A 1,019,482-nucleotide genomic window follows, 5' to 3' on the forward strand; every position below is an offset into this window, starting at 1 on the left:
ATTTTGGGAGGAGGGGATGTGGAAGGAAGGGTAGGGAGGGCTTGCTGCTGTGTGAATGGACACACAGATACCGGTACTGACTGCACAGAGACTGAGAGTCATTCTGCCCATTTTTAGAGATGGGCAGCCCTGGATCTTATCTGGGGCTTCCGTATCCAGGCCCCTTGGGCTTGGCCAAACTTGGGATAATGGAATCTCTTCCTTCTCCTGGGGCCCCTCGAGACTTAGGCCTCAGGAACACCTAGCTGACAGGGCCTGCTGCCTGCACCCGAGGAGCTGAGCACCACATTCCCTGCTCCCAAGCAGCGCGGGCTCCACATCTGCCCCCAGACGCAACCCAGCATCCTTGGCCTGACACTCAAGGCTCTTTGCTTTCCTGTATTGTCTTGTTTCTTGCCACAGGATGGGGACTCCCTGTTCCCTTGTTTTCTTCCACCTTCTTGCCTTGGCTCAGGCTCCTTCCTCAGCTTCCTCGTGTGTTTTCCTACCTGTGAACTTGACCAAATTAATTGTTCCCTGGTGCACCTAGCAACTTCCTCAGAGACCAGACTATCTGTTTCCATGCGTGTTCTCTTTGCAGGCCCGTGAATTCCTGGGGGCCCAGGACATGCCTTGTTCATATTTGTGCCCACTTACCAGGCTCAGCCCATGGAAGACCTTCAATAAAAAGTTAGTGATTAAATGAATGAATGAATAGATAAATAAGCATATAAACAAACCAAACCAAGACAGGAATGAATGAATGGATGGATGAACGAACGAATGAATGAACGAACACATCAAGCGGGATCTGGGACTCATGAAGTAAACCTACCCCACACACATGCAGTCAGCTGGGACATGGCCTTCTTGTTGGGGAAGTGGGGAGCAGGGATGGGACTGATGCCAGGTCAGCCGCCCCTCCCCTACCCTTGGGAAGGGGCATTGGTTAGGTTCCTAGGGAGTACTGAGAACTTGTGACCTGGACCCCTTGGAGAGTCCCAAGTGCAGATGCAAAAAATCAGTGAAGATGGAAGTGAAATAAATCTAATAGTGAACCCAGACCTTGCCAATCCCTGGTCTTTGCTGCCAGTGAAGAAGCGCTTGGGGGCCTGGGGTTCCACTGACGGGAAGGAGGCAGGCTAGTCTTAGTGAGAAGGGGATATAAAACAAAGGGTTAGACTACACATGGAAGGAAACTCAATGCTCAAGAAGTTCTTCCCCAGTAGAGTGGACTCCCCAGAGATCAATGGATCAAAAAAATATCTCTATTCATCCCTATCTTCCAGACTAGATCAGGAGCCCTCTGAAGGCAGAGATCTTGTCCAGTACTTACCTATTTTCCCAACACTCAGCATAGAGCCTGGAGCTCAGTTAATATTGGCAGGATGCAGAGATGGATGGATGAGTGGATGGGTGGATGGATAGGTGGATGAATGGATAGATGGGTGAATGCATGAATAGGTGCATAGAGGGATGGATGGATGAGCCAATGGATGAGCAGATTGAGAGCTGGATACACAGTGGATAAACAGATGAAAATATAAAGTGATGGATCAATAACAGATGGATGAGCTAGCATATGATCATATCAATAGCTAGATGGACAAATAGAGAAACAGATAAGTGAATGGATGAATGGACTAACAGATAAATGGATGAATGAATGGACAGCTAAATAAACTGATAAATAAATGAATGTATGGTTGGCTTGATGAGTAAATAGATGGATGGATAAAAAATGGGTAAGAAAATGAGAGTGGATGGACAAGAAAGGTTTGTAAACTAGGAAGACTAGATTGATTCTCAGGTATCAGTAAGGGGTGGGAAAACTGGGAAATCTGGGATGGGAATAGAGCCCCTAGGGATTTGGAAGAAGCAGTGGTACTCAGGAAACTGGGAGGGGAGGGTGTAAGAACCCAGGACCCTCCTCTGGTGGCAGGGAAGCTGCTGTGAAGGAACTCAGAGGGAGGGGGAAAGCGGCACTATGCTGAGCCCTGGGCTGGACAGAGCATAAGGGTTGGGGACCCAGAAGAGCCAGGCCTGGCACTCGGCTAGATCAGAGCTCTCAGCCAGCCAGGCTGACCCCAGAAAACAAAGACCCCGAGAAGCCACCCCTACCAGCTCTGACCCCAAGCAAGTGACTGTTGGCCCCACGGGGATCTCAAGAGCAGTGGGCATCTGTGGGGTGAGGGGGCCCCAGCAGGGCCTGGGGGAAGCAATGGCCTCCCTGTGGTAGAGCTAGCCTTCCTCCGTCCCACTCTTTCTCCCCACCCCAGCCTCCAAGACCGCCCCTCACAGTTCCAGCTTCCTCTGGGCAGGGGGCCTGGCCCCCATGGCCTCCCAGGCCAGCCCCTGGAGCACCACCTGCCCCAGCCGGCCTGAGACTTCCTGTAGCGCAAGAGATTTATGCAAACGGGCTGGGGCGGTGATGTCACCCCAAGGGGACTATCTCCCAGTGGCAGGCCCTTCGATAAAATCAGGAACTTGCGCTGGCCCTGCAATGTCAAGGGAGGGGGCTCACCCAGGGCTCCCGTAGCTCAGGGGGCAGGCCTGAGCCCTGTGCCCGCCCTGAGTTCGTCCAGCCCCCGACGGGGCGCCCCATCCTGAGGGGCTCCGCACTGGCCCCCACCGAGGCAGGGGACCTGACTGGCTCGGAGCTCGGCTGGATGTTACAGGCGTGCAAAATGGAAGGGTTTCCCCTCGTCCCCCCTGTGAGTACCGGGACTCCTCTCCTAGCCTGACCTGCGGCCCTCAGACGACCGTCTGCCTGCCCACCAGCCAGCCAGCTGGCCTCCCGGGCTCACTATCAGTGGGAAGTTGGTGTTTCCTCCCCGGAGCTCCTGGCCTGAGACCCAGCGAGGGGGCCATTGGCTTCTTCGGAGCGTGCCCTGGCGGGCTGAGGGCTGGGCCCATGGTGGGGCTGTGATCGGTGGGGCCTGAACGGTTATTTATAGATGGGGCTTGGGTGGCAGGCTGAGCTCCTGGGCAGGGTGCTGGGCTGAGGATGGTGAGGGCGGCGGCAGAGCGGTGGCAGAGGAGGAGATGGGGAGACTGGTGTGCGGGGGAAGCCGGTCCCCCAGACAGTAAAGGCTGGAGGGCAGGAGGCAATAGGCCAGAGGTCTCAGCCCGTGACCTGGGTGCTCCTGGAGACGGAGGCTGGCTTATGTCTGGGTCCCCAGTGCCCGGTCTGGGGCCTGGCATAGGGGACATGGTTGTTGACCCGAGGGTCTGGGCCTGGGGCAGGCGGGTCCCCAGGGGCTGGGCGGCAGCAAGAAGCGGAGCAGAGACTAGGACGGCAGTTGGGTTGGGGCACTGGCCAGGGAGCGGGGAGGGGAGGGCAGGGCTGGAGCTGGGCCCATCTGGGGCTGAGCTCAAGGGCTCTGGGGTAGAAGCCGGTAGAGTGGAGGCTGGAGCAGGGCAGGCGCTGAGGGTCGGACGAGGTCGGGGGCTGGAGGTGAAGCAGCAGGAGTCCCAGGGGAGCCTTGGAGGGCAAGGGCAGCAGGCCGGGGCGATCCCCACTGCCCCTGCTCTGCGTGACAGTTGCAGCCTCAGGCAGGTGCAGACCTGGGCCCCTCAGAGAGGACCCCCTCTGTCTTTCCCACCCCATCCCCGCTCAGCAGGGGTGGGGAGCCCTGGGGGAGCCGGGAAGTGTTTAGCAGGGCCTGCCCACCTGACTCAGCTTTCCCGGCCTAGAGGCAGCTCCCTCCCCCCCCACCCCCGCCCCACCCCGGCCAGGCCTCAGAGCCCCGGGAGGCACCCCAGGCCTGACATCCTGCTGTTGGGCTGCTCTGCCTGGAAACCCGGTGCTGGGTCCTGGCCTTCTTACTGGCCAGACGCACACAGCTCCGGCAGCCGTCCCAGACTGAGCCTTGTCCCACCCTCCGCACCCACCACCAAGAAGGTGGGGGAGGGGGCAGGCGGGGGTGGGTGGAGGTGGTCCCAGGAAAAGCCAAGTCTGCCTCAAGAGAGCCACAGTCCCAGAAGCTGGGCCACACTGTCTCTGACCCTTGACCTCTCAATCCCTAACTCCAGACACAGCTAGGCAGGAAGCACATCTTCTTGGGCTGCTACACCAAACCCCTCAAGAGCTACTCCTGGGAAGGTGGGCTCCCAAGGCACCCTGGCCCCCCACCCAAGCTCTGAGGGCCAGAGTAACTGTTGTGCAATCCCTGGGCACACGCTGCGGGGGTGGGGAGAGGCCTGATGACTCTCTGAAGACTTGGTGTGCTGTCCCTGTGCCTGCAACGGGACAGGGATGAGTGAGGGGTGGGTGGAGGGGGAGAGGAGGACAGGGAGGAGTGAGGGGTGGAGGGGAGGAGGGAGAGAGGAGGACAGGGACGGGTGAGGGGTGGAGGGGGAGAGGAGGACAGGGAGGAGTGAGGGGTGGAGGGGAGGAGGGAGAGAGGAGGGCAGGGAGGGGTGAGGGGTGGAGGGGGAGAGGAGGACAGGGAGGAGTGAGGGGTGGAGGGGCAGGAGGGGGAGAGGAGGACAGGGAGGAGTGAGGGGTGGAGGGGAGGAGGAGGAGAGGAGGACAGGGAGGAGTGAGGGGTGGAGGGGGAGGATGGAGAGGAGGGCAGGGAGGAGTGAGGGGTGGAGGGGCAGGAGGGGGAGAGGAGGACAGGGAGGAGTGAGGGGTGGAGGGGAGGAGGGGGAGAGGAGGACAGGGAGGAGTGAGGGGTGGAGGGGAGGAGGAGGAGAGGAGGACAGGGAGGAGTGAGGGGTGGAGGGGGAGGAGGGAGAGGAGGGCAGGGAGGAGTGAGGGGTGGAGGGGAGGAGGGAGAGAGGAGGACAGGGACGGGTGAGGGGTGGAGGGGGAGAGGAGGACAGGGAGGAGTGAGGGGTGGAGGGGAGGAGGGAGAGAGGAGGGCAGGGAGAGGTGAGGGGTGGAGGGGGAGAGGAGGACAGGGAGGAGTGAGGGGTGGAGGGGAGGAGGAGGAGAGGAGGACAGGGAGGAGTGAGGGGTGGAGGGGGAGGATGGAGAGGAGGGCAGGGAGGAGTGAAGGGTGGAGGGGCAGGAGGGGGAGAGGAGGACAGGGAGGAGTGAGGGGTGGAGGGGAGGAGGGGGAGAGGAGGACAGGGAGGAGTGAGGGGTGGAGGGGAGGAGGAGGAGAGGAGGACAGGGAGGAGTGAGGGGTGGAGGGGGAGGAGGGAGAGGAGGGCAGGGAGGAGTGAGGGGTGGAGGGGCAGGAGAGGGAGAGGAGGACAGGGAGGAGTGAGGAGTGGAGGGGAGGAGGGGGAGAGGAGGACAGGGAGGAGTGAGGGGTGGAGGGGGAGGATGGAGAGGAGGGCAGGGAGGAGTGAGGGGTGGAGGGGCAGGAGGGGGAGAGGAGGACAGGGAGGAGTGAGGGGTGGAGGGGCAGGAGAGGGAGAGGAGGACAGGGAGGAGTGAGGGGTGGAGGGGCAGGAGAGGGAGAGGAGGACAGGGAGGAGTGAGGAGTGGAGGGGAGGAAGGGGAGAGGAGGACAGGGAGGAGTGAGGGGTGGAGGGGCAGGAGAGGGAGAGGAGGACAGGGAGGAGTGAGGGGTGGAGGGGAGGAGGGAGAGAGGAGGACAGGGAGGAGTGAGGGGTGGAGGGGGAGGAGGGGGAGAGGAGGACAGGGAGGGGTGAGGGGTGCAGGGGGAGGAGGGAGAGGAGGGCAGGGAGGAGTGAGGGCTGGAGGGGAGGAGGGGGAGAGGAGGACAGGGAGGAGTGAGGGTTGGAGGGGGAGGAGGGGGAGAGGAGGGCGGGGAGGGTGGGAGGAAGAATGAGGGGTGAGGGCAGGAGGGCAGGGAGGAAGAGAAGGCGGTATCCCAGTGGGTGGGGCAGAGGAGGATGGAAGACCAAGGCTCCGGCTGGCCCATGGCCCCCAAGCCTGCCTGGTGACACAGTAGAAGCCATGAGTGTGAGCGGCCATTGGTCACGGGCCCCGAGGCTGCCTGGGGCCGGGCGCGGGCCGCAGACACCGTGGCAGGAGGACTGTGTGTGTGCGTGAGGACGGGGCTGTGCGAGCGGAATGTGAGTGGCCGTGATGGAGGTGGGCCTGAGCCTGTGTTTAAGGGCCCGAAGGCAAGTGTGGGGAGACGTGTGTTCATTCACGTGGCCGCGTGTGCCTACAGCGTGAGTGGGCACAATGGTGTGTGCGCGTGTGACCACACGTGTGTGATGCCAGTGACCACAGAGTGTGGGCAGGCACGTGGGAGTGAGTTCGCGTGTGGGAGTGTGGGTGTCATGGGGCATAGCTGTACGTTTGGAGCTGTAGGTGTGTCCGTGTGCACGTGAGAGAGTTCGTGTGTGCGATGGGACCTCCTCTTTTGACCTCTGACCTCTGGAGTCCCTGTCAGCCCCTTTCTGCAGGAGCCAAGACTCTTGCTCTCCTGGGTCCCCCTGTCCCCACTGTGGCCTCTCCCAGTTCCAGGCGGAGAGAGGGCTGTGGGCCCGACGCAGTCCCTCGGTGAGGGAGGGTGGTGTGGCCCCCAACATTCCAGGGGCTGCCGACCTGGCTGGGGTTTTCCCGCCACCATCCGAGTCCTGACAGCCCCCTCTCTCAGCAGCCATCGGAAGACCTGGTTCCCTATGACACGGACCTGTACCAGCGCCAAACGCACGAGTACTACCCCTATCTCAGCAGCGATGGAGAAAGTCACAGCGGTGAGTCCCGGACCCCCCGCCCCCCGTGCCCCCAGCCTGCATTTACTGAACATCTTCGGTGTGCCAAGGCACGAGGTTAGGTTCGTCCACGTTGATCTTCTGGTCCAATCCGTGTGGCTCTTCACAAACAAGGAAGCAGAGGCTCAGGGAGCCAAGCGACTTGTACAAGGTCACACAGCTGGTCAGGGGAGCCCAGTCTGTCTGCTCCGGTCCAGGGCACCTCTCCTGCTTTCCTCTCCTGCTCCTCCAAACCCCCCTTCTTCCTCTCTGGTGTTGTCACCCCCTTCACCCAACGTGAATTCTTGCTCCCTGCTGTGTTCTCGACCTCTCTTGGCATTTGGGGCTGGAGAATTTCTTTGTTGTGGGGGGCCTGCCCTGTACATTGTAGGATGTCCAGCAGCATCCCTGGCTTCTACCCATTAGATGCCCGAAGTACCCCCAGTCATGACAACCAAAAATGTTGTCACACATTGCCAGATGTCCCCCCGGGGGATGGAATCACCCCTGTTTGAGACCTGCTCACTAAGGGAAAGGCTCTGAGGGACCCCTCATTCAGCAGGGGCTGGAGCCCAGTTTGCTGGGGTGGGAGTGAGCATAAGCCAGGGGATCCTTTTGTCTGAGTCTCACTGCCCATCCCAAGGCCCAGCCTCGACCCTGGAGCACATTCAGGGTCGACGGGGACAGGCGTTACGGGCCTGGGACCTGGGCAGGGCACTCAGAGAGGCCCCCCAAAGGGGATCTTGGTATATTGCTGGGACACCCCTGAGCCAGAGTAAGAAGACCTAGTTCATAGGTCTTCCTTGGGGGATTCTCCAGGAGTTCTGAAATCTGGGCAGGCCAGACACTGGGGTGTCCGCAGCCGCAGAGGGAGAGGCAGGCTGGGTGCCACCGCAGAGGAAGGTTTCCCACCTGGGGGCCAGCCCCACCTGCAGCTCCATTCTTTAGGCGCATGGATGGCGGCTCCCCCCGACGGCCCCTCCCGGGGACGCCACGGGTGGCGGGGCCTTATTAGGACCGTCACATCGGGAGGCCAGATCTCGTTTACAGCTGCACTGGCGACACACAGCTGGGAACGATTATAAAGACCACACCTGGGAGCCATGTCTAGGGAGTAGGTGGTGGAGAGCCTCAAGTCCACAGGTGGGAACACCAAGATTTCTTTCAGAATCCCGGGGCTAGGAAGGTTTTTTTTTTTTTTTTTTTAAAGATTTTATCTATTTATTTGACAGAGACAGAGACAGCGAGAGCAGGAACACAAGCAGGGGGAGTGGGAGAGGGAGAGCAGGCTTCCCGCCAAGGAGGGAGCCCGATGTGGGACTCGATCCCAGGACCCTGGAATCATGACCTGAGGCCGAAGGCAGACGCTTAACGACTGAGCCACCCAGGCGCCCGGAAGGTTTTAAATATCTTCCTTTTCATCCTTTAAAGCTTATTTGTGCTTCTGCAATGTATCCTCTCTGTGCAAAAGCCGGACAATTTAGAGAGAACGTCTCCCTCATCCACCTCTCTTCCCGGCGCCCCCAGCCAGGATCAAGGGCAGGTCTCCCTGACCTAGAGACCAGCCCTTGGTGACCCTTGCACCTAGCAGTTCAGCACCCGAGAAGGTCCCTCTGGACTTGAGGACTGGCTCCCCCTGGTGGCTCCAGGCAACAGGACGGCCAGGTCCCAGCAAACTGCATTGCCCGGGACGGCTTAGGGACTCTTTCCCCTCTGGCTTAAACTTCTCTCAGTTTCACTGGGTTTGGGGGCATTTTCTTTGGGCCTGTTGCAGCCTTAGTTTCCCCTCCTGTAATATGAGGGTGTGTGCATACATCTAGAAACCAGCTAGACCGGGGGCTGTGGCTGATGAAGTGAGCACTTTAGAGAAAGCCTGCGCTTTCCTGGCCCAGTGCCCAGGCAGGTCCCTTATATCTGGCCTGGGGCTCTAGGAATGACTCCTGATTAGATGCCTGAGCACCCTGTTTTGGTCATGCCCCAATTTCTTCAGAGACTCCTCTGGCATCCCCAGGAGTCCCGGCCCCTACTCCCCGCACCCCTGCTCCTGTCATTTCCAATCTGGGCATCTGTGCTGATCTGGGCATCTGTTTTCTGTCCTTTCCTTTTTTTTTTTTTAAGATTTTATTTACTTATTTGAGAGAGAGTGAGAGAGCAGGGGGAGAGGCAGAGGGGGAAGTAGACTCCCCGCTGAGCAGGGAGCCTGATGTGGGGCTTGATCCCAGGACCTTGGGATCATGACCTGAGCTGAAGGCAGACACTAAATAACAGAGCCACCTAGGCGCCCTGTTCTGTCCTTTCCTAATACCTCTTGGAAGGTACTGTCTGAAGACCCAAGAGTAGAGACACCCCACATTTTCCCACCAGTTCCCGAATGTCCTCTGCGTCTATGTTTTCAGGTGGTTGAAACTTACTAAAAAGGCACTGGGGCTGGACCTGGGGCTGGTCCTGGTTTCATCACTCACCAGTGTGTGACCTTAGAGCGAATGACAGCCTCTCGGAGCCCCTGCTCCCTCATATATGGAAGTGAGAGCATGGGAACACTTACCTTGTCACGTTGTGGCGATTCACTGAGGTCACACACGAAATGTGCAAGGTCCTGAGTCCAGGGCCCAGGGAGCTTTCAGGACCTAGTACGTTAGCTTTATGACTCCCCTAGGCAGGAGAGAGGAAGCGGCTGGGAGATTGGGAGAAGCCCAGAGGGCTCTGTGACAGGTCCATTGCGTCAGTTTCAACTGACCGAGGTGACAGGCAGCCGGCCAGCCACCCAACCATTCAACCACCCACCCTTGCAGCCTCCCACTCATCCTTCCAACACGTATCATCTTTCCACATGCCCACTCATCCCTCATTTGTCCATCCACCACATAGCTTCTGATCATATGCCGTGTGCCAGGCACTGTTCTAGACACTGGAGTTTCCGTGATGAGCGAGTCAGACAAGGCCACGACTCTCATACGGAGAAGAGGCGGTAAACAGTCACATACGCAGACACACACAAGAAGTCCCATAAAAGGCAAAGTCATGTATGCAGAGCGTCTATGTTGGGGGCTACTTTCCTACTTTCCCTTGGGTGGTCGGGGAAGGCCTCTGAGGAGGTGGCAGTGGAGGTGATAAGGACCGTGCACACAAAGGATAAAGATGCTCTAGGTAGAGAGAACAGCAAGTGCAAAGTAGCGCTGACCTCAACAGAGGGCTAGAGTGGTAGATGCACAGGGAGCCGCCGTGGAGACAAAGGGCAAGCCCGAGGGGCCTGCCCAGGACACATCACACAGGGCCCGAAGGCCATGGCAGGAGTTTGGGTTTTTTTATTTTATTCCCGCAACAATGGAATTGTAACATCACACTGTTCTGCAAGTTGCTGCTTTTTACTTAAGCTTATCATAGACATTTCTCCGTGACATACATGGCTCAGCAGAGATGGAGAAAAGCTATTTTTCCAGTCTTCCTATTCCAGTGCTAAGTAAACGTACACATGAAGATTTGAAATGGAGACTTAGAACATTGTCCATTTATTCATTCACGAGCATTTATTGAGTACCTTCTATGTGCTAAGTGGAGAGGAATCTAGCTTGAATCTTCAATTTGAGATATTATCTAATGTTCCATCTTGTTCTATGTGAGATGAGACTCATTATAGTCATTCAGAACACACACACACACTCACACTTCACACGTTCCAAAATGATTATACACCAACTTTTTTCCAGTTTTATTGACGTAACTGACATAAAACATTGTGTAGGTTTATGACACACGGCGTAATGACCTGACGTACGTAGACAGTGTGAAATGGTCACCACAGTATATTCAGTTAATATCCTTCACATCATAGAGATACAAAACAAGATTTTCTCCTTGTAGAGAGAGCTTTGAGGATCTAATCTCTTAGCAACTTTCAAATATACCATACGGTATTGTTAACTGCAGTCACCACATTTTTTTTTTTTTTAAGATTTTATTTATTTATTTGACAGAGAGGGAGAGATAGTGAGAGCAGGACCACAAGCAGGGGGAGTGGGAGAGGGAGAAGCAGGCTTCCTGCCAAGCAGGGAGCCCGATGCGGGGCTCGATCCCAGGACCCTGGGACCATGACCTGAGCCGAAGGCAGACGCTTAACGACTGAGCCACCCAGGTGCCCCTGCAGTCACCACGTTGTACGTCGTGTCCCTAGTACTTATAACTGGAAGTTTGTCCCCCCACCTTTTTTTTAGGTTTTTTTTTTTTTAATTTGTCCCTTTTGGCCCCAGCCTCTGACAGCCACAAATCTAATCTCCTTGTCTATAAGTTTGGGATATTTTTCCCCCCGATTTCACATATAAGTAAGATCATACAATATTTGTCTTTCTCCCTATAGTAACTTATGAAATCAGTATCTGCATTTTCCAGTATTTATGGCCATGTGAAGATTGCTCAGCTGAGCCGCATGGTATACTTTGATATATATCCCCCTTTTTTGGAGACCATACCTCATCCCCGAAAAAGAGGATGAGGGGCCAGGTAGCAAGGAGATAGAGCCCTTGCTCTGGAGCCAGGCTGCTGAGATTCACACCCCATTGCCCTCCCCATTACTCTCTGGGGTGACCACGGGCAAGATATTTCACCTCTCTGTCTCAACTTCATACTGGTACCTACTTCTCAGGATTGCTGTAACGATTGAGTGAGTCACTGTACGTAAAATCCTTAGAACGGTGCCGGGCACGCGGTGAATGCTACGTAACATGGATAGGACTTGTTATTCTTCTGATCACAGTGTCCTAAGAGAGGGTGTGTGGGAGGTAGGGTTTTGTTGTATTCTTGTTCTCATGCCTTCATGGTTAATAGTAGTTTGGCCGTGTACAGAAATCTAGGTTGAAAACCACATTTTCCCTTAGAAATTTGAAAGCATTTCCCTATCTTCTGGTTACTGGAGTTTTTCCTTCGAAGTCAGAAGCCTTTTTATGTCCTCTTTTTGGAACGTAACCTTATTTTTTGTTTTTGTGTGTTTTTCTGCTTGTTTAGTTTCATTTTGTCTCTCTGGAAGTTTTTAGTACCTTCTCTGAACACTCAGTGGTTCCACTGAATAAGCTTTTTAAAAAATCACTCTGGCTGTTATGGGAAAATAGATGGAGTGGGGGCCATAGTAAGAACAGGACGAAAGCACCGGGAGGGGGCTCCTGGAATCATCCAGGCAAGAGATGACAGTGGCTTGGCCAACGGTGGTGGCAGTAGAGACAGGATCTGGGATAGATTTTGAAGGCAGGGCTCATAAAATTTACTGGTTATTCTTATTATTTTAAATTGTGGTAAAATACACATAATATAAAATGGTAGTTCTTTTTTTTAATTTTTGAGGACCCCCATATTGTTTTCCACAGTGGCTGCACCATTTTACATCCCCACCCCTAGTGCAGAAGTGTTCCAATTTCTCCACATCCTCACCAACACTGGTTAGTTTCCGTTTTTTGATAGTAGCCATCGCAATGGATGTGATAAGGTTTGCTCTTTGTGAGGGGATTGCTGAAGGAACTAGAGTCCCGAAGCATGACTCGTCTCCATCCTTCCATCTTTCCAAGTACTCTCTCAACCTCTCATGCCACTGACCCTCCACCCACCCCCCAATGTATTCACACACGCATCTAATCATCCACTCATTCACCTTTCCAGGTGTCCTTCCCTTCACCTGCCGAACCCTCTGGCCGTCTCGCACAGACCTATCCATCTAATAAATGTATACAAAGCAATACTTGTACACCAGGCACATTGCCAGGTGCTATGGAATCAATAAAACACAAGTCCTAACAGATTTATTATTTTAACAGGGGAAATAACTAAAACTTTAATAATTAGGATTCAAAGCAGAGAGTAACAAGTGTGATGAAGCCTGGAGCTCTGGACCTCTGGTTCCCTTATCTGAGGGATGTGCAGGGGGTTGGGCTTCAGGAGCTCATGTCCAGTAGTCTGTGATTTCCTAAAGTTTTTTTCTCAGCCCTTGTCTTCTTAATTCCTCATCTTCCTTCTCCGTCTTGATCTTACTTCTGCTCCCCTGGGGGGGAACCCTGGGCTTAAGGCTGGAATTTCTGCTCTGAGGAGATAAGGTCAACTGAATGATACTTAGGGCTTAAGTTCTGTGTATGTGTGGAGTTGTTTGGAATACCATTTTGTTTTTGTCCTGGTGACATACAGGTATTAGGGACACCGAAAATACTAAGTAAGAATAGGGATGGGTGGGTAGGACTTTGGTCCCAGATCGGGAGCTGGTTTAGAGGGAGATAATGAGAGATCAAGATGAATGGGTTATTGCTGGCTGGCTGGATGAGGGATAGGTGGATGAAGGGAATGACGGATGATGAACGGTGGCTGGCTGATGGATGCATGAGGGATGGGTGGATGATGGACGAGTGATGGATGGATGGATGAATGATGGATGGACGGAGGACCGATGATGAATGATGGGTGAGGGTGGATGATGGTAGACAAACAGATGGATAAAAGCAGGCAAAGTCGGTGTCACCCTGGGTCTTAATTAAAGTTTTCATTAACAGTCTTGTCTCTCAGAAGTTTTATGATGTAATGGTAGGAGTTCAGTCCCTGGAGGAAGACACAGGTGACTTTATCTATGCTTGCCAGTGGACAAGGGACTTAATCTCTTTGAGTCATAGTTTCCTCATGTGCAAAAGAAAGATCATCCTATGGTGGCCACCTTGTCAGAGCTAAGGTGAGATTAAATGACAAATGTGGTGTGAGCACTCCGCATAGTGCCCGGTACATAAAAATACACGTTAAAAGCTAATTTTTATTGCTCATTTGCTCGAATATTGATTGAGGCTTACTATGTGTTGGGTGGCCTAACAGGCTATGAAAAGGAGGGTCCAGAGCTAACTCCCGGTATGCAAATGGCATTATATTCTTTTGAGGAGCAGAGTCGTGCTAAGGAGGCATATTGCAGGATGACCCAGGTAACCCAGGGAAGGGTAAAACAATGTGTTCACGAACAGTCATCTAGAAATGAGGTCCAAGAGCCCAGGAGTGCTGACCCTTGCACTATGAAGGATTCCTTGTGTCCCTTCAGAGGGCCCCATATTTGGAACGTTTCTGCCTACCAGACAGCGTTTATTACATAATTGCCTGAGCACCCAAATCAAGGGTAAACGCGAGGTTTCCGTTGGGCCTTTTGAAACCTTAATTGTAGCTCGAGTCCCCTTTGCAGCTTTCAGGGGACCCTGGGGCAGGGTTCCAGAGTTTCAGTGAGCAAAGGAACCTCCTTAGAGCCTGTTGAACTCCAATTCCCAGCTTCCCTCTCAGTGCTTCTGATTCCCTGGGTCTCCAAGTGGGGCCCCAAGCCCCCCAGAGTGACTCTGATAAAGGTGTACTGAGAATCCCATGGGAAATGCTGGTCTCAGGCTGGGACCATTAGGGTGAGCTCAGAGGTCTCATGCACAGCTAGAACAGAGCGGGGGAGGGGTGGGGAGCAGGAGGGAAAGAGAGCAATCGGGGGCCCCTCACCCCACACCTGGAGTGCTGCACACATGCAGGGTCCCCCAGACCCTGGACCTGGGGTGGGTTTAAGAGTGGGGGATGGTAGGCAGGATAAGGCATTCTGCCAAGATCTGGACAGTTCAACCTGGGTGGGGAAGGCAAAAAGGGTAGGGGCCAGGAGTGGGGCCGGAGGGTAGATCTAGCCCTAAAGAAGACCCCGGATTGACTCACCAAATCCCAGAACCCCCAAAACGGCCCCTGGCTCCAAAGCACAGAGCCAATTCTCTCTGGCAAGTGGAGAGGTTCTGGGTCCTGTTAACTTGCTGCAAGATCGAAGTACAAATGAAGTGTTGTTTTGTTTTCCCTTCAGATTTAGATAATGTTGTGGAGGAGAATCAGAGAGTGTTCTCAGGAGGCTAGGATTTATTCATTCATTCATTTGTTCACTCGTTCAGGCATTGTTTGTTGAGTGACTACTGGGTTTGGCACTGGGAGTAAGGGGAGAACAAAACCAGTCACGGTCCTCACGGTGCAATGCTGAGGCCCCAACTCTAGCCTCTGGGAGAAAGTGACAGCCGTGCCCCCCAAAACGATTTCTCTGGGCCACTGACCAAGGTGGCAGAGAGCAGGAGGAAGAAGAGATAAACGTGCATGAAAGTATCTGCCATTTGCTCAAGTGCTGATCCAGGTTATTTAGAACAACACATTCGTAATAGTAGTAGTAGTAGTAGTAGGTGTTTATTGAATGGAATTTTGTGCCAGGTTCTATCCTAAGCACCTTGCAGGCATTAGCTCATTTAACCCGCACAAGACTACGAGATGGGTGTCATTATTAGCCCCATCTTACAGATGAGGAAACTCAGGCTTATGGACGTGCAGTGACCTGCCCAATGGCACACAGCAGTAAATGGCAGAGGTGGGATTGGAACCCAGCTCTGCCTGACTCCCAAATCGTGTACTTCCTCTCTTCTGTGCCATGTAGCCTCGTAGAGGTGGGAGTGTGGGCTGCCTGGATTGTGGTTCAGGTGATTTCAGGTGTGGACGGGACCTCTATAACTATCCAGTCAGGTCTCTGACTTTTAGATTGGGGAGTTGGAGACTCGGGGAGATAGAATGCCTTGTCCAGGGTCACACAGCAAAGCCACCACAGAGCAGTATTAGAAAGCAAGTCTTCTGAGAACCAGTCCAAAGCCAAAAAAAACAAATGACACATGTCATTTTTTGGGGATGTGTGAGTGAACGAGTATGTGCTTGTGTGAAAGAAAAAAAGAAGGACAGACAGACACATACATACACACACACACACACGGGGTTGGTGGTGGTCCCCATGGAGCATCCCAGAGATGCGGCCTTGGCCTGGCATCTTGGACACTCCCTCTTGGGTCACATGAGAAAGTCCCTCTTGTCGTTTTATCACCACGTCTTCTTTTGGACCCAGACTGTCCCCAGGAACTCCACAGACATGCGGCAGGTTGTTGGTTTTTTTTTTTTTTCCTGGAAAAGATGTCCAGAGAAACCATGTCCTAGTCCCAAGACAGGGCTCCCGATGGCATGTGGCTGTTCCCCAAACTCGAATCCCCCCCACCGCAGACTCTGAAAGCACCTCTGGGGGAGTTTTCAGCACAGCCCTGTGTCCTGGCGACCTGGCTGGGAGACAGACCCAGCAGCGCAGGGGCACGGCTCTGAAGGGCAGCGCTGTGGGCTGGGACAGGTTCTGGTGTGCGAGGAATGTCAGCCGTGTGACTTTGTGATCACACCTTGGCTATGTGACAAGACCGTGTGCATGTGACTGTGGCCTCAGGAACCACACTGTGGTTTCCAGGGGAGTGGAGGGGGATCAGCGTTCCCTGAGGTCCTACTCTGGGGCTGGGAATTTTTACAAATGTGAACTCATTTGTATCCTCCCAATAACTATTATCCCCATTTTATTAGTGAGTCAACTGAGGCTGGAGAGGTCCGTGCATGTGCCTGAGGTCACACAGAAAGCAAATGGCAGAGCCAGGACTCAGACTCTGCCTGGGTCCTCATGACCGCGGGGCAGGCAGGCTAGAACGGTTGCTGGGAGCGCAGGCTTTTTGCCTCAGAGCTGGGTCTCGGCTCTGCCCCGGCCCCGGGGCCTCCAACTGCCTGGCCCAGCCTCAGCGTTCTCATCTGTAAAATGGGGGTGTACCTAACGAGGTGGGTGGTGAGATGATGCCTGTCCGCTTGGAGCCCAGCCGGGTCTGTGGCCACAGCCCCCTCCGGCCCGGCATGACGGCGTTTTGCATTCTGATGACCGCCCCCTGCCCCGCGCACCCCGGGCTCACCCCCCGCTGCCTGGCCGTCCCTGCAGACCATTACTGGGACTTCCACCCGCACCACGTGCACAGCGAGTTCGAGAGCTTCGCCGAGAACCACTTCACGGAGCTGCAGAGCGTGCAGCCCCCCCAGCTGCAGCAGCTCTACCGCCACATGGAGCTGGAGCAGATGCACGTGCTCGACACCCCCATGGCGCCCACCCACGCGGGCATCGGCCACCAGGTGCGTGCGGCCGCCGGTCCCGCGGGACCCGGGCTGTGGTGAGGCCGGCTCTTCACAGGAAGCTGACACAGGCTCTTACTCAACTCGGCTTCCTGCCCCACAGCGCCAACGGCGGCCGGAGCCCCAACGGCTGCCTCCTGACCCTCCGACTGACCTCGTGACCCCACACCCCTTATCTGCTCTCCCCCAATAATTCTCACCCTCCACTGACCCGCCCGGCCACCGTGGCCCTCCTGACCCCCACTGCACCCCACCCCATCTGCTGGCCCCTCATGGACCCGGCCCCCGAGTCGCTGGACGCTGGCCTCCCCGTCTCCACCGACCCCCTTTACTGACCCTCCTCAGCCCCACGCACCCGAATCCCAGTCAGGGGCCTCCATGAGCCTCTACCACCCTTCATGGACCTCCACTGGCCCTTCCCTCACTTCTCACCCGACCCCCTGGCCCCTCTGCCCTGCCAGTTGTGACCCCAGGAATGCCAGGCCATATGGCACCCCTGGGCATCTGGGGTAAGGGCGCCCTTTCCCCTGGCCAGGCAGCCATGAACCAGGGGGCCCCAGGGCGGGCAGGATTCCAGCAGCCCCTGGCCCCCCACAACCCACTCGCTGTGTGGAGTTGACCGTGCCTGACCCCTGTAACCTGACTGACCTCCAACTTCCCCAGCCTTCTCCCAAACCTTTCTGCCCCCTGCTGGCCTCCCCCCCCCCGCCCCCGACTCCCTCTTCTCTTGCTTGGATGACCCCTACCCGGCAGCCCTGAGCTGTGAACTGGGCCTCACTGACCTCAACCCTCCTTCCCTGCCTTTCCAGGTCTCCTACCTACCCCGGATGTGCCTCCCATACCCCTCCCTGTCCCCGGCCCAGCCTAGCTCGGATGAGGAGGAAGGCGAGAGGCAGAGCCCCCCGCTGGAGGTGTCGGACGGGGAGGCTGATGGCCTGGAGCCGGGGCCTGGCCTCCTGCATGGGGAAACAGGTAGCGCGGCCCAGCCGTCCGGCCCACCCCGACCCTGGCCACGCGGTGCCCCCTGCCCCCCAGCCGAGGCCACAGCAGCCACGCCACAGAGCTGGGTGTGTGTCCGTATCTGTGAGCGTGGGAACGTCTGCCCGAGCCACCTCTGTGACCGTCTGTGCCCGCTCCTGTGTGGTGTTCAGAACACACTCGTGGGCGCGGGTGTGTTACGAACACGCACAGGCATCTCCGTGACCGAGCGTGGGCGGGTGTGTGTGCGTCTGCACCTCTCTGGGCTGCATGTGAGTGGGTGTGAGCGGGTGTGAGTGCCAGGGGCCCCGCGGACCGCCCCGTCCCCCCAGGCCTTCCCCAGTGACCATCCCCCCCGGGGGGGGTCCTACATCAGGGGGAGGTGAGGGTGGGTCCCTGTGTTGGGGCGCTGACCGCCTCCCGCCCGCAGGCAGCAAAAAGAAGATCCGCCTGTACCAGTTTCTGCTGGACCTGCTCCGCAGCGGGGACATGAAGGACAGCATCTGGTGGGTGGACAAGGACAAGGGCACCTTCCAGTTCTCGTCCAAGCACAAGGAGGCGCTAGCACACCGCTGGGGCATCCAGAAGGGAAACCGCAAGAAAATGACCTACCAGAAGATGGCCCGCGCCCTGCGCAACTATGGCAAGACGGGTGAGGTGAAGAAGGTCAAGAAGAAGCTCACCTACCAGTTCAGCGGGGAGGTGCTGGGCCGCGGGAGCCTGGCCGAACGGCGCCACCCACCCCACTGAGCCCAGGCCCGCAGAACCCGCCAGGCCCGCCAGGCCTCCCCGCTGGCCATAGCATTAACCCCTCGCCCGGCCCGGACACAGGGAGGCAAGCTCCCAGGGGCCAGGGGCAGGACTGTGGTGGGCCGGGCCTCGCCTCACCCGTCCACCCCCTCCTCCGAGCCCGCTACCCACACCCTCTCCTCACCTCCCACCAGGACTCCAGCCCCCGCTCCAGAGGGCCACCTGTGCGTCTGACCCCAGGGAGGGGTCGGCCCTGTTTAGTGCGACCCGGGGTGCTACCTTGGAAGTTCAAAGTCATCATATTTGTGTACATTGAACCCTTCTTCTTAAGCGTCTCTCCCTTCCCCCACCTCTTCCCCGTTAGCTTCCTTAAGGAACGAAGTTATTAAAGTTATTCTCAGTGAGTCCTCTTGTAGCACAGAGTCTCTTTTACAATTTTTTGTGCATCTTGTCTGGGCGCCCCTGTCTGATCTCTCTTTTTCTCATTTGTCCATTGGGCGTTTACTGAGGACCCCACCCAGGGCTGGGCGCCAGGGACATCAGGACAAATGACACACGGCGCCTGACCTGGAGTTAGAGCTGGTGGAAGAAGTCCTTGGTTGTTCTGAGGGGAATAAATCGTTAAGAAGCCCTCTGCACCTAATAAATGGGCTTTTTACAAATGCCTCAGTGAGGCTTAAACTAGGTTACGGCCCCCGTGAGGATGAGAATAGTAATCATGGCCGCAACACTGGATTTTCTGGCCGTTTATTACATGTCAGCCTTGAGGGACGAAGTCTAATATCATCCCATTTTATAGACTGGGAAACTGAGTCTTAGAGAGGTCAAATGATTTGTCCAAGGTCACACAGCTGAGTGAGGGGCGGGCTGGATCCCGCTGCTACGTCCATGTGAGGCAGGAAGCCCCACGTGTCTGGAATGGGGTGCTGGTGAGCATGGACCCCCAGTGCCTAGCTGGTGTCTGATGCTCTCTGGCTTCTAGTCCACAACAAGGGAGAAACAGAAAATGATGAGCCTGGAAGCTCCTCAAGTATCTTGCTTCCAACAGTAAGTAGAGAGATGTGGTGGAAGACAGCCTGGGAGTGAGGAAAAGTCCCAAAGCAGCCAGCAGGCCTCAGAGAGCCCAGACTCGGGGTCCATTAGCATCAGGGCAAACACCCCCAAACACCTCTTTGCCCTGAGGGCTGAACTGTGACCTCCCTTCTCAGGTCCCCAAGCCCCAGGAGAGGGTAGGTGGTGCTCAGTCCTCTTTAAAGAAGGTTAAGGAGCAGGGGATACAGTTATAAGTAGTTGAAAAGCCCTGGACAGGGGCAGAGAAGAATGGATTGGGGGGGGGGCAGGGAACGGTAAGTTCCAGCCACGTGGCGAGGCTTCTGTAGAGAATTCCTCCCCCCACCCCCCGCCCCGGCCGGACCATGAGGGGCGAATGACTGTTCCTGATACTGGATCTTGCTTGGAGAGGGTCACACGAAATTTGCTTCTTTCTGTGCAGCCACCAATGCCCCTGATGCGATGGCCGGGGGGGGGGGGGGGGGGAGGAAGGAGGGGGGAGGGGAGAAGCAAAAGTTCATAGAGGAAGAGTGTGTGAGGGGGGTGGGTACAGAATATTCTGGCAGTAGTTTTCGTGTGAATCCTCGTGACTTTGGCAAGAGCCAGCTCTGCCTCTGACTTCCACTTTGGGGTGTATTTAGAGATTTACCCCCATGCCCTCACCTGCAGGCCCACCCAGCCCTTCCCCTTGGGTGGTGCCAGAGCTCAGTATTGCCCTCTGCCCACCTGGCCCTGGACTGAGCCCACCCAGGACTCTGCAGCATGCGGCCAGCCCAGGGCCCTGTGAGCCCCAGTGGGAGAGGCATTGTCATCCAGCACTTTCTAGCATTTTCATTTATAAACCCGCTTCACTCACAGAACAATCCTACACAGTGGGAGCTGCTATCATCACCCCACTTTACGGATGAGGGAACTAAGGCACTGAGGTTAAGGAAGGGGCAGTGCTAGGACTCAGGGCGGCCTGGCCCCAGGATCTGTGCGTGTACCAATCCATCACACCATTTCCCTGTCAGATGGACATACAGACAGGCCGTGGGGTACCCCTGTGGCTCACCAAGGGTTGGGGGGGCAGAAGCTATCATATTGGGCTGGAGGGGGGAAGGGACGGAAGCTAGCAGGGAACAATGCGGCCCTGCCATCTCCCTGGAGAGCCTCGCTCTCTGGAATTTGTCTATATTTAGCAGGTGGCTGGGCAGGAGGCAGATAAGAAATCCTGAGGAGGGGGTGGGCCCCTTATATAGTGTGGGGGGACGGGTCCTGCTCAGATCCTCTTTGGGTGGCCTGTGTCTGCTCAGTTCCTGGTGTGACCTCTCTCAAGATGCCTGAGCCAGGGAAGAAGCCAGGTAGCTCCAGGCCTGGGGTTGGGGCTGGGTGTGGGGCAAGGAGGGCTGGGGCAGCTGCTATTGGGACGTAGGCCTCAGAGTGAGTTCCTGAGAGTGGGGGCTGTCTTCCGGGTCTTTTTCTGATTCTCAGTTTCTCCTTCCCATCCTTCTGGTAGAGTGAGGGCAAACCAGAGGACCCCTTCCCTGTCCCCATCCCATCTCTTCTGTAGCAAGATGAGGTCCGGGCTGGCCTTTTGGGAAAAGGCCGCCACAGGCAGGAGCCCAAGTTGAATCTATACTTGAGCCCGGCTTGCTGAATGCTCTTGAGCAGGCCCTTGCCCTCTCCCGGCCTCAGTTTCCCTATCTGTACAAGGAGGTACTGGGTTGGTTCTCTCCAGCTGTGAGATTCTCTGCTTTATGAGCCTGCACCCCCGTGGCCCCCACACCAGGCGTGACTCCCATGTTGAGGTAATGCAGTCCGTCTGTTCTAGGAGAGGGTGGTTAAGAGGCCCCTGATCCTGGGCCAAGGGCAGAGAAAGTCACAGCCCAGGGACCTTGTCCTGGCCTGTGCTCTTACCAAGGTCGGGCAGGGCAGGGATCCAGCCCCCCAGCCCCCAGCCCCTCCCAGGCCAGCTTTATCTCAGTTGCTGATTCTCAGCCTGAGGCCCTTGGAGAACAAATTTAGCCACATTCAAGTAGGCAGAGTACCTGCCCCTTGCTAAGGGCCCCGGATGGTGGGGGAGAGAGGGGGCTGGGCTTCTCCCGGCAGGGAGGGTGGGGTTTCCAGGCACACACCTAGCAAAATTCTTGTGTGGAGGTTAGGAACACAGCCCTGGCTCTCCTGCCTCCTGGCTGTGTGATCTTAGATAAGTCACTTAACCTCTCTGAACCTCAGTGTCCTCATCTGAGAAATGGGCATAATAATCGTGTCTGCTTCACAGAGCCACTGGAGCATTAAACGAGGTGACGCACTAAAGTGCTTATCGCCGGAGTTAGGAAGAGGGGGTGCGGGGGCGGGCTGCATGGGAAAGCCAGGGGCTCCTCAGCCTCCACGGGCCTGTCTCAGTCTCAGCCTTCAGCAAGAAGCCGAGGTCGGCGGAGGTGGCCGCCGGAAGCCCTGCCGTGTTCGAGGCCGAGACAGAGCGGTCGGGAGTAAAGGTGCACTGGCTGCGCGGGGGCAGCGACCTCCGTGCCGGGGACAAGTACGGCCTGGCAGCCGAGGGCACGAGGCACACTCTGACAGTGAGGGACGTGGGCCCTGCCGACCAGGGGCCCTACGCAGTCATCGCTGGCTCCTCCAAGGTCAAGTTTGACCTCAAGGTCGTAGAAGCCGGTAAGACCCTGGTCAGCCTTCCCTGAGGTTTGAGCTTCTGGGGGCAGCGCTGCCACGTCCCCATCGCCCAGGGTACAGGAAGTGCTTTTCTATTTTGGCTGTGCCATCTGCCAGGAACGCCCTTCTCCTCTTTTCTGCAGCAAGACCTCTCTGAAGGTCCCCATGTGCCTCCCTGGCCTGTTCCAGCCTTGGTGGAAGTAGGGGAAATTCAGGGATGACTAAGGCACAGTGGCCTCTGGACACCCGCTCACAGATGGGGACTTGGCGGCTGTGTGCTGGCGGGGAAGCCCTGGTTACTGGGGGTGTGGAGGGAGCCCCAGCCCAGCCTGGGGAAGGAGAGGAGGGACGGAGCTCAGAGCTGCTGGGGCAGACCCGCCAGGACGTGGGCACACAGTTTGCGAGGGGGAGAAGGCGAGACGCACACTGCTGATTTAATCAGCCCGCAGAGACGGAGGGGGACCAGGGACAAGAGGAGCGCTCTCTGGTGAGAAGCTGCTCCCCCACCCCTGCCCCTGCCCCTTCCAGTGAAGGCAGAGCCTGTGCCGAGCCCTGCTCCTGCCCCTGCTGAGGCTCCTGGGGCCCCCGGCGAAGCCCTGGCCTCAGCCACTGAGGAGAAAGGAGGCTCCCCGAGTCCTGAAGGTGAGAGGGGTGGTGCAGGGAGGGCCAGGGCCAGTGGATGGGGTGACCCAGGGCGGGTCTCAAAGGCCTCCGCTCACAGGGTCAAGCTCAGCAGTCCCTGATGGCTTGGGTGCCCCTGATGACCCCATCGGCCTCTTTGTGGTGAGGCCACAGGACGGCGAGGTGACCACAGGTGAGTGCGGGCTGCAGTACCCGGGGGTGGGGTGGGGAACCGGGCAGCAGGGCGCCCCCCAAGCCCAGCCTGGCGCCCCTCTCTGTAGGTGGCAGCATCACCTTCTCTGCACGTGTGGCTGGAGCCAGCCTCCTGAAGCCGCCCACGGTCAAGTGGTTCAAAGGCAAGTGGGTGGATCTGAGCAGCAAAGTGGGCCAGCACCTGCGGCTGCACAGCAGCTACGACCGGACCAGCAAGGTGGGGCCTGCGGGCCGAGGAGCCTCGGGGCGCGGGGCGGGCGGAGGGCACGGGGAGGCCTGGGGGTCACCCTGAGACTGAGGGCACACAGGAGGTGCAAGGAAGAAGCCTGGGGAGGCTGGAAAGCAGGTTGGGTGGCCAGGCGTACACGGGGAGGACGGGGAGGCCCAGGGGACCTATGGGACCTGGGGGCTTGCAGGGCATGATCATCTCAAGGGGGCGTAATAAAACTGCGGGGGGGGGGCATCAGCCAATGAGGATGTAAAGCCCCTGGATAGATGTGTATCAGAGCCCAAGCGGCCCTTCATTATACAGATGAAGATACCAAAGCTTGAGAGGTTGTTTTTGCTGGTCTGAGGTCTCTCAGAGCCAGGCCTCGAACCTGTGCTTTGACTCCCAGCTTCTGCTCCACCTCCCACTCTTCCACAGTCCTGGCCCAGGCAAATGGGCCTCTGGCAGGGCACGGCCAACATGTTCAGTTGCGTGGGTTGTGCACTGCACAAAAGTGCCTCATCTTAAGTGAATGTCGTTTGCCTTGTAGGCATCACAGATTTATATTTTATCACCACCCTGTGCCAGCAGATGGCAGTCATGTGTCTTGAAAAGGGGCTCCTTTTCCTGTTTACACAAAATCCTATGGGATAACTAAACCCGGAGGGCTGAGAAGGTTGGTGGCCATTAGCCACTCCCAGCCTCCTTTAGGAGTGAAGGGCCTCCTCTTCTGGTCCCTGGTCTCCCTTGACACCTCACCTCCACAGGTCTACCTGTTCGAGTTGCACATTACAGATGCCCAGGCTACCTCTGCGGGCGGCTACCGCTGTGAGGTGTCCACCAAGGACAAATTTGACAGCTGCAACTTCACTCTCACTGTCCACGGTGAGGGGAGCCTGGCGTCTGTCCTGGGCTCGGAGTCCCCTTGGGTCCTGTCCCCCATGTCTGCCCCCATGTCCCAACACGAAGGAGGGTACCTGGTCCTGCTCAGTGCAGCTCATACAGGCCCATGAAAGAAACCCATGGAGGCTTCCAGGGTTGGGGTGGGGTCTGACAGCCACGTCCAGCTCTCACCTGGGGTCTCAGTCATCATGGTGTCCCAGGCTCCTGGCACAGGTGGACAGGTGAAGGGTGAGCCCAGAGCTGAGTGGGAGATCAGCCACCTCTAAGGGACCGGGGACCATCAACTGCCCCATCAACCCCAGAAAGCCTCAGAATGTGGGGTCCCGGGGTAGACACCCACTCTCACGGGTCATGGATGGGCAGGTCTGTGCTACTCAGAGATCCCAGGGCTGGGCTTCTGGGATCCCTTGGAGCCCCTTCCCTGTCTCACCTCCCTCTCTGCACCCAGAGACCGTTGGTCCCGGAGACCTGGACCTCCGATCAGCATTCCGCCGCACGTGAGTGATTCTCTCTCCTCAGGGCCTGGGGGAGGCCAGCGCTGGAGTCTGAGGCCCCTCAGGGTCAGGGCTGGGAGTGATGTGGTGGGGGGATGTGGGGGACAGAGATGAAGTTGATAAGGATGGGGGACAGCAAGATCCCCTGGGCAGGTGAGGAACTTGTTCTAACCCCCACAGGAGCCTGGCTGGAAGTGGTCGGCGGGTCAGGTACCCCTCTCCCAGCCCCTACCTGTCCGGTACACACACCCCGGGGGGTCAGATGGATAGGGAGCCCCCATCCAGCCAGTGTCCCTTCCTCTCCCCACCCCCACCCCCACCCCAAACCCATTCCAGTTGGCTCCACTGCAGCCTTACTGGGGGTCCCTGTCCACAGTGACAGCCATGAGGATGCTGGAACTCTGGACTTCAGCTCACTGCTGAAGAAGAGGTGAGCCCCTGGGTAGCAGCTCCTGAGGCAGATGGGGAGGCCCCGGTTCAAATCCCGGCAATGCGGTTTTCTGACTGTGCGGCCGGGAGCCGGTTACTGAACTCTCGGAGCCGGTTTCCTAGTCTGTCAGCTGGGTGGGCCAGTCCTGGTGTTGGGAAGCGCAGAGGGCTCTGCAGACATTGTATCCTGTGAACTCACATCCTCACGGGGTCACCCACGGTCCCCGACACCTGAGTCTACGAGAGCTTACCTCAGTAGGCTCCGGGGACCCAGGGAGGCTGGGAATTGCTCCTGCAGTCCCTCCAACTGACTCTGTGTCCTCTCCCTCTCTCTCCCGGACCCTGCGTTATGGCGGATGCTGCTGCGGCCCAGAGAGTAAGCATCAGGCGGGGGCTTTGGGGAAGCAGGGTGCCGGCCGGGGCTGGGAGTCAGACGGTCCTGGGTGTGGATCCCCACTGACCAGGGCTCTGAGCTTCGGGTTCTCCCGATAGCCACCTGCCAGAGCTCAGGAGGGGCAAACAAGGCAATGTGTGCGGTGCAGTGTAAATGGAGGGGCAGGGGTGTGTGTGTGGGGACACGAGGGCCCATGGGCTGTGGCCCCAGGTCCGTGTGGGCAGGGGGCCCACGCCTCTAATGGTCCACTGCCTTTCTGCCCTGCGGAGCAGCAGTTTCCGGAGGTGAGTGCCCGATGAAGCCCGCACCCCTGTCACCCCCCCTTCCCCGGGACACCCCGTGCTGAACCTTAAGTCCAGTGCCAGCTCATGCTGCGCCACCAGAGGGGAAGGGGCAGAGGGGCGGGGCAGCTCCTTGGTCCTGGGCCCCAGGGGAGGGAGGGGTCCACGGGGTATCCCTTGAGGCCTCTCGGCCCGACTGCGGACGCAGGGACCCGAGGCTGGAGGCGCCAGCTGAGGAGGACGTGTGGGAGATCCTGCGGCAGGCATCCCCGTCCGAGTACGAGCGCATCGCCTTCCAGCACGGCATCACCGACCTGCGCGGCATGCTCAAGAGGCTCAAGGGCATGAAGCGGGATGAGAAGAAGAGCACAGGTGAGCTGGCGCCTGCCGTGCAAGAGGACGGGGCACGCTCGTTCGCACACACGGGCTGGGGTGGGGGGCGGGGGACAGTCCAGCTTAGCCCAGAGACACACAGCAGAGACCTGGAGAGAGAACGGGGGGCGGGGGGGGGGGAGGCGGGGGGGGGAGGCCAGGGCTCTCTGGCACAGCCACTGGCCACCACGGTGGGTGTGCGCCTTCTGGGGGAGCAGGGGCGGCGGAGTGGTGGGGGGCAATGACCGCGGTGCTCAGCCTTTCAGAAGAAGCTGGAGCCGGCCTACCAGGTGAGCAAGGGCCACAAGATCCGGCTGACCGTGGAGCTGGCCGACCCCGACGCCGAGGTCAAGTGGCTTAAGAATGGGCAAGAGATCCAGATGAGCGGCAGGTACGGTGGGGTTGGGGGGGTGGGAGCAGGCCCGGGAGCTCCGGGGGGGCCCTGGAGGCTCCCTAGCCTGCTCTCCCTGCCTCTCGCCGCCCATGTTCTCTATCTCTGCCCGGTTCCTGCCTGTCTCTCCCCATTTTCCTCTCTCTGGGTCTGATTTCCCATCTTCCTGTTTCTGCCTCTATTCTTGCTCTTTTTCCCTTCGTCTCGCTTCCTCTCATCGGGACGTTCCCGTGGCCCCTTCTACTCCACAGCAAGTAAGGCCCGGCTCCTGGGGGGAAGGCTTGGGGCAGGGGCACGGGGTCCCAACAGGGGGTTGGGCAGGGCACCCGGGGCCCAGGAGGTGAGTGATGGCTTTCCCCCCACTCTCCCGTGGCCCGGGGCGCAGGTACATCTTCGAGTCCATTGGTGCCAAGCGCACACTGACCATCAGCCAGTGCTCACTGGCGGACGACGCGGCCTACCAGTGCGTGGTGGGCGGTGAGAAGTGCAGCACGGAGCTCTTCGTCAAAGGTGGGCCTGGCCCCGGGACCCTGGGAGCCTGCGGCCCTGGGGGGCAGGGCTGCAGACGACCGGGCCGTCTCGTTCTGCCTACGTGACAGAGCCCCCCGTGCTGATCACTCGGCCCCTGGAAGACCAGCTGGTGATGGTGGGACAGCGCGTGGAGTTTGAGTGTGAAGTGTCCGAGGAGGGGGCCCAGGTCAAATGGTGAGTGCCGGGGGCATGGGGGCGTGGGCAGGGCTGGGGGTGCACACCGTGGGCCTCCCCGAAGGAGGCCACAGCACTTGCTGCCCGCCCACTGGCCAGGCTGAAGGATGGGGTGGAGCTGACCAGGGAGGAGACCTTCAAATACCGGTTCAAGAAGGACGGCCAGAGACACCACCTGATCATCAATGAGGCGACGCTGGAGGACGCCGGGCACTATGCGCTGCGCACCAGTGGGGGCCAGGCGCTGGCCGAGCTCATCGTGCAGGGTGAGGCCGCTCAGCCCCAGCGCCACCCCCGGCCGTGCACGGGAACCAGGCCCGCCCAGGCTGGAAGGCTGCGTGACCTTGGGACACTCACTCTGACACACTGAGCCTTACCTTTCTCATCTGTAGACGGCAGCTGCTGAGGTGGCGACCTCAGAGAGCACTGGGGGGTCAGATGGGCCTGGTTAGTGTCCCCCCCACCCTAGAGATTCCTTGTGTGCCCTGTACCACCGTCTGCACACACGCATCACACTCACGCATGCACACGTGTTTTCACGTGCCCACGTGATCGCCACAGGGATTCACGCCCACGCCCACACACACCCTCCCCGGCTCACTGGCTCTGCCCCGCCCCCCAGAGAAAAAGCTAGAGGTGTACCAGAGCATCGCGGACCTGACGGTGGGCGCGAAGGACCAGGCGGTGTTCAAGTGTGAGGTGTCCGACGAGAACGTGCGGGGCGTGTGGCTGAAGAACGGGAAGGAGCTGGTGCCCGACAGCCGCATAAAGGTGTCCCACATTGGGCGGTGAGTGTGCAGGGCTCAGCCCCATCGCAGAGGGGGGCAGGCAGATGGGGGGGAGACTCTGAGACGGAGACAGGCAGAGAGACAGAGGCAGAAACAGAAAAGCAGACAGACAGAGACAGAGACTGAGATAGAGACACATAGAGACAGGGAAAAACAGAGACATAGAAAGAGAGAGATAGAGACAGAGAGACAGAGATGGACAGAAAGAGAGACAGACACAGGACAGAAACTGAGATAGACAAAGAGAGAGAGACAGAGACAGAGAGACGGAAGCATACAGAAGGGAGTCCTGCAGAGGCCGAGGACAGAGATAAGAGAAGCAGTGAGAGAGACAGACAGGCTGGGAGCCCCCCGGCCCCCGGCCCCCAGCTCATGACCAGGGCAGGGCAGGAGGCCACCCGGAGGCCAGCTCTGGCCAGGGGCCCTAACTGTCTCCCACTCTCTTACTCATGCCTCGAGCATCTGGGCTGGCCCGTGCTGGGCCCAAGGTCACAGAGATTAGTGAGACCAGCCCCTGCTCAGTCTCCAAGGGCCCAGCCAAGGGGCACTTGTAGATTGTCTACCTCTGAAAACAAGTGAGGGACTGGAAAGTCAAAAATAGAGAAAGAAAGCATTTAAAATACCAGACCACCACTGAGCTAGGGGTGGGGCAAGGGCCCTTGGAGCCCTGACTATGGTAAGGCTGCTGGGGGGTGGGTGGCCCAGGGGGGTCCCCTGAGCCACCACTTTTCTGCAGGGTCCACAAACTGACCATTGACGACGTCACGCCTGCGGACGAGGCTGACTACAGCTTTGTGCCCGAGGGCTTTGCCTGCAACCTGTCGGCCAAGCTCCATCTCATGGGTGAGCTGGCACCCGGCCGGGGTGGGGGCCCCGTTGCTGGGCTCTGCCTTCGCCCCCCTGCCCCGTGCCACTTGCTCATCCTTCTTTTGCAGAGGTCAAGATCGACTTCGTGCCCAGGCAGGGTGAGTGTTGGGACCACGTCCCTGTGCCCCCCTCCACCCATGTCCCCCTCCAGTCCCAAGCAGAAGGAAGAGCAAGGAACCTGGAGTGGGGACCCCAAGACCCAGCCCCAGCTCTACCACTCACAACTATGGGCCAGTTATAATCTCTAGAAACCTCAGTTTCCTCATCTCTAAAGTGGGAATCCTGATAGGTCCTCCTCCATGGCGGGCAGGAAAGATGAGATGAGAAGATGTGAGACTTCATTATTAAATCTTTTCTGCCTTTATTTTTTTTTAATTATTTGTTTTTAGAGTGGGGAGGGGCAGAGGGTGAGGGAGAGAGAGAATCTTAAGCAGGCTCCACACCCTGCCCAGAGCCCGACTCAGGGCTCCATCTCACAACCATGAGATCATGAACCGAAAGCAGGAGTCCGGATGCTCAGTGGACTGAGCCACCCAGGTGCCCCAAATCTTTTCTGCTTTTAGAAGTACCCCTGCTGCTTGTAGATTAAACATCTATCAGGCATTCTAGAGTCCTAACTTCAGGAGAATAGTCCAGGCTGAGGCATGCTCTAGGTCAGTGCTTTCCAAACTAAGTTCACTGCCTAGGCCACTCCATTTTAAAAGGGGTTCCATGGTGAAGTAAGTTTGGGAAGCACTGAACCTTGCTCCACCTCTTGCTGATTCAGAAACTGTATTAGCATGTCAAAGGCTCTAGAAAATCCCGTGGTAAAGAAATGTGCTAAACTGTGTTTTAATCCAGGGTTTCCTACTTGATTTGACCATGGAAACGTCCTTCTTCTTTTTTCTGGCGGGACATTGGTGTTCCCTCTAAACACAGTGTGAGAAATGCTTAGGCGACCTAGCGTTACAGACCTCCCAGGGAACTTCCTGGGGGGAGGGGGGAATGGAAACGTTCTAGGTCTTTTTTTTTTTTTTTTTTTTTTTTTAATTTTTTAAGGTTTTATTTATTTATTTGACAGAGAGAGACACAGCGAGAGCAGGATCACAAGCAGGGGGAGAGGGAGAGGGAGAAACAGGCTTCCCACTGAGCAGGGAGCCCGATGCGGGGCTCGATCCCAGGACCCTGGGATCATGACCTGAGCCGAAGGCAGATGCTTAACGACTGAGCCACCCAGGCACCCTGGAAACGTTCTAGGTCTTGATGGAGGGCTGGTTGCTCCCGTGTACACATTTGCCAAAACTCGTCAAGCTGTGTGCTCAAATGTTGGCATTTTATTATGTGTAAATTATGCCTCAGAGTGATTTAAAAACAACCAGGGACACGTGCTCCTTCCAGTCTCCCCCTCTGTCATGGGCCTTTCTCTGACCTACGCCATCCCCGCCCAGAACCTCCCAAGATCCACCTGGACTGCCCGGGCCGCAAGCCGGACACCATTGTGGTTGTGGCTGGGAACAAGCTACGCCTGGATGTCCCCATCTCCGGGGACCCTGCGCCCACTGTGATTTGGCAGAAGACCATCACACAGGTACTCCCTCCTCCACGTCCCCATCTGTCAAATGGGCGCGTGGGACTGCCCGTCCCCGACCCACGTGGGGGTACAACCTATAGCCTGTCACTGACGCTCAGGGGCCAGGGGGGTGGGTGAGGTGGGCAGCAGAGTGGGGGTGGGGCAAAGGGGGGACAGAGGCGCCCCTGGGCAGGGATTCTCTCTGGGCTGAGTCAACCCCTGTATCCCCCCCCCACTTCCCTCCTGCTCTGTTCCCAGAAAAACAAGGTCCCGGCAGGGCCAGCCCCCGATGCCCCGGGGGCTGCAGGTGCCAGTGACGAGTGGGTGTTTGACAGGAAGGTGAGTGCGGCTGACGGTGGGCTCGAGCTCGTTGGCCTTCCGTCCTCTTCTGCCTACACGGTCTCCACCCTTCAGTGAGGTCTCCGTGAAGGCGCCACATCTGGCTAGCTGTGCTCCTGCCCCGGGCACGGTCGCCGTGGGACGCCCGTACCTCAGTCGGGCAAAGTCCCCTTAACATCGCTAGGACGCCCTCCTGACGGGGCTGTTCCCTGGCTCCCAGCTTCCCCACCAGGGAGTGGGGTTCCCTGCACGACCAGCTGCCTGGGCACCACTCAAGTCAGCTTTTCCGGGCACCATCGGCTCCTCCACCCACCTGAGAACTTTCAGGATCCCCAGCTCTGTAAGGTCATGTGATTCCCATTCAGCAGATGAGAAAACTGAGGCACAGAGAGAGAAGTTCCACGACAGAGCTAGAGCTAGAGCCCAAGACCCTCGCCCCAGTGCTTTGCCCCCCGCAGGCACGAAATCAAGGTTTTGGGACTAGGCGCTCACATGAGAGGTCTCCACTCAGGCTGCGTCTGCTCCCCGGACCCTGCTCTGAGCTCTGATCCTACCTCGGGCCACCGCAGAGGCTGTCGAAGCCGGTGGGGTCCGACTGGGGCCCTTCTCCCCAAGCTCCCCTCCCCCCCAGCTGCTGTGTGAGACCGAGGGCCGGGTCCGCGTGGAGACCACCAAGGACCGTAGCATCTTCACTGTTGAGGGGGCAGAGAAGGAAGATGAGGGTGTCTACATTGTCACGGTGAAGAACCCTGTGGGCGAGGACCAGGTCAACCTCACAGTCAAGGTCATCGGTGAGGCTGGCTGGCCCAGGGCCAAGAGGGAAGACAGAGGGGCAACCAGGGAGGGCCCATCCGTTCACTCGTTTAGTCGTTTGACAAACATCACAGGGCGTGCTCTCAGCTCCGTGGAGAGGATTGGGATTAGGGTGAATATGGGCAGTGGGGAACCATAAAGCGTTGATCACAGGCTGGTGACTTGATCAGAGCCGCATTCTAGAAATGTCCATGGGGTGGTGGAGGCAGGCTCTAGCTGTTGGTTGGGGTAGTGAGAGAACTAGCAGCATTGGCCCTGGGCCCGGGCAGGGCTGATGTGGGTCCACCCCCCGCCCCAGATGTGCCAGATGCCCCGGCAGCCCCCAAGATCAGCAATGTGGGTGAGGACTCCTGCACGGTGCAGTGGGAACCACCTGCCTATGACGGTGGCCAGCCGGTCCTGGGTGAGTGGAGGGCACGGGGATAGAGCCCAAGGGCCGGGGTGTGGGGGTGTCTGGGCCCCAGGCTGGAGCTCCTGCCTCCCCTCCATCAGGCTACATCCTGGAGCGCAAGAAGAAGAAGAGCTACCGGTGGATGCGGCTGAACTTTGACCTGCTGCGGGAGCTGAGCCACGAGGCCCGGCGCATGATCGAGGGCGTGGTGTATGAGATGCGGGTCTACGCAGTCAACACCATCGGCATGTCCAGGCCCAGCCCTGCCTCCCAGCCCTTCATGCCGATCGGTGAGGCTGCCTGGCCTGGCACTGCCCCTCGCCCCCCGGTCCGCGGCTGCGCTGTGGGTGGCCACCACACTAGGCATTTACATCATGGTCCCCTTTAAGCCTCAGCAGGGGACAGTCCTCTTCATTTCACAGATGAAGGAAGGGGGTTCCCAGAAGTTAAATGACTTGCGCAACGTCACCTAGCTGGTAGGGGTGGAACCGAGACTCACACCACTCTGACTGTTGGTGCCTCTCGGGCCTCACTTTCCACATCTTTAAAATGGGGATGATGACAATATCTACTCTATGGAACTGCTGTTAGGATGGCACACAGCAGGTGCTCAATAAATGTTAGTGGTCCCCTCTTCCCCGTTCCCTTCAACCAGGGTTTGTCATATATGGGACAGAGTGAGGGCACTGGCTGCCTGGGGGGTCCAAGGGGCTTGGGTCTGTGGAAAGGACCCTGGACTGGACTCGGAGATGGAGTTTGCAGAGTCGGCTCCATCACCCCGGGGAGGACCATCTGGGGTCACGGGGGTCGAGAGGGAGGAACAGACGCTGAGGGTGTGCCAGGCTCTTGAGCACAGCTGTTCCTACCAGGACACGACAGGGGGTGGGGCAGCTGTCGGGGGCAGAGGCAGGCGCCCCCTTCTGGCCCTAGGAGGGGGCACAGCTTGCAGCAAGGAGGGGGGTGCCGTGGGGAGAAGGCTCCAGGCCTCTCTCTTTAGGGACTGACTCCCAGTTTGCTGAACTCTTAGCTCGTCTAACCATACAGCGCCAGGAGACTCCCTGTTTTAGGCCGGTTTTTCCTTAAATGCTCCATTTATAGCATTTCCTCCGTTGTTGGACGGAAGTGGCTCTTTGTAAGCACGTTTGCGTTCTTTGGGGTATCTTTTCCTATTCAGAGCTCTCTTCTGTGTTGCTGTTGCTGTTCGTTTGTTTTTAAGCCTATCTAGAGACATGCCTTTTCACAGAGCTGAAATATTTCTGACAGAGCTTGGAAGCCAGACAACGGGGAAAGTGTCCCTGTGTGACCAGTGGCCGGTCGAGGGTCCGGGTCACAGCCCTTCGGTTTTCTGGGTGGTGCCGGCCCACCCGGACCCCTCTCTGACTCGCCCTCTGCCCAGGCCCCCGAGGGAGCCCACCCGGACCCCTCTCTGACTCGCCCTCTGCCCAGGCCCCCCGAGGGAGCCCACCCGGACCCCTCTCTGACTCGCCCTCTGCCCAGGCCCCCCGAGGGAGCCCACCCGGACCCCTCTCTGACTCGCCCTCTGCCCAGGCCCCCCGAGGGAGCCCACCCGGACCCCTCTCTGACTCGCCCTCTGCCCAGGCCCCCCGAGGGAGCCCACCCGGACCCCTCTCTGACTCGCCCTCTGCCCAGGCCCCCCGAGGGAGCCCACCCGGACCCCTCTCTGACTCGCCCTCTGCCCAGGCCCCCCGAGGGAGCCCACCCGGACCCCTCTCTGACTCGCCCTCTGCCCAGGCCCCCCGAGGGAGCCCACCCAGACCCCTCTCTGACTCGCCCTCTGCCCAGGCCCCCCGAGGGAGCCCACCCAGACCCCTCTCTGACTCGCCCTCTGCCTAGGCCCCCCGAGTGAGCCCACCCACCTGGCGGTGGAGGATGTGTCCGCCACCACCGTCTCCCTCAAGTGGCGGCCGCCAGAGCGCGTGGGAGCCGGAGGCCTGGACGGCTACAGCGTGGAGTGCTGCCGGGAGGGCTGTGAGTGCCCCGGCCCTGGGCCTCCCCGCCAGCACCCTCCTCTGAACCAGCCTCCGGGCCAGGCACCTGTCACCCCGCTGGGCCCCAGACAGCCCCGGGAGGGTGCTCAGCGGGGTGGGCTGTTGAGGCTGACGCTTCCCGTGGGCTTCCCCCCGCCAGGCTCGGAGTGGGTGGCCGCCCTGCAGGGGCTGACAGAGCGCACCTCGATGCTGGTGAAGGACCTGCCCACCGGGGCCCGGCTGCTCTTCCGTGTGCGCGCCCACAACATGGCAGGGCCTGGAGCCCCCGTCACCACCAAGGAGCCCGTGACGGTGCAGGAGATACTGCGTGAGTGGCCCTGTGCAGTCACAGGGCAGACCTGCCACAGGTGCCCTGGTCCTTGGGGTCAGTGGAAGGGGGCACATCCAGGGAGCCCCTGCTGGGAAAAGGGACCGAACGCTGTGCAGGGAGAGGAGGGTCGGAGGCTTTATTCGTGCCCCAGGCCCAGGGCAAATATTTGGAGAGGGCTCCCTGAGTTTTTCCGGGACAGGGTTCTGGGACAGGGAACGTGGAGGTCATTACACCATTGTCTTTGAGCTCTGTTCTATGAGCCTCTCAGTTCCACAGGTATTGTCCCTGTGCTCATGACTCAGCGTCAGATTGGCCCATCTGGGATCCACTTCCCATTCTTCTATTCCCAGCAGAGGATCAATTATGTAAAGATTGGAAAGAGGCAGCAGACCGGTGGAAATAGCCTGAGGGATAGGGTAGAGACCAAAACCCTACATTTGCATCCTGGCCTGTGACTTGCTAGCTGTGTGACCTCGAACCCGTTGCTCACCCTCTCTGATCCCTGCCTCTCAGAGCGGTGTGGTGAGGCTGAGGTGGAAGCAGGGATTTTGTAGATGATCTGGGGCCGGGACTGGGGCTGGGGGAGCTAAAGGAGGGGCGTTTTCCTTAGCTGCAGCCTTCTGGCTCCGCCTCCGGAGGGGAGGAGCTGTGGCGCTCCTCGGGGCGGAGCTTTCCCCTTGCTGAGCCGCCCACTTGGCACCCACAGAGCGGCCACGGCTCCAGTTGCCCAGGCACCTGCGCCAGACCATCCAGAGAAAGGTTGGGGAGCCCGTGAACCTCCTCATTCCTTTCCAGGTAGGGCCAGCCACCCTCGCTGTCCCCCCACCACGTGTCATCTATGCCTAGCAGGGAGATGTGTCTCGGGGCTGACCAGACCCTGAAATGCCACCCAGTCGTGCCAGGCTCGGGGGTGAGCTGTCCCTCCCCACAGGGCAAGCCCCGGCCTCAGGTGACCTGGACCAAAGAGGGGCAGCCCCTGGCAGGTGAGGAGGTGAGCATCCGCAACAGCCCCACAGACACCATCCTGTTCATCCGGGCTGCTCGCCGGGCCCACTCTGGCACCTACCAGGTGATGCTGCGAATTGAGAACATGGAGGACAAGGCCACGCTGGTCCTGCAGATCGTTGGTGCGTGGTGCTGGGGCCCCTCCTCTGGGATGCCCGGAGCCCCCACAGAAGGTGGCGGGCCAGGTCAGGAGGTGTGTTCCAGCTGGGCTCTCTCCTGCAGACAAGCCAAGCCCTCCCCAGGATATTCGGGTCATTGAAGCATGGGGTTTCAACGTGGCTCTGGAGTGGAAGCCACCCCAAGATGATGGCAACACAGAGATCTGGGGGTACACGGTACAGAAAGCTGACAAGAAGACCATGGTGAGCCTGGGGTCCTGGGCCCCCCATATATACCCTCCTTAGGGCCAGGCAGACCTGGCCCCAGCTCCCGCCTCAGTCGTTAGAATGGGTCTGCTGCTCATCCTCCCTCTCTGACCTGGTTCCCTCCACAGTTGGGGTGCAGACACCAGGGGTACCCAGAAGAGGTCCCTGGCAGATAGTAGGGCCAGCCCCCAGAGAGCCCCCCTTTCCTCCACACCCCCAGGAGTGGTTCACCGTCTTGGAGCATTACCGCCGTACTCACTGCGTGGTGTCAGAGCTCATCATTGGTAATGGCTACTACTTCCGGGTCTTCAGCCATAACATGGTGGGACCCAGTGACAAAGCCGCCACCACCAAGGAGCCTGTGTTTATCCCCAAACCAGGTGCTGTACCTTTACTCCCACCCCCAGCAGGAGCCGGGGCAGGGAGGCGGTGGGAGCAGGGAGGGGGCCGAGTGTGGGGTGACACTCTTGGTACAAAGTCCTATCACCAACAGGCATCACGTATGAGCCCCCCAGCTATAAGGCCCTGGACTTCTCTGAGGCCCCGAGCTTCACCCGCCCCCTGGTGAGCCGCTCAGTCATCGCCGGCTACAATGCTACCCTCTGCTGTGCTGTCCGGGGTAGCCCCAAGGTACAGAGCTTGGGGTCCCGGGCCAGGCCGACTCAGGAGGCAGGGTTCAGAGGCTCCAACCACCAGCGGTCCTCTCCCCAGCCTTTCCCTGCGTTCTGTCCCACGGGGCTCAGGGCCGGGCGCCTCTGCCTGAAGAGGGCCTTGGCAGTCTCCATCGGCTCCCTGTTCATTCCCTGCTTGGGTATCGTGTGGACTCCAGTGCGAGCCCCTAGAATAGAAACAGGTTCCCGCGAGGTCTCCTGTCAACCTGAGATGGTCTCCCTTCCTCCCGTTACCTGACGTATAGCCCAAGATTTCCTGGTTCAAGAACGGCCTGGACCTGAGGCAAGATGCCCGCTTCCGCATGTTCAGCAAGCAGGGAGTGTTGACCCTGGAGATTAGAAAGCCCTGCCCCTTTGACGGGGGCATCTACGTCTGTAGGGCCACCAACTTACAAGGCGAGGCACAGTGTGAGTGCCGCCTAGAAGTACGAGGTGAGGAGCCCACGGGACCAGGGTCCGGGGTGGTGGAGAAGGCAGGGAACCAGCTGGGACCCTGCTGGCCTGGCCCACGCAGCTGCTCTGGCTGAAAGAGCAATGACCCTGTCGTGTCCAACGTGGGCATTGGTTTCTGGGCTCCGCTGCCACAGCTGCCCCCTCGGCCTCCCAGGAGGCTGGCGGGGGGAGGACGTGCAAGGTGCTGGGAGAGGGAACACACGTGTGGCATGGCCTCCTTCTCCCCTGCAGTGCCTCAGTGACCCAGCTGGCTCCCCGGAGACGGCCAGGTATGTCCTCCAAGCCATCCCGACGCCCCCGGCCCGAGTCAGAGGCCGAGCCCTGGTCCTCGGTTCGGGGGCAGCCATCAGGAAACAGAGGTGCAGGCGCCTCTTCCCAGGGTTTCAGTCAAGTGCATTCACAAGGGAACCCGTGTTACAGGCGCTGCAGGATGCCGGCCCGTGTCCCGGGAGCCTGGAAGGACGCTGCACAGGCCGCCTTCCTGCTGTTGGATGTGTGTGCTCAAGTGTGTATCCGGGGGCTGGGCTGGGGGAGCGTCAGGATGGCAGGGCCGTGAAGACGAGCAGGCCTGGGGCTCGCACAGACCGAACCACCTGAGCTCCCCCTGGAAGCTCTCAGGACTTTGGGGCAGAAAGTTGGTGGGCTCAGGAGATGGTGGCTGGGGACAGGCCTTTCTGGCCTGCCGCGTGTTCCCACAGGGTAAGGGCAATAAAAGACGACTGCAGTCAGAGAGCCGGCTCTTCTTGTCCGATGTGTTTGTTTTCACAAAAAGCCCAGGGAAAGACACTTGACCTTCCGAGCAAACTGAGGCAGGTATTCTGTCTCCCGGGTGAGAGGGGAATCCTAAATCCACAAGACACTAGAAGAAACCTCCGTCTTCCCCCACCGCACAAGTTCTTCCAGTGAGGAAAGCAAGGGGCAGTGACGGAGGGGGTGTATTAGCAGCAGAGCTGACACCCAAGGCTCTCCCGCCTGCTCCCCCGTGCTCTGTACGCTCTTTGTCCTGCTGACCTATGCTCACAGCAGCCTGGACGCGGGGCGGAGCTGAACTTCAGTGTGGCTCTGGGCCCATAAGGCCTGGAATGGAGCTGCCCCAGGCTGCCTTGGGGTTCCAGTGCGTAAGAAGCCCACGGCCCTTCCACACCTGTTTCCCAGTAGGAGAGGGCAGTCCTGTCCAGCACAAGATACTGGGAAACAGGGCCCTCCTCTGCTCTTCCTTCCCCCATGGGAGCCTAAATCCAGTCATCAGTTTACTTTTGGGAAGAGGAAGCCAACGGGTCTCAGAGGTGCCCTAACAGAATGTGGATGGTCTTGGGGCGCCTGGGTGGCTCAGTCGGTTAAGCATCGGACTCTTGATTTTGGCTCAGGTCAGGATCTGAGGGTCATGAGATCGAGCCCTGCATGGGGCTCCACGCTGGGTGTGGAGCCTGCTTAAGATTCTCCTCCCCTCCCCCACTGCCCCTGCACTGCTCTCTCTCAAAAAAAGAAAAGAAAAAAATAAGCGGATGGTCTTTCTTGTCCTAGGGAGTGCCAGAGGTTTCCCCATGGCATAGAAAAAGACAATTCCAGGAAGCCTGGTCCTAGGGTTGCTTCTGTCCGAGTTCTACCCAACCCAAGGCACTGCTGGCCAAGAGCTCAGAGCCCGGGGCTGCAGGCCCTGTCCAAGTCACACCCTGAGTCACATCCCCTCTCTGGACCCGCCTGTGAGGGGCAAGGGGAGCCTTGGTTTTTCCCTCACTGCTACGTGACTCTGCTCAGGTGTCTTAGCCGGGTTTAGCTGCTTCCTCTGGTGGCCAGTTCTCAGCTCAGCAGCCCCCTGCAGGGCTAGGGGGCAGAGGGCAGGAAGCCCTCCCCAACCTCTCCCTGGGCGTCCAGGAAGCCAGGTGAGGGGCACTGCTGGGTCAGTGGGGTGGGAGGCTGGGCCTCCAGCACGCCAGGACTCGGAGGACCATGATCTCCTCTCTCCTGCTAGGCCTGAGGGGCCTTCGTAGAGTCCAGGGACAGCTCCTCAGGCCCGGGCCGAGAGGAGGCAGCGTTAAATATAAGGCAGGAGGAGCCCAAGGCGAGTTAAGGACATTTATTTCACATTCACACATCTGTACATTTTCTATAAATAACGTAGAGGTGAACTATGTACAATCCTCTCTTGCCCACTCCCAGGCCATCCCCCCTCTGACACCTAGGGCCAGGGGCCGCCGTCTGCAGACACGGGCCACGTACACTGAACGTGGCCCTGCCCCACGCTGCTCCCTGGGCACGGGAGCCAGGGGCCTCTGAGGCTCTCCCAGCCCAACCACTTTGCTCTCTCAGGCCAAACGCCAGGCAGACCTTAGGGAAATTGCCGCTCGGCAAAGGGGAGCCCCTCGGTGCTGCCCCCCTGCAGGGGCCACGGCGGGCAGCAGCCACCAGCCTGGGAAATGCGTGAGGGGGAGGGAGGCTGCCACTCACCCTGCCGCCCCGTGACTCTCCCAGCCTTTCCCTGCCCACCTCTTGTCTGGGCGGACAGGCCTCAAGCTTCCCTCCCTCGGTACCAAATGGGACTTCGCCTGACACCCAGGCACGCCGGGCCCCAGAGGATGGAGAGCCAGAGTCCTGCACTGGAGGCTCATAACGCCAAGGACGACACGAATGTCTCAGGGACACGCGATGGTGGGCTCATACTGTGCTCAGAGTCCTCAGAAGCCACTGGCCCCAAAGACAGACACACATGGCTCTGGAGCCCTGAGGGGACAGCAGGCTGGTCTCCTGGGAGTGGAGAGCGAGCAGGCAGAGGAAACCCGCTGAGCCCTGTGACAGACACTAAGACACGTGGAGACACACAACTGTGAACCAACTAAGCCACGGCGAGGGGCTTGCAGAGAACACACACGCAGCATCGTGCCCTGGCGAGCAGAAGATGCAAGGGCACCCCCTGACCTGGGGGCTCTTAACCCCTCCCATCAGCTCGAGACGGGCCGGGGCGGGGTCCTGAGATCTTCCTCACTGCTACGAACTGCAGCCACGTACGAGAAGAGACACAACACAGAGTAGCAGATCTCATGGGCCTAGAGGGGAGAGAAAGACCAGACCGATCAAATTCCTCAGATTCCCCCATCTCCACGCAGGGAGATCTGCCCAGCAGAAAAGTCTGCCCTCGTGCTGGGCTCAGCCTCACAGCTGACTGCTGGGACTGGGGGTCTGTGTGTGTGTGTGTCTCTCCCAGGGCTGAAGACTCGTTTCGGCTTCCAGACCAAAGGCAGCTCTCCAACCGTCCCTAGTCCGCCTGCCCCCGTGCTCTCAGGGGGCCCGCCCCACTCCTGTGTGAGGGTCCCCAGGGAGCCCTGCGCACACTTGGCCTGCCGGCTTGGGTGGCACACTCACCATTGGCGTCTTGTACTTGTGGCTCACCACTTCTTTAATTTCAGGAACTAAAACCGGACGGGCAAGAGACAAAACAGAAAGTTCAAAACTAAGAGCGATAGTGCCAGGCTCCCCCAGGCGGCAGCGCCCGGCACCGGGGTCCCCTTCCCCACGGTGGCCTGTCCCAGGGGCTGCAGCAGCTTACGCTCTGATGGCACCTGCCCAGCCGCTGCTGGACGAGAGGACACTGCCCCAGACTCCGCAGCCAGACCTGTGGGGTCTGTTGGGGCTCCCTGCTCGATGGCCACGACTCTAGCCGCTTCTGGGAGAGCCTCCGCACAGGAGCGGGCTGGCCTTTCACCAGCCTGCTCGCTGCTAATGTCCAGGGCCCCGAGGAGCTGCAGTGGGGCGTTGCCCCATGTTGGTCGGGTGAAGAGCGTTGTCTCTAGCCTGCGCCTCACCTTGCTGAGATGCCCGAGAACTCATCCCTGTTACCAGCCCGACACTCTGTTCGTGTTAAGCATGGTTCCCTGTACTCCCAGCCCCTACGCAGAGGGTCCTTAGGCTGGATGAAGAAGTGGCATGACACTAAAACCCAGCAGACTTGTAAGTGTCCTTCCCTGAGTGGCAGGAGAGGCCCAGGCCTGCCTGTGTGAGGGAGAGCGTCAGAGGGCTCTGCAGCAGACACACCGAGCAGAAGACAGGCGAGTGTAGCACCCGGGGAGGGAGGTGACAGGGAGCATCAGGCAAAGTACACACATGTCCACAGCCCAGAATGCAAGACTAAGTCACCCCTGCCCCAGCCATGCAGGGGTTCTGCTTGGCCAGAGGAAGGAGGAAGGCCCCCCGGGGGCCCAGCCATCCTGATGGCCCCTGGAGAAGGGAGCAGAGGGGTGTGGCGTCCCCCTGGGGGCCAGAAAAGGTAGGATGAGAGTTGGCCACACCTTCTTCTGACCCTGGGAGGTAGAATTCGGGGGGACCCAGGGTTAACAGGGAATAAACTCATCATAGGTAGAGCAAGAAGCCCAGGTCCTTCTCCTGAGTTGGAAGATTCCCCCAAATATCTCTCTGGCAGAAGAGAGAAGGGAACACACAGGGGGGAAAACTCAGAACCAGTCAGCCAGCAGGGGGGAGGTGGGGTGGGGGGAGAAAAGGGCAGTGTGAGCAGCTGGTCTGGTTGAAGGGAGCCCGTCCCACCCACGGCAGGGCCCAGGCAGGGGCCTGGGGGGAGTCAGCACGAGCCGAGGTCACTTTACCTGCTGGAGAACGAAGGTTTTCATAGCAGCGATGAGGGGCACAAAAGAATGAAGCACAAACACAGCAGGAACTCAAAGCCCCAGGGTGAGAACCCACTACACCACCGGTCAGCGTCGGCGCCTGGCTGCGGGGATGCAGGGAGGCTGGCCACCAGCCTCCCGCGACAACTGCCCTGCCTGCCTCTGAGGCCCACTAGGCTTCCCTGCCCTCTCGAGTGAGGCTGCCCGGGCCACCGCACGGCCCTGCTCCCGCACAGAGGCCAGGCGGACACCAGGGCGGCACCGGGGTGGCTGGACGGAGTCCCGGGCTGCTAGGAGGAGCTCAGCAGGCGACACGAACACAGCAGAGCTTGGAAACTGCCCGTCTGCTCTGCCCCAGAACTTTCTGACCACCAGCTGGCCGAGAAGGGAAGGCGGCGCCCGCTCCCGGAGCCTCCGCAGGAGAGTCTCTGACCTCTAACCCCGTCTAGGGCCACTTGCTCTTCGGCGACCCGTTCCCTAGCAGCCACTGTCTCGCTCTTCCTTCTTCTTCCTTACCCTCGCTCATCGCGGGTTCCCTTCTCTTCCCTATCACTCCTAAGCCTCCTGACCTCTCTGCAGAGGTGGTTCTTCTCTCTGCCTCTAGTCCCTCCTCTGGAGCGCCGAGGTTTGAGTTACTGCCATGTGAGTCCAGACCTAAGAGCAAAATAGTGTAATTACCAAATTCCTCCAGGACAAAGACGCCTCGGACTGTATTGCACTTTTTAATGTGATTCAGCTCTATGAAAACCTGCAAGAGAGGGAGGGAGGGAGGGAGGGCGGGGTCAGGCCCGGAGGCTCTCCCCCTGCCCCACAACTGCCCACTCTCCCGGCTACAGCCCCGCCCCCACACAGAAGACCTAGTTCCCAGAGTGAGGGCCGGAGAATCCACACACACGCAACTCAAAAGCGCTAAGAAGCGAAGACAGCAGAAAGGGCATGTACCTTCCGCTCCTGGCCGGAGGAGAAAGCATGGGAGAGAAATGAAGGCGTTAGTTTTAATGGTCAAACCCAACCCGAAGGCCCCTCTGCTGTCCTGGGCTGCCCGCCCATCCCCTCTGCCCAGGGCAGCGCTTGGAGGACACGGTGCCCCGGGGGTCTCCCCGCTCAGCCCATCAGCTCTCTACCCTTCCATGCATCCTCCTCCGGCGCAGAGGGCTGGCACGGGTGCAAAGCTCCCCTCGGATTGTCCTTGGGGTAGGAGATGTTGATATCTTCCTTGACACAAAATCCAGGCTCTCCCAAGAAGTACACGGAGAGAGAATAACGGCTATCGCTTAGGAGCTCCGACTAGGAGTCCTCCAAATCCTATTTGCAATCACATCCATGTGACCCAGTGTGAGTACGACCCTCGTTTTATAGAGGAGGACACGGGATCAGAAAGTTTATCTGCCCATGAGTAACGAAGCTGGGCTCTGAATCCAAGCACATCCTGACTCCAAAGATCCGTTTGTTACCCCACCCTGTAGGACTCCATCAGAGGGTCCAATGCTTCCTCAACTCCAACAGACCGTTCGTGGTGGAAGATGGACCCCACGGCTGTTCTCTTGTGATCGGTTGGGGCCTGACTCCCCTCTCTGCAGGATCTCTCTTCTAGGGCAAAGCCTTAAGCTACAGACCAGCTTGTACATATCCGTGGACTGGTTAGACACTGGGTTGGTCCAGAGCGGGGGACCCAGAAGGGGGCTGGCTGTTGTTTAACAAGATCTCCTCTTCGGAAGGTGAGGCATCAGGGGAAGCCACGGCACTAAAAGGCAGTCAGAAGCCTGCTCCCCAAGAAGTGCTGGCACCTTCGTGCTCCAGAAAAGTACTCCAGTAAACCTCTCCTTGGGCTGACCCGAAGGTCTCAAGTATGCTATTTAATATATTAAAATCACGGATAGTAAATGTACTGCTGAAAATACACTGCCTGAGCAGTTGTTTCCCATCACACCGAAGCTGCCCGGTTGGGTTCCTGAAAGAAGAAACTAAAATGGCAAGGGGAGGAAGCAAGCCACGGAGTCCAGAGGGTCACCTCCCCTGAGTGTCTGCTGCCTGGCCCGGGGCTGTGGTGCTCACACATTCAGACCTGGCTCACAGCCTCAAGGAAGGAACCAGGACGTCAGGGAAGGGGGAGGGAAGGCACTTGTGTGAAGAGTCAGAACGGGGAACGGACCTGGGCTGATGCGCTGGCCTCAGAAAGGAATTAGTTTAAGGAATGTCCACTGAGAGAAAAAGTAACACTGTGTTAAAAGACCAAGAGAAAGAAAAAAAAAAAGTCAGCTCCTATGGTGGAATCACAATGAGAGAAAGATGTATTCTGAAGTGGTCCCCAGTCAAAAGAAGGGGAATGGGGCCTGTGGAGCAGGGGACAGAGTGGGGACACTCAGAGGAACGAAAAGAATAGGAAGAAGGATCAGCAGGAGAAATAGGCAAATAAACACACATACTCCAGATAGGACAGACACAAGCTACACACACACACACACGCACACGCACACGCACGCACACAGGCTTCACGCACACCAGAAACACGCGAGGAGATCAGCTGGTCTAGACTCTTCAAAGCAAAACCACCAAGCAGAAGCACCCCCTGGGAATAAGGGAAGGCAGACATTGTGCGAAGAAGGGCCAAGTGAGACGCTCCCACTCACACTGTGCTGAGTCTAACGGACGGAGGCTGGCCACCACGGCTCCCTCTCTTTCCCCGCCTCCCACGGAGGCTCCCCACTGCACCTTCCAGGTGGTTGCCAACGTCACTGTGCCCTCCTTCTGATCTCTCTCTCTGGTCCAGCTGCTCCCATCCTCCCACTAGCCCCAAAGGCCCGCAGGCTCACTGGAAAGCACTGGGACCTGGACACCGAGCCTTACTGCAGATGGAAGAACTGGGCCAGGCAGCCGGGGCTGCCGCTCCCACCTACCTGGTTGTGCATGAACTTGAGATTGATCCCTTCTAGGGTGACCTGCAGCAAGCCACCCTCACCAGTCTTCATGTCCTGCACGGGGAACTCGCCACCTAGTTCAGGGCCTGCGGTGGGGGAGGAGGTCATCAGCTAACTGGGGGGCTGGGGAACCGTCAGGCCTCTGACGCTCAGAAGGATGGATGGAAACAAACAAAAGGCCCTTGCTCGGGGAGTCCTTGTCTTCTCACCGGGTTTGATGCTCTGCTGCCGGGCAGCGGCCCGCTCCATGCTGTCCTTCACGCAGTAGTACAGCTCCCGACACTGCGGCACAGGGCGAGGACCATCCTGTCACCCAACCTGCCAGGGTCCCCCCGCGCTGCTCTCCACCGCCTGCCAAGGGCCGGGGCCGAGGCCGGGGCACCGGGCCCCGGAGACAGCTCTATGTGTCCCACACAACAGCCGGAGGCCAAAGGGGGGCTCTCGACATGGGCTGTGGCATTTTAACCTCCTTGCCAGGAACCTGACACTTGGCCCTCAGCATCCCCCTCCGCCCGCACAGAGCTCCTGGTACCTTCTTGGTATAGAACTTGTTGAGCTGCGTCTCAGAGCCGTTCCTGCGCCACAGGCACAACACCTTGGTCTTGGGGCAGTAGGTCATGTTGATGAGCTTCTCATACCACCAGCGCTCGTGCACCGTCCCGAGGTTACTGCGCAGCACCACGCAGTCGTCGCATACCTGCGGGGGGACCCGTTGCTTGGAGCCTCCGTCGCCACAGGCCGCGCTGGCCTGCCCCCCGGGGGCAGCACGGGGCAGCTGGTCCTGGGAGCACCCCATGGTCAGCTGCCCCGCCCCCCGCTCACCGTCCTCCTTCGCTGGGGACACAAACACTGACCTGCTGGACCTACTGTCCGCTGGGAGGTTTGCTGAAAGAAAAGGAATCACGGAGAGGAGCCGGCGAGCAGGGAGGGGGAGCAATCAGTGTTTCAATTTTCACCTCGCCCAACGTCTACCACCTCTCATATGCTCTAGACTTATGAGGGTGTCTCCCGCTGCCAGGTACCAACCTTACGGACCATCTCTGTGGGTGAGCGCAGAGGCAGGGGTTACGGCAGGCTTAACCGAGGAGAAAAATATGGAACCAAGGCAATTTCTAATACTGGCTCAGTCGTAGTTCTGCATATATCTTTTCAATAATTAATCACATTAGTGACACTTGGGCAACGCTCACCGCAAAAAATATTATATAATACAGGGTGATATAATTAAAAGGCAAACTCCTCCTTCACATTCTCTTTTTAATACTGTAAGTCCTTTGTAATTAATTAATTAATTTTGAGAGAGAGAGAGAGAGTGTGCGTGCACGCAAGTGAGCGTGAGCGGCAGTGGGGATGGGCAGAGGGAGAGGGAGAGAGAGAATCTTAAGCAGGCTCCACGTCTAGGGTGGAGCCCGAAGCAGGGCTCAATCTCATGACCCTGAGATCATGACCTGAGCCAAAATCAAGAGTCAGACGCTCAACCCACTGAGCCATCCAGGTGCCCCCTTCACAGTCTCTTCTTATTCAAGAAGAGATCTGATCCCTCTAAGATCAGACTGTGTTAGGTTTCCAGCTGTCCATTACTTAGCTGTGTCACCTTGAACAAGCTGCTCTGCATCTACATTTCCTCATGTGAAGATTAAATAAGTCAATGTGCGTAGAATTCTTAGAACAAAGCCAGGCATGTAGGAAGTACCCTAGAGTTAGATGTTGTAACACTATAATTATAATATAAAAAAATGTAACAATGATTATTATGACCCCACTGATGGTTCTCAAATCTTTCTCCACACAAGACCCATCTTCCTGAGTTCCTGAACCACTCTCTATCTGGATGGCTCACAGGCAGCACCTCGAGCTCATCATTTCCAAATGTGAAGTCAGCATTTCCTCCTGGGCAGATCCTCCTTCTGAGTCCCCTAGTTGAGTAAATGGTGTCGCCATTCACCCAGCTGCCCAAGCCAGAAATGAAGGAGTGATGTGAGACTCCTTGTTTTCCCTCTCACTACACCACTGAGTCCCATCCATTTCACCTCAAATACCCCTGGAACTCTCCCCCTCCCCCGCTCCAGCCATTAATTCATACTTCTTTCAAGTCTCAGCTCAAAGGTCACTTCTGAGTGGTCATCCACAACTCCTATACCCTCTACTATGTATTCCCATACTGCCTGCCTATGCCCTGAGCATCTTCTCTCATAACACTCATCATACTTTATGACCCTTTGTTTCATTAGCTGACTTCCCCAATGGCTTGCCAACCCCATAAGGACAACAGAAACCATGTCTCTCTTATTCATTGCTATAACCACATACTCAGAGTAGCTGGCATATCGTATGTGCTCCATAAATATTAAATGAATGAAAAAGGAATACACAGACTACCAGGTTTAATCTACTACCTAAGAGTTACAAGGTTCTAAAAGCCTTACGAAGGATAGGGTCATATAATAGCTGAGTAGAAATTAGAATTCTAGCCCTAGTCTGACTCTCGTTTTCTCCAGGTGAGAAGTGAAGACTACTACCCCCACTTTCCATAATCCTTTAAGAACACCATGTAAAGGAGAGGGGCAGGACAGGTATTTACAACAAATGATTTCTAGGCCAGAGAGATGACAGGAATAACGTACCGTACTCGCCTGTGCTGCTGGTGGAGAAATAAACTGGTATAGTCTTTGGGATGGTATTTGGCAGAATCTATACAAATTTTAAATCTATATAAGCTTGATCCAGAAATTTCACATTAAGAATCTAGCCTATAGAAATTCTCATGTGAGGGGCACCTGGGTGGCTCAGTTGGTTGAGTGCCCAACTCTTGGTTTTGGCTCAGGTCATGATCTTATGGGTTGTGGGATAGAGCCCCAGGATGGGCTCCACACTCAGCAGGGAGTCTGCTTGAAGATTCCTTCCCTTTGCCCCTCCCCCAAAGCATGCTCACGCACATTGCTCTCAAAATAAAATAAAAATAAATCTTAAAAAGAAAAACAAATTCTCACGTGTATTCTCAAGTATATTCAATGAAACATTTAAAAAAAAGTGAGAGGGACTAGTTGAATAACTTATGGTATACATCCATATAACACCTAATAGCTAAAAAAACAAAACAAAACAAAACAAATCATCCATTTAAAAAACAGGGACAGGGGTGTGTGGCTGTCTCAGTTGGTGAAGCATGTAACTCTTGATCTTGGGGTTGTGAGTTTGAGCCCCATGTTGGGTATAAAGCTTACTTAACAAAAACAAAGCAAAGCAAAACAAAACAAAAAACAAAAAAAGAAAAAAACAGAGACAGATTTAGGTAACATGTAGACATGGAAAGATGTCAGTCATAAATTAAAAATCAAATTATATCTCAATATTTGTAGTTTGATACCACTTTTGTAAACACTGAAACAAAATTACACATAAGTAGATTGTATTTATACAAATATGCATTTTTAAAAATCAGACCAAACTCTTTAACAGTGGTTACCTCTGAGACATGGCATTGGAAGGAAGTGAAGGGAAACTTTTACTTTTTATTTCATTTACTTCTATATGGTTTGAAACTTTCACAGCATATACTGTTCTACTTCTGTAACTTACTATTATTTTTTTGAGAGAGAGAGAGCGCTTGCGTGCACAAGCAGGGAGGGCCAGAAGGAGAGGCAGAATCTTAAGCAGGCTCCATGCCCAGTGTGCGGAACCCAACTAGGGGCTCGATTTCATGACCCTGAGATCATGACCTGAGCCGAAATCAAGAGTCAGACACTTAACTGACTGAGCTGCCCAGGCGCCCTAATCTACTTCTGTAATTAAAAAAAAAAAAAAAGGTAATAAAGGGGATTTTTAGAAGTCTTTGCAATCGCTCTCCCAGTGCTGCTGCAGCCAGCAGGCTGTGCAGAGATGAGAAAGGCTAAATCAGGCCAAGCGTAGCAAGTGGCTAACGGGGTGAGTGAGGTACAGTCTTATTTGACACCTTAAGGGAGAGGCATCAATAAGGTGACGGATCCACCCACACTCCAGGAACTTTGTATGAGGCACCCCTGTGTGGTGGTGAGAGTTAGTCCTATACTTCAAGGAATCTTCTGGATTTATTCTTTAAAAGGAAAAGGAGAGGGTGAGAATCTCTTTGTGGTGCAGATGTCCAAAGTTAGTCCTCAGCTCGAGGAGACACCTAGCCAAATTCTAGAACTTCACAGTAACATGAAAATGACTCTCTTCTCGGCTACACCAACATGCATGGTTCTACTTCAGGGCAGAACCCCTGCCCCATGTTTGATAAACCACTCGTTCAAAAAGCTGTGGATGTAAAAATCAAACTCAACTAAACCAAAAGAAAACAGAATACTTGTAAAATTATTTAATTTTACTACTTTATATAGGAGTTGTACTTGATTCATACAATTATGTAGAAGAGATTCATTTTAGAATTAAAAATACAGAAATAAAGAAACCACAGCCAATTTCCTTTACAGTCTTCTAATAAGGAAAGGTTTTTCTAACTATGACTCAAAACCCAGAAGCTATAAAAAAAAAAAAAAAAGACTAATTCAACTACATAAAAGTAAAAGGATTCTGCCAAGAGCTGGAGGGAGGGTAAAAAGAAAAAGTAAAAAAAATTCTGCGTGGCAAAAAAAACAAAACAAAACAAAACAAAACCCATAGGCAAACTCAAAGGACTGATGAGGAACTTCACAGGGAACAACAGATCAGGCTACCCACATCTCAACCTACTGATCTCTAAGAGAGAGAGATGACCATATGGGGCAACAGACAACATACAGCACCAACCATGAAGTATTCTTGCCAAAATATTGAATCTGAAACTCATCAAACCCCTAGGTTGAACTACTAGTTTATAAAAAAATACAAGTGATGGAGAAACATGTTAACACCAAAGAGATGCAATCAGCAGAAAGTCTAGAATGTGAGATACTCCATGGGGCACATTTCTTCAACGAAATAAATGGCAAAGCGGGAGGGGAGCTATTATATGTTATGAGATACGTCTGAGTCCTGTCAGTCAAAGCCATCAATGCACTCTTCCTTCGGTGTGGTGATGGCCTCTGGGAGCTCTCACAGAGCTGCGCGTGTATGGGGGGCAGCAGGCGGGCACAAAGATACTGACTGGTTAAGTCAACTACTATACACCCGCACCATGGAGTACCATGCAGCTGTAAAAAGAATGAGAGCCAGAGGAAATACAGTGAATGACACCGTAATGATGTATGGTGACAGATGGTGACCACACTTATCATGGTGAGCACTGCATAATGTACAGAATCGTCGAATCACTACGCTGTACACTTGAAACTAATCTAACATTGTACATCAACTCTTCTTCAACTAAAAAAAAAAAAGACAACCCTCTTTTTGTACTGACATAGAGCTCTCCAGGATATGTTCAATGAGAAAAGCAAGGTACAGATCAATGGATCTGATGTGCTACCTTTCTGTAAGAAAAAAGAAAAAGAAGAACTTATGTTCATATTTTACTGTGTTTGTATAAAATACCACTGTAAGATACAAAGGAGACCACAGAAGTGGTTACCTATAGGAAGAAGGGGTGAGGGGGATGGGAAATTGAGAGGAAGGGGATAAGAAAGACAGCAAGACTTCCCAATGCCTACCATTTTAAGTTGTCCTGACTTACGGACAATGCGACTACATCATGTATTCAACATCTATTTAAAACAAATGATGGTGAATTATCCATTATATCACTTGCGTAAGAGCCTGACAATTTAATGATAAATGGATCGTGAAGATGAACGAGATTAAGTGGGAGAAATCAGGTATCAGGTCTAGAAGTTCCTCGTGACTCTCAAATGTCCCTTTGAGACATATGAACTAGCATTTACCTCCATGAAGAAGATATCTCCATTTGTGTCTGTCCCTGCATGTACCACAAATGTCTGCTTCTTCATGTGCCTGCTGCCGCTGGACCGGATACAGAGATCACGTCCATTCTGAGAAAAGAGAGATCTGTTAGGGACATCCATATATCTCTCTCACAGAGCTCTCTGGGCCAAGAATTCTGCTCCCACCCCAACTTCAGCTATTAAATTCCTACCAGTTTACTTAGCACAGTGCCATCTGCTGGTCACAGGCCACAAGGGACGTGCTCTCAAACTTTAGGGTCTTAGGGCCCCTGTATCTCTTAAAAATTATTCACAACCCCCAAGAGCTTAGGATTATGTGGGGTATATTTATAGATATTTACCATATTAGAAATTAAAACTGAAAAAATTTTAAATTAATTCATTTTAAAGTCATTAATAATATACCTGTTACATGGTAATACAAATATTTTAAATAACATTTCCCAAAAAAACAACAACAAAAAAGAGAAGACTGGCACTGTTTTACATTTTTCACATGTTTGTCTTTAAAAAATAGCTGGATTCTCATATCTGCTTCTGCATTCCATCCATTGTGTTATGTTGCTTTGGGAGGTATATAAAGAAAATCTGGTCTCACAGATATGTATTTGGAAAAGGGAGGAGTATTTTAATAGATTTTCCAGATAAATATGCGTATTTTTCTTTGGTAATTACACCAAAACTTGAGAAGTAACAGTTTCTGACAGTTGCAATATGAAATCTGAAAACCCATCAAAATGAACATTTTGTATTTTGTAACATGAAATCCGTTTGTCTGCCTTGCATTTTGAGTGGATCTTCACTTATACTTGAATTTCTACCACCACCCAATGGTCTTTTGGAAAATACTGGTTTAAGGAGTAATGCAGCTCTTCCAAATATTGACACATTTCATTAGAGAATATAAAAAAATCACATTGATTAATATCATCAATCTCATTACAAAGCCTTTAAATATCAGGAAGCTTCATGCTTAAAAGTCTGCCAAATAAATACCCAACTCTGAATAACCACAGTTAGTCATTCTTCCAAGTAAAAATGATGTCCCATGAACAAAACTGACAGTTCACCTTGCAACTCAAATTGTCACAAACTGGTTTTCCTTGAAACAATCATATTTTGGTTTGCAGCACAAATACTTCCTGTATATTTCTCATTTTGTCACATTAAATATTAAAAAGATGTATAATCAATGATCAGATTTAGTAAAATTAATGATTTTAATGCTTTCATCAAGAACATTCGTAAGTGCAACTATTTTTCTTTCTCTTTCTCTTTTAAACTGAGAGAGCGCTGCATGGCTCCTAGCATGGTTCACTACCACTGCCTTCACTGGGTGAAGGTAACCAGCAGTTTATCCATCACTGCTTTTGTACCATCGGTGCAAATGTCAACCCGGTTAAAAACGGCAAACATTTTAGTACTATGATGAAAACAGGTTTCAGCTCGTGGAGCCTTAGGAGTCCACAGACCACATGCTGAAATGGCTGCACCAGGATGATTTTAGTACAGAGAATCCTATCCCAGAACAGAAGGACTAAACCCTTATCTAGACTCAAAGCCCTATTTTCAAAACTGGGGTCTTGAAAATATACAGGCCAAGAAATGACCCGTGGGGAAGCCTCTGCATTAGGCGACGAGGTCCCAGCCAGGGAGGCGACAAGTGCAGTGGGAGGGGAGCCTAGGGGACGGCGCAGACATGCTTACCAGGTTTGCCAGCTGATCAAGCACTTCATTGATTTGCTGGCTGTACACAAGCCCAATATGGGACTTTCCCATCAGGCGCCTCACCTTCTTCCGGATGTCATTCTTATTTACCTGGAAAGCCAAAGCGAGATCTTAATGAGGGATCTGCTCTCCTTGCAAATGACGTAGAGGGAATGTACAAGCAAGTTTCCTACCATTTGAGACAATTCGGAGTCCACACACTGAATACGAGAGAAAACATTCAACTGTCTATTCTGCCAACAGGCTGGGAAGGAAAAACCTGGCTGTCTCTGGGTGACTTCTATAGAAGAGTAGCTCTAAAGCAGGTCTGGTTCAAATGGACTGGGGTTCAAGGAGACACTTCCTCCCTATCCCCAACCAATACTGTAACATTCACCCCTGAAGGGCCCTAAGAACCCCTGGGGCTCCTCAGAGTATAGTTCAGAAATGAGGCCTCAGAGTAGCGGCTGTAGCAGAGACACCTTCCCGGGGGTCAGGATCCCTGCCCTTTCCCAACCAGAGTTCACTGGGACCCCTGGAGCTCAACAGACAGGAGTGAACCTTACAACAGAAAATGAAACAAACTAAGTCAGCCTGTCAGGTGTTTTCTGCATCTGATCAACTAATCCCTTCATATTTTGAGAGGCTAAGAGAACAGGAGGAGGAGAAACTCAAGGGCTCTCTCTCAAAACAACTCTCTTCTACCCATCAACCCCAAACTTATGTTTCCCTTTCAAAGCAGAACTCTTCTATTTGGTAACATACTTTTTCCACAGCTATAACAACCAAGTACAACCGAGTCAACCTAGAACCTACTATTAATTTTTTAATGAGTAGCTCTTTTTACATCTATGGAAAATTCTATACGATAAAGGGCTAGTGCTGAAAAATGAATTCTGACTATCTTTCCTAAGGTTTTAGAAACTGATACTTAAATTTTTTTTTAAACTCATTGTATTCTGTAGGGAGTTCTACTGGCATCCTAAAACTACTTAGCAAAGGAAGCCCATTTAAAAATTCAAAATAGGGGCACCTGGGTGGCTCAGTCGGTTAAGTGTCTGCCTTCAGCTCAGGTCATGATCTCAGGGTCCTGGGATCGAGCCCCATGTCAGGCTCCCTGCTCGGCAGGGAGTCTGCTTCTCCCTCTCCCTCTGCCCCTGTTCATGCTCTGTCCCCCTCCACTCACATAAATAAATAAAATCTTTAAAAATAAATAAGTAAATAAAAATAAAATTCAAAACTTGGTAGAGTATGCAACTCTTTTTTCAAAAAGATCATTTACTTATTTTAAAGATTTATTCATTTATTTTTGAAAGAGAGCATGCAAGTGCGCAAGGTGGGGCAGAGGGAGAGAGAAAGGGAAAAGCAGAGGGAAGAGAAAGGGAGACTTCCCACTGAGCGGGGAGCGTGATGCGGGACTCAATCCCATGACCCTGAGATCACGACCTGAGCCGAAACTGAGAGTCACACACTGAACCAACTGTGCCACCAAGGTGCCCCTGTTTATTTATTTTAGAGAGAAAGAGAGTGGGGCAGGGAGGGACAGAGGGAGAGGAAGAAAGTCCCAAGCAGACGCTATGCTGAGTGCAGAACCCGATACATGGCTCAATCCCACGACCCTGAGATCATGACCTGAGCCGAAACCAAGAGTCGGAAGCTTAACCGACTGTGTCACCCAGGTGCCCCAAGTGTACAACTCTTAATCTTGGGGTTGTGAGTTTGAGCACCATGCTGGACTTAAAAATATTTTTTAAATTTTTTATTTATTTAAAAAATATATTTTATTTATTTATTTGAGAGCGAGAGAGCACAAGCAAGGTGAGGGACAGAGGGAGAAGCAGGCTCCCTGCTGAGCAGGGAGCCCGATGCAAGGCTCGATCCCGGGACTCTGGGATCATGACCTGAGCCGAAGGCAGATGCTTAACCGACTGAGCCACTCATGTGCCCCCCCAAAATTTTTTTAAATAAAAACAAAATAAAATTCAAAATAAACAAATGGTATGGAATCACCAATCATCTTTACAACATTCCTTAGCACAATAGCCTGGCAGCTTCAGACAAATGGGTCATGTGTGAGCTGCAGAGAGACCTCACACTTTCAGTCAGGAAGAGAGCCCTCGTAAGATGCTCTGACAGCTTCCCAAGTGCCCCAGAATTTAGGTCACAGGAACAAGCCTCGCCCTTCCGGCATCAGCAGTAGCTAGGCACAAGTGAAATCGACATTACCTTCATCAGTAGCATGTAGGAGATGAGGTTATGCAAAAGCGTGGCCAGCAAACGATCTTCATCATCCTCCAGGCGCTTCCGGTCATGTTCTCCCAGGGACAGGTACCTAAGCAGGAGACCAGTGACAAGTCGGCCCTCAGGTGGGAGATCACAGAACTAACTTGGAAGAGGCTGAATTTGCATTTTCCAAGTGTTTACTAAGTCTCATACCTGTCGATCATTTCCTGGGGACCCTGGTCCATACCCATTCCTTCTCTCTCCAACATCACAGCATCTAAGAATGCATCTTCCCAGAACTGCATTTGGTCCCATAAAGTAGAACGTTCTTTGCCTGCATGGAACGGAATTTTTCTAGGGGCTTATTTAACATATAAAGAATACAGCTGCCAAACCAAAGTAAAGAGTAAACTCCAGATAAAAGGGACAAATTCTAGGACAAAGCAAACGTGAGCCTCTCCACCCCAGAACTAACATTTCTGCCACCAGCCCCAGCTCCTCCAAGTGAGGCCCAGCCCCTCCCAAGGAGGAGGGAGGAACACAGCACACAAAGAAAGGTGGTTACTTATAGAAAAGGTCTCCATAGCCGCATCCTCTAACTGGTCCCACATCGATCCTTTGTCCCTTCCTGCCAATTTGTGAGCAGGAAGGACCATGGTAGCAAGAAAGGAAAGACAGACAGACAGAAAGACAGAGGCTGTTGATTAATACCAAAATCCAGTCTCTTCTAGTGCTCACCTACGGCTTTTTCCAGACCCAGTAAGTCACCTTCTTCAGATATAAACACGCCCTCTAACATCAGCACTGAGATCAGCACAGAGCTGAGCAGCTACCCGTTTGGTGCCACCCTCTTCCCCATCTGAGTCCAGCTTTCCTCCAGTGCAAGAGGCCTTCCCAGTCTGTGTCTCACCTAAGAGTCCCTCGTAGAGATAGACTCGCTGGCTTACATCTTCAGACGAGCGAACTGGGCTGCCCACCAGCTTCTCCTTGACACTTGGCTTCAAGTTATGGGCTTTCCCCTACAAAGAAGTGATAGGTCAGCTGACCAAGGTACCGACGGACAGGGCAAAGTAAGCCGCGCAGCGCATTAAGAGGCCCACACACCCATTACCCTCCGTTAGTAACACGTACTCTAGCAGTCCTGCTTTTGCTACTGTGCTTGCCCCAAGGATTTGACCAGAAGTCAATCTGATAATGCTGATTTCTGTTACTGCCTCCTAAAACATGCAATTGCGTTTTCATTCTGCTTATCTTTACCCTTTAGTCTCTGTAAGACTCTTTGTTCTTAAAAATAAATAAATAAGAGGCAAATCCTCTGTGGCAGCATGATGCAACAGAAAAAAACACTGGTTTTGAAGTCAGACTGACCAAGGTTCAGATCCCTGTCTCTTATTAGCTGTGTGACCTGAGGCATAAAACTTAGCTTCTCTGAGTCTCGTTTTCCTCACCTGTAAAAGGAAGGTTATATAGTATCTACTTCTTAGGACCATTACGGGAATTAAATTAGAAAATACATATAAAGCACTTAACAATGCCTGGCACATGGTTGGTATTGGATAAATGTTAATTTCCTTTTTCCTACCATCTCTTAGAAATATCTGGCCCTTAGAAAAATCACTAACTTTACCTGCCATTTCTGCAATATTAGACTTTCTATTCATTCAAAAAAGATTTCAAGTGGGTAAGAGGCAAATTTCATGCCCATTTCACAACTCATGAGACAGCCTAAGCGGAGAAGCGATTGATCAAAGGTTATTAGGCAACACCTAATTAGTGTGTCTACATGCCAGTCTACAGGTTCACAGCCTAGTTCTTTGTTCAGTGGACCATACTGACTTCATAGAACTCATTTCTTGATAAAACAGCCTTTTTTTTGAGCCAAGAAATTTAGGTAATTGTTCTCAGCAACTCAACTGTACAAAAACAGCCCTTGCCCACCAGCACAGAACAAGTAAGAATTTGTCCCAGGAAGGTGCCAGGAAAGGCAGCATACAGCTGAATGGCTTCTTGAAAGACTGCTATCCCATAATGTCTATCTTAACATCCAGAATGGAGGCACGCTAGAAGGATTTAAAATACTCTCAATAAAATGGCCTATTTAGACTCAAGGAGAGTTAAGGTCTATTAACTCGAACGACTCTGCTGACCCTCAATCTCATGCTCTACCTTTGCTCAGGGATGTCATTTCCTCTATTAGAAACATACACAGAAAGCCCTGAGGGTGGGAATGATCACCAGTGTTAAATACTTTAAATTTCATCTTCCATTCGCCCCACAAACCAAAGATAAGGACTTATAAGCTCCTATAAGGAATATCCATTCTCAGGGCGCCTGGGTGGCTCACTCAGTTAAGTGTCTGCCTTTGGCTCAGGTCATGGTCTCCAGGTCCTGGGATCAAGCCCTGCATGGGGCTCCCTGCTCAGCGGGGAGTCTGCTTCTCCCTCCCCCTGCTTGTGCTCTCTCTCTCTCTCTCTCTCTCACTTTCTCTCGCTCAAATAAAATCTTTTAAAAAATTATTTAAAAAAGAATACTGATTCTTGGGGCGCCTGGGTGGCTCAGTCGTTAAGCGTCTGCCTTCGGCTCAGGTCATGATCCCAGGATCCTGGGATCGAGCCCCGCATCGGGCTCCCTGCTCCGCGGGAAGCCTGCTTCTCTCTCTCCCACTCCCCCTGCTTGTGTTCCCTCTCTCGCTGTGTCTCTCTCTCTGTCAAATAAATAAAATCTTTAAAAAAAAAGGGGGGGGCGCCTGGGTGGCTCAGTTGGTTAAGCGACTGCCTTCGGCTCAGGTCATGATCCCAGAGTCCTGGGATCGAGTCCCACATCGGGCTCCCGGCTCAGCGGGGAGCCTGCTTCTCCCTCTGACCCTATCCCCTCTCATGCTGTTTCTCTCTCTCTCTCAAATAAATAAATAAATAAAATCTTAAAAAAAAAAAAATAATATTGATTCTCAACTCTAATAAAGTGACAAGTGTATCAGAGTGCTTAATGCTGCCTAAAGAGGTACGTATACACCAAAATGCAGTGTGTCTAAAGGCAAGGACTAAACAGAATTACTTTAATTCCAACTGATCACTGGCTTTTTTTTTTTTTTTAAGATTTTATTTACTTATTTGACAGAGAGAGAGACACAGCGAGAGAGGAAACACAAGCAGGGGGAGTGGGAGAGGGAGAAGCAGGCTTCCCGCGGAGCAGGGAGCCCGATACGGGGCTCGATCCCAGGACCCTGGGACCATGACCTGAGCCGAAGGCAGACGCCTAATGACTGAGCCACCCAGGCGCCCCAATAAAATGCTATTTTAAAGTGCTATATAAATAGGGGCGCCTGGGTGGCTCAGTCGGTTAAGCGTCTGCCTTCGGCTCAGGTCATGATCCCAGGGTCCTGGGATGGAGCCCCGCGTCCAGCTCCCAGCTCAGAGGGGAGTCTGCTTCTCCCTCTCCCTCGGCTTGTGTTCCCTCTCTCTCTCTCCGTCAAACAAATGTCTAAAACAAAAAAAGTGCTATATAAATATAGCACCGGAAGTGGCCGGAATAAAACCAAACTATCCCCCAGCAAGAGGCAGACTGACACGAAAGGAGAGTCGCTGTTGTCCTGGCATTGCCACAAGGACACCTATCACCTTGTCTACTGTAAATACAGGGATAACTGCTACCCAGGATTTGAAGCCCTGATCTGACTGGGCGGGGAGCCTGACTCATCAGTGATTCAGGAGAGGGTCCTAAAAGCCCCAGATCATAGAGTAAAATAACTCTAAAAAAAAGCCTTAGAAAACATTTTCTTTGAAGCCAAATATATGGGGATAATCCACTCCTTACTTCCTCTTTTCCTTCTAATTGTCCCTAATGTTTCATTCTTTTCTAACCCACTCCCCTCTCATGAGAGAAATGATCTCCTTTTGTTAGTAAACCAAACTTACAAAGATGGTGCTGGTAGCAGAGTTGGTCTCAATCTCACTATCAGACAAGGTGCCCCGAGAGCTTGCCAAGTGGGCGCTGCCCTCACCGCCTGGCCCATCACCTGCATTGCTGCTCAGGTCACTGTCTGCTCCAAGGGTCTCTCCAGAGCTATTACTCACCTGGCAAGGAAAGAAAGGTAGTAAGGGATAGTCCCCAGCGAAGGGTTTGCAGAAATGCCCAGCTGTTAGAACTCTCTACTGCCATTAAAAAAAAAAAGGGCACTGAACGTCAAAGGTGTGTCAGGTAGCCTCTGGAAGTACCTTCTTTACAAGTTGAGAAGCCCTGGGTGAAATCTCAGGGTCTGATCCCACGCACACAGACCTACGCCAGGTGAGCATCTCCACCATGGGAACCAAGCTGACATGAGACTAAGAGCCTCCAAAGGAGAAAGCAGCCCCCTTTTCCAAACGGGAACTCACACCCCCACCCCTCAAGATGCCAATGTGGTGTTCCCCTACCACGGTGCTAACTTCAGAGTCCTGACTTGAGCTTCGGATCATAACAGCTGGACTCACACCAATGACAGAGTCTGGATCAGTCCTCTGAAACGACACGGGAACTCAGACACATTAGAGGAGGTGTCCCATCTACTCTCATTTCCCTAAGAAATACTGTGTCTTCTTCCTTCTTCTCAACCCCAACCTACTATTATCATCCCTAAACAGGTCATGAGAAGTTTATTTTTTTCCTGAATATAAGATATACATGACTTGCATGACAAAAAATAATGAACATTAAAGAAATACATGCTTACTATAGAAAATACATGAAAGAATACGGAAACAAAAATAAGCCATAAACCTACCACTAACATTAATCACTGTTAAGGTTTTAGTATACTTCCTTTCAGTCTTTTCTACATACATTTTAAAAATAAAATGGGAATCATACTGCATGTAGCTTTGTAAAACATCTTCCCATGTCACTAAATTTTTGGAAACACAGTCTTCAGTAGATACTAGTATCGTATTATGTAGATATATTACACTTATTTCATCATTCTCTCATCACTGGGCATGCATGTTGTTTTGACGCTGTAATTCACAACAAGGTTGTCACAAACCTGGGAACCAGATGTCAGGCTCACGCCACTGTCCGCGCTGATCTGGGACTTTTTCTCGTCTGTCTCACGAAGGTCAAAGACGGGTTTGATTACTTCGGGCCCTGGGTAGGGGAAAACCTCTGTCACTCCATACACAAAGGCCAGGGGCAGGCTGGTGAGGGGAGTGGGACAGCACACAGCCAGGTCCCAGACCTCAGCAAGCCCCAGTCACCTTTCCAGGGACTGCCTCCACATCAGGCCACCGGAAGAAGTCCCCACATGCCTTAAGACCCAAGTAGGACAAATTGAACCTGGTCTCAAGGGGTTCTGCAGCCTTCTCTCACAACCTGAGAAATTTCTCAGCAAATCATTCTAAGACAGAAAGCTCCACAAACAAATGTCTAAACTACATTCCCCTATACTCAGAGTTGGAGCTTCCCTGGAGTGTGAAATCAATTGAGGGTCCCCAGGTCACTCAGTGATTCCCCAACAAAGGTGTCTAAAGGGGCTAGAAAAGGACAGGCCCAACGAGACATAGAAACACCAGCTGTTTCTGTGGACACTGACTACCCCAACCCTACACCTTTCCACATTTGAGATAAAAACCACCCTCGTTTTTTCCCCACCCACCCACAATGGTATGGCAGAAGGACAGAATGACAGAAAGCAAGAAAGCGTGCCTAGGCAAGCCACCAGAGAGAGCTGGGAAGCTACGGACTCAACACGGAGGGACAGCAACCATCTCTGCCAACTGTGCCCACAGGCCTTCTAATGGGTGAGGGAGATACCAGCCAATGAGGGGCACTGAAATAGGCAAACATTCTCCCCACCAACTCTGGAGCAATAGGGAACCACGTTCTAAGGGACTTTACTCAGTAGACGCCCTGATTACCGCCTGATTGCTAGGAGAGGGGGAAAGAAGCAGCCTACAAGTCACATACCTGTGAGTCACATACCACCTACCTGCTTTTATTCCAAATACCTCCCAAAAGCAAATTTGGGGTGGGGCTGACAAAGGGAGCCTGCCCCAACTGGGCCTGGGGAGTTGGCAGGTATGGGAGATTTGGGAACAGGAAGGGGCATTTGTTCCTTACTCTGTTTTTCCAAAGCTTTTTGCTTTTTCACTTCCTGGTGCTTGTTCCACAATTCTACCCCAGATGCAATGTAAGCAGGAGAGAAAGACAGACAGAGTCAGAGGCTGGTCAGACAGAATGGAAACCCACCCACCCAAGCTGATTCAGTCTCAGGCACAGGATTACAAATCAAGAGATAAAGAGATCTTCATTTTGGGGGGTTAACAATCAAGAGAGCTAAAGCCCCCCTCCCCCACTCACGGACTAAAGACTCTAAATTCCTAACCCGAGCCTGAAAGTGGTAGTAAAAACCCTGCGGAACATGAGAGATGGAGCTGCCTTCGCTCAAGCTGCTCCATTTTGGCCTGAGGAAACTGATCCTAACAAGGATGGAGCACTTTGCTCAAGGTCATGTAACTCAGGACCAGTTTAAACTTCCACCACGCCATGCTCTCTCTGCTAAATGAGCTGGGCAACAACAATTTTTAAAGATTCCAGAGAAGACAGATGATCACCTCAACCAGCCAAAGGGGTTCGGAAGCGTGAGCACCAATCTGTTTGATTTGCTGGACTGGACAGAGGCCACTCAGGCAGGCAGTTAGCATCCCTCCTTGCCACTACCAAAAAATCCAATTCAGCCCAAAATCAGTCTTCCCTGCCAAGTGACCCATTCTTAGCCAGTCATCAGGAAAAATGCTTCCGGTAAAAGTGACAGAGAACACGAAATGGTCAAGAATAGCATATTTGTTGGGGTAAAGAAGAGAGAATACCGATGATAGCATTCTTTTCCTGGAAGAACTTGAGTATCTACTTAATCCGATCTCCTCGTTTCCCAGATGAGGAGACAGAGACCCTGAGAGAGGAAATGCTTTGCCCAAAGTCTCATTCCTAGCTGGAAGCAGATACAGGACTAAAACTCCAGGCCTTCAGACTTACGGGTGGGTACTTTTTCTAGAACATCACATCAGGCAGGAGAAAGGCAGGGTTGACCGCCTCTAGGACACTGTTCTGCTGGCTAGAGAAGGGGAGCTCCCCAACGAAGGAAACTGGTGCTTCATCACCATTTATGGGAGCACAAGACAACTGCTAATGGTGTGGCAAAGAAGCATCCATTAGAAGCATAATGCCCACGGAAACAGAACCAGACAAAGAAACGCACAACCTAGATGACCCAAGGTCAAGTACAGAGGGGGTCAAGTGGAGGTGTCACCCAGAAAGCTCACTAAGGGACTGCCTTAGGGGGAATGGAGAAACATTCAACGTAAACAAGCTCTTAATCAAGTCCAGTAAGGAAAGGTTTAAAGAAAAGCTGATTCAGAAATCTATACCTTGAGGCCTAGAGCCCAGGGAAATGAGGTTGCTGGACATCCCCAGAGAAGCAAATTTGAGGGTAGTGTCATGGTTGGATGGGGGTAAACCGGCCCAGACGATCATAATTTTATAGACCAAAGATGCATCTATAAACTTTCTTACAGCTTCCAGGAGCTCACATGGCTCTCCACTGTGTGAAGAAATTCAGATGTAAATAAAAAGAGGGACCAGGAATAGAGCTCAGACTCCCTGCACTAAACCTCACTGAGCCTTCTAAGCAAAACTTCCCTTCTTCCTCTAAGACGTAGGTGGGGGTGCCTATAAAGAAAGCATAAGGGATAAAAAAAGTACAAAGAAATACCATCAGAAATGGACGCAGACCTATCTCCCTCTCTAGAAAGCAAAGCATGGGGGAAAAGAAAGGCAGGATTCTGGATGAATTGAAAGGAGGGAGAGGTATTTAAGAAGCCAGAACCCTCTCTCCACCACACCAAACACAGTGATACATACCAACAGATGCTACAAAGTTCTCTTCCTTTAAACTTCTGGTGTCCAGTTCTTTAGGACCCTTTCCTGCAGCACTTGGCGCCCAAGGTCCCAGCTGCGGAACTCTCAGCTGTGCCGTAGCCTTTGGGTCCCCCCGCCCAGCCAGGCCAGGATCCTTGCCAACTGGGGTATTTACACTCTCTGTTGGACTTCTCTTCCGCTTGTCTGGTTCTAGGAAAAGATCGAATAGAGAAAGAGGTCAAAAGAGACAGTAGGTGGGAATCGAGCTATGGGAGTGAGGCGGGAGAAGCAAGGCTGCAGGAGGATGGAGAATGGAAGAAGTGCAAGGAAAGAAAAGCGGACATCTTTTTCGTGACAGAAAAATACCCAGTACAGACAAACGTGCATTAAAAAATAAAATCCCGAAGCCTGATGGGAAGCAGCCTGGCCCTGGGAAACTTGTAAAAGAACAAGTTCCCTTTCGTTGGAGATCAGTGCGAGAGTTGTGGACGGCGCTGGCCCAGCCAGTGTGATCCTACCTTTACTATAGTAGTGGGTCTGGGCAATCTCCAGAAGCCCAAAGATGCTGGCCATGCCACCCAGACCTGCGTGGGCATAGGACTGCTCCAGGCTGAGTACCGTGCACTTGAGCAGGTCTAACATTCCCTTGTACACCTTTCGACTGATCTCCTGCAACAACAAGCCAGGGGTGAGAGTTGGCAAAACTACCTTTGATGTCCAGGTCCCTCTTCCAGCTGATTCCAGCTCCCCACCCCAGACACTGACCACGTCGGGGATGGCATCCTGCCGGGCATCATCCTCTGACTGCACTGTGCGGTTCAGCTTGCTCAGGACAAAGACTCGCAGTTGCTCACTCTCCAGTAGCCGACGCACCTTTTTCATGTTGAGCCAGCCAACGCCCTGGCCATCCAGCACGCTGTGGACCACCTCCTTCAGGAACTGCTGGTTCTCACTATGGGGTCCACACACCACTTCTGTGGTCATCAGCTTCTGTGCAGAGCACTCCCCCCACTTCACCAGACTAGATGCTTGCCTCCAGGGGCGAAACACAAAGCCATGTCTCTAGGCGTCCAAGTCCCCTGCACCCCCTGCCCACCCCCCCACCCCGCGTACCCAGCACTGTGGTTTCATTCTCCTCGCTGGCGTGGGCTACTACCGTCACGTGGGGATTCAGTCAGAATGGGCAGTGCGCGCAAGAACTGATTTCATCTACCCAACTGAGAGGTGCTCTCCCACTCCTGAGCATCCCTAAAGTGGTACAGGAATCGCAACCTCTAGCACAGAACTTCCAAAATAGCTCAGCCATTTATTACCTAGAATTGCTGGATCGACCCTGAGGTGATGGAGGCTCTCTTTTCACTGTTGGGCTGTGTTTAATAACAGACGACTTCTGGTCCACTAAGGCCCTCCTGTTTCCTATAGCCAGGAAGGTAGGAATGAGAGTAGCGTGTGTCAGCACCGCCCTGGGGAGCCACGTTCCACACCCATTCCCCAGAAGGGCTGGGTGAGGGTGGCCCCGGGGCATCACACATAGGTAGAAACCAGCCATGGCAACGTGGAGGAGGTGGGGATGGAGACTCAGGCCACTCCACATGCACCAGCAGCACGCCCATGGGCAAGCACGGGCGTCACGGGGGACGGGGCAAGGCAGGTCACTCATGTGATACTGCTTGCCCCATGAGGAGGACGGCCCTCAGGCAGGCACAGAAGATGCTAGGAAAAAAAGATCATGCACAGCTCACGGGTAAGACCCACCTTCACCACTCCCGGGGCCGGCTTCAGTAACAATCTCCATTAGAGTATTTAGCCCAAATACTGGGACACAAAATACACAATTAGTAGGTGCACCATGATACCACAACCCCTGTTCCCCTCAACGGAGCTGTAAGTCAGACAATCTGAGGATTCTCCCAAAGCTTAGTGCACATGACCTTAGTTCTCAGGCACCTCAGAGCTGGAAGCCAAGAGATCAGGAAACCACCAAGGCTCTAGGAAAGACCATCCTTAAGACTATGGTCTCTAAAAGCCAGGGGCAGGGTAAATGACATGAGGGACCTCAGGTACTACACAGGCACATGCATGAAAGAGGGACTGCTGGTTTTCATGAAACATCTAGCACAGGGGTCCAGAGGGCCTGCCGGGTATGCAGGGAGAGGAGACCCATCTTGCAGATGCTGTCATGGGAAGTGGGGCGGGGGTGTGAGGATGGGAGGCAGATGGGAGCAAGAAGGACAATAAATGAAGTGAAGCATCAGCATGCGATGAAGGCATTTCAACTACTTTCCTCCCCAACTGCATCAAAGCCAGGGACGCTAACACTTTTCCACCCCTAAGCTACTGAGTCGTGGGTGAATTTGCGCCCTACACCTCTAGCTACTATGTCCCTCTGCCTACCTACCCTATGTTCCCATCCCCACCAGAGAACACTCCTTTGATTCCTGAAGTTTTTAAGCACTGAGGAGAGAAGTCAGTTAAAATATATACAGAGCTGCTTCTCACTATGCTTTCTACTGTAATTAAATATTTCAGCACAATAGCTAGAGAAAACAAATGTCAATAGAGTAAATTCTGAAGAGCCCTTCAGACGCTCCGAGATCACAAATGAAAATCAAATAAGGTCTTAACTGCTCTTAGAAGCCAACCAAATACCACCTGGCCCACCCACAGGGCCCATCGACATGAAGCCAAAGTAAGAGGCTTCTTGGCTCTATGAACACCGCCAGGCTCTCGCAACCACCCCCAGCAGGCCAGCTCCCTGGGATGGAGTTCCTCCTCTGTTCATGCAGTAGGAACCCGGCAGATGAGTGGTGGCAGCTGATGATCCCTGTGTTAATTATGGATCCCCCAGAAGCAGCAGTAATCTCACAGTTGCTCTTATCCTAAATGAATAACAGGGCCTTCCCTTCAGCTATGAAGATCGTTTCCATCTGAAAACCAGTCAGAGCCCATCATGTGCAACGAAAGCCATGAGAAGCGGTATGAGGGGCCACAGCCAGATCAAATGAGTCATCACAACAGGGCTCCTGACAAGCACCCAGAGGCCTGAAATAGCTCCCGGAGAATCCTGGTTCGGCGGAAGGAGGGCTGTAGTTACCTTTCAGACTGGGGAAGGGTGTGGTCTTCTCTCGGGCACTTTTGGTGGGCAGTGTGAGGTTTGAAAGACTGAAGCTTGTACTGTGGTTCCGATATAGGCTGCCTGTCAAGGGGAGGGTGGGAGAGCGAGCAGTTAGGAGCATAAGGAATCAAAGCTGACGACTGTACCATCATTTCCATCTTTCTCCTTTTCGAACGTAATCCCAGTACCTCTGATCTACCATAGAAAGGACCAAGTCTATAATATAGGGCAACTGCCAGGATGGCTCAAAACCCAGTAACAACTTTCTCTGACCACCTCCCCTGGTAATAGCCAAGTCTCTCATCAACTGCTAACTCAGCATGAAAGCTGACAGTTAATGCACTTTTGGTCAGAAGTTGGTGCTGTCCCTACCTGGCTTCTGAAAAAACTCACAATCATAATTATCTGGTCCCTGGTCTGTCCTCAATCTTTGACTGACACCACCCCTCATTTCTGGAAATACTCTCTAGGCACAAAAGTCAACCTCATGTAGATTTCAAAGTGTGTTCACGAAAAAGTCCTTCACCAGGCAAAGAAGGTATTACATACAGAACCCAAATCAAATTTGACCACTTTATTTCCACAAAATATATGACGTTCAATACAATGACTCTTTCTCAGTTGACCAGCTATCTTACCTGGGATAGACTGAAACCTCTGGGGATAAAGATAGAGACTAATCTGTGCCTGTCCTTTACCCGTGAAAATACTTTATTCACTGTCACCCAAACAACCTGGATTGGGGCTCGATAACACCAATCCAGCCCTACATCTGAAGTTCTAAGCAGCACCCACCATGGCCAGGCCCTACTGCAGAGAAAATGGGACAGAGGCAGGAGAGCTAAAGGCACTTACTGGCAAAAGACATGATGCCCCCGAAGCCCTCGGTGCTGGTGTTGGAGACGGTGGAGGTGGGTGAGCTTGCTCGAGAGTCTGACTCTGCGTCTGAGTCGCTTGCCAGTTTCAAGCTGTTGGGCCGCAGCAGCTTTTGAGCCCTTGAATGCACAGTGGCACCTGTGAGCCCCAGGCAGGGGTACCTAGTCTTGGGAGTGTGGGCCTGACGCTACACTGCCGTCACAGCTCCCTTCCCGCAACTTCTATGTCTAGATCAAAGCACCACCTTGGGATGGCGGGCCACCAGAGCATTCGGACATCTCCAACTTCCTGATTAACCCTCACCCAGGGTCCACTGTAGTGAGGTCCTTCAGTCACCCATCTAGAAGGAGTCCCCAGGCTCTCACCGACTGCCATTGACATGTTGGCTGAATCGGGGAGTGTAACTTTCCCCCTGCTCATCATCATCTTCCTCAGGGGGAAGGCCATACTGGGGCTCGAAGTATGGATTGTCATAGGTTCGCCGGTGCACTGACCCCTCTCCAAATTCTGTCTGGCGCCTGTCTGCGTTCGATTTGCCAGTGCTGGGAGGCACGGTAGGGAGGGGCTTGGAGACACCTCCTGCTGCCTTATCGTCCACCCCTGTTGAGTCGGCAGGTTCCTAAAGGCCACATTAAATAAAAACTGGTCACCCGGTGCCCAGTGATACTTTCCTGTATTCTCAGTTTAGCAGGGCCAAGCCAGGTCTATCAAGTTCCCATCTCCTATCCCAAGGGAATGTGGGAGAAAAGATCTCTGAGACACCCCTGTTCTCTGTGTCCACAAACTATGCAAGGGGGATCTTAGCTAAGCCCTGAACAAAGCCCGATGAGTTCCTTCTGGGGTCAAAACTGTGTCTCCTAGGCTCTAAGCTGGGAGACCTATGGCGACGAAGACAGGAAGAATGTGAAGAGGCAAATTAACAGCTTCAGCCTCGACTTTCTAAGGGAAGCATGGCCCATATCCCACCCTTGTCCATCCTTCCAAGCCCTCACGTACAGAAGTAGCTCCATGGACGACCGTGCTGGGGCTACTGCCGGTGGTGGGACCGGAGCTGGAGCGCAGCGGCGGGTTTTCCTGAGGGTGTTCGCTGTCTGGGCCCGGCTCCTCTGATTCCTTCTGGTTCTGCAGCTCATCAATCTCCACCTCGCTGGCATCCCCCAGGGCTGCGTGTGTCAGTGGATCCACACCTGCCAAAACCCCCGGTGGCACGTACAGACCGCACGGCCCCAGAGCCCCAAACCCTGCCCAGCGTGGCCAATCCCCCCAAGTACACTTACTAGGGGTATCACCATCGATGTCACATTTCATCATTTCACTGACAAAGTCACCAAGGGAGGAGTAAGAAGAGCTTGAGTCATCATAATCCATACTATCACTGCCGCTGCAGAGCGAAGAGCACAAAAATAAAAACAAAAATAAAAATAGAACGGAAGAAAGGGGCAGGGAAAGGAATCAGCGATCAGCAGTAGGAAGAATAAAAAAGGAAGGACTCTCATACACACACACACACACACACACACACACACAGGAATATTACTCAGCCGTAAAAAAGAATGAAATCTCGCCATCTGCAACAACGTGGTTGGAGCCAGAGTATAATACTAAGTGAAATAAGTCAGGGAAAGATAAATACCATATGATTTCACCCATATGCAGAATTTAAGAAACAAAACAATTGAACAAAGGAAAAAAAAAAAAAAAGACAAACCAAGAAAGAAACTCTTAACAATACAGAACAAGCTGACGGCTACCAGAGAGGAGGAGGGTGGGGAGTGAAATAGGTAATGGGGATTAAAGAGTACGTTTATCACGATAAACACTGACTAACGTGTAGAATTGCTGAATCACTGTACTGTATGCCTGAGACTAATATAACGCTGTATGCTAACTACACTGGAATTAAAATTAAAAACTTAAAAAAAAGGGTGGGGACGCCTGGGTGGCTCAGTCGGTTAAGTATCCGACTCCTGATTTTGGCTCAGGTCATGATTTCAGGGTTGGGGGATCGAGCCCCACGTTGGGCTCTGCGCTCAGCAGAGTCTGCTTCTCTCCCTCTCCCTCCGCTCCTCCGTGTGCTCTTTCTCTCTCTCTCTCTCAAATAAAGAAGTCTTTAAAAAAAAACTTAAAAAAAAAAAAAAGAGGTGCACTCTTTAATCAAGGCCAGGGAACAAGATAAAATAAGTAAGCTAACACAAAGCAATCAACCAAAATATAACCAAGGCTTCAAAGACTAACTAACGTCTAAGTCCTATGAGACTTCGCCACCGTGCTCAATAAGGGCTAGTGATAGCCTTTTTACCTTAAAAGGCGGTTTTGCTGCTCACCTGTCATCAGTGGGGTCCGAGTCAGAGTCGCGCTCTGGGGGCACACTCAGTGCCTCAGCCAGCTGGGAGTTGCTATCGTAGACTCGATAATGGATAGGCTGCAGCTGATGAGCATACCACTTTGGCTTGTCACCAATCAGGGCTGGATCAAACATGTCTACCCAAAGAGAAGAAAGAACAGTTAGCAACAAGGAGAAAAAAAACAAGCAAAACATAAAAGAAAGATAGGAAAAAGTCTAAAGCGAAATAGGAATGGAAGGGGCAGGTCAAAGATGAGAAAAGGCAAAGGCAAAGGGAAGAGCCATCAGGGGACAAAGGCAGAAGGTGGGGCAGGGCAGAGCAGGGGGCAGGGCAGAGCAGAGGGCAGGTGCACTCACTGTTGTGAATTCGCTGGAAGGCATAGTTGGTGGGGTTAAGGATCCATTCTCCAAAGTACTCCACAGCCTGAGTCCTGGCCAGCTTCTCAGCAAAAGGAGTCTGCCGGGGACGTGAGGCTAGAAAGGAGCCAGCTTGAAAAGCTACCACAGGCCGAGGGAAGAGACGCAGGGTACGTGTGTGCATCTGAAAGCCCTGCAGCACGTTGGGGGAGTTGAAGAAACGGACCATGGCCACTCTGGGGACAAAGGGGATGGTGAGATAATCCGAGTCCCACACCCTGCACTGTAAGGACTGCTGCAATCCAAGGTCTCAGACCACCTCCCCAAGCCACCACTTCAGAGGCTTCCAACATCCAAGGGAGAGGGATCTTAAACAATCATCAATCTCTTTCTTCACTCGAGGTCTAAAAGGCCTGAGAGTATGAGGAACTAGTTCTTCTCTTTGCTATTACTAAGGTGGCAAATGCAACTACTGAGAGAGCAGAACCCAGTTTAAGAGCTCGTGATTATCCAGTCACGGTGGTCGTACCTGGTTGCAACATCCACAGAATCCACATCATTGCCATAGATGAGTGGGTTGAATTCAGTGGAAGGTGTGGACTGCAGGTCGTTAGAAGGTCTTCCCAAGAGAAGGGGGATCTCCTGGCCTTCATGGAATTTCTCCAGATTGAGGATGGGCTGGGTGTTGAGACTCATGCTGGCAAGGGCCTGTGGAACAACAAGAAATCCCCTATGGAATACAGATTCCTGGGCAGCTGGTCAATCTCACCTCCTAGGAAAGAGCCTTTGACATAAGAATCCAAATACTTTAACCTTTAGAAGATAATCTGAATTATATAGCCTTTCAGTTTAAGCCAACCTAGCTCAAGGCAACTTGATCAAATCTGGAACCCAGGGCAATAGTTTTCAAATTTATTTTAGCCATGAAATGTTGTTTCAGTTGAAATCTATATGAAAATATAAACAACTGAAACACTTAAAAGTAAAGCTTCTCTGAAGGACATAAGGAACCCAGAACCTCACATGTTCAGTGTTCCCAGCCTAAATCAGCCCCTCAGAGGCTCCGTGGGGCAGTTTGAAAACCACTGGTCTAGACCAGCAGTGCTTCTTAAATATTAATGAGCAGAGGAGTCACCTGGGAATGTTGTTAAAATGCAGATTCTGGTTCAATATATCTGGGGTGATCCCGCACTTTTAACAACCTCAGGCAATGGTAATGCTGCTGGTCCATGAATCACACTTCAAGTAGCAGGAGTAAGAATACAGGATTAATGAGCCCAGGGATCTTAACTCCTATAAGCATTTAAAGTACAATTCTACATATCAAACTCTCCATCTCATTAGTCATACGAAAGCAACCATCAAGAATGAAAACACAGAAAAGGAAGGCAGAGAACTTTCTCAGCTTGCAATCCTCACCAGTCTCTGCAGTAACAAGACACCATATTACATCAGCAGGGATGAAGCAAGTGAGAGGGAGAGGGATGCTACAGAATGGCCCAGTTAAACCCAAACAGAGATCTAGAGGTACCGCTGAGCAACAAAGACAACACGGAGATTCCTGAAGACCCTTCAGATGAGAACAAGGATTCCTATAAAAAAATACGGAGCCATCTACTGGTGGTCCTACATAACACACACAAAAGGGCGAAGGACTAGGACCCTATCGTATTTTACCTTCAGGTACTGTGTTCAGCATGCAGAAGAGGAAGAAAATCAATCAGTGAAAAGTGTATTTAAAGGATTACTCAAAGAGAGGAATTTTTTTTTTTAAAGATTGTATTTATTTGACAGAGAGAGAGACAGCGAGAGAGGGAACAGAAGCAGAGGGAGTGGGAGAGGGAGAAGCAGGTTTCCCGCGGAGCAGGGAGCCCAATGTGGGGCTCGATCCCAGGACCCTGGGACCATGACCTGAGCTGAAGGCAGACGCTTAGCGACTGAGCCACCCAGGCGCCCCAAAGAGAGGAATTTTTGAAGAAAGCATTCTACAGGGACCTAGAGATCAATTCAAGAGGAAAATATAAAAGGAGTCAGATTGTCCAAATGACTAGCTCCTTCCTTACAAGACTGACAGAATGCTCTAAGGCCATAAAGAATGGTAGACATGAGGGGAGCCTGGGTGGCTCGGTCGGTTGAATGTCCGACTCTTAGTTTCGGCTCAGGTCATGATCTCAAGGTAGTGGGCTCCAGCCCCGCGGTGGGCTCCATGCTCAGTGGGAAGCCTGCTTGAGATTCTCTCCCTGTGCCCCTCCCTCTCCCCACATGCTCTCTTAAAACTAAATAAATCTTAAAAATAAATAAATAAATAAAAGCCCTTTTTGAGATTCATCCTGACACCCAGAAATGGGACACACCTCTTCTTAGCTAAGAAAATCTATTCCATTGACGTCTGAAAGGAAAGTGGCTCTTACGACAGCTACAGCCTACGGCTGCCCTAGAGTAGCCACTGCTCCCTTCCTTTTCGTCACTCTTCACCCACCTGCTTCAAATGCTTTTTCAGCTCTAAGGATTCCGGTTCTGGCAGGGTTGGGAGCACTTCTGCATTGGTGGGGGCAATCACCTGCACCAGGAAAAAGATAAAAGGCATGAGCTTAGAATTAATTGCTCAGGAGTTACTCCTACATACAGTAAGTAACAAAAATAGTGAGTTGTATACACAATACTTTCACCTATATGTGAGCACATATATTACGCATATACACATATGTATAAAATATGCACATACACACCTAAAAAGAAATACACCTCAATGTTACTGGTGACTACCTCTATGTGATAGGACTGTGGTTTTATTTCTTTACACTTATTTGTATTTTTAAAGTTTTACAATGAACACATATAAGGGTTCCTGCTGAAGTTTGAATGTATTCACGCCACAAAATATTAATATACATTTTAAGTCTGCACTGAAAGACACTTTCTTACTAGAAACCACACCCCAGGAGAACCATCAGGTGAGCTATACTGTGTGTAGTGCTCCCACAATCACGACTGCCCTACTGCTCCTAGATGCAGGGCAGCACTTCATTCTGGCAAAACTGAATCTTACCCTCCTTTGAGCCCTAACCAAGGGACTATTAAGCCAATAAAGTAAAAGCTAAGCATTTAAAAAAATTGTTTCAATGAGTCACACAAGAGAAATCACCTAACTGAGGACCTTCCTGGGAATAACCTAGAAAAAGAAAACACTAGACAAAGAAATCCTATTCTAGACTCTACAGTCCCTCAGCCAAGAGCCTCACCCTATTGCTGTCCAGATCCACCAGCCAGGCATCATCGGGCATTCGGAAGTCCAGTTTGTAGAGGAAGAAGCTAGCAGGGACCCCGATGATGTACGGAGTTGGAGCCAACAGCAGCTGTGGAAAGAAAAGAGGGTAAGAAACAAAAACTAAACCTATTCTGATCACTTAAAGAATCAGGATCTTTTCAGATAAGGAAATGCAGGTCCACAATCTCTTTTCCAAAACTCTTGAGGGTAGGTGTGTTTCAGTATTCACAATTTTTCAGATTTTAGAACGGTAACAATGTATATTCTTCTTTTTTCTTTTTTTTTTTTTAAGATTTTTTTTTAATTTATTTATTTGACAGAGAGAGAGCACAAGTAGGCAGAGCGGCAGGCAGAGGGAAAGGGAGAAGCAGGCTCTCCGCTGAGCAGGGAGCCCGACGCAGGGCTCGATCCCAGGACCCTGGGATCATGACCCGAGCCGAAGGCAGACGCTTAACTGACTGAGCCACCCAGGCGCCCCAACATTTACTTTGAAAGTAAAAACCATAAATAACATAGGTTTTGCCATCAAATCAGTTCAAGTTAGGTCATGTTTTACAGACAAATAAGTTATAATAAGGGATTGAAGACGAGTACTGATTTACAACTTCTTGCTATTGATCATTCTCCCTCAGAGCTGGACAGAGCTGGAAGACAGAGGTGACAAAGCCAGAAAGCACCTGAAACTCACCTGTTCTGCTGATGCCATGCAGGTGGGCAGCAGTGGGATTACAGGAAACATATACTCCAGTGGGTAGATCATCGCCACAAATGCCATCACAGACATGGAGAGGGCATTGTAGTCTCGGGACTGCAGCACCACCTGCCACAAGCCGTACAAGGGTCACTCAACAGCATAAATAAGGTGGATGAGAAAACAGTTTCCAGCGCTGCAACTTCATTTCCATTTCACCACGCCCTCGGGCTCCCCGAGCGTAGCTTCCACAGTGATCTCTGCCCCATGTCTTACCTTCCTGGTTCTTGTTCTCCCAATTCCAGGACCACCCACTGGAATAGAACTACTGATATTTTCAGAGAATTAGGTCAGTCTAGTTAAGGATAACTCAGCTGAGCGGCAAACCCTCTGAGTACATGCTACTGAGAGTTCCTCAATTCAACCCACACCTACTGACTACCTGCTGTATTCCTGGCATCGTGTTACCTCCCAGGGACAAAAAGATGAAAAAGATGTAGGCCCTGTCCTTAAAGGTCTAGAAAGCTGGCTCTCTCACCTTGTGCTCTAACAGGATGCAGGTTAGCACCTGAAGACAGGCATCCACACCCAGAAGTTCCAAGGGAAGGTGCAGTGGGAAATCCACTAGGGTGAATCGAGAAGGGTCTGGAAGAGCAAAGGTCAGAGCTTGTTGGAGCTCCTGGGGTAGGACCTCAATGTCTACTCGCTTCTGCCCAGAGACGGGCACTGGGGAGCGCAGCAGTCGATAGATCCAGGCCTCAATTTCTCGAAGGTCATGCAGAAGGGCACTTGACTTCTCCTCCACTAGCAATGAGCCGGTGAAGATGCGCCACATAGTGTCCCTGAGGAGCAGAGAGCGGGAAACAGACACATAAGCACCAAGAGCTCATATCCCACTGCAATACAATACAGTAACCATATGGTAAAAATGATGACAACTGGAAAAGCCCACTCTTTGGGCTCAGCTGGGACCAGAGGGTATATACAAGAGTGAGAACAAACGTAAAAACGTGTACATAGCAGGACTTAGATTCCTGCCTGCCATGAAACAGCAAACTCCAAACGTTATTACGTTAGGAAGTCTAACTCTGCAGCAGTCTTTCCCTTAGGAAGGACTAATATATGCTTAAATAGGTGGATGAAGGGCCTCAGGCTATTTTTTTTAATGATTTTTTTTTTTTTACAAAAGTTTATTCTTAAATGTACAACAGGATCTAAGACAACACTTCCTTCTAGATATACGAAGGCCCTCAGGCTTCAGAGGAAACTTCCTGCCCCTCACAGACCAGTTACATCTCATCTCTAACTGCTTCCCTCTCTCCTGAGTGTCAGCGGCAAACTGTACCTCTGTATGCCTCGAGGGATGCCCAGTTTCTTGCCCAGCAGCCGCTCACTGCAGCAGTCCACCAGACGTTTGAGGGTGTACAGACATTCTCGGAAGGTGGAGAAGAAGGGATAGTGGCTGAGCACACACAGGGATGTCAGAGTACTATTGCGGGAACGGCTCCCTGCCTTAGCCCGGGGTTTGCCCCGAGGAGACTGACTGACATCGGGGGCGGCGTCAGCATTGGGGGGCTGCAGGGATGAGCCACTCTCTGAGGTCTCAGTGCCAACCTCTTCTGAGGCACAAGTGGCACGGGGTCCTTCCTTCCCACGGGACCCTGCCCCACCTTCCCCCTTTTCCTTAGGCATACGCTTCTGGAAGGAGCGGTAGAAGTTAACACAGATGCCATAACGGGTGACTCCAGTGTCCTTGTCAGTGAGGGTGAAGACAAAAGACGTGTCATCCCGCAAGCTCATGCGCCGCTGCCGCACACTCAGACAGCCCTCGGGCTGGCAGAAGAACACTACGTCTGGGGGCAGGGGGAACTCGGCATGGTCCTCCAATGGGTATCGCCGCAGTAATTCAGGAGTCTGGGCCACACTATCACTGCTCGGGTGCCTGAAGAACATAAAGACAAGTTCAGCAACCTGAAGGGATAGGATGCCGTCTCAGATGTCAACCGCGGTCCAGAAATAAAGCTCAAAATGCTATTTTGGATAAAGTAACCTAACTGCATGACCTTGAAAAACATGGGTGCGGCTTGCAGCACTTAGCTGGCAGGCTAAATGAGATCTGTACTGTCATGAAGATACCTATCTTGAAATGCAAGGAAAATTGCAGCAATAGAATTATTACGAAGACCTTAAGATGATTAGCACTTTTAAAGGTGTATTAGCTAAAGAATTACTAACAGGGGGTATGTAGGTAAAGAGCATGGCCTACTTTTCTTTTTTACAAAATCAGGAAACTGAGGTATGCAGAGTATATTTGCCCAAGAACACAAAGATGCTAGATAAAAGCAATTTTGTTCTGTCTCTGTTCCTCTGGGCCAATACTCTCAATCCACCTGACGCTGTTTTCACTACTGGTACCAGTATTCCTGCCAAGGTGAAGTAACAGGGGAAGAGTGCGATATGCAAAACGATGTGGGTGTTGGCAAGGAGATAATGACACACGTCGTGGTTATCGCAAATGACAAGACAAAAACCAGGCTCTTCTTGGTTACCTGGCCCCTACGATCACCAGATAATCAAGTAACCGAGGACAGAGCTTCTTCTTTTGCACCATGGTTCCAATTCATCAGTTCATTTCAGAGAAACTTCAAGGCACCACACAAGGAGTCAATGTTCCCAGGAGAAATTCTGATGTTATCTGAAAATTCAAGTCCAATAGGAAAAAAGTACTGATAAAATCCACTGCTGTGCCCAAGGGACTCATCGCCCTCAGCTTTATTCCAGCCAGGGTCAGAGGTCGGCAGGGCTTCTGTCGTAGTCCTGACGATGGGAGAACATGACACTTTTCCTAGCCCAGAGCTTGGTCTAGGCTTATGATATCACAGAGCCAAATGTCAAGAAGTAGGATACATAATGGCTCACCTCCCCCATCCCTACAAAGCAGCCCATTTCCAGCCTCACTCTGGGTGCTCTGTTTCTGAAAAAACAGACCCAGTTAGTCTCATCTGGACTCAGTCATTATAATAACAAAAACTAAGTCACTTTAAGGACAGCTCCAGGGTGGATCAGGATCAAACCAGACTCTAATCAGCACTAATCTGTACTCCTACCCCTAGATGAAAACCTAATTATTTTCTGTTTCAACACTCTGCATTCAGCTTCATGTGAAACTACCATAAAAACTGTATACTTCATGCGCTCAGACGATAACAACGGCGGGCTACTCTACCCTGTGCACTCTCAGATGAAGAATATCTATGCCCCAATTGCTTCGTCTAAACCATTTTTTTCTTCCCTCTTCAGGCAAGAAAGGGGCCCACTGGCTACCGCCACTAGCTCTGCCCTTGGTGCTGAATCATAGTCTTTCTCCTCTGTTCTAGGACTGGAATCAGTGATACAATACACACAGATGAGACTTTGTCCTTGTACCTCTTACACAAATTAAGAATTAGATGCAGAAATAACAGAATTTCTGCTAGGACAGGGAGAGGCGCTCAGAGGAATTTCTAAACCATAGTCCAAAAAGTAGGAAAAGCTTATGTGGTCTTAATTATAATTTAAGTCCTGTTGGGTCTCCATACTCTTCTCTAAGTAAAATGTTTCACTCCACTACAAGGCTATCTTCAGTGCGTAGAGGATTCTACCTCTGTACTCCACACATGGTCACACTAAGACCTCCTTCGCTATATACACAGATATTCCCATTACACTACATACACACACGTCACTCCCTTCTCTGCTGCGGCGTGCACTCCCACACCCAGACATGCATAATCCCTGTGTGCTTAAGGTTCTATTTGATTTAGATAATGAGAAGTTCTATCTTTCTTCTTCTCTCCTTAATAATACATAGACTGCTTTGCAATACTCTCAAATCCTCAAAATACTGCTCCCTCCCTTCTCTTGCTCCCAATAGAGGACCTGCAGGTAATAGGATTTGGTATTGTCTCCATAGCGACTGTGGCGCCCAGGACTATTTATAGCATAGCCACGGCCCCTCCCCTGCTTGGTGACCGCACAGTGCCAGCAGCTGCTACTCCAGAGTCCGCCAGGGCCATAACAATTCATTCTCCTTGAATCTAGAGACACCTCTTCCACTGACAGCACCTGCTAATTATTAGATTATCTTCTCCCCCATCTATTTTTAGTTTATACTCTGTTCTAGTTCTGGATTTTGAGAGAGATATCTTCTTTCCATGCAACCAAAACCAAGTTTCCATGCATGCCATATACTCATTTCTAGGTATTACTACCACCCCAAAAATCCTTTGGTTCTCTCCAGTGCCATGGAATCATGAGCAAACTGCAGAAGGTGGGGCACTGTTATAAAGTTGATCTCTGGTCCTCCCAAGCAGAGTAAGAAGGGGAGGGAAATAGAGAAATGAAAAGGGACATGGGTAAAAAAGCATACTTCTTTAATTATATGGAAAATGCTTAGGGTGAGAGCCAATGTATCTTAAAACAGAATTTACAGGGCCAGAGCTCAAGGCTAAGACTTGAAATCTATGTTTATACTGAAAACCAAGAGCCCTTTCCTGCCAAAATCGCAACAATCACACTTGAAGTATCTTCTATTAATATATTATTAGGGCATCAGACCTCTAGCCTTGATGGGATCTCAGCCCTGCCACTGAGAATCATTTGCTAAAACTCAAGTCATTATCATGCTCTACCATGTTCATCTCCCTCCAGAACCACAAGGACCCTGAGATCCTGTGACTGTTCCAGAACTAGTGATAGGGTAGATTTTTAGCCACACTTCATACCTCATCAACAGCCACTACCTCCGGTTATTCAGATTGTAGAGATAGGCTTTTCTCCACATTCTCTCCCCTCCCCAGAAAGACTAACATCACCTATAACTCACATCCTGTCTTCCTATCAACCCAGACTCAGACTCTGCCTTTTGCTTCAACCATGTTTACTAATCGGAAGTCCCTGGTTCTCAGCTCCTATATTCCAAAGGCATCAAGCTCAAAACGCATACCTATCTGCTTCCTCATCCACTCCATCCAGACGCAGATTTAGAATCCACAGACCTTTAAGTTCTCTATGTCTTTTCAGCCTACAAATGGCCACGTTTAGCAACGCTTTGGATTAGTCCTTCGTTTGGGGGCAGAATGTCATAGTAAAACCACAGGAACCGGAGAGCGAGATGACATCTTTGCTGACGTGAGCACAACAGAAGACTCTCTCCCCTCCTACCCAGGCAGTGACCTTGCAAGCGCATCGGCACAGACCGGTCAGCGTGGGGGAGAACGAGAGCAATGAGGCAAGCAATTGGCAGGGTTGGAGAAGAGGGGAGGACAGGAAGAGGAAGAATTTAGAGATGCACGAGGATGGGGAGGGAAGCAGTTGCAGGAAAGATGAAATGGTATCTCGACTCTCCAAAAAACCTGTTTTGAAACACCAAAAACAATTTTTTTCTTTTTCAAAAAAACCAAACATGATCTCCAAACCGTGATCAAATACAAGGTGCACACTCCCGGCTCGGTCCCCGGCAAGACAGCTCTGCCCGCCCCCTCACCTGCTGGACAGTTCTCCCCCGCCCACGCCCCGAACCAGCGCCACCCGCCAGCCCGGCAGGAATCGAGCCTAGCCGCCGTGAGCTGAGCCCAGTCCGGCAGCCCGCACCTCTTCGGCGGCTCCGAGCGCCCTCACTTCTAGCCCCTTCCCCTTCCCTACGGACCCCCCCCTCCCCTCCAGACCCCGTGCCCCCTCCCCACACTCCTTTAGGGCCTCTTCAGAGGCGGCTTCCCCCTAGAGCCCCCGTTTCCTCTCAAAGCCCGTTCCCCCGGGGGAGCCCCGTCCCAAACCCTTCCAGGACCCCCAGTGGCCTGACCTTCCTACCTCCCGAGCCTTGGGGAACCGGCCAGGCCCAGCCAGACGGCACCCAGCAGCTGAGCGTCGGAAGCTCGCCGGCGCCAGCGCCGCTGCGAGTGCGCGCCAGTTCCGTGTCTGCACCGGGGGGCGCGTACCACTCGGAGCCGGTGAGGGAGGGGGAGGATGAGGGGGCCGGGGGCTGTACCACGCACCACGGTGGGGGGGGGGGTACAGGGCTGCACCAAGCCGAGCGCTGAAGGGTGGAGCCAACCTCGGGAGAAAGGCGGCTACGCACACACCTATCCGTGTGGGAGTGGGAAGGCGATGGGGAGCGCTGGGCCAGCCCAGCGCCAAGCGTGCCACGGGGAGGACCCAAAGGAATACCTTTTGTTTAGGTTGCACAAAGAAATTTTAATTTGACATGGTAATAGAGCCCATTTCGACGGGATGTGTAATGATCTGGAAGCGACTTCTCAAGATAAAACTGCTCCTGAGACTTTCTGAGCGGCCCCCACACCTCACCCTCCCTCCCCCCGCTAGCCGCTTGGAAGTGCCCAGCAGCCTGGGCTGCAAAGCCGGCTGTCCCGGAGGTGGAGCCTACCAATTCAGGGACGGCGGGGGGGACCGAGGCCGGAAGGCCCGGCCGCAGTCTCACCTACACGGGAGCGCGCAGAGTGAAGGGGGCGTGAACGGCGCCGCGGTGTCCTCTGGGAAATGGAGTCCAGCCCTTCTGACAGGCCCAACCCACAACGGGGCAGCCTCTCCCTGGCCTTAGGGCACTTGTCTTCCCGTCCCACAGAGCCTGGGGCTCTAGAGCACGGACTGTTGTGCCCTTTTTTTTTTTTTTAGGTACCAACACAAACCCGAGGCATTATGGGGGCGCGCACGAAGACAGATGCACGACTGAGGCGTTAGGTTCTGAAAATTCACCCACACTCCCCTTCAGAAAGACAACCTGATCCCACCTGGATCATTAAACGGGAAAGGGGTATCTAAGCCTCAGCATTTCATTTACCCTCATAGGACTAGTAAAAGGAGGTCCCCTCTCACTGCCAAGGCTGTCACTTGTGACTTGTCTCCCTCTTCTGCGTCTGGAGGCAGATCCTAAAGGACGGTTTCCTCCTCCGTGGCCGTGCCCCCACCCCCAAGAGAAATGGTTTCTCTCATTCTATCTTCCTTTTGGTCTTTCTGTACAAACAGCGCCAGACCTATCAGTGAGGCAGCCCCGAGGCATTTATGGCCAAGCCGCAGAGTGACAGTGGAGAATTTCTCTCGGGGCCCTGTGGGGAAAACAGGAAGTGGTGGAGGCAGGACGGGCAGGGCGCTGGAGAACCTTGTGCAAAGTGGCCCCCAGGCCCATCCGTTTGGTTGGGGCAGTACAGTCTTCAAATGGAGCACAGTTTTAGCAGGACCCTCCACTGCCCAGCAGCCACAAACTCCCAACCCTTTGACTCTCCTTTAATGCCACATGAGGATCTCCTTTGCCCGGCTCCCAGGAATGTTTGCCCTTCTCAGTCTGCTTCACCTCTAGAAAGCAGCCAGGCGCCTCAGCCTTCCAGCCCAGAAAACAGAAGATATGGGGGATGGGGGGTGGGTGGAAGAGCCGTCATTCGTGCACATCCCAGATCTCAGAGAGCAGCGGGGGAAGCTTTTTGTCCTGCAGGCGCAGTGCAAACACTTGCTCTGAATGGACACTGCTCAGTGTCCGGAGGCTCACCAGTTTCATTAGCATTCGTGGGAACATCAGTCGGTCCTGGGGGAAGGAGAGAGACAAGTACAGTTTCTGTCTCTCCCCAGGGAAGGGGGCAAGGGTAGGGGAATTGTGGGAAAGGTAGTGAATTGTCTGTGCAAGATGTAGTCAGGGAAGGATTCTTGAAGGGAAAGTAGGTGTGTCAGGGGATGAGTCTGTGGGGAGGAGGAAAAGGGGGGAAATGCAGGGGGAGACTCACATGAGGGTGGTGGATGGAGACGTAGGCATGCAGGGCCTCCACATATGTGTGTTGCAGCCTCTCTACCTGGAGCTGGTCCTGCACGTTGGGCCGGTCTATAGGTCACCAACAGAGCTGAGGAGCAGGTCTGGCCAAGGTCTTAGTTCCATACCCCAAATCATAACCCCAAAAATATGGACATGCCCCACCCACCCCTCCCCAAAGTAGCACAGCAAGGGCTTCCACTCGCACAATTCCTGCCCTATGGGGCCTGCAGCCCCCTTTGGTGCAAATCTCTTGCCCCTTTTCCCGCCTGCACCTCCTCGCACCTGCAGAGAAAATGCTGATGGCAATGAGCAAAGCAAACTCGGCATCATTGAGTTGCAGCTCATTCATGGCTCTGGAGAACTCGAAGATGGGGTTGATGAACTCCACCTGCAGCCCTGGGGAGGAAGAAGGGAGGCTGGGACATGCAGCACAGGCAGCAGGAACTTCCTTCTCTCCTCCAACTCCTCAACTTAGGACTGTTAGGAACTCGCTAAGAAGTCTTCAGGGCTCTGCTGGGCAACATTAGGCAAGTTTCTTAACTTTTCTAAGCCTCCTCTGTGAGCTGGGAGTCCTATCTGAACTTAAAAGACTGTGGTGATGGTGAAATCACAAAGCAGGCAAAGCATGTAGTGCTGTGCTTGGCCCACAGGAGGTGCTGGATTCAATGATAATACCTGCTATTCCTGGAATTCTCCAGGGCCCCACATTACTGGAAATAGAGGCAATGCTTGTTTTTGTTTACAAAGAAAACTTTTTCACTGGCAATTGGCCTTACTTATTTGAATACCAGAGATACATTTCATGTTTCACGTCCCAGCAGGAACATAGCAAAGTGGTCGAGGGCATGGACTGTGGCATCACACTGCCTGGGTTTGAGTCCTGGCTCGACCATTTATTAGGCTGTGTGACCTTGGGTAAGTTATTTAAGCTCTCTGGGCCTTGGTTTTTCCATCTGTAAAATGGAGATAATAATAGTACCTACCTCATAATGGGTTCTTAGAATGGTAAACTACTATATAAGTGTTTGTTAAATTAGTAAATGAATGAATAAATGAATGAGTAAATGTAAAACATAGAACCAGTCTTCTTGCCGAGGAGGGTAAAGTTCAACAAACCATGACCTACAGTCATGACATCTAAAGAACACTTCTCCCATTACAAAGGCTCCCCACCCCACCCTGTCCCCTAGGCTTTCTCAGATTTCTTTTAGCAGCCAACTGCTAACTTTTCCATTCGAGGCTTCCTGATTAGTCACTTCCTGTACTTTCACCCTGATGTTTATCAAGTGTGTGTTGAGACAGTTGAGACATTTAATGGGTAAGTGCCATTTTATAAAGCCTTTCTTGGTGGAGTGTTGAGCCTCAAAATGTGCTGAACGGTCCCTTTGTACAGAGAGGATGGGGAGGTTCTGGAGTTGGGCCGTGCGCCCTACCAGGGCCGCTCATGCTCGCTGAACATGCGCCTCCACTGCTATCGATCCACATCCTGAGTTGTCCGCCGCATGCAGCACACGGTAGCGGATGCAGAGATGGACAGAGACCGGACAAAAGAGAGGCCCTGCCCCTCCTCCCCAAGACCTCACTGACAAAAAGAAAGGCAAACATGATGGCATCAAAACTGCTTACGTCAATGAATTGATAAATAGGTGCTGATTCAGACGGCACGAGTCCACAAGTGCTGAAGCAAGACCCGTAGACATGAGAATGGCAAAGCGTTCAGAAAGGAGGGTGTTTGGAAGGAGGTGGCGGCCATGCTTTGGAAGGACGGGGATAATAAGCATTTGGGGACCAGGCAGATAAAGAGAGCAGGGCTGGGCTTTGAAAGCTGGAGAAAGTCATCAAATTGCCCCATTAGGTGCCAACACACTCCAGCAGCATACGGGGCCCTACAGAAGGCAGGAGATGCCCACAGAGCTCGGCCATGCCCTAGAGTTTAAGGGAGGCCTTCCTAGAAAGTTCACTGGGGGGGCCTGTGTTGGAACAAGAGGCACAGGAGCTGCTCTGTGTCACGAGAAACCAGAGAAGATTATGAGCTCTGCCCTGGAAACCAGGACCTACCAACCCCGAGAATGGAGTCATAGCCTCAGCCCTATTTCACAGACCCACTCCCTCAGGTGTTCAACTACTCGGTCTCCTGTTGAGCCGAAGTTCTAGTCTCTCCAAAACCCTCTCAGCCTTCCATTCTTTCCCACCCCCACTCCCATAACACAAACATTACCAACAATTGAATATGAGGAAACCAACATTGCATGGCCCGCAAACAAGTAGCAAAGAGCAGCATCGTGAACTAATTCTTGGAGAAAACACTCCAGGTACAGCATGGGGATGGGAGTGTTTACTCTTATCCTAAAACTGCCCTAAAATTGCCATGTTTCAGCATGTTTTTAGCTTTTCAGAAAAAGCAACTGAAAAAGAGTAGGGGGCAAAATCAGTCCACACGATCCTTAAAGAGCACAGTCAAGTTCATCAGTAAATACTAAAAGGCTCCGTGCAATGGTTTTCAAGTTTTTTTTTTCTAGCTGCGAAATCATTTCTTCAAGCAAAACATTACGCAGAAGCACAATATTAAATGGAGTTTCTTGTTTGGCTAAAGAGAGGATGAAAGACAGTCCTGTGCCTCTCTGTTCCTCCTCTAAGGTGACACTTCTATGGAGCCCCTCAGGTTCCCCGAAACACTGAAAACCACTGGCCAAATGCAACAGAGGACAGGGATCTCTTTGGAACAGCGAGAGAGGCCTATCACCACCCCAACTTTCTATCTTGGAAAAACAAGTGGAGCCTTCCCCATACAGCCACCCAGACCCTGGGCCTGTGTCTCTGTAGTCCCTACGAGCCTGATGACAAAAAGTGTCTTTCCATCCAACCTGATCCTTTTTTGATCTCAGTTCTTACCTGCTTTGGCAAAGTCTTCCCGGTTATAACTGAAATCCTTGAGGAAGGTGATACTCTCACTCCCGGGGTTGTACCTCCGAGATGTCTCCAGAAGCATCACCTGCACATAAGGAGCAGACCTCAAACAGGGACTCAGAAGGCTGGTCTTGGCATGGGGCACCTTGGCTCCCCACCTGGCTGCCTGGAAGCCCCTGCCGGAGACAGTCCCACCCTGGTGCTCCCTTCACCCTCGGCCTTGCCAGCCACCTCGATCGCAGAGGTTTTCAGCAGGGCGATCTGGTCCTCCCGGCTGAGCTGCAGGAAGCCAGGCAGCTGTTTGGCAAAATCAACGATCTCCTGCACAGAGACGATGGCTAGCTCGGTGAAGTGGGCAAAGCGCTGCTGACGGGCCTCCCGGCTCTGGGGATCGGGTGCCATGGGCCAAGGCTACGCAGCAGGGCAAGGGCGGAAAAAACGACCGACACTGAGTCAGCTATCCAGAAGTCGCTGGGCGCTCTGGGCACAGCCACCTCGCCCCAGTTCCCTCGGTTACCGTGACTCGAAGCCGGTCAGAGAAAGAGCGTTGGTTGCACTGTTGCTGGGCGGCCACCAGCTTCTCGATCATGCCCCGCTGCTCGGGGCTGAGCTGGGGCAGGACTTGGGGAGGTGAGGACACCCTTGGGGTCATGGACGTGGCCTGAGCCTGTTCCTCCTCTTGCCGCTTCAGTTTCTTCAGGCGGATCTGCTCTTCGGACAAGACACCTAAGGACAGGGTTGGACGTGCAGAGGGGAGAAGCGAGGGAGACAAGAAGCAAGGGTGGGGCCGAGGGGTAGTTTGAGGCTCTAGAAAAGCAGAGAGCATCGGGTAAAGTCAAGGAAGAGATTTTAACCCATACTTGGGGACCGTGTAGGAAGACCCCGTAGGCTCAGCTGCCTGTCTGCTCTCACACCCCGGCGCCCCTTTCCCCCCAGCCTCTCCCCCGCACTCCTGTCCCCAGACACTCACACTCCTCCCGCATGCCGGCCTGGCGGCACTTCCGAAGACGACACTCCTGACATTTGCGGCGCATGTAGGTGTCCATGGGGCAGTGGCCCCCGCTGTGGCAGACATAGCGTGCCCCTTTGATGACGCTGCGGCGGAAGAAGCCCTTGCAGCCCTCACAGCTCAGCACGTTGTAGTGGAAACCGGAGGCCTTGTCCCCACACACACTGCACAGCTCGTTCCCCAGCATTTTGGGGGCTGGCCCCTTTTTCCGCTTTTGTGGACGCAGCTCTGGATACAGGGGAGAGCCTTCATGTTCTTCTCCAAGGAGAAAGCATGCCCTGAGTACTCAGTGACCTTCATCCCCTTCACTGTATGCTGTCTAGTCTGTTATGAGAAAGTAGCTCTCATGTGCCAAGTGCTATTCCATCCTAGGTACTGCCTGAGCCCTTTATATGCAGTGATCCTCACAACCGTAACAGATAGGTCCCGTTATTATTTCCATTTTACAGATAAGGAAACTGAGGCTCAGAAAGGCCCAAGGCAGAGACATTTCACATTCAGATCACTCAGATCTAGTAGAATCCAAAGCCTTTGGATTTAACCATGATCTTATAAGGTGAACAGCCCTAAGGTACCCCCCCCAGATCCAGGGGGCCCCTACCTCCTCCAAATCCAACAGCTCCTCACCTGTAGACTCTGGAGGGGTATCCACCCCAGGGAGCAGGACTGCGGGCTCTGCTGCCTCCAGCCCTGCCCCCAGAGAGCCCCCAGCAGGTTGGGGAGTGCTGGCTTCCTCCCTGAGGACGCCAGTGTTGCCTCCCAGCGCCTGGCTGCCGGCATCTTGTGCATTTGGCTCCCACAGCTCCACTGCAGAGTCTGAGCCCCGAAAGAGAGGCACAAGGGGGTCTCAGGTCCCTCCCGTCCACTGCCTCAGCGTCCTTCTGGGAAACTGCAAATTTATCTCTACCCCTAGAGGGCAGCAGGACCCTGGAGTTTGTGTGGGCTCTAGGGCTAGTCACTTGCAGTCCCCCGCACCTCAATACCTTAGATGAGGATGGTAACCTTTGTCCCCTTGAGGGGCTGACGTGTATCCACTTCAGAGGTCAGACAGAACTCTTCAAAGCCAGTGCTGGTAAGCACTAGACAAGCCAACTCTCCCCAGCAGCAAGCCCACATTGAGAAGGACCAGCACCAGACCCAGCATGGAGGTAGTCTGGGCAGAAGGAGGCAAGCAATACCGAAAACGACTCTGGACTGCTCTCCAGGGCATGGCAGAAGGCAAGTAATGAAGGAGGCTGATTCCTGAGGGAGGAGAGGAGCTGGGACCTGAGCGCAGAGGAGAGGGCTGGAGTGAAGAAGCTTACCGGGAGAAGCATCAGGCACAGGGGCCTCCAGCCACAAGGACATCTCTTCCTGGAGCCCTGGACATTACCAAGGGGGCTGTCCTGCAGGAATGACCCATGTTACAGTCTTCAGAACTGGGCTCCTTTCTGGCCTCAGCAACCTTCTCCTCCTGATCGTACGAGTACTAATACACCCGCTAACATTTACTTGCTGTATATGTATATATCAGCCTGTGCTAAGGCTTTATATGCCTTCCTCTTGATATGCCTACGATATCATGACTATTCTTAAGCCCATTTTATAGATGAGGAAACTGAGGTTCAAAGAGATTAAGTAAATTGCCTATAGCCACACAGGCAATGATAGAGCCAAGATTCCAACTCTGGTCTCTCTGAGACCAAAGTCTTAGCTGTTGGCTAAGATGGCCACCTTGCCACCTCTTCTCCCCCAGGGGATCCCTCCAGGCCATCACAGAGTGTTTGGGCGCATATGCCCAGCTTCTGTCAGAGCCCCTTCTCCCCGCCTCCAGCATTGGGGACAGCCAAAGTTGGCCAGGACTAGGGCAGGGGATCGAGGCTCACTCACCCAGTAAGACTGTTCGTTAGATAACTTCACTGCTGTCACTTTCCAGGGTCCCAGAACAAACCTCCTGCCTCCAGGAGTCGCTCCATTTCACAGCCAGGACCCCCTCCCCCCAGAACCCCTCAGGAATTATTCTGGGACCTAAACAGAATCCTCTTGCTACCTGGCCTGCCATCACCATCATCCTTCACTTCTCCCCAGAGACCCCTTTCTAAGATCTACAGGGTACCCCCCCCCCAACATCCCACACTCACACACAGAGCCCCAGGCCAGTGCTGAGGAGCAGACCCACCGAATCCCCCAGGCCACCAGACTGCCTGGCTGGGGCAGTCTCTGGAGCCCCCTTGCTGGGAGGGGAGGACGGTGCAATCCCCTGTCTGGAGGCCTCACGCTGGCGGAGCCGAGCCGGAGCTGAGCAAGTAAGGGACCGGAGCCCCAGGGAAGTAATGTGGGGAAAGGCTGCGGGGAGGGACTGCCAAGGGGTCGGGCCACTTCTCCTTCCTGCTCGGCAGAGCGGAGACAACTGACCAGAGCCCTGGCCGCCGTCCCCCACACCCACGGGGCAGCTTCCCCACCATGTTGACTCCTCCCCAGCCCGCCCACCCGCCCCCTCAGCCCAGCCTCACCCCTACCGCCCACCCCGCCCCCCCCCACCGCCCGGCCCCCAACCATGATAGTCGCATTTCCCTGTAAACCAGCCCAGTTCCACGTCTCTCCCCTTCCTCTCCTCACCCCGGTGGCTCTTAGCTGCTCTTACACGACTGCCTCCCCAGCACCCCTACCCCAATCCCGGCAGCCTCCAGAGTCGGTGTTCCCTCCGCTCCATAGACACCTCGTAGAGCAAAGGTCCCGGCACTGCCCGGAATTGCGACACTGAGCCCCAGCTTGCTTTCCCAGCCTCCCTCCTCCTCCCCTGCCTCTGGGAAGGGGCCAAAAAGCTCCCCCCACTAGCCCCAGGCCTCAGCCAAACTAGTATAACTCCAGGGATGGAGAGGCAGGTGCTTATCCTTCCAGGGAGTCTCTGAGCGGCGGTACCCTGCAGGGGGCCACCGAGGTGTGAGCAATGGCAGGCCGGGGATGGGGGTGGGGACGGAGATGGCAGGTGACCCAGGTGCCAGCCCAGGATGGACCTGGGAAGGTATGCAGGTTCTCACATCTGGGAACCGTTCCATCTGAAGTGATGTAGGTTCTATCCAGCATCTACCACGACTTATAGCCATAGCTGTCCTGCCCTGTTCCCTGGAACGTGAGATCCATCCCTGAAGGGAGATACCATGTTTTATTGATTTTATCTCCCCTATAGCCCACGGAACAGGGCCTAGCACAGAGCAGGCAACAGAGTAGGTACTATGTTCCTGTTTGTTAAATGAATAGGTGAACAAGAAAAATAGTATGATCCTCCTCTACACCTGTTAACTCTAGTTCATTTAATCTCATCATGTTGATTTAGCACCTGAGCTCTGGGCCTGGCTTTGCCTCTGCCTCTTAGTAACTATGATCTTGATTAAATGAGTTACATAATGTCTCTGAACCTGTTTCCCTACCTTTAAAATAGGGATGATATTAATAATGGTTTTTGCCACATAAGGTTGTCATGAGAAGGAAACCACATATTACATAGCTCAACGTGTGGCACATAGTAAGTGTTGAAGAAATGGTAGCAGTTATCATTCCTCTCTCAATCCTTTCATCTATAGGTCTTCCCATCACCTCGAATCTGTACACTGTTAACCTTCCAGTGCTTGTTTCCATATACAAACCCCTCACTATCTCTTTTGGTCCTTAAAGCAGCCCCAAGAAGGAGGGAGGGTAAATAAGAGGAGCACCATTTCACAGAGAGCACTGAGCTCATGGGAGGGCCCTTTCCAAGACCACACACAGTTAGTGACCAAGCTGGGATCAGCATCCAGATGTCCTCACTCTAGTCCCTGTGCTCGCTCTTTCTCCTGTGTCCGAGTCCAGGAATACTCGTCTGGTTGCCTCTCAGGTCAGGGGGACCAGTGAAGCACTAAGATGGGAGAAGCTAGGGCTGGTGGGCTGCAGTGGGAGAGACAGAGCACCCTGGGGATGCTTCAGTCCAGATGTGGGAGGCGAGGAACTGAGGTTACTGCTGGTCGTTCACCCCCTGCCCTGCTCCCAGTTTCCTGCTCCCAGGCTCTTCCTGTTTTGCTGTGAACTCCAGTTCCCATGGGCCCCACATTAAAGGACAGAAGGACAGAGGGCCAGGGCAGGCAGCCAGAGGGATTGAGCCAGATGAACAGGGCACCAGGGAAGAGAGGGAAAAGGGAAAGAGTGGACAAAGGGTGTGGAGGAACAGGATGGGAGAAGGACAGGGAAAGCAGAAACAGAGAAGGAGCTTGGTGAGAGATGGGAGGAAGCACAGGGTGGGGCGGGGGAACAGGCGGGGTTGGAGAGCAGAGACTTGAGAAGACAGCAGGCTGCGTGGTGTTGCAAAATCTGCCCATGTATTCACTTTCACATTTCAGAAAAGCCCCTCTGACACCGCCCCCCCATCTCAAAGTTCTGCCTCCAGTTTTAGCTCTTGTTCCCTCTTATCACAAGATCATCCCCTCATAAGGCCACCACCCTTGTCTGAGCATCTCTGAGTCACAAGCACAAGGCTCTCCATTCCTCTTGCATGTGTTCCTTTCCTGATTTTCACAAGGCCCCAGCTGTTCTGGGAAAGTAGACACCAGGGACTCCAACCCCTGGGAAACTGCAACCATCCCGTCCCAGCACCTACACCATCCATCCAGTTCCCTCCTCCACCTTTCCCCAGCCCCAGAAGTACAGCCAGAGATGTCACCGCAACACCTGGTTACAAGGAACATGGGCTGTAACGTGGTCTGGGGCTTGATGACCTATCTTCTGGGAGCTGGAAAACACCTCTCTCATCTACTCCTGATCCTCAGCTCTCTCTCCTGACACGCTAGTCTCCCTGTAGCCCAGGACCCGTGAGCACACACGAGCCCCATCTGGAGCCCCCTTGACCCAGGCTAGCACCAGTTGCTCAACAAACGGGTCAGGGCACTGTCCCCTCCAAGCCAGGGAGTCAGTTCACTTTATCTCAGGTAGAGAAGGAGGAAGCACTGGCTGTGCTTTACTGCCGGAGCTACCCCTTCAGGTTACAGGGGTTCAGGAGCCTCCCCCACCATGAAAAGGGAAAGGAGAGGAAAACGGGAGAAGACCAAAACCTGCTGGCACTATCTCCACAGAGTTTCTGCAGGCCAAGCACTGGGACTTCTCTCCCAAACCAGAGCAAGGAGTCAGATGATCAGCAGCTGGGGTCACATGTCTCACTTTGCCAGACCCACCCCCACAGAATGGTCCCACCAGCCCACAGGTGTTAGGTGCAAAGCCTCCCAGTGCCATAGGGCCTTTCCTAGGTTTCTTTGGCTCCTAGGGGATCCTAGAACCTTTGGGGATCTTCCAGGTCATATTTGTGACCCCTAAACCTCCAGAGGCTTTTACTTGAAGCAAGGGGAATCTTTTTTTTTTTTTTTTTTAAGATTTTATTTATTTGACAGAGAGAGAGATAGCGAGAGAGGGAACACAAGCAGGGGGAGTGGGAGAGGGAGAAGCAGGCTTCCTGCCGAGCAGGGAGCCCGATGCGGGGCTCGATCCCAGGACCCTGGGATCATGACCTGAGCTGAAGGCAGACGCTTAACGACTGAGCCACCCAGGCGCCCTGCAAGCAAGGGGAATCCTGAAGCAAAAACAGAGGAGCATTCACCAGTTCCCAGTCACATGTACAACTTGATAATTCCCCTGAAAGTACTTGAAATCCCATGAAGCAGGCCACAAAGTACGGTCTGGAGGGACACACTGGGGAAACTGGTTCTTGCTCCCTCCTTCACCATTCTGGAAAAATGCAGAGTGTGGGGGTCATTTTGCAGGGCACTCAAACAACTTCTGCCCAACCTCCAATCACAAGATAGAGAAGAACCCAGGAATTTCTGCTTCCCAGGCCTATGAGTTCAGAGATGATATACCAGGCAAAAAGGAGAAAAGTAACTTTTATTACTACACATATTGATCTTTGCATGTGTTATTTTATTTATCCTCATATATAACCCTAGGAGATAGTTACTAGCACGTGGGCAAATATCAAATTTGAATACAGGTATAACTGACTCGAAAGCTCAAACTCAAAATCAAACAAACAAAAAAAATACCTCACTCCATTACACAAAACTGCCTCCGCAGATGGAAAAAGTGGTGAACTCACCTGGATTTAGGTTTGCTTCTGACAACACAGGGTGGAACAGTGGTTTCCAAACCTGGCCTCATTTTCAGAGGTTCTGATTTATTTGGTCTGGGGTAGGCCCCTGTATCTATCTATCTATCTATTTACATGCCTAGTTTTTTGCATCTGTAGTTAGGAACCAAGGTATGCAGACCACGGAATCATCCGGTAAAAAATATGTAGAAGCTGGGGGTCAAGAAACCAGGGCTTAGCTCTTGGTTCTACCATGTACTTGTGGTATAATCTTCACTCTTCCTGGATTTGTTTTTCCCTACAGAAATGAAATAATATCTGCTCCATCAATCCCTCCTACATAGGATACTTGCAGGCACAAAGGATACAGACATACTTTAGCAAGTGGGAAGAAAAGCAAAAGATGAATTTGTTCTACTCGCCAAAATTTATTTATTTATTTATTTATTTATTTATTGACAGAGAGAGCGAGCGAGAGAGGGAACACAAGCAGGGGGAGTGGGAGAGGGAGAAGCAGGCCTCCCCGCTGAGCAAGGAGCCCGATGTGGGGCTCGATCCCAGGACCCTGGGATCATGACCTGAGCTGAAGGCAGACGCTAAACGGCTGAGCCACCCAGGCGCCCCAACTCGCCAAAATTTAGTGAGCCCAAGATTTACATTCTGAAATCACAAAGGTCTGGCTACAGTGCAAGAAGAGTAAGGGATATATTAAAAGAAACACTCAAGAAGTCCCACTAATATGCAGAATTTTGCCCGTTAGCTGTGCCCCATTCAACCCCATCAATGTGAAAAGGTTTCCTTTGTCAGAATCTCTATTGAAAGTATTTGGGGGCCACCCAATATGGTTTAGCAATGCAGTTTGAGTAGCCTGCAAGAAGTGGCACATTACAAAGACTAATTGGGAATCAGAAATTTGAGTTTTAATCCCTTCTCCTAAACTCTGTGATCCTGGACAAGTTCCTCTCTGGCTTTGTTTCCTTATCCTTTAAGGTAAGGGGACTAGGTTAGATTGGGGATTCAGAGATGCTGACTTATGAAAACTACTGACGTTCTTCATGAACCCCTTGAGATTATGTGCAAAATTCCATTTGTGTGTGTGGACATTTTTCCGGAAGACAGGGGAGTAAATTTTCATCTGATTCATAAAGGCCCTTGTGACTAAGTAAGAAGATTAAGAGCTATTTGACTACCCATCCTTCAACTCTCAATTTCTATTCACTCCTCCATTACAACCCTGTAAGGTATATATAATAAGGTATATATAAATAATTGGATCCGAATAGTTCTAATTGGATCCCATGTAGTTCTCATCAGGTTTTATTTCTCCAACCATCTGAAGTGATTTTACTTCCAGTGGGCAGATCTGACTCAAAGCATCCCAAGGGCCTGTGATCCTGGAGCTCTGAGTCACACCAAGCTCAGCCACAAAGTCATGAAGCTAAATTGGCTGCACCTGGATCCTAACGGCCAATGCCTAGAGGGCCTCTGATTCTGTGGAAACTCCACTTACTCCCACTTTATGATATATTCCTTCCCCTTATCCCTATAGATCTCCCCACTGGTCTGAAATTCCTCCCCTGTGGATTCACTGCTTTGGTTTCGCAAAGTCTGAACATACGGTGCAACCCACCCGTTTCGGAGGAAGCATGACACCTTGCAAGACATCTAAAACTCGGAAGTGGAAGGATGGGAGGGCAGGGAAAGGACTGGAAGGGAAAGTGAGAGGTCTCCTGGAGCTTTGCTCAAAGGCTCGAGCTGTAGGCTACACTGGGACTAACCTCAAGAGCTCGGGGAGTCCAAAGAACTGTTGACACGCTGTGCCCTACACCAAACGGGGCCTCCGCCGGGGAACAGAGCCAGAATCAAGGCTCAAATTCCACCAGAAGGCAGTAGGGCGCCCTACACTTCCCAACCCTCGCCTCAATTCGGCAGCGGCTCTGGCTCTGAGCTCAGGCCCGGCGGCACCCCGGCCCGAGGGGGCGCTCGCTCTCCCATCCAATGTCCGGCCCACAGCAGGCGCCACCTTGTTACTGGATCTCCGCGGCAGAGGCCACCCCGAGCTCGGGGTTCTCTTTACCATGACGAGGTCTTCAGCATCTTCGGCCGCGCGAGGTTGCGCTACACTCCCACGCTCCTCCGCCGCGGCCGCATCGCGAGCCTCCTACACGCATTCCCTCCCAAATTCCTCCTTCCCCCACCATCGGCCCCTCCTTTAGCAAGATGGCGGCGAAGGCACTTCCGGCGTGTGTCCTTACCGGTGCGTCCGGGCGGCAGCTGGAGGTGCCACGCAGCGGGTTCCAGCCTTTTTGCAGCATAGTCTCTAGCGGTGATGGCGGGCAGACAGTTTGCGTGGAGCGGGGCGGCTCTTCTCCATCTCCTTCTTGGCGTGAACCTGATAGTGATGCCCCCCACCCAGGCCCGGAGTCTGCGCTTCGTTACGTTGGTAATGAGAGACGCGGTGGCCCAAGGGCTCGCCAGAGCTGGAAAGGCACAGGCCTGCTGTTGGAGGGAGGGGCGGGGCTTGTGCTGGGGTCGGGGTCTTTCAAGGAGCTGAAGCCGGTTTAGGAGGAGACGACCGGCCTGGAGGGTGGGGGTCCGGTTCGGAATTGGTGTGGAGCCCGAGTTACTTTCGGGGAGCAGGCAGGGTGTAAGTACTTCCATATCAGGGCATAGGTCGGGTGAGTCTGTCCTGGGACAGGGCTGTTACAGAACGGTCAAGAGACGCACCCTTAACCCTTAAGCCTTTGGTGATTTTCCCTCTATTTCCCCCATCACCTGCATTGCTTTCCTTTCTCTTTTTCTTTCCCACCTGTATCTTTGGCTTCGCCTATGGTCTCCAGTGGCATTGGTTGGCCAAATTAGAATCTCTGGAACCTGTTCAAAGTTACTGACTTCTGAGTTGGGGGTCTTTTGCAGTGGGCAGAGTTAAGGCTTCACAGGAGTAGGGCTTCCCTCCCCTACAGGGGGCAGAGGTGGGCTCTGTGTCCCCATCGAGGAACCTTCTGACCTGTAGGCAAACCATTTTCTTTCCTCAGCTGTACCGACATGGAGACCGTTCGCCAGTGAAGACGTATCCCAAGGACCCCTATCAGGAAGACGAGTGGCCTCAGGGGTTTGGTCAGCTAACCAAGGTGGGTGGGAAGCCAGCCCCCACTCCGGGGGTGCTGTAGAATGAGTGACCTCGAGAGCAGGCTACAGAACTTGGGGGCCCCACCAAACTGTCATTTCCCTTGTAGGTGCTGACTTTGACCAGATTCCTTAATCTTACTTTCCTCTGTGCCCAGAACAGGTGCCATACACAATGGGCCACTTAATAAATGACTTCTGTGATCAGATTAACCCACTCCTACTTCCAGCCAGGGTAAATTTGGAAAGCAACAGTGCCTAAGCCCTGTGGGACTTGCGAGCTGTCCCTTCCCCGTTACCTCCTGGGTTTGCCCACAGGAGGGGATGCGGCAGCACTGGGAGCTGGGCCAGGCTCTGCGGCAGCGCTACCACGGCTTTCTCAACACCTCTTACCACCCGCAAGAGGTAAGGCTGGGAGCTCAAGAGACAAGGGAAATGGAACCTGCTGTTCTCACCCTCTGCCCTCAGGGAGCCTGGGGCACTCTGGGGCACCTTCCACACATTTTTGGTTACACCTACAGGACAAGACATCCAAGAGCTGTGTAGAACAGTTCTAGAGACCAAGTTGCCCCTCCTTGACTTGGAAAGGGCAAAACAGATCAAGCATCCAAGCTCAGACTTAAGGGCCTGGCAAAGTCTTTTCTGATTCTTTGAAATAACCTGGATTTTCCATCCAAGACGCTTATTGAGTACCTACTAAGGGCAAAGCGCTGTGCTAGCACTTGGCGTGTAATGGTGCACCACACAGATATGATCTCGGTCTTTGTGGAGCTTAGAATGTAGTGGGGGTGACAGATGATAAACCGCCCAGGGCCAAGAGATAAAGAGCAGGGATCACATGTAGAGAAGGTGTGTCAGGGAAGATTGGCAAGTGTTGCAGCTCCTTGAGGCCCTCTACCCAAGGATGGGGATCGCTGTTCCTCTGGTTACCACTGTGGGCCACAGGCATCTCAAGAGTCTCTCGATGTTATTGTTCCCTTGAGGTCCAGCTCTATCCTGGTCTTGCCCTGCCCCACTGCTTCCTCCTCCCTTTGCACAAGCAATTATCTCTGTTCCTTCTTTCCTCTCCCTCATCTCTAAGCCACTTCATAAAGGGGTATGTGTGGTTGGAGACAGTTTCTGCTCTCAAGGACCCTGATGTTGATAGGGAGATAGGCGTTGTTAGAAAACCAGACAGAGAGACAGAACTGACAACCTTAGTGACTAAGCCCTTGGGACTGGGAAGGCATTTGAACTAGAGCCATTCCCACAGGAGTTCTTCACAGAGTGGTGACAGCTAGCCCCTAGCTGAGTGTTTGGGCCTTTGCTGAGTAGAGGGACAAGGAAGGTCAGAGAAGGGGAGAGGGCCACGGTTTGCTGGGTAACCATCAAGAACAGGTGCTTCTGCTACGGCCCCACCGAGGGGCCAAAACTCGCCCACCCCACCCCCACAGGTGAGACTGGTATTGTCCTCTGCAGGTTTACGTGCGAAGCACAGACTTTGACCGTACTCTCATGAGTGCTGAGGCCAACCTGGCTGGACTCTTCCCTCCCAACGGGATGCAGCGTTTCAACCCAAATATCTCTTGGCAGCCTATCCCCGTCCACACTGTGCCCATCGCTGAGGATAGGGTAAGACTGGCCAGCCCTTCCCTGGAGGCGGTGAGAGGGATGACTCTGGCCATGAGCCTATCGATCCCCAACTCCTTCCCTGCCTCTGTTTCCCCACTTTGGTCTGCAGCTGCTGAAGTTCCCGTTGGGCCCATGTCCCCGTTACGAGCAGCTGCAGAACGAGACCCGACAGACACCAGAGTATCAGAATGAGAGTATTCAGAATGCAGTGAGTGGGGCTGAGGTGGAGGTCAGCACACTGGTCCTTTCTCACCAGGGCAGTACTCATCCCCTTGATCCATTTTTCATAGCAATTTCTGGATATGGTGGCCAACGAGACAGGGCTTACAGACGTGACACTGGAGACCGTCTGGAATGTCTATGACACACTCTTCTGTGAGGTGAGCCCACTTAGGGTCCCCGGTATGGCCTTTCTTCCCTCGCACCTCCACAGGCCCAGGTGAGCAGGACAAGTACCATACAGTGCCTGGATACCACTCCCCCTGGGGAGGTCCAGGCAAGCCGCTTCTTGTGAAACAAAGGAATTTCCCTCACGGGTGAAAAAGAACCTCAGAGTGGGAAATGGTTTATTACATGTCAGCAGTTCTTGCCCCTCTCCACCCAGAACTCTCGTGGTATCCGACTCCATTCTGCTGAGTCACGCTTTTCGTGCCTGAGCTTCCTTTCCTGTGTCCTGTCCGCCATGTCTCCTGGTTCCAGTCCCTCAGCCTCACGTCTCCTCTCCTCTCCCTCCCTGACACACACACAGGCACCTTCCCGCTGGGGAGGAGAGCTGTCCCCGGAGAGGCTCTGGCCTAGGCCTGGGGAGCTAACCTGCCCGCTGCGATATACAGCAAACACACGGGCTGGTCCTGCCGCCCTGGGCCTCACCCCGAACCATGCAGCGTCTGAGCCAGCTAAAGGACTTCAGCTTCCGCTTCCTCTTCGGGATCTACGAGCAGGCAGAGAAGGCCCGGCTTCAGGGGGGTGAGTGACAAGAGCAGTGCGTCACTCCCCTCCTCAGGACCCTGCAGCATTAAAAATCTTCTCACACACTTACTTCTCCAGCTCTGGTGCTCTCTGCCCCTTAAAACCAGACCTCCCCCGTTAGCCACTGAGGTCTCCCCATTGCTCCAAATGCTTAGCTCCTCTGTCACTGTAGAATGACCACTGTCAAGTTTGTGTGCTTCTTTTCTACCATTCATATTCTTAAGCGTCGCCCATGTCAGAAGACCCTCTGTCCCCTTAAATGAATACCTACCTCCAGAGAGCCACCAGGGGCCACTTTGCAAGAGGGCTGAGAGTAATACAGATGCCAGTTTCTTGATCCGAGCACCCAAGGGAGGGCCGGCTGTCACACCTTCCCGAGCCCGCATGTGGCAGAGCTCCCATGCACAGCCGCCGTCTTGTGTGTTCTGAAGCAACTGAAGTTTTTATTTGTTCCAGACTGGAGTAATTGTTCAGTTACGGGCAGGGCCTTGCAGCTCATTTATAAATGGGCAGGTCTCTAGATCTGTGTTGAAATACGGATATCTCGTTTTATCTTGCTTCCCTCTGTAAATGTGAACGATCTTAGAGAACAGGGGTGCTGGAGAGTGTCCTGCGTGGTTCCCATGCCCCTAAGAAGAGTTCCCTGTGCAGGTGATCAGACCCAGGACTAGCAGAGGGTGAAGGGCCACAGATAGGTCTGGTCAGAAGACGGGGGTAGCTGGCGCCACTGACCCTGGGGACTCTTCTCCTTCAGGAGTCCTGCTGGCTCAGATACGGAAGAATCTGACCCTGATGGCTACCTCTTCCCAGCTCCCTAAGCTGCTGGTTTACTCTGCGGTAAGCTCCCGTAGTCCCCAGCGTGCCGACGTCAAGCAGGGAGCTGGATTTCCTCTCTCTTCAGTGCCTGGGTGTGGGGGCTGGGGGGGTACGCAGTGCTGACGGGGAGCTCCCCTCTCTTACAGCACGATACCACCCTGGTCGCTCTGCAGATGGCACTGGACGTCTACAATGGGGAACAGGCCCCCTACGCCTCCTGCCACATATTTGAACTGTACCAGGAAGATAACGGGTGAGTGTAGCCACGGGTCTGCCCTCTGGAGGGGCCGTCGTGTGGTGGCTGTGGGCAGCCCAAGGGCTCAGTTACAGGCCTGCAGAGCAGCTTCCGTCTCGTCTCCTGTCAACCCTCAGGAATTTCTCAGTGGAGATGTACTTTCGGAATGAGAGTACCAAGGCTCCCTGGCCCCTGGCCCTGCCCGGCTGTGCTCACCGCTGCCCACTGCAGGACTTCCTTCACCTCACAGAGCCCATCGTGCCCAAGGACTGGCAGCAGGAGTGCCAGTTGGCGAGCGGCCCCGCGGACACAGGTGAGCTACTGCCTGCCTCTGCGAGGAGCATCCCAGAACAACTTTCAGTTCCTACCCACAGGTCTCCAGAGAGTGGCTGCACCTCTAACCCCCTCACTCATTTCCCCAGACAGCTCACTTCCCCACCCTGAGACCACCGCTCACGTTCTCCCTCCTCATTCTCAGGCAATGGGCTCCCTTCTCGTATCCCTGAGAAAACGGTGCTGTCCAGGAGAGCAGGGGCTCATCCTCCCACCAGCAGATCTTGCAGCTCGCCTGCTGGTATGAGCCACTACCGAGGGCCAAGCTCTCCACGGACACTCCGGGTCCAGCTCTTCTCACTTCCGCAGGGACTTGTGGGGCCTCAGTGTTCCCTGTCTACTGGGTCAGTCCCATCTTGAAAGTGTAAGGAAGACCTGTCAGGGCCCCATCTTCCTCCAGCCACCGCTCTGTCCCTGATCCCTATGAAAGTGGAATCCTTTGCCTAGACTCTGGTTTTGCTTGTTCTGTCAGACTCACGCTAGACAGCCTTGGGTCACCTCCTCCAGTGAAGCCACCTTCCTCAAGGACCAGTGGCCGCCTCTTGTCAAAGCCTGACCAATTCTTAGCTTCTCTCATCTCTTAAGGGCATGATATAATAGACCTTTCCTTCTTTAGACACTTTCTTGGCTTCTCTGGTGTTTCTTCTGACTTATACTTAGCTTCCTTACTGGCTTTTTCTCCCCACTAAACAGTGGATGGCCCAGGTCTTATCCTGGCCCTTCCCCATCTGTGCCCACTCCCAAGGCGATCCCAGCCAACCTCGTGGCTTCACATACTACCTCTATGCAAAGTTCTATCCTTTTATGACTCAGATTCATGACCTTTTCTCTGACCTACAGACTCACATATCCAGCTGCTAACTTGAGATCTCTCCAAGTTGATATGTCTGAAACCACTCTTACCCCTAAATCTACCCTTCCCTCAGGCTTGCCCATCTTAGCGAATGCCACATTAGTCACCTACTTGCATAGTGTGACCCTGAGTCCTCTTGAATACCATCTTTCGCAGACTCCATATCCAGTCCACTAGCAGATCCTATCAGCTTGACCTTTAAAATACATCCTCTTGGGGTGCTTGGGTGGCTCAGTCGGTTAAGTGTCCACCTTCGGCTCAGGTCATGATCCTGGGGTCCTGGGATTGAGCCCCACATCGGGCTCCCTGCTCAGTAGGGAGTCTGCTTCTCCCTCTGCCTACCTCTCTCCTCTCTCTGTCAAATAAATAAAAATTTTAATATATATATGTATAAAAATCAGTTCACATCACTACCCTTCTCAGAATCTTCCAGTGGCTTCCCATGACAGTGAGAACAAAATCCAAGTTTTTCTCCATGGCTTTCCAGGTGCTTCTTGTCTGATCCTCTGCTCTATTTGCTCCTCACTTACTCTGCTATAGTGATACTGATTTCATAGCTGATCCTAGAATATGCCAGACTTCTTCCCACATCAGGGCCATTTGTACTTGCTTCCTGTCTACCCACCCTCTCCGCCCTTGCCCCAAGGCCCTGTTCTCTCAGATCCAAGTGTCTCAGTGACTCAGGTCTCTGGTCAAAATGTCATTTCCTCAGTGATCTTTCCCTGACTGACCTACCTTTCCATCCTTTTCTCTTTGCTTTGCTTTGTTTTTTGTTTTTGTTTTTGTTTTTTAATTTTTTATTTATTTTTTGACAGAGAAAGAGACAGCGAGAGAGGGAACACAAGCAGGGGGAGTGGGAGAGGGAGAAGCAGGCTTCCCGCTGAGCAGGGAGCCTGATGCGGGGCTCGATCCCAGGACCCTGGGATCATGACCTGAGCCGAAGGCAGACGCTTACTGGCGGAGCCACCCAGGCGCCCCTGCTTTGATTCTCTTTATAGCATTTGTCACTAACCCATGTATGTCTCCATTGTAAGAGCACCTGGTGTACGGTAGATAGTCAAATATTTGTCGGATGAACACTGATAGGCCCTTTTTCTCCCTCTCCCCCGCCCAGAGGTGATTGTGGCCTTGGCTGTATGTGGCTCCATCCTCTTCCTCCTCATAGTGCTGCTCCTCACCGTCCTTTTCCGGATGCAGGCCCAGCCTCCTGGCTACCGCCACGTCGCAGACGGGGAAGATCATGCCTGACAACCACTCAGCCCCCTTCCCTCTGCCTCCTAGGGGAGGTGGGCTGGGCCCTTGCTCCTGATTGTTGCTGCTCCCCAGCCCATGGACAGGAGACCCTGGGATGGCCTCCCTCTGATGACCCCAACCTAGATGAACAAGTGGGACTCAGCTTGGCCCATGGCACCTGTCACTCAGCATTCATGTGCCTCCCTGTTCACCAAGTACTGTGTTGGACTTTGGCTTCCTCCAGACAAGATTTGCCTCCACCATGCTTACTAAGGACCAGAAGTGTAGACAAGTATTCAAGTTTCACTCAGGACCTGAAAAACTGAAGGGGTTAGTGCTTGATCAAGCCTTGCTCTCTCTTCCAGCCCGGAGTTTTTGGCAAATAGTTCAGAGGACACGGTCTTGCCTCTCAGTGCTTATTTTAGTGGGAAAAACTGCACAACATTGGAGGTACAGACACTGGCCGCTAAGGAACCGGATCGCCCAGAGGCCAGCCGGCCGAGTTTTCCTTTGTCCCCCTGAAGCCACCATTAGAGTCAGACCTAATGCTTCGGGCCTCTCTGTCACGCTGCAGATGGAGCAGGTCAGGAGGGTGTTTGTACCGGGGAGGGGGCGGGGGAGGGGGGAGGGGGCGTGAGTTGTGGTACGGTCATGACACTACTATCCCTCTCAGCTAGGCTGGGGTCTCCACGGACCAGAGGCCACTGCAGGGTGTGAGCTGGACAGCTTGTGACTGTGGCCCAGAATAGGGCTAAGGCAGCTTCCAGAGAATGAATGTTCTAGACTCTTAGTGCTGTTTCTGTGCTTTTTCTTCTTTTGGGGGGCCCAAGGAGCCCTTTGACCAGGTCAGTGCTGGAAGATCCACGCAGAAGCTCAGTTGGGTATGGTTTTATTAGCCAAGTCAATAGTGAGCACAAACCAAAAACCACTGCCTGATCCCTCTGTCACTGCTCATCAAAGAATAGAAAAGTACCTTGGCTCCAGGAGAAGCTTGGCTCCAGGCTGGATATAGCAGGGACCCTTGGGGCACCCGGGGCACCAACCCTGGAGAAGTTTCTGGAGCTAAGTCCAGAGCAGTAACATGCTAGTGTCCCAGTCCCACAGTGTCCCATGCCACAGTGTCCCTGCTCCGACCCTAAGACTTGGATACCTTTGGCCCTTTAACACACAGCCGCCTCTTCCCAGAGGATTTGTTCTCAGGTGGCTCCAAGCTCTGGCTTGGCCCGCACCTTCATTAATGTCTCTCATGTCCGCATCCCAGCTTCCTCCTGGCTCCAAATGAGAATGTGATAACCTAGGAGGAGTGAGACCAGTCTGACTTGCACCTTCCATGATCAGTCTCTGAGAACTTGGGGCTGGCCCAAGGAACCCAGGACTTGGTCAGGAAATACCAGGAAACCAGACAGCAGCCAGGCATTGTCATGACCAAGACAAAGCCAAGAGGCATGGAGGGCCTAGGCCAAAGAGTCCACTGTCTCCTGTAAATCTTGACTGACTCGTACCCTGGGGTGACTGGCAGGGCTAAGCTGAGGGGAGCCTGCACTCAGCCTGGGGGGTAGGGTGTGGCCAATCTGAGATACAACCTGCTTCACTCACCCATCACAGAGGCCAGCGTGTCCCCCATGGGATTGAACTCATTGAGCTGCAGAGACAAGGGCATAAGCATCAGGAGGAGGTGAGGTATCGGGAGGAGGGCACATGAGGATTAATTCCTGGTCATTTTTGGTCAGTTAAGGTAGGTTGAAGCCCTGCTTCCTCCCCTCATTATTTGAGGGCCCAAACCTCACCGAAATGATACCCGAAGATTCTGGGTCATAGAGCTGATACATCATCTTCCCTGAGTTTCCATCAAACACATCGATCGTCCTTAATTCATGGGGGGTACAGCTTTTGAAATTCGGATCTGGGTATCGGCCCACGACAACGACGTTGTACCGAGGATGCCAGGTTGCCTAGGAGATGGAGAGTTGTCATGAGAGTACATGCGGAGTACTATCAAGAGGGACATCAAAAGTATTCTTTGCCACGCACAAATGTTAATACAATTGCCAGCAATTTAATAATGGAGATAAAACCCACATGAAACTACAAGAACAGCTTTCAACTGCATGTGCCTCTACCATCCCAAATTTTTAACCCCAAATTGGCGTCTCTGGACCTTGGGACATCTTCAGGCCTTTTCTGTCTTTTGTATTTCCTGAGATCATACCAACTGATAAATATTTTAACATCAGCTTGACCCAGACATTAACCAAAGCCTACAACCAAGCAAAAACCAAGTAGGACATAAGTTCTGAAGTAATCCCACTACTGTCCCTCCTCCATCAACATGAATGATGAAGAGTTGAGCAGAAAATGGCTAGTGACCAAGAAAAGGAAGGAAACCTATGTTCCCCTATGTTCCAAAACAAATCTGGCAGTTAGTCAGAATGACAGAATCAGATGGGGTTTTCCTAAGAAATTGCAAGAAGTGTTGAAGGAGGAAGAACATGGTTAGCAGGAAGGACAGAGTGGTATGTGCCATGGCTTGGAAATAAGTCACAAGTCCCACCTGGGAAGCTGGAAATTGTCCTGGCTGGATACAAAGTGAGAGATGACACATAGCTCAATGGGAACCAACCAGTGAAGAACCCTTCTTCTTAAGAGCCTGGATTTGATCTGAGGTATGCGGGAGCTACTCTAATATTAAATGATCACTGCTGACATTGTACGTCCCAGGCACTAGACAAGTGCTTTAAGTAGACAGATTCTTCCCACAACCCTGTCCGTCAGATACTGTTATTCGCTTTTTAGAGATGAGGAAACCAAGATCCAAAATTCAAGCAGCTTACCCAAGAACTCTAACCGGGGGTGTTGGCCTACCTGAAGCTGGTGCCCCCACCACTATGCTATGTTGATGAAAGAAATACAGGCATGAAACCCGGAGGTCTGGAGAGGGGCTGCGGTGTTAGAAAAAGAACAGAAACCAGGAGAGCAGAGGAACGGGCAGAGTTGAGGCTGCCTGGGGGCGTGTGCAGGAAGGAATCAGAAGACTTAAAGACTGTAAGTCTTGGGGGCTGAGGTCAGCTGGGGGACCAGCAGCACATGCAGATAACTGGAGGTGAGGGCAGAACAGCAGGGAGGTGGGCTGGGCCCAACGAACCAGGAAGAGCTTACGGGAGACCAAGAAAACCCAGTGCAGTGGGACTGCAGAAGGGGGACAGAAGTTGCAGAGAGTGCCGGGAGAGAAGAGATGGCTTCGTGTGGGTACAGGATGAGATCTGGGATTAGGCATTTCCAGATCTGGCCTCTCCCTACCTTGGGCAGGGAGAGGCCAGACCTCCCTACCCATCTCCGTGATCACAGCTCCCTGCCTCCATCACTTACCTTGATGGGCGTCAGGTGCTGGAAGTGGCGGTGAGGGTGTGGGATCAGGCTTGGGGGGCAGTCCCACTGGGAGGCCGAGTAAACCCGGAGCTCACTCTTCTGGTCAGTGGTCAGGAGCTGGGCTCCATCAGGACTGAAACAAGCTGGCAAGTGAAAAGCCCCAGAGCTGAAGGAGCCCCAGGCCCTTGTTATCCTGGCTGTCATAGGCCTTCTCCTGCAGGGGCACCCCTCTCTCCCGCTCCTCTCTAGGCAGGGGTGGAAGGGAGGAGGTGAATCTGGACTGTGAACAAAAACATCCTAGAAACTTGGGGCACCTGGATGGCTCAGTCGGTGTAGCCGCCGACTCTTGATTTCGGCTCAGGTTGTGATCTCAGCATCCTTGCTCAGTGGGAAGTCTGTTTGTCCCTCTCCCTTTGCCCCTCCCCCTGCTTGTGCTTTCTCTAAAAAAAAATAAGTCTTTAAAAAAAAAAATTCTAGAAACTTAGCAGCTGTTGGAGGCAGCTAGAATCAGAAAGTTTCCAAGACATCCACTTGGCTGATGCTCTCAGGGTAGAGCTTTAACCTAGCAGCTTCTAAAGATTGAGGGAAAACCCTGGAAGCGGTTGGACAGGCAGGGTCTGCAGGAAGGACGAGGTCTGGTATATCACACCTGCGTTGACAGGATGGCTATGCGGCAGCGAGTGGAGGAAGCTGGATTTCCCTCTAACCTGGCGCAGGTCCCAGATTTTCACTGTTTGGTCTACAGAGGCTGTGGCCAGGAACCAGTCACAGCATGGGTTCAGGGCCACATGGGTCACTTTCTTTTTGTGCATTCTCAGATTCCAAAGCTGCAGAGAAGGGCTCGGTTCAGGTGGGGCGCAGGGAGGCCGGGGTGGGGGGGGGGTTGGTTAGGGAGAGAAAGGGAGGACCTGGGCTCCAGAGAACGCACCTCCCTGCCATCCATGTTGAGCAGGATCACGTGCCCCACATTGTCTCCCGTGACCACCATTCGGCTTCTGGCAGACACATCCAGGCTGCAAAACCAGAAGCTGGAGGGAGAAACTGTGCTGTAAGATTCTTGGGGACAGAGGCAAGGTCCATTCAGTCACTGTTGTAGCTCCAGTGTCTAGTGTACAGTGGACGTCCCACCAGTATTTGCTGAAGGAGTAACTGTCTCGCCACAGACTCCCAGCGAGGAGCCCACGGACTTGTCTACCGTCCGACAGAGAGGATGGGGGTGACGGAGCTCAGAAATGTGTCCAGTTAGTCAGCTAGTCAGAGTCCCTGAAGCAGCCACAGCTCAGAGCCATAAGGCAAGTCCCCAGGCTAGCCTGCCCCCTAGAGCCCTGGGTTCTGAGGAGGACTCGTTTATTGCTCTCTCCCTTCCCTCTCTACCCTTTGGGCCAAAGGAGATGACAAACCAAACGGGCTGCCCAGCTCTGTTCTGCAGAGCTAGTGAGAAAGGAACTTCTGCCCCCTTCTGAACATTTAGGGAAAAAAGCATACACAACTTTAGGAGCTCTGTCTTGCTCTTTTGTCTCTCAGACTACTTGAGGACGAAGGGATGGGGTTGGGATTGCTTCAGGGATCCTAAAACCCGGCCAGGAGAGCTCAGGTTCATATTTTTTTCTCTCAAACACTCAAATCCTTGCTACAGTGCCTACAAATCCCCTACAAATGTCTTTCAGAGGGAGGGTTTCTTGTGGACAAATAACATGGAGCTGAGTCTATCCCGTCTCCTGCCCTGACCTCTGTGGGGCCGCCCAGGATAACGTCCAGTGCTAGTTAGACCCCCCTCACACACCCTGGATTCTTCAGAGAACAGTAAGAGTCATGTCTCTGGCCGGAAATCCAAGTGCCGAGCATTTTGTCATTTCTCCAGCCACTTGCTCTTGGGGTGTCCCATGTGTTCTGCGGACAGGACTCTATCCCTTTCAGCTTCCATCAAGGAACTGGTCGCGTCATCACACCCCAGTGACGTAGGGAATGAAATCTTAAATTCCTAGTTCCTGCTCCAACCTTTAAGTGGCTTTCCAGGCCAATGCCATGTTGACTAGTGAGAAACAAGGTCTAGTCTAACCCAGGAACGCCTTACAGAAGAGCCGAAGCCCCTCCCTCGCTGAGGAGAGCGGAGGTTCTAGAACCCCTCCCTGAAGCAGTAACACACCCGGAACGCAGGAAGAGTGGCTACGGAAAATCTCAGAGGGAAGCGTAGGACATGGCTGCCACCTTGCAGTTCTCGCCTGTATCAGGTATGGGGGACACACATGAGATCTGGACGCTCTCACCAGAACTACACCGAGAGCCCAGAAGCCCTTTCCCTCCTAGTGAGGCTACTCACTTGCAGGTGCCTGAGCTGGTAAAAACTCGGAGAGTGTTGCCTTTAAAGTCTTGCAGCCTAGTTGTTCCCTCCATTGAGGAGGTGAAAAACTGGTTGGTATCAAGAGGGTTAAACTTCAGCCCAGTGATGCTCCCTCCAGCTCCGATCTAACACAAGGAAGAGAAAAGCCAGTGAGTGATGCCAGCTCAGGTGGAGGAGGAGGCCTGGGTGCACAGGCCCCGCTGACCAGAGAGCCAGGCAGGCAGCGCGTGCGGCCAGGCCAGCCCAGAGGCCCTGACACGGCGATGCGCTCCATGACGCTCTTTCTTACTTAAGACTTGAGTTTTAATTGAGTTGTTAAAAAATTAACAGACGGTACATTTGGTTGTTTTTAGAATACGGTTCTATGAATTTGAACACATAGTAGAGGTTTGAATAACCATCACCCAAATCTGGATGCAGAACAGGTCCATCCCCTCAAAAAACTCCCTTGTGCTCTCCTGTCATAGCCACACCCCCTCCCCACCTGTAACCCCCCTGGCCACCGGCCACCGTGGCTCTGTTCTCCATCATTATGCTACGGCCTTGCCTTTAACAGACTGTCATAGGAGTGAATCCTACAGTAGGCATCCTTTTGCAACTGGCTTCTTTCATCTCACTCAGCATAATGCCCCTGAGATGCAGCCAGGTTTCTGTGTGTACCCATCACTCATTCCATTTTACTGCTGAGTGTTCCATTACATGGATGCACCACAGCTTACTTATTATTGCCTGGTGCTCTTTAGAAGAGCTTCAGCTTGGAACAGGGCCTGGATTAGGAGGGCAGGAGTCAGATCTGAGCTCCTTCCTATTTTTTCGAGACATCCCAGACAAGGATGATGAAAACAATCACGATAACATCAATAACATAACCTCATTAAGTGCTTATGATGTATCAGGCACAGTTTTAAGAACTTGACAGCTTCCAGAGCTCCTTCTCTACCTCTTATGCTGCCGCTATCCCAGCCTCACAGACCTAGCGTCCACTTAGCTCACTCAACGTGCTCACCGGCATGTTCCGTCCCCTGTACAAAGCATTCTAACCAGTGCCCATGGTCCGCCCAACCCTTGGTCCCGGGATCATCTTCTGCTCCTGACAGCTGAGTCCTGTGCTCACCCAGGCTTCGTGGTGTCTGTTCTTAAACCCGTATATGCACGTTGTACTTTTTGTTGTAATTATGTAATTTAATTAAACATGTAACTTAATTACATGTCATTTATTAACCATTTCATTAAAAATTTAAACTTTAAACATTTCAACAAAACATTTAAGCATTTACTTAAACATGTAATTTAATTAAACAGAAGAACTACGCGCAAAAAGGAAGACCACTGTTATTTCTATGAAAGCCACGTTGAATACTTTGGAAAAACTAGATAAAAATGAGTTGCTAAAAATGATATAGTTGCCAAATTAAGCATGGGTGAGATACTTATAAACACTTAGGGTGGGAAATAATAAAACTTTCAAAAGAATCTGCAATCAGATTGCTTCACAACTGCCTTAAAATTATGTCTCCATGGGGCACGTGGGTGGCTCAGTCAGTTAGGCGTCTGACTCTTGGTTTTGGCTCAGGTCATGATCTCATGGGTTGTGGGATCGAGCCCTGTGATGGGCTCTGCACTCAGTGAGGAGTCTGCTTGGGATTCTCTCCCTGTGCCCCATTCGTGCACGCTCTCTCTTTCAAATGAATAAATAAAATCTTAAAAAGAAAATATATATATATTTTTTTAAGTAAGGGGAGAGGCAGAGGGAGAGGGAGAAGCAGACTCCCCACTAAGGAGGGAGCCCGATGCAGGGTTTGATCCCAGGACCCGGAGATCATGACCTGAGCCAAAGGCAGATGCTTAAACATCTGAGCCACCTAGGTGCCCCAATAAAAAATCTTAAAAAAAAATTATGTCTCCACTTTTAGGGAAAGGGAAACTAGACCCTATAAAGAATACATTATGGGTGTGGTTTATGTAAGAGCAGGTGAACCCTAATCAGTGGACCGTTATTCTCAGAAAAGGACTGGTCCTATGTCAGAGCATCAGTAATAAATACATACATAAACATTTTAAGTCAAAATGCATGTGTGTTCTTCTAGTAAGGGTAGACTTAAGTGGTTACAACCCCAACTCTTGAACTGAGAAGGAAGAACAAAACCAGGGCAAAGTATGATGAAGAAATATATTGGAGACTTCCAATACCAGAGATGGTGGTTAGCTCAGGTCGGACCAGCCTTCTGTTGAGAACTAGAAAAGGGAAACAAAATCGATACCTATAAAGAAAAGTTTCTGAAGTCAATGGAGAGCTATGAAGGCATCAGGGACTTGAAGACCGGCATCTTAGAGAGAGGAGGAGCAGAAAGATAGGCCTGACTTTGGATGCTGCTTTTCCCCTTGAGGCCTATGCAGCCCAGAAAGCTTGGCTTTGAAGCAGAGGAACCGAAAGGCAGAGAAGCTGAATGGAAAGTGGTGGGTGGCTTCAAGGCTGAGAAGCTGGGCTGAGGTTTTGCCAGTCTCGCAGGGCAAGAGGAGAGGTCGTGGAAGAAATCCAGCTTTTAGTTAGGATCCCTGACACTCTAGAGATAAGAACAAACTGGAAATAGCCTGACTTTCACAAAGACTGAAGTTCATATTCAAATCATTTCTTTCTTTTTTTTTAAGATTTTATTTATTTACTTGACAGAGAGAGAGCGAGAGAGAGAGCACAAGCAGGGGGAGTGGCAGGCAGAGGGAGAAGCAGACTCCCCACTGAGCAGGGAGCCCGATGTGGGGCTCCATCCCAGGACCCTGGGATCATGACCTGAGCCGAAGGCATACACTTCACCGACTGAGCCACCCAAGTGCCCCCAGATTCAAATCATTTCAATCTCATTGGAGTAAGATGATCTGATTCCATCCTACCTGCCTGTCAGAAGGAAAAAGAATTGTCTCTGGAGGAAAATACCACCACTCAAAACTTCAAATTATGTCTACAAGTTTTCATATGCAATATTTGGCATTATATCTAAAATCACCCAGCCTATCAGAAGATAAGGCCAAATAACCAAAAACTAAAAGGAAAAAAATAACATTTGAAAGACACAGGAGATCCAGATATTAGAGCTATTAGATACAGGCTTTAAAATAATTGTGATTAATATACATTAAAAAAAAATAAGACCTGGGCGCCTGGGTGGCTCAGTCGGTTAAGCATCTGCCTTTGGCTCAGGTCATGATCCCGGGCTCCTGGGATGTAGCCCTGCATTGGGTTCCCTGCTCACTGGGGAGTCTGCTTCTCCCTCTCCTTCTGCCCTTCCCCCAATCATGCTCCCCCCAACTCTCAAATATATAAATAAATCTTTTTTAAAAATTAGACCTAATTTAAAAATGGACAAAGGATTTGAACAGACATTTTTCTGAAGACATGCAAATGGCAACAAACACATGAGAAGATGCTCAACATCATTAGTCATCATGAGATACTACTTCACACCCACTTGGATGGCGATAAGAAAAAAGATGGACAATAACAAGTGGTGACAAGACAACCCCTGAAATGGGAGAAAATATTTGCAAACTAGATCTGATAAGAAGTTAGTATCAAAAATATATGAAGAACTCAATAGCAAAAAAACAAACAAAAACCCCCCCAAATAACCTAATTAAAACTGGTCAAAGGACCTCAATCGACATTTCTCCAAATAAGACATACAAATGGCCAACAGTTATATGAAAAGGTGCTCAACATCATTAATCCTGACATCATGGAAATGCAAATCAAAACCACAATGAGCTATCACCTTACACTTGTTGGAATGGCTATTATCAAAACAAAAGATAACAGGTGTTAGCAAGGGTGTGGAGAAAAAGGTACTCTTGTACTCTGTTGATGGGAATGTAAATTAGTAGAGGCATTGTGGAAAACAGTGTGGAGGTTCTTTGGAAAATATACCACATGATCCATTAATCCCACTTGTGGGTATATAGCCCAAGGAAATGAGCTTTTCACGTGTTATCTTCCCTCCTGGGTTCACTGTAGCTATTCACAATAGCCAAGGTAGGAAAACCACCTCAGTGTCTGTCGACAGATGAAGGGATAAAGAAAATGTAGTATGTATATATGATAGAATATTAGTGAGCCTTTAAAAAGAAGGAAATCCTGCCATTTGTGACAACCAGGATGAACCAGGAGGATGTTATGCTAAGTGAAATAAGTCAGACACAGAAAGACAAATACAGCGTGATTTCACTTATATGTGGATCTACAGACGTGGAATTCATAAAAGCTGAGAGCAGAATGGTGGTTGTCAGGGGCTTGGGGATGGAGGAGATGGGGAGATGTGGGTGAAAGGGTACAAAGTGTCAATTATGCAGGATGACTAAGTTCCAGAGAGCTAATATACAGCATGGTGACCATAGTTAATACTATATTGTATATTTGAAATTTACTAAGAGAGTTGATCTTAAGTGTTCCAGAGCACACAAGATAATATGTGAAGTGATGAACGTTAATTAGCTTGACTGTGGTAATCATTTGCAATGTACACATGTTAAAACTCACACTGTATGCTTTAAATATGTGCAATTTTTATTTGTCAATTATATCTCAATAAAGCTGGAAAAGAATACAAGTGTTGTTAAGGATATGGAGAAGTTGAAGCCCTCCTACATTGCTGGTGGGAATGTGAGATGGAGTAGTCACTCTGGAAAATGGTTTGGCAGTTCCACAAAAACTTAAACATAAAGTTACCATACGTCCCAGCAATTCCACTCCTAGACATATACCCAAGAGAAATGAATATGTATGTTCATATGAAAACTTGTACACAAATATTCCTAAAAGCATCCATAATAAAAGAAGGCTAAAAATCAATGACTCAAAACATCCATCTCAAGAAGTTGTGAAAGTAACAGGAGAAGAAAGTAGGAGAGGGGTGCCTGGGTGGCTCAGTCAGTTAAGCATCTGACTCTTGATTTCGTCTGGGGTCATGATCTCAGGGTCATGGGATCGAGCTCCAAATCAGACTCTGCACTCAGCATGGAGTCTGCTTGTCCCTCTCCTTCTGCTCCTCTCCCTGCTCTCTCTCTCTCTCCCTCTCTAAAATAAATAAATAAAATCTTAAAAAAAAAAAAGTAGGAGAAAGAAAGAACAGAAATGAATGAAACAGAAAACAAATATATACTGTGAGAGAATTAACAAACAAAAGTTGGGGGATGCCTGGCTGGCTCAGTCAGTAGAGCACATAACTCTTGATCTCAGGGTTGTGAGTTCAAGCCCCACATTGGGCATGGAGCCTACTTAAAAAAAAAAAAAAGTTGGGTGTTAAATGAAAAGACTAATAAAATCAATAAATCCCTGGTGAGACTGACCAAACGGAAGTCACAAATAATCAATGTAATAGATCAAAAAAGACACATCAATATAAATCCTACACATTTTAAACAATTATAAGAGGATATAATAAGCAATCTTATGCCAGTAAATTTGAAAACTTAGATGAAATGGGTAAATTCCTTAGAAAAATACAAATTTGCCAAACTGACAGAAGATGAAAGAGAAAATCAGAATAGTCTGATATCTATTAAAGACATTGTATTCACAACTAAAAACTTTCTTGCACGGTAAATTCCAGATCCTGGTAGCTTCACTGCTGAATATACTAAACATTTAAGGAAGAAATAATATCAGTCTTTTTCTTAACTTTGTTTTCCAACTATCTCAAACTCTTAGCAAAGTTGCAAAAATTGCACAAAGAACTGGTTTTCTGGAAAAAAAAAATGCTTTTCTGAAAAAAACCCTGCTTTCTGGAACCATTTGATAATAAATTGCCAACATGATGTCTCATCACTCTCAAATACTCTACTGTATTTCCTACAAGAACATGCTCCTATGTAACCACAATAAGACAATCAAAACTTAGGGGTATCTAAAGTAGTTCAAACTCACAGAAACAGAAAGTTATAATTGTGGTTGCCAAGGGCTGAGGGAAAGGGAAAATGAGGAACTTATTCAGTGGGTACACAGTTTCAGTTTTACATGATGAAAAAGTTCTACAGTTCTGCTATACAATAATATGAATATAGTTAACACTACCATACACTTAAAAATGGTTCAATGATAAATGTTATGTGGTTTTACAATTTTTAAGAAGTAATATTACTTGCTGGAGATATAATTGGAAAGGTTAAAAAGGGAGGGGGGGAGAAAATTTAAATGAAAAATTCGAATATAATAAACTAAAACAAACATACAAAAATCACTCAGTGTAGGGGCGCCTGGGTGGCTCAGTTGATTAAGCGTGTGCCTTCAGCTCAGGTCATGATCCCAGGGTCCTGGGATCGAGCCCCATGTTGGGCTCCCTGCTCAGTGGGGAGTCTGCTTCTCCCTCTCCCTCTGCCCCTCCCCACTGCTCATGCTCACTCTCAAATAAATAAAATCTTTTTTTTTTTTAATCTCAGTGTAACATCACATTAGCAGAATAAAGGGGAAAGATCAGCTGATCTCAAGAGATACAAAAAAGTATTTGATGAAATTCGATTATCATTCATGATAGGAACTTCTGGTAATTTATTTTATTTAGAAATAAAAGGGGAACTTCCATAGTCTGATAAAGAATATTCAAAAACAGACAAGTTTTAAAACACAAACAAGCTCCTATATATATACCCAAGAGAAGTGAAAACAGGTGTTCAAACAAAAACTTGTACATGAACATTCACAGCCATTGTATTCATAATAGCAAAAGGTGGAAAAACCCCAAATGTCCATTAACAGATGAGTGGATAAATAAAATGTGTCATATCCATATGATTAGACTATTATTCAGCTATAAAAAGGAATGAAATACTCATACAAGCTACAGCATGGATGAAACTTGAAAACATTATGCTAAATGAAAGAAGCCAGACCCAAAAGGACAAATATCATGTGATTCCATTTATATGAGGTACTTAGAATAGTCAAATTCATAGAGACAGAAGGCAGATCAGTAGATCTAGGGGAGGGTAATAGAAAGTCATTGTTTAATGGGTACAGAGTTTTATTTTAGGAAGATGAAAAAGTTTTGCAGATGGTTGGTGGTGATAGTCGCACAGCAGTGCAAATGTACTTAATTGTGTACACTTAAAATGGCTAATATGGGGGGATGCCTGGCTGGCTTAGTTGGAAGAGCATGCAACTCTTGATCTTGGGGTTGTGAGTTCAAACCCCTTATTGAGTGTAGAAATTACTAAACAACAACAAAAAACCCTTAAAAATGGTTAAAATGGTAAATTTTATGTTAGGTGTATTTTACAACAATAAAAAGTAGAAGAAATCATACTTAATGATCAAATATAAAAGCCTTCTATGATCAAGAACAAGACAAGCATGTCTGCTATATTTAATATTCAACAATGTACTAGAGGTCTTGCCAATGGAATAAGGCAAAAAAGAAGTATAAGAATAGTAAGGAGAGAAATCAAACTCTCATTATTTGTAGATGACAAGATCGTGTAGGAAAAAATTTTAAATCCTCAGACAAACTATTAAAATTAGTAAGTGTGGATTTCTGCTTCCAACCATGATGGAGTATCATATTCTCCTGCGTTAAACAACTAAAAAAATGGACAAGTTACATGAACTAGGTTCTCAGACATTGGACAACAGGCAGCACCAGACAGGAAGGAAAGAAAGGAGATAGCTTTGCCATTGCCCCAGCTTAACTGCGTGGAGAGAGTCCTCAGGCTGCAAGACAGGGAGGAACCACACAGCCTAGCAATCTCACTGAGCTGAGGAGACAGAGTTTTAGGAAAGCCAACATAGCAAGAATTGGTGGGCAAAATGCTGGGGAGGAGAGAGACACACAGAAGGAGCATTCTGGAGAGTTTCACAAGGGTCCCCTCAAGTCTTTGAGGGAAGTATTAATGTATAAATGTGTCTGAGGAAACCTCCCAAGACTCGGGGAGGGGGCAGGGAGAAACACCATAAATAAGCAGGGGAGAAATCCTCAGAACAGTCTGTATTCTCAGAAAGACTTAATATACAAAACATCGAGTCCTCAGAAGGGTATTGCCTCAGGGTGAGGACAGCTTATATTTATAGGCTGCCTTAAACCCATGCTAACTGGGGTAGACTGAGTAATGGTCCCCAAGATGTCCATGCCCTAATCCATGGACCCTGTGAATAATACTCTAGATGACCAAAGGGACTTTGCATATGTGGTTAAGGATCTTGAGATGGGAAGATTATCCTGGATTATCTGGGTGGGATAGATATAATCAAAATCAAAATGGTCTTTACAAGAGGAACACAGGAGGGGCACCTGGGTGGCTCAGTCGTTAAGCGTCTGCCTTTGGCTCAGGTCATGATCCCAGGGTCCTGGGATCGAGCCCCACATCGGGCTCCCTGCTCAGCAGGAAGCCTGCTTGGCTTCTCTCTCTCCCACTCCCCCTGCTTGTGTTCCCTCTCTCCTGTGTCTCTCTCTGTCAAATAAATAAATAAAATCTTAAAAAAAAAAAAAAGAAGCAGAAAATCGGGGTGATGCACTTTGAAGATAGAAGAAGCAGCCATTGCCCAGGAATTCAGATGGTTACAAGAAGCTGAAAAAAAAAACAAGGAAACAGATTCTCCCCTCAGAACCTTGAGAAAGAACCAGCCCTGCCAACACCTTGACCTTAATCCAGAAAAAAATGATTTCAGAGTTCTGATCTCCAGATCTCCAGAACTGTAAGAGAATAAAATTGTGTTGTTTTAAGATACCAAGTCTGTGGTAATTTGTTATAGAGGCAATAGGAAACTAATATAGTAACTATATTAACAAAGCTTAAAAACAAGCCTTCAAAGTATCAAACTGATTATAAGTAACTGCATCTCTGAACAAAGCCCAACAATATTTAAAAGAATACAACACAATCCAACATCCAACAATGTAAAATTCACAATGTCTGGCATCCAATGAGAAATTATCAGGCATGCAAAGAAGGAGGAAAATAGAACTCATAACCAGAAGAAAACTAAATGAATAGAAACACCCTCAGAAGTGACACAGATGATAGAATTAGCAAAAACATTAAAACAACTATTATGAACACACTCTATATGGTCAAGAAAGTAGAGGAAGTAGTGAACATGAAAAAAGAAATGGAAGCTACTTAAAAAGGCCCAAATCAAACTTCTGGAGATGATATACAGTATCTGAAAAAAAATACATCTAATACAGATTAGATAATGCAGAAGATCAGTGAAAGAGAGACAGCAATAGAAGCTATGCAAAATAAAATGGGGGGGGATTAAAAAATGAACTTTATCAATGACCTGTAGGAAAACACCTAGTAGCCTAACATATATATAATTGAAGTCCCAGAAAATAAAGGGGCGGGAGAAACTATTGAATATTTATGGCCTAAAATTTTCCAAATTTGATGACAAACCCATCGATCCAAGAGGTAAAATGAACCCCAAAGAGCAGAAACATATAGAGAAATAGAGTAGACAAATCACAATCATTTTTAAAGTAGCCAGAAGAAAAAAAGAAAAGAAAAATCACATAAAGAGGAACATAAGAATGAGAGAAGACTGCATCAGAAATCATCTCTAAGGGCACCTGAGTGGCTCAGTCGGTTAAGCGTCTGCCTTCGGCTCAGGCCATGATCCCAGCATCCTGAGATCGAGCCCTGTGTCCGGCTCCATGCTCAGCAGGGAGCCTGCTTCTCCCTCTCCCTCTGCCTGCCTGTCTGCCTACTTGTGATCTCTCTCTCTCTCTCCCTGTCAAATAAATAAATAAAATCTTTAAAAAAATAAAGAAATCATCTCTAAAGTAGTAAAAGCAAGAAATAAAAACAAAAGCCTGTGAACCTAGAATTCTATACCTAGCAAAAGTATCTTTTCCCCTAAAAAAGACAAATAAAAGAAAAAAAAATGTATCAGCAGCCAACCTACATTATAAGAAATGTTAAAGGAAATTCTTCAGGCAGAAGAAAAATGTTACCAAAAGGAACTCTAGGGGTGCCTGGGTGGCTCAGTCAGTTAAACGTCTGCCTTTGGCTCCACAACTAGGTACTTATTCAAGAAAAATGAAAACATATATCTACACAAAGCTTGTACATAAATGTTCATAATAGCTTTATTTTTATTTGGAAAAAATCCAAATATCCTTCTGCAGGTGAATGGATAAATTGTGGTACATTGATATAATGGAACACTACTGAGAAAGAAAAAAAAAAAACACTACTGATAGGGGCGCCTGGGTGGCTCAGTTGTTAAGCGTCTGCCTTCGGCCCAGGTCATGATCCCAGGGTCCTGGGATCGAGCCCTGCATTGGGCTCCCTGCTCGGTGGGAAGCCTGCTTCTCCCTCTCCCACTCCCCCTGCTCATGTTTCCTCTCTCGCTGTCTCTCTCTGTCAAATAAATAAATAACATCTTAAAAAAAAACAAAACACCCTACTGATACATGTATAAATGTAGATGAATTTCAAATAATTATACTGAGTGAAAGCCAGAAAAACAAAGTATATATTATACTACGTCATTTATATAAAAATGCATATTAACCAATAGGGTTAGAAAGCAGATCAACGATTTTCAGAGGTAGGGAGAAGTGGATTACAAAGGGGTATGATGAAACTTTGGGGCTGAAAAAAAAGACACAAATAACTCATATCAAGAATGTGAGGGGGCGCCTGGGTGGCTCAGTCTGTTAAGCGTCTGCCTTTGGCTCAGGTCATGAACCCAGGGTCCTGGGATCGAGTCCCACATCAGCCTGCTTCTCCCTCTGCCTCTCTCTCTCTCTCTGTCTCTTATGAATAAATAAATAAAATCTTAAAAAAAAAAAAAAGAATGTGAGGGGAGGTATCACTAAGATCATGTAGACATTAACAGGATAGTAAGGAAATACCATGAACAAATTCATGTCACTAAATTCAACAATTTAGGTAAAATGGACAAGTTTCTTGAAAAACAAACTACCAAGCTCATTCACAAGAAACAGAGAACCTAAACTGCCCCACAGCTATCAAAGATATTGAATATATAGTTAACTCCCCAACAAAGAAAACTCCAATCCTAAAAATACTACAAAGATTTTAAGGAAGAGGGGCGCCTGGGTGGCTCAGTGGGTTAAGCGGCTGCCTTCGGCTCAGGTCACGATCCCAGAGTCCTGGATCGAGCCCCGCATCGGGCTCCCTGCTCAGCGGAGAGCCTGCTTCTCCCTCTCCCTCTGCCTGCCGCTCCCCCTGCTTGTGCTCTCTATCTCTCTCTCTGTGTCAAATAAATAAAATCTTTAAAAAAAATTTTTTTTAAGGAAGAGATAGTATCAATTCTACACAAATAATTCCAGAAAATACAAGAGGTAGGAATACCTCCTAACTCTTTTTATGAGGCCTGCATTATCCTGATACCAAAGGCATTACAAAAAACAAAAGGGAATTACAGGATATTTTTAGTGGTTATCTGGTATATGATTTTAAACTAGAATATCTGATATAATAAGTAAAATACAACAGATTGTAGGGTAGAATATTTATGTAATAATCTAGGTAGAAGTTTGGGTGTGTATCATAGTGTATACACACAGAGAAAGATGCCTCAAATGGAGATTTCAAGTACTTTTTATTCTTTATGCTTTTCTCTGTATTATTTGAAATTCTCATAAGCACGGATCATTTTACAATCAGAGTAAAACCAAGTTATCTTCATTATGAAAACATCATACATGTTTCCTTGTAAAGATCAGAGCCAAGGTCAGAGGACTAAAGAAGTAACAAAATGAGGGGCGCCTGGCTAGCTCAGTCAGGGGAGCATGTGACTCTTGATTTTGGGGTCGTGAGTTCAGGCCCCATGTTGGGTGTGAAGCCTACTTAAAAAATAAAAAAAAAAATTTTTTTTTTTTTAAAGATTTTATTTATTCATTTGAGAGAGAGAATGAGAGACAGAGAGAGAGCACATGAGAGGGGAGAGGGTCAGAGGGAGAAGCAGACTCCCTGCCGAGCAGGGAGCCCGATGCGGGACTCGATCCCGGGACTCCAGGATCATGACCCGAGCCGAAGGCAGTCGCTTAACCAACTGAGGCACCCAGGCACCCAAAAAAAATTTTTTTAATTAAAAAAAAAATGTAGTAGCAAAATGAGGCATTGTTGCGCCTTCAGTCCCTGTTCTCAAATCAACTTTCTGTCAGTATCTGGAAGTAAAAACAGAGAGCTCTCCAGACCACTATACCCTTCTTCTGCTCCAATCTAGCCTCTTGCTAGTCTCAACGTGCAGATGCTCAGACCAATCTCCGAGACGATGTGAAGAAATGTCACTTAAAGGCACATTATACTGAAGAGTGGTATAAACCAAAGCAGCCTCAGCCCGGCACAAGTTTAAAGCAGATGTCATTTCCCTTTTGGTCAGGAGGCTCTTCCCCTAGGACACCCTTAGGCTACTTCTTAAATTTCTCTATTCCCCTGTCCTAGATTCCGAGGGGGGAAAAAAACCCAAAAAACCAAAAAAACAAATCTCTTCCTGTCTGAGCTCTGGGTTTTGACTTCAATTTAAAACTGCCCCTTCTGGTGGTCACCTGTCTCACCAGCTGGGCAGGAAGCCGAGCTCTGTCCACAGCATTCCTCTGGCTGCCCTTCTTCTGGCTTCAAAGCACCTGTTTTCTTGAACACCCATCTCATCCCAAGCCTGTCTAACCTGGCCTCTTATGATGGGCTGCTTTGAGGAAACACTTAAGAAAACCCATCCTGGGTTCACCCTTGGCCTCATCTATCTCTTCTGTTCCATTTCTGGGTATACGTCCCAAAGAACTGAAAGCGGGGATTTGAAGAGATAATTTGCATACCAACATCCACAGCAGCATTGTTCACAATAGCCAAAAGGTGGAAGCAACCCAAGTGTTCGTCAGCAGATGAATGGAGAAGCAAAATGTGGTAAATGCTTCAAGTGGAGTATTATTCAGCCTTAAAAAGGAAATTCTGACACCTGCTACAACACGGATGAACCTAGAAGATGTTATGCAAAGTGAAATAAGCCAAAGGATAAATATTGTGATTCCACTTATGCAAGATACTCATGAGAGCGTCAAAATCATCAAAACAGAAAGTAAAATGGTGGTCGCCAAGGATGGGGAGATGGAAGAATGGGGAGTTAGGGTTTAGTGGGTGCAGAGTTTTACTTTTGCAAGATGGAATTCTGGAGACTAGCTACACAAGAACTCCAATGTACTTAAGGCTGCTGAACTGCACACTTAAAAATGGTTAAGAGGGTACATTTTAGGTGTATTTCATCAACATCTTTAAAAATCAGAACACTTCATGTAAAAAAAACTCAGGGCTTCAGGCTTCATTTGAACAAATCAGATCTGATACCATCATGGGACCTAGATTCCTACACGTCAGCCATCCCCAGTTTACCACTGACCCCATCCCCTATCATTCTTTTTCCTGTTTGGCTTCCTTAAGCATGTGAGTTTGTGGCTTCTGTTCTAAACCCAGAGCGTCACTTATTACAGTACAGCCCTCCACTGTCAGCCCCCCACTGGGCAAACTAAGGGTCTTCTCTTTGGTGGAGGGGCCAACACCTTCACCCCTCAGCAATTAATGATAAATACTAACCATCCCTAAAAAACACTATGCCAATCTTTGCCCTGAACATACTCTGCCTTTCCTTTTTCTCTCCATTTACCTAATTATTGTTCTTCCTCATTCCCCACTCACCCATGAGCCTTCTCTGTTGACTCTAACTCACAGGAGGTTCTTCCTTCTCTCACGTTCTGTAGCATTTACCATCGGTATTGCCAATCATCTTGTATGTATACATCCCATCTACCCAGTTACACTTCAAGGCCCTCATTCGTTCAACAAACATAAAGCAGCTACTCTAGGCCAAACATTGTTTTAGGCACTGGGGATATGGTGGTGAACCAGAAAGACAAGGTCCCTCTTATCATGGAGCTTACTTTCCAAAGACATTTGTATGGGCAGAGACATACAAATAAGTAAAACATTTCAGGTACTGATAAACCTTGTTGGGGGGGGGCGGGGGAAGCAGGGTAAGAAGAGAGGGAGTGAATGAGTGAAGTAGAGGCTACTTTAGACAGAGTGGTCAGTGAAAGCTGTTTGAAGAAGTATATTAAGCCAAGACCTGAATGGTAAGAGGGAGTCAGCCATGAGAAAACCATGGGAAAGAGTACCCCAGTCAAAGAGAACAGCAAGTGCAAAGACCCCGTTTTAGGAATAGAAATAGCTAGTGTGGCTAAAGCCTAGGAACCGAGGAAAGACAGTAGGAGAAGACGAGGCCAAGAGTTAAGAAGGGGCTCAGATTCTGTCCTATGTGATAACTTACAAGAGGGTGATCAATATTTTATACCTTCTCATGTTTTAAGGGCTGGCACTCAAGGAAGATTTGAGTAGCATTACCAATGACTTGTTTGAAAATACCCAGTTCCTTCTGATCCCAATCATCTCCTTGTTCCTGGATAAGTTTTCATTCCTTCAACAAACACTTCTTCAGCACTATTGACTGGCACAGGGAACTGCTCACCCCTTTAATGAAGGTGGGTTTGTCCTTTATGCCAAAGTTCCAGAGCATGATATCTCCCCCTTTGGAACCCACAGCCAGGGTGCTGGGGTGAGTTGGGTGCCATGCCAAGGATGTGGCCCTCCTGTCAAAGGGGGCAGCCTTTTGGAATATCCGGTAAGAAGCCAGAGAGTGCAGAAAGGCCTGCTGGAGACCCTGACACAGAGAAAAAAAAAGAATTAAGTTGCATTAAAACCCAAAGTCCTGGGTAAATTGCCAATCTCTGCCTCCTCCATAGACGAGCTCTAGGGCCAAGTCCTCCCACCAAAGGAAAACTAACTGCCTGGCTCTGTGCTTGAAAATATTTGCAGTGTGCATGAACTCATCCTGGAAAGCAAGAGGGGAGAGTGCATTCCAGATGAGATCTTTACAGCATAAGACTTCCACCTGGCTGAATGCCCAGTAGGTCAGTGCCCAAGGTAGAGGTGATCTGACCACTCTGACAACCCACTGAACCAACCCAGCATCTAACTTGAGAACATCCCAGTCGTGAAAAGGTACTGGGCAACCCCTTGAGCACTTCAGCCAGGAAACGCCTCACCTGCTGTAGTGATGGCCGGACAGCATTGCCCAGCTTATGGTGGTGGAGGGCCCTGACGATGCTGCATGATGGCGGGACCTGCAGACTAGCCAACCCCGCCCAAAGGCAGCCTGAGGCAAATCTTCTGCTAGAACCTGCCAAGCAGAACAGACACATGTTTTCCTCTCTCTTCTCACGCACGGAAGAGTTTCCTGCTGAAATCTCAGAAAGAAAGCCTTGTTTTTTCATGCCGGATAGCCAGTCTCTCCCATCACCTCCTAAGGCCTTTCCATGGTCTGCTCACTCTCACCCAGCACAAGAAATAAAGAGTGAGAAGGGATTCAGCCCCTTACCCCAAACACTCCCCAAAATAGTAATTCTGAAGCGAAACTAAATATGAAATCATATGAAACCAGACCCTTGCAGGGTTTCTGAGCAGGGAGCCAAAGAGACACATAGGAATAAAGTTTACGCAGAACTCTTCCCAGTGGGTTGGAAAACTCATACTAGGGTTGGGTGGCAATTTTAAAATCACATACGGGCGCCTGGGTGGCTCAGTTGGTTAAGCGACTGTCTTCGGCTCGGGTCATGATCCTGGAGTCCCTGGATGGAGTCCCGCATCGAGCTCCCTGCTCAGCAGGGAGTCTGCTTCTCCCTCTGACCCTCCCCCCTCTCATGTACTCGCTCTCTCTCATTCTCTCTCTCTCAAATAAAAATAAATAAAATCTTTAAAAAAATAAAAAAAATAAAATCACATACGATGCACAATAAAAGGATTTTAGGATAGCACAGAAGTGACTGGGGAAAGACCTATCTTTAAATCCTGTATTAAAATAATGTAGAGGTGACCAGTTGTTGGCCCCAAGTCCAATCTGTTCTTTTGGAAACCAGCAGGATCCAGAGGGTCTGGCATGGCTCTAAATTAAGCTGCTTTTGGAGAGGTAGATCCACTTAGAATAGGAATACAGATGTATCTGAGGACCTGATCTCTATGAATCTGGCCTCTTGACAACCCATTCCTTCTTCTTATGGACAAAAAGCAATTCATCAACAACCCCCTGCTCCAGTCTTTTGTGTTCCCGCACACTCCTTATCGCCCCAGGTTCAAGCCCCGATAAACCTCAGAGAGTGAGTTTTCTAAGGAAGGAAATTGAGGGTTCTTACAGCGGAAACCAAGGACACACAGCTAGCAACCATGACTATCGAAATTCAGCACACACACCACCAGGCAAGGTAGGATTATTTTAAGCAGTCCTTCGTGTGTAAAAATCCTGGTACAAACAAGGAATTGGAAGGTCCGTTGTGTCTTATGTAATGGAGCTCATCTGCCTCTTCCCGTCACCTGAGGGGGGTTAAGCCCAAGCTCTATGATGTCAAAGGACCTGCAGAAAAAATGCACAGCCCGAGGCATCCGAAACTTGGGGCAGCCTCGAGAAACCAGTAGCACCCATCCCCCACTCCAGCCTCCTGCGTGAGAACCCCAAAAGGCGGAATTATTAAAGCAGCAGGCGCAGGCAGTACCGGGGCCCTTCACACAGAGCTTCTTGGCCTGGGGCTCCAGCTCCCGGGGGCTTCTGCTCCTCTTGCTCTTGGGACGCACTGCCACCTCGGGGGTCTTCTGCGTTTCTGGGCGTTTCCTAGGAGCCATCGCGTCCTCCGTGCGAAGGGGTACTATGCCCTATGCCGAGATCGTGGAGGGAAGATTGTGAAGCCTCCGGGGAGAAACAAGGCGGGGACCGGGGAACTAAGCCAACTTCCCGCCAAACAGCCACACCGCTTTCAATCTGGCTTCTGGCTCCGGCCCCGCCCCTCTCGGAGAGGCCCCGCCCCTCCCGCGAAGACCGGTGCGCGGGAGGGGAGGAGCTCATGGGCTCCCTAGGGAAACGGGAGAGCGCCTACGTGCTGGGCCAGATTGTGCCCGTCAGCTGATCTGCCAGAAATAAAGATGGCCGCCACTGCTAGGTCACCCAACTTGAAGCCTCTTCAGAGTCCGCGCTGCCCGGCCTCCGCGGGTCCCCAGGAGACCCGGTGCCAATCAAGGCTTCGGCTCCGCCTCCTCTGGCTTTTAATCTCGGGCTTTAGGATTGGCTGGTTCTGGAGATAGGCAGCTTTGTAGAAAGCTAGCCACCTCCCTGCGGTGGAAATCAAACTCTTCCGGCCAGCCCGCTCTGCCATAGGTGTGGAGTACTTCTGATTCCCCAGCATCCCCGAATCTCAGCTTCTCTGCGCAGAGTGGGTGAAACTTGCAGCTTTTAGCTAAGGTTTCCCCAAACCTGCTGAGTGTCCGCCTAGGGCGTAATGATGAGCTGGAGAGGGGCGCCTGGGTGGCTCAGTCGTTAAGCGTCTGCCTTCGGCTCAGGTCATGATCCCAGGGTCCTGGGATCGAGCCCCACATCGGGCTCCCTGCTCAGCGGGAAGCCTGCTTCTCCCTCTCCCACTCCCCCTGCTTGTGTTCCCTCTCTCCCTGTCTCTCTGTCAAATAAATAAATAAAATCTTAAAAAAAAAATAATTGATGAGCTGGAGGACATGCAGGCCAACTGGGCTAAGAGGTCTTGTGCCCTGACTTAAGCCAGAGGCCAAGGCATTGACTCTCATAGGTGACTCTCTGCTCGGCCCCGGAGGAGACAGTGCGGGTGTATCCTACTTTCTGCGACGAGCCAGACAGGAGCTGCGGTTAATGGAGGACTGCTGGGCCTTTCCTTCTATCTGCTAAACTCTGTCCCAGGCGATATGGAAGCGTGAGAGGAGACAACAATATATTAACCGTAGGTCCTACGCTCACGGACAGGTAGGGACAGAAGACATTTACAAAAATAACCCTTGAGAAGAAATGAATGCTCCAAAAGAAAAATTCAAAACATGGTCTCCTGATGGGAAGATGGAAAGATAAGGTCAGAGTGTTAGAAAGGTGAAAGGCAAGCCGTTGGCTTCTCCCCTCCTGGCTTGTAGCTGTGTTTTCTGAGCTGTGTCACAGAAGCAGACTCACCCCCTTTCCTCAGACCAGCCATTCGTTTTACCTCAGCAAGGTTCTCAGTTCTAGGGGGATGCCAAAATGTAAGAAATGACCCTGCCCCTAGAAAGGTTTACAACCTGCCAAGCAGAGAAGAAAAATACATGTGAAACAAGTCAAACCATTCCAGAGAGAAGGCAGTTGAATACTAAATTGTGGTGTGCTGGCCAAGACTTTTAGATGCATTCAGAAAAGATAATCCAATGGAGAAAGAAGTATTTAGGAAAGCCTGGAGGGGAAGATGGAATTTTGTGGCGTTCAATTTGAATTTAAGTAGGGTTTGGCTGGAGGAGGGAGAAGAGCATCCTGGGGAAGAGCTTGGTGAAAGTTAAGAATGGGTATGAGTTATGAGAAAGACAGAGGCAGCCCCTGGCATCTGGGGGCTGGCCTGGTATTTCAGTTAGACCGTGGGGTTCTGTCGAAATAAAGAATTGCACAAAACAACATCAGACAAGGCCACTCTGTGACCATGATCAATCAAGACAAAAACATGATCACTCATGTCTGAATACAGGCAGAAGTAAGAACATTGTCCAGGGGCACGTGGGTGGCTCAGTCGTTAAGCATCTGCCTTCGGCTCAGGTCATGATCCCAGGGTCCTGGGATCGAGCCCCACATCGGGCTCCCCGCTCCGCGGGAAGCCTGCTTTTCCCTCTCCCACTCCCCCTGCTTGTGTTCCCTCTCTCGCTGTGTCTCTCTCTGTGAAATAAATAAATAAAATCTTTTAAAAAAAAAAAAGAACATTGTCCAAACCACAAAAATAAGCAAACATCGCCCTATTAATTTGGCTAATATGGAAGCAGCTTCTTTGCCAACCACAGCTTTAGCTTTGCTTTTGCTTCATTCCTCCCACCTTGTGGATAAGATTTATTGATACCCAATCACAGAATCACTCCAATTTCCTGACAACCTCCAATCCAGAGCAATGCCCCACTTGCCTGAACCCTTATCCAAATCATCCAACACAAATCAAATCTACAAGTCTTCTTAACAACTTCTTACAGAGATGTTCCACTATATGCATTTGCTGTTGCATTGAGCAATAAACCCCAAGTTCAACTACAGGGTGTTCTTTTTTTTTTTTTTTAAGATTTTATTTATTTATTTAATTGACAGAGAGAGAGAGAGACAGCGTGAGAGGCAACACAAGCAGTGGGGAGTGGGAGAGGGAGAAGCAGGCTTCCGGCCAAGCAGGGAGCCCAATGCAGGGCTCGACCCCAGGACCCCAGGATCATGACCTGAGATGAAGGCAGTTGCTTAACCAACTGAGCCACCCAGGCCCCCCCACAGGGGTGTTCTTGATAGTGTTTGAGTTGGAGGCATTGACATTTATGAGTAGGGTAGGAGGCAGCTTGAAGAGGAGAAAGTTGGTCATATTGAGGATCTGTTCCCAGAGGCCAGATTGAGGGGGAGGTTGAAAGGCAGGCAGAATTAAAATTTCATTCATTTTACTGACATTTATTAAAACCTACTCTGTTCCTGGCAGTATTCCAGTGAAAGAGAATGCTGAAATGAAAAATGCTCTTTTGGGGCACCTGGGTGGCTGAGTCGTTAAGTGTCTGCCTTCAGCTCAGGTCGTGATCCCGGGGTCCTAGGATCGAGCCCCCACATCGGGCTCCCTGCTCCGCGGGAAGCCTGCTTCTTCCTCTCCCACTCCCCCTGTTTGTGTTCCCTCTCTCGCTGTGTCTCTCTCTGTCAAATAAATAAATAAAATCTTTAAAAAAAGAAAAAAGAAAAATGCTCTTTGCCCCTATGGAGTGTGCTTTCTATGGTGGGAAAGACAGGTAATCCTACAATTGGGTGTGATGAGTTTAATGAGAGAGGAAGCATTGGGTTTGGGCAGGGCTGGGGTTGGGCACAGAAAGAGGACACTAACTCAGCATGGAGTGGTGTTAAAAAGGAACAGTGTCAGAGAAGGGGCCCACTTAAGCTGAATCTTGAGAGATGGGAGGGGTGGGGGAGGATATTCCAGGCAGAGAGAGTAGGAAATGGGAAGGCAGTAATTAGCCATGATGGATTCATGAGCAGAGGAAATGTCCTGCTTAATGCCAGGATTTCTGTTTTTAGGATAGGGAAGGTTTTCCATGGTGAATTAAAAAAACAAAAACGCACGTGAGTAGTGGAAACCCGCCTTGAACATGCCAGGAAAGTGTTTTGTTTCAGGTTGTGCTTTGGGGCATTCTTACCCTGGGTTTTGCTGTGTTTCACCACGAAACAACTGTCTAGTGACTTACTGTCACCCATTTGCATCTGATGAACCATCAGGAGCAGGTGGACAAAAGTATTTAATATATATATATATATTTTTTGATGCCACTAATCTGATAAGGAGGGTAATGGTGCAGCTCGGCTCTGGTTTCCTGCCAGAGGAACGGCTATGCTATGAAGCCCTGTTTATAGATGCTTTGGTCTTATCTGTGACATTACCTTTGACATACGGCATCACAAGGCAATTCATTCAAAAGCTGCTGGTGATAGCAAATGAAGGTCTCGTGTTCACACTGGAAGCCAGGCAGACCACGAGCATGACCCTAAATAATGCCAGTTTCTTTGATCTGCAAAACAATATGTGGCTTACGTGTTTTCTGGAACAAAGAGTATGGCACAGTGGGAAGAGCATTATTCTTAGATGATGTCTCTTGGATTCCTCCTTTCACTTCTCTCTGTCTAAGTTTCATCATCACGAAGTCCAGAGGAGGTACTTGCTGGTCTTTCAGATCCCTCCCAGTTTGAAAACCTGGGATCTTGTGAGCTGCTGCAGAAACCAGTGACTGCTTCCACTCTGACCTCCCTATGGGAAGTTTCCATCCAGTAGGAATCATTTTTCTGGTGCAGGCCAGTACATGACTCTGATTCTGATCAAGCCGTCTATGGATCCAAAAGCTCTGCTGAGTCTGCAAAACCATCCATAATCCATGAGGACGGTGTGTGCAGGCTTCCCACACACAGTTACTGCATCCAGTGGTTTGCAAACGACAGCCTCAAGGGTTCTGCCAAGCTTGCAGGGAAATGACGTTTAAACTCCTCCTCAAGGATCGGAAATGGACCAAATACAGCCTCTAGAGTCCTTGTTCCTTGGCATCTCCGATACATAGTTCAGTGCCCAGATATGAATAAATTCTGCAATAGTGCTAAATGAAAACATGGCTCTGACCCTCTAGGATGCCTCTGGCATCCATTTTCAAAAACACAATTTGGGGTAGCTTTGGAAGTGTCAGACAGCTGTGTAAATACCGAAAAAAACCCACCTTCCGTCTTCGCTGTGGGGCATGAGGCACCATCCACGCTCTAAATCAATATCCTGTCGTGCAAAACCTGGGTGTGGGATGCCAGGAAACTTCCCCAGGCAACTGCCAGAGTCCTGAGGCCGTCTGCATTAAAGTGCTCTGTGAACTGTAAAGTGTTCTACAAATAGAAGTTGTTATATAATCTCCTGGCAATACGTTATTTACCCATAAGAGCTGAACGAGGTGGTGAAGAAGCTCTATGCCATCCTCAGGAGCTCGTGCCAGACAAGTAGCCATCGTGGGAAGCGCGGGGACCAGAGAGTCAGAAACCAGGCGTTTGAATTCTGGCAATGCTTTCTACTCACTCTCTTCCAAAGACTCTAAAACTCCCCAGTAGCAGAAATAAAAATGCTTCTCTCTGTGGTAGAGCCAAGCCAGTTGCCTATGGGTGGATGAATCACATGCTTGTGGGACTGGGGGACTGCATTTATATTCCCCTTACATTCCCATCCTCCCACTCCAGTCTCCACTGCCCCGCTTTGGCTCCTGCCCCTACTATGACATTGACACTCCCGGAGCATGTGACAAAAACCTGGCCCAAGGAACCACAGCTTACTTTCTGTCTGTAGAGGAAGGCAGTGGGCTGCTTGGGTAGCTGTGGTTCTTCCGGGTGAAACCAATGGCCTGGAGGAGGCAGTCTTGGTACGATCCGCTCACATCCTCCCCAGATCTTCAGACTTTCAGGGCGCATCTCCGCAGACACATTTACTGTATGTACACTGTCCCTTTGTGTTTGGCTTTCCCTGTGTCCTAAGGCCCTGGAGTCTGAGAGTTTTGTCATAATTCTAGGCTGCCTACCAAGCCACATTTGGGTGGCAGCATGGAGGCTGCTGACCTATTCTGCAGAGAGGCACGGTAGCAAAACTAGATGAAGAACATCTCTGAAAGGCAGCCTGCTTTTTCAAGTTCATGTCATATTTTACTAGATTTCCAAGGCTAGCAGCTGTGGCCTCCTCCAGGCTGGTGTGGTAGGTTGGTACCTGAAAAGAGAAATCCATATCCGAATTTCCAGAACCTGTGAATGTTATCTAGAAAAAAAGGGATCTTTGTAGATATAGTTAAGGGTCTTACGATGAGATCATCCTGGATGATCCGAGTAGGTCTTAAATCCAGGGGTAAGTATCTTTGTAAGAGCGAGGCGGAGATGACAGAACATTGTGTGTCAATCATAATTCAATTAAAGACAACAACAACAACCACAAACCATTGCATAAGGTGTTGAGTTGTAGAATCGCTGTGTTGTACACCTGAAACTAATGTAACATTGTGTGTCAACTATATTTCAAAAAAAAAAAAAGAGTAAAAAAATAAAAACAGTGAGGCAGAGGGGGAATGAGACACAGGCAGAGAGACAGACACACAGAGAAGACGATGTGAAGACAGAGGCTGCAATGTCCAACCTTTGGACAGAATTGCAGACCTGGAAAGAGTTGCGAAAAGGTTACAAAGAATTTCCATATACTCGTCCTTAATTTCCTAAATGTTACATCAGATAGAAGTACAATACAGTGATCAAGAGGAGAGAATTACGGATTTTCTGGCTGGCTCAGTCGTTGGAGCACGCTACACTTGATCTCAGGGGTCGTGAGTTCAAGCCCCATGTTGGGCATAGAGCTTACTTAAAAAAAAAAGATGAGAAAATTAGTACTAATGACACTATTATCCAATCTACAAACTTTATTCAAATTTTGCCAAGTGCCCCAGTCATGTCCTTCTCTGGTCCAGAACCCAATCCAAGATCACAGGTTGGGATTCATTTTGGAAATGTACCTCTCCCTTACCATCCACATTTAACCCATCAGAAAGTTCTATGGATTCCTTCCCCCGGATACTTCTTCAGTCCCTGTACTGAGCAGCTGCACCTAGAACCAGCCCCTATCCCTGGTACCTAGATGACCGAAGCAACCTCCTAAATAGTCTCCCTCTTTTTGTCTCCCTCTAATACAGGGGCCACGTGGTTTTTGTGTGAAGGGCTTGATAGCAAACATTTTAGGCTTTTCTGACCCTGCGATCCCCATTGCAACCGCTCCACTCTTCCATTGCAATGTGGAAGCAGCCATAGACAATATGTAAACAAGTGAGCGTGACTCTGTTCTAATAAAACTTTATGGACACTGGAATTTGTCCTTAAAACCTTCACATATCACCAAATCTTCTTCTTCTTTTTTTTTAAAGATTTTATTTATTTATTTGACAGAGAGATAGAGAGAGAGAACAAGTAGGCAGAGAGGCAGGCAGAGGGAGAGGGAGAAGCAGGCTCCCCGCTGAGCAGGGAGCCCGATGCGTGGCTCCATCCCAGGACCCTGGGATCATGACCTGAGCCAAAGGCAGCCGCTTAACTGACTGAGCCACCCAGGCGCCCCACCAAATCTTCTTTTGATTCCTTTCAACCATTTAAAAATGTGAAAACCGGGGCGCCTGGGTGGCTCAGTCCGTTAAGCGGCTGCCTTCGGCTCAGGTCATGATCCCGGGGTCCTGGGATGGAGCCACGCATCGGGCTCCCTGCTCAGCGGGGAGCCTGCTTCTCCCTCTCCTTCTCCCTCTGTGATCTCTCTCGATTTTACTCTCTATCAAGAAAATAAACAAAATCTTTAAAAAATAAATGAATAAGTAAATGTGAAACCATTCTTTGCTCCTGGGCCATCCAGCCTACTCTTTGCTGGTGCCCTGTTCTGATCTGTCCCTCACACAACATCCAGAAAGACACCCCGTCACTCCTCTGCTTAAATTCTGCGCTCAGAATAAGACAAAGCCTGCAGTGTTTGGATGCTGCCCGCCTCTCTTACCTCACCCTCGACCTCTCTCGCTCTCTCCTTCACCACGCCCTACCTACTCTACCTTCTTTCCCAGGAGGTCAAGTTCCCATTTCTGGTTTTTGCACATGTTAGTCCTTTCCTGTAGCATGCTCTCTCCCAGGTTCCCTCTTTACCCAGCCAACTTCCATTTGTCTTTGGGGTCTGTTGGGCTGTCTTGGGGCAGAGAAGCTGAGACTTCCTGAAAGAGTTCTTCTCCGACCCTCCCCTCATTGAAATTATGCTCCCCTCATACCACTATATCCTAAATGTGTTTTTTTCCTTTAGAACACTTATCACCATTTGTAAATACGTATGCAGGCCTTTATTTGGTTTTCCTGGAAAACCCCACAAAGCCAAGCTGCATGTCTGCTTTGTTAACACTGTGGACCAAGCACCCAGCCTGGTGTCTGGCATCGTGGGTGTTCCTTGAAAGTCAGCGAAATAAATGGATCCTCCACTAGAATTCCTTTTTGGCCAATCAGGAGGCCCCCAGGGGACTTCAGAGAAGGGCCCCGAATGAACCAGAGCAGGCATGCTTCCCGAACAGAACCCTCCGCCTACTGACCTGATACCTGGGCTGGGCCCTGGCAGCTCAGGGCACCTTCCAAAGAATCTGCCCCGGGCAAATTCCTGACCCTGGAGAAGCTTTCTCTACGGGCCCCACAGAAGCCGGCTATGCATTTTTACTCTAATGCCGTCCATCTGCTGTTCTTCCTGCCCAGAACAGCTTCCCCCACTGAGGTTCGCTCCTCTCCATAACTCTGACCATTTTTTTCTACCTGGGGTTGCCTGCGATCTTAAAAACAGAGCTGTTGAACCAAAATACTTTACTCAGCTGCCTGTCAGGAATGCTGGGGCAATGTCCAGAGGCCACGAAGAGTAACACAGCAGCCTGCTTGCCGCCCTCTGCTCTCCTCCGCCCTTCTCAGGGCTGCCTGCCAGACTTCTTTGGCTAAATCTCCTCTAGCCCCTCCACGCACACTTCCCACTGCCTGTAGGATAAAGTCCGAACTCCTCAGCCCACCTTGCAGATCTTCACTGTTCAATCTCAACTCATTTTCCAGCTTCATCTTCCATCTGCCTCCACCCCATCCTGAACTCAATATTCTAGGTATTCTAGATCGGAACTGTCCCATACAGTTGCCGCCAGCCACCTGCGGCTGTTAAATTTTTAATTAAAATTAAATTTTATTAAATTTTATTAAAATTAAAAATTCAGCTCCTAACTGCAAGTGCGAAATAGCCACAGGTGGCTAGCGGTTGCGTATGGGTCAGTGCAGCTCTACAGCGTTCCCATCATTGCAGAAAATTCCATTCGGACAGCACTGTGTTAGACAAGAAGATCCACTCAGGATTTCCTAAAAACTCTTTATTATACAATTTACATACAAGTACATGCTCATTGCTAATTTCCTAACACTACAAGAATCTCTTTTTATTTTTATTTTTTTTATTTTTATTTTTTAAAGATTTTATTTATTTGACAGAGAGAGACACAGCGAGAGAGGGAACACAAGCTGGGGGAGTGGGAGAGGGAGAAGCAGGCTTCCCGCTGAGCAGGGAGCCCGATGTGGGGCTCGATCCCAGGACCCTGGGATCATGACCTGAGCCGAAGGCACATGCTTAACGACTGAGCCACCCAGGCGCCCCTACAAGAATCTCTTTTACCAATTCTAGACCTATCCCTAGAGATAGCCACCAAAATCAGTTTGGTATATATTCTCCGAATTTTTTGTGTGCTCTGCGTTTTGGTTTTTTTTTTTCATCCAACAGGGTCTTGGAGCTCTTCATATAAGAACACATCTTGGGGCGCCCAGGTGGCGCCGTTGGTAGGCATCCCACTCTTGGTTTTGGCTCAGGTCAGGATCTCATGGTTGTGAGATGGAGCCCGGAGTTGGGCTTTGTGCTCAGCCTCTGCCCCTCCCCCTGCGCGCTCTCTCTCTAATAAATAAATAAATCTAAAAAAACAAAGAACAAAAAACATCTCCATCTACCTTGTGCTTCAGGTGCTGCAGAGTTTAGCCATGGCATGAATGAATTCTAGGTTCAAAAATTCAACTATTTTTTTTTTCTCTCCAGCACTTTGGTGTTTATCGTTATTTCCAAATCTCTGGTGTATATACAGGATTTTTTAAGTGGCTGACGTGGCCGGTGGGCCACTCTGAGGGGCAGGGCTTGGGCCCCACCACCCTGTCCCCGGAGGGAGTCCCTGGGCCGGGGCCTCTCAGCACCCTAACCCTAACCCTAACCTATGCACTTTGGTGACCAGCCAGCCATCAGCCTCTTGATGGACATTTGCTTCCAGTTTTCCCTTACTGCAAACAAATACTACATGCAAACATCCTTGTACCTTTTTCTGCACTTCTACACATGTTTGTCTAGGGTAGATTCCAAAAAGCGAAATTGCTGGATCACCAAGTCATATGCTAACACCTCTGGGGCTTGGCACACCCTGGTGCTCCCGCCTACGGTGCCCCTTCACAGGACTCATTCCTGCTCATCAAGCCCAATCAAGTGTCATCACCTGGTGAAAGGTGGTCTCTTCTGGTTCTGTTTTTCCAAAGTACTTCCTACCCACACCGTATCATTAGCGTACACCTAAGACTATGCCTTATTTATCTTGTATTCTCAATACCTAGAAGAGGGCTTAACATAGAACAAAAATTCAAATGATTTCTCCACTGGATGACTGAATGAATAAATAAACAAATAAAGGTACAGTGGTTAGGACATTCCAGAAACTCAAGGTGAGAGAGTCTGTGAGTGTTGTGAACTTAGGCGTTGGACCAATCTGTCACCTGGTGCCCTGAGCCAGGCTGCCTCTCTCGGTTTCTGTCTATCCAGCCTCTGACCCCGGGCATCTCATTTGGAACTCCGTTTAAGTTCAGTATTTCGAGGATAGAGCTGCATGAGTATTCAGGGGCTCTCTGGCCGCAGAGCATAGAAATCTGAGCCCCTGGGGACAGCAGGGGGTTGGTGTTCCAAAGGCAGCTCTGTCTCCTTTCACCTTTGAAGCAGCTCCGTATGCTCTGGGTTTTAGTTTATTTCTTCTCCCTACAGTACCTTAGGGGCAATTAAAATCAGCTGCAATATTTTTGCTTTCTGCCTCCTGATTGGAATCTAAGAGAAGCCAGATGCTTTCCAGTCCATATCCCCTTCTCCTTGTGATCTGAGGAACAGCCCTCTTTTCTGAATCTCTCTCTGGCCTGGCTTTCCCAGATGCCAGTCTGGCTTGCAGCCTTTATTTTTAATGGGGTTTTAATAGGTGGTTCCTGCAATTAATTTCATTCTTGTGTTTTCACACTTTCTGTCTAGGTGCCTAAAGGCCCCCAGGCACTAGGTGGGATGTTAACTGATTTAAAATAATACAGGACAGTATAGCTGTCATTATAGATTAGCCCAGCTCCTCTCATTTACAGCTTTCACAATCAGTAATTAGCTGGGGCACACGGTCCATTTGGGAGGTCAGCCGGGTCACCTGTCATGTTTCATAGAGGTAGAAACAGAAATATGGAAAAAAAAAAAAGTGACTTTTTCATGCCCCAACAGAGACTGGGTGTTGAAACTGGTTTCAGAAGCCACATCCTGCTGGGTACACACCCAGTGAGCGCCAAGGCCAGGATCCACTGCTCAGGTTGGATTTGCCAAACGCGCTGCGTCCTGGATGCCCACAGTTTCACCCTCCCACTAGGACTGTGGAGCAGCTCAGTCCTCAGCAGCTAATACTACCACCTGAAATTACCCTCATTCATTCTCTTCAAGACCCTTTTCCATTTTATGAGCGAATTTATCTGCATAAAGAACGCATCAGCGGTTCCTCTCGGATTCAGAAAAATACTTTTGCTATTTTTAAAGCTGCAATTTAAAAATCCGCGCACACGCACTCACACTCCTCAGGGAGTGGTGGTGGGGCGGGGAGTGGGGCAGAAGGGTACGTGCTGGAGAGAGAACGGCTTGGCCTTTGGCTTCCCAGAGCGCAACGCCGTCCCCCTGGGGGCGCACTCCTCTGAGCCCACTGGGGCTCTTCAATCCCCAGCGAATTTGCGCCATCAGGACCCTCTGAGCGCCCGGGGCGTTGGACCCTGCTAACCCGCCCCCCCCTCTCCTGCCAGGCGGAGGGCTCGGTCGTCGGGTCCCCCGGCCCAGGAGGGATCGGGAGGGACGGAGAGGCCAAGCAGGTGGCGATTAGGTCAGCCTCGGAACATTCTTGGACCGCTCCAGTGGATATAAATAACAGACAGGCAGGCTGCGAAAAATCCCAGGGTGGGGGCAAAGAGGGTGAGGGAGAAGGGACTTATTAAGGGTGGGGTGGCAGCGTGGCGATCTGGAAAAAATCTACCAAAGCTGGTGACTGACAAGGGGTGGGGGTGGAGGGGCAAAGGGATTTAAGAATGAACCGTGGTACAGAATCTGGGACTAAGAACACGGAGGGGGAGGAGCTCATGCCTTTTTGCCCCACACCCACCGCGTGTCCGACGCAGTCCTCAGATTGGCAGGCAGGGCTGTGCATGGAAAGGGCACGGCTTTGGAATCCGGGTCTTGCCCGACTACGGATCTTTTGCAAGCTGCTGAAGGTCTCCCGGCCTCAGTTTCCGCATCTGTACAATGGGAATCCTAATGCTTCAAAGGGGGTGGTTGTGAGCCTCGCCGGAACTAACTTATAAGAAAGGCGTGCTCAGCAAAGAAATGTTAAGGCAGTGTAGCCCCCAGCCCTCCCTCCAAGGGGTACCCGGGCAGGCCCAACCCCTTCCCGCTTCCACGGGTCTCCCAGGCTCTGCAAAGGCCGGGAGGGGCAAAGCCGAAATCCGACTCCCTTGAGCCGCGCGGCGCCACCCTGCGGAGCGGGCCCTGGCGCTTCTCCCGTTGGAGCCGATAGCCCACGGCCCGCGCTCCGGGAGCCGCAGGTCGCCGCGATGCCTGCAGCCCCTGCGCCCCGGCCTCTGGCGGGTGGGGTTGGGGCCGCGGCCTCGAGGAGAGGGCGGGGCCGGGGGCCGGGCTTCCCGGGGGAGGGCCGGGCGCGCTCCGGGAGGCGGTGGCCCCGGCCCGGGAGCGGCAGGACTCCGGCCGGAGCGTGGCCGGACCCCACCCGCCGAGACGCCCAGGAAGGACTCGGTGAGTGCTGCCCCGGCGGGAACTGCGGGGAGGCGGCGGCGGGAGCGGCGAATCGATCCCGCCCTCTCCTCCGGCTCCTGAAGTTTGCAATGGGACCGACTCCCGCCCTGGGAGCCCCCAGTCTGCGCGAGGACGGGAAGAGCGCCGCCGAGCCGAGGGGGTGTCTCATCTGCGGCGCGGCGCACCCCGCGATTTCCCAGGCCGGCGGAGGAGAGGGGGGCATCGCGGCTGGAGGGCCACACCATGTCCTAGGGCTCCTCAAAGGCCCCCAAACGCCCCGGGGACCCCTCGCTCTTTGCAAAGAGCCCTAATTCCTGGGCCGCTGCCCCGGGTCACCTTCTGGAGTCCACGGCCGGGCTGGCCCAGGCAGGGTGCGCCCCCTCCCCTCAGCGGTGATCTGCTGGCCCCACCCCCGCCGAGACCAAGTTCAACAAGTTTGGCAAAGAAGTCCTAGAGCCTCCATGGCTGGGCCCGGCCCGGCCGCTCCGCGTGGGCTCCACCGGCTCCGAGTGGTGCAGCTCCGGGCCGGCAGGCGGGCCGGTCGAAGGGCGCCGTCCATAAGGGCTGAGGCCAGACACGGGCAGCCACTGGGCTCCGAGGGTTGGTGTAGAGGCTCCGGGTTTGGAGTGCGTCATCAGGGAGCAGGCACCTCGGGCGGCAGGTCGGGTTTCCAAAAGTGCCCCTTTGTTATGCCCCTCCCTGGCCCTGCCTCCTCCCCTTTCCCTGCGCCACCCCTTCCCCCACCCTCCGGGGCGGCTCTGGCTGCTGGTTCCAGCCACTCTAGCCTAGGCACCCCTCTCTGGACCAGTGGGCCGCCCACCACTGTGCCTCCACATCCTAGGGCTGCGGGCCGCCCGGGAGGCGCTGAGGAGCCCCTGGGCGCAGCCTGTGACTCAGGAGGACGGGCGGGGCAGGACGGCCGTGCTCCCTCCCAGGGGCCTGCCCCCAGCTTCTGGGAAGGTGGGGGCTGGTCTGCGCGGGGGTGGGGGTGGGGGGTACCTACCTGCCTTAGGTAGGGAGAGTGGGTTCTTCCCCGAGTCTCAGCACTTCCTACCTTGGCCCCGGCGGCTCTGAGGAGACCGTGCCAAGCGCCCTCGCAGACTTCTGCCGGCCCAGTAGGTCGTGGCTACCTGGGCTGGGAAGCATTCATTATCTGCCTTCAGAGCTCTTGCCTGTGGCCGAGTGTGTTCTGGGGACCAGTCTGGGTCTCTGCTGAAGTCAGGAGGCTCGGGGTGCCCCTCATGGCATGCAGGGCCCACCCCCATAGCTAGATGCAGCCAGGGCTGTGGGGCCTGGCTGTGCCTGGGACTCGGGCTTGTGTTTGCTCTGGGAGGCGGGAGGGAGCAGTGCCAGCCCTGCACACACAGCTTGCTCTGTTCTGGGGCCAGAGAGAGGGAACGGGTGGGGGGCAGGTCTCCCGGGAGCCTGGAGGCTGGAGCAGGCAGGGGGCCCAGGCCCCTGGATGCCTGACTGGGACTGCTCCGAAGGCCCTGTGATTTACAGCTGCGGCTCTGTTTCTCTCCATCTGGTTGGCAAGTCCTTTCTGGGTAAATGGGGCAGGCTCAAGAAGAAGCAAGGGGAAGTGCTGAGGACCCCGGTGGGCCAGCCACTCTGTCCCTCTCCTGCTCTGTACCCAGGCCGCACGGCTGCACGCCTCAGCTCTCTCTCCCGTTAGCTTAGGGCTCGATCCCACCTAGGCCAAGCTTTCTCACAGCTGCTGTAGCCAGCAGGTTTCCTGGTCCTTTTCCCGTTTCTTCATTCAGCTACCAGCTCCAGTGCCCAAAGAAACCCGCAAATTGGACCCCCTCTGGCAATGACTGGGGACAGATCCTCTCCTGTCAGTGACGATCCGATGGAATATATAATATATAGCCTGACGGAGGGCTCACAAGGGGCTGCGTGAATGGGGGTAGAGCAATGGGGTCCGGGAGACTGGAGTTTTGAAGGATGGATAGTGGCTTGTCAGTTTGGAGGGGAGCAGTGTGATAGAGCCCTGCTTTGGGGGAAGTGGGCACCTACTCTGTCCCCCTGGGCCTGGCGGTGTCCCTTGGGCTTGCTCAGAGGAGGAAGCGGTTTCCTTCTAGGGGCTTAAGTCAGTGCTGGGGACAGCTGAGCCGCTGCCAAGAGGCAGGAGGGGAGTGGCCGCGTGCCACTGTGTCCTCTAGCCTCTGGGGTCGTGGCTCTGGGGTTGGAATCCACCTTGCCCTCCTCTATGGTTCTGGTGCACACTCTTAGAATGGCTGATGGCCTGTCGGCATCCCCATGCTGCCCCAGACTCTGGGTTTTTTGAGGGCGGGGCTGAGTTATTCATTACCCAGGGAGGCTTGTGGGACCTCAGTGGATGCTGTGGAAGAGGATGAATGTCCCTTGTGACTGTCAGGCCCCTCACATTTCTTGCTCATTGCCTGGTTTGAGTCTGAGACCAGCCCTGGCACGGAAGACCAGGAGGCAGAATTTCTACCTCACCAGGGCAGTAAAATGCACTTGTTCAAGCTTCTTGGCCAAGATCAGACTCAGGCTTCCTGGCTCCCAGTCTGCTCTTGCGGGCAAAGGGAGTCACTGGAGTGTGGTCGGGCACCCTCCGACTTGGCCTGGTCTGGTAAAGGGTCGTCTTGTTGTTCAGGGGAAGGTAACAGGGCCTGGCGTGGGCAGGTATCCTCCGCTCTCATCTGTAGTGGGGAAGGGGGGCAGCGGGGCCCTATGCCCACCACCCACCCCCGCCTGCCACCTAATCCCCAGTTGGATCGTGTGACCTGCCTGGCATTCTCCTGGCTGGAATCTGGCGCTTCTGACAGCAGTTGCTATATCGGGGGAGCCGGGCACCGCCCTGGACGCTCTAGGTCCCTGCCCTCACCCCCTGCCTTGCTTTTCTTAGCTTCAAGGCAGAATCACAGTGGCAGCTTTGAGAGTTGGACATCCAGGTCCCTGAAGTGATCTCTAGGACCCAGGTAGGTGGAATGAGGCTGGGTGGGGGAGGGGGTGGGCAGACTCAGGGCCCAATGGCCATCCTTTCTCCTATCCCAGCCCCTCCTGGGACCTTCCAGACCCCCACCTCCTAGCTCTGACAGTTCCTTGGATGGTAGGGATAGCCGTGGGGACAAAGTCCAGGGATAGGAGAGGATCTTTTCCTCTCCCCAACAGTGTATATCTGGCTTCCCTGCTTACCCCTCTGCCCTCCACAGCCCCCATCCGCCACCATTCCGTGCTGCGGGGACACCATGGCTCCGGAGGAAGACGCTGGAGGGGAGGCCCTGGAGGGCAGTTTCTGGGAGGTGAGCAGCTGGGTCCTAGGTTTGGTGGTGGCACTGAAATGCACCCCGCCTCCCCCGGGCCCAGCCACATGTCCACCGGAGGAGCTGAGCTGTCAGCCCCAGCCCTGGAGGGGGCTTCTCCCAGTGACACCGCCTTTCTCCTGTCTGCCCCAGGCTGGCAACTATAGGCGGACCGTGCAGCGGGTGGAGGACGGGCATCGGCTCTGCGGGGACCTGGTCAGCTGCTTCCAGGAACGAGCCCGCATTGAGAAGGCCTACGCCCAGCAGCTGGCTGATTGGGCCCGCAAGTGGAGGGGCACCGTGGAAAAGGGTGAGCCAGCGCTCGGGCCTTGCTGGGAGCAGAGGCCGCTGAGGGTGGGGAGATCAGGCGAGGCAGCTTCTTTTTTGTACCTCTTATGAGAAGTTTGAGGATTCGGCGTATGCCTTCCCTTTGAAGAGGGAAGAGCTTCCTGGTTATTCTTAACAGTTGTTAAGAATAATCTAGCTGTTAAGAGTTTGCAAAGTATGGTCGTGAGTTACTTTGATGTTTCTAACAGCCCTGTGGTGGAGATGGTCCTGTTTTACCCATTTTCTAGAGGAGAATCCAGAAATTCAGAGAGGCTAGGCGACTTGCCTGAAGTCATACAGCTAGGAAGAGCTGAACCTCAAACCTAGGCCTTCTGACTCGGGAGCTAGGGATCTTTCCATCCTGACAAGCTTGTTCTTCCCTCTGAGGCAATAGAGTGTAGTGGTTGATGCCGCAGAGTTGGGTTTGAACCTCAGCTGCAATGTTTTGGGCAGTTAACTTGTGGCTGTAATGCTTTGGGTGATTAGTTCACTTTCCTGGGCTACTGTTTTTCGCCTGTTAAATGTTGATGGTGACTCTGTTTTCATGGTGGTGGATAAGGATTCGGTGAGATCGCGTATATCCCTAAGTAGCCGCTGACCTCTTTGTTGTTCACCTTTGCATCCCCCGCTGCGGGCAGGCCCCTGGGGTGAGGGGGGTGGGCTCGTTTCTGGCGGCGTCCCTGGCCGGGTCCCAGCCCAGCCCTTCCCTGCAGGCCCCCAGTACGGCACGCTGGAGAAGGCCTGGCACGCCTTCTTCACGGCAGCCGAGAGGCTGAGCGCGCTGCACCTGGAGGTGCGGGAGAAGCTGCAGGGGCAGGACAGCGAGCGGGTGCGCGCCTGGCAGCGGGGGGCCTTCCACCGGCCTGTGCTGGGTGGCTTCCGCGAGAGCCGGGCTGCGGAGGATGGCTTCCGCAAGGCCCAGAAGCCCTGGCTCAAGAGGCTGAAGGAGGTGAGCCTGGGAGGGATGGGTCCCTTCCCGAATCCGCCCCGGGGCTGGAGGGGGCCGGGGCTTGGCATTGCAGGGTCTCCGGATTTGTCCCCGTGTGTGCCAGGTTGAGGCTTCCAAGAAGAGCTACCATGCAGCACGGAAGGAGGAGAAGACAGCCCAGACTCGGGAGAGCCACGCAAAGGCGGACAGCGCCGTCTCCCAAGAGCAGCGGCGCAAGCTGCAGGAGCGGGTGGACCGCTGCACCAAGGAGGCCGAGAAGGTACCGGCGCCGGGCACGCCTCTCCCAGGCCCCGAACTCAACGCTCTCCAGATCATCACTTAAAAGAGGAGCCAGAGAAAAGCTGATGCTTTACCCAGGGAAAGAAACGGTTCAGTTTCAGGCGTTGGGAGCATCTTAGCAGTTGAGGGGACCATCCAGCTCCTTTCCTTCCGCTGTGTCTCCTCCCCTCCCCCCCCACAAGCTCTCACGTTGCCTGCTCTACCAGAGCGCCCTGTCCTCCAGCTCTATCTGCTGCTCAGTTTCTACCTCCTCCAGGAAGCCTGTCCTGATTTCTCCCTCCCCGTTCCTCGAGGTTGACCTCATCTCACCCCCCCCATCTTCACTCACCTGACTCTGAAAGTGGTTGTGCCCAATGTCCCCTCCCCTGTTCGGCTGCTGGGGTCTTGGAGGGCTGGGGCTGCGGCCTCATTGCCGCAGGTGCCTGGCCCGGGGTCTCCCCCGCCCCCCCCCCCCCCCGCTGGCGTTCTGTAAATACTAGTGGAGTCCTGAGTGGAAGAAGGTCTGGTCCTCACCAGGCCCCTCCTCTCCCACCCAGATGAAAACCCACTACGAGCAGACGTTGGCAGAACTGCATCGCTACACCCCGCGCTACATGGAAGACATGGAGCAGGCCTTCGAGAGCTGCCAGGCGGCCGAGCGCCAGCGGCTCCTCTTCTTCAAGGATATGTTGCTTACCTTACACCAGCACCTCGACCTCTCCAGCAGCGAGAGGTATGGCCTGCGAGCTGGGCATGGAGGCCTGGGGGTAATGCTGGGTCTGCTCCATCTCCCCCAGGCTCTGGCCAGGCGGAATGAGTTTGGGGGGGCCGGTACTGGGGCCCAGGGCTCCCCAGGTTGAGGTTGTGCCTTGGGCCACAGGTTCCACGAACTCCACCGAGACCTGCATCAGGGCATCGAGGCAGCCAGTGATGAAGAGGATCTGCGCTGGTGGCGCAGCACCCACGGGCCAGGCATGGCCATGAACTGGCCGCAGTTTGAGGTCTGCGTTCCGGGCTGGCTGGGGCTGGGAGGGGCGGTGGGCTCAGCCTGGACCTCAGGAGGGAGGCTAGGGCTTGGGATGAGGGCTGCCACCACAGCAGCCCAGCCTGACCCTAAGCACTGTCCCCACAGGAGTGGTCCTTGGATACACAGAGGACAATTAGCAGGAAGGAGAAGGGTGGCCGGAGCCCTGATGAGGTTACTCTGACCAGCATCGTGCCCACAAGAGATGGCGCTGCACCCCCACCCCAGTCCCCGGGGTCCCCAGGGTGAGAGCCGGAAACCTGGCTGTGGGAAGGAAATAGCTCTGCCCCCTGCCCTGCCCTCTTTCCCTCTGTCTCCTTCTCTTCATTCCCCTCACACCTGAAGTGGTTGACAATTGGTGCCAGGAACCTTAGGACCTACTTAGTAGTTGTCATGATGCCAGTGTTCATGGTGGTTTAGCTTTGCCAGGCGGTTCCCACGTTCGCGCTCACCTACTGCTCATGTCGGCCCTGGGTGGCGGGAAGCGCGCCAAGCTCACAAGCATGTGTGGCAGAGGTCAGACTAGGATCTTTCAGTTCTTTCCCACCTGCCTCTCCCAGGGTTCTTCCGGAGGGCGAGCCCTTGGCCCTGGGTCCTAGGCTCTCTTGCTCAAGGTGGTCCTTGTGCCCTGAGCCTGCCGCCTTCTGTCTCCCCTCTCTAGCGGTGGGCAAGATGAGGAGTGGTCAGATGAGGAGAATCCCCGGAAGGCTGCCACTGGGGTGCGGGTGCGGGCGCTCTATGACTACGCCGGCCAGGAAGCTGATGAGCTGAGCTTCCGAGCAGGTACCCAGGGACCCCTTTTCTGTTCCTTTCCAGCCTTCTGCTACCCCCTCCCCTCCTTTACAACCTGAGCAGGGGTGTGGAAAAGGGAAGCCTGATGCCTACTTCCCAAGGGCCAGTTGTCTGATTCTGAAAGGCTGCTGTGGGTCCAGCCCCCGGGGGTCAAGAGTGTCTGCTCTGAGCCCGCACCTCCCTCTCAAAGTCACCAGCTGGGGCCTGCTTGATGCTTCAGGGTCTGGGGTGGGGTGGCTTGCGGACTTTGACCTCTCTTTGCCTGAGGCATGTCTCTTCTTGGGGCTGGGTTCTCCTACTACCTCCTCCCCCTCAGTCCTTGACCCAGTTGCAGGATTGGGGCTGGGCCAGGGCAATGGGTAGTGACGAATCCCCTTTGCCCCAGGGGAGGAGCTGCTGAAGATGAGCGAGGAGGATGAGCAGGGCTGGTGCCAGGGCCAGCTGCAGAGTGGCCGCATCGGTCTGTACCCTGCCAATTACGTGGAATGTGTGGGGGCCTGACCTCCCGTGACAGCCCTTCTGCAGCGTTTCTCCACCTTGCATCAGAGCCCAGCTTCTCTTGGACCGCCGGACCTGAGGGCCCTGGACCATGGTGCCCCTGCTACCCTTCTGTCCATTGAGGAGGAAGGAAGTCCTGGGACCCAGGGAGGGGATCGGCCTGCATCTAGGAAGGGACTGGTAGGGAAGGGCCAACTGAGTCTAGGCTGAGGGGGTAGATGAGGAGGTCAGGTGACGACAGAAGGGCTCAGGGGTGCCTGGGCCTCTCCAGGAATGGGTGGGTCTCCCCAGGAGCTGTGGACCCAGTTCCTGGTCTTAGTGTTTTGGGGTTCCTGGGGTGGTCTTGGGGTGAGTGTAGTTCTGGGCTAGCAGCACTCTCTTGTGGTTTGTTCTAGTGTGTATTAAACTTGGAAAAAAAAAAAAAAGGCACTGTCAGGCGTGTGTGCATCTTTTCTGATACTCCACCCTTGCCAGGCTGCAGAGAGCATCTGGGGAGAGGCACTGAGTGGGAGGTCTGTGGGCCTAGAGTTTGTTATGGGCAAAGGTTTGGCAGCTTGGTATCTGCTCTGGCTAGTATCTCCTTTGAGGACCTTAATCTGGGGTGGGAGTACTCAAGATTGGGCTTGGTGTGAGCCCGCCAAGTTGGAGGCTGGGTATTGAGTTCTGGGCTGGACGGGAGCCCAGCCAGTTTGTCTTCCGTTCAGGCCGGTGGGACCGCGAGTGCTTGGTAGAACTGTTAATCATTACTCATGCATCGGGAACTGGCCCCAGCTGAGGCCCCCGGCCACCGGCCCCCAGCCTCGCAGCCCTCACGTTCCGGGAGATCGCCCCACCTGCCGGGGGTGGCGGGGCGTCCGGGTGGCGCTCGCGCGAGGTTTGGGTCGCCGGTGAGCCGTTGCTCCGCCCTGGCTGCGGGTTGGGTCCCGCGACCATTGTAGAGTCCCGGGCTGCCGCCGTCTCCGCTCCGGTTGCGCAGGCCGCTCATTGGTCCAGATCCGGACAAATCGCCCCACCCCCGGCTGGCGAGGGCGCTGCTGGCGCCGCGCCGGTGCCCCGCCTTCCCGGCCGCGGATTGGCCCGCGACGGGACCCGTTGGTCGCGCTGGTGTCTGGGAAGGAGAGAAAATGGCGGCGGAGCCAAGCAAGACCGAAATCCAGACTCTTTTCAAGCGGCTTCGCGGGATTCCGACCAACAAGGTGCGCGAGCGGGAGGCGCGCGGGGTCCGGCGCTGGCGGAGAGGGATTCTCCCGTCTCCCCTGGGGCCTGAGGGAGGGAGAGGGGCGGACGTGGGCTGTTTCCCTGGCGTGTCTGCGCCCGGCCTCGACTCGGGGGCCCCTGACCATTGGCTCATCGCCTCCTCCACCCAGGCCTGCTTCGACTGTGGCGCCAAGAATCCGAGTTGGGCCAGCATCACGTATGGTGTTTTCTTGTGCATTGACTGTTCTGGGGTGCACCGCTCCCTGGGCGTCCATCTCAGCTTCATCAGGTGGGGTCTTCTTGCGGCTGCTGTGCTTCTACCCGGCCGGCCGGGGCTGTGGGCTCAGCAAGGGAGAGGGGCTGCCTCGATTGGACCGCTTGGCCGGGGAGGGGTCCGGTGGCCGCCCCCGGGAGGGAGCCGCCTGTGTGGGCCCCTTGCCAATAGGCGGTTTGTGTCCGCGTATAGGTTAAAATTTCCTTCTTTCCTGTTGGTTAAACTTGACACTCCGAGTATTAGTTTTGAGGAAAAGTTAGCTGCATTGACCTTATTGCTGATCTGTTGGTCGAGTATGTCTGGAGTGAGACTATGACCGTCCTTAAGGGGAAAGCCAAATCCAAGTTTGAGTGCTTGAGAATTAGACCTCCTTTCGGATCTGGACAATAATTAGTGCTCTTTTGACTAGATAATTGAAGAGCAAACCTTTCACGGACGAGGTAGAGTGGAGGAAATAGGGTGGTGGCTGATTAATGTTTCCTGGGCGCCTACTGCAGCCTGAGGCCAAATGACAGGTATGGGTCTGCCAGGGAAGCGTCTCCTGGTATCTGCTGGTGGGTGACATGCAGCCCTTGCACACAGGTCCACAGAGTTGGATTCCAATTGGAACTGGTTCCAGCTGAGGTGTATGCAGGTCGGCGGAAATGCCAATGCGGTAAAGCTCCTTCTTACCATCCTCCCCACCCCCGTTCTTCTTCTGCTTGGGTACTAACTTTACAATGTCTTCCTAGGAGGCCCTGTCATTATCTCTTTTCAGAGGATTTTCTGGTCTATAGTAACAGTGTACACTATTCTCTAAACTTGGAAATTGTTTTTTCTCAAATGGACTTCAGATTCAAACTAAATTGGACAGCTGTTCTTCGGGAAAGGCTAAAGGAGTTGGGGCCTCCACAGTCATCCAGATCTCGTGAGCCTGGATGAAGGATGGGCACCGTGGGGATGGCATGCTGTCTTCAGGCAGGGTTGAGTGAGGGCTGAGGTTCAGTCGGTCATCTCAGAGGATGGGAGGCCTTTTATTTGCAGGCATTTCTGGGGATCTTTACCTCTGTGAAAACCTGCTGATGTCAGTAGGTTGTATTCTTCGTGTATAAATAATAACCGGTTGTTACAAGGGGGTACCTCTCTGGCTCTGGGGAATCACCTCTAGCATGCTCTCCTCTGTTCCTTGCTCTCCAGACAGCTTTCTTCCGCCAACATGGATGTACAGCCAGTGATGCCAACACCAAATACAATAGCCGAGCTGCCCAGATGTACCGGGAAAAGATCCGGCAGCTGGGGAGCGCAGCCCTGGCTAGGCATGGCACTGATGTAAGTGCCTGTTCCCGGGGCGAGCGGAGTGGGGTGAGTGGGGAATATTCAGAGCCCTGTGTTTCAAGGGTGTCTTCTTCCTTCTAGCTTTGGATAGACAGTATGAATAGCGCTCCCAGTCACTCCCCAGAGAAGAAGGACTCTGATTTCTTCACGGAACACACTCAAGTGAGTACCCACAAGGAATGTTTCACATGATTGTTGCTGGCAGGTGGCTTACTTACCAGGCCAAGGCCTTCTGTGATCATGTGGCATGGAGTCCATTCACCTTGGGATGAGACCTCAGCCAGAGAATGTCTGCGGCTCACTGCCGGGTAGGCCCAGATGTTTCTTCCTCCTATGAGTAGGTGTGCAGTGTGGCCCTCCTTAGGAATGGACCCCTATAAACTGGGATAGTAGGGAGGAGGAGAAGCTTCTTGAGAGCTCAAGAGGTGTCTGGAGCTCCAGACAACATTTCTTGGATTCTTTCCCCATAAGGAAGGTACTGTGATTGGGGACAAGGAAAGGATTTCCTCCCCAGCAACCCACCCCTGGCAGAAGGTTTCCTGTCTACTGGCACTGGGTGCTGAAGTCAGACTCTTAGTCTGAATTCCTGCTCCTCTCCTTAGCATTTCTAGGATGGTGGCTAAGTCACGTAACCTGTAAAAATCTGCGTCTCTGAAAGAGCTACATCTATCTCATAGGGTTTGTCATGATCATTAAGTGTATTTATATGTGAAAAGCCTTTAGACTTGTGCTTGGCAGGTGGTAAGTGCCCAATAGTTGTTAGTGGTTGTGAAATTAGGGGAATGAGCTCTGACTCTTAAGTAAGTAGTGGAGGGTGGAGGTGGCTGCGAATTTCCTGTTTTGTTCTTCCATCGTCAGTAGCAGCTATACTTTTACTCACTAGTCTCCGGTCTTCTTTTCTCCTGGGCTTGCAGGAGGGCCTCATACCTACAAGGTACCTGTAGTTTCTTGGCACTCCTTGCCAGGAGGAGTGGCTCATCCAAGCTTCTGTAATCTGGCTTCTTTTTCAGCCCCCTGCCTGGAAAGAACCAGCCCCCAACCCAGCAGAGACCCAGCAGCTAGCCCCTTCTACAGAGATCAGTAGCCTGGCACGTGAGTTCAGTCCAGATTTCAACCAGGTGTCCTGGTATTGGCAGAGGACTTGGGGCTAGGAAGGGGACACCTGGCCAAGGGGATTGGAGTGTGTGTGTGTGTCAGGAGGGGGGTTCCTATATTTCTCAGTGGGCTAGGATTCATTTCAATCTCTTGGAGGAAGTGGTGGGCATTCCTTTTATCTTTCGGTGCCCTCAGCAAGCTGAAGAAAGCCAGTCCTCCCTGTTCTTATCCTGTCACTTCCCTTACGGGGAAGTCACTGCAAGCTTTGTGCCTTACACCTAACTCCCACCATTGCATCCACAGAGCCGGAGCACGGCCCCAACATGGACCTGCTTGGCACCTCACCCAAAGCCTCTCTGGGTCAGTATGCCACCTGGCAGATACAGGGTGACTGGGAGAGGGTGCGCCTCCAGCGTTCTTTTCAGGTCTGCTCTTGCCTGGTCGTGTGGACTGAGGCCATGAGATTGAGCATCTGATCTCTCTGGAGTGGGGACTGGGATTGGGTTTGTGGCTGCAGCATGAGCTGCAAGGACTTTAGAACCAGGCCCTTCGAGTTGATAAACCTGGTAGCTGGTGGACAAGGCCTGGGGTCTACCTCTAAATGTGGAGCTGGGTCTAGCCAAAGTGTGGGGAGGCCAGTATGAGACTGGACACCTAACCCTGGAGTCTGGGGCAAGATTGGCCTGTCTGGTCCATTTCATGGGATGGGGGTGCAGCTCTCACAGCTGGAGGCAACACTGTCCTTTCTCAGCCTGTGGCCTTTCAGTTCTTCTTTTTTTTTTTAACTTTCCTTAGTGTTCTTTAGTCTTCGTTCAGCATTGGAACAGTCTGTTGGCTGACCTCGGTGGTTCTGTTGACCCTTGGGGGCTGGGGCGGGAGGCTAGCAGAATGACTAAAACTGAGCCCATGCAGAGGCTGGTATGGCTTGGTCTAAAGTGAGACTCTCTAGAGGCCTCTGGGAATAACTTTGGCCTCTGGGCTTGGGAGTTATATGGAGGCTCTGGGGTGGGTCCCTTGTTAGCCATGTCTTTCTCTTTAGAGTCCATGCGTCTGTCACCTAAAGGGGCCCTTCCTGCCAGAGGTAACCAGAAGCTGCTTGGGGAGCCCAGCCCCTTGCATGGCAGCTCCCTGCTGTAGGAGCTGAGGCTGGTATTTAACACCTGCCCCTTGCCTAGTAGTCTTCGTGTTGGTTCAGGGACTGTGACAGTCTCTGGTGCTTCGGGTCTAGGTTCTTGTCTCAGTCTGCTGGGAGTCAGGAGCCTCGCCTAACCTTGTCTGTCTGTCTTTGGCTTGGACTCTGCCGATGCCATCGGTTGGGACTGGTGGGTGGCAGCCTTGCCTTCCTCTGCCTGAAGCTGTTCTTTGTGGAAGCTCTTGCCAAGAAGCTGCATGAGACGGACTGAGCCGCCGCCTCTGACCTCCCTTTGTCTTCACTCCTGCCCCATCTTCTTTCTCACACAGAACCGAGAACCTCCCTCATTGGCAAGAAGAAGCCAGCAGCAGCTAAGAAAGGGGTAGGCGAGAGAGGCAGTGTGGTGGTGGTTAGGAGCTGGTGTCAGACCCAGCCTCGATGCACCCCTTGACCCTGCCACTGACTGGCTGTTTGACTTCGGCAGAAGTACTTTTCTGAACCCTGTCTGTGAAAGGGCTGTCAAGATGCCTGTCTTTAAGGGGCCCCTGGGAAGAGTCAGTGCGATGTGCGCCCCGAGGGCCTGGCACAGCCCGGCCCTGGTCAGCAGTACCTGTGTTTGCGGGCCCTGAGGCCTCTGCTGGCATGGTGCGGGCCTCCTCGTGCCGGCTCCGGCAAAGCCACTCTTCTCCCTCTTACCCATGCTGCTGGGCTCCCTATTTTTTACCCTAAAGTTAAGAAGGAATGCTTCCTTTGGGGGTGTGGCTAGAGGACCCATGCTTGGGGGGGAACACAAGACATTGTGGTTGTTGGCAAGGCCCCCATCCCATCATTCTCCTCCCAGCTGGGTGCCAAGAAAGGCCTGGGGGCCCAGAAGGTGAGCAGCCAGAGCTTCAGTGAAATGGAGCGGCAGGCTCAGGTGGCAGAGAAGCTCCGTGAGCAGCAGGTGGCTGATGCCAAGAAGCAGGCCGAGGAGTCCATGTGAGTGTTTGCCCCAGGGGCCCCGGTCATGTGGGGTTGGGTGGGCAGGTAGGACAGGTAGGATGGGAGCTGGACTCTGACATGTTTATTCCTTCAAGGGTTGCCTCTATGCGCCTGGCCTACCAGGAGCTCCAGATTGACCGTAAGAAGGAGGAAAAGAAGCTACAGAATCTGGAAGGGAAGAAGCGAGAACAGGCAGAGAGGTTGGGCATGGGCTTGGTGTCCCGCAGGTGAGGCTCAGCTCTGGGGTGTGGCGGGGAAATGCCATTGTTCTCCTGGGAGCCACTGCAAATTCTTCCCAGGAGTTTGGGTTTCCAGGCTCAGTCTTCCCCCAAGGCTGAAGATAGATGACTTTGCTAATTGTCTTAAAGTGCTTCGTATAGTGCTTGTCACAGAGTAGGTCTGTGCTCACTGTGTTTGTTAAATGAAAGAAACATAGGACTGGGTGCTTTTTCGACATACCTAAAAGGGTAGGGTGATGTTGCTTAAGACCTCCCTGAGAATGACAAGGCTCTTAGCATCCCTAATCCTTGTCCACTAAACGCCATTGCTGCCAGGTGCGCGAACACCCAGAAATGCCCCTAGGCAGATGCCTTTTGGCATTGACGGTATCCTGCCGTTTCCGGACCACTGGGCTTATGTTGCTGTCGTTTTCTTAAAAACAAAACAAGGATTGCAAACATGCGTTTTGTTTGGTCTCCACTAAGAGCTTGCATCTAGAGATTTCAGTAACACTAGACTTTTGATCTCTCTTAAAAACCAGAATATTGGACAGCACCAGGTCCCGGGGCTGCTGTCTGGTTTCCCAGTGAGAAGAGGCAGAGTTGGGCAGGTGGTACTGACTCCTGAGAACTTGCTTTCTCCCTGCGTCATGCTCCATGGAGGCGTCTTAAGGATTAATTTCACTTAAACTCATTACAAAATATCTACAGCTTTTAGCTGGCAGAACCCTAAAGACTGACTATTTTACAATAGGGTTTTAAATAGGGTAGGGTGGGTTTAAGTTAAAGATTCTATTGCACCGCAAAAAAGAACAAACCAGCTGAAAAAATTGTTCAGACCCTTTAACCCAGTAATTCCTGTGACTGAAACAGGGAAAGGGAGAAGACCTAAAGTCCTTTCTGGGATTAAAATGTGGTGTTTCCCTGATTAGCTGTGGGTTACACAAGGAGCACACAGATGGAAATGGAGTTACTTAAATCCAGCCGGCACGTGGTTTGAAAAGATTAAGCAGAAATAGCCAGCCTTACCTTCTTTCAGAGAAGTAGAGGATAAAGGCCAAAAATACTGAATTTGGAATCAATAGTTCTATGTTCAAAATCTAGTCGGGCCAATTAAGAGATCTGTGGACTTAGGCAAGTTGAGTTGCTTGAAGTCCATTTTTTCACCTGTAAAAAGACCTGGTAATACCTCCTGCCCAGGACTGCCGTGCTTAGTAAATCAGGCCCCCTGCGGAGCTCTCGGGTCCCCTGTAGCCAGGATTGCTGACCAGTATTCCGGTTTTTAGGAGAGATCAAAAGTCTAGAATTCCTCCTTTGATACCATTAGACTCCTTTTCCCGGTTCTGGGGCATTTTGCATCTTTTCCATGTGAACGTGTCCATCTTGGCAAAGGATATGGCTCACGGTGCAGCAGGTCTGTTGAGTTTTTAAGGACTGAGAGCACTACCGTCTGGTGCACGGCATTATTAAAATAAGAGGCCAACGAGCAGTCCTTTGCCAGGGAAGCCCTGCTTTGAGAAGACAGAGCTGATGTGCGGACAGTTGAGGATGTGCTCCAGCTCCGCGGGGCCCCGAGCACTCCCTGCTGGGTCTGGCCCAGCCCGGGGCACAGGCCCGGGGAGAAGGCTCTGGGTGGTCCCAGTGAGAGAAGCCAGGGTCCTGCCGGCAGCGGGGTGTCTTCTCTCGACACCACTGCTCAGCGCTGCTCTCGGGTGGCTCTGCTTGTCTCCACAGCTCCGTCTCTCACTCGGTGCTGTCTGAGATGCAGGTGATCGAGCAGGAAACCCCCGTGAGCGCAAAATCCTCCCGCTCGCAGCTCGACTTGTTTGATGACGTTGGTACTTTCGCCTCTGGACCCCCAAAGTAAGGCTGTTGTTGGGCTGTTGTTGGGGTGCAGACTTGGCCACCATGTTCCTCATCGAGCTTCTCTAAGTCACTCTACTGTCTCACCAGGTACAAGGACAACCCCTTCTCCTTGGGGGAAAGTTTCAGTTCCCGCTGGGATACGGATGCCGCCTGGGGTATGGACCGGATGGAGGAGAAGGAGCCAGAAGTGACCATCTCAAGCATCCGGCCTATTTCAGAAAGGTGGAGTGGGCTAGGGCAGCGCAGTCCAGCAGGATCTTCCTGTGATGGGGACGTTCTGTGTACCTGCTCTGTCCAGGGTGTGGTGGCCCCTAAGTCTGTGCCTCCTGAGCTCTTTACATGTGGCCGCTGCAGCTGAGGAACTGGGTTTTTAATTTAATCTTAGTAAGTTTAGCCACATGTGGCTGGTGGCTCTCAGATTAGGTAGCGCGGGAATCAGACTTGGGTTTGAGCTGTGCTTTATCATCACAGAAGGCTTAGCGGCTTCTTTTGTTCCGGGTCTGTTTCTCTGGCAGGAGGGGCCTGATTTTATGCTTCAGTCCTGACCACCCGGGGGTTATGTGTCTCTGGTCACCGCGTTATTTGTTATTTGTTTTTTTAAGCTTATTTTATGTTAATCTGGGCAAGATTTAACTGATAAATGACGTGCAGATCATTTGTAAAATGGGGACGTAAGTATTGACTTCACAGGGTCCCTGGAAGGATTAAATGTAAGCGACACTTACAAAGCACCTAGGCCAGGGTTCACACATGTCGGCGGGAGGTAGGCGTGACCGGACACCTTTACATCCACACTGGGATGCTTTTGAGGGTGAAATGCCGGGAGAGTTGGCATAAACTCAGGCAGAGATATATGGTCACCCTAGTGTTAGGCCAGTTGTCACTCAGAGGAGACTGGCGGTAGTGATGTTCTGACGTCCTAGACTTTGATGAAGCTCTGGAGGTTTGGGGCAGAAGACTAGTCCCCTCTAAACTGTATGTCCACGCGGCCTGGCGGAGGCACCGTTAGCTCTCTCGTGCCCGGGCTTCGGTGTGGAGAAGAGCGGGGCCTCGTCCAGGGGACAGGGTCCATGAGTGCCAGGGCCACAGCCCTAGGAGGCCCCTGGCGCTGTTTTCAGCCTCTGTTAGTAATGGGACTAGTACTACTAGGCTCTCATAGGAATGGGAAGGATTAGAGGTATCCACATCCACCCCCTCAGGGTCACAAACAGAAGAGAGGTGGAAAGCCGGAGCTCAGGCCTCGAGTCCAGTGAAGCACGCCAGAAATTTGCAGGAGCCAAAGCCATCTCATCGGACATGTTCTTTGGGCGGGAGGTGGATGCTGAGGTAAGTAGAGTTGTCCATCCTGAGCCTGGAGGCCGCAGGTGGAGTGGGAGTTTCCTCCTTGCCACTGCTTTGGGCGTTAGCACCAGGGTGTCTCCGCCAGTAAGGAGTTTTTGAGTCTTTGGTGAAAAGATCCCCAGGCCTTCGTCTTTCTTCACTGCAGCATGAAGCCCGGTCTCGACTGCAGCAGCTCTCGGGTAGTAGCGCCATCAGCTCTTCGGACCTCTTCGGGGACGTGGATGGAGCTCATGGAGCAGGTAGGGCCGCAGGGGTAAGGTGCACACTGGGCCCGGCCTGTGAGCAGGGCTGGAAGGCGCTGTGGGCTGAGGAGGGCTGCCCGCAGGGCTCTGAGTCCGCCTTTCCCTTGCTTTTACAGGTAGCGTATCGCTGGGCAACGTGCTCCCCACAGCTGACATTGCCCAGTTTAAGCAGGGTGTCAAGTCTGTGGCCGGGAAGATGGCCGTGCTGGCCAATGGTGTGATGAATTCTTTGCAGGTGAGCCTGGGGCTGTTTGGCCTGGGGCAGGCGGGTAAAGCAGTAGAAAGTAGTCCTTGGAGGATGGCCGTCACCACTTCCAGACACTGCTGCTGGCTTTCTCCTGAGCCCGGAAGAGAGCTTTTTCTTTCTCTGGAGGGGCAGCTTCTCTCCTTTGAGCTGGGCACCGGGGCAGGGCCGCTCCCTGGGACGATGCCCTGTCTGCACTGATTTCTCCAGCCTTGTCATCTTCCCTCTCTTTCTCCTTCCTCTCCAACTTCAAGATGAGGCAGGGCTTCCCCCTTGGGATCTGGCCACAGCCCCTTTCCTGAGTCGCAATAAAATCGAAAACTGTCTCTGGCGTAGTGAGATTGGAGCCCGAGTCCCCGGAGTACCCTAGTCCTGCAGGGCTGTGGTGGGGGATGCTGCTGCAGGTGAGAGACTGACTTTGTTTCTCCTTCCCCCATGTCCAGGATCGCTATGGCTCCTACTGATGCAGGCGCCACGGCTCAAGCGTATGGTGGCCCCAGCAGCAGAACCCCCACGATTCCAAGGCCAGGGGCGCTTGCCTTGTGGAAGCTGGGGAGGAATTGTTACTTTTTATGTGTTGTGTGTGAGTGGGGTGGCCTTTGAGGATCTCGGGTGAGGGGGATGGGCGGTCCCAGCCTTGACCTCTGTCTGTAGACTGAGCCCTTTATTCTCCTCTCCTCACTCCCCTGGCACGTGTGCTGGACACTGTCCTCCGATCCCGCCCCCCACGCTGCTGCTCGCTTGTCCGGCCACACTGGGAGCAGGGGGAGAGGGCGAGGAGTTCCCTCAGGCGGGCTTCTGCTGGGTCCAGCCCTTCCCCAAGGAGGGAAAGTGAGACGTATAAGGCTTTTTTGCCAGCTCTAGGATCCTTCCAGGTTGTCTGGGGTTTGGCCCCCGTCCTCTGGAACCCGTGGGCACGTCTAGAAAGAGTTCTGCTGTGGGCCAGCCCCCAGGGGGAGGGAGGCTCCGGACTCGCTGCAGTTACGGCTCCAGCGGCCTCTTCTGTGTGCCGGGGGACGGCGGGGGGGAGCACCTTCGTCTGGGCCTTACTGAGGGCTAGAGACTTCGCTGGTACCTAAAGGTTTCATTTGGGATCAGACTGGAGGCCCAAGTGATCTTCTCCTGTCTCACCGCCCCTTTTTACAGTGATCACTTGAGGGATACTTCTCCTGAGTGTCTCGGAGTCCTTCCATACCATCCATTGTGGAGCACAGGACCCTCTGTCCCTTCTTCCCCTGCTTGGTGGCCGTGGTGGGTCTCATCTGCCCTATGCCCCGCTCTGGATGCTGTGAGCATAATGCTGGCCAAGGAAGCAGAGGACATGGGGAACAGAAACAGGCTCTTGGGGCTCAACTTTTTTCTTCTGTATCATCCTGGTCTTGGGGGGGGGCCTAGACAGCACCCCCCCATGCCTCAGTGAGAGCTTGAGGCATGACAGAGCTGCAGGCCTCGCCCCCTGGCCGCTGGGCCCTGCGCTGTGTCCTCGTGCCAACCCCCCCTGCTGTGTCACCAGTCTGGGCCCACCCTGCCCGCGGGAGGTTGGGGGTTGGGCTCCCAAGCAACACAGACCATTCTTCCCTTGCCCCCTCCCCCAAAGGGACTTGACTTTCTTTCTGGACTGTTTGTATTGAAACAGTGGTGTCAAATAAAGCCTTGCCAGGGCAGTGGGCCGCTGTTGGTCTGCGTGAAGTAGTGTCCTTTCTGGATCCTGCCTCCCTGCCCAGTGCAGGCCCCTGGCCTCACTCTCTGGGCTCCCACCGATACGGGTAGGGCGATGGTGCCGAAGCTGAGGGCACGCTCTCCCGGGCCTCCAGCTTGTCTCTTCTCTGAAAGCCAAAGGCCCCTGGCTCCTTGGCCCTGTGCTGCCGCGAGGTCCGGTGCAGCCTCGACCTCACCACCCTGTTGCACGCGGAGGAAAGAGCTGGTATTAGTTGGCCCTTTAACTCCTCCAGTGAGCAAGCCTAGCAGCCCCACACCTCATCCCAGCAGGAGGCTTGACTGGGGTGTGTTTTTTCTCAGGGGAGTTTAAAGACAAATGAAATCTACAGCCTTAATGGAAGCCTTTTAAATCCAGGAAGAAGGGATGTATGTGTGTGTAGAACTCCCTAGCTTAGTATTAGTAACCTTTTCCCCCAGTAGGGGCTCCTGGAATGTATCTGCCACCTTAGGGGTTCCTCAGGGTACAGGGGTAAATCACTGGTCTGGGAGATGCATGATTAGAAAGGACGGGCAAAGGGGCCATGGGGCTCTAAGCCATTGATACCTAAAGTGCGGGTCTGGGCCTTCCGGCTCTGGAATCATCTGGAGTGTTCATAATCCAGATTTGTGTGCCCCCGCCCCAAGCCAGAACGTGGTTACTTGTGTCGTAAACCAGCTCCCCAGGTGATTTGGATGCCCACCAGGATCTCCACGCTGCTGTTAATCAGCCAGAGGCTGGAGATGGTGGTGGGCCTGGGGAGTTCACAGGGCTTGGATCTTTGGGAGGACTGGAGCTTCCAGTCCCGGCCTGGCTCTGCAGGGTTTTGGGAGCCAGTTCCTGAAACTATCTGGGGGTGGGTTGGGGTGGGGGCTGTGCTAGGCAGAGAGGAGCCCAGGAAAATGTGTGTGCCCAGGGTGGTGACCCCCACCTTAGGAGGCAGCCTGTTCTGCTTGGGTCCCTGGGTGGCTTTTACTTTCTGGATGACCCCTGGCCAATTCAAGGAAGTTGAAGACCACCTGTCCTTACCTTCCTCCAGTCTTGGCTGGAAGTTTGTCTTCCTCAGGCCTGTCAGTCTCAGCTGCATCCCCACTGCCCCAACCCTGAGCAGGTGCTTAGCAAACATTTAATGAAACTCTGGCTAGAAGACTCCGCAGTGCTAACCCTTTGGGGCCAGGGTCTTTAGAGTTATGGGAACCTGGCCTTGAATCCTCTGAGCTTGTTTTCTGAAGGCCCATTCCAGCTGTGAGCACATTGGAAAGGCTGCTTGCTGTCCTGTGCAGGAGGGTCCCTCTTGGCTCCTTAATCTGAGGCTGGTCTCCAGGCTTCAGTGGTCTCCCGGCCCCCACCTCCCAGCCCTGCCAGAAAAGCTGGGACTCGGCACCACAAACGCAAACTCACCCCTTCCCTTCACCCCCTCCTCACTCTGGTGGCTTTAGATTCACCACTTACCAGATACAAGGGACTTTATTCATTTAACATACTGAACTGTTAGACACAGAGGGGACTCGGAACAGTTTTTGAAAGTGGACTTCTTGCCTACCCTTCATCCTATCATGCTCGTGGCTCTTCCTCCAGCAGAAGGCCACCGTGTTTATGTCCGCCCTATACTTGCCCCACAGGTGTCACCCTTGACCAAGCAAGGCCCTGCACGGTTACTCATGGTCTCCGCTTCCTAGAGTTGCTGTGAGGAGATCACCCTCATGTGGTGGGGACTGTCAGCGAAAGTCACCTTCCTGATGGCCTCTGCTCATTCTGCTGTCAGCTTGGGTCCTGACTAAAGTGCAGAGGCTGACAGGGCCAAGGAGAGTAGGCTGTTACTTTTCAGGGTCACTGCTGGACTTGGCTGATGGCACCGGAACCCCTCTGGCTGGTCTTTGGGCTTGGGCTGTTACTCAGGCTTTTCACCAGCAGAGGGCAGCATGGCACAGGAGTGGGGGAGGAGGTTGGGTGGGAGTCCCAAGGGCTGGGTGGGAGCTGGATACACGGGCGTTGTGGACAGGACCCTTCAGACTCCTCAAGTCTCGGACTCGTCCGTCTCTTCAGTGGAACCATCGCTCTCTGCATCCACCTTGCGGGCGTGATGGAGGGGTCTCCAGGGAGAGCCAACCCGGGGAGGGGTCCGGGAAGGCAGGCAGCCGGCCTCTGGATTGGCAGGGGCCAAGTTGACCAGGCCTGGGACCTGGGCCAGCCTGAAGGAGGGAAGAAGCCCAGAGGGTAGAGAGGTGCCTCCTGTCTACAGACCAGGACCTCCACGTTCACTCTTGCATTTGGATGAAACCATGGGCTGTATTCCCCAAGGACTCAAAGAGAGGCTACCTCCAGCCTCTGCTGGAGCCCAACCCTGCCCTGACTGACGGGGGTGTCGCGGAGAATCGCTGTGTGACCCACAATAGGGCACTGCCACGTCCAAGGGACGTATGGCCTTCCCCACGAGGGGGCAGCATCTTCCCACCTGACACTTACAGCCGTTCCAGCTCCTCATCCATGGCTGGGTCGTGCATCAGGTCCCCTTTGTCAGGCAAAGCTCCTACAAGATAATTGGGGGGCACAATCTGAGTGTCTTTTAGGCAGGCTCCAGTCAGCCACATTCCCAGCAGATGCCTCCGTGCCCCTCACCCTCATGTCTACCTGCTCTGCTGACCCTGGGAGGGCTCATCTGAGATTTGAGAAGAGCTCTTTCTAAAGAAAATTTTTTTTGAATTTGAGTACAGTGGACACGCAATGTTACATCAGTTTCAGGGGTACGACAAGGTGGTTTGCTATCTCTGTATGTTTGCCGTGCTCACCACAGTGTGGCTACCATCTGTCACCCACACATTATTACAACGTCACTGATGATCTCCATGCCGTACCTTTTATTCCCATGCCTTGTTCACGGGGAAGAGCTCTCAAGAGAAGTTTTAAGAGGACTGTTACGGGGGCAGGAAGTTGTGGCTACTGCTAGATTAACTTGGTGAAGCCATGCCTCCCCTCTGCAGCTTGGGGTAGGAACCACAGCTATGAGACGTCCTCACACTCAAGGTCACTGCACACACAGGACGATCCCCTTCCAAGACTGGTTGGTGGGTTGCGGGCTGGTGCGGGGGGTTCAGTTCCTTCCTTGAGGCCCCCAAGTCGTGGGAGCCAGGGACAGAGTATGTCCAGCTAATCCCCAAGTCAGAAATTACCCAGTTTTGTGCCCCCCAAATCAGAGGGAGCCCACTTTGGAGACAATATGGTCAAAAATGCTGCCTCGGCTCCTCAGAGACTCTCTGAGGGGCGAGAAGAGCAGGCTGGGCGCCTTCCGCGGGGCCAGGAGCCGCCTCATCTGCTCGGTCACAGCTCTCTCTGAGCTGGATTCCTCAGCTACAAACCGAAGGGAGTGATGCTTCGCTACTGGGGAAAGGTGAGAGGAGACAGTCTTGGATTCTCCCTGGAGCTGTGAACAGTGGAGGGAAGGTGGAGCTGAAGTCTGCAGACAGAAGGCTTCTCACCAACAGATTGTTGAGGGAAAAAGCTCACTGGTGGTCAGAATGAAGATCTGGCAGCTAGCAATCCTGGTCTCCAGAAAGCCTCAATCTTAAACTTACCCATCTGGCTCTAGTTCAAGTCCCTACTTTTCCAAAGCTTTTTCAGATGATGTCCCCTGGCCCCTTTTGCTCTTAGTGGTTTTCAAGCTATGTTCCATGGAGCCCTCTCATTTTGTGTGCGGGAGCGTGTGGGTGTGAGTGCCTTGAGAACTAAGAGAACAGGACAACCCGTCCCCAGAACTGGCTGCTCCCCGAGTAGCTCCAGATCTCTATTTCATACACTGGAGATGCGGGTGAGGGCGGATGCTTCTCTCCATCTCCTGCTCGACCCAGCAGTAGTGCTTGGTAAAAGTGGTGGACGGAGTGATTGCCCTTTTTAAGGGCCCTAGAAAAAGTGAGGGCATGACGTTGTCCAGGCTCTGATCCCATGCTAGTTAGCTTTTCCTTTTCCTTCCTGTGGGCTGATTGGTGGAAAGGAAGGGAGGGCGGTGAGTTACCCAGGTGTGAAAGGAAACCTAAGCAAGTCCCCACCCACTGCCCCCTTACTCCTGACTTCTGACTCCTATTTGCCTTTCTACTCTGGTCCAGCCAGAGACCTTGGTGACCGGCATCACTTAGCTGAAGGGGTCCCTAGACCTGTGCACACCCCAGAGCATCAATTCAGAATAAGGAGGCTGCTAGGCAGCATCGTGCCTCAATGGGCCTCAGTCAGTCCTGTTGGGGCTTGCGCTCCTGTGTGCATCCCCAGCAGGCTTTATATTTTGAAAGATCTAAAGCAACTTGGCCTACTATGGTTGGCATTTAAAGAATATTAAATTTCCTTCCCTTGACCCCCTTCGCTCAACTGGCAGAAGGAAGGGGAAGGCTATGTGTTCTTTGGGAGTCAGGAACCTAGGCCCTCAAGCACACCTGGACACCTCTGAAAGACAGACAAATAACCCCTCCAGCTCTGTGGACGGTGGCCTGGTGGCTCTTCCCTTGGGAGAGCAGCAGGTGGGAGAAGAGCGGGGTGGGTGGAGAAGGCCAACCAGTAGGAAGACAGACAGGAAAAACTGGGCCAGTGCAGGCCTCTCCCCCCATTTTTTGCTCCTTTTCAGATTAATCAGTTTTCTTTTTTTTTTTTTTTCCCCAGCTGGGAAAAAAGGCCGCCTCAGACACACCTTTGCCCTGCTTACAAATGGGAATCAGGTCTCTTTGATATATAATCTCCAAAGCCACTGAGTAACTAGCCCTGTGTCTGCCCAGCCTGCAGGCCACTCCCCAAAGCAGAGCTGGGGATTCGGTGGGGAGGGGCTGGGCACACCCCTGCCACCGAGAGGCGGCTTCATGTTAGGGCAGGGCCTTGGGTGGGGAAGGCTGTCCCTTCCCACCGGAGTGTGAGAGGCCTAAGAGGGCACCGTCTTCGTTGTGCACGTTCTGGCTCCCTAGGCCTCCAAGTCTGACCCCGAGAAGTCAAGGTGCAGATGGGATGCCCCCTCCCCCAAGGGGCCATGTCTGCCAACAGCAACTGGCTCCTACGTGGCTTCGTGCGGGGAGGAGCAGGACAGCCTAGCCATGGCTAGCCCTGGCTTACCTAGGGCTTGGTTGATCCCATGATGCTTTGAAAGAGCCACAAGGAATCCGTAGAAGGTCAGTCTCTGGACGTTGCTTAGTACCTCTTTGACAAGTGCTGGGGGTGGGCAGCTGGAAGGGAGAATACAGAGCCAGCCTCAAAGACCAGCAAGTCCGAGAGCCATCTTTTCATCCAGCGCTTCAGGCTGAGGAGGGGGGCCCAAAGCCAAGGCTGAGGGACCCTGCCTGCCTCGGGGGGGCCCTGAGCCCCCTGGGGCGGGTAGCAAGGTCTTGACTGGGGCCGGAAGGGGCTGGTATGTTCCCGAACCGGCGCTCTCCCTCGGGGAGTGGGAGGAAGGGGGGGCGAGCAGCCTCTTCTGGGAGGGGACCCAAACGGGCTGCTCGGTCTCTAAGGAGACCTTGTGCCACATAGGACAGCTTCGCCCTCCCTTTCTGTCGAGTGAATTCTTTGTACAGCGAATGTTTGCCCCTTCTCTCCAAAAAGCCAAGGCCATTCTATCTCCGGGCGAGGAGAAGGGGGCCAAGCTGGTCATCTATAGCGGGTCTTGCCACGTGGAAGCATCCTCCCCGGGGGAGCCCCTGGGAAGCGCTTCCGTCAGCAGCCTGGCCACCGTGCAACCATCAAGGGCCCCCGGAATCGGAGCATCTGTTCCAGAGCCGGCAGCCCAGTCCCCGGGGCGCCCGGTTCTCACCTGTACTTGTGCCGGTCGCACAAGTTCTCCAGGCACTGGGAGAACAGCGAGGCCTCCACTCCCTCCAGCACGCTAGCCTCGCCCAGGGGAGGCCGCTGGCGGTGCTGCCCGCTCGATGACGTTGGCACAATCACCGTATTGGGGTTCTTGCCCGCCAGCAGGTCCTGATAGATGGCGGCCACACTCTCCAGGAACTCTGTGTCGCGTCATGGGGGAGGGGCACAGGTCAGGCAAGGACAGTGTGTGGGGTCCCTTCTCTGTGAGCTCAGTGCCCCACCAGCCCAGGAGCCCCCGACCTCGGGAGTGGGGACACCACCGTGTCATTCCGCTGCAGCGTCCCCTCCTCGGGGCGGCTGCTCCTAGCCCAGGCAGATGCCCGATTCCATACTTTCCGAGCACCCTGTACCTTCGTTTTTGGGGTATTTGCTCTGCCTTCTTGCTGGAGTGGGAGATCAAGGCGGGGATCAAAGGCGGGGATCGTGCCTTGTCCCCCTTCCTGCCCCAGCTGCCGCACAGTGCTGGGCACACGTTAAGTGCTGGACGTATTTTTTAGAGCGTGAACGTGTGCCCAGTCGCGCTGGCAAGCCCCATCTCGCGCCACCTCACTTGTAAGGCCACCCGCCTCTCTCCCTCTAGAAAGCGCGGTGGAAGGCCAGCGTGGAAGAGAAAGCCTCAGGTTGCTAACTTATTGCATATTTGAAAGGCGGGAGCCGAAGCTTCTCCCAGACGCGGCTGCCCCTTGTCCGGGGCCCAGGAGCTTCAGAGAAACGGGAAAGAGCCGCCTGCAGCTGCTAAGAGCAGGTGACAAGAGCCCAGGCTCCAGCCCCTGCCAGACCAGGCCCTTGGGCCACCATCAAGAAAACAATGTGGCGCCTGAGAGAGGCCAAGGCTGGCTCGGGCCACCAGTTGGCAGGGAGGCCACGTCCAGGCTCCAAGGACAGCCTTCTGTTTACTGGAAGAGCCCATTTTAAACAAGTGTGTTTAGGGACATAGTCAGCAATCTCGGACCCCAGCATTCATGCGATGTTGCCGCGTGCACTGCGTGAGCTGGTGTGCATCTATGTTTATTCGTCTACTCCTGTTACACCTGATTCCAGAAGGGATTTAAAGACACAGCCGGTGCGTATGGGGAGCAGCATGGGCTGGTGTCTGCTTATGAAAGGCTGTGTGCCCGCACACACGAGCCGGGGCCGACGGACAGCCCCCTGACGGCAGGAACAGCGCCGAGGGGCCCGGAGCCCGGCTTTGGAGCGAGCCCTCCGTTCAGGCCTGGGCTCCGCCACTCACCAGCTGTGACTTGGGCTCCTCCCGTCTCAGCGGGTCTCCGAGAGGACTAACTCCTAGGGCTGTCGTGAGCACTACAGTCAGCGTCCTGCCTGGCACAGGGCGGGCGTGCCGTGCACCCCAGCAGCGTGCATGGGGCTAGTTACCATCGCTATCACTTAGATGGAAGCGGAGGGAGTCGGCTGTGCACACCGAGCCTTGTGACCACCAGTGGGGATGAGACGTCCTGTCCGTGACCCATGGTGAGGCATGCCACCGAAGGCCGGGGGGTGGGGGGAGAGAAGTGTGTATGCCCGGCAGCAGATGGAAAGGACACTGGGGTGGGACAGGCAGACATGGGCCCTGACAGGAGCCCACGTGGGGCCCTGGAAGGCTCTCACCTGAGTAGTAAAACTGGATCTGGAAGGCAAAAAGGAAATCTGAAAAAGACATCAAGCAGTCCATGGCGTCATCCATGAGCACAATCCTGAGGGAGAAAGAGGGCGAAAACGTGAGAGACTGTGTGTGTGTGGGGGTGGGGATGGGGAGCATGTGCGTGAGCTGTTTCTGGGGCTCCAGCCTTTCTTGGGACAGCAAGACATTCGGGAGAGGGATCCTCCCAGTCACCTCACTTCTCTGTCAGTGGGACTCTGCCACCAAACTGCGCTGACCACACGACCAAGGACAGGCTCCCGTTCAGTCTCTGCGGCACCAGCTAGTGGCTGGAGCATGGGGGGCGGGGGGCAGCAAGGAGAGGGTACAACGGTAATGCAGCCAAGATTTCTTCTCATGCTTAAGCAGTAAATCCTTTCACCCTGTGGTGAGGACCATTTAGTTCAGAATAAATACAGCTGAGCAGAAAAGGCAAAAAGAACAGCCAGGAAGCTTAAAGAGGTCTTGGCAAGTGGCACTGAGATTTAATAAGCTACCAAGGGCCCAAACAACTACAGGCACCTCCGTCCCGGGACACAGATGGCAGACAAGGGAAGAGGGTACAGAGCTACTGGGGACTCTGCACTTGAGAGGGTCAGAGACACACCCCATCGTGGGACACCACAGCGGCCGTGCCCCTCCTTGCTGTCTCCCTCTCCCTCCGCCCCACCCGCTGGGGGTTCCTCCCCAGGCCCTCCCACCTCCTAGGAAGAAAACCATCTGACGACCCAATGATCAGACCAAGGCCACGCTCATACTCTGCTCAGGGCCTCATGCAAGAGGGCACAGGAAGGGAAGGAAATTAGCACTTGCTGGGCTCTATCCAGGTGCCAGGCCGGGCGCCAAACTTATCTACTGAAGTGGAGCGGGGGCCCCCCCGATCTGTTTCTGACTGGCCCTTCTGGCTTTATCTTTCCTGTTCTGCAAAATTATTTTATTTTGCTCTCTCGTGTCCAGAGAGAGCCGGCACTGCACACCTCTGGGCGGGGGCGGCGTTAGAGTAGAATGTCAGGGGCCCCCGCAGTTGTGCGAGGCAGCTGGCCCTGCTTTCAGAGCTCCCCGAAGAGAGAACGCGCTCCTCCATCTAGTTGTAATGACGATAGAAACGGGTAACATGTACCGAGTACCTACTTCATGGCAGGCACTGTGCGAGGTATTTAACTATAGTAAATTTTATTCCACAACATTCCTATGAGGTAGGTCTTGCAATTACATACCTTTTACATGTGAAGGGACTAAGTCTCAGAGAAGTCGGCTTGCTGAGACTACACAGCTGGGGAGTTTACTCCACAGGCCATGGTACTTTCCATTATGGCACACTGCATCTTTTTATTTTTTTTTTAATTATTTAAAAAAAAAGATTTTTATTCATTTGAGAGAGTGAGAGAAAGAGAGTGCACAAGAGGGGGGGAGGGGTAGAGGGAGAGGGAGAAGCAGACTCCCCAGTGAGCAGGGAGCTGGACACGCGGCTCCATCCCAGGACCCTGGAATCATGACCTGAGCTGAAGGCAGATGCTTAACCGACTGAGCCACCCAGGTGCCCCTCACACTGTCTCTTCTAAAATAAAGATAGAGAAGGGCGCCTGGGTGGCTCAGTTGGTTAAGCAACTGCCTTCGGCTCAGGTCATGATCCTGGAGTCCTGGGATCGAGTCCCGCATCGGGCTCCCTGCTCTGCTTCTCCCTCTGACCCTCCTCCCTCTCATGCTCTCTGTCTCTCATTCTTTCTCTCTCAAATAAATAAATAAAATCTTAAAAATAAAATAAAATAAAATAAAGATAGAGAAGTGTTAAAATGCCAAAAAAATAAATAAATAAAAATAAATAAAATAAAGATAGAGAATATAAACACTAACATTTTATTTCTTAATCTATATGGCTAATTTATTTTCTTTCTTTTCACCTATATTTTAAGGTCTTAATATTTCTCATGTATCTCTTGGGGAAGAAAAAAATCTGCCCCAACTACCAGAGTTGAACATTGAAATTCCAGCTGGAAAAAAATTCAAGGCCAGAAGGCAGGAGGAAGCAATGCTGCTTATGGCCGCAGGGGGGCGCCCTGGCCCCTCCATCAGTGGCTCCCGGGACCAAATGCAGAGCCATAGACCAGGTAGTTGCCCCCATTTCTCCTAACGCACGAGAACCGGGGCAGACAAAAAGGAAGAGAGAGGGCACAAAGCCCAGATTCTGATATCTGGATGGGGAGGGAGAGGCGACAGAGGGCAGAGGGAAGGCAGGTAGGGCAGACTGCGGTTAGCAAAGACACCCAAACTTCAGAGGAAGAGTGAGCTCTCCCAGAGCACTCAGGGTGGGTAGAGCCACCTCAAAGCTTTCCCAACCCAGGTGCAAGCAGAGAAGAAAATGTCCCTGCGGAGGGAAGCCAGTGACCTTTCCTTCCTGCCCTACTCCCAGGACAGCTAAGAACCCGAATGGCCTGAAGTTAATTACTAGGGAAGTGCACTGAGCTGAGAACGTCCCCAAGCAGGAAACCACGAAGGGGAGCCAAAGCCTTTGAAGATGTTACTTGGCTTCTCTTCTTTATCATCAACCTGGACCCAGTGCTCCTGTTTATAGCAATTACCTCCATGTACTATTTCTTTCTTTATTTCTTCATTTATATTGCGATACAGTTCAAATACCGTAAAATTCCCCTTTAAAAGCGTACAGTGTTTTTCAGTATATTCACAAAGTTGTGCAATCATCACCACTGTCTAATTCCAGAAGTTGTAATTCTTGCTGATCAGCATGCTCCTGAGACAGGCCCTGCCACACCAGGGCTTTGAAGCCAATTGCCATAAGCATCTTCCTCCCTCAGCCACAGAGAGGACTAGAAGCAGCAAACAGGCGCCCTGCAGCCTCTGTCGGGGCCATTCTATACTGTGAACGTTAGCAGCCTCTTTTAAGATGGGCATCTGGGGCAGGGGGCAGCCGTCAGAGGGCAGGAGAGCCACCACGTAAGCGTGGCAGGCTCCGTGGCAGCAGGGCGGCTCTTCGGCAGGCTGGAACTGACACTGGTCGGGAGGGATCAGCAGGGTGGTTGGGGGAAGCAGACCGTGGCAGGGGATCTCTTTCTCTTTCTAAGGGGCATGTGGCTGGATCCCAGCAGAATGTGTGCAAAGGACGGAGGGGTTTTCTCGGCTGTGGGCAGTGCGACTGGCTGCCAAAACAGCCACCTGGGTCTCAGCTCTCAGGAACAGCAGCACCACCCCCTATTCTGCTCAGCCCGAGACCTTAAGTCTTGTGGGCTTCCTGGAAACGGCCTCCCTTGCCCGCCCCACGGCAATCAATCACCAGGTCCTAGCCATCCCCCCCAACATGCCTCTTGAGCCTGCCGACTTCTCTCCACATCCACGGCCACCTCCGATGCCCACCTCTGCATCTTTCTTGTGCGCTGCTGGATGCCCTCCTGCCTGGCTTCCTGCAATGACTCTCGCCTCCTTCTAGTTGACTATCCACACTGTGGTCACAAAAACTTTTTTAAATGCAATTTTGACCACTTTACGACTCTGTTTAAAGCCCTTCACGGGCTTCCCATTGACCTTAGACCAGGATCCGCCATTCTTACTCTGACTTATGAGTCCACGTGATCCGCTCCCTGCCTCCCCTCATCCCTCTAGATGCACTGGAGGCCACAGGCAGCCTCCCCCACTGTATTCCAGTCACACTGACCCTTAATAATCTTCCCAATGCTCCCTCCTTCCTCGTGCCCTTCAGACCAGCCAGTCCCCCTCCCTGTAACACTCCCCGCCCTTCATGCCACCCTCCTCACCTACTGGATGCCCGCTCCTTCACATCATAGCCTAAAGAGCACCGCTGTGGGAAGCCTTCCCCACTCCACCCTAGGTAGAAGTAGGCCTCCCTGCTACCAGCTTCCGCAGTTCCCTGTGACCTCCTCATTCTGTTCATGTCTGTCTTTGCCCCAGGACCATAACATCCACCAGGTGGGACCTCTGTCTCTCAGCTTGTGGCTTGACTCCAGGGTCCAGCATGTGCAGGGCCCATAGTAGGCGCTCAGTAAATATTTGTTGAATGAAGGAAAGCATGAATAAATACATAAGAGGGGCCACAGTACTCTTTTCTTTTCCCCTGGCCAGCTGACATCTGGATACTCCATTTAAGAGGAACAAACTAGAGTCATGAAATAGGGGTGGTGAGTCACAAACCACGACATCAGACAAATGACTGCATTTAGATCCTTTAGCTTAGAAGAAAAGACTAAGGAGGAAGTGTGGGCTGAGACCTGACTTTTCTTTTTGGGGGGGGCGGGGGGTGCAGAGGGAGAGAGAATCCCAAGCAGGTCTCCATGACCCTGAGATCATGACCTGAGCCGAAATCAAGAGTCAGACGCCCAGGCGCCCCGAGACCTGACTCTTGAAGACCGGCCTCTGAGGAAGATGTAACAGGGATCTGAAGTCTGGCCCTAGAAGACGTTCAGACTGCTCAGCTCTGCGATTACAGCTGCTCTGTGAGGGGGTGAGCTGCCTGTGGCTAGAGATATTTAAGCAGAAGGCTCATACTTCCCAAAAGCATGAAAGAGCTTCCTCCAGCTCTGACCGAGTGTGTGGTCCCAAGGGTGGGACAGAACGGGCAGCTTTGCTGTTAATGCCGGTTCTGCAGTTTGCTGTTCGGAGGGCCTGTGGCCGCCGAAACGTCTGAAAGACTTACAGAAAGAGGCCTTTAGAAACATGGCATGTTGCACTGTCCATCTCCAGACGAATGCTCGGACCCACGAACGTTCTGGGTATCTGGCAGTGGAATCTGGGCGGAACTGTGGGAAAAGGCAGGCAAGAGACGACAGGCCTGTCTTTGCCTTTGGCGACAGGGACAAGCCCAGGTTGTAGGCCCTGCGTCCCACAGGCAGCTCCTTCATCCTGGACTCACACTTGTCACCGCTGCCAAAGGGCTCACGAAGGAATCTCTCGGAAACGAGGTCACCCACATGTGCTGTTCTCCATCTGATGGCCGTTGGCTGCGCACCGCTTGCCGCCAGGGGCCTCCTGCTAACGGACCCCTGGAGGGGCCACGTGCAGCCAGCAGGGAACCCCTGCCAGCAAGAGTGTGCACGCATCCATCGGGTCACGGAAGGGCCCTTGCAGGCCATGCCGCAGGACGGAGAGAGGGGCCGTGGGAGAGACGCCAGGCAGTGCAGTTCAGGTGGGCTCTGAGCAGAACCACGTGGAGGGTGGGGTCTGGGGCAGGCACCATTCTGGAACGAAGAAAGGACACTTGGCAGGGTCGGAGCTAACCCCGAGGGGCCGGCCCCTCTCTCCCTCCGTCGCCCGCTTCCAACAGCTGGGACGGGCTGGCTGGCCGGGGGTTATGTGGGCGCCGAGGACAGCTTTCAGTCCGAACCTACTGACTTGCCAACTTCCTCTTCACGGCCCGGGTCAGTGTCCCCGGACTCAGGGCGCGAGCTGCCCCGTCTGCCTGGCGTTCTGCGTTGCCAGCAGCCCGGGGGTCAGGGGCCAGCTCCACTGCTCACTGGCCATGTTATCGTGTCTCTCTGAGCCTCAGTGTCCTCGTGTAAGAGAGGAGGTGATCATAGTTCCCATTTCACAGGATTCTGGTGAAAAGTCCATATGATGAGGCACTGTGTTCCATGTATAATGAACACTCAAAATAAGCATGAGTTGCTATCAATAAGTGTATTCTAGTTGGCTTAAGGTGCTGAAAGAGCTCAAAATAGCAAGTAAAAATAGAGCTTGGAGGAAGTGAGCGCTACCAGCACCCAACCACGCGGAGGCTCTCAGCGGAAGCCAGCTATCTAGTTTCGAGCCCACTTTGGGGGGAAGCCAGCCCTCCGCCAGGGCCAGAAAGAAGAGCCACCTTCCATGACAACACCTCTTTTAGGAGGTCAGACGGCCGGGGTCTTTCATGGGTGAGGTGGGTCCCCAAGTGTGCTGGGACTCAGGATGCACCTCGGCGGGCTGTGCTTTTGTATCCACAAGTGAGGATAAAACCACCTGCTGGCCACCTTCTGCAGGTGGGGGAGGGGAAGAAGCTGCTGCTGAGGTTTCCTGGGACGCTTCCTTAGGGTCGCCCCTCTTCTGGACTGTGGGGGGTGCACCCTCATGCTGCACGAGCTGCCGCAAGTCCAGGCCCGCAGAGCCGCTTGGGACGTCCGGGCCACGGCTCTCCCCTGGCTCCAGCCTGCACCTCTAGGGTACCCCAAACCCCACCTGCCCTGCGGTGCCTAAGCAGCTTGATCCAGAGAGTGCAGACAATCAACTAACAATGGTTAATATTCATTAGGGCCTTACTGTGTCAGTAAGCGACATACTTAACAGTAAGGAACATACATCTGTCATTTCATTTCCTTCTCATATTAATCCTATGAGGTCAGCTCAAGGAATATCTTCACTGAGAACACACAGGTTCAGAAAGATTCAGAAACTTGGCCAAGGGCAAGGGCTGTAATTCAGACAGGTCTCTCTGACTCTAATCACAGCTGTACCCGGACAGAACACGGAAGCTCCGTCCTCTCTAGTGGCAATACCACCTTCCTGGGGACGCTGTCCCTTCTTCCACTCTCGGAGTTTGTTCGCGGTGTAGAGCACCCGCCCCCAGGAGGGCTGGGAAGCTGAGGCCCCCATACTGCTTCTCTCTGCACAGATCTTGGAGGCCCTAGCACAGCCATTTCAACCCCATTCTCCCCGCCCCTCCGGAGAAGCCTGGCAGCGGGGGGCCAACTGTTTCTCGCTCTTAGGAAAAATACCAAATCCAATGCACGGCCTTGTGGGACTCTCATTTCCCCTTCTGGTCCCCAAACTCCTCAAACTCCAGAACCACTGGCTTCTGGAAGCTCCTCTAGGTCATCACTGGTGAGAGCCTGGCGTCTTCCAGGCTGCTGATTTCCCTTCGACTGCTCTTCGTGCCCATCACTCTCTACCTCCATCCTGCCCGTCCCTCTTGTTGTAAATGAAATATTTAAAATGTCAGAAAATGACACAGAACAACATAACAAACACCTGTGGACCGCTAGCCAATTCATCAAACCTTACCATTTTGCCATCCTTGCTTCAGTTTGGAAAAGCTTTGGAAAAGATTACACACGCCACTGAGACCATCTGTGCACCCCTCCCTCACCCCACCCCTCCACCCTTCTTCCTCCAGGAGCACTATGGGAACTTGGGGGTTGAGTATCCGTCTGCGTGTTTTTTATACCATAATAACTCATACAAATGCCTATATTCTTAAAACATTATCTGCTTTGTTTTGTTTGTTTTCAAACTCTATCATTCTGGAACTTGATATTCTGAGATATATCAGGGTTGCTGCATATATTTCTACCTGTACCCATTTTCGTGCTGTACAGCGTCGAGCAGTATGAAAATACCACACTTTGCCCTTTCTTCTGCGGAGGGGCGTGCAGAGCACTCCGATGGTAGCTATTACAAACAATGCTGCGTATTTCCTTATAACCAGGTATACCTGTAAACTGGGCAGGGAGCCCGACATGGGCTCGATCCCAGGACCCTGGGATCATGACCTGAGCCGAAGGCAGACGCTTAACGACTGAGCCACCCAGGCGCCCCTACTTGTGAACTTTTTTAGATTTTCCTAAATTGCCTCAACGTGATGGTACCAATTTATAATTCCACCAGCACTTTATGATAGAGTTTCACATCCTCACTGATGCTTGTGTTATCAGACTTCAAAATTTTTGTCATTTGATGTAAAGTGGCATCTCGATTTAATTGGCATTTCCCTGATTCCTAGTGAGTTTGGGCACGAAAATATGCCCATGGGCTTATTAGCTGTTAGGGTTTTCTGTGTATTGCCTGCTCATATCCTTGGACTATTTTTGTACTAAGGTTCTTCATCTTTTCCTTATTGATTTGTAGGAGTTCTTCATCAAAACTTTTTTAGACTAAAAATTCTGCAGACCAATCTATTGTTAGTTACACACATAAAATTCCTCTTCTAGTCTCTGGCTTGTCTTTCAACTTTGTTTATGCTATCTTTGGTTGAGCAGAAAATTTTAAATCTTTTTCTTAAAAAAAGATTTATTCATTTATTTCAGAGAGAGAGAGAGAAAGATAGAGAGTGGGGGGAGGGCAGAGGGAGAGAATATCCAAGCCGACTTCCCGCTGAGCACAGAGCCCCACGTGGGGCTCAGTCTCAGGAACCATGAGATCATGACCCAAGCCAAAACCGAGAGTCAGATGCTTAACTGACTGAGCCACCCAGGTACCTCTTGGCTTTTTGTATCTTAAGATACCTGTTAGCCATAAATATATTTTCCTCTCTTCTAAGAATATTATAGTTTTGCCCTCCACATGTAGGTCTGTCATCTATGTGAAACTGACTTCTGAATATGATATGAAGTAGGAACCTAACTTTATTTTTTCCTATGTGAGTAACCAATTGCCCCATCAATGCTTATTGAATCATCCTTTTCCCTACTGCTCTGCAATATTATCTTTTTATATATCACGTTTTTATAAATGCGTGGGTCTGCTTTGGCCTGTCTGCTGTGATGCATTTGTCTGTCCTTACTCTAGGACCATACTATCTTTTTTTTTATTTAAAAAAAATTTTTTTTTAAAGATTTTATTTATTTGACAGAGGGAGACACAGCGAGAGAGGGAACACAAGCAGAGGGACTGGTAGAGGGAGAAGCAGGCTTCCCGCGGAGCAGGGAGCCCGATGCAGGGCTCGATCCCAGGACCCTGGGATCATGACCTGAGCCGAAGGCAGATGCTTAACGACTGAGCCACCCAGGTGCCCCTAGGACCATACTATCTTAGTTATGGTGACCTCGTAACTAAGTCTTCTCAGCTGTTAGGGCATGGTCATCTCTTACTAATCCTTTAGGCCCCAAACTCAACGTCTCTTCCTCATGGAAAAGCCTTTCATGATTCCCCAGGTTGGGTCTAGTCTCCTGTTTGTGTGTTCCTATAGCACTTGGCATTTCATTTATTTAATGTCTGCAGCTCTATCAGTTTGTAAGCTCCTTGAGTGGTAGAATGACATCTAATTGGCTTCCTGTTAGCCTCTTCACAAGGATAAGGACCAGCACATAAGAGGCACTTGATATCTATTTGGTGAATGAAAGAATGGAGAAGGAAAGGATGGTCTGTTTTGGCAAAAGCCCTTTGGGGCAAGCCGGGGAAGATATCTAGGCGGAAAGATATTGCCAGGGAGAGGCATAAAGTAAGACAGACATTAAGAAAGCATAAAGCTGTCTCCTCAGTGCAAGGCATGAAGTTTGGCAGATAGTAGATGCTCAGGAAACATTTTAAAAATGAATACAGGAACCACTCCCCATTCACTCGTTACAATTTCTTAAAATAGGTGATATTTTTTGAGGGCTGCGTGACAGGCATTTTACATGCATTATTTCATTAAATCCTAAAAACAATTTAATGGGGCAGGTGTTATTATTATTTCCATTTTACAGATGAAGAAATTGAGGCTTAGAGAAATTGGTCAGTATCGCAAGCCAGTAAGTGAAGGAATTGGGATTTGAGTCCCGGGCTGTCTGGCTCCAGGACCTGAGTCCTTCACCATTAGGTATCTGGCCTTTGTGACACAGGGGCCAGCTGAAAAGTGACCCTCTTAAATGGGGGTGAGTTGCTATGTCTAAAACCAGATTCCTAAGGAGCTTGTGTGTTTTCGGGTCACTGTGTATTTAGCACATAACCATGATAAAAGAGCTTTCCCTATTAAACATGTATTACTCACTAGGGAATTGGGCTTCGATGAGGGAGAAGTGAGTTAAATCGTGTTTTAGATGACGAGAGAGAAGGAAATGTAATTCCTTTTGATGCAATGAATTCTAAAAACGCCAGGATGAGACTGGCCCGCAATACCCTGAATCAGTACTTCTCCCAGTGTCGTCCCAGACTGTCAGCATCACCTGGGAAGCTTTTGGAATATGAATTTTAGAGCCCCACCTAGGATCCACCAAACTCTGGGGATGGAGTGCGCCATCTGGGCTTTAATAAGCCTTGCAGGTGACCCCATGTCACTTGCACCTTGAATGGGTTACAGGTGTGGTGATCCTCTTGGCCCAGGAGGGAAGGGGCCAGAGCCCGCAGGCTAATCACGGGCAGTTCTATCTCTACTGACTTTTTGTTATATGTATATTTTTTTCTTAGTGTTCTGAAGTGAAAAAAGGCCAGAAATAACTGCCTTAGGGAGCTGAGGAAATTCTCGTTTATTTTTTTAAAAATCTGGTAAAAATAATGCCAACATTATTTTAACAGCAAGAAACTATTATATATTGAAGGTCTACAATGTGTCAAACTATACATATACAACGTATGTATACAACAAAATTATATATATTATGTTATACATGTATACTATATACTATGTAATATATATGTATATCATATATTATATGTATATTGTTATATATAATATATATATAATTTTGTTGTTGTTGTTAAAACTTACACCACCCTATGAGTTATTGTCTATTATTCCCCATTTTACAGATATGGAAACAAGGCTTAGAGAAGTTATGAGAAATCCTCAAGGTCATCCAGTTAATAGCACACCAGTGGCATGGACCCCCTGGTCTTCCCAAGGCCATGATGCCTGTGCTCTTACAGGTCAGGGTTAGTACTACTACTTCTAACACTGAAGGTTTACTCTGTGCCAGGCATTACTTTAAGCACATGACATACTTATTCAATTATTACAACTATTATTATTTCCATTTGACAAATGAGGAGACTGAGGCTCAAAAACATTAAATAACTTTCCCAAGGGCACAAGCTGGTAAACTGTGAAACGGGGATTTGAGCTCAAGAAGTCTGGCTCCAACTGCATGGTCCTCACCTTCGGGGAAAGCCTCACAGTCCATGGGGGATGGAGACAGAGATTTAAGGATAAAACTACTTAATGCGGGGCGCCTGGGTGGCTCAGTCGTTAAACGTCTGCCTTCGGCTCAGGTCGTGATCCCAGGGTCCTGGGATCGAGCCCCGCATCGGGCTCCCTGCTCAGCAGGAAGCCTGCTTCTCCCTCTCCCACTCCCCCTGCTTGTGTTCCTTCTCTTGCTGTGTGTCTCTCTCTCTGTCAAAAAAACAAAACGAAACAAAAACAAACCTACTTAATGCACCCCACCGCTGCGGGATTGCATGAGGTGGGGGGCATCTGTGGGTAGGCCTGTCCTGCAGCCCATTGGCTGTCTTTCCTTTCCTGTGCTTCCCGCTCACACCTGCTGCCCCAGGGCCCGAGCACAGTGCTCGCGGCCCCTAAGCCAGGCACACGTGAGACGCCAGGCCCCCGAACAGGCTCTGGTGCACAGCTGCCTGTGGATGACATTCTTCTCTGCACACATCATCACAGACTGGAGCCTCCTTCTGCCGCCTGTCCCCAGACCTCGGGGCCCCGAATAAAGTCAGCCCAGCCATGAGACGGGGGAATGCAAGGCCCCTTCTAGCAACAGTAGTTGCCTTGGAGGCCTGACCACCCCCCACTGTGATTTTGATCAGAAGCCTGGTCTTGTGTGCGAGGAAGTTGGGATCTTGACCTTCAGGACAAAATATGAATAGCTTAAACTATTAGAGAGCACTTTCTGGGATATATACAATTTTTTTCTATACACACACCAGCTGGAGCAGAGTGGGGAAAGAATGGCCCTGGGGAGGCGGGGTTGACCCAAAAGCCTGATACACAGGGAGCCAACAAACTTCCCCCAGTTCTGAATTCACCTCTAATTTCATAGCCAGTACCCCGAGGATTGCGCTGGGCCCTTCTTCTTTTTTTTAAAGATTTGTTATTTACTCGTTTGAGAAAGAGAAAGAGAGCACAAGGAGGGTGAGAGGCAGAGGGAGAGGGAGAAGCAGACTCCCCGCCGAGCTGGGAGCCCCATGTGGGGCTCGATCCCAGGACCCTGAGATCATGACCCGAGCCGAAGGCGGACGCCCAACCACCTGAGCCACCCAGGCGCCCCAAGCACTGGGCCCTTCTGTTGTTTATCCTCGCATCCCCAGAGTCCCCTCGCACTGCTACTGACGAGGACTGGCTACAGGGCTTCCTCCTCCTCCTGGAAAGGGCTACATTTTCTGTCACACAGTAGGCGTCTTGGTGAGGAGGGGATAAGCTTCACTTCTGGCCACAGCTAGGGGAACGCCACTCCAGAAGCCGGCTGGTATCAATAATTGTAAGAATCCGTGAATTGGAGGGGCGCCTGGGTGGCTCAGTCGTTAAGCGTCTGCCTTCGGCTCAGGTCATGATCGGGCTCCCTGCTCTGCGGGAAGCCTGCTTCTCCCTCTCCCACTCCCCCTGCTTGTGTTCCCTCTCTCGCTGTGTCTCTCTCTGCCACATAAATAAATAAAATCTTAAAAAAAAAAAAAAAAAAGAATCCGTGAATTGGAGATGACTGTGTGACTTCTGTTCTAATTTTGCGTACTTACACGTATCAGATTGTTGGGGAGGGTATGGGAGATGGGCAGGACAAGTGCAAAGCTGTGGCTGCTGGGGGTTGAAAATTGTCCAGAAGGTCACCCTCATTAACTTGCCATCCACCTTTCAGAAAAGGAGGTCAGAAACCAAGGGGAGATGTCACAGAGTGGTGGCAGGCAGCAATGGAGCCCAATGTTAAGCTCCTTGAGGGGCCCGAACTTTATCTGCTCATCACTGTACCCCCAGTGTGCATAAGAGCTCCTGGCACGAAATCGGCACTCAAGAAACATCTGATGAAATCTACTGACACCTGCTATGACAGGGATGAGCCCTGAAAACATGACGCTAAGTGAAAGAAACTGGTGACTAAGGACCACATCTCACATGACTGGATTTATTTGAAAGATCGAGAACAGGCAAATTTATAGAGACGGAAAGCAGATTAGTGCTTGCCCAGGGCTGGGGGGACGAGGGAGGAACTGGGGAGTAATGGCTAAGGAGTGCAGGATCTCTTCTGGGGGTAATTAAAATGTTCCAAAATTAACTGTGGTGATGGATATGAATATCCTCTGTGAATATACCAAAAGCCATTGAATTTTATAATCTAAATGGGTGAATGAGATGGTATGTGAGTTGTATCCCCAAAAAGCTGTGAAAAATTTGTGATGAATATATAAGTGAATGAACAAATGAATATAGGATACAGTTGCTGATTTTTGTTCTTAGAGTTACTTAGAACCATGGACTATTAGAACCATGTAAAATGCCTGACAAGGGATATCATTCATATGTTCATTCAGTCGGGAGACACAGAGTGTGTAGCATGCATCTAGGAACTGTGCTGAGCGACAGGCATCCAGCAGCAAACAAGTCTGGTATAGATCCTGCCTACCCTCATGTAGCGCACACACACACACTAACTGTTCTCTAGGAATTCTTCAGTTAGAGATCACAGTTGATTTTTATCATCCAGCTACGTAGAAATCATAGTACGATCTTTAAGAGTACTGAGTTTTCCCCCCAAAATTTTGGGGCTGAATCTTCCTTAAAATGATCTGACCCCAAGGGGAGCTGTCATTCGAAATCTCAAGATAACTCTACTTGGCTGCTTTTACTTATTTATTTATTTGTAAAAGATTTTATTTATTTATTTGACGGAGAGAGAGAGAGAGAACGCAAGCACATAAGCAGAGGGCGCTGTAGGCAGAGGGAGGGAGGGAGAAGCAGGCCCCCTGCTGAACAGGGAGCCCAATGTGGGACTCGATCCCAGGACCCTGAGATCATGACCTGAGCTGAAGGCAGACACTTAACCAACTGAGCCACCCAGGCGCCCTTACTTGGCTGCTTTTAAATTGCGAGAGATAATCTCCCACACTTTATTTTCAACTATGGGGGAAAAAAAAATCTAAATCTCCTTTGGATAATAGGCAAGTTAAAATGATAAAAGTTGAACTGCAGCTTTTACCAGTGGCCGATTGCCCCTGGAAGAGTTAAGTATCCACTGAACAATGCGGGGGGAAAAAGATTTTGGGGTGTGTGATCACTAAACAAGTTTTGCACACGGCAAAGTTTTGACCAGCAAAATCAGTACATGAGCCGTGACCGGCAAACAGCCTGCCCCAGTGTGAGCCGGAGCCCATTGTTGGCAGCGGAGGACTTCCCATCTCTTTAGTTGGCAGAGGAGCTGGTTGGCTCATTTCAGAAGGACTGAGAGGGTTCTGGGGGTGGTACAGCCAGTGCAGCTGTGGTTTCGGTGGGTTGAACCACCACGAAGAAAGGATTTCACAATACGAGCAGGTAGGAGCGTGAGGAGGTTAAGAGCAAAGTCTCTGGATTCAGGCAGTCTTGGGTTCAAGTCATGCCCCTGCTACTTCCAAGCTATCAGTAAATTCAGGCCATATACTTGACCTCTTTGAGCCTCCGCTTCCTGTTCGTTTTTTTTGTTTTTTGTTTTTTTTTTGAGTTATATCAGTTTCCTCTTCAGGAAATAGGAAGGTAACAGTTTTTATAAGGATTAAGGGAGATAATTAAAGTAAATGAATTTAATGAAACAATGAAGGTAAATGCATACATTATGATTTAGGTAAGATGGGCATTTAAAAAAATATTATTAAGACTTTACTTTTTTAGAGCAGTTTTAGGTTCACAGCAACATGGAGGGGAAGGTGCAGAGATCTCCCACATGCTCCCCGCTCCCGTCACGCACAGCCCCCTCCATTGTTAATACCCCGCACTGCGCCGGAGTGGAGTGTTTCTCACAACTGATGAACCTACGCTGATACATCATCATCACCCAAAGTCCGCACTTCACGTTACCCTTCACTCCTGCTGTTGTATGTTCTCTAGCTTTGGACAAATGCATAAGGACAGGTATCCATCACGTATAGTACAACAGTTTTCCTAAAAATCCTCTTTTCTGGCAATTTCAGACAACACAATTTTTGAAATCCTTCCATTTGCGACCTTAGCTCAAATTCCGTGTTAAGGAAAAGTTAATGGAGGCAAAGTCCAAAGACCTCATTTGGTTAAAAAATGTGAATGACTGTGAAACCAAATGCAGAAATTAGGGGGTTCTAAACTATTTCTGCCAAGTCTTCCTGGGTCTGGACTAATCTTGAGAATCTTTTAGCAGAAATAATACAATTTATCCTTCCCTCAGATGGGCTTTATCACCCTCATGCCTTTCCAGTCTCCAACCTCAATCCGCTCCTTCACTGGTCTCTGCCAACTCTCATCTCTTCTCTTCTCAGGATATTCTCTAGAGCTTTCTGTGTGTGTATGTGTGTGTGTTTGCCTCTTCATCTCACCACCCCTCAACTCTATCTGCAGACCCGAAGTCTCCCCACAGAAACCACAAAGGATCATTTGGCTTCCCTTTGGAAATGGCAGAAAGTGAGTATTATGTTTTGGGGCAAATTCCAAATAGACCCCCCCTCCAAATGCCAGTTTCTCCCTAATGGTTTTTTATTCTTCCTAATGGTTTGTTTGTTTGTATACATTTCCGGTTTCTCTAAGAAGCCCTGGCACACAGAGGGCTGAGCTGGCTTCTAGAGCCCAGGGGACATACCTGGCTGCTTTCTGAGTGAGCTCCAGCGGGAAATCCGGACATAGCAATTGCAGCAAGCAGTGATACTCTCTCATGGTCAGCAAATCTGAAGTTGAAACGGAGAGGAACACATTAGGTCCCTGTGTGGGAAGGTATTGCTCTCTCTTTGGCCCTTCCCAGGGTTTCAGACCTTGTCTCAGCAGAGCAGCTCTTACAAAGAGCTGAGTCAGTGTTATGGGTGCGCAGGCCACTAACCTCCGGGGGTGACATTTTAAGATCACTGTTTCTACAAAGTTTTTCCTGGGTGGAAGATACCCAGCTACAACATTTTGGCTAAAGGAGCTTTACTGGTTTGAAAAATGGTCGGTGAGAAGAGAACAAGAGGGGCACCTTGATCAGCCTTCTTAGTTTGGTTTTCCTTGGGTATGAAAATCCACAAGAATGAGTCATTTCAAAGCTGGTTAAATCTGCTGAAGTTCTCTGGCATGGTAACATTCGCCACAACATGCCCAAAGACCATCCACAGAATATCTGGAAGCACTACCAAGGCAAACTCAGTCTTGCAGTATATGGAGAAGAATACATCATAGCAACCCACAGGCCTTATTACTCTGTCATCCAGGATTGCACACAAATCTGGTCATCCTGTTATAGGAAGCCAAGACAAATGTTCCAGATACACAATCAAGGCAACCAAATGAATCCTGATATACCGAAGCAGTGGTCTGGGAGAGATGAGCCCGGATGAGGCTCTGTTAGCCCATCAGAAAACCAGAGAGGCAAATCTCGGGATCCCAAGGGAGAGGAAATACACTGATGTGTAAAGGTTGTTTTGCTACTGCATGGACCAAAGCCAAAAGGTTTTAGACCAGCCAGGTGGCAGCAGTCCACAGGTATTCTGTACACCAAAGCATTTTACATATGGAGGGACAAGTTAATGGTAGAGCAAGAGCGGGTAACCTGCCAGCCAGCCTAACTGGGAGAACGAGTGAGAGAAGGGAATCCGGAGGGCATGGCCACATTTGTGGAATGAAGATGATGATCATAGGCACTTGGTTTCTTTGGACCTAAGTTAGCCCAAGCCACAGGAATCCAGATCTCCTGCCCTGCTAGTTTGGTTGATGCTTTTCCAAGATAAAAACCCCAAATCTCCAGGGAGAGGCCTGGACTCCTACTACTTTTTCATCAAAGCTCAATTCAAGGTGGGGGCAGAGAGTTAGACTAACCACACTGCCAAAGTCAGGGACACCAAAGCAATAGACTCAGCGTCAATGTAGGTCAAAGGATCAAGATGGCTTTTGTGGCCTTCGTCTTGGCCACAATGGGGTGTGCACTTTCCTCTCCTCACTCGCCTGACCTCGGGCACAGCCTGGTCAGAGGTTTTGTTCTTCAAGGGATGGAGGAAGGGCCCCTCATGGTCTCAGAGATTTGAGGTAAGGGGCAGGAAAGGTGAAGGGAAGGGAGAAAAGCTATTGAGTCTAATGGGTTCCCACATTATTCTCACTCCAGAACTCCCTGTATAAAGAGGAGAGATTTCTGGCAGGAAGTAAATCCAGGCATACCTTGGAGATACTGTGGGTTTGGTTCAGATCCCTGCAATAAAGCAAATAGCTCAATAAAGTGAATCAAATGAATTTTTTGGTTTTCTAGTGCATGTAAAAGTTATGGTTACACTAAACTGTAGTCTATTGAGTGTGCAATAGCATTATGTGTAAAAAAAAGTACACACCTTAACTTAAAAATACTTTATTGCTAAAAAATGCTAACCATCACCTGAGCTTCCAGCAAGTTGTAATCACTGATCACAGATAACCATAATGATAATGAAAAGGTCTGAAATGTTTTGAGAATTACCAAAACATGGCACAGAGACACGAAGTGAGCAAATGCTGTTGGAAAAATGGCGCCGATCAACTTGCTCAATGCAGGGTTGCCACAAACCTCCAGTGTGTAGAAAATGCAATGTCAGTGAAGCACAAATATGCCTGCAAAGGAAAGTTCTATCTTTGAATCGTCATTGCTTTCCTAGGCCAAGCTTTGGTGGATATATCTGATACCATTCTTGGGGGTCCAAGTGTTTCACAGAAATCCCTATTTGTCCCCCCAAATTACCTACAAGATATCCTTGGGAGGATAAACCGGGTAGAGAAAAATGAGAAGCCCAGAGAACTGTGTAACTCTCATATTTAATCAAGAAAAACAAGGTTGGGCATCAATCTCCGCCTCCTGGTTTCCAGACCCTCAGCTCTCTTTAGATTCTTTTTTTTTAAAGATTTTATTTATTTATTTGACAGAGAGAGACACAGCGAGAGAGGGAGCACAAGAGGGGGAGTGGGAGAGGGAGAAGCAGAGCAGGGAGCCCGATGTGGGGCTCGATCCCAGGATCCTGGGACCATGACCTGAGCCGAAGGCAGACGCTTAACGACTGAGCCACCCGGGCGCCCCTCTCTTTAGGTTCTTGATGATATTATAACTCATGTACTTCAAATACTTGCTTCCAAGGACAGAAGAATGATTTATAAAAATCATTCTGTATTTCTCTAATGCAACAATAGCTCTTGGAAATACTAAATACATCAGAATAACAGAACACATCCTGTTCACCACTTCTAGAACTTGACTTTCCTAAATGTAAAATGAGGAAGATAGTCAGATAAAGAGATGAATGAAAGTCCAGGCAAATAGAGAACTTTTGCCACCTTAATTGTGGAAAACAGTTTTTTTTTTTTTTTTAAGATTTTATTTATTTGAGAGAGAAAGAGCATGAGTGGGAGGCAAAGGCAGAGGAAGAGGGAGAAGCAGACTCCCTGCTGAGCAGAGAGCCCCATGTGGGGCTCAATCCCAGGACCCTGAGCTCATGACCTGAGCCAAAGGTAGATGCTTAACCGACTGAGCCACCCAGGCGCCCCAAAGACAGCAGTTCTACTTCTATTAATGTAATGGCTAGATAATATCAAGGCCACATGATTTTGAGGGAGAGGCCTCTGCTACTTGGAGACACTCCTCAGTTGTGTAGTGGGTATTTAGGGGCATGGTGAGTGATAAGACTTGTTCCAAAATCAGAACATTGATGAGCAAATAGGAGCTGTCCCTGTCCTGTCCTTCAGGTTAGGGTTCAAATCTCAGCTCTGCAATTTACTGGTTATGCAACCTTGGGCAAATTGCTCAATCTCTCTAAATCTCAGTTTCTCATCTGTAAAATGGGAATGATGATGCTTACCTTTCAGGGTTGAAGTCAAGATTAAAACAGATGATGTCTATAAAGTAGTTAGCAGATTGTCTAGAACACAGTAACATGAAACAATGGGGGATATTTTAGTTTTGTTTTTAAGTCCTGGGGGCAAAGATAGGAGAGAAGAAGAAGAAAGTGTTCCCAGCTGAGTTTAAATGCTTAAACACCCAGGAGTGGTCTGCCTTGAGAATTCTCTGTCAGGTTGCCTGAGCCAAATCTGTTTTTATTTTTTTTAAGATTTTTAAAAAATTTATTCATCTGAGAGAGAGAGAGAGTGCACCAGCAGGGGGAGGGTTAGAGGGAGAGGGAGAAGCAGACTCCCCGCCGAGCAGGGCGCCCAATGCAGGGATCGGTCCCAGCACCCCAGGACCATGACCCAAGCCAAAGGCAGATGCCCAACCGACTGAGCCACCCAAGCGCCCCTGAACCAAATGTGTTTTTAAATACTCTTTGCAGTATTCATTCGTTCGCTATTACCGCGGGCCTGCTCAGCCCCAGCCACTGTCCTAGCAACAAACAAGCCAGCAGTCTCCCCAGCTCCTGAGGCTTACACTCAGACCCTAGTTAACCCTAAATGCCTACTTTGGGCCTTCTGAGAGCTCTCCAAGATCTCAAAAGCCCTTTCAGGCAACCCTTTGTGCCTTAGGAACAACAGTAATGAGACTGAATAGTCACCAAGCCTTGAATTAACTCACTTAAACTTCACAACAACCTTATGAAGGAGACTCCATTATTCCCAGTCCCACTTAGATAAGGACACGGAGGCTTAGAGAGATGAAATACAGTTGGCCCTTGAACAATGTGGGGTTACAGGCACCAACCCCCTGTGCAGTCAAAAATCCCTGTATAAGTTTTGACTCCCCCCAAAACTTAACTCCTAATAGCCTGCTGTTGACTAGAAGTCTTACTGATAACATAGTCAATTAACTTATATTTTGTATATGTATTCCTACACTTATTCTTTTTTTTTTAAGATTTTATTTATTTATTTGAGAGAGAGCAAGAGTGAGAGAGCACGAAGCAGGGGGAGTGGCAGAGGGAGAAGAAGAAGCAGAGAAGGAGAGGGAGAAGCAGACTCCTTGCTGAGCAAGGAGCCTAATGTGGGACTAGATCCCAAGACCCTGGAATCATGACCTGAGCCGAAGGCAGGTGCTTAACCGTCTGAGCCACCCAGGCGCCCCTTTATACTGTATTCTTACAATAAAGTGAGCTAGAGAAAAGAAAGTGATATTAAGAAAATCATAAGGAGAAAATACATTTACGGTACTGTATTAAAAAAAAAATCCACGTACAAAGGGACCTGTGCAGTTCAAACCGTGTTGTTCAAGGGTCAATTGTCATCTATCTGGTGAGTGAGAAAAGAAGGGTCCAGAGCCTGGGGGACAGGAAGGGAACATGGCTTCCCAGAGCAAAATCCTAGGCTGGGAGGGAAAGATGGGGGTGTGAGGGCTGGATGAGCTTAATATTGAGAGCCAACATTTTCTGAGCACTTACTAGGGGCCAGGCACTGTTCTCGCAAGGGTTTTCCTACGTCGTCTCATTTAATCTTCACTATGGTTATCCCCATTTCACAGACGCAACTCAGGTCATGGATGCTTAAGAGGCAGAACTGGAATTCAAACTCAGGCAGTCGGGCTCCAACGTTTACCCAACCAACATTTTCAGCACCTTAATCTTATCAGCTGTAATGTGTGAAGGCTTAAGAGCTTGTTTTTCCCTCCAAACAAACTGCAGGAACTAAATAGCTCCAGGTGAACTGGATCAAGGAGACAATTCAAGTGAATTGGGATTTTTTTTCATGTAAGAAATTTAGTCTGAAAGGTCTAATTACTGTCAACAGACAAGACAGGCAGAGCCAGTGCTGGGCCAGAGGCCACCGGGGGGTGGGGGAGGAGCACACCCGGGTGCTGCCATTTCCCAGCCCCGCCCACCTGCCAGGCTCCCGTCCTCCTGGCAGGTGCAGGGAAGCTAAGTGGGATGTACCAACAGATGCCTTCTCCAAAGGAACGCCGCATCCCCAACTGGGAAAGCTTCAGCCCGCAGGTCCCGAAAGCTCAAAGGCAAAGGCACAAGACGGCTTTGGTATAAGATCAAAATTAGAACACTCTCCACAAACTGGTGCCTTTCTTTCTGTGGGTGGTCAGAGCTGTTAAACATTCTTATTCTCCACCTTGTAACAGTCCCATTGACTGTGTGCCTGGCTCTGGACCAGGGGTTTTTACGTCCTTGACCCTCTCCTTTCCAGAGGCAGTAGGGTCTAGCACTGTGGCTTGTAGATGGACTCCAGAGTTATCCGGCCGGGGTCCAAACCCCAGTTTTGCCACTGACTTCAAATTACTTGACCTTTAAGCGCTCTGTGCCTCAGTTTCCCCACCTATAAAATGAGGATAATGATAGTACCACCATCATACAGTTGATTTTTTTAAATAAAGATTTTATTTATTTGTCAGAGAGAGAGAGGGAGAGAGTGAGCGAGCGCACAAGCAAGGGGAGCAGCAGGCTCCCCACTAAGCAAGAAGCACGATGAGGGGCTCCATCCCAGGACCCCGGGATCATGACCTGAGCTGAAGGCAGCCGCTTAACCGAATGAGCCACCCAGGCGCCCCCATCATACACTTGTTGTGAGTTAATGTAAAGTACTTAGAACAATGTCTGGTCCATCAAAAGCACTGTTAGTATTTGCTAATATTATTTTAGAAATAAAGAAACTAGGGTTTCTTGAACTAAGGTTAATTACCTTCTCAAGGAAACAGAGCGAGTCAGAGGAGGGAGAATGGTGATTTAGACCTAAGCCTGTCTAGCTCCAAAGGTCCCGCGAGTTCTACTCCAGCAGGTGGGATCCAGCTGGTTTGTGGAGGACTTGACTTCTGATGGTAGGACTGTTCACGCCAGGTGACTGACAGACTTTCTGTTGAAGTTAAACATACAGATACCCTCGGGGCGGGCCACATTAGATTGCACAGGGCCCAGACTTTGTAATCAGATGACCCGGCTTCAAAGCCCGGCTCTACTCCTTAACCACCAGTATGATTTGGACAAGTTACACAACTTCTGTGAACCTTGGTTTCCTCTTAGAAACGTGAATAACCACAGTACCTACCTAATGCGGTTGTTGTAAAAATCAAATAAGGCAATTTATTATTTTTAAACATTTTTTTAAAGTAACCTCTACTCCCAATGTGAGGCTCGAACGCACAACCCCAAGTTCAAGAGATGGGGCCTCTCCAGGCACAGGAGGCATGTCTACAAATTTGGGGGGATGTGAGGAGATGCTAGGAGCTGTAAAGTGCTGAAAATGGGAAATGTCCTGCTCAGTGGGTACCACAACTCTCAGCGAACACGATACATCCTGGCAGGCAGACTACATTCCATGTGCTTGCTGACTCCTAGCACCTTCTTATTAAGTGCTCAATCCAGTCAGCTTGCATATTTGTTTTCATAGGAATATATCACCAATTCTATCATGAAAATCAGAGGAAGCCTAGGGTTTACTTCATATTAATTCCCTTTACCACTGTTACAACTCTAGCGTGAATACTATAGTTTTCAGGATAACCAGTCCTGAGTCAGAATATTCTTTTGTTGGTTATCTCCACTCTAATCCTAGAGGGTGATAGGTGAGGTTATTTTGACAAAGGAAATGAATCTAATCAGAAATTAACTGGTGCCCAATAACCAGGGCTAACTTGTTCTCACCTCCTTCTTTCTTGGAAAAGAAGGATGAAGACCTTCTCTTGTCTTTTCCACATCTGGTCTGCCTTCTTGCTGTCGAAATTCCTGTCTCTGAAGCTCTGTGGGGGCAGCTTAGTCATCTCTACCTCCTCCTTGAAGACCACCATGTGTGCCCACACATTTGCTCAGAAGAACTGCGGTTGTAGACTCAGATGCCTCTGCCCTTCTTGGGAAATGGTGCCTTTTCCAGGGCCAGAGTGGTGTCATTAAAGGAGACCAGAGGAGGAGTGCCAGACAGAAGGAACTAGGGCCATATCTTTGTCCCTTACTCAGAGAAAGCCTTTCCCAAAGCTGAAATTAAGCGTTTTTAGCTCCAAAAGGATGGGGGATGAAGTGGGGTTTAGTCTGAATTTATTTGTGTAAGTGCCTACATGTTGATGGCTGGGTGAGCTTGTGCCAGGACAAGAGTTAGAGATAATGAGATGCTACCAAGCCATGGGGAATCCCAGTGGATTGAACAACCTCTAGTTGGTTGGCTGCATAATCTCAATGGGAGGCCACAGAGGCCAGAGAACACCACAGCCCATGAGTGGACTCTCCAATTTTCAGTTGCAATTGTTTTTATGTTCTTTTATGCAGGGCTTGTGAATGCTCATTCTAAATGGCACTCACCCTCAGCCGGCCTGCTCTGCCAAGGGATGCTCGGAAGGACATGGATAGTTTGGGGCATGACCACACCGCCCCTTCCTACCCTCAGCGTCCTGAGGCTTTGGTACCAGTCCGCAGCTGAGTAAATACTTCTCAGTGCTACTCCGCAAGGCGGTGGGGGAAGGGGGGGGCAGTGAGGGAGAGTGGGGAGGAGAGGAGAGGAAGGAGGCAAGACTGTCGGACAGCTTCACTCTCCATGTAGCATGTGGTCCCACAAGTCACAGGAAGATTGCTAACAGCCTAGAGCCATGTTCCTGTCAGGCAAAGCCCCAGAAGAAGAGCAGGCTGTGTTCTGAAATTTTGCCTTTTTTGACAGCACTGTTGTTTTATACTATAAATGGAGGGAAATGATCATTAGTTCCCTGAAAGGGAAACGATTTTACGAAAGGAATGGAGAAGGACTGGCTTCCATCGACACCTGTGGGGTAGAGTAGTTGGGCCATTATTAACACTATCCTTTGCCAACCCATTACTCCCCAGAGCATGTTTAGTGCATTTAAACAGGGGCAGAAAGCCAGATTCTTTCTTTATTATGACTAAGCCCAACATCAAGTGACTCTGTTTGACCAGTATATGCATTCTAGGCAAAGTATTAAATCAAACATAGTAACAATTACATGGCAATTTTTAGAAAGAACAAAAGAGACTCCCTAGGAATTGTTTGTATTATCAAAGATTTAGGGGCGCCTGGGTGGCTCAGTTGGTTAAGCGACTGCCTTCGGCTCAGGTCATGATCCTGGAGTCCCTGGATCGAGTCCCGCATCGGGCTCCCTGCTCGGCGAGGAGCCTGCTTCTCCCTCTAACCCTCCCCCCTCTCATGTACTCTCTCTCTCTCTCTCATTCTCACTCTCTCAAATAAATAAATAAATCTTAAAAAAAAAAAAAAAAGATTTAAAGGAATGTGAGCATTTCTAACCTGGGTCTGAAAATTCTTCCGCAGGGATTGTGTATGGCACATCAGGGCCATCTGCTCTGGTTGTTGGGCTAAACCTGGGCCGTCCCTAGCTCCCACCGTGGGACTGAACCAGAGGTCTGATCTGATCTGGTAAACATCCCCCATATCATGTTAGACCCTCTCTTTTGTCCATCACGATGGAGCTGTTGGGAGTTCGAGGACCAAGGCAAGGCTTGGTTCTGGGGAGGACACGGTCTTCGACAGCTTTGATGACCTGAACCACAACGGGCTGCACACGGCCAGGGCGGGCAGCCATATGGCATTGTGGAAGGAGGCAGCAGTTTCAGGAGAAACGAAAGCCTCTCTCCAGTGGCAACAGGCCTGGCCACTCTGGCACGAGCACTGTCTCCTGACAATTTATTGAGGAAATGGGAGGCAGCTCTGGACACCAAACTGTGCAGCAGGATATCGGCACCATAAGCTCTCGGAGGGCCCAGCAGCTTATCAGGGAAACTATTTCAAGCCTAGTATCTGCACCCATTCACATCTTAATTAGAGACCAGCGAGTCCAGCTCTACCAGGTGTTGCTACTTTACGTTTTTGTTGGAAACAGGAAGATAGGTAATGCTCCTTGAAACAGAGACTTCAGAGCCAAGGTGTAATTATTATCCAGGGAGAAGCAAGTGCTGTGTCAAACTCCTGTGACCCAAACCTGTTCTGAACTGAACAGAAATGGTTAAAGAGGCACAAGAGGTGAGGCGGAGATAGAACTTCAGTCCCTCCTCATGGTTACTGGGAGAGGAAACGTCCTGCCCTCTCAATGATGGTGTATCTGGAAAACCTCACTCAAGCTTTGAAAAAGAGGCAGTATTTTAAATTTCCTTACACGGGTTTTTATGACCAGAATGAGAGTTTTCATTTTGTTTTGAAGGGGGGAAAGGTCTGATCTCCCACAGACACATGTTATGACATAGAGAAAAGAACTCAGCCTGAGTTCTGCAAATAACTAACCACATTATTCTGGGTACAACGTTTCTGGGCCTCCATTTTCTCAACTTTAAATAAGAAAGATGTGGTATGTGAGGGTTGAAAAAAATTCTAAAACAGATCACCTTTTTTTTCAATGGAAATCTTATAAGGAAACTCAATGTATAATGCAGATAGAAACAAAGACTTTTTAAACAAAAGATTTTATTAATTTATTTGAGAGAGAGAGCACGACCAGGGTGGGGTGGGGGGGCAGAGGGAGAGGGAGAAGCAGACTTCCCACTGAGCGGGAATCCCGACGTGGGGCTCAATCCCAGACCCTGAGATCATGACCTGAGCTGAAGGCAGACACTTAACCCACTAAGTCACCCAGGTGCCCCAAACAAAGCCTTTCTTAACCTTCTCCTCACCTAGCCTAGAAGGGCAAGGGATGAAGTGGCTGGGAGAGAAGGCCTGAAACACTGCTTTAAGACTCTAGGGCTCTCTGGAGGATGGTTTACAAAGCCCTGACTCTAACTCCTAAGTGGGACTCACCCACTAAGCCCCTAAGTGCCTACTTAAGTAGCGCAGCCTCCTGGATCGGCCAACCAGGATCCAAATCCTGGTTCTTCAGCTAACTAGCCACATGACACTGAGCAAGCCACATAGAAATAAGAGTGAATATTAATACTAACACCAATGATAGTAACAGTACGCACAATACTGATACTAATCGTGAAGAGTTTTTGAGAAGATTAAAATTGATGATTTAAAAAAAGAAAGACTGGGGACACCTGGGTGGCTCAGTCGGTTAAACGTCTGCCTTTGGCTCAGGTCACGATCCCAGGGTCCTGGGATCGAGTCCCGCATCAAGCTGCCTGCTCAGCAGGGAGTCTGCTTCTCCCTCTCCCTCTGCTGCTCCCCTTACTTGTGCTCTCTCTCTCTGACAAATAAATAAATAAAATCTTAAAAAGACTGGTAGCTACGCTGGTGGTAAGCATAGCACAATGTACAGAAATGTCCAATCACTATGTTGTACACCTGCAACTAATGTCACACTGTGTGTCAACTATATGCAAATAAAAAAAATTAAGAGAGATAGTAAATTTAAGGTGCTAGTATATGGCCCAGGGAAAGTATTCAATAAACAGTACCTGCTCTTGTTATCACTCTCCTGCTTTTGAGGCACACAGGTGGGATGGCACCTGCGTAACAAAAAGGAACAATTCATCCAAGTCCTCCAGCTCAAGCCAGTGGGTGGCTAAAACAATCTTATTCCTTATCTCATGTTTATTTTATCTTGCCTTTGTTCTTATTGATGAGAGAATAACAGACTTCCTGCCTGAAGGCAGGTGCACACCACTTTCCTTGAGAGTCAATGCACTGCCAATCTTCTATCATCTCAGACTGAAAGTACTGATGAGTCATATTTATAGAGAGACTGTATAATCATGAAAACCATTTTCATACGCATTATCACTTTTGATCCCCATAAGACCCTTGAGAGGTGGGGAGAGGAAAATGGTATTGTTCCCATTTTTATAAACAAGGGAAATGAGCCTCAGTAAGGGACAAAATCACCAAGTAAATGGTAAAGCCAGGATCTAAGCAAGCCTTCTCTTTCCAGGTCAAGGCCTCTTTCCACAACATGGGCCAGTTCCTTATGATGCCCTTTCTTTCTTGCTATATGGACCCTGGGACCCTGGGACCTCAGCTTGCTTTTATGTCTTCTTATGGATGAAAAACAGCCAGCACAGTGAATTCCATAATGAGAATGCAGTAAATGTTAGCTGCAACTGCTGTTATTGTTAGTATTACTGTTAATATCTAAATCTGCTACCAGCTAGTTCATCGTTTTCTCTCATCCTTCTCCTAGGCAGGCTCCAGGGTCAGATGTGGTCTCCCTGACTCTCAGCTTCCTTGCTGCTCCCAAAACAAAATGACAGACCCTTTCTATTTTTAGGTGACTTGCTGCTAATCTCTATAAGAAAATAGAGAAGGGAACAACAAAAATAATAAACATTTGAAGCCATTATAGACCTGTATCTGCAATTTTAACAGGATTGAACACAGATTAGCAAGAGAAAAGTATATTTAATGTACACACAAATATGCTTCCAACTACCTTTTTCCTTTCCAATTTAAAACCAGGCTGGGGCGCCTGGGTGGCTCAGTCGTCAAGCGTCTGCCTTCGGCTCAGGTCATGATCCCAGAGTCCTGGGATGGAGCCCAGTATCGGGCTCCCGGCTCTGTGGGAAGCCTGCTTCTCCCTCTCCCACTTCCCCTGCATGTGTTCCCTCTCTCACTGTGTCTCTCTCTGTCAAATAAATAAATAAAATCTTAAAAAAAAAACAAAAAACAAAATCAGGCTGACAGGGGTGACTGGGTGGCTCAGTCAGTTAAGTGTCTGCCTTCGCCTCAGGTCATGATCCCAGGGTCCTGGGGTCGGGCTCCCTGCTCGGCGGGGAGTCTGCTTCTCCCTCTCCCTCTGCCCCTCCCCCCTAGCTCGTGCTCTCTCTACTCCTATAAATAAATAAATAAATAAATAAATAATAAAAATTAAAAAAAAATCAGACTGACGGTTGGGATGGAATTTTATTAATATTAATTAATATTATTTTTTTTAGGCAATCTCTACACCAGTGTGGATCTTGAACTCATGACCCTGAGATCCAGAGTCACACGCTCTACTGACTGAGCCAGCCAGGTGCCCCTGGGATGGAATTTTAAAAAGTTATCAGCAAAACTGATGACTTGTCTGAGAAAGCAAGCCACAGAAAACAAAAAACCAACAAAAGTATTTCTCTGGGCTTTCCGCTGTCCAAAGTAGCCATAGAATAAATAGGAAGTGGAAAAGATTATGCATTTGATTTGCTTCAAACGCATCTTCCTTCTCTTCTAAATAAATATAAAAAGAAGCAGTGGCTAAGAGTTACTCACTAAGAGTGAGTTGAACCAAGACAGACTAAAAAGAAAAAAAACACTCTAAGGCCCTGGTTCTCGATGATTGTGTGAGTAGGGGAAGGCTGTTGCCAGCATGTAGGCGTATTTATAAAGACCACAGCCTGTTCTCTCGTCAGAATCCACTAACTTCCACCAATGATGACGGATTTCTGGCTACCCATCAACTAAAAAAATAGACTTAAGAAACAAAAACAGAAGGAACCAGAAAGAGGGTTGGACATAGATAAACACATACATCTCTTCAGATGAATCCACCTTTGTCTTTCCTGCTGTTTTCTGTCTTTTGTGGGCATATATAATGTACCCGATCTATAATTATATGTATATGTGTGGCTAAGAGAAAGAGGCAGCTAGAGACAGAAGAGTGCCTGACTTTTTTTGGGACTGGAAATGGCACTGGGACGGGAAAGGAAATTGATGTTAGCAGTTACTCTTCCTTAAAGCCATCAGCTTTGTTTTTCAAAGTATGGTTTTCCTGGTAAAAGATTCTCTGCCTGTAATGTGAGTGAATCACTCATCTTATTTTAATAAAAATGTGAACCAAATGATAGTGGCTCTGCACCCTGGGAAAGGACACAATGGGTAGGCTTTCTGAACCCTGATCGTTATCTTTCAGTGGGACTGGCAGGCATACAAAAAGAAAGGAAAAAGATGAAAAATATTCCAGTGGCATCAAAGGATGGACCCACCCAATTTCTTTCATGCACCGGTATTCTAAAAGACAAAGTCTGGTCTTATTCACTGGGGTCTGGACAAGGTGCCTGGTTTCCTCGTGGATGGGTGGCCTTCAATTTGACACCAGCTCCTTAGGTCTCAGTTTCCTCTGCTGCCAAGCCTCACGTGTAAATGATCAGGGTCGATTAGACTAAGTTAAATAGACTTTAAAGTATTTAAGATTGTATACCCTTTTGACCTTTTGAATTTTATCACCTTCACGGCGCCTGGGTGGCTCAGTCGGTTAAGTGGCTGGCTCTTGATTTCAGCTCAGGTCATGATCTCAGGGTCCTGGGATCCAGCCCCTTGTTGGGCTCCACCGTGCCTAGCCAGGGAGTCTGCTTGTGGATTCTCTCTCTAGTCTCTCTTCGCCCCTCCCCGGCTCACGCACACACGCGCGCGCACACACACACACACACTCTCTCTCTCTCTCTAAAATAGATAGGGGGGCCTGGATGGCTCCGATGGTTAAGTGTCTGTCTTCAGCTCAGGTCATGATCTCCAGGTCCTGGGATCAGGCCCCATGTTAGGCTCCCGACTCAGCAGGGCGTCTGCTTTTCCCTCTCCCTCTGCCCCCCCCCATCCTCCCCCCAGTGCTCTCTATCTCAAATAAATAAAATCTTAAAAATAAATAAATCTTTGAATTTTATCACCTTCATATATAACCCAGTTGAAAAATTAAGAGAACAAAAGTATAAGCACTGGGAAGATATCAAAGAGTCTTAAAAAAAAAGCATAACCACTCAGAATTATTTTTACAAGTGCAAACTTTTTGTCTCAATAATCCTCAGGGTTCTATTTGAATCTAAGGTTCTATGATTCTTTCATTGTAATTCTCTGTGGTTGAGGCAGGAGCACAAAGAACAGGTAGGGAATGATGTGAATACAGGTAGCATGGAACTTGCTAGAGGAGTGGGAATGTTACGAATCCATGTTATTGCATTCTAGTGTAGCACGTGTGGTAGCTATGAACATGAGATTTGGAATTAAGATGGGCCTGGGTTCAAAATACCTCTCTTATTTCCTAGGTGTGTGGCATGGGCAAAATTCTCTGAGCTCCAGTTTTCTCATCTATAAAATCGGATAATTCTTCTTTCTCAGACTCTATACAACGGGGACCCCTGCTATTGCCCTAACTGCATCTCCTTCAACTCATTTCTTGCTCAGACCATTCCAGCCACACTGGCTTTGTATTCCGTGAATATGTCAAGCATGCTCTTGTCTCAGGCTTTTATATCTGCTCTCCCTTCTGCCCCAAATCCCTGTATAGCTCTTTCCTCCTTGGGGTCTTTGCTCAAATGCCATTATAAATAGTAAGGCCACCTCTGGCCATAGCATTTAAAACAGCAGAGCTCTCCCTACTCCCTGTCTCATTTTCCTGCTTGATTCTTCTCCATAGTACTTATTGCTGTATGTTCTACTAAATATTTTTTAACTAGATTACCTGTCTCCCTACTAGAATGTAAGCTCCAAGAGGGCAAAGAATTTGCCTTCTTTATTCACTGTTGGTTCTCAGTAAATAACTGTTAGAGGAGCAAGACTGCTCTGATAATTAAGGGAGTTACTGCTTATGAAGCTCTTCACACTCACTGTCTGAGACAGAAATCGGCTGGCAGATTTTGTTTGGCTTGAACTATATATACATATATATGCATATATATATTTTTACAGATTTGTTCTTTTTTTATTATTTATTTATTTATTTATTTATTTTAGAGACAGAGAGTGGGAGGAGGGGAGGAGCAGAGGGAAAGGAAGGAGAGGGACAAGCAGACTTAGCGCTGAGCGTGGAGCCCGACCTGGGGCTCAAACCCACGACCCCGAGATCATGACCTGAGCTGAAATCAAGAGTCAGACGCTTTAACTGACTGAGCCACAAAGGCGCCCCTGAACTGTATTTTTTTAAAATTTGAGGCTAAAACATTAGAAAAGTCAAGACATTTCCTACAATACAATCTAGATTCCAGATATCTCTTTTCTAAAAAATCAGAGGACCTGCAATAGCGGGCCAGCATTCCTGCATGACCACAATGGGCTGGGGCTGAAGCAGAGGCTACCCTTGTAAGTCTGCCATGGCCCCCCTGCAGTGCTTCTTACATTACCTGTCTGGTTATTGCCGGCACCTGAATTTTTGACCCCAGATGTAGAATTTCTCTGGAAAAGCATTTACAATAAAGGTTTAATTCATGTGACTAGATGGATGAGTTTAAAATGAAAATACATAAACTTAGATGACCTCATAACATTAAGAGGAAAGAGCAAAATAAAAATTGTTGCATATAGTACGATCACATCTTTGCTTTAAAAGAAAACAAAAGGAGGGGCGCCTGGGTGGCTCAGTCGTCAAGCGTCTGCCTTCGGCTCAGGTCATGATCCCAGAGTCCTGGGATGGAGCCCCACATCAGGCTCCATGCTCGGCGGGAAGCCTGCTTCTCCCTCTCCCTCTGCCCCTGCTTGTGTTCCCTCTCTGTCTGTGTCTCTCTCTGTCAAATAAATAAAATAAAATCTTAAAAAAAAAAAAAAGAAAACAAAAGGAAATAAATTTGCATAGGAAAAAGAATGGAATATACCAAAGTGTTAATAATGGTGGTCGACTCTGCACTTGGGGATTATGGGTGCTTTGTGTTTTCTTACAATCAGAAGAATAAATAAATAAATAGTCCTCCAGATTTAGGGTATGAAAATTATATCTCAATAAAGTGGCAGAAGGAAGGAAGGAAGGAAGGAAGGAAAGATAGGAAGGAAGAAAGGAAGGAAGGAAGGAAGGAAAGATAGGAAGGAAGGAAGGAAGGAAGGAAGGAAGCCATCCAGAGAAATTGGCACCTTCCTTCAGATATTGATTTCCATGTCTCCATTCTCAGTGGTTCTGTGTTCCCCCCTCTAAATCACCTTGTTCTGTCTACAATGAAAAGAGGGTACAAAGCTGATCTTCGCATTTTATAATCCTTTATATGCTTCTGGATCTTATTATAATGCCCTTGGTCCTTCCTTATATATGCTCACAGTTCAGGCTCACTGGGGGCACATTAAAGTTATACGTCCCTTCAAATGAGAACAGGGCAGAGAAGCTATTGGTTTTCCTTCCTTTCCACAGTCCAAGACGATTCTCTGTTTCTTCCTGGGAACAGTGTGGCTGAGCAGAAGGGAAGGCTTGGGAGACTCAGAACCCTGCCTTGGCTCTGCTGGACTTCCTCACTGCAGCAAGCTACTTACTCTTTAGGTCTTAGTTTCTTCATCTGCAGACTGGAGATAACCATCAATTGTCTACTTGAGAGCAAAAAGGCCAGATCTAGGATCCTGTGATTCCCAAGGCTCTTTTAAGTTGTGGAGCCACAGAATGGACTAACTTCCAATGCTGAGAACAACAAAAATGGTTTCTCCAGGTATCTGTAGCCTGCAGAATAATATCTAATGTATCTAAAACTTAACTAATAGGGGATCTCAAATATCTAAATGCCAGTAAGTCTCTAAGTATGCAAAACGGATGTTACAAAGTTCACACACTAAAGCTCATGTGGTTAACCTACAGGCTTCCGAGATAACTCTGATTAGACTCACAGTTTTTTTTTTTTTTTTTTTCTTTTTATTCATGACAGTCAGAGAGAGAGAGGCAGAGGAAGAGGGAGAAGCAGGCTCCCCGCCTAGCAGGGAGCCCGATGCGGGACTGGATCCCAGGACGCTGGGATCATGACCTGAGCCGAAGGCAGACGCTTAACCATCTGAGCCACCCAGGCGCCTCTAGACTCACAGTTTTAATACACTTGGCCATCTATTTTCTAAGCTCAACACGGACCAGGCACGGTAAACTGGGGGAGGAAAAGGAACTATAATAGGCAGGTGCAAGGACAGCAGTGAGAAAGTAGGCATTAACAGCATGATAGGAACACAGAAGCGGGAAAAAAATATTTTAAATGCAATCTGGATGCATTTAGGGTACACTTCAACAAACTCGAAAGGCAATGGTGTTTCCCAGCATAATACAATACTTTATGTTTGTTAAGATGATGCTTAGATGCCAAGATAAATTATATTTAAGAATGCAGGGAAGGGCATTATATGTATATTTAAATATATTTTGAAAAGATTTCAATGTAAATTATATTCAAAACAACAAAAAATTGGTACCCAAACTTTCATTATAAAACAGTAGGCTGTAAAACTCTTCTGAGATTTTCTATATTTACTGTCTCTAAGCCATTTATTTATCCTCTTTTATACACTGTGCACTGCCTCCTGGTGTTGGTTATGTGTTTTCAAGCTACCTTCCTGAGTGCTGTACACTCTTCGTCTCATCTAAGTCCTCATAACAGTCCTACTGGATAAATATTGTTGTTCTCTTTTTACTTGCAGACCACAGGGAGGTTAAGTCACTTCCCCAGTTACATAACTAGTGGGAACATGTTCAGGCTTTGAACCATGGGTCCGCCTGAATCCAAAGCATGTGCTTTTAAGCATCCCACGATTTATCAATGGTCTGATTATGATATATGTGTTTGTTTGTCCCATCGCCACCAACACACTGAGTCTTGAGAGTAAGGACTTGGGACGCCTGGTGGCTCATTTGCTTAAGCATCTGCCTTTGGCTCAGGTCATGATCCCAAGGTCCTGGGATCAAGCCCTGCATCGGGCTCCCCGCTCCGGGAGCCTGTTTCTTCCTCTCCCTCTGCCTGCTGCTCCCCCTGCTTGTGATCTCTCTGTCAAATGGATAAATAAAATCTTAAAAAAAAGAGAGAGAGAGAGAGAGTAAAGACTTGATTTTATTTGCTTTTCTATGCCACAGAGACTGATACATAGTGACACTCCAAAAGTGTCCAACAGATTTTATCTTTAGGTCTTCCTATGTAGATTCCAAACCTTAAAGGCAATGCAGTATATCCCAATGTTTCTCCAAGTATGAGTCATGGATCATCTGTATCCCAGGCCTACAGAATCAGAATCAGAATCCTCAGGGTGAGGGTATGCGAACCTGTGTTTAAACAAACAGCTCGGCTGACTCTTAAAGTTTGAGAACTATTGATCTAGTGGTTGAAAGTACATTCTTTGGAATTAGTCAATCCCAGCTCCACTACTTCCTAGATGAATGATCTGGGGCAAGTTAGTTATTTCAATTCTTTGAGCTTCAATTCCATCATCTTTAAAATGGGGATAACATAGACAATTATCATATGGTTTCACTCATATGTGGAACATAAGGAATAGCACGGAAGACCACAGGGGAAGGGAGGGAAAACTGAACGGGAAGAAATCAGAAAGGGAGACAAACCATGAGAGACTCTGGACTCCGGGAAACAAACTGAGGGTTACAGAGGGGAGGGAGGTGGGGGGTGGGGTAACAGGGTGATGGGTATTAAGGTGGGCATGTGCTGTGATGAGCACTGGGTGTTATACACAACTAATGAATCGTTGAACACGACATCAAAAACTAATGATGTACTATATGTTGGCTAACTGAACATAATAATAAAAAAATAAAAACAAAATAAAATAAAATGGGGGTAACATAAACAGCAGCCTCACAGGGTTTTTGAAGGGACAAAGTTCATTCATTCTCCAGGAATTATGGAGCATCTACTATGTGCCAGATATTGTTTTTTAGGTGCTTAGGATACATAGGGAACAAAGAGACAAGCTCCTTGCCCTCATGAAGCTTACCTCATATTGGAGAAGACAGATAATAAATGATAAACACAAACAAATATACTATAGATTAAGTTAGTGATACCTATAATGGAAAAAAGTAGAGTAGAGCAGATCAAATAGGGAGTGTGAGGTGGCAGTGATGGTACAATTTTATCCCAGTTTTTTTTTTTTTTTAATAATCTCTGTGTCCAACGTGGGGCTTGAACTCACAACCTCGAGATCGAGAGTCACATGCTCTACTGTCTGAGCCAGCCAGGTGCCCCTTCAATTTTACAGAGAGTAATCTAGGTAGGTCTCATGGAGAAGGTAAGACCTAAATAAAGATTTGAAGGAGGTTAAAAAGTAGCCTAGGCAGACATCTAAGGGAAGAAGGGAAGAACATTCCACGCAGAGGAAACAGCCACTACTGAGGCCTCTTAAGGAGGGTGTATGTCTATTGGGAAAGAGGAACAGCATAGAAGCCAATGTAGCTGCAGCTAAGAGAACGAGGGCGAGAGGAATTAAGAGATGAGGTTGGTCAAACACCTGGGGCCCGTCCATGTAGTGGCCTTTTAGGCTACAAGTAAAGATTAAACAAGACAGTCATGTTAAACGTTTAGAACAATATATAGCACATAGTAAACATTTTTTTTTTAAGATTTATTTATTTATTTATTTATTTATTTTAGAGAGAAAGAGCACGCGCGCACACACACACACACATGCATGAGTAGGGGGGTAGGGGCAGAGGGAGAGAATTTTCAAGCAGACTCCCTGCTGAGCAGGCAGCCCAACTCAGGGCTCGATCTCACGACCCATGAGATCATGACCTGAGCCGAAACCAAGAGTCGGATGCTTACCCGACTGACCCACCGGGGCGCCCCTAGCACACAGTAAACATTTAACGGATGGCATCCACATCTGTATTTACATCAATATCTTCTGGTCCCTAAGCAGAGCTAGTCTGGAAGGTCAGGCTACAGGGACTATAGCACTTTTTATGTACTTTGGTGGGGTTATAGAGTCCTTCAACATTTCCCAAAGCACGGAAATCAAATAGATCAAAGGTGATCCCCAGCAGCAAGTAGAGTTGGTTAATTCTCTGCAGGTGCGCAGAAAACTGAACTAACAGAGACCCACAAAGTCAACACAGCATCAATAAAAGATGGAAAGAGTCGGGTGTGGATGGGGTGGGCTTGGCTGAAACCAACAGAAGAGTCATTAGCAACGTAAGAGAAAAAGTAGTGGAGCGTGGAAGGATCACCTACAGCAGTTGAAAAACATACTCATATCAATGAGACCACAAAATCAGGAGAATAATGACTACAAACTGCCGGGGAGTAAGCCGGGGAGCCCAGCAACATGAATGCGCTTGTATGGGGGGAGAAGACAAAGTAAGAGATTCAGGCAAAACTATCCCCTTGCCTGGTGGAGGTTCTTTAATCTTTAATCTCTCTCTCTTGACACTAGGCACTGATCTTGCCCCAACAAGACAAAGGATAACTTCTGAGGAGCTAATACTTCTTGTTTGGGCGAAGGACCTCTGAGGAGATAAGCACCATGTGTCTGTCAGGCTAAAAGGACAAGTTCTCTCAGTCATCTTGTCTCATAATTGGGCAGGTCAGAGCTAAGACATACCTACCCACCCTCCATGGCTCTCCTAACAAAAAGAACTGCAGGGCTCCGGAGCTGTGCAGACGAATGCAGTCTCTTTGGGACCTGGAGGCAGGCAAGGATGTAAGGAAGGCTGGATAAGATACCCAGACTGGGCTTTAAATTGCTTTAAATTGTTGTGCCAGGGACGCCTGGGTGGCTCAGTCGGTTAAGCGTCTGCCTTCAGCTCAGGTCATGATCCCAGAGTCCTGGGATCGAGCCCTGTAACAGGCTCCTTGCTCGGTGGGGAGTCTGCTTCTCCCTCTCCCACTCCCCCTGCTTGTGTTCTCTCTCTCTCTCTCTGACAAATAAATAAATAAAATCTTTAAAATAAACAAATTGTTGTGCCAGTTTCTTCTGGCACCTGCCCTACGGAAAGCAACACCAGACACAGTCCAGTGGAAATCTGGAAGTGGGCATCCTTTGTGGCCTCCATTACGCCAGCTTGGCAAGGGAGAGTGTAGTACTTCGTCTCTGTGACCCTGATTTAACCGACTCAATAGGGAACAGTTTCCTCTGAGTCAGAAGAAATGAAGAGCAACTCAATTTATGTGATCTTTGACTCAATACATTCAATTTATCATTAAAAACATTATCAAACCCAGTATGAGAGGGGCGCCTGGGTGGCTCAGTCGTTAAGCGTCTGCCTTTGGCTCGGGTCATGATCCCAGGGTCCTGGGATCGAGCCCCGCATCGGGATCCCTGCTCCGCGGGAGGTCTGCTTCTTCCTCTCCCACTCCCCCTGCTTGTGTTCCTGCTCTCACTGTCTCTCTCTGTCAAATAAATAAATAAAATCTTAAAAAAAAAATCAGTATGAGAAAACTTGCATTTTTATTCCATTCCTCAAACCATTTGTCTGTCTGCCTCTACCATCTCCTGAGAGCAACCACATATTTGGGGAGTTGGGAAGTTCTTTTTTTTTTTTAAAGATTTTATTTATTCATTAGAGAGAGAGAGAGCACACAAGCAGGGGCACTGGCAGGCAGAGGGAGAGGGAGAAGCAGACTCCCTGCTGAGCAGGGAGCCGGATGCGGGGCTCGATCTCAGGACCCTGGGATCTTGACCTGAGCTGATGGCAGACGCTTAACGCCTGAGCCACCCAGGCACCCAAGTTGGGGAGTTCTTAATGGCTCCATTCTTACCTATTTACTCGGTTAATAAATATTAAGTGCCAGCCAACTGTATTCTATGTTCTGTGGGAAGAGCAATGGATGAGACAGAAAAAAATCCCTATTTTCATGGAACTTACATTCTAGTATGTGTATATGGGTGGAGAGGTAGACAGTGAACAAGGAGATGAATAAAATACTTGCAGAAAGTGATCAGGGCAATGACATGCGCAACACAGGAGTGGTGTGACATGGAGTGACTGAGGGTGGGACATTAGATGGGGTGGTCAAGGATAATCTTTTTCGGAAGCTGCCAGTTGAGCTGAGACCTCACCAGAGGAGGAGTCGGGCATGCATGCAATCCAGCAAATGCAGACCAGGAGGTGGGACCCAGCAGTGAGTGTTTTGCTTCCCACTTGCCTATTCTGCACACAAATGCTGTTTCTCTGTCACCGGCATGTTACGATCTGCTAAAGAAATTGCTCTCTGAGGCCGGGGAAAGGAATAATAAATATTGAATGAAATGGAATTTCAAGGCGCGCCGATGACTGGACACACATACTGGCACGGGGGGGGGGGGGCAGATGTAAGTACGCTGATCCCAGAGTTGAGATAAGGCAGGGGCTGCAGAAACTGCTTGCCCCCCCCCCCCCCCCGCGTCGCCGCACCGCCTTACTACCCCGTTAATTGGCAGAGCGGTCCGCGTGAATGAGCGCAGGATGTCCAAATCGCAGCGCTGTTTCACACAACATCATTTCAAGTCACCAACTGACAGGATTTAGCACTCTGTGTCTGGCAGCAACCAGCAGTGAAGCAGAGAGAATTCCACTGGATTATCCAAAGCATCTGACCCGCAAATGAGGAGTGAGAAGAACGTTTTTTAAAAACAACTCCTGAATGGTGCAGTGAGCCAATTCGACATTGAACAGAGACGCACACATATCCAGCCGCCTCTGAGGCAAAAGGTCAATTTCTTGAGCTTGTCCCTGTTCTTCAGAATCCAAGTTCTTGATCTATGCTCAGTTCCTCATTTTCCTAGCCAAAGGGGTAGATGTGAAGTCGAGATGGGCCGGATGGGCTGCTCAACGTCAATGCTCTGTGTCTGACTCCAGAGGAGCGTTAGAACTGGAGTGGGGGACAGCCGGGTCAGTGGGGGAGGAAGAGCATGCCGTCAGAAACGCAGGCCACGTCTCCTATAGATAAAGTTCTGATGGGCTGGTTTTCACCTGAAGAAGTTGATCTTTGCAGCCAGAGCTACAAAGCCCACCACAGACCCCAGGTTTGTGACGAGGGCACAGAATGCAGGAAAGAAGCATATTTCCATGTAACAAGAAGTGCACAGTACTCAACTGCCCCTGCCTTGTGGATTTCTGAACTTTCTCTTTCTTACTCTCCTGCCCAAGTCCTGAGACCCCCCACGTCTCATCCTTCTCTGTTCCAAGCCCTTCTCACACAGCTGTTAGGTAAGATTTACTGATGGAATGTGTTTGCAAAATCTGTTTTGTTCATTGGAACATGTTTATCTAGAAAGAAAGAAAGAAAGAACCCTGTCCCTTCTCACTATTTACTTTTTGGTGACTGCCTTCTGGGGTTTGGAACTGGATAAACAGATGGACTTCGTGGAAGGATTCAGGCGGAACGCCAGGGTGTGTATATAGATCTTGATCTCCGTGTATATATGGCAAATAGGCCTCACCACACAGCTGTGCTGGTTGTGGAGGGAAGTGAGGGGACAGTATTTTCTGGATGAGAGGAATCCCATTGCTCCAAGGTGTACCTCCTTGGGGAAACTTTGGGCTGAGGGATGCCAGATGGTTTCTAGAGTTCTAACCCCAGATATGTGACCCCAATTTCATTTTCTGGCCTCTGGCTGTGGTAATTAAGAGGTCTGCCAGATTCAAAGCTATTGCTTATGTGTACTGGATTTGTATGAGATATATATGCATATATATATCAGATATATATATATATATGGGCACCCATAATGTGCGGGGTGTTGCACTGTCTACAGTGATTAGTGAGCTTCGAGCACTTTGCAGTATTCTGGCTGCTTCTGTGCTAAAGGCATGCCCACAAGGGCTGTGGCTGTGTTGTGTGTGTGTGTGTGTCTGCCCACAGAAGTTGTGGAAGGCCTGGAGTACAATACTTCCCAGGCCACAGGAAAAGTATAACTACCAGAGGGAACAGGGGACAGAGATCACTCACGGGACAGCATGCTGCTGCTGACAGGGGGTCGGGAGGGGTGGTAGAACAGCAGTCTCCCTCCAAATTTTTTGACCTAGTCCAATATAAATCTCTACTGCAGGGAGCAGTAGTGGAGGAGGTCTGTTTTTCATAATTCAGTAAGTTTCAACTCCAAGGTTTGAAGAAACCTCATTACATTTCAGGGTAATCTTCTGGAAGGACCAAAAAAATCTTCCTTTGCTTCACAGAATAGGGTTCAGGTGGATGTTTTCTTCCTTCCTGGCAAAATTCCTTTAAACAGCCATGAAAAAAAAGATGACAGTGCTGCCCAAACAGAGAACTGGTGCCAAACAGAGCCAAAGAAAACAAAAACAAAACCAGAAAGAACCCCCCAAACTCCCAACAAAAAAAACTCCCTGGGACACAGTGGACTGTGTTCACTAGGTTCAGGTAGCTCAAAGACGAGAACATTCAATAATTAGACTCTACCAGACCAAGGTGCTATAGGTAATGGGACCTCAAAAAGACAGAACAAAAGATCCTATTTCTAACAAAGGTCCTGCAGACCTTTATACTACAGTGAGCAATGAGCGTGAGGGATGCTGCCCAGGAAATGAAAGGACTCAATCGTTCCTCTTCAGCGAGTGGAGCCCAGAAGGAGTGTTCCAGGGCGCTCTCCCAAACACTCTTTAATAATGCCATCCAGAGCCTTTGATTCAAGGAACATGCTGAAGAATAAACAGCCTATTAATCTGAGTTTTCTGGTATGCCTGAGTATACAAAGCAGCAATGAACTAACCCCTTGGCTCTTGCCAACGTCCCCGACTGCACACCGTCCGCTGCTTCGCTGCATAGCTTGGCTCCTCCTCTCCACCACTGCATGCAGTTTGTCCCTGGAAAAGCTTCAGGGTTTGGGGGCCCTGATGGTTTCAAACGAGGATGCCCAGGCCAAACCCAGGGTGCGAGGAACTGGAAACAGCGCATCCTTGTTTGGCCATAGCGGCCTACCCACGTGACTTCAGGCTCAAATGAAAACTGTGTGGTGGTGTGACTGGGTGAGGAGACAAAGTCATCAGTCTGCATCTTTCTGAGCCAAGTTAACAGCCACAGGCCTGGGAAAGGAAGGCCCAGTTTCAATTGCTTCCCAGTCTTTGTTACCTTGGTGGCAGGAAGGGCTCCTGCATGGGTGGGCTTTGGGTGCCATTCTGTGGAGACATTCCTGGGCGTTTTGCCTAAGTAAAAATTACCAAGTAAGGTCCCTGAGTTTTCAAGGAGGAAAGAAGAAGAAAGATGGTGGCTGTTTCACGCTCAGATCCTTTCATTATGAGTTGTTCTTTAAATAAACAATCAGGTGTAACTTCTGTGATGACAACCATTTGGTGAAACATCAGGTTCTCCTTCCACCCCCAAGGAAATCACAGATAAAGAAGCGGATAGTATGAACTCTAAGTAGGAAGCCAGAGTTCAGTGGCTGAAACTGTGTGACTGAGGCTAGGATCACGGGCTCAAATCAACCACGAGAGCCAGGCAGCTTCTCTGTGTTGCAGTCACTGACCTCACGCAAGGTGTGTGCTTAATCATAAAAGGAACTGGCCTGACGAGGTGGATAATTGGTTTCATTGCTACCCAACACACACACACACACACACACACACACACACACACAACCTCAAAGCATATATCCCACTGACTCCAAATTTATATACAAAGGAAAACACATCTAGTGAAAGTTTCCTTTCGAAAAATAATTTCAAAGAGGTCCTTTGATTTTCGAACAATTAATTCTAAAGTCCTCTCATTCTACTTTCAGAGAATGACTTTGTGTTTAGTCTCTTGAACTGGAGAAGAAAGGGCACGCATCTTACAAAAGAGAAGGAATGGCACAAAAGCTCACACACTTGGCAGGAGTGAGTCTGAGACGGCACAGGATGCAGTGGTTAAGAGCATGGGCCCTGCAGGCAGACGGATGGAGGCCTGTCACTTGCTACCTGTGTGATCTTAGACAGGTTACATAAAATCAAGGAGCTTCAACTTCCTCACTGATGAAATGGATTCATCCTCACGGGATTAGTGTGAGGATTATACAACGTATCAGAAATGTTTAGTGCAGCCTGGGACACAGTGAGTGCTCAATGGATGATAGCTGTACTTACTACTCTTTGAATCTTCTAAAAATAGGCACAGGAATCAAACATGGCTCTGTGGAGGGACCCGACTGGCAGCTGGCACCTGAGCTACATGAAGTGGGAGTTTTTCATCTCCTTATGAGGCTGGGCTTAGAAGGTCTCCAGATCTTTCCTCAGTGCACTGGCAACAAGAGTTTGAGTTTGATGGGGTTACTGATCAAAGGGCAACGAGAGATCGAATCCTAGTACTCTGGGGACCTCAGTGTTGACTTGGGAGTTGCAGATTGACCTGGAGCTTTCCCACCAGAGCCTGGCTTAGCAGATAGAACCTCCTTCCTCTAGGCTTCCACCTGTTGAGACAAACAGATGTAATCTGGACACAAGAGGGGCCTTGCAAGCACAGATCTGGTATCAGACAGCCTTTCTCTGCGGCATTCCTGGGGTTATAAAATGACAAACATTTCAACAGGCTGAATCTAACCCTTCTTGCCCTGTAACTGGGGGCCTTAGGAAACTCCTTCTTGTGATTAGAACCATCAGTACCTCCCTCCAAGGCTGTGAGGTGGACTTCATTAATATTGATGAGCTGTAGCTCGTTAACCTCATTTGATGTTTATTTACAACCATTCTTCTCATATGCTAATGAGGGACACTGGGCTCTTCAGATAGAAAGGAGAGAATGGGACCCTCTCTGCCAGCATCCCCTTGGCAAACTCCTGTCCCTTGAAACAGAAGTTTGCACAGAGGGAATGATGCCAAATGGAGGGAATGCAGCAGAGAGGACAAAATGATGTGAAAAGAATGTCTGCAATGTGATGGGGGAGAGAGAAGCCCAGCTGCTGGGGCCACGGTGTGACTGAGGTTTGGTTACACTCACATAGGGGGTAACAAAGAGAAGTTGAAGGGCGGGGATCCAAGGAACTATGAAAGGAGCAATATGTTAGATTTTGGAATTGGGGTGGGAGGGTGGAGATGAGTGGGCCCCATGGGTGTCAGGGGGCTTGAAGGCCTCTCTCTAACTCATTTAATTTTCTTCTATGATCTTAACAAATCAATAAACAGGGGATTGGGGTAGATTTCTGTAAGGCAGTTAAATGCCACAGCAACTAATGCTTAGCAATGCTTGGCTTGGACAAAGAGTACTGCTCATAGTCTGAGTGTCACTGGGAAGTGGGCAAGCAGGGAGAAATAATCACTGTTTCTTTCCCCGTAAGTCATGGTTGTGTCTATTAAAGAATAGGATGATTAAGCAAAGAAGAGTCAGAGGCTGGGGGAAAATATATATATATTTTTAAATATGGCCATTCTATTGTTTCAGGGCTGCTGAGCCTAATGGGATACAGGGCCTCTTCCAAATTTCACAGTACATAGCAAGTCAATTTTGGGTTGGTTCCATCCATTCAAAAGGTATGAAAGGACTATATGACATATGAGGGGATGGAGGGAAAAAATTTCAGATATATAAATGTTTATTAATATTAATATCCTAAGCAACATCAAACTTAAAATTTCTTAAATACTGAAATGCCAATTCCCATTGTATTGCTTATCTTCACGGCTTTGCACTTTACATTGCTGCTTAGACAATTATTTCCTTCCTGCCTGTGGGGTCCACACCCTCTCCTTTCTCCCAATCTGGCTTTTTCAGTGAAGTACTTTGAAGATCGTTCCTACCCTTGATGTGCCTTTCTGGAAGGCTAAAGAAGCAGGAGAAAAAAGGAATCTCTTACCCTAAAGATTTAACCACATTTATTTAAGTACAAAGTATTGGTTCTAACAGGCAGATTTTATGTTTGAGTTGTTTGTCTGAGATCATTATCCCTTAGGGTATAAATTTCATCTCTTTCAAGTTTTGTATGAACTCAGTTGCTGTGGGACCGAAGGAATCAATAGCAATGTGCATTCAACCTGGCAATCTGCAGCTCACCTATGTTTAGGGACAAACACGTCTGGAAGAGTAATTGACTAGAGCAGTGTTTCTCAACCCTTTTTTTCTCCATTTTGTGCCTGCCTCCACCCCCCCCCCACCCCGCCTTCATAGATATTTTTTCCAACTGTCCACCCTTCGTGATATTTCCTCTCAAAGAACCAATATTTGCCGCCTTGGGGGCAATACTGCTACCATTGAAAATGCATGTTCTAGAGACTTTTTAAAAGTATATCATCTGACTTAATGTGTCTGGGTTTGAACCTAACATTCTCCTAAAGTGAACCATCGAACACAATTATACCTCTGTTCTGATTTTGTAAAAAGAAAGAAAGAAAAAAGGACATTTTTGTGCCTATCTAGTGATAGTTCTTCCAAAGAGATCAAAATCCTTTTTTTTCACACTGGACTTGATCTATCCACAGAATAAATGGCTTACTTTTTGGCAGTGGGTTAGCTTTTTACAATAGTTCTATTTGAGTGCAGGAAGAGGTAATAGATTGTCAGGTCCCCTAGGAACCCCCAAATAGTTCACTCTCCTAAAAGTCAACAATATATTCCCTTGTAAGAGTAGAATTAAGTTCATTATCTCATTAAATTTCTCCCAAACTCCAGAGGAAGATAGTGACTGGCATCACTATTCCCCACTTACAAGCAGAGAAATGATGACATGAGCCATTTAGTTAGTAGTTTAATTTAGGTCACAGGGACTGAAGTTTCTTCATATAAATATCTTAGCTGTCATACAAGGTCGCTCTGAAGATTTCTAGACCCTACCTATGTCTTCTGGTTCCTACTCCTAGGATCATGGCGTTCTGCTAGAGAAATGATTATAAAGGTGGTTCTGCCTCTGCCAGCCACTTTTCTCCATCTGACAGCAGAAAAGCAAAAGAAGGTGCAAACAGATAAGAACTGGGAGAAATGAAGTGACCTCAGGCTATTGTCCTAAAGGTTACTGTTTCACAAGTAAATGGCTTAGGCAGCATAGAACACCACACAGGGAGGTGCACAAGGTTTTTCTTTTCTAAGATGAATACCACCATCTTTGCAGGGTTCAAATGAGATGTATTAAACCATGATGCACTCCTCAGAAGATGCAAAGACCCAAATCAAGACCTCCCACAAGTAGACTTCAAGTAACATGAGAAATTCACATTTTATTTAGCAGTCATGGAAACTGACCACATCTTAGAACTATCTATACTTAAAACTCACCATAAGTGAGTGGGAATTAGCAACTGGCAAACCAAATAAAAAACACTATCTACAGAGCTCTCCTCTGTAAACTGGCTTCAGGATCATTTAATTCTCCCAATTAAATCAGTGTTAAAATTCCCTCAGAACAAAATAAACTTACTTGTTCTAAAGAGTAAGAGAATTCAAGAGATGACTTGTTTATCTCATGCCTTCAAGTAGATCTGTAGGTAATCCATTCCTCATAAGCAGACTCTATTCTACTAAAAACGAAACAAAGAACTTCAGAGAAGGGTATTCTGCAATATTGCTTAGAAACGCAGTCTGACATTAAATAACATCATCTCTAATAAATTTGCCCTCATGTGTGACCTCAGTCCTTCACACTGTGATAGAAGTTAGTTTCCTTTTTGTTTGAAGAGATGGAGATGAGCTAAGTAAGGGTTAAAGGCTTTAAAGTTTAATTCAGAATGCTCAGAGCCAAAAGATACACCCTAGATCAACATAAACACATTAAGGCAAAGATCAAAGTATGTGCATTTAGCTCAACTAGCTTCTGATACAGAAATGTTATGCTAGTGCTTCTGCTGCTATAAGCCAGAACAAATTTACTTGAGAAAGGGCAAAAACCAACCAACCAACCAACAACACTTCACAGTTTGCCTCCAAGAAAATGAAGCTTGGACTAAAACAGAACCTAGAAGATACAAGGTATGAAATCGAAAGATTGACTCTCGTGTTACAGAAGAGGCATTTAAATGAAAAGCCATTTCCTACTGGATGCCATAACTCAGGAACAAAGGGGGTGGGGTGGGGCAAGTCCTTTAGAGTCCTGGACATCCCAGCAAGGAAACTAAACTGAAAATCCTCCGGCTTGGACTAGTTGAGCAGAGAAAGAGAACCCCACCCAAACCACCGTTCACATTGGTTGCAGCAGCTGTCAATGAACTGGAAAGGGCAGTGAGCAGAAATGAGCGTGACCATGCTCCAATCTTGATTTGTTAATGTCAGCAGCATTTGTCTATCTTCTTCTACCATAACTAGTTAAAGAAACAATCCTAGATTCAGGAAAAGGCTAATCTTTTTCATTGGCAGGTGACCAAAGAAAACACATTCTCCAACGAGCAGTATAAAGCAATAAAAACAAGACTGTACTTATCAAACATTTTTATCTGAAGTGCTCAAAACATTTACCAATATTATACCCAGTTCCCACTTCCCCTTCACCACTTTCCCCCAGCTGTGGGAGGAAAAACAAGCTTTTTGTAGGAAGGATGTCTCCTCTGCACATTGATGTAAGTCTGAATACAACTTTAGGAAAAGAACCTCCCAAAGAAGGTGTGGGTGGGGATTCTCCAGGGAGCCAGATCCTCCAAGCACCCTGGTAAAAGCTTTGCTCTACCACTTCAAAAGCAGTGTGGTAAAGTTCCTGTTGGCAGCCAGAGAGGAAGAGCAATTCTTCATTTGGGCCGGGGTCCAAAAGGGAGAATTCAGAAGGAAGCGTAAGAGGCATTTTCCCATCCAGATATAAGTAAGGAAACAGACCCACTGACTCATTAATCCTTTTTTCTAGAGGTGGTATTATTATCCTGGCTTTATGCTTAATGAACAGTAGTGTGGAAAGTTGTTTAAGATAATTTGCTCAAAGTTACAAAGTATGTCTGTGACAAAGAGCGGCATAGACTCCAGGGATCAACTTCAAACAGTGATAGATGTAGATTATCAGAAGAGCCCTTAGAGGTTTGAAAACTAGAAGTGAGTATACTCTTTTTTCTTTTACTGGAGAACAGGAATGGGTAGAAAGATCTATTAGACCAATACACCCAGTACAGTAGTCCAACCTCAGGGGAATAGATTTAAAAAGCAATATTGCAATGCAAGGTTTAAGTAAGCAACAGGGAGTACTATTTGTTCCACAGCTTTGCACAAAACACATAATTAGGTGCTGTCATACTATATTACTAATGGGTCAGACATACTGTAGTGATAGTCAGTGATAGTTGGCCTTAAAAGTTTGAGAAATACGGTTAAAAGAAACAAAACAATCATTTCCTTTGCTCCATATCCCAAGTGGTGGGTCTTTTCTGGACACAGATATCTGAGGTCCTACTCTAGACAAGATGCAGAGACTTTTTCCCCAGAATAATATGCTGGGCACTGAAGAAGTTCCTTGCTTCATTGGGACATCTAGAAGAAGCCAAAAAGGGCCTCATTCAAGTATTAAATCTTGTGGATAAGATGATTTGAAATGTTAAATTTGCAATGGCTTGAAGTAGATGCCTTTTATAAAAATTCACTAGAAAGTCCCAATTCGTCTTTAACTTTGGAACCATTCTAATAGTAATCTTATTTTTTTCTGCAGGGCCTTGATATTGCAGAAAAAGCTTAGAATGATACAACTGAGAAGGGATTTTCAAAAAGATGCTTATTAATTTTTATGAGGAAGTCAGATTGAATATCAACTAATCAGTAACCATTCTGAATGAATAGACTTTATAATGAACACATAGGTCATGATAAAAATAATTAGGATAAAAAGAATCTCTATGATTCCATGAAACCAGTTTATAAATTGCTTGAGATAAATCTAGTAAATCTGAATGTGACCTTGGTTTGTCATAGCAAGGCACCCAATTAATGTTTGCTTCCCTTCACCCAGACTCACGCCTCCAGGCAAGAAAGCAATTAAACTTTCGTTAAAAATCCATTATCTATCCAATTTTATGAGGCACCTAGATTAGGCAAATTCATAGAAACAGAAAGTAGAATAGAAGTTACCAGGAGTTAGGGGTGGGGTAGAGAGAAATGAGGAGTTATTGTTTAATAGATACAGAGTTTCAGTTTGAGATGTTGAAGGCCTTCTGGAAATGGATAGTGGTGATGGTTGCACAATATTATGAATGTACTTAATGCCACTGAATTGTTTATTATGTATATTTTACCACAATTTAAAAAAAGATCTGTCTTGTTTTAAAAAATATCCAAATAAAGGGCTCTCCAATCATTCCTTTATAATAATGTGGTCTAGAAAGTTCCCCAAATTTATCTGTTCATCAGAATCACTTGAGGTGCTTATTAAAGTTACAGATTCTCTGGCCATACCCCAGACTGGCTATTTGGGAACTACTGGGTCCTAAGGTAGGCTCATGAAGACATGGTTGGATGCCGTCCACACTGGGGTACACTGGTGCCAATTCAAGAAGCTTATTAACCCTTAGACTTCTTCCCATCTGTGTTTTCTTTTGTTTTTGCTTTTTTCAATTTTTTATTGTGATAAAATACATAAAACAAAAAATTTACCATCTTAACCAATTTTTTAAAAAAAAGATTTTATTTACTTATTTGAGAGAGAGAGAGCACGAGCAGAAGGGAGGGGCAGAGGGAGAAGGACAAGCAGACTCCCCGCTGAGCAGGGAGCCTGATGTGGGGTTTGATCTTAGGACCCTGGGATCATGACCTGAGCTGAAGGCAGACGCTTAACTGACTGAGCCACCCTGGCACTCCCATCTTAACCATTTTAAAGTATACAGTTCAGTGGTATTAAGTACATTCACATTGTCATGCAAACTTCACCACCATCCATCTCCAGAGCTCTTTTCATCTTGCCAAACTGAAACTCTAAACCCATTAAACAATAACCTCCCATTCCCACCTTGGCCCTGGCGACCACCATTCTACTTTCTGTCTTTATGATTATGACTACTCCAAGTTACCTCGTGTTAGGGGGAATTATATAGTATTTGTCTTTTTGCGACTGGCTTATTTCACTCAGCATGATGTCCTCAGGGTTCATCCATGTTGTAGCATATGTCAGAATTTCCTTTGTTTTTAAGGCTGAATAAAATCCCATTGTATGTAGACACCACGGTTTGCTTATTCACTGATCTGCTGATAGACACTTGGGTTGCTTCCACGTTTTAGCTACTGTGAATAATGCTGCTATGCACATGGGTGTGCAGGTATCTCTTTGAGATCCTACCTTCAGTTCTTTTGAATATATACCCAGAGGTGGAATTGCTGACTTAATACCTGGTAATTCTGCTTTTAATCTTCTGAGGAACCACCATACTCTTTCCCATAGTATCTGTACGATTTTACAATCCCACCAACAGCACTCAGGGTTCCAGTTTATCCACATTCTTGCTGACACTTGTTATTTTCTGTTTTGTTTTGTTTTTTTAAAGATTTTATTTATTTATTTGACAGAGAGAGATGCAGTGAGAGAGGGAACACAAGCAAGGGGAGTGGGAGAGGGAGAAGCAGGCTTCTTGCGGAACAGGGAGCCCGATGTGGGGCTCGATCCCAGGACCCTGGGATCACGACCTGAGCCAAAGGCAGACGCTTAACGACTGAGCCACCCAGGCACCCCTGCTGTTGTTAATAGTAGCCATCCTAATGGGTTTGAGGAGGTATCTCATTGTAGTTTGGGTCTGCATTTCCCTAATGATTAGTGATGTTGAGCATCTTTTCATTGCATCCTTTCATTTCATTCATGGCTGACTGGTGATTTGTACATCTTCTTAGGAGAAATGTTTGTTCAGGTCCTTTGCCCATTTTTTAATTGGGTTGTTTGTTTTTTTGCGTGTGGTTGAGGTCCTTGTGTTTTAATAGTTGTCAGATTTAATTTACCTAGAAAAGGGTCTGGTTTGAACCTCCGATATAGAAGTCTTTTTTTTCTTTTAATTTTATTTATTTATTTGACAGAGAGATAGAGAGAGACAGAGCGTACAAGCAGGGGGAGCAGCAGAGGGAGAAGGAGAAGCAGGCTCTCTGCTGAGCAGTGAGCCTGATGTGGGGCTTGATCCCAGGACCCTGGGATCATGACCTGAACCGAAGGCAGACACTTAACCATCTGAGCCACCCAGGCACCCCACAGAAGTCATTTTTGAGAGATAGATGTTACTGTTCAATTACAGTTCAACAATTATTAAGAGTCCTCTCTGTACCAGACAGTGGACTAGACATTAGGATTACAGAATTCAGTAAGTCATGGTTTCTGTGCCCAAAGAACTTAAAGTCTAATGGAGAAGACAAACAACTGATTTCAAAACATGTTGATAATGTAACGACAGGGAGCTTAGAACATACAGGACAAGGTTTAGCCCACTTGGTCGGCTGAAGTAGAGGGATGCTGAGGCAAGGGGTTCCAGAGAAGGTGCTACCTGCGATGAGCACTGGAGTGGGGGTTTATCCAGGTGCAAAGACAGGGTGGTAGTGCTAGAGGCAAAGCCTAGACAAAGGCATCCTGATGGGAAACAATATGTGAGATGAGGGAACTACCAGTATTTGAGTTCAGTAAAACTGAAGAGTAGATTTCAAGGCTGCTGGAAATGAGGTTGAAGAGGGAGGCAGAAATCAGGTCACACAAAGCCTTATGCACTTCATTCTACAGATGGTTTTAAGTAAAAGAAGAATAGCAGCACAGTTAGATTTTCTTCGTATATAGATCACTTGACTCCAAAGGGAGCAAAATGGATGGGAGAGACTGTAAAGTTTCAAATGAGACCTGGGGTAATGATAATGGGAATCAAAGGGAAAGGTCAGGGATCCAAGAACTATTGTAAGGTAGGATCAGTGGGACTTTTTAGCTGACTACATGTGAAGGGGGAGAAGAAAGGAGGAGTCTAGAATGATAAGAGTATAACTCTGGGAACTGACAGGGGGAACCCAAGAGGAGAGGCAGATCCAAGGGTGAGGGTGAGGAGTTCTGTTTCTGATGTGTTGAAATGAGGTAACTGTCAGACACACAAGTAGGGATTGTATGAGCCTGATAGGACCCTGGATGTGTGGGACTGGTGCTCAGGAGCCGTTTAGGGCTAGAAATACAGACTTAGGAGTCATTTGCCTAAGGTAGTGGGAAAAGCCAAAAGACACAAGACTGCCCAGTAACTATGTGTAGTGAGAAGGGTAATGAGCCAAGTACGGAATCTTGGGAAATTCCAACATTTAAGCTGAGGAACAAGGGACAATGGGACGGACTGGTCAGAGAGGGAGGAAGGAAGAGGTGGTGACAAGGGTATAACTTTGAAGCCAAACAGAATCAGTTTTAGAATTTCTTCTCCACTACTTCTTGTATGTCCTTGAACAAATTAGTTGTGAGCCCCAGTTTTCCTATTATATAGGGATAATACAGTAATCCCCCCCTTATCTGCATGGGATACATTCCTGGACCCCCAGTGGATGCCTGAAACTGGGGATACTACTGAACTCTATATACGGTTTTTCCTATACATACATATCTATGGTAAAACTTCATTTATAAACTAGGACAGTAAGAGATCAACAGTAATTAATAATAAAATGGAACAATTATGACAATAAACTGTAACAAAAGTTATATCAATGTGGTCTCTCTCTCTCTCAAAATACCTTATCGTACTGTATTCACCCTTCTTTTCGTCATGATGTGAGATGAAAAAATGCCTACATGGTAAGATGATAAAATGCGATGCAGTGAGGTGAACGGTAGGCAGTGATATAGTGTTGGGCTACTACTGACCTCCTGACTACCTGTTAGAAGGACGATCCTCTGTTTCTGGATCCCTGTTGATCGTGGGTAACTGAAACTGTGGAAAACAAAACCACACCTAAGGGGGCACTATGGTCACACCTTACAGATTGTGATGAGGATTAAGTGTGATACTGTTTAAACTATAACTTTAAAAAAGTGCCTTTCACAATGACTACCTCACTGTAGGCACACACAGATGTTATTTCCTTTTTTTGTTAGTCTGGCCCTTTTATGTTTCTTTCCCTGTAAGTAACAGGAAGTAGGGTATCCTTAGTTGTTATGTAGTTTTTAGCTTAACCAAGGGTCAAATTGGAGACAGCCTGGTCTCTGCCGATCTACAGTTACTCTAAACTGAAGCCACAAAGATGCAAAAAATTCAGCTTTGCAATAGTAGTCTCGATGTCCATATAACTACTGCTCTTCTTCTGTGTTATTTCTGTTTTTCCAGGACACTAGTCCTTGGGAGCTGCTTTGCAATAAAAAAAGTGAGCAAATAATAACATATTTGAAATGAGCCAGGAGGAATTCATAGTTGTTAGAGGTGACACCAGGTTCACTTTTGGCTCAAGGAAGATACGGGAGTTTGCTATATGGTAGGTGGTGAAAAGGTGCTGGAATGTCCCAAAATATTAAAATTAGAAAAGAAAAAAAATCTTCATGATTCAAAGATTAATTTAGCAGAGTTTTTTTTTTTTTTTAAATTTTATTGGAAGCTAAAACATGTATTACATCACCCTGGCAGGCCTGTTTTTAATGATCTGTAAGCTTCAATGAAGCAAGTATCATTTAAGGCTTTGAAGGGAGAGAGAAAAAAGGGTGTTTCAAGTCCCTCAATTTACTGCTCCAGTATTTCTAATAATCATGTGAGTATTTTTCCTTTTGACTGGAGAGCAAAGGAAAACAGAAACCTGTGGAAACTGGAGTTGGACAAGAGAACAAAGTTCATAGATGAAATTCTGTCTAATATTGGCAGCTGAAACAAGACTCACCCCTTACGGCCTTTAAAAAACTGATCCAGCACAGTCCCTTTTGTGCCCCTTAGTGGTTTTTAAGTGTCACAAAAGGCTCTTCAGGCTGATCTAACCAATCATGGGAAAGTTCTTTCAGGAAAAAGAGGCAATGCAACGATTACTGTACTTTGTCATGGTCATGCCATTGGTAGGCCATTTCCCCTCAGAGATGTATTTCTCTAGAGTGATGAGCTAAAAACAAGCAATTTTTAAGTCAATCAATACAATTGAAATATCTCCAAATAACACAATAGTTTTATTCTTGTGATAATTCCCTTCCTTCATTCCAAAGTGAAACTATCTTTCTACTATGGTTATGTATGGTTATGTATGGTTATGTATGGTTAAAAAGGAGGACCCCCAGGAACGTATGAAATGGTGCCCGACATACAGCAGGCACTCGGTAAAGACTTGCTGGATGGAAGAATGAACACATAGAGCAAGACAAACATCTTCTCTTTATGGCCTCTGTTCTTTTTGTATTAATCTGAGGCTAATTTAGTTCTTGAGAATCACACCATCCTATTGTTCAAGACTCAATTCAAGTCTCTTGTAGTTTCATTGTTAAGGTGCATATTATCATGCCTCTTTCTCTTGACCAAATTTTTGGGTGTTTAAAATTTTTTTTTATATTTCTTATTTTATATTTTCCCATTTTAGTTGTAAAATGAGCCTGTTGCCCAAGCCTGGAACCTGTCTAACTGGAACGTAGAGGTAAGAGTTACAAACAACAAGATTAGCTTCTCAGTCCCCTTGGCATCCTCTAAATCACCTTTCATGACACTCATTATACTTGTGTTACTTATTCATTCACTCATTTATTTATTCGACAAATATTTACTAAGTCTTAATGTGTGTCAGGCACCATTTTCAATGCGGAGGATATAGCAATGAACAAAAGGGACCAAAATCCCCGCCCCCGTGGTGTTTACATGTGGGTGCAGGGAAGGTCAGGCAAAACAAGAAAAACATGTCATGAAAAACAAAATAGTAGAGGATTTATTCCAGATTACAAGAAACTAAAGAGATGTTACCAAGTACAATGTGTAAACCTTGATTCTATCCTGGGTCAGAAAACAAACAGCTAAATATATTTGAGAACAATTGGGAAATTATAATTTGCACTGGATGTTAGATGATGTTATGGAATTGTTGTTCTTTTTTTGGGTTTTTTAGAGGTGGGGAGGGGCAAGGGGAGACAGAGAGAGAATCTTAAGCGGGCTCCACAACCAGGTCGATCTCATGACCCTGAGATCATGACCTGAGCCAAAATCAAGAGTTGGATGCTTAACTGAGCCACCCAGGTGCCCCTGTTGTTCATTTCCTAAATGTGATAATGACATCAAGGTTATGCAGGATGATAGGAGAATGCCCTTACTCCCAGAGCTATGTCAGGGTAAGGTGTCAGGGTTCCTGTAACTTAGTTTCAAATGATCTATCTATCTATCTATCTATCTATCTATCTATCTATCTATCTATCATGTATCGTGCACAAACATAACAAAATGTTAGCGTTTGGTGAATCCAGGTAAAGGGCATACAGGTGCCTTTATAATACTCTCATAACTTTCTGGTAGGTTTGAAAATTTTTATAATAAGGAGTGGTAGGAGTGGGGGAAACCGACTGCATTTCTAGTCAGAGATGTGGGTCACGATTAATTAGTTTGACTCTCGTTCCTCGACATTTTTCTGTAAGTGCGTTGATCCCTCATCTAGAAAGACTGCCCTTCATTATATCCCTAGCAACACTTTCCCTTTTCCGTTGCAGCCATAGGAAAGGCTGGCATATGGGAGAGCCACAGGATATTCTCTCAAAATATCTCTTTGCTATGGCTTTGTTAAATTAACATTTAATAGGTGGAGCACAGGGTGCTAGATGGTGAGTCTTGGGTTCAACAGTAGACCACAAGAGAAACTGAAATAGATATGTTTATTTCCAAGAGGTCCTGGCAGAAGCAGAAAGCACACCTTGAGGGGCCACATGGGGAGGTCAAGGCGGGGTGCAGAGAGAGAGTGTGACAGAACCTGGAACAACATGCCTTTTTTTGGGCCTGTGGGTGGAGCACTTTGGGGTTTCCAGGCTAAGGCTGGATTGGTCAATTCAAACCAAAAGAGTGAGGCTTTTGTGAGCTCCATGGGGGTCTTGTTTAAGGGGCGCACAAGGGAAGGCCCTGAGAGGCCGGGGAGACTGTGGATCACAAGGGCTGTTAGGGAAGTCGTATCAGGAACTCAACTGCTTGTGACTCTGCCAGCTGTTACCTAGAGCATTGGCTCGCATGAGGGGACTAGGGTCAGTTTAAGGTCTCCGCAGGCCGAACAAAATGGAGGCTGAGGCAGCAGTAGCCTGTAGTGGCTTAGCTCAATTCTCTACACTCTTCCTCCACCTTGATCTGAAATGGTGCTTTTACATATATGTTATTCACACACTTTATAGTTGCCTTCAGGAAAGCTTAATAAAATAATTACAAAGTGCAGGAAAAACACAAGGACAAAATATGAAGCAAATTAGCCACGAAGCCAGTAATATGGGGTGTATATTAGATTCCTATGGTTGCTCTAACGGATTACCACAAACTTAGTGGCTTGAAACAACTGAAATTTATTCTCGTAACAGTTCTGGAGGCCATAAATCCAACATGTGTCTTACAGGGCTAACTGAGGTGTCAGCTGGCTGCTTCCTTCTGGAGGTTCTGGGGGAGATCGTTTCCTTAGCTTTTCCATCTTCTAGAGACTGTCCTCATTCCTTGGCTTGTGGCCCTTTTCTCCCCCTGCTTTTTTCCTCTTCTGTTATCAAACCTTGTCTGACTCTTACAAGGGCACTTGTGATTATATTAGCCAGGATAATCTCCCCCATCTCAAGATCCTTAACTTAATCCTATCTGCAAAGTTCTTCTCTCGGTATAAAATGACATTCATAGGTTCCAGGGCTTAGGAACTGGATATCTTTGGGTGCTGTGCCATTATTCATTTTGCCACATGATGAGAGAAAAAACAAAGGGTCATATAAATAAGAAATAAAGGAGAGGATCCTCACTTATTCTTTGAAAATACATTAGAAGGTACAATATCATTCCTCCTTAGAAAGGGTATTCCTCATCACCATAAACACTTAGACTAAGATAGTAAACCTGGATGGAGGTTCTCAGACCTCACTTTCCTTTTGGCTCTACCACTTACCATTTATTTATTTTTAAGATTTTATTTATTTATTTGAGAGAGAGAGAGCGCACAAGTGGGAAGGAGGGGCAGAGGGAGAGAGAGAAGCAGACTCCCCGCTGGGCCGGGAGCCTGATGCGGGGCTTGATCGGAGGACCCTGGGATCATGACCTGAGCTGAAGGCAGATGCTTAACTGACTGAGCCACCCAGGCGCCCCTACCACTTACTATTTAAACAATGTTGGACAAATTACTTATCTGCTATGCTTCAATTTCCTTGTCTTTAAACCAGAGGTAATAATATTTACTCAAATGGTGGTTGAAAAGATTCAATACTATAATGCGTGAAAAGATTTAACACAGTTCCTGACACATTTAAATGATGGTTGTTACTATTTTATTATTCACAGAACAGGATGTGCAACCTTCATGATGCTAAATCAGTACATAGTATTTCGAGAGGCCTCTAGTGACCCCTTCTTCTGTGTGCATTCTATATAATAAGTAAAGCTTACTCAAATGTCAAAATTTTTTTCCAATTTTAAGCATATTTGACAGAAGTATCTCTAAACTATATCAGAAACTTCCTTGTCTTACCAAAAAGATAATAGTGAACATAGTTCCCTTTTGCTTAATCATTCTGGCTTAACATTATGAATATGGCTTACTGTCCTGGAGCATAACAGAAAGATATCCTCAAAGAGCAAAAAGATTAATAAAATCATTTATTTGTCCCCTACATGGTAAATGACCTTAAAATACTGCTTTTAATATGGATTTTCTCTTCACTGTTTGGACCTCTAGTGACTCTCTTTTCTGATAACATTTATCATGATTGTTGGTGTGTGGCTGTGATATTGTGATTTATAAAAAATATATTTTTGGTCATTGGGATGACCAAAATATTTTTCTCATATATGTTTGGTCTTCGGGCACAGTTTCTGTCTCACATCTCCCAAAATCCTTGAAATTTCCTAAATGTTGAGAGTGATGAAAGTGTCTTTTGTTTGTGAATGAGATGACTTTTGAAAGCACAGAAGGATGTGGTTGCCAGAACCAACCTTGTGATTAGGGGGTTGCAACTTTCAGTCCCATCCCCCTACTGCTAGGGAAGAGAGAGGGCCTGGAGATAGAATTCAATTGCCAAAAGCCAATGATTTAATCAACCATGCCTATGTAATGAAGCTTTCATAGAACCCAAAAGGGTGGGGTTCTGAGAGCTTCTGGGTTGGTGAACATGTGGAGATTTGGGGAGAATAGTGCAGTTGGAGAGAGCATGGAAGCCCCATGTCCTTTCCCCACAGCTTGTCTTAGGTATCTCTTCCATCGGGCTGTTCCAGAGTCATATCCTTTTATAATAAACTGGTAGTCTATTAAGTAAAACGCTTCTCTGAGTTCTGTGAGCTGCCTTAGCAAATTACTTAAACCTGAGGAGGAAGTCCTGGGAACCTCAGATTTATAGTTAGTTGGTCAGAAGTACAGGTAACACCTGGGCTTGCTACAGGCATCTGAAGTAAGGCGGTGGGGGGCAGGTGTAGGCCAGAACCCTGACCCTCTGGAATCGGATGCTATCTCCAGGTTGATAGTATCGGAATTGAGGTGAACTAAGTTGAATTCTTGGACAACCTGCTGGCGTCTAAGAATTGCTTGGTGTTGTGTGGGAAGCCACCCCCCTATGTTGGAATTGGGTCCAAGAACCTAATTTAGTGGCTAAGGCTAGCAATACTTTAGACCACTCTCACTACCTCTCTTTTTTTTTTTAATCTGCAGCTGATGACCTGATCAGTATTTGAAGATTATGCATTTATAAGACGCTCCCTGTGAAACTCTTAGGAGACTTCCTGCCTCGCCTATGAAGACACATATAAATTCTGTAAACACTGGCTCTTCAGGGACCGTTTTTTACTCACTTTCAAATTAGTGGCTATGTTTTGAACACCTTAGAAGTTTGATTGCTATGTTGGTAAGATATTAAAGAGAGTTCAACCATGTCAGACACTAGCCTGAGGATCTGACTAATGTTTAATGCAAATCAAAACACTAGAAAAAAAAAAACACTAGAAAATTAATCAATTTAAGGTGTGACACTATCTTCTATTTAATGATCTTATCTTCTCAAAGTGACCCATTAAATTACACTGTCCACCTGGAGTTGGAGAGTTCTTATGTTTTTGTTTACAATGAACATCAGACAATCCTTGAGGCTAAAGATGGACATTCTATACCCGATGTATACAAATGTATACATAAACAGAGGAAATCTAGATTACCCAGTGATTTAGTCATATTAATTCTTGCTTCGACATTTTTACTGTCAACATTAATTCTCCTGCTTAATTGAGCCCTTTGTTGATAAAATACTTTTTTGTTTGTTGGTTTATTTCCTCCTTGCCCTCAGGGAAGGTATGTGAACAGCAAGTCTTATCTTTGCTGTAGACTGGGGCCTCTGTGTCAGTTTTAGCAGTGGCCCATTCTTAAATGGAAAGGAGAGCAGGACACTTAGAAAGACAAGCTGGTACATTACACAATTAAAATTCGATGAATACTCAGATGAGCCATACCTACATTTAAGTATAAGTATAAAATCCTTAATAAAACCAAACAAAATCAATTTTTGGATTAACTGTCATTCAAATTATCCACGTCACTGGTATTTGCAGGTTGCCTATGCATTTTAGGTACACCCATTAAGTATTACTAAATTGTATTTTTATTAGTACTGCTCTTAAGGCAACATAGTCCATTCATTTTAATTTACAAAACAGATGTAATGAATTATAGTGATATATGATGCTTCTTTCTCTATATTTTCCAGGAATCCGAAGAATCATGAGTTTTTTAGTCCTGCCCACAAGGGCTTTATAGTAAAGAGCACACGTATTAGGTATATACTAATAACAGTTTAATAAGTGCCATTTACAGGGTACCTACTGTTAAGCACTGTATAGAGTACTTTTTATACTGTGGTGGTTTTAAGATATGTCCACAAAATCTCCTGATACTCCCCTCTCTTCAAAAGGTGGATCCTAATTCCCTTCCCCTTCAGTATGGGCTAAACTTAGGGACTCACTTCTAAGGGACGGAATAAAACGAAAGTGACAGTATGTGACTTCAGAGACTGGGTCATAAAAGGCACTGTGGCTTCCTGCTTGCTTTCTCTCTTTCTCTGAGATCACTTTTTCCGGGGAAGCCACTGCCACAATCATGAGGAACATGTGAACTACCGAGGCTTCCTGCCAGCAGTGACACGAGTGAGCTTAGGAGTCCCATTCAAGCAAGCCTTCAGATGACTGCAGCCCCAACCTAAGTCTTGATTTCAAGCTTATGAGGGACCTTGAGCCAGAACCATCCAAGTAAGTTGCTCCTGCGTTCCTGATGCTTAGAAACTGTGTGAAATAGGTTTGGGGTAATTTATTACATAGCAATAGATAACATACATACACATATATATTTTATTCTCACAACCACCATGGATAAGTGGTATTCTGAGAAAACAAAGCCTTAGGTGGTTACTTAACTTACTCAAGGACACACAGCTATTGGTTGCAGACCCATGATATCATGCCCATATTTGCTCCACTATATTATACTATCTCTTTTCAGGTCCTGTTTCTTTCAGGCAGCTTATTAGCTATCTCTCTCAACTTGCATTAGCTTGCCATCAATGCTCTCATTCAAACAATGGATTAGGGGGAAAAAAAGAATGGCTAAGGATGTAGTCCAAAATTACACTTCTGGAGATGTCCCTTTAGGATGATATGAACCCATTAATTAGCATATTTTTGGTATGATTGTTCAACCAATTATTTATCATCCATGCTATATTCCTTCTGCTTATTCACAAGGATATCATGGAGATGTTATCAAGGACCTGCCGAAATTCAAATAAACTACAGGAATATAAAAAATATAGCCATACTAAGTACAGCTTTCTCCCAATTTACCAGTCTAGTAATCCCTTCGAAAAGGGAGTAAGTTTGCATTGACTATTTCATTTCCTTCTCCTTCAGTATTATGGCCATTACCATCATGCATCCACCACTCCCATGACTTCACAATTATCACTGATTTTGATAAATAACCATTTTAGACACATTATTTGGTTTAAACCTCAGGACTACCCTATGAAATAAGTTGTTCTCTTATTATTTCTACTTTACCAATAGGGAAATTTGGCTTATAGAAATTAAATAACTTGCCCAATGTCATTTTACTAAGAGGTGAAAGAGCTGGGGTTGAAAGCAGGCCTTCCTTACCCAAGTGTGGGCTCTCTTTCTTTCCCTTTCCCCTCTTTTCTTCTTCCCGCTCCTCCCCTCCCCTCGTCCTCTCCCCCTACTTCTTCTTCAATAAACTCTGATAGGTTTACAGTTACCACAGCTTCCTTTCCTGAATATCTACAGATATTTATTCATTTTAATAAATAGTTAAAGAATAGCACCCAAGATAGATATCAAGGTCACCAACCTTCAGTCTGCTGATGACCTTCTGAATATTAGTTCCCTGACTCCAATCTTTGGAGCTTCTCTCCCCCCACACCCCTCCCCATAATGGGCACAATTTCCACTTTCTATTTTTTTTTTTTTTTTTTTTTTTTTTTCAATTTCCACTTTCTAAAGACTGCCAGCAGTGGTTCAGCCAGCTTATCTACTAGGTCTCTGTACCCTGGAATGTAAATTAGATCCAGAAACTTGAGTTCATTTAAAGCAGTTAGGTGATCTCTTACAATTCCAGTCATGTTTGATTTCATTCCCTGGAACTACTGTTCATTCTATCTTTTCCAGTCCAAACAGCATCCTCTTTAGGGACGCCTGGGTGGCTCAGTCGGTTAAGCATCTGCCTTCAACTCAGGTCATGATCCCAGGGTCCTGGGATCGAGTTCTGCATCGGGCTCCTTGCTCAGTGGGGAGCCTGCTTCTCCCTCTGACTGCTGCTCCGCCTGCTTGTGCTCTCTCTCCCTCCCTCTCTCCCTCTCTGACAAATAAATAAATAAAACCTTAAAAAAACAAATTAAAAAAGCCAAACAAACAGCATCCTTTTTGAGAAGACTAAATCAAAATAGGAGGTGAATGCTGTTTTTTTATTCATTCATTAATAGTATACCATCCACCTAGGCTTCATGTTCTTTTTGCTACAATGTAATTTTTAGAAGTTTTATTTATTTAAGTAATCTCTACACCCAACGTGGGGCGCAAGCTCAAGACCCTGAGATCAAGAGTCGCATGCTCCACTGACTGAGCCAGCCCAGTACCCTGCTGCAATGTAATTTTTTAATAAGGAAGACTTTTATATATGCACCACTATGTTTATTGCAACATTTAAAAATTTTTTATTTAAATTCAATTAATTAACATATAATGTATTACTGGTTTCAGAGGTAGAGGTCAGTGATTCATCAGTCTTATACAACACCCAGTGCTCATTACATCACACGCCCTCCTTAATGTCCATCACCCAGTTACTCCATCCCCCTACCCACCTCCCCTATTGCAACATAATTTACAATAGCCAAGATGTGGAAGCAACTTAAGTGTCTATTGATAAATGCATGGATAAAGAAGATGTGGTATACGTGTGTATGTATATATATGTATCATATATGTATATAATGGAGTATTACACAGCCATAAAAAAAGATGGAATCTTGCCATTTGCAACAACACGGATGGACCTAGATGGTATTATGCTAAGTGAAATAAGTCAGGCTGAGAAAGACAAATGCCATATTATTTTGCTCATATGTGGAATTTAAAAAACAAAACAAATTAATAAAAAAAACAAAATACAGGGGCGCCTGGGTGGCTCAGATGGTTAAGCGTCTGCCTTCGGCTCAGGTCATGATCCCAGGGTCCTGGGATAGAGCCCTGCATCAGGCTCCCTGCTCAGCGGGGAGCCTGCTTCTCCCTTTCCTTCTCCTGCTCCCCCTGCTTGTGCTCTCTCGCTCTCTCTGTCGAATAAATAAATAAAATCTTAAAAAAAAAAACAAAAAACAAAATACAGAATCAGATCTATAAATACAGAGAACAAACTGATAGTTGCCAGAGGGGAGGGAGGCAGGAAGATGGGAAAAATGGGTGAAGGGGAGTGGGAGATACAGGCCTCCAGTTATGGAATGAATAAGTCATTTGGATAAAAGGTATATCATAGAATATGGTCAACTATATTGTAATAGTTTTATAGTGACAGATGATAAGTACACTTGTGGTGAGCCTAGCAAAACATACAGAGATATTGAATCACTCTGTTGTATACCTGAAACTAATGTAACACGTGTGTCCACTATAATCAAATAAAAAATTAAAATTAAAGAGAAGATTTTTTATTTTTTTAAAAAAGATTTTATTTATTTATATGAGAGAGAGCACAAGTGCATGGGGCTCAATCCCAGGACCCTGAGATCATGACCTGAACCTAAGTCAGATACTTAACCCATGAGTCACCCAGGCACCCCAAAGGAAGACCTTTTATATTGTCTTCAGTATTTTGCCACAATTCTCAGTTTTTCTAGTCTCTTATTTTCCCTTTAATTTAATACAATTCAGTAGATATTCATTTATACATGCTTTGATCCAGGCACTTGGCTAAATGCTAAGAACACAGAAGTAAGCAAAAAAGATAAATGCTCTCACAGAGCTTATAGTCCAATAAGAAAGGCATAATTTAAGGTAACAATTGTATGTATGAGAAGTGTTAGGAAAAGAGTGTATAAGAAGCATATTAAACCTAATTTAAAAGTTCAAGTCTTCTTAGAAAAAGAAGAACTTAAAAAAAATATTACCAATTGTATATAAACTCTTTAGGAAAAGACAGGAGGATATACCTCCAAACTCATTTTATTGGGCCAGAATAATCCTGACTCTCAAACTTACAAGAAAAGAAAACTGTAGCCTAAAATACCTCATGCAGATAGATACAAAAATCATTAATAAAATGCTAAAGGAATCCAATGACATATGAAAATGATAATAAATCATGACTAGGGTGGATTTATCCATATGAACAGCACAAAAGAGAAAAATCATATGTCACTCAATAGATTCAGAAAAATAATTAAAAAATTGAACACCAATTCACAATAAAAATTCTCACCAACTAAAAATAAAAGTAAACTTCCTCAACCTAATAAAGGGCATCCATGAAAAACCTCCTATTTAATTCTAAAGATTGAAAACTTTCTGGCCAAAGCAAGGTTATCTGCTCTTACCACTTCTTTTTAATATTGTAATGAGGTCCTACTCTGTGCAATAAAGAAAGAAAAAAGAAAGACCTCTACAGAGATTGGAAAGGAAGAAGTAAAACTGCCTCTATTTGCATATGACATGATTTTGCATGCAGAAAATTCTAAGGAATCTACAAAGAAACTATGAGAACTAATAAGTGAATTTAGCCAAGTCACAGGATACAAGAGGAATATACAAAAGCAAATACAAAATTCCATAGTCTTGCAATAAAAAATTGGTAAAGAAAATAACTTTAAACAATTATACTATTTATAATATTAGCAAAAACATGAAATATTTAGGGATAAATTCAATAAAATGTATAAGATCCATATATTAAACACTATAATGCATTGCTGAGAGAAATATAAGAAGACCTAAGGAAAAACGTACTATATCCATGGATTGGAAGATTCAATATTAAAAAGTGGACAATTCTCCCCAAATTGATCTACAGAGTCTTCAAATCTCAATCAAATTCTTCTCAGGATTTCTTTTCTTTTCTTTCTCTCTGTCTGTCTGTCTTTCTTGTTGTAGAAATTGACAAGTTTATTCTAAAAGTTATATGGAAATGCAAGGGACCCCTAATGACCAAAACAATAATGGAAAAGCAAAAGCTAAAGTGCATACACTACCTTACTATAAAGCTAAAGTAATCAAGACTGAAGTTTAACAAATAGATCAATAGAACATAATAGAAAATCTAGAAATGCACTCACATATATAAAGTCAACTAGCTTTTTTTTAACAAAGGAACAAAAACAATTAAGTGGGAGAAGTAAAGTCTTTTCAACAAATGGTGCTGGAACAAACAACTAGCTATCCAGATGGTACAAAAAAGAAACTTGACCTCAACCTCAAACCACCCACAAAAATTGATTCAAGATGGATTATAGACCTAAACATAAAAGCTAGATTTCTAATGCTTTCAGAAGAAAATGTATGGTAATACTGTCACAAACTTAGGGTAGGCAAAGATTTTTAAAAACTGGACCCAGAAGGCACTAACCATAAAAGAAAAAATTGATCAAATGGACTTTAAAAACTTCTGCTCAATGAAAGACACCATTAAGGGAAAAAACAAGCCAAAGAATAGTAGAAATATTTGCAATATGCATATCTGATTTGCAACCAGAATACATAAAGAACTCCTACCACTCAATAATTAAAACAACCTACCCAAAACTGAGCAAAAGATTTCAAAAGGCACTTCATAAAGAAAATGGCCAATAAACAATTAAAAAGTGTTCAAATTCATTAATCATCAGGGAAATGCAAATTAAAACCACAATGAGATACCACTCCACACTCACTAGAAAAGCTAAAATTAAAAAGTCTTTGCTCACTTCAGCAACACATATATTAAAATTGGTATGATACAGAGATTAGTATGGCCCCTGTGCAAGGATGACAGGCAAATTTGTGAAGTGTTCCATATTTTTAAAAATAACCTTATAGTGATAATCATTTCACAATATTTACATATATCAAATCATCACATTGTACATCTTAAATTTAAACAATGTGACATGTCAATTATATCTCAATAAAGCTAAGGGAGAAAAGAAGACTGAAAACACCAATGTTACCTAGGATGTGTTAACAATAGGGATTTTTCAGACATTGTTGGTAGGCATGTAAAACAGTACAACCACTCTGGAAAAAGTCTGCCACCAATTCCACCCTTAGATATTCACCCAAGAGAAATAAAAACATATGTCCACGAAGTTCAGCATCCTTTCATGAAAAAACTCAGAACAAATTGGGTATAGAAGGGAATGTACTTCAACAAAATAAAGGCCATTTATGGCCCACAGCTAACATACTCAATGGTGAAAAGACTGAAGGCTCTCCCTCTAAGATTAGGAACAAGACCATGCCTTTTCAACATAGCACTGGAAGTCCTAGCCAGAGAAATTAGGCAAGAAAAAGAAATGGACACCATCCAAATTGGAAAGGAAGAAGTAAAATTGTCTCTGTTTGTAGATGATATCACCTTATATAGAAAATCTTTTTTAAAAAAATCCATGAAGGGGCACCTGAATGGTTCAGTTGGTTAAGTGTCTGCCTTTGGCTCAAATCATGATCTCAGGGTCCTGGGATAGAGCCTGAGTCAGGCTCCCTATTCAGCGGGGAGTCTGCTTCTCTCTCTCCCTCTGCCCCTGCTCGTGTGTGCTCTCTCTCTCTCGCTCACTTTCTCTCTCAAATAAATAAATAAAATCTTTAAAAAAATTAAAAAATTAAAAAAATTAAAATCCGTCAAAAACTGTTAGAACTAATAAATGAATTCAGTTAAGATGCAGGATACAAAATCAATATATAAAATTCAGTTGCATTTTTATACACTAACAACAAACTATCTGAAAAAGAAATAAAGAAAACAATCCCATTTACAATAGTATCAAACACAATAAAATACTTAGGAATAAATTTAATCAAAGGGGAAAAATCTATATACTGAAAACTGTAAGACTTTGATGAAAAAAATTGAAGAAGACACAAACAAATGGAAAGATATCTGTGTTCATGAGTTGGAAGAATTAATATTGTTAAAATGTTCCTACTCCTCAAAGCTATCTATAGATTCAATGTAGTCCCTATCAACATTCCAATGGAATTTTTTACAGCAATAGAAAAAAAAATCCTAAAATTCATATGAAACCACAAAGACCCTGAATAGCTAAATCAATCCTAAGAAAGAACAGAGCAGGAGATATCACACTTCCTGATTTCAAACTATATTACAAAGTTATAACATAATCAAAACAGTACGGTACTGGCATAAAAACATTTACACAGACCAATGGAACAGAATCAAGAGCCTAGAAATAAACTTATGTGTATACAGTGAACTAATATTTGACAAGAGAGCCAACAATACTCATTGGAGAATGGATAGTCTCTCCAATAAATGGTACTGAGAAAACAGGACATTCAGGCAAAAGAATGAAATTGGACCCCTATCTATTATGCTGAGCGAAATAAGTCAAACAGAGAAAGACATGTATCATATGACCTCACTGATATGAGGAATTCTTAATCTCAGGAAACAAACTGAGGGTTGCTGGAGTGGGGGGTGGGGTGGGAGGAATGGGGTGACTGGGTGATGGACACTGGGGAGGGCATGTGCTCTGGTAAGCGCTGTGAATTGTGCAAGACTGTTGAATCTCAGATCTGTACCTCTGAAACAAATAATGCAATATATGTTAAGAAAGAAAAAAAGAAGAAGAAGAATGTAGCAGGAGGGGAAGAATGAAGGGGGGGAAATCGGAGGGGGAGAAGAACCATGAGAGACGATGGACTCTGAAAAACAAACTGAGGGTTCTAGAGGGGAGGGGGGTGGGAGGATGGGTTAGCCTAGTGATGGGTATTGAGGAGGGCACGTTCTGCATGGAGCACTGGGTGTTATGCACAAACAATGAATCATGGAACACTATATCTAAAACTAATGATGTAATGTATGGGGATTAACATAACAATAAAAAATTAAAAAAAAAAAAAAAGAAAGAAATTGGACCCCTATCTTACACCACTTACAAAAGTTAACTTGAAATGGATTAAGGACTTAAATGTAAGGCCTGAAACTGTAAAACTCCTAGAAGAAAACATAGGGGAAAACTTCTTGACATTGGTCTTGGCAATGATTTTTTGGATGTGATACCGAAAGCACAACCAACAAAAGCAAAAATCAATAAGTGGGACTACATCAAACTCAAAAGCTTCTGCACTGCAAAAGAAACGGTCAACAAAATGAAAAGATAACCTACAGAATGAGAGAAAATATTTGCAAACCATATATCTGATAGGTCATCAATATCCAAGATATATAAGGAACTCATACAACTCAATAGCAAAAAACCCAAATAATCCAATTAAAAAATGGGCAGGGGGCCTGAATAGATATTTTCCCAAAGAAGAGATATTAATGGCCAACAGATACATGAAAAGGTGGTCAACATCACTAATTATCAGGGAAAGGCAAGTCAAAACCACAATGACGTATCACCTCACATTTATAAAAATTATTATTTAAAAAAAAGAGGTAACAAGTGTCAGCAGAATGTGGAGCAAAGGAAACCCTTGTGTTGGGGAGAATGTAAATTGGTACTGTCATTCTGGAAAACAGTATGAACTTCCTTAAAAAGTTAAAAACAGAACTACCAGGGGCGCCTGGGTGGCTCAGTCATTAATGGTCTGCCTTCGGCTCAGGTCGTGATCCCAGAGTCCTGGGATCGAGCCCCACATCGGGCTCCCTGCTCAGCAGGAAGCCTGCTTCTCCCTCTCCCACTCCCCCTGCTTGTGTTCCCTCTCTCGCTGTGTCTCTCTCTGTCAAATAAATAAATAAAATCTTAAAAAAAAGAAAATAGAACTACCAAACAATCCAGCAATCCCATATTTGGGTATATATCCATAGGAAATGAAATCACTATCTCAAAGATATATCTGGACTCCCATGTTCATTACAGTATTATTCACAATAGTCAAGTCAGGAACAACCTAAGTGTTGATGTATGAATGGATAAAGAAAATATGGTATATGTATATAGTGAAATACAATTCAGCTATAAAAGAGAAGGAAATCCTGCCTTCTACAACAATATGGATGGACCTTGGAGACATTATACTAAGTGAAATAAGTCAGACAGAGAAAGACAAATGCTGTATGATCTCAAATTATATATGGAATCTAAAAAAGCCAAACTCATTGAAATTGAGAGTAGAATGGTGGTTGCCAAGAATGGGGGTGGTAGAAATGGGGAGATGTTGGTCAAAGGGTACAAACTTCTAGTTATAAGATGAATAAGTTCTGGGGATGTAATGTACAGCGTGATGAATATACTTAACAATACTATATTATATATTTAAGAGTTGCTAAATCTTAAATGTTTTCACCACCAAAAACAACAACAACAAATCCCGCCCCCCACAAAAAAACCACAGGTAATTATGTGACGTAATAGAGGTGTTAACCTTATTGTGGTAATCATTTTGCAATATACATATGTATCAAATCATCACTTTATACACCTTAAACTTATATAATGTTACATGTCAATTATATCACAATAAAGCTGGGGAAAAATATGTGCACAAAAAGAGTTGTAGACAAATGTTCTTAGAGACTTTATTCATAGTAGCCAAAAACCACATAATTCACATGTCGATTAACAGATGAACAAAAAACAAATTGTGCTATATTCATATAATGGAATACTACTCAGCAATTAAAAGGAACAAACGTGCTGGTACATACCACAATGTAGATGAACATTTCTCCAAAGAAGATACACAAATGACCAATATGCTTAACATCATTAGTCATCAGATAAATATAAATCAAAAGCATAATGAGATACCACTTCATACTCATTAGGATGCCGAAATTAAAAAAGACAGATGATATCAAGTGTTGGCAAGAATGTGGAGAAACTATAACCCATGCATTGCTAGTGGGAATGTAAAATAATGCAGCTACTTCGGAAAACAAGCAGTTCCTCACAAAGTTACACAAAGAATTACCATATGACCCAGCATTCCACTCCTAGGTATACACCCAAGAGAAATGAAAACATATGTTCACACGAAAACTTGAATGCAGATGTTCATTGCAGCATTATTCATAATAGCCAAAAAGAAGAAACAACCCAGATGTCTGTCTCTGGATGAGTAGATAGCAAATGTGGTACACCCATACGATGGAATATTATTTGGCCATAGAAAAGGAATGAGGTATGCATCCGATACACACTACGCATGGATGAACCTTGAAACCATTGTTTTAAGTGAAAGAAACCAGACACAGAAGCCCACATATTGTATGATTCCGTCTATACGAAATGTCCAGAATAGGCAAATCCAAAGAGACAGAAAGTAAATTAGGGGCTACAAGTGGGTGGGTGGGGTAAAAGTAGTAGGTAATTAGTAATTAGAGTTACTGCTAATAAGTATGGGTTTTTTGGGGGGGTGGGGAGAGTTGGTGATGAAAATGTTCTAAAATTGGTCGTGATGATGGTTGCACAACTGTGTATGAATACACTAAAAACCACTGAATTGTACATTTCAAATAGGAGAATTTTGGGGAATCTGGTTGGCTCAGTCGGTAGAGCATGCAACTCTCAATCTCAAGGTTGTGAGTTCAAGCCCCGTGTTGGGCATGGAGCCTACTTTAAAAAAACTAAAAAATAGGGGCGCCTGGGTGGCACAGTTGGTTAAATGTCTGACTCGTGGTTTTGGCTCATGTTGTGATCTCAGGGTCATGAGATTGAGCCCAACGTCAGGCTCTGTGCTCAGCATGGAGTCTGCTTCAGATTCTCTCTCCCTCTCCCTCTGCCCCTCCCACTTGTGCTCTCTTGCTCTCTCTAAAATAAATAAATAAATAAATAAATAAGTAAATTTTATGGCATTCAATTATATCTCAAGCTATTATTTAAAAAAATTTTTAAAGAACCATTTATACAATCCTTTTCTGTGAGTTTTCTGTTCATTTCCTTCATTAAATTTTCTACAGAACTTTTAGTATTTTTCTTTTATTCATTTATTTGAAAGAGAGAGAGAGAGAAAGAGAGAAAGAAAGCATGAGCACGGGGAAGGGGCAGAGGGAGAAGGAGAAGCAGACTCCACACTGAGCAGGAAGCCGGACTCGATACTTGATCCCAGGACACTCGGATCATGACCTGAGCCGAAAGCATTCACTTAACGGACTGAACCACCCAGGCACCCGAATTTTTAGTATTTCTATAACTGATTTTTAGGAACTCTGTATGTAAGGAAATTAGCCTTTCATCTGTAATATAAGTTGCAAATATCTCTCCCTATTTGTTGTTAATCTTTTGTTTTTATATATAGGGTTTTTTTGTCAAACAGATTTTTCATCCTTTTTTATCTAATGAAATACATCAATAGTTTCTTTTATGACTTCCAGGTTTTTTGTCATTCATATTTAGAAAGGCTTTTCTCTCTGTGAGATTATAAAAACATTTTCCTGTGGTTTCTTTGAGTGCATTTATGGTTTCAGTTTTTACATTGAAATTTTTGATCCATCTGGAATTTATTTTCATATAAGGTGTGAGGAAGGAATCCAACTTTTTAAAAGATGGCTACTAGTTGTGCTCATTGATTTCAAATGCTCTCCCTCCTCCAACATAGGTTAGTACCCTTTTCATATTTGGGTCAATTGGAGGCTTCTCCATTCTGGTCCATTGATTTTTACTTATCTATTCATGTGCCAATAATGAATGTTTGTATAGAACAGTGATGAAGAGCATGTATATTGCAGCCAACTTTCTGAGTTTAAATTCAACCTCTGCAACTTACTGGCTCTGAGTTTGAGCAAGGTCATTGTAATGGGCTGTTGTGAGGATTAAATGAGTTATTTTATCTAAAGTGCTTAGAACAGTACCTGGGACATAGTGTTTTGTGTTAGCTATTTTATTAATAAAATTTTATAGCCTTATAATAGATTCTAAATCTGGTGGAGCTAGTGCCCCACTATATATTTTCTTTCTCAGGATATTCCTGGTTATTCTAGTCTATTTAGTTTTTCTATATAATCTTTACAATCAGCTTGTCTTAACAAAATAAGCAAACAAGCAAAATAAAATCCTGTTTTTACTGAGATCATGCTAATTATAGATTAAATTAGGAGCACTGACAGCTTTATGATTTTTAAGTCTTCCTTTCCAAGAACACAGTATGCCTTTCCATATGCCCAAGTCTTCTTTCAGGTTCTTCCGTAGTGGTTTATAGCCTTCTTCATATAGTCTTGCACATTCTTGTTGGGTTTATTGCTAGGTATTTTCTCTTGCTATTGTAAAAAGGGGCTTTTGTTCTTATCTGAATACATAAAGGCTATTGTTTTTATTTCTTTTTAAGATTTTATTTATTTGACAGAGAGAGAGATAGCGAGAGCGGGAACACAAGCAGGGGGAGTGGGAGAGGGAGAAGCAGGCTTCCCGCAGAGCAGGGAGCCCGATGTGGGACTCGATCCCAGGACCCTGGGATCATGACCTGAGCCGAAGGCAGACTCTTAACCATCTGAGCCACCCAGGCGCCCTGTTTTTATTTTTTATAAAGATTTTTATTTATTTGGCAGAGAGAGAGTGAGAGAGAATGAGTGTATAAGCAGGGGGAGTGGCAGGCAGAGGGAGAAGCAGGCTTCCCGCTGAGCAAGGAGCCTGTCTTGGGACTCAATCCCAAGACCCTGGGATCATGACCCGAGCCGAAGGCAGACGTTTAACTGACTAAGCCACCTAGGGGTCTTTCCCAAGGCTATTAAATAAATCATTGGTTTTAGTATATTTTGTCTAATTGCCTTGTTGAAGTTTCATACTGTTTATAATAGATTTCAACTTATCTGGGGGGCTTTCCAGGTTAAGTATTTGTGTCACCTGCAAATGATGTAATTTTCCTTTTCCTTTAAAATTTTTATGTCTCTTATGTCTTTTTCCTAATAGTATTATTGACTGAAATCTTCAGAAAAATGTAAATAATGGTAGGAAACAGTAAAGAGTGAAACTGTTTTTATAATTATACCTAGAACTCCTATCTCATATTTCCTCCTTCTGAGATGAAGACAACATGAAGGCAAATAAAAGATTTAAAATTTTAAAGAAGAAAAAAATAAATAAAATGAGATTTAAAAAGAATCTTAGATATAAGAATTTTAGAAAAAGCTCCTATGTTAGGGAAAAAAGGTTATACAAATGTAACTCTGCGTAATCTATACTGTGTAAAAACACCCACGAATAAAAAAATACCAGAACAAGGAGAGAGAGGCCTCAGGAGAAACCAAACTTGCTGACACCTTGATTTAGACTTCTAGCCTACAAACTGTCAGAAAATAAATTTCTGCTGTTTAAACTAAAAAACCCCACCAAAAACAAAAACAAAGAAACCCCAAACAAACAAACAAACAAAAACCCCACTAGGAATAACAGCAAGTATATAAATGGTGAGGGCTGTCTGTAGTGGGTTTGGAGGTGATTATTTTTCTGCTTCATTACACCTTTCTGTACTACATTTCTACAATAAGCAAGTATTTCTTTAATTATCAGAAAAACACAAACAGAAAAAAAAGAATTAAGTATACTGCTTTTTGGCTGAACGTGACTTTGAGCTTATGTCTTGACATTTGAAATCCCTATCACCATGTTCTCCTCAGTCCAGTTTTGTGATCTACATCAAAAATGCTTTATCTATATCTTCCATCTGGCTAGGTAGTCTACGGTCTAATCCCATGATGATGTCACTTCTCTTCTGCTCTTCTTTTTATCTGAATCCAGATGTTCTCCAACATGCTTCCACCCTCAGATTTGTGACTAGATACACATGCGGCTATAGATCTTTTTGATACCAAACTGCTTTGCTTCTCTTACGTATCTTAAATATATTTCTTTTTCTTTGCCCATGATTCTTCCCACAAGACCTCTGAATGACACACAGATGGAAGTATCCCAGCGGCAAATCTGCTCTTTGGTACTCCTGAGCATTAACTCTCCTTGAGCAAGCATTGTTCTCAAGTTTTTGAACCCTGGGATGTCTCCTAAGACACTCCAAGGAAACCCTCTCCAGCCAAGATGATGACTAATACAACTGTTGGAGATACAGCGTTCTTGGAGGAAGTCCAGAAACCATATTGATTGGCTTTATTACAAATTCATACTATCTAACCTCAACTGGATGCTCATGGCTACTGGGTAATCTTTTAGTCATCTCCTTCTGATTTTGTATTGCATTCCTTACAACAGCTGCCCCAGACATTTTCCATTCTCAAATTTCCAAACTAACCCTTTGCCCCAACTCCCAACTCTAAGTAGATAAACTATTTTACTGAGAAGATCGAAGTCATCTGATTTTTTTAGTCCTTCAATTTCCTTCCCCTATGCCTTAATATTTCTTTTTGTCTTCAGTTAATCCTCACCTCTTCCTTCCCTCTCTGAGAAAGAATCTTTCCTACTTCTTACTAAGATTAATCTCTCCACCTGTGCTCCTGAGTCCATGTTCTTTCAGTTTCTCGGGGACCTTGCTCTATCAATTATCCCTTACATTTGCATCTTTAATCTTGCCTCTTCCATTAACTCCTTGCTATCTACCTGCACATGTTTAAGTGATCCCTTAATCTAAAAAAATCTTTCAAAGGCTACTCGCTGAAGCTTTCTTCTCCTTTTGTTTTTCAAAGCCAAATTTCTCAGAAGGGTGTGCTATATTCATTATCCCCCTCTTTCTCACCACCCATTCATTCACTCAGTAATCCTTTCAGTGTTGCCTCCATCATTCAACTCAACTATTCTCTTGAAAGTTATGGATGATCACTCAATCACCATAGTAGATTCGAAGGATCTCTTCTTAGTTCTCTGCCTGTGACAACTGAAACTATTGCCCATCTTTTCCTTGGAACTCTCCTCCTTGGTTTCTGTAAGGTCATATTATGCCATTTCTTTTCACACATTCTGATGTTTCTTCCCCGATTCTTCTTCCTTCTCTCACCACCCCCCTTTTTTTTAAGATTTCATTTATTTATTTGACAGAGAGAGAGGACAAGCAGGGGGAGCGGCAGGCAGAGGGAGAGGGAGAAGCAGGCTCCCCGCTGAGCAGAGAGTCTGATGCAGGGCTCAATCCCAGGACCCTGGGATCATGACCTGAGCCAAAGGCAGAAACTTAACCGATTGAGCCACCCAAGCACCCCAAAATAAATTCTGGAGGTCACTTTAGATAGCTTTTCAATTTATTGAGCAATGCCAATTTAGTTAGAGATTAATTCTCAGCATTTCATATTTCTTTTTCTTTTTTTTAAGATTTAAAAAACTTATTTATTTGAGAGAGAGAGAGAGAGAGAGCAAGCGTAAGTGGGGGTGGGGGGCTGGGGGGCTGGAGAGAGGCAGAAGCAGACTGCCCACTGAGCAGGGAGCCCGATGCAGGGCTTGATCCAGGAACCCTGATATCATGACCTGAACCAAAGGCAGGCGCTTAACTGACTAAGCCACCCAGGCACCCCTCTCACCCTTTAAATATAAGGATCTCCCAAAGTTCTGCCCTTATCCCCCTCTCTCACTACACTTTTATTCCTCAGTGATCTCATCCATTCACATGATTTAACTACTGACGATATTTCCTCTTCCAATCTCTGTATCAGTCTTGAATCCCTGCTGACAAGTTCATTTGAAAGGTGTGCTGGCTTTTCAAGCTCAGTTGATTCTAAATCAAACTATAGCAGTAACCTTTTAACTAACTCCACTTAACAAATTCACCTAGTCTTCTGTTTTTCACTTTTCATTTTTTAATAATATGCCTATGCTGCTCTTTCTTGATTTTTAAGTTTTAGACATTATCTTTGGACTCTTAGTTGAAGATGAAAATTATCTTTTTTTACCACTTATACATACTTCCCATCTTCCAATCTCTCTAATATATAGTACCAACTTTAGCTTAAAATATTCAGTACTTATATTTTTATGCTATATAAATATTATTTATAACCAAGCTGCAAGGTATATTATTAGTACATTGTTCCTTCTTATACAACTTTTCATTTTTCTTGGAATAATGGCCACTTTCTTGGTTTGCTTGGAGTTTCTAAGTGTTAAACACGACTTCTTTTTTTTTTAATTAAAGATTTTATTTTCAAGTAATCTCTACACCCAACGCAGGACTCACATCCACAACCCTGAGATCAAGAGTCACACAGACTCCACTGACTGAGCCAGCCAGGCGCTCCTAATCATTATTTCTTTAACGGAAGTATTCATCTCTAACTCTCCAACTGAATGTAGTCTAACACAACAGGCTTTTTAAAAAAAGATTTATTTATTTATTTGAGAGAGAGAGAGCAACGGGGAGAGTTAGAGAGAGAAGAGAATCTTAAGCAGAGTCTGTGCTTAGTGCAGAGCCCTACATGGGGCTCAATCGCATGACCCTGAGATCACAAACTAAAACCAAGAGTCAAGATGCTTAACTGCCTGGGGCACCCAGGTGCCCCTAACACTACAGATTTATCAGTTCTATTTTTTATATTCTTGTACACATTCCTCTAGGAGTTTTCTGCTGCTCCAGTTTGAATTGGTTGTTTTCTAGCTCTTCTACACAAATGGTTGTCTGGGACTAGGCTTCATTATCGTCCTAAGACTTCTCTTAACCTCTCTCCTGTGTTGTTGGATCTCTTGTTTCTAGATCCCATAATTTCATCTTTTTGGATTTATTTCCATTTTTTGAGGAAACACATCCTTCAGTAGTTCCATGAGAAAAGCTGTATGGGAGTTAAAATTTATAAGCTCTTGCCTATCTAAAAATCTACATTCTATCTCATGGTTGATTGATAATTTGGCTTGGTACAGAATTTTAGGTCAGAAATGATCTTCCCCTAGAATTCTGAAAGTATTGCTCTATTGTTTTTTAGCTTCCAGTGTTGCTGTTGAGAAGCCTGATGGCATTCTAATTTTTCTGTTTTCTTTTTTTTTCAGTGTTATACTCCTGGACAGGGCCTCTAAGTTTCTTATATTATTTCTCCTACTTTCCCTTTTTTTGGCTTCTTCTGGGCAATTTCCTCAACTTTACCTTTCAGCCTTTATATTGAATTTTTTTTTTCTTTTCTTTTTAGAGGGGGGAGGGGCAGAGGGAGAGCAAGAATCCCAGGCAGGCTCCACACCCAGCGCTGAGCCCCATGCGAGACTCAATCTCACAACCCCCAGACCACAGCCTGAGCCAAAATCAAGAGTCAGACGCTTAACCAACTGAGCCACCCTGGTGTCCCTGAATTTTTTATTTCTGGCATTCTAATTTCTAAGAACTCTTTTTTGTTTTTGTTTTTTTTTCTTTATAGCAGGCTAGTCTTATTTATTTATTTATTTATTTATTTATTTATTTATTTTTAAAATATTTATTTATTTATTTATTAGAGAGCAAGCGAGAGAGAAACAGCATGAGAGGGGAGAGGGTCAGAGGGAGAAGCAGGCTCCCCGCTGAGCCGGGAGCCCGATGTGGGACTCGATCCCAGGACCCTGGGATCATGACCTGAGCCGAAGGCAGTCACTTAACCAACTGAGCCACCCAGGCGCCCGGCTAGTCTTATTTAATGGATCCAGTATCTTCTCTTTTTTCCTCCTGAGGATATTAATAACAGCTTTCTTAAAGTTTTCTTTTCCTTGTATTGTCACCACTTCTGAGTTTCCTTCTCCTCTGCCCTGTCAGTTTTGTCTTGGCTTCTGACTATCATGTTCGAGACTTCCTCCACATGACTGGTGACCCTTGAGTATGTCCATCCATATTTAGAGTGAGATATTAAAAGACTGGTTATCTGAATGGATGGAGCTTGTTAACATTGATCTTTTACTGTACAATGAATAGGTTGAGACCTGGTCATTTCACAGTGGAACTCCTAAACATCAGATTCGTAGGGACTTTTTCTGGGGTTACTTCAGTTTCTCCAGAAAATATTCCAGACTTATGTCTGGAGGGGATCCATTTGGCAGCCAGCATTCTGAGAGCTAAGCAAAGGAAGGGAAGAGGGTATCAATATTTGGCATATAGACACTGTCTTAATCTCCTTGTTTTCATTAGACCATCTTACCTCTGCTCTGAGTCTCTCATTCCTGAGCTGAGAGTTCCTCCAGTTTAGTTTCTCCAAACTTCTGCTGGATTCAGAAGGGCACTGACCTTGATGCTTGATGAAGGGGAGAGGATCTGGGGACCTAACTGCTCCTTATAAAGACTTTCAACAAATCTTCCTGTTTTCAGCTTTCCTCACACCCCCAATTTCAGAGTAACTATCACTTCCAATTCCTGACCCCTGGACCTCTGTTGCACAAATTGACACCTTTCCTTTTTGTAGGTAGTCATCAGCTTTCTCTGCTAAATCAGTTCCTACTTAACCATCTGCTGTTCAGCTTCTAAAATTTAGTTGACACCTGTCTGTTACTGTAATCTCTTCTCTTGTTCTGTTTGTCCTTTTGGCTTTCTATCCTTCTTCCCCTTTATTATAATTTTAGTGTGTTCTACAGAGAGAGCAAATAAACATGCATATTTGGCCTGACACTTTCTAGTAGTGATCTATAACTGGTTACTTACACGTCCATTGTCTCTCCAACTAGATTATGAACTCCTTAAAAAGAGAACTATATCCTCCTTATCTTTTTAGTTCCAGCACCTAGAGTAATAACCTTGCACAGGGGGCACATTCAACAAATACTGTTGAGTGAATGAAGAGATGAATGAATGAGTTCTCTGCATACCTTTCATCACCTAGCACAGTGCTGTGAACACTGAAAGCATTTAATAAATACATGAATTCAAAAAGGAAAGCCTTATGATTGCCATTTTGTATTTAAAATTTCAAATATATGGTTCTCAGAAAAACTTGTTTGCATGACATAGTTTACACAGCTACAGTATTTAGGGTGTATACTACAAATTTAATGTAATCATTCTAACCAAGTTAACTACTGAAGTGAATCCTGACTTCATTGTTTGGAAAAGTCTCAATCTTAATGTCCTTTTCAAAAATAAACTTTTGTTTTTGTTTTGGCCACATCCTTCATGTCCTACTTTTTATTTTTTTTAATAGAAGAAGAAAGGGATAGGAATATATTAATCACAAATTAAAAGACTATACAAAAGCCACTGGCTGAATTGAGAACAAGCTTCTGGACAGAGATGAGAGAATTACAGAGCATTCATACTGAAGTCTTCCATCTTCAATACACTAACATAATAAAATGCAGCCGTAGTTTTTATGTCACTTTAGGTCAATATTCAGAATAATTATATTGACTTTTCTAGGATCTGCTTTTTAAAATGCTCAAGTATAGGGCACCTGGTGGCTCAGTCAGTTGAGCATCTGACTTTGATTTCGGCTTAGGTCATGGTCTCGGGGTTGTGAGGTGGAGCCCTATGTAGGGTTCTGAGCTCAGCGGGGAGTCTGCTTGGGATTCTCCCTCTCCCTCAGCCCCTCCCCCTGCTTGTGTTCTCTCTCTCTCTCTCTCAAATAAATAAATAAATCTTTAAAAATGAAGTAAAATGCTCAAGTATACTAAAATATAGTTTGCAATAGATCCAAATAAAGACAGCTTATGCAATAAGCTTGGTAAGAGAGCAAATTTCTCTACCACAAATCATATTTGCTTATTACTCTAGATAAGCTGGTTTCCTCACTGTCCGTTCAAATACCATTATCACTGCAGTGCTCACACTGCCTAAAATGTCCTCTTCCCTCCTCCTAGTCAAATTCAGCTGTCTTTCAAGGTCCGACCTGAGCCTCTATTCTATCTCTTCAATAGAAGCTTCCATGTGACCTCTTCTTCCTGGTGACCTGGGGCACTTCTTGGAACCACATACCCTGACACCTGGTTACATTCTACACCACTCTTGAGTCATCTTCCTAACTAGCTTGTATGTATCTTGGCAGCAAGGCCACACATTTCTGTATCTCATAACTCCTAGTACTACTTTGGGCACATAGGAGATGCTCAAACAAAAGGTTTTTTTCTTTTCTTTTCTTTTCTTTTTTAAGATTTTATTTATTTATTTGAGAGAGAGAGAGTGAGTGAGAGAGAGCATGAGTGAGAAAGAGAGAGAGAGAGAGCATGAGCAGGGGGAGGGACAGAGGGAGAAGAAGACTCCCCACTGAGCAGGGAGCCCGATGCGGGGCTCGATCCTGGGACCCTGGGATCATGACCTGAGCCGAAGGCAGACGCTTAACCGACTGAGCCACCCAGGCACCCCCCAATTTTCTTTTTTTCAAAATAAAAATAACTTCATTTTTATTGTGATTGTGGAAATGCTGCATGATCATTATAAAAAAAACCTCAAACAATACAGAAAAGTGTGAAGAAAAAGTAACATGCCAGCACTGAGAGAAAACCACTAATAACATTTTGGTAAACCTCTTTTCCAAACATTCTGGTATGCATATAAACATGCACAGACATAAGATATATATAATTTTATATAAATGGTATTACACCATTCTGCTGTTCTGCAACTTGAGGCAACAAATGTCGATTTTTCAGTATTACTTCCTCGTCCATCATTGCCTCCTGGATTTAATTTTATTTTAAAAGTAGCAGTGTGCTTCCAAGGAATTATCGGCCAATTATCATGACAAATAAGGCTGCGAACACTGGAATTACATATTTTTCAGGCTACTCATTCTTTTGTCATCAGATCCACTGTGATTATAATGTGACTAAATTCATCTATCTGTTCATATTTTAAGGTATCAGTCACCTGGTAAATGTCTTCATGGACTACCCATTAATGTTTGCATGTTTTGTTACACATCTTTCCTGAGGTTTCAGTTAGCGAGTACATTCTTACATTCCTCCTGCAAGTGATGGAGGTGGTGATAAATACTTTCCGGTATCAGTTTAGTCCCACTTGCACGGCCTCTTAGTACTAAAAGACTTTTAAATGATAGTGGTGATGGCAGAACCTACTTCATAATTTGTTCATGTAAAATCCATTAAAACTGGGTTTTTGAGAGATAATAATTTAAAGCTCTGAAGGTCCTTTTTGGTTCCTGTGTATCTCGAAAAACAGCGTGCAACCCATGAAGTTCCTTCTCATCAATCTCCATGCCAGATGAAAACTTCCAGAACTGTTTTTTAAATCAGGGCAAGGAGAAAAGAACAGGGCAGGGAATCCTTGGCTGCAAGAGCCAGCTTCAAAGAATTCAGTGTGCTGGGAGCAGTACCCAACTGGGCGCGACTAACTGCACCCTTTTGCACCAAAGCCAGAGAACAAAGATAAAGGGTGAGGAAATGAAGGAGATTCTTGAAGTGACTTCCCAGGAGGAATCTCAGACCGGCCACACCCAGTCCCTTCATCTTGGTAAATAAATCAGCAAAACTGCAAATGGGCTGAGCAGCGTCCCTGCAGGAACCTCTCCCACAGAGTGGGGATTTCTTCCTTACTGCTCCTACATGCAACTTCCCAGACCCGTGCTTGCCTGCAGGGGAAGTGTGTGCTCTCCCCAAGTCGTGGCATGTTTATCAGATGAACAAACAAACAGCAAATAGCTCTTGGAGGGTTTTCCCTGTTTCCTGGCAGCAGAAGGACGGCAGCTGTTGTATGGTTAAACTGGGGATTTGGCCTTTTTAATATAGTTTTAGAAGTTTGGTGTAGAAACCCTCCTTTCTGTTCCTATTTGATGCTTAAATTGAAATTTGAACTGTTCCTTCCAAGACGCGCTGATCTTATTGGAAATGGACTGTAAATAAGCATGGTCCATCCAATCATCCAGCAGGCATTCATGAATTTATTCACCCAGCATTTAGAGCACCAAAAACAAGCAAAGGCACTAAATGAGGATTCAGAGATAAAATATGCCGTCTCTGCCATCAAGGGAGTTAACGATGATACTTATCACAATGACATAAGCAGCTGGCTTTGCTGGAACGGGTATTATGTGCCAAGATTACTAACTGCTTTAATCTGTTATCTCACTGCGTTTTCACAACTTTGAAGTCATATACTCTCCATTTTACAGATGAGAAAGCTAAGGCCTGGAAAAGCACAGCTGTATCTAATAAAAAGTCCACCTGAACCTAAGGCTACTTAACTCTAAAAAGGCTTTCTCTTCAGTGCTTCATGGGGAAGTTTGACACTACAAATTTATAATCTAGATAGGGATATAAGAAAGACAGAAAAATCCCTTTCTTCTCAACTCCACATGATATCTTAGGAAAGAGATTCTACGTTCGCCAATTACTACGTGTAAAATATGATAGAATAAGTGCCATGAGAGAGATCACTTTGTTAAAAAATATTTTATTTATTTATTTGACACAGAGCAAGAGAGAGAGAGAGAACGAGCATAAGCAGGGGGAATGGCAGGCAGGGGAGAAGCAGGCTCCTTTCAGCAAGGAGCCTGATGCGGGACTCGATCCTAGGACCCTGGGATCATGACCTGAAACGAAGGCAACCGCTTAACTGAGCCACCCAGGCACCCTGAGAGAGATCACTTTTGAATGGAGGTAAGGGAGGGCAAGGAGGAGAGGATGTGATAATCACAAGGACTGTTAGATGTGTTACTTGAGCCAGGTCTACCTGAGAATGGGCAGGAACGTGACAGACGTGCAAGAAAGTTCTACACAGAAAAGCAAAACAAAGGTGTGCAAGGGGGAAAAGCATAGGAGTGTTTGGGGGGAAAGTGAATGTCTGTGTGGTTAGAGTCTAGGCTATGAGTAGGAAAGTAGCAGTTGGAAAGGCTGAAGCTAGATCATGAGTGGCCTACAATGTAAGGTAATGGAATTCCTATTTCCTTAGTAGGCAATACAGAACTATGGACATTCTAAGCAGGGATGGACAAGCCCATAGCTGTGCTTTAGAGAATTATATTTATGAAAGATTTTGTAGTAAGTAGTTCTCAAGCTTCAGTGGTTATCAGGATCACCTGCAGAGCTTTTAAAATGCGTGTGCCCCACAAAAAATTCCAGAGCCACAAGAACTCTCATAAACTGCACTTAAATGTGGAGAATGATACAATCACTTTGGAAACCTGGGAACATGTGCTAAAGCTGAACATACACATTCCCAGCAATTTCACTCCTAAGTACATACCTAACAGAAATCTATATACCAAGAGACATAAAAAAGTATGCTTATAGCAACATTGTTTGTGCCAATCCCAAATTGAAAACAACCCAAATGCCACCTACTGTAGGGTGGATAAACTGTGGTTTAAATAGAAAATGGAATTCTGTATAACAATGAAAAGGAACTGTAGCTAAGCCCAACAACAAATGAGAAATACAACATTGAGCAAAAGAAGCCAGACACGGAAGAGTACATGCTCTATGATTCTAGCAATGAAAAGTTCAAAATCAGGCACATAAAGGTTATGGTGATAAAAGTGAGACTAATGAGGGGCACTTGGGTGGCTCAGTTGTTAAGTGTCTGCCTTCGGCTCAGGTCATGGTCCCAGGGTCCTGGGATAGAGCCCCACATCGGGCTCCCAGCTCCGTGGGAAGCCTGCTTCTCCCTCTCCCACTGCCCCTGCTTGTGTTCCCTCTCTCGCTGTGTCTCTCTCTGTCAAATAAATAAATAAAATCTTAAAAAAAAAAAAAGTGAGACTAATGATACCCTAGAGGGGATTAATGACTGGAAGGGGGCCTGGGAGAGGCGTCTGCGGTGCTGGTAATGTTCTCTATCTTTATCTGGATGAATATTATATGAGTATGTTTATTTTGTAGGAATCCATTGTGCTATATGTTTATTACTTTGCACGTTTCTCTACATATGTTATATTGCAAAACATTTTTTTACTTAAAACTTTTCAAAAAATAAAATAGCATAGGCCCCAACCCAAAAGATTCTGATTAAATCAGTCTGGGACAGGGCCTCGGCATCACTATTTTTTTTTTAAAGTTCTCTAAGTGAACTTGATATGCAACTAGGGTTGAAAACCACTGATGTAGAGCAAGGACTGGAGCAAAGAAAAAAAAGTTAAAAAGTTATTCAATGTTTCTCACACTTGAGAGATAATAAGAATCACCTGAAATGCTTGCCAAAAAAAAGAAAGTCCCAGGTACCTCCCTTGCTGACTGATTTAGTAGGTTGGGAGATGAGCTCAAGGAATCTGTCTTTTTGACAACCTCTCCAGTGTTGGGTTAATTAGGACAGCCTCTCTGATTAATTAGAGTTCTAAATTAGGGTCAGGTGGTTGCAGTGGGAATGAAGAGCCGGTTACGCCAAGCAACACAAAACTGGAAAACATTAAATTTTCAACACTACTTATACTTGCTTTTATATACTGCCAGTTTAAAATCCACCAAAACCACCAAATTTGAGTATGGTTTATTAAATTGACATCTTTAACCTAAGGTGGTTTTATTTTGATTCATAGTGTTTAAGTTTAAATTAGTCATTTACTTTTGTTTCTAACAGAACCATGAAATCAGGTGATTTTAGAAGCCTAAGGCATACCATTCTGTTTCTGGTACATCTACTTTAGAGAATGGGTTTAATAACATCTCATAGTACAGTCTCACTTCAGCCTAACTTTTAAAAAATCCTTGGTTATATTTTCAAAGAACTTCTAAATTCTGTTTATTATGCCCTTCAAAGCATGAACTACGTAGTAAAGCAAGTACTATACTTCCCCCAATAATAAGAATCATGATTTTTAAATTTTAAATAAAAGATGGAATAACTACATTTTTTTCTCTTGAAGACAGGTAAAATGGAACTTAAAATTAAAGAATTTGTAGCTACTTTCCTCTGTAAAAGCAATGAAAGCAGATCACAGACAAATGCAATACATTCTTATGCCTTAACTCCTTTGATCACATTTTAGGCTTTCAGGAAATCACTCACTGATCTCAGAACCTGAATGTCATATTTATGTTTATTTAGCATCAGAGCAGGAGCACTTGACTGGGAGAATGCCTGAATTTATCAACGGGCTGGGAGACATTGGGCCCCAATATTTGTGGTGGGGGCCCTGATTTTTTTATCAATATGATGGGGGAAGGGTTGAAGTACCTCAATAGTTTTCAAACCAGAAGACTAGAATTCTTCAGAGGCATTAAAAGTTTCTACAAATGTTTAATTTAATATTTTTCTTATTAAAAACATACCTTTATTTAACATCTATGAGAAAAACAAAATGCACACTAAATCTTTCACATAGTAAATTTTATTATACAGACACAACTGACCTGTGCTTTCATGTTAACTCACTGTGGAGCTTCTCCTGTTGCACAAATGTGTGTTTGTATATATATTTGAATCTGTAAATGTGCCACTGATTAGAAAGCTTTTTATCTACCCTGCTCATTTTCTTTTCTTTTTAATCCAGGACTATATTGACATAAAGACTGAGATTACATAAAATCTTTAAATTCTACTGGGTGAGAGTACAGATGTTAACAAGCCCTCCTTTTACTTGCCTCTATATCATGTGGTTATGGAACCAAACAAAGTAGGTTTATTACTTTATAAAATATTTGATAATTATAAAATAGAAGTCTTCAAGTGTTAAGATACTAAAGTGGTAAAAAAAAATGTAGTCATGTTTGAACTGGGACTGGAAAAGCAATGGCAGAAAAAATTTATGGAGTGGAGGATCATATAAAGGCAAGGCACTAAAACGTCCTCAGAAGTTGAGTAGATAAGCACTAGCAGTTAAAATTAGGCAAGCATTATTTCAAAACACTATAGGATAAATGTTATGCACATTGATATGGACTGTCAATTTTATTAGGATAAGACTTTTAGATTGTAAGGGCACCTGGGTGGCTCAGTTCGTTAAGCGTCTGCCTTTGGCTCAGGTCATGATCCCAGGGTCCTGGGATCAAGCCCCGCATCGGGCTCCCCGCTGAGCGGGGAGCCTGCTTCTACCTCTGCCTGCAGCTCCCCCTGCTTGTGCTCTCTCTCTCCCTCTGTCAAATAAATAAATAACATCTTAAAAAAAAAAAAACTTATAGATTGCAGACCTTTCAGAGTTACTTGCAGAGATGTCAGTAGTGATAGCAGAATTTATTCTTTTATACTAAAGTTTTCTAACAGACATAAGGCAGTTGTCAGAACAACAGTCAATGAAATCAATTGCTATTATTTCTAACTTAAATAAATGCATTAAATATAGGTTTATGAACTTGGAAATCTTGCTGATATTTTAGATAAATCAAATAGCTCAATTAAGGCTTACAACATTGCCATACTTATAGCCTCTGATAAGACGTTAGTAACGAATCAAAACAGGATTTGGACTCAGCATGCAAAACAAAATTTTTCTGTGTTGAAACTGTGAGTAAATAGATGGCCTTGGTATTAGTCTGCTTGAACTGCCATAACAATACCATAGACTGGGTTGCTTAACCAACAGAAATTTATTTTCTTCCAGTTCTGGAGACTAGAAGTCCAAGATCAAGGAGCTAGCAGGGTCAGTATCTGGGGGTATCTCTCTTTGGCTGCAGAAGGCCACCTTCTAACTGTGTCCCCACATGACAAAGAGAGGGCACAGGCTCTCTGGTGTCTCTTCTTTTGAGGACACTAATCCTTTTGGATCAGGACCCTATCCTTATGACCTCACATAACCTAAATTACGTCCTTATAGGCCCTACCTCCAAATACAGTCACCTTGGGGTTAGGGCTCCAACATATGAATTTTGGGGCACACAATCCAATCCATAGCAGCCTCTGAGATATCTGATTTTTTTAAGAAATAACACCATTAATCAACTCATATATAATGTTATAAGACACATGTATTTTTCTTCAAACAATAAAGTTTTTAAACTAGCTGTGAAAATTGTTAATTGATTTCCCCAAAGTGATTATTCATCAATTAGGAATGTGAGCAATTGTTAGGTACATTAGTTACTCAGCTTTGACACAACAATTTACTATCATTCCTTTTTTGAATATTTAGACATATAACTAAACTAATTCAGTTTAAAAAAAAAAAATTGACTGGATGTCAAGATGTTAAAAACAAAGCTATAAGTATCTGAAGCTAATTATCTGTGTGAATCACAATTTTCTTGACAAGCTTTTATCTCAAAACCAAATACTGGAAAGCTTTCCCCCAACATCAGGAACAAGACAAGGATGCCTGCTTTTGCCACTTCCACTCAACACAGTACAGGAAGTTCTAACCGGAGCAATTAGGTAAGAAAAAGAAATAAAAGGCATCCAAGTTGGAAAGGAAATGGTAAAACAATCTCTATTTGAAGATGACATCATCTTCTGTGTAGAAAACCTTAAAAATCTCTCTCTCTCATACACACACACATGATTACAACTAATAAATGAATTCTGCAAAGATGGAGGATACAAAATCAACATACAAAAAACAACTACAATTCCACAAAGTAGCAGAGAAAAATGTAAAAAGGAAACTAAGAAAAACAATTCCATTTACAATTTAATGAAAGGACTAAAATACTTAGGAATAAATCTAAGCAGGGAGGTGAAAGACTTGCATATTGAAAACTATAAAACACTGCTGAATGAAATTAAAGAAGACTTAAAAGAAAATCATAGGCCCCAAATCGTGTCACTTAGATTAAGGTCCTATGTCAGTAAACCAAGACTTAATAGCTAACCTAACTGCAGTTTTAACCCCCCCAGTAATGTAACTTTTAACCAGTCAATATGGGAGTTACCTGGTGAGTAAGAGAATATTTACTGATAGATCTCTTCCAGTCCCCTTAGGAGGGTGACCCTTAGTGGATTCTTCACTAATAATTTCCTTTTCTCTGCTCCCTGTTTATCTTTAAAAGCCTTTCTTTTTCAGCAGCTCAGTGAAACTCCCCTCTGCCTGCTAGATGGGATGCTGCCTGATTCATGGATCTATTTTTTTTAAGATTTTATTTATTTATGAGAGAGAAAGTATACAAGAATGAGGGGGAAAGGGCAGAGAGAGACGTAGAGGGACAAGCAGACTCCTGCACTGAGCACAGAGCCAGACTCAAGGTTCAATCCCATGACCCTGAGATCATGACCTGAGCCAAAACCAAGAATAGGATGCTCAACTGACTGAGCTACACAGGTGCCCCCATGAATCTATTAATAAAGTCAATTAGATCTTTAAAATTTACTTGGTTGAGTTTTTGTTATTTAACAGAAGAATTAACATTGTTAAGATGTCAACACTATCCAAAGAAATCTACAGATTCAACACAATCCTTATCAAAATCCCAACAAACTTTTTCACAGAAATGGAATAGCTGATCCTTGAGTTCATATGGAATTGCAAGGGGCCCTGAATAGCCAGGACAATCTTGAAAAAAAGAATGAAGTTGGAAGACTCAAACTACCTAATTTTGAAACTTAATACAAAGCTACATAACTTAAAACAGTATGGTACTGGCATAAAGACAGATATATAAACCACTGGAATAGAATAGAGAGCCCAGAAACAAATCTTCACATGTATGGTCAATTGACTTTCAACAAGGGTACCGTTCACTGGGGAAAGGACTACTCAAGTCTTTCCAGCAAGGGGTGCTGGGGAAACTAGATACCCGCATGCAAAAGAAGGAAGCTGACCCATACTTTATACCTTATATAAAAATTAACTCAAAATGGATCAAAGACCTTAACTTTAAAGCTAAAACTATAAAACTCTTAGAAGAACACTGAATTTGACAATGATTTCATAGATACAACACCAAAACCATGGGGAACAAAAGAAAAAATAGATAAACTGGGCTTCATCAAAATTAAGACCTTTTGTACATCAAAGGATACCATCAAGAAGGCAAGAGGACAACCTGCAGAATGAGAGAAAATATTTTCAAATCATATATCTGATAAGGGATTCATATCCAGAATATATAAAGATCTCCCACAGCTCAACAACAGAAAAACAAAAAACGTTATTCAAAAATGGACAAAGGACTTACACATTTCTCCAAAGAAGACATACAGATGGCCAACAGACACATGAAAAGATGCTCAACATCATTCATCATCAGTTGATGATGAGATATCAAATAAAAACCATAATGAGATATCACCTCATACCTGTCAGAACAGCTAAAATAAAAAACTCAGGAAACAAGTGTTGATGAGGATTTGGAGTAAAAGGAACCCTTGTGCACTGTTTTTGGGAATGCAAACTGGTGTAGGCACTGTGGAAGACAGTATGGATGTTCCTCAAAAAATTAAACATAGAACTGCCCTATGATCCAGTAATCATACTACTGGGTATTTACTCCAAGAATACAAAAACACTAATTCAAAGGGATATATAAGCTCCTATGTTTATTGCAGCATTATTTACAATAGTCAAACTATGGAAGCAACCCAAGTGTGTATCCATAGATGAACGGATAAAAAAGATGTGGTATATATCTATACACACACACACACACACACACACACACACACACACACACAGAGGAATATTATTCAGCTGTAAAAAAGAATGAAATCTTGCCATTTTCAATGGCATGGATGGAGCTAGAAAGTATTACGCTAAACGAAATAAGTCAGTCAGAGAAAGACAAATACCATACGATTTCACTTATATATAGAATTTAAAAAACAAAACAAATGAGCAAAGAGGGAAAAAAAGAGAGAGAGACAAACCAGGATACAGACTCTTAACTACAGAGAACAAAATAGATGGTTACCAGAGAGGAAGTTGTTGGAAGGATGGGAGAAATAGGTGAAGCAGATTAAGAGTACACTTATCTTGATGAGCACTAATATATGGAACGGTTGAATCACTATATTGTACACCGGAAACTAAAATAACACTGTATATTAACTATACTAGAATTAAAATAAATTTTTAAAAATGCAACTGGTAAAAAAAAAAAACCCAATAGCCAATAAGTACATGAAAAGATGTTCAACATCATTACTCATTGGGGACATGCAAATCAAAACAATGAGATACAACTTCATACCCATTTGGATGCCTTTTATCAAAACAGCAGGCAATAGCAAGTGTTGTTGAGGATCTGGAGAAATTGGAACCCTTGTGAATTTCTTGTAAGAATGTAAAATGGTGAAGCCACTATAGAAAACAGTATGGCAATTCCTTAAAAAGTTAAACATAGAATTATCATATGACCCAGCAATTCTACTCCTAAGAATATGGCCAAGAATCAAAGACCAGGACTTACACAGGTACTTGTACACCCATGTTCATAGCATGTTATTCACCATAGCCAAAAGGTAGAAGCAACCCAAGTGTCTGCTGACAGATGAATGGATAAACAAAATATGATATATACACACAATGGATAGAAAGGAATGAAATTCTGACACATGCTACAACATGGATGAACTGTGAAAACATCATGCTTAGTGAAAAAAGCCAGATACAATATCATGTAATTCCACCTATATTAGATACCTAGAAGAGTCAAAGACATAGAGACAGAAAATAAAATACTGGGGCTAGAGGATGGGGAAATGGGGAATAATTTTTTAATGGGTAAAATGTTTCAGTTTGGGAAGATGAAAAAAATTAGAGAGATGAATGATGGTGGTGGCTGCACAACAATGTGAATGTAGTTAATGGCACTGACCTGTACATTCAAAAATGGTTAAAATGGGGGCACCTGGGTGCTCAGTAGGTTAAGAGTCTGACTTCAGCTCAAGTCATGATCCCGGGGTCCTGGGATCGAGCCCTGCGTTGGGCCCCACGCTCAGCACGGAGTCTGCTTCTCCCTCTCCATCTGCCCCCAGCCCTCAGCTCATGCTCTCCCCCTCTCTCAAATAAATAAGTCAAATCTTTTTAAAAAAATGGTTAAAATGTTAAATTTTATGTTATTTATATTTTATCACCAAAAAAGATTTCTCTATTTAAAAAGTGGTTAGAATGGTAAATTTTATGTTATGTATATTTTACCACAATCAAGGGATAAATATATTTTAAAACCCTTAGTCCTAGTTTCAAGACAAGATGACTTCTATGGTCCCTTTCAATTCTAAAATTTTTTGAGACAGCAAGATAACAAGGTGGAAAGAGAAGGAGCATCTAGTCAAGGAATAAGCTCCTGACTCCTTCTGAATTGAGAGTGTAACTTTACCTTTCAAATGATTATAAATGGACCAAGAAGTTCTAGCAATGGTAGCAAACTCAAATGCCTACAGAGGCCAGGCAGGAAACGTAAGCAGATGAAGCAAGGCAGCTGGGGATGGTGGTAAATCTGAGGCCACCACATGCCCTGTCTAAAGGGAGCAGCTGTACCTCCGCCCTGGCAAACTGCCTCTCTGTTGGAATGTGGGCATGGTATTGGGATGATTTTCCATTCTTTAAGTGAAATTGAATTGAGATTTTTATGTTAAATTTTTGGCATCTAATTTTTAAAAATTATTATTTTTTAAATTTTTTATTTTATTTTTTTAAGTAGGCTCCACACCCAGTGCAGGACCCAGTGCAGGGCTTGAACTCACCACCATGAGATCAAGACTTGAGCTGAGATCAAGAGTCAAACGGTTAACTGACCGAGCCACCCAGGCGTCCCTTAAAAAAATGATTTTTAACATTGCTAGCCAAAGAAAACATAACTGCAGGCCAAGGAACATGCAGTCAGCTGACCACTACTAGTTAGTGATTTCTTTCGGAGCATAAAGGCATGACTCAGAATACAAAGGAAAGGAGGTAGTATAGTTAGATCCTCGCCAATGTTTAAAGTTTGCATACAGATCATGGGGCGCATGGGTGGTTCAGTCAGTTAAGTGTCCAACTCTTGATTTCAGCTCAGGTCACGATCTCAGGATCGTAAGATTGGGTTCAGTGCTGGGGATGGAGCCTGCTTAAGATTCTCTCTCTCCCTCTCCCTCTTCCCCTCCCCTCCATGCTCTCTTTCTCTCTCTCAATAAATAAACAAATAAATAAATAAGTTGAGTAAGTAAGTAAGTAAATAAATAAATAAAAATAAAGTTTGTATACAGACCATGATCTAAATCTTTTAATCCTTGTTTGGAAGCACCAGAGGGTACTGAATATTATTTTAATTGGGTGTCCATCGATACTGTATAGCTTTGAATGGGCCAGTTTTTAGGGGGGCACTTTGAATGTGAAGTTTATGCCTCGCCTACAGTAGGTGATCAATAAGGAGTAGCTATTATTATTTTCAGTCAAAGTCCCTACACAATATTGAAAACAGTATAAAGCTCTTCTGAAACCAACCCTACCCTCTAATATAAGAGATAATAATATAATCCATTCAATAATCACAGATTAATGAATAGTGATTGGGAAGTGGTGAGCCTTCATATTAAATAACAAAAAAGAAATCATTTACGTATGTTAGGTGCTAAGAATGTAGTTATTGGCAAAACAAACAAGGTTCTTGCCCTCATCAAGCTTATAGTTTAATAAGGGAGGTGGACATTAAGTAGAGTCATCCAAAAACACTTAGCCAGAAACTGTAATAAACAGTATGACTAAAAATTACAGGATGATTTGCAAAAGAATAATGAAGGGAACTAATTCAGATGAGGAAGGGAGGGACAAAGAAGGTCCTTTAAGGAGCTGACCTTTAAGCTAAGACTCAAAAGGATGAAGAGACGTTAGCAACCTAACAGTATTATGCATGGAGGGCAAAGAGGGTTGGGTGAGAAAGGAGGTAGTGACAAAAACATTCCGGGAATCATTGTGTGACATGTGTGATAGCCCCAAATAACCGAAATAAAAAAAAAAATAAAGGAACATTAAATAGAGGGAAAGATTAAAGTTATTGGAGGTAGTGAGGTGAAAGATTTGAGGTGACATCACACGTCAATGTTCTCCCTGGAGGAAAGGTTTTGAAGAAGGAAGTAAAGATGGAAAAAGAAAAAAAAAAATTAGAATTGAAAAGAAATAAGTACAACCGCAGACAGGAACCAGGAACCGAAGGTTGAAGAAGTTGTTTATTGGCCACATCAGTTTCTGGGACAAATGTGGAGCCGTGGAGCTCTGGTGGGAGCAGGTGCAGAGGACAGGCCAGAGGAAACCACAGGACTGAAGAGATTACATGGAAGGATTTTTGTTTGTTTAAAAAATGACAAAAGTAACAAATGCTCTTTAATATTTCAAACAAGACAGCCACCCATTTCTGAAGTAAGCACTGTTAATCCTCACAGAATGGTTTTTAGTGGTGAGGATGAGGATTAGTGACAAGCAAAATCAGGTGGAAGTTTGAGGCAGTTCACAGAGAAGTCAGACCAAAAGCTTTATTTCAGCCTAAATTGTCTGCATTTTCCCTTGCGATCACTTTAACCACCATAACATTAGATATTTTAGGAAAAACAGTTTTTATCATATGATTATATAGACCGACTGCAAGTCTCTGATCCCTAAACTGTGATCTTCTTTCATAAATGCAGGGATTTTTTTTTTTTCAAATCTCTGATTATCAGACCACAAACTCCATGAGAGCAGGAATTTCTGCTCTCACTCCCTGCTTTATCACTAGCCAACTAACACATAAATGTTTGTTGAATGAATGAATATACCTAGACTATGAAGACAAATCACAGTGAATTCAGAGTAAAACATAAAAGGTTAAAGAATTGGAGAAAAAAAAAAAAGGAAAGGAAAAAGGAAGGGAGGGATGAAATTGGCAATACTTTAGATTCTGGCCTTTATTCTTGACTCTTCTCTCCCACACTCCTACCCAATCGATCAGCAAGTCCTGTCAAATCAACCTGAAATAGCTCTTCCTCTCCCTGCCACTTCCTGTTCTGTTGTATTGGCTCCTAACTGGTCCTACTCCTGCCTTCCATTCCATTTTCCATGCTTTTGCCAGTCTCATATGTGAAAATACCACACAAATTGGTAAGATTCAACTGACTGGGATGATGTTTCCTTCTTATGTACTAAGCACCAGCCACAATGAACTTCTTGCAGTTTCCACAGGAACCATGTTGTTTCATGTCATCATACTTTAACTTTCTGAATCTCAGTTTCATTTTCTGTGAAAAAGTGATAATAAAAGTATCCACCTAACACATAGGATCATTGTAAAGAAAAATTAGATATTCCACATATGAAACAACTTCATAAATGTTAATTGCTATCATTATTTTCACTTCTGATATTATATTTTTTACATCTAGAAATTCCATTTGCATCTTTTTAATATCTTCCATTTATCTCCTAATTATAGCCATGTTTTCCTTTACATACTTGAGCATATTTATATGATTTAAAATAACTGTTTGAAGGCCTTTGTTAGCTAATTCTATTATTTCTATCTTTTTTGGGTCTGTGTTTCTACTGATTGATTTTTCTCCTGGTTATGGGTCATATTTTCGTGCTTCCTCTAATGTCTGGTAATTTTTAATTGGATGTCAGACATTGTGCATTTTATGTTATTGAGTGCTCGATTTTACTGAGTTCCTTTAAGGAGTACTGAATTTTGTTCTGGTATACAGTTAAGTTACTTGCAGATAGACGCATTTAATCCTTTTTGTTTTTAAGCTGCTAAGGGCTCTATCCAGTGTCAATGCCCTATGTACTTTGAGGTTTCTCCACCTTGGCTGGTAGCAGCATGAACTATTCCTAGCCCTGTGTATACTCCAGGAACTGTTTGGCCTACTACTGTTTTCTGGTGGTTCTTTTTCCAACCCACACATGTGCAGAGTTTGTAGCCAGAGACTCAAATACCCACTTGCAGCTCTCTGGAGCTTCCTAAGCAACTCCCTCCTCTTTGGTACTCTGCCCTGCAAATTCTGGCCACCGTGGCCTCTCCAAACCCCAATCTCTGCCTCCTCAACTCAGTAAGACTGCTGTGCTCTTTGGATCTCCTCTCCTGTACTGTTGCTTGGCAACTGCCTCTCAGAGACCACAGTCCCAGATTAACTGTTGTTTAATATCTGAAAGAGTTGTTTCAGATACATTGTTTGATTTTCTAGTTGTTTATGGCAGGAGGACAATTCCCTAAGTTAGTACTTCTTCATGGGCAGAAGAGGAAGTAGCTCTCGTTCTTTTATTAAATGAAATATACATATACATATTTGTTCATTTGTAAAAGCACAAAGCTCAAAATTAAATTCTAACAAACTAAAAATAAACTGTGGACAATAGCTTTTTTTTTTTTTTTAAGATTTTATTTATTCATTTGAGAGAGAGAGAGAGACAGAGGAGAGCACAAGCAAGGGGAGAGGCAGAGAGAGAGGGAGAAGCAGACTCCCCGCTGAGCCAGGAGCCAGACATGGGGCTCGATCCCAGGCCCTGGAGATCATGACCTGAGCTGAAGGCAGACGCCCAGCCATCTGAGCCACCCAGGCGCCCCGACAATAGCTCTTTTGAGCCAATATCTCTAAACAGAAGTGAAGATTTACTTCAGGGAATTTTAATCTTTGCCAGACTTGGAAAATTCAGATTGATCTTTCACACTGAAAGAAATACCAAAGTGAGAAGTTGAATTTTAAAGGCTTATTACATATGAATAGGTCTTTTTGCTTCCAAGACTCTAAAGTTGCCTAGATAGCAAGAGGTTCACTAAACCCTCATGAGGTTATTTGAATTTCAGACACAGGAAAATTAGCGTCATTCAGTACTCAGTCATGGAGAAATGACACTGCATCCCTATACTTGCTAAAAACTGGGATAAACCATTTCTTGCCAGAAGGCATCAGGTCCTTAGTTTTCTACAGGTGGCTTCATTTTTAGATGTTATGCTGGAACTCTGATCTTCTTTTGCTGTTTCCCAGAAGACCTAGTTTCTTCTTGATAATGCTAAAATATGTACAAGATGTTCTAAGGAAGTCATCTGCAGAAGAACAATATAATATCAGCTCCTCTGAGTAGGAGTCAGGTACGTGGCATTCTAATTGAAAAAATGGGGCTTAATAAGTACTTTCTTTTGGAACTTTGCCTCTGAGTGTTTTTGCTTGTTCTGGATTAAAATTGGGAACTGACACACTTCGGGACTGAAAGCTGTTCTAAAGTTTCCTGGAAGAAACTGAGAATATATTAAAATGATTTAACTGAAGATTTTAGGATCACCTAGATGCAAATGTTGCATTTGGTCTTTAAGAAATCAGAGGCTGTCTGATTAAGAAGCCTAACAATAAATATCCAGCATAAAATCTAGGTCTTGTTTATGGTACAGGAAAAACAGGGAGAACTTGGAGCTGCTTCCTCTTAGCAGCTGGATGAATCACTGACAGCTGCTGTACGAAAGGTAAAGAAACCTACATCTGCTCAGAGTCCAAATGCTATATGGATCCCTTGTGATAGTAAACAGATTCTGGAAGAGGCCCCACTTCTAAATCAGGAAAAGAATTAAGGAGATCTAAAGACTGTTTTCCATAGTTATCTCCATGTGCCTATTCCACAAAAACCAGCTCTAGCTGTATGCACCATTCTTCAATAGAGTGAGTATTCAATAAATATCTGCTGACTGACTAAGGGACTGGGAAAGGATTGGGAAAAACAGGTTCTGATGAAATACTACAGACTTTACCTGTACACTCACAGCTCCCGGTTTTGTTTATGTAGAGACCAATGGGTTAGTTTCTCTGAGGTAGTTCACTTAAAATTGAGTCCACTTTGATTTTTGTCCACTAGTGCATATAGTCAATAAAGGAGATGATGCTATTCTCAGTACACTAAGTATTTCTGCTCAATAGTGTAATTGAGATGGATAGTCTCTTGAGTTACATGTCACAGAAGCCGTGATTAGAATAATAAAAAGAATAGAAATAGCATATTAGCATCTTAGTAAATTTGGGTTTGGTTCTTATTATCTCTTACTACTGCAAATCTCCTAACTATGCTCTCTGCCTCCAGACTCACCCTCTAAGTCATTTCTTTTCTTTTTTTCTTTTAAAGATTTTATTTATTTATTTCACAAAGAGTGAGAGAACACAAGCAGGGGGAGTTGCAAAGGGAGAGGGAGAAGCAGACTTCCCGCTGAGCAGGGAGCCCAACACATGGGGCTCAATGGCAAGATCCTGAGAGAGCTGAAGGCAGATGCTTAACCAACTGAGCCACCCAGGCGCCCCACCCTCTAAGCCATTTCTATACTGCCTTTCAAATGATCTTTCTAGAACTCAGATATCATCACACCATTCTTCTGAATAAAATCCTTTAACCTACAGAATAAAATCTGACTTCTTTTTTTATGGCAAAAATGATCTTTCAGACCTGACTCTTCTATTCTTCACAGGCTCATCTCCGCTAACCCCCTTCACAAACTCTAGCCATTCTGATCTTCTCAATGTCTTAAATATTCCAGGTTCTTTTATGATTTTACAGCACAGCACATGCTCTACCTAGAATGTCTTTCTTTCCTTTATCCATGTAGATAACTCCTACTCTTCCTTCCCAAATTAGACCAAACAACCAGTTCTCAGGAGAACCTTCTCTAATCTATTCGTTCCCCTTTCTCTAACAATAGTGTCCCCGTCCTACCCCCACCCTCCACTCAGGAGTTTCCTTCTTTGTATTCATATCATTTCTTCAATTTGCTGCATGTATTTTAATATCTGCCAAGAGCAAAAGCTCTGGAGTCAGACTGCCTGGGTATGAATCCCACCCCAGCATTTGTTGTATAACCTTGTCAAGTTACTTAACCTCTCTGATCCCCAGTTTCATTAGCTATAAGATGGGGATGATAGTATCTACCACAGAGAGCTGTTGTGAAGAGTAATAAATCACCACACATAAAGTGTTCAGAGCTGCACTTGGCTCCTAATAGATATCATTAGTGATGGTGTTGGTACTAGTAATGGTGGTAGTTTCTGTGACACAAGACAATAGCTCCTCAAAAGTAAGGGGAGCCTCGAATAGCATGTACTCAAACAGTATTTATAAGAACAAAAGAAAGACAGAAGTTTGGAAGGAAGAAAAGAAGGCAAGAAAAGAATTTACGAAGACTTACCGCCATTTTTGCCCACAGTTCGGAAGCATTTCCAGAAGGCCCGTAAGAATGATGCCCTATTGTGAGGGGTGGCTTGGATGAAGCTGAATTCCCGAAAGAGAATGTGAGTTCCCTGACATACGCTGTTAAAACTGCAAAGAGAAAAATCAAGGAATCATCATTAGAGGAAGAGATATGGAAGGCTGGAATCAGAATAAAAAATCAAGACCACACAGAACCATTGCCAAAAAGGAGGAAAATCTTTTCTCTCCAACAAAACTCTGAACTATAGATTAGACCAAGTCTTTCAATGAAGAAATCCCTTCATATAACCATATCCTTCTGAAAACTCTTGGAGTCCAATTCCTCTGAGTGTTTCCTACCTCCCACATATATGCACTGAGGGAGTTTTAATCAGTCACGGGAGCATCTCAAATAGAGGGAAATCTTTCAGTCTTTAACTGGATGACATTGGCACTTGTACCTTTTTGGAGAATACTTCTCCTTCTACCACATTTGGAATCATTATTTCTGTACTCTCTCTGACCTACCTCAACTGCCATAAGAACAACACGGCTCATGGGGACATAACTGGATTGTCTGTTCCAGTTTGGGGGTGATGGATACCTTTTTGACAATAACCTCAGAGGCAAAGCCATGTGCCAAAGGATACGAAAGGTTTCAAATAGAACATTAAGGCAAATAAGAGGAACAAGGGTAAAAAGTGGCCCCTGAATGAGAGTATGAAGCAAAGCCCCAGGGCCCAAGTGAGTCATTGTTTAAGCTGGGCCGGATAAGGGGAAAAAATATACTCCATTGCCTTTGGGTTCTTCTGCCAAAAAAATAAAGGCTGTAGAGCCTGGCGTAATCTAAAAATGGAAATTCCACCAAAGAATAGGCAATTATCCAGTAATCATCACAACTAAAGGCAGACTTCAGGTTCCAGAAAACTCCTAAATTCCCTGACAAGTAAATCATGAGTGGAAAATATGTTAATCTTTGTAGAGAAGCAGGCATTAAACTGAAGATGGCAAAGCAATAGAGAGACAGTGGAAATTCCAAATGCCACTTTTCATTTGCTGACAATTTAAAGTGGGAGCAAAGCTGAATCTCTGAACCAAACAGGAAAAAATTTCAGGAGTCATCTGTTCCATCTTCCTTTTCCCTGACCAAGTTCTGAGGGAAGCATCTAACCTGTCTTTAACATAGAGTATGTTATCACTTAAGATAAAATTAGCCTCTTCCTGTTAATATTAACAACATTGTATGAAAAAAGCAAATTACATGCTCTTCTCCCTGTGGAAAACTAGTGTAGAAATCTACTTCTGACACACTATGAGGAAGCATGAGGAAAACATCTGGTAAAGAATTATGTTAGAAGAGAACTTTTTAAAAAAGTATCGCAAGTGTTAAACATGCAGTTTGCAATGCTGTTGTCTTGAGCAAAGGAAAATGAAAAATAAAGCAAATGAGCTGTTACAGGTAATGGAGTAGGTCACATTTCTAGCAAATGAAGTCTAAAATGATAACAATCTAGTTTAAATTTATGAAGCTATCCAGCAAAGAATCAGTCCCAAAGTATGCTTCATACCCCCCATGGGAAAAAAGCTGGTGTCTAGGTCATAATCTGGTCTGTAAAGAAACTCACACTAGTGAAATTATATCCTCAGTGTAGCTTTTTAAAAATATATTTTTTAGGGGTGTTTGGGTGGCTTAGTGGGTTGAGAGTCCAACTCTTGGTTTCAGCTCAGATCATGATCTCAGAATTATGAGATTGAGCCCAACCCCGGGCTCCATGCTCAGCAGGGAGTCTGGTTGAGATGCTCTCTCTCCCTCTCCCTCTGCCCCTCTACCATGCCCCCCCAGCTTGCTCGCTCGTGCTCTCTGTCTAAAAGTAATTAAATCTTTAAAAAATATGTATCTTTTTTAAAACTAGGGAATAATTTATGCACTGAAGAATCTGGCTGAGACTCATTGTACGGATAAGAATTTACATAAGAAGTTATAAAATAAGAATTTTAAAAAACAAACTGATAGACCAAGGACATATAATATTGAATACAAAAAGATTTATATTTCCACTACTGTCTTAAGATCATCCCTACCAATAAAATTTAGCTGGTCAGTATAGAGATCATAATCACTTTACTCAAAGAGTTAGTAGATAATATAATCAGTGAAAACTCTTTTAGATAAGATGGCTGTAAAAAAAAAAGCAGAAAATACAATATATTGCTCAAAGCTTTACTGTTTCTCCTCAACCTGAAATAACTTTTCCCTACCTCCATCTGTTAAAATTCTATCCAGTTTCTCAGGACCATCTCAAATGCCACATTTTGCATGAAGTTTTTTCCTGATTTTATACTCATGCCCAATTCTCATCATGCCTCACTTATAACTAACTCTCTACTGGTACTCCAAATCTGCTGCCTTTGAAAAAAGTTACTGGACTTATATCGCCTACAAGACTGTAAGTTCTATGGAGTAAGTAATTAGGCTGTATTCATCTTGGTCTCCATCACATTATCTAACATGTAGTACATACTACTCCATAAATGCCTTTGGTAGTTGATTTAGAAAGATTAGAAAGAATAGATAAGTAATACCAGGGAAAAGTATCAGATTTATATTTGTAGTCAGCCACACTGGAAATACTGAAGTCAACATTTTATAACCTTTTTAAAAGTCCAGGACTTTGGCCTGATATTAGCATTGTAGTATTGCAATACCAACTTTGTTTTGATTAGTATTTGCCTGGTATATCTTTTCCTATGCTTTTAATTTTAATCCTTCTGGGTCATTTTGTTTTAGATATTTCTCTTGTAAGTAGTATATAGTTGGATTTTGCTTTTTACCCAAACTTACAGTCTCTGTATTTTAATAAGTCAGTTTTTAAAAAATATATTTGATTAATTTTTGCCATCTTATTATGTCTTTTCCATGAATATTTTTTCTTTGGCTTTTCTTTTCCTGCTTTCTATTGTGTTAGGAAAGTTTTTTCTTTTCTTTCTTTCTTTTTTTTTAAGATTTTATTTATTTTGAGAGAGAGAGAGAGCGGGGCGGGGGAGGGCAGAGGCAGAGAGAATCTCACGCAGACTCCACACTGAGAACAGAGACTGAGGCGGGGCTCGATCTCAAGACCCTGAGATAATGTCCTGAGCTGAAATCAAGAGTCAGACCTCAACCGACTGAGCTACCCAGATGCCCCAATTTTTTCTTTTCTTTTTTTTAAAGATTTTATTTATTTATTTGGCAGAGAGAGACACAGCAAGAGAGGGAACACAAGTGGGGGGAGTGGGAGAGGGAGAAGCAGGCTTCCCGCAGAGCAGGGAGCCCGATGCGGGGCTCGATCCCAGGACCCTGGGACTATGACCTGAGCCAAAGGCAGACGCCTAACGACTGAGCCACCCAGGCGCCCCTAATTTTTTTCTTTTATAATTATTTTCTCCCCCCCTTTGTTACATTGGAAGCTATGACAGAATCTGTAACTTCTTAGAATTCCTCTTAAAAATTCAACATACATATTTAGCTACAGTTTTCCTTTTTTTTAATTGAAGTATAGTTGACATACAACGTTATATTAGTTTCAGATGTACAGCACAGTGATTTCGACAATTCTATACATAATGCAGTGCTTACCACGGTAAGTGCAGGCACCATCTGTCACCATACAGAGTTATTACAGTATTATTGACTATATTACCTACACTGTGCTTTTCATCCCTGTGACTTATTTATTTTATAACTGGAAGATAGTACCTCTTAATCCCCTTCACCTATTTTGCCCATCCCCGACCCCCTCCTCTCTGGCAACCATCAGTTTGTTCTCTGTATTTACGAGACTGTTTCTGTTTGTGTATGTCATGAGCACACTATGAAGGTACACACGTGAGTTATGTCTTTCCACATTGTCAGCTTTATTCAGTCATAAAACAAGGTTAACGTAATTATAAAGCAGGTTCAGGATTCCAAACTCAATGACATTTCACCATGTGATTAACTTGGCTTCTTACATGGCACACAAAGCAAAACACAAGACCTAAGTCACACGACAAACAAGATAACACGGTGGGGGGGGGAGGGGGTTGGGTAGGAAGTGAACAAACCAAACGCGAAGTCAGTCTGTGGGTGCACAGTTGAGATAAGGCCGCAGGCCAGGCCGGGTCAGCTCTTGGCACTACTGCTTATTCTGTTCAAGCAGTGGAGGATCTCAGTTCTGTTCGGAGATCAATCAGGCAGAGCCTTCGGCAGTGGCTGCCTTTTTTAAGTGCTCAGACATTGAGGGGTCAGTGTCTGGAGAGTCTACAGTTTGCTGCAAAACTCCTTCCTTTTTAAAGGGATTTAATCAGTCTTGAGACCTCCTGTGCTTCTCCTAGTTATCAGTTCTGGGGTGTTGTCAGCTGGTGCTGGTCTCAGTGATATCTGATAGCTTCAGAACCCTTAACTCCATCTTTCTCTCTACAGTGTATGTTTGTTTGTTCATTTGTTTTGTTTTTTAGAATCCACATATAATTGAAATCATATGGTATTTGTTTTTCTCTGAGTTATTTCACTTAGCATTATACCCTGTAGGTTCATCCCTGTTGTCCGAAATGACAAGATTTCCTTCTTTTTATGGCTGAGTAATATTCCATTGTATATGTATACCAAACCTTCTTTACCCATTCATCTATTGATGGACACTTAGGTTGCTTCTATATCTTGGCTATTGTAAATAATGCTACAATAAATGTGGATGCATAGATCTTTTCAAATTAGTAGTTACACATTTTTTAAAATGTCAAGTCACTCATTATTTTTATTACTCTCCAAAGCAAGACAAGAAGCAAAGCACACTCTAAATAACCTATGAGCACTTTTCTCATCTTCTGATATTATTTTCTAGATTTTGACTTCTATCTTTTAAATTAAAAACTTTTTTAATATGGTAAAATGCTTATAATACTTACTATTTTAGCCATGATATTTATCATTTTAACTACTGTAAGTGTACAATTCAGTGGCTTAAATACATTCACAATGCCGTTAACCATTACCATTATCTATTCACAGAATTTTATCATTATCCCCAACAAAAACCCTATATATATTAGACAGTAATTCCCCCTTCCACCTTCCTCCCAGACTTTGGTATCCTCTATTCTACCCTATCTCTATGCATTTGTCTATTCTAGGTAACTCTTATAAGTGGAGCTGTACAATATTTGCCCTTGTGTGTCTGGCTTCTTTCTTTTTTCTTTTTTAAGATTTTATTTATTTATTTATTTATTTATTTATTTATTTATTTATTTGAGAGAGAGAGCACAAGTTGGGGGGAGAAACAGAGGCAGAGAAAGAAGCAGGCTCCCCACTGAGCAGTGAGCCTGATGTGGGGCTTGATCTCAGAATCCTGAGATCATGACCTGAGCCGAAGGCAGATGCTTAACCAACTGAGCCACCCAGGCGCCCCTTTTTTCTTTTTTTAAAGATTTTATTTATTTATTTATTTTAGAGACAGAGAAAGAGAGAGCATGCACCAACAAGCAGAGGGAGGGGCAGAGAGGGAGGGAGAGAGAGAGAGAATCTCAAGCAAACTCTTCACTGAGTGTGGAGCCCCATGTGGGGCTCGGTCCTACAACCCTGAGACCATGATTGAGCTGAAACTAAGAGTGGAAACCCAACCCCCTGAGCCACCCAGGCATCCCTGGCTTATTTCACTAAGTTTTTAAGGTCCATCCATGTTGGGCTTATATCAAATTTCATTCCTTTTTAAGGATAAATAATATGCCATTGTAGGTATATACCACATTTGTTTATTCATTCATCTGCTGATGAACACATGGGTTGTTTCTACCTTTTGGCTACTATGAATAATGCTTCTATGAACACTGGTGTACAAATACCTCTTCTTCAAATATCCTGCTTTCAGTTCTTCTGGGTATATACCCAGAGGTGGAATTGTTGTGTCATATAGTAATTGTATATTTAAATTTTTGAGAAAACACCAAACTGTATTCCTGGTGGCTGCACTATTTTATCTTCTCATAGCAGTGCACAAGGGTTCTAATCCTTACCAACATTTTTCCTCTTTTCCTATTTTTTTTTTAATAGCCATGCTAGTAGGTGTGAAGTGGTATACCTCACTGTGGTTTTGATTTGTATTTTCTCATTGAGTAAGATGTGCTGATCATCTTTTCATGTACTTATTGGACATGTGTATATTTTCTTTGGAGAAATGCCTATTTAAGTCCCTTGACTATTTTTTAATAAATTTTTTTGTTGTTGGGTTGTAGGAGTTCATTATATAATCTGGATATGAATCCCTTATCAGATATATAATTTGAAAATATCTTCTCTCATTCTGCAGGTTGTCTTCTTGCCTTCTTGATAGTACACTTTGAAGTACAAAAAGTTCTTAATTTTGATGAAGTCCATTTTATCAATTTTTTTTCTTTTGTTCCCTATGCTTTTGCTGTGATAACCATAAAATCGTTGCCAATTATAATGCCATAAGGATATTTGGTTGTTTTCTTCTCAGAGTTTTATAGTTTTAGCTCTTAAATTTAGGTCTTTGATCCATTTGGAGTTAATTTTAATTTTTATTTTTTTATAATTTATTTATTTTAGAGAGAGTGAGCAGGGGGAGGGGCAGAGAGAGAGGGACAGATAGAATCCCTCAAGCAGACTCCCTGCTGAGTGTGGAGCCGGATGCAGGGCTAAACTCCAGGACCTTGAGATCCTGATCTGAGCCAAAATCAAGAGCCAGCCGCTTAACCAACTGAGTCACCCAGGCACCCTGAGTTAACTTTTATATAAGGTATAAGGTCTGGGTCAACTCTCTTCTTTTGCATGTGAATACCTAGTTTCCCCAGAACCATTTGCTGGAAAGATTTGTTGAATAGTCCTTTCCCCAGTGAACAGCACCCTTGTTGAAAATCAATTGACCATACATATGAGGGTTTGTTTCTGGGCTCTCTATTCTATTCCAGTGGTCTATATGTCTGTCTTTGTGCCAATACATACTGTTTTCAGTACTGTAGTAAGTACTGTAGTACTGTATATTAAGTTTCAAAGTTAGGAAGTTTGAGTCTTCCAACATCATTCTTCTTTTTTAAGATTGTCCTGGCTTTCTGAAGTCCCTTGTAATTCCATGTGAATTTGAGGATCAGCTATTCGATTTCTGTGAAAAGTCTGTTTGAATTTCGGTAGAGATTGTGTTGAATCTGTAGATTTCTTTGGATGGTACTAACATCTTAACAATGTTAAAAGTCTTCCTACCCATAAACACAGGATGTCTTTCCATTTATATAGGTCTTTTTAGATTTCATTTAGCAGGGTTTTGCAGTTTTCAGTGTGCAAATCTTTTACTTTCTTGGTTAAATTTATGCCTTGGATGCCTGGGGTGGCTCAGTTGGTTAAGCGTCCAACTCTTGGTTTCAGTTCAAGTCATGATCTCAGGGTGGTGGGATCGAGCCCCACATCAGGCTCCACACTCAGTGTAGAGTCTCTTTGAGAATCTCTTCCTCTCCTTCTGTCCCTCCCCCTGCTCATGCATGCATGCATGCACTCTCTCTCTAAAATAAATAAATAAATAAAATCTTCAAAAAAATTTATCCCTAAGTATTTAATTCTTTTAGTTGCTATTATAAATAGAATTGCTTTCTTAATTTCCTTTTGACTGTTGACTACCAGTGTATAAAAACAAAACTGATTGGGGCACCCGGGTGGCTCAGTCGGTTAAGCATCTATCTTTGGCTCAGGTCATGATCCCAGGGTCCTGGGATCAAGCCCCACATGGGGCTCCCTGCTCAGTGGGGAGCCTGCTTTTCCCTCTCCCTCTGCCGCTCCCCCTGATTGTGCTCTCTTGCTCTCTCTCAAATAAATAAGATATTTAAAAAAAAACCACACAACTGATTTTTGTGTGTTGATTTGGTATCCTGCATCTTTGCTGAATTTATTAGGACTAGTAGACTTTTTGTGGATTCTTTGGGATTTTCTACACATAGGATCATGTCATCTGCAAATAGTTTTACCTTTTCCTTTCCAATTTGGATATACCTTATTTCTTTTGACTTCTACCTTTTTAAATGTAAAAAAATTACTCATTACTTTTAAAGGTCAATAGTTAATTAAGTTTATCAACATATCAATTTTCATGCTCACTACTATTCTTCATTGTGTTCCTTCCCTCTTTGTTCAATTATTTTCTTGCTAAAGTACATCATCCTTTCAGACAGGTCCACAATCACTTATCACTTTGGACCTCTCTATTTTGGAATTGACAAATTTTTGGATTTTATAAAGGCAATAAGTTGCACAAACCAGATGTGATATAGCACCCCCAGTGGGGCTGGGGTAGCAGCCCATAGTCAAGCATATTAAAATTTCCACAGTGAAACATATATTTACATTAAGAAGAATAAATAAAGAGCAAAGATAGTCTCATAAACTAGTCCAGGTCAGCTTTGCTCCCAAATGAGTCTGCAGAAAACTCAGCAAAAACAACTTCAGGTTTTCTATGCTCTTTTGATTTCAAATTGTGAATTTCTGAATATTCACAGACCTGTTGTTTTTGCAAAAGCCTGTGGGTGGTAAATGCTCTCAGTTTTCATTTTCTTGAAAATATCTTTATTTACCCTCTGGAGTAATGGTTTAACCAGGTGGAGAATTCTGGGTTGTCATTTATCTTCTCTCAGCACTTCGAAGATACTACTCCATTGTCATCTAGCATCTATCACTGTTGTCAAGAGGCCATCTGTCAAACTCCTGTCATTCCTCGTGGAGTTAATCATTCTTACCATTCATATAAGCTATTTTCTTTATCATTAATGTTCTGTGGATTCTATAATGTGTCTATCATGTAGGTATATTTTTAGTTATCTTGCTCAACACTTTAATCTGACTTATGTCTTTTGTCTCAGAGAATATCTTTTAAAATATTGCTTCACTGCCATCCTCTCTAACCTTTTCTTCTCCTAGTAGATGTACTAAAATGTTTCTCTTCTGTGTCCTTTCATAATTTTCATCTTTTATCTTTGTGTTGTACTTAGTATTATCTTCCAAATTATGAATTCTTTTTTCTTTTATGTCTGGTCTAAAGTTTATTCTCTCTGTTGAATTTTTTATTTTTATTTATTTTTTAATGACCATGTTTTAATGTTTTTATTTTTTAAGATTTATTTAGGGGCACCTGCGTGGCTCAGTCATTGTCTGCCTTCGGATTGGGTCATGGTCCCGGGGTCCTGGGATTGAGCCCCGCATCGGCCTCCCTGCTCAGTGGGAAGCCTGTTTCTCCCACTCCCACTCCCCCTGCTTGTGTTCCCTCTCTCTCTGTGTCTCTTGTCAAATAAATAAATCTTTTTAAAAAAAAAAAAGATTGATTGATTGATTTTAAAGAGAGAGAGAGAGCAAGAGCACAAGTGGGAGGGCCAGAGGGAGAGGGAGAGAGGATCTCAAGCAAACTCTGCACACTGAGTGCAGAGCCCGACATGGGGCTTGATCTCACAACCTTGAGATCATGACCTAGGCCAAAACCAAGAGCTGGACACTTAACCGACTGTGCCACCCAGGAGCTCCTGTTGAATTTTTTAAAACATCCATAACTTTTTTACTTCTAGAATGTTTAATCGGTGTTTTAAAGAATTTACATGGTTTTGTTTCTGCTTCCCAATTTTTGTTCTCTATTTTTCCTCTCAAGTTTTTATTTCAATCCCATACAGTGTAATATTACCGTACAGTGTAATATTAATTTCAGGTTTAGAAATTCAGTGATTCAGGGGCGCCTGGGTGGCTCAGTCATTAAGCGTCTGCCTTTGGCTCAGGTCATGATCCCAGGGTCCTGGGATCGAGCCCCACATCGGGCTCCCTGCTTGGTGGGGAGCCTGCTTCTCCCTCTCCCACTCCCCCTGCTTGTGTTTCCTCTCTCGCTGTGTCTCTCTCTGTCAAATAAATAAATAAAATCTTAAAAAAAAAAAAGAATTCAGTGATTCAGCACTTACATACAACACAGTGCCCTCCTTAATCCCCATCACAAGTGCCCTCCTTAATCCCCATCACCCATCTAGCCCATCCACCCACCCACCTCCCCTCTGGTAACCAGCAGTTTGTTCTCTATAATTAAGAGTCTGTTTTATGGTTTGCCTCTGTCTCTTTTTTTCCCCCATGTTCATTTGTTTTGTTTCTTAAATTCCACATATGAGTGAAATCACATGGTATTTGTCTTTCTCTGACTTATTTCGCTTAGTATAGTGCACTCTAGTTCCATCCACATCATTGCAAATGACAATATTTCATTCTTTTTTATGGCTGAGTAATATTCCTGTGTGTGTGTGTGTGTGTGTGTGTGTGTGTGTGTACTACAACTTATTTATCCATTCATTAGTCGATTAACATTTGGGCTCTTTCCATAATTTGGTTATTATTGATAAGGCTGCTATAAACATCAGGGTACATGTATCCCTTCAAATTAGTATTTTTGTATCCTTTGGGTAAATACCTAGTAGTGCAATTGCTAGATCATAGGGTCGTTCTATTTTTAACTTTTTGAGGATCTTCCATACTGTTTTCCAGATTGCCTGCACCAGTTTGCATTTCCACCAACAGTGTAAGAAGTTTCCCATTTCTCTGCATCCTCGCCAACACCTGTTGTTTCCTGCGTTATTAATTTTAGCCATTCTGACAGGTGTGAGGTGATATCTCATTGTAGTTTTGATTTGTATTTCCCTGATGATGAGTGATGTTGAACATCTTTTCATGTGTCTGTTGGTCATCTGTATGCCTTACTTGGAAAAATGTCTATTTATGTCTTCTGCCCATTTTTAAACTGGATTATTTGTTTTTTGGGCAATAGATCAATGAAACCAGGAGCTGGGACTTGGAAAAAATTAATAAAATTGATAAACCCCTAGCCAGACTTATCAAAAAGAAAAGAGAAAGGATCCAAATAAATAAAATCACAAATGAGAGAGGAGAAATCAGAATCAACACCACAGAAATACAAATAATTATAAGAGAATATTATGAAAAACTATATGCCAACACATTGGACAATGTGGAAGAAATGGATAAATTCCTAGAAATACATAAATTACCAAAACTGAAACGGGAAGAAATAGAAAACTTGAACACACTGATAACCAGCAAATAAACTTAATCAGTCATCAAAAATCTCCCAAGAAACAAAAGTCCGGGACCAGATGGCTTCATAGGTGAATTCTACCAAACATTTAAAGAAGAGTTAATACCTATTCTTCTCAAACTATTCCAAAAAATAGAAATAGAAGTAAAACTTCCAAATTCTTTCTATGAGTCCAGCATTACCTTGATAACAAAACCACATAAAGACTCCACTAAAAAAGAGAACTACAGGGGCACCTGGGTGGCTCAGTTGGTTAAGCATCTGACTCTTGATTTCAGCTCAGGTTATGATCTCAGGGTCCTGGGATCGAGCCCTGCATCAGGCTGTGCACTCAGTGGAGAGTCTGCTTGAGGATTCTCTCCCTCTCCTTCTGCCCCTCCCCCCTGCATTCTCTCTCTGTCTCTCTGTCTCTCAAATAAATAAATAAATCTTTTTAAAAAAGGTAACTACAGGTCAATATCTATGATGAACATGGATCCAAAAATTCTCACTGAAATACTAGCAAATAAAATCCAACTGTACGTTAAAAGAATCATTTACCACGATCGAGTGAGATTTATTCCTGGGCTTCAAGTACAGTTCAATATTTGCAAATCAGTCAATGTGATATACCATATTAATAAAAGCAAGGATAAGAACCATATGACCATATGATACTTCCAAGAGATGCAGAGAAAGCATTTGACAGAGTACGACATCCATTCATGATAAAAACCCTCGACAAAGGAGGGTTAGAGGGAACATACCTCAACATAATAAAGGCCATATACAAAAAACCCACAGCTAATATCATCCGCAATGGGCAAAAACCAAGAGCTTTCCCTTTATGATCAGGAATAAGACAGGGATGTCTGCTCTCACCACTGTTATTTAATATAGTAATGGAAGTCCTAGCCTCAGCAATCAGAGAACACAAAGAAATAAAAGGCATCCAAATTGGCAAGGAAGAAGTCAAACTTTCACTATTCGCAGATAACATGATACTCTATATAGAAAACCCGAAAGACTCCACCAAAAAATTGCTAGAACTGATACATGAATTCAGTAAAGTCACAGGATACAAAATCAACATACGGAAATCTGTTGCATTTCTACACACAAATAATGAAGCACCAGCAAGAGAAATCAAGGAATCAATCCCATTTACAGCTGCACCAAAACCCATAGATACCTAGGAATAAACCTAACCAAAGAGGCAAAAGATCTGTACTCTGAAAAGTATAAAACACAGATGAAAGAAATTGAAGAGGATACAAAGAAAGGGAAAACATTCCATGTTCATGGATTGGAAGAACAAATATTGGGTTTATAAAAAGATTTTATTTATTTATTTGAGAGAGAGAGAGCAGGGGAGGAACAGAGGGGGAAGGAGAAGGAGGGAGAAAGAATCCCAAGCAGACACCGTGCTGAGTGCAGAGCCCAATGCAGGGACAGACCTCACCACCCTGAGATCATGACCTGAGCCCAAACCAAGAGTCAGACGCTTAACTGACTAAGCCACCCAGGGGCCCCTGGAAAATCAAATATTGTTAAAATGTCTAGATTACCCAAAGCAATCTATAAATTTAATGTAATCCCTATCAAAATACCAACAGCATTTTTCACAGAGCTAAAACAAACAATCCTAAAATTTGTATGGAACCACAGAAGATCCTGCATAGCCAAAGCAATCTTGAAAAAGAAAAGCAAAGCTGGAGGCATCACAATTCCGGACTTCAAGTTATATAACAAAGCTGTAGTGATCAAGACAGTATGGTACTGGCACAAAAATAAACAGATCGCTCAATGGAACAGAATAGAAAACCCCAAAATGAACCCACACCTCTATGGTCAATTAATCTTTGACAAAGCAGGGAAGAATATCCAGTGGAAAAATGACAGTCCCTTCAACAAATGGTGTTGGGGAACTGGACAGCAACATGCAGAAGAATGAAACTGGACCACTTTCTTACACCATACACAAAAATAGACTCAAAATGGATTAAAGATCTAAATGTGAGACAGGAAACCATTAAAATCCTAGAGAAGAACACGGGCAGTAACCTCTGACATCAACCGTAGCAACTTCTTACTAGATATGTTACCTGAGGCAAGGGAAACAAAAGCAAAAATAAACAATTGGGACTTCATCAAAATAAAAAGCTTCTGTACAGCAAAGGAAACAAGCAACCAAACTAAAGGCAACCTACAGAATGGGAGAAGATATTTGCAAATAACATATCTGATAAAGGGTTAGTATCCAAAATTTATAAAGAACTTATAAAACTCAACACCCAAAACACAAATAATCCAGTTATTCTCTTTTTTAAATGATGACCATTCCTTTTTTATGTCCCTAAAGATCCTAAACTTTATTTCAAATTCAACTTAAAATAATTAATTAGTCTTATTTTCTCTGGAGTAAATTTATATTTCAATTGTAGGGTTTATTGGCTCTTTCTTAGTATTAGTTATTATATATTTTGGAATTTCAGCATGTAGACTCACCTTAAGTGGGAAGTTATCACTGTCTCCAGTTGCTCACTCCTTCACTCTCTCGTGAGGACAGATCCTAGTCTAGGATCAGATCGTATATTGGGTGAATTAAGGCTCCATTCCTAACGATATTGGGGATATCACAGAGACTGTCACTGAACCCTTGAGTAGCTCAGACCACTCAGTCCTGGTTGCAAGGTTGTCTGCCTCCTTTCATAGACCCAGGTTTTATATAAGCCATTTTCCAGGTAGCAATCATAATTTTTAAAAAAATCTCCTGCCCTGGGCACCTGGGTGGCTCAGTTGGTTAAGCGACTACCTTCGGCTCAGGTCATGATCCTGGAGTCCCAGGATGGGGTCCCGAATCAGGCTCCCTGCTCAGCAGGGAGTCTGCTTCTCCCTCTGACCCTCCCCACTCGCATGCTCTATCTCATTCTCTCTCTCAAATAAATAAATAATCTTTAAAAAATAAAAAAATTAAAAATCTCCTGCCCTGTGTGTGACACATTTAGTCTACTGTTCCATGAGAAATGAGCTCTCAGTTTCCTATGCTTGTTTCTGAACCCAGAACATAAGAGGCCTGTGGTTTTAGCCCCATTAGCATTGTGGTTTGTTTGGTTTCTCGCCCATAGATGAATTTATATTGATTTTACAAAATGGCTATGTCCTTTAAATTTTCTCTTCAGAAAATTTTATGTATCATTACCATGTGTTTGTAATGGATAAGAAAGCCAAATCATAAACACTGCAAGCCATTATAACCAGAAATCCACAACAAATTTTCTACCTGCATAAAAATGCACATTCTTGTTATTTTTCATTGTATTTAACTGAAATAAAAGTCTTTTAATAGACATCAATCTTACCTCTAAAATCGAATAAAAATGTTCCTAAAAGTATTTTAAAGGCCACACAGAAGTATACCATAATGTCTTCCTCAAACAGATTTCTCCAAAACCAGTATTCAAATTTCATTGAGTAAATTCTTCCATTCTTTAAGTTGTTGGGTTTTTCTCTTGAGATTTCAATTGTTTTGTATTTTTACATAATTTCAAATTTACAGAAAAGTTGCAAGAATAGCACAAAGGATTCCCGAATACCCTTCACCTACATTACTCAAATGTGAATATTTTGTTACATGTACTCTCACTTAAACGCTCTTCCGCATACATATATAAATATTACTATTTTTCAGAACTGTTTAAGAGTTAGTTGTAAACATTATGCTCCTTTAACCCTAAATACAGCATATATTTCCTAAAAAAGAAGGAATTTCTCTTATGACCATGGTATAATGATCAAAATCAGAAAATTAAAATGGATACAATATTATTATCTAATTTACGGGCCTTATTTTTTTTAATTCATGTTTTTTTTTGAGAAAGAGAGCACACGCAAATGGGGGGAGGGAGGAGAGGGGGACTTGCAGACCCACAGTGGAAGGGGGGAAGTGCACGCAGCCAATCCTAGGACCCTGAGATCGTAAGATCATGACCTGAGCCAAAACAAGAGTCCGTTGTTTAATCGACTGAGCCACCCAGGCACCCCTAATCTATAGGCCTTATGATGAGTATTTCTAACCCCTGTTAAAGTATTTATTTAAAACTATGAGAAAAATTAGGTTGATGTTTCTTGAAAAACAAGAACAAAATGAAGATTCCTCTTAGAACCACTGTTATTTATTTATTTAGTAAGTAAGTAATTAGGCTCTATGCCCAATATGGAGCTTGAGCTCATAACCCTGAAATCAAGAGTCTCATGCTCTACTGACTGAGCCAGCCAGGCGCCCCAAACTGACTTCTATGTCCTTTTGACATGTCCACACAACTCTTTGATCACTTCTTACTTTTTGAAAGAAAAAGATGTTCCAGGCTCATCTTGTTCTTTCCCTACCCAATCCTAGAGCCAGCCATTTCTCCAAGAAGTACAAGTTGCTTTTATTAGAGGACTGTTGTTTAAAAACCTACGTAGATGCTGGATGTGTTCCAAATGTATCATTATTTCTAGGCTCTCCCAGAGTCAGGGTAAAGACAAATGAAGATTTATATATACCCACTCTGCACGTGTGCATACACACACATACACCTCTAGATTCATTTCTATATATCTAGCTATCTACATATATTAAAACCCATGAGTCCATTGATTCAATTCCAGCGCTACACAGGGCACATTCTAGCCTTTTCCCTTTTCATATCTGAAACTTCCTCTCTAATTCTCTAGTTGGTGTGACTGGGGAGTTGTGTTTAATGAGTACAGTTTCAGTTTGGAAAGATGAAGAAGTTCTGGAGATAGATGGTGGTGAGAGTTGCAGAACAATGTGAGTGTACTTGATGCCACAGAACTGTACACTTAAAAAATGGTTAAAATGGTTATTTTGGGGGCGCCTGGGTGGCTCAGTCGTTAAGCGTTTGCCTTTGGCTCAGGTCATGATCCCAGAGTCCTGGGATCGAGCCCCGCATCTGGCTCCCTGCTCCATGGGGAGCCTGCTTCTCTCTCTCCCACACCCCCTGCTTGTGTTCCCTCTCTTGCTGTGTTTCTCTCTGTCAAATAAATAAAATCTTTAAAAAAAAAAAAGGTTATTTTGTTATGTATATTTTGTTGTGTATATTTTACCATAATAAGAAATAAATTAAGATACTGGTGTCAAATACCCAGTATGTATATTTATAGGATTGTCTGATGGAATGAGTAATCGGAAACTATAACCAAAAAAATTTTTTAGAGTGATTCTGAAGTAAGAATGACTATGGCTTTGCTCCTGGAAGAGTGGACCAAAGATAGCAACATTGGTATCACTTAGAAGCCTGTTAGAAAGCAGAATCTCAGGCCCCACCCCAGACCTACTAAATCTGATTCTGCATTTTAACAAGACTCCAGGTGGTTCACACGCACATTAAAGTTCAAGAAGCACTCCTCTGGGACAGATTCTTCCACTTCCCACTTTTGTGATTTTGGGCCAGGTACTTAACTATTTTGTGCCTCAGTTATTCTTTATCTATAAAATTTGGGATAACAGGGGGCGCCTGGGTGGCTCAGTCGTTAAGTGTCTGCCTTCGGCTCAGGTCATGATCCCGGGGTCCTGGGATCGAGCCCCGCATCGGGCTCCCTGCTGCGCGGGAAGCCTGCTTCTCCCTCTCCTACTCCCCCTGCTTGTGTTCCCTCTCTTGCTGTCTCTCTCTGTCAAATAAATAAATAAAATCTTTAAAATAAAATAAAATAAAATTGTGATAATAGTAATGAAAGTTGCCAATGATGATTAAATGCGATAATAATGCATGTTGTGTTAATGTCTGGCAAATTCAGGGATCATCAGCTATTATTATTACTTTGCTCAGTAGAAATCTGTGATGGTTGGTTTCAGGGGCTTTTCTAAAAATAGGAAACTTAGGAAGTCGATATTTTCCAGAGATGGTGCTTGGCTTTAGGAGGTAATTGGGGAAAAGGAAAACTATTAGTTTTCCTAATTAGCCCCAAAACTACTAATAGTTTTGGCCAAGTATGAAGAAGACCCAGTACAGTAGAGTGGAGGTGTCACATTCAGTCACAATGGGGCAATGTTCTTCTTGTTAAGGTATGGTAGGACCAGACAAAGGTTATTTACAAAATATAAATGGAATGGAAGCAGCTTTTATTGAGACAATGCCATATTTTTAAGATATTTTGAAGCCTAAGTGGTCTGTTTTTCACATGTCTGAAATCCTGTGTGAGATATAATCTTTCAGCTGAAGTATCACTTATATTTGACTTACATGATCAAGGACCAGATAGGCTGGGGGTGTGAGGTGGCAGAGTGTGAAATACTGACAAGGTGGGGAGACAAAAGGACAGCTACACAGGCCCCATGAATTGCTAGCACTTGGGCCACGGCTCTCAGAAGATGTTGTTGAGTTCCTAACCTAATTTCTCTGGCAGGAGATCTTTCCTTGTCCCAGAAAAGACTTCTGGAGACAGAGAGGATTAAAAAAAAAATAATATTGTTAAGAAGTGAGGTTGCTGGGCTTGCACTTTACTAGCCGGAATCCCTTTATCTTTCTTGAGAGCCCCCCAGATCTCTTTTATTCTAGGTCAGTAATTTAACACTCTCAACTCTCAATTCAAAGCCTGTAATGACCTTGCTGTGCTGAATTATTAGCCCAGGATATAGAAAGAGAGAGAGAGGGAGGGAAAAAAAAAACCCTAAAAACAACAGAGGCCTTTTGATCAGAGCACCAAACTGCAGTTCGCTGTAACTCAAGCTGCCCATTCTTATATGGCAAGAATTAAGGACTCCCCCTGCCAGGCAGGACCCTATTAAAAGACAATAGCTGTTTGAAAAGGGTAAGCAAGTTGATATGGATATAATAGGCCACATATGGGGGCCCCTTTCTACTCTGAAATAAAGCTCCTTCTTAAGAGTTGTGAGCTGGGAAATCCAGCATTCAGTAAGGCAGGAGGAGGAGGTATAATAGAAGAGAGTGAGTGGGTAGCCATGCAGAAATGCTTGAAGGTGCTTCAGGAAAAAGGGAGGAGGGCTTTGGGGAGCCTGCAGAGATGAGCATCAATCACTGAGGATAGAGGCTTTCAGAATGGCCGGGTGCTCTTTGGTCCCCAAGAGGTTTTTAGGGCCAGTGATGACAAAGATTTGGCTGGAACCAATATAGTGGTTAGTTTCTCTAATGGGTTAATAACACTTACAGCAAAACAAGCAGGAACATAGTAAGCTCTTGCCAGGAATGATGCAGCTGGCAAAAAGTGATCCTTTCTGCCTTGCTTTATACAATCTAACATGTCAACATCCTAAACTGATTAATACCATCTAGTGCCACTATATGTTCTTGTTACCTTTAGGATGGGATTAAAAAAAAAAAAAAAAGCCCTGTAAAACAGAGACAGTGGACCCCAAAGAAACTGCCTCCTGCCTACAAACAATACCCCTTCTCAGATATAGAGAGGTAACCACAGGACACAGGACTCCACTCTATTAGTTAATCTATGTTTGCTTATCTATCACCTAAACAGTCTGCTCATTCGCAGATGCTGCTTTTGGAGGATCCTAATCCACAACAGAATTTCCCAACCACTGTTTTAGCTACCTCTAAGATCTTGTTAGTATATTACAAAACAAGGAATGATTTAAAGTGACTCAAAGTATTTAAACACATTAATCTAGTTATCTATAACTAAATTCTGAATTCCCAAATCCCTAAGCAAAAATATCAGAGAGATATTTTTCTTTCCTCTACCACCCTTTGCTAACTACCAAATGAACAGCTCTCCAGTTCCCATCCACTACAATTAATGGGCTAGCTTGATGGAATTTACAACTAAAGAAAAAACACAAGGGATCTCTCTCTAACACTTGCTTGTTCTACTGAGTGGTCAACGGGGCACTAAACTGATCTTTAGCAAATTAAAGGGTTTTGCTGATTAAAGAGAAGGTCTGGATTCCTAAGAAAAAATCCTGCATCACCACTCAGCTTCAGACTCCAAAAAAAAAATATTATTTTTACAAAAGTTATTAGAGATAATTGTTTCCATAAAATATTGCAATTTTAAACGACTCTCCAGTATGTAGACTCCTTCATTTAAGATGGGGTCATCATATAGGAAAGGAAGGATGAGCAATGGAGAGCACCAAACACTATGCTGATTCCCCAATTCATGCCTTAGCATATAGTAACCATATTTTTGGAAGTTCACATTGGGACACACAGTCTAAAAAGTTTTTATTTGGTGTGTGGACCACTTACAGGTGTGAGAAACAGCTTAAAGAGTTTCTATATAACAGTATGATTGGGTAAGTATGTTTAAATGCCATATCAATTGATAAATATCAAATGTCATATTATTTGATAAATCTTAAAGGATATACAGCCTACGTAATCTGAAAAATAAAAATTATACAGAATAGCATGTGTAGTATGATACAATTTATATAAAACTACATATCTATGGGTGTATATGTAAGTAGACAAGTTGTTTGAAAGAACAGAGAAAATGAAGGAAAAAATATTGGAGAAAATTTCTAGGAATGGAAAGATTAAAAGGATCCTCATAAGCCTAGCACAGTGAATGAATATGTGTGCACGCCAAGGCACACACTGTAAAAAATCAGACTCTGTCTTTCATTGGGGGCATGGCAAGATCACTTTGTAGAAGATCATGTAGGATAGGAGATATTGGTACAGCTATCTTTGGAAAATATAATCAGCCACAGTTGCCCTCTGGCCACAACAATTTATATTCCTCCCAAATGCAAAATACACGCCCCACCGAAACCCCCAAAGTCTAATTCCATTTTAGCATCAACACAAACTTCAGGATATTCACATATAAATCAAGTCCAGGTACAGATGAAGTTCCTCCAGTGCAATTTCTTGGGTACAGCTCCTTGTTTAATTCCTCATTCTAAACACCTGTAAACTAAAGAGACAAGTTATATGCTCCCACACGCCCAGTATGTACAATGGTAATACAGTGATAGGATAACCACAATAAACTTCCATCCAAAAAGAGGGAGAATGGGAGGCAAGATAGCAACTGTTGGTTCATTGCAATTCTGATATCCGTCCACCCACACGTCTCATTTCTATGATTTGAGCCTAGTACCTTTCCCTGATAATGACTTTCCATGGCTTTTGACTCTGTACTCTGGACTTTTGGTTTCATCTTCTGAATCATTCTGAATCATACTTTCGTTTCCATAAATCATAGTCTCAGTTTGCAGCTGAATAGCTTTCTCAGCTTGCTTCCTGCTCATAGAAGTCTAGGGACCACTTTTTATTTTATATTATTTATGTCTTCTTTAGCCCAAGCTAACAGGGCTTCCATAAATATAATTCTCTTAAAAACGATGCTGAGGTTTTTCTATTAACTTTATTGGGGTTTACTCCATTGGACAAAAGCTATACCCACAAACCTCTTTGAGACTGGCCCTTCCCTATTTGGGTTCCCTATGAAGCTGTTGCTCTTTAGATCCTTAGGCTCTTATCTATCTGAAAGAATCTATGAGGGGGGAAAAAAAGGAGTCTATAAGGCTCCACCCAGAAATCTTGCTGAGGTTTTAACAAAGGGTTCATCTTTACCATTGGACCACATTTCTCTGCCGGCACTCTGGATTTGATCTTTGTCCTGAGGCACTTTCTTACTTTGAATACTTTCTGCTGGTTAGAAAAATTGTCCTGAGCTCTCTATATTTCCTCTACATTCTACCTGAAAACAAAATAGTTCATTCTTTAGTTCATCTCTCTCACATTTTACTGTAGGTAGCTAGAAAAAGACAGGCAGCCCAGAAATCTCCACAAGTAGGATTGTCGTACTCACTATGTAGATTTCCTATTTTTCACATTACCAAAAATGATAGTATTGCCAAATTTTCTGTCATTACATAACAATGGTCCTCTTACCTCCAACTAACATTTTCCTCACTCTCTTTTAAGCCTTCATTGATTGTCTCCTTGAGGCCCATTAGACTTTCACTATCAGTCTTTTCAAGGTCCTCTGGTTTCTGCCTGTTGCCTGGTCTCAAAGCCAATGACATATATTTTAGGTTTTTGTTACTGCAGCCCTTCACTCCCAGTAACAAATTTTGTTCCAATCATCAGTTGCTGCATAACAAACCATACTAAACTTAATGGCATAAAAAAATAACAATTTTATTATGCTAATGGATTGAGTATGTCAGGAATTATACAGAGCACAGTCTAGATGGCTTGTCTCTACTCCATGATGTCTGGACCTGAATTGGGAAGAGTTGAATGGCTGGGGCTGACTCAAATATTTGGGGATAGAATTATCTGGAAGCTTGTTCCCTCACATGTCAGACACCTAGGCTTGAAGACCAAATTTGTGGCTGGGCTTCTTACAACTTGGCAACTGGTTAATAAAAAGGGGTCTCCTGAGAGGCAATGTCTGAAAAGTGAGTTCCCAGAGACCAAGACACAATGCTGGGGAGGCTAGGTGGCTCAGTTGGTTAAGCGTCTGACTCTTGATTTTGGCTCAGGTCGTGATCTCAGGGTTATGATATTGAGCCCCACATTGGGCTCTGTGCTGGGTGTTGAGCCTGCTTGAGATTCTCTCTCTCCTTCTGCCCCTCCCCCCACCTTCCTCCCCTCCCCCCTCTCACTCTCCTTCTCTTAAAAAAAAGAAAAGTTCACATAGTGTTACACTCATATTCAAGGGAAAAGGACATAGACGCTACTTCTCAAAGGCAAGAGTGTCAAAAAATGTGAGGTCCTGTTTTAAAATGAGTACACCAAAAACAAGGATGAAAGATGACAGGAAATCCCAACGGTAATGGTCAAAGTCCAGAGAATGCTACTATAAAGCAGGCATAGGGATAAAATAATACAGATAAAGTAGGTCGGAAAATTCTGGGAGAGACTTCAAGAAGATAAAACTGAGAGAGAATGAATCCGTACAAAAAAATATCAATATACTTGCTTCAGTCAGAGTCCTGGCAGTTAACAGATAATAAATTTAATAAGGGTATTTACAAAGGTGTGGAAAAGGTTAAGGGAAAGTGGATTACCCTGGAACTAACAACAGTTAAGATCTGTTACGACCCCAGGCCTGAAGAGACAAGTGGAGGGAGTGGCTTCTTGAATCTAGGAAGAGTAGGGACCATCTAACAGAAGCTGTGACCTTCAGTAGTGGAATAGAGCCAACCTTAACCCACAGCAAACTGGTAGGGAGAGAACATATACCCCAAGCTCACCCTGTCTCCTCCTGCCCATCAATCTCCTGCTTTAACCTAAATGGGAAACCACAGGGCAAGGGAATCTATGGATTAAAGTCCATACAGATCAGCCCTCCAGGGTAATGTGGAGAGTAGATCTGCAGGGGCAAACGGAAAATAAATAGCAAGTACCGAAAGGCAATTTATTCAGTTGGGTAGAGTTTGGAGATAAATTAGTGATAAGTTTATAAAAATTAATCAAACAAGGGGAAAAGAGGCAGTCTCGGGGGTGAGAAGATTGTGAAACTTCGTTCAAGTGTTAATAGTGTTTATATAGTTATAAAATATAAATAGTAAATATTGATATAACCAAAATCTTGATATATGTATATCGGGAGATTGGGGAGTAAATAAAATTACATATGTGTGGTAGAGTGTGTTAAAGAGAAATAGATTTACATTTCACACAGTGGGAAGTCAATAGATAATGCCCGAATTTGAAAAAAATGAAGTAGCAACATAAGCAAGTAACTTAGAGATACAGAAATAAATGCCAAACAAATCACTCAAAGAAGTAGAAAGTGGTTACCTATGAGGAATGGGAAACTAAATTGAGAGTTGGCATAATGCCTTTTTCTTTTCTTTTTTTTTTTTTAACTATTTTACTCTTTAAACTGTATGCATGTATAACTTTAATTTTAATAAATAAATAAATTAGATAAAGAATATTCAGCTTAGAGGGCCACCTGTTCTGGGACACCCTTCCTGACCCCTCAAGCTTAATTAAGATATTCTTCGTTTGGGCATTCTTATCACCTTGAGCCTCTAGTTAGCTCAAACCACAAGTTATTTAATTATTGACTTATTTGACTGTGAGTACACTCTAGGTAGAGACCATGCTTTATTAGCCATTGTTTCCCCAGCACCTGTCATAAACCCAGGCATATATGGATATGTAAGAAATATTTCCTGAATTGAATAATCTTAGCCAATGGCACCAATACCATACCAGGCGTACAGAGTAGAAAACTTCCACGACCGAACTCTCTTTGTAACCCCTCCCTTACATATCGTCCTAAACTCTATTACCTCAGTGTTATAGACTGAATGTCTGTGTCTCTTTCAAATCATATATTGAAACCTAATCCCCAATGTGATGGTATTTGGGGGTGGGGCTTCTGGGAAGTGATAAGGTTGGAGCCCTCATGAATGGGATTCTTGCCATTATGGAAGAGGCCCAGGAAAGGTCCCTTGGCCCTTCTGCAGTGTGAGTATACAGAGAAAGAAAGGCGATCTGTGAACCAGAAAGTGGGCTCTCCACAGACAAGGAAATCTGCCAGAGCCTTGATCTTGGACTTCCAGCCTGCAGAACTATGAGAAATAAATTTCTGTTATTTATAAGCCACCTAGTCCATGATAGTTTGTTATGGCAGCTCAAATGGACTAAAGCATGGATCATAGACCTTTTGTCATTCTCTGAAAACACAAAACCTCTGTGCCCTTGCTCATGCTGTTCCCTTGGCTAGCAATGCCCTACCTGTTCAGTTCCCATTCTCTATTATTCATCTTCTAAGGAACACTTGAAGTACTATTTCTTCCATGAAGTTTTCCTTAACATTCATAGAATAAATCCCTCCTTTCATTTATCCCAAAACATGTTGCCTGAAATTCTACTTGGCATGTATTTAGTAGCATCATAATAGTTAATGCTTATGTCTGATTTTCCCCTTGAGTTCATAAGTTCCTTGAGTTCAACTGGCTTACTCATCTTATATCCTTCACTAGCATGGTATCCAACATATAATAGGTCCACACTATAGAATAACAGTGTTTTTCTGGTATGAAACTGCCATTATTTTTGCCTCCCATGAGAATGACAGTGAATTCCTTGAGGACCATGTCTGGCACAGAGATTGGCACATAGTAGGTGCTTAATAAACAGTTAACAAATTTTAAAAATTAAAAGAAGACCAGGCAATGAGTTTATTTCTTAGCCTGTGCAAGGTGCTGTCTTTTACTGTGTCTTTCTTCTTATTTCAACATAATTGAGGCTTCCACAAACTGGCCCTATCCTAATTATACATTTCCTGTTTGTTGCTTTTCAACATGTACTAGTCCTCCACAAGTCAAGTGATACTCCTTTATGACCTCTTCCTGTGTATGATATTTTCTACTTTTGCTAATATAATTACATTCCTCTAAAACAAAGGTTCCAAAATACTTCCTCTTACAATAAAGGTAGAGAAGGTAATTTAGACTAAACTTTCTGGCTGAGAAAAACTAGATGAATTATTAAAAGCATCTGTTTGAAGTATCAGACAGCCACCGAGGCAAATGAAGAATGACAAGGCCAAGTTATGAAAGGAGAATAAAATCCAAAGAGGTCAGCCTAGCATTTGGTGCCACTTTTCCCCATAAACCGGAATTCTAAATGGAAGAGTCCATGGATTGAATTCAAGGGATCCACAAACTTGGATAGGAAAAAAAATTACATCTTTTGTTTTACAAACCATTAACTGGAATTTACTATTTCCTTCAGTTATGAATATAAACATAGTAGAATTAGCAGTACATGTGATTTTGTCAGTAATAGAAACCTCAGATATTTTCATATCACATTAAAGTTGTCCCAAATATCTCACAGTATCATTTATACTCATTGCCACTTCAAAAATAAGATATTATTACACCCACTAGTCGTTTCAGGGGCTTCTGCCAGTCCTGAAAGAGACAGCTGATAGACTGAACAGGTAATAGTTTTGAATTAATGTTAAGTTCCTGAATTTTCAAATGACTCCTGAGGCTTGGTAGTCAAAAAACTGGAGCTTAGGACACACCCAGGCTGGGAAGAGGGACTGTGGTGTATCCCTAAGGCTCTGCTTGGCACCCTGAAAGGCTATACCTAGAAATAGATCAGCCCTCCCTGATACTTAAGCCTAGCTTCAAATTATTTCAAGCCCTGACTGGGCTGAGGTAATCCAGGATTGCTAGTGCTCAGGCCATCTGCCAGAAGCAAATGTAAATCCTCTCTGAAGAAAGATAATAGCATTCTAGGCTTTACGTTAGCTCTATAATTTTTCATATACAATGTACAACACTCAACTAAGGGGAAAAAAAGTATACTATAATTTAAGACAATGGAGTAAAGAGCCAAGAGACAGAATAGATAATAGACACAGACCCATAAGGAATCCAGATTTTGAATTATGGACTTTTATTTTTATTTTTTTTAAAGATTTTATTTGACAGAGAGAGAGAGACAGCCAGAGAGGGAACACAAGCAGGGGGAGTGGGAGAGGGAGAAGCAGGCTTCCCGCAGAGCAGGGAGCCTGATGCGGGGCTCGATCCCAGGACCCTGGGATCATGACCTGAGCCGAAGGCAGATGCTTAACGGCTGAGCTACCCAGGCGCCCCTTGAATTATGGACTTTTAAATAACCATGCTTTACTATGTTCAAGAAAATGAAGAATAAGAATTAGTAAAGAAACCATTAAAAAAAATCTGAATGGTAATTCTTGAACTAAAAAATACAATAATTGTGGCACACCTGGCTAGCTCAGTCAGTAGAGCATGCAACTCTTGATCTCAGGATTGTGAGTTTGAGCCCCATGTTGTGGTGGAGAGATTACTTAAAATCTTTAAAAAAAAAAAACAACAAACAATAATTGGATGGGGTGCCTAGGTGGCACAGACGGTTAAGTGCCCGACTCTTGATTTCAGCTTGGGTTGTGATCTCAGGGTCATAAGATCAAGCCCTGTGTTAGGCTCCACATTCAGTGTGGAGTCTGCTTGAGGTTCTCTCTCCCTCTCCCCCTCCTGCTTCTGCCCCCTCTCTCTCTCTCAAATAAATAAATAAATCTGTAAAAAAAAGTAAAATAATTGGAAAAGGCTATATACTGTATGATTCCAACTATATAACACCTGGAAAAGGCGATACTATGAAGACAGTAAAAAGATCAGTGGTTGCTGGGAATTGGGTGGGAAGAAGGGATAAACAGGGAGAACACAGATAATTTTTAGAGCAGTGAGAATACTCTGTATGATACCATAATGATGGTTATATGTCATTAGACATCTGTCCAAACCCATAGAATATACAATACCAAGTGAACACTAAGGTAAACTATGAACTTTGGATGATGATGATATGTCAATGTAGGTTCATCAATTATAACCAAATGCACCAAAAGCAGGAAATGTTGGTAATGATAATAAAAATAACTGTTGCCTTTGCATTTTGGCAGCACAGGATACATAGGAAATCTCTACCTTCCTCTCAATTTTGCTGTCAACCTAAAACTACTCTAAAAAAAAAAAGTCTTTAAAAAACAAACCAAAACGTCATATTTAAGCTATGTAAAATTTTCACAATAAACTATAGAAGTAAAGAAAGCAAAGTTAATTAAAATCTTCTTTGCTGCTGGAAAGAAAAAAGAAAAATGAAGATGCACTATGGGAAGCAAGACTAAGAGAAGTATGAGAAACACTAGTAAACAAATCTTAAGGTTTTTCAAACTTGCTTTCAACATTCATGGTTTCCCCAGCTTGCAATTTCTTTTTTTCTCTCTTTTGTATTTAAAACAGATTAAAAGTGTCATGGTAAGATACAAAAAACACAAAAACAAGAATAAGACAATAATTGGAATTAAGAAAGTACATGGGTTTAACAGCAAATTACACAAAATGAAAAGAGAATTAATGCACTGCAAAATAGGTCAGAAAAAATATCTAGAAGAAAGCATATAAGATAAAATGATGAAAAATGCAGAAAAGTACGTAAGAGAGGATACCATGAGAAAGTCTAAAGTTTGTGTAACTGGAACCTCAGGAGTAAAGACAGTGAAACAGAAGCAAATCTGAAAAGCTAAAAATTGAGAACTTTCAAAAACTGATAAAAGACATCAAATTACAGGTTCAACAAGCACTAAGAACACGAAGGGGTTTAAATATAAAGAAAAACAAACCTAGGTACATTACAGTAAAACTACCAAAAACCAAAGACCAAGGAGAAATATCCAAAAAGTAGCCAGAGATAAGGACAGATTATTTTTCAAAGGTGTAAGAATGACTGATAGCTGACTTCTCAACAGAAACCGTAGAAACCAGAAGAAAATGGAATAGTGTCTTCAAAGCACTAAAAGACAGTAACTGCCAACCTAGAACTTATGCCCGAAAAAACTACCCTTCAAAAATGAAGGTGAAAATTCCAATAATGTCTATAGGTAGTTAATAGTTTTCAATTAACTGATTTTCATAATTATACTATCGTTATAGAAGATGCTAACATTAGTGGAAGTTGGGTGAAAGACATATAGAGACTATATGTTTTTGTTGTTGTTGTTGTTGTTGTTTAAGTAGGCTCCACACCCAGCATTGGGCTCCAACTCACAACCGCAAAATCAAGACCTGAGCTGAGATCAAGAGTCAGACGCTTAACCAACTGAGCCACCCAGGCACCCCTATGCTATTTTTACACCTTTTCTGTAAGTCTAAAATTATTACAAGAGAAAAAAAAAGGTAAAATACAGTTTCAGAATGAAAGCTAATGTCAGAAAGGAAGCTCCACAAAAGTTGGGATTTCTTGTCCATTTTGTCACTGATGTATATCCCGTAGTGTCCAGAACACTGACTAACACAAAGGCATTTAGTAAATATTTGTCGAATGCACAAACAACAGTAGTAGTAGCTATCACTTATTCAATACTTAGTATATCTTAGGTAGACTATCAAGCACTTTACATTCATTATCCTTCCAACAATCATGTAACATGGAATTTTACATTTTATATGTGAGTCTCCCTATTTTATAGATGAGGCTAAGCCACCTGCCTAAGATCATATATAGTAAGTGGCAGCCTTCACAAACAATGCCTCCAAAGTCTGTGTTGTTAACCACTATGCTACAGTACTTTCGTGTCACATAAAAATATTTATTTCTCATTTGCTTATTCAAATTCTATTCACCTTTCCAGGTTGCATTAGTCAGTGTTCTCCAGAAAAAGAGAACCAGTGGTAAAAATGTACATACAGTTGACGCTTGAACAACAGAGGTATGAACTGCACAAGTCCACTTATACACAGATTTTTTACAGTACATTCCTATAAATGTTATGTTCTCTTCTTTATGATTTTCTTAAAACATTTTCTTTTCTCAGGCTTACTTTATTTTAAGAATATAATAATATAACATACAAAATACATGTTAATCAACTGTTTATGTTATCAACTGTTTAAGCTTCTGGTCAACAGTAGACTATTAGCAGTTAAGTTTTTGGAGGAGTCAAGAGCTATACATGGATTTTTGACTGTGTTGGGGATAAATGTCCCTAACCATGTGTTGTTCAAGGTAAACTATATATACAAGAAGAGATTTAGCTTATGTGATTATGGAATTGGCTCATGTGATTATGGAGGCCAAGAAATCCAATGATCTGCCATTTGCAATCTGGAGAACCAGAAGAGTTGGTAGTGTAATTCAATCCAAGTCTGTAAGCCCAAGAGCCAGGGCAGTCAGTGGTGTAAGTCCCAGTCTTAGTCCAAAGGCCCAAGAATCAGAGGGCCAATGATGTAAGTTCTAGCCCAAATTCAAAGGCACTGATGTCTGAGGGTGGGAGATAACGGATGTCCCAGCTAAAGCCAAAAAACAAAAACAAACAAACAAAAAAACCCAAAAAAGCCACATTCACTCTTCTTCTACCTTTTGGTTCTAGTCAGGTCCTCAAGGAATTGGATGATGCCTACCCACATTAGTGAGGGTGGATCTTCTTTAAAGTCTACCAGTTCAAATACTAATCTCTTCTGAAAGCACCCTCACAGACATACTCAGAAGTAATGTTTTACCAGCTATCTGGGAAAACCCTCACCTGGTCAAGATCACACATAAAATTAACCGTCACATAAGTCAAGACACACTCCTCTATGTTGCCTTATTTAACTTCTCTAGTACCCATTATTTCTCCTTATTCTCAGATCTCAGAGCACAACTTAATGCCATTATATAAGGTCTTGAATTATTAACAATTAACAATTATTCTGTTAATCAAAAAGCATTATCTCCTCAACCAAATTACATCCCCTTATAGGCAAGATGACCATATCTTACAGCCACATTTGAAACTCTGTAACGATACTTGATATTTTGGTAAAGAGATAAGAAAAATATGTAGTTGGAGAAACCATGCAAAGAACAATATTTTGGGATGCTTTAGAGAGCAGGCTTGTATGGTTTAAGATTCTAAACATCAAATTTGACTCAGAAAAAAGCTACCTTAAAAAGGTAAGGGTTTTTTTTTTTAAGATTTTATTTATTTATTTATTCGAAAGAAGGGGGAAGGGGGAAGAGGGAGAGAGAGGTAAAATGATGTATAAAACGGCTGGCTATGTAGAATTCATTCTCATTCCCCTTTAGCTCCAGTTCTCTGGGATTTTCGCTTCTCTACTCCTTTGTGGATCTCCTGGAAAGTGATAGTCTTACTCTTCTTTCTCTTTATATGGTATTAGAGTTGAAGATTTTGAGGACTTTTTAATCCCTCTTGTTTTCTGTAACACTTTTTGCTTACCCTGCATTTTATGTACTTTTTTGGAGATTAAAGACATTTAGAGAGAGAGAAAGAGAGAGAGAGAGGAGAGGGGAGAGGGAGAGAATCCCAAGCAGACTCCACACTGAGCATGGAGCCCAATGCAGGGCTCGATCCCAGGACCCTGAAATCATGACCTGAGCTGAAATCAGGAGTCTGATGCTTAAGTGACTGAGCCACCCAGGTGCCCCAAAAGGTGGTTTTTACATCATATTTTCTATAATACTTCTTTTCCGTTATGTCAAGTTAGTAGGTGTTCAGGGCATTTTGGACATAGCGGTACAATTCTCTTGGCTAACCCCCCTTGAGAGGGCATATATATTGCATAGATGGTGAAGTTTGAGAGTGTACAGATGAACAGTTATCCCCACACATGTAAACTGCAGCTTGTGTGATGTAAATATACTCTCCCTGCCTGGAACTGCCTGTGTAACATGGTCTCTTCGGGCTCTGTGGTTTCTCAGTACATTCCAACTGTTGGGAGGCTGGAGCTTGGCTCAGCAAGCACAGATAAACAGCTTCCTGCAGCAGGCTGCCAGGGTGAGGAGCAATGACCTCAGCAGAGAATGTCTGCTTTTCATTACCCTGAGCACATCGCTGCACCGCTAGAGCTAAGAGGAGGAACAATACAAGTTGGATAGACTTGACTAGCTCAGGTCTCCCATTACACCTTGAATTTTTTAATCTTGGCAGCCAGAGAAAAGAGGGTATAGCCAGGAAGTGAGGAAATGGCTTATCGGTGGGAAAAGGAAAGACAAAAAAGCTTTCTTAGGCTATTCTCTGAATGAACTAAATGATGAGTCAAGTGGCTAACGCTAAATGGCTAATAGTCCTGCAGGAAATCATCAAATGTCTTTCATCTCCAAAAAAGCACATAAAATGCAGGGTAAGCAAAAAGTGTTACAGAAAACAAGAGAGACTAAAAAGTCCTCAAAATCTTCAACTCTAATACCATATAAAGAGAAAGAAGAGTAAGACTATCACTTTCCAGGAGATCCACAAAGTAGGAGAGAAGCGAAAATCCCAGAGAACTGGAGCTAAAGGGGAATGAGAATGAATTCTACATAGCCAGCCATTTTATACATCATTTTACCTCACCTGTACAACAACCCTGTGAGATAGGTATTATCACCCCTAGCAATGATCTTGACCTGGAAAATATAACACAAGGACATTAACAAAGACATTTGTTGTTGATGTTATTTAATGACAAAGGGATGAATTCAAGGCTGCTTCTATGGCCACCCGGAAATAGCATTACTGACTGTTGCAGCCCCAGAACTCAGCAACCCTGGGCCAACGTGTCCTAAAATAAATTTACATGCTCATGACATTTTCTAGTAAGATAGTTTCCACTGTGCTGGTCAGAATTGCATCTGATAGTTGAAGAAAGGAATCACAGTTATGGCCTCAGACAGGAAATTGGTTGGACATGACCCCTCTTGAGGGATCCTGAGAAACAATTTGTTTTGTGGGGAAGTCATTGACTGGAAAGATGCACCTGCCATGGGGCTGGAAGCTAAGAGACAGACAAACATCTTAGCAAATCATAATAACAGAGAGAAGCTTCATTTGACTTTCATTTCACTTTTCTCAGGGAAGAAGAATCTTTGTGTGGCTGCCAAAATCCTAACTGTCCCTCCTCCTTCCCCTCTCTCCCCTCCACCCCCATCCCAGTTCATTAAAGACCTTCTGGTTAAAGGTGCCAGAATGTGTCATTCTTTCCTGCTCTTGTGCCAGGCCTGTGCTGCCAGCACCACAGATCTTCTAGAGTTCTGAGCAAATTATGGAAGAAATTAAAAACACTGATAAATTTAAACTGTTCTGTTGTTGATGAAGGAAAGTTTCTTAACTTCTGCTGAGCTAATTCACATTACTAATAGCACTACTGATCTGTAAATTCAGATTTGTGTGTGTCTACCTGATTGCCAGAGGGGTACTCAGAGAATTATCAGAGCGGGAGAATGAGAAGAAGTATCAGTGCTTGGATGGGACCAAATAAAGATTCTTTATATTATTTATCGAGTAACATAAATTAAGTAATTTCTCTAAAGGGAAATATTTCCGTGTAGAAAATTACACCTAAATTTTATACTAGCTAGCTGTAAAAGCTGCTCCCATGAAAACAGAAATAATATCACTGGTTCTTGAGAATACTTCAGCCAAGGATGGAGTTCCTTCATTTCCTCTTATTGAACAGTTTCACAACAGCTAAATTTCTCTTAACTTGTAGAAGGGAGGGGAGGGGAGTGAGGACCCTCCTGACAGGGAGAATCTGGGGCCCAATTATTACTTCCACAACCTTTGACTCTGACTTCTAAATGAGTCAGGGGACCAGTGGGCTGTGAAATGGCTTCCTCAGTTACCAGGTCAGGTGCTGCTGGATGGTTTCCTGTAATCAAAACATGAAGGTACTGAAGAAGAGAGATGGATTCTAAGCAAGTAAGCAACTTCTACCCTTGATAAACCTGGATTTTTAAGTTTCCAAATAGATTTTTGGTGACTCTCAATCACCACTATGTCTCCCTGCAGCACTTTTGCTCTGGATACTCCTAGTGACATAGAAAAGAACCAGAATTCTCTATAGATTTTTACAAATGACAGAAGTGCCTGGGCCAATAACAGTGAGGACAGGGTTGCTCTAGTTGAAGGCAAAATCTATTCCTGGCAATTATCTGAGTCTGTGAGAATCCAGATGCTGACAATGAGAAATGGGTAATTTTCTGTTATAATGTGTCAACTCCAGCTAAGAACTGAACTACGGAAAAAAGATGGGGGGCGGGGCGGGGAGAAGCATTACCCTTTTAAAGAAGTCTATAATAGGATTAGTCACCATTACTTCGCCATAGCACATTTTGGCTCGATTTAACAACAATAAGTAGGGAAAACACGGAGCAGAGATGGCCCAGAGAAGTCTCAAGTCGATCCCTCATTCAGAGCTATGAGCCTGGAAATCAGTGAACTCCTGGTTTGTTCTGATGTGTTTCTTGTTGCTCCAAAACTGCTCCTCTGTTGCCATGGGCACGAGAAGAACCCAAAACAACATTACTTAAATGCTGGATGATGGATAATCCTAAAAAAATCTGCCAACTTTAGAACTGAAAGTTTACACCCTGATTGTTCTAGATTACTTAGGAGAGAAGTAGGTCATCTTTCACAGGGTTTAGAGCACCTGTTTAAAAACAGAAGAAATAGGGTGCCTGGGTGGCTCAGTCGTTAAGCGTCTGCCTTCGGCTCAGGTCATGATCCCAGGGTCCTGGGATCGAGTCCCACATCGGGCTCCCTCCTTGAGGGGAAGCCTGCTTCTCCCTCTCCCACTCCCCCTGCTTGTGTTCCTGCTCTCACTGTCTCTGTCTCTGTCAAATAAATAAATAAAATCTTTAAAAAAAATAAAAATAAAAATAAAAAATAAAAATAAAAACAGAAGAAATAGTACATATTTTATAATGATGGTTTGTTTTTCTTTTTCTTTTTTTTTTTTTTTAAAGATTTTATTTATTTATTTGACAGAGAAAGACACAGCGAGAGAGGGAACACAAACGGGGAGTGGGAGAGGGAGAAGCAGGCTTCCCGCCGAGCAGGAAGCCTGATGCGGGACTCGATCCAGGGACTCCAGGATCATGACCTGAGCCGAAGGCAGTCGCTTAACCAACTGAGCCACCCAGGCGCCCTGTTTTTCTTTAGAGTTATACTTTAAGTGATTTAGGAATATGCACCATTGGAACTTCCTTTTCATCTCCAGGAGTGAATTAATGAAGTTCACATTTTATGGATATATTCTAATCAAGACAATTAAAAAAAAAAAAAGGATTTGATGCTGGTATCTTTTACTATAAGAGTATATTAAAAAAGGTATGTAAATTCCCAACTGAATTATGATGATTAATATATATCAAGATACAATAATGCTCTTTTTCTAAAAACTAAGATTTCAATCTTCATATTAATATTATATATAATGCAGGTAATTTTTATGTCTAATTATTTTATTGTTTTCACTTATTATATATGAGCAATGCATAGGGAAACCAGTTACTTGTAAGCTGGCTTTCCCTGATCACTGCCTGTTAAGGTTATTCCATTCTGGGTAGCAGCAAATAAAATCAATCATATCATCTTTTTTGGACACAGAAAGCTTAGGTAACAAAGGTGGACAAAAAGGTGAGTCACCTGAACAGAGATAACTTATTGGCTCTTTGAAGGGATGAGTTAATCATCCCATGGGATAAGCCCTCAAATGCCATCTCCAAGAGGCCTTCCTGACTATTCTGTGTATCACGTTACCCTAGTTATTTCCTTGTTATTTATCTTGTTATGGTCATCAGCTGTGTAACCTTGGTAATATTCTTTTTGTGTGCCTGAACTTCCTAATGCATAAAATGAAGAGAATATTAAAACCCCACCTCATGGTATTGTGAGAATTAAAGATTTTTATTTTTTTACTTATTTATTTTTTTAGAGAGAAAAAGAGCATGTGCACATAAGGGGGGTGGTGGCAGAGGGAGAGGGAGAGAGAGAATCTCAAGAAGGCTCCATGCCCAGTGCAGAGCTCGACATGGGACTTGATCTCACCACCCTGAGATAATGACCTGAGCCGAAATCAAGAGTCAGACACTTAACCGACTGCACCACCCAGGTGCCCCAGTATTGTGAGAATTAAATGAGAGAATACATGTTATATGCTTAGAACAGTGCCTAGCACACAACAAGTATTTATGAACTATTAGCTATTGTCGTCATCATCAGTTTACTTGTTTATTGACTATCTCCTGCACTAAACCTTTACATCCATGAGAATAATTACTTTATTTGTCTTGTTCACTACTCTATCTCCACTACCTATTACACATAGGCACATAGTAAGTGCTCAAAAATAATTGCTGAATGAATTCATGAGTGAATGCTGTCTTATATTCTCACATATCCTTGAAATAAACCTCTATCAATGAAGGTATCTGTGTATTTGCAACCAAAACAGACATCACGAAAGTATCCCCAAGAAGTTAAAACCATCATTTAGGGGCGCCTGGGTGGCTCAGTCGGTTAAGCGGCTGCCTTCGGCTTAGGTCACGATCCCAGTGTCCTGGGATCGAGCTCTGCATCGGGCTCCCTGCTCAGCGGGAAGCCTGCTTCTCCCTCTCCCACTCCCCCTGCTTGTGTTCCCTCTCTAGCTGTGTCTCTCTCTGTCAAATAAATAAATAAAATCTTTAAAACAAAACAAAACCATCATTTAAAAAAAAACAAAAACAAGACACTTGATCATAAGAAAGAGCCCTCCTGGGCCCACCAACCAAGACCACAGAGTATCATTCATTTCTATATTAGTATGTGGAGGTCAAGCTCCCTGATGCCACAGTGTTGTAACTATCAATTTAGCCTGTGAAGAATGGTTCCCAATCCTGATAGGAATTCTCAGATTTCCGCCTGTTTTTCTCTCATCATTATTTTCCAATGTCTTAAAAAACCACATTTCTCATTTGATCTTTACCACAAGAACCTGGTCACACTCTGCTGTGGTTTCTAAGTTATAACTACTCTAGCCTCATTTTCTTGGATATACTTCTTCAGAGGTCCTGACCCCATGCTGACACTTGGTCTATTCTTAGAGTGGCACCTCTAAATATTAATTCCTTTTACCTTCCACTGGTTGAAAGACAACATTCAGAGGTAGAGGTTGCATACAACATAAAAGAAAATCCTCTGGGATTTAGTATCTTTCTTTCAAGAGTGTCCAGAGGAATATGATCTAAAGAGCTCACAGTCTTGCAGACATACACACACAGTACAGCTTAGCTACTCATGTTTTGCAGCTTACCCAGATTTATTGGAACAATCATGGATTTGTTGGAAAACACCAACAACCAAGGAGTGACAGCACAGGTGAGGGGACAAGCAGACCCAGAGAAGAAAATCAGCAGGAAAGCCTTCCTTCCAAAAACAATTTCAAAAATTGCCCAAGATTATAGAGTGAGGACTTTTAAGAATAAGGAACTCTTTGGGGCGCCTGGGTGGCTCAGTCGTTAAGCGTCTGCCTTCGGCTCGGGTCATGATCTCAGGGTCCTGGGATCGAGCCCCGCATCGGGCTCCCTCCTCGAGGGGAAGCCTGCTTCTCCCTCTCCCACTCCCCCTGCTTGTGTTCCCTCTTTCGCTGTGTCTCTCTGTCAAATAAATAAATGAAAAATCTTTAAAAAAAAAAAAAAAAAAAAAAAAAGAATAAGGAACTCTTCTTCCTAGGGCAGTGTCATTATGCTGCTATGAATCAATACAAAACTGAAGCCTGATAAGGAAGGATTTTCACTAGATAAATAAAATTCATAATCAAAGAAAATCAGGAGCTTCTACCACTCAGGTCTCCTTGTCTACCAAATACTACTTTCAATTTCATCATACGTCCATACCTGTCAAGTCTTTTTTGTTTGTTTGTTTGAAGATTTTGGAGCTTTGATGCTAGTTCATTTCTCAAAATAACTTGCCCTGGGCCAATATGCTTTCTGAAAAGTGTCAGGTATGTGCCACTCATAAACATTATGTAATTTTTAGTTTCCTGAGAACAAGAAACAGCTCACTTGGCAACTAGATTTCTATCAGCACTATGGAAAATCTTAAGATTTTTTTCAACAGTGTATTGGTGGATAAAAGTTACAGATGATAGCATTCAGTAGCATTTTGAAACAGTTATAAGATTTACTATCGGCTCTATAGAGGTCAGTATCAGTTATTTAGACCAGCTGGGCTCACTTTTGGAGTACTACATACATGGCATACAGCTTCTTATATGGCAGAATATAGAGCTTACTCAAAAAGAATCAATAAAAAAGAGAGAGAAGGCAAGAGAAAGTCCTTTTTACTAACAAGAACAAGAATAAGAGTAAATAGTGTGCAATAACTTAAAATATAGATACAGCTGTATATTCAACAAACATTCACCTAACATCTATTATGTGCTAAATATCATGCCAGGCACTAAGAACACAAAGATGAAGAGCCTGTCCTCAAGGAGCCAGTGTGATAGGACAGACTTATAAAGGATTTGGAGGGTGGGGGAGGTAGAGTAAAACGAAAAAAACCACGAAGAAGCATTGCCCCCAGAAGAATCATATTTCACTTGGCAAGGAGCCTCAAGAGTGCTGGTACAGATTAAATGGCCTAGAAACTTGACCCCTAGGCTTGTCAGTTCTGTAAGAGCAAGCAAGGCTATTCAATCTCAGTCTTTATTCCCTGCCCACCTCATTTGCTTCAGCCCACACCATGAGAACAAGATTCCTTCCCTGATCCTCCTTTAGACGACTGGGAAAAGGAACAGGCTCTGCTCCTAGAGAGCCTGTTTTTCCCAGGGACTTGAAATTCCAATCCATAAGAAATCTAGACTGCATTTGCAAGATCCATAGCTTGGCAAAAGAAGTTAGGGAGAGTCAAGAATCCCCCTAACAGCAACCCAAGTTTAGGCCATTAGAACAGCTGTCTGATCTTCAAGGAAGCGGTGGAGCATAGAAAGGAATAAATATGTTTTCAAGGAGGATAGACTTGAGCTCATGATTTCCCTTAGATAGAAGCCTGGTAGGGTGCCTGGGTGACTCAGTCAGTTAAGCTTCTGCTTTCAGCTCACGTCACGATCCCAGGGTCCTGGGATTGAGCCCCATGTCGGGGCTCATTGCTCAGGGGGGAGTCTGTTCCCCTCCCCCCAACCCCGCTTGTGCTCGCTCACTCTCTCATTCTCTGTCTCTCTCTCCCAAATAAATAAATAAAATCTTAAAAAAAAAAAACAAGCCTGGTAGAGGCTATTCTTCCTTAAAATGTTCCCAATAAACCCTAAGAAAAAGGAAGGAGAATCCAAATGATTATACAAATATGTGATGGCATTTTGGAAATAAAAATAACATTGTGTATTTCTTTAACACACCCTTTCATGAAGACCAAGGAGTTCAAAACGGATTCTCTTTCAGCCTAAGAACAGTTCTGTGACATTAAAAAAGTAGTAATCATTTTGACTTTTACACACTCCAAGCATGCTTTACAAAGAAACACAATATGAAAGCTATTCTGCCTCTACAAATACTCTAAAATCCTTAGCTGATTGACACAGCATCCTTTAGATGTAGAAAGAAAACTGCAGAAGCAAATCATCCTACGCATTTCCACAAGAAAAGCCAGCCATGAAAAACACAGGCCAAAGGAACACGGACAACAGGCAATCACAGTAAGTATTCTGAATAATGGAGAACGTTAAAATTATAAGAGGGACCTAAAGAAACAGATCTAACAGACGAAACAATTAGTTCTTGAGCTACTATAGTCATGACCACTCATAAGACTTATCACTGGACGGGGCGCCTGGGTGGCTCAGTCGTTAAGCACCTGCCTTCAGCTCAGGTCATGATCCCAGGGTCCTGGGATCGAGCCCCGCATCAGGCTCCCTGCTCCGCGGGAAGCCTGCTTCTCCCTCTCCCACTCCCCCTGCTTGTGTTCCTTCTCTCACTCTGTCTCTCTCTGTCAAATAAATAAATAAAATCTAAAAAAAAAAAAATTAAAAAAAAAAAAGACTTATCACTGGACAAAACTAGCTGCACCAAAAGCATGTTCCAAAACGTGTCTGGGCAACCCTCAAGCAACTTACCAAAACTCAGCATTCACTTCCACTACATCATCAGCAATACCCTGCTCTATTCTTCATATACCTTGCCTGCTTCCAAGTGCCTCCTCTGGGCTCACCCTATTGGCCAAACAGGTACTTACTATTCGGTGAAGAACCTGGCCACGCCGTACTGGCTAATATCTTCCTTATTCTCTAGCAGCTGGCACACTGCATCCTCCATGTACGTGAGGACATGTCGCTGGGCTAAAAAAAAATCAAGACAGAAAGAGAAAGAGACAAAGAAAATTAGTCTTCCCAGTCCCAGTAGGAAGCCATGAAAGTCAACCAAGATGTTGGTTCTGCCCTAGGAAGTGGACTAGAATAGGCAACGCAAACTTGCTGGCCCTAACTGAGCTATGGTCTCAAAGGGCAGAATGGGAGACAATGTAGAACATGACCTATTGCCATGTGATTGGCTATTATTATTAATATCAACCCTTCACTCTTCATTTCAGTGATGAGGGTGACGTTAATGAGGGTGAGGAGCTTTAGCACCATTTAGCTACATTTAGCACCATTTAGCTACACCTGGGAGTTCTTTTCTTTCTATCTCCTTCCACCCTCTTCCACTTCTGCATGTCTCAGAAACTTAACCCAGGGAGTAGTGATGCCATGCCTGAAGTGTGGATGATCTGCTTGCAAAGAAAACTCAATTCCTTAACAACAAAAAAAGTCGTGGAAAAGTTTAAGGAAATTTAATGAAAATGTCAGTAATGGTGCTATAAATTATTAGCCTTAGGACCATGAAATCTGTGTGGTTCGATTTACCAGAAATCACATTTTCTGCATTTGTTGTGATGGGAAAATGTGTGAATTAATCATGGGCTTGTAATAAAGGGTGTATTAGAATTAGACAGACCTTGGTTTGAATCATGGCTCTGTCTTTGGTAGCTTAATCCTGGATAGTTATTTAATCTACACCTGTTTTCTTCTTTATCACGTGTGGAAAGAAACATAATTTAGCTCTTTCTCAAAATATGGTCAATCAACTTCTTGATCTGAATCACCAGAGTTACCTGTTAAAATACAGATTTGTAATCTGACACCATCTCAGACTTAGTGACCTTAAATTTCTACCTAGAGCCCAATAATTCTAAAAAAAAAAAAAAGGTTTTTTTTAAGAAACTTTTAAATATAACATTGTATGCCCCGTTTCAGATGTACAACACAGTGCTTTGACAATTCTACGTATTACTCAATGCTCACCACAGTAAGTGTAGTCCCCATTTGTCACCATACAATGTTACTGCAATATTATTGACTATATTCCCTATGCTGTACTTTTCATGGAGCCCGGTAATTTTTAACAAGTACGCTTCATGCTTCTTATGTACCTGGAAGTTTAAGAATCACTGATTTAGACCTTGGGCTTTGGAGTTCAGAGAGACCATAGTTCCATTCTCAGCCCTACCAATTCCTAGCTGTGTGACTTTGAGCAAATGACCCTCTAAGCCTATTTCCTCACTGTAAAATGTGGATAATAATACTATTACTATTCATAATAATAATATTAGTAGTTCCTACATCATAGGGTTATGAGAGTTGAATCAGATAATGCATGTAAAATACTACAGTCCCTGGTTTGCTTGATAATATAAATTCTTAAGAGCCTATCTCAAAGGTCTATTGGGGGTTTACTTCAATAAACAACATAGGCTAGAGTTACCATTATAACAGGTGCTCAACAAATGCTTGTTCCCTTTCCCTGAATTTTATCTTTAGGCACAACAATGATATCCTGGCACACTTCACATAGAAACTTCCAATTCAGTATTTCCATTTACCATCCAAAAATTTAAAAACAAACAAATTTTAAAAAAAACCAAACCTTTCTTCTGGAGCAGTGAGAACAAAAAACCTCATAAGTAATGAATATCTTCAAAAAGCAATTCCCAAAGTTGTTACCAAGATGGACATTTGTCTCTTTTATAGTTTCAACCCTCAGGAAAATATGGAGGAATTACCTAAAATTTATAAAAAATAGGTACTTCAAGGTACCTTGAGGCGGCTCAGTCGGTTAAGCATCCAACTCTTGATTTCGGCTCAGATCATGATCTCAGGTCATGATCTCAGACTGAGCCCTGTGTCAGGCTCTGCACTGGGCGTGGAGCCTGCTTGGGATTCTCTCTCCCTCTCCTTCTGCCCCTCCCCCACCTCTAAAAAAAATAGGTACTTCAAAAAACCATTCCTGAAGTCCTGGCAGTCTAGTGAAAGTTAAAAAGCAGGTAAGTTTATCTACCCAAGCTGTACTCAGGAGAGTTTTCATTTGACAATGGTAACCTAAGGTTTCACCACGTTTGCATGGGCCTAAAGTCCAGATGAATGACATGTTTACATTCTGCGACTTATTCTGTCAATGTGAGTGCTTCCCAAAGCTAACAAGTATCAATGCACTGCAAACATTCTCTAGCCCCCCACCCCCCAAAAAGAGGTGAAAATAAAGTTAGTGCTTCAGAAACAGTTCACCCAACTGGAAAACTTTCTTCAAGTAATGGCCAAAGCTGAGAATGAAGAGATAACACATGCCAATTTCTGGCATTCATTGTTTTATACTTTAATATATATTAAATTGGGAAGAAAATGGCCAAACTCACATTAGAATCAGCGACACTGTCATCTCTGTATTCTCCTTCCCTTTTTCCACCCACTTATTCTGGTCTTACAAAAAGATTCCTTCCGGGGCACCTGGGTGGCTCAGTCAGGTAAGCGTCTGCCTTCCACTCAGGTCATGATCCTGGGGTCCTGGGATTGAGCCCTGTGTTGGGCTTCCTGCTCAGCAGGAAGTCTACTTCTCCCTCTCCCTCTGCTCCCTACCTCGCCCGTGTGCTCTTTCTCACTCTCTCTCTCAAATAAATAAAAATCTTTAAAAAAAAAAAAGTTTCCTTCCTTGGACTAGATGGACTTTCTTTGACTTAGATCTACCTAAGGCTAGTACAGGATTGGAGTGTTTTGGATTTTGGTTTTGATTTGATGGTAGAAATGAAAGAGCTCTACTTAGTTGCAAATCCTGCTGCTTCTCCTCCCTGACTTCAGGGACTAAATGTCAATGTGAAGGGCCTTTAAGAGAGAAATATTTTCAGCGCAATTAGAATCAAAGTACTTTTGTCCTCCTGGGGGTGGGAAAGAGGAGAAATTTTCTGGAAAGCGACTTTGCACCAAAAAAAGGTTGGGGCATAGGGAGAGAAAGAAAGCAAGGAAGAAAGAAAAAGGACTATGTTTAACATTCATCTACCAATCTGATGTTTATAGAGTTTAATAGTATTACACATAATAATGATAACAATTTGAAGCACCTGTGCAACTTAGTGAATATGCCAGATACTGTACTCATTGTCTTAACATGCATTATTTTAGTCTTTGCCACAATCCTATGACACATACATATTTTGCGTACCTCCATTTACAAAGGGGAGAACAAGATTTATAGAATTAAAGTAGCTTGCTCAAGATCACACAGCCAAGCTAGTGAAAGGAAAAGCCAAGACTCAAACCAAGAACCCATGCTCCTAACACTATACCACACTGCCTCATCATTAACATTTTGTGTAATCAGTTTTCCAGTAAATATGATCTTTATTTTACATAGAGCACAAAGGCAGGGGCATATGTTGATAGTAAAATCATCTGAGAAATGTGGTCCATTTGTGTCTGTGTGAATGTGTGTGTGTGCGCGCGCACGCACGGGCACATCTTGTCCCCACCTGCATAGGTGTGTATGCCAATCAGCATTTTGTGTGAAGTCAGAATTTGTCATCAAATTTCAAAGTTTCTTACAAAGAACCACTCTACCACAAAGTATTCACCCCTCCCCCGATTCCTCGTTCACAATGTGAAAACAGAAAGCCCTGCTGCCCTTTTTATTTGCGGGTGAAGGGAAGCAGCTAAGAAGAGCCAGAAAAGGCAGGGAAAAGTTCCTCCCTGCAGAGAATTTCCCACAAGCCAAGTTCGAGGAGCTCTCTCTAACCACTATTCTCTGGTGGTTTCCTTCACCTGCAGCTCTTATCAGTCCAATGTTCTCTCTGTGGGCACCACCCAACCCTGGAAAATCCTTGCAGTTTATCAAACTTCAATGAGACAGAAGTTCAAAGCTCTTGTCTGGCAATAAAACATGGAGAGTGTCGTTTTATATTATTTTTTAAATGCAAAGGAATAGGCTTTAATTTATGTGAATGATTAAAGAATAAAAACAGCACACCTGCACCCCCGAGGGCAAAGATATCTGGGCACCTTAGTTGCCCTCCTTGGAAAAGAAAAAACGTGTCAGATTGACTTTTCTTCTTCTGCTTTGCCGTGATTCTTACAACAAGCCCAGGGTTAACTTTTCTAACATGTACCAATAAGGCTCTATTGTTCTGAAATCCACACGAAGGCCCAAGGTCCCTGTCTTGCTCAGATAGCATTGCTCTCTGAGATAAGCACTTACAACTTCAACATGCTACATTGAAAAATCTAAGTGAAGTATAAGTAACACCGTATGATCGTTATATGAACCTCTCAAATAAAGGCAATGTGGATCAGAAACTTCTTGGTTCTGTGTAATGGCCTCCTGCTGATTGCTTAATCTCTGTATACCACAGTCACTCCTGCTATAAAATGGGTATGATACTAGGAATGATATGACTAATAATAAACTACTTCTTTGGAAAATATTTGGTATATACAAAAAGTAACACATCAATGATTATATTATTATTGCTACATACTGATTCTACAGATTAAAATGACACAGCAATTTTTTGCAATGGTTAAGAACATGAGCTCTGAAGTCAGCTTGACCTGGATTTGATTTCTAGCTCTGGCACTTACTAACGGTGTAACTTTAAGCAAGTTACCTAATCTTTCTGCCCTTTTCTATAAAATTGGGGAATAGTACCTACCACCTAAGCTTGTAGTGAGAATTAAATAATTTATGTAATAATCTTGACATATTGCTTGGCACAGAGTTAAGTATGCAATAAATATTAGCGATGATTTTTATTATTGTTGTTATTACTACAGTTATTACTATGTACCACCCCCCGACATTGCAAAACTCAGAAGACAGTAGGTTTTCAACACTAATAAACCACCAAGCAACCAACTTACTATAGCCCCCCACTCCCTTATTTAAAGTTCTGCTCATCCAACCAAGGATGTTTACAGATTATCTTCAAGGATTCCTGGGGTATATAAACCTTACACGTGCAATAATATACATAAGCGTATGCCCATTTCAGCTATAACCTTTAAACTTGTAGGAAGCATTCACTTATTAACTGCTAATTACTCAGGAGGCTCTAATTTACATGGGGAAAGTCCAGAACTATTTCTTTTCAACTCTCTTCCCAAGCATAAATACCATCAAAGTATTAGCTTGTTTGTTTTGCAATCAAATAAAGGGTCCCGTTTGGAAATTATTGCTGGAGGGGCCTAGAATTTCCACCTACATTAATTAGACCATTCATTTTATTATTATTATTTAATACAGAGTCCCTATACTAGAATAAACAAGTCTCACTAGAAAAATATTCATATGAATTACTACGTGATATTAATAGACACATAGAAGAGCAACAGCACTGTAAGTGAAAAGCATAATATATACATATATTCAACTTTGAATCTCGCTTTTTCCTCCCTTGCCAGACTCCTTCTGAGACACATTTTAGTCTTTGAAGCCTCTTGAAATTCAGATGCTGGCTGGCACAAATGTTGAATTAAATTAAGGCTGTTCTCTGAGATAAGAAAAGTAACCCTGTTAACCAAACAACTTGACATGTAAACTGTTCAAGATCATTTATAGGGCGCCTGGGTGGCTCAGTTGGTTGAGCAACTGCCTTCGGCTCAGGTCATGATCCTAGAGTCCCGGGATCGAGTCCCACATCAGGCTCCCTGCTCAGCAGGGAGTCTGCTTCTCCCTCTGACCCTCCCCCTTCTCATGTGCTCTCTCTCTCTCTCAAATAAATAAATAAAATCTAAAAAAAAAAAGATAATTTATAAATCACTAACATGAATTGATTTGATTTGATCTTGTGAAGTACAAATAGATAGCTTACTGGTTTAAAAAGTTAATAGACCTCTAAAATTAATTATTTACATCCTCCATTTTTACTCGTATGTCCTGATCCAGGGATATGGCATATTCTGGTGAAATATTTTATCACCCATAGAAGACCATCTTTGATCTTAGACCACACTAGGCCAATTTCCTCTGACCAAAGGAGATGGGAAATGAGGAAAACCAGCACATGTAATCCTTATACAACTCAATGAGGTAAGTAATAGACTTTTTTGAAGCTCAGAGAGGTTAAGGAACCTGCTAAAATCTTAATAAATGGCTGATCTAGGATTTAAACTTAGATTTTACTCCAGAGCCTATGTCCTTCCACTGTAACCTACAACCTCTCAAAAACAAAAACAAAAGCAAAACATAATAAGAAAAATCCAAAACCCTACAATGTGTCCCATTTTATACTGTATTATCTAGAAATTGCTGGCTATCCATGTAAATACTAGAAAAGAAGCTTAAATTGGTAAATCAGGTTAAAAGTATTTACATGATCTTTAAATTGTAAAAAAATGTTTATTTCTATTAGCAATAATCGCGCCTCGGATAAACCTCATTGGCTACGACACTGCCACTGAGCAAAGCTAAAAAAATGTTTATTTCTAATTACACATGTACTTATTTTTAAAGATTCAAACAGTACAGAAAAAGTTAAAATCCCAATCCCAGTTCCCATTGGTAACAGTTGTCAGTTTGGTATGCATACTTTAAAAAATATAGAAATATGTAATTTGTGAGCTTGGTTTAGTTTTGTTTTTAAATAAATGACATATACTTTTTTCTCAACCTTGCTTTTTTCACTCAACCATGTCTGGAGATCTTTTCTAAAATGATATGGAACCAACTTACCCTTGCAGTATTTCTCAATGGCAAATATTTCTCTATCGATAAATAGGCTGTTTCCATATTTTCATTATAGCAAACCTTGCTGTGTTGAACATTCTTATACATGTTTCCCTGTGCATATGTGGAAGAGTTTTTCTATGGAATTGGCATGCCATAGGACGCACACATCTTCATGGGTTTTTTTCCAGTTTTATTAAGAAATAATTGACAAACATCATCATGTAAGTTTAAGGCATACAGCATGACGGTTTGATTTACATATATTGTGAAATGATTATCACAATAGGTTCTGCTAACATTCACCATATAGATAAAATAAAAAAGAAAAGAAAGAAGAAAAAACATTTTTCTCCTTGTGATGAGAACTCTTAGGATTTACTCTCTTAATCACTTTCCCATGTATCATACAGCAGTGGTAACCACAGTCATTATGCTATAGGTTACCTTCCCAGTACTCATTTATCTTATAACTGGAAATCCGCACCCTGCCTCTCCAGCAGCTTCCTCTAATTTCCTCTCCCCCTCCGCCTCTGGCAACCACATGTCTGATCTTTTCTTCAGTGAGTTTGGGTTTTTGTTTGTTGTTTGTTTTTAGATGGCATATGTAAGTGAAATCAAACAGTATCTTTCTCTGACTTATTTCACTTAGCATAATGCCTTCAAGATCCATCCACGTAGTTACAAATGGTAGGATTTCCTCAATTTTTGTGGCTGAATAACATTCCATTATATATACACACCACAACTTCTTTATCCATTCATCCATCGATGGACACTTAAGTTGTTTCCATGTCTTGACTATTGTAAATGATACTGCAGTGAACATTGGGGTGCAGATATCTTTTAGATTTAGTGTTTTCATTTCCTTTGGATATATTCCCAGAAGTGGAATTGCTGGATCATATGGTAGTTCTATTTTCAATTTTTTGAAGATCCTCCATACTGTCTTCCATAGTGGCTATACCAGTTTACAATCCCACCAGCAGTGCACAAGGGTTCCCTTTTTTCCATATCTTCATGTCTACTTAGATATACACAATTGCTTCACAAACGGTTATTCCAATTTACTCTTCCCAGCCATAAGAATATCTGTTTTCACTATCCTTGGTCTAAGACTTTGTAATTTTGCCAATTTAACAGCTATAAAATAGCTTTTCACTGTTGTTTTAATTTTAGTCTTCTTAAGTACAAATAAAGTTAAGCATATTTTCATGTTTATTTGTATTTCTTCTGTGAATAATCTGCTAGTATCCTTTGCCCATTTTCCTCTCTGGTTCTTTTTTCTTCTCCTTGATTTGTAGGTTTTTTTCTAATTCTATATATTTTGCAAATATATATATCTACCTTATGGCTTTTCTCTTAATTTGTTTGTGATATCTTTCATTGTACAGACATCTTAACTGTTGATACAGTCAAAAGTATTTTACTGTGGCTTTTGTGCTTTGTGTATAGTTCAGACAGGCCCTCTCCACTCCAAGTGTATAAACCTATTATCTTATATTTTTTTCTAGTATGATCTTTACTTTAAGTAATTGTGTCCTTTATCAAATCATGAATTCACAATTAACATAGTGAGCATAGTATAAAAAGAAATTTAAAACTTAGAGTAGAGAAAAATAAAGTAAAAGTGTTAACCCCAAATCAGGCCTCTTCAAACATTAACTAGCTCCAAATATAAAACAGCTGTGTGTCAAGTTTAACTTTGGGTGCCCAGAAAAAATTGTAAGTGAATCACACATTGCATATGAATATCCTGATAAACATCCTTGATATAAATGTAGGAAGCTTCCCTCCTTCAATAGCTCTTGATCATTACAGGGTTTGCTTATGGTAGTTAAACCTATAAATATAATAATAACAACAGCTAACATTTATTAAGCTCTCTGTGCAAGACAGCCTTCTAACCATTTTACGGGCATTAATTCATTTAATTCTCACAACAGACTTATGAGATGGGTACTTTTCTTTTATCTCCATGCTACAGATGAAAAAAAAGGAAGACTCAGATATGTAATTTAGCTAAATGTTAATGGTCTGGTGAGTAGCAGAGACAGGATTTGAATCCAGGCCTAGGTCAGGACTGCACTATATCACAGCCCTTAGAGAGCTATGCCATGGGGTGCCTGGGTGGCTCAGTCGGTTAAGTGTCTGCCTTCAGCTCAGGTCATGATCCCGGGGTCCTGGGATCGAGCCCTGCATCCGGCTCCCTGCTCGGTGGGGGAGTCTGCCTCTCCCTCTCCCACTACCCCTCCCCCTGCTTGTGCTCTCTCTAGCTCTCAAATAAATAAATAAATAAAATCTTAAAAAAAAAAAGCTATGCCACATGACATATGTCAAGTGGACTTTTCTAAGGACAGAGTTACAAATTAAGGAAAGCTCTTTTACATTAATAGTTAATTATAAAACAGACGAAACTAATCCAATGCATTTGGGCATCCAAGCCACCACATTGCTGCTACACAGCTAGTCAAACTCAAATACTAAAAGACACGCTGAGGGCAAACAAAGCATTACACATATGTTAACATCACCTGTGGCAACCAGAAAACAAGAGGTCACTAAAGATCTTTATGCCAGGTGGAGGACGAAAAACTGAAGCCCACTTCCCTCCACCAGTGGGGATCTTGTACAAGTTTACAGCTGGACAAAGCTGCGTGCTTTGACATTCAAACATTCGCTAGTCAGCCATTCATCCTTCCTTCTTCCCTTCTTCCTCAAACTGGTGATTTTTGATATTTTGGGGATATCAATGAAGGCTAAGTACTTAAATCCTATTGCTTCAGTATTTCTAGTCTAAATCTCATAATATAAAATTAGTAGGTTGGAGGGGCGCCTGGATGGCTCAGTCAGTTGGGCATCTGCCTTCGGCTCAGGTCATGGTCCCGGGGTGCTGGGATCGAGCCCCATGTCAGGCTCTCTGCTCGGGGGGAGGCCTGCTCCTCCCTCTGCCTGCCTGTGTGCTCTCTCTCTCTCCGTGTCAAATAAATAAATAAACAAAAATCTTAAAAAAAAAAAGAATTAGTAGGTTGGAGTCTTGTAATTTCAAGTGCCAGAAGCTACAGAAAAAAAAATTTTTTTTAAGGAGGTTTTTACAGAGATCCAAACTTAAAGCACTCAGCTAGCTGACCATAACAAAATGTACTCCCTGAATGTCAGAGAAATCCGAAGTGGCACTTAAGTGTCCCACAGTTACAATCTATGGGACACATGAAGAGCCAAGTAATAACTGTCATTACAATAGCTTTGCAAAAATAGTCACTCATAGAGCAGCATTGTTATCAAATCAACTCCATAAACAGTCATAGAACTATTTTCCAGAAGGCACCACAGGTTGAATAAAACCCTATAAACTGACAAACATGGAGTAAATCAAGTGCCACTCCTAATGTCATGTCAGGTAGGGAAGTATTAAAGTTACAAGGCAAGGGGCGCAGTCAGTTAAGCATCCGACTCCTGGTTTCACCTCAGGTTGTGATCTCAGGGTTGTGAGATCGAGCCCCATGTCAGGCTCCGAGCTCAGCACGGAGTCTGCTTGAGGTTCTCTCTCCTTTTCCCTCTGCCCCTCCTGCTCGTGCTCTCTCTCTCTAAAATAAATAAATAAATCTTAGAAGAAATTTAAGCTATAAGGCGAAAATTAATTGTGCTATATAGTCATCAAAAGTTGTAGCCTTTGGGGAAAACCATGCCTTTACAAATTATTAGCAATTATATTCGGTAATATGCGATTAACTATGAATATACAGATTAGTGGTATTAATACAACAAGGTGCTAATGCAGTACCTTATCAATTACTTGTCATTTTATATTCAAATCATTTCACAAAAATTAACAATTCATATAACACTAACAGGACCTCATTTAGTTTAATGGCAGAAAGATACAGAAGTGAGTTCTAATTTAAAGTAGCTGAAAACTCTCAGGCTTAGACTTCCTGATCCTCTCCCTTCTGTTTGATACTGCCTCTGTATGAAGGTGAGGATTCTCTTTCAACCATGAAGTCTCACTTGTCAAATCCCCACTCAGAACTATGTTTACACCCTGCTTATGGGATATGGCTGTAATAATGCCCAATAATCCCTTTGAGTTTCTATTTTTGTTATGAATGTAAAGATGCTATGTATTTATTTATAGATGCTCCAGAGGCTTAGGCCAAAGTGCACAAAAGTGATGGGGTGAATGACTGGAACAGCATAGGCTAGACTGGCCCTAATTTAGATTACACAGAAAACTCATGCTAACACTTACCATATCATCTAAATCACCAGTGTCAAACACCAAAATACCATATAAAAATATACTTTGGGATCTATTTTACCAAACCAACATAATTTTTGACTCCTCACTCACGGCTACATTGCAATGTCCAAGCCTACCTTTCCTGCCAGGCTCAAGTCAAATGCCACCTTCTTCACGAAGCTTTCCCTGATTCTCTCCTACCCAGAAGCAATCTTTCTTTTCCTGAACTCCCTAAACACCTATTTTAAATATCTCCAATGGCACTTTCTACCTTGATACAGAGTTATTTCTGTTATACATGTGTTATCTTCTTTGTTAGACTTCCGACTCCTTACAGACTGTTACCATGACTCATTTATCTTTTATCCCCTTTAACACTCAGGACCATTCGAGGTCTTCCACATACCAGTCATTCAAATATTTACTGAATGAATACATAAACTGTATCACTATTTATACACTGTGGTGCTATTCTTTATTCAACTCAACCACTTCAGGATTGTGCCTCCCAGGTGGGAAACACTAAGTACCAAAACACATTCTGCTACAATATTAGGGTTCTTACAGGAAGCCACTTTTGTCCCGTTCTCAGCCCCTCTTTCTGTTGCCTTTTTACTGCTCCTTCCCTCTATTCCAATAAGAAAGCATTTGCTCCTTCCATTGTTACTAAGGGCCTCATTATGTTCAAGGTAAAGTGAAAAAATGCATTCGATGCAATTACCAGTTCCTCACAAATTTGGGGGCTACTTGTCATTTCAACATCCAAGACTTGAATAAAAGAAAGTCCAAATTCTTTTCACTCCTAAGAACTATTTTCTTTTTTCTTTTTAGACAAAATGGAAGCACACAGCACAGGAAGCAGTCCTCAGTAAGCCACCGTTCATAAACAGCTTTGCTGAAAGCGTAACAAAGGTTCTGTTGTGCTCTCGCATGGCAGGGCCCGTAAGCAGCAGGGGCAGATGAACTCTACGAAACAAAGGTTCTGTCTTCATGCAAATGTTTGCATTAATAAAAAATGAAGAAAAAGATATAGAAAATGCAGGCTAGCTGGACATAATAGGTCTCTAAACGGGAGGTTTTCACATTTTTCAGGCGGAGTCAGCAGGTCTTTTAAAAACTTTGTCATTCTGAACATTTCACAGACATCACAAGAAAGACATGCAAATAACAGAAGCAAATCAAAGGACATCCCGCTGCTCTGCTGGCGCCTCCCTCATCCATGCCTGGTTTGTCATTTTCTGCTAACCCTAGAGCTGGCTGCTGTTTTGTTGAGGAATGGAGTCCCTAGCTCATGTGGTAGTGCTCAGCCAGCTGGCCCCCGCCCTGATGACATTACAATGCAAGCCATGTACTACCGCTCAGGGCCACGTGCTGCCAGGCAACCAGTCCAACATGGGTTTTTTACACACCCGCTGGCAAATCTGCATGGGAAAGAACCTCTAAACTGACCACTTAATAAGATATGATCTTCTTGAGTGTGAACATCACTGAGTAGTTCTCTGCAGACGGACTTACTGAGGACCAGATATACAAAATCTAAAACCTGTGAGGGGAGAGGTTTACCTACGATGCGCCAAGTCTTATGTGTTCAACCTGTGTTGTCTCATTTTATCCTCACAACCACCAGTTAAGGTAGATACTTATTAGCCCCATTTTACAGCCGAGGAAACTGAGCCGTACTGAGGTTATATACTTGCCCAAGGTCACACAGCTAATAATGGCAAGCCAAGACTCAAAGCTGCCTGATGGCAAATTCTGTTTCCTTCTATACATTTTTCTCACCCCTTACTTCTAGGTCTTGTGACTGACACCTAGCTGACTCTGAAAATATCACAATGACCATATTCACCCACTGCAAGGCCACTGAGGTGTACCTCTTTCTCCATTCTAATCATTAGGAGTCTTTATCATTCATTTTTAAGACTGAATGGCTTTTTTGGTTAGGTTATGATAAGAATCTACTTAAAGCTGCAAATACTTTCTCACAGAAAAATGGATATAATTTAATATGTTGTGCATAATTTAGAGGATTTGAGACCCTCCTAAGGTTCATCTATAGCTCCCCTGAGAGTTTATGACCTACATGTTAAAAAAAACAAACAAACAAACCCAGAACCCACATCTTTCTTTCCAGGAGCACATGGTGGGCTTTCTTTCACAATTATGGCCCATCAAATCCCCTGACCCGAAAATTCCATTTCCTCCTCCATTTCCATTGAACACACTATTCCTCTTCAACAGGATTTGAAATCACTTAGGGCCTCCCACAGATTGTTCCACCGGCCTCTCCTGGTTGTACTAAACTTGGAACCAGTAGCCAATCACTTCATTACTATTCTCACCACTGCTCCTGAATTGCACAAGCTTAAGGAGTGGAAGGATTTTAAGATCATATCATTTAACTACCATCATTTTATAGATAAAGAAATTGAAGGGGCGCCTGGCTGTCTCACTGGGGCGTCTGGCTGGCTCAGTTGGAAGAGCATGCGACTCGATCTTGGGGTTGTGAGTTTGAGCCCCACATGGGGTGTAGAGATTACTTAAATAAATAAAACTTAAAAAAAAAACTGAAATCTTTTCCTCATTCTTTTCACTCTTGATTTAATGATGGAAAGTACCTGGGCTTGCTCAAATGCAGCTCTGAAGTTCTCCATATTTCCATCTATACCCACATTGCCAAAGTTTTTCTTTGTACAAAACAAGCAAAATAAGTCAGGGCAAAACTAAATTATTTTCAAATATATTTTCACACTCCCTGAACGGACCTAAACTTCTAAATAGAATAGCCAAATTATATTATTCAGGCTCCTTTTATTCTACTGATAGTCTATTCAGGTCTCTGGTGCCAATAATAATCCAGGAAAAATTATAAATACATTTTTTCTTGAGCTATGATAAGTGATAATAGGTATTATAAAGAAAGTGTTACCTTTATTTAATATAATGGTTGGCTAGAAGATAATCTAAGTACTGATAATCAGACTAGTGAATTATGCTGAAACCTTAATTTGGAGACAACCAAAGGAGGCAAATTATTACATGCCTTTAAGATAAAGGCAGAACAAGAATGTATTTAGAAAAAATAAAGAAAGAGGTCATTTCAGGGAAAAAAAGTGGCAAAGCTCAGCAGTACTGGAAACTTGGGAGAACCAAAACATAATCATATCCTATAGATTTAAAAGAGCTGGTTGAGGGGTGCCTGGCTGGCTCAGTCAGAAGAGCCTGGGACTCTTGATCTCAGGTTATGAGTTCAAGCCCCACACTGGGTATAGAGATTACTTGAAAAATAAACTCTTTAAAAAATTAAAATAAAAGAGCTGGTTGAATAAAAGCAATTGTCTACAGAATACAGGAGAGGAAGAAAGGGGTAAATTGGGACAGGGTGGAAACAATTCCACTCAATGTATGCCTTATTATATATTTTTTGAACCCCTGAATGTGTTACCCAGTCAATGCATATGCATATATGTATATTATGTATATTGCACATTAAGTATGTATATATAAGCATATATTAATACTGTGTATGTGCACAGTTAAAAAGATTGCAGGTTGAGAAAATGCAGATCCTTTTCTTTTTTCTTTCTTCTTTTTTTTTTATTAAGCAAACTCTACCCCCAACATGGGGCTTGAACTCATAACGCCAAGATCAAGAGTCACATGCCCCACTGACAGCCAGCAGGCACCCCAGAGGATTCTTTTCTTTTAATAATAGCTTTATTGAGATATAATTCACTTACCATAAAATCCACCCCTTTAACACATAAAATTTAACAGTTTTTAGTATACTCAAAGAGTCGTGCAACCATCCCTACTACTTAATTTCTTCATTTCTTCAACCCTCCAAAACAAGTACCCATTAGTAGTCACTTCCTATGCCTTCTTCTCCCAGCCCCTGGAAACTATTCATCTCCTTTTTGTCTCTACTGATCTGCCTAGTCTGGACATTTTCTGTAAATGAAATCATAAAATATGGCCTCTTGTGCCTGGCTTCTTTCACTTAGCATCATGTTTTTGAGGTTCATCTCAATACTTCATTCTTTTTCTTACCGAATACATTTCATTCTATGAAATTACCACCTTTTGTTTATCCATCCATCAGTTGTATTCACCTTTAGGCTATTACGAACAATGTCACTATGAATATTTGTGTATAGATTTTTGTGTGAACGTTTTTCATTCTCGTGGGCATATATTTAAGAGTGGAAGTGCCGATCATATGGTAACTGTATGTTTTATTGTCAAACCGTTTTCAAAAGTGGCTGCATCACTTTATAATCCTACCAGACATGTATGAGGGTGTAATTTCTCCACATCTTTGCCAATACTTGTTATTGCCCATCTTTTTTATTTTAGCCATCTTAGGGAGTTTGAAGTGGTATCTAAGGGCTTTGGTTTGCATTTCTTTGGTGATTATTAATATTGGGCACTTTTTCATGTGGTTATTAGCCATGTCTTCTCAGTCTTCTACTGAGAAAGGCCTATTCAAATTCTTTGCCTACTTTTTCTTTTCTTTTTCTTAAGTATTTTTCTTTTTTTATTGTAATTTCAGTATAGTTAACATACAGTGATACATTAGTTTCAGGTGTACAGTATGGTGATTCAACACTTCCATATATCAGCCAGTGCCCCTTCAAAGTGCCCTCATTAACCCCATCACCTATTTAACCCATTCTTCCACCCCCCCCCCTCTGGTAACCATCAGTTTGATCTTTATAGTTAAGAGTCTGTTTCTTGATTTGTCTCTCTCTCTCTCTTTTTTTCCCTTTGTTTTGTTTCTTAAATTCCACATATAAGTGAAATCATATGGTATTTGTCTTTCTCTGACTGACTTATTTTGGTTAGCATTATACTCTCTAGCTCCATCCACGTTGTTGCAAATGGCAAGATTTTATTCTTCTTCATGGCTGAATAATATTCCAGAGACAAGGCAGATTCTTGTAAGTGATACAGTAGTATTTAATAAAGCATTTATACAATGGGACTTTGATTTCCTCAGAGATGAAAAAAAACTAAAGTAAAAGGAATTAAAGATATTTATAGATAAGAGACTTCCAAATTAAACCAGTATATCCCTTGCATTTTCGAAGGTTTTTTTCTTTCTCATTTTTCTTTTCTTTTTGGCTTACTTAATATTATATTTTTTCAAAATTTAATGTAGTACTTTGTTTTGACATTATAAATTTATTTATTTATTTATTTATTTAAAGTAGGCTCCACACCCAATGTGGGTCCTGAACTCACAACCCTGAGACTAAGACTAAGAGTCTCATGCTCTACCGAATGAGCCAGCCAGGCACCCCTATAAATATTTCTTTATACAAACACTGCTGAACATAAAAATATGTCCCTAGAATTTTTAGTTTTCCTGGCCCAAATCACTGTGTATCTCCCTACTGGAGATATATTCTCTTTGATTCCTTCCCTAATTAGTCCAATCTCTAGTGATCTCCTTTTTTTCCTGAACTCCTATTACTTATCACATAGCACTTGATCGCACATGGACTCAGCATGTCACACTTATTTCATCTGTTAGTGTCCTCAACTACACTACAATACAATTGAGGACATTCCTTTATTTTTTAATAATTATTTAATACCTAAGCATGGTCTTCATCCTTGAGGAGCTTACCATCTATTTGGAGAAGCAGACATACAAATTAACAATTATAATATAGTATAATAATTGTTATAAAGGAGGTATGTAAAAAGTATAAAGAGTAAGAGCGGCTTTGTTGCCTTGGAGAAAGAGTTTAAAAGAAGGAGGAACATTTAAGCTGAGAAAGGATGTGAAAGAATTTAGCACATGAACAAGCAGAGGGAGGATATTCAATACAGACATAGCAGCACAGGCAGAAGGATGAAGGTATTTTTCATATTTGCATGGTGGATCTGAAAAGCTAAAAATAGTTCAGTTTTGCTAAAAGATAAGTCTAGACAGCATCATCATTATAAAGGGTCTTATAAGAAGCACAGATTTTGGGAAACCATTGAAGGATTTTGAGCAAGAAAGTGACCATCAGACTACTACTTCTGAAAGTTAACTGTGGCAGCACTGTGGAAGAACTGGAGGGAGAAATGCACAGATACAAGTACAGAAGTACAGATACAAGACAAGCAGCTGTTGAAAGAGTCTAGGCCAGAAATAATAAAAACCTGAATTAGGGAAGTAACAATGAGTACAACAGATCAAAACAAAAGAGGGATAACCAATAGAAGTTGATAATTGATTGGATATAAGAAAAGATGAGAGGGAATTTAGGATGGTTTCTGGGTTCCTTTCTTGGGCATTTGGGAATATGATGGCCCCATTCACTAAGAACTACAGGAGGAAGGGTCTGTATTATATCCCTTATAGGTCTTTTGCAGTATTAACCATAGTGCTGAGCACACACAGTCAATTTATTCTGTTGACCAACTGGCTGTATTGAAAAAAGACCACAGAGCCTTCTGCTTAATAATCTCAATTGGCCACTCTCCTAAAGTTGGTATCAAACACCATGCATTGGCACCAGAAAAGAAATTCTGGGCACAGGATCACTGGAGTGGACTAATTTATCCAGGAAATAAAATTAAATAGACAGTGCCTATGTGAATGTAAGGAGTGTATGTGTGTGTGCATGCACATGTTGGGGAGGAAAGGGGAGGGCAATTCATAACAGAGGACATCCATATATTTATATAATGCTGTGACGAAGACTGCTAGTTGCCAACCCCAGCAACCCTTTCCTCCTGAAACATATTCCAATTTTTACCTGGGCTCATGGCCTCTGGCACAAAGATCATATTTTCTCATCTTCTTTTGTAGCTAGACCTTAGTCATGTGACTAAGCTATAAAATATAAGCACAGTTTTGTGTGGGTCTTCTAGAAAGTTCTTAAATGGAACTGATTCAGCTGAAAGATGTCCCTCATTTATCTCAGAGGATAATAGAGAGTTCCTTCAGTCCCCATGGATCATAAGGTAAAAGACGGAATCTCTGGATAAGATGTTGGAGCAAAAAGATGGAAGCCTGAGTTGCTGATTATACCTTGGAGCATATCATACCAACCATGGACTGCCTATCTTCAGACTTCTTTTCCACAAAAAGAGAAATAATCTTCTAACTTGTTCAAACCATGTTATTTTAGGCTTTTTTCTGCTGTATCCAGACAAACCTACTGTTAACATAAAGCATCTATATATTTTCCCAAAAGTATAAATGTAGGGCTCAAACTAACATACCAATGAGAATGCTCGTTGGCCTATTCGTGGATATAGGTTAGTGCATGCTAAGATGATAGCATAGAGCATTTCAGACACTATCCTAGCATTTGAAAAGATGTAATGCTTATTGAAGATCTCAGTGCTTTTATTATCATTGCTGTGAACAGGTAAGGTGTTACTGACTTTAAAAACTTGAACTGTAACATTTGTAATACCCCTGAAAGTTTACTAAATATTTTTACATACATTATCTCACTGAACCTTCCAACCAGCCTAGGAGTCAGATAAGGCTGGGATTATTATCACCATTTTATAAATGAGGAAATTGCCCAAGGTCACACAGCTTGTAAGTGATAGGGCAAAAATTTGAACTTTAATCTCATGAGTGTAAATATTTTCCACTGAATCACAGAATTAGGATAATTCTTAGAGAAATTTAGAAAGCTTAAAATGACCACAATTATCTCAAAAATAACTGATATAAACATGATTGCAAAATAGACCACAAATCAATGTCTTGGTATTTCACAGAACTTACATAAAGATGTCTTAAAATTAATTTTTCCACTTTTTAACTGAGTTAACATTCTGTTCAATTTTAGAACTGATGACAGCACCATTTCCTTCTGAGGTCCTATATTTTGCACTAGAGAGAAGAGTGAACAATGAGGGGCAGTGCATGAAGTAAGAGGTAGCAAAGGGGAAGAAGTGGTCTAATGACCACTTCTCTTTGGACAATGTAGGTCAGATCCTATCCAGTTCCACCTGATGGTGGTATAAGATGCTTCTACAGTTGCTTCCAGAAATCTCTCTTCAGAAAATTTATACGGCTCAAATAATCAGATTCATGAAAGAGAAGTGAACTGACCTTAAGTCCAGCTCTTAAACTGAATTGATCCCAGTCCTGCTACAGAAAAGCACCCAGGCTCAACAGCCTAAGCAAGTGGGGGTCTCATTATATGAGACATAGTTTCTTTTTTTTTTTTTTTAAGATTTATTTATTTATTTGAGAGAGAGAGCACACATGAGTGGGTGGAAAGGCAGAGGGAGAGAATCTTCAAGCAGACTCCCTGCTGAGTGCAGAAACTGATGCAGGCTAGATCTCACGAACCAAGAGTTGGAAGCTTAACCGACTGAGCCACCCAGGTGCCCCAAGACCTAATTTCTAATCCTTGTGCTACCGATGACTCCTTGGGGCATTATGCAAGGTATTTAACCCTTCAACTTCATGTCTTCATTAGATTACCGGGGAGAAGGATACTTTACTTCCCAGAACTATCTGGAAGCCTGATTAAGCATAAGTAAACATTGTTTAGATAATGTTTAATATAAATGGATATGGAGAATGAAATTCCTGCTTTCTTTTCTATTTTTCTAAATTTTTACTCTGTCTTTCCAAAACAAAATGACCCAACAGAAAACTTCATTAATGGATCTAGTTTAAGGAAAATGTTCAGCTGAGGAGAAGAATCTGAATGATACTAGAGGGAGAAGGAAAAGAAGTAAAAGAGACTACTTTCAGTTTCATTTTCTTGAGATTATAAAAGCATGGAGCTGATAGCAATCTTATTAGGTCATCTAGCTTAATCCTTTTTTAAATTAGAAGATCCATATGTTATTGCATTTTAAGTCAGTTCTTAGATACAGAATTCCTTTATCTCAAAATAGCAAGGATTTCCATATCTCTGTGGTCCCTTCTCATTGGTGTATACACAGATTTGTATTGGGGTTCTACTTTACCAAAATATTTCATTTCATATGCTTTTTCACATATATATAAAGCCTTCTTGGGAATTATTTAGTGATATAATATTCCACTCTATTAATCTACTTCAGTTTGCTTCTGGATTATTTCCAGTTTTTTCTTAAAGATAATGTGGCTATAAACATTTTTATACAAACAACTTCTTTTCTTTTTGAGTTACTTCCTTAGGATATATTCCCAGAAGTAGGACTTTAGGATCAAAAGACAGGCTCATTTTTATAGCTTTTGTTATGTATTGCCAAATTGCTCTCCAGAAAGACTGTGCCACCTTCAAGAAATAGAGACCAATTTCTTCGCAGACATCTCACTATAAAGCTTTAATTTTAAACTAACTCAAAAGGGTCTTAATTTGCAAAGTTTAAATTATTGGTGAACCTGAATATTTAGTTATCTTTCCTCTTATACAGACTTTTAAAATTTAATTGTAAAAGCAACACATGAATGTAATAGAATACAGAATGGTATAAAGTAAACAGAAGGCTTCGTTACTTGTAAGCACTCTCTTAATTCAATTTCCCAGAGTATTCACTGTTAACAGATTGTTATACATCCTTCCAGAACTTTTTCTATGTGTGATCATACATATATTTGCAAATGTTCCTAACGTGTTTACAGAAATGTAATCACACTGTACTCTGTAACTTATTTTTTCACTTAAAACTTTATGTACATCCTTTCCTGTTAATGAATGTAACTCATTTTTTTAATGGCTGCATAGGGATATCTATTATAGAATACTTATTATATCTATTAATTTATTAACCATTGTCTTATTGATGGGCATGCAGATTGACTCTAATTTTTCACTTTTACAAAGAATAGTGCACATGAACAAACTCTTAAATAATTTCCTTTGGCCACTTGTCCTGAAGGGACTTAGTTACTATAATACAAATTTGTACCATTTATTGCCTTTACATGTCATATATTAACTTTTAGTTATCATATTCATCGTGATTTTTCCTATCTTGTCACTCCCCTTTTATCTTTGCTATTTATCCTATGAAAATTTAAAAAACAAATTCTATATACACATCCATCTGCTCTCAAATATCTACTACTGGTTTATGTCATAAAATTATCTCAGGGGTAAATATACTTGATTATTTTCTCCTGGATATAAAAGTTTGTTGTTTTTTTTTTTAAAGGTTTTATTTATTTGACAGAGAGGGAACACAAGCAGGGGGAGTGGGAGAGGGAGAAGCAGGCTTCCCGCGGAACAGGGAGCCGATGCGGGGCTCGATCCCAGGACCCTAGGACCATGACCTGAGCCGAAGGCAGACGCTTAACGACTGAGCCACCCAGGCGCCCCGATATAAAAGTATTTTAACATCTTAATTCAACTAGAATTCATTGTACCCAGAAGGTAGGAGGTGTGAATCTAAATTTATTCCTCCACAGTCCTTCCAATTATCATGTAATAAATTTTTCACATTATCAGCTATACTTAGTTTGTCACAAATTACATAGATATGTACTTCGGCATCTATTTTTGAGATATATATAAAATCATACAGTATGCAGTCTTTTGCGCCTGGCTTCTTTCATTCAATACTATGTTTGTGAGGTTCATCCATAGAGCTGTGAGTAGTTGTTCATTAATTCTCGTTGCAGCATAATAGCCCACTGTTGCATATACCACAATTTATTTATTAATTTTCTTATTGACAGCATTTTTTAAGTTTCCAGTTTGGGCCTAATATGAATGGTGTCACTATGAGCGTTCCTGTATGAGTGTTTAGTAAACATATGCCTGCATTCAGCTGGTTCTGTGCCTGGGAGTAAATGAGTAAGTCATAGGATATGCTCAGTTTTAGTATAGACTGCCAGTTTTCCAAAATATACCCATTTACACTCACACAAGCATAAGAAAAAACTTTGACCATTTATAATTTGTGGCCCTATATTCATCTTTTAAAAAAAATGTTCAGGTCTTAATATCTAATGCTATAAAAAGTAACAGTAGCTCGGTGTGCCTGGTTGGCTCAATCAGTAGAGCATGCAACTCCTGATCTCCATGTTGGGCCCCACATTGGGCATAGAGCTTACTAAACAAATAAATAAATAAATAAATAACAGTGGTTCTAGGAGACATCTTTGTTTTGTTCTTGTTTTTAAGAAATAGAAACCTAATTTTCTCATAGTTTTATTTTATTTATTTATTTTTTTAAAGATTTTATTTATTTATTTGAGAGAGAGAGCACAAGCAGGGGCGCAGGAGAGGGAGAAGCAGGCACCAGGCTGAGCAGGGAGCCTGATGTGGGGCTCAATCCCAGGACCCTGAGATCATGACCTGAGCCGAAGGCAGATGCTTAACCAACTGAGCCACCCAGGTGCCTCTTTTCTCATAGTTTTAAATAAATACTTAATAAAGGTTAGAAATACTCTATTTTTAGTTCTTTGGGAGTTTATCAAGGTTAGAAACTTCAACAAATTAGATAATTAATTTTGAGTCTTAATATCCATTAATATCCTCTTAAGAGTATATCCAGTTATTACATTTAATAAATATTTTAGAAATTAGACTAGTATTGCATTTCTGGGGTAGACATATGTCACACTATTTGCTAGAAATTTATTAAGGATCTTTCACACTTCTGTTTATATCTTAAGATAGTTTATGCTAAGTGAAATAAGTCAAGCAGAGAAAGTCAATTATCATATGGTTTCACTTATTTGTGGAACATAAGGAATAGCATGGAGGACATTAGGAGAAAGAAGGGAAAAATGGGGGGGTAACTGGAGGGAGAGATGAATCATGAGAGACTATGGACTCTGAGAAACAAACAGGGTTTTAGAGGGGAGGGGGGAGGGGGGATTGGTTAGCCCGGTGATGGGTATTAAGGAGGGCACGTACTGCATAGAGCACTGGGTGTTATACGAAAACAATGGATTGTGGATCACCACATCAAAAACCAATGATGTATTGTATGGTGACTAACATAACATAATAAAATTAAAAAAAAAAAAAGATAGTTTATAGTTTCCTCTTTTAGGATTATTTTTGCCAGGTTTGAGGATCAATCAACACACTATTGCCCCTTTAACTGAACTGGAAAAAATAATATTAGCTAATATTTATGGAGCTCTTTCTATGTGCCAGGAACAGTTCTATGAGCTTTATTCATTTAATCTTCATAACAGTCTTGGAACACCTGGGTGGTTCAGTCAGTTATGAGACCGACTCTTGATTTTGGCTCAGGTCATGATATCAAGCCCCGCATCAGGCTCCACACTGGGCATGGAGCCTGCTTGAGATTCTCTCTCTCTCTCTCTCTCTCTCCCTTTACCCCTCCCCCACCTCTCTCTTTCTCCCTCTCTAAAAAAAAAAGAATCTTCATAAGTCTTATTACTATTCAATTTGCAAATTGGGAAACTGATAAAAAATTAAAATAAAACAAAACAAAAACAAATTGGGAAACTGAGCATGGAGAGGACAAGTAATTTGCCCAAGCTATTAAGAAATATCAAATCAGGGGCACCTGGGTGGCTCAGTCAGTTAAACATCTGCCTTTGGTTCAATCCTGGGGTCCTGGGATCAAGCCCTATGTCAGGCTCCCTGCACCATGGGGAGTCTGCTTCTCCCTCTGCCCCCCACTCCCCCCTGCTTATGCTCTCTGTCTCTCAAATAAATAAATAAAATCTTAAAAAAAAAAGAAATATTAAATCATTAAAACATTTTGAACAAGAACAAAAAATTGGAGGACTTCTACCTGATTTCTCAAGACTTGTGATAAAGACAGTAATTAAGACAGTGTGGTATTAGCATAAAGATAAATATATATAGTGATGAAATAGAAGAGAGAATCTGAAAATATGTACACACAAATATGGCCAATTTGTTTTCAACAAAGAAGATAAGGTAATTCAATAGAAAAAAGATAATCTTTTCAATAAAGAGTACTGGAACAACTGGATATTTATAGGCAAAAAAAAAAAGAGCCTTAACCCTTACCTCACACCATTTAAAAAAAAAAATCAACTCAACAGGGCCATAGACCTAAATGCAAGAATTAAAACTAACTTGTAAGAGACAACACAGGAGATAATCTTAGTGACCTTGGGTTAGGCAAAAAGTGTCCTAATCAGGGCATAAAATGCATAAAGTTATTAAAGGAAAAAATTTATAAATTTGACTTTATCAAAATTAAAAATGTGTGCTTTCAAAAGATACAAATGGAAGGCTCAGCCTGGGAGAAAATAACTGGAAATCATATATAAAACAAAAAACATATCCAGAATATATAATGCAATCTTACATCTCAATATCAACAAGACAAGCTACTAATAAAATAAATGGGCAAAAGATTTGAATAGATACATCATCATACATATGACAAAAAATACATGAAAAGATGTTCAACATCATTCGCCATTAGGGAAAATCTATTTTTTTTATTTTTATTTTTTACTTGAAGGGCTTTTTAAGAGTTTTTATTTTAATTCCACTTAATTAACTACAGTGTTATTTTAGTTTCAGGTGTACAATATAGTAATTCAACACTCCCATATATCACCCTGTGCTCATTATGAAAAGTGAACCCCTTAATCACACTACCTATTTAACCCAGCCCCCAAACCCCCCCCAGTAACCATCAGTTTGTTCTCTATAGTTAAGAGTCTGTTTCTTGATTTCTCTCTCTCTCTCTCTTATTTTTTCCCTCTGCTTTTTGTTTTGTTTCTTAAATTCCACATATGAGTGAAATCATATGGTATTTGTCTTTCTCTGACTGACTTATTTTAGTTAGCATTATACTCTCTAGCTCCATCCATGTCATCACAAATGGCAAGATTTCATTCCGTTTTATGGCTGGACAATATTCCGTGTGTGTGTGTGTTTGTGTGTACACCGCATCTTTTTTTTTTTTTTTTTTTTTTTAAGTAGGCTCCGTATCCAGCATGGGGCTTGAACACATGACCCTAAGATCAAGAGTCACATGCTCTACCAACTGAGCCAGCCAGGTGACCCAATAACATGTCTTCTTTATCCATTCATCAATTGGTGGACACTTGGGCTGCTTCTATATCTTGGCTATCGTAAATAATGCTGCTATAAATATGGGGGGGGATGCGGAATTCTATTTAAAAAGATGAGATACCTGTGCTGGCTTCGGCAGCACATATACTAAAAACATGAGATACCACTATACACCAACTAGAATGGCTAAGATGTAGAGCAACTATAATTCTCATCCATTGCTGATGGGACATAAACATGTGGTTTAGTCACTTCGAAAAACATTTTAGCAGTTTCTTATAAATTTAAGGATACATTTACTACGTGACCCAGCCATTCTACTCCTTTGGTATTTACCAAAGAAAAATGAAAACATAAGTACATATAAAGATCTGTACACAAATGTTCATAACAGGTTTACTCATAATAGTCAAAAACTGGAAACAATCCAAATGTCTCTCAACTGGTAAATGGATAAATAAATTGTGGAACATTCATATGATAATATGCAGTAATAGAAAGAAACAGATTATTGCAAAAACACGCATATGCAACAATATGGATAAATCTCAAAAGCATTATGATAAGTGAAAGAAGCTAGACACCAAAGACTTCATAATGTATGATTTCATTTATAATGATATATTATAGTACAGTACTATGCAATACAATACTATAGTGACAGAAAGCACATCAGTAGCTGCCAGGGAGTTAGGGGACAGGTTTGGCTGTATAGGAATGTATATTAGAGTTCTCCAGAGAAACAGAACAAATAAGATATATGTATGTATATATGTATGGGTGGGGAGGGGGAGAGATTTTGAGAGAAAGAGATTTTGAAGGACAGAGATTTATTATGAGAAGATCCAGAAAAGCCAATGGTATGGTTTCAGTCCAAGCCTGAAAGGCTGAGAACCAGAAGCACTAATGGTGTTAGTCCAAGGGCAGCAGAAGACTGATGTTCCAGCTCATCAGTCAGGCTGAAAGTTTTCCAGATCTTTAAGCTCTGCTTCCATTTTGCTTAACAATTCTGTCTTCAATTCATTTCTCTCCTCTCCCATTTTAAGCATTCAGGAGAAATCAGGCCACTCCTTCAACACTTTGCTTAGAACTCTCTTCAGACAAATAACCAATCACCACTCACAAGTTCTACCTTCTACAAAACACTAGAACATGAACACAGAATTTGGCCAAAGTCTTGGGCACTTTTTTTTTTTTTAAGTAGACTCCACGCACAGTGTGGAGCCCAATGCAGGGCTTGAACTCACAACCCTGAGATCAATACCTGAGCTGAGATCAAGAGCCAGACACTTGGGGCGCCTGGGTGGCTCAGTCAGTTAAGCGTCTGCCTTCAGTTCAGGTCTTGATCCCAGAGTTTTGGGATGGAGCCCCGCATTGGGCTCCCTGCTCAGCGGGGAGTCTGCTTCTCCCTCTCCCTCTCCCCCACCCCCCTGCTTGTGCATGCGAGCTCGTACTCTCTCTCTCTCTCTCAAAAACAAATAAATAAAAACTTAAAAAAAAAAAAGAGCCAGATACTCAACCAACTGAGCCACCCAGGCACCCCAATTCTTGGCCACTTTTAACAAGGATCACCTTGCCTCCATATTTCTCATTTTCATCTGAGGCTTCATCAGAATTGCCTTTTACCATTCATATTTCTGTCAATATTTCCTATTTACTATCCAACATTCTCTTCCATGACTATGCATTCTCTAAGAAGATGGAGGCTTTCTCTCCAGGTCTCTTTTCTTTCTGGATCCTCACCAGAATTGCCTTTACCAGTTCCTTCACAGCAATACTGGCTTTCCCTAGCATGCATCTCAAAACTCTTCCAGCCTATACCCACTACCCAGTTCCAAAGTCGCTTCCACATTATTAGGTATTTGTTATAGCAGCACCTGACTGACTACTTGGTACCAATTCTGTCTTAATCAGCTTGAGCTACTTTAAAAAAACATCATAGACTGGGTGGCTTAAACAACATTTATTTCTCACAGCTCTGGAGCTGGGAAGTGTAAATTTAAGATACTGGCAGATCTGCTGTCTGCTGAGGACCCTCCTCCTTCCTCCTGGTTTGCAGATAGCCATTTTCTTGCTATATCCTCACAGGGTAAAAAGAGAGATCAACTCTCTTATGTCTCTTTTTATAATCCCACGATGAGGACTCCACCCTAATGACCTAATTACCTCACAAAGGTCCCACTTCCAAATATCATCATATTGGGGATTTGGGTTTCAAGGTATGAATTTGGGGGCGACACAAACTTTTTTTTTTTTTTTTTGAGAGAGAGAGAGAGAGAGAACACTCCCATGCGTGCATGAGGTGGAGGAGAAGGAGAGGGAGAGAGAGAATCTTAAGCAGGCTCCACACTCAGCGCCTAGCCCAATATGAGGCTCAATCTCTTGACCCTGAGATCATGACCTGAGCTGAAATCAAGAGTCAGCTGCTTAACTGACTAAGCTACCCAGGTGCCCCACAACACAAACATTTAATCAATAGCAGAATATAAGAAAACTTTCCAGGTGATGAAATTGTTCTATATCATGATTGGGGTAGTGATTACATGGCTATATACATTTGTTGAAGCTTATTACATTTTATCCTCAAAACTGGTAATTTTCATTGTATATAATTATATATCAATAAAGCTGACAGAAAGGAAGATCACAGTTTTTTTCTTGGTTAATACCAAACTTTGTAACTTATGAATTATTTGTTTCTGAAAGTTTAGGCAAAATCACCAGTAAATTTGCTTATTTCTATTTTTATGGTTTAGTTCTATTTTTTATTTTCTTTGTTTTGTTACTTTGTTCCTTTTCTAAATTCTTTAAGTATTGACTTAATTATCTTTTTAAATTAATTTAGATATTTATAGCAATAATATTTCTTCTAACTATTGCTTTGGTAAATGTCTATAGATTTTAATTGTGCTAAGGTTAAAAAAGTTCGTTTTCGGGGTGCCTGGGTGGCTCAGTTGGTTAAGCGACTGCCTTCGGCTCAGGTCATGATCCCGGAGTCCTGGGACTGAGTCCCGCATCAGGCTCCCGGCTCAGCGGGGAGCCTGCTTCTCCCTCTGACCCTCTCCCCTCTCATGCTGTTTCTCTCTCTCTTGCTCTCTAATAAATAAATAAATAAAATCTTTAAAAAGAGTTCGTTTTCAAATTTATTATCTGACCCAGTTGTAAAGGAAAGTAATTTTTTTTAAAAAGATTTTATTTATTTATTTGACAGAGAGAGAGACAGTGAGAGAGGGAACACAAGCAGGAGAAGTGTGAGAGGGAGAAGCAGGCTTCCCGCTGAGCAGGGAGCCTGATGCGGGGCTCGATCCCAGGACCCTGGGATCATAACCTGAGCCAAAGGCAGATGCTTAACGACCGAGCCACCTAGGCACCCCAAGGAAAGTAATTTTTTAAATATCCTTATGGTTAGGAGCACCTGGTTGGCTTAGTTGGTGGAACATGTGACTCTTGATCTCAGGGTTATGAATTTGAGCCCCTTGTTGGGTATAGAGATTACCTAAAAATAAAATCTATAGGGGTGCCTGGGTGGTTCAGTCGGTTAAGCATCCGACTCTTGATTTCAGCTCAGGTTATGATCTCAGGGTTGTGAGATCGAGCCCCCGTTGGGCTCCGTGCTGGGTGTGGAGCCTGCTTATGATTCTCTCTCTCCCTCTCCCTCTGCCCCTCCCCCGACCCTCTCTCTCTAAAAAAAAAAAATTCTGTTAAAAAAATAAATAAAACATCCTCATGGTTAGGTACTTTTAAATTATACTTTCATTATCTTTTTTTTTTAAAGATTTTATTTATTTATTTGACAGAGAGACACAGCGAGAGAGGGAACACAAATAGGGGGAGTGGGGGACGGAGAAGCAGGCTTCCCACTGAGCAGGGAGCCCGATGCGGGGCTCGATCCCAGGACCCTGGGATCATGACCTGAGCCGAAGGCAGACGCTGAACGACTGAGCCACCCAGGCACCCCTATACTTTCATTATCTTTAATTTTATTGCATAATACAGTATATATAATTTCTGCCTTTTATTTACCAAAAACTTCTTTGTATCTTGCCTATGATAAATATTTGCAAACTATCCATATTTTTAATTCCCAAATTTTCCCATTTAGTCCTTTTCCTAAATGTTTTCATTGTACCTTATTGTTTATAATATTCAAATTTATCAAAAAGAGATACTAATCATTCTTTCTTCACAGGTTAGTTAATTTAGTTAAGACAAATAAGATAATATACCTGAATGTACTTTACAAACAACAAAGTACTACACAAGTATCACCTATTTATGTTTTGGTGATAGTCTAATCCATTTTTTAAAGATTTGTTTATTTATTTGAGGGAGAAAGAGAGCCTGCAAAAGTGGGGGATAGGGGCAGAGGGAGAGAATCTTAAGCAGACTCCCTGCTGAGCATGGAGCAGTACACAGGGCTCGATCTAATGACCCATGAGATCATGACCTGAGCTGAAACCAAGAGACAGACGCTTAACTGACTGAGCCACCCAGGTGCCCCTAGTCTAATCCATTTAAATGTAATGTAAGACGTCTTTAGTTTAGGCCCATGCTTCATTCACTTATTCACTCATTCAAACATTATCTTTTTTTAAAGATTTTATTTATTTGGCAGAGAGAGAGAGAGCACAAGCAGGGGGAGTGGCAAGCAGAGGGAGAAGCAGGCTCCTCGCTGAGCAAGGAGCCCGATATGGGACTCGATCCCAGGACTCTGGGACCATGACCCAAGCCAAAGGCAGACCCATAACCGACTGAGCCACCCGGCGCCCCTACTATAAAGTTACAGTAATCAAAATTGTGTGGTACTGGCATAGAGACAGGAAAAAAAAAAAAAAAGACCAATGGAATAGAATAGAGAGCCAGAAATAAGCCACCATGTATATGGTCAAATGATTTTTGACAAGGTTGCCAAGACTAAGAATAGGGGAAAGGACGTCTTTTCAACAAATGGTGCTAGGAAAACTGGAAATCCACATGTAAAAGAATGAATTTGGACCCTTGCCTCAAATCATATACAAAAATTAACTCAAAATGGATCAAAGACTTAAATGTAAAAGCTAAAACTATAAACTTCTTAGGATAAAAAAAAGGTATAAATCTTTGTATTTAGGTAACAATTTCATGTAACACCTAAAGCATACACAACTAAAGGGAAAAAATAGATAAACTGGACTTCATAAAAATTTTCAATTTTTGTGTTCCAAAAGACACTGTCAAGAAAGTAAAAACATTACCCACAGAATGGGAGAAAATATTTGTAAATCATATATATGAAAAGAGTCTAGTATCCAGAATATGTAAAGAACTGTTACAATTCAACAGTAAAATGACAACCCAATTAAAAATAGGCAATTCAGGGGCATGGTATGTTAATTATATCTCAATAAAAGAATACATAGACTCGTAAAAACAAAGAGTTGAAGACAGATATTCTTAGATAAGAAATATTAAGAAAACTTTAGAAGATGAAAATCAGGGAAACAAGTAATAACTATTGTAGGAGACTAAAAGAAGCTAAAAATTAACTGGCTGTATTAAGGAAACCTGGTGATAAGAAGCAAGCCTGCCCTCTTACATAATACCAGAAAAGTTTAGGAACTGTAGGTACAAGTACCTATGAAGGCATGCATGTAAATACAGGTAAAAACAGAAGGTTAGTGTGATGGACTGAATGTCTGTATCTCCCAAATATATTTGTTGAAATTCTAATCCCTAGTTGTGGCTGTAGTCGGAGTAAGGAAGTAATTAAGGTAAAAAGAGGTGAGAAAGGTGGGACCCTGATCCAATAGGATTAGTGTCCTTTGAAGAAGAGACACTAGAAAGCTCCCCTCTACACACATGTATAAACTGTAGTACATAGCAAAAAGTACATAGCAAAAGAGTCATCACTAGAAACTAAACCCTGCTGGACCTTGATCTTAGATTTTGCAGCCTGCAGGACTGTAAGAAAATAAATTTCTGTTGTTTAAGTCTTGTAGCCTGTGATCTTTTGTTGTGGCAGCCTGAGCTAACTAATACAGTTGGGTGAAAATTGTACATAAGAAGCAGTTATATTTCTACATCCTAGCCCCAACCTTGTGTAGCAAAATTACTACCATTCCTCCACCTTTAAAACATTAAAGGTTTATTCTCTATTAAGAGGCTGAATCATTAGGACTTTGAACACAGAAACACCAAGAACAGTTGAAGGTAAAGGGGCCCTACTAAAAACAGGATGATTACATTAAAGTCTACATACTGATCTGTAAGACCCTCCCCTGCTTAGCACCTGAACAGAAATCCAAAAAGCTCCAAAATCTCAAGGAAAGCTGCTTACATGAAAAACACATTTAAAAAAAAAACAAAACCCAAAACAAAACAAATAAGGGATGCCTGGGTGGCACAGTTGGGTTAGGCATCTGACTCTTGGTTTCACCTCAGATGGTGACCTGAGGATCATGGGATCAAGCCCCACCGTCAGGCTCCGTGCTTGGCTTGGGATTCTCTCTCCCTTTCCCTCTGCCCCTCCTGCTCATGCTCTCACATCTTAAAAAAATAATAACAAATAAAAAAAGAAACTCAGGAGAAAAAAAAATGCAGGAGATGTGGACACAAGCAAAACAAAATAAAAAATAAATAAATACCACAATAGAAAGACAAGATAAAATCTTGTACTCATGAATTCAGAAAACAAAAAATAAGTAAAGAAATGTAAAATATAATAGTAGCTATTTTTAGAATTCAACAAGATTAGAAAGGTCAAAAATACTCACAGAAAGTACAACAACCAAGAGAAAGATGGTAAAGAAGAGAGAATGATAGAAAAATTAGAGGATGAATCCATAAGGTCCAATGCCTGAGTAACAACAGTTCCAGAGACAGACATGAGAAAATATCAAACACATAATTCAACAAAACTTCTCAGAACTGAAAGATATGAATTTCCACACTGAAAGGGTCTCAAGACAGTGAATGAGAAAAGATCCGTACCAATAGACATCTTTATGAAATATCACAAATCAAAATAGCATTAAATTTCTCAACAATAATATAAAAAGCTAGAAAGGGAGAAATGTTTTTAAAATTCTAAGGAAAATTATCTCCAACATAGAATTTTTTTTTATTTGTGATCAATTGCTTTGTAACATTTTAAAGCCAATGTGCTTTTGTATGTAGGCTTTATTTTTATTTATTTATTTATTTATTAGATTTTATTTATTTATTTGACAGAGAGAGACACAGCAAGAGAGGGAACACAAGCAGGGGGAGTGGGAGAGGGAGAAGCAGGCTTCCCGCTGAGCAGGGAGCCCGATGTGGGGCTCGATCCCAGGACCCCGGGATCACGACCCGAGCCAAAGGCAGCCGCCCAACAACTGAGCCACCCAGGCATCCCTCCAACATAGAATTTTATACCCACACAAACTATCCGTCAAATCTAAGGGTAGTATAAAAACAGTTTCAGATCCCCAAAATCTTATTTTGCATGCATCCTTTCTCAGAAAGCTACTGAAGGATGCCACCTAACAAAAAGAAGGAGCATATAAGGAAAAAGGAAAACACAGGCTTCAGGAAATATGGAATATAACTTGAGAGAGACAAATAATACACATGATAAGGAGAGAGGATTTAGAGAGCAAGCAGGCCAGATTGGAGTAGGAGAACTTAGGTGAAGGAGTGTTCCAGGAGAGTTCTCTTGAGGAAAATAAGTTGAAACTTAGAGAACACATGATGTGTCTGCATAAACTGAGAGACCTCTTTGCTCTCCTAAGTCTTTTATATCTGTTTCTCTAACTCCAAGAACAAAACCTGAAAACCTGACTTCAAAGACAAAGAAGAGGTGGTCAAGTAAAGAATATCAACTTTCAGCTCTATTTCTAAGCTTAATTCTTCACCTTCCTTACTTTCCAACTCTGTTGATCAAATATATTTATTCCATGTAGAGTCAGGTTTTTTTTCCTTTTTCTTTTTATTGAGATATAAGTGACATGTAACATATTAGTTTCAGGTGTACAGCATAATGATTTGATATTTGTATATATTATGAAATGATCACTACAATAAGTCTAGTTAACATCCATCACCATATATAATTACAAATATTTTTCCTTGTGATGACAACTTTCTCTCAGCAACTTTTAAATATACAATATTTTGTACATTACATCCCCAGGACTTACTTATTGTGTAACTGGAAGTATGTACCTTTTTCCCACCTTCACCATTTCATTCACCCTCTCCCCCCTCAGTTCTGGGTTGTTTATTTTTAGATTCCACATATTAGTGAGATCATATGGTATTTGTCTTTCTCTGTCTGCCTTATTTTAGCATAGTGCCCTCAAGGTCTATCCATGTTGTTGCAAATGACAGAATTTCCTTCTTTTTTAATGCTGAACCCTTGGAGGGTCATTTTATGACCATCTTAATGGTCTCAAGACCATTCCCACGTCGACTGGGAATTGCTGCTAATTAAGAAAAATGTTACCTATAAATTGCCTTCAAATGTAATAAAATGTTTGTCTATACTAATTGTAATAATGATATTATATTATGTTTTATTAATATATAATTAAATATCCATATTTGAAGGTCAATAAATTTTTTTAGGACTCAAATATTTTCAAAGATCTCAGAACAGGTTATAGATTAGGTACAACACCAATAATGCTTAATGGATAAATGTGGCCCCGGTTCCCACCTCCAAAATAACCCTGCATCCCTGCCTTTGATCCCAGAATTCCTTTCCACCTCTTCTGAAAACATATTCAGTTAATCATCCTTTCCTTCTCCTGGATCTTCCCTCTCTCCTTCTCCAAGGCTCCCTTTCCTTCAGCCTATACACATATTCAAGTCTCTCTCATCTAAAAAATTAAAAACAACAAACTCTACTCTTGCTATCACCCCCTCTCCTTTTCCTTCCCCAATCAACCAAACATCTGGGGAAAAAAAAAAAATACTGAGTCTACCTATTGTCTCAACTCCATCCTTCCCATTTACTCCTCCAGCCAGGAAAATCTGGCATCCTGACACACTACTCCAATGAAACTTCTCACCTAATGCCACTAACAACCTCCTTTGCAGCTCTTATCTTGTTTGACTTCTCTGAGGCAACTGATATCACTGAACACTCCCTCTACATTGAAACTCACTCCATCCCCAGTTTCTGTGGCACCACCTTTTCCTTGTTCTCCTAAATCTTTTACCAATCACTCTGAGTCTAGGAAGATCAATATCTTTATTTATTGTAAAACTAGCTCTCTGGAGACAAGATTTAGATTCCTACATGGGTCTCTGACTCCCAATCAAAAAAAAAAAAATTGGCAGCAAAGTAACCACCAACACCCAGCAACCAACACAATTATAAAGAACTAAAACCCGGGGCGCCTGGGTGGCTCAGTCGTTAAGCATCTGCCTTCGGCTCAGGTCATGATCCCAGGGCCCTGGGATCGAGCCCCGCATCGGGCTCCCTGCTCAGCGGGAAGCCTGCTTTTCCCTCTCCCTCTCCCCCTGCTTGTGTTCCCTCTCTCGCTGTGTCTCTCTCTGTCAAGTAAATAAATAAAATCTTAAAAAAAAAAAAAAAAAAAAGAACTAAAACCCTAACATTGTATGAGTTCACTAAAGTGTAGAAATGAACTATTCTGATTAGTTGGAAATGTTTAAAAAGGAAAGGGAGGTGATACAAGAGAGAAGACTGGAGACTTAGAGTTAAGAAAAAAAAAAGAATGAGAACAGGGATGGGGATGAAATACTTCTGCACTTTAATTTTGAAAGGTAGAGATAGGGGAGAAAAAGTTAAACACCCTCCAGGACATCCATGCTTCACCTATGAATAAGGGTAATTAGCTACCAACACCTCACTTTCAGTGGGATAGATGTCTCCACTGTAAATACCAGGTATGCCAGATTATTGTTTGCATTCCCCAAAATCTGTGCTCCTATTCTTCTTGCACGTGATTGGCTGAAGTTCAATTCCCAGGCTCCTTTGCAATTAGCAGGGGCCTTATATTAATTTCTCATCTATGAAAAAGGTGTGTTTGTAACTTCTGCCTTACTTGCTTAAGAGGTGTTTATCCTGGAGTCCTTCCCTCCCCTTAGCCTTTCTATTGGCTGGAAATGGCTACAACTGAGGCATCCTAGGAAATCTTGGGTCTCAAATCTTATGAAAATACCAATAACAGAAGAAGAGATGTCAGTGATAACTTTGTCGTTAAAAAATACAAATTCTTGGGGCACCTGGGTGGCTCAGTCGTTAAGTGTCTACTTTCAGCTCAGGTCATGATCCCAGGGTCTTGGGATCGAGCCCCGCATCAGGCTCGCTGCTCAGCGGGAAGCCTGCTTCTCCCTCTCCCCAACTTGTGTTCCCTCTCTCGCTGTGTCTCTCTCTGTCAAATAAATAAATAAAATCTTTAAAAATATACATATAAATTCTTGGGGCACCTGGGTGGCACAGTTGCTTAAGCATCTGACTCTTGGTTTTGGCTCAGGTCTGATCTCAGGGTCGTGGGATCAAGCCATGTATCAGGATCCGCACTCAGCACAGAGTCTGCTTTCTCTCTTCCTCTCTTCCCCTCCATCTGCCCCTCGACCCCCCCCACCCCCGCTTTCCCTCCGCCTCTCTCTCTCAAATAGATAAATAAATCTTTAAAAAATATATAAATTTTTTTTTTGGTGTCCCTGTTCTAAACATAACAATCAAAGCTGTTTTTATTACTCAGCTGAGTTTAAGAACTTTCTACTTGGGGAACCTGATGTCAGGTCCTTCAACAATAATTATTTTCTCTTAACTACTAGGAAATATGATAAGAAAAAGTTCACAAGGCGAGACAAATCAACCACTTCTTTTCCTTGTAAGTGTATGTTTCCTTTAGAAATATGAAATCAAAACCAAATATTTGCTGGAAAGGCAAAGGTCAAAACAATCCCTACGTCCAGACATGGCAACAAAGATTAGCAAGACTCCATTAGGCTATTCACAGGCATAACCTTGATGAGAAAAAAAGGCAGGACCATTGTCCCTGAAGACCTAACCTATTTTCTTCTACTTACAGATTTACAATTCTGTACCATGCCAGCCTTGGAAGACAAGGCAGAAGACCAACTGCATATGTGAGACTTTGTGAGTTAACCATGTATCTAAATACCATGTTTGGTGGCCTATAGACTATCAAAAAAAGAACATTTTAGGTCTTATTAAATAGTTTAAGATACTTGATATATATTAATTCATCCTCTCAGCCCCCTGTGAGGTAGGTTTTATCAACTCCATTTGTTGGGGAAATTTGATCAAGGAGAATAATAATAGCATTTTCTATTTACAAAATACCTTCCTTATAAAGAGCTCCATGTGTTTATCTTCTCAATCTTCTAACATTCCTGTGAGGTAGGTGGTAATATTACCTTTTCCTTTCTTATAGGTAAAATGCTATGGCTCAAGGACCTTGATGACTTACTCATGTGGTAGCCTGTATTTTATCCACTAACTAGAACATAGTGCTTGGGATTGACACTAGACCATGGATTCGAGTTTGAACTGCACATAATTCAAAGGTGTCAAGCTTCTAGTTTTCTCTATAGCCATCTTTCAACACATCACATTCCAAAAACGATTGGGGTCATGCTTGTTGTTTAAGCTCATGTGTGCGCTGTTTATAAAGCTTATTATCATTTCTCTAAATTGAACTATTTAAGGTTTATCTAAATGCCCGAAAGCTAAATTATTTTTTGTTTACTGTCTGTGCACTAGCATTGTAAATGATGTCATCAGGAATGTACAAAACTCTTAGACAAAGCTGCAGGGCCAATAAAAGCAACCCACTTTGGGAAACGTGCATTTCTTCTTCTTCCTTTTTTTTTTTTTTCTTTTTTGAAGTAGGCATCACACAAAAAGATGACTCATTAAGCCCAAAAGAGTTGACTCCACCATGTGAGGGCTTCTTATGCAGCCCTCTACAAAGAGACCTGAGTGGCAGCATGAGGCCTCCTCTTCTGTGCATTTTCCTCCAGGCAGAATGTGCATTTGTGTGGCTACATACACAATTATAATCTCCCCTGAAAAGCAATTCCTTCCATATGACAGGCTGAACAGTGGCCTGAGTGCTAGCCTCATGTTGCCTGTGCAGTTAACATGCTGAAATTCCAGACACATTTAATCTCTCCTTTCTGAGAAACTAAGATGGGACAGAAGAAGTGAAGCTGGAAAAAACTCCACACAGAGAGAAAGGAGGCCAGCCCAAGCGCCCAAACTCACTTTCTCATGGGCTGAGCTTCTTTGTGTGTTGTCTACTTACATGTCAATTTGCAGGACTTTGGGGCATGAGAACCATGGAGCCGAGTGGTTCTGGCCGCCTCTCCATTTGACAAGCAAAGCCAAAGACATGTGGCCTTTGGTACATTTCACATTCAAAAGTGTTATTGTTTCAAACATGCCTATTTTAAAATATGTAATTTTCCTATTTAGCATGCGTTGTATGTAAGTTGGCCACAGGAGGAGTTCTGCCACATGATTTAAAAAAAAAAAAAAAAGGCAATGTCCCTAATGCAGCCCTGTCCCTGCTAGATACCTCTGTTTACTGGGGGCCAATGGGGCTATCCCAGGTGAGAGAAGTCTGAATTTAACAAACACCTGATATGAAGGCCTGGGCACAAACAGATTTCTGTCTGAGATTACAGAAACTGAAGCTTGTGTTTTATCACAATTACCTGTAATCTCAGGGCCAGATAATAGTATTAACGAGACCTTGAGCTACACAATAGGACAGCTGGAAAAAGGCTCTTACTCTCCAAAGAATAGTGCTTTTAAAAAGCTAATTCAATGAAGAAAAAGAAAGGGCTCTGAAAGTGCCTTCTCAAACAATATTTACTTTTACCAGGTTCCTGCTAATCAAACAAAACTTAGTCAAAAGCTTTTATGAAAAATACATTTGATGATTTCAGCAGTAATTGCTTTGTTCAAAGAAAGGTGCTTAAGAGAAAACATAGCTAATGGGATCAGTAATTTGGTAAGTTCAGATGTGTTTGGGAAAATCCCTCCTCTCTTTGATAAATCATTAAAATTCTGCTCAGATAAATGTGTTTTGACTTGAAATTCCAATCATAGAATGAGCTATTTCCTAAGGCCCCTGGGGAAGTGGTGCAAGGGCAATCCCAACGCAGAGAACCCAGAGATTAGTTTGCAAGGGTAATTCCAGTGTTAATCAAAGCATATTACTCTGTCCAACTATAGGATGGGATCTCCTGGAGATGCCCCAATTACCATTTTTAAAAATGGGTTAAATCTTACTGTTATGTAACCAAAAAAGTAGAAATTATGGCATCAAGCAGTAAACTATCCTTAGGTATAATTAGAGTTTAAAACCAGAAGAATCCAGGGCAGATTTTAATCAGTCATCCTTTTTTTTTTTCATCCGTGGAAGGAGGAAAAAAAAGTCTAGTGTCTCTCTATAGTAGGAATTCAGTAACTATTTGTTGAACTGGATTTTTCTCTCCCTTTTTAAGAAAAAAATTATTCTGCTACTTAAAGCAGACCATTCATTTAACAATTGAGCATTTAATTTGAGCCAAGCAGTGTGCTAGATTTTGGAAATACTGAGAACAGGCCTGCCTTCGTGGCTTACATTCTAGTAAGAAACAGACAATAACCAAGTATACAAATAAGTATATACAAATAAGTACACAAACAAGATAACTGTGATAAGTGCTAAGAAGGATATGAACAGGATAATGAACTAGAGATAAGTTAATGGATCATTTGTCTCTTCTGATCTCTATTATTACTTTTTAAAACTTTACGGACTCAGCCTCCTAACATGACTCATTTAGCAAACACGGTATTTGTGTGAATAAAAGTGATGCCCAACTTTTGGACAGCAGGTGGAGGAAAGATTTTAATATTACTTAAATACATAAATGATGAGGTTAAAAATTTACAGAACCATTTTAAAACCCTAGAATAACACAGAAATCACCTACAATTTAGTCACCTTGAAGAAATGGGGGTGGGTGAGGGTCTGGAACAACATGCCTTAGAATTTGCTTGCTCTCTTTTTTACCCCCAGTGAAAATTATCACTTGCTCTCTCTTTTTTTCCCCAATAAAAATATATTTATTACATGGGATGCCTGGGTGGCTCAGTTGGTTAAGCGTCTGCCTTTCGTTCAGGTCATGATCCCAGGGTTCTGGGATCAAGTCCTGCATTGGGTTCCTTGCTGAGCCAGGAGCCTGCTTCTCCCTCTGCCAGCGGCTCCCCCTGCTTGTGCTCTCTCTCTCTCTCTCTGACAAATAAATAAACAAAATCTTAAAAATATACATATATGTGTATATATTTATTACATTTATTAAATAGCTTACAGAATCCTTGGAAAGGCTGAAGAAACAGAGCCTAGGCTGAACTTCCAGGAAAAAGTCCTGAAAGTACATCCCGGAACTGGGCCGCCTAGGGAACTGCTGCCCTGTCGGAAGTCTGAAGCTGCTAGCCAAACCGGGAAAGCGCCCAGACAGTGGCACGCACCGGTTCACCCACTCGCTCTATAATGACACTGGCTACACTGTCACTTTGTGGTGCTGTCATTCGTGAACATGTCCCATCTCCTCCGTATGGCATTAAGTTTCCCAGCCTCGAGGAACACTTTATATTCATGTCTTGCTACAGGAGTGAGGGTATTCAGGAAAGAAGGGACAATGTGGAAGAAAGGAAAAGAAGGAGAAGTGGGGGGAAGAAGAAATGATCTGTAAACATGCTCTTACTATTTTAAAGTGACCATTTTTATGTTATAAACCTAGTTTCCAAAGATTCAGGAAGTCAGTGTAACATCTATGTTTTATTTCATTTCTTTTCTGCAACAACCCAAGCACTTTAAAGTCCTAAGGGTATTTCTGCTAACTTACGGTGAAGAGCAATGTTTCCTAGCATACGGTTGGGTTTGGAAGGTTCACTAATTATATTCAAACAAAAATAAGTTTTCTCATCAGGATTCATCCATAAATAAATAAATAAATAAATAAATAAATAAATAAACCATTTAAAAAGTGTTTGGCAGTAAGACAAGTAAATATCATGTACTTTGATATCAGCAAACACAAAAAATAGGATTAGTAAAACTTAAGAGTCTTCTACATAGAAAGAGTCCTATGTCAGAACCTCTGCCAAGGCTTGAAGAAATTATATTAACCTTGAGGCTGGAAGGGACTATATCAGTGATTGTTGGATGTTGTCTTAGTCCAAATACTCTGAGAAGCAGACAAGACAGGATCAGACATGCCAGAGATATACTGGGGGAAAAACACATGGGGCAACCGTTGTGGGGGGGAGGGGAGCCGCAGGAGGCTGGGATTGCTGATAGACCACAATGCAGGGTTGACCTTTAAAGAGAGAGAGAGAGAAAGAGAGAGAGAGAATTTAGACAGCAATGCAATGGGAATCCTCAAGCCAAAGCCACCATCAAAAGAATAAGTCACCTATCTCATAGAAGTGGGTCTGTCCTACCCAGCCATTGGCTGGAAGCCGACTGTGGGAAGTGCAACCTCAGTGTGTACAAGGTGTTGGATTCAGAGCTGGAGTTGAAGGTCAATTACCCTCCCTTTCCCTCCCCACAGCAGGACATCTGAGAACACATTTTTATGGCTGCCACAGATGTATTATATACTTTTTAAAAAAGTTCTCCCTCTCCCTCTCCCTCTGTGCTCTCTCTCTCAAATAAATAAATAAAATCTTAAAAAAAAAAGCGGCGGGGGGAGCCTGGGTGGCTCAGTCATTAAGCTTTTGCCTTGGCTCAGGTCATGATCTCATCTGGGTCCTGGGATGGAGCCCTTGCTCAGCAGGGAGTCTGCTTCTCCCTCTCACTCTCCCTCTGTGTTCTCTCTCTCTCTCAAATAAATAAAATCTTAAAAAAATAAAAATTAAAAAGTATAGTTATAATAGTTAATATTTATTGAGCACCTACCCCAGGTACTCTAAAAGATATCTAACTCATCTTTGTACTCTCTTTTCACAATGTAGACACAATGTAGCAGCCAAGCATTGCTCTAAAGGTTTACATGTATGAATAAGTACTATTATTATCCACATATTGCCCATTAGGAAACTAAAGCACAGAGAGGTTAAGTAACTTCTTCAAAATCACACAGCTACCCAAACTACATAGATTACTGTCAATAAAACTCTCCTGAATGGTTTATTTTTAGAAGTTATGTTCTTCATTGCCTGCCTCTACGAGATGAGTTCAGTGGCAAGAGGGAACTGGAATTTTACTATTCCCTGATCCATCCTGATTCCTAGGATGCCCCCTCCTGGCAGAAATGTTAAATTAAGCCTTTGGAGTCCCCTGAACTTACTCCAGGATCCATGCATAGATCTATACAATAGGGAGCCTCAATTTTGGAGTTGCTCAAGGTATTTATAGCATGGAGTTTTACAATATGGACTCTGTGGAGTCAGACTGCTGTATTAGAATTCTGCCTCCCTGACTTACTAACTAGTTTTTTAATATCTTTATGCTGCAGTTTCCTCATCTGTCAAATGGAGATAACAATTAAAATTATCGGGGCACCTGGGTGGCTTAGTAGATTAGGCATCTGACTCCTGGTTTCAGTTCTGGTGGTGATCTTGGGGTCGTGGGATCAAGCCCCGCGTTGGGCTCCACGCTCAGCGTGGAGTCCGCTTGTCTCTCTCCCTCTGCTCCTCCCTCTGCTTACGTGCGCTCTCTCTCTCAAATAAATAAAACATTTTTTTAAGTAAATAAAATATTGGGGCACCTGGGTGGCTCAGTCAGTTAAGCGTCTGCCTTCGGCTCAAGTCATAATCCCAGGGTCCTGGGATTGAGCCCCCCATGTTGGGGGTCCCTGCTCTGCGGGGAGCCTGCTTCTCCTTCTCCCCAACTTGTGCTCTCTAGCTCTCTCTCTCTCTCAAATAAATAAATAAAATCTTTTAAATAAATAAATAAATAAAATATTTTTAAAATTTTATCTTCATTAATATATGTAAAGCACTTAAAATGTTACCTGGTACATAGTAAGAGCTTAATTTTTTTTTAGTGCCTAATTAAGTCTTAATTGTTGTTGTTAGCTGCTCATATTTGGGGTTCCCAGTACCCTAAAATGAGATTATTCACATTCAATTTAACATATCTGTTTGTATTAAGTGTGTCATTGTGAAAGGCAGGTATACAATGATGAGTAAAATACAATTCCTTGCAAGGAAACTTACTTGCAACTAATGAACTATTTAAGAGCTCCATTTCTAACAGAAAAGCAAGGATCACTACCCTTTGCGGCAAATCAGCATTTTGGTTTTGTCTATTTGTATCTTCTTGGTAGAGAGGGCAAAACAGGCTATGGAATTGACAAACCTGGGTTTGAATCCTGGCTTTGCTATGCATCATCACCTATGTGACTTTGTACAAATTAATTAGCCTTTCTAAGCCTTAGTTTCCTTATTTGTAAAATGAGATGACATTAATAACTACCAAATGAGAATAACGATACCTACTTTGTGTAGCAGTTGTGAGGAATAAATCAGATAAGGCACAGTGCTAAGTATATATGAAGTGCAGGGGCTCCTGGGTGGCTCAGTCAGTTAAGCGTCTGCCTTCGGCTCAGGTCATGATCCCGGGGTCCTGGGATCGAGCCCCACATCGGGCTCCTTGCTCTGCGGGAAGCCTGCTTCTCCTTCTCCCTCTCCCTCTGCTGCTCCCCCTGCTTGTGTTCCCTCTCTCTCTCTCTGTCAAATAAATAAATAAAATCTTTAAAAAAAAAAAAAAAGTATATATGAAGTGCTTAAAAACTATAGCTTAAAAAAAAACTATCCAATTTCCTGTGATTCCTCTAAAAGAATAGCCTGCAAAGGAGAAAGACCATCTCTGATTTCCTAGAGTTATCTATTATGCCAACCTAATACCAAACTTACTGAGAATAAGTAGTTTCCATGGAAACAGAAGAGGTAACTTGGAGCGTGAGTGAAAGCATGCACCTCACCAAATTAGGTGGAGTAAAAAATAAACCTCACACCCTCATGCTTATACTCAGGTCAGCACGTAGGTGGTGTGTTTTGCAAATGTGGGACAAGAACAGGCTGCCCTTCGGCTCTAGAGAGCTCTCCACACCCAACCAGATACACAAACACACCTCAGCCTCTGGCAGAAGCTTCCAATAAGTAGATTTCATAAGGCTGGAAATCTTTCAAGGGTTCTATACTTATTTCATCTCCTTACCAGACTCTCCTCTCTCTATTCAGCCCTCGGCATTGACACAATTTCTATCATTACATTCTGATGACTGCAGGCATGAACATCATTGAGCTGATTCTGTAATGATGATCTGAAGATCCTAAGCCATTCCAGAGCATGATTACAGGTTTCTAATCCACAAAGTCAGCAGGGCAATGGATCAGTTTACCCAACTGATGAAAGATTGTTTTCTTCACTAATAGTCAAAAGGCAAATATAAGGCCTGGCTAGCAGACAGAAAGGGAAATCTATAGATATTCTTGAATAGGTACTCCTGTAATTTCTACCATAATACTAATAAGAGGTCTTCTGACACACGTACCAAGGGGTACTCAGCTTTGGCTTTTCTGTTTCACTGAATGTGCAGAGCTTTCCTGTCCCTGCAATTTTCTTTTCTCTATATGTATTTTCTTCCCTAGGCCTATACATGTAAGTGACTTTATAATTTATAAAAGAAAAAAAAGAAAGAAAAGATAAACCCTCTACGGGTATTTAAAATTTTAAAACCAGGAAATATTTTATTAATCTATTAAGAGTGGCTTTCAATGGTCATTAAATTGAGGGTGAATACCTCAAAACCGCATCCTGTAAAAGAGACCAAACTGTAATGGATAGGGGTTGTGCCCAACTAAAGACAAATGCATTTCAGCAGAGTTATATGATTTGATGAACCATGAGGAAGCCAGTGAGTAGTATGACCCTGCTTAGGGCAGTATGACTGTCCAGATGCTGAATGAGACCAGGAGTTAAGAGGCTCAAATATGCAACAGAGCCTGAAGAAGCACTTGCCCAGGGTTCGGATGTTAGGTGGACGTTGAAGCTTTTTGAATCAATTTGAGACTCTGATTTTGTTTGTAGATTCATTATCAGCATTGCCATTGAATTAGTCTTCCTGAAAAAGCCACTATGGAGGGACCACCAACTTCTATTCACCAAAGCAACAGTATATTAAATATGCCAAGACTCTGAGGTATATTATTTAAACAAAAAACACCCAAGGGACCAAATAATGGACTAGACTTTTCAAATATTTTATAGATTCATTGAGTATGGGGTAAATAAGATACAATACATAAAATCTTTTGCAAAAGTCGAGGCATTGCTAGACATTGCTATTATTATTCATTTGATACAAAATTATCTGTGATTTAACTATGCCCTTTTGACTATTAACAGTTGTGGTCAATTAATCTCTCTCTATATATATAAATACACACACACATTTATCACACATACATATATATGCATATGTGTGTATATATGTGTGTACATATATATGTATCCATATATATATACCTCTTTCTATATATAACTTTAGAAAACCAAATAGCCCTTAAACTTGGTAAAAAGATGCTCAATTGCACAAAAGAAATGTACATTAAATCTACCCTGGGCTATTGCCACTTAACAGATTGAAATCATTCAAAACTTTGATATATTTTGTTGGAAAGACTATGGGGAAACAGGCATTCTTACATAGCTGGTGGCAATGTAAAATGGTACAACCTCTACAGAGGGCAATTTGGTAATATCTAGCAATATTTAAAATGCATATTCCCCTGACCTACCAATTTTACTTTCTGAAATTTGTCTTTGCAGATATACTAGTAAAGGAACAAAATTGCAGGTTATTCAGTGGGGTATTTTTAGTAATAGCAAAAGGCTAAAAATAACTTGTCTACCAATAGAGATTTGGTTAAATTATTTAAATACTATGTAGCTAAAAAAATTTTTTTTAAAAGAAGGAAGTTTTCTAAGACGACATCTCACTCTAAGATCTATTAAATGAGAAAAGTGTGCACTATACTCTCCCTTATGTACATAATAAACTAATCTGGAAGGATACACAGGAAACTAGTAATAGTGGTTATCGCTGTGACGCTAAGGGTGGAGGAAAACTGGCAAGTGGGGGAAAGGGGGTCGGGGGTGGAAGGAGACTTCACTATAAACTTCTTTATATTTTTAATCCAATTTCCACAGTACCAATTAAAAAATTTAAACTAGAATTGTTTTTCATTAAAAATTTTTTATAATACATCCATACTATTGAATATTATTCAGCGATAAAAAGAAATAGGCTATCAAGCCAGGAAAAGATATGGAGGGCCTTAAATGCATACTGCTAAGTGAAGAAGCCAGTCTGAAAAGGTTACATACTGTATGACTCCAATTGTATGACATTCTGTAAAAGTAAAACTTCAGAGACAGTAAAAAAGATCAGTGGATGCCAAGGGTTGGGGGGCAGGAGTAAGGATGAATGGGTAGAGCACAGAGGATTTTTAGGGTAGTGAAACTACTCTGCCTGATACTATAATGGCAGATACATGACATGGAGTAGTCAAAACCCATAGAACTGTACAACACAACGAGTGATCCCTAATGTAAAGCACGGACTTCGTTAATAATGATGTATCAATATTGATTCATCAATTGTAACAGATGCACTACATTAACGGCAGATGATAATCATAGGGGAAACTGAGTGAGCGGGAGAGAGTATATGGGAATGGCTCTATGACATCTGCTTAATTTTATGTAAACTTAAAATGCCTCTAAAAAATAAAGCCTATGATTTTTTAAATGTATGTGCATATACGTACACATACACACACACACACACACATATATATATATCCTCTTTACACCCAGCAAAGGCCTTACACATTGAAGGTGCTCAATGAAGTACTACAGCTACTGCCCCAGCAGTCAAGAGCTCAAGCTCTGGAGTGGGCAGATTAGCTTCTGATTCTAGCTCTACCATATTCTAGCTGTGTGGCCTTATTTACCCAAGTCACCTCTTCAGCCTCAGTTTCTCCGTCTGCAAAATGGAAGAAAACCACAGCATTTCTTCCCAGGGCTGTGGTGAAATATCAATTTTTTTTAAATGCACGTAAAATGCTTAGCATTGCGCCTAATGTAAAAGAAATGCTCAAAAATGTTAGTGGCCGCTCTAACGGTAAAATGATTGTTCACAGAATGACTGATTTGGCACTTCAGGTTCCAAGGTTACTCCACCACCAGCATGATCTATAATATTCCAAAAGGGCCCCCAAATTCTCAACTCCAACCTATCCCACTTTGAACACAGTCCACATTGTCTGAGCCCGTACACCTCAGACGCCCTTTGACCCCCAATGCTGTTTTCCCCCTGGCTCGGCCTTGCACGTCCAGGCCCGGGAACGCGCCCCCCGTCCCTGCCCCTCCCTATTCCACGCCGACCCCGTTCCCACTCAGCCCTCTCCCCGCCTCCTCCCCAGACCCTGGCCTAACTGTCTGCACTTCTTTCCTTCTGCGAAGCTGAAGGAACTCCTACCCAGATACTCGTAGTCCGGTAGGGCTAGGCGCTCCGGACTCAGCATCCTTGGACCAGGGCAGCTTCCAAGCTCTAGCTCTCCGGCTTCCGGAACCCAGGTCGCCGGCTCCCTTCCGTTGCCAGGGCAACCACGGGGCGGGCGGAGGCGGGAGGTGGAGGAGGTGTCACGCAAACAGTCTCCGTATCGCAACCCCAAGCTGGCCACACCGGTTCCGGGAGCCGTCGCTTCACGGCGGTCGAGGTTTCTTAGGACTGCCATTCTTGAGGAGTTGGTTTTAGAGGAATTTGAGGTGGAGCGTTCTTTGGAATCTCTCACATTTCCAGGTGTCGAAAAATTGTCAGCCCTCCGCAGCCGCAATTTCTGAATTTCATAACTATGATTCCTACTTTGCACAGCTGTTACCTTAACTCACAATAATAGCTCCCACCCCGAAATTCCCATAAACACTCATGTCCCATGACCTATTTTTATCTCTTTATTATTTACTGTCTTAAATTGCTACCAAGTGCTTTTCACAGAGTATGTTTTGGCTGCACCTTGAGGTCAGGGATGTGTCTTTCTGCCCATGTCCAGGCTGGACACGCAGAAGGTGGTTATTAAATCCTCTACGAGTTCATTGACGTTTCCTCTCAAATTCCTCTTTATCTTTAGTCCCTCCTTCTGCCCCTATCCCTTACTATTTGATATCCTCCTCCCCAAGTGTCTTTTTTTTTTCCTGCCAAGACACTTCACTTCTTGAGGGGATGGGGTGCACAAAGGAGGGCACTATTAGATTTTTTTCTTCATATGCCTTATTGCTCACTTCTCTTTTCAAGAAGGGAGAGTATTAATTGGTTTTTAACTTCCCAGATCTCCAGATATTTCTTTTTATTTTTCTCCCCACTCCCAACAACAGATTAGGGATCTGTAGTTCCTGTCACAGTTGAAACCTAACAGAAAAAGCCACTCTATCCTCACTTTTTAATTTTTGTGTAAAAGAAAGACGGAGGAAAGACAGGAAGGAAAAAAGAAATGAAGGAAAGAAGGAAGAAAAGAAAAATCATGCTATTAGAGGCATGACTGTGAAACTAGTGGACACCTACACTGGGAGGAAAGGGAAAGAGGAGCTTCTCCTCTTTGTGTCAGTTGTCTATTCTTAGTCTTCTCCCACAGGAGCTTCAAACCTCCTAATTCTCCCTTTCCCTTAAAATTGTATATGTCTTATTTCTAGGCTCCCATGAGTCACTCTGAGTTTGGATGTGGTAAGGATAAAGGGACAGAGCCAAACTAGGAGCAGCATTTATCTCGAGGTAATGAATTTACTAATTTGGTATTTAATGTCAAGTCCTGAAAATTTGATAAAAATATTTGCTTTCTTCCTCCTTTTCTTCCTCCATTCTTGCTTCTCGCCCCATCCCATTGCTGCCCCTACCCCCACCCCAGTGCAGCTTGAGGGTATGGAAGTTTCATAACTTTCACACCTGTGGCTTATTACTACATTAATAAAGTAATGGGATAGTAATTATTAAGGCCTACAATTTCATTTTATTTCCAAGCAACCTGAAGCTATTTGCAGATCATTTTATTTGTCCTCATAAAAACTTTCTAAGGCACTTCCTTTTTTTAAGCAGGGAAACTGAGGAACAGGTCAGGAAAATGACTTGTCTAGTATCATCCAGCCAGTTGGTGGGAGAGCTACAACTGGATCTCAGCTATCCCAACCTCCAGGCTAGTGGTCTGACCACTAAACCACACAGCCTCTTTTTTAAGGGTTTGTTGGCTTGGTTTTTATTTATTTATTTTTACTTTTGCTCTGCCCTGCCAGCAACTGGAAGCTCCCAGATAAAAGAAGAGAATTTCAAGTCCAGGCTGAACATTTGACATCCTCTTATTTGTGGAGCATTATCCTAGGACTTGGAGGGTGCTGCTGCTGGGATCTGTGTGGTGGAGCTGGGAACCAGCCCCAAGAATATAGCTTTGTTTGGGCATTAACCCATTTGTGGTTATAATAATGATAAGTTTCAGCACCAGTGGCGCCCGACTGTTAATGACTCAAAGAAAGCTAAATAAGAACAAGATGTCATCTCTGGAGCAATTTGTAGCTTTTTCCTACAGCTCCATCCCTTCCATAAAAATCCTGAGGACCCCTATATTTAAAGTCAGTCTTCCACTCTTAATGTCTTCAACAGTCTATTGAGGAAGAAAAGGGTAGGAGGTTGCTAGACTAAGGCTTCAAGAAAATTTGAGGTTACACAGAAATAACAGGTAGCCTTACTGATGTTGGAAATTACTGACTGCTTACATTTTTCTTCTTTATACTTTTATATATTCTCAAAATTTTTCTATAATAGGCATGTATTATAATTTGAAAACAAACAATAAATGACTTGAAATTCTTTAAAATATATATATATATATATATATTTTTTTTTTTTTTTTTTTTTTAAGTAGGCTCCACACCCAGCCAGCATAGATCCCAATGCAAGGTTTAAACTCACAACCCTGAGCTCAAGACCTATGCTGAGATCAAGAGTTGGATGCTTAATTGATTGAGCCACACAGACACCTCTCTTTAAAATACTTTTAAAGCAGAAGTGATGACCTTCCAAATAGTATTTGTTTTTCCCAAGAAGGAACAGCTACTTTTAGATTTGTCTTCCGCCACAGAGTAAGTGATAACAGATTTTGGCCACACCTCAGTGGCAGAGGAAACTTTTTAGTGAAACATACACAACAAGGGTCTTAAGAAGAGTGGAAATATACAAGCAATGTTAAAGACAGGTGTAATTGTGACCCCCTTGAATGTTAAGGAAAGAAAAAAATGTCAGCTTTCAATTTAGATAGGTTTTCAGATTCTTAAATTATTATAACATATTTCTGAAAATGTTACCTAAACAAATAATCATCCAGGTAAACAACTAAGTCAGAAGATAACACCATAATCCTGAATATAAGCAAGTGATATGAAATTGATCAAAGCATAGGGAAGGCATGAGATGCTAAAGTCATTGCCACAACATGAGGAACAGAAAAACCAAGCTCAAAGCAATCAGAAAAACACCCACAAGAGAGGATATGTGGAGATGTCAGTTTACCAGATTATAATTCCTAATTATAAGAAGAAAATTAATAGACATCCCTGGCTCTGCAAGAGGACCTATGAAGAGATTGATAGGGAAGAAATTTCTCCCTGAAACTGAACACTCCAGGAAAGCAAACGTGAAGATACTAAATAGTTTTAAACTTCAAGGAAACAATAAGGAAAGAAAAAATGCAGGCTGAATTATTGCTACAAAATAGGTTCAAGAAACTAGGACAAGCTTTTATCGACTCATCAAGCAGAAAAGATGCTAAAGGCAAAGTAGCTACTAAGAAATGCAGGTCATGAAATTCATGCTGAGCTCCTGGGCTCTTCTTAAAAGACTCATATTCCATAAAAGCAAAGCAGAAACTAAGTGTGATGCCAGTGTATGGGATTAACATGTTTAAAGTAAAAAAAAGCGCTATTTACAGACCAGTCATTTTGAACTGCCACAGGCCAACAGCCCAGCGATTTGGGAGAATTTGCAAAGAAAAAAGAAATGTTCACAAACTCTTAGACAGTTAAAAATAACTAATGCATTACAAGAAAGTGATTAAGAGGACATGGCTTAAATTGAACCAGAGCTCAAACGTGATTACAGACTTGTACCTTCTTGTTATATTTTCAAATGCTGTAGAAAGAGTTGGGAATTATACTTTCATATAGTTTGAAAGGGAAAAAGATTTTCTGATCCTTCTTGGTAGCCCACAAAAATTAGCTCTGCCTTCCTCTGTCCTCAAGTATGCACCTTGATAAGCATTTATGTCATTAAAAATTTTTTTTGAACTCTCCTACTAGACTGTGAGTTCCTTGAAGGCAGAGGCAGTGTTCATTCATCTTTAAATTTCTAGTGCCTAATAGAATAAAGGCTTGTTAAATAGATTTATTTTCCCCTCTAGGTTAAAAGCCTAGAAAATGAAGGCCATCCAATCCACAGGATTTATGGTTGCTTCTAGGAACCAATTCATGAAATAAATTCATTAAACAAAAGGCCAGCAAAATGCAAGACATCATCGAGAAGGGCATTAAAAATCAAATAGAGGGGCGCCTGGCTGGCTCAGTTGGAAGAATATGCGACTGTTGATCTTGGGGTCATGAGTTCGAGCTCCATGTTGGGTGGAGTTTACTTAAATAAATAAACTTAAAAAAAAATCAAACAGAAAGCATTGGCATATCCTTCCTAGGTCTAAATACTGTGTGTGAGAGATCACCATTTGTTAAGAAATGCCCAAAAAAAGAAGCAACTAGCTCAACAAAAGGCATACAGATAATGCTGCATGTGGACAAGGTAAGAGATTAGTTCAGGAGGATGAGAGGGAATATACTAGGAATCATTAAATAAACTTAGGATATGAATTGGAACTTCCCAAACTTTAGAATCTTAGGACAAAAAGCTGCAGTCTCTGCATCTATTTTTCCCCCCCAAGCCATCCCTAGATTGTTACAAGAGTTTATTGTTCTAAAACTCAAATCTGACCACGTTACTTTCTTACTTTAAAAGTGTGACTGACTCACCATTACTAGGATGAAGAAAAATTCCTAAACATGCAGACAATGTACATCTCTTCACAATCTGATCCCAACCTACTTTTCCAGCCACCTTGCCATTCACTCTTCCCTACGTACCAGCCATACTTTCCTACTCATTATTCCCAGACATACTGAGCTCTTTCCCACCACCTTGCTTTGGTATAAGCTCTTCTTTCTGCCTAGAATGTACCTCTCCCACATTTTCTGCATAGTAGACTCTTACATATCCTATAAGACCTAGGATAAATGCCATGACCTTGGGAAACCTTATCTAACTACCTAAATAAGGTAGGATAAAGGCAGTGAGAGAGAACAAGGCAACTTTAGGGTGATAAGATGGGGTTTCTCTGAGGCTGGGATGCTGAGCTGAGACCAGCCATGGGAGGATCTGGGGAAACAGTATTCTAAGTAAAGAAGGCAGCTCATGCAAAAATTGGAAGAAATGCTAGCATGTTGCAGAGCTGAAGGAAAGCCAGTGTAGCCAGAGCCAGAATGAATAAGGGGAGAAGTGGTCAAAGTAATAGGCAGAGGCCAGGTCATGAAGGACCTTGAAGGCCACATGAGAAGCATGGATATTATTCTAAGTGCAATAGGAAACCATCAGAAAGTTTTAAGCCCAGTAAGGACATGACCTGATTTATGTTTCTTAAGAAGTCACTTTGGTTGCTGTACATATAGAGAATGAATTATAGAAGGGCAAGTGTGAAAACAGACCACTTCCATAGATGCTTGATTCATGTTTGTTATTAAATGAGTGTTTATTCATTGATCCATTTGTTTATCCACCATTCTAAATTTATCTTTGCTGCTGAAATAAACAAGATATACTGAAATATTTGCTGCAAAGGCTCTACTTATATATGCCAGATGTGTGAATATCAAGCTTTCAGGAGATAAAAATGTGCTTAGAAAGTCTCGCTTTCCAGGGTGTGCCCCAAGTTAGGCCAGGGAACTGAATCAGCCACTGTACCCCAGCCCCTGATGTAAGTACCATTGCTGAACTGGAACATGAGAAGTATTGGCACTAGAAATGGTGGTGAAGGGTTTGTGATTAAAGAAAATGCCCATCAGACTCTTTCCTTATACTTTCATTTTTCCCCCACTCCCCAGTAGTAGCCCCCTGGACTTAGATAAAAGCATCCATTGTTAAAAGTTAATGATACTTTCCCATAAATCCTCTGGACTCTTTCCTGGCTCAGGGCCTTTGCAGATGCTATTCCTTCTGCCTCCACTCCCAGCCTGATGACTCTTACTCGGCTTAAGTGTCAGTGCCATTGACAGGCCTTCCTTGAATCCCCAAATCTAAATCAAGTCTCTCCTTTCATAGAACTCAGTAATTTTCCTTGAATGTCCCTATCATTTATAGCTTTAAATTCATTTGTGGAATCATTCTTTCAATGCCTCTGCATACCTGTGTCCCCTCCCAACCCCAACCATCAGACTGTAAGTTCCAGGAACCCAATATATCTGTTTACCACTGCCTCTGCCTTGCCTGGAACATAATATGCCCTTAATAAATACTTACTGGGGCGCCTGGGTGGCTCAGTTGGTTAAGCGACTGCCTTCGGCTCAGGTCATGATCCTGGAGTCCCTGGATCGAGTCCCACATCGGGCTCCCTGCTCAGCAGGGAGTCTGCTTCTCCCTCTGACCCTCCCCCCTCTCATGCTCTCTCTATCTCATTCTCTCTCTCAAATAAATAAATAAAATCTTCAAAAAAAAAAGTTATTAATAAATACTTACTAAGTGAACAAATACTGGAAATAGGCCTCCCTAGGCAGAAGTGGCAGGTGTAGGACTCCTTTAGCTCCTTTAGCTGTGCTTTTTCTTGTTTTTCCTTCTACAGCTTTAAGAACTCTTTCCCTCCACTCCCACTGCGTTAACAAGAAAGTGATTCTGGAGAGTAGATGGAGCAATTCTTTGTAGACTTACGTTAATCTTTTTTTTTTTTTTTAAGATTTATTTATTTATTTGAGAGAGAGCGAGAGCTCGAGTGGGAGGGGCAGTGGGAGAGGGAGAGGGAATCTCAAGCAGACTCTGTGCTGAGCTTGGAGCCTGACATGGGGCTCGATCTCACAACCCTGAGATCATGACCTGAGCCAAAATCGAGAGTCAGACGCTTAACTGACTGAGTCACCCAGGCGCCCCTCATGTTCTTAATCTTTTAAACCAGGGTCTCTCAACCTCAGTACTATTAAAATATGGAGCTGGATAATTCTTGGTTATATCATTCTTTGTGGGGAGGGATGTCCTGCTCATGGGAGGATGTTTAGCAGCTTCCTTGGAGTCTACCCATTCATTGCCAATAGCACCTACTCCCAAAACTGTCTCTTGGGATGGCCCCAGGTCTGCAAAATCACTCCTGATTGAGAAGCACTGTTTTAAAGTGTAAAACTTCAGGCCTGTTACTCTTTCAGGTGGATTATGTCTAGAAATTCAGGTTGTTGAATGATGCCTAGGTTATAAGAGAATTCTTCCAACCCAACCAGATCAAAATAGTGCCCATTTCTATCTGGTTTCTGTAGCACTCCCTGTGTTTCCTTTGAAAAGGCCATTAGTGATGGTCTAATTCAGGGCAAATTCTGATCTTGGAAACTCAGTTCCCTGGTCTGTCCTAGAAGGATGAAGGAAGGGGTGGTGTTTCTGGGGATACTAATGCCTCTGAGACCCCTCTGGAATTGGCAGTCCCCTACAACTTTTCTAGGGGCATGTCCCAAAGGACAATAAAAGGGAGACAAACAGCCCATTCTGGCATGCTTTTCAGGATCTCTCACTCCAAACAAGAAAGTCTGAGAGGCCTGGTAAAAATAAATATGGCTTAGCACTCCTGGCATAAGAGCAGTTTCTGACAGCCAAGACTTAACTCACCCTAGGGGGTGACCCAGGCAGGGACTATGCACGAAGTTCCTTTCTACCCATTGATATTCCCAATGACTCACAGCAACCAGGGATGGCTCTGTGCACCAGAACTGTGCTGAACCACGGAGGAGGAGGCCTTGGGATGCACACACAAAATGCAGTCTCTTGAGCCTGAGTCAGACAGGGACAGCCAGCCTCCCCCTTCCTCCTCAATCCCAGAAAAACAACATAAATCATGCCTTCTGGAAGGAAACCTATCCTTCGCATACAGATGTTTATAAATTCTTAATCCCCTGACATTGAAAGTATGGTGACTGCCTGTCCTGGATTTTTTGGGACAAATGTATTCATTATACCACATGTCCTTAGTTTTCATGTGGAAAAAATATGGTCCTCGGAATAGTTAAGATCTTTCTCAACAGGTCAAAAGGCATAAACAGCGTGTATCGAAACCCTGAGACCCACCAAGGCCACATCACAAACATTGTGGGGGTGGGGGAGATGGGTGTTAGAATCAGCTTCTTCTTTTCACTTCTTTCTCCTTGGATTTTAGGCTAAGGTGACCGAGGTCATCAAGGTCGACTGTCTTTCCTAGCAGTACGATCACGTAATCCTGACCTGACTCGACTGCCGCCTTCAGTCAGCAAGAAGAACTACACACAGAGAAAATGCCTCCGTATTAGTTACCATGGTGATGCTGGTTCAACCACATTTCATCTGTGTAAAAATTTCAGGCAGAACAGTATAGAGAAGTACTGGCTAAAGGAGTTAACACTTCACTTTTTGTTGTTGTTGTTGTTGTTGCTGTTGCAAAGTTCATGTTAGCTTTGGCCAAAAATGATAATATGAAGTGAAAGCCTTTGCAACATTGAAAACAAGCAAGGATGAAATGTCAACCTCGCCATTGGAGAAATCTCCTAATATCCACTTTGCACTATACCAAATTGCTCTCCCCTCAGCTGACGTGGAGTATTTGGGTCTTCCTGACTCTATTTACTACTAAGAGAAAAGCGGTTTAATGAGATTGCAGAAGATCCAAAGCCAGGGAATGTCAGCATACCAGCTTGGAGGGAAAGCTGATAATAGGACCCTAAGGAAGCTGGGGGCTTGGACAAAAGTAACAAGACAAGATTCAACCAAAAAACAAAATTAACTCATATTATGAATACACTCTGGGGAGAGCATAGGCCACGAAGCTAAGACAAGCGAGGAGTTTATAATTTTCTGCAGTAACCGGAAAGTTAAATACTGCTGTTAAGGCCCTACAGACAGAAGCCTAGAGGAGGCTCCGGTCTCTGGGAAAGTGCAGCTACAAGTAAAGACTTACTTCCTTACCCCCTTCCTTCCTTGCCAGGATCAGAAAGTCAAAGAAGGTGAAAAGGCTAACAACGCTGATTTACAAAGACAGCAAGGAGGAACTATGTCTGGATCAATTCTGGACGTCTGAGCTGGGGCGACAGGACCCAGACAACCACCTCAGGAAATGAGTAAATGAAAAGGGGAGGTCGTGGAATTATTTAGCCCTAGAACAACGCTGCCTAGACCGGGGTGGGGGTGGAGCAAGAAGAAAATCTCAGAAAAGGAATTTTGACAGTGAGAATGCTAGTTAAGATACAGCACTCCAGGCCCCCTGATGTCCCTTGTTTGATGTTAATAAAGACCTAGGAGGATTATGCATTAGCAAGCCTTGCGTATTCTGAGACATCAATAAAGTCTGGACTTGGGCTGGTAGGGGGGCCGGGGTCACGTCCCCGCGACTTGGGTCAGCCAGGGTGCTCCTCTCTGGCACAGAGTGAGAGGGATCGAGAGAGTTGCCGCTGGGATAATGTTTTAAGTTAGGGACATTTGAGCAGTAGTAATGGGGACACGGAGGGGGGCTCTCTCGAGGACTCGGAATGTGGGGGCGGCCTGCAGAACGGGGCCAGTGCAAGAGGCGCTGGCGGGTGGGGGCCGGGGACCGGGGGGCGGGGGCCGAGGGCGGGAAGGGGCCGGCCCGGCGCTGGGGGCGGGACCAGGCGCGGTGGCGGTGGCGGGGGCTGCGGCGCGGGGGGCGGGGCGGCCTGGCCCGGGACACCCCCCTCCCGGTCCCCTGGCGGGGCGGCTTCGGCTCCGGCAGCACTGGAGGCAGCAGCGGCCGGACGGCGACTTGCGGGACGCGCCGGCCGCCGCGGACCGGGACGCTTCCCCTCCGGGACCCTGCGCCGACTCCCTCCGCCGCGCCGTCCCGCGGGAGCCGGCGGGACCCCCCGGCCGACAGGGAGCGCCGGCGGCGGCCGCGGCACCATGAGGCGGCCGTGGGGCGCGCTGCTGCTTGGCGCCCTGCTCTGCGCACACGGTAAGCGGCGCCGCCGTGCCCGCGCCGCCCGGCCCGCCGGGAAAGTTTGTTCGTGGGTCCGGCCGCAGCACGACTCACCTCCCGAAAAGCGGGCGGCGCGGGCTGGGGCCTGAGACCCCGCGCCCTCACTCCAAGCAGTAGCCCTGAGCGTGCGTGCAGAGGAGAGGAGCAGGAGCTCCCCCAGCTCTTCCAGCCTGAGAGAGGCGGCCGTGGAGGAGCTCCCCGGCTCGGATCTGGGCCGGGCTCAGGGAAGATCCGAGGCGCCCGCTCGCCTTCCCTCGCCGCTCTTTGAAGAACTGGGGGCTGCTTCCCTTTCAGGTTAAGACAGGGTCTCTGTGTCCTTGGTACGAATGAATGTGTGCGAAGAAAGGGAGGCGGGGAAGGATGGTCGCTAAACCATAAATTGTAAAAAGTCCTCTTTGCAGGGACCGGGGGTCTCGAGCGGATTCCCGGAGCGGGGCTCCAGTGGAATCGGAATGCTTGTGTTCTGGGGATTCCCCTACTCGGGGAACAGTTCCTCGGACTCCAGACCTTGCTCCCACCGAGGGTCTTTGGGTACTGCTTGCTCGCAGCATCACCCCTTAGTGGTGTTTTGGGTTCCCTCTCTTGGCTGCGACCAATCAGCTTCCTGCCCTGGATCCTTCCCGGTGCGGGGGGGGGGGGGGGAGACCGGGTTGGAAAAGGAGCAGAGGAGGGACACAGGGAAGAAACTGCTGGAAGGCTCCCGCAGATCCGTCCTACGCGGAGTAGTGGGGCGGGGGGGCGGGTATCGCCGAACATCAGAAGGCAGCCTCCGGGTCCGCGCGGTGACCCTCGGGGGAGCTGGACGGATGGCAGCAGAACTGCTGCTTCATCTGCTCCTTATTAATAACTTGTTTGGTGCCCGTACGCAACTGTTGTGTGTGATTAGGGCTCCAGTGGAATCTGTTTCTCCACAGTCGCCTAGCACCGAGGGTGTACCCCGTGATTTAGCAGCTTCCTCTAGTTTGTGCCCAAAGATCAAAGAACTTTGATCTCTGAACCCCAACCCGATTCAGCCGGGGGGGTGGTGGTGGTGGCGTGAGATCCGAATCTTCTCATTCTCGCAGCCCGGAGGAGGGGGTGGGGTTCGGAACGGAGGGGTCTCTAGACCCTGGGCCTGGCTTGCACCGGTTCTTTCTTTAGCGTGAGGGAGCTCGTGTGGAAATAGTGCAGATTTCGGAACTTGCCTGGCAGGGCGTGGAGATGCCTGGGCACTCGTTTTAAAGATTGGTTTACCTCCCAAATCCAGAACAGAGTTCTCGTGTCTGTTATTTAAACTACCCGTGGGTTTTAAACGACTTTTTCCATGCCCTCTCTAACGCCGACTGAGCTCTTTCTCTCCGCTCTTCCTCTCGGCGTAGTAGCCTGGCCGAGCCACGTTCCTCCTCGCACTGTGCTCTCCCCCTCCCGGGCTCTCTCCTAGAAGGTTATTTGTAGCCTCTTTGGCGTGTCGGGACAGCGGCCCTACTGGGGTAGGAATGTAGCTGCTCTTCCCACCACATGGGCCCCTTAAAGGGACAGCTATGCTTTTTGGGGGGTTTCCCCCTTCGGGCTGCAAGAGAAGGGGATGGAACTTTCCTCTCGGCCCCCTGGAGGAAGTTTTGAAAAAGATCAAGGGAAATGGCACGGCACTGGGAAAAAAGGGAAAAAAAAAAAAAGGCTAAAACGGATACCAACAAAACCAGAGAGGAGATTGTCGCCTTCTGCCCTAGGGAAAGGGGAGCCGGAAGGTTCCGGGCTGAGACTGGCCAAGAGGATTTTAATGCTCCAGAGCTGTCAAAACTGCATATACTACATCTGCACTGAGAATGGAGGCAGCAAGTTGTGTATATTTAATGCTTCACAGAGAAAGGATGGGGGGCTTCTTGATAACTCTTTTGGGTTCTTTTTTTTTTTTTTAAGATTTTTTATTTATTTATTTGACAGAGAGATAGAGAGAAGCACAAGCAGGCAGAGAGGCAGGGAGAGGGAGAAGCAGGCTCTCCGCTGAGCAGGGAGCCCGATGTGGGACTCGATCCCAGGACCCTGGGATCATGACCCGAGCCGAAGGCAGCCGCTTAACTGACTGAGCCACCCAGGCGCCCCTCTTTTGGGTTCTTTTTAAGGATAAAAACTTTATTTTTTTTTTAAAGATTTTATTTATTTATTTGAGAGAGAGCACAAGCAGGGGGAGGAGCAGAGGCAGAGGGAGAAGCAGGCTCCGTGCTGAGCAGGGAGCCCTTGGTTGGCCTATCCCAGGACCCTGAGATCATGACCTGAGCTGAAGGCAGACCCTTAACCCACTGAGCCACCCAGGTGCCCTGAGGACAAAAAGTTTAATAGATACTTCTGAGCATGGGAGACTTTCTGTGTGCGTGTGTAAGGACACTCAGGGGCAGGAAGATCTAAACTTCCCCTAACCTGATACTGAACCATCCTTGGAGGTCTGGGGGGTGGGGGGAAAGGACAGATTCATGGTTCACCAATGAGACTGAGCAATTGCTCAACCAGAAATATCACCAAGAAGGTCCCTAACCCAAGAAGACAGTGTTTTATAGTATGGATGCAATACACTAAGGTTTAAGGTGCTTAGTTGGATGCTGCTAGTCCTGTGGGTTTTTCCTAGATCCTATGTGTTTGGCCTGAACCTACATAACACTCCAACCTTAAAGATTTTGTTAGGAAACTTGATTGCTGTTGACAGCCCTGGGTATCTTTCTCCTGAGGGTTGAGGTGAGGCCACCATTGGAAGAGTAGAAACTATGTTTGTCTTGGAGATCTCTTCCAGATAAGCAAAAAGTTGAAAATTCTGCCCAGGTGCTTAAGTAGATAGAAGGCTGTTTCTGAGGTTGAGTGCAAAAGAGTAGAGCTGAGACTGATCTCCTTTCCATCTGGCTGTTGTCATGGTGCTTGATTGACCTTGTCCCTGATCTTGTTGGACTTGTGAAAGATGCTTGGCTTGTCACTGATTTTGGATTTCCTCTTCTGTCCCCTCTTGAATATCAGATAACATCTTTGGGACTGGCACATGGTATTAAGAATGACAGGTGCAAGGGAACCAGTCTGGCTATGTCTGATACAGAACACGTTGGGCATGTCCATCTTCTGGGCCGGCAAAGAACACAGAAGGTCACAGAGGACAGGGTATTTTATAGGTCTTTGTTCACTCTTTCTACTGATTCGCTGATAATCTTGATCCCTAAGAAGAGGAAAAATAGGAAGGATTGGCTATGTTGCTTCTCCTTTGAAGAGGAGGTCAATACCAGGGGCTTCCTGGATAGGGAATTTCAGGGACTACTTTAAGAAGAAGACTTGTCTTTTTTTAATGATTGGGCACATCTCATAATTATGAGACAGTTCCATGCCCTTGGTTGAGTAAGTCTGTTAGAGCCTGTTCCAGCCACAATCTCTACATTCCTTGATGAAGCCTAACCACAAGTTTTGCCATAGTTGCCTAGGCATGGAGCATCTGGGCCCCAGACTGTGTCTGGATTACCATCTCATCTTCAGCAGGGGAAGTCCTTCTCCCCTTCTCAGCATGGTGGGATTCTGTGTCCCAGGAAAGACTTCCTAAGGACTGGCTGGCTGGACTGGCTGGTTGGCAGGGCCCGAGTTTGGCCCTATAAATAGCTCTGATGAATGCCTGTGCTTGCTGCTCTCTATCCAGCTTAGAGCTGACAGGGTCAGGTTCTTTCTCCCAGATACACTCAGGAGCATTCCCTAAGTTGGGCGCTGCACCCATTCATTTGTTCATTCATTCAGCAAACACACATTTGCCAAGTACTAATCTTAACCACCACGTATATAGCTTGGTGATTAAGCAGCACAGGCATCCCTGGGTTTGAATCTTGGCTTGGGCATTTCTTGTGACCCTGTGCAAAACACTTAATCTCCCTGAACTTCAGGATTCTTATCTGTAAATGAGGGGAGAGCTGGAATAGTAATAAATTATCATGTGAGAATATTCTAAAAATTAAATGAGATAATAGTATATTCAAACCATTCAACACAGGCTACTCCGTTACTGCAGGCTTGGATAAATGTTAGCTGTTTGTTAGCAAGGTTGCCTAAGTAGATTAAAGATGGTTCTTACCTTTGGACTATGGGAGCCAGGTAAACAAATCGTTATACTGTAGTGTCATGCGCTAAAATGGAAGGTCAGCCCTTCATTCATTTCAGCTGTTTTTTTGCTTTTCTCTTTTAAAGATCTTGCCCCTTCTTCCCACCCCACCTTGAAAACCTAATGAAACCTAAGCATAGTTTCCCTCCTGCCCATACTTCCAGAAAGGAGATCTGTTAAGCTATACCATGAGTCTAGGGAGCCCACACCACCTTAGTTCTCCTGGGAGAGGTCCTGGGAGATGGGGTTTTCCTCTGGGAGCTTCCTTGTTAAAAGCTCTGTGGTCAGGGATGAGGCCAGGGATCTCACTCTAAGGATGCCGTGACCTGGGGTGAGAGGTGTTGGCTGAGGTCTCTTGTAGCTGGAACAGTTTAGAATTCCAAGCTCTCCCTCCCACTGGCCTGGGAAAGGAGTCAGTCCCCAGAGCTCATAAGGTAGTAATTGCCCCAATTTGGGGGCTGGGCTATTGCAGCGCCGCCTTTCTTCATGACTACCGTCTTCAATCAGGAATCCTGTCAGTGTGCAGGGATGATTGATGTGGGTCTCAAGCCCATGACTCACCCCCACCCCCAGCCCCCAGCTCCTCCACCCCAAAGTTTGACCCCTGTTGTCTCTTTGTTTCTTCCTTTTAAGTTGGTGCCAGTGATGTGATGTTTTTGGGGGCTGCAGAAAGTTGACCGTAACCAAGAGCAGCCGGTAAGAAGAGCTGATTCTCTGGCCTTCCTGGCGGTCGGTTGACTCCATTTTCTGTTCTGCATTTTTGATTTAGCAAGAAGCAAACATCTTAGGTGCCCTTGGGCACCTCTTTACGCCCTTCCGAGCAAACTTCATTCTTTCACTGCACTTAGGCATTCCCGTAGCTGAGTGGATTGACTATAAGCGTCCCTAACACTCATTCCCCTGCTCATTCAGGTCAGAGTGAGGCAGGGCAGGGCTCTGCCTGAGACCCAGCTGGGGAAAGCCTTGCTGGGACTTGCTGCAAGCCCTGACTTGGCCTATGGGAGCTACCCCCTCACCTCTGTGCGGAGCCAAGGATCTGAGCTGGGAGCAAAGCCGGAGACAAAAGACTGGGAGCAAACCTCCCATCTGGCTGGGAGGCAGCAACACAAAGGTGCTGCTGCATAATTTATCAGCAGAGGTTTTCTGGGGTGGGGAGGCTCTGGGCTCAGGGCAGAGTCTTTTTGGAGGAGAGGGACCCTCCTCCTGTCGGGGTGTAGGCTCAGGCAGGTACTGAGTAGGATACTGGGAAGGACACCTGATCAGCACGTGAAATAAAGCTTGGAGATCATAAATGCCTCTCCACGCTCAGCAGCTCCATTTCCTGCCAGGACTACAGGGCGGGGGTGGGAGAGGCACTCCAAATGTACCTTTGGTTGGCCTCAGCCTTGGGAGCCTGCCTGCCACCACCTTTTAGGCATGAATGAGGACAAGAGATAGTTTCTCTGTTGGGTCAACTACACCCTTCTGGTGACCAAACACAGACGCGAGGTTATAATATCCATAAGCCTAGCAAATAAGAAAGGGGAGTTCTTTCCTCCTCTCTCCAGTTCCCCAACCCTCCCACTCCTCAGGCAGTTTAAACAAGAAATTTCAACTACAGGTTCAGAGAGGGGGTAAAAGCAAATGGTTCTAATACACATCTCCCCCAAATAAGAATTTCTGCTCTTCTGGGAAGCATTGATGGTAACCATTTTTTACATCACAAACTGGGACATGTGGTCTAAATAATATAGAGTTACTTCCGGGGCAGTTAACATTTTAAAATCTTTTGCTACCTCCCTGGCACTGGGGTATTTATGGCGTATTACCACATTTACTGCTCACAGTGTCCTGATGAAGTAGGTACTGTTAGGTTCCTGTCTTACAGATAAGAAACTAAGGCTCAGAGCAGTTTGTCACACAGCTAGTGAGGAACTGGCCCAGGATTTGAACCCAGAGCCTAAGCTTTTAAGCCTCTAACCCATACAGCCCCTTAGTGTGGAATATTTTATATCCAAGCTATAACGAAAGATCTAGGTTGGGACTATCTATATTATGTCTTAGATTGACTTCCCCTCTCTGTTTTCAGTCTTCATCCTCTCATGGATTCTCGATACAAGAAGAATAGCTTCTCCATGCTCTTGACAGAGGAAGGCTTTATTTATTTATTTAGAGGTGGGGGCAGAAGCAGAGGGAGAGAGAGAATCTCAAGCAGGCTCCACGCCCAGCATGGAGCCCGACACCGGGCTCGATCTCACAACCCTGAGATCATGACCTGAGCCGAAATCGAGAGTCAGAGGCTTAACCAACTGAGCTGCCCAGGCGCCCCAGAGCGAGGCTTTAAAAAGCTCCCAGGAGGAGAGATGAGGTTTGTTGCTTTTGTGAAGCCATGTATTACTGTGTGGACCTTGTGTTTTGAGAGGTCGGGGGAGAGGAAAGCAGTATTTTGAGCAGCCCCTCGCAGAGCACAGCCACATTCAAGCCCTGTTGGATTTGTGAAATCTGTTGACTGAGCTGCTGGGCAGGGTAAGTAGACTTTTGAGGACCTGCATGGAGACAGCCTAGTATCATAGCTACGTTACTGGGTTGAGAGAGAGGACATATCTAGGTGCAGATGATGGGGATTAATAACAACAACAGTAATAGCTCCTTACCGTGTACTTCGTATGTATTATTTCATTTAAACAGCCCAGCAACCCTGTGAGAGAAGTACTATTATTACCCCCATTTTACAATAGAGGAGGCTAATCCAATTCTGAATTGCTCTGTGATTTAGGTTCTGAATGCTCTTTTCTATACTTGCCTCCTAGGAATTTGTTGATAAACGAGGCAAGGATAAAGGATACTATGAGCCTGGAGCTCCTCCACAGAAAGGCACGGATGCAGGACTCTTGCCACAGTACCCTCGTCCCCCTCTTCCTGTGGTCATTCATGCCACCAGCTTAACCCATGGAGGGGGGCACTGCAGCTTGGCCCACAGTAAGGTTTTTAGATACCTTGAGCCCTGAAATAGCAGGGCTTAATAGTCATGGGGTGGCTGGATAAGACGGTTCTGGGTGAGTCAAATTCTATCATAGTAATAGCAAGAGCTGTTGTTCACTGAGAGCCTAGGATGTGCCAGGCATTATGCTAAGTGCTTTTTATGAATTAACTAATTTAATTCTAATAACGTCCATGTGAGGTAGGGGCTATGCTTATCCTGATTTTCCTGATGAGCAACTAGGGTATAAAGAGATTTAAATAATATGCCCAGGGGCAGACAGCCAGGAACTAGCTTAGTTTTGTTCCCATGCTCTTAACATTATGCTCCCCTGCCTCATAACTTTGGAGGTTGACCATTACGAACTTCTTTTCCATGGTTAAGAATGGCAAGAGAGGACTGAACTTGATGGGACCAGTAATCATGTGTCTGAAGCTGCCCCTCCCTGAGGCGGCCCCCTAGGAGATGACTTCACCTGGTAGATTTTTCACACCAGGTGAGGCTGGCCTCTAAGGATTTAGGGACAGAAATAAGTAGAATCATAGCATGTCAGTATCACAGCCTGCCAATCCAGCGAGCAAAAGGAACTCTTGAAGGAGAAGGGAGTGGTCTGGAACTGGATAGGACCAGGATACCCCCCTTAAAAAGAAGATTCCTGTTTTCTTCCGTACAGATTAGGTAGGAAATAACTACTTTTCTTTCTTTTTTTTTTTAAGATTTTATTTATTTGACAGAGAGAGAGACAGCGAGAGAGGGAACACAAGCAGGAGGAGTGGGAGAGGGAGAAGCAGGCTCTCCACAGATCAGGGAGCCCAATGCAGGGCTCGATCCCAGGACCCTGGGATCATGACCTGAGCCGAAGGCAGGCGCTTAACGACTGAGCCACCCAGGCACCCCACTACTTTTATTTCTGATACTCTGGGCCTCTCTTTTCCTTTGACTCCAACATGCACAAGACTCTACCTGAATATAGCATTCATTCCTTCATTTTACAAACTTGTATTGATCAACTACTACATACCAAGCATTGAACCGTGCACTGTGAATACAAGGCAAAAACTCTGTGTCATACAACTCCAACGGCCAGGAGGCTTATGGTCTGTTAAGTGAACAGTGATCCCACAGCGGGCTAAATGCTGAGGAGAAACAGAGGGCCTCTGGAGCACAGACCAGGGGCTTTCAGTTCATCTGGGGCCTCATGGGTCCAGGTAGGGCAGCATCAGGAAAGGGTGCACTTCCTGGCCTCCTTCTGCCCACCATTTACCTTTCTTGGTGTTGGCTCTGATGTTTTCTAAGCAAGCTCTGTCCTTTGGAACAGGGGCTGTTTATAGGTGCCCAGGGCTCTCCCGATTCCAGGTATCTTATGGATGAGGTGAAATCCATTGCCACATGGCTCCTTGCTGCCACTCCTTTTAGTTACGAGTTTTGTCTTGCTCCATGGGTAACCCTTTCAGTGAGAGACACTGACTGCTTAGGCTGCCCAAAGGGCTGAAATCAGTGGATCTGTCCCTTGGTTGGCCTGGATGTAGTTTATTTCATTTCACATAATTTATCCTTATTAAATGAGGTTAATATCCTCATCATTGCCAACAGTGGGCAGGAGGAGAGAGGAGAGCTTTGGTGTGTTACAAAAACCCTTGATATGAGTGATGATGGTTCCTCCCTTTCTGTTGTAATCCCTTCCCCTCTGGTAGCCATCTGATCCCAGCACTCACAGGACACTCCTTAAGCCTTCTCATTCCTGGTTCAACTTGAAAAAGCTGCTCTGTAGCTGTGTACAGCCACTGTCCACCGTGGGCCTCTAAGTGACAGGTGTGGTCCCCCCTTCAGCTGAGCATTCTCTGGGATGGTAGAGAGCGGTGCCTCTCTAACCTTGAGTATGCATCAGTGTCCTCTGGGAAGCTTGTTGCAAATCCAGATTCTGAGATCGCATTAGGAGAAGAATACTGGTCTAAGGGGCAGAATGGGGCTGCCATCCTGGCTCTCCTACTGACCCCATGACCTTGGCCAAAGCAGATGACCTTACCTATTAAGTGGGGACTGCAGTAAGTAATGAGGGTTGTTGTAATGATTAAAGGTGAATGAAAGTGTGCATGCAAAATTAGCTTGCAAACTCTTTAAAGAGTTACTGCAAAACATTATTATTTGTTGTCAGAAGCCCTGTTCCTTTCTGGACCAACACAACACAGAGGCCCTTGTTCAAAGGGCTGGGGGCTCCAGACTGTCCCTGCTTCACTACTTTACCTTAGGGCAAGAGACATTGGTCTTTAGTCTGAGCAGTAACCAGAAGGAGAGGTTACTGCCTGAGATCCACAAACTCACTGTGTATTTGCTAATGGAGAATGCATAAAGGAGAGGGATCCAGGAGTCTCAGTGTTGTAAACTCCCCTTTTTGACCTCCCCTTTTTGGAAATTCTCATAATAGCGATACCACTCTTTGGGAGGCAGTGTAATGAAGTGATTAAGAGCAGAGGCTCTGGGATCAATCTGCCTGGGTGTGAATGCTGGCTTCAATCCTTAGTTAGTACCTGTGTGACCTAGCAACAGACTTCATCTCTCTGTGTCTCAGTGTCTTCAACTTTTGTAAAGTGGTGACAATAATAGCAGTGTCACCTCCCAGGGTTGTTGAGAGCATTCAATGATGTAACATAAGAAAAGCACTTAGAAAAGTATCTGAAGAGCACCTGGTAAGTACATCCTCAGTAAATATTATGGTTGTATTATTATAAAGCTTTTGCCATGCGCTGGTCCTGTGCTAAGCATTTACATGGATTCGATTTTATAGATGAGGAAACTGAGGCTCAGAGACCTTAATCAACTTGCTCAAAGTTGTAGAGTTGGTGGTAGAACCAGGACTTGAACTCCAGTCTCTCCAGCAGTTTACATGGATTTGCATTTTATAGATGAGGAAACTGAGGCTCAGAGACCTTAATCAACTTGCTCAAAGTTGTAGAGTTGGTGGTAGAATCAGGACTTGAGCTCCAGTCTCTGACTCCAGAACCTATGCTCTTTACTATAACGTTCCACAGACATCTGGTATACCACCAAATGGATGTTGCTCTTCTTTCCTTCAAAACAAAGCCGTGAGGAATTGGGTAGGTGGCTGAGGCAAAGGAGGCAAGGTGTAAGTGGTGGGATTTTGGTTAACCTCCCAGGAAGACCCTATGAGCCCATTCCCATGTATCCCCCAAAACTGGATGACTTGCCTGTCAAGGGTAGGGAACACTTTGGGGAGAGATCTTTTCTGTTGTTGAATTGCTTTAGGTCAAAAAGGCCCAAGCCCCTGGAGGCTGAACAGAGCGTGGCTGACAAATAGCTTTCAAGGCCAAGAGCATAGCTGAGTACTCTAACTTAACCACTTTCCAAAGTGAAGGCTGAGCGTGCCACCCGCCCTCATCTGTTTCCTTTCTTCCCTCGTTTTGTTCAAAAGGGTTAAAAGCTGTCCTTTCTGATCGCAGCCAGGACTTGTGTGAAAAGGCAGAATTCTACCTCCGGGGATCCCAGAGGGGCAGTGGTTGTCCAGAGAGCTGGCTTTTTGGAGTATAATGTGTCTGTTTACCGTAGGAAAGCCCAAGCGCAGGGTTTGCCTGATGACGGCTGCTATGCCAGGCAGGAAGCCGGGACTCTTGGGCCGCCTGCAACTAACTCGGTGCCCACCCGATGGAATGCTTTGTTCCTGAAGTCTGCTGCGGGAAATCGGGACTTCTTTTATTGTGCAGCCAAAGGCAGGAGGTGGGGCCCTAAAAAAAAGAAAATCAGCCAGGGACGGAAGGCTCCTCTACCTTCGGTAATATTTTTTAACTTGCAAGCAGCACCGCAATCCTGCTGTTCTTGCTCTCCTAATCCTGGTGCTTTGGGAAAAATTTAGTCCCTGCATCCACAACAGTCCACGGCCCCAGCCTGTATTTACTGAACATCTTCGGTGTGCCAAGGCACGAGGTTAGGTTCGTCCACGTTGACCTTCTGGTCCAATCCCTGTGGCTTTTCACAAACAAGGAAGCAGAAGCTCAGGGAGCCAAGCGACTTGTACAAGGTCACACAGCTGGTCAGGGGAGCCCAGTCTGTCTGCTCCGGTCCAGGGCACCTCTCCTGCTTTCCTCTCCTGTTCCTCCAAACCTCCCTTCTTCCTCTCTGGTGTTGTCACCCCCTTCACCCAACGTGAATTCTTGCTCCCTGCTGTGTTCTCGACCTCTCTTGACATTTGGGGCTGGAGAATTTCTTTGTTGTGGGGGCCTGCCCTGTACATTGTAGGATGTCCAGCAGCATCCCTGGCTTCTACCCATTAGATGCCCGAAGTACCCCCAGTCATGACAACCAAAAATGTCACACATTGCCAGATGTCCCCCTGGGGGACAAACCATCCCTGACTGAGAACCACTGAATTAGTCTTATCTTTCCTCTTCACCATTCCTCCCTGTGAAGGGGATCTGCATGCTGGGAAGCCCATTGAATGGAGTCCTTTGGAATATTTAGTCTTTGCTGTTTCATCCAGCCAGAGTTCCTTAAAGTAGTACCCATAGCTGTGATGACCTGGTCACAAAAGTTGCTCAGGGTCTGAGTGAAAAAAGCCCATTCCCTTCTCCATGCTCTCTGAATAGGCCCAAAAGGACGGGGCTGGGGCAGGGGCTGGGACAGATGGGTCTTCAGTGCTTCCCTGGGGAAGAATCCTCTGTCCTGCACGTGCAGACAGACCTGGACGGGCAGGAGCCCTGGGCTTGGAGTAAAGCCTTCCTCTGAAGCGTAGAGATGCTGCACCTCTCAAAACGATTCCTTTGGTTTCCACAGGAAATCCAGCATCTTTTCTAGGGCAGCTGATTGCCTTCGCTTATGGAAGGGGAAGGCGAGGTCTCAGTTGAGGATCTGGTGAAATTTGTGGTCCTTTACTCCAGAAATGTACATTTTGCCTATAGTTTCAGTGGTTCACTGATCCCAAATGCTGGCCGGCCAGCCAGCCAGCCAGCCATCCATCCATCCATCCATCCATCCATCCGTCTATCCAGCCATCCAGCCATCTATCCAGCCATCCAGCCATCCATCTGCAGATTAGGATAGGAATCCATGCCTTATGCTCACACTTACCTTTGGGGGTTCAAGTGGAGAGGGACAGCTTCAAGGCTCTCTCCTTGCTTTTGGAGGGGATAGCAGTACACCCTTTCATTCTGGGCCTTAATTCCTTCCCTGTTCCAGCCCAGCCTGAGGGCAAGGCCCAGCTAAGGGGAGGAAGGGGAGAAGAAAGCAAGGGGGAGAGATGAGCAATGAGCGGTGGCCCCCTTCTTTCCCAGCTGCAGCAGCCCAGCGGGTTAGATGAATGCAGGGAGGGGGGGAGAGTGACCCTGGCAGAACCCTTTGTTCCAGCTGAGGCTGGAGCAGGGGCACTGAGCCATTCACACGCCATCCCAGGGCATCCTGCTGGGCACGCTGGGGAGGGGGCACAGCAGCCGGTCATGGGACTTGGCCAGGCAGATAGCTCCAAGCTCAATAGGGAAGCCCAGCTGCGTGCTGCTGAGGCTGGGGGAGGGGCTGCTTCTGCCATCCTTCCTCCGGGCTGTGGCCTGTCCCACAGACAAGAAGGCTCTGACTGGTCCCAGTCACTCTGCCCTGGTCCCCTCCCCCTGGGACTCTGCTTCTCCTGGTCACCCTCCTCAAAGGTGAGTTCTAACCTCTGATCGGGAGACTCACAACAGCCTGTGCTGCTTCCTGGTCCCCTGTATGGATTCCTTATTCCAAAAGGGGCTCCGGCATTTTAATTCCACTATTTCTTGCCCTCCCTGGCCAACAACCAAGGGTCTGGTCCTGGCCAGAGGCAAAAGCATCCATATTTCAACATAGCTTTGGAGGGAAGGGTACTGAGTTTCTCTCTGCATCACTCTTTCTGTCCCCCTGCTCCTTTTTCCCAAGAGCACCGTCTCTCTGAGTGGCATTGTTTATCTCCGGTCTCTTGGGGGTACTGGGCCAAAAGCCCCGATCATAGAAGGGGTACCTGGACTGCTTATGAATCCAGAGCCACAGATTATCTTCTTGACCATTTGTGCATTGGAGGAAGGGGGAAGGCATGATTGCATGGTCTGCATCTCCCCGTGGTATCACTGTGGCTCCCTGACCACTAGACTAGGCTCCTCTGCTTTACTCTCTGGAATGCGCTTTGGTTAGGCAGGAGCCGAGCCCTCACTGGTTCCTTTCCCCTCTGCCCAGGCCTGGCCAGCAGCCCCGAGTGTGCTTGTGGTCGGAGCCACTTCACGTGTGCAGTGAGCGCCCTCGGCGAGTGTACCTGCATCCCTGCGCAGTGGCAGTGTGACGGGGACAACGACTGCGGGGACCACAGCGATGAGGACGGCTGTAGTAAGCGCCTCCCTCCCCCACCAGGCACCTCCAGCCCCCACCCCCCAGGCAGCGGCGGGAAGCCTTAGAAGGAGAACCCAGGGATGAGGGTGTAAGGGAGTGTTCTGTCCACTGGCCGTGTCAGACTCAGCACATTGGACTCCTGTGAGGGTGACAGATATTGACAGATGGGTGGCTTCTTCACAGTATATATGGCTCCAATCCTCCTGTCTTTCCTATATTTTCCATGCGGATATGACCAATAAACTGTGACAAGTGTGGAAGAAAACACCCTTGAAAACTGTAGGCAGTCTCTTTAAATAGATCTCTCCGTATTTATGTGAATATATGTTTGTATATTTGTACTGCGTATTTGTGCATTTTTTAATGTGCATACTACATGTGGATGCAGATTATTTCTGTGTATCTTATGCTGGTATTCTGTATAATCATATCTTTTTTAATAATAGGAGCTTTGTAAGAAATCTTATAGTCTCTTTAAATCTTCCTTTCCCCTAGCTCAGTAATGTATGCACAACAGGCTAGGGCATCCTGCCTCGGATCTCTAGACCTGTCGCTGCTGAGCCAGTTGTCTGGGGTGCCACCTGCAGCAGCTAGGTCTGAGGGTGGCTAATTAGTCTAATAAGATTGAAGCTACAACCTGGACCTTGTTAACCCCCACCGGGTCAGCTAATTGTGATGATAAATGGCTCACTTTCATGGAGCACTGTCATGTGCATTCTCTCAAAAGACCGCTGTGAGCCAAGTATAATTACCCCCATTGTTACAGTCAGAGAACCTATGGCTCAGAGAGGGTACCTGACTCACTCAGTGTGATAAGTAATGAGTTCTAGAACTGGAAATTGAGCCCAGATATGTTAATCATCATTTAACAGGAGGAAAAGAAAAAAAAAATACACTTCTCTTTCTTGCTCATGTTTTTCTTACTGCTCTCTCAGTGGTTTTGGGTTCCTTGGGCTGCCCTGCCCTGTGAACCCCTCGTGGCCATTCCCTGCGAATAGTCTGGCTTCTCAGCTGTGGTTTCTGCTTCGCTTCTCCAGCAGCTGGGGGCAGGCATGGGAGTCTGTGAGGAAGGACTGCAGCTCACGCGGGGAGACGTGGGGGCAGGGGTGTTGGCAAAGGGTTTCCAGCCCAGGTGAGGCTGTCTCGGTAAGTGTCCCAGACTCTGATTCTCTGTTGCCTTCTTTTACCGGGACTCAGTGCTGCCCACCTGTTCTCCTCTTGACTTTCACTGTGACAATGGCAAGTGCATCCGCCGCTCCTGGGTATGTGATGGGGACAACGACTGCGAGGATGACTCAGACGAGCAGGACTGCCGTGAGTGCCGGTGGCGCCAGGCGGGCTCCATCAGGCTCTGCTGGGAAGGGATTTTCAATTAGAAAATGATGCCCCAGGTCCACGTCAGCTCTAGGGTCTTCAGCTCTTGGGTAGATGAGCCCAAGAGAGGGCCCCCTGCTTCAGATCCCTCATGGCAATGTTGGGGTAGCGCAACTGCCCTGTTCTGTGGGCCTTTCTGTCGGGCCTGCAGCAGCCTGACTGCTCTGTGCCCGCAGCCCCCCGGGAGTGTGAGGAGGACGAGTTCCCCTGCCAGAACGGCTACTGCATCCGGAGCCTGTGGCACTGCGACGGGGACAATGACTGCGGTGACAACAGTGATGAGCAGTGTGGTGAGTGGAGCTCTGGGGGTGGGGGGACGGCTGCGGTGGCGTGGCCTCCGGGACAGTGGGCAGCACCCGCTCTAGCACTGCTGCACCCCCAACTGCCTGGGTATCTGGAGCACCGGGAGGAAGGCTGAGGGGCAGAACCGTGCAGACCCCCCGGGAACCGCGGGGCGGGACAGGAGCCCGAGGCCCAGTCTCGCCAGGGCCGCGGCTTCCCCCCACCGCAGTCTGCACCAAGTCTGTGATGTCTGGCAGGGGCTGGGTCAGACCCTCAGGGGCGGTGGGGGGGCGGGGTGCGTTGGGGATGATGGAAGGAGCGCGGCCTGTAGGGCTCCTGCAGGATCGCTGTCCCGTTGCGTCCCCCAGACATGCGCAAGTGCTCTGACAAGGAATTCCGCTGCAGTGACGGAAGCTGCATCGCCGAGCACTGGTACTGCGACGGTGACACCGACTGCAAAGATGGCTCTGACGAGGAGAGCTGTCGTGAGTGGCCCCAGAACCCAGGCTGGTGGGCTGGGCCGGGGCAGAGGGCGGCATCCCAGGGGCGCGAGGGCCAGGCTGCAGGGTGCATGCGCAGTGGGCCAGGAGGGCGGGCTCTTCAGAAGCCGCACCTCGGAGGCTGAGCTAGGGTGGGAGCCCGTTCCCCAGGTGCGGAGGGACGGCTCGCGTCGGTCCACCCGCACACGGGAGTCCATCGGGACCGTCCCAGATGAAACTCGCTTTCCTTGCCTGAACGTCTCACCCCCTGGAGGAGTCAGGGCCTCTGTCCTGTGTCCGGGCCTGAGTGTATGCCGCTCCCGACCCCTGCCTGCCTTCCAGCCTCAGCAGTGCCCACGCCCCCCTGCAACCTGGAGGAGTTCCAGTGTGCCTACGGCCGCTGCATCCTCGATATCTACCACTGCGACGGGGATGATGACTGCGGGGACTGGTCAGACGAGTCCGACTGCTGTGAGTGGTCTGGCCAGCAGGGTGGAGGAGGAGGGAGGGAGGCCAGGCCCGAGGAACTCCTGGAGTGGTAAGGCACAGGTGCCAGCTGGGGCAGGAGCTCAGGGGAGGAGTTTCCGGATTCTCAGCTTCCTGTCGGGCAGAGACGGAGGAGCTGGGTGCTGGGGCCGGGCTTTCTGGTCTGCCCTGGACCCTGTGTCCTGGGACTGGCTAGCGACAGGAGTCTGTCCTGTTTCCCCAGCCTCCCACCAGCCCTGCCGCTCGGGGGAGTTCATGTGTGACAGTGGCCTGTGCATCAACGCAGGCTGGCGCTGTGATGGCGATGCGGACTGTGATGACCAATCTGATGAGCGCAACTGCAGTGAGTGGGGGCAGGGCCAAAGGGCGGAGCCGGAAGTAGGGAAAGGGCCCGTGGAGCCAAAAAAGCCACCATGGATGAAGACAGATGGGACAGGACTGTTGTGGACGGTGGTGTAGGTTGGGCACGGCACAGAGGCGCTATGTCCAAAGGGATGCCAGTCACACAGTGGATGTACACATTCTGTAGTTCTAGAGATTTGTATATATGTCCCGGCAGTTTTCTTGCGGGTAGCAGGAAGGCGTCTTGGGGGAAAGGTTGCCTTTTTTTCTGATTTGCACAAAGACACAGTTCAGAACAACGGTGAGGGGGGATGCTGGCATGGAGTGCGGGGTGGAGCCTCGGGCCGCAGCGGGGCCAACCTTTCACGAGGCCTCTGCTTTGCGCAGCCACTTCCATGTGTACCGCCGAACAGTTCCGCTGCAGGTCAGGCCGCTGCGTCCGCCTGTCCTGGCGCTGTGATGGGGAGGACGACTGTGCAGACAACAGTGATGAAGAGAACTGTGAGAACACAGGTGGAGTCTCCCGGGAGGGGTCCCCAGGTCCCTTGACCCGTGGTTGGGTTGGAGGACAGGGGTGGATGGAGGGGGTCACCACTGCCATTCCATTGGGCTACAGGGATGCTTTCGTCAGATCTTGCCCACGGCCTGGATTTTTCCTGCCCTTCCCAGTTACCAGTGTCAAATCCAGGTGCATCTGTTACCGGCCCAGCCTTATGGCCTGGAACACAACATCAGCAGCCTCTCATGTTCTGACTCATACACAGCCCGCCTGTTGCTCTGGCCTCGTGAGCGGGGACTGTTCTCTGTGGCTGACAGCCCCCTGACTGCCCTGGCCATGCCGCCAGGTGCAGGACATGGATGCACTCTCTCCTTTGTCCCATGTCCCTCACCATTCCACTGTGGTATCCTGGGAGCGAACAAATGCAGACATCCAGCCAGCCCTGTCTGAGCTGCTTCCTGCCCTGGACCCCGACCCTCCCACCTTGAATCTCATCTGTCTCCAGCTCGCCCTAGAAAATGACAGGCTCCCATCCTTTTGTTGACCCAAGCCCTGCCCTGCTGTGACCTGCCTCTCCCTCCCGCCCTGCTCTGCTCCCCCACTCTCTAGGAAGCCCCCAGTGTGCCTCAGACCAGTTCCTGTGCTGGAACGGGCGCTGCATCGGGCAGCGGAAGCTGTGCAATGGGGTCAACGACTGCGGGGACAACAGTGATGAAAGCCCACAGCAGAACTGCCGTGAGTGTCCCCAGTGGGCGGGCCTGGCCCCTGGTCTGTGGCTGAACCCCACCCATGTGGTTCAAAGAGAATCCTCCCTAGGGATTCTTGCAGCCTCGGGAGCTGTTCTTCGTGGTCCAGGTGGAATGCCAAGTTGGCTGTCTGGGGGAGGATTCTGGGCTCAACTCCCATCTCTGGCTTGGCTGGCACAGGGCCCCGGACGGGCGAGGAGAACTGCAATGTTAACAACGGTGGCTGCGCCCAGAAGTGCCAGATGGTGCGGGGGGTGGTGCAGTGTACCTGCCACACAGGCTTCCGGCTCACCGAGGATGGGCACATGTGCCAGGGTGAGCTGGGGCCTGCTTTGGAGCTGGGCAGGGGCAGCGGACAGGCAGCTGTGTCTCCCCTGGGTCCGACATTTGATGGATGTGACCTCATTTCATCATCCCCCTAGCAGGTGGCGATGGTCCTATCTGTTTCACAGATGGGAAAACTGAAGCCCAGAGAGGTTAAGTAACTTACTGATGGCCACAGAGCCGGTGAGAGCAGAGTTGGGATTCCAGCCCAGGTCTCCATGACCTTGAAGCCCTTAACCACTTGTTGTATAGCCTTCCCACTAGGCCTAGAGAGTAGATGGGTATGTGGGCAGGGAAGCGACTAGTCAGCCTGGGAGTTGGGGTGGGAGGATGGCAGAACGGAGATCTCCTGACCCTGCCCGGTCCTCCCAGATGTGAATGAATGTGCGGAGGAGGGGTATTGCAGCCAGGGCTGCACCAACAGTGAAGGGGCCTTCCAGTGCTGGTGTGAAGCAGGCTATGAGCTCCGGCCCGACCGGCGCAGCTGCAAGGCTCTGGGTAAGGGCTACTGGCGTTCGGCTCGCTGGGCAGAGGGCTGAGCCTGGAGACATCCAGGGGCTCCGGTCCCTGGGGATTTGCTGACAGGTAGAGAGAGTTTCATCTCAGTAAAATGGAGCTGTGAGTTGCATTCTGAGCCCCAAGAAAATCTCCACTGGGGTGGGGTGGGTGGGAGAGTATGCTTTGGAGGCTCCCACTCTTCTAGTCCTGCTCCCAGCAGCTCTGGACATGCCCTCAGGGACAGGGGGCCCCATTTGTCCACTGAGGAGCTGGGGGTGCATGCTGATGGGTGTCAGGGGCAGCTCTGGAGCCCAGTGGGGGCCCCATTTCTATGCCACGTCCCAGGGCCGGAGCCTGTGCTACTGTTCGCCAATCGCATCGACATCCGGCAGGTGCTGCCGCACCGCTCCGAGTACACGTTGCTGCTCAACAACCTGGAGAACGCCATTGCCCTTGATTTCCACCACCGGCGCGAGCTCGTCTTCTGGTCAGACGTCACCCTGGACCGGATCCTCCGTGCCAACCTCAATGGCAGCAACGTGGAGGAGGTTGTGTCTACAGGGCTCGAGAGCCCAGGTAGGAAATGAGGCCCTGGGGGGAAGGGCAGGGCCACGGTGTGTGCAAAGCAACGGTGGAAGGGACAGGATAGTGGCTTGCAAGCCTTGGGCAGCAGAACATCTTTTTCTTCTGGCGAAATCTTGGATGGAATTCTAGTAGAGAAAACATGAATTTTATGGGTTCAGGTTTATGACATTTGCTCATTATTGGGCTCAATATTAATGAGATGTTTTGATGAATGTAATCATTTGAAATCAGAGATTTATGGGCAGCAGTTACAATTCGCTCTAAGTCTTAGCATTTGGTTCAGTTCAGACTTTCGTTTTGATTGCTTAGTATTAAGGATATTCTCCTCGACCCAGATAGATACATGCAAATGTTTACAGATTAAAAAAACAAGAGCTCACTCTGTAATCTTAGGCCATTCTACAAGCCAGTGAAGTGGATTAGAATCTGGTATCACGCACATTTGACTCATATGCTTATGGAACTTCTGAAGTACCTCTAGAAAACTCTGAGCCAGTTTGCAAACCCTTGAGGCAGTGCGGGGCGGGGGGGGGGGGGGGGGGGGGGGGGCGGACCCTGGGCGTGGGTCAGGGAGCCAGGATTCAGGAAGTAGAATATGGTTGGCTGAGAGGAGGAAGTGCTTGACCTTGGACAGTTCCTCGATTTCTCTCTGCCTGTTTCTCCATCTTCACGGAGATTCTAGTATTGAGCTCCCAGAGTTGTTCTGACGATCAAGTGAGTTGGTGTACGTAACATGGTCAGAACAGCGCCCAACCCAACACCTTCCTGTAAGATTTGGCTCTTGTTACGTGGGCACAGAGGACACCTGGCTGAATCCCTGACACTTTCCTGTTGCCTCTTTCCATCAGGGGGCCTGGCTGTGGATTGGGTCCATGACAAACTCTATTGGACCGACTCGGGGACATCAAGGATTGAGGTCGCCAACCTGGACGGGGCCCATCGGAAGGTGCTGCTCTGGCAAAACCTTGAGAAGCCCCGGGCTATTGCCTTGCACCCCATGGAGGGGTGAGTGAGTTGTGTCTCAAGCTCCCAAATCCCTCTTGCAACCTCTAGGGACAGTTCTTGGGCCAGACCTTGTTGGAAGGGCCTCTTCACAGTGTGGCCTTAAAACAGCATGGGCTCTGCACCCAGACATGCCTGGATTCGAGTCCTGGCTCTGCAGGAAATGGCCGTGTGGTCTTGGGTCAGTCTATATCTGCCTGCGCTCAGTCACTTATAATTGGGGATAAAAAAAGCACACCTACCTTCTAGCCGTGTGATTTTAAAAGAAACTCACTTTTTAAAATGGAGGTACAGGGGTGCCTGGGTGGCTCAGTCATTAAGCGTCTGCCTTCGGCTCAGGTCATGATCCCGAGGTCCTGGGATCAAGCCCCACATCAGGCTCCCTGCTCCACGGAAGCCTGCTTCTCCCTCTCCCACTCCCCCTGCTTGTGTTCCCTCTCTTGCTGTGTGTCTCTCTGTCAAATAAATAAATAAAATCTTTAAAAAAATAAAATAAAATGGAGGTATATTTATACATATATAACCTTATATTAGTTTCAGGTGTACAGCATAATGATTCAGTATTTGTGTATATTGCAAAATGATCACTGCAATAAGTCTCATTAACATCTGTCAGAGTACAACAGTTACAACAATTTTTTTTTAAAGATTTTATTTATTTGACAGAGAGAGATACAGAGAGACAGGGAACACAAGCAGGGGGAGTGGGAGAGGGAGAAGCAGGCTCCCCGCTGAGCAGGGAGCCCGATGCGGGGCTTGATCCCAGGACCCCAGGATCATGACCCAAGGCAAAGGTAGAGGCTTAACGACTGAGCCACCCAGGCGCCCCAGTTTTTTCTTGTGATGAGAACTTTTAAGATCTACTCTCTTAGCAACTTTGAAATAATACAGCACAGTGTGATTAACTATAGTCGCCATGCCGTGCATTACATCCCCATGACTTACTTATTATATAATTAGAAGTTTGTACCTTTTGACCCCCTTCACCTATTTCACTCACCCAAAATGTGATGCATTTTAAATGGCTAAGACACATTAAATCATTGCAGGCGCTTAATATTTTTATTATTAGTTCATAGGGTTGAACTAATTAATAAAAATTAATAATTTTTGTTATTAGAGAAAAAAGTCTCCCACAAGGGTTGGGATTTTTGTCTGTTCTGTTTACTGCGATACTCCTAATCCCTAAGAGACAGCCCTGCAAGTACTATTAAAAAAAAAAAGGGGGGGAGGCACCTCAGTCATCATGCATCTGCCTTCGGCTCAGGTCATGATCCCAGGGTCCTGGGATCGAGCGCTGCATCAGGCTCCCTGCTCGGCGGGAAGCCTGCTTCTCCCTCTCCCACTCCCCCTGCTTGTGTTCCCTCTCTTGCTGTCTCTCTCTGTGTCAAATAAATAAAATCTTTAAAAAAAAAAAAGAATTGTTAAATGAATAAATGCCCTGCTAGAGACATTTAAATTCAGACATTGAGAAAACACTCTGTGGACTACACACAGAATGTGCCTCCTGCTAGTTGGACTCCCCTGGGTTAAATGGATAAAAGGCCCCAGTCTGATTATTATTCCTGTTACTACCAGCCTTCTGCTGCCTGTCTCTCAATTTCCTTTTGTCTTTTCCTAGTACCATTTACTGGACAGACTGGGGCAACACCCCCCGCATTGAGGCCTCCAGCATGGATGGCTCTGGACGCCGCATCATTGCCGATACTCACCTCTTCTGGCCCAATGGCCTCACCATTGACTATGCTGGGCATCGTATGTACTGGGTGGATGCTAAGCACCATGTCATCGAGAGGGCCAATCTGGACGGGAGTCACCGCAAGGCTGTCATTAGCCAGGGTGAGGCCCTTTCTCCACTCTCCTTCATCTCTCATCCTTCTTCCCCAATCCCAGCCCCCAGGAGCCTTGGCAGAGGGTGAGATTTGCGCAGTTGCCAGGCCTGGGCCTGGAGCCCATGGTAGGCTCTGTCTGGACTGAGGTCCTTCTGGACTTTCCCCAGGCCTCCCCCATCCCTTTGCCATCACCGTGTTTGAAGACAGCCTGTACTGGACAGACTGGCACACCAAGAGCATCAATAGTGCTAACAAATTCACTGGCAAGAACCAAGAGATCATTCGCAACAAACTCCATTTCCCCATGGACATCCACACCCTGCACCCCCAGCGCCAGCCTGCAGGTAAGAAAGGACCCACCTGGTGGACCTCCGGTGCCTCTGAGAACCTTCCCTGCACCTGTCTCGGCTGCCATTGTTTCCGGCCGGGAAATTTGCGGTTGGCACGGATACGGGCCAATTTCTCCCTCTGCTGGACATTTAGGATACAACATCGAGAGTCGAGAAAATCGGCTTCACTGTCGCCATCTGATTCAGGCAAACGTTTACAGGATATCTCTTCTGTCAGGGATTCACTGTGTTCGCAGCTGGGACAGATATAATAAATAATGAGACATAGTTCCTCCTTCCAGGGAACTCACACCCTGGCTAAACCCCTACTCACTTGCCTTGGGGTGGACTCTGCCAACCTTTGGTCTCTCCTGACCCTTTTGCTCTGGGCTCTTTGAACAGGGAAGAACCGCTGTGGGGACAACAACGGAGGCTGCACCCACCTATGTCTGCCCAGTGGCCAGAACTATACATGTGCCTGCCCCACCGGTTTCCGCAAGATCAGCAGCCACGCCTGTGCCCAGAGTAAGTGGGTCTGGGGCACCTGCCTTAGTGGACGTGCCTTGTGAAGGTGGGCGGAAGGAACAGGAGATAGGAATTCAAGGGATTGCCTGTCATGGGGAAGAGCCAGGCTCCTCAGATAGCCCCTGGAGAGGAAGAACTTAAGAGGCTGATGGCTCCTATATCCAAGCTGAGGCCTCAGGGCTCAGTGGCACAACCCAGTTGAGCATGAATACCTGCAACCAGGCTGGTGGATCATTTCACCAGGTAGGATGCTTTATCCATAGGCAGCGAGAGGGTTCCAGGCCCTTCTAGAAAGTAGGGGTTTCTATCTCTTTACCTTTAGCCTCACCCTATTAAAGACTTCCTTCCAGCTCCTAAACCAGAGAGCCAAGGTTAGGACCTTTGGTGATGCTCTGTATACATAGACCCTGGATAAATAAGTGTCTAAAGAGTGGGAGATTATGGGGTTCCCTGGTCGCTCCCTGAACTCCTATTTTGGCTTCCTTTGAGCTCCTGCAGGGTTATTGCCTTGAGAGGGTAGCCCTGTCTAGCTCAGAGTTGCAGGTGACTTTTCCTAAGAATAGTCCAGAGAGGGGTGATGGAGTATGACATCACCAGCAAGGAGCTAGGGGTAATTCCTCACACATCAGCAGTTGCTCTTGTTTACTGCTGTGTACTCACTGACCCTCTTGTCCCTTGTTAAAACCAAACTTCTCTTGGGATCTGGGTCCTTTCCAGAGAGTGATATTAGGGAAACTATTCAGAGGAACAGGGGCTATTCATTCAACACGCATTGATTGAGAACCTGCCTTCCTTGCATTCTTGTAAGTGCCCAGCTTTGTCCCTCTTGTCTCAGTGAGGTACAACAGGTTTCCCCAGGAGCTCCCCCTAAGCATTTCCCAGAGCTTAAAAGAAGACACTCGGTAAAGTGAGGCAGGAAGTGCCTTCCGGGCAGAAATGTATACTGGGAAATATTCAGATAGACCAGAATGGGGCAAGGGACGGAGAAGAGCCAGGGGGAAGCAGCTGTGTAGCGGGGTAGCCAGAGCTCCTTCTCCGGAGCCAGACCTGAGTTCAAGTCCCAGCTCTGGTGCTTTGTAGCTGGGGGAAGCTGGGCAAGCTCCTTGACCTGCTTTTAGCCTCAGGGTTGCTAATCTAGGAAATGAGAATAAGAATGACGTGAATCACAAAGAGTTGCTATGAGAGTAAAGGAGGCAAGGCAGGCCTGGCAAGGAGTGAGTGCTCAGTAGTCATTGTTGGGTAATGTTGTGAAGAGAAGGATGTAGGTGATGGAGTGGAGCGGAAGCCCTGAAGCAGGCATGGAAGTGAGCAAGGTCGGGTGGGGGTGGACAGACAGCCAGCCAGTGCGTCCAAAGAGGCTGAGCAAAGAGGAGAGAAAAGGAGGTGAAGCTGACAGACGCTTAAACAGGATACACTTCCAGACCCTGGGGAGAGTCTGTTTCCTAGTCCATTGACCCTAAAGCCTGAGTCTGTCAACACGGGCCTGCCCAGTGCTCACAGAGGGCCTGAAGTGTGAAGAGTAGGGGACAAAGGGCACCAGATCCCAGGAAGTGTGATTGAACCAGATGTCACACAGGTGAGCGTCTGTGTCTGTCACTGTGATTGGATTTAGAGCATTAAAAGAAGACCCCTTTCGGCCTTTGATCAGGTCTTGACAAGTTCCTGCTTTTTGCCCGAAGGATGGACATCCGTCGGATCAGCTTCGACACAGAGGACCTGTCCGACGATGTCATCCCACTGGCTGACGTGCGCAGTGCTGTGGCCCTTGACTGGGACTCCCGGGATGACCACGTGTACTGGACAGATGTCAGCACTGACACCATCAGCAGGGCCAAGTGGGATGGAACAGGACAGGAGGTAGGGCCCATCGGGGAGGGCAGAGACTGAGGGGCGGAATCCAGCTTCTCCTGGGTCAAGGCTTCCCATACCTTTGCCATCCTTGAGAATTGGTACAGTTGGGCCCCAGAGCTGAGGTACAAGTCCAGTTGGTGCTAACAGCTTTGCTTTCTGTCTAGGTGGTAGTGGATACCAGTTTGGAGAGTCCAGCAGGCCTAGCCATCGATTGGGTCACCAACAAGCTATACTGGACAGATGCAGGTATGTTCAGGGCAGCCATGGCCCGGCTCTGTGGGGGTCTTCTTACTGAAATTCTAGCCTCAGGTAGAAGGGGCCCCATCTAGACCACTTGTCTTGGCCTAAAGTTCTTGGCAGGTCAGAAGTGGTGGGGCTGCTACAGAGCTGAAGCTATACGCTCATATCTGAGGGTTTGGCATTTGCCAGTCAGAAGGCAGCTAACAGTAGCTGCCTCTGTAGCTGGTTCTCAGGAATGTTTTGAGGCATTTCAGAGAAGGAAACTCTGCCCTGTGGTTTTCCTTCCATCACTGTCTTAATAAAACAAGCATTTTCTATGAGCCAGGTGAGTCTGGGAGGCAAGAGGAATACCTCATACCAGAGCTACTCAAAGTGTGGTCCCCGGACCTGCAGCATCATCTTCTCCAAATTCAGTTCACTCAGTATCTGTTGCGCATCTGTTGTAAAATATTTCCTGATCATCTCCGGCATGCCAGGCTCTGTGCTGGGAGTGGAAGGCAGGAGGGTGAAGGACCAAGAATAGAGTTAATATCTTTGCCCCTTACTTCTTGGTAGGGACAGACCGGATTGAAGTGGCCAACACAGATGGCAGCATGAGGACAGTTCTCATCTGGGAGAACCTTGATCGTCCCCGGGACATCGTGGTGGAACCCATGGGCGGGTGAGCACCTGTTCCTTTGGGACAAGCTCCACCCATCCCACAGCTCTGAGCACTAGAGGGGAGTCTGGAGGTTAGCGGGAATGGCCAGATCTTATGGGCACAGGCAGGAAGAGCATTTACAGAAACCACAGAGGCACAGTGAAAACTCCGCCCCCCCAGTGGACAAGGAAACCTTTTAAATTTTTTCATCTTTTTTTTTTTGTCTGCTAACAAAAGGAACTCATTGTAAATAAACCAACCAACAAACAAATAAGTAAATAAATCTGTAGTAAGTGAAGATTTCCTATAGCCTCACTCTCCAGCAATAACCATTGTTAACAGTTAATGGTTTAGGGTATTTTTCCAGATTTTCTTTTACATGCATATATATATATTTGGTGGTGGTGGTGGTGGTGGTTTTGGTTCTACCACAGTGGCATACTGTTTCGTAATTTGGGTTTTTTTTTTTTCACTTAACTATATATTCTGGATATCTTTCCACTTGATAATATAGAGCTGTCTTATTCTTCTTCATGGTTATATAGAAGAATTCCATTAAATTTGTGTACCATAATTATTTAACCCATCCAGTCAAGGAAACATTTTTTTTTTTTTTTAAGATTTTATTTATTTATTTGACAGAGAGAGAGAGAGAGATCACAGGCAGAGGGAGAGGGAAAAGCAGGCTCTCCGCTGAGCAGGGAGACCGACACGGGGCTCGATCCTAGGACCCTGGGATCATGACCTGAGCCGAAGGCAGATTTTAACCAACTAAGCCACCCAGGCACCCCCAGGAAACATTTCTTTTTCTTTTTTCTTTTTTTTTTTTTTAAGATTTATTTATTTGTTTGAGAGAGAGAATGAGAGAGAGAGAGAGAGCACATGAGAGCGGGGAAGGTCAGAGGGAGAAGCAGACTCCCCGCTGAGCAGGGAGCCCAATGTGGGACTCGATCCTGGGACTCCAGGATCATGACCAGAGCTGAAGGCAGTCGTTTAACCAACTGAGCCACCCAGGTGCCCACATGGACACCTTGTACCCCATTCTTCCCTTCTTTCTTTATCCCCAAATAGGCCTCATTTGCCAAACACTCCTTGAGCCATTGAGCTCTGCCTTTATTAAAACCCTGGGGAACCTTTGGATAGTGATAGAACATACAAGCCCTTCGGGGACGGCTTTGAGCCCATGATGGGGCTGGGAGCTGAGGCAGGAGGCTGGGGCAACGAGTGCCAGCAGCTGACACCCCAGGCGCCCCGAGTCCCCACGGTGTGTTAACTAGAAGGCTTGTAAGAGCTTCCTTGCCTGTGCCCAGGTACATGTATTGGACCGACTGGGGTGCAAGCCCCAAGATTGAACGAGCTGGCATGGATGCCTCCGGCCGCCAGGTCATCATCTCTTCCAATCTGACCTGGCCTAATGGATTAGCCATTGACTACGGGTCCCAGCGGCTTTACTGGGCGGATGCTGGCATGAAGACGATTGAATTTGCTGGTCTGGATGGCAGCAAGAGGAAGGTAAGGGTGGTGTTAAGGCATCCTCCCCCAACCCCCACAGCCTCCGGGGCAGCACTCCCTGGCCGGCAGCTAGGAGGACCCAGGCGTGATGGGACCAGCATGAGGGGTGTGCTCTTCCTTTGAGGCTGTGTCTGCCCTTCAGAGCCGAGGAGGCTGGGTGGGGGATTGTTGCCTGGTGATGAAGGGAAGCTAGGGCTTTGTGTAGATTGTGGTGCACAGACCTTCCTACTAACTGTCACAACTGACACTATTTAATCACCAATTGCCTCCTGGACCCGTGAGAGATCGTTCTCTTTGTTTTTGATGTTGTTTATTGGTATAATTTCAAGTTTACAGAAAAGTTATAAGAATTGTCAAATCGGTGAACCATTCTCTTTCTAACCACACAAACACACACACACACACACACACACACGCACACACACGTGATTATTTTTCTGAACCATCTGAGATTAAATTGGAAACATCCTGCCCTTGACCCCAAAATATTTCGATTTCCTAAGAACAAGGACATTGTCTTAAGTAACCACAGTGCAATGATCAAAATCAGGAAGTTTAACATTGATACACTATTACTGTCTAATTAACAGTCCATATTCAGTCTCACCACCAATTGCCCCAATAATATCCTTTATAGCTTTTTTTTTTTTCCTTTTTTTTTTTTCTGAGGCCAGGATCCAATCCCAGATCACAACTGTGTTGAGTAATCAGGTCTCTTTAACCTCTAATCTGGAACACTTCCTCATAATTAATTAACCCATCCAGTCAAGGAAATAAGTCCTTTCTATGTCTTTGTTGACCTTTGTATTTTTAAAAATCAAATGCCAGTTATTTTGTAGAACGTCCCTCAATCCGTCTGCTGTTTCCTTAGATTCAGATTATGTGTTTGGGGCAGGGGTACTACATTAAATAAAGTCGTGTCTCATCAGCAGGCACAGAGGTCAGCTTGTCCCTTTACAGTGAAATTAACTTGCCATGGGTAAGATGGTTGGTTAAGGTGGTGTCCACCATGCAGTTGCTGTTTTTCCTTTTGTAATTAGTAAATAATTTGTGCAGAGATACTCTGAGGTTACGTTAATCATACATGATCTTTTACTATCATCACACAACCCTTGGAGCCAGGCGCCATCACGATCATATCACAGATTGGCAAACCAAAGCTCAGAGAGATTTTTTTTTTTTTTTTTAAGATTTTATTTGTTTGTTTGACAGAGAGAGACACAGCGAGAGAGGGAACACAAGCAGGGGCAGTGGGAGAGGGAGAAGCAGGCTTCCCGCGGAGCAGGGAACTCAATGCGGGGCTCGATCCCAGGACTCTGGGATCATGACCTGAGCCGAAGGCAGAGGCTTAACGACTGAACCACCCAGGCGCCCCGAGATTTTTTTTTTTTAATCAGAGAGAGAGAAAGCGAGCACAAGCAGGGGGAGTGGCAGGCAGAGGGAGAAGCAGGCTTCCTGCTCGGGACTCGATCCCAGGACCTTAGGATCATGACCTGAGCCGAAGGCAGCTGCTTGACTGGCTGGGCCACCCAGGCGTCCTTCAGAGAGATTTTATAACCAGCTCTTGCTCAAGGTCGCTCAGCAGGTGGTAGTGGAGGGACTGCATCCTGACTCCACATGCGGAGGTGGCTCCCTCTTGATCGCCGCTCTGTACTGTCGCACCTTGCTGGGGGATGACACAAGTGCTGGGGCCCCCGGCAGGTGCTGATTGGAAGCGAGCTCCCCCACCCCTTTGGGCTAACCCTGTATGGGGAGCGCATCTACTGGACTGACTGGCAGACCAAGAGTATACAGAGCGCTGACCGGCTGACGGGGCTAGACCGGGAGACCCTGCAGGAGAACTTGGAGAACCTTATGGACATCCACGTCTTCCACCGCCGGCGGCCCCCAGGTGAACAGCCCTCGGCCCACCGTGGCTTCTCCTCAGCCTTCCTTTGCCATAGACCTCCCTACTGACCCCCCTCCTCCTCCCTACCCAGTGTCCACGCCATGTGCTAGGGAGAATGGAGGCTGCAGCCATCTGTGTCTTCGGTCCCCAAATCCGAGTGGCTTCAGCTGTACCTGCCCCACGGGCATCAACCTGATGCCTGATGGCAAGACCTGCTCACCAGGTAAGTTGGAGCAGCACAGGCCAGGATAGAGCCTCTCCAGGAGGGGCAGTGGCTCTCTTCCTTCCCTGTAGGTGGACTCCAGGGTGGGCTGAGAAACTGTGGGTCCCGGTACTCTGAGAGGCAAAGGAGAGACCAAGAAGTTTTAGAGAAAAGGAGAAGTCCAGGATGAGGCCCAAGGGGCCAGGTAGACAGGATCATAGGCAGAGTCTAACTTGTTCTTATGAGGTCTCTATGCATTTTAGAAAAAGATGCTCTTTTCTCAGATGTTTTGCTTTCAGTATTGGAAAATTGTCATAATACACTGATTGGGTTAGAACAAGTCACTTTATTTCTATCTGCCGAGAGCCGGTATAATAAATATTAAAACATATGTGCTCCCCAATGTCATGGTCCCTCCCTTGGAAGTGGCACTTTGTGAGTGTACAACTTATGTGACAGTTGGAGGGTCCCAGAAGCAGGGCCTGGCTGCCCAGATGTTAGAAGTTGATGTTTCTCCCTAGGGGATGCTACGTGCCAGGCCGCATTTGAACCCTAACTTCCTTGGGAATTTGAATGAGAAAGGATCTGTGAATCGGCCCTCCCCAGGTGTAGGGAAAGCCCTTTCACTTAACATGAAGTTTTTTAAACCTCACGGTAAAAGTTCCTGCAAAGTGCAAAGAGCTCTCATTTATGACTGTGTGTCAGGCCCAGTGCTAAGTGCTTTCTATATATGATCTCTTCTAATCCTACGGGATACCCTGCTGTTATCCCCATTCTACAGATGCTGAAGCTGAGGCTTGAACAATTTAAAGAACTTGCCCAGGATCGCACCACTAGAAACTAACAGAGACAGGGCATGCACTCCCGTTTGCCTTACTCCAGATCCTCTTACTGGCTACACTAGGGTGACTGTCCTCTTTCCTTTTGTCCCCACCTGAGCAGGCATGAACAGTTTCCTCATCTTCGCCAGGAGAATAGACATACGCATGGTCTCCTTGGACATCCCTTATTTTGCCGACGTGGTGGTACCTATCAACATTACCATGAAGAACACCATTGCCATTGGAGTAGATCCCCAGGAAGGTCCGTGTGGCCCTCTGTCCCCGACCCACTGCAGCTGCTCTTCTTCCTCTCCTACCACCTTTGCTTCCTGCTAAGAGCCTGGGGCTCCCTGTTCCCTCTGGCACAGCCCTGCCCCATCTCTGTAGCACTTTCTCTTTGGTAATGAGGGCACGGTTTGGGACCTTGCTTCCATCTCTGCCGAGAACGTTCCTGTTACGGTATTTCTGTATCTCCCTTGATTTCCTCTGCTCAGGGGTAGAGGACTCTCTGACATGCCCTGGTGTCTCAGGGCATGGGTCAGCTATGGGTGTCCCTCTGGGAGAGGCGAGGGTCCAGGCTGAGCTAAGCCTTCCCTTTCCAGGAAAGGTGTACTGGTCAGACAGTACCCTGCACAGCATCAGCCGTGCCAATCTGGATGGCTCACAGCATGAGGACATCATCACCACAGGTGGGCCTTGCTCCCAGCCCAGGGACCCCCTGTCTGGCTGCAGAGCTGGGGAAACATCCCATCTGTTTTAAGGCAGGAGCCAGTGTGTGCTCTTGACTTCCTGCAGGGCTGCAAACCACAGATGGGCTCGCGGTGGATGCCATTGGCCGGAAAGTGTACTGGACAGACACGGGAACCAACCGGATTGAAGTGGGCAACTTGGACGGGTCCATGAGGAAAGTGTTGGTGTGGCAGAACCTTGACAGCCCGCGGGCCATTGTGCTGTACCACGAGATGGGGTGAGAGCCAGCTCTGTGGTTCGGGGCGGCGGGGTGGGCCAGCTCAGCTGGGGAAGAGAACAACGAAGTGCAGGCGTTCCTCACAGCAACGCGGAGACTGACCTCGCTGGGGCTGTTACGCTCCTTCTGACTTCTTTCAGGGGGGTAGGACAATGTAGCAGTAAAGGGCACGAGCCTTGGAGTCTGAAATCCAGGATTCAACATTCTTTACCATTTCTTAGCTGCGTCTGTCACTTCGGGTCCCGTTTTTTTTTTTTTTTTTTTTTTTTTTTTAAAGATTTTATTTATTTATTTGAGAGAGAGAGAATGAGAGAGAGAGAACACATGAGAGGGAGGAGGGTCAGAGGACGAAGCAGACTCCCTGCCGAGCAGGGAGCCCGATGCGGGACTCGATCCCGGGACTCCAGGATCATGACCTGAGCCGAAGGCAGTCGCTTAACCAACTGAGCCACCCAGGCACCCTTCGGGTCCCGTTTTTAACCTCTCATCCTCAGCTTCCTCACCAGTAAGTGGAGGTGATAGTGAAAATGCATACCTCATGCTCTTGTGAGGATTAAGTGAGAGAATCCATGGAAAATTCCTTTTTTAAAAAATTATGGTAAAAAAAACAACGTAAAATTTGCCATCTCAACTGTTTTTAATTGTATAGCTCAGTAAAGTCTATGCACATGATGGTGAAACAGGTCTTCAAAACTTTTTCGTCTTGCAAATCCGAAACTCTAGACCCGTAAACGACAACTCCACATTTTGCATAAAATCCTTTTCACAACGTTTGACGTGGGGTCAGTACTTCCAGTATGTAGGAGCTACGGGCGTAGCAGCGGGTATTTTTCCTGGCCCAGGTTCATGTACTGGACGGACTGGGGGGAGAACGCCAAGCTAGAGCGGTCTGGAATGGATGGCTCAGACCGGACCGTGCTCATCAGCAACAACCTAGGATGGCCCAATGGGCTGACTGTGGACAAGGCCAGCTCCCAACTGCTCTGGGCCGATGCCCACACTGAGGTGAGAGTCCTGCTCCTGTCACTTCCTGGAAGCCTGGGAAGACAGGAGAGGGACTGTTCAGGATCTCTACTCAGGACTCCTTGTCTACTCACAGCCATCCCCCACCCTCTCCTTCCTCCACAGCGAATTGAGGCTGCCGACTTGAATGGCGCCAGCCGCCACACGCTGGTGTCCCCTGTGCAGCACCCCTATGGCCTCACTCTACTTGACTCCTACATCTACTGGACTGACTGGCAGACCCGGAGCATCCACCGTGCCGACAAGGGGACTGGCAGCAATGTCATCCTGGTCAGGTCCAACCTGCCAGGCCTCATGGACATCCAGGCCGTGGACCGGGCACAGCCACTGGGTGAGAGGACCCCTAGGGCGGTGAGCCGGACCTGGCTTTCCAGGGGTAGCTCGGCGTCCGAGATATGTCCGGAGCACAGAGATTCTTTTATGATCTCAGAGGCAAGGACCTCCCTAAGCCCCCTTCCTGGATCAGGCCATGTTCCGTCTGGGTATGGCTGGGACTCCAACTGCATGATGCCGTCACCTTCCAAAGACCTCCTGAAGGGAGACATACCTGCTCCTTCTCCCTCATCCTTGCCAGGCACCAAATTCTGTCACTTAGAACAGAGGAGAACCAGGCACAAGGAACTAGGGCCTTTGTAAGCTTCCCACAAGAATCCGGGCTGGGTGTCAAGGCTCATGCGTCTCGCCTCCCCAGGTTTTAACAAGTGTGGTTCGAGAAACGGCGGCTGCTCCCACCTCTGCTTGCCTCGGCCCTCAGGCTTCTCCTGCGCCTGCCCCACTGGCATCCAGCTGAAGCGAGATGGGAAGACATGCGATCCCTCCCCCGAGACCTACCTGCTCTTCTCCAGCCGAGGCTCCATCCGGCGTATCTCACTGGACACGAGCGACCACACAGATGTGCACATCCCGGTTCCTGAGCTAAATAATGTCATTTCCCTGGACTATGACAGCGTGGATGGGAAGGTCTATTATACAGATGTATTCCTGGATGTTATCAGGTATGAACGTCCCTGAAATCTCCAGAGGACGCAGACCTATGTCCCATCCCTGATGGCGTGAGGTCATGGTTCATGTTGACCTCTAAATAGACTGAGTGATTTGGTAGTTTGGATAGTGAGTTCTGATCCTGGCTTGTTCGCTTGTCATTTACAACAGAGTTCAGATTTGGGTTTGTTGTTGTTGCTGTTGTTATTTCTAGATTAATAGAAGCCTAGTATGTAAAACAAACGGATAGTCAGGCTAGGGACCTGGAGCCTTTACCCCACTATTGGGCCCTGTGGGAGCTCTAAGCATCCCCTAAGACTCATTGATGAGTAGGCCATGCAGCTAAACCACGTATCTGTATTATAATACAGGAGCCCTGGACAAATGCCAAGGCTTATGGTTGTTCACAAGGTTGTATTTTGCTGTTTTAAAAATATTTTTGTTTTATTTTACTTTTTATTATTCTTTCAATTTTTTTTATCCCATCATAACTGAGGAATGTGATGCCCTGCCACTAGTATGAGGGGTTTATGATGGCAGAGAAAGAATTCTCTCGTGTGAAAGAATAGGAGCATTCCCCTTTGTTCTCCCTGAGGGGCATATTAGAATCTCATGCTGGAGGGGCGCCTGAGTGGCTCAATCATTAAGCGTCTGCCTTCGGCTCAGGTCATGATCCCAGCGTCCTGGGATCGAGCCCCACATTGGGCTCCCTACTCAGCGGGGAGCCTGCTTCTCCCTCTCCTCCTCCCCCCTGCTTGTGAGCGCTCTCTCTCACATAAATAAATAAAATCATAAAAAAAAAAAATCTCATGCTGGGAACAGGTGGGAATATGTAGTTTAGAGAAGTTCCCTAAGTGTTTGTGACATACCCCCATCCTGTGGTTGAATTCCCTGGTGTAGGACTAACGTAAAAATACACAGGTAGATTTTGACAAATTTGCCTTTCTTATAATTACCACCTAGCAATCCTTATCTCTTCCCTAAGGTATATGGGGAATTACTAACCTGTCTTCTGCAAGACATGGGCCCAAACACCTCCTATTTATAGCAGGAAACACTGTCCTCCCAAGAATGTGTTTATTCTGCTAATATTTTGAGTACCTACTGTGCTAGATGCTGAGGAATGTACTGATTGATATGTGGTCTCTGCCCCATGGAGTTTATAGTCTAGTAGGGATCTAATTATAGGAACATGGATTAAAGGGGTTTCAGTCTAGGGGTGACTGGCTGGCTTAGTTGGAGGAGCGTATGACTCTTGATCTTGGGGTCATGAGTTCGAGCCCCACATCAGGTGTAGAGATTACTTAAATAAATATACTTAAAGGGGGGGCAGTCTATCTCTGGTCAGTCGGGTCAGTCATCCAGCCCTGGGCTGTTCCCTCAGGAGAGCAGATCTGAATGGCAGCAACATGGAGACAGTGATCGGGCGTGGGCTGAAGACCACCGACGGGCTGGCAGTAGATTGGGTGGCCAGGAATCTGTACTGGACGGACACGGGCCGAAATACCATTGAAGCATCAAGGCTAGATGGTTCCTGCCGCAAAGTGCTGATCAATAACAGCCTGGATGAGCCTCGGGCCATTGCCGTTTTCCCCCGCAAGGGGTAAGTTTATGGCCAGCAGAGGAGAGACCCAGGGAAGAAGGGCCTGATGAAGAGTCCCTTGGAAGATGCCTATGTACTAATGGTGTCGGTGTGTCCCCCGTATCCTCTCAGCCTCTGGGTGCCATCTTCCCATGCTTTGGTGATGATGGCAGTGTTGTATCTCAGGTACCTCTTCTGGACAGACTGGGGCCACATTGCCAAGATTGAGCGGGCAAACTTGGACGGCTCTGAGCGGAAGGTCCTCATCAACACAGACCTGGGTTGGCCCAATGGCCTTACCCTGGACTATGATACCCGCAGGTGGGAACCCTGTCCCAGGAGCTTCCTGGAAATTGAACGGGCAGAGGAAAGGATGGTGGAGATTCAGATAGTGAAAACAAAAAGATAGAAAGCTCCTTGGTAGGTAAGGAGGGAAAAAAGCAGCAAGAAGGATAAGGGGACACGTTCTTAGAGCAAGGGTTGCTGAATCGGGCCCTCAATCCTCAGATGGATTTTGTTTGTGTGGTTTACATGTTTTTGATTTGAGTGTCTTTAGCAGAGCACATCCTGTGGCTGGACCATACGTCCCATGACCCCTTACCCATTGGAGGGTGATTTTTTTGTGTTTGTTACTTTTCTGATCCCTTCACTCATTGGAATTTGCAACTCCTTGTCTAGATAAAAAATGCTAGAGGGCGGGAGAAGGGGGTGAAAGGGGCTTTGAAGCAGCCAGCTTCCCTTTCTGCCCCCAGAAGAAGGGAAGGGAATCAAAGTCACCTGGAGAGTCGGGCTAGAGAAGAGGAATACCTTCTTCCTTCAACCTCAGTGAAGTCCTTGTAGACCGAGATCTCTTCTTGAAGAGTGTTCATAAGAATTGGGCTTCGATTTTTGGGATCAGATGAGCCTGGAGGGTGACTCCTCTGAGGTCACAGCTCTCTACCGCACCCCAGACAGCTCTGACCCCCCACTTGAGTCACCAACCTCCCCTCTTCAGCTTTGGAACTTGTAGTGACCTCTCTCATCAAGGGTGGTTTTTGACGGCTCACAGCCCCTGCTGGTTCAGCTCAGGAGGGGGACAGAAAGCTCCTTGGGGGGAAGGCTTGGCCTTCTTGGCAAGCATTTTGAGCAGCCACCTTCTCTCTTTTCCTTCACAGGATTTATTGGGTGGATGCACATCTGGACCGGATTGAGAGCGCTGACCTCAGCGGGAAGCTACGGCAGGTGTTAGTCAGCCATGTCTCCCACCCCTTTGCGCTCACTCAGGTACTGGCTCAGGAGAGAGGTAACTAAACCTCCTTGATGGGCGATGTTTCCTTGGGATCCCAAGTTGGCAGCCTCAACCCTAGTTGCTACGCGACAGGCGTGCTACCGAAGCTCATTTTAGGGGTGTTTCCTGTACACTGAAGCCTTGCCGCCATATGCCTGCTGGTCCTGTCCCACCACTCCACGTTCTAGCATTTGAGGGAGGGGCTCGAAAATGTAGGTTCCTGGGCCCTGGGAGATGAAGACTCTGCTTCATGAGTGTTGGGCCCAGGAATGTGCATTTTAACAGGTTCCCTAGTTGATTCGAATGCTGTGTTTCCAACTGCTGAGCCCAGACAGCTGGCTTAGCGACAGTAGGGTGGAGTGGCTACGAGCCCGAGTTTTGAGGCAGCCAGCCAGGTGGTATGTGTTTATTGAGAGCCTCTAATCTGCCAGCTCCATGGGTTCAAGCTCTGCCTGTATCATTGAACAAGTGCAACTTCGGACAAAAGACTGAACTTCTCTAAGCTTCACTTACCTATAAAATAAGTGAGTTTAATAGTGGTGTCTTCCCGAAATATACGCAGAGCGTTAGCACACTTATCTGGCACTCAGTGCGTGTTATTTTTAATCGTTTTAATTATCACTGGCTGTCATTTTTGAGTTCTAACCCTGTACGATAATTCGGGGAAGGGAAAAAGGAAGACCTGCCAAGCCTGGGGCCAAAACAGGGATTCTCAATCATTTAAAAATCTTTGTTCTTTTTTGACTTTCCACTTACCTGTATTGTGCATCGTATCCTACCAGCCAATAAGATTTTGGCTCTACTTAATGATAGGCTCCCCCCATACTCCAAATGTAAAACTACAGGATGATATTGAATATGGTTTTTCAATCTCTAAATTTCCCCTGGGATTTCTGATATATACCCGGAAGCAGGAGAGGAACCACCTTCTCTGCTGTCCCCACCCCTGATCGAGAATCTCGGGATCACTGCATTAGAAGGCAGCTTCCCCAGGCGCCTGGGTGGCTCAGTCAGTTAAGCCTCTGCCTTTGGCTCAGGTCATGATCCCAGGGTCTTGGGATCGAGTCCCGCATCGGGCTCCCTGCTCCTCAGGGAGCCTGCTTCTCCCTCTGCCTCTCTCTCTCTCTCATGAAGAAATAAATTAAAAAAAAAATCTAGGGGCACCTGGGTGACTCAGTTGTTAAGCGTCTGCCTTTGGCTCAGGTCATGATCCCAGGGTCCTGGGATCAAGCCCCACATCGGGCTCCTTGCTTGGTGGGGAGCCTGCTTCTCCCTCTCCCTCTGCCTGCCCCCCTGCTTGTGTTCTCTCTCTCTGTCAAATAAATGAATAAAATCTTAAAAAAAAAAAAAAAAATTAGAAGGCAGCTCCCCCCAGAAGTAACCAGAGGATTTGGGCCGGGACTCTTAAGTGAAGGGCCCAGAAGTGCCGGGACCTTAGAAGGACCCCTTGTCTCCAAGTTACTCCTATTTACTAGGTATAAGAACTCATTTATTCGTTGAGCCACGCAGTCAACTGACTGAGGATTAGGTGTTAGTGCTAGAAATTGAGAGAGAAAAGAAATACATTTTTGTCCTTGAAGAACTTAATCTTACATGACAGACACATAAGCAAATGATCATAGAGTGTCAAGACTCATTTGTAGAAGGCACAGAACAGCATGGAGGAGTGAATTCTGTATGGATTGGGGGAGATGTCCTGGATAGTACCATACTGGGGGACACACGGAAGTTGGCGTGCTGGACAAGAGAGGGCATTTCGGCAGAGGGAGTGCACGTGCTGAAACACAGAAACGCTACTGGGGTCAGACTGTTGAATAATGTTTACTCTTTATTGGGTTTTCCTGTTGAGTAGCAAGACAGATGGATCTACTGGACAGACTGGCAGACCAAGTCAATCCAGCGTGTGGACAAGTACTCAGGCCGGAACAAGGAGACAGTGTTGGCGAATGTGGAAGGGCTCATGGATATCATTGTGGTTTCTCCTCAGCGACAGACAGGTGGGCTCCTGGGTCCTGAGCCTGCTTCCTTACCATTGGTGGGGTGGTTGGTCTCCCCAAGGACTCTTAATGAGGAGAGCCTTTTGGTTCCCATTTTAAGCTCCTATACCTTTGTCAGCCCCATGTGGTTATACCCCTTCTGCCCTACTGCCCCTAGGCGTGAGGTGCCCTGGAGCTCCTCCTTTCTGACAAGTGTCAAATTGGAAGACCCGATTCTGTCCCAAACCAGACACTCATCCGCTTTGCCTCTAGGGACCAATGCCTGTGGTGTGAACAATGGAGGCTGCACCCACCTCTGCTTTGCCAGGGCCTCAGACTTTGTGTGTGCCTGTCCGGATGAGCCAGATGGCCGACCCTGCTCCCTTGGTGAGTTGGACTGAACGGCCCCCTGGAACAGCAGAGCCCTTAGAGCGGCAGGGGATCATCAGCCTCAGCTCTGTCCTTCTCGGTGGGAGCCCCCTCAGTGGGTGTTATAGCAAAGTGACTGGGAACAATGAGTTTGAGCTTTGCAATAGCACAGACCTGGGTTTGCCTGGCTTCTGGCATTTACTGGGATGGAATTCAGGTCTCCTGGTTCCCTGACCCCTGCTGTGGCCTGTGTACTGCTGTCTTTTCCTGACCTTTGTGGACCAGCTAGCCATCCAGAGCTATTAATATTGGAACCCAAATCCATTTTATTTACAGTATGAAGAGCCTCTAATGAGGATGCCTAGGATAAGGGCAGCTAGAAGATTGCTTTGTCAAGTGTCCCAGGTGTTCCTCTTGGATCATATGTAGAGATTTGGGGCTCCAGGGGCTCACTCCAGTCCTTTTTCTCTCCAGTACCTGGCCTGGTGCCCCCAGCTCCCAGGGCTACCAGCCTAAGTGAAAGGAGCCCAGTGCTACCCAACACACTACCTACCACCTTGCGTTCCTCTACCACCTGGACCCGCACATCTTTGGAGGAGGTGGAAGGAAGGTAAGTGTATTCAATATGGGATTCAGGGCTCTTTTTTCCAAATCACCATCCCCCACCAGCAGAAGACCACAGTCTTAGCTCACTCATTCTGGTACATGGGAGGTAGAGCACGTCATTAGCCACCAGTCCCTGCTCTTTGAGGCTGGAGATGGTATTTTGACTTGTAGATTGTTGCAAGTGATTTTCTTTTTAGCTCTGAGGGCAAGAAGCTTTAAGTGCAACTTTAGAGAGAAATCACTCAGGAGGAGTTTCTTACATGGCATTCCTCCTTCCTTTCTGTGACGTTTGTTCTCACATAACCTGTTTAGTATATGGTCTGTCCTACAGTTTACTTAGAAGCCACCAAGTCATAGTGGTCTCTGGGCTGTGGCTTTATGACTTGGAATATCCTCAAGGATGTGATGGCTTTAGCTTATAATGACCTCAAACACACATGCACATATGTGTGCATGCGCGCACACACCCCGTTATTAAATAAGCAAGCATAACCATGAACAGTTCTCAAATCAAGTATAAAATATTCTATTTAATTAAATTGATGGTACTATCAATTTAAGATGCATACTGAGAGTTTCAACTGAAAACATGACCAACATCAGTTGTGAGATGCCATTGATTATGACACATTCCTGTTCCAGAGGTGTTAGACTATAGAACAATGCACATCTTAAGGTGGATTAAACATGATGTTACATTCAATTTAGAGAAATTCTTTTTTTTTTCTATTTATACTTTGCAAAAAAAAATAATCTGGAAATACAGATGGGAATAAAGAAGAAATAAGTACCCATATACAGTTACTCTAAATATTTTTTATTTGATATACGTATAAATTGCAAAATGATTATCACAGTGAGTTTAGTTAACATCCATCACCACACATAGCTACCAGTTATTTTTCTTGTGATGAGAACTTTTAAGATTTACTCTCTTAGCAACTTTTAAATGTAGAATATAGTATCGTTGACTATAGTCACTATGCTGTACATTATCTCCCCAGGACTTACTGATCTTATAACTGGGAGTTTGCACATTTTGACCACCTTCACTCATTTTATCCATCCCTGCTACCTCCCACCTCTGGCAAACACCAATCTATGAGTTTGGGTGGTTTTGTTTTTTTTCGTATTCCACATATAAGTGACATTGCACGGTATTTGTCTTTTTCTGTCTGATTTATTTCACTTAGCATAATGCCCTCAAGGTCTATCCATGTTGTCACAAATGGCAGAATGTCCTTTTTTATGGCTGAATAATACTCCATTATATATTGGGGCACCTGGGTGGCTCAGTCGGTTGAGCATCCAACTCTTGATTTCGGCTCAGGTCATGGTCTCAGGGTTGTGAGATTGAGCCCTGCATCTGTCTCCGCGCTCAGCTCAGAGTCTGCTTGTCCGCTCCTGTGCTCCATCCCCCACTCACACTCTTTCTCTCAAATAAGTAATAAAATCTTAAAAAAAAAAGAAAAAAATTCCATTGTATGTATACCACATCTTCTTTATCCATTCACCCGTCGGTGGATACTTAGGTTGTTTCTATGTCCTGGCTATTGTAAATAAGGCTGCAGTGAATGTGGGGGTGCAGGTATCTTTCCAAGATAGTAATTTAGTTTCCTATTGTTAAATTTTGATATCTGTCTTTCCAGACATCTTTCTATTAAGACATTTTTTCCATTGTAATATACTGTCTCTTTATTTTTAGTATCAACTTTAGCCTAAAAAGATAATTGATTTCAATTCTGAAAGCAGAAACATGATAATAATCCCAAATGAGAACTCTAGACTCATGTCTTTAAAATTATAAAATTTGTGTGGTGCCTGGATGGCTCAGTCAGTAGAGCGTGAGACTCTTGAGCTCAGGGTCATGAGTTCAAGCCCCACACTGGGTGTAGAGTTTACTTAAAAAATAAAAAAGAAGGGGCGCCTGGGTGGCTCAGTCTTTGGGCGCCTGCCTTCGGCTCAGGTCATGATCCCAGGGTCCTGGGATCGAGCCCCACATCGGGCTCCCTGCTCGGCGGGAAGCCTGCTTCTCCCTGTCCCATTCCCCCTGCTTCTGTTCCTGTTCTCACTATCTCTCTGTGAAATAAATAAATAAAATCTTCTAAAAAAAATAAAGAAGAAGGGTGGCTTAGTCAGTTAAACATCTGCCTTCGGCTCAGGTCACAAACCCCGTGGATCAAGCCCCGTGTCAGGCTCCCTGCTCAGCAGAGAGCCTGCTTCTCCCTCTCCCTCTCCTTCTGCCCCTCCCCCTGCTTGTGCCCTCTCTCTCTCACTCAAATAAATAAAATCTTAAAAAAAATTAAAAATCAAAATCTGAGAACTAGAATTGGCATATTAAAAAATACGCCAGAACAGAATAAAATTATAAAATTTGCACATGATCAAATTCATTCTATTTGCCCCATTTTCTCTTTTTGGAAATTTATATAGAAAGGCAAACATCCAGATATAAACATGTATCTTTCTTACTAACTTCTAAGTACTATCAATCACGATTAATCTGATTTTCTTTAGGATAATTTAGAAAACTTTTGAACCCCATCAGATATTTTCTAACATTCAAAGTCTGTTTGAAGACTCAGTGTATCTTGGTTTCAAATGTTCTTGCAAATAGCTTTTCTCTAGCCTTTTAGGAGATGCCTTTAATTGCCTGTTCATAATGTGCCACAAAGAAGTTACCTTCTTAGCATTTCAAGTTGGTTCTCTGAGCCCTCCCTCTGGATGTCTTGCATATTCCCTTGTGAAAGAATGGAGAGAAGAAAAACAATTTTTTTTCAAGGTCTTTTTTGACCTTGTGATACTCTGTATCCAATCAGAGGTTTGCTTGGCTGGTAGCTTCTTCCAACTCATCCTGGTAGCTTAATAAATCCTACCATTGGTATCCTTAGTGTTCTGTCAGCAGGCTTCTGGCTCACTTCCAAACCTGCTTCTCCTTTTTAGAGGAATCTTTTTTAAAGAGTACGTATTTTAAAACCCATTTAAACATGGGGCGCCTGGGTGGCTCAGTCATTTGAGCAGCTAACTCTTGATTTCGACTCAGATCATGATCTCAGGGTGGTTAGATTGAGTCCTGCATGAATCCTGCATCAGGCTCTGCCCTCAGCAGGGAGTCTGCTTGGGATTCTCCCTCTCCCTCTGCTCCTCCCCCCACCCACTCATTTTCTCTCTCTGTCAATAAATAAATATATCTTTCTTTTTAAGATTTTATTTGTTTATTTGACAGAGACACAGTGAGAGAGGGAACACAAGCAGGGGGGAGTGGGAGAGGGAGAAGCAGGCTTCCCACCGAGCAGGGAGTCCGATGCGGGGCTCGATCCCAGGACCCTGGCATCATGACCCGAGCCGAAGGCAGATGCTTAATGACTGAGCCACCCAGGCACCCCCCAGGACTTTCCCTCTTTCCTAGAGGAAGGCAGGATCTTTATCAAATACAAGTGGCCTTCACATTCAGTTTTCTCTGCCCCACAGATGCTCTGAAAAGGATGCCCAGCTGGGCCTCTGTGCACATTCCAATGAGGCCATACCTGCTGCTCCAGGTGAGCCCTGAGTGCCCAACTGTTTTGACAAAGAAGATGTAAGGAATCAGAGTCTCCACTCATAACTTCCAGAACCTTCATGGGGACTCTCTGGGGTTGTTGAACCCATGTCTCAGAGTAAATCCATAAAAAAGTAATATTAGCTGGCTACCACTTACAGAGTACTTTCCATATGCCAGCCATTTGTTAAGCTTTATATATGTGTGTGCACATACACACGTGTGCATATATGTATGTGTATGTACACACTCAGGTTTCACTGCCACCAGGCTATGAGCAATTTATTATTTACATTTAGCCAGTGAGAAAACATAGGCTTCAAGTTAAGCGTCTTGCCTTAAGTCACATGGCTAGTAAGTAGTGGAATTGGGAATAGAGACGTTGGGAGGCTGATAGGTTTCTTCTCAGTCCCCTACCCCTGTGGCCTCTTCCCTGGCTGTCCTCAGATGGTGTGGCATCCAACCCCTAGCAAAGGAGCCCTCCGTCTTCCAGCTGGAGGATTGTCATTCGTCCCCGCCTAGCCTCTCTCTGTTCCTCCTAGGGGAAGGACTTCATGTCAGCTATGTCATCGGTGGACTCCTCAGTATTCTGCTGATTTTGGTGGTGATTGCAGCTTTGATGCTGTACAGGTAACTTCAGCCTCATTGCGGGGGGCGCGTTTCCATTGGTCCTCCTTAGCACGTCGGTGATCTCCGGAGGCTCCACATCTTGCTGATCCGACCTCTGACCAGCCTCACGTCAAGATGGGTCCCTGGTCGGAGCAGCAGAAAGGAAGGGTAGAACCTGAATCCTGACTCTTCTTCGCCATTCACAGCCTGAGCAGGTTCCTCACGTTATGACCCAGCAGCCCTCGGGACTTTCTTCATAGACTAGGATGCTGAGGGCACGGAGGTTTATTCCCAAGGTCACACAGTAAGAGGCAAAGCTGGGACTGATGCTGGCATCTCTGCTTTTCCACTACTCTACCTCATCTCAAACCATGGAAATTGGAAAGGCTTTTCTCCTCACATAACCATGGCTTCTACTGCAATATTGTTTGACATACCATTGCTCAGTAGGGATCATCCTGGGAAGGTGGAGTGTGTCGTTTCCAGTTTAGAATCCTCTTTTTACGACCTTCTATGTATTTTCCCCAAATGCTTTAAACACAGCTTGCAGCAAAAATACCAGGATTTTGCTATGCTGCTGTAGCTCCTGCTAACAACAACAACAACAGTGCTAATAATAATAGTAACAGTTACTATGTAGTGAATATGTATCAGTGCCACAACAATGATTGTAATACAGGTATTATTATTCCTCACTTTACAGATGAGGATCTAAGGCTCACAAAGTTTAGATTGTATCCACCAAGATCCCAGCTAGTGAGTAACAGAGGGGGGATTGACACAGATCTGTCTTGACTTGGTATATTAGCTGTCTATTGCTGGATAGCAAACTATTCCAAAACTTAGCAACTTAAAATGACAACCATTTATCATCTCACAGTTTTTGTGGGTCAGAAATCTGGATTCAGCTTAGCTGCATGCCTCTGCCTCACGGTTCTCTTAGAGGCTGCAGTCCGGGTATCAGCCAGGGTTGTGGTCTTATCTCAAAGCTTGACTGGGAAGGGATTCCCTTCTAAGCACGCTCAGGTAGCTGTTGGCAGGATTCAGTTCCTCACAGGCTGTTGGACTGAGGGTCTCAGTTCCTTGCTGGCTGTTGGCTGGAGGTCTCCCTCATCAGTTCCCTGCCTTGTGGGCCTTCCCAAAGGACAACCGACAACATGGCAGCTTGCTTCCCCAGAGCAAGCAGAAGCAAGAATGAGGGAGGGAAGGCAACCTAAGACGGAAGCCACAAGTTTCTTTGGAACCTAAGCTAGCATCCATCACTTTTGTATATTCTGTACATCAGAAGGGAGTCACCAGGGGCACCTGGCTGGCTCAGTCGGTGGAGCATGCGACTTTTGATCTCGGGGTTCTGGGTTCGAGCCCCACGCTCGGTGTAGAGATTACTTGAAAATAAAACATTAAAAATAAAATAGAAGTGAGTCACCAGATGCAGCCCACACTCAAGGGGCAGGGATTCAGAAGGTGTGAGGACCAGGAGGCAGCGATCACTGGGGCCATCTAGAGGCTGCCTACCACATTTGGGTTACAACTTCCCCAGGTATCAGGGTGCCTGGGTGGCTCAGTCGTTAAGCGTCTGCCTTCAGCTCAGGTTGTGATCCCAGGGTCCTGGGATCGAGCCCCGCATTGGGTTCCCTGCTTGGTGGGAAGTCTGCTTCTCCCTCTCCCACTCCCCCTGCTTGTGTTCCTTCTCTCACTTTGTCTCTCTGTCAAATAAATAAATAAAATTAAAAAAACAACAACAACCAACTTCCCCAGATATTACCCCCATAAAGATCTGAACTAATTTCTCATCACCTTTCCTCCTAAAGACACAAAAAATCCAAGTTAACTGATCCTGGAATGGGGAACCTGACCTACAGCAACCCCTCCTACCGAACTTCCACTCAGGAAGTGAAAATTGAAGCAATCCCCAAACCAGCCATGTACAATCAACTGTGCTATAAGAAAGAGGTAAAAATTAAAATTTATATTCAAGGTGGGGTTTTGTTTTTTGTTTTTGGAGGGGGGATGGATATGCTCCAGTTGCCTGAACAGTGAGGGATGCTGGGTAGTCCCATCTACCATTTTGGAAGTTACAGTGGACAGAAGAACTGAATCTGTATGGGATTCTGGAGAGATCTAGACTATCTAAGGGACCAGCTTGAGGGATCTTAGTGAGAGCAAGGTTAGTAAGCAGATTCCAGAAGGTCTAGGTCTGAAAGCATGTGAGTGTGCACCTCCCTGCCAGGAAATAGTTTCCCCAGCTAGGTTTTCCCTCCTGTAGCCATCATTCCCCTGCAGAGGGGCTGTACCCCTCTGAAGCACCCCAGATTCCAAGACAACACCCCAAAAACCCGAAAGCTCCTGGACTCTCCTTTTTCTAACCTCTGATCGAAGCTGTTGGCACCTATGGCTGGGAATGGCTGGGGTTTTTTCCTATTCTTCCTCTTATCACAGAGTCTTAAGAGATTTCTCTAGAATTCTGAAGGTTTACGTGCTTTTGCTCTCTTAACTCCTTTGTTGCTTCAGTGAAAATTTATGTGCTGAATGTTTAGGCCTGAAAAATACTCCCATTTCCACAAGGGACCAGTATCCTGCAATTTCAGATCTTCCTAGTCTAATATGACCCCTGCTTTTTCTAAAATCCTATAACGTTTCATCAGAAATCATATCCCTTATGAAACCCTAATTGGTCACTCGCCTGGCCTGTCTAGCAGAGTCGACACTTGCCCTCACCTCTACAGGGCTCCCATGCATAATAAGTACATTTTACATAACAGTCACATGCTTTCTGGATCCATGAATTTCCATATTAAAAAAGCTTCCACCGGAAGCTAAAACCCCACCTGCAGGGCTAGTTTGCAGTTTTAGGGATGGTAGAGCCCTCCTCAATTAGGTATCTTTGAGAGAAAGACTCCTGAGTCTTAGGTTCCTAGAGTGTTTGATGCCCCAGAGAAGAACCATCATAAGGGTCGTAGGTTAGACCTGAAAAGTGTGACCTCTTTCTTCTGTTGTGTGCTTTTCCTCAGCCGCTCTTTCACCCCTCTGACAGTCTTTCACCCTTTCTCTTCTGATTTCCTCCTGATTTCAGGTACCTGTTGCAGTGTGTTTGGAGAGGGAAGGGTGCCCCCCCCCCCGAATTGCCAGTGCCATGTCCCCTACCTCTTCCTAACCTACCCAGCGTGTCTCTGTGATGAAGACACTGCATGGCTCCGTCTAATCTGGTGCTAATTTCAGCTCGGAGGGTGTGATGCGCGTGCACTTGTGTGCTATCTGTCTCTGCTCTGCGGAGGATGCTACCACTCCTAGAGGGCCATCATCAAAGTCTCCTGTTTAATGTAGGGGCTCAGTCAGGAGAGCATGCAACTCTTGATCTCAGGGTTGTGAGTTCGAGCCCCACGTTGGATATAGAGATGACTCCAAAATAAAATCTTTAAGAAAAAAATGTAGGGGCTCAGTTAAATATCTGTGGAGTTGAGTTGTTACTAAAATAGAGGAGCACTTGCAGAACTCTTGGCAGGAACACCATCCCAGGACAGAACCTAAGCCATGGCCCGTTTTCTCCTGGTACCGGTGGCATGTCGGTTGGTATCCCCCAGAAACCAGGAGTAAGGCTACCCTTTGAGAAATCCATAAAGGGAGAAGCCTGAGTAGAACTTCAGGCTGTCCTTGGACCAATCCCAGGTTGGTTGGGAATGGCCCCAAGGCTTGTGGGAGCAGAGCCAGAGTAACCTCCCCAGAAAGGTTATAGGTTACGGGACCCCAATGGATTGACACTCAGAACCCAAAGAAGAAGATTTTCTAGATCCCTCCTGTCTGACCTCCTACAAGTTTTCTCCTTAACAAAATTAGAAAGAAGAGAATCAAGAATAAAAGAGCCCAGAAGTAGTTTAAAATCCTGAATAAATGCACATCGAATTGCCTTTATCTGTTCCTTTTGATCATGTGTATATCAGCATGATGTCCCGTTAATAAGCCACAATAACAATATAACAACAGCTAACACGATTTAGTGTATCTTACGTGTCAAGCACCTACTAGCTGTGTTCCATGTGTCTCCTCTTTGAGCCCTCACAGCGATTGGTTATGAGGTGTGGCTACTGTTATTCTCCCCACATTGCAGATGTGGAGACTGAGTTTAGAGATGCTGAGTAATTTGCCCAAGGTGACATAGCCAGTGAGTGGATGATGCAGGCCTGGAAGCCATGGTTCTCCCTCCTTCCTCTCTGAGAATGGGGATAATCATCCTGCTGCTATTCTTTTAGACTGACTCATCTGTTTGCTCTGACCAAGTCTCCCCATTCGTTTGTGGGGTCTTTGTGCTCCTCACACCTCCTCTCAGCCCATCCGCTCCCTTTTTTGGTTCACCGTGAGATCCTGTCTAGAGAGCTAACCGACTGACCGTGTCTCCCCACTCTCCACCCTAGGGCGGGCCTGACCATAACTACACCAAGGAGAAGATCAAGATTGTAGAGGGAATCTGCCTTCTGTCTGGGGACGATGCTGAGTGGGATGACCTCAAGCAACTGCGCAGCTCACGGGGGGGCCTTCTGCGGGATCATGTATGCATGAAGACGGACACAGTGTCTCTCCAGGCCAGCTCTGTTTCCCTGGATGACACGGAGACGGAGCAGCTGTTGCAGGAAGAGCAGTCTGAGTGTAGCAGCGTCCACACCGCAGCCACTCCTGAAAGACGAGGCTCTCTGCCGGACACAGGCTGGAAACATGAACGCAAGCTCTCCTCAGAGAGCCAGGTCTAAACGCCCACAGTCCCTTCCCTCCCTGCCCGTTCCTTCTTTATGGACTTCCGGTCCTTGTGCTCACTTAGACAACAGGCCCCCTTCCTATGTGCTTGCTCATCCTTCTCCTCCACCTCCCACCACGTAACTGCTCCCAAGCCCTCCACGGGAGCTGTTTCCACCTGAGTCCGTAACTACCCGTGCGCAAGAAATGATGGTGCATCCCGAAAATTTAGACCTGGATTTTACCACGAACCTCACCTCTTGCACTCCCTCCTGAGCCCCCGAAACTAGGCTCGGAAATGATTCCTCATCAGTACAGAGCTCCACCTCCCCTTTCCCTGGTACCCTGCCCCACGAGAACTGATGATCCAAGACCTCACTGTCCCCCAGCAGAGCCGGCCTGGCCACTTCTCTGAGAGAACTTGCCCATCAGGGGCTGGGGCAGGGGTCAAGGGGAAAGAGAGAGATGAAGGAAAGAGGCTGAGAGAGGAAGGAGGAGTAAGCCCAGCTGGTATGGGTGTCTCAGAAGCCTCCAGCCTCAAGTGCATTGGTAATATGAGAAAGCTTTTAGGGGTGGTTGGGCTGCATGTCCTGTCCATTGCTGGCAATGGATATTATTCTTGCCCTAAGAGCTACTGTTTTTTTTTTCAGCTGCCAATATTGGTGAGATCTGGGTGTGGCTCAAGCTGTTCTTCCTCCTGCTAGAGTGTCTGGAAGCTTCTACCCTGATGACAGGGTCCTTATCGCATGGCAGCTGGCTAATATGAATTCCCCTGCTGATGCCACCACTGGCCAGTACCCTTATGTCTTTGACTCTGAGTAACCAGGTTGTGAGCAGGGGCTTAAGGAATGTGGGGCCCCGAGCGCTGAGTCTCTGCAAGGTCCAAGGTCCAACCAGCGCTGCTTAGACCAAAAGTAGCATATCACCTGAACCTTAACATTCTGCCACTCTCTCCCCACTCATTCCCCGGGATTCTAAGCATAGAGATCCTGAAACACCTTTCATACAAGGGCCAAGAGTTTTCATAAAGGGTCAAGAAGAGCGATTGGGTTATAGACTTGGGGCACGCAGGGCCTCAAGGGAAGTATCCATGAGGTTCTGTGTTCTCTCTCAAGTGCTCAGGGATCTAAGTTAGTGGACAGAGAACCTGTGGCTTTAGGGGTGGTGACATTCCCATTCCAACTCTCTTCCCAGCTAAGTGATGGACTGCCCAGGCTGTGATGCCATCACTTGGTTCATGCTCGTTCACACAAAGACCGTTTGTCTCCTGCTAGGATCAGGAGAGTGGAGACTTTTTGTCTGCCCTAAGCCTTCTACATAGCCCCCCGCCCCCCAATTTGCTTTTTCTGACTTAGTCTTGTGGTGAGGAGAGGGCTACATCAAGACACAAAGTTGGGGGCAAGGAGTAGAAAGGGAGAACCACCGATGAAGCCCTCTCAGCCTAGGGCAGATCCAGACCCTTCCACCCAGGAATTGGAAGCAACAGGAGAGGGTGACGGGCTGAGAATAGAGGCGAGGGCTTCTCAGGGAAGCTTCTTGATTGGAAACATCTGTGGTTATCGGTATTGAGAAATCAGCTGCCACACATGTGAATGAAAACGGAGAAGAGCAAAGCTTTTCTGGTCAGTTCTGAGCCTGCTAGAGACAGGTGCCAAGCCCTGAGCTGGGCTGGTAGTAGCCAACCCAGGTCTGGGCCCACACAGGACAGCCTAGCCAGGCCAGCAAGTCTTTTCCAGTACACCCACACAGTGGGAAAGGTGAGGTGCCACTTATGGGAGGGAAGGGAGACATTTCACACTTGACGGGGCAGTTAAAAAAGGAGCACTTTGGTTCCTCAGACTCATGGTTGAGGATGGGGAGAAAGTAGGAAAGTGGCATTTTCTTGATTGGAAAGGGGGGAAAGATCTTATTGCACTTGGGCTGTTCAGAATGTAGAAAAGACATATTTGAAGAAATACCTATTTGAGCACTGATTCACTATGTAAAAAGCAAAACCTCTCTGTCCTAAACTAATGGAAGTGATTCTCCCGCGCTCATGTGTAATGGTTTTAACGTTACTCACTGGAGAGATTGGACTTTCTGGAGTTATTTAACCACTATGTTCAGTATTTTAGGACTTTATGATAATTTAATATAAATTTAGCTTTTCTTAATCACCGTGCCTGGCTTGGAGTCATGACTAATCACTGCACCCGCTCTGTCTGGCAGACCCATGCTTTTGAAAACCTTCTTGCGACATCACCTCTAAGTCCTTTGGGGATGTGAGGACGGTGAAGAGCCATAAAAGGTGTGAGGTTCCTGGCTGGAGGTTCAACTCATCTTGAGAAGACAGGTCAAGACCAGAGTTCATTGGCTTGTGAAATCCATATTTCCTCTAGAACAGGGATGGCAGATAGGTTTCATCTCGAGTGCCAACTTTGGTTGGTAGTGGCTGCCTGACGTCCTGTCGAGACTCAATGGGGAAAGTGTCATGATTGTTAGTGACATCTCCTTCAGGCACTGGAAGGAAGTGTCATGGCTTATACACCATGTATCTTCTATCTCTATTCTAGGTCTATGAGGACCTCATTGTCCCAGAACTTGACTTTGCCTTGCCGTGATAGTCACTGGCAAGACTGTCTGATGTAGTAGGAAAAGGACTGGGGACAAGGAGGGATCGTCACGGGCCCAGATCTGCTACTAGCTCTTCTTTTTTTTTTTTTTTCTTAAAGATTTTATTTATGTATTTGAGAGAGAATGAGAGACAGAGAGCATGAGAGGGAGGAGGGTCAGAGGGAGAAGCAGACTCCCCGCTGAGCAGGGAGCCCGATGCGGGACCCGATCCCGGGACTCCAGGATCATGACCTGAGCCGAAGGCAGTTGCTTAACCAACTGAGCCACCCAGGCGCCCCCTTTTTTTTTTTTTTAAAGATTTTATTTATTTATTTGACAGAGAGACAGCGAGAGAGGGAACACAAGCAGGGGGAGTGGGAGAGGGAGAAGCAGGCTTCCCGCGGAGCAGGGAGCCCGATGTGGGGCTCCATCCCAGGACCCCGGGATCATGACCTGAGCCGAAGGCAGATGCTTAACGACTGAGCCACCCAGGCGCCCCTGCTACTAGCTCTTTTTGATCTTAGTCAAGTTTCATAGTTTACTCTGACAATGGATCAAATCAACATTGATTCCTTTTATTTTTAAAAAGCTGCCTTCTCATAATTTATACAGTACATCTCAAGGCTAGGACAGGAAGTTGGGGATCCATTCTCAGGTTCTCTGCATATGACACCTCTTCAGTGATGATTGGGAATCATGGAAGACTTAGTGCCAGATGTAGAATTGTATGCCAAGGCTCAGTAGTTGATTTTCTAAACCACAAGCCTCTTATTGAATAATGCTTCCATTCATTCCTTTATCTCTTGCTTCGGACCAACCCCTGCCCAAGCCTGACCCACAGAGCTTAGAATCTAGCAACAGCCTCCATCCCCACCCTACATCCCCTCCCCCCCCAAAAAAGAAAGACTGAAGCTTCTTGTATTTAAATAACAGGAAATCTGAAGGTAATTTACAGTGCATAATTCTTCCAACTTTGGTGAGGGGTATGTGTGCTAGAACAGAAACAAGTCATATAGCTCAAGGACAATCATCCTCTTATTCCACCATTTTTTAAAAAAAACTCACACCAGAGAGAACAAAGGAGACATTTTAAGTGATGAAATCCAGCCTAAAGCATAAGCCTATATACCTGTAGAAAGTACTCCCTCCCAAAGGCTCAGGGTGACGGGCCAGACCATGAACAGTGACCACTAGAGCTGGGAACTCAGGAAGAACTTTTCAAATGAGAAGAAAAAATGAATGCATTGAGAACACACCATTTGCTCAAAAGACTGGGAGAAGTTTCTGGAAAGACAAAGTTTGGTGAATGCATTTTGACACCTTGTGATCACACGAGCCAGTATAATCAGGTATTCAACACTGCCTGAGCCTTAAAGGTCTTGAGGAAACTGCGACTTTCCTGTCACTTTAGGGTTAGGAAATGGGAGAGGAAAAGGAGGCTGGGCATCATGGTCCAGGTCTTGATAAGAATCTGGAGGGGGGGCGGACAGATGAGACTTCAGCAACAGTGTCAAGGACTTAACACCCTGTTTTCAGGTTATGATCATGCTCTGGCTTTTACTTTCCTGATCAGTAAAATGAAAAGGTTGAGGCAGATGATTGCTAAGGTCATTTCTAGCCTGAAACTTTTTATGTTCTTCCAAGAAATCTTGGGGATGAGACAAGAGCTGAGAATTCCTTGTCTGGTTCTCCGGATATAAAACCTGATGAGTAGGGAGATGGTTGGTCAGATTCTAACAAACTGGACATATTTTTACAAGCTAATCATGTTCAAAATATAGTCACTGCCCTTCTTTCTGTATTGCATGAACAAACGATGGAAGCTAAGATAAAAAGATCTCTGTGGCCCCTAGAGAGATCTCCAGGGCATGAATTGAAGCTTTCACCAAACCTAATCCTACAGAAAACAAAGTCAGTGCTGCAGAGGAACTTTGAAAAAGCATCTAAGGAGCTGAGGGTGCGCAAGGTTCTAAGTGTAATGCACTGAACTTGAAGAACATAGAGTAAACTTTAGTTACTTCTACTTATGGACAGAATGAAAAATGTAGATGAGCCCTTTCCATGGCTAAGAAACAGTCTGTGAGTATGTCTTTTCTTCATATGTGAAGGTGACTCAACTGATCCACTTAATAGGATGTGTGTCTGGGGGTGTTTCAGGCAGCCTTTGTTTTGTAGCATTCCTTCACTTGCCCATTTATTTTCTCTCTAGATCATTCTCCCATTAAGCAGTTGACAGAGGCTAAGCAGAGCTCAGCATAGGGAACAGAGTTTTGTTTCCAGTCAAGGCTCCAACTCACAATCTTGGACTCCTTGACATGATGTTAAAACAGATCCAGACAGCCTAATTAAGGGTCTGAGTTTAAACCCAAGGCTGGAGTTAGCCCCAAGCTACTCAATCTGCCTATGTCATTTTACAAGACACAAAGAGCCAAGAACTCTCACTTATCTTGTCCTTCTTGGTGGTTTTCCCTCCAGTCCCTAAAAGCCTGTTGACAGCCTGCTAACGAGTTTCCTATCTCTCCCTCTGCCTCCTTCCGCTTTGGTGGGGCTGGTGCTTCTGTGGTCAGAGTTCTTGGACAGCCTGCATTTGGGGGGCTGTGGAAATACGGGCTATGAGAAAAGGGTTATTCATTCCCTTCATTCAATCACCTATTCAATGCAACTAGTGCAGTCTGGGAGAGGCTTGGAGGCCAGTCAAGGCACAAAAACACACAGCCACTTGAGACCTGTGTTAATGTCACCAGTGCTGTCTCTAGGGAATAATGCATGAGGTACCTGGACTAAAAGTTGAAAGGAAATGAATCACTGAAACTGTTCCTCTTCGGCTGCAAATATGGATTCATGGCCCATGGTAGAGCTCTTTCTTTCCCAAAATGCGGTTTGTGATTACAATGGGATGAGCACTGTCCCCACCCTAGCAGACTTTTCAGAAATGCTCAGCACAGTTATTCAACGGCCACAATGTTTGGCATTTGCTTACTGCTTCCAGTTGCAATAATACAGTGTTCACCCTGATCTCTAATGCCTACAAGGGTTTCACTGTCCTATTAATATCTTCCTTATGCAGAACTACCGAGAGGCCCCTGGGATAAAGTAAGCACCCGTCACTCTAATAAATACATAGATAAAAGCTATTTGGTGATAACCCTGGCCTGCAAAAGATGACTGGCCAAACATTTATTGAACACCTGCTATGGAGCAAGGTATTATGTTCGGTTTCTACAAGGCCCTACAGGATCTTCCACTCCCTGCCCTACGTTATCTATCAGGCCTCATCTCCTTCTACCCTCCTAGTGCCAACTACTCTGCTTCAGCTACACAGGCCTCCCTGTTTCTCTAACTTGAGAGGCGTGCTCCCGACTTAGGGTCTTTGCAAACCTGTTCCCCCTGGCTGGCACTTCCTTCCTGTAGAGAAACTCATGGCTAACTCCTTCGCTTTCAAGTCTTTGCTTAAAGGTAACCTCCTTAATGAAACCTACTCTGATCATCCTTTATAAAATTAATGTCTTCCTAACTCTACCTCCCAATCCCTTTTACTGTATTCTTTTTTCTTTTCCCATTTCACATATTGTCTAATAACATACTATATAATTTATTTATGTGTTAATCATCTATGCTTGTTCACTATAACGTGAGTACCATAAAAGAGGTATTTGTGTGTGTGTGTGTGTGTGTGTGTGTGTGTGTCTGTCTGTCTGTTTTGTGCACTGGTTATCCCAAGTGCCTAGAAGAGTCCCTGCACATATTAGGTGCTCAATAAATATTTGTTGAATGAATGAACAAATAAATGAATGGAATCAGACATCCAATGCCTACCTTCTAGCAGGGCTACACATAAGCCATATAAGACAAAAAGGAATTTGCCATCTTGTTCTAAAGCTCTCCAGGATCCAGATTCCATACATCCTTTATTGAGCAAATTCCAGTTTACCATCACATTCTCCTTATAAATGTAATCTTCAATTTATTTCCCATAATAATTAAATAAAGTAAACATGCCAATGACCAATGATTTAAGAAGACTATTTCTATATGTTCCTAACCCATTTCTCAAAGGTTACTGTGACCTTTTTGCTCTGCTTGGTTCTTCTCTCCTTCCGCTAACCTGTGGATCTGTCCTCATGCCCTATCTTTTCGCTCCCCACTCTCCTACTCTGTGGTCTCATCCACTGCTACTTTCACCTTTTCTACACCTGTATCACTTGAGTCCTAATTTTTTCTCATAGTTCTCACCCTGTATTTCCTAGACCTACTTAGAGATTGTGCTTGAATGTCTCATTGGTACCTAAAAGTAAACAGGGCTAAAACTAAATTCCCTGCCTTCCTCTTGAGACTGGCTTCTCCTGACTTTCTACTTCCATTTGGGCAATCAGTGCCTCCCAATCCCTAGGCTCAAAGCCTGGCATGCTCTTTGACTCATTTCCGTAAATGGGCCCCACCCTCACCTTTGCACCAAGACAGTTGCCAAATCCTTCACGCTCTTGAATCTGTTCTCAACATTTCCACTGCTATCACCTCATTGCAGACTCCTAACGGGGCTTCCAACTCTAACCCATTTTAGACACTCAAGCTAATTAGTTTTCCTAAAGCGCAATTCTGAATTTGTTTCTCTCTGGCTCAGAAACCTTTGATAGCTCCCCATCACCTACTTAAAGTACAAATTCCTTACCTTGGTATTCAAGCCCCTCCTAGAATGTTCCTTTCTCTATCAATCTTGTATCCTACTACTTCCCAACATGTGCCCTGTTCTAAAATTAAATTCACATGTTCAATTCCCTACATATAATGTACTTTCTTATTTCTGTGCCCTTGCTCCTACTTTTCTCTACTAGACATTCTCCCTGCTACTTCTTTAAAAAAAAATTAACATGTCAATGGCAAAAAATTCATTTCCCTCCCTACCCACTCCCCTTGTTAAATAATTTCTTGAAATTCCAGGAATGTTCTAACCATTTTCAGGCATGCACACAAATACATATGCATTTATAACCATATACAATAAAATTATTCCATATATGCTTTTCTGCAACTTGCCTTTTTTTCAGTAAAATAAAATTTGTGCACTTTTTCTACACCAGCACATACAGATTAACCACATTCTTTTTAACAGTTGCATAGTGTTCTATTGAGTAGATATGCTTTACTATATAACAAGTTACCTATGAATGGACATGTAATTTCTAGGGCACGGGGTTTTTTTGTTTGTGGGTTTTTTCCCCTATCTTAACAGTAAATATCTTTGGGTATATTTTTCTTTGCATAATTGCGCAGATCTGTAGGACAAATTCCTAACAGTGGCATTATTGGGCCAGAGATTATACACATTTTATGTTTTTTTTTAAGATTTTATTTTTAAGTAATCTCTACACCCCATGTGGGGCTGGAACTCACATCTCAGAGATTAAGAGTTGTACACTCTTCTGACTGAGCCAGCTAGGTGTCCCACATTTTACATTTTAATAACTGCGAAATCATCCTAAAAGTTTGCACCAATTACAGTCTTACCAACAGTGAGTTTGAATGTCTGTTTCTCAAAAAATGTTGGCCAACCAACGGTTGTCAAACTTTTTCATCTTTCCCAATTTGATAGATTAAAAAATAATAATTTTATTACTTTTACCCATCCCTTCTCCATCTTTTAGTCTGTTGGTAATTACATATCTTTGAAATCCCAGATTAAAAGTCCATTCCTTTCACAGATCGTCCCTTACAAATTTCTTCCTTTGCTAAGCATCTACAGTTTTTCTTTTACCTAGTTCTCATGCTGCTTTGAATTTTAGTGATTAGACTATATGTTTTACTCTTCTGACCACTGTAGTTTGCAAATTTCTTGGAAAGACCTGATCTTATTTATAGAAACATAGAATTTAGAGCTAAACAAGACTTTTCTTTTTTTTAAGATTTTTTTTAAAAAATATTTTATTATTTATTTGACAGAGAGAGACACAGCGAGAGAGGGAACACAAGCAGGGGGAGTGGGAGAGGGAGAAACGGGCTTCCCGCGGAGCAGGGAGCCTGATGCGGGACTCGATCCCAGGACCCCGGGATCATGACCTGAGCCGAGGGCAGACGCTTAACGACTGAGCCACCCAGGCGCCCCCTTTTTTTTAAGATTTTATTTTTAAGTAATCTCTACACCCAAGGTGGGGCTGGAAGAGATCAAGAGTTGCAAACTCCATTGACTGGGTCAGCCAGACACCACACCCCACCCCCTCTTTTTTATTTTTATTTATTTATTTTTTATTTATTTATTTATTTATTTTTTATTTTTTAAAGATTTTATTTATTTATTTGACAGAGAGAGACACAGCGAGAGAGGGAACACAAGCAGGGGGAATGGGAGAGGGAGAAGCAGGCTTCCCGCGGAGCAGGGAGCCCGATGTGGGGCTCGATCCCAGGACCCTGGGATCATGACCTGAGCCGAAGGCAGACGCTTAACGACTGAGCCACCCAGGCGCCCCCACCCCCTCTTTTTTAAAAGGTTTTATTTTCAGAGCTAAACAAGACTTTTAGAAATCATATTAACCAAGCCTGTCGTTTCTATAAATAACAGGAGTATTAAGCATTTGCAGAATGCTTACTGTTCAAAGGCCTTTCCTAGACATTAAATTAGTTATACTAAATCCTCACGTTAAGCTTATAAGAGAAACATGGTTATCCTGGTTTGAGGAAACTAAGCTACAAATGATTTACTGAGGAAAGTGGTTTACTTAGAGCGGGTCCAAGACCAGAATCCAGCATCCTGGCTCCATTCATTGCTCCTTCTACGATATCCCAGCTGCTTCTTCTTTCCCTCACGCACTTAGCTGCACAATCAATATTTGGTGAATGAAATGACTTTTTAAAAAAATTGCCAGGTGTTGACAGTAGCTTGAATAGCCAAAATTAAATAAAGGAAACATGCTGGTGGCCGGGGATGCACAGCTCTCTACACATCTTTCGCCCTTCTTTGGGGGGCGGGGGGGGGGGGAAGCGCTGTCGGCAGCTTTTGCTACAGCGACCCTGTCCCCACCCGATCAGGCCGCGCCGGGTCCGAAGGAAGCACGGCTGCGCGCGGCCCCTTTAAAGCTGCGGGCGGCGCGTGCCCACAGTCCTTTCAAATGGACCAATAAACGGGCGATGGGCGGTCCGTCGAGAGCCAATAAACAACGAGGACACTGCGGGGTGTGCGGCGGCCCAAGCGGTTTCAAACGGCTTAGAGCAGGCCCCTCGGTTCTGACCCGGCGGAGGTGAGTGGCCGGTGGGCCCGACCCACCCACCTAGGCCGTCGGGTCCAGGCGTCGCGCGCGCCGGGTTGCCTTGAACCCCGGGCGGGGGGCCTCCGCGACGCGCCCCTCCCTCGCCGCACGAACCCGGCGGTCTGAGGTGGCGAAGCGGGGCGGAGGCCGGGGGACGCGCGGCTGGGAGGGCGGGGGGCGTGGGCGCTCGTGTGCTGCCGAGGCCGCGATCCGGCTGACTCGAGCGCGCCGCGGCGGGGCGCGGGCTGCAGCGTCGGGGGAATGCTGGCGGCGCAGGGCCGCGCCTGGCGGCTGTGGGTGTTCCGGGGCTGGGGCGGGGGCCCTGCGAGCGGGCCCTGCTACGGTGCCCTTCGCGTAATTGTCAAATGAATGAATGAGTGAATAAGAACCTAGGAGGGCTGTTGTGGTTGTGAAGGGCCCGGTCATCTCGGAGCGTGACAAGGACTGCGGTACCGGGGCCTGCCCGCGCACCTGTGTCCCTGCCGGCTTGCTGCGGTTTTTAACAATTCCGATCATACCGCTCCGCCCTCACGCCAGTCTTTCTCTATCAAAAGGTGTCAGTAGAGTTCAGGTATCTTTCCAGCTCTGAAGGTTTGGCGGACCTATACAGTAGCCACCAGTGCAGGTTAGCTTGAGCAGGCCTGCTTCTTTAAGGTTCGATAAGCTAGATTTTTTACTTTTTAGCCCTTACCACTCTTGGGCTGTTGAAATAGCTACCCTGCAATCGTGGTAACTGTCAGGCAGTTTTTAAATGCATCCTGTTTTGTTTCTGGGATAGAAAATGGTGAAAGCGATGTTGCCAGAGTGGCTACTGTGTGTTAGAAAATATATTCGTGTTGATGAATCCTAACAATGAGTTTTTCATTCAGCATCAATAGAGGGTAAAGTGGTTTTTGCAGAACTTGCCCCAAATTTATGCTTGGCTCTAATTCTCAAGGGGAACTAAGGCATCAAATCTTGGCCCAGAAATGCTGCCTGTCTTATTTTATGCATAATTATAGTAATTGAAAACTCATTTTTATAGAGGTGAACTCCTTCTTTCTCCATTTTCATCACCCTGAAAAGTCCTTCTTTGACCTAAAGAGCCAATATATTAAGCTAACAAATTTTTGAAACTTTTTAAGAAGTCTAAAAGATTTGGACTTTTCTGAAGTGACTGGATAAACTGTAATGTTGTTTTAATAAAATTTAATGATACAGAGGTGAAATCAATTTATTTTGCCAGCATAAATTAAACTTAGTTGGTCAACCGTGAGAAAAAAATCTTACACAAGTTTTCTAAGTCTGCTCACTGGAGCGCTGGCAAGTAGGGTTTCCCATAACAATATACCTTATACTTTATTACTTTCAACGTTTTGATCATCAGCTTTGAATTATGAACAGTAGTATAGCCTACAACTGACAGCTCAATTTTAGCAGCAGAGCTTTTTTTAATTTATTTTTTAATTAAAAACAATTTTTTTAAAGATTTTATTACTTATTTGAGAGAGAGAGAGCATGAGTGGGGAGAGGGACAGTGGGGGGAGTGGGGGGGAGAAACAGGCTCCCTGCTGAGCAGGGAGTCTGATGCGGGACTCCATCCCAAGACCCTGAGATCATGACTGAGTCAAAGGCAGATGCTTAACTGACTGAGCCACCCAGGCGCCCTGTAGCAGAGCTTTTTAATTGCAATAAATTTGAGTACCTTAATATTATGAACACTGTTTTAGATTTTGAGGAGGCAATTAGAAATAATAAAAACATCTTTAACAAGGCCTTAGGATATTGTTTAAAATCTTGATGTGGAATGAAAACTTTTTTCTTTATTTTGAAGTAAAACCAGGCTCTCTTATGCTTCTTGACTCAATGGAGTCTCATTCATTCATTCAACACAGACTGAGGTTGATGCCTACTGTGTGTTAATCACTGTTCTAGATTCTGGGAATATACCAGTGAACCAGAAAAAGACAAAGCTCCTGACCTAAGGGAGTTTGACAGTTTTATCTCTCAAACAATTTGCTACACTCAAACAGTTTGCTTTCTATAATCCCTCTGGCCCAGCTCTGGTCCTTGAAAAAAATAATACTCAAATACTTTATTAGCAGTAGCTAACATTTATTGAATAGTCACGGGGTGCCACATTTTATCTTTTTTAATCCTCACAGCTTTTTACAGATGAGAAACTGAGTCTTCGAAAGGTTATGCAACTTATTCAAGATCATACAACTAATAGAATCTGAATTTGAACCCAAGTTAGTCTGTCTTCAGGGCCTTTGCTTTTAACCTGTGGTTGTACTATATGAAGTAATGAGGTCTGTTAAGGAGAATTCAGGAGCACTTTCTCGGTAGAATACTTCCCCTCCCTTTTTTCTTAATACTTCTAGCAGAGCCATGAGAAAATATGATAGGCATGGTAGTTTTTAGAGGGAAGATGGGGCGGTTCAAAATACATTATTTACTGGACAGCTATGACTTTCGGGGAGATACTGGGGGAGCATAAAAGTGAGATCTTGATCTAATTACCATTGAAGGATTCCTGGTGAGCAATGTTGGGAGTGGTTTGAGATTCTTAAATGACTTGTATTCTTACCTCTGAAGTTCACTTATCTCATTCCTATCAGGGCGGTTGCCTTGTTTACATGAGATATCTCAAGCATGTTAAACTTACTCTTTTTGGCCTTTACATTTGTTGTTCTCTTTGTATACCAGCTCTGCTCAGGTCTCAACTCAAATGTCATCTTAAAGAGACATTTTTTATGCTTCCAATTAGAGTAGCCTTCTTGGCCACTTTTGCCTCACTTTCCTTTTTTATTCACTTCATAGCATTTATCACTATCCAGTAGGTCATTTATTGTTTGGTTGTGTATTGTCTGATTTTCTCACAGAAAAAGAATGCAGAGCACAGATTTTTTTTCCTTCTTCTACCTTTGAGGTTACTTCAATGCTCAAACAATGCTTGGAACAAAAAAGGTAGTCAAAAAATATTTGTTGAACAAAATTGGCCAAAACTGTCATAGTCTTTATGTGATAAAGTGATAAAGACAGTAAGTATATAACTAAAGCTGGCTGTGTTACTGTGTCTTTGGATGTGAGCCTTATTTCAACAGACTAATTTGGAAAGTCTTCAACTAAGAAAACTGGAAAAATGGTAGTTTTATGTTTGTGTCAACGGGAGGGAAGGTAGATTTGGCTTCCCCACTCCTGCCTTTGTTGTTGTTGTTATTATTTATTTTTTAAGATTTTATTTTATTAAGTAGGCTCCATGCCCAGTGTGGGAATCGAACTCACAGCCCTGAGATCAAGATTACATGCTCTACCGACTGAGCCAGCCAGGCGCCCCCCTCATCATTATTTATTTATTTATTTATTTGAGGGAAAGAGAGACAGGGCATATGTGCACGCTCACATGTGAGTGGTGGGGGACAGAGAAAGAATCCTAAGCAGGCTCCACACTCAGTGCGGAGCTTGCTGGGGCCTGTCATGGGGCTCCATCTCATGACCCTGAGATCATGAGCTGAGCCGAAATCAAGAGTTGGACGCTTAACCAACTGAGCCACCCAGGTGCCCCTGTTTTTTGTTTTGTTTTGTTTTTTTAATTTAAAAAGCTTTCTATGGAAGTTTTTAGGGGTATTGGTCAAGTATATTTTAGGGTGTCCCACTCCTGGAATTTATCTGATGTTTTTCTCATGATTAGACTGGGGTTATGGTTTTTGGGGATGATGATGACAGAAAGTGCCATTTTCATCATATCATGTAAAGGATACATACTATCAACATGATTTATGACTGTTGATACTGACTTTGATCACCTGGCTGAGGTAATGTTTGTCAGGTTACTCCTCTATAAAGTTAATTTTTTCCCCCCATTCCATACTGTCGTCTTTGGAAAAAAGTAACTGTGTTGCCTACATTTAAGGAATGAAGAGTTATGCTCCCTGTTCTTTGGGGTGGAGTATCTGCATAACTTATTTGGAATTCTTCTGCATGGGAAATTTGTCTTTCTTTCCTCATTTGTTAATTTAGTCAAGTATTATATTAGTATGGAATGAAGGATATCTATTTTATACTATGAGTTATATTCCAATACTACTTTTTTTTTATTGCTCAGATTGTTCCAGCTTTGTCCATTGGGAGCTCTTTCATTTGGCTCCTGTGCCCCCTTTAACATACTGACATCAGTGTGTATGTGTGTGTGTGTGTTTAATAATTATTTTTTAACACTCCCTTACTTTCTGGCACTACAAGATGATCCAGGCTCATCTCGTATATCTCTTGTCACAGTGCTAAAAATCAGCTATTTTTCCAAGGAGCTCTGCTTCCTTTTATTGGAGAATGATATAAGAAACCAAGATTTGGGCATGAAGTAGTCTCATTGCTGCTTTCTTTCTTTCTTTTTTTTTTAAGATTTTATTTATTTATTTGAGAGAGAGAGCACAAGCTGGGTGAAGAGCAGAGGGAGAAGCAGACTCTCTGCTGAGCGGGAAGCCCGATGTGGGACTCGATCCTGGGCCTCCAGGATCGGGACCTGAGCCGAAGGCAGATGCTTAACTGACTGAGCCACCCAGACGCCCTCATTGCTGCTTTCTTTTAAGCCCTCTCAACTAATGGAGCAGAGTTAGTTTTATACTAACTCTTGTATATAGACCTGTCTGTAAATATTTCTGTGTGTAATCATCTGTAACTATATTTATTAAGTTAAACATGAGTTCTTACTGATATCTCCAATTCTAGTCCATTACCACATAGACCATTCTAGCCTTCTCCCCTTGCTGATCTGTGAATTTCCATGTCAACAGTAGAAACCTGGCTTCCACCATCCATTTACTTAATTGTTCAATTCCAGTAAACATATATAGCAGCATCAGAGTTGTTAACCCATACTCTCATGGGAAACCACTTTATCAACAGAGTACAGTGCTTATGTACAGTTCCTTGTGCAGTTATTTTCTGTAATGTCCCTTCTTTTGAGTTTATCTAATATTTTTCTCATTATTAGACAAGAGTTACATGTTTTTGGAAAGAATGCCACAGAATACCGTCATTTCATATCAGGGGATATGTGACATCGACATGATATCACTGATGATGTTGATCTTTTTTTTTTTTTTTTAAAGATTTTATTTATTTATTTGAGAGAGAGAATGAGAGAGAGCACATGAGAGGGGGGAGGGTCAGAGGGAGAAGCAGACTCCCCGCCGAGCAGGGAGCCCGATGCGGGACTGGATCCAGGGACTCCAGGATCATGAACTGAGCTGAAGGCAGTCGCTCAACCAAATGAGCCACCCAGGCGCCCCCTGATGATGTTGATCTTGATCACCTGGTTAAGGTAGTGTTTGCCATGTTAATATGTGAGGTTACTATTTTTCCTTTTCTATACTGATTCTTTAGAAGTGAATCACTCTGTCTAGCCCACCCTCAAAGTGGTGGAGGGCTTAAGTACCACTTAAGAGTACCTACATTTATTATTTGGAATTTGGGAAGGAAGATTTGTCTCTTCTCCCCCATTTATTTCTTTATTCAACCATTTATCTATCAGTATATCTATTTTGTACTTTTAGTTATAATCTGATTCTGTGTTACTTATTTTTTTGCTCAGTTGTTCCAGCTTTGACCATTGGGAGATCTTTCATGTTGGCTCCTGTGTCCCTTTGACATGTCTCCGTCCTTTTTTTCTTTTTCAGCATTTCCTTACTTTCTAGTACTATAAGATGCCCCAGACACATTTTATATTTTCCCTGGCCCAACCCTAGAATCAACCAGTTCTCCAAGGAGCCTTGGTTCCTTTTACTGGACAGTGATTTATAGAAACCAAGATCTGGGTGCTCCGTGTGCTCATTGCTGGGAGTGTCATTATTTCTAGGCCCTCTCAGTGGACAGAGCTAAGTAATATATGTATGTATGCTAACTCATGTATATGCATATACATACAATTGTTTCTGTATCTTTCTGTCTGTATATTAAAGTAAATATGAATACATACAGTTCTCTCCAACTTTCAGAGGAAGCTTAGGTCCCAAACAGATGTCTTCTTTGTAACTTGCTTTTTACTGAGATCTAACTTTTTTCCCCCAATTAACACTTTTTAAGTGCCACAGAAAACATTGCTTTTCATGACCTGGTAACAGCAGTGGTTGACCTGAGATGTGATCTTTGTTTAGATGCATTCAAAGCATAAATTCTGACTCAGCTGGAATGATCATATATTTTTGGCATAGATACGGTGTCAGATAAGCCATGGTGACCTCATGTCTCTTGACCTTGTCTCTTCAAACATGATTTTTGTTATTTTATTAAGAGATAAGAGACCTACTTCTTTGATCTCTTAATTATATTTTTTAGAGATTTGTTATTAAATGATTTTTAGATCCTTTCTATAAAGATGAGAAAAAAATTGAGTAGTTTCAAGAATTTATTGAAATGAAATTCATTTGTTTAATGTAGATGCGTTTTTGCTTTTGTTTTTTCTTTTCATTTTTCAATCATAAGACTTGAAGTAGCATACTTCATCTGAAAGTCAGCTACCAGGAAGTAAACCAAAAAAGGCTTTTCAGCAGCCTAAGTAGGTATCACAAATTTTATTGGCTTCCCTCAAGTAGATCCTATTCTCTCTTAGGCACAGTTTCAGCTTGCTTGGTTCTTTAAATCAAGAGCTAAAACTTAAAAAGGCAGCACTATTACAAGCTAACTAAAAGTGTTAGCTTGATCAAAAGGGTTGAGGAAGAAAAGCTAAAATGTTAAAACATTAAAATTCAAAAAAGCCATATTAGAACCATTTAGATTTGGTGCAAGTGTCCCTCATAACTCTGTGGCAGTAGGGGATTATCCTGAAAAGTTTAAATGATTATTAGTATACTTTATTTAAGAAGACTGGGAGGCTTAGGTATTTTCTTAGATTTATATGAAAAAAAAGTTACATAAAATTGTTCCAAGGATTGACCTCTCCTATTTGGCTACTTTGGCTGTCTAGAACATCTTATTCCCTAATTGTTTTTTTTTTTTAATTTACAGTGTTGTTTTTTTGTTTTTGTTTTTTTAAGATATTTATTTATTTGACACAGAGAGACACAGCGAGAGAGAGAACACAAGCAGGGGGAGTGGGAGAGGGAGAAGCAAGTTTCCCACGGAGCAGGGAGCCCGATGTGGGGATCGATTCCAGGACCCTGGGATCATGACCTGAGCCAAAGGCAGATGCTTAACGACTGAGCCACCCAGGCGCCCCAAATGGCATTTACTTTTTAATTAATAGCAAATCTGCTTTCTATAGGATAAAAAGGAGATTATCTGTACACCCAAAGAAGCAGTTTGTTTTAAACCAGAGGAGACTTGCCTTTCTTGGTCCTAAGAGTGCTGTGCTAACTTAGGTAACTTAGGCCTTTCTTGGACCAGAGGACTGAAATACGGGTTAAAGTCTGAACTGAATCTAGAATCCCTGAATGACTGGGATGATGCTTATAACAACATAATAATGGTAACTACCATGCTTGAGTGTTTGGTAGTTGCCAGGCAATCTGCAGTACTCCTTCCTTACATAAAGTCACTGGGTTTGTGTAATATGGCCCTTTTTAGCCCCTGTTTGGCTACTTGAGTTACAATTCTGTTCTTTACTTTTGCTTAGCTCTTTTGGACTTCCACACACAAGCCTTAACATTCTCTATTATTCCCACTCATTATGCCTTTGCCTGGCTAATCCCTATTAATTTCCTTTAGTTCTCAGCCTTAATTACAGGCATACCTCAGAGATACTGCAGGTTCAGTTACAGACCCCCTGAATAAAACGAATAGCACAGTAAAGTGAGTCAATTAAATTTTTTTTGGTTTCCCAGTGCATATAAAAATTATGTTTACACTACACTGTAGTCTGTTAAGTATGCAATAACATTATGTCTAAAAAAATGTGTATACCTTCATTAAAATATATTTTGGGGGACACCTGGGTGGGCTCAGTCAGTTGAGCATCTGCCTTCGGCTCAGGTCCTGGGATCAAGCCCTGCGTCGGGCTCCCTGCTCAGAGGGGAGCCTGCTTGTCCCTCTCCCTCTGCTGCTCCTCCTGCTTGTGCTCTGTCTCTCTCTATTAAATAAATAAATAAAAATCTTTAAAAAAATAATAAATAGGGGCTCCTGGGTGGCTCAGTCGTTGGGCATCTGCCTTTGGCTCAGGTCATGATCCCGGGGTCCTGGGATTGAGCCCTGCATTGGGCTCCCTGCTCAGTGGGAAGCCTGCTTCTCCCTCTCCCACTCCCTCTGCTTGTGTTCCCTCTCTCGCTGTCTCTCTCTGTCAAATAAATAAATAAAATCTTTAAAAAATAATAATAAATAAAGTAAAATATATTGTGAGGCGCCTGGGTGGCTCAGTCAGTTAAGCATCTGACTCTTGATTTTGGCTCAGGTCATGATCTCAAGGGTCGTGAGATTGAGTGCCACATCAGGCTCTGTGCTGGGCATGGAGCCTGCTTAAGATCCCCATCCCGCTTGCTTGTGCATGCTCGCTATCTCTCAAAAAAAAAAAAAAAATGAGATACAGATATATACACATCATGTATATATAAATGCTAACCATCACCTGAGCTTTCAGCAGTTTGTAATCTTTTTGCTGGTGGAAGGTCTTGCCTTGATGTTGATGGCTGCTGGTGGTTGCTGAAGGTGGGAGTGGCTGTAGCAATTTGTTAAAGTAAGACACCAGTGATGGGTATTAAAGAGGGCACGTACTGCATGGAGCACTGGGTGTTATATGCAAACAATGAATCATGGAACACTACATCAAAAACTAATGATGTAATGTATGGTGATTAACATAATAAAAAAAAATAAGACACCAGTGAAGTTTGCTGCATCAGTGGACTCTTCCTTTCACAAACAATTTCTCTGTAGTATGTGATACTGTCTGATAGCATTTACCCATAGTAGAACTTCTTTCAAAATTGGAGTCATCCTCTCAAATCCTGCTGCTGCTTTTTTTTTAAAAAAAGATTTTATTAGTCAGAACACAAGCAGGGGTGAGTGGCAGGCAGAGGGAGAAGCAGGCTCCATGCTGAGCAAAGACCCTGGGATCATGACCTGAGCCGAAGGCAGACTCTTAACCAACTGAGCCACCCAGGCGTCCCCCTGCTGCTGCCTTATCAACTAAGTTTATGTGATATTTCAAATCCTGTGTTGTCATTTCAATAGTCTTCACAGCATCTTCACCAGGAGTAGATTCTATCTCAAGAAACCACTTTCTTTGCATATCGGTAAGCAGCAGTTCCTCATCCATTAAAGTTTTATCATGAGATTGCAACAATTCAGTCACATCTTCAGGCTCCACTTCAGATTCTAGTTCTCTTGCTATTTCCACCACATCTGCAATTACTTCCTCCAGTGAAGTCTAGAACCCCTCAAAGTCCTCCACGAGAGTTGGAATCAGCTTCTTCCATACTCCTGTTAATGTTGATATTTTGGCCTCTTCCCATAAATCATGAATGTTCTTAATAGCATTTAGAATGGTGAATCCTTTCCAGATGGTTTTCAGTTTACTTTGCCCAGGACCATCAGAGGAATCTCTGTGGCAGCTACAGTCTTATGGAATGTATTTTATAAATAATAAGGTTTAAAAGTCAGAGTCATTCCTTGATCCATGGGCTGCAGAATGAATGTTGTGTTCGCAGGTGTGAAAACAACATTAATCTTCCACGTCTCCATCAGAGCTCAACTTGGGTGACTAGGTGCATTGTCAATGAGCAGTAATATTTTGAAGATTTTATTTATTTATTTGACAGAGAGAGCACAAGTAGGCAGAGGGAAAGAGAGAAGCAGGCTCCCTGCTGAACAGAGAGCCTGATGCAGGGCTCGATCCCAGGACCCTGGGATCGAAGGCAGATGCTTAACTGACTGAGCAACCCAGGCGCCCCTGAGCAGTAATATTTTGAAATGAATGTTTTTGTTTTTTTTTTCTGAGCAGCATGTCTCAACAGTGGGCTTAAAATATTCAGTAAACTGTGTTTTAAACAGATATGCTGTCATCCAGGCCTTGTTTGGTTTATAAAGCACAGGCAGAGTAGATTTAGCATAATTCTTAAGGGCCCTAGTATTTTCAGAATGGTAAATATACATTGGCTTTAACTTAAAGTCACCTGCTACATTAGCCCCTAACAGGAGAGTCAGCCTGTCCTTTGAAGCCAGGCATTGATTTCTCTCTAGCTATGAAAGCCATATAGAAGGCTTCATTCTCACTGGAAATCTGTTGTTTAGTGAGGCCACCTTCATTGATATCTTAGCTAGATCTTTTGGATAACTTGCTGCAGCTTCTTCATCAGCACTTGCTGCTTCACTTTGCACTTTGATGTTACGGAGATTACTGTCCTTAAGCCTCATGAACCAGCCTCTGCTGGCTTCAGACTTTTCTGCAGGTTTACCTCTCTTCTGTCTTCATAGCATTAATTGAAGAGACTCAGGGCCTTGCTCTCAATTAGGCTTTGGCTTAAGAGAATGTTGTAGCTGGTTTGATCTTGTATCCAGACACTTAAAACTTTCTTCATATCAGCAGTAAGGCTGTTCGCTTTCTTACCATTTATGCATTCACTAGCATACCACTTTTAATTTTTTTTCAAGAATTTTTCCTTTGCATTCACAACTTGGCTAACTGGTGTAAGAGGTCTAGCTTTTAGGTTATCTTGGCTTTGGACATGCCTTCCCCACTAAGCTTAATCATTTCTAGCTTTTGATTTAAAGTGAGGAACGTGGGACACCTGGCTGGCTCAGTCAGTAGAGCATGCAGCTCTTGATCTCAGGGTTGTGAGTTTGAGCCCCACATTGGGCATACTTAAAAAATAAATAAGTAAAATATTAAAGTGAGAAACATGCAAGCCTTTTTTTCACTTAACATTTACAGGTCATTGTAGGGTTGTTAATTGGCCTAATTTCAATATTGTTGTGTCTCAGAGAGCAGGGAGGCCTCAGGAGACAGAATAGGGAGGCTTGAAAGGCTAGTTGGTGGAGCAGTCAGAACCCAACAGCCTTTATCCATTAAGTTTGCTGTCTTGTATGGGTATGGTTCATGGTGCCCCAAAACAATTACAAAAGTAACATCAAAGATCACCAATCAAAAAAAAAAAAATATTACTGATCACAGATCACCATAACAAATAAAATAATAATGAAAAATGTCCATGTCCAAAATGTGACACAAAGTGAGTAAATGCTGTTGGGAAAATGGTGCCCATTGACTTTTTGATGCGGGGTTGTCACAAACCTTCAATTTGTAAAAACCACAATATCTGGAAAGTGCAATAAAGTGAGGTATGCCGGTATCAGTTTCTCGGGGAGACCTTCCCTGACCCCTGAGTCTGGATTAGGTGCCTCATAGTAGCTGGCCCCTGACCCCTGGGCTACTATATTGTACAACCTATACTTAGCACGTAGCTGAGTGCCTAACCGAGTAACCTCACGTGATCCAACAAGCAAATGTACTTGTGGGGCAGGGGGATAACATGGATGTTGGGATTCTTAACATGAATAAGGCAAAATCTCATTTGAATTTTGCAACATTTCGTTGAATTACTCTAGGCAAGTTGCTTAATCTCCATGCCTCAGTTTCCTTGTCTGTGAAATGGAGGTGATAATATCAACTTCAGAGTTATAAGAATTTAAATGAGTCCGTACATGTGAAGTGCTTAGAATAGTGCCTGGCACATAGGGAATGCTCCAGAAGTGTGTATTAAATAAAGAACCACATGATGATCGTACTGTTAGGACAGATGATGAAACTGAGGCTCAGCTAGAGTGTGACAAAGCAAGTTTTAGAACTCAGATCTATCTCCAGAGCCCACGATGACAGGTTTAGATTGAATTTAATCTTGACTGGAGCTCTCTACAATCAGACTTATTGCAAACAACTGTTCTACTGCCATGGCTTTGCCAAAGTCAAAGATTCTAAAATTAAAATTACCCTCTTTCAATGGATTTTATAATAAAAAATGGATAACTAAGAAAACAGTGGCAAAACTTTTAAAATTTCAAAATCTGTTGCTGAGTGATTTCTCACTTTGAAAAGGGGCTTATTTCAGAATTCCATTAAATATATCCTATTTTTCTAACATGTTTGAAATACACATTCAACATACAAAATTTTATTTATAAATAACTCAAGGAACCACATTTATTATATATTTAAGACTTCTATGGTTTGATGAAATGGTGCTATTTTAGAAGTTATGTTAGAGTTCGAAGCACTCTGCTAGATGCTGGGGTAATAAATAAGATTCAGTTTCTTCTTTCAAAGGAGATATGGTGCCCAAAAAATGTTAAGGGGGAGAAGTGAGGCTTAGCTTATGGAATGAGTATAGACAGAACTAGCTTCAAGATTCCAAGCTGGAATTTTAAAGTTTTAGAGCTTTTAAAAACATTGAATGAAGCTTGTTTTTTTTTTTTTTTTTTTTTTTTTTTAAGAAAGGAAAGCCAAGAGGGTTACTGGGTGGCTCAGTTGGTTAAGCGTCCAATTCTTGGTTTTGGCTCAGGTCATGATCCAGGGCTGTGGGATCGAGCCCCATACTCAGTCCCTCTCCCTACCGCTCTGCTCTGACCCACCCCCCCCTTAAATAAATAAATAAAATCTTAAAAAAAAAAAAAAGAATGGCTAGGTATTAAAGTGAAAAAGTAAAAGTTCTTTAGTCAGCCCCTTAGACATACTTCTTAGAAGTAGCCATTGTTAACAGTTTTCTTTGGATCCTTCCAGAAAATTTGTATGTGATTTCAAATGTATACAAAGTTGTATTCGTTTTCTATGGCTTCTGTAACAAATTACCACAAATTTGGTGGCTTTAAACAACAGAAATTTGCTCTCTCACGGTTCTGGAAGCCAGAAGTCCAACAATTTAGGTCAGTCTTATGGGGGCTAAAACCAAGGCAGGGCCATGTTCCTCCCAGACACTCTCAGGAAGAATCCCTTCCTTGCCTCTTCTGGTGGCTGTTGGCATTCCTTAGTTTGTGTCAGATCACTTCAGCCTCTTCTAATTTTGCTCTTTTCTGCCTTTATGTGTCCTCTGTGTGTGTTAAATTTCCCTCTCTTTCCCTGTTAGAAGGATATATGTGATTGCATTTAGGGCCCGTTAACATAATCCAGGATAATCTCCCCATTTCAAGATCCTTTATTTAATCACATCTACAAAGACCCTTTTTCCAAATAAAGTGATATTTACAGGCTCTAGGGATTAAAATCTAGTGTCTTTGGGGGTAGTTATCAGCCTACTACCAATGTGTACGTCCCCCATATGGTTTTACTAAACACAAAAGTTAATTAGATTTCATATACTGTCTTCCAATTTTCTTTTTAAAACTTAGTATTTCTTCCACATTAATATTTAAATATTTACTTTAGTCTTCATCATCTTTTTTTAAATAGTTACAGAGCAGTTTATTGAATGGATGAATGTCTCACTTTTTCAAAAGTTGTAAAAATACACAACACACAAAACTTACTATTTTTTTTTTAAGATTTTGTTTATTTATTTATTTGACAGAGAGAGAGACACAACGAGAGAGGGAACACAAGCAGGGGCAGTGGGAGAGGGAGAAGCAGGCTCTCCGCTGAGCAGGGAGCCATTGCGGGGGCTCGATCCTAGGACCTTGGGATCATGACCTGAGCTGAAGGCAGACGCTTAACGACTGAGCCATCCAGGTGTCCCTAATTAAGTACATTTTAAATTAAGTACATTCACGTTGTTGTGAAACATCTCCAGAACTTTTTTTCATCTTGAAAATCTGAGTCTGTACATTCTCTTTCCCCCTTCTCCCAGCCCCTGATAACCATCATTCTACTTTTTTCTGTGAATTTTACTAGTTTAGATACCTCATATAAGTGGAATCATACAGTATTTGTCTTTTTGTGACTGGTTTATTTCATTTAGTGTAATGTTCTCAGAGTTCATCCATATTGTAGCAAGTAACAGGATTTCCTTCCTTTTTAATGTTTGTATTCCATTGTATGTATATACTACATTTTGTTTATCCATTCATTCTTCAGTAGACATTTGTGTTGCTTCTACTTCTTGGGTATTGTGAATATTGCTGCTTTGAATATGGGTGTATAAATCTTTTTGAGACCCAACTTTTAATTTTTTTGGATATGTGTATGTATGTATGTACATATGCATAGACATACTCAAAAGTGGGATTGCTGGATCACATAGTAATGTGGTATTCTATTTTTAATTTTTTTTTTTAAAGATTTTATTTATTTCACAGAGCAAGAGAGCACAAGAATGGGGAGCAGCAGAGGGAGTGGGAGAAGCAGGTACCCTGCTGAGCAGGGAGCCCGATATGGAGCTCCATCCCAGGACCCTGGGATCATGACCTGAGCCGAAGGCAGATGCTTAACCAACTGAGTCACCCAGGCGCCCCATTTTTAATTTTTTGACCAGAGTATCGTTTTCCATAGCAGTTGAACCATTTTACAGTCCTACCAATGGTGTGCAAGGGTTCCTATTTCTCTACATTCTTGCCAATATTTATTTTAGTTTTTTTATATAGTAATCATCTTAATGGGTATGAGTTGATAATCTCATTGTAGTTTTGATTTGTGTTTTTCTTTTTCTTTCTTTCTTTTTTTTTTTAAAGAGAGCATGCAGGCTTGCTAGCGGGGGGGGGGGTGGGGGGGGAAGGGCAGAGGGAGAGGAAGAGAGAATCTTTTTTTTTTTTTTTTTAAGATTTTTATTTATTTGCGAGAGAGACAATGAGAGACAGAGAGCATGAGAGGGAGGAGGGTCAGAGGGAGAAGCAGTCTCCCCGCTGAGCAGGGAGCCCGATGTGGGACTCAATCCCGGGACTCCAGGATCATGACCTGAGCCGAAGGCAGTCACCTAACCAACTGAGCCACCCAGGCGCCCCAGGAAGAGAGAATCTTAAGCAGGCTCCACACTGGGTGTGAGGCTTGATCTCATGATTCTGAGATCATGACTTGAGCAGAAATCAAGAGTTGGTCGCTTACCCGACTTAGCCATCCAGGCAACCCTCTTTTTATTTTATTATTATTATTATTATTATTATTTTTTTTTGGAGAGAGAGCATGCAGGAGCGGAGGAGGGGGGAGGGGCAAAGGGAGAGGAAGAGAGAGAAATCCCAAGCAGGCTCCATGCCCAGTGCAGAGCTGCAAGTGGGGTTTGAGCTCACAATCCTGAGATCATGACCTGAGCCAAAATCAAGAGTTGGATGCTTACCTGACTGAGCCACTCAGGCACCCCTCAATTTGTAGTTTTCTGATGATTAGTGATGTGTTGAGCATTTGTATATCAGACTTGGAGAACTGTCTATTCAGGTCTTTTGCCCATTTTTTTCAGTGGATTATTTGGGTTGTTGTACAAGTTTTTTATATCTTCTGGATATTAACCCCTTATCAGATACATGATTTGCAGGTATTTTTTTCCATTCTGTAGGTTGCCTTTTTTTTTTTTTTAAAGGTAGTCACTACACTGGGCGTGGAGCCCAATGCTGGTCTTGAACTCATGACCCTGAGATCAACAGTTGGTTGCTTAATTGACTGAGCCACCCAGGCACCCCTGTGGGTTTTTTACCCTGTTGTGTCGGCACTCGATCCCAGGACCCTGGGATCATGACCTGAGCCCAAGGCAGACACTCAACCAACTGAGCCACCCAGGCACCCTGGCTAAAACTTTCAATACAATCTTGAATAGGAATGTCTAGAACAGCCATCCTTGCCTTGTTCCTGATCTTAGAGGAAAAGCTTTCAGTCATTCACCATTGAGTATGATGTTAGCTATGGGCTTCTCATAATGGCCTTTATTATGTTGAGGTAGTTTTCTGATATTCCTAGTTTGAGTGTTTTTATCATTGAGGATGTTAAATCTTGGCAAATGCTTTTTATTGTATCAGTTGAGATGAGGATGTGGTTTTTGTTCTTTTGTAATGAGTTATGGTATACTATATTGGTTGATTTGGGTATGTTAAACCATTCTTGCATTCCAGGAATAAATTCCACTTGGACATGGTGTATAATCTTTTTAATGTGCTGTTGGATTCAGTTTGGTAGTATTTTGAAGATTTTTGCATCAGTATTTATCAGCGATATTGGTCTGTAGTTTTCTTACAGTGGCTTTGGCTTTCATATCAGGGTAATTCTGGCCTAATAGAATGAGTTTGGAAGTGTTTCTTCAATTTTTTGGAAGAGTTTCAGGAGAATTGGTGTTAATTCTTCTTTAAATGTTTGGTAGAATTCTCCAGTGAAGCTGTCTGTCCTAGACTTTTAATGTATCACTTTTAAATCCCCTTTAAGTGATAGTTGATAGTAGAATGTTCAGCTGGGTGTGGTGCCCTGAGTAGAACCATGGGAATGCCTGCTCTGAATGTGACATTGACTTCTTGGTGCCACAGATTGTGCTTAGATGTGACTAGATGACTCAGAAACTCTCCTTCCCCATTCTTTGCATATGGAGAAGTAAATACAGTTCATATTTCGGACTTACTGAATCAGTGTTTACCTTTACCACATTACTTTCTTTGCCAGGCATAAGAGACAAATGATTGTGTTTTTTGAGCGGTTTGTGTGAATTCCTTTTTGTCCTGGGGAGATAATCTATTCTACCAGAGTGAGAGTACCTGGAAAAGCTCTCTCCTCTCTTAAAAAAAACCCACCCTTCCTCCTTAAAAAAAATTAAAAGAGAGTGCCTGGAAAAGGAAAGTGATGGTAGAACCTACGTGCATGCAAACTGGTTTCAGATTATCACTACAGCTGATACCATTCCTTTGTAGTAATTTAACCAAGGGCTGAAGACAATGAGGTTATGAGATTTTGCCACTGAAGTAGAAGAATTTTCCAAACATTTAACATTAGCTGCAGATGTTGTAGTACTGGAGAACTTGGAATTGCAAGCGTGCTGTTTATCATGTATAAATAGTGGTTGTGGAGCATGGTCTCGTAAAATTTCAGAGGTGGGAGAGCTGTTGATACAAATTCCTTGTTTTATTCATGACAACACTAAAGCCACCAAATATTCAATGACTTCCCTAAGGTTTCACAACTAGTTAATGGTAGAACAGGGATTTGGAGATAAAAATTTTCTTCTTTCCAGCCTGGTGCTCCTCTCGGATTGGGGAAAAAAAAGAAAAGTGCCTTCCTACACTTCTGCCTGAACACTGTAGTGTGTAACTTTTTAAATTATAAAATCCTACTAGCGAGAGGCAGAGCTTTTTTCTCTTTTATTTTTAAACTCATGGAATACTTAATATATTTTAAATATATTAAATTATGTTATAAATTTAATATCCTCATACTTTTTTTCATTTTTATTTTTTAGAGGTGGGGGAGGGGCAGAGGGAGAGGGGGAGAGAGAATCTTAAGCAGGCTCCATGCCCAGCACAGAGCCCAACACAGGGCTCAATCTCACGACCTTGAGATCATGACCTGAGACCAAGAGTCAGGTACTTGACCGACTGAGCCACCCAGGTGCCCCTTGTACTTTTCTTTTGAATTTAACCATAAACATATATATTCCTAAACAGTATATTGTTTGGGTTTATGTAATCATATTGTATATTCTTTAGTACTAGCTATTTTTCTCTCAGCATGGTTTGCGAAATTCATCTGTGTTTTTGCTAATAGTTGTCTCCATTTGTTTTCACTGCTCTATAGTATCTTTTCTGTGAATATAAGACAGCTTGTTTATCCATTCTCCTGTCAATGGATATTTTAATTGAAATATAATTTACATACCATAAAATTTATCCTTTTAACGGGTACATACAATTCAGTGGCTTTTTAGCATATTCACATAGTTGTGCAACCATCACCACTGTCTAATTCCAGAACATTTTCATCACCCCAGAAAGAGACTTCATACCCATTAGCAGTCATTCCTCATTCCCCTTTTCTCTTTCTGCCCACCCCAGCCCGTGGCAACCACTATTCTACTTTCTGTCCCTGTGGATTTGCCTGACCTGCGCATTTCATACGGTCAGACTCATCCACCATATGGCCTTTTGTGCCTGGCTTCTTTGACTCAGCATGATGTGTTCGAGGTTAACCCATGTTGTAGCATATATGGCTATTTCAATCCTTTTTTTTTTTTTAAAGATTTTTTTATTTATTTATTTGACAGAGAGAGAGACACAGCGAGAGAGGGAACACAAGCAGGGGGAGTGGGAGAGGGAGAAGCAGGCTTCCCGCAGAGCAGGGAGCCCAATGCGGGGCTCGATCCCAGGACCTGGAATCATGACCTGAGCCGAAGGCAGACGCCTAACGACTGAGCCACCCAGGCGCCCCTATTTCAATCCTTTTTATGGCTGAGTGATATTCCATTGTATGGATATATCACATTTTGTTTACCCTTTTATCAATTGGTGGATTTCTGAGTTGTTTCCCCTTTGGGGCTCTTATGACTAATGCTGCTATTAACATTTACGTACCAGTTTTTGTGTGGACATAATGCTCAATTCTCTTGGGAATGGGTTGTTAATACAAATATTTTCCAAAATGGATGTACCAGTTTCTTCATGCTCACCAACAGTGTATAAAAATTTCAGACCCCCTTTTTAAAGCATTTTTTTGTAATAGTGGACAAAGTATTTATGATAAGTTTTAAAATATTTTCTTGAAACTTCTTGCTTCCTAATCAAGAGAATTATACATTTGATAAAGATGTTTAATATGATTTGTTATATAGAGAGATTGTTGATACTATGGATAAACTCACCTGAATGTTGGAAAACCAGTTCCGCTGACAGATATATAATATATGCTTTGGTTTGTTCAGTTTACCAGGAGTACTTTTTGTTTAGCCTTGTAGCTTGTTGATCCAGATAAAATGACCAGATTTGACTACTCTTGGATGGGATTAGAAAGAGTAATTTTCATCGATATTTCTTCTTGAAAGTGTTATAAAGTAGCATTTAAGATTCATACCAAATGATCAATGACTGGTTTGTAAATGGAAGAGTACGTTACAAACCATTAACACTAAATTGCGGAAAGAAGTGGCTTTAATTCATAGGTGTAAAAATACAGAGCCATACTAGAAATTAGTACCAAGTAATAAGCCAGTTACACTTGAACTCTCAGACATTGCTGGTGGAGGAGGAATGCAAAATGGTTCATATAGCCACTTTGGAAAACAGTTTGGCAGTTACTTATAAAATTAAACATATACTTAACCATACCACCCAGCATTCCCACTCCTGGGTATTTGCCTAACAGAATTGAAAACTTATGTTCATACAAAAATCTATAGCAGTTTTTTTCATAATTGTTAAAAGCTAGAAACAACCCACATGTCCTATAACTGGTAACATGGAAGAACAAAAATGTGTTAGATGATACAATGAAATATTACTCAGCAATAAAGAGGAACAAATTACTGATCTGTGCAACAACATGGATGATTTCAATTGTATTATAAGTGAAAAAAGACTACACACTGTATGATTTTTTTTTTTAATATGACATTGTGCAAAACACAAAATTGTAGGAACAACATGCTGATCAGTGGTTGGGGGGAGGAGTGGGGGTTGTTGACTACAAAGGAACACCAGGGAAAATTTTGGGCTGATGGAGATGTTCTTAATTATGGTGATGGATTCTCTGTGTCTGCCAAAATCATAGAACTATGTACTAAAAAGAGTGAATTTTACTATATGTAAGTTATACCTTAATAAACCTTACTCAAAAGCTCTCAGCATAGGGGCACCTGGGTGGCTCAGTCGTTAGGCGTCTGCCTTCGGCTCGGGTCATGATCCCAGGGTCCTGGGATCGAGCCCCACATTGGGCTCCCTGCTCGGCGGGAAGCCTGCTTCTCCCTCTCTCACTCCCCCCTGCTTGTGTTCCCTCTCTCGCTGTGTCTCTCTCTGTCAAATAAATAAAATAAAATCTTAAAAAAAAAAACTCTCAGCTTAGGGAATCTCTCCTCTTCTATATATAATATTTACTAAATTATTTCCTAAACAGTTTCCACATTGCCATGTTAAGTAGAAGACTACTAATTGGTAATTTGTTGAATTATGAAGGTTTTACATGTCCAGTTTAGTCTCTTTATGGTATAGTAAAGAAAAAAGCAATAGCCAAAATAAGATGGGCTATGTTTAGACTGTTATTGGGTAAAATATTTAAGAACTATTCAGCAATATTTACCTGTGCATTTGGGACAAAAGATACAAATCCCTATAATAACAGTCTTGAGCTCTGATGTCTGAGACCTAGCTGTACAATCAGTGGATTTTTTTTTTCCTCTAAATTTTTAATTCACTAACAAGCACAGCACTGGGTATTATCCATTTGTGTGTGTGCATGCACAAATATATTCACTGTGCTATGCTTATTGACAGTTATCTAGACTCCTATGTCAAAGAAAGTGTTGATCCTAATTTTTGTGATAAATATTTATTATTAAGTACTCATTTTGTATCATACTGGGAGAAAAGGATGATTAGGATACATTCTAGCCATTGCCCTTGAGGTGCTCACAATCTAATGTGGAGGCTGATCTGCATTATCCTCAGAATAGTGTGATATGCTTCATGGGGATAAAATGAAAGGTCTTAATTACCTAATTCAGAAGTATCATTCATAGTTAAATGCACTTTAAAATGAGATTTTCTTGGCAGTTCAAAATCACACTATTTCTAATCTGAATCCATTTCTCCCTGGCAGCCTGATCCTAGAATTCTCTAAGATCTTATGAGACTTTGTAACCTTGGTCTGTTGCCTAGTCAACAGAGCAGTCTTCATGCCTGTCCTTTGGAATCTTTATTTCCACTTGAACCCATGTTTGAGATGGAGGGTGTTAGGGCACTTATAAATGGTCTTTTGCTTCACTAAATTGATTCCCATACTTGTCTGGTGGTAGTTTAAGGCTTTAATAAGATGTGTTTATTCATCTAGATTAGGTGGAAGAATATAGGCTTGGTAAACACGTAAATCTCTTTCCTGATGGTATGAGACACAAAATGCAGTCAAACCTTGTAAACTGAGATTGAGGAAAAATTCCTCCTATGAAAAGAAAATTAAAACTCATTGACAACCTATGGAGAGCTCAGAGACCATTACTTAACTCCCTGAGATAGTAATGTTTCTACTACAGTTTTCTCAAGAACTCTTCATATTAAATTGGATGGCTGCACATCACAACTGTATTTGCATTCAGGATTTCTTTATCTACATAGACATGTGAATTCTTGGTCAGTTTTTGAATTCTTGTGCCAGTTCTTGGCACATTTTGCTCACGAGAATGAGAGTGTTTTCCATTTCACTTCCTATTACCTTCCTACCCATCTTCTATCATTGTCTGGGATTTCTCTTGTTGTAGAGAAGGAAGGCTGTGAAAAGGGTGAGGTAAAGCAATGCAGGCTGCCAGAATTCCTTTCTGGGCCTTTCAGTTACCATTTGAAGAACAGTAACTGCTCAAATTTATGGAATAAGCAGCTTACATAATGAGGGCTATCTCTTTACCCTGATGCTTGGGCTATTGCCTGCAGCAATTTTTTTTTTCATCCCTGGAGGAGGGATTAGGATGGTGGTAGTAGGAACTGGTCATCTCCTTTGTTTCTGGAACATTGCCTGTGTTGCTACCAAAGAAGAGGCCCACCCAGCCGGGGTGGAGCCTTCCTAGTTGGTCCTTCATTTGCCTCCTGCCTTGGAAACCCTGTGGACTGGAAGCAGCACCCTGAGTCCTCAGACCTCTGGGCGAAGGTGCGGGCCCTTTAAGTCTTCAGTGTGTGCCGGGAGGGGGCCGAGGTGGGGCGGGCACTCTGACAGCGAGCTCTGGGCCCCGCCCCCGGAGGAGGCGTTTCCCAGCGGCCCTTCGCACCAATGCCGCCGCGGCCCGCCGGGTATTCCTGCTGATTCTGCTCGGACCGTAGGGCCCCCAGACCTCTCCCTGCTCAGGGAGCGTAAGTGTCAAACTGCGGGCGAGGGTCAAGCATCCTGTGCCCATGCCGGAAGTCCTGGTGGACTGTGCAGGAGACTTTCCTGGCCTATCAGAGGCTTAGGCTGCGAAAGAGCGTAAACAATGCCGGCTGCAGTGAGCTAAAGCCTGGGGCATCTGCTCTACTTCTGGGTGGTGACAGCAGCCCTAGGGTGCTTGTTTGGATATGCAGTGGTTGAGCGGTGTCCACGACCCGGCTTTGCCCCAGCCTGGTTCCTACTTGGGGTGAGGAGAGGATTGCTTTTACCCGAGTATATATAACCCCACTGAGCTGGATGGGTGGAGCTGGATCTCGTGTCCTGGGCCTTGGGTCCTTCGCCTGGGATTTGGAGACCTGGGTAGTTTAGGGATGAGTAAGCATTAGATTTTCAGCTACCGTGGTACAGTTGAGCAGTAACTGTGGAAGTTGACCTAATTCACAGCCGGGTTTAGCTTTCCATCTCCCCAGAGGCCTGTGTTGGTGTGGGTCCCCCTTTTGGAGACATTAACAGTGATCGTTACTAGGGAGAGTCTAGTTAATCTTCTGTCCTGCTGATATGAATAGCAGGATGTGTAAGAGACAGCTCAGACACCCCTCTTTACTCTTCCCCTTCAGAAGGAATTTGTGAGAGGCCACCATCCCAGGACTAGGACAGCAAGCACACCCAAGTTTGCCAAGATAACCTGCTAGAGAAGCAGTTCAGATTTCTGGCTTCCTGATAATGTAGAATACTCCAGCAAGAGGTTAATACTTGTCCTTGTTGATGGGAGTTACCTGGAGGCAGTGAGGTTTTTTAAATTAGAGGGAAGGGCTTGTCATTTTGTTACTGGTTACTTAGAGATGAGCTTTTGTCTGGCTTGGCCAAGTAATAAAAATTTAAAATTTTCTGTGACAGTTACATAATTGTTATGCTTCTTTAGTCCATTTGTCCTTCCGATACAAGGTTTGAGTAAAGCTTTCTGGGCCTGTATGTGTGTTGTTTTATCCCTGTATTATAATAATTTTTTTTTGAGTGAATCTGTTATCATACTTTATTGGTCAAAGGGGTTGCTTTTTGAATGGGCAGAAATTTTCCTCAAACTTACCTCACGCTTATTCTGTGCTTTTGCAGTAGCATTTCCTTAGCTAGAAGTGAGAGTCCAGGAATGGTAATCAGATCCAGGTCTCTTGTATTGTGATAGTGAAGAGCTTTTGTAGGTCAAGAGCTTGGGAATTAGCCATAAAATAGTTCACTGCCACAGCTTCTTCCCAAGTAGAAAGCCAAACAGTCTGTTTAGTAGCTGTATAATTATTCTTATAGACTGTCAAGTTATAGGAACTTCAAATAAAAGGACACTACACTTGGACCTATGAGTGGTGCAGCAGAATTAGTGGACTGAGAGAAAGGAGATACAGATTGTAGGCCCAGCTCTAACATTTCTTATGACTTAGTCTCTTGGTGCCTTACTTTTAGCTGGTTGATGAATGAGAAAATGCATAGATTGCTTGGGTCTATATGTTATAATAATACATAATGCATATTTAATAGGTACTTTGTTATTTAATTGAATACTAAACTGAAAAATCAGTTTGAAATTTATTCTAAGTTCTACCTTTATTTGTGACCTTGGAAACATTTCTTAACCTCTGGTCTAAAAATAAACAATTACATCTAAACCTTTTTCAGCAATAGTGTGGACTGTATGGTATTTTGAGCTCTTTGGAAGATGTTTTAGATACAGCAGTGGTATAAGATTATAATATTTCTGTAGAACAGATTTATTTTAGCTGGCTTCCTTGCCTTTTCCTCTGTTTCAGGCCAGGGTGAAGCCTCTTGAGAGGTCTGAATAATTTGAAAGTATGAACATTTGTAGTATGGACTAGATTGAATGAACCATAGTAAGCATCATATATAGTTCAAATTAATTTTATTAATGCTTCTCTTTGTTGGCAACTTTATTCACTCTTGAAGCATCAAACCTTGCTATGTAATGACAACTTGATTTCCCATGTCTGTGTTTATAAAATCCAGAATCCCCTGTTTAATCCTGGTGCCACATTTCTAACCACTTGAAGATCCTATTTCTCAAGTCTAAAACCAAACTCATCATATTCTTCACCTCTTCTCTACTCCCCAAAAAATAATCCAGAACGACTTCTGATATTTTTATGTCATTAGCATTACTGTCCTCCTAGTCACCTAGACTGGAGTCTCCTACTAGGCTCTTCCTACTCCCACATCCATACTTGCTGAGGCTTACTAATTCTAGTTCTTTAACTCCCTTCAGTCCCCCCCGCCCATCCCTTCCATTCCTAAGACCCCTATGGCTCCTATTTACCTTTGTCCTAGAGTACTGCAATAATTGCCTATCAAAATTCTATTTTTCTCTCCCTTTCAATCCGTTCTACATAGATTTTTCTTTCTGAAGTAGATAGGATCGTGTCATTTCCCTGCTTCCGTCATCAGCATCTTCTGCTATTTAGCTTAATATTCAAGATTCTACATGATCTGACCCTAGTCTACCTCTCATCTTAGACTATAATAAATGGAGCCATTCACTGTTCTCTGAACATGCTCTGTACTTTCCTAACTGCAAGACTTGGCCTTTCTTCTTTTCTCAGCCTAGAATATTTCCTTTTCTACTTCGGTTTGTTTGTCTGTTTTTTTAAAATCCCACCTAACATTCAGCACTGAGTTCAGATGCCATCCTTTCTGTGAGATTTTCACTGACCATCCCTCACTCACTGGTGGTTAATCCTATTTTGAATTCCCATAACCCTGATTTGTCCCTTGCTTAAAGCACTTTCCACACATAATGTATTTTGTATTATGATTATTTGTTTAGACTTCTTACTTGTACTCCTGTGAGCCTAGGTACATCGTTTGCCCATAGGGAAATTCAGTGAATGTGAATGCTTAAGGTAAAATTGGAATAGAGTAATTCCTTATTATTAGACCTTGTTATTAGAAAGGACTCTAACCTGTGCAGCCAACCCATGCACATGTAAAATGATCAGTAGCTTGAACAAATCATTCTTATTTTTCTTATCGCCTAAGGACTTTTGTTCGTAAACTTTGTTTTTTTTTTCTTTTTTTAAGCAGTTGGGTTTTTTTAAAGATTTTATTTATTTGAGAGAGCGAGCGAGCACAATCGGGGGGTGGGGGGAGGGAGAAGCAGGCTCCCTGCTGAGCAGGGAGCCTGAAGTGGGGCTTGATCCCAGGACCTTGGGATCATGACCTGAGCCCAAGGCAGCTGCCTAACCAACTGAGCCACCCAGGCCCCCCTAAAAAGCAGTTTATATTTAATGAAATATAATTTATCTACCACTCACCATTTAAAGTGTACAATTCAGTGGCTTTTCTAGATTGTGTAATCATCACCACAGTCAATTTTAAAACATTTTCATTACTCCAGAAAGAAATCCCATACTACACTCCTTAGCCTTCACCCTTTTAATTTCCCCCAAACACTTCAGTCCTAGGCAAACACTGATCTACTTTCTGTCTGTAGAGACTTGCCCATTCTGGATATTTCCTATAAATGGAATCATATGATATGTGGTTCTTTGTGACTGGTTTCTTTTAGTATAATGTTTTCAAGGTTCATCCATGTTATAGCATTTATTAGTACTTCATTTCTTTTGTGTGTGTCATTTTTAAGCATGCAGGTCACTGGTACTAAATACGTTCATTATGTTGTGGAACCATCACCGCCATCCATATTCATAATTTTTTTCATTTTGGAAAACTGAAGCTTTATACCCCATTCCCCAATCCATCCATTCACTGACAACAACCATTCTCCTTTATGTCTCTGATTTTGACTACCTCATTTAAGTGGAATCATAACAATATTTTTCTCTTTGTGGCTGGCTTATTTCACGTTAGCCTAATGGCCTCAGGGTTCATCCAGGTTCTAGCATATGTCAGAATTTCTTTTTAAGGCTAAATAATATTCCATTTTATGTGTATTCCACATTTTAGCTATTGTGAATAATGTTGCTATGAAATGAACATGGGTATACAAATATGTCTCTGAGACCCTGCTTTCAATTCTTTTGGGCATATACCCAGAAATGGAATTGCTGGGTCATATGGTAATTCTATTTTTAATTTTTTGAGAAACTGCCATACTGTTTTCCACAGCAGCTGTACCATTTTACATTTTTTTTTTTTTAAGATTTTATTTATTTATACGAGAGAATGAGTGAGTGAGAGATAGCACAAGCAGGGGGAGGAACAGAGGGAGAGGGAGAAGCAGACTCCCTGTTGAGCAGGGAGACCGATGTGGGGCTCATCCTGGAGCTCTGGAATCATGACCTGAGCTGAAGGCAGTCGCTTGACCAACTGAGCCATCCAGGTGCCCCCCCTTTTACATTCTTAACAACAGTGTACAAGGGTCTCAATTTCCCCACATCCTTGTCAACACTTGTTTTGTTTTGTCTTGATAGTAGCCATCCTAATAGGTGTGAGGTAGTATCTTAACAGTTTTGATACGCATTTCCATAATGATTAGTAATGTTGAGCATCTTCTTATTGGCCATTTGTAGATTTTCTTTGGCGAAGTGTCTAGTCTAAAGTCCTTTGCCCATTTTTTAATTGGGTTGTTGTTTTTGAGTTTTAGGAGTTGGGGTTTTTTAGAGCAGGCTCAGTCCCACGACCCTGAGATCATGACCTGAGCCAAAATCAAGAGTCAGGCACTTAACCAACTGAGCCACCCAGGCGCCCCTTAGGAGTTCTTTATAGTACTTCATTTCTTTTTATTATTGAATAATATTTCATTGGTATGGACTTAACCATATTTTTTTTATCTGTTCATCAATGGATGGACATTTGGGTGGTTCCCATTCTTTGGCCCTTGCGAATTTAGTTTGGTTTCAGTTTGCTATGTATATTGAAAGCAGTACTACATTCCTCTAAAGAAAACATTCGACCTTTAACTTATGTGACTTTTCATGAAATTGTTACATTGTATTCTATATGTATTCCATTTTATATAGATTCTGAGGTTCCTCTTCATTACTTCCTGTATATATTCTGAATGTTCCCAAGGCCTTTACTTTCCTTTGTGATAATGGCTAGTTAGCATTTGGAGATAGACGCAAAGTTCAGCTTTCAAATAAGTGCTGACTTTAATGACCCCTTCTCCAAATGTTCTAGAATTATAGTCTACCATACTTTTGTTTTTTATTAATCTCAAGGAAAGATTTTCTTTATCAGTTGGTAGAGCCATCTCAATAGAATGGGGGCTTTGGGGCGGGGGCGGAGGGAGGGGGTTCCACTGCATGAATAATTCCAAATTACAATTACAATTAAAACTGAAGTCATTCCCCTCTTATCCAAAGGCAGGTTAACAGTGTTTTAACGCCCAGTTGGGTAGTTAGACTTGATTATTAGGCAGCTGCTGATTAGGGATGATTCCCCCTTAAATTTTAAATTTAAGTATCTACATTATGTAAGTCCTTTTGGAGGCAAGTAAACTTGTTTTTCATATTATGCTCATTTACTCTTTATATTTTCTTTTTCTTTTTTTTTTAAGATTGTATTTATTTATTTGACAGAGAGAGTACAAGCAGAGGGAGAGGGAGAAGCAGGCTCCCCGCTGAGCAGGGAGCCTGATGAGGTGCTGGATCCCAGGACCCTGAAATCATGACCTGAGCCAAAGGCAGACGCTTAACCAACTGAGCCACCCAGGCACCCCTACTCTGTATTTTCTTTCTTTTTTTTTTCTTTATATTCTAACCGAATTAAGTAATCACCAAAATAAATCTTTTTTTTTTTTAAGATTTTATTTATTTATTTGACAGAGAGAGAACGAGAACAGGAACACAAGCAGGGGGAGTGGGAGTGGGAGAGGGAGAAGCAGACTCCCCGCTGAGCAGGGAGCCCGATGTGGGACTCCATCCCAGGACCCTGGGATCATGACCTGAGCAGAAGGCAGATGCTTAATGACTGAGCCACCCAGGTGCCCATAAATCTTATTGTTTATAAAGTTTGAATAGTTTTCACTATAGATAATCTAGAAACCATATGTAGATAAATTGTAAGAATTTCACCAAACTAGGATTCAAGAAATCTCTCCTTAGACCAGTCTCTCCTACTTAGGTGACCTTGGGTAAGACACCAAACCTCAGAGTCCATAGTCTCTCATGGTTCATCTCCCCCTCCGATTTCCCCCCCCTTCATTCTTCCCTTCCTGCTATCTTCTTCTTCTTTTTTTTTAACATATAATGTATTATTTGCTTCAGAGGTACAGGGGATTCTAGAGGGGAGGGGGTGGGAGGATGGGTTAGCCTGGTGATGGGTATTAAAGAGGGCATGTTCTGCATGGAGCACTGGGTGTTATACGCAAACAATGAATCATGGAACACTACATCAAAAACTAATGATGAAATGTATGGTGATTAACATAACAAAATAAAAAAAATTATAAGAAAAAAAAAGACACCAAACCTCTATTTCCCTATATGTAAAAAGAGGATAATTGTATTTGCTTTATCCCTTTGTTTGCTTTGTTTTTTGTGGTTTTTTGAGCACTGTGAGAATAGAGATTAATGAGACAAAAAAAGCTCTTGCTCAAGGGAATCTTACAGTTTAGTAAGAAAGAGCTGCATAACTAAGAATAATACAGAAACTAGGGGCGCCTGGGTGGCTCAGTTGTTAAGCATCTGCCTTCGGCTCAGGTTGTGATCCCACGGTCCTGGGATCAAGCCCTGCATCAGGCTCCCTGCTCAGTGGGAAGCCTGCTTCTCCCTCACCCACTCCCCCTGCTTGTGTTCCCTCTCTCGCTATGTCTCTCTCTCTCAAATAAATTAAAAAACCTTAAAAAAAAAAAGAGAATACAGAAATGAAAGAAAACCCAATGAGGTAATAAAACTGTGCTTGCATTTACATTGTGAAATACATAGAAGTGATTAAATGTCCTCCTCACTAGATTCTCAAATAAGAAAATTATTGTAAAAATACTTGTAAAATATAAAGTACTATTGAAATATATGATTGGTATTAACTGAAGCCTGCTTCTCCCTCTCCCATCCCCCCTGCTTGTGTTCCCTCTCTCGCCGTGTCTCTCTCTGTCAAATAAATAAAATCTTTAAAAAAAAAAAAGAATGTAGGCCATAAATCACAACAATGTTAGAAGGACCTGTGTATTTGTCACCAATAGAAATAATTTTCATAATCACATGATGTGATACAATATATCAAAATATTTTTGTTCATTAGAACTTCAGAATTATAGTAATTATTAAACCTGCTAGATTTTATTTAATGTATTAATGGAGAAATTAATATATTCACATTTTAAAATAAATATTTTGATATTTAATTATATTTTAAAATAATCTGGCATAATCTTACGTATTTTAAGCATTAAGAAATATTCTGGGGGTGACTGGGTGGCTCATTTGTTAAGCGACTGACCCTTGATTTCAGCTCAGGTCATGATCTCAGGATTGTGAGACTGAGCTTCTCATGGGGCTCTACACTCAGCGGGGAACCTGCTTAAGATTGTCTCCCACTCTCCCTCTGCCCCTCTTCCCACTCATGCATGCGCTCACTCGTGCTCTCTCTCTCTCTCTTAAATAAAAAGAGAGAGAGAAATATTCCAAAGAAGGTGTCTAATACTTTACCAGGAGCCTATGGCACAAAAAAGAACCTCTTTTGTAGACTCTTAAAACAAAGTGGGATGTAAATGTACTAATTCCATTTTATATTCGAAGGAGCAAGAGATGCATGGTCATGCCCCCAAATGTTAATTAGACCAAAAAAAAAAAAAAAAGCAAAAGCTGTAGTTTGAGTTCTTTATTTGGTCAATGTGTACATAAAAGTAAAGAAGGTAAAGTGACTATAATAAAGTTTAAAAAGGTCTATACATTATGTGGGGGCGCCTGGGTGGCTCAGTCAGTTAAGTGTACAACTCTATCTTGGCTCAGGTCTTGGCCTCACGGTCATGAGTTTGAGCCCCGTGTTGGGCTCCACACTTAGCTTAAAAAAAAAGGCCTATACATTATGTGTAATATATCTTATTTATTTCTTTTTTTTTTTAAGATTTTATTTATTTATTTGACAGAGAGCAAGAGAGGGAACACAAGCAGGGGGAATGGGAGAGGGAGAAGTAGGCTTCCTGCCGAGCAGGGAGCCCATTGCGGGGCTCGATCTTAGGACCCTGTGATCATGACCTGACCCGAAGGCAGTCGCTTAACCAACTGAGCCACCCAGGCACCCTTCTTTTTTCTTTTTTTAAGATTTTATTTATAATTATTTGAGAGAGAGAGAGAGAGAGAGAGAGATCATGAGCAGGGGGGAAGGGTAGAGGGAGAAGCAGACTCCCCGCTGAACAGGGAGCCTGACTCGGGACTCAATCCCAGGACCCTGAGATCATGACCCAAGCTCAAGCCAGGTGCTTAACCGACTGAGCCACCCAGGTGCCCCTATTTTTTTTTTTTTTTTTTTCCAAAGATTTTATTCATTTATCTGACAGAGAGAGATAGCGAGAGCAGGAACACAAGCAGGGGGAATGGGAGAGGGAGAAGCAGGCCTCCCGCCGAGCAGGGAGCCCGATGTGGGACTCGATCCCAGGACCCTGGGATCATGACCTGAGCCGAAGGCAGACGCTTAACGACTGAGCCACCCAGGCGCCCCAGGTGCCCCTATTTTATTTTCTTTCAGACATTCAATTTATGACTTGTATTATCATTTTCAAACAACTGTTATGAGTAAAATGTTGACTAAATTCAGTTTGGGGTATTTGTGTTTGCTCTTTTAATCCTGTAGAATTACAAAATAAAGTCAATTGTATTTTGGAAATAATTATTTTCAAATTAGGAATGCCAACTACTGATAATATATAAATTGCTAACATTTATTGAGTCCTTGCTGGATGCCAAGTACCTAGTCTTAAGAGTTTTAGATGGACTAACTCCTTTAATACCCACAATAACCCTATGAGGTAGGCTTATCCCCTACTGATATCCCCACTTTACACACAAGCATGCTGAGGCAATACATTTGCCTAAGTAATTTACACAAGGTCTCCTCTTAAGTGGTGGTTTTGAAGATACAGAATTTTTTTTTTTAATTTAGATTTCCAGATAGAAATAGAAGGTGATAAAATTTTCTCAAGTTTGATAAAACTGTTAGTGTTTTTTGGATTATTGTGTTTTTTTCCCCTTTCCCAGCAGACATTTATTGATCATTTTATATGTGCCAGGCAGTGTGCATGATGGTGGATTGAGGGGCAGGCACATCTACCTGTCCTATAAATGCTGGGTGTCATCTGAACTCTGTCCTGGACCCTCTTCTTACTGTGTACTCTTCCTCGGTGCTATCGTCCCTCCCCTTGGTTTTAATTACATTTATCTACTGGTAACTTCTAAATTTTTATCTCCAGGCCAGATCTCTCTCTCTTGAGCTCCAGGCTTAAATCTCCAAATGCTGTACTTGTCTACACTTGTGTGTATCTCAAACAGCTTGTCCAAAACTTCATCTTCCTCCCTCTCTTATACCCCTTCTACATTCACTCTGTAAGAACATTCTTTAACACTCCTTATATCTCTAAAATCCATCCGTTTTCCTTTATCTGCATTGCTACGATCCTTAGGTCCAGGCCACCATCATCTTTGTTTTAGACCACTATATTCTCACTGATTTCCTTCTATTGTTACTGCCTTCTAAACCATTCTTTACATTGCTTTTTTACAGGTACAACATACAGTTTTCCAAAAATGCAAGTTTGATGGCATATGTAATGTTTCCTGTTGACAGTCCTTCAAAGTTTCATTTTACACTTGGGGTAAAGTCCAAATTCCTTAACATTGCCCACAAGACCTTCCAAGGTTTGATCTGAACTACTTTCCAGCCTGACTTTACACCCCCTTACTTTCTGTGTTGCATTTTGAACTTTTTTAAAAAGTTGCTGAACTTTTTTCAATTCCTCAAACTACTATAATAAAAGAAGTTAGAATAGGTGCTGTGGCAGTTTCTAAACTCTTAGCTCCATTTCTGTACTTGTCTCCGATACATTTGTGAACGAGCACAAGTCTTTGGACCACATTTTGAGTAGCTTTGAACTACAGTACACACATGGATGAATTTTACAAATGAAATATTGAATGAAAAAAGGAAGTTATGGAAGACAACACACAGATAATACTTTTCTAAAGCTCACAAATAAGCACAGTTAATTTTGTTGTTTAGGGATGTGTGACTGTGACTGTGGCATAAAACTAAACAAACTTCAGGAAAGTGCTTCTGTGGGAAGAAGGATGGGGTAGGAAAAAAATGCACAGATGCAGTAATGTTAATGGTAGCGTTCTAATTTTTGGACTGGGTGTTAGGTCATCGGATCAATTTTATTGTAATGCTTCATAACATATTGTGTATATTTTCTTGTATATGTAAAAAAACTAAATTCTAAAGTTAATATTGAAATTAAAACAATTATGGTAGAATATTAGTGGATAAGTCTTTTTTTTTTTTCTTAGTGTATCAATCCTAGAGGAAGACAAACACAGAGCAAGAGTCCCCAGTGCCACATTTGTAAACAAACACTGTATTCATTATTTCAGTGGCTGGGGAAGTTTTGGTATGAAGCAAGCCTTTCCTTTGACTAGAAAGAAGCAAAGCCATAAACACCAATTTTTAAAAACTCAGACAATAAAGTAGTAGAAGCCATTTCAGAAAGTATAACATAATGGCATCTAAATTTTATATGAGGCAATTAGGTTGGATAACCTTTTTCTTCATGTTTCTAAAAGCAACCAACAAGAAAAAAAAAGTATTGCAGTGAACTTAAAGAATACTGACAGTCAAATACTGACAGTTCACATTCTCTTGGTTGGGAAATGTTTTGAAAGCTTTCATTGAGTGTCTTAAAAAAACCAAAAAAACTCAGGAGATACTGCCTTTGAAGCTCCAACTTGTGACAAGAAAGTAACTTTGGAGGTTTTCAACCCAGGCTGCACATTAGAATCACCTGAGAACTTTAAAAAAAAAAAGAAAAAATTTCTATTGAGATGAAATTCACGTAACATAAAATTAACTCTTTTAAAGTGAACAATTCGGTGTGCCTTTCGTATAGTCACATGTTGTGCCAGCAGCACCTTTGTCTAGTTTTCAGAACATTTCCATCACACCACAGTAAAACTCCTTACCCATTAAGCTGTTAGTTCCTATTTCCCACACTCTCCAACTCCTGGCAACCCCCAGTCTGCATTCTGTCTCTAAGGATTGATCTATTCTGGACATTTCATATAAATGGAATCCTACAATATGGGACCTTTTGTGTTTGGCTTCTTTCACTTAGTATCATGTTTATGAAGTTCATCTGTGTGGTAGCCTGTATCAGTACTTCATTCCCTTTTATGGTTGAAGGCCATTGTAATTACGTATCAGAACTTGTTTATTCGTCCATTGATGACAATTTGGGGTATTTATTGCCTCAAGTGAATAGTGGCGCTATGAATATGCATGTACATGTACTTGTTGGAATACCTGTTTTCAATTCTTTGGGTATATACCCAGAAGTAGAATTGCAGAGCCATATGATAATTCTGTGTTTAACTTTTTTTTTTTTTTTAAAGATTTTATTTATTTATTTGATAGAGCGAGAGAGCACAAGCAGGGAGAACAGTAGAGGGAGAGGGAGAAGCAGGCTCCCCGCCAAGCAGGGAGCCCGATGTGGGGCTCGATCCCAGGACCCTGAGATCATGACCTGAGCCAACGGCAGATGCTTAACCATCTGAGCCACCCAGGCGCCCTCTATGTTTAACTTTTTAAGGAACCACCAAATTCATTTACATGGTGGCTGTACTATTTTCCTTTCACTTGGGGAACTCCGAAAATCCACAGATCTAATAATTTTTATTGTATTTTACAAACATATTAGTGTATAGTTACTTGAAAATTTTTTTTAAAAGATTTTTATTTATTTATTTGACAGAGAGAGCACAGCAGGGGGAGCGGCAGGCAGAGGGAGAGGGAGAAGCAGGCCCCCCCGCAGAGCAGGGAGCCGGACGCGGGGCTCGATCCCAGAAGCCTGGGATCATGACCTGAGCCGAAGGCAGACGCCACCCAGGCAGCCCATTGCTTGAAATATTTAAAAAGATGGATCGTTCACTAAAGAGTTTGAGAAACACTGCATAGTTCATTCATTTAAATTGCCATATAATATTTCACTCAATGAATATACCACTATTCATTCATTTTCTTTTTTTTTTTTTTTAAAGATTTTATTTATTTATTTGAGAGAGAGGATGAGAGGAGAGAGAGAGCACATGAGAGGGGGGAGGGTCAGAGGGAGAAGCAGACTCCCTGCTGAGCAGGGAGCCCGATGCGGGACTCGATCCCGGGACTCCAGGATCATGACCTGAGCCGAAGGCAGTCGCTTAACCAACTGAGCCACCCAGGCACCCCCATTCATTTTCTGATGAACTAGTCAAGTGTTTTCAGCTTCTGGCCTTTATGAACAACATTGCTGTGAATATCTAGTGTAAGATCTGGAAAGAAGTTGGCATCAATTCCTAGGGTGTATACCTAAGAATGAAGTAGAATATGTACATCTTCAACTTGGGTAATGCTTTATACTTTATAAACTGTTGTACTATTTAATAATATTATAAATACTATTACTGTATACTGTACTACTTTATAAACTGCTGTACTATTTTATCTCCCACCATTGCTGCAGAATCTCTATTAAGATTTGATTCGTTCTCTAAAACACACTGCTATTGTTCTCAGGGTTCTGGGGGCTTTGGAGAGAAGACTTAATGAAAATTCCACTTGCTCTAATAAACTTCAGTCTTCAGGTATACACCTTTCACTGGGATATTCCATACATTTCGATGGGAGGGAACAGGTTGTAAAAAAAGAGGCATTGACTGAATCATAATATGATTCCAGTTTTGCGTTTCAGGCAAGCTACATAAATTCTATGAGCCTAGGGTGTAAAGTGGAGAGAATATCTTTCTTTGATGTAGTTGTTGTTAGTACAAAGTGAATCAACATGTTTAAAAAGTACTCCACACAGCACCCAATTCATAGTAGACACCATTAAGGTACCTATTCATTAAACAAATATTTATTGAAGGTGTATTTTATGTCAGACTGAGACTGGGGATGGAGAGATGAGCAGGATCCCTTCTATATTATATATAATACTGAAAAATTGGAAACAATCTAAATGTCCAATGTTAAGATTGTTTAATTTTGGTATATTTATAAAATGGAGTGCTATGTAGCCTTTAAACATCATGTTCTCAAACATGGGAAAATGTGGCTATATGAGAAAAAGATTATAAGAGGATTATCCCTGTCTCTTTCATATAGTTTATACATTGCATGTTCATTGAAAAAACTCTAGGGGCACCTGGGTGGCACAGTTGGTTAAGCCTTGGACTCTTGGTTTGGGCTCAGATCTTGATCTCAGGGTCATAAGATCCAGCTGTGCACGGGGCTCTGTGCAGAGCACAGAGTCTACTAAAGTTTCTCTTTCCCTCTCTCCCTGCCCCCCAAGTAAATAAATAAATCTTAAAAAGAAAAGAAAAAACTCTGGAAGGATTCAAGTGGATATACACTTCAGTGCTTATCATAGTTAATAATTGGTGGTAAAATTGTTTTTTAATACTTCCTTCATATTTTGTCTACCTTCCAGATTTTCTGCAGTTGACATACATTACTTTTATAATCAGAAAAAAAGGTGTTATCTAAATGAATAGCATAAAGTTGGTAAAGGAATGTTGACTATAAACCTAACTAAAAATGATAACAAAGTTTATAAAGGAATGGTTCATTCAAGGGTTTAATTTTTTTACTAGTTTATGTAGTGATACTTTCTAGAGTCGTATTTACCAGAATTAGATAGAGAGCTGGGTAACACTGAGATTTTTCCGTATTGATTATTTTCTAAAGGAATTTTAGGTTAACATTTATATGTATGACTTTCTTTGAAACTCTTTTCTTGCCCTTTTAAAGGCCAGGTAGCTCAGCTCTTCAGTTTTATCCTGGCTTTGTTATGTACCTAGGAAGTTCCCATTTGGGAAAATATGTAAGCGTCTTTTTTTTTTTTTTTAATTTTATTTATTTAAGTAATCTCTACACCCACCGTGGGGCTTGAACTCACAACCCCGAGATCAAGAGTTGCATGCTCTTCTGACTGAGCCAGCCAAATGCACCATTTTTTAAATTTTTTAAATTTTTAGTTTTAATTTTTATTTTTTTTCAAAGATTTTATTTATTTGACAGAGAGATAGAGAGCACAAGTAGGCAGAGTGGCAGGCAGAGGGAGAGGGAGAAGCAGGCTCTCTGCTGAGCAGGGAGCCGGACCTGGGGCTCGATCCCAGGACCCCAGGATCATGACCTGAGCCGAAGGCAGCCACTTAACCGACCGAGCCACCTAGGCACCCCTGATGTGCCATTTTTTTTAAACAAATATCTGTCCCCTCTAGATTCATTTAGACTTTTTTTAAATTTTGATTGTTTGTTTACTTAAGTAAGCTCTACGCCCAACATGGGGCTTGAACTCACAACCCTGAGATCAATAGTCACATGCTCTACTGGCTAAGCCAGCCAGGGTGCCCCTCATTTAGATTTTTTTGGTTAACTTTTTTTCTTGCACTTTTTAAATGTTCGATTAATAGAATTAAATGGGCATTTGACCAAAGAATGAGCTTTTTTACTCTTATTGGGGCATACATGATAAAATAATAATCTCAGTAAATTCATTTTGTCTTACAAGACTGCTTGATTGCTAGACTTAACTAGTTACCAATTTGTTTGAGCAGGAATTACTCTTAATTCTGAGGAGAAACTGGAAGCACAATGGGAGATGACAGTGAGTGGATGAAATTGCCGGTTGATCAGAAATGTGAACACAAGGTAAGACTTTCCTGGAACTCAGATTTCAGTGTCATTGGCTTATTTAGTCAGCACTTTACACTCTATGGTACAGTGTAGAGCTGCCTGATGATTACACAATACAACTGAGAAACAACATGCTTTGGAGATTAGACAATAGTATGATTTCTCATTTTTTAAAAAAGATTTTATTTATTTGAAAGAGAGAGAGCGTGTGTGCTCAAGTGAGTGGGGGGAGGTGCAGAGGGAGAGAGAGGGGAGAATCTCAAGCAGATTCCTTGCTGATCGCAGAGCCTGATGTGGGGCTTGATCTCACAACCCCAAGATCGTGACCTGAGCTGAAATCAGGAGTCACATGGCCGCTTAACTGCCTGAGCCAGCTGGGTGCCCCTGATATCTCATTTTTGAATCATTACATCTTTGATTATAAGTTGCATCTTTAATTGTAAGTTACATATTACAAAAAAGGAAATGCTAATACTTGGATACAAAGTGAGATATGTTTATAGTGTTAGGAATTCTAGATGGCCTTGGAAGAATATCGCAAATATTAAACACTTACAAGAAAAAGTTTATAAGCTAATCTTCTTTGAAAACTCTTAAACTTTTTTGTTCTAATTATGGGGTCCTTTATTCAAATTACCTGGTATAGGGTAGTCATCTCCCCATCCCCAATTAACAGTAGATAATAATATCATTAAATTGTGTTTTGTTTCAAAATACTTTTCTTTTAGCTCTGGAAAGCAAGGTTAAGTGGGTATGAAGAGGCCCTGAAGATCTTCCAGAAAATAAAGGATGAAAAGAGCCCAGAATGGTCCAAATTTTTAGGACTGATCAAAAAGTTTGTGACTGATTCCAATGCAGTGGTTCAGTTGAAAGGATTAGAAGCTGCACTTGTTTATGTTGAAAATGCCCATGTAGCAGGAAAGTAAGTTGTTTCCTTCCAACTATTCTGGTAAAACCCTTGTCTGGTGCTGCATCGATTAATTTGTGTATATTTGTGGATCGCTGTCCTTAGTTATTAGCACTTTTAGAAGATATTAATTTTCTTACTTTCATAGCTCCTTGGTACTTGTTTTTCATTTGGTTCTTATCTACTCTCAGAAATCTAAATGGTACATGAGATCTCTAAAGAGGAGCAAATTAGAAACAAAATCTTGAAAACCATGCCTTAAGGTTTGATGAGCAAGTGAGTTTCCTTTTGAGCCTTTTGTGTGGGAATTAACTTTAAACCAGAGGGAAAACCTCTAGTAACTTTTAGAAGAAACTTGAGGGTGTTAGCAAAGGAATTATCAGAATTCCAGTGGAAAGCATTTGGGTATTACAAAAATCTCTTTCTACAAGGCTTCCCAGCAAGGTGATCTGAGAAACACATCTTTTTCTCTGTGGTGATTAGGCATTTTTGTCTCTTAGGAGAGATGTTGCTAACTAAACAACCTCTGTGACTCCTGGCCAGTTTGACTTGAGCTGCAGATGATCCAGGTTTCTAATCACCCACTCTCCCATACCTCAGAAACCTGGTTTTCTAATGCTAGTCTTGATGTCATTGAAAGGAGCCCTCCATAAAAAAAAAGGGGGGGAACCCTCAACTTAATTGCACAAGAAAATATATACTTGACTTACTTCAAAGATTATACCAATAAAGATAATCATTAACCTGACAGTTTTGTTACCAGCATCACTGAGTTTCCCTTGCCATTAGTGAGAACATTGCTTTATTTTATTTTATTTTTTTTATTTATTTGACAGACACAGCGAGAGGGGGAACACAAGCAGGGGGAGTGGCAGAGGGAGAAGCAGGCTTCCCGCAGAGCAGGGAGCCCAATGCGGGGCTCGATCCCAGGACCTCGGGATCACGACTTGAGCCAAAGGCAGACGCCTAACGACTGAGCCACCCAGGGGCCCTGAGAACATTGCTTTTTTTTTAAATTGCATTTTTCTTCTGATACCATAAACTTTTTTGACAAATACATGTAGTCCAAACCCACTCAATTCCTCTGATTTCCAATGGTACAGGTTTTATTTAATTTAGAAGAGACTCAAAGTAGTAGTACAGTTACTATAAAATCTTGCCAAGGAATCAGGAGCAGCCTTTTGTTATTAAAGGTACATACCCATTCCCTCCGTGAAGAAATTCTCTTATTCCAAGAAATGTTTAAAATGACCTTTTAAAAATTTTTCAAAAAAGCAAGAACTCTGTAATCCTATTTTTTTAAATATATCTGTATGTATATCTATCTATGTATCTGTCCATGCATATAGAGAGAGAAATCTGGAAGGATGGATACCAAATAGTTGAAAGTAGCTTTCTCTGGGTAATGGGATGTCAAGGGATTTTTGCTTTCTTATTTGTATTTTCTACATTTATAAAGAGAAAATATGGTTCTGTGTCATTGCCTGGTGTGACATGTCTTATACTTTTATTTGCGTAAGTTTGTCTTTCATGTCTTTCTTGAACATAAATTAAAAAATTAGAGACTCATTTACTTTATTTCTAAGCATTTTAAAAAGTATTTGTCATGTTTCCCCCTCCCCCCCATGACCTTTTCCAGCTCTTTCTACTAAAGTGTGTTTTGTGTGTGGTGGTGGTTGTTTGTACTCTGTATTACAGAACCACAGGTGAAGTTGTATCGGGTGTCGTAAGTAAAGTGTTCAACCAACCCAAAGCCAAAGCCAAGGAGCTAGGCATTGAGATTTGTCTAATGTACATAGAGATTGAGAAAGGAGAGGCTGTGCAAGAAGAGCTCCTAAAAGGCCTGGACAACAAGAACCCCAAGATTGTAGTGGCCTGCATAGAGACACTGAGGAAAGCCTTAAGGTAAGACTTGTTGCTTTAGTTTTGTGAACTAGAATATCTCAGTTGAATTTGAGTTCCTGGCTTAAACAGAAATGAAAACTGCTGGACTGGACTTGGCGTGCCACACTAACCAGGAAAATTGACCTGGGAAAGCTAGTCATTCCTCAAGTGTGGCGCTTTCTATTCAGTGATTTTAGCCTTCAGCTGGTGTTACATAGTTATTTTTTCTAAATCCTCTTCTAATGAAGATGAGCAGGGGAGATGTCTGACCTGTTTTCAAATTAGGAATTGGCTTTTTCGTGGAAAAGCGCTCCTCAGGATATTTAAGCAGTCCTCTTGTTATCCTCAAGCATATTTATGTACTTTGAAATGTTGGCTAAAGACTGTTTATTTACTAAAGCAGACCTTTGTTTAGATGCCTTTTTAGTAAAGTAGAAGTAAATACTATATGCCTTTAAACAGAAGCACAGCAATAGCAAATAGAAAATAACTTTTACTCTTATGAAATAAGTTATTTTCAGTGCTAGAATTTCTTGTTGTTTGGCAGTGAAGTTTTTCATGAATGAGATCTTTTTCAGGAACAAGTGGCTGTCATTTGGTATGGAAATCTGAATTAGACAAACCACTAGTTTGTTCTGATTTGGCAGTCCTTCTAATCTGATATCCTGTCCCCATTACTATCCACATGAGAAACTTTAGAAAGCAGCTCTAGTGAAATCCTAAATGTGTGGCCTATGGCAGTGACAATCATCCCAACTCAGCTCGCTTGCAATTTTGTGTATGACCTATTTAGAGAAAATGCTTCCTTTGGTGTTTATCTTACATGGAAATATCAAAATTCCTAAATTTTGTTAAATGATCCTCAATTTATAAGTCTTAAACTTTTACATTGTCTTTCGCTTGGTTCATGAAGTTCTTTTATAAAATTTATAAAATTTGACTTTCACTTAGATTCTTGTGTAATAAATTTTTCCTCATTTCAAGCCTAGTATAGTATAGTAGGTGTGTTCTTATGAGTAGTAGTTTTTATGAGTAGTGTGCTCAATCTATCATCTTAGAAATTTATTGAATTAACTTGGTTATCAAGACTATGCTTGTCTCAGGGTGCCTGGCTGGCTCAGTTGGTGGAGCATACGACTCTTGATCTTGGGGTTGAGGCTACTTAAAAATAAAATCTAAAAAAAATTTAAAGACTGTGCTTATCTCTGTAGATATGTTCTGTCCTTAGTAATGGATCTCTCTCTCTCTCTTTTTTTTTTTTTTTTTAAAGATTTTATTTATCTGACAGACAGCTAGAAAGGGAACCCAAGCAGGGGAGGTAGGAGAGGGAGAAGCAGGCTTCCCGCTGAGCAGGGAGCCCAATGTGGGGCTCGATCCCAGGACTCCGGGATCATGACCTGAGCTGAAGGCAGACGCTAAACAACTGAGCCACCCAGGCACCCCAGTAATGGATCTCTTAATAAAAACATGTATTATGCTATAATCAGCCTTTAAAGATTTTATTTATTTGAGAGAGAGAGCATGAGCAGGGGGAGGGGTAAAGGGAGAGGGAGAAGAAGACTTCCCGCTGAGCAGGGAGCCCAATTCGGGGCTCAATCCCAGGACCCTGAGATCATGAGCCAAAGGCAGAGGCAGATGCTTAACTGACTGAGCCACCCAGGCACCCCCCATATGTGGTTTTCTATAGTAATATGTTTAGTATCAAGATGAGGTTTTGTTTTGTTAATCTGTTTTCCATGTGGACCTATTCTGTAGGTTTTTCTTAAATCTTTCGGTAGGCCCGGATAGTGAAACAAAAAAATCGGATGAAACAAATCTGGTAATGTAAAGGAAGACTCCGAGATCCCAAATGTTAGGTTCTTCAGGCACAGTGCTGAGTGCCCTGTTTCATAACCCTAAGTTCTTATTTTTCCTATAGTCTTAAAGGTCAACTGAGCCAAGTTAAAATGTTCTTTTCTATTAAAATAAAGGGTATTTTAAAGGAAATCTTGGAGATCATCTTGTTTATTTTCATGTTATGATATCTGTATTTAAACTATTTACATACCACGTATCTTTTTAAATATCATTTCTGAAGGAGAGTATTTTCTGTCTCCTCTAACCTATTGGAATATGTCAGTAGCTATTACTAAAAATTTTTGTTGCATTTGTGTACAGGAGATAAATTTATACACATTAGATAAATAAATAATAGATAAATGAGTTGACCCTTGAACAACACAGGGGTTATGGGAGCCAGCCCCCATGCAGTCAAAAATCTGTGTATAAATTTCGACTTCCCCAAAACCTAACTACCAATAGCCTACTGTTGACTGGAAGCCTTAGAGATAACAAACAGTCGATTAACATATTTTGTATATTATCTCTATTATATACTGTATCCTTATATATAACAAAGTAAGCTAGAGAGAAGAAAATGTTACTAAAATCAAAGGAAGAGAAAAGACATTTATAGTACTGTACTGTAAAACATCCATGTTTGAGTGGACCCACACAATTTGAACCTGTGATGTTCAAGGGTCAAGTGTATATGAGTTCTACTACAAAAATGTCAGTGTTGTTTCATAACTGAATCCCTCTTGCTCCTGAATTTGTTATGCAGAAATGTTAGCAGTGACTCAGAAAGCTAAATTTGGCCAGTTAGGAAACTTAAAAATATAAAATGTGACAAATATATAAGGTTAAATGTGCTACCTTTTTAAAAGAAGTCAGAATGCAACTGTTTTCCCCATGAAAAACTGAAGCAAAGAGAGATTTAGGTTGCCTGGAGTTGTAGGTGATAAGCTTTGACGTCAGGAATGAAACATGCTGCCAGGATTAGTGATCTGTCAAGTTGAGTGAACCACCTTAATCGTAAGAACTATTAAAAACTTACTGCAAGTAGGGGTGCCTGGGTGGCTCAGTCATTAAGCATCTGCCTTTGGCTCAGGTCATGATCCCAGGGTCCTGGGATCAAGCCCCGCATCGGGCTCCCTGCTCCACAGGAAGCCTGCGTCTCCCTCTGCCCGTCCCCCTGCTTGTGTTCCCTCTCTCACTGTGTCTCTCTCTGTCAAATAAATAAATAAAATCTTTAAAAAAAAAAAAAACTTACTGCAAGTAGATTTCACTCATCTAAATATGTATAAACTGATTTATGTTTTTAAGCTTTTATATGTATATACATATATATTTAAGATGTTACACAAGTTTGGTCCTTTATAGATTTGAATTATCCCTAATCTGGTTACCTGGAAGGTTAGTTTTAAGATTTTTATATTCTGGACCCTAGACATTAAATAACACTCTTAGAAGAGTGATATCTAAACAGAGATGTTAGGAACTCCTTTTTTTTTTTCTGCCTTAAAAAATCTCAACTATTAGTAAGTATATAATAAGTACAGAACTACATTTGAGTGAATGAAAACTAACACTACCCAAATATATTGCATGTTGACGAGTTTTTTTTTCCCCCAATGTTTTACTTCTAGTGAATTTGGTTCCAAAATCATCTTGCTTAAGCCAATTATCAAAGTGTTGCCAAAACTCTTTGAATCTCGAGAAAAAGCTGTTCGAGATGAAGCAAAACTAATTGCTGTGGAGATTTACAGATGGATTCGGGATGCTCTGAGACCCCCATTACAAAATATAAACTCTGTCCAGGTGAGGCACAAAGTTTTTTGGTTGTCTTTGCATAAGACTAATATAAAGGTGTTTCTTTCCTGTTGTTGATATTCTGTGCTTACAAATAATTATTTTTGTTCTTAGTTTTGAAATAATTTGATTTTTTTTTCTTCTGAGCATAGCTGTCTCTGATTTTATTTTGTCCTCTCAAGTTAAATACCATACATTCAGTGATTCCAGTATGTCAGTGTTGAGTCTATAGTAATTTAAAAGATCCCTTTATAATGCTATTGGGTGGCAGGACTTAGTATCTGTTTGGACAACATGCATTTTATCTGTTTTTTGTTACAGTTGGTTTTAGAGACTTTATCTGATACAAATATATCTGAATTCATGAACTAATGAGTGTCCTAAAAAGTGAATTTTATTCTTTTTTCTAAGTGCTTAGACATACATCTTCAGTAGTAAATATGTCAGTTTGATTTATGTTACCAAATGTATATTTATTTTTAATTTAAATTCAGTTAATTAACATATAATGTATTATTTGTTTCAGGGGTACAGGTCTGTGATTCATCAGTCTTATATAATACCCAGTGCTCGTTACAACACATACCCTCCTCAATGTCCATCACCTGTTATCCCATCCCCCGACCCTTCTCCCCTCCAGAAACCCTCAGAAACCTCCCCTCAGAAACCCTGTTTCCTAAGATTAAAAGTCTCTTATGGTTTGTCTGTCTCTCTTGTTTCTTCTTTTTCATTTTTTCCAATGTATACACTTTAAATGTATCTTTTCTTTTTGCCCTGTTAGAACCACATAAATAAGAAATTGGTTTCTGATGTTAGTAAATATAAATGTTAAGTATGTTCTCTAAGGATGAGGATGTAGGTATGTTTTTAAAAATATTTTATGATATTTGTAGTTGAAAGAACTAGAAGAAGAATGGGTTAAATTGCCAACAGGTACTCCTAAACCCAGTCGATTTCTGCGTTCCCAACAAGAACTAGAAGCTAAATTGGAACAGCAACAGTCAGCTGGTGGCGATGCTGAGGGAGGTAAGCCAGTTTTAAACACTGGTTTCTATGAAAATTAGCAAGAACAGGCCCTACCTCAAGAACCTATGTTTACAGGGGCACCTGGGTGGCTCAGTCATTAAGCATCTGCCTTCGGCTCAGGTCATGATCCCGGGGTCCTGGGATCAAGCCCCCACATCGGGCTCCCTGCTCAGCGGGAAGCCTGCTTCTCCCTCTCCCACTCCCCCTGCTTGTGTTCCCTCTCTTGCTCTTTCTCTCTCAAATAAATAAATAAATAAAATCTTAAAAAAAAAAAAAAAAAACCCTATGTTTACTAAGCACATTTTGTAGGACTGCCATTTAATACAATATCAATTGTTTATAGCATTAATAACTAATTCCTTCTATATCAAGATTTCATCAGGGTGTGAAAGGAGTGATAACTATTTGATAAGTAAAAACCTTCCATCCATTTTTAAGGTTTGTTTTGTTTTTCTCCTGGAAGGTGGTGACGATGGTGATGAGGTGCCACAGATAGATGCTTATGAGCTTTTGGAAGCGGTAGAAATTCTTTCCAAACTTCCCAAAGACTTTTATGACAAAATTGTAAGTAATGGTAACCTTCTTTCATTTATTTCATTTTAAATAATTCCTTGATTATAATTAGATTGTTCTGCTGAGCCCTTTTCCTGGTATACCCCTTTGCACCCCATATCTTCCCTAGTAGAGTGAATCAGTTGCTTCTTTGTTCTCATACTGCTGTGTATGTATACCTACAATAGCACTTTCTTTTAACACATCTTACCAAAACCCAGAACATTATTCCTGACTTCTTTTTCCTCATTGTCTCTCTGGTTTTACCTTTAAATATCTGTCAGATTCATCTTTTCTCCATCCCACTGCCACTACTTTACCCCAGGGTTCCTTGACGTTGGCACTATTGACATTTTTTTCCAGATAATTCTTGGTTTTGGGGGACTCTCCTGTGCACTGTAGGATGTTTAGCAGCATCTCTAGCATTGACCCACCAGATATCAGTAATACCATTCCTCAAGTCTGATAACCAAAAATGTCTCCAGACTGTGCTAAGTGTACCCCAAGAGACACAGTTATCCCCAAAGAAGAAACAGTCTTATCCCAACCACCACCATTATCTCTTGTCCCACATGCCATGGTAGTCTTCTTGTAAGACTCCCTGTCTCTGTTCTTGTCTCCTTCCCATCACATTTCCCAATATAATCAAAGCTGTCATTTTTGAAAATAAAAATCTTCCCATATCACTGCCTCACTGAAATCCTTCCAGTGGCTTCCATGAGTTTAATGTGATGTCTGAAATCATCCTATAACCATCGAGGCCACCTAAGGCACCTTTGAGGCCCCTGCTTACCTTGCAGCCTTACCTTCTGTAATTGCTGTCACTCCGTGCCCCTGTCACCCTGAACTCCTTGTATCATACGTGCCACATTCGCCGCCCCCAACAAGCTCTGGACCTTAATATATGCTGTTCTTGGGGCGCCTGGGTGGCTCAGTTGGTTAAGCGACTGCCTTCGGCTCAGGTCATGATCCTGGAGTCCCGGGATCGAGTCCCGCATCGGGCTCCCGGCTCGTCAGGGAGTCTGCTTCTCGCTCTGACCCTCCCCCCTCTCATGTGCTCTCTCTCTCATTCTCTCTCTCTCAAATAAATAAATAAAATCTTTAAAAAAAAAAATATATATATATATGCTGTTCTTTCTGCCTATAACATTCTCCCAATTCACCCCATAATACTTCTTCATCCTCTACATCTCACCTTAAGGATCACTTTTTAGGGGAGATCCTACCTGTCAGCCTAAAGTAGATTAAGTCGTCTTGCTGTAATTCCAAAGCAGCCTGTACTTCTCTTCTCATAATGGCCATGACCTAGTAGTTATTTATTGCAGATCTTCCTAGCTTTGCCAGCAAGCTGCTTCAGTCCTCCATTGACTTCGGATTAACAAATACTTGATAAATTAAATCGCACTGTGATCTTCCCCAGGGTGGCGAGTTTGTCGTCTTCGTTATATCCCCAGTTCTTTCAAATAGTGGGTGTGCAAAATTTTTGAACGATTGCTTGATCTCTAGTGAAGTATTTTCTACTTCATGGCCATAAAACAGAACAATTAGCATTGTACCACCAATGTCTAAAACTGATCTCTAAGATTAGAGCAGTTTTGGTGGTTGGTTATGTGATTGTCTTTTTCTGGTCTTTTTAATATTGTCAGTATGGGAATTCCTTTCGCCTGTAGTTGTACTATGAGATATCCTAGAAACACTTTCTAGCAGTGTTTCCTGTTTAGTACTTGCTTACTAACATTTGCCTAGAAAATGAGAAGGAAGTCTATGGCATCCCGTTCTTTTACTTATAGAACTCTAGGGTTATGAAATGTTGTGAAAACACTTATTATGTATGGACAAAATTTTATGTATATGAGCAAAACATTCTGATGGGCTGCACAGTTTTGCAGCTTTGTTTTTTAACCAGCTTTAGAAAAAAGTTTCTGTAAATAAAAAATGATATATCTTTGAATTAGGAGTGCAAGAAATACTTTTATTTTTTTATTTTGCCTCCTAATTTCTGCCTACAAGTGACTCATTCCGTGCCTTGCAGGAGGCAAAAAAATGGCAAGAGAGGAAAGAAGCTCTGGAGGCTGTAGAAGTACTAGTGAAAAACCCCAAACTGGAAGCAGGCGATTATGCAGATTTAGTCAAAGCATTAAAGAAGGTAAGTGAGAAGAGTGTCAACACTGGTAAGCGGACAATAGGCCAGGCCTTTGAGTTTCTCGCCATACCCTTGTAAAGGATTGTTTAAAACGATTGTCCTAGGTTAGTTTGGAGGGATTGGTTTTCAGTCTTTGTTGATTATCATTTTGCTTTATGCTGTCTGGTAGCATACACAAACCTCCAGAAAAAGAGGGGCTTGGTGATGTAGAACCAGATATTCTAGTTTTATTTTATTTTATTTTTTTTAAAGATTTTATTTATTTATTCATGAGAGACAGAGAGAAGCAGAGGGAGAAGCAGGCTCCCAAGGAGCAGAGAACCCGATGCGGGACTTGATACCAGGGCCCTGGGATCATGACCTGAGCCGAAGGCAGACGCTTAACCATCTGAGCCACCCAGGCGCCCCAGATATTCTAGTTTTATAGTTCTATAGGATGAACTATTTAAATTGGCTCTATTTAATGGGACAGGTGTTAAATATGAAGAGTATTTTCCCATTAGATAGAAAATTTGCCACCTTGTATATCTGCGTGTAAAGTGAAGGATGTGTGGTCATCATAAAGCAGGCAAGTGCTGAATAAGAAAGAAATGCTTTTAGAAAATACTCCTTTGGTGTTGCTGCTGGTTGATGAATTTGTATGTAGTGGCTTTTCATAAAATCTGAAAGTATAGATCAAATACTGTGAATAGAGTTAAAGAGTTTAAGAACAAACTCTAAAGACGTGTTCTTGAATAGAGAAAACTTTAATTTGCTTCTTCAGCCTGAAATTACAGAGGATTAGAATGGTGGGGGGGGTGGTTAATCTTTAGTTATATGCACATATAGGTACAGTAATTCTCATTATTCATAGTGGGTATCTTCTCTAAAGCCATTACAACACTGAATTAGCGAATACTTGACCCAATTGCTCCTAAGGAAACACAGGAATGGGGTCCTGCAACTCTTTGGTCTCAACATTTTCATCAATCAGTCGATATATAACTTGTTTCATTCTATTTGAAGAGGTCTCATTTAATATATATTATTGATGCATTAACACTGAACTCCTGGCCAACAGCACTATAACTCATGCCTGAACAAAGCTTATCTAACACATAATTTCTGTGTCAGGCCTTTTTGCGCTTAGGAACACTAGACAGCACTTCAGCACTATACTTGGGGGCCATTTTAAACAGTGAAAGCACCAACAAAAATCACAAAAATGAAAAGAAAAAAAGAAAGAAAAAGAAATGCAGCACTAAACAGATCATGAAAAAGATACTTGTTTACAGTATGAGAGCTGAAAGAAGAAGGCAGAGTGTTGCTTTGTTCATTCTCAGCTGGGAATGTGCACACCAGGCAGCTCAGAGTTTTCACAGCTCTGTGCTTGTCCGTGAATGACTAGGAGAGTGCTGTGAGTATTGATTCGGGGGTTCTAAATAAATGTTAACAAGTAGGTGAATTCGCAAATATGAAATCCGTGAGTAACGAGGATGGGCTATGTTTTCTCATAGTCAGCTTCCCATGCTTTCCTCCAAGTGAGATTTGGAGGCAGAGGTATGATTTTTCCCAATCTTGTTTAGTCCTCAGTCTTCCAATCTTGAAGAGCCCCAAACCCAGGCAAGATTAATTAGAAGGGAATTGCCCAGAGGGAAAAGATTTCACCAACCTGGAGCATGGGAGGAAAGAGAAAGGGTAGAAAGGCACTAAGAGAGGGAAATGAGATTCTAGTGGCATTGAGAACTTCAGATTCTCTCTAAATTCCAGCATATCATTTTTATCTGTAATCTTATTACTTGTCCCTGAATTCTCAGTGCCTCAGATAAAAACTTTTATTTTTTTCTTATCTAATGATACACTATTAATTGATGTTCTCCACATGCATTTTCTTAGGATATTAGCTGTTCAAATAAATACTGTTCTGTGATTTCCATTGGCATTTGAATATAAATATACTCTCTCGCTGTATTCTTTACAGAGAGGATCATGGATTTTATATTTGGGTAGACATAGACAATAGATTTGTGTGAGAAACTTCTCCCTCTTCATATGGTGGAGTGGGGGGCGATTAAAGGCTTACAAACAAGTAAAAATTTTAATTTTGTGGCTAAAATATTTAAAACAATGAAAAGTTAATTTCGGTTGTATAAATAAACCAGGAACAAGGCATTTTAAAATTTTTTATGTGATTTTACTTGCACGTAAACACAAACTTCATCTCCATATTATGTTGACTTAACAGAGATCTGTCAAAAATGGGGAAATGAGGAAATGGAAAAGAATGAGACTGAATAGGCTACAGACCGATCCCTCATCCCTCCATAAATGGTCTCTTCTCTCTCTGTTGTCTATATCAAGTAATCCCAGTTTTTTTGCCTTTAATACAAGTAATGCGAACTACTCATTTTGAAATTCCTTTCAGTATTCCTGAAATTATTTCTTCAGGTGTCTTCTTTCAAGTTGTCACATGACTTAACATATTTTGTGGGCTTTCCTGTTTTCACAGGTTATAGTTCTTTCATTTATAAGATACTTTTTCCCCTACCCCTTACCCTACCTCCCCCCCCCCCCCAATAGCTTCTTTGACTTGGCTAATTACCTATGGATGCTGGTAGATACATATATTTTTTTAATCTTTAGATTAAGGTTTGGGTCTTCAAGGTATTTTATTATATACGCTTGCTAGCTTTTTTTGTGGTATTAACCTTTTTTTTTTTCACTTGGTCTTTCTACATTTCCCCCCTTACTGCTTATATTCATCATAGTTTTCTAAACATGGTGGATTTCATTGACTTCTGACTATGTCAACAGTGTTTTTGTTTTGGTTACTATTAACTAGTCGCTTACATTACTAGTTGAAGATAAATACTAATTGATAATTACAGCTGACCCTTGAACAACACAAGTTTGAACTGCATGGTCAATTTACACGTGGATTTTTTTTCAATAAATACAGAACAGTACTGTAAATGTACTTTCCTTGTGATTTTCTTTTTTTTCTTGTGTTTTTTTTTTTTTTAAGATTTTATTTATTTATTTGACAGAGACAACAGCGAGAGAGGGAACACAAGCAGGGGGAGTTAGAGAGGGAGAAGCAGGCCCCCCCGCCAAGCAGGGAGCCCATGTGGGGCTCGATCCCAGGACCCTGGGATCATGACCTGAGCCGAAGGCAGACGCTTAACGACTGAGCCACCCAGGCGCCCCTTTCTTGTCATTTTCTTAATAACATTTTCTTTTCTCCAGCTTACTTTATCATAAGACTATAGAATATAATACATATACAAAATATGTGTTCATCAACTGTTTATGTTATCGGAAAGGCTTCTGTAGTTGTAATTAAGTTTTGGGGGAGTCAAAAGCTGTATGTGGATTTTTGACTACACGGGGGGGAGGGGGGTCAGTGTCCCTAACCCTCACATTGTTCAAGGATCAACTGTGCTTAAAATTATTTTGTAGGCCTAGATTTATGGGAGAAGTGACAGCACTTTTAATTATAGGATATTTCCCATTATTTAGGTTAAATTAACTTTGTGAGCTAAAGCTTCCTTTCCCTAGTCTAGAACAGAGTCATGGAGATTTTCAAATCTGGAATGGAGTCATATGCTATTTTTCTTAAAAATAAACACTTCTCCACCTTCCCCACTCCCATTTCCCAATTTAGAACAACCTGTTTAATCAAACTACGATGTTTGACAATGAGTGTTGAAGGCAGATAGGCCTAGTCCATCACTCACCTATAAGTTCATTCAATCCTTTACCATCTTGAACTATAATAGGTTCACAAGATCCTCTTCAGGACTTTCCATCAGGACCATTAGTGTCTAGGGTTCAGCTCCCACTGGTTATTGCTCTAATGGTGGATAGGAAGAGCTGTTCTTCATTGAACTAAGATTTCTTAGAATGGGGTCTGGCATGTTTTTGATGACCATCCCTAGAATATAGTTTATATGCTAAATATGAAGTCTGCCATCTAAATAATTCCTGTAAGTTCTTTTGGTTAAAAAAAGAGCATCCAAACATTTATAAATGCCAGTAGTGAGTTTAATACAGAACTGAATGGAAGTTTTTTCTCTATGGATTTATAGTAAAGGATTTAACAAATGTTTATTAGGACCTGATCTCATCTTCTCATAAGAAAAATGGATTTGCCGTAACATGAATTTACAGTGTAAATATGCTTTAGTGAAGAAAGCAAAAGCTTTGGAGTCAAAACAGAGCTGGGTTTAAATCACATCACATCACATTTGCTAGCTCTGACCTTGAGCAAGGAATCTATATTTAATTTCTGAAATCTGCAAAATTTGATAATATTACCTAGTTTAAAGGGTTTTGGTTGAAAAATTAAATGAAATAAGGATTATAAAGCACCTATAAAATTATGACATTCATTTGTTTTTAATAAATGTTAATCTTGGGGCCTGGGTGGCTCAGATGGTTAAGCGTCTGCCTTCGGCTCAGGTCGTGATCCCAGGGTCCTGGGAACAAGCCCCGCATTGGGCTCCCTGCTCATTGGGGAGCCTGCTTCTCCCTCTGCCTCTGCCTCTCTCTCTCTCTCTCTCTCTCTCTGACTCTCATGAATAAATAAATAAAACATTAAAAAAAATAATAATAAATAAATGTTAATCTTGCCTCTTAATCATTACTCCTTAGCACTTAGGGAGTGCATGAAAGTCCATCTAGAACTTCCTTGCATGCTCTACATTAGGGGTTGTTTAATTCAGGGAATCTGGAAGGAAGCATTCTACTTATGGAATACAAGATCTTAGGGACTAAATAAATCCAAGGTGGAATGGAAGCATTACTTCTACCTGGGAAAAGAGTAAAGAGTGAAAGGAGGGTGGTGGTATAAATAATGCTGGAAACTCTGCTAGAAGACTCTAAATGCACACTTGACGATCATTAGGTATCTAAAATGGCAGCCACAAGGCCAGAAGCTCCCTGAGAGGAATGGTTGCAATGATATTTGCGACTTAGCGTCCCCATGGACTTCTTGAAAGTACCTATACCAGTTTCTGCTGGTGTTCCTTGGGTATAAACGTTGGAGCTGTTGCCCTGTGGTGTCTTTCCTCTGAGATACATTGTCTTTTGGCTTTTCCTGCCCCAGAGCAAAGTCAGCAGGCCTGCAGCTTCTCTGCCATTATCAGAGTCCCCTCCTGCAGAGTTGTGCAATGCTGACAACCCAGACTACCACTGATGGAGAGTTAGCTATTTGAAGTTGTGGTTCTGTGTATATGTTACTGGCAGAACTTTAAGACAGGAGACTAAACAGAATGAAAGGACACCCTCAAATTTGATATTGTCAAGGAAGAATTTTTCCTCTTTTGTAGGAAACAGAATTGGCTATCCATTAGCATAACAGCTTGCAGAGTTCTTTTTTTTTTTGTTTTTTTTTTTTTTGTTTTTTAAATTTTATTATGTTATGTTAGTCACCATACAATACATCATTAGTTTTTGATGTGGTGATCCACGATCCACTGTTTTCGTATAACACCCAGTGCTCCATGCAGTACGTGCCCTCCTTAATACCCATCACCGGGCTAACCAATCCCCCCTCCCCTCTCCCCCCTAAAACCCTGTTTGTTTCTCAGAGTCCATAGTCTCTCATGGTTCATCTCTCGTTTTGTAAATTCAATCTGACAATTTCTGGCTCTTTTTTTTTTTTTTTTTTTTTAATTTTTTTATTGTTATGTTAATCCCCATACATTACATCATTAGTTTTAGATATACTGTTCCATGATTCATTGTTTGTGCATAACACCCAGTGCTCCATGCAGAACGTGTTTTGTTTTTTTTTTTAAGATTTTTTTTATTTATTTATTTGAGAGAGAGCGAGTACATGAGAGGGGGGAGGGTCAGAGGGAGAAGCAGACTCCCTGCCGAGCAGGGAGCCCGATGCGGGACTCGATCCAGGGACTCCAGGATCATGACCTGAGCCGAAGGCAGTCGCTTAACCAACTGAGCCACCCAGGCGCCCTTGCAGAGTTCTTTTAAGAATACATTTTCAGTTCCCTTCTACAGAGTTGTGACTGTTTTTGTTTTCCTTTCTTCCCCCCTTTTTGTAGGTTGTTGGAAAGGACACCAATGTCATGTTGGTGGCTTTGGCAGCAAAATGTCTTACTGGCCTGGCTGTTGGGCTAAGGAAGAAATTTGGACAATATGCAGGACATGTGAGTAACACTCCTTTTTAGATACAAATCAACAACGTTAACATGAGTGGCAGACTTGCTTGCTTTATAATATTGAGCATAACCCCTCACAACATTTCAGTAAAGATGTTGGTTATAACTAAATTCATTAGCTTTATATAGAAAATTGGGTACATGGCCTAAATACTTAGTTGAGTTGATTTGCTTATTACTTATTAATATTTTGCTTTGTTCTTATAAGATTATATGCAGTATAACAGGATGAAATGAAACTTGTGATAACCACTCGAGAGAGTGGTTATGAAAGTAGGAAAGGCAATATAAAACCAGAAGTGAGATGAATATGTAAAACGTATTTTTAGTGTTTTCTTTCTTTCTTTTTTTTTTTTTTAGATTTTATTTATTTGACAGAGAGAGACACAGCGAGAGAGGGAACACAAGTAGGGGGAGTGGGAGAGGGAGAAGCAGGCTTCCCGCCAAGCAGGGAGCCAGATGCGGGGCTCAATCCCAGGACCCTGGGATCATGGCCTGAGCTGAAGGTAGACGCTTAACGACTGAGCCACCCAGGCGCCCCTTTAGTGTTTTCCTATTCAAAATATAATTAATTTACTTATATACTTGAAACGTTTATATAGATTAGCCTCTTGGTGTATCAGTTTAATTTATTCTAAGAAATGTGACTGGATGGGGCACCTGGGTGGCTCAGTCGTTAAGTGTCTGCCTTCGGCTCGGGTCATGATCCCAGGGTCCTGGGATCGAGCCCCACATTGGGCTCCCTGCTCGGCGGGAGGCCTGCTTCTCCCTCTCCCACTCTCCCTGCTTGTGTTCCCTCTCTCACTGTCCCTCTCTGTCAAATAAATAAAAAAAAAAAAATCTTTAAAAAAAAAAAAAAAAAGAAATGTGACTGGAGCACTCAAGTTTGGTAACAGTTTTAATAAATTGAGATGTTTTCTTTAACTGTGGCATTTGTCAATTGGCCTCGGAATCTGGTCTGAATTACTTAGAATGGCGCAGCATCCTGGAAATTGACCATACTAAACTTTAGAGTTGAACTTGCTAGCCATTTGATCATTTGATTACCTAGAATGACTTTAGAAGCTAGTTTGTAGTCATGTGTCAGTTTTATGTTGTGAAGTTAATGTCTAAGCTCAGTTACAGTATTTGGAGCTTGCTTACTCATAGCATTAAAAATAATTTCAGAGAACTTAACTGAAAAAAAATACGCTACCAAATAAAAATAAGTCATGACTAACTTGTTACCAGGGAAATAAAAATATGGGTCCATAAAACCCTTAGACATGTAAATTATGAATTGGAATAAAACTATAAACAATATTTTATAGCAATAATATTTATTATGCAATACTTGTATGTATATATGCAATCAGTGTGTTAATTAGCTTTTGGTCAGTTTTGTGTTACTTATTAGCATACTTTTTTAAAAAAAGAATATACTTTTGTCTTAATAACTTTTAACCTAGAAAACAATTTTTAAGGTACATTTTAATTTACTAAATCCTAGTCAGATCATTACCTGGCCCAGTTCGAGTTCTGATTCTGGCTTTGTGACATTTTGTTATGCAGCTTAAAGTTACAAAGCTTATAGTTTGGAGTATCACCCCACCCCCCTTAAAACTATCATGTACAGTATTTGATGTCAAGCATGTTAATGGTTCAGGTTTATTTTCTTTAGCTATTTATAAGCTATCTTTTTCATAAAATACATATAAAAGTGAACTTTAGCTTTATAACCATTAAAACATCTTGATTTTCAAGTTTATAACTAACTCCTAATATTAAAAAGTCTTTTATAAAAATTTCTCCACGGAAACTATATTCCTTCTGGTCTCTATCACTTCTGTGAAATCTTAAAAAAAGTTTTTTGGATGCCTTTGAGCTTTGCTGTATCTTTTGGACCTTAAAAGACAACTTTAATTTGCCTGCTAGCACAGTGCCTGGCACTCAATAGGTAAATTAAGTATTCAATAAATATTTTATGAATCACAGATGGTTTATAAGATAAAAATTATAAAATTCCAACTTTATTGATCTAAACTTAGTACTTGAATAAGAGGATATCCTTCTGATCAAAATTGCTATGATTTTTAGTACTAGTTCTTTTTCTTAGTGTAATAAAGGGGTGGGAGACATCCCAGTCTGGTGAAATATATCAGAATCTTAGGTGGGAAGGAAAATTATATGTTATACCTGTTCCCCTATCCTAAATCCACCTAGTTGAGAATCTTTTTGTCTAATAAGAGATGTTACTGATAGAAATGGTTATATGGTTGCATTAAGATGTAGATGCAGAAAAAGGGTTGAGAAGCACTGCTACCAAGGTGCAGAATGGGAACCCTTCATTGTTCTGGCATAAGATCCTTGTGCCCTTCAAGAAAGGAAATGACTTTTTATCCAACTTAGATGTTCACTTTGTTTCTGTAGCACCAAACATTGTTTAAGAACGGCTTTATTGAGATATAGCTTACATGTAAACTATAAAATTCACCCTCTTAAAATGTATAATTAAGTGGTTTTAATATATTCACAAGGTTGTGGAACTATCATGACCATCTAATTCCAGAACATTTTCATCACCCCCCAGAAAACCCCTCTACCCATTAGCAACCACTCCCTGCTGGCAGCCACTAATCTACTTCTGTCTGTGTGGATTTGACATTTTGTAGAATCATTTAAATGGATCCTACGTTATGTGGCCCTTTATGAACTGGCTTTTTTGATTTGGCATATTTTCAAGGTTCATTCATGTGGCATGTCAGGACCTCGTTCATTTTTGTTGCCAGCAAACAAAAAGCTCTTCGCTTTTACAGGTTGTGCCAACCATTTTGGAAAAATTCAAAGAGAAGAAGCCTCAAGTGGTACAAGCCCTGCAGGAGGCAATTGATGCAATCTTCCTCACTGTAAGTGGACAACAATGAGTTTGCATTTGTGTCTACAGTAAATTTTGTCAGTGTAATATTTTGATTATTCTTACAGTTGAGAAAAGCTCACTGACCATGTTTTCTTTTCTAAAGACCACACTACAAAACATCAGTGAGGATGTTTTAGCAGTCATGGATAATAAAAATCCAACCATCAAGCAGCAGACATCTCTTTTCATTGCAAGAAGCTTCCGCCACTGCACTGCTTCTACCCTGCCAAAGAGCTTGCTAAAGCCCTTTTGTGCTGCGCTACTTAAGGTATAGACTTCTCTTTGGAATTGGGGGAACTTTTTATACTTAGGGAAGATTTTTTTTTCCCCATATTAATTATGAACCATGACTAATTGACTTTCAGATTTCAGTAGATTATGGTCTTTTGAGGAGCAGACCCTCTGTAGCTGTGGAAACTGAATCCAAATTCTTGTACTCTCTGCTCCTGTTCTCAAAGAAAAGTACAAGTTAGCTTTATGATTCCACTAACTGCTAAACATTTTGTTTCTTATTTGGCCCATATACTGGTGTTCTCTTGGATCTGGCCAAGCACACAGGCATACAGTTTGGAGTCTTTGAAGATCATTTGCATATGAGGCATTTTAAATAGAGGGTAGGAGGAAAAGGAAGCACTTATTTGCTGAATGGATTACCAGAGGTTTCCTTACCCAAAAAGAATACGTGAAAGAGTAACTGTTAGTTGGCAAAAGGAAAGCTACACTTAGCTTCAGTAAACTGTAAAAAGCAAGTTCTTTATCCAGTAATCACCAGTCTGAATTAAAATAAGTAATACCTAAAATATCTTGTATTAAGATCATTTTGCTTCTTCTGGACCACAGCATATCAATGATTCTGCTCCTGAAGTCAGAGATGCTGCATTTGAAGCATTGGGTACTGCTTTGAAAGTGGTGGGTGAGAAAGCAGTAAATCCATTCTTAGCTGATGTGGACAAACTCAAGCTTGATAAGGTGGGTTAGTGATAGATTATAATGAAATTGGACAACAATCCTCTCTCTGTATATTATGATTTTGTTTCGATTTTGTCTGTCTGTTTCATGAAGACAAAAATGCTGATCAGCTTGTGAAAGTTATTTCATTTGCCACTGGTAGTTCAGGCCTGGAGTGTGAAAACATAGCTTCTGAGGATTTAAATTTCATTTGAAGCTACAGTGGTGATATGAGTCGAAATAGCTTTCAAATTATAAAAAACAAAAAAAAATAAAGCTGAGTGATCAGTCTATAGAGGAGGTAAAAAGAATGTTTTAAGATAAATTTGTTTCTAATATCTGGAAAATTACCTTTCTAAATATGAATGTTTTCTATCAAAAATGTGGCTGTATGTTTATTATAATTTTAATTTGTGTAGAAATAAAATATAAGAAAGTGGATAATTTATTTTTGCTGAAAAGGAAACTTTCTGAATTCTCGTATTTTTGTGGTTTAGGTGACTTATTAAGTACTAATGTAGTGATTATATTTCAGAGCTGGGCTTAATTGATGTTCATCTCAATTTCATTCTCTAGATCAAAGAATGTTCAGAAAAAGTAGAGCTGGTACATGGTAAGAAAGCTGGACTAGCCGCTGATAAGAAGGAATCCAAGCCTGTTCCCGGAAGGACTGCCACTTCAGGGGCTGCAGGAGATAAGGACACAAAGGACATTTCAGCACCCAAACCAGGACCCTTAAAAAAAGCACCTGCTACTAAGGTTAATAGATGAGTTGGAAAATATGGTTTAAAAGTTAGAATTTAGTAAGGCAGGATCTGAATCTCAGGTTCGTGGTTGTCCTTCCAATATGATTTCATTTGAGAAATGAACTCATTACCACATTGAAAATATAGCAGAACATCCATCAACAAAGAGTATTCCAATAATACATTTGGTTAAGTAAACTTTAATAGAGCTAAAAATGGTAATGAATGTACAGGAGCACATTTTGAGGGATCTTAAAGTATCATTAAGTAAAAAATGTGGCAGGGCACTTAACAATAATACCACCTTGGTCATTTTGCTGATAATGCTGCTAAATCACGTCACCAAGTCTACTTACCAGTCAAGGTCTTGTACCTTTGTACAAGCGTAGAAGAGGGAAATGCCTAAAGGTGAATATGGCATTCTTTTAGAGAACACTTATCCTGTGGACTCTCTGAAGCATGAAGTTATCTACTATAGATGCAGAAAGTTTATTCCTTTCCCCATCCTGAACCCCAGTATGAAGTTAGGGGAGAGAACTGGTATTTAATAAAGCATCACTTTGGGAAGTGTTTTACCTAAATAATCTCATTTAATCATCAAACAACTCTTGAAATAAGTGTTTTGTGATTCCCATTTTTCCGGAAAGGGAAAGTGAGGCTCAGCAAGGTTAAATATTCTGCACATGCTCTTACAACTCACTCTGGTATTTTTATTGTTCACTTGTTTATTTACTCTGTCACCACACACCATATCGTAAACTTTAAAGGATAAAGATCTTGTCACTGCTCAGTCCCGTATGCACAGACAAGATTCTGGCAGACAGCAGGAACTGGGCATACATTTGGCGAATGGCTAGCTTTGCAGAACTGGGATTTGGACCCAGGTGTCTCGAACTATAGTCTATGTACTTTCATATTCATATTATGCCATTTCTTCAGCATTCTCACGCAGGGTTGGCAGCCGTTCCCTTCTGTCTCACCAGCTGTTGCCTGTCTGGACAGTGACCTGGGCACAGTACCTTAAGGCCTTTTCTTATCTTGCTGAACCCTGCCATGCTGGACAGCTCTCTCTTAAAAAAAATCCTTTTTTTTTTTTTTTTTTTAAGATTTTATTTATTTGTTTGACAGAGAGAGACACAGCGAGAGAGAGAACACAAGCAGGGGGAGTGGGAGAGGGAGAAACAGGCTTCCCGCTAAGCAGGGAGCCCGATGTGGGGCTCGATCCCAGGACCCTGGGATCATGACCTGAGCCGAAGGCAGAGGCTTAACGACTGAGCCACCCAGGCGCCCCTCTTAGAAAGAATCCTTTAAAAAAAAAAAAAAAGTGGGGGAGCAACCTGCTTCATTCTTCTTTTGAAAAGACTTACTACCAGTATGCCCTATTAAGCCAATAAACGTACATGTCTGTTAAAAAAAAAAAAAAAAGAAAAGTAGGAGATTTGTTAATTGAAGTACCTCTCTATACAGAGAGTGCTATTTATTATAGGAAAGGATCCAGAAGAGGTGTTCTGGTTAATCAAAGAGTATAGAATTTTCTATTTTTAGGGCCAGAAAACAATGAAATCTCTATCAGGTTGTTATTACAAACCACCAAAATCATACTGCTGATATGAACTGGCAAGTATTGGAGGTTTTCATTTGATTAAAAAAACCAGCATTTTCGTTTTGGCTAACTACACCTTAAATGCTTAGATTATGTTCACGATAACATTGGTTTCAGAGGAGGTCTGGATGTTGAAGAGTAATTTGGCCCTCTGTCATTATATCTTTTCTTTTTAGGTTTGGGGCATAGTTTAACAAATTTCCAAAATAGATAGGAGGAATGATGTGAACAGTGATGTGTGTTACTGCATTAACGTTACTGCCATTGGCTGTGTGCCTTGGGATAAACTGATTTTCTTGTGACCTTTCAAAACTGGAGTGAAATACATTTAAATCAAGATATTTAAATAGAGTCTTAGCAGATAGAAGCCAGTGGGTATAATAAAAAGTATGACCAACTAAAGTTTATTCCAGGATTGCAAGGATGGTTCAATATTAATATTTGAAAACTTAACTAAATTTAAAGATGAAAAGAAATCTAACTTCAGACACTGAAAGGGAATATAATAGATTTCAGCATACCTTCATGGTAAAAATTCTTAACCACATAGAAATGGGTGGATACTTTGACTTGACTAAATATATAGAGATAGATTTATAGACAGCAGTAGACCTGGCAAACCACAAGTCAGCATCATGCTTCATAGTGATGAAATACTAGGAGGACTCCTATTAAAGTGAGGAGTAAAACAAAAAAATGCCTGCCAGTACCATTATTGTTTAATAACGTTCTACAATTAGAAAAAAGAATAAAGTAAAACCTGTGTTAATACGAGGAAGGATAAGGCAGAGTTACCACTTTTGTAGATCATATGGTGATATACTTGGAAAATCAAAGTAGGCCAGCTAAAGGACTTTTACAACAATAAAAAGATTCTTTTCTGCGGCCATCTTCAACATAGCTAGACTACTTGCTGCCATTGCCATAACAACCGCTCTCTTCCTTCAAAATTAAGTGGTTCTACATTGAATTAATAATATATTTTCTCATTATTGGGGTATCTTGTAGTGAAGTATTGGGTAGCTGCTAGAAGTTAGAAATTGTCCCTAACTAGTGTAGGAAGGATTTAGAGGTATTTAAAGGCATCAAATGTTAATTCTCAAATTAATCTGTAAATGTAATATAATTCCAGTCCATTTTCATTTCATTTATCTCTTTAGCTCATTCTGAATTAAAGGTTCTTAATAATGGGGTCTGCAGATTTCCCCATGAATGGTCTTCAGGAGGTCTGTCTGCCCTTGAAAGTGCTAAGTTCTGTGGGTACCAAAAATACCCTGTATTTGGTTGGTTGTGTGGTCTCTCATTTTTAATCAAATTTTCAGGGAGTCTCTGGCCCAAAAAAGTTGAAAAACTACTGTTGTAAATTCTAAGTGGTTTAGTTTGTTTGTTTGTTTTAATTGCTTTTAGGCTGGTGGGCCACCTAAGAAGGGGAAACCAGCTGCACCAGGAGGTGCAGGGAGCACTGGAACCAAGAACAGGAAAGGATTGGAGACCAAAGAAATAGTGGAGCCTGAGCTCTCGGTCAGTATTCTGCAAGGTGCCTCAAACTCATAAAAGCATGGAAGGTCAATTCCTGGAACATTTGAGTTCTTTGTTTGCTGAGTTCTACAACATATAGTTAATTGATATTTTTTTAGCTTATTGGAACTGTGCCTTGGATGAACTTCCCCTTTATAGTAGTAGAATAGAAGCCTCAGATACTATAGCATACCTGTGGAGTGTTCATGTAGGTTGGCCTGGGGTATTTTTACATTCTTGTCATCTCTTTCCTTAAGCAATTCTTTTTTTATTTTTTTAAGATTGATTGATTGATTGATTGATTAGAAAGAGAGAGCGCAAGAGTGAGCATGTTACCAGGAGTGGGGGGAGGGGCAGAGGGAGAGAGACTCTGTGCTGAGTGTGAGCCCGACACAAGACTCAGTCTCATGACCCTGAGATTCATCAGCCTGAGCTGATGAAACTAAGAGTTGGACACTTTAACTGACTGCGCTACCCAGGCGCTCCCCCTTAAGCAGTTCTTAATTTTAATGTTTTTGTATCTTACAGATAGAAGTATGTGAAGAAAAAGCTTCAGCTGTCCTTCCTGCTACCTGTATACAGCTGCTAGACAGCAGTAACTGGAAGGAAAGGCTGGCCTGTATGGAAGAGTTCCAAAAGGTAGATGCATGGGGATGAGTTGAATGTGAAAGAACATTACTCATATAGAAGTGATGAAATTGACAAAGTGCTTGTCCTACTTGCGGTGTCTTATATCCAATAAACACGTTTCAGGGTGTTAACTAAAGCTGAGTGGGGGGGGTTTTGGTTTTTTAGCTCTGTAGTGTTTATCTTTCAATATCTGCTTTCTATGGTTTCTGAAACCTCGTAACTTAATACTTAAGTAAGTTTATTCTGAATTACAAGATTTAGATGAACTTTAATATCACAGTATTTGTTCATTAAACTTACTAGGCAAACAGATCACTCCACTTAAACCACCCCTCATCCATTTCTGTTTCCCTCTTTGTTGTCATGATTCTTAGAAGAACAGACATTATTACTTGGTATGAGAAGCTCCTTTCAGAAGTCTGTGTTGGAAAGGAGCATGGTAGTTCCTTTTTACCTTTACTCTGATTCTAATGAGGAGGGTGTGTAGAAACCACAAGAGCACTGGGACTTGAGGCAGGAGACCTGGCTTTCAGTTCTGCATGTGCCATGCATCAGGTTTAGACCCTAGTTTATTTATCTTTGAAATTTAATACTTAACCACTTCTAACCTATCCTACTTTGGTATATGTTTTTAGGAAAATCAGGTAACTCAAAATATGTATAAGCAGTTTCTGCCACACACTAGGCAAATGAAAACTGTTACGGTTACATTCCATGGACCAAATTCTTTGTGAAATTCTGAAATGTGGGGTGGGTGGGTGGAAGAGTTTCAGTGGTATTAATATAAAACAACTGTACATCAAATATCCAACTTAAGAAACAGAGCTATCTAAGCTCCCTCTATAACCTTCTTTGTATCCATTCCTCTCTTTCAAGTCACCTGCTTGGCTTTTTTATGTACCGTTTCCCTGGCTAATCATTAACCACTTAACTCTCAGTCTATTGTTTTACTTTAAGGCTGTTGAACTAATGGATCGAACTGAAATGCCATGCCAGGCATTAGTAAGGATGCTGGCCAAGAAACCTGGATGGAAAGAAACCAATTTTCAGGTAATTTTTAATTGGGGATTTTACTATCTTTCATTGAAATAATTTCCATCATATCATCCTGTAGAGTGAAAGAGGTATAGTATGTGGTAATGACTTTTAGCCTTTTTTTAAAACGCTTAACCAATGTGTCTTCTAACTTTAAATGTAAACAATGGAGTGTGTGCATTTTTATTAAACACATAACTATATCTTTGTGTAATTAGGAGTTTATATATATGAAAGTATTATCTCTATATTGTTTGTGTAATTCACATATATGCATTTTTCTCCTCGTAAGTTAGGCCTAGAAGCCCCCTAATCTTCACATATGCAAGAGGGGGATAGACAGGGAGACAAGTTTCTTATTTGTCTGGATAAAAGATAGATGATCTTTAAATTGCCAATGAAAAATCACCACATAGTTTAATGTATTAACTGATCCTAGAGATGAAATTTAACAGTGCTGTTATTAGTCTAAAAAGTAGGTGTAAAGGGAGATACAAGAAAGTGATACAGAAAGGAAAAGGAGAAAAGTTGCCTTCTCCTCTAGATATTCATAGACCTTGTGGAAACAAAAGTTTGAAATATGTCAGGTTTATTTTTGGCATCCTGCTACTCTCTTTTGCTTCTCTTCTGCCACCTCTTGTTCTCTCTTTAGGATCCGTGGCTTCCTCGCACACTGTGTTCCCTTAGCACTGTTCCAGCACCTCAGCCATACCATCCAGCTCTACAAAGCCTTCCTCTGCCAAGAGGTTCTTGTGCTGCCCTCCTCCCCTACACGCCACTTTCAAAACCCCTCTTTGTGCAGTTTCTTAGGCGAAAAAGCATACCTGATTTGAGCTGATACCCGCCTATGTGTTAGATCCATAACAAAGGATAATTTTATATATGTATTTTTCTTTATAACAACTTCATTGAGAGTATAAAACTCACCATTTTGAAGTGTACAATGCAGCAGTTCTTAGTGTATTCACAGAGTTCTGCAACTCCTCCCACTCTATAATTTTAGAATATTATCGTCACTCCAGAAAGAAACCCCATACCCATAAGCAGTCACCCTCTTTCTCCCCAGATTTCTCCCCCTACCCCCCGGTCCCTGGGCAACTGTTACTCTGCTTGCTGTCTCTATGGATTACTTCTCCTGGACATTTCATATAATGAAGTGTCTTTTACTTAGAATAATATTTTCACTGTTCACCTATATGGTAGCATGTATTTTTATCGCTAAGTAATATTCCATTGTGTGGATATAGAACATTTTATTTACCCGTTTATAGGTTGAAGAGAATTGGTATTCTTTCCACTTTGTGGCTATCTCTGTGAACATTCATGTACAAGTTTTTGTGTGAGCACATTTTTTTCTTTAAAGATTGATTTACTTAGGGGGAGAGCATGTGCGAGTGGGGGCAGGGGGAGAGGGAGAGAGAGAATCCCAAGCAGACACCCGACTGAGCATGGAGCCCAACACAGGGCTCGATCTCATGACCCTGAGATCATTACCTGAGCAGAAATTAAGAATGAGATGCTCAACTGGCTGAGCCAACCAGGTATCCCTGTGTGAGCACATTTTTAATTCTCTTGGATATATACCTAGAAGGAAATTTGCTGGGTCATATGGTAACTATGTTTAACTTTTTGAAGAACTGCCAAACTGTTTCCCAGTGTGGCTTCACCATTTTATATTCGTACCAGTAGTACAAGAGAATTCTAATTTCTGTACATCCTCACCAACTCCTGTTATTTAAATATTCAAATAGGACAGAGAGAAATATTGAAGGGCAAAGGGGTCCCAAGAGCCATACATCTGCCGCCATCACATTAACATCTTTAAATTGTTTTCAAATCTTCTTCATTCTTCCACTTAAAAATCTACAAGTTCTTTAAATCTCTCAAGTTCTGTTGTATGTATGTCCATGAGGGTTATAGTTTTTTGTGGGCAACACTAGTGGGAACTCTGAGTGATGCAGTTAGTTTGGTCATTTATTATGTATTTCAGGTTGTGTATTCAGTACTATATGATAACAAGGATAAAAATTATTTTGCTTCTTTGTTTAAAATTGTCATTTTTAAGGGCATCTGGCTGGCTCAGTCGGTAGAGCATGAGGCTCTTGATCTTGGGGTGGTGAGTTTGAGCCCCATGTTGGATGTAGAGATTACTTAAAAAGTAAATAAATAAATAAATGAATGAATGAATGAATGAATAAAATCGTCATTTTTAGGGGTGCCTGGGTGGCTCAGTTGGTTGAGCGGCTGCCTTCGGCTCAGGTCATGATCCCAGGGTCCTGGGATCGAGCGCCATGTTGGCTCCCTGCTCAGCGGGGAGCCTGCCTCTCCCTCTCCCTCTGCCTGCCACTCTGCCTACTTGTGCTCTCTATCTCTCTGTCAAATAAATAAATAAAATCTTTAATAAATAAATAAAATAGTCATTTTTTTAGTTTGGTCATGTTCTCAGTTGTCCCTGTGTTACATCTTTACTATAAAAATAAGTAAATTAATGTTTTTGGCTTACTCATAACTTTATGATACTTATCCTTGTTCAGGTGATGCAGATGAAGCTTCACATAGTTGCTTTGATTGCCCAGAAGGGGAATTTTTCCAAAACTTCAGCTCAGATTGTCTTGGATGGCCTTGTGGACAAGATTGGAGATGTGAAATGTGGGAACAATGCAAAAGAAGCTATGACAGCAATAGCCGAAGCTTGCATGTTGCCGTGGACAGCTGAACAGGTTAGTGATAGAGCTCTCTCTCCCCAACTTTTCCCAGCTTTTCCCAAATTTTAATTTAAGGTTACTAATTAAACTGTAGTCCTTTTCTTCCTAAGTCAAACCATTTTTTATATTCTGCATTTTTATCCTTACCTCTAATAATATACTGTTGCCTGATAATTAGAATTTATCTTGGCCAAGAATAATCTATTAAAAGATGAGAGTGATTTTCTCTTAAGACATTATAATTCAGAGTGATCACTAATGAAAAGTTGTAAAGTCCAGAATGCTTTTTTTTTTTTTTTTTGAAGATTTTATTTATTTATTTGACAGAGAGATAGAGCAGGAACACAAGCAGGGGGAGTGGGAGAGGGAGAAGCAGGCCTCCCGCGGAGCAGGGAGCCTGATGCGGGACTCGATCCCAGGACCCTGGGACCATGACCTGAGCTGAAGGCAGATGCATAACGACTCAGCCACCCAGGTGCCCCAGAATGCTTTTAATACTACTGTCACTTACCTCATTTTCTTGTGTAAGTTAAATATTTCATTCCTAAGGCATTTTTTTTTCTTAAGATTTTATTTATTTATTTGACAGAGACAGCAAGAGAGGGAGCACAAGCAGGGGGAGTGGGAGAGGAGAAGCAGGCTTCCCGCTGAGCAGGGTGCCCGATGCGGGGCTTGATCCCAGGACCCTGGGATCATGACCTGAGCCGAAGGCAGACGCTTAACGACTGAGCCACCCAGGCGGCCCTTTCATTCCTAAGGCATTCTTGCAGTTCTATCAGGGTTGGAAAAACCATGCTTAATCCACTTCTACCTTTATGGCATACTATATTTCTGTGAGAAATATGAGAAAAAACACATGCTTATTTTTGTTTTTTCCCTCTTTTTCACTTTAGGTTATGTCAATGGCTTTCTCACAGAAGAATCCCAAGAATCAATCAGAAACTCTGAATTGGCTATCAAATGCAATCAAAGAATTTGGTTTTTCTGGGTAAGTCAGAAACAAATCAGGTACAAAATAATTAAACATTGTGTCTATCTCTAACTAGTGATTCTTTTTGCTGTAGCTGTCTCTGCTATTTCTGAGACACCAGAGCTGGGTCGGCTAATTTATATAAAACAAAACTACCTTTGTTCCTCAAAAGTCTGTATTGGCTCATGGTCCTGCATTTTCATGTCCACTAACATTAGAGCTCTCTGTTATTTCTCCTTAAGTATTAATAACAATCCCTCAGAAAAGCCACTTCCAAGGATTTCTAGTCAAATATATTTCGAAATTACTACATATAATCACGTTTGTTTAGAGACCTATCATGCATGTTGGTGAATTAAAGTCTCTCAAGGTCATGCAACAGAGAAGCTTGCCTAACTTTATTTTTTATTATTATTATTATTTTTATTCATTCGAGACACAGAGATACAGAGAGAGAGAGAACACGAGCAGGGGGAGAAGCAGAGGGAGGGGGAGAAGCAGGCTCCCCACTGAGCAGGGAGCCCAACGCGGGGCTCTATCCCAGGACCCTGGGATCATGACCTGAGCCAAAGGTAGATGCTTAACAACTGAGCCACCCAGGCGCCCCAGCCTAACTTTGTTTATTAACCCACTGTTTCCCAAACTTGTTTGCATATTGAACACATTTGTTTATTTAACAAAATTTTATAGAGCTTACTTTATACCAGGCACTTTTTTTTTTAAGATTTTATTTATTTATTTGAGAGAGAGAGAGAAGAGATAGCAACAGAGATAGAGAGAGTAGGAGCATGGAGGAGAGGGAGAAGAAGGGCTTGATCCCAGGACCCTGGTCATGACCTGAGCTGAAGGCAGACGCTTAACTGACTGAGCCACCCAGGCTCCCCTATGCCAGCCACTTTCTAAATAATAATTCATTTGATTTAATTCTCATAAAAACCACGTGAGGCATTGTTATTCTCATTTTATACGTGTGGAAACTGGGCACACAAAGCTTGAGTAATCTGTCCAAGTCACAGTTCCCACGTGGCAAAGCCAAGATTTGAATCCAGGCATTCTGGTTCCAAGAGAAAGTACTATAACTGCTATACTATGTTGCCTTTCTCTGTGCCATGCTGTTTTTTACAATATACTTCTTAATGTGTTACAAAATAGTTTTCTAGGGACGCCTGGGTGGCTCAGTCAGTTAAATGTCTGATTTAGGCTCAGGTCATGATCTTAGGGTCCTGGAGTCGAGCCCCCACATCAGGCTCCTCACCCATCAGAGAGTATACTTGTCCCTCTGCCCCTCACCCTGCTTGTACTCTCCCTCTTTCTCTCTCAAATAGATAAAATGTTTAAAAAAAAAAAAAAAAAAACACCTAAAAAACCCAAAATAGTTTTCTACATTCTACCAAATAAAGAAATACTTCTCTAGAAGTTATTCAAGTGACATTCAAGCAAAGACACAATTGTTTGGGAGCACCTGGGTGGCTCAGTCAGTTAAGCGTCCAACTCTTGGTCTCAGGTCATAGATCTCAGGGTTGTGAGATCAAGCCCTGTGTTGGACTTCATGCTCAGTGGGAAGTCTGCTTGAGATTTTTATCTCACCCTCTCCCTCTGCCCCTCTCGCACTCCCGCATACGCTCGCTCTCTCTCTCTGAAATAAAATAAAATCTTAAAAAGAAATAAAATAAAAATAGCAAGGAGTGATTGTTCTTCAGTAGGTAGTAGAGGGGAATGAGTTGTGGGGGGTCAGTGGGAGCAGAAAAGATGGGAGAAAGAACTGAGCCAGGTCACATTGGGCCTCAGAGTTTTGAGTTAGTTGGAAACTATTAGATGGTTTTAAGCAGAAGAGTAATAGGATCATTTGGACTGTAGTCAGAATAAATAGTGAGGATCGAAAAGACTAATTAGTCCTATCAAGAAAATATACTGGCTTGGACATAGTTTGTAGAAACGGAAGTATTAGGACGCAGAATGTATTTGGAATATCGGAACAGGAGTGGCACCTGGGTGGCTCAGTCGTTAAGCATCTGCCTTCAGCTCAGGTCATGATCCCAGGTCCTGGGATCGAGCCCCACATTGGGCTCCCTGCTCCGCGGGAAGCCTGCTTCTCCCTCTCCCACTCTCCCTGCTTGTGTTCCCTCTCTCGCTGTGTCTCTCTCTGTCAAATAAATAAATAAAATCTTAAAAAAAAAAAGAAATCGGAACAGGTTACTGAGTATAGGAAAGAGAGGAGTCAAGGATGGCCTGAGCGAATGGAAGAATAATGTGGCTCTTTACTGAGGTAGGAAAGACTGGAAACACAGCATTTGGGTTTGGGGTGTGGACAGTCAGGAGTTTTGGTCTTGACAGATGTGGGACATCTACTATACATTCAAATGGAAGTGTTACAAAGGCTGTATGGATATACAAATCTAGAATTCAGAAGAGGGGTCAACACTGGGGTTTAGGAGTAATGAGCTTGTAGACAATATTTAATGTTCCCTGTCAGTGACTGGAGAGAGAGAATAGGTGAGACTTGGGGACGTAGCCAAAGGGAGCCAGTCCTGGAGTCTGGCTTTATAAAACTCGAGTATTTTGAGAGTTTCATTTATTTGTTTTTAATTCTAAATGTTACTTCTTTCAGGTTGAATGTGAAAGCTTTTATTAGCAATGTGAAGACAGCTCTTGCTGCAACAAACCCAGTGAGTACATACCACATATGTAGGAACATTGCAGCCATCTTTGTGGTTCAGTTCTCATTTGCAAAGTTCTTTTTGTTCTGTCTGCCAGGCTGTGAGGACTTCGGCCATCACCCTGCTTGGTGTGATGTACCTGTATGTTGGTCCCTCTTTGCGAATGTTCTTTGAGGATGAGAAGCCTGCCCTTCTATCCCAGATAGATGCAGAATTTGAGAAGGTAAAGATTCCAAAAATGATACAGTCCATTGGTAGACTTGAGAATGCTCATAATAGTTAAGTTTAAGCTTTTAACCCTTTAGAATGAGGAATATATATGTATTTGCTTTTATATGCATAAAGTATCCCTAGGAAGAATTCATAAGAAATTGATGGCTTTGTCTATGAGGAGGGCGACTAGATAGCTGTGGCATGGGAGGGGAGATTTTCCTCTTTTGTCTCTTGTACCTTTGGAATATCAAACATTTTTATTGTATTGCCTATTCAGAAAGTATATCAACATTTAAAATTGTTTTAAATAAAAAAAACTTGGCCTTCCTTGAATAAACTTTCTAATCAAAATTGCTGGGTTTGGGCAGACTTGCTCTATATTTATTGGGCATCTAAGTCAAAAGACAACTTCATGATTGAAAAGTCAGATTCTAGTAGGCTTGTATAAAAATACCTTTTGCCATATAGTCTCAAATTTGGGATCTAAGTAGGAATTAAAATATGTACTGTGTAGGGGTCCTTGGGTGGCTCAGTCAGTTAAGCGTCTGACTTTTGATTTCGGCTCAGCTCATGATCTCAGGGTTGTGAGATCAAGCTCAGGGTTGTGTCAGGTTCTGTGCTGGGTGTGGGGCCTGCTTAAGATTCTCTCTCTCCCTCTGCCCCTTCCCCCCTTTCTAAAAATAAATACATACATACATACATACAGTGTAGTTTGTAAATATTAAGTAGTATGAAGGAATAGGAAAGTTTGACATAGGCGCATTCTCTAACTTGTTTGCTCTCGTACCATTCATCAAGTTCATTAGCCTCACTGATTTGTTTGTGTGTAGATGCAGGGACAGAACCCACCTGCTCCAACCAGAGGGATTTCTAAACACAGCATAAGTGGTACAGATGAAGGAGAAGATGGAGATGAACCAGATGAGGTGGGCACTGATGTTGTGGATCTTTTGCCGAGGACAGAAATCAGGTAGGTTTATTGCAAATGGTTTATTGGATTTATGTAGTGAAAAAAAAAATTTTTTTTTTGGTAGCGAATTCTTAATGGCACCTTCTCTTCCTGGTCAAGAGTACTTCTGTGACATTATTTCTTTAGGAGTCTGGAATTAAGGATTCTGTCTTCTGCTTTTTCAGTGATAAAATCACTTCAGAGTTGGTGTCTAAGATTGGTGACAAGAACTGGAAGATCAGGAAAGAAGGCCTGGATGAAGTGGCAGCTATTATCAATGAAGCAAAATTTATCCAGCCGAATATAGGTGAACTGCCAACTGCTTTGAAAGGCCGACTCAATGATTCAAATAAAATCTTGGTACGTAGAACATGTGCCTGTTCTTTTTCTCTCCCTCCCCTCTTCCCTGCAGGAAGTTCCTTTTTAGTAATCTTCACCTGCAAAAAAAAATGAGTGGCCACTTCATTTGCTTTGAACTAGAATTCCTTTAATTTCTTAAGTGTGCCTCAAGATAGGTTGGTAGGTGGCAGGTTTATTTATCAAATTTTCATGGATGTCAGATTTGCTTTTTATAGAACTCTAATATTAAATATCCTTATATAAAACTGTTTGTTATATGCATAAACACGTTTAATTTCTAATTTTTAAATTTGGGTTTTTATGTCAGGATTTTCTTAAACTAGGCTTTACCTTACTTTAAAACAATAAAGCACTATCCACTCTGGTCTAAAATGCTAATACTCCAGTGTTATGAACTAATGATAAAAGGACAGGCCACTGCCTATAAATTATTCATAAGCTAATTAGAATAGCATCATAACAAACTGACTACCCTGTCTTTCAAGTAGGCCCAAAACTTCTAGTGCACTGACTACTTAGCAGCAAACTTGGAAAACTTGGAACACTGTTGCTCCTGGTTTCATCATCAAGTGTTGGCTCTTTCCCACTCAGGTGCAGCAGACGTTGAATATCCTCCAGCAACTGGCAGTAGCCATGGGCCCAAATATCAAGCAACATGTGAAGAACTTAGGCATCCCTATCATCACAGTCCTTGGAGACAGCAAGGTAAACCTGACTCCTGACCACAACTCCCTTCTGGAATAGGCCAGCCACATTCTTGGGCTAAGACCAATTCTCAGTGTGTGTAAGAGTACACATAAACAGTCTATAAACAGTCTATATACAATTTTCCTCCTATAAACATTAGGAGGAAAATAGTAAACATCTTTACCTCCCAAGCAGTATGAAGGTGAACAGTTATGTCACTCGCCTTGCGACCCTTAGATAAGTTATTTATTTTCTTCGAGGTTCAGTTTCTTTATCTATGAAATTTCATTCTTACAGAACTAAATAAGAATCTGTACATAAGGTACCTGTTACTGTCTCATATAGTATGCACTCAAAAACTGTTGGCTATTACGATTATGACATCATTGTTATAAGTACTGTTATGAAGAGTGAATACGTTCATGAATTTTGGGGTCATGTATTTATTTTCTTCCTTGTTCTCCTGAACTGCTGGAGCAGGATCTTCTAGTACTTCAATTTCACAGTCCTAGAATTAATCTCCTTGAAAGTTGCAAGCCTCTTATATTTAGCCCTAGATTGAATATTTGAATGTGTCTTTTTTTTTGTGCAATTCATTTAATATGAGGAATTGGGGTATTTTAATGTTTTTCATGTCAATAAGTCCTCATTCTGTGAACGCAAGTTAATATGAAAACATAAGTGTTCAGGCAAATTGTTAGTAATTTCAGTCTAACTATTAGGAGTTCTCTACCCTGTGGAGTTACATTCTTTATAGATAACCATGGACATAACAGCCCCCAGAGCTTCAGAAAATAAAACCTCTGAGTTTATTCCCCTTACGTGATACTTTATGCCCAGGTCACTGTTTTTGCCTAATTTAACTGAGTACAGGACCTTACAATTGGAGTTTTATGTTTCTTCTTTACTTTGGATTTTCAGTACAACCATAGAACTAGATTCTGTGTCAGAAAAGTTGATTCCAAGTATGTTCATGTGGACCTTAGAGAAACCTCCGTTGTTCATGTTCCCAAAGTAACAAACTGTTTCACTCCCTACCTCCAAACCATAACTGATGTTACCTTTACTAATTCTCTTCTCTATTTAGAACAATGTTCGGGCAGCTGCCCTAGCAACTGTGAATGCTTGGGCAGAACAGACAGGCATGAAGGAATGGCTGGAGGGAGAAGATCTTTCTGAAGAGCTCAAAAAGGAAAATCCTTTTTTGAGGCAAGAGGTAAGTATTACAAATATAATGTGCTTTACTCATGACAGATTTTACTTTCTTAGAGGTCCGGACCTACCTAATAAATATGCTTGTATGAATAGAATGAGTTTCATTATGAAACAGTTAATAAAATGAAACCAAATTCCTGAAGCTTTTATACTCATGTGCCTCTTTTTCTCTCCCCCCCCCACTTTGATATCCATAGATAAAACACTAAACCTCAACCTAAACCTTCCATCCTGTACAAACATTAACTCAAAATGGATCGTGGACTTAAATGTAGAACATAAAAGTATAGAACTTTTATTTTACTTATTTTTTCAAAATGGTGTTTGAACTTATGACCCTGAGATCAAGACCTGAGTTGAAATCACGAGTTGGTCACTTAACCAACTGAGTCACCCAGGCACCCCCAAACTATACAACTTTTAAAGATAATATCGGTGAAGGGCGCCTGGGTGGCTCAGTTGGTTAAGCGACTGCCTTCGGTTCAGGTCATGATCCTGGAGTCCCGGGATCGAGTCCTGCATCGGGCTCCCTGCTCAGCGGGGAGTCTGCTTCTCCCTCTCCCTCTCCCCCCTCTTGTGCTCTCTCTCTCTCTCAAATAAATAAATAAAATCTTTTAAAAAAAAAAGATAATATTGGTGAAAAATATCAGGATATAGAAATTCTTCAGGCAAAGAATTCTTGGACTTGACTCCAAAACCACAATCCCATCAATGGAAAAAATTAATAAATTAGACCTCATAAAAATTAAGAATTTTATTCTGCAAAAGACCATGTGAAGATAATGAAAGGTAGCTACACCACAGGAGAAAATATTTGCTAACTCAGTATCCAATAACCATTATCTAAAACATGGAAAGAATTCTCAAAGCAGTTTAAAAAAAAAAATAGTCTAATTAGAAGATGGGCAAAAGATGGGGCTCCTCCTTGCTGACTCAGTTGGTGGAGCATATGATTCTTGATCTCAGGGTCATGAGTTTGAGATCCATGTCGGGCATAGAGCCTACTTAAAAAAAAAAAAGAAAAGAAAAGAAAATGGGCAAAAAACATGAAAGGATGTTTCATTGAAGAGAAGATGCAGGTGGTAAATAAACCCGTAAAAGTTGTTCAATATTATTAGCCATAAGGGAAGTGCAAATTAGAACTACAGTGACACATCACTCTACAACTATCAGAATTACTGAAATAAAAAAATAGTTTTAACACAAATGCTGGCAAGGTTTTGGAGAAATTTTAACACTACTGGAGGAAATGTAAAATGGTACAGCCACTCTAGGAAAAGGTTTGGCAGTTTCTTATAAAACTAAACATGTAGAGGGCACCTGGGTGGCTCAGTCAGTAAGTGTCCAACTCTTGATTTCGGCTCAGGTCATGATCTCAGGGTCATGAGATTGAGCTCTGTGTCGGGCTCAGTGGGGAGTCTACTTGGGATTCTCTCTTTCTCCCTCTCCCTCTGCTTCACTCCCCACTCATGTGTACATGCCCTCTCTCTCTTTCTAAAATAAATAAATCTTTTTTTAAAAATCCCAAAACTGAACATCCAGTTACTATATGACCCAGCAGTTGTGATCTTGTGCATTTATTCCATAAAGATGAAAATTTATGTCTGCATAAAAATCTATACATGAATGTTCATAGCAGCTTCATTCATGATAATCAAAAACTGGGGGACAGCCCAGATATCCTTCGACAGGTGCAAGGTTAAACCAACTGTTGTACGTCCATGTGGTAATACTATTTAGCAATAAAAGAATCACTGATACGGGCAACAATTGAGGGAAATCACCAAGGAATTATGTTGAGTGGCAAAACCCAGCTCCAAACAGTTACATACCATATGATTCCACTTGTGGGATATTGTTTGAAATGACAAAATTTTAGAAATGGAGAACAGATTAGTAATTATCAGGGGTTGGAATGGGAGGAGGGAGATGCCTGCGGTTACAAGGAGGCGCCTGAGGGATCCTTGTAGTGGAACTGTTTAAAATCGTGACTGGTGTCAGATGTAGGAACATGTATGTGGTAAAACCATAGAACTAAATACACACAGACACACATGAGAACAGCCAAGCTGGGCAGTCTGAACAGGATCAGTGGATTGGATCAATGTCCGTATCCTGGTTGTGAAACTATAGTATAATTTTACAAAGTGCTACTGTTAGAGGAAACTGAGTGCATGGGATCTCTGTATTATTTCCTATAACTCCATGTGGCTACAATGATCTCAGAACTTCAATTAAAAAATAAATACAGTTATGAATTATTTGGGAGGAATAGAGAAAAACTGTCGATATAGGGCTGAAAACAGAAGTCCTGGTAGACCTTGTCCTCTCCTGATCAAATAAATGTTCTGCATCTTCTCTAGCTGAGTAATTCTTTAGAATTTTTTTTAAAAGATAAATGAAAGATTTTCATCTGTAAAATGAATTAAGAACTATTAAAGCTTGGGAGGGGGTGCCTGGGCGGCTCAGTCGTTGGGCATCTGCCTTCGGCTCAGGTCATGATCCCAGGGTCCTGGGATCAAGCCCCTCGTCAGGCTGTCTGCTCTGCGGGAAGCCTGCTTCTCCCTCTCCCTCTCCCACTCCCACTGATTGTGTTCCCTCTCTCGCTGTGTCTGTCTCTGCCAAATAAATAAATAAAATCTTTAAAAAAAAAAAAAACTATTAAAGCTTGGGGTGCCTGGGTGCCTCAGTCAGTTAGGCGTCTGCCTTTGGCTCTGGTCATGATCTCAGGGTCCTGGGATCGAGCCCCACATGGGGCTCCCTGCTCTGCGGGGAGCCCACTTCTCCCTCTCACTCTGCCTGCCGCTCCCCCTGCTTGTGCTCTCCTGCTCTCTCTGTCAAATAAAATCTTTAAGAAAAAAAAACAACTATTAAAGCTTTATAGTTTAATGCCCGAGTGTGGTCTAAAGAACCGTGTCCTGGGGCACCTGGGTGGCTCAGTCGTTAAGCCTTTGGCTCAGGTCATGGTCCCAGGGTCCTGGGATCGAGCCCCGCATCAGGCTCCCTGCTCCACGGGAAGCCTGCTTCTCCCACTCCCCCTGCTTGTCCTCCCTCTTTCACTGTGTCTCTCTCTGTCAAATAAATAAATAAAATCTTAAAAAAACAAACAAAAACCGTGTCCTTATCTTAAAGAAAATTGTCATCTTTGCATATATCATTTAAATATAACATTGTTCTTGAACAATGAAAATTACTGATTTTATATTGGAAACTTGAGTGTAAGAACTAATTCAGTGTTCGGTACTGATGCAGTCATTAAGCCTAAGATCATAAGTAATAAGTTTCCCCTTGAAGTGTGTAACCGGTCTTTATTTCTTTTGGCAGCTTCTGGGCTGGCTGGCTGAGAAACTACCGACTCTTCGTTCCACCCCCGCAGACCTTATCCTTTGTGTTCCTCATCTTTACTCGTGCCTGGAAGATCGCAATGGAGATGTGCGGAAGAAGGCCCAAGATGCCTTGCCTTTCTTCATGATGCATCTGGGATATGAGAAAATGGCCAAGGCTACCGGGAAACTAAAGGTACTATTTCTTGTGGTTGCTGCTCTTAAAAGCCATTAGAAAAATATTGAACATGAGTATATATAGGCAAGAGATCATATTACCTCCTAGGAGTTTCACTTGAAACCCCAGTGAGAGCAAAAATATGTTGAACTCCCAAGAACCTGACTCTGCAGGGACAAAAGTTGTGACCTTCTAGAATGGTAGCTAATTTAGTATGACTTCATAATGTGTGTTACTTCTCTTGCACTGTGTGCCGCCTCCCTTACTTCATAGGTATTTCAAAACTGGGAGCTCAGTGATGTGTTTGACAGTAGCTCTGTTAGTAAGCATACTATGAGTGTATCATGTATGTGGCCTCTCACTTCTGTTATGTTGTCTCCCTAGCCAACTTCTAAAGATCAGGTATTGGCCATGCTAGAGAAAGCCAAAGCTAATATGCCAGCCAAGCCTGCTGCATCTGCTAAAGCAACTTCCAAACCAATGGGAGGGTCAGCTCCAGCCAAATTCCAGCCAGCTTCAGGTAACTCTATTTTGAGAGGGTTAAGGGGGAAGGAAGTAGCCCAGGGGAACTCTAAAAAGAAATCCAGCCTTCATTTCTTACCGAATTTCCAAACAGCTTAGATCCTAGGCCCTCCTGCCTTCCCTCCCTCTCTTCCTCCCTCCTCACCCTTCTACCACAAACATTTGTCAAGTTTTATGCTAGGAATTGTGCTGAAGGTATGAAGATGCTTAATTTGGTTTACAATTCCAAAAAGGGGTTTCGGAATAGCACATTGAAATACTCCAGAAAGTGAGTGTTCCATCCTATTTTTGAGGTTTCCATACATTTTCTGCTATTGGATATAATAGAGGGGGAACTGGGACCATCTAGTCTAATCCCCTTTATTAAGAGATGAGGAAACCCAAAAGACTAAGTGACTGGCACAAGGACAGCCAGTCAGTGCCTAAACCAGCATAGAGTTCCTCTTCCTCATTCCCAAATGAGTTCTGCTGCAGTGCCCGTTTGCCGATTCATTCTCTTACTAATCTTTTAGAGAAAATTCTTGATTTCATCACACTAATGTTATAATTCCATCATATGTAAGTAAAACTCTAATCTGTAACCACTTCTTCTCTAGACTTACTACTTAAATAAAATATTCTTTTTAATGGGGTAGAAACTATTCATGCTATAGAGTTAGAAATTGTACATGTGTAAAACTGTTGGTATCAACATATATATTCAATTACAACGTTTGTTGGAATCTTGCTATATGGTAAATACTGAGTACCAAAGATGACAGACCCTACCCTTAAGGAAGTATCAATCTAAAAGGTTTTTTTAACTGTTAACGTAGAAAATAGTTTTAAAACTTCAGCTTAACTGTTGGCAAAGTAGATGTAGATTGAGCTAATTTCTTAGGGTTATGCTTAAAAAAGGAAATTTAGGCAGAAAAAAAGATTAGGAAAAAATCTAATTGAAAATACTTTCTAAATTGACACATTTAAAGCTGTAGGCTTTCTCATCATTATGTATTTAACCTGCTCAGAATAAAGTGATATTAGTTAGAGTTTATATTTATAGTAGATGCCTTTTTTTCTCAAAGCACCTGTTGAAGATTCTGTTTCCAGCACTGTAGAAACCAAGCCTGATCCGAAAAAGGCCAAAGCTCTAGGAGTTTCCTCTAAAGCAAAGGTATGTTAGCTCTGCATACTTAGATGTAGAATTGCTTTTAAGTGTGTTTTATACGCTGAGTCATTCTATTAGGAAAGATCATATTATGTATGAAAGAACATTACTACTCTTTTTTTTTTTTTAGGACTTTATTTGAGAGAGAGAGAGAGAGCGCATGAATGAGAGCACAAGTAGAGGGAGAGGGAGAAGCAGACTCCCCACTAAGTAGGGAGCCCGATGCGGGGCTTGATCCCAGGACCCTGGAATTATGACCTGAGCCAAAGGCAGATGCTTAACTGACTGAGCCATCCAGTCGCCCCTACTATTTTTTTGGGTTTTTTTAAGATTTATGTATTTATTTGAGAGAGAGCAAGCCCAAGCCAGGGGAGGGGCAGAGGGAGAGAATCCTCAAGCAGATTCCCTGCTGAGTGCAGAGCCCGACGAAGGGCTCCATCTCATGACCTGTGAGAGCCTGACCTGAGTCAAAACCGAAAGTTGGACATTCAACTGACTGAGCCCCCCAAGTGCCCCCGGTACATTTATTATTATATGCTTATATAGAATGGGCACTCTGGCCATTTGTTTGAATATTATTTGTTTCCTTCCCTTTGCCTGGTCCTTTAACTCAGTGAGTTAATTTAAATAGATAATTATCTTCTAAACTGTCCAGTTGAAGCTGTTCTTTTCCTATCCTCCCCACTGTCCTCATACCAAATTTAACAAGTGCTTATTTTAGTATTTTGATCACAAGTGCTTTGAAGTATTTTTGACACTATTCTTAATGCTGTCCTTTTTTCCCCCAGTCTTTTGCAGTTTGCAAAGCAGTTTCACATAAATGATCTCATATTTGTTTTAACTGAATGACTTCGGTGTTTGAACTAGAAATTCTGGCCTACTAGAAATAATGGGCTCTTGCTACATTTATCTTAATAATTAATAATGGTTACAGTTTTGAAATTCAAGTTTTACTTTAAATACATATTCTCAGTTTTCACTATTTTCTTTCCATCTGTTACAAAGATTCAGAATCTTGGATTATTTTTCAAAACCACTTTAATAATTTAAAATGTTTCTAGCGGGGCGCCTGGGTGGCTCAGTCGTTAAGCGTCTGCCTTCGGCTCAGGTCATGGTCCCAGGGTCCTGGGATCGAGCCCCGTATCGGGCTCCCTGCTCTGCGGGAAGCCTGCTTCTCCCTCTCCCACTCCCCCTGCTTGTGTTCCCTCTCTCACTGTGTCTCTCTCTGTCAAATAAAAATCTTTAAAAAATAAAAAAATAAAAAAAATAAAATGTTTCTAGCAAGTTTCTCTAGAAACAGGTTCAGAGAATCTCTAGTTATAATGATGTGATAGAGATAGATTTTATATGCAGAGAAACAGAAAAGCTTTCTTGACTAAGACATGTGTAAATGCCATTCAAAATGTCATTAATATGGAAAGCTGTAAGTGGTGTTGAAGATTTCAGGAAAGAAAGGAGCTGTCCAGGGGTGCCTGGGTGGTTCAGTCGGCTAAGCAGCTGCCTTTCGGCTCGGGTCATGATCCCAGGGTCCTGGGATCGAGCCCCATGTCAGGCTCTCTGCTTAGCAGGGAGCCTGCTTTTCCCTCTCCCTCTGCCTGCCGCTCCCCCCCGCTTGTGCTCTCTCTCTCTCTCTCTTCCTCTCTCTCTGTCAAATAAATAAAATCTATTAAAAAAAAAACAACGGAGCTGTCCAATAAACAAAGAGTCTGTGACCCAGACCAATGATACGTAATAGTTTTCCAACTATATTACATGCCAGTACAAGGTAACCCACTTGAGGTACGTATTTGAGAATGTTACTTGAGAATGTATTATTAAAAACATTTCTGGGGGCTCCTGGCTGGTTCAGTAGGTTGGGCATCTGACTCTTGATTTTGGCTCAGGTTGTGAGATCAAGCCCTGGTCGGGCTCTGTGCTCAGGGCGTGGAGCTGCTTAAAAGATTCTCTCTCTGCCACCCCCCCACCCCCCACCGGCTCACACTCCCTCTTAAAAAAAAAAAAATTTCTGGTGGGGCGCCTGCGGGGCTTAGTCGGTTAAGCATCTGACCCTTGATCTCAGCTCAGGTCTTAATCTCAGGGTCATGAGCTCAAGCCCTGTGTTGGGCTCCATGTTGGGCGTAGAGTCTACTTAAAAAAAAAAAGAAACAAACATATGTTTTTGGAAATGTACAGAAAGTTAGTATGTGCAAGATTCTGTGGCTCATCTGTTTCTTTCATGGGGAATATAACGTTGAGAGTGTCTGTTTTATAGAGAGCCCGCTTACCGGGCAGTAACATCATATTCCCAAGGAAGAGTAGCCTAGCTAACCAATGTTCCCTGAACCTTGGCTGTAGAGTGCACAAGGAAAGAAAGTGCCCAGCAAAACCAGCTTAAAGGAGGATGAAGACAAATCTGGTCCTATTTTCATTGTTGTTCCAAATGGAAAAGAGCAAAGAATGAAAGATGAAAAAGGATTAAAGGTAAGGAAGGGACAAGAACCTTCAGGAGTTTTTTGCTTTGTTTTGTTTTGTAATCAAGAACCATTTTACTGTCTGGAATTCATTTCATTGTGAAATACCTAATAATGAACTGGATCTTTTGCTAATAAATTATAGCTTGTTTCTCTTAGGTTTATGGGAGCATTAGTTACTACAAAAGGAACTATAGAATGGAGCTATTGCCTATTCTTCCTCCAAATGGAAAGAAACAAGTTGTTTTAATTTTTATAATAAAAAAATGGAAAATACTGATTTTTATCAACTACACATCTGTAGTAGGGTACTTGTTTAATCCTTCTTGTACCTGATACCTCAAAAGACAGATCTGGTGACTATCTGTCTAATTCAGTCATTTCTCTTTTTATGTTATTTTGGTATTTTTAGGCAGTTAAATTTTTCTGTCAGAATACATGTTTAAAAAAAAATTCAAGCAGTATGAAAAGTACAGAGTGTAGTAAAAGAAGCATGTCTCCCCCTAGTCCCCCTCCACAGGGAAGATATTATTACCAGTATTTTTGTGCATTACTCCAGAATTATGAATATTTCATACTATATAGTTATATATGTATAAATGTATAGCGCTTTTTACACACGGGAACATGCAGTACTCTTTGTTCTGTATTTTGCTTTTTTCTTTTAATGATGTTTGAAATATCTTAAAGGTCATTACATAACTGTGTGCATATATCCATTCATTCTCTTTATTGGTACATCATGTGTATGTACCTTTCTTTATCCCCAACCCACAATATAAACATTTAGGTTTCTTCTAGTCTCCCACTATTATAAACTATTCTGCCATGAGCATTTTGAATGTAGGTACTTGTACACATATGTGAATATATCTTTATTAAACTCCTACTAGAATGTATGTACGTATTTAACTTTGATAGATATTACAAATTTTCCCTTTATTGTACCAGTAGTATCCACCATGTTCTACAATAAGAGAGCATTGATTTTTCTAGTGAGAATTGCTGAATTGAAGATGTTAAGAGTTAACCTTCCAGAAGTATGACTGCTTGATAATATATTTTGCATTCATATTTAATTACAAATTAATCTTGTCGAATTTTAAAATCCTATTATATTGATTTCTGCAGCTGCTTTAAATAGAATTCTCTACCTCATTTCAGTTGAACATCTTATCCCTTTCCCTGTTTTTTTTTTCAGGTGCTGAAGTGGAATTTTACTACTCCACGGGATGAATACATTGAGCAACTAAAGACTCAGATGTCTAGCTGTGTGGCTAAGTGGTTACAAGATGAGATGTTTCACTCAGACTTTCAGCATCATAACAAAGCCCTTGCTGTCATGGTTGATGTAGGTTTACAGTAGATAAATACACGTGTATCTCAGATCCATGAAAATACCGAGCCTTGTGAAATAACCAGAAGTTAACGTGACTTGAGAAGGAACTAGAATACACCATGTTCTTTGGCTTTAGAGTTATAGTATTATTTGATAGAATAAGTGACTGTCATAATTTAGGTCTTAAATAGAATCTTAAAAATCTGTTTTCTTCTTGGACTCTAGTAAAATCTATAATGTACTTACCTAATAGAACTCATATTTTTATACAGTCTTATTTGTCTTCTGTTTTAAGCACTTGGAGAGTGAAAAAGAGGGTGTTATTGGTTGCCTGGATCTTATCTTAAAGTGGCTTACCCTGCGGTTTTTTGACACCAATACAAGTGTCCTGATGAAAGCCCTAGAATATTTAAAATTGCTCTTCACCCTGCTAAGTGAGGAGGAGTATCATCTTACTGAGAATGAAGCATCTTCCTTCATCCCCTATCTCATCCTCAAGGTAATGCGTTGTTCTCATTCTGGAAGACTGCCCAAGTTCCCAGCTGACCTCAGTTCCCATCCTTTATTCCCTCTCCCTTTTCCATTTATTCTGTGATGATACCTTTCACCGCTCATTCCCGTGCCCCTGTTCTTCCAAGATGTGTGACGCATGGAAGGAAGGACCCTTTGCTACTCAGGAACTGCCTCAGTCGTTATTTTCCTTGTCGACTAGGTTGGAGAACCAAAGGATGTCATTCGTAAAGATGTCCGTGCCATCCTGAACCGGATGTGCCTTGTCTACCCAGCCAGCAAGATGTTCCCCTTCATCATGGAAGGAACCAAATCCAAGAACTCTAAGCAAAGAGCAGGTGAAGCAACAATTTAAATTGAGGCGTGAGTCTGTGCAGCAGTGACCTCGAAAAGAAATAGTTTGTAGATGCACCGAGGACATTTCAGTGTCTGTGTGGTTGATCCCGACCTTCCAATTTGGCCTGTGGGAGTGATGAGTTGCACACTGGTGGAGCCACAGTATCGGGTGATACAGGCGCTGCTCAGGACCACCCTGCTGACACAATCAGGTGCACAGGGGCCATCTGACTCACAGGCATCCCTTGCTTCCAGGAGCACTCGCTGTAATAGTAGTAGTATATGATTGTGTGTGTGTGTGGTTTTTTTTAAGATTTTATTTATTTGACAGAGCACAAGCAGACGGAGAGAGAGGGAGAAGCAGGCTCCCCGCTGAGCAAGGAGCCCGATGTGGGACTCGATCCCAGGACCCTAGGATCATGACCCAGGCTGAAGGCAGCCGCTTAACCGACTGAGCCACCCAGGCATCCCTGATTGTGTGTTTTATCAGAAGGCAGTAAACAAGGAAAAATTCTAGGCAGAGCCAGAATAAGATTTTAGTTCTTCATGTATGCCAAGGAAAATGTATCTAGTAAAGATAGGTCTCGGGGCGCCTGGGTGGCTCAGTTGTTAAGCGTCTGCCTTCGGCTCAGGTCATGATCCCAGGGTCCTGGGATCGAGCCCTGCATCGGGCTCCCTGCTCCGTGGGAAACCTGCTTCTCCCTCTCCCCCTGCTTGTGTTCCCTCTCTCGCTCTGTCTCTCTCTGTCAAATAAATAAATAAAATCTTAAAAAAAAAAAGGTCTCTAAGCCGGAATGTGTGTTGGGTCTCATTAATCTAACCTTTCTTCCCCATCAGAGTGCCTGGAAGAACTGGGGTGTCTGGTCGAGTCCTACGGCATGAATGTTTGCCAACCAACCCCAGGGAAAGCCTTAAAGGAGATAGCGATTCACATAGGAGACCGGGACAACGCCGTGCGCAATGCTGCCCTCAATACTATCGTCACCGTGTACAACGTACACGGGGATCAAGTGTTCAAGCTCATCGGAACTGTGAGTGACTTCTCGCTGAACATTGTCAGCATGTTGTGAATTGTTAGGAGTCCACTTTTATACCATCGCAACTCTAAGTTTTTACCACTTTTTACTATAAACTCAACCCACCCGTGTGTCCTCGAGTCCAGATAAACCCTTGGGGGTGTCTGATCGTTGTAGGACATTTATGCTATGTCTTACTGGAAACCAGATTTTCTTTTCTGCACCTTCTCCTCATACAGTTTGCTTTAGAAACAAGAACTGTTTTTGAATCCTATCCTGAGCTAGTCTGGGATTTATGTTCTGCCTAGAAATCTGCTCTGTAATTTTTAGTGCATTTAGTTTTTAGTGAACAAGTACTCACGTGTATAATGTAGATTCTGGTACCTGTGAGAGGAGAGGAGCCACAAGCCACACTCTGCAGACCCATCAGGTGCTGCTTCTGATTGCTGACTTTGAGCCGGGGCCACTCATGGTTGTACCTCAGTCCACTCCAGTGACCTCCGAGTATTACATATATTTACACAGTTTTTATATATTTTTACCTGGATTAATCTGTTTACATCCTCACTATAGGTCAGTGAAGGAGATAAAGCAGATGGGAATTTTACAGATGATCAGCAGGGAAGCTTCTAGCCTTTCATTCACATAGTTAGTGCTGACACAGCAAGTATGAGAAAGCGTCATTTAATCTTGGACCTTTTCATTTGTAGTTCCTAATAGCCTTTCCTTTTGTATCCTTGCCTTCTTTCGTAGATTCTCTTATTATAACAGGTTTTAACAATAGTTGATTTTAAATGTAGCTAGTGTTTTGAAAATAAACTTGCCCCAACATAGTAGGTTCTGCTTGCTTCACTATGTGAATGGATATTGACTCTTGAGTCTTCCAGTTAGGTTTTTTAAATTCTCCTCATATCCTGGTAGAGGGGCGTACTAATAATAAATTCAATTTGGCCTGTTTTTACAGCTCTCTGAAAAGGATATGAGCATGCTCGAGGAGAGGATTAAGCGGTCAGCAAAGAGACCTTCGGCTGCCCCAGTAAAACAGGTGGAGGAGAAACCTCCGCGCACTCAGAGCGTAAACTCCAACGCCAACATGCTGCGCAAGGGACCAGCCGAGGACATGTCCTCCAAACTCAAGTATGTAGATGGAGACAGTTGTCTAAGAACATCTCAGTGGCCTTTGCCTCATGTGCTTAATGCTTATCCTGTAACATAATCTTGAGTTCCTGTAGCCATTACCATGCATGCCAGAGTGTCTGGGGAAATGTCTTGTAACCGAATGTTTAATTCTTCAGTCTTCATTGTCTTTGTCTTTGTCTCAAAACCACTTCTAAATAGTCTTGTGCCTTCTTTCACTGCTTTTCCGTGGACAGAATTATGTATCGCACTTATAGGATGTAAGTACTTCCTGCTAATTTCTCATTAGCAGGGCTCTTATATCTTTCTAACTTCTGACTTGGATTCATCCCCTCTGGAGGGCGATTGGTTTAGAGTTTAGGTTAGAGGGTGTCCATCAGTATCCCCTGAATCAGGCCTCCCCAGAAGTCCACTGGCTAGCAGAAGTGGCAACTCAGTGTCATGTGGCGAAATTATTGGTTCACCTTTGTCCTTGTGTTATACCTGGCCATGCTCAGGTTCCTATTCTTCAGATAAAAGCTAATAGGTAAAATGCCTGCAAACCAGAATTGGCATAGGGACTCAAAATACTGCCTTCTGAGCAAGACAGCTCTCTTTTGGGCTATGTCCATTATCTAATGTTAACCAACTTGAATTTGGAAACCTTAAATACCGATTGCTTGGATGTAACACTGGCTCTGACCTGTCAAGAGTGAATATTCCTAAAAAGAGATGACTGTCCCTTAAAGTCTAAAGTATACCGAGCACTGCATGGAAGAATGCTTATGATTAGAAAAACTTAAAATACTGGTTAATTTGGCAGAAAAGAACCAGCCAGCCTAGATTTTTCTTAAATTTTTGCCCAAGTAGAGAGCTTTGAGTCAGTATATTTTATTAATTATTTTCTGCCCCATCTGGAATAGCAGTACAAGGTTTGTTGGCTTTAGTGAACTAGAGAGAATACTTATAATTTGGAAGGTACTGTAAATACAAGGTAAAATGATCTGCTTCGTGAGCCAGAGTTGTTGCCATTGAAGGCACTTGCTTAGACTCAAGGACTTAAATCATTCAGGGGGGCTGAAACCAGAAGTTGAATATCTGTCTTGAAGCTTTGGGGCAACTGGCAGTGTGACTCTTGCTCTTTGGTTCAGAAGTCTCTTTAGTTCAGGAGCCTCCTTTTGCTTTCCTTAGCCAAGCCCGAAGCATGAGTGGGCATCCGGAGGCAGCCCAGATGGTGCGCCGAGAATTCCAGCTGGATCTAGATGAGATTGAGAATGACAGTGGTACGGTCCGATGTGAAATGCCAGAGCTGGTTCAGCACAAACTGGATGACATTTTTGAACCGGTCCTTATTCCCGAACCCAAGTAAGTTAATCTCTTTCATTTAAGTGTCAGCAGTGCATGATCATGAGAGTGCATACGTGGAAAGAGCTTTCTGTGTAGTCACAACTTTTTAGAACTGATTACTATATGGCTGGTGACAGTTCTTTTACTCAGACCTGGAGCTAGTGGAGAACTGCGTAATTCCAACTCACTGGGATGTCTTGTAACAAAGATTGAATTTTTTCCCTTTGCTCTGCTCTCTAGAATCCGGGCTGTTTCTCCACACTTCGATGACATGCACAGTAATACAGCATCCACAATCAATTTCATTATCTCCCAAGTAGCCAGTGGTGACATCAACACGAGCATCCAAGCTCTGACACAGGTAATGGGGGTATGACCCATGACAGTAATTCCATTGGCAGCAGAGGCTGGACGAGTGGTGGCTGCATACAGGTCACAGAGTTAAAGGAGGTAGGCAGCGTTCAGCACTGCCCTGATGAAAAAGTGCACAGGGACCACTTAGTGTCATCACTTGCTTCCCAGGAGGTGGCTCTCATAGATCCTTGCTCTTTATGCTTGCATTCACTCACCAGAGGCTGGAGCTACAGCGCTGAGTAAGTAGGGACCAATTCTCATGGAACTTACTTACTAGTGGACAGAGGAAAATAAGTAAACAAGAAAATATCAGATAAGAGCAACTACTGTGTAAATAGAACTCAAATGGGGTGATCAGAGAGAGGAGCTGAATAGTTACTTCGATTGGTGGTCAGGGATGCAAGCAGAGGGAACAGCTAGTACAAAGGCTATCGGGTAGGAATGAGCTTGGATATTCAAGGAAACGATTCAAGGCCCATGTGCCCAGAGCGGAGTGGGCAAGGGGGAGAATGGTACAGAATGAGATTTGAAAGGTGGACAGAGATCACATCATGTAGACCTTTAAAGCCCCAGGGTGTAGGTGGTTTGGATTTTAAGTGTGATCAGAAACCATTAGAGAATTTTGAGCAAAGAAGCTACATGTTTTTTACAAATCATTCTCTTCTGCTTCCGTTTCCTAACAATCTAGTCCTAAAGCCAGTAAGTTGGTAGAGCAAGGTAGGCATCCACCTTGTGGCAAGGTGGTGAGGGTGGGGAACCATCGTGGCCCAGTTGCGAGGGTCTCAGAGCCCAAGTGTTGTGAGGATGGTGTCATGTAGGAGCGGTGATGCAGAGTCAGGAGTCAGAGCCCAAGCAGGGTGAAGAGGATGTCATGCAAGCGGCCACTCTGGCATGATAGTAGGATCCCAGGCAAGGTGAGGAGGATATCCATGTGTGTTGCAGGGGGTGGGGCAGCATGCAGGTGGCTCAGAATGGGGAGTCAGAGCTGAAGCAGAAGTAGGCATCTGCATGGGGAAGGACTGGGGGCAGAGATGGGAGATTGGTTACATACAGAGGGATTATTCAAAGAAATATAAGGAAAATAGAAGCCACGTTTTTTTTTTTTCTTTTCTTTTTTTAAGATTTTTTAGAGAGAGAAAGCATGAGCAGGGGCAGAGGCAGAGGGAGAAGCGGACTCCCCACTGAGCAGGGAGTCCAACTCGGGGCTGGATCCCAGGCCCCCCAGGATCATGACCTGAGCCAAAGGCAGACGCCTAACCGGCTGAGCCACCCAGGCGCTCCTGAAGCCATGTTTCTTACTGTCCGAAAAGAGCACTACAAATATGAAAGGAAAGCAAAATAGAATAAACTCTGGCATTGGACCAGAATTAGATTAGATGTGTCAGTATGAACTCAGGATTTTCAATACAGCGATGTAGAAATAAATATCAATGTAAATGTATGTATATGTGTGGTATAAATGTATGTTACAGGTATACATGTATATATATATAATACACATATATTCCCTAATTCTTTTCATTGAAAGGACCTGAGAACAGCAATACCCCAACAGCAACAAGCACCCCCAAAACTTGGCTTCTAAATACCATTTTCCACTAAAAGGGAATGAGGGCTCCTTGGAGAAGGGGTAGATTCTAGGGCTGAATTAGAAAAAGTACAAGATAATCCTGGAATATCGTATTGTACCTGACAGTAAGGATAGGCTCAAAGAATGATAGGGACATGTCAGAAGGACCCGGTGGCCAACTGTTTGAACAGGGGACAGTTTGAGCATCAAAATCAATAATGATAGTAATGACGTATAACCCAATGAACTGAATAAAATTCAGGAAATAGATTCAATAAAATTTAACAAAATAGGAAACCCCAAGTCCATGTCCATGTAAATTAAGAATTTAAAGAGAAATGAGATAGTTTCATAGTACCTCCCCACAAAATACAAAGGACTAATATACAAAGTGTAACTAAGAAATACAAAATACTTTGAGTAATTTGACAGTACAGAAGCTTAGCAGACACCAACTTGAAGTCCTCAAAGTGAACATCAGTATTAGGACAAGATGAAATCATGTGCCACCTTGTAGGATCCAGGGAGAATTCAGCATCACTTTGCTGACATTCCTAATGTCATCTGATCATGAAGAAACCTCAAAAAAATGCAAAACTAAGGGATATTTTACAACCGTCAAGGTCAAGAAAGTCAAGGAAAGACTGAGGATTGGTCTAGACTGAAGGGAGATTAAGAGACATGACTAACTAAATGCAGTGCATGATTCTAGACTGGCCTTTAGCTATGAAGAACAAGATCAGGGCAATTGGAGTAAATGGAATGGGGCCTGAGGATTAGATGGTAATAACGTCAATACTAATTTCCTGATTTTGTGTTGCCTCCTGAGTATGAAGGAGAATGTCCTTGTGACGAAGAAATACACAGTGAAGTGTGAGATGGGCATGGAGCATCACATTGACAACTTACTCTCAGCTGATTCGGGATTTTATAAGTTCTTTTACAATACTTCCGACATTTCTATAATGTTTGAACTTTATTTTTACTGGAAAATGTCTCTCTGGCCACTCTCTCAAGACCAGATCTGTTAGGAAGCTATGACTGAAATTCATATGAAAGATATTATCACGTGCACTAGGATTATCACAGTGGGGAAGAAAAGTGGATGGTTCCAGGGTATCTTTCATAGGTAGTGTCCACAAGACTTGGAGACAGATGGGTTGTGAAAAGTAAGGTAAGAAAAGAATCAAGAGTAACTCGATGATTTTTGGCTTGAGCACCTGGATGGATGGATAGTGGTGCTGAGAATGGGGAAGCTGGAGGAAGAACAGTCTTGAGAAGTTGGAAATTAAGAGCTCTGTCTTTGCTGTGTTGAGTTTGAGCAGCCAGTTACACATCTCCACGAAGACAGATGGCTGGAAATAGGAGAATTGGGAATCTTAGTACAAGATTTTTGCTACTGTTTGACAAATAGTCTCCTGTTAACAGTTTTAACCTTGGAGGGACTCTAGAAAATAGTGACTTGAATACATGCATTCCTGCTGCCTTTCTCTATCAACTTCAGTCCAAACCCATCTGCCTTTTCTGAGCAGAGGAGCTGCTCGTCAGGTAGGTGGTATCTGAAGTATATACAAGTGTCAAGCTCCATCTAGTACAAGTAATAAGCCTTTTCCACATATAGGCCTTCAGGAAAACCTGAAGTTCAGTAGTGCAGAACCCAGGGAAGACGATCAAAACACCAAAAATCCTGGAAAGAGATCTCTTTTCATCCAGGGAGACCAGCAGATCCCCTAAAGAAAGGACAACGGTGGTTTATATGAGTGTTAATAGAAGGACCTGGTGTTCTCCTTGGCCCCCAGGGAACTATAGGTTGCTGAACAAAAAGGCTGAATTCACTGTCAGGCTGGGAAGTCTCTAGCTTTTGTACCGTCAGAGACAGAAGAGCAGAAGTGCCTGCCCTTGGTGCCATGTGACTAGCTGGCATACCACAAACTTAGAAGGGCAGGAACTGCTGTGTCTCCCATTCTCAGATTGCCACAATTGAGGATTTCCAAAAGGCAGACCCAAGAATGAATCCTGACTAGGTAAAGAATAATAATGAGCCACACCATAAGAGACCCAGTAACTGGGAAGAAGAATGAAACAGAATAACCAGAATGGGAATCTCCTAGCACAGTGAAACTGCTGGCGGGGACAAGATGACCACAGGGGAGGGGAGCAGGGTGTGGGAAGAGTACTTAAAGAGGATTTATTATTACATATAAAGATTCTCTCTAGCAAAACAAAAAACAAAAAAATACATGGTTTTAGAATTTTAAAATTTAGTAGATGGTCTGAAGGGAGAGGATGATCACTACAGAAACCACATTAGTGGTCTAAGTGACAGGGGTGACAAGACCATTCAGTGGGGAAAGGACAGTCTTATCAACAAATGAAGCTGGGAAAATGGATATCCACATGCAGAAGAATGAAGTTAGACTCTTATGCTGTATACAATAATTAACTCAAAACGGATCAAAGACATAAGTGTCATAGCCAAAGCTATAAACTCTTAGAAGAAAACGGGGGAGAGGGGGGGTCTCCTTGCGGCAGTGGCAGCTCAAGAGCGGAGTATGGGTCATGGCAGGACAGGTATTTAAAAAGTTTCTTCCCCTCTTGGCCCGAGTTTTAGTTGAAAGGAGTACAGCCAAAACTGCTAACAAAGGAGGCATTTTGCTTCCAGAAAAATCTCAGGGAAAACCATTACAAGCAACAGGAGTCTGTTGGATCAGGCTCTAAAGGAAAGAGTAGAGAGATTCAACCAGTTGGCGTGAAAGTTGGAGATAAAGTTCTTCTCCTACAATATGGAGACACTAAAGTAGTTCTAATGACAAGGATTCTTTTTTTTTTTTTTTTTACATTTATTTATTTATTCGAGAGAGAAAGAGAGCAAACGAGGAGGGGCAGAGGGAGGGAGAGAATCTCAAGCAGACACCCAGCTGAGTGCGGAGCCCTACACAGAGCTCAATCCCATGATCCTGAGAACATGACCTGAGCCAGAATCAAGAGTCGGAAGCTTAATTGACTGAGCCATCCAGGCACCCCAAGGATTATTTCTTATTTAGAGAATGTGACATCATGTAGACTGAAATAAGTCATTATTGAAATGGCATTGCGTGAAGCTGCTCATTCCAGTGAAGTTGTGAAATCTTTCATCAGGTGAATAATTTCCATGTCTCACTTTTATAATAACCTAAAAAAAAAGAGAAAAAATACCATAGAGGAAAATCTTCATGATACTGGATTTGGCAGTGAATTCTTGCATATGACACCAAAAGCAATGTCAACAAAAGAAAAAATAATTAAATTGAACTTCATCAAAATTTAAAAGTTTTATGCATTAAAGGTAACTATCAAAAGAGTAAAAAGAGGGGCACCTGGGTGGCTCAGTCGTTAAGTGCCTGTGTTCTGCTCAGGTCATGATCCCAGGGTCCTGGGATCGAGCCCCACGTCGGGCTCCCTGCTCGGCGGGAAGCCTCCTTCTCCCTCTCCCACTCCCACTGATTGTGTTCCCTCTCTCGCTCTGTCAAATAAATAAAATTAAAAAAAACAAAACAAAACAATCACTTGGTAAAAGCTAGGTTAATCAGTAAAGGGTGCTAGGACTAATTATTTTCCATGGGAACAACAGATTGCTATTTCCTATACCAAAGTATATTTCAGATGCATCAAAGACCTAGATGTGAATAGGAGAACATTTTTTACTTCACATTATGTAAGGATTTCTTTTTAAACTAGACACAAAACATAAAAAATAGAAATCTTTTACTACATTAAAATTTCTAAAAACTTCTGTTTATCACAAGATACTCTGTTTATAACAAAATGAAAAGACAAGCAGGGCGCCTGGCTGGCTGGCGGTGGAGCATGTGACTCTTAATCTAAGGGTGGTGAGTTCAGGCCCCGCGTTGGCTATGAAGTCTACTTAAAAAAAAAAATGAAAAGACAAGTTACAGATTAAGACAATTGGGACAGGTGTAGTAGATGAAATACAAGGACATGGGAATTAAATAATTCTTACCAGTTTAGAGGTCAGAATAGTGGTTTAAAAAAAAGGGCAAACCCAGAAAGAATAGTAACCCCTGGTGGAAGGCAAGGTACCAGCTTGGAGGGGCAGGAAAAGAGCTTTTGGTGTGCTCCTGATGTCTTACAGCTTGTTCTCAGTGGCAGATGTACAGATGCATAGGCATAGAATTTCGTTAAGTTGTGTTCTTAGGATTTATATATTGTATCATATTAAAGTTAAACCTTAATAAAAAAAGAATATTAGTGGGGCACCTGGGTGACTCAGTTTAAGTGTCTGACTCTGGATTTTGGCTCAGGTCATGATCTTGGGGTCCTGGGATTGAGCCCCATGTCAGATTCCCTGCTCAGCAGGGAGTCTGCTGTCCCTCTCCCTCTGCCCCTCCCCCTACCGGAGGGGGCTCTCTCTTTCTGAAATAAATAAATATTAAAAAAAAAAAAAAAAGGAGGGGCGCCTGGGTGGCTCAGTTGGTTAAGCGACTGCCTTCGGCTCAGGTCATGATCCTGGAGTCCCGGGATCGAGTCCCGCATCGGGCTCCCTGCTCGGCAGGGAGTCTGCTTCTCCCTCTGACCCTCCTCCCTCTCATGCTCTGTGTCTCTCATTCTCTCTCTCTCAAATAAATAAATAAAATCTTTAAAAAAAAAAAAAAAAAGGATAAGGGCGCCTGGGTGGCCCAGGGTCCTGGAATCGAGACCCGCATTGGTCTCCCTGCTCAGCGGGAAGCCTGCTTCTCCCTCTCCCACTCCCCCTGCTTGTGTTCCCTCTCTAGCTGTCTCTCTCTGTCAAATAAATAAATAAAATCTTTAAAAAAATATATTAGTAAACAGTAAACCAGATTTAATATATATGTAGAGAGAATTTTACAGTCTCTGAAAATATCTGTGTTTTTCGTATCTTAACAAATGCTATAGTAAAAGATACACTGACCAGATTCTTTCCTGGTAACCCAACACATTTTTTAATAATGTCACACAAGATAATGGCTACTTGGAAAAGTATGAAACACCCTCCTGACCCTTTGATCAAAAGAAAGGAAAAACAAAACTCTTTAACAATTTTATGTATGTATGTATGTATTTATTGAGAGAGAAAGAGTCGGGGTGGGAGGGCAGAGGGAGAGAATCCCAAGCAGACTCCCTGCTGAGCGTAGAGCCCAAAGCAGGGCTCATTCTCACAACCCTGAGATCATGGCCTGAGCCAACATCAAGAGTTGGAGGCTAGACTGAGCCACCCAGGCGCCCCACCCCAAAACTCTTAATAGTGAATAGGAAAGCATTTCTCTTTCAAACTCTACTGAAACTACTGAACTCAGAAAAATATATTGCCTGAAATGCATTTATTACTGAAGAAAAGCTAAAATAAAGGGACTTAGTACTTATCAGAAATCAGAAAAATAAAAAATAAATTTAAAAGTAAGAGATAAACTACAATTCATGAGATGGATTTTTAAAATAATAAATCTAAATTTGTTTCCTGTGAAACAAAAATTCCTTACTAGCCTGATTAGAGAACAAAAATATAAGTGTCAGGAATGAGGAAGGAACCAACCATAGATAAGGAAGAGACTGAAAAAAAATAAGACCTATAACCCTGTGGAAATTGAAACAGTTGATCTCCCCCTAAATTTTTTTAAATAACCAGGGGATTTGGGGAGACCATAAAATATTAGGAAACCCAGAACAGAACAAGACATTTGATCATATAAAATTTTAAGATTTTAGTCTAGAAGATTTTAATCTAGAGCCTGGGTGGCTCAGTCAGTTGAATACCTATCTGCTTTCTGCTCAGGTCATGATCCCAGGGTCCTGGGATCAAGCCCCACATTGGGCTCCCTGCTCGGCAGGGAGCCTGCTTCTCCCTCTCCTTCTGCCTACCACTCCCCCTGCTTGTGCTCTCTCCCTCTCTCTCTTGTTTATTTATTTATTTAATAAATAAAATCTTAAAAAAGGAACACAAGATTTTAATCTAGAGAAATTTACCAGATATTGTCAATAAACAAGTGGTATATTGTGGAATATATTTGCAACCCATATGACTAATAAAAGATTAATAGCTACATTTCGGAAACAGAACTTTTATGAACTCTTGAGAAAAGGAGAACCCAACAGAAAAATGACCAAATGATGTGAATAGGCAAATCACAGAAGATTCCAAACAGCCAAGCCAGTAAACATGTGAAAAGAGGTCCAGGCTCTCCTCTGCCACAAAATGCAAATTAACGTAAAAACAAGATAGCACTTTTTGCCATCAGAGTGACAAAAAGTAAAAAGAGTAATAACACACAGCTGATAGAGATTCTGGAAAAACAGTAGTCCTACATTAAATGTGGAAATGTGAATTGAATGTTAATGCCTTTTGGGATGCCTGGGTGGCTCAGTCGGTTAGGCATCTGCCTAATCAGGTCATGATCCCAGGGTCCTGGGATCGAGCCCCGCATCGGGCTCCCTGCTCCGCGGGAAGCCTGCTTCTCCCTCTGCCTGCCGCTCCCCCTCTTTGTGCGCGTGCTCGCTCACTCTCTCTCGCCGACAAATAAAATCTTTTAAAAAAAATGTTAGTGCCTTTTTAAAGAAAACAATACAGTAATATCTATTATGCCATTTAAAATGTATTCTTCAGACTAAAAAGTTAGAAATAAAAACACAAGTACGTTAAGATACTGTATATACAGAGATGTTTATTGTAACATTATTTATAGTAAAATAACCAAACTGGAAACACACTGAAAGTTTATCACTAAGGGAATGATTGAGTAAATTTTGCTACACACAGTTAAGCAGCCTTTAAAAATAGAGCTATTCTTTTTTTTTTTTTTTTTTTTCAGATTTTATTCATTTATTTGACAGAGACACAGCGAGAGAGGAAACACAAGCAGGGGGAGTGGGAGAGGGAGAAGCAGGCCTCCCGCCGAGCAGGGAGCCCAACATGGGGCTCGATCCCAGGACCTGGAATCATGACCCCAGCCGAAGGCAGACGCCTAACGACTGAGCCACCCAGGCACCCCTGTTCTTTTTTTTTTTTTTTTTTTTTAATAGAGCTATTCTTGTGGCCTTTGGGGATTTTTATAATTTTCTGTTGAACTAGAAAAGCCAGATGCAGAGATGTGTATGTACTATAATCCTCTGGTAGAATAAACAATGCCCTAAACTTTGACCCCATTTATGTGTGCACGTATGGGTGTATATGATTCTGTGAACCTGAAAGATGTTGACCAGGCGTTAATGTTAATTATCTTAGGAAAAAGAGTAAGCTTCCCCCTAAAAAAAGAGTATTTTTTATGGTGTCTGTGTTGAAGCAGCATTGTTAAACACCCCCAGTTATATAAAATTGTGTGTCCATACGGGGTATAACATGCATAAATCTAAATGAAAGTAGGACCACTGGCTGCCAGAACACCATGGGGCACTGTTCACACTGCAGTCTGTAAATGGTGCTCCCTGGAATTGTGCAGTAGGACAGCCCTGCATGAGGATGGTCAATGAAGAAGATTGGCATGCTTGTCTGGGTGTTATTTATGTAATCATAAAAATAAAGGTCTTTTTACAGTAGTGAATGGGAAATACATGTTTTCCCATAGTAGTACATTTTACCATTAGTGACAGCCAGTAGACCAAAAAGAACACCAGATCAGGATGTGGGAAGCCTGATTTTTGAGTTTGGACTGAGTAGTCTGATCTTTCTGAGCCTCACTTTACTTATCTGGTAAATGGAAATCTTACTTACCTTACTACTTCTCAGAGCTGTTGGATGATCAAATGAGATATAATGGGTATTAAAACACTTTAATAGATGAGACATTTAAACATAGGGATTCCCTGATCTTCTGGGTAGTGAACCTTTCAGAATAGGATCTGTGACTAATTCACCTAACAGTATCTTGCTCGGTAAACATGTGCTGAATGTTTGAATACTAGTTATTTATATGTAAAGTGACTGGATTTTTTTCAAGTTAAGATATTATAAGTGCTTTGCAGATATTACAGAGATATCCTTTGTAGTATTTTCCTGCTACTTAGAAGTATGATGCTTGGAGACTATATCTTGGGGTTTTTGTTACCAGATCGATGAGGTCCTGAGACAGGAAGACAAAGCTGAAGCTATGTCTGGCCACATTGATCAGTTCCTGATAGCCACGTTCATGCAGCTGAGACTCATCTACAACACACACATGGCAGATGAGAAACTGGAGAAAGATGAGATCATCAAGCTGTATAGCTGTATCATTGGCAACATGATTTCGGTAAGGCTGCTTCTGCAGAACGTGAGCTTGCCTTCAGTGTCTCATCCTACCTGGGTTCTAGAGCCTGAGTCAGTGTGGTTCCAGGGAGTCCTGCGTCACTTACTGGGTTTTACTTGCAAGCTACGGACTACTTTCATCGGATGTTGGGTGACACTCCAGTTTGCCTTATTGTTAGGATACAAACTAGAATGCTTACATACTACCTAGAATTCTGCGTCCTACCCGTGTCTTCATCAGGCATGGTAGGCCCTGGGTGTGTTGTCACTGATAACTGCTCACCCTAAAAGTACTTCTGTAACAGGAAGGAAGGAAGCACTCCAGTTAATTTTGGCGGTTAATTTGGCTATTTCCGGAGGTATGAGGGAGTCTGGTGATTTTTTTTTCCCCCTAATACTCTGAATTTTTTTAAATATAGTAAAATTGTTTGCTAGAATGTGCCACCCACATTTATCTTCCTTGCTGTATACTCTGGGTTTCTTACCTCTCTAACACAAGGATGATTGGATAGCTGTTTCAGATCGAGAGCCTCGCCCGGGAGGCCTCCACCGGAGTGCTGAAAGACCTGATGCATGGCCTCATCACCTTAATGCTAGACTCTCGAATTGAAGATCTAGAGGAAGGACAGCAGGTGATCCGCTCTGTGAACCTCTTGGTGGTGAAGGTGCTGGAGAAGTCAGACCAGACCAACATCCTGAGGTATAACTATAATCTCACCCCAGAGCCTGGAATAGCCTCTCTTTCGTCTGCCCGTGGAAACCAAAGTCACTAGACCAATTATAACTTTAGGTTTGCCTAGTTAAGTTGATTTATTACTCTTCTCTTCCTCATGAACCAAGTGTTCCAACCTGAGACAGCACTAAAACTAGTAACGACTCAGTAAGCCAGCCAGCATAGTGAGTTTTCTAGAATAGGACTGTAGTGTTTGTTGGTTACCTCCCCCTTTCATGTACATTTCAGGCACATTTCTCTCTCAGCTACCAGTGACAATGAAAAGTAGAGTGAGGAGCTTTACCATTTATCAGGTGGTAACTGAGGAAGCTTAAAGGATTGACGTTTATTTTCTTCACAGCTGAATGTCAGGTAATCAGAGACAGTCCTGATCCATGAGCTCTCATTTTATTAGATGGATACAGTTTACACTTGGCCTTTTAATTACTGACTTTAATTGGAATGCATGTTTGAAACTTCTTTTTTTTTTAAGATTTTTTTTATTTGACAGAGAGATAGCAAGAGGGAGCACAAGCAGGGGGAGTGGGGGTGGGAGAAGCAGGCTTCCCGCCGAGCAGGGAGCCCGATGCGGGGCTCGATCCCAGGACCCCGGGATCACGACCTGAGCCGAAGGCAGACGCTTAACGACTGAGCCACCCAGGCACCCCATGTTTGAAACTTATTAATGTTATCATGTTGGGATTTTTTTTTCTAGTGCCCTACTTGTTTTGCTCCAAGACAGCCTGCTAGCAACAGCCAGTTCTCCCAAATTCTCAGAGCTTGTTATGAAGGTAAAGTGGAAATAATTTGATTTCTTTTCTTTCAAGATGCAATACCTGGTTAAAGTGTGGGGAAAGGGGAGTTGAAAGTAGGACATAGACTTAAATCGACCAGGGCACACCTGAAAAATATACTTGGTCTCCAGTTTACACCCCAAGCTCAGGCCTCAACAGTTCTTGGCCTCAAACAGTGAAAAGGGAAAGACCAATTGTCCTAGAAACAAAAGGCAATTAGTTTGATGAGACAAATTTTATACCTTTTGGGGAAATAGGTATGTATAGCCTTGTAATATTTCGGTCTCTTTGATGGAAGACCCCAAATGAACATTTCTGCCCCATTATAATCCTGTTATTACACTGTAATAGTTTGTCTCCTTGCGTTAGATTTGGTTAAGCTGTATGAACTATTCTCTCGATCCCACACCCAGTTCTCCACATCTTCTCATTATTTAAGACCCATCTCCAGGGAGTTGGGAAGAAGGTGTGGGGATGATGATGTGGATGGCTTGTCACACACTAACCAGTGATGTGCTTGAAGTGAGTGAAATTGTTCATGTTTTAACAGCTGAACTCAAAAGACATGGTGATGTTCCACACTTAACCTCCCTGACCATCTTTCAGAAGTGACCCCAGAGCCTAGAGCCGGTGAAAGGTGGCAGGAATTATCTTCATTCTTCAGCCACTCCTTCTACCTTGTATTTATTTTTCCAATAGTGTCTCTGGAGAATGGTTCGACTCTTGCCTGATACCATCAACAGCATTAATCTGGACAGAATTCTTCTGGACATACACATTTTCATGAAGGTCTTCCCCAAAGAGAAACTGAAGCAATGCAAAAGTGAATTTCCCATAAGGACCCTAAAGACGCTGCTACACACTTTATGCAAATTAAAAGGACCCAAGGTAAGTGAGAACAGCAGCTGGTCCCTGAAGGAGCTTGAGGAGAGTATCATGGATGTGGCATTGCCGCCATCTGAATGTGCATGTCTCCCTCAGATCCTAGACCACCTAACAATGATTGACAACAAGAACGAGTCTGAGCTGGAGGCCCACCTCTGCCGGATGATGAAGCACAGCATGGACCAGACAGGGAGCAAGTCTGAGAAGGAAACAGAAAAGGGAGCATCTCGAATAGTAAGTGTCCTGACTGGAAAGACTGAAGGTGGTGATCTTGTCAAAGGCGTGAGCGCTGGAGCCTACCTTTCTGAGGGTCGAAGGTGAAGGCTTGGGGATTGGGTCACTCTCCTGCTATAGTTCTATGCTGTGAGCATTTCCACCTTGAAGTTTTCTTACATGAACTAGTTAGAACTGTGTGGTTGCCACACAACCAAAGGTTGTTGGATAAATCCACTGTGAGCTCTACTTAATTAGGAAGGAATGGGCCAGGTCCTTCCTCATCAAGTTTAGTTGAAAACCTGTGACTGGAGGTATTCGGTGACCCAGAAAGTTGGGGTTTTCTGCTGCAGACACTGGTGCTTCTGTTATTCACAGGAACATACCAGTAAAGTCTGGGTTTTGAGACCTCTTCAGTTCTTATCCAATCATGGGTTCCTAATTAATAAGTCTAGCCAGTCCTTTGTGTCTTTCAATTGCAGGATGAAAAATCATCAAAGGCCAAAGTGAATGATTTCTTGGCTGAGATTTTTAAGAAGATCGGCTCTAAGGAGAACACTAAAGAGGTGAGAGGGGCAGGGGCAAGCCAAATGAGCATCTGCTTGATGGAGAAGGGCCACTGACTAATGTCCGCCCCCTCTTCCTTTTTCTTGGTAACCAGGGCCTAGCAGAGTTATACGAATATAAGAAGAAATACTCAGATGCTGACATTGAACCATTTCTGAAAAATTCCTCCCAGTTCTTCCAGAGCTATGTTGAGAGAGGCCTTCGGGTGATTGAGATGGAGAGGGAGGGCAAAGGCCGTATTCCCACATCCACAGGTATGGCTTCCTCCAGTGGCTGCAGGGATGAGCTCAAAATAGCTCCCCGCTCAGGAACTGGAGGTTTTGATTGGCTTAAATTTGTACCTGTGCTCCTCAGTCCCTGATGGTCACCAGTGATGTTCACATTGCTGGAGACAGTGGCCAACTGTCACCTGACTTGACCCATCGCCAGTGTTTGATAGGGGCAGGTGTTCCCTGCCCTTGAAACCGTTTCTTCCCTGTGCTTCCAGGTGTCCGTGCTCTCTTGGTCTCCTCCAACCTGGCCTTCCTGGCCTCTTCCTTCTTGGCCTCTCTGATTCTTCCTTTCTCTGGACTCTTAATCGTGGCGTTCTCCAGGCTTCAGTCCATAACCATCTCTTCCTTCTTACTCTCATTCCCTTAATTAAGTCATGTATTCTCATCACTTGAGATCCCATTTACATGCCAGAGAGGCCCAGGGTTGTTTGGGTCCAGCTCAAACCTTCCTGATCCCAACACATACATCCTGCCTGATGTATGTCTCTAGTAGACATCATCAACTCAGTGTGTCACATATTCCTCCAAAACCTGCTCCGTTAGCTTTCTTCTCCATCTCGGATGATGGCAACTTTGTCCTTCTAGTTTGCTTTAGACCTTTTTTGCCTTTGAGTCATGTCTTCCCCTCTGTCCGGAAATCCTTTTGTTCTGCCTGCAAACCATGCACAGAATCCTCACCCACTTCTCAGGACCTTCACAGCCACTGCCCTGGTGTGAGTATCCTCACCTCTCACCTGGTGTATGGCCCCGTTCTCCCAGCTGATCCCCTGCTTCCAGTGTTGCCTCCCCATCATCATTCCCACACCTAGCATCAAAACAGCACTTCTCAAACATTTTCCAAAGGTTCTCCCTTTCTCAGCAAAAGCAAATGGCCTTACAGAGGTCTGCAGGGTCCTACATTGTAAGGCCCGCTGACAGCTCTAAGAGCCACCCATCTCCTGCTACTCACGCCGACTCCTGTTCCACTCCAGACCCCACCAGCCTCCTTGCTGTTCTGGAACACACCAGACATGCACCTGCTGGGGGCCTTTGCACCAGCTATTTCTTACATGTAGATTGCTCTTGGCCAAGATAGCCTTATAACTAGCGCTCTCTCTTCCTTCAGATCTTTGTTCAGACGCCACTGTCTCAGACCTTTCTTAAAATCTGCAGCCTACCCCCCACCCTTTGACCAAGCACATGGTATGTCCATATGTAGCATGCCGTCCGTATGTAGACATTCTGCTCGTCACACTTCAAGGAAAAGACTCTTAAGGTCTTGGAGAGGCATAATTTCAGGTGTTAAAAACAAAAACAATTTAAGAACACAATTGAAGCTTCAGCCCAGCAAGATACATGGTGAGAGGGAACATGATTATAATCTGAAAACCACAAAGGAACACGGTTTTAGAGGCAAACAAATTCGAGATTTTAAGAGTAGGAGTTTCAGGGAACTCACAAAGAAGTAAATGTGGGACAGACGTGTGCACTCAACTCTGCACAGTGAACAGGGGTCTTTCTTTTGGTTTAAGGCTCCTGACCGCTGTTTTCTGTAACTGACACCTCCAGGGTCTTCTCTTTGGCTCCAGCTCCCCTAAACAGTAATTGGCAGACACTGGCATTTTCACTGGGCCGGGGGGGTAACGTTTCAGCCTGACGTTAGGATGGATGAGCTGTCGTTGCTGTCACTCGGCAGGACCTGATGAGTCCCTCCCCCGTGCCAGGCAGACAGAAACCTCTGCTAGAATTTAAAATCCACAAGGGCAGACACAGACACGGAACGACTCACCTACCAAATACTACACCGTATGGCAGGTCAGAGGTGCTAAGTGGACATACCATGGTTTGCTTGATCGAGGTGGGGCCTGCTTTCTCACTTCCCAAGTCCTTTCTGGTGACATCCACAGCACATGTGCAGCCCGAGCGTGTGACCCCACTGATTACGGAGTGGTTGTGTGCGGGGAGTGCTCAGACAGCAGCCCTCCCCACTGGCCCTCACGTCCTTCCTCAGTCACTGGCCCCCGGGCAGCCCGTTCTCCGATTGTTTACATTAAGGATTCCTTTTTTCCTATACAGTAACCTTTGGTGCTACTTTTCGGTTTACCGTAAGGGCGTTTTTCTTCCCAAGACCACATCTTTTTTGGCTTATATAATGTGTTTTCTTTGATACCAAATTGGGTATTTTAAATGCCTACATGTTGTGATTGTTCCTTCTCAGAACATTAAGAACTATGATAGATTTTTCTGGGTTTTCCCTCTCCCGCCAGAATATTGTTCTCTATGCTGGGGGTGACAGATGTGCCGTTCCTGTCCCTCTTTTGGGGTGTTTATTGGACACCTGTGTTTCTGCCTCTTCCCCATGCATACACTGTCGCCTTGAGCTCCTTGCTCTCTTCCCGGTGTGAATAAGCACTTCCCCATGTATCACCTGGTCCAGACCTAGTCTAATTGTTGCCAGCATTTCAAGTCCAGGCGTTCTTCAGCTGGACACCGTAGCCTCGGGAGCAGCCTAGGCTTTTGGATGGCCCAGGCCAGCGGCCGGATGACAGGCTGCCACCCCCTGCGGATCCCAGGATGTGGGCGGGCGGCCCAGCTTACGCTCTGCTCTATTGTTTCTTGAAGTTCTTGCTCAGCTTATCGTGTATAATTCAGAGCACCCTTTATCACCAACTCCAGATGGGACTCTGGTGGATTTTTTAGTCTTTACAGTGGTGATATCCAAGCCCCAAATCGTTCCCTGTGGCGACAGATGAGCCCGGGCAGTCTGGAAGTGGGACGTGTGTGCATTGGAGTGTCCTCTCCCCATCTCCTCTCCAGGCGTCTCCCCGCAGATGGAGGTCACGTGTATGCCCGCCCCCCCAAGCACAGTGTCCTCCATAGGGAACACCAACGGAGAAGAGGTGGGACCGTCTGTCTACCTGGAAAGGCTCAAGATCCTCCGCCAGCGGTGTGGTCTGGACAACACAAAGGTAGCGCTCCTTCCCTCCCGTGTGGGGCAGGGCCAGGCCGGCCCGCTCTCCCTGAGCTGCGGCCTGACCTGCTCTGCCGCTCTGTCTCCTTCTGTCCGCAGCAAGACGAGCGGCCCCCGCTGACCTCCCTGCTCTCCAAGCCAGCAGCCCCCCCGGTCGCCTCTTCCACCGACATGCTGCACAGCAAACTCTCCCAGCTCCGGGAGTCCCGGGAGCAGCACCAGCACTCGGACCTGGATTCTAACCACACTCACTCTGCCGGAACCGTGACCACGTCCTCGTCCTCCACAGCGAACATTGACGACTTGAAAAAGAGACTGGAGAGGATAAAGAGCAGTCGCAAGTGAAGCCGCCCCCGGCCCGCGCCCCGCAGCTCTAGGTCACTAAACTCGGCGTCCCCCTGGCGGCAGGGGCTCGGCGGGCCCGGCGCTCGGACCGGCGGGGCGCGGGCCTCTGTCCGTACTGCTTCTCCGCCGGCGCCCTGCCTCTAGCCGACTGTCCGTGTCGTAGTTTAGTGCACAGACTTGTCAACAGCTGCCCTCCTCTCGGCTCCGACTAGTCTCCACAGCCTTTGTCTTTTATTTTTAACTGCTCATTTGTAAAGTCGTCCCGATCTTTCCTAGCTTTTCACTATTAGAAACTCTTTAATAGTTCTCCTTTGAGTTTGTGAGCTCCTCTCCCCGTAGCCCTGAAGGGTCACTGTATTCTGTATGAATGCATGGCATGATACAACTAATTTAAGAGTCTTTTATAAATAAAGTTTGCATTAACTAGAACGGTCTCCCAGGATGCTCCATACCTGGGCAGCTCTGTCACGTGTCCTTGGGACCGGCTTCCACCCAGCCAGCGGGAGCGGAGAAGGTACGGCCTGAGGAGCACGGCCTTGTCGGGGCGCACAGACTCGTGCTTCTGCTCCCCTGGAACAGGAGCAGCTCCCGGGGGGGGGGGGGGACGGAGCAGTCCCTGTCTTCCCCATCTTGAGGTCCTGGTCAGACTTCCCTCCCATCAGCACTGCGGTGCCAGGGAGCCCTCAGGATTCCTGCCACGTTGCAGTGAGCTGGGGCCCAGGACGGGCCGGGCTGCAGTGCTCTCCGCACGGGGACTGGACTCGGGGGCCTCTGACCGAAGGAGCTTCCCGCCTGCTTTTCGGGGCCCCTCTGAGTCTAGACCCATAGCTGCTTCCCGTTCAGGCTGAGTGAGGACTGGAAAGTGAACAGAGGAGTCGCCTCCAGAATAAATTCGCCAGGGTCTCCCTCCACAGTCAGAAAAACCCGTTAGTACCGAGAGGCTCTGGATTCAGATGGGCGACTTGGGCAGCCAGGAGGGTCAAGGAGTTCTTCTAGATGATCTTTTACCCAGCCGGCGCTCAAGAAATGAAAGGTTGACAGAAAGTGAATCCTCTGTTGATTCTAGTCGAGCTTTTCAGGTGGGCCCTGCGCTGCCTGAAATCACACTTCCCTCTCGCCCCTGCAGCGGGGCTGGGGGAGTGGGCATTCCCTGGAAGGCAGACGGAGAGTTCAGTTGCTGCTGGGCTGGGACAAAGCATTTGGAGAAAAAAGTGGCTGTGCTCGGGTCTTACAGCTCTGTTGGAGGGAAGCAGTCTTGAGAATGTGAACCCTGGTTTCAAAAGCACAGTTGGGATTTTCTAATTCTTAATCCCTTCCCCGCTCTGGTGAGAGCTCTGGGCTGCCAAGGTCCTGCAAACTCACGGAACTCCCAGTTTTTACCCTGCTTCCCAGTCGACCAGAACCAAACAATGAGGGCCAAGAACTCAGTCCCAGTTCTCTGTCCCTTGATGTATTGAAAAATGGGAAGGGAAGACAAAGGGGAGGGAAGTGGGTAAAAGTGCCTACCTTCAGTCCCTTCCCACTTCACACCATGAAGTTTAAAGATCTTCGTCGAAGATTCGCGGCCACGCGTGGTAAGCGGGGTGGCGGCCATGCTCTTTCCCTGCCTCACCCCCGTGCTCAGGCACGAGACTTGGCCACGGTCCTGCCGAGAATCATCCAGCGATCCGCAGGCCACGCTAATTGGGGTCAGCGTGGCGCCGGTTGCGGGCTGTGGTGCCCAACTCCCGAGTCACAAATGCCCCGGCGGCAGGGGCAGCTGGGAAGCTGGTGGCGCCCCGCGGAAGGGCATGTGTCAGAGCACTCCAGCCCGGACCGCTGACCTCTGCCAGCAGCGACCTTGAAGAACGGGCGGCCACAGGGCAGCTTTAGGTCCCATTTCTTAGAGAAGCCAGTTGCTCGAGCCTGTAACTCGTATGGGACTAGAAAGTCCGGGAAGCAGGCACCGCACCCACGTGCTCCTGGTAGGGGCCAGAGGAGGGGAGTGGCAGAGGGACCTCGCGCCAGGCAGCAAGGGAATGAAAGCGGCGGTGACTTGGGGACCGCGAACCGGCTCCTGGGCTTCCTGCTAAGTACACGCTGCAAATTACCTAATCTCATCCTCACGGCCGGATTAGGTAAGGAATGGCCTCATACCTTCTACGTAAGCAAACCGGCTCGTGGAGGTCAGTCGTGGTTCTCCCTTCTAAGGGTGTCGCCAGACTAGGAAGCCAGGCAGTCTGACGCTGGGGCCCATGCTCCTAACCACCCTATCCCACAATACTCCCAGATGAAGGCACTTAAAATACTGAGCCTTTGGGGGGCATTAAATCTGATGTCACTTTAATGGTATGCGGAAGGATATAGGGTATACTTAACTAGGAAAGTCAGAGGTAAAGAGAAAGATGGACCTACTTACCCCGCCTTGCTCTGATCTGTTCCCTCTGCCTCATCTCTGGTCCTGGGACGAGCACCTTAGCGCCCCAACAGCAGAGCGACTGAAAGCCCAGGCTTCAGCATCTTCTGTTTCAAGTCCAACCTTAACCCTTCTCAGCTGTGTGACCTTGGACGAGATACTTCTAGTCCATCTCCTGACCTACCTCTCAGGAGCATTACACGAGGGAACCCATGAAGCCCCGAGTGTGGAGCATTTTCAGTGCTCAGCCCCTCAGGCCGCCACCTCCCTGTCACCTGCCCCCCTGTTCTAGGAGTGCTGGGCTCGCTAAGTCCTGTTCCTCCAGTCGCACTGGCTCTGAGCTGCCCACGAACACACCGGGAGCATGGAGGCTTGTTGACCGGCACTTTTATTGAGAACTATATAGTTTTAGGAACAAACCACAAAAATAATTCTGCTGGATTGGTTTCTGTGATTTTGCAGTGAGGAGCCTAGAACGTGAGCAGCCCGCTAACTTCCAGACTGATCAATGACCTTCTGTATCCACTTCTTCAGGCGGAACACGTGTGTGTAGAAGCCATATTTTCCATCCCTGTCACAGCCTTCACCCCATGACACGATGCCCATTTGATACCAGCGGTTGTTAAAGGGGCTCTGAGGAAGAAACATGGGGTTTCCAAGAGGGTGAGTCCAAGGCATGGCAGCAGCACCCTGTCAGGCAACTATTTCTGAAAACGGTCCCTCCTAACTCACCCCCAGCCCCGGGAAGGCCTACCCACCCTCCTAGCCTTTAGCCCCACGCTTACCTTCATGACAAAGGGCCCCCCACTGTCGCCTTCACAGGCATCCCCTCGTTTCCCTTCACTGGGCTTGAAGCCTGCAGAGAGAACAGCAGTGCTTAGACGCACAGCTCCCGCTCCCACCACTCCCCTTGAAGAGACCTAGGTGGCGAGTGTCCACTTGACCCTTTGTGGTCCTCCTTCACTCCCCATTTTCTTACCCCCCCCATGCAATCCTTCAGCACGGCCTCTCAGCTCCATCTTCAACATGCATCCCAGCCCAGCCACTTGTCGCCGCTTCCACCCCTCGTCACATTACATGTAGCTCTCCCCTGAACTACTGTCCCCGAATTCTACTTCCCCCCACCTACAATCCATTCGCTACCCAACAGGCAGAAGGACTTAAAAATACGTTAGACCCACAGGTGGCCTGAGGATAATGGCAGTTGCCTTTACCCAGAATCTCCCCACATGCCCTCCATAAACAGTAAGGAACATGAAGAACAACAAAAGCTATACACACACACACACACACACACACACACACACACACACACAGTCACCATCAGCACTGGAATACAGAGACCACCCAAACTTCAAATCAATATATTTAATTGTGCATCTAATATTAACACTTACGTGGCGATGAGACCGTACATATCTACTAGAAAAAAGAAGTGGGTGCAGTTGAATTGGAATCTTGTAAATGACCCCAAATCTACAAAATGAATGAAACTAAATAGATCCATACCAAGATACTATAGGAAAACAAAAAAACAAGACTAAGAAACAGCTAACAGAAATTCTCCCCCAAAACACAACCATGAAACAGAAGAAAACTATAACTGAATTAAATTTCCTCAAGCTGATTTGTACGATGTAATAAAACGCCTTGAATCAGAAATCCAAAAATTAAAAATAAATGGACAAAACAATAGGAAGAAATGCAAAGCAGAAAGGGATTGAAATGGAATTCAGACCAAAGAAGAAATCTGGACCTCTCAAAAAGAAAAATAAAACCATGGAACAAAACTAATATTTATGACATAATCCAAGAAAACTTAACAGAAATAAAATAAGATTGAAGGTGTATGTTGAAAGGAGCCACACGAGGGTAGCTGACAAAACTGACCTGAAACACTCCACTCTGAGACAGAGCCCAGTAAAACTTCAAAGATGAAGGAAAAAGCCCTCAAGACTTCCAAGCACAAGAGACCAAATACCTTACAAGTTCCAAAGAATTACACCAGCATCTGATTTTTCAAAAACAACAAAGTAAGTAGCAACAAAGCCATATTTTTTTTTAATTGAAGGAAATGTAAGCCATGGATTTTATATGCAGTCAAGCAGAGCTTAAGATGTCAAGACAACAGAAAAACAATTGTAAACACATAAAAACAGGAAATTCTACACCCATAACAGTTGTTGAAGCATCTACTAAACGGCAAGCTTCATCCAACAAAGAGATGAAAGCTTCAGCAAAAGGACTGATTAACTGTTCTGACAAGTAGAAGAAAATGCATCTAAAAATATCAAAGAAGATCTTGAAAGAGGAAAGTAAACTCCCTGACTGTATAGCCAATAGGTCGGAGTTAACAATTAACAGGTCATAAATATAAAAGGAACTAAGGGCATTTCAGAAAGGTAGAAGCCCAAAGATAATCATTAGAACAAAAATGCAAACCTTCCTAAATACATAAATTTAAAAACACAAAGAAAAGATCGCATAGGGAAAAAACAAAGCAAATGAAACATAATACATGTAATAATTACAAAATAATATGAATATTAATTCAATCATATCAATAAATATGAATGGACTTAACTCACCTATTAAAAAAGAAAAAGATTTTTAGTTTGCCTCGCAAAAAGCAAGACCCAACTATGCTAGATATAAGAGACAAAACAAAGTGATTCATAGAGGCTAAAAGTAATGGGATGGACAAAGGTATATCAGGTTAATGAGAACAAAAAACAGGGGCGCCTGGGTGGCTCAGTCATTGGGCGTCTGCCTTCGACTCACGTCATGATCCCAGGGTCCTGGGATCGAGCCCCGCATCGGCTCCCTGTTCCGCGGAAGCCTGCTTCTCCCTCTCCCACTCCCCCTGCTTGTGTTCCCTCTCTTGCTGTGTCTCTCTCTGTCAAATAAATAAAATCTTAAAAAAAAAAAAGAGGGCGCCTGGGTGGCTCAGTCGTTAAGCGTCTGCCTTCGACTCAGGTCATGATCCCAGGGTCCTGGGATCGAGTCCCACATCGGGCTCCCTGTTTGGCGGGAAGCCTGCTTCTCCCTCTCCCGCTCCCCCTGCTTGTGTTCCTGCTCTCGCTCTCTCTCTCTCTGTCAAATAAATAAATAAATAATCTTTAAAAAAAAAAAAAAAAGAAAGAAACGAAAACAAAAAACAGAACAGAGATGGTGATCCTGAAATTGAAAATAATTTGAAGAAGTATACTTTTAATGTTAAAAGCCACAATTCACAATGAATAAATAACAGTTATGAATATCGGGCACCTGGGTGGCTCAGTTGGTTAAGCGACTGCCTTCGGCTCAGGTCATGATCCTGGAGTCCCAGGATCGAGTCCCACATTAGGCTCCCTGCTCAGCGGGGAGTCTGCTTCTCCCTCTGACCCTCTTCCCTCTCATGCTCTCTCTCATTCTCTCTCTCTCAAATAAATAAATAAAATCTTTAAAAAAAAAAAAGCATTTTGAAAAAACAAAAGTTATGAATATCTGCACTAAACAGCACAGCAACCACATTTATAAAGCAATTCAAGGAGACAGAAATACATTAGCAGAATTTAACACAAACTCTGTATAAGACAGATCAAGTGAACTAAAAAAAAAAAAAAGGATATAAAGGACCTAAACTGGGTGACACCTGGCTGGCTCAGTTGGTGGAGCATGCGACTAGATCTTGGGATTGTGAGTTCGAGCCGCACGCTAGATGTAGATTACTTAAAAATAAAATCTTTAAAAATAGATAAATAAGGGGCGCCTGGGTGGCTCAGTCGTTAAGCGTCTGCCTTCGGCTCAGGTCATGATCCTGGGGTCCTGGGATCGAGCCCCGCATTGGGCTCCCTGCTCCGCGGGAAGCCTGCTTCTCCCTCTCCCACTCCCCCCAGCTTGTGTTCCCTTCTCTTGCTGTGTCTCTGTCAAATAAGTAAATAAAATCTTTAAAAAAAAGGGGGGGGGATAAAATATATGTGTGTGTAAGCTCATTTGTGCAAAAGGAAATACAGGAAGAAAAAAAAAAAAACCCCACAAACTACTGAGACTGGTTGACTGTAGAGCCTAGATGGAAATGGAGTCAGCTCATTTGTGCAAAAGGAAATACAGGAAGAAAAAACCCACAAACTACTGAGACTGGTTGACTGTAGAGCCCAGATGGAAATGGAGTAGAAAGGATGGGGGGTAGCAAAAGGATAGAAAGGAAAAGAGAGTGTCACTTCTCCAAGTATACCTGTTTTAAAGGGTCTGAGTTTTAGACCCATGTTAATACTCCAAAAATAAATAAAAACAACGAAGATGGGAGGGGGGACCCCAAATTGAATACAATCAGAAACAACTTAGCCTAACTGTATTTTAAATAAATAACACAGCAAAGGGAGGCGGGGGAGAACTAACCCAAGTTCCTTTTGAACACAGCATTTCAACTATGTACAGACGTGCTAAAGACAGAAACTGAAGAAATGCTAAACACCAGTGAGGAGGATTGTTTCTCACAGTGAGATGGATGGGTGATTCTGAAACAATGTATTCTAGTAACAGAAACTCCAAGAAGAAATGCTGAACACCAGTGAGGAGGATTGTTTCTCACAGTGAGATGGATGGGAGATTCTGAAACAATGTATTCTAGTAACGATCCAATAAGTTACTATATGATGAGTAACAGGAGTCCAGTTTCTCATTGTCAATAGAGTTACAAATATGGAAAAGGAGAAGCTAAAATTAATCCTGCTGGATTGCAGTGGGAGGTTTCAGATAGAGAAACTGATAAATGACAGAAAGAAAAATCGATCTAGATGTCACCGTATGCATCGTACACATATTTTCTAGATCTGTCTGCTGAGAGGACGCAGAAGCAGTAACACCCCAGTAGCAATGTGCACACATAGCACCCAGATCGTGGCTTCTAAACACCATTCTCCACTAGCAGGGAAGTGGAGAACATCTTGCTGTGCCAGTGTAAGAAGGTACTCAGGGAACGACAGGGACATCAAAAGTCACAGAAGCCAGGCTGAGGGGACTCCCACTGGCCAAACCTGGATAATTTGAAAATCAAAATAAATGATGATAGTAGCAGATTATAACTCTTAGAATAAAGACCCGTGAGTCCACACTGATAGAATGAAAGAAAGGAGAGGTCTTCCTTCCAATGAAACCACAATAAACATAGAAGGAATGACAGAATTAGAAAATCACCATTTGGCAGCCCCCGGAGCTGGGAGAACGGTTTGATGGGAAACAGGATGCAGAGGGTCAAAGCTGCTCCCCACAAGATACTTACAAACAAAACCTCACAGCAAGAAACCCACCAGAGGCAGACACCACCTTAACCAAGAGGTCAGAGTTAATCTCCCCAGTTATGGTGAGACATATGGACAAATGGACATCATGGGCCTTCCCTTAGAAGGACACAACCTCACTTGGCCTGAATGTGATCACAAGGAAACCAAAACCTTAGACAAACCAAACTGAGGGCCAAGCGACAGGCTCACTGGGCTGCACTTATGAAACCTGTCAAAGTCATGGAAGACAAAGAAGGAGGACTGACGACTACAGGCAATGTGTGATCCTGGACTGGATCCAGATGAGAACACTTTTTTCCCCTTTGCTACAGAAGACATTAATAAGTAGGACAACTGGAAAACACTGGAATAGGTCTACAGATTAGATAACGGTATAGTATCATTAACTTCTTGATTTTAACAACTGCACTTGCTATGTAAGAACATTTTTGTCTGGATAGACTCATGTACGTGGGTAACAAGGCATATGTACAATTCACTCTCAAACAGCGTGTGTCTATTATGTGTGTATGTCAATAAACACAAAGTGCAGGGACAGAATCTGGATGACAATATACAGGAATTCTTTATATTATTTTTGCAACTTTCTGTGAGTCTGAAATTATACTAAGAAAAAATTTTTTAAGTAAGCTCTACACCCAACATGGGGCTTGAACTCACGACCCTAAGATCAAGAGTCCCATGTTCCACCAACTGAGCCAGCCAGGAGCCCCATACTAAAAAATTTTAATTTAGACCATCTATTCACCCCCCAAAACCCTCCAAAATTCCCTGTCTCAATAAAAACCAAAGTCCCTCAAGACCCTAAAAGAACTGCCTATCCTCTGCCTAGCCCACCTCCCTCCCCTCATCTGCTGCCCTGCCTGTGTTTACTGCACTCCAGCCACACTGCTGTTCCTCAGACACCCTAAGCAGGCACCCACCCCAGGGCCTTTACATCTGCTCTCCCTCACCCTGGAGTGCACTTGTCCTACACTAGCTCACTTCTTCACTTCTAGTCTCTTCTCAGAGAGACCTTCTCTAACCTTGTCCAACCACTCTTTTTAGACTGCCTTGTCCCCATCTCTCTCTCTCCCTTCCTCTGCTTCATTTTTCTTTCTGCTAGATTCTACATCTGTTTATGGACACTCCCTCCTAGGAAGGAAGTTCTGTGAGGACACAGGCATTGGGTCCTTGTGGTAAATACTGATCACAAAAGGCAGTCAATAAATATTTGCTGAATGACTGAAGGAACAAGGCTTTTCCCCCACCCATGGCCTCACGCTGCTATCTGGACTCACACGGATCGACAACGTAACCAGTGACTAGCACCATGCCTAGCGCCTTACTATATACATACTATCTCATTTAGCTCTCACCCAACCTCATGGGACAGAGACTTGCATCTCCATTTTAGAGAGGAAGAAACTGAGCCTTCATGAGGTTATGCAACTTTGCCCAAAGCCATTTGGCTTATAAGTGACCAGATCCAGGACTTGAACAGGTCTGCACCCTTCACATGTCTCAATCCTCCCGCCCTCCCACCACCCCAGCCGGGGCCCAGACATGCCCCGGGCACTTGCCAGCACAAAACATGTTGTCGGTGATGCGGATCCGAGTGGAGGCCTTGCACACCTGCCGCTCCACAATGGGCAGGTTCACCACCTGCAGGACACTGGGCTGCACCTCGGCAACGTTGGACATCCACATCTCCTTCAAGTTGCCCCAGCCAGTCACCCGCCCTTTGTATCCGGCGCGGAGCAGTCTTTGGGGGTGAAGGAAGGACTTCGTGAGCACCAACACCTCCAGAAATCCCACCAACACCTGGCCCCGACACTGTCCCTTGGAGACCAGAATCTCAAACACTGGCGCAGAAAGAATTTCTGGGTTTACTCCAAGCCTCCCCACCCCACCCCACCCAGGCCTGGAAAGGGGAGTGTCTATCGGGCCCAGAACCCAGAACTCAGCCCAGGGCCACCACTCGCCCCCTCCTCGCACCCCTCCCCCCCCCAGCACCCACCTGATTGCGGTTTCCTTGTCAGGCAGGCACACAGGGTGGATGTAGTTGCTGAAGGTGATGGGCTTCTTGAGCCTCAGCAAGGCTATGTCACGGTCCAAGTTCTCCCTCCAGTTGTACCTGGGGTGGATGTAGATCTTTTCCAGCATGGAGATCTTCTCAATGCTTCGCTCATACCTGTGCAAACAGGGAGACGGGGGAAGCTGTAAGCCACCTGGTGGCCAGTTCCTGCCTGCCCTCAGGGTCCAGGAATTGGGGTGACCCTTGGGCCACCCTTGAGGGGAGAGGCCTGCCTCCCGCCCTGACAGCGTCTGCAGGCTTAAAGCTGTTCCAGGCTTCGGAGTCAGAGAGCCCCGGCAGGTAGGGGAGGAGCGCAGGCCGGAGCCCTGGTCCAAACAGCCCCCCTTCAGAGCTCACACCGGGGCCGCTTGCTGGTGCCTGCAGAGGAGCTGGGGTGGGCCAGGATTTCACCCCCTGCAAAGTCTCAGTTTCTCTTTCCCCGGCTCCAAGCCTCAGTCCAGACATGGCCAAATGGCCTTTCCAGCAGAGACTGCTGGGTTTTCTACTGTGGGACATGTACAGACATATCCCCCCAGAGCCACCAGAGCCCTCCCGGTCACTCTGGAGGACTCTGACCCCTGCCAGACATCCACGGCCCCTGGTCCGTACCTGGTGCGGGAGTGCTTGCCAATGCGCACCAGAAGGTCATTCTCGGTGAAGTTCTTGTCCCAAGGTGGGTACAGAAGACAGTGGGCAGCCGTGAGGACCCAGCGGTCACTGATGAGGCTGGCCCCACACAGCAGCTCCTGGGGACTCTTCCGGAATAGCATCACCTGCCTGGGAGAGGGAGTTTCCCGGGAAGCATGAGGAGCTGGGGGGCTGGCTGCCCCTCCACCTCCCCTAAAGTAGAACGTCCCAGGTTTAAGCACAGGACAGAGGTGCCTGCTGGGCCCAGACCCCAGCTTGACCTGGCTGCCCTGGCCGACCGGGGCCTCCACATGACACCGAGGGGCTGCCTCCTGCTTTCTGCACCCCTCCCCAGCTTCTGCAGGTCCAGAATTTGCACAGCCTGGCATAGCTCTGGGGTCAGACCCCTTAAGCTCTCTGGGCCTCAGCTTCGCCTTCTGCATGTGAGAAGCAACAACCCTAACTCAGAGGGGTGCCGGCTATCACCATCTGGGAAGCCCAGGCCTGTGAGGGAAGGGCGGCCCCAGAAGGAGACCCCGCGGGGCCACCCCCACGACGCACCAGGGCGCGAGGCCAATCTCCGCGTCCCAACCCTCCACGATGCGCCCGTCGATGTAGGAATCCAGAAGCTCGTGTTCCGTTTTGTCCTTCACCAACCTCTTCTCGAACAGAGGCCGCAGCCCACAGTCTGCACAGCAAGCCGGGTGTGAGGGGCCGAGCTGTACCCCGCGCCCCGCGCCGCCCCCGCCGCCCCTGCCGCCTGACCTGCCTCCCCGGCGCCAAAGGTCTTCTCGTTGAAGAAGGGTTGGAACTTCTCGTCGCCGGTGCGTCCCTCGATGGGCGCGTCCGGGTCCTCGACCAGCCCGTCGCCCACCTCCTCCACCGGCTCCTCTGCAGGGAGCAGGCACGGCTGGGGCCGGGCCGAGCCAGCCCGCGCGCAGCGCCCCCCCGCCCCCCAAGCACCCCGGGCGGCCCTGGAGGCCCCTGGGTGAGAGCGCAGCGCAGGCGGCCTCGGGAACTCGGCGTCGGGCCTGAGCCGGGTGAGCTGCGCGTGGGGCCAGGCCCGCCCGGCTGCCCGGAGACCCGGCTGCAGCGGACCGCGCCCCCAGCGGCGGGGCAGCCCCGCCCCCGGGGAGGTGCTGCTCGGCCCCGCCCCCGGGCCCCGCCCCCAGCCTCAGGCCCCCGCCCGCCTCACCGCAGTAGTCCAGGTCGCAGTACTCGAAGCCACCGGGCTCCTCCGATACGTAACACCACGCGCCCTCCTCGTCCCCGTCCGGGTTGCGGCAGAAGTTCTCCACCAGCGGCACGGCAGGGTTGAAGTCCTGGTCCTTGCTCAGGGCCTTGGCCTGACTGCTGGCCCAGCCCAGGCAGGGGGACCCAAGGGCGGTCACCGCCTGGCGACCCTGGTAGTACCGGCCACGCTCAGGGAGGCATTGCTCCGATGGAGGTGACAGATTCACCGTGGGGCCTCTGGAGCGTGGGGTCCGCTGCACAGTGACGCCCCCCCCGCCTGGTGGGTGGGGAGGCAGGGGAGCAGAGTGGGTGGGGTGGGACCACCGGCGGCCAGGGGGTCAGGGTTTGACTCCCTGCCTTGCCACCTTCTTCCTATGTGACCTCAGGTAACTTGACCTCTCTGAACCTCACTTTGCTTGCCTATAAAAGGTGTGACTGATACCATTCTTGCAGGGTTGAGAGATTTAAACAAAATACATGCTGTGTCTGGTGCATCATGAGGCAGAGATAGCAACTCGGTTTCACCTCCGGGGCTATCTAATCTACTGGTAGTGACTGCCTGGAGTTTTTACAGAAGGAGTCTATTTTTATAGGGGCACAGCAGGAAAAGTAGCTGGGATGACTGAGGATGGCTACATGCGCAGAAAGTCAATTTCAGCAGGCCTGCCCAGTGTTGGGGGTGGGCAGGCTTGGTATATGGTAGCTGCTTTTGTTATCATGACTGGTCCCTTGCTATAAGACCAGTCGCAGGACCAAGTATTGGGTCCAACAGGGATGTGGCGGACAAAGAACACCAACCCATATTTGGTAGATTGATTGCTGGTACTAATTCTTTAGTACCCCCGCCTTGATCCACCTCCTCTGCCCCGTGGTTGTATAGGCAAAGGTGTACTTCTCCACCTGCTGGCTTTGGCCATGAGCATGTGGCTCGCCCTGGCCAGTGGAACGTGGGCAGAACGGATGCACCAGTTCTGAGCCCAGGCCTTGAGACACATTGTGTGTGTCTGAATAGGTTTTTCGGCTCTGCCAAAGGGAGATGGTGCCTTTCAGCCTCAGCCCCAGGATGAGTAATGTGGAGCAGACCAGGACCCAACCCACGCAGGGAGCCAAGCTCAGCTGGAGCCGTCGCTGGAAGCGGAACCGGCAGCCAAGCCCCGCCTACCCCAGTGACCACCGCAGACACAGGCAAGCACAGCTGACAGTAGCTCAGCTGCCCAAGCCAACCCTCAGACACAAGAAAGAGATGTTTATTGGTGGATCCCCTGAGCTTTTGTGGCTGTTTGTGATTTTGTGGGGTTTGCAGCATTATTGTGGCTAGAGCTCACTGACACACCACGCAAAAGAATAATGACAGCATCACGCCGGGCCGGGCCATGTGAGGTTTGCTCTGTGGTGCTCAGAAAGGGGCACGTGGACTGAAATAGTTGGGGAGGGCTTCCTGGAGGGAAGAGGGCCTCGAGCAGGAAGGAAAGCATAGTTGGAGGGAGCCACAGCCTGGGTCACAAGGAAGCAAAGCCTGGGAAGGCAGGGGGCTTCCAGCTATCTCTGGTCTCCTGCCTTCACTGACCCACGGGCCCAAATATGTTGTAAATGACTAACCCATGCTTGAAGGTAGCCAGGATCAGGCCCTATGGAGAGCCCTGTGCCTTGGCCATGGGCTGCCCAGCCCTCCCCCGCTCACCGCAGACAGGGATGCTGCACTCCTCCCTCCGCACGGTGGGGTCTGTAGTATAGCACCAGGGCCCAGTGGTGCTGCCGTCCGGGTTACGGCAGAAATTCTCCTGCAGGTCGGCCCCAGGGTGGGTGGTAGAGTTGATGCTGGAATAGGAAATGGCTCAGCAGAGGCCGTACCCCCCGTCCAGTGTCTGCCAGCCCCATATTCTCAGCCCACTGGCCCACAGCCCATCACTCACTCAGGCCTGTGTGGGTAGCGACTCCTCCAGAGCTGGCACTCGATGCCTGACCGGGTGAAGTTCACGTTCCCGCGGTAGTTCATGCCCAGACCTTCAGCGCAGCTACCTGCAGAGACCCCAGCCCCGGTCTCTTACCCTGAGGCCCTGTCCCCTCTCTCTCACTTAGCAAAGCCCTGTCTGTCCACCTCCTCCAAGCTACCTCTGCTCCATGACCCTTAACCCACATTTCCTCAGCTACCTCCTCTGTACCCAGCAGTTCACCAATCTGTCTCACAGCACTCACCAAGTGTGTCACATGAGTGCCCACCACCCATGTGACAACCGTGTGTCAGACACTGTGCCAGGCACTAAGGGCATAGCGAAGAATAAGACATAGTCAAGGTAGGTCCCTGCCCTCATGGAGCTTATAGTCGGTGGCTCCTCGTGGCCAGTAGGATGACAAAGCGAACACGGTCCTTCTAATCTGGCCCTGGTCTACCCGTCCTGTTATCAGAGATCCTCGTGTCAGGACCTTTGCACAAGCTGTTTCCTCTGCCTGGGTGTGCTCATCAGTGCATCCCACAAATCCAGGTGGAACTCTGCTTCTTCTGGGGGGTTGTCCCTGATCCTGCCAGCAAACTAAATGCTCCTTCTCCTGGCATTGTCTTGGCACCTGGAACAGAGCTTTTCCAGCGATCACACTGATATTTTCTATTTTTGTTTCCCTATGAGATTGGGAGCTCCTTCATTCTCTTAGAATCCCCAGCACATGACACAGTGCCTGGTACATAGCAGGGGTTTAGTAAAATTCCTGTTGAATAAGTTATTTAACAATAAAAGTATGGGAAAAAAAAACAAACAGAAGTATGTTAAAAAGTGGTTAAAGAGTTACTGTTAAGAGCTGGGGTCTATTGTTATCTTAAAGGTGTATTCAGAAGACTGGGGAGGAGGGTGGAGGCTCACTGCAGCCTCCGCAAGGTGATGGCATTTGAACTAGTCCTTGCAGGACAGGGAAGTTTGCAGGAAATGGGTATAGTTGTTCCCGGGGAAGATGACAATGAAAGCAAAGGCCAGGAGGCAGACACATGCTGTCATGTTCAGAGAAGTGCTTGCTGTCAGAGTAGCTGGGGGTCTGGGCCCATGTTTTGGTGCAATGGGAGATAAGGCCAGAAGGGAAGGTTAAGGCCAGAACCTGCCAAGTTTGCCAGGCTAAGAAGCCTGGGCTTTATTCTGGAGGCACTGGGGAGCCACCCAAGGTTCTGAAGAATGAATGTGACCTCATCAGGGCTCTGCCCTGGGAACACGGGGAAGACTGACTGGCGGGGGCTCGCATGAGAATGAGGCCTTAAATATGAATTCCTCATCCATTCATGCATTTGTTCCTCCAACGTGAATCCTCTTCCTCACTGCCGGGCACAGAGTCAGGTGCAAAGGCGTCCTTGACCGCAGGAACAGAACGGCAAGGTCAGATGCTGGGCCACAACTCCTAACTCACCCCACTCTGCTCTTCTCCCAGGCTGTCTGCTCACACCCTGCCCCCCACCCCCGCATCGGCTCCTCACCTTCCAGACATTCAATGAGCTTTTCTCGAGGCTTCCTCACCGACTCACAAGCTGGAAAAGACCCAGAAACACTTTTGGGATTGGGGTAGGGACAGGAGGGGCTCAAGTAGAGGGTGGGGGGGACAAACTGCAGAGACAAAGAGATGGAAAGAGAGATGGAAGGAAGGAAGGAAGGAAGGAAGGAAGGAAGGAAGGAAGGAAGGAAGGAAGGAAAGAAGGAAGGAAGGGAGGGAGGGAGGGAGGAAGGGAGAAAGGAGGGAAAGAGGCATGGGTGGAGGGATGGATGGATGGATGCCCCAGAAGATTCTCCAGAGTAGAACATTCTCTCATTGGGGTCCCCAGGACTCCGTTCCAGGAGCAAACCCTTCCCAGTGCTCACCTATGTACTTGGTCCAGAACACATCCTGAAAAATAAGAGCCAGCATGAGGGTGTGGCATATCCTGTTTCATTTCATTTTGTTTTTCAGTAGACTTTATATTTTCCCCTCATGCTTTCCTCTTTCCCTTACCCTGGTCATGCAGCTGGCAGGCTCTGGGGAGGTTTGTGGTAGGTTCTTACTTTTGTTTCCAGAAGCCCAAGCCCACTGAGGAGAGGAGTGTTTGAGGAGAGGGGAGCCCCCTGCCAACCAAGACCAAAAGGGTTCCCATAGGTGGGCTAGATTGAAGAACAGGGGACGTGGGGCCCAGGGAAAGCCCTGAGGAAGGGAAAGGCTGCACAGAGCTCTTGGAACCCTCAGGCCTCACCAGAGTCCCACACCCCACAGTAGCAGCAGGGCTGAAGCCATGAGGGCCAGGGCCTCCAGAGACCCCAGTGCAGACAGACATCAGAAGATGGAGGAGCCCCCGATGACCTGGAGCTTCACTAGGCTGCCAGACCTTGACATAGCCCAGGTGTCTGGGCCTCCAAGAAGGGCTGAGGTCACTCATCTTGGCAGCCCAGTGAAATGAGGCTGAAGAGCTGGGACATCCCTTGCTGGGCCCACCCCTCCCCAACCCCGACCCGGTGCATAGCCCAGCCCTCACCGTGGCAATGGAAGACTCCAGGGCCTCAAAGGCCTCCTCGTAGCTGCACAGCTCCTCCACGCACTCTCGCTCCAGGTTCCCCTTGCGAAGCTCCTCTAGAAAGCCGCTGTTGGCGCGGCGGGCCCGCCGGAGCATGGAGAGTGCTTGCTGAGGGGCCAGGAACACTGCGGTAGGAGGGGCGTGGGACAGTGGCCTCAGTGAGCCAGGCGGTCTTGGCCACTGTGGGGGCCGGAAGCAAGCCTTGCCTGCCCTCCCGGCTTCTGAAAGGGGACGTCTGGGACGGTGGCAGGACCCAGAAGGCTGCCCACGGTAGCCCACTAGCTCCCCTCTATGCACTGGATAGCCCGCTCTCCATATGGCAGGAGAGACGCAGCACACCCAGACCTTAGCGCCCGACTCCTTCCCTAAGCTGTATGCTGTAGGCTGAGACCCACCTGGGTGTCGGCCCTGTTGTTCTCGGTCAAGCCAGGAGGCCCCCGTCTGTGGGCCCACATCCCAGCCTGTCAGCCTGTCCCAGCCTCCAAGCCCCTCTTACCGTGCTGGCTGTGCACAAGGCTACACAGGACAGCTAGGGCCAGGCAGCCAGGTACCCAGAGGCCTCGGATGTGCGCCATAGTGTGTCAGCTCCTGGGACTCCGAGGACTTGTCCTGACCACTCTGGGTTAATGTTGAACTAACATGAAGAAATCAGCCAAGAGGGAGAGGTCAGCAGGTCAGGGCCATGGGACTAGTGTATAGATAGTCCACTCCGCCATCCAGGAAGACAGGTCCTCTTGGGACCAGGGACAGATGGTCTGGGAGGAAGTCACAAAGGAAAGGCCAGTGTAAGTAACCACCATCGTCCAGCCGCTCCCTCCTGAGACGTGGGCCAGCTCGGGCTAGTGGGGTCACAAGATCTTCCTGAGGCTGCTTCCAATCCTAACACATGGTGATGATTGCTTTGATCTCTGTGAGCCTCAGTTTCTTCATCTGTACAATGGGAACAGTACTTTGTTGTGAGGACTAAAGGAGATTATGAATGTAATGCCCGTGAAATGTAGTAAGTGCTTAACAATCAGTAGGTATATGGATATAAACCAGTAGGGAGGTTGATATAATCACAACACACAGATCTGAGAAAGCTGAGACCAGGGTGCGGCCAGATGAGAGCTGCCTCTCAACCACTTTCCCACCCAGGAGCTGGGGAGGTGTGTCCATGTGTAGTGGCTGCTCAGGAGGAGGAGCCAGGCCCACGGCCTTTGAGCCTCTGGTCTATTTTCTCGCACCTCCTTGGACCTGCTTCTGGCCCCAGAACGGGGACCAGCCCAAATCCTCGGGTCTCCTCGGCAGGGCCCCTCCCTCTCCTCCTCCCTACCTGTCCTGGGCCAGGCCTGGAGTGGCCGCCGGTCCTACACTGCCCCTCGCCCAGCCCTGCTCCCATCCCTCCCCCATTTTCTGTTTGCATTCCACAAGGTAAATATTAGTCCTGGGTCTAATTAGGACAGAAGGACAAAGAGCAGGAACACAGGGATCCTGTTTTGCCATCCTTCAGGCCCAGCTGTATGGGTCTAGACCACCATCATGTAGAGTCTGGGAAGATCACAGGGCAGGGAGAGGGTTCGCACAGAGCTGGGGCTCAGGACTCCCATGAATCAGCTTAATTCCTGGGTGGCCCAGTTCCTATATATATATATAGGAATATATATAGAATATATATATATATATAGGATATATATATATATCGATAGATATACATATTCCAATTTTTCTATATATTTTTTTAACCCAAGGTTTAACTTATATTTAAATTATATTCAGGGGGCACCTGGGTGGCTCAGTTGGTTAAGCGACTGCCTTCGGCTCAGGTCATGATCCTGGAGTCCCGGGATCGAGTCCCACATCGGGCTCCCTGCTCAGCAGGGAGTCTGCTTCTCCCTCTGACCCTCCCCCCCCATGTGCTCTCTCTCCTCTCATCCTCTCTCAAATAAATAAATAAAATCTTTAAAAAATAAAAAATAAAAAATAAATTATATTCAGTAATGTTAGAACAAATCCTGTGTTTAAGTCACATTTTATGCATATGCCCATGTAACCACCATCAACATTTTTAGCCCCAGACTTCTGCGTGTTGTCCCTAAGATCGCCACTACTCTAACCACCATCACCCTAGACCAGTTTTGCCTATTTTTGAACTTCATCGAAATGGAAACCTACAGCATATACCTGTTTGTGTCAGGCTTCCCAGATTGTGTGTATCATGTGTGTATCAGCGGTCCATTCCTTTAAAAGCTGTGTAGTATCTCATTGCATGACTACTTATCCGTTGGATGCCTGTTGATGGGCATTTGGATTAGTTTCCTGTTCGGGCTGCATGAGTGGTGCCGCTACAGAGTCGTGTGCAAGCGTAGATTTGCTGGGTCATAGGGCAGGCATATGTTTTGCCCCAGTCACGGACAAATGGTTATCCTGAGTGGTGGTACTAGCTTACACCCCCACCAGCGGTGCTTGAGAGTTCTAGTTGTTCAGATCCTCACCAACCCTCTATATTGTCCATCCATTTCACACTATCCATCCTGATACACGGGCAGGTGTCTCATTGTGGTTTTCATTTGGATTCCCTGTTCACTGAGGGAGTTGAGCCTACTTTTTTTTTTTTTGGCTCCCGAGAAGTGGACAAGAGAGGTGTGGCTTCCTCCTTCCTGCTTCAAGACAGGTGATCCTCTTTTTTTCTGAGGACCAGCTGGGGCCAGTGCTGAATCAACCAGGAGAGGGAGAAAAGGCAAGAGCAGAGGGTGTTGGCCAGGAGGACAAAACACACAACACATGGCACCTCTTCTACTGAGGCTTCAGGGTCCCCTTGTTCCCTCGCTGTCAGAACTCCCCCATCCCCACAGACAAGCATCACAGCATAAAAGAGAGCACAGCATAAAAGAGAGCACCAGGCTTGGTTTCACCATCTATAAGATCAGAACAGTATTTGCTTTGGGCGCCTGGGTGGCTCAGTTGGTTAAGCGACTGCCTTCGGCTCAGGTCATGATCCTGGAGTCCCGGGATCAAGTCCCGCATCGGGCTCCCTGCTCGGCAGGGAGTCTGCTTCTCCCTCTGACCCTCCTCCCTCTCATGCTCTGTGTCTCTCATTCTCTCTCTCAAATAAATAAATAAAATCTTAAAAAGGAAAAAAAAAAAAGAACAGTATTTGCTTTGCAAGGCTGTTGTTGAAAAACTCATACTGGCCTCTTTGCGGACTTGCTGAGCCAATAGCATGCTCATGCGCAGATATGACCACTAATAGGCGTCTTGGGCCATGTCTTCCTCAAGCTGTTTGCAGACAATATTCCAAAGCAGAAAACTTTGGTTCTCTAGGCCCTGGGAAGATACCTGAAGCTTTCTGCTTAGATTTGGCTCCTGCTTTCCCAGACTTATGCCTGCATTTATGTGTTGGGGTGATGAATTCTCACATCGTGGTACCAGGGGCAGATCCAATTAGCAGGGAGAACTTTGCTGATGAGAACTTCATTTTGAAGACTATGGGTCCTGACATCTTGTCCATGGCAAATGCTGGACCCCACTGAAATGGCTCCCAGTTTGTCATCTGTGTGGTTAAGACGGATAGGTTGGATGGCAAGCATGGGCACTTTGTCGAGGAGAGAGACAGCATGGATATTGTGAAAGTCATGGTGTTTTGTGTCCAGGAATGACAAGACCAGCAAGACTCTAGGCCATTCTGATAAATTTGGTTTTGCGTTTTATCTGATCTACACCATTCCTTTTGTCCCTGCAGAAGCACCCCCAGCTCTCAGAGTTTGTGATCTTCAGGTTCTCACTTGCTGCAATTCTTTGGAGTCCATATATCCCTGTCTCCCTCTGATCTAGTTGGATTCAGAGTTAAGTTTATCATTATGAAGTAAATACTAAGCTACCCCTTCAAAGTATTAATGTTTGTAAAGTATCACAATGCCTGCCACATAAAAAGCACCCAATAAACACCACTATTACATATGAAACAGGAAATACACAATGCTGCCTGTGAAGGGCTCTTCTTCCTAAAATAGTGAAACTGAATTAAATGAGCCTCTAGATTTAATTACTCGTTTATAGGAAATACAGATGATAAAGGAAGAAGTTAGCCGCCACCACAAGGAATGATGGACATTTAGCAGAACAAATGGCCCCAGTCTCTCTGGCAAATTCATGACATGGAAATAAATGGGGTGGGTTGGAGAGACTGCTCAGGATAATAGAAACCAAGGAGAGGGACGCTTGGGTGGCAACCCAGGCTTCAGGGTTCACTACAAGCACCCCAGCCTCTAGCGACTGTTCTTCATGGAACCCTCTGAGCCCAGTGGGTGCCATGCAACTGAACACATCCTTCTTGCTTCTCACCCCAAACCATGCCTGCACACTTAAAGCGGATCACATTTCCTCTAAGCACAAGGCGATAATGAGAGGTTGCATTTCTCCCAACAAGTTGACGTCAAACAAAATCATGGGTAAGGCCAATGCTATGTTGTAAAATGAAGCTCTGTAATCACTGAAAACAGTAAAATTATGTTCCAAGACAGAATTTCAGAGCTGGAAAGAGGGTCAGGTATCATTAAATCCAGACGTTTTGAAGCCTAGGGCTCTGTGCATATACTAAGAATGGCCTTGTCCTTATGCATATTTTTTTAAACTCTCAAAAATTGCAAATTTAGGGGCATCTGGGTGGCTAAGTTGGTTAAGTGTCTGCCTTCAGCTCAGGTCATGATCTTAGGGTCCTGGGATTGAGACCCGCATTGGGCTCTCTGCTCAGCAGAGAGGCTGCTCCCCCCTCTCCCTCTGTGCTCTCTCTCAAATAAATAAATAAAATCTTAAAAAAAATTATAAATTTACCCTAAGACAAGAATAACTTTTTCCCTTTTTTGCTGAAATTGTGTCTTTGAGGTGGTTAATTATCTTGTTTCTTCCCCTCAATCTGATCAGCATTTTAAAATGAGTGAATTTCTCTCTCTCTCTGGCAGATAAATAAATAAAATCTTTCAAAAGAATTTTAAAAAAGGAGTGAATTTCTATTTAATCAAAAGCTTTTAAAATATAGGATCCAGGGGTGCCTGGGTAGCTCAGTCAGTTGAGCGTCTGCCTTCAGCTCAGGTCATGATCCCAGGGTCCTGGGATTGAGCCCCTGCTCAGCGGGGAGTCTGCTTATCCCTCTGCCTCTGTCCCTCCCCATCCCCCCCAACTTGTGCTGTCCCTCTCTCTCTCAAATAAATAAAATTTAAAAATTTTAAAAAGGATCTATAGAAGAAAAAGTTAGCAAAAGGGCTCAAGGATAGAGCTGAGATTGGGAAGCAATGATCTGGTCCTATTTCCCCATGTCACTGTAAGGAAAGGGAATCTCCCCAGGTGGGGAGCTAACTGATCAAGGTTGTCAAGAGTTGGTGATAGAGCTAGGACCAGGACTCAGACTCCTGCCTCTCAGACCATTGCTCTTCCCCTCACATGACCTTCATCCCCTGGCATTCTGCTAGAGTATAGCCTCACTGTTCTATGAAGCATACCCAGTGCACATGCACCCGAAGTATGAAACTATTGTGCATGATGCTGACCTGCCCCAAACAAGCAACACCTATAGGAAACATGCAAGCACCTTAATCTTGTCTTCCAATTTAGGAGGGCTGATTGCAATACCACAGCCACAATTTATTAACTGTTCACCACGTGCCGGGTACATAGTACTGATGAGGTAGGTACCATAATTATCCCCACTTTATGGATGAGGAAACTGAGGCAGAGAGAAGCCAAGTAACTTGCTTGAGTTTATGCAGTCCACAGCTGAACCTGTCTAGAGATGGAGCTCTTTACAGTTCATGATGCTTTTCCTTGTTTACAGGTCCCTAAAATGATTCAAATATAATTCTATTGTAAGATTTTCTCATACTGTTAAAGTTGCAAATGGGGAAAGAAGATCCTTCTTTTTTTTAAGATTTTATTTATTTGACAGAGAGAGAAGGAACACAAGCAGGGGGAGTGGGAGAGGGAGAAGCAGGCTCCCCGCTAAGCAGGGAGCCCGACGTGGGACTCGATCCCAGGACCCCGGGATCATGAACTGAGCCAAAGGCAGACGCTTAACGACTGAGCCACCCAGGCGCCCGGGATAAAAGATCCTTAATCTCCTACACCTCCTGATGTTCCGGTTCAGCAGCTGTAGACTCCGCAGTTAAAGCTGCCTCCAGGTTTAAGGTGTCCGGCAACATTTTCATAGCACCTTCGCCCTAGAGCAACCAGCGGCATTCAAGTTCAGTAATATATGCACCAAACTGTTAAAAGTGACTTTATCTTGGGGGGAAAAAAAAGTGAGTTTACCCAGGGGTGGAGGAAAGAAGTAGGGAATAAAGGAACTTTACCATTAGGATGAACAAGAATTATTTTGACATCAGGGGAAGGTACTTCCTCAATGAAAAAAGTACTCCAGAGATCAATCTTTTCAAGAACAGTCACTGCGTTTTAACTGGAAGAGCACTAAATTAGGGGTCGGAAGACCTGGGCCCTGTCCTCGTTCTGCTACTCTCTGGTCTCAGGCCTTGGCAACGACTGCACTCGAGGCACCCGCGTCCTCCTCTAACACAGGGAGCTCGCACAGTGCCCCCCCCCCCCCCCCGCCATGCCTGCTCACATCTTACCACAAGTGCTGGAGAGCAGAGGCTCCCAAACCACGTGCCTTTGGATTTGTTGGCTTGGATCTGACCCCGCTCTGCATCACATAGGGACAGCCTTAACGGAGAGAAAAGTTCTTCATCTGTGTGCGGGATGGAGCAAAGGGGTGCGAGCATCCCAGGTTTGGGCCTAAGGAGGGTTGTGGGGTGTGGACAGGCCTCCCCAGCAACCCAAAGCATGCCCACCTTGCCTACACAGCTCACTACCGAGTGAGGAGTATGTCCTTCGCTGCACAGCTGGGGATCACGTGATGAGAATGTCCCCAGGATTCCTAAAACCACTGGGCACACGCCGCCTGCTGAGCAGCCCTCTGAGCCGGCACGACCCTGCCTGAAGCAGGGGCTGGGAAAGAACAGGACCTAGCACGGCTCACGCAGGCTCCAAGAAGCAGGGCTGGCTCACTCAAAACTATTAGCAGCTATTTTTCAGGCTTTGGATGGTATGACCTTTCTCTCCAGAGCGCCATGACTTCCTGCTGCCCCCCTCCCCGTGGACAATTTCAGAATGCTCTGTCAACAGGTTATTCGACTGGGTAGGTGCTGGGTAAATGTCAGGGGCAAAGCAGGAGACGTTGGGCTGCCCGTGACGTTGTGATCGAGTGCCGGGAAGCCAGAGAACACCCCACGTTTCAGTCCTGGCTCTGCCAGTTACTGGCTGTGTGATCTCGGCCAGCTACCCACCCGCTCCAACCCGGGGTTTCCTCATCTGTGACACAGGGGTCACAACACCTATTCTGCAGGACAGAAGGAAGGAACAAGAATCTAAGTTCTTCCTCTCTTGACGCCTACTCCTCAAAGCAATCCAATCTGGCTTCCAACTGCCCTCACTCCACTCAGTGCCTTCACAGACTTCAACCGTCTCGACAGCAGCAGACGTTCTTGCCCACTTCTTTGGTGAAACGCTCTTCTATCCGCTTCTGTGACACATACTCAACGGGTTTTCTATCCTGTTGGATGCAGATTCCGTGTCCCTTGCAGAGCCGCCGTTCCCTGTGTGACCCCGGAGGGCTGGGCCATGTGGACGGCGGTCCGGCCCCTCCCCTCTGCTCACCCCCCTCCTTCGATGCCCACCTAGCCACTAGCGTCTGTCGTGACTCTTCTTCTGCAGCAATTTTCTCCCACTCTCTGCCGACTTCTGACCGCTTGCTTGTGATCTCTACTGTTGGTGCTTCAAACTCGGCCCACCCCCAACCAGAATCCTGTCTCGCTCCCACCCCAGTGCCACTTCACGTACGAAGTCAGAAACCAGGAGTCAGCTCTCCCTCCTTCCCGCAGTCCATGAGTTCTGTCACTTCTCTCTCTCAGAGGACGTATCTGCCCCAAGTCCTCACCACGGTCTGTGGTCCCCAACCTGCCCTCACCTCCGTCCATCCTCTGCCGTGGCCACTCTGCTCCTTGCTCTTGCTTGAACCCGCTGGACCTTGCCAGTACTGTTCCCTCTCCCTGGAATCCAGCTCCCAGACATCCACGTGGCTCATCTCCTCCATGGTTCGGGTCTCTGCTCCTGCTCATATTATCAGAGGCCTTCCCTGACCGCCCTCTGTAAAATCATGCTCCCCATTTTAACCTCTCCCCCTGCCTTTTTTTCACTGCGTTTACCGTCATCTGACGTGTCTTGTTTATTGTCTCTGCACACCAGGCTGTAACTGGGAGAGCAGAGGCTGTTCCTAAGCCATCGCCCTAACTAGCATGCAGGAAGTGCTCACGTGTTGGATGAATGATTCCATCTCTCTGCATTTCTACCGCTACAACCCCACTGCCCACAACCACACCTCGCCAGCCAATCCATCCTTCGGTGGTCTCTTCAAACACAAATCTAGTCACGTCATTCCCCTTCTCAATGTTCTTTTTTTTTTTTTTTTTTAAAGATTTTATTTATTTATTTGAGAGAGAGAGAGAGAGAGAGAGAGAGAGCACATGAGAGGGGGGAGGGTCAGAGGGAGAAGCAGACTCCCTGCTGAGCAGGGAGCCCGATGCGGGACTCAATCCCGGGACTCCAGGATCATGACCTGAGCCGAAGGCAGTCGCTTAACCAACTGAGCCACCCAGGCGCCCTCCCCTTCTCAATGTTCTGAGAATAAAGCCCCAACTCTTGAAGCAAGGCCGGCGTGACCCGGCCCCGCCCCCTCCCCTCACTCTCTGCCCCAGCCCCATTGGCCTGTTGCTCACAGCCCCCCCTCCCCAACTCTGATCACATGGCTCCCCACAAGCGGCCCCCGGCCCCTCCCCCTTCGCACCCAGCAGATCAGGCTGAGATGCAGGGCTGCAGCGCCGGGTTAACGGCCTTACTCCAGCATGAGACCGTGAGAGTTTGTCTCGGCTCTGCTACCTCCTAGGAGCTGTCGCCTCGAGCAGGACACTTCAAGCTGTTTCCTGATCTATAAAACCAGAATACTACTACTACCACCGACCTCACAGGGCTGCTATGAAGATTATATAAATAAACATGAAGAACTGGCCCACGACAAGGGCTGAGCGTTTATCATCATGATTCCTTGGGGACACTGTCTCTGATGCCCCAGGCCAAGTTAAACCATCCCATGTAACACGTCCATGTAGCACTAGCTACAGATCCTCTGCAAACTCTTGTCCAATGCTCCCTGCCCTACATCATGAGCTCTGTAAAGGATGTCGCCCCGGTCTGGCTCACAGCCACGTCCTAGCACCCAGGGTGGCCCAGGCCCACCGCTGATGCAAGACCTGTGTTCATTCCTTCCCTCAATAGGGCTGTCTTTGGCCAGGTCTTCAGAAGGCTCCAGATCTATCCCTGGCTGCCTTCATTGAGTCTGGTGTCTGTCAGCACAGAAAGAAAACCAATGTCACAGCCCTCAGATGGTGAGAAAGGCTGCCCAAACCACCTACAGCCCAAGTTAGAGAGAACTGTGAGCTGTGAGCTGAGCTCAGCATCTGGTCTTTTTTTTTTTTTCTCAGCCTCTGGCCTTTTAACCCTCAAGTCACTCCATTTGGTTCAAGATAGAAGTGCTTGTCCCTCAGGGGGCTCAGTGGGAGTGATGATCCCAGCACTAAGCACCCCAGCAGGGCAGCTCCAGGACTACCTGGGGTGGGGGTGGGGCACTTCCGCTACGTTTAAAGAACAAGCACCTTGAGGAGTTCCTGGAGAAGGAAGCAGAACAAGCTCTACTGGAAGTCAGTAAGAAGTTCTTAAACCTAGAACAGGTTTTCCTTACAGTCCTGGGAAACAATGCGGTGGTCCATAAACAGGAAGGGAAATCCCGGACCTGCTTCTCAGAGTAGACTCCATCAGGCAACCCAAAGAGAAAGACGCAGACACCCAGCAGCTAGAAAACACTAGCTTTATATAGAACTCCCCTGGGGGAGGGGGGTGGGTCAGGTGCCCGTCTCTACCTCCACCACTTCTGCCCAGGCACTAAAGGCCATGTCCTTATGGATGAGCACCAGGCTGGAAGTGGGGCCCGGTTCCTCAGGTACCACAAAGCACTTATCCTGGCTCTCAGAAATGGTGACCTCAAAGACGTCCCGGGCTGGGGAGACGTCCTGTTCCCCGCAGGTGTCTAGTTCTGGCTCAGTCTGCAATAGTACCACAGTGGGCTCAGAAGCAGCGGCAGGCTGGTGACTGAGCTGGTGCCGCTTGAGGCTTTGGGGGAGGGTGTAGCCCATGCCACAGGTGGGACAGCGGTAGGGCTTGTCGGCCAGGTGGGATTTGAGGTGGCGCCTCAGCTTGGTAGCCAGCGTGTAAGCCCGGCCACACTGGGGGCATGAGAAGGGCCTCTCCCCTGAGTGCAGACGCTCATGAGCACGCAGTGTATGTGGGTCTCGAAGGGCCTTCCCGCACACGGGACACAAGTAGGCCTCCCCAGTGTGCGAGATCAGATGGCGCCGCAGCTCAGGCAGCTGCGGAAAGGCGTCAGCACAGTGCGGGCAGCGGTAAGGACGCTCCCCTGTGTGCAGCCGCAAGTGCCCACGCAGGTTGCCCCGCTGGCGGAACGCCCGGCCACAGTGCGGGCACAGGAAGGGCTTTTCGCCCGTGTGGAGCCGCATGTGGTTCCGCAGGGAGCCCTGGTTGGCCAGGGGCCGCCCGCACACGGGGCACGGGCACGGGGCAGGGGTAGCTGGCACCTGGTGGGTCTTGCGATGCAACCGCAGGGAGGGCCGGCGGGCAAAGGCCTTGCCACACTGGTCACATGCAAAGGGCCTGGCACCTGAATGTACCACCTGGTGCTCTTTGAGGTCTCGCCGGGTGCCATAGGCCTTGTCGCACTGTGGGCAAGGAAAGGGCCGCACCCCACGGTGGCCGAGCATGTGGGCTTTGAAGCTCTCCTCCGAGCTATAGCTCTTGCCACACTCAGTGCAAAGGAAGGGTTTGTGGCCCGTGTGCACAAACGCGTGCTTCTTCAGGTGGCACAGCTGCAGGAAGGCCTTGCCACACTCCCCACACCGGTACCGCCGCCTCTGTTTCGGGGAGCTTCCTGCTGGGCCGGCAGGGCTCCGCAAGTGTGCAGGGAAGCCTACCGGCCCCTGCTGTTCTCCCGCCTGCTGGGCCCTGGGCTCCGAGGTCTTTTCTCTGGGTGGGCACTGACCACTGGGGCCATGTAACTTCTTGACCAGGTAAGCATGCAGCTGGGTGCCCCTGGCAGAAGGTGAGCAACCGGCCTCACTGCTCTCTGGGCCCTGCTGGGGAGCAGAGCTGCTCGGAGGTTCAGGTGGCACCTCTGTCTGGGGTGGGTCCTCCTCCTCCATGCTGCCATCCTGAGGGGGCAGGCCGAGCGGTTGGCTCTCCTTGGGAAGTTGATCCTGGGCTTGGGGCTTAAGTCCAGGGCTTCCCATACTCTCTGCCTGGATGCTGGGGGTTGGTGACTGGTGACCAGGATCTGCAAGGCAAGAGTGGGGTGCTGGGGTCAGGAGAAACTGTAGCAGGTGGTGGCAGTGCTGTCACCAGGAAATTATAAGAATATGTGTCTCTTCCTACTCAGCCCCTGAACTTCAGCAGGAGCAAGAACACCGATCTCTTCCTTGGAACATGAACCACATGCTCTGCTTATCTTCATGTCCGGTCTCAGGTGCCTCCTGGGGAAGCACTCTTGGGAACCATGGTTCTCCAAACCTCCGGACAGTCATAGAGAAGGCTATCCCAGAGGCCCTATTCTCCTTCTGGAGACACACACTTAGGATGAATTAGGCCACCACCTCCTCACCTTATCTCATCTGAAAATAAAGGAACCTCCACCCCCACCCCAGGTAGAAGAAACATAAGAAATTGGAAACCTTATAAACAACTTGCTGTCTTCATCAACATGACCTTACTATTCCAGAGAACTTACTCAGGAAGATAAATACCGATACTGTTCGTTCTAAGGAAAAGACCCATCACTCTGCAATAGAAAGCATCAAATGACAGGTTATACCCCCAAGACTCTCTGAGCCTCTTGCCTGAAAATTCTAGCCTGGGGGTCCATGGATACTAAACGATTATGTCATGATCCTCATTCAATCCCGATCAAGCCCCACCCCCATTCCACACTGGAAGACCCACCTTATACCAGACTTCAAAATTTCAATAAATATTCAGGCTTCACCCTTTCCCCTCAGAAAACCTACTAAGACTGTAATGTTCTCCTTTATCTCTGTGATTCTCAAAGCTTTGCTTTGTCTTATCAACAGGTTGTTCTGGTGATAATTTGGGAAGATAGCACCTGTTTGCCACATACCTGCCCAAGGTTCTGCTGCATCTTGCCCTGGGGAGTCCACCTCCCGTTGGACAGCAGAGTTCACTTCTGTCACCACAGCCATGGCTGCCTCTTCTTCTAGCCCGGGCTGGGTGGGGCTCAGGCCCGCAGAGGGAGGCTGGGGCCACAGCAGCAACTCAGAGCCTGGCAGTACGACCTGGTACACCTGCAGATGGAGCTTCTCGCTGACCCGCACCAGGGCCACGTTCCCCTCACCTTCCAGCCTGCCCCGCTGCACCAAACTGCAAAGCAGAGGAAGAGCTAGCTCAGGAGACCCTCTTCAAGTGGCCCTCCCTAAAGTCCCAGCTTCTGGGCAGTCCGAGTCCTAAAGACCCCATGCCTTTGGAACACTCACTGCAAAAACTCACTGGGTGGGGAATTACAGTGGGCTTCTGGTTCCGTCTCATGCCATGACAGAAAGCCTCAAAAAGGACCATCTTCACTACATACTCTCCTGTAACTTACCTGATCCAGCCTGAACTCTGCTCACAAGCACACACGTCTCCCCATGGGCCTAGTGACACGTCCTGAAATAAACCAATAAGAGTCCTTCTCCCATGTGTTTGGGGGGACCAGGGTGGGGGAAAAAAGGGATGTAACCTCTCCTGAGACAGATCTAATACGAAGCCCCTGGAAGGTTAATGTTCTGGTTCTGCCTCTACAGGACTGTGTTGTCTGATGTTTCATCCAGTAAAGACCAAAAGACTATCCCCCTCACCTCCCTCCCACTGTGTGGAGAATTACTAAATTGAACACATTACTGCCTTCCAGTGAGTACCAAACAAAAAAAGGAGTTAAGAGGTACATCATCTTTTAAGACTTACTATGCAACCAAACCCTTTACCTGCACTATTTCATCTATTGCTCCAAATAACCCTGGAAGATTACAATAAAACGGCCATGCCTTTACCTTACAAATGAGTTAAACGACACACGTCATTTCATTAGCTAGGTGACAAAGCTGGGATTTGATTCCATGGCTTTTAAATCCTAACCACCTTTGCTCTTGACTTTCATCACTCCTGACACTATACTAATCTAGCTTTCAGCACCTTTCTGCACCTTGATTCCTTAACTACTGCAAGTGAGGGGAAGAGACAGTCCTGGAGAGAAGGGGCAAAACTATCACCTATCTCTTGAAACACCCTGCTTCTTCTAACTGAAGAGCTGTCCAGAAGTGGCTGAACCTCTTCCACAATTTCAGTCACGGAGAAGACAAGTCCTATTCTTCAATACCTCCTCCTGCCGCGGTTTCACTCCTTCATCCTTCTGCTCCAATACAGACTCCTCTTCCAGCGGCCCCCAGAGCAGTCCCGGCTGCAGGGCTTCCCCGACACACCAGACCCCTAAGCGCTGCTCCTCGGCGAGTGAAGGGCCAAGGGCCAAGCCCCGGGGGAGGCTCTTTAGAGCCAGGACGGCCCGGGTCGGCCCGGGCGGGAAGTCCTTGAGGCCCTGAGCACAGCCTTGTCCAGAAGGGATCCATCCCAAGTCCGGGCCCAGGCGCGGGTCAGGGGCTGCAGGGAGATGGGGAAGCAGTGAGGGGGCGACCCAAGAGGTCGTGCGGGTGGGGACAGGTGCAAGAGGAAACCGCAGATCCGGCTAGGCCTTGGCAGTCTGAGGGATCTAAGGGCTCTAAATGGGCCGATCGGAAGTTTGAGGGGGTTCGAGGACGCTGAAGCCCCCAGAGACTTCTAAGGGCACCGGAGGAGGATCCCGGGTTAGGGAAGAAAAGGGCCTGGGGTAGAGAGTCGACCAGGCAGGGAACGTTAGGTCTATCTAAGGCCAAGGCCGAGAGTCGGAGACACCGCAGGTCACTAACCTAACCGCAGTCTCTCGCCCTCGGAGAGCAGCTCCTCCGCCTCCTCCATCCCTCCAGAAAAGCCTCCCTCCGCCGGAAGTGAGTGTTCTCTTCTCCGCTCCCCCCGGAAACAGTTATCGGCTTCCAAATTTCCTGTCAGGAAAGAATGCTAAGAGCCAGACTCATCGGTGCACAGACCCGGGAGTTGGGGAATACCGACGAGGCAAAACTCCGTCCGAGAACAATAAGAACCATAGGATTCCAGAGGACCACCAGGGATTCCAGCATCAGAGAAGGCGGAACTAATTGTTCCAACCACCTCCTTTTGGGAGGGACGGGTCGGACACTTACGCTGTCCTCCCACCCCCGCCCCCCCCCCGGCACTTGCGCCGGCACGTGCAGGAAGTGGGCGGGGATCCTGGAAAGCCATATTTGGACCGGGCAGCGAACCGGAAGTGGGTTGGAGGTGTGGCGGAAGTGGTTGGGGAGAGAGGAGCGCGGGAGGGGGCGGTTCCCGTTCTACCGTGGAGCCGGATGTTTGCCGAGCTTTGACAGGCGTGGCAGAGGGAGCAGTGCCCGACCACGGTGAGCTGCAGGGCGCGGGGTCTTCCTGGGTGGGGGGTGGGGAGGTGGGAAGGAAGGGACTAGACAGGTCACCGGAAGGGACAGGGTCCGGAGGGGGATGATCCGAGCGGATCCGAGGGGGGGAGCAGGAGTGGGATGGGGCCTAGGAGCCTGACTTTCCCACGGCAGGGATTCAGCCCCACTCCCGGGTCTGCAGTGACGAGACTTCATCTCCTTCGCTGCTTTTCTCCTGCTCTTCCCAGGGAAGAGTCCAGGTCAGATCGCAGTCATCGAGCAAGCCCATGGGAAGGGGAAGTCTCTGATCCGATCTGGCGAAGCTCTAAGAACAAGAAATTTGGGGGAAGTATTCCAGCCTGCCACTAACTAGGCCACGCTTTCATCTCTGTTTCTTAATCCCTGAAATGGGATAATTACACCCGGTACGGGTTTTGCAAACTGTGAAGCTCTGGACAAATGCACTTGTAGTTGAAAGCCTTGCTATTGTATCGTGGGATTTGCATTTTCGCAATGCTGGGGCCCCAACTAGGAGGGTGATCCCAGTGCCAGAGAATACTATTTCAAATTGTTATCTCAGCTCTTCGTGAAGATTAGGGGAGAGGCTTTACTTTGTCTTTTTATGAACCCTCTCTGAACCTTCAGAATCACATGAATGACAGTCATTTAGAGAAATGTTGAGGGATTGACCTGCATCAGAAGACCACCTTATAAAGACATAGATTAAAATCTTGACTCTGCTGTATGACCTACCTAAACAATTTGCTTATTTTTTCTGGTCCTCACTTTCCTCAAACAGTAAAATGGGCTTAGTAGTATAAACCTCACTGGTGCTGTTGTGAAGTTAAAAAGTAATTTGTCTACTTTATGGTGCTCTATAGGCCCTCAACAAATACTGGTTGCCTTCTCCATTTAGGAGATGACCTCATTCATTCAGTCATTCAACAAATGACAGCATCTAGGTGCTGAATAGGTCAGGGATTCTTAAATGGATTCTCAGACGGCCTGTGAACCCCTTAAAATTGCAAAGAAGATTTCATGCATGTGCTGATTTTTCTTAGGGAAAAAACCCACAGATTTCATCAGAATTTCGGAGAAGTCCAGAGGTTAAAACCTCTGTCTAAAATGATTCTCAAAGATTTTTGTATAAGTAGGTGTTTTACCTACGGAGAGGGGAAATACTAATCTCAGGGTAAGGAATATTTTGCACAGGGTGGAACAGGGCTTGTAGGTGACTTGAGTCTTGGGCCGCCAGGATACTTCATTTCCACCACTTTATATTAGAATTTCCCTGAGCCGGCTTCCCTCACCTTCCCACTGAGCGGGAGCTAAACTTCAGGGCTCACAGAGGGAAGCAGCTGTGGGTTGGAGGCCAGTCTGGCTGGGAGGCAGAAACAACTGTGATTAGTTTTGCTGGAAAAGGCGGTTATGGAATGGGGATGGGGGAGGGGTCAGTTCTGGAAGAACAGACAAAATTGAGGAGTTACTGGAAAAGAGGTGGAGTTCAAGTTCAGCTCCCCTTTAGAGAGTGTCCGTCTCCTTCCCTCACACATACTTCAGCTCGCAGCTGTCCCTTCTAATCCTGTTGTTCGCTTTAGTGCAAGTATTTTAGAATACTGGAGACTTATGTTTCTGTAAGGGAGGAGCCTGTGCTTCTGTAGATAAGGAAATTTAAGTCTAGTTAAGGAAAAGACTTGCCCAGCATCCTTGCAACTCATTGGCTCAAGCAGGACTATAATCTACTTCTCCATATACCTCACCCCATGCCTTGTTCATTGCGTCAGGCACCCACTGTTTGCAGAAAGACTTCTGGCATAGCTGTGGGCAGGGCTAATGGGCACCAAGTGCCTGGGCAGTGACAGAAGAGAAGGCATGGAGAGAAGGCTCAGGCCTAACAGGGGTTATTGTGAGCTGAACTCTGTGTCTGTTACCCAGTGGAGTCCCCTTTTAGGAAATACAGCCATGCAGCTGAATGGGGGAAGGAGCCTGTGGGTAAAGCAAGAGTGGATTCCTCAAGACTTAGGGTTGCCTGCATTAGAGGCTTGAAGGGGAATGGGTGAGGTGGGGCGGGGGACACAGCAGCACTCGCTGGGAGAAGTGCGTTTCCAAATAAAAGAGGGTCATCTTTCTCTGTGCTCGTGGAAGGGACTTATATTTTGGTAGTATCCAGCAGGAGTGAATAAGGGTAGCAGATAAGAGGCCGGAGGAAAGGAAGAGAAAGGTTTTTTGGTTTTTGGTTTTTGTTTTACGGCCGTTTGGCTCTTTGGCTGCTTGGCTTTGGCTCAGGAGCTTGGAATGGCTTTTGCCACTGAATCAGCGTGGTTGCTCCGGTAACAGGGTGGTTGTTGCTAGGCACAGGGGGCCGGCTTACCATCCAGAGTCCTCAGCTGTGAGGTGATGGGTGCTGAAGGTTGTCCTGTTGCCTTTGAGCCCAGAGGTGCTCGGCGTCTGGAACCTAGCTGGCAGCTGTCCCCGCTTCTCCCACCCTGTGCCTGGTCTTGTCCGCACTCTTTATCTGTCCTACCCATTCTCTGACCATATATGTCATTTTTGGGCTCCAGGAATGTAGTGGCTTAGAGCAGCCTCTTCTCTGGGGCTGGACTGAGTGGATTGAATCCCCTCCCTGACCCACATGGTGAGTCTGGGATGGCAGGGGCATTGGCTCCCAGTTAGGTCCGAGGGCAGAAGCTGCTGCCCTCAGGCTTCACGCAGCCACAACCTTTACCAGCCCCAGACCTGGGCAAACCCAGCTTCCGAGTCGGCTCCTCTCCCTCTCTGTCTGCTGTAGCTGCGGGTCTGGTTTTCACCTCCTGTCACTCAGCGCTCTGGATGCCGTGGGCTTCCCCCTTTCCCATCTGTGCTCTCCAATCCTTGGGGCAGTCTCTTGACCTTTCCCACCTTGAAACTACATCTGGAGCTCCCTGCGGATTAGAGTGGGCTTGGGAGCCCCCAGGAAGCTGCAGATTGTCTGCTGTGACTGGCAGGCAGATTCCATCCCTTACTTCCTGTTCCTGTCCTGGGGCAAACCCAGCTGGGCACCTTGACTGTGGCCTTTTTTCTGTGACCCTGGGGTCTCTGGCCACCTCCTCTTCCCTGGGCCAAAAGTGAGAGGTGGAGTAGCCAGGGCCACAATTAACCTTTTTCACGAATGGGGTTTGGAACATCTCTGTACCCCTTAGATGCTTGCAGCACCTCTCCTCTGTAACTGTTGGGGACTGGGAAGCTTCTTTGCTCCATGACCCCTGAGGAGAGGTGCGTGGACTTTTCTCCCCTCTGCAGCTGGGACTGCATGACTGTACCAGATGGGCGATGGGTAGTACAGGGCCCGGCACGGCTCGTCCCTAGCCAGCTGGAGGACCTGAGGGCAGGCACCGAGCTGCGCCATCCTCTGCCCCAGCTGCCTTTTCTGGCAACACGCCTAAACTGTGGAGAACCCAGGGCGACATGGAACTCTTGGCAAGGATGCGAAGTGTTGAGGAACAGGAACAGGGGAGGTTGGGGGAGGAACGAGTGAGAGCAGGAGGGTTTGCTGTATCAGTTACAAGGGAAACGAGGGTGTCCCTGACTTGCCACCCCCACCCCAGGTTTCTCTTCAGGTTCTGTGGAGTGAAGCTGTGGGGGACAGGCCTGGTCATGGACCCGCTTTCAGAGTTGCAGGATGACCTGACCTTGGATGACACCAGCCAGGCCCTGAACCAGCTGAAGCTAGCCTCCATTGATGAGAAGAACTGGCCGTCGGACGAAATGCCTGACTTTCCCAAGTCAGGTGGGTGCTTCCGGATCTCAGGCGGCCCTACGGTGCCTTAGAAGGGGAGTCTCCCTTCCTGTTGAAGGGGGGCAAGCAGACCAGCCCCAGGGTGGGGCTGGGGGCACACGTCCTACGGAGGGGGGGAGGATCAAAGAACACGAGTCTCAGGGAGAACACTGCCAGCCCCCCAGGTTATCCCCTGACTTTGCGGTGTTCCTCAGATGACTCCAAAAGCAGCTCCCCGGAACCTGTTACTCACCTGAAGTGGGATGACCCTTACTACGACATTGCCCGGCACCAGATTGTGGAGGTGGCAGGTGAGCATTGCACCTTTTGCCTCCTGGTCTGCCCTCCTGGCTTGAGGAAGCCCGCCCCTCGGGCCACAGGGGAAGGGACTGGGGGAGGGGCGGGGACCCGCCCTGTGGTCTCACCCCTGACCCTGGGGCTCCTGAGCCACACGTACCGTTTTTTAAAATCACAGACTTGATTGTGATGGCCACTTGGTCTCTCCACCGGCAACCACATCCTGACCTCTGACCCCATTGTCTCTGTTGGCTGATGGTGGGTGGGAGGCTGTGTGGCTTAGTGCCTTTGAAGTCAGAGAGCGGTTTGATTTCCAGCTCTGCTCTCTGAACTCCTTTCTTCCTCACAGGGTCGCTGAGAGGATTAGAGTAGCGAGTGTCTGTCAGGGCCTAGCCGGGAGCCAGGACATAGTTGGCCCCGAGTAAGTGGCCACTAACCTCCCTTCCCTTTGCCCTGATGTCAGCTTTTCCACCCCATCAGTTACTGGGGACCAGGGAGGTGCCAGTTCCTTTTGGGGGGAACCCTACCTCCAGGGAAATCTGGAATGGCAGAGCCTCCTTCCAGAAGTTAGGGGCCCCATGACCCCCTGGAGCATCAGGTTTCTGGCAGATGTGCTACCGTGCTGAGTGTGGGTATGGAGCCCCCCCTTGGGTCTTGGCCTCAGTGAGCTCCCACTTTCTTGTTCATAACGCAGGACCCAGAGCAGGGGAGGTAGCAAGGATGTTGGTGACCGATTTCTGCCCTTAGGGTCCTACTACTACCAGAAGAGGAAATCAGAGTGGTAGGATTGTCTTTTCCCTGATGGTTGTCTGTCCTCACTGGTGGAGGACAGGTAACTGTAAGCCAGGATGACAGCATGGCCCTGCTCTGAGGCATTGGGGTGAGCGAAGGAGGCCGGGCAGCGCATGGCCCTGGAGCGCAGCGTGCTGGCTAAGGGGGCTCTGCAGGCATCTGGCTATAGGGAAGCCACAGGGAGCTCTGTCTCTTCTGAATGCTGGGCTCAGAGAGGGAGGGGGCAGTTGAAAGATTTGCCCCTAATGTCAGAGGCGTTTCCAGGGCATTTGTCTTCCTGGTGCCTCTCCTGGTCTGAGTCGGAGGCCTTGGCTGTGGCTTCTTTCACCCCTACAGAAGCAAGGTTGAGAGTTCTTTCCTGGCCCGGTCCTCACCTGGGCACAGGAGAGTCACCAAAGGTTCCAAACTTTCTTTCCTCACTTCCAGAAATGGACCTGATTGGGGCATGGGGGTGGGTATCTGATGTGATGTAACATAGTCTCTATCCTCCTGGCCGGTGTGGCCAAGACACAAGGCAGAGCAGGGGGGCCCACCCCCACCCCCACCCTGGCACTGGGTGACCCCTTTCCCCACTGCAAGCAGAGCTGCAACATGTTTCTGTTTCCCCAGGGTGTGATGAGCCTGAGGGGGCCCAGCCAGGTAGGTGTGTTCCTGGCTCTCTGTGCTTGGCCTCTGGGCTGTGGATCAAGAGGGGCTCTTGGTGGAGGCCAGGTGGGGCCAGCTTAATTGCAGCCCCACTCCAGGGAGCTGGGAGCTGGTGGTTCCTGGGAGCCGGAACTAGCAAAGGGTTTACAGGAGGTTTGACAGGGTGGTGCCATGTGGGGACACATCCAGAGCCCAAAGGGAAAGGGGCTCCTGGGGACGGAGGGCCCATGGCGGGGGGTGCGGGGGGGCTGGCCTTAGTGCTGACTCAGGGCCCCGCTGGTGGGGGTGTCCCCATGGCTGTGCCTCTCTGGCTGCTCCGAAGAGCGTGGATTGGCACCACCAGAGCCGGAGTCGTTTGACGAGACCATGGTGATGTCCTTCCTGGGAGGCCGGTTTCCCAGCATTAGAAACTGGAGAAAGAGCCCATGTTGGAATGGAGGATGGGGGGGGGGGGTTGTCCCCAACTCCTCTGCAGCCTCTGTTCTCCGTGCTGGTGGTAGCTGTCATGCTCCACATTCAAACTTGACTCAGTCCGAGTGGGTTCTTTCCAGTGGCATGCTGGCAAACATTTAACAGTTCGCTCTCTGGAAAGGGAGCGGAAAAAAAGGCTGTTATTTATTTGTAGCATTTGTAATTTCTACCACAGCAGATTTCAAGCACCAACATGATGTCAACTGGCTGCAGTATTCCTGACCACTTAACAATTTAACAAATGTGTGAGCCGGCCCCAGCCCAGTGCCCCAGCCCCCACCTCCCATCCCCTGGGCCTGCTCTGCAGGTTGTGGGTGGGTGGTTGCTGGTCTGGTGGTTCCCAGAATGCCTGCTGGAGGACTGCAGTGTTGCTGATTAACACCCAGGCCACCCTGGGAGCGTTCCTGATTGGTATCCGGGGAATGCAGAGGCTCCCTTCCCAGGCAGCTTGCTCTTTTCCTGGTGCTTTCCACAAATGCTGTGTCTTCTCATCGAGCCCTTGCCCCCAGTGCCCTGGAGACACCAGTGCACCCAGCTCCTCTCCCTTTAGTCTCCAGGGCAGAAGTCTGTTCTCTTCTGAGGTCAGGAGGGAAGTTCCCAGCCTTTTCACACTTGCTTCTTGTAGCGGCAGTTACTTTGTCTGCTGGCAGATGCCAAGCCACCCAAGAATTTGAGCAACGGGACTCCACTCCAAGGAGGGGAGGACAGGGGCTAGGCCCTGGGGTCACCCGCATCTCGTCCCTTGCTTGTCTGAGAGTCTTGACATCCAGCCCCTCACCGATCCACCTTTTGCCCCCATCCCTGTTCGACGTAATCCAACAGGTATTTTTAAGCCCCGTAGTCAGCATGGAGGATTCAGTGAGGAAAAACACGCATTACTTCCATCAGGGAGCAGACAGTCCAGTGAAGGGGTTCTTAGAACTGGTCCGAGTCCTTTTTGAGAATATGAGCGATGTGGACCTCTTCTAGGGTATATGTGCATGTGTTTGTAGTATTTTTCATTTATCATCATGGCCTTGGTGGAGCCCTGGTTGAGAACGCAATTTCCCATTTACGAGGTGTTGAGGCCAGCTGAGAGATGGAGCCACGGGCCCCTCACCTCAATTGCTTGCTTAACCAGTTACTAGCTTTTTAAATTCCAGAGCCCTGTGAGCTCAGACTTCCGTCCTGCCTAAGCCCTCAAACCTGTCAGCCAATGAGGGCTGCCTCCATGTTGGGGGGAGGATGAAAAGGATCTTTTGGAATGCCCCATGCTCCTCCCTGCATTTTCCCCTACATTCCGGGTCTTTCCTCTGCTTAGAGGGGAGTAGGCAGATGTCCCTCTCCTCACAGGCTCATGGCAGAAGGCCCAGAGGTTTCCAGATTGTACATGAGGCTGGCTTGGCCAGACTGACCCTTTGTCCCTACTCTACCAGTCTGCTCCTTCTTCTGTCAGAGCCTATGGGAAGAGATCAGAACAGGCCTGCGAGCCACCCCCACTGGGCTGGAGGGAACCCAGCACCTCAGGATCTAGGTGAGGGTGTGACAGAAAGCAGGTAGCATCTGCTCCTTCAAAACAGACCTGCTGCTGGATAAAACTGCACCTTCTCAGGCGGGCTTGCAGAGGGTTCTCTGCTCATAAGTCTGGAGAGCCTCTGTCCCAGGCTTTGGGAAACTGTCTAAAGCAGTCTCGTAACCTAGATATCATTGTGAGCAAACTCCAAAATAGAACCAGGCATACCATATAATGCCGACGATGACTTCGTGCAGGCTTCCAACGTTTCTTGAATACCTGCCACATGCTGGGTTCTGGACCAGCACTAGAGTTTCAAAGATGGATGAGACACAATTCCTGCTCATAAACCAGTAGAGGGGACAGGCACATAAACAATTCTACAGAAGAATCAAAGTGTCATGACAGAGATGGGTGATGGTTCAAACTGGGAGCCCTGAAAAGGGACAGCCAACCTATCTGGGGGAAGCGGGGGAGGACACAGGCTTCTGGGAGGAGATCATGCCTGGAACGAGTCTTAAGGATTCCAAGGAGTTAGCCTGGAGGAGGGTTGTGGAATTGTCCTGAGAAGTTCTGTCTTGCAAGAGAAACAGCAGAGGCCCAAAGCTGCCTGGTATGGACTAGGTTGCAAGCACATCTGTGTTGCAAGTGTGCATGGTGTGAGACTGGAGAGTCCTGTGAGTCAGTCCAAAGAACATCTACAGGTTGGGGGGCCCAGATCGTTTATCTGGGCTGGAGTTTGGGAGGAAAGGAGGATTCAAGGCAGGAGAGTTGGGGGCATGTAGGTGTTCATAATTCTCCAAGGCTAGAAGTTGGGGCAGTTTAGGATGGAACTAGGCTCAGGGGGTGTTTTGGGTGGAAATGGGATGGTTGGAGGGGCTGATCTAGAGGTTGGACATGATAGACTGCTGGCAATGAGGTGCTGAATCAGGCCAAAGCACCGAGTCATGCAGGCAACAGCGCCTGGAGCCATGCTGCCCACATTCCAGAAGCCTCCTTCAGCCCCTCTGATGAGTCTTGCCTCAGCCCTGCAGAAAAGGGTCAGAGCCTTGGCAACCACTTTGGAAAAGTACTGACTCCTGGGTTAGGTCTCTGACCAAGAAGAAGCATCAAGATCATGTTTACTAAATATGGAGAAGGACACTCAGCAAGGCATGGGGGGGGCGGGGGGGGCCTTAATCCTCAGAGGTAGGTGGTGGACAGACTCCATGCATTTCATGGGTTGTACTGGTATTTTCATTTGCCTCTGAAGCAATGGGAATTAGGCAAGTGTGGTTTGGTGTCTCTGGAGAGGTGTGAAGGTAAAGATGTAGGGAGGGTTCCTGGGACGTGGGGGAGTGGGGACCAGGCCTTGTCCTCATCGAGCTTTGTTTGATGTCCCTGATCCGTCCTGACCCTGGAAGAACATCTCACCTTGGAGGGCAGGAGCTCCCCGGCTTCTTGACAAAGCCAGATGATCAGACCATCAAATAGTGACCAGTTTTGGACGAACACCCCTGAGCGGTTACAGCCAAACGAGCATTTTTCCCAAAGCATTACAAACTCCTCTGAACTCCCATGTTCTTTAGAATATCCTTCATGAGAAAGGATATGATTTTTAGAAATGTCCAGAAGTCAATCAGAGCCAAGTGTGGTTAATAATCCTAGTAATACAATCAGAAAGTGCTGCTAGTGGTCAAAAAAGAGAGCTGACCATTAAGTAATCGCTCCCGTGTTCTCCTTGGCCTTGGACTTGCCCAGAAGGCCGCATCAGGACGTTTTCCAAATACACGCTGCTCAGAGGGGGTGCTTCTGGAATAAGCCTGGGCTTTTAAGATGACTGTTCGACAAGGTAACAATTGCTTTGGTGGATGTGACTTCCAGTTTTTTTAGTTAGCCATTTAAAAATGTGCAATTGGTGCTATTTCAGACATTCACAGTGGGGTGCAGCCGTCTCTGTTTAGTCGCACCATTTCATCCATACCCACGCCAGATCCCATAAACAGCCAATCCGTAATCTCCCCTCTTCCAGCAACTGACAACCACTAATGTGCTGTCTCTGTGGATTTACCTATTCTAGATAACTCCTATAAACGGAGTCATACAATAGGTAACCTTTGGGGTCTGGCTCCTTTCACTTAGCACCATGTTCTCAAGGTCCATTCACAATGTAGCATGGACCAGTACTTCATTCCTTTTTATGGCCAACCTGTATCCCACTGCATGGATATACCACATTTTCTTTATCCATTCATGCATTGATGGGCATGTGGGTGTTTCTGCCAGGTGTGACTTTTTACAAAGTCACCTTATTGTTTAGACCCCAGCTCAGTAGCCCCGAGAGCAACCTGTCCCTCTTTCTTCAGCCACACATGCTTGAGTGCAGACAGCTGCCCAGAGGTGGCTCCACTTCGGCCACTCTGGCCCCTGTGCTACGTGGCACGGGTCTCCAGGCCTGGCACCCTTCAGTTCCTCGCCCCGCTTCTCTCCGTTGATCTTCCACTCACCGCTCCATCTTTCTCCACACCTAGGAGATGACAAGTATGGGCGGAAGATCATTGTGTTTAGTGCCTGCCGAATGCCCCCGAGCCACCAGCTGGACCACAGCAAACTCCTGGGGTGAGTATCCATGGGGAAGGCGGTGGGACCGGTGCCCAGACCCCCCAACCCCCCCTTCGCCTGATGCATTCTCCTTCCTGTCACTTCCAGTCCAGAGGTATCAAGCCGCCCCCCTCCAAGCCTCCCCTCTACTCCAGAGGGAGCTATTCTTTACATTTGGGGGATAGCACCGGGCTAAGAGTTGGACCTGGTTTCTAGTCCAGGAAACTGCAACCTTGGCAGGTGTCTTCATCTCTTTAAGCCAGTTTTCCTTCACCGAGGGCATCAAAATGCAGCCCTCCTTCCTCGTAGAGTGGAGATACTGCACGCGAACACGCTTGGAAAAGTAAAATACCGTCCCCCGGTGCGGACTGATGGTTATGAGCAGCACTTCTGCTGTGCTTGCAGTTCATCATTTACATGAATGATTAGTGTTATTTGGTGCCAGTGGCCTCTGTACCTGTCTGGGTTCTGTTAGCAAATACACGGAATAGCTCTGGTTGGTCTGGAAGTCTGATGCCAGTTGGAAAGCTGATTGCAAGCAGGAGTTTGACAGACCTGTTCTTTTTTTTTTTTAAGATTTTATTTATGGGGCACCTGGGTGGTTCAGTCTGTTAAGTGTCTGCCTTTGGGGGCGCCTGGGTGGCTCAGTCGGTTAAGCGTCTGCCTTCAGCTCAGCTCATGATCCCAAGGTCCTGGGATCAAGCCCCAAGTTGGGCTCTCTGCTCAGCGGGGAGCCTGCTTCTCCCTCTCCCTCTGCTGCTCCCCCTGCTTGTGCTCTCTTTCTGTCAAATAAATAAATAAAATCTTAAAAAAAAATAAAGATTTTATTTATTTATCTATTTCAGAGAGACAGAGAAAGGGCAGGGGGAGGAGCAGAAGGAGAGGGATAAGCACACTCTGTGCTAAGCGCAGAGCCCAGCATGGGGCTTGATCTCACGACCCTGAGATCATGACCTGAACTGAAACCAAGAGTCGGACGCCTAACCGACTACACCATCCAGGCGCCCCTGACAGACCCTGTTCTGATAAGCAGTTGTTATTGAGCCACCAGCGGGCCCCCGGCATGCGCTGGACCTCCGTGAAGGTAGAGCCCTAACGGACTTATCCTGAGGCACCTTAGTGCGTGTCCAGTTAGCCCCTTGCACTTCTTTCCTGATCTCTTTAAAGCACTCCCTGAAACTGAAAGCATCTGCACTGCTCATACCAGCTCTTTGGGATCCTGAATGGTTGTGTGTGTGTGTGTGTGTGTGTGTGTGTAGGGGGAGGGGAGGGGAGGGGAGGGGTCAGGGATAAGCCCGTGGTGCGGCTGCAGAAGTGAAAGGGCCTGAGTGCAGAGTCCACAGTCCTGGTGGAAGTCCAGCCCTGTGGGAGTTTTCTCGCAGGCTTTCGGAGCCCTGCTCCTGTCACCCCTCAGACGGGCAGACAGAGCCTTGTTGAGGCCCATCCCATGGCCCAGCCAGGAACAGGCCAGGGAGCTCAGCCTGAGGGTAGCTGAGTCACACACCCTACCCTTTGGTTTCACCAGCGACTGAGTTGGCAGGTGACAGACTCCTGGCCAGAGAATAGTCTGAGTGGGAGGAAGTCAGAGGAAGGAGCTGGGAAAGCACCCAGTTTTCAGGAGAGAGCTTGCTGAGTGAGTCTGCACCACTCGGGGGGCTTCCTCTGACTTCTGGAAGCCCCCCGACATCCATCCTGTCTGTCCTCCATCCCTTCCTGGAGGGGTCTCCCTGCCCCCACGCAGCCTGTGGGGCAGCGCTTTCCACTCAGATCAGTCCCATTGTCGCAGCCTTGGCCTTTCCCGCTGTCCAGCCACATCTAGGGGGTTGAAAGAGAACGTGCCTGAAGCTTGGATTCAGAAGACCAGTTCAACTTCACTGTGCCTCTTACTAGCTGTGTGGTTGGGGGCAGGTCTCTTCTGAACCCTATAAAAATAAGAATTGTGCCCACCTCACGGGGTTGTCATGGGCATTAGGTAAGATAATATACATGAAATGCCCTCATATACATTTGTAAAGTATTACAGATTTCAAGGTTTTAGAAAAATGTAACTATAAAGAAAAAATATAGGCAATGATTAACAAAATCTCCCATGAACCTACCACCCAGAGAAAAAAACTGCTGTTAATATTTTCGTGTATTCACCTTTTTCTAGAACTCATACAGATCTTTGTGTAGTCACTTTTGTATTTTACATAACGTTATCTTCTGAACACTAAACATGCTACAAAGACATCTTTTAAAAACATGTTATTGGCATACATGTGTACGGAAAAGTAAATTGTCATACTACTTGATCAATTTTCAGAAACTGAATACACCCATCCACACCCACAGGCCTCCCTTTGTTCTTCTAGCTGCTTCCCCAAAGGGTAACCACTCTCCTGACACCTAACTTCACAGATTGCTTCTGTCTGCAGAAACATCCTGTGAGGTATTCTATTTATAGATGGCCTGTAATTTATTTAACCAGTTCCCTGTTTTTGGACAGTTAGCTTGCTGCTCAAAAAAAATTTTTTCCATTGTAAAACAGGCTGCATTGAACAGCCTTCGACAAAAATGCTTCTGTTCATTTCTGATTGTTTCTTTAGGATAACTTCCTGGATATGTTTTTACAGGGTCAAAGAGTATGAACATTTTTTAGCTTCTGATAAACATCACTTTATGGCCCTCCAAAACGCCGTAACATCCAGCAAAGGGGGAGGTGTATTATCACTACAACTTTTGCTATTTTATAGTTGCAAAATGCATCTTTTCAAGTGACAGCTCTTTGCAAGCTGTGAAGTGTACAAGGGCTAAATTACCGTATAGCAGTAAGGGCTGGAATCACAGTAATAATCCAGCATTTGACACTTCACATGCCTGCCTGTGTGGTCAGCAGAGTGAACTTGGGAGTTAGTTCATCTCCAGGCTCCAGCACAAGCTGTGTGACTCTGGATAAGCACTTAACCTCTCCGAGCCTCATTGCCCTCCCGTGTAAGGAGGAGATAATCTCAGCCCCAACTGCTACGAGGAAGGCATGAGATGATGTACGCAGAGTGCTTGGCAGACACTAAAAGCTAAATATTGTTGAATGGTGACTGTCATCATCATGATCGACTCTGGGCAGTCCTGCGGGGAGTGTTACTCCCATTTTTCCTGCAGGTATGCCAGAGGGCCCCAGTTCCAGTCCTGGTCTCCTGGGTTCTGGCCAGGACTACTGTTCTCCTTCTTCTTCCTCCGCCCAGCCCAGCCGCGACCCTGAACCTCCTCCACACCGTGCAGCGGGTGATTGTGCAGCCAGATCGGGCAGTACACGGAGGCGGAGGATAGAAGCAGGGGACCCCTGGGGCGCCGGGTCGTGTCTCGGGGGGCCCCTCCTGAACGGAGTGGGGCTTTGCTCTTGTAGGTACCTGAAGCACACGCTGGACCAGTACGTGGAGAGCGACTACACGCTGCTCTACCTGCACCACGGCCTGACCAGCGACAACAAGCCCTCCCTCAGCTGGCTCCGGGACGCCTACCGCGAGTTTGACCGCAAGTGGGTTGGGGCCCGGGGGCAGGGGGCTGCGGAGCCAGCAGCTCTGCTAGCTTCCAGGCTGCCCTCTGCTTGCTCAGGGGCTTACTCTGTGCCGGGGGGAGGCAGGCGCCCCCGCCTGGGTGAAAGCAAAGATTCTGAAGTTGGAACACCCTGGGCTTAAATCCCAGTCTCGTACTTCCTCGCTCTGTGACCTTTCATGGTACTTAACCTCTCTGAGTCTGTTTCCTGATCTGTAAAATGGGACCACCACGGCACTTACCTCTCAGGCTTTCCCTGAGGACACAAATCAGAAAATGTACCCGGAGAACCTAGTTCTGTGCCTCTCCCAGCACACCCGCTGCTGAGTTCCTGTCGTCTCTCTGCAGGTACAAGAAGAATATTAAGGCCCTGTACATCGTGCACCCCACCATGTTCATCAAGACCCTGCTCATCCTCTTTAAGCCCATCATTAGGTGAGCGGGGCTGATGGGGGAGGACAGTGGCTTCCCCATGCTTCCTGTTGAACTCTGAACCAGATACTTGAGGAGGCCAAGCACCCTGGAGACAGGCCATTGTGGGGCTCAGCCATTGTCTGATCTTGGGGGGCTGCTGAGGGGATGGTGGAGGCCTGCCGAAATATGCCTACCCGTGCCCTTTATTCTACTGGCAGCTTCAAATTCGGGCAGAAGATCTTCTATGTGAACTACCTGAGCGAGCTGAGTGAGCACGTGAAGCTGGAGCAACTGGGGATCCCTCGCCAAGTGCTCAAGTGAGGCGGGGGCAGGGGCTGTGTGTGCCCGCCGGGCTAGGTGTACGTGTGTGTCATGCTTGCGGGGGGGTGGGGGGAGAACACACCAGCCAAGGGGAGACGGAGCCTCGAGAAGCCCTGGGTGAGCAGAGGAAGTGAAGGTAGTGATGAAGAGCCTGCGCACGGGGTCGGAGAGCGTGGGTTCGGATCCTGCTTCTGTCGCTTAAAGGGCTCCTCAGCCCTGACTTGGTCATGGGCAGAGCAGGGTTGCTAGGAGGGCCGAACGAAGTGACTCTGTGCAGGAGCACAGTGAGGGCCTGACAAACAAGGTGACCACAAAGTCAGGTCGGCAGCCTGACCCTCCCATCTGCCTCCCCAAGGTATGACGACTTCCTCAAATCCACACAGAAGAGCCCTGCCACGGCCCCCAAGCCCATGCCACCACGGCCCCCTCTGCCCAACCAGCAGTTCGGGGTCTCACTGCAGCAGTGAGTATGGGAGAGGTGGGCAGGTCTGGCACGTGGGGGCCGCAGAGAGTGGCAGACCCCGCTCAGACCCCGCTCACTGCCCCTGTTCCCAACAGCCTCCAGGAGAAGAACCCAGAGCAGGAGCCCATTCCGCTTGTGCTCCGGGAGACTGTTGCCTACCTGCAGGCCCATGGTGAGTGCCAAGGCCGCTCACTGGCCACAGGGCCTCCAGGACCTGCCCCTTCCCCTTCAGCCCCGACCCCAGGCCCCTCCTCAGCCTCGTCTCCCAGCTCCCCTCGGGAAGCTGCCAGGCAGGGCTGAGAGGCCCCACATGCAGCAGCGCCCGCACCGACCCTGCCTGGAGCCCTGAGACAGCGGGTCCAGGCGTCCACACCCTGCCCCAGAGCCGAGACTCACCGGCCCCGCTGTTCCCCAGCTCTCACCACTGAGGGGATTTTCCGAAGGTCAGCCAACACCCAAGTCGTCCGGGAAGTACAGCAGAAGTACAACATGGGTGAGTGGTCTGGGGGTGTGCCCCGGCCCGCAGGGCCAGTACAGATCCTGTGGAGGGGTGGGGGAAGGATGGGGCGGCAGTGTGACTGCGAGGGGGCTGCTTTGCCATCTGCTCCCCCGTAAACAAGGGCCCCATGTTCCGTTCCTGTCCGGTTCTGTGGCATTTGGGCTGATTGCATGGGTCCTGCTCCTGCCTGGCTGTCCCAGGCCTGCTGCCTCAGCGCTCAGGCTTCCGGGTCCCGGGTTTCAGGTTCATTCAGAGACGGGGAATCACCGTAGTGTGTGCTGGGAGGCCCCATCCTACCCGGTCCCCTCGTCACAGAGCAAGAGGGGAAGGCCTGTGCAAGAGGAAGCTCCACGGGAGGACGGGGCTGGTGCAGTGGCTGCGGGCAGTGGGGTCTGCTTGGCCTCCAGGCCTCTAGGTGGGCTGCCGGCCTCCAGGCTAGGCCCAGCTCCTCTCCACCCCCTCCCCCAGGGCTGCCGGTGGACTTCGACCAGTACAATGATTTGCACCTGCCGGCTGTCATCCTCAAGACCTTCCTCCGGGAGCTTCCTGAGCCCCTGCTCACCTTTGACCTCTACCCCCACGTTGTGGGCTTCCTCAGTGAGTGCCCCTGTCTTCCCTCCCCGGCTCTGTGTTTTTTTTCTGCTGGGTTGGAGCCAGGGCTGGACTCAGAGCAGGCAGGTTTGGCCTGTCCTCCAAGGACAGTCTGGGTGGGGTCTCCCCTCTGGCCTCGTGTCGGCCCAGCGCCGGGCCGCTGTGACCTGGGCCCTGGTTCCTTGCAGACATTGACGAGAGCCAGAGAGTGGAAGCGACGCTGCAGGTGCTCCGGACACTGCCCGAGGAGAGCTACCAGGTGCTTCGTTTCCTCATTGCCTTCCTGGTGCAGGTGAGCCCGGGGCCTCAGCCTCTGCTGGTCACCTGGAGGAGGGCGGGGGGAGGGGCCGCCACCCCGCCACTCCCGGGTATGGGAAGCAGGGTCTGTGGCTTCCTGCTGTAGCCCCCTGATTCCCTCCACAGATTTCTGCCCACGGTGACCAGAACAAGATGACCAACACTAACCTGGCTGTTGTCTTCGGCCCTAACCTTCTGTGGGCCAAGGATGCTGCCATCACCCTCAAGGCCATTAATCCCATCAACACGTTCACCAAGTTCCTTCTGGATCACCAAGGGGAGTTGTTCCCCAGCCCTGACTCCAGGGGGCTCTGAGCCCTGCCCTGCTGCCCCTTCTCAGAGAGCCCCAACTGGGACTCTTCCTCCCGGCTTCAGCCTTATCGGAGCTTGGGGCTCCTGCCCAGCAAGGGGCCATGAGGCCCTGTGGGCTGGAAGCTGGGGCCAGCCAGCCGGGCAGCTCTTGCTCCCCTTCTGTCCAGTCCGCCTCGCCAGCCCTGGAGGCCTCGCTGTAACCACGAGACGTTTTTCTTCGCCTTATACTTCTCACTGCCTCCTTGGATCCCTGGCTCCTTGCCAGGCTCTGCAGAGCTGGCCTTGGCTCTTCCAGCGGGGAAAAAGACTGGCCCCAGCAGCTGCTTCCCCACTTTCTCCTGCCTCTCTTTTCCTGGCAACTGCAGATGCCTCTGTCATGCCAGCTGGGCTGGTAGCTGGGGCTGGTCCCCTTGCTGGCTGCTGGGGAGTAAGCAGCTGAGCTGGGCTGGCTTGGGCCCACCCTACCAACGCAGCTCCCTGCCTCGGTGAAGGCCTGTGCGCAAAGCATCTGCTCCTGTCCTCCCCTCTGAAGGTTCAGCCTTGGGTGTTGACACAGCTAAGGACGGGTAAGGCCAGAGGCTGCTTCCTACTTCTGCCTCCTTCTCTTGCACACATCCTGGGTCAGCCCTTCTCAAGTGATACTGCCCCCAGGATGTTCCTGCCCCCTGGTTCTGCCAGGACTGGCAGCTTGGATGATAGGGCTGAGTCCCAGCATCCATCTGAAACAGACACCCCATTCCTACCCAGAAGCCCCCTGTGTCTGGTCGGGCCAGTGACAGTCTCAGCCCCCCATGCCTTGCCTCCCCTCCCTTCCCACTCCCGCAGATCCTCAGCCTAAGCTCTTGTGGGCGGGTCTGTGGTGAGGTCACATGGGTCCCTGCTCCGGCCGGAAGCGACTCAGTGCCTCAGGATCTGTGGCTTCTTCCTCCAGCTAGTGACTCCTGGAGGGGCTGAGCGGAGACCTTGCTAATTAAGTCAACCCCTGCCGGGGGAGTTCTAGCAACGTCCCCCAGGGCCCTGTCGTCTTTAAGAAACCCTGGACCCCGATCATTGGTACTTCTCATTCCAACTGTGTTCCTTAGAATTACACGCCTTCTTGGTGAACCCCGGGGACCCCACTTCCTGCAGTCGTCCCCTGGCAGCAGAGGGAAGTACCTGCACAGTGGCCCTGCCCCCCTAGCCTTGGCCAGAGCCTGTACTGTGGGGGCCCTCATTGACCAGCCCAGCCCCATCTGCGCGGTGGGTGTGGCCTGGGTCCTGACCTCACTGGGCTCTCTCCCGAGGATGCTAGCATGTCAGGACTCCCAGGGGGCCTGGAGTGGCTGCTGGTTCCTTGTCAGTCCCTGCGTCTCTGGCCCGAGCTGGGCTTCTGCTTTCTGCCCTCCTTTGTGTATCAGGTGTTACGCACAGCCCCATTTACCGGGGAGCCTCATAGATCTCTTAGGTCTTTCTCCTGTCCCCTGTCCCACTGGTCTGTCCCCGGGGGGAGAGGGAGAGTACTGTGAATCAAGTGTTCACATTCACACTTAATGACTTCCTGGGCACCAATCATGTATTTCACCTTTGCACTTTTTGTATTTCAATAAAAAAGGAGATGGAAAACTGCCCCCCCCCCCCCCCGCCGGGTGTCAGGAAGCACACCTGGAGGCTCAGAATAGGCTGGGAAGTGTGTGGTTGTGGAAGATGAGCAGGTGGGGCCTCAGGAAGTCCCCCTCCCCAGTCCATCTGACCTCGTCCTTCCTTGTCTCGTTCCCTTGGGAGTGGGTGTGAAGCCGGCTTTCTGACGTCCTCCAGGCTTGGACGTGTGAACAGTGACCCCATGTTGTACGTGTGCAGCATCCCAATGGGCCGCCAAGGGCGGTACCCCCATGACCACAGCCTCTTCTGGCCCTGAACAGAAGGGACTGTGGCGAGAGCAACATGGGCTTGAGTCCTGGTGCCATCACCCTCCACCAGCTCCGCTTGATAACAGCCATATCATCAGCCCACCTGGGACGGTCTCTTCATTTCTGAGGCTCTGAAGTGACACACACAGGACGTAACAGTGCAAGTGCCCAGTGGTGACCAGAATGACCACTGTTGCAGAGGAATGAGGAGATGGTCCCAACCTCATGTAGCACCTACGACTGGAAGCCTCGTGTGACTGTTAGCTTCTTTCTCCCCACCCTCCCCTCAGCCTGAGCGCCTTGGCCATTTCCACCTGCCACCCGGTCCCACCGAGGCTAGGAGAGAGCTGGTTTTCGTCTCTTGACTAGGTTTTGCTGCGCTTTAAAGATTAAGATGGCAAAATTTAAGTTATGTGTATTTTACCACAATTTAAAGATAATGGTTTGTCACTGGGAGGGCAGGCCAGAATCTCTTGGCACAGCGGTCAACGTCAAGTTGCACCTGTCTGCGGCCTGCCTGTTGATGAGGCAGGTGATGGTGGCCGGTTCTCTTTCCCCTCCTTGCTTGCTCCGGCCGGCGGAGCGGGGCCAGAGCTGCAGGATCGAGCAGCGGTGTGAAGCTGGTGGTGACAAACACAGGCCCTGAGCTGCAGGGAGCCAGCCCTCACCCCGCTGGCCCCGGCAGCAGGCCCCGGCAGCCTCTCACCGGCTCTGCTCTAAACTGGGTGACTGCTTACAACAGAGGAGCGGTATCCCAGGGCAACTCTGAGAGGGGAGCAGACCAGGAGAGCTGTTTACTCGGGTTGGACTCCTGGCAGGACCTCTGCGGAGTGACTCAAAAGCCAGTTTACCCCTGCCTTGGCAACAGCAGGTCTCGGGGGGCCAAGTGTCGGGAGACGCTTTAAAGGGGCAGGACACCATCATGAGACACGGGGCAAGTGAACACTGTTTTGAGGGGGGATCCCAACTGAAGGTGAAGACACAAGGGACAGTCTCTTCACCACTTCTGACTCAGGGCTGGGTGACTGTCCCAGCTGGCTGCATGGTCAGTTATCACGGCCAATGTCAGGTGCAGTTAACCAACAAGCTAGGGCTCCCAGGGCCCACAGCAGCAGTGAGCAGCCTCCTTTTCAGCCCTAGCTTTGGGCTGAATTTAGAACTTTCTCACCGTTTTCTGCCCTGGCTTCAGCCTGAAGTGGGGGCAGGGAGGCAACCCACACTACAGTTGCCCCCGTCGGTCAGGCAGTTAGTCCCTTGCCTCTAGAACCATCTCTGCCTCTGGGACACTGGCCCCGCCTCCCACTCCCACGGCCCAGTTAGGCACAGGTTAGGAGGCAGAAGCTGGCTTTACCAGGGCTGACAGGCCTGCCACAGAAGCCCCCGGGGGGGCCAGGCAGGAATATCCCCGCGGGCTCTTCTGCTCGTCATCGTGACTCCTCAGGGAGCACCCCGGCGCCCGGCTCAAGCTGTCTGGCAGATGGGGCAGCTAAACGCACTCGATGGGCCCTTGACTTCCTGATACCTCACTCAGCCCCTTCCCCTCTGGTTTGCTCAGCCACATCGCCTCCCCCTAGATTAGCAAACAGATACCAGCAGCCGAGGGAGGCCCCCTTTCCCCGCTCCTGCTGGAAGCGTGGCAGAGGCCTGGCAGCCGTTTCTCCCTCGAGCCAAAGGCTCCTGCCTCCAGGCCGAGTCGGGGGGCGGGGGGGTGGCGATGCTGCACAAGCAGCTGATGACGATGCTGGCCTTCATCTAAGCGGGCTTCTGCTTTGCGTGTCGGCTTCACACATGGTATCTCACTGACCCGTCACATACAAGCCCCCAAAATGGGAATGGTAGAGCCAAGAAAACGAGGCGCTAAGTTTCCTGATCAACCCAAGGTGGCACCGCGGCCAGGTGGCCGAGCCCCAAGACGCAAACCAGCCTGCCTGACTCCGAAGCCATTCTGCACTTCGCATCCACTGCTCTTCCTCCCACGGAGGGGCCGTCGGTTAGCGGGGCCCACACACAAGCGGGAGCGCGCGGGTTAACACTTTAGACAACTGGCAGGACAGGAGGCTGTCAAGTACAGAAAAAATTTATTGGAAATCTCTCGAATACGTTTTAAAGTATAGCTCAGTATTTCCAAACAAGGTGGGCTGGAGGAGGCGGAGGGACTCTGCCACCTGGAGACGGGTGATGGGCCCCAGCCCTGTCCCGGGGGCTGCTGCAGGAGTCAGTCCAGGGGTCACCCCTGTCAGTGTTTGGGGCCGAGGGCTGAGGGCCAGCCTTGACAGTTGCTCTGCTCCTCCCATTCTCAACTCAGGGCTCAGCCTCCCTGGCTTCTCACTGACAGGGTCCTAAAGGAAAGCCTGCTGCCTGCAAAGGCCAACAATCAGGAGTCAAAGAGGACAATGGCTAACAGGCCTTCCCGTGCTCGGCCTCAGGACAGTGGCCGAGATGCTGTGGCAGGACGTGGGGGGCGGGGGTGATCAACAGCTTACCAGGGCTTCACCCCTCTGAGCACTGGGGCCTGCGGGGTAGATCTGGATTGGTTTAGCAGGCCATGGGTGCACTCTGGACCCGAAAGAGGAGGGCCAGCCGGACACCACTGCTGGGAACATTTCTTTGTGGCAGCAGAATGCATGCAACAGGGGCAGGGCTCAGCCTACCTGAGACAGCCTCAGAGCGCACTCCAGCCCTCAGAGTTCAGCCTTATCAGTGGGAACGATGTCACATGCATTTACTAACAAGCAATTGAGGACCACCTGCTCCAAGGCAGAACAGCTGCCACCAATAACAGCCCAGGTGGGCCAGGAGGAACGGGGCGGGCCTTGTTTCCCTTGGCCAGGACTACCGGGTAGGCTGGGGGAGGGAGAGATGATAGGTGGGTGAGGCTAAGTGCTTGACTGACTCAAGGAACAATACCTAAATGGTTAAGTCAATCATATGCCTAGCTTTGGTTTCTCAACAAGGAACCAATCCAGCTAGTAAACCTCAGGACGGGGTGCAGACCCTGGGATTAAAGAAAGGTGGTAGCCAGGCCCAGGTGGAAAGAGGAAAAGGCCCATAACCTAGCCCTGAGAAACAGAAACAAGTCCCCCCAGAAGGAGGGGCCCCTCTGGCCTTCCCCGGGGCCACAGTGGGGCACATACATTGCACTCTATGTCACTGTGCAACTCTGAAGAGTTGTACACACAGAGTTGTACACATCTAGCACCCAAGACTTCCTGGGCTGCGAGAATGGAGTCAGTTGCTCTGCAGAAGCTGGGAGAGATTCAAGGCTCTCACCAGGAATACGTAGGAGTCTAAGGTAAAGCCTGTCGTCAGTTCAAGTGCAGCGATTCTGGGAGGTTCCGCTGCCCTCAGCCAGCCCTATTCTTGGATCCCACCTTATGTATATGGGAAGGAAGATCCTCAGAGCAGCAACCCAGAATCTGAGGAACCTCCTGAGGAGGAGGCCCTACTCCAGGAAGAGGCCCTCCACCTTCCCCAAGTGAAAACATCTAACCTCAAACATATTTTCTCTATAAAATATCTGATTTCTCTGAAAAGTAATAAATATTTACCGTGTTTTATAACCAAGGAGCAGCAATAGGGGGAGGAAGGAGAGAAAAAGAACCTTTGCTGTGACTCCCAATGAGAGAATCCTGGAGACCCAGGATTCTGCTTCCATGGAGCTGAGGAGCTGAGCATAGCCAGCCACCAGGGCTGCTCAGAACCTCCGCTGAGACATGGGCTGGCACAACCCTCAAGGGTGGGAATGGCTGACTCTGGAGTTCTCGCCACCTTGGGCAAGAGGCCTATCATATTGCCAAAAGTACAGGCACAGGGGCGCAGACAGGGAAGGAGAGAGGAAGAAGACATCAAACCAAAGGGGACCAAAAAAGAGCCTAAAGGAGCCCTTCCTTCTTCCTCCCAGCACTGTCTCCTTCCTCCTTCCGCCTCCATGCCAGGCTCTGGGCCAGGAGCTGGAATGTCAAGTGCTTGATGATAAGTCAGCAAGGGGCCAGCTGCAGGGAGGACCCAGGGCAGGGGGCCGGCAGGAGGAATGGGATGACAGCCATTGTGAAGCAGTCGCTGATGGGCGGTGGAAGCAGATGGCCCTGCCGAGGGCCCTTTTGTTATAAAGGGTCTTCCAATCGCCAAGGCCAGGGGGTGAGTCTCTCAAATGCTATCACCGGGCTTGACTGCTGCCATGGAGTCTCCAGGAGGTGTCAGAACAGGGACTTCCGGGTCCCCATGGGGGAAACCAGCCTCTCCTCCACCTGGAGCAAGATGAGGGATGGAAGCAGCTGATGAGTGGGAGGCTCTGTCTCCTGGGACCACAGAAAGGGGATGCTGCTGGTACCCGTGGACACCAACTTTTACTGCAGGGTTTCTACAAAGGCATCAAATTCTCGGACATTCTTCTCGTGCACAGCCAGCTTCTCTGGTAGTGAGTCCTGTATCGGGAGGGGAGAGAAGAGCTGCTTATTCAGGTAGGGTCCTGAAGAGGCAGCTAGCACAGGCCCCCCGCCCTGGCTGGAGAAGGGAGCATAGCCCAGAGCTCAGCGTCACAGTGTGGGCCGGGAGAGCAGGAGATGCTGGGCCGGGGGGCAGGCACCGCACAGTGGGCTTGTGTCCAGCAGGGTTTGTGGGGGCTCGGGGGCTCAGCAGAACAGCCCAGGGAATCAAGTGGGCCACACACTTACCGAGCTAGAAAAGGAGCATGCCAACAACAGGATGACACAGAGAAGTTACCTTTGGCACAGATCAGACTGACACAGGAATGAAACAGTAGGCCTAGTATGCTACAGATTAAGAAAAGTTTAGGAGGGCGCCTGGGTGGCTCAGTCATTAAGCGTCTGCCTTCGGCTCAGGTCATGATCCCAGGGTCCTGGGATCGAGTCCCACATCGGGCTCCCTGCTCGGCAAGAAGCCTGCTTCTCCCTCTCCCATTCCCCCTGCTTGTGTTCCTGCTCTCGCTATCTCTCTCTCTGTCAAATAAATAAATAAAATCTTAAAAAAAAAAAAAAAGTCATCACTGGATATGGAATTATAATAAATGCTTTAAAAAAAAAAAAAAAAGAAAAGTTTAGGAGAGTTCTTCATGACCTGTGCTGGGCAGAATCCCTTGGGGACACAGGAACAAAGGCGTCCCAACCACGCTCCCAAGAGAGTCTGACTCAGCAGGTCTGTGGGGAGGCCTAGGAATCAGCATCTTTATACCTGCTGAGGAAGGGGCATGTTAGAGAGTTAAGAGAAAACAATAAACAAGAGAAGAAAACAGAACCTGAGAAATTAAGTTTAACTGCCCTCAAGAATCAACTATTAATAAAAATTTGACCCTAATCAGGTGCTGTTTCCACTGCTGAATGTGCATCTGAAGAGATTTCCTGACTGGCACCAGGTGCTGAGGAGAGTTGGGCCTGCCCCGCCCCCCCAGAACTGGCAGGTGGCCCAGACATGCTGGGGGCACCAGGGCAGCGGCGGGAGGCGGGGGTAACTGGCTACTCCTGGCTGCAGAATCACTCAGGGAGCCTTCGCGGTCCGGTTTCTTCCAGGCCTGTTTCCAATGAGAAGCCAGAGGGCCAGTGGCTAAAAGCCTAAAATCAGAAGCCAGACTCTCTAGGATCAAAGCTGTGCGTTGCCGGCTCAGTGCGACCAGGGGCAAGTTATCTGTTTACAAACTGGGATAATAAGAAAAGCTACCTCTTAGGATTGTTGAAGATTCATGTAAAGCACTTAGAAAAATGCTTGGCACCTAGGAAGCCTCAATAAATGTTAATAATAATGATATTGTTATAGTATTGTTATTACTGAGCATGCTTTTCTGTTTCGAGCAAAGCAAGGGCAGATATTCCAAGATTCCTACTCCTACTAGGGCCATTCCTCTAATGTTGATATAGAAGGTGACATTTCCACCCCACCCTGACATCCTGTGGTGTTAGAGTAAGCAGCTAGTTAGGTTTTAACAGGATGTCTGGAGGCCAGCAAAGGGGGAAGTGAGGAACAGCTATCGGGGAAGTCAGAGGCCTGTCCTGGCTGGCCGCACTCAAAGACAAAGAAGGCCAGTGACCCTGACCAAGTGAGGGAGAAAAGGTGTGAAAACCTACTCCCAAAGAAATCCTCCTTCCAAATAATAAATATTCCCCCCCTTGTTAACAACTGTCAATAAAAGATAGAGACCCAAACCCTGGGGTGCACAGCTCTCCCGAGCTCGCCCGCTCTCTCACCTCAAGTGTGCTCTCACTAAACTCTTCACCTGCACCACTCAACCACTGTGTCTGGTCTGTCTTTGAATTCTTTTCTTACGACAAGACTTAAGAGCCTCCGGGGACATCCTGGGAACAGGCTGCGTGGAGGTGTAGGGCACCCGGAGTTTACAGCCGTGCAGCATGCTCCTCTGCCCTTTGGACACAGGAAATACGCTAAGCAGAGATGCAGAGATTACAGTCAGTATCAGGACATCTGGCAAACTCAAGAACTGCTGGCTGAAGCGGGAATGAGCTCTCCGAGGAAAGAGCAAGAACACCAATGCTCAGGACCTCACGTTTCTTCTGCCCTGTACTGCTGGTGTTCTGCCTGACAAGCAGAACAGCTGAACGCAGGAGCGACTGGAGCAGCTTGGCTTCGTGGCAGCCGCAAGCCGAAGACCCGAGACAGTGAACAGCAGGGATGGGAAGTAATGGTGAGCATGGACAGAAGAGGAGGAAGTCGATGCAAGCAACTTCAAGACAGTGACTGCCAGGCACAATGCAACCTCAAGTGTGATCAACAGAAAATAAGGATCTAAAGTGTCTCTTTCCTGTTATAAAGAGGATGGGAGGTGTGGGAGGTGGGGCAGTAAGACGAAGAAATTTCCAGGCCTTTGGAGCAAGAATGACCATTAAAAGAGGATAGGAGGTTGCAGGCTGAGGTCTGGCAGGGGAAGGGGTTTCCATACCAAGTCCTCAGCCATGGACTGCGCTCCGATATCTATGGAGAGGCTGCTCAGCTGAGGGGGATTCTGAAATTCACGATAGAAGGTCCCCAGGTCCATCGGAAGAATGTCGTCTTTAGAAAAAGCCGGTTTCTACAAAAACAAGACAGACTCAGTTTAGCTTGCCTTAGATCAGAGAGGAAAATCAGGGGAAAGAAGCTATGAACAACCCTCTTTCCTTCCAGTAATTATCAGAGAAAGGGTTCCCCCAGGTTCATCTTAGGGGGCGGAATTGCTATACCTTTCTCCTCTGGGCAGCTGAGCTCTAGCCCTGGTGCTAACCAGGTGCTAAGGTTTATGTTCCCTTCCCTCAAACTCCTTTCCTTAGCAAAGGGCCATCCATTCAGGCAGGAATAGGGCCTACATGGATACCACTGGCAAATCCTCATTTAGAGCTGAATTTCAACCAAAGACACGGCACAAAATGCCTTCTTGTTCATGGGCCTCCAAATGTGTCCCCAAGCAGGGCGTGGGGGCAGGTTCCCCCCATGAACTGCACAGCCAGGTGTCCACCCATCCCATCCCCTATCTGTACCAGTCCATCTGATCCCTGCGAAGGAAGTCCTGTTCAAGTACCCTGGACAGTTCTTGGTTTATTTCCCCTATGGCAGCAAAGGTCCAAGAAGGTGATGGCAACTTACGAAGTCGATCATGACAAAGTCATCGTGGGTATTGCCACTGCTGCCCCCACTGGAGCCATTCGAGTGCAGGCTGCCCTGGAGAGGAGATTCGGTCTGTGGGGAGTCTGGAGGATTCACCTGTTTCAGAACAAGGTGGAGGTAGGGGCTGGTTCCATGCACTGGGTGCAAGCTGCTGTTAATAATCAAAGGGTCTGTAAGGGACCCAACCCGGCTGAAAATCTGTAAGCCAGGAGCATGGTTAATAGTCTGTGGAGGAACAGTGACTTGCCCAGGAAGACGACACACACAGCACCATCTGTTAACTTAAGTCAAAGGGGGACTCACCATGGGATCGGCATCCTCCAGCTCCAAATTCTTGGGAGCAAACATGGCAAAGGGTATGTCCAAACTGGTTAGGGTCACCTGAAGAGACAGAAATTTCAGTGCCCACCCCTGCCCCAGCTTTTACAGGCTTCCTCAGAGTCCACCAGCTGCCTGTGGGTCCAGCAGATTTGCACACCCAGGCTGACCACACTGTCCTCAGGTTCCCATCCTGCTGGCAAACCCCAAATCTCCCCGCCTCCCATCACACACCCGTAACATAAACAGGGGTGGGGCCCCCCAGGACCCCGGGAGTCAGCTTCGGAAGCCCGACCCACAGTGATTGGGTAACAACTGTTCTGCACTGGTAGAGCTGAAGAGGAACTTCTTATTTTGAGTAAGGCTGAGGCCCTGACACTTGAGTGCAAGGTGTCTGTACCAAATGGTGCCTAGTCTCCCTCTCCTAGGGGAGTGTGCTTATATGATCGCAGAACAAGAGCTGTGAACTTCTTCTGGAGAGCCGTCACAGGTTACTAACCCTCTTCCCAAAAAATTCACACACACACACACAATTTTGCATGCACTTTCAGGGGTCTCACAGACCCTAAGTGAAGAGCCCTGCCCCTAAGGCCTCACTCTAAAGGCTCAGACATTCTCACAGGTGGCAGTGCCAGAAAAATCACCTGGTTGACGGGCTTGTTGACAAAAGCCCCCACTTTGCGGACAAAGATGGTCTCCAAGACATCGTGGGGGGATGCCCGGCCCTCACTGCTGTTTGATACCGTTTCAGTATCCTCGCTGAAGAAGAAAGACAGTGTTGGTACTCATTCTCAAACCACGGCAGAGCCTACTTGGTTGCCCATAAACCCACCGTTGGTGGGGCTGCAGTCCAGAGCAGGAGTGGCCCCCCACCAGCCGACCCACGTGGTTAATGGCAATATGGGGCTGACTGCAGCCACTGTCACTCTCCCTTCTGAGTTGACAGCAGAGGACTGCACTTCCAGGAGCCACTAAAAATGAGGCATATGTGAATGAAACTCAAGTGTTACAACTGTGTAAGGCTTACATTAAATTTAATCTGAAACACCTCTGGTAAGCATCAGTTACCAAGCATACAGCAATCATGCATACAGGCAAGCAGAGGTCCTAACCGTGATTTTAACAGTAATCCATGACATAGGCAGACTCAAGCTTTAAGCTGTTCTCTGCCTTCTTGTTTTGTTATCTAAAATTACCATAAGAAGGAATCATTTACAGGGTTTATATAGTTGTGTGTTAAATTTAAGCCTTACCTCACAAGGGGCAGTGTCAGGATATTATCCTAAGTTGAGAGTCCCAAATTTGGCTCTTCAGATAGGCAGAGCTTTCTCTGCCCATGACACATCGCCTGGGCTGAGGTCCCTCTGTGCTCCACACCACGTTTCCTCTCCTCACCCCTAATCAACCCTCTGTTCAGCAAGGTCTTTCAATGGCACATTTCATTTGACTGCCCACTCCTTCCCTCTCCAGCTCTCCAGACTGATGTGGAGTCCTGGATGATGGGGGATGGGGGATGCAGGTGGGGGTTCACCCTGTGGCCACCAGGCTAGTAGTCAGAGCCCCAGCAGCAGCAGGGGTTAGGAAAGGTCCTCTGGCCAAAAGCAGAGGCTCAAGGTAGGGAGGAGGACTGTGCCCTCCAAGAGGACGCCAGCCAGCAGGAAAGACCAGCACTGAGGAAAGGCCTGAGCTCTGATGACCTGCATTTAAGCACCCCTTACCCCAAGGAGAAGAGATAGGGTCCTCTATCTCTAGCTACTCCCAGACATGCTTCAGGAGTCAAGGCTCAGAAAACTAGAGTGTAAAACGACTAACGGGATATTCCTTTGATTATCTGACAGGGGGAGGGATAGAAGGATGGAAGTTTGGGAAACCAGGAATGAAAGTAATTATTTTTCCTGGTGGATGGCACAAAAAGATCTTCCCAAATAATTTCCCTCCAACTGCTCCACCGTGGGAATGAAAAAAAAAAAAAATCTATTATCCAAAAGTTCATTTAGGATGTAGTGGGGCAATCAACGTCATTATCTCTGGGGCCTTGCAGTCAAGGGAGGGCAGGGCAGGTCAGGACAGCCTCATCTTCCCACGGGAGAACTCCGACTGTAAGGGAAAGAGGAGCTCGGCCTGAGCCGGGCCATTGTGTGGGCTAAGTGCTCTTTGGCAAATTACTTAACCCTCTGAGATCCTCTCATCTTTGAAAAGGCGGTAACAGTGGTGATTTGTGCAGGGTAGGATAATGAGAACTTTCATGTTCTACCTCATCAATGTCTTCATAATTTGAAATTTACAGAATGTATCACTTCTGTAATCAGAAAATACAAAGATTTTTTAAAATTTTTAACGAAGAAAAACAGTTGTTTCTAAAAAATCTCCATGAGGTGCTAACATAGCAGAGGAAAAACAACAACAACAACAACAATAATAATCCTAACTACCACCACAGATCCACTGTGGCCCCAAACTTGAGGGTTACAGCAAACCACCTGCTCTGGTCCTCAGGAAACACTGAGGACTCATTCCAAGGGAATAAATTTGGGGGTAAGAGAAAAAAAAACAAAAAAACACATCTGAAGGTCCCCTTCACTGGAAGAGGGTGATAAGAAGTAGGTCCCGGCTGTTGGCTGTTAATAGCAAGCTCGGGGCAGCTTCCTTACATACCAGCTGCAATGTAAGATTCTTATCGAGAACTTTAAGAATTCCACATCTGGGGCCTCAGTGCCAACCCTGAGGCAATGCTGAAAGCGACTCTTTACTGACACCAGATGGGCACAGGTGTCAGGGAGGATGCAGCCAGGCCGTGAACTCACCTGCTGGAAGGTGTGGCAGCACAGTGGGCCCCGTCAGACGGAGTATAGGTTGCCAGTCTCTCCTGGTCAGCCTGGGCACCGTGGGCAGGCTGGTTGGGAGCAAGGGGTACCCCACCTTCCTTCCCAGGAACCATGAGCTTTGGGGGAAAATGGAAGAATATAGTGAATAACGGCAGTGTCAGGCAGGAGAGGAAACTTGGCCTGGTGTGATGGTAGCGCCTCCGAGCTCTTCCACCACCAATGCTGCCACCAAATGGGCGGGAAACCTTGGATCTGTCTTCTCTGGGACTCAGCTAATGGGAGACGTGACGTATGTGGTAAGAACTACAGAGGGAGAGGAAAGAGAGGGAGAAAACACTTGGAAGCTCTTCTTTCCTTTCTGAACTCTAGGAGGCCCTTCCTCCTGGAGTCACCTCGGACCTCTGAAGTTACCTAAGAGCCTTGTTTCAGAGCACTTAGCATAATACTGGCGCGTGAAGAGGCCCCTCCACTGCCTCAAGGCAGCGGAGGCCGCACAGGAACCCCCGGGGTTCTCCCCATCTTTAAAGATACCTGGTGAGGGTGTGTGGCGTTTAGGCCAGCAGCAAACACTACTGGGTAAGCCAGGTCAGCTGATCCAACGCCCAGGGCAGCAGGCTGATAGGAAAGGCGAGAGCTTGAGAGCTAAGCGAGAGAAAAACAAAGAGGGGCAGAAGAAAGGAGGAGGAAAAAATAGGCAATCCTAGAGTATGACTAATGATCAAGATTGTGGAGAGGTAAGGAATGGATCCCAGCCCACATCCTCATGCGGGGGGGAGGGGGGGGGCGGGCGGCTGACGTAAGGGTTAAAGACAGAGCAGGCCGTTACTCTCTGGCTAAGAAAGCACAGACTTGTTTGCAGTGGGACTGACATTCCCAGCTCTGCAGCCTTCCAAAGGCCTCAAATGAGTTCCCTGCTCCCCCTTTTCCCAGGGGCTCAGCTAACTGTTGAGGTTTCCAGCCCAATGGACTGGCGAAGCACAAGCCCGAGCAGAACTTGCAGCCAAAGTCATTGGTTTTTCCCAGGTCATTCTATTTTCTCCTTTGTCCTTGAGGTCCCTTTGAAACAGAAGGCGTCTTCCCTAATCACACCCTCCATCACCCCTGGGTATGGGAGAGTTCCTATTTATACTGAAAAAGAAAGAATACCACTCTTGGATTGTTTATTTGGAAATAAGATATAAATAACTCCATGTATTTTTTACATCAATGGTAGGAGGAGGGGCAAACGAAACATCCTATTTTGGGCTGCTGTGCTATGGCTGCATCCTGTTAAAAATCAATTACCAAACCTCAAATAACCCCCAGAACACTTGGGGACATTTAAATAGCTATTCCCTGTACTTTATGTATAATTTTTAAATAAAAAGATGCCATCTGATTATATCCCCTTCTTCCCAGTATGGACTCACTTGATGGGAAAAGGCCAGTCCTGCCATGGGGACCCTCAGAGTGTCCGTCACCACAGGAGTAGGGGTCTGAAAATGTGCCTTTGTGACAGTAAACACACACTGTGCACAGATACACACGAGACAGGAGAAACAAGAGAAGAAAACAGAAAAGGGACTTAAGAAAGAAGTGAAAACAACTCTGGAAGGGGAGACAGCCATGGGGGCTGAACTGCACGCTGGAAGTCAGGGGTGCGGCAGGGAGAGAGCAACATGGCTGCCTCCCGAGAAGGACAACTTGGAAGCGTCTGAGGAAGACACGTTTATCCCAGGGGGCTCCACTACATGCTTGTCGCCCTGACGAGCAGGTGGAAAACAAAGCTGAGTCAAGCTGGTATGACTTGGCAAAACAGGGAAACCCGAACCAAGTATTAGTGTGTCCTTAGTCAAAAGAGACGGAAGGGTGTTAGAGAATGGCCTCCAGCAGCAAGGGCTTGAGAGCAGGTGCAAGGCGTGCTGAGGATGAAGACGCTGAGGTTACAATGCTAGACTGGAGACCTTTTCCTGGGGACCCAGAATCTGCAAGGATAGGTTTAAACAACTGACATTTGTTGACTAGAACTTTAAAATGCTCAGGTCCAGGGCAATGGGGTGGCTCGGTCAGTTAAGTGTCTGACTTTGGCTCAGGTCAAGATCTCAGGGTCCTGGGATCGAGCCCTGCGTTGGGCTCTGTGTCCAGTAGGGACCTCTGCCCCTCCCCCTGCTCATGCTCTCTCAACTAAATAAATAAAATCTTAAAAAAAAAAACAAGCACTCAGGCCCCCAGCTGCAGACTTGACTACGCCATCTGAGGCAGGAGGAATGGGCGTGAACAGGTGTAGGCATGCGTGTGTGCGCACAGGTGGACGCAGGACAGTGTACGGGTGTTTTACAGCCCCGCACGGTGAAGGAGAACTTGATGCAGTAAAAGCTGGGGCACTTTAAAAACTCTTAGATTTCAAAGCTAATTATGATTATTTTGGGTCTTGCTGTTCTATCTTTAAGTCTTACCAATTAGCTAGTTAATGCTTAGAACGGGAGGTCGGACCTGAAATCACAGTAGCAGGTTCAGGGTCACAGCTATTTCCTGACTCGACTTTGTGCCCACATGACACAATGGTCCGTATTTTTTTGGGAAAGCAAACACCACATTAACATGCATTTACTGGACCTTTGCAAAAAGCTCAAATAGAAGTTGTTGAACAATTATGCAATTCCCTAGGTTAAGCCAAGGAAGAAACTAGTTCAATATTTACAGGAAGGATGAGACTTGCTGGCAAATCATTTTCTCTTTCTGTTCTACCACTAAGGTTGAAAATGAATACTTTTGCACCAAACTGTACCAGCCTCAACTAGAGGTACTCAGAGGGTAGTGACATGGCCCACCCACAGGATGCTCAGTGTTGATAAGATCTTGGCACAATCTACTTTCAAACTGTGACAAGACACAGCAGGCAACCGATACCATGAGAAAGACAGGCTCCCCTTACACAAGGCAACAAACTCCGTGCAAACGGGAGATGCAGGAACTACTTAATTTCCCCTTACTTTTGGGGTCAGGTCAAATTTCCACTGTACTCGAGAAAGAGACAAACTGATTTGGTAAGGCCCAGCCTCACCATCCTCGTATCTCCCAAATCACAACTTCATTTACTGTTTACGAATTTATCACTTATGAAACAAAATAGGGGCAGCACCTTGCTCAGTTGGTTAAGCGTCTGCCTTCGGCTCAGGTCATGATCCCAGGGTCCTGGGATCGAGTCCTCCATCGGGCTCTCTGCTCAGTGGGGAGTCTACTTCTCTTTCTCCCTCTAAGCACCGCACCCCCCTCGTGTTGTCACTCTCTCTCTCAAATGAATAAATTAAAATTTTTTTTAAAAATTAAAAAATAGGGCGCCTGGGTGGCTCAGTTGGTTAAGCGACTGCCTTCGGCTCAGGTCATGATCCTGGAGTCCCTGGATCGAGTCCCGCATCGGGCTCCCTGCTCAGCGGGGAGTCTGCTCCTCCCTCTGACCCTCTCCCCTCTCATGCGCTCTCTCTCTCTCATTCTCTCTGTCTCAAATAAATAAATAAAATCTTTAAAAAAAAAAAAAATTAAAAAATTAAAATTAAAATTAAAAAATAAAACTTCAAAGAACATCAAACTTGACATATTCATATTTTGATCATCTAAAAACTAATCTACTTGTACTAATGTGCTCTGGTGGCCTTTCCCTCTTTTTGGGTCAGGATTGTTCTATGTCAGTAAGAGAGCCAGAAGCTGCCCCCTCCCAGAGCAAACACTCATGGGGAGAGGGGAGTAACAGTAACATGCAAACTGTCTAGGCAACTTTACAAGAACCTCCTTAACTCTAAATGGGGACAAAAGAAATAACAGAGACCCATGGATTTTGTAATTTCTTTCACACCATTAAGCTAGCTTTTTTTTTTTTTAAGCTAACTTTTGTGCCCAACTTCTGTTTTGGAAACAGCTGAGAACCATAATTTTAATCCAGTATCTCCTAACAACTCAGAATGAAGTAAATTTAAATATTTTCTTAATTAAAAAACACAGAAAATAAAAATCTATGGGTAGTGAATTAATTTGTTGGGCTCCCAAAACAAGATGGTGAAAGGGGATAATCTGGGACTAGTTTAGAGAACACAGAACTGAGTTAGGTCTAGAAGAGACTGCCTAATGTGCAAGTCAGAGAGGAGGGGAGTGACAGAGGGGATGAGCAGGCAGAGCCAGGAGCTGCAGGCCATGAGGTGGGAGATGAATGACTCGCGGCGGAAGGGAAGAAACGTGCCCTGAAATCGGTCATCTGGCAACAAACGACTCCTTCGCCGAAGCAGACTTGGTACCGTGGACACTGCACAATAAGGCCACACAGGTGGGTGCGCTTGGGAAGCCGGGAACCTTGTATGGAGCCCGTGTTTCACTGAAACTAGGTTTGACACTGGAGATGGACTCAAGTGGAAAAGTTAATGGTTAAAAATGTTCAGATAAAGAATGCAGATAGCCAGGGACGCCTGGGTGGCTCAGTTGGTTAAGCGACTGCCTGCGGCTCAGGTCATGATCCTGGAGTCCCGGGATCGAGTCCCACATCGGGCTCCCTGCTCGGCGGGGAGTCTGCTTCTCTCTCTGACCCTCCCCTCCTCATGCTCTCTGTATCTCATTCTCTCTCTCAAATAAATAAATAAAATCTTTAAAAAAAAAAAAAAAGAATGCAGATAGCCAGATATGTGTCAACTATGAGGAGAAACTGCACGGCTGGTTTCTTATTGGCATTCTATGCCCAATAATTATTGGTTCCTTTTGTGCTCCTTCCACGATTAGGAACCATATTTACCACTTCAAAAGTGAAGTAGCTACCAAATTAACAAGAGTAGGGTAGAATACCTCTCTGGTATCACAATGCATTTGGAATTCTGTGACTCATTTTCTAGGGAATTTTAAGATGTCTCTAGGAATGTAAAGGTTACATGTAATCTTGTGGGTTAAGAATGGTTACAGGCTAGAGGGGCGCCTGGGTGGCTCAGTCGGTTAAGCATCCGACTCTTGGTTCGGCTCAGGTCATGATCTCAGGGTCGTGAGATCAAGCCCTGTGTTGGGCTTCATGCTCAAAACAGAGTCTGCTTCAGATTCTGTCTCCCTCTCCCTCCCCGCTCTGCCCCTGCTTGCATGCACATGAGCGCGCTCTCTCTCTCAAATAAATAAATAATACAAGCTTAAAAAAAAAAAAAAAAAGGCATGGTTACAGACTAGAAACATTGCAATATTACCTGCTGGATAAGAAGGCTCCCCCTCACCCCTCAAAATAACCCCCTGGAAACAATCACCAGGACCACCAAAAGAGACTGTATCTAAATTCTGATACCATTTCATGCCCATATATATACCAAATAACTATAGCCCCCCCCCGACCCTGTTTCCCCCTACCTGAGACGGAGGGGAGGTGGAAAAAGAGGTGGTACACACTTCTTGAGAATCTTCCACAGAAGGATATGTTACTCCAGTGTCCTCACCAGCAGTTCTATGATGCGGGGAAAATAAATCATGAATTTTATAGTGACGGCAGTCTATTTGAGAAGGACACAGAGGGAGGTTAGATAAGGATGCAAGTTGTGACAAGAGCTGTTTCAGGCAGAGCTCAGTATGGCAAAAGAGGCGTGGTGAGTCCTCGATAATGTCAAACATACCCCAGAGAACAATATCTAGAGGTTGACCAAGGCTTTTATTTTTAACCCAAACATCCTACCTGACATATGATTTGAGAATATTTTCTTAAGCCTGGCCAGTGTTGGGACTAAAGAACTGTCAGCAAAAGAGATGCAGTGAAACAAAAATCCAGACTCCAAAGATGACCCCATCCAACTTCAAAAGTCCTTCCCATAAAGGCAGTATCCTTCCTGATACACATCTGTTCCGACCTCTACAGAATTCTGTTTTCTGGGATCTGAGTCTGCTTCAGATTCTCTCTCCCTCTCCCTCCCCACTCTGCCCCTGCTTGCATGCACATGAGCCTGAAGATTCTAATCTCTAACTAAACTGTGCCAATGGTCACCAGAAAACCATTTAATTTGTGAAGGGCATTCTGTTAATTACTGCCACTCTTGTAGTCTCTAAGTAAAATCAAATTGAAAGTCAAATCACTACCGTCAAGATCCAAAATGTCCAAGAATTTTCTCAGTCTGTATATTCCAAGGCTTGGTGTACCTTACAGGCAGCAGCAGGAAGGGAAGCTAACCACTCCATTTCTCTCCCTGTGGGGTCTCCATCACTGCGCCCTGCCCACTGGTGAGTGCTGAGAAAGGTGCTCTATGTACAAGATGAATGCCTCTCCCTAGCTGCAGTTTGGGAAAGCCCCTACACATTCCTCACCTGTAATTACAGGGGTGCATGGGTGAGGAGCTGGGATAGGGACGGTCCACAAAGTGATCAATGATAATCCCCATGATAGGTGGAGTCCTCTCAAACTGCCTGTAATACAATAAGCAGATGACAATATTTGTTAGAATGCCTTGTCAGCCCCCCTGAAGTCTTCAGAGGACCCCTCACCTTATATCTATTGGCAGGTACCACTAGAGTCTTAACTATTGCATCCCTAAATATAAACCACAACTCTACACTGATGGCTCTGAGACACTCAGATTCTTCCATCTGGAAACGGGGCTCTCTCTCTGAGTTTATTTTCCAGAAGGGGACTGATTTCAGCAATGGCAAAGCTGAACTACAAGCTTAGCCACGGAGTTTGAGGGAAAAACAAACTTTAATATCTTGAATTCATCTTTGGAAGAGCTCTTTTAGATTCCAAGGCTCTTTCCTCACCTGGTAGACATAAATGCCAAGTTAATTCTGTAAGCACAAGAAAGAGTGATGGTGCCCACAGGGGTGCCTACTGTCCCAACACGAACTGTCTGGAAACCTAGAAGAAGAAATACACAATTAGCTTTTCCCTAGAGAACACTGACACTGTCTCTAGTCTGGCTTTCCCTGAATCATGCAGCCTATCATACAATCTCTGGCTTTATCTATTTCACACCATGAGTGCAGCAGCCTCAATTTCATATATGTTTATGTGTGTGTATATATATATTTTTTTTCTTTTGATTTATTTTATATGACCTAATATTGGAAGGGAAATCAGAATTCTATTTCCAGATAAACCTACCTTCAAAGAGGCAAAACAAACTGTTAGTCCTAAAGTCTGAGCAAGTCCTAACCAACCTGGCCCAAATGTGTCACATGCCCAGTGAGACAGGAAAGGGGCCCTGGGGCTTTATCACACGAAGCCCTCGGTTTATGTAGGCGCAGAAGTGACTGCACTTCTACTCATGCTGCCCCCCAGAACTAAGTATAGAAAAGAGCCGGGGCCTTGCAGGCGATATTTCCAACAAAGCTTTCCTGGTTTTCTTGGTTTCATGCCCAATTTTCAAAATTGCTTATGCTCATCAGAAACATTTAACATGCTCATTATAGAAAATTAGGAAAACAGACAATGGTATAAAGAATAAGAAAGAATACTGAGTTACTAGAACTCTGGGGAAAATTATTCAGTCATTCCCTGGCAGCTCTTTGGACCACCCACCGGTCCTTTCCTTACTTGTATCACACGTATTAAAATCACAAGCTACATATTATGACAGGCAGCATCCAAGCCCATCTCTGAAGTCAGGAAGGCTCTTAACACTACAAATGCTTTTCAACCTTGATACATACCTTCTCCTAAGCCATTCAGCTGAACTTCCCCAAAATATATCCTTAGGAAAGAAAGAAAAAGAAATAAATGATTCTTTATTCTAAACATTTAAGAGCCTCTATAGCCAAAACAAACAAAACAAACCCTTCCTTTCTCATCTGCATGAACACCTCTCCTAATGGAGCAATAATGTCACTACTTCAATTAAGCTGCAGGCATAGGGATGTATATGGAAAGAATTGGTTAAGAAATAAGGAAAATAATAATTAAGTGGAGCCTGTAATTTTAGTTTCTTCTTCCTGCTCCTGCAATGTATTTTTAAAGCATACCTCCTGGGGAATAAAGAATCTAGAAATAAGATTGGCAAAAAGATCTCAAACCACTATTAGAAAGTACTAGATTTTTTTTTTTGAGGTATGTTCACCAAATAAGATTATATTAGTTTCAGATGTACAACAAGATTCAATATTTGTTTATATTACAAATTGATCATCACAGTATGTCAGGTTAACATCCATCACCTACATACAAATGTTTTTTTCTTGGGATTAGAACATTTAAGATCTCCTTTCTTAAGGGGAACCCTCTTACACTGTTGTTGGGAATGCAAACTGGTGCAGCCACTCCGGAGAACACTATGGAGGTTCCTCAAAAAGTTAAAAATAGAACTACTGTACAACCCAGCAATTGTTCTATTAGGTATTTTATCCAAAGGATACAAAAATACTGATTCAAAGGGGCACATGCACTCCAATGCTTATAGCACCACTATCAACAATAGCCAAATTATAGAAAGAGCCCACATGTCCATCAGCTGATAAATGGATAAAGAAAATGTGACATATGTATTTATTTCCATTATATATTCCTTATATATATATTCCATATAAATAATTTCCATTATATATTCCATATATATGTATATATGGAATATTACTCAGCCATCAAAAACAATGAAATCTTGCCATTTGCAATGACATGAATGGAACTAGAGTATAATATGCTAAGTGAAAGAAGTCAGTCAGAGAAAGACAAATATACGATTTCACTCATATGTGGAATTTAAGAAACAAAACAGATCAACATAGGGGAAGGGAAGGAAAAATAAAATAAGATAAAAACAGAGAGGTAGGCATATCGTAAGAGACTCTTAACTACAGAGAATACACTGAGGGTTGCTGGAGGGGCGGTGGGTGGGGGATGGGTTAAATGGGTGATGGGCATTGAGGAGGGCACTTGTGATGAGCACTGGGTGTTACATGGCAACTTTCAAATATGCAATAGAAGGTACCAGATTTTGAGAGTGGTCTTCAATTAAGGGGAGCTCTTCGTGCTTGTCACAAGTCATTCCAAAGTAAACTGCTTAAGAAATTCGAAAATCTTTTCCATTATAGAAGAATTACATAAGACTATTCTGAAAATACAAAAATATAAGCACAGCAGAACTTTTCTCTGAATCTTCCTGGGAAGGGCAGTCTATATTAGCTATAGGTCTGAACTATAAAACATTACAAACTACACTACAAAACATTATTATACTTCTCTAGTAATATGGTTAAAAATTAAACACATACATGGCTTTGTTCAATTAAAAACAAAGCTCCAACAATGTACAAAGCCCTATGGTTAGGTGTTAAGCATGAGATAAGAATAAGCTAGGGATGAGATTCAGGGTAAATCTGAAGCCTAGGTCTCACAAATTGTAATACATGAATGAAAGGGACAGACACCATAAAGCAGGGGTCAGCAAATTTTTGTTAAAAGGATCAGATATTTAAGGCCTGCAGGCCATACACTCTGAGGCAGACTACTCGGCTTTGCTGTTGTCCTGCAAAAGTAGCCACTGATGATACACAAATGAAGGGGGCAGCTGTGTTCTACAATAACTTCATTTAGGGGTGCCTGGCTGGCTCAGTCAGGAGAGTGTGAGACCCTTGATCTCGCGGTCATGAGTTCCAGCCCCACACTGAATGTAGAGATTACTAAAAAAAATAAATAAACTTAAAAAAATAATAAAATAAAATAACTTTATTTATAAAAACAAGCAGATGGTCTGCTGGCCATAGTTTACTGACTCCTGCCATAAAATAACACAGGAATGATGTCGATAAAAAGTTGCCAAAAGACTTTTTGCTAGCAACCTCTGGTGGCTCAGCCAGTTGAGCATCCAACTCTTGATTTTGGCTCAGGTCGTGATTTTGGGGTCCTGGAATCAAGCCCCGTGTTGGGCTCCCCGCTCAGTGGGGAGTCTGCTTGTCTCTCCCTCTCCCTCTGCTCTTCTCCCTGCTCGTGCTCTCTCTCTCTCTCAAATAAATAATCTTTTTTTAAAAATAAAAAGCTCAGTACTCATTTGAATACTGGTAATTCGTATAGTGCTTAAAATAACCTAATTCTCTAACCACCTTCTTGGCTATATCCTTTACGCCATTCAGGTGCTAAGCAAAAGTTTTCTTCACAGACAGTAGACGGCAGTTAACTTTAATTCAGTCTTAATGAACAACAAATTCAGAATGAATTTTTATAATGATGTAATTCTACAGTGACATGATTAAATCTACAAGGCCAGGGGAAAAATGATAATATAGCTTTAAAAAAAACCCAGAAGGCTATTCTTTAATGGTATAAGGCTCTACTATTAACCTGTTAACAATAGTATAGGGGCGCCTGGGTGGCTCAGTCAGTTAAGCGTCTGCCTTCGGCTCAGGTCATGATCCCAGAGTCCTGGGATTTAGTCCCACATCAGGCTCCCTGCTCGGCAGGGAGTCTGCTTCTCCCTCTCCCTCTGCCCCTCCCCCTGGCTTGTGCTCTCTCTCTCTCTGACAAATAAATAAATAAATAAATAAAATCTTAAAAAAAAAAAAAAAAAAACCAAAAAACAATAGTATAAAAAAGGGGGAAAAATAAGCCAAATCTACCTCTGAGAACACCCACTTCTCTATGGTTTAAACCATATTATTTGTATCCAAAAGCACTCCTAAATGATAAACAGTGAGCAATAAATACTGTATTACTCCAGAGATACAGAATAAAGGAAAGCTTTAAACACTGGTAATGAAAAGGACTGAGTCCTTGTTAACTAAGCTGATGACTAGTAGTGTAGTATGGCTACTTATAAAAGAACCAAAATGAAGGGGGCTTAGCATAGGTAAATGAAAAGTAAGAGTTATAAGCGATCTTTTGTTATATACATATATTTTTAAAGATTTTATTTCTTTATTTGTCAGACAGAGAGAGCACAAGCACAAGCAGGGGGAGTGGCAGGCACAGGGAGAAGCAGCCTCCCCACTGAGCAGAGAGCCCGATGTGGGACTCGATCCAAGGACCCTGGGACAATGACCCAAGCCAAAGGCAGATGCTTAACTGACTGAGCCACTCAGGTGTCCCTCTTTTGTTATATCTGAATAAAGGTCTAGTAATTTTCAAATGGAATACTCAACTTGAAACCCAAAGACTACAGAGAAGACAACAAAAATATTTTAAATACTTGAAAAAATAAACATGGGTGAGGTTGCTAGATTACTGCTAAGGAAATTAAAGAATGACTTGATAACTATTCTCAGGTAGTAGTAGATTGTTTCAGCTAACTAGTTGAGTCTCTAATCCTTAGTCCTTCCATCCCGCTATATTAATTTCTCCTCACAATCAGCTCTATACATGTAAGCCAAAGGCTAAAACCAGTAGCTCATCACTAATATGAAAAGAGTCTTGGGTGATTTGGGAACTCCTGGCTTACCACGCTCTGCTCTCACACTTTCCTACTTATCCTCTACACCACCACTAGGGTCCATCTAACAAACTGAGCATGGCTCATATCCTGTCCCCCCTTCTATGCCTTGCCATCTGTTGCACTCCCCACCTGGAATGATCATTCTCCCTCACTTCTACCAGCGGAAATTCTCTCTGCCTCAAGGTCTAGCTTGAATGCCACTTCCTTCAGGAAGTCTGTCTGGTTTCTCCCACCTAGAACAAACTTTCCCTCCCTGTGTTCTCCCAGTACTTTTCTCCTGATATGTAGTTTTCCAATCCTGCTTTTTATTATAATTATGCATGTGCCAAACGGTCACCCGAATAGATTAGAAACACCTGTAGGGTAGGGCCTGTGTACAGTTCTTCTTTGGGCCTAGCACAACGCTTGCATTAAAATGGCACTCAATAAACATGTGTTGACGTCAACTACTCCAAAGAAAATACTCAAAGAATCGCTGACGAGTTCTTTATATCCACAGACAACTAATCAAAAACAAATTGAATTAGCAGTTTGTTAGACAAGTTTTAATTTAATTCTGAAATACAAAAGGCTATGAAATCTTCTCAGGACAGTCTGTTTTTTAAGCTCCTTTTTCAGCCTCAAATCCATTCCACAGGAATCATTTGACCTTGCGCAGAACAAAAGGACAAAGAACCTGGTACCTTCAGAAAGCTGAGGATCACAAAGGAGGAGGGATAGACAATCACAGTAAAGCTATAGCATCAACTACCCTACCAACCCTCTGTCCAAAATTAATCACAGAATACCCATCTACCAGTCAGACAATGTGCAGTGATGGGGCTAATGAATCAGGGAGGTGAGCACCATGCTACTTACCTGTACAATATGACATATTCATGCCCCTGTTTTCTGGAGAGTCTGTAAGCTGGTGTCACCCTAGTTATGGCAAGGAGGGACTTCAGCAGCAGCGACAGTCTGTTGTACACCGTGTAGGAAACTTTAATCTCTTTATCACACCTGCGGAGCACACAGACACTATCAGCATTCGCCTACTCAACTCACATAGAACCAAGAACAGAAACGCAATGGATATAGAGGTGTTAGTTATGTTCTGTCTAGTGACTGAGATTCATCTGTTAGCATTATTCATGACTTCTGATAGAATATAACCTGCTTTGCAGTCCATGTAACACCTTTCACAGAGTATTACAGTCAACAGAGATAACTGCAAATTAAGTGTGGGAACTGCATAAGATTAAATTTATCATGAAAACATGTTCTGAACTAAAAGTGTAATTAGAGTTCTTTGTCAGTTTATCAACAGATTATTGAGGTAAGCAGAAGTTTTACTTTTTTGTGCTCTAGAACCAGGCAGATAGATACCAAAAGGCACCTAATATATTTTTTTCTAGCTTTGAAGCTGTTATCTAAGAAATAAAGCTACACACGTAAAAACAGCAATTCAACATTGCAATTATATTACTGGAGGTGCAAACAATTTCAATATAGTATCTTATGAGCTGTCTACCTCTCTACATCTAATAGGAAATTTGGAGAAAAGTCTGTTTGGTACTAAAATTTTTAGACTAAATAACGTGGCAATTGCTTTCTCCTTAGAAAAAAATAATACCCACACCTCACAGACTTATTATTAAAATTTTTCTTTTGATGTGTTGCTATTTCCTCCGTTCTCCTACATACTATTCTTGAAAACTGAAGCTTCAGGCAGGAAATAAGCTAATCTGCCTTGAAGGAAGAAAATGGAGAAGGAAAATAACATGCATTTCCAATCTATGACCAACACAACGTGTAAAAAGGAGTAGTGAAGGGAAACCGTTTTGGATGTCTGCCACAGAAAACAGACAACACAGAGCAGTCATGTTACAAGAGCTCGCAAGGGATTTAATCAGAGAACTATCTGTACTCTGGGAAAACAACAAATCCTTTTCAGTCTTTTCTCTGCTCCTTTCCCTGTGGCATCTAAGTTTCTCTGGACTGACCCTCCCACTGAAGGTCATCTCTGTGCCTGGGCTGGAAGCCAAGCACGAAGCAAACTATAGCAAAGACCTATTGGCTTTGTTAAGTGGGAAGAACACCCTCCATTACTGATAACGAAGCCCCGCTTTTCACATGACGTCATCTGCTTTATTCTCAGCTACCACAACCACGGACCCTAAGACAGAGCACTTACTTTTCATTCATTTCGAGACACCAAATCTCTAGCTCCATGGAATCTCCCTGTAGATGGGACAATTGAAAAATATTTCAGTTTTATTTGTTTTATTTCTTTTATTAAAAAGCACGATACAGTCACTATAAAAATATTAGAAAATATAAATAAAGAAAAAAATCAATTTATAATCCTAATCAGCCACTTCAATAACTAACGTGAGGGGTGCCTGGCTGGTTGAGTCAGAAGAGCATGCAGCTCTTGATCTCGAGGTCATGAGTTAAGCCCCACATTGGGTGTAGACATTACCTAAATAAATAAATAAATAAACTTAAAAAGATTTTTTTTAAATGTGAGATTATACTATATATGTTATTTTTATCACTTTTTCATTAATAAACATAACATTAAGTTTTCCTTATAAAATTCTACACCACTTTTAATGGTTGCATAGTATTCTACCATATGACCATCATTTCATCCAAACAGTCTCCCAATCTGTGGACATATAGGTCATTTCTAATTTTTCACTACTACAAACAACAATGAGATAAATAGCCTTGAGATTAAAACTTTGTCCTCACCCTAAATTAATTTCTTAAGACAAATTTCCAGAATTAGCATTGTTAGATTAAACAGTACTTATGCTTCTAAGACTTTTGCTATGTATATCCAAACTGCTCTTCAGAAAGGCCAATACTTCAGATGGAGAGAGCCTTTCCCTCCAATTCTAGAGGGGATATTTTTAGGTGACACCCACTGTTAAGGAATACCTTAACAAGCTCCTCACTTAAAATTTATCTTTTTAGTTGTGTAATGTCTTTAGCCAAACTGTTCAGTCTTTCTCTGGTACTCTGAACAGACTTAGTCTAGTGGGTGGGAAAGAAAAACAGAAACTAAAGCCAAAATCCCTCAACCCTGTTAACACTCCTATGTGCCACTTAGTAAGAAGGGTAGTCATACTTTTGAACACAAGTAACCTTATTACCAATCAATTGGAAGAGGGCTATTCTTTTAGATTCTGGTGTAAACTTGGGTTAGTTTGTGGAATACAGAACTTACTTGTTCTAGATCAAAGTTAAGTATGTATCCTTAATATATCTTTTTCATCATACTGTCATTTTTTTAAATATTTTTTTAAAATTTTTTTTAAAAGATTTTATTTATTTGAGAGAGAGAATGAGAGAGAGAGAGCACATGAGAGGGGGGAGGGTCAGAGGGAGAAGGAGACTCCCTGCTGAGCAGGGAGCCCGATGCGGGACTTGATCCTGGGACTCCAGGATCACGACCTGAGCCGAAGGCAATCGTTTAACCAACTGAGCCACCCAGGTGCCCCCATCATACTGTCATTTTTAAATGACATGATAAATTTTGAATTTCCCCTGGTCCCCCAAATCAAGGGAGGATGAACAGTAGGAAGTATCCAAGACAAGTTGGTGCAGTCTGTCTAGGACAATCGGAACATTTTATACTCAGACTCACCTGGGAAAGGAAAGAGTTCTTCTAGGGATTCCTTTAGGACTCCCTATGGATCACTAAGGAAAGTAATTCATAGTATAAACTGGCAATACAATAAAGAAGAATAGGAAGTTTTGTATTTTGGGGTGCTAAGGTTTCCATGGAATAAGTACTGACATCATTCATTCAATAAAATTCATCAAGAACATACTATGTGCCATCCCGGGCAATGTACCAGGCACAAAAGATGATTATCTATTCATATCCTGCCTCATTTCAGAAAGAATTTAAAGAACTACAAAAATAAATAAGATGTGGCATGACTGCTGACCTCAAGAATGAAAGTGCAAAGTATGAACAGGAACATGTATAAGTTATGTTGGGCACTTTACAAATAAGGATTAAATGAGAAAATATAAAACCCTTCAAGACTATGAAGTGTCATGTTAGTTTGGTGGTGTTGGTGCAGGTGGGGTTAAGTAATTTGGCCGAAGTCACTCAACTGGGATCTGAACTTGGGTCTGTAGAGCTCCAAAATCCAACTGCCTTTTATTATACCACGCAGCTTCACAATCTTCTAGTGGAAATAAATTAATAAACACACAAGTAACAATATATGCCTTGATCCTGATGTGAAATAAGGTAAGTAACAACACATCTAAAAAAAAATCACAATACATCAAGTTATATTTTAGAAACAATGTCAACAAAGCACATGGTAAGTCTAAAGAAGGTAGTTACCTCTCCCCCGAGAAAGGGGGTGAATTTTCAAGAGCACATGAGTCTTGAAGGATAAGTAGAACTATTTCACATATAGTTGATGTATGAGGAGGACAAAGAGCCTATTCCAAGTGTTTGGGAGGATAAGTACAAAAATCTGACCTCCTCAGAGAGCGCTACGTTCAGAGAGGGAAGAGGCAGGAATGAGGCTGAGCTGGAAGCTGGGTGTGAAGAGCTTTGAGTGCCAAATGAAGACACCATCCTGGCCATAGCCTTACCTCAGAAGTCTTGAGTGAGATCTCCACACACATCGATCTCCCAACGGCAGGCAACTGTCCTGCCAGGGCCTTTTTTGCTTCATGTGTAACCTCTGGGATGTCTTTGATTGCTAAATTGAACTAGAAAACAAAAGGGACTTTGTGTTAAACACTTACAAGAAACATTACGGCAACATAAAGCAGTGAGATGGTTATGCTGGCTAATGCAGGCATTGCCTTGAGTAATTAAGGACATTCATTCATTTCTCCCTTGCCCAGAAAAGATATCCTGATTCAAAGCCCCAAAACTCAGGCTGAAAGAGCTAATGACTTATTATAAAGATTAGTTAACAAGGTATTTTTCTAAAGACTAAGTTTTTCACCTATTGCAGAAGAAAGATGAGAATCAAACCTAGGACGAACATTCGATGAAGAACATACTTTCCAAGTGAATGAATCAAATGGAATTAGATATATTAATGTTATGATTTAGTAATACTATAAATTGTATTCTTTACAACTGCACTATGTACAATTCCTTATGACAAACATGCCTTAACAAAAAACAGGAATTTTACCCAATCTGAACCCGTTGGGGATGAAGATGAACGAGTACAAATCTTCTCGCCAAGTCGAGCCTGGACAATCACTTGGACAGTCTAAAAAAAAGGAAAAAACAAACAAAAAAAAATCAAAGATGAACAGTCTTAAATTGATTTGACTCACAATCAGGGTTAACACCCTCTGAATGCAGGGTTAAAAAGATGCCAATGATCATAACAACACTTTAGGAAAGGACAGGATTTTAAAATTCAAGAACATATAAAAAAAAAACCATGACACAAAAATAATACTGTAAATATTTCCGAGGGCATAATGTCAACTGATTAGAGAAATTTTAGTTTAAGGCTTGGGATCTGTAATATTCTCACATGGCAGAAAGAAATTTGCACCTGGTGGCTCTGACTTTCATAAAGACAAGTCCAACCGTAGGTTTAAATATTCACTGCCGTACACTTATGTAATCATAGTAGATTTAAACCAAGGATTCCACACTTATTTATATCACTTGGCCCATATGGCAAAAGTCTCCCAACTAATTTTACAACCAGAATCTACTGCATGGATTGTTTTTTACATGGCAATCATGAGAAGGAGGAGTGATAGAGGTGGAAATGATTTTTAGATTTAAGAAAATATAACTTCTAAAGTATTCAAAATTCAGTTTTAATTCCTCATTTACCCAGAAGGGAACAATAAATGGAAGTTAGACATTTCAGAGTTAGTTGATGCTTTGGGGAAGATGCCCAAAATGCTGTCCATTCCAGTCCACAATCTTTGTTCCCACCCCAAGGGAACATACTGTGCCAATAACCTGGCATAATAGTTTGACATTTCTGCAAACAGCCTTGCAAAAAAAAAATTTTTTTTGAACAAGTAGCTGTGGAAAATTGGAAGCTACTTTTTAGTTACACCCCCAGTACCGCCCCCAAACTTCACAGTTTGGTTTACAACAGACAGAAGTATCCCTTAAAATGGGCAAGCTGCAAGCTGTTATTCTATGTTTCCAAAAAGGGAGAAGCACGGAAGTTATTTCTAACAGTTCTGAGCTCAAGAGAATAGATAAATTACCTTGAGGGCAAAAAATTTAATAAACTTGTCCAGGTCCTTTCTGTCCTGGGAATTGAGATCAGTTTCCATTGCCTATAGGAATCTGAAACAGAAAAAAAAAAAAGTGTTGAAAAATGTGACTAGTATCTTTTAAATTCAAAGCATACAGAGATGGTATTGTCTAGCTGTGCAAACAGTCATGTGGGAGGGAAAAAAAATTCCCCCTAAGATACCAAAGTGAAAAATATTAAGATAGTATCTTTTGAGGAAAATAAATTGCTCACCACAAAGAGAAATCTAGGCTGTAAAATTTAATTCCAGAACACACACACACACACACACACACACACACACGAAAAGACCTAGGGACCTAAATAATGGATGAGGACAAGCCATTTTACCTGCATCTGAAACTTTAAGCTTTAAATATAACTTATCTATTAAAAATACTTCTACTACCCACCATAGTGAGGACTAAATTTTAACAAGACAAAAACTCTGTTAAAACATAAAATGAGGGGTGCCTGGGTGGCTCAGTTGGTTAAGTGTCCGACTCTTGATTTTGGCTCAGGTCACGATCTCAGGGTGGTGAGATTGAGCCCTGTATTGGGCTCCGCAAGAGCTGGGAGTCTGCTTGGGATTTTTTTTTCTCCCTCTGCCCCCCCACCCCCGGCACATGCTCTTGCTCTCTCTCAAATAAATAAATAAAATCTTAAAAAAACATAAAATGAGATCATTTGTATTCCTTCAGAAGAGCACTAAATCAATTTAACTTTGGGGGATTCATGGACCCCTTTTGAGAATCTGATAACAAGACAAGCCCTTTCTCTAGAAAAATGCACATATATAGAAATGTTTGGCTATAACTCAGATTATATCCCATGGATTTCATGGGGCACATCATAGCCCCTCAGGCTGAAATGATTTCAGATAGGGCTGGTATGAGGAAGAAAAAGCATTTAGGGAGAGAAGAACATGAACAAAGAGTATCAGCAACAGAGAACAAAATGGATTTGGAACTATTAAGTATCCCAGTTTTCTAAAGGACTATGTATGGATAGGGAAATAGTATGGCTGGTTGGGGCCAGATCATAAGAATCTTGAATGCATGCAAGCCTGATCTGTACCTAATACAACAGAAATGGGAGCTCCCTCAAGACTTCTGAGTAAAGGAATTAACACAATCAGAGTGTTAGCATCATCTGAATGGTGCTTTAGAAAGATAGCTTTGCTGGCATATTGTAGAACAGTTCTGAGTATGAAAAGCAGGGAGACCAGTTAACTCCTTGGCAATAATGCAGGCTTGTGGTCAAGGCTCAAACTCTAGTACAGTCATGGTTTGGAAACAGTATGGATGGGAGATATTTTAAAGGAGGAGCTGACGGGATTTAAAGACCAACTACAAAAAGTTTAACAAGATTTCAGTTAACAATAAATAGGAAGCTAGTTTTAAGGAAAGATATAAACAGAAGAGAGTTGAAACAGGAAATTTTAAAAATTGAGATATAATATCATACACAAAAATAAATTCAAAATGGATGAAAGACCTAAATGTGAAACAGGAAACCATCAAAATCCTAGAGAACACAGGCAGCAACCTCTTTGACATCAACCGTAGCAACTTCTTACTAGATACGTCTCCCGAGGTGAGGCGAGGCGAGGCGAGGCAAGGGAAACAAAAGCAAAAATGAACTACTGGGACTTCAAGATAAAAATCTGTACAACAAAGGAAAAAATCAAAATTAAAAGGCAACCTAGGAATGGGAGAAGATATTTGCAAATGACATATATGATAAAGGGTTAGTATCCAAAATCTATAAAGAACTTATCAAACTGAACACCCAAAACACAAATAATCCAGTTAAGAAATGGGCAAAAGATATGAATAGACATTTTTCCAAAGAAGACATATAGATGGCCAACAGACAAATGAAAAATTGCTCAACTTCACTCATCAAGGAAATACAAACCAAACCTACAATGAGATATTACCTCACACCTGTCAGAATGGCTAACATCAACAACACAAAAAACCTAACAGGTGTTGGTGAGAATGTGGAGAAGGGGGAACACTCTTACACTGTTAGTAGGAATGCAAATTGCTGCAGCCACTCTTGAAAACACTATGGAGGTTCCTCACAAAGTTAAAAATAGAACTACCCCATGATCCAGCAATTGTACTACTAGGGGTTTACCCAAAGGATACAAAAATACTGATTCAAAGGGATACATGCACCCCAATGTTTACAGCAGCACTATCAACAATAGCCAAATTATGGAAAGAGCCCAAATGTCCTAATGGATAAAGAAATTGTGATACACACACACACACACACACACACACACACACACACAAACGGAATATTGCTCAGCTATCAAAAAGTAGGAAATCTTGTGGGACACTGGAGTGGCTTAGGTGGTTAAATGTCTGCCTTGGCTCAGGTCATGATCACAGGGTCCTGGGATCGAGTCCCACATCAACCTCCTTGCTCAGGGGGGAGCCTGCTTCTCCCTCTCCCTACCCCTGCTGTGCTCTCTCTCTCTCTCTCTCTGACGGGAAAAAAAAAAAAGAATGAAATCTTGCCATTTGCAATGATGTGGATGGAACTAGGGTGTATTATGCTAAGTGAAATAAGTCAGTCAAAAAAGACAGATACCATACGATTTCACTCATGAAGAATTTAAGAAATGAAACAGAGGAACATGGGGGGAAAAAAGACCAAGGCAAACCATAAAACAGAACTATAGAGAACGAACTGAGGGTTGCTGGAGGAGACGTAGATGGGGGATGGGCTAAATGGGTGATGAGTATTAAAGAAGGCACTTGTGATGAGCACTGGGTGTTATATATAAGTGATGAATCACTAAATTCTACTCCTGTAGCTAATATTACACTATATGTTAACTAACTGGAATTTAAATAAAAACTTGAAAGTACAAAAAAATAAAAAATAAAAATAAATAAAAATGGGGTATAACTTACATGTAGTGAAATGCACAAATCTTGGGTGTACAGATCAATAAATATCTTATTGTTTTCATTTCTATTTCAAAAGATATTTTGTTTGTATACAACCATATAACCACAATTCAGATCAAGTTACAGAACATTTCCAATAATCTAGAGGGCTCCCTTGTGTCCCCTCAGTCAGTAAACGCACTAAAAAGTAACCATTATTCTGACCTCTATCATCATAGATCAGTTTTATCTATTTTGACCAATCATTCCATTTATATAAATGGAATCAAACAGTATTAGCTCTTTCGTGGGTAGCTTCCTTTATTCAAGTCATGCCTGTGAAAATCATTTATGATGCTGCATGTGGCACTTTATTCTTTTTCATTGCTATGTAGCACTCCACTTTATGAATATACCACAACTATTTTTTTTTTAAAGATTTTTATTTGAGAGACAGAGAGAGAGCGAGAGAGGGAACACAAACAGGGTGAGTGGGAGAGGGAGAAGCAGGCCTCCCGCGGAGCAGGGAGCCCAATGCGGGGCTCGATCCCAGGACCCTGGGATCATGACCTGAGCTGAAGGCAGAGGCTTAACGATTGAGCCATCCAGGTGCCCCTACCACAAACTATTTATAAATTCCAAGCAGATAAACATTTGGGTTGTTTCCTGGTTTTGGCTATTATATTTTTACACAAGTCTTTTGGTGGATATAACATTCCTTGCCATCAGATGTAAACCCAGCAGTGTTATGTTGGGTCACAAAGTATACGTAGTTTTAATAGACAACGGACAGTTTTCCAGAATCTGTACCAATGTACACTCCCATCAACAGCGTATGAGGGCTCCAGTTGCTCCACAGCTATACCATTACTTGGTACTACTAATTCTTTAATTTTAGCCATCCTGGCAGGGGTATGGTAGTATCTCATTTAATCTGTATTAAATGATTAGTGATTAAATTAGTGATTAAATGATCACTGAATTTCCCCTATCAGCACCTTTTCATATGCTTACTAGCTATTTGGAAGTCCTCTTTAATGAATGAAGTACTAGTTCAAGCCTTTCGCCTATTTAAAAAATTAGGTTATCTTTTTTTACTGAACTGTAGAAGTTTCTAAAACGTATATAGTGGATATAAGTACTTTGTTGGATATGCACTATAAATATCTTCTCCCAGTTTGTGTCTTGCCTTTCTTATGGCATCTGTTTCTTTTCATGAGAGTCTGAATATACTAATGGACAAAGGCCAGACTACTATATAAAAATAGAGCTCTGACCCACAACCTGCAGGAACCAGCCCAGGAAGTAAGCCAAACTAATATCTCCATTATCTAGCCCAAGAAGCCAACATACTATCTACAGTAACCAGTCAAGGAAGTCAGACTATCTCTAGCCAACTAACTAGTCCAGGAAGCCAAACAATAACCCCTGTAAAAATTGACCCCAAACAGTGAAGACTTGAGTAATAACTGACAGTTCCCCTAATTTTTGTCCCTGCTTCCAACTTAGGACCAACCACAGAAAACCAAATATATATCCCTAAACTACTACATAGGATGCCCCCACTTGTAGTTAGGCTGCCTATAGCTTTCCCATGCCAATAACCCCGTATCAGGACATATCTGAAAGTCTTCCCTTTCTTCCACTATAAAGCTTCCCACTGGTCTACCTGCCTCTGAGTCTTTGCCAATGCAAGGGATGGCAGCTAACTCCCGGGCTATGACAAGCTCCGATTAAATGGCCTTCACCCATTCTCATTTTGTGGTCTTTATTTCCACATTAAGAACAGCCTTACTGAGGTATAACTGACAATAAAAAATATACTGGAAGTGTAAGACATGGTAAGGTTGTTGTGTTTTTTTAAGATTTTATTTAATTATCTGAGAGAGAGAGCATGAGCTTGGCATGGGGGGGGGGGAGCAGAGGGAGAGGGACAAGCAAACTCCATGCTGAGGTTGGAGCCCAACTCAGAGCTCAGTCCCACAACCCTGAGATCATGACCTGAGCTGAAATCAAGAGTCGGATGCTTAACCAATTGAGCCACACAATTGCCCCAAGACATAGTAAGTTTTGACATCTATTTGTAACTGTAAAACCATTACCACAAAATCGTGAACATACCTATCCCTGAGTTTCCTCATATTCCTTTGTAATCCCTCTTTCCAACACCTCCTTAACACCCCATCCCTGGGCAACCACTGCTGTGCTATCACTATAAATGCCTATCTGCAGTGTCTACAGTTTTATATAAATGAAATCAGACAGTATGTACTCTTTGGCTTCTTTCACTTAGTATAATTAGTTTGAGATTCATCCATGTTGTGTTCTACGTTCATAGTTCATTTCTATCTATTGCTGAGTAGTAGTATCCTCTTATGGAGTCTTTTGATTAACAGAGGTTCTTAATTTTAATAAGTCAAATTTCTCAACTTTTTTTTAGCACTTCTTTGTGCTCTGTTGAAAATTTTTTTGCTGATCTCAAAGTCATGAAAATCTACATTTTTTTCTAAAAATGTTATTGTTTACCTCTCATGTTTATATTCGTGATCCATCATAAATTAATTTTTCTTGTGGTAGACATTTGGGATCGCGGTTCATTATTTTTTTACAATCAGTTCAGGTTATTTAATAGGTTGAATTAGAAACACGAGAAGATCAATCTGAAAATATCCAATTTATAACTAATGGAAAGGTTAAGACTGAGGTTAAAGTTGGAGAGAAGTAGATATTCTCCAAAAAGAAGGAACAGTTTAAAAACCATAGCAGTAGGAGCACCTGGGTGGCTCAGTTGGTTAAGCAACTGCCTTCGGCTCAGGTCATGATCCTGGAGTCCCAGGGAGTCGGCTTCTCCCTCTGACCCTCCCCCCTCTCATGTGCTTTCTGTCTCTCATTCTCTCTCTCTCAAATAAATAAAATCTTAAAAACAAAACAAAACAAAAACAAAAACATAGGAGTAGAGGAAATCACCATGGAAGATAACAGGGAAATAACAAAGGCCCCAAGAAAATAATGACATAAAAGAACCATAAAGAGAAACGCCAGAACTTATCAGAGAAATAGGAAAAAAGATTTCTGAGCAGTTATCACTGAAACTGAGAGGAAGTAAGTTTCAAGATTGAAGGGATGGTCAAATAATATAAAAGTTCTTGTGGAGGAGGCAAAACTTTACCTATACCCCCTCAGGTTTTCAGCTGGGCCTCTTTAACAAAAAGACAGATTAACAAGAGAAAAACAGTGTATTAACACCTGCAGTGCACATCTCACAAGAGAAACCTCAACAGAAAAATAATTCAACAGTGTGGCTTAGAACTATGGCTTATATGGGATCTTCAACAAAGAATGATAAAGTTGTAGAGAAATGACAAGACAAATGAAAGCAGTTCTAGGCTTTCAAGGGTGGCAAACTGGGGGAAGATAAATATATGGGAGGAAAATGGGGTAAGGTTTGTTTGCAGATTCCACCAGTGCCCTCTCTGAGCTGCTAAGAGTCTGTCTCTAGGAAAAGGAGAGTTTATCTCACCTTCAGGCGGAGAAGTGGAAGGTAAAGAAAGGTTCTCCTGCATTGGCTGCTTAATTGCCTTCAGATCAAAATAATTTTTATGTCAAAGAGGCATACTCTGGGGTGACACATTCTGGTTTCCTTCGTTCTCAAGGTGAGAAAAAGGCCACTGGACTTGGCATCGTGTTGTAATGACCTTTGAGAGGATCGCTTCTTAAGAGTGGGGGTGCTTCAGCTGGATTCTGAGAATTTAAACAGAAAGAGACCTCAAGCTGCTGTGAAAAGGATTTTCTCTATGGTATAGCACTATCTGAGCAAATTTATGGGGGAGGGGGGAGAAACCAATGAAGGAGAAATAAAACACCTAAGAAGAAGCGATTGCAGGACTCAGATGGCACAGTAGAGTCCACAGTGATCAAGGACAGGTTAAAGCCTGAAGTGATCCAAATTATAAAGGACTTATCTTTTGGAGCCTACCATGTGTATGTTTGACATTCTTTTGAAGCATACACCCACCTTCTGACCTTCCTAATTTTGGTTGAAAACACAAACAAATGTTATGGTAAAAATAAAAAGCCTTTTAAAGGGTTAAACCGCTCAAGGCCCTAAAGCAACCACAGCAACAGATCGGAGATAAGAATAGTGCTGGAGGGCTGCACTGCCCTTATTTTATACTGAAGTGGGGAATTGTGTTCCCAACACCAGAACATCTACCAATGCAAACATAATAGCACAATGACTCTTGTGACTTTTTGTACCTCGTAAGCACTAAAAGGATTATGTAACTAGAGTTAGTTATTGAGCCAAAAGGGGTGAGATCTCCACTGGGGAAGAAGTTATCTACAGGCATCAGAGCTTTCTGTTCCCTTAGGGCTCACCTATCAAGCAGTTAATTCATTCTTTACAATATAAATGTTATATAAAGTTTACCCTATGCCTTGCTTTTTGCAAAATGCCTTCTTTGAGTGTTTCAAGGACTTTAAAGGGAAATTTGGAACAAACATTAAAAAGAGATCTGTAATTCTTCCCTTTTTCTGCCCTTTACTAATACTAGCCGGTTACTAAATCCTTCAAGTTCTTGCTTATACAAAATCCTTTTATATGTGCTACATTTTCATTTCCAAAGAACCACCTTAATCCAGGTCTCATTTCTTATCTGGAAGAGACTCACTTGGTTAGTTACTCTACATTTGAAGATCAGGATATGCCATCCCAAAATAAGCCACTCTGGCATAAAGATTATTTTAAGCTGAGGACATTTGAGATTCAACAGATGTAGAAAGAAACCTTCTTGGGCTTCCCTTATCTGACTAAAAGCAGAAACTTCTGAAAAATGAGGACAGCCATAAATTCCCATTTCAGGTTGGCATCTACTCCCAAGAGATCACAAGTCCCTGCTCTGGGGGAGTTTCAAGGTCAGGAAGAAGATGGAAAGACCATTTGCACCTACCTAAACAAATTTTATCACAAACTTTCTTATCTCCCATTTGTTCTCCTAAAGACTCATTTGTCTTTTCTAAAGAAACTGATTTGTTCTTCCTATAAAAGGCTTTTCTCCAGGGCACCTGGTTAGCTTAGTGGGAGCGGCGTGCAACTCTTGGTCTCGTGACCGTGAGTTCTAGCCCCATGTTGGGTAGAGAGAGTACAATAAATACATACATACATACATACAATTTTTTTTTTTTAAACTCGGCTGTGACTAAGGAGGAATGTCAGGGTGAATGGACGGCTCCAGCTCCTGAGTTCACTGCTATTCAGCCTGAAGTCGCAGACTGGTCTGAAGGCGTGCCCTCTGTGCCTATTCAGCAGTTCCCTACTGAAGACTGGAGCGCCCAGCCAGCCACTGAAGACTGGTCTGCAGCTCCCACTGCTCAGGCCACTGAATGGGTAGCAACAACCACTGAGTGGTCTTAAGCTGCTCTTCCACAAAAGCAAACAAAATGGAAATAAGGTTGATGAAAAATAAACAGTTTGTAAAAGTTGGGGGTGGGGGGGAGGAAGCCTTTTCTCCTAGGCCCCTTTCTCTTGCTAAATTAGGCATATAAGTCCAAATTCTAACCACGTGGGTTATTCACCACTGAGTACTCCTATGGTTGCTAGTCTTGTGTCAGTTTAAAACTTTTTTTTTTTTAAAGATTTTATATATTTATTTATTCATGAGAGACAGAGAGAGAGAGAAGCAGAGGGAGAAGCAGGCTCCCAAGGAGCAGGGAGCCCGATGCGGGACTCGATCCCAGGACCCTGGGATCATGACCTGAGCCGAAGGCAGACGCTTAACCGTCTGAGCCACCCAGGCGCCCTAGTCTTGTGTCAGTTTAAATTTCAGGCCCCCAAGTACTAAGCATAAGAATGTATAGGAAAAGTTTTCCTCAACACCTTCTTCTAGGTTACACTGTAAATCTTAGGCACAATGCTGAAAGACTAATGTAAGTAAAGCATTGTATCATTATATGGCTCCTATGGTCCAGAAATTTTGACAAACTCCTAAGTCTGACCTTCAAGATTCCCCATGCAAAGTCATTAGTGGAAATAGGTTAAAATGACTTTGAAAAGGTAATCAGAGGCCTGCTGGCACTTTTAAGAAAGATCTTGGTCACTGAAATTACCAAATAAATGGTGATCCAGAACCAGTATCTAGTCCTTGGACATACATACTCAAAAAACTAATTTTATTAGTTCAATCAAGGTTTTGAGGACAACTTCAATTACAAGAGACAGTTAATATACCATAAATCCAATTTATTATTTGAAAAATAAAACTGCTAAGTAGACAGAAAGAGAAGCATCAAGTGATCAACATACTGCCCTTCCTAAAAGGCGGCCATTTTGTGAAAGTAAAATTATTTCAGTTGGTTAAGTAGTTATCATCCCACTATGAGGTTCATATATCTTCCTCTACCTCAGGGGCAAGCAAACTGGAATTCCAACAAGAGTCTAGAGAGGGGTGCCTGGGTGGCTCAGTTGGTTAAGCGTCCAATTCTTTATATCTCAGGGTCCTGGGATCAAGCCACACTGGGTGCGGAGCCTGCTTGGTATTCTCCCTCTCACTCTGCCCCTGCCCCCCAATGCCCTCTCCAAAAAAAAAAAAAAACAACACGCCTAGAGAGGCTTCTTACCTGACAATGTATTCATTTGGCTTTCTTTTCTTTAGACATTGCAGAACATGGCCCACATTAGTCACTGTCACCAACACATTTTAATTGACTAAAAGCCTGTTTACATTAAGGGTGCAGACGCCCTGATAGGGTGGGTTGTAAGGCAGTGCAACAGCTGCTAGAGGATTGTGCCAAAGTAGGGCTTTGGGTTATCACTTAGTTCAAGTCAAGGCCATTTTACCTCTTAACATTATAGTGTCTCAATTATGTTGCAAATTCTTCTGCAAACTTTTAAATTTCTTATCCCTCTCCTGATCATATGCTGAATATGTACGTTAATCAGAGCTACTTACCACCTTCTTTATTAAATTTTTGCCCTAGGGACATAACCTAATTACTATGTATAATTTCAGATTTACAAAAAATTCTATGTGGTTCCCACCAACATATATTTGATTAAATTTATCAAGTGTTACCTTTTATAAAATGGCTTAATTAGGTCAAAAATATAGTTACAAATCGTAATCCTCCCCCAAAGACTGCTGCCCCCTCAACACCTGTTTTTTTTTTTTTTTAAAGATTTTTATTTATTTATTTGACAGAGAGACACAGCGAGAGAGGGAACACAAGCAGGGGGAGTGGGGGAGGGAGAAGCAGGCTTCCCCCAGAGCAGGGAGCCCGATACGGGGCTCGATCCCAGGACCCTGGGATCATGACCTGAGCTGAAGGCAGACGCTTAACCGACTGAGCCACCCAGGCGCCCTTCATCAACACCTGTTTTCCCCAGACTCACCACTTAGAGCTTTTCCTCCTGAGAAATAACCTCAATTAAGGCCTTTCTTCAAGACTTACAACATTTAACAAATAACAAAAATTTTTTAGTGGGCTCTGAATAGCAATTTCAAGTCAACAACATTCTCTGCACATCATTTTCCTTTTTTTTTTAGAGAGTGGAGGGAGAGGGAGAGAATCTTAAGCAGGCTCCATGCCCACCGAGGAGCGTGCCATGGGGCTTGATCTCACGACCCTGAGATTATAACCTGAGCCAAAATCAAGAGTCGGACGCTTAACTCACTGAGCCACCCAGTTGCCTCCATCACTTTCATTAATAGAAATTCCTAACAACAAATAACTCTTTAAGGTTCCCAAAGTGTTTAGAACATGTAGAGATTTATACCATACTAAACTATTTTTAAACAAGTATTGAAAATATAATAAATAAGCAAAACGTATACACACACACACAGAGGAATATGACTCAGCCTTAAAAAGGAAGGAAATTCTGACACTTGCTACAACATGGATGAACTCATTAGCTAAGTGAAATAAGCCAGTCACAAAAGGACAAATGCTGTATGATACCATTCATATGAGGTACTTAAGAGTGGTCAAATCATTGCCATAAAGTAATATAGTGGTTGTCAGGAGCTGGGGGAAGAGAAGGAGCTGGTGTTCAACACTATAGAGTTTCAGTTTTACAAGATGAAAAAGTTATGGGGATGGGTGGTGGGGATAGCTGCATAACAATGTAATACCACTGAACTATACACTTAAAAATGGTTAACGTGGTAAATTTTATGTTATTTATATTTTAACGCAACAAGAGAGAATATGCCATTAAATAAATTCTCCTGTTGTTATGTAATGGATGTAGATGATCATCGACATCCAAATACTAGATAGAAGATTCTACATCACTGCTCCAGTGCAAAATATATAATCAACTAAGGGAAAAGCAGACTTAACTGGATAGGCAGGTTCTCTGGATCTTTGACTTACTTTCATACTGAAATGTTAATTTTCACTTAAAAAGCACAGAAATATAAAGGTTATAAATAAAGGCAGAAAAGGGGGTACCTCCGTGGCTCAGTTGGTTAAACATCTGCTTTCGGCTCAGGTCATGATCCCAGGGGCCTGGGACTGAGCCGCGAGTTGGGCTCCCTGCTCAGCAGGGAGTCTGCTTCTCCCTCTCCCTCTGCCACTTCTCCTGCTTCTGCTCTCTCTCTCAAATAAATAAAATCTTTTTTTTTCAAGATTTTATTTATTTATTTGACACACGGAGATAGATAACACAAGCAGGGAGAGCGGCAGGCAGAGAAGGAGAAGCAGGCTCCCTGCTGAGCAGGGACCCCCCGATGCGGGACTCGATCCCAGGACCCTGGAATATGACCTGAGCCGAAGGCAGACGTTTAACCGACTGAACCACCTAGGCGTCCCTCAAATAAATAAAATCTTAAAGAAAAATTTAAAAAAGTCAGAAAAAGAAATAACAAATGAAAGATATCAACAAAATATTGGGGGAAAAAGTGAACAGACTGGTTAAGTATAAACGATTTCAGGCTTATGTTTATTTCTGCTCACTCCTAAAATATCATTAAAACAAAAAATGGTGGGGGCGGGGGGAGGGCTTAAAAAGCACACACACAGGGACCAGAAGAATGGGCATGGAGATAACAGCATCACAGTTCTGGAAGACAGAAAACAGAAGGAACAGATAATTGAGAAGAGCAGAGCAGAGATGATCAGATAATTGACTGAGCAGGGCAGAGTTGATCCATATCCCAGCCAGCCATGAGAAAAAAAGCAAGCTCATCTGAACCAAAGAACCCAAGAGGCTAAGGAATGAGAGTTACCAGATCTCTCCTAAAAGTTGAATGGCAGATGGGGCTGAAACAGGAAGATTATTTTATAAAAGTCCACAGAAGAAGCAGACCCCACTCTGAGCCCTACATCCCTTTCATAACCCCACTCAGGGCAACACTGCCCTTCCTAATGTTAGATGACCAGACATTAACTTTTTGGAAACAATGAATCAAAAAACATGCTGGACTTCAATGATCAGGTCTACATGAGGCACTCTGTTCTGAAGAAAAAAGATTCACGGCAGCAGTACTCCAGTTTCGAAGGGGAAACAAACCACTTTATTGATATTATAAAAATCTAATAGAGGGGCGCCTGGGTGGTTCAGTCAGTTTAGCATCTGCCTTCGGCTCAGGTCATGATCTCAGGGTCCTGGGATCGAGCCCTATGTGGGGCTCTCTGCTCAGCAGGGAGTCGGTTTCTCCCTCTGCCTCCCACCTATGCTCGCTCTTTCAAATAAATAAAATCTTAAAAAAAAATCTAACAGAAACAGAAGGAAGAAAAGGGACATTTGCATAGGTGAGGGCAATAGTAAGCAGTAAAGGAAAATAAGGCAGCTATATCAAATCAGGTACTTACAACATCCAACCTCATTAGCTGAAGCCCCGTGGAGACAGTCAGGCTGGAGTCCCAATTGAGAGGCATGGGCGGAGCGTCCTCCCCTCAGGTGAGACTTCCAGCTGAAAATCCCCTAAGGGCCGTATTCATAGGGCAAATGACAGGATTTGAAGTTAAACACTTGCTCGCCTACGTGCAGTTTGGAGCGACCTGAATTCCTGTTATCATGTCTTAACATCTTCAAGGAGCCTGGGCCCTATGTGCTTGCCTCCCCTCCTGATTCCGTTCTGGGGGACCAGCCCAACCTGGAGCAGGAAGGGATGTGAGGCAAAATTTATAGCGTCCAGACCAGAAGGGCCAATTCTGACCTGGAGGCCAGCTAATGTCAACTAATCAGGCTCCCCTGGTCACTTATCCAGCACAAGTCTCACAAACAACACTCTTTACCCTGTCTGTGTATGTGCAGGCTGGGGTGGTCAGTTATGCAGGACAAATCATAGAAATCTCCATCTATACAATACACACTCCCACTCCCATCTCTGGAGCCTCCTTCTTCGCTTGGCTTGAAAACCACTGGCGGCGATGTTGGAGGCTTTCATCAAATGACTGGCAATCCCTTGGCTGTCCCATTCACATTTGAGCATAAGGCATCAAAAAGACAGCAGAAACTCAGGGTATACGAGTGAGGCTGGTAAATTGGTGGGGCTCAGAGGGTCAAACTACACCCCCCCCCAAACTTTTTCAACTGAAAGAAACCTCGAGTGTCAGTATATAGAGGTTTTGCCCTCTGAGGACACTGAATTTCCCCCAAAGAAGCCTCTAAGAACCCTTGTCCTGCTGGGGACAAGTTTTCAATTCCTTTAGTAAATACCAAGGAGTGTGATTGCTGGGTCATATGGTAAGAGCATGTTGAGTTTTGGGTAGGGGGATGGGTGAAATAGGTGAAGGGGATTAAGAGGGACAGACTTCCAGCTATAAAATAAGTAAGTCACAGGAATGAAAAGTACAGCATAGGGAATATAGCCAATAATACTGTAATAACCTTGTATGTATATCTCATTTCACTGATTACATATGATGCTAAGTATCTTTTCATATGATTCTTTGCCATCTGTGTATCTTTGGTGAGGTGTCTGTTAAGGTCTTTGGTCCATTTTTTAATGGGGTTGTGTGTTTTAAGAGTTCTCTGTATATTTTGGATAAGTCTTTCATCAGATGTGTGTTTTTTGCAAATATTTTCTTCCAGTCTGTGGCTTGTCTCCTAATTCTCTTGAAAACTTTAGGTTTTTTGAAAAGCAATTTATATATGGAACTAATCTAATATTGAAAAGTTAACACTTCCATGATTTATTTTAGGATATTATTAACCAAATTCAGTTGTTTTGAGTAACAACTCCTGGCATATTAACAATATTGCTTTCATATTTATATAATGCTTATTTCTATTCATGCAAAGTACAAAATAGTAACCTCAAAAACTATTAAAGAGATTATAGGATATTTTGCCTACAATTAAAAAAATTACTGACAGATGCTCAGCACAAACGTTATTTTCAAGATTGATAAGAATTTAACGCTGTACCTATCAACCACTTTTAGATTTCTTTTAAGAGAGAGAGAAAGTGCACATGCACCGGAGAGAGAGGGGGCTGGGGGAGGGGCAGAGGGAGAGGAAGAGAGAATCTTAAGCAGGCTCCATGCCCAGCCCAGAAACGATTGGGGCTCAATCTCATGACCCTGAGATTATGACCTGAGCCAAAATCAAGAGTCAGATGCTCAACCGACTGAGCTACCCAGGTGCCCCTCCATAAAGCACTTTTAAACTCATGTTTATCATGCACGAATATGAGGTCTGGGGAGCACTGAAATTAAAACTCACAATTTTATATTTACTTTTCCAGCTAACAATGGAAGAGCAGAGACAATCTTTTCTTGCCATTTTTTCTACAGCAAGGATTTTCACATTTTCCCCAACACTGGTTTCAGAGGCAGATGTACAATAAATGGGGGAAGATTAATAGTTCTTTTTTTTTTTAATGAGGTAGAATTAGATGTTTTGTTCTTGTTTTTTTTAAAGATTTTATTTATTTATTTGACAGAGAGAGACACAGCGAGAGCAGGAACACAAGCACAGGGAGTGGGAGAGGGAGAAGCAGGCTTCCCACTGAGCAGGGAGCCCGATGCGGGACTCGATCCTAGGACCCTGGGATCATGACCTGAGCTGAAGGCAGACGCTTAGCGACTGAGCCACCCAGGTGCCCCAGATTAATACTTCTTCCCAGTAGTCAAGTATTAAGTGTATAAGGAATAACAAAATTATAAAAACCACCAGTGGGGGGGAAAAATCACCAGTAGATGATAACCACTGTGTGACAGTTTGCTGGCAAATGGCACATTTACACAATCTTCCCGCAGATTACTATTACTTACAGAGAAGTCTGGTAGATCCAATCTGAACAAAATAATGAAAAGAAACATACCAATAATTTAAAAATTGACATTACATTCCTCTTGATGTGATGTAGTAAGACGGACATATCACTTATGTAGCTTTCCTCCTAAAACAGTATAACTGAATCTAACCAGGAGGAGGCAATTAGATGAGGTTAAATTAAAAGACAGGGCATTTTAGGGGCACCTGGGTGGCTCAGCCAGTTAAGTGTCTGCCTTCGGCTCAGGTCATGATCTCAGGGTCCTGGAATCAAGCCCCGCATCGAGTTCCCTGCTCAGCAGGGAGTCTGCTTCTCCCTCTCCCTCTGTTCTCTCTCAAATAAATAAATAAAATCTTAAAAAAAAAAAGGGCATTTTACAAAATAATTGGCTTGTAGTGTTCAAAAATGTCAATCTTATGAAAGAGCCCCCCCCAAAAAGGCTGAAAAATTGTTTTAGAATAAAGGCAATTAAAGAGGTATGACAACTAAATGCAATGCTTGAGCATGGACTTTTATTTCATTTTTCTTAAAGATTTTATTTATTTATTTGACAGACAGAGACATAGCAAGAGAGGGAACACAAGCAGGAGGAGTGGGAGAGGGAGAAGCAGGCTTCCTGCCGAGCAGGGAGCCCGATGTGGGGCTCAATCCCAGGACCCTGGGACCATGACCTGAGCCAAAGGCAGACGCTTAACGACTGAGCCACCCAGGTGCCCCGATCATGGACTTTTAAAGATTTTTATTTATTTATTTGAGAGAGAGAGAGAGAGAGAGAGAGCAAGTGAGTACAAGCCTGCACAAGGCGGGGAGGGGCAGAGGGAGAGAGAATCTCAAGCCGACTCCACACTGAGTGTGAAGCCTGATGCAGGGCTTGATCTCAAGACCCGAAGATCATGACCTGAGCTGAAGTCAAGAGTGGGTCGCTTAATTGACTGAGTCACCCAGGCGCCCCCATCATAGACTTCTAAGAAGTTTTCTATAAGGGAACCTGACTGGCTTAGTTGGCAGAGCATGCAACTCTTGATCTCAGGGTTTTTGGTTCAAGCCCCACATTGGGTGTAGAGATTACTTAAAAATACAATCTAAAATAAATAAATAAAATCTGAAAAAAGAAGTTGCTATAAAGAACAGAATTGAAACAATTGGTAACATTTGGTACTGACTATATACTCGGTAACATGTGGTAGTGAATGTATACTAGGCATACTAGCAACTGTATACTAATGTTAAATTTCCTGAATTCGATACAATTACACTTTGGTCAATGCTCTTGTTCTTAGAAATACACGTAACTTTTCTCAAGGGCCCAGCAAAAAAAAAAAAAAGGGAAAGGGAAAAAAGAAATTATATATTATTATGTTATATAGCATATGACACACAGAGACATATACTGTATGACAAGTAAAGCAATGCGGCAAAGCATGAACAATGTGTGAATCTAGGTGAAGAGTATATGAGAGTACATGGTAAAATTCTTAACAATTTTTCTGTAGATCTGATGGTTTTCAAAAAAAATTTTTAAATTAACAAACAAAATCAATTCTCATCAAATGATCTGTAACAGGGTAGAAAACTTAACTTTCACCCCGCATAAAATTTTCTAAAACTAGGTCTATCTCCTTGTAAACCTATTTCAAATACAGTTTTTCAAACATCTGAATGACTGCTCTGGCTGTACTTACAAACTCCGTCACAGAAAATCCTTGCCTTATCATGATCCCAGGGCCCTGGGATCGAGCCCCGCATCGGGCTCCTTGCTCAGCGTGAAGCCTGCTTCTCCCTCTCCCACTCCCCCTGCTTGTGTTCCCTCTCTCGCTGTGTCTCTCTCTGTCAAATGAATAAATAAAATCTTTAAAAAAAAAAAAATCCTTGCCTTAGAGTAAAGTAGACAAAGACTTCAATGCACTGTCATGATACAAAGGAGTCATTCTCTGAGGGGGACATCCAACAAAGTGGACTGAACTGATGTTGTTAGTCTTCCCTCCTGCTACAAGCACATAAAAATGCAGATAAATTATGACAATAAAGAGTTGTGACCTACAACTGAACAAGAAATATCGAGAAAACCCAGGCTCCAGAAAAGGTAAGTCAATGCCATAGATGTAAGGGAAAAACTGATGCCAGGGAGCTGAGGCCTATGGAAAGCAAGGTCAGGTCAGGTGGTTCTTTTTTTTTTTTTTTTTTAAAGTAGGCTCCACGCCCGGTGTGGGGCTTGAACTCACAACCCTGAGATCAAGAGTCATACTCTCTGACTGAGCCAGCCAGGCGCCCCAAGGTCAGGTTCTCCTAATGAATATATGAGAACAAGCATGGGGGTGGGAGATAGTACCTCAGTCTTACAGGCAGGTAGAAACCCAGTGCTTTGCACAAAACTGCAGAGCCAAGTGCTCCTTGATCACAGAGGCCAGAAGAATCCTAGAAAAGTAATAAAGAGGTTTGTCATCCTATCATGGCAAGGTTGGGAGGTGGGAAAATCACTCTCAAAACTTCAAAAACAGGGACGCCTGGGTGGCTCAGTTGGTTGGGCGACTGCCTTTGGCTCGGGTCATGATCCTGGAGTCCCGGGATCGAGTCCCGCATCGGGCTCCCTGCTCGGCAGGGAGTCTGCTTCTCCCTCTGACCCTCCCCCCTCTCATGCTATCTCTCTCTATCTCATTCTCTCTCTCAAATAAATAAAAAAAAAAAAAAAAAAAACTTCAAAAACATTAAGTCAGTAAAGTACCTAGACATAAGATCCAAAATTACATTACCTACATTCATGATAAGGAAATAAAAAGCCAAGAAATTAATCTAAAAACTGGTCCCAGAACCATTGTAACCCCTAGAAACAGGCAGAAGCAAGCCTGAAACAGCACTGGGAGAAGCTTTCAACAACCTTGGATTATCAAGAGCCTGCTGACAGGCCACACTCACAACCCTTCCTCCCAACTTTTAGCTAGATGAATTCATAATTTAAAAATTTACAGACTGAAGGCACCTGGCTGGCTCAGTCAGAAGAGCATGCAACTCTTGATCTTGGGGTTGGGGGTAGAGATCACTAAAAAAATTAACCAAACTTTAAAAAAAAATTAAAAAATAAAAATTTACAGACTACACATAGAAATAAAACATCAAAAAATGCAAAAGAACAAGACAATATGAGAGACTACACATCTGAGATAAGAATGGGCAAGTTGAAAGAAAATGTTTACTTGTGAACATGGCAAACATATAAAAGAGAAAGTTTATGGGATCTACAGAATGCTAAGGCCCAAATCATCAGGACTCAGTGCAGGCACAAGAGAAACACAGTTGTAAAGATCTGAGTATAAGGTAGCAAGGAAAGGTAGTTTGGAAAACTATAGAGTGCACAGGACTGGGACTGGAGAATAGCTTAGAAGGAAGGGGACAAAGACCTAGAGCTTTTGAACTGCAGAGGGAGGGGTGATTTAGGATTTTTTTTTTTTAATCGTTTTACATAGTTTTTCTTAAAAATTGAGATACAATTCACATATCATAAAAGTCACCATTTTAAAGTGTACAGATTTTTGCTTTTTAGTATATTCACAAAGATGCACAACCATCGCATTTTCTTTACACTAAAATGGAATTCCACATCTGTTATCAGTCACTCCCCAATTCTCCCTCCTTCTAGTACCTGGCCACCACTAATATTATGATTTGTAGCTACGGACTTGCTTATTCTGGACATTTCATATAAAGGAAATTATATAATTTGTGGTCTTTTTGTGATTTGTTTCTTTCACTAAGCATAAGGTTTTCAAGGTTCAATCTATGTTGTAGAAGGTCTCAGTACTTCATTCCTTTTTATGGCTGAATAATATTCCATTGTATGGCTACACCAAATTTTGTTTACTGATTCATCAGTTGACGAACATTTGAGCTATCTCTGCTTTTTGGCCATTATAAATAATACTGCTAAGAACATCACGTACAAGTTTTTGTGTTAACATATGTTCTCAATTCTTTATATATACCTACAAAGGGAATTACTGGGTCATATGGTAATTCAACATTTAACTTTTTGAGAAACTGCCAAACTGTCTTCCAAAGCAGCCATACCATTTTACATTAGGTAATGGGTTGAATTTTAAGATTAGCACACAAAATGAGGACAAAAGGGACAGAGATGACAGATATTATTACAGGTCTTTCTTCCTTTCCTTTTTCTCCAAGTATTTCCTTGTTCTTCACAGTCCATCTCTGTTCCTCCTTTCCATTTTTATCCATAATAGCCCAGATAAATATGCTATTGCTGTATTAATTTTTTTTAATTTACAAAAACAGTGGGTACTTTTTCTCTCAGAAAACAATTAAATGTAGTTGTAATTTGTATGATTTCAAAATAATTTTTTTAAAGTTTTTATTATGAAAAATTTTAAACATCACTCATCTTCAACAATGTGGGATAAGGTCTGTCCTTTGCCTCTGCAGAAACACATGTAATTTCTCTCTGGAAGAAAATAATGTCACCCTAGCCTCCAAATTATCTCTACAATTTTTTATATACACTAGCTGGCACATATTAAAATAAACTGGGCATTCATGGAGATAAAATCCAAATGACCCAAATCTAACATATACAACAGACATTAGAAATATGTTAAAAATCAGACACATTCTTAAAAATACTATGCTCAGGGGCGCCTGGGTGGCTCAGTCATTAAGCGTCTGCCTTCGGCTCAGGTCATCTCAGGGTCCTGGGATCGAGCCCCGCATCGGGTTCCCTGCTCAACGGGAAGCCTGCTTCTCCCATCTCCCACTCCCCCTGCTTGTGTTCCCTCTCTCTCTGTGCCTCTGTCAAATAAATAAATAAAATCTTAAAAAAAAAAAATTACTATGCTTAATATGTTCAATTAAATAAAGCACAAAATTGAGGATTTTCACAGAGAACTAAACACTGCAAAAAGAACCAAGTAGAAATTCTAGAACTAAAAAACAAAACACTAAATTAAGAACTCAATGGTTGGGCGCCTGGGTGGCTCAGTTGGTTAAGCGACTGCCTTCGGCTCAGGTCATGATCCCGGAGTCCTGGGATCGAGTCCCACATCGGGCTCCCGGCTCAGCGGGAAGCCTGCTTCTCCCTCTGACCCTATCCCCTCTCATGCTGTTTCTCTCTCTCTCTCTCTCTCTCTCTCAAATAAATAAATAAATAAAATCTTTATTAAAAAAAAAAGAACTCAATGGTTGAGTCTAACATCAGATTAGACCAGCAGAAGATAGAAATAGTGAATGTGAATACAGGCCAAAAAAAAGTATCAGGAATGAAGTACAGAAAGGCAAAAGGATGGAAAATAAAGAAAAGTGTATGAAAGACACAAAGTGACCATGTACTCTCGGGATACTTTTGAGAGTTAAAGGTCATGATTTAAGGTATTTAATCATACCCTGACAACAGGTACAAAATGAGACATGTGGTTACCTGAGACATGGGGGAACACAGGGAAAGGTCTAACATATGTGTAAGTGGAGTCTCAGAGGGAGAGGAGAAAGAATAGGGGAGAAGCAAAATTAGGAAATACATAACTGAGAATTTTCATGTAAAGGGGTAAAGAAAAATAAAGTGGGTAAGTATGGTCTGGCCAGATTATTAGGCAGTCATGAAAGTGAGCAGAAGAGGCTCTAAAAGATTAGTAGGGAGTCAATGCAGATTCTTCTTTGGGTAAGATTTAGGGACATTAATTTGAATACAGAGAGGGGAGGGTAAAGTAAAGGGACAAGAAACAGAGAGACCAGCTAGGAAGCTACTTTAGCAATCCAGACGGGGAGTTGGTGATACACTAGATTTAAGGTGACACAGACAACAAAGAAGAAAAAGGCAAATAATTTCAAAGAAACAACTGAATAATTTGGGAAGAGATTATATAAAAATGACTCCAGATAATACCTCTAGTCCTTAAAACTGGGAAAATTTAGGGGTGCCTGGGCAGCTCGGTCGGTTAAGTGTCTGACTCTTAATTTCAGCTCAAGTCTTGATCTCAGGGTTGTGAGTTCAAACCCCTCATTGGGCACCACCCTGGGAATGGAGTCTACTAAAAACAAAACAAAACAAAACTGGGAAAAGTTAACTAAAGTTTACTAAAAAAATAATCTGTTTTCCAGGGTTTTTTTCTTTTTAAGATTTATTTAAGATAGAGAGAGAGAGCACGCATGTGCGCACACACAAGCGGGGGGCGGGGAGGGGCGGAGGGAGAGGGAGAAGCAGACTCCCCACTGAGCAGGGAGCCCGACATGAGGCTCGATCCCAGTACCCTCGGATCATGATCTGAGCTGAAGACAGTTGCTGAACTGACTGAGCCACCCAGGCGTCCCTGTTTTCCAGTTTTTAACATGAGTTTTTTAATGTTTTAGATTCAGAATGAAAAGCTCAATATGGCAAATCAGTAACATTTAAGAAAAAATAGTTAAGTACAAGTTCAAGTACAAACAGACAAAACATTAATTTCCCCACTTTCTAGGCATTAGAGTTATTATTAAATTGTAGAGATCCTCTTTCCTATTGAGAAAGTTCTTTGTAGACAAATGAAGAACAGAACAGAAAGGTTTAAACAACTGAAATAGTCTTCCTACCTAAGAGTTACAAAGAAGTTTGAAAATAAAGAAATAAGCATAGAATACTCAGCTTAAAAAAAAAAAAAGAGGAAGAGGAAAGAAAAAAAAGAAAAAGAAAGCAGAAGTAGCAATATTTTGGGGTGCCTGGGTGGCTCAGTCATTAAGCGTCTGCCTTCACCTCGGGTCATGATCCCAGGGTCCTGGGATCGAGCCCCGCAGCGTGCTCCGGGCTCCTCGGGAAGCCTGCTTCTGTTCCCTCTCTCACTGTGTCTCTCTTGGTCAAATAAATAAATAAAAATCTTAAAAAAAAAAAAAGGTAGTATTATTTATAGCAGGATTCTAGGCCAAAAGTTATGAAATGAGATTAAAAGAGATACTGAGTAATGACAAAATACTCTCAGAAAATATAACAGCCATAAACCTTTATATATAAGTAATATAGCAATAAAATACATAAAGCAAAAATTCCTAGAGATACTAGGAGACCTTGATCAAACCAAAACTATAACCTGAAGATTCAACATACCTCTTTGACAGCTCAAGTAGATATAAACAAAAATACAGAGGATCTGAATAATAAAACCAAGTCTCTATATGTGTAATGGTATACACGGCAAGTCATTCAATCTTTCTATACCTCAGATTCCTTTCTTATAAAACGTCGGTAATACCTACCTCATAAAGTTGTGGTGAGGATTAAATGAGATAGTTCCTGTAAAGAGCACTTGCTATATATGAGACCCTCAATAAAGGTCTTGTTATTTAACTCAACCTTTCACATTCTTTCCAGTTCAAGGAATGTAATAAATTAATCATACCCTTGACTGTTAAAAAAAATTTCCAAGATGCTTTTGCCCATAATCCAATAAACTAGAAATACACAACAAAAAGTTAACCACGTATAAACTAAGAAGCTTTTTATAATAAAAAATGAAATAAAAACCAAAGTTATAATTACCTAGAAATTAACAAAATGGAGAGTATCTGACAACAAAAAAAAATGACATACAGCAAAAGGAGCATTCAGAAGAAAATGTATAGCTCTAAATGACTTTATAATTTAAAAACTTAAGTATTCAATTTAAGAAACCATAAGTAAAACAAACAGAAAGAAAACGGGAGGTGGGAATAAAGATAAAGCCATGCTTAATTAACTATTTATTCCAAAGAATAAATAAGGCCAAATATCTGGTCTCTTGAAAATTCCAACAGAAATAGATTCAGGAGTAAAAACACCCTTAAACTTATAATTAAAAGAGGACATCTAAATCTCAGTATTTCTCAGTATTATCTCTTTCCTAATGACTTAATAGTTGTGGGCAATACAGAAGGAATTGGAGGGGGCGGGGAACAAACAAACCTTAAGACTGGAGAGAATATAAAACGATTTTTAACTCCGTATTTCTTTCACATTTGTATGAATCAAAAGTCAAAAGTGAAAGCAGCATTTTCCAAAATGACAGTATTAACTTAGAACTTCTAGAAATTCTTTATTTACCTTTATTTTACTAAGAAGATACTACTGACCGACAGTCAACTGTTCATGTTAACTGAGTTGTTTTTGTAAGTAGTGGTTCCCTTCTCTTGTAACCAAGGACATATGGGGGACACCATGAGGGCAAAACAAGTTTCCTGTGCCACCTACACTGGCATTTAGAGGATTTCTTTTCTTTTTTTTTTTAAATTTTATTTATTTATATGACAGAGAGAGACACAGCGAGAGAAGGAACACAAGCAGGGGGAGCGAGAGAGGGAGAAGCAGGCTTCCTGCTGAGCAGGGAGCCCGATGCGGGGTTCGATGCGGGGCTCGATGCGGGGCTCGATCCCAGGACGCTGGGATCACGACCTGAGCCGAAGGCAGACGCTTAACGAGTGAGCCACCCAGGCACCCCTAGAGGATTTCTCTAATAAACTGGCCCACAGTTCACTCTACAGTTAAAAACAACTATTTAGGGATTTAAAAACCTATTTAAAAGATTTAAAACTGATTTTACATTCCTGAAGGATTTAAAATCCTTTTAAGATTTAAAACCCAAACTGTAAGAAAAGTTTGTTGATGGTCCATGGGCAGAGGGGCCTAGATAGCCTCCTTTGCATTCTTCCTGGCTGTATGCCCTTATCGTATCAAGGACTACTTACAGTTTTTATTGGTCTCCACAATTTGACTGAGAGGAAGCAAGGACCAGCAACCCATGCAGCCTCTCCTCTATTAAACCCATGCATGAAAAAATTGTTCCTTACTCAGCTCAACACCCCAAATTGGCTTCCAAATCATCCACATATAAAATCTAAGTAATCTTTATTCAAGAATTAACTTTTAGGGGAAAAAAAATAACTTTTAGTAAAGTATTTGAAGACTCTCAAGTCAACATACAAGCCATTAAAAAATAAAAAACAGGCGCCTGGGTGGCTCAGTCGGTTAAGCGACTGCCTTCGGCTCAGGTCATGATCCCAGGGTCCTGGGATCAAGCCCCACATCAGGCTCCCTGCTCTGCGGGGAGCCTGCTTCTCCCTCTCTCACTCCCCCTGCTTGTGTTCCCTCTCTCGCTGTGTCTCTCTCTGTCAAATAAAATCTTTAAAAAAAAAACAAAAAACAAAAACGAAAAAGAAGTTGAATAATAAAGGGTCAAAACGAGGAATTTTTTAGGTGTACTCTTCATTTTCTAATCTAAGCAGCATTCCAACCAGTGTTATGAATATAATTATTCATCTCTTCCATAATAAAGTAAAAACTGTTTTAGAAGGAAAAGAAATATTCAAAACTTAAGTTTCAGGGGCAGCTGGATGGTGCAGTCGGTTAAGTGCGGGACTCTTGGTTTCTGCTCAGATCTGACCTCAGGGTTATGAGATCAAGCCCCAAGTCTCCCAGTGCTCAGCGCCTAGTCGGCTTGGGACTCTTCTCCTTCTGTTCCTTCCCACTGCGAGCGCACGCACTCTCGTGCTCTCTCTCTCTCAAATAAACAAATCTTTAAAAATGAAATTTCTGGTGTTTTAGGTATTGCTAAGATTAAATAACTTCTCTCCAGATAAAGATTCCAAAACAAACCTTTCACTCCCACTTGAGCAAAATATAAATGCAGAATATTGGGAATGCACCTTATCAAGTGGGTACTTTTTCTGAATAGTCAAAATTATCTTTGAAAAATCACTCACACAGTACGACTTGGGTCTCTGAAAGCTCAAAAGTTAGCATCTTCTTTTTGCATTTAGGCTATGGGCACCCTGCTCTGAGTCATGGAGGTCATATAAGCTAATACAGTTAAATCAGGGTGGATGGGGGCAGGACAGACAATAGAAAAGATTTCTTGCCTCCACCTCCATACAGCATAATTTCATTATGCATATATGGTAGGACTTCACTGTGTCCAGCTGATTCTTAGTCCTTAAATAAAACAATATAATATGGAGTGTTTAGGGGCTCAAGATCTGCAGTTTTTGATTCAATTTTTTAAATTCAATTTTAATAACCACTCTTAAGGGAAAAAATACAAATACATAATAAGAACTGTTAAGTGTAATGGAAAACCCAGTGTTTTGCAATTTTTATGAAATGTGAATCTCAAAAGTTGCCATAGCCTTAACTTTATACCCAAAAGGGTACAATCTGAAAACAGTGCATGAATTAACTGCATTTATCTTATCATACGGATCAGTACATTTGACACTTGCTTCAGCACTTATTCATCATCCACTGTGCATTAAAAATATTAACTCAGGATTCCATTTCACAAGTATTTATTTCTGCTCAGCTGAAAAATGGAGTTGAAAACAAAATTTATAATTTAGCTGGGGCCACAACAGCCACATATAAAAAGGACTAACATTAATAAAACACCGGAAAACCTAGAAATTAATTTAGTGTAAAGAAAGGATCTGTTTTTATTATTGCACATCTCCTACTGAAAGTGTTCAATAAATTCTACCATCTTAGGAGACGAGTTTTAAACTAAGTATAATGATCCAGCTCTCTCTCTCTCTCTCTCTCTCTCTCTGAAGGGAAAATACTAAAAGTGAAATGCTACGATCAATTGACAAGGCAAACTGAGAACTGACTTGGAAAGTGAAAACGGAGATGGGTTAGTGATGAACCCAAAAAGGTGTTTAGCCACTTACCCAGAGATTTATTAAATGAGAATGGATCGCCGGTTTCCACAGGTCGTTCCACTGCCAGTAAGAAGATAGTCGTGAACCTTGGGTCCCTTTTTTCACTAGTCAACAGTCACCCTCACCTACACGCGGAGTACATATTTGGCACTCAGCAAGTTTTTTGTTTGTTTGTTTTTCCAACAAATCTTGATTGAATGAAAACCTACCTCACTCATATTGGTACCAACCCCGGAGTTAAGGTCCCACAAATTACCTCCAAAAAGCCTTACAAATAACCCAAAAAGCTGAGAAAGTAGAGACAAAAGCTTTGTGGATTTCTGTTAAGACTAAGAGCCATCGAGGGCCAACGGGGCCTACATCAACCCGACTTCCCAAAGAAAGCTCTGGGGACTGTACTGCGGCTACTCGGCTTAATCCTCACAAGGAGGTACCCGATAGGCCGCAGATCCATTGCCTCCCACCCGGGGGCGCTGAATGATCTGGGGGTATCCCCACTAAAGTTAGTACCTGCGAAGCTGCGACACAGAGATTGGCCCTGGGCTCTCATTACGGAGGCCGGGGCCTGGGGCCGGCCAGCTGCGCCTCCTGGCTGAGGACTCTACGCTCCGGAGCTGCAGTGACAGCAGGGGTCGCAGATAGATACCTCAAGCCTCAGGACGCTCGTGGCTCATGGGCCCGGGTGTTTCACTCCCAGGACTGCGCGAGTTGTCGCACTCACGTTGACTGGCGCTCTTCAAGAGTGCCCTCACAGCTCAAGCGATCACTCCTGCCTTAAGCCCAGCGGCCGGTCGACTCCCGGCGCCGCCATCGTTAGTGTTTGTTTTCATCCGCTTGGATGAAGGCGGGGGGAGGAAGAGGGCTATGGGGGAAATACAGCTGCCTAACCTCATCCGCACTTTCGCTACAGTATGGACGCCCTATTTCATCTCTTTCCTCTTAATTACCATAAAAGTTGATTTCCTTTCCATGTAAATCTTTCTCACCAATTTTTCCAAGTGTCTCAGAAGGAAAGAAGGGCGTAAAGACGGGGGTCCTTTAAAGGGTGAGAACGTTTGAGCCAAGTGTGGAATGTGCGCCACCGAACCGCACGCCGCCGCGGAAGCGGCAGTAAGAACGCGGCGTGGGGAGGCCGCTGACGCGAGGAGGCGGTGCCTATGGTGAGCGCCGTGGCGGCAAGTGCGCGGCCGCGGTTTTCAGTGGAGGGCCGGATCCGGCTGGGTGGGTGGGGAGTGCTGCTGGTAACGCGGCAGCCGCGGAGAGGTGGGTGACGGTCCTTGGCTGACTTTGAGTGGCCGGCGCAATCAGATCTCTAAGTATCATTTCTAAGGCACCTTTTAAAAGTGACGGAGTCGCATCCCAGCTCTGGCTCACCCAGCCTCTTTTGCGCCTTTCTTCCAACTTGTCTGGGCTTCCTTGCTTCCTGGCCCTCAGCCTCAGGATTTGGATTTCGGGGGAGAAGGGATAACCGGTTCTTAGAGCACACGATCTGTGTCTACCAGGCTGGGTTGCGGGCAGTTTTTTGCCTCCATCTCTGCTAGACTGGTTTGAGCACCCCTCACGTCCCTCTCATACTTACCAGGTGGAGCCAGAAGGCTTGGGTAATGAAACCCGGCGTGACTAATCCCTGACCTGAGTAGTTAAGACATGTTAGCCAGTTCGTGGCCTGTGTAGTTAGGAGCAGACCTCTTTTGCCTTATGGATAATTACGCTATCGCCTCCATTAATTTTTTTTTAAGATTTTATTTTTAAGTAATCTGTACATCCAACATGGGGCTGGAACTTAAAACCCGGAGATCAAGAGACCCTCCCTGTAGGGACTAAGCCAGTTAGGTGCCCCTCCTCCATTAATCTTTTGCTCTTCCCCGGTTCAAATGCCAAGCATTAAGTGAGCCACAAAAATCATCTCCCATTTTCTTTTCCTTCCTTCCTTCCCCCCTTCCCTCCTTCCCTCCTTCCTTCCGTCCTTCCTTCTTTTTACAAACTCTAGTGTGGAGGCAGCTGCTCTGCTACATACAAAACAGCTCCCATTATCTTTCAAACCACAGCAAGCCTATGTGCAGCCATGAGTTAGTGGAGAAAAACCCAGAGTTACAGGTATAGCACCTTTTGCTTGGACAGATTGGAAGTTTGAGAAAAGGAGTTGTTGTACCCTTTGAATCACTTTAAAGTCTTTGGTCTGTTTCTAATGCTTTTTTCTTTTAACCTTTACAGAGAGAAGATTATAAATGCCAGAGCCATTTAACTGATGGTTAGCTGCTGAATTCTGACACTTCCTTAAATACCTTCTTGCACCAACATCTTCACTGGGAGGAATTCAGGAAAAGTAGCAGAGGGAAGGAGAGATCACATTTACATGTACCATGGCTATACCAATAACAGTGCTTGACTGTGATCTCTTACTCTATGGCCGAGGTCACCGGACATTGGACCGCTTTAAGCTGGATGACGTCACTGATGAATACTTGATGTCCATGTATGGGTTTCCTCGACAGTTCATTTATTACTTGGTGGAGCTCTTGGGGGCGAGTCTTTCTAGACCTACTCAGAGATCCAGAGCTATTAGCCCAGAGACACAGATCCTTGCAGCACTGGGCTTCTATACTTCAGGTTCCTTCCAGACTCGGATGGGAGATGCTATTGGAATCAGTCAGGCATCTATGAGTCGCTGTGTTGCTAATGTAACTGAAGCACTTGTGGAAAGAGCCACACAGTTCATTCGCTTTCCAGCTGATGAAGCCTCCGTGCAGGCTCTAAAGGATGAATTCTATGGGTTGGCAGGGATGCCAGGGGTGATAGGGGTGGTTGACTGTATCCATGTAGCAATCAAGGCACCAAATGCTGAAGACCTCTCCTATGTGAACCGCAAAGGCCTGCATTCTTTAAACTGCCTGATGGTGTGTGACATCAGAGGGGTGCTAATGACTGTGGAGACCAACTGGCCAGGCAGCCTACAGGACTATGCTGTGCTGCAGCAGTCTTCCCTCAATAGTCATTTTGAAGCCGGAATGCACAAAGATAGCTGGCTGCTTGGTAAGTTTGCAGGTGCACATGCTTCATTTTGTAGCCATAGAAAAATGATGTAGCAGAACAGAATGAAATTTGAGAATCTATAGACCTGAGTCTCAGTCCTATTCTTGTTTTAATGAGACCTCAGATGAGAACTCTCTGAGCCTTAATTAAAAAAAAAAAAAATGAACACTTAGAAGACATTTTATTTTATTAAAGTTTAAAAACATAGTATTTGATCCAGAGCCTCACTTCGAAGGATTTATCTTGAGGCATATGTTCATAAATCTGAACATTGGTGATGTGAAATAAAATTACGCTGCAGCAGTGTTTTGTAGTTGGAAACAAAAGCAACAACAACCCTACAAAAACATTTCCCTTAAATACAGCTGAAATTCTTCATCAGGACAGATCTGGTTAAATATAATACATCCATACAACTGAGCTTTAATTTTTATCATGTGTAAAATGTTAAAAATAATGCCAACAGCAGTAATACCTGTTGTTAGGATTAGGTGATATATATGAGAGTTCACTATAAAGTATTGTACAAATATAAGATTTTTGTCATTGGTTATTGTCACTATGATACCTATATGAAAATGATAGCAGGGGCGCCTGGGTGGCTTGGTTGGTTAAGTGTCTTCTTTGGGCTCAGGTCATGATTCTGGGGTCCTGGGATTGAGCCCTAAGTTGAGTCAGACTCCCTACTCAGCAGGGAGTCTGCTTCTCCCTCTCCCCCCCAACCCCCCCGCCACTCGTGCTCTCTGTCTCTAACTTGCTCTCTCTCAAATAAATAAAATCTTTAAAAAAAAAAAAAGAATGATAGCAGACAGTGCATTTCCACAGTTCTTGTGGGAGCTCACTACACAGATCTACCCAAGTGCCATTGGGAAGCCTAACTTAGTGATGTAAGTAGGACAAGAATCCATTCAAAACTGAGCAGTGCAAACTGGGGTGACTGCATAGCTGGGAGAAATATAGTTGGGTAACAGTGATAATATCCTTGAGCCTGGCAGCTTAGTTCTGTGTGTTTGTTTGTTTTAAAGCAGACAGTATTACGTAAGCAACAGAACAAAGGTTGTCTTCTATACAACATATTATGTGAGAGATGAAAAGAAACATGAAGGATTGGAAGACCTCTCTTTCAAAACCACTAATCATATCTGCACTGAGTGTGCTCATAACAGTATTTAACATGCAATAGATGCTCAGGAATTATTTCTCTTTAATATTCTTTATTTCTTCCCTGTTCCAACTGGGAAGAGACTGCTGTCACAATGATTGGTTTAGAGCTGCCAGGGTACTGCGTGTGATGTCTTGGAACTCAGTGATTTTCTTGAGTTGTTGCTTCTACATTCTGTCATCAGTGTACCCCCTTCTCTTTATCCTACTGGACTTTTTTCTTAATCCTACCTTGTGCGGGAGCCCCTGGGTGGCTCAGTCAGTTAGGCGTCTGCCTTTAGCTCGGGTCCCAATTCCAGGATCTTAAAAAAAAAAAAATCCAGGGGCGCCGGGTGACTCAGTTGTTAAGCATCTGCCTTCAGCTCAGGTCTGATCTCAGGGTCCTGGGATCGAGCCCCACATTGGGCTTCCCCGCGGGAAGCCTGCTTCTCCTTCTCCCACTCCCCCTGCTTGTGTTCCCTCTCTCGCTGTGTCTCTCTCTGTTAAATAAATAAATAAAATCTTTTCTAAAAAAAAAATCCTACCTTGTGCCTTTTTTGAATTTCAAATTTCATTTTTTTTAAAGATTTTTTATTTATTTATTTGAGAGAGAGAGCACTCGGGGAGAGAGAGCACAAGCAAGAGCACAGAGAGCAGAGGGAGAGGGAGAAGAAGACTCCCTGCTGAGCAGGGCTCCATCCCAGGCCCCACACCCCCATCATGACCAGAGCAGAAACGAAGAGTCAGACACTTAACCAACTGAGCCACCAAGCTCGTTTCTTATGAAATGACTTTGGTACCTTACTGTAAAGCCAGCCAAAGTATGCTGAGCACTTAGAACTTGTCAGGCAGTGTTGTAAGCAGTTTGCATTGGATTATCTCACTTAATTGTTATAAAAACTCTTGAAAAGTTAGGGTGCCTGGGTGGCTCAGATGGTTAAGCGTCTGCCTTCGGCTCAGGTCATGATCCCAGGGTCCTGGGATCGAGCCCCGCATCGGGCTCCCTGCTCAGCGGGGAGCCTGCCTCTCTCTCTCTCCCTCTGTCTCTTATGAATAAATAAATAAAATCTTTAAAAAAAAAAAAAAAGAAACACAGCCAATGTGAGTGATTCTAAATGTTCCCCTTTAAAAAAAAAACAAAACTCTTGAAAAGTTAAATACTAACATCAACATTTTTATGGAGGAGGAAATTAAGGCACAAATATCTAAGTCATTTGTGGTTAACTTTTATTAACTTTTTTAAAGATTATTTATTTATTTATTTGTTCGCCAGAGAGTGCACAGGTAGGCAGAGCGGCAGGCAGAGGGAGACCAGAGAGCCTGATGCAGGGCTCGATCCCAGGACCCTGGGATCATGACCTAAGCCAAAAGATGCTTAACCACCTGAGCCACCCAGGCGCCCCTCTGGTTAACTTTTAAAACTAGGTCACATGAAGAATTAACTCTATTTGGCAAATAGTTCCTCTGTTAAGGACTTCAAGGTCATGTAGGAATTACTTACTCTCTTTTCCTTCACACCTTGGGACCCCAGATTCAGTCGGAAATATGGCTTTGGTTTTTTTGAGGTATTTACAGGACATAGTTGGAAATAAGGGAAAGCTGACAAATTTTTTTTTTAGGTAGGCTCTACGCCCTATGTGGAGCTTGAACTCATGACAAAATCAAGAGTCACATCCTGTACTGACTGAGCCAGCCAGACACCTCAACTCTGATAATTTTTTTTTAAAGATTTTATTTATTTATTTGAAAGAGAGAGACACAGTGAGAGAGAGAACACAAGCAGGGGGAGTGGGAGAGGGAGAAGCAGGCTTCCCGCGAAGTAGGGAGCCTGATGTGGGGCTCGATCCCAGGACCCTGGGATCATGACCTGAGCCGAAGGCAGACGCTTAATGACTGAACCCACCCAGGTGCCCCTCTGGTAAATTTTTATATACTTTCCTGATTACCCTCTTTACAGGAAGAGTGGAAGTGGGAGAGATGGATATGGTAACAACATTTAACAAATCTGTATTAAGACCAATTTTGTATCAGGCTACATGCTAGGCACTAGGGATGGGAAAAGTATACCCAGGTGGAAATTGATTCCCTTAGTACTATTAGCAGTTCTAGCATATAACCCTTGCAAAGCCTCCATTACCTCTAACAGGAAAACTACTTTGAAGACCCCTGAACTAGTATAGTGTTTCACAAATTTTCCAGATCAAGAGAGTCATCTGGGGAATTTATTAAAAATATACATCACTGGGCCCCATTTCAAACTTTGGGAATGAGAATCTTCAAGGAAAGAATCTAGACATTCATTTTTAACAGGTGCCTCAAGTGATTCGTACAAATAGGTAAGTTTGGAAAACGCTGGTATCTAAAGGATTTGTTGGATAATGGGGTAATAATTTCGGGGAAGATTGGCAGTATTATGAGGATGACAAGATGGTAAAAAAGATAAGATGGCTGATCATATCTTAACACCATCAGATTTGTGGAATAGTTCTAAATTGGCCAAATGTAGAATTGATTATGATTCCCTTCATTTTTTGTTTTTGTTTTGTTTATAGTATGAAATCATTTTGATAAAATTTAAAACCAAGAAGAACAATATTATATTGCTTAGATAAAATATAAACAAATGCAGAGAAATGACAAACATAAAATTCAGAATAGTGTTTCCATCAAAGGAGGGATATATGGGAGCCTCTGAATTTTTTTAGCATATTTTTACCATGGTGTCATCCTTCATCTCCTCATTCTCATCTGTCCCTTCAGAATTGCGTTACCTTATTCCTGTTATCTAAATGTACCTGCTCCTACAAAGGATTCAGTCTGAGTTCTTATTTCTTCAGCTCTTGGCCTAGTCTTGTTAAGCAGCTTTGGGTAAGATCTGCCAGAATGTCTTGTGGATGACTGATCATGTAAGCAATTGTAATCTGTTTAGCAATTCTGATCCTAATCCCCTCCTGAGTGTCTGTTTTCCAGTGGTGCTTGAATTATAATCAGGTAATGACCATGGGGCATGTTATAAAAGGTCTGTATTAACTAGCTTATCCTTTATGTCTCCCCATTTAAGGCTCATACTGTTTCTTAGAGAATTGTTTAACGAATACCATTTAGTATCTCTGTGCTTTGGCATTCACTGTAAATGTTTATCTTACTCTCTTACAGCATTACACCATTGTTTCTGTGACTCTGAGTCTGACATTAGCATTTAGTGACTAGCTCCTTCTCCTTCCTTTGCCTGGCATATCACAGGATGGCTGACTGATATTTTGATCTTCTCATTGGTAAAATGAGTTCGATAATATCCTACCTGGCAGGGTCGGGATTGGATAATACAAGATAAGACTTTTTTTCTTTAAGATTTTATTTATTTGACAGAGAAAGACGCAGTGAGAGAGGGAACACAAGCAGGGGGATTGGGAGAGGGAGAAGCAGGCTTCCCGCGGAGCAGGGAGCCTGATGCAGGGCTCGATCCCAGGACCCTGGGACCATGACCTGAGCCGAAGGCAGAGACTTAACGACTGAGCCACCCAGGCGCCCAAGAGATAATACTTTCAAAGTGCCTAACACAGTGCCTGCTACATAGTAGGTATTCAATGAGTCACTGAAACTATTGTCGTTATTATTTACAGCATCAGTTTCTTAAATTCAGTATTTAGTAGGTGTGAGTTCAACTAAAATAGTTCGTACTTAGGGGGAAAAAAGTCAACTAAATGTAAAATTTGAAAATATTATGAGACTTCTTAAATATTTAACACCATTCCAGTATGTACAATTAATATACTGTTATATGTCAATTATGTATAAGTAAAAACATAAAAAATTTTTCTTAAAGTTGATCTAGTTCTTAAAAATGTAAGCTTCTGAAAGAAAGGAGTCCTGTATATTTTGGAACAGGACCTAGACTCTGAACAGTCCATAACTATTTACCAAAACTGATAGTGGGTCAGGAACACAGCTATTGTGCAAGTTGGTACTCCCAGAGCCTATTTGTCTCAGATTTCTAAGGGCTTGTGCCTCTGTGTGAGACATTTCATCTGCCAGCTGTAGAGAGTCAGGACAATTAAGCATCATAGAAACATTGTACTGTTTGTTGTAACAGGACTTTGCATCCCAGTCTTGAGTTTTATTTTGTTCTTAACACTGCCTGAGATCATTCGACAAGGAAGTCACCTTAGGAAAATGCCTCATGTTTATTATTTTAATTGACTTCTGATTTGATTTCCTTATCACTATTACTATTTGTATCATTGTATTTATGTTCTCCTTGTTAATGTGAAATTCTACCAGTCTCTCTCTTACAAAGGCATGGTTCTAGTGAATGTAATATCTAGGAACGCCTGAGTTCTGATCTCTGCCACAGGCACTGGGACTTTCATCTTACTGTTCTTAGCACTGAGAGAATGAATGATTGTTTTCTATGAAATACTCTGAAATCCCTAGGTAGTGCTTTCAGACCTGACACTTTAATGGTAAAGTTAGAAATTTTCCTCACAAGTATTTTGAGCTCTCCTGGCAGAATTCTCTTTTTTCTCTCTTGCACTTTTTCTCTTTGGAGATTTTGAAGATTGGCTTGCTATATGATAGTTTTTACTAACCTTTTATTAAAGAACAATATCTCTGAGTTCAGAAAATCTGGGAATTTTATTTCCTTCAGTGCCTTCACCTTCTTCCCACATTTTTTCAGACTTGGCTTTTTTTTTTTTTCTTTTCTTTTTTAAGCTATCAGCCTTTTTCTCTGTTGTTTTTAACAAGGATATTTCCAGCCAAGACCTATGTCTTCCTTCTCATGATCCTGGCATGCCTTCTTTTTACCACATTTCCCTCTTGGTTTTTCTGGGGCACACTGGCTCCAGAGTCTGCATTTTCTTATCCATTCTCTGTATATGTTCCTAGATTTTCCTTTCTGTTTGTATTCCAATTAGAATGATTTATGATTTCTTTGGACCTTCCCCACAGGTGACAGTTCCTTCTTTCTGCGTACTTGGCTCATGACCCCCCTTCACATTCCTGAAACTCCGGCCGAATATCGCTATAATATGGCCCATTCTGCAACTCACAGTGTGATTGAGAAAACTTTCCGAACCCTCTGCTCCCGATTCCGCTGCCTGGATGGATCCAAGGGAGCACTGCAGTACTCACCAGAGAAGTCCAGCCACATTATCTTGGCTTGTTGTGTCCTCCACAACATCTCCCTGGAGCATGGGATGGATGTTTGGTCCTCTCCAATGACAGGACCCATGGAACAGCCCCCTGAAGAAGAGTATGAGCACATGGAGTCCTTGGACCTGGAGGCTGACCGAATCCGTCAGGAGCTGATGCTCACTCATTTTAGCTAATGTGAAAGGTGGAGGGGAGGGGAAACTTTCCAGAAGGAGTTGTGACAAACTTTCCTCCTCACCACCCCCTACAGAGTTCCATCATCTAGCATGACTGAATATGTGGACACTTGTCACAAATTGACATTTAGTCTGTGTGGTTTAGAAGGGTTGTGGCTATACCAGAATATCTTGATTCATTTGCAAATATATAAGCTAACCCAAAACCAAGCCAATAGTTCCCTGCTATCCACTGAACTCCAGGCTGAGCACCACTCGTTTGAAAACTCACTAGTAGCAGACATTTATGATTGTGCCTATAAAATCAAAGCAAAGGGGAAAATGGCATTCAGCCAGAATGTTTTTTATTTAATTATCTAGAGATTTCAAATGAAAACAATATTCATTTGTCCTGAATTATTGGATGGGATTTTAGCTTTTCTACTTTGCTGCCTATATAGGCATCATCTGAGGCAAGTGTAAAGAGCAAATTTAAGTTAGGGAGTGGTCTTCTGACAAAAGTAAGTGGCTACTAATCTGAGTTTGCAGCTTTGTGTTTTTTAAGAGGATGTTAGGGACAGCCGAAGAATCCATCTTTCGTCTTTCTGCAATAGTTGGACTGTGACTTGGACCTGGTTTCTAGGGAGAACATCTGGACTCCAATCTCCTCTTTCCAACCCAGAGTAGGAGTTAGAGGCTAAATGGGTTTAAAAACCCAAACAGCTTAAAGAAGACAAGTCAAATACAGATAAAATAGCAAGATTACACTTTACAGATCTAAAGACCCCAATAGATTGATGGACAGAGGAGATTCACCCAGGTTTTGACAGCTTACATCTAAATAGATCACATTTCTTATGCTCATGATGTTCGAATGTCTGTTTGGCCATTCTGCTTTGAAATTCCTTGAGTGGAAGGAAGATTTAGGGAATAAAGAAGGCATTGTGAAAGCAGTAAAAAAGGTAAAAAGAACATAATTTCATGGTGTGAAATGAATTTTGGTGTTAGACCTACTTGGATATCTTGTGTGCAAAGTGATGGACAGAATTTCCCAGAAAATAAATAATCCCCCACCAAGTCTTATTCTAAAATTATACTGATATAAAAATAACCTGATTGGAATAATGAAAGTGTGAATTAGGTTCACACTTTGGTTCCTTTGCTGGGACAAAAAAGACTTTCCTGAGGATTGTCTTGTTCCCGGTTTCTCATCAACTCACCATGTGATACTTCAGAATTGTGCTCTTGGATCATTTCCTACCTGCCTTTGGCAGTGTTAATCTGGTGATTTTCAAAGTAAAGAAATGAACAGCTGATGACAGAAGAAATTTGGAAATAAATTGAGGGTGACTCATCCCCACGATTAAAAACAATTATGGATTATTATCTGCTGTTTATTTCTACTCCAAATGCTATTTCCCATCATCATCCTACTCTATAAAGAGTGGGTCCGATTGGCAGGAGGTTGAGCTTGATATGTACAATGATGTCATGGAGATGAGAATGGACCACGAAGAGGTGCCTAGGAACGTTAGTTCTACTCATTGTGCAAAGGAGGTGCCCTGTTACATATTTTTCCTTTGTAAAATCTAACCTGTGACCAAGCTTGCTTTGTCTTCCTCATGAGGCAATATTTTAACTCTTCCAGTCTTTCCAGGTTTCCTGAGATGGGTATTTTTCCCTACAGAGTTTTGGTTCTGTTGTGCATATTGCATGAGGAAAGGGTGACTGACATCTGCGTATCATAAGTGGCAAGGTAGAGTGTGAACTTCGAAAATGCCTGGCATTTTAGCCTGAAAAAAACTACCTTAAAGGAAAATTGGGGTTTTTCATAACTTAACTCACTAGATGGTAACATGAAGCCTGAGTGGGAGGGACAGTCTTGGAGAGATTTCAAAAGCAATTTCAAGTCTATTACTTGCACATCAAAGATAATTTCTAAGTGCTGAACTGACTGAATATTGGCTGGCAGTGTTTTTCCCTGGGAGCATTTTATTTCCTAATAATTTCACAGAATAACCGTTCAAATCTATTTTTTTAATCTCCTTTCAACGTGAATTTTTATAGACCAGGATTTTTTCAGTCCTTAGTTACAATTTCCCCCAAAATGATCTAGTGGTGGGATCAGGGTCTGTACTTCCAAATTGCCAAGGGTTTGCTCCTAGGGGCTTTTTATAAGTGCCTGTGAAGTCTTCTCTTGAGGTCCTTATTGTGGATTTTTAGTATCTCCCTGGTACAGTTTTGGGAAAGAGTCAAGGATTATGTCTGTCTTATGTAAGCTTCATCTTCCCAGAGATGATGCCATCTGGTCAGCATAGGAGTTTTCCAGATTTGCCCTTGGATGTTTCAAGACAGCAAAGTCCCAGAATATACTAAGAGAAAAACCACAATATTGGGTCATCACTGGTTTACCAAGTACAAATTATACAAAATAGAGATCTCAGACCCATTCTTAGTTTAAAATGAACTGAACAGAGATGGAGCTCCTTTCCTGACCCTTGGACTATAAAGGATATATAGCAAATTAATCTAAGTTTAGACTAATGGGGTCATATAGTGAAGACATAAAAGAGGTGGTGGGGAGAGGAGCAAAATAGAAGCTAGACAGATAACAGACATACTGTGATTGTATCCTGACCTGAAATGATAAATTGAAAACAGCTCAAGGACTGAGCTTCTAGCAGTCGCCGTTCCTGGCAATGGAGGGGAAGTTAGGAGGAGGACAAGAAAATAAGAGATCAAGGAAACTTAATCATTGTGCATGCACATGTCCTCAGGACCTGTATTGCTCTCTAGGTCCAGCCCAGAATTTACGAAGTGGTAAGAATAAGAGGTAACAGAATTAAGAGTTTGTTGACTCTAAGAATGGCAATGCAGGAAAGAAGGGAAAGTACTAGCTGAATGCTGGGAACACTTCAACTTCAGTTCCCTAACACATCAAATGCACAGGCTTTTTTTCTTTTTCTTTTTTTTCTTTTTTTTTAATGACTGCACTCTAAACCCCCTTTGCGATAGTCAAATAGGAATAATGAGATCTCTGGATACTAAAGAGGAGCAAGGAAATTAGACCTTGAAATCCTAAGTTAGTACATTAAACAAACAAAAACGTCCATTTGAAAGGACCCATGTTTGCCCAACAAAACATTAAGGATCTATCATTCTCTTGAGACTTTAATCCTTATATATAGAGCTCTCTTTATGAAAGGGCTGATTTCTTTGTCGTTCTAGAGTCTTAACATGCTAATACATTTCGGGGCACCTGGGTGGCTCAGTCGTTAAGCATCTGCCTTCGGCTCAGGTCATGATCCCAGGGTCCTGGGATCAAGCCCCACGTCGGGCTCCCTGTTCGGCAGGAAGCCTGCTTCTCCCTCTCCCACTCCCCCTGCTTGTGTTCCCTCTCTTGGCTGTCTCTCTGTCAAAAAATAAAATCTTAAAAAAAAAAAATGTTCATACATTTCAATCCATTGATAAGTTGCACCACTGAGTATTTATCCTGTATAAATAATTCCAAAGAAGGAAGCACTTCCTTTAATTCTGTGAATGATTACCTGCTGTTCTGGGATCTCTCCCTTTCCCTGTGCTGCTTCTATGTCATTACCCTGCTTCTACTTTACCATCCAGCCCAAAGTGTGCACCTTAACCCACAGTGCCATGAGACCAGGCTACAAAAGAACAGAACAGAATTGCAACAGCAAGACCTACAATTGGCTCATCATTTTGGCTGCTCAAGGCCCAATTCCTCTTCCTGGAATTCCTAATAAGATGACTCACGGTACTGCTACAGAGTTCTTTCAATCAATCCTAGGTTCAGGCCCAATTTCTACCATGCAGAGTGTAGTAGATGTTGCTTAGAGCCCAGAGCCAATATAAGGAAAAATTTTCTCCCCTTCTTTTCCCTCCCTTCACCCTTCATCCCAGGCAATTCCCCCATGTTTACATCTCCCAAGCCTCTTTTCCTGGCTTAGTCTTTACAAGTTCCTTCCATGTGATTGGCAGTGGCTAGGTCCGTTCTTAGGGGTACCAACTGTCCTGGTTTGCCCAGAGCTATTGCAGTGTTAGCATTGAAAGTCCTGGGAAACCCCTAGTCCTCAGCAAACTGGGACAGATGGTCACCCTACTTCAGGGGAAGCATCATCCTACCTTCTAGGGGGTGACTCCTCCAGGAGAATCCAATCAGAATACAATAATCAGTAATCAACATAAGAATGAATTATTGAGGGGTGCCTGGGTGGCTCAGTTGGTTAAGCGTCTGCCTTGGGCTCAGGTCATGATCCCGGGGTCCTGGGATCGAGCCCCACGTCGGGCTCATTTAGCTGTTTCAAGACAGCAAAGTCCCAGGATATATTAAGAGAAAACCACAATATTGTGTCATCACTGGTTTACCAATTTCAAATTATACAAAATAGAGACCTCACACATATTCTTAGTTTCTTAGCTTCTCCCTCTCTCCCTTGCTTGTGCTCTCTCTCCCTCTCTCAAATAAATAATTAAAAGTCTTAAAAAAAGAATGAATTATTGAATCATAACACCAATATGTAAGCATCAGTGATATATCCCAGTATGATCTTTACTCTGCCCACCTGGTTTCTTTTTTTAAGTCTTTCTCCAGTGTGAGGAGATTCCTGTAGGTTTGAGGATTTCAATTCCTGATCTCTTGTGATCTACTCTTCTGTCCAAATTGACTCCCATAAGAGCAAGCAGTAGTTTACTGTCACACTGAAGCTTAAATCCACATTTGTAAAGAAACAGTTCTCTAGAGAAATCTATCTATAGAGATGCAACTCTGCCTGCAGAATAAGCCATCTTTTCCATGGTTTCACAGACCAGTTTAGCCTCAGCTTCTCAAATATCTCCATTTTCAGGTGATGATCTTAGATTTTTTTTTTAAGATTTTATCCATTTTTTTACAGAGAGCGTGAGCACAATCAGGGGGATCGGCAGAGGGAGAAGGAGAAGCAGGCTCCCCACTGAGCAGGGAGCCGGATGCGGGGCTTGATCCCAGAGCCCTGGGATCATGACCTGAGCTGAAGGCAGACGCTTACCCAACTGAGTCACCCAGGCGCCTCTGATTTTAGATTTATATTTGCATAAACTTCAGGTGTTTTTCCCAAAATAAAAGTCTCCAATTTTTGAAAGACTGAAAATTTCTTGTAGCCTTGAAATTAGTTTCTTTAGTTTTTCTCACTGAAATCAAGCTTTCAAAACAATGTTATTTGGGTCAAGTTTGAATGAGGGCTGTGGCTTTAGATACTTATGCCCCACAAGCCTTTCTAAGAAGGAAGCTTCTCTAAAACATATATTCTGGGAATAGAAACTCAGCCCTGGATGACAGCAAAGGGAAGTCTATTTGCTGCTCCTCATCTGGCTTCAGGAATGTGGCAGACTGCTTATTTAGTTGGCACTTAGTATTCTTTGGCCCTTGACTTTTAGAACTGCCCAGGATAAAGACTAATTCCCGGTTAGGTGTGGGTATGTGACTAAATTCTGGCCAGTGGAATATAAGTGGGAATGTCCTGTGCTATTTTCAAGATATGTCCTTATGGCGGAAGACATGCCTTTCTCTTTTCAGCTTCCTGCTGGTTGGAATGTAGACATGGTGGCTAGAGCTCGAACAGCTGTCTTGGACCTGAGATGAAAGCCACTTATTGAAGATGTCAGAGCAACAGGATGAAAGCCTGGTCCCTGACACCAAATGGCCACACCTTCCCCTAGGCTGTGCATCTCTGGATTTCTTTTATATGACAGAGAAATAAATCTCTACCTTGCTTCCTTACTCTTTTTGTTTATGTGCAATAGGTCCTAATCATTAATAAAAAGGTCACAACTGCCTCTTTCCAAAAGCAGCAATACCTATTACACAGAAAATGTTTGGGAGCAACATGCATATCCAACAATGGGAAGCAAGGTCAGTATATCCTCTCAATGCAATATTGTGCAACTGTTAAAAATAACAACTATTAAAGATTTAATAGGGAAATGATCTAATGCAAAACAACACTGTTGTATCTCTGCTTAAACTTTAAAACATTATGTAGGATATTTCCAAGGACTGCATGGGAACATGAACAAATTAAAACTTTGTGTTTTGGAAGCAGATTATTAAATTCTTTCTTTTTTTTTTAGACTTTTGTAAATGTTGTTATAATGTTTACTCATTTTTAAGTCCCCTAAAACAGTAGTAGACGACGAAACGCAGTGTTTTGTCCTCATATTATGGATGCTGGTTTTATCCTGTATTATATACATGAGTTGTCCCTTAAATATTGTTACAGACTTAAAGGAGGAGATTTTTTAAAAATTATAATAAATTGTAAATAAAGCTAATGTTGTAAGGATGTGGTCTTTTTATTTTTTTAAGATTTTATTTATTTATTTGACAGAGAGAGTGAGAGAGCACAAGCAGGGGGAGCAGCAGAGGGGGAGGGAGAAGCAGCCTCCCTGTAGAGCAGGGAGCCCCATGGAGGTTCATTCCTAGGACCCTGAGATCATGACCTGAGCCAAAGGCAGGCGCTTAACCGACTGAGCCACCCAGCCGCCCTGAGGATGTGGTCTCTCACTTTGATTAGATTACCCGCTCTTTAAGGGCTGGGACTATCTTACTTCTTTTTACACCTTTACTGTCCAAGTCTCCTCCCTCCCTCCTTAGGAGGGGATAGGGTAGACTGTATTATTTATTGCCCACACTTGGTAAATCCATATTTGGAGTGATCTATGTGATTTATTGAATTGACCTAGGATGTACGGATTAATCCACATTTGTGCTGAGCATATTAGTTTGTCTACTGAGACTTCAGAAAGGGGCTATTGCTGTGAGGATGAAAATGTCAACTTTGTCAGGTTCTGACCCAAAGAAAATTTTGATCATTATGTAAGAAGCACACCTGTGGTCCCAGGCCTTTGGAATAAAATTAAAAAGCATGTGTGTATTTTTTTTTGTCCTGCCTTCAGGTCAGCCTACAAAACCCTGAATTTTCCCAGCTTCTTTGCTATGCTTTGCTAAAGTGGAGCTTTAACAGCGATTACTCACTTTGTTTCTCAGTCTGGATTCTCTCTCATTGTCTCTCTGTGCCTGTCATATATATGTATATTTATTTACCTCACTGTCCGTGAGGAAACTAAGAGTCACACTTGCTCAGCTGGGATAAATAGTGTTGGGAGTGCATAATGTAGTCGCTGAACTGCCAAGTGTTATTGTGCTATGACTTGATCTTCAACACCCAAGAAAAACTCCAGTGCTCTAAACAACTTAGCTGGCAACCAACACAGAAAATGGCAGAAGCACCGGCTACTTTACTCCACGGCTTATGATCTGGGTTTGTTTATTCATGCCTTGGACAGGAGTCGGACCTAGAGTTGGAGCTGAGCTGTTTTTCGGCGCTCGACTGCACTTCCTCGAACGATTGCTTGGTCGCTCTTCCTACGATGTCTGAGGCGTTCGTGTATTCGGTGATCTTTTGCGCCGTCTTCTTGCTTGATGTCTCCTGAGCGGCGGCGGCGCCGGGTCGAAGGCTGTCTTATCCGCGAGGCCTCTCGCTCAGGCTGCTTTCTCCCGCTGGTCGGTAGAGCGGACCCCTTGCTTCCTTCCTGCCTCTTCTTCCAGTCGGTGGCTGAGTCCCCCCGCTGGGCTGCAGACGGAGCTCCCGCCCGCCTTGCAGGTAGGCCCGGGAGGAGCCTGGGAGGCCCGGCCCGGCATCTTTCCGCCGGCGGGTTGAGAAGACCTTGGCGCCGGCGGGTGGGTGGGCGGGTCGGCCGCGGAGACACGGCCGGAGGTGGAGCTATCCGGCTGTGTTCGGGGGCGCGGTCGGAGAGGCGGCGGGGAACTGAGGGAGAGGCCGGAAGGAGGGAGAGATGCTGGGGCTGCTCTGCGCGGTTCGGTAGGAAGGGGATGTTGGGTCTAGGGCGGGTGTTGGCACCCCTAGTGTGGGGGGAAAATCGCTTTCCAGGAACGGATAGAGCTTTGCGCGCTTTGACCCTCCGTTTCTCTTCCCGCCTCCCCACCCCCAAGGCTCCGGGTGTCATGACTCAATTGCGCTGGGGACCCCCTCTGAGTCCGGCCTTTGAAGGGACCTTTGAGTAGGTGGAGGCAAGTGGAACATGGCCCCCAGGCTACTCTTAGCGAAGTGTCATGTTCTTGCTTTTTTGGGGTAGGGAAACTGAGACTGAGTTCTGGTACTTGACTTTTCCCCATGTCCCCAAAAGATCTTTAAATGCACCTTAAGTCATTTTTTTGTCATTTACAAGTTCGCCTTTTTTTTTTTATTTATTTACCTGTCACTTTATGCACACACAGACTTGTCGTTTGTGATCCCTCCTACTTAGGAAATCAGATTCTGTCACTGGTACTTCATAAGTAAAGAGACCATGCTGGTTTTGCTTGTCAGAGTCTGTATCATTTTCTTGAGAATAGCAATGACAATTCTGTTTCTTGATAAGAAAATTTCGTTTGCTGTCCAGTTTGCTTTCTGGTTGATACTTATTTCTTCTCCTTCCCCTCAGCTTGTTCTCAGTGGAAATCTTGTAACTATGGTGTTAAATGGGTTAATGTCCAACGGAGGATGGTCAAGATTTTGAAATCAGATATTTGTCTTGAGAGTGCTTTCTAGGGAGAATCCAGAGGCAACCCAAGGAGGCGCGTTCGGAGCAGTTTTATTATATTTGATTAGTGGTTTAGTTATGCATATACTAAACAGGTTGTGTGTAAGAATCATTCAAATATTGAGATATTTAAATAGAAAGTTAAAATTCCGGCAACTCCATTGTGTTTTCCTTTTCTCTCCCAACTTGGAAACTTTGGGGACTAAGTGTTCTTATTAATTATTTTCATTGGATTCAGTGTCATGATCCTAATTTGCGTAGCTTGTTTGTTGAAAAAAAATATTCAGGCTGGAGGTCATTCTAGGTTGAATAGGTATTTCCATAGTCTGTAGAATCAGTAGGACAGTGGTTTTAAGAGAAAATAGACTAAATTTCTAGTTCTTAGATGGAAACTATACAAGTCTATGATTTTTTTTTTTTAGAATTCTCATGAGTTTTGGAAAGATTATTGTTCCTCTATTTTTTTTTTTTTTTTTTTGAGGTCAGCAATATTTAAATGTAGGGCCCTTGATCATGAGAGATTTCCTAGTTACAGGACCTCAGTACTTCCGGAAAGGTTTTAATGAAGAGCCACCAGACTGTGGAAAATCTACCTTGGGAAGTTAGGCTAAGAATGTGTGCTCTCTGGAAAAGTTTTTATGGTAGAAGAGAAATTTATAACAGAGGAAAGAATTTAGAGAAGGACATGACATTATCTACTGGGGATTTATTCTGCATAGAATTTATAGTTAGTATATCAGCAGCTCCTAATTAATGCTAAATAATAGATGGAGTTTGCTGTGAGTGTCACAAAAAACGTTAGGAACATTTTGTTATGTTTCTGTAGGAGATAATTAGCAGAGGTTTAAGTTGGATTGAAGAAGACAAGAAATTTGGTTTTGGTGCTGGTGGTGGGGTTATAGGTATAGAGCTTCTTACCAGCTTCTACCCTGCTTTTTGACAAATTCACTCCACTGTTTACCTTTCTTGGTTAAATCTTGTTTGTTCTGTCAGATTAGGCTCTCTTCTGGCATTTCCTTTCAGAAACTTATGGGTTCAGAATGTGACTTAATTGTTCTATCTTCTCTTTTAGTGAGAAAGTTCTTGGGGATTATTAAGATATGAACTTCTTTGAATATCTTCTAGAACTTATCCTGGAAGGAGTTACGTCTGTCACTTGGAAAAGATTAGTTATAAATGTCATTTGAAAACAATTGGTTATTTTTACTAACTGTAATAACTTCTTTTTATACTGTATAATTTTCAAAATATTTTCAACACATGTTAGGAATCGTATGAAACTTTTATGCTTTTATTTATTTATTTTTTAAAGTAAGCTCCACATCCAGTGAGGGGCTTGAATTCATGATCCTGAGATCAAGAATTGCATGTTCTACTGGCTGAGCTAGCCAGGTGCCCCAAAACTTTTTTTTTTGATCATGCTCCTTTCTGCTCCTTATTAATACTGAATCCAAACATTTATGATCGTCAAGGGTCTTCATGAATGTTGACAGTTTTTGTTGACAGTTTATCTCACTATTCCCATTTATCTTGCCCTGAAAGGAATTGGAAAAAAAGAGTTTTGTTGTTAGCACACTGAGGTCTCTTTTTAATTTTTTAAACAATTTTTTTAAAGATTTTATTTATTTATTTGCCAGAGAGAGAGAGAGCACAAGCAGGGGGAGCTGCAGGCAGAGGGAGAAGCAGGCTCCCCGTTGAGCAAGGAGCCTAATGCGGGACCCGATCCCAGGACTCTGGGATCATGACCTAAGCCGAAGGCAGATGCTTAACCGACTGAGCCACGCAAGCGTCCATTTTTTAATTTTTTTAAATTTATTTTTAAAGATTTATATATTAATTTGAAAGAGAAAGAGAGTGCACGCTCATTGGGTGGGGAACAGAAGGAGAGGAAGAGAATCCCAAGCCGACTCCCTGCTGAGCCTGGAGCCCCACCACATGGGGCTTGAACTCACAACCCTGAGACCATGACCTGAGCCAAAACCAAGAGTCGGAAGCTCAAACTGACTTAGTCATCCAGGCGCCCCAGGTCTCTTTTTTTAATGTGTCTCGGCCTTGATAGAGTTATTTTGGGATGGGATGCAGATTTTTTTGCCCAGTGGTTTGTTTTACCAAAAAAACAAAACAAAGCAAAACAAAACAAAAACACAAAACCCTTAAGTTCCTTTAATCATAGTCATTCTTGTTTCTTTCTCCAATTGTTTCTCATAAACCCAGAGAGAACTTTCTGTTTCTTGTCATAATTTCTTTTTGTACAGAAGTACTATGGTACAACCTGTCCCGTGGTTTGGGGGTAATTTATATTTTATATTTTCAAACCCCTTTTCCCCCCCTAGTTAATTAGATCTATTTTTTTCCCTTTTTGCAAAGCTAAAATTAGTTACTGATAGATAAAAATTTTGTGATCAGTTATTGTCAGAACGTATTTATGTGCCCAGTAGTATGTGGCAGTCTGCCAAAGTGATGTGGTAAGAAGAAGACAGATTAAGGAATCAGGAGACCTGGGTTTAAGTCCTAGGCTTATGAGCTTCCTTAGCTGAGAAATCCTGTACAAATTATTTAAGGAGGCGATAGGGAAGGTTACTGCCCTTTATTGGGCATGTTCTTTATATGTATTATCTCATTGAATACTCATAGCAGTCCTTTAAGGTGAATATTATTTTCCCAGTGGATACTGAACTCAGAGAGAGTAAATAATTTGACCAAGATCACAGAGCAAGTATGTAGCAGAGCTGGGATTTAAATCCAAGGCTTTGAATACTTTTATGAATCTGTATTTAAAGAATGGGAAAGAGAATAGTTCTATAATACTTCCGTAGAGAAAAAGTACATGAAACTGCCTTAAAAAGATAAAGTGCTCTTCAGATGTTAACTGCTGTCCTATCTTACAGAAACAATGAGTAGATGTCATCTAGGTTCTTGGACACCTTGCTTCTTTCTTTTTTTTAATTTTAATTTTATTATTTTATTTTATTTATTTTATTTTTTTTTTACCTTGCTTCTTTCAAGGCAGCATTATGCCTGACAGTCATGGAGGAGAGAGGTGACAAACATTAAACCAGCATGGGAGGAGCTTACTAATATGTAGGTGGAAAGGAGTGAGTGCCTGCAAGTGCTAGGGAAAGACAAGTTTGAGGTGCTGCATGTTTATGAGGTGACTGAGATATTTACCCCCTCTCTTCCAGTTAGTCTTGCCTGTGCATCTGTAGATTAGTAACTTTTCCATCTTGTTCTCTGTCTCTTCTTGGGGTTTATAATCTCTACTTCTCCACCCAAACTTCTTCCTTTCTTCATTGAGTACTGTTCTTGTACTGTGTTGTTTCCTAAGGTGCAATATATTCCTCACAGACCTTTTGGAACTATTTCTTGATTATGACTCTTTCTTTTTTTTTTAAGATTTTATTTATTTATCTGAGAGAGAGAGCACAAGCAGGGTAAGTGGCAGATGGAGAAGCAGGCTCCTCACTGAGCAGGGAGCCCGATGCGGGGCTCGATCCCAGGACCCTGGGATCACGACCTGGGCTGAAGGCTGACACTTAACCGACTGAGCCACGCAGGTGCCCCGATTGTAACTCTTTTTCAACCCTTACCTTTTCAGACTTTTGTTCATCTAGCAAATATTTATTTAATGCTCATTAGATGCTGGGATACAAAGGTAGACGTGAGTGTACTTGCTCTTACTAAGTTTATTCCAGTGGGGAGCAGAGTTGACCAGGTACCTGGTTAATATTGAAATTTAAGCTGTGCTCTGAAAGAAACAAATGGGGGCTGACAGAGAGATGAAGGAGTGAGGAGGGCACTGGGTTTTCTTGGGGATTAGAGTCTTCAGTTATGGCATCCTTAATCCCCTTAAAAAGTTGCAGTCACAGCATATCATGATTCACTAAATTAAGGTTCTCTTGCTGCCATCATAGTGGAAGTCTTCACTTAAGATTGCTACATGTAATATTTGTTCTTGTATGATGATACTGGATTTGGCATAATAAAGGATGACTGTGACTTAGAAATGTCCAGCATGCTTGGCTAATAAGTTTAATTTTTTACTTCTAATGTGACCTGAATTTAATTGGTTCTCATTTATTAATTTTTTCCAATCTAACTGTTCTTTGGAAGTTGAGCTCAATGAATTTAAACATTGAATACATGCCTTCAGGTTTATTTGTAGCAGGGACTAAGCTGAAGTTCTTAGCCTTATGTGAGGGGAAAGACTTTGAAGGATTGTCATGAAATTGAGAGAGGGAATATGTAGGCTACTGCTGAATATGTGTAAACAATAATACAATGTACAATACAATATATACAGTACAATAATACAATCTTGTTTGGTACCTTTCTTCCAAGATACTGCAAGTATTTTGTAGTATTTTTTTTTTTTTTTTTTTACTATTTCTTATTGGAATTGTATTTCTATCTGTAGAATTAACTGAGGCAAATTTCACATTTCATGATTTCATCATTTGTTTATTTCTGCTTCCCAGGATAGAACATATATTCATTCTCCCATGAACCAAAATTACTTTGTTTTAGTGTGTATGTTTATGACGTAATGAAACATTTAAAGTTTTGCTGAGTTGCTTAGGATTTTTTTTTTTTTTTTAAAGATTTTATTTATTTATTTGACAGAGAGAGACACAGCGAGAGAGGGAACCCAAGCAGGGGGAGTGAGAGAGGGAGAAGCAGACTCCCTGCGGAGCAGGGAGCCCGATGCGGGGCTCGATCCCAGGACCCTGGGATCATGACCTGAGCCGAAGGCAGACGCTTAAGGACTGAGCCACCCAGGCGCCCCGAGTTGCTTAGGATTAATATGCCTGTTTGATTTGGGGAGAGAATAGGAGTAGTTCAGTCTAGGTGACCAGTGAAAACAGGGTAGAAAAACATGTCTTTCCAGACTCTTGAATAACAGCCTAGTGGTACTCATTCTTGGAGTCAGGCAGTCTGAGTCCAAATCCCAGGGCCACTATTTACTAGCTCTGCAACTTGGGCAAGTTACTTTACCTCTCTATGCCTTTCCTCATGTGTAGAATACCATGCAGTTGTGAGAATTGAATGAGTTAATATATGTAAAGCATTTAGAACAGCAGATAGCGCTATATATGACAGCTGTTATCATTTTCAATATTATTATTGTAGCATGATAAGGATTTTTTTTTTTAAAGATTTTATTTATCTATTTGACAGAGACAGCGAGAGCAGGAACACAGGCAGGGGGAGTGGGAGAGGGAGAAGCAGGCTTCCCGCAGAGCAGGGAGCCCGATGTGGGACTCGATCCCAGGACCCTGGGATCATGATCTGAGCCGAAGGCAGCCGCTTAACGACTGAGCCACCCAGGCGCCCACGTGATAAGGATTTTATGTTCCCCCAAACAAGAACAAATAATGGTGATGCTTAGATTGAAGTTTAGTGTCTTTTGAGAAAACTTGAATAGGAAATAGGAATTTAAAGCAGCATATTTGTCTCTCCTTTCTCTGTGCTTCAAATTAGAGGATGTATCTTTACTGGGAAAGAGAAACCTAGAAAGCAACAGTGTCTGAAAGAATTCCAAATAGAAAAGAAATGGCAAAATTTTGAGGATTCTGTAATATGTGTGGTAAAACAGGCCAGAGCTATTTTAGGAACAGAAGAACATTTCTTTGCAAAACAGGTAGAAAATTTTTAGCATCTGAATTTTACCATCTATTTGAACTGTGATTAGTGGTTGAAGTATTTGGAAGAAGTTGACTTAAGGCACAGAAAAGAATGATATTTAGGGAAAAGTCAAAGCTACCAAATCACCTTGGGTAAACTTCTGGAAGAGTGGACATATTTTACGTATAGCGGTGAAGACTGGGAATCCAGTAGAGTTAGCTTTTTTTTATTACTCTTGTTCCTTTATACCATTATAAATTGTGGGTGGCTTCAGTTTTTGCCTTAACTGTTTTTGTTTTCCTCTCTGAAGTCTCTGTAATATTCCTGCTTTGTCATTTTAAAGACCTATATAATGATTATAGTGGAGTCTTGTTTTTTTTTTTCATTCATTCATTCAATCAGTAAATGTTTATTGAATGTCCACCACTGCGGTAAGTGTTGTGGATACCATAATAAGAGCTGATCAGAACCAGTGCTTATTGAAGTGCTTTGTATCATTGATTCTTTTTATTCTTACAACAGTTTTATGGTGTAGGTACTTTTTATTATCCCCATTTCATAGATGTGGAGATTGTGGCACAGATAGGTTAAGCGGTTTGCCCAAGGTTTCGAGCTAGTTAGTGGCAACACCAGGATTGGAATCTAAGCAGTCTGGCTCCATAGTCTCTTGCTTTTAATCCCTAAATTATACTGATACTAAACTACTTTAAACAATTCTAAACTCTCTAAACTACTACCACTATACTAAGACTACACTGACAAAAATAGACACTGTCCATACCCTTATAGTCCAAAAGGAAGAGAGACCATAAACAAAAAATACCAATAACTGTATAATTGCAAAGTGTATTAAGTCCTATGATGGAAAAGTAAAAAAGAGGTTATAGTAGGGGAGCCTGAATTATATTGGAGCTTTGGGGATGTTTCTCTGAAGAAGTGATATTTAAGCAGAGATTAGAAGGATGAAAGGGAAAGGCAAAGGGAATAGGATGTATGAAAGCCTTAAGGTGGAAAGGAACACAGCACATTTGAGAAGCTGGAAGAAGATTGGGTGGCTGGAATACAGTGAGCAGTGGGGGAGGAAGGAGAGGGGCATAGGATGAGGATAGAGACATAGGGAGGACTGTGTTAAGGATTTTGGATTTTTTTCCTAAGTATAACTGGAAGCCTTGGAAGAGTTTAAGTATGAGTGTTGTGACCTAATACATGATTTTTAAAAATTGCTCTGGCTACATTGTGGAAAATATTAGAAATTTGTGGAAAAAATTTTGGAAACTGGAAAATTTGGAAGAGAAGTGGGAGAAGTATGAGAGTTAAGATGTCTTACTGTGGTCCTGGCAAAAGATGATCATGGCTTGGATTAGGCTCTAGGCAGTGGAGATGGAAGGATGTAGAAAGACTCAATAGACATTTTATTATTATTTTCATTTTTTTTAAGATTCAATAGATACTTTAGAATTAGGACAGGCAAGACTTACGGATGGATTGGATATGTGGGAGGAGAGAAGAGTCTAGTATGATTCCCAAATTTCTGGCATGAGCCTCTGGGTAGATGAAGTTGCCATTTCTGAGATGGACATTTGAGAAGGAACAGATTTTGACTAGAGTTGGGAAGTAGAATGAAGACCTTCAACTTTAGTCATGCTGAACGTGAGCTGTCTGTTGAAAACATATAAGTGGAGACATCAAGCAAGGAGCCTTTGAGTGCTGCTGGAAGGGCCCCTGGCAGTAAATCTGGATGTTCTTGATAGGTAGTATTTACAGTCAAGAAAAATGGCCAAGATTACCTGGAGGGAATGTATGTATAGACTAACAGGAGGAGAGTGTTCCCGACCAAGATCCAAGGAATTTAATAGGAAATCTCAGAAACTGAGAGAGGAACATGTTTCAAGGAGAAAGTGATTGCCTGTATTTTTTGGATTTAGCAACACAAAGATCATTGATGATCATAACAAGAACAGTGTTGGAGGAATGTAGGGCCAGAAGCCACACTGAAGTGAATTTAAAAAGTGCGAAGGGAGGAAGTAGATAGAGATGGTCTCTATATTTTGGTAATTAGCATGTCTGTCTCCCCATAAGAAGTAATACTTGAAGAAGTAATATGACGATAGGAATGGTGGCCTAGCCTTGGTGGCCTAGCCTTGGTATCTTGCCAGGAGGTTATATTAAAGGAGAAAGAGATTAAGGACTGAGGATAACTGTAAAATGGCAAGAGTAGAGATTCTCATGGTCTTTATATGTGGCCTTGGAATTTAAGGGTTTATGTCTTTTTTAACTTTGCTATCATTAGCTTCTCTGTTTTTAGCTCCCTACCTAATATGTCTTTGTATTTTGGTACTGCTGGCTTTTAAAGTTCATTCCTTACCTTTATTTTTTCTTGTTGCTTTCCTATGGCCATTGTTGCTATAGCTAATTAGCTGAAATGCTTGGTTATTTATCTCGTTATTCATTCGCTTACTTATTGGCTCTTATTGCCATATAGAATACTGTATAACTGTGATTCTAGACTTTATTTTGATTTCTGTTTTGTTTCTCATTTACATATTTGCTTAGAGTCTAATAGGCTATACTGAGATAATATTTAACATTTTTGCAGAATTTTATATGATGACTTCCCTGGGAAGGGCTAAGCATTTTATGGATATTGTCCCCATTAGTTCTTCTAGCATTCTTTTTTTTTTTTTTTAAAGACTTTATTTATTTATTTGACAGAGAGACAGCGAGAGAGGGAACACAAGCAGGGGGAGTGTGAGAGGGAGAAGCAGGCTTCCCACTGAGCAGGGAGCCTGATATGGGGCTCGATCCCAGGACCTTGGGATCATGACCTGAGCTGAAGGCACACCCTCAATGGCTGAGCCACCCAGGCGCCCCTCTTCTGGCATTCTTTTTTTTTTTTTAATTTATTGAGGTAAAATTCACATAACACAAAAATAACCATTTTATTTTTTTAAATTTATTTTTATTTTTTAAGGATTTTATTTATTTATTTGAGAGAGAGAGAGAGCACACACACTCATGTGAGTGGGGGAAGGAAGGGCCGAGGAAGGGTGAGAGGCAGAGAATCTCAAGCAGACTCCCCAGCGGAGCGGGAGGATGCGGGGCTCAATCTCATCACCCTGAGATCATGACCTGAGCTGAAACCAAGAGTTAGATGCTTAACCGACTGAGCCAACCAGCGCCCCACCAAAATTAACCATTTTAAAGTGAACAATTCAGTGGTGTTTAGTACATTCACAGTGTTGTGAAACCACCACCTCCATAGTTCCAAAACATTTTGATTATTCCAGAGTAAAACATCTTCCCAGTTTATGCAGTTTCTTTTCATTTCCCTCCTTCCACCAGCCCTGGAAACCAGCAATCTGGTTGATTGATCTATTCTGGCTCTCTCATATAAATGGAATCATAGGGGCGCCTGGGTGGCTCAGTGGTTAAGCGTCTGCCTTCGGCTCAAGTCATGATCCCAGGGTCCTGGGATTGAGCCCCATATCGGGCTCCCTGCTCCACAGGAAGCCTGCTTGTCCCTCTCCCATTCCCCCTGCTTGTGTTCCCTCTCTCGCTGTCTCTCTCCCTGTCAAATAAATAAACAAAATCTTTAAAAAAAGAAATGGAATCATAACAGTACGTAACCTTTTGTGTATGTATATACCAATAATCTGTCCATTTATCCATTGATGAACATTTGGACTGTTTCTACCTTTTGGATATCATTAATAGAACTACTGTAAACATGCATGTATGAGTACTTGTTTTCAGTTGTTTTGGGTATCTGCATAGGAGTGTAATTGCAGGGCTATCTGGTAATGTATTATTGTTGTGATTCTTCCCAGACCATAGGGATCAAGCCAACATCTGCAACTTCCACAGAGTGTGTGATTTGAGAGTTGTTGGCCAGGCTTAGATTGGGATTGAGAATCTCTTTCCTTTATGTTTAACTTTTTGAGGAACTGAATTCTCCTAACATACTGGTTTTATTATTTGCATTTTACTGATGGGGTGATTGAGGTACAGCATCTGCATGGTTTTAACTTCCTATCTTCAGAGCAAGTCGGTGATGGAACTGGGAATTTAAGACTCTTAATCATGTTCTTTGTCTAAGATGACCCATTTAAAGCCATGTTGCATTTACATGAAGCTTCTTAAAATGGGCTTCCTATATTTTATAATCTCTTGAAGGGATATTGTTCAGGTGGTATTAAGCAGATGTTCTTTTTCCATACAAGACAAGAGGGAATGTGTTTTAATTGCAGCGGAAGGGATATAGATTACAAATTAGAAAGAATTTCCTGACAAGATACTGGAATATTACCAAGGAAGGTTGTGAAATATCTTCTTCAAAGACTTAGTAACTATCTTTCTAGGATGATTTAGGTGTGGACTTGTTAAGGAATGAGGGAGGTGAGAAAGATGACTTGCTGAGGTCCCTGGTAACGCCAGGACATAGTTGTTTGATGGTTAATCAAAACAGTATCTCTGGCATTGTAATGAGTATATTTTCATTTTCTTTATGAAGAAATAATCAATAGAGAGTAGGTAAATTGCTCAAGGTCTCCTGGTAAAATGGAAGATTAGCATTCTGAATCTTTTTGGCTCCTGGGTTGAATGCTCAGGGATGTGTTTTTTATCGTAAACGAGTCTTTTCATGGCAGTGTGATGTATTATTGTTGTGATTCTTCCTAAATCCTAAGGATCAAAGCCAACATCTGCAGCTTCCATAGAGTGTGTGATTTGAGAGTTGTTGGCTGGGTTTAGATTAGGACTGAGAATCTTTTCCTGTAAAAATTGGTTTGGTCTCCTGTTATACATGTAGAAATGGGAACACATTATCAATAACAGACTAAGGTAATAGATTCTTAATGACTATTTAGGAAGGGCCAGGTTAAAATTGCTTAGGTGAAGGTGCACATGACATACGTGTATTTTTGTATTGTAGTATTTGGAGAAAAAGAAGCCCAGAAGATGGGCAAATGAACATTAGATTCTGTTGTAGAACATAAACATAAAAATACTCATTGAGTGCAGTATTAAGTTGCCAGTTTAAATGCTCAGCTCAGGAAATGCCAAAGTTAAGGTACTGAGAACGTTAACACATTCACCAGACGCTTAGAGTTTACATTAAATTATCTCATAAGGGATCTCTTGTCTATTATCAAAATCATGGTTTGAGGTCCATGGGTCATTGACTGGGAAGCTAACCTGGGAGGGGGTATTACCTTGCTAGGTAGGTTTAATGGATTTATTATGTTCATTTTAGTTGAGCTATGGGAGCATTTACTTGTTCACGTCTCTGCTACCAAAAATATCAAATATGTTTATTGAGCTTTCTTGAATTGGCAACAAAACCTCTGCAGGATAAAAGAGAGGGGAGCCAACTTTTGAATACTTACCATGTACTGGGAATTTTGTATTTGTTTCTCCTTGTAATATTCATAACAAACCTATAAAGTGAGTGGTGATATCTCTATTGTAAAGGACAGGAAAAAGTAAAACTTTTTCTTTCCAGAGGTTATACACATGGTAAGTGGCAAAGCTGAGATGGAGAAGTTAGAGTCTTGTTTTAAATTAGTGTTTTTCTTTTTTGTATACTATCATTTCTTTTTAAAATTTAATTAATTATTTTTTTTAAAGTAGGCTTGGGGCGCCTGGGTGGCTCTGTCAGTTGAGCATCTGACTCTTGGTTTTGGCTCAGGTCATGATCTAGCAGTCATGATGGGGCTCCATGCTCAGCTAGGGAGTCTACTTTGAAGATTCTCTCCTCTGCCCCTCCCCCTGCTTGTACATGCACACCCGCCCCCCCCAAATAAATACATCTTTAATAAAAAAAAAAATAAAGTAGGCTCCTTGCCCAACATGGAACTTGTACTCACAACCCCAAGACCCAGAGTCCCGTGTTCTACCGACTGAGCCAGCCAGGTGCCCCAAGTTAGTGTTTTTCAAACTGTGTTCTTTGGAGGTGCCCAAGGGGTGGCTGTGAGAGTCGGGAGGAGCTTTGGTTCTCCCACTCTGCTTAAACCAGAGCAGCTCAACTTTGATCTCTTATATTTTAGTGTTTTCACAAAAGATTGCATTTGGGAAAAGGGTATCTGTTTCTTAAAAGAAAAGAAAGAAAACCTGGAAGACCACTGAGGAATCATGAAAGAAAATTAAAGAAAATAGGGGCGCCTGGGTGGCTCAGTCGTTAAGCCTCTGCCTTTGGCTCAGGTCATGATCCCAGGGTCCTGGAATCGATCCCCACATCGGGCTCCCTGCTCCGTGGGAAACTTGCTTCTCCCTCTCCCACTCCCCCTGCTTGTGTTCTTTCTCTCGCTGTGTCTCTCTCTGTCAAATAAATAAATAAAATCTTAAAAAAAAAAAATTAGTGAAAATAACCTGAAGATTGAAAAGATGGCTAAATTACATAACTGCCAGTCAGGAAATTATATCAAAATTTGAAGTGACTTGATGTCCCAGCCACATGTGCAGTGTAGTTATTCTGTCCTTGGAGGGGAGTGTAGGATAGTGGGAAAAGAGCGTGCTCTCTAGAGTTGGAATTCTGGCTCAGCCCCTGGGGTAACCGTGGGGTTTGGAGATACTTCTATAAACCTGGTGCACACAAATATACAGTGAACACCTATCTTTCAAGAGTGGTTCTAAGGATCGGAAATAACATGCAAGGTGCCTGGCTCATAGTGGATACCCCTAAAATACTAGTTGTTGGTAAGATGATGGTGATGATGTTGATGGCTTTTTTTTTTTTATAGAGTGTATTGACATTTCACCCCCAAATGCCTGAAGAGCTTCTTCCATATCAAGGATAGGCAGTCCTTTACCTCTGTATGTACCACATCATGGTGTTTAGCATGTTAGGGTTTTTTTTTTTTTTAATTTTATTTATTTGACAGAGAGAGACATAGCGAGAGAAGGAACACAAGCAGGGGGGAGTGGGAGAGGGAGAAGCAGGCTTCCCACAGAACAGGGAGCCCGATGTGGGGCTCGATCCCAGGACCCTGGGATCATGACCTGAGCCGAAGGCAGACGCTTAACGACTGAGCCACCCAGGCACCCCAGCATGTTAGTTTTTGATAGTCTTTATTTTATTTATTTATTTTCTTTAAAGATTTTATTTATTTATCCATGAGAGACAGAGAGAGAGAGAGGCAGAGGGAGAAGCAGGCTCCCAAGGAGCAGGGAGCCCGATGCGGGACTCGATCCCAGAACTCTGGGATCATGACCTGAGCCGAAGGCAGACGCTTAACCAACTGAGCCACCCAGGTGCCCCTTGATAGTCTTTAAACTGTGCATGTTTATGTATTCATGAATGCATCCGCATCTATTGATGAAAAGAGAAAAACCAGGGGCACCTGGGTGACTCAATCGATTAAGCGTCTGCTTTCCCCTCAGGTTGTGACCCCGGGGTCCTTGGATTGAGCCCTGCATGGTCTTTGTCAGGCTCCCTGCTTAGTGGGGAGTCTGCTTCTCCCTCTACCTCTACCCCTCACCCTGCTCATGCTCGAGCTCACGAGTTCTCTCTCTCTCAAATGAATAAGTAAAATCTTAAAAGAAAAAGAAAGAGAAAATCTTCACTTCATTAAGTTCATTTTTATTGGACTTAAAAGAAAGGAGCAGTGGTGGGAAGGAACCCCATACAATGAATTGAGAAACGTGGGCTTTTGTCTCAGAGCTACTCTTAGTAAGTCTTGTAACAATGGACAGGTGAATTTAACTTTGTTTGTTATGTTCAAAATGATGTCTGAGTCACTTTTAACTCTGTACATCCATGATTTGACCAAAAAGGTTAAAGATAATTTATTTTCATTGCCAAAATGAAATTTTTTTTTTTTTTTTAAGTAGGCTTCATGCCCAGCTTAGAGCCCAATGCAGGGCTTGAACTCATGACCCCGAGATCAAGACCTGAGCTGAGATCAAGAGTCAGACACTTAACCGTCTGAGCTGCTCAGGCGCCCCTCATTGCCAAAGTTTTTAAAAATTACAGTATTATTTTTGGAGAGGGAGCTTTATTGCTGGCATGAGCTGGCGAGCTTTTGTTCATACTTGTTGAGCATGCTCAGGGCAGTGTTTTGTATAGAAGGACGTATATCAGGGAAGAATTGAAACTAGGAACAGTTGTAAGGAAGCTAATGTGAGAGATTATCATTTGCTTTTGGATGGATAGCTGGATTCTTCAAACCCATAGCACTTTGTACTTCCTTGTGGGTAGTTCTTGCCACATTTCAGTATGGGAGCTATATAGTTACAGTGTACTGTGGTTGTAGACGCCTCACTAGACTGAAAGCTCTTTGAGGTTGGAGGCCTATTCTGGTTTTTGTTTTGTTTTATTTAACCTCTCTGTCCCTGTCACCTACAATAGGGCTGGGCATATTGTATAGTTTCCCCAAAATATGCTAAATGGAAAAAAAAGTTGGATCAGAGTCAGCAGACATATGTGGAAAATGGCATCTGCCTAAATACATGTGTTGAATTTATTGACTCTCTTCTGTTGGCATGTGATAATATAGAAAAACCTGTTAAAGTGGGAAGAGCAGTAGTTTTATAGCTTTGAACACCAACTTTATCATGTACTCACTGATCATGGGCAAGCTATTTCACAGTGAGCCAGGTTTTTGTCTATAAAATGGGAGAGGGATAGAAGGGGGCTTTAGAGATAGATTATATAAAATATTAGCACTCAGTAATAGTGGAAGTAGTTATTACAAAAATGGATGTTTTAAAAAAATTACCAACAATACATTTTGCACTTCTCCTTGAAGGAGGAATATGTTTTCAGGAAGTTTGTTTGCTGTGTCTTGAGTATGTGGGAGAATTATCCCCTCTAGCAATTTTCTGCTGAAAAGAAATCTTTTAGCATTACTTCCTCTGTGGGCCTACGGGATAGTTCCATGGAGGAGGCATAGAGGGGGTTGGGATCCTAGAATAGCTGCTGAAGACCTTGCATTTGTGCAATCTCTCCTATATTGTACTCTCCTGTTCACTCTCACTAAATGCGGCTGACTCAGCTACTAGACATTAGCATGGTAAACATTTGTCAGATTTGTCCCAGTCAGAAAATATTCCGTACCTGCCATTCTGCTTGGTGTTTAAAGATTTTTTTTTAAGCTCTCTGCGATACAGTGTGATAATAGGTGAAGTAGAAAGGTTGCAGGGTAGTATGTAGTTTACATAATCCAATTTTGATACAGAAAAAAAGAACTGCCAGATGTTTATATAAGCAGTGAGTTTGCATTGATATCTCAGGAGGGTGGGAATGGGAGGGATTGGGAGGGTGTGGCCAGACTATTGTTTTACTTGTTACAAGGAGCATGTGTTACCTTTTTTAAAAAATTATTTATTTATTATTATTATTTTTAGATTTTATTTATTATTGACAGAGAGAGAGATAGCAAGAGAGAGAGAGCACCAGCAGGGGGGGAGGGGCAGAGGGAGAGGGAGAAGCAGACTCCTTGCCAAGTAGGGAGCCCGATGTGGGACTCAATTCCAGGACCCTGGGATCATGACCTGAGCTGAAGGCAGATGCTTAACCAACTGAGCCACCCAGGTACTCCCCGCCTTTTTAAAACTTTTTATTTTGACATAACTGTAGATACACAGGCAGTTGTAAGAAATAATAGTGAGTGAGAGAGAGAGAGAGAGAGAGAGATCATGTGTACCCTTTACCCAGCTTCCCCCAATGGTAAAATCTTAGAAAACCATAATACACTATCAAAACCAGGATATTGCCATTGATATAGTCAAGATACTGAACATTTCCATCACTACAAGGATCTCAGCTGATGCCCTTTTATAGCCATGCCCACCCCCCAAATCACATGTGGTGCACTTAACTCATTTACCTTGATTTCTGGTGCTTTGCTCTAGAATCAAAGCAATAATAATAACACTATAGTTTTCCTTGTCTCTTTCATCTGATGATCTTCTCTCACTATTATTTCTTACAACTGCATGTAGATCTACAATTATCTCAAAATAAAATGTTTAATTTAAAATTATAAATATTAATTAACACAGCCCTCTAGGAGCCAAGTAATGGTTAGCTCTGGTGAAGTTAGCTCCTTTTATGGATAGGTATGTTGAGGCACGGATGTCCTGGAATTTGCCTAAGGGTATAGCATGAATGAGTCACTGTGTTCTGACTCAGATTCACCTGAATTTATTCATTCTCTCTCTCTTCTGAATCAACTGTTTATAATTATGACCTTCTAGGTGTGAGGACACGAAAAGGAATTTTTTCTGTATCTGAGGTTTAATGCCTGTTCTATAGAAGCAGTGTGTATTGTGGCTAGAGCATGGACTTTGGCAACTGATTTGATTTTGAATCTTTCCTCCACGTAGGCAAATCATTTAACCTCTCCAAGCCTCAGTTTTGTGATTTGTGAAATGGGGATAATGATAGTATCTATCTTCATAGAGTCATTGTGAGAAATAAATGAGATAATGTATGGAAAAGTGGGTAGCACTGCCAGGTGTGTAGCAAATATTCAATGAATGTTACATAAAAGTATTGCTTTAAATATATGTTATATTCTGCCATTTATGTTTATCAGCTGGCAATAATTCAATAAATATTGGGATTTTTCTGCCACGTACTTACAAGGTTTTAAGATCACTGTTTACTTTTGGGACGTCTGCCTTCGGCTCAGGTCATGGTCCCAGGATCCTGGGATCAAGCCCAGTGTTGGGCTCCCTGCTCAGTGGGGAGTCTGCTTCTTCCCCTCTCTCTGTCCCTTCCCCCCCACTTGTGCACTCGTTCTCTCTCTCACATAAATAAATAAAATCTTTTTAAAAAAAGATCACTGTTGGGGCGCCTGGGTGGCTCAGTCGTTGAGCGTCTGCCTTCGGCTCGTGTCATGATCTCAGGGTCCTGGGATCGAGCCCCGCATCGGGCTCCCTGCTCTGCCGGAGGCCTGCTTCTCCCTCTCCCACTCCCCCTGCTTGTGTTCCCTCTCTTGCTCTGTCTCTCTCTGCCAAATGGGTGAAATCTTTAAAAAAAAAAAAAAAAGATCACTATTTACTCTTGAGGTAAGGATGCTTTCAAATTTAGTCATATATAATTACTTAAAAATAGGAAGTAATGTTGGGTTATATTTATTATAGTATTAATTTATATGAAAATATTTTAAGATTTCTCCTGACTTATATTTTCTCAGGCTCATTCATAGAAAAATGGAAAGTGATTCACAGCTATTGATTTCCTCCCTTTAATCTGACCCCCCAAAAAACATTAATTTCCATTATTTTCTTCCTAGCATGAAAGTATCCTCAGATTTTTTTTTTAAAGATTTATTAATTTATTAGAGAGAAGGGGTGGGGGAGGGACAGAGGGAGAGGAAGAGAGTATCCTCAAGCAGGCTCCTTGCTGAGTGTGGGGCTTGATCCCAGGACCCTGAGATCATGACCTGAGCCGAAATCAGGAGCCAGCTGCCCAACTGACGGACCCACCCAGGTACCCTGAAAGTATCGTCAATTTTTAGTTACATAATCACGTAATCTTCTTGAGGGCAGGAATGTTCTTGTTCAGTAGAGTATCCTCAGTGCCTAGAATAGTGCTGAGTACATGGTAGATGTTCAATAAATGTTTCTTGGCTATCGTCATTTTTGTATCCTTCTCCTCCCCTTAAGTGTTTTTATTCGGAAAGTTGGGGAAATGGAATCCAGGTTCTAGTCAAAGCTTAAAATGGCTAGGTTCTTAAATCCAATGACTTATTTTGATTGGCTGAGAAATGTGATTGGCAAGATGGACGAGCAGCCAGACCTTTTAGCATAAGAGCTCTACATTTAATAATTTGACTTCTTCTTTTCCTGAAGCCTTGAGGGAAATTTTTTCTTTCCCTATTCTAGTCAGCCAAGAACCTGACCTGGGCTGACTCTAACATTGGAGAACACTGAACATAGTATCTGCTGAGCCAGGGACTGGGAGTCAAGCTCCGTTCCGATGCTATCTGAAGGAAAAGCCTGAATTCAAATCCTGCTTTGGCTACCGACTCATTTTGCAAACCTAGATGCATTTCTTAACCTCTTCCAGGTTTTATTTTTCTTAACTAATCTCATCTCAATAATCTCCATACTCTCGTCTGTCCTGGGGCTTGTGAGGATTCTCGGGGTGATGTTCTCACAGCATCTTCCACTACTGTTGCTGTGGCTCCAGAGGTTTCCAGGAATGCTGGGGGCAGTGTGTTACTCCTGGGAGGAAATTCACAGTCATCTTTTTCCCAAAGACTGCAGAAAACAAAGATGCCACCCTTTGTGATTTGAAATCGGCTCTACTTCAAACTCCTAATGTTGGTGGATGAAAGGTATGTTTTTGCCAAAGTCATTAGGCCTGTTTGCGTGAGGCAGCTGGGATCAGTTCCACAGTTCTGGGGTTAAGCTGTTTTTGCCTCTGTGACATTTCTTGATCAAAAGCTACTTTTTTTTTCTTTGCTTACTAATGGAAGATCTCTTGCCATTTTTGTGCATTTAAGGGTAGCCTTCCTGGCTTCTTGATTCTGTTGATAGCTTGGGCCTCAAAAATTGAGCTTCACTTTCTTCTTGGTTCCATGGTTTCCTCCTTGCTCTTCCTTATGTTTCCAGGGGTTCTCGTATTCTCAGTGCACATCTTCCCCAGAATAGTTTGCAGATAAAACTTCATTTCTTTTTTTGTTATCCTTCTGAGGAAGTTGCAATAAGAAAGATCGTCAGTCTCAAATTTGGGACTTAACGGCTTTCTATTTCCAGTTTTGATCACACTTTGTGTTTGAGTACAAACTCTGCTGTGTTTCAGACATTAGGTTACATCGTTGTGAGTTACTTTAGGAAGCCCTAGTAAGCAAACTCTGTAGCAGAAAATCTAGTGTTTTTTCCTCCTCTTTATTTTAATAACAGTAATTAGAATTTAGTTTTGTGTCTTCAAAGCATTTTGTAAAGCTGTTAGCCTATTTGTGATATACAAATAGAAGTGTGCCTTATTCTGAGTTACATGAAAAACACTGGGGGTGATGGTGGATCTGAGAACAAAAAAGAGGTCATATTGCTTGCTTATCTCTTGATAAACTTGGGCTGACCACCTTTGTACCAGGTACTCGCTTCATTATTACCTCTTAGCCTGACTTTCTAGATGGAGGCAATTGTATTTTGGAGTATTTGTAATTCTGAACATAAATGTTGTGCGTGTCTGCAGTAGGAATGCAGGTTCTGTCTAATTATTAGCATTTTATTTCTGGGCTTTTGGCTTTTTATAAAGGGTCTGTGTATAATTTTGATTGTATTGGTTTTGATTCTCTAAATTATTTGCTTCCAATTTTGTCAGGTGATTAGAGGTACTCTCTGATTCTGCTTCTCGGCTCCTCTGATTTCCTTTGCACTCTCTCAGAACTGTGAGTGCCAAACTTCTTTGTGCGAACTTCCATTGGTTGTGTACTATCCTTATTGTTGGTTCTTAACTTGGCTTTTACTTCCAAAAGTAGTAAATCTGCTTGAATTTTTTGTAACCCATTTCTTCTAATATACTCTAAGGACATTATTCCTTTAAGGTACAAAAAAGGTGTGATTACTTTCAGCTTGTACATGGAGAAAAATGAAATTCAGCACCAGTGTGATTTGTAAAAGATTATATAACAACTCAGTGGTACCAATCAGTCATTGAAGCTTCTTACCTCTTCATCTTATCTTTACCCATTAAATCACATCACTTTTATATCTGGCACTTTCAAGCCTCAAAGATAAAATATCTCATATTCCCGTCCCTGCTCTCAGACTATCCACTGCCTCTGTACTTTGTTCTAAGTATGCTGTCTTTCAAATATGAAGCTGCCAGGCCTGGAACTGACACATCATCCCTTCAGCCACATTCTGTGCTCAGAGTAAGTCACCAGGTCAGCCTGTATTCATGGGGTGAGAAATATGTTATCTCTCAATGGGTGGGGCAGTATGGGAGTAGGGTAGGACGGAAGTGATGGCAACTGTCTTTGGAGAGAATCTAGCACAGGATGGTAAACTAAGTTAGTGATAGAGCCTCTGGGAACTAACTCTGGCAGTGCAGGGAGGTCACTAGCACTTGCGCCTGCCTTGTGGGTGAGAAAGGGTTGGCATGAGACTGTACGTGTAAGAGTCCCCTTCTTTTCTGAGATGTGTTTATGTTGTAGTCCATGTTTGACAAAAGAGTATGCACAGGTTTGACAGAGTATGCACAATCACATCTCCTGCTGATTAATTTTTTCAAGATCTGTGTTCTCTTCTAGCAGCCAGACAGAAGTCAATGTACTGTGGCATCTATCTCTATTTCCTATTGAGAAATAATTTTTCTTATTCGATGGAGTTGGTAGTTGTGTAGGGTAAATACATAGTAGCTGAATTTCATGATATAATCTCATATGGTACTTTATCAAATTCAGAGTTATTTCTGGTCAAAGGGTTTATAGTCCCTTTTTTCTCTCAAAAACTATGTATTGCTATAAAGGAAGGAGTGAGAATTTTTTTCGTTTTTCCTTAATGTCATTCATTCATTTCTTCTCCTTTAAGGAAATGAACATTACAAATATAAAGCAAGCAGATTTCCAGTTGATATTGTAAGACAGTGAAACATTTATTGAGGGCCTAATACATGTGAGGGTAGTAAATGACATAGAAGAGAGACTGAATAGGAGGTTGTATCTCAGGCACTATGGAGTTTTCTGTAGTAGTTAAGTATCCAGATTCTGGAGCCAGACTTCCTGTGTTTGAATCCTGAATGCACTACTGACTGACTTGTTCCCTGGGGACCTCATGAACCCTGATGGAGGGGCCATGAGGATTGTAAATTAGTTACTTTATGTAAAGTGCTATGAACAGTGTCTGGGACATGAAAAGCACTATGAAAGTGTTAGGAATTATTATTTTAACCATTACCTTGTGGCTTTATTTTATTTTTTTAAAGATGTCAATACTCAGATCATTTATGTGAAATGGTTTGGAAACTGCTGCAGTGGATAATTCCATTTTGCCTAGAAGAATTTGTATTAAATTTAATTTATCTGATTGTTTATAGGACTTCACGGCCTAAATTTTTTTATTTTTCTTACTGCTATTTTAATTTTAATTCCTCATTACAGAATGAAATTATTCTGGTACAAGCATTGGAATTCTAGAAGAGTGAGTACTTTTCGTTTGGTAAATCTTTTAATCCTCACGGCAACCCTATCATATACATACCATCAGTGGTCACATTTTATAGATGAGGAAACTGAAGTGTAGGGAGGTTAGGTAACTCTTCTAAGAAGCCCTCTTTTACCAAGAAAATGTCAGAGCTGGGATTCATTCAGCCAGTCTGATTTCAGGGCCCATATACCACTATACTGTGTCATCTCTTATCTAGAAATTATGGATAAAAAAAAATATTTCTCTACCTAGATTTAACCACAGTTATCACTTTGGCATATTCTAGGATATCTTTTAGAAGTCCATACACAGCACATACACAATTCAGGTAATAGTTGATGTTTTCCTGCTTCCAGGTGTGTTGGCCTTCAGAATGTGTTCCCTGGGTCTACCTGTTCTAGATTTGTGTTGCTTTGCCCCAAATTCTTTGCCTGCCTCTAAGCTCAGTCTAGTCTAGGAGTCTGGCAAGAACTGTATGGTCAGGTCTGGTTGCTCACTGTGGAGCTCACATTATGGACTTGGATCCTATATAGTATCATTTGAAGTGTCCTAAAATGTTTTGGAAAAAGTCCTATTAATGAAAACAAAGCTGCCAATTGTAGAAAACTGTGTGTATTTCCACCCACATGGAGTTTCTAAAGAGTACTGGGCTACTTTTAGGCCTCTAATTAAAGGCTTGACATTCTGTCGCTAATTTTCCAGTTGTTGGGAGAGCTTTACTTATGCAAGTAATCCTAGATTTAGTACTTAAAGAACTATTTTTTTTTCTTTTAAAGAGTTAACCTTGGGGTGGCTGGGTGGCTCAGTCGTTAAGCGTCTGCCTTCAGCTCGGGTCATGGTCCCGGGGTCCTGGGATCGAGCCCCGCATCAGGCTCCCTGCTCAGCGGGAAGCCTGCTTCTCCCACTCCCTCTGCTTGTGTTCCCTCTCTTGCTGTGTCTCTCTCTGTCAAACAAATAAAATCTTAAAAAAAAAAAATTATAAAAATAAAGAGTTAACCTTGGGGGGGTGGCTGGATGGCTCAGTTGTTGGACGTCTACCTTCCGCTCAGGTCATGATCCCGGGGTCCTGGGATCGGGCCCAGCGTCAGGCTCCCTGCTCAGCGGGGAGTCTGTTTCTCCCTCTCCCACTCCCCCCTGCTTGTGTTCCCTCTCTCGCTGTGTCTCTCTGTCAGATAAGTGGATAAAATCTTTAAAAAGAAAAAATAAAAGAGTTAACCTTGGGATGAATCCTCTGTGTTATGGAATATATGTTGGTATTACATAATTGATCTGACTCTTAGACTTCCTACGTGGTTAGTGCAGTGGAGAGAGATGCAGTTACTCAAAGAAATGAGGTGATTTTATTCCATTTTAACAGTCCCTTACAGAGCTAATAGTTTTCTGATTCACACCCCTGGAATGCTATTGGAAGGGAGGATTTGGGATCTGAATTATTAGCCAGGTTGCAGATACAATTCTGACTTGTTGGTTCTGTTGTGTGTGTGTGTGTGTGTGTTTTTAAGATTTTATTTATTTATTTGTCAGACAGAGAAAGAAAACAAGCAGGAAGAGTGGCAGGCAGAGAGAGAAGCAGGCTCCTCACCGAGCAAGGAGACTGATGTGGGGCTCAATCCCAGGACCCTGGGATCATGACCTGAGCTGAAGGCAGATGCCTAACTGACTGAGCTACCCAGGCGTCCCTGTTGGTTCTGCTTTTTAATTCACTTTACTTATGGAGAGGTAGCTCAGATCTCATTTTATTATTATTATTATTTAGAGAAGGAGAGAGAGTAGAGAAAGAATCTTAAGCAGGCTCCACAGCCAGCACAGAGCCTGATGCAGGGCTCGATCTCACAACCCATGAGATCATGACCTGAGCCGAAATCAAGAGTTGGATACTTAACTGACTGAACCACCCAGGTGCCCCTCATTTAATTATTTTTGCCACAGAGACATACTTTATTTTCCTGAGTACTTTTTACTTTGTTGATGGTAATAGCCTTTGAAATGTTTCTTAGAAAAATCTGCTCCTCTTGGGAATTGTTAGCATTGTATATCTCTGGGGTTTTAGTTGGCTGTATTGTTTGGTGAGGGAGACCATGGTGAACCCCAAAGAGGATTCAGTACTAATGACAACAGTAACAGCAACGATGTTGACACTCTACCACTCTTTTCCTATTGGAGCTTCACAGCAACCTGATAAGTAGATATTACCATTCCTGTTTTACAGAGAAGGAAACTAAGTCTCAAAGAGGTTAAGTAACTTTCCTGAAGTCCCCTAGGGAGAAGGTGGAGTAAAAAGTTCCTGGCATTAGATGATCTAGGGGAACCTGTAAATCCAACTTTTAGTTCCCACTGGGTTGTGGCATACTCTCTAGGTGATTTTTATTATTAGTTGTTAAATACAATTATGTCCTAGAATTTTTTTTTTTTTAAAGATTTTATTTATTTATTAGAGAGAGAATGAGAGAGAGAGCACATGAGAGGGGGGAGGGTCAGAGGGAGGAGCAGACTCCCTGCAGAGCAGGGAGCCCGATGCGGGACTTGATCCCGGGACTCCAGGATCATGACCTGAGCTGAAGGCAGTCGCCCAACCAACTGAGCCACCCAGGCGCCCCTGTCCTAGAATTAAAAGAAAGTCTTTAAAGGTGGTTTATCTTCCCATCTTTTCAGAGTGATCAGTCATGTTATGGGGGGCGGGGCATGTGGAAAGGGGTATTTGTTTTATGTACACATCTCAGTTGTGTCCTTCCGGTTCTCCTTGCATAAGGCCCTTGGTAACCGAGATTTGATTCTGGGGACTGTGTAATGGCATCACAAAGACTATTCTTGGCACCCTTTGTCTCAGTCTGCTTTAAGGGACAGATTGGGAAACTTGTTTCTTCCTCCTTTTTAAAAAGAGGAATGAAAAACACACTTGACTGGCACTTCCTCCTCAGCAATGGACCTGTCTGACTTCAGTCTGATTTAGCTCCTTTTGTTCCTTATAGAGAACAAAGTAAAATCTCTTCTCAGGTAGCTGTGAGTCTAAGTCCCTTATCCTTTTAAAGAAACAGAGCAAATATTTTTCTTCAGACAGAAGAGAAACTGCAATTGTTTTAGGCCCTTTGACTTCCTGGCATCAGTCCAGCTTTCTCATTTGAACTTTTAGTGTGTTTAGGTCCTTGGGAATTGATAGACAAGCTCTTTGGCAAGCCTGAGCTTGAGGTTTTTAGGGGTTTTTTTTTGATAACATACTTGTAGCAGCTCTTTCCTCTTCCAATTCCTTTAGGAACTTTTTTGGTTGTATCACAGTTTTCTGAATCATACAATGTTTGTGACCTATATTTCCTTCCTCTTGAGTTACACAGGTCAGGTCATATTTTTTCTTTTTGTATGAATTGGACTGCTGCTGTTTTCACCGCATGTTATAAGATTATAAATGGTTTAAATGTATTTCTGTGAAAGTACTTTTATGTCACACTCTTAAGACAAGTGACCCTCAAAACTCATTTCTTCTGAACTTCTCTGTATTAGGTAAAAGAATTATGAGCTCAAAAAACAAATTAAGACTCCATAAAGGGTTAAAGTGAACTAATGGGAACTGTGTTTCTCGCACCTTCCTGGTTAGTAATTATTCAGCTGTGTGGCAGTTTCACTTCCAGACTTTTGGTGTTAAACCATGAATTGTCAGGGTCACCAAGTAGATTATTTCCTTCCAGTTATTTTGTCCTTAGTTGCTTCAGAAGGTTGGCTTACAGCATGTTGACATTTTCAGTGTGTACATACTTATTCCGTGCACTAATGAGGGATGAGAGCTCTACCATGAGGATACAGACTAGAGTTTGTTCCTTTGTCACTCCTTAGGGAACTTTGCTGTATGTATCTAGGAACTTGGAGTTGTGTCTTTCTGTAAAACCTTTCTGACTTTCTACATTTTAATATGGCAGGGAGAAAACTCCTTTCAGCACAGGCTATAAATATTTTTCCTTCTGTCTGTATTTGGATACATCTAGTTGTGTACTTTTCAGATTGCAGCCATTTGTGAAATGTAAAGAGCCCATTGTTGTTTCACTTTTTACAGTAAGTATTTATTACTTTTTAAATTTAAAAAGTGAAAAGAACACTCCCTTTTCTAATTATTAAATCACTTATAGTCCTACCAGCTAAAGACAACCATGGTTAGTATTTATATTTCTTTTGTATCATTATTTTCCAAGATATAGATTATATATATATATATTTTTTTTTTTTTACAAAATTGAGATCATACTGTATATGTAATTTTGTATTCTGCTTTTTTCACTTAAGAGGTATTTTTTTCACATCATTAAATATTTTTAAAATAAACTTCTAATAGGTAATACATTTCAAAAATAAAAATGACACAAAACGAAAATATTTGAGAAATCTTGCTTCCATCTTTGTCTCCATTCATCTTGTCCCTTCAGTCCCTAATGAGTGACCATTTAATTTCTTCTCTTATTCAAAAAGTAGCATTACTATACATAGTGCTCTGTACTTTGCTTTTCCCCTCTCTTCACAATATTTTATCTTGGAGATCTCTTGTTATCAGTACCCAGAGAATCTTCCTTACCATAGATTAGTCATCTAGTCCCCTTTTTACATAGATACTTGGGTTGTCCCCAGTTTGTGCTATTACAAACAATAAGACAGAAGTAGTAATTAAAGGGGGAAAAAACCCACTTACTCTGCTTCAGTTTTTAAGGCAAAGTTCTTTCCAAAGGAATGCCAGCTAATAAATGTAGAAGTAATGATGGAATTGGAAAAATCAACATTTTTTCAGCCCCTAAATGAAATAATTCAAGAAGGAATCATCAGTGACTGCTAAACTATTAAGCAAAAAGTTGAGAAGGAGCCAAATATTAGCCACAGATTGCTAATTGTAAAGGAGGGACTGTACCTTTATAGAGAGCTCTTTCAATTACAGACTCAACCAAGTAGTCATATTTTGCCAAATGATCACATAATTTACCATGTCCCACTAAGTGGGACAGCCTGACAATATGTGCCACCTGCTGTGCTGCATCGTGCGGTACATACATAGCATCACCTGTGAGGCATTCTTGCCAGAAACTGCTCAACCTAAATCTAATCAGTGTTTTAGACCTAACCTTCTGTTTATAGGAAATGTAAGGGATAGAGAGGTAAGCTAAATGACACTGTGAAGAAACAAACAGACAAAACTGAGATGTAAGACATTGTCCAAGTCACGTGTCCTGGGCTTTAAAAAAGCTTGTGTTGGGGGCACGTGGGTGACTCTTGATTTCGGCTCAGGTCATGATCTCAGGGTCATGAGATCAAGCCTTGTGTGTTGGGCTCTGAGATGAGGGTGGAGCCCGCTTAAGATGTTCTCTCTCTTGGGGCGCCTGGGTAGCTCAGTCATTGGGCGTCTGCCTTCGGCTCAGGTCATGATCCCTCGGTCCTGGGATCGAACCCCTCATTGGGCTCCCTGCTCAGTGGGGAGCCTGTTTCTCTCTTTGCCTGCTGCTCTGCCTGCTTGTGCTCTCTCTCTGTCAAATAAACAAATGAAATCTTAAAAAAAAAAAAAAAAGATTCTGTCTCTCCCCCTGCCACTCCCCCTCTAAAAAAATAAGCTTATGTCGTAAGTAAATGTAAAACCAACCAAGGCAAAACTTGGAGGCCATTCTAGAGTAAAAGAGACTAAAGAGACATGACATCCAAATTCATTGCTTGAGTTTTGGTTGGATTGTTTTTTTTTTTTTTTTTTTTTTGTAAGCCAACTATTAAAGACATTTTTTAGACAGTTGGGGACATTTGAATAAGGACTGAATATTAGATGATAATCAGTGTACTTACTGGTATTGTGGTTATGAAGTCAAATGTCCTTATTCCTAGCAGATGCACAATGAGGTATATAGGGTTAAAGCATCTTGAAACCTGATGAAATGGTTCAGAAAAAAGTAAAAAAACAACACAAATGTAGTGTGTTCATAGAGCCAGATAAAGCAGATGTGACAAAATATTAACAATTCTTGAGTCTAAGTTGCGAATAGTGTGTTTATTATATTGTTTTTTTCAACTTTTCTGCACATTTGAAATTTTTCATAACAGTTGAAACAGTGCTATAGTGAATAACATTTTACATGTATTTTTCTGAAATGCCATTTTATTGGGTTGCATATTCTTTAATTGTTGCATGGGTGTATGTTTTGCTGCTGGTTGACATTTTAGTTGAATTTTTATTTTGTGATAGTTTTATGCCCTTATAGCTTGGTGGATGAGAAAAAGGAATTAAATTTTTTTCTTCTCTTTTATCCTCTCTCTGCTGCTCTGGAACTTTAGTGGAGAAGAGAAAAAGAGAGTGAGAAAGCTACCTCAAAGTAGTCCTCATGCACATGCTTTTAGGTAGGAGGTAGAGTTGAAGCTATTGCATAAGAACCAGACTTCGGAGCTCCTGGGTGGCTCAGTAGGTTCAGTAGCACCGACTCTTGGTTTCAGCACAGGTCATGATCTCAGGGTTGTGAGATCGAGCCCCGCGTTGGGCTCTGTGCTGGGCATGCAGTCTGCTTAAGATTCTCTCCCCCCCCGCAAAAAAAAAGAGAGAGCTAGAACTCAAGTAATAACCTTTTAAAATTGGTTACCTGTTCTTTGGCTTGGAGCCTGCCCAAGTGATAAGGAGGGGGGCTGGTGGCTAGGGAGGCAGTGTGGTGCAGAAGGGAGGGCAGGTGCTGTGTTGTGTTTTGTTTTTGACAGGTTTTTAGAATTTTATTAGTAACAAAAGTTCTTCCTGCCTGATAAAATAGTAAGAGTAACTGCTTTAGAGAATGATCTATTCTTTAGATATAAGGCTGAGCTACTGAGGATATGAGAAAAATTTAAGGGTGAAATATTTTTGTTACCATATATGTTAATTAACTAGAATTTAAAAAAAAAACTTGGAAAAAAAAAGCATGAAATATTTTTGGAAGAAAAGTTTTGGGTGGCGCCTGGGTGGCTCAGTTGTTGGGCGTCTGCCTTCAGCTCAGGTCATGATCCCGGGGTCCTGGGATCGAGCCCTGCATCGGGCTCCCTGCTCCGCGGGAGGCCTGCTTCTCCCTCTGCGGCTCCCCCTGCTTGTGTTCCCTCTCTCCCTGCCTCTCTCTCTCTCAAATAAATAAATAAAATCTTAAAAAAAAAAAAGTTTTGGGAGGAGGGTCTTTCCTGAGAGAGTGTCATTAAATGAAAAAATACTTAGCTCTTTGAGCTAGAATTGTATTTGCAGTGGGAAGCTTCTCTGATTGCAGAATAGATGTTCTTTGACTTTAATGTCCATCCTTTAGATTTCCATGAAGACAACTTACAAGGACCTGAATGGCTTCATTTTAGCTGCTTCAGCTTGTGGAGCTATTGCTCGCTCCTTCTCTTCCTGTGCCTGGTGTGACAGTGGCTGCTGAGCGCCATGAAGGTTGTTCCAGAGAAGAATGCTGTCCGGATACTCTGGGGGCGAGAACGGGGCACTCGGGCCTTTGGAGCGCAACGGCTTCTGCAGGAGCTAGTGGAAGATAAAACTCGGTGGATGAAATGGGAGGGCAAGGTAGGAAGAACAGATATTTTTGACGTTGGGTTTGTAGGGGTGACCATAGAATGGGGTTTTAGAATGGGCAAATGATGTAGAGTGGGGGTGTAATTTATTTTGTGTGAGGGAATTGATATATCTAACTTAACGGAGTTTTAAAAATAAATTTGGAAGAATTTATGGGCTAGAAATATCTTTTCCCTTTAGAGCTAGACATTTTTCTTAAAGGTATTTTGGATTTCTTTCTCTCAACTTGTGGCTTGATCATTGTCTCCAGTTTTTTAGCTTATACTGTAATCTACAGTGGCTTGTGTGCTTTTGAGAAAGAGTGAGCCATAGTTTATAAATAATGTATCTTAACTTTTTTTGGTTTGTTTTTCAGAGAGTAGAACTGCCGGATAGTCCACGCTCTACCTTCTTACTGGCCTTCAGCCCAGACAGGTACCTGGTGCTTATCTATAACTTAAGACTTGGTACAGCATTGCTTTCTGTATATTGGCCTGAGCTTGGTAACATCCCTAAGGGTTCTTTGAAGCTTTCCATGAACAGAGCTTTGCCAGAAGGGGAAAGAAAGTAGATGAGCAGCGCTAACCATAGAAATAATGGGGATAAGCAAAGGAAACAATGGACCTTGAGCATCTAAACTTGGAAAGTTTCTCAATTACAATCCTTTGCCGGTGTGATATAGGCCACTGATGGCATGGATTATTTTTTCAGCTGGGAAAAAATAGTCTCTGAAGGGGATCTGTGTCATTTGGGGACAGTGTAGAGAAGCCAAAGCTTTTAAAGATCAGAATACTTCTGTTGTTTGTGATGCCTAAGGTGTCGTTTTTCCACACTGGGGTAGGGGATACTCGAAAGCCGATTATCCAGAACTGATAAAGTTTGTTACCCTCCTACATACTTCACATTCATTTCCTACTCTTTGCTTCCCTAGGACTCTGTTGGCCTCCACCCACGTAAACCACAATATCTATATTACGGAGGTGAAGACTGGCAAGTGTGTTCATTCTTTGATTGGACACCGCCGTACTCCGTGGTGTGTCACTTTTCATCCCACCATCTCAGGCCTTATTGCTTCTGGCTGCCTAGATGGGGAGGTCAGGATTTGGGATTTGCATGTAAGTATTTCCATTTCTTTGGTATTCTAAATGCAGAGAGTTGTTTACCATTGAGTTCTTAACTGGAGGAGAGACTAGCCAGGTTCTTAGGACTACCTATGAGTAAGTGGTATTCGTTGCCCACTTAAATAAGGGGAAGTCTAGTCCCTATTCCTCCGTTCTAAGATGAACACCCTATTTAACTATTCTTCCATCTGCCCATTGTGACATCGTATAGGAGGTTCTAAAATATGTTCAGGATAGATGCTTTTTTTTTAGAGCAAGGATTGTACTGTATTCTGATCATGATTGCCAAAGCAGTATGCTTCTTGTCCTGATGACTTGCTAGTGGGTTGCTGTGCACCATGTCATGCACCAAGCATGCGTTTTCACAGGCTTCAGAAGCAGGAACTGTGTGGATGCTCATTGCTTTGGATTGTAGATGCCTTGGCGAACTGAGCTGACAGTAATAATTTTCTGATAAATTGGTGACACTGCCAGATCACTGATTTTCTACATTTTACAGTGGACATATTTAAAGTAGGCCCTATAAGTAGTCATTTTACCTTAAATGGTCCTTTCTTGAAATTGACATCCCAGTCTGCTATCAGTTTGTAACCTGAGAATATTTGGGATTGGTTCATTTATAGGGTGGCAGTGAAAGCTGGTTCACAGACAGCAACAATGCCATTGCTTCTCTGGCTTTCCACCCTACGGCTCAGCTCCTGTTGATTGCCACTGCCAACGAGATCCACTTCTGGGATTGGAGTCGGCGGGAGCCCTTCGCTGTGGTGAAGACAGCTAGCGAGATGGAACGGGTCCGGTGAGTGCTCTGCCCACCAGCAATGTCTGGCATAGGACTAACATGGCAGAGAACATTTATACTTGCTGTCACCTCAGGAAGCAGTTTGCTATACCTGCTCAGAGCAGGTGGTTATCTGTACAGCTCTTCTGACTTTTTTTTTTTTTTAAAGATTTTATTGATTTATTTGAGAGAGAGACAGAGATAGCGAGAAGAGAGCATGAGTGGGGAGGAGAGGGAAAAGTAGGCTCCCGCTGAGCAGGGAGCTCCGTGCGGGGCTCGATCCCAGGACCCTGGGATCATGACCTATGCTGAAGGCAAATGCCCAACGACTGAGCCACGCAGGTGCCCCACTCCTCCGACTTTTTAAGCTGCTGGCCAATCAGTAGTTCATTTTCGCTGTTTCTGATTGGTCTCATCTCCTGGTCTCTGTAGACTAGGGTTGTTAGAATGTCTTTTAGGTTCAAAACTATCTGGGTTTGGGGTAAGGCCCTTTTTTGGGAAACCTGAAAGGTGTTCAGGTGGAGGTTAACTTGGTGGGAAGTTGCTAACATCAGTTATTTGTGTTTATCAAACTGGAAAATGGAGATGTCAAGTGTATCAAATCTGCTAATTGATATTTAGCCCTCAAGATCAAAACACACATTGCCTGAATTAAAGTTGATGCATTGGTTTTCTTTGGTCCTCTTGGTATTGAGGTTGGATATAAGAAAGTTTTCTAGTCTCAGCTATGTCACTTGGTGCTGAGACTGTTCATTGTCACCAGAACTCCTGCTTCTTGCCAGTGTAGCTGCTTCGTGAAGGAAGAACTAACTAACCCTGTGGCAGGGTATGGGAGTGTGCTACGCTTTACTGTTACGATAGGCTCTTCGCTGTGAACAAGTGTTTGTCTAATGCAGCTGCTTCTTGGTACCGAAGCCTAGATGCTTTTTGAAATTATTTTTGTGATACATATTCCCTTATTCTGGCAAGTGTGAGGAGGTACCAAGAAGTATTGAGCCCTATTATTTTGATCTCTTTGAAAGTTTTGAAAGTTTCTAGCATGAAGTGGATACCTAGGTAATCCCACAGTTACCAGTAGTGATTGCTATACATTTGAACCCAGGCTTCCTCTTCTCAGTTAACATCTGTGCGTGTCTGTCTTTCTCTCTTGTGTTTTCAGTCTGGTGAGATTTGATCCTCTTGGACACTACTTACTCACAGCTATCGTTAACCCCTCTAATCAGCAGGTAAGTTAGTCAGCAGTTCCAACTCCATCTGAACTGGGAGTGGTTTTCTAAACTAGCGTTCCAATTCCGATTATATTGGACTTGTCATTTGTAATGCCCAAGTGTTTCTTTTTCAGTCGAGATTGAAAACTAGCTTTGGACTGCATATTTAAAGTGCTAGTCATAGTCTTGACGGGGGAGTCCATTCTGAAACCCCCAAGTGATCACCTTATTCGAAGTAACCAGGCTGTGTTGGATAGCTTGTCATTTTTGTGCCTCTGGTGGTTGACATTTTTGCTTCCCTCACTGCCTCCATGTCAGAGAGATGCACTTTGTAAAAGAATTGGTTTGCCCCCTTACCCATTCAGAAATGTCACTAATTGGAAGTGAATAATTTAATTCCATAGGATGATCCTGAAGCTGAAGCCAGTTAGTCCTCAGTGCTTCAGGGTAGGGTTATTGTCTCTCCATGAAGATTGTTTTCCTTGGCTGGTTGTCAGTAGTTAGTTTTCCTTGATTTATCTGGAGGTTCTACCTAACTGCCTCGCTCTCCCCCTGCCCCACCTCGCTCCACATTGCAGGGTGATGATGAACCAGAGATCCCAATAGACGGAACAGAGTTATCCCACTACCGTCAGCGTGCCCTGCTGCAATCACAGCCAGTTCGCCGGACGCCTCTCCTCCACAATTTCCTGCACATGCTGTCCTCCCGCTCCTCTGGCATCCAGGTGGGAGAGCAAAGCACAGTGCAAGATTCTGCTACCCCCTCACCCCCACCGCCTCCCCCTCAGCCCTCCACGGAGCGCCCCAGGACTTCCGCTTACATCCGGCTCCGACAGCGGGTCAGTTACCCCACAGCTGAGTGCTGCCAGCACCTTGGGATCCTGTGCCTTTGCAGCCGCTGCTCTGGCACTCGAGTTCCTTCCCTCTTGCCACACCAGGACAGTGTCCCCCCTGCTTCTGCCAGGGCTACTACCCCTTCCTTTTCTTTTGTACAGACCGAGCCCTTCCATCCCCCGGAGCAGGCCTCGTCAGCGCAGCAGGACCAGGGCCTCCTGAACCGGCCGTCTGCCTTCAGTACAGTCCAGAGTAGCACTGCCGGCAACACGCTCCGCAACCTCAGTCTGGGTCCCACCCGGCGCTCTTTGGGAGGCCCTTTGTCCAGCCACCCTTCTAGGTATCACCGAGAGATAGCTCCTGGGCTGACAGGGTCCGAGTGGACCCGGACAGTGCTCAGTCTGAACTCCCGCTCTGAGGCGGAATCCATGCCTCCGCCCAGGACCAGTGCCTCTTCGGTGAGTTTGCTGTCTGTGCTGAGACAGCAGGAAGGTGGCTCTCAAGCGTCTGTGTACACTTCAGCCACAGAAGGGAGGGGTTTTCCAGCTTCAGGGCTGGCCGCTGAGTCAGATGGAGGAAGTGGCTCCAGCCAAAACAACTCAGGCAGCATTCGCCATGAGCTTCAGTGTGACCTGAGACGCTTCTTTCTGGAATATGACCGGCTTCAGGAGCTGGACCACAGCCTGAGTGGAGAAGCCCCCCAGACCCAACAGGCCCAGGAAATGCTCAATAACAACATTGAGTCCGAGAGGCCAGGCCCCTCCCACCAGCCCACCCCACACAGTAGTGAGAACAACTCCAACCTGTCCCGTGGCCACCTGAACCGCTGTCGCGCTTGCCACAACCTCCTGACCTTCAACAACGACACCCTGCGCTGGGAAAGAACCACACCCAACTACTCCTCTAGCGAGGCCAGCTCCTCCTGGCAGGTCCCCAGCACCTTCGAGGGCATGCCATCGAGTGGCAGCCAGCTGCCACCCCTTGAGCGGACTGAGGGCCAAACGCCCAGCTCCAGCAGGCTGGAGTTGAGCAGCTCTGCTAGTCCGCAGGAGGAGAGGACTGTGGGGGTGGCCTTCAACCAGGAGACGGGCCACTGGGAAAGAATTTACACCCAGTCTAGCAGATCTGGAACTGTATCACAGGAAGCCTTACATCAGGATATGCCTGAGGAGAGCTCTGAGGAAGATTCACTCAGGAGGTAAGCAGGTGCTTTCTTGTCTTCTACATCCCTTACTTTTCTCCTTACGTCTCTTCCTTCAGTCCTGTAGATGTTGTGGCTGGATCTGGAGTGTCTGGGACCCATGCACCTGGTTCTGGTCTCCCTGATGTCCATTGCATCTTCTTGGAAATCTTGCTCTGGTGGCAGAGATAGAATGGGGCCTAACAGTATAAGTCACTTGGTTCTGCCAGCTCCTTTTCTGGCTGAGCTCGTGAGACCTTTAGCCTTAAAGGAGAACGTAGATCAGGTTAGAGGCACGAGAGGAGTTAGAGCCATTGACTTCCTCTGCCCTGCTTTTTGACCTTCTTGGAGGATTGTATGTGCAACACTGGTTACTGTGAAAAAAGAAAATGTCCCAGAGCGCTTAGGAATAAGTAGTAAAAGAGAATCCTGCTTGGTACAGATTAGTGTATTGGCTCTTTTTCAGTTGTGTCTCTTTGGACAGCTGTGTTCACCTTTTAAACCCTATCTTTTGGAATATTGCAACTTGACAAAAGGGAAAAGAAAATAATATGTACATATACATACATACATATATTTATATGTATATAAAAATATATTATTTTTTATATTATTTTTTAGATAGCAAATTAGTTGCTTAGTTAAGATTCTTTGGGGAGATCTTCCAGATGGACATTCACCTCAAGGTGGGGAAGAATAATAATTCATAGAAGGAAGGCCTCTCCATACTCAGATCAGCATCCCAGGCAGCTCTTCCATGGAAGAAACAGAGTGGGTGTAGCTGACCGCCCACCACATGTTCCATGTATGGCTATGTGCGCATCTATCTTGATTTATTAGGGACTTCTTTCTGTAATTCTGTAAAGGTCACATCTAGCGTAATCACCAACTCCCAGAATATGCCTGTTGGATCCAAACAGCATATTGCTCTGCATTACATCCTCTGTTGAAGCAACTGAAATTTCTGACATAAGCTTCTAACAAGGGTGGGAATATGGATTGTGCACATAATGTACTTTTTATTTTGGGAGAATGCTTTAGAGAGAGTTACCCAGTTAATAAGTATTTGTTGAATGGTTACAATTTTTCCAGCACTGTGCTAGGCACTGTAGGGAATACAAAAGAAGTATAATACCTGGTCTTTACCAGCTGGGAGTGTTCTTATAGAGACAGGACTTATTTACATGCAATTATATAAAAAATGTAGATGACCCAAATGCTACATTGTGTGGTACTGAGATTAAATGCAGTCTCATTTCAGAGAAAGGGAAGTACCATCAGAGAAGGCTGTACAAAATCAAGTCTTGAAAGATGGGTAGGATTTGGAAAGGGAAAGACCTTTTTATTTTAGGGGACCAGCACATTCTAAGACAGGAAAGAACATGTTCAGTGCAACATGGTGGTTACTAGGGGCTGTTGCTAAGGGGAAGATAGGACACTTGGTTGGATATGAAAGATAGACAAAACAATAGAGATTGTTACTATGCTCATATAATTGAGACCAATTCTGGATTAACATCTCCTAAATTCCCAGCTTTGGAATATTTTGCCTTGTATAATGACCCATATTAGGAACCTGAGGCTGTTACTCCTCTTTGTCAAGAGAGGTGGGAAGGTAGCAAGCACAGCGCCTGACATAGAGTAGGCATGCAAGAGGTTTATGAAAGGTAGTTGTAAAAGAACGGTCTTCAGTTACTGCTCTGAAAGCCTCCCAGGACCAGTTTCCATAGTACCCGTGGGCTTCTGGTCAGTTAGCCTTTGTGCGTTCTGTTGTAGCAGTACCTCTTCTGGTGTTGTTCTGAGAAATACCTACGTGGTTTAAAGTAAACTCTGATAATAATAAGAGATACCAATTACTGAGGGCCTACTATGTGTTAGGTACTGTATCTTTGCATTAATTATTTCTAATTTCCACCATAACTCTGCAAGGCAGGTATTAAATGTCTCATCTTACATTTGAGGAAAGTGAGTCGAGTTTCTTGTTAAAGATCCCTAAGTAGGTTGCTGAGTGGGGATTTGAATTCTAGTTTGTATGACTACAGATTTTTCTAAGCTGCCAACCATGGTATATTCCTTAGTATGATACCTCATTTTTAGGTGAACCATTTTTATTTATTTTTAGTTTCTTTTAGTTTTTTTATTATGATAATCTTCAAACATATAAAAATAAAGAGTAAAGTATAAGTGAATTTTCATATACCTATCATCTGACTTTAAAAATTATTAACACTTGTCCAGCTTTCATTCATCTGTATCCCCTGTTCACTCCCCCGACCCCGACATCATATAATTTCATCTGAAAATACTCTAATCTGTTTCTCTAGAGCAATGCTGTCCAATAAAACTTTCTACAGTGATGTAAGTGTTCTGTATCTGTGCTGTCCAGTATGGTAGGCATTAGCCACATGTGGCTATTAAGCATTCGAAATGTGGCTAGTGTGAGCTGAGGAGCTATGTGTACATTTTAAAATTTTAACTAAATGTAAATAGCCACGTGTGATTAAAGTATTAATCACTTCTTAATAAAAGTACTGTTTAAAACCCAGAAACTATGTTTGTGTTTTAAATAAAAAAGTTCAAATGTTTAAAAATGTAGGCTGTAGTAAATGAAAGCCCTTGCCATCTTGCTGTAAACAATTGTGTATATATATTTTTTCTTTTAAAAATATACAAATAATACATGGTTTCGTTGTAAAATACAGTAGTTACATGATTTATGGAGTCACTTGAGCTAGGATGAGATGTACTGTGGGGGCTGACAGCCTCCTCAAAAGTGAGGTACATTGTAAAATATTCCAAGTGCATAGCCTTTATAAAAGGGCCATCACTTCCTCATAATTTGAGTGGCTGCATTCTAGTGTAAATTACTAATACATACAGGTGCTACTCAGTATCTTCTGCCACCTTCAAAAAGGGACCTGATGTTCTCTAGCTGACGAGCTGGCCCTTGCTTGGATTTCCCCAGCAGGTGTCACTGTTGGGCTGTTGCTGCCGCTAGACTAGGCAGGTCGGCAGGAAAGGAAGGTGTCCTTAGTCTACTTGAATGGAGAAGGTTTATTCTTTGGCCTTGTAGTAGGAGATAGACAAAAGCATATTTTGATCTTCGGTGCTGCTGATTTAATTAATAATGTTTGCAAATAGAATATTGAGCACAAATAGAATATTGAGCACAAGTGTGTATTAAGCTGTGTATAGTTCTGTTGCTGAGCTGTGATAACCAGTTCACAGTTTGTCTCCTTTTGCCTGTGGGCAGTAGAGGGCAAGCTGCCTGTGTAGTCTTGACTCCAGCTTACAACTTATAGCTTGGGTGGCAGGCCTTTTCCTCACCACCAGGAACTTTTTTTTTAAGATTTTATTTATTTATTTGACAGAGAGAGAGACACAGCGAGAGAGAGAGCACAAGCAGGGGGAGTGGGAGAGGGAGAAGCAGGCTTCCCGCAGAGCAGGGAGCCCGATGTGGGGCTGGATCCCAGGACGCCAGGATCGTGACCTGAGCCAAAGACAGACACTTAACCAACTGAGCCACCCAGGCGCCCCCAGAAACTTCTTTTTGGGTCTAATAGCCCAGGATCTAGCAGAAGATCAAGGTATTTTGGCTCCCTGCAGCTTGCAGCAGGAGTCCCTGTGGCTTCGAAAGGCTAGTATTAGGAAAAAGGGAAAATTATTTAAATGGCATCTTAAAACTGCAGAAAACCTAGAGTGTATTTAGTCCAGCCTCTTTTTTTTTAATAGATGAAAAAACTTAGATGGGCAGAAATGACTTTTTAAGAGGTGCTTATAACAACGGTGGAATTCAAACCCTTAGGTCCTAAAGAGGGCACTCTTTCCTCCTCTTCATTTGCAATTAGTGCTTTCACATATTCAGTTTTCTCTATCAGAACCTCTGTTGCTCCTATAGATCATTGGCTGCGGCGGGGGGGGGAGTGGGTTCTTAAGTCAACTCTCTTGTAAGATATTGGAGGTCTAATAGATCATTTGTAATTATTGTCTCTCTGTAGAAATATAACCAATACAATGTTTTAGGGATACAGGAGAGACACTGTTTTAGTTAATAGCCCATAGAACTGCATTGATGAGTTTTTTTGAAGTGATCCCAGTTTGGGAAGTTCACTGTAAAAATCCCAACGAATGGGATATCAAAATCTGGGCCAAATCTTCCTCAACTAAATTATGTCTTCATTCCTTCTCCAGAAAGGTGACAAAGCCTTTCGTCTGAAGTATTTAGTAAGATTGAGTGTGTTCTGAGAACTGATGTCTTTTGATCTGCACTTTTCCCTTATGATAAAAGACGATTGGGGAAATTTGGCCCAGAACATTGAAGGTTAGAGTTGGAACCCCGCATTTGATTTCTCAGTTTTTTTAGACTTTGTGAGGGAATTGCTTTGGAGTTGGAGCAGTCTGAAGCCTCTTGAGGCTTTGTGGGCCAACTAACTTGTTTGATGCCTCAGCACTAGTCACATGGGGATTTTCCAGAGAGTGCTCAGCAGAAACATCATTGATAGAAGAAAATAAATGGATATATCTGCAGGTCTAATCATAGGTCCACAAGAGGGAGAAGGTGACCTAGAAATTAGGAAAGCACCAGTCTTTTCAGCTTTATCATAATAAAGACAGGGGTCCATCTTTAGTAGCTTTGCTGTGCCACTGACCTTACTGGATCTAAAGAGTTTATATATATAAAATCACTTTTGGTTTCTTTGGATGGGAGTATACTCAATTTATTATTCAAAACCTAAAACAGCTGTCCCCTTTTCCTTTGAGAAAACTTCACTGAATGTCCCAAATAATCACTTTCTCTTTGTTGCTTGTACTAGATAAAGATATTTACTTGTAATATTGACCCAAGACCCATTATTATGTCATATCCTTTAGTCTTCTAAGGAGTCATTGCCTTAATAATTTCTTGTTGAATGAATGAAGTGGCATTATCTAGAGTTGTACATGGAAGACAGCTTCTATAACTTGAGCTCAGGTGACCTAGACCTTGTTCCTCTGATGTTCCACTGTTGTGCTATGTTTCTAACTTGTGTATTGGTTGTCCTGAAGCCTTTAATAAGTCTTATTGCACCTGGTCTGCTGTCCTTCCTATTGGCTCCCACTGATGACTTGGGGCCTACATATTCCTTGAGTGTACCAGCATCATACAGCTTTCTCTCTCTCTCTTTTTTTTTTTTTAAAGATTTTATTTATTTATTTGACAGAGAGACACACAGCAAGAGAGGGAACACAAGCAGGGGGAGTGGGAGAAGCAGGCTTCCCGCTGAGCAGGGAGCCCGATGCGGGGCTCGATCCCAGGACCCTGGGATCATGACCTGAGCCGAAGGCAGACACTTAATGACTGAGCCACCCAGGCGCCCCTCTCTCTCTTTTTTTTAAGTTTTTATTTTAATCATGCTCATTACCACAAGTGCTCTCCTTTTTTTTTTAAAGATTTTTTATTTGTTTATTTGAGAGAGAGAGAATGAGAGAGAGCAAGCACATGAGAGGGGGGAGGGTCAGAGGGAGAAGCAGACTCCCTGCCAAGCAGGGAGCCCGATGCGGGACTCGATCCAGGGACTCCAGGATCATGACCTGAGCCGAAGGCAGTCGCTTAACCAACTGAGCCACCCAGGCGCCCACCACAAGTGCTCTCCTTAATCCCCATCACCTATTTCACCCATGCCCCTGCCCACCTCCCCTCTGGAAACCATCAGTTTATTCTCTATAGATAAGAGTCTGTTTCTTGGTTTGTCTCTTTCTCTCCCCACCCCTCCGCCTTTGCTCATTTGTTTTGTTTTTTAAATACCACATATGAGTGAAATCATATGGTATTTGTCTTCTCTGAGTTATTTCACTTAGCATTATACTCTCTAGCTCCATCCGTGTCATTGCAGTTGGGAAGATTTCATTCTTTTTTTTGGCTGAATAATATTCCAATGCATATGTATACACCACATCTTCTTTATCCATTCATCCAACATAGGGGTGCACGTATCCCTTTGAATTAGTATTTTTGTATTCTTTGGGTAAATACCCAGTAGCGTGCTTGCTGGATTGTAGGATAGTTCTATTTTTAACTTTCTGAGGACCCTCCATATTGTTTTCCAGAGTGGCTGTACCAGTTTGCATTCCCACCAACAGTCAAGAAGGTTACTTTTTCTCCACATCCTCCCCAACACCTGTTGTTTTTGGTATTGTTGGTTTTAGCCATTCTGACAGATGTGAGATGCTATCTTATTGTAGTTTTGATTTGCATTTCCCTGATGATGAGTGACAATGAGCATCTTTTCATGTATCAGCCATCTGGATGTCTTCTTTGGAGACATGTCTGTTCATGTCTTCTACCCATTTTTAAATTGGATTATTTGTTTTTTGGGTGTTGAGTTTTATATGGTCTTTATATATTTTGGATACTAACCCTTTATCAGGTATGTTCTTCGCAAGTATCTTCTCCCATTCCCTAGGTTGCCCTTCAGTTTTGTAAATTGCTTCCCTCTCTGTGCAGACGCTTTTTATTTTGATGTAGTCCAATAGTTTTATTTTTGCTTTTGTTTCCCTTGCCTCAGGGGACCTATCTAGAAAAAAGTTGCTCTAGCTGATGTCAGAGAAATGACTGTCTTGCTTTCTTCTAGGATTCTTATGTTTCAGGTCTCACATTTAGATTTTTAAATTCATTTTGAATTTATTTTTGTATATGGTATAAGAAAGTGGTCCAGTTTCATTCATCTACATGTAGCTTTCCAGTTTTCCCAGCACCATTTTTTGAAGAGACTTTTTCCCATTGGATATTTTTTCCTACTTTGTTGAAGATTAATTAACCGCATAATTGTGGGTTTATTTCTGGATTTTCTATTGTGTTCTATTGATATGTGTGTCTGTTATTGTGCCAGTACCATGCTCTTTTGATCACTACAGCTTTGTAATATAACTTGAAGTCCAGAAATGTGATGCCTCCAGCTTTGCTTTTCTTTTTCAAGATTGCTTTGGCTAGGGGCGCCTGGGTAGCTCAGTCGTTAAGCGTCTGCCTTCGGCTCAGGTCATGATCCCAGGGTCCTGGGATCGAGCCCCACATCCGGCTCCCTGCTCAGCGGGAAGCCTGCTTCTCCCTCTCCCACTCCCCCTGCTTGTGTTCCTGCTCTCGCTATCTCTCTCTGTCAAATAAATAAATAAAATCTAAAAAAAAAAAAAAAAAAAAAAAAAAGATTGCTTTGGCTATGTGGGATCTTTTGTGGTTCCATACAGATTTTAGGATTGTTTGTTCTAGTTCTGTGAAAAATGCTGTTGGTATTTTATAGGGATTGCATTAAATGCGTAGAGTGCTTTGAGTAGTATAGACATTTTTAACAGTATTTGTTTTTCTTTTTTTTTTTTTTTTTTTAAGATTTTATTTATTTATTTGAGACAGAGAGAATGAGAGAGAGAGAGAGAGCACATGAGAGGGGGGAGGGTCAGAGGGAGAAGCAGGCTCCCCGCCGAGCAGGGAGCCCGATGTGGGACTCGATCCAGGGACTCCAGGATCATGACCTGAGCCGAAGGCAGTTGCTTAACCAACTGAGCCACCCAGGCGCCCCCTAGTATTTGTTTTTCTAATCCATGAGCATGGGATGTCTTTCCATTTCTTTGTGTCATCTTCAATTTCTTTCATCAGTGTTTTATAGTTTTCAGAGGACAAGTCTTTCACTTCTTGGGTTAGGTTTATTCCTGAGTATCTTATTATTTGTGGTGCAATTATAAACAGAATTGTTTTAATTTCTCTTTCTGGTGCTTCATTACTGGTGTACAGAAATGCAACAGATTTCCATACATTGATTTTGTATCCTACAACTTTACTTAATTCGTTTATTAGTTCTAGCAGTTTTATGGTCGAGTTTTTTGGGTTTTCTATATATAGTATCATGTCATATGCAAATAGTGACAGTTTTACTTTTTCTTTACCAGTTTGGATGCCTTTTATTTCTTCTTGTTATCTGATTGCTGTGGCTAGGACTTCCGGTACCATGTTGAATAAAAGTGGTGAGAATGGACATCTTTGTTTTATTCTTGACTGTAGGGGAAAAGCTCTCAGTTTTTCCCCATTGAGGAAGATGTTCACTATGGGTTTTTCATATATGACCTTTATTATGTTGAGGTATGTTCCCCTCTATACCTACTTTGTTGAGGGTTTTTATCATGAATGGATGCTATACTTTGTCAAATTCTTTTTCTGCGTTTGTTGAGATGATCATATGATTCTTATCCTTTCTCATATTGATGTGATGTATCATGTTGATTGATTTGTGAATATTGAACCACCCTGGAAACCCAGGAACAAATTCCACTTGACTGTGGTGAATCATTTTTTTAAATGTATTATTGGATTCAGTTTGCTAGTATTTTGTTGAGGATTTTTGCATCTATGTTCATCAGAGATCCTGGCCATACAGCTGCCTCTTGATACCATTTTGTTGGTATTTGGCTTGGTCTCTCATTGATATAAATACCTCTGCCATTCAGTGTTGTTGTTTCTCCTTAAAGACTCTCTGCAGTCTCGGGATGCCTGACTGGCTCAGTTGAAAGAGTATGTGACTTTTGATCTCAGGATCGTGAGTTTGAGTCCTACATTTGGTGTAGAGATTACTAAAAAAAATAAACTTAAACAAACAAACTCTGCAGTCTCAATGATGGAATACTTGGTCTTTAATAAAGAGTCCAAATTAGATGCGAGTAAGCCAAATTAAATGTGAAGGTTCTGTTTCCCATTGGTGCTTTATGTTTGTTTCTGTGGAAGGCTTTCACTGAATCTGCTTAGAGTAGGGTGTTTCAAATTTGAGAAAGTGGGTGCTCTCATTTTTTTTTCATTTTGGTGTCTGAGCATTATTATTATCACAATTTTTTAGTTTTGAGATGATGAGGTGTTTTTTTTTTTTTTTTTTGGTGAGGGGCAGAATCCTTATAATTAAGAGAGAGTTTTGCTTTACCTCTAATTATGCCCCTAAAAAATTGGCGGAATGTTGTCTTTGGTATTCAAGTTACAATAAATCCTTCCTAACTTTTTGAGTTCTTACTCAGAAGTTTGACATTTGAGAACAAATAGGGAAGAATTCTCAGCCAAGAGAAATTAATTTGTGATATGACCAAATCACGGCTTGTTCTGGGAATAGAGAGAAGCAGGTATTGAGAAATCAAAAAGGAGACAAAACTGATAGTGGAATAAGAAGCTTAGTTTTCAGAGAGGTATAGGGGAAGCTGGGGGAAGGTAAACCCAGGCCTTAGAGGAGAAACTGAGGAGTATGGCGAGGGCTATCACGTGTGAGTGAGGCTCTTACTATAATCTTGGGCATTGGGCTAGTGAAATAATTACTCTAAGTGACTGACTGATTAGTTCATTCATTCATTCATTCAGTTAACAAATATTTACTAAGCACCTACTGTGTGCCAGATACTGTTTAAGCACCAGCAGTGAATCTCTCCTTCTAATGGGAGAAAGACAATAAACAAATAGATAAAATAGCTAGCTAGTATGTCAGGTGGTGATAAGTTCTATGGAGAAGAATATTTTAAAATGTAGGAGGTGCTGGGATGGAAGTTTGCATTGTTACGTAGGGGATCAAAGGAAGTCAGGGAAGGTGACATTGGAGCAGAGACCTCAAGGAAGTAAGAGGGTCAACTCTGTAAACAATGGGGGCAAGGGCATTCTAGAAGAGAGAAGGGCAAATGCAAAATCCCTGAGACGCTTGGCTGGAGCACAGCAAAGGATGGCATGAGAGAAGATGACGGTAGAGAGGTGATGGGGATCGGATTATGCAGGGCCTTCTAAGCCATTTAAGGGATTTTACCTCTTACTCAGAGTGGTTTGGAAAGCCATCGGAAGCAGTAGCATGATCTTATATTTTTAAAGGATCACTGTGGCTGGTGATTGAGAATAGACTGAAGAGGCTCTGCTAAATAGGGTAAGTTAAAGTTAGGCAACATCACACGCTTTTAGATTCATTTGTGTCTTGAGACTGGTGAAAACCAGAAGGCGGGAGTCAATGATTATGTCAGAATTAGAAAGGCCTTAAATGTTTGGATGAAAAGTTGCTAAATAAATAAAGAAAGCCTCTTTGCAGGCAGTCTTATCTGCAACAAAGCCTTGCCCCCCCCAACCATAATGGCATGTTATTGAAGCTTTGAGAAAGGGAGAGCCTCAAAAAGCTATAGTGAACGAGAGATAATCAATGGAAATTTTGAGATGCTATTGTTTTCTGCTTGTAAAACAAATACAAATTCATTTGTAAAAATTCAAACATTACAGAAATGTGTGATACAGAAAGAATGTTCTCTGCAGTGCTAATTCGTTAACAATTTATGTGTTAACTCCAGAATTCTTTTTCTATGTAAATAAAAACACATTTTTTCTTTATTTGTAAAAATGGGATCATACTGAATCTACTGTTTTGCCATTTACATGTTTCACTTGATATGTCATGGACATTTTTCCCTGTTGGTGTATATAGAGCTGTTGCATCCTTTTTGACAGTGGCATAGTATTCCAGCAGTTGAATGCACTATAATTAATTTAAGCAGTGCCTTGTTGATAGAATCTGGATTGTTTCCGTGACAGACAGTGCTTGTCATCTTTGTGTACTTGTGCAGGTGTTTCTAGAGGAGGATGAATTTTTAGAAGTACAATTGCTGGGGCCAAAAGTATATGGACATTGCTAATGGTAAATGAAAATTAATTGTATAGTATTATTACTAATTTAAGATATTTTCTATTTCCAATTTTATTTCAAGTGAATATAATTTCATCAATTGGGACTCATAATCCTGGTTTGCTTTTTTTTTTTCTTCTCCCATAAGATCGTAAGTTTCTCAGGAGTAAATTCTCCTACCACTGGGTTTTTCAGGAACCTTGTTCCTCAAGGTTGAAAAGGACTTTTGTTTTCTTAATTCTAAATATCTGCCACCTGGAGATGTTCATATACTTATCTTCTCCAGCCGTTTTGTATCAGGGAGACATAATCTTGGTTCCATCTTTGACATTCACTTACTGGCTTTAGGCCACCTAGTCTTCAGGGCCTTGTTAAATGATTGGGAGAAACCAGGCATCTTTTGCCCTGTCATAAGGCAGTAACATTTAGATATTTGACTTATTTGCCTTTGGGGGTTTCTTTCTTTGGCAATATGAGGGTGAGGGTAGCGTGGAAGAGAGGTACCAGTGTTAATCTTTTTCATCTTCACCGCTCACGTGCCCAACGAGGTCACTCTATATTTGAGCCTCTTTGAATTCTGAGCGTCATCCCTGGTTATATCTTCTATATCAAAGGTTGGCAAACTTTTTCTGTGAAGGGCAAGATAGTGAATATTTCAGGCTTTTGTAGGCCATACGGTCTCTGATGCAAATATTGAACTCTGCCATTGTAGCATGAAAGCAGCCAGAGACTACATATAATTGAATGAGTGTGGCTCTGTTCCAATAAAATTTTATTTATAGACACAAATGTGATTTTCATGTACTTTTCACGTGTCATGAAAGAGTCTTTTGATGTTTTTCAGCTATTTAAAAATATAAATACCATTTTTAGCTCATGGGCTGTACAAAAATCGGCGGCAGGCCAGATTTGGCCGACAGGCCGTGGTTTGCCAGTCCCTGCTTTATGTATACGTGATTTGGAAGAGAGTCGGGTGCTATAGTAATAGAAGGCATTATGATCATGAAGGCTCTGAAGAGGTAGGTAGGGGACTCCTGCACGGGTTCTCTCTCTGCTTTGGACTAGATGTCGTAAGTATTGCCTCTTACAAGATTCTTTGCCGGTTAAGAGCAGGCGTAAGTGCATAAAGAGTTTCTGGTTTCCTCTCCTATCTGCCCTGAAGCAAGGTTTTCCAGCCTTGCTTTGTATTTGTCTTGGGAATTGTTTGCAAGTGAGAAGGCTTGCCCTGGTGTGGGGGAGGGTGTGAGCCTCCAGGCCCTGCAGGCAGTATGCTTGACAAGCAGCCCTTCTCCCACTGCAGGTCAAATTAGCACCTGTTAAGACTGATCTAAATTATCCCCCATCATCCCTCTCTCTGGGGCTGGATGGTGTAGAGCTGGCTGTGTGCTTTGTATACACACTGTGAACTTGAAAAGATGTAATCGCTTCTGTCAGCTCCGAGTGTTGGGAGTGTTACAGGGACTACAGTGGGATTCTGTGTGTGTGCTGCAGATACACTGGGAGCAATTTACCCGAGTACTCATTCTTCCCCCTTCAGATCCCCTTCTGTACCGTATCTGTTCACAGTAGTGCTCTAAAGGGTGCGTTGGAGGTTTTGCTAAGACAATAACACCAGGTGTATGGGGTTCTGTTTGCATAATATATTTTGCTAATTGTAATCGGTCCCAGCTCATTAGAGCTATGCAGGTAGCTTCTCCTCCTCCTCTTAGATTTCTTATATATTTATGGGGACAGGAGGATCCAGTACATCTTAGTTCTTTTGGGAGCACCCCAGACAACGTATTTGTGTGAGCAAATGTGGCTTTAGTGTGTGGGCCTGTAACATTAATCCAGAGATTGCAAAATAACCTTCAGGTATGTTTATTTGCCCTTACAGTGTTTCTAAAAATTCCAGGTTTTTTTCCACGTAAGTGCAGATTTCTGGATTCTATTGGAAAAAAAAAATTAGAAGATCTGGCTTGTATTCCTACATAATAACTAACAGTAGGAGTTGAGTAGTTATTGCCCCTTTAGTCAGAGCATGGAAGTTTCTTTGTGCCTTAATCTGTACTGGGCTGTTATTTATGTTTCTTAACTTAATCTCAATTTCGTGTTGGTTACCTCTGCATTAGCTCAAGCAAAATGTTGATGGTTTTGTGTAAGCAGGTGTTTTTGTTTTTTTTTAAAGCTTTTATTTATTTATTTGACAGAGAGAGACACAGCGAGAGAGGGAACACAAGCAGGGGGAGTGGGAGAGGGAGAAGCAGGCTTCCCGTGGAGCAGGGAGCCCAATGTGGGGCTCCATCCCAGGGCCCTGAGATCATGACCTGAGCCAAAGGCAGAGGCTTAATTGACTGAGCCACCCAGGCGCCCCCACCCCCTTTTTTTAAAGTAGGCTCCATGCCCAACATGGGGCTTGAATTCACAACCCTGAGATTAAGGGTCTCATCCTCTGTCGACTGAGCCAGCCAACTGCCCAGGGGGCAAGTGCCCTACCACTCAGCTTCACCTGGGGGAGGCACTGGGCATTGCACTATCCTCTCCTCTACCCAACCCCTCCTGCCTAATTCACCCGCAAGGGGTCCCCTGCTGGCTGTTAGCTGATGTGCTGACAGCCCCCTCACCTGAGAAGCTGCCTGACTTTTTTAATAGCAACAATTAATAAACTCCTCCTCTGTTTCCAAAGAGGGAAAGTGGGGATGCCAGGCTTATTTGCTGGCTGGGTCAGACTTTAGTGAGCAGCTTTCTGTTATGTCAAGTTATGCACTATGAAAGTAACCTTCCTTTGAAGATGGACTGTGTGAAATCTTGGAGAAGAATGCCCGCACCTCTCCCTGTGAGCAGAGCACTTTGGGGAGAGGGGTGGGTTCCGGTGAAAAGGCTGCTTGGGTGCCACCTGCCAGGAAATTAAAATCAAGTTAGAGCAGGAGTTAGAGCAGAAAATTGTAATAATAAAGGAATCAAAGGCTGAAAGCATGACCTTGTCATAAAAAGAGAGTCACAGTTTGTTAACATTGTGCCCTTTTCCTTTGCTGCATCAGAGGGTATGAGTGTGAATCTTTTTACCTCTCTTACTTTTTTCCTCCCCTACACATGTTCCCATACATTTCTCAGTTTTCCTCTCTCTTCCTGCTGTCTCCTTGGATCACTTCACCTCAGCAAGGTGGCTTTTATCCTTTCTTTGTTCTGCTGGCAAATGTGACCTCCCCCTTTTTTTGGTCTATCTTAATTGTGATAAAAAACACATCAGTTTACCCTCTTAATTTTTTTTTTTTTAAAGATTTTATTTATTTATTTGAGAGAGAGAGAGAATGAGAGACAGCACGAGAGGGAAGAGGGTCAGAGGGAGAAGCAAACCCCCTGCTGAGCAGGGAGTCCGATGTGGGACTCGATCCTGGAACTCCAGGATCATGACCTGAGCTGAAGGCAGTCGCTTAACCAACTGAGCCACCCAGGCGCCCTACCCTCTTAATTTTTAAATGTACAGTATGGTTAAGTATATATACATAGAGTTGGACAACAGATCTCTGGAACTTTTCTTTTTGCATGAGCAGAACACTATACTCCTTGAACAATTTTCCATTCTCCCGACCCCCCATCCCTGGCAACTGCTATTCTGTTTTCTTTTTCTGTAAGTTTGATTACTTTAGAAACCTAATTTAAGAGGAGTCTCATGCAGTATTTGTATTTTTGTAATTGGCTTTTTTCACTTAGTATAATGTCCTCAGGGTTCATCCATGTTGTAGTGTGCGACAGGATTTCCTTCCTTTCTTTTTTTTTTTTTAAAGATTTTATTTATTTGACAGAGACACAGCAAGAGAGGGAACACAAGCAGGAGGAGTGGGAGAGGGAGAAGCAGGCTTCCCGCCGAGCAGGGAGCCCGATGTGGGACTCGATCCCAGGACTCTGAGGTCATGATCTGAGCCGAAGGCAGATGCCCAACGACTGAGCCACCCAGGCGCCGGGATTTCCTTCTTTTTAAAGGCTGAATAATATTCCACTGTATATACATTTTCTTTACCCATTCATCTGTCGGTGGACATTTAGGTTACTTCCACATCTTGTCTATTGTGAGTAATTCTGCAGTGAACATGGGAGGACAAATATCTCTTTCAGATCTTGTTTTCAGTTCTTTTGCATATATACTCAGAAGGAAGATTGCTGGATCATATGGTAGTTCTATTTTTGATTTTTTGAGACGCTTCTATACTGTTTTTCACAGTGGCTGCATCATTTTACAATCCCACCAGCAATGTGCCAGTGTTCCAATTTCTCTACATCCTCACCAACATTGTGATTTCCTGTTTTTTTTGGCAGTGCCCATCCTAATGGGCATGAGGTGGGTATCTCATTGTGCTTTGATTTTGCATTTCCTGATGATGAGTGATGTTGAGGATCTTTTCATATGCTTGTTGTCCATTTGTAGATATTTTAAAGATTTTTATTTATTTGGGAGTGAGAGAGAGAGACAGAGAATGAGAGAGCACACACACGGGGGAGGGGCAGAGGCAGAGGGAGAAGCAGACTCCCTGCTGAGCAGGGAGCCTGATGTGGGACTCCATCCCAGGACCCTGGGATCATAACCTGAGCCAAAGGCAGATGCTTAACTGACTGAGCCACCCAGGTGCCCTGTAGATCCTTTTGTAAGATTTATTTATTTTAGTGACAGAAAGCATGCATGCAGTTGGGAGGGAAAGGGAGGGATAAAGGGAAAGGGAAAGAGAATCCCAGGTAGACTCCCTGCTGAGTATGGAGTCCAATGCGGGCTTGAGATCATGACTTGAGCCGAAATAAAGAGTCAGATACTCAACTGACTAAGCCACCCAGGCACCGCCATTTGCATATCTTCTTTGGATAAATGTCTGTTTAAGTCCTTTGCCCACTTTTTAATTGGGTTATTTGGTTTTTGGTGGTTTTTTTTGTTAAATTGTAGGAGTTCTTTATATATTCTGGATATTAACCCCTTATCTGGTAGTTTGCAAATATTTTCTTCTATTCAGTAGATTCCCTTTTTACTCTTTTGATTGTTTCCTTTGCTGTGCATAAGTTTTTTAAGTTTTACACAGCCCCATTTGTCTTTGTTTTTGTTGCCTTTGCTTTTGGTATCTAAGAAATCATAATTCCTTCTAGTGTCATAAAGCTTTTCCCCTATTTTTTTTTCTTTTTGTTTGTTTTTCCCCCTGTGTTTTCTTCTAAGGGTTTTTATAGTTTCAGGTCTTACATTTAGGTCTTTTTTTTTTTTTTTTAAGATTTTATTTATTTGAGAGAGCGAGAGGGCACAAGCAGAGGGGAGGGGTAGAGGGAGAAGCAGATTCCCCCTGAGCAGGGAGCTGACACAGGACTTGATCCCAAGACCCTGGGATCATGACCTGAGCCAAAGGCAGATGCTTAACTGACTGAGCCACCCAGGCACCCTTACATTTAGATCTTTAATCCATTTTGAGTTAATTTTTATGTATGGTGTAAGGTAAGGACCCATCTTCATTCTTTTGCATGTGGATAGCCAGTTTTCCTAGTGCTATTTGTTGGAGAAACTATTAATTCTCCATTATCTGGGGGTCTTTTTTTTTTTTAATAGGCTCCATGCCCTACGTGGGGCTTGAACTCATGACCCCGAGATCAAGAGTCACATGCTCTACTGACTGAGCCAGCCATGCGCCCCACCATTATCTATGGAGTCTTGACACCTTTGTCAAAGATCATTTGACCATATACACAAGGGTTTATATCTGGGCTCTCTATTCTGTTCTGTGTCCCTGCCTTTGTACCAGTACCATAGTGTTTTGATTACTGTAGCTTTGTAATATATTTTGATATAAGGAAGTGTCAGGTCTCTAGCTTTGTTTTGCTTTCTCAAGATTGTTTTGGTTATTACACTATATAGTTAACTAACTGGACTTTGAATAAAAACTTAAAAAAAAAAGATTGTTTTGGCTCTTGTCCTTTGAGATTCCATATGAATTTTGGGTGTTTTTTTCTCTTTCTGTAAAAAATGCCAATGGAATTTTGGTAGAGATTGCATTGAATCTGTAGACTGCTTTGGGTAATATGGACATTTTAACAATATTAAGTCTTCTGATCCCTGAACCCGGAATGTCCTGCCATTTTTTTGTGCTTTCTTTACTTTCTTTCAGCAGTGTTTTATAGTTTCAGTGTGCAAGTCTTTCACTTTTTTGGTTAAGTTAATTTCTGAGTATTTTATTCTTTTTGATGCTGTTGTAAATAGGACCATTTTCTTAATTTCCTTTTCAGCAAATGTAATCCTTTTAAACTTTTTTTTTTTTTTTAGATTTTATTTATTTATTTGACAGAGAGAGACACAGTGAGAGAGGAACACAAGCAGGGGGAGTGGAAGAGGGAGAAGCAGGCTTCCCGCGGAGCAGGGAGCCCGATGCGGGGCTCGATCCCAGGACGCTGGGATCATGACCTGAGCCGAAGGCAGGCGCTTAACGACTGAGCCACCCAGGCGCCCCAGCAAATGTAATCCTTTTAAACTTAAAATGAGAAGGAACTTTTTTTTCTTTAAATTTCTCCAATCTAGTGTCTTCTCAGTAGTCCAGCAGTCTTCTCAGCATGCTTTTCTGATTCCTTTTCATACTGGTCTCTTACAAGTTCTCAGAAAGAACTAAGGCAGAAGCTGGGCTGATCATTTTCTTTTAGCTCCTTGAAGGCAAAGGAGCATTGTAATATTCATCCTAACAGAGTTGCTGACTTTTTAGTCCCTCATAGAGCCACTAAATTCGGCAGTGATGTTAGATGGTACTGTTTTGGATATGATAAGGTCAGAGAGTTGGGGTAGATATATCAGAATGTGTTTATTGTGTGCTCTTTGGCTGGTGGTTCTTAAAGTGTGGTCTCTAGACCAGGAACATTAACATCTTCTGGGAACTTGTTAGAAATACAAGTTCCTGGGCTCACCCCAGATTTACTGAATCAGAAACTTGGGGTGGGAGGCCATGTTATTTGCATTTTATCAAGCTCTCCAGGTGGTTTTGATACACACTAAGTTAGAGAACACTATTTTAGGCCACCTAGGAACTCTTTTAACACCATTACTACCATTCCCCCAAATCTCTGTAGTGTACTAAGATCCTTTGCATTATTCATCAGCTTTTATTTTTCCTTTTGCTCTTGTCCCATATGATGCAACGTTGCTTTAACTCTCACAGTCTCCTTCTCTCTAATTATAACGTGTACTAATAGATACGGAGTTGAGCATCACTGGATTCAATTTCTGGCTCTGTTTTGTGACCTTGGGCAGTTAAATAGCCTTTCTGAACGTCCGTTTTATCAATTGGAAAACTATGTGAGGGTTAAATGAGTAAAGCACCAGTTACTTTTGCAAATTTAGATGTTCAAGAAATGCCTGCTCTTTTTTCCCTTTGTCCTATTACCCTGCTCAAAATACAAAACAAAACGGGCGCCTGGGTGGCTCGGTTGGTTAAGCGTCTGCCTTCGGCTCAGGTCATGAGCAGGGGAGGCTGCTTCTCCCCTGCCCACTGCTTCCCTCCTGCTTGTTCTCCCTCTCTATCTCTGACAAATAAATAAAATCTTTGAAAAAAAATACAAAACAAAAACATTTTGCCATGGCATATTGCCTGCAGATTTTTTTTTTTTTTTGGTCGGTATTATTTTTGGGGCTTCAGGCTTTATGGGGTATCTGTGAAATCTCTTCATGTAAAATTAGAATAAACCAAGTTCATAAAAAAGTGAGGTGCCTATGAAGGGTGGATAAGGAATGGTTATTGAGATAAAGCTGGTGCCAGTTACTTCCATTAGTCACTTGCAGTGGACACAGTGAAGTTCTGTATTAGAAAGTTCAATAATACAGAAAGTAATTTGGCTCATAGCAAGAGAATGGGATATTATCTTCATTTTTCCTGCACTCTTTCTCTTTTTTTTTTTTTAAGTAGGCTCCACACCTAGTGTTGAGCCCAGCACAGGGCTTAAACTCATGACCCTGAGGTTAAGACCTGAGCTGAGCTAAGAGTCAGACTGCTTCTGACTGAGTCACCCAGGCACCCCTTTCTTGCACTCTCTTACAGTGATTTGTGCAAAAGAGACAGGTCCTGCCTCATGATAAAGGAGGGAGTATAAATAGCCTTAATTTCTAGGGCCACCTTCTACATTAAGAAGGAGCCATCCAGGGCAGAAGTATGTTTCAGAAAGATAGAGCCTGACTGGGATAAGGAGGAGAGTAGCAAGTCTTTCCAAATTGACATTGACATTTCTGACCAATACCAGGACTTTGTGCTTTGGACACTGAGCAGGTTTGTAGTGAGTTTTGTTTAAGATCTGTTTCCAGATGTCTTGTTTGGTGTTTTGTTTTGGTAGCCAAGGTTCCTTTGAGTACAGATGTGATTACTTCAGGCTTATAATTAATTTCATGGACTTAGTTCTAATGCTGCTATTTTGACTAGCTTGAAAGTTCTACAAGATCAGAAACTATTTCATTCATTTGTTGATGTATAACAAACCACACAACAAAACTTAGTGACTTAAAATAGCAATTTTATTACCTTCCATTGTTTTTTGGGTAGACTGGGCTCAGATGGGAAGTTCTGTTGGTCTTGCCTGTGGTCTCTCTAGAGTCACCTGGAGGCTCAGTTGGGATGGCTAGGCCTCTCCCTCTTCCTGTAGTCTCAGGGACTCCTCTCTCCATGTGCCCTTTCCAGCCAACTAGCCAGACTTTTTACTTAGCAGCTTAAGGCTTCCCAAAGTGACAGTTCCAAAAGGGAAGAATGGAAGCTGTCAATTCTTTTAAAGGCTAGGGCCAGAACTGGCACAGCTTGCCACATTCTCTTGGTTAAAGCAAGAACAGACTGGTCTAGATTCAGTGTGGGTGGAGACCATACAAGGACAAGAATACTAAGAAGTATGGTTCTTTGGGGTCCATTTTTGGAGCCTACTAGAGGAACCATATCTATTTTATATACTAATATATACCCAGTGGTTGACACTTAATAAATACTTGGGATTTGAATCACTGATTGGATAGACTAACAGGTTGGTGGATTAATGACTGACTGATCTTATCAGTTTGAGTGAGTTTCATGTGATTCTTAGGGTTCAGATACCCACCCATGTTTATGCCCCTACAGTACTCGTCCTTCTCGACACATGTTTTCTTTCTGGGAAATCACCTTTTTAGGCATAGTGACGTGGGTGACCAGAGTGCATCATATTTCCTGCAGACACTTTGGGAGTTGTAATCCCAGGGAGAAAAGAATAATTGGTATTCATTGGACTGTGTAGTGGCTACTATACATATTTTACGTATGTTCTTATTTATAGCAACCTTGTGGAATAGGGATTTCCCTTTAAATTTGGACATTGAAGATAATGGACTTTCCCAAGGTCACATAGCTAGTAAGTGATACAAGATGATGAATTTAAGCTGTATTCTCGGGGCTTCTGACTGCCTTATTCAGAAGAGCATGCGACTCCTGATCTCAGGGTTGTGAGTTCGAGCCCCACACTGGGTGTAGAGATTATTTAAATAAATAAAAATAAATAAAAAAATAAAAATAAACTTCATTCTCATTCTAAAGCTAAAGCACTGACTTGTGTCCTTTATTAGTTATTCAGAGTTTCCCTTGGTTAGTCTTAGACTATTAAGATATATCAGAGGTGTTTTCAACAGCAGCTAATAGCGTTAACATTTGGGGCTGGATAATTCTTTTTTTTTTTTAAGATTTTATTTATTTGACAGGGAGAGAGGGAACACAAGCAGGGGGAGTGGGAGAGGGAGAAGCAGGCCTCCCACTGAGTGGGGAGCCAATGCAGGGCTCGATTCCAGGACCCTGGGATCATGACCTGAGCCGAAGGCAGATGCTTACCGGCTGAGCCACCCAGGCACCCCGGGGCTGGATAATTCTTTATTGTGGGAATCTGTGCTATGCATTGTAGGATGTTGAGCAGTATCCCTGACCTTTATCCACTAGATGCCAGTGCACCCTCCCCACCCATTTACAACAACTGTGTCTCCAGACATTGCCATATGTCCCCTGGGGGGAATCCCCTCCCATTGAAAAGTTATTTCATGATTTGCTGTCCTTCAGTTTTGCTGTTTTTTGTTTTTTTTTAATTCTCACAAGGAACTGGCAGTGTCTTCAAACCACCTCATTCTTGTAATAGTTGTAATAGTACTACCTGGTTCTTTTTTTTTCTAAGTAGGCTCCACGCTGGGTGTGGAGCCCAAGGCAGGGCTTGAACTCACAGGGCTTGAATTCACGACGCTGAGATCAAGAGTTGGATGCTTAACCGAGCCACCCAGGTGCTCCTGCCTGGTTCTGATGGTCTTGAGTCATGCCTTTCTCTCATTGCCTCTCTCTTTTGCCTTGTCTTTTTGCTTTTGTCTGTGATTCCCCTCTATCAAATGCAGCTGGACAAAGTAGTGTTTGTAAGCACTTTTTTTTACACAGGTATCCATTTAGCAGGCATTCACATCCCTGAGATTACAAGCATTTGTGGTAGTGAAAAAAGGCAGTTTATATCTTCTAATTATGGTAGAGGGGGAAAAGTAAAATATTTATTTATTTTTCTTAAAAGATTTTATTTCTTTAATTGACAGAGACAGCGAGAGAGGGAATACAAGCAAGGGGAGTGGGCAAGGGAGAAGCAGGCTTCCCGCTGAGCGGGGAGCCCGATGCGGGGCTCGATCCCAGGACCCTGGGGCCATGACCTGAGCTGAAGGCAGTTGCTTAACCAGCTGAGCCACCCAGGCACCTCAAGGTATAATATTTAGTAAGCTGAGAATTAAATGGCTTCCAGGCTCCACAGAGTTAATCTTCAGGGTAGTGTTTGATTGACATGCTGGAGGATGTTAATGTGCAGTTCTTTTGGGGAACGGGGGAGGAGAGTGGAAATTGCAGTTTCTCTACTAATTGTACTTTAGGTGTCATTTATGACAATTTCATGTTGTCTAGACAGAGGGAAATGGTGGAGAAATTATTCTAGTGGAGTCAAATGCGAGTCCAAAAGGAATCAAGAAGGTTGCTGAAGTCAGGATCAGGGTGGAAGAGCAAGTCATATCCCCCCAGAGGCAAATCAGTGAAAATCAGATGTCACCAAGAGAAGCGGCTCAGAATGAACCCAGGATGTAAGAAAGGGATCGTACTCGGAGCTTTGTATTAGCTCAAGGGCTAACAGTGGATTGTTTGGGGGCCCAGCTGGAGTCTCTGCCCCTTGTCTATTTCTATAGACTTCAGAAACCTCATTACAGACGTGAGCCAGGAAAGCTGCCTCTTTGCCTCTGGTTAGTAGATGCTCCAGCCCACTGTGTATTCCTTTTTCTTCATTCTCTTATAAGGCTTCATTTACTAATTCTCTTTGCCCTCCTGATGTTGGCCCTAAGGCTTTCCTTTATATTATAATATATAGTGTTTACAATATACCAGGGTCAGTGGCCTGTCATTTAAGAACAGATGGCCTTTGTCAAAGGTTTTTTAAATTTCAGGTTAGGAATAGAAATGTGAAAAATGATCTAGGAAGAAGTGTACAGGTTTGCTGTTATTGAAGCAGTAAATGATTCTACCTAATATATTCGTTGTAGAATTAGTTGGTATAGATATAGCCTTTTTTGGAATTATCTGTTATTCTGAATAAAATTAGCTGAGAAATTAGGATTATCGGATTTTGTAAATCTCTTCTTGATTTTGTAGGAAACCAGTCAATTAGGATGTACTGCCTCTTAATTAAAATCTAAACCTGTATATCACAGCTGTTGGTTGTCTGGCTGTGCGTGAGTATCAGAACTACCTGTGGAACTTGTCATTGATACGCTCTTACTCATCCTTTGGTGAAAAGCCCCTGATCTAAATTTCTAATTAAAAAAAGTGTGTGGTCTGTGAGCAGACCTTCCAAGTCTCCTAGAGAAAATGAATTTGGAGACAGAGTAAACATATCCATGTAGATCACCTTGGGCCTTTGAGTTCCGCTGCTGACGAAAGTGAGTTTTTATTATAAATTGAAATTTTATAGTTAAAATGTAATGTGTTGAGGATATGCAAAAGCTAAGCATAGCGCCAACCAATCATTTTATAATTTTATCAAAAATCACCACCTAAGGCGCCTCTGTGGCTCAGTTGGTTAAGCATCCAACTCTTGATCTCAGCTCAGGTCTTGATCTCAGGGCTCTGTGCTGGGTGTGAAGCCTAATTAAAACAAACAAACAGACAGTCTGCCAGACAGTTAGCAGAGGGTCAGATATTCTCAGAGGGGTCTGGCTGACTTCTCAGGTAAGACTTTTGTATAACTAGATACACAGTTATATACCGATTATGAATTCTGTTTCCAGCTTCTTTCCTTTTGGTATCTGTGATTATGTTGTGCTCTAATGTTTTACCATCTGTCTCTCGCTGCACAGAGGCATTGAGGAATATGTTCATGTTTTGTAAAGATGTTTTGGTGAAAGGCATTGTTTTGAGCCCCATGAATTGTTTATGCTTGATGATAGTAAAATAAGGCTGATCCATAGGACAGGCACTATGAACTTTACTATAGTATGTCTTTTTTCCCCTTGGTGTCAGCCTTTTCGCAGTGCCACCTTGCCTTGGTCTACCCCACAGCAGGGGCAGGAATTGCCTGCCGGGCTTCACTGGCAACAGCATCGTGCTCTAAGTGCACCCCTAGAACTAGGGGGCCCTGCAGTGATCAGATGAGTGCCTATCGTTGGATAACTTAAACGATAATTGCCAGTGTGTGAAATGGGGAGGCTTGGATGCCTCCGCTTTAAAGCAGAGGTGTCAATTTGGAAATCATAATAGAGGTGTCATTTCAGAACACACAATTATTTTTTACAAAGAATAAGGGCTTGTCATCTCCCAGCCCAGGCATGCGCCAAGGCAGAGATCGGGGGCTTGCAGAGCAAGATTCAAAAATGAAGAAGGCAATAGTGCATCCAAGTTTCTTTGGCCTCCTGTCCCTCCATCCCCCAGAAAACATTGCCCTCTTTCCCCTTTGAGGTCTCTTTTAGCAATATACCATCCAGGAGCATCTGTGGTAGTTTCCCAGGCAAGTAGCCAGCCGCTGACTTTATGATTTAATAAGCTTCCCAGGGACCAGGCTGCACTGCATTTATCAAGACAACTATGTCAGCACTTTAACCTGAGCAGCTTAAGTGACCAGAGGGATAAAGGGTGATGTAAGCAGTTCCTGAAGACCTTATTCCTTCAGGAATTTTAGTGTGAGTTTTTGGACATCTAGCAACCTTGTCTGAATGTCATGCGGTCAGTGAGGGGCAATCAGATATGTCTTCTTGCTTATTCTTCCATATCTACTTAGGACTGCTGATTTATTCACAGGCTTTTATTGGTCTCCTATTACATGTTAATTAGGAGTTTTAATGGGGACAGAAGGATGACTTGGACCCAGTACATGCTTTCATGTGGCTTGTAGTCCAGTAGCAGAGACAAAACATACTTAGAGGTAACGATAGTACGTGGTGACTTGGCAGAGGCCTTTTTTTTTTTAAGATTTATTTATTTGACAGAGAGAGAGTGCAAGCAGGGGGAGCAGCAGCAGAGGGAGAGGGAGAAGCAGACTCCCCGCTGAGCAGGGAGCCCATGTGGGGCTCCATCCCAGGGCCGTGGGATCATGCTGAGCCGAAGGCAGACACTTAACCAACTGAGCCACCCAGGCACCCCAGGCAGAGGCCTTTTAAGAGAGATTTCAAAATGCAGTGGGGTCTTTGGGGAGAGAGTAGAGAGTGTGAACTTTTGGATGGAGGAGTCAGATGTTTGAGTTTTGAAGGATTTTTTAAGGCAGAAATAGGAAAAAGAACTTTCCAGAAAGAAGCAATGGTCAACCTAAATACATGAATTCTCGAGATGAGGGTGTGTTTAATTTAGCTAGAGCAATGCTTCTCAAAGTGGCCTGGGATTCCTAAAGTCAAAACCATTTTTGTGATAATGCTGAGCTGCTCTTTGTCTTTTTCACTATCATTCTTCCAAAAGTGTCTGTGGAGTTTTCGCTCTGTGACATGTAACAAGGTTATCACTCTGGTATGTGTGCTTGTGTTAGGAATTTCTCAATTTTAATTTCAAATGTAAATATTAATAGATAAAACCCATATAAATAGAAGCTCTTTGGGGTCCTCACTAATTTTTAAGAGAGTTAAAGAAGTTCTGAGGCCAAAAAGGTTGAAACCCACCATGCTAGAGTATATCATATATCCAGAAGAAATGAGAAATTCAGCTGCAGAGCTTTGGAGCCAAGCTGAGGAATTTAGATTTTATTTTCTAGGCAGAAGGGAGCTGTTAGTTTTGGGTTTGGCTCCCCTGAACTAAAATAGCAGATATCACCCAGACATCAAAGTTAGGCTGGGAAATTACTCTTTAGGCATGGGGCATCAGTGGCATCTTGGGTTCTTGGAGCAGGCTTTACATATCATGTAGGTCACAGAGTTCTGGCAATTGATTTTTCCCAGTGATTAGAGGAGGTTTAAACATATTTATTTGCTTTAGGGTATTGATTTTTTTCTGTCATCTGACAGCTAGTTTTAAAAGAATATTTTCAGGATATAATTGTTGAGTAAGGAAGAGTTGTCACTGGCTTATTCATTCTGTCTAGACATGTATAAAGGTACCCAAATTTTCTGCTTCTCAGCTCTGATATCTATTGGATTTGAAATGAAAGTTCTTTTTTAGATGACCCATCTCATCTGCCCTGACAACTTTGTTCTTTCCCAGAGCTTTCTTCCACTATTTTTTTTCATTGTTTTCCTAGTAGTCATCAAAGGGTATAGTGGATCTAGGGAACCCACTTACACATATTCAGAGTATTAATCAGGAAAGGAAGAAATAGCTGTAGTAATTTAAAATGTTAGGAATTTTACAGCTTGAATTGTGTTTCTGTTGACTAATGATTTTATCAGGTTTTAATATTAATTTTTGATGACTTACTCTAGTATGTAATACTTTGATTTCATGTTTTTCTGTTCCATTTCTTAGTGACTTCACTTTATCTTTCAAAGGATTTTATGTAAGCAAATATTTTAGAGCAAGGGGTGGGCAGATTTTTTTCTGTAAAGGACCAGGTAGTAAGTATTCTAAGCCTGTTCCTGTCAGGATTAACTCTGCCTTGCTAGCTCCAAAACAGCCATAGACAATATATAAATGAGTGAATGTGGCCATGTTTGAATAAAACTTTATTTATAAAAACAGGCAGCTGGGGTGCCTGAGTGGCTTAGTCGGTTAAGCGTCTGCCTTCAGCTCAGGTCATGATCCCGGGGCCCTGGGATCGAGCCCCGCATCGGGCTCCCTGCTCAGCAGAGAGCCTGCTTCTCCCTCTGCCTGCCACTCTGACTATCTGTACTCTCTATGTCTCTGTCAAATAAATAAATAAAATCTTTTTTTTTTTTTTAAAGATTTTATTTCTTTGACAGAGAGAGACACAGCGAGAGAGGGAACACAAGCAGGGGGAGTGGGAGAGGGAGAAGCAGGCTTCCCGCTGAGCAGGGAGCCCGATGTGGGCTCGATCCCAGAACCCTGGGATCATGACCTGAGCCGAAGGCAGACGCTTAACGACTGAGCCACCCAGGCGCCCCAATAAATAAAATCTTTAAAAAAAACAAAAAACAAAAAACAGGCAGCTGACTTGGGGCCTGTAGTTTACCATACCTACCTTAGGGCATTAGGGCAACTTGCTATTTTAAGAAATCCTTTTTTTTTTTTTAAAGATTTTATTTATTTATTTGAGAGAGAGAGAATGAGAGAGCACATGAGAGGGGTTAGGGTCAGAGGGAGAAGCAGACTCTCCGCTGAGCGGGGAGCCTGATGCGGGACTCGATCCAGGGACTCCAGGATCATGACCTGAGCCGAAGGCAGTCGCTTAACCAACTGAGCCACCCAGGCGCCCAAGAAATCCTTTTTAAGAAGTGAGTAATTCTTTTGAGAATGAAGAGTTTTCTTTTTAGTTTTCAATGGTTTACTTTTCAATTTTGTATATTGAATGTTTTTAATTTTTTTGAATGTTTTTAATTTTGAAATAATTTCAGACTGGCAGAAAAGTTGCAAAAATAGTGCAAAGAATTCCCATATATGCTTCACCCACATTCCCTAAATCTTAGCATTTTACCACATTTGCTTTATCATTCTCTCTCTTTTGCTTTATGTATGAGTATGGTTATGCTTTTACATATTTATGGTTTTTATGTTTACGTTTTGTGCTTATTCTTTTAATTGTATGGTTTTTATATTTATATATTTGTGCTTATATTCTTTTGAATGTTGGATTTTCTTAAAAGTAGGATATAGTTTGATAGAGCAGTGGTCTTCAGATTTTAAAAAAAATACTTCTATTAGTAAAGGGCTTTTGAGCAATGTGTGTGTGTGTATTATATATTATGGTTATACATTATAAATAAAAAGTTCTGATATTTTCTTCTGTTCTCCAGTGGATCAAAATAGCACAACCCCTGTGTATCTCACTTGGACACCACTGGTACAGAGAATGAACCAGGCAAACTTGCAAAGAAAGAGGGGTTTTTGTGTGTGTGTTTTTTTCCTGTCAAGGGTTTCAGTGACTCTTTAAAAACATTTCTAAATTGTGATTACAGGTCAGAATGAAATGGTAGCTTCAAGCTTGAACAAGTGTGTCTGAACCCCCTCCTGAGTCCTACCTGATTTCGCATTATTGAGTTGCATGAGAGATGGTTAAGCCAGGTCACATTTGTAGTGGCCAGAGAAGAAGGTGCACAGCTGCCATCTCGTCCCATTTTCTTATGTCATTTCTCCAGTGATGGCTGTTTGCAGGAAGCTGACTGTAGGAGAGAAAGATCTTTCTTTGAGGTTCCTAGGAGTGGTGGTGACATTTAATCATCTGGTAGCTCTAGTTCTTTCTGTGTTCAACACCAATTGGAGAAGCCCTTTTTATTCTTTCAGATAGTACTTGTAACTGAAGAGAATTCAGTGTTTAATCAGTGATAAGTGTGTGGGGGTGCTATTCATAGTAATTGGCTCTCCTGATTTTGTGTATTAGCAGTTAAAACGCCGTGTGTGTGTGTGTGTGTATATATATATATATATGGCTTATATATGGCTTGCCAGTCCACTGTATTGCCTGGCGAGCATAAATGGTGCCAGCAGGTTTTGTAGTAAGTAGGCACAAGGGATGCATTTTCCAAAAGAACCTCATGAGGGACTCCCCAGAGACAAAGCTTGACATTTTGGTTTTACCCTGATTAAAGAAGTCCTTCTAATGAAGATAGGAAGTTAGGGTGGGAAGTAGACGTTGCAGGATTATAAAATGGAATCATTTAAATTGAAATTATCTAATCCAGACTCTTCTAGTTCAAGAATCTCCTTTACATGATCCTTAAAAAGTCATCTCATCTTTCTGAATACTGACACTGCGTTAGCATAGTAATAGGGCGTAATACTGGCTTCCTAACTTAGCAGCATCATTTTCCAGGCAAAAAAGTACTTAAAAAAGGTGTATGTTGGTCGCTCTGCAGGATGCTCCTTGCCAAAGGGCTTCTGCTTCCTAAGCCATTTGGACGATAACCTTACGGGGCTCAGTTATACTCAGGACTAACTCCAGAGCCCTTTGGGATGGAACAAACTTCTCGGTGTTCAGGGATGTCAGCTGCTCCCAGATCTTGCTTCTGTTCAACTCCTTCCCAATTCCTATAGAACTAATTAATTAGTATTGGACAAGTATTTATCTAAGATGGTATAAATGTCCTGAATAGATATTCTTCTCAATTTCACTTTTCTTCTTTTTCCAGTCTAGGTACCTCTCCCTACCCCTTCCTCTCACAAACATTCTGTAGTTCAAGACTCAAAGACATGCCATTATTTTATGTGCCCCTAATGAAAGAAAAAAAATCCTGCCAATTAAATTATGTCAGGGACGCCTGGGTGGCTCAGTGGTTAAGCGTCTGCCTTGGGCTCAGGTCATGATCTCAGGATCCTGGGATTCAGCCCTGTGTTAGGCTCAGTACTCAGTGGGGAGTCTGCTTCTCCCTCTCCCACTGCCCCCTCAACCCCGCTCATGCTCTCGCTCTCAAATAAATACAATCTTTTAAAAAAATAAACTGTGTCACACAATTATAAGATGCATCCCAGTTTCAGACATGTTAAAATGGGAGGGTATCTCTTAGAATTGATGAGAAGCAGCATTACTGCTGCTGTCAACAGTGATATCATTGAAGATCCCAGGCCCCAGAGATGTATTTTATTGCTTTCTTCTCTTCCTCATTGGTTACGTTGTAATATTCTCTTCCTTCAGTGGTAGGACTGCTTAAAGTGAATTGTGTGGGGAGGTATTAGGCCTTGTTTAGATAGGAAGCATCATTTAACAGTTGGTTGTCCTGGGCAGGAAAGGTAGCAAGCCAGATTGACAGGGCCTCTGCTCTAGCCCTTCCCCAGGCTGTTAGGGGAGATGCTTTGGTGAGCCAGTTGCTGGGATAAAGTGACTGCACATGACTCTACCTAAAGCCAGCTGGTTTTAATAACAGTGAATTGAATTAACTCAATTGGAAAAGATTGGTAGCTGCTGTCCTTATCCTGCAGATCTGCTTTAAAGAGTCTGGCAGGGAGCCGGAGACCTGTTCCCAGGAGAGCCAGGCAAGATGCTGCTGGAGAGGAACAGTATGCATTTCTTTCTTGAGACCATTTCCTTTGAAACGTGTTCTATGGCAGGAGCTTGACTGGCTGCCAAGGCACATTTGAGTTGGGAAGCAGTGTGGCAGACTCGGCAAACTGGGGGGTCCCTGGGCCATATTTATCAGATGTGTTTTAATTGGCCCTTGTACAAAGAGGGAAAAAATGTTTTAGCTAAAATTTGTCAGGAGATTTCATGGAAAAGTCCAGATTTCTGGCTTCCCTTAAAAAACAGGAAGAGCCAGCAATACTGAACCCACATTCTAGATTGGACTCACAGTTCAAACATACTCACTTTTTACCTGCGTGGAGCCTGGAAGGTCCTGCAGTAGGGCATTGTGGTTTGGAGCATTTTGGAGTTGACTTTCTCTGGAGTCCTGGTGCTATCGCCCTGTGCACAGTGCCATATACTTAACTTTTAGGCCCAGTGTTCTCATGTTTGTATAGTAATGCCTACCTTGCTAGGTTGTGGTGAGTTTTAAGTAAGGAAATATATATGAAGTGCTTAGTATTTGCCTGGCACCAAAAAAGTGCTCAATAAAATGTGGGTGTATTGACATATGATCATTTGAACTTATGATTGGGCTAGATTATATAATTAAAGATTTTTGTCAGTTAAGAGAGCATGAGGAGTACTCCTCACAAAAAGGGTATGGGCAGAGCAGAATGAGTAGAAGATAAGGGGATGTGGATTAGGATAACATGGAGAAACTGAACACCAAGATAAATGTTGGCACTACCTGAATATCTCTGGATATGCCTAATTTTCCCCTCCTGTGTTGATCCCAACCTCCTATTTGTCTGCTGGAGATACTGCAAATAGAAATAAGATCATGTCTCTGAAGCACTTGTTCATTTCTCACAGAAGAGCAGTATTCAGCATAATACAGTGGCCATGTCCAGTGTGGGAGCTTTGTAGCTCATTTATTTATGTCTCTAAGTATTTAGTTTGTAGGAAGGGTGTGATCCCAGATAGCAGGTGCTAGCTAGCTACAAAGGGGGATGTTATTTATCTCTCCCCCTATTTTTCCCTTATGAATGACCTCTGAGTTGGTAATTGACAGGGATTATTGCCATTTTTTTAATCTCTGCTAGGAGGCTGCTGGAGTCTTCCCTCATTTCATTATCCCGTTATGATGGAGCAGGATCCAGAGAGCACCCAATTTACCCAGACCCAGCGAGGTAAGGCCAAAGTGAGAAATGGCACTAGGTGGGGGGGAGGGGCTGCCCTTGGGGTTGCCAAGCTGTTGGAAGCCCCATTCTGTGCCTCTCTGGTCCTGGTGCTCTTTTACTCTTCAGTTAACAGTTTTGAGACAGGTGGTTCAGGTGATTGGGAAGTGTTGCAGGTAAGTGAACAGAACCTCTGGTGGCAGAGGGTTGTGACTGAGCTCTTGTGTTTTGGGGCTCATTTCTGTAAGTGGGGCACTTAGAGGAGGAACCTGAGGAGGCCACTGGCAGAGTCACAGGATACTTACTCCTTTTTTGCTGATCAGGGAGGCTGTTGCCATTCAGGTGGAAAGCCAAAAGGGAAACAAGTTGTTATTAATAGGGAAATTACTTACAAATTAAAACTAACCAACTAACAAATAATCCTACTTGCTCTCATTTGAGAGAGAATTTAGACTTTCAAAAGGTAGAAGTCAAACTCATTCAGATGTTCAATTTTTGGATGCAACCTAAAGGAAGAGATGACTAACAAAAGGGTAACTAAATAAAACAAGTTGGCATTTTATTAAAGTGTTTACCTTACACTGATCAGAAGATATTTGAAGAGTTCTCAAAGAGATTAAAAAAGCACTTAGACAAGTTCAAGGCCCACCCCTAAGTAATACTGGTGACTGAGGACCAAGGATGGGTGTTGAGTTGATGTATAACATTTATTTATAGTGAGCAGCCCTTTGGCGTTGTCACAACCAGATTTACTGATTCTGTTAATGACCTAAATAGGGGATAACCTTTACATTACGTAAGCAATACCAGAGCATATGTGAGGCTTTGCCAAAAGAAAGAGCAGTTTGTAATGGTGGGGTTGGCAAGTTAACAAATACAGGTTAGATGAAGCTAAATGAGCTTTGCTTTAGATTAAAAATTTCAAGTCTGGAAAGACCCGTAGACCAAGTTGATTCTAGAGATATTGAGTGATTTCACTGTTGCCACAGTTATGTCATGATACTGAGCATTCTTTCTGAGAGACTAATGAAAGGATTCCCCATTACCCTCTTACTTCCTTTTCCATACCCCCGAAATGGCAAATCCAAGGATCGGGGAACATTTGGAGGCAGCTGAGATGATGATGACCAAACCAAGGAAGTTTATGTTAGTCTCTGATCACACTTGAAAGTAGTAAGTCCTAAATAAGAGAGGGAGATTTTATGTATCAATCAGATTACTCTGAAACACTGAGAAGAGAATTTCTTGCTATAAAAGAGTTTCTTTTAGGACAGCAGTAGGAATCCCATCCCCAGAATTTTTAGCCTGACAGAGTTTAACAGTGATCCTTAAAGACCATTGTTTGTCCTCCTTTCATGTAATGAATCTTTTATTTACTCCCACTCAGATCTCTTTATCACAGAAAGTGTCATACTTTGTGGTGTTGCTATTTTTACATTTTCTCTCTGAACACAGAATAGGTTTTCTTTGGAGGAGAAAGTATTCTTCCTTGAAGAAAACTTGCGGATTTATTTAAACATTTAAAATTTTTACTTGGGACACTAGAGTTTGGTGATTATCCAGCTCTTCAGTAGGAGGATGATTGCTACCTCATTACTGGTTGTTTAATTTCTTTTTCCTCTTAGACTTCACCATACACAACACATATAGGTCAAAGCCTTTATGGGGCATTTCAGCATTCAGATCCTTAGCTTCCCTCTGGATACCTAAAAAAGATGAGGCCAGGATGTACTTGTATTTGATAATTGTGCCAGGAATCCGTTTTTCTTTACCATTGATGCATAGTTTTGTAGCTTAGGGAATTCCTGTCCTATAGTGAAATTAAACAATTGGGGTTACCTAGTGCTGAAATTGTGCCCTTACATAAAAGGGTAGTCTTTATTATTGTCTGCATCAACATTCTTTCTACTTCTGTCACCAATAATATAATTTTCCCATTAGTTAGGGTGGGCTGTCAACTGAGGAATGAGTATACTTATGGTCACTTTTCAGAATCAGTTCCCAAAAAAGAATCTTCATTCTGTTCTTGAAATGTTTTTTACATTCTTTTCTAGTCTGATTGACTTGAGAATTTAACCTTCAATGATTGACTTCTGGAAGATTTCTGTATATTTAGTAGATAAAAGAACAACTCAAGAGTGCTGACTTTTGTCTCTTGAAAATTTAGGATTGTTGATTCATCCTTGCAAACTGTATGGCAACAGGGGGCCAGTGGATAATGAAAGCTCCACACGTTGAGACTTTTAAGAAATGATTCTTGTACTCTGATGATCTTGGCCAAGGCATCTGTGCATCCCTTGCCCACCTGCTGAATAATTTGGATTCGGACATGCCAAATACAGTATGTTGTTCTATTACAAGGACTTTTGAGTTCCAAAGATGGTAATTTGGCCTGCTTGGGAATTCCATTTGATGATTGGCCAGAAGGATACCACCTCTGATGACTGGCATTTCAGAGGTAGCCTTAGTTCCTATAGCAGGTGACTGCAGAATCTCTTTGGTCTGAGTCAGTGGATTTACTGAGGATTTTCCCAGAAGGTTTGTCCAGGGGTAATGAAAAGTCAGGCAGCAAGATTTTGTAAATAGTTTTCCTATCAATTGATGTAACTATTACTATTTCCATTCTCAATCAGTTTCTCCAGATTTCTAAAAAAAAAAATGTTTTTTTCCTTTTATATTCAAATATTATAGAAGTTAAGATTCCCAGGAATCCTCATTAGGATTGCTGTGTTTCCTTTCAATTTTTTGTTCTAATTGCAGAAATACATATGCTTTTATATACATATTAGTATATGCATACCATTCTTTAATTTTTCTCCCACTTAAATTTTTGCTTTAGAGGGTTTTTCTTGTGTGTATATAGGGATGACTTATTCTTTTTTAATAGCTACATAGTGTTTCTTTGTACAGATATAGTTTATTTAATCTGTTGGTGGGCATTTGGGATGTTTTCCAGTTTTTCACTGATGCTGACCACATATACAGATACATACATATCTGTGTATCCTTGTGTTTTCCCGTATGATAAAATTCCTAGTGGAATTGTTGAGTTAAAGTGTCTGCCTCAGGCAAGTTTTAAGGCTGGAAATTTCTTAGTAATCCACTTAATATTATCATATAAAACGTTTTTCTATTATTGTTCTTCTCTCACTTTCTTAGTATGTAGCAGTATTGTGAAAGATGGAAGAAAAACTTGAGAAAGAAGGGAATGTGGTGAATTGTATGGGACACTAGATGTTTTCATGGAATATGAAGACACTAAGCCACAGTTAGAAGAATAGAGGTCTAGACTAATTATCCACTGAGAATAGCCATGGTAAGGGAGAAGAAAAAGGAATAACTGTTGCCTACTACATTGCTTAGTGCCCACGTAGCCTCTAATGCTCTGTTGTAAGAAATAGAAAAATCTTTTTTCCCTGTTAGGTTTTGTTTTCCTGAGTATATTTTAGTCTCTTTTTCGATCCTGAATATTTTCTCTGTGTTACAAATATCTGTGAGTAATCCATAGATCTGAGAGGTTCAGGGAGCTCATTTTAGGGGGCTAGGACAAATCTGGAGCTGTGTGGATTTGTTGGAGAGGAAGGACGTCCTGGTGAAGATGGCGCCTTCTTTGGTCATGCCCGGTTTGCCATCTCTTGGCCTCTTTCTCCTGTATAAAATGAAAGAAGACCTGGCCTCTAGATGATTATTGTGGTCTCTTTTCGTTTCTTATATTTTGAGTATGGATGATTGAAGAAGGCCGTGAATCTGTGTGAAGAGCACTCTAAGAAACTACGAGCGGTCCCTTAAGAAACTAAAAAGGAAGGTCCAGTGTTATCCCCTTGGGAGGGGCAGCCGTTGAGCAGATGATGACTGATTCAACAGCCTCTTTGCCTTCTCTCAGAACAGAAACACTGGTGGTAGTCTGATAAGCATATTGTGCAGTACAGACCTCCTGGTGAGTTAAATGCCCTTTATTTTTCATGTCTCCGGAGTTCGCCTCAGCAGGGAGATGCCCTGGGAGAGCTGGATTTACTGTCTTTCACAGTATTCCCCACATTAGTGCTAGTTTGTGTTTGTCCATCTCTGTCTCTCTCAGATTATCTCCTGCTGCATACTACGCCCAGAGGATGATCCAGTATCTCTCACGGAGAGACAGTATTCGCCAGCGCTCCATGCGCTATCAGCAGAACCGTCTCCGTTCTTCCACCTCCTCCTCTTCCTCAGACAACCAGGGCCCATCAGTAGAGGGAACCGACTTGGAGTTTGAGGACTTTGAGTAAGTACCTCCTTAGCTTGTTTCTTCCCTGTCCTCCCAGCTGTGTGTGCTTCCCTGTTGACCGCTGTCCAAGCAGCAGTGGTTGACATTTTTGCTTCAACCCCCTAAGTTGTTATTTATGAGTTATAGGATGGGGTGAGGGAAAGGGGGTTAAAAGGCTCAGCCCCCGCCGCACCTCCCCACCTCTGGCAGTTGTGCTGCTGATTCACCGGAGCCTGTGGGGAGAGACAGCCCACTGGCCCCAGGCCAGGCTGGAGAAGATGGTGCCGCTCGTATGCAGCGCTTCTGTTTCCCTTTCGCATGAACGGTGGCTGTGGAAGTGCTTCTCATGGCCTGTCTTCCCAACATCAGGGAGACAGGATGGTGGGTATTTTTTCTCTTAAGCAGAGTAGGTATAGAGACTAGAAATAATGAGAATGCCCAGATTTCCCTAAAGACAGTTCCTTTTAGTACCCTTGAATCACACGGATTCTTTGAGGTCCTACTCCATTGCCTAAACTTTCTCCCTCCCCCCACCTCTCCCATAAGGATCCTTTGAAAGTTGCCTGTCAAATTAATGTGGTGGCTTGAGAGGTGATTCCTTGCTCTTCTGGTGTTTTTGAGTGGTTGATTGGAGGGCGGGGGTGAGCTGGAGGAGCAGGGTCAGCCCCACGCACAGGATTAAACCCCTCCGTCTCACTGTTGTGTTTGAACTCTCTGACCTGCTGCTCCTGACCTTTCTAGCCATTCGTTGTGTTTCTTTCCATTCTCAAAGCTTCCCTGGCTTGTATCAAATTGGACATTTGGCTCTTGTTTTGATTTCCTGTATTTTGATATTCTCAAACATGCAAAATGAGTGAGAGAGAGAGGTGTTTAAGGCTTTTTTTTTTTTCTCCTTCTGTACTGGAATAGGACAGCCTGTCAGTCATTTTCCTTTATTTCCCCTCTGCATCTTGACATAGCCTGGTCAGGTCTGGGATATTAAGAGTTCTTGCCTCCCCTTCGACCTTCCTCTTCCGTGAGCTGAATGGATGGTTCCCCAAGAGTCACCTTGCAATAGAGCTTTAAGATGCGTTGGAGAAATCTCTCTGACAATGATGACTAAGAAGGTGGAAACAACCTTTATACCAATTTGCCTTCCAGTTATGATTCTTAAACACACTAGCAATTGTGTACTTGGAAGCAGAAGGCAGACTGAATGGGCGGTTCATTTGTCTGGGGAAGATGTAAACGTGAAAGAAATGCAGGGATGCCCTGAAGCAGCTGCAGTGGCACGTGGAGCAGGGGTGCTGGTCCTCTCTCATCGGCTGCCCACTGGCTCCTAGCCCGTGTCATTCTCCCTTCAGTCCACTATAGGGGAAGGTGGATGCATATACTGGCCGTGAGGGGAAAGAGAGTCTCCACTCCCTCAGTCAGGCACCCGCCAGGAGTGAAATATGTTCCCCTGCAGGTTATGATTATTTTTTCAGCACTGGGGTCTATTCGGGGAAGCAGTTTCAAGTACATGCCAAGACTGCTGGGACTTAGTACCACTGAAAAGCCTCAGTAATCCTGGGGAGCTCTGGGAGTCAGTGCAGATCGCATAGCCTCCCTCCATGCACGTTTGGAAGGCTGTGTTATCTCTTTGCAGTGGTGAAACGTGGCGCTGATGCCTTTGAGCTGTATCTTGCCTCGTGACTTGTCCTTCACAATGGAGTTCTGGGTTAGTTTAAAATGTTCTGTTCTCATCTTACCTTCTCTTTCTTCTGCTACCACCTCCTCCCTCTCCTCTTCCTTCCCCCTTGATTTTCCTGTGTCAGACTGCCTCCTCTTTGTGCTCCCCACAGCCCACCTGTGCTCTCACCTCCCCCCTGGCTTCAGCACGACCTGAATTTACACTGCCTTCCTCACCTTTCCTGCGCTGACTTACCATTGTTTCTCCCTAGGGGTCTTCCATTGCTCCCTGGTTAGTAACAATGGGCTGATTTCTCTCATGCCCCTCTGAAAGTCCTTCACAGGGTGTTTGCCTTTCTTTTTGAGCTGATGCAGACTGTAATCTTGTTTTTAATAACAGCTGTGGATTAGTCACTTCAGTATTAGTAGTCCAGGTCTCCTAGTGAAGGAAGTTGCTAGCTGGCTGATGCTGAGTTACTATCTGTTCATTCTTTCTCTGTCTCTTCCCTGCCCTCCTCCTTCCTGTTGTAAACTGAGTGCTGCTTGTGGTTGCTCCTCTTCTCTTAATTTCTAGGTGCTGTGAAGCGGGAGTGAGTGAGAAATGAGGGAATGTACCGACCCACTTTAATTTCTCTGCCCCAATCCTTTTCCTTAGCTTTGATAACTAGAAGGAAGGTCAGAAGCTTGTACAATCATAGTTTATAGTTCTTTCAGGTACAGAGAAGCAGGTAAGTTAGACACGGCCTGGAATCCTCCTAACACTTAGGGTGCCATTAAGAGAGACTGTTCTACTGGTTTCCTTGCCTTCATAGTACACCATGCTCCTGCCTTTGCCATCCCACTTTGACATCTTCAGCTCTCTTCCCATTTGCTAAGCCAGGGATCATTTTCCCATTCTCTCCCTTGTCCCATCTAGGTATATAAAGTCGCCAGATCCCATCTTTTTGGTTCTTTTCCATCATCTATTGAATGAAAGATATCAGCTATAGTAATATTTTTCATATGTATACTAATTTATAACATACAAAACATTTGTAATATATATAAATATATTAATATATTTTATATATATATTTAAAATCTTTTTTAATCCTTATAATACCCTAATGAGGTATTTACTCCATTGTAGTATTTTTTTTTTAAAGATTTTATTTATTTGACAGAGAGAGACACACTGAGAGAGGGAACACAAGCAGGGGGAGTGGGAGAGGAAGAAGCAGGCCTCCCGCAGAGCAGGGAGCCCGATGCGGGGCTCGATCCCAGGACCCTGGGACCATGACCTGAGCCGAAGGCAGACGCTTAACGACTGAGCCACCCAGGCGCCCCAGTATTTTTTTTTTTAATGAGGATACAGAGACGACCAAAATCAGACATGTCTGAGATTCGAGGACAGGAGCAAACATACTAAGTTCTGGTTTTTATTGTCCTGCAGATTGATTGATTGATCGATTTAAAGATTTTTATTTATTTATTTGACAGAGCGAGAGAGCACAAGCAGGGGGAGCAGTAGAGGAGAGGGAGAAGCAGGCTCCCTGGAGCCAGATGCGGGGCTCGATCCCAGCACCCTGGGATTACGACCTGAGCCGAAGGCAGACGTTTAACCGACTGAGCCACCCAGGCACCCCTGTTCTGCAGATTTAAAAACCTTTAAAAATGGAGGGGCCTGGGTAGCTCAGTCGGTTAAGCATCTGACTCTTGATTTTGGTTCAGGTCATGATCTCAGGGTTGTGAGATCAAGCCCCGCGTCAGGCTCTGCACTCAGCGGGGGAGTCTGCTTGAGACTCTCTCTCCCTCTGCCCCTCCCCTGCATGCACTCTCACTCTCTCTCTCTCTCAAATAAATAAATAGATCTTTAAAAATATATAAATAAAATAAAAACCTTATAAATGATGTAGAACCACATTTGAGCTCTTGCTCCCTGAATTTGCTGTGGAAGAAGACTATCTAGATTTATCTCTAGGGAGGATAGCTTTGAAGTTTGGTCAGCATCAGGTTAAATTTTCTGTTCTTTTGTAGTCTGGATTAATGACCATCTACCCAGGCAGGCATCTTCTCCTGCCATTCATCTCTGTCTGCGGCCAGGATTGAGACTGCAGGGTCCCTGTGTTTATCAAAATGCACAAATAGGACATCCAGAAACCTGCTGTCAGAAGGTCTGTCCTGAAGTCTTCAGCATCTGTCTTTGCATAAAGATGTTCACAAGCAGGGTAAAGGTGTGGCTGCCCCTGACGTTGCTGTCTGCCGGCTTTTGAAGCCAGACCATCTGCTAGAATGTAGAAAGCAAATAAGCATAAGGAAAAATGCCATTTTAATTTTCACCATCCCTTTGGAAAGAGAGGGAGGCTTTTATGAAGCACTGCGGTTAAGTGCCGTGTCCTAGTCATTGCTGAGGCCTGCACAAGAGGTGGTATGTGTCTGTTGTTCCTGTTATCCTCACCCCCTTCCTCATGTTATCTCTTCTTCTAAATGTAATTATAATCCCAGAATCATCCCCAGTTTATTCCTGCCCTTCTTGTGTCTTTTTGTAACTGCTTTGCCTTCCAAGGCAAAGAATCCCCTGAGCCGATGACAGAATTAGAGAAGCTTCAGATTGGATCAGTCGCAAATATCTCCACCAGCATACCAGCCAGAGGGGAATTATATTCACTTCTTAAAATTGTTGCTAGCACAGAAAAGAGCAAGTTCTTAATTTACCGTTGTGACACTGGGCTGACTTTGGAAAAACATCTCAATGGGAATTCTAGTCCTTCAGCCTTAAGATGAAGTCTCTTTAGGTCTATTACGTTTGTTTTCTTCATTTTTCTAATTTATCTGGTTGTATTTGATTTTTTACCCAGAAATGCATATTGTGACCAAACAGGCAAAAATGTTTCACCGTATGACAGTCATTTCTAGGTGCCAGAGATGGGTTCTGGTTCCTTAGCTTGGCATGAAGTGTTGTGGCAGGACCATATACACATAGACAGCCTCATGCAGAAAGAGTTCCTCCTTTTATGGTCCCCGTGCTAGACACCTTCTGGCAAGGGAGTTGTTAAAAGGTCTTTTGGTCTGTGATGTAGCTGAGGATTCTGAAGGCTGTCACTCCGCTTTGCCATCTGACTGGGCTGGTGTAAGAGAGGTTGCTTGCCTTGAGTTCAGAAGTTAATATTCTTCACCTGCTCTTTTGCTGTAACTGAAATTAGTTGAGCCATGGCAAAGAAAATACGTGAAAGCCAAACAGTACTACTGTTATCATCTGTGTATAGGTGAAATCCTGGCAGCTTTGTGAGACTCCTATATTTGCTTCAAGTTCTTGTGGCTAGGAATTCTGGTAGCGTGAAGCTGCGTGTCCTTGGTACTCCTTGCTCCCGCTCTCTCTTCTGTGCCCAGAATTTCCAGGACTCCTGTGGGAGTCAGTGACTACTAATAACAGATACATAACTGTAGCCAAGAAAGGGAAGGGTAAATCTTTAGAGAGTGTTCTTGTCTACTTCATTTTGAAGAGGAGTTGCCTTTGTTCCTTCCTTTGACTTACAAACCACAGACTCTTTGATATTAGAAATACAAGAGAAATTCTAAGGAAACACACTTTAAAGTTATTCTCTTTATAGACTGGAACCTGCTGCAACAGTCGGGAATCAGGCATAGAAGAATAGAAGTAGTTCCTAAAGTGGGATGAGATAAGAAACTGTTCTCTTCCTTTTTATTAGAGAGTTTTAAATAATTTCACTTACTTGATTTTCATAGTGGTTGATTGTTTTTTTATAAGGTGGGTTTACAAAAGAGAAAGTTATATGTCTTAAAATAGGACTGTCACTTCTAGATATACTTGGGAGAAAGACAAATAAATACACAGTCATAGAAACATGAAATAGCGTGGAATATTTCAGAAATTCCCTTGTTGATAAGTTTGGCTAGACTGTAAAGTCCAAGATATGTGGTAGATGAGCCCCGAGAGTTAGGGTGACACCAGATCTTTGGCGAGTCTTGTGTACCTTGCAAAGGAGGTGAACTTTTATCTTGTAGGTCAGGGAGTCATTGAAGAGTTTTAGGCTATGAAATAACGTGAGCAGATTTTTACATAATAACTTACAAGACAGACTGTAATAAGGTAGCACTAAAATACAGAGCAGCATTCTCTGAAGGGAAGAGAGTATTTGGGGAGATGTGAGGAGTCTCCCTGGGTTTCACCTGGGTGGATAGACTGCATAGGACTTTGATGAATTGATGTGCAGGATGAGCGTGGGGAAGGAGATTCTAGGAGATTCAAAGGGAATAGCTTAAGCAAAAGTCCAGCGATCGAAGATTTACAGGGTTTGTTTGGGGGAGCCTGAATAAATCTGTGGCTAGAGCTACAGAGTGTTTGTAATGTGAAAGAGAAGATCCAAAAGGCCTGAACCGAGGGCCTGGAATGCCTGGCTGAGAAGTTTGGACTTTATTCTGATCTGGGGGCAGCCATTACTGAAGACGTATTTGAGGCAGCTACCTCTGACAGCATTCGTTAGGGTGACCTAAAGTGGCAAGTATATGGAGGGATGCAGGAAAACCAGTTAGGAAGCAGTGGCCAAAATACAGGAGAGGACACTCGGACTGGACGTTACGTGTTGGGCGTAAGAGGCGTGTTTTCTAAGAGTGGGGCCAGTTTGTGAACATTCCTGGGAAATGAGCTTTGAGAGCTCGGCTGTTTCACTTCCTGCTTCTCCAAATGAAATGTTGCCCGAGTCCTTTTCGACTCCTACTTGAGCCAGTTTTGAACTAAGTTGGTAAAACAGCAGTTGACTCCTAGAGCAGCTGTGGTGGGAACTGGGATCACTTGTCAGCGCCCGCTGCCCCCATAGCCTGACAACTCTTGTCGAGAGAATTGCCCTGGGTTCTGGTTTAGGCTGAGCCAAATTTGTCATTTGATTTTGGGCAAGTCCCTTTCCCACCCTAGGCCTCAGTGTCTGATCTGTAAAATCAGAGGGGATGATCTCTGAAGTTTAACCCTGAAGCGCTCAGATCTTTGTGGGAGCTGACTACCTTAGATGAACTTCCCTTGTGTTCAGCAGAGGCAGAATAATGAAAAGTCCCAGAGAAGTGAGGAGACTTCCTGAGGATTAGGAACAGGATATCTGGCACCTGGAGAGCCCCAACATGTTTCTAAAATATATGCCTACCTGAATTCTAGCTCTTTCCTGAGGATTTTGAGCCTATTGCTTAGAAATATAGACTATTGCTTGGCAACTTCAGAATTAGCATTCTTTCTGGGCAAGTAAAGTATATATGAATATTTATTATAAGGAATGCTAGAGGAGAAAGAAAAGGGAATATGTATGGATTGTACTTGGGCATAGCATGGGAAAACACAGAAGGAAAGAATTAAACAGTCAGGTGGGGAGGAGGGGGGGGAAAGGAGGACATAACCACTTAGAGATCTAGATTTGTATTCTTTTTTTTTTTTTTTTTTTTAAAGATTTATTTATTTATTTTTTTGACAGAGAGAGACATAGCGAGAGCAGGAACACAAGCAGGGGGAGTGAGAGAGGGAGAAGCAGGCTTCCCGCAGAGCAGGGAGCCCGATGTGGGACTCGATCCCAGGACCCTGGGATCATGACCTGAGCCGAAGGCAGACACTTAACGACTGAGCCACCCAGGCGCCCTAGATTTGTATTCTTAACATAAAATGTACAATAGGAGTATGAAATGTATGCAAGTGAAATTAAAGGTAGAATAAGGGAGGAGAGGAGTTTGTAAACGGTAATTATCTTTTTCCTTAGGGAAAAGTTAAGGCTCTGCAGTTCCAAGAGACCTGTGCTCTTAGGTATCCCCTATGAATGACACCCACGGGCCCTGTGCCTTCCTCCCAGAAATCTAAGCCCTTACACGTGTGCACAGTCCTTTGGCAGTAAAGACAGGGCCCTCGGTTTCTTACTAAGAGCACCCAGGTAAGGAAAGGACTTGAGCCATCCAGGGACAGGAATACCAGCTAGGCCTTCTGTTGTCTGGAGATTGAGTAAAAACAGAAGAGCATAGGAAAACACTTATTTTTTTAATAGTCTAATTCTCAGCGAAGTCAACTGTGTGTTGTCAAGAAGACAATGGCCTTTTGAGCTTTTTGCTGCAAGAGCTTCATTTATAAAGGCCCGAGTCAGAGCCATTTGTCATGAGGAGTAATGACAACCTGACTGTCTGGTCAGGACTCAGACAGCAGTCTGTAGGTGTGTTTTTCATTCCTTTAAATTACAGCCTCTCTCTGAGGCAGTTAATCCCAGGCATTTAACAAGAGTTGCTGCTGTGTCTCTCTCCCTTGTTCCAGAGATGCATTTTCTTGTATTTGGCATTTGTCTCAGATGCCTTATTGTTTGAAGGGTGTTTTTCTCCTTATAAAATCTTTTACAAGAAAATCTTATTTTCTTCCCCCTCTCCTTCCCAAATACCCCTCTGAGAGTTAATCAGAGATGCACAGAATTCAACAACTGGGAAAGCCATTAATAACTCCGCCAGCTTCTGTCCTGCTGGCTTAACGGCAGCTTCTGGCTGATGAAATTGATGAGGATTTCTCTGGTGTTTCCCTAAAAAGCATTTTGGTGACAGAGTCCCCCTGTGAAGGAGGAGCAGTACCAGCATATTTGCATATTCTGCTCTTTACTGGCTGGGTTTGTTTGCTTTTTTTTCCCCAAGTCCCCTTGGGAGAGAGCACAGGCTGTGTTCCATTCAGCCCCGGTACAGAGCACCTTCGCCATTCCTAAGGTGAATGGTCTGTCTGGGTCTGCCTTTCCCCCCTGCTCATCTGGCAGACAGCCTCTGGGCCACGCACATTCAGTCTCAGCCTCACTCACTTGGCCTTCTTCAGCCTGTGCAGCCTCGCCTCACGTTGATCTTACAGACAGCACTGAAGTGAGTGGCAGAGTCTGTGTGGCTTTGTAAATGCAGCATTAGTTTAAGTACTTTTAAGTCCTTAGCCCTTTTCTTGGAACTCTTAGCACTCTCCCTCTCCCCTTCTCCTGTTTCCCATCCCCACTGCAGATATGCTATGCACTGAAATTGGTTTCCTCGGCCGAACTGCTTACTTCTGAATCCTCCCTTCTTTCTAGACTACAGAATCTAGGGTCATGAGTTGTTCTTTTCACCTCTAGTTTACTTGGAGCCTTGCCTTTAGTTAGGGATTTTTGTGGTCGGTACTAATTCCCAGAGCCTTTATCCCTCTCCTTGCCTCACTTGTCCCGCGGTCGAACCTTCTGGCCTTTGCTATCTTTCCCGTTCCTGTTTTCACGGTTTTTCCTGGAACAGTGTTGGAGCTGTTTTCTCCTAGATGTTCTTTGTTGTTCTCTCACTGTGTGTTCATCGCATTCCACAGTTTTCTAATAGTTCTGAGGCCTGTGCTCTCATTCCTGTCCTTCTATGCTAGAGTCCTCAATGCTTTTAATTTGAAGTCTTCTCTGTATTTTATTGAGATGCCATTTAGCTCCTACTTCTCCATCATTTGTCAGGATGTTAAGCTGAGGGCCAGCAGATACATCTCCACTCAATGTATAACGTCTCTCATGTTGCCGAATGTGACCATCAGTCTGAGACTTTGTGTCTGAGCCAGCTGATCTCATTTGTATTTTCTTATATATCCCCCAGTAATCTGTGAATACTATAAATCCATTATCTCTGGCCATGTTTTGTGTCCCACCCCCCTTTTTCATATGGAAGGAGAAACTGAATCAGAAAAGGAGTTGATTGGGGCGCCTGGATGGCTCAGTCGGTTAAGCGTATGACTCTTGATTTAGGCTCAGGTCATGATCTCAGGGTCATGAGATCAAGTCCCGAGTTGGGGTCTGTGCTGAGCGTAGAGCATGTTAAAGATTCTCTCTCTTTCTCTCCCCCACCCCACCCCTGCTTGTGCACTCTCTAAAAAGAAAGAGAGAGAGAGAGAGAGAGAGAGAGAGAGAAAGAAAGAAAGAAAGAAAGAAAGAAAGAAAGAAAGAAAGAAAGAAAGAAAGAAAGAAAGAAAAGAAAGAAAGAAAGAAAGAAAAAGAAAGTTGTTTGTCGGTTTTAATAACAACGAAAAGAGGCTTGTGAATTATGTCGAAGGAGCCCCGTTTTCCCCCCAGCCCTGATGTATTTGTCCATTTTTCTAAATTGTCTCCCTGTGTCCTTTCACCAAGGCTTGTGCTGTCTTTGAGCACGGGCAGCTGCTGATCAGAATGATCTAGTGCACTGGCTTCTCCTTCCCTACTCTTCAGCCCTGCTGACGCCAGATAGAGACCTGTTTGTTGTCCAGGGGGAGAGGAGTCTTTGGACTTGCAGAAGCCAGTTGTTAGCTCCACAGTGTGATTGATTCTGGGAAGGCAGCTCTCTCTCAGAGCTATGGAGGAAGCACTTGCATTTATCCCATGGTGCTCCTTTCTCTGGCTTAGTTTCTAACCTTTTGAGGCTTAGGACCCTTTTTAACTTCAAAATGTTTTCTAACTTTTCTCATGGTAATTAACTGTACTTTTAGTGCCCATTGATAAGTAAAATATGCTGTTATGAAAAGCTGTCGAATTCATTTGTACTTTTTTTTTAAAGATCTATTTATTTGAGAGAGAGAGAGAGGGAGGGAGAACATGAGCGAGCCTGGGGAGGGGCGGGGGCAGAGGGAGAGAGAGAATCCGAGAATCTCAAGCAGACTCCCCACTGAGCTGGGAGCCTGACTCCGGGCTTGATCTCACGACCTTGCGATTATGACCTGAGCCGAAATCAAGAGTCGGACGCTCAACCGACTGAGCCACACAGGCGCCCCTCATTTGTACTTTAAAGTGAATTGGTACTTTGATCAAAATTTGAAGCTACATATATTTGAAAAATAATAATACGCTTAATTTGAGAACTATCTTATTTGTTTGATACTCATTTTTTTCTGTATGCATGTGGCTACCGAGATCTTGTAACAATTTGTGGGCTCCCCAGAGCTGCAGTCTACTGGTCAGGAACTTCTGATTTCATTGTTTTTATAACCTTTTTACTTTCCATATAGTCTCTTCTTTTCTCTTTCTCTCTTTCTGTCTCTTTCCCCTTTCCTCTCCCTTCATCTGTAGAGTTTCAAGTCAAGGGGATATGATATGTTAAGGAAAACAATAGTATGCCTTCTCTTTGGGGAAAATAAAGAGCAAGTGCTGACTTTTAATGGATCAGCTTCCAATATCTCTCATATTGATTTCTCTGTTAATGCTCAGCATCCAGTCCCACCAAGATATAAAAACCTTCCTAGGCTTTCATTTCTGGCTTGTAAAGCTCCCAGTGGTCCATTTGAAAGCTAAAGTATTGTCTTAACTTTAGTTCCAGGGCCAGTTTGAAGATGATCTCATTAAGTTGAAGATAATCCAAAGGGAGAATTCAGAAAAAATACCAAATCAAGCTTTCAGAGGTTCATTTATTTTGTGAAGTTGGTTAAGCAGCTAATTAACTGCACTGTCCAGCCGGTGCCCTTTGGCTTATTGTTCCTTTGATGCATTAGAAACTAAGCCACGTGAAGTCCCTGTCTTGTAGGAGGCAGTGGAGTATAGTGGAAAGAGCAAGGGCTTCAGAATCAGATAGATATGCTTTGAATCCTGCCTCAGCCACTTACTAGTTGTGTGACCTTGGGCATTTGCCTTTCTGGTCCTTAGTTTCCATATCTGTAAAACAAAGCTATTAATACCTCATGGGATAGTTAGAAGGATTAAATAGGGTAACATGTTAATAACCTTTATATTAGAGGGGTGCCTGGGTGGCTCAGTCGTTAAGCGTCTGCCTTAGGCTCAGGTCATGATCCCAGGGTGCTGGGATCGAGCCCTGCATCGGGCTCCCTGCTCAGCGGGAAGCCTGCTTCTCCCTCTCCCACTCCCCCTGCTTGTGTTCCCTCTCTCACTGTCTCTCTCTGTCAAAATAAATAAATAAAATCTTTAAAAAAAAAAAAACCTTTATATTAGAACTTAGTAGATATTTAATAAATGGTGGTTATTACTATTGCTTTAACAGACCATAAAGAAAACACCTAGACTTTTTTCTGTTTACTCGAATGCTTGGGATTACATTGTCTAATACTCTTCATCATTGCCAATTTTGCAGTCTAAAAGGGACTGCCTAGTCTTTTTCTTGTGTTGTTTTTCTTTCACTTTTCATGAGTGATTTTTTTTCCACATCAAAGACCTAAACAGACTCATTTAGAGATCACCATTTGAATGAAGTTGATGGGGGAATTCTTTTCTTCCTTCAAGATTCCCCAAAGCCAAAGTTTCTCTGTATCTTTCTTTTTTTTTTCTCTGTATCTTTCAATCTAGAAAGAGAAGTTTATATATTTCCATTCTGGGTCCCTTGGAAGATCTAAACTTGATTTCCATTTCAGATGCTACAGGGTTCAGAGATCACATTAACTCATGAAAAATCATCCTCCTTCTTACTGAACTGTCAGCAAATGCTCATAAATCTTTTAGTTGAGGTACTCCAGAAATGTAATATATTGTGCCATCCAAATTAGTAAGCAACCTGATGACTAATTTCTCTGGGTTCTTCACCTAAGTGTAGAAATTTCGTTTGGGGAATGTTTGTCTTTTGGGCTGATGGCTGGTTCTGCTTAAGTGACTCTCTTATATACAGTCTTCTTGTTTTCTCCAGGGACAATGGTGACAGATCCAGGCACCGAGCTCCACGCAATGCCCGGATGTCTGCACCTTCACTTGGACGCTTCGTTCCAAGGTAAGAACTGGGTAGCCAGCCTTTGTGAGGGAGCCTTCATGAGAGCCTGGGATTTCGTTTTTAAACCTACTTTCTGGACTTTGGATTCCGTATCTGGAATTATTTCCTGGTGAGCCTATAATCCAGCCCTGCCACCTAAAGACTTGATAGGAGATGATTGGCCACAATGAAAAGAGATAGAAAAGTGCCTGGGGAGTATCCTATTCAAGATTAGAAGCCTGCGAAACTGCAGAAGAAAGATCAGGAAGGAGATACAAGTCTGCAGAAGGACAAATTCCAGGAATTTTTACAATGTGTTGGGCTTCTGTGGATTCCTAAGTTTAGTGGATCCCTTAGCCTTGGTTATTGGGGGTAGGTGGATAGTATATCTCCTTTGTTTTATGGTAGTCTTTCATAGGCTTTTCACACGTGGTTCCTTCTTGTAGGCGTTTCTTGCTGCCTGAGTACTTGCCTTATGCGGGGATTTTTCATGAACGTGGACAGCCTGGCTTGGCTACTCACTCTTCTGTTAACAGGGTCCTGGCAGGTAAGGAAATGTTTCTTCGGATTTTGAAAAGTTGAAGGGGCAGGGAGCCAGATAAAGCTTCCCCCTCCTTTACCTATGTTGATGTAATGGCATCTTGTCATGTGGCTGAATACTCTGTTTTGAGGTCTTGTACCCAGTTCCTTACTTCAAGGCAGGAAACTAGAATGGAGCGAAGCTGTTTATCTTGCCCATTCCCACTTCCTTCAAATATCTTTTTTTTTTTAAATTGTTTAAACTCTTTGTTTCTTAATCCAGCAATTAGATTCTAGCTATGCTTTTAATTAAATGATAAAGGTGTCTTGTTCATGTTTTGGTTGGTGAGATACTCATGAACCAGATCCTGTGATTTAATTAGGAGCTTAATGCACACCTCTTCAACCCTTCGCTCATCTGCCAGCAGATGGAGTTTCCAGGCACTGTGGAATCTTCCAGGGAAGGAGGAGGAGGAGAAGAGACCCATAAGGCTGGCTCAGAAACCTCAGAAACAGAAAATGGGCTGGACAATGCCAGCTGAGGCAGTTTTATGGTGGCTGAATAGCTTAGTGACCAATGTTTTTGGCCTAAGCTACATGGTGTGACCAGGCTCTCAGATGTAGTATGTGCTGCTGCTTCTGGGCAGTGTCTAGAGAAGGAAGCAAAGCAGAATTCTGTTTTTTTCTGACAAAGGTTATTTCCCCATCACACTCTTTCCTTCCACTTCCCCCTCACCTCCACTGCCAACCTCTAAATTTATGTATGTGAAGGCATAAAAGGTATAAAAATCAGTCCACGTTTAGGTGTGTCTTTAATAAGCATCTATTAAAAATTTCTTAAAGATACTATGTTTTGGAAAATCTGGGCCATGTAGTGGTTAAAGGTAGGAAGGGATCTGGGTGAGGCAGTAACACTGTCAGCCTCGGAGAATGTGATTTCTAACCAAGCTATGACAGCTGGAAGGCCACAGGATCTCTGGTCTCCCCTAGGTAGGACTATCCTTGACCCAGTGTCAAGGCCTAGAAGTCCTAGAAACCTCAGTGGTTTCTCTGCTAGCCACCAGACTCTTTGTCGGCCCAGGCTTGGCCGGGGAGCAGACTATATCTGGGTCCCCTGACAACCTTGTCTGAGGACCTCTGGCCCTAGTGGGTAAGCAGACGCCATGCCTCAGTGCCTCTCCATGCTTGATGTTTCTGTGTGGCTTGGCTGATGGCATGTGGAAGCTCCTCACTGGCAGATAATCACTTGCTGCCAGGCAATACTATAGAGCTCTTCTCCACCCTTTGTTCCAGACATCTGCCTCCATCACCCCACACAGCACCTCCTGTTCCTCTACTGCTAGAAAATCTCTGTTTCCTTGGCATTTAGCTTTGCTTGGGAACAGCTGTATGTTTATTTCTTCCTTAGATTTAAGAACTCTACTGCCATTTCCTGTTTCCTACTTTATGCCCAGAGGTCTGACCCCCAAATGGCCCACTTTCACTTATGGATACTTTTGAATATAGGGGTTGTGTTCCAGCAGGCAGCTGTTAACAGATATGAAATCTACTGAGAAAAGTTCTCAAAGAATGCAAAGTATCTCAAGGGGAAGGAAATCTAGATTCTCAAGAACCTCACTCTTGAATTAGGTTAGCAGATGGTTTCCATTCACAATTAAACCAGTTTCTTCTGTTTTCTCAAGATACACATTACAGAGAACCTATTGGTCTTTTCGTAAAGGCCCTCAACGTTTGTAGATACAGGTTTCCTCTGCTGTCCAAAAGTAGAGTGTTTCTACGAAACCTTATGCAAGCCAAAATGGCGCAAAGCGAAGAAGCAATTACCATTAATTTATATGGAAAACATTTTTAGTATACCCAAACCCAAAAAATAACCTCTCTCAGGCTTTTCTGATACCTTAGGACACATCTTGCTAACGGATGCACACAGTAAATTGAGATAAAGCACAGATGTGCTTACAGACACAGTTCAGAGCTCTGGCAGCTTGGTGCTGAGAGTGCATGCTGCCTCTGTAACAGCTCGCTGTAAAGCAAATGCTGAACGCTATTTTCACTTTTCACCTTTTTTCATAAGAGTGAAAATCCTCTTCAGATTTCCTTCAGTTAGTGAAAACAAGGTACTAATGTTGGTCTTTTGTAAAAGTGAAGTGGTGTAACACAGACTTTCAAGAAGTGGGGGCGGGGGGGTACCTGTGTTTGGATGTCCCTCCAGATTCTGTTGACAGCTGTATTACTTCTGTTCGTCTCTTGAGAAAATTCCTAGAATAATAACAACAACCAAAAAAAAAAAAAAAAAAAAGCCTAACATTTATTGAGCACTTGCTGTATACTAGAGAGTATTTTAAATGCTTTTCCAGTTATATTTCATTTCTTTCTTGCAATAATCCTGAGATAGGTACTATTACCTAATTAACAGTGGAGGAAACTAAAGCCCAGAAGGCTAACTTGCCCAGGGTGATACAGCTAGAAGTTGAGGAGCCAGAACTGAACCAGGCAGTGGGACTCCAAAGCTTCCTAGTCTGCCTCCCTACAGTTATTTTAAAGGACAAAGTATCAAAATAGCATGCTTCTTCTAGGACCTTAATCTGGAAGACGGAAAGAGCTCCCAGGGAACTTGGCTGATTTCCAGGGTTTTTCTTAGTTGCATTAATTCCTGTTTTATTTATTTATTTATTTAATCTTTCTAAAAGATTTTTATCGTCAGAGAGAGAGCATGAGCACACAAGCAGAGGGAATGGCAGGCAGAGGGAGAAGCAGGCTCCCCGCTGAGCAAGGAGCCTGATGCGGGACTTGATCCCAGGACTCTGGGATCATGACCTGAGCCGAAGGCACTTAACCGACTGAACTACCCAGGTGTCCCTAATTCCTCTGTTTTAAGCAGTTTCTAGACATAGCCTTTTATGACCCAGTGGTGCTTGCTGAGGAAAATCATTATGTAGTAGCCCTTTCTTTGAGCCTTCTAGCCCTCATGGATGCAGATTTTTGCTTTTTATTAAACTTACTGTGATCATGTAATAGAGCTCCTGTAATAACGGCTTTTGGAGTGAAAGACAAATTGGCCTGTTAGCAGTAAGCACTCCCAGTTTCCCTGGAAAGGCAATTTCACTTGTATGATTGGAATGACGTTGTAATGGTTTCAAAATAATTATATTCAACAGGTATTTGTTGTGTAGCTATGTGCCCGGGACTGTTCTAGGCTACCAGAGTGAATAAGAGGCATGATTCCTGTCCTCCTATAACTCCCAAGTCTAGATGGTTGACCATACCTCAATCTGGCTGTTTGGTTCTTAGCTCCAAACATAAAGCCAAACCTTTTTTCTTTTTTTTAAGATTTTATTTATTTATTTGAGAGAGAGAGAGAAAGCACGAGCAGAGAGAGGGGCAAAGGGAGGGGTAGAGGGAGAAGCAGGCTCCTCACTGAGCAAGGAGCCCGATGAGGGGTTATCCCAAGATCCTGGGATCATGACCTGAGCCGAAGGCAGATGTTTAACAGACTGAGCCACCCAGGTGCCCCAAAGCCAAACCCTTTGAAAGGTGAATGCCTTTTTGCAGGGGTGAAGCAAAACACACCTGCAGTACTTGGAGGTGTGACCAGTACTATGGTGGGAAATGAGTCTCCACTGGACCCGTCGCCAAAGCCATTCAGAGTCATCAACAAAAAATGGATTTGCAGAAAATTAAGATCCATTCTACCCACTTCCTCCCACATGAACCTGAGAGTGGTAATAGAAAACAGAAGCTACTACAGAGAATTGTTTTGATTGTTAATTTCCATCTCTTCTTCTTTATCTTGGTGCCTTCCCCACAATTCTGTAGGTTCCTGGTGGCCTCTAGTCACCCATCAACCCATGCCATGCCCCTTCTTTGGTAACACAAATTCTGAACCTATACTTAAAGTAGTGTAAGTAAATTTAAAGCTCCTGCAACTCTGTCAGGTGTATTTCTGGGGAAACACACAGAAGTCTGGGGAGCTCCCCCTGCTGACTTTTTAGTAGACAGCTCTAGCTCTGTGCAGTAACAGCCACTGATAATAAAGGACATAAAGTTAATGACTGCCTACAATGAGCCACGTGCTGTCCTAAGTGCTTTCCCATATATTACCTCCTGTAATCATTATGGCAACCCTGTGAAGTAGATCATGCATTTCCGTTCTGCAGGGAAGAAAACTGACATTCAGAGAAGTTAGGTCACTTGCCCAATATAACACAGTGAGAGGCAGACCTAGAACTTTAAACCAGGTCTGTCTGCCTGACTCATAATCTTCTGTGCCATGTTTTGCCTGAGTTCAAGTAGGGGGTATCTGCCAAAAGGCTTGTAAGCTTACAATTTTTTCTGCATGTTTGAGGCCTCATAAAAGTGAAATGAGAAGCCCTGGCAATTACTGGAAGAACAAAAAACTTCTGAGGGATAGAGACCTGGGTAGTGTAGGGTATTAGTTATATGTCCTGCCTAATCTATTTGACTTTCATCCTAATGAGCATCTGTTCCCAGCAGATGTGGGCCTGATGTACTTAATTTAGTGTTTTGATTAAAATCAATGGGAAGTGTCAGGGTTTTCTTGCTCCTTGCTGCAGGTCATTGGGGCCTGGTCGAGTGTCCTGGGCTATAGATGGCTTTGTGCCCAGGCATCCTAATTTTTCTCTTATGATTTCTTCTTTGACCCACTAGACGTTTAGGAGTGTGTTCTCCAGTTTTCACATATTTGTGAATTTCCCAAATTTCCTTCTGTTGTTGGTTTCTTATTTAATGTCACTGTGGTATATGATTTCAGTTATCTTAAATTTATTGAAACTTGTTTTATGGCTTAGCACATGGTCTGTCCTGGCATATGTTACCTGTGTGCTTGAGAAGAATGTGTATTCTGTTGTTGCATGGAATGTGCTGTAGATGTTGGGGAGAACTACTTGGTTGATAGTGTTGTTCAGGTTTTGTATATCCTGGCTGATTTTTGGTCTAGTTGTCCTACCCTTTGTTAAGAGTGAGGTATTGAAATTTCCAATTATTATTGCTGAATTGTGTATTTCTCCCTTTAGTTTTGTCAGGTTTTGCCTTATATATTTTGAGACCTTGTTGTTAGGTACATATATTTTTATAGTTGTTATGCCTTCCTGATGAATTTAACTCTTTTATCGTTATAAAATATCCCTCTGTCTCTAGCAATATTGTCTTTAAATCCGTTTTTTCTTATATTAGTATAGCTACTCCAGCTCTTTTATGGCTGTTGATTGTGTGATATATATTTTTTCTATCCTTTCAACTTTTAACCTATTTATTTCTTTGGATCTAAAGTAGGTCTCTTACAGAAAGCATATACAGTTGACCTTTGAACAATCAAGGGGTTAAGGGCACAACCCCCATGTAGTTGAAAATCTGTGTATAACTTTTGACACCCCAAAAACATAGCTACTAATAGCCTACTGTTGACAAGAAGCCTTACCAATAATATAAACAGTCGAAAAAATTAAAAAAAAAAAAAATAATATAAACAGTCGATTAGCACGTTATTTTGTGTATTGTATGTATTATATACTGTATTCTTATAAGCCAGAGAAAAGAAAATGTTATTTAGAAAATTGTAAGGAAGAGAAAATACATTTATAGTACTGTATTGTATTTATCAAAAAAAATCCACATCTTAAATGGACCTGTGCAGTTCAAACCTGTGTTGCTGATTTTTGTTTTTTATACAGCCTGACAATCTTTGCCTTTGATTGCATTATTTAGTTCATTTACATTTAATGTTGTTGATACAGTTGGATTTTGTGTGCCATTTTGCTATTTCTTTTCTGTATTTCTAATGTCTTTTTTGTTCCTCTGTTTCTCCTTTGCTGACTTCTTTTATATTAAGTGGCTATCTTCTAATGTACCATTTTAATCTCTTTATTGATTTTTAAACTGTCTTTTATCAGGATCTTCTTCAGACTTATACAGACTTAGTTCTGGTAAGATACAGAAACTTTGCTACACTATAAATCTATTCCCTTCTCTCTCCTTTGTGCTATTATTGTCATGTATATTACATCTATATATATTACAGACCCAGCAATGCAGTGTTAGAATAATTGCTTTATATAATCTCATGTCCCAGGCATCCTTCTGTTTATTGCCTGTTGTGGGTAAGACAGAGCTACCTCTTTTGTAAGACTTTACTTTTCCTTGTTAACTTTATTTTTGGTTGTCTTTTGCCTTTCTTAGATGTTCCCCATTTCCCTGGTACCTTAGAGAATTACTTTTAGGAGGCCTGTCTGGTCTAGCTTGGCCATGTAGGTGGGCATCTGGGGCCCTGGGCTTGCTGACTTTTAGGAATTACCTTGATTTCTCAACCCGGTATCATAGCTCTCTAATACAACAAATTACCTAATATAGTAGATCTTTGCTTGAATTGGCAAATCTGGGAAAGATGAATAGTATGTGTGAATACGGTTGAGGGCCATCATGGTATACTTAAATGAGTATGAACATAAATGAATAATAGTTCTGGTGTTGGGCCGTTTATCTCCATGACTGGACCCTTTATCTCTGTGTCCTGTACCTCTCTGGTACCTAGTAGCCAGGCAAATAAAGTGAGTGACACATTCCAACTCAACATCAATTAAGATGGCTGTTTATAAACCCCAGATAAATGGACAATTAGTAGTGGTGGTACTAGCTAGTGCTCCTTTAATAATTAACCCAATTACCTTTCATTCTGCTCCAGTGATGAAAGTGAAGGCGATAAGGGGCTGGCTTGGTTGCCTGGGAAACAGAGAAGTAAATGCAGCACTCCTTCCAGAGAACCCAGCCTTCCTAGATAGACACCTTACAGCACCCAAGACTTTTACTTACTTGGTGTCCACCAATCACTGGAGTATTGGGGTCCTCTCTACCCCAGCCTTTTACTGCATCTCCTTACACTGCTAGTGAGAAGTGTGCTTATTGAGAACCAGGGTCTTAGTTTCTAAGCTTAATTGCCTGTGCTGCTTCAAGCTTTTCTGGGGAAAAATACTGGGCTTTGTCAATGAACTTTTCTATCCCTTTTATATATATTTTTAAAGATTTTATTTATTTGACAGAGAGACAGCAAGAGAGGGAACGTACACAAGCAGGGGGAGTGGGAGAGGGAGAAGCAGGCTTCCCACTGAGCAGGGAGCCTGATGAGGGGCTTAATCCCAGGACCCTGGGATCATGACCTGAGCTGAAGGCAGACGCTTAATTGACTGAGCCACCCAGGCGCCCCTATCCCTTTTATATTATGTGACTAAGTTTTTCTGTGCCTCTGTCTCTCCCCCAGGAAATTTCCTCTTGATCTTTACCTACTTGTTGACGCTTCCCCACCTGTGCCCTTTCTTTACTGTCATTTTGAAGTTTATGTAGCGCTTTTCTAAGTGCTTAACATTTTCCAGGGCACTTTGGGTCTTATGAAAGAATTAAATGGTTCTGCCCTTAGGGAGTTGACAGTCTAGCCAGGGAGTGGCCTGATTTTCTATTTTGTTTTCGCCCTGCTACTAAAAATTTAATAATTCCCCTGGGACTTTAACTGCCAGTTCTGATTAGCTAAGGAGGATGCAGCTCAAACATGGTGTGGACTAAGGATTTATGTCTTTTGGGACCGTTTGAAGAAACTCTGACTGTGTCCCCATTTTTCTTTTGATTGGGTCTGTGAGGATGAGTAAGTGGGAGTTTAGGGAGGATAGCTGCCATTTATAGTATATAGTCTGCTTAGGAGGCATTATAGCAAAATGTTTGAGTTTGGGCTCCAGAGCCAGGCTATCTAGGTTCAAATATTCATTCTGCTACTTCCTAGCAGTGTGGTCTTGGTTAATTTATTTTACCTTTTCGGGGCCTCAATTTCTTTATCTGTAAAATGGGCATAAGAATAGTTCCTAGCTTATAGGATTGTTTAAAGGATTGAATGAGTTAAATGAGTGAAATTAAATGAATGAAACATTTAGAATAGTATTTTTTGGCACACAAGTATTCAGTAGATGTTAGCTATTATCATTATTATGATTTTTATTATAAATTTTGGAGACTAGTATGAGTTAGAACTATGCCAGTCTCCTCACTGATTATAACCTTGCTGATCTCTCACTGTTTTTCTGTGTTCTCTCCAAGTGGGGCTCTTCCTGGGTTCCAAGCAGGACTTTTTCCCCTTTCGCTATGGTCAGTGAGTTGAAAATACTGTGGACCTTTTGTTCTATGGCACCAACAGATGGTAACCTGAGAGTCCTTGTGTTGATAATTTGACAGTCTAGTGTGTCCTCTGTTGCCTGTAGTCATGTTCCTCAAGCAGGGAAGAATAGAGGAGTCACAAAGTTTGCATATGACAAACTATTTTCTGTCCCCCATCAGGACTTGTGTTGATAAAATGAGCATCTACTCAGCAGACCGAGTGTTTGCTTCTGTGTACCCATGGCAACGTGGGATTCTCAAAGTGTAGTCCCTGGACCAGTACCATCATTACCTGGGAAAGTGTTATAAATGCAAATTCTTGGGCCCTACCCCAGGCCCACTGAATCAGAAACTCTGGTGGTAGCCCCCAGGAATTTGTGTTTTAAAGAGTCTTGTAGGTGATCATGATGTACTTTAAAATTCGAGAACTCACTGAGCTAGGAAAAGATGCAGAGACAGAGGCATGGGAAGAGATGAGGTGGTAATACCAGGACCCCAAGATACATTAGTGCTGGTGAGACCCTGTTGTATAACTCTTCTTCATCTGGAGCTGTTACTAATGGGGAAGAATGAATGAATTCTTAATTACATACAGAGTACTCAGCTGGTATATCAGCCATTTTGATTCAGTGAGCATTTATTGAACTTCTGTTGTTTAATGGTACAGTGTTAGGTGTCCAGATGAACAAGACATGATCTCTGCCCTCTAAAGCTTACCAGCTACTAAGTTGGTATTATGCTAAATGCTAGACTAGGAGTATAAACAGAAAGCTGGTTGTGGGAGCTCAGCACCTTATAGTATTTCTACAGCAGGAAGTGAGAGGAATTGACCTATGTAACCTCTCTCCCAACTTTTTTTTTTTTTTTGAAAGATTTTATTTATTTATTTGAGATAAGAGAGAGAGTGAGAGAGCACACGAGCCATGGGACAGAGGGAGAGGGAGAAACAGGCTCCCCACCAAGCAGGGAGCTTGACGTGGGGCTCGATACCAGGACCCTGGGGTCATGACCCGAGCCAAAGGCAGACGCTTAACCGACTGAGCCACCCGGGCACCCCTCTCTTCCAACTCTTAACCAATTTTTCACCTGTTCCTCTTCCTTCTCCCAAAAAGAGAAATACTAATGTCAGCATATCTGGATTGAGACCTCACTGTTTACTTGTGCTTTAAGCTTTCTGTATTCTGGGGCTTCCCTAGACATAGAGTGATCTCACAGCTTATTAAGTCCTGTGGTTGTCTACTCCTTAGAAATACTAGTCATTTTGAAGGTGCCAACTTAAGATGGCCTCTAATTTTAAGTACTCAGTGTAATGCCAGAACCTTTATGTCTCTCTTCTTAGGTTATGTTTGTTTTGTGCTTTGACATGTTTTGTAACCCCTCAAAACAAATGATACTGTATAGAAATCTACAGAGGAGATGTGAGGAAAGAAAAAGCTAAAATGTGAGGTCAAAGCCCATATTTTCTAGTGGAAGCAGTAGCCAGACAATCTCCACTTTATTTGAGATTAGAGATCTTCTGCAACCCCTGGAAAGACTTGGAACAATCCTTTTGCTGTCCCATCTACTCCATCAGTTTTACCCACATGATCAGTATAAATGCTGGAAGCTAATAAACCATGCTAACCTTTCACCTCTCCTTTTTAAAACTCTAAACTCACATAAGCTTTTCTTTCTCTTTCTCTTTTTATGAGCGCAAGCAGCCTCATTTATTCCAAACTGGCTGGAAATGCCATGGAAGCTGGCAGACAGCACCTCTCACCCTCTTTACCAAAGTAGAGCCAACCTGTGGGTGTTAATTTCCTTTCTTTAACAACTGCTAATCCACAAGGCCAACTCTTCCCCAGGGTCCTTGTGCCACTCAACTGGAAGCCAAGAGCAAGCATGGATATCTTGGTATAAGCCATGATGTGGAAAGAGGCACCTGCAGGTGGGTGACCAGGGACCTTATGGAGTGTTGAGACTTCCTGGAGGTGTTTCTTTTGGTCAGGAGTTAATTTTCACCCCAGAGCCAGGTAGTTATCCTGTAGCCACAGTTTCTCATTATTACAGGGCTTCTGACATCGGTCCCTTGGTTTGTCCTAAGCTCAGTTCACTGCAGCTGTATGCACCGTGCAGAAGGGGCCCAGCTTCACTCCTGTTGTTTTGAGCACTGGGACTATATTCTTTGGGAATGCCTGCCTGGCAATAAACTCATGATTTTTACTCTTTTTTTTTTTTTTTTTTTTTTTAATTTTTTATGATTTTTACTTTTGAGGCTTATGGCTGGCAAAGCACATGCTGGAAGTATTTGTTCCTAAGCAGAGAATTTAACTAGTCTAGGCTACAGAGGAACAGAGGGAAAGCTGAACAAGAGGTAAAAGGTCAAAGTTCCCAGTGGGAACAAGGGTATTGTTCAGGAAGGTGAGGTGTACTTTAAGCATGTGAGGAGGATATATATTACTTATTTTCATAAATAAATCTGGCTAGAAAGGTAAATTTTCTCCAGAATCTGCCATATTGCCAGTGGCTGCTTTTGGTAGTACCTACTGGTTTTTTCAACAGCAAGATTCTACCACAGTCTATTAATTATAGTTTCCCTTGGACTGGTAACATAAATGAAAGGACTGACATGGAAATATGCACAGCCTCTCCTGCCTATTAAAGTTTTACCTGGGCAAATATGTCAGAGGCTGTGCTAGTTCTATAGCAGCACTTAAAATTATCCAACGTTACCCTGCATGCTGAACTGGCAAAGGGTTGTGAAAAGAAAGAACGTGGTAAGTCAAGCTTAGCTTTGACCATGAGCTAATATTGGATCACATTTGCAAAATGTAATGGCTATGGAATATGGTGCTTCAAATGTGCTTTTTTTTTTTTTTCTTAAGATTTTATTTATTTATTTGACACACAGAGAGAGGGAGAGAGCAAGCACAAGCAGGGGGAGCGGCAGTCAGGGGAGAAGCAGGCTCCCTGCCAAGCAAGGAGCCCAATATGGGGCTTGATCCCAGGATCCTGGGATCATGACCTGAGCTGAAGGCAGCTGCTTAACCAACTGAGCCACCCAGGCGCCCTCAAATGTGCTTTAAAAAACAAAACAAACCAAAAAACCTAAGGGCAGTTATGGTATGCCAAGTACTGTTCTAAGCACTTCTCACATATTCACTTAATCTTCACAACATTCTAGTGATGCCCTGTTTCTACTCATTTTTGCAGATGATGAAACTGAGGCATAGAGGGATTGAGTAGTTTGCCCAAGACCACAGCTAGTATTGGCAGAGTGGGAATTGGGGATGCAAGCCGTCTGGCTTTAGATCAGGACTTTTCAAACGGAACCATCATGGGGTACGGGTGACTCCTTGTTGGTAGAAAAACAGACTGAAATTTAAACTCTGGCCTTACTTTAAAGAGAACAAAAATAATTTGTTTGGTTCCGGAGACTGCTACTGGGGAGGGGGCTACGAATTCTGCTATATTCTTGTTGCAGCTCCTTTGCCCTAGAAAGGGGGCCCTGTAGAAATACATTCCCAAACAATGAATCCTGAAGAGGTAATTACACTGTTGCCATCCCATTGGGAAGAAGGCTGGGGCGGTGATTACATTCCGAAACAAAGCTGTTCGGGTATAATTGCACTGTGCTGCTCTTATCAGTCTGGGGAAGGCAGGCCTCTGGGCTCCATCCTCATTTGTTTTTAAGATGAAATCCGAATAGCATTCAATTAATAGGCAAGACCCAGGCACAGGGAAGTCAGCCAGAAGAGCCAAGAGGACATTAACTTGCTATTGCATTTTCCTTCTACTTAAGTTTTGCAGACCTTTAAGTATCAGCAAATTTGAGGGAGAGCCCATTAGAGAAAATGTATTTGCTGCTAATGAAGGGTTGGAGACCCCAACTTAGAGGCTGCGCCCCAAAGCCCTCATTGGTCTTTATGCAAAGAGATGGTTGGGTAGCAGTGAAATTTCCCTCTTCCGTCAGCAGCTTTTGCTCTATCAAAAGATGGCCGGCCCCTCCCTCAAATCTTTCTCTAAGACTTCTAGCATATATGTTTTTTCATGTATGTGGCTTCTAGTCATGGATCAAAAAGCTCCTCTATGGTTCTATTGAGATAATAAGGCTGACTTTTGTTAAATTTCGGCAATAATCTCTAGATCTGGCCTGGAAGAAGAAACAACACTAATTTAATTGTTTTGTGTTATGATTCAGAGAGTACAAAACGGCCGGTGGCCTCTTAGGCATGCTTGTTGAACTAGAGCAGAGAAGGGGGTACAGCTGGATGTTATCAGGCTGGGGGTCGCATAGATCCTTCAGAAGTGGCGTAGCCTTGGGGTGTCTGGCTGGCTCAGTCGGTAGAGCCTGCGACTGTTGATCTCAGTGTTGTGAGTTCCAGCCCCACGTTGGCTGTAGAGATTACTTAAAATCTTTAAAAAATTTTAAAAAGTGGTGTAGGCTTGGCCATTGCATCAGTTAGCCCTTTCTGCCTCACAAACCACCCCAAAATTTATTGGCTTAAACCAGCATATATTTTTCTCGAAATTCTGTGGGTTCAGTGTGCAGTTTTTCTGGTCTGGGTCGACTTGGCTACTGTTTGTGGTCAGTTGATGGCTTGGCTGGATATGTATGATCTTGATGTATAGGCAGAATAATGGCTTGCCAAAGATCTCCACATCCTAATTCTTAGAATCTGTGAATATGTTACTTTCTGTGGCAGCAAAAACTATGCAGATCTGACTGAAGTTACAGATTTTGAGGTGCGGGGAGGAATTATCTGTATGGACCGACCCATTCTAATCAAATGAGACCTTAAAAGGGGAAGAGAAAGGATAGTCAAAGACATGCAATGATAGAAGATGGAAATGGCCCTCAGCTAACAAACAACAAGGAAATGAGGACCTCAATCCTATAACTGCAGGGAACTGAATTCTGCCAGCAACCCAAAGAGCAGGGAAATAGATCATCCCCTAGAGCCTCCAGAAAGGAATACAGCCCTACCAACACCTTGATTTTAGCTCCATGAAGACCCATATTGGATTTCTGACCTGCAGAACTGAAAGCTAGTAAATTTATATTAAGCCATTAAGTTTGTGGTAATTTCTAATGGTAGCCATAGAAAACTAATATACAGATGGCTTCATGGACATATCTGGCAGTTGGCAGGCTGGTTAGCCTCAGCTGGGATGATTTATCTCTTTACTGTTCACCAGTAGGTTACCTCATGCTTCTTCACGTAGAGTCTCAGGATTCCAAAGAGAAATAAGAGAGGTCCGGCCTCAGTGCACAAGCACGTTTTAAGGCTCTGGTTATGTCACTTTTGTTTCATCAGCTAGAGCAAGCTACGGGGCTAAGCCTGGAGTCAGAGAGGGCACTCTCCAAGGGTGTGAATACAGGGAGGATTAACTCATTAAAGGCAATTACTGTAACATTGTACCACAACTTAGTAGATTTTTTGAGATCTGTGGTAGCCTAGTAGCTCACTCTAAACAAATTGCCTTTTTTTTTTTTTAAGTGTCCTTACATATACTTGAAAGTTCCAGCATTTCAAGGGATATAGATGTATAGATTTGGAACTTCAGAGAAACATCTTGGCTTAGATCATTATTTGGATTATTCAGAGAGACCTGAATTTAGGAATTACATCCAAATAGGAAGCTGTATCCTGGTTTTCTAGATACAGTGTTTCAAAGAAACTACCTTTTATCTTTCTCTGGGTGTTTTCTGGGATGTAGCCCTCTATTTCTGTGTGCTGGAGGGTGAAAAGATGTGCAGAAGAGATTTGTGGGTGGTTGGGCCCCTTGGGGCCACATGTATTTCTGTGTAGGAGTAAGACTGGCAGAATTAACAGTACGAGCACTTACTAATCGGCTGTCAGTGAACCTGTACCTGTGGCATCATTTATAATCCGCAGCTCCTTTAACAGAAGCAACTTGGAAGAAAATTTCCTGAAAACTAAGGCAAGGGATCTTTGTGTGCCCAGTCACTGTGTCATGTTGTGCTTATTTATACCAGCAGTTGGGAGAAGCTAGAATTGAGTTCTTCTCAAGCATAGGACTTCACTTTTGTTTGACTTTATTGATGAGACTGGTAAACAAAGCAAAACACGATGTTATGGGCTGCGAATGTGAATGCATGGATTGGACCTCAGGCACATAGAGACAAATTTCATATTCACCAGTGATTCTTTTAGGACTTCCTTGATGTTCTTTCAGAGCCATCTCAGTGACTGGTAGGATGTAGACTCTGCTGCGGGCAATTTTGTTCAAAATGGGACAGCCTGTGTACAAGAGAGGTGTATACTTACCATTGAGAATTTTAGCTGGCTTTGATGAGATCATCCAGCTCAACAGGGCACCCAGTATGCTTATTAAACATCTCTTTGCCCTGCCTCAAAGCTTAGCCAGGATTCAAGAAAGTACCATGAGGCAGAAAGGGAGCTGCTGCCACAACTTGAAATGTACATGTGTGACCATGTCTGCTACTAGAAAGTGAAGTGACAGGCTCAGCTGAGCCTGGGATGGGGAAAATGCAGATTCCACTCCCAGGAGGAGGGGGAGCAGTGGTGTACCTTGGGAAGGAAGAAGAGCACTGAGAATGGAAATGTACAGACTGTTTAAAGGGCTTATCTCTTACTGTCTGATAAGAGGCTCGAGTCTGTGGTGATGAGATCCAGCCAATATCCTTCTTTTCTTCTGCTTTTGCTCTTTGGGTCCCCTTCCCCTCCTATCTTTACATTTATCTCTCATGGGTCACAGGATTTTAACTGGATTTTCTTTAAGGTAAAATGCATACAGCTAACGTAAGAGGTAATTGAGAGCTTATAAAAGCCACAGACTGTTTCTTGGTCTAAATATTTTCATTGATTCTGCTGAAATGAGGTGACTGGGGAAAGTGGTAAAATGTTCTATTGCTTGTTAGGTAAACTCATTAAACCTGAAAATATCTATGTAAAGCTGAGATAAGGTTTTTCAAACGCCCAATTCCACCCTCATGTTCTAGGTGAAAAGACTGCAGGGAGAGCTTAGGAACACCTGCTCTGAAGAAGTTTCTAGCTATTCTCATCTTTGTCTTACCTCGGAAGAATTTTAAGGTCTTACGGGATAGAAGCAGCCAGCACCATGGGTTAGCTTGGGAATCTTTGGATACCTCTCTACCACTATTATCCAACCCAAGCCACCCCTAAAAATATGCCATCTAGGGGCGCCTGGGTGGCTCAGTCGTAAAGTGTCTGCCTTCGGCTCAGGTCGTGATCTCAGGGTCCTGGGATCGAGCCCTGCATCGGGCTCCCTGCTCCGCGGGAAGCCTGCTTCTCCCTCTCCCGCTCCCCCTGCTTGTGTTCCCTCTCTCGCTGTGTCGTTGTCTGTCAAATAAATAAATAAAATCTTAAAATAAATAAATAAATAAATGAAAATATGCCATCTAAATGAAAACAGTGAGCTTGCTCTGCTGGCAGCTTCCAGACCTGTCCCCACCCAACCCCACCCATTAAACTGTTGACCCCAAGACTCATTTATAGACTTTCTCAGGCTGCCACTGGTACAAGTAACAAGAATTGGCCATAGAATTTGGAGATTGTAATAGTGAAAGAAAGGCCGACTGGCTGTTCATTCCCCTCAGACTTCATGTATACTTTTTGTCTCTTTCTATTCTTATTTCCCTGTTTTAAGTTTGGTTAGCATAGATTTACTAGTCTTTGTTTTCAGGCACCAAGTAGAGTTGTCTACCTTTTCCTTTATGTTACTAGTGTCTCTCCCAAGTGGGAGAGGGGCTTTTTTCAAAGAGGCTAATGCAGCTTCTGGAGAGAGAGACTGTGTGTGTGCTCTTTCTGACACCCAAAGAAAAGCCATTGGAGTTTAGAAATTCTGAAAAAAATAATCTTAGTTTTGGTATTTTGGGATATTCTTTATTTAAAGATGCCTACTTTTGGAGCACCTGGCTGGCTTAGTTGGTAGAGCATGTGGCTCTTGATCTTGGGGTTGTGAGTTCAAGCCCCACATTGGGCACAGAGCTTACTTTAAAAAAAAAAAAAGATACCTGCTTTCTTTGCCCTCCTTATTTTGAATGCCACAGTCTGCTCTTCCGCCTCCTTCCAGATCTGAGACCTTAGAATAAAAGTGAAAAATAGATGGAAAGAAATTATGGGAATCTTTTTTTTTAAGAAAGAATTATTTTTCTTTTTTTTTTTAAAGATTTTATTTATTTATTTGAGAGAGCACAAGCAGGTGAGGGGCAGAGTCAGAGGGAGAGGGAGAAGCAGACTCCCTGCTGAGCAGGGAGCCCCACGTGGGGTTCGATCCCAAGACCCCGAGATCATGACTTGAGCCGAAGGCAGATGCTTAACCAACTGAGCCACCCAGGCGCCCCAGAAGTTATGGAATTCTTAATATCAAGAGCTAAGCAATGTTGGTCAGAATTTGACTATTTTACATTTTACAATTTTACATGACTCATAATTTTTGTGTGGGGAGTATAACTGAAACAAACTATCAAACTGGGAATGGCCTAAGGGCCTTGTCTCTGAAGGAAAATGTGAGAATTTTGAATCCTTAGGCCTTTTAATTGTGGCAAATTGAATTCTGCTCAGAGCTCCTCATATATATTCCCTTTGTCTTTCCTTCATTGGGTAGTTTGTGATGGGAGGGGCTTTTTTTTTTCTTTTTAAATATTTTATTTATTAGAGAGCACAAGCAGTGAGGAGGGGCAGAGGCAGAGGGAGAATCCAACTCCCCACTGAGCGGGGAGTACACTTGAGCGGCCTGATCCCAGGATCATGAGATCATGACCTGAGCCGCAAGGCAGACCCTTAACCACTCAGGTGCCCCTGGGAGGGGCTTTTTTGTGTGATTAATAAACTCATCAAAGTTTATTCTAAACGAATACAGGTGAGATTAAGGTTCAGCCTACCTCCCAGAGACATGCATGCCTCTTTTCTCCTTCTTCAACCTAGGACCTAGGCATTAAACAGTTGATTCTTTCATTTATGGTCTCCTTTGGCTTTGGTGTTCTTAAATGTTGAACATTAGGAAATCTCAAGGAGTCACCCATACTGCTTGCTTTTGAGAAACCAAAGGTTTGAATTCTTTTGAATTTGAATTCTTTTAATCATGATTAATCCTTTGTATTCCAGATTATACCTAGCATTGAGCCCTGGAGGCTGCCTGCCACCTAGGTTGACTAGGATTTAAAGTTAATTGGGTTACTATTCCACTCTCAGAAGGATCTAATGTACTTTATTATTTATTTATTTTATTTATGCTGTTGAAAAGACTTTTTTCCCATTTAACAATGTATTCAATCCACCTCAACTCATTTTCTCCTCTCCTCTTCTCCACGCATTCAGGCTGATCCTATGAGAACATAGTGTGGTCCCCTCCTCATGTTACAGATCTATGGAACATCTCAAGTTGAGCTTTAAAATTTACATTTCTCAACTATATACTGTATTGCTTCTCTTCTGAACTTTCTTGACTTTTGCTTTTTCCTTCTCGTCTTTCTGCTCTAAAGACCATGTCCAGGATTTCTGTAGAAAAAGGTAGATAGGGATTAGGTATCCTTCGTGAACCAGGACTGTATTTCTCTTCTTGAGCCTAGTCTTATCTGCTAGCCAAAGGGAAAAATCTCAAATGAGTACTAGTCCTTTGTAGGTTCCCCCCCTTCCCTCTGTCCAACAGACAGTATAGCTACACTAGAACAAAGGGCAGAATTTGAGGTAGCAATTAGGGTTTCTTTTTGTATTTGAGAAGTGTATGAATGGATCTATTCTGTTCATATTGATCTTACATCTCAGAACAATTATTTCTTCGTTTATTCTCTTACTCATTGAAAACTATTTTACCTCACTGGTTCTAATATTTACTGACTTCATTATGAAATTAATCAACAGGAAAAAATACCAAAACTGACTGATTTTACAACTATATCCATTGCTATACGAATGGATAATATAGTCTTTGTTTTCAAGTTTGTGTGTAATAAATTCAATGGAATATCGTTTTTGAGTGCTACTATGTGCTAGGTCCTATGCCAAGTGCTGGGAAATTTTTTTTTTTTTTTAAGATTTTATTTATTTATTTGACAGAGAGAGACAGCGAGAGAGGGAACACAAGCAGGGGGAGTGGGGGAGGGAGAAGCAGACTTCCCGCGGAGCAGGGAGCCCGATGCGGGGCTCAATCCTAGGACCCTGGGATCATGACCTGAGCCGAAAGGCAGACACTTAATGACTGAGCCACCCAGGCGCCCCAAGTGCTAGGAAATTTTTAACAGAAAAAAAAAATTAGGTTAACTTCATTAAGAATCCTTCCATGTTCGATTATTTTTCTACCTTTTCAGTACTTTGAATTACTGTTGTTACTCTGGATCCAGAAGTACTAGATTTTAGGTGATTCTTACCCCTGATCATTACATCACTGTCACAGTTTTCCCCACAAGTAACTGGAGAATAATTAACTTTATTCTATGACAAAGCTTTAACCCAAAAGATGTCAATAGAATATTTATCCTATCAAAGAAATGTGTTGCAAAAATGCAAGCTATCACTTCTCTAGTTTTCCTTGTGTCTCTTCACCACACCTGAAGTTCCTACTACTCAAACCAGACTTCATTAGTCTCCTTTTCCTCAACAAGCTGTTTTCTTTCCAGCTTTGGCTTCCTTCGATCAAGTCAGTGGTCTCTTCCTGGCTATCACAGAGGCTGTCATTCTGTTGTGATACAGGAGGATGTAGTCCTTAATGAGTGCCTTTGGCACTGTTTGTCAGTTGTTTACTTCCCAATGATGTTGCATTAAAGTTTTAATTAACCACTAAATTTGAGTTGACTTCTTAGTTGAGGCAGCTTTCTTTTCCTGAAGGCAGGCTGACTTTTGTTGCATAGCTTAGCACAGTGGCATGCCACCAAGTTTAGATCAGTGTATAAAATGCACATTTGCTAAAAAATTTTTTTAAGTTGTTGATTTAGGGACTGAGGAAGTCACACATGTGTTCTAGAGTAGGATACAAGTTGGTAGGAGTAAGAGGTAAGAGGCTGGTGCCAAAGAAAGAGCTTGTGTTTCCCAGAGCATGTGAGAAGTTAGCCTGGTGAGTAGGTGAGTGAACAGTCTGGGCTTGGGACAATAGTCTGCTCATTGACACAGTACCAAAGTCCACTAGATAGGCTCCATGAGACATTGTCTTCTTATAATAGTGACTGTGTTTTTATTATTGCTGACTTGAGTGTTGTTATGAGTCTTTTAATCCCTTCAAATATACTGCCCCAAAATATAGTACCCAGATGTATGTTGTGAACACAGAAAGACTTGGAACTACTGATCTTGTGTGTTGGAAGTTGAACTAGAAGTTGACAGCCTGGCTATTGTCATTCTGCCTCCTTCACTATATAATTTAAGTGAGTCATTTAGTCTCTTTGTCCACTTGACAGGAGAGGATGTGGTGCTTACCTCCATGTTCCTTCTAGGGATTAAGTAGGAAAAAATGGCAAAGTACTCTAACTTCCTTTGGAAAAGATACCAAGTCAAAAGGAATAAAAGTAGATCTATGCCTTAGCACTCAGGTTATTTGCAGTACCTGAACTACTTAAGACACATTGGGCCTGCCAACTTTGGATGTTCTGGTGACAGGAACACCTCAGTGCTAAGAGACAGGCTCAGGTGGCTGAAAAGGATCCAACTCAGCTTAATAAAAGGAGTCACTAGAGAACATTTGACTTGTGCTAGGCACCCTTGGGACATAAATACTTGTGGAACACAATGGAGGTGGTCACAGCTGCAGTAAGGAGGGAGGTCGGCCCTGTCCAGGGTTTGCGCATCATCTTCTCAGGCTAAATGTAGTTCATGACATGTCCTGACTATGCTTGGCTAATTATTATTTTGACCTCTTTTCCAAGCATTTAATATCAATCAAAGATCTTAGGCCATTGGCCACTCCTTTGTAAAAGTTAATGTGGTTGTGAAATGAAACCTCAAATATTGAAATAAAAAGTTATTCCTTAACCCCTTTGAGAGATTAAAAATGCCAACGTAATCTTAAGGAAATAGCTGATAAAGTAAACTTTTATAACTGAATTAATTACTAGCTTGGAGAGAGGCCATATATCTTAATAATAAGGGCAGCTGAATTCAAATTTCCTCTCACTTCTTACTAACTGGGTGACCATGGGAAAATTGTTGAACCTCTCAGAGCTTCAGTTTCCTCATCTGTAGAATAGGGATTCAGTACGTCTTTCAGCAACTACCCTATTTAAATTGCCAACCCACCACCCCTTCCATTTTCCATTTCTCTTCCCTGTTGTGTAGTTCTCCGTGGTTCTTGACATAATTTCACATGCTATGTGGTGAACTCATTTCTGTTATGTTTCTCTCCTCCTCCCCCTCCTCCTCCCAGAATGTAATTGCCATGAAGGCAGGAATTTTTGTCTGTTTTGTTTATTGTCTGACAGGAAGTAGGCACTCAATAAGTATTTGTCTAATGAATAACCAAACTTCAAGGTAACTGTGAAGGTTTAATGAGACTCTTTTATTGAATGAAAACTTATTGTGACCCTTGGCACATAATAAGCATTCAGAAAATGGTAGCAATTATGAAGTTTTCCTCAGAAGATAGTATAGGTCTTACTTATATAACTGATTAGTGTAAAAGTATTTTGCTACATATTTTTGAAAAACGAATATAAGGGGCACCTGGGTGGCTCAGTCGTTAAGCGTCTGCCTTTGGCTCAGATCATGGTCCCGGAGTCCTAGGATCAAGCCCCGAGTTGGGCCCCGTGCTCACCTGGGGAGCCTGCTTCTCCCTCTCCTTCCCCCGTCTCCCCTACCCCCGCTCCTGCTCACTTGCTCTCTTTTTCAGATAAATAAAATCTTTTTATTTTTTATTTTATTTTATTTTTTTTAAAGATTTTATTTATTTATTTGACAGAGAGACAGGAGAGAGGGAACACAAGCAGGGGGCGTGGGAGAGGGAGAAGCAGGCTTCCTGCTGAGCAGGGAGCCCGATACGGGTCAATCCCAGGCCCCTGGGATCATGACCTGAGCCGGAGGCAGACGCTTAATGACTGAGCCACTCAGGCACCCCAATAAAATCTTTTTAAAAAAATAAAATGTCTTGAGTTATTTTCATTAAAGTGACAACTTGGAAAACTGAAGAAGACCAAAGCAAACAGGAAAGCTGGGGTGGAGCTGGTGGACCAGGAGGAAAGGAAAGCTTTTCAAAGGGAAGTGATCAAAGGAACACTGTTTAAGAGAGGGCAGTTCTTGAAGAAGTTAAACATAGTTACCATATGAACCAGCAATTCCACTCCTAGGTATATAGCCAAGACTACTGAAAACATATGTCCACACAAAAACTTGTACATCAGTGTTCATAGCGGCATTATTCATAACAAGTCAAAGAGTGGAAACTCTTCAAACGTCCATCAGCTGATAAATGGGTAAATAAAATGCGGTGTATCCATACAATGGACTATATCATTCAGCCACAAAAAGAAATGAAGTACTGGGGCGCCTGGGTGGCTCAGATGGTTAAGCGTCTGCCTTCGGCTCAGGTCATGATCCCGGGGTCCTGGGATCGAGCCCCACATCGGGCTCCTGGCTCAGCCAGGAGTCTGCTTCTCCCTCTGCCTCTCCCACTGCTCATGCTCTCTCTCTCTGTATCTCTGTGTCTCAAATGAATAAATAAAATCTTTAAAAAAAAAAAAAAAAGAAATGAAGTACTGATCCATGCTACAACATGGATGAACACAGAAAACGTGATGCTAAGTGAAAGGAGCCACACACAAAAGGCCGCATTTGTATGATTATATCTATATGAAATGTCCAGGAGAGGCAAATCCAAAGAGACAGAAAGTAGCTGTCAGGGACTGGGTGGGAAGAGAGGAATAAGAAGTGACTGCTCATGGGTATGGGGTGTCTGTTTGGTGTGATGAAAATATCCTGTAATTACACAGTGATGATGGTTACAATTCTGTGAATATACTAAAAACCACTGAAGTGTATGCCTTGAAAAGGTGAATTTTACATGTAAGTTGTACCTCAGTTAATAAAAAAGAGACAAATCAAAGAGAATGAATAGGGACTAGGAGAAAGTCACTGATTTAGGAGCGCTAAATCACTGTGACAGAACAAAAAAGGTAAGAGATCATCCATATTCTTATAGATGAAGTTGAGAGCAGATCAGTAGAACCAAAGTAAAGAGGAAATCTTAAAAAACTGCTTCACTCAGCCTAACTATATGTTCTTCAAATATCTGTCCCAAGAATTTGAAGCAGCTCTAAAATCACCTTAGTACAGCAGAGAGAAAGGGTTTTGTGAGCTTTTAGTGAATTTAATAATATGCACTGAGTGATACCAACATATAAGAACTTAATGAAAGTGCAAATTTTTACAGCCTAAATTGCATCAATTAATTAGGGAACCGGAATTTGATCCCAAACCTTAAACATGCAGTTCACTTAGGAAAAACATTAATGCTCTACCCTCGGGGCACAGGATGGTGAGAAGTACATAGGAAGCCCTCAGACATTTGTTGAATGAAGGCATGTTGGCTGAAAACCAGTGCTGCCTTCTGGGAGTGGTCTGTGAGCTGTGAGAACGATGGGCGGCAAAGGTGAGAAGACTGCGCAGGAAGCAGTATGTGCTGGTAGTTACACAAACCAAGAAAGCTCCTGCATCCCTTGGAAGGAAAAGGAAGATGGAATCAAATGTTAGATTTAGTTGGTTTAGGTTTTGTACTTCTACACATACAGCTGTAATATATTTTAATTTAAAGTGCCCCAGGTAATAGATTTGGGTGTATGTTAAACTCTCTAGCTCCTAACCCTTCCTCCCCACAATGAAACCATTATTTTTATAACAGGATTTTTCTTATTAGTTTGAATGTCTTAGGAATATAACCCTTGCATTACAGCAAAATAAGCTATGGCAGAAGCACTGGGGACTCGAAATATGAAAAAAAAAAAACAAACAACCCAACAAGGTTCCTGACTTGGGAACTAATAACCTAGCAGGAGAGAGAAAATATGTACACAAATATGAAAAGACAGGAAAAATATTGTAAATACACTGTACACCCTAAGTACAATGTGAAGATAAGTTTTCTTGACAGTAAAATAAATCTAAGAGTAAGACATAGCAATATATAGCAACATTTTTTAAAGTTAGAGTCATCTAATATCCATACCTTGCATTCTGATATAACTCATCACTGTGATTTATATTTGGTTTTCTTTTTTTTTTTTAAGATTTTATTTATTTATTTGAGAGAGAGAGCACGAGTGGGGGGCAGGGGTGGGGAGCGGCAGAGGGAGAGGGAGAAGCAGGTTTTCTGCTAAGCAGGGAGCCCAATGCGGGGCTCGATCCCAGGACCCTGGGATCATGACCTGAGCTGAAGGCAGACGCTTAATGACTGAGCCACCCAGGCGCCCTGCCATCCTCTATTTAATGTGTCAAAAACCAAACTTTCTTTTTTTTTTTTAATAAGATTTTATTTATTTATTTGAGAGAGAAAGAATGAGAGAGAGAGCAAGAGAGGGAAGAGGATCAGAGGGAGAAGCAGACTCCCCGCTGAGCAGGGAGCCTGATGCGGGACTCGATCCTGGGACTCCAGGATCATGACCTGAGCTGAAGGCAGTCGCTTAACCAACTGAGCCACCCAGGCGCCCCTGAACTTTCTTTTTTATAATGTTCTCCCCCTCCCTGCTTTTGCTAATGCCGCCAACATTTTTCTTGACCCCAGGTGCTAGGCCTGTGAGTTTTTATGGATTTTTTTTTAAAGATTTTATTTATTTATTTGAGATAGAGAGCAAGAGAGAGAGAGCACGCATGAGCCAGGGGGTGGGGCAGAGAGAGAGGGAGAAGCAGGCTCTCCGCCGAGCCGGGAGCCCAATGCAGGGCTCTATCCCAGGACCCTGGGATCATGACCTGAGCCGGAAGCAGACGCTTAACCAACTGAGCCACCCGGGAGCCCCTGGATTCTTACTTCTTACCAGCTCTGCCATATTCTGTTCTCCTGCCGTGTTCAGATGGTTCATCCCTGATGGAATCCCTCATAGTTCCTTCCTTTCTTGTCTCACTGTTCTAACCCTGATTCTGTTAACTGGTGGCACCCTGCTTATTGTTGTCCTACCTCTGAAATACTTGCCAGAGTAGTCTTCCATAAAATGTGACCAGACTTCTGGTAAACATGAAGGAATGAACACCTGTGTATATCTCCACCCTCTCCTAAATCCCCTCTAAAACGACAGTGAAGGAATTAGACAAAAATACATGCTCATTGTATAAAGAGAAAGGGAAGAGAGGGAGATGAGTAGTGACAAGAGCCTTTCTCCTGCAGAAGAAACAAAACTATGTGAAAGGAAATACAAGTTTACTATACTATTCCTGTATGCTGTGAACATTTATGTAGTCTTAGTACTGTAAATAATTAACATTATTTAACCTAAAAATGTGTTGTAGCTATTTTGGATGGATGGGGGAGGAAAGAGGGTGGGAGAAATCATCTCCCATCATAGGAATCCGGTACGTAATAGCCGAAATGGAAAATTTAGTGACAGTAGAAATATGACAGTTAATTATCAGAAGAAAAACAGCTGAAAGATTTGAAAAGTAATTGCTTCTGGAGAGCAGGAATCAGGGGAGAGGAAGGGGCGAGAGGCTGCTACTTGACTTTATTAGTCTTGTAATACTCTAACTGTTAAAATTATGTGTATGTAGTGCTTTGATAAAAATTAAAATTTAAAAGCTATCCACTTTGTAATTCCCTTACTCAAAAATTTCAAAGAATTTCTATTTCCTGCTGCACAGATGACAAATTCCTTGTCTTTTTTTCAGCCTGACTTTTATATTCTTCTTTATATGAGCCTTTGCTTCCACAGAACTGATACTAGCCCTTGAAACCTGAATTGCCTTGAGCAGTAGCCTCTTTCCACCCTGAACCCTTTTCTTCTCCTCTCCTAATTTCCAAATCCTGTCACTCCTTTCTTTAAGCCCAGCTCCTGTTTCCACCCTAAGTTTTCCAGATCTCCCCTCCCCAAGCCCAGTGGCCCCTCCTAAGCAGCTGTGGGCTCTAGTTGTCTGTACTACTCATTAGACACGTTGTCTTTTCTCGTTTGTGATGTTTTTGATGTAAGTCTTATCTCTCCAAATGGATTATAGGCTCCAAGCAAGGAAGAAGGACATCTTATTACCGTTTTATATACATTTTCCACAGTGCTATATTTGATAGATATCTGTTTAATATTCAGTCCTCACTTAACCATCAAAAAGCTTTCTGTTTTGAGATCACTGCTCTTTATTCTGGGCATGTCTCAAGACTCTGTACTTTGGTCTAAAAAATCTCTCTATCTTTGTCAGCCTTAGTGAGGTTGAAGGCCAGGGCTTTATCTCTTTGCTAGTGACACTGTTGTTGATTGGCACAGTGTGCTAGTCGTTTTATAGAACATAACGTAGACAATCCCTAATCTCCCAGTAAACCCTGTGGATGTTTAAGCATTTCACAAGTTTTGTATTATTTGAGAGAAATGCTAATTTTATCACCACCATCACCACTTCAGGGATTTATGAACCTTCTCCCTTTATACTCCCTTGCCTTATGATCGCCTGCACTGCAAAGAGCCAAGAAAAACAGAAAATAAACACAGCCCTCTGCAATTTCCTTTTTTCTTGGCACTTGAAGAACAACCTCCTGGCTTTACACATGCCCTAGAAAGGCTTCATCTGTGATATGTCCTCTTCCACTGAACTAGAGCTCCAATGTGACCTGAAACACTTTAGTCACTAGTTCTTAATCTTTTAGAGGACCGTGAACTCTGTGAGAATGTATGTTTAAAGCTTGGACTCTCCTCTCAGAATAAAAGGTATACACGTAGCTGTATTAAAGTGTACCCAGGATTTTGGTTTTATTCAGGTATGATAAGGCCAACAGATACGGAGACCATTGCCATTAAAAGAAAGATAGTTTGTTACTTAAAATTCCTGGAGTAAAGGGACACGCCATACTGTGCAGGGCCACGTGGGGAAGTATCGTGGTCAATCAGGAGGCAGAAGGAGGGGGAGGAGAAAGTATGAGCTAGCGCCCTTCTTGGGGTTTTCAGAAGGAATGGATGAGGCAGAGCAGATGTGCTGAGTAAGCTTAGGATTAGATAGCCTGAATAATTTTGTCAGGCTCTGAGCTGTGAGGTGGTCCCTGGTTGTCCATACCTGGGCCTGGGGTGGCTTAGGACAGAGGAAATACCAGTTTGCTGTGTGAGAGTTTGATAAAGAAAGTGGTTGTCAGTATGGAAAGGGGTTATCAGAATGGGTTCGGTTGGTTTGCATGCTTGTAGGCAAGTTGTTTGCTATCTCTAGGAATTAGCTGGCCCAGGGAGGAGCAGTCCCTCAGTAGGCAAGGCAACCAAGATGTCAAAGCACCATAAAATCTAGAAAACAGAATACACAATTAATATAATACTGTACAGACACAATTTTATTTGCTATTTTAGTGGTTTTTTGACCTCTTGAAGCCCCATCTGTAGACCCCAGATTTAAACTCCACCTCGGGCTCTGCAGGCTCCGTGCCTTTGAATACAGTATTTGAGTTTAGTTTTTCTCTTCATAAGAAGGTCTGTAGTTAATTATCTGTTAAACTAAGAGAATGCAGCGACTGCTCAGTTTTTTATGGTAAAGCTTTTCTTTCTGCTTTCTTTTGACTTTTATACCAGTAGCTTATTTGTGGGTATTTTGTGCCGAGAGGGATAAGCCTGCATCCCTAATTGCTGCATCAAGTCTGTGCTCACAGGGCGTCCTGATGACATTTTAAATACATGGAAATTTTTGAATGCATGAAAACATCTAGTGCTGATTCTCTGCTGCATTTTTGCTCTGGCACCTGCTCCTCTCTTCTTGGAATTTATCTCATTGCCTAATTCTGTACATTGTCTCCAAACCTTTCATTAAGCATTGTTGGAAATTTTGCTTTTTAACCTCAGCATCCCTGCTTATCTTTTGAACAAAAACAGAACCATCTCTGACTACTAGGCATTTCCTCGAGTGAAAAGCTCCCCATCTCGCCTTTTCTGACTTTTCAGAGCATGAAATGGCTGTGCTAATCCTGTTGGCCTTAAGGCAAGAGCCTTGCAGAGTCAGACAAAGGGGACCGCCTGCTCCCAGCTTGGATCTTCCAGAAGCCAGAGGCAGAAACTTTTTAACATTATACCAACTTGCAGTCAAAAATCTGCCCATCATTGCTTTGTTTTGGCTGCAGTTATGAAGGAAGTAAATTCTTGGAGTGTGTCCTCTGCATGTAACCATCAATTTCTTAGTGCCCTGACTACTATACTTTGTAGGTTTCCAGAGTTTGGGTGCTTTCCTAGAGTTTTAGCAATAGAACAAAAGGGGTTTTAGGAATTCTGGAAGTGTCCTTCTGCTGGTGGAGTGGATATTTCTCAAAGGCAAGGTATTTTGGCTTCAAGTCAACAAATTGAGTTGCAACTATGCTTTGTGCAAGGTGCTCTGTAGGCTACAATGAGAGGTACTTAAATCTCTCAGAGGGACTTAAGATAGTAGTGAGAGTCACACATGTTCAAGTAACCATTTGTGTCTGTATTTAATATGGAGTTACTCTATACCTTCTGTGACAGAGCATCAAGAGATTTCATCTAAGATGAGAAAATTGTATGTGTCCTGCCCCTCAAAAAAATCCATTTACAATGTACTGTGGGGATTCAGGTTCAGGGAAGGTTTTGAGTAAGTACAGAACAAGTGTGGTTGGTGTGTAGATTTTGAGTTGAACCTCTGGTGGACTGAATTTTGTACCTATCCTCAAATGGAGTGAATAATGGCAGAGAGTCCAGCCTGGACAGGAGGGCAGGAGGTGAGCAGAAGTAGTATGTCAGAATAAGAGAGATTAAGCAAAATGCTTAGGGCTTCCAAAGAGACAATCATATCAGGTTAGTGAGATCAGAAAAGGCATCCCAGAAAAAGGGATTAAGAGAGTCCTTGAGTAGGGCTAGGGGATCAGGAGATTTTAGTAAACATTTATTAGAGGAGAGAGGAAGGAATCTATATAGTAGGAACAGTGTGAGCAAAAGTGTCAAAGTGGGGATATATTTAAAACGTATTTCCAAAATGATATGAATAACAAACAATGGGAGATAAGCACAGAAAGGTAGGTGACAGACAGGATGTTGAGGGCCTTGAATAGCAAACCAAGGAATCTTGCTCGATTTAGGCAAGGAGGAGCCATTAAAGCTTTTTGAACAGCTGAGCGACACAGTCAAAACTCTGCTTTTAAAAATAATCTGGCATTGGGCGCCTGGGTGGCTCAGTTGGTTAGGCGACTGCCTTCGGCTCAGGTCATGATCCTGGAGTCCCAGGATCGAGTCCCACATCTCCCTCTGACCCTCCCCCCTCTCATGTGCTCTCTCTCATTCTCTCTCTCAAATAAATAAATAAAATCTTTAAAAAAAAAAAAAATTTGGCATTGAAAGATGGATTGGAGCAAGAAGAGTAGAAGGGAAGGTAGATAATTTTGTAAGGGACAAGAGCCCATGGCTTAGTGTTAACTGCAAATTATTTCATGATATTACTCATACCCCAAGGGCCTTATAGAGAAGTTAGCATCTTATTACGCTTTCTTTATGACGACGAGCAACAGAGTCCTAAAAAAGGTGTGTGCACCACCATGAGCATTGGCTTGCAGGCGTCCCGGAAGTGTTATGGCAGGTCCAGTGTTTCTGAGAAATGCATATAAACAGTTCTGGCAGAAAAGATAAGACTAAAACAGATCTTAATCTCCTTCTGCTTTTCCCTCTTTTTAAAACTAAAATTTTGCCACAGGCCCTTTTCAGAAATTTATCTAACCTGGCATTAAAAGTAAACCTTTATTGTCTTCAAGGTAAAATGTTAGAAGGCATCAAGATGGTATCTAAGAGAAAAGCTTGGGCCTGGGCATCTGTTTGTACATTTCATTGGTGCAGACAGACTGTTCCTGGTACGTACCCAGGCCTTGGAGTCTCCACTTTGGTGGGGTACAAAGTTTGTGTGACCATCTGCCATTCATAGCTGCCTACTGGATTGTTTCACCGGTGTAGTAGCTTAGGCTTTGCATGGTAGAAACCTGATTCATCTAGACTCAGGACATGTTTCTTTTTTTTTTTTCTTTTTTTTTTTTTTAAGATTTTATTTATTTATTTGACAGAGAGAGACACAGCAAGAGAGGGAACACAAGCAGGGGGAGTGGGAGAGGGAGAAGCAGGCTTCCCGCTGAGCAGGGAGCCCGATGTGGGGCTCGATCCCAGGACCCTGGGATCATGACCTGAGCCGAAGGCAGACGCTTAACGACTGAGCCACCCAGGCACCCTCAGGACATGTTTCTGTGGGCAAAATCTTTTATGTCAGGATTTCCAGGCAAATGAAATATAGCCACTTCTGCCCACCTTTGGAATTTTGTGGGGCTCCATATCCCAAACTATTTCATTTCAGCCAATTACTGCCTCGCCCATACCTTGTTGGACAAGGATTAAGATTGTGGGAAAGCATTTAAAGGTCTTTCTTTTGTGTCCCTAGTTGCTTGCTTCTTGCTTGTTTATTTCCTCCCTTCCTATCCATTTCCTCCTTTCAGTAGTGAGACACTTTAACACTACAGAAATGCATAACACATATATACAGGCACGTATGTATATAACAAGGATTTGTTCGCCCACAGCTGAGATTTAAGAGTTGTTAACCAGTTTGCCCTGTTTGCCTCAATTTTTAAAAATAAAATCATTGCAGGGGCGCCTGGGTGGCTCAGTCATTAAGCGTCTGCCTTCGGCTCAGGTCATGATCTTGGGGTCCTGGGATCGAGCCCCGCATCGGGCTCCCCGCTTGGCAGGAAGCCTGCTTCTCTCTCTCCCACTTACCCTGCTTGTGTCCTCTCTCTGGCTGTCTCTCTCTGTCAAATAAATAAATAAAATCTTTTTAAAAAAAATAAAATAAAATCATTGCAGATAAAGTTGAAGTTCCCTTTGACTTCTTAATTATATTTCCTGCTCTACATAAAGTCAAGTCCTATCATCAGTTTGGTTTAAATAATTGCAGTCCATCTTTTATAACTTTTTTTTTTAAGATTTATCTTATTTGAGAGAGAGACAGGGTGCAAGTGCAGGGGTGGGGAGGGGCAATGGGAGAGGGAGAGTCTCAAGCAGACTCTGCACTGAGCATGGAGCCCAGCTCCACGCTAGATCTCATGAACCTGAGATCATGACCTGGACTGAAACCAAGAGTCAGATGCTTAACTTAACTTATAGGGGCCACCCAGGCGCCCCTATAACTTAATATATTAGTAAAATATTATTGTTTTGTGTAGTTTTTTAAAAAAGATTATTTATTTAGAGAGAGAGGGAAAGTGCGAGCAGGGGGAGAGGGAAGGGGCAGAGGGAGAAGGAGAGAACCCCAAGCTGACTCTGTGCCGAGCTAGGAGCCCGATGTAGGGCTCGATCTGAGGACCATGAGATTGTGACCTGAGCCAAAATCAAGAGCTGGATGCTTAACCAACTGAGCCACCCATGTGCCCCTGTTTTGTGTTTTAAGAGTTGTATTTATATAAATGGTATCATACCACATGTATCATTTTATAACTTTTGAAATTCAGTATTATGTTTTTATCAATCCACATTGACACAGTTTGATTGATTTGTTCCTTTTAATTGTTACATAGTATTTTAATATTCACTTATACGCATTTTCTGATCTATTCCCTTGCTGATGAACATTAAGTTTTCTAGATTTTTACTATTACAGCATGCCTCAAACTTTTTAAACATTTCTCCTTGTGTATATGTGTGGCATTATCTCTAAGATATTCACCCAGAGATGGAATTGTGCTGGCTCCTTTTTAGTCACATAACACAGATTATTTGACTAACAAAGACCTAACTTCTTAGATGTATGAAGAGCGTCTCAGGGCACCATTCTGACAGACACTCAGTGAAAATGGGAAACTCGTGATTTGTGAAACTTATTGCAAACCCAGGACCAAGGAAATTTTCTCAGTCCTTCAACTAGTTAGCTTCATGGAACAGATAAATGTATGTGTTAAATTTGGGGATATTAAATAGCAAAAAGTATAACTTTTTAATAGATCATTATAAAGGTAACTCATCACTCTTCTTGCCCTTTTAAAATCCGTAAAATAGGGGCGCCTGGGTGGCTCAATCATTAAGCGTCTGCCTTCGGCTCGGGTCATGATCCCAGGGTCCTGGGATCGAGCCCCGTATCGGGCTCCCTGCTCCATGGGAAGCCTGCTTCTCCCTCTCCCAGTCCCCCAGCTTGTGTTCCCTCTCTCACTGTGTCTCTCTCTGTCAAATAAATAAAATCTTTAAAAAAAAAAAAAATAAGATAAAATAAAATCCGTAAAATAATACAGGTTCATTGTAAATAATTCAGATACTATCAAAATATGCACTGTAAAAAGTTTAAGCGTCTCTTCATCTTATTCCTTGTTGATTTGGAATGTATCTTTCAAAATTTTTTTCTATGCACAATCAAATACATGTGTGTATTTACTCACCCATATAGTTTTCTCCATTTTGTTTTTTAATAGAGATGAGATCCTACAGAATGATAGATCAAGGATATCTTTCTATGTCAGTACTTGCAGACTTTTTTTTTAATGGCTGTGTGGTGTTCCATAGTGTGATTGACTGTAGTCTAACTTTTTTTTTTTAAGATTTTATTTATTTGAGAGAGTGTGTGAACACAAGCAGGGGGGAAGAGGAAAGGGAGCAGAAGCAGACTCCCAGCTAAGCAGGGAGCCCGACATAGGGTTTGATCCCAGGACCCCGGGATCATGACCTGAGCCGAAGGCAGATGCTTAACTGACTGAGCCACCCAAGTGCCCCTAACTTCTCTTCTTGATGGATGTTTAGGTTTATTTACAATTAAAGACAAGCTCTTTTTGCAAACTGTAGTTGCTTAGTTCCATTCTTGCATGTATATACTGGACTGCAAATTCCCTTCACATGTGATTTGGTTCTTTATAATTCAGCCTGTCCCCATAATAGATATAAGCAGTAAAGACTGACTAGGATGTGTTTTCTCACTTGTAGAAAGAGCAGTTTATAAGTCTGGCAATGACATTCCTTGCAGTTCCCATCGATGTTCTTCACCCTTGTATATTTTGTGTTTGCTATATGAATGACAATATGCTAAGTCCCATGACTGCACAGTATTTCAAATGTGAGTAAAAAGTTGACCCCTTCTGTCATCTTAAAAAAGAAGGAGAGGCGCCCAGGTGTCTCAGTTGGTTAAGCATCCAACTCTTGGTTTCAGCTAAGGGTCATGAGATCCAGCCCTACGTTGGGCTCTGTGCTGGGCATGCAGCCTGCTTAAGATTCTCTCTCTCCCTCTCCCTCTGCAGCACCCCTAAAAAAAAAAAAAAGGAAAAAGCATGCAGTTCCAACTGAAAATTGATGGCTAAGTGTACAGAGTTATAAACACTTGAACTGGGAGCAAACTTTATGTACTTAACAGCCAGGTAACCTAAAAGGTGACAAATGTTTTATGTTATGAAAATGGCCAGTATTGTGTGGGCAGGGATTTCTCTCTAATTCAGAAAAGTTTACAGGAGGAGATAAGATTTTATTGAGGTTTACAGACTAGAAAGGCTAATCTGGATTTATTGTTTAGCTTCCAGGTACATCCTTTTAGCTGTGTCTCAATATGGGGCTTGTTAATAATGCTTTTCCACTTTGTGCCTGGTATTAATGTCTGAACAGTGGATTTTAATTAGAAACTATTTCAAATTCGCTATCTTCATGTGACAAGTGTTCCATCTCCTAGGACCCCACAGCATATGCATGACTCTGGGGACTACTCGAGCTTCTGAGCAGTTTGTGGTTTGAAACAGACCCAGTCACCACACTTTCTCCCACTTATTTTTGCTCCAGACTTTCTACTACTTGGTGCCTGCCTGTTCTTTAAAACAAAGGTCTGAAATCTTTTTCCAGGATTTCAGGATCTAGAGGGAAATAGCCTGGCTGAGCCAGTAGAGCAGAGTGTCTTTTCAAATGTCTTAAATGATCTAGTTGCTAAGATTTTTGCTAGGCCCTCTTTTAGCAGAATCAAGATGTAGTTTTTTACAAAATTCCAACCATCTTCTTACAAGCAGTTGCCACAAGCATTAGGAATTGCTGTCCTTTTCATCTTACTTAAAAAACCCAAGTCTTGTTACAAAAACCAGGTCGGCTGGATGCTTTATTTCAATGTCACAAGTCCCAAAATACACGATACTTCCCTTGGACCTACTCGTGGGAAACCTGTAAGATCGTTCACCTTTTAAAGGTTTCTCTCATTCCAAAGTGAATGTGAAGCTGATGCTCAGGACTGAGTGTTCTACTCTGTAGTCCACTTTCTCATTGACTTTACCTCTGACCGCCAAGCCCCAGGGGCTTCTTTGTTAGCCCTCGGAGCTTAGCCTTTCTGTCCCTGGCTCAATAGTAATGTGGCAGTGGTTGCGGTAAAGTGACAACATGCTGCCCTTGGCGCTCCAAAGTCTCCTCTAAACTGAGTGAGCCGGGTTTTGGATTAGAGAACTTCATTGCGGGGGTGGGGGGGAGTTTGCCTTCCCCTCAGAGAGTCGCCCTGGCCTCCTTCTTACACGTTGGCCCGGACTGACTCAGCTGGGTAATGCTGTACCCTAAAATGTACAGGTGTGATTTGACAGGAGCTTTTCACCCTTTACAAACCGGGCTCCCTAATGAGAATGTAGGCTCATAGAGCAATAATTCACGTGTAGGTGGCCTGTAAGGAAAGTTTTAACAAAAGAGTTGGTTAAGAAGCTGATTTATTTTCTTGCTTTAACTCTTGTCATGTGCTGAGTGGGGGCGGAAGAGGAGGGGCGGGTGGGGAATGGCGCTGCTGAAAGCATTTATCTTCATTTCTGCCATCTCGCAGTGTTTATTACCCTGTGATCGACAGATGAGCAAAGCTGCCAGTCAAACCCACGTTCAGCACATTTCCATTTCCCTTCATTGCAGATTTTAGGCTTTTGAAATCTGCATTCTCTTTGCAGCATTAAAGGTCGTTTCCCTCCTGCTGCTGACAAGCCCAGGACCCTCTGGTCCAATTCTGCTCACTTGTGCTTCCACCAAACAATAAAAGCTGCAGAAGTCTCAGCAATTTAAGACAAGTGATTGGTGAGAGCCATTCAGTGTTTGAGTCAGTCATATGCTCTGTTCATCTTTCTCTCTCACCTCTTTCTCCTTCAGTCCTTCTCCTGCCCTCCCCCCTCTCTCTGCCCATCCTCTTGCTGCTGAGCAACCCTTTGAGCAGCTCTATTGTGCAACAGTGAGGATGGCAGCCTCCCCGACTTCTTTCCTGGCTTCTCTCACGGACCTGCCGAAGCCAGTGTCCTCCCAGCAGCAGAGGTGGCCGGGTCCTGTAGTGAGTGCCAGGTTGTGGGGTGTGTGGAAGTGGAGGCCGAGTAGTTCTTACTACTCTTACCCCCTGTATGTCTTCCGTCACAGGTAGAGGCTTTGAGGAAATCCTGCCTGGTGGGAGTGAATGTTGGATTTTTCTTTGGGGGTTGTTGGGGTGTTTTCTTCATTTCTCCTAAACTCTGTTTTGGAATGTTGTTCCTGGTAATCTTTTAGTAGCATGTGTTCTTGTGGGCTTATTTGTTTTTGTCTTAAATAATGTTTGTGGGTGGAAGAAAGGTAATGATATTCATTTCTTTGAAAATGGATGTTCTGCTTTCATAATTACTTGTCCCAGTTACATCATTAGTGTAAGTGTTAGATAATTGCTTCATTAGGACATATATATTGAAGAAAGGCAGGTCTACAGAATGGTGATGAAAATGGGCCTCAGCCTCTTCATCTACCCACACAGGAGCATCTTAGCTTGACTTTAGAGAGCTAAGAGGTACCAGTTGCCCTGCCAACAGTCAAGATTAATCCTGGGGGCACCTGGGTGGCTCAGTCGTTAGGCGTCTGCCTTCAGCTCAGGTCGTGATCCCAGGGTCCTGGGATCGAGCCCCACATCGGGCTCCCTGCTGGGCGGGAAGCCTGCTTCTCCCTTTCCCCCTGCTTGTGTTCCCTCTCTCACTGTGTCTCTTTCTGTCAAATAAATAAATAAAATCTTAAAAAAAAAAAAAGATTAATCCTGGGTTTTAATACGTTGGAAGGAAGGAGTGAGGACCTGGTGAAGTGCAGCTTACTGTCTTTGCTTTAGGGTGGAATACACTGCTGAACTCCAGATGACACTGCTACATTCAAGGCAATGTGATTGAATCACCGGTGGTCCCTGGATTAGAAAGCAAAGTATCCTTATGGCAACTCCACCACCTTTGAGCCTTTCTGAATCTGTTCTGATCTAGTTCTGATCTATTTGACCCCTCTGAATGGCTTTTTAAGGGAAAATGGCCATGCCCAGCCTAGAGGTTACCTTCTCCCATCGGAACTAACTGCTTCCTGTAGATTTGAGTATGATTTCATACCTTGTCTGTGGATGACTTTGGGTGCATGGTATCTAGTATCTATTAATGTATCTCTACTTTCAAGTGCATGCTAAAAACTAAGACCATTACTGCATGCTTCCACTCAAACAGGTTTCTAAAGTAGTTGAATTCATAAAACAAAGTAGAATTTTGGTTACTGGGGGCCAGGGCAGGGGGCAGGGGGAGGCGGCAGGAAGGGGAGTTGTTCACTCGGTATGGAATTTCATATTTGCAAGACGAAAAAGTTTCAGAGATTGGTTTCACAACAGTGCAAATATACTTAACGCTGCTGAACTAGTTAAACTACTAAACACTACTGAACACTTAGAAATAGTTAAGATGGCAGGAGGGGAAGAATGAAGGGGGGGAAATCGGAGGGGGAGAAGAACCATGAGAGACAATGGACTCTGAAAAACAAACTGAGGGTTCTAGAGGGGAGGGGGTTGGGAGGATGGGTTAGCCTGGTGATGGGTATTGAGGAGGGCACGTTCTGCATGGAGCACTGGGTGTTATGCACAAACAATGAATCATGGAACACTATATCTAAAACTAATGATGTAATGTTGGGGATTAACATAACAATAAAAAAATTTAAATAAAAAAAAAAGAAAGAAAACAAACAAACAAAAAAAAAAGAAATAGTTAAGATGGTAAATTTATGTTAGGTGCTTTTTGTCACAGTTTTTTAAGAAATTAGTACCAGATTTTTTGTATTACTTGCTCTGGAAAGGAAGGCTCTATCCATTGCTCTGGCCCTAGTGAATATAAGATTAATACCTCTTCCTCTCTTGGCGTGTTATAAAACTTACTCTGCTGTGGTCACATAATCCTGGTTTGAATTGTTATTTTGAGAAAATTTTTGGTGAAGCTATGATGATATGGAGAAATAGTTCATAGCTATTTCTTTTCCCTTCCTTCTGTATTCCAGGCCTTGCTAATTTCCTTGTTGATTTCTCAGACTATGATTTGTTGTTTTGTTGGCTTCATCCAATGCCTTTGACCTCAACAGTAAGACATTCCCTTATCTTTCTCTGATCTGCCCCTAAAGTTCATGATTTGTGTATGGGCTAATGCTACCCTTGTTCTTTGGGGCTGGAACTTTTAAAGCCTTTAGGAGTTTATTGGACAATAAAATTCTGTTGATTTAGGGGCCCAGTTCCTGCTAAGAGCATGTATAGTCATTGATATCTATATCTATAAAATGTTTACCCGTTTACCCTTTGGTTTATGTTAAATACATTTCAAATTTATATTGTATAATGATTTATCTTGATCAGTTTAAGTGACCAGTTAGAGCAGTTATTAAACAGCTTAAATCTGATAGACCACATACCTTACCCAGAACATTTCCTCTGTCAGAATTATAGACATCTACGTGATACCTGTTCATGGCTTTATTTTTGTTTTTACAGAAAATGATGTCCCCCTAATACTCCTCTTATCTTTTATTTTAGCCTCAGGAAAAGGTGAAGACTTGGTTTCAGCTATAGGTAATATACTCAGAATTGAAAACCTGAAAACCTCTTTAAAAACCTACTTTTTGGGGCGCCTGGGTGGCTCAGTCGGTTAAGCGTCTGTCTTCAGCTCAGGTCATGATCCCTGGGTCCTGGGATTGAGCCCTGTGTCTGGCTCCCTGCTCATCGGGGAACCTGTTTCTCCCTCTGCCTCTCCCTCTGCTGGTTCCCTCTCTCTCTCTCTCCCCCTTCCTCCCTCCCTCTCGCAAATAAATAAAATCTTTAATAAAAAAAAAAAAACACGTACTTTTTCCTTCCACAGGAAATAGTTCTGTTTCCCTCAGTTTTATGATTGCTAGGTTCCATGCAGTGTGTTTTCTATAAATAAAAACGATTATACAATGGAACATTCTTTGGCCATAAAAAAGGATGAAGTACTGATACATGCTACAACATGGATGAACTTTGTAAACATGGTGCTAAATGAAAGAAGCCAGATACAGTCACCTGTCGTATGTTTCTATTTAAGTGACATGTCCAGGGAAGGCAAAACTATAGAGACAGAAAATAGATTAGTGGTTGCCTTGGGCTAGGAGGGAAAGAGTGGGCCACAGTGGAGGGGAGTGACTGCTAATAGGTAAGGTATGGGGGCAGGAGGAGGATGAAAATGTCCTGAAATCAAATAGTAGTGATAGTCATTGTAAAAAATTGGTTTTGATAATGGTTGCACATTGGTGTGAATATACTAAAACCCCTTGCATTGTATACTTTAAGTAGGTAAATTGTACAGTATGTGGATTACGTCTCATAAAGTTTTAATTTTTAAACAAACTATATATAGTTTGGTCATTTTCTTCAGTGTCAAAACTGTAAATGGGAATAAGAGACTTCTACCCTTGGAGGAAGTCTTGTTATCTGCCACCAGGGCCTCTTTCCAGGTCCCCAGGGTATAGAATAATTGACTGTGGTCTCAGATGAGATTTTTTTAAATGGTGATAAGGTGACAAAGTGAGTATGACAAAGTGCTTAGTTATATTTCCTTCTTAAAGCAGATTTAAAGACTGCATTTGAATGAAGCTTTCTGGAAACAAGAATAAGTGTTCTTCGTAGGATGCCATTCAGTATATACTTAGGAAGAATGCTTTTTATGTCCAAATAATCCCATGTTGTATTGCTCTAAGAAAAATTACTTTTCATAGACAGAAACCAGTTTATTAATTTACAAAGAGCTTAGACAGTCTGCAAGAAAAAACTTAACCAAACATAAAAATGCGTGGAAGATGTAGGTAGGCACAGTACACACTAAAAAAATACAGTGAGCCAGTAAACGAAAGATACTCACCAGTACTTGAAATTATTAAAGATATGCAAAGGGATCCCAGAAATGGGATGCCATATTTTGCTTCCCAAATTGACCAAAGTTTATATTGAGTAGTATTTTTTAATAAAAGCCTTATTGAGAGGGATACCTGGGTGGCTCATTTGGTTAGGCGTCTGCCTTCTGGCTCGGTCATGATCCCGGGGTCCTGGGATTGAGCCCCACATCCGGCTCCTTGCTCAGTGGGAAGTCTGCTTTTTCCTCTGTCTGCCACACTCTCTCTCTCTGACAAATAAAAAATAAAAAATAAAATCTTTAAAAAAAAAAAAAGCCTTGTTGAGATATAACTCACATACCATATTGTTCACCTATTTAAAGTTCAGTGGTTTTTAATATATTCACAGAGTTCTGCAACCATTGCCACTATCTGTTGATTTCCGAACATTTTTATCACATTCCCATACCCATTAGCAGTCACTTCTCCCTTCCCCCTTCCCTTCCCCTGCCTCCTCCAGCCCTAGGCAACCGCTAATCTACTCTTTGTCTTTATAGCTTTGCCTATTCTAGACATTTCATGTAAGTGGAATCATACAATATGTGGTCTTTTGTGACTGGCTTTCTAAAAAGAATTTTGAAGAGTTGATAATTTTTGTGCGGTTGGACCTGCCCTGGAGTTTCTGGTCTCCGTTCTATTGACCAATTAGCAAGCTGGTTCTTGACTTCATATCACAGCTAAGCAGGAGGATAGTAATTGTGTTTCCAGGCTGATGAGTCTTTGGCCCCCAGCCCCATTCTTATTCTATCTTCCCAGTAGCAGCACATTCAGAGATGGCCATTTTGAATGAGGCAGCCTCAAATCGAACAATTTTATAGGACTGAAACATAATTTAATAGTTTCCTTCTTTGTAACTTGCCCTTTTTTACCCTCCCAAATTAGCTTCTCTGATACATTTGCTAATGATTCCCATTGTTCCGTATTTTCACTGTACTGTTGAATCATACTCTTCACTTTCCTGCTCTCTCTTGGAGAGAGGCTAAAAGCTGTTTTTGAAAAAAGGTTTCTAATTCTCCTTTCCAAGCAACAGAACAGAGGAGTCAGAGAAGCAGAAGCAGAGGCAGAGAGAGGCATGCAGGCTATCAGGTTTGGTAGAGCTCACCTACCACGTGACTGTCATGATTATTAAGATTTTATCCCTAGACACATTCCCGAGGCTTCCAGCCGACAAGTTGAAGACCTGACTGAGAGAATGAGACTTGGCAGCTTGGTTTTGCTGTTGTTCTCTGGTGGTTGGCCAGGATCGCTGGATTTAAGTTTATTTTTCCCCTTGTTTTGTCTCTTGTTAGAATCATCCTTATTTACTCTTTTGCTCTGAGGCTCCAGGGAAAGACTCTGGTCATATGATAGAGAGTGAACTGCTGTGACTTATAGACAACTGCTCTTTCCACTGTCTCCTATAACATGAGTGAGAGTTTGGGGCTCTTTATGTCTTTCTCTCTGTTTTTATTTCTTAATTAATAGCCTTCTTTTTTTTTTTTTTTTTTTAAGAGCAGTCTTAGGTCTACAAAAAATTGAGCAGAAAGTATAGAGTTCCCATATACCTCCTCCCACACACATACCCATAGGCCACCCCCACCATCATCATCCTTCTCCAAAATGGTACATTTGTTATATATAATCCACAGACCAACACTGACACACTGTTATCACCCAAAGTCCATAGTTAACATTAAGTGTGAAACTTATGGGTTTTGGCAAATGTATGATGACATATATCCACCATCATAGTATCCTACAAAATAGTTTCACTGCCCCCAAACATCTCTTTTGATGCTACAACTATACCTCCCTCTCTCCCTGGCAAACCGCTGGCAACCACTGATCTTTTTACTTTGTCCATAGTTTTTGGCTTTTCCAGAATGACATAGTTAGAATCATACCATATATAGCTTTTTGCTTCTTTTACTTAAATTTCCTCCATGTCTTTTCATGGCTTGATAGCTTGTTTCTTTTTAGAGCTGAATAATATTCCACTGTATGGTTGTACCACAGTTTATTTATCTATTCTTCTATTAAAGGACATCTCGGTTGCTTTCAAGTTTTGGCAGTTATGAATAAAGCTGCTATAAACATCTGCGTGTAGGTTTTTGTGTGACATATGCTTTCAACTGATTTGAGTAAATACCAAGGAACATGATTGCTGGATCATATGGTGAAGAGTATGTTTAGTTTGCAAAGAAACTGCCAAACTGTCTTCCAAAGTTGCTGTACCATTGCATTTCCACCAGCAAGGAATGAGAGTTCCTGTTGTTTTGTATCCTCTTCACCATTTGGTGTGATCATTGTTTTGTATTTTAGCCATTCTAATAAGTGTGTAGTAGTTTCTCATTGTTATTTTATTTTGCAGTTCCCTAATGAGAAATGATGTTGAGCATCTTTTCATATGCTTATTTACCATCTGTTTATCTTCTTTGGTGAGGTGTCTGTTCAGATTTTTTTGCCAGTTTTCAAATCAGGTTGTTATTGTTGAGTTTTAAGAGTTCTTTGTATATTTTAGATACCAGTCCTTTATTAGATAAATTTTTTGCAAAGATTTTTCTACTGGTCTGTGGCTCGGCTTTTCATTCTCTTTTTCATAGTGTCTTTCACCGAGCGGAAGCTTTTAATTTTAATGAAGTCAACTTTGTCGATTTTTTCTTTCATAGATTGTGCTTTTGGTAGAGAAGTCTTTGCCATACCCAAGGTCACCTAGATTTTCTCCTGTATTAGCTCCTAAGAATGTTACAGTTTTGTGTTTTACATCCAGGTCTGTGATGAGCCCATTTTTATGAGAAGTACAAGGTTTGTATTTAGATTCATATTTTTGCATGTGCACCATTTGTTGAAAAGACTGTCTTTCTCTATTGAATTGCTGTTGCGCCTTTGTCAAAGATCAGTTGACTTTTTTTGTTTGGGTTTATTTCTGGGCTTTTTGTTCTGCTCCATTGATCTATTTGTCTGTTCTTTTGCCAGTGCCACACCATCTTCATCACTGTAGCTTCATAGTAAGTCTTGAAGTCAGGTAGTGTCAGTCCTCCAACTTTGTTCTTTCCTTGCATACTGTGTTGGCTGTTCTGGATCTTTTGCCTTTCTAGATAAATTTTAGAATTTGTCAGTATTCATAAAGTAATGTTCTGGAATTTTGATTGGGATTGCATTGAATCTATAGATGCAGTTGGGAAGAATTGACCTCTTAACAGTATTGAGTCTTCCTATCCATGAACATGGAATATCTCTCCAGTAAATATTGGAGATCTTTTGTGATTGCTTTCATTGGAGTTTTGTAGTTTTCATCATATAGCTCTTATACATATTTTGTTAGATTTATACCTAAATATTTCTCTCTCTCTCTCTCTTTTTTTTTTTTTTTTGGTCTAGTGTAAATGGCATTGTATTTTTAACTTCTAATTCCTATTCCAGTTATTCATTTGTCATTGCTGGTATATAGGAAAGCTATTAACTTTTTGTATCCTACAATCTTGATATAATTGCTTAATAGTTCCAGGAGTTACTTTTATTATTCTATGGGATTTTCCACATAGACAAACATGTCATCTGCGAACAAAGACAGTTTTATTTCTTCCTCTCTAATGTTTTCTTTCTCTCCAAGTTTTGTTTCTTCTTATTTACTTTTCTTACTGCATTAGGTAGGACTTATAGTAAATGATGAAGAGGAGTAGTGAGAGGAAACATCCTTGCTTGTTCTAGTCTTAAGGGAAAATCATATAGTTTCTGATGATTAAGTATGATGTTAGCTGTAGCGTTTTTGTAGACATTTTCTATCCAGTTGAGATAGTTCTCCTCTCTTCCTAGTTTCCTGACAGTTTTTATCGTGAGTAGGTATTGGACTTTGTCACATGCTTTTTCTGCATCTATTGGTATGATTATATGATTTTTCTTCTTTATCCCACTGATGTACGGGATTATATTTATTGATCTTCAAATGTTGAACCAGCCCTGAATACCTGGGATAAATCCCACTTGGTCATAGCATATAATTTTTAAAATACATTACTGGATTTGACTTGCTAATATTTTGGTGAGGATTTTTGCTTCTGAGAGATTAGTCTATAGTTTTCCTTTCTTCAGTGTCTTGGTCTGGTCTTGGTGTTGGGGCAATACTGGCCTTATAAAATAAGTTAGGAAGTAGTCCCACTTGTGTTTTCTGTAAGAAATTGTAGAGATTTCATGTAATTTCTTCCTTAGATGTTTGATAGAATTTACCAGTGAACCCACTTGGGCCTCGTGCTTTCTGTTTGGGGAGGTTTTGGGTTTTGTTTTGTTTTTTTTTTTTAAGTATTCATTTATTTATTTTTAGAGGGGGGCAGAGGAGGCAGAGGGAGAGGAAGAGAGAGAATCTCAAGCAGACTCCCTGCTAAGCACAGAGCCCGTTGCAGGGCTCCATCTCATGACCCTGAGATCATGACATGGGCCGAAATGAAGAGTCAGATGCTTAACCAACTGAGCCACCTAGGCACCCTCTGTTTGGGGAGGTTATTAATGATTAATTCAACTTAATAGATATAGGCCTACTCAGGTTATCTATTTCTTCTTGTGTAAATTTGGGAGACTGTGTCTTTCAAGGAATTGGTCCATTTCTTCTAGATTATCAGATTGTTCATAGTAGTCTTTTATTATTCTAGTGTCCACACATCAGTGGTGATGGCCCCTCTTTTATTTCTTATATTGATAATTTGTGTCTTCTTTTTTCTTCAGTTAGCTTGGCTAGAGGTTTATCCATTATATTGATCCTTCTAAAGAACTGGCTTTTGGTTTTATTAATTTTTTTCTGTTGATTTCCTGTTTTCGGTTTCATTGATTTCTTCTCTAATTTTTTTTTTCTTACGTTGAATTTAATTTGCTCTTTTTTTTAAATTTTTTTTTTTTTTTTTTTTAAGATTTTATTTATTTGCGAGAGAGAGAATGAGAGACAGAGAGCATGAGAGGGAGGAGGGTCAGAGGGAGAAGCAGACTCCCTGCTGAGCAGGGAGCCTGATGTGGGACTCGATCCTGGGACTCCAGGATCATGACCTGAGCCGAAGGCAGTCGCTTAACCAACTGAGCCACCCAGGCGCCCCTTAATTTGCTCTTCTTTTTCTTATTTCCTAAGGTGGAAGCTTAAATTATTGATTTTAGATCTTCTTTTCTAATAGATACATTCAGTGCAGTACATTTCCTTCTAAGCACTGTTTTTGTTGCATCCAACAAATTTTAATAAGTTGTATTTTCATCTTCATTTAGTTCAAAATATTTTAAATTTTTTTCTTGAGATGTCTTCTTTGAGCCATGTGTTATTTAAAGTGTGTTGCTTAATCTCCAAGTATTTGGGGATTTTCCAGTTATTTTTTTGCTACTAATTTCTAGTTTAATTCCCTGTCATCTGGCAGCATACTTTGTATGATTTCTATTCTTTTAAATGTGTTATAGTGGGTTTTGTGGCCCAGAATGTGATGTGTCTTGGCCTAGGCTGTTTTTCAAGGAGAAAGTTACTCAAGAGTCTAGGGCCTTGACATTTGACCTTAATTCTAAAACTAAATGCGTCTGAGGGGCGCCTGGGTGGCTCAGTTGGTTAAAACTAAATGCGTCTGTCTCTTGGCCGTGACACATAATTTGCATCTGTCTCTTGGCTGTGGCACATAATTTGCACCAGTCTCTATAAAAGGACCTTTATCTATGACTTGTTGATTATACAGAGCTGTACCCATAGAGGAAAAGCATACAGAGATTGGAATAAATGATTAAAATAATTTTAATAGTAGTCATTTTTTAGACACCTATTATTTGCTGTCACTTTACTGTATCACTATACCCTATGTGACCCAATGACCCTATAAATTGTAGGTATTATTATTTTTAAAGGTTTTATTTATTTGAGGGACGCCTGGGTGGCTCAGTCAGTTAAGCGTCTGCCTTTGGCTCGGGTCATGATCCCAGGGTCCTGGGATGGAGTCCCACATCGGGCTCCTTGCTCAGCAGGAAGCCTGCTTCTCCCTCTGCCTGCCGCTCCCCCTGCTTGTGCTCTCTCTCTCTCTGACAAATAAATAAAATCTAAAAAAAAGAACAGGACATTCCATTAAAAAAGGTTTTATTTATTTGAGAGAGAGAGAGTAAGCGGGGGTGGGGGGCAGAGGGAGAGAATCTCCAGCAGACTCCATGCTGAGTGCAGAGCCCAAAGCAGGGCTCAATCTCACAACCCTGAGATCATTGACTTGATCCGAAATCAAGAGTTGGACGCTCAACTGTCTGAGCCACCCAGATGCTCCTGTAGTTATTATTATACCCTTCTTACAGATCAGAAAACTGAGGTTCAGAGAGATTAATTAACACAGTCACACTACAGTAGATACTAGGAGGAAGTGTCAAAATCAAGTACGTCTGATTCTGAAGCCTGTATTCTCAAACACCATACAAAAAACAAACTACAAGCCATAATATCCCAGTTCAAGCTAGCCTCTAATCCATGACAGAAATGAGAAACTAAGTTTGCTAAGGGAATATTTGTATAATGCTATACCTTTGATTAGTTTCTTTCCAAAATCAGTATCACTAAGAGTTTGCATGCTGTTAGCAGTGGGAATTCTAGTAATGATACTTCCTAAGAGCACCTATCTTGGAGTTAAAATGTAGGCTATATTTATTTAGCTTGGAGTTTTCTAACCAGGGATGATTTTGGTCCCCAGGGACCATTTGGCAAATGTTTGGAAACAATTTTGGTTGTCATAACTGGGTGAGGGGGTAGTGTGCCACTGGCATCTAGTGGGCAGAGGCCAGGGATTTTGCTAAACATCCTCCAAAAGCCCAAGACCAGCCCACGCCCTAAACAAAGAATTTTCTGGCCCCAAATATCAGTAGTGGAGGTTGAAAAACCCTGAGTCTAGCTTGTTCCATCCGATCATTACTGAGAAAACCTTGAGGCCTCAGAAATCTCTCAGCAGTCTCTCAGGATTTGGCTTCTGAGGCTAAGTGCCTCCTATGTAAATACCTTGTAGCTTAGTCCATTAATTCATTCTGGCACATTTCCTATACCTTCAGCTTAGTGGCCAGAGGCCTACTAAATGGTTGGGGCTTTTTAATAGGGTGATACTTTTTCTTCCTGATGTTTCCGAGAGACAGGCTCAGCTGGCTTGCAGCTCTTGCAGAAGAGAACCTGGTGACAATACGCTAATCTGTTGCTGGCATCTTTTGCTTCCTAATCTATGTTTACACGGCACTGAAAATCGACTCCCTGGTGCCAGGCTCCATTTCTCCTCAGCGCTCTGGCACTGTTGGCAGAGAACACCTCCCCAATCCCTTCCACACAGTGCTACCCATCCGTGTTTATTACATTGCATAGCTGTTCTCCAGAAAACATTTCTGGAGGCATTCTGGAGCTTCTGGAGCTGGGGGTTTGGAGTCTTAATCGTTGTGTTCCCAGTTGCAGATCCACAGCACTCTTAAAGCATCTGGTATTTTCCTTAACTGTTTTCCTGATTGTAGCTCCCATCCTCTCCCCCAGATTTTAAGCTCCTAAAGTACGGGGTTTGTTTCTTCAGTTTATTTCCTACTCTTTTTTAGCAGCTAGCATTTCCTTCATCAACTGAGAAATCAACTTACCTTCTATTATTTTGTGTTTTATGCTTTTCTGTTAAAAGTTAGAGGACATGATAAGGAACTACAATGGTGTGAGAAAGACTGGTGGTCAGAGGGAGATGTCAACTATCTAGATAAACAAGCCAGGGGAACACTTCATAAGCTCAGTGATGTTGAGCCTGGATCAGAGTGAAACTGAGTAATTCTTTCCAGCAATGTGGTAGACCTTAGAACTAAAAAATGATTTTCATTATCAAAGGGGCCTAAAAAAATAAAATGTTCCTATTAAGAAAGTCCTGTATGTAGCTTACCCTCCTCATGACCCAGGAATTGCTCAGCAAAAGTTCCCAAGTCAGGTGTAATTATTATAGAATATTCTATAAAGGTTAAAATTATTAAGAACATATATTTATTTACCTCATTGAGTGATATGCCACAGGACCCTCAGTAGGAGTTTGAGGTCAGTGGGCTCGTTGACAGCACCCCCAAATGCTATAATTCTCAGGCCTTCAGGGAGATCATGACCATTTGGGTCTATGTCTTTGAATCTGTAAGATTTTAAAGAATAAATTGTGGTGGGGGTATTGGTTTATCTAGAACCATATTCCTCAACCTTTATGTAATTATTACCCTCCTAAGGAGATTTCGTAGACATTTTTTCCCTAATCATCCCCCCTCCCATGAAATTTTAATATCATAAATAGGCTGTGTATCTGTCATATACTACAATGTATTAGAGGCGAGCTAGTGATTGCACTAAGATTTCCCCATGAACCAGTTTTCACCCCCATGGGGGCAATATTACCCATATTGAGAATATATAATCTTAGCAGTATTATCATCTTGGAAATGAACTGTTTCACCTTTCTTTACAAATTGAAACTGGGACAAGGACACCATCAATAAACTAATGTTGAAGAGAGTCTTCTCATGTAATAGCTGGCTGCAACTGGAGAAGAGTACTTTTCTGGCTTGTATGGAGGACATTTTCTCTCTGAACAACCTCTCTTGACCATTTGAGGAAAGAATAGGGAAAGACCAGGAATGGCAGAGCAATAAATGGCAGCTCACCAAAAGGGGGTGGGGGGTGGGTGGGAAACAGATGACAGGACCCTTTTGTAATGATATGCAGAGGAGGAAGATTGTGATACTGAAGATTCTAGGTATAAAATTGTCCATTGTTCCAAGGCTAGTAAGTTCTAACAAGTTCAGTTTCTTGAAGTAAGTGATTTGCAGCGGAGAATACCATTTAGGTTGTCTAGCATACAACAGTGTTCTATTCTCCCAAGAGGGTTTGGCTCTGTCTGATCAAAAGGGTGGTTGTGTATGAAATGCACCTCGGAAGGAGGAGGAGGAAATGACATGTTCATGTAAATGAAATACAACTGCAAATTAAAGTGTCACCCTGTTAAAAAAAAATCCATTTTTTATTTAATTGGTTACCAAGGAAAAAAATGTCATGCAGAAGTGTATATCTCAGGGAAAGTTAAACCGTGAGATGTTTCAAGTGAATCCAGATTCAAGGAAGTTCTCATGGGGCGGGAAGGGGAGGGGTTTGTAAAATATTGCCTTAATAAAAATATTCTGATACTGAAAAGCCAGACTCATAAATTTCTGCTGTGTTACATGCCAGGGGTCCAGAAGAAATTAACAAACATGACTTCATTTGTTCTTTACTGTCTCTATCTATCCAGTCAGCTATATACTGGCTGCCTCTTCCCTGGAGGAAACCTCCTTTTGAGATGTTTTATTTGGAAGAAGGTTGTGTACAAAGGAGGAGATGCTTTCTCCCGAAGAGTGTTGCTTACTACAAAGACATCCAGGAATGAAATGCTTTTCTGTGTGGCTTTTCTGTGTTAATGTTGTCCTCCCATTTTTCACTCCCCCCCGCCCCACACGCATTTTTATGAAAACTCATCTGTCTCTTTAGACTGAGAGTCTACCAGACAGGACATATACGGTACCTGCCACATTGTTGGCGCTAAGGAAATGTTAAATAATCGTGGGAGGGGCCGGTGAATGGGATTATGTTTCTGGTAGAATTGTTCTTGAGATATGTTTGGTTTCTCTTTGAGATGGGGACTTGGCAGATGGTTCTTCCTCTTCCCCCTCTCCTGCTAATCCTAGTACATGTTGTTTTATGTTTGCAGAGGAAACGTGGATAAAGACTATACTGTGCTCTCTTTGTCTTCTCCCCCACCAGGGGCAGTGATTGGTGATGGACAGTCTGCTGTGGCCAGTAACATTGCCAATACTACCTACCGGCTCCAGTGGTGGGACTTCACTAAGTTTGACCTCCCTGAAATCAGTAATGGTAAGCCAAAGTGGAGCTGGTACTGGTGGAAGGGGTATTTCTTACTGGTGAGCCTGAACTCAGAAACCCATGGAGCATTGGAGTTTTCATCATCTTGTTGAGCAGCTGATTTCCCGGTACCGTTTCTGCAGCTCACCATCAGTAATTCAGCAGACATGTTTTAAGCACCCACCCTGAGCAGCGACCCATGGTAACTGCGGTGCTAGGAGCGATGCCAAGATGGACACAGAGATGAAGGTGTCTCTTCTGGGGGGTTCACCAGCTAGTAGCTAATTGTCCTAAGCCTCAATGTTTAAGTGGAACTGAGAAGCAGGGAAAGAGAAGGGAGTATAGGAACTGAGAGCTAGCCCTTGTGCCCCTTGAGGAAAGACTGTGGTGATGTTAAACTCATTTATTAATCCAGAGCTGGATGGAACAAAGTGAATGACATGGTCAGTATTTAATTTACAAACATATGTCTGAAGTCTGCAATCCCATATCCCAGTTGTTCATCACAGCATTTTATTTTATTTTATTTTTCAGATATTTTGTTTATTTAAGAGAGAGAGAGACAGCATGAGCGAGAGGGGCAGAGGGAGAGGGAGAGAGAGAGAATCTCAGATAGACTCCACGCTCAGTGTGGAGACCAGTGCAGGGCTCAATGCCAGGACCCTGAGATCATGACCTGAGCCAAAACTAAGATCTGGATGCTTAACCAACTGCACCACCCAGGTGTCTCCCATCACAGCATTTTAGACAACTTATTTCAATTTCTATCTAATGAAGGACTTGCACATTCCTAGAAGTGGCAGTTCAGCCTCTGCTTGAATACTTAAAGTGATAGGTCACACTATCTGGTGAGATGGCCTGATCTTTCACTGATAAGCTTCTGTTATTGTTCCCTTGCTGTTATTTCCTCCCGTTGGTCCTGGTTCTACCTCTGAATCTCCATAGAATATGTCTAATGATACCTCTTCTGATGGTCCTCAGCTGTTTGAAGATAAATTGTCATTTCCCTTTGAATCTTTCTTCTCAGGCCAGACTTCCTTCCTGAGATTCCTTTTACTGATCTGGTTTCCAAATCCTTGACAGTTCTGTTCACCTTCCCGTTTGACTTTGGGGAACCAGAACAGAATAGAAAACTCCAGATGGGAGCTGTCCAGTACATAGCGCAATGGTGGTTTGGACAGTGTTAATTCAGCCTGAGATTTCAGCAGCTTTTCTTGAAGCCACTATTCAGTTTCAGTCACTTCAAATTCCTAGATAATTATTAAGAAATCGAGGCTCTACCATTCTGTTTATTTGTGCAGTTTGAATCTTTTAAAAACCAAAACAGGTTTGGATTTGCTTCTGTTAAATTTTATCTTAATAGTATCAGTTGCACTTCCTAGCTCCTCCCTCTCAATGTCTTTTTGAACTTTGGATTCAGTCCTTTTCTCTCAGTCTTACATCACCTACTAATTTGATAAATACACTTTGTCTCTCTTCCTTTGGTTTACTAGGAGAAATGGTCAATCAGTCAGGATATTGTCCTGGGCCTTGTGTGATGTTGCTGTGGACTTCCTCTTGTGTCAGCTTTGGTTCCTGAATTAGCACCCTGGCCTGGTGTTCACAACTGAAGCCCACATTTTTTTTTTTTTCCTTTTAATCTTGTCTGCAAGGTATTGTAAGAATTTGTCAGATGCCTTAAAATAATCAAGATATTCTCTGTCTGTGGCGTTTCCCGATATGCCAGTCTTGGTATCCTTATCAGACCATGAAAATGAGGTTAATTTTTCATGTCCTGATCTTAGTGAAACCACAGTAGCAATCATTTCTTTCTTTCTAAGTGCTTATAAGCCACATGTTCAATAATCTTTTCTTTAACTCTTCTGGGAATCAACTGCAATCTACTTTTTCCTTTATTGAATACCAGGTTTGCTTGCTCATCTCCAGATTTCTGGCCCAGATCTTCTTTGCCACAATTTATTTCCAGTTATTTTGTTTATATTGTTTACTTTTTTTTTTTTTAATTATAATCTGAAATACATTCACCATTCAAAAAATTTTGGACTATAAAATAATAGACAGTAAAAAGTTTCCCAACTCTGCTCTCAGCTGTAGGCCACTCCTCCCCAGAGGCAACCACAATTAGCAGTTTCTTGTGTATCCTTTCAAGGATATTGTATGTGTGTATATATATATATAGGCAATGCAAATGTATGTTTTTCCATCTTCTGTGTAACCCAGATGGTAACATGTTATACTCTCTTCTTTCTACACTTTGCTTTCTGTACTTCACCGTATATCTTGGTGATCTTTACATACCCGTATATAGTTTACTCTTTCTTTTTTAATGACTGCCTAGTTTTCCATTGTCCAAGTGGAATCTCTGGGTTCCATCTTTTAATCAGTCATTTTTCAACTAGTCTTCTCTGAGGAACTTTTAAATTGTTTTCGGTCTTTCCTATACAAAACATGTTGCAGTTTGTCATTTTGCACCCGTGCAAGATTATCTATAGGATAAATCCCTGTAGGATAAATCTCTAGAAATGGAAGTGTAGTTAGGAAGAGTACGTACATCTGTGATGTGGGTAAATGCTGCTAAGTCACCCTCTGTAGGGGTTATGCCAACTTATACTCTTATCTGCAGTTTATGAGAATGCCTGTTCCCCCTAAACTCTTGCTTGTAGACTGTGTTACCATATTTTTGGATATTTGCAAATCTGATAGGTAAAAAATAGTATGCAGGTATTTTAAATTTGTATTTATCATATTACAAACCAGGTTGTGTGCCTCTTTACACACTTAGCTCGTGTATATTGCCTTTTCTTGACTGGTCCCTGTGCTTTACCTATTTTTTATTGTGTTGCTGATCTTTTCCTTACCAGTTCTACAGGAGCTCTTTCTAAATCAGAAAATTAACGTACAAAAGGAGTTTCCTAGTTGTCATTTTTCTTTTGACTTTGCTGAAGGTTATTTTTGTCATAGAACTTATTTTAAGTAGTCAAAATTATCCAACTTTCCATTTATGGTTCCCAGGTTTTGTGTCATCATTAGGAGATCAGTTAGTACTTTTATATTTTAGTTTTTTTTACCTTTAAGTCTTTGATTCATAGAAGTTTAACCTAGTCCCAAATAAGCAGAATATGAACCAACTTTTACCCCATATGGCTACTCATTTGTCCCAACCAGTTTATAGACTAATTCATTTGTCTCCATTGATTTGGGATGTCACTTTGATCCTATTTTTACTTTCCTGTATATATTCAGATGTATTTCTAGACTATCCATTCTGTCCTAGTGATCCGTTTGATTATTCATGTGAGAGTACTACAGGGATTCAAGTTTTCAGGCATTGTGTTATAGAATCTGGTAGGACCCGTCTCTTCTTGTTATTTTTTTTAATCCAAATTTTCCTGTCTGCTCAAGCAGTTTTGTTTCCCTGTATGGACTTTAAAACTATTTTGCTTCTTCCCTTCACCCCCCTGAAAAAATCCTATTAATATAATTACTGCAGTCACATTAAATTTGTAAATTAACTGAAGGAGATTCAATATCTTTATGGTTAGATTTAAGAATATGGCATGATTTTCCATTTCCACAAGTTTTTGTTGTGTTCTTAGGAATGTTTTAAAGTGTTCTTCATATAGATCCTTTACAGTTCTTTGATTGATTGATTGATTTGAGAGAGAAAGCGCGCGCGTTCATGCAGGCGAGCAGGAGGAGGGGCAGAAGGAGAGGGAGAGAATCCCAAGCAGAATCCCTGCTGAGCATGGAGCCTGATGCAGTGCTTGATCCCACCACCCCGAGATATGACCTGAGCTGAAATCAAGATTTGGGTGCTTAACCTACTTAGCCACCCAGGCGCCCCTAGATCATATACAGTTCTTAAGTTTACTGTCAAAAGCTTGTTTTTAAAATCCTACTACTATCTTACTGAATTGTTTACTAATTGTAGTTGTTACTCAGGTAAATCTCCTGGGTGTTCTAGGTTTGTTATCTGTAAGTAATGATAATTTTACCTTCTCCATTCTAAGTTTTACATTTGTGATTTCTTTCTCTTGTCTGTTGGCTTTGGCTACCATCAAAACAATAATAATAATAATAATAATAAATAATAAAATAATAATAGCAGTCATCCTCATATTGCTCCTGATTTTAGTGGGAAAACTTCTTTTTCCCAGTACGTTTTTTTTTTTTTTAAGTTTTACTTATTTAAGTAATCTCTACACCCAACGTGGGGCTTGAACTCATGACCCCGAGATCAAGAGTCACATGCTCCTCTGACTGAGCTAGTCAGGCACCCCTAGCTTTTTCCCAGTAAGCATATTGCCGGCTTTTAGGTTGAACTAGAACTAGTTTATCATTTTAAGGAAGTCATCTATTCCTATTTTATTAAGAGTTTTTATCAAGAATGGATATTGAATTTAGTCATGACTTTTCAGTATCTATGAAGATGATCGTACGTTTTTTCCCCTCTCCTTTGATCTAATAGTATAATCATTATGTTAATAGATTCTGTAATATTGAACCCATCCTTACATTTCTTGAATAAACCCCATGGTTCTTTAGTGTAAAATTCCTTCCCTGTAGCTTGCTAATAAACTTTTTTCACTGATATTTGTAAGGGAGATGGCTCTGTCCAGGCTTTTCTTTTTTATGAGATCTATGGATTTGGGTATCAATGTTACTATGCTTGTGTTATAAATATAATTTGGAAGTTTTTCTTTTTTTTCTTTGGAACAGTTTAAATAGAATTGGAATTACTTAGACTTTTTGTGCTTCAAAGGTCTGGGCCTGATGCATGCATGCATGCTTGCTTGCTTGTTCACTTGCTTGCTTGCTTTTGCATGCGTAGGGGGAGGTAGTTCTTTGATAACTTTCTCTGTCAACTGTCCTATGATGGTTAGACATGTGAACTCTTAAGCTGCACTATCTGGGTTTGAATCCCTGGTCAGCCATCTTCTAGCAGTATGACCTTGGTTAGTTACTTAATCTCTCTCCACCTTCATTTCTTTTTCTATAAAATGAGAATTTAATAGTGCAAACCTCATAGGGTTATTATGAGAATTAAGTTAGTTAATAAAGTTAGGCATTCTGAACAGTGCCTGACATATAGTAAATGGTCAGTGAGTGCTAGCTATTTTCATCATGTCTTTTTCGAGAAAATTGCACCATGATTCTTTGAGAGTATGGCCATAACTCTAAATTCCCACCTGCCCCCGTCTTTACTACTCTGAGGTATGTAGTCTTCCTCTCTGGAGAGTGATGTTCATGTGAACAAGATGTTGCTCTCACCCTGTTGCCTTATCTGTAATGGTCTTCCCATCCTTCTCAAGCATGTTGTTTCTACCCAGTCGGAGATCATTTGCCTTGCTAGAAACGCAAAATATTCAGAATACAGGCATTGAATATGCTGCTAGCATAGCTTTGATGCCCTTTCTGGTTGTCCTTAACATGTTTTGTATAAGCCTCAACTTGTTCCAACTACAGCTTCCTATAATTCCCCTTCTGTGTTTCTTCTTACATCTTTTGATCCTGACTCTTGTAAAGCCTGAGTTGATCAGAGAGCATCATGTGCAACCAGAAGGACTAGTTTGGCTCATGCATGGTGTTAGAATTCTGCTTTTTAATAGTGCCCTATTTTTCTTAGTTTTGACCTTAGAAGAAAAACTGCATTCTGGGAGTTTAGGGCATATATGTCCGATGATAGCCAATGTTCCTTTCAATGGTATTACCCTCTAGAATGACAGTCACTTTTATCTGAGTTTCCTGTCATTAGCTCTTAACTGTGTTTGCTGGCTGGTCTGAATAAAGTCTAGTTACAGTTGGCAGCTTCACTCTTGACAGATTCAGCTGTGAGAAAAGTAAGTAGGGAATCTTTTTTGCTGTAGGATTCATTTCTGAACACCACGTACCTCTCAGTGGAGGGTAGCCTTTGGCCTTGGCACAACCCATGCCTGGGAGCCACTGGTCTTGAGTTTTACTCATGTGTTCAACAGCCACTATGTTGCTGGTCATCTGACTTATCTGAATTGTATTTAACTTTTCTCTGGAGTTAGTTGAAAATTCTTTCCACATGTTTCTCTCAGGATGCACCATTAATGAATTACTCTCTGTAAATTAGAAGTTTATGAAAAGGCCTCACAGATGTAGATAATTTCAAGAACACTTTCCTGAAAAAGTAGCTCATTGGGTTCACCCTGGTTTTTAAGAGTGAGCTCTTACTGGTAAAGAGCATTGGTCACTCGGGTGCCCTGCCAGCACCAGCCTTCAGAAACCCCGCAGCTGAATGGTGTAAGGCAGACTGCACCACAGGAGATGTAGTGATTGCTGCCTGTGGGGAGGGCTTGTAGTGTCATCGGGAGGACTGTGCAGGAGGTCTTATTCTGCAACTTGAGGGGCTCAGAGATAGCCGAAAGGAAATTTTCCTGCTGATTTAAACCCCTTCGAGTTTTCCAAATCAGTATCTAATATATTTACAAAAGTACTGCAACTGCTGATCGCTCCCATAGCCTCATCTGGCCAGCCAGCAACAGGCTACAAATCGATCTTTGTACAAGGTGTTTGTTTATAATTTATGGAGCTGATAGGAAGGCAGAGCCATCTGCTCCTCCAGGCATCAGTATTTCTAGCCCCTCCCATTCCCTGCTAGGGCATTTTCACTTGGAAATCATTTATAATTAGGAGGAGATTACATTGCAGAGTCTGGAACATGGCTTCCTGCTGTCTTCTGCATCATTTTTTCTCCCCCTGGAGCTGCCCCCTGAAGCTCTTAAGCAGCTTTGATTTGAAAAATCCTTTCTTTCCTAACCTTTATTTCCATTTTGAGCTGCCCCATCACCCTTCCCCACATGTGTTTTTGCCTTTAAGTGCAGGGCAGGTTGCTGGAGCTACGGCTCAGGGATCAAGGACTGTTTGGTAAGGTGGCAGTTGTCCAGTGTGGTCCCATACCAGCAGCATCAGAGACACCTGGGAACTTGTTAGAAAGGCAAATTCTCAGGCCTCACCCCAACATTCCGTGTTTTAGTAAGCCCTCCAGGTCACTCTGATGCATGCTAACACTTGAGAAGCAGTGTCGGAAGGCCAGGCAGGGAGCAGAACAAAGATTTCTAGTGCTGTGTGGGTTGCTAGTGTCTTAGGCTTTATTTCACTTCACCATTTTCTCTACCTGCTTACATTATTGTTGAGTCCAAAAAGAGTGAGTTGTCCTTGCCATTAGTGCATTACTTTCCTAGGGCCCAAGAAAACAAGTAAACAGGTCCAAGAAATCTCGTCCTGTGTAAATTAACTCATCAAAATTGCAGCGTTATGAGAAGTGGCACAAGTGAATTGGAGCGGTGACCACTCACCATTGTAACTGAACATTTCCATTTCCGTGTGGGAAATTAATAGACAACGAGCGGCAAATGTAAGCTGCTAATTGGAACTTTGAAAGAAAAATGAAATTGTAAACACACCACCCAGTGCTCGCAGAAACGAAGCTACCAAATCACAGTGTGCCTGCCACATCCCCTTCATTAGGGCAGGAGTGAAACCCTGGATCACTAGCGGCGCAGTTTCTGCAATTAAACCTGCTGCCGGAGAAGCTGTGCTCGAATTTTCAGCATTTTCTTTTCATTTGTCATCTGCATGTCTGTCTGTGTGCTCACCACAATGACTGGGAGCGCTTTTGAAACTGGGTGGGGCTGGTGGGGAGGGGACGAAATTTGGGAGGTGGCATTATGATGATTCCAAATCATCATAATGTAGTAAACACAAACATAGCGGCCTGGATTGGAGGCTGACAAAATACTTTTTGTCTATATGCCCAGTTTTTCAGGGGCTTAGAGCCAAGCTTTCCAGAAAAAGGAAAACCTTACTTGTACTCTCCTTCCCACCCTGGCCCTGCTTAGGAATTAATCTGGCAGTAAGCAGTTAAATGCTTTTTTTACTTTAGTGGTGAGCTTTGAGGGTTACTAGAGGCTTCTATATGTTTGACGGAGTTGCATGTTAACACACATGAGTGAGATCATAACAGCAAGATAGAAAAGCATACTTTCATAAAATACCCACCATGCATTTTTGAGACATTAAATGTGGAATAAATGGTAATTGTGCAAAACTGTCTTAAAGTCTGGTGGCTGTAGTCTCAGTTTTCAGTTTCTTTTTATCTTTCTGAAGGTTTTGCCAGCCTCAAGGTTAGAAAATCAAGATGGACTCATTCCTGACGCCTCCCCCGTTCCTTCCCCCCCCTTTTTTATATATCCCCAACTGGAATCATGTGTCAATCCAGGGAAGGAGGAAAAGATTGTCATCTTTTTGGCACCAGGCTTGGGACCCTGAGTAAGGAGCAGACGGTCTCAGTGCTAACTAGATAAATCTAGCCACACAGGGTAGAGCAGATGGTGGGTTGGAAGTTGAGCAGTACAGAGCCCTAATGGTGATAGCAGGGAATATTTGGATGTCATTATTTTATTAGTTAGCAAACAGAGCCATCCTTGTGGTCCCTTCTTGGTGTTATGTGTAATGGTGCTGTAGGTGTGAGCCCCCGAGAGTTGGCACAATAGCCTAATCAGTGTGTTCTGATGTCTTTTTTGATCTACTTTGTCATCTCTGTGGCTTCATTAGCAACACACAGGGAAAGGAAGATGAATATAGAGTGTTAGAAATCACTCTGAGTCCCTGAGCCCCTAAGCCTCAGGCCCCTGAAAAGCAGTTCTCTGTTTTGTGTTCCTTAAAGTAATTTCCTGGGGAAACTTGCCCTTGATCTTCCAAGGCAAGCACTTGGGCTTCCTGGAATAGATCACCTGGAATCTGATGAAGGCCGCTGAGCTTGGCTTCTTCTATCTTTCTTCCTTTTTTTTTTTTTTTAAACCATAATGTGTTTGACAGTGGACATCCAGGTAGTCTCTAAAATAAGAGAAGGACCAAAAAGTTTCTTTGCAGGTACATTTGAAGTAGATCTAAGTGAGACAAAGCCCAGAGGAGCTTGGTCCCTTTGGATGTGTTGTGCTGTTGTGCTGCTGCCCATAGTTTGGGCACTCTGTTCCCAGGCTCACCTTAAGAGTAAGCCACTTCCTCCTGGCAGGGAATTATACAGTGGGCTTCGGAGACTCGAATGAAAATCAAAACAAAGCCTGCAGGCACAGACCCAGTGCTGGCCAACGTCTCATTAGTCCTGTCATGTGGAACGGGATCTCCCCATCCCCACTGACACATTCTTCCACCACCCCCATCCCTACCCTGTTCCCTTGAGCCTGCTGCCTGGCTGATCCTGGGCTTAATTCTTAGTAGCTGCTAAGTACAGGCTGGGGCTGCTGCCCCTGGATGCTTGCTTATGGTATGGATAAGGCCTAGAGCGTAGTGAGAAATGAAGAGTTCCAGCCATCCAGCCACAGCTGGGCTGTGTTTCTCTTTGTCCTCTCTTGTGGCATTAGGGATTCGTAGTAGCAAGGAGCTGTCCAGAAGACTAAAGTCTCTAACTGTTCCATTTCTCTGAAATGAGAAAATAAGACACAAACTAATGAAATGACTTCCTTCTCCAAGGTCGCATAGCAGCTATGCAGTAAGACTCTCACCCCAAGGAAGCTTTACCTGGATCACCTTTCTCTTGGAATCAGTGGTTTTGCATTTTCATTCATCTTAGTTTTGATCTTTTGGACAGTAACAGCTGTTGAGTGGCTCTCCAGGAACAATTTTTAATAACTTTTTCCTTATGTCTCTCAAATGATGTTTCCTAAGTGTGAGCTAAGACTCAGCAGGTGGTTGTGATTGTGTTGACTATCTGTTGTTTCCTTTTAAAGTGGTAAAAGACACATCTCTTTCCTGCCTCTTGTGTTCCTTGTTCCATGACATTTTAGTTTGATTGACAGGGTGTGGACTTCAGCATTTTTAGAGAGGGTTCAGGCCCTTAGAGAGGCCCCAGAATTTCTTGGCCCAGAATTTTTTACACCATCAACTCCAAAACTTTCTTACCCTCTTTTCTTTCTTTGTCTGATGCAGCTTCCGTGAATGTGCTGGTGCAGAACTGCAAGATCTACAATGACGCCAGCTGTGACATTTCTGCAGATGGCCAGCTCCTGGCAGCTTTCATCCCTAGCAGCCAGAGGGGCTTTCCTGATGAAGGCATCCTGGCAGTGTACTCCTTGGCCCCCCATAACCTGGGTGAAATGCTCTACACCAAACGATTTGGTAAGGGATAGGAAGCCCAACCTAGCGACAGAGGGACGCTGGTGCCTTGGCATGGGCATTCCTAGGTGAGGCACAGCTTAGGAAGGAGTAATGGTCATAGCCTGCCCCTGCTTCCCTGGGACACAGGCCAGAGGAAGATGGCTTTGCAGGAGTCCTGGCTGGTAGCATTGCAGAAGACTCTCAGAGTAAGAGTCCTTCCTGCCATAATAGCGTCACCAACACGCTCCTGTTGTGACGGCCACGGATAAAGGAGGAGCTTTGGTCACGGCTTGGCACACTCCTACACTTCCAGGCAGTTTGGTATTGTGTATTAAAAGCCCCTAAAGTGTATGTTCTCTGATCCAGCAATCCCACTTCTAAGGAAATAATCAGAAAACTATACAAAGATTTATCTACAAGGATGTTCACAGCAGTGTTACTTATCATAGAGAAAAATGTCAAATGATGAAGAATTGCTTAAATAAATGATGATGCACAGACAGGGCAGAATACCATTTGGCCTTTAAAATGCTCTTATAGAAGAATATTTAATGGTGGAAAAATGGTCATTACGTATGAAGTGGAAATAGTAGATTTCAAAGTACTATTTACAGTATGGTGCCAGTTTTTTAAGATATGGTGCTATGATGGCAGTGGTTAGCATTTGTCAAGTACTTTCTGTATGTCATACGTTGTACTCAGTACTTGACATGCCTTCTCATTGTCCTCCTCACTGTACTCCTATGAGAGAGCCCCTCGTAACCAAAGATGCAAATTGGAAATAAAGAGAAAAAGACTGAGAGGGAACATTATTTCCTTGTGATGGCAAGAACTCTGGGAAACGTCTCTCTGTTCTGTTGGCTCTCAGGTCCCAATGCCATTTCGGTGAGCCTGTCCCCAATGGGCCGATACGTAATGGTGGGCTTGGCCTCGAGGAGGATCCTGCTGCATCCCTCCACAGAGCACATGGTGGCCCAGGTCTTCAGGCTGCAGCAGGCCCATGGTGGCGAGACCTCCATGAGGGTGAGTGCCATGGCTCGTGCCTCCGTTGTAGGGCAGCTCTCCAGACTTGGCAGGGTAGTGAAGGTTAATGGTGTGACCTCCCAACCCGGGTGAGAGGTAGCATGTTTGTAAGGAGTACAAAAGACTGCTGTCCAGCCCATCTGTGACCAGCAGGCTTCACTTTTAGAAGCTCTGGACTATTAACAGGCAGGAGCTTTCTCACACCCTAGTTCCTGAGCTGAGCTCCTGAGAGGCTTGAAAGTATCTTTGGATGAAGCCCAAACTGAATACCTCCTTACCTCAGTGTGAGACCTTTGGTCTGGAGATACATGAAGGACACAATGAAATATTTATGCTTATTAAAAAAAAAATTTTTTTTTTTGAGGAAGCAAGCTATAAAAAGTGATATATACTATGAAATGTTCTTTTCTGTGGGTTGTAATCATGTTGGAAGATGAGGCCTTTGCGTAGCTGCTATGCTCTTAACCGTCTCATCCATTTTATTAGCAGAAGAAGGTCCTATTGGGACCCTCTCTTGTCTGAGGTGGACCTCTCTTGTATTGCCATAAAAGCCTTCTGGGCATCATGGGGTTAGTGGCCTTCTGGACTCAACCATACTGGTTTCTGAGTTCCCATGGGGGCTCATTTGCTTTTGCCAAGGGGAATTGAGCATTTGAATGGTTCTCTTAATTAGATGGTATTTAAGCTCTGTCTCAAGCTAAGAACCTGTGAATTCCCTTAGCACTTTGTGTTGTGCCATTTATAGTTTTATGCACTTGTTTATGTGTTGTTTTGTGTTTTCTTTAGCTGAGTGGTGTGTATGTTTAATCTGCCCAGTTAGGTTCAGTGTAAGCTCCTTAGGGACATATCCCCCAGGGCCCTTCATTTAGTGCGATGCATGTAGATGCTTGATGCCTGGAATGGAAGCATTTGTTTTAAAGAAAAAGCTAGCGATAGGATCCATTATGTAGAAAGTGACAGAAAGTGGGTGGCCTAGCGTGGTGGTCACCAGCCTCTTCCTCCCATCTCCTACAGGGACCTTCTGTCTGACTCTACTGAGTCACTTTCCAAGCACCCTGAATTTCAGAAGGCCCTTTCTTGCCAGTGTGCCTTCTACCTGTCCCCCCCACTCCCCAAACCTGACTTCGGCAGCTCTTTCCCTTCTGCGGGACCTTTCTAAATCACTCCCTCCTTGTGCCACCACCCTCCTTGGTTCCCCCGAGCTTGTGTTAACACTCATCACATCAGATTGCACTTGTTTCCATGTCATTCTCCTCTTGGACTGTGAGCTCCTCGAGAGTGCAGACCATATCTGTGCCATGTTTATGAAGTCCAAGTACCTAAGAAGGAACCTGACATTTAGGAGAAGCTGAATGAATGGAAGAGAATCTCAAGAAAAGCGTCCTCCTTAGCATTTCTAGGTGATAACGAGCAGAACCAGTGATAGGTGACAGCATGTTCCACCAAGCCCCTGAAAGGGTAGAAGCAGGCAGTCTGTGCTCTTGACATCATACTGACAGGAAAGTCCCGATTTCTGAATCCCAGGTGACGTTGGAAGGATCTGGTATTAGGTGCTTGGGAGAGGACATCATGAAGTTCATAGGCCTGTTTTCTTACCTAGATATTTGAGGATGGACATTGAGGTTTAGTTTACATATTATTTTGCTTCTCCTCAGCAGATTTGGATGGTAAAAGTACCTGGTGTCTGCCTTTCACTACCTAGAATCCTGGTCCCAACAGCTGTTCTTCTAAACCCTTCCTGCCTAATTGTGAAATAATTGTTTATAATCATTAAGAGACAGGATCTGATTTCGGCAACACTAATGGACATCTCCAACCTCTTCCGGAAGCCAGGGCTCCTGCCCACCTCCTGGGTCCAGCCTGCCAGTCCTCCATCCTAGCAAGGTTCCTCCTTCCCATAAGTAGCTAGAAACATCTGGCTGAGGGTGAACAGCTACAGGGCGGAAGCCAAGATGTTGTCACAGATGGGGCTGGCAGCTCAGGGAATGCAGTTGGAGGAGTCTGCTGAGGAGGTGTGGTAACCCACTGCTGTCCTGCTAAGGGGCTCAGGGCGGCTGGCCAGCTGCTGTATGCCTCGTGACAAGAGCTGTTTCTCAGGCCTCCTAGTGAGGCTTTTTTGATTCTCAGTAGGCACCATCTGCCACTTAGGGAGCTGAAGTAACTAGAAAGCTCCCATTTGGGAAGTGTTCCTCTCACCCAAGAGACAGGATCCAGCCTTCTGAGCAAGGTTTTGCTTACCCTTTTCCACCAAGTCTGACTTTAAACCCCTGCGCTACAGAAAGGTTTCTGGTTTTCCAGGTCTTGGTTGCCCCTTACCTCCAGAGGCACCAAAGCATTCAGCAAATGTCCCTGAATTCAGTCATTGGTGGAAGGGAAGACACCAGCTTTTTTGGATAGCTGTGCTGTATCACCGTTTAAGGCAAGAAGTGCCTTTTTGTCTGAGAACAGGGAGCGAGGGTTTAATGGGACAGTAGAGCATCTCCCTCTGTGCACAGGTAAGTATAGGTGGGTGTGTCCATCTGTAATGTCAAGCTCTGTCTTCGAAGGAATGCTTTTGTGGGTGACGGGCCTGTCCTCAAGCTTCTCTACTCAGAATCCCCCTTCATTTTAGTCTTACCTCTTGGAATTCACTATGGTAATATTCAGAGAGGTGAGCTTGTTGGGCCAACAGACAGTCCCAGGAGAACGTCCTTCAGAGCATTGACTTACCTTATTTTAATTCCCACTAAGTGACATCTCTCCCCAAGAGATGATCTCTTACCCAGTCCCATATGAAAAGTCTTCTGAAAATCAATGGCTAATTGCTGGCTTGCCTTGGTGCATTTATTCTGAACGGTTCTTCAGACCTCTGGATTAGTGCTTCTCAAACTGTGCTCCTTGGATAACCTGCATTAGAGTACGTGGGGTCCTTGTCAGAAACAGACAGCACTTGAGGCCTAAAGAGCCACATAAGAATGGGGCGGGAGGGGCACAGGTGTTTGTATTTGTAAAACAGGCTTTCCAGGTGATTCTGATATGCACTCGAGTTTGAGAACTGCTGTTTTTAATGACTGCTTTCTTCATTTGAGGTCTCTGCCCTCAGCGTCCTCAGCAAGGAAGGGACACAGTCTCAGGTTTACTTGTGGTTTTATGCATGGTGCTCTGATCCTTGGCTAATCTTGTTGTGGGCACGGTGGCCTTTGGGCTCCATTTCCCACCAGACTCTTACTTGGCTTTTTGGCTGACTGTGCTTCACCTCCCATCTCTTCTCAGCTGTTGCTGCCCTCCGGGGCCCTCCCTTGAATAGCCATGTGCTGGATTCTGTTCTTCGCCCATGTTGAGCCATTTTAATTTTTATCCTTGTTTCTAGGATCAGGGTCCTTTTGATATTTCCCTTCTCTGCTTCTGAGGCTAGGCTCAGTCTTCCCAATTTTAGTATGATTTGCAAGTCTGGAAAAATAAGACTGAGCACATGTTTTATCTCCCCCTTCCCTCCGTCCATTCCAGCCTCCTCCAGGCTGGGGATGCCACTCTGCCTCAGGGGCTTATTTTCGATCTGACTCCCTTGCTCTGGAGCCAGGGAGGGCTTTTTGTTCATTTCTGTTTGGTTTTTTAAGTTAGGCATTTGGAGATTGCTGAGCTGAAGTTTTGCTGAATTCTCAAAACACGAAGCTGCCTGTGTGCCCTCCCTGCTTTCATTTTCTAATTGGAAGAAGGCATAATATTGTAACAGAAAACTGCAATTAATTTTCCAAAATAGTGGCAACTTGCACATTATAATAACTTTGGTTGTAACCAAGTGAAAGCATAATAACAAAAATATAAAATTACTAATGACACCAGAAATAGTCCTATACCATACTGCTCTTCCACTTTTGTGTAAGTAATAAGTGTTGTTTTACCTACAGCAAAAGTCATCAGCTGGGGGTGGGTGGGGGTGGTTCTGGGGCATTTTGAGCTGGAAAGCAAGAATAAGGATTAGTGCTTTCAACACAGGAAGTAAAATGCTGTCTACTCTTTTTCCCAGATGCATAGACCATCCCCCCAACAGGTAGGGGATGTGGGCACATAAGTGGTTCAGTAAGAACTGAAGCGGTCCTCACTGCATAATCCCTGCAGGTCCTAGAGGCAGGGGTTGCTTGAATCTCACCAGTGCTGTTCGCTTTTCTCTGTGGTCATTTTATTGGCAGAAGTGATGGATGAGGACACCATCATTTGACTTGGATGGGAGGAGCTCTAGGACAGAAAGCAGTTTAGCTCTCCTTTCTCTGTGGAACAGCATAGTGCTCTTTAAGGCAAAGCCTCAAATACTTAAGGGTCAATTTTATTGAAAGCTTTTTCTTTGTGGCTATGTGGTAAAACTGCATTCAGGTGTCGAGCAACTGTTACCTAGATAGATTATTGGTCTGGAGGGGGTGCTGGAAAGAGACCAGCCCCTCTCTCCTTCCCTCCCTCTCCCCCTTCCTTCTCCCTTCTCTCCCCTTCCTCTTCCCCTTCTCTCCCCCATTTTCCTCTCTTCTCCCCCTCTCTCTTCCTCTTCACTCCCCTCCTCCCCTACTTCTTTACCTTGAGAGTCCTGCTCTTCAGTGGTGGACTGTCCCCATTGTACACCTTCTTCCTCTGGAACTCTGGCTCCAGAGATATGTATCCCCCTCATCCTCAAGCAATCCTAGGAAGCAGGGAAGGAAAGGAGATTTGTTACCATTTTTTTTTTTTTTTTTTTACAGACCTACGATCTACTCAAAAGTAACTGGGCTGTAGTTCTCAATGTGTACTCCCCTGGGACCACATCAGTATCATCAGAGAACTTAGTAGAAATTCAGATTCTCAGCCTCATGTGAGACCTGCTGAATCAGAGGGTCTAGGGGTGGGGCCCAGCCATCCTTGTTTTACCAAGCCCTCCCGATGACTGCGCACTCAGTCAAGATGGAGAACCAATCATTGACTGCATGGGGATTCTAGTTAGACCTCACCTGTCCGTGTAACTTTGTCCTTTTCCTTTTTGCTCTCACCCTGTCTCTGGAACCTCATCTGATTTATATCTGTGGCTCCTATTAACCAGATCTTTCAGATACTTACAGGAAGTTGAGAAATTGATGAGTACCTCCCGCCCAAGGCATTCTGGATCATGCTAGCATCCTAGTGATAGTACTTTAAGAACCAATGCCATGAGGCCTTTTTCCATTTCTGATTAAAATTCTTACCTGCCCACAGTTGACTTGAGCTCTTAACTGCGAGCCCATGCCTGCTTGCCTGTGTGCTATAGAATACAGAGATGCTTCAGCTTGAAAAGTGAGAAGCAATATCTTTATCTTTCGCTCCAGGCCCTTCCCCATCTGAAGGGGTACTTCTGGAGTTCCCTTTTCCAACATTCCACCTACTGTTATCCTTTGATGGGATATATCACTATGATGCCCATTAATGGATATCTTAGAGTCATCCTGATTATAAAGAAACATCGGTTGTCTTTCTTTTTATAGCCATTTTCTGTCATTTTTACAGCCATCTTCACAGAGCCCAGTGATGACTGATTATTATTATAAGTTCATTAAAATGAACCACAGAAAAGGCTTGGTATCCAGAGTGTTCAAATTAGTCACAACTAAACTGTAGCTTAGATCCTGGGGCAGGATGGATGCCTAGCGCTGTCAGCACTGAGCAGCATTTATGTAACTAACGTGTACAGGCTCTTTGGGCCTGTCCTAGCTCCATTCTTCAGGATGTAATCTTCACTGTAGCCTCCTTGCCCTGAATTTAGCCTGTGACATAATCCACTCACCTATACTTCCCTAGATTCTGAAAGTTTGATTTTCAAAAGTGATCTAGAACTCTCGTTCAATCCCAGAGTATTCCTTTCTTAATCTTGTCTGGCCTTGGGAGTGGCAAAAACCAAAAATGAAGATATTTTATTTTTGTATCCTGGAAGGGTACTATTTCTTCAAGGGGAGATTGGGATAAAAGAGAGACAGCTTTGTTGTCAGAAATGATTTACTCCTTCCCAAGATTTTGTCCTCATTAATTTTCTTAAAGCTGACTGTCAGTTGATTAAAAGCTGCTTCCGCTGCAATTATCTTAAAGTTGACTTCTGAGATGTGGTACAAAGCATCTATCCTCAGAAAGTTCCTTTCTTCAGCACATTGCAGGAAAGGGGGAGGGAGTAGGGGAGAATCAGGGGTGTCTCTGATGCAGTTTGTCAGAGAAGGGAGGGGGCAAGATAAAACATTAAAAATAACAGTAGAGCTACAATTAGTTTAGGTGAATTTTTCCATGACAGATTCCTCTCGGGGAACTGTAATGATTTCTTTTCCCCCATGGCCTCTTAGTAGAGTGCAGTCTATTCTGTGCATTATTCTTTACACTTAGCAAAATTTTATTGAGCTCCTACTATGGGCCAGGTATTTTGTGAGGTTGGGGAATGCCATGCATAAAATGGACCTAGACCCTGCTCTCTTACCACACAACTGGCTTGCTTTTTTTTAAAGATTTTATTTATTTATTTGACAGAGCACACAGCAGGGGGAGAGGGGGAGGGTGAGGCAGACTCCCTGCTAAGCAGGGAGCCCCACACGGGGCTCAGTCCCAGGACCCTGGGATCATGACCTGGGCCGAAGGTAGACGCTTAACCGACTGAGCCAGCCAGGCACCCCCACAACTGGCTTCTCGACTGGTCTTTGCACTGCTGTATTCCCAGCCTTCACTGCACGGGGCACACAGGAGAACAGCATTTGTTCCAGGAATGTGTGTCCCTTTGATATCTTGTGCTCCGTGTATTCCCCACACATGCATGAACACACACCCCTGCTCACCAGCACCAGTCAGTATGTCTAGCACATGTCTTAGTGATGGTAATTGAATGAAAGTATCAAGGAGATAACCCTTATGAAAATAGGGAGTGTCCTACTCATTTCACAATTGTGCCCAATATCGGTTTCTTGGGGTGCTAGTCCCGGCACTGAGACATGGTGAGAGATGCCCAGTAGATAGTTTCAAAAGCAAAAGGCAAAATGTTTTGTTTTTTTCAAGAATTGGTAGGAGAACCAATTCTTGCATTTGTAGAAGCTGAACATATTTTAATGTATTTTAAGTATAAAATACAAAGCATTTTAATGTTTAACCATCCTCAACACTCCTCTTCCAAAAATATGTATCAACTAAAACATGTGGAATGTGTTGGAATATATTGAAAGACTCTGTTATCCAAGGTGAGTATCTAGAACAACTACTCATTTGGCCATTTCCTTTGAGATTTGTGAAGCCAAGGGAGGGTCAAGAACTTGTGCTGTGCACAGACATGTGGGAATAGGAGGAAGTAATTATTTTAATTTTGGGGGGATTCCAGGAGCATTAAGTGCCTCGGTATTTCATTTAGCACCAAAGTAGGTCCCTCAGCTGAAGAAACCTCTCTGCTTTGATCCTAATAGCCTGAGATGGCCTTTGGAAAGCATCAAGCCAATTGAAAAATAAAATTCTTGCCCTTTGACTGTCTTTGTGGGATCCCTTTGAGAGGAGTAAGTGAATAAGACAGAGTTTACAGGTCTCAATAAATCACAGGAGGTTGGCTAGAAATGACTTCAAGGCAGCAGACTGTCAATGGCAGCCAAGGGCAACACATTCCAAAAGTTAAGAAAAGGGGGCGCCTGGCTGGCTCAGTAGGTAGAGCGTGTGACTCTTGATCTCGGGGTCTTGAGTTCAAGCCCCACATTGGGCCTAGAGCTTACTTACTTTATTTATTTTTTTTAAAGATTTTGTTTATTTGAGAGAGAGAGCAAGCAAGGGAGAGCACAAGCCGGGGGAGGGGCAGAGGGAGAAGGAAAAGCAGGCAGGCTTCCCCGCTGAGCAGGGAGCCCCTTGTGAGGCTCGATCCCAGGACCCTGGGATCATGACCCCAGCTGAAGGCAGACGCCCAACTGACTGAGCCACCCAGGCGTCCTAGAGCTTACTTTAAAAAGAAAAAAAAAAAAAGGAGCTCTTGCTCTTCTTTTCTGCTGAGAGAACTTTGGTTTGGACAAGGGTGGTCTAGGCAGATTTATTCCTGCTTCAGCTGAATAAAGGGGAGAGGTAGGTGAGCTGGTATTCTGAATTATATATATTTGCTTAGATTAATATATATATATATAATTATTTATTTTAAGATTTTATTTATTTGAGAGAGAGCGAGCGAGCACAAGCAGGCAGAAGGGCAGAGGGAGAGGAAGAAACAGACTCCCCACTGAGCAGGGAGCCCCCATGCAGGGCTTGATCCCAGGATCCTGGAATCACGACCGAGCCGAAGGCAGACACTTAACTGACTGAGCCAATCAGGAGCCCCTTATTTTTAAATGGTCACTTTAAAATAAACCTCCTACAAGTTCTAAACTCCAAAGTAGAATGTAAAGAAGGCTTAGAGACAGTAAAAGAAATGAAAGTTTCTGAAAAACAATCAGATTTTCTTAGAGATGAAGAAACTTCAGTAATTCATTAAGCAAATCTAAGCAAGTCAGCAGCTCGAAAGGAAGAAAAGATGACCAGAGTCTCTCCCCCCGCCTGCTCTGGGAAGTGTGCATTTCTCAGCCTCTGACAAGATGTGTAGCCATCCATTTCCAATGGAAAGGTCAGCTGTCTCTTAGTATCTCCTTTCCATTGATTTCTCCCTCTTCCCAGAGAGTTAATTTTCCTCTAGTAACCCTCTGTAAAAGCTTAAGGCCTCCCCGATTTCCATCATTACCAATAAGGCATTTTTCCTCTTCACATTTCCTTTCTTCCTCACAGCCCCCTTAGCTTGTGCCTTCTCTCGTGGCCCTTCCAGCCTCAGTTTCCAGTTGTCGCCTACCACCAGCTTCCATCGTCTTAGTTAAAACAGGGAAGATCTGCTGAGTGCACGCGACCTCTTGCCACCGTGGAGCCATTCCAGTTTTACAGATGATGAGCTTCCCAAACCCAAACAAGATAACCACAAAGTTTTTTCTTTCAGCTTCTTAACTGAGCTGATCTGAACAGTGCCATTTGCTGCTTGGACTAATGGTCTGAGCTTTATTGATATGCAGCCAGAAAGAAAACATCTTGTTGAGGGCAGCAATACTTTTCCTCTAAATTTTAAGAGGGTGGAGAGGAAGGTTTCCCAGTAAGCAACTCTGGTCGCCTCTCATTCTTTTCCTGTCCACCTCTGAACAAGAAACAAGACCTCTTTAGTTTTGATCTGGAAGCTGTTTTCTTTCTTTTTTTAAAGATTTATTTATTTGACAGAGAGAGACACAGCGAGAGAGGGAACACAAGCAGGGGGAGTGGGAAAGGGAGAAGCAGGCTTCCTGCTGAGCAGGGAGCCCGGATGCGGGGCTCGATCCCAGGACGCTGGGATCATGACCCGAGCTGAAGGCAGACGCCTAAGGACTGAGCCACCCAGGCGCCCCTGGAAGCTGTTTTCTTTTGCTCCTACTTGCTCTTAGTTTGAGGGATGGAAGGGCAAGGGGTACGAGAGATGGTCTTGGACCCCAGAAGTGGAAGAATCGTTATCTTCTCCCACTCCCTTGGAACCGTAAAGATCTTGGCGACCTGACTCATTCCCTGGTGACGTGCTGAGACTGCACTGAGTCTCCTTCTAGCATATTGATTCCAATTCCCTTCATGGATGTTAGACAGAAACAAGAACAGTCTGCTTGGGGAGGGGGTTGCTGTCAGCATTTGTCATCTACCAGGGAGCAGCTGTAGCCGAGACAGGTGAAACCAGGACTCTGCCAACATGAATCAGCAGCGGGGTTTTCCATCCAGGCCCACAGAGGGTCCCCATATCCGGATAATCCTCCTCCAATGTCATGGAATTCGGTGGTACAGCTTCATGGGGAAGAAGGGAGAGAGGGATTTTTGGCAGGCCACCCAGTTTTGTCCTGGACGAGTGTTAAGGAAACCTTTACTTGAGATATATTTGGGGTGCCTTTAAGGGAAGGCCAGAGCCGTCCCTTAACACTGTTTCAGATCTTCTTTCTTGTCAGTGCAGATGAACCTTGAGTTTACAGAGCCAGGGCTGGTCCCCACTGGCGTCTGGGAGGAGACTGCTCCCTGAGTCACTGGGTTGGAAAGACTGCTGGCCGAAACCCTAAATGGTGTGGGAGTAGCCAGAGCTACCAAACCTCCTGTCCACATTGGGAAACTTCTTGAGCAGATATTCTTCTTGTCGCTAGGACTGACTAATTGTGAGGCGTATACCCCCCTCAGTGAGGTGCTTTGAGAGCTCCGGCCAGAGAATAGAGTGGGAACTACATCTCTGGATGGTTCTGAAAATGGGCCAGGTTCTCCTTCCTCTGGGCTCCTTGAGTTTCAGACATGTGTGAAATCAGGAGTATTGGACTGGATGGCCTCTTCAGGACTATAAAGCAGCGTCCTGCCCATCTGGCATCCTCTGTGCTCTCATTACCCACCCCCCATATGTTTTGCTCTCCTCTCCCTCTTTCCCACCCCCATATTAGAGTGTGATAAGCAAGCAAGTGCTTATCAGGAGTCCTGGAGGCTGCTGATCCTCACGTGGCATTTTCTGGCTTCCTGCCACAAAGCAGGATTTAGTCTTAATACCCAAACATAGGAGGAGATGGGCACTTGGGAGTTGCCCTTTCAGTGGTGTTTAAGGACTTGACAGGGGTCAGGGACCGGGGGGACTGCCATAGTCCGAGGACAAATCGATGCCCCATGACTACTATAGTCATGGAGGTTGTGAATATCTGTGCAGCAAGGTCTGGGAGTCTCAACCTTTAATGACCTCTCCCCTGTCCACCTGACCTTGTCTCACCTGAGCTTGGTCATCCGTCATACTGGTCTCTTGAGGGTTTTGTCTCTAAAGTAGGTTCCTGTACTTAGAAGCAAATTGATAGTATTTGCTTATTTTCTCTGCAGCAACTATAAAAGGTAAATATGTGACATGTGAGAGGCTTGTTTGCTTCTTTACTGGTCTGGAACATTTCTAGAAGAGTTCTCTTAGCTTTTCTTTGAGACCTCTGTCAAAAAACTCGGCACAACCTTAAAGCATCTATTTTACTAACCTTATTATCCCCCTTCTTGCATGGCTGCTTTCTCTGCCCAGCTCCCTGAAGTTATGAATCATCATGACTTTAGGTGAGACTCCTTTGTGAAGCTTTGTAGGGCCGCCACAGGCCAAGACCAAAGCTCCCCTCGCCCAACCCACTGAGATTAACACACATCCCTCCTTAATTAACCCTGGGTGTCCCCTCACTCATGCCACTGACCCTTGAGGCGAAGGAAAATTAAACAGTCAGTGATCCTGGCCACACTGGCCACACTGGTTAGATCCCAGCCACTTTGTCCTCTGAGTATATATGTCAACTCATATTTAACCATCTGACCTATTGGGGGGACAGAAACCATTGATTTCTGGGAAGGAAAACCTCTGTGAGAAAGGGTAAAGACACCACAGCCCAGCCCCTGATGTGAAGGAAAAGGGTTGATGAGGTGTGCAGAGCAAGGCAGGCGCTGCCATCTTCATGGAGAGTCGGCCATCGAGACTGGAAAAGAGTAGTAGCGGAGGTTTGTTGGAGGCGCCTCCCAGATTCATATGTGCAAGGAAGAGACGATCCGAAGGTCAAGCAACCACGTTCTACATGACTAGTTTAGAAATTGATAAACTCCATTGGGCTCTTTTTCAGTAGTCTCCTCAGTTAGACAAAAGATTCTTGCTCATTCTTACATTTGGAGTTACAAAAAGGGAGGGCAGGGGAGGTTCTTAAAGTGGCAGCCGTGGGGCAGTCAGCCTTATGCCTCAAAAGAGAGCCAGTTCCTTATCTGTAAGAGACCCATCCAACTTCCGGACCGGCGCAGGGCCGTTCTGGCGCGTGCCACCGGCTGCCCAGGCACATTTCTCAGCACCACAAAGCCTGGGAAATCGTCACAACAGGCTTCTCTGTGTAGGTGTCAGGATGTTGAGAACTCGTGCTGCTTGTTCTCCGCTCCATTCTAGAGCCCGTCCCGGGGAAGGCCTTTCAGGTAGATGCCCAAGGCACATGAACAAGCGTTCCCGCATCCAGGGCTTATCACTTCATTTGTGTACGTGCAATGGACCCTTAGCCAGTTTTTACGTCCTTTCTTTCCTTTTTTTTTTTTCTTTTTTGAATTTTAAATCTCTCATCCGGATAATCTGAAAAGTAATAATTATTGTACCGCCCTAAATTCATTTTTGAATATTAGTTTCTAAACCACATCTCGTTTGGTCTCCCATTTTTTTCCCTCCATCAGGGGGCAGGGAAAGGCAGATGTAGTTCATCCCCGTTTTATAGATTAAAGCCTGAAGAGGCTAAAAGGGAAAACATTGACTAAAACCCCAGTTTATAGATTCTTGGCTTTATCCTTTTCATAGACCCTAACGACCTTTTTTGAAGCCCCAGATGCAGATTCCTGGTAATAATAGCAACAGCTATTAAGCAATGAGCTTGCACTGTGCCAGGCGTTTTCTACACATGTCTTTTCATCTCTCCAATCATTTGGCTGTTGGTGCTGTCTCTCTCTCTCTCTTTTTTTAAAGTAGGCTCCCTGCCCAGCGTGGAGCCCCATGTGGGGCTTGAACTCATGACCTTGAGCTGAGATCAAGAGTCAGATGCTTAACTGACTGAGCCACGCAGGCACCCCAAGTGCTGTCTCTTTTTAAACTGAGATCTGGAGATGTCACTATTCTAGAGAAGTGGTGTCAGGACTCCAACCCAGGGCTTTCTAACTCGAAAGAAAGTCCTCATCCTTCATTCTCCCACTGCCCTGCCCCTGTCTCTGACTACAGTTGCTGTGGAATATAGTGCAGCTCAGTGGCCAGAGAGATCGGAGGTTTTCTTTCACCTCCGGTCCAAACCCTAGCCACAGCTAAGCTGCCTCCTGAGAAAATAGTAGCTTTGGAAACAAGCAGACTATTGAAGGGGACTCTCTCCCTTGGAGAAATGGAAATGATCTATTTAATGGTGATTTATATAAGCTAGAAAGAAATCACGTACCTGGTTCAAGATCCCCCTCTCCCCTGCTTCCTACATCTTAGTGCACCTTTTAGGTTTCCTTAACAATAGCAGTTTTAACATTGCTTTTAATTAGATGAATTAAGAATGTTCTCTGGTGTTATCACCCCCTCCCGCCCCCCTATCACCTTCAGTTCCCCATTGCTGTGAGAGCTGTGATTGCCATGGTAACGGGACTCCCAGTTGAGCTTGACTCTCACTGGTCTGTCTGGTCAGGGGAAAGTTAGCGGCAGGCCTTCCTGGTGAACAGAGTTCTGACTGCCTTTCCAGGGGGCTGCCTTACAGCCATGAAAAGAGCTAAAAGGCTGTAAGGAGAGCACAAGCAAGCTTCCTGCAGAAAAGCCCAAGTGTGCCCTAGTCTTGCTCGAGAGAGTTCTAGCCTTCCTCCTAAAGTGAGAGGGCCCCAGCCTCCCAAGTTTGCCGTATGTGGAAGAGGCCTTCTTTCCTCCCTGTGGTTAACTTGCTCCCGGCCATAGAAGGGACTTTGTTATTCTTGGTAACAAATTTTTCTCCTCGAATTCTCTTTTCTTCCCTCTTTTCTCCCCCACCCAGAGAGTTTTCAACGTCCTTTACCCCATGCCTGCCGACCAGCGGAGACATGTCAGCATCAACTCTGCCCGCTGGCTGCCCGAGCCAGGGCTCGGCCTGGCCTATGGTACCAACAAAGGAGACCTGGTGATCTGCCGACCAGAGTGAGTGGCCTAGGGTGGGCGGCAGCGTGGGCGGGAGGGGTCATCCAGGCCGAGGACGGGAGTAATCGGCATCGTCTGTGGGTCTGGCCGTGAGGTGGGGTCTTGTAGATGGGAAATCGAAATTCTGCTGGAGCCTGCCGCATTCTCTGCGTCACTCCATAAAGGGCCCTTTTCACTTAGGGTTGCTAGGGTTAGCTCTCTGTCCCAGAAATCTTCAAAAGACTGGTTTAGTTATTATGTCTTCTTAAATCTAAGGCAGTATTTTTTTCCTTTGTTTTCTCTTGTTCTCTGGTTACCTATTGATAGTAAAGTTTCCCTGCAGGCAAAAGCATAGATATCAAAGATTCTTTTCTAAACACCTTTTGAAAAATTCAACAGGTGGTCTTAGGTTTGTGTAAATGCCACAGACATAACTTAAGAAATAAAACTGGAAATAGAGTATTGTTAAAGCCCTAATTTGTCAGGCCACTGATCTCTAGCAGCCTGGCTCTGTGTCCTGCCTGTTTTCCTTTCTGCTTGTGCTTCGTAACAGTGAAGGCAAATTGAAAAGTTCCATTTAGAATCAAAATGCTTGTTATCTGGTCTTGAAGTAGGGGATAGGAGGGGACACTTCTGTCCTGGGTCCTGATGACACCCCTTCCCCTTCCCCTGGTGTTGTGGAGGATAGAGGTCTCTTCTTTCACTTGAGACCCTGGGAGTCAGCCAGGTCTGTCATCAATTTCCAGACCCAGCCAGGTGGGGCGCGTGAAGCTCTGTGCTTCAGTGCAGATCAGGCTGATTGCTGTGTGGGCCGCCGCAGGGTTCCAGCCGACTAAATGCCACTTCTGCCTCCACGCCGTCCTAATGCTGTCCTTCACTTGGCGCAGAGTCTTCTCCAGGGGTGTTCTGTGGATCACAGAGCATGGCGTGACTGCTCTGGTAGGGTCTCTGGCTATTGGAAGTGTCTGCGTTGCCTTTTGATAGGGCCTTTGGTGATTTTTCCTAGGGTGTGTATTTGGGTCAGTTCTTGTGCCTGGTAGGTGACTGGTGACTGAGCCCTTGTCAGCTGAGCTAGGTCAGTGGCTCAGGAGAAAGGAAACCCAATTCTAAGGGCAGCTCTTTCATTCTATCCTGCATTTTTGGAGCCCCTCCCAAAGAGAGGCTGCCGTCTGCGACCACGGTCTGCCAGCTGCACTCTCCTCAGGCTCTGTGTCCAGAGGGCCCCTCTCACTAGCTGCTCGTGCCTTTCCAGAACCAGACCGGCCTCCTTGACGACTGTGCTGCTGTTAGTCCTGGCACTGGGTCTCTCCGTTTCTGCCTTCCTTCTGGCCTGACCGTAGTCCTGGGATCAGTCTGCTCTGAGCTCTGCCTTTTTCCCCAAAGCACATGAGACTGATTATCTTATCTCACCCTCTTAGGAGTTCATAAGAGGACTCTGATAGGCATCGTTTCCAAAACTGGCACAGAATTCTGGACCATAATTTTATTCTTAACCAACACTGTAGTTACAGGCCTTTCTTTCCCTGTTTCTCCAAGACATCCTCCTTCAACATGGTCTTGTCTGTAGCGCCAGCCACTAACCCTTTGTCCCAGCCAGACTCCCATCCCCTGCCCTTGTAAAATCGACCTGCTCCCACAGAGGCAGAATCTCTACCTCCAGTTCGTCGTGGTCCCCCAGAGGCTTTTATGTCTGAAACCCCGGCCTCCGCACTTGGTGTGAGTCACAGACACCTCAGCCACACATGAAGCTGGCTTTGGCCTCTCTTCTCTCTTGTCTCCCCATATGTCGTCTGCGACATCCAGCGTCAGCAGGCTGGAGCCATCCCGGACTGCCTGGGGAGCGCAGCCGCAGGAACTCAGGCCTCTTCCCCGATCAAGGGGGCACTAGCAGTCGACACCACGAACAGTGGCCCACCACAGACCAAGTTGTGTTGGCCCGAGGGAGAGCTAGCTTGGCCTGCCTGTGTGGGGTTGCTGTTTCTCCTGAATTCTTGGGTCATTCTGGCAAATGCCCCAAATCTTAGGGCTGCATATTTGAGGGAACCATGTAAATTAAGACAGACATGACTTTGTCCTAAGTTGTTCACAGCTTCTCCGCTTCTCAGTCCCCTTCGTATCTGTGGGATTTGGCTTCAGGCAGGGAAGATGGAGCAGTATTCAGGTAAAGACGGGAAGACTCAGCCCAGGCCTCCCAGCAGATAGATCAGTGACAGAATTAGGCTTCCTGACTTTCTAGTTCCAGGCTCTTTCCTACAGCTGATTTTTTAACCTTTTTTCTATCATGAATAACTTTAAAATTCTGATGGGGGCGCCTGGGTGGCTCAGTCATTAAGCGTCTGCCTTCGGCTCAGGTCATGATCCCAGGGTCCTGGGGTCGAGCCCCGCATCGGGCTCCCTGCTTCGTGGGAAGCCTGCTTCTCCCTCTCCCACTCCCCCTGCTTGTGTTCCCTCTCTCGCTGTGTCAAATAAATAAAATCTTTAAAAAATAAATAAAGAAAATTCTGATGGAAACCATGTACGCTCTTCCACAGAAAAATATACCACAAGAACACCCATGTGATTTCATTGCTCTCTTAAGACCTCAGGTAAAGCATGCAGCTCTAGATCACGTTGAGGCATTGAAGCGGGTCAGGTGATTGACACGGAGGGAAATGAGAGAGGAGAAGCGAGAATGTTCACATCTTTTGAACAGTCTGTGGTTGGTCTCTGGCCTAGAACAAGGAGAACAAACGAATAGGACAGTAGGAGCTCAGCGTTGTTGTCTCTCCAGTAGATAGGCAGCTGGCCTGAGGCTCACCACCCTTCCCCTGGTGACAGAGCTCTGGCACAGCTGTTCCCGAGGGCACAGCAGCCGGCTGGCCGGGGTTACAGCCCTCGCCCCAGAACAGGTGGTTGTCTGCCTTCATCCGCCGACACCGGCAGCTGCACCCCGCTTCCTGCTCTCTGCCTCTTGATTTCTCCTCCATTGTCTTAGCCTCTACACTCTCTCCAAGCACAGACAGAGGTCACAAGCCCCTTGGGCATCTTTTGGTGGTACTAAAACCCCGCTGATAGTAGAAGAAGGGCCTCAGGAAATACTCCCATCGCTCTAGGGAACCACATTCTGATGACAGGCGAGGAGACGAACACTAGCCCTGTAGCCCCTGTGCAAAGCCATTAGGGTGGCTGGTAGCCCGGTCACCCCACCCTTCCTAGCAGTGAGGCCCTCCCTTCTCCTTTGCTTTGCTTCCCCCCCCCCCCCCCGCCCCGCCACTCCTCCCAAGCTGCTGCTGTGCCTCTGGCTGACTGCCAGGCCAGCCAACACCCCCACCAATAACCATAGTGGGTGTGAAGTACCAGATTGATGTGAGGGGGTGCTTGCTCACTTCCGGCTTCATAGATCAGCCCTACAAATGGGGGGGAGGTGTTGCTGGGAAGACCACTGCTTCTCAGAGTCAGCTCTGAAGACAGAATTGAGGGACTCATGCCAGAAGAAACTAGGCCAGGACTGTGGGGCATCTGGCCCCCTGGCTGAGTGTGGCACCCCTGACAAGGCCCCAGCTCTGTCCCTTAAGAGGAAGCTACCGCTGTAAACAGTGATTGCAATCAAGCATCACTGACCAAGGAAGAGAAAGGCACACCCCTCAATCAAAAGAGGAGCCACAGAGACTTCATCTTTCCGGCTGTCCCACAAGAGCCAGGTGCCAACTCTTTCCCACGTTGCAGGGATAGCGGGGATAAATGCCCGTCCTTCTTTCCAAATAGCATGTAAGTGATAGATGAAAGAAGAATGTTCTCAAAGGGAATATTCCCTAGAAGTGGAGAAGTTCAGGGGTGCCTGCCTGGCTGAGTCGGTGGAGCGTGCAGCTCTTGATCTCAGGGCTGTGAATTCGAGCCCCATGTTGGGTGTAGAGATTCCTTAAAAATAAAATCTTAAAAAAAAAAATTGAGAAGATCGGAGCCATAATCTGCATGAGAGCGTGGTCACCACTGAGGAAGCTGGGACAGCTCCTAGCCATGTTCAGGGAGCCCCAGAAGGTCCCAGGTGTGAGGGAGTCACTGAGCCCAGCCCAGAAGCACAGCTTACAGATGGTGCTGAAGGAAGCCTAGGGTGAAGTGGAAGTAAGTCCCTTTGAAAAGGCTGACCCTGCTCGGCCTTCCCGTGCTTCCTCAGCCCTTTGTGTGTTTGCCTGGCTATCAGGAAGAACCCGGAGCCAACAGTGACTCATTGATCCTTACTAAGACCCAAGGAGAAAAGAGATAGTTGGGAGCATTATTCAGCTTGTAGACAGAAATCAGTGATACTGGGTATTGAAGGCTAAGAGTTTTAGTCGCCAGACAGGGTGTCTTCAGTTCTGATCCTTGGTCCAGTACCTGGAATTTTAACCAAACTTTAAACACGAGCTTGTTGTAGTCAAGCTGCTCTGACCACAGAAAGTAGAACAGGTCAGGGCTCCAGTAGACCTGTTGGTGGGGGCCAGAAAGGATGGGGAGGGGGCGGGAGAAGCACATCTGCCAGACTCCGTTGTCTCGTTCTGCTTGGCCGTCGACGTCATCACTGAATGTCCCGAATCCGCAGCTCTGAGCTGACACTGCATGCTGCCAGATGGAAAGTGGTTGAGGGGACCCTTTGATCATCAGCATCATGCTGACAGTCCCAGCCCAGAGAGTGGGCCTTCAGGTGGCCTGTCTTCTGAGACTGGAAGGAAGGTTCCTGGTCGTGCAGCGCATGGCTCAGCATAGGTCTAGTGTGGACAGTTTGTGGTCGCTACCCGGCCCTGGCTGGCAGGAATTACAGAGGAAGGATTTGGCAGGGCCCCGGATGGTACTGCCACCTGTCAATAAATCTTGACAAGTTTGTAAATCAGAGGCTCCCTGGCAGCTGGCTTCGCATGGGGCCTCATGCTCAGCAAACTCTGCAATGATGGCTTTGTTTTTGGAGGCCTCTGCTGTTGACCTCTGGCCCTTTGCCTCTTCCGTCGTGGAAGGTCCTCTCCTATCTCCCCTGCCCTGCAGTGCCCCTGCTCTTCTCAGACAACACCCACAAAAATAGCTGAATGCTCTGAAGAGGAAGGAGCTGCTCCTTTTTAAAGGGATGGTCTGAAGAAGATCACACCAAATCCGCAGCCCTGCGGGCCCCCGGGGGTAGCCAAGAGCGGTTAGACCAGACAGGGAAGGAAGAGCACCTGTGCTTGGCTGTGGCTCTTTCCCTCCAAAGACGCTCGTGTGCCCTCAGGTGAAGTCCAGTCCCCAGAATTTTCATGACCCTCGAGAGACAGATGAGGGGTTTCAGCCGAGGCCTGTTCCCCTTCACCTGCAGTAGCACAGCCTCCTGACACGTGGTCCCTTGTCAGCCAGGCCCTCAGGTGCCGTCCTGGCTAATCCTGACTTCACTCCCCCCCCCCCCCCCCCCCCCACAGCTGGCCTTTCCCTCATGACCCACTGGCTTTGATTTCTCTGCTCTTTGTTGAAGAAGCTCTGCCATTAAAGGAAGATGGCCGAGGCCTCTAGGTTAAAAAGTTGGCTTTTGTCAGAGCTTGTCTTAGCTCGGGCAGCCATTACAGAACACCACAGACTGGGGGATCTTAACAGAAATTTATTTCCTCACAGTTCTGGAGGCTGGAAGTCTGAGATGAGGAGCCAGCAGGGTTGGGTTCTGGTGAGGGCTGTCTTCTTGCATCCTCACGTGGTGGAGAAAGCGAGAGATCTCTTTCTTACTCTTCTTTTTCTTTTTCTTCTTTTTTCTGAGATTTTATTTTTAAATAAAATTTTTAAATAGGGGCGCCTGGGTGGCTAAGTCGTTAAGCATCTGCCTTCAGCTCAGGTCATGATCCTGGGGTCCTGGGATCGAGCCCCGCGTCAGGCTCCCAGCTTCCCGGGAAGCCTGCTTCTCCCTCTCCCACTCCCCCTGCTTGTTTTCCCTCTCTCGCTGTGTTTCCCTGTGTCAAATAAATAAAGAAAATCTTAAAAAAAAAAAAATTTTTTTTTTTTAAATAATCTCTACACCCAACGCGGGCTCAACCCCAAGATCAAGAGTTGCATGTTCCACTGACTGAGCCAGCCAGGCACCCCACTTTTGTACTCTTCTTATAAAGCCACAGTCCTTTTGGATTCAAGTCCCACCCTTATGGCCTCACTGAACTTTAATTACCTCCTAAAGACCCTCTCTTCAGCTACAGTTACACTGGGGGATAGGGCTCCAATATCTGGATTGGCGGGGGGATACGGTTCTTCAAGCACGTGTGCGTGCCCCCTCCCATTTAGGAACCAAGCCGGCTGTTCTGAGTATCTCTTTCAGTCTCCAGAGGGACACCAGAGTTTTGTTTTGTTTTGTTTTGTTTTAAAGATTTTATTTATTTGACAGATAGCGAGAGCAGGAACACAAGCAGAGAGAGTGGGAGAGGGAGAAGCAGGCTTCCCGCTGAGCAGGGAGCCCGATGTAGGGCTCGATCCCAGGACCCTGGGACCATGACCTGAGCTTAAGGCAGACGCTTGACAACCGAGCCACCCAGGCGCCCTTGTTTTGTTTTTAAGTGAGGTCTGTGCCCAACGTGGGCCTCAAACTCACGACCCTGAGATCAAGAGTCCCATGCTCTACCAGCTGAGCCAGCCAGACGCCCCAGGGACACCAGAGTTCTGATGGGCTCAGACACCTCTTCCCCATCTCCTGTCCCCACCTTCACCACCAGCACCCCACCCTCAACCACAGTGACTGCTAGGTAACACCTCTTCCAGGAAGGAATCCTTAAAAGCAAAGCAGTCTGTGTAACAGGACTGCTGCCTGGGGTGGCTTTGTAGGTCATTATAGAAACATGAGAAGCCACTGCTTCCCTTCTGGTAGCAGTGCCCATGGGAGATTAGAAGAAACGGCTTAATGGTCCATTACAGGGAAGGGAGGAAGCAGGGCAGGGTTGGCAGTGGGAGAACTAAGAATGGTAAGGTGCCTCATTTTCCTTCCTGCCTGCCCCATGGCAGCAGGGAAGACCCAGTGGCAAGAGCCTATGCTTTCTCCGTTTTGGAGCACGAAGTCCGGACTTTAGGTGGGGCTGTCTATGGCACCCTGTCTCTCCAGGGCCTCCCCAGCCTCTCATTTGCCATCTTAGCTCCTTTCTTTATGTCTGAAGAACACTTATCCCACTGCCTACGGATAGGGTGGCTATTCTTTAGCTATCTCTCAGGCCCAAGGAGGAGCTTGTTAGGCATTGTTCAGAGGAAGGAAGAGACTAAAAACCCACCACTACAGGCATTTGGGCTGTTGGAGAGTCGTCCGCATTGCTCCAGTACTGAGCGTCCTGGTCTCAGCTCCGCCCCAGGAGAGACTAAAGAGGGCTGTTGGGTCACAGTCCACAAAGCCCAGGAGGTGGGAGGAGTTCTGGCCCTTCTCTCTCTAATGCTCTCCACCTTTTCTCCTCCACTCTTCCCAACTGATTTTCAGGGCCTTAAACTCTGGTGTTGAGTACTACTGGGACCAGCTGAACGAGACTGTCTTCACGGTCCACTCCAGTAGCAGGAGCAGTGAAAGGCCTGGGTGAGTTTGGGAAGGAGGAGGGCACAGCTGCAGGAGGGAGGCTTGTCCCTTCCTCCTGTTTCGGATGGGCTCTCGAGCAGTGCCCTCGGACTGCTCTGGGCTCTCTGAGTGCCTCTCCTCAGCCACAGCAGCTCCTCTTTGATCTGCTTCATGCATTGAGCTTTTGCAGTTTCATTTGAGAAAAGCATTCTATGGCTGAGGAAGAGAACAAAACCTCTGCTCTTAGAATCTTGATTGAGAACAAACTAGGACATCCTGTGGCCCTTTCCCATCTTGGCCATGGTGTCTGGGCACACTGGGGTAAGGGGAGAAGACAGCACTAGGGAGGGATGCTGTCCCCAAGAAGTGTGCTTGTGGCCCAGGGAGAATCTGTGGACAATGCTGCAGGTGACCAGGGCCTCGGGGACCAAGCTGCTCAGAGCTGTAGCCCAGGGACAAACCCTCCCCAGGGGCCAGAGAGTAGAAACCTGGTACCGACCCACTTATCACTTAATTTATTAATGAAGACTGGAACATTCTGACAAAAAATGCTGGGTCAGTAATACACCTTAGGCAATCGCTGCTTCCTAGAGGAATTATAGGGCACAGCTAGAGGAATAGTCCCCAGAAGCAGCTAGAAAGGAGTGGCTGGTGCCTGTCACGGAAGTCCTGGGCTCCCTCTGCTGCCAGCCCCAGCTCTCCCAAGGGGCTGGCACCTGGGGAAATGCCCAAGGGAAGAGGGCTGCCGGCTTTGGGCCTGGGCCTTGCTCCCAGGTCAGCTTGTGCTGCCTGCCTTCAAGGGCCTGCTGTGGGAAGGCCCTGAAGGAGCCCAGAAGGGCTTTTCCTCCAAAGTGGAGAGCCAGGGAAGATGCCAAGAATTTAAACTGGAATCCTGTCAGCATATAGTTAGAGGGAAGGAAAAGCTAAGAGAGGAAAGGTCCTTCTGCTGCTGCTCACCCTTTGTCCCACAGATGCCAGCTCGTGGCTTCCTGAATGTAAATAAGTCTTAAGATCAGCCACCTCTCCCTCCCCAGAAAGACACTCACTGTTTAAGGGAGTGACAGAACTAGCTGGTTTGCAAACTTGGGTGGTTCTGCAGCCTCCTCTGATTGTCCCAGAGCTTGGCCTGATCCAGAGGCATGACCTGCCGTCGGGAGGGAGCCGCAGGAGCACAGGGCTTGTCTTCGGAGCCTGTGGCCTCTGCTCCAGGGGGCTGTGCCCTGAGGGTCGGTGGGGAACAGGTGGGACTCTGGGAGGCGTGCTGTCCCAAGCCCTGCCTGACTTCTGTCTGCCTCTCCCCCCGCCAGAACTAGCAGAGCTGCGTGGAGGACAGACAGAGACATGGGTCTGATGAACGCCATTGGGCTGCAGCCCCGGAACCCCGCCACCTCCGTGACATCTCAGGGCACCCAGACTCTGGCCCTTCAGCTGCAGAATGCCGAAACGCAGACAGAGAGGGAGCTACAGGAGCCGGGGACAGCGGCTTCGGGTCCTGGGGAAGGTAAGAGTCACATAATTCTAGAGGGGAATTACGACTGGGGGTCCTCTCACCCCTCCTGGCCCCTCCGCAGAGACAGGTGGTGCTGAGAAAGGGCCCTCCCCTCTCCGAAGGAGTACCCTCTTACCTGCTTGGGAACGCTCCCCCGGTGGCGCGAGGAGCCTCCTCAGGCAGGAACAGCGTTTCCCTGATCTGGCTCACTGTTCCCAGCAGGCTGAGCTGCTCGTACAGCTCTGCTCAGCTCTCACCAAGTACCCTGACCGCCCTCTTCTGTAAAACTTGGAGGATCCAGGCTGTTCTTCCAGAGAGAGCACACAGGAAGTGGCCTAGATACGGAAGAGCCTGCAGGAGAGACTCAGTGCCACAGGCTCTTGTTGCGGGACGAGCACGCGGGGCCTGGGCTTCGGGGCTGACCCACAGGGTAGCTTGTCGAGCTGCGGTTACACCCATGGCTCCCTGCCGTTCTGGCTGCGGCCGGCACACCAGCAGCCCCTTCCCTCACCTTCCTCAGGTGTGGCTCGGCCAGCCTCAGCCCTGGCTCTGTGCTGGCCTCACACTTCGGAGAACCAGTTAGCACTTCCCAGCGGTAGAGCTTGAGCCACTCTGGAGTCTGTCGGCAGCTGTGCTAAGCAGGCTCTTCTCACCCAGTTGCTCTCCTTACCCGCGCCCCAGCCCCCTTGCTGGTCGGAGCTTCAGACAAGGCAGCCTCCAGCCACACATACATGCTTTGAGTCTGTGTTGAGCCATTTGCTCAAAAAACGGCCGTGGAAGAGCCGTGGTGTGCGGGAAGCAGAGTAACAGATCTGCCTGTGTCTCCCAGGGAGCAGCTTTCCATCCTGGAGCCCCACGCAGGGCGCTGTCCCTTTACCACCGTGAATGGAGATTTTTAAAAATTGAGTCCGTTTTTTGGGCCCAGGCCACATCCTCATCTGAGGCCCATGACTCTTCGTTGGTTGTGGCCAGTTTCAGAGGCCAGCACCTCATTCCCATCGTGTCTCCTCGCCCCAGAGGAGAGCAGGTGGCGGAGGGGGAGCTGTTCAGAGGCCAGAGGCACTCTGCGGCAGGTGCAGCCATCCGGCGCTGGAGTGCGGGCAGGGTGGGCTCAGGTAGCTCGCTGCGTCGGTCTGGGGCCCATGACCTTTGCCTGGAGCTCTGCACCCCAGCCCTTCTCAGCACCCCGGTCCCTTTCAGAAAGCCCCTCACGCAGACAGAAGTAAGGGTAAAGGTGTGGGTGGTGGGGAGGTATGTCACTGACCAGCTCCATCTCTCCTGGCGCCAGGAGCCTTGTTCTGAGGTGCTTCCCCCCCGGACCACCAGCCTCTCCTGCCACTCTGGTAGCAAGGCAGGGGACCGGGAAGCAAGAGTCTGGCTCTCTGGCCCACCTTTCCCATCCAGCAGGCAGGCGTCGCAGCTCCGCACACCGCTGCCTCCGCTCTCACCCCTGCTCCTCTCTCTCCGTGTTGGCAAACTGATGGCCGCAGCTGCAGGAACATGTAGAGGAAGCCCTTAGTGAAGTTAGGTGACCCTTTTCCTGGGCCTCGCTAGAAGGTGGGGCCAGGGCGGGAACACCTGTGCACCCCTACACACCAGAGGCCCAGGGGGGTTAGTGGGGGAAACGGCCCTGCCTGACTGACTCACGTTCTGGGGCTGCCCCTCCTCCCTTAGCCCTTTTCCCGTCAGCACAGAAGGATTTCCAGGCCACTCTTCATTTTCTGACCCTCTAAAGATTGGATTAAAGTCTCTTCAGCTCTTTATAGGACTTCCAGGAAGAGCCTTCCACAGGGGAAGTTTGCAAGTTATCAGCTTTTTAGCTTGTCCACCTTCAAAGCTTCCCTACCCTGTCACTCGGAAATGGAGGGGAGCGTTCCCTGGGCTCGCTCTTTGCTCCCCACACTGATCCAGTGCCTCCCGGCATACAGTAGGCACTCAGGAAGTTTGTGGAATGGATGGATTGTGTGAAGGCAAAGGCGGCCTGCCCCTGAGCTTGGCTGTGCTCACTCCTGTCTGTCTCTGACCGCTGGAGGGGCCTTTTCTTGTCTGGTGCAGATGAGAGCCCCGCTGCAGTAGCCCAGGCCTGGGGCCAGGGAACAGCAAAGGTGGAAAGCGAGGGGCTGGAAGGCTAACGGGTCCCCCGAGGGCAGGAAAGGCAGCTCCTCCTTTCCCTTCCACTCAGCCTGGCTTCCCTCTTCTGGGCAGTGAAAGCCCCAGAATTAAATGCAGTTACAGGGCATTATGGGAACTTGCTGATCCCATCCTGGCCTCCGCACCCAGAAAGTACCTTAGAACTTGCCAAGGAAAAGATATCCTGTCAACACTAACTCAATTTCCCATTTTTCAAAGGCAAAAAGAAATGCTTTGGCTAGGGAAGGAGACAGCAGAATTAACCTCTGTGGCCACCACTGCTCCTAGAGCTAATAGCTTGGATCCCCGGCCACAGCTGCCTTTTCCCTCAGGCTCCAGTGTGTCTTCTTCTTGCAGAATGTGCTGGCTGCTTCCAGCGGCTCTTGGCCTTGGCTTGGAGTCCCCGAGAGAGCAGCTCAGCTCACAGCTGTGTGCACTAGCCGTGAGGAAGCCGGCCATGGGCACAGCTTAACTTCTTCCGTCTGGTCTCTTTTGAGCACTTACTATATGACTGATACTGGGTTAGGCACCAGGAATCCAAAGGTATCGCAGAGGGAAGCAGCTTCAGAGATGAGAGCATTGTCTTCTCCTTCGAAAGCAAGCCCAGAAAGGGAACAAACGCTTAAGCACTTCCCGCACAGCAGAGGGTGACGTGTGACCAGGTTTCACAGACTACCTTAAGTCTGGAGCACCTGTAGTCAGCCTGGGAGCCCTTTCATTCAGCCACACGTTCACGTGACAGATGGACACCAAGGGCAAGACCACGCATTAGCCACCGGACCCAAAGATAGATAAAACTTACTCTGAGGCCTGCAGGGACCTGCAGCCCAGGAGGGAGATACCACAGCCAGAGATGACACACACGGAGGCGTGGGGCACTGCGAGGGCTCAGGGAGGGAGCAGCCACTCCCAGCTGGGGTCCCCCGAAGGCCAGGTGGGAGGGGTGGTATTCACATTGACCTTGACATCCCCAGGGTGTCCCCAGTGTGTGTGAGCAGGGGCAGGCAGGCTCACAGCAGTGCCCCGTTGGCTTTGGTAAGATCATTGGTGCAGGAAGGGAGGATGGTCAGGGAAGTGGCTACGACCTGACCAGAGGGCCCTTAAATGTCATGCTAAGGCATCTTGACAACTTTGAGGGCCCTTGGAACTTCTGGGTTTTAAACAGATTAGGGACTTAACTAGAACTCAGTGAATCTGAGCTTAATTAGAATGGTAATAGCAGCAGTGTGGAGGCTGGGTGGAAAGGGAAGTAATAAGCAAGAAGCCCAGTCACGAAATACAACCACAGTCGTGGTGAGACATGGCCAAGGCCAGAGCCACGGGTGCAGTGGGAAAGGGCAGGAGGGCCTCTCCGAGGACCTGGCTGTGGCACCGCCCTGGGGGCCCCAAGGCAGCCCTGTCCTGGCCCCGGAAGGGAGCTTCATGAAAAGAGCTGATAGTTCGCTAGGCAGAGCCCAGCACAGTGAGCGACGACGCCAGCAGGCCTCGGGCCAGCCCCCCGCACGTCCCAGACCCAGCTGGGAAGGCCCTCCGTGCACAGAGTTCTGGGAAAGCAGTGGGGGTGGCAGCGAGCACAGAGCGGTCCCCAGGGGGCCTCGCCGGGCAGCCCTTTGGGCTCACAGGATAGGAGCTGTGCTGGCACCGAGGCCCTGGTTGACCTTTCCTCTTACCCTCTGCCCCACTGTTGGAAGGCTTTGCCCCCTGAGAGGAGTGCTAAGAGCCCTTCAGAGACTTTTCTTCTGCCCTGGGAGTTGGCGCTGAGCTGTCGGAGGGGGAAGCAGGGAAGGGCAGCCGCCTTAGGGGGTTGGGGGAGGATGGGGAGCGTTGATGGGGAGAAAAGGGGAGAAATGCAAACCGCAGGCATGTAAGTGAAAGCTGAGGCCGAGTCCCCACTGTTTAGTGCTGAAGAGAAGCGCCTGACGAAGACCCATGGCGTGAGGCTGCCAAGCACTAACAAGGAGGGAAAGATCTAATGGGGCCTTAGCCACCGCGAAGCTGTGGAACTGGCTGGCTGGAAATCCAGCTCTAACAAGGCAAGCAGAGAAAAGGGACTGGACAGGGAGGGAGCAAAAAAAGTCTTACAAAAATAGCTGTTGACAATAAGTACCCAAAAAAAGAAAAACCCTCACCATCAGCGCCCCCAAATCTGCAAAATCCCAAACTGGCCAGCAAGTAGCCGAAGGAAATAAATTGATAGGTAGTGCTAGCCCTGGCAGCCCCAGGGGGTCTTGATCGTAGTTGCCCACAGGCTTGGGTCAACCAGGGGGCTGAGCACAGGTGGAGGGAGGGTCCCTCAGGACGGAGCCCCACTCCCAGGCCCCAGGTTATTCACCACAGCCGTCGCCAAGTGCCCACCATGCCCATTACCCCATTTCTTTGGCCCGGCACACTGTGCAAGGTGGATGTTAAGGGACTCATCCAAGGTCACACAGCTAGTGAGCACAGAATGGATTTGAGCCAGAGCCTCCTTTGCTCCCCCACAAGGGGAGTGGGAATGCCCAGGCCTTTGGGGAAGGAACAGAACCTTCTCTCCCTCCCTGGAGATGTGGGCTGAAGCCTCAGGCCTGGGCAGTTGGCTGTCTCCAGGGAAGGATGAGGGTATCAGGCATCCAGCGCAAGCCAAGGAGAACAGTAAATGGGAAACAGCTTGGGAAAGCTGGTGGTTTCGGAAAGAGGGAAGAGAGGAGACAGAATGCCTTCTAGGGAACAGTTAAAAACCCAGTCTTCCTCGTGGGCTTTTAGGAAGTAAACAGAACAACACTGAGGGAAGACAGCACAGCTTTGAAATGAGGCAGAGCAGACTATTTGCCTTTGGGCCACACGCTGTGGGTTGCCCTCTCTTTCCACACACCAGGCAGCACGCCCTCTCTCCGGGCCAGGTCTCCCAGTTTCCCGGACAGGGAGACAGCAGACAAAGTAAGCCATCTGTGTCCACCCCAGCCACCTTCATTCATGTAGTGCCTAGCCCGCCACTTGTGCCAAATGCCCTCCTTCTGGTCCAGCTCTGCCTCTTAACTGGCTGAGTGGCCTTGGCCACCTCATGCCATCCTCAGCCTCACTTTCCCCACCAGTAGAACAGAAATGGGAATTATGACCATTTGGGGAATCTTGTCTAGCTTTCAAGTCTCTGATCCTCCGAAAGAGGGAGTTGGACTCTTCTCGTTCCTGCTTTTGGCAGAGAATCCCCCAGCTCCTCCTCACGGTGGCCTGCCTGCCTCAGTGGCCCCGGTCAGCCGCGAACCCCCTCTGTCCTGTGCTCCCTACCTTCCAGGCGAGGGCTCAGAGTCCGGTGCGAGCGGGGAAGATGCCCTCAGCAGGATCCAGCGGCTGATGGCGGAAGGGGGCATGACGGCCGTGGTGCAGCGGGAGCAGAGCACCACCATGGCCTCCATGGGCGGCTTCGGCAACAGCATCATCGTCAGCCACCGCATCCACCGTGGCTCCCAGACCGGCGCTGAGCCCGCGGCTGCCCGCGCCGCCTCGCCCCGGCCCTCCGCCTCTCGGGGACTGCTCCCGGAGCCTGGGCAGCTGGCAGAGCGGGGCCTGAGCCCCCGGACAGCCTCCTGGGACCAGCCTGGTGCCCCCGGGCGGGAGCCGCCCCAGCCACCCCAGCCGCCCCTGCCGCCTTCCTCCCCGGTCCCCTCCCCTCTCCCCCTTCCCGGCACCGAAGGACCAACCCTGCACTGCGACCTGACCAGTAACAATCACCTTGCTGATGGCGGTGGCAGCGGCCGGGGGGAAGCTGCAGGCCCCAGCAGGGAGCCACGGAACAGGTAGAGACCCATGTGTGCACTGGTGCTCCCCCTCGAACCGCTGAGCAGAAACCGGACCTCACAGCTGACTGGGAACTGTACGCGCGGAAGAGCTGCGGGCTGCATCAGGGAACAGGAGCAGGGTGGGGGGGGGATGTCGAGTGAAGTCAGAGGCAGTGGGCATGAGGCAGTCGAATGGGCAGGGCTTGCCTCGGGACTAGAACCTTCCAGGATCTGGAGCCCAGGGGAGCCATACTGCTGTGCTCCGTGTGAATGGAGGAGGAAGTGGGTATCCCTGCCATGAACCCCCCCCTTTGTCCTAGAAACATGGCTGAAGAGACTCACCCTTGGGTAGAGAGCCCCAGGAGGGTGAACTGTCTTCCAGATTGGGGCCAAACCATCCGGGACAGTGGCCGCTGGGGCAGCTTTGCCCTGGCCCCCTGTGGCACGGGTGGGGCCACTAGGAGCCCAAGAGCAGGAGGAGCAGCCTGGGCCCCAGGAACCACCTGTGTCTCTGAGCCTTCCAGAGCTTCAGCCTCTCTTTAGCATCTTACCCCACAGAGACCACAGCCAGGGCTCAGGCCAGGCTCCCAGATTCCTGAAGACAGGGCCTTCCTGCACTTACTGATGGGGGACAACCACGGAGCCAAGGGAGCAGCCTGCTTGCCTGATACAGGATGGGGTCAAGGGACGGTGGGCAGGTCCTCACTCAGGAGTGGGGGGTGTAGGCTGGCCAGCCCCCGGGGCTTGTCCACCAAGCTCCTCTCCCCCTGCCCCCTCCCCAGCCCTCAGAGCAGCACCTGTGGGTGGCAGTATTACATGAGCCCAGGCCAAAGCCAGCCCCAGGCTGGGGGAGGGGATGAGACTCCAGGTCAGAGTGTGAGGTCTCGGTCTGTGACTTAAGGTGTTGCATGTGGAATCTTGAACTGTACGTGTAGTTTCTAGTGGAGAAATCAAGGCTCTGATTATTTTGTTTTTAGTATGAAAATGTGATTTCTTTTCTGTTTGTAACTCATCATAGAAACATTGTGGTGGGAGGAGAGGGGATAGTCTGACTGCTAATGAGGGAAACACCAAAGATCTACATCATTAAAATGATGACATGCCCCTCACCAGGCTCCTCTCTGTTTGTTTCCATGGAGGATGGAGGAGGGGGTGGTGTTGGGGGTGCGGGTGGGGGAGGGGGGTCATTGAACTAAGCGGGCCCGGGTTCTGTCAGGCACTGTATCTGGTGCTGCTGTCCTATGTGGGGAGCCCTGTCTGTCACCTCAGAAGAAGCAGCCAGTCAGGTACGGGCTGCCACGTGTGCTGGGTCTCTGTGCCTCACCACCTCCTGCTTCCCCCAGGCCTGCTAAGGATTGGGGCAGCCTTAACAGTGACAGGTGGGTAGGTAAGAATGACGGAAAGTCACCCATCCTGACTGCTTCCTACCCAGGACTGGGGGTCTGGAATGAAGAGGTGACTGGGACTGGCCAGAAAGCTGCTGGATCCTCTCTGGTCCCCGGAAACCACCCGTCATGGGTGTCTGGGCTGGCCAGGCGGGGAGCTTGGTCTGGTCTGCAGGCGTCCCTCTGAGATGCCGTTTGTGGCTGCTCGGGTTCCCCTTTACTTTGTGTCCCTAGCACAGTGGCTGAAGGGCCTGCCGTAGCTGTGGGCCTTGGCCACTTTGAGTTTCAAGCCAGTTAGAAGGTGGGACGATACTTGCCCCAACTCTTACAGAAGGGTACAAGGAAAGCAGAGCCACCCCAGGGATTTTTGCCAGCAACAACTATTTCTTTTTTTTTTTTTTTTAAAGATTTTATTTATTAGAGAGTGAGCATGAGTTGGGGAGGGGGGCAGAGGGAGAGGGAGAAGCGAGGCTGGATTCAGTTCCGGGACCCTGGGATCATGACCTGAACCAAAGGCAGACGCTCAACCTACTGAGCCACACAGGTGCCCCAGCATCATCTATTTCTTGACTATCTCTTGTGTGCCCGACTCTGTCCCAGATCCTCTGGGACTTGTAGAATTACTGTACCAACAGAGACAAAACCAAAAGATTAAATGGGCAAGCAAGTAATACAAAACAGTGTGTAGAGCTATTACAGTTATGAACACTAGAATTTTCTAGAACATTTTAGTCCAGAACCCACAGAAGAGTGGGTTCTGGACTAAAAGACACATCAGCCAGCTGTGTGACCTTGGGCAAGCCACCTGCCTTTTCTCTGCTCCACTTTCTTCCCTTGTAGTAGGATACAGGGCTTGTATTATGTAACCTCTTACAGTTACTTGGAACTCTATAATTTCGAGTCATTCTAGGTCAGCACTGGAGTGGTTAGTGCCAGGCTTCTTAGAAGAGGTAGGATTTGAACTACTCATTGAAGGACCGAAGGATTGCCCCACTGCAGTCCCTGCCCTCCACCCACGCACTCCCATCCCCCAACCCCCCGGGAGAGGAATTCCTTGGTCTGACAGTATGGACTATGAATTTGTTGAATATAAACCACGTGCCAAGGACTCAATGTGTACTATCTCGATCCTCATCACAGAAGCCCTCCCAGATAGGTACTGGTACTCTCCCCCCACCCCCCGCCCCAGACCACACAACTAACTGAGCCAGGGTTTGAACCCAGATGAGAACCCGACTTGCTCTGTTATTTTGGAAAAATGAAGACACCTTGTGGATGAGAGGATCCAAATTTGGTCCTGCCTGCCTTCCTGTGCCCTGTCTAGCCAAGGATGAACCCAGCAGCTACCTGTCAAACTTTTGTGTTTCCACATCAACCCCTTCCCTTCTTTAGAAAGCCCTTGCCTGGTGGATGGAAGCTCCCCTACTAGCAGTAAAGCCTCAGGGCCCCTTGCCTGTCATAACAAGGTTGTGGGGTCAGCAGGGCAGAGCTTGGCAATCCCATTTGGAGATGAGGAATTTGGTTCAGAGGAGTTCTATAGACCCAAGTTGTCTATGAACCCAGTTGAGTCAAAGGCAGAGAGCAAACACAAAACCAGGTCCCCCGGTTCCCAACTCAGCTCTCCACAGTTCCACTGTTGGGTCTGGGATTGGAGGGGTCAACCCTACCACACGGTAAGGGTTTCAGGGAAACTGGAGCAACCTTGCCTGACGGTTTCTGGAAGAACTCAAGGCAGTGGTTGGAGACATTTCTGATTTCTGTGGCCTCCAGTCCTTGGCCTGGCTTGTTTCCTGTGTGACTTTTTAAGTATCTGGCCTCCCCCCCTCCCCATTACACACACACACACCACAATTCCACCTTCCTAGGAGCACCACCCTCTCCTGGATTTATGGCAAAGTGGAACAAGGGCAGGACTGTTATCTGATTGTCATATGAACCAACTGAGCCCCTTTCTTCATCTGTGAAGTGGGGGCAAGAACAATATCTTCTCTCGTCCTTGGTTATGAGGCTCATGGGAGACCGGATCATTCACATAAAGGACGATGGCTTTTCACTCTAAGCCTAAACAGCTAATTCCAGCTGCCCTGGGGAGCACCCAAGGACCTCTTCCTCAGTCAGCGTGGGGAACTCCACACCAAAAGACCCGCAGCGCTGGCTCTTGCCCCAATTCCCAACCCCTTCTCTGGCAGCTCCTGCCGCCTCCCCTCCACTGCCTTACCCGCCTCCACCACCCCCCTCACAGCCCCCCGCCCGGTCCTGCGGGAGGGTGGAGGGGCGGGACCTGAGTTGTTTTTCCAAGAGAAGGAACCGGCGGTCTTAAGGTTAATCGGGTGTTTGCGCTCAAAGAGTTTGGGGTGACAAGCCTCAGGACCTGGGCGTGGTGGGGGGAGGGATGAGTCCGACCCTGGCTGGCCCCAGGAAGGGTCGTGTCAGATGGAGGCAGAAACGCGGCTGCCTGGTAGCGCGGAGCGGAGCCTACAAGGTCAGGGTCGAGGCGGAGCTCTCCGAGGTGCTGAAGCCACCCGACTCGGTCCCGCGGACGCCCCAGCCGCGGACTCCCGGGCCCTCCCGCTCCTCACAGGCAAGGCCCCAAGTCCCCAGGCCCCGACCCGTGCGGTTCCGGGAGACCTCAAGAGACCGCTCGCCCTCTGGGGTCTCGTTCCGGGCTCCGCCCCGGGTGACCTTGGGCACTCAGCTTTCCCTCACAGGCATCGGTGAACTCGCCCTCCGGCCGCGGCTAGCTAGGCGGCGCGTCCCATCCCGGGGCTGGAGAGAGGATGCGCACCCCTTCCCCGGCCTGCAGCGCGGGAGCCGGGAGCCGGGCGGCGGGGGTGGGGGGCCGGGCAGGGGTTGTGTGCGATGGGCGGGCTCCTCTCTCCCTGGCGGACTGTTGCCTGTCTTCTCTCTCCAGCTCCTTCCTAGGCCCCGACGGCGCCCGTCTTCTCTGACAGCCCGGCGGCCGACATGCGGCCCTGAGGCTGGAAACTGCCGGTCCTCGGCTCTCTGCCCCGACGGAACCGTGACGGCTGAGCCGACCCCACCCACCCGTAACCTCTTGCTGGGGTCAAACACTCGCGCCTCCGAGGTCCCACTGTGAGCGGGGCCCTGTAAGGAGGGTGGTCCAGGCGGGGCGCGAGACCACCTCCAGGTCCCGGGTGCTTGGTCAGAGCGGAGGCGGAGAGCGCAGCCAGACGGGGCTGCCAGCTCCCTCCCCAGCCCGCGAGGGGGCGCCGCGTCCCCATGACAACGCGGACACCCCACCCCACCCCCCACCCCAGCCTCCCGAGAGGGCAGCGCCCCCCGCTAAGCCGTACTGTCAACCGTGGGCGGTGCCCCTACAGTGGCCGAGCGCGGAGCTGTCGGCCGGCTCCAGTGAGGGGCGCGCGTAGCTGGGGTTCCCGACGCCCCGGGTGGTGCCCCCCGCGCGTCGCAGTTGGGTGGCCGGCCCGGGGCGGGCGGCGCGGCCCCACCAGGATTGGCTGCTTCCCCGTGACATCACGCGGCTCGGGGAAAAGTGCGAGCGTGAGCGCGAGTCGAAGCCACAGCGCCAGGAGCTGCGGGCGGAGCAGGGGCCGCCCCTCGGCACCCCGTCCCCGCCCCCGGCCCGCGGCCCGGCCACGCGCCCCGCCCGCTGGCCCGCGGGCCGCCCGCTGGTCCCGCCGTCTGTCAGGTGCGAGGGGACCGGGGCGGAGGTGTCTGGTAAGTGACTCCGCGGCGGCGCGGGGGCGGGGGGGACTCGGTTGGGGGAGAAGGACGTGGGGCTCCCGGACCTTCTGAGGCTCCTCGGAGGCGGGTCCCATTGGGACGGGGCCCCAGGCTCCTTTGGGGACGAGCGCGGTGCTGGGGGCTGCACAGAGCCCGGGGGTGAGGGGCCCCGCTGGAAGAAAGACACGGAGTCTCGGAAGCTTCTCCAGGTGCGCCTCTGGGAAGGAATGGACATTCAGGAGGTCGGGGGAGGGGTGCCCGCCCACAGCCCTCAGGGCGCCAGGGGCAGCCGTCGGGGGCGGGACCCCGCACTCCAGCCCTCCCACCTGCAGCTCTGGAGGGCACCAGGCTCTGGAGCCCTAAGGAGCCTTTTTCCCGCCCGTCTCCCCGCCCCCCACCCCCGGCGCTGCCAGCCCATTCCGATCCATGAAGTCCTCCATCCGCGACCTTGAACCCCGACGGAAATACCCCTACCCGCTCCTGGCGCCCTTCCCCCACTCCAGGACTCCCCCCTGCTGTTGCCCAGGCTCGGAGCCCGGGAGAGCGGAGCCAAGCCCTGGGCCCAGTGGCGGAAGTGTCAGGCGCAATGTCTTTGCCAAATCCCCTGAGCCCCTTCTCCCTCCTGTGAACTCTTGAGTCTCTTCTCCCGCCCCAGGGACGGATCCAGGGGCCACAGCCTTCCCGGAGCCCTAGAGTGAATGCCTAAGAACCAAGGACCCACACCCCAACCCCCTCCCCACGGCGTCCAGAGCACGCGCTCCCTTCTCGTCCGGAAAAGGGGGGGGGGCTCCAGAACCCGGGAAAGCATGGTGCCCACGCCCAGAGGCTGCAGGAACTGCGTGCTAGGGGGTTGGGGGAGGGCGGGGCACCGGAGAGCCAGGGCCCCATCAACCGGGAAGGAGACCTGGAGGAGCCTCCAGATGAGCCCAATAATAACTCCCAACCCGGCCCTCGAGGTCCGCCCTGGCTCAGGGCTCGAGAAACCGGTGCCCACTCTAGCCGCTCGGGCCAGACGGTGCCTCTCCTGCGGGGTGCAGGGTTAGAAGTGTGGGTGGGGAAGAATCTTACACTCAACTGACCTAAGCCGCGGCTGGGCCTCCCCGTTTTGGAGTGTTGCCGGTACACTCCCGCGGGCAGACCGGGCACCCTTTGGCCATAATGCTCCGTGGGCACGCTGAGCTGAACCCCGTGTCCTGTAAGGCCAGTGGGGCGACTCCAGCCGCGGCCCCTCGACAGAAGTCAGTCCCAGGCTGGGACTCCACACCGCAGCGTTGGGGACCCAGACACCACTGGGCGCTGCCTGAGACGATGCCCCAAGGTCAGGGGGCCCGTGGCAGCCCAGATTGTAGCCTGGCTGCGACCCTTCCCCACCCACGAGCGGGGCAAGATCCAGACACTGGCTCTAGACTCGCCTCTCTGCACTCAGACAGCCAAAGTCTGAGCTGAGTCTCCCGGCAGGGCCCGGACCGGTCACCTCCTGCGGGCCCTGCATTTGCTCCTGTGCACAAACTCACAGTTTGTGCATACTCACAGTTGTGCATATGCATTCGCATACCCGAATCGTGTGCATCCCCCAGGCCACAGCACCCCGGGCCGCACACGCACGCACAAGCACGTGTCCACATGGCACGGGCCCGCTCACGCGCACACGGGCCCCCGGTATCCAGGCGTGGCCGAGCGCGCACACACGCACATGCAGACAGCTACTCGCTTCTACTCGCGCTCCCCAGTAATCACACACAAACAGAACTCGCACTCGCCTTCCCGCCCACACGTTCCTCCGCGGGGCCGGGTAGAAGCCGGGCGCCCTTAACTTTCCCACCACGGAACCCGCGCGGAGCCGAGGGCAGCTCCTGGGCAGGGCCTGGCAAGGGGGTGGGGGTGGGGGGGAAACCATGTCCTTCCCCTGGGAGGCCCTGCCCTGGAGCCTCCTCTGTGGTCTCGGTCGCGATGGAGTTGGGGGCGGTGGCGAAGAGCCGCCCGCCCGAAGTCCGGAGCTGGCACCCAGGGCTCGACATTGCCATCTAGCGGTGCGCTCAGCCCTGGGCAGCGGCTGCTTGCTTCCCCAGATCTCCGGCGGGCCTGGATCGCAGAGAAAGCCCCAGAGAGGGTTGCTGTCAGAATGTCTGCGGGGAAACCCGAGGGGTCCAGAAAGAGGGTGGGGAGGAGGCGGTGAGACACCATGCCTCACCCCTTCTGCTGCTGGCAGCTTCCCCTAGCAGACCCAGAGCGGAACTAAACCACCTGTCACCTCCTTGGAGACAAGATGTCCCCCATGGAGATAAGAGGTCTCTTCTCTCCTGGGAAAGCTAAGTGGGGGAGCCGGCAGGGAGTGGGTGGGGACCCTTAGTTCTTTGGTTTTGAGCAGTGGACAGCAGAGGCAGGAAATCAACCTGAGACAGGTTGAGGTTGAGAAGGTGGCTCCTGGGTTCTAATCCTGTCCCCCTCCGCATTACAGACCGGATGACTTTAGGCAAGTTAATTAATATTATCCTCATCTGTAAGAAGATATTTCTATCAGTGAGATGGGGATACTAATAGTAACCTGCCTTATCAGGTTTCTGTAAGGATTAAACCAGATAATCTATATTAAAAAGCTCAGAGGAATTCCTGACTCCTAGTTAACAATAAACAAGGGCTATTATGTTTTTCATATTTGGCACCTCCAGCCCCATTCCCATCTCGCTGGCCTGTGTCCTGGCCCCCGAGGCTCACGGGGCTTTCCTGGGTGCTGGCGGACAGATCCGTCCTGACCACCCTGCCCCTGCTTGTACCTGCCTGGGGAGGGCAGCCTCTTCATGCTGGGTGCTTCTGCTCTCCCAGCTCAGAGGGTGACACCTGAACCTCTCAAAGCTGAAAGGGGGCTGTCAGAGACCCCAGAGAGGGTGGTATTTAGTCTTTGCCCTTGACTCATGTGTGACCTTGGCGATGGCAACACCCTTGTTGAGCCTCCCCTCCTGAGAACCAAGGATTTGGACAGGCGAACATGAACTGCCAGGCCAGGGGGCCGGGGCTGCGTCTGCAGAGGCGAGTGAGGGGGTCTGAGGCCAGGCGTGGGGCAGAGGGTGGTCACCCTGGCACTTGCCTCCAGCCTCTGGTGCATTTTCATGCTGCAGATGGAAAGTTTAGTTGCTGGTCCCCATAGCTGCTCGGGAGGGGTCCCGCGGACCCAGTCCTCTCTATTTTGCAAATGAGAAAGAGAGGGGCGGGAAGGTGAGGTGGCTGGTCTAGAGCCAGGACCCTGCTGGCCTTGGGGCCTGGGCTGCTGGCTGAGGGCTCCTTCCTCCACACCGGCTGGCTCTCCCTCTCTCTTTCTCTCTCTCACACACAGACGCTGTGTATACGACAGCGCGCGGGGCTGGCGGGGCTGGGATGGGGCCCGTGTGCGTGTGTGTAATGGTGCGCGTGTTGGCGGGTGTGAAGGAGGCTGGGCTGAACGGCTGCCCTGGCACAGCGCACTGGGCGTGGGCCTCGCTCACGTGTATGGGAGAGGAAGGCGGGGGAGAGATGAAGAGGAACCTGGGTGGGAGGGGGGTGCAGGCTCAGGGGAGGGGCCGTGTGCTTGGGGGGGTCTCAGCCGGGGTGCCCTCAGTATGTCCTGGTGGGCCGGGGGGACGGTGCCCTCGGGCTGGCCGCGGGCCCCCCTGCAACATTCCCCTGCCCTCTTCCCTCTGGGACACTCTGGGTCCCCTTTGGGTTCCCAGTCGGGCCCAGGGCTGGCCCCGGCCCCTTGGAAGCCATGTGTGTCTTTCCTCGGCTGACAGGCCCTCTCGGCTTCTCACTCCTCCTGGTCCTCACTCAGCCCCTGGCTGTGGATGGTCCCTACTGCCCCTGCAGTGCGTCCCCACCCCTCTGCCCTGGGGCTGGGAGGGGGAGCTCAGGGAGGGGCTGCCGCAGTGGTATGCACCTCCCAGACCCCTCCGCATGGCACTCTCCTCGTCCTTGGGGGTTCCCCACTCCAGGCCACCCCGGTCATCCCAGGAGCCTGCCCCAAGGTGGTATCACCGGCTTGGTGGTGCTTTGGGCCTCGGCTGCCAGCACCCTCAGCTCTGGGGCGGCAGCAGGACGTCAAGGACTCGTGGAACCTTGGGCGGGTTATTTAACATCTCTGTGCCTAAGTTTCCTCACCTGGAAGTAGTGAAAAATAAAGGTTTCTACTTCACAGACTTGACGTGAGGAAGACATTAGTTAATATTGATAAAAAGTACAGAAAGTGCCGGACACTTAGTAGACAGTAAGTGTTATCTGCTAACATATATTCTTGCCTGTGTCCCCAGTGCCATCTGGGAGGGTGGAGGACAGGTCCCCCTGTGATGTTTGGTCACAAAATGACTGATGAGGTGAATGAATGAACACTTCCGGCCAGAGCTACATGCTGACTCTGGGACCACTGAAGCCCCTCCCCATTGCTTCTCTGGGCCCCGCACGCCCTGGTCTTCTCTTGGCGCCCCACACGTGCCCCAGGGCCTTTGCTCTGGCCATTGCCCCCGACTAAGCCACCTCTGCAGCTCTTCACATGGCTGCCTCCTTGCCATTGTCCAGATCCCCTCCTCAGAGAGGCCTTCACTGATCACCCAGCAAGGAAGCGTCCCTGTCTGTCCTCTGACTCACCCACTATACTGTTGCCCTGCCTTGTTCTCCTTCTAGCACTCTTTTTGTGCCTCGCATGTTTGTCTGTCTGCCCTGATCAGATTGTCAGCTCCGTGAGGGTGGGGGCCGTGTGTGTCTCAATCATTTCTGTAACTCCTGCACCCGGAACGGTGCTTGCACACAGTAGGCCCTCAATAAGCAACGGATGGGTGAAGAAACGAGCACACGATGGGACAGAGTTCTCCAAGGCTCTGCAGGGTGATGTTCCTCTGTCACCTCGAGTTACCTCTCTAAACCACTTCGCCAGCTCACCCTTTCCTCTCTCCTTCCTCCTCCAGACACTGGCCGCCCACCACTGCTAACCAAAATGGCGAACTTCACACCAGTCAACGGCAGCGCGGGCAACCAGTCGGTACGCTTGGTCACATCAACCCATAACCGCTACGAGACAGTGGAGATGATATTCATCGCCACCGTGACGGGCTCGTTGAGCCTGGTGACTGTCGTGGGCAACATCCTGGTGATGCTGTCTATCAAGGTCAACAGGCAGCTGCAGACAGTCAACAACTACTTCCTCTTCAGCCTGGCGTGCGCCGATCTCATCATAGGCGCTTTCTCCATGAACCTCTACACCGTGTACATCATCAAGGGCTACTGGCCTCTGGGCGCCGTGGTCTGTGACCTGTGGCTGGCCCTGGACTATGTGGTGAGCAATGCTTCCGTCATGAACCTTCTCATTATCAGCTTCGACCGGTACTTCTGCGTCACCAAGCCCCTCACCTACCCAGCCCGGCGCACCACCAAGATGGCGGGCCTCATGATCGCCGCCGCCTGGGTCCTGTCCTTCGTGCTCTGGGCACCTGCCATCTTGTTCTGGCAGTTCGTGGTGGGCAAGCGGACGGTGCCGGACAACCAGTGCTTCATCCAGTTCCTGTCCAACCCGGCGGTGACCTTCGGCACCGCCATCGCCGCCTTCTACCTGCCCGTGGTCATCATGACGGTGCTCTACATCCACATCTCCCTGGCCAGTCGCAGCCGAGTTCACAAGCACCGGCCCGAGGGCCCCAAGGAGAAGAAGGCCAAGACTCTGGCCTTCCTCAAGAGCCCCCTGATGAAGCAGAGCATCAAGAAAGCCCCGCCCGGGGACCCGGCTCCCGAGGAGCTGCGCAACGGGAAGCTGGAGGAGGCGCCTCCCCCGGTCCTGCCGCCCCCGCCGCGCCCCGTGGCCGACAAGGACACTTCCAACGAGTCCAGCTCCGGCAGCGCCACACACCACACCAAGGAACGGCCGCCCACGGAGCTGTCCACCACGGAGGCCACCACGCCCGCCATGCCCGCCCCTCCCCTCCAGCCGCGGGCCCTCAACCCCGCCTCCAAATGGTCCAAGATCCAGATCGTGACGAAGCAGACTGGCAATGAGTGTGTGACAGCCATCGAGATCGTCCCGGCCACGCCCGCCGGCATGCGCCCGGCAGCCAACGTGGCCCGCAAGTTTGCCAGCATCGCCCGCAACCAGGTGCGCAAGAAGCGGCAGATGGCGGCCCGGGAGCGCAAGGTGACGCGGACCATCTTCGCCATTCTGCTGGCCTTCATCCTCACCTGGACGCCCTACAACGTCATGGTCCTGGTGAACACCTTCTGCCGGAGCTGCATCCCCGACACGGTGTGGTCCATCGGCTACTGGCTCTGCTACGTCAACAGCACCATCAACCCCGCCTGCTACGCGCTCTGCAACGCCACCTTTAAAAAGACCTTCAGGCACCTGCTGCTGTGCCAGTATCGGAACCTCGGCACCGCCAGGTAGGCGGGCAGGGGCGCCCAGGAGGTGCTGGCGGCCACGTGCGCGCGCTGAGCCACGTGGGCGGTCACGTGGGTGGTCCCGCACGTGGCTGCCGGGGAGCGCTCTGGAAGCGTCCCCCCGTGTGCCTGTTCCCCGACGAGGACTGAGGTGCCCAGGACCCCTGTGAGGCTCAGGAAGAAGCTGTGGCGGGATTCCGAGAGACCAGATCTCCGCTCGGGCTGCGGAGGGTCAGCCCCAGAAGCGCCTGAACCAGGGCTGCCCGGCCCGCCTCCGGGAGCTGGGAGGCGCTGGATTCTGGGGCGCTGCCCCACTGTGACCAACCAGCGTGGCTGGAAGAATGGACATCTGGAGGGGAGCAGAAGCCCGGGATCCCCTTGGGAGGAGCAAAGGAGCCGATGCTTGGGAAAGGAGGCTTGGGAAGGGTCTCCCCGTTCTGCTGTAGTTGGTGCTTTCTCCCCGCTGCACCCCGCATGTAGGCCCAGCCCGTCCTCCCAGGTTCCATTCCAGGGGCAGAGCTCGCCCCTTGCTGCAGCTACTCGGCCAGGCGCTGGTTGGGTGGACGGGTGGGCTAGCTGGAGGCCAGGCCGTTGTGGGCTCTCAGGCCACCCCCACCCCCCCACACTGTCCTGGGGCAGCTGGGAGGTCAGTGTCTCACACTCAGGAACCGAGGTCTGGCTTCCTGTGGTCCCACGCTGAGGAGAGAGGCCCCCCTGGTTCTGAAGAGCCCTCCCAGCAGGCTTCTGCAGCATGTGAGGGAGGCCTGGGTGGCTGGGGAGAATGGGGACAGACTTGACCCACGCAGGCTTCAGTGTTGGGGGGGGCAGGGGGAAGGCAGGCAAGCAGCCCCCATCTCTCCTCTCCCAACGGACAGAACCTTCTATTGGTAGTGAGCTATACCAAAAGACCTTTGCTTGAGAGTGGCTGAGATGAGGAGTGTCAGTTCTAGGGAGCCTTCTGGGTTCCCTCCCAGCCTTGGTGTGGTCCCTGGAAAGACCAGACTGAAAGGCTCAGGGGACTGGACGGCGGCACCCTTTCAGGAGTCGGGGCCCTGGAAGCAATTTTCATAACCATTCTGCTTTTTCCATGAGCTCTGGGGAGCACTCACCGCCAAGCCCCCAGCCCCCTGAAAGCCAGTCCCAACTGCCTTCCCTTTCCTTCACGAGTCCCTGCCCCAACAAATTACCACAGCAAACTCCCTGGGTTGGGGCTTTTATATATTAAAGGAAAAGCTTTTATTGGGAAGAAAAAAAAAAAAAAACAAAAACACGACGGTTTATTTATTTCTCAGTAATGGCATCTTTGTGGGGAAGAACAAAAGCGGGTACCGGGATTCACATCCCTCTGGGGCAGGAGGCTCAAGCTGTCCACAGTCCCCTGTCCCTCCCGGACACTTGGGGGTGGGGGGTGGAGGAATGAAAGGGAAGAAGCAGGGTATGATTGAGAAAGCTAACGAGTAGACGAAAGGCACTGGTGGGTGAGCTCTTGGGCCTGTGAGAGGGAGGGCACCCGCCCCGGGCTCCTTGGCATCCAGACCTGGCGGCTAGTCCTTTCCCTTCCCTTTCTTGGCTGTAAAACAAGCAAGAAACAACGTGTTAGCTGAGTTCAGGTGACCTAGTAGAGACGCCACCCCCCCCAAACCCCCCCAGCCTATACATTAGGGAGAAAGTTCTGCCCCCTAGTGGCTGTGGATCAGCGGACCCCGGTACCCCGTGGGAGAGCGCAGCCATATTGACGCTGGACCTACCCCCACACCAACTTCTATACTTTCACTGGTGCTCGGAAAATCTTCAAGTTCTTGGTCCCCGCAGCCCTCAGCCTCCACCTCCTCCCCTAACAAGTGGGCTGATTCACCTCTGCCCTGATGGCCTCTCTGGGCTGCTGTGAATCAGGAACCAGCTAAGGGATGGCAGGACCGTGAAGTCCTTCTGATACTAGAAAGGACCCAGGCTGACCCAATGTTCCCTCTGGCTGGAGAGATGACAAAGCCAAGCCCTTCCAGGACAACTCCCTGAATCCTAAGCAAAATGCTCCAACAGAACAGAGCGAGTTTGTACTTCCACTCGGGCCAGAAGGACTTAATAACTCCTGAGCACCTTCTGTGGGCCACCCTCAGTACCTGCCCACCTAAGGTATCTCTACAGACAGGAAAAACCGAGGGCAGAGATGTCAGGAAGTCACCCGCCACAGTCCAAAACCTCAGGCTTAACCATTCCCTTTCACAGGTGGTGGCAGCCCCCGGCAATGACCCCCACACCCTCCTCCACTTCCCTGACCTTTGGCTTTGGCTTTGGTCTTGGGGGTGCAGGGCTTGGTCACGCGGATGGTCTCCTGGCACTGGGCATTGTACCGCGCCTTCTTCAGGGTGCCTTGGCGGGCTTTGGTGCCCGTGCCCCCATCACACGCCCCCCAGCTCTCAAACTTGTACTTGCAGTCGGCTGGCGGGAGAGCGCCCCGGGTCAGATCTGGGCAGCCAGGGGCTGGAGGCCACAGACCTGCCCAGGTTTCGGTGAGGCTGGGCCCGTCCCCTCTCCTGCCCTCCGCCTGCGCCCCACCTCACCTCCAAACTCCTTCTTCCAGTTGCAAGGCACCCTGCACCGGATGCGCTGGGTCTGGGCCCCACAGGTACCCTCGCGGAAACCCACGCCGCAGTCCTTGCTGCTCGGGGTGCAGGGCCCCCAGGTCCACTCCGCGCACTCGCTCCCCGGGCCGCCCTTCTTCACTTTGTCTAAGACGCACGGGGAACGGAGCTCAGACATACTCGGGGACCGCTTCCTGGGGTCCGGGCCTCGGAACCCCGGCGGCCAGGCCCGAGGCTGCCGGCCTCACCGGCCCGTCTCCAGCCCTCCTCCAGTCCCCCCCACCCCGTATCACCTTTCTTTTTGGCCACCGCGGAGGTGAGCGCCAGCAGGGTGAGGAGGGCGAGGAGGAGGACGCCTCGGTGCTGCATCCTGCGGGGGAGAGGTCGGGTCAGAGGCCCCCGCCCGCCCCCTTCCCCACGGGGGGCCGCACGCGCGCACCTCCCACCCCCGTCCCCACGCTCCAGGCCCACGGGCCGCGGTGGCGGCGGCGGCTGGAGGGCTCTGGGGTCGGCCCCTCGCCGCTAGCCGGGGCGCACAGCCGCAGGCGTCTCCCTGGGGGCGGCCTGGAGCCCAGGACGCAGCTCAGACCCCCACACGCCTCCGGGCCCCGGGTCGCCTGGGGCCCAGCGGGCGAGGGGCCGGGGCCGAGGCCGCCGCCGCACGTCGGCCGGGGCCCCCGCGCGCTCACTCGCTCGCTGCCCGCCGTGCTGCGCTCCCTCCCGCGCCGGGCCCGTCCCGCTCCGGCCGCCGCGGCCCCTTTTGTCTCCAGAACCGGTCTGAGCCGGTCACATGGGCCCCCGCCCCCTCCCCGCCCCCCACCCCCACCCCGCCCCCCACCCCCACCGAGGAAGGACCCGCCCCGCCCCCTCCCCTCAAACCCGCGCCGCCCCCCGACCCCGGCGTCCCCGCCTCCGCTCCCGCCCCGCGCCCCCGGGCGCTTCTACCCCGGCTTCCCGCCGCGGGTCCCCGCACCCCCCGTTCGCCCCGCCCGGGCCGTCCGCGTTCAGACGACGGGCTCTGCCGGCTCCCCCCGCCCCATCTCCCGAGCCCGGGTCTCCCGGCCCCAGGACCCTGTCCTGCCCTGGCTCCCCCGGCCCCTGCCCCAGCCCCAGCTTTCCGCCGCCGCCTCTGCCCCCTCCCCGGGGCCGTTCTCTTTCCCCGCTGGACGCCCGCCTTCCTTCCCGGGGAGGGAAGACTGGGAGGATGGGGACTTGGGAGGGAGCTCGGAGCCCCAGGGGTGTCACGGGTCCCGGCGCTCGGCGCGGGGCCCGCATTCCAGCCTGTGTGCGGCTCCGTCCCCCGATGACTGTTTAACCCCGTCGAGGACCGGCCCTCTGCGCCCCCTTAGCTGCTGGGGAAGGAGCGCCAGCCCCCACCTCGGGTCGCTTCACCAAGTGTACAGGGAGCCGCTCTGCTCGGTGCTCGGGGAGCCCCAGAGAAAGAGCTCGGGCTCGGGGGACGCGGACGGCGCCGCGCCTTTCAGGAGCGCAGGTTTTCGGGGGCGGGAGCTGGGGGAAGTTGGGGGTTTGGGGAGGAGCCCGCAGGCCTGGATTTGGTGAGGCTTGGGAGCTGACAAGCGCCGTCTGAGAAGTTCCAGACCCAGCCAAGGCGGCGGCTGCAAATGCCCACCCCTTCCGACCCTGGGGCCTCGGGGATCACCTCACCCGATCCCCTAAACAGCAAAAGTAACTGGGGCCTGGGGGAGAGGGCTTGCCCAAGGCCACAGGGCAAAGGGGCCAAAGAATCCAGGCCTCGCCCCCCGCCCCACCTCTCTTTCACTTTCATTGTTGTCGTCCCTGCGGGAAGCGGGAAGCGAGAGGAAATCAGCTCCTCCCCCGGCCCCGGCGAGCCGTGCCGCCAGGCCGAGGTCAGGTCCCGGGCAGGCCCTGAGACCCCACCCCCAAACGGGAACCAGGATCCCCCAGAAGAGGGTCTGCAGAGGCCCAGGGTGTCCAGTCTCCCCACCACCAGACCCCGCGGCTTCTGGAAGACCTCCTCCGCAAGAAAAAAAGAGCAGAAAGGAAAAAAGTCCACTTTACTGAGTCACACCCAGCTGTAAACATGTCACCACGAGAGCCCCACTCCAACCCCCCAGGCCACACGGTCGGCGGTGGTGAAATGACTGGGTACACGGGGAGGGTCCGGGGCGGTAGGAGCCAAGCAGGACGGCGGGCAGGCAAACGCAGCAGGCTCCGTGTTTCCGGGAGGAAGCCCCGGGGAGGGTGGGGTCGGGGCAGGAGAGAGGGCCCGAGCTGCCCGCAGGCTCAGCGTCGGGGCCCTCGCGGCCCAGGCGGCTCAGGAAGCCTCTTCCCGAAGGCTCCCTGATAAGGGCCCCAAGCCCCGCTGCCCTCCCCCGCTACCCCTAACTCCCAGGGAGGGCACCCGCCGCAGGGACGGGGACGGTGGCCCTGAGGTGGTCCCGCCCCAGTCCCCCAAAGGCCTGCCCGGCCCAGTCCAGTTTCTTGTTCCCCTGGCAGGCCCGGGTCAGGCTGGGGCCTCAGGGGGACAGGTGGGATCCCCCGGCTCCTCAGAGTCCAGCCCCAGGCCTGGGCGGCTCCTCAGGGGGCAGCACGGGGCTCCTTCCCTGGGGCACGGGTCCCCCCGTGGCCGTCCGACTGGAATGCGGCAGTGAGGTGGGCGATGAGGGGGCTCCTGCCCTGGCTGGCCCTGTCCCTCCCGCTACACGGCCGTCTCCTGGTCCTCCCGCTGGATCATCTGGCAGTGCTGCCGGTTCTCCAGGTAGGCGGCGAGCTCCGTGTCCTGGGCCTTCTCGGCCCGCTGCCGGGGAGTGTCGCCCTGGAGGGGGGGGGGCTGCCATCACTTCAGGGGCCTAAGGAGAGGGCAGGGGACCTTCCATCCAGGTGGCCGGTGAGGAGAGGAAAAGCTTCAAGGGACAGGCAGTCGTGGGCTGCCCACCCGCCCCAACACCCCCTCTCCAGCGCAGGCTCAGGTTTTCTCAGAGTCCGGAGGGTGTGGGTTGAAGGACAGCTTCCAGTCCTAGGAGGTGGCTCTCCTCCATGGCTCGGCGCTCACAAGGGCCCGCGCTGGGGAAGGGGCTCCCTGCCAGTCTGCTCACCTGCTGGTCTGTCTTCATGAGAGAGGCCCCCGCCTCCACGATGTAGTGGCAGATGGTGCGCTGGCCCAGGGCTGCTGCCTGGTGCAGACAGGTTTCCCCGCTGTGGAAACAGGGACTGGCTGTGGACCCCCCACCCTGTCCTCGGGGCCCTCTTGTCCCGTCTCCAGAGGGCGATCAGACACAGAAGGGAACTCGGGGCTGTGGGGCAAGGGCCGAGCGGATGTGGCCTGGAAGGGTTTCTAGGCTCTGACCGGCCGAGTGGGAGGGGCTAGATGAAGACGGGGCAGTTTCCAGGGTGACCAAGGTCTCGCACTGCCCAGATACTCACTTCTCCTCCACAGCGTCAAGGATCTCTGGGGGGGCTGGAGGAGAGGGGAGGGGGCGGTCAGGGAAGCCGGCCATCTCCCCTCCTCCCGCCCTGGCCCCGGGGCCCCAGTGGCCCAGCTCACCGTGGTCCAGCAGGTAGCGGACCACGTCCTTGCTGCCCGTGCTGACGGCGTGGTGCAGGAGCGTGCGGCTCTGCTCGTCCCGGTGCATGAGGTCGCCCCCAGCTCGGTGCAGCTCCTGGAGCTGAGGGCAGGAGGCAGAGCAGGGCTGGGGCTCCTCACGGCCACCCGCGTGCCAGCCACAGAAATGTCCCCCAACTCCCATAGGCCGCAGGCCTGACCCTACTGTGCTCACACACGTCATCCCTCTGGGCGTCTCTGAAGTGTAGGGCAGAGACCCGGGGCCTCTGGGCTCCCCGGGAGCACTGAGCACCAGGCCCTGGGGCCTGTGGTTCCTCTAAGACTTGCTCCTCTCTGAGCACCGGGGACAGGCACACTGTGCTAGCAAGCCCCTACGAAGGGACACTGTGAGCTGGACAGGGGCAAGGCGGAATGGGACAATCAGCACGGAGACCCTGCAGAGGGCCAGACGACGACAGGCTAACTGGGCCCCACCCAGGGGCCCTGCCCCCCGGGGCGCGCGAGCTCGGGGCGGCGGGGCGGGGGGCCGAGGCCTCCTAGTACCTTACAGAAGTTGTTCCTCTTGGCGGCCTCAATCAGCTCCTCACCTGCACGGAACACCTGCCCGTTACACCCTGGGGCCGCAGGCGCCGGCCTGCCCGGGGCGGGGGCCCTGGCGGGTTGGGGCTGTGGGGGGCTGTGGGGGGCTCCACCCCCACCCGGGACCAGGGAGAAGAGAGAGGCCTCACCTTTAGGGGGCGCCGCATCCCCTGGCAGTGACCTGCAAGCAGAGCAGGATGAGACGGACCCAGCGACAGCTGTCACCCCCCTGCCCCAACCAGGGGGCGCCCTGTGTTCTGCCGACAGTTTATTGAGTGCCTCCTACACAGCAGGTGCCACGCCGGGTGCCGGCGACACAGCAGTGGACAAGACACACGGAGAGCTTGCTCTCGCGGAGCTTACATTCTAGTCAGGGAGACAGACCCGTCAGCAAAGAAAGAAGGCCTCCTCAGAGCGGGCAGGGCTACGAAGAACACAAGGCGGCGTGCTGGGGTCTCACAGCAACGTCAGCCGGGGCTCCTGGGAAGACTTCTCTGGGGAGGAAGCTCCCAAGCTGAGGTGTGAGCGGAGCGGGGAGCTCGGGGAGGACCGGGGACAGTCCTGAGGCGGGCACACTGGAGGCCGCGAAGGGCCAGGAAGGGCACGGCGCTGGGCAGTGCGGACGGAGGGGAGCTCGGAGGCCCCAGCTCAGGCTGCCGTGCTCAGATGTCGGGGGACAGCGGACAGGACTGCAGAGCAGAGGTCAGAGGGGGAGCCCGCGTCTCCGGCCAGCGCAGCAGGGTGGATGGCGACACCACTGCCCCCAGGGCGGGGGGGCGGCAAAGGACTGGTCAGTTGGGTTTTGGCCAGGTTTGGTTCCGTGCCAGTGACTCAGCCAGGGAGGGGCCTGTGGGGACCCGGCAGCCAGCGGGACAGTGGACACGCGTCTGGCGCTGAAGGCAGGACGTCAGGAGGTACCGGCTTGTAGGCGGGGTTTCGAGCCAGGGGACTGGAGGAGACGCAGGACTCACCGGAGCGTGGGTGAGCAGGGGGAGGTGGGGAGAGGGGAAGTGGGGGTTGGGAGGTCAGGCCGGGCCGATGCCCCCAGCAGCTCAGGGTCCAAGATATAAATCTCGTCCTGTGCGATCTCAGTCACATAGTTGAGGTGTTCCTATGGGTGGGGAGGTCAGGGGCCAGGAGTCAGGAACCTTCCAGGGCAGCCGACGGTGGGAGTACAGATGCAGCCAGGCCCGCGGGCCCGGAGAAGCCTCCGGCAGGCGGAAGCTCCATGAGGGGGCCCTGCCAGTCTCCCTCCCCCCTGCCTTCCCAGCTCCTTCCCACTGCTGAGCCTTTGCCTGGGGCACCCCGCACCTGGCCAGAAGTGCCTTCACCCCTGTGGCTCACCGGCCGCTTTTGTGGGCACCCGCCAGCTCCCTCTGCCTGTGGGCAGCGTGCCTACCCCCCATCTGCGAGCACGGGCAGGTGTGCCGGCACCACCCAGCAGGCCGAGGGGCAAGCCCGTCTGTGGAGGTGCGGGCCAAAGGCAGAGGGGCCCCGGGGTGGTGCTCACCTGGGCCCGGTCGATCCTGTAGAAGCGGCTGGCAGTGGTGGCTGTGAGGGGGGCAGAGAGCTGTCTGAGGCCCTTCTACAGGCCCAGATAGTCGCTGCCCCACCGGGAGCCCTGCGGGAGGGGGCAGGACACAGCCCGGGACCACCAGGAGCTGGTCCTTCGGGGCCACTCACCATCTAGGAAGCACCACTTAGGGGACAGTTTCTGGGAGGTGGGGGACTTGGCTCCAGCACCTTCGGGCTCCTGCCAAGAGAAGCGAAGGCCGAGAGTTGGCAGAGGACAGAAACTAGAGCGGGTGGGCCCACCCGGGGCAGGCTCCCAACCCCCTCACCTGCTGGAGCCTCTCGATGTGGGCGCGGCAGAGCTCCAGGTCGCTGTCTCCGGGGACCACCACGGTGCCCAGTGGCACGGCTGGTGGGCAGAGCAGGCTGTCAGCGGCTGGCCGTACCCCCGTGCCTGGCCCTCAGGGCCCCCAGCAGCTCCTTGCCACCCAACCCTCCCCCCCCCCGTTTGCCACTCACAGGCCTCCTTGAGCTGCTCCTTGTCGTAGTGCAGGGCCTCGTAGTCGTGCATGCTGACCCTGCTCACCTGGATCCGCAGCTGCTCAGGCACGGGCTGCTGGCTGAGGCACAGGCGGTAAGAGAGCACTCGGGAAGGATCCTCGGCCGGGCGCCAGACCGAGGGGCCCTGCCCCGCTTTCCCGAGACAGTGCAACTGGTAGCCCCCTCTCCAGCTGGGCTCAGAGAAACTGAGGCTCGAGAGAGGGGCAGCGTCTGGCGGTGGCTGGGAGGGGAACATACTCGCTGTGCAGGGGGGCGGTGCTCCGCCGCTTGGCCTTCTGCACCATGGTGGCCTGGTTGCGCAGGGCGATGCGAATGCGCGAGGCCGCGAGCTTGCAGGGCTCACCATCCACCTGCACTGGGATGGCCTTGGACGTGGTGAGTACCACCTCACGGCACTGTGTCAACCGCTCGCCGTGCCCGCCCACCTGCAGCGCCGCCTGTGGGCGCAGGAGGCTCAGGTCAGGGGCAGGGCTAGTGGGGCCCCAAGCTCTGTTCCCCGCACGGATGCTCTGGCCAGGGAACAGAGCGACAACAATCCCCCAGAGAGCAGAGGGAGGACAGGACCCCAGTCAGAGAGGGGAGGGGAGAGCGAGACCCTGGTCAGAGAAGGGAGGGGGAACCCCAGCCAGGGAGACGAGCATGAATTCTCCCATCTTGGCCAGCGAAGGGAAGTTGGTGACACTCCCCTCCTTCCATCTTTTTTTTTTTTAGATTTTTTATTTATTTATTTGACAGAGAGAGAGACAGCGAGAGAGGGAACACAAGCAGGGAGAGTGGCAGAGGGAGAAGCAGGCTTCCCGCAGAACAGGGAGCCCGATGCGGGGCTCGATCCCAGAACCCTGGGATCATGACCTGAGCCGAAGGCAGAAGCTTAACGACTGAGCCACCCAGGCGCCCCTCCCCGTTCCATCTTGGGACAGTGCTCCTGGTCACTGTGGGGACAGAGCCAGGGCTCCAGGCAGGTCCCATGCTGGCCCACTCACCAGAGATGTCATGGTAAAGCCAATGACCTCGAGGTAGCCATCGTCGTGCCGCTGGGGCTCAAAGTCGTGGTGCTCCCCAGGGTGGCCCCAGGGCATGGTGCCTGCACAGTACCTGAAGGGGAAAGCAACACAAGGGCCTTCAGAGGACTGTCGTGCAGGGTGGAGACATCAGGGCACACACAGGGCCCTCCCGTCCTCACCTGGGGATATTCAGGAAAACAATGCACTGGGGTTTCAGGTCCTGAATCTTGGGGGTCAGGTCAGTTCCGTCACACTGCAGGCAGGACCAGGGGAGGGTGTAGGGTATATATGGTGCCGAGGCGGCCTCCGTCCCCGCTGGGCCCACCCACCCTGCCTGCCAGCTTGGCCCGCTTACCACCACTCGGATGTGCTTGGCCAAGTCCTTAGAGCTGCCCATCAGGAAGTCAGAGAAGGCTGTCTGTGGGTGAGAGAGGGCGTCACCATCTGGCGACAGGGACTTTTGCTCACCACTGCCCGGCAGGGGTCCTGTGGCCTGGCACATACAGGTATGCAGGGGGCACAGGCGGGAGAATAGTGGGCATGGTGGGGGGGGAAGGGGGGGGCCTGTTGCTGGCAGATCCCAGACTCACCCCGGCATAGAACATCTTATTCCGAAAGCGGCTGTTGAATTTCTCTGGGTTGGCCTCTGGGGGGCGACAAGAACCGGGACAGTCAGTCATTCTGAACCTGCTGGGGCTTCCCAGGCTGGGGTGGGGAACGAGGGCTGGGAACTGCCAGGGGCAAGTTCTGACCCTCTCGGGACCCTCCTGTGTCCTCCCCTCCCCAGCCTCCCGATGCTTTCGCACCAACTGGTTGCCCACCTCGAGACTCATGAAATTCCAGGGTGACGTGGGCATCAAAGCCCAGGCTGAAGTAGTTGTTGAAGACATCCAGGGGCAGCTGGAAAAAGGTCAAGGGCCCAGCATGAGGGCTGGGCCACACAGCCACCTCCCTGCTCTGGCCACCAGGCTGGCTTGGCCCACGCAGTTTTGGAAGCCTTTCCCACAGTTACCAGGATCCGCCAGAAAGCTCTTCCCTCTAGCCCGAAGCCTGCCTCCAGTTCTGCCCTCTCGGCTCCCAGCTCCCGTGGGCTGCTCCAAGTGCCCCGTATACCAAACACCCTGGGCCCTGCTGGCACGCTCTTCCCTGGCTTTCCAGTCCCCCCACCCCCGACACTTCGTCCACAAGTGCCGTATTCTGTAGGGGCTCCGTGAGAACGGGGACTTTGTTTTGTCGCTGCTTAAAATGATGCCTGGCATGTGGTGGATATTCAGTAAATGTTTGCCCAGAGGCTAGCTTACGGGGTACCATTATTACCATCGTACAGGAGAGGCTGAAAGTCTGGAGAAATGAAGAGATTTGTCCAAAGCCCCAGAACCGGCAAGTGGGGCAGAGGGCTTTCCCCATCATGGCCCTGGCCGACCTACCCGGTCAGTGGCGCCCTCATCACGCTCCTCTGGCCCTGCGTCGGGGTTGGGCTCAGCACGGAGGTCCCAGCGGTCTAGCTGCACCACATTCCCCTCCTCCACGTGGGAGAGGATCTTGGACACGGGCTCATCCGTGTAGCCCTGGGGGGACAAGGCAGGAACTGAGCCTCTCTTGGGGAGAGCCCCCCCCAGCAGCACAACCCACCCCCGCTCCCCGCCTCTGGGCTCTTACCCCACCCCAGTTGAGGGTACGGGCCAAGTCATTGCCAGTGCCCAGGGGCAGAATGGCAACGGGGGGTGGTGGCTTTAAGCGCAGCTGGTCCAGAGTGGAGAGGATCCAGCCGACCTGGAGGGGGCAGAGCAGAAGAGGCCCGGTCAGACCAGCGGGGGCCCAGGCGCGGGCCCCCGCTGGAGAGGCAGGAGGACTCACCGTGCCGTCGCCTCCACACGCCAGGATGCGCAGGTTGTGCACTTTGCGGTACATCTCCAGCCTAGAGTCAGAGGACAGGAACAGAGCCAGGGGACGTGCGCCTGACCCTCTGCGCCAGGCAAGCCGTCCCCACCATCTCCACAGAGCCGCAGCAAGTACTTACGCCTCCTTGGGCCCTCCCTGGCTCAGGTCAAAGACTTGTCGGGGGTTGAGATACCACAGGAAGGACTGGATGATCTTAGCGCCCTGTAGGGGGCACCGGGGGAGTCGGTCAGGGCTGGTGGACTGAGGTGGGGAGAAGCATGTGAGGAGGAGGAAGGACGTGGCTGTGGGAACCAGGCCCAGCAAGGGGCGAGGGGTGGAGACAGGCTCCGATTTCCTCAGGACCTCTGGGCGAGAGGGATGGGGCAGGAGCCTGCAATGGAACCTGGGAGCATTTGCTGGGGAGGGAAGGGGTGCGGAGCTTGACCCCGCTCCTCCCCCGGAGGCTTTCAATGGAGAGGGAGGCTGTGTGTACCTGGTTGCCCCCACTCTTGGGGTTCACAAACACCAGCAGGGGCTTCATGAGGGGCGACGGGGTGGGCCTGATGATGAAGGGTCTCCAGCGGCCCTCCTTGGAGACAGAGAGACTATAAGACTCTACCCTGGCTGGACAGACCTCACGCTCGTTCTTGGCAGGGTCCCCTCACGTTCTGCCTCCAGGGCAGACCTTAAGGTGGGCCTGGCCACAGAGAGGCAACTCGGATCTGGCCTCCCACCTTCCTCAGGGGCCCAGGGAGCTCAGCACTTCAAGAAACAGGCCCCTCCTTCCTGTTCCCCTCCAGCTGCCCACCCAGCCCCAGGACTAACCTCTGGCCCCTTCTTGCTAGATTTCCTCTTGAAGGATGCTCTTTTTTTCTTCTTGCTTGCCTTGAGGGTATTCTGCAAGGGAAGCAGGGGCATTGGCAACAAGGCAGGTGGGCTGGGGCGGCTGGCAGAGCCCACGCGTGGGGGTGCTGTCACGGGTGCAGGCAGCACTCACCTGTGGCCTGCGGGCGCGGAGGATCCAGGTGGGCGGGATGACCACAGCAGCGTGCACGCCCAGGGAGCACGGCTCCTCTATCTGTTGCAGCATGAAGCAGGACACCTTGCTGTGGTACTAGAAGGGCGGGGGGCGCAGCTGAGCTCGGCCTGAGCTGAGCCCTGGAGGCCCCCCTCCCAGTGCCACCCCGGGGACAGCCTCCGGGGGGCCGGGGCGAGCACCACTTACTGCCTGCTTGCACCAGGAGCAACTGATGGCCACAATCTCCTTGCTGTGGAAGGTGAACTTCTGCTGGAAGCCCTAGGGTGGAAAGGGTAGTTGGGGCACCAGCGGCCGGGCCCAGAGCAGCAGGCCCAGCCCCTCTTCCGTGGCCAACCTCTCTCCACCCAGGGAAATTGAGCCCATTTTTAAAAATTAAAACAACTGTCAAATAAGCCCCTGGAGCAGGGAGGCCTGCGATTCTCTGAAGTTACCCGCAAGGCGCTGGGTGCACACACCTGACCTGTTAGAAGGGGTCACAGCTAACTCCTGCCAGTGGAGATTCCCTCCTTCCTGACCCCAGACCCCGAAGCCCCCCGGTACATGCTTAGAGTGCTTCATACTTCTTCACGGCACCTGTCACATTCATTCCCCTGTTCATTCCACAGACATTTACTGGGGGCCTGCTGTGTGCTGGACCCCGTGCTCGGCACTGAAAGTGAGCAGAGGAAAGAGGGACGAGGCCCCGAGACCTTCCAGAGCCTGCGCTTACTGAGGGAAACAGAGCAGAAGCAGATGACGAGTAAGTGGCCGCCACGCTGTGGACTGTGCTCAGGAAGACTGCCCGCAGAGTCTGTCTTCAAGCCACAGCCTCCCCCAGGAAGGCAGGGACCTCACTACCCAGCTCGGGGCTCAGCACCCAACAGGGGTGCGACAAATACTGTGCTCAGTTACCAAACGAGTACGTCTATATACAATTCTCAGAGGGCTCCCGCACGGCTTCAAGGCGGTCCAGATACACCGCACGAGCAGCTCACTTTCTTCCCTGCTCTCCCGCTCCGTCCAGAGACCTGGGTGTTTGGGGACTGATGGGGCACCTCAGCCAGGTTGGGAGCGAGCCCTAGGACTCCGCACTCAGGAGACACCGTCAGCCACGGGCGGCTCACACTGGACTCATGGCCTGAGGCTCAGGGGCCGCAGGGTCCAGGTCCGGGGAGGGGAGCGGGCTGGCCCACGTCCCGGGGCAGAGCCTCACCTTCCCACAGTGGCGACACTTGCCATCCTGGCGTCGCCGGTGTACCCAGTGGTGCCGCACAAAGGTTGGCTGGTGGAGGAGGAGAGAGAATCACTAGAGTGAGGGGTGGTGAGGCGCGAGCCCTGAGTGTGGCCTGCACCCCTCAATATATTAACGTGAGGCGTGGGGCTGCAGGAAGCTCTGCAGAAGCGAGTGAGAGCGGCTGGAGGTTTCTCTCCATGGCCTCCAGGTGGGGGCCGAGGCTCCGGCCGGGGGAGAAGAGCGAGGAGGCACGAGAGGCAGGCGGTGCCTCCCCCCCGCCCCGCAGGCAGGGCCAGCCAGGCCTTCCCCATCGAGGCCCTCTCCGAGCCTCAGCCCTGCACCTCCCTGCACCCCAGAGCAGCCTCAAAGGGGCACTCTGGAGACACTGCGGAGAAGGCCCCTCAGGAAACCCGGGGCCTCCTCACCCATAACTACCCTGGGCACGTACCTCACGGATGTTCCTGGAGCCTGATTCGCGGAAGGACGGCTTACAGCGGAAATTTATCTGTGAAGCATCGTAAGGACCAGCCAGATGTCAGAGCCTCCCTTCAGGGGCTCAGGCGTCTAGCCACCTTCTCCAGCGAAGTGTCACTCAGGGTCATCCTCACAAGGCAGGGATTGCCCCAAATCATCCTGGGAGCCCTCAGAATGTGAGACCCCTCTTCTCAGAAGCCCTCCTGCATCCCTGCCTCCTCTCCACTAGCCAGAAGGACCCTTTCCTTCCTCTGTCAGTCCGCTGGCATGGGGGACACTGGGAGTGTCCACCTCCCCCACTAAAAGGCAGCACGCTGTGCTCCCCCCAGATTTTCCCTCACCCTCTGGGGCTCCCAGCCGAGGCGCGTGCAGGCGCCCCGATCCTTGCTGGCAGACCTGCGCTGGCTAGTCCCTGGAGACCATTAGCTCATCCGTGGAAACTGGTCTGGTCTCCACCTCGGGCTCTGGAACGTCTGGGGCTAGGTTTCTCTTTTCCCAACCGTCCCTGCTTCAGCCTTAGCACAGTTGCAGGGAAACCTTGCTCTAGGAGTCAGGGGCTGGGGCAAGTGGCCCACGTTAGCCTTGTTCATGCTGTTCCCAGTCCTGCAGGCTTTCCCATGTGCTGCCTGGGGAGCCCTCCCACCTTCTGCCCGGACCTGCCTCCCCAGGGTTCCCTCTACTTCCCTTCAGAAGCACGGGGCCCAGACATGCCACCAGCTGTCGACACACTGCGGACAACTGTCCTTAGGGAAGGGTCTCTAGGGCAGGGGTGTGTAGCGGACAGGGCCAAGCTTCGGCAAGATAACAGCCCCTTCTAAATGTGGACCTCGGTGTGGGTAAAATGGTGTCTTGGCCGTCACTCACTCATTCATCCCACTGACAGTCAGTGAGCCCCACTCTGTGCCAGGCTTGTTCTGGGCAGTGGGGGTAGGGTAGATAAAAAGGGGGGAGACAGGATTCAAATGCAGGCATTTCAGCTCCAGGGTCTTTGGCTCTACACCACCACGCAGCCTGGGACGCTCTTGGCAGGTGAGGCGTGTAACGTGAATAGGCGTGCAGAGACACACACGTGTGTGTACAAGATGCCTTGGGCGGGAAAGGCTGAGCACGCACCCTCACCTTCTCCAGTTGTTCGATGCAGGGAGTGTGCACCACGATCTTGCAGGCTGCACACTTTCTCCGGGACACTGATTTCTGCTGCAGAAAACGAAGAGAGGGCCCTGAGGCACCAGGTAACTCCATCCAGGATGCTGCCCCAGGGCAGGAAGAGAAATCCTTACATGTGCCCCGGCACAGCTGCCCTCTGTGTTCACTGGGAATTCGCAGTGCTGGCATCAGAACACAGTCCCCATTCCTCCTGCCATCCTCAGGCAGCCCTCAGCAGGGGCGCTCAGGGGAGCGTCTTGTTCCCACCTTCCCTGGGAAGGGCTACAGCTGTCAGGCCAGCAGAAGTCCGCCTACAGGCTTCTAGACCCGCTCCACCAGCAGGGGGCAGCATGCTACCCAGGGCTCACTCACCAGCATCTTAGCTACACAGTACTGCTCCCCAACATAGCAGAAGTCCCCCGACACGTTGGTCTCGAACCAGATGTGTTCCCCATACGTCGCGGACTCCTAGACCACGAGATGAGCGTGCTCAGCGCAAACCTGCTACCCGACCCATCAGTCAGTCCCTGCCCTGCCCTACAGACTCACCTCTCTCCCAAGACAAACCTGCTCCAGCTACCGCAATCTATTCTGCTCCATCCTGTTTCCCCACTGTCCCTACTTTTTTTTTTTGAAGATTTAAAAAGGTTTTTTTAAGTAATCTCTACACCCAACGTGGGGCTCAGACTTACAACCCCCGAGATCAAGAGCCGCAAGCTCCACCAACTGAGCCTGCCGGGCGCTCCTCCCACTATCCCTGCTCTTGAGGGCTGGGCTCAAACGTGGCCACCCCAGCAGGTCTGCCCTGATCCCAAAGGCCCATGGGCTCCTCCTGCAGCTGCCCCCCGCACTTCCCTCCACCTCCAGCTGCTGCCCTGGTACCCACCTGTCCCTCCCTCCCAGCACCCTGCCACTCACGCTCCAGTCCACAGTGCTCCGGATCTGCCGCTCTGGCTCGCTGCACAGGGCCCCGGGAGTGGGAGGAGGGGGTGCCAGGTGCTGGAGGCCCGACTTGGTGATGGCTTTCCTGCAGAAAAGGAGATCGCTGAGGCCAGCTGAGCACCTGGAGACTGCTTCCTTCCCCCCTTACCTGGGATCTCTGCCCTCACTGTGACTTCAACCCCTGGCCAAGACGGGGACCGCAGTGAGGAGGGTAGGGGATGCCCCATGGCAGCCTAGGGCTCTGGGAGGTTCCCTGCAGGAGACTTAGCCCTCCTCACAGCCCTTGTGGGGTGCGCTGGCTTCCAGGCACTGTCCAGAGCTATTCCCAAGAGGGGTGGGGGGGGCGGGCCGCAGGCCAGGCAGAGCCTGGAGGTCCTTCCCCCAGGCCAGCCCCCTCGCCCTGCCAGCCACAGCTATACCTACGGAAGCAGGGCACTCCAGGTCTGGGGTCCTGCCGACTTGCGCCGTAGGGCCACCTGGCGCCTGCGGGACAGCGGGCGCACACGGGCGGGCATCAGCACACCAGCTGTGCTGCCTGAGGCTCTTCGGGCCCCAGGACCAGGGTGCTGGCCGGGGGGCCGCTGCTGGCTGAGGCGCCGATAGTAACCATGCAGGCCCCAGAGGGCGCGGTCATACACCACGTCTGCAGGGAGCAGGGGGGCCGAGGCCCGGCGCCGGCGCAGGCAGCGAAGCATGGGCACGAGGGTGCCCCGGTGTGAGGAGGGCCCTGGTCTCTTGGCGCCCGGCTGGGGGGCACTCAATGCCGCAACGGCCACGTCCTCCTCCTCAGGCATGCCTAAGAGCCCAGCCAACAGCAGGGGTGTGCCCAGAGGCTGCGCCCCGCCCGTGGCAGCCTGGGGGGCGGGCACCTCATCCACGACGAAGCGGGGGTTGCAGGCAGGGGGCACGGTGCTGGAGCGCCGGCGGCTGGTGCCCCGGGCCCCCACCCCGCAGCTCAGGAGGCAGCCCTGGAGCTGTGTGCTGGAGCGGCGCCGCTGGACCAGCGAGGCGGAGGCCTGCCCGGCAGGGGAGCGGCGGCGGGCCTTGCCTGTGGGCAGCCCCACGCTGCTGGGCCGCCGCTGCCCCTCCCCGGGGCCCGGCGCCTTCCGCTGGAAGCGTCTCCTAAAGAAGGTCTCCATGGCAGGGCCAGGCGGACGGCTGTTGGGCAGAGACCGGGAGCATCAGGAGCTGGGCCAGCCTATGGCCCACCCTGCGCCCAGGAGCCCAGTCACAGCCTCTGCCCTTTGAGCAGAGAAGGGACACAGGGGGGAAGGGGGAGGGCCCACGGCCTCTGACCTCCATAAACGCGGTGTTTGAGGGTACCACGGAATCCTCAGGGGAGCCCACATTTACCACTGCCGGAAGCACTAACACCCCGTCCCCCCCAGTTATACCCTATGCTGCCCCAGGAGTAATGGGTACAAGGGGCTTCTGGCCAGCCATGCGGCTCCCCTGTCCAGGCACCACAAACCACAAAGCCCTGGCCTTTGACTCCCTCGCCTGAAGCTGATGGAAAAGAAAAAAAGGAAGCTGGAAGCCCGCAGTCCTGGGTCCCCGGTTACAATTGGCCTCTACAGATGGAGGGACCAAGGATAAGCCTTTTCTTTTCCTCTCATTGGGCCTTTGTTTGGCTACCGACTCAGGGCAGCTTAGGTTTAGGTGTCCCCTCCTGGGACATGGCACAAACTAAGCTATGATAATAAAATGAGGCTCTCTGAAAAGAAATTCAGTCCGGATAAGACCCCCAGATTCTCTCAGCCCCAAGTCGTGGGGTCAGGCTGAGAGTGGCACTAGAAATGGAGCCAATCTGACTTAGGGATCAAAGGACCCTGGGGACCAAGGCCCTCAGGACTGGAGGAGAGCCGCACAGGGGGAGAGTCACCCTAGGCCTCACGCAGGGCCACTTTGTATGGGGAGCAACAAGAGGCCTGAGCCAAAAGAAAAGCCTTCCAGGTATGTTCGGGGTGTGCATCTCTACCTCTGAGCGGCTAAAAGAAAGAACTTTCCTGTACTAGACTGCTCTGTCTTACCCTTCTGCAGAGGCCTAATATGGATCTCCCACGTGTGAAAGTACCGGCTGATGGGGGATGTTTGAACACCCTTCCAGCCCTGCTGCCAAGGGAGCCGGTGAACTGCACTGTGTCCGAGGGGCCAACGCTGGAAGCTCCAACTCTCCGCCCCAGAGTTCCCTCCTGCAGGGAGGCAGAACCCATGGGGACCATCCTTCCTCAAACCATCCTCCCTTGACCTGTGCTGAACATGGGCCCAGCTTCCTTCGCCAGCTCACCTACTCCCGGCTGCCTCTTCTTCACAGGCTGCTGGGATTACTGCACCCTCACTTCTTCTGAAGGTGGGGGAAGGGCAGGAAGCCTGGTAGGCTTGGCGGCCGGGAGGGGAATGCCTCCAGAATGCCCAGGGATGCCTGTGCCCCGCCATCAGGTGACCTCCTGGGCCCTGGCAGCCACAGAGAGGTCAGAGCCACAGCCATGGGACATCTGCCTGGGGCCGACAAGAGAAACCTGTCTGCCTGCTGAGGGCCTGGCAGAAGTCAGGCATGGTGGTGGCTGGGAGCCTTGGACAAATGGTGGTGGGTGCTAGGCTTGAGGACTCAGGCCCGGGCTGCGTGTCTACTGCCTGTTTCTCCCACCACCCGCTCACCCACTCTTTAATCCGCGATGACCCTGGGAGTCCGGGCAAGCAACGCCAGGCCCTGGACGGGTGTGGGGGTGTTCAGGGCGAGGCACATGGGGCCAAGGTGTCCGAGCTCCCGTGATCAGGGAGCAGCGGAGGCAGTGTGCCGGGGGGAGCAGTGCTCGAGACTGCCTGTTACAGTCCCCGGCCTCTGCAGGGGACAGGGAGAAGGGTAGGAGGTAAGCTCTGCACGTAGGAGAACAAGTGTGGACAGAGAGCTCTCGGCTTCCTACTAAAATCAATAGCACCACAGCTAACGTGTTTTGAGTGCCCACCATGTGCCAGGCACTCTGCTAAGCCCTTTACAAACACACGTATCATTTTATAAACCAGAGCAACGTGGAAGAATAGGTACTGCATCCTGCCATGTTCCTGATGGGAAACTGAGGCACAAGGAGGCAACTTGCCCGGAAGTCCACAGCGAGCAATGGGGAGCCAGTGACGGAACCCAAGGCTGCGTGAAGGCAAAGCCTGTGTTCCAGGAGCCACAGTGGAGTAGGCTCTTTCCTTCTGGGCCACGGGGCTGGGACTGAGGGGGGATGGCCAGGGAGGGGAACCCTAATAAAAGCAACAACGGCCCCGTTGACTCAACACCTACAATGGGACAGGCCCCGAGCTAAGTACTTTCATTTATCATCTCACTTGATCCCCACCACAACCCCACGAGGCGGGCAGCGTCAGCGGCTCCATTACAGAAAGGAGGCCTGAACAGGTGCAGTACGTGCCCCAGGTCACAAGGCCGGTCAGTGGCAGAACCGCGACCCGAACCCAGGGCTGCCTGACTCCGGTCTGCTCGGCACCTGGGAAGAGAAGCCCGAGGGCCCGGCTGCCCGTTGCTGCCCGGGCGCTGGCTCGTCAGCACTCCCCCGGGGTGTCGGCTTTCCCCGCCCGTCTGGTCAGGCCGCCCTGTGACAGCTGCCCGGCCTGGAGATTAGTCACCCGGACACACCGCCTGATGCTAGTGTCACCCAGAAAACAAAAGGCCACAGTCGGTAGGGGGAGGTGCTGCGGGCACCCTGTGAGCAGCGATGAGGCCTGGGCCCTGCCGGCTGCCCCAGACCCACACCGACAAGAGAGGCCTGGAGTCGCATCGGCGGCCTGGCGGCGCAGTCACTGCGAGCGGGGCGCAAGGCGGGCTAGGCCAGGCCGCTGTTGGGTGACCACGTGCAAAGCCGTCCCCACATGGGCCTCAGTTCCCTTGTTTGTCCAAGGAGGCTGCGAGACTGAACTGATATTTTACGACAAGCTGTCCTGCTCGGTACCCGTGCCTCTGTGTTCCCAGTGCCCCCTCCCCCCAGGCCCCACGCTTCCTGCTCCTCTGGTCTCCAGAGAAACCTCTGTCCTCTGGTTCCAGACTTCCTATCTCTGCCGAGGCTTCTCCTGGGTCCAGTCGGAAGCCCCCCGCGGGCCGCGGGCCCCAGCCTCTCCCCACCGCGCAGCCCAGAGGGGCGCTGTCTTCGCACCGCTCCGCGCGCCATTGGCAGCAGCCCACGCGCTACGTGCAAAGGCCACTGGAGGAGGCCCCCCGGGCTTCTGACACCAACGGCAGAGCAAAACGGCTACCCCTTAGCCTTCGCGGGGGGGACCTCACACCCAAAGGGGACAGGGACCTCCAGCTGGCTGTCGAGAGCCCAAGGAGAACGAAGGATGCCGTAGGAGAGGCACGCACGGCGGTACCCGGCCCCGTGCCCTCAAGGAACAGCAGGGCGTGTGGCTACGGGCTGCTGCCAGGACTGAGCCAGCATGAGCTCCCCAGCTCCGCCGGCTACAGGCTAGAAAGAACCAGACTCCTGGCCTCCCAGCCCAGACCATCTCACCCCCTATGTTAGTTTCAAGTGGAAAAGCCCAAGGGCCTTGGAATCCTGCATCTGCCATTGCTTTCCCGGGTGTGGATTGACTAACCTTTCTGATCCTCAACTTACTCCTCTGCAAAATGGGGATACCACCTAGTTCAGAAGGTTGGCCTAAGGGAGGTTCTGATAAAGTACCTGGTGATACCAGGCAGAGGGGAGGGGCATGGCAGGGCCTACACCTGCAGTAGACACAGGGGTATGTGGATCGTGCCATCTCCTGGGGTTTGTCTCTGCCCGTGGCAGGAGTGGGAACCCAGAAAGGGAAGCAGGAGAACCCGGGGTGGCCACCACCCACCACATGAAGAATAGAGCCTGGCAGCCAGAGTCCCCTGGGGGTATCTGCCCATGCTGTAAGGGATGCCCTCTGCCCCTCATACCAGGCCTGGCGCCCCGAGGTGCTGGCACAGGACACCCTGTGGGATGCAGCCGGGGTTCCCACTCCTGGCTGCGAGCAGGGCCCCACGTGCCCCTCTCCTCAGGGAAGGCTGGGAATGGTGCACAGTGGCCCCATGTCCAGCAGCCCCAGAGCAAGGGCCTGGCGCGGGCTCCCTAGGGGGATACTGGTCAGAAGCCACCTCTGGTGCTCTGCTCTCACAGCCCGAAGGTCAGAGGGAAGGAGCTGGGGACAGCTGGAAGGGAGGCCTGCCTTGGGGCTGGTGAGACAGGGTCCCCCTTTCCCAAGGTCTTTACTTGCTAAGAGGAGCCTGCCCAAAACAAAACAAAACAAAACAAAACAAATGCGCAGTGGGGAGCAGGTGGCCAGGGCTGCACAGGAAACACAGCCAGCAGGCCAGTGATGTTTACCTCCACGGGGCCTGGTGGGGGCAGGCACCGAGCCCACCCTTTCCCTTCCCTTCCCTTCCCTTCCCTTTTCCATCAGCTTCAGAGCCTCATCCAGGAATGGTGGTGCCTGGGCCCACCCCGATCCGTTCTTCCCCAGACCCACCCAGACAGCTACAGGAAGGAGGAAGCAGAAGGCAAGGAAGAGTTGGGGGTGGGGTGGGGGGGGAGTCCCCTTTGACCTGATCTGGAAGGCAGGGTGGCAGGCAGGAGGTGGGCGAGCGGGTGGGGCCTGGGGTCCCTGTGGGCAGGCGAGCCGGGGCTCTGGCTGGGGCTCCAGGCTGCCGGCCTGTGGCTGAGCAAGTCCTAGTTTGGAGAGCGAGCCGCTGTGGCTGCTCCTCTACCCCCTCCCCCTCGCCACCCTCCTCCCCCCCAGCCTGAGACAGCCGTTATGAAAATAACCCGATTGGTAACCAACTGCACTTCCTCTCCCAGCGGCCGCTCCAGGCCCTGCAGCAAGCAGGCGGCCGGTGGGCGGCCCGGCGCACACGCGCACCAATCCTGCCTCCTGGCTTCTCTTCCCGAAGCCCCCAGAGCCGGACTGAGCAAAAGCCCAGTAGCCTCCCCTCCACCTGGCACCCGGGAGAGCACACACAGCCCCTGCCTTGGCTCCTGGAGGAGGTCTGGGGAGGCAGAAGTGGGGGGTGGGGCGCGCCCCTTCTGGCTACCTAATGTCCTCTCGTACCCACTGGACAGGTGTTCTGGGGTCCGGGGCAAGCGTCTGAGACAGCTAATCACTGGCGCCCGTCAAAATAACCACAAAAACAGATATCCGTCGAGTCTTTCACAACTTACAAAGCACTTTTTCACAAGCATTATCAGACAGGAGGCTTATGATTCTTCTGCGTGGGTGGCATTATCGTCCCAGCTAACCAACAGGGCACCTGAGGCTCCCGGAGGCCTGTGGCTGCCCGAGCTCAGAAGTGGCTGAGCTGGGACCATCCATCCTGGGTGTCCCGGCCCTGCCAAGGGGGCCTGCCAGAGCTGCCCTGGCTTGTGTCCTGGAGAGGCCAGCCCATGTCACACAAATCCTACCCAGAATGCCACCCCCCTCCCCCAGCTCACACTCCTGGCTCTCAAGGGTTGACAGTGGCAGCTCTCAAACTTCCACAACCTTTTACACTCTTAAAAATTACTGAAGAGGGGCGCCTGGGTGGCTCAGTCGTTAAGCGTCTGCCTTCAGCTCAGGTCATGATCCCAGGGTCCTGGGATCGAGCCCCGCATCAGGCTCCCTGCTCCGCGGGAAGCCTGCTTCTCCCTCTCCCACTCCCCCTGCTTGTGTTCCCTCTCTCGCTGTGTCTCTCTCTGTCAAATAAATAAATAAAATCTTTAAAAAAAAAAAAAAAAATTACTGAAGATCCCCAAAAGGTTTTGTTTACAGAGATAAGAGCTATTGCTATTTACCATATTAGAAATTAAAACAGAAATTTAAAAAATATTGACTCATCTAAAGACAATAAGCTCAGGATGCCTGGGTGGCTCAGTCGGGTAAGCATCTGCCTTTGGCTCAGGTCATGATCCCGGGGTCCTGGGATGGAGCCCCATGTGGGGCTCCCTGCTCATCGGGGAGCTTGCTTCTCCCTCAGCCCACTGCTTGTGTTCCCTCTCTCATACACGCTCTCTCAAATAAATAAAATCTTTAAAAAACCCAAAAACCAAAACAAAAAACCCCCAATAAACTCATTACGTGTTAACATAAATAACATACTTTTTTTAAAAAAAAAAACACCCTGCATTTTCTAAAAAAAAAAATTAGCTAGAAGAGTGTCATTGTTTTAATTTTTGCAAATCTCTTTAATTTCTGGTTTAATAGAAGACAGCTGGATTCTCCTATCGGCCTCTGCAGTCAATCTGTTGTGACATGTTGTTTTGGTGGAGAATGTGAAGAAAATTCTGCCTCACACTGACATGTAGTTAGAAGAGGAAAGAGTATTTTAATAGCCTTTTCAGGCAATTATGGATGTTCTTCTTTGCTACTACATTACAATATGACAAGTGGTAGTTTCTTAAAGGTTAGTGGCGATGTGGAATCTGAAACCATATCAATGAACTTTTCACTGGTCTATCTTGCATTTTGCATTCTGTAACATCAAGCATTGGAAAATGTATTTTACTGAGTTAGGCAGATCTTCCGAATGTTGACACATTTCCTTATACAAAATCAAGAAATCACACTTGCTAACATCACTACTGGTCTCATCAGAAAAGTCTTTTAAGTCCTGAGAAGCTGTCAGGCCCTAGACGGTGGACACAAGGTCTCTAAAATTCTAATTTTTGCTTTTCAAAGGCTCAAATTTTATCATTAGCAACAAATACTGATACTGGTTTTAAAGTGACAAGCTCACTTCATTCATTTTTGAGAAAATGTCTGCCAAATACCCAAGAGTCTGAAGAGTTTTAGTTTTGTCTGTCTGGTGTTCTTCCACGTTAAAATGGTGTTCCTTAAAAAAAGTAACTGGTACAGCTCACAACTCAGCAGCAAAACCACTTTTCAAGACAAGCATCACAGTCCGGTTCGCAGCAAAACTGCCTTCTTCACACAGAATATTTGAAAAGATGTATACTCAAGGATCTGAACTTTGCAAAATTATACGGCATTTTGTTGTTGTGAGCATGAGGCATACAACGGCTTCTAGTTTACGTTGTGGGCCCTGCCTCGGTTTGCGCCCAAGTTCCAGCCGCGCCACACCACCCTGGCTTTTACACCATCAGTGCAAATGCTAACACGGTGGAAAGGGCACGAGCCAGGGCAGCTCTGAAAGTATTATTATGCAAATAGTTCCAATGGCACAAATCCTCTGGAAGGGTCTAGGGCACCCCCAGGACCATACTTTGGGAACCACTAGTTCCGAACGAATTCCAAATCCTCCAGCCTGGCAGGCGTGGCTTCTGCAGTGTGGCACTAACTCAGCCTCCTATGTCCTGACGCAAACCCGTGGGTTCTAACCGAGCCATCCTGTCCTCTGTCCCCCAATCCGGCCATGCGCACAGCATACCCTCCACCTGGAATACTGGCCCCTTCCCACCCCGTATCAAAATCCCCCCTGCTCACAGCTGCCCCAGGCAAGAATGCACCACTCCCACTAGTCACCTCACACCACTTATTTGGCTTCTTCTCTGCCACCGGACCTCTGGGAGCCTTAATTCTTTCAAATCCATATGCCTTGTTCCTCCCACCTGGCCACCAGGCCCCAAGCTCCCGGGGGCCAGGGCCCAGGTCTTGTGCATCTGGGCACGGCCCCGCACAGTGCCTGGCAGAGTCCAGTGTTTACCACCGATGGGCTCAGGAGGAAGGAAAAGGGAATTCCGTGGGGGAGGGGCGAGAGCCGTAAAGGAAGAGAAGGGCTTCCTCCGCCTCGGGTACCGCACCCAAGGGCTGACCACAGGGCCCAGGCCGGCCCAGGCCACTTCTCTTTGTTGGGCACAAGGGGATGGCAACAGCTTTTGTTTTAGCAGCTACCTTCCCCTCCTCTCCAGAGGACCTGCAGAGTGACCAGCTGAGGCCCCTTTCGGGGCCAGGTGCTATTGCCCACTCCCCGCTCTCCGTGGCTTTCCTTGTGAAACTTGGACAGCAGGACTTGGCAACGTGAGGGTGGTGGGCAAGGAAGGGAGAGGAGGAGTGACTCAGATGCTTGGGGGCTGGGCCCGGGCCCAAGCCCCCGCTCTGAGCTCCTTGCTGAAGCATCCCCAGTCTCTCCTTCGTGTCCCGAGTCCCTGTCTCAGGGTCGGGCTCCTGCAAAGCTGGGGAGAAACATCTGTAGAATGACTGACTCACTCACCCCTTTAGAGCCTCCCCTCCCAGCAACACCACAGTTCATTCTAGAGTGCCCTTGACCCCTGATTGGTCTTCCACTGTCAGCTGAGCCAAACGCAAAGCCCTGGGCCAGGACTCGACCGGCCCCTCGGCCTCCTGTCCCTTATCTTCCGTACTTTCTTACATTTTATTTGACAGACACACAATGCGCTTTGTGCCGGGCACTGTTCTAAGCATTTTACAAATTTAAACTCAGTGAACTTCATTAAGATGATTAGTATTATTATCCCCATTTTATAGGTGAGGAAACTGAGGCACAAAGAGATTAAATAACTTGCCTGTGGTCATACAGCTACGAAGTGGCAGATTCTAACCCAGGAGTCTGCTCCAGGTCCATGCTCGAAACCCCTCACTCTCCACCTCTGGAAGGGGCCCTCTGTGCTCGTGCCTTTGGCACCCAGTAGTCTATCTGGAATACCATTCCCCTCTTCTCCTTAGTGACCTCTCTCATCTTTTTCCTCTTGTCTTTTCAGAGTTGGCTCAGACACTGGCTCTGCTGGGAAGTTCCTCCCAGCCCCCTCTCCCGGGGGGTGGGCTGCTCCCATGCTCAGGCCCTCTCTTGGTTATTCTCCGCCATCAGAGCTAGTTTGCAAGTCTGTACCCCCCACCAGACTGTGAGCCCCCGGGGACCATCAACTGCCCGTAATTGCATCCCCAGGGTTTAGAAGTGCTGGACTTGGACTGAAGAGGGAATGGTGGAAACAATGAATGGTCCAGGCTCCGCTGCTTGGATGAAGCTGAGAGCAAAGAGCTCCGGGCACACCGACCCAGAGGTTGGCCGGCTCCTGAGGCCTTCTTGCCAGCACTGGGTGGACAAGTTGCTGGTTTGGGCTCTTGCGTCTCAGAGGCACACGCTGAAACCGACCCCTGACGGGGTTGCCGATATGTCTCCGAGTCTCCCAAGCCCCTGCTGGCCCCCAGGTCCTCTTCCCTCCTGGCCGAGACCTCCCGTTGCCCTCTCCTGTATCTGCAGCAGGCTCCCATCCCCCATCTGTGCGGAACAGCATGCCCCCCCATCCCTCATTCAAAATTTAACTCCCTCTGTGCTTTCTGTCCCTGTTGCTCCCTCCTCCATCCCCTATTAGATCTTCTCAGAATCAGCTGTCAACCCCTCCCCCCCAACTCCCCACCCTGCTTCTGTGCACAACACGCAGGGCCTTTTCCTGCCTTTGAGGCACTGTGCCTAAAATCTCTCGGAGAAGTCGCAGGAGACAAAGAGCTTTTGCGAGGATTTGGACTCAAAGGTCCAGAGGGGTTCTGCCTCTGACCAGCTACAGGACCTCAAGTCAAGTCTCTCAACCTGTCTGAGCCTCAATTTCCTCATCTGATACTTGGGGATAACACCCACCCTGTCTTCCTCATGGGAGCTTGAAAGTTTGTTCACGGTAACCAATTCTTCAGTTGACCAAAACTTTAAAGAAAGGAAATTAACCCCAGAGACCTAAACATTAGGACAACCACTTTGGAGCATAGCTTGGCAATGACTATCTAAGGGGAAGATACGCCACCCCGTAACGAAGCACCAGTGGAATGAACACACGAGGAGCCACGTCCTGGAACAGTCTCTGGAGGACTGCTTCCAACGGCAAAGATACTGCCAACAACCTAACTGTCCATCAACAGGGGACTGTGCAAATAGGCTGTCATCCAGTTGCAAAAGGGATTAGTATATAGCAGTCAAAACGGGTACATCAGAGCTCGTGTCTCAAGATGGTTAAATCTCCAAAACGATATGGAGGAAAAAACCTGAATTCAGAATATGTACGGTACACCATTTAAATCAAGTGCAAAACCATACAGAACAGTACTGTGTGTTGCTACGGATGGATACCTATGTAGGAAACATTTTTAAAAGGCATGAGAATACAAATACACAAAAAATAGGATTGTGGTTTCCTCTGGGGAGGGAGATAGGGGGCCTCTACCTCTATCTAAAGTAAATACAGCACGATGGTATGATTTGACCAAAGTGGTGGGTGTTACATGATTCTGTACGCTTTTCTAATTGTAAAATATTTTGTGCTTTTTAAAAGATTTTTTAAAATAATTTTTAAGAAAGCCCCTCCTCCCCCGAGGGAGAACAGCTCCCTGGGGCTGCCCTGGGTCTTCCATGGATGGGTTTCAGCAGTGGCATGGAACCCCAACTATGTTCCTTACACTGTCTCATAGTAGGAACCCCGTGTCTGTGGGGCCGGAAGGTCTCCCCCCAAAGGATGCCTTCCAGAGGAGGGTGAGCGGGTGGCAGGTTGTGTCAGTGGGGTGTCTGTGTGGGCTGGGGAGCAGGAACCAGCTTGCTCCCTTTCACAACCGCCCCCGCCTTAGTAAAATGTCAGCAAGCTGGGGAAGGGGGGGCGGAGAGCCAGGCAAGCTGTTAACCCGCGAGATGCTGATGCTGGGGCGTGGGTGGTGCAGGCCCAGGCTCCCAGACAGCTATTTTGGCATGTGCTGTGATCGGGCTCAGCCCTGGCAGGGGAGAGGCCTCTACGTGGGAGCTCTGGACTGGCACTCTGCCAGAAGCAAGGGGGAGGAGGTCTCTGAAAGGGAGGGAGAGGGCTCCGGGGCCCTTCCTCTCTCTTCAGACCTCTCACCGTGAGACGCTGAGTACAAATGAGGCCCAGTGCACTGTGCTCTCCCTCCCCAGCACCTCTCCCCAGGCCACAGGCCACAGGCCACCCGTGACCTCAGGGTGATATCAAGGGTTCCTCTGAACATGAGGAGTCTTGAGTCTTCTGCAACCTGTACTTTGAAAGCAAGATAAAAGATCACAGACTTGCCCCTCCACTGCACACCCAGCCAGGGAGCCCATGACAACCTGCTCACAACCCATTCTCCCTCATACTCTCATAGTCCCATACCCAAGGGTCCCCCCAGCCCAGCCCTGCTCCCCCTGCAGCTGGGATCCTGGTGGCAGTTCTCCCTTGGGGTCCAGGAGCGGAACGTCTCATGGGTCTCACTCCACTCCCATACAAGACAGAGCACTCAAACCCCTTTTTAGGCTCTACCAGTTTGGGGATGGGAGACTAAAACAAGAAAAGGGTGCTTGTAAGTAGGACAGCCTGTGTTGTGAAAAGATCCAGTGTGAGCTGCAGGATCCTGGGCCAGGCCTCTGACCTCTTTGAGCCTTTGTTTCTCATCTGTAAAATAGGAATAAAACCAACTACGAGACTAAGGATTACACGAAACGGATAGATTTACAGACTTCTGGCAACTGTGAACTGCCAGAGAAAGATGAGCTGGCACATCACACACCTGGATGCAGGGGAGTGTGGGGGAGGGTGGGAGTGCTCGTGTCCTCAGCCTCCTCCTCCTCTTCCTGGGCCACAGAGCTCCTGGTCTCAGACCTGCTCTCCACCACCTAACCAGGTCCCTGGTGTCTCAGCTGAGGAAGGGGGCAAAAAGGAAAGAGGACAGAATGATACATAGCTCCTCAAGGGCATCTGGTCACTGCTCTGGCCTACTCTTTTCCTACCCAAGACTACCTTCCAAGGCTCCCAGCCCTGACTAGAGTGCCAGGCAGGTCCCACGCCGAGAACTCTGGGGGTCCCCTAAGGGCATCAGAGGCTCCACAAAGGAAACAGAGGAAGCAGTCGAGTGCTTGGCACCACCCAGAGGTGCACCCACTAACCTTGCCCAGGAACAAGGGGAGCCAGTAAGCCTAGATGCACGTGCAGCAGTTTCTCCTTCTTACCCACACCGTCTCCCATGATGACTTACAGAACTGCTCAGGGGGCAGCAGCAGCCTCCAGAAGGAGGCAGAGGGGGCAGGGAGGAGGACAGGTGGAGGGTAGGGTGGAAGGTGCCAGATGAGGATTCCTCAGAACACAAGGCAGGCTGTGGGGTCTTGAGATGTGGTACAAGTTGACACGATACTGGAGTCAGGGGACCGGTGTTGGGGTTCCAGATAACCCCTAGCTAGCTGTGAGACCTTGGCCCAGTCAGGGCCACATCACTGGGCCTCAATCTTTAGGGAGGGGGAGGGGGAGGGGGAAGGGTTGGGCCAGGTACTGTGGAAGCTCCCGCCCAGCCCGCCTTCTGCCTCCTTCTGATCGGCTCTGCCCTGGCAGCGGAGTATCAGGTAACTGGCCAGTGGGAGGTGTCTGTGGGTCCACCCACAGCAGGTGTTTGGTACAAGTGGACTAGCTGGAAGGAGACTCTCCCCTCCCACCACCCTCTCCACAATGGTAGCTGTCGCCCCCCTGTGTCGCTCTAGCAATACTGCAAGGACAAGTTGCCCGTCAGCTTCTGGCCATTGAAACTCTCTCTAGCCTTTGTAGGGATATAGGGACCCAACCTCTGCTTCTCCAAGAGCCCGGGCACAGGCCAAGCCTCAGGGCCAGTGTGCCCACTCACTTCCTCCTCTGCTTGGGGGGATGACTGGCAAATTCTGGAGAGGGCTCCAGGAAGCCGAGGAGGGCAGGTCGGATTCTCTTTCCCCTACCTCCAGCTGCCCAGGGCCTAGGCTTTCTCTGACTAGGGTCACTCAGTCCTTCCTCTGTCCTTGCCTGGGAGGACATCCACTCTCCTGTTCTCTTTTGCCAGCTGGGGCAGCTCTGCATCCTGAGATTTGACCTTTTTGGAGTACGGTACGGAGAGAAAACAAAAAGAGTTGCCCATCCCCTCCCCTGACCTGTAAGCCAGTGTGTGGCAGCAAAGGAAGACAGACAGTCCTATCCCAGTTCCCGACCTCGGCTGGCTCCATGCTGGCACATGACATTGGGGGGAGGGGGCGGCGGCAGCAGAATGGGGTAAACTGACGCAAGCTCAGCCACTCGGGTCCCTTTTTCTTCTCCAGCTGGCAGGAACCCAGGGACTCTTACTTGCACCTGGTCCTCTGGACACCTGGGCCACTCCCAATATTAGCCTGAGTAGGACAAACCACCCAAAAAGGCTCCTTTGTTCCCAGGCATCCGGCACCACAGACGGGGGTTCTCGCCTCTGCAAGAGGCATCCCTCAACACATGCCTCCCCAACCACTGCAGAAACCAGCCCAAACTTCAGCTCAGGCAGCCCAGCGGGCACCCTCTACCAGTCTGGACTGCAGGCCCATGCTCACTTGGGGCCATGTGGCATCACCTCTAAATGGGACCTATTGTCTCAAACTTGTTCCACAGGTGCATTTCCTGCCCTCTGGGAACTAATGACTTTGAGCACTAAGGAAGGGCAGGGGTGGCAGAGCCAATGCTCAGGCTCCCAGGGGCTCTGGAGGCCCAGGCTCCTTATGTCTAGGTGTGTGAAGCGCCAAGTAATTTCTGATGCCCCTGAGGTGCAAAACCAGTTAATCCACAAGCTGTGCGACCTGCCCAGGGTCAGGCTGCTGGGACCAGGCCAGAGGAGAAGGAAGTCCTCTCTCTAGGTGGGCCCTGGAAGAGCAGGAGGAGACGGAGTCAATTTCCCTCCCACTTCTGACTGACCACCCCCTAGGCCAGTAGGATCTGAAGGATAAGGACAGAGGAAAACCCGTATGTCCTGGGATTAGGGCAGGGCCTATACAGATTCTTCCCGGAGGGGCTGATGGTTCCCAGCAAGGGTCCATGAGGTGGAATGGAGCTGGGAGCATCATGGCCTGGCTTTTTGTCTTGCTACGCTACAAGAGAGGAGATTCTTACTGCTCCCCAGATTCCAAGAGGGTGAAGCCAGTTGTGGGGGTCTGAGATGTGCTTTAAAGAAAAACCTCTTTAAGGAAGATGCCGAAGAGGCTGCCATTCAGGAACTGTTCTACCTGCCCAGACCGGGGATGGCAAACGCACGGCCCATGTACCACCACACTACCCCTCCCCAGCCCACAGCAGAGTGCTGATTATAGAACCCAGCCACCAAGCCAAGTTCCGAATGCAGCAGCCACCACCAATCTATGTGTCCTCTTTGGTCCTCCCTTCCAGCCACTGTCGATTCACTTATCAGGGCCCTCAGCCCCAAGGTGTGAGGATGGGGTAAATGCAGAGAAGCGCCTGGTTAAGGGTGAGGAAAAGATGGACGGGAGGGGCTGGCTTCAGCTAGGGCACTGGGGACTTTTACCTGAAAACAGCAACCAGCAAAGGTGGCTGGACCAGATTAAAAAAGCATTAAAGGGGCCGTGCCCAAAGCAAGTGTACTATTCCAAACGTCTGCCCCCTTCCTCCAACCCAAGCAAGGGGGAGGGGGGTCAGGCCCAGTGGCCATCTGATTCTCTGAGTTCCTGGGCCTGTCAGGAAAGTCTTTTCCCCTCACTGCCCTCTCCCTGACTCTACTGGGTTTTCCGAATATATTCATTTCTGAATGCCCCACTGCCCCAGCACAGAGCTACTACGCAGAGACACTCCTTACTTGCTTCCAGAGGTCGCTGTTTGATTTTCTTCTCATTAAGCAGCCTATCGGATCACTTACCATCCCCAGAGTGATGTAATACTTTGGTCCTCAAATCTGGTAGCATATTAGAAACACTTGCGAAGCTTTAAAAAAAACAAAACAAAACACCCAGGCCCAATCTCCAGACCTGATGAGTCAGGCGTGCTAAGGATAAGATCTAGGAATCTGAATTTCCTAAAGCTCCCTAGGTCATTGTGATGTTCTGTTCGGGAACCTGGTCTAGAGAAAGGGTTTTTTGGAGTAGAGTTCAAACTCTATCTCTCCCTCTGACTTGCTGTGTGACTCTGGGCAAAACCACTTATCTCTTTGAGCCTGTGTTTTTCCTCATCTATAAAAATGGAAAAGTCACACCTATCCTGCTTAGAGAATTACGTAAAGGTATTTGTTGGTTTTCTTGCTTCTTGTTCTTCCCCTGAACGTGCCTGGGGTTCATCCCACATGCACAAACCTGTGCCCTTCAGGAGGGGCACAGCCACAGGTCACAGGAGCCCAACACTTGGTACCCTGTGGGCAGGGACAGGAAGCCTCTGGCGGAGCCTCTCCCTCCCCCTCCGGAGCCTGTGAACACTGGAGGCTACATCCTGCAGAGCTGGGTGTAAACTGCTTCATCTTGTCGGGCTGTGGGTGACAAAACAGAGGCACTGGAAGCCTTGCTCCCTGCCCCGTTTTATATGACATTGAAGCTTGTGTGGCTTCACAAGAGCCCACGGAGCTCCATCTGCCAGTGTGAGAATCGTGATCTGTGTGTGTGCTTGGTGACACGGACACAAAGAACAGGGCCCTGGCCAGGGTAAGGCTGGCCGAGGGCATAGGTCGGCATTATGGGTTCGCCAACCCGCACAACACGAGAAAACTGCCCACGTTATTGGTGGGTAAAGTCTACCCTGGCAAAGGTCAGGGCAAAGCCCGGGGAGGGGGTGTGCCGAATGCCACCAAGCAGGGCAACCGAAGAAAAGTGAGAGGGAGGCCTTGGGCAGGCTCCAAGTGGTCAGAGTCCAGCCTGAGTTGGCTCTGGGGTCCTGAGCTGATTGGCTGCAAGCTCCCTGGCCACTGGAGAAGGGCAGGGGTCAGTCAGGAAAAAGCCCAAGGATCCAGGTGAGGTACTCATGGGGCTCCACCTTCCCTCACCTTACACCAGGGCTGCATGGCAGGAAGCGACTCCCAGCCAACACGGGCACACATGCCATGAGCCGCCTGCACTCAATCTTTCCACACCCTCCCCCAGTTCCTAAGGAGCTTGAACAGCCAGGATTCCAGACTGCAGCCCACCCTATCCCTTACCCAGCAAGAGCTGGATGGGGGTCAGGGGGAGAAATGCCTACTGCCCAGCCCAGGTAGAGAGGCTGGGGTCTCTCCACTAATTAAAAGCAATATAGAACAGGTGGCCAGGCACCCCCCAACCTCAAGGAGAGGCTTAAAGTGATGAGCAATTAGCTCAGTGACCAGTGCTCTGGGACAGCCATGTGTTGTGACAGTACCAACAGAGGCCATGTTCTGCAGATGCCATGCAGCGGTGGTAGGCAAACGGCCCCACCGAGGCGCGGGGCGTGGGGGGGGGGGGCCGTGACTGCGGCCAGGGGAGCTCAGAGGGGGCCCTGTTCTCTCAGTGCCCAGAACGGGTGAGTGTCCAGTCACGGGGGCCCTACCTGCTGGTCCTACCCTGCAGGCAAGTCGGAAGCTGACCCCGTCTCGGTACCACAGAGGAGGCGCGCTAAGCTGCCGGTGCCAGCGAATGACCCACTCGGTGCCAGTGCCGGGACGCTGGGGGATGACCCCGACGCGGAGCCAACCCCAGACAGCCCGCACTGCCCGTGCCCGGCGGAGACCTCCACTCGCTGTCAGTCCCGAGACGGCCGAGCGACGCCCCCCGGTGCCCGGCGCCGCGGTGCCCACCCCGCTGCCGCCGCGCTCACCTGTGCCCGAAGAGCCGCAGCCCTGGGAAGCGCCGCTTGTTGAGGCGCCGCGGCGCCTTGTCCGGCTCGGGACCCGCGTCGCGCTCGGAGCCGCTGGACGAGGCGGAGGCCGACTCCGAGTCGCTGCTCCGGGCCTCGGGGCTGCCGTCCCGCGGCTCCATCCGGCCCTAGCCCCGGCCGGCGGCGGGCCCGCGGGAGACGCCCATGCCGGGCCGGCGGCCGGGGCTCAGCACGCCGGCTCCGTGCCGCCTGCCGCGACCATGGCGCGCCCTCGCTCCGCCCGCCCCGCGCCGCGCGCCCCCGCGCCCCACGCCCAGGTGCCCGGGAAGCGGCAGCCGCCGCTCCAGGAAGTGCCGCCAGCCGCGGCCGCAGGACCCCGCATAGCTGGCCGGGCCGCTGCCTGCCCGCCGCCGAGCACGCCCCCTCGGCTGAGCTGCGGCACCGGCTCGCGGCGCCCTCTGCCGGCCGCCGGCCGCGCCGCAACCCGCGTCGGCGGCCGGGAGCGGGCGGGGCCCGGGAGGGGCGGGGCCCCGGAGGTCCCGCCTCCCCACCCCTAGGCTCGTCCTCCTGGATCCAACAGTATCTCCTTGGGCCTCACACACCCGCACTGAGCACACCCAGGCACACACGATCTTTTCCTCCCCTTAGCCCCGCCCCGAACAACCTACGCGCTCACAAGTGCACACCCGCGAGGGCAGCTGTCACCACCTCTCTGCCACAGCCCCACCGGTACGGACGCCTCTCTTGCACACCCTGTGCCCACTCACAACCACTCATACAGTTTCCACCCTTACCAACCCTTGGCTCTCCCAAATCACACCTCCAGGAACGGAAGTCACACAGTGTTCCCCGTACACGCAGAACAAGCACGCCTCTTACACACACTTAGGCTCACTCATTACTTAAACTAACACATCCCACCCCAGCGTCACACTCAGATATATATATACCAGGACCAAAGTCACTTAGTGACCCTGGCACACACCGACAAAGAACATACACGTTTCTCATACAAATTCATCTCTCCTCCGCTACTCACAGTTGTTTCCAACCCTTTCGCACACGCCTAACACGTCGTGTTCCCCCAACACAATATCCAATGGATCCTGTGGATCTCTTGCACTGCAGGAGTCACCCGCACTCCTCTTACACACTCATACATATGTACACATAAGGACCACACTCTCATTCACCAACATAGACACCCACAGGGAACATACACATCCTTCTCCTGCTCACAGATACCCCCCAGGACAACAGTTACACGTTGCCACGTCCCTCTTGTACACGTGTCACCCACCCAGAAACATACCTCACGGACACACACATGCAAACACAGCCCCAAAGGCAGCAGAGGTTGTCTGCCTCTAGAGAGGAGGAACGCGGTGGGAACGCGAGCAGTCACCTGGGGGTGGCACAGCCAGGACGCGTGCTGGGAAGCCGCGGCTGGGGCAGCCTCTGACAGCTGGTAGAGGGAGGCCAGGAACCCGGAGAACACGGTCCTCTTCCTCCCAAACTCTGCCACCCTGATGCCCGCATCGGGTGCCCGCTGTTTCTATTAGCACTCCTCTGCAAAGCCACATCCTGTGTCACCTTCACTTTCACCCTCTCCTCTGGTCTTCTGGCCGCCCATTTTCCAGCCTTACCCAGCCACATATAACCGCTGCTCAGGGCTGTGACCTGTGGGCAAGCCTGTGGTTTTAAGAAATAGCCAGCACCCAGAAGCTCAGAACTTACTCCCAGCGTCCTTCAAGGTTCCTGTGGGCCGGGAGAAGGTCTGACCAGGGAGGTGGGGCACCAGCCCTCCAGCTAGCAGAGGTGCCAGGGGGACCAGGAGGAGGGCAGTGAAATCCAAGTGGGCTTGACACTGTCCTCCTGGGGTGCATGGGTCCCTCTGAGGAAGTTTCCCAATGGTTCTGACTCCAAGCTCTGAGGGAGGAGACCAGAGGCAGCTGAAGACCCCACTGAGTTTGCACACAGCCTTACAACACCCAATTCCACACTCACGTGGGGGCTCCTCTTCCCAGATCCCCCTGCTGTTAGCTCCTTCAACCCAGCCTCCCGCCACACGGTCCCCCCAATAATTCAAACATCAGAACTCCCCTCACCCTGTCAAGAACCCCTTTGCCCTTTTCTGAGCCTCTGCAGAGCCACTGGACTACAGGTAGGTAAGCTCACATTTGCCACCATCCCCCCCACCCCCACCCCAGAGAAAGGAGGACTCGGAGACGGCCAGAGGTCCCCGTGCCCACTCCTGGGCCACCTCGAGTACCTACTGTGTCCGGGGGGCCTCGGCTGGGATCTGTGGCACGTCCCAGGAGCGGTAGCGCCACATCTGCCTCAGTGCCCCCGGCCTTTCCCCTTCTTCTGTCCCCAGCGCCTCCGCGGGGCCCAGAGCTGTGGCCTCATCGCAGCCTCCCCCGGTACTGTGGCCAGCCCCCAGGACGCTCATCCTGCCCGGCGACTCTCTTCCTCTTTCGGCACTTCCTGACCGGGGGGCCCTGCGAGAGGCCGGCCGGCTGCCCCAGAAGAGGGCCAAGGCCTCGTAGGCGCCTTCCGCTGGCTGGGGCAGGAGGCTGGTTAGGAAGAGGAGCTGCATGGGAGGGCAGGAGGCAGGTGAGGACAAGCCCAGCCCAGTAGCCAGGAGACAGCCGGAGTCAGAGGCTTGCCTGGGCTGGAATCCGAACCTCAAGCTTCAGTCTGGCCTACCTCTCTGTTCAGACTCTCTGTGCTCTTCCCCTCTTGGTCCTGCTAAGATCTCCCACTTCATCACACCTAGGAGGGTACATTGGGTGGGCAGCGGCTAACCCCCAGCCATGCCTCTCTCTCCTTCACACCTCTGCGAGCATCACACCATCTAACACGGGGCTGGGCAACGGGGGACAGCGGCGGAGTGGAAAGAGTAACCAGAACGGAGCCAGAAGGTGTGGGCTCATGTCCTGTTTCTGCCATTTACTGGATCAGGTCAGAGAGGGTTACTTCTCTGAGTCATCTTCATTCCTTTCTGGAAGAAGGTAGGATATAAACAGATAGATTGATGAATATGTGTCCGGGAGCTTTTCTGAGCCTCAGTTTTCTTATCTGTAAAATGGAAGGGGGGGCAATAGTAATAATTGGACTCATGGAGTTTAGTGAGGATTAAATAAGAGGTAACAGTGTTTACAAATTAATTCATTCAGTAAATATTTATCCAGTGCCTTCTATGCATCAAGCGCTATATTAGACTATGTAGCAGTAAGCGAGGAACCAGGGCTCCAACCTCACAGAGCTCAGATTCTAGTGGGGAAGACACCTAGGAAACAAATAATATATGAAATAATGTCAGGAGTGCTATAGAGAACAATGAAGCCAAAATGAAGGGGAAAGCGTTTGATGAGGAGGGAAGAGTTTGATCTCCTCCTTAGGTAGGAGATCAGGGAAGGCCTCTCTGAGGAGGTGACATTTGAGAACAGACCTAAATGAATCGAGAGAGCAAATGGCATGACTATTTGGGAGAACAGCATTCTAGGTGGAAGGATCAGACATGGCAAAGGTCCTGAGTAAGGAAAATACTTGATGTGTCTGAAAAATAGCAAAAAGGCCTGCTGGACTTTGAGGTCATTGTGGAGATTTAGTACATAAATAGTAAAGCATACACTTACTCTTTATTGTTAGGGTTGGTTCTGGGATGGAAATCGTCCCTTCCTCAAGCACTCTTTAAATCACACTGCTCTGTAATTAGTTCTTGAGCTTTATATGTGTTTGTTACCCCAGAAAGGCTGTAAATTTCTCGAGGACAGAAATGATGTCAGTTCAGTTCAGTTCAATAAACATTTACACTACAGAACTTGCAGACACAGGAACGCACACGATGCCATCCCAGCCCTTGGAAACCTCCATCTGGTGCTATAGTCACCTTTGTGTCCCTCATGACTAGAACATAATATTTCTCAATAAATATTTGTTTGATAAATCATGCTGTCATGAATAATGAACACTCAGTAATGATAAAACAATGCCTATTATTTCTTGGACAGTTCTGTGCCAGAAACCTTGGAATCCTTACAACGACCCGATCCTGTTATTTTCCTCCTTTTACAGATGGGGAAACTGAGGCCCAGAGCTATTAAGCTCATTTGTCCAAGGTCACCCAGCTGGTAAGCAGTAGAATCAAGAATCTTACCCCAGAGTCTGTATCCTTAAATAAGACATCCCTGGCCTCTCTGGGGTTGGGACATAGCATGGTGATTACTCGGCACTCCCCTTTCCAGCAGCTCTCCCTCCAGCCCATCATCTCTGAATTTCTCTGGGCAGGTCCTGTATGCTGTGGCCCATCAGAGACTCTGCCAGCCAGGCCAAGGCCTCTTCTACAAGGACCTTGTTCTCCTTGCAGGACCATGTTCTCTTCTCCCAGGGATTCTGCAAGGAGCTTGAGCAGTTAAACAGAGGAAATGGGGCTGGGCTTGTTTTTAGTCTGAGGCTTCTGGCAGCTCTGGAGTGGCAGAGAGCAGGAAATGTGACTCCTGAAAGGGGAAGCCGGACAGGCTGGAGGCTCTGAGAGGCAGAGCAGTCCTGACTGTGGGACCAGGATCCCCTTGGGCTTGTGCTCCTCCAAGCTGCCAGTACTTTCCAGGTGGAGTTGGCAGGACAAGGCTGGAAGGGACAGGTGCACGGTGCTGGGGAGGATGCCCTTGACAGTTCCTAGGACAATGTGTGCCAGCACTGGGGAGGGGGGACCCCTCAGAATGCACCCAGATACGCACAGGAAGAGGAATCTGGGTAAGAAAATTATTCTGGGCTTTGTTGAGGCCCCAGAGGGTGAGGTGTTCTACTTTCAGTGGCCTGGATGAGCAAGTGGGAGCTGGGGGAAAGAAATGTACCAGGGCACGAAACGCTCAACCCACGATCTGGACAGTCTCCGCTCTCAAAACCAGCCCAGCCAGCCTCCTTGGCCTGACCTTCGAGGCTCCTTATGCTCCGGTTCCTGGTGCCTTCCTTTTTTGCCTCTTTGTCCAGGCTTTGCCTGTGGTGATTTTCTCTCAGCTCATACCACGCTGGTGCCTGCCTCCCAGTAGGTGCTCAATAAACATCGCTTCTCTTTTTTTTCACACTTGTTTTAACATGCCACCCTCACCCCTGCCAATCCCTTCCACCTTTGGTGCTCTCCTTGGCCTGTCTGCCCATCAGGCCTTACCAATCAAGATCTCCATCCTTCCAAACCCAGGCCCAAGAAGCAAAAGCGGGAAGGTGAAGAGTCCCAGACACAGAACCCATGGGTTCAAATTCCAGCCCTTTGCTGTGTGACTCTGGGCACGTCACTTAACATCTCTGGGTTGGACCAGATGATTTCTAAACTCTCTCTGCTCTGATTCATTTAATGCTCCTTCCCAGCCTCCGGGTTTTTAACTTATTCATTAGTATGACAAATATTTTATAAACACCTAAGTCTCGAAGGCTGCCTTAGAGCCATAGCATTCTCACCCGACCGATTTATCTCTGACACTCACTCCTGTTCCCAAGAATATTCCTAGATCGTGTGACCTTTTGCACACACCAGGCTTGTCTCCTTACAAGATTCTTGACCCCTGTGCTGGCGCTTAGCTCCGTGCTGAGTGCACGGTCTGTGCTCGGCAACTTCCCATGGAAGTGGAGAAGTGCTGAATAAAGGTGCCCAACAGGCTGGGCGGGAGGAGGGAGACTGCCTTCCCGTTTGCACTAGCAGCTGTGGTGAGGCGTGGGGAACTTTCTGAATCTAAGTCCCTCCTCAGCCGCTAAGCCTGTCCTCCAGGCACCTGCTGAAGCCCTTGGGAGCCACCCAAAGCCCAACAGCACCTGCTGATCGCTGGCCTCTGCCCAGGTGCGGGGCCTCTGCCCCCAAAGAGGAGACAGATGTACCTGAGTAGGGCTGCAGGTGCCACCGGCTAGCGACAGATGGAAATTTGATTAGACTCCTTCTGGGCAGCCGCATTAAAGTCATGTGCAGGAAGAAATCGGGAGGGGGGGCTGGGATCCCCCACCGGGGCAAGAGAGCTGTGGGTATGGCACTGGCAGCTCAAGGGCAGTCCCTCAAACCACGATCTCTCTTGGAAACTGTCCCTTGGCACCTGCCAGGTCCCCAGGCTAGAGGTGAGAGGAGCCTGGATGGTTCTTCCATTACTCTGGGTCAGCTGGATCTGCCCAAAGGAGCTCCCTCCCACCCCTGCTGTAGCCAAGCCCCCCGGGGCAGGATCAGCAGGCCTCCTGCCCTTCAAGCCTCCTACCCCCATCTATCAGGTCATAAGCCCCAGTTGCAGAAGCAGCTTTCAGCCCTCATGCCTCCTGTCTTATTACCCCTCCTAGAGATATGTGCATTTAGAGCCAAAAGAAAAGATCCTTAAAGATGAAAATCCAGGCCCTTGGAAGCCTGAGTAAAAAGGGCTTTGGAGTGAACTGCCCAGCAGCCCTCGAATCCCCACCTACTCTATGGACACTGCTTAGTCTTCCTTCTGCAAACATCTGTAGGCTGAGGACACTGGTCAAGCACAGTCGAGCTCAGCAGAAGCCAAATCTCATCCTAATGCCTTCCCTACGCACTTTGCATATCCTTGAAGAGAAGTCTTCCCCAGCCTGTGCCAACCCTTGTCCTTGGGACCTGGATGCTTGAGGGGGCCTCTCTGAATGCTCTGCTCTGAAATTGTACCAATTGAAGCAAAAATGAGACTCTAAGCCAGGCTTCCTGATGCCTGGCCCTGTGCTACATTTTCATCAACACACCAGAGAAGTACCTGTTCAAACGCCTCTGCTCAAACTGGTCCTCCCAGCTTCCTTCCGAAATGCCCAAATGGTTTGTGCTCCCCTGCTGCTGGGGTGGGGGCATGAGCTGCTGGGGAGGGGGGGGATGTCCCAAGCACTGTGTGCCAAAATAGGGTTGGAGAAGCCCCTCTCTCTGGGATCCCAATCCCTCCACTGCTCTTGGCCCCACCTTTGGGCACTGCCCTCCGTCCCTTTGACTCACTAGTCAGCAAGAACCTCAGGTCCCTGAGGGGAGGAAGGATCTCCAGGCTGGGCCTGGTCCCTGCCCTTCCCAAAGGAAGAAAAATAGATAGACCCCCCCTTCCCCCCCAGCTTCTAGCTTCCTCTGGCAGCAGACCCCTCCTCCAGCTCCAGCTCAGCTCTCTGCCCCCGGTTTTTACATTTTTAATTCAGGACAGAATGTGATCTCTTGCAGCTCCTTGCTTTATCCTGTTGCTATTTAAATTACAAATCGGCCCCATCTCCCTGTCACTCTTGGGTTATTTTTAGCTTCTGGTAAATAGCAGCAGGGAGAGTTGGATCAGGTGCCCCTCCCTTGAGGAGCTGAGTCCCCGCAGCCCCGTGCCCACAGGAGGGGCACCCTTCCCTGCCAGTTGGCGTCCCCAGTTGCTTCCCCCCCAGCCCCTCTCTGGGGGTGGAGGGGGTAGGGGGAGGGCTGCGGTCTGGGACGTGCACCCATGCTCAGCTCTTGCTTAGTCTCCGTTCAACCCTACCATTCCCAGCTCTTCTTACCCATCCATCACTCAGGGCCCACCTCCTTCGGGAGCCTTCCTGGACACCCGCCCACCCACCCCCACCCCCAGAGGTCCAGCTCTAGAGGGCCAGAGATATTCTAACTTGTGTCTCATCCTTGCTACAAGTCAGGAACTTTACATGTCTTATCTTCTTTAATCTTCCCAGCCCTTCTCCTGTGCCGGTATTATTGTTCCTGTTTCCCATATGAGGAAACAGGGTCAGAGGGGAAAGTGACTCAACCGGCTAGGAATTAGAACCCAGGTCTCTCTGACCCCAAAGACGGCATGTGTGTGCAATGCCTCTCTCTCGGGAGTGTGCGTGCCGCTTCGCCCGACGCCCAGGTTGATTCTCAATGCCAACCATCACTGTCTTTTCCGTGTGTTTGTCCCGTCCCGTCTATTGGACCAGGGATGGGCAAACCACAGCCAATGGGCCATATCCGGCCGGCTGCCTGTTTTTGCGTAGCTGTGAGCTAAGAATGATTTTTACAGTTTTAAATGGTTGGAAAAAAAGCGAAAGAATAATATTTGTGACAGTGGAAATGATATGAAATTTAAAGTTCAGGGTCTATAAATAAAGTTTTACTGGAATGCAGCCACGCTCATTCATTTACATATTGTCTGTGGCCATTTTTGTGCTACAATGGCAGGACTGTGGGACTTGCAAAGCCCAAGATATTTACTATTTGGCCCCGTACCAAATCATACCTTTGGCGGGGGAAGGGACCATGTCCCACACTTCTCTCAGGGGAGCCCCCTGCCAGCACAGGCGAGTGGTTCAGCTCACATGTTACCTTTCCTCTCTCCTTCAGCTTCTTCACAGGTTTCTAAATGGGCTTCACTAGCAAAATCACCTGGGAGGGATTTTTAAAGTTGAGGTGTTCAGGTCCAACCCCAGACTACCTCTAGCTGGGTCTCCAGGGATAGGACTCTAGAAAGGATTTTTAAAAAGATCCCCAGGTGATCCGGTGTGGGAACCACTGGGCTTAGCTCCGGAGGCCCCAGCTCTGCGTCTTCTGACCCTTTCAGACCAAACCCAATGTCCCTGGTACCCCCTCTGGCTTTTCCCAGGCTGGACGCTGCCCTCCAATGGTCTCCAAAGCCCAACCCTGAGCGGTCGGGACTTTCTCAAGTATAGGGAAGATAGCTTTCCTCAAGCCCAGATGCAGACACGGGAAGATCCCCCACTCCCTTTGCCCACCAAGAGTCACTACTGGCCCAGACCCGCCATCTTTCCATCCAAGGAAAGCAGCTGCCAGGGCCACATCCAGCCCGCAATGGGGCTGTGGGAACCTACTTCCCAGAAGCCGTCACGTCCCTAAGAACTTCTAGTGTCCTGCCGAAAGCCCCCGTCCTCACTTACGTCAGAGACAGCCCGGCCTCAATCCTGCTTCCGCTTCCCCCTCGTCGCCCTCAGATTTTTGTGCCCCCGCATTTCTCTCTAAAAGCCTTTTCTCTCTGTGAAGGGCTTTCAACTGCTTTTCTTAGCAACTCCTCACAGCGGGGTGGGAGGTTTATCTGCGAGCCAGAGCTGCATGGAACTGTGGCAGGCGGAGGATGTGAAAAAGGCCCTGTGGGCCCTGGGCTTGCCGCCACCCCCCACCCCCCCCCCGCGACCTGTAACAGGAAAGGTAGCATCAGTCACGGGGCCATGCAGGACTGCAGCCACACGGGAGGGCTTAGCTAGAAATCCAGCTCATTCCACTGGGGTCCCCTTGAGAAGCCCAGGGCTGCGCTTTCCCAGGGCTTCTTCTGCCCTCTCCCCAGGGGGGCTCTTGCCTTGATGCCTTGGTGCTGCTCTGGTCCTAAGATGGGGCTCCTGGCCTAACTGCGGGGTGTGAGGAGGTGCCTTGCGTGATCTGTCCAGTGGTGACAGCTGGAACCCGTCCCCCCACTCCGTGCTGTCTCCTGTAGCCCTCATACAGGGGACCTGGAGGTCTCCTCCTCCCTTTGCAGCTAGAGAGGGGCCTCAGCTGGGCCACCCTGCATCCTTTGTGACTAGAGGCCTCGAGTTTGGGCTGTGGAGGGGTGTCCATTCAGGAACCACCCTGGGGGGGGATCCCAGCCCTTGCCACTGCTTCTGTGGGGAGGTTGGGGGGGGTGCGCACACACACACACACACCTCCCATCTCGGCCCCTTCATTATTCTCTGCTTCCAATCCTCTAACCCTCAACCCGATTCTAGCATCCTTTGCAGCTTCAGATGCTGTTTGTCCCTGTTCCACAGCCAAAGAAAATCTTGGGGTCATCCCTTTATGTTACAGACGAAGAACTGAGGTGCAGAGACAGAGAGATTGCCTAGCTCAAGCACATATAGCAAGTCCCTGGCAGAAGTGAGATACAAGCCAGGTCTCTGGACTCCCAGACTAATATTTCCTCCAGGATCCTACATTCTATGCTCCATTCCCCGTCAGTCCCTGGTCCTCTCTCCTCCCCCAGAGGACTTTCAGAGGCTCTATTATCTGCAACCAGGAGGCAGGGGACAGACGATGACCTCCTCTCAGCCTGGTGTCCTGGAAGAACTGGAAATGGAGCCCCCTGATTCCTTACATACCCCAGAAAGTGAAGGTAGAGCCCATGTGAACCCAACCTACTTCCTATTTATTCTGAGCATCTCACTTCACGATGGTGAGGTTTCCTCCCCTTCTCTTCCATCCTCCCTCAAGTGATGGAGGCCTAATGGTCTCATAGTCCATTCAAGCCCTTCAAACTCTCAGGGCTGGGCCAGTTTTATGAAACACCTTCCCAGAAGCCCCAGGGAGAAGCAGGGCAGCCTGAGACACTCCTCAAGTCCCTGAGTTGTAAACAGACAGGAAACCTGTCCTCTCTAACCAGGCCGATGGCTTCAAGGACTGCAGAAGCCTCAGTGTCCCTGCTGGACCCTCCAGAATCTGGGGAGTCTAGGGGCTTTAGAGGGGCAGCAAGTCCAAGTTGAGGCTGTGGTCTGGGAGAGGAAGAAGAAGGGGTGGGCTGCCCCTGCCCTGTCCCCACCCACTCCTCAGACCCCTCCTCTGGGTAACTTGCCCACTCTTGTTGGAGGGGCAGCCCTCCCTCACCCCATTCTAAGTCATAAATGTGGTCTCTGGGGGCCCACTGCAGCTGATTCCTCCAGGAAACCCCCTGCGCAGAGAGGGCACGACCAGGGAGGCTGGGAAACTTTCACAGGCAGAAGCTTCGAGGGAAGTGAGGGGTTCACTCTGCCACCGGGGAGGCCAGTGAGGGCCTGACAGGGCAAAGAGGTCCAGGAGGGGATTCCTGCTTCATATCTGGGCAGCAGGGTCTCAGCCATGGGGGCAGGGAGCACCTTGTCACTTCCACAAGCCAGTGCCCAGCACATGGTCAGCCCACAGGGAAGTTCCGGTAAGGCCTATTGACCGAACAGGGGGTCTGTCTTCCCCCAGAAGAAGGGCCAGGGGCCATCTCCTGGCTCTCCTCAGCAGAGAGAAGTTTGGGAGGATCATGTCTTTGTTATTTCTCTCCTCAGCGCCTAGTACAGTGTCTGGTACATCAGTAATTCCCTGTTGAATGAATAGGGCGGTTCATATAGAGAGGGGCTCCCAGAAGCGCCCCCTTCCCCTTGCACACGGAGAGCAGAGACCCCTTGGTAGTCATTTCTGAATCCCCAGAGCCTAGAGCAGCGCCAGGCAAGCAGCGGGTCCTCAATGAATGTTGACTGAAAGGGGGGGGGGTGGTCCTAAGCGTTGCGCTTCCCTCTGCCCCCATCCTCCTTACCTGTAGGACACCTGCTTGCGTAGGTGCATCTGGCGGAACCGCTCCTCCACGGGGGGCACAGCGGCCATGCCCCGGGGTCCCTCGGGCCGCGGCTGCGAGACCTCAGCCTCCTCCCCCCGCCGGCAGCGCCGCCGCACCACCTCCTCCTCGGCTGCCCGGCCGCCGCCAGCCCCGTCCCCGCGGGGCCCTCCGCCGCCCGGCCCCTCGGCCATGCCGCCGCCGTCCTCTTCCCGCGGCTCCTGCGGCCTTTCGGGCTTCCCCGCTAAAGTGCAGTCTCCCTTCCTCCTGGGCCCGGGGACGCGAGGCGGGGAGGGAGGGAGGGGAGCCCCGGGGCCCGCACGTCCCTCCCGACGCCGGGGCTCAGACGACGGGAGCGGCGATTTGCCCGGCGACGCGCCTGGGAAGGCTGGCGGGGATCCTCCCGCGCCCCGGGGGTCCTTGCTGGGTGTCGGGGTGCTGCGTCGTGCGCGCCGGGGCGCTCCCCGGACGGCTGGAGCCGGAGCCCGAGCCGAGCCGGAGCCCGGGCGGCGCGCGCGCTCCTGCAGCCGCCGCCACTGCCGCGCACCAGAGTGTCACCTTAGAGACACCCGCCAGCCCGCGGGGTCCGGGGGGAGGCGGGGGGAGGGCGCCGCCCCGCCTAGCCAGCCGGCTTGGGCACGGAAGGAGCGATCCCGGCCCAGCCGGCGGCGGGCACGAACCCTGCCCCGGGCCGAGGCCGGGGGAGTGGGGCGCCCGCCAGAGCCCACCCCTGCACCACGTTCCCCGCACCCCGCTTCTCGGCAGCTGCCAATCACCGCCCCGCCCGTCAATCAGCTGCTGTGATGCACACCGCCCCCCCTCGCCCCCCCAGCAGCCTTCGTCCCGCGCTTTCCGGCGCCGGCATTCGCCGATGCCGCGGGCAGGTGGTTGTTGGGGGTGGGGGGGTGGGTGTCGGGGGCGGTGACTGGAGCTGGCTTTAACCCTGTCGGTGCCACGAGAATTTAGGGACCCAGTTAGATTTGGGGAAGGGCACGGTAAAGGGAAAATGCTCTGGGATGCATTACATTCGGGGATGGGCCTGATTGCCGATAACACAATCTCCAGGCCTAGAGCTCTTGGGGGAGAGTGACCCCCAGCTGGAGGTGGGGGTGGGATGGGGAGCTTCCTGACCCTGAAGCCCAGAGGCCTCAAGGCCCAGCTAGCTGCCTCTTCCGACCTTACCCCCCTGAGGCTCTTGGGCCAGGGTCTTCCAGAAGATTGAATCGTCCTCCTGGGTCAGTTGAAGCTGATGGGAGAGGAGGGAGCCAATTCAGAAAGAAAGGACTAGAGGTCTCCTTGGAGTCCATTTGGGACTCCCACTCTACTTCCCCCTCCAAATACCACGGTTCCCCCTTGCATCCTCTCCTCTTGTCCTTGGGATGTTCATCATCTGAACCTCACATCCAGCTGATGATGAAACCCTGGTTAACTTATCAGATCTAACACCTCCTATTCACCGTCCCAGACTCATCTTTCTGAAGCCGGCCTTTGACCATAGCACTTACTTTCCCCCTCTGTGGAATTTAAGGTCTCCCTCTGCCTACAGGTTAGTGTGGCATTCAAGGCCTGCTTCTATCTTCTCACATCCTATGCTCCCTTTCCATCTATTTCCTTCCACTCATCTGCGCTCCTTATTCTGGGAGTAGGCATCAGGCCCGTACAGCATTGTTCATCTGCAATCTCCTCCTGTTGATGTGTTTTCAAATTCTGGGGCTCCACTCAAGTGCCTACTCTTCCAGGAAGTCTCCCTGGATGGCTCCAGCTGAAAGACATGCTCCTTCCTCCCAGACCCCATTGCCCTCTGCACCAGGTGTCTAGTCTGTGTCCATTCTGGTCTGTGGCTTATCTTTTTTTTTTTTTTTTTAAGATTTTATTTATTTATTTGACAGAGAGAGACACAGTGAGAGAGGGAACACAAGCAGGGGGAGTGGGAGAGGGAGAAGCAGGCTTCCTGCGGAGCAGGGAGCCTGATGCAGGGCTCCATCCCAGGATCCTGGGATCATGACCTGAGCTGAGGGCAGACGCTTAACGACTGAGCCACCCAGGCGCCCCTGTGGCTTATCTTTTGCCACTGACTGTGAGCCCAGGGAGGTGGGAAGGAACAAACACGCAGAGGTAGAGAATGGGCTACAAAGGGGGAGAGCTACTTGGAGTTCCTCCAACTCTCAGCGGCCCTACAGTGGCCGTCCTCCTCTGGGCCTTTGTGCAGATTGTTCCGGTTGCCTGGAGTGTGTCCTCTTCTCTAAAATCCTGTTCATTAGTCAAGGCCATTCTCAAGTGCCACCTCCCCCACGAACCCCTCCCTGATACTCTGTTATAGATGCCATCTCCCTCCTTCAGCCCTATAACTACTTCCTGGGCCTCTGGCAGGGCCCTCCCCTTCACACTTGAACAATAACTAACATCTCATTTGATTCTCACCACAACCCTGGGTGGTAGATATTATCACTTCCTCCATGTTACAGATGAGGACACTGAGATGTCATTTGAATGATTCAGGCAAATAAATCACTTATTTAACAAATAAAACCCCCAAAGGGCAGGGCCCGGCTCGCCTCAGCTCTGCCTCCCACCTCTCTCTTAGTCCGGCCCTCCTATGTTGAATGAATGGAATAAATGGAATTACATTTAAACTTCTTGGCCACAGGGGAGCTTCCTCCCTGAATCCAAGTTCTAAAGAAGCCCGCTGTTGGAGGGGGTGGGGCACGGTACTTGGGAGCCGCCCCCCCCCCCTCCCGCTCAGGTTGCCGTTGGGATTGCTAATTTTCCAAGCAGCCTGGCCCAAGGTAACCTCCTATACCATGAATTATGATAGTTCTGGCTGGATTTGACATTCCCTCACCAGCTGCCTAGAGGCTGGGTTTCCAGGTTGGTTTTTCCTTCAGCTCTTTCCTGCCCAGCTCTCCCCACTCAATCCTTTTTAAACTGAAGCATCTCCCCTCTGTCCTCACACCTCCCCCACTTAGGACCAGCTGCTGACTGTGTTATCGGTGAACTGCGGCGCTGCTCACTTCCCAAGAATTCAAGGGAAAAATGAAGGCCCTCTCCCCTGACCAGTCTGGCTACCTTCTGCAGCCTCTCCCAGCTGCGGCTGGCGGCTCTGATCATCTCCAGCCCACTGCCTCTGCACTCAGAAATTCATAGCTAATGCCTTTTAGAGTGTTTACTGCATAGCTGACCTTGGGCTAAGAGCTTCGTGTGCAAGCTTTCACTTACCCCTCACAGCGCCTTTCTGAGGGTGGGGACTATTTCACAGAGGAGGCCACTGAAGCCCTGAGAGCTAGGTGTCTTGCCAAGGTCACCCACTGAAGTGCAGCCCAGACATCAGCACCTCCGCCCTTAACTGCCACTCTGACAACAAAGCAATTAAGCCTCCTTTGGAGCTGAGTTCCCAGCCTAGCTCCCCCAGTGACCCCAGGAGCACCTGTTACCTACACCCCAATTTGGCCAGATGGCTCCTGGGACCATCCAGCCCTCTGGAATTGGAGCCTTGCTCTGGCTTACCCCAGCTCCAGGCATTGCCCATGGTTGTTCTCCCTGCTTCTAGAGCTTTGGTTTCCAGGTGTAACAAAGGGTCTGTTGTGGCCGTCTGCACAGGATGACTGGTACCAGGACAGCCAGCAGATGTGTGTGTGTGGCAGAGCCGGCTGCCAGCGGAGTGTGGGGGCTGCAGCTCCATCTCCAGGGACACGTGGGGGATGCACCACCCCCTTAGGGGTGGTTATGCATGGTCCCCGAGGAGGTGGCATGTCAACAGGGGGCTTGTGCAAGGGGATGAACCCTGCATCCTTACAGAGGCAGGAAAGGCTGTCTTGGGTGGACAGGCATAGCGTGGTGATCGCAGATGACCTCACTTAGACCAGCTCACCAAGCCCTGAGCTGGGTTAGCTGGGTTAGCTGGTTAGCTGCTGGGTTAGCTGCTCTAGGAAGCCCCCGTGTCCTTGGATTCTTTTTTAAAAAATATTTTATTTATTTATTTGATAGAGAGAGGGAGAGAGCGCGAGCATGGGTGTTTGTGCACAAGTAGGGGGAGCGGCAGAGGGAAAGGGAGAAACAGACTCCCTGTTGAGCAGGGAGCCCTATGATCCCAGGACTCCGGGATCATGACCTGAGCAGAAGCAGACGCTTATGGACTGAGACACCCAGGCACCCCTCCTGCCCTTTTAATAAGATTTATTTATTTATTTGGAGGGGAGGGGCAGAGGGAGAGCTAGAGAGAAACACAAGCAGAGTCTGCGCAGAGCGTGGAGCCTGTTGGGGGCATGGATCTCACAACCCTGAAATCAGACCTGAGCTGAAACCAAGAGTCAGACAGACACCCAACCAACTGCACCACCCAGGCACCCCTAGATGTCAAGCCCTTTGGCATCCGGAGCCGCGTCTTGTTTGTGTTCCAATGTTAGCATGGTGCCATGCAATAAGGGATATCCTGTAAAAATTTGTTAAATGAGTGAATGAATAGATGACGAGGGGTCCCACCAAAAGTCAGCTTGGTCTCCCATTCCTCTGAGCGGTTATTGCAAACTTTCCCCTTCCCCCTCCCCCCCAATTCAACTCCCAAGCCAACCCTCTCCATTGCCCCATCCCCCAACTGCACAGTCATGGGGGGCTGCCTCAGTTTCCTGTCTCCCCACATTCTGCACCCCCAGAATGCCCTCCCCGCAGAATGTCTGGGCTTCTCTGGTCAGGAGTGGATCTCTCCATCCACTCCGTGGATCCTTGCCCCACCTGCCTCACCCATCCTCTTCCCTCTCTGTGGGATCTTTGTCTTCTAGAAATAACCATTGTCAACTCTCTCCCATCCAAAAGAATCACTATATTGTACACTTGAAACTAAAATTGTACTGTATGTTAACTAACTGGAATTTAAATAAAAACTTAAAAAAAAAAAAAAAGAAGAGCCCCCAAATTGCTCTTGATCTCACCTACCTCTGCCCTCTAGGTACCACCCTCTGTTTCTTCCTAGCGGAGTTCCTTGAAAAAATTCACTGTATCGCCAGGTCCCCCTGGCCTCCTTCCCATCCGACCCTCCTGATCTCACTTCCACCTCACCTCTCCCCAACACAGCTCTGACCAAGGTCACTGGTGACCGCCTCATTGTCCAAGTGAGCAGACACTTTGTCTTCTTCTCATCTTTCCTAGCTCTCAGATGCCATCTGACACCACTGAGCTCCACTCCTGGAGGCTTTCTTCTGTTGGTTTCTGGGCCACTCTCTTCTCCTGTTTTTTTTTTCCCCTCTCCAGTCGTTCCTTCTCAGCCTCCTTGTTCACTCCTCACCCTCTACTGTCTCTTAATGTCCATATTCCTGGAGTTCTGCCCTCATCTCTCTTCCCTTTATGTAGACTCAAGACTTTAACAGACCACCCGGATGCGGACAATGTCCTCATTTCCAACCGGGATCCCTTTCTCCCAAGCCCTAGACTTCCATGTTAACGGGAACATTCTACAGGCAACTCAACTTCGAGATGTGCTCAAATGAATTCTTTTTCTCTCGAAACCTGCTCTTCCTCCTGTTTTCCCTGTCTCGGCCAATGAGCCCATCATCCACCATGGCCTCCATGTCAGACATCTCAATGTCATCCCAGGCTCTGCCCTCACTCCTGCACCCCACAGCTAATTTGATGTCAAAGCTGTTGCTAAGGGGCGCCTGGGTGGCTCAGTTGGTTAAGCGACTGCCTTCGGCTCAGGTCATGATCCTGGAGTCCCTGGATCGAGTCCCGCATGGGGCTCCCTGCTCAGCAAGGAGCCTGCTTCTCCCTCTGACCCTCTCCCCTCTCATGTGCTCTCTCTGTCTCAAATAAATAAATAAAACCTTTAAAAAAAAAAAAAAGCTGTTGCTAATTCTTTCTAATTATCTCTGGAGTCTATCTCATCCTTGTATACCCCCTGCAGAGCCCTGGGACAGGCAAACCTGATGAGCTCACTCTCTGGCTTAAAAATATTCAGTAGCTCCCCATCACCTTCAGAATGAAATGTTCTTGGTTTACATCCCCAAAAGGGCCAGGACTGAGGTGAGGCTAGCTGAGCACCTGGGTGTACAATTTAAGGAGGGGCTCATTCTCAGGCTTGTTTGTACAAGCACCTCTATGCATGTGGCACCCTAACTGTCCCCTTGCCTCACTTCAGTCCCGGCCCTGTTTCTCATGGCTCCGTGCCTTTGCCCTTGGCCATTCTCTCCACCCCCAACACCCTTACCCCTCTCTACCTTACCAACTCCTACACATCCTTTAAGACTCTGTTCAAGGGCCACCTCCTCTGAGTTGCCCTCCCTGACGCACCCAGTCTGAAATCCATGACACTCTTCCGTTCCCCCCTCCATCACACCAGCCCTGATGGCTGGTTTCCTCCCCAGCCTCCACCACCAGCCTAGCGCCTTTGGGGACAGTTTGTTGGGTGACTAACGGAGGGAACGGATGCATCTCAGGAAAGACGTCTGCTAAAAGTCATTGTTAATGATACTAAAAGTTTAGGGCAGAGAGCCCAGCCTTTCATGGCCTTGCTGTAGAGGCCTGCGTGTTCTAGCAGCTAAAACCGATGCCCAGGGCGCCTGGGTGGCTCAGATGGTTAAGCGTCTGCCTTCGGCTCAGGTCATGATCCCAGGGTCCTGGGATCGAGTCCCGCATCGGGCTCTCTGCTCCTTGGGAGCCTGCTTCTCCCTCTGCCTCTCTCTCTCTCTGTCTCTCATGAATAAATAAATAAAATCTTTAAAAAATAAATAAATAAATAAATAAAACTGATGCCCAACAGCAGGCAGTGAAGTCCCTATCCAGTGGTCAAGATGAGGCTGTGAAGGAAGAGGGATAGAGGATGGGTCCCGATGGCCAGTTCTGAGGTTCCATAACTCTGTCTGCTCTTGTCCAGCTTTCCCTCTGGTGGGCAGATGGTATAGGCACCATCCCACCCCCATGCCTGCTTCTGGGTAGGAAAGTATCATGCCCGCATGATGAAGTCCAAATGCCTTAGGAAGGCATTCAAGGCCCCTTGGAATCTGGCCCCTGATCACCATCTGGCCTCAACTCTCTGCATCCTTGCTCTCTACCACCGGGCTGTTCTAAACGATTTGAATTTCCTCGAAGTTTTCCTGCTCTCTCCCATCTTGGAGGCCTTTGCTCGGGCTGCTCCCCTTCTTTCTGGAATGCCCCTTTCCTCTTTCCTGCCTACTTCCAACAGTCCATGTTGCCTCCTCCAGGAAGCCCTCAAGTCTGGGTGAGCTACCCTCCTCCGTGCCATGACCTTAGCACACCGACTGATATTGCACAGCTCGTCTTTCTTGGAGTCACCACGGGCCGGGCCCTGTTCTAAGCCCCTTATATAATTTACCTCATTGAATCCCCACAACCACCTCCTGCCTTCCTTGGGTGTTATGTCCTCCTTTTACAAACGAAAATGGAGGCTCAGAAAGACTTGGGTTACACAGTATCTTACTTTCCTATGCTGTGTGACAAATCACCACGAGCATGGCAGCTTAAGGTGACATACGGATAATCTCAGATTCCATGGCTCACAGTCAGCACAGCCCAGTTGGCCCTGTGGGGGGTCTCATCTGGAGCCGAGATGAGGCATGTTGAAGTTGTTGGTGGAATTCAGTGCCTTGCCACTCCGGCCCCGAGGCCCTCAGCTCCTGGAGGCCCCCCTCCACGCAGTTCACACAGGGCTGTTCGCTTCAAGGCCAGCAGGAGACTGTTTCTCTTCAGGAAAAGCCCAGTCCCTTTTTAAAATGGCTTTCACCTGATTAAGCCAGGCCCACCAAGGACCATCTCCCTGTTGAGGAACCCAGAATCAGTTGATTTGGGACCTTAATTACACCTGCAAAATCTCTTTACTTTTGCCGTAAAAGGTCACCTAATTATGGGAGTGACATCCCCTTATATTTACAGGTCTCCTGCATACCCTAGGGGAGGGGATTAAATAGGTCTGTATGGGGGGATTCGGAGGGGAGGGAGAGTGGGGGGCAGGAAGCTTGGGGGCCATGTTAGGATTCTGCCTACCACACCCAGCCAGTGAGTGGCAGCCTCAGGAGTTAAACACAGCTCTTCTTACTGTGGGGTCTGCACCTTTGACCCAGCTGAGGCAGAGGACACAAGAGCTAAAATGCTGGCGGGTCTCAGGAGGACCTAATTGGGTACAGCATGGAAAGTGTCTGGCACAGTATCTGGTCCACAGTAGATGCTTGATCCTAGCGGTTCGCATCCCCAAAGGCCAAGACTGTGGCTGATACGCCTCTCTGCCTCCACGGTCAGCGGTCGGAGGAGGAGCCTTGGGGTGGGGGGATTACAGCAGTCCTCTGGCCATCTAGCCTGATCCTGCGCCTGGCTGGAAGAGGGAGAAACGCCCTCTCACATGAGCACGCCCTCAATGAGCCCCTGGCGGAATGTAAGATAAACTTCCTCTTCTCACTCCCCCTCTCTCGGTCCTGGTCCCCTTCCCCCCACGAAGAGAGTGCCCTCCCCCCCCCCATGAAGGAAGGCACAAAGTCAGGAATTGATGCTGCATCTTTTTTTTTTTTCTTTACTTTTGCCTTCTTAAAGCATGTGCTCAGCTCATGGAGGAAGCAGTCTGGCAATTAAAAAGGCCCAGCGGCTTGGGCTGCGGCAGGGGGAGGCCAGGTGAGGGCCAGGGAACAGCAAAGCCCGCACTAACTTCATAAAATATAAAACAAGGGAGGGGTGAAGGGAGGATGGAGACTTGTAAAATACAATATCTTAGGGGATTGGCAATAATAAAAAATAAGGTTCATTATTTACAAACAATTTCTGTTCTTGGTCTCTGTACAGTGGGGCGGGGCGGGGAGGGGGGTGTGTGTCGGTGTGTGGATGGGTGTGTCTCTGGGGGGAGCAGGGAGGCAGTGGTCGTGTTGGTCATTATGAGAAAGGAGGGAGTTGGCCCAGTGAGTGGTTTATCTGAGAAGGACGGATGGCTGTGGGAGGGAGGGGTGAGAACAGAGTGGTCGGCCCAAGGGAACAGTCCAAATGTGGTGGGGAAAGGAGAGGCCCTGGGAAAGAGTGGGGTAAAGAAGGGCTGGGGAGAAGTGGAACCCTTTCTCCTGGGACGGGAGCCCAGGGGGCAGGGGGACAAGCTGGATCCGGGTTAGAGAGCAAGACAACCCCTCTTCTGGGTGCCAGAGGGTACGTCCTGTGTCCTGGGTCTTGGCGCGGCCTAGGAGAGTTTGATGGTGGTATTGGGGCCCAGATCCCTGGAGAGAGAACAGAAGTCTGGGGTGAGTGTGTCCAGTGAGGATCCTCTCACCCCTCTGTGCACTGGATCAGAATGTGGGTGGAAGGGGGCCTTGGGGAGGCGTGGCTGACATGGGGACACCCCCGGCAGAGCGTGGGTGGAGCCTGGGGCCCCGGGAAGGGAAGGGGCCACCCACCTACCTCTCACGGAACCACTCCTTGGGGTGAGAGAAGTCGGGGCTGGTGCCGTTTCCACCAACGTCTTTTGGCCAGGCCTCACTCAGGTACTTGGTGGTCTCGTGGGTGCTGTCCAGGTGGTCATGCTGCAGGTGGTCCTGGGGCCGCTGCTCAGCCGGCCCCCCCGGCTTGATTTCCCAGCTGTCTGGGGGCTCCACAGGCAGGAGGGCACTGCGGCCCTCCTCCCACGAGCCTGCCCCCTCGTCGTAGAACAGGAGGCTCCGGGAGGGCACTGGACAGAGAGCTCATGGTGAGCCTCCGTGCCAAGGCTCCCCACTCCCAGCCACATTCCTGGCCCAGTAGTGAAGGACGAGGGCCTGAGTCTGAACCCCAGCTCTAACACTGCCCATTGGTATGACCTCTGGCGAGCCAGGCCTTTGCTTTAGCCTTTCTGAGCCTCAGTTTGCTCATCCGTAAAATAGGGATACTAGGGCCGAACCTCATGTAGATGTGGTTTGATGAGACCATAGGGGCAAAGTGATCGAAACTGTGTTTAGTATGCACTCCGAGAGAGTAGTTCTTCCTAAGCAGAGGGTACCAGGGCGGGGCATCTGAGAGCTGGGTTCTAATCCTACCTCTACTACTCACTTTCTCTGAGACCTGGAATCAATCTCTTCCCCCTTCTCTATTTTTAGAAGATTTTATTTACTTCTTTGAGAGAGTGAGAGCACTAGTGGGGGGGGGGGTGCAGAGAAGCAGATTCCCCACTGAGCAGGGAGCCTGGCTGGGGGGGAGGGGGGCTAGGCAGAGGCTTAACCCCCTGAGCCACCCAGGTGCCCTCTTCCCCATTCTAGGCCCTAGGGTGCCCTTCAGGAAAGTGAAGGAAAAGAAAACATGTTTGTTGGATATCTACTCTGTGCCAGGCATTGTGCAGAGCCCTTTGACCTGCATATCAAATCACGAGCATCTCACAGAAATTCCTGGGAAGGAGCTATTTTTAGCCCGGTTTCACAGAACAGGTGAGGTTCCAGCTTATCAGGTACTTTGGCCTATGCTGGAAGCGAGAGGCAAACCCAGGGCTGCCTGGCTCCAGGATCCCCCAGCACCTTCCGGGCCCTCAGACCCTGACCTAAGAGTGTGTGTGAAAGGCACTCCCTGCCATTGAGCAATGCAGCAGCCCTGAAAGCCCGCCAGCTCCAGAGGCCACTTCCTACCACAGATACGCACAGGGCCTGCAACCCACTGCATTCACTCCAAGGGGCTTTGTTCATCCACACTGGCCCCACCCCCCACTTCCCTCCCTTCCTCTCCGCCGGCTTCCTCTACCTCCGAAGACCCCAGGGCCCCCCTGGCCTTGGAAAATGGATATGGGACTCTCGGCCCTCACACCCCCGCGGCCCACCTCCCTCTGCGACTCTCCTGTCTCTTCTCAGGCCACGCTTGTCCAGGGAGTGGTTTTCGCTCGCCACCTCCATTTCCTCTTCCCCTAGCCCTCCCCACCCCTTCCTCCTGTCAAGGCCCTGCTGGTCTAGCTCCTTCTCCCTGCCTATCTCTCCTTCTTGAATCCTACTCCTCCCCGTCTCCTCCCTCTCTGACCCCCCCATCTGCTTCCTCTTCCTCCTCCTGCCCTGCCAGATAATTCATTCCTGGTAGACGATAAACAGTTAGGAAGTTCCTCTGTAGGTCTACCTGAAGTACCTTCTGCTTCTGGAAATCCATACTATTCTTTGCTGCACCTTCTACCAGTTTCTCCCCTTGCCACCTGCCTATTGTATCTTTTCTCTCCTCTGGTGAGGTCTTCAAAAAGGGAGGGGGATGCACTCACTGATTAAGTGCCTGCTGTATGCCAGACCCTGTGCCAAGAGTGTGCGTGCCCCGTGCCATTTAGTTGTGACAACACCCATGCTTGGGGAGTGCAGAACTGTAACTTCTGTTTTTCAGATGAAGACATGACAGCTTAGGGATGTCAAGACACGTGCCCAATGTGACACAGTTAGCAAGGGCAATGGCAGGCATGACTGACTCTGAAGCCCCATGCTCTTAAGCACCGTATCTTGCAGTCAGTCCCCCATGGGCTGGTGACTATCTGAGCCCACATCCTCACCACCCCTCCTCTGCCCGTGCTTGACCTTACCGGTGCATCCTGGCCCTCCTTAACACAGTGCTTCAGCCACCACTGTCTGATGGGAAAGCGCCCTTGAACTGAAACTCACATGCTATCCCAGTCCTGAAATACTAACTGTTCCTAGCAGATGCCCCGTAACCACTGGTACCATAATTCCTGGGGACTGGGGTGGGGGCGGGTAGGGTGGGAACATTCCTGCTGTCCCCTAAACCACCCCCCACCCCCGCAGGCCCCTCTTGGGGGGGCTGGGATCAGGTAGCCTGCAGTGTAGTCCCAATTCCACAACTAACATCGAATAAATCATAGAACCTTTGGGGGGAGGGGCCTCAGTTTCTCCATCTGTAAAATGAGGAGGTAGAATGAGATGTCGCCAACCCAGAACCCGGCTCCTCCCTTGTATCTGGCTTATGCCCAGAAGTTGGGACCCAGGGAAGGTAGCCTGGCTCAGGGCACTCACTCTGACTGGCTGTGTAGACGCTGTCAGCGGCCATGGGGTCTTCCTTCACAGTCTGGGAGCTGGAGGAGAACTCAGGGAGGCAGGGCACAAGGGAGCCCAGCACCAGAACGAAGCACAAGGCTGCCACCTGGTAGTGGAGAGAGTGGTGGTCAGAGCAGGTTGGGGGTGGTGCAACCCTGGCCATCCCCAATCCTCCCCGCAAACCAATAGGTATAAAAAGCTCGGTATTTTTCCAAGAAAGCAGCGCCCAGAGCCAGCCACCCCCTAGATGTGCGGTCTTCCACCCTTTTTGGAGAAGGTGGAGGAGGCTGCTCAGGCCATGTCAGCCCTTGGTAGGGGGGCACCCACAGGCAGTGTTAGAAAAAAAGGGAAGTGGTTAACACGGTTATCACCTATAAGGTGGGGGAATCAGGATAGTGAGAAAGGAGTACTTGGGCGTGGGGGGGGGGACAAGGGAGGGGACAGAGCATCACACCAGATTCTCAGCAGGAGGAGCTAAGAGTCACACAGCCCGAACTAAGCCCGCCCCACATCATGCCTGCCACCTGAGAGCATGAGGATCTCAGAGGGCCTGGGGAGTGATTAGTCAGGAGGCAGCAGGCTGCCATTTCCAGGACAGCGTGGAAGACGGATTTGCAGATGTCTGAACCACACCCTGCACATTTTTTTTTTGTGAAGATTTTATTTATTTATCAGAGAGAGACACAGTGAGAGAGGGAACACAAGCAGGGGGAGGGGGAGAGGGAGAAGCAGGCTTCCCGCTGAGCAGGGAGCCCAATGCAGGGCTCGATCCCAGGACCCTGGGATCATGACCCGAGCCAAGGGCAGAGGCTTAACGACTGAGCCACCCAGGCACCCCCACCCTGCACATTCTTTTGGGCTTCTAGAGATTTGCTCAGCCTTCTCCTCGCTATTCATTCCAGAAGGAAAGAACCAAGTGCCTCCCAACCTTGTGTCTCCCTAAGCCCTTTCCCCCCCAGGGTATAGAAACTGCCTCCTCAAGGGACTTGCCCTGCTATCCCCTAGCTGGGTTCATGTGAGTCACTACACATCCACATTGTGTTAGAACTGGTCAGGGAAGGTCATGTTCTGGAAGGCTCCATGGGCTTGGTGAAAGAGGCTGGGGTCTTCAGGAGCCAGCTCACCAGGCACTAGGATGGTGTACCTGGTGATGTTGCCAATCATCAAAGCTCTGCCTGCCTTCCTAGAAGGCCAGCCTGGGGAAGACTCGTCCTCATGTGGCCCTGTAGTGAGGGAATAGCACCTACCATGAGGCAGGTCCCAGTCTGGGTGGCAGCCATCTTGTAAGGTCTTGAGATCTTGTTGGTGACCAGAGTCTGGAGTTTCTGCAGCTGCTGGAGCAGGGTCCTGAGGAGGGCACAGTGGTCACTTGGCAGGCTCTGCCCCAGCAGGCATCTCTGCCTCCTGGAGCTCTCCCAGGGAGCACCTGGGCTGGCTCCACACTTGGCTTCCACACCAGGTGCCCGTTTCAGTCAAGACAGAAAAGGTCACCTCCCGCTTGGCTCCTCTGTGGTGTGGCTTGGGGAACCTGGGGCCTGTCTCGTGATGAATAGCTGGGTCACCCTATGGAGCTCAGGGGTGCCCTGTGATGCTCCTGGCCAAAGCGGGGTGGGGAGGAAGGTCTGCCCCACCTGGGCTGAGGTCACCCTTTTCTTCACCTACGCCAGCCACAGCTACAGTGACCTTCCTTCCTTTGTACCCCACGATTCCCAGAGCTGATAAGAAGGCCATGTCCAGCGGCTGTCTGGTGTGTAGTGAGGGTCCAGTAAATACAGCTACCACTTTGGTTAATTTTGTCACTGTTGCTTGTACCAAGGCACCTGTAACATCTCGTTTCTGTTCATGGATTTCCATGTCAGTCTCCTTCACTAACCGTGGGCTCCCTGAGGGCGAGGACCGGGTCCCACCCAACGACGTGCTGTCCTCCGGGCACACACAGGGTCTACTCAGCCCACGCTTGGCCAACCACAGTTTAAGGTCTCTGCTCCGCCTAGCCGGGCACTGGGGTTGCAGTTACCAGAATGAACAGCAGGTGGCGAAAGAGCTCCAAGGGCCTGGCCCTATTTTGGGCCAGAGAGGAATCTGGGCCAGAGGTACAGGGGTGAGGAGTGCGGCCCCGCCCCCCTTCCCTGAGTGGGCGGCATTCTCCAGGTCAATCTGGGGAGTGGCTGGATCCTGCTGGAGAAGCTGGGGGAGAAGGAAGGAAAGAAGGAAAAAGCCTTCTGTTGAGCACCTGCTACATACCAGCTGTTGTCTCTTGTCATTTTCATTTACCCCAGCGAATAATTATTAGAGACCTACTGTGGGCTCCTGGCTAGGCACTATCAAGAATTCAGAATAACCATAAAAAAAAAAGAGGAGAAGAAAAGCTAACACGAACTGAGCATTCTTAAATGCCAAGCACAGTGCTGGGCCCTTTACCGGCGCCGTCTCATTGAATCTTCACAAGAATCCCGGAGATAGAGCTTCTATCACCCCCATGTAGACAAAACAACTGGGGACCAGAGAGGTTTAACAGTTTTCCCAGAATCACAAAAATGGCAGAGTGGGATTAAGAAACCCAGGCTGTGACTTTAGGTAGCTGCGACCTGTGCTGGCCCCATACTGAGGTTTCGCAAAGGGAATTGTGCATTCGAATCACTGAAGGACCGTGTTGAAATGCAGATTCTGATTCTGTAAGTCGGGGGAGAGTCCCGAGATCCTGCGGTTCTTACAAGCTCCCAGGTGGTGCTGATGCTATTTGCTGGTGAGAAGAGCTCTGAGTTGCAAGCACCCACCCACCCCAGCGGTTCTAACGTTAGGGTACTTCAAAATCACCTGGAGGGCTTATTAAAACACAGATTGCTGAGCCCTCCCCGGGGAGTTCCTGATTCAGCAGGCCTGGCTTGAGGTCTGAAAATCAGCATTTCCAAAACTTTCCAGGGGCGGCTGCTGCTGGTCTGGGGAATTCCGCTTTGAAAGCCACTGCCCTACACCAACTCACTTACGCGGCTCAGCTGCCCTGTCAGGTGTTTAGAGCTATGCGCGGTTGAAGAAAGATGGGAAGCCAGGGGTCCCAGGCTGCAGGGTTCCTGTTTCTGGGGTTCCTGTCATCCTGAACTCAGTCACCTCTCCTGCCTCCTGCCTCCCAGAGCTATGCCAGAGCCGGGCCCTGGCTGCAGGAGGGCAGGGGGCCGGGGAGGATGCAGGTGGAACCACCCACCTGTTGGCATTCTCCAGGGTCTCTACCTTCTTCCACAGTTCGTTGTTCTCTGATGTAAATGTCTCCACCCTGAGGGGGCCAAGCAGACACAGGCTCAGGGCCAGGCCCCAGACTCACTGCTGCCCTCTCTGCCCTGTCCACCGCTCCCTGAGGCATCCGAGGCCCCGAGCCCCAAGCCCCCTGCTCCGGTGCCCTTTGAGAGAGCACTGGGGACAGCGGGGCAGGCGGGGGAGTGGGGCCCAGGCCCCACCGCCCTGCCCAGGATACTTACTTCTTTTCTAGACATTCCACGTACTCCTTCTTCTTACGGCGGCTCTCCTGGGCCGAGATCTAGGGGGGAGGCCCCAGAAAAGGGGTTACCACAGCCACATAACCATTTCTGGGGGGCCCTCAATTTTAGGGCTGGTGTCACCAGGGGAGCCCTGGGGCAGGGCCAGGGTCCAGCTCATGCTTTACCTTATTCTTGATTTTTCTCCGGACCCTCTTTAAGGCCTTTTCTTCGGCTTTGGTGAGGGGGAGTTTCGTGGGGATGGGGTAGCCCTCAGCAATCAGGGTGCGTTTCTCCTCCTCTGTCAGGAGCAGTGGCCCTGATGTCCCCTGTAATTTCTGTGGGAGGTAGGACATGATGGTTAGGAACCAGACAGCCATGGGTTCAAACCCAAGCTCTGCCATTGACTTTGTGTGACTGAGGGAAGGCACTCCACTCTCCTAGCCTCGGTTTCCTAATTTGAAAAAGGGTGGATCTGAATGAAATCCACTAACATGTATCAACAGTGCTGGGAGCCCAGCATGTTAGGCATTCAGTATATTATTGCAGGGTCGGGGTAGGGGGGTCCCCTAGATCCCATTCTGGAATCCACAGCCTCAAAGCTGACTTGTCCAGAGCCCCTAAACAGCAACCCCCTCAGACCCCTACAGTCTTCACTTGGGAGGCTCCACGCAGGACTCAGCTCCATGTTTCCCAGGCGATTTGGGGCCTCCTGAGTCCTGTTCCCAAGCAGTGCTCCTTGGAGCCAGCCTGGGCCATCCCCTGGAGGTCAGGAATGTCAAGTTCTAGTCCTGGTTCTGCAACAGTGGGGGTGTGACAGGCCTCTTGGACCTCTCTACCTGTTTCCTCTTTACCCCAGAACAGGATTAGGAGATTTGCACTCCCATCTGCTCTGAGTGCTGATGGGGATGGGGATCAGGCTTGGGGCTCCCAGACCCTTCCTCGCTGGTCATGTGCAGGGTGGACTAACTCAATCCCTTGCCTCTAGGCTCAGCCCACCCCCAGCTGCTTACGTGAGGGGCGGTGAGAAGGGGGGAGGTGGAGATGGCCGTGGAGGAGCGGGCCATGGGCCGGACAGGGCTGGAGGGGGGCAGAGAGCGGGGACTCTGGGAGCCGTCACTGTCGCTGCCGTGGCTGCTGGGGGGCGTCAGAGGCATCTGCACCAGGTCCTCTGGGAAGAGCGGGGGGAGGGGAATCCAGGTTAGCAGGGTTGCATCCCACCTCTGCTTGGACATCAGAGGTCAGCCAGCCCTGACACTGTGGGGGACGGAATACTGGGGCCTTGACCAGCTGTCCCATCAGCTGTCCCATCCCCTCTGCCATGTCAGAAAGATGAGCTGACATCCAGAAGTTCATTTCTGAATGCCACCCCATCTCCAATGCCACAGAGGCCTGGCTCCTCGGTGTGGCTGTCATGGAGGCCGGATTCTCGAAGTCCCTCCCCCATCCCTGACTTCACAGGGTCCAGGCCCTTGGAGCCTCCACTGGTAACCCCAGAGGTGACTGGAGTTTGCCCATAGCCAGACCCATGGGATCGGGCTGGGCAAGCAACAGGCTCTGTCACTTCCTTTTTCCCACTGCCAAACATCTAGCCCAAGCAATCCCAGGGTTTCCACTTCCAACTTGAGCGTGACAGGACAGCAGGCTTTCAGCAGACCAGCCAGGAGCCCTGCGGTCCCCAGCCTCCCCCTCCCCGCTGCTGCTCTGTGGCTGCAGCATCAGGAAGACTGGCACACTGCGGTGGTCAGGGAAGATCCTGGGCAGAGCCACGAGGACCGAGAGCCCAGCTGCAGGGAGAGCTCCCAGGACAGCACAGAATGCCCGGATCATTGCAGAGCAGGCTGAGGCTCCAGAGGAACAGCTGCATCCTTCCAGACTCCGCCCCAACTGCCCCCTGCACGAGTCCTCTCTCCCTCCCTGCACTTTGATTTGCCTCTTAAGGGTGCCATAATGTGAAGAGCCCGGAACGTGGAGTCAGGGAGCCTGAGTTCAAGTTCTGCTGTCACCCGCCCCAAGTGTGTGACCTATAGTCATATTTATTAACCCCTCCCGGCCTCACTTCCTTGTTGAAAGGGAGTGAACTGACTGCAGGGAGCCTTGAGGACGCAATGAGCTCATGTATATGAAGATGCTTTACGGATTGAAGGGCACTCTACAAGATGATGTGTTTTCACAATGGCCCCTTTCTACCTTCTGTGAATCTTCTCTCCGAGGGAGTGAACAGTGTGAGGGCGAAGCTTGGGTCTTACTCATCTTTCTAAACCTTGTGCTACTCAGCCCAGGGCCTGATACATAGTAGATGCTCAATGAATGTTTGATGAATTAATGAGGTAGGGTTGGAAAGATTCAGTTAGCCTATTCTCCTTCTGGCCAATCCAAGAAGCTTCCTCTGTGTTCCCTTCCCCCCTGTCAGGTCTGGGGATGTGCCTCCAAGGCCTCCTGGGGAATCTGCCATCTTTAACCCATATGGCTGCTAGGAAACGGGCCCTCACTACTCTGTGATCTACTTGGGCACAGGACTGTCTTCTCCCTCTGCTTTCCCAGACATGTCCAATGAACTCTCACTGGATGGATGGATGGACGGATGGGTGGATGGATGGATGGATGGATGGGTGGCTATAGAGTGGGCTTCCATTAGTGAATGACAGGAGGGGGATTAGCAAACAGGGTGAGCGTGTCAATAACAGAGATGACAGTTGTAGACTGGGTCAAAAGGGAGCTGGATGGATGGAAAGTGTGCAGAACAGGGAGGAAAGGATATTCTGGGGAGAGATGGGGGCTGTTGAGGGAGATGGGTGGGCTGGGCCAAGGGGGTAGGGAATGCTGTCTGCCCAAGACTGGAGAGGAAGTCCCTCTGGACACACTTACCTGGTGTCACTTTGAGGAACTGATTCACCTCCTGGGGCTCTGCTTTGATCACTGGCAGCTGAGTCATCTCTCCTGGGGCCTGAGGAAGAGACAGGCCCAGCTCCATCAGCTGCCCTTGAGGCTGTCCCCACCATTCAACCTCCTACCCTCCCTGAGGCTGGCGGTCTGCTCTGCACAATTAAGGAGGTGGCTGGACTCAGGGTTCTGGGTACAGCCCAGAGGGAGAAAAGGCAAGTTCTCAGGCTCGGAGAAGCCAAGTAAGACCTAGGAGAAGAGAATGGTGGCTAAGTAGTTAGTGTAGTTTAGACCTTAAGCTTGGAGAAGGAGGGCTTCTTGTGGCCTCCAAGGCCAAGGCCATCTTTTTGATGGAGGCTGCTCTGTGCTGACTGTGAAGGCCGCACAGGCCTTGGTATGTGGGTTGCCAAGAGGAGAGAAGTAATGTCTGGTGCATTGTAGCTGTTCAGTGAATGGTAACAGTAGCACCGATGAAGAAGGCCTTAACTGGCTGGGGGATCAGGGTGAGCTCTCTAAGCAGCTGAACTTGGAAAGGAGTCCTGAAGTATAAATAGGAATGTTCCAGATAAAGGACAGGGCAGGTGGTAAGTGAAAGGAAAAGAATTCCAAGCAGAGGGAAAAGCATCTGCGAAGGCACAGAGGATAGAGCGCATGGCCAGATCTGGAAGCTGCAAGTATTCAGGGTGTCCAGAGTATAGGGGTGTATGTCAGGAGGGAGTGGTAGGAAACAAGACCAGAAGGCCTGGCTAGAGGGTGGGGCGGGGGTGGTGGTAGGATTCACAGAGGGTAGAAAGGGACCAGACAAGGAAGTTTGAAACAATAAGGAGTCCCTGATGGGTTGTATCACAAGGGACTGACAGAACTAGATTTATGTTTTAAACAAACAATGCATTCCTATTTCTTTATATTCCCACTTGCTGTTCCAGAAAGGACATCAAGAACATGTATGGCCTACTAGGGATTTACCCCAAAGATACAAGTGTAGTGATCCGAAGGGGTACGTGCACCCCAATGTTTATAGCACCGATGTCCACCATAGCCAAACTATGGAAAGAGCCCAGATGTCCATCAACAGATGAATGGATAAAGAAGATGTGGTATATATCTACAGTGGAATATTACTCAGCCATCAAAAAAGGAAATCTTGCCATTTGCAATGACGCGGATGGAACTAGAGGGTATTATGCTAAGCAAAATAAGTCAATCAGAGAAAGACAATTACCGTATGATTTCACTCATATGCAGAATTTAAGAAACAAAACAGAGGAGCATGGGGAAGGGAGGGAAAAATAAAACAAGAGGAAATCAGAGAGCGAGACAAACCATAAGAGACTCTTAACCATAGGAAACAAACTGCAGGTTACTGGAGGGGGGGATGGGGGATGGGGTCACTGAGTGACGGGCATTAAGGAGGGCATGTGATGTAATTAGCACTGGGTGTTATATGCAACTGATGAATCACTGAACTCTACCTCTGAAACTAATACTACATTATATGTTTTTTTTTTTTAAGATTTATTTATTTATTTGAGAGAGAGAGAATGAGAGAGAGAGAGAGCACATGAGAGGGGGGAGGGTCAGAGAGAGAAGCAGACTCCCCGCCGAGCAGGGAGCCCGATGTGGGACTCGATCCAGGGACTCCAGGATCATGACCTGAGCCAAAGGCAGTCGCTTAACCAACTGAGCCACCCAGGCGCCCAATACTACATTATATGTTAATTAATTGAATAAAAATAAAAAAAAGAACATGCATGGCTTCCTGCACATGATTATCAGCATGCATCTAGGTGGTGTTCTCTTTGCGGAAGGCACTGTGTTGTTGGGTGCTGGATTTCAGGACCAAGTCTCCCCTCTGGGTCCACAGCCAGCAGAGAGAGGCCATGATATTGTGGTTGGGACACAGAATCTCCAATGTAGGCAGATGAGTAAGAATCACAGAAGGTCCAAGTTGGCAGGGACCTTGGAGATTCTCTGGTCTACATCCCAGCTCAGCCCTCAAAGTGACAGGGAGGGCACTGTGACGCAGAAGGGTGGGTCACCCAGCCCATTACTGACAATGCCAACTTCTGGTTCCTGTGCCTCCCACAAGAGCATCGTGATCTCCCTAGAGTGGGAAGTGTGGGCTTCCAGGTCTTGTAGGCCAAGTTTGGAATGCAGTTCATTATTTCTGTGTGTGGGATTTTTTGTTTTGTTTTAGAGAAGGGGAGAGAGGTGGGGGAGGGGCAGAGAGAGGGAGAGAGAGAATCTTAAGCAGGCTTGATCTCACATCCCCGAGATCATGACCTGAGCCGAAACCGACAGTTGGATGCTAAACCAACTGAGCCACCCAGGCGCCCTGCAGCTCATTATTTCTGACGGTGTGATTCTGGGCAAGTCGCTTAGCTCCCTGAGCCTCATTTTCCCTCTCTGAGGCATGGGCCCAACCTCCCAGGACTCTGGCGGTTGTTGCTGCTATCGCTGCACCTTCCCTTACTGCTTTGGCAAGGCCCAAGGAGTCGCTGAGCCAGTCTTGGAGATGGTCACAAAAGATCTTCCACCTTTACAGGTGACCCTTGGTCCCCTAGGTCAGTGCAGGGGTGGGGAGGGGCTGATCTTGGCCTTTGGCCGCATGCATTTTGATCAGGTGAGACGTGTGGCCAGCAGGGGGCAGAGCCAGTCAAACCTCCAATCTAGGGATTTTTAAGACGGCCCTTTTATTGTAGACTCAGGGCTTGAAGCCCCTTAGAGGCAGCTCATGCTCCCATTTTACAGATAAGAAAGCTGAGGAAGAAAGAGAAGGTAACACGCCCAGAGCACAAATGAGAGCTAAACTGGGACCCAGGCAGGGCCTGGAGTCTGGGCCTCACATTCCCAGGAGGCTCTTCAGATGTCGACCTTGGATCTAGAGTTGAATGCTGTTATCTATGTATCATGGGGGGTGATGGGGGGCTGACTTGAGCATATGAGGTAAAAAATATCGATCTCACGAACATATACAATTGAAATATTGACAACGGTTGTATTCTCATTTTGGTCATTCTTTTTAAAAATCCTGACACTTTGAGACAGCTATCTGACCTGCGCTCTTTCCATCTCTGAGACCCTGGACCGGGCCCCTGATGCCCAGCTCTGCCAGGGTCCCTATCAGCTTCCTTCGGCACGCAGTGAGGGGCCCAGCTTACTTTGAGGGTGCTACGGATTGTTCCCATTCTAGGACGGCCAAGGGGCAGCTCAAGGGCTAGGCAGAGGCCTGGTCCAGGAGTTCTGACCCTCAGCCCCCAGGGTCACATTGTTCCCAGTCCACATAGCCCTGGGCTACACAGGGCTTTGAAGGCCTCTTCCCACAGAGACCCCTCCTCCCCCGGCCTCCCTCCCTCAGCCCCTGGGAATAGTCCCCAGGCTCACCTGGTGGGGGACGGGCAGCCTGGACAGGGGGCTGAGGCCCAGCAGCGGGGTGGTGGCCATGGCGGCAGCGGCGGCCATGGCCGAGGAGGCGGCCAGAGGGTCCACGGGCAGCTCCGGGCTCTGCTCCTGCTTCACCATGACGGAGCACAGTTTGTGTCCCAGCACCCATGCTCCATGTTCCACGTCTGGGGAAGGGGGCAGGACCAGGCTCAGGGGACTCCCCGAGCAGAGGGCTCTGCCGCCCTCCTCCCGCCGGGAGCTGCTCTAGACTGGGCTGAGGAGAGATGCTAGGGTACAGGCAGGCAAGGGCAGAGAGGGGCACTGGGTGAGGTAGGCTGGGGCCAGAAGAGGTGGGGCATCTTCTTTACTCTGCAGCTCACAGAGCAGGCGTGGACAACAGATCTGGACCCCTCCTGACTGGCTGTGTGACCTTAGGTAAGTTGCTTAACCTCTCTGAGCCTTAGCTTCTTCATCTGTAAAAGTGCCTGACGAGAAGTAAATGCTCAATAAATGCTAGCTATTGTTAACACAATGACTGCTAGTCAGTGAACATTTGCTGAGCACTGTGCTAGGCGGTGGGGACCTGGTGAGAGTCGCAAGCAGTTTTAGTGCTGCTGAAATGCAGAGGGAAGGGGAAGGTGGGCCCAGAGAGGCCAGCAGGGGTAGTGTGGCCTTGAAGACTGGGCTCACAGCTGCAACTTTGTCCTAAAGGTAATGAGGGAAGCACTGAAGGGTTTTAAGCACGCTCAGATTTGTAATGTCGAAAAAAATCATGTTGTGTTTATGTGGAGACAGGCCTGACTGCAGGCAATGTGGCGGTCGGGAGACTCGCAGGAGGCTGGTGACAGTCCAGCGAGAGAAGATGAAGCCTGAGCAAAGGAAGTGACAGTGGGGATGGAGAGGAAGGGACATGCTGGAGACAAATTCAGAAGGGAGAATCCACAGGACCTGGTGACGGGGTGCGGGGTGTGTGTGTGAGGAGGTGGGGGTGGGGAGGGCATGTGGGTGGTGAGATGTGATGATTAGGTTTCCCAGGGTAGTGTCCACTTCCTGCCTTCTTAGTGAGGCTCCTGGCCCCACCTGGGCCACAGGGCTGGCAGGCATCACCCCTTTTCCTGATGGGTGCCTACAGTCCTGCACTCCTGCAAGCCCCAGGCAGTGGTGAGGTGAGGCGGGGGTCTGGGGAGCCAATATGCAAGGGAAGGGCCAGGGCGCTCTGGCCTTTGGGGCCCACTGTGGGTAGAGAGAGGGGGTCAGTGGTGCCTGGTCCCACCTCAGAGACGAGGCCCCACCCTGCTGGGAGCCTGAGCACCCCAGCTCTGGGCCACAGGCTGCCCCAGGACTCCAGGAACACCCACAATCTTCCCAAATTACAGGGCCAGCTGTCCAGCCTCCGGGAAGCTGCCCCTGCAAAGGGCCCAGAGACAAATTGCTCTAAAAATAGACTTGGGGTGGCCGAGGAGCTGCTGGGCTGGCCCAGCGGGGGTGGATGGAGAACCTACCACGGGAGGAGGTCCACCCCACATGCTGCCTGCCCCTCCCCAGGGTGAGGCCTGAGGACACGCGGACGTGACTTCCAGAAGCTTGGCTGAGAGGCCAGGGCACGCAGGGAAGCTAAGACCTCAGCAGCCCCAGCCCTGAAGCCATTTAAACCCCAGACAGAGTCCCTGCCCTCACAGGGGTGAGCGGGGTGGGGTGCAGAGTCCCAGCTCTGCCCCGGGGAATCTCAAAGACCCTCAGAAGCAGCACACAGTTGTTGAGCTGAGTGAGGCTCTCAGCCCTTGCTACATACGACTTCTTTTATCCCTCCCAATAATCCTATGGGGCAGGCACTATTATTCTCCCCATTTAATAGATGAGAATATCAAGAAACTCATTCAAGACCACTGTCCTCTGAAGAGAAAGAGGAATTAAAAATGCTGTTCATTGTGCTAGCCACTCGAGTATTACCAGGACTTTTATACGTACAATGAAAATAGCCACTAATTCTTCTTATATATTATGTGCTGGGCACTGAACTGGGTACTTTATGTATAGATTTAAAAACCCTGGCCAGAATTCCTATGACACATATATTACCTTCATTTTATAATTGCGGAAACAGGGGCCAGGGAGATTAAGCAACTTGCTCAAGACCACACGGCAGCACGTGGAGGTGACGCCTCACGATGCACAGCAAAGCCCGTTTGGGTCCACAGCCCGTACCCTGCCGGCCCTCGAGGGGGGCGAATGTGGTGGCGGCAAGGGTGTGCGGTTTAGCAGCAAGGGGCTCGCTTGCTCCCAAGTCCTCACCAAGCATTTTACCGTGTGTGTGACCTAAACCACTCAGCTTTCCTGAAGCCTCGTTTTTCTGAGGAGGGGAAGAAGCTTTTGAGGGACCGGGGGGGGGGCACTGCAGGCTGAGATGCCCAGGGGCTACCAGAGGAGTCACCCCAAACACCTCTTGGAGGAGTGCTACCTCCTGCCTTTTTGTTCTCTCTCATATCACACCTTCCTGGGCCTTCTGGGTCTGGGCTGGCCCAGGGTCCTTCTACCCTTTCTTACCTTGGGTGGTGTCCTCCATCTTGATGGGCACAAGGGGGCTCTGAGGCGCCGAGTCACCGCTCAGGGAGTAGCTGTGCTCAGCCTGGATGCCTGGTGTGGGGGAGTCCAGTTCCATGTCCAGTAGAGGGCTCTTCTCGTCCAGCACAGGGTCATCAAAGAAACTGCTGAACAGATCGTTGGAGAAGTCCTCCATGTTCTCCGCAAAGTGGTCCAGGTGCTCCGGGAAGTGCTAGGGAAGGAGGAGGGGCATGGGGGCGGTCAGCGGAGACTGGGAAGGGGGCGCAGATGCTGCTGTGGTGGGGCCCCCAGGCCTGCCACCACCACCACCGTCACCACATCCTCTCCATTATTCCTCCCGCCATCATTAAGGCCACCACCGTCCCCACTACCCATATCCCCAGGACCAACTATTATCATTTCTATCACGGCCGGCACTGCTGTCACCCCCGCCTCTCCCTCCAACCCCCGCTGCCATCTCCAGCCTCACTGTCATTATCCTCAAGGGTGAGCTGCGGAGGGCGCAAGAGCATCCCCAGACCAGGCGACAGACTACCAGGCTCTCATTCTGGCTCTGTGACCTTGGTTCAATTGCTCAGACCGCCTGAGTCTGTTTCTCCGTCTGCCCTACTTCATGGGAAGACTAAGGAAAGAGTGTGTGTCTACGCCAGCAAGTTCACATCCCAAAGGCAATATTGGTGACTTTCGTATCTTTTGCTCGAGTGCAAGGTGGTGGGATTATCAAGGCTGCTCCTCCCCTCATTAGCACAGTCCTCACCTGTCCTCATGCTTCCAGACTCTCCGCTTTCCAAGACTTTCTTTATGCCAAGAGATTAGGCTCTGAAGCCATGTTACTTGGGTTCAAATCCTGACCTTGATACTTCTAGCTATGACTCAGTGCTGATGAGACTGTGGGTGGTGACTCATTAATGGGTTGTGAAATCAATCTAGTAGGTCACAACCGGGATTTAAGAAAAAGTAAAACAGAAAAAAAATAAGAGTAGAAAATACCAGACTGCACTTCACATAGTGAAATTAAATACCTGGTGAGGTTTTCGTCCCAGTTGTGTGTGTGTGTGGACTCAGTAATGAAGTAAAATACATTTCTTAGAAACAAAAAAGTCTGAAGAATATTCGTCTCTGAGATCTTGGGAAAGTTAATTAACCTCTCTCTGCTTCATTTCCTCCTTTGTACAGTGAGGATGATAATAGTTTCTGTCAGGATTGTTATGAGGATGGCCCTGGGTACATAATACTCAACAAACATTGCGTCTTATTATTAATAAAGCACCCACTGGCTGGTACATAGTAGGTGCTTATTTTTTTCTCTCTGTAGAATTATAAACATGTGCCGACTGAATGCATTTGCTGGTGGGTTGAAAGAGATGGTGGGAGAGGAGGTTGCTTCAGGTCCTGGAGTCCAACCTGGTGAATGGTTGATGACCGGCTTCTGGGGGATTGATTGGTTCAGGGTCAGAGCTGGTGGCCCTTTCTCGCATGGAATACTCAAAGCCTGCCCCAGTCCTGAAGGGGTGAACAGAAAAGCCCTCTGAGAACAAGCTTCAGAATATTTCACTTCTCCGTGCCTCAGTTTCCCTATCTGCAAAGGGAAAATAATAGTTCCTACTTCATAGGAACTGTCATGAAGATCATGAAGATTGTTGTTGTGAAGATCAAATATTTGTTAGGTGCTTAATACTCACCTTATAGGATTATGAGGGTAAAATGAGTGAAGTACATATACCACTTACACATAGATCACACACACACATTAATGCACGTAGCAGAATGGTGCCTAGCATGTAGTGAGTACTCAATGGTTGTTAGCCATTATTAGTATGAAAACTGCAGCTACTCAAAGCCAAACTCTGGGCTTAAGCTGAGTTGAGCTGAAGAATGATCAAAGAATCAAGGACAAAATAAGTGCAGAAACCCATTGAGTCAGGTACTCTCTCCCCTTTCCCCAGTTTGCCAGAACTTATCATCTACCCTACATTTTTACTGTGATTTTATTTTATTTTATATTTTAAAGATTTTATTTATTTATTTGAGAGAGAGAATGAGAGACAGAGAGCACGAGAGGGAAGAGAGTCAGAGGGAGAAGCAGACCCCCCGCTGAGCAGGGAGCCCGATGCGGGACTCGATCCTGGGACTCCATGATCATGACCTGAGCCGAAGGCAGTCGCTTAGCCAACTGAGCCACCCAGGCGCCCTTACTGTGATTTTAACCTTCCAGAGTGCTTTCATATGCACGACTTTAGTTAATCCTCACGATTACCCAATGAGATAAGGAAGTTGCATATCTGCATTTGACATATAGGGAAACTGAGGCCCAGGAAAGCCAAGTACAACAGGGAAGTGTCCACAACCCCTCATTGCCCAGTCCTTCCCCAACTGTAGCAGACATTCCTCTGTTCAAGAACTGCCTGTTGGCCAGGCTGAAAACGCCCTGAGGCAGGATGTATATCTTGTTCACCTGCTGAATCCCAGCACCTGGCCCATGATAACTATTGTTGCAGGGACATGGCCTTGTACCCCAGAGGGCAATGCCATCAGCATGTCAGTTGTTCATCAGGGCCTGGGCTGAGGCAGTACCAGGAGATACCAGTACTAAACACATCTCTAAGAATAAGTGTGATCCCACACTAAGGCCATTTACAGGGTACCCCCCCCCCCATCATCCAGCCAGCCCCAGGCAGGATTGTGCTAGCTATACCCTCTGCAGGGCCTGGGCCAGCCCAGCTGGGGGCGCTTTGCCCCTGCTCTCTCTCTCAGGGTCTCTCGGAGGCCTGGTGTGGGGCCCAGTGGGAGGGTGTTGTGAGGAAGGAGGGCAGTGAGTCAGCCGCTAAGGTATTCCTCCAGCAGCTGCTTCTCAGGCGATAAGGGTTTGCCAAGCCCTTTCCTGGGGCCTGGGAGAGGAGAAATGCTTCCTCCAGTCTGGGCTGGGGTCCCTGAAGGCCTTAACTCCAGGCAGATGAGCCAGGTCCTTCTAAGAGACCCCTTTCGGGGTGTCCACAGAAACCTGCTCAGGGAGCTCAGCTGGCCCCCTTTTGTGAGCAGCCCCCACCTGCTGGAAATGGCAGCCAAGGCCCAGCAGGATGGAGCTTCCAGAGGATGGGAGCCAAGTGGAAGGGGAGGGCGGCCAAGGGGCAGGCAGGGTGGGAGTGGAGGACACTCAGAAAACCCGGTCCTCTTTGCTCAGGGCTTGCTTGTGTGCTGGTCGGACCCCCCATTAGCAATGGTGGGCATGTCTCATCACCTCCAGGCTAACCTCCTGCTCATGGAAGCAGGCCAGAAGGGACTCCCTTCAGAGAGTTTTGTAGCCTGATTTCTATCTAGTGCCTGGCTTCTCAAGGCAGCTCAGTTGTGGTTGGTTGATATCATCACATTAGAGACAGAAGGGACCTGAGAAAGCCCATGGTCCTCACTCTTGTTCCTCTCACCCCATTTCCTAATGAAGAAACCAAGGTCCAGAGAGGGAAAGCGGCCTACCCAGGGTCACACAGTGAGTTGGTGATGTTGAGGGAGGGGGTCCTCTGAAGCTCTGAGGCTGCACAGGAATGGGGGTCACCTTCTTGTCCTCTCACTTCTTCCACGGTACCCACCCTCCCCCAACTTTGGAAAGCCCACTCTGGGGATCTCAGGCCTCCTCAGCTCCAGCATGCCCACGTTCCCCCCCAACCACACCCAGCTCTACCTCCAGTTCACACGCTAAAAGCTGAGGTTTCACTACTATCGGAAGGAAATTATTGCCCTGGGGGAGGAAGGGGGGTCTTAATCTGTTACAGAACCTGGACTGGATCGTCTGACGGAAGAACCAAGCGGCACTCGGAGATCTTGGAGGATAGGAGGTTTATTTAACGCTGGCGGGCTCAGAGGAGAATGATCTCCAAAGGTCTGTGCCCGCAGCACAAACGGGGTAATTTATACACTTTTACTTCCGTGTATGTGGCACTTTCCCGCGCCGGGCAGGCGGGGCAGGAGGGAAAACCCCGAACGGCCCGGGACTGGGATTCCCTAGCTGCTTGGTCGGCCACCTTAGAACACAGATTTCCCTTATCAAATCTATAAACAGCAGGGGGTCGTGGGTCAACGTTCAGAGGGGGATAGGGTTCCATGGGGCTGGTGAACCCTTCTGGGGTGCCTTTCCAGGCAACCGGGATGGGAAGCCAGAGAAGGAAATATTATGATTTGTTTCCCTCCTCGTTAAAGACTTTTTCCTACAGTCATGCCAACATAAGCTCCTTCTCGGAGGCCACGCGCAGTTAGCCCCGGCTTCTCTCTCTCTCTCTCTCATTCCGAGAGGTCTCGGACTCTGCTGCTCGCAGGCCCCCGTCCCGCGCACACCTCTCCTAGCGGCGCCCGCTCCCGGAGCCCGGGCTCAGCCGCCAGCCCTTTAAATGTAAAGAAGGAGCAGTCCCACGAGCCGCTCGCGGCCCGCCAGAGGTTAAAGCCTGCGCACCGGGGCGGCCCCACGCCGGAGTCAGGCCTGCTCATTGGTGGGACCCGCGGAGCTCCTGACCAATGGGAGGAGGCTGCGGGCAGCCGGCGGCGGCGGCGGCGGCGGCGGCGGGGCGCGAGCGAGCAGCTTTCTCCGCTTCGCGCACCGCGGGGGCGTGGGAAGGGCCCGGAGCGCTAGGTCCGGCTGTGTGTCCTTTTCTGCGGCACAGGCACGGACGGCCTCTTGGAGCTTCCAGGGGGCCGGCAGCCCCACGCAGTCCCAGACCCTTATGAGTTGCACGGCCCCCGAGCAAGCGGGGGGAAGTGGAGAGGGAGGGTCTCTTCGGAAGTCCCCGGCTCGCAGGGGAGGCCGAGCCGCAATTCTTAGGTCCCTTGGCGGCTCTTCCAGCTCAGCTCCTTCCGTCCCTCTGCGAACAGTCCTACCACAGGGCGCAGTGACGGGGCAGCGGGTCCTTGGTCGTGCGGGGAGTGGGAACGCTCCTGGGGTGGTAACAGGACCATCTGAAGCTCCTCTCAGTTCCCCTCCCGTAATTTCTCCACTGGGATCAATGCAGAGAGAGGGAAAAGCTCTGGGAGTGCAGCTGTCTGAGAGGGTGTGCGGGAGAAAGTTCTCCCCAGACCTGGGGCAGCCTCAGAGCGCCCCCTTCCCTCCGCCCCTAGCCCCACGGCGCGTGCACCCCGGGCCCTGACTTCTGCCTCTCCCCTCGCCCGCGCTGATTCAGTCTGTGCTTGGGGAAAGGAGGGAGGAGACCAGAGTGGGTCCAGGCTGAGCTGTGGGATAAGGAGTGGGAGGGGGGAATCCTGAGCCCGGACATTCCTTCCGAGAGTGAGCTCTGGGGAGAGATGGGAGGAGAGTCCTCTCACATTTCCTTCCCTCCCCCACAGTCTGGGCCACATGCCCCCTTCCCCCCCATACTGACCCATACATTCCGGGACGGTTACTTGCCTCGTGGTCACTAGAAAATCGACCCCATTTCAAGCTGAAGGGCCACGAGTCTGAGTCAGTGCTGTGCCCTGAGTGTGTGGATATGTGTGTGTGTGGGGGGAGGGGTAGGCTCAAGGGAGACAAGGAGGGACTTAGGGGAGGGGAGGTGGGCCCCTGGGTATCCAGTTGTCAGGCCCTCCCTGTTCTTAAGCATCACCATCCAGGCATTTGGGGGCCCCCTTCCCAGAGCCAGAATCAGAGGTTGTCCTGTGAAGGGAAAAAGGCCCTGGACTCAGACTCTGGAGGCCCCAGTTCAAGATCCAGCTGTGCTCTGGGGCAGACCTGGGCAGGGGCAGGTGGTATCTCCTGGCCAGGTCTCAGTTACCCCATCTGTTATAGACCATGTTCCTGAGGCAGGGGTGGCAGGCAGGGACAGGGTGAAGTGAACTAGTCTTCAGAGAGTGGGCTCTTTTCCTCTGTCCTGGCCTCCCTGGGGACTGGGAAGGGATGGAGCCAGTTCTCCGGTCCCTGGAGCCAGTCCCTGAGCCTTCCTGGCAAGGGCATGGGGGTTAAGGGGGGCACACTGTTCCAACCTCCAACCTCACTCTCATCCCCCATTCCCCACAGGCCCACGGAAGGCGGCTGCTGAGGTTTCATATTTTCCCTGTACCGAACTATTCACCACAGAGCCCAAGTCCAAATAAGCAGAAATGCTTCTCTCTGTGTGTATGTGTGTGCATACGTGTGCGTGCGCTACACAGACATGGGCTGTGAGGTTCCTTCTTACATGGGGAAACACCACTTTTCTGATACCATACAACGTGAGATCCACATCCACGGACACATTCCACATACAGCCTGGCACACACCCACTCGGGCTCCCCTAGGCTGACACCGGTAGGCACTAAACACAGCCCCAACAAGGACACCCTCCTCAGGCGTGATCAGATGGACACACATTCTCCTGGACACACACACACAAACGTGCAGCCACCCCAGAGATGGGTAGACACGGCCCTGCACCCTCTCACTTGAACACACACAACATGTCACACCACCACAGAACTAAGTGCTGACTGCGCCAACCCACATGCCTGAGTCATATGACCCCCAGCGAGGGAGCTTTGGGAGTCCCAGGCTCGCCGGGGGCTGGGACAGTGAGGGCTGGGACTGGAGGAGGGGATGACACGGGGACTGAGCTTTTCCATGCGTGTGCTGGAGAAAGGAAGGGAGAGCGGAACACGCAGGCTGGCACCCACCACAGGCTGCTTCCGTGTGCGCTGCAGGGCCTGGGGAGGGCACGCACGTTCTCCATAGCCCCCAGCCCTGTTGGTCTGGCTCTCCACTTCCCTCTCCTGACACTGGTAACCCTTCCCTAGCCAGGCCGCAGATCCCTCAGGAAAGTGGAGAGCTGGCCTGCAGGTTCCTGGCCAGCCCCTGGCATCTTCCAACCAGGCGGCCCATGTACTGTGGCCCAACCCTGGGGTTAGTGCCAGGTACTGTCTGGGCAGGAGGGAGCGGTGGCAGTGAATGCCGTCGCCCAGGGCTGGGATTAGCTGTGACTGGCACCACTGAGGGCCCAGCAGCCCACAGTCTGGCTGCTAGAGATGTCGGTCCGTACACGGTGGCCAGAGGATCCCTGTGGGACAGCTCAGGACACTGAAGACTAAGTGCCAGGGCTGGCACTGGGGACCTCTGGAGAATAAGGGCATCTAATCACAGCCATTTATTCATCACTTATGTATTCGTTCAGTATTTACTAAGCACCTACTACGTGCCCAGGCCTGTGGATATAGAGATGAACAAAGCCCAATTCCTGCTCACAAAAGGCTTTCTGACTAGCGGTGTGAAATACCCCATTGGTGAAGGTAAGTCTAAGGCGTGAACTCTGATCGGTCTCCGGAGCATTCTCCACCTTCTGTTAAGAGGAAACTTCTAGCACAATATGACTATGTGACTCTCCTCCTCAGTATCTATCGATGACTCCCTACTGCCCTTAGGATAGTTTCCAGGTCCCTTAGTATAGCTTGAGATGCTCCAGCCATACTGCCTCTATGTCTTGCTGTGTCCAGTTCTCAGGTGTATCTCCAAAGCCTAGCATTGGTCCCAGCACGTGGTAGGTGCTCAGGTGTTTGCCGAGTGACTGCCTGATGGACTGAATGAGTGGGTAAATGAAGGAATGTGCCAGTGAGCTAATGGACTGAGGCCTTTCTTCTGCAGCTGAGCCTCCAGGAATGACGGCCCTGAATTCGGCTTCCATGCCAGCTTGCAAGCTCCTGGCCTCCTTCCCTCAGCTCCTCCCTAGTGGGGCCTATTGTATCCAGGTTGTTGTTTCCCAAGGCTTTTTTGTTCTTAAGCCCCAGACAGACCAGTTCCTGGGGGACCACAGTCCCCCCACCCCCCTCAGTGCCGTAGCAGCTGCCCCCAGGCTTTGACTAGGCCCAAGAGTAGCAGCAGAGCCCCGTGGCCACCCAGCCAAGCCGCGCTCCCGGACCCTGGCCAGCTGGAAGGCCCTCCTCAGCTGGAGCCTGCCACCCGGCTCTGGCTGGAATTCCCTTGGCCTCTTCCCTCTCTCCAGTGCACTCAGCGTTCGGCCTCTGGCTTCCTCAGCTGTCCCGGCCTGTCTGAGTTGTCCTCAGGTTTTATTTTTGGAAGAAGCTGCATTCTCTCTCCTTATTTACTCCTTTCCTTCAGGGAAGGTGTGGGACCCCTGGGTTCGGCTGGGGATCAGGCTGTGGCTCTAGCCTCAGGGGTTTGGACCTCACTGGGACTCCAAGGGAGGGGACCTCCAAAGACTCCTGACCCATCAGATGCTTCAAAGCCAGCTGCCTCTGTTCTCCTCCCCCCACCCAGTGTGTGACTAATGCCTGCCCCTGCCCTTCTTGAAGAGCCCCACGACAGCCAAAAAAATCATCACCATTTTCGAGCTGAAAAGAATTCTGGCATCACTGGGTCCGTCCCCTTTTGTCGACAGAGGCAATGTACTTCAATGGTTAAGAGCGAGGGAGGCAGACTGATGATCCAGTTCTAATCCTGGCTGGGCCACCTACTGTGTAGCCTTGGGCAACACTCTTAACCTCTCTGAGCCCCAGTCTCAGCTCTAAAATAGGGGTACTGATCTCTACCTACTAGCTTGGCTGTGAGGTTTCAATAAAGGATGACATTTGTAAAGTGCCTGACACAACGCAGGACGCGTGGAAGGGTCTCACTGACCTGGAGCTGGTATTATTACTATTATTTTTATTACAGAGAGGAAAACGGAGAGCCAGGGAAGGGAGGGGACTTGCTCAGGATCACACAGCTTGAGGGAAGCGGCCATTTCCAGAGTCTTTCCTCTGTCTCGATCTCCCTTCCAAGGAGAAGGGAGGGACTGGCATCAGCCTCAAAGAGGAATCTCCTTGAGTCAGCCGCATGGACAAACCCCTGGGTCTTTGGTGTGGGCCTCCTACCGCCATGCCCAGGCTCTCCTCCAGGGCAGGCGTTTCCTCCAGGGCCTCAGCGGCCTCGTTCTTGCTCACTGGGGATGAAGGGTCTGGGGAGGAGACCCCCGCACTCAGCCCCAAGGTGGACCTCAGGCCAGCGGGACTCTGCGAGGAGGGGGAGTGCTGGGTCCTGACATCACAGAGTAGAGAAGCTGGAGCTGCAGCCGTGCAGGCCAGCTGGGGCCCTTCCAGCACGTCCAGATGTCTCAGGAATGTGCTGAGCTGGGAACTACCTCGCTCCTTCCCTCACCACCCCCAACCCCTCATCCCCTCATATGCTTGCTCAAGCTCTGCCTTCGCCCCACCCCCTCTACCCTTCCTCTTTCATCTCTCCCCGGGAGGGCCTCCTGTCCATGGTCCCTCTGGTACCTGGCCGCAGTCTGGCTCCCTCTCGGACCTCTTCAGAGGTCATTGAAGGCAGGAGCCCTTCCCCTTCTGCAGACCCCATGGGCTGACCATGTGGGGTGGGGGGAGATGGGAGCCTGAGCTAACTGGGAGGGGAAAGTTCTGAGCAGACAGTACATGCCAGATCCCAAATGTGGAACTGATTTGCAGCTCTGGGAGAGGAAGGGGTGAAGGCCTTGGGGCAGCGGAGGGCAGGGCTGGGCCTTTTCTCCGGGAGGATGATGAAAGGGGCTCTGGGCATCTCGTCCCAGCTAGCTGGGTGTGAGGGCCAGGGAGGTGAGGGTGCCAGGCTGGGCTGGCCTCAGAAGGAGGGCTCAGATCCTTCTAGAGGGCCCTGGGCCCTACAGGGACATACCTTGCCTGAGAGTGGAGGGTCCAGAGCTGCAGGAGGGGTGGGGGAACCCCATTAGGGCCCTGGGGTTGGGCCAGGAGGAAGGACTCAGTTCAGGCTGGAGCTCTCAGCCCTGAAGAGGGAAGCCTGTTCCTTTGCGAGGGTGGAGTGCCTTGGGCCTCTCCAGGTCAGCCTGGCCCGAGGGCTGGGGATGAAAGAGCCTGATGGGAACTGGTACTCCTGGCCCAGTGTGAGAGTCACATCAGGGCACAGGGTGGAAGTCAGAGAAGAGAAGGGACCTGGGCTTAGCTACTGCCTCAGGCTGCTCCGGACTCAGGGAGGGCCCACAGTCCTCTCTCCCTTTGGGCAGGGTCCCTCAGCATCCAGGCAGGCTGACAGCAGATTCCTAATGAACCCTAGACCTCCTAGCACTGAGACAGTTCAGAGTTGTGGGGACCACAACTTTGTCCAGCTCAGAACTATCACTGGCTCCCTCCTGCCTGATGAAAAAACTCCCAGCTCCTAAGCATGACATTCAAGATCTGTTGTACATGCATCTCAACTTACCACTGTAGTTGGAGACCCTCATCTTTCTCTTCCCTCCATCCTAGTTGGATGACCACTCCCAGCTCCTCAAAACTGCTGTGAGCTCCATTGCGCCAGGGCCTTTGCTTATACCATTCCTTGTGTCTGGAATGCCTTTGCCCTTTATCTCTTCATTCCAACTCCTATCATCCCTTAAGACCCAATTAAAATGCCACTTCCACCAGGAAGCCTTCCTTGGTTGCCCACCTATACCACCTGATGTCCCTCTTGAACTGCTATAGCACTTATAGATTGTTGGGTTACTGGTCAGTAGCACGCCTTGAACTCTAAGTAGGCACAGTGGGACCCATCTCTCCTTCTGAACTTTTATCTCCTTGAGGGTAGGATGCAGGCTGGAGTTCATCCTTGAACCCTCTGCTGGGCCTTACACAGGGCCTAGCATATAGTATGCCTAATAATGAAAATAATAATAATAACAGCTAATGTTTATGTCCCAGGCACTGTTGTAGCTCCTTCCATGTAGTATCTCATTTAACTTTCAGAAGATAAGGTAGTACCCTCATTTAAAGTTGAGGAAACTGAGGCACAGAGAAGTTAAGCAGCTTCCCCAGGTTCATTCATTTAGCAAGAGGTTGAATCAGGATTTGAACCCAAGCTCTGAATGCAGAGCTCATGCTCTTAAGCAAACTGGTTGTTGAAGGAATGGTTGATTTTCTGCTGCCCCATTCTCAACACCCAGTACAGAGCCAGGTACAAACTATGGCTTCAAATTCCATGCAAATGGGTCCTCACTTGGGGCCCCAATGTAGCTCATCCCTGGCCATCCCCTTCCTGAAGCCCAGAAAGAGCCTTAAGAAGGGGGTCTGGCATCTTTTGTCTTTACTCAAAAGAGCCTTCCAGCTCCCAAGAGGTCAGACAGACAGGGAAATAAAATCTCTACAACCAGGGCTCATGAAAGGGATGGAGAAGGTGGGACCTTCCTCCAAGGACTGGCCAATGCTGGGGACCTTCCTTTCAGGCCATGACAACAATAATCAGAATAAAACGAGGGGCAACAACTATGATTTATGGAGGCCTCACTAGGTGACAGGCACTGTGCTAGGCCTTATCTAACTGAATCCTCATAAGAACCCTATGTTCTATGGTCATACTTTATGGATGAGGAAAATCAGCTGCGAGAGGTTCAGGCACCTGTCCAAGTTCACACAGATGACAAATGGTGAGAGCCAAGATTTGCTCCCAGGTCTGAGCCGTTAAAGGAGACCACTAATGGCCACCACACCCCACCTCTGGTATGTTTTTGAGGTATTAGCTATCTGACCTGTGGACTCGCTGTCTGGTCAGGTTGGGTCTGGGAGTAGGCACCAGGTCTCAGGACATTCCTGTTCAGAATTTGCCCAGAGTGGAGTGGATTCAGGGTCCCTAGCACACCTCTCCCCCGAACTCATGCGGCTTTGAGAGACCCAGATATTCAGAGCTGGGCCTAGATCTTCAATGGTGCTAGTGAGTACACATGTATCTATTTTATTATCCTTTATAATTCATATGCATGCACCATATATATTCTTTTACGATACAAAAGGCTAGTATGGTAATTTGAAAGGTAGATGTGGAATTTAGGTTAAAATTCACTATTTCAATAAAAAATAAAATCCACTTTAAAAAAAAGTATCATTAAAGTTGGAAGTGTGGAAGTGTCCTTTCTTCCACTATCTGTTCATCTACCCGTCTATCCATCCATCACCCCTCCCCATTCCTTCCTTGTTTTCCTTTCCTTCTATCCATCCATCCGTCCATCCATCCATCCATCCGTCTATCCGTCCATCCATCCCATCCTGTCCGTCCATCCGTCCATCCACCCATCCATCCATCCGTCCATCCATCCATCTGTCCGTCCATCCATCCCATCCCGTCCGTCCATCCGTCCGTCCATCCATCCATCCGTCCGTCCACCCATCCATCCAATAAATAAGCATTTCCTCAGCACTCAGTCCCTATAGCTATAACTAGACAACAGATAAAAGTAATTGTCTGACGTTCCTGCTCTCAAAGAATTCTCTGTCTAGTTCAGCAGTGAGGAAGCCAAGGCCCAGAGAGGGGAAGTGATTTGCCCGAGGTCACACAGTGAGTTTGGGGAAATGGGGTGAGGAGAGGTGAGCACGGTCCAGGCAGAGGGGCACACAGTGGGCAAAGGCTCGGGCCTGCCTGCCTCTGAAGCAGGTCCCCTCAGTGGCTGCTTTAAAACTGCCTCCTGGCTCTCCGTGAGGGCCTGAAGAGCCTGCCTTACTCCTCTGCTGCTTTCATTTTTGTTTTCCTTTTGGAAGGGGAAAAGGGGGACAGCTGCTGCTGTCCACAGCCCAGATGTGTCAGCCTCTCTGGGATGGGTGAAATGGCGCCTGGGCCAAGAACCAAGGGCCAAGGAAGCTGCAGTGAGGGCTCAGTCCCGGGAGAGTTGGGAGAGGACGCACAGCAAAGCTGGCAGCAGGGAAGCCCATTATTGCCCCAGTGCTCAAGTTGACCTTGTTGGTGATATGGTATGTCTAGGTCATGGAGATCAGACTCTGACATTCCAAGGAAATCGATCCCTTTGACCTATTTTCTGTGACAGTCAGAGTTCTGGACCATCTCTTGCACCTCCCAGCCTCTCCTGAACCAGACGCCCCCACCCTTACCTTCTCCCCCATCCTGGTCAAGGGTCCTGCCACTTATTCTGACTTCCCCTCGTCTGCTTGAGGGGGTTACACAGAGTCCCAGCCAAAGCAATGCTCATGGTCTTGACTTAACTCCACCCAAATCTTCCTCCTCTATCCTGCCCCCTGGAGCGCAGAGACTTCCAGAAGAACAGCTTGTTCTCCAGCATCTGGAGCTGATTTCTTGAGGGAGGTTCGGGGGCAAGCTAGGTCCCAGAGAGGGATGCTCCGGGAGGGCCTCTGTACTGGGATTTGCAGGAGGCACATGGTATGGGGAGGGGAAGACACAAGGTGGGGGTGTCCTTGGTCCTCTCCTCTCCTGCCACAGTAGCCAGGCCAGGCATATATAGACTCTCCTGGGGAGTCCTGGGAGCTACAGAGAGCGGAGGTCCAAGTTCCCAGGTGGGCTGGGGAGCAGCATCCCAAAGTGAGTCTGAGGACAGGGCACGGGATGGGCGGGGGGGGCCTCTGCTCAGCTCTCACAGGCCACGCAACCCGCTGGCTCTGCTTCTAATGCTCCGGGCATCCATGGTACCTGACGGTGGCAGTGGGTGAGAGTGAAGGCGGGGCCCCTCTGATATCAGAGAGCCCAAACTTTCCTCGCCCTAGAGAGCAAAGTGCAAACCAGAACGAGAGAGAGAGAGAGAGAGAAGATGGTTATCTCCCCAACTAGACTCTCTCCATGGGACCCCTGCCTCCTTTCCAAACTCTGCTTTCTTATCTGCACAGGGGACACTGATACCTCTATATGCTCAAAAGAGACAGTGCCTTCCAGCAACTCCTTTGCCAATAGGGATGGGGCCATGAGGGAGGGCGTGTGCCAGGTCACCTCCTCTAAGAAACCCTCTGTGACCTCCATCTTGGCTGGACGCTCCTCCTCGGGCGCCCGCCCTGCTCTGCTCCATCCGTTGCCCCGTGGTGCTGCACCTTCGCCTCTCTCTCATGGCAGTGGCTGAGGTCGCTATGCCTAGTGACCAGCAAGGGGCTCCTTCCGTGCCCATTTGTCAAAGGCCTGGATGCATGTACTGAAGAACGACCAAGCGAAGCCCCAGCTGGTCCAGGGAAGCCGGAGGGACCCCATCGTAGTTTGGGGTACAGACAGCATTTTTGTGGGATCCAGCATCCCCATCACCCTCAGGGCTGGCCAGGCCAGGACCCTGAGAACCCCAGGGCCCCTTCTGGAATGAGCAATACACTTCTCGAACGCTCAGGCCTGTCTTTTAAAAAACATTCTCCCCTTCTCTTCCAGGGACTGCTCTAGTCTGAAGTAATTTTCTCGACAAATACAGTAAATCCTTGAAATGGAGCAAAGTCCACTACAAGGCAACCCAAACTTGGCTCTGTCCTCTGCCTGGGGCCCACCTCAAATAAAGGTGGGCAAAACTCTTATCTCGGGGCGGGACAGTTGGTAAAGAAGTGATGCAGTTGTGCTTCTCTGGAGCTTTCTCAAGTTGGTCTGCTGCATGTGGTAAGGTCCCACGAGCTCTACTTTGGGGCTTTTTGCGATAGTATGGACCAACAGAAAAACGCTGCTTTTCATTGCTCCTGAAATAACATAACTCCACATTTTACGGGACTGAAAATTTTGGACGTGGCTTCTTGTCTCTTATGACGGAGTTTTACTATATTAAGCACCTATTTTGTACCACAGCACTGGGCTAGGTTTATGGCAATGAACAGAACCGACAGGGCCTCTGTTCTCATGGAACTTGCTTTCTCAGTGGAGGACATGGACAATAAGCCAAAAACAGAGCTCTACACTGGAATGAGGGCTATGAAGACATCAGAGGGCTGAAACAGAAAATGAGAGGGGGCCCCACTTGAGGTGGTCAGGAGCCTGCTCTCAAGAGGTGGCATTTGGACTAAAGAGAATGGGATGGAGAGAACTGGAGGGAAAGCATTCTAGATGTCAGGAACAGTACATGCAAAGGCCCTGAGGCAGGACTAGAAGAGACTTCGTTTGAAGCTGGGTGAGTGTGGATCCAGGAGTCCCAGAGCAACCTGAACAAGAGAAGACTGGGGAAGATGGAAGCCCTAGAGCCAATGTTCAAAGATGAGGCCTAAGCCACAAATTCAGATCTGCTGTGGGTCAACTAATTATGCATTATCCTCGTGCAGGGGCCCCGGGGTTCTGTGCATAGGAGGCGGATGGCTCAAGGCAATGACAACTCACTGGAAATCATGGCAATCCCTTCCTGAATCTCAGAGACAGTATGGGTTGCAGGATCCTGATGGCTGGGGGCTAAAGCAGCCTTTTTCCTCCTCCCTAAAAATATGTGGTCTGGGCTGGGAGCATTTAGCCATCCTTGGTTGAAACCCACTCTGTGTCAAGCACTGTGTTGGGCCCTGGGGATATCGCGGCGAACAAGACAGATAAACCCCTGTCTCAAGGAGCTTGTATCCCAGTGGGGGAGGCAAAAACAAAACAAAATACCCCTGCCCCAAACAAACTCAATGTTTTGGAGGAGGACTAGGTGTCTGGGGAGATCTCCCTTCCTGAGTTGGAGCCCTGAGATTTTGGCTTCCCCACTGATCCTTTTCTAGGGGATTCTACTCTGAGACCAGAGTGCCTTGGCCCTTAGGTCCTCTTCCCTGTTGGTGAGAATTTAAAGACACACACACACACACACACACACACACACACACACACACACACACACCCCTCCCCTTTTAGGGGCTGTTAAAGGCCCACACACAGACATAGGAACACCCAAATGCACATACTTCTCTAATCTCCCTAATCCCCCAAGGCTGGGGTGGTGGTGGTGGTGGTGGTGGTTCTCTGTTTCCCTATTTAGCTCCGGAGAAGCTGGGCTATGGGCCTGGTTTAGCCCCCACACCTCCCTTCCCCTGGACTGGTCCCTGGGTCCTAGTCATTCCCACACCTGGCCTCCCCAACTGCTGGGAGGTAAATGAATATACTGGGCAAACATCCTTGCAGCTTCCTGCTGCTCCCATCTGAGAAAACAGCACCCCCCTTCCTCCTCCTCCTCCTCCCCACACCCTCCCAGCTGGGGCATCTCTGGGATCCAAAGCCATTTCTCTCTAGAGAAACTAGAGTCATCCCCTCTCCTTAGCCAGAAGAAGGCAAGAGGCACATAGACCCAATATCTCTATCTGGAGACACAACCTGTTCTCCCTCTGGTCCTTTATCCCAGTTTCCTGAGCACCAGACCCTCTCTCATACCTGCCCAGGGGCTGAAGGATCACAGGATACAGGGGACAAGGGCTCTCCTGTGGTCACATCAGGAACTGTGGGAGGGTGGGGGAGGGAGAGGGAGTAGAAGTCCCGCACATCTGGCAGGAAGCACAGCCCCTTCTGAGGGGTGTCTCCGAGAATCACACGGATAAGCTGGGAACAGCATGAAGGTATCTTCATAGAAGGTAAAAGGAAAGCATCCCTGACCCCTCCAAGCACACTTGACTTGAATTGCATACTCATTCTGTCTCTGCCCAAGCGAATGGGTGTTTCTTACAGAGCTGTGTCCAGGGTGAGCATCAGAATTTGGGGTTCTTGCTTTTTGCATGGAGCAACAGACCACACACATTTTCCACATGACGTTATGGTCTTTATCTGGATTTTTAAGCAGGATAGTGAATACCCTGTTCTCCATCTTCTAGACTGAGAAACACACAGACCCTATCCCTTCCCATCCTTACCTTGGAAACATTTCCCTACCCTCATGCAGAATGAAGAGGGAGCTGGGGGTAGGGTTGGTTATGTGGTCCCAGCTGTAAGGGATCTTAGACATCTAAGTGGAGGCACCAGAGAAGGAAAGTGACTTGCTCAAGGTCACACAGCAACTTGTTGCTGCATAGTTCTTACCACCACCCCATCTAGTTTCTGGAACAAGTTAACTATAGAAACTTACCTGCCAGGCATTTTCCTCCATTAATTTTTAATTAATTTTCTCACCACTATGGGGAAGGATCTATACCTCCATTTTTCAAATGAGGGAACCAAGGCCCAGAGGAAGAAAAGTCACCTGTCTGAACTGCCCAGCTGGCTGGTAGCAGAACAGCCAAGAACCAAATCTCCTGGGAGTTCTTGGTCTCTCCTCTTAGAAATCCTTTCCTCTCTCCCTGCCTGGCCTGGCCCTGCCTAGTTCAAGGTCAGCCCCCAGCAGGGCTTTCCCTCCCCAGTCCCAGTGCTGGATACCACTGTCCAATCCTGCCTCCTTTCCTGTGCTGGACCAAGGCCCAGCTGAGCAGCTGGGGACACAAGGCTGAATGGAGGAGCAGGAAGAGGCTGTAGGCGGCAGAGTTCATTCAGAAGAAAGCCCCACTCAGCTGCTGAGGGCACCTCACTGTGGTGGTGGGGAGGGCTCTACCACCTGCCTTGGCTGCAAGGCTACACGCTCCAACAAACACCTCTCCCTCTGACCAGTATCTGTTACCAACTCCAGGAGGGGTGTACGGACCCAATCCCTGCCACTTTATTCCTAGGATCTGTGCCAGACCATCCTTAGAAAGACTTGACCCAACCTCTCCCCACTTTATAGACGAAGAAGCAGAGGCCCAGGCTCACAGTGGGATGCCCAAGCAGAGGCAGGACTAGAACCCTGCTCTCCCCACTACCAGCCCAAGTCCTCTCGCCTCCTCCACTTGGCCTGTGTGCAGAAGTGTGCTCCCTTTGACTGGGACCAGGGGCCATCCTCAGAAAGCAGGGTGACCCAGATCTCCCTAATGGAGGGCTGGGAGACCTCACACGCCATGCCTCCCGGTCAGGTTCCTGTCCCTTGGCTTGTTTCCCCACCATCAGTCTAGAAGCCTGGGACAACTGAAGTGGAAGTCCAAGATGCCCAATCCTTGAAAGTCTCTGTGCATTTGGCTCTTATCTGGCCAAGTTTATTGTGGTCCCAGGAGCCAGAGGCCAGCCAGCAGAGACCCGTTAGGTGGTGTGTGTGTGTGTGTGTGTGTGTGTGTGTGTGGAGAGAGAGAGAGAGAGAGATGGGCAGTTTACTGCACGGGGTGTGTGTGTGGGGAATCCCACCAGATTCCCCAAACTGTCCACATTTCAACCCTGCAGGCCCTTCTGAACCCAAATATTTTCTTGCGTTTCGGAGCCCATGCCCCTCCCCCCAGCAGGGCTTTAGGGCTGAGCCTGAGAGAGGGAGGAAGGGAGGGAAGAAGAGAGAGAAGCCACGTTTCCTTAGGGAGGGAGGGGAAGAGAGAGAAAGAGAAGGACAAGCTCAGAGACAGTCACGAAGACACAGGGAGAGAGACAAGGTCAGGGAGACATGAGGGACAGAGGAACACACCTAGAGACACAGAGATGGGGCGATAGATCTCCCCCCTCCTGAACGATCACCCTGTGCTGTCCTGACCATCTGAGCGTGAGCGTCAGGTCCGTCTTTGGGGAGCTCACGGAGCGGCCGCGGCAGCACCCCTAAGTTTCCAGGACTGGCTCAGAACCCGGGTACTGCTCTGGCCCCCCAAGGGGCGTCGGGTCCCTGGCCTTCGGAACACTTCCCTGTGCGCCCCCCAGCGGAGAACCAGTCGCGGAGCCACGGAGGTCCTAAAGGGGGCGCAGGAAGGGGCGCCGCCACTTTGCGCCCAATCTGGTCTGGGAACCCCGGGGGTGGGTGGACGACGGCTAGAAGACGTGGGAAGGGGCAGGATTGGTGTCTCTCGGGCTCATATCGAGGGATCGGCTGGCCCCGACGCCTCGACGTCCCCTTCCCCTAGAAAGCCGAGGTCAATGTATCCGCGGACGGAGCCCCCAGGAGGGGTGCGCACTAGGGCAAGCTCAGAGGCTCCGGTCCGGGTTCGAGGTCTAGGGGGGTGTCGAGGGATCTAGTCTCCGAATCTCAGAGCTCTCAACACGTGTCTCTCGGGGACCCTGCACCGAGCCCCCCTCCCCCGCTTCTACCCGGTCCTTCGGGGGGGGGGTGAGGCAGGCGCGCCGCGAAGAGGGGTGCGGAGTGGTGGAAGGGGGACGTAGATCCTTCGTCTTACCGCATTGTTGAGGAAATCCGACTCGTTCAGGTCCCCCAAGTCCAGGAAGCTGGATCCGGGGAACAGCCTGTCGGCCGGGAAGGGCTCCAAGACCGCGTCCATCGCGGCCGGCTCCGGAGACCCCCCTCGCTTGGGATTCCCTCACTCCAGGGCGGCGGCGCGCCCGGCCCAGAGCTCCTGCCTGAGCGCCGGCTAGCGGGCGGGGGCAGGTCCGGGGCAAAGCCCCGGGGAGGGGCGGGCGGAGGCGGCGCGGCCCCGGGTAGGGGGCGCCGGGGGCGCGGGGGCCTTAGGGCAGCGGCGCGGAGCTGGCTGGGCTCAGGGGCCCCGGGCGCACCGCGAGCATTTAGCCGACTCCTCCTCCTCCGGCTCCTCCCGGGGCACAGCTGGCTTCCATGGGGAGCCTGGGAGTGGGGCTGAGGGCTTCAGGAGCCCCCCGGACAGGGTGGGAGCCGGGGGTGGGGGAGCTAAGCGCTCCCCCGAGACTGGGTGGCTGCCCGGGGCTCTGCTCTCTCTGCGTCTCCCTCTGCACGGCTTCTGTCACTTTCCTCTCTGTGAAACCGGGAACCCCTGGCTGGTTAGCCCAGCTGGCCGAGGCGCCACGCCCCCACGTCAATATTCACGATAAATTTCATATTAATGAGAAGAGGGAGTGGCCTGAGGAATGGGCCCTCCTCTTTTAAAGAGACATCTGCAAGCTAATCTTCCTTGCCAAAGTCTCTGTTCTCTGGAAGATCAACGTAGGGGCTTGAAGCAAAATTATCCTGGAGCCAATAACTGTGTTCCTGGAACCTCAGCATCTTGTTGAGGCTTTGCCAACCACTCTCCCATAAGTTCAGGTGGGAGCTGAGTTATTTCCATTCTTCCAGCCTTATGCTAGAGCCTGAACCAAATCCAAAGTGGGGCAATTCCATCTCATGGGCCCCTCAACAGATCTCTCAGTGGGGAGATTTTTCACATGTCTCCTTCTCCAGGGAGACTTCCTTGGTTTGCAGGCTGGAGCAGTGAGCATCCTAGACACTCGAGAGACACGGTGCTCTTACCTCCATTGTGGCCTGTCTAATGTGTTATTGTCATTGTTTGCTCACGTGTCTTTGACCCCACTGGACTCTGAGATCCTTCAGGGCAAGGAGTGTATCCAGCTTTCTTGTGTGTTGAAAGGGCCCAGTGAACAGCAGAAATGAGGCGAGGACCCCTCTTCTCATCAGTTGTCCAGTCCCTGTAATGGCTCAGAAGAGCAAGACATTGAAGAACAGTGGCCATGGAGCTTGCTAGGTGTGGCTGGCTGCACACCCAGGGTCACCGAACACTCCCAGTTCCCCAGGATCCCTTACCTAAGTGGCCTGCTCAGGAGTTCAGCTTAATCTCTTGAAAGGGCTGATAAACAATCACCAGGCACCTGAACAAATGGAGGGAGTGAGAAAGGCACTCCCTCAGAGGGCTGAGCACACCGGGTTCCTGCCCAGAAGTCATTAATAGGATTAAGTGTGTCCTCTAGGTCTGGGGCTTTTAATTAGCTCGGGAACCAAAAAGCCTTTAAGAAGCACAGATGTCATTGCAGTTAAGCCAGAATGTCACCGAAATTGCTCTCAGTGCCAAGGTGGGCACACACCGTGAGGCAGAGATAGAAGCTGTTTGCTTGCCTGGGGCAGGGAGGCAGGCACGTGCTTTCCCTCCATCTCGTGACCCGGTTGACAGAGTTCTGGAGAATAAGGTTCTGACCCCCAGGCTGTCACATGACTATTAGCTTCCAGGCCTCCTGGAGAGTTTGTTTCTGAGAAGCTGAGAATATAGCCCGTGCTCTAGGGTTCACCCAGCAGTGCAACTCTGAGCCCTTAGGGTGGGCCAAAAAGCAATCAGTTGACTCTCAAAACAGTGACAGGTAGAATTAGGGTGCTGAGACCATGGGCGTGTTCCCACATGCCTCACATCTGGCCAACTGCGGAACCTTCCAACACCGAGAATGTGGGTGATCCTTTTCCAGGAAGGTGTGGGGGGTGCAGTGTCCGGCTGGGCCAACACACCAGTCTGGGATGGGTGAGCTCGAGGTAGCAGGTGTCTGGGGTCCAGCTCCCCAAGCTGGAGTCCTTGTAGGCCCCCAGGAGGAACAAAAGTGTCCCTCTGCCTGAGGTTGGCTGGAAATTGTGCCTGTGTTCCTCCCAGCCGGCTCTGTAATTAGAGACAGAGGCACCATTTAAGTGATTGGGGAAGATTATATAGTTTTAGATAAATAGGATTAGAGTGTCCTCTCTTTCCTGATTCTTACCCAGGTGAACACCCCAGGAAACCATTGAAAATAATCCTGGGGAGACATTCTGGTTCCGGCACCTCCTGTGGAATCTGAGAGGCAGGATCTCCCAGGAAAAATCCTGGGGGTGGGGGGAGTGGGGAGGAGGAGAGAAGAGAGAATGGGCCGTGCAGAGCCTGGCACGTAGTAGGAGCATGATCATTTTTTTTCTGGGATGAAGGGGATGACGAAGTCCAGCAAAGATGAGAATGGCAGGGGATTTAGTCACACATTCTGCAAGTTTTATTGAGCATGATGAACAGTCCCTAGACCAGGCACTGGGGATACAGTGGTGATTAAGAATTTTTCCATAGTCAAGGAGGGAAGAATGGGTAGAAAAAATTTAAGAAGATGATTTCAGATAGTGGGAAGACCACGAAGGAAATAAAGTAGTATGATACAACTGAATGGGGGAATGAAGCCCTCTCTGAAGAGGGGATGTGTGAGCTGAGAACGGAAGCTTGAACTGAATGGCAAAAGGGAGCAAAATGGAGGGAAAAGCATTCCAGACAGAGGGAACAGTAAGTAGGAGAGAAAGAGTGGGAGGGGCAGGCATTGATGTGGGAGCTAGAGGATGAATGGGAAACTCTGGTGCCCTCTACCAACCTGATACTTAGGATCATACAGAGGCTCGAGGCTCTGATCTATTCAAGTACTGAAAAGAGTGGAGCTAGTTCAGATTAGAGGGCCCACCTGAAGCCTTCTGGAGCAGTGCATCCCTTCTGTATCTTCTCTTACCGATTTTCGATTTTCAGGGAGAGGAAGTTAGACAGCTCCCTGGGTCTGAAGTTTGGGTTCTCTCCTAACAGGGAGGGTCTGCTCCCTCCCCACCAGTCCCTGGACCTGGTTCCACAACCCAGCCCCTCTCAGGCCCCTTCTCTACATCTGAAGGGTCAGGGGAAGGAGACCAAAATTGGCTCTGCAAACACCCACAATCCAGGTCAAGAAAAGCACAGATTGTAGCCCCTTCTATTATGGGCTTAGCAAGATATGGTTGTTGCTTTCCTGCTGCTGCTTCAGATGTGAAGTGAAAGGCATAAAGGCATCCCAACCCGGCAGTGACCCACAGGAGAGAAAGGACAGAGATAAGCTTCCTGCCTGTCCCGGACCCTGAAGGTCAGGTGGAGAGAGGGGCTCCTTGTCTGGCTGAGCTGTGAGTAGGGATGGTGTGTGTGTATCTGAGGGTGGGGGAGCTTGGATGGGGACTGCCACACTTTGATACCCCTGGAGAGTCACTGTCCTTCTCTGGGGTCTCAGTTTTCACATCTATACAATGGGAGACGTGTTAATGACGCATAGGGTCCCATCCTCTCCAAGGACCTTCTAAATGTGCCTACACCAGGACAGGTCTTGTTGGAGAGTGCAGGTGGGAAGGGGTGAAGGGCCTGCCTCCTCAGGAAGCCTGGCACTCCTATGTTCCAGGCTCCCGCCCGGAGCCTCCAAAAGGGTGCAAGGCTGGGTATTTACACTTGGCAGGCAGGCCCTGGGTGGTGGTGAGAAGGTCACCCAAAGTAAACCTGCCTTGTTTGCCTGGATTGTAAAGGGAAAAACACTTTGGCATACTCTAACAGGAACTTCTGAGAAATGAAAACATATTCATCCTGGAGATTAGGCTGACTTCCGGGGCACAGATGGGGCCCTTTGTTCTCTTGTGGCTCCCTAAAATGGGCTGCACAGCTCTTCTCCCTGTGTCCCCTGCTGGGGCTAGATGTGGAGTCCCTGGGGTGGCCCCCTGTCAGGTGGGTGGGGGTGGGCTTCAGACCCAGGCTCTCACTCTTCCCCATCCCCTTGGCCTGTGGTTCCTTCCCTGCTCCACCCTGAACCATAAAAATACCTGAAATCTATTGAGTACTTGCGTTGTGCCAGGCACTAAATACTTATATTATTGCGTTTAATTCTTGGAAGAAGCTTGTGAAATGAGTATCATATTCACTGATTCTGGGATGCACATTTTAGCATCGCTGAAATCAGAATGTGTCTTATAATCGATGGTATGTGGTAGTTAGGTAGTTTTTTCCTTGTTAATGTACATAATATAGTGTTGCATCATATAATTGATGATATCGATTCTTAGATTTGATGAAACATGATTTATTATCATCCCCAATCCTCAGATGAGAAAACCGAGGCTCAGAGAGTTCATGACTTACCACTCCTTTATTTTGCAGGAAATCAAGGCCTAGGGCATAGGAGGCTTGCCTTAGGTCACCAGCTTCAATGAGGCAGAGATAGGGCTGAAATCTGGGCCTCCAGGCTTCTTACCCAGGGCCCTTTCCACTCACCCCAGATGAACTGGGTTTGCTCACTAGGGAGAGGCAGGAGCTGAGGGGAGGGCCTTCCAGGGCCTTCCTCAGCAGCTAGTGAATCACCAGCCACCCTTCCTTGGAAAAGGACCTTGAAGATAGATTTTTTTCCCTCTCCAAATTCTCTGAAGACTGAAGTTCCTTAAGGACTAAGAAAACACTTGCCTCTCTTCCAGCGACTTTTCCTGGTAATTATCTTAGCTTCACTTTCCCTGAATTTCTGTTCTACTGTCCCATCTTTGGACTGGAGGCAGGCCCGCCCCTTGGCCCTCGGTCTGCCTGCCGCCTGGGGAACAGCTCCACCCGCTTCCTGCTTTGCTCAGTCCTGCTCTGAACTCACCCTTCTTTCCTCTACCTCGAATCACCTGTAACAACTCTGCTTCTAGATGCCTCTGTAACTCAGGCCACCGGCTCCAACCCCAGAGACATACGTACTCTCAGGTATCCAGCCTCCAGCCCCTTTGCTTTCTAAGTCAGAAGTCAGGGGAGAAAAATCAACCACGCCAGGCTTTCCTCTTGCCTCCGTGAGCCCTCATGTTGTCGGGGACACTCTCCTGCAAATCCTGCCCCACCTAGGCCTGGCAGAGCTGGAAATAGGGGACTGAGAGGGAGGAAAGTTCAGAGGCTGGACCCTGCCCATTATCTGCCGCACTTGCCAAGTTCACCCCCAGCCTGCCCCTATGCCTCAGTTTTCCCAACCTCCAAGGCTGGCGAGGCCGAAGTGGCCCATCAGCAGGAAAGCACAGAGGCAGCATCGGGCATTTAAATCCAAAGCTTTGCTAAAATGCACCCAGGCAGTGTTCAGGCTAGCGGGGACTGGTAACACTCCAGGTTAAGCCAGGCCTTCAGATTCTTTTCTGTAAAATGAGGGTCTGGGACGGGATGATCGCTCAGATTCCATCCTACCAGCCCTGAGTTGCTATGACTCTGTCTCCCTCTGTCCAGAAAGCAAATGTGGGCTTTGTATGTGAGGTGCCCCTGTGTTCTCTGGGCATCGATTGGCCAGGAGCTGAGTGTGCAGTCCGCGGCCGTGTGACCATGCCTGCTCACGCTGCTCGGGCGGCTGATCCTGTGTCTGGAGGTGCGGACCCACCTGGTGTGGGGGGGGGGGGCTTCTGCCATTCGTGCCCACGTTCGAGCCTCAGGGGAGAAAGCGCCAGCTCACACCTAGGGGTGGGCCCACCCCTCCGTGCACATCCATGCCAGCGCGTGCGGCCGCCAATCTGGTTTCCATCTTCTTCCAATAGGCAGCAGGGCTGGGGGAGACTGAGTGGAATATTAATTGTGCTTTTGTACATGGCTGAGCTCCATGAATGTGGTGGTAGGAGGGAGCAGCCTGAAGCTATGTGGGGAATGAGGGGCAAGCCACAAGAGTGGGGTTCCCTGGGGTTTATAGGCCTGTTCCAGGGGAGGCAGAGCCCTGAGACCCAAAAGGGTGGGTGGTGGGGGGAGGGAGAGAACTTCTGAGACCAAGGATCTGAGAACAGCAGGAAAGAATCTAGTGAGGTTTAGGGCAGTTCCCGCATTGGCCTTCCCCAGAGCCTGGTACATAGTAAGTATTTAATTAGCGTGTGCCGAAGGATTGAAGAGCTGACGGCTGTGTGCACGAAAGATCTCACAGATACTCCTTACCTGGGAGGAGACAGAGGACTGAGGAGGAAGGAAGGAAGGAAGGAAGGGAAGGGAGGGGAAGGAAGGAAGGGAAGGGAGGGGAAGGAAGGAAGGAAGGCAAGAAGGCAGGAAGGCAGGAAGGAAGGAAGGAAGGACATATTAAGCACCTACTATGTGCTGGCCACTCTAAGGGTTGCCGTCAGGCATTTTATTCTATTTCAAACACACAAAAGCTCTAGAAGATAGCTTCATCTTCACTGTGCACACACTCCTCCTCCCTGACTTGCCCCCTTTGGAAGGTCCAGGGGAGAGAGCTTCGTTGACTTCAGGACACAGAAAAGCTGGTTGCTTCTGAGCGGTGGGTCTATTTTGAATCTCATGGCCACTTTGGATTTTGTGTCTCATTAATTTCCTTTATTTGGGCTGTCAGGAAGCTCAGAGGTGATTTTGCTGGGGCACACCTCTTGCAAGAGGATCTCACGGGTGGTGCATCTCACAAACTGACTGTGGCCCTGGCTTCATCTTAGGTCTTTATCCCCCTTTCTCTGTATCCTTTTTCCTCTATTAAAAGCTGTCTAATTCCATTGTCTGCAGGGTTTCCCAAATATCTTTAATGTACCCTGAAGTGAGATAAGGTATAAATACAAAAATATTTTTACTTTTTTAGATGAAGAAGGTGAGGCTCAGAGAGGTTATGTTATTTGTCCAGGGTCACAGAGCTATTAAGCAAGAGAGTGGGAATTTGATCTTGGGTCTGTTTGACTTAATCTTTCCACTGTACCAGACTCTAGGACTGGACAAGTTGCCCAGTAATTGGGGGCTTTCTGGGGCATTGGAAGGAGCCTGGGGGCTTTGCAGACTCAAACCTTTAACTCTCGGTGGCCCTCATCCAGGCTCCTCTGCTTGAAGAGCAGGTCCACATCAGGGCTCCCATCCCATGTCATGCAGAGAGAGAGAGGACTTTGGGGGCCATGGGCATCCCCCATCCTCACGGACCAACCCCAGCTCCCATGGCTGAGCAGAACAAACAGAAAACCAGCAGAGCTGGCCTTGGCAATCACCAGTGAGAGCAAATATATATTCCAGATGCTCTGAGGAACATTTCTGGAGCCTCCAGAATTGAAGGGCGGACTAATTCCCTGGAGAAAATGAATGGATGTGGACCCAGGGGAGCCATATTTTTTCTCAGCTCTATGGCAAGCAAGCACCAAGGATCCAAGGATCAGGGTGAGGGGCTCCAATGGTGTGTGTTCTGGGCCCTGATCCCTTGCTGTACCCCTTCAGGCCTGTCCATCTGGAGTCTGTCTCCCCTAGGGAGCCCCTGCATGAAGATTTAGGGATTCCCAGGGTCGGCCTTAACTTATCCATTAATGAATTCAGTCCTTACATGAGCGGGCACCACACATGTGTTCCACAAACCTGGGGACCTCTGGGAAGGCACAAAGAATAAGTCTAATCGAGAGTGGAAGGGGATGTTGTTCTGAGAGCTGAAGTGGAGAATGACAGTCTCTGGCAACCCAGGGGACGCTGGCAGAGCCACACAGTGACATAGAGCCAATGAATAAAGACTCCGTCCCTCGGGCCTGTCCAGATGAGCCCTGGGACCTCTAATGTGGGATGCCTGCAGACACTCGCATGCATGGCCCAGGGGAGAAATCATCACAGAAATAATGATTCTCACACACTGCCATCTTTATGGTCCCATGGCCCTTCAATGCTCTGCCCATTTGCCATGAGGATCTCAATCTTCTGAATCCATACATTGCCCCTATAAATCAATAAGATAAAGACCAAAAATCCGATAAATATATTGACAAAAAAATATGAACAGTGGGTCTGGTACATTTATACAATAACATTTATCACGTTTCTGGATCTATGCTAAGCATTTCCTATGCCTTTTCTTATTTAAGCCTCGTTTATCACACCCCTTGGAGGCAGATACCAGGATTATCCTGTTTTCCTGAGGCTCACACAGTGACTTGGTCCCATGTCATAGTCTGTGCTTACAGAAGTACCGCTTGGGATGACAGCCACCCCAGACTGGGACCCAAGGCCTCAGGAAAATATGGCAGGGCCTGGGGAGGGAAAGTGAAGGGGGGGCTACCAGCTGAGGTGAGATCCTTTCTACCTAGCAACTTGGGAAAAAGCCTAGAACCCCCAATATTCAGGCAGATGGCTTTTGAGGGTTTTTTTTTTTTTTTGTCTTTTTGAATTTGTTGAATAGATAATATGTCATGTGACTCAAAACATAAAAAAAGGAATACAATGAGAGTTAATCCTCCCATCCCTATACCCTCCATCCTCACCACTACGTTCCCACTCTTTAACCAACATATAATCAATTCGATTACTTCCTTGGGCATCTTCTTTGGGGTGTGTATGTGTGTGTATGCATATGTATCTATATATTTTTTAGAGAGAGAGAGAGAGTGGTGGGGAGGGGCAGAGGGAGACAGAGAATCCTAGGCACGCTCCATGCTCAGTGTGGAGCCCGACGTGGGGCTCGATCTCACGACCCTGACATCATAACCTGAGCTGAAATCAAGAGTCGGACACTTAACCAACAGAGCCCCCAGGTGCCCCATCTCTTTCTCTTTTTTAACTGAAAAGAGGATTATTATATACATTGTTCTATATCTTTTTCCCCCTATTTTATCTGTTTTGGAGATCTGCCTATATTAGGACATAGAGAACTTCCTCATTCTTTTTTTTTTTTTAATAGCTGCATAGCTACCCATTGTATGACTGTACCTTAATTTATTTACCTGAACCCAAATGATGGACATTTGGGTTGTTGCCAAGTTTGTACTATCACAAACAATGCAGTAATGATAGCCTTGTTCAAGCACTGTATATCTGTAGGGTAAATTCTCAGGCATGGGATTGCTGGGTCAAAGAGAATATGCATTTGTAATGTCAATAGATATTGTCAACTAGTTCATATCAATTTACACCCCCAAGCAGCAATATACAACAGTGCTGATTTCTCTACAGTCTTTCAAATAGAGGATATTAGTAAACTTTTGAATGGTTTCCAGCTTGCATTTCTCTTCTTTTAGTGAGGCTGAGAGTCATTTTAGATGCCCTAGAACACTTTATGTTTCCTTTTCTGTAGACTCTGTTCATATTCTTTGACCTTTTAAAAATTAGTGGTCGGTCTTGTCTTATTGATTTTTAGAAGCTCTTTACATGTTAGGGAGATTGTGCTATGATTTATAGGGGCAGTGAGGCCACAATTGGCATCCCCTCTGGGAAAGGCTGTAGAGGTAGATTCTTCCCCACACCTCCACCCTCCCATCCAAACTCAGTCATTTATTCAATGAGCATTTATTGAGTACCTCTTGAGTGCTAGGCTCTGTGCTTAGGCATCAGAGACCAGAGGAAGAGACAAAGCCCTTAGGTTGCTCAAAGTCCAGTGGGGTCTCGGATCTGTGATCAGACAGGTTGTACGGCAGTGTGAGATGAACTGTAGTTCAGGGATTCAGAATGAGTGCTTCAGGGCAAGGAGAGAGGAAGCAAAAGCCTCTGCCTCCCAGTAGACTCTGACATTTGTCTCCATCTGGGGCTGGCTCAGAGCTGCCAAGGCTTTGCCTGCCTCCCTTCTCCTTGTGGGTTCGGCCCTCACACCCTGATTGCCGAAATGCTCTGCTCCAGGAAGATGGCTCTCTCAGTACATATTTACAGAATGCTTCCTGCATGCGACTTCCTTCCCTGCCCCTTGCTGGTCCTCACCGTCTCATTCTATCCTGTCTTGCAGCACTTACCACCTGTTGCTGGTTTGCATTCCTCCACTGCCCAGAGGATTGTAATCTCCTCGATGGCAAGATGGTAGACTTTCCTCTGGGTCCCCTCTCCAAAGGCTTGTTGGATGATGGATTGTTAGATGGCGTGTTGGCTGTTAGGGAAGCTGGAAATCACGGCTCCCCTGCATTGGGGTGTGCATGGGGGGCAGGTGAGATGGGAACACTTGGGCACAGGGATGGGTGATATGCCAAGCTGAAACCCCAGCATCAGGGCCCAGCCAGAAAAGGGTTAAGCTTGCTGGAGTTTTGTATATGAAATGGCACCAGGAAAAAAAAATGTGCAGACTAGCAATTGAGCCCTGTCTCATCCTGGTTCAAATGACATTGTCTGAGCTTCCCCAGCCTCGCCTCCTGCACTAATTACAGACCTTCCTGGGGAGGAAGACTGGGGCCAGGAGGTCTTCATTACAGGCTCCTTTGCTGGAGGGAGCAAACCCCAATGACCGAACCCAATGACCAAAAAAACTCTCTTGAAGAGAGGCCCAGGGGTTCCTCTGATGCGCCTCCCTGCTGCTGCCTGGCTGGGAAAGGGTTAAGAAGTAGGCACGCAGGGACAGGCCAAAGTGTAATGCCAGGCCCAGGCTGAGCTACCCATCCCCCCCTCCCCCGCCCCCTCCACTGCCTAGGCTTGGGCCCCCCTCCCGCCTCTTGCCCCCCAAGATGGCTGCTGCCAGGGCTGTGTTAGGGCCCCCCCCTCTGTGGTCGCCTGCCTGCTGCCTCTCCCTGTGGCCTGTGGAGACCTCGCCTGCCTTCTTTAATCTTCCATTTATCTTGAGGCCTCGCCCCTCTGAGATTGGCTTTGATGTGGGGCCTGCTCCGGGTGGGAGGGGGGGTGGGAATCAAGGGTTTCTGAGGCCTGGGCTGGACTCTGCCCACTGCCCCCAGCCCAGGCGGGGCCCAGAGCTCTCCTGGCCATCGGCATGAGACCCTGAGGGTGATCCCTGCAGACAAGAGGGCAAGAGTTTTGGTTCTTGATCTTCAGGCACATGAAGGGGCTGCTACCTGGGCCCCAAACTGGAGGACTGGACTCAGAAGCAAGAGCGTTGTTACCACACTGTGTAATTTATTCTTACACCTGTCTCCCCCACTGCTCCCCCATCGACTCCCCAATGATAACAGCAATAGCAAAAAAATAACAGCATTACGGTGTGCCAATGAAGTGCCAGGTACCAGGTTAAGCATCTTCCATTTATAGCATAATTAATCCTTATAGCTATGTGCTATAGGTATCATTTTAAAGGGGAGGAAACAGGATGATTGATACATTCCTGTTCATAAAAATTTACTAAGTTCCTACTATGCGCCAGGCACTGTTCTAGGCCCTGAGGGTGTAGTAGTAAACACAGTGCGCACATTCCTCCCCTTCTGTACCAGTAGGTCGTAAACAAACGGTCAAATACACATAGTATCATGTCATATAATATGAAGACAGTACTTTCAAGAAAAGTATAGGGCCATCATTTTGGACTCAGTGGTGTCCTCCCGTGTGAAGACACAGAGACGTGGGCGGCAGGAGGGAGTTTGCTCTGTGACTATCTGGGGGAAACCGTGTCCGGGAGAGGGAAGAGAAGGTGCGAAGGTTGGAGGTTGGAGGTCGGAGGTCCTTGTTTTGCTGTGGGCACAGCCAGGAGGCCAGTGGGACGGGAGGTGGACCGTGATAGGAAGAGAGCTGGGTAAGGGAGCGGGAGCTGGGTCATGCGGGGCACTGCTGAGTGTGATGGGAGGGTTTGATCTAATTTGTGTTGTTGTTTTTTTACGATTTTATTTATTTATTTGACAGAGAGAGAGTGCAGAAGCAGGCGAAGTGGCAGGCAGAGGGAGAGGGAGAAGCAGACTTCCCCCTAAGCAGGGAGCCCTATGTGGGACTTGATCCCAGGACCCTGGGATCATGACCCAAGCCGAATGCAGACGCTTAACCGACTGAGCCCCCCAGGCGCCCCTAGATTTTGAATCAGAGACTCAGACTGGGTCGCGGAGGCTAACACCTAGCTCAGGCTCACCCGGCTAGTCGGTCACACTGAGGTTCAAACCTTGGGGATAGACAAGGCTATCATCTCCACAAGAGGCTGGGGCTGTGGCTCATTCCCCTCGGCATCCCCTGTGCCCCGCAGAAGGCCTGGCACAGACTAAATGCTAGCAAATGCCTGGGGAATGACGGGTCGGTTCCAGAACTTCCACTGACCAGGTAGGTGGTGGTGGTGGTGGTTGGGTAAGTCAGTTAAATCTCTCTGAGTCTCAGTTTGTCCATCTGGAAATGGGGGAGAGAACAATATATCTGTCTTGCCCAGAGGACCACATGGGGTGGGGAATCCAGGAGACCTGGTGTGCAGAAGGGCAAGGGGTGGTGTGAAGTGTCCGAAAATGCTCTGCGGTCTGATTTCATCAGTCCTTGCTCCCTGATGGCTCTTGACATGATCGCTGAGGGGTGCACATGTGTCCTTGTGACTGTGTGTCCTGCCCACGGGGCCAGGCATGTATGTCCATGTCACCCGACATAGGTATGTGTAAGCCTACGTATATACGTCTGTTTACCTGTGTTGGCAGCACCTGGAGGGCAGCTGCCTTGGTCTGGCTGTCTGTGGGAGCTTGGGCTCCGGAGCTGGGGCAGAGGGAGTGGAAGACAGACACAGAGGGCCTCCCTCTACCTCCGTCCATATCGTGGTCCCTGGAATTCCCATCGCTCCTGCACCCTCTGTCCCGGCTCATCGTGAAAGGTGAGGGAATTGTCCGAATACCTGTCATTCTATCCCACCTGTCTGTGGGCCCCTGGGGGCCAGGGCCACTCCAGGGAGCAACACGGTATCTGCTGGATGATTGGTGCTTAGTAAGCGATGGATGGATGAACAGATGGATGGTCCCTGGTCTCTGGAATCAGAAGGGCCTGGAGCTAGGGGGCTTCGGGACTCTATTTGAACCAAGTCACTCCTCCTATCTGGGCCTCAGTTTCCTTTTCTAGAAATGAGATTTCTGTCTTCATTCATTCCTTCATTCATTCATAGTCCTCCCTTGTGAATGTTAGGGTACTGTCGTATGTTCTGGGCATACAGACATTATTGAGAATCAGTGCTGCCCTCAAGAAGCTGAAAGGTGTCACAGTCGTGGGTCGCAAGAATTGCGACATCAAGTTGCTCAGAGGAGGGAGTGGCCAGCTCTGCATCCGAGGGGAGGACAGGGAGATTTCCTGGTACATGGGGTCCTTGATGTGGGTCTTGGGAGGGTAAGCAGGTGTTTGCCCTCTCTGGGCAAAGGGGATAGCATGCCAAAGATCCTGGAGGTACGACAGAGCCTGGCACCCTAGGAGAGTGCTGACACTGGGGTACTGGCCAAAACTTATCAAGGCTGGCGGGGCGTGGTGAGCGACAGGGCTGGAGAGGGCAGCCAAGGGCTAGATCATTCAAGGCCTAGGCCCCTCCAAGGAATTCTAAGAGTTACCCTGAAGGTAAATGGAAACACTGACAGATTTTGGGGGGAGAAAAATAGCATGATTGGGATGCATTTTCAATAAACCGCTCTGCTGTGGTGTGGACAATAGATCGGAGGTGAGTAAGACTAGAACCAGCCAGTGGAGTTAGGAGGCTTTTGCGGTTCTATCCAGGAGGGGGAATATAAGGGCCTGAACCAAAGTTAACAATAGCCCAGTTATCCAGGGCTGACTATATGCCAGCCCAGCTCTACGTTAAACATTTGCAAATATTATCGCCATTTCATCCTCGGAGCCACCCTGTGAGTAGGTGCTATTATGATTACCTCCTCCCCTGCAGGGGTTCTGGTTAAAGGGGCTCCATCGCCCCAGGGAGAACCCCCTGTCCCAGGGCACTGCTGGTCTATACACATGGGGGGTAGGGGAGGTGGGTCGGCCAGCACGGTCATCTCGGGGCCAGATCCTGGCCCTCACTTGCCTCTCTCCTTGGGCCCTGAGGCCTGCCATACCAGGGTGGGGAAGCGTCCCCTGAAGGGGTCTGGCCCTCGGGTCCGAGCTGAGCAAATGGGATCTGCTTCCTATTTAGAGGTTTCCGACTGGCCTGGCCATGTGGCTTCCCTTTGTGCTTCCTCTCCTGGGCCAGTTTGAAATGCCGGCCTCCCCCACTTACCTCCGTGGACTTTCCCAGGCCCGGTAGCCAGCTGGGCTGACTGACGTCAGGACACGGCCGGCCGGCGAGCGTGCTGAATCACCCCCGCCCTCAGTGGACGCCCCAGCCTCTACCTGCGTGTTGCTTTGTCCTTCACAGGTCAGGGCGTTGGTTTTCTTTTTAAATAAATAAAGCTGAACCTGACTCACAACTCAAGAGAGGCTGCAGCTCTGCTCAGAGCCATGAGCATCACCATGGTAACCGCTCCATCCACGAAACACTTGAAAATGTAGTTATCAACAGCGACACTGCCTCTTCCTTCTGGCCTCCTAGCAGCCCTGGGCTGCACAGTTCTCGGATCCTCGGTGCCGGGCGAATGGCCCGGGGCTATGCCTGGCTCCCCAGAAAAGCAGGGAGTTGAGGTCCCCACTCCTGCTGACCTGCCTGTTGCTTGCACATCCTTCTGGAAGACCCTGAGAAAACCTCTTTCATGCTGGGGCAGGCGCTAGGGGTATGACAGGAAGCCCACAGTTTGGAGCCATGAGTCCGTAGCTTCATCCATGATTTCTATTGGGACGATAAGATTGTGTGGCAGGTGCAGCTTGCAGAGAGGATAAGCCTAGAATTGAGATGAACGTAAGGATGATAGCAATAATAATAGCCATGTATTGAATGCCTACCACCTGGGCCAGGCAGCATATAAGATGCTTTCTATACCTTGTCTCCAGTCCTTCGCTGGAATTACCTACCTAGAGGCAGTTGTAATTAATTTAATAATATCTAGTTATTTACTGAGTGCAGAGACACACTGCTAAGCACTGATGTTTTTTCCCACGTGGGAAGCACTACGATTCTTCCCATTTTACAAATGGGAAAATCGAGTCTTAGGGAGGTTAAATACTTTGCCTGAGGTCACTCAGCTAGGGAAGGATGGAACTGTTATTTGGGTTCAGGTGTCTCTGACAGGTGTCTTCATTATTTTGTTACAGCTTAACGCTCAATCAAGCCTTAAGCCACATACTGAGCAGATGGAGGCTCCAGGTTTGCCTGGTTTGAGACTTCCTCCAAACGCCTTGACTGATAGTCCTCCACCAAAATGGTTTCTGATCAGGGCGCCTGGGTGGCTCAGTCGTTAAGCGTCTGCCTTCAGCTCAGGTCATGATCCCAGGGTCCTGGGATGGAGCCCCGCATCGGGCTCCCTGCTCAGCAGGAAGCCTGCTTCTCCCTCTCCCACTCCTCCTGCCTGCATTCCCTCTCTCGCTGTGTCTCTCTCTGTCAAATAAATAAATAAAATCTTAAAAAAAAAAAAAGTTCCTGATCATACTCATCAGTCACCTGGGGAGACTGAAAGAAATGCAGATTCTAGGCCCACCAACATGAATTGCATCAGGTATTTGGGTGTGGGCCTGAGGATTCTGTATTTGAGGCAACGCTGCAGGCTGAACTCTAATATCTGAGAATTTAGACTTCCTGGAGAGTAGGGACCATGTCTTCTCTGAGATATCCCCAGGGACTGGCACAGGGCATGGCCCTGAGTAGGGACACAAAAAGCACTGGTTGAACTTGAATAAAGAATGAATTGGCGGGCGCCTTCGGCTCAGGTCATGATCCCAGGATCCTGGGATCAAGCCCTGCATCGGGCTCCCTGCTGCTTTTCCCGCTCCCTCTGCCCCTCCCCCGATCTCTCTCTCTCAAATAAATAAATAAAATCTTAAAAAAAAAAATGAATTGGGCCCATCAAGTCCCCATTGCCTCTCCAGGACCAGGTCCACCCCTGGCTCCTGAGAGTCCCCAGTCTCCTCCCACTCACTCCCTACGCCCAGCCCGCAGCCCCCCACGTCCCCCAACCCATCTTCCTCCTGCCCAGGGCAGAACTGTCCAGCAGGTTCTGCCCGCCGCCCCAGCCGCCCCCCTCCCCCGGACTTCCTCTGCAAGGGGAACTGAGGGGTATACCTGTTGCCAAAAAGCTTCATTTTTTTTGCAGAAATAAACTCAGACCCATAAGCCAGCTTTCAAGGCAGATACTACCCTGACTCCTCAGTCAAATGTCATTGGTGGGCAACCCCAGGGTACAGAGGAAAGGTTGGGATCTTTTCCTCTGACAAGTTTTAACCATAGAAGAGCCTTATTTGTCAGAGCAAAACACCCAAATATCAAGTAAGAAGGCATTGGATCTATAAGTAATGTTACCTGCGTATTATGGAATATGAAGCAGCCATTAAAAATGGAAGGATATTTAATGATGTGGTCAAACATTCACCAAAAAATAAGAGAAAAAAATGGGATATACAACTAGGTGCCCTGGAAAGATGTTTGTAAAATGTGGCAGAGATGCCAGTTAGCCCCCCAAAATCTGTTCTTCCCTTTTTCTATAGTAATAAAAGCTCTATTCAGATAAATCCTATTTCCTGGGGTGGGGGGGATGGGACTTAGTTCTGGCTAGTGTGGTACAAGCAGGCGTGATGCATGTGAATTCTAGGAAGCATCCTTCGAGGAGACAGGGCTCTCTCTTCTTTGCTGCTTCTTCCTCCATTGGCTGTCTTGGGTCACTAGTGGAAGGCACGCGCTGACGATGGAGAGCCCCAGGTAGAAAGGGCCTGGGTCCCTGATGGTCCCGGGGCTACTGTACCAGCCTGGGCTGCTTACTTCTGGACATCAGTTCCTAGAGAGAGAAATGAACATGTTTAAGCCACTGTTCCTTTGGGTTTTCTGTCATTTGTAGCTGAAACAATCCTAATCAATGTCAGATGTATTGTTAAGTAAACAACAAAATGTAAGTTAAAAATAATATGAATCATAGGATTCTGATTTTATTGTAAAATGTATGTTTCTATATATTTACCTGCATACCTAAAAATGTGGACAGCACGATTAAACACGAAAATGTTAGCAAGGGTTATTTCAGCGGGGTGAGGCTGCAAGGATATTATGTGTTCATTTGTTTGCTTGTCTGTATTTTCTAACTTTTCCACAACGAAAGCGTACTACTTTTCAGGTAAGAAAAAATAAATAAGTGGTGTAAATGGTATGATCCTAATGGGATCAATGTGGATCCTAATCATAAGAAATATACCTTACTCATGATTACATGGGAAAATAACTGAAACGAAAAGAAGTGCACTAAAGATTAAGATCCAAGGATATGGGAAACTGTTCAAAATATATTATGAAGGGAAAAAAGGTTATTAAACAGTATAATTCCATTTTTGGGGGTAAAAAGAATAAAATGAACCTAAAATAAATACAATGTTATATGTCAATTATATTTTAATTAAAAAAAGAAAGAATAGGGCACCTGGGTGGCTCAGTCGGTTAAGCGTCTGCCTTTGGCCGAGCCCCGTGTTGGGATTGCTGCTCAGCGGGGAATCTACTTCTCCCTCTCCCTCTGCCCCTACCCCGCTGTTTGTGCTCTCTCTCTCTCTCTCAAATAGATACATAAAATCTTAAAAAAAAAAAAAAAAGAATAAAAGGACATGAATACATGCTAGAAAAAGGACCAGAAGGAGATAAGCCAATAGATAAATGGTCTGGTTCCAGAGGAGAGATTCTGGTGATTCTTATTTTTCTCTTTCTACCTTTTGGCATTTCCTGAATTTTTCCCCAATAAAGCTGTATGAATCTTATTGACTTAAAAGTATTTTTATTTACAGGTGCCTGGCTGGCTCAGTCAGCAAAGCGTGCGACTCTCGATCTTGGGGTTATGAGTTCGAGCCCCACGGTGGGTGTAGAGATTACTCAAAAATAAAATCTTAGGGGCGCCTGGGTGGCTCAGATGGTTAAGCGTCTGCCTTCAGCTCAGGTCATGATCCCAGGGTCCTGGGATCGAGCCCCACATTGGGCTCCTGGCTCAGCCGGGAGTCTGCTTCTCCTTCTCCCTCTGCCTCTCCCACTGCTCATGCTCTCTCTCTCTCTCTATCTCTGTGTCTCAAATGAATAAATAAAATCTTTAAAAAAAAAAAATCTTAAAAAAAATGTTTTTATTGAGAGCAATTTTAACAATACAGAGAAAGATGTTGCAAAGAACAATAAAAATGATTAATATTTGGTTATACTTAATTTCTGTCTTTGTTTTTAAGAAACAAGGAGTAACAGGAAAACCCTCCTTACAGACGTCTATCAGGATCCTGAAAAAACATTTAAATGTGAGAGCACTTGCCCTGGGTGGGATGGCTGGGGCGGGGGGGAGGGGGGGCTGTGGGAGGGCAGGAGAGAAGCAGCACTCAGGGACTTTGACTTCCTTCCACCTTCAGCCAAGGGTTTGGCTCTAAGTGCCTATTTCCAGGACGGAGGTGGCCTGGGTGCGAGGGTGTCAGATTTGCCTGGCACTTCCTCTGGAACATTCAGCAGCAGGCAGGGCTGGAATAGGAGGGTTCCGGTGAAGCGCTTCCCTCCGGAGGTCAGTCGGTGCCCAACTGGTGTTTACAAAGAGGGTGGGGCCCCAGGCGCAGGGCTCTGAGGCCTTTGCTCTCCGGGGAGCTGGCTCATGGCAGGCCACAAGCAAAGAGTGGCAAAACCACTGTCTCCTGCAAAGCTCAGAAGCCGGGCCGCAGCTGGGAGGATGCTGGGAAATGAGGGGCCTGAAGCTAGGTGGTAAAGTGGTCAGTGGAGGTTAAGGAGATCCAGAAGGAAGCAGGGAAAAAGGGACGGGGCAGGAGCATTCACACTGACTGCACGTATTACCATGGGTAGTTATTATCTTCGTTTTCCAGAAGAGCTCTGAAAGAGGCTCAGAAGGATTGGGTCACACCAGCCCCAGGCCTCATGGCTCCTGGACTGAGGTCCAGGCGGAAATTCAGGTGAGCCCAAGGTTCATGCTCCTCACACCACACCGGGCTGTGTCCCATGGGGCAATTATGAGAGAGCCATTCTGTGTCGCTCAGAGTCTGGGGCAAGGCGTGGAGGGATGTGGAGGTTGATTTTCAGGAGGCAGTGGGATCTGGGGATGAAGTGCTCTGAGACAGCCTGTCCTCACTTGGCGTGAGTCGCCCCCTCTGGCTTGGGGGGCTCAGAGAGGCCGATAAGGTCTGAACTGATTTTGGAGAGGAGTTTGCCAGTGTCCTTTCTTCTTGACTTTGTGGAGACCCGAGGCCTCCAGGCCCGTGGCCAGCTTTCCAGGAAAATATTAGAGTCTCCCCCTGGGAACTGAGGTGGGGAAGAAAGCAGAGCCACCCAGCCGTTCACACCTCACTTACCGAATGCACAGTCCTCCCTGATTCTCTCCTGGGCCAAGGTGGAGGTTAGACTGGTGTGTCCACGTGCATGTACACACACACACACACACGTGTGCACGAGTCCATACAAACATCAGCAGAGGCAGCCTCCTAGTGGACCATCCTTTTCAGCCTTGCCCTTGTCTCTAACATCTGGCACACAGCCCGAAGGCAGAACAGGCCCGGAGGCCCACGCTGGGTCATGGGCAGGCTCGGCAAGCAATCCGTTTCCCTACTTCCTTGACTCAAATGCCAGGGCCAGTGCCCTCTCGATGCCAGAGCCATGGGCAGTGAGACACATTAAATCATCCTGGGGAGGCTGGAGGCTTCTATCAGATGAAGTTGGTTGAAATTCTGGCTCTGCCACATTCTGGCTATCCGACCCTGGGCGGCTTTCTTAACCTTTCTGAGAGGTTCAATGCCTTTATCAAATGGGGATGTGCTGGTTGGTGGTGATAACAGACACCACCTCCTCTTCCAGTGGCTGGAGGGGGAGTGAGGAGTAAGCCCGAGAGCGCACGGGTGGTGTTGGGGTGCTGTGCATAGAGCCTGGCGTACAGCAAATGCCCAGTGGCAGCGCCTCATGCTTGCGTGGCCCTTGGCCTCTCCCACCCCCAGCCCCATTTAGTGCTCCAGTCTTCAGTCTGGAGTAGCAGGGGAGGTCCCAAACCTCTTCCATCCCCTTCTTAGGCATGGAGTATTCCTTTGTTCAGGACCGTGTTGCCTACCACGTCTGAGGACCAGCAGGAGGGAGAACTGTGGTTGAGTCTGAGGTACCAGAGCAATGGGTGCCAGTCCTTTGGGCAGGGAGACCAGCAGGTGGCCCCTTGATGCATCACCCCAAATCCTGCTGCTTCCCCGTTTGACAGCCCCACACTGGCTGTGACCATATCTCTTCTGCCCCTGCTCTCCAAAGATCCTCACAGGTCGTGGATTCTTTCTTCTAGTCCTGCCCAGGCTGTTCTTCACAACAATGATGAATGCAGCTCCCAGTTACTTACCTCAGTGTCCCCACAGCGCAGACGAGGACACTGAAATCCAAAGGGGTCAAGCGACTCAGTCATCACGGAGAAAGTGACCCATCTGAGAGTGTATCGAGGCTGGGAAGACGTGAGTGGCAGAATGGACCCTGCTGGGTAGGAAGACATTCTGCACACTCAGACCCCATCGGTTGCTCCTGGTTTGGGATCCATGGGGTCCTGCTGGGGGCTGCTCAGTTCTGCTCATAGTCAGCTAACCTGGTGCTCAAGGGGATAGGATAGGATAGGCTTCGACTCTCCCTCATGCCCAGGAGTTGCCTGCTTGCTATGGTCTGAATGTTTGTGTCCCCCCTCAAATTCATATGTTGAAATCCTGATGCCCAATGTGATGAGGTTAGAAGTTGGGCCTTTGGGAGATGCTCAGATCAAGAGGGTGGAACCCTTTGAATGGGATTAGTGCCCCTATACAAGAGACCCTGTGGAGCTGTTTTGCCCTCCTACCACGTGTGGACACAATAAGAAGTTGGCAAGGTGTGACTCGAAAGAGGGCTTTCACCAGAACCCAACCCATATAGGCACCCTGATTTTGGGAGTCGAGCCTCTGGAACGGTGAGAAATAAATTTGTTTATGAGCCACCCAGTCTGTGGTCTTGTGTCATAGCGGCCCCAGCAGACCAAGGCACTGCTGCTCAGCCCGGCTGGGGTAGGAGGTGAGGACCCGGTCTGGGTGAGGTCCACTCAGGAGCAGGAATGGCTGGCAGTGCGGAAAGGGGGTGTGGGAGTGGGGAGGCAAGTGAGTTAGCGGCCGTGGAGAACTGCTACAACCTCTGAGGCTGGAAACTCACAGGGAGGAGGGGTTGGTAGAGAGCTCAGGGCTGGAGCTGCCCATTGGGAGCTGGGGCCAAGGAGGAGGCCGTGGCCAGAGTTGCTGCCTGAAGCTGGGGGTCCGGAGAAACACCCAGACTTCTCTCCTCTTCCTGCCCCCCCCTTCCTCCGGCACCTTTCGCTGGGTGAACCTAGTCAGAAGCCAGTTAGCAGGGGAGTCTGTCATATGACATTTGCCCTCTGAGATGTTGAACAGAACAGAGAAAGTAAGGAACAGATGTGATAGCAAACGATAAGCAAGCGAGCAGGACACAGACCTTTCCAAGGTGATGTCCTGCTCCCGTGGCCAACCCCAAGCTGCTCCAGGGCTCCTGCTGGGTAGCGGGTGGGCAAGCTCCTGATGCTGATGACCGTACTCCCCCTTACGAAGAGGACTTCTGCTCGCTACTGGTTGGGTCCAGTGGAGCTGGCCACCCTCCTTATATCTGACTGGGACTGCCTAGTGGTCTTCGTTTGCCTTGTCCTTCACTTCAGTGACTGCCTTTCTCTCTGGTCCTAACTTCTTCCCCATCAGCACTGCCCTCACAGGGCTGGGGTCTTACCGTGCCCTTTCCCCCTTGCCAGCCCAACTTAGAAGACCAGAGAAGATGCTGCCAAGAGTCTCCCACCAAACACTCTGGTTAAGAACCTGAGGTCAGATCCAGCTCTGTGGCTTTCTGACTCCAAGCACGCAATGTCGCCCTCTCAGCCTCAGTCTGCTTATCTGCGAAATGGGACTAGCAACAATACCTCCCTGCAGAACTGCTGTGAAGATAAAATAAGCTAATCCAAGTAGAGTGCTGAGCACAGGGCTCAGCTCTTAGTGAGTGTCCTATAAATGGCAACTTCAAAAAGCATGGGAAGGAACAGTTGGGAGTCACCACAGACTCTGGAGGAAGCACCTCTGGACCCTCAAGGTCCTGGCTGCCAGGGTCCATTACTGGTCATTTTCCTTGAGATCTAAGTCTCCCACATTCCAGGGGGCTGAGTAACGGGACAGCTCTTTCTCCGGTCTCATGAAGTTCTCAAGACTAGAAGGAGGCCTGCATGTTTTGCCTGGAACTGGCTTGCACTCCCATTCTGAGCAGCACTAATGGCAGTGGGAGGGTTGGGCAATGGGCACAGGAAGCTGAGTGTCCTTGCCGCAGGACTTACTGAATGTCTGAGCATTGCAAGGCCCCCTCCCCGCTGCCTGCCAGTGTTTCTGGTCTCATCTGGAAGGACAACGCTGTGACGGTCCAGGCCCTCCCTAGGCCTTTATCTTTTGTGCTTGGGGCCGGAGGTCTAGTAGCCAATCAAAAATCTTTTAGGCTTAGTATAGTATTAGAGTATCATGGGCCTTCAGAGCTTGAAAAGACGTCGAACAGAACCCTAGACTTGTTAGTGCTGGAAGGGGCCTCCTGTGGGACCACAGGGAATTGGGGCAGGAGCCCAGGGGGATCTTCAGTAGACTATACATGGCTAGTGCTAGATGGGTCTTCAGTCTGAGCACAGAATGATTCCTTCAGAATGAGCCTCAGGCAGAGCCATGGGACATGAGAATGGGACAATGTGCTAAATGTAGCTGATTCAACTCTCTCACTTTATAGCGGAATCCTCAGCTCCCTGTATAAGTAGCTAGTTGGGGGGGAGGTTCCGAGAAGAATTTGCTAGACAGGAGGTCCATGTGAGTACTTTAGGGGTTTAGGCTGGGGCAGAGAGAAAGAAGATTGCTTACAGCTTCTATGGGGGTAGTCATTACAGGTAAGAGAAGAAAAATAACAATGGAGCATTCATTCCACAAGTGTTTATTGACTCCTGTGTGAGGCCCAGCAGGGATGGGAAGAGGAGTGAGACCCCGTAAGGTGAGATGTGACAGAAAACCAACCCAAGCTGGCTTAGAAAAACGGACATTTGTCGGCTCGCCTAACCGGAGGCGCAGAGGCAGGGCTTCAAATACAGAAGAGTAAGCAAAATAGAAATTTATGTCACTTTCTATCCTATAAGAGTTCAGAGAAAAGTCATCCAAGACCGAGAGAAGGGCTCCGCCATCCTCCACATGTGGCGTCCCTCCCTGGGTCCAGGGAGACTGCTTTCATTTCTATCATCTTCTAGGCAGGGGGAAGCACATGCACAATCCTTCTGAGGGCACAGCTTAGAAGTGGTACAATCATTCTGCCCACAGTCTGTGGTGAGACCTTAAACTCAAGGCCACATCAAGCTACAAGGGAGGCTGGGAAATGTAGCTTTTACGAGGCAGCCATCTGCTTGGCCAAAAATCAGGAGTTCTATTATTAAAGAAGGTGACTGTTGATATTGGGAAACCAGAAAAGCCTCTACTGCACACTGATTAGTTTAGGCCCAAGTGCTTGAACCAATTCTTGGAAAGGGCAAGTGGGCCAACCCCTGGAGCTGGGCATGGGGTCAGCTTCCACTGAGGCACATGGGCTTGCGTGAGCCTTTGGACTCTGGGTCTGTTTGTTCAGTGGCTTAGCTTGTACGCTAAATAATACACCGCGCCTTGCATTTCTTTGGCTTCTTTTAGGAAGGGAGAGAATGGGTGTTGGGTAGTCAACCAGCAGGGAACACTACATGACCTGCCTTGGAGGCCCTCTGACTCTGGGTCAGGGAAGGGACGTCTTTAAACAGATAACTATGGGTCAACGTGACAAATGGTAAACTAGCAGCTATATATAAATCCCAATGAAAACAGAGGGAAGAATTAAGAGAAGGCTGCTAAGAAGGGATAGGAGAGTATAATGAGTTCATTTTGTCTGGGTCTCAAAGGATAGGTGGGAATTCCCCAAATGATTTTGGTTGGGGAAGGACAATTCTGACAAAGAGAACAGCCAACTCGCAGAGCTGTGGGGGCGCACGGGGTGTGGCTAGTGGCCTGGTGTGGCTGGAGAGTGGGAGGGAGCTATGCTGGGAGCAGGGAACGAAGAGCGCCCGAAAGTCACGAAAGTCACGGGAGGAAACAGCCTGTCTGACAGGCCTCTGGAAGCCATGCAGGGTTTCTTAACCCAGCAGAGATGTGGGCTTTGTCTCTGTCTTTCTCTGAGGTAGAGACTGGAGGATGACTCGTTAGGAAGCTATTTCACAAATTCGGCTGAGTAATGAAGAGAGCCTGCATCGGGGTTGTGGTGCTGGGAAAGGAGACAAGGAGCTGGGATGACAGGGAGCCTGGGGGTAGGACTAACAGAACTTGGTAGCTGGGTGGTTGAGGAGGTTGAGCGGGAACAAGGAGGGGGTTAAGTATGGCTAAACATGATCCTAAGTTTATATGCTTGTACTAGAAATCCAGAGAAGGTGTACAGGAGAAGCAAGTTTGGGGATGAGAGGAGAGGATGACTTCCCACCGTCTGAAGCCTGGTCCATGACAGGTTTCTTTGGGATCCTTGGATACACGACATTCTCTCTTAACTCAGGGCTTCTGAACACTCTGTCCCTATTCCGCAAAACATTCCCTCACCCTCAAATCTCCAACTGGCTAATTCCTCATTCCCTCCAAGAGCGCTTCTTGACCCCCCCACCTAGGTGACAAACCCTCTTCGAAAAAGAGAAATGGTACGCCATTTCTTCTCTTTACGTGCCTCTCGCTCAGGGTTGTTTAACGTCCGTCTTCCCCGTCTCAGCCTGTCAGATCCATGAAGACAGGGGCCATGTCTGTCTGTTTGCCCCTTCCTTCTTAACACCTTGTATGGTGTCTGGAACCCCACAGGCACTCATGCTGGGTTCCAAGTATTCAACACTTGTCATTGGAAATAGGAGTTGGCCAATAGTTTTTATCCGGGCCCACTGAGATGTGATGCAGGGCTATGAGGCCACCATGGGGACCGGTGGTGTGATCCTTTTATAGACCTGGATCACTCTAGACCAGTGGTTCTCAACCAGGGGCAATTTTTGCCTCCCAAGGACACTTGGCATGTCTAGAGACATTTTTGATAGTCATGACTCTGTGTGTGTGTGTTTTTTTTTTTACTGGCATCTAGAGGCTAGAGGCCAGGGATCTTGCTAAGCATCCTACAGTGCACCAGACAGCCCCCCATAACTAAGACTTATGCAGCCCAACATGCCAATAGAGCTGACACTGAGAAATCCCACTCTAGAGACTGGTGAGCCAACTGGATGGTTAAGTTCCCATCTGGCCTGCTGGTTGCTATGGCCCAACTGAAGGAGAGGAAGAGAAGCTTAGTGGCTGTCATAAGAAATATGGACTTGTGATGTGCAGCCAGGAACCACCTTGGATCGGGACTCAGTCAAAGGTCCCAAAACCCTGGGCAGTTTCCCCTTAACTGAACTCCCGGCCGTAAGCCCAGCAGACCAGCCTGGCACTCGCCCCTCTCTGACTCACTCCATTGGGTTTCTCTCGCTCTTTGGTGGAAGCGGCCACCACACTCTCTTCCCACCCCATCTGCCTCACTGATTATTTTCAGCTTGGCTTGCAGAGGCCCAACGCTGCAATTACACCCCAACCTCAATGGCTCCTTCTGAAAATAACATTTGGGTCGAAGAAAACCTCAGTCTGGTGGGCTGGATTTTATACTAAACAGTTAAAGAGTGGGTGTGGGCATGGGGGTTGAGGGGGGGACAAGGGAGTGGCACAATGGTACAATTAAAAGAAGAATCTGGAAGAAGGCGAAGGAAGAGGAAGTGAAGAGAGGGAAGGGGTGGCGGTGGTAAGGGCAGTCGCAGAAAGAAAATCTACCTCCTGGGCAGGGGTCAGCCATCTTTTAGAAGTCTTATGCCAAGTCTTCATTTATGCCTCTAATTGAAGGTTTTGTTTCTGAAATAACTTGCCCCCCCCCCCCAATCACTGAGGCCTGGGAAATTCATGTCTGCTTGGGGCCAGAAGAATTAGTCTATGGGCATACCAATCTTTATCCAAGCTAGTGGCCAGATTTTCCAACCCCGAAATAGGAGCCACATGGTTTGACATAGGATTTTTGTTCTCTTTCCAGGTGAGAATAGCAGTCTGGGAAATGTAGTTTCATGATGCTCGTAGGTGGAATTTCCATGGTCAGTGCAGAAGAGTGGACAGGACCTTTAAAGTAGGGATTCTCATGGATATCATGAGAGATTTATGGGTTGCTTTTAGTTCGGAGGAGAGAAGGAAACCGTTGAAAGAGAACCTCCATCCTACCTGCCCAGGGGGAGGGGGGTGGAGATGTAGGGGGTGAGGAAAGAAAGAACTTGGAAGCACTTTTGGAATTCCAAAGGAGGCAGACAGATTTAAAAAGGCTGTATGAGGTGAGATTTGGGGAAATAGGAAAGAGTTCCACACGGTAGTTAAAAGCTCTGTTCTGGAGTCAGACCGACTTAGGTTCAAATCCAGACTATACTAACCACCTGGGTGATCTCCAGCGGTAACTTAGGTGTTTTGGAGAGTCCAACAGTGCAGGCTCTAGAGCGAGGCTAGTTAGGATTTGCATCCTGGCTCTGCGATCTTTGGCAAAGGTATTTCGCTTCTGTGTGCCTCCCATTTTCCCTTTGTAAAATGGAAGGGTATATATCAGGACCCAAACCTTCTCACAGCACCACTTCTAAGGTGTCCTAAGGCCAGAGAATAAAGTGCTTAGTTCAGTGCCTGGGACATTGACAATCACTCAACATATGTTAGCTCTTTTTTATTACCGCTGGAGTTTTTCTCCAAATGCAGCAGGCAAGAAACTTTTAGCTAACATACACATTTTTTTTATTCGAATAGTTCTGAATTTATTTTCAAGTGTATTAAAATATATGACTAACATATCAAACTGTGGTTTCGCTAATGTTATTGCTTAGGGCAAGGCTATGTAGAAAAGGGAATCGATTTAAAGTTAATTTAGAGAATAAGGAGAGTTAATAAAAGAAGTCAATTAAAAATATATAATATAGATGGAATGTGGGTATGGAAGAAAACCATGCAGGCAATACCTGAATGGCTGAAAAAATCGGAAAATAATCCACGATACTTTCTGCTAATAAAACCTTCTAAGGCACATGGGTGGAGAAATGAGGCAGGAAGATACCGATCAAGACGCTATCAGAACGTTGCCTTTACCCCCCTCTGTAACCACTGTTGTTCCCTTTTTGAGAAATCCGTAGGAGGGCACGGACAAGCGAGGCCTGACGCCCTAATGAGGTCTTGGAACCCCGATAGCTTTGTGGCTTGCTGGGCTCGGGGAAGGCAGGCAGAATCCAAACGCCCAGCTCGGGAAACCGAAAGCCAACTCCCCAAGTTCTCTCTCCCGCCGAGTTTAGGGCGATTCAGGCCTCTCTGATTTTTTTTGGATCACTGGGTCAATCAGTCAGCCAATGCCTCGGGAGAAGTTTAATTAAGCTCAGATCGCCGGCGCTAGCTGCCAAAGGTCTCCCTGCCCGCCCGCGCCCCCCCCACCTCCCCCGCCCGGCCAGGCGGGGCCGCAGCCCGCGCATGCGCGTCGGCAGGGCGCCCAGCGCCCCGCGGCAGGCTCGGCTTCCAGAACCGAGCGTTGCAAACTGTTGCATCAGACAGCAAGCAGCCGGCCGGGCAGCCAGGGTTTCTAGGAAGATAGGAAGGGTTTGAGATCCTCTGTGGTCGAATGCGAGCGTTGGCTGTCCCTCACGGTGTTTACACGCTGGTAACACGAGCCCCTGAAAGCTCAAGCTTGCGCCAGTCCGGGGAGGGCCTTAGCCACAGGTGAAATTCGCTTAAGCCTACTGCCTCTGCCCCCACCCCACGGCCCCAGCTGGACCAACAGAATTGGACTCCGTCTGCTTTATTAATGGCATGGGCCCTAAAGGAATGAGCTGGGTCTGATTTCTCTTCCCAAGTACAAGAATGCCCCTGAGGAATTTCTCACTCTGTGAAAGTGCAAAACTAATTTCCCCAGACAAGAGCTGTTGCCGGTTCCCAAAAGGGCTTGGAAAGACCCCAGCAGGAATGCTCAGTGGTTCCAAAGCTCTTCACCCCAGCTGCTGGACATGCAGACACTGACCACCAAGAACGTCTTGGTGGGTGGACACACGTCCTTCACAGATAGGCCTTCTTTTTAGAGTATCTCAGGCCCCTATGTATGGAGATTTTGGACATCAGCCAGAGAATGCACAACCACCAGGAACTCACACAGACACAGCACAAATGTAACAGTTCTCTAGATTCAAGTGGCTCTGCAACTCAGGTAAGGGAAGAGTTTTCCTCACTACTCCCTCATTCTTCTGGTCTCTGGGCCTCTGCCTTCCTCAAGGGGAGAGAAAATGATGCTGTAGCTAGCTAGCAGGGATGGGACAGTCTTGGGGGGGGGGGCGGTGAGAAACTCAAGAAGAATGAATATGATTTGGAATCTACTCTCTAAAGGGATTTCCAGGGCCCTCATCTGAATTCTGCGGTTCAACGTTCTTTTTTTTTTTTTTTTTGGAATGGGTGAAGACCAAGTCATTGAGTATTAATGGATTTTCCAAAAAGACAAAAACTGACAATGTATATCTTAAGCATTCTGTCTTTACTAGAGTGTTGATGTTGAAAATCTATTCCACCTGAATAATCTGGAAAGCTAAAACAGGGCTAGTGTTCTTCCTTCCCCTCATTATTTTGAATCACTCAATCCCAACGTTCAATAACAAAATGACCTGAAAGACTCAGCATTATCCGACATATCCACTTGCCAGCCAGTCACTGTTGTTTGTTTAAGCCAACATTTTCCTTTGAATGGTGGGGTATTATGGCACTACGGGATTTTTGTTGTTGTTGTAACCGATGCTTCATAAATATGGCCCAAGCTATTAAGGTTGTCCACAATGATCATATGAACTGAAGGCATGCCATCTAGGAAAGGGTAGGAAGGAGTGTGGGCAAGTGCATTTCCAGGCCTTGCTTCTGAGGGTATATCTCAGGACCCAAACCTCCTGCCCAATGGATGTCACCAAGGTGGTATCCTGGGGTCACAGGGCGTGGTCTCCCGGAGCTGCCAGGAGCTATCCAGAATGTCAGATATGTCTGAGAGATAGTCCCCACCTAGAGAAGCAAGTCATTGACTATTGTGGGGCCTCTCCAGGCATGAAAGTTGGAGCCCTGAGGTCAGGAGCTGAGTAGGAACTGGAGAAAGTGAGCTCTTGAGCTCATGTTAGGTTCTCTGTTGTACCCACAACACTTACGCATAGTGGGCTGTCAATGCATGTTTGTAGAATGAATGCCCTGAAAAAATGAGGGAAGGAGCAGAGAGACGTAAGGTCAGAGAAGTCCAAGAATTTTGCAAGAGGCCTCCTGGGATGCCCAGGGCTCTTTTGTGTTGGGCAAAGAGAGTCCTTGTAGTTCAAAGACAGGGCAAGAGAATCAGAACCGTGAAGTGACAGGTCTCCTGAGGTCCCTTCTGCCTCAGTTTCCCTGTTTGGAAAGGCCTCCAGTCAGTGAATCTATTTAACCAAGCCTAGTGACATCATCATCCATAACAGTTGCCTCACATTGACTCAGTTCCCAGAGAGAAATTCTGGGAAAGTAAGGGGTCTGAGGGAGGGTGTGTGACTAAGACCCAGGGGACAGGAAAATCCCCTAGAAGCCACACTCTAAAACCATAAGCAAAGTGGCGGCCCGGATGGTTAGATGATGCAGGCATGTACCAAAAGCATGATTCGTTTTCCACATTTCTTGGGCACTCACCGATTCTAGACACTATACGGAGCCCAACCCCAGACAAAGCTCCCGTTCTAAGGGCTTATGATCTAAATTCCTTGTGGAAAGTCTGTCTTTCAAATGTTTAAAGCACCTCATTCAATCCTCATTTCCACTTCAAGTCATGCACCTCCTTCCTGAGAAACCCACCAAGTTTGAAATTCATAGCTGGCCTTCCTTCTGTTTTTTTGCTATTTATGTGCCAATTTAAAGGGTGGGGAGAGCTACGTTAATTTAAAAATAAAACACAAATAGCAAAATGAGTCTTGGTTAAAGTAAAAAAACCACAGAAGGCATTTTTTTTTCCCCTCTCATATTTTTCAGATTTTCCTAGAACCACCTTTATTTCCTCAGAGCCCAGTCATAGAAAGTGAGTGGGCCTCTCTGGATGCTCTTCCAAGCAAAAGCTACAAGCCTTATTCCTATTCTCCTCTCATTGAACCTTTAGGCTTTTCTTTTTCTTTTTAGACATTTGAGAGAGCAATTGAAGCCCCTAATTCACATGTGGTATTTCTAAGCACTCTTAGAGTAGATTTTGGTTTGTTTTTGCTCGGTTTGTATCTTACCTCTTCTGTTCAGTTGGATCAGCTTGTACATTCCGGTGATGGGAACATGGCATTAAAGTTAGATCCTCCTGGTGGATGCCCAGATTGCCATTTACCAGTCTTGTGGCCTCTTCTATCAAAAGGAGAATAATGGTATACTCCTCTCAGGGCTGTCATGAGGATTAAGGAGTCAAGACACATAAAGGGTTCAGCACAAAACAGGCTCTTAAGACACTGTAGCTATTAAAAATAGATCCTTTCAACCAATCTGCTCCTTCCTTAAACAAGCCCCTCCTCCTGTTTCGGGCGAAGAAAATTAGTTATCTATTCCAAGTCGACGATTTATCCCCATTTTACATCACCAAAGCGCCCATGAGAAGGGGAGACAAAGCCGAGGTTGACCTGCAAACACCTGAGCCTTCTAGTGGAATGGAATCAGTGTTGCCTTTCAGCAAGAGGCGACCAAATCAGCGGTGCAGGGACTTGGGGAAGCCTTGAAGGCCCACGGTGGGATAATAGGACCACAGAAAATGGGGGAGAGTGATCAGGAAAAGCAGGCTCAGGGGTGAGATGAGGGGCCAGAGGGGTGCCAGTCGCCAGGCAAGAAGGATTCCCACTTGGGGGCTGGGGGGGGGCGGTTCTGAGTCCAAACGTCCGCAGGCGGAGGCTGCCGGCCCCGGGGTCTGTTGACCATGGGACCCGAGGCGCGTGCGACAGCGCCCTCTGCCGGCCGCGCGGAGCAAGCCGCCAGCCCCGCCGCTCTGCAGGTGGGACCAGGGATCCCTCCCGCTGCCTCCGCCCCCGCTCCATCCCTTCTGAGGACCGCGCGGCCGGGTCCCGACCGGATTCCGGGAGACGCGTCCCTATCAGACGCCTGCGGGCTGAGCAGAGATGATGCTCGGAAACATCCGATACACCCGGGGATCGGAGGCCGCGGGAACCCACCCAAACCCCGCAGAGGCTGCGCCTCTTGGGACCCGGGGCCAAAGCCTGCTGGGCTGTCGGAGGTGGTTTGGAAGTGGCATCGCCTATGGCCAAGACCGCGGGTTCTGCGGACAGAGAGGAGCCCTGGGTTCGCTTTCTGCCTCATCCATTTTCCAGCTAGGTGACCTTGGGCAAGGTACTTAAATTTCCATGTGCCTTAGTTTCCTCATCTTTAAGATGGAGAGAATGATCCCCGACCTTATGGGTTGACATGAGGATTACATGGGATCAGACAGCCTGGGTTGGAATTCTGGTACTGACATCAGCTAGCTGTGTGCCTGGGGCAAATTACTTAACCTCTCCGTGCCCCGGTTTCCTTAAAATAGGGATAATAACGGTACTTACCTCCGAGGGTTGTTGCCTGCAAAACGCTTAACACAGTGCCTGGCACAGAGTAAGCGCTCAATAAATGGTGGCTCTTATGGTTGTTGTCGTTATTATTGTTCTTAAGAGCGCTGAGCACACGAGCAGAACTCTAGCGGGCTGCTATTATTAGTCTCTTTCTTGGGTCCGGCTATTTCTTTCCGGGCATTGTTAAAATCTTTTACCATGCGGTCGCGTCCTTATCAGTAGCCGAAGGACAGCCGGCCTTCCTGAGATTGGAAAAATCGAGGTTCCCCTGGAGGAGGGCCAAGGACGCGGCCGCGGGCTGCAAGGACCGGGACCTCCCCGGGGGACACCCGCGCCACGCCGCCGCCGCCCGTGCCTCCATTAGCGCGCTCAGAGCCGCAGTGACGTCGCCAGGTCCCGGCGGTGGGGAGGCGCGGCGCGGGGAGGCGCGGCCTGGGCACGCGGGGAGCCTGGGGGTGCCGGGGCGGGGGGCGGCCGGGATGGCCGCCCGGCTGCAGGAGACGTCCGGGGCCGCGCGGTGCCCTGCTGTCCTCGGCGGCTTCGGCCGAGGCAGCCCGGGTCGCTGCGGGAAGTCCGCGGCTGGGGTCGGCTGACCAACCGGCGCCCGCCACCCCCCCCCCCCCCGCCCCGGCCTGCCCGCGCCGTGCGCCATCAGGCTCCGCCTGCACCCCGCGGGGAGGCCGCGGAGGCCAATGCCGGGTCCGCCCAGCCCGCGCGGGGTTGGTCTCCCGGCGGCTGCTCCGCGTCTGCGTGGTCCTCCCCCTCCCACCCTTCTCTCCCCCACCCCCACCCGCCCCAGTCCCATTCCTCGTCGTCCCCGAGAGACCTGCTCACTTTCTTCTTCCTCTGCCCTCCTTCTGGACCAACTGGTTTGCTGGGAGTAGTCAGCAGCCGCCCCCAGGAGGCGCTTCCAGTCCCAGCTTGCGGGGACCCCGGCGCACCCATCCCACTGCTCGCTGGATGGTTCCACTTGGTTTGCCCTGCCCGCACTTCCGACTCGCCGAGCCTTGCCCCCATTATTGCCCATGTGGGCGGTGGAGCTCCCACCCACCCATCGTCCTAGATGTCTCGCCTTCCCTCCTAAATACCTCTTCGGGCACTCTTCACTTCTTCCAGGATGGCTTCTTAGTTCCAGCTGTCCTGGTTTAGGCTATTAACATATTCCTCTCAAAGATCTCCTTGTCTGCACCCCAGCCTCCTTCAGATCCATCCTCCACACGTTGCTAGAGCCAGCCACCTACAACCCATGTCTGGCCATGCCTCTCTCGGCTTGAGGCTGGCTGCCCTCATGGACACTCTCTGTCTTCATGGACACTCTGGTCTGCCATTTTTGAGCACCTTCTGAGCTAGTCCTGGGTATAGGATCCAGGTGGGATCATGCTATGGAAGGTCCTCAATGTCTTTATTACTGTTGGGTCCTCTCCAGGGAATATGCACCTCACTCCCTCCTTCTCCTTCCCCAATTGGCTTCCTCTTACTCATTCTCCACAACTCAAGATATGAGTCACCTCTGACAGGAATGCCTTCCCTGTTCTGCTATCTATGGAAGAGAAGTCTCTCTGAGTCCCAAAGCTTCCCATCTCTGCTGCTTTCCTCATAGGGTAAAGACCTGACCTTCAAGATGGCCTATGAGGCCCTGCATGGTCTGTGCACACCCCCCACCCCCATCACCTCCAACTCCAGCCCCTTTTCCCTCTGCTCTGGCCACACTGGGGTCTCAGTTCCCAGTCTCTATGCCAGTTCCCCTCCGACCCCAGGGTCTTTGCACAGCTTGTTCTCTCTGCCCGGTACACCTTTCTGCCCTTCCTCACCTACTCAATTTTTGGCTCTCATCCTAAGTGAGCATCATGTCCTCAGAGGCAGCTTCCCTGACCCCTCCCCTAGCCCCACCTCCAATTCAATCCAATCCTTCTTGGATAGATCAAACATATAAAGAACTACAGGAGAGTAATATCATCAAACCTGTTTATTCTGCACCCTTCCCCTGCCCCTCCAACCTTTGCCAAAGCTTAACATTTGCCCTAATTTCTTCAAATCTTTTTTTCAAAAACATAAAACACCTTTAGATCTAGATAGGGCCCTTTGAACCCATGTCTGTCCCTCTTCTAAGGTAACTAATCACTCTTCTGCTTTTGGGATGTATTATTCCTATACATGCTTTTGCATTTTTACTACATTTGTTTGTGCCTATAAACACTTTATAGAATTGTTTGGCATGTTTGTAAACTTTGGAGAAGTGGCATTATACTGAATATAGCATTGTACTTCTTGCTTTTTTTCACTCAGCGTTTATGATTTGAAAATATATTCACATTGATACATGTAGTTCTAGATCATACATTTTCACTGCTAATTCGGGTCCCATTGTATGAGTTCACCACACTCTATTTACCCATCTCTTTCTGAAGGACGTGTAGCTTATTTTCACATTTTGTGTTGTTAGAAACAATGCTATAATTAATGTTTTTTATGCCCATCCCCTTGCGTGAAAGTGAGCCATCGGGCAGATACTGGTGTGTGAAATTGCTGGACCCAGGTCATGTGAATTGGCAGCTTCACTCAGCCTGGCTGAACAGTTTTTCAAAGTGGTCGTACCAACTTACACTTTGATAGCAATATGTAAGTAAGAGTTCCTGTGCTTGGCATCCTCAACAACACTTGGTAATGTCAGACTTTAAAATTTTTGCCAAGCCGATGGGTGTGAAGCGGTATTTCAATGTTTTAATTTGCAATCCCCTGTTTACAAGAGAGACTAAGCATACTTTCATTTGTTTATTGGCCATTTGCCTTTCATCTCTTAAAAATTGCCCTTGGTTTGACAGTGCTTCTATTGGATTATCTCTTATTACGTGTAGGAGCTCTTTATATGTTCTGGATACTAATCCTTTGTCAGGCTGTAGCCCATCTGATGTCTTTTACTCCACTCAATTACAGTTTAAATCTGTGGAATTATTTGATTAATGTCCGACTTTCCCACTAGACTATAAGCTCCAGGAGCAGAGGGACCATCCCCTCTGACTAATGCAGTGTCTAACACCTACCAGCAACTCAATAAATACTTCTGGACTGAATTGCATTGACATTATTTGTCTTTTTGTATGCTTGTGCTCAGCCCTCACCCTCAATGCCTCCCAAGGCCATAAATTCCTCAAGAGCAGGAATCCGGTGCTATTTTCCTCATCTCTGTATCTCCATCTTTGTCTCTATCACAACACAACACTTCTGGCACAGAGGATATGTCCAATCATTTTTGCTTGATTAATTTTATTTGAGCCTTCTCTTTCCTTTCTCCTCAACCTATCTTTTTATCTCTAAGCCCAGTTATATATTATCTATAAAATGAACGAGTAATAAAAACCTCCTTGGGTGTCTGTGAAAATCACAAGGTATACTGTATGCCAGTAAGAAGAGCAGTGCTTAGTACACAGTTAGTGCTCAATAAGTGGTAACTTCCATCGTTCCCACAAGAATCATTTGGGTGACTAAAGATACACTCTGTTTCATTTTAACAGACCAAATTCTTTCAGAGAGAGAATAAAAGTGAACTTCCTGAAGATCTGGTGAGCGGGTTTTTTTTTTTTTTTCCTTTATTGGCATTTGACCCATTATATAAGGCTCAGTCCCAACACGATCTCTGAAAAGCATCAAATATCATTCTTCTCCTTCTCTTTTATACATTCCAGACATATCAAAGGCATATGAACCATACATAGAATTCAAACCTTTAAGTGGAAACATATAAAGGCCAATTCCACGTCTTTGGCCAGAAGTCAGAGAGCAGAAAGGAGGTCTGTCAGTGATACCAGGGGTGGGATTGAGTGGCTGTAGCCAGGGACAAAAGCAGAATTCTTACATCTGTTTCCTACATCTGCCATTGATTGTGTGACCTTTGATCTATTTATAAAATGAAGACGATAATCCTTGCTTTTTCTGGGAGGCGGAACTTCATTAATTACTCATTTTTTTTTTTTTTAATGCGTTGAGATCCCATGAAAGCTGAAATTTCGGCTATATTTAAACAGTGCTCCCAGCCGCACCTGTCCATGCAACAGAAGAATGAGATCTCTGTCTTACCAGAAAGTGAGGTCCGGGAAGGTGGATTTGCGCGCCTGACGGTGTGCGTGGCCGTCAGACAGGGGAAAACCCCCTCCATCTGGGGCCCCGAGCTCGAAGGCATGAGAAATCTTAGGGCAGCCCTTATTTGATCAAGATGTCATACTCCGCAGAGGCCCGTCCTCTCTAGGGTTTCATCCCTGCCTGAGGAAAGCAGGTGTCAGCGTCGGGCCCACTGCGTCATGAGCTCACCAGAGAGAACAATCAGAGGCGCGGTGACGGCTAGTCCTAGCCGCCGCCTCTCCCTGAAGGCCCAGAAGGAACTTTGCTGCGGGATGTAACCCGAGAAGGTGGGCTGCCTCCAGAAGGCAGTGTAGGCAGGGCCCCCTCTGGAGCCTGACCTTCTCTTCAACTCCAAGGTCTGGGAGAGGGACCCGAAGGCCCAGGGAGGGCTGAGATCCCCATCTGACAGCTCTGGGTAGTAGCCTCCGAGGGTTACGGCTGCCGCTACGGTGGCTGGTGGAACTGGCAGCACCATGTGCAGTGACTGGAGGAGAGAGCCCTGGAACCAGAAGACCAGGCTCTAAAATCCAACTGCAAAACGTACCAGCTGTGCAGTTTGGTCAGTGAGCTTCTCTGAGCCTCAGCGCCGCACCTGTGGGCCGGGGATAATGATAACCTGTCAGGGTTGTCAAGCAAGATCACAAGAGAAAAGACATGCGACAGTACACAATACACAGAACTGTGGAAAGGGGGCAAGCCAATACTCATTGAGAAGATGAAAACCCTAACAACTCATTAAGTCTGAGCAGAGCTCACTCCCTTTTCACAGTTTTTTTCTTTCTCTCTAGTCTTAAGGTAATACTTGTACATGATTAAAACAACAACAACAACAACAACAACAACAACAACCCACACCAAAAACCAAAAAGCCTGAGAGAGGATACAATGAGAAATGAGCATCTCTGTCGTTGGAACTTCTTGTAACACTTTCTCCTCCCCTGGTGGCAATACATATTAAATAACAGTGCCAGGTTCTGGTGTATCTTTCCAGGGTTCACCAATGCAGGTATGAGGATGTATGTGGATTTTAAACTGTGCCTCCTTTTGACTCAGATAACATGCGATCTACACTCTTCTTGTACACTGCGGTTTTTTTCCTCACTACACAGTGTTCCTTGAAATGACTTGCAAGTCAGTATGTATAGAGGCCCGTGCCTTTGAAGGCTGCACAGTATTGCACTGCATTTGCTCAGCTGGTTCTCTGCAGATAGACGTTTAGGTCTGTGGAGTTTCCTAATGCTGCCGTAACAAATTACCACACGTTCAGTGGCTTAAAACGACAGAACTCTATTATCTTAGAGTTCTGTAGATCAGAAGCCCGAAATGGGTCTTGCTGGGCTAAGAGCAGGATGTTGGCAAGATTGCCTTCCCTCTGGAGGCGACGTGAGGGGAGAATTGGTTTCCTTGCTCTTTCTAGCTTCTAGAACCATCTGCATTCCTTGGCTTGTGTCCCCTTCCTCCATATTCAAAGCCAGCAACCGTAGGTCCAGTGTTTCTCGAATCACCCTATTCGCATTCTCCTTTTCTGCTCTCCTTCTTTCACTTCTGAGGACCCTTGTGATTACATTGAGCCAACTCAGAGAATCTCCCTATTCTAAGGTCAGCTGTGTAGCAATCTTAATTCCACCTGCAACTTTAATTCCCTTTTGCCATGTATATTCACAGGTTCTGGGGATGGGGATGGGGATGGGGGACATTTTTGGGGGGCATTGTTCTGCCTGCCACAAGGTTATTTCCTGTCTTTTGCTATTGCAGACAGAACTGATGACTGTCTTGTGTAAATGTTGTTTCCTACCTGTGACTATCTGTGTGAGATTAAGTCTGGTAAGTGGACTGGGTAAAAGGACGTGTATTTTAAAATTTGGGGAAGGTGTTGTCAAATTTCGTTCCAAAGGGATTGTACCAATTTACACACCTACCACCACTGTATTCTTGCAAGTTTAAAGAAAAATTAGTAGCTTTTATTTTTTTAAGAGCAGTTTTAGGTTTACAGAGAAATTGATCAGAAAGTAAAGAGTTCCCGGGCACCTGGGTGGCTCAGTCGTTAAGCGTCTGCCTTCGGCTCAGGTCATGATCTCAGGGTCCTGGGATCGAGTCCCACATCGGGCTCCCTCCTCGGCAGGAAGCCTGCTCTCCCTCTCCCACTCCCGCTGCTTGTGTTCCTGCTCTCGCTATCTCTGTCTCTGTCAAATAAATAAATAAAATCTTTAAAAAAAAAAAAAAGAAAGAGTTCCCACATCCTTCCCTCCCCCCTCCATAGTTTCCCCTCTTATTTACATGCTGTATTAATGTGGCATGTTTGTTACTACTGATGAACCAATGTCAATACATTATTATCACACAAAGTCCATACTTTACATTAGGGATCACTCTTGGTGTTGTACATTCTATGGGTTTGGACAAAAGTATAATGACATGTATCCATCATTATAGTATCATACAGAGTAGTTTCACTGCCCTAAAAATCCTCTATGTTCTGCCTATCCACCCCTCCCTCTCTTTTTCCCCAAGCCCCTAGCAAACACTGATATTTTTACTGTCTCCATGGTTTTGCCTTTTCCAGAATGTCATATAGTTGGAATCATATAGTATACAACCTTTTCAGATGGACTTCTCTCACCTAGCAATATGCACTTAAGGTTCCTTCATGTCTTTTTGTGGCTTGATGGCTCATTTCTTTTTATCGCTAAGTAATATTCCACTGTATGGACGTACCATACAGGTTGTTTATCCATTCACCTATTGAAGGACATCTTGGTTGCTTCTAAGATTTGGCAATTACGAATGAAGCTGCTATACAGTTGACCCTTGAACGACATGGGGGTTAGGTGAGCCGACCTCTGTGCTGTTGAAATATAACTGGAGTATAACTTTTGACTCCCCCAAAAACTTAACTACTAATAGCCTACTATTGCCCTTACCAATAACATAAACAGTCGATTAGCACATATTTTGTACGCTATATGTATGATATGTATATTTTTATGGTAAAGTGAGCTAGAGAAAAGAAAATGTTATTAAGAAAATCATATGGGGCTCCTGGCTGACTCAGTTGGTGGAGCATGTGGGCTCTTGATCTTGAGGTTGTGAGTTCGAGCCCCACGTTGAGTGTGGAGATGACTTAAAAATAAAAATTAAAAAAAAAAAAAGAAAATCATATGGAAGAGAAAATGCATTTGCAGTACTTTTACTATATTTATCAAAAAAATCTGCGTATAAATGGACCCACACAGCTCAAACTTGTGTTGTTCAATGGTCAACTGTAAACATCCTTGTGCAGATTTTTTAAAAAAATATTTTATTTATTTGAGAGTGAAAGAGAGCACAAGTGGGGGAGGGGTAGGAGGGCAAACAGACTCCCTACCAAGCTGGGAGTCTGGTGCGGGGTTTGAACCCAGGACTCCGAGATCATGACCTGAGCCAAAGTCAGACGTTTAACCGACTGAGTCACCCAGGTGTGCAGATTTTTATGTGGATATAAGTTTTCAGTTGAACCACTTTTTACCCATCTTTGAACATACAGTATTTTAGAAACCTTTTTCACCTTGGCTAATCTGATAGAGGAAAAAATGGCATCTAGTTGTTTTAATGTACATTCCTTTAATTAAGAGTAAAGTTTGACATCTTTTCATATTTACATTTTTATTTCTGGAAATGGTCTGTTCATGTTTGTTTTTCTATTGGGTTGTTTTTTCTTAGTGATACAAACACACTTTTTATGTAAAATGGAAAATTGGAAATGTGTTATGTTTTTACAAATATTTTGTCCAGTTTACTATTTGTCTTTTGGTTTTTTTTTTTTCATGTAGAAAGTTAGAACCTTTATAAGTCAAATTTATACCTTTTCTTTCTTGGGGGGCTTTTGTGTTTGTGTCTTGCATTTTCCACTCTAAGATTTAAGAAAAAAATTCCCTGTTTACTTTTTGTGTTTTTATGGCTTTCCTTTTGACATTTAAGTCTTTGATACATCTGGATATATTTAGGTGAAAGGGGCAAGGTAGGGTTCTAAGTCCTGCCTTCCCCCCATTGTTAACCCATCAAGGAATGTTGGTCCAGGATCACTTTCCAGATAATCTATCTTTCCTCTTTTTGGAAATGCCCCCTTGATTATATACTAAAGTCTGGAGGGTAATTGTATTTTATTCGGGTCTTTGGAGGTAACTGTTTTGCTTACCAAAGTTTTACATCGTGGTTTTTAAAATAACGCTTTATTTAGAAATAATTCACATACTATAGAATTCACCCTTTTAAGAATACAATTCAGGTTTTTGCTAACTTCACAGAGTTGTGTAATCATCACTGCTATCTAATTCTACCACATTTTCATCACCCCCACAAAGAAGACCTGTACCTGTTAGCAGTCCTTCTCCACTCTCCCCTGCCCCCAGCTCCTGGCAATCATGGATCTACTTTTCATTTCTACGGATTTGCCTATTTTGGACATTTCATATAAATAGAATTATACAGTATGTGACATTTTATGGCTGACTTCTTTCATTTGCTGTAATAGTCTCAGGGTTCATCCACGTTGTAGCATGGATCAGTAGTACCTCATTCCTTTTTATTGCTGTGTAATATTCCATTGTATATCTCTACTACATTTTATTTATCCATTCATTTATTGATGTACATTTGGATTGTTTCCATTTTTTGGCTATTATTACTAATGCTGCTATAAACATTTGTGTACAGGTTTTTGTGTAGACATATGTTTTCAATTCTCTTGTGTCTATCTGTCTATCATCTATCTATCTATCTATCTATCTATCTATCTATCTATCTATCTATCATCTATCTGGGAGTAGAATTGCTAGGTCATATGATTACTCTATGTTTAACTTTTTGAAGAACTGCCAGACTGTTTTCCAAGGTGGCTGCAGAATTTTACATTCTTTCCTAATAGCAGTGTATGTGGATTCCAATTTCTGCCCATCCTCCAACACTTGTTAATGTTTACCTTTTTGATTATAGCCGTCCTTTAGGTGTGAACTGGTATCCAATTGTGGTTTTGATTTTCATTGCTGTAATGACCAGTGACGTAGGGCATCTTTTCCTGTGCTTATTAACCATTTGCATATCTTGTTTGGATAAATGTCTATTGAAATACTTTGCCCATTTAAAATTAGATTATTTATCCCTTTTTATTGAGCAGTAAGAGCTCTTTATATGTTCTGGACACTAGTCCCTCATCAGGTATATGAAATGCAAATATTTTCTCCCATTCTGTGGGTTGTGTTTTCACTTCTTTAATGGTGTCCTATGAAGCACAAATGTTTTTAATTTTGTTTTTTTCCTTATGCTTTTAATTTTGATGAAGTCTAAATTTATCTGTTTTTTCCTTTTGTCTGTGGTTTTCGTGTTCTAGCTAAGACACTACATTATGTTTTAATGTCTGGTAAAGAGTCTATCCTCACGGCCCTCCCCCACACACTCCCCACGCTGGTCAGGCTATTCTTGCATGCTTATTTTTCCACATGAACTTTAGAATCAGTCCATCTTGTTCCAAAAGCAATTCTTTTTGTCTATTTTAAAAATTGGAATCACTGTAAATATAATGATTTGTGAGAACTGACCTCTTTATAATAGCACATCTTCCTATTCAAAAACGGGTATGTGTTTACATTTATTTAGACTATTAAGCCTAGCAGCGTTCTTAAGCATTCTTATAGATTTAGCACATTTGTATCAGTTGTGTTTTTGTTGTGGCCCATCTGAGTGGAATCTTTTTAAAATATTTTCTAACTGGTTGATGATTACATATAAGAAAGCTACCCATTTTTGTTTATCAGTCGTATAATCGGTCATCTTATTGTATTGATACTGAATGATTTTACTGATAATTCCTGAGTGAGTTATCCTGCATTTTCTAGGCTTCCAGTCACATCGTCTAAAAATCATGATAATTTTGCTTTCTTCTTTCCTGTTTTCATACTTCTAGTTTTTTTTTTTTTTTCTGTTGTACAATTGTATAGGCCAGCACTTCTAGAACAATGTTAAATAATGCTGGTTGGTGGAGATCTTTATTTTGCTCCTGACTCTAAGGGAAATGCTTCCAGTGTTTACAGACTTTGTAGAGAGGCAGGTTCCAGCATCTCTTTTCTTTTATTGTGTTCTTTTTGTCAGGTTTTATACATGGTTCTGTTGCTTCATAAAAAGAATTTGGAAGTTTTCCTGCTTTCTCTTTGCTCTGGAACAATTTAAATAGCAGGTAGAATTCACCCATGAGACCATCTGGACCTGACACTTTTTTGGGGTATAGCTCTTTAAAAACATCCTCAATTTATTCTGCAGTATTTAATAGGTTTCGGTTTTTTGGAGTGTATTTTTAAAAACTCTTCTGGAATTAGCAGCCGTATTTTCTATTTTCCTAGAAAATCATCTCTTCTACCTTGGGTTTAAACATCTCTGCTTTTTGGTTGACCAAGGTAAGTGCTTAGGGTTCTGTTAATTCGCTCAGTGTCTATGCTAAGGTGATTTCTTAACTCTCGTGTCTTATTTTGTGTATTTGATCTTGAAAAAGCTGGTGGGAGGTCTTCCACTGCAGGACCGTCTGTTTATATGGCCAGTCTGAGGCTGAGGGTTCCCAATTATGAAATCCCCCACTGCCCAGCCAGTTTGATTCTGTTCAAGATGGCGTAAGACAGACATTTCTTCCTTTACCTGGCTCTAGCTGTGATGGATTGTTTGCCATGTGCCAGACACTGTGCTAAGCTTTTTACTTCTGTTTTCTCATTGAATTCTCACACCATCTCATGAGAGATACAGAACTGCATTATTATTCCCATGTTGCCAACGAGGAAACAGAGACTCGGGGAGATTAAGTAACTCACCCAAGGCCCCGCAGCTAGTAGCTGGCAAAGCTGGGATTCTGACCAGGGCTGTCTGCCTCAGGACCCATTCCACGTACAGGCGTCCTGCCCCACCCCCACCCCCCATTCTGCACTTGCCTTTCCCTTCATCTGCTATCAGCAGCACAGGACTGGCCCAAGGTGGGGGGCTTCTAACTCAGGCCCATGTTTTCTGCATTTCTTCTTCTTCTTCTTCTTCTTCTTTTTTTTTTTTTTAAGATTTATTTATTTTAGAGAGAGAGTGTGCACACAGGTAATTGGGGAGAGGGCAGAGGGAGAGGGAGAGAGAGAATCTCAAGCAGACACCCCGCTGAGCACGGAGCCCAACACAGGGGCTCGATATCAGGACCCTGAGATCCTGACCTGAGCCGAAATCAAGAGTCCCGTGCTTAACCAACAGAGCCACCAAGGTGCCCCCCATTTTCTGCACTTCTGATATGCTTCACAGTGTGACCCCTCTCCATCTCTTAGATAATTTTTGAGGACTTTCTCTGTCTTAGCCACAGTGCTAGGTGCTGGGACAATGGCTCTCAGACATCATGCTTATAATCCAGTAGGGAAGGAGCTGTGTCACCAAGCTCAATGATGATGCTTATTTAAATAGCAGTCCCCCCTCCCCCCCAAAAACAGCCATCAAATCATAATGCCTTGAGGTATAATTGTAGAGAGAGCCCAGGACTGGTTTGAGTCACACAGGTCTGCCCCTTAATAGCTCTGTGATCGAGACTTGCTACTCCGTTCCTCTGAGCCTCTTTCCACGTCTATAAAATATGGATAACATCACACACATCTTTCACATGGCAGGCATACATCTTACAGTTGATGGGTGTCTCTCAAGGATCCTTGACAGTGTTGTTGTTTCTGTTCCCTGTGACATGAAAGAGTGGTGTGTCCTATGGATGGTCTTAGAGTTGATGACATATGATAATAATCACATGGTTGCTGTGAGAATGAAGTGACATAAAAGAAAGAGGAAAGCTCTGTATAAATTTAGGTTACATAGTGCAAGAAGCCCGGGCTGGTGCTCTAATCCAGAGTCGGTCATCACTACCTAGCTGGGTGACCGGGGGCAGGTTACCTGCATTGTGTGGTCCCCCCCAATTTCCTTCTCAGCAAAATGAGAGATTTATTTAATTTGTTAATTCAGCCAACATCTCCTGAGCACATTTTCTGGGCCAAGCTCAGTGCCCCTGGGCCATGGGAGCGCCTGGCTCAGCAGGATGCCGACAGGGAACAAGATTTTCCTTGTGAGCCGTGCTATGACAAGGATAGAGACAGGAGGGGTGAGCTGATCTCAGGGGGCTCTTCCAGCTTTAAAGTCTGCTCTTCTGGAAGTAGGAGGGGCCAGATAGGGCAGGTATGTTTGGAGAGGCCGTTTGGTATAGGGGTTAATGCACAGGCTTCTGGGTTGGACAGTCGTGAACCAGAATGTTCTAGCTGTGTGACCTTGGGGCAAAGCCTTAACCAATCTGAGCCTCAGGACCCTTATCTGTGAAGCCAGAGTGACAGTAGTCCGTATCTCATAGGATTGTTGTGAGTATTGAATGAAATATGGAATGTAATTCACTCAGCTCAGTGAGAGGTAGTAATAAGCGACTAATGAATGGGGGCCCTCTCCCTTCCTCCCTCCTTCCTTTTTGCCACTCTCTCTCTCCCTCCCTCCTCTTTCTCCCCAGTTTACTTTCTGTACTTGAGAAGCAAAAACCTGTTGGTGCAGGAATCCCTTGTCCAAAGTTTCCTACTTTCTGTTTGGAGGTTGGCACAGAAAAAACAGCTCCGGTAAATAAATTTGCCTCTCCCATTGCTGGCCTTTGTAGTGGCTCCCAACCTTTCTGAAAGTTTCTAACGTCTGTCCGCCATGCTTGCCCAGTAGCCTAAGGGACTCAGGGCATTTTCCTCAGTGGAGCCGGGTAGACGCAGAACCCAAGGTCTAGGTACTTTACAAGGGCCTACGGAAAAGTTTGAAATCAAAAAAAAGCTATTGGCTCCAAAACGTGAAAAGGAAACTGTAAAATCAAGAAATGTTTAATTAAAAACCTATTAAATGTCATAGCATGTTAACATCATGAATTGTTAAAATTTATGGTTTCTTTATGTTTGAAAACAATTTGTAGGTTGGATTTTTCTCACTTTGCAAGAGTTTCCAAATATGTACAATAGTTATTACTGAGAAATTATAGCCAATTATAAATTGAGTTGTTCACCAGTTGTAAATTAAATGAGTATGTTTAACCAAATTCAATAGCAAGAGTATAAAAGGCTGCTTCAAAAATTTTGCAGTTAAAATTGTTATTATGGAATATTTTAAAGTATTTTAAACAATGTAAGCCCTCTCTTGGGCCAAGGAAAGTCTTTAAAATGTTTATGCTGTGCTTGGGAGGTTGTTAACCCTCTTTTTAGTTTTTCTCCCCACCCAGGATAGCTGATTTTTCTAGCCCTTTGTGAGAATCTAGCATTTAGAATTTGTAATAATTTTTGAAAATATTCACAATGTAATAAAAAATTGCAGGACATTAAACTATAGATCAGTTTGATCTCAAGTAGTTTAAAAAATTCATACATGCATAAAAAAAAAGGACTAGAAAGAAATATACTAGAATGTTAATAGACTCTCTTGGTAGAAGAACGTGCATAATTATCTTTTCTTTTTTATAGTTTTCAGACTTTCCAAATTTTCTACAATGAAAATGCATTACAATCAGAAAAACAATTTTGGTAGTTAAAAATTTTTTTCTTACTACAAAAGTAATTTATGCTCATTATAGAAAAATCACAAAATACATATAAGCATAAGGAAGGAAAAGAAACATGAAAATTCCACCCACCCAGAGACAACCACTGGGTCCTTCCAGACCTTTTTTATGCATACATAAACATTTATATTTTTGTCACAAAATGGGATCATTCTGTACATAGTACTGTTTTGAAACCTGCTTCTTTCCCTCACAATATATATTGAGAACATTTTTTTTAATGTCAACAGCACATTTCTGCAAGATGATTTTAATGGCAGCGTACCACATTTTGAGGATTAGCCATAATTTACGTGACCTCTAATTATTAGACATGTATATCGTTCCCAAATTTTCTCTATTACAAAGAGTACTGGAATGAAAATATTTTAAAGCATCTAAGAAGTCTTTATTTTCATAAGGAAATCATAGAACACTACCCAACAGACATTTGCTTTTGAATGATGCCAGGCTGAGGATCCAAAGGTGTTTAAGTAATGATTTGTGCTCTGGAGGAGTTCCCAGTCTGGGGGGTAGACAGAGGCGGGAGCCGTGAACTCTGCCTGAGAAAACCAGAAAGACTTCTCTGGGAGGGTGACGAGCCCGAGACTTGAGGATTGAGTAGGAGTTCATCAGGCAGATAGGGTGGGGTGAGCAGGGAGACCTTCCCTGGCGCAGAGAACAGGACAGGAGAAAATGGGAAGGTAGCCTTTAATTTAGAGCGCGCGTGATGCGCTGGCTACTTAAACATAAGTTTTCTCATTGAATCCTCACATCAACTCTGCAAAGGAACCATTATCATTCCTATTTCCCAGCCAAAGAAACTGAGGGTGCGTGTTTGTTTCCAGAGGTAGAGCCAGGATTTAGACGTGAGTCTCACTTTAAAGTCCACGCTCTTTCTTTCTTCCTTTCTTTTTCTCTTTTTCCCCCCCGATGACAGCAGAGGCAGTTCTGTGCTCCCAGGGAAGGTAGGAAAAGGTCTAATTCGTTTTCTTTTCATGTGCTTTTTCTTGGTAGCAAACATCCCAGCTATTTTAAGGCCTGTGCTATTCCCTGCCACAAAGAAGGGCATAAGTCGCAGCCCTCTTCCGTCTCTTCCTTACAGAGACAGAGCTTGAAAAGAGAGGTGGGAGCACCCAGTCGCCATCTTGGGTGCTGTCCTTTGCCACCCCTTGAGGAAGCCTGTCTCTCCTCTGTACCTCATTTGTCTTGGCTCGAGGACACAGAGTTAGGCTCCGAGTGGGCTGTTTTAGGAACGGTGAGCCGGAGCATGGGGGATGGGGCGGGGAGAATTGGAAGGTGAGGGCCCAAGAGGTGAGCTGGACAGGTGGGTCATGCTAAGGCCTATGTTACTGACATTTGCTAGGGGATGGACATGGCCAAATGGCTCCTTAGGAAGAAAAGCCAGACTGCTCTGGAAAGGATGGTGTGTCCTAGAGAGATACAGATGTTGGAGAAAATGTGATATGGACCCAGAATAATAACAGGTAACATTTTTTGATTGGCAGGCACTGTGCATGTAAAATATCCCTAATCTTTCCGCCCATTTAAAATATTCTTAATCTTTATGGGGTAGGTGTTATTATTATTCTTGTTTTCCAGGTGAAAAAACTGAAGCACAGAAAGGTTAAACTTGTCCAAAGGCACACAGTAAGTGGAAAAGCCAAGATTTAGACCAAGGCAGCTTATTCTCAACCTTCCATCTAGCTTAGCTCTCATTTAGCTGAATGAAGCAGGCTGTCAGCTCTGTGAAGACAGAGGTCCTGCAAGTTTCACCACCAGGGCAGAGTCGAACCTGTGAAACAATGCACTATCAATAAATAGGATTTTTTTAGTATTTATTATGATGATAGTATAGTTATATATAATGTATTTAATGTATGTTATTAGAATTACATATATTAATAATATTAATGATTAAGTGTGGAAGCGATGAATATAGACTAAAACAGCAACACGGGAGTGGGAAGGAAGAAATGTTTCTGAATTAGAATTGCGGGGTTTGGTGACAGGATGTGGGGTGAGGAGTGGAAGGGGAGGATTCTGGGTAGATGACTCGATTTCCAGGTTGGAGAGCAGGAAGAGGGTGGGGTCCTTAATGAGGCTCGGCCTGAGAGGTTGGGGTAGAGAGTTATGCTTGGGCCGTATTCATTCAAGGGGCCCATGGGCCTTAACCCTGGTCCCTGAAGAGCATCTCTTGAGAGAATCCTGTAAAGCTTGTTCTTCTGATTTGGATAGCAAAACTAACAGGTTTACAAACTTCTCACATGCTAATTAAAAAACTAATTAAAACCCATCAGCTCTAAAAGGCATATGGTTTATTTAAGGTTGATCCAAGCTTGATGTTTGGTTAAACAACGTTTTAATAAATCATAAAACGAATTGGCTCTCATGATACTAGTATACTTTTCCAATTTACTGGATATGTTTCACATGTGGTTTTTTTTTCCCCATTTGAAGGACATTAAATGAGGCAGTGTAGATAAAAATGCCTACTGCCTCATGATCATTTAAAATTTCTTTTCCTTGAACCCCTCGGCAACTCTGTGGGGTAGGTATGGTCTTTATCCCCATTTTACACACGAGGAAACAGGCACCCTTAGGAGAGGTGAAGGGAGACACATACAAGATGCCTTGGCACGGAAGTAGAAAAGTCAGAACTCAAACCTCGGTCTCCTCCACTGTTGCTGTCTATTATTTAATTATCCCCAAACGTAGCAGCTTAAAACAGAAAATATTTATTGTTGCACAAAGGTGCTCCTGGTCAGGAACCTGGAAGTGGCTTAGCCCAGTGGTCTGGCTCAGGGTCTCTCAGAAGGTTGCTCTCAAGCCGTTGCCAGAGACTTCAGTCTCCGGAGGCTGGACCAGGGCTGGAAGTGCCGTCTCTAAGCTCCCTCATGGGGCTTTCGGCAGGAGGCTTCAGCTCCTTGGCATGTGGGCCTTTCTGTGGGGGTGTTCATGACATAGCTTTACCCGGACTGAGTGATCTGAGAAAGAAAAAGAAAGGGGGAGGGAGGGGGAGGAGAGGGTAGAGGAGGAGGGGCAGGGGAGGGGCAGGGGAGGAGGAGCAACCAAGTTGGAAGTCATAACCTCATCTCAGTAGTAACATCCCATCAATTCTATTCCTTAGGAGCTAGTCACTGGGCCAGCCCCACTCTAGGGCAGGGGACTTCACAAGAGTGTGAATGCCAAGAAGCAGGGATCTCTAGGGGCCACGTTAGAGGCTGCCTCTCACAGGCACCTTTTCCACTCCATTATACCATATCTTGTCATCTTCATCTTTGCAGCCCCCTCTCCTCCCCCAGAATTACTTTATAAACTTCATGAAGTTGCAATGTGACCAGTTTGGGGTGACTTATATTTTCTGGAGACAGACAATAGCATTGAACTACTTAGCAAACCAGGAAGTGGAAAATGGTTCTGAGGGGATCCAATCCCGTTCATTGCCAAGGCAGTGTAAAATGCAACATGTAAAAATGGACTTAATTGGTGAAAAATTAATTAGACGATTAAACTTATTTCTGCTTAAATACATTTAGGTGTTAATTAGTAATTTGACTTGAGGTTTATTTTAAGGTGGATTTGTTATCCTGACTCTATCCTTTAAGAAATGATCTCTGTTTAATATGCCACAAACACTCCTGGTCTTGCTGAGAAACAATGTCTAGTTCATTGTCATGGTTCTTCTCCAGATGGGACTTATCAGGGTCAGACTGGCCCAGAGAGCAAAAAGGCATTTGCTTTGGAAGCTCCATCAAGAGGAAAATCTTTCTATTGCCTGAGGGGCTTTTCTGGGAAGGCTGAATGGTAGTGGGAACGACATAGGATTACAAGTGGAAAATACAGGGACTCCTTACATTTCTCTGCTCCGTGACTTTGGGCGAGTTACTTATGTTGTCTGGGTTTCGTTTTCTACATCTGTAAAATGAGGTGGTGAGAGTACATAATGTCTGAGGTCACTTCACCCATAAAATTCCATGATTGTCAAGTACAGTGCTCTCACTACAGGGGGGAGACTCTGCAACGGTTTTCTTTTCCTTAAAAAAAAAAAAAAAGAATTCTTAGCCTGGTCTGTTTGCTAGAGTTTGTTTCACAGGGTATCCTATGCTCTGGTTAAACACAGTGGGTTGAATATGTGTTTACTGCCATGTTCTCTTTAAGTCCCATTTAAATGAAAAGGACAAGGAGAATGGGCAAAGGGACATCAGTGGACAAGAGAAGGGATGGAAGGAGGAGATAGTCAAGCCGTGTGGGGGGAAATGCCCACAAGAGGTCCAAAAGCTTGCCCTTCAGAATCCCAGAAAGACCCAGGCATTTCAGGGAGTCACCGAAGGTGGAGTGAGGAGAATAAAATGAAATTTAATGATGAATTACATTCATCATGAATGGATGCATGAATGGTGACATCCTCTTCGCAGGATTCCAAGGATCTAAAACAGGAGAATGGCAAAAGAAGCTTCTAGGATTCTAGGATGACAATGGAAGCAACCAGTCCAGATGGAAGGAGAAAGCCAGTTAGGGAGATCTTCTAGAAAAAACAGAGTGGGTAGAGGTGATCCAAATTGCTTGGTTTGAGGAAATATCAAAAGGCTGTTAGAAGGCCTAAGAAAAACTATTGCTAGCTATCCAGAATAATAAGCAAATGAAAAAAAGAAGAAAAAAAAGGTAATTATTAACTTTGGGGTAAACAAAGAGTTGTCCAAAAAGAGAAGCATATCTTGGTACACTAGCTCAAGTGAATACCAATTGTATAATCAGAATAAGGTCAACATTAAGTGTGAACGTAAGCAGGAGTTATAACTACATTGAGCCGAAGAGGGGAACCGTAGTGCTTTAGAAAAGAGAACTCCTCATTCATCAGCTGGATGCTAGTTGATGAGGAACTCAACAGATGGAAACCTAGCATCTTAAGTTTGTTCTTTAGATTTATAGAGGTAAATACCAGAAAAAAACATGCAAAAGAGTGATCGTGCTGGCCTCTGGGGTGGAGGGGAGCTGTTTTTCATTAAAAGTGTATTTAGCACAATTTAACTTCTTAAACTAAGAACAGTCATTACTTTGAGAAAGATAAAGGGGAAGTTCAAAAACTTTGCATCTCATGTATGGCCCCCTTCGTCATCAGCCAGTGCGAACAGAATAAAATTGCCTCTTGAGGTTAAGACCTGGCTCATGCTTACACTGCTCTCTGAGTTTGATCTGAGGAGGCCTGGAGAGGTCATCCCGCCGGCAGACGTCACCCCTGCTGATGATGAATGTCCACTATGTGGCGATGGTGGGGAGGGGAAGCAGTGGACTGGAGTTAAATGATTTGGGTTCAGATTTAGTTTCTGCTGCATGTTAGCCAAGTGGTGTTATGGAAAAAAAAACACAACTCATCTCAAATATTCCCTGAGCACCCCCAAGACAGCTCTTAGACATTGGGGATACACATCCCTGTCTTTGGGGAGATTAAGGAAGGGGATGAGTTAGTTTCCTCACAGATAGGGGCGCCTGGCTGGTTCAGTCGGGAGAGCACGCGACTCTTGATCTCAGGGTTGTGAGTTCAAGCCCCATGTTGGGTGTGGAGCCTACTTAAAAAAAAAAAGTTTCCTCATGGATAAAATGGGAACTCACTTATTCACTCGTTCAACAACTACTTATCGAGTATCTACTGTGTGCAGGAGCCTGGCACCGAGCTGGGATCAAAGGGCAGGAGAGCCTGGCCGCCGGGGAGGCGCAGCAGTGACTGAGGCTGGGGCTCTGGGTAGCCAGCCTGCAGAGCACACGGAAGACGGCGGGATGAAGAGGGGCCGGGAACGCAGCGTCTCAGGGCAAAGGCCCAGACTCAAAGCCGTGGAGCTGGGCGGTGGGGTCACACAGCGGGGGTGCTAGCTCCGCCCCACACTGCACCGTTAAATTTTCCTTCTAGGACTATCTTCGGAGGGCTGGGATTTCAGGGTTTTAGAGGTGAGAGCCTTAAAAAATATCTAGGCCACTGGGGCACTTGGGTGGCTCCATCAATTAAGCGTGTCCGACTCTTGATTTTGGCTCAGATCATGATCTCAGAATCGTGGGATCAAGCCCAGAGTTGGGTTCCTCGATGGGCATGGAGCCTGCTTAAGATTCTCGCTCTCCCTCTCTCTCTGCCCCTCCCCGGCTCCACGCGCGCGCTCTCCCTCTCTCTCTCTCTAAAAAAAAAAAAAAAAAAAAAATTTAGGTCACTAATTCCTACACTTTTGCCATTCATAAATCAGTAACATTCCCAAGCTGATTTGGTGGGCCAACAGAGAGTAACCAACTTATTTGCTAAACGAAAACATGAGAAGGAAACATGAGGGGAAAAAAACCCAGCTACCATCTACCATCATTTCACAAAAGAAAGGACAGCTTCCTATAAAAAGTAGGAGAGACAATCTCAGAATAAAGGATAGACTTTTACATTGCCTGAAGTCACCTTCCTTCATGAGAACACCCTACGTGGGCCTTATTTTTCTCATTTCAATCATGGGGAACGTTGGGTGCAGACCAACACTGAACCGAGGTCAGCTTCAGGCACCACTTTAGTCACCGACCCTTCGTGTTATGGGTAGAGAGATCAAAGGTGAAGCCTAAATCAGATGTCGGGATTACAGCAGAGCCAGGATTGAGAGCCAGGCCTCCCAGCCTCTTCCTCAGTTTCCATTTGTAATACAAACCCGCTCTGGTGGGCAGGAAAGAGTGGGATCACTGACCAACTCCTGCCCCAATGACAGGAGAGACAAAAACTTGAGGAGAATGGCTTCCCAATGAGGCTACTGTCCTCTCTCACACCTTCCCGACACCCCCAGGCTGCCCACTCTCGAGGGACCCTCCTTGGTCTTCCTTGCTGACTCAGGACTCTTGCCGGACCTGAAGCATCTGACACTGTTGACCGTTCTCCCTCCTTGAACCTCTCCCTCCCCCTGGTGTTTGCTGCCCATGTCTGTTGGTTCCCGTCTGCTTCCTAAGCAACTCTTTCTCCTTCACTCATTCCTCTTTCTGCCTTACGATGGTGGGTTTCTCCCGGTGTTTACTCCTCAGCCCACAGTGATCTCATTCATTGCTATTTACACACGGATGGTTCTCAAACTTTTATCCCTGGTGCCATCCTCTCTTCCAAGCTTCAGATTCATGTCGTTAATGGATACGTTGATGTCCCCACCTGGAACTCTGGAAGGCACCCAAAGTAATGAGGTGCAATCAGGAAGCTTTCTTTTCCTTCTAAACCTGCTCCTCCTTCCCTTTTCCCCTGACTCAGGCTACAGCGATCACCCTCCACTCTACCTCCAAAGCTAGACTTTTGGAGTCAAACTCAACACCTCTCGCTTCCTGCCAGTTTCGGGTCACAAATCCAACCCATCCTTTCTTAGAAATGTCTTTCTAATCTGGAATGTCATTAAGTCCGTCCTCACTGCTTGTCGGTGTCATTTCTTTCCTTTGCTAGTGCACCCAGTGTAGCGATTCCCTAATTGACTCCCCCTAAGTGACAGGAGCACTCTCCTGTCGCTCTTCAGCCCAGCTGCTCTATCATCTAAAATACAAACTTGAGCATGCTGCTCTCTTTCTTATGAAACCTCTAGTAGAATGAAAAAATTTTTTAAAAAAAGGAGAGTTTTAAAAAGTATAAGCCTCAATGCTGATGAGGATGCTGTGAAACCGGCAATCTCATTTGTTGTTAATAGAAATGCAATTTGTTGAACTATTTTAGAATGCAGTTTAAGAATACATCATAAAGGCTTAAGCATATTCAGTCTTTGACTAGTAATCCTATTTCTGAGAAGCTAGGGAAATAACCCCATCTATGGAAAAGCTTTGTGAACAAAGATATTTATGACATCATTTTTTATATGGAGATAAATTGGAAATAGCCTAACTGTATTACAATAAAAGTAATCTATGATACTGGATGGCCTATTATACAGCTATTAAAAATGACATTTACTCAAAGAAAAAAGACAAAATAAAATACACTAAAATGTCTGTAATGATTATTTCTAGCTGGTGGGATTATGGATGACTTTAATTTTCTTCTTTATAATTTTCTATATTTTCCAAAATTTCTACCATAAATAATTGTTATAATTAGGTAAGAAAATTTACTTTTAAATAATGCTTAGAATAAGTTTATGGTAACTGAAAAAAAGAGCATGATATCAAATTGTACATAAAACATAATCTCAGTACAAACACAAACGAGAATGTAAGGAAATATAACAAACCATTCATACTGATTGCCCTGAGGTCATAGCACCCTAGGGGATTTTTGTTGATTTCAGCTTCCTGATTTTCCAACTATAGTGGAAGAAGAGTGTATACACACACACACACACACACACACACAGAGCACTAAGAAACTCTCCATTGCCTGCAGGATTTAATCCACATAATTTAGCATGGGCTACATGCCACAGGGACCCTGGATGACATTTAAAAAAAATTGAGCTATAATTTGCATACCATAAAATTTCAACTTTTAATTTGTACAACTCAGTGGTTTTTAGTATATTCACAAAGTTGTACAACCATCACCACTATCTAATTCCAGAACATTTTTATCAATTCCAAAAGAAACTCTGTACCAATTAGCAGTCACTCCCCATTTTCCCCTTTCCCCAGCCTCTGTAAATCACTAATATACTTTCAGTTTCTATTAATTTGCCTATCCCAGACATTTCATACAAATAAAAGCATACAATATGTGGTCTTTTGCATCTGATTATTTTATTTAGCATAATGCTTCAAAGTTCACCCATGTAGTACCATGTTTCAGCACTTCATTCCTTTTAATTGCCAAATAATATTCCATTGTATGGATATACCACATTTTGTTTATTCATTCATCAATTGATGGGCGTTTGAGTTGTTTTCACTTTTTGGCTATGTGATTCATGATGCTGTGAACATTCATGTACAAGTTTTTGTGTGGACATATGTTTTCAATTCTCTTGGGTATATATATATATGTATATATATACATATATATATATACATGTATATATATGTGTATATATATATATATATGTATATATATATGTCATACTGTAACTCTATGTTTAACTTTTGAGGGACTGTTTTCCAAAGCAGCTACCCTATTTTACATTCCTACCAGCAATGTATGAGGGTTTCAATTTCTCCATATCCCCCCTGACACTTGTTAATGTCTGCCTTTGTCATTAGAACGCTTTTAGTGGTTATAATGTGGCATCTCATGGTTTTGATTTGAATTTCCACAATGAGTAATGATGGGACGATTTTCATGCACTTATTGGCCATTTGTATATCTTCTGTGGAAAAGATCTTTTGCCCATTTTAAAATTAGGTTATTTGTCTTCTCATTGTTGAGTTGTAAGTGTTCTTTGTATAGTCTGGACACTAGTCCCTTATCAGATAAATAATTTGCAAATATTTTCTCCCATTCTGTGGGTTGTCTTTTTACTTCTATGGTCTCCTTTAAAACACAGAATTTTAAATTTGATGAAGTTTGGTTTATCTATTTTTTCCTTTTTGCTTTTGGTGTCATAGCTAATAAACCATTACCTAATCCAAGATCATGAAGATTTGCACGTAGGTTTTCTTCTAAGAGTTTTGTAGTTTTAATGTTTATACTTAGGTCTTTGATCCATTTGGAATTACTTTTTGTATGTGGTATGAGGTGGGAGTCTAACTTCATTCATTTCCACGTGGATGTCCAGTTGTCTCTGTACCATTTGTTTAAAAGACTATTCTTTCCCCATTGTATTATTTAATATGCTGGTTGCAAACCAACTGACCATAAATATAAGGGACAGATGACATTTTAGCTTAATTGCTAGTCTTCGTCAGACTTCTCAATTTGCTAAGCTTTTCCTATCCTTGCTACCTTTGGACAGGTTGGTCCTTCACCTACCTTCCGCTTGTCTTGATAGCTGACTATCTTCATTCTCCAGGTATTATCTGTACCCACAGCCTTTCCGTCTCCCCCCTCCCCGCCCGCCCCCCAGAAGTCAGATTCAGTGTCCTTGGAGCATTTTGCACATACCTCTATCATTGCTCTATTCACATCACATTAAAGTTATTTATTCCTGAATTCATCCAGATAGACTTAGAGATCTCTGATAGCGGCAACCATGTCTTACTCCTCTTTGAAACACGCAGCACAGCACCTGGCACTTAACAAGTATTTCATAAATGTTAGTAGAGTGACCATTGACTGAAATTACTGAAAATAAGCACTATGCTGAGAACTTTAATGGGAAAAGAAAGGAGCAAATTGTTGGATCAATGCCTCTCACCCTCTCTCTTTCTCCAATTCCGGAGAATAGTATTTGTTCATTCATTTGTTCAAGAAGTTTTTATTAAGTACCTATTATCTGCTAGGCATTGAGCTAGAAGCTGTAGGTCATGTGGTGAACACAAGCAGACATGGTCCCTACCCTTAATGGTGCATACAGTGTCGTGAGTAAAATCAGCATTAATAAAATAATCACATAAACATGAAAAATATGAGTGCCTGTCATCAGACCATCTCTATGCTCTTTACCTACCTCCTGCTCATGTGTTCATTGATAGTTTGACTACCTGGCTCACTGACTTTCTCTGTACCTCCACTCCTGCCATCGTCCACGGGGACTGTGAGACCAGGTAGACGGCCCTCTGTTACCCTGCCTTTGTCTCTTGACGCCTCGATACCATGGTCCCCTCCTCCTCTCCACCTCAGCCACAGTCACACACAGACCTTGCCATAACTATAGCACTTCTAAAGTTTCCATTCTAACCATCCCATTCAGACCATCACCAGGTATCTTCCCAACTCAGTGATCCTAGGACCACCATTCCAACAATTCTCTGACCCTTTTGAGGTCTTCAGTCCACTGACTCTCTACCATATTTTCCTGTCTTTCACCACCTCTCACCTAGGCCTTCCTTTCCTCCTCACCCAACCTAGACTCTGTGGCCTAGTATTGTGATTGCTTCATAACTCCCATGCTCACTGTTTAACCCTGGTTAAACTCAATGGAGCACCTCCTTTGCACCTGCATCTGGGCACAGGAACGTGGCTGGAGAACACAACGGCACAGACAGGGCTTGTTTTACTTTAAGTCCTCAAATAACTGGACTGCCTCAGCCCTGCGCAGCGATCCCACGACAGTCCCCAGTCAGTCTGCCACTCTCCAAGATGCCTATTGGTACCTTCTCCTCTTTTCTCCAGCCCCAGTGCCCTTCTCCTGCCTGGTTCTCAGCTGATGATCTCATCTTCCCATTCACTGAGAAATCAGAGGCCATCAGAATGCTCATTATCCACCACTGAACTGACCAGCCTCCAGCATCAATATGTATGTGCTGTGCCCTCCCCTGTCGCAGGTTACAAATCGTCCCTGTGCCTTTTGTAGCGCCAAGCTCTCCCCCTGGGCCCTGGATCCCATTCTTCCTCACTTACTGCAGGACTGACTGCAGTTATCTCTCTCTCATGAATCACCATTGTCACCCTCCCTACTGGAACATTCCTTTTGGCACACAACTATGCTGTAATGCTTCCCATCTTAAAACAAAGTAAAAACCAAAACAGAGACACCCTCCATAATGCTCATGGGCTCCCCTGGTGGGAGCCCTATTTATCTACTCCTGGTTGTAGCAAAATTCCTCAAAAGACTTGTCTACATGTCCTCCAACCTCATGTAGGTTTGCTCTCTCAACTCTAGGCACATTGGTCTTCTGTTCTTTGGACTTATACTAAGTTCATACCCACCCCAGGACATTTGTCCTTGCTATTTCTTTTGTCTGAAATCGTCATTCCGTACACCTCTTCATGGTTTGCTTCCTCATTTCATTGAGGCCTCAGTTTAAGTATCATCTGCTCAGAAAGGCTTTCTCTGCTGCCCTTAATCTGAAATGATGACCCGTGCTCCTGCCACCACACTAATCCTTACCCAGCTTTTTTTTCCCTCACAGCACTTACCACTGCCTGATGTTCTAGTATACATGTATGTGCTCATTTGCTTATTGCCTCTTCTTCTGTTAGAGTGGAAGCTCCCTGGGGACTTCTTTTGTTCACCATTATATTTCTCACCTCCAGAATACTGTCTGGCATGTAGTAGACACTCAGTAACTATGAATTAATAAATAGTTGGATGGCTGAACATGATTCTCTGAGGATATAGAAGGATTTACCCAGTCAGGAAAGGTGGAGAAAGCTTCCTTGAGGAAGTGTGATATTAGGACAAAAGGAGGGGGTTAAACAAGTGAGCTGGGGAGGGACAAGTATTCCAGACAAAAGGAGTGTGCAAAGGTCCTGAGGTTGGAAGGAGGGTAGTGAATTCAAGCTGAGAGAAGGCCTGCATGTGGCCCAGGGAATGAGAGGGAGCTGGTGCAAGGTGGGCAGGAGTCCATTCCTCCTATAAAGAATTCCTCCCTGCCATTCCTCCTATAAAGAATGCCACGAAGGGTCTGGAGGCTGGGGGTTTGCTCTGGCTTCTATCCTAACAGCAGTGGGAGGCCTTGGAGGAAAGGCACAGTGTGATTAGATTTGCATTTGAAAAGCTCCCCCTGATCCACTTATTATTGCTAATAACGATGATATGATGATGATGATAAATGCTTGCATCTGGATAGTGAAAGGTCTTTTCAAAGTGTTTTCACACTCTCCACCCCAGCCTCAGCCTCTTGAATCCATCAGCAAAAGCTATTGGACCTGAGGATACAGTGTTCTCCTGTTACAGGGATCAGGTTTTCTGAATCCCAAATCAGGGCACATGGTCTAAGAAAGGACATTCCCCCCCACGCCTTTTTTCTAAGTATATAAAAGCTATACATTCCAATCACATTTAATTACACATTTAACAAACCACCTCAATTTTAAAAAAATGCCCAGATATTGAGACTGTTCCAGAAACTTAGGGAGAAATTGTTATTGTAAGTAGTCCCCCATCCTCACCAAGATACAGTCACACTTTTAGGGCGATATGGATCCTAACATTGTTGGGCCACAAATTCGATATATTATGACAATGATTTAAAAGTCAACCAAAGTTCTTCTCCCTCCTCCCTTCGGTAAAAGGGCAGTTGCTCCTGGGAGTCTGGAGGTCTTACTCTGGTTTTAGGGAGTGGGCAGGAAGGCAGAGAGAAGGCTGACGTCTTGACCTTTCTGGAGCCAGGGGCTCGGGAGGGGGGTCATGAGCACAATGTCCCTTCAGGGAGATAGCCAGGCTAACATACACTGTTGTTGCTGTTGTGTACTTTGAGTGATGGTGAACCTGCTGAGTTTATGAATGGGAGACACAACCCCAGGGAAGGCAGGAGAGGATGGTGGGTAGGACCGGGGGCAGACCAGGGTGTACAAAGATTCTGTTTAATAGGTTCTAGAAATAAATGTGCTTATACACACACAAATACACAGGAGGATACTAAAATCAAGTCCTCCCCCGAGTCTGGCTGGGAGGTGGGCAAAGGGACTTAGTGTGACCTTGCAAATGGATTGGTGGGCCTCAAGAAATCTTTCTAGAAGTTTCCTGGAGGAAAGCAAGAGGAAAGGGTGACTTTCTGGGCGATGACTGTGGAGAATGGTCATAAAGGAGAGGCGGAGTGAGCTCTAGGGACCAGGGAATTTATGGCAATCAGCCGTCAGAATTGGAACGTCCATGACTCACGTTCTTTCCTTTTGCTATTAGTAATTGGCATCATTTGGCTGGAAAATAAAAGGCCGAGACATGATTTTATAACTGCTTTCAAGTAGGGAGAAGGTTTTCCTTTGGAAGATGGTCATGAGCTGTTTTGAGCCCTTAGGAGTGGGAAAACAGCTCATTCCCATGCTGGTATAGATTTCCAGAGCTTTTCAGCTTAAGTATAAGAACTGCCAGACCCTGGGGCTGGCTCTTGATAAAGACTCAAGAGGGCCCCAGCGTGTCCTGAGGTCTCATCATGAGGCTTTGGAGTTGGGGGCCCCATGGGAGGTCTGTTGTCCTGCTCCGCAAAACCTCCTCTTCCAGGTGTGGGGGCAGTGGTGGGTGGGCGACCCCCGCACCTGCCCAGAGCCCTCCGCACTCTGGAAGGATCCTGAGATGGTGAACCAACCACATCCCGGGGAGGCCAGTCTCCTCTTCTCTTGGGGCAAAGTGGTTGAGTTCACTGTCTGAATTATGAATGCAAAAGGACCATGTCCTTTCCAGTGCCATCTGATGTGAGAAGTATGACAGAAGGGAGTCAAAGTGGGAAGAGACAGTAGTCTTAACTGATTGTTGTTAACATATTTTACAAAAACTTGTGACCATGTAAACTCATTGCTGGGCCCCTCTGAGGGCATTGTAAGAGGCTGATGCAAGTGTGTGTGTGTGTGTGTGTGTGTGTGTGTGTGTGTGTGTGTGTGTATTGTGTAGGGGGGGTAAATTCCCAAAGTTGCATCAGCTTCAGGGTAGATCTGCCTTTGATGCCCACCACTGTACACTCATGACTTTATTTAATCTTTACAATATTCCTATGAGATAAATGCTGTTCTTTCTCCATTTTCCAGGAGACTGAGACTTGGGGAACTAGGAACTTGTCATACAACTAGGGTGTGATAAGGCAGGGATTTGAGGATTTGAGGATAAGGCAGGGATCCTGAGGATCCAGTTCAGGAACTAGCATTTCTAACCAGTACTTCCCACTGCCTTCTCTTGCCCTTCAGGAGTGTATATTCCTAGAGAAACCAAGCACATTTAAGTAGTCTCCTACTTTTCTTCCAGTGTCTGCTCAACTGTTACCTCATCAAAAAGAGAGGGTTAACCAGGTGAGGTAGGGAGGGACGAATATTCCAGATGAGAGGAGTGTGCAAAGGTCCTGGGGCTGCAAGGAGTGTGGCGAGTTGGGGAAGCTGAAAGAAAGCCTGCCGAGGGGCATAGGGAATGAGAGGTAGCTGTTACGAGGTGGGCAAGAGCCAGGCCCGGCCATTCCTCTTACAAAGTAATGGTCACCCACCCCCATCCCTGTTCTAATTTCCTGCACTGCACTTTTGATCAACTGACATACTCTATGCTTATTTTCTGTCCCCTGACTCCTTGCTCGAGTATGCTTTTCATGAGGGCAGGGACCTCATCTGTTTTATTCATTGCAATATGCCCGGTACCTAGGACACTGTCCGGCAGTGCAGAAGGGCATTTGATATGTATTTATTGAATTAACCAATTACAGAATTAAATAGTACCAGCCTGTTTTTGATAAATGCCTGGAGCATGTTACAGCCCACAGGTGATATAGTGGTTGCAAGACCGAAAACATTTCAAACCAGATTATCAGACAGGGTTTCCAAAAGGAGGTTGGCCTGTGAAGGATGGCTAAGCTAATATATATATTTAGGAGGCAATGGCGGGGGAAGGGATAGGATTGGGTAGCGGTCCAGCAAGCTGCTTGGCATGCCTCCCAGCCTCTGCCAGGCTCCTTGGATGTGGGACTCTGTGCTATATTCACACATCATCTAAGTGGGTTGTGAAACACTGGCACTAGCTACCAAGGGATGCTATGGTTTCTCCTTCCTTGGAGATCTTTAAAAATAGGAATAAGCAATCAACTGTCCTAAATTCTTTAGGAAGGAAAGCACTGGCATGGTTGGCTCCTAAAGTGTATGAGGTAGTTTAACTTTTCCATCTGATACAAGCATCTCAGGAACTCGTGAGATTGGCACTATTATCCCCATTTTACGGATGAGGAAACCAAGGCTCGGGGAAGCTCGTCTCTCTGACCGCAGAGCCTATGGTCTTCCCGCTCCCCGGAGGCGCTGGCGCTTTCTCCCCCAGTCCGTCTTTTTAGGACGCTTGTGTTCTGTATTAGATTAGCACGTGGTGCTCCCCAAGGCTGACGGTAACCAGTGGCCTTCGATAATGGTGGTGGCAGACGTGACTCCTGTCACGTGACTGAATTCTATTGATGTTAGGGCAGGATTTCTTTGAGGCAGGAGGCTGGAGCAGACCTCCTCTTTAGTTATAAAGAGGTGGTGTGAGTACGGATTAGAGCACTCACTGAATGAACACCGGGTGCCCAATGTAGAGGGGTAAGTTACATCAGCCCAGTGATGTATTGTTCCAGCCCCATGGGCAGATGGATATGGAAGTAAGTGTGTAAGAATTTTGTAGGGAAGAAGCGGGTGGCAGAGAAAGTGAAAGTCAGGACTTGGAAGGCACCTGACCTGAACCCTCTATGCACATCCTTTGAGGAGTGGCATGGGGGCTGTGATATCAGATAGCCTTGGGTCCACAATTCGCACTTAGCCATTTACTAGCTGGGCAGTCTGAGTGAGTCAGCTAACATTTCTCTGTCCGTCAGCGTTCTTCGGTTGCATGCAATAGAAACCATCTGTGGCTGCCTTGAGCAGGGGAAGGTCACGGAATAGACAGAGAAGCCCCAGCCTCTGACCTCAGAAAGGGCTGATGGATCAACTCTTCAGAGTGGTGCTCAGGACTTTTCCTCGTGGGTCTGAGGATTCCTCCATGTAGGCTGAGGAGGGCAGGAGAGGCCTGGGTACCACACGACCCCCTGGGCAGGAGGGCAGGATGCTTCGGTTGTTGATTCCCTCATTATAGTACCCAATGGGGGAGGGGAGAGTTCCCGGAAGCAGAATCAGGGCAGAAACATTACCTGCCCCGCAGAGCTTTGTTATAAGGATTTTGAGTTACTATATCTAAACTGGTTTGCACAAACAACTTCCAGGAAACGGTAGTTACCGCTGTAATAGAGCCAAATCTTGACTATGCCTTTTGCAGATGGTCTGTGGCAACTTTAATTTATTTATTTGTTAATGACAGCGTGCAACTTTAGAAAAGAAAGAACATATCCCTGCGTAGCTAAACTAATATTGATATCCCAGTTAACGCAATTAATCATGATTCTTTTAGATCACCTCATATGTCCATATTGGGATTTCTTTGGTGACTGTTAAATCTAGCCCGATGACTGCCTCGTGGAGTCTCTGTGGGCTCAGGGAGGATAAGCTCATTGTAATATTCGCCTAAGCCAAACAGAATTGGAAAGGTACATCTGTTACAGGGAAAAAAAAATCATGGACTGTATTTCAAGACTAAATAGAGTTGATCTGGGATTTCCCTCTGTTTTGGTGTATTCAGGTCACCACTCCCCCTCATTAGTACCGACTGTATTTAACATTGCCACAGTTAATGAAAGCTTTAGTAGTTAAACACGTACACGAAATCCCCTATTACTCCAGGGTGCGTGTCCAAGTCTTCCAGCGTGGTTCAACAAACATTTATTGAGTGCCTACTATATGCAAGAGATTTCTCCTTATAACCAGCCTCGTGGGGTTCTCGAGCCAAACTTGAGTTTTTTTCCCCCCAGTAAATTTTATACATCAGGACAGATTTGGCTGTCTAAAGTGGGAGAGAAGGAGCAGTTACACTACAGAATTACTTATCTATGAATTTTAAGATCTACTAAAAGGAACCCTCCTGGTTCCTTTGGGGACAAACATTTCATAATAGAAATGTTTAAAAATCAACCAAGATTTTTAAAAAAGGGTAGCCTGTTTGTTTCTTCTCGCCTAGTGACACTTTTCCTACCAAAGACAAGGGCAAAGAGATTTGCAAAGGAGTGTCTTCTGCAAAATCCAGGAAACCACAGCCTTTGGGGCTTTATCAAAGCAGGGAATGACAGCAATTCTCAACCTGGAGTCTTCTTCAAAGACGGCTGTTTCCAGCTCCTTGAGTCAGAAATCACTGTCTCCAAGACAGCAGAGAGAAAAAGAGAAGTTGCAAGGCAGGGTTAAAAAGGTACAAAATATGGCGTTTTATAAGACTGGCTGCGAGCAGTGATGTGGGGAAATGGGCCCTCTTCGGCTCTGCTGCCAGGAGCGTAAATAGATACAACCTTCCTGGAGGGTGATTTGAAAATACTATCAAAAGCCCTAAAAATGATCGTGCTCTTGGAATTGATCCCAAGGAAATAGATAGGGCCATACTCAAAGATTTATTCATAGGAGTAGTCGTTGCAACATTGTTTATAATAGTGGAAAACTGGAAATAATCTAAATGTCCAACCATAGGGGACTGACTTAGGTTGGTTCAGTAACTTACAGGGCATCCTTCCATGATGGACTATTATTCAGACATTAGAAATGATGTTGTAAAACTGGCTCTCAGTCATGGTTCAGGGGGTCTCTGGAATTATATGCCAAATCATGCATGTGTATGTGTATGTGGGCACATTTTAGGGGAAGGGAGGATTCTTATGGATTCTCAGATAGGTGCATGACCCAAGAGAGTAACACATCACCACTGTAGAAAACACTTAAAGCAGAAAGGTATTGGGGCGCCTGGGTGGCTCAGCCAGTTAAGCATCTGCCTTTGGCTCAGGTCATGATCTTCGGGTCCTGGAATCAAGCCCCGAGCTGGGCTTCCTGCTCAGCAGGGAGTCAGCTTCTCTCTCTCTCTCTCTCTCTCCCCCTCTGTCCCTCCCCACTGCTCCTCTCTCTCTCAAATAAATAAATAAAATCTTAAAAAAAAAAAAGCAGAAAGGTGTTGACAACATATTATATTAGAGAGCGAAGGGTAGGGCAAAAGCACATTTAATATAATCCTATTTTTGTAAAATATGTGTGTACACGTGTGTGAGTGTGTGTGCATGTGTGTGAGTGTGTGTGCATGTATGTGCAGGAAAAAGATGAAAAGGTTGTCCACCAAAATGATAATCATGGTTATCTCCAAATGGGAAGATTCTTTGCTGTATTTTCTAAAATGGTTACCATGAACATGTATTACTATTATATTAAAAACAATTTTTTTTTTAACATGTGAGTATGGACCTTGCAACCTAGAACCACACTGCCTGGGTCCCAACTGACTGACCAGCTGAGAGGGTCTGCAGTGAGTTTCTTAACTTCTCTAGGCTTTAATTTCCTCATCTGTAAGATGGGGATGATCATAGTTCATATTAAAAGCTGTGAAACGGGGTGCCTGGGTGGCTCAGGTGGTTAAGCGACTGCCTTCGGCTCAGGTCATGATCCTGGAGTCCCTGGATCGAGTCCCCCATCGGGCTCCCTGCTCGGCATGGAGTCTGCTTCTCCCTCTGACCCTCCCGACCCTCCCCGCTCTCATGTGCTCTCTCTCTCTCAGTCTCTCTCTCTCAAATAAATAAATAAAATCTAAAAAAAAAAAAGCTGTAAAACGCCAGGGCCTGGCACAGGGTACGCACTCAGTGAAGACTGGCTATTGTTAGCAAAACAGAAGTGAGGTAGGTGCATGAGCTTCGGAGACACACAGGCTTGGGTTTGAACCCAGGTTCACAACTCCTTAGCGAGGGATCCCTTTGTGAAAGCCTCACTTTTCCCATCTGTAAAATTGACACACTAATACCTATCTTGCTGAGCTAATTTCAGCCCTAGAGAAATATATGTGCCTAATCCTGAGTAGGGGCTAGGAAGATGATAGGAAAGTTCCAACTAAAGTAGAATTGTATTCTTTGGGAATTGACAATCAATGTTTAGAGAACTAATCCTTTGGCTTTCTTCACGCCTTAACATAAATCTCCTCTTAACCTCATGTTACAGGCTACAAGACTACAGTGAAGATGCTGGCCTAGCATGTGTCTTCGAAAAATGTAACATGCTCGGGGTGCCTGGGTGGCTCAGTCGTTAGGCATCTGCCTTCAGCTCAGGTCATGATCCCAGGGTCTTGGGATCGAGCCGCGCATCGGGCTCCCTGCTCAGCGACGAGTCTGCTTCTTCCTCTCCCTCTGTGATCGCTCTCGCTCTTGCTGTCTCTCGAATAAATAAAATCTTAAAAAAAAAAAAGAAGAATATAACATGCCACCTGTCTGGCTAGTATTGCCATCATGATTACTAAGAAGTGTTACTCATGGAGTTATTACTATGTACCAGTCCTGGGATGAATCATTCTTTTTCTCTGTCCCTACTTCATTTATCCCCTCTTTCCAGAACGGAGCTGCTGGCCACAAAAAAATATTGCCTATAAAAGAGGAGAGTTGGGGCACCTGGGTGGCTCAGTCGGTTAAGCGTCTGACTTTGGCTCAGGTCATGATCTCCAGGTCCTGGAATCGAGCCCCGCATTGGGCTCCTTGCTCATCGGGGAGTCTGCTTCTCCTTCTGCAACCCCCCACTTATGCTCTCTCTCTCTCTCTCATAAATAAAATCTTCAAAAAAAAAAGAGGAGAGTTGACTAGAACTTAGCCATCCTCTACTTTCCAGTTTTTTGTGTGTCCTGAACCCCACCTCCACAAGTTACCTAATTAAGATATTACCTTGGGGAAGATATTACCATCATCTCTCCTGCAATTTTAGAAGATTTCAGTGTTTGCTGAATATCTGGTATGTGCCTGGCACTGTAGGGCATTATTGTCCTACGGCGTCTCGCATAGGCTGCACGCAGATTCTTCTCTTGCCCTCATGCTCCACTCCACTGGCAATTCTGCCGGCTCTTCTTTGAAAACATAATCCAGAATCTAACCACATCTCCCCACTTCCAATGCCACCACTCTTGCCCAAGCCACCATGAACTCTTCCCTGGATTTTTAAAATCTATTTAAAAAAATATTTTTTTAGAGTAGTTTTTTGTTTTTAAAGATTTTATTTATTTATTTGACAGAGAGAGACACAGCGAGAGAGGGAACACAAGCAGGGGGAGTGGGAGAGGGAGAAGCAGGCTTCCCGTGGAGCAGGGAGCCCGATGCAGGGCTCGATCCCAGGACCCTGGCTGGGATCATGACCTGAGCCGAAGGCAGACGCTTAACGACTGAGCCACCCAGGCGCCCCTAGAGTAGTTTTTGATTCACAGCGAAGTTGAATAGAAGGTTGAGAGAGTTTCCATACACCTCCTGCCCCTGCCTCCACAGCCTCCCCCATGTATCAACATCCCTCCCCAGAGTGGTATATTCCTTACAATTAATGAACTTACATTGACACATCATTGTCACCCCAAATCCACAGTTTACATTAGGGTTCACTCTTGGTGGTGTACATTCCATGGGTCTTGACAAGTCTATAGGCCATGTTTCCCATTAGAGTATCATACAGAATAATTTTATAGCCCTAATGAAATCCTCTTTGCTCTGCCTATTCATCCTTCCCCCCCCACCAACTCTTGGGAACCATTGATCATTTTATTATGTCCATAGTTTTGCCTTTTCCAGAATGTCATATAGTTGGAATCATACAGTATATATAGCCTTTTTAAAGTGGCTTCTTTTGCTTAGTGATATACAGTTAAAGTTCCTCCATGTCTTTTCAGGGCTTGATAATTTTTTTGGTGCTAAATAATATTCCATTGTCTGGATGTATCACACTTTATCTACTTACCTACTGAAGAACATCTTGGTTGCTTCCAAGTTTTGGTAATTATGAATAAAGCTGCTCTAAACAGGTTTTTGCATGGACATAAGTTTTTAATTCCTTTGGGTAAATACCAAGGAGTGTGATTGCTGGATCATATGGTAAGTTAGTTTTTAAGAAACCACCAAACTGTCTTCCAAAGCGGCTGCACCATTTTGTATCCCCACCAGTAATAAATGAGAGTTCTTGCTGCTCCACATCGTTGGCAGTGTTTGGTGTTGTCAGTATTCTGGATTTTGGCCATTTTAATAGATGTGCGGTGGTATTTCATTATTGTAATTTCCCTAACGGCATGTGATGTGGAGCATCTTTTCATGTCTTGTTGCCATCTATATATCTTCTTTGGGGAGATGTCTGTAAAGATCTTCAGCCCAGTTTTAACCAGGCTGTTCATTTTCTTATTGTTTTTTTTTTTTTTTTTAAGATTTTATTTATTTATTTGACAGAGAGAGAGATAGCGAGAGCAGGAACACAAGCAGGGGGAGTGGGAGAGGGAGAAGCAGGCTTCCTGCCGAGCAGGGAGCCCGATGTGGGACTCGATCCCAGGACCCTGGGATCATGACCTGAGCTGAAGGCAGACGCTTAACGACTGAGCCACCCAGGCGCCCCATTTTCTTATTGTTGAGTTTTGGAAGCTCTTTGTATATTTTGGATAATAGTCCTTATCAGCTATGTGTTTTGCAAATATTTTCTTCCAGACTGTGGCTTCTCTTCTCATTCTCTTCACAGTGTCTTTCACAGAACAGAAATTTTTAATATTAATGAAGTCCAGCTTGTCAGCTCTTTATTTCATGGATTGTGCCTTTGGTGTTGTATCTAAAAAGTCATCTCCAAATCCAGGATTATCTAGAATTTCTCCTATGTTATCTTCTGGGCGTTTTATAGTTTTGTGTTTCATATTTAGGTCTATGCTCTATTTTTTTATGTGCCTTCAGCCACTTTATGATCCATTTTGAGTTACTTTTTGCAAGGGGTGTAAGGTCTGTGTCTAGATTCAATTTTTTGGCATGTGGATGTTGAGTTGTTCCAGCACCATTTGTTGAAAAGACTATCTTTTTTCCATCGTATTGCCTTTTCTCATTTGCCAAGGATCAGTTGACTCTATTCATGCGGGTCTACTTCTTGGCTCTCTGTTCTGTTCCTCCTATATGTACTTCATAGAAATCTTGTGCACATTTTGTTAAGATTTATACCTAAGTATTTCATTTTTGAAAAGTGCTAAGATAAATAGTATTTTGTTTTTCATATCAAATTTAATTTAATTTCAAATTCTACTTGTTCAAAGTGATTAATTTTGTATATTAATATTGTATCCTGTGAACTTGCTGTAATTGATTATAAGTTCCAGGACTTTTTGTTTTTGTTGAATATTTCAGATTCTCTACATAGGCAATCATGTCATATGTGAACAAAGAGAGTGTTATTTCTTCCTTCCCAATCAGCATGCTTTTATTTCCTTTTCTTGTCTCATTATATTAGTTAGGACTTCCAGTATGGCGTTGAAAAGGAATGGTAAGAGGGGACATCCTGCTTTGTTCTTGATCTTACTGGGAAATCTTCCAGTTTCTTACCATTAAGTATGGCATCAGCTGTAGGTTTTTTGAAGATGGGCAGAGCCCAACACAGGGCTCAATCCCACGATCCATGAAATCATGACCTGAGCCAAGACCAAGAGTCAGATGCTCAACCTACCTAGCCACTCAGGTGCCCCTAAACTCCTTTACTTTTGAAGGACAATTTCACAGTGTACTGAATTCTATGTTGGTGGTTTTTTTTTTTTCTCTCAGCAATTTAAATATTTCATTCTATTTTCTTCTTACTTGCATGGTTCTGAGGAGAAGTTAGATGTATTTCTTACCTTTGCTTCTCTATAGATAAGGTGTTTTTCGCCTCTGGCTTCTTTTAAGATTTTTTTCTTTATCTTAGATTTTCTGCATTTTGAATATAACATGCCTGGGTATAGATTTTTTTTTTAAATTTTTGTTTTAGGGTAATTTTGGGGGGGCATTTATCCTGCTTGGTGTCTTCTGAGCTTCCTGGATCTGTGGTTTCGTTTCTGCTTTAATTTGGGGAAATTCTCAGCCATTATTGCTTCAAATATTTATTCTTGTTCTCTTGTTCCTTCCTGTCTTTTTTCTCCTTTTGCTGTTCCCATTATGTGTATGTTATATTTTTTGTAGTTGTCCCACAGTTCTTGGATATTCTGTCCTGTTTTTCCCCAGTCTCTCTCTTTTTATTTTTTTTATTTTTCAATCTCAGAAGTTTTCTGTGGAGATATCCTCAAGCTCAGTGATTCTTTCCTCAACTGTGTCCAGTCTACTGGTGGGCCCATTGAAGGCATTCTTCATTTCTGTTAGTGTTTTTTGTTTTTTTTTTAATCTCTAGAACATTTATTTTTTGATTCATTCTTAGGACTTTCATCTCCCTGCTTGCATTTCCCATCTGTTCTTGCATGCTGTCTACTTCATCCACTAGAGCCCTTAGCATATTAATCATGGTTGTTTTAAATTCTAATCTGATAATTCCAGCATCTCTACCATCTTTTGTAGTTTGGTTCATGTTCTATCTGATGCATGTTCTATCTCTTCAAGCTGTGTTTTTTGACTTTTAGTATGCCTTGTAATTTTTTCTTGGTGGCTGGACATAATGTACTAGGTAAAAGGAACTGTAGTATGTAGCTGTGGGAGGAGGAAAGTGTTCTATAGTTCTGTGATTAGTCTTTTGGCGAGCCTATACCTCCAGACTGTGAATTTCACATGTTCTTCTCAACCCCTCCCTGCCTTAAGTAGGATAGCATGGCTAGAGAGGGCTGGAGTTGAGTATTTCCCTTCCTCTGTATTGCCCTTGCCCACAACAGAGCAGCTCAAATTAGCCTTTAAATTTTAAATTATTTTTTTTCCATTGGATATTCTTTCCTGCTTTGTCAAAGATTAGCTGACCATATAGTTGTGGATTCATTTTTGGGTTCTCTATTCTGTTCCATTGATCCACATGTCTGTTTTTGTGCCAGTACCATTCTATCTTGATGATTACAGCTTTGTAATATAGCTTGAAATACAGAATTGTGATGCCTCCAGTTTTGCTTTTCTTTTTCAGAATTGCTTTGGCTATTTGGGGTCTTTTGTGGTTCCATACAAATTTTAGGATTGTTTGTTCTAGTTCTGTGAAAAGTGCTGTTGGTATTTTGATAGGGGATTGCATGAAATGTGTAGATTGCTTTGGGTAGCATAGACATTTTAACAGTGTTTGTTCTTCTAATTCATGAGCATGGAATGCTTTTCCATTTCTTTGTGTTCTCTTCAATTTCTTTCATAAGTATTCTGTAGTTTTTAGAGTAAAGATCTTTTACCTCTTTAGTTAGGTTTATTCCTAGGTATCTCATTGTTTTTGGTGCAATTGCAAATGGGATTGATTCTTTGATTTCTTTTTCTGCTGCTTCATTATTGGTGTATAGAGATACAACAGATTTCTGCACATTGACTTTATATCCTGAAACTTTGCTGAATTCATGTATGAGCTCTAGCAATTTTTTGGTGGTCTTTCAGGTTTTCTACATAGAGTAATATGTCATCTGCAAATAGTGAAAGTTTGACTTCTTCCTTGCCAATTTGGATGCCTTTTATTTCTTTTAGTTGTCTGATTGCTGAGGCTAACACTTCCAGTACTATGTTAAATAGTAATAGTGAGAGTGGACATCCTTGTCTTGTTCCTGTTCATAGGGGAAAGGCTCTCAGTTTTTCCCCATTGAGGATGATATTAGCTGTGGGTCTTTCATATATGCTCTTTATGATGTTGAGGTATGTTCCATCTCTCCCTACCTTGTTGAGGATTTTTATCAAGAAAGGATGCTGTATTTTGTCGAATGCTTTTTCTGCATCTATTGACAGGATCATATGGTTCTTATCCTTTCTTTTATTGATTGAGTTACAGATGTTGAACCACCCCTACAGCCCAGGAATAAATCCCACTTGATCATGGTGAATAATTCTTTTAAATGTACTGTTGAATTTGATTTGCTAGTGTTTTTTGAGAATTTTTGCATCCATGTTCATCAGGGATATTGGCCTACCATTCTCCTTTTTAGTGGGGTCTTTGTCTGGTTTTGGAATCAAGGTAATGATGGCCTCGTAGAGTGAGTTTGGAAGTTTTCCTTTCATTTTTATTTTTTGGAACAGTTTGAGGAGAATATTAACTCTTCTTTAAATGTCTGGTAGAATTCCCCTGGGAACCTATCTGGCCCTGGACTTTTGTTTGTTGGGAGATTTTTGATTGCTGGTTCAATTTCTTTGCTGGTTATGGGTCTATTCAAATTTTCTATTTCTTCCTCTTTCTATTTCTATTTCAGCTTTGGTAGTGTGTAGGTTTCTAGGAATTCGTCCATTTCTTCCAGGTTGCCCAGTTTGTTGGTATATAACTTTTCATAGTATTCTCTTATAATTGTTTATATTTCTGTGGTGTTGGTTGTGATCACTCCTCTTCTGTAGAACAGTTTGGAGGTTCCTCAAAAAGTTAAAAATAGAACTACCCTAGGATCCAGCAATTGCACTACTAGGTATTTACCCAAAGGATACAAAAATATAGATTTGATGGGGTACATGCACCCCAATGTTTATAGCAGCATTATCAACAGTAACCAAACTATGGAGAGAGCACATGTGCATTGACTGATGAATGGATAAGGAAGATGTGATACACACACACACACACACACACACACACACATGCACAATGGAATATTATTCAGCCATCAAAAAGGATGAAATCTTGCCATTTGCAATGACTTGGATGGAGTATATTACATTAAGTGAAATAAGTTAGTCAGAGAAAGATAAATACCATATGATCACACTCATGTGGAATTTAAGAAAGAAAACAGATGAACATATGGGAAGGGGAAAAGAAAAAAAAGGAGAGAGGGAAACAAGCCATAAGTAACTTTTAATGATAGAGAACAAACAAAAAGGGTTGATGGAGGGATGTGGGTGAGGGATGGGCTACTAAATGGGTGATGGGTATTAAGGAGCACACTGATTGTGATGAGCACTGGGTATTGTATGTAAGTGAATTCTACTTCAGAAACCAATATTGCATGGTATGTTAGCTAACAAAATTTAAATTAAAAAAATAAAAAAAAATTATTAGATTGTTACTCTCCTGCTCAGAACCTTCCAGTGGCTCCCCATCTCACTGAGAGTAAAAGCCAAAGTATCAGGCTGTATGTGTTGGCACCATCTCCAATACTCTGTTCTGTTGTCTGTCTTCTCTCCAACTACAAGCTCTCCTACCGCCTTCCTGGCCACCTTGTGGTTCCTTGGACTTTCTAGGTGTGCTCTTATGACCGGGCCTTTGCACTTGCTATCTCCTTTGCCTGGAATAGTCTTCCCTCAGACATCCGCATAGTACAGTCCTTCCCTTCCTTCATCTCTTGGTTCAAATGTTATTATCAGAGCAAGGCTTTCCCTGATCACCCAACAGATTATAATGGCTCTTCCACAATCAGCCCACTGGCTTCCTTTCTAGCTTTATTTTCTCCATAGCATTTATCACCATCTGATATACCATATATTTTACTTTGTTCTTGTTGTTTATGGAATGTAAAGTCCATGAGGGCAGGGGTTTTTAAGCTATATTGTTCACCATTGTATCACCAGTGCCTAAAATAATAACTGGCATTTAATAAGTCCTCACTAAATATTCGTTGAATGGATTATTGTCATACTTGTAAAGATGAGGTAAGGGATGTGGCTAGAGTTCAAACTCAGGTCTTCATGACTCAAAGCTCGTGTTCTCAACGACTATGCTACATTGCCACTCAGTTCTGTATTGAATATTGAATATCTGATGCATTCTTCCAAATGGCTATTTCCTACACCCTGGCGGTTTTCTATTTCTTGGCTCTCACTGGAGTTGATTTTTCTGAGTTAGTAAGAACTCTCTATGAACTGCATCCTAATATTTCCTCAAGTTCATTGCATTGCAAAATAGGTTGAAATAAGACTGCCCACTGCATTACCTGCAAGGCTGTCTCTCCTTCATCTCACTTTAAAGCAGCCTGTCTGCCAGCTAAGGGCAAAACGCACTGCTCCTGGCCAAACACAGTCTCAGGTTAAGTAGTTGATATGATGCGATCTGTGAAATAAATTATAAAAACCCAGGCAGACCAATAACAGCCCCCCAAGTTTGCATGTTCAACAGCCTTCAAAGTGCCTTCAAGTGCATTATCTATTTTGATGCTTATAATGACCAGCTGGATAGATCACTGCTTATCTCATTGCTGAAGAAACAGAGGTCACAGCTGGTAGCAGTGCTGGACCTAGAACTCTGGTCTTCTGACCCCCAAAACCCAGTTTCTCCTCTAACTGAGTTTCCTTCAGCTGGTTTAACACCAGGTTTGGTTTATAGTTCTGCCAACTTTTGTTCATACACAGCACCTGGAATCTTGGTGGCTAGGTGAATTGTGTAAGTGGAGAGAGAATGGGGGTGTTTTGGACAATTTTTGGCTCCATTATCCAATTTTTGGCCCACTACTCTGCTTCCTTCTTTTGGTAACAAACCCAGTTTCAGTTTTGGACAATTACTCATGTCCCATTGGTGGCAGTCTCAGTCGGGCTGTCAATCAAGGTGGCAAAGGAAAGGGTATTTTGCTCGAGCCAAACCAGTCAGATTCAAGGACTTGGGATCTTCACCAGAATGGCAGAAAGATAACATAAGGTTGTGCCAGAAGCAGAGTCCTAACAAGATGGTTGATGGGCTCCTATTCCAGGATGTCATGGCTGTCATTGTTCCCAACTCCACCAGCCTCATTCTCGGCTGTCTCTTAATTCTGTGAGTTGGCCCCATCCTCCTAATACATACCCTTGCTTAAGTTAGCCAAGGTTTGTTTCTGTTGCTTGCAACCAAAGAATCCTGCCTGGAGTAGGGAGGAATTATGGGAAGGCTGGCCTCCTCCAGCAAGAGTGGGACTCCCTTCTTCAAGATGAGCTGGGGTGAGTGGATGAATATACTGTGGTGCTCTTCTTGGTCAATGGATTAGTGAATGCCGCCTTTTTTTTTTTTTAAGGATTTATTTATTTATTTTAGGGGAGAAGGACAGAGGGAGAGGGAGAGAGAGAATCCTCAAGCAGACTTTCCACTGAGCACAGAGCCTGACATGGGGCTCGGTCCCAGGACCCTGAGATCATGACCTGAGCTGAAATCAAGAATTGGCTGCTTAACCGACTGAGTCACCCGGGTGCCCCAAGTGAGTGCCTTCTCACCTGGGACTTCACAGCCTGGCATGGATGTGGACCTGGCAAGGCCCTCAAGCAAGTGAAAGGTCAGGTTGGGGAGGATGTGAGTGGAATGTGACTTTGGGGCATTCCTCAAAGACTTGGGTGGAGAGACCAAGGAGGCTCAGGGTGTCTTACTGGAGCTGAAGGAGTTGTCCAGACAGGAGAAATGAGACCTAAACTTGGAGAACAACTTTTGCTTTGCTGAGAAATTTTGCGATGGCTAGGGCTTCAGTGTCATGTTCTCAGGTCCTGATTTGCATATTTTAGGTAAATGGCAAAATTATGAGACAATTATCACAGAATGGAGAGTGGCATTGGTAGATTAAAGGAAGATTCACTGCTGCCACCCCCAACACACAGAGAACAGAGATATTCCTCTCAGCGGCACCCCCCCCACCCTGCCCTCCCCACCGGCTGCTTCTCCACTTTTTGGCCCTCCACACCAGTTCCAATACCCACCACATGTCTTCTCTCCTGTGGACAAAGTATGTTGGCTTTCCCTTTGCTCATTTTCATGGGTCAGATTTAAAGCACTAAATTCTCCCTTCCAGGGCCTCCTTGCTATTGGTTGGGAAGTCAGTGTATTCTGAGAGCCCACTACATGCCAAGCATGGCGGTCAGTGTTCTTACATAAAATATATGAACTTATTTAATTCTCACAGCAACTTTATGAGGTAAAATTATTATCCCTGTTGGGGCACCTGGCTGGCTCGGTCAGTAGAGCATGCGGCTCTTGATCTCGGGGTTGTGAGTTCAAGCCCCACGTTGTATATAGAGATTACTTAAATAAATAAACTTAAAAAAAAGAAAAAATATTATCCCTGTTTTTAGATGAGGAAATAAGAGGTTAAATAACTTGTCTAAGCTAGACCACATAACTAAAAAGTAGCAGGGCCTGGCCTTAAACCCATTTGACCAATTTCAAGGCTCTTCAGGAGTCTAGAGCTTTAATTCTACTAACTCTAGCTACTTTCCAGCTCTGTGACTAGCTCTGCAAAAAAATATCTTAGGTCCTAGAATCATTTATTAGTAAAATAATGGTAGAGGTTGGAGATGGAGATTGGTTTTACATCTCGTGCCAAGTCTCGTTAATTGGTTGGTGGCTGTCCGGAGAGTGTGCTGAGAAAGATCCAGAGGCTATGCTAAGTTCATCAGGAAAGAGTTCTGTGATCACTTGGTGATGTTTGCCGTGGGCCTGGCAGAGAAGAGAGATGGTATTTAGGTCACTTGTTAGCCCTCCCTGGCCTAAGTGATCATGAGGAAATTTAGGCTGTTAAAAGTTATGATTCCTTGATTCAAACATCCTGAACTTTAAATAAATAAGCCCATCCTGACTATGTTCTTTCTTGTCCTCTTGTCTTTCCTCTGCTTGTGTCTTCTCAGTTTTCTACAACTGTCCACAACCTATCATCATGGATTCATTGATCCAATTGCAAAAGTATCTCCTTCCCCCAGCCTAGGCAGCATTAAGTGTATCTATTGCTATGTAACCAACCATGCCAAAGCTTAATGGCTTCAAACAGAAGTGATATATTTCTCATGATTCAGTGGCCCGACTGGGTAGCTGTGCCCCATGTGTTGTTAGCTAAGGTCTCTCATGTGCCTACATTTGGCTGAGAACTTGACAGGGCACCTTGGTTCTCCATATGTGGCCTTGTGCATCTCCATGTGATCTCTCTCCAGCAGGATAGCTTGGACTTTCTTCCCACATGGCAGCTGCATTCCAAGAGGGAACATTTCAAGAGGACAAGCAGGCCCTGGTGTACAAGTGCTTATTAACCCTCTGCTTGTGTCACATTTGCTAATGTCCAAGGCTCTGGATAAGTACAGAGTCAGTGTGGTATTACAGTGAAGGTATTACTCAAGGACTTAACTCCCAGGAGGCATGGTTCATCGGGGGCTGCCAGTGTAACAGTCTGTCATAATAAGCAATTTCAATATTCCCAGGAATTCTTGCCATGCATTTAAGTAATCACGAAGCACTTATTGATGTGTTAAGTGCTAAGTCCTAAGAGGTGTAAGACAGAATCCTCGTCTTTATGGAGTTTGCCACTGGGTAGATAATATAAAACCTACTCTGAAGGAATGAAGCAATACAAGTTAGTGGGAGTGGATTCCAGCATATAGTTGTATGTTCCAAAATTTTACTGTGGGTCTATTATTTGGAATATTTGGAACAAAATGATTGGGCCACAAAAACCTATTTAACCCATAATGCAGATAAATTGATGTAGGCTTCTTAAACTTCACACATTTATGCACCAAGTTCATGATTTTTGCTATCAACATGTACATTGGAACTGTTACTTAATATTCTCCGTTGATACAACTTACTTTTTTTAAGACCTAATTTTATTTTATTTTAAATATTTTATTTATTTATTTGAGAGAGAGAGCACGAGTGGGGGCTGAGGGGGGAACAGAGGCAGAGGGAGAAGCAGGCTTCCCTGTTGAGCAGGGAGCCTGATGCGGGGCTTGATCCCAGGACACTGGGATTATGACCTGAGCTGAAGGCAGTTGCTTAACTGACTGAGCCACCCAGGTGCCCCTTAAGACCTGATTTTATTTTTAAATAAAATTTTATATCACTGCTATAAAAGCAAAACCAGTGTTATTTGCCATAAATTTAAGAATAATGTAAATAAATGTTAATATAAATACAAGTAAATTCAACTAAAATGTAAAATAGTGATAACACCAAATGCTTTTGAGGATGTGGAGAAACTAGACCGGTCATACATTGCTGGTGCAAGTGTAAAATGGTAGAGCCACTCTGGGAGATAGTTTGCCAGTTCCTTTCAAAACTGAAAACTTACTGTATAACCTAGCAAGTATACTTGATGGCATGTATTGCGGGTAAAAGGAAGACTTATTTTCATGCAGGAATTTGTACATGAAAATTCATAGCAGCTTTATTTGTAATAGCCAAAAAAACTGGAAACTACCCTAATGTCCTTCAGTAGGTGAATGGTCAAACCAATTGTGGTACATCCATACCATGGAATACTACTCAGTAGTAAAAAGGAATGAACTGATACACACAACTTGAATGAACCTGAAAAAAAATTATACTGAGTGAAAAAAGCCAATCCCAAAGGGCTGTATACTGTATGATTCCATCAATATAACACTTTTTTGAAAAGACAGATTTTTAGAAATGAAGAAAAGAGTTTAGGAATGGGGAAAAGAGCAAGTTTGTGGCTATAAAGGGGTAACAAAGGATTCTTAAGGTGATGGTACAGTTGAGTATCTTGGTTATGGTGGTGGTGGTTATGCAAGACTGCATAATGATAAAGTTGCATAGAACTGCGCGCGCGCGCGCACGCGCGCACACACACACACACACACACACACACACACACACACACACGAGTGCATATAAAACTGATGAAATCTGAACAAGCTCTGTGGATTATACCAAAATCAATTTCTTGGTGTTGCTATGGTACTATTGTTACGTAAGATGTTAACATTGGTGAAGACTGGGAGTAGGGTGCGTGGGACTTTCCTGTCCATTTCCTTGCAACCTCCTATGAATCTAAAATTATTTCAAATGAAAAGTGAAATAAAAATTAATTCACAATAATTAAAAGATGTTTGTCAGTATACTACCTAAAATACCTAAAATCACTTCAAATATCACCAGTGGTACATGGATCCCACAGTGGAAGATTCTGAATGGGGGAAATAATAGAACTAACCGAGGTTTAAGGAATGAGGGCAGGACACTCCACGGTATTGGAGAGAGTAGTAACAATAAGCATTTATACAGGGCTTACTCTGTGCTGGGACCTATTCCAAACCCTTTCCAGAAACTAAGTCATTTAATTCTTATAATGACTCTGGGTAGAAGCGTTAGGTTCCATGGGAGACAGATATTGAAGCCAAGATTTGCATGCAGGAAGTGGGAGTACTCTCAGGAACACCTGTGAAGGCTGACGGACACCCCTAAACAGAAGGAGTAGAACTGTTACAAAGAGGTCTCAGCAGATTCGGGGGGGGGGGGCGTGGCACTGGGGCTGGGATGGCCCTGCAGAGTTGTCCCAATTCAAACCAGGGAGCTGAATTATTTACCTTCCATTAGCAAGTCATTGGATGTGGGCTGCCTCTAGGGAGAGGACATAAATTTGAGCAAAACAGCTTCCTTTGACAGAGGGCAATGCCTGGAGAGGAACTGAACTGTGAGTTGTTAGCAACCAACACTGAAGGGTCCTATGTGCAGTACACCAGAGGATCCACTACAGTCCACCCCTTGTGCTCAGATCCACTTGCTTAATATACTAAGTTTGCCTCCTCAGAAGCTTCTCCAGAAGTCCCTTTCTGGGGACACATAGATGAGGAAGGTAGTAGGACAAACAACTGCTCTGACTCTCCAGGCTACTGCTTAATATTCCTTGCTACCTCCTCTCTCTGCATTCCAGATTCCCCTCACTCTCAGTTAACATCTGCTGGTTTAGGCAGCTTGCTTGGCCTCCGGCTGTGGTTGCTGCATTTGTCCATTTACTGCTGAGAGTGGACATAGAGTTTGAAGGGACGTAGAGTGTGTCCCAGTGATCATCTGGTGTCAAATATCTTTTTTGCTCTCGTTCTACAGCAGTCCCACCTCCTCTCGATGCTAAGTGTCAGTTGCTCCTTCCAGGAAGATGAACTTTTTCCTTGCCCACTGGTCTCTTGGCACAAGAAACTTAAAGTGATCGGGTAGCCGAAAGTTTAATTGGATTACTGCATCCCTGATAGAAGGAACCTTCTAGGGACCAAGACCTCTAGACTCCTTGAGCTGAGGTCACTGGGAGTAATGATAAGCAGAGCCACTCCTAGTTCCACCCTTCAGTCCCCAGACCCATGTACTCTACCTAACTGGGACACAGGACCATATAATGGTCATTGATGTAGGCTCTAGATTATGTCCTGGAGGATGGTGTTCCATCTTCACAGTGTATTATTTCCAAGCTGGACCTCAGTTGTACTTTCAAAAGGCCATTCTATCACCTTGTGAGGCCAGCAGCTTCTGAGTGGTGCAGTATGCCATGGACCAGTAGATCCTGTGATCATATATCCAGAGCCATATCTCTTTCGTGGGCTCTTTGGTCTCATACATTATGTGAGATTCTGTTCCAGTGTATCCAGCATTCTCTCTGTAGTCAGACAAATTCATGCATAGAATTTGTGTTCATTCTAGTCTGCTGCCCCAATCAGATTGGAAGGGTTACAATGTCATCAATTTCCCATCAAGTTCTGGTTGCTTTTCTGGAAGGATGGGGCCATTTGAGGCACCCAGTGTTGGTCTCTGTTGCTGGTACATTGATATTTGGCAGCAGCAGTAGCTAGAGCGGTCTTGCTGAGTGGGAGCTTATGCTGTTGGGCTCATGCACAGCTTCCATGCCTGCCATTATGGCTACTCTGTTCATGCCGGCTGGTGGTAGAGGCTAGCTGACGTCAACGACCTGTAAAATTCTGCCTACTTGATTGTTTGGTGTCCTTTGCGTGGTGGATGACCTTTGATGGCTGTTAACATGGAGTAAGATTTTCACACTTCATGCACAGTCCCATAGGTTCATCTACCTACCTCTTTCCCAGATCACTTTGTCCCTAATCTTCCAATCTTTCTCCTTCCAGACCCTTAACCAATGAATCAAGCCAATCACACCTGCCTTTGAGTCACTATATAGCCTAATCTCAGGCCATTTTTCTTTGTACACCATCTAAAGGATTTCCCTTCACTGTTATCCTTCAGAATCCCCACCTTCCCCCACCCCTCACTGAGTGGGGCTGTATGCAGCCACGGTCCATTTTCACTTTGCACTCACATACTGAGCTGACTCATCTGTGACCCACGCCCAGCCTTTTCCCTTTGTCATCTGCTGGCCATAAATGATTCCCCATGTGGTCATTGGTGTGAACTGAGGGAGAGGTACCTGGGAGTCTGAGCCACCTACTCACGCAGCTTACTTATGCCCTTAGGCTCTGCCCAGGCCTGCTACTGGAGGTACTATCTCCATCTTTTGATGGAGAGCGCTGAGCCCAAATGACTTTGTGACTTGGTGAGTCTGACAGACCCAGCTTGTGATGGAGAGTTCTGGCTTCACAGTCACCCAATGTCCCATGATCAAGTGCTCTGTGTCTACCGGGGCTCAGTAGAACACAGGTTGCTGTTTTTTGAATGGGATATAGAGTCCTCTGTTCTAGATGGTATGGCCTTGATCCAGAATATTAGGGATCTGCTTTGTGACTCTACTCAGGGTTTGCCATAAACTCCATACAGTGTCTTTTTTTTTTTTTTTTTTTTAAAGATTTTATTTATTTATTTGAGAGAGAGAGAATGAGAGAGAGAGCACATGAGAGGGGGGAGGGTCAGAGGGAGGAGCAGACTCCCTGCAGAGCAGGGAGCCCGATGCGGGACTCGATCCAGGGACTCCAGGATCATGACCTGAGCCGAAGGCAGTCGCTTAACCAACTGAGCCACCCAGGCGCCCTCCATACAGTGTCTTTTCCCATCATAGGTGCCTATGATGGGTCACTTGCACCACAGCCTTCACCTGCTGAAGAGCCCTTTCTTGCTCTGGGCTCCACTGAAAGCTGACAGTCTTCTTTGTCAGTAAGTAAATGGGTTGCCACGATGTCTTCAAGCACAGGACGCGCTATCTCCAGAACCTGAAAAGGTCTGCCAGGTTGTGGTAGGCAGCCTCTAAGGTGGTCCCCAATGACCCCTGCCTCCTGGCACTCCCTCCCTCATGTATTCTCACCTTGGGTGTGGACTGGACCTAGTGGTTTGCTGCTAATGCATAGAAAATGGCAGACGGGATGGGATGGCACATCCAAGATTAGGGCACAAAAAGGCTATGACTTCTGTCTAAGACTCCCTGGTGCCCTCTCACTCTCTTTCTCTGTCTCCCTCCCTCCTTCCCTCCTGCCACTAGCTGCTATGTGGAGAGGACAAACAGGACACAGAGAGAGGTACAAAGACCTACCAGCAATTGCAGGGATGAGCTTGGGAAAGGCTCTCCTAAGGCCTGCAAAAGTCATAAGAATGAGCTTGGACAGATGCTCCAGTTTCAGCTAAACCTCGAGATGCCTAGAGTCCTGACCAGTCTTGCCTGCAGCCTCATGAGAATCTCAGGGTCCCATTCTTTCTAATCAGGCCCCCGACCTTGGCATAGCAGGTCTGCTGGAGTTGAGAATTCAATCTTCTTTGGAGTCCTGTTCCTCCTATAATTAAGTGCTGGGCCCGATCCTTCATTTTCTCTGCCCTCCAGTGCAGGAGATGAGAGACTCTCTCTATGCTGCCAAAGATGCCCTCAAGCTCTTACACTCTGCCTTATATTGGTGATTAATCATTCTGGGCCTTTCAGTGTCTTTCTCCAGTAAATCAATCGCCTGCCACCCCCAGCAACAGCCATCTCATTCTATAGTCTTTACAAATAGTACTTACCAGAACCTCCAAAACGCTTGATATGCTGCCCCCCTCGCGGCACCTATGTCCCATCCCAGGTCACCAGCAGGGGAAGTCTGAGCAACTGCACTCTAGCCACGTGCCAGGGCTCTCCGTGCGCCACCTGCCATCAGTAATGGGGTCCTCAGAGCCAGTCAGCTAGCAAGCAATTCTGCTCCCAAATCCCAGTTTGGAGACTGCTTTCCTAGACCAACCACCTGTTGTAGGTCAGGTTTCCTGGGAAACAGACTCTGAAGCAGAGATTTGCATGCAGGCAGTTTTTTGAGGGGTAGTTTTGGGAACAACACCTGTGAGGGAAAGGAAAGGGAGCTGGGGTGGGCAGAGAGAGAAGCTGGCCTCTGATTCAATCACAACAGGGACCTCAGGAGATTTTGTGGGGAGGTTAGAAGCTGGCGTGCCCCTTTGGAGTTGTCTCGTCAAGGTGAGGAGGCCAGCCTTTCGCACCTGGCTCCCCCCCCCCATTGCCTCAATGCTGGAAGCAGACTTCCCCAGGGATGGGACATAATCTTGAGCAGTGCAGCTTCCTTCGGTTGAGGTCAGTTCCTGGGAGGGACTCCATGTGAGCAGTCAGTGGCCATCACTCCTGCAGCTGGGGATTAGGTGTCTCAGTCTTGAAGGGGGATCGTCGTGCACACCACCACATCCATTCCAGAAGGTACTAGGTAAAAGGTAAAGGGTTGCTACCTCCCTTTTACAGATGAGTAAGACTGAGGCACAGAGCAGATAAGTAACTTGCCGAGCCAGGAATTAACAGAGCCAGAGCCCATGCTCTTAAGCACCATGCTCTATGCCTTTCTAGGAGGAGGAGGAGGGAGAGAATCCTTCCCCCATTCCTGGGATCGTGGCCAAGTCAAGTTAGAAATGCAAAATCTGCTTTTGATATTCCCCAGTCTCCATTTTGGTGCCTTTCTCTCACTTCTCAGAGTGTCTTTCGCAGACCTTGAAGTCATGGGAAGAACATTCCAGGCTTGGGAGTGGAGGAAATGGTGTTGTCTGGGTGGGTGTAGGTATGACCAGTAAGGAGGCAATGAATAGACTGATTTGGCTATTAAAAAAAAAAAGAAGTTTGTGCAGGCAAGTAGGGAGCGATAAAGGGCTAAAGGCTACCACAGAGGTCTTGATAGTCAAGCTGAGGAATTTGAACACTCTTTGTCAAGTGGCAAAGGAAGGGAGGGTCTGAGCAGAGGTGGGTGGGTGAGAATGCAGTGCAAAGGGTGGTTTGAGGAAGATTTAATGTGTCCCCAGGGCCAGGGATGAACTGGCAGGAACAGAGACTGGAGGGAAATCTGCTAGGAGGCTGTGAAGAAGGGCTCTGTGAAGAGGCCAGAGGGAGCAGAGACAGGGAGGATGGAAAGGAAAGGCAGCAGGGTAAGCGTCACAAAGGAAGAATGTCAGGAGGCCGTGTATGTTAGAGGTGATCCTCTTAGAAGACACCAGCAAGGACAATAGGACTTCAAGCACACTAAACAAAGGGTCCTAGAGCAAAGCTCCAGAAAGGTGGAAGCTCTTCAGGCTTTCCATGGAAAAGCCCACAGAAATCACCTTTCCACGTGCAAGTCTGAGTAGCCGCACGGCAGCTAACCCCAAGAGTACAGGTGGTATGTGGGCAGGCAAGAGAGCTGTCAATCTAGGGAAGGATTTTCTTTAACAATAAATAGGGTGCTCGCTCTGTGCCAGGCACTGTTCTCTTCACAAATAGCAACTCACTTAATCACTTGGGGTCATTACAACTCTCTGAGGTATATATACCACCACCATCCCCGTTTTACAGATGAGAAAACTGAGGTACAGAGAGGCAACGTCATTCGTCCAAGCCTACCCAGTAAATGGAGGAACTGGGATTCAAACCCACACAGTGCCTTCACATCCCGTGTTATGTTATTACATGGTCATGACACTTCGGGATTAACCATGGTAAAAATTAAAGTGGGGATAAAAGAGATAATCACCAATTTACTGATATGCGCCACGAGGCTCTTAAAATCCCTAGGATTTCTCATTTTTGTTTTAAAGCCGACCACTTCCCCATTTTTATCCTGTGAGCTCAGCGTCCATTCTCTATCAGATCTTCAATTCATAAATACGTTTTGGGAAGCCATGCCCATAACTATGTCCCAGGTAGCTAATGAGTCAGGACAGCCTGCTGTGATCTCCTACATTGGCAATGACAGAAAAAATGGTATAGTTTAATTGCAATGGTTATTTATTCTCTCACCGAGTGTTTTATACATTTATACAGGAAAGGACTACCCAATACCTACTCCGCACATGCACTGGGGTGAAAGTTAGAAATACGGGCGCGAATAAAGGCATGGATCCTGACCTCTGAGGGGCTGGAAATCTTCTATTGCCCCCCTGAGCTCCCCAAACCAGAACTCTAAGAGCAACAAACAGTTAGGGATGCAGAAGAACATTCTGTGGCTGTTGGAAGCGGTGGGGGTGGAGGTTTGCTGGATGAGTAGAAGGAGACTTGGAGTGGTTACTCTGTAAGGGGACAGGATGTGCACGAGTGCCTTGTCTGGATACCATTCTTTCCAACCTGACCCTCAGATGCTTATCAGCTCTTTTCCCACAGTCTTGGAAGAAGCTCAGGGGGCCCATTGTATTGATATTTTGCTGTATCAATGAAAGAGGTGACTTGCTTAATGTGGGTAGAATTCTCTGTCCTCCAGTTCCATCAGTTTCATTTCTATAAAAGATGTTTGATAGCTAAAAGAATACATACGGTATATATCTAGATAGAAAGCGTAATAATAAAAGGAACATTTGTAAACTGCCCAGTGCAATAACATTTCCAATTCTGTTAGCTACCTGTGAGCTCCTCCTCAGTCCCGCCCTCTGCCCCTACCCTCAGAGGTACCCGCTGTCCTGAATTTTGTGTTTATCATTCCCTTGCTTCCTAGGATAGTTTCATCACATGTGTGCACCCCTTAACAATGTAATGTTTAGTATTGCTTGATTTATTTAGCTTTTATTATTCATTATTATTTTTTTAGGATTTTATTTATTTGAGAGAGAGAGAGAGAGCACACGAGCAGGGAGGAGGGGCAGAGGGAGAAGCAGGCTGCCCGCTGAGCAGGGAGACCAACACCAGACTCTATCCCAGGACCCTGGGATCATGACCTGAGCCCAAGGCAGACGCTTAACCGACTGAGCCATCCAGGCGCCCTAATTATTTAGCTTTTAAAAAATGGTTTCATTCAGGGCGCCTGGGTGGCTCAGTCGGTTAAGCATCTGCCTTGGGCTCAGGTCATGATCCCAGGGTCCTGGGATCGAGACCCACGTTGGGCTCCCTGCTCAGCGGGGTGTCTGCTTCTCCCTTCCTCCCCACTCGTGCTCTCTGTCACTATCTCTGTCTCTCTCTCTCTCAAATAAATAAGTAAAATCTTTATTAAAAAATGGTTTCATTCAAGGGGCGCCTGGGTGGCTCAGTCGTTAAGCGTCTGCCTTCGGCTCAGGTCATGATCCCAGGGTCCTGGGATCGAGCCCCGCATCAGGCTCCCTGCTCAGCGGGAAGCCTGCTTCTCCCTCTCCCACTCCCCCTGCTTGTGTTCCCTCTCTCGCTGTGTCTCTCTCTGTCAAATAAATAAATAAATAAAATCTTTAAAAAAAAAAATGGTTTCATTCAGCATAGAGTTGACTATGATTTGCTTTGTCCCCTCCACATTGTATTCCTTTTCTTTTTTTTTTTAAAGATTTTATTTATTTATTTGAGAGAGAGAGACACAGCGAGAGAGGGAACACAAGCAGGGGGAGTGGGAGAGGGAGAAGCAGGCTTCCTGCAGAGCAGGGAGCCTGATGCGGGGCTCGATCCCAGGACCCCGGGATCATGACCTGAGCCGAAGGCAGACGCTTAACGACTGAGCTACCCAGGCGTCCTTCCACATTGTATTTCTAAGATTCATCCAAGTAGCTCGTTTTCACAGCTGTTTATTAATTCATTCAATAAACATTGATTGGGCCCCTGTAATATTCTATTAGGTGAATATATCATAATTTATTTGTTTAGCTTCCTATTGATGGATGTTTGGATGGTGTTCTTTTTTTTTTTTTTTTTTTTTGGCTTCTCTGAAAAATGCTACTGGGAATATTCTTTCACATGGCTCCTGACACACATGTAGAAGGATTTCTCAAGAGTCCTGGTTTTCTAACTGAGATTCATGATCTTTAGTGGGCTATGAAATCAATTTAATAGATTCAACCAGGATTTTTTTTTTTTTTTAATGAAAGAGCTGTAACTACGTGAGTGCATTTCATGTGAAGTATTGCTCGTGAAACTTCCTTTTCAGTTAGGTTTGTGTGTCTCAGGCTGTGCTGTGAAAAGTTTTCTTACTATGGTTTTTAGAAAAGTTTGGAAGCCTTTACTCCAGGGTGGTGCTTCTTGAACTATCTGTGGGTAAATTGTAACTTTTTTCCAATCTGTTCCAGACTGATACTTATGTAAAATACCATAAACATGATTACTTGGAAAATGAAATGTTATTATATGCAGCAGACATATATTTCAATAAATATGGCGTGGCAGTTATTCACAATAGATGAAAAAGTGGAAACAACCCAGGTGTTCACTGATGGATGAATGGGTAAATGAAATGTGTATATATTCAATGGACTATTATTCAGCCTTAAAGAGGAAGGAAATCCTGACACGTGCTACCACAAGGGTGAAGCTTGAGGACATTATGTTAAGTGAAATAATCCAGTCACAAAAGGACAAATACTCTATGATTCCACTCCCGTGAGGTACCTCGAGGAGTCAAATTCATAGACACAGAAAGTAGAATGGTTGCTAGGAGCTGAGAGGGCAGGGAGAATGAAGAATTGTTGTTTAACGGGTATGGGATTTCAGTTGGGGAAGATTGCAAATGTTCTGGAGATGGATGGTGGTGATGGTTGCACAACAGTGTAAATGTACTTAATGCCAGTGAACTATACACTTAAAAATGGTTTAAATGGCCACTTTTTGAAAAAGATGTATTTGTTTATTTTAGAGAGAGAGAGAAAGCGCAAGCAGGGGGTGGGTTAGAGGGAGAGGGAGAATCTCAAGCAGACTCCCTACTGAGCACGGAGCCCGATGCAGGGCTTGATCCCAGGACCCCAAGATCGTGACCTGAGCTGAAATCAAGAGTCAGTTGCTTAACTGATTGAACCACCCAGGTGCTCCTAAACGGTCAACTTTCATGTTATGTCTATTTTACCATGATAAAAAAATGTCTGAAACATAAATATAAGTTGGCAACATCAAGTTGCTATTGCGTTTTCTAAATGCTGAGTTTCCATTTTTGTACTCGTCTCATGAGGGCTTATCACAGATCATTTACTTCCTGGCACCAGTCTGTGGCCTGCACCTAGGAACAGAGAAACCGACAGGTAAGCTAGGCACATGTTCACCTTTACAAGATAATCCCAAATTGTTTTCCAAAGAGGGAAATAAATCACACCCACCAGTAGGTATATTAAGAGTTTCCTGTGCCCCTCATCCTTGTCGATACTTAGTATTGTCAGGATTCTTAATGCTTGCCAATCTGGTGAGTGCAAAATAGTATCTCATTTTGGTGTTAATTTGCATTTCCCTGATTATTCATAAATTCAAGCATCTTTTTACATGTTTATTGACAAGTTGTATTTTTTTTTTCATTTCTTTCTGAGATGCCTTGTTTAAGCCTGTTGCTGATTTTTCTATTGGGTTGTTGGTATTTTTACTATTGGTTTGTAAGTATTTGTTTAGTCAACACATATTTATTAAGCACCTGCTATGTGCTCTCTTCTATATGCTGGGAACACAGCAGTGAACAAAATAGACCAAAATTCCTGGTCTCATTTCAGAGTTTTCAGTCTGCTGGGGAGAAGGGGAGACAGGCAATCAAATTATTTAGTCACATATATAGTATGTACGGTAATGATAAGTGTTACGGCTAAAAATAAGGCAGGAAAGGACAATAGGCAGGGCCAGGAGTGGTGGTGAACTTGCAGTTTTTTAAATAGTGGTCAGGGAAGATTTTATTAAAAACATGACATTTGAGTAAAGGTTCTGAAAGAGACAAGGAAATGAGCTTGCAGATAGCTATAGGAAAAGTTTCTTATATATTCATTGGTCAGTTAATGCATTACAGACATCCTCTCCCATTTTGTGGCTTGCCTTCTCACTTTATTTAAGATATCTATATATATCTTCTTTTGGGGGGGAGGGGCAGAGGGAGAGGGAGAGAGAGAATCTTAAGCAGGCTCCATGCCCAATGCGGAGCCCAACCCGGGGCTCGATCTCATGACCCTGAGATCATGACCTGAGCTGAAATCAAGAGTCGGACACTTAACCGACTGAGCCACCCACGTGCCCCATTTAAGACATATTTTGATGAAAGAAGTTCTTATTTTTAATATAGTCTAATATGTCAGTCTTCTGTTTTATGGTTAGTACATTTTTTACTTTGTATAAGAAATCCTTCTCTTTCTTGATTTCGTAAAGAAATTCTATATTTTCTTCTAAAAATTTAAAAGCGTTGCCTTGTATGTTTTGCTTTTAATTTACACAGAATTCATTTTTGGGTATGGTGTGAGATAGGCATCCATCTTCTTCCCCCCTCCCCACATGAACAATAAATTGTGGACACCATTTAATGGATAATTTATCCTCTCTCTGGTGGTCTGCTGTGCCATGTCTGTCATAAATCAAGTTTCCGTAAGGTTTTCCAAGATTTCAAGGAGGTCTGCTTTGGAGTATTTTGTTCAATTCCTTTGGAGAATTTGTCTGTCCCTGTATCTATACCACACTATATTCCTTACTGTGGCTTTATATTATGTTTTTATATATAGTAGAAAATGTCCCCACACCTTATTCTTTATTCAAGAATATCTTGACTACTGTTAGGACTCTACACTTCCATATAAGTTTTAGAATTAGCTTGTCAAGTTACTTGAAAAACCCTCCTGAGATAAGGACTTGAGTTGACTCAGTAGATCATCTGAAAGAGAATTGACATCATTTTCATGTTATGACTTTTTATTCATGAATATGGTTCATTTCTCCATTTACTTCAGTCTTATCTAATGCCTTTCAATAAAGTTAATTTTTTTATAAAGGTCTTCCACACCTTACATCATGTTTATTCCTAAGTACCTTAATTTTGGTTGCTATTATAATTAGCATCTTTTGAAATTATGCTTTCTAACTGTTTATTGCTGGAGTTTAGAAATGCAATCGATTCATATTATCCACCCACCTTGTTAAGCTTTAAAAAATTAACTCCAGTAACTTATCTATAAAGTCTTTTGTGTTTTCTAGTAAACAACTATATTATCTATAATAATGTCAGTCTTGTTTTTTTCTTTTCCAAAACTTATACATTTAATTTTTTTTTCTTTTCTTATTGTACTGGATAGGACCTCAAGTACAATGCTGGAAAGAAGAATTGCAGACATTTTTGTCTTGTTCCTGATTTTTAAAGGGATGCTTCTAACATTTCACCTTGAAGAATGATGTTTGAAGAATGACGTTTGCTGTAATTATTTGGTAAAAAAAAAATTCTATCAGGTAGGAAGTTTCATTATGAATTGGTGCTAAATTTTAGCAAATGTTTTTTTCTACAATTGTTTAGATAATCATACAGTTTTTCTTCTTTATCCATTAATGTGATGATTTACATTAATAGCTTTTCCAATGTTAAATCACTCTTGCATTCTTAGGATCGACCTAGCTTGATCATGACATATATTTTTTATACGTGGCTGAACTCAATTTCTAGGACTTTTGCATCTATGTGCATGAATGAAATTAGTCTCTAATTTTCTTGGCCAGTTAAAATTTTTTTTTTTTTTTTACATTCCTCCAACAGATTTGTCACTGTGGCTAGGTAGAGGTCAATTATATCCAGTTTAGGAGGCCACCAAATGGGCTTTCCATCCCTAGCATCCGTGCACTGATGCCTGAGTACCAACCACAGTAGAGGCCAACAGTAGAGGTCAACGGTAGAGGCCAACGGTAGAGGTCAACGGTAGAGGTCAACGGTAGAGGTCAACGGTAGCCTGGAAGAAGGCCTGGCTGGTTGTTAATCCACATCCCCTTTCTCCCACTCAAAACTCACTTTGTCTAAGAAGCTGTTCTTGATTATCAGCCTGTGATCTACCTTGAGGCTGGGACCCACATCATTTCATCTCTCTCTCCCTAGGGTCTGGCACAATGCCTACAGAACCGTTGCTCATAAACTTTTGTGAAACAGAGTTCACCCAACCCAATTCTGAGCTCTTCTTGGCTCAGTTGACCTGATTTTAAAAACTGTTTCTTCAAAATGGTCTTGAGCCTTTTTTTGCACACATTACATGCATATTCTCTGTCTCACAGGACAGAGAGTGGTTGATTTGCAGATGCGAATTGTGCCTACAAGGAATTTCTTTTGACTTTCCAATTTCAGAGCCTGCCCTGCACTAGCGCCAAGTCCCTTCAGAGTCTTGTCCCATCTGTCTGTTCATCCACGTTCCTCTTCACATGTTGGAAACTCTAAGTAGGCCTCACTCTTTACGGTTTCCAAGTGGGCCATGCTCCATGCTTCTGAGCCAGACCTTTGCTCGTGCTGTGACCTTTGCCCGGCATGCCCGCTCTCCAACCCCTCTTCCTGTGAACCCCTTTGTTTTTCACACCATACTCAGTTGTCAAATCCTTGGTGAAGCCTTTTTCCGCTCCCCCCCTTCTCTTTCTCACCCCCTTAGGGTCAGTCTTCCATCCTCTGTGCTTTTCAGATGTTGTATATGCGCCTTTAAAACAATTGTTTTAACCCGGAAATACTCCAGTGTATATTTTCCAAGATCAGGACACTCTCTTACAGGGCTGCAGTACAATTGTCAAAGTCAGGATTTTTAACTTGGGTACAGATCCATTATCTAATCCACGGTTCATTTAAAAATTGCATCCGTTATCCCTTTCTTTAACTTTATTGTAACAACTGTCACATGGTTTTACAGATCCTTGTTCACAATTGTCTGCCTCCCGTGCTCTCGGATGCACACAGTAACCCTGTGAGTTTGGGCTTATATCTTTTATCCCCGGTTCCAGTGAGGGGCCTTGTCAGTTTTATCCTCTGTGTGTGTGTGTGCATGTGTGTACGTGTTTCATTAGTTAACGAAGTTATATGGCTTGTCTTCGGTTCCTCTGGTCTTCCCAGGATGGCCCTCCCCTCTGTACCCTGGATGGTGCCCCCTCCTACAGACCCGTGTCTTCTTGCTCTCTCTCTCTCTCTGTCCCTCAACCCTTACACTAACTTCATTTCTGAGCCTTCATTTATACTAACTAGTAAATGACTCATGGTGGCTTGCAGTGTCCCTCTTCCTAGGGGTAGTTACCGAGGGATAGAAAAAAACCCCAAACAAACACTACACCCCTCCTGTCCTCAAGGACCTCCGTTTCTTGCATCCTGTGTGTTTTTGTTTCTCCCGCAGAGGCCAGCTCTGTGCCTTGCCTACCATTTGTACTTGGTGACTGCTGGTTTGGCGAATGAATGCAGACATGCAAAGGTGGTCCCTGAGATGAAGAGCCCAGGGTGCAACCACTCGCCCGTCGGGCCGGCTGGCCACGTAATCAATGGCTGGACATGATGTTCCAAACTAGGGTATTCTGTTACTTCTCTTTAGCTCATTTAAAGCCAACAGGCCATTCTGAGAAGCAGGTCAGATTTAAAACTTGGACTACCCATTTTATGAGGGAGAAAAAAAATCACAAAGAGACCAAGGAGATAAATTGAAAAAAAAGACGGAACTGCTCCTTAAGAGGGATGTCACTATTTTAAAATGCCTGACTTTTTAGCTGGCATTGTTTATCCTTTAAATGCTTAGAGCTGCATGGGGAGAACATTCTCTAGGATCTGTAGTCAGTTTCCCTGCCCTCGGTATGCTTATCACATACGCCTTGTGCCTTAGTTAGCTCCTATGATTCTTTCTGTCTTCCCATTGGTTTTATGTTTATTTAGTTGCACTGTGATGATAAACCTTTGTGGAATACCAGTGATATGCAGGACAATGCAAGAAACTTGAAATGAGGTCCTTGTAATACAAGCTTGACCAGGTTTCTAGGTTTTTCCACCTCTGTTGCTTTTGGTCCATCTTCCCTCCTGCCCTGGGTTCTGTGCATTCACAAGAAGGAGCTACCCTTCACCTGCTCCCTTCACATCTCCAAGCTCCAGACTCTCCCCTGAATCCACATTTCAACCTTTGACCTCCTGTGCCACCTGTCCTGCTTTCCTCAGTGAGGCTTTTCAGGACAAGGATCTCTTCTTCACAGGTTGGCCCAAACGGTTTGATCCCAGTGGGAAGCAGACAAAAACCTTGGTCTTCTATACTCTTCTGGGTACCAGGGCCCAGGCATTTCTAAGGCATTTTTAGGGGTTTCTAAAAAAAACATTCACAGGCAGAAGATTCCAGAGGCTGATGGAGGCCGACACTCTGCCCAAATCTCACCTTCCTCTGCCTGAAGTGATGGGGACCCCCTCTCGAGCTAGCAGTTAATCCTGTGACAGCTGGTTTTGGATAAATAAGCCTGGGTCACCTGATCCCCGGCAGGGCTCCAGGGGAAAGGCTGCGAGGGCCTGCTCCGTCCATCCCCAGGATCATTCTGGAATGGGACTGCTTTCTCGGAGATAATTAGTGTTCTTCTGTCACGGCCCCGAATCAAACCCAGCCAGGCTAATGTTATGACACCTCGCAATATTTGTTGACTCTGTTTTCCTCCTGGAATTGTCATCCTATCTTCCTGAGGTGGAGGAGGAGGGAGAGAAGGTGTGAAAGAAGTAGGGGAACAGACTTAGGTGGGAGATCATTGTCCTGCAGGGCCCAGAGGGGGCTGCTCCCCACCGCGCCTCTTCTGACGTTCCTCTGTCCAATCTGCTCGTGTCTCTAACACCCTGGGGTTCTGGCCGGTTCCCCTGGGGAGGTGATTTTTCACAATGACTCCTCTTGTCCCTGACTTGGGGCTTTTAACACTCTCTGAATTCCGGCCATTGTTTCCTTTTTTAAACGTACCCTAAACAGCCCATCTTTCGCTTTGGTTCTTTTCACCTTGCTGGTGCTTGTAGATGGAATGATCGTCCTTGATTTATGAGTTAGCTAAGCTGTATAATTATTTCTTCATCTTTACTCATGGCTTCTTCCATCCCTTAATCACTCTTGTTTTTCCCTAGACTGTCACTTTCTTTACATTTGTCTGGTAATGAGGCAGCCGCTGCTGCGTCTGGTTCCTGTTCTGAGGACTGGGCGTCTGAAGAGGGCAGTTAATGTGCTCAGAACCCGCCCCTGCCCCTTCGCGTTATGAATCAGCTTGTCCCTGACCGGTCAGCACTTAACACTTTCTTAATTTCAGCCCTTGTGTTTATTGAAAGTGCATCGACCATGAAATACCGTAGTCCATCTCTCTCTCTCTCTCTTAGTGGATGGAAGGGTTTGTTTTTGATGTATGAATGTATTTATTTGCAGAGTCTTCTGAATAAGACTCTTCACCACGTCCATTTTAGATGCTTTTCTGAATCTACCATTGTGCGAGGAAAGGCAGGAACAGACGTTGCGAGGTAGAGGAGGCCACGCTGGATGCAGCCTGGGTTCAAATCCCGGCTTCCCCCCCACCTCCTAGCTGAGTGGCCTTGGGCAAGTCACTTAACCTGCAAGAAGCCTCACTTTCCTGAATCATCACATGAAAATACTGTCACCCACGCCACAGTGTGGTCACAAGGGTGGGAGGAAATGGCTTGCATGAGCCTAGCACGGAGCAGGTATCCAGTTCGCGCACATCTCCTTCAGTTCCTGCGCTAGGCTGGCTCCTTTTCCAGGTGATTCCCAGACTTGTGTAGTCTACAGGCTAGGAAGATCTCAAAATGTATGAGATGAGCCTAAGTTTGCCAACTTTTTATTTTGCCAAGTAGGACAGTATAAAAAAAAAACACAACTAACCTCCATCTATTTTCACTAAATTTCATAAAAGAATATTTGAAAACAAAAAGTAACAAGGACATGATTTACGAGTTAAACGTGGAATACATTTAGTGTTACAAAAACCTCTCTGTATCGTTCTTGTTTATCTTACCTCACTAGGGATGCGTGAAAACTTGGTTCACAGATCAGCATTTGGGAGCTGGTGCTCGACAGCTCAGGCTCAGAAGGGTTTTCCAGATTAGGGTTTCCTGCCGTGGACACCTCACCCTGGGGTGGGGAGGGGTAGGGGGGAGTATGAGAGAGCAGCACATCTTTCAGTGTTAAGTTTAAGGAAGTGCTGAAGTGTGACTGCTGAGTCCGGGGACCTTGGGACAATTAGAGACGCGAGCAGGTGTGAGAAGTTGATGTTACAGTACAAAGTACGTGAGGAGAACAGAGGCAGAACATTTCATGTCTGAGTTCCAAGTGAAATAATGGCCGTATCTGCATTCTGGGTTTAAAAAAAAACACAAACAGATGCAAATAAACAATGAAAACTTGCCACGTCTGGTGGCTGAAATGTGCTCGGGCTCATGATGATTTCACTCTGACCCTGTTCCAAATCATTTGTGGGTTTTCAGACACACACCCCCACAAGGATAGTTTAGGGTTGAAACATTCCATTTCTGGTCTAAGTGCAGAGGTGAATTGTTTTTGAGAAGTTTGAGTTAACTCGGCTCAGCTGGTTTTGCTTAGGGGCATGTGGAAAAATCCTTGTTCCTTTCTAGGAGAAAAAAAATCATACATGCACACACAGACACAGATACACACATCGTTCGGGGGTCTTTTATTTTTTTATTTTTATTTTTATTTTTTTTTAAAGATTTTATTTATTTATTTGACAGAGAGATAGAGAGCACAAGTAGACAGAGCGGCAGGCAGAGGGAGAGGGGGAAGCAGGCTCTCTGCTGAGCAGGGAGCCCGACATGGGGCTCGATCCCAGGACCCTGGGATCATGACCTGAGCCGAAGGCAGATGCTTAATGACTGAGCCACCCAGGCGCCCCTCGGGGGTCTTTTAAAGTTGGGTTAGCTCATACCTGGGTAAAAAAATCTTAGCCAGATAGAAAACCTTAGTGGACAACATTTGAACTTCAACAATTGACCTCATATCTGGAAGCAGGTGCAGAGCAGGCCCATACCATGTCTGTGTCCAGGAGGGAGCACGCTGCCCTGTGATTGGGGCTGCTCCAGACCCCCAGGTCAGGAGCTGACTTTGCAGAATGAAAATCACGGCCACTTACTCTGTGCTGGGTGCTCTGCAGAGCGCCTCATTTGGATCACCTTGTTTAACCCTCACACAACCCTCTGAGCTAAACATTTCAGAAAGCCCATTTTACAGATGAGAAAATCGAGGCTTACATAGCTGTAGGCAAAGTTGTTCAAAGTTGCACCAGAGCGGATGAGTGGCAGAGCTGGGATAGAAACGCGGATCTTTCCGACTGGTGTTTCAGCTGCTAGGATGTTTAGCTCCTAAAATCTTCGGTCCGGCGTGAATGGGAAGAAATGGACTTGACCTGTGCCTTCTGAGATGGCATTTGAGCAAGGAGGCATTGCCCCACCACATAGGCACACACACTCTTTAAACTCTCCGAAGTACTCCTAAAACACATAGCATTTCTCCCCTTCCTTTGAGAAGGCAACCCAGGAAACTCTCTGGATAACTTAGCAGTATTATCAAAAGCCTTAACATGATTATGCTCTTTGACCCAGAAATTGCCCTGCTTGGAACTTATCCAGTAACCAGTCTGCTCCAGGCTTCTCCAGCCCGTGGGTACAAAGTTGGCGGTGCTCAGGTGTCGCCTCCTCCACGGGGCCTGACCAGCCCCACTGACGTGGCTCTCCCCTTCCCCTCACCCTTCCCCGTCTTCCTCCAAAGCACCCACCTCCGGGTGAAATGACAGCACAGAGCTGTCAGCGAGGGAGAGTCCTATGATAGCAGGGATTTTTCTGTTTTGCCCCTGCTTAATCCCCAGTGACTAATACAGCATCTGACTCATCGAAGGCCCTCCGCAAAGGTTCACGCAGGAATGAGTGAGCTTGGTTGCATAAATACCTCAGATCTCAAAATTCTGCTTGACTGGCGGCAGATCTGGTCTGTTACAGACGCCCCACTCTTCCACCCTGCTAAGGTTCCCCTTGACGTCTCCATAAGTCGGTCGTGGTCATCGCTTACCACCACTGCCCCTAGGTGGAGGGGGACCCTCAGTCATGCCCCTAAGACCGGTGTCTCACATCCTGGTCTCTCCGATGGCCTCCAAGAGCCCCTCCTGCCGTGTCACCTGGACCCGCTGTCCCCCCAACTCCCGGTGCTGCCTCCTCTTTGAGGTGTCATGTTGTGGCTGGTTGTGCGAGGACCTGAAGCTCACTCCTTGGCCGGCAGCCCACCCTAAGTGGGCTTGTGTAAACCTCTGTCCATTTGCACCGGCAGCGAGGCACCCACACTTTTGCCAAATTCTGTCAGGGAGTGTTCTGCCGCAGAGCTGCCCAGGGCCCCGACACTTTACAGCCCTTTGCCGGCACCCCAGCAAGCGGACGTGGCACAGGGCATCTCCAGCCTCCGGGCTTGCTGGGTGTGGGGGTACCCTTTGGGCCTGCAGCCTCCTTCTCTCCAAGCCCAAGCCCTGCAGCTGGACTCATTCAGCCTGCGAGATGCCCTCTGGCATTCAGCAGAAGTCAAGGAGTGGGGAAGGCACATGGCAGAACCAGAATTAGTCTGTAGATGGTGAAGGGGGTGAGACAGGCAACAGAGGCCCAACTGCCTTCCCTGAGAAGACCCGCCCCAGCGCGATTGCCTCCCTCCCTGCCTACTCCCTTCAAAGCAGGGTTGTTTTTTTTTTCTGCAATCTGGACTCAGTTTGTTGTTTTGTTTAAATCAACTTTATTGAGGTGTAATTTACATACAGTAAAACACGCCCATTTTAAGTGCACCATTCAGAGTTCTGGCAAATGTATAAACCCACGTAACCACAACTACATTCAGGATCTAGAACATTTCCATTACCTTAAAAAATTCCCTTGAGATTGCAGCCAATCTCCCCCCACCCATCTCACCCACCCCAGGTACTATTAGTTTTCTAACCCCATTGGTTAGTTTTACGTGTTCTAGAATTTCATACAAATGGAACCAGGTTGGATGTATTCTTTTGTGTCTGGGTTCTTCTACTTAGGATATTTTTGAGATGCTTCTATATTGTTATGCACATCGATAGTTCATTTCTTTCCCATGGCTCAGTGATATTTCATGGTCTGGATTTACTATAATTTCTTTATACATTCACCTGTTGATGGACACTGGGACTGTCCCAATTTTTGGCTTTTATAAATAAAGCTGTTATGAATATCTGGTACTAATGTTTCTAGTGGACATGTTTTTATATCTCTTGGGTAAATATCTGCAACAGGAATTGCTAGTCATATAGGAAATGTACATTTAACTTTATAGAAACTGCCTATTTTCCAAAGTGGCACACAGAGGGAGGTTTGGTCAAAATCCTTTCACTGGCTTTATATAAGTTCTGGATCTGCCTTTTTGTTTTTAATCATTCAAATTAAATCGTCAGATAAATATACCCGTTTATATATTTTCAAGGATGTTCATTACAGTCTTGTTTAGAAAGTGTTAAAAAAAATCCTGGAAATGATCCAAGTGTCAAAGACTAGTAGACCCCTGATTCTAGGACTGGGGCAGGAAATACACAAGATAAACCGGGAGCATCTTGTCAGGCCAGAAAGTAAGGAAGCGCTCAAAGAAACAAAGACCACACCCACAATGGTAGCAGTCTGTGAAGAGTGAAGAATCGCAGGAGCCAAATGAAAGAGTTGTCGATGGCTAAAAGTGGAACAATTTGAGCAACAAAATAAAGTAATATTGGATTATAACCCAAAGTATAAAATAAATATCCACAAGTCCATACTGATACTAGTGATTGAATATATACGTGGAGGAGAAGAGACATCTGCCATGCAGAAGAATTTCAAATAATTCATGTAGGTACTTTGTCCTCAAGGCGGGGCAGCAAACTCCTCACTCCAGAAGTGTGGGCTTCACAGAGTGACTTTCTTCCAAAGAGTACAGCATGGAAAAGGGGGAAAAGTGGGGAGAAACTTGACAGTGGAAAAACACGACAAAAACAACCCCAGCTGGTTGATCAAGGTCAACGTCAATAGTGATGAGTCGTGCGGATAGTGTGTACCCTTAGTATGATGGGATGAAAATGGAAGTTTACTTCCGTAGTCTTCCTCCCCAAAATATAACCCCAGTCGAATCATGAGAAAAATGTCACATAAATCCCAATTGAGAGGCATTCTACAAAGGATCGGATTAGTACTCCTCAAAACTGTCAAGATCATCAGAAACAAGGCAAGTGTGAGAACTGTCACAGTCCAGAGGAGCCTAAGGAGACATGATGACTAAATGTAATATGGTGTCCTGAATGAGATCCTGGAACGGAAAAAGGATATTAGGTAAAAACCAAGGAAATTTGAATAAAGTGTGGACTTTTGTTAGTAATGATGTTATCAATAGACAGTCATTAATTGTAAAAAACGTACCGTACCAAGGTAAGATGTTAATAATAAGGGAACCTGTTACTTAGTTGGGTGTGAGGAATATGAGATCTCTCTGTCCTATAAACTGTATACTCTGGGTATTCACAATTGTCTTGTAATTCTAAAACTGTTTGAAAATAAAAAGTTTATTTAACCTACCCTGCCCCAAATAGCGGACTACTTAAAAAAATTATAGTAGTTTCATAAATTGGAGCATACTACAACCTTTAACATAGATGCAATAGATAGTTATGTGTGGATATAGAAAGATATTTTCAAAACATGTTGGAATGGAAAAAAGTCAGGAACAGAATAGTATGTATGCCCTAATCCCATTCAAAAAATACATATTCATATAGAAACAATGTCGAGGGCTAAGTCAACACCTTAAGAGAAGTTATCTCTAGATGGTAGCATTTCCAATTATTTACTTTTTCTTTTTGCTTACTTGTATTTTCTCATTTGTCTATGATGGCTCAGTGTAAAAATACGATGTGATAGGCAGAATTCTAAGATGACCTCCAGTGACCCTTGTATAATTTCTTCCCCTTGAGGGTGGGTGGAACATGGGAATAAGATGGCCACCACTCCTTTGAGAGGTTACATTATATGGCAAAGGTGAGGGATATGAGGGGATTTTTGCAGTTGTAATCAAATCCCTAATCTGTTGACTTTGAGTTAATCAAATGGAAGCTCATAGAGGGTTTATTTTTTGGGGTGGGCCTGACCGAAGCAGGTGAGGCTTTTAAAGCGTCTTAGACCATCACTGAGATCAGAGAAAATCCTGCTGGTCTTGAAGAAGCAGCTGCAAGGAACTGAATTCTTCCAATGACCACAAGCTTGGAAGAAGACCCTGAGTTTCAGATGAGACCCCAGCCCTGGCTGCATTGCACCTGTTTGAGCCCCTGAGCAAAGGACCCAGCAAAGCCATACCCAGACTCCTGACCCACAGAAACTTCGACATCATAAATTGGTGTTGTTTTTGATAATTTGTCATGCAACAATAGAAAACCAATAGAGATGCTAACAAACAACAAAACATGAAGGAAAAGGCAACTTAGGACAAATAGAATGAGATAGTTTTACTTCCAAACAAACAAAAAATGCCATTCTTCTCCAGCTTTTTTGGACCCATTTGTTGGGCTCTTGCCACTCACTTTTCATGGCTCCTAACTCCAAAGTCTTTCAAACGATGTAGGCAAAGTTGGTTGTATTTTATGCCAATGGATTAATCATACCAAATGCAATGGATAAGAGGACAAATACCCTTAAACTATATGTAGCTGTCATCCAGTAAACTCAAGCGAACAGGAAATAACTCTGCTGTAAAAGATGAAGGCAGAGAAAGCTATTCGAAAATCTGCTCCTTTCCCCCAACAAAATGAAAAAATAGGCCCTCTATTTTTTTTAATAATACAAAATCATTATTTTTAAAACCTAAGAATACAGGGGTGCCTGGGTGGCTCAGTTGTTAAGTGTCTGCCTTCAGCTCAGGTCATGATCCTGGGGTCCTGGGATCGAGCCCCACATCACGCTCCCTGCTCTGCGGGAAGCCTGCTTCTCCCTCTCCCACTCCCCCTGCTTGTGTTCCCTCTCTCGCTGTGTCTCTCTCTGTCAAATAAATAAATGAAATGTTTAAAAAAAAAACAAACCTAAGAATACAAACAAAATGGAAGGGCATCCTTCCAAGAAAGTCAGTTTTAAGATTAAGAAATCATTGAGGGCGCCTGGGTGGCTCAGTTGGTTAAGCGACTGCCTTCGGCTCAGGTCATGATCCTGGAGTCCTGGGATCGAGTCCCGCATCGGGCTCCCTGCTCGGCAGGGAGTCTGCTTCTCCCTCTGACCCTCCCCCCTCTCATGTGCTCTCTCTCAAATAAATAAATAAAATCTTAAAAAAAAAAAAAAAGATTAAGAAATCATTGAGAGAAGGACAGTGTGTGAGGAGCATTAGTTTATGTATGTGGGATGGAAGAAATAGCACAAGTCCCTCATGGGTGCTGGACTTGAACTCATGACCCTGAGATCAAGTGTCGTGACGCTTAACTGGCTGAGCCATCCAGGCGTGCCCCCCCCCCCCATAAAAAAAGGTTTTGCATCCCAGACGCTGCCTTGTTTGTTAGGTAGGAAAGAGATGGGAGTTTGAGAAAAATGAAGTGGGAAGCCGGTGGTCCTGGAAGGCTCCTCTCACCAGGGTCGGCATCCATCTGGGTTTTCCCACGTTCAGGGCAGCCCTGCCCCGTGACCGAAGCAGGCTGTGGGGCCAGGCTGGGAGGTTGCCATCACAGGAGGCATCAGCTGCTCGAGTATCCTTTTGACTGTAGAAGCAGCAGAAAAGGAAGCTATCTCTGAGGTGTGATTTAAAAGGTAGGGCCCCCAAATTACTTCAATGACTAAGTTTCACAGTGCTCTAATTCACCATTAAAGATTCATCTTTGGGGGATGTTGAAGGCCTTTCTCTTTTCAAGAAGCCCTTCATACACACAAATATCCTTGGGAGACGTAATAGGGGGATGACACCTCATAAAAGATTAGATAGAACCAGTAGGTAGCAAGAGAAAGGTGGAAAGGCGAAAAGAAAGAAGTAAGTGGTCCAATTCCTGGAAAAGGTGACAGAGCGACAAGCCTTTGCGTCTTCTGTTTGGTATATATAGGAGGGACACGTGTGGTGACGCCGCGTGTCTGTATCCACCTCAGACATTGCTGATGGATTGTGATGCACTAGCCGGCTGGCCTTCAGCATCCTTCCCAACACAGCTACTCAAGATGCCATTACCAGTCAGCTGAGGCGGGCTGGTGAGGGGAAGCCTCCCTGTCGTGAAACCAGGTCCCAGGCAAGCCATGGCAGCTTGGGATGGGCACTAGGAGAGGTCATTTCAAGATGCAGGATAGTAAGTGAGATTTTGGGCCCAGGATCTAGTGTTGAGATAACGTTAGTGACCACCTGAATGGTGTTTGTGATTACAATATCATCACATTTGGAGCGCCTGGGTGGCTTAGTCGGTTGAGTGGCAGACTCTTGATTTGGCTCAGGTCATGATCTCGGGGTTGTGGGATTGAGCCCTGTTGTCAGGCTCTGTGCTCAGTGGGGTGTCTGCTTGAGATTCTCTCTCTCCCTCTCCCTCTGCTCCTTCCCCTGCTTGCGTGCACTCTTTCTCTCTCTTAAATAAATCTTAAGAAAACCCCACCAATATGATCTTATTGAATCCTTACAAAACTCAGTGAATGCTCCCATTAAACAGTTAAGAAAAGGCTTCAGCTAGTACATGGTGGTACTGGGATCACCATCTGACTCTTCTCATACCTCGAGCTCATATTCTTTCCACCCCACGCCCCAAGAGCCTGGCTCAGGCACAGGTGTCTCAGATCTAATGGGGGTAATGGTAGAATAACAGTACATAAATAAACAGGAAAACCTCTCCAATATGGCTGCACCTCCATCAGCTCATTCCTGGATACAACCTAGATAAAACTCATTACCAATAATCCTCATCTTTCTGAATGCCATGAGCATGAAAACACAGAAATTTAACAATTCATGAATACATTTTTGTTTTAAAAATGCAAATCATTCTTGGGATGCCTGGGTGGCTCAGTCGGTTAAGTGTCTGCCTTCGGCTCAGGTCATGATCCCAGGGTCCTGGGATCGAGTCCTGCGTCGGGCTCCCTGTTCAGCGGGGAGCCTGCTTTTCCCTCTGCCTGCCACCCACCCCACTTGTGCTCTCTCTCTCTATCTCTGACAAATAAACGCAATCTTAAAAAAAAATGCAAACCATTCCAAAGTAAAAGTAAGTCTTCCTTCACCCATCCTTACTAACCCTAAAACACTTCCTAGGTTCATCATTGTTAACAGTTTGCCAGACATCCTCCCAGACATTTTTCTATGCATTTATACACATATAAATCTAAATGTGCAATAAACAGGTTTTTAAACATATACCAATTGTATTTTGTTATATATATTGTTCTATTACTTATTTTTCACTTCACACTGTCTTGGAGAGCTTTCCATTTAAGTGTATATAAATTGACATTATTCTTTTAAACTGCTACCCGGTATTCAATAGTATGTTGGCCTTGTTTTTTTACCACCAAAGGACATTTATGTTATTAACAGTTTTTCAGTTTTATACACAGTGCTGCAGTGAACAGTATTGTAATCACAGCCTCTTGCACATTAGTGAGTATCTCCCTGGGATAGATACCTAGAATTGAAATTGCTGGGTTAAAGAGTATGTATCACTTATATTTTGATATACGCTGCCAAGACAACCCAAAAAGTTGGTACCTTTACATTCTACCAATAGGATGTGAAATTAACCCTTCCCCCTATCCTTGCCCACCCTGGATATTATTAATCTTGAAAATCTTAACCATCTGGTGGGTAAACAGTGATATCTTAGTGTTTTCATTTGTATTTCCTGATTACTGGTGAGATTGAGCAATAGACTTTTTTTTTTTTTTTTTAGTTCATCTCAATAAACCTCTCAGAAATTGTTGATAATCTCTCCCTAAAATTCTCCCTTTCCTTGGCTTCTGTGACAGTCCACAGAACACAATCCTGGCTTTGCTTCTGCACCTCTGGTCACTCTCAGTCTCCATCCCTAACTCCTCCCTCTCCACCTGGCTTTAAATATTGATGTTCCTCAAGGCTTGGTCTCTCTCCCACCCTCCTCCCAGTACACAGGTCTCCCAATGTACATTCTCTTCCCAGAAGATATCATTCAGGCCCATTCAGGCTTCAAATATTGCCTGTATACCAATGACTCCCAAATTTTACCTCCATTCTCTCCTCTCCTCTTGTTCTGATCTGTCTATTCCACATCTCTCCTTGGATGCGTCAAGAGCATGTTAAATCACCATTCCAAAACTGAACTCAAGATTTTATTCCCCCAAACCCATCCTTCTCTAGGACTCCCAACTCAGTGACTGTCTACCAGCTTCTGGTTGCCCCAAAAGAACCGTAGGAGTCTTCCTTGATGATTTCCTTGCCATGATTCTGGTATCCAATCTGTTCCAAGTCCTATTGGCTTTATGTCCTAAATATCTCTGGAAAGTGTCCATTTCTTTCCATCTCCACCAGTTCCATCTCCCTAGAGCTTTGGCGATGGCTTCCTCACTGGCTGAATCCATGCTTGGCCTTGGCCACTCTGTGCTCTACAATATGACCAAAGTGATTTCCAAAAGGCAAATCTGATCATGTCATTCTCTTATACAAAGATACAGCCACAAACTTGTTAAACACAAAATTGTTTATAATTGTTGAAAGGAAGAAAGGTAGAAAAAAGAAAGGAAAAAATAACCTAAAATATTCAACAATAACAGTTGGTTAACCACATTTAGTTCATCCACTTGATGGGACAATATGCAGTTGTAAAAAAACAAGTATAGTTCTAGCAAATGTTAAGTATCAGATAATTGCTGTTATTTAAAATCTAGAGCAGTGTAGTCCAATAGAAATGTAATGTGAGCCTCATGTAGAATTTAAATTTTTCTAGTAACCACATAAAAAAGTAAGAAGGAACAGGTGAAGTTAATTTTAATAATGTAGTCGATTTAATCCAATATATGAAAATATTTTCATTTCAGCATGTAATTAATACAAAAATCATTAATGGGATATTTTACATCATTTTTTCACACTCTTTGAACTCCAGTGTATTTTACATTTATAACCCGTCTCAATTCAGACACTAAATTTTTATCAGAAATACCGATCTCTAAAGATTTAGATTTCATGAAATTTACAGTTGAAGAGTAGATTCACATACCGACATTATGCCAGACATTGTCAAAAGTTCTTCAATAGCTGAATCGAGGATCGGTTTTAAAATACAAATGTAAGCTAATCTAAATTAAATTAAATTAGAAATGTCATTCCTTAGTTGCAATAACCACATTTCTAGTGCTCAGTTGCCATACACGGTCGGTGGCCAGTGTATTGGATAGCAGGCTTTAGAGTAAGGGAGAGATCACAAGTTCCCTAATTCATTTAGAAGCTTTGCAAATTTTATTATAAAAATCCTTCAAAGGATAAAAAATACAATAGCCCAACCTCTCTTGGGAATAAATGCTAAATAAAATATTAGCAAATTGAATCAAACAATATTTTAAAATAATCATAACCAAATAGGGTATATTTAAGAAATGCAAAAATGGTCCCTCCTTGGCTTTTCTTTTGGCACAAAAGATCCATTCACAATTGGTGTAAAAAATAAAGTACTTACAAATAAACTTAACAAAAATGGATCTTTCTGAAGAAACTATAAAACCTTGCTAAAGGACATGAAAGGAGACTTGAAAAATAGAGGCACACTCCATGATCCTGGGAGGAAAGACTAAATATTGGTAAAGATGTGAAGTCTTCCAAAATTAATCTGTAACTTTATTTAATTAATTATTTTTAAATCTGTCATTTTGATGTAATTCCAACCAAAACGCCAAAAGATAACACTTATTGGAGGCGGGGGAGATGGCTAGTTCATTTTAAAGGAATTTTGGGGGTGGGAAGGGCCTTTGGTAGTATGGTGGAAAGCCACAAGTCATGAAGGAAATGATTGACAGGTTTGACTATTTTGGCAGACACTACTGGTTACCAGTGAGATGTAAATAAAAATCTGCTGGGGACTACTGAGAAAGATTTTCCTTCCTGATGAGATAACAGATCTGTGAGATGAAAAAAAGTTTTTTGTCCTCATTCTCTGCCTTCCTCATTAGACTATGAGGATGTAAGATTTGGAGGTGTCATAGCCATTTCATCTGACGAGGGAAGACCCTGTCAGCACATTGTAGATGGCAAATCTGAGAGATGTCCATAAAGAGACAGCCGAGGGCGCCTGGGTGGCTCAGTTGGTTAAGCGACTGCCTTCGGCTCAGGTCATGATCCTGGAGTCCCGGGATCGAGTCCCATATCGGGCTCCCTGCTCAGCAGGGAGTTTGCTTCTCCCTCTGCCCTCTTCCCTCTCGTGCTCTCTGTCTCTCATTCTCTCTCTCTCAAATAAATAAATAAAATCTTTAAAAAAAAAAAAAAGAGACAGCCGATACCTCTGAACCACCACACTGATTCTGGGACCACATCGTACCTCTGGATTTCAGGTTAATTAAATAGTTAATATTTTCTGGCTTAAGCTCCTGTTACTTGACTTTCTGTTACCTAGGGCTGATACAAATATATAAAAGCAAAAACTCTCCATGGCAAAAGACACAATGAACTAAGTGAGAAAAAATAATTTCAACATAGGTGTTCAGGTTAATAGCCTTAACACATTAAGGACTTTTACTAACCAATACAAAAAAAAAAAAAAAAGAGAGAATACTTCAATAAAATAAAAGGGCAAAGAACATAAACAGATAATTCATAAATTAAATTCAATGACAAAGATATAAAAACATGCTCAACCTCGCCAATAATTGAAGACTTAGAGATTGAAACCACAATAAAATATCATTTTCGGCTGTCATATCGGCAAAGATAAAAAGGAGTGAGAATGGCCAATGCTGGAGACAGCATGGAGAATCATCCTAACTCACATGCATTGGTGAAATGTAAATTGGTACAATTTTCTACAGAGCAATTTATTAATATGAATCAAATTTTAAAAGATGTATCCTATTTTTCACAGCAATTTTCTTTTTAGGAATTTTTTCAAAGGGAGTAATCAGCCACGTGACAAAGATGTGTGTACAATGATGTTTAGCAATAACAGTAAATAATAGTAAAATAATAGTTAAAAACATTGGAAATAACTCACATATTTCCAACAATAGCTGATTAAATAACTTATGACATTCATTCAATGGAATGGAATTCTATGTAAACATGAAGAAAGATGGTGCATTATATGTATTGACATGAAAGATACTCATGATCTAGTGATAAGCAGTAAAAAGCAGGTTACAAAACACTATGTGTTATGATTCTGTTTATGTAAATGTGTGTTTATATATACATGAAAACTTGAAGGATTTATTTTTTAGTAACAGTGGTTATCTTTAGGAAGTGGAATTAGGAGGGAAACTTTATTTTTCTGTATTGGATGAATATTTTATACATCAGAAAAACAAATTGGATTCCAGTTTAGGAAATAAGATGTTTCCAGAATAATATGCAGTGATGTGCAAAGACACGTATGACATATTGCTAAGTAGAAAAGGAGGATACAAGTCAATGCTATAGGAAAGAGTTATTTTAAGAGTGGGGCTAATTTAATTGACAATTATCTGGAAAGTTATACACCACAATGTTAACAGTGATTATCTCTTGGGGTGTGCACTGGATATTTGAGTGATTTTTATTTTATTGGTCATACTTCCCATTTAGAAATACATTTTTTAGAGATATTTGTATTGCTTCTACAGAAAAATGTTACTCTTGAACAACAAAAGAAACAAAGAAGGTAGGAAGGAGAGAGGGAAGGAGGGATGGACGAACCAAGGTTAACTTGGACCCAGCCCTCTTGGAGGACAGCTAGGATCCTGAGAAGCCTACAAGATGTGTGTTGATTTGATGACATTAAATACAAACCCTGACATTTATTTAATTTTTTTTTCTTTTGTCATGCCACAAAGAATTTGAGGCAACTCAAAAGAAAAGATATGATAAATCAGAAAATTACAAAGAAAAAGGTATCAGGCTCAAGGAAAACAGCGGTACACTGGAACAACAAGATGGGGGAAAGCATGCTTTGGGCTCATACACACTTAGGAAAGGTGAGCTCCCTCCTTGATTCTACAGTCCTTGGGGTCCTCTGCTTGCCCGGACGGAGACCTGCAACAGCTGGGCATCTGCACAGAATGAGCCCATGAAGAGGATGGTTCAGTAGCTACACCATGTGGGGCGTCTGTCTGCCCAGCCCATGACAACCCTTTTTCTTCTGCATCCATAGGGAGCTTGCTGGGGTGAAGCTCTGGCCCATGTGGAGCGGGGCAGAGTTCCTCTCCCAGACCTTCCGAACTGGGCCTGAGAGCTGGCCACTGGAGGTGGCTACCCAGAGCAGGGTACACGCACCCCTTAGTTGGGACCTTAGAGCTCACTTCTATTTTGTAAGGCTCCTGGTGCATTAAGAAATAAAGAAACAAGGTTACCAAAAACGATGGTATATTTTTTAATGTTTATATTGGACAAATTAATGCTTTGAACCCCAAAAATATAGTGCCATGCAAATGTTCTGTTCACAAGATAATTATAGGATTTATTAAAAATATTAATTCATGGTGCCCTACAGGCGGTGTGGTCCAGAGCCAGAAGGGCCTGCGCCAACCTCCTGCTTCCCTCCCGCCACACGCCCGAGGCTGTGAACTCTGGGATGAGCTGGAACAGGAGCAGCTCCAGTGCAGCTGGTACCAGGCAGACATGGGGAGCTGCTGCTCCTGCCTCTCCACCCTTCCCAGGCCTCAGTTCCAGGTCCTTCTGAGGCCCACTGACCTGGCCCCCTGAGACACCTTCATATCCTTCCAACGAGGTCCCTGTCCCTCCTTCACCTAACTCCGCTTGACGTGGGTTTCTACCGCCGGCCACTGAAAGAGCCAGAAACAACTTGCAGAGATCCCAGATTCTTATTTTTCACGGGAGGTGTGTTTTTTTTTCACTTGCACCGAAATCCCCTCCCAGGGAGAAAGGGAATTTTCAGCTTCCATGGCCCTAGTCTGCAGTGAGTTCATGCGGATTCTCCCAAGGTGGAGGAGGATTGTTTAAAAAGATGCTGAGTGGCAGGGAGGAGAATGTCACCTCAACATCCCTCCGCCAAGCCGGGAGAGGTTTGGCTGAGTCTCAAGGACGTAGGTTCAGACAAGGGCAAGCCTGGCTGCCTTTACTGAGAGCCAGAGTCATTTTCCTGACGCTGGAGAATGTTGGGGAGCCTTGGGGTCCTGCTTCGAGGCCTCTCCTAGAGTAGGTTGGTCCTAAAACTGGCATCTGAAGTGAGGGGCGGGGAAGACAGCGCGGTGAGGTATCTGTCCTCTAAGGGGCTGCTTAGCTGACTCAGCTCCGTGGAAAGGTAGAACAGTGAAAGCTGGTTGCGCTCATCCATCTTATTTCCCCATGGTTCCTACGGTGCCTAGCAGTGAGCCTTAAATAAAGCAGACACGCCGTAGCTGTTTGTGGTCCCCGGCGCTGCGGCAACATAAAGCCTTTGTCCTTTGCTCTTAGCCCGGGCAGTTCTAGGAGAATGTTCCAGGACTCTCCTCTTCCCCTCCTGTTGCAAATGGGAATTCATTCAGTTAGCCAACAAATACTTCCTGAGCACCTACTTTGTGCGAGGCTCTGTCTAGGTGCTGGGAACACAAGGGTGATGATAAGACAGCCACGGCCCTTTCTTTCTTAGAACACACATCTTTTCATTCCACCTTTTACCAGCCCCCCCCCCACCCGCATATACATAACAGAAAAACACACAAACAAGAGCAAATCATGTCTTATTTCTCTTGACCCACCAAAGAATACCAACCATGTCGTTTGAGACAGAGACAGAGAGAGAGAGAGAGAGAGAGAGAGAAAGGGAGAGAAGGCTCTCCTTCTGGTTGCTAGAGAGAAAACTCCCAGTTTTGTGGTAGTGTCCCAGAACAAGGGGCCCATTTTTGTCATTCCTTGTTCAAAAATCCCGTGTCCCCCACTCAATGCATGCACACACATACATATGTTCCCCGCCCAGTTTACATTCATACCGTGTACATCTGGAGAGCAGCGAAGTCTGCCTCCCACATTATACAGAACGGATTGGCAGCTGGGACTGAAGGCGATAGAAATAAGCTATTGATCAAGGGTTATAAAAGTACTGCCACTGGGATCCCGTGATGCTTGCAAGCTGAGGGCAGCAGTAAAGTGCTACACAAATGCAATAACATTTATAACCCCAGGGCAAGTGCTTTTTACATGAAAATAAAAAGCTGATCCTCTGTTTAATTCTTTCCCCCTCCTTGGGCCATGGCTGGCCAAGTGCAAGGACAGGAGCTAAGCAGGGCCCCTCTGGATGGGCTGGCCTCTTGCTCTCTGGGTAAGTGACAAGTGATGGGATCTCTTTTCCCCTGGCTGGTGCCTTCTGGTGGTGTTGGGAGTACCTGCACTTTTTAAGCTGCTCTGGCAGGAGGGAAGAAGCAGCCGTGTCCTGCCATCCTGAGGGGCCCGGTCATGCCTGGGCCCCATGGGTCTTCCTTGGTCAGCTTTGTGGATGTTGCCTGGTCCTGTTGGGAGCTGAACTTTTCACTTGAGTGGATGCTAGAAATCGCCCTTTCGAGCTTCATTCTGTGACATTTGTAAAAAGAAGTCCTATCCTGGGGAGAAATAAATGGCGAGGAGAGACGGCTCTGGACGTACTACAACACAGTAATCACATGATGATGACTAAACCTGAGGAGCCCAGCTTTTTCTTCCCAAACTCACCAGACCAGTGCTTCTTAACATGTGTTCCACAGGAATGTCAGTCCTATAAAATGCTCCATAAAAAATGGGGCTGTCTGATCAATGATTGGGAAAATGCTTCCTCTTGGAGATTCCTATTGCATCTTTGCAATTTAAAGGCTCTGAAAAGTCCTGCAGTAAAGGAACAGTTTGAGTTTGCTTTAACAGCATCTCCCAGATTTACCTGATGGCCAAACCGTCCTCTCACTTAGAATTTCTTTCATCTTTTCCTTTTATTACCTAATGCCTACTAACAACACATTTTGGGAAAATGCTGCCAAGTTACTTAGGGAAGGATATAATATCTTGCCTGCCCTGTATTGTATGCCTATCATGTGCAGAGTACTTGACATGAATTATTTCTGACCACCAAAACAACTTGGCAAGTGTTATTATCCCTATTTCACAGATGAGGAAAAACGAGGCTAAGAGTAGATAAATAACCTGTCCAAGGCCCCTCAGCTAAGTAGTGGCTTCACCCAGAGTCTCACATAAGCTGTTCTGATTCCAAACTCCACATTTTCCATTACACGATGTGTCTCCCTACGTGGAATAGAGACTTCTCTTTTTGCCAAAGCGAAGGTAAGTTGCTCTTCTTTGGAGACCCTTGTCCCAGAATCCATTCATTCTTCTTTAAGCCTTGCCTGATTCATCTTTCAGCCTGGCACTAGCCCATATCTCCTTCCTTGTGGCTCACGGGGCTTCCCATTAGAAAGCAGAACCTGAATCTAAGTAGCCATGGGCAGGAGTCCCAGTTTTGCCATTTACTATTTATGTGACTTTAGGCAATTTACCTAACCCCTCTATACCTCAGTTTTCTTATCTATAAAATTTTAAGTATGCACAGAATGGCTGGCCCGGAATACTTAGTAAATGGCAGCTATTAAGTTTACTGTTAATGATCAACAGCAAGTCTTCGTGGGGGGAAAAAAAGCTTATTAGGGAAATTTTAGGAGTCCCTGTTTTAAATCCCCCAACTATCCTGGTGTGATAAGATACAGAAGTTTTTGTGTTGAAGATGAAAAAGCTTAAGCCAGCTAAGCCAGTGATGTTTTCAAGTGTACGGGTAGCAAATAGTGGAACGGGGACCTGGGCTCCCAGGTCACAGAAATTTCAGACACACCGATGTGTCAAACAGCTAAATGCACCTGAGAAGGTGGAGGCATTTAGATTTAAAGCGTTGGGAGCTATTTCCAGTTGAAGTCCTATCAATAATGAAGATAAAATGTCTCTGAAATTGTTAAGTTCGGTAAAATTAAATATGAGAAACTTTAATTTTAAAAATTAGATCCAAAATTAGATTGGAAGTAGGGCCCACTTGTCTTACCTACTATATCATATTTTGTTTGTTTGTTTGCTTTTTCTGGTTATATACAATTACTCAGGCCAAACCATTTTTCTTCTTTAAAACGACATTTTTGTAAATTGACTGAGGTTCTGACAACAGATGAACATGAGATCTCCGTGTTAATGTTGTCATACTCTCAGTTGGTTTTGCCTAGGCTGCTGAGGCGAGGACACTCCAGGGTGAAATGAGCTGTCTTTAGGCACAATTAGGCACAAAGCTTAGGTTGGAGCATTTCAGCTTGGAATGGGTCTGTTCCCATCAACCCACTGACGTTTATCAAAGGAAATGTAATATTCATCCAGATTGGAATTGGAATGAGTTTTTCTTTTCTATTAGATGAACAGTGACAACACAATGTACTTGGAAAAATAATAAGTTTGAGCTTATGCTAATTGAAGAAGTAGTATTAAAATAAAGTGTTTGTGGTTCCGAGACTCATGCCCTGCATTTTCGGGGAGTCAAAAGTCCCCAAGTGGTTACTGGAAAATGCTTCTTGTTTTTTTAATTCTCACTCTCAATATATTAGGAGAACATAATGTTTCAGGTCCCTACTTCTCTGTGTCAGCTCCATATAGCTACCTAGGCAATTCTGAGCCCAAAGTCCCTAACCCATTGCTACCCCTACTTGTATTCACTAACCCAGATGCTGGGATGGTGGCAGTGGAGTTATTTTAAATTTAATTAATTCCTCTTTCTTTCACTTACAGCACCAGTTTTCAGTAAACTCAAATCTTTTGCAACTTCTTCTTTTTTTTTTTTTTTAAGAATTTTTATTTATTCATTTGAGAGAGAGAGAGAGTGAGAGCACGAGCAGGGGGGAGGGTTGGAGGGAGAGGGAGAAGCAAACTCCCTGCTGAGCAGGGTGCCTGATGCAGGGCTCTATCCCAGGATTGGGAGATCATGACCTGAGCTGAAGGCAGATGGTTAACTGACTGAGCCACCCAGGCGCCCCCTTTTGCAACTTCTGTCTAATTGGTTCTCTGCAGGCAAAGAGGGAAATGAGCAGTATGGCATGTCCATTTCACAGATGGGAACATAGACTATACCCAAAAGCTGTAAAAAACCTCCCATCTCATAGTGCAGAAGAGATCTGGCTTACTGATGTAATAAAGTGTAAAGCACAAATTATCAACCTCTGTTTAGCCCTCGCTATATCTACAGAAATAATGCTCTGAGTCTAGAGTTTTTGAGTTCTGAGAGCCTTCAAAACATTTATTATTTTAAGAGATCTCTTAACATTTCCACCTATGGGAAAATAATATCCCACTTCAGAGATGAAGGGAAAAGGAAAGGAAATTGGCTGGACTTAAAAGGAGGGAATACTCTCTAGGCCTTCTGCCTTTCTGTTCCCACCACTTTGGGGTGTGGTTCTCCATGTGTTCTAGCTTGGATGCACACAGTTGATTAGTTTAACACTAATGGGTGTCAGGTTCATCCAGAGAGCATGACCTCAGTATGTAAATTATTCAGCAATGAGGTTGATGTGACTATTTATAGGTCATAAATCAGTTATAAACTCAGAAATATGAGAACAGGTCCCTAAATAGAGAGGCAATTGTTACCTATCCAGGGCTTAATTTAAATATGCCAGGTTGAAGCCAGGCAAATTTCAAATCTGATACCCTTTGTATTGGGCTTTGGGACAAGTGGATAGGATAGGTGCATTACTTATAACAAGAAATGAGGGCTAAGTCCAGGTATGACAAGATGGATTTCTATCTTGAGCGAGCTCCAAACATTTGGCTGCCTGATGCCCTGGGTTGAGAAGGATTCTGAGCCCAAGTTCAGGCTCTGGGAAACCCACAGGCCACCGTTGGCTATCCCTAGCTTGGTTTCTTCATCCCCTTTATTCATTTGTGACAGATGTTTCATGAAAGTGAGGACACTGGGTCACACTTGTTCGCCAAAATTATCCTGCTGAATCTTCTTTATTGATGCATTCCCTGTAACCAGTCAAGAAAAAAAAAGCAAACTGCTTCCTTTTAAAGACTTGTAGAGCATTGTCGGCCGTTTTCAAGATTGAGATGATGAAGAGGAAATAAGGACGCTCTAAGGTCCAGCTGTGACCAGTTAGGTTGCTGGCTGGATTTGGGGCAACTCCTTGTTGTCATCATCCAGAAGCGAGGTTTCCCTGCCATGTCTAGCTCCTGAGACTCGGTTCTTCTTTAGTAGCGCCTCTTTCTCTCATTCAAGATCCAAGTCGATTCAAGTGCACAGTTACATCTTATTTCAGTGTGAAGGAATGCCAGGCCTGACAATATACACTTGAGGTCATTCCTAAGCTATAAGTAGCTCCAGTCTCTTAGCCCGGTTAAAGTCCTAAATGAGTCCCTTCCTTCGGTGCACAGGCCTTTCAAGGCTCTGACCCCTGGGATTATGATTCCTATGGCTGCTTCTTCTCTCGCTCCTCTCTCTAGACCCACATCAAACAAACAATCACTCCTAGACCTTACTCTGGTCTCTGAAAAATCAGGTCATGTCCTGTTTGGATGCCAGGCACACCCCTGTGGCTTTCTGTTCAGAACTGCACTATCTTTACAGCCCCTTGGTTCATCACCCTGCCTGCTGCCTCTGGGTACTCTGCTTCTCTTAGGCTTTGTTCTCTAGCATTTGCTGGTCTGGGGGCTCAGTGATAGCACCCCTCAGCTGTTCTGATCTAGCTCCCTTTCTGTGCAAAATCTCCCCCTTTTCTAAAAGAATTCTTGTGATCTCCATAACTTCCTTCCTGTTGTCCCTTGGGAAATCATCCTAACTGGATAATCATTTACATGTAGGAAGAGCGTGTGTGTCAGAAGTCATCCAAACTTTTGCAAGTATTATTTCATTTGTTCCTAATAACAATTCTGTTATTATCCCCATTTAACAGATAAGAAGACCGAGGCCGTTGAAGTTAATTGTCTAGAATCACACATCAAGTGGTAGAGGGTGAAATGACTTTGGCTTTATCATTTTGCAATATTGCCGTTTGACAATTCAGAATCACATTTGCACAGCAAAGACAGTTACTGTCTTGTCTGGGAAATCTCCACTGTTTTCTTTCAGATTCATAGTAACCTTTTTGGGGCACTTGGGTGGCTCAGTCAGTTAAGCATCCGACTCTTGGTTTCTGCTTAGGTCATGATCTCATGGGTCATGAGATCCAGGCCTGTATCCTGGCTCCGTGCTTAGCGGGGAGTCTGCTTGAAGATTCTCTCCCTCTGCCCTTCCCCCCCCGCTTTCTCTTTCTCTCTAATAAATTAATAAATCTTTATAAAAAATAGTTCATACTAACCTTTTTTGCCCCCCTAATGATAAAACACATGTTTATTACAGGCTTCTCTAACCTTTAAAAACACCCAAAGATTACATAAGTGTGTTTGCTTTGTGAAAATTTACTGATTTGTACAGCTTGTGATTTGTACACTTCTCTGTATGAATGTTATACTTCAATTAAAAAGTTTATATAAAAGAGGGGCGGGATGCCTGGGTGGCTCAGTCGGTTGAGGGTCTGTGTTTGGCTCAGGTCCTAATCCCAGGGTCCTGGAATCGAGTGCCGCATTGGGCTCCCTGCTCAGCGGGGAGCCTGCTTCTCCCTCTCTCTCTGCCCCTCCCCCTGCTCTTGCTCTCTCTCTCAACTAAATAAATAAAATCCTTTTTAAAAAGTTTATATAACAGATACCCCCCTTTTTTTTTTTTAAGATTTTGTTTATTTATTTGACAGAGAGAGACACAGCGAGAAAGGGAACACAAGCAGGGAGAGTGGGAGAGGGAGAAGCAGGCTTCCCACGGAACAGGGAGCCCGATGCGGGGCTCGATCCCAGGACCTGGGATCATGACCTGAGCCGAAGGCAGACGCTTAACCAACTGAGCCACCCAGGCGCCCCGATACCCTTTATTTTTATTTAAACCCTTTATATAGGGTTTATATACACGATACCCTTTATTTATATTTATAAAATCCCTTTATTTATATTTAAACTTAGGAAACACCTCCCCATACTCCACTTTAGAACTGCAATGCAGTTTGTTAACGCTTTTGGGAAAGGTGCAAGAGCACCTAGTCAGATTTAAATGTTCCGGACTGGACATACATTGTGCAAGCCGGGCATGCAATGCCTGACCCCATGTGTTTTTATGTGATAGAGAGCTTGTAAAAACCTTATTAGAACATTATTTCAATAAAGGGAAGAGAACCTTATGTGATTGCAACAAACCTGTGCCCTAACTGATTTAATAGGAAAGTTGGAAGGTTGCACAGTAGTTTAATGCTACTTTCCCTTGGTTGGAATTTGGGATGCTACTTATTTATAACAGGGTCTCACTCGCATAGGACTATTAACTAGTTCTTCAAATTTCCAGGTTTCGATGCTCATAGAAAAGAAGTTACAATAAAATGATATGTATTTGTACAATTTGAGGCAATTTACCAAAGACTAATAATAATCTTAACCTAGCAGATATGACACGTTATCTCATTTAAACTCCATAACAACCCTACGAAATCCTATGATTATTTCTGCATTTTGCACATAAAGTGTGGCTTGCGATGGTGCATCATTTGCTCAGGGTCAACCCAGGACTCCATGAGTCTAGCGTTCCTAATTCCCCAAGAATAAGCCCTGCTACTTTTACTAACAGCTTGGACCCTCACAACAATCCAGTGGATTAAGTATTATTGTTTTCCCCATTTCGGACAAGGAAATAGACCCAGAGAGATAAAGTGATTAACTAGACATTTGCAGAGCTCAGACCCAAGCTCAGGTTCTCAGACTCCAAATCTGGGAATGCCTTCCCCTAGATAACGTCATTGCTGAGGCCCACAATACAATTTATTTATGTTGATAATGGATAATCTAAAGGTGGAAATAATAAGATGATAAAATTCTTTTAACATCCCCAGTCTTGGAGGATCTCCCTGTGATATTTTTAGCTCAGCATCTTTAAGGCAGACGTTTCTACAGTTCTAATTGCAACCATTTTTGTTTTTAACAACAGGTCCAGCTTAGGCCCCCTGATCTATATCAGTTACTTTTGGGAAAGGAATTGGAATCTGCTTCTGTGTGGAAGGCAGAGTCACGTACATGCACGTACACACCTAAATCTGTCCACGGTGTTTGGTCTAGTTCAGTGGTTTTCACCATCTGCCCCACCCCTCCCCCCCCACACCCTCCCTGCAATCCCTCATACGATTTTACCCTCCTTCCTCATACACACACACTCACACAGGGGGCATTTGGCAATGTCTGGAGATACATTTGGTTGTCACCACTCTCTGGGAGATGCTATCGGCATCTAGTGGGTAGAGGCCAGGATGCTGCTAAACATCCTACAATGCCGCCTACAACAAAAAATTTATCTGGCCCCCAAAATGTCAATAGTGCCAAGGCTCAGGAGCTCTGGTCTAGTTAATTCTATTAAACACACACACACCTGATGTTGCTTAGGATTAAATTGACCTTGGAGATTATGGCAAAGCAATGAAATTGAAGGCAATCTCTAGAGGGTCAACTGCTTATCCACCAATATTTATTTATTTACAAGTTATACCTGATCCATTTCCAATTATGATTTTGGCTTTCCGTAAACGCACACGCAAGAGAGTGAAAGTGAAGATTTTTAAAAGATCAGAAACCACCATTGAGACAGTGGGGGAGAAAGAACATATATTCAACTTCTTCTAGTCACTGGGGATTTTCTGTCATAATTCTTTAAAAATCACATTGATAGGTCTCCTCTGCTTATTTAAGCACTTTGTTGGTACAAGCCAGGTTTTCATTTATTCCAGCCCAAGAGGAATTAGAAAAGACCTGGGGAACTCCAGTAGTTACCTCTCTGCCTCAATGCAGGACCCTCAGTTTTTCAGACAGTTTAAATCTCCTTTAGGCTGACCTTTTATGAGACAATGGGGTTACTTTTCAGCCTAAGAAAAAAGGATGATAGTTGAGCAAAGGACAGGCAAGGGGAGTTGGATGAGAAAGCATGTTCAATTAGGCCTTTGTGGTGGGGGTGGGGGTGGGGGGAATTTCATTACCTTGTTTGAAATACTCTCAAATAGTCAGATCATCAGAAACAATCATGTACAAATACAAGTACAAAACACCTTACTATCCCTGGGTGCAGTGTGTACCATATTACTACAAAACTGTAAAATAAAATTTAGGGGTGCCTGGGTGGCTCAGTCGGTTAAGTGTCTGCCTTCGGCTCAGGTCATGATCCCAGGGTCCTGGAATCGAGCCCCCCCCCCCCCAGTTGGGCTCCGTGCTCATCAGGGAGCCTGCTTCTCCCTCTCCCTCTGCCTGCTTCCTTGCCTGCCTGTCTGCCTACTTGTGATCTCTCTCTCTGTGTCGAATAAATAAATAAAAATCTTAAAAAAAAAGAAAAAATTAAAAAAAGAAAGAAATTTAGAAGACTTTTCTATTATAATGCATAATGCCTCCATATAATACTGTAATATATAAGCCTCTGTTATATTTTTCCTACATCAACAGTATCTCTGCATTAGACTGATAGTCCTTATAGGGGGCTAGCTGTTCTATCATTTTGAATGACATTTTATATTATCCAATAGAATCCCAATATTAAATATTTCCTATCAAACAAAAGTTATTTAGATTCCTACCGCCTTTCTTTCTTTCTTTTTTTTTTTTTCCTAAAGATTTTATTTACTTTGAGGGAGAGAGTGCAGGGAAGGGCAGAGGGAGAGAATCTCAAGCAGACTCCCCACCAAGTGCAGAGCCCGACAACAAGGAGCTTGATCCTAGAACCCCGAGATCAGGACCCCAGCCTAAACCAAGAATTGGATGCTTAACCGACTGAGCCACCCAGCTGCCCCTCCTACCTCCTTGCCACCCAGGTGCCCCTCCTACCTCCTTTCTTACACACACACACACACACACACACGCATGCATGCAAAAATTACATGTGGTAATGAGGTAAATGTAAAAAATAGAAACCATAAAAATACAAGAAGAAAATTATAGATATTTTTCTGATCTTGGACTTTGGATGACCTCTTGAAGCAGGGACCAGAAAGCAGGAATATATAGGAAACCACAGATAGATTTGACTACTTTTATAAAAATGAAAAACTGTACTCCAATATTTAATAACATTTAAAATTTGAGTTTACTTTTGTTCAACAGGGTTTTGATGGCTATTAAATAGTTTTTGAGGAGTAAACAGGTTGTAGGAGAGCAAATTCTAAGTTACTGTGCACCTGCTCTTTTTATTACGTCATTCATGTCTAAAATTCAAATGATTTACTTCAAAGGAGCTTCTGGTGTAAACTTTCAATTTTCAGCTTATTTCTGGGATTTTCACTAACTTATACTAATTGTTAGCTTTTTCCTTTAGTACTTATGCTACTCAACCCTTTCAAAAATCCAGTAAGGATTATTTTTAATTTGTGCATGAGAAACACAGGGTTCAGAAGGCTTAAGTGTCTGTCTAAGGCCATATAGCTAGTGTGGGTCTACCAAATGCCCATGAGTGGACTGGCATGCTTAGAAATTAAAGACCCACCAAAATCTATCACGATACCAACCCCACAACCTTGACTCACCCAAGAATCCTTGGACCTCATATGCCACATGAGTGGCCATGTAGACTGACAAGATATTGGGACTCTACGTGTTCATCCAGAGTTAATTTAGAGTGGTTTACTCAGAAAATGAATTTGAGGGCACAGGGAAAAAAATGTATTATATAGTCCCATGTACCAGGCACTGTACTAAGCACTTGACATGAATTATTTTATTCAATCTTCTTGACAGCCCTACAAATAAATATTAATAGCTGCATTTTACAGCATAGGAAAACTGAAGCTTTGAGAGGTTAAGTAACTTGTCCAAGGTGTCTTAGTTGAAAAGGAGTGGTACTACTCAGGTGTCAGAATGTGGGTCGGTTTGGTTTGGTTCCACTCCTCCTCAGCATCTTAGAGTTGGAAAGAGAATATAAATGGAAATATCTATTAATGAATCACAGCTATTCTTTTCCATAGAGTTTGATAGGTATAGAAGTGTGAAGAAAATTAGAGTATTTTAATTAAATGTAAATATCTAAAATGCGATTTTGCATGACATTCATGTTTGATTGACACACAAACATCTTATTAACGTTTGTCAACTTGAGTCTTCTAAAGCCAGGGTTGGTAAGCCATAGCCCATGGGCCCAATCCTGCTCACCCCCTGGTTTAGCCCACAAGCTAAAAATGCTTTCACTTTTCTCTTTAATGGTTGAAAAAATTAAAAGAATATTTTGTGACACAAGAAAAGTAGATGAAATTCAAATGTCAAGGCCCATAAATAAAAGCTTTATGAGAGCACAGCCAGGATCATATGTTTACGTATTTTCTATGGCTGTTTTTGTGCTACAACTACGTAGAGTTGAGAAGTTGTGGCTACCATGGAGACTCTATGGTCTACAATGTCTAAGATATTTAGTATCTGGGCTTTTACAGAAAAAAATTTACTGACTCCTCTTCTATAGCATTTACATGCTCAGGCACAATTTGAGTTTCTGATTTTTTTCTATGAAATTCTGAAACATTTTTAAGTTTTTTTTTCCAGAAAGAACACTAAAGCAGTCTTGCTCTGAAAAAATTTTGACAGCCTGGGCTGATTTGAAATGACCTTATTAGGTTGTGGTTCCAGTTC

At 46.2% G+C, this 1,019,482-nt stretch overlaps 21 protein-coding genes, 3 long non-coding RNA genes, 2 other non-coding genes and 1 pseudogene across 142 annotated transcripts; 15 read left to right on the top strand and 12 right to left on the bottom strand.

Annotated features, from left to right (window-relative positions):
- Positions 1–2,439: 2,439 nt before the first annotated feature.
- Positions 2,440–18,713, top strand: SPI1 (Spi-1 proto-oncogene). 3 transcript variants are annotated; one of them, XM_078058025.1, is made up of 5 exons: positions 2,440–2,693; positions 6,510–6,609; positions 16,394–16,581; positions 17,391–17,553; positions 17,990–18,713. In XM_078058025.1, the coding sequence occupies exons 1-5, from the start codon at positions 2,649–2,651 to the stop codon at positions 18,307–18,309; spliced, it is 816 nt and encodes a 271-aa protein (XP_077914151.1). In that variant the 5' UTR covers positions 2,440–2,648; the 3' UTR covers positions 18,310–18,713. The 3 variants fall into 3 exon arrangements, with proteins under 3 accessions (XP_077914151.1, XP_077914152.1, XP_035961010.1); XM_078058026.1 differs by having other exon boundaries at positions 2,441–2,693; positions 6,513–6,609; XM_036105117.2 differs by lacking the exon at positions 2,440–2,693 and adding an exon at positions 5,843–5,863 and having other exon boundaries at positions 6,513–6,609.
- LOC144379419 (uncharacterized) lies at positions 6,616–15,594 on the top strand. Its single transcript, XR_013442345.1, has 2 exons — positions 6,616–7,749; positions 7,839–15,594. It is a non-coding gene; the product is annotated as an uncharacterized LOC144379419 (long non-coding RNA).
- Positions 18,714–20,645: 1,932 nt separating the features above from the next.
- Positions 20,646–37,320, top strand: MYBPC3 (myosin binding protein C3). The gene is made up of 33 exons (XM_078058027.1): positions 20,646–20,702; positions 21,748–22,014; positions 22,540–22,653; positions 22,733–22,825; positions 22,914–23,062; positions 23,821–23,938; positions 24,405–24,453; positions 24,631–24,660; positions 24,827–24,880; positions 25,543–25,557; positions 25,763–25,926; positions 26,185–26,317; positions 26,703–26,827; positions 26,917–27,022; positions 27,122–27,288; positions 27,645–27,810; positions 28,547–28,653; positions 28,746–28,775; positions 30,105–30,244; positions 30,485–30,565; positions 31,197–31,356; positions 31,677–31,781; positions 31,871–32,059; positions 33,624–33,758; positions 33,918–34,085; positions 34,795–34,883; positions 35,020–35,215; positions 35,316–35,455; positions 35,679–35,838; positions 35,952–36,088; positions 36,375–36,561; positions 36,814–36,851; positions 37,003–37,320. The coding sequence occupies exons 1-32, from the start codon at positions 20,678–20,680 to the stop codon at positions 36,822–36,824; spliced, it is 3,810 nt and encodes a 1,269-aa protein (XP_077914153.1). The 5' UTR covers positions 20,646–20,677; the 3' UTR covers positions 36,825–36,851; positions 37,003–37,320.
- A 1,324-nt stretch (positions 37,321–38,644) lies between these two features.
- On the bottom strand, positions 38,645–78,449 carry MADD (MAP kinase activating death domain). Of its 50 annotated transcripts, none has more exons than XM_036105031.2 (36): positions 78,290–78,449; positions 74,992–75,137; positions 73,788–74,384; positions 72,981–73,284; positions 72,440–72,571; positions 71,726–71,839; positions 70,963–71,043; positions 69,013–69,191; positions 68,484–68,719; positions 68,107–68,263; positions 67,060–67,163; positions 66,779–66,969; positions 66,277–66,401; positions 65,762–65,901; positions 64,886–64,987; positions 63,547–63,606; positions 63,105–63,207; positions 62,557–62,743; positions 62,310–62,460; positions 61,795–62,001; positions 59,995–60,048; positions 58,922–59,022; positions 58,329–58,400; positions 57,819–57,977; positions 54,815–54,923; positions 54,470–54,532; positions 54,118–54,238; positions 53,908–54,013; positions 51,682–51,792; positions 49,954–50,061; positions 44,649–44,813; positions 44,326–44,398; positions 44,096–44,202; positions 41,877–41,946; positions 39,943–39,989; positions 38,645–39,626 (listed from the first exon to the last, which is right to left on the bottom strand). In XM_036105031.2, exons 2-36 carry the CDS (start codon positions 75,051–75,053, stop codon positions 39,522–39,524), a joined length of 4,803 nt encoding a protein of 1,600 aa, XP_035960924.2. In that variant the 5' UTR covers positions 75,054–75,137; positions 78,290–78,449; the 3' UTR covers positions 38,645–39,521. The 50 variants fall into 50 exon arrangements, with proteins under 50 accessions (XP_035960924.2, XP_077914166.1, XP_077914156.1 ...); XM_078058040.1 differs by having other exon boundaries at positions 58,317–58,400; XM_078058030.1 differs by having other exon boundaries at positions 66,148–66,401.
- A 1,027-nt stretch (positions 78,450–79,476) lies between these two features.
- On the bottom strand, positions 79,477–86,880 carry NR1H3 (nuclear receptor subfamily 1 group H member 3). 7 transcript variants are annotated; one of them, XM_036105091.2, is made up of 11 exons: positions 86,802–86,880; positions 86,312–86,430; positions 85,458–85,538; positions 84,781–84,969; positions 84,115–84,408; positions 83,662–83,870; positions 83,376–83,555; positions 83,130–83,229; positions 80,520–80,633; positions 80,212–80,306; positions 79,477–80,015 (listed from the first exon to the last, which is right to left on the bottom strand). In XM_036105091.2, exons 3-11 carry the CDS (start codon positions 85,498–85,500, stop codon positions 79,869–79,871), a joined length of 1,371 nt encoding a protein of 456 aa, XP_035960984.1. In that variant the 5' UTR covers positions 85,501–85,538; positions 86,312–86,430; positions 86,802–86,880; the 3' UTR covers positions 79,477–79,868. The 7 variants fall into 7 exon arrangements, with proteins under 7 accessions (XP_035960984.1, XP_077914192.1, XP_035960985.1 ...); XM_078058066.1 differs by having other exon boundaries at positions 86,274–86,430; XM_036105092.2 differs by lacking the exon at positions 86,802–86,880 and having other exon boundaries at positions 84,115–84,381; positions 86,312–86,579.
- Positions 86,881–92,222: 5,342 nt separating this feature from the next.
- On the top strand, positions 92,223–100,204 carry ACP2 (acid phosphatase 2, lysosomal). Of its 2 annotated transcripts, none has more exons than XM_078058070.1 (11): positions 92,223–92,681; positions 93,274–93,369; positions 93,683–93,769; positions 94,823–94,975; positions 95,085–95,183; positions 95,266–95,355; positions 95,809–95,941; positions 96,699–96,781; positions 96,907–97,013; positions 97,133–97,308; positions 99,379–100,204. In XM_078058070.1, the coding sequence occupies exons 1-11, from the start codon at positions 92,568–92,570 to the stop codon at positions 99,738–99,740; spliced, it is 1,500 nt and encodes a 499-aa protein (XP_077914196.1). In that variant the 5' UTR covers positions 92,223–92,567; the 3' UTR covers positions 99,741–100,204. The 2 variants fall into 2 exon arrangements, with proteins under 2 accessions (XP_077914196.1, XP_035961001.1); XM_036105108.2 differs by having other exon boundaries at positions 92,225–92,681; positions 99,296–99,509.
- An 83-nt stretch (positions 100,205–100,287) lies between these two features.
- Positions 100,288–127,405, bottom strand: DDB2 (damage specific DNA binding protein 2). 3 transcript variants are annotated; one of them, XM_078058071.1, is made up of 10 exons: positions 125,586–127,405; positions 120,169–120,302; positions 119,592–119,783; positions 105,101–105,246; positions 103,709–103,808; positions 103,430–103,607; positions 102,781–102,923; positions 101,202–101,366; positions 101,011–101,056; positions 100,288–100,708 (listed from the first exon to the last, which is right to left on the bottom strand). In XM_078058071.1, the coding sequence occupies exons 1-10, from the start codon at positions 125,614–125,616 to the stop codon at positions 100,659–100,661; spliced, it is 1,185 nt and encodes a 394-aa protein (XP_077914197.1). In that variant the 5' UTR covers positions 125,617–127,405; the 3' UTR covers positions 100,288–100,658. The 3 variants fall into 3 exon arrangements, with proteins under 3 accessions (XP_077914197.1, XP_035960970.1, XP_035960971.1); XM_036105077.2 differs by lacking the exon at positions 125,586–127,405 and adding an exon at positions 121,669–122,047; XM_036105078.2 differs by lacking the exons at positions 102,781–102,923; positions 103,430–103,607; positions 103,709–103,808; positions 105,101–105,246; positions 125,586–127,405 and adding an exon at positions 121,669–122,055.
- A 6,814-nt stretch (positions 127,406–134,219) lies between these two features.
- PACSIN3 (protein kinase C and casein kinase substrate in neurons 3) lies at positions 134,220–141,907 on the top strand. 3 transcript variants are annotated; one of them, XM_036105102.2, is made up of 11 exons: positions 134,220–134,352; positions 137,228–137,300; positions 137,535–137,624; positions 137,778–137,934; positions 138,665–138,900; positions 139,004–139,159; positions 139,716–139,891; positions 140,039–140,159; positions 140,291–140,427; positions 140,844–140,965; positions 141,360–141,907. In XM_036105102.2, exons 3-11 carry the CDS (start codon positions 137,571–137,573, stop codon positions 141,473–141,475), a joined length of 1,275 nt encoding a protein of 424 aa, XP_035960995.1. In that variant the 5' UTR covers positions 134,220–134,352; positions 137,228–137,300; positions 137,535–137,570; the 3' UTR covers positions 141,476–141,907. The 3 variants fall into 3 exon arrangements, with proteins under 3 accessions (XP_035960995.1, XP_035960998.1, XP_035960996.1); XM_036105105.2 differs by lacking the exon at positions 134,220–134,352 and adding an exon at positions 134,878–135,013; XM_036105103.2 differs by lacking the exon at positions 134,220–134,352 and adding an exon at positions 135,151–135,312.
- A 604-nt stretch (positions 141,908–142,511) lies between these two features.
- ARFGAP2 (ARF GTPase activating protein 2) lies at positions 142,512–153,053 on the top strand. 2 transcript variants are annotated; one of them, XM_036105073.2, is made up of 17 exons: positions 142,512–142,668; positions 142,840–142,958; positions 143,526–143,598; positions 144,120–144,251; positions 144,339–144,419; positions 145,268–145,349; positions 145,656–145,712; positions 146,392–146,433; positions 146,814–146,866; positions 147,326–147,462; positions 147,561–147,692; positions 149,418–149,546; positions 149,637–149,771; positions 150,749–150,875; positions 151,036–151,129; positions 151,249–151,367; positions 151,820–153,053. In XM_036105073.2, the coding sequence occupies exons 1-17, from the start codon at positions 142,597–142,599 to the stop codon at positions 151,838–151,840; spliced, it is 1,605 nt and encodes a 534-aa protein (XP_035960966.1). In that variant the 5' UTR covers positions 142,512–142,596; the 3' UTR covers positions 151,841–153,053. The 2 variants fall into 2 exon arrangements, with proteins under 2 accessions (XP_035960966.1, XP_035960967.1); XM_036105074.2 differs by lacking the exon at positions 146,392–146,433.
- A 62-nt stretch (positions 153,054–153,115) lies between these two features.
- Positions 153,116–341,440, bottom strand: CSTPP1 (centriolar satellite-associated tubulin polyglutamylase complex regulator 1). 2 transcript variants are annotated; one of them, XM_036105111.2, is made up of 9 exons: positions 341,100–341,440; positions 294,616–294,718; positions 256,077–256,207; positions 175,969–176,053; positions 160,513–160,598; positions 158,849–159,044; positions 158,158–158,267; positions 155,539–155,602; positions 153,116–153,275 (listed from the first exon to the last, which is right to left on the bottom strand). In XM_036105111.2, exons 1-9 carry the CDS (start codon positions 341,356–341,358, stop codon positions 153,116–153,118), a joined length of 1,194 nt encoding a protein of 397 aa, XP_035961004.1. In that variant the 5' UTR covers positions 341,359–341,440. The 2 variants fall into 2 exon arrangements, with proteins under 2 accessions (XP_035961004.1, XP_035961003.1); XM_036105110.2 differs by lacking the exon at positions 153,116–153,275 and adding an exon at positions 154,521–155,264 and having other exon boundaries at positions 341,100–341,430.
- Positions 198,284–217,490, top strand: LOC144379510 (uncharacterized). 2 transcript variants are annotated; one of them, XR_013442670.1, is made up of 3 exons: positions 198,284–198,942; positions 213,092–213,145; positions 217,358–217,490. It is a non-coding gene; the product is annotated as an uncharacterized LOC144379510 (long non-coding RNA). The 2 variants fall into 2 exon arrangements; XR_013442671.1 differs by lacking the exon at positions 198,284–198,942 and adding an exon at positions 203,106–203,196.
- LOC118543801 (U6 spliceosomal RNA) lies at positions 224,139–224,246 on the top strand. Its single transcript, XR_004921253.1, has one exon. It is a non-coding gene; the product is annotated as a U6 spliceosomal RNA (small nuclear RNA).
- Positions 301,022–301,146, bottom strand: LOC118543800 (U4 spliceosomal RNA; annotated as a pseudogene).
- Positions 341,441–350,640: 9,200 nt separating the features above from the next.
- On the top strand, positions 350,641–400,560 carry LRP4 (LDL receptor related protein 4). 3 transcript variants are annotated; one of them, XM_036104949.2, is made up of 38 exons: positions 350,641–350,883; positions 364,155–364,301; positions 365,502–365,618; positions 365,855–365,968; positions 366,329–366,445; positions 366,782–366,910; positions 367,149–367,268; positions 367,655–367,780; positions 368,376–368,501; positions 368,693–368,827; positions 369,209–369,334; positions 369,680–369,910; positions 370,768–370,924; positions 372,543–372,760; positions 372,921–373,097; positions 373,485–373,607; positions 375,256–375,464; positions 375,623–375,704; positions 376,254–376,359; positions 377,649–377,850; positions 379,552–379,741; positions 379,830–379,961; positions 380,883–381,023; positions 381,364–381,450; positions 381,557–381,728; positions 382,571–382,733; positions 382,857–383,082; positions 383,443–383,746; positions 385,117–385,335; positions 385,501–385,635; positions 386,469–386,577; positions 388,434–388,578; positions 388,831–388,944; positions 389,401–389,536; positions 393,004–393,071; positions 393,613–393,700; positions 395,491–395,632; positions 398,089–400,560. In XM_036104949.2, the coding sequence occupies exons 1-38, from the start codon at positions 350,832–350,834 to the stop codon at positions 398,419–398,421; spliced, it is 5,718 nt and encodes a 1,905-aa protein (XP_035960842.1). In that variant the 5' UTR covers positions 350,641–350,831; the 3' UTR covers positions 398,422–400,560. The 3 variants fall into 3 exon arrangements, with proteins under 3 accessions (XP_035960842.1, XP_077914201.1, XP_077914198.1); XM_078058075.1 differs by lacking the exon at positions 350,641–350,883 and having other exon boundaries at positions 364,160–364,301; positions 366,782–367,268; XM_078058072.1 differs by lacking the exons at positions 350,641–350,883; positions 364,155–364,301 and having other exon boundaries at positions 364,658–365,968; positions 366,782–367,268.
- Positions 400,561–408,122: 7,562 nt separating this feature from the next.
- Positions 408,123–510,977, top strand: CKAP5 (cytoskeleton associated protein 5). Of its 4 annotated transcripts, none has more exons than XM_078058076.1 (44): positions 408,123–408,225; positions 444,853–444,946; positions 445,660–445,853; positions 447,537–447,743; positions 451,190–451,361; positions 452,246–452,378; positions 452,842–452,942; positions 454,963–455,076; positions 461,118–461,222; positions 464,030–464,119; positions 464,234–464,398; positions 464,971–465,099; positions 465,655–465,837; positions 468,835–468,948; positions 469,474–469,584; positions 470,533–470,625; positions 473,145–473,330; positions 474,209–474,303; positions 476,894–476,951; positions 477,040–477,165; positions 477,986–478,125; positions 478,290–478,464; positions 479,056–479,169; positions 480,239–480,367; positions 483,691–483,885; positions 484,252–484,387; positions 485,454–485,542; positions 487,871–487,996; positions 489,188–489,337; positions 489,621–489,824; positions 490,038–490,173; positions 491,009–491,202; positions 492,152–492,324; positions 493,495–493,668; positions 493,891–494,011; positions 503,635–503,814; positions 504,323–504,510; positions 505,238–505,313; positions 506,016–506,204; positions 506,298–506,435; positions 506,897–506,980; positions 507,076–507,235; positions 510,050–510,201; positions 510,303–510,977. In XM_078058076.1, exons 2-44 carry the CDS (start codon positions 444,890–444,892, stop codon positions 510,546–510,548), a joined length of 6,102 nt encoding a protein of 2,033 aa, XP_077914202.1. In that variant the 5' UTR covers positions 408,123–408,225; positions 444,853–444,889; the 3' UTR covers positions 510,549–510,977. The 4 variants fall into 4 exon arrangements, with proteins under 4 accessions (XP_077914202.1, XP_035960841.2, XP_077914203.1 ...); XM_036104948.2 differs by lacking the exon at positions 408,123–408,225 and adding an exon at positions 429,967–430,074; XM_078058077.1 differs by lacking the exon at positions 408,123–408,225 and adding an exon at positions 430,100–430,334.
- On the top strand, positions 490,298–490,408 carry LOC118543803 (small nucleolar RNA SNORD67). The gene has a single exon (XR_004921254.1). It is a non-coding gene; the product is annotated as a small nucleolar RNA SNORD67 (small nucleolar RNA).
- A 2,336-nt stretch (positions 510,978–513,313) lies between the features above and the next one.
- F2 (coagulation factor II, thrombin) lies at positions 513,314–527,288 on the bottom strand. Its single transcript, XM_036104981.1, has 14 exons — positions 527,157–527,288; positions 526,622–526,785; positions 525,978–526,002; positions 525,599–525,649; positions 524,058–524,163; positions 523,826–523,962; positions 522,107–522,421; positions 521,677–521,802; positions 521,473–521,599; positions 520,894–521,061; positions 520,228–520,401; positions 519,791–519,972; positions 513,729–513,799; positions 513,314–513,576 (listed from the first exon to the last, which is right to left on the bottom strand). The coding sequence occupies exons 1-14, from the start codon at positions 527,233–527,235 to the stop codon at positions 513,433–513,435; spliced, it is 1,869 nt and encodes a 622-aa protein (XP_035960874.1). The 5' UTR covers positions 527,236–527,288; the 3' UTR covers positions 513,314–513,432.
- A 9,304-nt stretch (positions 527,289–536,592) lies between these two features.
- Positions 536,593–541,171, bottom strand: ZNF408 (zinc finger protein 408). The gene is made up of 5 exons (XM_036104980.2): positions 540,817–541,171; positions 540,234–540,511; positions 539,463–539,524; positions 538,980–539,239; positions 536,593–538,142 (listed from the first exon to the last, which is right to left on the bottom strand). Exons 1-5 carry the CDS (start codon positions 540,863–540,865, stop codon positions 536,641–536,643), a joined length of 2,151 nt encoding a protein of 716 aa, XP_035960873.2. The 5' UTR covers positions 540,866–541,171; the 3' UTR covers positions 536,593–536,640.
- Positions 541,172–541,244: 73 nt separating this feature from the next.
- On the top strand, positions 541,245–559,438 carry ARHGAP1 (Rho GTPase activating protein 1). The gene is made up of 13 exons (XM_036105005.2): positions 541,245–541,380; positions 544,959–545,140; positions 545,344–545,439; positions 551,336–551,423; positions 554,791–554,922; positions 555,288–555,374; positions 555,572–555,670; positions 556,030–556,137; positions 556,233–556,309; positions 556,553–556,630; positions 557,105–557,233; positions 557,416–557,519; positions 557,651–559,438. The coding sequence occupies exons 2-13, from the start codon at positions 545,008–545,010 to the stop codon at positions 557,837–557,839; spliced, it is 1,320 nt and encodes a 439-aa protein (XP_035960898.1). The 5' UTR covers positions 541,245–541,380; positions 544,959–545,007; the 3' UTR covers positions 557,840–559,438.
- Positions 559,439–561,783: 2,345 nt separating this feature from the next.
- On the bottom strand, positions 561,784–614,697 carry ATG13 (autophagy related 13). Of its 16 annotated transcripts, none has more exons than XM_078058086.1 (20): positions 614,487–614,697; positions 613,850–613,900; positions 589,549–589,717; positions 588,023–588,104; positions 586,969–587,049; positions 586,412–586,531; positions 583,977–584,023; positions 582,662–582,802; positions 578,097–578,137; positions 577,206–577,302; positions 576,759–576,857; positions 575,817–575,910; positions 571,880–571,978; positions 571,002–571,112; positions 570,450–570,586; positions 568,290–568,404; positions 567,631–567,708; positions 567,307–567,423; positions 566,630–566,758; positions 561,784–564,146 (listed from the first exon to the last, which is right to left on the bottom strand). In XM_078058086.1, exons 4-20 carry the CDS (start codon positions 588,089–588,091, stop codon positions 564,069–564,071), a joined length of 1,653 nt encoding a protein of 550 aa, XP_077914212.1. In that variant the 5' UTR covers positions 588,092–588,104; positions 589,549–589,717; positions 613,850–613,900; positions 614,487–614,697; the 3' UTR covers positions 561,784–564,068. The 16 variants fall into 16 exon arrangements, with proteins under 16 accessions (XP_077914212.1, XP_035960890.1, XP_077914208.1 ...); XM_036104997.2 differs by lacking the exon at positions 589,549–589,717 and having other exon boundaries at positions 561,784–563,969; positions 564,067–564,146; positions 614,351–614,697; XM_078058082.1 differs by having other exon boundaries at positions 589,549–589,629; positions 614,351–614,697.
- Positions 614,698–614,987: 290 nt separating this feature from the next.
- Positions 614,988–624,708, top strand: HARBI1 (harbinger transposase derived 1). Of its 2 annotated transcripts, none has more exons than XM_036105007.2 (3): positions 614,988–615,103; positions 616,055–616,873; positions 622,964–624,708. In XM_036105007.2, exons 2-3 carry the CDS (start codon positions 616,204–616,206, stop codon positions 623,341–623,343), a joined length of 1,050 nt encoding a protein of 349 aa, XP_035960900.1. In that variant the 5' UTR covers positions 614,988–615,103; positions 616,055–616,203; the 3' UTR covers positions 623,344–624,708. The 2 variants fall into 2 exon arrangements, with proteins under 2 accessions (XP_035960900.1, XP_035960901.1); XM_036105008.2 differs by lacking the exon at positions 614,988–615,103 and adding an exon at positions 615,137–615,937.
- A 6,038-nt stretch (positions 624,709–630,746) lies between these two features.
- Positions 630,747–801,699, top strand: AMBRA1 (autophagy and beclin 1 regulator 1). 13 transcript variants are annotated; one of them, XM_078058089.1, is made up of 20 exons: positions 630,749–630,977; positions 652,596–652,635; positions 659,904–660,157; positions 660,522–660,580; positions 661,077–661,260; positions 661,890–662,062; positions 663,204–663,270; positions 663,831–665,284; positions 680,120–680,236; positions 695,598–695,684; positions 699,751–699,930; positions 712,144–712,224; positions 712,650–712,750; positions 760,860–760,970; positions 770,916–771,104; positions 771,952–772,106; positions 785,612–785,751; positions 793,145–793,237; positions 794,524–794,717; positions 800,107–801,699. In XM_078058089.1, the coding sequence occupies exons 3-20, from the start codon at positions 660,023–660,025 to the stop codon at positions 800,610–800,612; spliced, it is 4,026 nt and encodes a 1,341-aa protein (XP_077914215.1). In that variant the 5' UTR covers positions 630,749–630,977; positions 652,596–652,635; positions 659,904–660,022; the 3' UTR covers positions 800,613–801,699. The 13 variants fall into 13 exon arrangements, 11 of the variants coding, with proteins under 11 accessions (XP_077914215.1, XP_077914214.1, XP_077914216.1 ...); XM_078058090.1 differs by lacking the exon at positions 652,596–652,635 and having other exon boundaries at positions 630,750–630,977; positions 663,831–664,091; positions 664,248–665,284; XM_078058091.1 differs by lacking the exon at positions 652,596–652,635 and having other exon boundaries at positions 630,750–630,977; positions 663,831–663,977; positions 664,248–665,284.
- Positions 801,700–805,557: 3,858 nt separating this feature from the next.
- CHRM4 (cholinergic receptor muscarinic 4) lies at positions 805,558–813,308 on the top strand. The gene is made up of 2 exons (XM_036105003.2): positions 805,558–805,674; positions 810,609–813,308. Exon 2 carries the CDS (start codon positions 810,638–810,640, stop codon positions 812,072–812,074), a length of 1,437 nt encoding a protein of 478 aa, XP_035960896.1. The 5' UTR covers positions 805,558–805,674; positions 810,609–810,637; the 3' UTR covers positions 812,075–813,308.
- Positions 813,309–813,333: 25 nt separating this feature from the next.
- MDK (midkine) lies at positions 813,334–816,546 on the bottom strand. 2 transcript variants are annotated; one of them, XM_036105013.2, is made up of 5 exons: positions 816,027–816,546; positions 814,943–815,019; positions 814,629–814,796; positions 814,345–814,506; positions 813,334–813,637 (listed from the first exon to the last, which is right to left on the bottom strand). In XM_036105013.2, the coding sequence occupies exons 2-5, from the start codon at positions 815,016–815,018 to the stop codon at positions 813,612–813,614; spliced, it is 432 nt and encodes a 143-aa protein (XP_035960906.1). In that variant the 5' UTR covers position 815,019; positions 816,027–816,546; the 3' UTR covers positions 813,334–813,611. The 2 variants fall into 2 exon arrangements, with proteins under 2 accessions (XP_035960906.1, XP_035960904.1); XM_036105011.2 differs by lacking the exon at positions 816,027–816,546 and adding an exon at positions 815,339–815,440.
- A 122-nt stretch (positions 816,547–816,668) lies between these two features.
- Positions 816,669–857,464, bottom strand: DGKZ (diacylglycerol kinase zeta). 17 transcript variants are annotated; one of them, XM_078058096.1, is made up of 32 exons: positions 848,277–848,467; positions 847,738–847,929; positions 828,521–828,629; positions 827,975–828,070; positions 827,570–827,653; positions 826,431–826,487; positions 825,962–826,030; positions 824,956–825,027; positions 824,728–824,844; positions 824,556–824,627; positions 824,224–824,319; positions 823,870–823,952; positions 823,707–823,767; positions 823,509–823,622; positions 823,277–823,417; positions 822,671–822,749; positions 822,440–822,495; positions 822,205–822,267; positions 822,029–822,102; positions 821,829–821,940; positions 821,083–821,282; positions 820,804–820,904; positions 820,614–820,693; positions 820,456–820,525; positions 820,283–820,323; positions 819,744–819,883; positions 818,922–818,953; positions 818,737–818,780; positions 818,176–818,296; positions 818,055–818,088; positions 817,727–817,826; positions 816,669–817,480 (listed from the first exon to the last, which is right to left on the bottom strand). In XM_078058096.1, the coding sequence occupies exons 1-32, from the start codon at positions 848,450–848,452 to the stop codon at positions 817,178–817,180; spliced, it is 3,189 nt and encodes a 1,062-aa protein (XP_077914222.1). In that variant the 5' UTR covers positions 848,453–848,467; the 3' UTR covers positions 816,669–817,177. The 17 variants fall into 17 exon arrangements, with proteins under 17 accessions (XP_077914222.1, XP_077914219.1, XP_077914218.1 ...); XM_078058093.1 differs by lacking the exons at positions 847,738–847,929; positions 848,277–848,467 and adding exons at positions 828,968–829,702; positions 834,111–834,243 and having other exon boundaries at positions 827,570–827,650; XM_078058092.1 differs by lacking the exons at positions 847,738–847,929; positions 848,277–848,467 and adding exons at positions 828,968–829,702; positions 834,111–834,243.
- An 8,273-nt stretch (positions 857,465–865,737) lies between these two features.
- On the bottom strand, positions 865,738–900,839 carry CREB3L1 (cAMP responsive element binding protein 3 like 1). Its single transcript, XM_036104947.2, has 12 exons — positions 900,286–900,839; positions 881,491–881,719; positions 878,947–879,131; positions 875,548–875,626; positions 873,693–873,850; positions 872,868–873,017; positions 872,683–872,741; positions 872,412–872,480; positions 870,457–870,556; positions 869,189–869,315; positions 866,631–866,898; positions 865,738–866,449 (listed from the first exon to the last, which is right to left on the bottom strand). The coding sequence occupies exons 1-12, from the start codon at positions 900,385–900,387 to the stop codon at positions 866,413–866,415; spliced, it is 1,563 nt and encodes a 520-aa protein (XP_035960840.1). The 5' UTR covers positions 900,388–900,839; the 3' UTR covers positions 865,738–866,412.
- A 15,738-nt stretch (positions 900,840–916,577) lies between these two features.
- Positions 916,578–932,472, bottom strand: LOC118543743 (uncharacterized). Of its 2 annotated transcripts, none has more exons than XR_013442348.1 (3): positions 931,896–932,472; positions 930,588–930,736; positions 916,578–917,021 (listed from the first exon to the last, which is right to left on the bottom strand). It is a non-coding gene; the product is annotated as an uncharacterized LOC118543743 (long non-coding RNA). The 2 variants fall into 2 exon arrangements; XR_004921234.2 differs by having other exon boundaries at positions 930,588–930,699; positions 931,896–932,449.
- Positions 932,473–1,019,482: the final 87,010 nt, after the last annotated feature.

This window comes from Halichoerus grypus, chromosome 11 (genome assembly GCF_964656455.1).
Source record: "Halichoerus grypus chromosome 11, mHalGry1.hap1.1, whole genome shotgun sequence".
In the NCBI taxonomy this organism is placed as follows: domain Eukaryota; kingdom Metazoa; phylum Chordata; class Mammalia; order Carnivora; family Phocidae; genus Halichoerus; species Halichoerus grypus.

What these genes read in the sequence shown, in the direction of transcription:
- MDK (XM_036105013.2), bottom strand. Translation starts at nt 815,018, where the DNA reads ATGCAGCACCGAGGCGTCCTCCTCCTCGCCCTCCTCACCCTGCTGGCG. An exon ending in CTGGAAGAAGGAGTTTGGAG is followed by an intron (nt 814,507 to 814,628) that starts GTGAGGTGGGGC and finishes CTCTCCCGCCAG; the next exon opens with CCGACTGCAAGTACAAGTTT. An exon ending in GACCAAAGCCAAAGCCAAAG is followed by an intron (nt 813,638 to 814,344) that starts GTCAGGGAAGTG and finishes CTTGTTTTACAG; the next exon opens with CCAAGAAAGGGAAGGGAAAG.
- MYBPC3 (XM_078058027.1), top strand. Translation starts at nt 20,678, where the DNA reads ATGCCTGAGCCAGGGAAGAAGCCAG. An exon ending in GCTACGACCGGACCAGCAAG is followed by an intron (nt 23,063 to 23,820) that starts GTGGGGCCTGCG and finishes TCACCTCCACAG; the next exon opens with GTCTACCTGTTCGAGTTGCA. An exon ending in AAGCTGACAAGAAGACCATG is followed by an intron (nt 35,456 to 35,678) that starts GTGAGCCTGGGG and finishes CCACACCCCCAG; the next exon opens with GAGTGGTTCACCGTCTTGGA.
- LRP4 (XM_078058072.1), top strand. Translation starts at nt 365,684, where the DNA reads ATGATGCCCCAGGTCCACGTCAGCTCTAGGGTCTTCAGCTCTTGGGTA. An exon ending in ACCCCTTTGCGCTCACTCAG is followed by an intron (nt 386,578 to 388,433) that starts GTACTGGCTCAG and finishes CCTGTTGAGTAG; the next exon opens with CAAGACAGATGGATCTACTG. An exon ending in TGGCCGACCCTGCTCCCTTG is followed by an intron (nt 388,945 to 389,400) that starts GTGAGTTGGACT and finishes TTTTCTCTCCAG; the next exon opens with TACCTGGCCTGGTGCCCCCA.
- ARFGAP2 (XM_036105073.2), top strand. Translation starts at nt 142,597, where the DNA reads ATGGCGGCGGAGCCAAGCAAGACCGAAATCCAGACTCTTTTCAAGCGG. An exon ending in AAGCAGGCCGAGGAGTCCAT is followed by an intron (nt 147,463 to 147,560) that starts GTGAGTGTTTGC and finishes TATTCCTTCAAG; the next exon opens with GGTTGCCTCTATGCGCCTGG. An exon ending in GTGTGATGAATTCTTTGCAG is followed by an intron (nt 151,368 to 151,819) that starts GTGAGCCTGGGG and finishes CCCCATGTCCAG; the next exon opens with GATCGCTATGGCTCCTACTG.
- CHRM4 (XM_036105003.2), top strand. Translation starts at nt 810,638, where the DNA reads ATGGCGAACTTCACACCAGTCAACGGCAGCGCGGGCAACCAGTCGGTA.
- CREB3L1 (XM_036104947.2), bottom strand. Translation starts at nt 900,387, where the DNA reads ATGGACGCGGTCTTGGAGCCCTTCCCGGCCGACAGGCTGTTCCCCGGA. An exon ending in GGCTGCCCGTCCCCCACCAG is followed by an intron (nt 875,627 to 878,946) that starts GTGAGCCTGGGG and finishes TCTCTTCCTCAG; the next exon opens with GCCCCAGGAGAGATGACTCA. An exon ending in GTTCCTCAAAGTGACACCAG is followed by an intron (nt 873,851 to 875,547) that starts GTAAGTGTGTCC and finishes CGCTCTTCCCAG; the next exon opens with AGGACCTGGTGCAGATGCCT.
- CKAP5 (XM_078058076.1), top strand. Translation starts at nt 444,890, where the DNA reads ATGGGAGATGACAGTGAGTGGATGAAATTGCCGGTTGATCAGAAATGT. An exon ending in GACCAGACCAACATCCTGAG is followed by an intron (nt 504,511 to 505,237) that starts GTATAACTATAA and finishes TTTTTTTTCTAG; the next exon opens with TGCCCTACTTGTTTTGCTCC. An exon ending in GTGGTCTGGACAACACAAAG is followed by an intron (nt 510,202 to 510,302) that starts GTAGCGCTCCTT and finishes TTCTGTCCGCAG; the next exon opens with CAAGACGAGCGGCCCCCGCT.
- AMBRA1 (XM_078058089.1), top strand. Translation starts at nt 660,023, where the DNA reads ATGAAGGTTGTTCCAGAGAAGAATGCTGTCCGGATACTCTGGGGGCGA. An exon ending in ATTTACCCAGACCCAGCGAG is followed by an intron (nt 695,685 to 699,750) that starts GTAAGGCCAAAG and finishes TGTCTCTCTCAG; the next exon opens with ATTATCTCCTGCTGCATACT. An exon ending in GTGGCGAGACCTCCATGAGG is followed by an intron (nt 772,107 to 785,611) that starts GTGAGTGCCATG and finishes TCCCCCACCCAG; the next exon opens with AGAGTTTTCAACGTCCTTTA.
- PACSIN3 (XM_036105102.2), top strand. Translation starts at nt 137,571, where the DNA reads ATGGCTCCGGAGGAAGACGCTGGAGGGGAGGCCCTGGAGGGCAGTTTC. An exon ending in GAGGGGCACCGTGGAAAAGG is followed by an intron (nt 137,935 to 138,664) that starts GTGAGCCAGCGC and finishes CCTTCCCTGCAG; the next exon opens with GCCCCCAGTACGGCACGCTG. An exon ending in GGCTCAAGAGGCTGAAGGAG is followed by an intron (nt 138,901 to 139,003) that starts GTGAGCCTGGGA and finishes CGTGTGTGCCAG; the next exon opens with GTTGAGGCTTCCAAGAAGAG.
- DGKZ (XM_078058092.1), bottom strand. Translation starts at nt 829,683, where the DNA reads ATGGAGACCTTCTTTAGGAGACGCTTCCAGCGGAAGGCGCCGGGCCCC. An exon ending in GCTCCAGGAACATCCGTGAG is followed by an intron (nt 826,031 to 826,430) that starts GTACGTGCCCAG and finishes CTCCTCCACCAG; the next exon opens with CCAACCTTTGTGCGGCACCA. An exon ending in TCATGAAGACAGACCAGCAG is followed by an intron (nt 817,481 to 817,726) that starts GTGAGCAGACTG and finishes CCCTCTCCTTAG; the next exon opens with GCCCCTGAAGTGATGGCAGC.
- ATG13 (XM_036104992.2), bottom strand. Translation starts at nt 588,091, where the DNA reads ATGGAAACTGATCTCAATTCCCAGGACAGAAAGGACCTGGACAAGTTT. An exon ending in TTAAATTTTTTGCCCTCAAG is followed by an intron (nt 587,050 to 588,022) that starts GTAATTTATCTA and finishes CCTTTTTTTTAG; the next exon opens with ACTGTCCAAGTGATTGTCCA. An exon ending in GAATATGTCATATTGTACAG is followed by an intron (nt 578,138 to 582,661) that starts GTAAGTAGCATG and finishes TTCTTTCCTAAG; the next exon opens with GATATATTTTGGGGAAGTTC.
- F2 (XM_036104981.1), bottom strand. Translation starts at nt 527,235, where the DNA reads ATGGCGCACATCCGAGGCCTCTGGGTACCTGGCTGCCTGGCCCTAGCT. An exon ending in CCTTGTGCACAGCCAGCACG is followed by an intron (nt 526,786 to 527,156) that starts GTAAGAGGGGCT and finishes CTCCTACCGCAG; the next exon opens with TGTTCCTGGCCCCTCAGCAA. An exon ending in GGGGGCCCTTTGTCATGAAG is followed by an intron (nt 513,577 to 513,728) that starts GTAAGCGTGGGG and finishes TTTCTTCCTCAG; the next exon opens with AGCCCCTTTAACAACCGCTG.
- ZNF408 (XM_036104980.2), bottom strand. Translation starts at nt 540,865, where the DNA reads ATGGAGGAGGCGGAGGAGCTGCTCTCCGAGGGCGAGAGACTGCGGTTA. An exon ending in GGGCGAGAGACTGCGGTTAG is followed by an intron (nt 540,512 to 540,816) that starts GTTAGTGACCTG and finishes ATCTCCCTGCAG; the next exon opens with CCCCTGACCCGCGCCTGGGC. An exon ending in TGCAGCAGAACCTTGGGCAG is followed by an intron (nt 538,143 to 538,979) that starts GTATGTGGCAAA and finishes CTTGCCTTGCAG; the next exon opens with ATCCTGGTCACCAGTCACCA.
- ARHGAP1 (XM_036105005.2), top strand. Translation starts at nt 545,008, where the DNA reads ATGGACCCGCTTTCAGAGTTGCAGGATGACCTGACCTTGGATGACACC. An exon ending in GCCTGACTTTCCCAAGTCAG is followed by an intron (nt 545,141 to 545,343) that starts GTGGGTGCTTCC and finishes GGTGTTCCTCAG; the next exon opens with ATGACTCCAAAAGCAGCTCC. An exon ending in TACCGCGAGTTTGACCGCAA is followed by an intron (nt 554,923 to 555,287) that starts GTGGGTTGGGGC and finishes GTCTCTCTGCAG; the next exon opens with GTACAAGAAGAATATTAAGG.
- NR1H3 (XM_036105091.2), bottom strand. Translation starts at nt 85,500, where the DNA reads ATGTCCTTGTGGCTGGAGGCCCCTGTGCCTGATGCTTCTCCCG. An exon ending in GGAAGACTTTGCCAAAGCAG is followed by an intron (nt 80,634 to 83,129) that starts GTAAGAACTGAG and finishes CTTCCTCCCCAG; the next exon opens with GGCTGCAGGTGGAGTTCATC. An exon ending in CATCAGCATTTTCTCTGCAG is followed by an intron (nt 80,307 to 80,519) that starts GTGCGAGGAGGT and finishes GGTGACCTATAG; the next exon opens with ACCGGCCCAACGTGCAGGAC.
- HARBI1 (XM_036105007.2), top strand. Translation starts at nt 616,204, where the DNA reads ATGGCTATACCAATAACAGTGCTTGACTGTGATCTCTTACTCTATGGC. An exon ending in CAAAGATAGCTGGCTGCTTG is followed by an intron (nt 616,874 to 622,963) that starts GTAAGTTTGCAG and finishes CCTTCCCCACAG; the next exon opens with GTGACAGTTCCTTCTTTCTG.
- CSTPP1 (XM_036105110.2), bottom strand. Translation starts at nt 341,358, where the DNA reads ATGGCAGTCCTAAGAAACCTCGACCGCCGTGAAGCGACGGCTCCCGGA. An exon ending in GATCCAGTTTTACTACTCAG is followed by an intron (nt 159,045 to 160,512) that starts GTGAGAGCCTTC and finishes GACGCGACACAG; the next exon opens with AGTTCCTGGAGAGTGTGGCC. An exon ending in TGGGATCAACCAAGCCCTAG is followed by an intron (nt 155,603 to 158,157) that starts GTAAGCCAGGGC and finishes ATTATCTTGTAG; the next exon opens with GAGCTTTGCCTGACAAAGGG.
- SPI1 (XM_078058025.1), top strand. Translation starts at nt 2,649, where the DNA reads ATGTTACAGGCGTGCAAAATGGAAGGGTTTCCCCTCGTCCCCCCT. An exon ending in ACGCGGGCATCGGCCACCAG is followed by an intron (nt 16,582 to 17,390) that starts GTGCGTGCGGCC and finishes CTGCCTTTCCAG; the next exon opens with GTCTCCTACCTACCCCGGAT. An exon ending in CCTCCTGCATGGGGAAACAG is followed by an intron (nt 17,554 to 17,989) that starts GTAGCGCGGCCC and finishes TCCCGCCCGCAG; the next exon opens with GCAGCAAAAAGAAGATCCGC.
- ACP2 (XM_078058070.1), top strand. Translation starts at nt 92,568, where the DNA reads ATGGCGGGCAGACAGTTTGCGTGGAGCGGGGCGGCTCTTCTCCATCTC. An exon ending in GAAGGCCCGGCTTCAGGGGG is followed by an intron (nt 95,942 to 96,698) that starts GTGAGTGACAAG and finishes CTTCTCCTTCAG; the next exon opens with GAGTCCTGCTGGCTCAGATA. An exon ending in GAGCGGCCCCGCGGACACAG is followed by an intron (nt 97,309 to 99,378) that starts GTGAGCTACTGC and finishes TTCCGGATGCAG; the next exon opens with GCCCAGCCTCCTGGCTACCG.
- DDB2 (XM_036105077.2), bottom strand. Translation starts at nt 121,795, where the DNA reads ATGGCTCCTAGGAAACGCCCAGAAACGCAGAAGACCCCCGAGGTGGCA. An exon ending in AGCACCTGACGCCCATCAAG is followed by an intron (nt 101,367 to 102,780) that starts GTAAGTGATGGA and finishes TCCATCTCCTAG; the next exon opens with GCAACCTGGCATCCTCGGTA. An exon ending in AATCTTCGGGTATCATTTCG is followed by an intron (nt 101,057 to 101,201) that starts GTGAGGTTTGGG and finishes TTGTCTCTGCAG; the next exon opens with CTCAATGAGTTCAATCCCAT.
- MADD (XM_078058028.1), bottom strand. Translation starts at nt 75,053, where the DNA reads ATGGTGCAAAAGAAGAAGCTCTGTCCTCGGTTACTTGATTATCTGGTG. An exon ending in GGGCATCATGTCTTTTGCCA is followed by an intron (nt 64,988 to 65,761) that starts GTAAGTGCCTTT and finishes TCCCCTTGACAG; the next exon opens with GCAGCCTATATCGGAACCAC. An exon ending in ACCCTTCCCCAGTCTGAAAG is followed by an intron (nt 63,607 to 64,885) that starts GTAACTACAGCC and finishes TTTGTGTCCCAG; the next exon opens with TATTTGGGCTAAATACTCTA.